Source organism: Sorex fumeus, unplaced genomic scaffold (genome assembly GCF_029834395.1).
Source record: "Sorex fumeus unplaced genomic scaffold, SorFum_2.1 ptg000129l, whole genome shotgun sequence".
In the NCBI taxonomy this organism is placed as follows: domain Eukaryota; kingdom Metazoa; phylum Chordata; class Mammalia; order Eulipotyphla; family Soricidae; genus Sorex; species Sorex fumeus.
In genome coordinates this window covers 6,380,915-7,521,095 of record NW_026606186.1, presented here as the reverse complement: position 1 = coordinate 7,521,095, position 1,140,181 = coordinate 6,380,915, and the positions used below count along the sequence as shown (strand labels likewise).

General features: G+C 47.7%; 11 protein-coding genes, 2 non-coding genes and 2 pseudogenes across 23 annotated transcripts; 6 read left to right on the top strand and 9 right to left on the bottom strand.

Moving 5' to 3' along the window:
* Nucleotides 1-1,639: 1,639 nt before the first annotated feature.
* LOC130045839 (olfactory receptor 5C1) lies at nt 1,640-2,602 on the top strand. The gene has a single exon (XM_056138724.1). It carries the CDS (start codon nt 1,640-1,642, stop codon nt 2,600-2,602), a length of 963 nt encoding a protein of 320 aa, XP_055994699.1.
* A 24,959-nt stretch (nt 2,603-27,561) lies between these two features.
* Nucleotides 27,562-39,192, bottom strand: PDCL (phosducin like). The gene is made up of 4 exons (XM_056138643.1): nt 39,062-39,192; nt 36,260-36,436; nt 33,658-33,839; nt 27,562-29,471 (listed from the first exon to the last, which is right to left on the bottom strand). The coding sequence occupies exons 2-4, from the start codon at nt 36,429-36,431 to the stop codon at nt 28,920-28,922; spliced, it is 906 nt and encodes a 301-aa protein (XP_055994618.1). The 5' UTR covers nt 36,432-36,436; nt 39,062-39,192; the 3' UTR covers nt 27,562-28,919.
* A 9,520-nt stretch (nt 39,193-48,712) lies between these two features.
* Nucleotides 48,713-110,297, bottom strand: RC3H2 (ring finger and CCCH-type domains 2). 3 transcript variants are annotated; one of them, XM_056138505.1, is made up of 21 exons: nt 110,100-110,297; nt 99,751-100,048; nt 97,499-97,616; nt 93,854-94,087; nt 87,129-87,304; nt 83,180-83,380; nt 82,596-82,728; nt 82,363-82,481; nt 79,572-79,684; nt 74,901-75,209; nt 67,176-67,390; nt 61,789-62,219; nt 61,039-61,209; nt 58,492-58,638; nt 57,492-57,705; nt 57,171-57,255; nt 56,508-56,589; nt 56,239-56,373; nt 54,717-54,824; nt 54,294-54,442; nt 48,713-53,484 (listed from the first exon to the last, which is right to left on the bottom strand). In XM_056138505.1, the coding sequence occupies exons 2-21, from the start codon at nt 99,979-99,981 to the stop codon at nt 53,292-53,294; spliced, it is 3,564 nt and encodes a 1,187-aa protein (XP_055994480.1). In that variant the 5' UTR covers nt 99,982-100,048; nt 110,100-110,297; the 3' UTR covers nt 48,713-53,291. The 3 variants fall into 3 exon arrangements, with proteins under 3 accessions (XP_055994480.1, XP_055994481.1, XP_055994482.1); XM_056138507.1 differs by having other exon boundaries at nt 53,315-53,484; nt 54,313-54,442; XM_056138506.1 differs by lacking the exon at nt 61,039-61,209.
* On the bottom strand, nt 82,817-82,927 carry LOC130045876 (small nucleolar RNA SNORD90). Its single transcript, XR_008795639.1, has one exon. It is a non-coding gene; the product is annotated as a small nucleolar RNA SNORD90 (small nucleolar RNA).
* Nucleotides 110,298-117,429: 7,132 nt separating the features above from the next.
* ZBTB6 (zinc finger and BTB domain containing 6) lies at nt 117,430-120,133 on the bottom strand. The gene is made up of 2 exons (XM_056138708.1): nt 120,094-120,133; nt 117,430-119,015 (listed from the first exon to the last, which is right to left on the bottom strand). The coding sequence occupies exon 2, from the start codon at nt 119,004-119,006 to the stop codon at nt 117,735-117,737; it is 1,272 nt and encodes a 423-aa protein (XP_055994683.1). The 5' UTR covers nt 119,007-119,015; nt 120,094-120,133; the 3' UTR covers nt 117,430-117,734.
* A 3,531-nt stretch (nt 120,134-123,664) lies between these two features.
* On the bottom strand, nt 123,665-141,969 carry ZBTB26 (zinc finger and BTB domain containing 26). 2 transcript variants are annotated; one of them, XM_056138707.1, is made up of 2 exons: nt 141,850-141,969; nt 123,665-125,580 (listed from the first exon to the last, which is right to left on the bottom strand). In XM_056138707.1, exon 2 carries the CDS (start codon nt 125,568-125,570, stop codon nt 124,245-124,247), a length of 1,326 nt encoding a protein of 441 aa, XP_055994682.1. In that variant the 5' UTR covers nt 125,571-125,580; nt 141,850-141,969; the 3' UTR covers nt 123,665-124,244. The 2 variants fall into 2 exon arrangements, with proteins under 2 accessions (XP_055994682.1, XP_055994681.1); XM_056138706.1 differs by having other exon boundaries at nt 141,846-141,945.
* Nucleotides 141,970-154,659: 12,690 nt separating this feature from the next.
* On the top strand, nt 154,660-323,439 carry RABGAP1 (RAB GTPase activating protein 1). 3 transcript variants are annotated; one of them, XM_056138508.1, is made up of 26 exons: nt 154,660-154,739; nt 169,734-169,933; nt 200,611-200,845; nt 202,285-202,489; nt 206,731-206,905; nt 208,150-208,307; nt 214,948-215,058; nt 215,356-215,422; nt 216,357-216,459; nt 218,309-218,478; nt 225,119-225,293; nt 232,674-232,767; nt 240,021-240,171; nt 275,249-275,362; nt 281,440-281,514; nt 285,449-285,574; nt 286,600-286,743; nt 287,430-287,471; nt 287,694-287,822; nt 306,979-307,071; nt 307,937-308,047; nt 316,976-317,080; nt 318,378-318,461; nt 318,816-318,887; nt 320,312-320,509; nt 321,814-323,439. In XM_056138508.1, exons 2-26 carry the CDS (start codon nt 169,784-169,786, stop codon nt 321,934-321,936), a joined length of 3,210 nt encoding a protein of 1,069 aa, XP_055994483.1. In that variant the 5' UTR covers nt 154,660-154,739; nt 169,734-169,783; the 3' UTR covers nt 321,937-323,439. The 3 variants fall into 3 exon arrangements, with proteins under 3 accessions (XP_055994483.1, XP_055994485.1, XP_055994484.1); XM_056138509.1 differs by having other exon boundaries at nt 154,683-154,739; nt 169,873-169,933; XM_056138510.1 differs by lacking the exon at nt 169,734-169,933 and having other exon boundaries at nt 154,666-154,739.
* Nucleotides 250,430-251,506, top strand: GPR21 (G protein-coupled receptor 21). The gene has a single exon (XM_056138511.1). It carries the CDS (start codon nt 250,430-250,432, stop codon nt 251,477-251,479), a length of 1,050 nt encoding a protein of 349 aa, XP_055994486.1. The 3' UTR covers nt 251,480-251,506.
* On the bottom strand, nt 278,887-279,382 carry LOC130045702 (small nuclear ribonucleoprotein E-like). The gene has a single exon (XM_056138546.1). It carries the CDS (start codon nt 279,380-279,382, stop codon nt 279,002-279,004), a length of 381 nt encoding a protein of 126 aa, XP_055994521.1. The 3' UTR covers nt 278,887-279,001.
* LOC130045701 (mitochondrial import inner membrane translocase subunit Tim10-like) lies at nt 297,092-297,428 on the bottom strand (annotated as a pseudogene).
* A 10,360-nt stretch (nt 323,440-333,799) lies between the features above and the next one.
* STRBP (spermatid perinuclear RNA binding protein) lies at nt 333,800-472,039 on the bottom strand. Of its 4 annotated transcripts, none has more exons than XM_056138512.1 (19): nt 471,864-472,039; nt 445,056-445,161; nt 396,735-396,901; nt 383,638-383,858; nt 380,923-381,088; nt 376,463-376,607; nt 364,244-364,335; nt 363,645-363,740; nt 362,338-362,449; nt 361,573-361,670; nt 361,062-361,173; nt 358,649-358,741; nt 358,035-358,234; nt 351,146-351,304; nt 349,558-349,692; nt 349,184-349,324; nt 344,945-345,068; nt 340,054-340,098; nt 333,800-335,011 (listed from the first exon to the last, which is right to left on the bottom strand). In XM_056138512.1, exons 3-19 carry the CDS (start codon nt 396,735-396,737, stop codon nt 334,917-334,919), a joined length of 2,037 nt encoding a protein of 678 aa, XP_055994487.1. In that variant the 5' UTR covers nt 396,738-396,901; nt 445,056-445,161; nt 471,864-472,039; the 3' UTR covers nt 333,800-334,916. The 4 variants fall into 4 exon arrangements, with proteins under 4 accessions (XP_055994487.1, XP_055994490.1, XP_055994488.1 ...); XM_056138515.1 differs by having other exon boundaries at nt 333,800-334,124; nt 471,864-472,037; XM_056138513.1 differs by lacking the exon at nt 445,056-445,161.
* Nucleotides 352,651-352,781, top strand: LOC130045873 (small nucleolar RNA SNORA51). Its single transcript, XR_008795638.1, has one exon. It is a non-coding gene; the product is annotated as a small nucleolar RNA SNORA51 (small nucleolar RNA).
* On the top strand, nt 388,403-389,432 carry LOC130045699 (calcyclin-binding protein-like; annotated as a pseudogene).
* A 109,269-nt stretch (nt 472,040-581,308) lies between the features above and the next one.
* On the top strand, nt 581,309-601,113 carry CRB2 (crumbs cell polarity complex component 2). The gene is made up of 13 exons (XM_056138555.1): nt 581,309-581,399; nt 587,143-587,466; nt 591,189-591,384; nt 591,510-591,649; nt 592,000-592,185; nt 592,552-592,665; nt 595,140-596,015; nt 596,165-596,682; nt 597,300-597,465; nt 598,452-599,163; nt 599,495-599,611; nt 599,914-600,031; nt 600,596-601,113. Exons 1-13 carry the CDS (start codon nt 581,309-581,311, stop codon nt 600,812-600,814), a joined length of 3,777 nt encoding a protein of 1,258 aa, XP_055994530.1. The 3' UTR covers nt 600,815-601,113.
* Nucleotides 601,114-603,462: 2,349 nt separating this feature from the next.
* DENND1A (DENN domain containing 1A) lies at nt 603,463-1,127,374 on the bottom strand. Of its 3 annotated transcripts, XM_056138644.1 has the most exons (23): nt 1,127,222-1,127,374; nt 1,069,732-1,069,802; nt 966,957-967,000; nt 930,174-930,223; nt 912,047-912,166; nt 839,804-839,873; nt 833,638-833,718; nt 828,831-828,884; nt 817,777-817,887; nt 800,287-800,387; nt 781,710-781,755; nt 759,968-760,069; nt 731,519-731,644; nt 659,042-659,146; nt 658,383-658,470; nt 656,681-656,721; nt 653,696-653,767; nt 652,135-652,191; nt 642,313-642,435; nt 621,235-621,323; nt 609,470-609,598; nt 605,959-606,208; nt 603,485-604,866 (listed from the first exon to the last, which is right to left on the bottom strand). In XM_056138644.1, exons 1-23 carry the CDS (start codon nt 1,127,236-1,127,238, stop codon nt 603,763-603,765), a joined length of 3,051 nt encoding a protein of 1,016 aa, XP_055994619.1. In that variant the 5' UTR covers nt 1,127,239-1,127,374; the 3' UTR covers nt 603,485-603,762. The 3 variants fall into 3 exon arrangements, with proteins under 3 accessions (XP_055994620.1, XP_055994619.1, XP_055994621.1); XM_056138645.1 differs by lacking the exon at nt 609,470-609,598 and having other exon boundaries at nt 603,463-604,866; XM_056138646.1 differs by lacking the exons at nt 930,174-930,223; nt 1,127,222-1,127,374 and having other exon boundaries at nt 817,777-817,885; nt 1,069,732-1,069,779.
* Between the last annotated feature and the right edge of the window lie 12,807 nt (nt 1,127,375-1,140,181).

The following is a 1,140,181-nucleotide window of genomic DNA, read 5'->3' as shown; positions in this document are numbered from 1 at the left end:
GCACAGTTAAGTTCCAAACATCATAATTTATATGCAAGAAGAAAGAGCGTTTACTCAGCTCCAGTTTGTATGTAAACACCTATTGCCTTGGAGAACTTTCCAACAAAGACATTGAGTTCAGCCTAGAAGAAGTGACATGACTTGCCAAAAGTCACACAGCAGGAAGTGGTAGAACCTGACTCAGAACCTCATCTGCACATTGTTCCTTCCCTTCTCGCTCTTCCCCGCATTCAGTTAGCAGTTACTGAGCACTGAGCACTGATTCCATGCCAGACCTTTGAGATATGAAAGCAAATTTCAGGATCTTCTTAGTGCACAATAACAGTCAAGGAATGTTTGTTGAATTAAGATAAAATCAAGGAGCTTGAAGTACATAGGAGAGAGAAAGACAAGAAAAAAAAATATTTGCAACTGAACAGCAAATCCTGGCACTAGTGATAAGTCTAAGTTCCAGGGTACAGACACACAAAGGACAAATGTGTTTCCTTGAGAGGATTATGGACTAGCCCACAGGGATAACCATGTTTTTGTTTTCCTGTTGTTTTGTTTCTTTGTCACAAATAAATAGAAAATGAGTTTCAGGAAGATAAAACAAGAGCAAAGGACCCGAATGTGAAAGACTGTTACATTTTCTGGTAACAATTCTGATTAAAATTGACAACTATGGGGCTGTAGGGATAGCACAGTTAGTAGGGCATTTGCCTTGCACGCGGTCAACCTGGGTTTGAGGTTCGAGTCTCAGCATCCCATATGATCCCCCAAGCACCGCCATGAGTAATTCCTGAGTGCAGAGCCAGGAGTAACCCCTGTGCATCACCGGGTGTGACCCAAAAAGCAAAAACAATAAAATTAAATTTAAAAATTTGCCTACTAGCAGCTTCCCGTCCCTATGGAAGCAAAGCCTCCTGCTCAGTTCAGTTCTCCTCATTGATATTTTACTAATTTTACTCAATTCCTGTTGTTTGCCAGCCCCTGTGTGGGAGGCTGTCCATGCATCCTCTTGGAGTCCTCCCAGGCCTGCCTTTTGTTTCCTCTCATTACACAGATGAGAAAATTGGACTCCTGAGACGTCTCTAGAGCCCAGCCCTGAATCCATCCAAACCTTCTGTTCTTCCCACTCCACACTGTCTCCCAACACCCCAGGCACTGACACACTCATCTTTCCAGCTGTCCTCTCTGCCATGCTCAGAAGTCATGTCTAGTTACTGAAGTCAGGAGCCCCTTTTTTGAGACATTCCCTGGCCTCTTTTCCTCCTTGGAAAACTGTAGAGAAAAATGCAAATGAAGCACAGGGGATTTAAAAACTTGACCCAATACTCTCATCCCAATTTTTCATCCATGCAGTTAAGAAACATTTAATGAGCATCTACTATATTCCAGGCAATGTCCTCAGACCTCACAATGCTCAACAAAAATAGGATCTTGGCTTCATAAAGATTAAGGTGAAAATTAATCTTAATCTCAGTTAGAAAGTCAGGTTTCGAGAGTTTTGACTGCCATCCAAGGGTTCAGCACAATTTTCCTATGCAATTAGGCCCAAATCCCTGATTCCATCTACAAAAGCTCTCAGCTCAGTGCCCATCATGACCTTTCTCCCACGTCCCTCTTGTTCTGCCTCCCCCAGTCTCTGCCCAGCAGGATGACCCCAGAGAACTTCACCTGGGCCAAGGTGGCCCCCGCAGAATTCATCCTCCTGGGCATCACAGATCGGTGGGACCTGCGTGTGACCCTCTTCCTGATCTTCCTGCCCGTCTACCTGGTGAGCCTGCTGGGCAACCTGGGGATGGTGCTGCTGATCTGTGTGGATGCCCGGCTCCACACACCTATGTACTTCTTCCTGGCCAACCTGTCCATGCTGGATGCCTGCTATTCCTCGGCCATCGGCCCCAAGATGCTAGTGGACCTGTTGCTGCCCCAGGCCACCATCCCTTACTTCGCCTGTGCCCTCCAGATGTTTGTGTTTGCAGGACTGGCTGATGCTGAGTGCTGTCTGCTGGCAGCCATGGCCTATGACCGCTACGTGGCCATCGGAAACCCACTGCTCTATACCACAGCCATGTCGCCTCGCCTGTGCCTGGCCTTGCTGGGTGCCTCGGGCCTCGGTGGAGCGGTGAGTGCCTTCGTCCACACGACCTTCACTTTCAGATTGAGCTTCTGTGGCTCCCGGGAGGTCAACAGCTTCTTCTGTGACATCCCTCCCCTGCTGGCCATCTCCTGCAATGACACCAGCCTCAACGAGCTGCTCCTCTTTGCCGTCTGTGGCTTCATCCAGACGGCCACCGTGCTGGCCATCGTGGTCTCTTATGCTTTCATTGCTGGGGCGGTGATCCGGATGCGCTCGGCCGAGGGCCGACGGCGGGCAGCATCCACCTGCGGTTCCCACCTCACGGCGGTGGCCATGCTCTATGGGACTCTCATTTTCATGTACCTGCGTCCCAGCTCCAGCTACGCCCTGGACACAGATAAGATGGCTTCTGTGTTCTACACCCTGGTCATCCCCGCTCTCAACCCCCTCATCTACAGTCTCCGAAACAAGGAGGTCAAGGAGGCCTTCAAAAGGACCTGGACTCGATTCTGCTGTCCAGGACAGGGCCACCAGTGAGCGGACAGAGGTGACTGATGAGAACTGATCTGGTGGAAAGGGGAGGACTCTTCCCAGCCCATTCACTGTGGGTAAAGATGGATGTTCCTCTGGCTTGATGCCGCCTGATATTTTTTAAGTTTTCATCTTATTAAATAACCATGATTTACAAAGTTATTGATGAGTTTCAGACATATGATGTTCTAGCACTGACCTCACCACCAGTGTCAACTTCCCCCACCAGTGCTCCCAAGTTCCTTCCCACACCCACCCCCCTGCCCAACCTACCACCACTTTGACAGGTGCCTTTGAAAGCTTGTCTATTGTAGTTGGAATCTCATGTTTTCGGTGTCATTGATTCTGGTTTGGCTATCCAGCCCTAACGCTCCTCTCCACCACCCACGACCTCAAGGCCCTTGACCCCTGCCCTACTGCCTATTACACCCCTTCTTTATCTTCTTACTTCCTCCCTTAATCTCCTTCCTTCTCTGTCCTTCTCTTCCCTATACCCTGGAGTCAAGGGTGATCTAAGCAACCTTTCAGGGTCCGAGTGGGGAAGGAAGTACAGAGACAGGAGGGCCAATCTGGGACTAGAACTTCAGTCACAACCCAGAGCACTTAGCTTGCTAATCGCTGCCTACTGATGTTCGTTACCAGAACACACAGTTTTATTTGCCACTCGTATTTCTAAAAGGTTGATTCCCAGTCACTGTCACTGTCCTCCCATTGTTCATCGATTTGCTCGAGCAGGCCCAGTAATGTCTCCATTGTGAGACTTGTTGTTACTGTGTCTGGCATATCGAATACGTCATGGATAGCTTGCCAGGCTTTGCCGTGTGGGCAAGATACTCTCAGTAGCTTACCAGACTCTCCAAGAGGGGCAAAGGAATTGAACCCAGACCCATCGGGTCGGCTGCGTGCAAGGCAAACCCCCTACCACTGTGCTATTGCTCCAGCCCAGTAATGCCTGGTAAGAGGTGTGTTGGTTTGCAGTTGTGGTACCCATGAGGGACCTTCATGACCTTTGACACAAGAGAGCATCTTAAGAACCCTCTTCTGCCAGAGATGGCTAAATCTGTTTGACGAGGCAAAAAGCCCTCCCTGTTAGTCAATGTAATCCATCTTCTAGAGAAATGGCTGAAGAATGCAGGTACATACATGAATTCATTTCTAAAGTCCCAATAGCTGGACTAGAATTCGGTCAAGGTTTGATTAGTTGAGAGCCAAGGTAAAGCTCAGGAAAGTGTCAGAATTATGGTTATAATTAGAATATGGCTAGAATTTCCCTTATGTTCAGACTAGGATTAGGGTAGAGTCAGGGTTAGTCAGAATTTAAAAGCAATGAGGAAAATTTAAAATTTGATAAAGATATGTAAGTTCTCCCAATCAAAAAAATTTTAAGAATAAATGACCTATTTTATAAAAAAATCGTTAATAAAATTTCTCAAATTTGGTAATTTAATTAGTAGATAAATTTGGGGGATAAATTCAGGAGACAGCATTTGGAAAATCTTGAGTTTTGGGTGAAAATATTAATATTCAGTGTTAATATTAAAATAGCATTAAACATATTCTAGAGTTAGTATTATAGTGCAGAACTATTAACAGGTAGAGTTCATTTCTATTATTTGATTATATTTGAGTAGGGCTGGAGCGATAGCACAGCGGGTAGGGCATTCGCCTTACAAGCGGCCAACATGGCCGACCCAAGTTCGATTCCTCCGCCCCTCTCGGAGAGCCCGGCAAGCTACCGAGAGTATTCGATATGCCAAACACAGTAACAACAAAGTCTCCAATGGAGACGTTACTGAGCCTGCTCGAGCAAATCGACGATCAACGGGAGGGCCTTTTTTATATTTGAGTAAGTGTTTAATTCATATTAAAGCACCTAATTGCTATGCAGGTAATATTTGTGATAAGTTTAAGTCACAGTCTAGTTATTATCACAGTTAGCCTATCTTCAGAATTATAAAAGTGTTATGCATAAGAAGATTATTTTGTTTCTTTGTTTTCGAGTCTTCTAGGCAATTCTCAAGGGTTACTCCTGGCTCTGCACTGAGGAATCATTCCTGGTGGTGCTCAGGGAACCATATGTGGTGCCTGGGATTGAATCCAGATCGACTGCATGCAAGGAAAACACTCTTTTTACTGTACTATCACTCCAGTTCCATAAGAATATTTTAAGTACGAAAGTGACATGTTTGGGATCCAAATTTAAGGTTATGGGTAGAAGAGTTATATAGGCCCCCTTTCTCATCTTGACCCTACTGAATGTCCATGGGTCCTTTTTTTAAAAAAACAAAAAAAGTGGAATTCAATCTTTATTTACAGGCAACTGCAAGATATGAAGTTCTACACAAAAATAAGGAATTCATTGAGATAAGCTTTATATGATATTTATAGCTTGTAAATGATTAAATATAGTTTCATTGTAAAAAGTGCTATAATAGGGAAAGAAAGATGGTGGCCACATGGTAGCCTTGTGGAGAGCAGGGGGTGGGGCGCGACTGAAACCTCATGGGATGGGGCACTCCAGCCCGTCCTTCATGCTCGACCGAGGTCACCAGTTGCCCCCCACGAGCGGCTCTCCGGCACAGCCACGGCCCCAGAAGCACAAGGACTTAATACAGAAATCCAGCGGCTTGGAGCAGAAAAGCGAACAGACTATGCATTAATCCGTGCCATCTTGCCCGCCCAAAGGGGAAAGGGTGTTGCCCCATTCTCCCTCTCCTCTCTGGAAAGAAAGATGGTGGCCACATGGGAGCCTTGTGGAGAGCAGGTCTGAGCCGGGGGTGGGGCGCGACTGAAACCTCATGGGACGGGGGGGGGGGGGGGGGGGGGGGGGGGGGGGGGGGGGCGTTTCGCTCCGCCCTTCACGCCCTACCGAGGCCACCGGTTGCCCCCCGCGAGCGGCTCTCCAGCACGGCCACGGCTCCAGAAGCACAGAGACCAATCTCTTAATTATCTGACTCTCAGTAGAAATACTTGCAGGATTAATAAATAAAATAGCAGAAATCCAAAACCACACGGCCGCTATCACGGCCGCATGACATCATTTAATTCTTGAATCCAGCTGTAGAAAGCAGATCATTTCACAATGCCTTTTCAGCATGGCTGAGTTTGGGGGGGGGGGGGGGTGGTAAAGTCTAAATAATAATGGTGCAACTTTTATCCAAACAATGAAGCTAGTCAAAGTAGACAGAGTGTTAACTAGAATTCATCTACCCCACAGACATTGGGGGGGGGGGGGTTGGGGGGGGGTTATTGGGGTTATTCGTGGTGAAAGATAAGTATTGGTAAAGGGAATTGTGATTGATATTTGCATGACTGAGACCTAAACTTGAAAGCTTTGTAATTTTTCCCACAGCGATTCAATAAATAAATAAATTTATTTAAAAAAGTGCTATAATAACAAACCACATTTAAAAAGAGTTCATAGGAGAGAAATAGTAAAACACACTTACACCAAACATGCTTCACAACAAACCATGTTGGCATCAATGGGGCAGACAGATCTGCTAAATCCAGCACATCAACCAGAGGACACATGAAGTTTCAGGCTGCTATGAGAGACCATTCAGAGGGAGGAACAGAGCCTAATCTGGGATTGAGGTGTCCAGGGGAGGTCTCCAGTTCTGAAATGTACTTCCTTTTTATTTATTTTAATCCTCATTGAATCACCATGAATAGCAAACTTACAAAGTTACTTGTGATTGACTCGCAATATTCCAACACCCTCTCTTCAACAGCTTCCACCTTTCTCCACAAATGTCCCCTGGTTACCTCTCGCACCCCCATCCCCAGCTTGCTTCTATGGTAAGCACCTTTCAGTTTTTTCTTCTAGTGTCCCCTTCCCTTAATCCTTTTTTAACACCCCTCCCTAAGAATGCTCTTCCCTGTTTCTGCCACATCTGCCAGCACTGCTGCTTTTCTCTCTTTGAGGTCTTCCTTGATCACTTCTCTGCACTGCTTTGCGAGCTCAAATGTTCACTTGAGATTGCCTGAGGCTTGCACCAAGTCACGTTGGCGAATGAGCTCAAGAGTTTTTGAAGACAGGCATCTTTTTGTGGCTATCTTTCTCTTGGTTCCTCGCACAATCATGAAGGTGCTGAACCAGTCGATTATATTTTTCATCAATGTTGTCAACGACAGCATCTTCCCATGTTGCCTCAATAGTGCCAAAGAGCTCCCAGTTGGTGGTCGTTCTGGGAGTTCTCTTCTTAAACTTTGCAGCCCTTTCTCACCGCTCCGTGAAGTAGAATTTTGAACAAAGGACACGGTGGTTCGATCCCATTTGGAATTTTGGGACAACAGCAACATTGGTCAGGCAAAACCACCATTTTAATATGATGTGGTCCAATTTCACTGTGGAACCATTGACCGGGAGACTTCCATGTCCAAAGTTTAGATTCAGCATTCACAATGCCCACCTGTCCTTCGCCAACTACAAGACCAAGATGACTGCCCTCCGACATCCTGATGGATCTATAACATATTCCAGAAGGCAATGGAGAAAATTATCCATGACTTCTACTCGAATCTCTTCCATAGCCATGTCCATCTGCCCACATACAAAATTCCGCAGGATGGATATGTCATTCCCAATGTTCTCCCTTCCAAAATCTGACACGCCACTTCATCAGTAAAGAAATGAAGAGCACCCAGCCCAGACAAGGTCAGACCTGAACACCTGAAGAACCTACCGTCAGTACTCATCAATATGCTGGCTCAGCTCTTCACATGCTACCTGTCTGAATGCAAGGTTCCATCCCAATGGAAAACCAGCAGAACTGTACTACTGTACAAGAAGGGAGACATCCATGACATTGGCAACTATCACCCGATCTGCCTGTTGTCTCTCATCTACAAGATGTTCACTCAAGTCATCCCGAATAGGATTGGCAGAACACTAGATGAGGGACAACCATGCAAGCAAGCCGGGTTCTGAAAAAGATTCAGTACGATCAACCATATCCACATGATAACCTAGCTCATTGAGGTTTTTCGGGAGTTCAAGATACTGCTATGTCTAACATTCATTGATTTAAAGAAGGCCTTTGATTCTGTTGATACTGAAGCAGTCATCGAAGCCCTAGCCAAGCAGGGCGTTCAAACTCAATACATCAGGATCCTCCATGAGCTGTATTACGGATTCACTACCAGGATCTCACCATTCTACAAGGAAGTGATCATCCATGTCAAGAGAGGGGTTCAGCAGGGTGATACCATTTCACCGAAACTCTTCAGTGCCACCCTCGAGAATGTCATGCAATGAGGAATGGGAAGGAATGGGAGTGAAGATAGATGTTCGGCAGCTACACCACCTCTACTTTGCTGATGACATCGTTCTAATAACACCAAACTTTAGCCAAGTAGCACAAATGCTGGCCGACTTTGACCATGAGTGTGGAAAGGTTGGACTACAGCTGAACCTCACGAAGACAATGTTTATGAAAAACGGTCTCGTTTCTGATGCTCCATTTGCTCTCAAGGGAAAAAACATCTCCGAATGCTACAGTTATGTTTACCTAGATAGAGAAGTCAACATGACGAATGACCTGGCGCCTGAGTTGCGCAGGAGGAAGAGAGCAGCTTGGAGCACATTCAACAGCATCAAAGAAATAGCTAAGAGGACAAAGAACCTCTGGCTCTGGGCACATCTCTTTGATTCCACTGTTCTTTCTGCATTAACATATGCCTCAGAGACCTAGGCCCTACGAAAAGAGGATGAGAGCACTATTCAGGTCTCCCAAAGAGGAATCGGAAGAGCTATGTTTAAAGTATCATGCTTCACTCAAGTGAGAGAATGAATCCGGAGTTCCAACCTCTGTTGATGATCAAGAATCAGGGATGCTGTCTCGTTTGCCAAGATGTCTAAAATCAGATGGGCTGGACACGTAATGTGATTTGGAGACGACCACTGGACTAGAGCCATTACCAACTGAATTCCATGGGACATCAAAAGATCAGGTGGCCGCCCACCTACGAGATGGTCAGACTTCTTCGTCAGGACCCTGAACGATTGATTTGAGGCTCTTTGTGTTCCTGAAGCGAGCAGATACCATTGGGCTACACTAGCACGCAACAGGGACAAATGGAGACATTACTTGTGCCCACTCGAGCAAATTGATGAGTAAAGGGATGTCAAATGATCAAGTGATCCCTAAGACAGGCAGCAGGAAAACAGAAGGCTTGGCTATGTGAGCACTGGTGTCTGATTTACAACACTTAGATACAATAAGTGGAGCCCTGCAACACAATTGGAAAGTACATCCCCAAGGGCAGGCTCACACAGGGCTTGGGTGGGGATGTCTTAGTCTCAATAGTACAGGAGGCTCTAAGGAGAGCCAATGACATGGGGTGGAAGGAGAGAGAAATTTAAACACCAAGGATAGTCACTATATTGGACTGCATATTGGGGGATTCGAACCTTCCTTTGATAGGCAAAAGAGAATCACTGAAAGTTCCTATGCTCTCAGTCACCCTTCCTAGGTCTTTTGGTTGTTCCAGCCACTGAATCATGTAAAGTGAGTCGCACCTGGAATGCTACACACAGGCACAATTTGTTCTTGCCACCACCATAGTCCACAGCTCCAACAGTTCTTCAGACACAGCCCCAACCAGCAATGTGTGCACTGATGAATATCCTCAAGAAGGTGGCCATTTGCACACCCAGCCAGGTGCACACTCCGACACACACTCGAGCTCTTGGACACATTTGTTTTGGAGACACCATTCTTTCTCCACACCCAGATGTGCAATCCTCTACACACAGACACATGTGCACAGGCACACACAGACAATCATACTACAGAGCCATAGGTATTGCCTCAGTCACCACAGAAAGAATTCCTTCCATACTCCTAGTTTTCCTATAAGAATTAATCCCACCAAGTCAGAGAGATAGTACAGTGTGTAAGGAGCTCACCAAAACTGATTAAAATCCCAGGCACCACAATACAGTCCCCTCAGGAGTGATCATGAGAGGTCACTCCTGAACACATAGCTAGAAATAATCCCTGAGCACTGTCAGCTTGGTTGTGGGGGAGGAGGAGGAGGAGGAGGGGGAAGAGGAGGAGGAGGAGGAGGGAAGAGGAGGAGTAGGAGGAAGGAGGAGGAGAAGGAGGAGAAAGAGAAGGAAGAAGGAGGTGGAGAAAGAGGAGGAGGAGGAAGAGAAGGAAGAAGGAGGAAGAAGAGGAGGAGGAGGAGAAGGAAGAAGGAGGAAGAGGAGGAAAAATAGATGGAAGAAGGAGGAAGACGAGGAGGAGAAGGAGAAGGAAAAGGAGGAGGAGGAGGAATAGGAGGAGAAGGAGAGAAGGAGGAGGAAGAGGAGGAGAAGGAGGAGGAGGAGAAAGGAGAAGAAAGGAGGAGGAGGAGGAGAAGAAGAAAGGAGGAGGAGGAAGAAGGAGGAGGAAGAGGAAGAAGGAGGAGGAAGAGGAAGAGGAGGAGGAAGAAGTGGAGGTGGTGGTGGAGGAGGAGGAAGAGAAAGAGAAGACTAAGAAATCCCCCACCTCATGCACCCAAGTTGAGGGAACTGGAATGTTTGGTCCAGAAGCTGTTGCTGTAAACTTCCCCTGAGCTGGCCCCAGTCACTGGGAGTCAGGTGTCAGTTTGAATCTTCTCTCTGGCCATCAAAGGCCAATGACCAGGAATAGCCTCTTCACCATGCCTAAGACTCCTGAATGTTCCTGAGCACCAACCGCTCCTTTCCCACCAAACTGAGCCCTCGGGAGCAGGTCTGCTAAGTCCCAGAGCTGAGATTTCTCCAGCCATAGGGGTGAAACCAACAGAAGAGTGGGGAGATGCCCCTGGAGACAAAGATACTCCCCTGGCCCCAGACCCACTAAATATGTCCAGGATCTTCCTCCTACACACCCCAGTGGCAGGCTACACCCAGCCCTGGCTGTTATTCCCACTTGCGATATGGAGTAACCTGGGGCACAGGGGCCAGGCTGGGGTCTGTGCATGTCTCTTTCCTGTGTGTCTGTGAGTGTCAGTCATAAGCATGAGTGAGAGAACGTGTGCTGGTGGCTTGCGTTTTTGACCTTGCCTTATAGTCACTGTCACTGTCACTGTCCTCCCATTGTTCATTGATTTGCTCAAGCGGGCCCAGTAAAGTCTCCATCGTGACACTTGCTACTGTGTTTGGCATATCAAATACATCATGGGGAGCTTTCCAGGCATTGTGGTGCGGGCAAGATACTCTCGGTAGCTTGCCGGGCTCTCCGAGAGGGGTGGAGGAATCGAACCTGGGTAAGCCAGGTGAGCCGTGTGCAAGGCAACGCCCTACCCACTGTGCTATTGTCATTGCCCAACAATTCCATTATCGGGGGAGCAGGGAGGCAGCGTGTATATGGATGTGGCCATACAGGGTGGCACAGCTCTGCTCTGACCCATCATGCAACAGTGTGAGTGTAATCATGAGTATATGTGCAATAAAGTGCAAGACTCCGGGCCTCTGGGCCAGAGTGTGAGCGTGGGATTATGATCAAGAAGGGAATCAATTAGGACTGAGTGGGCAGGGACACTGCCCAGGTGGCGAGCAAATGCTTGAATGTTCATGGCAGATCACAGTCACTATGGTTGGTAGTATGAGCCTCCATGATCACATCCTACCTATCATGAATGTTACCCATTAGCCTCAGGGCTACTAGGGGGGTGGGGGGAGTTGTAACTTTGTGATTGCTTTTGCCTTCTGTTCGGGGGTAGAGTGACCCAATTCTGCTTCTTGTTTGCTTACTTATGAGCTGATCAGGCACAGGGCTGACATTTAAGTGTGTGCTCAATGGAACCTGAGTATTTGCAGAGACCAACCTGAGGCTGTGGATGTCTGTCTGCATGCACAGAGGGATCTAAGCAGCGAAAGAATCTTCCACCCTGAGCGGAAATGGGTTAGACCTAGGGGCAATTTGTGTAGTCTGTTTTTCTCCATGCAAGGAGAAATACAAACAAGCAAGCACTATCTTCCTGTTGTTCATCGATTTGCTCGAGCGGGCCCAGTAACATCTCCATTTTGAGTCTTGTTACTTTGTTTGGCATATTGAATATGTCACGATCAGTGGGTAGGGCATTTGCCTCGCACACAGCAGACCTGGCTGACCCGAACGACCCGGGTTCAATTCCTCTGCCCCTCTCGGAGAGCCTGGCAAGCTCCCAAGAGTACCTCGCGCGCAAGGCAAAGCCTGGCAAGCTACCTGTGATGTGTTCAATATGCCAAACACTGTAACAAGAAGTCTCGCAATAGAGACGTTACTGGGTCCTCTCAAGCAAATCGATAAGGAGAAATACATGTAGATAGAAACATAAAAATTATTTAATACTTAGATGACCGCTTTTTAAGTGCAAAGACTAACAAGAAGCAAATTAAGTAAGAAGCTTAGAGCATATGTATCTCCCCTATCGAAGTCTCTTTAGCTCTATTTCTCATTCCTTTTACCCCCTTTGTGTGTTGCTGCAGTTTTGATTGACTTATCATCTCTTTGCAATACTAGAGAAGTATGAGGTGTTAAGCTTCACACTTCTGTAAACACATACAGCACTCCCCCCACCAAAGTTCTAGTACTATTCACCACTGCCAAGAACTGCACTGTTTGATCACTTTTTTATGCCTTTTATTCCAACTTCCTTTCATTTTCGCTGTCTTCCATTTCTCTTACTACCATTCACTCATATTAATACCAGAGACCCAGTCCTCATCCTTATATGCACAGAGGCAATGCAGGTGATGACCAAAGAGCCAGATTAAGGATTCCAACCAGCTACAGAAGTGTCACAGAGGTTGTAATGACCATAGAGTGGGTGTGAAGTGAGAGCTGGGGGAAACCCAGAAAGTCTGGTAAACCTTCTGAGTCTACCAGATAGTGCTGTAGCACTGTCCTCCCATTGTGCATCGATTTGCTTGAGCGGGTACCAGTAACATCTTCATTGTGAGACTTGTTGTTACTGTTTTTGGCATATCAAATATGCCCCGGGAAGCTTGCCAGGCTCTGCCATGTGGGCAGAATACTCTCGGTAGCTTGCTGGGCAATCCAAGAGGGACAGAGGAATCAAACCCAGGCAGCTGCATGCAAGGCAAATGCCCTATCCAATGTGCTATCGCAAATTCATCCTCATGACGTTGCCATCTATCCAAAACTCTGCGTTCAGCCATGCAACTTGCTTTTGATATCAATGGGCCCCACGGGTGACAATTGTGAAGCAGGGAGGAGAAAGAAGGTCACTTTCTCCCAATCCACTTCTGCCACCCGAGACCCAGGGTTACTGGGTTCTTGTCTCACCTTGCAGAAAGGAATTTCAGGAGTAGACAAGCAATGAAGTAAATACATTTTATTTGGAGGTTTTTTAAGGAGGGAGAGAGAGAGAGAGAGAGAGAGAGAGAGAGAGAGAGAGAGAGAGAGAGAGAGAGAGAGAGAGAAATGCACTCAAGAGAGAACACAGGCTTCTACAAGGGCAGAGAGTCCCTACAAACATCCCAGCTTTAGACACTAAAGCATGAAAGTACATATATCAAGAGGGAAGATGAGGGTGACACATGTGCTTGGGCGACACATGTGCTCAGCCACCACATGGGCTCGGCCACATGGGCACAAGCAGCACATGAGCTCAGGCAGTATATGTGCACCCTTCCTTTGTTCAAGGTGGCCTTTATAGAGTTTCTCCAACCTGTCACCATGTGGGGTTTCTACCTAGGTCAAATTTCGTTGCTAAGGAGGTTAACAGGGGGTTGGGAGTGGTGATGGTGATCATTGAAATTCCTTTCCTGGCCTTTTGCTTCTGCAGGAGCTTCTCCGAGTCTGTTGCTGGTGCCAAGTGGAGGTCTTAACAGGCCTTAGTTTCTGTTTTTCTGCAAGATTGGCTTTCACAACTTCAGAGCTATTACTTCCTAGGGAATTTACTACCGCCACCTGGGGAGAGGGCCTACCCTATCTGCCTGCCTGCCTACATCACTTTGATCAATAGGAGTCTTGACACAGGGATGGAAAGTCCTCTGTTTTTTACCACAAGATGAACATGCCTTTACATGCCTACCAATCTTGAGTGGAACATGTGAGTGTAAGATCCCTTGGGACCCCGAGAGAAATTCCAGGGTTAAAACTCTACTAATTAGTAACTCTCCCTTTCCTGCCCCCTCCCTAGTAGAGCCTTAGCTGTGAAGCCCTTCCTTATTAGGATGTAAATTCTGAAACCATTTGTTGACTCTTCCCTGCTGGGATGTAAATTCGGAAACCATTTGTTGGCCCTTCCTTATCTGTTACCTCTGTTAGGAACTTTTCCCTTATCCGCTTCCACCGAATCAAAGGGAGTCAGGTGATAACCAAATGTCCGAGTTATCAGATGCCCATTAGTCACAATGCCTATGTACGTAAATGCTGATCTTTGAATCTATAGGCTAAGGAGTGATGTACTTTTAAATGGATTGGTTAAGAAAGTATATGCTGGGACTAATCTATTGGCTATGAAATGTGCGGGCATTGCTGTAACGGCCAGTGAAGGCCTATATCAGATCCCCTTTGAAGAAGTTCAGGGTCTTGCTTCACCTATCTGACCTGCGTGTCTGTGTAGGCGGCTTGACCCTGGCTAGCCAGTCTCACAATAAACCTTGCTTGCTGTTTGCAGTCTCTGGAGTCTCTTTGTCGTTAAAGGGAGATCACGATCCGCGTCCTAACAGTGAGAAAGCATGGAGTGAAGCAGCTCCAGCCCAGGGGACCTAGGCAAGCGCAGTGTGGAGCAGAGCCCCGAACTGACAGAGGCAAGAACAAGCCCACTCAAGATGCTGCAGGGCCTGGCTGGCCTGCTGGTGCATAAGGGAAAGTAAATCACTCCTAATTTAAACAACTGAGCTTGAGGGTGGCTGTGTTAGAAGCAAAAGCAAATTGATGATGTCCCCTCATTTTTGATATTTGCCTTTGGGCTCCAAAAAGCATTGTCTAGGCCCCTTTCGATGTCCCAAAGATTATTTTGCTCACACCTACTTGCCTTTTCTCCTTGTCTGTGGGGATTGACATATTTACTCGGAGCATGTTTCTCCCCTCAAAACTATGCCAATGTACTATAGGGCCCCTGAGGTATAAGTGCATATTTTCCATGAGATTGGAGCATGTGAGGAAGAAAGAATCACGATTCCCCTTTTCAGATGTCAGAAGCAAATCCACTTTTTCTCTATAGAAAGTCAGGTTCATCTTCCCACAGCCTTCACTGGAGACAGCATCATCACTCCTTTGCTCAGATGTCACCCACATTGGGACAGTGTTGGTTCTTCCCTCATGGAAAGGCTGGGAAAATGCAGTGAACAAAAGTGACCAAATAATCTTCTGTTTGGCAAATAATCCTCTGTTTGGTCCATACAGACCAGATCCCATCTTTCCACCTCCTCCTCTTTCCAAGGACCAGGGAAGACTAATAATTGGTGAAACCAAAACTACAACTGCCAATATATATCATGGAATCAAAGAACCAACAGATGTTAGAAAATACAAGGGCACAGAAGGGAATGAACTTAACAGACACTAGCTCTGGTTCTTTTTTTTCTTTTTGGGTCACACCCAGCGATGCACAGGGGTTGTTCTTGGCTCTGCACTCAGGAACTACCCCCTGTGGTGCTTGGGGGACCATATGGGATGCTGGGAATCGAACCCGGGTTGGCCGCAGGCAAGGCAAACGCACTACCCGCTGTGCTATTGCTCCAGCCCTGGTTCTTGATTAATTTGCCTTCAAGGCAGCAAGGAAAGGGGTAGCAGGGAGAAAGAAAAAGCGAACTAAGGGCACACAGGAGCACTGGCCTTGGAGACTTTGATGCTGTCGAGGTGAGATAACTTTATATATCAAAACCATAAGAGCCAACACTATTGGAAACATGTGACCCAAACTAGAATAATTAAACAAAAAAAGAATCAAGCTGTGATGAGTAAGAAGACTGCATGCCTGTAGCACTGTAGCACTGTCCTCCCGTTGTTCATCCATTTGCTCGAGTGGACACCAGTAATGTCTCCATTGTGAGACTTGTTACTGTTTTTGGCATAACGAATATGCCACGGGGAATTTGCCAGGCTCTGCTGTGTAGGCAGGATACTCTTGGTGGCTTGCCGAGCTCTCCAAGAGAGACAGAGGAATTGAACTCAGGTTGGCCGCGTGCAAGGCGAACGCCCAACCTGCTGTGCCTGAAATTCTATTATTAACAGTTTTGTAAATAACAGCACATAAGTATAAAGAATAATAATAAAATTTAAGTATGGTACAAATTAAAAAAAAAAAAACATAAAATCCCAGACAGTACACACTGTTCCCACTTTTTTGTTCTTTTTGGGTTGGGCTAGAGCAGGTAGGGTGTTTGCCTTACACAGGGCTGACCCAGCCAACCTGGGTTCAATTCCTCCACCCCTTTCAGAGAGCCTGGCAAGCTACCAAGAATATTTCACCCGCATGGCAAAGCCTAGCAAGCTCCCTGTGGTGTATTTGATATGCCAAACATAGTAACAACAAGTCTCACAATGTAGATGTTACTGGGCCCACTCGAGCAAATAGATGAACAATGGGAAGATAGTGACAGTGTGACAGTTGCTTTTTGGGTCACCCCTGGCGATGCTCAAGGGTTACTCCTGGATCTGAACTCAGGAATCACTACTGATGATGCTTGGGGGACCATATAGGATGCCAGGGGTTGAACCCAGGTCTGCCATGTGCAAGGCAAATGCCCTACCCACTGTACTATTCCACAGGCCCCTATTCCCCCCATTTTACAGATGAGGAAACTGAGGCTGGGGAAATTATTGCCCAACTGGGGTATGCTATGAATTAGAAAGGGTGGAATCAGTACTTAAGCACAGATGTCTTTCTATGCATAAATACTGGGAGGGGGGAAAAAACTTAAAATCCTCTCTATTCTTATTCTAAATCCACATATAATGCTTCAAAACACCAAGGACTCTCTGTAAATGCCTATTCTACCCACTGCCCCAAGCTTTCTGAATCGTAGGATCTGTAACACCCTAGGCATTATGGAAGGAGGTGATCTGCAGCAGATACAGAACTAAATCATGTAAAAGGAAATTGCTAAAGGGCAAGAGCATCCCTTCCTGAGTGGATAGCTGTAATTTGGATGCGACTGGAAGCTATCATTGTAAGCAAAGCAAGTCCCAGAGAAGACAAACACCAGATGGTCTCACCACCTGTGGTCCAGAGAAACCAGACCAGGAAATGAAAGGTCTCTAATAAGGCAAATTCTTGGCCCTGGAGTTCAGACCTGGGAATGCCAAGGAAGAGAGTGGTAGAGGAAATGATGATTTAGACTGCATGAAACATAGGGATATTGGTTGAGGGTCTTAGGCACCAAAGTGCCTACCTAAGACATTGGTAGAAGGATGCTGACACTTTGGTAGTTGCGGGGTGGCCTGGAGCTATAATACAGCTGGTATTATAATACAGCCGGTACCAGCTGTGTACCACGCACACAACCAATTCAGGTTTATCCCCAGAAATTCATATGGTCCCTGTAATGACAAATAAGAAGCTGTATGTAATGAGAATTATGAAACTGTAAGGAAAATTAAGGAAATGTAATGGGAACTGAGAAACTGAAAGTGACCCCCTAAATTAAACAAGAGAAGGGAGAGAGAATATTACTTTTATGACCCCTGTTAAAAGAGTTAAGGGCTCACCAGCCCCACCGTATTTCTGGGAGTGTACCAGGCCCCAGGGATTGATGGAGAGGGCCTGAGGGCCAGGCCGCACCAAGTGGGCAAGGCAGACTGTCTCGGACTGTTTTCCCTTTGATGCCAGAAGGCCTTACCATGTGGGAAGGATGCATTCATTGTTCTTTGCCAATTACTTCTGTATCTCCTATTTCACTGATAAGAATGTACTAGTTTGTAACCCACCTTTAGAGGATAAAAGAGACACCCTCTCAGCAAACAGGACTCCAAGTCTCTCTTTTGATTTGGGGTCCTCAGTGCTGAGCCTCTATTAAACCCACTGTTCTCTCTCTCTCTCTCTCTCTCTCTCTCTCTCTCTCTCTCTCTCTCTTTCTCTCTCTCTGTTGACTCGAGGCTCATGCAACAGTCCTTGAGCACCACCAGGTTAATTCCTGAATACAGAGCCAGGAGTAAGCCCTGAGTATTACCAGGTGTAGCCCCAAAACAAAATAAAACCAAACCATAAAACAATACCACTTCACTGGTGTGTGGTGATGTACTACTGTGTACCACTAGTACTGTTGTACTACAAGCTGCAATGCTATTGGAACAGCATGTAAATCACTAGGGTCTAAATAAATATTGAAAAGTAAATGAAATATAAAGGAAAAACCTATATCATAAAAACCTATGCTGGACCTGGGGCTGTGGTCTCTGCCTGTTAGAGTGGCAGAGAGGAGAGACAGAGATGAGACCACAGGGGGGGGTCTGCACACAGGCTCACTGGTGGCTCCCACTGCCTCCCTCCTCTCTTCTTGGGCCAGCTTTTATCTCCTCTTTAACTGTCCAGTATATGAAAATCCAGCTGTGTACGTGCCATATTCATCAAATAATATTTGTTTTCTTTCTTTCTCATCAATAAAGTGTGTGCACAAAAGAACTTTCTGGGATTCTTTTCCCCAACTGCAAATTCTCTACCGTGAGTCCTCAGTGGAGTCAGGTGTCTCCCGCCCCCCTTCCCATCCTCGCCCCCCCCCCCCACCTCCCCACCACCCTCCCTCCCCACACAACTCCATGTCCCCATTCTAGGAGTCTGAGCTATGCTTTATGGAAGACACTGAAGCTCGTCACTCTTTCCCGGTTCCCTTCCCTCTGCTGCCCCCTCGTGGGCATCTCAGGTCACGCCCAGCATTTCCTCAAGCTTAGGCAGGGGACCTGGTCTGATCTGGAAGCGGGCGGTGATCCAGGCCTCCCTGAGTCCCCTCTGATTCCACATCTGCAGAGCTGCTTCTTGCTGCTGCAGGGTCCCAGCCTGTTTCCACTTGGGGGATTCCCCCAGCTCAGCAGCAGTCACTGATGTCAGCTCAGATCAGAGACCATATAAATGACACATTCTCTGTGCCTCAGGACTTCGGAGTCTGAAACATAAACACATATTTATGATTCAACTTTGGCAATTAGAATGGTTGAAGACTGGGGGTCGGGGGGTCGGGGAAAAGGCAGGCTGACTCGTTCTGGGGGCCAGGAATTTCACATCTTCCAGTTGAGGAAGCCATCATACATTTCATGAATCAGAAAAATGATCCTATGCTAGATTTCTGATGCCACTGAGGTGTTTAGAAATCTCACCGAGATGTCTTAAGGGGCTGACAAGAGGCTAATTACTTCACTAGTATTAACTTGTGGATCTCTCATCCAGATTGCTCCCGGAGTCCACACAGACTCAGAGAAGGCTGGACCCCTGCTCTGAATCTCCAGCAGAAACAAAGGCCAGGACAGTAATAGCAGAGAAGACCATCAACTACTCCCAACTCTACCTCTTGGCAACCACATAGCAACGGATTCTTACCTAGGTAAAAGGCCCCATATGAGGCAGCTTGGGAGAAATCCTAAAAAATGCCTTAACAAAGAAAGCACACGTGTGTGCTGCCCGCGCCCATGTGCTGTCCACACCCGTGCCTTGCTGCTGAGCCCTCTTGGAGATGCAAAAGATGTGGACGTTTGTACTTTCATATCTAGGGCAGGGATGTGTACTGGGCACTCCCTCTCATCTTTGGAGACCAGTCTTCCCCAGTTCTCTCTTGAGCACAAATCTCTCTCTCTCTGTCTCTATCTATCTATCTACCTATCTCTCTCTCTCTCTCTCTCTCTCTCTCTCTCTCTCGCTCGCTCTCTCCCCACTGTGAGGAAAAGAAAAGACGAACCCAAAAAACACTATTGCCTCTTTCCTCCCCACTTCACGTAAGTCACCTAGTAGGGTACCCTGGCTTCACCAAGTATCACATCACCAATTACTTCCAAATGACAAAAGAGACGTTACTGGGGCCTGCTCGAGGCAATCGACGATTAACAGGATGATGAAATGAAAAAATGAAATGACAAAAGAGAAATCAATTTTTCAATGTTTATATTTTACTCACTTGGTGCAGTAAGAACACAGTTACCTTAATGCTGATCACAGCAGTGCAGAATAAGTGAACAATTAGAGAATCAAAGGATGGTGATTGGTACTGTAAAAAATCTCGAGGGGCGGCCAGGGAGAGGCCCGACTGCTCTCCCTCTCGCAGCCCAGGTTCTGGGAGGCCCCAGGACTGCTGGCCCAGCCGGGGTGGCCTGAGCCATGGGGCAGACAACGGAGGAAATGAGGGCCAAGCCGATTGATTGATCAGATGCCATTTATTCCAATCTCCTCTCCATTGTCCTCTGATTCTCCTCCTGCTTCTTCCTCCTCCATGCTACTTCATTCTCCTCCTCAATCCCCCTTCATTCTCCTTACTCTGAACCGGATCTTGATCCCCCAGCCCACTCTTACAGGCTAGTTAAATCCCAAAACCATGAGAGGCTGGGTTTACACATAGGTGTGGTCACAATCAATAGGGTTAAAGTTTTTTCCCTCAGGGAATGCTGCTTCTAGGACAGATTCTTTTTGAGCAGGACGACCCACCCAAGCGTAGAATCCCATGGGTGTGTTTCTCCTCTCCTTGTCCAACAAACGTATAAGCATTCATAATATTAATCATTTTGTATGGACACAGTAAGAGATGCATTAAACTTATAGAATTGCTCTCCTGGGGGTCATCTCAATCTCAAACTACAGTGCTCAGGCCAGATTAGTCTTTCCTATCCCTAGCATGGTCCTAGTGACGTTACTTTTGGATCATGACAGCATTTATCCATGATCAAGCTCTTAATTTATAGTTAAGAATTGTGGCGCTTTGGCCTGGCCCATTTTTGATGCCAGGGTAGATCACAGCTTGACCTGGGTCCCTTCAGTCTCTCGTCGGGACCCTGCTTTTGGGGTGGTAGGAACTGAGGGCAACTGAGGCTTAAATTGAGAAAGCAGATGCCCGGGAATGAATAATATTAGAAGTCAATTAAATCCCAAGTTACAAAAGCATAATATTGTCTTCTTGTGTCGAAACAAAAGGACATTGCCCTAAAGCAAACTATTCAAAAGACATAAGAAGAGGAGAAAGGCAATGTTAACTTACAAGTTCAGTGTCCTAGAAAGATCTGACCTTACAAATTAACAGAGACTGATTGGGGGAATAAGCTGATTAACTGGTTGGGGAAGAAAGCATAGAGAAGTGAGAATGGGAGTGACTCAGGAGCACTTTGATGGGTGTGACCCATAAACCTAAGCTCCTTGTGGCAAGGCAGAAAGAACAAAGCAATGTCATCCTACAGGTACAAAGTCTCAAAAAAAAAAAAAACCCACATTAAAATGAAAAACAAGAACCAAGTTAAGGTTGCAGCTTACACTGACAAAACGTTTTGTGTGAGCCTTGATCAGAGGCTCCATTGCTTTTTTTTTTTTCTTTTTGGATCACACCCGGCAATGCTCAGGGGTTACTCCTGGCTCTTCACTCAGGAAACACTACTGGCGGTGCTTGGGGGACCATATGGGATGCTGGGAATCGAACCCGGGTTGGCCGTGTGCAGGGCAAACGCCCTACCCATTGTGCTATCGCTCCAGTCCCTCCACTGCTTTTTAAATTTGTAGTTTATTTCTTCTTGGCAGGGGGCACACCTGACTGTGATTAGGGACCATTCCTGGCTCTGTACTTACTCATCATGACAGCATTCATGATGTCAGGGTGTAATTTATTTATTACAGTTAGGCAACATGGCTATAATAGTGTTAATATGTGTAGTGTATAAAGTTACTGCAACCCATCACCACCTCTGCCACCTCTAAGATCATTAAAGAAGGTTTGAGAATTAGTAGGGCTGGTACTATATATATTTTTGAATCTCTGTGAATTTTCTTAGGTATGGTCATGGTTAGGAGGGACTTTGTTCTTCCAAGATGCCGCGTCCGGCGCTGCGGGGCCAAGCCAGGGGAGGGCCGTCAGGGTGAAATCAGCACTCGAGACACACAGGGTTCCGTCATTCAGGAGATGGCATGAATGCGTGTGTGCGTTTATTCAGAGCACTGGTACAGACTTAAGTATGTTTCCACAACCCACCCAAAAGAAAGGAAAAGGTGATGGGACGTGGGAAAGTGGATGGGACGATGAATAGAGCCATGCACCATTGGTCAGCCACCTGGTGACCCTTTCGACCTAATGCTACCGGTCGGAGCAGCCTGCTTTGTCACAGTTTTGACATATCCATAAAGACTGTGCTGTTCCTCATATATCATTTACAAATCATTTACGAGGGTGCATTTTCCCCAAACTGAAACCTCCTGTACTGGGAAGTTGCCCAGCTTTGAGCAGGACAAAGGGGGAATGAAAAATCAAGCATTCTTTTACTTGGTCAGTAGGCAACACCAAGATGCTGTGAAATACTTAAGGCCAATGTCAAGATGTTCGCAGTTTACTTTCAAAAGATTCCACAAAAATGCAAAACAGCATAAGAAACACATGTTAACTATTGGTATTGTTCAATGAAGGATACACCAGTATTAGTGGTAGTATGTTTAAATGTTCCTGCAGGGTAAAAAGTTTACAAAATAGGGCTGGGGATGTAACTCCACAGTAAATCACTTGCCTTGCAAATGTGTGACCCTGGGTTTGAACCACAATGCTAATAAATGTTTTTTAAAACATAGGTGAGTTTTTTATTGAGGTTGGGGGCAATGGTTTCAGGGCCACACCAGCAGGGCTCAGACTTACTCCTAGCTCTGTTTTCAGGGATCACGCATGGCTGGGCTCACGTAATATCAGGATTTTAACTGAGGTTGGCCACATGCAAATGCCTTACCCCTATCTAGCAGAGTAGGTGCTAGGCCTGTGCTCTTAACGCATGGATCAGATTCCTGAGTGCCAAAATGTTTTGTTTTGATTTGGGGGACACACCCAGCAATGCTCAGGAATCTCTCCTGGCAGTGCTTGGGGACCATACGAGGTTCCAGGGATCAAACCAGGTTGCCTGCATGCAAGGAAAGCACCTTAACCCCTGTACTCTACAGAACCAAAGACTTTTTAAGTGCATTGGGTCATCGATTTTTGAGAGTTTTAGGGTCGTAAGAGATCATCTAACTTAAGAGTTATGGAAACTTCTGGCTTGGTGTGGCATCATACACTGGACAAGGTATGAAACTGAAATCCAAAAATATTTGCATGTTGCAAATGAGTGAAATAACTTACTGAAATATTCTCAATCAAGAACACACAAATTGTTGTAAAAGATCATTTAATCCACACTCTTATTTCACAGGGGGGGAAACAGATCCAGAAGAAGGAAGAAGGAAGAGACTTGTCCGGGGGAAGAGAGTCAGTTACTAAGTGAGTTTCTGTCACTTTTCTGGTCTCTGCTTTCCTGAGGAATAAAGGACTGGGGTGGGGGCAATGGGGTGTATGGTGAGTGGAGCAGAAAAGACTTTGGGAGTTATAACAGCAAGGAGGAACCCCTCAGCTGGCACTTGTGGTGGATTATAGACACAGTCCATACAGGGTGGGGTTCTGAGACAGATCAGAGTAAACTGGCTCCCCCATTATAAGTCCTTTTTCTCTTAAAATTCTAATTCTTGAAGCCTAGAGAGAATACAGTAGGTAGGATACTTGCCTTGCAGTGGCAGAACTGGGATCAATCCACAGGACCACATATGATCCTCTCCACCCTCTGAGCACAGACCCAACAGTAATTCCTGAGCACTCCTGGGTGTGTTTTCCCCATCCAAAAGTAAATTTTATTTCCTCCCTCCTACCTGTTCTCTCCACTACCTTTTTTTTGTTTGTTTGTTTGGGCTTACTCCCAGATGTGTTTAGGGCTTACTCCTGACCCTCCGCTCAGGGATCACTCTTGGTGGGCTTGGAAGACCATAATAGGGTGCCAGGGATCAAACCTGTGTCAGCTGTGTACAAGGCAAGCAACCTACCCATTATGTTGTATTATCTCTCCAGCTCCTCCACTATCTCTCTACATTCCTCTCACATGTCTTATCTCTGCACCTCTGACCAACTGATATATCACTTCACGCAAGACTTGATCATTTAGATTTCTCCAAGAACCTGGTATCATGGAAATAGGAATTTTGGAACTAGACAAGAGAACTAGACAAGACCTGATTTCAAATCCTGATCCAATTGGAATAGCCACTTAACTAACCCTGCTAAGTCTTGGCTTCTTAATCTTCCTCCCCCTGAATTTGTGAAATTCAGTGAAGTTCATCATCCAACATTTATTGAGCCCTTCCTCATCAAGGACCAGGCAGTTACAGCTGGGGACAACACACTTGGCATTTATTTGAAAGCATTCTTTTTTCTAAGTATTCTTAAGCATTCTTTTTTCTAAGTATTCTTCATTCTTTCATGAATTGACTCATGATTCATCACCATTTCACATATAGGGAAACTGAGGCATAGTTGTGGGGCTATTATCTTGCCTTGGAAGTCAGCTTCAGCTTTTTTCCAGAATGAAGGAGAGTTATATCCTACAGAGGAAGGAAAATATAGTCCCTGCCTATATGAGACTATGTGTCGAGAGAATGTGAAATCTGGGCTACGCCTGGGACCCTGTCACAGGTAGTTATCAGATTGCTTTTACTACACCTGAGCTGGAGAGATGGAACATTCTAGAATTTCCACATTTCATGTCTGATCACTGTACTCTAGAATCTCTCATCTTTTAAAGCCAACTCAGTATGGAATATATTTTCATTTTCAATGAAAACAAACGATGGTTTGTGAAAGTATTTTTTGTTTGTTTTGGTTTGTTTTTGTCTTGGGGAGCCCACCTAGCAGTGCTCAGGGGCAACTCCTGGTGTTGTTCAGGGGACCGGATGCTGTGCCACATTCAAACTGGGCTGTGGCTGCAGTGGCTCCCTAGGCAGGCCCTTAACCTCTGTACTATCTCCCTCGCCAAGATTATTTTTAAAAAGTTCCTGTTTAGCCATCTAATAACTCCTCTTCTAGATATCTATACTAAGAAAATGATACAAAATATAGCTCCCCCCCAAAAATAATAATTGTTTCAGCAAGAAAATGGTTATCTATCCAGTATTCAGGAACCTGGTGGTATATCCTAGTATCGAAGCACTGTCTGTCCTCCCGTTGTTCATCAATTTGCTCAAGCGGGCACTAGTAACGTCTCCATTTTGAGACTTGTTGTTTTTTTTTTATTTTTTGGCATATCTAGTATGACACAGGGAGTCTGCCAGGCTCTGCCATGCAGGCGGGATACTCTTGGTAGGTTTCCGGGCTCTCCGAGAGGGATGGAGGAATCGAACCCGGATCGGTCGCATGCAAGTCAAATGCCCTACCTGCTGTGCTATTTTGCTTTAGCCTGGTATATCCTAATAATGGGATATTATGGAGTCATTAAAAACGAGTTAATTTTAAAATGTATAATATGTCCAAGTGTTTATAATAAATATTAAACAGAACACAACTAAATTCAAAAAACTGTTAATGTTATGTAACAACAAAGTCTCCAATGGAGACGTTACTGGGCCCACTCGAGCAAATCGATGAACAACGGGAGGACAGTGACAGTGACAGTTAATGTTATGAATATCAGAGAATATAAACCGAGAAAAAATAAACTAGAACACTGAAAACAGTCTTTCTGACTACTAGTGTCTGTGCTTTGGGTTTCAAGTGGTATTCAGGTGGCCGGAGGCCCCTCACAGCAATTCTTAGCCAATGGGGCAGCAGTTCAAAGCAAGACCTTAATCAATTTGGTGCTACTTGCACCCCAAGGTGCTGGGAATTGTCTGAGGCACCCCAGCAGTGCTGGGGGACAGAGGTGGGAACTGCTCAGGAAATCCTTAAAGTTACACCCAGCTATGTTCAGAGGACCATGGGGAACCAGGGCTCAAACCAAGGGATAACCCCTATACCATTTCCCTAGCCCCGAGAAAAATTCTAAATCTCTGTTATTAATTACAATCATCAGAACTCTTCCAGTTAGTCAATTCTTAAATATTCAGGAAAAGTAAAATTAAATGTTAAAGCTAACATTTAATTCCAGGGGTCAGTGCAATTATACATCGGAGAAAGCATTTGCCTTGCACATGGCCAACCTGATTTAGTCCCTGGCACCCCATATGGTCCCCTAAGCATGGCTCAGCAGTGATTCCTGAGCACAGAGTCAAGAATAAGTCCTGAGCACAGCTGGGTATGGCCCCCAAACCACCAAAATAATAATAATAATAATTATTATAATTATAATAATTATAATTATAATAGTAATATTAACAACAATAAAGCTAACATTTAATTCCAGTTTAATTTTCCCACCCCTAGAATACACATACTTGGAGTTTTAAATAGAAGAAAAATCTTACATAGCAATCTGTAGGATAACATTGCTTTGTCCTTCTTCCACAAGAAGCTTAGGTTTATCTGGTTACACCCATTAATCTGGTTACACCCATCACAGTGCTCCGGAGGCACTTCCACTTCCATTGTGTTTATCTGTAAACAGTCTTTCCTATGCTCTCCTTCCCACCCAGTTAATCAGCTTTCCCCTTAATCAGACTGTTAATTTGTAAGATCAGTTTCCCAGAAATCTATGATTTTATAAGTATGAGTGAAATATTACCTTTCTCCTCTCCTTATGCCTTATGAACAGTTTACCTTAAAGTAATATCCTTTTTTGTATAGATACAGGAAGACCGTTAACATTATGCTTTGTAACTTATGATTTGATTGGCTTTGAATATTATTCACTCCCAGGCATCTGCTTTCTCGACTTAAGCCTCAGTTGCCCTTAGTTCCTAACACCCCAAAAACATGGTCCCGACGAGGGACTGAATGGACCCAGGGCAAGCGGTGAGCTACCCTGGCAGTGAAATGGGCCAGGCCAAAGTGCCACGATTCTTAACTATAAGTTAAGAGTTTGATCATAGACAAATGCTGTCACGATCCAAAGGTAACAACGAGACAAGGATCCTGCTAGGGGTGGGAAAGACTATCTGGTCTGAGCACTGTAGTCTGAGATCGAGATGGCCCTAGGAGAGAAATTCTATAAGTTTAAGATATTTCTTACTGTATCCATACAAAATGATTTATATTATATATGCTTATATGCTTGTCGAACAAGGAGAGGAGAGACACACCCTTGGGATTCCGCTCTAGGGTGGATCCTCCTGCTGAGAAAGGATCTGTCTTAGGAGCGACTTTCCCTGAGGCTAAGATTTCTACCCCTATTGATTGTGACCCACCTATGTGTAATTGTTCCCCGATTCCTCTTGGAGAGAGATATAATGAGACTGTAGATGGGGCATAGGGGAGCAGAGACAGAGATGAAGAGAGGATCAGAATAAACTCCTACCAACCAGCCTGGCCCTCGTTTCCTTTCTCCGCCTGACCATCGCCATCGACCTCCCCGGGTGGGAGAAGGGTGAGACTACCGAACGCGGGCAGCGGGAGAGATAGAGCCACCGCCGCTGTGTGCTGCGCCCCCCTTTGTGTGAGTTTACACAGCAATCATTATAAGTATACAGAAAAAAAACAACAACAACTAGAAAGTTACCTGAAAAAATCATAACAAATAATATTTTTGGTTGGTGAAATAAAAGGGCTTTAATGGTTTTTTCACTTACCCACTTTTATTGTGTTTTTTAGAATCGCAATCGATTGCTTTTGTAATAAAAAAAATCTTTGCAGGCTTTCTTTCTTAAGAGACATCAGGGGCTGGAGAGATAGTACAGTGGGTAGGGCATTTGCCTTGCACGCAGCCAACCCTGGTTCGATCACCAGCATCCCATATGGTCCCCCGAGTACCGCCAGGAGTAATTCCTGGGTGCAGAGCCAGGAGTAACCCCTGAGCATCGCTGGGTGTGACCCAAAAAGCAAAAAAGAAAAAAAAGAAAAAAAGAAACATCAATGGGACTCAGTGGTCGAGCATATACCTTGATGTCTGAGGTCTTGAGGGAGGAAAGGAGGGAAGAAGCGAGGTAAAAAAAAGAGGGAGGAAGGAAGAAAACAACCAAGAAAGTAACAATACCACTATAACAGAGCTTTAATAGCATTTAAAAAATAATGTAGAAGCATATTAGTAAATAAAAGTCTGCTATGTTAGCTGACCATACTATAAAATACTATGTCCAGGATGATCCTGATCCAAGGCTTTGTTTACAAATAAATCCGAAAAAGTCTATGTAAAAAACAATAACAAAAACCTTGAGATAAAATGTAATAAAATATGAATGATGCTTTGCCATAGGTGACTGAAAGAGAGTCATTCTAATTTTATTATCTTTGTCTCTATATTTTAGTAAATTTCCTTCTATTGGATATTAATTTTCTAATATGCAAACAAAGTTTTAAAAAGTGACATTAAGGGGCCGGGATATAGTACAATGGTTAGGGCACATGGCTCCTGACCTCGGTTCAATTCTCAGCACCACATGGTGCCCAAGCATCACTGGATACAGCTGGGAAGGGCCCATGCAGCACTGCATCAGCGGGCCCCTGCTCTCAATAAACAGGCCCAGTTGTCCATAAACCTCCAGGGAGGTCCCCAGACTTCCTGAACACCACTTGGGAGCCTCCCCCTTCGTCATCCTATAGAATGATATGAAACCAAAAAGTTATCTCGGCATGGGAATGAGATGAAGAGCATCATACTGATAGATTCCCCTGCAGAAACACCAGTTCTCCAGCTGGAGACAAGCTGGTAAGGCAGGAGCCGAGGGCGGTGAGCCCTGGTCTTTCATGCTGTGCTAGACCTAATGGCATCTGACCCCGACACCACCGCACAAGCAGAAAGGGGGCCGTGTGATGGGACAACCACCCACATCTGAAAACCTTAAAAAGACCGGAGTGGAGAACACGATCTGGGAGGAAACTGAAACTGCCTTCGAGGGATATGGATCAGATGACACGGACCTATCACTTACAAGTATTTGTTGAAGGAAATGCACCAGTTCCATTGCAAACAATGCACAAATTACAGAAATCTACTCCGAGACCCGGCTGAGACCTCAGGGAACATCTGAAGACAATTTCCAGTACACTGCTTTGAGGATGCTCTGTAAATATTGACTGGAAAAAAATAACATCAATGTCAGGCTAGATAATCTTGAAGTAAACAGCTCCACATTCTGGCTTCCTGTTTGTACAATTTTAAGTCACTTTATTGCCAGCCACTGTGTGAGTCAGCCTCTGACTGAATCTAAGAATTTCTTGACTTTACATATAATAAGGGACTACAAAGACCAGCCGAGATGCTGGTGGACATGGGAAAGACAGAAATTAACCATATGCAGAGATACGTAGTTTCCGGTACAATGAGGAATTTGCAACCAGACTGTCAGTTCAGTCTATTTCCAAATCACTATCCTCACTGTGACAAGTGGCCGAGTTACGCACAGATGTCAGCACCAGGACTTCCTTTTCTGGAAGCAATCCAAATTCCTGTAGGAAGGCTTCAAGGTCCACAGCGAAGAAATCGTCCCCGAGTTGGTCGGTGACTCGAACAAAATTACCGATGAGTTCTCCTCCCTTGTAGATGAGCAGGGTGGGGAGGGCATTCCTGGTGAACCGACTGCTGGCCCCGATCACCGAGCTCTTCACTCGGCAGAATTTGACAGCCGGGTACTCAGCAGCCAGGCAGATCATGCAACCGTTCATGGCTTCGGTCCCTGGGATGCCGTCCTCATAAATGTGGACCATGATGAGTGTGCTTTTCTGCTCTTTATCAATCATATCCAGAAATGCTTCGCCGCTGGGGATCTCGAAGACCTGCTTGAACTGGGGCCCCCTGTGAAGCTGCTGCCGCATCTCCTCCATCCTCTGCTTCCGGTACTGCTGCAGAAACTCTTCATCATCTTGGTCTTCGCTCAACCTGGCAAACTCCTTCAGGGTCATCTGTATGAGGATCGGTAAGCGAGCATGAGGGAGAGAGGGAGAGAGAGAGAGAGAGAAACTCAATCCTTATGTTCATGTAGTTAGAACCACATGCTTTGGACATACACAGCATTCTGCCTGGCGCTACGCATACATTTTATCTCACTGAACTCTTGGGATTGCTCCACTAAGAAAGAACTTCCAGGGGTTGGAGAGATGGTATAGCGGGTAGGGCTCTTGCCTCGCAAGCAGCAGACCCAGGTTTGATCCCCAGCATTCCGTATGGCCTCCTGTGCCTTACCAGGAGTGATCCCTGAATGCAAAGCCAGGAGTAAGCCCCGAGCAGCACCAAGTATGGCCCAAACAGAGGAAGAAAAAACCAAAAAACAAAGGAGAGAGAGAGGAGAGAGGAGAGAGGAGATGAGAGGAGAGAGAGAGAGAGAAAGAGAAAGAGAGAATTTTACTTACTCCCACTTAAGATGAGATTCCAATATTTGAAATTATTTCAACAGGTTTATAGAGGCAACAAGAACAGGATTCAAACTACTTTTTCTAAACCCAAGTTTTGGGGGCTGGAGTGATAGTACAGCAGGTAGGGCACGTGCTTTGCACGTGGCTGCCCTGGGTTTGATCCCCGGGATCCCCTATGTTCTCTCTGAGGCCACCAGCAGTGATTCCAAGTGCAGAGCCAGGGGTGAGCTCTGGGTAACACTGGGAGTGGCGAAACACACAAACAAGCCCCAAAGCTCTGCAACCTGTGCTGTATCATTGGCGGCATCTAGATATCATTACTGATGAGTTGCCTACTTTTTGACCATCCTAACAATACCTTTTTGGAGGGGGGTGGGGTGGGGTAGGGTGGGAGGGTTGTTCTACACTTGATAGTACTCAGGGGATACTCCTGGCTCCATGCTCAGGGGTCAGTCTTGGTGATGCTTGGGGGACCATACTAGGGTCAGCCCCCTGTACCCTTGATTAATAATTTTATAGGCTGTTTTGCTTTGGTTGAAAACAGGAAATCAAGAACCTTTAAGAAGACTACTCAGGGCTGGAGTAGTTCAGTGGGCTGAGTACACTGCATCATGTGGGAGGCCTAGGTTCGATCCCAGCTACCACATGGATTCCTGAGCACTTCCAGGAGCGGCCACTGAGCACAGAGTCAGGAGTGGCCCTCGAGTACTGCTGGATGAGTCCTCCCCCAAAAAGGAGGCAAAAAAACAAAAAGAATATTCAGGGACTGGAGCAATAGTAAAGCGGGTAGAGCATTTGCCTTGCATGCGACTGACCCGGGTTTGATTCCCAGCATCCCATATGGTGCCCCGAGCACCAGCAGGAGTACTTTCCTGAGTGCAAAGCCAGGAGCAACCCCTGTACATCGCCAGGTGTGACCCAAAAAGCAAAAAAAAAAGGTAAAGGTAAAGGTAAAGGCCCTCCCGTTGATCGTCGATTTGCTCGAGCGGGTCCAGTAACGTCTCCATTGGAGACTTTGTTGTTACTGTGTCTGGCATATCGAATACTCTCGGTAGCTTGCCGGGCTCTCCGAGAGGGGCGGAGGAATCAAACTCGGGTCGGCCATGTTGGCCGCTTGTAAGGCGAACGCCCTACCCGCTGTGCTATCACTCCAGCAAAAAAAAAAAAAAAAAAAAAAAGTCATAACAGTCCAATTCACACTAAACAGTGATATATATATGTATTATTTTCAGTCATCTACTGAGCAGTTTTGAAGTACCAGTGAAACAGAAGTCTGTTTTTACTATTCATCGTAGCTTTAACTCCTTCTTTGTGTTTATGAGTACTCTTTGATAAAATGCATACAATGCACTATATTTTGTTACCTGCTGCCCCCACCCCCCCTCCATTTCTAGCGCCATCAGGGAGCCACCTCTGATGCACAGGAGGCCCAGTGGTGCCTGGGATCAAACCCAGTCCTGGTGCGCCAGGCATGTGCTCCAGCTCTCTGCCTGACCTCCCCAGTTCCCAACGCTTTGTGGTTTTTATTTGATTTTAGTTTTGTCTGTGTGTGCGCCTGGAGGTGTTCAGGAGGCGGTCATGCCGTGCCAGTGCTTTACAGCTGAGTCACACCCCTGAGCCTCTCAGAGCTCTCCACTCTGACTACTACAGGGGCTACTTCTGACCTACTGGGGTCTTCGCTTTCATCTAAGGCCTTGACAGCATCCACGTGATCAAGGTGAAGGGCCCCCACTCCCCTCACTTACCCTTGCATGGGTTCTCTAACCCTGGATGCTATTTCAGCCAGAGCTGCTTTGGGTCACAGTTAACAATCTCAGACACTCTGAGATGTTTGTCTGCGGTCAGATGGCATGAGGGGTGGGGGGTTGGGGGAATAGGAAGGTTAGAGGGGGCGTTTAACACTGAGAAGATTAAAGGAAGGGACCTAACTGGCCACATCACATGGATCCTCAGCTTCGCAATGTGGACTGCCTGGTTAGGAATCAGTTTCAACCCAGGCAAAATGGAGCAACACGAAGAAAAGGGAGAAAACTCCAGGTCAGAACCTCAATTCTCATCAACATTTACTAACTCCCGACCTATCACCTCTTTATATTCTCTGGGGCACATTCGGTGGGCTCCGGCCACTCTCCCAACCGGGGTGGCCCAGGCCATGGAGCGGACGAAGGAGAAAACGAGGGCTAAGTTGGTTGGTTGATCAGTTGCCATTTATTCCATTCTCCCCACGTGCCTGCCTCAGTCTCTCTGGGCCCCCCATTCTAGTCTCACTGACTCTCATTCCCATCTCCTTCTGTCTCTCCCGCTCATCTCTCTGCATTCCATCTCCCAGCCTGGGCTCTCTCTCTCCATGTGCCTGCTCCTGTGTTCTTCTTCTACATTCTTTTCCCTCTGTCCCCCGTCCCCGCTGCTAGTCCTCCATGCTCCATCTTGCTGCCCTGCTCTCTCTCTCTCTCCTCTCTCCAACTCCCTCGATTCTCCAACTCCCCAGCACTGGGGTACACCAGTCCCCAGTACCAAAATCAACATAAGAAAGCCCTTCCTGACAGTCCATCAGGCGTAAGAGCTGAAACACCACTTAGGGATATTCCTCTTCTTCTTAGTCCAATAACTTAATTAACAGCTTAATTAACATCTTAATTCTACTTCTTAATATTAGTTATTTTGTATGGACACAGTAAGAGATAGATTGAGTTTGTAGGGTGGCTCTCTTGGGAACATCTCGCCACAGGCTCTGACTACAGTGCTCAGGTCTGATTAATCATTCCTAACCCTAGCAGGGTCCAAATCTAGTTATTGCTTTTGGATCTTGACAGCATTTGTCCATGACCATACTCTTAATTTACAGTTAAGCATTATGGCACTTTGGCCAGGCCCATTTTGATGCCAGGGTAGCATAGCTCACAGCTTGACCTGGGTTCATCCAGTCCCTCATAAGGACCCTACTTTTGGGGTGCTAGGAAGTAAGGGCAACTGAGACTTAAGTTGAGAGAACAGACATCCAGGAGGTAAATATCATTCAGAGTCAATTAACTCCCAAGTTACTAAAGCATAGCATTAAGTGTCTTCTTGTGCACATACAAAAAGGACATTGCTCTGAATTAACTATGCAAAGGACTTAAGAAGAGAAAAACAATATTGACAAGTCAACAGAGTACAAAGAAAGAAGCTGCAAATAAACACAGAGGAATGGGAGCACTGTGATGGGAGTAACCCAATAAACTTAAGCTTCCTGTGGCATGGCAGAAAGGATAAACCAATGTTATCCTACAATCTCTGAAGGTTATTTTTACTGTTTTGGTGTTGGGGTACATCTGGCGGTAAGTAGGACTTACTCTGTGCTCAGGAATCACTCCAGCAGGGCTCAGAGGAACCCACATGGGGTGCTGCGGATCAAACCCAGGTCAGCTGTGTGTGAGGCAAGCACCCTCTTGCTATACTATCTCCCCGACCTCCCAAGTTACTTTTGGACTAAGTACAAAAGAGCTTGGGGAACAAATTCCATTTACTGAACACTTCCCAAGGCCAAAATGGTGCTGATGACAATACAAGCTCGGTGGATAAGAGGGTCCCCAAGATCTCTAGCAGCAGAGCTGCGATTCAGACCCGGAAGGGTTCAGATTACGAGTGATTCCTCACTCTCCCCTGAACCATCCCACCTCTGGAGGCACTTGCCTCCCTACGCCCCCAACCCCGGCCATAGGACAGCTTTGGAGAGGAGCCCGGCCCTGCTCCGTACCTTCCCACTGATCTTCTCCTGGAGGTCCTTCTGCTTCTGCTGCTCCTCCTCCTCGTCCAGATGGGACCTGCAGCTCATCGAGAGCTTCTTGATCAGCCGCTCCATCTCCCGGCACTGCTCCTCCCTTTGCTCGGTTTCCAACTGCTTAAAGCGGCGCCAGTCATTGATCACACCCTTTGGACCTGGGATGGCAGGGAACATGGGAAAGTGACCCGGAAGGCTGAAAAATTACAGAGTCACTCCCTTCTGGAGGTACAACAGCATCTGGCTAAGGCTTAACTCCAGGGACCACATGACACACTGGGCAGCATGGTCCACACACCGAGATGTCCACTGCAGCATGGCTTACGATTATTAAAGGATCAAGACCAGGCCCAACATAAAATGAGTGGAATAAATTACAGGCTGGAGAGACTATCTAGGAGGTCGTGTGCTTTTAGATACTTGGCCCTGCTTATGGTTCCCCGATCACAGCCAGGGGATCACTCCTGAGCACAGAACCAGGAAAAGCCCCAGAGCACTGCAGGGAGTGGCCCCCAAACCACTCCCCCCAATAATAATAACTGTAGCACTGTCCTGTCCTCCCGTTTTTCATCGATCTGCTTGAGCAGGCACCAGTAACTCTCCATTGTGAGACTTGTTAGTGTTTTTGGCATCGAATACGCCACGGGGAGCTTGCCAGGCTCTGCCGTGCAGGCGGGATACTCTCGGTAATTTGCCGGGCTCTCGGAGAGAGATGGAGGAACTGAACCCAGGTCACCCGCGTGCAAGGCAAACGCCCTACCCACTGTGCTAATGTAGAACTGTAGCACTGTCTTCCCGTTCGTCGATTTGCTCGGGTGGGCACCAGTAACGTCTCCATTGTGAGACAATAAAACAATGAAATAAAATAACCATAAAATAATAATAAAATAACGTATTACTCATTTGTTATTTTAAAAGAAAAATGCCGACTCGTAGATTGTGGCAGCTGTTCCTGGCCATAAAAGATGGCCAAATAAATTGGGCAAAAAAAGTAAAAAGAGCTGGCTGTACAAATATTTATGGTTACTATATATGTGTGTGTACATTTGCATGTCCATAGGAAAAGGGTCAGAATGTAAACTGTTGACAGTGGTCATGTAAAGAACACTTCAGGTTTTCCTGCCTATGTTTCCATAGGATCTGAATGTTTATAACAAGATCGTGCTGGGTTGTTCTGTTTTCAGGATATTCCAAGACCACCAGCCCCCCATATTCTATACTTCTGCTTATTGCCTTGGTATTCCTGGTACCTCCCCTAGTTTCCATCCATGTACCTTGCCCTCTAATGGATCTGCCATGCGTCTTCTTGGGCCAATGAATTCAGAGCCCCAAATTTATGAATTAGTACGTGTTTCCAATAGTGCATCCTTGCTGATAAACATGCCAGGTCCTACAGAAAGGGTGTTCCTTAAGCCTACTTTCTGGAACGAGAGGATGCATGACGCAGACCTCTGCTGACCCACAGGAAGGCAGGAACATGGGTGAAAAACAGATCTCTGCCAGCCAAATTTATTTGCTACCCAAATAACTCTTGGTTATTAATTACCACGGGGGTGGAGGGAGGGAAAAGACCTCAGTGAGCATGGGTTGGGATCTGAGTCAGCAGCAGAGTATTTGCATGTGTAAAACCTGGGTTCAATCCCCAGCACTGTCCCCAAACCAAAATCTACGTGAAGAAAACAATCATCTACAATAAATCCTAAGAAGAAACTAACTTGAAAAGTTCTGGCAGTTTCTAGAACAGGAAGACCCAAACATAAAAAAAGAGGCCAACGATTACTAAATTTATCTCTGTATCTAATGGTGTTCCCAGTGGAAACACATGGTTATGCAAGCTCCTAAACTTGCTTTGGGGGCTGGAGAGATGGCACAATGGGTAGGATGCTTGCCTTGTACACAACCAACCTGGGTTCATGCCTGGGACCCCATGTGGTCCTGAGTCCCACTGAGAGGGATCCCTGAGCACATAGCTAGTGGTAAGCCCCGAGTACAGTCCAGTGTGACTCCCCAAGACAAAACAGAAAAGCAAAATATAAAGAAAGAAAAACAACAAGGCTGGGAAGACAGGTCAAAGAACTGGCGCCTATGCCTGCATTTGTGAGGCTCTGAGTTCAATTCCTGGTAGTGTGGCTCCCTGAGCACTGTCAGGTACTGTCCTGGTGGCCCGCAGGACTTCTGGGTCCCCAAAGCCCTGAGTTGTCAGCCACAGAACATAAGAGCCAGGTATCACCAAGACTGTTCCCCAGACACCTCCCAAAACAACAAAAGGAAGAGCATCAATGTGCTATCTCTAGAAATTCATCCTATAATATAAGCATACTTGTTATTCAGGTGATATCAAACCACCATTATTTTAAGAAGTTGGATTCTACCCCAAACTAACCCAAGCTACTCGTGTGTTGCTGTGTAGACACATATGTCTTAGGCAGTGTGAAGGCTCAAAGCAGATGTGAATAAGGGTCAACACTGGGTTATCTCTGGAAGTGGGGCTGAATTAAAGGAAGTGGTGGAGAGCCTTCAGATACTCACTTGATGGACATCTTAAAACCGTTCCCCAGAACTCCGAGTTTTCCAGTACCTGTGTTCACTGAGATGCCTTCACCCGTCCCCTCGGCGTCTGCGATCATGGGTCCACCAGCCAGAGCACCGCTGCCTTCGTCCTTGTCCTCGCGGTCACTGTCCTCCCCCTCGCTGCTGCTGTAATAGTACTGCAACTTCTCCCCCAGTAACTTGTCGTCCAGGGTCGTCATGATGCCTGGAAGAAAGAGCCACAGAGAGATGTGAACCTGAGGGACAGGAGTTCCCTTCTGGGAGCAGGACCCTGAAAGCGACTTTCTCTCCTAAGTAAAATGTCAACATCTCAACAAATCTGGATCTTGACCCTGAGTGATACCACTTATCACAACTTTTTTGTTTTGTTTTTTTGGTTTTGAGGCCACACCCGGCCATGCTCAGGGGTAACTCCTGACTGACTCTGCACCCAGAATTAGTGCTTGGGAATCACAAGGGATGCCGGGGATTGAACCTGGGTAGCCTGCATGCAAGGTAAGTACCTTATCTGCTTCACTATCTTTCCAGCCCCTTAACATGACTTTTGTGTGTGTGTGGAAAGTAAAACTAAAGCAAAACTAAAACAAATAAGGGAAGTTTCTCTGTCACGCCAATGCAAATGATATAGCTCAGATGAGACCCAGGACACGGGGCTCCAAGATATGGAAGGTGGATGTCAGTCTTCTGAGTAAGTTGCACGGTACTTGAACCTTGAGTTAGAGACTCAATACTGTCTAGAAGCTTTACAGATATTTGATCTCTTTTTACCTAACAGTGTTAGGTAACTGAAAAGCTGGATACGAATCCTCAGAAGAAAACTATCAAAAGCAACATCAAAAGCATGATGCTGTGCCACTCACTTTGCCAAGTCTACTCTTCTCTCTAGCTTGCAACCTCCCTGTTAGCACCTGGGAGACTTAGGATGGAGGGGCACTGGGGCCCCAAAAGTTTGGTTAAAACAGGCCATGACAAGATTTCCTCATTCCCAAGTGTTTGTAAGGCCACAGTTAGGAGGCCGGAGCAATAGCACAGCAGGTGGGAGTTAGCCTCCCACGCTGCTTGGGGGTTTGATGCCCAGCACCCCATAGGTCCTCTAGCCCTGTGAGGAATGATCCCAGACTGCAGACACCCTGAGCACAGGCGGCTGTGGCCCCCAAACAAAAACAAACCAAAAAACCCCACAGGTAGAACGTAGCTTCTGCAACAGAAATAGTCAGAATTTGGTGGCAAAGGCAAAGTGGGGCCCCAAGCATTCTGAGCAACCTGAAATGGTGTTTCTTCATTACATCATTATCACAGCATTATCATCAGACCTTCTGGTCCTATTATAAAAATGACTGTCCCTGGGGACAGGGAGCTCTTGAACTAACCTGGATTAGAAATCTGGGGGAGGACCCCACAGTAGGATGGGGGTGAGCCATGCCTAAGAAGTGGCTTTTACTAAAAGCAAAGTTCCCCGCCCCCATCCCAATTAAAAACGGGGTCAGAGATAGCTCAAAGGGCTGGAGAGCATCCTTTGCAGGCTGAAGACGGTCTCCATCCTCTGCAAGTGTGAAGACCCCAGAGCTGAGCAGGGAATAGCTCCTGCACACCGCCAGGTGTGGCCCCCAAACCACAAGTTAAACTAATAAATCATGTGTTTTTTTTTTTAAAGTTGCAAATTCTCCAGCCTGGTGCTGAAGGAAGCGGTTGCGCGGTGGAATCAAACATCAAAAGCCCTGGAAAGACGGTACCAAACGCAGAGTCGGATGGAGATGGGGAGCTCCAGGAAAGAGGCACTGAGAAGGGCTCCAGGACCGAGCCCCGGAGCCAGCAGCGGGGTCCGTGGGACAGAGGCCAAGGATATGGGAGAGTCCGCGCAAGAGACAGCGCCCCAAGAGGAACTCGGGCACAAAGGAGCCCAGCGCTGCAGCTGAATGACAGGAGAACTGGGAAGCGAAGGGGGCTTGAGGACGGGGGCGGGGCCAGCGTCGAAGCATGCGGAAGAGGCGGGCCTCCTGGGGAGAAACGTGAAGGGGCAGGGCCAGCAGCGAGGGCGCGGGAAAGGCGGGGTCTAGTAGCGGGAGGAAGGGGCGGGACTAGCAGCTTGAGCGCGAAACCCGCAGGGCAAGGAGGAGAAAGGAAGTAAGGGGCGGGGCCAGCAGCGAGGGAGCGAAATAGGCGGGACCTTGAGGCAGGAGGAAGTAAGGGGTGGAGCCAGCAGCGAAGGTAACGGCGGGGCCTGGTGGCAGGAAGTAAGGGGTGGGGCCAGCAGCGAGAGCGCGAAATAGGCGGGGCCTGGAGGTGGGGGAACGGAAATAAGGGGCAGGGCCAACAGAGAAGGAAAAGGCGAGGCCCGGAGGCGAGAGGAAGTAAGGGGCGGGGCCAGCAGCGAGGGGGCGAGTAGGCGGGGCCTAGAGGCGGGAGGAAGTAAGGGGCGGGGCCAGGAGCGAGGGCGCGAAATAGGCGGAGGCTGGAGGCGAGATGACAAGGCCAGAAGTGAGGGCGCGAAATAGGAGGGGCCTAGAGGCGGGAGGAAGTAAGGGGCGGAGCCAACAGCGAAGAGAAAGGCGGGGCCTGATGGCAGGGAAAGGGGCGGGGCCAGCGGCGAGGGGAAAGGCGGGGCCTGCTGGCGGGAGGAAGGGGCGAGGCCAGAAAGCAGGGCGGAAGAGGCAGGACTGGACGCAGCAGAGGGGCTCCTGGTGGGGGTTGGGGGGATCCCGGAATGGGTGGGGAAAACCAGGAGGGCGGGGCGAGCGGAATCCGGGGCCCCAGGGGCGTGCCCACAGTCCGTCTGACGCAGCCACCACCTCCCCTCGTCTTCCATGCCTGCCGCTTCTTCCTGGCTGACCTCAGTGCAGTTCCCGGCCCGGCTCGACGCGGTGTCCTTCGGCCAGCAGTTCCAGGCTCTTCACGAGGAAGGAAGAGCCGGATTGTAGGAAGGAAAATGGAACGGCGTTTGGAGCATTCGGAGAAAAGCCGCTGACGTCCCGAGCGAGCGGACCAATGAGGTGGCTCGTTGCGTCAGGGCCGGGACACACCGCCCAATGAGAATCAGCTTCTCCGTTGGCGTAGAACAGCTACGGGTCCTCCCTTGGACAAAATACCTTCACGATACAGATACGCTTGAAAGCTGCTGTTTTTGCCTTGCTTTGAACCAGAAAGTGAGCTGTGGAGACGTTTATTTTGCAGGCGGCCGATCCTTCCCTAGACCAAGTGCAGAAGCAACCTGAGCCACCCCGCCGCCCTCCGCAAAGCAGAAGTGCACTGTATGCAATAGAATTTAAGCAAGAAAAATCATCTAGTCACCTTCCAGATTTCCAAACCTACGAACATTTTATTTTGCGGAAGTGGCGGGGAGGCGGTGGTGTCGACCACACCAGTGCTAAGGAGACGGATATGTGTAACTCCGTAAGGTTCGCAGCCCTCTCCTGCGGGATCACTTCTGGTGGTGCTTGGGGGATTCTGTGGGAAGACGGGGTTCAAACGAGGCTCAGCCACATGCAAGACAAGTGCCCTACCCACTGCTCTATTGCTCTGCCCTCGCTATCCCCCCCCCACCAATTTTTAACAATAGAGTATGATAGTTATGGGAGAAAGATTTATAAATTTGTGATTACATGGCCACTCTGCCATTGTCTACAAATTTGTATATGTGCATGTTTGTCTGAAAAGCTGTTTTTCTCTCACCAATCAAATACATCAGAAGACCTTCCCTCAATTTAAAAACAATTCATTGAGGGGCCAGAGACACGGTACAGTGTGTAGGGCATTTGCATTGCATGTGGCCTATCTGGGTTGGATCTCTGGCACCCATATGGTCCCTGCGCCCCACCAGGACTGATTACTGAGCACAGCTGGGTGTGGCCCTAAAAATCCCCTACAATAGTAATAATGAAAATAAATGAAAAAGATCCTGTGGTGACTTAATTTTTCCCTGCAGCATGAATCAAGATTCTGACTTTTATGTGAGTAGCGTACATTTGTCATCTGCTTGAAGTCAATGATTTCAGCGGTCTCATACCTAAGGACTAACATTATTATTAATAACCACTGCAATAGGGTCTGGTGGAATCAGAGGAAGTCGGTATCTAGTTGCAGTGCCTCAGCACAGGAGAGAGCCAAGCATACTTGTTAAATGAAAGCTAAATGAGGGGCTGGAGCAAAAGCACAATGGGTAGGGCATTTGCCTTGCACCCAGCTGACCTGGGTTCAATTCCCAGCATCCCATATGGTCCCTCTGGCACCGCCAGGACTAATTCCTGAGTGCATGAGCCAGGAGTAACCCCTGTGCAAGGCCGGGTGTGACAAAAAAAAAAAAAAAGAAAGCTAAATGAATGTTTAACTTTTGTTTGTGCTCAGAAAGGTCCTCTTCATCCATGGTGGTTCCTTGTCCATCAAAATCCACTTTAAATTTAAGGTGCAGTCCTCAAGGCAGCTCTCGGTGTTGACCAACACTAGTTTCCCTGGGCAAGCTAAGCTTCCAGAGAAGCCATCCACATCTCTACTCTTTAGATCTGTACCACTACAACCTTTTCAGTGCAAGACCCAATTCTTATTTCATTTGAAAAACAGAAGCAGTTAGAAATTTAGATTTAGAGAGTTCCACACCCATCTCACCGACCTCACCCCCCCAATCTTCGGCCAGTATACCAATGATCCCCTAGTCTTTGTACCTTTTAATCACATGGGACTGGAAAGAGTAAAGGATTAAGGTGCTTGCTTTGAAGGGGCCAAGCCTGACTCCATCCCCAGCACCATGTGTGCTCCGAGCACTGAGCTGGGAGTCATGCCTGGGAGAACCACCAAGTGTGACCAAATCCCCTCCAACCCCTATCTTTCCCCAAAGTCACAGTGCAGTATAACCCATCCTCCACCCCAAGATAAGGGATTTTTGCCTGCAACTCCCCTTTTCTGATCCCTGCTTTATCAGACTTTTGTTCTGCCTCAAACTATTATGCTTTTCTAGATTTCATTTCTAAGAAGGAAAACAGAATCCTTTGATGTGATTATCCACCTTTCAGATACACTCACTTAATCACTTAATCACTTCCCGTTAGTCTCGATTTGCTCGCGCGGGCGCCAGTCACATCTCCATTTGTCCCTGTCGCGTGCTAGTGTAGCCCAATGGCATCTGTTCGCTCTGGGAACATGAAGAGCCTCAAACCGATCGTTCATGATCTTGACGAAGAAGTCTGACCATCTGGTAGGTGGGCAGCCACGCGGTCTTTTGACATCCCGTGGAATCCAGTCGGTAACAGCTCTAGTCCAGCGGTCGTCTTTAAATCTCATTACGTGACCAGCCCATCTGATTTTTGACACCTTGGCAAATGAGACAGCGTCCCTGATTCTTGATCGTCGACGGATACAGATACACTCAACAAGACTATAAGAAATGCATTGTTGGTGCAAGTCACAAATTTTTTTGCTTTTTGGGTCACACCTGGCGATGCACAGGGGTTACTCCTGGCAGTACTCAGGGGACCATATGGGATGCTGGGAATCAAACCTGGGTCGGCTGCGTGCAAGGCAAACGCCCTACCCGCTGTGCTATCTCTCCAGCCCCCAATAGAATTTTTTTGACTAAATCCTCCATACTGAAAACATATACCTTTAAGCTAGCAATCCCACTTCATCCTGTACCTACATTTGCATGGATATATTGTTTTTTAAAAAGTAACAAACTAGAAAATAGCATATATTAGTTTCCTGTCATTTTTGATAAAATAGGAATAACCTTTTTTTTGGTGGGGGGCATATCCTGCAGGAGCTGCTCCTAGCTCTGTGATGGGGGCCACTACACACGGTACTATAGTGTCAGGCTTGAGCCCAAACCTCCTACAAGCAAAGTATGGGCTCAGCCTACTGAGCTCTTTCTGTAGTCCAAGTATTTTTATGTCACAAATCACAAATCATCCTGTTATTCGTCGACTGCCTCGAGCAGGCCCCAATAACGTCTCCTTCATCCTAGCCCTGAGATTATATTCAAGGCTCTTTAGGAGAATGAGACCCATCATTGTTACTGGTATTTGGCACATTGGGTACGCCACGGGGAGTTTGCCAGACTCTGCCCTGTGGGCAGGCTACATTCGATAGCCTGCAAGTTTGTCCAAAGTAGGAAAGAGATAATAAGATGTCATAATAAGATGTCATAATAAGATGTCATAATAAGATGTCGCGCAGCCGCGAATGCATGGTTCCAGGAGCTGGTTTTTATAGTCTCTGAGTCTTGGCCGTTGATCGGATTACACGACGCCAGGGGGCCAGTTGGTGGGTGTGACCCCCACCTACTGGAATTTGGAGGATCTGGGTGGAGGATGCTCAGCCCAAATCCGAGTAGGCTTGGAGATCTCGGCCCTGGAACCCGCGTGACTTTGTCCCTCTGCCAGTACCTTCATGTGTGCGGAGAGTGGTCTCAGCATGGTGGTGGCTGGTCCTGGAGGTCTTCGGCTGCCGGAGCCCTGGTCGGGGTGGGGAGGAAAGCTCAACCCGCTCCCCTCCAAGGGGCCCCGGCGAGGACAGCCAGGCACGGGGGCAGGAGACTGCACTGTTCTCTTCCGGGAGCTGGTTTTTATAGTCTTTGAGTCTTGGCCGTTGATGGGATTAAAAAATTAAGAGTGTTCAACATTTTTATGTAGGCAGAAAAAAATATATAAAGGAAACAGCACTGTATGTAGGTCTTTGTGACGCAGGGGCAGGTAGAACAAGTGGTTGGTAGCAAGAGAATCACGATTACCCAGGCCTCTTTGCAAAGAATGCACTCAGCCCTTGAGCTCCTGTATGTGTAATTTTTAAGTCTGAGGACATCACCTACTCTATTCCATGTTGTAAGGGGCTAGAGGGATAGTGTATCAAGTAAGGTGATTTCCTCCTATGCAGCCATCCAGCTTCAACCCCCAGCACCATTTTCGGTCCTAAACAAGGCCAGGAGTGATCCCTGACCAAGCTGGGTGATGTTCAAAAACCAAACAAAGGAAGAAAAAAAGAACATGGAGACTGTTAAAAGATGCAAATAAATTTATTTGTATACAGTACTAAATACCTTTAAGCAAAGGTGTTTAAAGTAAACTTAACCAGAGGTGGGGGTGTGACTCAGTGTAGAGCAGACACCCTGCATGCTCCTGGCTCTGAGTTTCAGCTTAGCATGGCATGTCCCCCAGCACTGCCAGGAGTGATCCTGGTGGCCCTGAGTACTGCAGAAGTGACCCCAGGCCCCCAGTGACCAATGGGTGTGGTCCCAACAATAAAATGTTAGAAATGGAATTTTTAAGGGCAAAATACAAAGTTGGGAAAAATCCCTGAGCACTGCTGAGTGTAGCCCTCAAGACCCAAAAAATACTGTAGGGACAAAGTGCGGGAAATGCAGGGCACTTGCTTTGCATCAAGCCAACCCAATTCCATTCCTGGCACCACATGTGTTCTCCCAAGCACCTCCATGGTTGTTGCCTCAACTTCCTCCACCAAAAGGAAAACGTGGTCCCTCGATGACCTTGCCAATCTTGCTTTGGCACAGCAACAATTTTCATGGGTCCTCTTTCTCTCTCTAACATAGAAATTGGTGCCCTGAAGGCTTGATGAATGCACTGACAGCCAATTTCACCCCTTGCTGCCTATGCAGACAGATGCTTTCTGCTTGCCAGCGACCAGTTCCAGACTAGGTAAGTCAACAAACTTCTCTGCTGTTCCACAGCCTTCCAGTCTGAATCCATGTTGCTAAGGGACAGGGAGGACGCTTATAGCACTATCATTCCTTATATAATCTTCCTAAGCCACAGAGTACCATGAAGATTTTTCTTAGCCACCCCTTTATTAGATTTTAATAATTCCTTCCATTCAACATTCACGATATAGTTTCTATAGCCAAACCGGAGATGTAGGTGCATAAGGTCCAGTTCAAATCCACAGGGAAGGAATTATATAAAAGGACACCAAAAGACAAGAGTCTCTGAAAATTCTATCAGCTCTTGTGGACTGACCTTGTAATCTGATTTTATGGAATAACAAAAGGATGTGATGTTCCAAAATAAGGTAACTTTTTTGGTTTGTTTTGTTTCTGGACCACATCCAGTTGTGCTAAGGGATCATTCTTGGAAGGCTCAGGGAACTGGGAAGTGAACTGAGGTCTGCCTCCTGCAATGAAAATCTACTACTTCCTGCACTATTGCTGCAGCCCCAATTGTCATTTTTTTTTTTACTCTCTCCCTCCTTGGCCCCACCTCAACTCAAATCTTGTGTTTTTCTTGCTTCTAGAATGAGTCTAGCTACCGAACTGAGCTAATCTCTGGAGAGGTTCATCTATGATTAGAAACATGAGAAACTGAGGGGCAGGGGCGTCCTCCACAAAAAGGAAAACGAAAAAACTCATTCCTGCCAGTAATAGTGGAGTGGGCTTGCCAAGTGAATCCTGCCCCACATGAGCCAGAGAGGAGGCAGTACCAGCCCCACCCATCTTGCATAATGTGAGAAATTTGAAACAATGGATCCATCCAAGCCAGTGCTGATTTCCTACAGAAACCTGGAGATAGTCAATGTTGTCTGATACCATTCAATTCTGGAGCAGTTTGCTAGGTGGTGATCACACAAGTTACTCCAATTTTCCTTTTCATCTTCTACCTGTTTTGATAAATTGTATTTGGAAGAAATTTATCCATTTCTGTTAAAAAAAAAGCTTTTAGTCAATCTTCTTAAAAATACATCAGAAACAAAAAACTTACATCCACACAAAAATACATACAAATGTTCATAGCAGCTTTATTTGTAATAGTAAAAAAAACTGAACAACTCAAGTGTTCCTCAATGGATGAATGTTTAAGCAAAATGGGATACATCCATACTATGGTATATTACTCAGCAATAAAAAAAGGAACAAACTATTAATACATGCAGCAAATTGCAAGAATCTCAAGGGAATTATGCTGAGTGGAAAAAGCCAATCTCAAAAAGTTACACTCCGTATAATTTCATATATAAATAACATTCTCGAAATCACAAAATTATAATGTTAACAGATCCATGGTTGCCAGGGATTAGGAATGGAGGAATATTAGTAAGGGAGGGGAATGGAATTAATTTATAAGGGTAGCATGAAGAAACATTGAGGTAATGGAACAGTTCAGTTTTACCTTTTTCAAATTTCAGTTGCTATCTTGGTCATAGTGACCAATCCACATGTGATAAAATTGCATAGACCTACACACAGACACAGCAGTCTGTGAAACCTGAATTGGAGATTGTTACTTCCGTCCATCTCCAGGTTTTGCTATTATTCTGTAGTTATATAAAATGCTATCACTGGGGAGAAACTACGTAAGGGATACAAGGATCCTCTCTGTAATATTCTTGTAACTTCCTGTTAATCTGTCATCTCAAAATATAAAGTTAAAGAAACCCTTATATTGATCTCATCCAATATCTTGGGTCAAACATCTATTTAACACCCCATGAAACACATGGGAGTAACATCCCCCTACCCCCATTACTTTCCATCTAATTCTCACTGAGGTTGACTGTTGTGTCAAGACCTGAAGAAAGAGATGTAGTCACGGAGCTATCGGAGGGGATGAGGAAACTTTCTACACTTTCTACAGGAAAGAGCAAGTGTAAAGGCCCTCCTGTGAGAGCATGGCTGGCATGGTGAAGGGCACTACAGTGAACAGTGTGGCTGGACCGAAGTCCAAGGAGGAAAGTATTAAGAACTGGCGTTCACTCCAAGTGAAAAGCCATTTTGGCTTCGAGCCCATGAGTAAAATGACCCCTTAACATTTCAACAGGATGCCTTTGGCAGCCGTGGTGGGACTAAGCCAAGAAAGCAAGAGCTGAAGAGGGGTGTGAAGGGCTGTTGTGTTTCCAGGGGGAGCCCCTAGGTGTGGCGTACATAGTGAGAGGTGGTTGATTTTGAATGTATTACTTGGTGTATATAACGGCCAAGGGCAGCGTAACTGAAATGGAGTAGACTGGAGATAAAGTTTGGGGAGCAGGAGAATACCAAAAACTCAAGATTTGAACATGTTAAATATGAGAGGTCTCGTGACCATGCCCACCTTACACACTAGTATCGTCTGCTTGTATTTTATTCTTCTGGGTTTCACTATGACTCATTCCAAAATCCACCATTTAAAAAATTTCTTGTCTGTCTCCCCCCAACTATAATGTCAATCTTGTGAAGTTAGGAATAAGTTCGTTCCTATAACCCATTCCTAGTATATGGATTATTAAAAACACTCATTGAATGAGTCTTGAAAACCACACAGTTCTGGACATTTGACAATGGATAGTATGTAATGGATATAACTGGAAACAAACTCAAAGCCTAATTTTGTTCATTATGACAGTGACTCCTGCTCAATTTTTCTACAATCCCTGAACTTGAAAAGCACCTGGGAAGCATCAAAAGTACTGATGCCTTGGTTCCACACCCAGAGATAATGATCTGGGTTTTCAAATTTTTTTAAAAGATCTAGTTATAGGCAAGTTTGGAATCGCTGTATATGGGAGATGTCAATGATTTAAAAAAAAAATAGCATAGGCTTTGTTATGTGCGAAATAGGATAAGCATTAACTATGAAAGAAATACAATCTCGATGAAATCTCATGTCTATTACAGTTTCTCTCTACTGCCTGGACAACTGTCCATGGTTTTTCCTTTTCTTCCTGATCTAAATAGTCAGTCTAGGGCTTAGAGAGGATTACTTGATTCACTACATATTGGTCTATTCTCAGTAACAGGGTCTGGATCCAAGGCAACTTTAATAATATTCCCTCTACAACAAATCTTGTTAGGTATGCTCGCCTACTTCTCAGAACCACCTCTTTTCCTATGTTCCTGCTTAGCTTTATTCTAAAATGTCTTATCTAGATTGCTGACTGTTTTCCTTGGGGGTCTATCTGCCACATCATCTCCTTTTTGTACATTACTGCCAAAGAAATCTTTCAAAAACCCTGAATTGTTCTAACACTCAAGGTTCCCTAAATAATCTCATTAGTATTCAATGTCTTCATAGAAGTCCCTACCTAACTCATGTAATGTGGACCTTGGGCAAAATTTTCTAAGGTAACTGCCTCAATTTTTCTCACCTTTAAATCAATGACAATATAAAAGGGGCGGGGAAGATCCTAGATAACAGACCTCAGCACTCAAAACCATGTCTATTAAACACTCCTTCCCCTGTAACATATATAATTAAAAGAGATTCCATTCACCATCACCATCTTTGGGAAGTAGAAAGAGGACAAAAAAAATTTTGAATTTTGACAATTACGTTCTAATTAGGAAGTCTTGGGAAAATTATTTTGCAACCCAAATATAACACAGCAATCGTAATTGCCGTAGGGAAGGAAAGTTAAGATACAAAGTGGGTTGCTGTGAAGGTAGAGTAGGTTTTCAAGTATTTTTTTCTTCTCTATCTCTAGTGAAATGTAATTCTGCCTACAAAGTCTAACCTGCCTCATCTGGTTCAACACTTACCATCCGCCCCATAATTTTCCTTTCAGAGTTTCAATACACCCTATATCAGAACAGAGCTCAATGAGCTCAATGAGCTAGTAATTCATTTGTCTTTCCATTTTCCACACTGTGAGCTTCTAGAGAAAAGGCTTTGTAATTTTGTGGAGCTTTAATCTTAAGAACTAACACAGATACCTCTCTTCATATCCTGATGTCCCACAGAACTGTCTTCAAGCTTCTGTAATAATTACACTGCTTTATCATGGCTATTTGTACTCTGCACTAGACAATGAGCTGCTAATATCTACTCCTCATTCCCGACATACACAGTACACAGTATCAGTGGTTTTCAACGGCCAATGCGCAGGCGCAAAAAGATTGAAAACCACTGCTCCATACTGTACTAAGTGATTGATCAGATTAAGACATATATTTATTTCTGTGGTCTTTTCATTTCTTTTAGATCCTTCCCAGCGGTATAAATAGAAGGCAGGTGGTAAGTAAAATCAAGCCTAAGGAGTATCCTGATAGCTTAGTTAAGCCAAAAAATTATACCAAGGAAAACAAGATAACTAAAATGTATCATAAGCTTAATATTAACACTAAACAAACAACTTTTAAGGTGGACAAATAATTTTATTTTGTGCATGCAAATACATGTCAAGTACTGCAAACTTTTTCCATCAATTTTCTCTCAAACACTGAAAATCATGATGCTCTATTCTGTGAACAGCCAAAGCTAATTATCTCTTCACTTCAGCGCTACAGCAAAAACACACAGAATTCACTCTTCGCTATTCACTATCATCACAACCCTCATTGTCCATCTCCACCCTCCCCCCATATACAGGCCTTATAAGTCCTAGCCTTCCCCCATGTAATCCTATTCCTATAGCACAAAGGGAAACATTACAATTTGGAAATTCAAATTGAAATAAGTGGAATAGAATTTATTCCCATATATAACCCCCATTTCATTGTACAGAATTATTTTAAATTATAGTTTTAAATAGAAGCTGAGTATATGCCTTAAAAATGAGCATTAAATCCATCTTAGAGATGGTGCCTGCTTTTTACATGATGGGTGTACACCATCTTTAATTTCATTTACATTTCAATCGAACAATAGATTTGCAAAGAAAATGTCTAATACAGACGTAAAAATATTCACACTAGAGCTTCACAATCGGTTGTACAATTGACAAACAGGCCTCTTTTCCCAAACTTTCCAGCTAAGCAAATTTATAAAATGTAATCAATGCAACAAGGAGAACATTTCTCTTTCACTTCCAGGGAAAAGAATATGCAATTAACAGTATAAATGCAGACAGCAGTTGCTGCAAGCTAATTAACCACGATACTCCCAAGTGGCTGTACAGTGGATATGTGCAGTACAAATAAAAGCCACATGTGTTGTATCACAACTACAGTATAATTGTTTGCCCAGCTAAGAGTATGCATGCACTTCCATGCCTTGGGTTATAGATTGAGGCCTAATTCTTGACAGATTGATGAAATATATGCAAATGACCTTGTTTTTTGGCAGTACTAAGTGCAGCCAGTGTCTGTGTTCCACTGGTTTGAGGCTTGAATTTTTTTTTTTATTAAAGAAAAAAAAAAACAAAACCTGCCAATTTCTGCCTTAGGGGAAATGACTTGCTCTTGGAGTAAAAATAAGATTTCACTAGTATTCCCTTGCCAGCAAAGGGATACAAAAATGCTAGTATAAAGGAAGAACCAGCATATTTATTCAATTTGTCCAGAATAAGGAATACTCCTTGAGCCTGTTAATTTGGTTCTGCTTATAGGGGGGTTTTACAGTAAGTGATCCCATCAACACTCTTCATTCACTACAACACAAGAAAAGTTCTTCCACAACACTGATGATTGCATTCAGCTGCAAAGCAACTTTTCCCTTTAATTATGAGTTACCAATATTGACTGATAATATGCTCAGAATTTGACTCAAAGAAGCGAGGTAAGAAATATTCAGATTCAAAGTTGGTAACACATGCTGAATCTGATCATTACAAATTCTACCCTCATTAACATGATAACATGGGCTTTAACATCTAAAATGTAAACATATGGTAAGATGGTCTTTAAAGCAATGTTTTCGATTATTTAAAATGATCCCATTTTAAAGTCCTACAAATTGAAATGCATCCTGTAACTTTCTCAAGGCAGCATATTAATTTGGGACGTGCTTTTAGCATCGACTTGAAATTTGAGAGAAAGTGATCAGATCTACACAAATGGAAAATTTTGGTTCTAGTATAAAGAAATTTCTTTTTTTTATTCTCTTGTGTGTGGCAAACAGCTAATAGGATAAAAACGAATGCCACAGGTCCAATGAGCTACCTTCTCTTGCAAAGTGCAATGCACAACTTTCATGCTTGACAGTGATTGATCAGATGGTATTGAAAGTAAGTCACAGAAGCAGAGACATGGAAATATGCTTTTTTACGTACCAACTAGATGAGCTATATATGGAACTTTCTCAGAATTTATGAAACAAAATAAACAGAGACTTAAAAAACAGAACTATGGATGCTATATTCATTCTGAGTGAGTGATGTGTGGTGAGGCACATGAACTTCAGAATGGGACTTAGAAACTGAAAACAACAAAAAGTGGGAAGAAAAAAAAAACCCACCATTTTCCCATCTTCCTGACCTCCATGCTTTCTTAATTAGATCACAGACAAAACATGCAGTTTAGTTAACAACACTACAAACTTCCTCTCTGTTCGCTTTATATTCTGATTTTAAAATATTACATATGTCACAGTATGTTGGTAAAAGGGTCAAATGATAGAGAATACCCCAAATTTAAAAAAAGAAAAAGTCTTCCTATGTCTGTTTGGAATTTTTCCCTCTAGAATATCAGTAAACACCATTATGAGAAGAATCAGACAATATGCTTTCTTCTAAAGTGGCAGAGCACCAGTGTCTTTACTCCCATTAAAATTAAACCCAACAGGAGAATAGAAATTGACCACTACATAAATAAATGATACAATATGGAAAAACCCCAACAATTCCTATGTTGTTAGTGAGAGAGAGTACATTTTTAATAGGGAATTAACTGTTTTATGGGATCACCTGCTGCAAGACAAGCATTATTTTAATATAAATGTTCAAAGACATACCAATAAGGTTGGAAGGTATATACATATACAGTGATGCAAATGGAATTTCACTGGACAAGTAGGCAAACACCTAAGCAGTTTATCCCAACCCCCTCCAGCAGAGCACAACCAATTTCAAAATTTCAATTTTAAAATTAAAAGATAAGGTTAAATACACAAGATCAATTTATGTAGTATATATTCACCCTCAGAACGTGCTGAAGATGTTTTGCGTAGTTCTGTTGCACAGAGGGTTCTTTCCCTGAGGGCACATAAGGAGCTCTCAAACTGTTAATAGGTCTCTATTTTGTAACAAAATAGCGATTTTAAAATCTTAAAAAAAAATACATTACCTTCAACATGGAAGATCTCACTATTTAAATATCCATGAAACAGACACATTGGTTTGCACATCCCTTTTGGAAATACAAACAGCAAATAAAGTACAGTGGAAGCATGTCAAATGTAAGAAGCGCATACGTATAGAAAGGTTTGGATATAAATTATTTAACAATCATGTTCCTGTAATACCCTAGGCTAATTTCTATGTCAGAAATAAGTTAATGTAACATGGTTTAAAACTCTTGTTCCTACTCATTCCAGGTGACGGAGTGAAATAAATAAAACGTCTGTCGGGAAAGGGAGCACTGGCCATGGCAGAAAGGGACAGTAGGAACCAAAGGGGACAAGTCAAGGCTACTGCGCGGAGATGCTACAAAGAAACATCTTCATACATCTGAGAATCAAATAAATGTGTAAGATCTTCCATACTGACACCAGAATATCAAAACTACCCCTTTGTTTCTCAGGCATATTTACAACGTCATCAGTCACCTTATGAGCATGTTCCTTAAGACAGGTATCAAACACCAGTATTGACTCATTCCGATCAAGAAATTTCAGGGAAACGTCAACCCTCCCCACCCCTGGAAATGTGCACAAAACTTTTTATCAAAATCTTATCTGATACAATGCTGTGGTTTTGTAAAACAACTAAATAGCTCAGACGACCAATAACATGATCCTGTTTAAGCATCTTGCTAGCAGGAAAAGCCCTTACATACAGTACACCTGGTGAAAGATCAGCTTGGCTTAAAATATTCCAGTACAATTTTCAGAGTAAACAACTTCACAGAAGTTAATTAAAAAAATAATAATAAAAGGCAAACTAATCTGAAAGAAACAGAAAAAAACAAAGAGACAAACTAGGTAAGATCACCAGAAGGAATGCCCAGTTTTAGTTTTCAAATGCTGACTGAAATTTAGGTTTCAAAAAATACCTCCCACAAATCTGAAGCGTGGCTGGATGAACATACTGCACACTTTCAGGTGCCAAGTAAAACCCTTTCCAGTCACATTTTAGCAGGGCACAAATTATTCATGTTTTTAAGAATGAATAAAGGTTAGCCAATGTTATCTTATCACATGGTTCATAGTCTTTTCAACCTAACAGAAAACAAGAAAAATTAAACCCCAACATGAAGTAACAATAAACAATATTTAACCAAGATAATGCAATGAACATCCAAATTAATTAAATTAAAAACCCAGCAATGCCATCTTGTTAGTCAGTGCAAACGCTACATACAGGGTTTTCTCAAGAAAGCTGAAAGCACCTGATTCTTATGCCAAGTCATCAGATTCAATAATGTACAGGCTTAAATCTGCATTTTAAAAAACTGCCATTACATTAGTGCATAATTTATCAAAATTGTAAAAACGATTCTGCATAACTTAGGAGAATTTAATATCTAGTACATCAGCTGAAAGACTTAGGCACTTGGTTATATATTTAATTACTTACTTCAACAAGTAGCCTGTGTATAAATATTAACAAAGCACAAACTATTCTTGAAAAATGGGAAATTAAAAAAAAATTAAACACTACAGATAAAAGCACTGCACCACACTCCTACATATAATGCAGTAAAGAAAGCTAGTATATTAACCCTGTAAAATTCTATGGTAAGAACATCTAACTTCACTCTTTGAAGTAAAAAGAAAAGAAAAAAAAATCCATGCAAAGTCCCATGAAAAAGATAAATAAAGCAGCTGGAATGAGATGGAAATTTCTCAGTGAAACATAAAATAGAAATAAATAAGTTAATTAAGTCTACTTTCACTAGATGTATCATTGTAGGATCCTGCTAGTTTAATAACTGAGTTGTTAATTTTCTATAGAAGCCATTTAAAATAGGAAATGGCTCAGTTACTGCACCGGATTGCTACAAACTCATAAAAAGCTGCTTGAAGCTTAAGTTAAATGTCCAAATTCCAATCACTTCTGGAAAGTGAACGTGTTACCCTAATAAAGTAAAATTTCTTACTTTTTTTCATAATGCTAATGCAAGAGGGCTTGAAGTATCAAAGAGTCCACAGGAAATGGATGCCCCCCATAATATCTTTTTTTTAAAAAAAATATACATTATATAATATATATTATATATATAAAAAGCTAGTGTAAATGCCTCCACGGTATGGTCACAAATCTGAAAGATGAGCCTCCTTTCAGCTGTTTACCATCTTCCCATTTGCAACAGGTTTTAAAAAGTCGTTTTTCTCTTCAGACATAACATGAGTTTTCAGAATGAGGTTGCCAACACTGACAGCTGTGATGGGGAGGCAACTTGCATTGCTAATGGTCACCGGAAGAGGCTGGCTAAAGCAAGAAGTTACCGGCATAATTGTTTTTTGCTCCTCCCTGAGAGAAAATAAATGACAGGAAAATAAATTAGCTTCAGGTGAAAACTTTCAAGAGTAACACACATGTTTAATGGAAACTGTAACAAAATTTAACAGTCCCTACAAAGGCATGTTTTTAATCACTTAAACGATATCAGAAATGTCTGAAAGATTCCATTTTCAAAAATTACAACATCAAATTAAGATAATAGCTGATTTAAAACCAACAATCAAGTTCAAGATTAAGTCATACTTTTGCCAGTGAAAAGTAGTAATATTAAAGCCAAGAATATCAATGTTTCCTAGAAAAGGGAAATCCTTCACCTGGGTTTTAATTTTCCATTTTGTAGTCTTTAATAAGTCTGATAATCAAATTGAGGAAACTGGGGCCAGAGAGAAAGCACAGCAGGCAAAGTGCTTGCCTTGTGTGCCACTGAACAGGGTTTGATCCCCAGCATCTGATATATCCCCTGAAGCCTGCCAGGACGGATCCCTGAGTGCAAAGTCAGGAGAAAGCCCTGAGCACAACTGGGTGTGGTCCTCCTCCCCACAAGAAAACCAGACTGAGGTAGCATAAACTGATCTGGAGCACAGAAACTAACTTGAAGCCTAATACGAGGTAAACTGCAGGCTACAAAAATGGCCTGCTATATTTGTTCTAATCTCCCTCATCTTTCCTAGAACTCCAGATTGGGCAAATCACTACCCACTTAATACCAGGTTAGCACCCACGTGTGAGAAAGTCAGACACAAATTTGATACCGCAGCTACTTCTTTAAATACTCATGCCCTATGCCCTGGGGGGTGAATTCTCTGTCTAACACTCACAGAATGACATGTTCTTCACCTAAGCTCTGTCTCTTCGGCTCCAGGGGCTCCTTCTGGTGCTGCTGGACAGTGTGCCCATTTTCCACTGCTGTTCCGTTCATCAGCTGATCACTCTGAGAACTGATACCAAGCTGCAGGTCTAAAATCTCCTGAGGAAAGAAAATGTTGAGCCTCCTAAATATGGATGTACTTCAGACACTGATGTCCAATGGAATAAAATCTCTTAAAAATGGACCAGAGCTAGAACAAGGGTTACAGGCCGCTTGCCTTGCATGCAGCCAACCCTGTTCAACCCCTCGCACCACAGAGGTCCCCTGAGCAGCGTGGTGAGGGGTCCCAGGAGTGAAACCTCTGCACCACCGGCTGTGGCCCCAAAGTCAAACCCAAACAAAGTCCATCCTTGCATACCACTGCAGCACTCACTTCGATTTGTTCCCCGTGACCATCAGGCTCATCAGTATCGAGTGCCGACAGCTCTAGCTCAATATCCCGATCAGGCTTCGTCTCAGTTGTATCTTCTGCATAATCACTCTGTAATGAAGAGAAAGAATGATCTCACACCGATGAAAATGTGGCTTCCCTTCTAAACTGAAATGGGAGGGAGGGGCAAGTTTGACCCCCAGAAACACACAGAGAGAAAAAATAATTTAAGTAAATGAACAGAAACAAAACAAAGGGTCAGGGAAATGGCTGAAGTAGTAGAGTACGTGCCTTGTATGTGGCCAGACCTTAGTTCACTGCCTAGTACCACCTGCCCCCACGCCCCAGCACTGCTCCTGTGGCCATAATGGTACCCCAAGCACCAGTGAAAGTGGCTCCGAGGATCCAGCACTGCCAAGAATGCCTCTGCTTTAACAGACCAATGTTTCAGCGGGTAAAGCGCTTGCCTTGCACGCGGCAGACCCAGGTCTGAAACCCAGCACCTGATGTGGTTCCCCAAATCCTGTCAGTAGTGAGCCATGCTGGTGTGGCCCTCAGAAACCAAAAGAAAGAAATAAAACCAAGAACAGTGAGAGGGACAGAGAGATAGCACAGTCGGCAGGTCACCTGTCTTGCACATGGCTGACCCCCCTCAGCACTGCCAGGAGTGATCCTGGACTGCAGAGCCAGTTGTAAGCCCTGGATTACTTTTTATTTGGGCCCCTCAAAACAAAAGTTTGGTCCCCAAACAACAAACAAAAATATCAGTGATTAAGAAAGAGGGGAGAGTAGGACCAGAGGGAGGAAGACAAAAAAAAATCAAAGTTAAAATGAAATTTAATATTTGTAAATTTGTAACTTAAATAATTATGATTATTTAAGTTACAAATTATGATTTTTTAAAGTAAAATGAAATTTGTAACTGAAATAATTATGATTCCTCTAGAGCGAGAAAGAATAAAAGTTAAAATGAGATTAATATCAATAAGGGCCAGAGAGACAGTACAGCAGACAGGATATTTGACACACATGACTAACCTGGGTCCCATCCCCCGTCCCCTGTATGGTCTCTTGAGCCCTGCCAGGAGAGACTCCTGAGTGCAGACGCAGGAGTAAGCATGGAGCACTGCCAGGTGTGGCACCAAAACCAGAAATAATAGAAGAAACTATTTAAGAAATCTGAATACACAGTTTCATTTCTACTGTAAGTTTTAAAAGGAATCATCTGGAGCTGGAGCAAGAGTATAGCATGTAGGGCATTTTCGCCTTGTACTCAGCCAACCTAGGTTTGACACCTGCAACCCATTTGGTTCCCTGAGCCTGCCAGGAGTGATCCCTGAGCAGAGCCAAAAGACCAGAGCACTGCCAAATGAGTGTGGCCTTAAAATAAACCAACGAAAAGGAATCATCATCTACCAGAAAAAGGCACACTAAAATTCAGTAAGTGAATGCACAAACCATGGTACAGCAGCCGTAAATAATAAATTAATTCTGAATGAAGTGAAGAGGGATTGAGTTTCTTTACCTCTCCATTTCTCAGTTCAATTTCCTTGCTTAGAAGATTTAAGGTAAGGTGGCGGCCTTCATCCAGGGAGTTCCACTTCTGCTGCATGGCCAGAGCATTGGCCTCCCTCTGAAGAAGCAGAGAGTTACTCTTGGCCTAGAAGAGAATAAAACAAAAACTAAGAGCTTAGGGCAAGGGCTTGCAGCTCAGCAATATAGCATCTAGGAGAGATCCTGGGTTGGATCCCCAGCAGTGCAGTAAAACACAAACAAACTGAGCCCAGAACCTACCTGCTGAAGTTCAATGCTCAAAAGGTCTCCAGTACTGGAATGCTTTCTATGACCAGATAAGTCCGTAACAATGAACCTGTCCCTTTAAAGAGAAATATTTTAACTGTATTATAAGTGAAATAAATAAAGCAACTAAGGCAGTAATGTCTATGTAAGATACAAGTTCTACAAAATATCTGCCTGGCAGATTTGCTCTCACCACTGTTTAATTAATTTTTTTTGCTTTTTTGGGTCACACCCGGCAATGCACAGGGGTTACTCCTGGCTGTGCACTCAGGAGTTACTCCTGGCAGTGCTCAGGGGACCATATGGGATGCTGGAAATCGAACCTGGGTCAGCCACGTGCAAGGCAAACACCCTACCCGCTGTGCTCTCTCTCCAGCACCCTCACCACTATTTTAAATGCAAAAGTAAAAATTGCTTTCAGGGTTGAGGAGCTATCTTTGTGAGTGGGAGGACCCAGGTTCCAGAACATCCATGCCATCACATGGTGACAGGCACAATCAGGAGTAATCCCAAGCAAGTGTGGTTTTAGTCCCAAACCAAACAAATTATTCCCAAGCATTTGCAACAGATCTAAAATTAGCAAAACTTCTGAGCAACTGGGGAGTATAATTTGTACTCTGAGAACAGAGAAAACTAAAGAAGTAAGAGTGCTATTACCGTTCTATATAGTGTGCTGAAGATGTGGCCTCATTACCGTAAGAACTCCACCTCGAATCAACAGCATTGACATAAGGGACATAATCTACAGATAAGTAGGAAAAACAAACCAATGATTAGAAAAACGCATTCATATAAACGTGCACTGTTCATAAAATATCATATTTCTTCCAATAGCAATATTAACCTAAACAAACCACTTAATGCTGAGTTGACTACGACTGTGAAGTGGAGGGAAATGTTCTATGTATCTTAGAAAGTGGGGACTAACAAGCCTAGTCCTAGAACAGGAAAGGTGAGACATTCGTTCAAAAGGATCACCTGATACACTGATTGGCTTAGTTGCACTTCCTTGGGAAGCAGTGGCTTGGACAGGATCTGTAGTGTGATACCCTGTACGGGACGATCGGGAAATTGCACCCCATTTTGAGATGATAGGTCCATCACTAAAAGGAATTATCGGGTCTTCTTCTTTTGTCCGTCTCTGAGTTTCAAATAAGTGCACTCTTCTCTTAACATCGCCACTGTCCAGGTCCTGCATTAAAACAAAGAAAATCAATAAAAGGACTTCTGGGAATTACTTCAGCTAGTAATAGAAGTTCATGCTATCAAAGAACATGTAATTAGGTTTCCTGATAAACTTAACACTTGAGGTAGCTCTCAAAGAAAGTCTAGTTATCTACCTAAATTCCAACTTCCTAAACTGTGGGTCGTGAGCCCATATGAGGTTACATAACCTCATACGGGTGAGAAAGATGACACAAATTTAGCAATAGTGAAAGGTTTCTGAACATGCAGTAATGAAAAAAGTAATTAAAAATAAAGCATGAAATAAATCCAAGACGCTTCTGGCAGCACTAATCTACATGGCATTTCTCAAGAAAAGAATACAAACAAAAAAAGTTTAAGATCCACTCTTAAAACACCAAGCTATGGGGGCCGGAGCAATAGGACAGCGGGTAGGGCTTGCACACGGCCAACCCGGGTTCAATCCCCAGCATCCCATATGGTCCCCCAAGCACCGCCAGGAGTGATTTTTGAGTGCAGACCCAGGAGGAAGCCCTGAGCATTGCTGGGCATGACCCAAAAAGCAAAAAAAAAAAAAAAAAACACCAAATAAAAAAACCAAAAAAAAAAAAAGCAAACCAAGTTATGTTCAAGTAATTTCATTATAAGTGCAATTTATTTCATGCTTACAGATAAGCCCTATAACAACAATATGAAGATAAGAGTACCAAATCATTCTAAAACTTCAGTTAACATGCATGATATTCAACTGCGCCCCAACCCATAAATAAGAAAAAGTCCCTCCAAATCATACCATCAACACAGCATTCGAATTAGCAATTACATCTCTGGGCTCTGAATCGATGGCATTTATACAGGAGCCTATGGTGCCACAAGACCAAGGAGAATAGTGGGAAAGACGATCTTCTTCAAATTTTGTGCCACTCACACTCTCAGAGAACTGATTGAAAAATAAAAAAAAAAAAGAGGGAGGGAGGCAATAACCATTAGCCAAAAAGAAAAAACAACAAGGGTTAAAATCTACAGATTGGGGGCCAGGAGTGCACTGGCACCGTGGCCACGCTGAGTGATGCTGAGGATTCAGTCCTGGCTCTGTGCTCAGGGATCAATCAGTCCTGAGGGTGCTCGGAGACCGTATGTACCATCTCTCTGGCTCCAAAATTTACAGATTCGTAGCTAGAATAACTACTACAGAATACACAGAACTTCATTGTGAATCTTCACTATGAAGATATATTTAAAGTCCTAAACACTATTTAGCACGAGCATTATTTGTACTTAAGAATAAAAAGTAGAATACCTTTTCTTTTTACTTTGCATTCTAAGTTCTAATACAGAACAGCTGACTTATACTACCAAAACCAACTAACAAATGCAACTAGAAAGAAAACTGGTTAAATTTTAGAGGCACTGTAAAAATGACAGGATCAGAATACAATTTTAAGAATTTTAAATCCAGTTTACAACTAAGGAAGTTAAAGACAAAAATATTGAAATACTTAATCCAATTTATATTACCAGAAGATTGTCTCAGAGAAAATTTTTTCTCAGTCTCAGAGAAAAAATAATTATTTTTTCTTTTTTAGCTTTTGGACCACGCCTGTCAGTGCTGAAGGTGGCAGAAACTAGGGGATTCTACATGCAAAGCGTGTGCTCAGGCTACCTTCCCGGGTCCTGAAATATGTATTTCTTAAGCATAATATATTTATGCTTTTCCATTGAGCAAGTAATATTCTATCTGCTGTCAGGATGTTCATCTACTTTGAAAAGATCAAATTGTGTCTTGTTTAAAACTTCAGTGACCAGGGTGCTGGAGCGATAATACAGCGGGAAGGGCATTTACCTTGCAAGTGGCCAACCCGGGTTCAAGTCCCAGCATCCCATCTGGTCCCCGGGCACCGCCAGGAGTAATTCCTGAGTGCATAAGTCAGGAGTAATCCCGATGCATCTCTGGGTGGGACCCCCCCCCCAAAAAAAAAAAAACTTCACTGACTTACTGAAATACCAGTGGATAAAAAAATATGGTATCTAGTTGAACTTCAAAATAAATCAGTAAGCAGAGTTAACACAAATGAGTAAGACTGGCTGAGTTGTGGACGATAAGGGTGGGGCACATTTTAAATCCAGTTTACAACTAAGGAAGTTAAAGCACATTTTAAATCCAGTTTACAACTAAGGAAGTTAAAGACAAAAATATTGAAATACTTAATCCAATTTATATTACCAGAAGATTGTCTCAGAGAAAATTTTTTACAAACGGTGTTGTAAAATAACCGTTTACAACACGGTTCTATTTATTTGGTTTGGGGCCCACCCCTGGAGTGCTCAAGGATTACTCCTGGCTCAACACTCAGATCACTCCTGCCAGTGGTTGGGTGGCCATACATGGGACCAAAGACTGCGCCTCAGTTAATCACATATGAGAAAAGCGCCCTGTAGGCTACAATAACTCTTTGCCCCAACTCTTCTATTTTTGTATATCCTGTAGACATTGAATTTTTCTAATAAAAAGAATTAAACATTGATTCTAGAACTGGGAATAAATCAGAGGAATTTTTTAAAAACAGAGAGCATTAGTAGGGCGGACAGGACATTTGCCTAGCATGCAGCCTACAGAGGCGCACTCCCTGCAAGGAACGCTCCTAAAGCACAGACAGGCCAGAACCCTGAACACAGCTGACAGTGGCCCCAAAACACAAGAACAAACAGAAAAACTGTCTGTTCTACATAAGGCCTGAGGGTATGCTGAAATAATTCTGATATAAAAATCTGCTTTGGAATGACAACAATAGTAATTAATCATAATGTGAAATACTCTGAATAATACAGTACGGATGTCTGAATCTCAAGTGAAGTAAAGGAAGAAACTCCTCGGGGAAGAAAGTCCTCACAGAGACCAAGCACATTAAAATCCTAGCCACTGACAGCCTAAATTCACTAGTTGGACAAATTACCTAAATTCTCTGTTCAGGAGTCCTAATCTGCAAAATACAGATAATACCTTCCCCCTAAGATTTTTGTGAGAATTAAATAACATCATGTAAATGCTTAGTACAGTCCCCGGCACAAGTAGGTGCTCAATAAATGGTAGATCTAAATATTAAGAACAATAAAAATAAGAACAGAACTAGATTTCAAATATGACAGAAAATGAACTGTGCTGTTTTCATCTTCAGAATATCACCATGCCTATCTTTATAGTGTATGTTTAACAAACTCAAATACATACACAAAAGCAATAAAAAATATCTCACACAGCTAACCCTGGCTTGACTAAGTGCTCTCAAGTTAGCTTGTTTGACCTATCCTTATAATATCAAGCAAGTCAAACCTTTCTTACATCAGCGCGGAAGTCTACACTGAACAGAGGAGAAGGAGGTGTTGGTGACTGAGTGGCAACAGGCAGAGTTGAAGAGACAAGAGGTGCTTTCTGAGTGTGGTACTGTGCCCACTGCTCTGGCTTTCTTCTTATCTGCTCCTCGCAACTGGTCTTCAAATGACCACAGGGTTCCTACGGGGGATAAAAGAAACAATCTTAATCATCGAGGGAGCAGCAAATAAATTTGAGCTAGGATCTGGGAGTAATGTTTAAATAGTTTATTATGCTGCTGAGTCCAGAAAATACTTAAAAGTATTTTTTTGGGGGGGAGGTGAGGGGAGCTACCAAACATGTAAACAAAAGGCTAATATCTAGCCAAGTTACATGACAAATCCAAGTCTAAGTGCACCCTACTTTGGTGCAGAAAAGTCACCTCTCTGTATGTGGAGATCTGAAAACCAGGCTTATTCTTCCATTTTGAAGATTCATATTCACTATCCCATCAGTTTCCTATCCAAACATTACATTTATTGAGCATTAATATGTAACAGGTCCAGTTCTAAGAGGCATATTTTTACTGATTTAATCCTCACAAGTTTTATGAGGTAGGTATTTCCATCCAACAAATGAAAAAACTGACATAGAGAAGTTAAGTAATTTCCCTAAGTCACAGAATTCCTAAGGAGAGGAGCCAGAACATGTATGTGGGTGGCCTGAGCTAAGGCTCTTAACGGCTACTGTCGAAGCACCCTTATTTCCATTATGACTTACCCTTGGTAAAGGCACAGTTGTCCTTGGCTCATTGGGTGGCTGACAAGCCATTGAATAATACCCATCTAATGAGTTGTATCTTTCCCGCAAAGATGTCTGGTAGACAGATGAGTGCATCACATCCATTGGAGGTAAAGAATTGCTTCTGATAATGTCATCTCGGTACAAAGGTGGGCGCCAGATGCGCCTGCTATCATATACTGGAGCATACATTCCAGAAGGGACTGGAGGAACGGGTCCATACGGCTGAGGAGGAGGAGGTTGGTAAGGAGAAGAATTCATTCGATCTCGGGGGGAAAATGTGCTGTAATGATCAGCATACGGCATGGAAGCAGGTGGGAGGGAGGACTCTGGAACATTATTGGACCTCACAAAGCGAGGAACACAGGGAGCCACACCAGCTGGTACTGTTGGCGGAGGTGGGTAGTAGCCTTGAAAATTGGAAAGAATATTTAATGTAATCTTAGTAAAAGCCAACATTTTAAAAAAGGTTTAGATCTAAAGCAGTCTTTAATGTAGGAAGATAAAATAAGCTTTGAACTTAATTTCAATATCCTCGCCTACTTTAAAAAGAAACTTGGTACTTTCAAGACACCACACTACAAAAATAATGTCCACTAATTTGTTAAACTGCTCCTTAAAAATTCATGACAAAGTTATTAGCAGGAGACTGGCAAATTCATTTTAGGGTTTCTATTAGCACAAGTTTTATATTAAATAGCTAAAACACTAATTCATATTCCTTTTAGAAGTAGAAATTGGAGACTTCTTTCAAAATCAATGTAAGCTGGGGCTGAGAGATAATACAGTGCATACGGAGCTTGCCTTGCATGGGCCTGACCCATGGTCAATCCCTGGAGCCCCATGTGGTTCCCCAATCCCCAATCAGGTATGATCCCTGAGAGCCGAGCCAGGAGTAAACCCTGAGAACTGCTGGGTATGAGCCCCAAACAAAACAAAACAAAATCAATGTAAGTTATGCACTGCCTTTTCAAAACTGTGCATAAGAACATATAAACTGCAGGCCAAAGTGAGAGCACAGTAGTAGGGCGCTTGCCTTGCTTCTGGCCAACCTTGGTTCCATCCCTAGCATCCCAGATGGTTCTGGATCCCTGCTATAGTGACCTCTGAGTAAAGAGAGAGAAGTTCTAAGCACTGCTGGATGTGACCCCAAAACAAAAACAAAACAAAACAAACCATGTAAATCAAATACTTTGCATAGTTTCAAGGACTTTACACAACTCTAAATCCAGGCATGTTGTATTTGATTCCTAAGGATGAGGATCTAGGTTCCAGGTGAGGCAAGATGCTGGCTCACATCCCTGGGCCTGCTCCAGACCAAGAACCAGGGCCCCTCCCTTCTGGCTTGGTCCCAGCAGCCTCCACATATGACCTGTGCCATATGAACTGACACTTTCACATCCCACGCTTCTGAAGTGTGGAGCTGCATATGTGGCTCAGCAATTGCATGTTGCTCACAGTTATACTTCCTGTCATTTGGTGAAGGCAGGCAGAGAAGCAAGAGGGTAACCCCTAGCTTAATCCCTCAACAACTTAAAGGCAACTAACTATAAAGACTCATCCGCGAAAAAGCAAAAACACTAGAAAACCAGTGTTTTCTAGTAGAACGCTCACCAATTTTAATGAATGAAGCTATCACCAACCAGAGACACAAACAACACCTTTCAGTTCAGTAAATCCTCAGACAATGACTTTAGCGTCACCATGGATGAAAATGTTCAATGAACTCAAAGAAACCTGAGCACAGCAAAGCACAAAATATGAGTCTAAATAAGAAAACTGCCACAATAAGAAATGACAGATACAAAGAGCATGGTAGGTGATATTAAAAAAACAACAACAACAAAACCCTACTCAGTAGAAGGTCTAAACAGCAGATTAATAGCAGCTAAGCAAAAGATCAAGGAGCTACAAGATGAGATGGAGTTCCACTAGGAAGGTGGAACATAGACCAAAAAGAAATAAACAGTATATCAGTAACTTGGGATGCATTCAAGAAAAACAATTAAGACTCATCAGAGTCCCTGAAGAACTGAAAGGCAAATTTGATGAAAAACAAATAAACAGTTAAAAAAAATCATTGAGGGGCTGGAGTGAGAGCACAGCAGGTAGGGTGTTTGTCTTGCACATGGCCAACCCTGATCCCTGGCATCCTATACGGCCCCCCAGCACCACCAGGAGTAATTCCTGAGTACAGAGCCAGGAGTAACCCATGAGCATCACTAGGTGTGACCCAAAAAGGAAAAAAAATTACTGATAAAAATTCCCCCGAGTCAAAGAATACAGGTGCTGAGATCCAAGAGGTTTGAAGGGTCCCAACGAAAACACACTCCAAGACACATTGTACTCAAAATGCCAGAAGCTCAAGGCAACATGCTGAAAGCAGCAAGATCACAAAGGGAACCTACATACAAAGGAAAGCCCCTAAGATGTACAGCAGATGGAACAAATGAGATTCTCTGAGGCAGCAGAGTATGGAAGGAAATAGTACAAAAAACTCAACAAATTGAACACTTCACCAAGAACACTCTATCCAGCTAGACTATCATTCAGATCTGAAGAAAAGTAAAGACTATAGGTTAAAGACTATGAATTCCCATTTTCCTACACTGTTGCCTGTCCATGAAGGCAGGCAACAGTGTAGGGAAATGGGAATTCATAGTCTTTAAACCAATTTTTAAGAGCTTTTTTGGCTTATTTTTCAAGACCATATTCTCCCTTTAACATGCATTTTGCTAATTTGTCTCTTTACTTATTTCCACTCTGGAGAAGCCTGTGTTCTCTCTTAATAGATACTTTTCTCTAAGTAATTTTCAATATAAAAACTATCTGGCTTCGAGGCTGGAGCGACAGTACAGTGGGTAGGGCGTTTGCCTTGCACGCGGCCGACCCGGGTTCGACTCCCAGCATCCCATATGGTCCTCTGGGCACTGCCAGGAGTAATTCCTGAGTGCATGAGACAAGAATAACCTCTATGTATCGCCAGGTGTGACCCAAAAAGAAAAAAAAGAAAACTGTCTTGCTTCCCACAGAAAAACAAACCCAAAAAAGAGCTTTTTAAAAGGACAGAACAGGTAGAGCAGTGCCCTATCGTATAGTAGGTAGGGTGCGTGCCTTGCATGCAGCTGATCAAATTCATTTCTCATTATCTTACATGGTTCCCCACCTGCCAGAAGTAAAAGTTCGAGTGCAAAGCCAGGAGTAACTCCTGAGCACTGTTGGAGTAGCTCAAAACCAAAAAATAAACAAAATTTTTTTAAAATCATAAAAATAAAAGAACAGGACAAACTTCCCAGCATGTGGCGTTGCGTCTGGCACTCGTGGTGCATACAGCTGCCTGCTACTAGATTAAGAAAGGCATGCTGACTCCTAGCTCACTAAGAGATTTTATACACTGCCAACAATGAACTAACATCTCATTTACATTGATTATTCCATGTCTGATCAGTTATTGTTTTACATCCAGAGATTTTTAATTCAATCTTTAGTTATTAAGACATTTAAGCAGTATCTATAATAATTTCTCTTACAAACAAGTATTTTCTTTTCATAGGATTAAACACTCTACTCTTAGAGGCCTATTCATATTTTTTCATTTAAATTTTCTTCATTCTTACTAAATTTTACATTTGAAGGTTTTGCCTATTTCATGGAAATTCTAAAAATATTAGCACAAAATTTTTTAAAAATAAAGCTTATTTATGACAGAGAAGGAATAATTATAATAATATCCAAATACAGAATACAATTTAATGCATTATATTTCAGATGAGAGAGCTGAAAACTTAGTTATACAAATGAGAACAGGTAATGTACTATATTGAATTAAATGATCTGAAATTCTTGGGCTAGAGAGATAATACAGTGGGTAGGGTGCTTGCCTTGCACTGTCCAACCCAAGTTCAATCTCCAGTATCCCATATGGTGGTCGCCCGAGTCCACCAGAAGTAATTCTTAAGAGACGAGCCAGGAGTAACCACCGAGTATCACCGAGTGTGAACCAAATGTAAAATACATACATACATACTTATATATACACACACACACACACACATACATATATACACATATATGTATAATTTGAAGTTCTTTACATTTGTTAAATCATATAGCAATCAATCACAAATGGACTTTCACTGATATATTTTCTGATAATTCTAATTGCCATTCCTTTAAGATGTTGGGGTTTTTCTGTTTGTTTTTGGGACAACACCAGCAGTGCTCAGGGCTTACTCCTGGCAGTGCTCGGAGGAATATATGGAATGCTGGGATCAAATCCAAGTCCACTACATGCAAGGCAAATGCCCTACCGATTGTATTATCATTCTGGTTTCTCCTTTAAATTTTGTTGGAAGCAAGTAATATGGAATGAATTTGTTATATGTCTACAAAGGCTGAAGATTGGGAGAGAACCTGGGAACATTGGTGGAAGAAAGGAGCACTGGCAGTGGGACTGGTATTGAAACATTGTATGACTTAAATAACTATCTGGACAACTTTGAAAATCATGATTACCTTAATAAAAATAAAATAAAAAATAAGAGAATGAGAACCTACTGGTACCTGGGAGAGAGAATACATGAGTTAAAGTGCTGGCCTTGCATCCCATCAAACCCAGTTTATATCACCAGCACTAAATATGGTCCCCCCAAGTACTCAGTGGCCTATGCTCAGGGATCGCTCCTAAGCAGAGATAAAATAGTCCCCAAGGACCACAGGTATAGTCCAAAAGAAAAAAAAAAAATCCAAGATCAAAACAAGAACAAAAATCTATTAGTATGTCAAAAATCAAAGATTTTTTTCTTTGGTTTTTGGACCACACCCAGCATTGCCTACAGGCTGCTTTTAAGTTATGCACTTGAGTGCTGCTCAGGGGAACACACAGTAGATAGTGAATTAGGCTTCCTGCATGCAAAGCATGCATTCAACTAACTCATTGAACTGTCCATGCAGATACAAAGATCCTAAAGGCAAGAACTAAATTTAGGATTATGGAGTCTAAACTATTTAATTTGGGAGTGAGGGGTGGGGCCTCCCAAGCAGTGCTCAAGGAGCCAGAGGGCTACTTTGCGGCATTCAGATCAGCTGTCCTCACCGAGGAATCCTGCTCAGGCCTACAGTGCTGGGGACCACCAGGTCTACCCCAGCAGTGCTCAGAACTCCTCAGGGATACACCCTGCAGTGCTCTGGGCCATTCGTGTGGGGAACAAGGCTCGCACTCCAGTCCCTCAAGCATCTCCCAGCCCCACGTGATTAAGCTTTCAATGTAAGAAGTTTCAACAGATATAAACAATTCACCTACTTCTCTAATGACCACAAATGTTATGCCATACTTTTTTTCCCTAGAATTGTATAAAAGTACTTACCTGTCTGTGGGTACTGTGGGACTTCAAAGGGTATCTGAGTCCTCGGATCTTGAAAATACTGAATGTTTTCAGAATGCTGAGGATATACTGGTACTCTAGTTATAAATGGGCTGGATTTTGGAGGCACAGAATTTAGTTCTGTTCCAACAGAAGAGGGCCCAGCTGAGGTAGCCACTACATTACTTACAGGTGTCTTGGGTGGAGAACCAATTTTACTGGAGAGAAAATTGAACAAAGAGAAAATGATAAATCATTATCTATTGTTATTAAGTTTCACTCAGTAGATTTTTTTATAAAATTATATGTGGAAACAACTAAGAGAAAATACTTTGGGTATTACCATAGTGAAATATTAAAGCATTGAATTTCACCACCACCTTACACTACTAATTCACAAACGCAGTTAAACAGATGTCACATTTTGGGAAAGAGCAAAATAATATATACAAGAAGTAAGACACCTCAGATACATTATTCCCCTTTACTCTCCTTTAAACAAAGATTTTTTTCATAGTGAAATTTTAAAAACTTCCCTCTTAAGTAAGTTCCCTCTTAAGTAAGACCAGTAACTACAACTGGTCTCATTCACCTGACCCTGAAGGCTTCACCGACATGGCAGCACTGAGAAGGATGAGAAAGGAGAGGCCGACAAAATCTCAAGGCCGACCTAGGCTGCCACAACGAAGGAAGACAAAAATGATCGTCTGTACTTTCAATGCACGTACGCTAGCATCAGATGCATCCATCGAGGACCTGATGGTACAAGCGCGAATGATCAAGTACGACATCATTGGTCTGACCGAGACAAGAAGGCACGAATCTCACCATGCCGTTTTCGACACTGGAGAAGAATTGTTCCTCGGAACATGCGATAAAAGAGGTGTTGGAGGCATCGGTGTCCTTGTCAACACAAACTTGGCCAAGAGCATTGATTCATTCGAATGCCTAACAACCCGAATCGGACGTTTACATTTGAATAGATGTGGCTCACTGCCTGCAGTTTCTATCTTCGTTGTCTACGCACCAACATCTCATTATGATGAAAGAGAAATCGAGAAGTTCTACATGGAGCTAGAGAAGTTCTATAAAGAAGACCACACCTTCTACAAGATCATTGTGGGTGATTTTAATGCCAAGATAGGACCGAGAAGATCAGCTGAAGAACTTCACATCGGGACCCATGGCCTAGAATGGAACGAACAGGGTGAGAGACTGTCAGAGTTCATCATGTCGACCAAGACCATCCATGGTAACTCACAGTTCCAGAAGGCAGAATCTAAACGATGGACATGGGAGTCTCCCGGCGGACGATTCCACAACGAAATAGACCACATCATATTCAATCGACGGTTTTGCCTGACTGATGTCGCTGTTGTCCCAAAATTTCGAACGGGATCGGACCACCGTCTCCTTCGTGCAAAATTCTACTTCACAGAGCGGGGAGAAAGGGCTGCAAAGTTCAAAAAGAGAACTCCCAGAATGACCACCAACTGGGAACTCTTTGGTACTATTGCGGCAACATGGGAAAATGCCATTGTTGACAACATTGATGAGGAATACGATCGACTGGTTCAGCACCTCCATGAATGTGCGAGGAACGCCAAGAGAGAGATAGCCACAAAAAGTCGCCTATCTTCGAAAACTCTTGAGCTAATTCGCCAGCGTGGTTTGGCGCATGCCTCAGGCAACCACAAGCTAACGTCCGAGCTTGCAAAGCAGTGCAGAGATGCGATCAAGGAAGACCTCAAAGAGAGAAGAGCAGAAGTACTGGTAGATGCGGCAGAAGCCGGCAAAAGTATTCGTAAGGCCCGCCTGTCCTTCGCCAACTCTAAGACCAAGATGACTGCCCTCCGACGTCCTGATGGATCCATCACATCCTCCAGAACGGCAATGGAGAAGATTATCCATGACTTCTACTCAAATCTCTTCGATAGCCATGTCCACTTGCCAACATACCAAATTCCACAGGATGGGTATGTTGTTCCCAATGTTCTCCCCTCCGAAATCCGACACGCCATTTCGTCGGTAAAGAAACAAACAGCACCCGGCCCAGACAAGGTCAGACCTGAACACCTGAAGAACCTGCCGTCAGTACTCATCAATACACTGGCTCGGCTCTTCACTCGCTACCTGTCTGAATGCAAGGTTCCGTCCCAATGGAAAACCAGCAGGACCGTACTACTGTTCAAGAAGGGAGACATCCATGACATTGGCAACTATCGCCCGATCTGCCTATTGTCTGTCATCTACAAGTTGTTCACTCGAGTCATCCTGAATAGGATTGGCAGAACACTAGATGAAGGACAACCATGCGAGCAAGCAGGGTTTCGCAAAGGATTCAGCACCATCGACCATATCCACACAATAACCAAGCTCATTGAGGTTTCTCGGGAGTTCAAGATGCCGCTCTGCTTAACGTTCATTGATTTAAAGAAGGCCTTTGATTCTGTTGAGACGGAAGCGGTCATTGAAGCCCTAGCCAATCAGGGCATTCAAGCCCAATACATCAGGATCCTCCGTGAGCTGTATTGCGGATTCACTACCAGGATCTCACCATTCTACAAAGAAGTGATCGTTGATGTCAAGAGAGGGGTGCGGCAGGGTGATACCATTTCACCGAAACTCTTCAGTGCCACCCTCGAGAACATCATGCGACGACTGGAATGGGAAGAAATGGGAGTGAAGATAGATGGTCGGCAATTACACCACCTCCGCTTTGCTGATGATATTGTTTTAATAACACCAAACATCAGCCAAGCGGCACAAATGCTGGCCGACTTTGACCGTGAGTGTGGAAAGGTAGGACTACAGCTGAATCTTACGAAGACAATGTTTATGAGAAACAGCCTTGTTCCTGACGCCCCATTCGCTCTCAATGGAACGACCATCTCCGAATGCAACAGCTATGTGTACCTAGGTCGAGAGGTCAACATGAGAAATGACCTGGCACCCGAGCTGCGCAGGAGGAAGAGAGCGGCTTGGAACGCCTTCAAGAACGTCGAAGAAATAGCTAAGAGGACGAAGAACCTCCGGCTCCGGGCACATCTCTTTGATTCCACTGTTCTTCCTGCATTAACATATGCCTCAGAGACCTGGGCCCTACGCAAACAAGATGAGAACGCCATTCAGGTCTCCCAAAGAAGAATAGAAAGAGCTATGCTTGGAATATCACGTTTCACTCAAATGAGAGAAAGAATCCGGAGTTCTGACATCCGTCGACGATCAAGGATCAGGGACGCTGTCTCATTTGCCAAGGTGTCGAAAATCAGATGGGCTGGTCACGTAATGAGATTTAAAGACGACCGTTGGACTAGAGCTGTTACTGATTGGATTCCACGGGATGTCAAGAGACCGCGTGGCCGCCCACCTACCAGATGGTCAGACTTCTTCCTGAAGATCATGAACAATCGGTTTGAGGCTCTTCATGTTCCCGGAGCGAACAGATGCCATTGGGCTACACTAGCACGCGACAGGGACAAATGGAGACGTTACTGGCGCCCGCTCGAGCAAATCGACGACTAACGGGAAGTTAAGTGATTAAGTGATAAGTAAGTTCTCAAGACAAACAAGATAGCCTATCAATAGAAATTGTTGGAACAAAGCAGGAAAGATACATAAAGAGTCATACTACTAAGATCTAGATTAACTGACATGCAAATTTCTTGAAGAAATGTCATTTTTATTCATTTTGTTAGCTGATATATCCAAGACCTAGAACAGTTTCTGGTATGAGGGTAGAGCTAAGTAAACATTTGTGGGACTAATAAAATAGTCCCTGTCACATACATAGCATGCGCTCAGTATCTACTGAGTCAATACATGAAATGTCAGTAAAACGAAAAGTCATTAAATTGATGTAAGATACACAGGGGTGTGGGGAAGTTGGGTCAAACATCAGTGTGCTCAGCGTTTACCACTGGCTGTAAGCGGGAGACCAAATGTGGTGCTGGAGCTGAAGCTTGGGTCAGGCACATTCAAGGCAACACCTTACCCACTCTATTCTCTGTCTCTGGTCCCAACATACATAAGTTAAAAAAAAAATTCCCTTTGTTTAATCACCAGGCAATCAGTTACAGAAGATGTCATCAAGTCAAATTTCATCACAGCTTGGAAGTATGGTAATTCAAGAAAATGATCTTTCTAGTGATGAAGAAATTCAAACAAATATTTTCAAAAATTTAAATGAATTAGAGAAAACCTCTAAACATAAATATTTATGCAAAATTGTAAAGTGTTTGTCTTCTATAATGTGCAAATTACCAGGCCAAATATTTTGGTGTAACTAGTGAAGATGAATATGATTTCTGTGTTTAAGGGTCTTCCAGTATAGCTAGAGAGATTTGATCAGATAGTGTGATCACGGTCACTGTCCTCCCGTTGTACATCGATTTGCTCGAGTGGGCCCAGTAACGTCTCTATCATGAGACTTGTTGTTACTGTGTTTGGCATATCGAATACATCATGGGGAGCTTGCCAGGCTCTGCCGTGCGGGCGAGATACTCTCGGTAGCTTGCCGGGCTCTCCGAGAGGGGCGGAGGAATCGAAGTCGAGTTGGCCATGTTGGCTGCAAGCAAGGCAAATGCCCTACCGCTGTGCTATCGCTTCAGCCCATCAGATAGTGTAGATAATATATTCTTAATATACAGGAACTGCTCGAGCAAGCCCAGTGGAGCGATAGCACAGCGGGTAGGGCGTTCGCCTTACAAGCGGCCAACATGGCCTGACCCGAGTTCGATTCTTCCGCCCCTCTCGGAGAGCCCAGCAAGCTACCGAGAGTATTCGATATGCCAGACACAGTAACAACAAAGTCTCCAATGGAGACGTTACTGGGCCCGCTCGAGCAAATCGACGATCAACGGGAGGGCCTTTACCTTTACCTTTATACAGGAACTGAGTTACACTGCAAGTGTTATTAGAATGTAAAAAAATAGAAAAAATAGAAAACTGATTATACAATGAATCATTGTGAAAGGCTTCCAGAAGAAAGGTGATAGCATCTGAGCTAGTTTCAAAAGCAAAGACTGACATGAGGCTCTCAGGCTGCTACAACGGAGAGCCTACAATCCAGAGTCACCTTGGTGTCTGCGATTTCAAACTATATATATGTAATATTTTGACAGGAAGAACCAGGAATCTATACAAAGTACTTAGTACCATGTTTGGAATTTGGTTGGTAATAACTAGTAAGTATTGCTATAAGGTAATCTTGTTATAAGGACTATATTGCTATAAGGACTCCACACCAGGCTGTTTCCACCCAGGGCGCCCCAGAGTGGGGTGGGTGAGAGCCCTCCCCACCCCAAGGACCCAGTCCCAGCAACCGACCTCTAGTACCCAACTGCCACTAAGCTCCAGGCCACTTTCCAGACCACGCGGCTGCTTATAGTACACTTCCAAACCATATTTGATGGGGTTCAGACAGTAGGCAACAAATAATAGTGAGAAATATATAAATATATGCCTCTCGGAGAGCACGGTAAGCTACCGAGAGTATCCCGTCCGCACAGGCAGAGCCTGGCAAGCTCCCTGTGGCATATTCAATATGCCAAAACCAGTAACGACAACAGGTCTCATTCCCCTGGCCCTGAAAGAGCCTCCAATCACTGGGAAAAGACAAGTAAGAAGAGGTTGATAAATCTCAGGGAAGAGAGGAATAGAGACGTTACTGGTGCCCGCTCGAGTAAATCCATGAACAACGGGATGACAGTGATACAGTGAAGGTAATCTTAATCATATTTCTTATTGACTTAAACTTCAAAGGCTAATCATAGCTCTAAAATATTTTTTTATAAATTAAATCAACACATTTACTTCTATTCACAGTTCCTTATCTATTTTCTACATTTTAACAATTACACAAAGACATAAATATCTGCTAAACCAGTCTGTCGTGGTAGACTTAAGTGCTTTTTTTTAATCTGCCTCTAACATAGAAAATAATTAGATCACTCTTAATGATTTAAAATACCAACACCCTTCTGTTGAATGAAATACTATGGGGTGGCTAGAGAGATAATGCTGGGGGTGGGGCACCAGCATTGCATGTGGCCAACCTCGGTTTGACCCCAGACCCCGGATGTGAATTCCACCAGGAATGATCTCTGAGCACAGAACCAAGTATAAGCCCTAAGCATAGGTGAGTGTGGCCCCAAACCCACAAAATTTAAAAAATACTATGCTAACATCTCAAGATGCTGAAGACTAGATACCGAGAGGGCTGGAGCAATAGCACAGCGGGTAGGGTGTTGGCCTTGCATGCAGCCGACCTGGGTTCGATTCCTCCATCCCTCTTGGAGAGCCCGGAAAGCTACCAAGAATATCCCGTCCGCAAGGCAGAGCCTGGCAAGCTCCTCATGGTGTATTCAATATGTCAAAAACAGTAACAAGTCTCACAATGGAGATATTACTGGTGCCCATCAGCAAATGAACAAGTGGAGGACAGTGCTACAGTGAATGCTAACATCAAAACTAAAAAGGTAATTTAATAACTGTTACTGTCACTGTCCCTCTAGTTGTTCATGGATTTGAGCGGGCCCAGTAACATTGTGAGACTTGTTGTTACTGTGTTTGGGGTAGCAAATACTTCACATCACCGGAAGCTTCAAATACTTTACATCACCTGAAGCTTGCCGGGCGAGATACTCTCAGTTGCTTGCCTGGCTCTCCGAGAGGGGTGGAGGAATTGAACCCGAGTCACCCAGGCTAGCCACGTGCAAGGCAAATGCCCTACCCACTGTGCTATCACTCATATTAATTAAATAGTAAGTGGTAGGCACTGTCCAAAGCACACTTAGTAGCATAACTCATTTAATCCTTACAACAAACATATGAAGTACTATAATGATAACAATTAAATAAAATAGCATAGGGTAAAATAGTTAAGTACTAGTGAACCAGTGGGCTGAAATGATAGGAGAATTGTGAGGGCACCTGCCTTGCACATGGCTAACCTAAGTTTGATCGCCGGCACCCCACATAGTCCCTTGAGTCCGCCAAGAGTGATCCCTCAGCAAAGAGCCTGGAGTGAGTCCTGAGCACTGCTGGGTAAGGCCCAAAATCAAAATAAAAGAAAAAGAGGGGGAGGGAGAGAGAAAAGAAAATGAAATAGTGAGCCAAAATATCAACCAAGAGAGTTTGGCTCCAAATATTCCTCTCATACTACATCCTTACAGAATATAAAATGTTAAACTACACTGACTGAAATGAGGGATGGAGACTCAAGCATCTCACCTGCTCAAGTTTAATTCCCTCCTTTAACGCCTCTCCTGACTCCTAAAGTTTAAGAAAACAGGTATGGAAAAATCCAATTCTGACATATCTGTAAGTCTTTTTTGTTTTAAAGTTGAAGAACACAAAGTTCAGGGTTTCTCAGAGGAATTCAATTACAGAACTAGAATTAGAACTTCATTTTTTAGCAATTAATGCTTTTTAAAGTATATAAAATTTTCTGCAAAAAAAAGAATTTACAAAACCCTTGGATAATGGCTTTCCCATTATTGGGTTTGGGGAGTGAAGGGGGTTGTTTGGGCCACCCCTGGCTATAATAGGGAGGCCAGTGGGATGCCGGGATCAAACCTGGGTCAGCAGCGTGCAAGGCAAGAGTCCTATCCACTGTACTATCTTCTCCCGGCCCCTGCTTCTCCTTAAGATAAACGATATGCACACGTTCCTTAAAAAAAAAAAAAAACTAAACTCTTTCATCAACAGTTTTAACCTAATACTCACTTTTCAGTTACAGACTCTGCAGAAGGCCCAGCAGCATTCTGACCATTAGTGCCAACCTTCCCCACTTTCTTCACAGTCTCCAGAACTCTTAATGAACTGTCAGTACTACGTGGGATTAGCTGGGAAACACTGCTTTCTGCATTTGAAATTCCGTTTGTACTTGGAACCATTTTCCCCGTTGTTTCAGTACTTCCTATGACAGAAATGACATTTCCGGCTGTGGTTGTAACAGTGCTGTTTACACCAACTTTATTTAGAAGAGGAAATGTTCTTACAGTCGCATTGATCTTTTTGTTCCTTAAGCGATACCTGTTTCAAAACAATCAACAAACTGGTGAATATTTCACAAAAACTTCTAGTAAATAAATAGGCAATTGGAAAAGATTTTTAAAATTTAAGGTTTGAAAAATTTTCTTTAGCTAAATATCAAATGAGTCTGTAATTGTTATCACATGAAAATATGTCATTAACACACACATATATACACTATACACTGTCACTGTCCTCCTGTTGTTCATGGATTTGCTGGAGCGGGCCCAGCACCGTCTCCGTTTTTTGAGACTTGTTACTGTGTTTGGCATACTGAATACATCACGAGTAGCTTGCTAGGCTTTGCCATGCGGGCAAGATACTCTCAGTAGCTTGCCGAGCTCTCTGAGAGGGGCAGAGGAATCAAACCCATCTCAGCCGGGCTGGCTGTGTGCAAGGCAAACAAATGCCCTACCACTGTGCTTCATCTATATATGAAGACACAATATAACAAAGTACAAAGAATGCTGTTAAGGGAGTGGAAAAAGGTCTTTTAAAAAACTGGAATATAAGGGCCAGAGCAATAGTACAGTGGGTAGGGTATTGCCTTGCATGTCAGATTCAACCCCCATGCATGCAAACTCATCCACACTAGCCCTCCGGGCACTCTCCCTGTGCCCCAAAACTCATGCTTAAACCAATGCTACACCAAAAATAGAAACCTATTTTGATTATTTGATACATAAAGTAGAAAAATATCTTTATTAAACACAAAAATACTAAATTTTGGGTCACATATAATACTACATATAATACAGAAAGCAATTTGATCTGGATTCCATGGAAAAAATATTCCTACTTAAACAACAAATTTCATTTTGAGTACTGGTTCCCATCCCCGCCACTATTTCAAAGTGGTGAATAACTGCGTTAAATGAACAGGAACATAACTACACATATTTGGGGTCATCATTACATATTACTAAATTAGTCCAATATTAATGTTATGCATAATCAAAGAACAGTTAGATATAAACAGTGCTAGCAATGCCTACCCTAATAATAGTTTTCTTTTCAGTTCTTCAGTATCTATCAACAGCTTCATTATTATTCCTTTTCTTTCTCTTTCATACATACTCATATATGCAAAATGCAGTAACTCAATAAAAGTAATGCAATAAAACTCAAGTGAGGGGGCTGGAGGGACAGTAGACAGTACAGTGGGTGCAGTGCTAGTCCTACATGTGGCTCACTCGGATTCGATCCCCAGCATATCCCATAAGGTTCCCCAAACATCGCCAAGAGTAATTCTGGAGAGCAGAGTCAGGAATAAAAACAAACATAAAAACCTCAAACAAAACCACCTCAGATCAAACTCAGTAAGATAGGAGTTTCCAGATCAAACTGCGTGAGATACATACATATATATATATACACAGAGCTTAGGTTTATCAGGTTGCACCTATCACAGTGCTCCCGAGTCACTCCCATTACTTTGTCTGTCTGTAACCACTTCTATGCTCTCTTGCCCAACCAATTTGTAAGGTCTCATCCTTCTTAGACACTGAAACTTGTACTGTAAGTTAATATTGCCTTTCTCCTCTCCTTATGTCTTTTGAGCAGTTTACTTTAATGCAATGTCCTTTTGTATAGATACAGGAAGACAATTAATTAATGTGCTTTGTAACCTAGGAATTGATTGGCTTTGAATATTATTCACTCCTGGGCATCTGCCTTCTCAACTTAAGCCTCAGTTGCCCTCACTTCCTAGCACTCCAAGGGCAGGGTCCCGACGTGGGACTGGATGGAACCAGGGCAAGCCGGTAAGTTATGTGCTACCCTGGCATCGCGATGGGCCAGGCCAAGGTGCCACGATTCTTAACTATAAGTTAAGAGGTTGATCATAGGCAAATGATGTCATGATCCAAAAGTAATGACGAGACTAGGGCCCTGCTGTTAGGAATAAGAAAGATATCTGGCCTGAGCACTGCAGTCTGAGATCGAGAAGGCCCTAGGAGTGCAATTCTATAAGCTCAAAGTATTTCTTGCTGTAAGTGAAAACAGAGATAGACAAATGGGACTATCTTAAACTAAGAAGCTTCTGCACCTCAAAAGAAACATTGACCAAAATACAAAGACAGCCTACAGAATGGGAAAGGATATTCACTAAGTACACATCCGACAAGGGGTTGATATCAAGGATATACAAGGTACTGGTTAAACTCCACAAGAAGAAATCACCCAACCCCATCAAAAAATGGGGTGAGGAAATGAACAGAAACTTTCGCAAAGAAGAAATTCGAATGGCAAAAAGGCACATGAGAAAATGCTCTACATCACTAATTATCAGAGAGATGCAGATCAAAACCACAATGAGATATCATTTCACACCACAGAGACTGGCCCACATCCACAAGAACAAAAGCAACCGGTGCTGGCGCGGATGTGGCGAGAAAGGGACCCTCCTTCACTGCTGGTGGGAATGCCGACTGGTCCAACCCTTTTGGAAAACAGTATGGACGACTCTCAAAAAATTAGAATTTGATCTGCCATTTGACCCAGCTATAGCACTCCTGGGAATATATCCCAGAGAGGCAAAAAGGTATAGTCGAAGTGACATCTGCAATTGTTTGTTCATTGCAGCACTCTTTACAATAGCCAGAATCTGGAAAAAACCTGAGTGCCCAAGAACAGATGACTGGTTAAAGAAACTTTGGTACATTTACACAATGGAGTACTATGTAGCTGTTAGAAAAGATGAAGTTATGAAATTTACATACAAGTGGTACTACATGGAAAGTATCATGTTAAGCGAAATGAGTCAGAAAGAGCGGGATAGACACAGAAAGATTGCATTCATCTGGGGAACATAAAGCAACAAAAAGGGAGAGTGACACACAGGAATGGCTGAGATTAGTACCAGGAATTTTGCTCCATGAATGGAAGGCCAGCCACAGACTCTAGGTGAAAAGGAAGCTCAGATAGAGAAGAGAGTACCAAATGAAGGGTGTTGTGAGGGCCCTCCCAGGGTGGGAGAAGCATGCTGAAGGTAGTCGATAGACCAAACATGATTGCCACTCAAAGCCTCTCTTGCAAAACACAGTACCCAAAAGAAGAGAGAGAGAACAGGGGGGAATACCCTGCCACAGAGGCAGGATGGGACGGGGGGGGGGGGGGGGGGATGATGGGACCCATGGGGATGGATGACGGGCACTGGTGGAGGGATGGGGACTTGATCATTGTATAACTGAAACCCAAGCACAAAATTTGTAAGCCTATAACTGTACCTCATGGTTTTTCACTAATAAAAAAAGAAAAATAAATAAAAAAATAAAGTAAATGCTAAAAGTGAAAAAAAAAAAGTATTTCTTGCTGTATCCATACAAAATGATTAATATTATGTATGCTTTTATGTTGGTTGGACAAGGAGAGGAGAAACACGTCCTAGAAGCAGTTTTCCTGTGTGTCCTGACTAGCTTGGATGAGACTGCTTTCTCCCCTTCAAACTGCCTTCAGTAAATGATTTCAGTATATTGAGACAGTTTCCCTTTTCTCACAGAAACCTAGCTGGTCGTGGATATGCAGATCTCAGGTGCTAGCCAGGCCTGATCTTTGGGATGTAGATTTCCAGCTCTGGCCAGGCTGGTCTTTGGGATGCAAATCCAAGTGCTTGTAGCTTGTAAAGGTGAGGCCAGGATTCCTGGCCTGCGGATGTAAAGAAACAATGTATGGTTTGCCACCTCAATGTTCTTTCTGTAACTCCTTTTGATGACATCACTATATTGCGCCCTTTAGAGGTACTATGATCTATATAAGGGAGATTTAAGGGCTCTCTGGGGGGACATGTGCATCAGAGAACCTGGGAAGATGGGGCTGAGGACAGAAGCTGAGAGAACAAAGGTGCACGGGCTTGAGAGATCCTGGGGCCTCCTTGACATACATCCTTCCATGCAATAAACTGCTACTAAGACCAACCAGCCTGGCCCTCGTTTCCTTCCTTCGCCTGACCATCGCCATCGACCTCCCTGGAGGTCGCTGGCCTTTTTATTTTTTGTGTGTTTACACACACATATATACATGTGTGTGTGTATATGTATGATATAGTCAGTTTATAGATATTGCGCTATATATACTGGGAAGCAATAATTACTTTGTGAAGAAGGGGTTCAAACAGACATATTTTAGAAAGGAAATTAAGTGGCATGAAAGGACCTGTGCTTTCCTTAACAGGCTTTCTGAAACCTGCTCTTTCTTCTTCACATCAAAAGTTTTTGTACAAAATATCCAGTGCATCCTTGCTTTCCATTCTCAAAATAAAATTCACATATCCGTAAGATGGCTCTGATAGGCAAAAATATAAAGTTCTAACAGTGAGTCTCTTAAACAATTAAGTGAATATAAGTTCGAATTCTCATAACTTACTTTTCAAGTTCTTCCTGAGAATGGGCAAAAGTACAATTTGTTCCTCGTGGACACCCTCCTTGCTGTCGCAGATCTCGGCACATGCTAGTTTTATATTTGCTGTTTGGCTGAGGCTACATAAAAAAATAAGAAATTGTGGAAACCTGAAGATTACAATTGTTATTAACTCTCGGAACTTAAAAATCAGATTTTTATCAGATTTTTCTTTTTCACATGAGCAAAGTAATTTTTATTTTGGGGGGCAGGGAGGCTGAGCTATACCTGGTAGTACTCAGGACTTACTCCTGAATCTGTGCTCAGGGATCAGTTCTGGTGGTGCTTGTACCATCTGTGGCAAAAGGGACCAAACCTAAGTAGGCTGCATGGAAGGCAAGTGCCCTGCCCGCCGCACCAGCTCTCCAGCCAAGGCAGAAAATTCTTTTTTTTGTTTTGGTTGTTTGGGTCACACCCGGCGATGCACAGGGGTTACTCCTGGCTCTGCACTCAGGAGTTACTCCTGGCGGTGCTCAGGAGACCAGATGGGATGCTGGGAATCGAACCCGGGTTGGCCGCGTGCAAGGCAAACGCCCTACCCGCTGTCTATCTCTCCAGCCCCCTAAGGTAGAAAATTCTTAAGCTGAAATAATTACCACTCCATTGTTTCCTGTTAGAACTCACAAGGCATAATCCTGCAATGGCATTTTAGACCCTCTTTCCGAAGATTATATAAAACTAGTTCAAATGTCATGTTAATCTATTTGATAGGGAACCAAAATGCTTGCCAAACTTGGAAATTTTTCCCATCAATTACTGTCTTAAAATCATACCATATTGGCCAGAAGATAGTACAGCAGATGAGATGCTTGCCTTGCATGCAGCGAACCCTGGCTTAATATTTGGTACCACATGTAATACGAACCTGAGTACCACCAGGGGTCACTCCTGAGCAGAGCAAGGAATAGTCTCAGAGCACAACTGTTTGTGGCCCCAAACCCCCGAAACATAAAATCATGAAACCACCATCAAACAACTATAAAAAGCATTTTAAAAGGGCATAAAGGCTGGAGATATAGCTCAACTGGCTAAGCACATGTTTTGCATGTTGAAGACCTGGATATGATTGCCAACAACAGCCTGTCCCAAGCTAGGAGTAACTCCAGAGTACTGGGTCGGCAGTAGCACCTGAGCACCAACCGATGTGAATCCAAAACCCAAAACGTTAAATAAAATCCATAAACTTGATTCAGTTAAAACTTTTCCTGGAAAAGTAGGAAAAAACTTCCCCCCCAAAGTGGAAAATTAGGGCCCAGGAGGTTAGGTCAGAGGCAAAGTGTGCACACTGCACACAGGAGGCCCAGGTGTGATACTCAGCACTGCATGGTCCCTCAAGCACCACACTCTGGGATCACACTCTTGTGCACTTGCAGATATGGCCCCCAAATAATACACACACACACACACACACACACACACACACACACAAAACCTTTGTGAAAGTGAAAAATGAGGAAAAACTAACTGAATTTCTTAAGTTGGTGGTACAGCCTTCTTCCTAGGCACGGAAATTGCTGAGTTCACACAATGGGGCAAACTATGTAAACTTCATTATAAATTAAGTAATTCACCAGAATTCTAAAACGCATTCTTTTTGTGTCCTTAATAAAGATGAAACATGTATCTTTTACTTAATATCTGAATGCCTCCAAATGGAAAGGTAACTGTGAAACAGATTTTATCCCAGCCCTGCTACTCAACTTCCACAAGGACCTTAAACATGCTATTTAACCTTAAACTTCAGCTTGCAACAACAATCACCTTGCAAGTAGCTGTGATAATCATAAGCAATGATTCATAGTAACAGTATTAGAATAATCAATTCTATCATAAATTATTCCTTTTAAAATACATTGAAGGGAGAAATCATTCAATATGCATGCAAATGAACTATCTTTTTGCATGTTAAAAGACTTATTTGTTCCCCAAACACCAGTAGGAGGAATCCCCACCTTGAAGTTGGATGTAGCCTCTAAGCACTGCTATGTGACCTAAACCTACTTTCCTTAAAAGATTAAAAAAAAAACACTCAAAGTATTTTAAAGGATTCAAGTTCCAACCATGTAAAGACATGCGTAGTTAACAGTGCTTTTTCAGTCCGTGGGTGCAGCCCCTGTCAGTGAATGGTCCCTGAACATTCCTAGTTATGACCCCAAGTCAGAAATAGCTCCCAGTTGGGTGCAGCTAAAATACTAAACTCAACAACAGAAAAATAAATGAAACTCATCTGCACATCTTTGTAGGAATAACACTATATGAAAACAATAAACAACAAAAGTAATAATTTTCCCACAACACAAAAGAAGTTAGACATGGATGGGAGGACTCAGAGAGACTTCTCAAAGGGTTTTTGCAGGCCAATCCTGGGCACCATATGTTCCCCCAGGCACCAAACAATCTCCAAGCACTGTCAAATGTGGCTCAAAATAGAAAAAAAGAAAAAAAATTAGGAAAAAAGTTTGGAAGGAATTGATGATCTTATACTATGTCAAAAACAGTAAACTAATTCACATTCAAGAGAATATTCATATTCAAGAGACTCTAAATTTTCTGTGCTATAAATTATTTATCAGATATACCACATCTTGAGTTTCTTCCAGAAAGAACAGAAAGAATTAAAAACTTGAGATCAGAGTTACATAAGGAGTTCATTGAACAAAAAACCTATTAAGTTGCTGCAAATAGAAAAAAAAAAAAAAGAGTTCCGAATGAATCTTTAAGAGGTAACATTAATCAGAACTTTAATAAATATGCTTACCTGAGGTGTTTCATGGCCTTTTCTACTGTAATTCTGTATGAAATCCACAAGGCCATGAACCACTGTTTTAACAGCTACCATTGCATTTTCTAGCTGCTCCCAAGTTGGCGAAACAGCATCTACAATATAAGGTGCCAAAGGGATGGGAAGGAGAAGAATACATTACCAGTTAATTCTCTTATATCTCTCAAAGGTAGAAAAAAGTATCATCAATTGGGCATTTTCCCACCTACCTGGATTAGGGTCTATATTTGCAAGAAGTTCTAAATGAGGCCTCAGTCTATTTAAGTTAGCTGGATCACCTGTCCGTTGCAAAACAATTGTCAATTCCTGGACACTCTTTGCAAATGATTCTGGAGACTGCAGCTAACAAATAGAAAACAGAATGGTTTCACTATGGTTCTCATTACTCCTGTATATACGCAAATACTTTTATTTAGTCAGCACACTAAACAGGTTTTCAAGTGTCTTCAGATTTCACAGTACAAGTATCAGTGATGAATTCAATTTTCATCTCAAAATCTGCCCTATGAAATTCATCATTAGACACTTTAAAAACTTATTTATAGGCTTCATTAGCTATTTTGGGGTCAGACTGTAAGTGACAATCTTTGAGGGGCAGTTAGCTTTCATCGTAATTCGCTTCCTTATTACTTTCCATAGCTTATTTTGAACGTTAAAAAAGGAAAGATAATTCAAAAGAGATCTGCTATTTAAAATCAGGCACAACCAACTGATGGTTTGAGTCTCTTTTGAAGATGTCAGTATTTTTCAACAAGAACAATGGTACAAGATTAACATCTCAAATGTCACAGACCTTATCAATGATAGACTGCATGTGTGATTTATGTGCCAGGTCACCATAAAGAAGTGAGGACCACTGCTCGGGTGAAATGCGGAGTCCTGCCTCCATAGCAATATGAACAATCTGGGCATCATGTTCTCTGCGTAATGCCTCATAACTTCGAAATTCCTCCTTTAGCTGCATCAGGGAAGAATCTTCATCTCTTTTGGTAACCTACAAAATAGAGGAAAATTAAAAGCCATCAGAATTCCTCTTTAATTATCTCTCCCTTCAACCCATTTTGGAAGTCATATGGTACAGAGGACCTACTAAATACAGCATGCCAAGAAAATAATGCCATGTCCTACCACAAATTCTTTTTTTTTTTTTTTTTGGCGGGGGAGGTATTGGAGAGCTTGGGTTCTGGGGCCACACCTGACTCTGTGCTCAGGAATCTCTCCTAGTCGGATCTAGGTGACCATCTACAGTCTTAGGGCTCAACAAGGGTCGGTCACTTGCAAGGCAAGCACCATCTGCTCTACTAGCTCTCTGGCACTACAAATTAGTTTTTGGAACAAAATATAACTAACATAACTCAATGCACAGGGGCCCGGGATGACAATACAGTGAGTAAGGAACTTGCCTTACATGCTGCTGACTTGGGTTCAATCTCGGGCACCCCATATGGTCCCGTCCCCCAAGTCCCTCAGGGAGTGACCCCTGAGTGCTGAGGCAGGAGTAAACCCTAAGCACCCTACTGTGACCCAAAGACAAAAACCATAACTCAATACACACAGCTGCCTTTCTTCAATGAGCTAAGCAACTGGTTGGAAACTCTTATAAACAGAAAAGTATACTTTAAGCACTACCATAAGGCTCTACTAAAGCAATTAAATCTGACAAATGGGGAAAGGGATATCAGAGATGCTTCTCCTAGATGAAGGCTGCAGCTACATAAATGAAGTCTTAAAGAATGAACAGGAATTCCATAGGCAGGCACTGAGACGAGTGAGGAACAGAATTTTACAATACTAGTATCGAGTGGCAAAAGAGAAACCCGAGGGTCTAGACTCCTTAGAAAGAGAGGAAGGGAGCCAGAGAGTGCAGCAGGCAGGGATGGACTGCCCGCAGGGACCTCACCTTGCATGTAGCAGACCTACGTCTGATCCCCAGCAGCCCAGATGGTCTCCCGAGCCCTGCCAGGAGTGATCTGAGAGCACAAAACCAGGAGTGAACCCTGATCACCACTGGGTGTGGCCCCAAACAAACAAAAATACCAAAAAGCAATAAAAACTAATATGTTAAATGAAGGGACCAACAATAGAAGGCCTCGGACACTATGATGAGAAAGGAATAAGAAGGATTTTACTGAGGAGTCTGGGAGAACACACTTTGTGATGCTCAAGAATCATCTGTGGTGGTGCTAAATGGACCAGATGAGGTGCCTGGGACTGAACTAGGGTCAGCCGCTTGCAAGCTGCTTAACTCCTGTACTCACTCTCTGGCCCCAGAACTGGGGACTTGTAAGCAGAGACATTATGCGATCAGTCCAAGTACCGGATAAGCATGCTGTTTAAGAAATGCTCCAGGAACCAGAGACATAGTTCAGCAGGAAAGGCACTTTCCCCGCAGTCAGTCAACCCTGGTTCAATTCTCAACATCGCATATGGTTCCCCAGCCTCCCTGGGAGTGATCCCTTAGAACAGAACTAGGAGTAAACCCTGAGCACAGTCCAGTGTGGTGCCAAAATAGGAAAAAAAAAAAATTACTACACTTTCCAGGACAGGGAAACTACTCAGTGGCAGAACACGTGCTTCACCTGTAGGGCGTCCTTGCTTTGATTTCTGGATTTGATTCCAAAGTAACAGAAATAAGAGAAAAAACAAATAAATGGGATTATATCAAACTAAAAATTTTTGTATAAATAAACTATCATTAAAACAAGTAAGGCCAGGGTGACACAAGGGAGGAGAGTAAGATCTTGCCTTTGCACAAAGAAACCTGGGTTTTATCCCTGGCACCATATACTGACCCCCAAGCACCACCTGGAGTGACCCCAGAGCACAGAGCCAGGAATAAGTCTTGAGCACAGCTGGGTGTGGCTCCAAGACAACGACAAACATTAAACAAAAATATCCTACTAAATGGCAGAAAATCCTTACGCATCATACATCTGACAAAGGGTTGCTACCCAAAATACATCAAATACTCAAGAAAACCAATGACAAAACCCAAAGCGTCAAATAACAGGAAGGGTCAGGAAGATGACCCAAAAGCTGGAGTGCATGTTTTGCACGCAAGAGCCCCAGGTTTGATCCCTGACACAGCACTGTAAGGTCCCCAAGCACTGCCCGAAGTGACCCGAGCACTGCTCCAGATGTCATCCCTCCCAGCCACCACTCCCACCCCTCAATACACAAACACTTCACCGAAAGAGACAGGACAACAGGAACATGGAAACTGCTTATTTATCACTGATTATCAGGGAAATGCAAATCAAAACATCAATGTGTTATCATCTCACACCTAACAGAATGGCCTATAATAAACAAGAAACAAGAGTTGGAGATTGTATTGGGAAACAGAAACCCTCCAATACTGTAGATAGGAATGTAAACTGACCCAGTTTATGGATAAAGTATGAAAGTTTATCAAAATATCAAAAAGGAAACTATCATATGAGCTAGCCATCACTCCTAGGAATCTAGAGTAATAGAAAAACAAACTGAAAAGACATAATGCACACCCATGTTCACCGCATAGTTACAACTGTTAGGTACCATTGCCAAGGTGTGGGAAAAACCCAAGTGTCCAATGAAAGAGGAATAAATAAGAATGTGGCAGATGGGACCAAAAGTCCATATTATAGTTCATATTATATGTAACGTAGGGACCATAATTCATAAATTTATTGCTATCTCAATCTAGCAATCTATTCAAAACCCATTTTCTGTCTGCACTACTTTTACTATTGGGGCCATAAAACCAGAAGAACAAATATTGGTTTTAAATGTAGATGTCTTATATTCAGAGATGCCAATTGGGCTTTTGCTTCCAAATCCTTGAGCATTTTTCTGACCACAGCCAGCAACCTGTACTTTTGTAGTATGAAGGAACTGCAAGGATTCACCCTGTTCTCAGGGTGAATACTTGTTACTATCCTTTAGCCAAATAAAACACAAAACTACACTTTTATTATCTTGGACTTCTTGCCTGACCCTTCAACCAAAGAAACATTAACAACCAATATCAAAACAAAACAAACAAAACAAAATCCCAAATACCTAAATAAGAGGCTGGAGCACTTACTGTACTCAAACTTTCAAACACTTACTGCCCCTAAACAACATACAGATGTTTCATATTAAAAATTTAATCTGGTTAAAAGCTAATCACTGCAGAGGACAGACTACAAAAATAATGGGACGTTTAAAATAATTACATATTTGTGAAGCTTCAATCAAGTTCCCAAATGATTTTGGGGGGGGTGCTGAGCCACACGCAACAGAGCTCCGGAGCCAGTTCGGACTACGTGCTTAGGGGTCATTCCTAGCAGTGCTTGAGGCGCTCTGCAGTTACAGCAATCATGACAGGGTCAGCAACATGTAAGGCAACTGCCTTAACCCTACACTGTCTCTCCAGCCTGCAAAGATCATTTTTAGAAGAGCAAATAGAGATGAGGAATTCTGGTTTCTTTTTTTTTTTTTTTGGTTTACTTTGGTGACTCAAAGAATCATCGTCACCTAACTATTCCCTAAACTGTTTTGTGTAAGAGACATCTTCACACAGGAGTTCATATGCCCAATAGGTTAGAAACACAGATGCAATCAACACAGAAGGGAAAAAAATAAAAGGATGCACTTCAACCCCAATAAACATTCGGCATTTCTGAGGTGTCTGGACCAGGTAAGACCCTTTCCAGGAAGACTCTGTTCCATACACACGCATACAATTTCCAGATGGTTGCTTGCATACTACTTACCTTAAAACAAGAAGCTCGATACAGTAGTTGCACAACATGACCAATACTTGTTTTTGATGCCTGAGGAAATCTTGGTTCTAGTCTTTGTACAACAAAAAGTACCAGAACTTTCCTTGAGAGAGCAGACCCATCTTCTAATGCCAGCAACACCAACTTCAAGGCCTCTTCTTGCATAGCTAGAAGAGGGGAGTATAAATTCAAGATAAAAGAGGAACACTGAAGATCAAGTCTCCTACAAACTTCAAGCGCTAGTTATCTGTAGTTCATAGGTAAGAACTGCCATTAATTGGCAATAAATATTTGACACAAAAACTGGTTACTTAAAAATTTGTAAAACAGGGGGCTGGGGAATAGCACAGTGGGTAGAGCATTTGCCTTGCATGCGGCCGACCCGGGTTCGATTCCCAGCATCCCATATTGTCTCCTGAGCACTGCCAGGGGTAATTCCTGAGTGTAGAGCCAGGAGTAACCCCTGAGCATCGCTGGATGTGACCCAAAAAGAAAAAAAATTATCAAACAGGTAAGAGAGATAGTACAAAGTTAAGGTGACTGCTGTGCGTGTGGCCTATACTGGCAAGACCCCTGGGATTGCACACTAGGAATAACCCCTGAACACTGCTAGGTGAAGGCTCCCAAACCACTCGCTCTCTAGAATTAAAAAATAAACAAAAATCAAACCTTCATTAGATTAAACATCTCAAGCAAAACATCTTAAATAGGTCTGAACAGTACAAGAGGTAAGGTGAACTTGTCTTGCATATGGCTGCAGCAACCGTCACTCTAGCTCAAATCCCCAGCACCACGTGGTTTCGTGAACACTGGCAGGGTTAATCCTGAGCATACAGCCATGAACAAACCGTGAGCAATACTGGGTATGCCCTCTATGGTATGCCCATTAGTGACCAAAAAAAACCAAAAAAACAAAAAACCACACACCCCCAAAATCTCTTACATAATAGAACATAAATAAATCAAAAGAACTTAAAATATCCTCTGCACATATTTAATAATCAAGTAGATAATGTTGCTAGAGAAAAAAGTTCTCATTTATAAAACTTATCAGGCTAAACAAGACATGCAGTAGTTTTTTTTTGTTTTTGAGCCACACCCAGCTGTATTCAGGGCTTACTCCTGGCTCCGTGCTCAGGGATCACTCGTAGCAGGGCTCAGGGGATCAGTTTTGGAACAAGCCAGGGCTGGCCGTGTGCAAGGCAAGTGCCTTACCTGCTATACTATCACTTTGGCCCAACATACAACAGTTTTATGACATAATTTTTTATGCACAGAACTGTCACCATTTTATTTATATATAATTTTAAAGTTCATCAGTCTCTGGATATAACTTTCTGAAAGAACAAACTTGTGTGTTTTCAAAACAATGATGTACAGTTTAATTTGAATTAATCATGAGAATAAACTTCAAACCCAAAACTAAGGTAGCACTGTAGCACTGTCCTCCCGTTGTTCATCGATTTGCCTTACATGGGCCCAACCTGGATTCAATCCCTAGTACCGAATATGATCCATAAGACATACCAGAATCACAGAATCAGGAGGAAGCTCTGAACACAGCTAAAGAAAACAAAACAAAACAAACCTACAAAAAGTCCCTGAACACTACTAAGTATGGCCCAGAACAAATGATAACAAGAAAAGCCCAAAGTATCTTTGGGCAGATAGATTTTAGTGAGAAAATGCATTACAGGCATAATCTAGGTACTCAGGCTGTTCACTGCTTTTTTTTTTAAATTGAATCACCGTGAGATAGAGCATTACAAAATTGTTCATGACTGCGTTTCAGTCATACAATGTTCCAACACGCATCCCTTCACCAGTGTAACTTCCTAGCACCAGTGTCCTTTTCCTCTTCACCAGTGTCATTTCCTAGCACCAGTGTCCTTTTTAGTTTCCCTCCCACCCCTTCAAGCCACTCCCCATTCCAGTCTGCCTCTACGGCAGGTACCTGTCTTCTCTCTTTCTCTCTCTCATTTTAGGCATTATGGACTTTGATACAGATGCTGAAAGGTTATCTTGTTGATCCCTTTACCTGCTTTCAACACTCAGTTCTTGTCCATAATGATCATTTCCAACTACTATTGTCATAATGGATCCTTCTCTATCTTAACTATCCTCCACCTCCCACATCATTGACCAACCATTGGCCAGTCCTCCTGGCCTGTTTTCCCTGGCCTTGGATATTAGTTTCATACTGTGTTTTTTTTTCTATCCCACAGATAAATGCAGTCATTCTATATCTGCCCCTTTTCTTCTGCTCACTGCCTCTAATCTTTTCAACAGATAGACATTTTTAGAAAAGTAAAAAAACAAGTGAGCCTGGGATCAAAGAGATAGTAGTACAGAAGATGAAGCGTTTGCCTTATATTTGCTTGACCCAGGTTCAATCCCCAGCACTGCATATACCTTGAGCACTGCCAGAAATGATCCCTGGGCAGAAAATTAAGAGTAAGTCCTGAGGGCCAGAGCAATAGTATACAGAGTAGGGCTTTTGCCTTGCATACAGCTGACCTGGGTTCGATCCCCAGCATCCCATATGGTCTCCTGAACCCCTCCAGGAGTAACCCTTGAGCATCACTGGGTATGACTCAAAAAGCCAAAAAAAAAAAAAAAGTACTAAGCACAGCAGGATGTGGTCCAAAAACAAAACAAATAGTGATGTATACTATTACTAATTTAAACAGAAAACTATAAGATCTTTACATGCACTGATTTTCTATTCAAATATATAATTTCTTTGAATTATGAATATTTTTGTTCCTGGTAGATTATATAACTACTTCATCCTACGATGTCAGTAATAGTTTAGTTTCAAAGTAACACTACCAATAGGAGTATAAATAATGTAACTGATAAATGAAAGATTACAAAACCCAGCAGAGATACATTATTTTAAAAAAAATTCTAGCTCATGAAAATAATTCAATTCTACATATATCAGCAACTTCATGTTAATTAGGAATTTTAGTTTTAGATATGGTTTTATCTATTCAGTTAGTTCATTTAAGTTGTCAAAATTTATTTTTTACTAAACATTTTAAAAATAATTACATAGAACATTAAAATGATTTGAAAGTACAAGAACTTAAATAGTGTCATTTTATTCAAAGTCATTTATCAGATTGAAGGGGAAAAAATTCAGGATCATTGCCTGTGTATTAGGATTTTCACCAGGAACGATACGTGTTAGGATAACTGGAATGTCTAAAGAGAATCTGAGTATGGATCTAGCTAGGTGTGAGAATAAAAAACAATTAACGAAGGAATACAAATATCTGCTCAATATTAAAAGTATTTTACATAAGTTTGGTGATTTTCTTATGGCTAGAAGTATGATAGGACTACCACTATTCTCTATAAAAATTAATTGGCTCATTTTAGTTATACATCATTTCATAGGCTGAGATCTCCAAGCCTGCTCACCCAGGTCCCCCATCTTCTAGTAGCTAGACAGCTACTCCCACCAACTGCCATGTAACCCCATCAATGACTAAGATCCAGAGACTATAAAAGCAAGCTCCCAGAGAAGAATAATGCAGAGACTCCTGCCCCCAAGCCCGGCTGTCCTCACGGGAGCCCCTTGAAGGGGGACGGGTTGAATTTCCCTCTCCACTGTAAGCAGAGCCCCAGCAGCTGAAGACCTCCGGGACACAGCCACAGCCATGCTGATACCACTCTCCACATGGGACTGGCAGAGGAACCCAGGTGTGGGGAACCCAGGGTTGAGATCTCCAAGCCAGCTCGGATCGGAACTGGGCCTCCTCCACCCAGATCCCCCATCTTCCAGTACCTAGACAGTCACACCCACCAACTGCCGTGTAACCCCATCAACAGCCAAGATCCAGAGACTATAAAACCAAGCTCCCAGAAGCATGCGGCTGCATTCGACCTCTTATTCTCTAGTTCTCGCTCTCAGAGAACCCAGCAGGCTACTGAGAGTATCTTGCCCGCATATATGCCTGACTGGGAACACCTGTAAAGGTGATTAGAGGCTGCCCCAAAAGCCTCCATCCCTCTCAGAGCCTGGCAAGCTATCAAGAGTATCCCGCCCGCAGGGCAGAGCCTGGCAAGCTACCCGTGGCGTACTCAATATGCCAAAAACTGTTAACAATGATGGTCCTCATTCCCTGACCCTGAAAGAGCCCCTAATATGCCATCAGGCTACACTAGCACGGGACAGGGATGAATGGAGATGTTACTGGCGCCCGCTCAAGCAAATTGATGAACAATGGGGTGATAGTGATCATTTCACTTAGAGGAGCAGTTCCCAAGAACCTACAGATCAAGTTAAATGAAGACTTAAACTTTTTACTTTACTGCTGAAGTATGACTCCTAAAAAACAAGAATATTGGTCAAGGGGCAGAGTGACAGTATACCAGATAGGGCTTGCCTTGCATACAATTGACCTGGGTTTAATCCCCAGAATCCCATATGGTCCCACGAGGATTGATTCCCTGATCGCAGAGCCAGGAGTAAACCCTGAGCCCAGCTGGGTGTGACCGCAAAACAAGAATACCAGATTAGGACCAGAGAAATAGTACAGCAGGTAAGGCACGGCACTTGCCTGCATAGGCTGACCAGGGTTTGACGCAGGGCAATGCATAAGATTCCCAGGCTCCACCAGGAGTGATTCCTGAGCAGAGTAACAGGTAAGCATTGAGCATGGTATGATGTGGTCACAAAGCAAAAAATAAATAATGCTGGGTCAAAGTAAAAATTCATAGGGCCAGATAACTCAAGTTGATAGAATACACACACATACACACACACACACACACACACACACACACACACACACACCCCATGTCCAATCCCAGTAATAGTATGAGACCCCACCCCCAAGCCCCACTAGCCCCTCAGACCCCACCCCCAAGCCCACTAGCCCCTTTTAGCACGCAAGCAGCAAACCATCAGGACCACATTACCAAGGAAACCATCATTAGGAATGACCCTGAGACCCCCAGGAGTACTGCTTGGGGTAGGCCCCATTAAAAAAAGGGGGGGGGGCATTGAACAAATAGTACGGGGTAATGAGCTCATCTTGTATCTCACAGACCCTAATTCAGCACCCCCACCGCCTCCAAGGAGTGTCAGGAGTGATCCCTGAACACAGAACAAGAAATAAACCCTGAGCAAGACCAGGATCTGCCCAGAAAAAAATACTTAGATGATTTTGTTAGATACTGTGAAATTTCTTTCTTTGATATCTATACCAGTTTGTAGTCCATCAATTATGAGATGAAAGTAGCAGTTTATCTGACAAAAAAAGAATATAGACCGCTAAACATTTGGACCCTGCCCACCTGAGATGCTGCTCCTTAGGCCTTGGCACTATACCTCCAGGACCACTTTTTTCCAACAGGATACACCCTAAGTAGCACTCCGAGGGTCTCAGGGTCACTCCTAGCGATGCTCTGCTTGGCAGTGTGGGCCTGATGGCTCAGTGCTTAGGTGCCAGTAAAATGACCTAGCAGGGCTTGAGGGCGGGGTGGCATATTACTGTGATGTTAGAATTGATAGTTCAATGTAATCAGAAGCACTTATTTTAGTTCTTTATTGGTAACAGAACACAAATGTTTTTCCAAACTTATGCAATTTTTTCACTTTTTCTTTTTGGGGGGGGTGTTGGTAAAACAACTAAAAATTTAAATAGTCAAATACCAATCTTATCCTACTGCTTCTGAATTTAAAGTCAAAGATAAAAGTATTTTCTAATACTAATTACAGGGTAATTTACCTTGTATTTATAATTTGTTATTTGTATGATTTATTTTTATTTACTTTTATGGTCCCAACCCTCGGTGCTCAGGGACCACTCCTTACTCTGTGCTCAGTACCCACTCAAATCAGAAGCTAAGGGAATTGTATGTAGGGGCAGGAATAAAACCAGGGTGGAAAGCTAGGCAAGCTCCTTAACCTTTGTTCTATCTCTCCAGCCTGATTTTTTTAAATTATATGCAATAATGACCTATTGGAAATTTATATTGTTATAAATAATAAGGCATATGATCAATTTTATCTTCACCTGTCTGTACAATTCTACAATGCTACTAATCAAAGGCTTTTGAGTTTTGGTTTTTACTTCTTTTTTTTGGAACACACCCCCTAGCAGTGATCAAAGGCCATTCCAAGCTCTGTGCTCAGCAGTGACTCTTGGTAGAGCTCAGGGGACCATATGTGGTTGGTGGGATTCAAACCAGGGTCTGCAGAATGCAGGGCAAGCACTTTAATCTCTGTTTACTTCTCTGGTCCCAACTAACAACAACAAAGCTCTTATTTGTGTAACAGGCCTCTCTTTTATCATAAAACTGGATCTGGGGCCAGAGATAGTACAGCAGGTAAGGAATTTGCCTTCCATGTGGCGACCAGGTTCAATCCCTAGTACTTCATATTGTCTTCTGAGTCCCGTCAGGAGTGATGCATGAGCACAAAGCCAGAAATCAGCACTGAGTACTGCTGGGTGCGGCCCCCAAACCACATAAAATTAAATCTGTGTCACTTCTATTGAAGTCCACTGAGGATTAAATGAGAAATTTATTCCAAAACAATGCAGCACTATCAATTTGAGTATGATTAACAAAGTCTGTTTTAAATTATGCCATGAACTGTATGTGCAAAGACTGAGCCTGGAAATTCTCACCTATTTCTAGAAACTAGCATCCCCTAAGCCCTAATGAGCAACATCAAAGGCAAGAAAGAGATCTATTACCTGGCCCTAGAAACTGGCATCCTCGAGCCCTGACAGCAGCCCATAGGTTGGCAGACAACTGCTGAGGGTTCTGGTGCTGTAATATCAGTTCCGTGACAGTTCTTTCTCCAAGGGAACGAGCTGCTCGCATGGCTCTTACACGACCTTCTTCCTCCACCAGTTGACAGTTTACAAGTGTCACCAATTTCCTTTGCATTGGACGGCTCAGTGCACTCTGGTTCAAACTAGCTACACCTTTAAGAAAAAGGAAACAAAGAAAACTAAAATTTTTTTCTATTAAAAATATTCTTCATTATATTTAAACTTTTAAAATAACAATTCCGAGTGAGTTCTAGGGCTATTCCAGGGATTTCCAGGCCTGGCAGTGCTAGTCTGAGTCTGATGCTTTGGCCACCAGTGGTGATCAGGAAGCCAAAAAGGTGGATGGAGATGATGGCATGGTGTACCCGGAATCAAACTCGGGGCTTTATGGACATGCCTGCCACATATATACAAGATAACTAACTAGGATACACATTAGGATAACTAATTCCTGGCGGCACTCAGGGGACCTTGGGTAGTGCTGGGGCTAGAACCAGAGTTGGCTGCATGGAAGACAAGCACCTTATACCATGAAAATCTCTCATGCCTCTTTTGTTGTGAGAGTGGGGTTTGGATCACACCTGTTAATTCTAAGGAGCTATTCCTGGCTCTGAACTCTGGGGTCCTTATGTGCTACTGGGGACTCGAACTAGGGCTCAACACATGCAAGGCAAGTATCCTGCCTTCTGTTATATATCCTTCCAGCTCCCTATCTGACATTTAAACATCACCCAACACTGCTAACTTCTTTACTGATTTTATCTACGTGTATATTGGTAAAGACTGAACCCAAAGGGTCATATGCAAAGCAAGTGCTCTACTGCTCATCTTTACTACTTTCCTTTCTGTTTTTCTGCCAGGTGGAGTTTATGGGGAGGGCTGTGTCATAACTAGCAGTCCTTAGGGGTCACTGGTAGTGGTGCTGCACCCCAAACAAGCTCTGATCTGTACATCATCTATTGTCAACATGTAGTTTATCTCTCATATTTCTATGTCACAAACTCACTGAGCTCTACACAAGAACCAGCTGTTTCAAAAAAAATTAATAAATTTTTAGAGAACTGTGATTTTAAAAGTTATTGATAGTTGAATTTTGGGCATATATTTCAACACCAATCCCACCACCAATGTCATTTTCCAAACCAATCTGCCATTTTTACAGGCATGTTACAAAGTTCAGTGGTGCCGTCTAGATCTCATGTTTTCAGTACTGCTGAGTCTGTGCTTTGGATAGAGTTACACCAATCTCCCACATCACCAGTATAATCGAAGCCCTGATCCCTATCCCCCATTACTTCCGTTTCTCATTTGCCTTCCCACTTGATTTTTTTTCCTTCTTTCTCCTAAGCTGTGGGATCAAGGGAAGCAGCAGTTGTTTTATGAAGGTTCAAGGCATGATCTGGGGACATCCTTCCACAAACTTCACTTCTTTAATGAGGCCTATCTACCTTAACCATCTTCACTGGGAGAGGGGAGAGCCTTCATAAATGATGCTCAAGGGATCTTAGACTATTCCCAGCAACAGGGCTGGAGGTTCAACACTAGAACAAGAAAATACAATGCCAGGGACCACAAGGACTACCCAGTGAAGGCCCATGAGACTTCAGAGTGAAACGATACGGGGCCGGAGCAATAGTGCAGTGAGGAGGGCGTTTGCTTTGCACGAGACTGACCCGGACTCGATCGCCCACATCCCAATTGGTCCCCAACAACTGCCAGGAGTAGTTCATGAATGTAGATCCGGAAGTAACCCCTGAGCATCACCGGGTGGAACCCAAATAGAAAAAAAAAAAAGGAGTGACACACTAAATGCTTGGGGGCCTCCAGGACTCAACTGTTGATACTCAACATCAAATGTATCATGTGTTGCTGGGGGCCAGTGCCCAATCACTGTACAATCTTCTGACTTCTAGTTATTTTATTTCAATTTGTGATTCACTCATCTCCCCTCTATCTGACATTTCTGATCCCTCTGATTGTTTTATCATTTAAAACCTACTATACAATTTTTTATTATATATTTAATTCTGCCTTTTACAAAAATTATTATTATTTTACTATACATTCAAAACACCAAAATCTTTTTTGTTCTGTTTGAGGGCCACACCTCAGGTCACTTGTGGTGGTGCTCAAGGGCCCAGGAGGTTCTGGGGATTGCTCTGGGGAACTTGCGCAAGACAGTGCCTTACCTGCTGTGCTGTGTCTCCAGCCCTCTGAGCACTGAAATCTTAACAGGATTTATCAAAGACTAATATTCTGCTCTGGGGCCGGAGCGATAGTATAGCGGGTAGGGCATTTGCCTTGCATGCAGCTGACCTGAGGTCGATTCCTCCACCCCTCTTGGAGAGCCCAGCAAGCTACCAAGAGTATTCCACCCACACGGCAAAGCCTAGCAAGCTACCGTGACGTATTCAATATGCCAAAAACAGTAACACGTCTCACAATGAGGGTGCCCGCTAGAGCAAATCGATGAAAAATGGGAGGACAGTGCTACAGTGCTACAATATTCTGCTGTGGCACTATTTTTTAATCAATGAACAAAAATAGTGAAATAATATTATTTTTAGATACAATATAATAAACGTTCTCACCAAAAGGTCTTTCAGGGTCAGAAAGATACATATAGGAGGAAAGGTGCTTGACATGCACGCAGTAAACCCGGCTAAAATCCCCGGCCCCACAAAGAGTCCCTGAATAGCACTAAATGTCATTCCTAAAAAGAGCCAGGAATAGCCCCGGAAAATGCAGGGTTTGGCCTCTGACAAAACCCAAAACGAAACATTTTCTAAGATCTTTGGAACAAATTCTAAAACTCAAAAGTAGGGATGAAAAATACCAAGGTTGAGATCTTTGCTATGCAGGGAGCAGATGCAGGTTCAATCCCCGGATACCCCTTATGGTCCCTTGAGCCCTGCCATGAGTAATCCCAAAAGTACTCCCTGAGAATAGAGCAGGGCTGGAGCAATAGCACAGCGTTAGGGCATTTGCCTTGCGCGCAGCCAGTCCGGCCAAGCCAGGTTCAGTTCCTCCACCCCTTTCGGAGAGCGTGGCAAGCTACCGAGAGTATCTTGCCCGCACGGCAAAGCCTGGCAAACTACCTGTGACGTATTCAATATGCCAAACACATTAACAGCAAGTCTCAAAAAAAAAAATGGAGATGTTACTGGGCCCGCTCGATGAATCGATGAACAACGGGAGGACAGTGACAGTGACAGTTGAGTACAGAGCGAGGAGTAAACCCTGAGCACTGACAGACATGGCCCAACAGCTCCAAAATGAGCTGTCCCCCAAAAAATGAGCCCTCAAAATCACCCAATAAGATATAACATCAAGTGTTTCAAAGCAGAGTGCGAGTGCAGCAGACATGGGCTTGCCTAGTACGTGATTATCCCGGGTTTGATCTTTGATCCCCAACACCATATATGGTCCAAGTAAGCCCTAAGCACTGCCGAGTGTGCCTCTTTCCCCACGGAACAATAAAAAAAAAAATAGCTTTTCAAAGTAAATCTATTACCAAATCCCATTCCTCAGTAAAAAGCATTTTTTATAACTCTATGAACTTACCTTTACCTCCACTTAGTGGTTTTAAGTAGAGTGCCAAATCCTCAACACATTTTTTTGCAATTTCATAATGTTTGTTCTCACCTAGATTACTTAACTTTATCGACTGATGATCTGGTACCTACACACAAAAACAAACAAACAAAAAATTAATGAATGGAAAAAACTATAATTTTTATCAAATTAAGGTTTGTTTCCTGGGGTTAAATTGATAACTACTAGACTTTTGAAATAATTTTGAAAAGAAGCACCAAAAAGGTATATGAGTTTACTGTGTATTTTTTGCAACTTGCAACTTTTTCTAAAAATATTTCAAAATAAAAAGAAGGGAAGGTGGGCAAGATAGATAGTATGAGTGTTAAGACACTTTACTTGCATGCTTATGACCCCAAGTAACACATATGATCAGTCCTATGTGCACCGCAGAATCATTCCTGAGCACAGAGCCATAAGTAAGTCCTAAACACCACCAGTGTAGCCCCCAAGATCCCCACAAAAATAGATGAGAGCTTAGTTACAGAACACTAGGTTTGACTCCCCTTACTATAAAAAAAAAAAGGGAGGCAGGAACAAAAATTTTTCATTCAGCATTTACCACCTTTTCATACTATATAATTTGTAATATTTATTATAGTCTTTTCCCCTTTGCAGAAACATAAGCACAAGACAGTACTCTTAACAAAAAGTCAAAACTTACGTATATAAACTACATTTCTGTCACTTCTGTGAGTGATCCAGAGTAAATTACTTAACTGTGTCAAGCCATTTAGTTGAACCTACATTTATACTGTGGAGTGCTTACCATGTGTCAAGAATAGTTCTAGACACTAGGCATCTACCAGTCAACAATACAGACATTTCCTGCCCCTGTGGAGCTTACTTTCTAATAGAGAAGAGAAAAAGCTCGAGGCCCTCCCGTTGATCGCCGATTTGCTCGAGCGGGCCCAGTAACGTCTCCATTGGAGACTTTGTTGTTACTGTGTCTGGCATATCGAATACTCTCGGTAGCTTGCCGGGCTCTCCGAGAGGGGCGGAGGAATCGAACTCGGGTCGGCCATGTTGGCCGCTTGTAAGGCGAACACCCTACCTGCTGTGCTCACTAACTTTTTACAAATAATATATAGTAGAAGGTGATCAGAAAAATAACACAGCAAGGATAAAAGGGGGATTGAGGGACCAACTACTACAGGCTAGATGCACGCTTTTTTTTTTTTTTGGATCCCCAGCACCACCTGGCCACCCAAGCATTGCCAGGAGCAGTTCCCAAGCACACAGGCAGGAGCCCCTGAGCACCACCCAAAAACAGAAATCAGAAGTGCTAGGTAGGGAATAGCAATTCTAATTGCCAGCATGGAGAGTGGTCAGGAAAGGGTTCCTTGCACATCATGAACCTTGGAGAAAGAAAGAAGTGAGCATTCAAGGCGAAGACAACAAGAATGTTATAGTGAATATAATCTCTGAAATATCTGACTATTGACTAGCAGGTGACTGAGGCTTAAGTCTAAAAGTAAAGAGTAAAAGAGAGTAGAAGTAGACAAGACTGAAAAGAGCAATGGAACTCATACTGTATATACCCACAGACCACTTTAAGACCCAAACGAAAGAATACTTACAAATGACAAAACATGATAAAGTAAAGTAAGTAAGTAAAGGCCCTCCCGTTGATCATAGATTTGCTCGAGAGGGCCCAGTAACGTCTCCACTGGAGACTTTGTTGTTACTGTGTCTGGCATATCGTATTCGATATTCGACAAAACATGATAGCATGTGCTAAATAAACTGGCATTATCACAAAACCCCGAGCATTTTATTAGATCTATAAACTGACAGGAGCAACCCTAACCACCACACCAGGAATAGCCCCTGAGCGCTGCTGGTTGTGGCCCCAGACCCCCAAAACAATAAACCAATAAAACCCTTCATTTACCAGTTCTTACTAGTTGATTTCTGCCCAACTTCTGATTACACTTCATTTACTTCATTTCCTATTAGCTATACTTACCCAAAAATGTTACTTATTTACCAAAGTTAGTTGTAAATTCTGACCACAGCACTGAAACTAAAAACTTGTAACGAAATTTATGGTTTTGCATTTGAACTTAAGATATTTAAGAAACTTTCGAGTAATACCAGGTACACTGAATATATTTTGTAAGCCTCAAATACTATTATGCATGCTTTTTTTAAAATTTATATTCCATCACGCACAAAATTCTTTTATTCGATATAATGCTAGTAAGATCTTCAAAGCATACCTGGGCTCCAACTAACTGGAGAAGTGCAAAGTTCACAGGAAGCACATCGATGTCTGTGTTGATGGCAGTTTGGTCGAAAGGGCAAGCTTTCCGGTGAAGTTTATTTAAGCAGGTCTTGCAAACAGTGTGTGAACAACCTAAGCTGATGGGTTTATGCACATTCTCATCAAATTCATTATAGCAGATTGGACAGGACAGAAATTCTGTCCACTGAGCTGCCTGCACAGGCATTATGGAAGGTGGATGCTCAGGTTAGCAGTCTAGCAGATCATTATTTTGCAGTGTAGTGTTTTGTAAGCTGGAAATGAACAAAAGAAATAATTAAAAACATATGCATTATTTACCTTTGAAAATTAACTTGCTGAAGGAGGAATCGAACCCGGGTTGGTCGCATGCAAGGCAAACGCCCTACCCACTGTGCTTTGCGCCAGCCCATCAGAATAGCAGATTAACTATGCATATTTCATGGTAATGCTAGGGGCCTCTCACAGCAGGATTAGTCCTGCTGGACATACATGGAGGACACCAACAAAGCTTGGAACCAGTGGGGTCACATCTGTCAGTCATGAGGCTACCAGAAGTACATTCACATCCAGTGGTGCTCGAGGAAAGGATCGTCAGATGCCTCCCTCATAAGATGGGGATAAATCTTAGGGTCTTGCTTACACATGCAAGGCAGGTAGATGCTCACTCCCAGGTCCCCATATTTTATTTCAGGAACAAAAATTATTTTAATGGAATTTGTTTTAAAAAAATAGTGTTTCCCTTAGATACCTACCTACCACCCCCAAACACACACACACACACACACACACACACACACACACACACACACACACTACACACACACACATATGGCCTAAGGGAATCTGGAGAGAGAGTACAGCAGGTAGAGTGCTTGCCTTCTTACGTGTGATGAACCTGGGTTTGATCCCCCGGCACCCTGAATTCCCCCAAACCCTATCAGTAGTGATCCCTGAGTACACAGCCAGGAGTAAGCCCTGAGCACAGACAGGTGTGGCCCCAAAACTGAAAAGCAAAAGAGATACAGCCTAAGAATTGATGAGATTTGGAAATCATTGATCCAAACTATATCAAATTGAGACAATAAAAAGAAATAGCCTTATCACCTAAATGACCAAGTGACTCAAGAACTTGCCCTGGACAGGGCTAGGAGGTTAACTAAATAGCTGAAATTCAAGGTATAAGATTATGACGAGAGAGATGTTTGTGCAATAAGATACTGATCATAAGTAATGTGAAAAAGTAAATATTATCTGAAAAATATTGAACATGATTCCCTATAATACTTTTTATAAAATCTCAATTACTGAATAAGATATTTCTACAGATTCACAAAAGTGATAGACTCAATGATCAACACGCAGAAGAATAAAATAACATCCTCATCTAATAATTATAAGCAGAAATAAGACAAACTAACAATTCCATATGTGCTATAATTAAATTTGGAGAAAATTATGTAAATATCAGTTATTTTTATTTTTGATTATTCCAGTTTTTCATTTTAAAAAAATATAAAAAATACTCTAAAATCTTTCAATACTCAATTTGAAAACCTTTACATTTCAGAAATTTTCCCTATATTTCAATTCAAAACTTATCTAAGTCTGATAAAACTTCTCTGGTGAAGAAAAAAAATCTAGCATTTAGGATAATTAAGCAACCAAAACTTTAAGAATGTTTACCAGGGGCTGGAGAGATAATACAGCACAGGCAAGGTGCTTGCTTCGCACAGTTTTCCTGGCCCCCCCTATGATTCCCCTGAGCCTCACCAGGAGTGACTCTTAAGCCCTGAGCATTGCTTGGTGTGGCCTCAAACCCAACAAACAAAAGTATTTATCAGCCCAAATACAATAATAGATAGCAGATTTATAAAACATAGTTAGGGTTGGAGAGATAGTATAGGGATTAAGATGCATCATGGCTTAGAGGCCAGCCGCACACTCTAGGGATAAAGGCAGCTCAGATAGAGAAGGGAGCTCCAAATAAAGGGTGCTGGGAAGATCTGCCCAGGATGGGAGATGCCTGCTGAAAGTAGTCTATGGACCAAACATGATTGCCACCCAATGTCTCTTCTGCAGACCACAGCACTCAAAAGGAGAGATAGAACAAAAGGGAGTGCCCTGACACAGAGGCAGGGTGGGATGGGGGGTGGGGGGGTGGGAGGGATACTGGGATTGGTGGGGGTGGAGAATGGGCACTGGTGGTGGGATGGGTACTCGATCATTGTATAACTGAAACCCAAGCACAACAACTTGTAAGTCTACAACTGTACCTCATGGTGTTTCACTAATAAAAAAAAAATTTAAAAAAAAAAAGATGCATCCTAACATGAGGCCAACATTGAACTCCTAGCACAGCATATAGTCCTCAAGTACCACCAGGAAAAAAATCCCTGAACACAGAACTAGAAGTCAACCCTGAACATAGCTGGGTGTGGCCCAAACCTCCCCAAATCAATAAAATTTAGATTCAAGAGAGAAAAGTAGAGAAGTCTGCAACATCCCTAGCAATTTTATACACTTTTATTGTACTCTTTCTACACAAAGAAAGGGATTTCTATCATGCAGTTTATCTACAAACAAACCAAATAAGGCCAGGGACTTGAGCCCCAGCTTTGCATGTGGGAGGACTGGGTTCACTCCTTAGCATACAAGCGGTCCCAGAGCACCACCAGCTATACTACCTCCTTAAAGAAAAGAAAGAAAATGAGAGATACACTGAGACAATGGTGGAGGAAAGTGGGCACTTGGTGGAGGGCATGGTGTTGGAAGGCTGTATGCATGAAACCCTATCATAACCAGTATTGGAAACCACGATGCCTAAAATTAAAAATAAACCAGAAAAATAGATGAATTACAAAATTTAAAATGTTACAAAGTTGAATAAATACAATAATGAACTTGCAGACTATAAAACCAACTGTGTTGTCACCAGTAGGGGAAATGGAAGTGGACTGACTGGGTAAACAGCATCAATTAAATGTTGAAGAACAGACTGGTTTTTTGTTGTTGTTTTGAGGCAACACCCAATGCTATTCAGGGGTCAACCCTGGTGGTGTTTTGAGGTACCATGCAATGCTGGGAATTAAACCTGGCCTCTGGCATGCAAACCCCTTGGACTACCTCTCTGGATCAGAATTGGCTTTTTCATAGTGAGTTTAATGCAATATTCAGATACTGATCTATAATATTGCACACCTAAAATTTTTATTACATTGTAATAACTTTACAACTTTTTTTAATCTTGAGGGAGGGACCAGAGTGACTGTACAACTGGAAGGGCATTTGCCTTGAATGTGGGTGACCTGGGTTCAATCCACGGCATCCCATATGGTCCCGCAAGTAACACCAGGAGTAATTCCTGAGTTGAGAGCCTGATGTGACCCGAGCATCACTGAGTGGGGTTCCCAAAAAGAAAAAAAAAAAATTTCGGGAGAGATGTGACATTGCGGAGCCGAATCTGACTGGGCCCAAATCACTAGAGCCTCCTTGGGATGGGGCAGGCCAAGTCCCCACCTGTTTGGAGGGCCCAGTGCTCCACTCACCCACACCTATTGCCACTCACATTTAAGCAGCCTGCCCACAACCGATCTCAGAGAGAGACACCACAGCAAAGCTAAAGCTGGTAGGCTCAAGATGCCATGCAGTTGAATCATCCTAGTCCAAGCTGCTGGGGTGCGTGGCCTCATAAAGTCACAGTAGTAACAACCCAGGAGAAACACGGAAAATCCCCGACAGGGGTATTGTGCAGAAACCCACTAAGTGAGGGAAAGCAGTAGCAAAGAAGGCTCAAATAGCACCTACAAGTTCATCAAATCCTTGGACACCAATATGAGATATGTTGTAGCAAGCAATGCAGAGTAAATTATTTTCTGCCTGCTACTGGAGCAGTCAAGTGGGGATGGATAGGTAACTAGGGACATTGGTGGAGGGAAGGTGAGACTAGTGTTACAATAATGAATGCCTGAAAGGACTGTATTGAGAACAACTTTGAATATTAATCATGGTGTTTAAATAAAAGTTTTAACAGAAAATTAGAAAAAAGTTAAAAGAAAAATAGATTTTTAGAGTAACAGTGAAAATCCTGTGGGGAAGGCAACTAGATACAAAGTATTTTATTAAATTGAAATTCAGTTACATGATGTAAAGCCTGAGGGTTTTTTTTATCCAAACCTTCTCTTTCAAACACACTTAAAAAAAATTAATTCTGCTGATGATGTGCATATTTTCAAGAAATCAAATTTTTTCAAAATTTTTTTCAAAAAAAATCTTGGGACTGGAGAAATAAAAGTTAGGTTGTACACCTTGCCTATGGCCAACCCTCATTCTTTTGCCAGTACCACAACCATATGGTCCTCAGAGCACCAGAGGGTGTAGTCCTGGATGCCCTTGAACACTGCTGGGTGGTCCAGGTAAACCCTGACACCTCAAAGTCCAAGCAGCACCCCATCCCTAGCCCTTCACACCACAGGTCTAGTTGGCCAAGAGTTGCCAAGCGCACCCCCACCCCACCGCCAGGCCTCTTATGCATAGCATGGGAAAACAAAACAAAAAAAAACATAATTTTAAAGAAAATCATACTGAAAATGAATTTTTATTCCTGATCCCTTGTTCCGGGGTCAGGAACGAAGCTCAGCAGAAGGGCACTTGCCTTGTATGTATTGAAGTCCTGGGTTCGGTTTCCAGCAACACACACACACACACACACAAGAAATAACTGCAGGCCCTGAGCGACAGATCAAAGGACTGGAGTGTATGCTTTGCATGCAGAAGTCCTGGAATTTGATTTCTGGCACAAAAGTCTCCAGAGTACTGAGGAATGACCCCCAAAACAGAGTTGGGTAGAGTAAAACCCCTCCATCAGCACTTCCAGGTGTATCCACAAAAAATCAGAAAACAAAAAGCTTAGCTTGCTATGTAAAAAACATCCTACATAAACTTTTTCTCAAACAGTTCTACAAAATGTATTTTATCTTTATTTTAAAGGAGTTAATCTTGCAGGTCATATTTATTTTACCCGTCATTTTTATACTTTGACATCTAATAATGTCATCAATCTTAGAAAGGCTTTGTTGGTTTCTGACCTTAGAAATGAGCAATAACTATTATGAAACATTTTTTAAATGTTCATTTATCTAGACTGCAGAATTATATAAGAAAAAAGTCTATGAGGAAGAATGAATTTTATAACTACTAGAGGGCTCAAATTAAGTTAGTATTACTGGAACCAAGAAAATATTTATCGAAGAAAAGGCTCCGCATCTATTTTTTTCATAATGACGACTAATTTGAAAATGCTAGTTGTGTGAGGCACCGTATCATAAGCCACAAGGAATAGGAAACTAGAACCTCATTATTTACTTTTCCAAGATCATCTGAAATGCTTTAAATTACAAAGAAAAGTCATTCAAAATTAAATACTTGAAAAACAGTATCTTTCAGGCCAGAGATATACTAGAAGGGTTAAGGTGCTTGCCTTGCAGACAGCTGACCTTGGTTCGATCCCTGGCATTCCATGCTGCTGAGAATTAGTGGGTTGCCTAAAGAACCATTACTGTGGCCCAAACCATTCCCTCCCCAGTGTTCTTTGGTATCTCAGTTATTATTCAGCTATCAAGAGTGTTTCTAGCTGTTACAGGTTGACTGTGACAATCTTATGATATTCTATAGGAGCTTCTAGCTTCTATATCTATGAACAACAGATACTTTAATTAATCAAGTTTAATTTTTGTTTGTTTGTTTGTGGGTCACACCTGGCAATGCTCGGGGCTTACTCCTGGCTCTGCACTCAGGGATGACACCTGGTGGGCTTAGGGAATATATGGGGTGCCAGGGATCAAACTTGGGTTGGCTGTGTGCAAAGAATGCACCATATTAGCTTTACTATTTTTCCAGTCAAATGAAGTTGCCTACCTGCTATACTATCACTCTTGCCCAATGAAGGTTAATTTCTAATAAAAACTGAATGCTTCGGCAACTTTTCTAAATTTTCCTTTTTCTCTGTACCTGGTTGAAATTTTTGGTAGGAAAATTATGAACCAAAATCTGGTACTTTGGGCTGGAAAGATAATACAGGAGGTTAAGGTTGACCCTAGATCTATACCTACACTGCACACAGGTCTCAGAGCAGCCAGGAGTAATCACTCAACAGAAGCAGCAGGAAGTTCTGACCACAGCTGAGTGCGGCCCAAATATCCCCCACCAACAGAATCTTGTGAACGTTTATCTAAAAAATATTTTTATAGTTATCAAAAGTCAGTCTATTTTCTTTGTAATTTTTTACATGTCTAAATTGTCTATGGCAAACAAACAAATGTGCAACACTTCCAGATTTATATGACTACATTCTATAGTAATTTTTTGAAATCTATGGAAATTTAAATTGTTAATTACATTTAAAGTTAATTGTGAAGTATTTATCCTGATGATACTCCAAAAATATCTCAAACTGAGATAAAAACTTAGAAACTCTATACCTCTACAAATGTAAAGGAAACTACTTCAGAAAAAATATTCAGTTATTAAAACTGAAGGATAGGTAAAGGCCCTCCCGTTGATCATCGATTTGCTCGAGCGGGTCCAGTAACGTCTCCATTGGAGACTTTGTTGTTACTGTGTCTGGCATATCGAATACTCTCGGTAGCTTGCCGGGCTCTCCGAGAGGGGCAGAGGAATCGAACTCGGGTCGGCCATGTTGGCTGCGTGCAAGGCAGACGCCCTATCCGCTGTGCTATCGCTCCAGACCAAGACAAAGTGTAGTGGCGGAACAAAGTAAGTTAGAGGTGGGGAGTGGGCCTGTGTCAGTACAGTGTGTAAGGCCTTGCACATAACTGAGCTGGGTTTGAGTCTCAGTTCCCTATCTGGTCCCCTAAGCCTGCCAGGAGTGATCCCTGTATGCAGAGCAAGGAGTAAGTCCTGATCACTTTGGATGTGACCATGTGACCCAAAAGGCAAAAACAAACAAAGAAATTAAATTAGAGGTAGGAACTTCGACAGATTTTTACTGATGTTCGGAGTGGAAGGTCTTGGCTATGAAATTCTAACACAGTGCACAATAGACACCTCTAATATGATTCAAACTATAAGCTGCTTTAAAAGCAAGTTGCATACTAATTAAGTATTCTCATTCTTTGGAGACTAGTCCACCAGTATTTAGTCAGTTTGATCACAAACATGATTTTAAAATGTCAAATATGAAGGGGGGCCGGACAGACAGCAAAAGAGATAAGGCACTTGCTTTGCTGATCCCAGTTCAAATCCCAAGCATCCTTGAGCACCTCCAGAGCCCAAAGTCAGAAATAACCCTGAGCACTGCTGGATGTGGTACCAAAATCCAAATAAGCGAACAAAACTTCAGCAAACATAGCCAAAAATGAAAAAAAGGAACTGAATCATAATACTGAAAGCTATTATTACATGTATCTCCAATATATTTAGGAAAGATAGTACTGGAGCTTTACTTCATAAATCTACTATGGAACTGAACTCAGTTTTTTAACAAGATATATTCTTATTATTATTTTTTTTTTTGGTTTTTGGGTTACACCTGGCAATGCACAGGGGTTACTCCTGGCAGTGCTCAGGGGACCATATGGGATGCTGGGAATAGAACCCGGGTTAGCCACGTGCAAGGCAAACGCCCTACCCGCTGTTCTTTCTCTCCAGCCCCTAACAAGATGTATTCTTAATGCCTCCTAAAAGGACAACAATGGGATGGTTTCCTAAATAGAAGCCAAAAAGTTTTCTTTAGAAATGAAAAATTTGTAAACTACTATCTTTTAGTGACAAGTTAACTACTCTATCAAATAATGGTCACTGGATAACTTTATCCTTCATATTCTCAAAGTCCTTAATCATTTAATAATTCTGATGTCTCAAAGGATATGCTATGAGGAAATTTTTGGCTTTCATGTACCTACTTTTATTTAGATCATTTATTAGAAGAGTAGTGACGCTGTTGAATAGTGCTGTCCAAAAGAAATAAAAGGGCCAGAGATAGGACAGCATGTAGGACACTTGCCTTGCACATGGCTGACCCGGGTTTGATTCCTGCCATAACTAATATGGTCTCCTGAGCATCACAGGAGTAATTCCTGAGAGCAGACTCAGAAATTACCCCTGAGCATCACTGGGTGTGGCTCAAAAACAAACAAAATAAAGAACTAAAATGAATAGCAATTATTTTTTTTTCTAGGAGTCAGATTAAAAATGAGAAAAATAGAACTAACCACACTAATTTACTTAATGCAATTTAAATATTGAGCTAGTTTAAATTCTTTATTCTATCTTTAAAATCTGATTTGAATACCAGAAAAAATGGTAGAGGTTAAGGTGCTTCCCTTGCATGTGGACAACCCCAGACCAAATCCCAGCACTATATATGGTTTCCTGAGCACAGAGCCCTGAGAGTTAGCCCTAAGCACTGCCAGGTCTGGTTCACACTATTCCCCTCACCAAAAAAAATCTAATATATGTTTTATACTTCCAACACATATCAATTCACACTAGCCACATTTAAAGTGCTCACTTGGCGTATGTGGCTAGTACAAACTGTGAGAGTGATTAAAATTGTGCAATAAAACACGAATCTAACTTTTATAAAGAAAATAAAATGAAAATCACACCAAAGAAGGTTTCCATAAAATTAGAAAACCTTGAGGATCTTAAAGATGTAACTTACAATACTTTTGACTCTTTTGACTGGTTACAAAGCATTACAGTAATTTTTAATTTTAAGCAAGATTTAACCAGGATTTCTTTTTCCATCAACTAGTAAGTAAAAACTTCAAACAACTCCAACTAAAGCAAATGCTTATCATAAAACCTTGTTATAAGTTTATTTAGCTTTCTTTATATTACATACAAGTCAAAGTTCTATTTTTGGATATAAAATTCTGTGTAGAGAAAAATGCCACCTCTCCCGCAAAAAAAAAAAAAAATTGGTAAGATTTTTTTTTTTTTTGCTAACTGCAAAACAGCAACTAACAAAAGCAGAGGGTGAACTAATGAAAACATATGAACAAAGGACATACGTCTTCTTCCATGTCAGGTTAACACACCAGTAATAACACATTAGGAGTGATTCAAAGGATCCCACTAATGAACAAGACTGCAATTAAATCCTAAAAGAATAGGAGCCAGTTTGAATTATAACATCTGCTTTTTTCCAAACACGTCTGGAATATGTATTTAACACTTTGTCCTTCTAGCAATTTTCCAAACTCTATCATTTGGGAAACACAAACCACCAAGCCAACAATGGCAATACTGAAAAATGAAGTTTGATAGGTGGGAACGGCCTTATTTCTTCAAGTGCATACGTAAGCGGACAACGCAAAGAAAGGGATGTGATGCTACAGCGGCGGTGCAGCTCTCTAGATGAAGAAGATAATGGAAGGATCCACGAAGTCTTAGGAAATCCTAACAAATCTGCACAAAGATGGCCAAAAAAAAAAAAAGAAAAACCAAACAGAGTCGCAATCACGACATTTGATTCTCCGCTGGTGGGAGAACTCTCAGTTCAAGGTGGCAATTGTTCGCTTTCTCGGCTCCAAGTTCCCACTGCAACTTAAAGGTGTGCGATTACACAAGACTGGAGATCCGGGCCACTGAAGCACTTTCTTTGGGATACAAAGTTATTCTGATCCGGGCAGAGGGACGGAGAAGAGGGAACGTCAAGGGGCCCGGGGGCGAGGAAGGCTTCCGAGGGAACCTCGGTGGCCCGGCACAGACTCGCTCGCGCTCGGGCTCGCGCCCCGCGCCGGCGGATGCGCTCGCGCTCGGCCGGGGCGTCGGGGCTCTAAGCTGCCGGCATCCCTAACTCCGCGGGCCTCCGAGGAGGGCGATGACAGCTCTCCCCGCGTCGCCCGCTTCCGGGGGGCCGGGAGGGCGGCGGGAGACAAGTGCACCGCCGCTCCCCCGAGAAACAAAGATGCTTTCCTCCCTTCTCCTAAGATGGAGGAAGAGTCGGGGCAGGGAAGGGGGAGAAAAAAAGGGGCAAGCGGGGAGCCAGGCCGGGGAGAAGCCCCCGGCGGCTGCCGGCGCGGCGGCGCGGCCCGGCCGGCGGGCGCGCGGCTCCGGGGCATTGTCTGCTCGGGGGTCCCCGACCCCGCCGGGGCCGGCCGCGGGGCGCCGGAGGCCGGGCAGGCGGCGGGCGGCGCGGCCCCGGAAAGCACCGGCCGGGCCGAGGGGCCTCCCGCAGGCCCCGGCGCCCGCTCGGGGCCCGCTCCGGGGGCAGGTGCGGCCCGCGCCCCCCGCCCCGCCGCCGGCGTCCCCGCCGCCCCCGCCGGGGCCCGAGCCGCATCCCGCCCGCCCCCGCCCTACCTGAGGGGGCCCGGGCGGGGTCGCTAAGGGCCGCTCCCGGGAGCCCCGCGACGGCGCGGCTCGGCGGCGGAGGCGCCTCGTCTCGCCGGGGCAGCACTCGGCGGCGGCTTCGCGACCTCAAACTCCATCGGGAGCTACAGGGACAGCCCCGTTGGCGGCGGCGGAGGCCGCGACGGGGCCTCCTCCTCCTCCCTCCGCCTCCTCCGCCTCCTCCTCCTCCTCACCACGGAGGCGGACCGGGAGGGATCCCGACCTAGGTCTCGCGAGAAGACACTCCCCACTTCGCGCGAGATCACGCAGGACCAGGCGTTGGGGGGGCCGGGTGGTGGTGGGGTGGCGGAGGGAAAACGTAGGGGGCCCCCTCCCCTCCTGCTCCCCCGCCCCCCGCCCCCTGGGCTGCGCAGCAGCTTCTCGCAGGTCGTGCCGGACCACCCCCATCACGTGACCAGTGAGTCCCAGAGCACTGTGGGAGGGGCGCTCGGGAGACCTAAGCGAGCCCAAGGGGTTGATGGGAAATTCCCTGCACTTACATCTGTTCCTAGATCCCTATTTCTGGTTGCTGCTGTGAGTCAGTGTGGCTCCCCTCAGGAAACGCTGGGTGTTCAATGAGCATGATCTGATAGATCTGTTACATTGTAATTCACTCGCCTTTAATAAAATAACTGGATCCCTGCATCTAGGTGCCAAGCAATCTCTCCAGTTTTTCTTTTTTCTTAAAAGGGGTGAAAAGCAAGAATATGGCTCAGTGGCAGAACATAGCCCTCAAATGGATAAGGAACTAGAGTGAGTCCCCAGCCACACAAAACAAAACTAAATCAAAGGAGCACTGACACATTATTACTTTACTAAAGAGAAAATTGTACTCCTCAGAAGCTGGCAGGGATAATTCTGGTACTAGCTCAAATATTTGTTGAAGGATTTCTTACAGTAAGGCAGAAATTGTTTGGGGACAATATCCAGCAGTGCTCAAGGGCTACTCCTGGGTGGGATTTGCTCCTCGTGAGCTCAGTACTGGGAAAACCAGAAGAAGCCAGGGATCAAATCCAGGAAGACCACATGCACTCCAGTTCTCCAATTTTGAGCTCTTCTCCCAGTCCCAGAAATAATTTTTTATAGATGAAGAGACAAACTGGGATTGTATAAAGGAATGAACATATATCATTTGCTGACTGTTATGTTAGGTGTTAGAATAATTTTTACTTATAATCCTATAGTTCTGCTTGGGAGATAGCTCAAAGGGCTAAACTACATGTCTTGCATGCTATAGCCCCAAGTTTGCTCACTGCCATGTTACGGCCTCCCAAATAGTGCTGGAAGTAGCCCCCAAGTGCTTCCAGGTCTGGCCCAGCCCCCTCTTTTTGAATAAAATACTAGTCATGAATAAATAATAAACCTAAAAGGAAGATACTATGCATTGAACTGGAAAACAAATATTAAGAAAATGGCTATGAACTGTAATTAAACTTAAGTCTCTCTGTCTAATATGAAACCAGATATCCAGAAGAAAAGCTCTTATGGAAGCAAACCCATCATAAATTAGGAGATATGTTACACTAGTTTATAAATTATGAGCTTTATTATATATATATATATATGGCTGGAGCGATAGCACAGCGGTAGGGCGTTTGCCTTACAAGTGGCCAACATGGCCGACCCGAGTTCGATTCCTCCACCCCTCTCAGAGAGCCCGGCAAGCTACCGAGAGTATTCGATATGCCAGACACAGTAACAACAAAGTCTCCAATGGAGATGTTACTGGGCCCGCTCAAGCAAATCGACGATCAACGGGAGGGCCTTTACCTTTACCATATATATATATATATATATATATATATATATATATATATATATATACACACACACACCAGGGTTCCCGTCTTATACCAGGGAACCAAGTGTTTTTAAAACAAAATTCATTGGGGGCTGGGATGACTCTGGCATAATACATTTGCCTTGCAAGTGCAAGACCGTGAGTTTGAACCCCAGTGTCACCCACAGGTGCCATGCCCAGACCCAGTGGATCTGCAAACCCCTGTGTTGCAACAGAGCTAGTACCTTCAAACACCATATCTAGTGTCTGCAAACAACTTAAGATGTGCAAGCGGGGCCAGGGATGTTTACAGTGGGTACAGTGCTTGTCTTGCACATGGCTGACCCAGATTCCATTCCTGGCACCCGATATGGTCCCATGACCACTCCAGTAGTGATCCCTGAACAGAGAGCCATGAGTAAGTCCCGAGCACAGGTGGGTGTGACCCAGAAAACAAAAACAAAAATAAAGATGTGCAAGCACCATGGCCAGGAAGTATAATCCCAATGAACATATGCATGAGTACTAGAGACCCCTAGTCAGTACTACAACCAAAACATACCCAAGCAACAATTAAAGTTCAACTTCCTATTGTATATCATGGTCTGGCATGTGAGCTCCACAACCAAGCACAGGCAAGGCCCAGTCATCAGAACAACAAAGGGAAAAGGAAAATAAGTGGAGACTAGGGAGGATAGAGCCATACCCAGCAGTACTCAGGCAGGTCTCACTCCAGGTTCCTGGCTCAAGGATTACTCCTGGTGTTGTGGGGACCATACATATTTCAGTGGGGGGAGGGAGCAGGCCTCTAATTAAGTTCTGCTGCAAGCTGTCTTACCCTCGGTAGCACAAAAGACAGATTCCCAATATTCCATCATCTCAGTATCTTCTCAACTAGATAACGGATGTGTTTGTGTGTGCATGTGCACATATGCACATGCCTGTATAAAATTTCCCCATTTCACTATAGTGGCACGTGATTATCTAAAATCTATCAAAAATAGCCTTAACACATACTTAAATCCTTGCTGTCCCCAACATTTGACATACAGTAATTTGACTTCTCTTTTATTATTTCCCTCAAGTAAAGAGTTTAAGAAAATTAAGATTTTAGTGTCTATATCTAACTTCTAGTATAGTTATAAGTTATAAAGTATAAATTGATAATAAATTATTCTTTTGAATGATAAAATGCTAGTATTTTTAAGATACCCAAAAGTGAAAATATGAAAGAATACAATTTTCCATTCTCATCTTCAGTTTATTTCTTACGTAAACATTAGGATACTTACAGCCAAGGTAAAAAGGGAACAACAATTTTCTCTTACACCAAAGAATAGCTACCTTTTCAAGATACTTTACGTATAAATGCATTAAATAAAGAGGCTAAAACTCAAATATACTGCATTTTCGCCATCGTATCAGAAATACAAATAAAATACTCTAAAAGAATAATTTCAACACTTGTATACCTGCATTTTAAAAAAAGATTCTGTTTTCCTGAAGTTGTTTAGACACATCATGCAAACAGACACCCGCCTAGGAATGTTTTCAGATCATTCTGTGTTACTAAAGAGGAATAAATAATAATAAATAACAATCTTTCCTTTCATAAAACACCCCTTCCCCTCAAGCAAAATCTCAAAGTGCTTACAAAAATTTTCACAATGACAAGGCACACGTAAAACTTAAACAGTTTAACCATATATTTTTAAAACATCAAATAGATACCAATTCCTAAAAAAAAAGTGTATTAATATACACCCCCTCCCCCGTCCCACCCTTCCCTACAAACTTCCATCCTAAGGAGCAAAAAATAAAAAAAATTACTTCTCACAAACTGTTCCTGAATGGGAAATACTTTCATGCCTAAAAATGACCAATTCTAGGAAAAGTGGGAAAGAAAATTTAATGCTGAGCTGTTTGATATCCTCTAGTGAAAGGAAGACACTATTTATTTACTTTAGAAAAATTGTCAGGTGGAGTAACCAAGTAACAACATTTATAAAGACACCAAACTTCCCTCTGTTGCTCCCCTTGTTTTTAGAAACCCAGCAAGTTTTAAATACATTATAGAATTTTAGGCCCTGAGATAATATAACAAAATCATCAAAATCAATTTTATTTTTGGCTTTTAGGCCACATTTCCAACAGTGCTCAGGGATCACTCCTGGTGGTACTCGGGTACCAAGTAGTACCGGAAGCACGGGCTCTGCCCGTTGTGCTATCTCTGGGGTTCCATAGTTTTATTTCAAATATAAATTTAAGAAGTGATTTGCTTGATGTCACTGACTACCAACCAGGGTTCACAAAGTCATTTTTTTAATCAAGTATGAGCTATATTTCCCTAAAGTCCCACCCACAGTTCAAATTCTATGAAGAATATATTTTTCACAAAAGTTATCACAAAACTGTATTTAATATTTATAACACGTTTTCACCACAAAATTCTCATAAATGGCACAAAGTATGTTACATTTGAAAATACAAAAGGCAGTCAATGGAAACTAAATACAGCAGTCTACATAAATTTGAGGAGAGCAGGGAAATAGAATATCTTGCAAGTAAGACGCATCTATAGTCAAGCTTCGTTACCAAGAGTAGTTTCTGTTTTAGAGAATAGAATTTGTCCTGAAGTACATCTTACTTTATTACAAAAAAAAAACCCACTCCAAATAATATCATTTATATGTAGACAGAAATTAGAGAGCAATCACTCACAACACAATTTGCAATGATTCTAGTAAAAGAGCCATATACTCACAGTTTTACTTTTGGCACATTTCTGGAAATACAGGGAAAAACTCTACAATGGCTAAGATTTTTAACAGGGAGAAAATTAAACTTTTTCCACTTACATTTAAAAAACTTATTAAGAGGGGCCAGAAAGATAGTACAGTGGGTAAGGCACTTGCCTTGCATGCGGTCGACCCAGGTTTGATCCCCAGCATCCCATATGGTCCCCTGAGCACTGCTAGGAGTGATTCTTGAGTGCAGAGCCAGGAGTAACCCCTGAATATCACCTGGAGTGCACCCCCCTCAAAAAAAAAAGTTTAAGAAAATACTAAGAATTACGCACATTTGTGTTTTTTGTAGTTTTGTGGGGCAATTCCATGGATGAAACCAGGGTCTCATACATGCAAGATAAGCACTCTATCACCCAAGTTTAAACAGCAAAAAAATTAATACATATTGTCAAAGCACAATAAGCACGTGAATGAATTCTTTATGGACATAATATGGATGAATCCTAAGGGCATCATGCTAGGAGAATAAAGCATCTCAAAAGGGGCCATACAATAAGATTCCTTTTGTGACATTCCAGAAAAGACAAAACTAAAGTAATGAATAACTATTGTCAGGGTCTAAGAGTTAAGAGGAGCTGGGAAAATTATTATAGGATTTTTTGACTGATTGAATTTTTTGTACTGATTGCTGAGAATAAAAAAAAAATCTGTTAACTTTAATAGAACAGTACACCGAAACCAGATTCAACCTTACTCTATGTTAATTAAAACACAAAATTTAAGAAAAAGAATGGTATAATAGACTTGGTAAAGTCATAATTTCTAAAGTAGTAATTTCTCAGAACTTTATGCCAATGATGTAATTTTACTGACCAAACAGTGATCACAAGCAACTGCATTAAATAAAATTAAGGAATTTGGCTTCAATTAATTAGATCTAAAATATGTATATTAACAACTCATAGAAATATGGTCTTCTGAAACATTAGACGATCGATGAGGAAACTTCCAAATGAATCTAAATTATGTTCCTTTAGTTTTTAACAAAAAGTATATGATCCAATAGCAGCTGCTTACAGATGACCAAAAAAATTACTAATCCTTTGTTCTTAAATTGACTAATAATGTACAACAGTGTTTTAAAAGTTTCTCTTTCCATTATCCCATCAGATTATTGAACTTTACACCTATTACACGGATCAGTTATCTAGACTCAAAATCAGAATGTGGGGATCTGAAAGATGGCAGTGGCGCAGTGGCAGGTGCTAGAGCTGGCAGAGCGAGGGCACCTCTCAGTGCTCTGCCTAGCAGGCCACTGGGGTCACATTTCTGCGTGAATGAATGTGTCCTTAAAATTCTCTCAAAAAGAGTGCCTTCTGAAACTAACCTGGTGCCTGTTGTGGAGGGCGAGGCCAGAGTGAGACCCAAGAAGATAGCCGTTTGGCCGTGGGCACCAAAAGTGGCGGAGCTACAGCAGCTCTCAGGGCCATGGGCAGCGGGCTGACGCCGCCACAGACTTTCGGTGTGAATGAATAGTGCTCTTCTGTTATCACCAGGGAGCACAGGCCCGGGAGTTGAGGGGGTGCCCTGGGTTCCCGACACTGGGGGCCGGCTTAGGTGCCCCCACCACCAATGCTCCCCCAGATCAGCCTGCGCTGCCGTTGCCGCCAGTGTATTTTGTAGGAAAATCTCCCTGAGCTCTAACTGCCTGGAGACTGGACATGAGAACAGAGGTGAGCGCCTCTGGTGAGGTTCTACTGGACTGGTGGTGGCAGCCCACTGGCATGCTTGAGCTACGCTCAGTAGCCGCCCTGGCCAGGTCCTGGTCCCAGCAGGGCCACTGCTGCCATCACCACTGAGGCCCAGAAGGTAAAGTGCCACCAGTGGGTGAATCTGGACCCACCAGCAGTGTGATGGTGCCTTCAGGCTTCCTGATACCACAAAGTCACCGCTATCCCAGCTAGACTCCAAAATATCAGGACCAAGTTTTCCGAGAAATTAAACCACCAAAATATAGGTCTCCGGGAGCCATGCCCACAAACTACCTCGGCACCACCATACAAGTTCATTTATCGGCCTTGCTCCAGACTGAAAAATCTTGAAAGAGATCAGAAAGACACTGTAAATCTTCTCAGACCTACACATGATCAGGGGCACATCAGAGTGGGATGGGTTAGCACAGTACCGGACCAAACAGAAACACTGGAAGCCACTTGCTTCCACAATCCCAAATCGCCACCATGTCCCCAGCCAGACTCCACTGTCTCAAGACAGACCTCACCTTACTGAGAAATTAACCTGCTGAAAATTTGTGTATGTGGATTTAATGACTGAAATCATTAGGCTTTCTCCAAGTCAGGCTGGGCTACCTCCCCCAACCTTCATGTACTTCTGGAAGCCCCACAGTCATGTCCAAACCCCAAAGTTGTCACCCAATTAAAAAAAGCTACTTCAGCTGTATCTTCCCAGTAAAAATTTGACTCCCTGAACAAACACAGTGACTTCTTAGTACCTGTAAAGTATAATGCACGAAAGGAGAGAGAAAAGTGCCTGCCACAGAGGCAGCTGTGAGTAGGATGGGGTGGTGGGGTGCTGGGAGGGAAACAGGGGACATTGGTGGTAGGAAATGTACACTGGAGGGATGGGTGCTGAAACACTGTATGACTGAAACCCATCATGAACAGCTACATAGCTGCTTCTCACCGTGATTCAATTTTTTTAAAAAAATTCATGCCACACAAAGCAAAAAGAAAAATTACTGGGGAAAAAAAAATCAGAATATGAAAATCCTTGATCTTGTCATTAGAATCAAGATTTAGGAGAGGAACACAACTCTAGATATAACACTGAGATTTATAGATAATGTATGAGTCAGACAGAATCCAATCCCATCAGCTCCACTATTGTCTCCACAACTTTAGAACTGGTAGAAGTTCAGAAAGAATAACATGTAGGCAGACCAATTAACAAGACCCAACGATTTGGGGGGGAGGGAATGCAATATTACAAATGCTGCATTTCTTCAGAAAGATTTGTCTAACAGAGGGATAAGGCTTACAAGGCAAAGTATGATTCTAACTATAGTAGGTTTTGCGTTTGGAGATCATGCCTCGGCAGTTTCTCCCCACTGCTTCTACCATGAACAGAAGTTAAGTGCTTTTTGAGGGCAGATTTGTGCTTGAAATCCATGTCACAACAGTGGCATTTGTATGGCCGATCTCCACTGTGTATGTTCAAGTGGTCCTGAAGTGTACTTTTAGCAGTAAATGTCTTCAAGCACACTGTACACTGAAAGGGCCGTATACCCATGTGCCCACGAATGTGCCGGTTAAGATTTTTCTTCTGTGTAAATGTTTTTCCACACTGCAAACACAAGAATAGTTTATGCATCTTAAGATGACGCAGATAGTTTTCAACATGAAGAAATCCCCGAGGACACCTGGGGCACTGGTGTCTCAGTGAATAGGCATCATCCAGATTCTGAATCTCATTCACTGCACCATGACTTACTTCAGTATTTTCACAAAATAATCCCTGATCATGTGTCCCAGGAACTTCTGCCACTCTGCTCTCAACCGTTGAATTAATCAATGAATGCTGTGTTTCTGAAAAATACATGCTTGCTTTTGAAGACGTACAAGGTTGTGAAAATGGCTCGTTCTCCACAACAGGAGTACCAATGGATTCCACATGGAGGATACAAATTTCATTGTCTTTAAAACCTATGTCGATTGATGACAAGTCTGGTGATTTTGTTTCCTTTCTCTCTGGTGTCAAGTTTTCGATTGTAGACTGCAAAGCACTGCTTTCCTCTTCCTTAATGTGGAAATCTATGTTTTCAGGACTATCTTCTGAGATTTCAATGATCTCACAGTCTTTATCCGAACTGTCTTCTTTCTTAACATCTAGATCGGAGGACTGACAAAGGTCAGAATGCTGATTGCTATTTTTCATAGAAAGATCAATTTCCAAATACTTTGATAATGCTTCTGTACACTTTTCCACAATGTGAACCATCTGGAGGTAGCTAGCAGCAGTCAAATATTTCAAAAGCTCTTTCCTCTTAACTTCAAGTGCTCCTGTATAACAAGAGAGCAGCAATTTTCTGCCAACTTCTGCACTCTGTAAGATGGTGATTCTCACATGTTTTGACTGTGTTAGTAAAAACTGATCTCTCATAAAAGTTGAGCAAGCAGCTAGAATCACCTTGTGCCCCTGGAACTCAGTGTCATTAATATAAATTGACACGTCACAAAATAAATTCTGCTGTCTCAAGAGGTTCATTTTCTGCAAGATGACATCGCCTTGTTGTTCAAATCGGAAGTGCAGAACATCAGATTCAGCAGCCATGGTCACAATCTAAGCAAAGACAAAATAAAAACCATGCATATTTATGTGCAGCTTTGGAATGTTGTCTTAAACTGTTGATAGTAAAAACAAACAGAAAGTCCCTCACTTGGACTGGATTCTAAAAAAATCCCAATTCAGGCGCTGACAGTGAAATCCTATGCCCCGTTATTAAAACCCGGAAAAACGAAAATACACATGTCGGTGATGATGTGGTGCACTTTGCCTGTTGTTGTTGTTGTTGTTTTGCTACAGAACTTGTTACATTGAATTAGAGCCAACAATTTCAAAGTTTGTTCCCTTGGCTATAAACTGTGTTCCTGCGGTTAAGGAGACTTAACCAGTGTTAATGCCCACAGCTAACTTCCGTTTAACTGTATCTCAAGTTAGATACTTAATATCCTCTCCAAACTTCCTACACCTATCACTACTGCCTGAACTAATTCTGTCCACCTGGAAGACGGCAACGTCTTCCAAAAGGCCTTAAGACTATTGCATCTTCGATAATCTACACACCTAAGTGCCCTAAAATTTAAGTTTTGTTCTAAACTTGTTTTATTCCCCTTCCTTTTCCTCTCCGTGACTCTCCTTGACCTCTAGGACCCTAACTACTCAGCGAACACCAGGCTCTCCTGGATCCGTCCCCTTTCTGGCTTTCCGCTCCCTCTGTCCCCGACCCCCTGGACGCTCCTTCCACGCGGGCACTGTGACAGCTGCCCGGGCCGGCCGGCCGGAATACACCTGGGCCCGCGTGACCCGCGCGCTCCGGCCCCTTCTGCAGGCGGTGGTCAATCATCCTTCACTTAAGGCCCCAATCGAATTAGAACCCTGGGCCGCCGCCTTCCGGCTCCCCCTGGCGTCCAGGCGCCCAGGGCACCGGGCAGCGGCCCCGGGTTCCACTCGGTTCCCGAGCCCAGCCCCAGGCCGCCGCCGGGCGGGGGCAGCCAAGGGACGGTCCCCGGACGCCGCAGCAGGAACGGCCGCGCGCGCCCCCGAGCTCCCCCCGGGACGTGCCGCGCCGAGGCCGGCCGGACCCGCGCCCCGCCTCCCCCGCCCTCCCCGGCCTCCCCCGCGGGCCGCGCGCACTCACCGCCTCACACACCCGAGCGCAGCTGTCCGCGGCGGCGGCGGCGGCGGCGGCGGCAGCAGCGGCGACCCAGCCGGAAGTAGGACCTGTTTCTGAGGAATCGCTTCCGGTGCAGGCGCAGGAGGCGGTGCGAGGGCGGGCCGGACAACCCGGAAGGACTTCTGGGGACGCGTCTTTTTCTTCCTCGGGTTCCTCTCTCCTCCGCGACAGCTTCTTCTTCCCGCCCCCGGTGTCAATGGGGTACCCGGACTTGGCCCCATTGCCTCTCTCCTGACCCCCGTTTTCTGCACTCGAACCGCGCCCTGCCGTGGTTTCTCGAACCTCCCGGTTGGAGATGGAAATTAGGCCACAGCGTGGAGATTGCGCGAGGTGCTTAACGGGTTACCTCGACCCCCTCCGAGGGGGCCAGCGGCATCCCTGCCAGGCCTCCCCCTGCCTCTAGCTTGCTTCTCTCGCAGTCCTGTGGATTTTCAGGAGCTGCTGATGAGGATGTGCTCTATCCTTCCTCCCGCTTCCTCTTCAAACCCCGGTTGTCAAGTCACATCATCCCCGAAGTCCTCCTTACCTGCCCCCAACACGCAATGGAGGGAGACGCCTTGATTATCGCAGGCGTCATTCTTGTGTTGAAAGCTCTGTGCCATCTAGTATTTAGGACAGTGACTCTGCGGAACTCTGCGTGCCAGAAATCTAGCATTTAAAAGTAGACATTAAGTATTTGCCAAGTGAATCTGACCCATTTTTTCTTTTTTGGACCCACAGCTTCCCTTTTATTTAAATGAAAGACTGTTTAGACATGCACATTGAATAGCTGTGGAATCAAGGCTCAATTCTTAAAAGCAGTTGTTCCACCTCTAGGTCATCAGGTTCTCTTGGAAGTAAATGATCTAACAATTTAGGATTTAGGCAAATTTTCATCAGGATTAAGCCAAAATCTGCATCCTTCATTCATGTGTTATAAAGAAGGCTTTCTTGTGTTCAAATTACAGTGACTAAATGAAGGAAAGTTGGAGAGAAAATAAACCACTGAGTCAAGGGTTAAATCGTCACACTTTTATTAAGGAAACTTCCCCATAATAAGTGAAGAGGTAGTTCATAGTATGTCTAACATACAACAGATTTAAAACAGCTATTCAAAAGCTGAAATAAAATGTTCTGGGTTACTTAGGACAATATTTTAGAAGTAGTGACACCATTCACTTCCATTTATAAATCTTCTAGTAAAACTAAAACAAAACCAGTGTGGAGTGTATCTTTTAAATGAAATAACAGTGACAGTAATTTAAAAAAAAAAAACTATGGCAGAGAGTGCTTTCTCCTTTAGAGCTATCCTGTGAATCCATCAAATACAGATGTCAAATAAACTAATGTTAAAAAAAAATCATCCTTTTCTACAGGAATGAAACTACATTTGAGTCATCTTCCCCTATAAACCTGTTATCAGCAACTTAAGCACTTTGCAATACAGTCTAAGAAACATGTATAAAACCAAGAAGAAGAGTCAAGTCCAACCAAAATTCAGAACATGTCTCACAGAAACAGAACCCTCTCCAGCCAAGAAGTGGAGGAGACTAAGTAGTCAGCAGTTGCGTAAGGTAACCACTACAAATTTTACTGGTACAAAACCATCAAGAAGCTGACTCTGATACAAGCAAGCAAGGCAGTTTTCTTCATGATTTCTAATATAATACCAGAGTTGACAGAGTATCGCACTAAGATCACATGAGACTGTAAACTTCAGGAGGGCAGGGGCCATGGTAGTCTTACCTTCATATCTTCAGTATCTAACATAGTACCTGACCACAGGAGGTGCCTGATCACTGAGTGACTGACAGGACCATAAACAGTGTCCAACCAAAGAGACTAATCTGATGTGAACACCAGTCTCCCTTGACTCTTTAAGCCAGTAACAAAAACAAGACATGAATGTAAGCAAATGAAGCATTTCAACTTGATATTTGCCTCTGATGAAAGGACACTCAGAAAATAAGCATTGGTTAACATGGTAGCATCACGCTGTTGCATAGACTTGGTACTCTTTGGCTGGATCATGATAATTAAAATGCTAGGAAGCATCATTAGACCATATAATAAGTGGATTACACATAAGATACCTATTCAGTCTTATCACTCTATGGTAATCTCATTTTACACATTGTAACAAAACGCAAACTTTATACCTAAAAGCAGATTCACTTTTAAGTGCATCAAATAACAAATTTATGACTTCTTCTGCCTACCCAAGTTGAAACCTAATTTTTGGTTTATCTGTATATGCACTCTCATCGTTCAAAAATAAAAACAAAATCCTGATGAAAACTATCATTTACTATAGACAAAAATCAGTTTCACAGTTCGCTCCTTCTCATGTTATTCTTTCTTGTCCTTTCTCTGCCCTACTAACAACCAGCAAATCAGTCACTGGCTTAGGAAGAATACTCATTCTAACCCCAAATAACTAACATAAATAAATTCTGTGATATTTTGTTTGCAAAATCCAGGCTGTCTCTGAAAGCCAACAGGGATTCACAAAGGTAAGATTTTGCCTACTGTGTTAATCTTGATTCTGTCCTCAATGAGTTTAAGCCAAGGGATAAGTGAGGAGATACCAGCTCTTGTTGAGTCACATGTCTACTTTGGCCAACCTTGGCCAGGCCACCACTTTGGCCTTTTCATAGAACAACTTGAAAGAGATCAAGCTAATGGTCTCTTCAAAGTCTCTAAAGATTCTAACACTCCTATTACCTAAATCTAACTCATGGGTTAGGAAAAAACAAGATCAGGATTTTATTTCTGAATTGTAATATGTGCTTTTGGGGAAAAAATCATTTTGTTTTTCCATATTGGAAGATTTGCTAGAGGGCTGGAGCGATAGCACAGTGGGTAGGGCGTTCGCCTTACACGCGGCCAACATGGCCGACCCGAGTTCGATTCCTCCGCCCCTCTCGGAGAGCCCAGCAAGCTACCGAGAGTATTTGATATGCCAGACACAGTAACAACAAAGTCTCCAATGGAGATGTTACTGGGCCCGCTCGAGCAAATCGACGATCAACGGGAGGGCCTTTTATATTGGAAGATCAATTCTGATTTAGCAATCTATCAAAGGTGGAACTGTGCACTGTTACAGGAATAAGAAAGGAAAACGCCTGACTGCTCTTTTGTGACCCATTTTTTTCTCATCCATTTCAGAAATTAAGGTACACAAAGAAATAAGAAGCAAGAGACTATTACAAACATTGGAGAACACTCTGAGGACCCACCTCACCTAGCACATGGCAAAATCCTGAAAGTTCAGAGGTTCCAAATAGCCTCCTTCTAGAGAAATCACCATACTTTAGCATCATTACACTTTAGTGCTTTTGAGTAATCCTGACTTCAAAGGCATCAGCAAGTAACCTACACATGTACTGCAAGCATGTGGCTTCTTTTTAGGAAAACCTTAGGTTAGTGTTTTCTAACTGTACCTCTGTCCTTTCTTGGTAATCCTCCTGCTGATGCTTAACATCAATCTGCCTGTACGTGCTGCTGAGAAGACCACCACTGGACAGTGACAGCATAATTCAGAAGCTGTGCCCTAAATACTGTTGGAAAGAGTGCAGGAAAATCCAAAATACTCATCTCCCAGAGCAGTACAAATGGCAGAAAGCAGATTCAATCATTAATAAGAGAGCTGAATTATCAGTAGGCAACCAAAACGTTCTACCACGTATTCAGCCCAACAGCAATTTCACCTTTTCTCTTAGCCTTTTTTTTTTTTGCAAAGGAAAAATATTATTCACTTCTTTTAGTATCACATCTATGAATGGAAAAATAGGTCAGGTTATCAGCTTGTTGCAAACTTCACTTTAGAATGTGCCAGGTGAAAAGCCTAAAATAGTGCCAGTCTCACATTATCAAGTCAATGTTAGGTAGACAAATGGAATACTCACTCAGAAAGGAAAACCGACATCAAAGGATAAATAATTCAAAACAAACCGGGAAAGGGCAAAAGAAGGCAAGACCACTCCTAGTGGCAAGTTGCCTGGTCTATTAGTGCTTTGACTCACCACTACGCCGGCTCCACGGCTTTGGAGAAGTCAAACTAGCAAAATCACTCCTAATCATTCCAACTAGTGCCACGATTTCAGTCAGTTCTAGCGTGAGCATAAAGCCCCTATTCAATTCACACAAGTACTATCATTCCTTAAGTTCAGGACAGCTTGGGCCAGTTTACCTGCATCCAGGACCTGTGTCGCATCAGGCTGTGGCTGACACCCTTTCGAGTCTGTAACTGTTGTACATGCAAAAGAATCAAAATCCACTGTGAGGTCTTGCACATTTCTTTCATTGGCATTATCAAAGCTGTTTTTGCCATGCAGCTGCTTAAGGTGTTTCCTCAAAACTGGCTTATGTGCAAAAACCATATCACAATAGTTACACTTATGGGGCTTATCTCCACTGTGAAGGTTAAGATGATCCTGTAAGGAACACTTCTGAGAAAAGGTTTTGCCACAGATCTTACACTGGAAAGGTTTAATGCCGGCATGCACACGCATGTGTCGATGAAGGTTGCCTTTCTGGGTAAAAGTCTTGCCGCAGAGTAGACACATAAAGAGTTTGTGCATTTTTAAGTGGTTGGCGTAGTTCTCCAGGTGACGAAACACCCTGGTACACTTTGGGCACTGGTGATGCCACTGGAGGCCTTTGTCTACACCTCGAATATTAGGCCCAAAGACATCTTTGGAGGCCATGATGATGTTATCACTGCCTGTGTAAGAGAGGGCATAATTGTGGAGATGGTTTTGTTCTATTTCACTGACTCTGTTTTCCACAGTTGAATTTATCAGGGAGTGCTGGGGCTCTGATGAATGTAAAGCAGTGGGTTCAGAAGAAATAAACTGGTTCTGATCTTTTTTACTTCTAACCTCGGACACATCCCCAATAGATTCTACCTTAACAATCTGAATATCACTGTCCTCCATATCCATACTGTCTTCAGATGGATGAATACAAGGTGAGTCCTGCTTTGGGGAGTCTCTGGCATCTCCCTGCTGTTCTTTTGACTGGGGAGAAGCACTTTGTGGTTCACATCCCTCTTTACTATCCATTGGTTGTTTTGGCTTTATAAACTTCCACAAGGCCTGTGTGCACCGTTCTACAATGTGGCTCATCTGAAGAAAACTCGCAGCAGTCAAGTAATTTACCAGTTCCATCTCAGGGAATTCCAGCACACCACTATAACAGGATAAGAGCAATTGTCTCCCCACTTCGGAACTCTGTAATATGGAGATTTTCACCTCTCGGGAATCATTCAGTAAAAACTGGTCTCTTAAGAAGGGGGAACCTGCAGCAAACACAATTTTATGCCCCTGTACCTCAATATCATCTATGAGAACTGTAACATCACAAAATTTATTCTCTTCTCTTAATTTGTTCATTTTTTGTAACATTGAATCTCCATAATTTTCAAACTTGAAGTGAAGGAGATCTGATCTTTCAGACATTTTGGCAGACCTAAAGGACAGAAATGTAAAAAGGATGAATTTAAGAAAATATAAGCAATTAAGAAACCTGGATTTTCCTTCCAAAAACAAATTTGTGTTGGCATGTTTGTTTGTATTTGAATAAAACTCCTTGAAAGAGGAAGCTGACATTATAGCTTTCAGAGACAGCTAAAAATTATTCCTTACATACATCGTGCCAATTGTACCTAAGCAGTGGACTTGCATTCATTCCATTTTTAAGGTATTAATACAAGACCTTAAAAAGTTCCCACTGACAAAAGAAATTTCTATAAGGTGTCAATAACAAATGAAAACAGCTCAACAAATAGAAATGCAGCAACTATTTTCTACTTCTTCCAAACAAAAGACTCTCTTCCTTCCTTTATCCTTCTCCTTTTTCCTTTCCTGCAGAACTGCAGTGTCCTTGCTTGCCCGGTTCCTAGTTAAGTCCTAGTGTTTAACTAATGTAAATTTATTCATACAAGAATTTCTGCAGTACAAGAAAAGTCGCAATCCTTAGGAGACTTTTAGACAACATCAAAGGCAGAAGTCTTTATTCTGTGCATTGTGGATGATACAAACCTTCTTTTTAAGAATATAGAAATTACATAAAATATTTAGAAAATCCAGATGAAAAGCAAACTAATGAAAAAGCAGGCAATTCACTTGGTAGGAATTTGAGTAGGAGCAAAATGACTCTAATTAATACTACTAGATTCTATTCTTTTTCTGGCTTTTGTTTTTCTTTTTGGCGTCACACCTGGCAATGCACAGGGATTACTCCTGGCTCTGTACTCAGGAATTACTCATGGCGATGCTCAGGGAACCATATGGGATGCTGGGAATCGAACCCGGGTCAGCTGTGTGCAAGGCAAATGCCCTACCCATGTGCTACCACCCCAACCCCTGTTCTTTCTTCTTTGTCCCTGTTTTTCTAGCATTACTCATCTGAACAACTGAACTGATAAGCATTTCCTTGGCTTCCAGCTTTAATTCCCTGGAATCCAACTTTTATATCATTGCATGTCGTCTTTCAAAGAAATCATAGGTCTGATTATACCAAACCCCAGACTAAAATTCGTCTGTCATTTTCCAATGTCTCCTGAATGTAAACTAATTTATTAAGTCTAAGCTGATTAAATCTTTTATAAAAAGGTAAACATCAGCATAGCCCATTCAGTCAAAAACAGATGTCTATGTCAAAAGATCAGCATATCTGTTCTTTATGGAGCAATTTCTTATTTTGATTCCACATACAAGGTAACCTAGTTCCCCATGTGTCGTTTAAGAGAGATGGATGGGTAAGGGCCATGAGAGATAGTACAGCAGGTAGGATGAGTGCTTCCCTTACATGTGGACACTGGGTTGATCCCTGGTGCTGCATATGGTCCCTGAGCACAGAGCCAGGAATAATCCCTGAGCACTGCCAGGTATGCACCCTCACACACACACACACATTTAAAAAAAGGTGGGAGGATGAATGAATCAGTTATGGCACAGTGATCATTTCAGTCTATATAGTAATCTAGTGAGACATCAAGTAGGTCTAAATAGCTGTATATACTTGTCTAGCCATGAGTTCAATTCCCATCCCTAGAGGTGGGGGTGGGGTGGGGGTAGGCTCAATCTCATCAACAAATTCACCTTGATATGTTTGCACTCATCAGCTACATAGCTGAGAACTTCACAAGGGAATTTATTCTTTCTGGCCACATCTGCATCACGAAGCCTAATCTTCATAATCACAGGCTCACAGAATACCAGCTCCTTAAGATTAAGTCCAGACCTTACTCACATTTGACTAAACTCAGTACCTGGTGCAAGACAGCATCTACTTACTTGAAATCTAAGCACACCAGAGTTCTCTAATTCAGAATACTACTACCCAGTCGATACCATTCCAACTCCTTTATTTTTCCTGAGAAGCCCCTCCCTATCCCACCCCCACCCCTGACTAGCACAGTTATCTCTACAGGACCCACAGCATACTATCTCTATCATAACACTCGTAGCAATTCATTAAATATTTGTTCCTTCCTCACAAAACTGCAAGCTTCATGACACTGGAGCAACATGATCTCCATCCTACTCAATCAGAAACATCATCTTCTAGAGTAAAGCACACTTTCATTCTGCTTTAAATTCTCCCTGCAGCCATATTACTTTCTGGCCAAACTCTCCCTATTCTGACCAAACTGCATTTCCATCACCTAATATTGTACTAAATACAAGGCAGGTGCTAGCTTTGTGTAGTCTGAACCTAGAAGATTCACTTGACAGTGTTAAAAAGGAAGAATTATTATTAGGAAGACCAACTGGGCTACAGAGGCAGTATAATCTGAGGCCATGACAGCCTAGAAACGAATGAAAACGGGAATGAAGAGCAAGGGAAAATAAAGATATTTCAAAGAAGTTGGAAACTTACTAGATAAGAAGAATGAAATAAATAAGTATGTCAAGGTTCTAAATTTAAGAGTTTTGTGAAATGAAACAGTCACTAAAAAAGATGAAGTTTAGGAGGGGTGATATGGAACAGGTATATGATATAAATAACTTGTATAAATTATTAATTTCTCCTTGTATGGCATTCTGAAAGTAAAGGGAATGGACAAAGACAACTACTGCGCTGAGAGAGGAGAATGAAGGCTTGGAGAGAAGCAAATGGAGAATCAGAGGAAAGAAGGTATCATAAAAAAAAAATCTATGAACTACAGGTAATAATAGATCAATCCAGAAAGCAGCAGACCTCATCACGATCAGTTTTAACAGTTAAGGTCACTTGAATTATGTTCATTTAGAGAATGTCAAACATCCACTTATATAACTAAAAGATAAAGAATGAGCCACTTGTTTCAACTGACTAAATAAAAAGAACATTTTTTTGTTTAGTCTGTCCTAAATTTACCCTTAGATAAGTATTTCACTATGCACACTTGAAACTGAGTGTTAGTTGTTAATTGACCACAGCCATTAGATTATATACTCACTCACAACTGGTTTTAAACCAGTGTTACTGTTGGTGGTGCTTGGTTTATGGGCCACACCCATCAGTGCTCAGTTGTTACTCCTTGCTCTGCATTCAAGAAGTATTTCTGGCAGTGAGGGACTAAGTATAGTACCTTATCATCTGCCAACAGTGAGAGCTTGAGGGGCTGATGAGATAATGGGAATTAAACCCAGGTCTGTGCTTCCAAGGCAAGCACCCTACACACTGTACTATCTCTCCAGCCCCTAAACCAGCATTCTTGAACCTTTTTTCCTAATTTGCTTCCTTCTTGGGCCCAGTTCTTCCCCCAGGGTTTTAATGCTTGGCCCCATTAGTCTTGTGCCTTGGAACTCCATCTACATTTTTCACCTGTGACCTCCTTGGAATATCCTCAGGGCCTACCAGGGGCCCTATGGCCCTCAGTTGAGAAACACTGCTTTTAGTCAACTACCCTCAAGGACAACTGCTCCTTGGAGATCCAAAGGTGAAGCACTGGAGTCCGGTTTCATTTGCATCCTGCCCACCAGGCTGTGGAAACTTACCATCCTGCCACACAGAGATCACAGGAAAGCACTTGCTTTGAATTACATGCTAAATCACGGTCCTCCCGTTGTTCATCGATTTGCTCGAGCGGGCCCAGTAACGTCTCCATCATGAGACTTGTTGTTACTGTGTTTGGCATATCGAATACGTCACGGGGAGCATGCCAGGCTCTGTCATGCGGGCCAGATACTCTCAGTAGCTTGCCGGGCTCTCTGAGAGGGGTGGAGGAATTGAACTCGGGCTGGCCATGTTGGCTGCGTGCAAGGCAAACGCCCTACCGCTGTGCTATCGCTCCATGCTAGAGTCCAAAAATGGGAGCAACGTTGATCTTTCATTTAAAAAATGTTTCCTATGTGACAGCCTGCACTGTCATCTCTCCGGTGATAGTTTTACAGTTCAAGCAATTCATCCCTTCACTGTATCCTGTTGTTTCTCTTTCCGATAGACTAGCTATTTGAAGGTAAGTAACAGCATTTATTTTTCATGCAGCGTACTTAACAACAACAACAACAACAACAAACCAGCAGAGTAACCAACTCTTTGTTTCTAGGGTGGGACGTGGGTGGGGGTACACCTGGCGGTGCTCAGGGACTACTAGCTGAGCTCACTGCTGGGGATTGCTCCTGGCAGCACTCAGGGTACCAGAGATACACCCGGGTCTTCCACACGAAAGTGTGTGCTTTGCAAGCCTACAGCAAGCATCATCCTCAACGGGGAAAAACTGAGAGCCTTCCCCCTAAGACCAGGGACGAGACAAGGATGCCCACTCTCTCCACTGCTGTTCAATATAGTACTGGAAGTACCTGCAATAGCGATTAGGCAAGAGAAAGATATTAAGGGCATCCAGGTAGGAAAGGAAGAAATCAAGCTCTCACTATTCGCAGATGATAAGATACTATACTTTGAGAACCCTAAAAACTCTACCAAGAAACTCCTAGAAACAACAGACTTGTATAGTAAAGTTGCAGGCTATAAAATCAATACCCAAAAGTCCATGGCTTTCCTATACGCAAATAGTGAGAGAGAAGAAAGTGACATGAAGAAAACAATCCCATTCACAATTGTGCCCCAGAAAATCAAGTACCTAGGAATCAGCTTAACTAAGGAAGTAAAAGACCTGTACAAAGAAAACTACAAAATGCTACCTCAGGAAATAAAAGAAGACATGAGACAATGGAAAGATATCCCCTGCTCATGGATTGGTAGAATCAACATTGTCAAAGGAGCATTGTACAAATTCAATGTGATCCCTATAATGATACCCATTTCTTGCTTCAAAGAAATGGAGCAAACACTCCTGAAATTCATATGGAACAATAAGCCCCCACAAATAGCTAAAGCAATTCTTGGGAAAAAGAAAATGGGAGGAATCAACCTCCCTAATTTCAAACTCTACTACAAAGCAGTAATAATTAAAACAGCATGATACTGGAACAAGGCAGAGCTGCAGACCAATCGAACAGGGTTGAATATACTGACATCTCCCCTCAAACATATGAACATCTAATCTTTGACAAGGGAGCAAGAAATGTGAAGTGGAGTAAGGAAAGCCTCTTTAACAAATTGTGCTGGCAAAACTGGACAGCTACATGCAAAAAAATGGGCTCAGATCTCTGCCTAACACCATGTACAAAAGTAAGATCAAAATGGATTAAAGACCTCAACATCAGACCGGAATCCGTAAGGTACATTGAAGACAAAGTTGGGAAAACCCTCCATGACATTGAAGCTAATGGTGTCTTCAAAGATGTCACGCCACTGGAGAAGCAAATGAAAACAGGGATAGACAAATGGGACTATCTTAAACTAAGAAGCCTCTGCAACTCAAAAGAAACAGTGACCAAAATACAAAGACAGTCTACAGAATGGGAAAGGATACTAGTCCAATACACATCCGACAAGGGGTTGATATCAAGGATATACAAAGTACTGGTTGAACTCCACAAGAAGAAAACATCCAACCCCATCAAAAAATGGGGTGACGAAATGAACAGAAACTTTCTCAAAGAAGAAATCCGAATAGCTAAAAGGCACAAGAGAAAATGCTCTACATCATTAATCATCAGGGAGATGCAGATCAAAACAACAATGAGATATTATTTCACACCACAGAGACAGGCCCACATCCAAAAGAACAAAAGCAACCGGTGTTGGCGTGGATGTGGCGAGAAAGGGACCCTCCTTCATTGCTGGTGGGAATGCCGAACGGTTCAGCCCTTTTGGAAAACAGTATGGACGATTCTCAAAAAATTAGAAATTGAGCTCCCATTTGACCCAGCAATACTACTCCTGGGAATATATCCCAGAGAGGCAAAAAAGTATAGTCGAAGTGACATCTGCACTTGTTTGTTCATTGCAGCACTATTTACAATAGCCAGAATCTGGGAAAAACCTGAGTGCCCGAGAACAGATGACTGATTAAAGAAACTTTGGTACACCTACACAATGGAGTACTATGTCACTGTCACTGTCCTCCCATTATTCATCGATTTGCTCGAGCGGGCCCAGTAACATTGTGAGACTTGTTGTTACTGTGTTTGGCATACTGAATACATCATAGGTAGCTTGCCAGGCTTTGCCATGCCTACAAGATACTCTCGGTAGCTTCCCGGGCTCTCCGAGAGGGGCAGAGGAATTTAAGACGGAGGAATCGAATTCTGGTGAGCCTGGTCGGGCCACGTGCAAGGCAAATGCCCTACCTGCTATTGCTCCAGCCCCCAAGGCTGTACGTCTGCAGAGCCCTGATTCAGTTGGTGTCAAGTCTGTAGGGACAGAGAGGCTGCGCTTTGGCAGGCCCTGGATTTCACATTGCTGGGCACCCCACTCACAAATGAAACAAGGGAGCCAGAGAAGGCAGTGAACCCCCGGCAGAGAACCACCACCAGTGCAATTCTGGAGGTCCAGGGGACCAGGGATGCGAGGAAAGGTTACTCGGAAAATGCACGACTTGGGCATGTTCCTGGAGCCACAGAGGATTGTGGGGGTTCCTGAGGAGCAGGGAATGTCCCCGGCAGAAACCCAGGACCATGAGGTGCTTACCAGAACTCCAAGACATGCGGTAAGTAGCTGTTAGAAAAGATGAAGTCATGAAATTTACATACAAGTGGTACTACATGGAAAGTATCATGTTAAGCGAAATGAGTCAGAGAGGGACAGACACAGAAAGATTGCATTCATCTGGGGAACATAAAGTGACAAAATAGAAGACTAACACCCAAGAATAGCCGAGATAAGTACCAGGAGGTCAACTCCATGACTTGGAGGCCAGCCACACATGCTAGCGGAAAAGGCAGCTCAGACAGAAAAGGGAGCACCAAATAAAGGGTGTTGGGAGGATCTTTCCAGGATGGGAGATGCATGCTGAAAGTAGACTATAGCATGTCTGCCACTCAATGCCTCTTTTGCAAAGTACAGCACCCAAAAGGAGAGAGAGAACAAAAGGTAATGCCCTGCCATAGAGGCAGGGTGGGATGGGGGGATGGGGGATGGGAGGGATACTAGGATCAGTGGTGGTGGAGAATGGGCACTGGTGGAGGGATGGGTACTCGATCATTGTATAACTGAAACCCAAGCACAAAAACTTGTAAGTCCACTACTGTACCTCATGGTGTTTTACTAATAAAAAATTTTTAAAAATAAATAAAAAATTGTCGGCCATGTTGGCTGCATGCAAGGCAAATGCCCTACCGCTGTACTATCGCTCCAGCACAGTGGTAGGGCATTTGCCTTGCACGCAGCCAACATGGCCGACCCGAGTTCGATTCCTCCGCCCCTCTCGGAGAGCCCGGCAAGCTACCGAGAGTATCTCGCCCGCACGGCAGAGCCTGGCAAGCTACCCGTGATGTATTCGATGTGCCAAACACAGTAACAACAAGTCTCATGATGGAAACGTTACTGGGCCCGCTCGAGCAAATCGATGAACAACGGGAGGGCCTTTACTTTTACTTTTAAATAAAAAATTGGGGCTGGAGCAATAGCACAGCGGGTAGGGCGTTTACCTTGCATGCAGTCGACCCGGGTTCGATTTCCAGCATCCCATATGGTCCCCTGAGCACCACCAGGGGTAATTCCTGAGTGCAGAGCCAGGAGTAACCCCTGTGCATCACCAGGTGTGACCCAAAAAGCCAAAAATAAATAAATACATAAATAAAAAATAAAAACTGTCTTAAATAATAAAAATAAATTAATTAAAAGAAAAAAGAAAGTATGTGCTCTTGACAGCTCCAGCCCTCCCCAAATAGTTCACTCTTAGTTATGATAACAGAAATAGTGGAGGTTTTTTCATTTTCATGATAAGCTTTACAAAATCCTTCAACTTATTTTTCATTTTAGGCAATGTGATTTTACATGCTGTAATGACAGGGTTTCCATACCTAACACAATCCTACACCACGCAATCTCCAGGGGATCGGCCCTTCGAAGTGACCTGAGATCCTAGTTCTTTCCAGATTTTGTTTCCAAAATAGCACTGTCACTACAAAACCAAAGTGAACTAATTTTAAACATTTTCAAGGTGTCAAAAGAAGGTGGGCCAGAGAGGTACTATATCAGGTAGGCTAACTGCTTCTCACAGGCTGGACCCAGGTTAGAGTCCCAGACCTCATATGGTTCCCTAAGCACTGCCAGGGGTGATTCTCTGAGTACAGAGTCAGAAGTAAGCCCTTAGCACTGGCCCCAAACTAAACCAAGATAAACAAAATGCCAGAATAGGGGTTGGAGCATTGGTACAAAGGATAGTGTGCTTGCCCTGCATGCAGTGGGCTCAAGTTTGGGTACATTTGGTAGCCAAGAACTGCCTACCCAGGCCAGTGGACAGAGATGGATGAACAGTGATGATATGAACGAAGGAACGGGCCACAGATTCACTGGTAATCAGTGACTGTTTCTTCGATTCTCACAGCCTTAGTTATAGAGAAATCGTGAAAGGTGGGGGTACACACATAGGTGTGGTCGAATATTATCATAATAAATAGAACATTATAGCAATAAACAGATGTAAAGCCTTTCCTTCAGGGGAAGTTCTAGGAGATTAACTCAGGCACGAGTTTTCATGTGGGGGTTCAGCATTCTAGATTACGCGGAGATCCTCTCAAGGACACGATTCCATCTAAGGGCATATTGCTTTTCTCAATAAACCTGAACTCCCTGAGGAAGGAACAAGGACAAACCAATGTAATCCAACAGGAGCCAACCCGGATTCAACCCCAGGCACCCACAGGGTACCCTGAGCACCGCCCAGCGTGATACCTAAGCATAGAACCAGGAGTCAGCCCTGAGCACCACAACCTGAGGTCAAAATAAAAGGTATAAGAAACTTTTACAAACTGGATTAATTTTATCTAAATTAATAAGCAGACATTTACAACTGAGTCATATCAAGAATACTGAAGTGTCTTACTTAATTGACCCACTTAAACTACAAAATCTATCTGAAGTAGCTATTACTATAATTCCCACTTTATGTATGAGGAATTGCAAGCCTAGATAGAAAACATAAATGAACTGTTCTGCTTAAAGAGGTACAACGTCTTAAATACTAGTGCTGAAAAATGTGTACTCGAGGGGCAAGATACTAAAATCCAACTAAGGAAAAATGAGGCTACGTAAAATTTGATCTCATAATATATAACATCATTTGGATTTCCCTTTCCAAATCCATTCAGCTGTATACTTGCCAATTTATATACGTTTATGCTTCAGTAAACGATTTATATTTAAAGCTAAAAATCAGAATTTAAAATTTATGTCAAGTATAGAGGGCTTTAACAGAAAGCTATTTAGGTATTAATAATCTTTCTAATTTTTTAATTAAAAATTATTTAATTTTTTAAAAAGATTATGTTTTAGGGCTATACCTGGCAATGCTCAAATTTGCTGTTGGCTCTGTGCTCAGGAATTACTCCCGGTGAATTTGGGAGACTGTACGAGTTACTGGGGATCAAACCCAGGTTAGCTGCGTGCAAAGCAAGCACCCTACCTACTATAGTATCTCTCCAGTTCCGGAGTTAATAATATTCTTGGCCTGATGGACACTTCACCAGGTTGAGCACATACTCTCCCATAACAGACACTTGAGATTCAATCCCCACCAAGTGTGGTCTCAACACAATAATAATATTACTATTATTATTATTTAGTTTTTGGGGCCATGACAGTGGTGCCCAGGGCTTACTCCTGGCTCTGCACTCTGGGATCATCCCTGGGGAGCTCGGGGAACTTTACTGGGTTCTGGGGTCTGAACCCAGGACAGCCGCATGCATCTTACCCAGTGTAAGATCTCTCCAGTCCCTAATAATACTCTTTATTTTGGGGGGCAGGGGGCACACCTAGCAAAGCTCGTGGCAACTCCTGGTTCTGTCCTCAGGAAATTACTCCTGGCAGTGCTTGGAGGAACATATGGGATTATGAGAATTGGACCCAGGTCAGCCATGTGCAAGGTAAATGCCCTCTCACTGTACTATGGCTCTGGTCCCCTAATAATATTCTTTTTTTTTTTCCTTTTTGGGTCACACCCGGCATTGCACAAGGGTTACTCCTGGCTCATGAACTCAGGAATTACTCCTGGCGGTGCTCAGTGAACCATATGGGATGCTGGGAATTGAACTCGGGTTGGCCATATGCAAAGCAAACAACCTACCTGCTGTGCTATCTCTCCAGCCCCCTAATAACATTATTCTTGATTGTACTTTATTTATCTTTTTTACCCTTTCCCACAAATTTTAACTTCAGGTTATTTGTGTATATATTTATCTTTACAAATGAAAAAAGTGCTATTTTTAAATTTAAAAACATTGTGAATGCATTTGGTTTTCAAATGTCTATAGCAACTTCAAAGTATAGGAGCAATTATTCATAATTAGCAGAGCCTCTAGTAATTGAAAGAAAGTAAAGAACGAACACAATTGCACAGTCTTGATCAAAACATTCTACTGATAATCTCTTGTCATGATTTCAAAACCCCTTTCTCTCTGCTATTATGACCAAAACCAGGCTTCATGTTCTCAGCATCTACTGTGTAGATGACAATTCAATCTGAATACTGCCAAGTTTCTATTAGCCAGTCTTGAATGGCCCAAATCACTTTATTTATATTTACACTGTTCTTCCAGACATTTCCTTACCAATATGCCCATTGTTTTGAAAATCTTTTACTCTAACAGAAATAACAATAGACAATATGCAAATATTCTGGGATGGACAACATTCATTGCTGTGCAGGGAGAAATTCATGTCACTTACTCAAATGCTTCTAAAAACTACTATAAAAATTTTTTTTTAATTCCACATAATGAACTATGAGTTTTTCTCATCTATCTCATAAACATCCCTTTTATCTTTCAATTTAGCATAGATAACTACCAAGACACCTTTCTGTTTCTCACGAACACCGTGACTTAGTTTTCAAAGAGGTTATACTATACTTCCATTTTTCTGTTAACTTTATTTTTTTCTTTGGGTTAATGTTCATAACAACATATTATTCAAGTTCTCACTCTTTTGCCTTTACTGTTTTTCTTGAGGGTGGAAGGTTGGGCCACAGCTGGAAGTAGCCAGGGCTTGCTTACTGTGTGCTGGGAGCTCGGGGGACCATATGTGGTACGGGAAATCAAACCTGAGTTGGCCACATGTAAGGCAAGTGGCTTTCCCGCTGTACTATCTCTCAGGCTTTTTGTCTTTATTTTCTAACTGGAATAGATCATTCCTTCTTGAAAAATTTTATACATTGTAGATGAAGTACAAGTGACTTTCCCAACTGCCTTCCGCTCAGTAATGGTCTAAGCTGAATCCTTTGCGACCTTCCCTCCATTTTTATAAAGCACTACATTTATGTGAATATATATTTTCATAAAATATCTTATATTTACAGAAAATATAAAATAAAATGGTTTCTATTAGATAGTTATACATATTATTAATTTTATATTTCATTTATTTTTAACATTTGTTTTGCATAAGTCAATACCGATATAGTTCTCATTTGGGGGAGGGTGTGTCTGTGGAGACTGAATAATGGACACCATCATAAATTGTTTGCATGTACTCTACACAGATGTATTTCCTCAGCCCAGAAATTCTCTGTTTATTTGGAGGGAGCTGGACCTCTCAAGCAGTGTGTGGAAGCTGGGGATCACTCCTGGTGTTACTCAGCCTGGTTATGCAGGCCTGATGGTGCCTGGGCTGAGGAGGAGAGTGCTAGAGCCTCCACAGTGCTGGGGCTACCAGGGTGACCCCCACAGTGCTCACGGAACCCCAGGGTTATACCCAACACTTAAGAGGGCCATGTAGCACTGGGGATTCAAGTAGATCCTTCCTGCATCCATGTGCTAGTCATTTGAGTCATTGTCTCCATCCCTGGGTCATTCTTTTAAAACTATTGTACAGTGTTGGATTATAGTTCTGAACATTTTAAGAAGTGACATTGGTTGATCTTTTCTCTTCCTGCAGGGAGTTTTATTGAGTTACATCCACTACAGTACTCCCGAGGCACATCCAATTCCATCAGGCACGCCCAATCCTCTGCGTTTATCTTTAACCTCTCCTCTTCCCCCCCGCCCTACCTGTTAATCACATATATCCCCAAATCAGATTCTATAACTTGTAAAGCCAAATTCTTCTGAGGGGTCTGGGTTTTTTGCATTTAAGTGAAATATTGCTTTTCTCTTCCCTTTATATAATTTGCAAAGTTTCTTTTAGAGCAATGTCATTTTTTGTACAGACAGAGGAAGACTGTTAATGCTATGCTTATTGACTCCAAATAATATTTACTCTTGGGCATCCATCATATTTACCTAACTTAAGGCTTAGTTGCCCTTACCTTCTAGCACCCCAAAAGCAGGGTCCCAGAAAGGGACAAGGATGGACCCAGGGCAAGCTGTAAGCTACCCTGGCATCAAGAGGACAGGATGAGTGCCATAAGAAGTGTAAGTTAAAAATCACAGTCATGAAACAAACTGGCATGACCCAAAAAAATAATGAGTAAGGACCCTACTGGGATTAGGAAAGACTAACCAGGCCTGAGGACTGCAGTCTGGAACATAGTGAGATGTCCCCAGGAAGAGGCACCCTTTAAGCTTAATATCTTATCTCTTTCTGTGTCCATACGAAATGACTAGAAATATTATTAAAAGCAAATTTAAGATGACTGTTCAGATGGATTACTAGCTAAGGAAAGGAGAAAGCAATACAGTCTTCGGCAGATCTCCCACTAGGGATCTGAGTGACTAAGTAAGATTCCCTAGAGGAAGGGTTTTATATCTGTTCATTGTTTATAATAATGTTCAACCACATCTATGTGTAATTGCTACACTCAACCCTTCGTGATTTCTCTATAACTAAAGCTATTAGACTTGAATAAAAGGCCACTGACACCAACCAGCCAGGTGGCCCCTGTTCCTAGTCTGCTACCATGGGGGGAGGTTCGGACACAATGGTGATTGACCCCGAACGCACCAAGGGGAACCCTGGGTTGCCACGGGTAGGCTGGTGACCCCAGGAACAGCAACAGTACAAAAGGGGGAAAGTTACTTAATTGCTGTCCTCAGTTTCCCACCATTCTTATTGGAATGGGATGAGGGGAGGCACTACCTGGTGGTGCTCTGGGCTTACTCTTGGCTCTGTGCCCAGGGATCATTCTTGAAGTGGTGCCAGTGATCAAGCCCTGGTAAGGCTACCCCCTGTACTATCCCTCCAGCCCAGTTTTCCACTATTCTTTTGCTGGTCCATTCCTTGGGAGTTCACTAAATTGTGTAAAGATTGAGGAAATTCTTCAAAGCCTGGTCTTTAAAATTTTAGGGTGTTTTTTTCCCAAGGTTTACTACCTCAAAAAGCCCATTTCAGAAGTCAGAAAGACAGCCCAATGAGCTGAGTGTGTGCTTTGAATTCAGGATACCCTGGATTCCCAGGATCCAGAGGTTCTGCAGTAGCTCAGCGTGTGGCCAAAACCCCCTACTCCTGCCCCACCACCAAAGAAAAATCCATTTAGTTTCTCAGTGCTGTATTCCTAACTTTAGAAAAGAACCTTGAATCTCCATTCTCATGGCCAACCTTAATCAAATTTAACCTTCATTCAAGTTATTAAAAAATTACCTTTCCCTTTCAATTGAAATGCATGATGTCTAAACTTCTGCACTGCTTAAAGTTCAGTAAATGAAAAATTTATGGAGCATGGAGAATGGTTTGGAGAACAATGAACAGGGAGGCAAGAAAACCTTAGACTACGTCAATAGACCAAGATAAAATATGTGAAAACCTGAACAGAAACCATGATATGGATGGAGAAGAAAACAGCATTCTTGAGATATTTCACATCATTGATAGACTTAGTGATCAAGGTGGAGGACAAGAGAGAAATGACCAAGACGGTGGCAATATGTTTAGTTTAACTGATTAGGAATCATTGGCAGTTATTCAAGAAGCGAAGGAACACTGCAGGAATGATAGGACTGGTCTTAAAATCTTTAACTGTGATGTCAAGGGAAGGAAGAGCCAACAGACACAGACCTAAGAGTAGATGAGGAGACCCAGTAGAGAAACAAAGGGACAAATGAAAGCCGAACATAAATTGACCAAATGTGAGAGAAAATGGCCCCACGTGGCACACACCAGAAAGGAATCTAAGAGAGGAAGAAATGAAAAAATGTACAACATGAACATAAATCCATTACTTACCTTCTTCTCAATCTGGATCTCTTCCAAGCCTCTCCATTTTTATCACTGAGACTACCTTTGCTTAAATTTTCCCACTCCTCTGACTTCTAAACTCAGTGCTTGCTTAGCATAGTGGATAAAGTCAAGGACTGGAGAGTCAAATTTCCTAGGATCAAAACCTGCTCAGCCACTTCCCAGCTCTGTGACCTTGGGCAAGTGACATAACAAAAACTTTTGTGTTTTGTTTTCCCATCTGTCAAGCACTAATATTACTTCAGCGGGTTATTATAGGAACTTATGCTTTAAAGGCAGTTAAATTAGAAACTTTTAACTTCTCAAAGCACTCAGAACAAGTACCTGGAATGTACTCTATAGAGCTTTTATTAAATTCATCAACAAAGGAAGCCTGCCAAGTTTAAATATGGTCTTTTCTCATTGTCATCTGACACCAGCTGAGGTTTCCATTATTTCATATACATGATCAGCTCATCACTCTACTATAATTGATTTTCTGAAAGTTCACTAATGATCTCATAACAAAGAGTAAGCATTCTCCAAATAACTTCCTAATTGTCCCAGTGAGTTCACAGTAAAGTTCTCCTCTCTTCTGGATCTTTTTGGTTCTTGGAATGCTGCTCTCTTAAAATTTCTCATCTCTCTGCTACTATTCCAAAAACTACTAGCTCGAATTCCTCTCTGTGCTTCAAAAATGCAACCATTCCACCCAACTACTCCCTTGTTTCTCAATACTCCTTTCCTAGTTCCAGGTATACACCTAGCCTTCACCTTTCATGAAAAGCTTACCACTAGTCACAACATTTAAACTGAGTTGTGAATCTGTGCTTCCAGTCTTTATGGCACAGCTTTATGTGGTTATCTCACTAGACCCACTCAGTACATTCAAAAAAGTAATCTTAAATTTTCACTAAGCTTATAATTTTGTTACTGATAGGGGCATCAACATTCTTCAGATCCCAGAGGCCAAAAACTTAGTATCAGTTTTGGTAGCTCTTCAGTAACATCTAAACCTGGCCAGCAGTCTTCGGTAATTCATTCCAGTTTGTTTGGCCTCTTTCCAATAACTGTCATAATTCCATTCATTGCTTCACTACCTCTCACTAGGTAGATCCCACTATCCAGTCCAAGGAGTACCCAAGCTTTTTCCAAAAGAAAGAGCTCAGCATCCGTTTAAAGAAATTCCGTTACTGCACGCTGATCTCCTGAACACCACCCTACCGATTTCCCATACAAAACTCGTCATCTCCTTTCGCCTCCAAGTTTTACCATCTGGATCTCAGCCTTACAAGGTAAAGCCTTACAGCCTTACCCTGGCTCCCGATCTCCTCCTAGGCGAAAGAGGAGGCTCCCCTTCCCTCCTCTTCAACGAAACATTCACATGCACTCCTTTCTGCACCTCGCTGCCCTCCTGCGCCTGGGATCTGAAAAGCTCCTCTTGGTCCCTCCTCCTCCTCCTCCCGCCGAGGGGACCAGACAGAAGCAGCCAAGCAAAGGTGCATCTCCAGCCTTCCCGCCAACTTCCCTTTAGAGTCCACGCGGCCGTCTCTCACGGAAACGCAGGTCCCCGGAGCATTTACTGGTTTATCCGTGATTCCCCAGCTGGACCCTGCAAACTGCAAGGACAGCTTACAAATCCGAGCAATTTGGACTAGTGCTCGCGCTAAGCGAAGGTGGCCAGTGTGCAGGGAGAGCCCGGCCACGGGGCCACCTCGGACAGCGTTCCTCGAGGGTGAGGGCGGACTGGAAGCTGTGGCCTGGCGGGGGCTGGGGCTCTACCACACGCTCCCGGTCCAAGTGCGGGCCCCCGGCCCGAGGGGCGCCCAGGAGCGGGTCCCTCGGGCATCCTGCGGGCTTCCCGGTCCAGACACTGGGAAGCGAAAGGGGCGGGGCACGACGTGGGCTGGGCCGAGCCGCGCTCCAGTCCCGTCCCCCCCCACCCCTCCCCACCCTCCGGGCCGAGGCCGGCCCCCTCGGCCCCCATCCCGCGGCAGGTCCCGGCCACTGCGGAGCCCCCCCAGGGGGGCTCGCTCTCCAGAGCCCCCCGCACCCCTGCCCGGCGCTCCGGCCGCCTCCGCACTTACAGACCCGGGGGAAGGCGCCTCCAGGATCCCGCACCGCCAGGAGCTCCGGCCCCTCGGGGCTCCGGGAAGGGGGAGGGGCGCGGAACCCGAGCCAAAGGGGGACCCAACGGAACCGGAAGGGCAGCCCTCGCCGGACAGAGACCACTTCCAGGTCCCGTGGCCGTCTCGGCCAATCGGAAGGCTCGGAGGGCAAGAGGGGCGGGGAGCCCGGGGGGCCGGGGGCCGGCGCGCGGGACAGTGCGCGGCGCGGGGGCTGCTGCTGCCCACCCCGGCCCGGGCCCGGCCCCGCGCGGCTCCCGCCCACCCGCCTGCCGCGCCGCCACCGTCCGTCCGCCCGCGGCTGCGTGGGCCTCGGCGCGTGGCCTCGGTAAGTCCCTCCCGCCTCGGGATGTGGACTCGCACCGCCCGCGGGACCCCCGACAGCCGCCGGGCCGTTGGGGTGGTCTTTGGTCTTTAGCCCGGGCACCTCTCGCGTCCTCCCCATCGCCTGCAGCGTGCCGACGCCCACACCCCTCGACGGGCCACCCGCCGAGACGACACGTCTTCCTCCGTCTGCCCTGATGTTGGTGTATCCGCAGATCTACTGCTTTTTTGTTCGTTTGTTTGGGCCACCCCCACCCCCACCCCCCATCCCCGAGATGCTCAGGGCTCCCGCCTGGCGCTGCACCCCCGGAGCACTCCTGGCCGCGCTCGGGAGACCCTCGGGGATGCTGGGACCCAACCCGGGTGGGCCTCGTGCAAAGCAAACGCCCCTCACGCTGTGCTGTCCAGCCTGCAGATGTGCAGCTCAGTGCCTGGGTAGACGCGCTGTTCCCGAATAGCATCATCCACGTCGTTCTGCCAAGCAGAAAACTTGAGTACCTTTTCTTCAATCTCTTTTCCTTTTTTTTTTTTTTTCTCTCGGCAATCTGGTTGTTCACTGGGGGTGGGGATTGGGACTGGTGGTGGTGGTGGTGGTGGTGATGGTGGTGAAGGTGAAGTAGGGGCGTGTGTTTCCTTTTCCTTCTGTGCTTGAGGCCTGTTATGCCATTGTGGTTGCACACATAATCACTCTCACTTTCATCTTTGGTAAATCCGAAGTTGGGCGGCGTTCAAGGCATTCAGGGTATGTTTACCAGTCGCAGTTGCCGTGTCCAAGTTCATTCTCTGATTGTACGGCTTTTCCAACCTCTGTTGGCGAGACTCCTTTCCTTATCAATGATCTTGACACTGTGTTGAAAATTAACTGACCCTATAAGCGTGGGGATTTTTTTTTTTTGGAGTGTGTTTTTAATAGAACTTCTAGACTATTTGCGGTGAACTCTCTGTCATGCTAATACCGTTCTGTGTTAATTACTGAATATTTGCAGTTTTGGGAGTTAGGAAGTTTGAGTCCTCCAGTCTACATCTTTTATAAGGTTTTTTTTCAGGGACCCTGCTTTGGCCTGGGTTCCTGGGGACTGTGCACTGCACTGTCTTCCCATTATTCATCGATTTGCTCAAGTGGGCACCAGTAATGTCTCACAACAAATTGTGAGACTTGTTACTGTTTTTGGCATATCACATTCGCCACGGATACCTTGCGGGATACTCTTTGGTAGCTTGTCCAAGAGGGGCGGACATATCCAACCCTGGTCAGCTGCATGCAAGGCGAACACCCTATCTGCTGTGCTATAACTCCAGGGATTATGGGGTACTATGCATGATATGGGGATATGGGGACTATGCCTGAGAGAGAAATCAAGCAGGTATCAGATACATGCAAGGCAAGCGCCTTACCCCCTATACTGCCCCTGGCCCACAATGTTGCTTTTTGTTTTTATTTGGGGCTCTGTGATATGCCATATAGATTTAAGGGTAAACTTTCAAGTTTCTAAGGAAAAGTCTAATTTTGATGGAGACTGTGTTGAATCTGTAGATCACTTGGGTATTAGTGAAATCTTACAAATGGTTGTCTTCCTGCTCATAAATACAGCATGGCTTTCCTTTTATTTGGTTCATTTATTTCTTTCAGCTATTTTTTCTAATGTTCCGAACATTTTATTTCTCCTTTGATACTATTTTAAGTGGGAATATGTGTCAATGTCCTTTTCGTCTTGTTTGTTTTGGATGTGTAGGAACATAGTTGATTATTGTAAGGGTCTTTCTCTTACTCTTATTGCTTGGCATGTCCCTGTGCTCACCTCACCTTGTAGGGGTTGTGTGTATCTCACGCCTTCTTTTTCCACTTCTTTGTCACTGGGCACTCTGGGTGTTCCCATATCTGTTTGTTTCTGGGTCATACCCAAGGGACTATTCGTGGCGTGGTGCTTAGGGTCACTCCCTGGGGAGTACCAAGGATGAACCTGGACCTCCTCCTTGCAAAGCGTGCACTCAGCCCATTGAGCTGTCTCGGAATCCTGCCTCCAGATAGTGACTATTATAAATAGCACTGCAGTGAACAAATGTGTGCATATCTCTTTGAGACTAGTATTTTTGTATTCTTCAGGTAAACTCTGAGTGGATTTGCAGGATCACATGGTAAACAAGCTTTAATAAAGGCTGCTCCAACTTATATTCCCACCGTCAGTGTGCACGGGTTTCATTTAATCATTTCTGGTTTTTTTGATAAATGCTGTCTTCACTCATAGGATGTAATATGTCTTCTTCAGAACATGTCTGTTCCACTCGTCACATTTTTTGAGTGGGGCCATACCTGGCAATCTTTGGGAGCTACTCCTGACTCTGTCCTCAGGGATCACTCCCATCTGGGCTGATGGACTATATGTGGGGGCATAGATTGAACCAGGATTGGCAGCATGCAAAACAACTATCTTAACCCCCTTGTACTATCTCCTTGGCCCTCTTCTCCCCCTTTTTTTTTTTTTGGTTTTGGGGTCACACCTGCTATGCTCAAGACTTTCTACGGATTCTGCTTGACAGGCCTGGGGGACCATATGCAGTACCAGGAATCGAACCTGGGTTGACTGCATAAAAGACAAGTGTTTAATCCACTGTACTGTCTCTCTGGCCCCCCTTTTATTTTTTCCTCTGTGGAAAGGTGCCCCAGCAGTGCTCAGGGATTGCTCCTGGCAGGTTTGGGGGGAACTACGGGGTACCTGGGATCCAACCCCAGTGGGCCATGTACAAGACAAGACCCTTACTGTCTCAAGCCCTGGTCTGCTTTGTGCCAGACAAATACTGTGCTCTCTTGGCCCCCCTCCCTTTTTTGGAATGGGGTTCTTTATTCTTTTTGCTGTTGAGTTTCATGAGTTCTAAATATATCGGATATTTGACCATTATCAACTGTACAGTGTGTTGGTTTTTCTCCTATTACTCCTGCTTTGCACTCAGGAATTACTCCTGGCGGGGCTCAGGGGACCATATGTAACGCTGGGAATCAAACCCAGGTCGGCAGCGTACAAGGCAAATGCCTTACTGCTGTACTATTGCTCCAGCCCCTATGTATGTTTTTCTTTCAGTGATAGTTTCATATGCAGAAAAGTTATAATTTCATGTGTTCCCACCTGTTTGTCCACTGTCCACTGTTCTCCCGTTGTTCATCGATTTGCTCGAGCGGGCCCAGTAATGTCTCCATTGTGAGACTCGTTACTGTGTTTGGCATATCGAATACTTCACCGGTAGCTTGCCAGGCTTTGCCGTGCGGGTGAGATACTCTCGGTAGCTTGCTGGGCTCTCCGAGAGGGGCGGAGGAATTGCTGAGGAGTCGAACCCGGCTCGGCCAGCCAGCCGGCCACGCACAAGCAAATGCCCTACTGCTGTGCTATTGCTCCAGCCCATCACTTGTTTATATTTGTTTTTATTTATTTATTTATTTTTTACTTTGGAGTTGAATCCCTAGAGACATTGTTAAAGCCAATATCATGTCAAGTTTTGCCCCTATTTTCTTCAGTCTGTTTTATGGTTTCAGTTTTGACATCTAATCTTTGCTCTGAGGATCCAGTTCCATTCCTATCAGTGTGACAGTCTGCTTTCCATAGCAGCATTTATTTTTACTGAGGTATCTGTCGTCCTTAGAGTCACCATCCCACAGTGTTCAAGGGTCCCCTAGTGCGTCAGGGGTGAATGACTGTGCCTCCTGCTGATGGATGAAGGAACAGGGGCCATGGACTGGTAATTCATGTGGTTGGTAATCAGTGGCTGTTTATTCAAATCTCTCAGCTTTAATTACAGAGAAATTGTAAAGGGTTGGGGGAATAGCAATTACACAGAGGTGTGATTGAACATCAATATGAAAGTGAAGAGGTGTAAAGCCCTGCCTTCAAGGGCAGTTCTTCCAGGAATCCACCCAAGGACAGAGTCTCATATAGGGTCTCCCGCACTCCAGATTCCTGCTAGGAGATCGGCCCAAAGCTGGAATTCCTTTCTCCTTTCTTTTGCTGGTATTCCATTTAAATTATCATATTTATTTACTTCTTAATAATATTTCTAGTCATTTTGTATGAACGCAGTAAGAGAGAGAGGCTTTCCCTATACCCTACATGAAGCTTAAAGGGTGGCTTCTTCTGGGAACATCTCGCTATATTTCCCAGACTTACAGTCCTCAGGTCAGTTAGTTTTTCCTCACTCTAACAAGGTCCTTATTCAGTTCCTTCTTTTTGGGTCATGCCAGAGTTTGTTCCATGGCACTTAGGCTGTCCCTTCTCAAAGCCAGGGTAGCTTACAGTTTGCCCTGGGTTCATCCAAGTCCCTCCATGGGACACATCTTCAGGATATTAGAAACTAAGGTCAGTCTAGGACAACTGAGGCTTAAGTCAAGTAAAAATATGACAGGTGCTGAGCAGTAAATATTATTCAGAATCAGTTAATTCCCATCTTACAAAAGCATAGCGTTAACCGTCTTCCCGTATTTATATAAAAAGGACATGACTCTAAAATAAAATGCAAAGGACGTAAAGGAAAGAGAAAAGCAGTATTTCACTTACATATACAAAACCCAGAGTCATCAGAGGGTTAGACTTTACATGATACAGTGTCTGATTTGGAGATGTTTGTGACTAACAGGAAGAAGAGTACAAAGGAGGAGTTAAATATAAACACTGAGGATTAGGAGTGCCCCATGGGATAGCCTCAGGAGCACTGTGATGGGTGTGACTCAACTAACCCAAGCTCCCTGTGAGAGGAGAAAGGACAGCCCAGTGTTAAACCTGAAGTGCTTGGAACTGTACTCCAACAGTATCCAAGTGTATAATTGTAATGAAGTCATATTTTTATGCTTGCTGTGCTGCCTTGGGCTGGAGCAATAGCACAGCGGTAGGGTGTTTGCCTTGCATGCGCCGGCCCAGCTGAGCCGGGTTCAATTCCTCCGCCCCTCTCGGAGAGCCCAGCAAGCTACCGAGAGTATCTCGCCCTCATGGCAAAGCCTGGCAAGCTCCCCGTGATGTATTCGATATAACAAACACAGTAACAATAAGTCTCACAATGGAGAGGTTACTGGGCCGATCGAGCAAAATCGATGAACAACTGGAGGACAGTGCTACAGTGCTGTGCTGACTCACTCATCCCTACTCCCATGTTTAGAGATTCTCCACTTCCCCTTTACTCTGCCTGCCCCCTATCCCCCTCATTTCTTTGTTCTATTGATCAAGTCTCAGGATTTATTTACATTGGGACTATCTAATCCCTTTCTTTTTTTAAAACTTCATTTTGTTTTGTTTGGAGGCCTCACCTGGCAATGGTCTTGAGTTGCTCCTGGCTCTGCATGCAAGAATCACTCCTAGGGTTCCTCAGGGGAGTGCAAGGCAAGGGCTTTACCTGCTGAACTATCTCTCTGGCCCCACTTAATTTAATTTGCTCGAGCGGGCCCAGTAACGTCTCCATTGGAGACTTTGTTGTTACTGTGTCTGGCATATCGAATACGTCACGGGGAGCTTGCCAGGCTCTGCCGTGCGGGCGAGATACTCTCGGTAGCTTGCCGGGCTCTCCGAGAAGGGCGGAGGAATCGAACTCGGGTCGGCCATGTTGGCTGCGTGCAAGGCAAATGCCCTACCGCTGTGCTATCGCTCCAGCCCTTAATTTAATTTAAACAAAAAAAATTTCTTAGACCCAGAAATTTACGGTGTGTGTGTGTTCCCCCCTCCCCACACACACCGGCTCCCCCTAGGCAAGATCATCCTGTATTTGTCTTTCTGAATCAATTCATTTAGAATGATACCCGCCAATTCCATCCTGACATCGCTGATTGGGGAGACTTCACTTTCTCCATTTCTTTGCTCTTTGCTTCTTGACATGGATTGATCAATTCTCTTCCATTGATCACTGTCTATTCCATTGTCTACTTTATCCCAGTGCTACGGTTTTGATTATTATAAGATATGTCGTATAGTTTGCCGTCCAGAGCTAGGTATCTCCCTCGTCCTTTCACTTGCTGTGGCCTTTTGTGATTCACGGTCTTTTGTGGTTCCTTACACATTTCAGTAATGTTTGTTCTATTTCCTTGAGGAATGTTACTGGGATTTTGAATGGCATTGCATCGAATCTGTGTAATGGGGTGGGATGGACACTTTCACAGTGTTAATTCTTCTTAGCCATAACCATGGAGTATCTTTCCATCTGTGTCTTCTGTTTCTTTTAACGGCTACCTGGAGTTTTTGATACATAATTCTTTTTGATGTGGTTACTGTGTTTTATTGATTTTTTGTGTGTTCTTTCTAGTTTGTTTCCTGTACATAGAAACACAACAGGTTTTTTTTTAACTGTATGGCTTTTGTAGCTCACTGCTTTTCTGTCTTGGTAGTTTCTAATTGCTTTTTAGAACTCTTTTTTTTAAAAAAAATTTAATTATATAAACACTGATTTATAAAGTTGTTCATGATGATTTGTTAGACATTCAGTATACCAACACAAATCCCACCACCATTGCACCTTCCCACCACAATTCTTTAGGATATATATACATATATATGTATACATGTGTGTGTATATATATATATATATATATATATATATATATATATCACTGTATCACTGTCATCCCGTTGTTCATCAATTTACTCGAGCGGGGACCAGTAACGAATATATTCCTCCCAGTCCTGAGATTTTAGCAGCCTCTCCTTACTCATCTTTCCCAACGATTGGAGGCTCTTTCAGGGTCAGGGGAATGAGACCTGTTATCATTACTGTTTTTGGCATATCATATATGCCACGGGGAGCTTGCCAGGCTCTGCCCGTGTGGATGGGATACTCTCAGTAGCTTGTCAGGCTCTCCGATATATATGTATATGTGTGTGTGTGTGTGTGTGTGTGTGTGTGTATATATATATATATATATTTGCTCGAGCGGGCCCAGTAACGTCTCCATTGGAGACTTTGTTGTTACTGTGTCTGGCATATCGAATACTCTCGGTAGCTTGCCGGGCTCTCCGAGAGGGGCGGAGGAATCGAACTCGGGTCGGCCATGTTGGCCGCTTGTAAGGCGAACGCCCTACCCGCTGTGCTATCACTCCAGCCCATTCCTCCGCCCCTCTCGGAGAGCCCAGCAAGCTACCGAGAGTATCTCGCCCGCACGGCAAAGCCTGGCAAGCCACCCGTGATGTATTCAATATGCCAAACACAGTAACAACAAGTCTCACGATGGAGATGTTACTGGGCCCGCTCAAGCAAATTGATGAATAACGGGAGGACTGTGACTGTGATATATATATATATATATATATATTTCTCTCTATGATTTGTTGCCTAATGTCTGAACCCCATCAAATATGGTGTGGTAATTAAGGAAAATGGAAAAGGCTGCGCGGTCCGGAAAGCAGCCTGGAGCTGGACGTCAGTTGGGTATTGGATGTCGGCTGCTGGACCTGTATCCTCTGAGGCAGGGAGGGCTCTCACCCACCCCACTCTGGGGCACCCCAAGTGAAAACAGCCTGGTGCGAAGTGATATATATATATCACATCATCTGCAAATACTGATGATTTTACTACTTCTCCAATTTGGAACCCTTATATTTCCTTTTTTTGCCTACTTGCTCTGTCTAGGATTTCAAGTGCCATGTTGAATAATAGGGTTGAGAGTAGACATCCTTGTGCCTGATCCTGAGGGAAAGCTTTCATTATTTCACCATTGAGTATGTTAGCAGTGTTTTGTCATGAGTGGTCCTTCCTTTGGTGAGGTTCATTCTTTCTGTCCCCATAATGTTGAAAGTTCTTATCATTATTGGATGTTGAATGTCAAAGTCTCTGGATGTCAAAGTCTTCTCTGTACCTATTGATAGGATTGTATGATGTTTATTTTTCCTTATATTGGTTTTAATATATTCCATTAAGTGATTTATATATATTAAGTCAGTTTGCATCCCTGGAATGAATCCCATTGGTCATGATGTATAGTTTTTCATTTTTCATGTTTAGGGTTCACCCAACTGTACTCAGTGCTTATTCCTGGCTCTGTGCTTGGGAATCACTACTGGTAGGGATTAGAGGAACAGGAATCAAACCCTAGTCTCTGCATGCAAAGCAAGCATCCTATCCTCTGCAGAGCCTGTATAGTCCTTTTAAAGTATTGTTGAATTTGGTTTGGTTTGTTAACACTTTATTGAGAATCTTTGTAGCTATATTCATCAGTGTGTGTGTGTGTGTGTGTGTGAGAGAGAGAGAGAGAGAGAGATGTCCTTGTGTGTGTGTGTGAGAGAGAGAGAGATGTCCTTGTGTGTGTGTGTGTGAGAGAGAGAGAGAGAGAGAGAGAGAGAGAGAGAGAGAGAGATGTCCTTGTCTACTTTGTTATCAGGATTATGTTGATCTTCTAGAAACTGGTTTTGGGGCTGGAGCACAGCGAGTAGGGCATTTGCCTTGCACGTGGTCGACCCAGGTTTGATTCCCAGTATACCATATGTTGCCCCGAGCACCACCAGGAGTAATTCCTAAGTGCATGAGCTAGGAGTAAGCCCTGTGCATCGCCAGGTGTGACCCCAAAAAGCAAAAAAAAAAAACCAGGAAAATAAAAAAGAAACGGTTTTGGGTCAGAGCAATAGAGCACAGTGGTAGAATTGCCGACGAAGGTTTGATCCCCGGCACCACATGTGTTCCATGAGTGATACCTGAGCGCACGAGTGAGCTTCCAGGAGTAATGCCTGAGCACAGGGCAGGAATGAGCCCTGACTGGTATGGCTCAGAAAATAAACAAACAAGCAAAAAGTGATCCAAAAGTGAAGGGGTAGGCACTTCCCTAGCATGTGTCTGGCCCTAACTTGATCCCTGGTGCCACATATGGAGTAAGACCTAATGTCTACTTCCATTTGAAAATAATAAAAAGTGAATAAAGTTAGGAAAGTGAGCTGTGAAAAAAATGGAAATATTAAAGAGAAATTATTTTTAAAAGTCAAATAAAAAATTGGAGCTGTAAAGGTCAGTAACATAGTCACTCCAGGTATTAAAAATAGGATTTTAGGAAGAAGCAAGAATCGGCAGACTTGAAGATACATTTCTTTTTAATGTGGAATATTTCATGAATTTGTATCTCAATTCTGTGCACAGGCCATGCTGATCCCTATTGTTCCAGTTTTTTAGTATATGTGCTGCCAAAAGCACAAAGGTTTTTCTTTTCAGTTTGTTGACCTCTTTTGTATATGGGTGGGAAGAGGGTGTGCTCAGGGTTTACTGGTTCTTCTTCATATGATACATGCACTTCTCTACTACCAGATCTTCAACATCCCAAATTTGTTATTGTCTCTGTACTTGAAAACCTCGACAGCCTGATGTCTATAGCGTGAACTTAATTGTTCTTATTTTATTCATTTTGGGGAGCATTATTTTGGAATGGAGGTACTGGGCCACACCTGGGTGTGCTCAGTACTTACTCCTGACTCAGCCCTCAGAGGTCATTTCTGAAGGAGCTCTGGGGACCATGTGAAGTGCTGGGGATTGAACCCACGTCATCTGCTTGCAGGACAAGCACCTTGCCCATTGTATAATCTCTCCGGCACCTGTTTCAGCACTCTGGGAAATTCCCATTCCATCTCAAGCTTATGGTATCATTTTACCTAACAACAGCCCTATGATCTTTATGTACCCTATGTACTAAAGTATAAAGTTGACTACAATAAAAAGTTGAACATGTTTGGATTTTGTTTCTTTGTTTTGGTTTTGGGGCCATACATGGTGATGCTCAGAGATGATTTCTGGCTCTGCACTCAGGAATCACACCTGGCGGTGCTCAGAGGACCATATGGGATGCTGGGGATTGAATCCAGGTCAGTCGAATGAAAGGCACTGTGCTATCTTTCTTTCTTCCTTTTTTTCTTTTTGGGTCACACCCGGCAATGCACAGGGGTTACTCCTGGCTCTGCACTCAGGAATTACTCCTGGCGGTGCTCAGGGAACCATATGGGATGCTGGGTATCAAACCTGGGTTGACCACATGCAAGGCAAATGCCCTACCCACTGTGCTATCGCTTCAGCCGCTGTGCTATCTTTCTGGCCCCAAAAGTTGAACAGTTAATCATAATTATTTTCCTGTGACTGGCTATGTGGATAGAATATATAGAATTGGTGTATGTATATAATTATATCTATATATATTATAGGTTGTTAAAATTGACTCCTGGGAGTCCAAGAGATAGTACAGGGGTTAAGTCAGATCCCTCAGATACAGCCGACCCTGGTTTTATTTCCAGCACCACATGGTCACCGAAGCATCTCTGGGCACTACTGCAGCCCTAGAGGCCCCTGTGCACCCCTGGGTGTTGCCCAGTTGATTCCCACCAGCAGCACTGCTGCATCTGTCAAAAGCTTCCTCTGACCAACCCTTGCATTGAATCACCTGCCCCGTGAGCCAAGTCCCCAGGTAGGGTTCCCAGGTATCCTAAGCATCTCTTAGAATACCCTCTCCAAAAATAAAGATAAAATGGACTTTCTGATAAAACCTGTCATCGCTAATCAAGGAGTCAACAGTAGTATTGCTGTTGATAGTGAGTCTTTTCTTTTTTTTTAATGTGTTTATGATAGTGAATCTTTTCTAATGAAGCATGAAGTATTAAAGTATCTATCACCCTGGATGTGAACTAGCCAAAATATATAGGTTGAGCCTTAAGAGATCATTTTCAGTTCCCAGAAAATGGAAGGTCTAGAGTAAAGGTGTCCAGAATTATTTAGCCTACCACTTGCTTTTCAAAGCTAAAAAGAAAAAATTACTCAGTCTCACTACAGGAAATCTGCCTTCTTTAAGTGAACAAATAAAAAATCAACTTCATCCAAGTTTGGTTGCAACCATCCCCCAGGGTCCTTACAGCACCCTCTAGAGGGCGGTATAGCTTGCCTGGGAAACCCTGGTTGAGGTCCAAACTCAAGACGGCTGGACTGGAAGGTTGGAAATTCTGCTTTTCAGGTGACTTCAATAAATCATTGTATAATTTTTTTAACTGCTAGTTTTAGGAATACTTAAGTGACCTAACTACAAGATGTAACATGTAGTTCTGAATGCTTAGTAAAAACAGCTTTATAGTGTTATATAAACTATTTTAGATATTAGATAAAAGTTTACTTAATGATATTATTAGTATGGCTAAGCCAGAAGTAAAAATACTAAAATGATAGGGTAGATATAATTAATTGCATGAAGCAGATTACTACATTGATTTTTTTTTTTGAGGAACAATATGTAGATGAGTGTATTAACATTTTACCATTTATGGTGGAAATGTGATGATTTTACTTACCATTGTTTCCATTTCCAAGGAAACTATTAATTCTGTAAAAAAATTTCATTGAAATAATTTTTGTCAAAACTTACATTACACCTTTGGATGCCATATATATGAATTAAGATGTGAATATAGCCACCAAATTGTCAAGTTATTTTTTTCAGGGTTTCACCATTTCAGGGATTATGATTTCTATCTGAATGTTTTTAAATGGGTGTGCATTATATTACTGTATAAGGAGAGAAGGAAGAGTCATTTTCCTGTGGGAAAGAAGCCAAATCTATTGTAATGGACAACTCATAAAAAGAACTGCAACAGAGTGCAGCTTTCCCCCTCTGAATTGGATGCAGTATGCACAGGAAAACATTGTGAATGACTCATTTCACCAGTAAAGGAGTGCATTTCATTTGGATAAAGGTACGAGTGTGGAAGAGGTTGCAGAATTATAATTTTAGTAAGCCTTAAAATTATTAAAGAGACTCCCCCTCCCCCGGGCCAAGAACAAAGTAAACTTCATCTAGGAGAGGGCTGCAAGTTTTATTAAATGAATCTTAAATAAAATCTCCGTCTCATCTTCAAGTAACTCTAAAACCGTCTTTTCACTCTGCCCTGCCCTGTCTTAGCTCCCTGAGACCCCTGGTCTGGGAGCTGGAAGCTTTTTCTTCTGAGCTGCACTATTCTGAAAGGAGAAAAAAACACGTTTGGGACAAAGCCCCGCAAGATAGTCCTGAAGGGCCTAGCACATTCGCGGGCCCTAAAGAAAGGCCTGTTGAGCTGAGCGAGGAACATTGCTCCCTGCTGCTTTCGAATGTGAAGCAGGGGAACTTCTTGCTTTGGCATTCTTTGCAGTGGTGGTACCCCCACCCCGTCCCTCTTAGATTCAACAGGAACTACCCCGGCCAGTCAGCCACACTTGGGCCCCGCGGAGGAGTTACACAGCCACTGCTGTCCTGCCCTGGCACACAGTGACCACAGCGCTGCACCCAGCAGGCAGGTCCAGACCAGGGTGCAGAGCGCGCGCAGGCGCAGACGCTTCGGGCGAGCTAAGCGTCCAGGCGGGGCTTCGAGGAAAGGAAATCCACCCTCGCCGCCCGGTAGCGGGCCAATGTGGACGCTCGGCCTCTCCGCGGGCCAATGGGACGGGGCGGGGGCGGGGCGTCGGGCGGAAGGAGCCGCTCTCACGTGAGTAGGGGGCGGGGAGGGCGGGGGCTGGGCGGCTGGGGAGGCCCAGGCGGCGGAGCCTCCGGGACGGCGAGCGGCGGAGGAGGAGACCGCGGGTCGGGTAGGGCCGCGTTTCCTCTCCTCCTCCTCCCCCCTCCTATCCACCGAAGCCCAGGGGCTGGAGGCGGGGGTGGGATCGCGGGCGGCCCCCGCGGCGAGCCCGCCTGCCGGCGCTCATCTCCCCCGGAGCCGGGCTCGGAGGGGAGCCGAGATTGGGGGGAGGGGGAGCCGAGGGGCGAGGGCGCATGCGCGGGCCCGGGCGGCCCCTGCCCGAACCGGTTCCCCCTGTCTGGGTGGGTGTCCGCTCTGGGGAGGCGCTAGCTCCTGGACATCCTTCTGCCCGCCCTGCCCCCCGCCCGCTCCGACGTGCCCCGTGCCAGCCGAGCCGGTTTTTCTCTGGACTTGGGGGTGTTGGGGCCTGGTCCAGGTGGGGATTGCAGCCCCTCCCGCCGCCTCAGTTTGCCCCTGTTGCACGCAGCGCCCGTGCGTGCGTGCGTGTGTGCGTGTGTGTGTGTGTGTGATGTAGCGTGTGGGTCCCCTGCTTGCATTCTGGACCTGTCTTATGTGTGAGTGTTGTTGCGAGTGATGTAGCGTGTGGGTCCCCTACTTGCGTTCTGGGTCTGTGTATGTGTGTGTGTGTGTGTGTGTGTGTTTGTGTGAGATGTAGCGTGTGAGTTCCCAGCTTGCATTCTGGGCATGTGTGTGTGTGTGTGTTGTTGTGAGTGATGTGGCCTGTGCGTCCCCTGCCCTGCTTGCATTCTGGGATTGTGTGTGTATGTATGTATGTTGTTGTGAGTGATGTAGCGTGTGGATCCCCTACTTGCATTCTGGGCGTGTGTGTGTGTGTTGTGAGTGATGTAGCGTGTGAATCCCCTGCTTGCATTCTGGGCGTGTGTGAGTTTGAGAGTGTGTGTGATGTGGTGTGTGGGTCTCCTGCTTGCATTCTGGGCGTGTGTGTGTGTGTGTGTGTTGTGAGTGATGTAGCGTGTGGGTCCCCTGCTTGCATTCTGGGCATGTGTGTGATGTAGCGTGTGGGGCCCCCTGCTAGCATTCAGGGCGCCCCCTCTTCTGCACGGCGCGTTGCCCGTTAGTGCCGGTCGGCCATCTCGTATCATTTTCCCCCTTGCAGTTCAGGGGTTCCCCTCGTCTGCTTTCTGGGGTCCGGAACCGAGGGGCTCGCAGCTGAGTCTTGGGGGCCTTTGCATCCCGCGGGGTTTTGCGGGGTGGTGCGCGGGGACTTCTCCCCTCTCCCTCCCCCCACGCCGGGTAGTGCCCCGCCGCGCCCGCCCGCGCTGACAGCTGTCGCACTGTCCACTCCTCGGCCCGCTTCGGGCAGCGCTGGGCTCGGGAGGCCGGGGAAGCCGTCCTTCTTGCGCGCTCACCTCGCTTGGGCACCCCCGCCCCTCCCCCTTTTCAAATCACGTTCCAGCGTGGGGACCTGTTCTTGGCCCACGGAGGGCGGTTTGTTGGCCTTTTGTTGCTTTTTATCAGCGGGAATAAAACGGTCAGAGACAGGGGTCCGCAGTTTGCTGTTTCATTCAAATAAACACCTGTAATCACGCACGTGTGTCTGGAGTTAGTGAATCACGGATGCCTGGGTTGCCGAGCTGCTGTTTTAGGAGGACGAAAACGCTGGAGGGATGGATTGAACTGTTTGTCCCATTAAGATGTTTGAAAAGTAGTTGGGGAAAAAAGCATAGGTGACAAAGAAGTACACACTCAACTGTTTTATTTAAGCTCGGACCTGTTGGTCTTATTTCAGGCTTGTGCAGGGTACTGTTTAATATGTACTGAAGATGTGTAAGAGTTTACTCATAAAGGTAAAAATACAGGAGAATTCTTTGGGATCTTCTTTTGTGTACCATGATATGCATTAAAATTAAAATTCATGATTGGTTAGTGTTTATTAGTAAATACAGATGTTGAGGCGGGAGCGATAGTACAGCTGGCAGGGCGTTTGCCTTGCACACGGCTGACCTGGGTTCGATCCCGGGCATCCCCATATGGTCCCCCAAGCACCGCCAGGAGTAATTCCTGAGTGCAGAGCCAGGAAGAACACCTGAGCATCGCTGGGTATGACCCAAAAAGAAAAAAAAAATCAAATGTTGCTTTCTCTAATGTGAATTATTAGACCAGGTTTATTAGTAAAATGAAACTTGCTATGATATACTCTTTGTTTTACAAACCACTTTACAGTTAAATTAATGGCATTAATGTGGTAAATATTAATCTGATGAGTTTATCTGTCAGCAATTCATTTTGGCTTTGACATAGAGTTTTATTAGTTTACCCGTCCTTAGTCTGCATTAGTAATCTAACAGACCTGCCCTAGATTACAGTGAGGACACCTGTTTTCCTATTTTATCTTTCATATCAGAAGAAATGCATTGCACATGTTATATACCTGATAGAACATCCGTGATTCTTCAGAAATGCAACTCAGCTTTACGACCCAGATTCTCTTAAGGAAGTTATTGTCTTTTATTGTGTGTGTTCCCAGCTGAAGTGGAGTCTGCTTAGAACGCTCTTTTCACTGTCATTGTATCAAGTGAACTGAATATGGGTTTCAGAAAATAGTTTATATTGGTGCTACAGTTGCTTGTCTCTAAGGACACTAGTGTTTGAGTTTCTGAAGTGTGCTGCCGGTAATATTATCTTTCTGGTTTTCGTTACATTAAAATGTCATTAGAGCTCACCAGCATATGGAATGAGTTTAAAATGATTAAATAATCTTCCTTGGACTTAGAGCCTAACTATTATTAAAGAAGTGCTAATTTAGCCAAGATGTAAATAAATAAGCAGAGTCTGACATGATAGTGAATGCTTTGTAACTGTTACGGTTTTGAGTAGTTAGATTTATTGCTATAGTTAGGGTCAGGAAAATGCACTTCCACAGCTAAGGACCTGTTGGCCATGGGTATGTATATAAAAAAACAAGCAAACCCATTACCAGGAGCTGTGTTTTGCCTAATATGGTTATCTGGTTCTCCCAGTCCCCTCCTAGTTTTATATTCATTCTGAGATCTATTCTTTGGGGATACACAGTTTTGGATATTCCCCAGCAGTGCTCAGGGGCTGTGCCGCTCTGTGCTTGGGGGTTATGCTGATGGCATTCAGGAAACTGAATGAGGTTCCTGGGATAGAACCAGGACAGCCACATACAACATAAATTTGTTAACCCCACTGCTACTCATGCACGTACATTGGGGTAGGGGCCCAAGGCCAGTGATGCTCAGTGGCTGCTCCTGCTGCCAGGGATCAAATGACTGGACTATGCATGGCAAGCACCTTAATCTCTCTGACACCCTGGGATAACTGTTCTTTAGATAACTTGTAAGACTTTAGAAAGCTTTTAAGTCAGAGCAATATTGGGTAGACATCTGACCCTAACTGCCTTGTTTCTCTTTGTATAGAAAGACTGAGGGACCAAATATGGCTATTTGCAAATCTTGAACGCTCTAGTTTATAGAACTTAATCTAGAAGTTTCCCCCTTTTTCCAAAACAGCCATAAATAATACTCTTAGGCAGTCTTCAGTGGGAATTTTTTGATGATCGTTCATACTTGACATTAAGCAGATTATTTTGGCTCTAAAACATGAGAAGTATCTCCTGTCCTACAATACCGTCCAACTTGGAGGTTTGCATTATCTCTTAAATATCAATGTCTGGTTGGATGTATATCTCCTTAAGGTATATCTCCTTAAGGTTTGCATCCGTTTTTGTGCTATAAATCACTACATCGTAGGATTGTTTTTTTGTGGCAATACATTTTTTTTTTCCCTCCATAGTAAATTTCTGGCATCTCCGTTTTTCTTTTTGTTTTGAGCTACTCCCAGTAGTGCTCACAGGTTATTCCCAGCTCTCTGCCCAGGGGTCATGCCTAGTGGTGTTTGGACGATTCTTCAGATCTGAGGATTAAAACTGGGCCTTCTGTATGCAAAGCATGTACTCAGCCAGTTGAACTATTTCTCTGACCCCTGAAATCTGGCAATTCTCCCTTTTTATTTTTTTTTAAGTTTTGGAGCCACACCCAATAGTGCCCAGAGCTAACCCCTGGCTCTGCACTCAGGGATCACTTCTGGCAGTGCTCGAGGGACCAGGGTTCAAGCCCTGGCATCCCGTGAGTGAAGGAAATGTCTTACACTATTGCTCTAGCCCCCGAGCCAAACATTTTTGGTTAATGGCAGATATTCTCTAAAATCAATAAAAGATTTTACATTCCCTGGTTTCATAATACATAGTCTGTCTCAGTTTCTTTTGGGGGGAGGCACACCGGTGGTGCTGGGAAACAATCTCCTTGTACCGCCTCCACCACCGCAGTCTCATCCCACTACCTCTGCCTCTTGGTCCCCTCTCAGCCCCGGCCCCTTTCAGTTAGCAAACTCAGTTCACTTGGCAGATTCTCAAGGTCTATTTTCGTTGGCCACTGTTTATTCACTCACTGTTTCTTTATATTCCACACATGAGAAATATCATTTAATATTTGTCCTCGCTTTGACTCATTTTATTCAGCACGTATGCTATAGTTCAGTGAACTATATAGGTTCAGGGAACTGCAAGATAGCATCTTATAACTGAATCGTATTCCAATATGTGTCTATTCCACGTTTTTTTTTTTTTGGTCAGCAGGTCCACACCAGTGGTGCTCAGGGGCCACTCCTGGCAGTGCTGGGGGTCCATATGCATTGACAGGGATCAAAAGGGAACAAAAGAGTGCAAATATCTTTTTGAATTAATGTTTTTTGCACTTGGAAATAGAAATAAGAAGTGGAATATCTAGGTCATATGAAAGGACATGGATACTCAAAACAAAAAACTATATTGGGGCAAGAGGGCTGGAACACACACTTGGCATGCAGGAACCCTCCACCCCCACCCCCGCCTGGTTCTAGCTACACGGTTTCCTAAACTTGTGCACTTCTGGGTCTGGCCCGAAAACAGAATCGGAAGAAAAAAAATTATGTTCACAGTATTTTGTTGGATTCTTCAGTTTTGATAAGGCAAATCAAATTCTGTTGCTATTTTTAAAACACTTCACATAGCTCCTAAACTGTTTTCATCACTCCTCCAGATGGTCAAGACAATTATTTTTTTTAGCTTTGTTGCGCTGCCCATGGAAGTAAATGTTTCTTGATTCTTGATGCTAAGCTAAAAATAATAAACATGTATCTTTTCCTTCTTTGTTACCTGAAAAAAAAAATTAGACTAGCAAGGTCAGAATATATAATCTGTCAGTAGTACAATGTTAACATTATGCTAACCTTCCCTGTTTTCAGTGGTAGGTTTCTATTATGAGAATCAAATAAATTTAAATACTTATTTTTAGAAATATTGTGTAAAAGTGGCATTAAGGCAGCATGTCTAGATTTCTAGGAAAATTAAAGCATTGCTCTTGAAATATCACAGGAACATAATAAAACTATATGGTTTACTTTTTCAGGCATTAAGTGTAACAGTATTGCACTCAGTCAAAACAGTAAAATGAATTATATACATTTCCTCTCCTCTTACCTTTTATCCATGATTTCATTAGAGGTATGAAAATACAGGTGGTAAAGTAAGCTTAGGTATCATAAAGACATACATAATTCACATCTTGCAAGAGCTTAGTATCTGAATATAAATAAGCTAGTGACTCTGATATTCATGTGTTTTTTTTTTTTCAAATGCTTATAGGGCCAGAGATATAGGAGGGTTAAGGCCCCTGCCTTGCATGCAGCCTGCGTAATTAGATCCACTGCCAGGAATGATCTCTGAGCTCTGTTAGGTATGGCTCAAAAACCAAAAAAAAAGAAAAATTATGAATTGAACTGGAAACTCAACCTGTCATTTTCTGCCACTCTCTTTGTTTTTCCTGGATACCCTATTTGTGAAGGAATAGAAAAGTGCAGTCACCTTATTTTAAGTATGAGAAAACTGAAGCTGTAACATCACCCAAGTCAGATCATGAAGGATAATCAAGATAGTGCAGAGGTTGGTCTGTATGGCTTATCTGCACCCATCTAGGGTTGCAGCCCAGTGACCCCTGAGCACCACCAGGTGTAGCCCTGAGCACCTCCAACACAGCCTCTGGTTTTTCTGGCATCCCCAGCACTGCAGGGATTAAATAGTAGCTAATTCTTGGGCCCTTGGGCCTCATAAACCACTGCTTGAGAACTCCCCATCCTCACCCCCTCCCAAAAAAGGCAAATTCAATTCCCAAGGTTTTCAAAAATATATATGCCTGACTTTAAACTTCTTAAAGCTTCAGTAAAATTTGATTACTCAATGAGAAAGTGAGAAAAATCTGAAAATATTGAGGCTAAGCACATCACTATATTGATTTTGTGAATTCTTGTTTGTTTGGGGCAGTTTTGGGTCACTCCTGGAGGTGCTCTGGGAACTGCAGTATCATGGATTGAGCTTGGTTTCTTGCACACAAAGCATATGCTACAGCCCATAGAGCTATCTCCCTGGCCCTAAAACAGTTTTTATAGGCCCATCTAGCCGTGATCAAGGGCTGCACTGGGAAGAGGAACTGAGTGAATGGCACACAAGCTAGGTTAGGGATTCAAACTCGGGACCTCACACACACTCAGTGCTCTACAGGGGCTGCCTATGATTTTTATGATTTTTGTTAACTTGTCTTACAAATTCCTTTCACTGCAAATATTCCTTTAGCGATAGTACAGCTGATAAAGCGTTTTCCTTGCACGTGGCGGACCCAGGTTCGATTCCCAGCATCCCCTATGGTCCCCCAAGCACTCCCAGGAGTAATTCCTGAGTGCAGAGCCAGGAGTGATAGCCTGTGTATAGCTGGATGTGATCAAAAAAACAAAACGAAAAAATCAGATATTCCTTTAAAGTGTTTTCGTTTTAGTTCATCAAGACTTACTCTCCAAGAAGGACTAGTAGTTTAGAAAAGTAAATTATTTGAAATTTGCCAGAGTAACATCTAGATAAGCCTGTTTTTCTTGCCTCTAAGTGCTGCTGTTGACTTAAGATAATTAAGTTTCTTTGTGTTCTAATTTGTAAATTAAGCTGAAATTATTCAGAAGGCCTACGTTAATATGATTCACTTAGCTCACTTAGACATTCCAAAGAAACAGTCTCCAAGTTCAGAGTCAGACTTAAAGCACATCTATTGTTTAGCAATTAGTGGTGGTGGAAAGGAATTTATTTTTATAAAGAAGGCATCATTTTCCTTTGAATTAGATGTGTCTTACTCTTCTAGGGATAGACTCTGAAGCCAGTGTGAGGAAATCAGAGCCCAGAAAACAAAGAAAAGGGCTGGTGGGGAGGCCTTGGTGGTCCCAAGGTACCAACAGGCCTGAACAGCACCACATTCTCAGGGCCTAGCCCATCATCTGAGTATCTCTGTGAGTAGCTCCTGGGTCCCCCACCCTCAGCACTGCTGGGAGCTACCAATCCCCCCCCACCCCACCCCCCAAAAAATGCTGGCATTAATCTAGTTTGATTCTGGGCAGGGCGGGAGGGACAGGTTTGTGCCACACCTGGCTGTGCTCAGTGCTAACTTGTGGCTCTGCTCCGGAATCACTCTTGGTGGGACTCTGAGGACCATATGGGGTGCTGAGGATTCAAACCAGGAGAAGCCACAGGCAAAGCAAGTGTCTTATCTCCTAAGTTATCTCTCCAGCCCCACTTAAAGTTTAAAAGGGCTGCAAGCCCATAGGAATTGGCCTGCGACCCTAATTTTGAGCCTTGATTCTTTTTGTCGCTTCCTGTCCGGGCCTGCGACCATAATTTGAGCCCCGATTCTTTTGCTGCTTCCTGTCCTGTTTTCGCTCTGAACCGAGAGTAATCTTACTCTCTCCTACAACAATCTTTGTTTTAGAAGGCTACAGCTGGAAGTAGCCTGAAGAAGGGGTTGGAATGGGGAGAGATGGGAGTTTGGGCCACCAAAGAGCAGAAAGAGCCCTTCAGGAAAAGGACAGTTTTATCTGGATGCCTCAGTTCTCCCTGAATATGTTACTGAACTAGCTTAAACCTCAGTTTGTGTCATACGAAGTTAATGAATGCCCATCTGGCAAGGTTAATGTAGAGGTTGTGGTAATGTTTGTAAAACTTACTTTGGTCGTGCTTCTTAATATTGTTGGACATATACTTGGCTCTCTGAGTATAATACTAATCTAATCTCTAATAGATTTAGCAAGAGTTTAGGTGTCTCCCTTAGAACTTCTGACATCTGTGTTTATCTGCTCACTATTTGAGCAACAAAAGTGATGGGGGTTGGAAGGGAAATGATAGGACAACTTTGGTCCAGATAGGGCATGAGTAGGTATGTTTTGTTATTCAGTGTCCAACTGGTCTGTGCTATTACGTTTAGGAACTTGATCGAGTCAAGCACACTTTAAGATGGGTGCTTTTTGGTTTTCATTCTAGCCATCAAGCACTTTCACATCCCTGTCATATATGAACAGTGTAGTATGTTTGTATTTGTCGTTTTCACCATACTTACCCTGCCAGTTAAACAGTGGTGTATTATTCAGTCACATTTATTACGCTTTGCCAGTGAGGTAGGACATGAAGATAATGGGAGGGAACCTAAGATCCAGTTCCACAAGTGATTCAAAGGGATTGTGTGTTTTCTCATTCTTTCCCCACCAGGTACCATTGCTTTAGTAAATGTTTCTGAAATCATGGAATAAGTCATTATAAAGACATAGGAAAAGTTACTATTTTACTGTTGTGGTGAATGCTGTAATTCTGTGATCCAGTTAAGAAGCAAACTAACAGAAAGCCTCAGGAGCTTCCAGAAGGAAATGATAAGTGTTACAGAAAGGAAAGGGGGAGATTGAATATTTGTTCAAACCCCCAGGTTACGGGTGTGGGAGGGCGAAACCCGGGAAACAAAGACGCGTTCCTGGCTTAGCAAACAGTATGAGCAAAGGCTTGAAAGCATAGAGGGTCATGGCACACGGGTGCGTTCTCTGATGATACTGTTTTCTAGAAAGAGGTAAGACTGAAATCGTAGATGGGCTCGAGATTCTGAGGAGCTGATGGTAAGAGGAGTTTAGGTTTTATTCCGTTTTCAGTCAAGAACAGTCAGAAGTTTTGAGGAAGGGCTCAACCCCTTCCTCAAAATGTGTGATTTAAAGTTTGGAAAGAAACTATAAGACTTGATAATTACCAGAGAGAATCTAGAAAAGCATATTCATGTTCTTGCTAAGTTGGAAGAGAATGAAGTAATCAGGTCAGTGACATGAAAAATGACAAGAAGGTTAGAACTGGAGTATATTTTAGAACTAAAACCCGCTAAGTGCCTAGAAAGAATGGGAAAAGGGGTAGTTGTGATTTTTAATTTTTTTTTTTTTGCTCTAAGGATTGAGATGTTTGGATTTTTTGACATAATCTCTTTTGGATCAGTGATTTAGCTGGGAGAGGTACTTTGAGGTGAGGAAGAATGTGCTTGTGTGATAGAAGAGAATCTATATTACTTTTGTGTTGCTTTTCTGGGTCTTTTTTCTTTGGGGGGGGGCACAGCTGGCAGTGCTCAGTCTTACTCCTGGCTCTGACAAGGTTCAGGGGACTATACAGGATGTCCAGGGTTGAACCCAAGTCGGCCATGTGCAAGGCAAGCACTCTACCCAGTGTACTAGCCCCATCTAATTTATTCTTACAGTCTTATGCATGCCATCATTCTTTTCAAACATTATGCTGTATTGTAATTACAAGTTTACTTGTCCGTTTTCTCTACTACTACAAGTTTGTCACGAGAAAAAGGTACCTATTCCTGTTATTCCACTATACCAAATAACTGGCCCATATCGGTATTGGAAAGAGAAAGCATGAATGTCCATAGGGAGAAATCAGTGAGAAGAGTTGCAGCTACTGTATCATCAGTCACCATGAATTTAAAGTTAAACATGAGCCAGTAGCATAACCAGGGCAAGTCTGAACAAAGAGGAACAGGGTAGATTTTGGCGAATGGGCTGAGTGCGAATGGGCGAATGTGCTCCCTGAGCTCACTGCTTCTCATACATGAGCTTTTTCTAGGGCTCACATTTTCTGGCTGTGGTGCCCACATGTTCCTCCCACCTCCCGGAAGTTGTCATCACCAGGGGTGGCCCCCTTATAATTATGTTCATGCACCGACATGCAGGCCAGCCAGAATTGCTTGTGGTGCTGGAGTTGACACTATCCAGCTTTGGGCACAGAGAGCAGAGACTTGGGGACTCCACTCAGTGCATGTGGTAACTCCAGTTGAACTGCAGTTGAGTTTTATGCTTTCTGTGCAGTTACTCTAGACCACTAAGCTCTCCCCTGGGCCCCCGAAAGGTTCTTTGAGTTTTGTTTATAATGTATTTTCCCCCCATTCTCTTCTCGTTGTGGTTGTGCTGAGAGGGCTTCATGCTTGGGTTAAGGCACCTGCATGTATTTTGGATGTTTCACTGGAGATCATCGTGCAGCCGTGCTGCTGGTTCTCACTCAGTGTATAGGGAGGCCTCGTGTCTGCAAAGCAGTGCTGAAAAGGGGCAAAAAGTGCATCAAAAGGACTTGTGATATTATGACCCTAATTTTCAGTCAGAAATTCTCCCCAACATCAGCCCTCGAGATCAAAGCCCTCAGGATCAGGCTCTAAAAGTAAGCGTTGTATCTGGCAGCCTACTGTTCTTGAAGTAGCTATTAAGGAGCCTTTATTATGGTAGACTTTCTTCCATCTCATTCTCTATTAACTGGGTCTAGAGAGGCTGTGAAGAGATTGACAACAATTGTGGTGCATTATTTGCTGATTTTTTGCTACATATAAAATCATCTCTTAAGAAAGGAGCTCAAAGGACTGGAAGGTGAGCTTAGCCTGCACACAGGGTTCTGGGTTTGATCTCTCCTATCCCATGTTCCACTGGGTATAGACTTGGTAGCCCCCTACCCTCTTGGGGTACCCAGCCCCCAGTGATTAACTTTGATTCAGAGGAGTGATTTGGGGGCAAAAAGTGCATCAAAAAGACTTTTGATATCATGATTGTAATTTTAGTCAGAAATTCTCCAGTGCTCTTTTGTGCCAAAAGAATAAAAGCGATGAGGACCCTCAATGCCACATGGTCCCAGAGCCCCACCAGGAGCTACTTACGCTGAGAACTGGAGCGCAGAGTAGGCCCCAGCATCACTGAGTGTAGCCCCCAAATCAGCCAACAGATAAAGTTTGATATACATAATGAAAATGTAGCATGATTGAATTGGGGGGTTGAGATGCAGGAGATTACATAATCCAGTAAGATTACTGATGGATAATGTTTTATATGCATTTCACGCCATACCCAGTGGTGCTTGGGGCTTACTCTGTGTTCAGGGATCATCGTGGTAGTCTTTAGGGGATCATAATAGCCGAACTAGGTTCGGCTGCGTGCAAAGCCAGTTCCTTAGCTCCTGTATTCTCTCTCCCGTCTTTCAAACTACTGACTTTAAAAGTGATTGTGAAAGGGAATATGGGGATGGAGAATTCTTGAGTTTGCGAGCCTGCCTCTTTGTGTATGTGAGGGCAGCATCTGGCTGTGCTCAGGGCTCACTCCTGGCTCTACACTCAGGAATCATTCCTGGTGTTACTCAGAGAACCCCATAGGGGTGCCATAGTTCAAACCCAGATCAGCTGCCTGCAAGGCAAACGTCGTACCCACTGTGCTGGGGCTTTGGCCCATCAACTCGAGTGATTTAGCACTGCAAATATGACCTCTTTATCAGTCTGTGAAAGAATTGCTTTTTATTGGGAGTATTTCATCTTTTTCCATTTTATTTTCCTTTTTCTTGAATTCTTGGCACCTACTTAGTGCTATTGTTCCCGGCCTCAGGATATAATAGTTAACAGAACAAAAACATTTCTTGGAAAACTTAGGTTCTAAACATGATTTAAATATTATGGGTGTCAAGTGGTGATAGGTGATATCCAGTAAGGCTGGAAGAGGAATGGCAGTGTGGGATACTTTCTGGAGAAAGTTTTGTACTTCCTTGTCCATGAGAATTCGAATTACAGTCTGAAGAATGAAGACTTGAACTAGGGGGCTTCTTGTGGTAAGGCAGTAAGTAGAAACTGAACACAAATGAGAACGGGCCTTACGATATCAAGGCTGGTTGTGGTCTAGAATTTTGACAGCACACAATATTCTGTAGCATCTATTATGGAAGCCAGAGAAGGAGTAGTCTTTTTTGTTGATTTTGGTTTTATTTGGTTTTGATTTTGGAGCCACACCTGGCCCAGCTCATTATGGACAGTGCTGAGGACCATTTGTATTGCTGGGGTTTGGACCTGGTTTGGCTGCATGCCGAGTCCCTCTGTCCGGCTCTGGAAGGGATAATCTCATCGAGAGCTCTTGGGGCTCATAAAACGCCCTCTTCGCTTCTGCCTATGTAGGACAGAGAAGGGAGAGTCTCGTTATGTAACTTTTCCTTGTGCTGCTTAGTGTTTTGATAAACCTCATTCCCACTGAGTGATTCAGTCACTTTCAGGTGCCAAAATAAACAGTATCTTATAAAGTAACTTAGGTGTATTTTCCTATCACCTTTTCAAAGAAAATAGCTTGAACTTTGAAGCTGCCAGATCTTGGGTCCGTGAGTGTAAAAATCATAGCATATTAACTTTTAAGTCTAGAGAATTACAGAAAGGTGTCCATGTCTGAGATAGTTTTAGAGAACTGTTCCAGGCCCTCTGCTCTGTTTTTTTGTTTTGTTTTGTTTTGTTTTGTTTTTATGGAGCCATACCTGGCAGTGCTCAGGGTCGCTGGCTCTGGGCTCAGGGATCACTCCTGGTGAGGGTGGGAGACCATATGGGATGGTGGGGATCAAACCTGTGTAGGCTGCGTGCAAGGCAAGTGCCCTACATTGTGTATTCTCCCTAGCCCTCTGACAATTTTCCTAAATTGTAACACCTCTGAGGCTTAGTTCTTCCACTGTGAAGTGGATGCGTGAAGATTAAATTAGGAGTCACTTAGCTTCAAATCATAATACAGCATAATAGTTGTAAGAAATGTTAAATGCCGTGAGAACAGATATAAAACAGTCTAGCGAACAGATAGACCCATAAGACTTCAGAACAAGAGTGATAGATCACAGATGAGGAATTGGAGCAAGAAATATGAAGCAGGGAAATCTCTAGGAGGCTTCCATCATTGGATGAAATAAAACCACTGTTAAAAACTATAGTTTAGGTTCTGGAGTGATAGTGCAGTGGGTAGAGTGTTTGTCTTGCAATGGCCAACCTGGTTTAATCCCCAGCACCCCATATGGTTTCCTGACCCCTACTTGCATCCAGAGTACCTACTTGCCCTGAGTACCACCCATTGCAAACTCTCTCTCTCTCTCTCTCCCCCCCCCCTAAAAATTAAATGTAAAATACAACCTACACAGAGAGATAGTACCACAGTACCACTTGCCTTGCTTCTCTTGCATATGGCCAACCAGGTTCTGTCCTCGGCACCACCATGGTGCCTGGATCTCCACCAGATCACAAAGCCAGGAGTAAGTCCTGAGCACAGCCAGGTGTGACCATAAAACTGAGAATTAAAAAAACTACATTTTAAAAGTTCATTTTGGAGTGTCTGCATACCACAGTGTGTATTTAAACTTAGTGCTGTGAATCTTAGAGCTGGTAGCTTGTAGGGGGCAGGGGTGGAGAGGGAGAGAGGGGAGGAAGAGAGAATTAGAGAGAGTTAGTTTGTGGGGAGTAGGGTAGCAGCTTTTCCTGATTTCGCTGAAGTGACTCCTGGCTGTGCTCTGGTGATAATACGTGGTACTAGAACTTCAAATCTGAGTTCTGGGTTGTGAGGCAGCCTCCTCTTTCACCTTTTAAACTCTTCTTTCCTCTTCTGTGTTAGTTTTTATGTAAAGGAATTGGTTAAGTAGGAGGTAGTGAGGACTTCGGGGTTTGAGCCTTGTGCTACGAGTTACAGGGCTGCCTCTTGTCACCATTTCCTTGTCTGTTTAACAGTGATGATGATCTTTTAAGTTTTGTGTAATTCCTACTGCCAGGTACTTAGACGTGAACCTTTGAAGGGAGAGTAGTGCTTTTCACAGTGAATGTTCAATAAATACTTGCTGTTAAAATCTAAAGCATAGATCAAGACTTTTTAAGTGGAGAGATTAGTTTCTTTTCTTTAGAACCTTTACTTAAAGTATAAGATGAGCATAGAGCTGCTTTTTAAAATTTAACTAAAGCTCTCTCCATCTGATGTATTGCTTTTTTTTCTGTTACTGTTTTGACGACCAAGTGGGAACATTGCCTGCAAAGTATGAAGAATCAGGTTTTTAGTGGTAGATAAGTTTGGGTTTTAGTCTAGAATTCAGTAATTTTATTTTTCATCAATGACAGATTTTTATATTTTTTGCTTGGGGGCTTTGGCATAGAAACTCATTGGTAATGTACATGTTAAGCTAGATTCCAAAAATCCATGGGATGGGGAATTGAGATTTTAAGGATCTCTGAATTTTTTGCCATGTTAGTGCTTACCACATATTTAATCTGTGCTTGCTGTGCCTTGAATCTATTTATCTTGGGAGTTAGTGTGAAATTTTGTTTCTTAGAAACGTACTGTTAGGGTCAGGGATGAAGCTCAGCTACAAAGCACATGCCTTGCATACATGAGACTTGATTCCCCAGCACTGTAAATATTAGAAAAGAAAATTATCTTTAAATTTAAAGAGTTTTTAAATTTAAATCCAAAAAGTATTAGGAGAACCTTAGTTATTGTCCTAAGGGCTTTCAATTTCATTTATGTGTACTGCTTTACAAATTAAAAGAGAGCAAACAAACATTTACCACTTCCTTATTTTTAGAGGTCAAGAATAGAGTTGCAGCATATGCCAAACAAACCACTGTAGGTAGGCAGAGTTATTCTCATGGGAATTTTTTATTTTTTTTAATCTGAAATCTTGATTCCAAATAGCATCAGATTCTCTTTTCTGAAATAAGTCTAAACTATAAGTAGTGAAATCCTTGGGAAAATATTTGGCAGTTTGGGTTTTTTTTTTTTTCAAGTTTACCAAATGTATTTTGTAAAAATTTGAACATAATTGACTTTCTGGCAGACATCCTATATGAGTATCTTTATGGTTTTTGTTTTTCAGGCATTTTTAAAATATTTAATCATTCATGAGTTGAGCTTCATTCTTGAGTCATGGATGACAAGGCTTCTGTTGGAAAAATCAGTGTCTCCTCAGATTCAGTATCTACTCTTAATAGTGAAGATTTTGTCTTGGTTTCCAGGCAAGGAGATGAAACACCATCTACAAATAATGGAAGTGACGACGAGAAAACAGGACTCAAGGTAAAACTCCATAGCCTTATCTATTTGCTTAGCTTTGCTAAGCTCATCCCAAAATTTGGCCTGATAGTAAGGTATATGGAGTGAAAGTAAGAACTTGAAAGTAATAACTGACCTTGTCAGAGTGCTAGAGTTTTTTAATACTTAGTGAGATTGGCAAATTTATATTTAATTTAGAATTTAAAAGTGACTAGTTTCTAAGTCTTTTAATACCCTTGTCAAAGCCAGGGGTTATAGTATAGAAATTGACATTTTAACATTGTTTTAACTTTTCCATTGCATTAAGGGTAGTTTTTCCCCCTTTGTCTTTTCTTTTTTTTTTCTTTTGGTTTATAAATTTGGGGGGTAAGGATCAAAGAACTTGACACTAACTGAAGAGAAACAATTTTTTTGGGGGGGCGGGGGCTCTTTGGGTGATGTTCAGAGTTACTCCTTGCTCTGCATTCAGGAATTACTCCTGGCAGTGCTCAGGGGACTATCTGGGATGCTGGAGATCAAACCTGGGTCAGACGCATGCAAGGCAACACCCTGCAGCTATACTACTGCTCCAGCCCAAGAGAAACATTTTTATAGTTCAAAGGTCTTTTGGAAAAAAAAAACACACCTGCCTTGCCATGAGTTCCTAGGGAAGGGGTTTCAGCTGCTCATTCAGGCTCCTGCCTGTGGTTCTCACTCAGTTACCTCTCTGGCTGGAGTGGCTGGCGCTGTTTGAACCCAGGTCCCTGTTTTTTTAATTAGATTTTTTTCTCATCAGTCTCCTTCACACGTTTCAGGAAGCTCCCTCAACTTTTAGAGTACTTGATATGCTCAGTACACCTTCTCTTGGCAAGAACCTTGCACTTCCTTGTTTGTGACAAACAGTTCCAAGCGCATGCTAGGTAACACCGTAGACTCTTCCAGCTTTGTCATAGCCACATTTGTGAGGCATTCCTTTTGAACAGTGCTGTCTTCTTGGAGTCTACAACATCATCTTTCTCAGAGATCCACATGTATCTACATGGAATACATGTGGATACATATACATGGAATAGCTCCATGTATTCTTTAAAAAAAAAAAAAAGTCTGCACCTTTGTAATGGTCTTTTTTGTTTGTTGGTTTGGTTTGGTTTGGTTTGGGGGTCACACTTGGCTGTGCTGAGGGCTTACTCCTGGCCCAGCACTAAGGGATCACATCTGGTAGGGCTTGAAATCATACGTGGTACCAGGGCTTGAGCTCAGGTCAGCACGTGCAAGGCCTGTGCGTTCTCTGCTGTGCTCTTTGGTCCTGTGATCGTCATTTCAGCAGTTAACTGGAAGATGGAGGTTCCAGATGAAAGGAACACAGGATTGTTTTTTGGACTTGGTATATGTAGCACAAAGGATGGTGACTGGTCAGCAGTGATACTTACAAATAAGTTTGTTTTAGAATTTATCAGACAAAATTTTAAGTAGCTTTTGGTTTCTGTCTATAACAGATGGCTACCATTACTACTACTGTTCCCATACTTCATTATTGTTCTGATCTTTATGAATGTATATAAAAATAGACTGTCGGGGCTGGAGAGATAGCACAGCGGGTAGGGCGTGCGCCTTGCACGCGGCCGACCCGGGTTCGATTCCCAGCATCCCATATGGTCCCCTGAGCACCACCAGGTGTAACTCCTGTGCATTGCCGGGTGTGACCCAAAAAGCAAAATTAATAAATAAAAAATAGACTGTCACTGTCCTCCCGTTGTTCATTGATTTGCTCGAGCAGGCCCAGTAATGTCTCCATTGTGAGACTTGTTACTGTGTTTGGCATATCAGATGCATCACGAATAGCTTGCCAGGCTTTGACATTTGGGCGAGATACTCTCAGTAGCTTGCTGGGCTCTCCGAGAGGGACGAGAGGGACGGAGGAATTGAACCTGGATTGGTTGGGTTGGCTGCATGCAAGGCAAACACCCTACTGCTGTACTTTAATGCTAAGATAATTTAAAATATAAATAGCTTTAAAATACTTTAATTCTTGTTTACATTTGTTAAGCTGTGCTAATGACCGGTCTAAATACCGAAGGTCCCTTGATGATTGGGACAGATAAAGCTCTTCTTAGAACTCTTAGGTCCAGTGAGATGTAGGCCTTAAGCAAATAAGAAAACAAATCAGGCATTGTAAAAAAAACTCAAAGCAGAATACAACAAGTTAAGAGTGAAGGACAGGTTTTACGTTTTTAAAATGTCTTGAAATGCTATTTGAGCAGAAACCTGAATGAAAGAAGAGTGCTGTAGAGAACCCCAGCGGAAGTTCTCTCTGCATGGAACAGGAAATAGAAGAGCCCTGAGGATTAGCAGCAGAAGGACAGGGTCCATTAGAACAGAGTGAATAGATAAACAAACATGCCAAAAGATGGGATTGGACCGTGGGCAGCTTTATAGAGCCTGGTAGGAGTTTGGACTTTCATTAGAAATATGGAAGGAGTTTCTAGAAAATTTTAGTTTGGGTTTTGGGGGAAACACATGAAGTGCTTAGAATACTGCTGGCTAGGTTTCGGGGGACCATGCAATGCTGGGGATTGAACCCAGTCACCAGCATCCAAAGTTTGCAAACTGTCCCTTTGAGCGCTCTCTGCACATCCCTTGACAGCGTATCTCCAGGAGACATTTAACTGTAGCTTGCTGGAAGAAACAGCCTAGGCTAGGGTTTGAATTTTTTTTTTCCTCCCCACAAATCTCAAACCCTCCCCCTAAAACTCTCTTTTTAAAGTAACCTAAATTTGCTTTATTTTATAGAGGAATTTGTGCTTGAATGTATTGGTAAGAACTATGTAGCGATGGATGGGGATGGGGCAAAAATACAGAAAAAAAGAAAGATAAAAAAAAAAAACCCAAAACCAACAAGCAGTTAACCACAGCAAGGAATTTTTAGTTCGCTTTTTTAGTTTTTGTTTTGGAGTCACACCCAGGGGTGCTCAGGGGCACTTCCTGTTTATGTGAGGAGTGACCCAGGGTGGGCTGCATTCAAGGCTGTGCCTTACCTTTTCAACTCTCCTTCCAGCTCCTCAAGTTTAATAACTAGGTGTGGTCAGAGAAAGACAGAGGGCCCTGCCAAAACTGCTTTGTTTCCCGTATGAGTGTGGGTAAATACAATATGGGCCCCAAGAGGAACATTAGGAATGTGGAGGGAATAGGGAAATAGAATCTACTAAGATCAGTGAGCTCGTCTCTAAATGAGCAGCCCGCAAAAATTTGTGAGCCCCGAGAGATAATTCAGTGGATTGGGTGCTAGCCTTGCATGCCGCTGACCCAGGTGAGTTCAATCCCTGGCACCCCATCTGTCCCCCACATACTACCAGGACTGATCCATAAGTGTAGAGGCAGGAGTCAGCCCTGAGCACAACCAGGTATGGCCCCAAAACAAAATATTACAAGCCCCAGAAAGGGGGAGACCCATTGCAAAGAACTGGTGGTACATACTCAGCATTTCTAAACTGAGTGCTAGATGGGTTCCTCTGGCACCCTGGGGCATTCTAGGGGGAATGACAGGTGGAAGTAGTGTAAATGCAGAGAGTTAGGGAGCCGGACCAGTAGGAGTGGGTAGCCACAGGAAGGAAACAAGTTTGGAAGGGGACTGCCGTTGGAAAAAGGTTAAAAAGCAGTGATATTATTTAAAGTATCTAGTTTTTGCCAAAATACTGTAAGCTTTGCAAAGAAAGTATAAATGCAGGCCATACTTAAGATGACAAGCATTGTATAGTGCTTATAAGATTGACATGTTGGGTTTCGGATTATTTATATGTTTAACTAAAGTTTGCTTAAAGGCATAAAGGAAATGATGATCATGTAAATCAAAAGGAGACTATCATTTAGGAAATGGGAATTACAAAAAATGCTAAAGTGGAAAAATCAGTAATTAAAATTTCACCAGAGTAGCTCAAAAGTAAATTTCAACTAGCAAACACAAAAAAATTAGTGGAAGTGGTGTAACCAAAATGACATGTTTTCAGCCATTCCGCTCTGAAAGAACATTGATTTAGACCAGTGTTTTAGAAGGTAAGTGGTACAGCACCCCATCCCTAGGGGCTGTTGCATGATCCTAGGGTTTTAGAAGTAGCTTCAGATATAATTGAGAGCGCTTTCTATTTGTTTCCTGAAAGGTGTATTTCCAGAGGGACTATAAGTAACTTTTTTCTGAAATGGAGGCAGTAGGACGAACAAATTTCGGAACCTCTGGCTTAGGGAAATAGTGATCGAGAATATCTCACATAGGGGAAGAAATTTCAACCCAATAACAATAATAATAATCTTCTTTAAGACATAATAAAATGATCTAAAACAGACTTTTTTTTTTCTTTTTGGGTCACAACCAGCAATGCTCAGGTGTTATTCCTGGCTTTGCACTCAAGAATTACTGCTGGTGGTGCTTGAGGAACCATAGGGGATGCCGGGGAGTGAACTGGGATTGAATACATGCAAGGCAAATGCCCTACCCACCATACTATTGCTCCACCCCCCAAAGACAATTTTTAAGGCAGCAAAAGAAAAAAATCTCATACTGCTAAAGAACAGCCCTCATGTGATTATTAGCAGATTTCTCAGCAGGCCAGGAGACAGTGAGAAGAGATATTTAAAGTACTAATAGGGTTGTGAACATTTCTCGGTGGTAATAAGCCTTGTTTGAGGCCATGGGTTTGATCCCAGGTACCACAAAACAAAAATTAAAATTTTTTTAGTGTTGAAGAATAGTATTTAAGCACATCTTGTGTGCCACTGACCTCAAGTTCTGCTCCAGGTACCACATGGTTCCTGGAACACTACTCAGAGTAACCCTAGAGCATCTCTGGGTGTGACCCAAATTGCTTGTCCCTCCCCCACATTTTCCTCACCCCCCCACCCCCCACCCACTACACACACACACACACACACACACACACACACAGAAATTTAAAAACAACAACTTTTTTTCTTTTTTGCTTTTTGGGTCACACCTGGCGATGCACAGGGGTTACTCCTGGCTCTGCATTCAGGAATTACTCCTGGCGGTGCTCAGGGGACCATATGGGATGCTGGGAATCAAACCCAGGTCGGCCGCGTGCAAGGCAAACACCCTATCCGCTGTACTCCAGACATAATGATTGGACAGTTCAAGTGACTTAATACAGCTCCTAGACCATTACATAATTGTGTGTACAGGAGTGCTCGCTTTCCATATTCGTATGTAATCCCCCTTTCCCTGTGTCTCCTCATGTATCTCTAACTGGAAGCAAAACCCACGTACCAGTGAAATAATTCAGCTAGGGTTCATGTCTTTGGACTGTTCATTACTGTAGTGTGCAGATAGGCCTTTATTTTCCAAACCTGTCTTGCTAACAATTTTGACTGCAGAGTTGTGTCATTGAAGCTCACTTTCAGTCAGCTAGCAGGCATATCACTAGACATTTTTTCTGAGTTGATGGAGTACAGTTTGGATGAACTGATTAAGCATTATCTACACGCTTTATCAGAGACACTAGCTATGGAACAGGATGTACTTACAACAATCATGGAGGAATTTTTGGTAAAGACTTTGGAGTTTACAGGTGATAAAGAATTTAATTGGTGATGAGAAGGAGTTCCCGATTTCAGAAAGCCTTGAAGAAAGACTACAGAGAGTGACATAGTAGCCTTTTGAACCTGGTGATGAACCAGCTATTTAACGGATAAATTTGTTTATATGTGTATTGTGAAATGTGTAAGGATGCAAGAATGTATAAACTGATGACAGTAATCTGTAGTTTAATCACAAAGGTACAGAGGGATGCAGTGTTATGTTTTGGAATTAGTCCAGTGTGACTTTGCCCAAACAGCCTTACTGAAACCATAGAATGAAGTGCCTATCTTTTTTTGAGAGTCTAATGCAGTTGTCTGTTATATTTATGCATGAAGAACATAGTTGGGGTTTTTTTTTTTTTGGCTTTAAAAACAACTGTAGGGGGCTGGAGCGATAGCACAGTGGGTAGGGCATATGCTTTGCATGTGGCCGACCGGGTTTGATTCCCAGCATCCCGTGTGGTCCCCCAAGCACCGCCAGGAATAATTCCTGAGTTCATGAGCCAGGAGTAACCCCAGTGCAACGCCAGGTGTGGACCAAAAAGGGGGTGGGGGAAACTAACTGTAAAATGAGATTGTTCTTACTCTGTTAGTCAAAACAAAAACCAAGTATGTGTCTCTGTGTGTGTGTGATTGGGGGCCAGCAGGTAGGAGGTTTTATGCACAATTCAGTTGTCAGTGTAAAGTGCATTGTTACAGGACTGGGGTTGCAGTACCACATGGTTCCCTGAGCACTACCGGGAACAGCATTCAACCACCCTCTTGTTTGGTACCAAAAACCCAACCCCTCCAGACCCCCCCAAAATATATATACATAGTTACATTTATAACATGTTTCATAGTCAGGAGAAAACACAGAAGCCTAAAGTAGATACATAAAAAAAATGAAAAAGAAATCAAAGCTTACCACTGTGGCAAATCATTGGCTCACAAGGGAGACTAGCAAAAAGGAAGAGAGAACAAGGGAAGTACAAAATAGTAGAAAATTACGTGACACAATTTAGGTCATTATCAATAATTACTTTAGTTGCAAATGGATTAAATTGGTTAATCATGATATGGGGAGACTGGTTATAAAAAAATAGGACTCTAGGGGTTGGAGCTATAGTACAGTAGGGAGAGTGTCTTGCACACAGCTGACCTGGGTTCAATTCCCAGCTCCCCATACTGTCCCTTGAGCACCACCAGAAGTGATCCCTGAATGTAGAGCCAGCCCTTGGCACTGCCAGCTATGTCCCCAAAATTGAAAAACAAAACCAAAAAACCAACAGGACTCTCTAAGAAACTCATTTTAGCTTTAAGGATAAACAGATTTGATATAAATAGTCAGAAAAGTTATTTCATTCAATTGGATTCTTAAGAGCAGGCATAACTAAATTTAAATGATACAAAACATCATTATTATGTCTTAATAAATATGTTAGTCTACAGAGAATATGTAGATATTGAATATTGGATGCATGTTGTAGCACTAACTATATTAAAACTAGCAGATCTAAAGGGAGAAACAGACTTCATTAATAGTAAGGGGCTACTTGCTGCTGTTTTTCTCAAAGGATACATTGCTAAGAAAATCACTTAGCAGATACTGAATTTGAGCTACTTTGGTGGAGTTTTGATTTGGTTTTGAGCCATACCCAGTGATACAGGGGGAAACTCTTCCAGCAGTGCTTGGGTTGTTGTGTGGTACCAGGCATTGAGACAGAGCTCTTGCATGCTAAGTATATGCTCCAGCCCTTTGAGCTATCTTGCCAGCCCTGAATTTGGACTATACTTTGGACAAAATGAATTTAACAGACATATCCAGAGTATACCAATCAGCAGCAACAGAACACTCATCCTCAAGCATGCATGGAACATTCCTTAGGGTGGGTTATATGTTAGGTGTAAATTATTAAGAAACATCAGAGTTTCTATTTGACTCTTAAATAACTCTAGGAAACAACAAAATAACTCTTAAGAAATATAAGACTTAAATCATAGCAAAAACTATCCTTGCCAGAGTAGTATTATGTCGAGAAGGAGGGCTGGAGCGATAGCACAGCGGGTAGGGTGTTAGCCTTGCACTCAGCAAACATGGCCGACCCGAGTTCGATTCCTCCACCCCTCTCGTAGAGCCCGGCAAGCTACTGAGAGTATCTCGCCCGCACGGCAGAGCCTGGCAAGCTCCCTGTGACATATTTTATATGCCAAACACAGTAACAAGTCTCACAATGTTACTGGGCCCGCTCAAGCAAATCGATGAACAATGGGGTGACCGTGATCGAGAAGGAATAACAAAATGAACATTGAAGGTTCACGAATATGTGAAAATTTAACATAACCAAAAAAGAATTGACCTAAGGGGGACTTCAGATACCTTGGAACAGAAATAGAAAAGTGTATTATATATCCTGCAACTTCTATATGACATCTGAAAAATGTCAGACACATTTTAAGAGTATGAAAATGGTGGTTGCTAGGGACTGGATATTACTGGGTGGGAGGAAGTGTGGGGATTTGGATGTTTGTGTGCGATGATGCCGGAGAAGATGAACTTCTGTGTAAGCAGGTCATCATTTCAGAGATCTAAACAGCATCTCTTCAGATAATTCACAATTCTATCTTCTGAAACTTAGTGCAGTTCCTAAGAAAATTGTTTATATATATTCTCATTGCAGACAAAAATATTTCAATTGCAGGGATGTGTGTTTTAGCAACTTTACTGTGGTGGTCATATTTGCAATACGTGTGACATTGGTGGAGGTAAGTTGTCACTGGGAAGAAGGTGCTGAAAGGAGGTGAAGAGATACCCTTGCAGTAACAGTATTGTAACCGCAGTGCCTAAAGGAAAAAGAAGAACGTACCTAACTTAGAGGCAGGCAGAGGCCGGGAGGGAAACTGGAGACGCTGGCGGAGGGAAGTGGACACTGGTGGAAGGAAGGATGGGTGTTGATGAAACTCAAACGTGAACAACTTTGTAACTCACAGTGATTCAATAGATTTTACAAGCCAGTGGCATTTTTCAAGGAAGTCAAACAGCTCTAAAATTTGTTTCGATTTTAAGTTTCCTGTAAAATTTAATAGAATTTCAGTACATCAATGCAGAGTATCAGTTCATTGGATTTTTAAATGGTAACTGATTAAGCAGTTAAATTATTAAAGTAGTTAACCCAAGAAACCATCATCGCGGGAAAATAGAAAATGGTGCTTGGTCTGCTTCTGGATGGGGGTAATGGGCAGCTGCCCTACCCTCTGTACTGTTGCTCCAGCCCCTCAGTTTGCATTTTGAAACTTCGTTTTCTCAGACACTAATAGATTTTTTACTAGTTTTTATTTCTTGTTATTGACAGGATGATTTACAATATTGTCCGTAATAGAGTTGCTTCATGCATACGGTGTCATAATACCAGCCCCACCACCAGTCTGCCCTTTCCTCCTCCATTTTCCCCAAGTTCCCTCCCACTCCCCATCCACCCTGTCCCCCCAGGCAGGCATGTAACAGATTTATTTCATTTTTTTAGCAAGACTTAATTCTTTAACAAATCTTAGAGGATTGGCAAATAGGATTTTCAGAAAATGAATCAATAAAAGTCAGATTTGTGTTGAATGATTGCTATTTTTTATTTGCTTTTGTACCATACCCAGAGATGCTCAGAGGTTACTCCTGGCTATTTCCTCAGGAACTATTCTGTCGGTGCTCAAGGGACCGTATAGAATGTACCATGTACAAGGCTAGCGCCCTTCCTGTTATACCATCTCTCTGGACCCCTGACTGCTATATTTTATCATTTAATACAATTCAAATTATTTAATACAATATAATGCCTGTTTTTGTTTACATAAATAAGTTTTCAACCGTGGCATCTAAACCTTATTGCATTGAATTTTATTTTTGAAGTTGGATCTTAGTGGGGTAATTTTGTCTTCCCTGTCATAAAACTTTTTTTAAAAATTCTATAAGTTGCACTGGTTTTAGCAAGTACATTCAAAAAAGGTCTGTTACTCTTCCAGCCTTCAAGTCCCAGTTGAGTCTTTTGCTAAATAATCAGTTGACAGTTACTAACCATAGGCACTGAGAGTAAGTATTGTCCACTTTTGGAAATAAACTGCCCCAGAAAACCTAAAATTGTCCCAATACAAAATTCAAGCTGAGTGAAAAGTAACAAATCACTATTTGAATTCTGTAACTGTATTTTCAGAAAGTTAAAGGAAATAAGAAACAGAAGCAAAGAAGAAATTGAAAGCTAGAACTTAATTGACATTGTGGCTACACCAGGGAATTCACACTGGGGGGAACTCTCATTTACCAGTACTTGGGATTTTTGTTTATTTACTTATTTTTATTGAATCACCTTGAGAGACACAGTTGCAGAGCTGTTTGTGATCGGGCTTCAGTCATAGAATGTTCCAATACTCATCATTCCAACACACATTCCCCACCAACATTGTCCCTAGTCATCCCCCACCCCCAGCCTGCTTCTCTGTCTCTCCCTCCCCCTCTCTCCCTCTACTTTCCTCCTCCTTCACCCCCTCCCTCCCTTCCCCCTTTTGAGCATTATGGTTTGCATTAAGGATACTGAGAAGTTATGATGCTTGTTCCTTTACCCACTTCCAACACGCAGTTCTTACCAGAGTGATCATTTCCAACTATCATTGTCATAGTTATCCCTTCTTTGTCCCAACTGCCTCTCTCCCAGCACTTGAAGCAGGCTTGCAATGATGGACCAGTCCTCCTGGCCCTTGTTTATACTGTTTTTGGGTATTAGTCCTATTTTATTATTATTCTGATATCCCACAAATGTGTGCAATCATCCATGTCTGTCCCTCTTCTTCTGACTATTTCACTCAGCATTATACTCTCCATGTCCATTCATTTATAAGCAGATTTCATGATTTCACTTCTCCTAACAACTGCGTAGTATTCTGTTGTGTTAAACCAGTTATCTGCTCAAGCCCTAGGGTTTCCAGATTCTGACTTTTTTGAGGAGTGCTGCAATAAACATAGAATTCCAGATGGCATTTCTAATTTGTGATTTTGGCTCCCTGTGTATATTCCAGAAGTGATATTGCTGGGTCTCATGGAAGCTCAGTTTATAACTTTTTGAGGAATGCCCATATTGTTTTCCAAAACGGCCCAAAAGTCCATGACTTTCCTCTATACTAATAAAGAATGAGAAGAGAGAGATATTAGAAAAACAATCCTGTTCACAATCATGCCTCAGAAAATCAAGTATCGCAAAATCAGTTTTAAGAAGTGAAAAACCAGGGACCGAAGAGATAGCACAGCGGGTAAGGCGTTTGCCTTGAATGAGGCCAACCCGGGTTCAATTCCCAGCATCCCATATGGTCCCCTGAGCACCGCCAGGAGTAACTCCTGAGTGCAGAGCCAGGAGTAAACCCTGTGCATCGCCAGGTGTGACCCAAAAAGCAAAAAAAAAGAAGTGAAGAACCTATACAAATAAAAACTACAAAAGACTACTTCAATAAATAAAAGAGGACATGAAAAATGGAAATATCCCCTGCTCACGGATTGGGAGGATTATCATTGTCAGAATGGAAATATTCCCCAAAGTGTTATGCAGATTCAGTATAGTCCCAAGGATACCCATGACATTTTTCTAAGAAACAGATCAAACACTCCTGAAATTCGTATGGAATAGTAAACCCCCATAAATAAATCAATCTTTGAGAAAAAGAAGATGGGAGGCATCACCTTCCTCAACTTCAAACTGTACTACAAAACGGAAATAATTATAACACTATGGTATTGGAATAAGGGCAGACCTCTCCCCCCCTCCCCCGATCAATGGAACAGAGTTGAATATCCTTATACCAACCTTCAAATAAATGATCACCTAATCTTTAATAAAGGAGCAAGCAATATGAAACGGAGCAAGGAAAGCCTCTTCGACAAGTGATGCTGGGAAAACTGGACAGCTGCTGCTGGACATCTCTCCAGACCCCAAACTGAGCCAGTTATACTAGGACACCTCACATGAAGTGGGTGTGCCCTTTCCACCCGTTCCAGATGACAACCCAGTGGTCAGGAGCAAAACCCAGGTATGCAGGTTCAGGAACTAAGACTCCAGGCCACATGGCAGCAGCAGAGACTGGCCAGCCCTTCCTGTCTCACCACCCACTTGGGGTCCTGACTGTCACACCCAGGATCTGCCTCCAGGTACCATCTCAGCACATCAACAGCCTTGATCCTGAGACTCCCAAATGAATCTTAAAATGGATTAGTTCCTTACAGAGCTGTCTCTGAACCCCAACCATTTACAATTTTAGAAATCCAGAAACCCGTGGATGCAAAAGCATCCATACAACCTCTCATATTGATAATAAGCAATAGAAAATCAGTGATCTAGCATCTTCCCTTGGCAGACAGGCTTGAATGGTGCTGGGAAAATTTGAAATATTGGATGTAATCAATGTGGACAACCTTATGAAAATAAAATTATTAAAAAAAAACTAGACAGCTGCATGCAAAAAAAAAAGTGAGCTCAGACCTCTTTTTAATGCCATGCATAAAAGTAGTATCAAAATGGGTTAAAGACCTCAGTGTCAGATCTAAATCCATAAGATACATAGAGGAAAATATGGACAGAACCCTCCATGACATTGAAGCTAAAGGCATCAGCAAAGATGAAACACCATGACCAAACAAGTGGAAGCAAAGATAAATGAATGGGACTACATTAAATTAAAAAGCTTCTATACCTCAAAATAAATTGGGACCAAGATACAAAGATTGCCCACGGATTGGGAAAATTTACCCAATACCCATAAGTTAAGGGGTTGATACCCAAGCTGTATAATGCACTGGTAGAACTTTACAAGAAAAAAGCAGCCAACCCCATCAAAAAATGGGGAGAAGAAATTAATAGAAAAATCTCAAAGAAGTACAAATGACTAAAGACACGTGCAAAAATATGCTCTACATCGCTAATCATCAGGGAGATGCAAATCAAAACAACAATGAGATAACATCTCACACCTCGAATTGGCACACATCTGAAAGACCAAGAACAGCCAGTGCTGGTGTGGATTCGGGGAGAAAGTACTTGGATTTTAATAGCTAAATTTGGTAAGAGAACACTTTGTAACAGAAAAGGGTGTTGGAATCGATATTTCAACTGCACCCTCGGTCTTTATATCCGAACAGAAGGATAGACTAAGGAAAAAAAAGTTTTTCCTTCTAAGTATAGATAGAAAATAAACATAGTTTAGATGATCCCCTTTCAACTTGAGCTTCTTCAGGTTTATGGTAGTTTGAGAGCAGGTGTGAAACCTCAAAAGCTGAGTCTTGGAAATTACATGGTGCCATTTTCACATTCTCTTCATCAAAGCACAGGCTGATCCAGATTAATACATTTAGGGAAGTGAACTCTGCGTCTTGACTGAGGCCTTGTAGAGGGTTTCATGGACTCTCTTTTGCTGTTGGCTTGGGTTTGGGGGTCTCCTTACCCCACCAGTGCTCACAGACTACTCCCAACTCTGTACTGTGGGTGAGGAGGTCTCTTCCAGTGGTGCTCAGGGTACCATGCAGGTCCAGGAGTCAAGCCAGCATTGTCCAACTGCGAGGCATGCGCCTTAACTTCTGAACTTCCTCACCCATTTATGTAATTTCTAACATAAATATAGGTATATAAATGCTAACAAAGTTTAAGAGGGTGCATAGGACAGAGGGAACGGAAACCTATTTCCAGAAGGGAAGGCTTCTTAGACAAGGTAATAATTTGGTTAAACCCTTAAATAGCTTATGTGATGGTATAGTTACAAAAATTACAGATATTTTTCTTCTAAAATGCCCTTCCTGGGGCTAGGGGTGTAGCTTGGTGGTAGCGCAGGTGTAAGAGCTTTCTGTGAATTCAAAAAAATGGACTAAGTATTAGGACTCTATGTGTGAGGAATCTTACACTTTTCGCTTTTAGGTGGGGGGACTGGGTTGGGGTGCACAGAGGTTCTGTCTGGCACAGTGGATTCTCATGGGCCTCAGAACATTGCTGTTGGGTTTAGGGGGGTTTATTTATTTATTTTTGGTTGGGGGGCCACACCCTGATTGCTTAGAGCTTACTGCTGCTCAGGGGTCACTTTTGCCCACACCTAAGGAACCATATGTGGTGCCAGAAATTGAAGCTGGGTCATCTGTGTGCAAGGCGAGCTCCCTCTCCAGCCTGGAGTCACTTCTGGCAGTGTGACTGAATACTGAGACCGGGGGCTTAAGCATGGACCACATTGCCTAAACATTCTTTTTTGCACTTTTTTCTGTTGTTTTGAATCCACTCTTAGTGTGCTCAGGGGACCAGATGGGGTGCCGGGGACTGAACCCAGGTCATCCGCATGCAAGGCAAGCACCCTACCTGCTGTACTAGCTTTTTGGCCCTGCCCCCTCAGGATTTTTTTTTAATGTTGGGGAGGGTCACATCCATTAATTCTCAGGGTACTCTTAAGCCCATCTTGCAGGGAAGGGTACTGGGGCTCGAACCCCTGCCTCCCATATGCAAAACATGTGCTCCATCCCATTAAGCTATCTCTAGCCTCCCCAGCATTAATAGTTTTCTTATTGGAAAATGCTACTCAGATCACAACGGGTAGGGCGTTTGCCTTAGCACACAGCCAACTTGGCCGACCCGAGTTCGATTCCTCTGCCCCTCTTGGAGAGCCAGGCAAGCTACCGAGAGCATCGAGCCCGCAAGGCAAATCCTGGCAAGCTACCTGTGACTTATTCGATATGCCAAACACAGTAACAATAAGGTCTCACAAGGGAAACGTTACTGGGCCCACTCGAGAAAATCGATGAACAATGGAACGACAGTGATAGTGACTTCTGTTTGTTTCTACGGTGACCTGTTTGCACCTATTTGGTTTCACTGCGCGTGCGCGTGTGTGTGTGTGTGTGTGTGTGTGTGTGTGTGTGTGTGTGTGTGTGTGAAGAATTAAACCCAGACATCCTTTCTTTAGGCAAGTCCTGTTACCTATTAGCCACATCCCTGCACCCCCTCCCCCCTTTATTTTTTCAAATCCTGGCCTTCCAGACACACAAAACGATCTCTCATATGTGTGCTATAAAGAGGCATAATAGTGAGATAACAAATCCCCATGGGCAACAGAAATGTGAGAACAGTCTTCAGAAGGAAGCTTGCCACTTGGGGAGTGGGAGGATAGGTCAGGAAGGGAGGAAGAGGGAGGGGCTAAAAGGTGGTAAAATGTTAGGTATGAAATCTGATTGGCAACAGTACTGCAAAGGCCACTTCCCAGAGTTCTTTTAAGAAGTTGCTGTCACCAGAGGGAGCTACAGTACAGTGGGAAGGGCGTTTGCCTTGTAAGTGGCTGACCCAGGTTCAGTCCCTGGCATCTCATATGGTCCCCCAAGCACCACCAGGACTAATTCCTGAATGCAAAACCTGATCATCACTTGGTGTGACACAGAAAGCAAAAATAAGTAAATAAATTCTAAAAAAAGAGAAGTGCCTGTCACATTGGCGGGTGGGTGGTCGGGAAATGGGTGTTAGTGGAGGGAAGTGGACACTGGTAGAGACTGGTATTGAAACACCGTGTTCCTGATATCCAGTCACTAATAACTGCAACTGCCTAATTCACTGTGAGATAGTAAATTTTTTTTAAAGTGCCCTCATTCCATTTTCTCTGTTGTTGATGATGTTGCCATGATGGGCATTGGATTATTTATTTATTTATTTAAAGTTGTTCATGATTGGGCCAGAACAATAGTACAGGGAGGAGGGTGTTTGCCTTGCTCGCGGCTGACCTGGGTTCGATCCCCAGCATCCCATGTGGTCTCCCAACCACTGCCAGGAGTAATTCCTATGTGCAGAGCGAGAAGGAACCCCTGAGCATCACTGGGTGTCACCCAAAAAAGAAAAAAAGGTTGTTCATGTTGGAATATATTCAGTATTCCAAGACCAACCCCACCACCATTACACCTTCCCAACATTTGGTTGTTTTCTGGTGGTGACACTCACATACCCAGCTGAGGGGCTCGCCAATGGTTGTGCTCCTTAGTTAGGGTGGTTGCATTCTGGCATGCTCTCTGGAGGGTCGTTCGGTCCACTTGCAGTGCTGGCGTGTCTAAGCTGGGAGATGGCGCTCCTGGCCATGCTGTTGTACACAGCTGCCGGCCACAGTCATGGCAGTAACGAGGGATTAGGGACAGGAGGCATTGTGTCAGGGCAGCCCGGGGGATCCAGCTCTTAGCCTTGCTCTTTTTTTTTTTCCTTTTTGGGTCACACCTGACCATGCACAGGGGTTACTCCTGGTTCTGCACTCAGGAATTACTCCTGGCAGTGCTCAGGGAACCATATGGGATGCTGGGGATCGAACCCGGGTCGGTCGCGTGCAAGGCAAATGTCCTACCCGCTGTGCTATCACTCGAGCCCCCAGCCTCACTCTTGAGTGCTGCACCTCTCACGGCTCTTACGTGTTTATTATTTATTATTATTATTATTATTAATTTAACTTTGGGCCCACACCTAGTGGTGCTCAGGCATTACTCCTGGCTCTGCACTCAGGAGTTACTCCTGGCGGTGCTTGGGGTACCTTAGGGGATGCTGGGGATAGAACCTGGATTTGCCATGTGCAAAGCAAATGCCCTACCCATTGTACTATCGCTCCAGCCCCACATACTTATTTTTATGTGGTCTTGTGTTTACTCTGAAATTGAGCAGACTCAGTGTGAATTATTTTTGTTTATATTTTAACTGTATAATGAAACAAGTAGTTGGAACTCTATGTTGTCAGGTTTGTGACATGAGTCTTCTGATTACCTCTAGATTCTCTAACTCAAACTGATTTCCTAAGCATGTTTTCTTGACTATGTAAAAAATGCCTTTTTAGGCAAAGGGGCTCTTAACACCTAAAGTATTTTTTTGTGTATGACCAGCAAATCAAGTGGGACCTAGTTGGTATTGTTGCAGTGAAGGAAACAGGGGCTCTAAACGTAGAATTAGAAAATTAAGATCAGGAAATGACTCTGGATATTGCTTTTGGAACATTTTGTTCTTTGGTTCCATAAATGCAGTTTTGCCCTCAAGGAAATAGACTTGTAGCCAATTCTGCCATGCAAGTTAGGACCTTTATTTGATATATTTAGAAAGGGCAGATGTTATTCCAGTAATGCTTCTATTGTATATTAATAGTGTGTGCTGAGTTTTCATGCTACATTTATTTAATTAATTAATTTTTTTTTTTTTTTTTTTTGCCTTTTGGGTCACACCCATCAATGCTCAAGGGTTACTTCTGGCTCGGCAGTATAGAATTATTTCTGGAAGTGTTCAGGGGACTATATGGGATGCTGAGGGTACTCAGGCCCCAAACAATTTTTAAAACAAGCTATTGTTTGGTTTTTGAACCTCATTTCAAGTAGATATATTATAGCTTATGTAGAAATACATGAGAGGGTCAGAGAGATGCACAGTTGGGGGAGACTTCACCACACCACCACCAAAAAAGAAGTAATCGCAGAACCAAAGAGATAGTGTAGCTGGCTGAGTGCTTACCTACCTACATACAGCTGATAAAACGCAATCCCCAGCACCCCACCTGCTTCCCCAGGGGTTGCCAGGAATGAGTGACACCTCAGCGCAGAACCAGGCATGAGTCCAGAGTACATCCAAGTGTGGCCCAAAAACAAAAAAGTCATGGTAGATGGATGCTTACAAATTGGCAGGAATAATGATGTGAAGAAGAAAGTAATTCCTGTAAAAATCACGGTGATTTCTGAAATATAAACAAGTGTCCATCAATCAGAATAGTACTGACCTTATGGCCATTCTCTGATGCTCACTTGCTCATAACCGACAGTGTTACTGTCCGGGAATGTCCCAAGCCCAGATCAGTTTATGGTGGGTCTTGGGCAGAACTTGGTACCATCGGCTACCTCATACAACCCCAAGAAGGAGCTGGTCCCTAGTCCGTGATGTGGGGCATGCTCCAGAGCGTTTTGTCAGAAGTCAGCTCTTAGCCCCAGGTTTTTGCTACCACCTTGCTTTCTCAGAAAAATTATGAATAAATCCTTTACTTAAGCATGTGGTCTCTGTCCTCACAAACATTTACCTGTGTTTATAGAGGCGTCTTCGTTACTTTGCACTTCGTGTTTTCCCCCCTCCCAGTTCAGATTTCAGATCACAGACCACAGATCATCCTGTTATTCGTCGATTGCCTCGAGCAGGCCCCAGTAACGTCTCCTTCATCCTAGCCCTGAGATTATATTCAAGGCTCTTTAGGAGAATGAGACCCATCATTGTTACTGGTATTTGGCATATTGGGTACGACACAGGGAGTTTGCCAGACTCTGCCGTGTGGGCAGGTTACATTCAGGAGCCTGCCAGTTTGTCAAAGTAGGAATGAGATGTCATAATAAAATGTTGCGCGGCTGCATTTGTGGCCGCGCGGTTCCAGGATCTGGTTTTTATAGTCTCTGAGTCTTGGCCGCTGATGGGATTACACGGCGCCAGGGGGCCAGTTGGTGGGTGTGACCCCCGCCTACTGGAATTTGGAGGATCTGGGTGGAGGATGCTCGACTCCAATCCGAGTAGGCTTGGAGATCTCGGCCCCAGAACCCACGTGGCTTTGTCCCTCTGCCGGTACCTTCAGGTGTGTGGAGAGTGATCTCAGCATGGTGGTGTCTGGTCCTGGCACCAGTTCAGATTTGTTTCCCAAAAATCTCCCCAGTCCTCTTCCTGGATACTCCATGAAGATGAAACAGTTCTACTTGACTCTAGGAGATATTTATATCTCCTTTTTCTGATTCTTATTTGTGGTTAAATAAAGTTTTTGTTGGATTCAGATTTTAAGTTTGTGTTTTGCACTATGCTGTACCATCCTGACCAGTTCTCTTTTTTAAAAAATTTTTTTATTTTATAAAGTAGTTCACAATATTTGATTACATTTAATATTCAAACACCAGTCCCACCACCTCTATACCTTCCCTCTACCATAGTTTGGGTGTTTCCATCCTGAACCCCAAGCCCTGCCCCAGACCAGAACCAAAATAATATAATATTTCCCTCTAAGGTTGGTTGCCTCTCCTTTGAATCCCATCAGATTGGTGTGGTACTCTTAGATTATGGGTAGGTTGTGTCCTATGAAGTGTTGCATGGCTGCAAATGCGGCCGTATGGCCCAGAAAAGGGTTCGTGCGTGGGTGAGACACAGCCTAAGCATGTGGAGACCAGCCATGAGCATGGCAGTCGTTGAGTCTGGAGTTTTTCGGCTGTCAGGGCTGGGTCCCTTGGGGCGGGGAAGGGTCTCACCCGCCCCACTCTGAGGTGCCCCAAGTGACACAGGCTGGGGCAGGGTCCAGCGGCACCTGACCAGTGCTATTAATTTAAAACAGAGAGCTTCTCAGACTTGGCCTACCACCCCTTTTCAGGGGAAAAAAAAATAAACAAAAAAGAAAAGAAAATCACTCAGCACCCCTTGGAAATCTACCATCTTTAAGCAAACAGACCGAATTCCCTCACCCCGCCGATTGCACCCAAGGCTACTGCTGTTATCCTGACTCATTCCAGTGTCCCTCCCGGGATTGGGGGGCAGTATCCCCCGAGTTTAGGAAACAGTAGTTTCAGTGTTAAGATTTCAGTGATACTTGTGGAGTAACAGAAGATGGTAGTGTTTTCGAGGGCTTTCTTGTTTTGTTTTTTTTTCTGGATCACATGCAGCAGTGCTCAGAGGGACGCGCTCAGCTGTTCTTGGGGACCTTGAGATGCCAGGGACCCGAACCCCGCCTCCTGCATGCAGAGCCTGCTCCGAGCCCACTGAGCCATCTTTCCAGCTTGTGTGTTTTTCAGTAATGAACCTAAAGCAAATCAGTTGAATTTTATTTTCCATGACCTAGCCAACCAAGGTCTAATACTCAATATCCAAATTGGATGATTGTCTTGTATTCTTTGCACTTACAAAATTGACTCAGTAATAGGATTTACAGCCCTACCTTGTCCCTCCTGCTACCTGAAGCTTTAGAAATACAAGTATAACTTAAGGAGGGTTTTTGCTATCTAATAATAACTGCTCAGGCTCAAAGAGGCCACCAAAACAAATACAGCCCCTTACAATGCTAGAATTAAACATACTATTTTTGGTTGTTTTGGGGTCACACCTGACGATAGGGTTATTTCTGGTTCTGGACCAGGAATTACTCATGGCGGTGCTTGTGAGGCCATATGCAATGCCGGGGATTGAACTGGATTGTCCGCAAGCAGGGCAAGTACCTTAGCTGCTGTACTCTCTCTCCAGCCCCTTAGGCATATTATTACTGTGAGAGTATTACTGTCTCCCTAAAGAGGGGATAGTTAAACCCCATATAAACAGGGTTAAAATCTAAGAGGAGGTAAATGATTTAAGATAGGTCTTAGGAGAACAAGGGGAGGACTTTGCAGTAAAGGGGTCTTTCCAGGCAGGGAAAAGTTGCATCAAACTTAGCTATTAGAAATTTCATGACACGTTCTGCAGGAGCTGAACCATTTGTATAACTAAAGAGGGAGGAGCTGGAGCGATAGCACAGCGGGTAGGGCGTTCGCCTTACAAGCGGCCAACATGGCCGACCCGAGTTCGATTCCTCCGCCCCTCTTGGAGAGCCCGGCAAGCTACCGAGACTATTCGATATGCCAGACACAGTAACAACAAAGTCTCCAATGGAGACGTTACTGGGCCCGCTCGAGCAAATCGACGATCAACGGGAGGGCCTTTACCTTACCTTAAAGAGGGAGGATGGCAGATTGAGTAGAATTGTGAAAAACAGAGTGTAAGTTCTGATTTAGGTCTTCGGGGAATTGAGGCACCAGAGAGCAGCTTCACAAATAAATAGTCTTGATTAGAACCAAGATTCACAATCACAGCTTGAATGACTATAATAAAGATGGTCAGAGGACCCAGGACGGGAAAGCTGTTTGTCCCTCCTCCTTTTCCCCCTTGGCGGCAGCATGGTGACCATCTTTCAGAGCCTATTGGATAGAGTTACGGGCTTGCAGTGACGGGGCGCACGGGGCCTCTCGGAATTGGGGGGAGGGGGGCTGAACTGGCCCTTCCCCCCGCCTGGACAGACCCCGAACGGCTCCTCCACTCCTGAACAGCCATGATCCCAGAGGCACACAAACCAATCTTGGAACCCAGCGGCTTCTGGCAGAAATGCTTCTGGACTTAATTACTAAAATACCAGAAATCCAAAATCCAAAGACATCATATGCTCTTCATTATCAACAATAGAAAAATTATCTAATGATGCCTTGTAGGCAGGTCTAATAGTTGGGAGAAAACTCGAATAATAATAGTGGGTCTTCTGTCGAAAAATTGAATGTAATCAAAGTAAAGAAAGGGTAAAGTGAAAATCATCTGCCACAGGCAGGGGGAGGAGTGGGATGGGGGGCATACTGGGTTTCTTGGTGGTGGAACATGTGCGCTGGTGAAGGGATGGGTGTTTGATCATTGTATGACCGAGAACAGTTAAACCTGAAAGCTTTGTAACTGTTCTCATGGTGATTCAATTAAAAAAAAAAAAGATGGTCAAAGGAGAAAGCAAGCAAGGAAACGGCTACCTTGGTGCATGACTCTGAGTAAAATGAAAGAGGTCTTTGGTGTACAGAGATAGGAGAGAGAAATGCACAGTTCATTCATGTTAAAAAAAATGTATGGCAGAATAGAGACCAGACAGTCTTACACTAAATTTAAGTCTTACACTAAATTTACAATATTTAGCTGAAGGTATCTTACCTGGTAGACCAGTGGTTTTAAATTATTTTTATACGTGAAGGGTTGCAGTTGAAAACCACTGCAGTAGACAGTTGATGATAGCACATTCTAGGAAGTAACCTCTAAAGTGAGATTATTCGGGCCTGAGAGGTAGTACAGCAGGTTGGGCACTTGGCTTGCATGCGGCTGACCTGGGTTTGATCTTCGGCATTCCATCTGGGTTCCCAGCGCTGCTAGGAATCCTGCCTAAGCATTGTCAGTAGTCATCCCTGAGCACTGCCAAGTGTGTTCAAAAAAAAAATTTTTTTTAATAAGCTGAGATTATTCTGTCCAAGATAGAATCCTGGGTGAATACCTTTTGGGGAACAGTGGTTAGAACGTACTCCTGGTGGGACCACAGGGATTGAACCCCAGTTGGCTGCTTTGCAAGGCAAGTAGCCAGCCCCCTTACTGTCTGTCTGACCCCTAGAACAGTTTAATGCAAAATTGAGATATTGGAACAGATTGTGCATACAGCCCATGTCCCCACATACATGCATCGCCTCCCCCAATACCAATTCTCTCTCTCTAAGTTTATTAAAGTAATATTTGCACACAGTAAATGCAGCACTGATGCTTGAATGGTTTCATGAGCTTTGATGGACTTTTTTTTATGATAGTGGTAATAGACTCTAACATAACCAGGGCCACATTGCATTATTTTTATTATTCCAAAAAGTCCCATTGTAGTATGAGCCTAATATCCAAGACCAGAAGAAACAGGACAGGGTCCAGGAGGACTGATCAGTAATTATAAGCATGCCACTAGAGTGTGTGTATGGGGGGGGGGGGGGGAGTGTGGTGGTGGCAAAGGGCAGTTAGGATAGAGAAGGGGACAGTATGAAAATAATCGTTAGAAATGATTACTCTGGATGAGAACTGAGTGTTTAAAGGCCTTGAATGACTATAATAAAGATGGTCAGAGGACCCGGGAAGGGGTGATAACCATATGTGATAACCTTTCAATATCTGTGTTGCAAACCACTATGCCCAAATTGGGGAGAAACAGAGAGGGAGGGAGGGAAGGAAGAAAGGAGGGGGGAGTAAGGGAGAGGGGGAGGGAGGGAGGGAGGGAGGGAGGGAGGGAAGGAGGGAGGGAGGGAGGCCGGCCTATCATGGGGGCGGGAGGGAAACTGGGGACATTGGTGGTGGGAAATGTACACTGGTGAAGGATGGGTGTTGGATCATTATATGATAGAAACCCAGTCATGAACAACTTTGTAACTGTGTATCCCATGGTGATTTAATTTAAAAAAAAAAAAAAGAGTCCCTTTGTTTATATTCCTTTCTGCCTTCCCAGCTCTAGGCAAATAATGACCTGACTTCTGTACCTACAAATTTGTCTTTTCCAGAATGCCGGGTAAATGTAACTTTTGTGTCTGGCTTCTGTTTTTATGGTTTAGCTTTCAGGCCACATCCAGCAGACTTGCTCGCTCCTCCTGTCTCGTGCTCAGGGGACCTCATGGCGGCAGGGGTCGGCCCCAGGCCGCCTCCTGTATTCTGGATCTGTCTCCCCATCCCTATGTCTCATTTCTTTGCCCTACAATAGTTTATCTGAGATTCATCCTAAATATTACATGCTTTGTATTGGTTTCTTCCCCTTTTTTTGTTTTAATTTTTTTTTGTTTTTTATTAATTAATTTTGGCCAGGGTGGGGGTGATGCATTGGACAATACCTGGTGATGCTCAGGGTCTCCTCTCGGCTCTGTGCTCAGGGGTCACTCCTGGAGGCCATCATTGGGGCATTCTGTGCCCCGATGGATTCAACCAGGACTGGCCACATGCACGGGTAAGAACTTTACCCCCTGCACCTTGTATTATCTCCCCGTTCCCTCCATTTTTAAAAAGCAGAGGCCCCACCTGCCATGCATGCAGCCAGCCCTGGTTTGATCCCTGGTTCTGGCACCTTCTATGGCCCCTAGCACTTCAGGAGTGATCCCTGAGACAGAGCCAGGTGTAAGCCCCGGGCATCACCAGATATGGCCCACACACCTCCACACCACCCTACCCCACCCAGTGTATGTTTAATGATATAGAGTTCTCCCTGGTGATGCTGAGGGAGACCAGAAGTCGCCCCCCAATCTAGGCTGATGGGCCTGGAGAATGCAGTGGTGCTTTGGCTTCCACCTGAAGAACTTGCAACAGATTCAGGGTCTCAGGCAGTGAGGCACCGCATTGGCTTCCCTCCTGGCCCCATACTTCACTCCTTACCGATGTGTGTGTATCTGCCTGTGTGTTTACCAGTTCGTGACCATAGGGGTCCTTTTCAGGGTTTGTGTCGTTATGAGCAAGTGCTGCTAAAACGTTTATGCAGGGGCCTTTGTGTAGATGAGTATTTTTATTGTGAGTTTTTTCATGTGTGTACCTTTAATTTTATTTAAGCCTCAACAAAGTGTCCTTCTATGGTTACCACCCACCCTTGTATTCAAGGTTTTCCATTGTTGTTCCATATCCTTGCCATCCCTTGGTGCCCTTAGGATTGCTTTATTATCAGTTTAGTCATTGTTTGGCTTTGTTTTTGTTTGGGTCATACCCAGCAGTGCTCAGGGCTTACTTCCTGGCTCTGCACTCAGGGATCACTCCTAGCAGGCTTGGGGTCCTTCTGTGGTGCTGGGGATTGAACCTGGGCCTGTCACTTGCGAAGCAAATGCCCTCCTCATTCTGGTATCTCTCTGGCTCACAATTGAGCCATACCAGGAGACGTGCCATTGCATTTTTTTGTGTGTGTAACTTATTTGCCATCTGGATATGTTCTTTGGCACAGTGCTCATTTAAAAAAATAGTGTAATTATTGAGTTTTGTGCGTTCATTATTTCAGATAGAAATTCTTCATCAAATAAAACTTGTAAATATTTTTTTGAGTATGTGTCTCGTCTTTTTGAGAAAGTCCATTTTACCATTTTCTGCGCATTCTCTTTGTGTCCTAAGATATCTTAATGTCCTGGGACCATGGGGTAGATTTTTGTTTGTTTGTTTTGCTTTTTTGTGGGTCACAGCCAGCAGTGCTCAGGTGTGCAATTACTCCTGGCTCTGTGCTCAGGAATTACTCCTGGCAGTGCTTGGGGAGCCATATGGGATGCCGGGGATTGAACCCGGGTGAACTGCATGCAAGGCAAACTCCCTACCCGCTGTACTATCTGGCCCCCGCAGGGTAGTTTTAACCTTTGTTTTCCTTCCCCCTTTTTTAAATTGGTTTGTGTACTGGGTGGGAAAGGGTGAGCAGGGGTCCTCTCCCAGGCATGCTCAGAGGCTCGGACACCCCTATAACCCTTGGTTTAGAGCCTCCCAGTGCAGTGCTTGGGCCCAACCATGTCAAGGACCACCGGGGTGGGGCTGGGGTGCCAGGTGGTGCCCGGGATCAGACTGGGGCCTGCACATGCCCAGGCCTGTGCTCTAGCACTTTGAATTTTCTCCACAGTCCCTCTTATATAAGTCTTACCATTTTAAGCTTTACTTTTAGACTTACTCATTTTACCTTAATTTTATTATTTATAAAGTAGCAGTTGAGGTTAATATTTTTCTCTATGTTTCTCTGCGTCAAGCTTAATTGTTCCAGCACCATTTGATGTATTTTGTTACCTTTCTGCATTGGATTCCCTTGCCAACTCTGTTGGAATTTGCAAGCTGTACTGTGACATTCGATTTCTGGACTCTGTTGCCCTCCTTTGATCTCTGTGCCTGCCATTTCAGCAACTGCACAGTGTCTTGATGACTGTATCTGAAACGACATTTATTTTTATTGTATTTCTTTCATTTGGGGCCACGCCTTTGTGGTGCCCAGGAACTGCTGGTTGTGTCTTAGGATCACTCCTGGCAGTGCTCGGGAGACCATCTGCTGTGCCATGGATCCCGCTGGGGTCGGCCAAGTGCAAGGCAAGCCCTGTGCTGTTTCTCCAGCCTCAGATTTAATTTAGAGATGATGGTGGTATTGGGTAGGAATGCACTTAGAGTAAGGAACACTACGAATAGTGGGTCTGTTTTCTATTACATGAAGTCTGGAGACAAGTCTCAGTGATGGTTTATTTCAACTGCTCGTCTGTGCCAGGGGTTAATAAATTGTAGCGGCTTCTCTAATATGATCTGCCACTAATTTTGCAGCTCCCCTGTATAGACTCTAAAATTTCATGCACCCAGACTTTAACTCTGAGACTGATTTAGTTGGGGAAAATGGAGAGCAGTTAATAAAATTTTTAACAAGCTACCTGGCAATAATGGTGATTTTGTGTGCTATCATGTTAACTGGGGATTAGCATGATTGTGGGGTGAAAAATCATTAACTGGGACTGGAGCAATAGCACAGTGGGTAGGGCATTTGCCTTGCATGCAGCCAACCTGGGTTCGATCCCATATAGTCCCCCAAGCCAGGATTAATCCCTAAATGCAGAGCCAGGAGTAACCCCTGTGTATCGCCAGGTGTGACCAAAAAACCAAAAATTTTTAAAAATAAAGAAAAATAAAAACCATTAACTGTGGCCAGGTAGATAGCTCTGCAGGTAGGGTTGCCTGTATTGGGACTTCCCCACTTGTGGTCCCTGAGCATCCCCACCAGGTGTGATCGTTAACACTGCAGGTCCCCAACAGTTTTTTTTTTAATTTTACTTTCAAAAGGTTATTCACATTAATTGATTACATTCATTATTCCAACACCAATCCCACCACCTTTACATCTTCCCACTGAAAGATAGCCCCATGACAACTGGGCCCTAGCAAAGCAAGTCCCAGCCCATATCCCGTCCTGCAGCTGCGGCAGGCTAGTGACACCAAGTACCCCCATCTCCTCCCTGCACCTGGAATTCGCCAGATAAGGCCACAAGTCCGGAGAAGGCCTAGTGAGGCATCTCCTTGTCCTGGAATCCACCTAACAAGGTCCAACACCAAGTACCCCCATCTCCTCCTTGCACCTGGAATTCACCAGATAAGGCCACAAGGTCGGAGAAGGCCTAATGAAAAGGCCTGATTGACTGCCCGTTGGGAGGGCCTGGTGACAGGTACAGAAGAGAGTGACTGGTGCTGATGACTTGTTGCAAAATGATTGGCTGCCTGCGTGCAGCATCTAATGTGATAATTCAAATGTATTGGGTGATTTGTGCGCGGGCTTTCTGAAGTGCGCAGGAAGATGCCCTATAAAAAGCCCCCTTTGAAGAGGCTCGGGGCTCTCAGTCACTGACGGTTTGCGGTCATGCTATGAGCCGAGCATGCTCGAATAAACCTCTTGCTTTTGCATGGACTTGGTCTCTCCAAGTTTTTCTTGACAGGTGAGGCTGTCCTGAGCTCGGACCCTAACACCCACCACCGTTATTTCCAATTTTCCCACCACCACTCAAGCCTCCCTGCCACAACAGATGCTAGATAATTTATTTTCTGTTGCTTGTTATGAATATCATGAGATGTCACGCTCTTGGAATTCTAAATTTGTAAATGATTGGGGTCTGGAGACATCTCTGAAGCAACTGAATCCATTCTGAGATTCATTTGTGAGTCTCTGGATCAAGGCCATTAATGTGTTTAATTGGCATCCGGAGGCAGTTTGTGGGCATGACAGCCAGGACCCCGAAGTGGTGGGGAGACAGGAAGGACCAGCCATCAGCCATTCCCTGCTGCCATGTGGCCTGGAGTCTTCAGTCTCTGGTTCCTCGTACCTGGACTTTTCTTCTGGAAGTTTGTGGCCACTGGGGGTTCATTTAGAGGAGGTAGAGAGAGAACACCTGCTCCATCCAAAGTGTTCCAGTGAAATCAACTCGGCACCCATCGACAGTTCTATCTCCTCCATCCCGAATGTGGTTAGTGAAGCATTGCTGGGAGTGCGCCCAACCCCGGTCCCTGGGCACTGCTTAGGAGGGGGGAATCATTAACTTAAGATTGATTCTTAAAGTGTGATTCCCATGCTAGTGCATCACTGTCTCCTGGGGACTTTGGAAAAGTGTGAAATACCCTGCTCACCTCAAACTTAGAGTATTGAAAAAAGTATTGAAATTCAGTTAGATTCCAGTAGTTTGTGTTTCAGCAAGTTCTCCGGGTGATTCTGATGATTGCCAAAAGTTTGAGAGCCTTGGAAGGCATTCTTTCGTATTTCCCAGATTCAGGTACCTGGCCCAGAGCTCAGGAGTAACTAACTCCTGGTTGTGCCTAGGGGACCATAGGTGGTGCTGGGGATTGAATTGAGGTTGACGGCAGCATGCACAGCAAGTGCCTTAACCCCCAAACTATCACTGATACGGTTGAAGTAAACCAGATTTGGGGCGTGAGGGACCACACTTGGTAGTGTTCAGGTCTTACTCCTGGCATTGCGCTCAGGCATCCCCCTGGCAGGTTTGGGGGAACCATACTGAGTGCCAGGGTTCTAACCCAGGTCATCCACATGCAAGACAAACGCCCTACCCATTGTACTATCTCAAGCCCCCAAGTATTTTGAGGCCATGACATAAGGGCATTGGTCAAGGTTTTGGATGTTTTCGTGATGCAGAGGTGAGGGAGCTATACATAAAAAACATGTGGCCGGAACAATAGTATAGGGGGTAGGGCATTTGCCTTGCATGCAGCCGACCCAGGTTCAGTCCCCAGCATTCCATATGCTCTCCCGAGCACCACCAGGAGTGATTCCTGAGTGCAGAGCCAGGAGTAACCCCTGAGCATCACCAGGTATGACCCAAAAAACAAAAAAAGAAAAAAAATCATTAAATTCAGCACTCTGTAAGCATGTGGCCCAAACTATAATAAGTAAATTAAACAAAGCATGAGTTTGCAAAGTAGGGTGGAGAAAGGGAGATCCTTGGGTCATTGTTTAGTGTAGGAATGTTGACACTGGAGGGGAGTTTGGAGGTAACATTTCATATTGCCTTAAACTCTGTTATTAATAGTTTTATAAATCACAATGTATGAATTAAAATTTTTTTCACCAGTAATTATTGAATTGGGTTTAATTACCTGAGACCTATGTTACTACTTTTACTGTTTAAAAATGAACATATTTTTTTGTACATTACTATGGTCTTTAAGGGAGAATTAAGGAAATTGAAGGCAGTTCTTTATTGACTGTGAATGAGGGAAGAGTGCAAAATATAAGTGTAGCACAGTGATAAGCATACAAACGTGTTTTCTTTCAGTGCTAGATGTATTTCTATGTTTGATAAATACAAGGTCAACAGATTTTTTCAACTAAAAACTTGGGCCTGCTTAGGTTGTATACCAAAGAACAAAACAGTACCATTATAGCATGAAAGGCATCATGTCTTCTCATCAATGTAGCTGACTCTTTTAACGATCATCTTCCTAGTTATAATTACTAACTGCTAAAACATGGAGCCTTAATCTCTTCTCCGTTTGTTTTCAGGAAACTGCAACTATCATTATGTCATTTCCCCTTTGTCTTGAAAAAACAGGTTAGGTCTGATTAGAATATAGTTTATTTATTTACTGCAGGTAATGCAGTATTTCTTTTTTCCTGTTCTCAGTGGCTTTTTGGTACTCTTAAAGTTTGTTTTAAAAACCTTTGAAAGAAGAACTTGTGATAAATTTGATTAGACCCATGAAAATGTAGAATCAGGGATAACAAAGACTTAAATTAACTTAAAAGTTAATTGACCACTTGTAGCTCCATTAACAGTAACTTTAAATGAGCTGAAACTCACAGAAACATCAGCACATCACTAAACCTGGGGCTTAACTCTTGTCTGGCTCTTGTTTCCAAGTCAAGAGAAGCTGACTTGGAAGTTTGTTGGGAAGATTGCCAGTTGTTGATAGAATTTGGGGGTTGGGGATTGGAGGTAGGAGGCACACCCAGGAGTGCTCAGGGGTTACTCCTGGCTCTATTCTCGGGAATTTCTCACAGGGGACCATATGGGGTACCAGGGATCAAACCTGGGTCGGCCGCTTGCAAGGCAAATGCCCTACCCGCTGTGCTATCATTCTGGCTTCTAGATTTTTCTTTGTTAAGTAAAAGTTTTATTCAGGAAATAAAGGGAGGAAAACAGGGCTCAAGATAGGAGAGAACACAGGCTTCTCTGGAGTGGAAGAACCCTCTTAATAGCGGTTTATAGGAAAAGGGACTTGGAGTTTATATAGTTATCAAAAGATGATGGAGAGACTAGAGAGATTGTACAGTGCACAGAACATTTACCTGGCTTGTAACTGACCCAGGTGTGACCCTCGAAACACCTTTTGGCCCACGAGCCCCACCAGGATACCAGGAGTGATCCCTGTGTGCCGTCAGGAAGAAGTCCTGAGCATAGCTGAGTGTGACCAAAAAACCTAAATTAAAACAGTGCTTTTTACACGTCCCTTCTCTTTCCACATCCCCCACCCTAAATCGTTATATTCCTGCAACCCACCTGATTTGTTTCTGAGGGAGTACACCTTTTGGTGCTTGTGGCTGCTATGTGCTTAGGATGCTACTGAGAGGAATTTGCGGTGCTGGGGATCAAACCCAGCCTCCTGCATGCACACGGTGACTCAGGCCATTCACAGAGTGCTCACTTTGCTCCACGGCTCACCTGCTGTATTCAAGTGAACCTGAGGTTTAAGTCTGTTGATACAAACAAAAATGAGACTTGCTTATAGCGGGAATGACAAAGTACAGGTAAAACTTCACTGCCTGCAAAATAGGTTGGTGTTAATAGAATGGAAGCTAATACATTTTGTCTTAAAAATAAACTCCTGGGCTGAGGAGCTAGTTCAGCAGGCCAGGTGCTTGCCTTGTACATAATCAGCCCAGGCTGGATCCAACACCCCTTGGTTCCCGGAGCCCCACCATGAGTGATCTCTGAGCACAGAGTCACTGCTGGATGTGAGCACTGCTGGGTGTGACCTCCCTCCCTCAAAAACGAGAATCTGCTGACGATACTTCTCTTTAAAATTATCTTTTCTCACCAGATAAAATTGCAAATGTTTTCATCGTTGTTTAGAGACGGTAGAAAACGTTTAATATCTTTGACAGAACTGACAAAATTTTTTCCCTGGCTGTTAGTCTGAAATTCAGTAAGTACATTTTTATGGAAAGTTATGAACGAGTAGCAGCTGCAGAGCTTCCCTGCATTGAGTTATTCTAAAAAAATTTTTTTTTTTGTTTCTTCCCCCCTCCACCTTTTTTTTTTTTTAATATACCATTTAGAAAATATCTTTTGGGGCTGGAGCGATAGCACAGCAGGTAGGGCATTTGCCTTGCACGCAGCTGACCCGGGCTTGATTCCCAGCATCCCATATGATCCCCCGAGCACCACCAGGAGTAATTCCTGAGTACAAAGCCAGGAGTAACCCATGTGCATCACCGGGTGTCACCCCAAAAAAAAGAAGAAGAAGAAGAAAATATCTTTGTAGCTAAAGAACTACGGGTGATACTCTCTAGAATGCAGACCTGCTTTAATCAATAGTGGCCTGTCTTTCTCACTTTGCTGATTGTGTGTTTGTGACCCTTAGATTATAGGGAATGGAAGTGAGCAGCAGCTACAGAAAGAGTTAGCAGATGTGCTGATGGATCCTCCAGTGGACGACCAGCCGGGGGACAAGGAGCTTGTGGACAGGTCCCAGCTGGATGGCGAAGGAGATGGCCCTCTTCCTGACCAGCTCTCAGCGTCCTCCACCATCAACCCTGTGCCACTAGTCGGGCTCCAGAAGCCAGAGATGAGCCTGCCGGTGAAATCTGGACAAGGAGGTTAGGATTGCTGCCTTGCTTGCGTAACTGAAAGGTTATTGTTTTTCATATTTGAGTGTCCATCTTGTGCTAGCTTTCATTCAGAGCAAGCCCAGAAACTGTTCTGCCTGTCTCCTAGGATCTTCAGGTTCTCCGTTAGGGAAATGTTAGAAATAAATACATTGTCCGTTCTGATTTCCCCTTAAATCGTTGTCATTTTTACCAAAGAATGTGAAACAGTAGTTCAATGATGTCAAGAAAGTTTTTTAAATGAGTGTAGCGATTTTTGCAGGAAAGACAGAATTTGAGTGAAGTCAAAGAAAGAGAGGGAAATAAATGACTGATAAAGATAAGTTTGCTCCATGCCTTACTCAGTGCCACATGATGGGAAGTTTCCCTCATCAGAGCTCTTTTAATGCTTTTTGCGAAACTGGTTTCAACAGCTATGAATTTCCTAAGCTGTTATCTGTCCATGAAACTCTGTATCATTGCTTCAGATATTTATGATAATCTAGCTGGAGAAAGAAAAAAAAGATGTTTGCTCCAGACCTGTATTGTTCCATGGGAATAATTACCAGTTTGAAAAAGGAAGGTGAAAGATTTATCAGAAGAGGTGGAAGAGGGCAGTTTTAAAAGCTCACTGGGGCAAAAAAAAAAAATTAGGATATAAAGCTGTAGATACTCACTACATAGTCTTGATAGTCTTGGGAGAACAATACATCAGTAGGATCATGAAAGAAATAATTATAGCAGTGCAGATCAGAACTAAGTTTACAGACATTTCTTAAAGCGCTAAAATACTAAGTGTAGTTTTTCCTCTAAATGTAAATTACAACATCAAAATAAATTAGAAAAGGCAGATAAATCTAGGGGCTGGAGCAATAATAGCACAGCGGGTAGGGCGTTTGCCTTGCACATGGCCAACCCTGTTGTAATTCCCAGCATCCCTATATGGTACCCTGAGCACCGCCCGGAGTAACCCCTTAGCATTGCCATGTGTGACCCAAAAAGCAAAATACAAAACAAACAAAAAAAAGGCAGATAAATCTAAATCTCAAATTTGATTCGGGATTGGCACTATAGCAGAACCTAAAATTTCTGGCTTCACAGAGTCCTGATGTGAAATTTCGGTTTACAGTGGAAATTTTGTCTGGGGCATTGGCATATGAGCTCATTAAGACTTAATTTTGCAGGGGTGGGGAGGAGGAGGGATACTGGGATCAGTGGTGGTGGGGAATGGGCACTGGTAGAGGGATGGGTACTCGATCATTGTATGTTGTATGACTGAAACCCAAGCACAAAAATTTGTAAGTCTACAACTGTACCTCATGGTGTTTCACTAATTTAAAAAAAAAAAAGACTAAATTTTGAAGTTCAATGTCGCACCTCGAAGTTTACTTGGTACTCATACCAATAAAATATCCAAAGGAAAATATCCATCTCTTCTGTGTCTTTTTCAGATTCTGAAGAGTCAAGCCCTTTCACACCAGTGGCTGATGAGGACAGTGTAGTTTTCAGTAAACTGACTTATTTAGGCTGTGCCTCAGTGAATGCCCCTAGGAGTGAAGTCGAAGCCTTGAGGATGATGTCCATCTTGAGAAGCCAGTTACAGATTTCACTCGATGTGACCTTGTCGGTGCCGAATGTGTCAGAAGGAACTGTGAGGTAAGACCAGCTTCTAGAAGTGGTTGTAACATTTGATTCAGTTGCTTTCATTTGTTGGATTTTGAGCCACCTAGCTATGATACTCAGGACTTACTCCTCCTGGATCTGTACTCAGGGGTCACTCTTGGCACGGCTCGGGAGCATGTGTAACGCTTGCAATTGAATTCAGGTCAGCTGGCTGAGGACAAGGCTAGCACCCTGCCCCGCTTACTGTCTCAAGCAGAAAATTTTGATAAAAATTTCTCTACTTGGAAAGGCGAGTAGTGAAAATCAAAATATTCTTGCTCTCATGCAATAATAAATGTGACATTTCTGTCATGCCATTCAAAAATGGTGACCCTTATGAAAATGGCAACCCAACTGAGCAATTCTTGTTCTGTTTTCTTAGTTTTGGCCGTACACAGCTGTGCTTCCTGGCTTAGTCCTGGCTTTGTGCTCAGGAGTCACTCCTGGCCAGCCTCGAACCTGGGTTGGGCTGTGTGCAAGGCAAGCACTTGCCTTACCTGCTCTAATGATACGCTTTTCCCACCCCAGTCCTCCATAGAAATGTTTTGGGATTATTTAAAATAATCCCAAAATGCTGTACTGTCTGCCTTAACAAAGTTTTATTTACTGTGTTCCCCAGCATGAATACTAACTTGACATGTAGATTCAATACAGAGTTTCTTCCTTTTTCATTCTACTCATTTTGTTGGGGAGTGGTTTGGACCATATGTGGCTTCTCCTCCCAGCACAATGCTTGTGGGACCATATTGTGCAAATCCAGTGCGAAGCATGCATTCCAGCACCCAGCCCTTTGAATCAGCTCCCCAGTTCTCTGCAGGTTTTTTGTTTGTCTTTTTTAATGGAAGAAATGGAGGAGTTGAGGTCATACCCAGCAGTGCCTCAGTCTGAGCATTTACTCCTTTTTTTTTTCTTTTTGGGTCACACCCAGGAATGCACAGGGATTACTCCTGGCTTTGCACTCAGGAATTGCTCCCGGGTGGTGCTCAGGGCACTGTATGGGATGCTGGGAATCAAACCCAGGTTGGCTGCGTGCAAGGCAGATGCCCTACCCGCTGTACTGTTGCTCCAGATCCAGCATTTACTCCTTGCTCAATGCTCATGGGTCACTCCTAAAAAGGCTTGGGGACCATATTGGTTGCTGGGGATGAATCCAGGCCAGCCGCATTCAAGGCAGGTGCCCTACCCAGTGTACTGTCACACTGGTCCCTCTGCAGTTTCTTTATAATAACTTGGAAATTATCAAAACTTACTAGTATTTTTTTTTCTTTTTGGGAAACACCCAGCAATGCTCAGGGGTTACTCCTGACTCTGCACTCAGGCATCACTCCTGGTAATGTTTAGGGAACCATATAGGATGCCGGGGGGTAAACCCGGGTCGACTGCGTAAGGCAAATGCCCTACGTGCTGTACTATTACTCTATCTCGTTACTAATAAATATTAATTATTCAAGTACAGCCTCTTAATTTTTACCCAAAAAAGTTTGTGGGTCATCCCCAGCAGTGCTCGGAAGCAAAGGACAATTCTTAGTGATTTTTGGTCTGGTGATACAGGCCTGGAGATTCAGTACTTGGATTCGGCAGTGCCAGAACTCACACTCAGGGCCTCACACATACTAGGCATGTGCTCCAGGTCTCTGACCTGCCTCCCAACCTGGTCCCCAAATGTTTTTGTTTGTTTGGTTTTGGTTTTGGGTTTTGGGCCACTCCTGGGCAGGGAATCATCCATGGTGGCGGGGATCGAACCCAAGTCAGCCACACTGACTAATCCTGTGGCCTCGCCCTCATTTTTTTTTTAATTAAAAAAGTTTATAGGAGATGGAGCGATAGCACAGCAGGTAGGGCATTTGCCTCGCACGCGAGTTCAATTCCCAGCATCCCATATGGTCCCCTGAGCACCGCCAGGAGTAATTCCTGAGTGCATGTGCTAGGAGTAACCCCTGTGCATCGCCAGGTGTGGCCCAAAAAGCAAAAAACCAGAAAAGTTTATGTTGCTCTCAGGGAGTACTAGAGATAAGGAAATGATCATTTCCAAACACTTCCTCCTGGAGGTTGCTCATTTGTGAGAATTTATAGGTGTTAGGGGTTTCTGCGAGCTTGGAATGTAAGGGAACTGGGTAGTTTGCCCGCGGTTGTATTTTTTATTACCTGTGTGAGGGTCAGAGCATAGCACACGCCACCATGTGCCCGGCAACAGTAGGTCTGTTTCTGCCAAGCAGCGATAGTATTGAATTGTGATTTGCAGGAGGTCAGCCACGCGGCTGGAGCAGTGGGAGAACGGGCTGGATGTTTGCGTTGTACATGGTCGACCCAGGTTTGATCCCCAGCATCCCATATGGTCTTTGCACAATGCCAGGAGCAATTCCTGAGTGCAGAACCAGGAGTAACCCCTGAGCATCGCTGGGTGTGACCCAAAAGCCATAAATAAGTAAATGGAATACTCTGGGGGGGCGGGGGGTAGAAGGTCAGTCTCAGGTAGATTCTGCTTGTGTTCCCTCTGCCCTATCTCTCCGGCCCAGGAAAGAGGTGCTGCTGCTGATCAGTGCAGTTAAAATTTTGGTGTATTGAGCCCCTCTGTGTGTTGTGTGTGTTTATGCATCTGTGTGCCTACACATACAACTCAGAATTGTTTTTCTTTGTTGGTAATGGGAGCCTTTTGTTTGGGGGCCACTCCTGGCAGTGCTCAGGGAGCCATACATGGTGACGGGGATTGAACCCATGTCAGCCACCTCCAAGGCAAATGCTTTCCCCTCTGACCTAATGCTGTGGCCTCCCACTAATTTTTTTTTTTTTCACTTAAAAAAGTTGGTATTACTCTGAGAGAGTACTAGAGATCGGTCGGGAATTTCTCGTTTCCAAACACATGCTTCTGGAAGTTGCTGATTTGTAAGAATATCAGTATTAGGGGTTAACACCAGAGGTGTTTGGGGGACATGGGGTGCCCCCTGAAAGCCAGTGTCATGCTCATGCCAATCATGTGCTCTAACTCCAGGCTGTCACCCTGTCCCTAAATCCACCAAGTCATACATGCCAGCTTGGTCAGCTTCTCCTAATCAGGGCTTTAGAAACTTTTATCATGATGGCGCATGAAGGATCATTTAGCACTGACCCATCTCTTAAATTATTTAATAAATTAAATTAAATTATGTCATTCTAGGGGATCATGCCCATCAGGAGTTGCTCCAGGCTCCTGGAATGCTCAGAGGTTGCTCCTGGTTGGTGCTCAGATGTCCACGTAGTGCTGAGCCCTGTACAGGACCTGGGCCTCGTGCCTGTGAAGTGTGTGCTCTGCCCCCTGAGCCATTTCTCTGGCCCTGTGGTAGTTCTGGTAGCATTTGTTTCACTGGCTTTTATTTGCTGGAGGGCGGGGGAACATGCATCAGCACTTGGGCATTTCTGATTCTGTGTTCAAGGTTCCTCCTGGCGGTGCTTGCGAGAGGATCATACATGGTACTGGTATCTGGCTGGAACTGGCCACGCACTAAGAAAGAACCTTAATTTTTGTCCTTGCAGCCAGATCTTAGGGATTTTTGTCTGGTTTTTGGCTTTGGGGCCACACCTGGCAGTGCTCAGTGCTTCTCCTGGCTCTGCACTCAGGGATCCCTCTCGGCAGATGTGCAGAATCATCGAGGGGGTGCAGGGGGTTGAATCTTGTGCAAGGCAAGCACTCTACCTACTGTAGCCACTCTACTACTGCTGCAGTCCTGATTGTAGGTATATTTTTAACGAAAAAGGAGCTAAGAGAGATGGTGTAGGGATAAAGAGCGTGCCTTGCACGCAGCACAGCAATGAGTGACCACCGAACGAGGAGCCAAGAATCAGCCCTGTGCGAGGCAAAAGCCTTACCCATTGTATTACCACTTCAGTCCTCCAAAGAGAAGCTCCATCTTAATGACCTGGATTCGCAGTCTAATAAACCATTGGTTTGGTCTTTCGTTGTTAGGAATATAACTAAGATACTATGTCCTTCTGCTGTTCTTTATGCTTTCCTGTTTACCGCCCCAAACATGAGATGATGTGGTCTTTCATACCTTAGCGTTGTGTAATCAATAGCATAAGGAATTCACATGGCTTTTTGTCAAGACCTAACAGGATTAACATACCAAAAATGACTTGTATGATCTTGTTAAGAAGATGAAAGCTGTGTCTTTAATCATAGCATAGGTAAAGTGAAAATATTCTGTAATTCTTCTAATCACTGTACTGTTCTTTTCTTTTTTTTTTCTTTGTCTGAACAGACTCTTAGATCCTCAGACAAACACTGAAATAGCAAACTACCCTATCTACAAAATCCTCTTCTGTGTCAGAGGGCATGATGGAACTCCCGAGAGTGACTGTTTTGCTTTCACCGAAAGTCACTACAATGCAGAACTTTTCAGAATACATGTCTTCCGGTGTGAAATACAAGAAGCTGTAAGTCCCTGAGCGAAAACTGCCCAGAGATGAATCTCCGCCTGTTCCCTTGTTCCTTCACTGTGATGAAACAGTATTAGTATTTATTACGACACACGTGTTATCCAAATGAAATTTCCTGCTAGCGCTTCATTTATCTCAGCTAATGGACATAAAATATAGATATGTATATATAAAGTTTGGTTAACCAGAGCCTCATTGTTGCTAAAAGGTCAGAGCAGGCCAGGGACTGCTTCTTGATTGGATTAGGTGGGCATCTTGCTTCCAGCAGTGGGACTTTTGCAAATTGCTTTTTTTTTTCTACTTTTTTTTTTTAATTTTAGTACCATGTATTTGGCAGAATAGCAGTGTAGACTGGAAAAGATGATCCCAATTATTTTTTTGTTTGTTTGTTTTTTTAGTTCTTGTTATTGAAGATATTTTGTTTTGTTTTAATGAATCACTGTGAGATACAGTTACAGACTTACAAACTTTCCTGATTACATTTCAGTCATACAATGTTCGACACCCATCCCTCCACCAGAGCCCATTCTCCACCACCAATGTTCCCAGTGTCCCTCCCGCTACCCCCACCCCATTCTTCATTCCTTCCTCCCCATCCCCACCCCATTCCTCCCCCACCTCTGTGGTCGGCCCATTCTCTTTTACCCTCTCTCCTTTTAGGTGTTATGGTTTGCTATGTGGGTACTAAGTGGCCATCATATTGGGTCCATAGTCTACTTTCAACATGACCCCAATTATTTCCCACATTTTCCTCCCAATTTTTTCCTTAAAGTCAGTAAACATTTTCTAGCCACTCACACTTTAAAGTAACCCATGTTTCCTCTTTTTTTTTTTTTTTTTTCAGTCTGTTGCATTAAACAGTCAGATTTTCTGGGCTGATTGTTTCCTAAAGGATGCAGGGTTTAGATCTGGAGCTACTATTTTTTTTCCATATTTTTTATTGGAATAAATCAATAATAATGAATAATAATCAATAATAATGAATAAATAAATTGCTAACAATCTAGTGAGTCACTTTTCAGTTGAATTTATAGTTCTTGCAAACATTCATTGAAAAGAATTCTTTCTGGCTATTTCTAGCATGGCTTGATAATAGGCACTAATCCACTGGATATTTTATACCCCTCCCCCCCAAAAAAAATCAGTAGGGAAAAGATCGGTTACTTTCCATAACCAAGTTAGACTTAAGAAAGTCTTCTGCTTCCGTGATAACCACCCTTTCCTAACACGTCTGGTTGCAGGTGAGCCGGATACTCTATAGTTTTGCCACTGCCTTCCGCCGTTCTGCCAAGCAGACCCCACTTTCAGCCACAGCTGCACCCCAGACTCCTGACAGCGACATCTTTACCTTCTCTGTGTCTTTAGAAATAAAAGAAGATGATGGTAAAGGTTATTTTAGGTAGGGCGTCTTGTTTTTATTCATTTTCTTTGAGCTTTTAACTAACATGCAGTATTTTTTATGATACACTGAAACTTTTACATCAGATGATATAACTTCTGTTTATTTGGGGAGGTTGTTTTTGGGGGGCGGTTTTTGTTTGTTTGTTTTTTGTTTTGAGGCGGCACCCAGTAGTGCTCGGGGCTAACTCCTGGCTCTGTGCTCACGGATCATTCCTGCCAGTTCTTGGGGGATTACAGTGATGAAACCTGGGTGAAACCTGGGTCGACCACATGCAAGGCAAGCGCCCTCCCACTATACTATTGCTCCGGCCCAGATTAAATAATTTTTTACTATACAGTGATTACTTTCATAGGTAGAGGTTTTTGGTTTTGGTTTTGGTTTTGGTTTTTTTTTGGGTTTTTTTTGTTTTTTTGGTTCACACCCGGCAATGTACAGGGATTACTCCTGTCTCTGCACTCAGGAATTACTCCTGGCAGTGCTTAGGGGACCAGATGGGATGCTGGGAATTGAACCCAGGTTGGCCGCATACAAGGCAAATGCCCTACCCGCTGTGCTATCACTCCATCCCCTTGTTTTGTTTTTATGGTAAATGATTAGAAAGGAAATAGGCAAGATTTGAAATTCTTTCGTGTGAGAAAATATATTATGGTCTGTGTCCAGAGTCTAATACCATTGCATAAAGGAGGGATCCGATAATCATACATTTTGGTTTTTAAGTAAACTAATACTTTTTTAAGTGGCGCAGAGGACCTTGGAGTAGAAATAAAAGCTTTAACTATTGCTACTATCGGCAGGGTCACATTTACCAAGTTTATTTAGTTTTATCTTTAGTTTCCTCTTCTGGGTGCAGTTTCTTGTTTACACATTGAGGCTGCTGCAGTCAAACCTTTTCTAACCTATAAGGCACTTGCCTTGCATGTGGCTGAACTGGGTTCAACCACTGGCATCCCATACAGCTCCTAGATCTCCCCCAAGAATGTTCCCTGAGGGAAGAGCCAGGAGTAAGCCCTGAGCACCACTCTGTGAGGCCCCAGAACAAAACAAAAGATGTAGCTGCAGGCCAGGAATAAGACTCCCTTGTAAAGACCCTGCCTGGAACTTGCTGGGGCCCTGAGTTCAATCCTTGGCACCAGAAGCCTCCCCAGCTCTGCCAGGTGGAGCCCCGTAGGTTCCAGTTCTGGCCAGCACTTGCAGGCCATGCATATTTGGGAGTGGGCCTTGAAATAAATATATAGGGGCCTGGGCGAGAGGGATGAGGGAGGGTGGTTCTTCAGCTCTTGAAGTCATGCCTAGCCACATGAAGCCCCAAGTTCAGCTCCCTTTGCTGAACGGCCCTTTGATGGACCTCGGGGTAAGGCACATATCTGAGAGGTGACTGATCTTTTTCTCCCTTCTAGTACCTGTCCCAAAACTGTTCTTTGTTGGGGAACAGTCATCCCCACAACGGTGCCTGGACATGTTGGCACTGGGTCCGGGCAGACGTGGGGTGAAGGATGACGGGAGCTCAGAGAAACACCCTCCGGGAGCAGCTGATGGCTGTTCACCTTATTGCCCAATACACACGTGTATTATAGAGGGTCTCGGCTTACAAGAAAATCCAATCACATAAAGTTCAGCAGTTTTGGCCTATCACCTCTCCAACTCTCCTTTGCCCTGGTCCAATCCCAAACAAGGCTAGATGCTACAGCTAGGATGACTTGCTAAGCATACGTGACAGTTTCTGTGTCTAGGGCTCATGTGAGTAGGAGGTCGAGTGAGGCTCAAGGCGGAACACCTGGTGCTGGCTGACAGCCTATTCTTGCCAGCTTTGCCCAGATACTCCCTCTTGCGAGGCTTCGCATCTGGGTCGCTTTGCAAGGTCGAGTCTTATCTCCTCTAATACCCGTCACCATGCTCCACAGTTCTGCAGATCATAATCAGTAATTTCTGATGGAATCACTTCCCTCCATGATTACCTCAAGTGGTTACAATAAAATTATATGGAATGAAAATGAGTTCTAATATTTTGCTTTTAAATTAAAAGACACCAATTAAAAATGAACTAACGGTTCATTGTTTGGAAAACTGATAGCCCTCGGTCTTCTTTCAAAGGCTTTGGAAGCGTCAAGCCTTGTGGTATAAATTGGCCAAATTAGTGTGCGTTATGGGTCCAGTTTTGGACTGCACAGAATTGTGCTCTCTGCTCTCTCATTACCTGTGTTTTCCATCTCACACAGGACTCAGAACCCTCTTGCAGTTTGCGTTCCCACCTGGGAAAGTAGTATCTATAATTATAAAAAAAAATTTTTTTGCTCTTGAAGAAACTCAAAAATTATATTTTTCCCTTCTGCACATTCTGGTTCTAAGCATCAGTTACGAGTAGGAAAGATTTCTAAACTGTCTCAGAGCAGGTAACTACTCTGCCATCTGAGTTCAGGCATATTGGAAGTAGTATAATCAGATTCACAAACATCCCTGTTCTGTTTACCCGTGGGCCATGGAAGAAAGCCACATTTGTTTTTCACATTTGTTATGGCTTTGTTCTCTTTGTTGAGTGGTTTGCTGACTTTAGAGTTTATAATAGAAAATAGGGTGGTGTGACCTAATGCTGTGATGGAAACGTTGAAGCGTATACCTTGATTTGTTGGATTTGGACTTGGCAAGCAAAGTTCCTTTTATCTATTGGCTGATATGTTAGGAATTTATCTGCAGAAATAATCACAGAGGTGCTCCAAGAGCTGTCAACATGAATGGTCTACTTAACATTATGTATAATAGCAAGTTTTAAAAAGCATTTGGAGGGACTTAAGAAGCCACTTGTCTTGCACGCACCTGACCTAGGTTTACTCCCTGGCCTCACATACTGTCCCCTGAGCACCAGCATGAGTGATTCCTGAGTGCAGAGTCAAGAATAAGCCCTGAGCACTACTGGGCGTGGCCCAAAAGGCAAAACAAAACAAAGAAGTGATCTGGCTGAGAGAGCGGGCCCTTTTGCACACAGCTGTCCCTGGTTAACCCCCCAACCCCACGGATTTCTCTTAAGTATCACCAGGATTGCTGAGCCCAGAACCGGGAGCAGCCCCTGCATTTGGCCAAATATGCCCCACCACCAAAAAGAAAAAAGGAGTGGTAATTATTGACCATAATAGTTAACTGAAATATAACAGTGTCTAAAAGACTTACCACCCCTTAGAGATACGCATACATGTACTTAAATGTAGCTCATAGTATTGTGCCATAAAATGTACATAGCTATGGGCCGGAGTGATAGTACAGCAGCTAGGGCATTTGCCTTGCATGCGGCCAGCCCGGGTTCGATTCCCAGCATCCCATATGGTCCCGCAAGCACCGACGGAAGTAATTTCTGAGTGCATCAGCCAGAAGTAACCCCTGAGCATCGCTGGGTGTGACCCAAAAAGAAAAAAAGGAAAAGAGAAAAATACATTCCTTCATTATTATTGTCCGGAACCTAGCTCTTGAAAGATAGAATGTTTTTCATTTACACCATTCAGAGCTGCGATTTTTTTTTTTCTTAGAATCTGCTAACTAGTTTCATGAGATGAGTTGATATTTTTTATAGGCCTGACTTTATTGCTTAAAAATAATATCCCAGGGATAGAAAGCCTATACCTCAGTTTATTCGGGAGGAATTAAAAGTAAAATTACTTAGCTGTGTTCAGTGATAACTGCCATTTCCGTAAAAAGTTCAGATAAATAAGTCACTGGCTGAAAAGTTACAACAGAAGCCATTCCAACTTTACATACAACAGAAAAAGTCAGTCACTCAGAGGCTCTTCATGCTGTGCTGTTGCTCTGTTGCTGTTTTAAATAAAGCTGAAAAAGAACATTATATTTATTGGGGGGAGGAGTGGGGGTGGGCTCAAAGGTGGTTTTTTGTTTGTTTGTTTGTTTGTTTGCATTACACCCAGCGATGCTCAGGGGTTACTCCTGGCTCTGCACTCAGGAATTACTCCTGGCGGTGCTGGGGCGACCATATGTATGCCTGGGATTGAACCCAGGTCAGCCGAGTGCAAGACAAATGCCCTACCTGCTGTACTCACTCTGGTCCCCAGGGTTTTTTTTTTTTTTTCCTGCAAAATAGTGAGATTTTTGTTTAAATCCATGCTTATGGTCCTTTTTTAAAAAATTTTTTTAAATTAATTGTTGTAGCCAAGATTACATGTTTACAGTAGTGTTAATTGTTGATGCTCTTTTGATGCTCTTCTGCACAGTTACTGTACTTCTATCATCCCCAAGTGCCCACACCCCTCCTTGGCCCTTCTGATACTTCTCTCCCTCTTTCCTGCCCACCCTGCCTCCTTCCAGTGGACCAAGGGCTTCTAACCTCTTCCCTTATTGTTGTCTCTCTCCCTGTTGGGCTTGCACCATGCCCAGAAGTCTCAGGAGCTACTCTGAGCTCTGTGTAGGTCGGGGGGAGCTGTCAAGAGAGCGGGGTGATTACTCATGAGACGGTTTCAAAGGATGAACACAGTACTGAGGATTGAACTGGGATAGCTACATGCAAGACTAGTGCCTTCACCCTTGTACTCTCTCTCTGGCCCACGATTTTATTTTAATAAGCACCCCTAGAACAGACAGACTAGTATGTGTCTGTTATCATTTGAAAAGTCAGATGCTCCATTTCATCATAGGTAAAAATTTCATCAGCCTCAATTTTAGGTTTGACGTGCAAAGTTTTTCTTTGCATGTTTGTAATTTTCATTGCTAATATCTTTTATCTATTTTTTTTTTGGTGGGGGGACACACCCAGTGGTGCTCAGGGCTTACTCCTGGCTATGTGCTCAAGGATCACTCCTGACAGGACTCAGGGGACCATATGGGATGCTGAGGATCAAACCCAAGAGTTGGCCATGTGCAGGCAAATGCCCTACCCACTGCACTATTGCTCCAGCCCAGTCTGATTCTTGGGGGGGTGGGGGATGGGCAGCACAGCCAGTGGTACTCAGGTCTTATTACTGGCTCTGCACTCAGGAATTAGTTTTAGCAGAGCTTAGGGAACCATACGGGATGCTGGGGATTGAACCTAGATCGTCCGCTTGCAAGGCAAGCACCCTACCCGCTGTATTATCACTCCAGCATCCTGTTCTCATTTGTGTGGTATAGTCTAAGTTGTTTACTATGTAACTGGACTTTAGCCCAGTTTTATTTCTTCAGACCTGCTTTTTGGGAATGCTATCCAGCTTGGGCTACACATTACAGTGTCACGGCATAATCTTGGATCTTTGCTCAGGAGTCACTTTTGATGGTGCTTGGGGCACTGTTTATGATGCCAGATTTGAACCGGGGTCAGCTGCATGCAAGGCAGAAAGGGCTTTAGCACTCAGACTGTCTTTCCATCCCCAGAGCTACTTTCAAATTTAAATTGGTAGTCAGAACCTTCATGTAACCCTTTATAATATATTCTATCAGAAATTCAGTACTGTTACAGTAAGCTTGTACAGAAGTAAGACACGGTTTAGATTTGCTGCGTAAGGACATAACTGCCATAGACAGACATTTGCGTTTGAGAATAAGACAGAGAAGGTGGTAGGTGGCAGAATGGAATCTTATTTGGGTAGTTGTATTTTAAGAATATTTTGACTTTCACAAATTGTTTGGTGAGGCTATTGTTTCTTAAGCGTTCAGCAGCGGCACCCTCTTTACCATTTTGTCTGTAATTCCTGTTTCTTTGAGGATACCTTGTTTCAGCATCCAGAGGAACTGATCCAGGTAGTTTCTTTGTTAGAAGGTGGTCATTTATTTGTGAAAAACTAATGACTAAATAATTGAAAACTGACTTTTTTTTTGGTGTGTGCTAGTAGGTTAGATGCTCTTACTAGGTACTTGACAAATAAGAAGTTCTACTTTTAGCTAAAGATTTTTAATTTATTAAATTATTTTAATAAGGTGATTTTTATTTGCAGTTTGATTTTCACAATAGCAAAAGCAGTACATTTAAATCCATGCTTTAGGAGAAAATATATATTATTAATTGGATTACACACAGTAAGGATTGTATGCTCACCTCGTGGGGTAGGTAACAATCTATATCTTTATATGATTTTTTTGTTTGTTTGATTTGGGGGGCCATACCCAGCAGTGTTCAAGACTTACTCCTGGTTTTGTGCTCAGGAACCCACTCCTGGTGGTGCTCAGGACTGTATGTAATACCAAGGATTGAACCGGGGATCTCACCAGGGTTGACCGCATACAAGGCCAGCCCCTTAATCCTTATACTATCCTTATTTTAATTTGACTCTTTAATAGGTTTCTGAGGTCAAATTTGTGAAGCTTGTCATCATCCACTAAGCTACCATCTTCCTCTAAGCTACCATCCCCATTAGTATCTGAGAAACAGGCACAATAAAATCAAAACCTGTAATTCTCTTCAAGTCATAGCAAAATTTTGCTCTAGTATCGAGGTCCCCAGATTTATTTGGCCCACTTGCCTTTTTCAGGGGGTAAAAAAAAATCTCTTAGCCCCTCTCTGGAAAAGAGTAAGTTGGAAGTGTTCCCCAGTTGCAACCAAAGTTGCTTCCGCACCCGTGAATGATTCTAGTGCCCTCCAGTGGGTGGTATCGCCCGCTCTGGGAAATGCTGCCTTGGTGTATGTCCCAGAAGATACTTTGCAAAATTAATGAAATGTATTGTTCTACAGTGCAGTTCCTAAAGATAAGGACAGACAATGCTTTAAATTGCGCCAAGGAATTGATAAGAAGATTGTTATCTATGTGCAGCAAACAACTAATAAAGAACTGGCTATTGAAAGGTAAATATTTGCAAAATGTGTTTGTGGATTATTTTGTTCATACGGAATTTTGGGGGTTATAGTGAATATATTATTCAAAGTTTGCTCCCATATTTCTTCAGCTAATGCTGGCTCGGACTATGCAGTTAAAAAAAAAAAGACAAAGAGCTTGCTACTCAAAGAAGTAAGGATTATTTTAGCAATGTAAATTGATCATTAACTGTGTTCCTTTTCCTACTGGTTAGTTATTTCAGTGACTTAAAACAATGTTTTGGTTCTCTTTTTTTTTCGAAATTTATGTCAGTTCATTTTTTGCAGGTGTTTTGGTCTTCTCCTTAGTCCTGGGAAAGATGTAAGAAATAGTGACATGCACTTATTAGATTTGGTAAGAGTTACATTTTTCATTTTTTTAAAGGTTATTTCATTTTACCCCACTTGAATCTAATTAATGTACATTTGTGATGTATTATTGTAGGCTATAAAACATCTCATGATAGATATAATAGGGATTTTCTTATTTCTGACTTTTCTGTTTACTAGTCTGATCTGGCCTTATTTTAGTTTAGCCTGAGTTTCTTGGCTCTGTGTTGTTGTTGATTCTACTTTTCTATCATGCAGTGTTCATATGATAAAGAAAAAAAGTATGAGGGGTTTTTTTGCAAACATGTAAAAACATTATGGTTTTATTGAGGGAGGACACTGATTCTAAGATGAATCTGGACTAAGAGGGGGAAGAAAAGAAAAAAGGAATTTGCACCCTTGAGGGTGCGATTGCAAGATTTTTTTGGCTTGATATTAGTATATTTATATTATATAAAATTCTTTATGTTGTAATTATTCACATGATAGAAGAATCCAACGTAGTTTTAAATAATGGATTTCCCTGGTGTTTGTATACTTTAATATGATATGCAAGCTTGAATTAATTTTTCAGGGAAAATGTATAAATAGTCAAAATTTCCATTTTTTACTATAGTCATTCACATATAATCCTATCTTTTTTTTTTTCTTTTTGGGTTTCACCCGGAGATGCTCAGGGGTTACACCTGGCTCTGCACTCAGGAATTATTCCTGATTCCTGGCAGTGCTCGGGGGACCATACAGGATGCTGGGAATTGAACCTGGGTCGGCCGCGTGCAAGGCAAACACCCTACCTGCTGTTCTATTGCTCCAGCCCCATAATCCTACCTTTTAAAAGAAATCTTGAACCTCTTCGTATTCTTATACTTTTCAACTTCTATTTTATTAAGAACAACAAAATGGGGATTAGCTGTTATTCCCTTACTTTGGGATTAATGAGTTTTTATACTTTTCCTTAGGAATCTATGGGCAAAAGTTCAGATGGAAAATCCTATGTAATTACTGGGAGCTGGAATCCAAAATCCCCTCATTTTCAAGTTGTCAATGAAGAAACTCCTAAAGGTAATAGAGACGGCTGACATAGTTGTAGAATATTGAGTCCCAGGAGGCTAAAATTAGACCATTTGTTTCACAAATTGTTTTCCTAGTTCTGTTGAAACCAAATAAATGGGTAAGTTTTTTTTTCTCTTGCTGTTTTCTGACCCCTTAAATGGGTAGTTCTTTAAGAATAAAACTTGTAAACAAGACATCCTTTTTCCTCTTTTTTTTTTTCTTTTTCCTTTTTGGGTCACACCCGGCAATGCTCAGGGGTTACTCCTGGCTCTGCAGTCAGAAATTACCCCTGGCGGTGCTTAGGGGACCATATGGGATGCTGGGAATTGAACCCAGGTTGACCACGTGCAAGGCAAACGCCCTACCCTCTGTGCTATTGCTCCTTCCCCTCTTCACTATTATTTGAGGTGAGGCATGGACCTCCCAGGTAATACTCAGGGACTTGGGGACACTTCCTGCAGTACTTGGCAAACCAGACTGGGCAGTTCAGTACTGTGACCCAGAGATCACCAGTGCCACCCAACAGTGCTGGGAGCCTTTGGAGCTCTACCTGGCCGTACTTGGTGTGCTGATGGCACTCACGTTTAGACTTGGGTCCCAGCACATGTAAAGCCTCTATCTCCCTAGCCCCTTTCCCACATTTTTTAAACCTTTATTTTTTTATTTCCTGCTTCCTTTTATTTTTATGTCCTTGCTTATTTAGAGACTTACAAATTTAATTTGTTTTGGAAAGATAATATTGCCACATATGGTCAAGAATTCAAAGGACTTGCAGGGGAAAGTCTATAATAGTTCCCAAGACCCCACCCAAAGGGACCCACTGTGACAAGTTTTTTGCATAACTTTACAGATTTTCTATGGATAAAGTTTTGTCTTCTGGTTTTTGGACCATATCTGGCTATGCTCGGGGTTTACTCCTGACTCTGGATAAGTGTTTTTGTTGTTGTTGTTCCTTAAGATAATTCATGCTCTTTCTAAACGTCACTTAATGGCAAAATTATAGTCTATCCTGAAAACAACATTTGCTTAAAAAAGCATTCACTTTCTTTTTTTTTATTTTCTTTTTTGGATCACACCCAGTGATGCACAGGGGTTACTCCTGGCTCTGCACTCAGGAATTACTCCTGGGAGTACTCGAGGGACCACATGGGATGCTTGGGATCGAACCCGGGTCAGCCGTGTGGAAAGCAAACACCCTCCCCGCTGTACTATGGCTCCAGCCCCCAAAAGCATTCACTTTCATGCCTTCATGTTAGCTGTTCATAATGCACCATTTCACTGAAGCTTATAAACAAACACTTTCCTTTGTTAAATGATTTTAAAATTTGGGGGTGCCCTGTGTTAGCATTATAGAGAAGCCATCCGCTTCTTTTTAAAAATGATGATGGATTACCTTCAGATATTTTATTTACTTTGGTTTTGGGGGTCACACCCTTCAGTGCTTGGGGATTCCTCGAGGCTCTTTGCTTAGTGAGTCCCAGGGGTGCTCCGGGGACTCTCTGCTTTGCAGAGATCTCACCAGAGCCAGCCGCATGCAAGGAGAGAGCCTCAAATCCTGTACGAAGCCTAAATTTGTAATAGAAGTGGTTAGGTTGGGGGCCGTAGCGATAGTACAGTGGGTAGGGCATTTGCCTTGCACACAGCCAACCCAGGTTCAATCCCTCGCATCCCATATGGTCCCCCAAGCACCTTCAGGAGTAATTCCTGATTGCAGAGCCAGGAGTAACCCCTGAGCATCGCCAGGTGTGACCCAAAAAGCAAAGAAAAAAAAAAAAGAACGAAAGAAGGGGTTAGTTTTACAATTATCATATAGCAAATATATTTCCATGTTTTTAAATTTCCTTTCCCCTCTTTCTAGATAAAGTGCTGTTTATGACCACAGCTGTTGATTTGGTAATCACGGAAGTGCAGGAGCCTGTTCGATTTCTTCTAGAGACTAAAGTTCGTGTGTGCTCACCCAATGAACGATTATTCTGGCCTTTCAGCAAACGCAGTACTACTGAAAATTTCTTTCTGAAATTAAAACAGGTACTGCTCTATGTAACCGGGAGGAGGAGTAACAAGAGAAATGCCACTTCTAAGGTTGATTTGTCATAAAACTATGTTAGATTGTTAGTGTTCTAAATATAAGAGAATCCAGTGTCACTTATTTTTACCCACTTAAAATTTTTTTTCCCACTTACAATTTTTTTTTGAACTTTATATAACATTTATTAATATAAACCAGGATCATGGATGAAAGCAATAACTACAGTAGTGTCACTAATGAGGAAATATTTTCAAATGTTATGGATTTAATAGCACACAGACCTTGGCTGACACAATTTAAAATGACAGATAAAATTTAAAGACTAATATTTTACCTTTATGATTAATAAATTATCAGTAGTCATGTCATATGGAGTCGTCATTAAAATAATTAAAATATTTGGCACTGATACAACATAGTTAACTCTTTATATCCAAACTTTTTTTATTGGAAATAATATCCTACATTGACTGTTTAAGAGAACGTATACTTAATTTTTGTTTCAAATTATAATAATTTTATTTCAAATACAAATATATATGTTATATCTTATTACTAAAATGGCCTCAAATAGGTTTTATTATTCTTTTGTGACTGATATTATCATTGCTGTCTTGTTTTTGTTACAACTACTATTAAAAAAGAAGTTGAAGCTTGGAGAAAGAGTAACTTTCCAAAGGTTACATCACAATGAGTAATCCATTAGATTCTAAATCTCTATTCCATACTAGATACTCTGCTTTTACTCTGTCTTTATATATCTGTCTACCCCCGCATTATAAATATGCCTGTAATCAGTATTTCTGACTGCGTTCTTAGTTTTTTTTTTTTAATTTATTTATTTATTGAATCACTGTGGGAAAGGTTACAAAGCTTTCAGGTTTAGGTCTCAGTCATGCAAATATCAAACATTTCCCTTTACCAATACTTATTTTTTACCATGAAGAACCCCAATAAGACCCCACCCCCCACCCCTCCCAGTCCCTGTGAGGCAGATGAATTCTAGTTAATACTCTATCTGCTTTGATTAGATTCATTGTTTCATTAAAAGATTCACCACTATTATTTAAAGTTTACCCCCCCCCCCAAATCAGACATGCTGAAAAAGCATTGTGAAGTGATTTGCTTTCTACAGCTGGGTTCAAGAATTAAATGTTGGTTTTGGATTTCTGCTATTTTACCTATTGACCCTGGAAGTATTTCTACTGAAAGTCAGATAGTTAAGAAATTGGTTTCTGTGCTCTGGAGTCGTGGCCGTGCTGGAGAGCCGCTCGTGGGGGGCAACTGGTGGCCTCGGTAGGGCGTGAAGGGCGGACCGAAACACCCCCCTTCCCATCCCACTTACAATTTTTGATATATCAGGATGTATCATTTTGGCTTTTTTTACTTTTATTTTTATTTGAGAATTGATACCTGCTGATCTTAAGCACCATAGATATTGGTCACAAGTTATTTCCAGCTTGTCTCATTAGAAAAGGGAAAAAATACCACTAAAAATATAAAGCAAAACCAAACTCTTTGGGGATTCTGATAGAAGCTGCAAGATGGGGGGATTGTGTCATTGCACCACTGGTTGTTCGCAGAAACTGAAAGAAGGCCATAACTTCTGTTGTTGCCTCCAAGAAAACCTCACATGCTCTTCTCCCCCAACCCCCCCCCCCCCCCCCCCGGTCTTCTAACGACCATCATCTATGTGTACCAAAAAGTGCCAGCCAATTGCTTCTTCCTCGAATAGTAAATCCACTTGACTTCTCCAAGGCCAGAAAGCTAAATGGTTCCTGACATACCATAATATGTTTTTTATCAGTACAAGTGTCATATGACCAGTTTGAAAATCCTAATGTGGGGCCAGAGCAATAGCACAGCGGTTAAGATGTTTGCCTTGCATGCAGCCAACCTTGATTCAATTCCAGGCATCCCAAATGGTCCCCTGAGCACCGCCAGGAGTAATTCCTGAGTGCAGAGCCAGGAGTAACCCCTGTGCATTGCCGGGTATGACCTAAATGAAAAAAAGAAAAAAATCCTAATGAAAGGAGCACACGGGAATCACCAAAGGGCAGTGACAGTGACTGTGTTTGAAGGGAGTACGGATGGCCAAAGAAAAGGTTGAGATGGGGCAAGTATCCTTCCAGAAAGGTGTTCCATAAACCAAAGGATGAGGTTCAGGTCATGGAATCTGATTATAAAGCAGAGTGCAGGCTGGAGATTTACCTACCAGGAGTAGGGGTGAATCCTGAAGGCCCCCAGCACGGAGAATTTTAACTTCCAACAGGGGGGTGATTATTGTCGTTGTTGTTTGTTTGGGGGCCACACCTAATAGTGCTCAAGGGTCACTCCTGGCAGTGCCAGGGAGACCGTATGCAGTGCAGAGGATTGGAATTGAGCATGGGTTGGCTGTGTGCAAGGCAAACGATTTACGTATTGCCCTCTCTCAGGCCCGTTAACTTCCTGCAGTTCTTAATTTTTCTACACTTTACAATAGTTGCCCCTGTGCTTAGGTGCCAAAATTTCAAGCATTTCTTAGATATTTTTTGAAATTTAAATAAGACTGTTCTCAAAGTGAGATGATTAAGTTTTTGTTGTTTGTTTATCTGGGGGCCACAGCCGCCAGTGCTCAGAGCCTAATCCAGCAGGGCCATACCCAGGAGCATTCCAACCTCTGCCCAGGGGTCACTTTTAGAGGCACTCAGGACCCTTTTCAGTGCTGGGGCTCAAACTGGGGTCGGCAGCGTGTAAGGCCCCCTGTACTATCTCTCTGGACCCAAGAGACAGCGAACTTTTAAAATTAGTACCTAGCATTTAATCGTCGTGCCTAAAATCCCTTGATATTCCCGTGGATATTTTCCTTTTTCAGTTGTTGTCACAGCTTACACATCATTATGGTGGTCCTATGTATTTCTAAAGACTCACATTTCTGTCTGATCTTTGTACTCCAACCCGACGGATTTCTGGCATTTCTTTTAGGGACGATCTCCAAACGTAGCTGTTTCGTTGTTCCTGTTTCGTTGTTCCTGTTTGCGGAGCCACACCCCGCAGTTCCCGGGGGCCCCCAGGACTATGTGCAGTGCTTGGGGTAGAGTTAGGGGCGCATGGGACAGCACTTTGGGCTTGACCCCTTCGTTCCGTTATCTCCCTGGGCTTCTGTCGGTTGCTTTACAGCCTGGCGCCCCTGCCCTTGTGCAGGTATGTGGGATCTAGTGTAGGGTAGGAACCAAGCCAGTGGAGAGTAGAGATCCGTGTTGGAGAGGCCCACAGATTCAGGCCCCTCAAAGGGCCGCCCCCAGGCTGTGCAGCCCCCCTTCCCAAAGTCTGTGCCTAACTTGGGGGTTCCGCCTCCCGGCACCTGCAGAGGCAAAGCAGATGAGAAGCGCGGTTGAGACCTGTCGCTCCGGGTTCGGGTCTCAGTCTCAGTGATGGGGCAGCTGCAGGCTTATCGGCAGAGGCATCCTGGCTGGCTGTGTGGGACCTAACTGTCCTGCTCCGTCCCTCCTGGGGGCACTGCAGGCAGCTTACCCACATCTCAACTGCCTCCTTCCTTCTGCCGACCATGCAGGTGCTCCAGCCACCTCATCCGCTCCGGGGCGTGCAGTTCACTTCAGAGATGAACTCACTGGAAATGGGCGAGAGGCTGTTAGAGCCAGTTTGCCATCTTGCTGGAGTGTCTCCTTTCTTGGGTTTGAATTTTCAGCTTCTCAGTGCTGTGAGGAAGAGGGACCGACAGAGAATGAGCGCATTCTTTATATCGAAATATAGGAGGAGAATAAGACCTGGAGACAACAGAAATGAAGGCCAGGACTGGTCTTTCACAGGAAGTTGGTCCCGGTGTGGGGAGGGTAGGCTGGTCAGAGAAGGGGCCATGGTGACAGTGATAGGAAGGTGGGAAGGGATCACACTGGACCAGAACTGGGTGCTGAAAGAGGAGGGAAGTGGAATACCAGATGCCCTCTCAGAAGCAGTATCGCAACCCACAGCCCCTAAAAGGAAAAAATGGGAAAGTGGCTGCCGTAGAGGCAGGCCTGTGGAAAGGAAACTGGGGACACCGGTAGAGAGAAATGGACACTGGTGAAGGGTGCTTGGATATTGTTAAGACCGAATCTCAGTCTTCTGTGAAAAACTTCGTAATTTTGTATCTTGGGGTGATTGAATAAATTTTAAAAAAAAATATTCTGCTATCAGAGTAGAGTTTCCAGCATTCACAGAGAAGGAATGAAAGAAAGACTCTTAACTTCTTAAAATGATAGAATTAAACAATTTTTATTGGTAAATAGTGGCAGAGTTTCAAATGAGTTTGATGTTTTGGGTTTTTTTGTTTTTGTTTTTGTTTTTTGCTTTTTGGGTCAGGCTGGAGCGATAGCACAATGGTAGGGCGTTTGCCTTGCGCGAAGCCAGCCTGGCCATGTCGGGTTTGATTACTGCACCCCTCTCAGAGAGCCCAGCAAACTACTGAAAGTATTTCACCCACGTGGATATGCCAAACACAGTAACAAGAAGTCTCAAAATGGAGACGTTACTGGGCCCGCTCGTGCAAATCGATGAACAACGGGAGGACAGTGTTTGTTTTTTTGGGTCACACCCAGAGATGCTCAGGGGTACTCCTGGCTCTGCACCTAGGTTCTCTGCATGCAAGGCAAATGCCCCCTTTGTTGTATTATCGCTCCCGGAGTTCGATGTCTCTGGTTTGTGTGCCTCTTCATTCGAGTTGGGGACCACCATGGCCACGCCTGATAGTGCCTAGGCCACCGTATGGGACAGGAGATTGGAAAAGGAGCCTGCTGCTCACCTGTTTGCTGGCCACCTCGGGCTAGTTGTAGTTGTAGCTTGCAGGTGAAGATCTCTCTCTGTTTAACTCAAGGGGTGGCGAGACAAATGTAAATAAAAGGGCTTTTTTCTGAAAGGACTTCCCTAGTAGTGATACTACACAGTGAATCTGCCGTTGTAGTTGGGGGAATCAAACCTGGGCCTGCTGCAGACAAAATATGGGTACCCACCCTGTGGGCTGTCTCCCCATCCTTAAAGAGCTTCTAAGCCCTAAATTTTATTTTAAAATATTAAAAAACTTTCCATATAGAACCACTTGTATGTAAATTTCATGACTTCACCTTTTCTAACAGCTGCATAGTATTCCATTGTGTAGATGTACCAAAGTTTCTTTAACCAGTCATCTGTTCTCAGGCACTCGGGTGTTTTCCAAATTTTGGCTATTGTGAACAGTGCAGCAATGAACATAGAAGTGTAGATGTCATTTCGACTGTACATGGAAAGTATCATGCTAAGTGAAATGAGCCAGAAAGAGAGGGACAGACATAGAAAGACTGCACTCATCTGGGGAATATAACAGATGGGAGTCGAACACCCAAGAATAGTTGAGATAAGTGCCAGGAGGACTATTCTACAGCTTGGAAGCTGGCAGCACATGCTGGGGGGAAAGGCAGCTCAGATAGAGAAGGGAACACCAAGTAAAGAATGTTTGGAGTACTCGCTTGCTCGGGATGCAAGATGTGTGCTGAAAGTAGACTATAGACCGAACACAATGGCCACTCAATACCTCTACTGCAAACAACAACACCCTGAAGGAGAGAGTGAGCAAAAGGGAATGCCCTGCCACAGAGGTGGGGTGGGGTGGAGGGTGGAAGGGCTACTAGGATCATTGGTGGTGGAGAATGGGCACTCGTGGAGGGATGGGTACTCGATCATTGTATAACTGAAACCCAAGCACGAAAGTTTGTAAGTCTACAACTGTACCTCATGGTGTTTCACTAATAAAAAAAATTTTGAAAAAAGAAAATATATCATATCCTAGAATACGAGCTCATATATGGATAAAGAATGATGCTGATAGATCAACTCATCAACCAGTGATAAAATTTTTAACTACTAATGTGTGCTGAAATTAGTGAGTAGAAGTTTGATAAAGAATAGAATATTTGCGGAGGGCTACTGGGATCATTAGTGGTGAAGAACGGACACGGGTAGAGGGATGGGTACTCGATCATTGAATAACTGAAACCCGAGCACAAAAGTTTGTAAGTCTACAACTGTACCTAATGGTGTTTCCCTAATTAAAAATATATATATTAAAAAAACTTTATATATATTTAAAGCATTTTTTCCCTGAATAGTTTTTCCGTAGGAAGACTTGGAGGACAACGAACATAACTTAAATCTATGAAGGTTATTTTTTTAGTTCCAATTCATCTTTTCTGTTCAAACTGCAGTTAGATATTCGATGAGAAATTCTCAGGACAATAAATTGAGTCCCGGTCTGTATTCTCTTTTCCAAGGCTTTTTTGGTTGTTTTATTTTTAAAAATTTCTTGCTGGTGTGGGAGGGATTTGAGTCCACACCTGTCAGTGCTCAGGGATTATTCCTGGTGGTGCTCATAGAACAATGTGGTGCTGGGGATTAGACTGCGTTGGACTGCATGCAAGGCAAATGCCTTCCCTTTTATACGTTTCTCTGGCTCCTCCAAAGGGTTTTGAATGTAAGCATTTTAGTTAAAGCACACAGTTTTCTATTTATGAAAGGTTCCTTTAGTATAGATGTTGAAAGTAGTATCTTTTCTCACTGTATAAATAAAAAGATAGAGTGCTGAACATAAATGATGATTTTACCACTTAATTTTTTTTTTCACTCCTCAAGATAAAGCAGAAGGAGAGGAAGAATAATACTGACACTTTATATGAAGTCGTGTGCTTGGAAAGCGAATCAGAGAGAGAGAGAAGGAAAACTACAGCGAGCCCTTCGATTCGCCTGCCTCAGTCTGGGTCTCAGAGTTCGATGATTCCTTCTCCTCCAGAAGACGATGACGAGGAAGGTGAAGTATAAGGAGGGATTAACTCCTATTTTTGAGGGGATAGCGTAGGTTATGATAATTTTATCAGGAGTTGATGGTATGATATAGCATTTAGAATTATGAGTCTTCAATAGGCATAGAACTCAAAAGAGACTAACATGGAATTTCTTTTCAGGTCATTTTAATCAGGTTTAAAAGAATGAAGTTTATAAGCAGTATTTTTTAAAAATAGTAAAACAAACCAAAATCAAGTCCAGGCGCGAATACAGGGAGTAAAGTGCTTGCCTTTCATGTGAACAACTCTGGTTTCATCCATGGGACCACCATGGTCTCCCAGCACCATTGGTAGTCAGTCCTGAGCACAGAGCCAGGACTAGCCCCTGAGCACTGCCAGGTGTGGCCTGAAAACCCAAAAAGTAACAAAGTAAAATGAAACAAAAATCAGTCTTCCACTAACTTTATATATTAGATATTTTTAGAAGAAATTTGACATAGCTTTCACCCAAATACATCTCCCAACTACAAGGACAAGTTCACTTGGTAAAATGTGACTTCCACAAAGGCAAAATTTAATAGGCACATTTATTTGTTGAGTTTTAATACTGCTAATAGAGTTCTTTATGTTTCATCCATTGAATTAATCTGTCAGTTTTTTGTTTTTTTAAGAAATCCTACATGGAAGTAGGAAATAAAGGGAAGACACACAGGAAAAGTGAAGTTTGGGGAGCAATCTCTAAGTTTAAGTTAGTACCAGTACCAAGACTGCACCTTTCTTTCAGTTTTGGGGTCATACCTGGCAACTCCAGGAATTACTCTAGACTCTGCTCTCAGGCATCACTCCTGGCAATGCTCGGGGTACCCTATGGGATGCTCAGATTGAACCCAGGTGGGCTTTGTCAAGACAGACACCCTCCCCACTGTACAGGGACTGCGTCCCTCAAGACTTTTAAGGGAACCAAAGAAGCAGATTGCGAATCTATTCTGTGCTATTAGAAAATCAGAAGACATGGTCTAGAAAGTAATAGTGAATTTTTTTTTTCATTATTGGGAGAGCGAGGTTTGTCATGAAGAGAACTTTTTGATTTGGAAGCTTCAAAATGCTAAGAGAACACAGAGACACACAGCTGGTTTGGACATTTGGGGCTAAGAAATGGCATTAAGAAAGGCACAGGAGAAAGGAATGGTTGGATTACAAGAGATACATGTCCAAAAATATTCAAAAGTACATGTGTGCTTTCCAGTTTAGTGGGATCGCTGACTTTGCAGCTTCCGCCTCCCTTATGACTTTCAGCTTTGGATCTTTTTTTACTTGAGGAGCGATAGCACAGCGGGTAGGGCGTTCGCCTTACAAGCGGCCAACATGGCCGACCCGAGTTCGATTCCTCCGCCCCTCTCGGAGAGCCCGGCAAGCTACCGAGAGTATTCGATATGCCAGACACAGTAACAACAAAGTCTCCATTGGAGACGTTACTGGGCCCGCTCGAGGGGCCTTTTAATAGTAACACATTCCAGTTAGATGTTGTATAATACTTTATGTGCAGTTCTTTGTTATAAAGTAAAATAATCTTTGTTAATATTTCTCTAACCAAAAATCTTGAAAAGTACAATGATTTGTTATACTCAGTTTTCCCATAAAGAAATGGAGCATCAGAAAAATAAATTTGCCCGCGATCCATGGCTTGCCAGTGGCAGGGGCTCACTATGGGTCGCATGTAGTTGAATTCACATGTCTTGAGTTTACAGTTCTTCTGTCATCTTTGGGCATTGAGTTCACATCCAGCAGTTTGAACTACAGAGGACATGCATGAGCTGGATTACAGCTGTAAGAGATACAATCCAGAGTGCCTGGCACTGGGCACTCCTAGAACTTCTAGCAGTTTCCTTCTAGTTTATGGTTCTTTTTTTTTTTTTCCTCTTTTGGGTCACACCCAGCGATGCTCAGGGTTTACTCCTGGCTCTGCTCAGGAATTACTCCTGGCAGTGCTCAGGGGACCAAATGGGATGCCAGGGATTGAACCCGGGTTGGCTGCATGCAAGGCAAGCACCCTACCTACCATGCTATAGCTCCAGCCCTAGTTCATAACTTTTCTTTTTGTTTTTTTTTGGGGGGGGGGGTCACACCTGGTGATGCAAGGGGTTACTCCTGGCTCTGCACTCAGGAGGTACTCCTGGCGGTGCTCAGGGGACCATATGGGATGCTGGGAATTGAACCCGGGTTGACTGCGTGCAAGGCAAATGGTGCTATCTCTCCAGCCCCCCTAGTTCATAACTTTTAAGGTGATTGAGTAGACCCACATTTTGCAGGATAGTCCTTTGAGATTTATACCAAACAATGGAGTACAGTCGTTATGTAAAGTTCATTTCTCAGGAATGATGGAGGCCACACCTGGGCTCAGGGCTTCATCCTGGCTCTGCATTCAGGGACCACTCCTGCTGGGGCTCAGGGCACCATACAGGATCAAGCCCAGGTTGGCCACGCACAGGGCAAGTACCCTACTTGCTGTACTATCTCTCTGATCCCTGTCTGTTTTAAACTATACCAGTATTGCTTAAAAACATGGTGTGATGGTTATGTGGTGGCAGAGAATATGTGGTAAAATTTGGCAGCTCTTCTCCTTTAAACTCAGCAGTGGGGCTGGAGCAATAGCACAGTGGTTAGGGCACTTACCGGGTTCGATTCCCAGCATCCCATATGGCCAGGAGCAATTCCTGAGTGCATGAGCCAGGAGTAACCCCTGTGCAATGCCGGGTGTAACCCAAAAAGCAAAAATAAATAGCACTGTCCTTCCATTGTACATCCATTTGCTCGAGCGGGCACCAGTAACGTCTCCATTGTAAGACTGTTGTTACTGTTTTGGCATATCGAATACGCCACGGGGAGCTTGCCAGGCTCTGCCGTGTGGGCAGGATACTCTCGGTCGCTTGCCAGGCTCTCCGAGAGGGGCAGAGGAATCGAACCCGGGTTGGCCCGGATGGGCTGTGTGCAAGGCAAACGCCCTACCTGCTGTGCTATCGCTCAAGCCCAAAAATAAATTAAAAAAAAATTTTTAAATAAAAATAAACTCAGTGGTAACAACAGTGCTAAGAGCAGGGGCCGTGAGAAGGCAGGGTGGTAGGGGGAGTGCTTGGTTTGCTGCACACAGCACATAGGAGCCCCAGGTTGTTATCCGGCAGGACACAAACCCCCAGGACAATCGGATGTGTCTCCCTGCAAAAGAAATTGCCAAAGACAATTCTAAAACCACAGAACATCAAGTCTTTTGTGCACTGTTGATTTTAGAGATGATCTTGCATTAACCAAAAAATATTTTGCCCAGGGGCCGGAGCAGTAGTACAGTGGGTAGGGCATTGGCCTTAGACAAGCCAACCCAGGTTTGATCCCCAGCCCTCCATGTGGACATCAGAGCCCGCCAGGAGTGATTCCTGAGTGCAGAGCCAGGAGTAGTAACTCCTGAGCACTTCTGAATGTGGCCCAAAACAACAAACCGAAAAGATGGGCATTGCCAGAGATTTGGCATTGTCTTCTAGTTCTGCATGTTTACTGCTGCTGCAGATTCTTCCTTATTATCGCTGAGGAGTGTTTGAAGGCACTACTGACATTATGCAATTGTGGAGAGAGAAAAACTGAAGACAGCAAGTAGCCTGGAAGAATCCGTGAAAACAAGACAAAATTGGTGGAAGGGAGGGGGGGTGTGCTCTTCTGCCCACAGTGTTTCCCTGGTCTGTAGCAGTTTCCAGCATACGTTAAATGATCACTGGCAGGATGGGTAAACCTCCCAGCTTCTATTTGTGTGGACACTCAGCACTGAAGAAGTTCTTTTTTGGAGAGGGGGGTGCTGGAGCAGGGGGCCATACCCGGCTATGCTCAGGGGTTACTCCTGGCTCTGCACTCAGGAATCACTCCTGACAGTGCTCAGGGAGCCAGATGGGATGCCAGGGATTGAACCTAGGTTGACCGTGTGCAAGGCAAACGCCCTACCTGCTGTATTACTGCTCCACCCTGAAGAAGCTTCTTACCTGGCTATCTTAAAATTCTCTTCAACCTTGTTTATGAACCATGAATGGTCCTGTAGTGCTCTTTATGCTCTGAAAAGAAATGGCTGTAATCAGGCTTTTCATCCATAAGACATTTTTGCACCCAGGGCCTGGAAACATGCTCCTATAAAGGGAGGTGTTTGTGAGCCAGTGAGGCTGCTACAGGGTTTAAAGCATTTGCATCCTGTTGACACTGGTTTGAATCCCTGCCACCGCACTAGAGCATAGAGCCAGGAATAGCCCCTGAGTACTACCAGGTGTGGCACCAAAAACTAGAAGAAAAATAGGGTGAGGTATTCACAAACAGCATTCCGAAATTGTTGGGTAATACCCTTGCCCTGCACACTGCCAACCTGGGTTCAATCCTCAGCATCCCTTACAGTCCTTTGAGCACCGACAGGAGTGAGTTCTGAGTGCAGAGCCAGGGCTAACTCCTGATCTTTGCCAAATGTGACCCAGAAACCAAAAAGGGAAGAAAAAGGGAAAAAAAAGTGAAATCACCTGCTTTCTCCCCTTCATATTCTTCCATTAGATACATGGGATTCTAAACTCTGAACTGCTTAACTTGGAATTCCATGAATTCCAACTTACTGCTACTGATTTTTTTGAAAGTTTAAATTTTAATACTTTTTTTCATAGCTACTTTCCACCAAAGAGTTGTGTAACATTTTGATGAGCATTAACTTGCAACATCAGAAATAATTTTTGACGCAGTGGTAAAATAAGGGAATTTTTTTCTTTTTCATTCATCTACAGGAATCGTTTCACTTTACATCCAGGCAATCCTCTTCTGTCTTGCCATCAATACTCTTGATAACGGCATTTATAAGGAGAAGTTTGGTAATCAGTTTCATGGATTTCCGGGTCTTTAAAAACAAATATTCTTAAAATAATTACTTTCCTCAGTGGGGTGCACATTCATGACAGAGTCACTAGATTTCTAAAGATCCAAACATTGTAGGTAGATTAGATGAAAACAACACAGAAGCAGCATCGATGAGGCACAGGGGGAAAAGTATTATTTCCAGTGTCGAAATGTTAATTATTTTGGAGGCAGTTTGCCACTAAGTTTGAAAATCTTTAAAAATCTACATATTTCAGCCCACTTCTGAGCATATAACCAACGGAAACAGTGAACTTTGTTCTGATACTGTCTGTAATAAGTTGACCTCTCCACAGCAGTTTCCTGTGAAGGAGAAATTAAGCAGATTTCTTCCCTTTCCCCCCCCCCCCCCACTTTTTGGGTCACACCCAGCGATGCTCAGGGGTTACTCCTGACTTTGCACTCAGGAATTACTCCTGGCGGTGCTCGGGGGACCATATGGGATGCTGGGAATCGAACCCGGGTTGGCCGCATGCAAGACAAACGCCCTCCCCACTCCAGCCCCAGCACCTTTCTTCTTAATCCTTATTTCATGCCTTCACCTAACTTACACTTCCCAACTCTCACATGGCTTCATCAGTTCACTTTTCACTTTTGTGTACTTTGTTCATAGTTTATAACCTTTAAATTTTCATTTGAATCTTCCTAATTTTTCTGTTTTTGTTTTTGTTTTTTAGTTTTGTAAAGATTGATTTGAGGTCCTGTATTTCAGTCCTCTTGGCGATGGTTTCTCTCGCCCCACACACCCGCACCACTCTAGCCGCATCTACCCCCCCCCCCCCCCCCAGGACCCAGGGTCTGCCCCTTTCAGGGAATCTTTCTGAGTTCTTGAATTCAGTTTGAAATTGTTCATTTCTGTTCTTTTAAATATTTTGTGCTTTCTACTGTAAATCAGTGCCATTGTAGAAAATTCATAGATAAAACAATGGGTCAGGCTCTTGCCTCGCATGTGATCACTGTTCACTGGTCGCATGAACACCGCTAGGTGTGTTTCCTGCCTGCGAAGCCAGGAACAACCCCTGAGCATTGCCAAGTGTGGCCCAAAAACAAAAAAGACAAAAAAAGGGAAAAAATCTATCAGAACTCCCATCACTCGGATGCTCAGATGTGGTAAGAGTTAAATTTTGTTAAGCATAGTTAAATTTCAGTGTAGTTCATCCCAAACCATTTTTTAATTTCCTATGACTGGTTAGATTATAATTAAGGATTGTACTTCATGTTTTTATTTTATATTGTTTCTTGTCTTGTCATGTAAATAAATGTCTGCAGACAATTACATTTCCTTTGTATATAACTGACTAACATTTTTTTCCATTTGCTGTCTCTTCCCTTTGTTGTTGATGTGATTGATGAGGGAGTTTTACACACACACACACACACACACACACACACACACACACACACACGATGAGTGATGAGGGCTGGGATGCAATTTGTCTCTACTTGCAGTGCTCCCCAGGGTGTAGGGTTACATATGAGGTGGCGGCCCTCACACAGCAGGACATGGTGCTCCCTGAGATTTGTGCTCCCTTTAGTTCAGCTGCCTCCCACATCTTTGCCAGGGGCCATCCTTTGCATTTGACGCATGCTGGTTCTAGCCGTGGTGGTGACCAAGAGTCGCCGTTGGGCTCACACACTTGTTGACCAGCTATGGTGGCTGTGGCGCTCACACATGTTTTTAGTTGTGGTCCTCTGCAGGAGTCACTGTTTGGTAAACACAATACCCTTTTTTTTTTTTTTTTTTTTGGTGATAGCACAGCGGATAAGGCCTTTGCCTTGCACGCGATTGATCCAGGTTCGATTCCTCCTCCCCTCTCGGAGAATCCCGCAAGCTACTGAGAGTATCCCGCCCGCGTGGCAGAGCCTGGCAAGGTCCCCGTGGCGTATTTGATATGCCAAAAACAGTAACAACAAGTCTCGTGATTACTGGTGCCCGCTTGAGCAAATCATTGAACAGTGGGAAGACAGTGCTACAGGCAGGTTATAATGCGGTTGGAAATCCTGTGCCAGGGATCCCAGCTGAGGCGCTGAGATGGTGCTGCATGCTCGTGGTAACATCAGGGACTTGAGTTGGTGACCGTACACATTCTAGGCCTCCCGTGTTTTCCTCCAGGCTCTTTAGCCATTCATCAAAAATATTATAGATACTATAAACAAGACCACTGTGTGTTTTATGTAAAGCTGCTTCTGCTTGTGGCACTGGAAAAAAATAAAGGTGTACCATCATCTTAATCCGATCATTTTATAAGTAGATGGTCTCTTTCTATAGCTTATATTATCTCAGAAGCAAATGAGTTTTAAAGCAATTATAGCAGCATTCTGTCTAGGTCCATGTTTAGTTATGTATGTTTATATTCTCAGCGAGGGGGGGAGTGACATTATGCTCTGTGTAAAATATTCTTAGTTTTACTGTCCTGTTTTCAGTCCATTCTTTTGCCTATCATTGTCACGTTTCTACCTTTTGTGTGTTTCATTTATTAAAGATAATGACGAACCCCTCTTGAGCGGATCTGGTGATGTATCCAAAGAATGCGCAGAAAAGATTCTCGAAACGTGGGGAGAACTGCTGTCAAAATGGTAAGATATAGTATAAGGTTTCTCTGGTTTTTTTTTAATGTCTAATTCTTATGTTATCGTTTGGAACCTCCTTGCCTAGCGTAGCTAGTGATAGAAACCTATAAACCAGATATTCACAAAATTTTTGCTTTTATTTTTTTGTAGGAGTATTGCTGTTTATTTAGCTATTGAGTAGGCTGATTGAAATGGGTATGAACTCCACCTTACTTTTCTTTTTTTCCTTTTTATAATTTTTTTTTTATTGAATCACTGTGAGAGCAGTTACAAAGCTTTCGGGTTTAAGTCTCAGTCATACAATGAAACACCCGTCCCTTGACCAGTGTCCATTTTCCACCACCAAAACCCCCATGATACCCCCCATCCCACACCCTCCCTCTACCTGTGGGGCAGATGATTTCCACATTACTCTCTCTCTACTTTGATTACATTCAACATTTCAATACCAGACCCACCATTATTATTTGGGATTTTACCCCAACACTCAGATCTGCCAAAAAAGGAAACAGTAGACAATTTGTTTTCTATTGCTGGTTATAAATAACATATGATTTTGGAATTCCAAAATTTTAACAATTAAATCTGGAGGGATTTCTGCCAAAACCTGCTGGGTTCCGAGATTTGTTCCTGAGTCTTTGGGATCATGGCCGTTAAGCAGCTTGATCAGGAGCCAGAGAGGCCATTCGTGGGCAGCTACTCAGGGTCTCATTGAGGTGGAGAGGAAAGGGCCAGCTCCACCCTCATCCCATGAGGCCCCACGTGTCTCGTCACTGTGGGCGCAAACCTGACTGTCCAATGGCCTCTGGAGGATGGCGGCCACCAAGCCGCCAAGGGGGAGCAGGCGGAGGGACAACACCCTTTCCCCCCTGAAGTTGCCTGGTGACAGTAACCTACCGCATTTCTGCCAAAAGCTGCTGGGTTTCGAGATTTGTTTCTGAGTCTCTGGGATCATGGTTGTTAAGCAGCTTGATCAGGAACCAGAGAGGCTGTTTGTGGGCGGCGACTTGGGGTCTCATTGGGGTGAGGAGGAAAGGACTGGCTCTACCCCCATCCCGTGAGGCCCCACATGTCTCGTCACTGCAGGCCCAAACTTGACCGTCCAATGGCCTCTGGAGGATAGTGGCCACTGAGCTGCCAGGGGGAACAGGCCAAGCCACAAAACCTATTCCCATCTGGGGTGGCCCGGCGCTGGTAACCTACTGCAGGGACCGGACGCATTTCTGCCAAAAGCCGCTGGGTTCCGAGATTTGTTTCTGAGTCTCTGGGATCATGGTCGTTAAGCAGCTTGGTTAGGAGCCAGAGAGGCCGTTCGTGGGTGGCGACTAGGGGTCTTGTTGGGGCGAGGAGGAAAGGGCCAGCTCCACCCCCATCCTGTGAGGCTCCACCTGTCTCGTCACTGCGCGCCCAAACCTGACTGTCCAATGGCCTCTGGAAGATGGCAACCACCAAGCCGCCAAGGGGGAGCAGGTGTAGGGACAACACCCTTTCCCCCTTGGGGTGGTCTGGCGCCGGTAGCCCATTGCGGGGACTGGATGCATCTCTGCCAAAAGCCGCTGGATTCCAAGATTTGTCTCTGAGTCTTGGGATCATGGCCGTTAAACAGTTCAATTAGTAACCAGTGAGGCCTTGCCTCCAATTATACAGCTGAGCCGGAAGTGGTTTGTGGGTGTGTCTCCCACATACCTAACTTTTGGCCGTTTACTTTCTTGGTAAACTTTGCCCCAAGTTGTTGGGGTCTGGCCAAAGGCACAGCAGCAATTTTGGGGTATCTGAAAGTCTGAAGGAGCCATCAGGCTGCTGATGCACTGGCCTCACAGGCACAGATTGACCTGCTGGCGACACCATACCGCCAAATTTCTGCTTTTAGAGGTTTATCAGAGTAAGAGTAAAAAATCTGAAGTCAACCTTCAGAATATCAAAGATGCAGTAAGTTCTCCTTGCTGCAGAATGCACCTATTTAAATGTAAATCCAAAGAGAAATTAAGTCAGCAAAGGTATCCTTTCCCCTGAAGAGGTTAGCAGCTGTAGGCTGAGAGTAACTGCAGAGTTGTCGAGGAGTTTCAAGAGTTCTGCCAGTTCCCTAGAGTCACAGGAGTGATCTCAGGTGAGATTTTTTTCCATCTCTATGTTAAGAACTTGGCGTGATAAGGCAGTGTTACTAGTATAGCAAGGATTTATTACTATGTCGATTATTCTCTACTACTCATAAAATTCAGAACTATCTCATCATCTAAAGAGATAACAGTAATAATGTAAAGGCACCACACCTGGCAGTTCTCAGGGCTTACTTTTGGTGCTGCACTCAAGGATCACTTTTTCCAGACTCTAGAGACTATGCGGGGTGCCAGGGATGGAACCTGGGTCAACTTTGTGCAAGGCAAGTAACCTACCCACTGTACTGTCACTTCTGCCCCTCGAGTCCTATTTCTTTTTTTTACTTCTTTTTTGAGTCACACGCGGCAATGCACAGGGGCTACTCCTGGCTCGTGAACTCAGGAATTACTCCTGGCAGTGCTCAGGGGACCATATGGGATGCTGGGAATCAAACTCGGGTCGGCCGCGTGCAAGGCAAACGCCCTACCGCCCTGTGCTGTCACTCCAGCCCCTTGAGTCCCATTCCTAAGCTCATTTAAAAGACTGACATATTGCTTCCTACAAGCCTGTTACTTGGGAAACCAATTTTTTTTTCCCCAGAAGTTTTAACTATTGATTAAAACATTCACTCTATACTGAGTAAAACAGTATCTCCAAATTCTAAAACGTTTTGTTTGCGGGGGGGGGGGGGGGGGGCACACCTGCCTATGCACAGGTGTTACTCCTGGCTCTGCACTCAGAAATTACTCCTGATGGTGCTCGGGAAGCCATAAGGGAAGCTGGGAATAGAACCTGGGTAGTCCGCACAAGGCAAATGCCCTACCCGCTGTGCTATTCTCCAGTCCCAGCTCTGAAACTTTTCATGCCCTTAAGGGACGAAACTACAAGAGGGTGTCTTTTGCCTGAGAACTCTCTTGTCACTTTTACACTTTTGATAAAACTCTCTCTAACTTGGGGAAATGGCAAATGAGCCCAGAGAGAAAGGATAAGCCAAAGCATGTTTTGTCTTAGAAAGGTAGTTTCAATAACTGAACTCTGTAAGGCTTGCCCAGGGGAATAATTTTCACTTATTTTTTACATTCCTTTAGCAATCAGTAGGCAAACTGCTGATGCTCTCATCGCAATTATATTTTCAGTTCAGTACATTTGGAGTGTTTTGACTGCTGGCTGGCAGGGATTTGTTATGTATAAAAAGGTTTCTGCTCTGAAATAGAACTGTAATTGAGACTTGGCATGGTGATATAATGGTATATTTTAAATCATCTAGAGGGAACATTTAGAATCTAGAATTAGAGTCTATTAGATGAATTCATCAGAATTATATAGTTGCTTGCATTTTTTGTTATTAAGCTGTGATCATTTTATTATTAGTTATGTCCTCCCACTCTTGCAGATTTATTAACAGAGTTTCAATGTCTCAGCTGTCTTAAGCGTCTTCAAAACTGGTTTTGCTTTGAAACAGTTCTGCCTTCAGAAATAGTATCGTTTTCTCTTAATTTCTCCATCATTGTTCATCATTATTATATGTCTTCTACAGATAGAAAAGCATCCTACTGTTACGAAATTTGGAAATCTGGTAGACCTGGCTTTAAATTCTCTCTGTCCGACTTTAAAGATATATGGTCTTGGAGTGATTTGCAATATAACAAATCACTTAATACTTTTGAATCTATTTTTTCATATAGAAAATACAAGTCTGTACACTATTCAACATATCATACTGTTGAATAAATTAATGGTAGTTGCATTGATAATATTCTGTTTCAGCTATAACCATCCGAAAAGCTAGTATTGTTTTTAACAGATGAGGAAGCTAACTCAAATTAATTCAGCTATTCTAGTTCATAATCATAGAGCAAGGGTTTTCAGTCAAATCCGATCCCAAAACTTGTTTAATTTTACATTAGATATTTAGTGGCAACTTTGGTAAGGGAACCTTTGAACTCTTATTCTCCAAGTTAATTTTGATGTGGTTTTCTGTATAGGAGAACTCATGTAACAGTAAAACAGTTTGTTGTGATATATAAACTTATTATTATCAGACAACATAAAATTATGCTTAAAATAATTTTACCGATTAACCCTAGGCTAGGGTTAGCAAATGTATGCAAGGGCCCAAATGTAAATAATGTAGGAATCAATAATTTAACCCTAAATTATAATAATCTACAGTTATCAAAATAATAATAATTTATGGGTTAACTGTTACAAGTGTTCAACTCTTGGCCGGAGCGATAGTAGGGCGTTTGCCTTGCATGTGGCTGACCAGGATTTGATCCCTGGCACCCCATCCTGTCCATTTTTCTGCTGCAATTCTGGGACTGTTTTTGAGAAGACTTAAAATTTTTTTATATTTTTCCCCTTCTTCTTTTGGAGGGGATGGTTGGGGGAACATACCCAGCTATGCTCAGGGCTTACTCCTGGCTCTGACCTCAGGGATCATTCCTGACTGCTCTGGTGATCATATATGGTGCTGGGGATCGCACCTGGGTTGGCCCTATGCAAGGTAAACTTCCCACTGCGCTCTCTCCTCAGCCTTAAACCTTTTTATATTTTCAGAGTATTCAGTAAACAGCCCATTCAAAGATTCACAGAAGCTTTCTAGTCAGTATCCTGCTTTATCCATGATGTGATGGTGACTTTCTCCCCCCCCCCCCCGCAACCCCCCCACGGGTTGCTTTTTTTTTTTTTTAACTTCTTTTAAATTTTACTGAATCACCGTGAGATAGTTACAAGCTTTCATGTTTGAGTTACAATCACACAATGATCAAACACCCATCCCTCCACTGGTGCACATTCCCCACCACCGATGTCCCCGGTATACCCCCCTCCTTTCCCACCTGCCTCCATGGCAGACATGATTCCCCATAATCTCTCCCTACTTTTGGGCATTATGGTTTGCAGTACAGACACTGAGAGGTTGTCATGTTTGGTCCTTTATCTACTTTCTGCACACATCTCCCATCCCAACCGATTCCTCCAGCCGTCTTTTTCTTAGTGATCCCTACTCTATTCCAGCTGCCTTCTCCCCTTTGCTCACGAGGCCGGGTTTTAGCTAAGGAGCAATCTTCCTGTCCCATGTATCTACTATCCTTTGGAGTCAGCCTCTCGTTATGCTGTTTTATACTCCACAAATGAGTGCAGTCCTTCTCTGTCTGTCCCTCTCTTCCTGACTCATTTCACTTAGTATGATACTCTCATGTCTATCCATTTATAAGCAAAGTTCATGACTTTGTGATGCCGACTTTCAAATGACAACAGCGATACAGTCCAGCAGATAGAACAGAGGCTTTCTGACTTATTGTGGCCAGCTGCCCCCCTTCAGAATGGCTGTTACTCAGTTCCCCTAGAAATAGACCTTCTGTGAGTGTATGGCCATTCCCCTACCGCCCCCCCCCCCCCACACACACACCCATTGCTCCCAAGGCAGCTCTACTCCCCTTCATTCTTCCAGTGGGCCTGGGGTGCCGTTATCTCCCAGTTTGAAAAACATCGAAATAGGATTTAAAGCTTAAGGACTACTGCAGTCGTGTAATGTGCAGGGTGGAGGGACGCAGGCTGTTGGGACACACCCAGCAGTGCTCAGGGAGGATTCCTCTCTCTGTACTCGGAAGAGAAATCCAGGGTCGCCCCTTACCTCCTGTCATATCACTCTGGCCCACTTCAGTCATGTAATTAACGATACGGAGCTCTTTTTCTCTGTTGGTAAAAGAGGAGAAAAGACCAGGTGTTGGTTGTGAGGCTCAAATAAGATGTTGCACTAAAGCACTCTGAAGGGGTGGGTGGCTTCATGCTTTGCAGGGCTCAGCTTCAGCTCCTACATGGCATGTGCCCCCTGGACCACCACCGGGAGAAATCCCTGAGCACAGCGCAGTAGCAGCCTCTGAGTACCGCTGGGTACTGCTGGGTGTGGCCCCCAAACAAACAAAGCACTGCGTATGTTTATACCAGAATTTCCAGGGAAAGTAAATTTTCCCTATTATATAAATGAGATAAAGTAAACTTTTCCTTAATAGCTTTTCATTTGTTTGTTTTAGAGCCACACCCTGCGGTAATCAGGGCTTTCTCCTAGCGCTCAGGGACCCCTTCCTGGTAGGGTTCCGGGGGTCAAACCTGGGTCAGCTGCGTGCAAGGCAAGCACCTCGCCCGCCGTTCTGTTGCCCCAGCCCATGGTGTCACAGTAGTGTGGTAGAAACTTTCTTCTCTGTTCACCATAATGGTTAAAAGATGTTGCTTGAAGCAAGATATCACAAAAACAGCTGAAAATATTCTTTAAAGATTCAGTCTAACATAGAATATAAAAATACACTGTTGTTAGTTTTGGTGCGGAGTCAGTTCCGTATCTTTGGCTCTGTGTCCTCAAATTGGAATTTCACTTTGTCTTTCTTCCAACATTTCTTTAATTTCTTTTTTCTTTTCACTGCGGTGCCAGGGATTGAACCCAGGGCCTCACACATGTAAGGCAACTGCTCAAAAGCTGAGCCTTCTCCTTTGCCTTGCTTTCTCTCCTATTATTAAGACTGTATATATAATTTGCTCAAGCGGGCACCAGTAACGTCTCCATTGTGAGACTTGTTACTGTTTTTGGCATATCGAATGCACCACGGGGAGCTTGCCAGGCTCTGCTGTGCCGGCAGTATACTCTCAGTAGCTTGCCAGGCTCTCCAAGTGGGACGGAGGAATTAAACCCGGGTCAGCTGTGCGCAAGGCAAGTGCCGTACCCACTGTGCTATCGTTCCAGCCCAATTTAATTCCGTTTTCATAAAAATAGTCCTCCATTAGGCTGGAGTGCTCAAAAGGTTCAGTGTCTGCTTGCACGTGGAGGGCCCAGGGTTTAATTCCCGCTGCCACATGGTCCCCCAGGCACAGAGTCCAGAATAGCCCCTGACTCTGCTGGGTATGACCCCTCTTCCCCAACCAAAACAAAACCCACTGTAAATAATCTTTCGAGGGGCCGGGGCGATAGTGCAGCAGGTTTTCCTTGCATGCGGCCGACTTGGGTTCAATCCCCGCATCCCATGGGTTCCCCCCAAACACCATCAGGAAGAATCCCTGAGTGCAGAGCCAGGAGTAACCCCTGAGCATCACTGGGTGTGACCCCAAAAGCCACACACACAAAAAAGAATCTTTCGTGTACTTAGAAACTCTGCATTTATTTCCAGGCACCTCAATTTGAATGTGAGACCGAAGCAGCTGCCATCCTTAGTGAGAAGCGGTGTTCCCGAAGCTCTTCGAGGCGAGGTGTGGCAGCTGCTAGCCGGGTGCCACAACAACGACCACCTGGTGGAAAAATACCGGATTCTCATCACCAAGGTATGGGGACGGTAGCTCCGTTTTAGTGGAACAATCCTTTCCGCTGTTGGATGAGACCATGGTACCTCGCTGATTTGAAAGAGACCTTGATGATTCTGTTGTCCATAATAAGAGCAGAAGGGTCAGGCTCAAAGCCGTTCCTCGTGTTGGCATAAAGGAGAAAGGTGTTTGCTCTTGGTTTGCCCCCTGGGTTGACATGTCATCTTCTACCCCTGTGTGTCTAAATCCTTTTGTATTATCATTACAATATTGTTAGATCAGTTGTATTTTGCATTAGATAAAAGGTGTCTTTGGCTTGAACTTGAACCTTAAACTTTAAGATTTTTACTCTTCACAGAAATAATCTCTTTATAGGTACCATCTAGCTCTAGTTTCTGTAGTTGAAGAACGTGAAGGTTCATTCCTCTTAAAAATCGTACTCCCTTTTAACATGTTCTTTTTTTTTTCTTTCCTTTTTATTGAATCACCTTGAGAACAGTTACAAATATTTCAGGTTTAAGTCTTGGTCATACAATGTCAGACATCCGTCCTTTCACCAGTGCACACGTTCCACCACCAAGAACTCCAGTATGCCCCCCATCCCATACCTCCCCCTGCCTGTGTGGCATATGATTTTCACTTTACTCTCTTTACTCTGATTACATTCAATTTTTTGACAGAAGACCCATTATTATTATTTGGAATTTTCCCCCCAACAATCAGACCTGCCCAAAAGGCATCACTAGATAATTTGCATGTGTTGTCGCGTGGCCTCAATAGTGGCCAGGCGATTTTGGATTTCTGGTGTTTTGGTAATTAAGTCCAGAAGGATTTCTGCCAGAAGCTACTGGGTTCCAAGATTGATTTGTGTGCCTCTGAGATCATGGCCGTTGAGGAGTGGAGGAGCCGTTAGTGGGCGGCAACTCACGGTCTCTTCTGGGTGGGGAGAAGCGCCGGTTCCGCTCCCCCCATCCCTGGAGGCCCCGCATGTCTCATCACTGCAGACTCATACCTCTCTGTCCAGTAGGCTCTGAAAGATGGTGGTCATCATGCTACCGCCGAGGGGGAAAAGGAGGAGGGATAAACACCTTTCCCCTCCCCGGGCGGCATGGGGCCGTAGCTTAGTTCACAGTCCAGAAGCATTTCTGCTGGAAGCCACTGGGTTTCAAGATTGGTTTGTGTGCCTCTGGGATCATGGCCATTCAGGAGTGGAGGAGCCATTCCTGAGCCCAACTTGTTCTTTTTATGTGAAGAATTCTCATTTTTTATTGCATCTCCTCAAGTTCATGCATTCCTCCAGGTTTTGCAAGCAAAGGAACAAAAATTATTCCTTGTACAAGTGTACAGAGATGTTTGTATATCTTTGTTTTGTGTTTTGGTTTTGGTCTTATTCAGTGGTGGTCAGAATTTACTCCTGGCTCTGTGCTCCAGGGGTTATTTCTGGTGGTTCTCAGGGGACCTTAGGTGATGACTGGGATTGAACCTGGGTTTGCTGCATACAAGGCAGGTTCTCTAACCCTCTTGTTATCTTTCTGGGTCAGGTGTACAAGACCTTAATATTCTGTAAGATCAGAGAGCTGTTTTTATACTTTGGCACCCATGTTACGAGTTTTAATTTTGTAGTCTTCTAAAATTCCAAGTGTTCCCCTTCAGGAATCCATTTCTCCAGAGTTATATTAAGTGCCAGACCTGGGTGTTGGGTTGTTCTGCGCCTAGGTGAGAAGTTTCAATGTGACAAACATGGGATTTATTTTTAAATAGTAAATAAAAACTAGAAAAATAAATTTATTGTTCAAATATTTAAAATGTATATATTCCTTTTTGTCTTATTTCCATCTAGAAGTTTTTTTCTTTCAATAATGTTGTGATTCCCTTAATTTGTTGATAGAATGGCTTATCTAACGTTTATTTATTTTTCTGTCTTCCAAGTTTCAAATCCAAAACATGTGTTGGATATTTGGCAAGGGAAATTAAGCAGCACTTTTTCGTTTTTTTATTTCTCTATTGACCTGTAGAATGTTTTCTCAAGAGATGAAATTGACATTTGAAAGGAGATATCGAAAGCTGTCCTGGGCATTGTGGAACATTTGTCGAAATTCAGGCCTCTGTCCTTTATTTAATTTGGTGGTGGGAAGTGGGGGGAGGGGCGATTGAGGCCACAGTGCTCAGGAATTACTCTCGACAGGGTTTTAGAGACCATATGGGATGCTAAGGATCTAATCCTGATTGACTGAGTGCAAGCCAAGTGCCCTGTCCACTGTACTCTCTCCAGCCCCTTAACCAACATTTATTGAGTGACTGTTGCTATCATAGTACTAAGACTCAAAAGTTAAATACAAAAGCGGTAAAAGACCACAATATAGACTAGCCATATGATAGTTTGTAAAAAATATAGTGGGAATTACCACGTAGAGTGATTAACACTTATCCTGGGCAAACAGGAGAATCTGCTAATGTAAAGACATTGGAAGAATGTTTCCTTGTATGAATGGAGTGATCAAGGCTGATACCCTCATGGAAGTCATGTAACAAGTAAATGTGCACCTAGCTTATTTTTCTTTTTGGTCTGCAAGTTAGACTTTGGGTATGTTCTTTAGAGCCTCTGTAGCTCTTTAGAGTTTTTTGTAAGCCCTTTGTAAAGATTTTGGTTATAATTCTCAAATATTTTGTTTTGTTAGTCATGTAGCTAATTTAAGCACATCAAAAATATGAAGTATTCCATTTTTATGGTTCCATGAAAATGGTGACATCTTGATCTCAAATTGAAACCTTTTGTATATGATGTGTAAACTTAGCTATTAACAAAGTAGCCTATTTTTATTAGATTGTTATATTTACGGTCACGAAGATTGCTAGACTCTAAAAAGATGTTTTTGAAAGATATAGCAGTTTTTATAAAACTGAAATTAATATTCTCACAGACGCAAGTGTGACAGTCTAGGTATGTGCCCCTAAACTTCATGTACCGCTGGAGCGATAACACAGTGGATAAGCCGCCTTCCTTGCATGCAGCCAACCCTGATTTAGTCCCTAGTGCATGGGTCTCCTGTGCACTACCTGGGGGAAAAGCTCTTACTGACCCCTAACCTTCACGCTCAGTAGATGTGTGACTAGGAGGTGACTAGGTTGAAAGATAAAGCCCTCCTGATAGGGATTATTCATTTATGAAAGATTCTTCAGATTTTTTTTTTGTCTCTTTGGGTCATACCCAGAGATACTCAGGGGTTACTCCTGGCTCTGCACTTAGGAATTACTCCTGGCAGTGCTCGGGGGACCATATGGGATGCCAGGGATCGAACCCAGGTCAGCCGCATGCAAGGCAAATGCCCTACTATCGCTCCAGCCTGATTCTTCACATTTAAACTATGCAAAAGTTAGCAGTCTGGATATCTAGAACAGTAGTTTTTAAGCTTATTGCACCTTGTTTGTGCTCAGGTGGGCAGTTGAAAACCACAGACTTGGGTCCATCACCAAAACCAGTTGGGACATTTTAGCCTGTGATCTTGGTCTCCCAATTTACAGGTGTATGTATAGTATGCCTTGTTTCATATTTCTTTAGGCAATGACAGTCAGAATCACTCTTTTCCCTTTTAAGTGAAAACTTTTGCCTTGATTCAAATTTTCTAATTGCTCAGGGCTTACTCCTGGCTTTGTGCTCAGGAATTACTCTTGGAAATAGTTTGACCAGATGCAGTGAGAGGAGTCTAACCAGGTACAGCTTGCAAAGCAAGCACCTTCACCCTGCCCTGTCTCTCTGACCCTAAACTAAAACCCTTTGATTTTTCATCTCAAGAGGGGGAAAAACCTTAATAATGGTGACTTTTTTGAGCACATAGTAGGTATCAGATGGTATATAAACCCTTTAATTTTAAGAATCCTGATTGGGGGGGGCATGAATTTATTAAAGGGAATTTTTTAGTGTAGTTCCTAAGGTATTGTAATAATTTTATGTGTATTCTTATGTCTTTATCTGTAGCTAGATTTTGTATATGATATAACATAATGGTCTAATTTTTCTCTGGAATGATGAAAACGTGCTCTATTTTCCCGAGAACAACTATCATATTTGTTGTATGTTAAGTTGTTTTCATATCTGGCATTGAATTTCTAGATTTTTTTTTCCATTTGGTAATCTGTGTGCTCCCATAACGATATAGTTTGGTTTAAAGGGGCTGAAGGGGTGGGTAGATGTGACTCCTCACCACTACGCCAGCTCCAGGCCAGGACTAGCCCCTAAGCACTGCCACTGAATTGAATGTGCTTCAAAACAGACCATATCAGAGAGCCTTTCAGCTAGGTTCTGATGTCTGCTAATGCCAGTCTTCTTCACTGTCTCCGCTACACTGTTTCACGTTTCTTTTTTCACACCCCCCCACCCTTTATTTTGGTGGGGAAGGAGCCGAAGTTGTTTTCGGGGTACACCCTGCAGCTATTCCCAGATCTGAACTCGGGGGTTTCTCTTGGGAGTAGTTCTAATATGAAGGGGATGATTAGTCTAAATTGCTTAGTTAGAGGCCATATTTTAGGAAAACAGGGCATATTTACAGTTTCAGAGTTTCAGGCAATAAAATCATTCAGGATTTTTTTTTTTCTTTTTGGGTCACACCCAGCTATGCACAGAAGTTACTCCTGGCTCTGCACTCAGGAATTACTCCTGGAGGTGCTCGGGAAACCATCTGGGATGCTGGGAATCAAACCAGCATTTGGTCATGTGCAAGGCAAACACCCGATCCACTGTGCTGTCGCCCCAACCCCTATTTGTGCATTTTCAACCAGATAAGTCATGTATCATGTTCCCCAAAAAGCATGTAGTACGGCAGGTGGCCGGCCCAGACCCTATCCCTGGCACTGTATGGTCCCCTGAACTACACCAGGAGTCTTCCCTGAGTACAGAGCCAGGAGTAAGCTCCGAGCAGTTAGAAATTTGAATCACAGCAATCTGCCTTTTGTTATAAGCTAGCTTCTAGTATTTATAGTTTTTTTGTTTGGGGGTTCTGTCTGGCTCTGCTCAGAGCTAACTCTAGGTTCTGTGTTCAGGAATCACTCCTGTGAGATGCTGTGGGTTGAACCTAGGCCAGGTGGAGTGCAGGGCCAATGCCTTACCCAATGGTAATAATTCTCCTGCCCCATCCACCTTTTTTTTTTTTCATTTATTTATTTATTTTGATTTGGGGGTTACACCGTATGCAGAAATCACTACTGGTGGGGGCTCAGGGAACCACATGTAGAGCTGGGGATTGAACCCAGGTTGGCCACATGCAAAGTGAGCACACCCTATCCACTCCGCTATCACTCTGTCCCCAAAAGATAACATTTGAGATAAATTCCAGAGATAACATTCCTAATACTTTATAATTGTAGATCAAAGAAAAGTGAGGAATGAAAGAGTCAGGGTAATTCTGATTGCTTTTGGAATAATGTTGATATATGTACACTTGCATTCATTTGCAAAAATAATACTAAGAACATTTAAAGTTCTTATATTTTTACTAGATAAAGGAATATGTAATAAATTACTTAATTATTTGAAGAACTGATGGGAATATATGATAAATCACTTAGTTATTTGAAGAACTAATGATAGTGTCCATGTTGTCTCTCAGTCAAGCTGCTGAATTGATCGGGAGAAGAGTAAATAAAACTTGAAAAGGTTTTTATTTTTCTTTTTTTGTCTTTGATTTTTTTCTTTCAGCCTTGTTCGTTTGTGGTTGTATGATTTTCTTTTTTTATTGTTCTTTCCCCTCCCTCCTTTCCTTACCATAAAGGAAAAGTAGGTTTTTGTGAGAACACATTGGTTGTGGGCTCCTCACCATATCTTAAATGAACTATGTTTTCTGAAGAAAATGTTTTTCTTTAATTAGAAAAATAAATATTTGGGGCTGGATGGATAGCTCAGTGTGCTGAGTGCATGCTTTGCTGAAGGGAGCTGGAGTTTTGTACCCAGCACAACGAACATAGAGCTAGCACAGGAGGTAGGCCACTAGCCCCCACCCCCACCCCCCCCAACATTTTATTTTAAAACATCATTTCAAAGAGAACTGATTGGGTCAGATGTGGCTGTCAGACTTTTTTGTTTCCTATATGAGCATTTTGATTATAGTTTTAAGAATAGGTTTATGAAAATAGAACAATTGAAGGCCAGAGAAATAGTACACAGAATAAGGTGCTTGACAGACCGTGTTGTCCCCAGCATCATGTATGGTCCCCAAGCATCGCCAGGAGTAAACCCTGGCTAAGGAGCCAGGAGTAAACCTGAGCACCAACAGGTATCACCCAGCCCAGCCCCTCCCCTAAATAAAAAGAAATAAAGCTCTTTTATTATACTAAGATAGTAATGTAACAGCTTAGAGTTTAATTGCATTCTTAAGCATTTTAAATTATCAGCCAGTGTGCGGTCGTTGTTTTCTTTTTAATCAGCGTAGCTGTTCACTTTATACATGATTAAATCTCAGGTTCAGAAACTAAACTTACAAGCCTAGATACACACATGGCTAAAAAAAAATCCCCGACTTCTGATGTTGGTGACTACTTTTTTCTTTTTATTAAAATATAACTCAGAGGAATTTTCCCTCTATTTCGTTGTGTCTTTGGTTTTGTTTGAGCACTATATCCAGTGGTGCTCAGGATTTATTTCTGGCTTTGTGCTCAGGGCTCATTCCTGGCGGTGCTTTGAGACCATATGAAAGTGCTGGGATTGAACTCTGGTGTCAGCTGTGGGAGGCAAGTGCCCTGCCCTGCCCCCTGTGCTAGCTCTCTGGCCCTTAAACTTTTTTTTTTTTAGTGCTTAATAATCAGTAAAAGCAAAATCATTGGGGTCAGAGAGAGTACAGGAGTAAAAGGCAGCCCTGTGTGAAGTAGGGTATGCCCCCCGCAAAACTAAAAAAATTAAAAATGGGATTTCAAAGATAAGCTCTATAGCAAAGATATGTAAAATTGTGAGATCACACAGGGAAGGCAGCAGTAGGACATGGAGTCAATAAGGTGTCATTAAAAAGCATGTTCTGTTGGTTATTTTATCAGACAGGAAGAATAGATCAAAAAATAAACACAAGACAGTCCACATGCGATGTAGTAAGGGCCTAGTCTGTTAAAAACTGAAAGAAGGAATGAATTTGAGCACCTTTCCAGAAAGACATTCCCAGAACTGGGACTAAGAACCGAACATAAGGAGAGTGAGTGGGGTTTCGTCGTTCCTGGGTTTCATACCTGAAAGTCCAGGTATGACATTGGAGGGGAGTGTTGGGTGGGAAACGCGGACTTGATTTTGGAAGTGCCATAGTTGAGGTCTGTACAGAGCATTCAGGAAGATGGCCTGTGGAAGGTGTGTGACTCGCTGCCAATCTGTAGGTGGAAGCGAGCATTCTGGAGTGCAGCCAGGACTGGATACATAAGCAGAGGAATTATTTCTGGAGCGAGAACAATCAGTTTCCTGTCATTCTGCACTCGTTTTTTCTTAAGGAATCTTCCCTGTCTTACATGTGCATAGCTTCGGTGCACTTGAGGAAAGGTGAGAGAGCCAAGTATCCAGATGAGGTTGGGGGCCTTAAAACCGGGCCCGGAAGAGAGGGCACTTCAAGATTCAAGGAGCCCAGCCTTGGGCTTTACAGCTTGACTCTAGGAGAGCAAAGCCTTTTAGGAAAGCGCTTTGGGTTCTGTGAGAATTACATTCCCTCCGCGTGCTAAGTATACAGCCTTCCCCGTTTCCGAACAAGCTCATGATATAGGGCATATGATCCTTATGTTATGTCTGATCAGACTAAGGGCAAGATGACTAAACAATTCTGGAGCGCAGATGTGAGCCAGGGGGATTTAATGGCACAATTTGCTGTGTTTTCCAGGAAATCCTGTCAAATACACCCATTGGACTTTTTTGAGTCCTTTGCTTTTGTGTAACTAGCACAGGGCTTCATATCTTAAAAATGCAATGAATTGAATTTGACTGTGGGTACTCATTTGCTTACAATGAGAAATCGTTTATATGACAAGAGGTGAAAGTTGGATCCTAGAATATACTTCCACCCAGGTGTGCAGACTCCTGAAATGCTCACAGATACCAGCATTTGTTTATTTTACTGTGTTGAGTATGTGGAACTCTATTTACAAAGATGAATTGAGAGTCCTAAGACATCTAGAGGAAGAGACACTAAAACATAAGTAAACATCCATATGCTAATGCATTCTTGCTTTTTGTTTTTGTTTGGGGTTCAAATCCAGCTGTGCTCCAGGTTTTTGGCTGTTCCAGTTATCATTCCTGACAGTGCTCAGGAGTCATGTGGGGTACTGGGGATCGAAACCAAGTTATCTGCATGCAAGATAAGCAAGCACCTGAACCCCTGCACTATCTCTGAAGCCCCAGACACATATTTCGAATTAGCTCAAATTGTCATTTTTTATGACATCAGCAGAATCACAGTATAACCCTAATAATGCCTTATTTTAGCAGGGACAAACCAAGTCTATGTGTTCTAGTATACAAAATCTAATTTGTACCATGAAACATGCTCAAAGTTTGAAGCCTGACTAGAAATAAAAGTACACTGACTTCTCCATCTTCCGTTCACTTGTGTATGTATTTGTTTTCAGCAAACTGGAAGAAGTAGCATTTCAGTAACCCATAAGATACAACTAAATACCGAAGCAGTGTGATTCCTCTTCTGTGTTCTCTTTCTGCAGTATGTCATATTTCTGCAGTATTCTGCATATGCGAGGTTTTTCTTTATTAAAAACATTTCTCGGTTTGCTTGGGGTTTATTTGTTTTGGGTTTTGGTTTTGGTTTTTTGTTTTGTTTTGTTTTGGTTATCTTAATATCAGCCCAAATCCAGTGAACCCTAAAAGAACACCTAAAAGTGCTGAATATTGAACCTTAGCTATTCTTGTGCAGGTGGATTAGGATTACTTTGTTGCCATGAAGTGGTCATACACGTTGTGCTTGAATATTGTTCTTTGTTCCTTGGAGAAAGGCTGTAAGAATGTGGAAATTCCTCCTTTTTGTTACTCTGGCAGTTGTGTTTCTGTCCAGTTCCTGGCTGCCCCCGTGACGGGCTTACTACCTCTTCTCGAAAATAGCAGTTTAAATTCTGCTTGTTTACCAAAAGGGAGATTCCAGACAGATGAGAAAACAGCTTTTAAACACTGAACGACAGGCAGTATTTGACAAGTATCCCCGCGCTGAGGGTGCACTTCTCTGGAGGTGCAGTCTAATGAACTGCTTAAGATGCGGTGTGTGCCTGTGGAGTGTGTGCAGGCAAAGGCGCTTTCTCTCCCCTCCCCCTTCTTCCTTTTCCCAAGCCCCCTCTTCTCCCCGATTCCCCTCCTACTCCTTTATCTCCTCCCTCTGTGTCTCAGTTCTGCAGTAAACTGGCAGAGGCACATTCCTGCATCGCAAGGCTTTCTGTTAAGGATGCCTTGTGGCTTTTGCTTGGATTCCAGCCTGCAGAACTACAGGTAACCCTCTGAAATTGAGCTAGATAGATCAGTTCTTTCCAAGTGTTTTTAAGGAGGAAAAAAAAAATTAGGATAAGCAAAATTTTTTTAAAATGTTGATTTTATTTTAATAGTGATAATTAGAAGCGTTTCAGGAATGCTATAAGCAGCTTCTCTTTCTCCCCCGAGAATGCTCCGATGGAAGAAGCAGGGCTCGATGGATGTGGCTACAATAGGGTCTGTTTTCTGTCGACCACGAGCGCGCAGTGTTGTTGCCGCCGTGTCTCTGTAGAGCCAGGGCCAGTTCCGTGGGGTCTCCGTGGATGCTGGTCTGGGGCGGGGTGGGATGGAGCGGGAAGGATAATGCCAGCCTGAGCTAGAAAGGTTCTTGGATGCGGTTGTCGGATGCGAAATGTAAAAATGCCTCTCTCCTTTTCTTCTATCAGCTGTTCAGAGGAGACTCATTGCCGCTCCTGCTGAAGCTCCTAATCTTCCTCCCTTCTCCTCTGCCCCTTCCCCTTCCCCTCACTGGCCTGAAGACATGGTACCCCGACTTTGCCTTCCTCCCCCGATACTATGCCTATGGTAAACCGGGGACTTGGGCTGCATCTGGCACTAGCCAGACAACTGCTGCTGGCTCTCCCTGTTCCAGGAAGGATTTAAAGGGGAATTGTCCTGCAGGCAATGCACCAGAGCAGCAGCAGCAGCGGCGGCGGCGGCGGGAGCCCAGGGACTCAGACTCCTTGGGCCGTATTGCACACACAAAGCTGACCGCAATGACAGCAGCCTTCCTTTGCACGGTTGGCAGCAGCCGGGCGGCAGCATGAAGTAAGCGAGATCGCTCCCGAGCTCAACATGAACTCCACCTGGGATGGTAATCAGAGCAGCCGCCCCTTTTGCCTCTTGACCTTTGGCTATTTGGAAACTGTCGATTTTTGCCTCTTGGAAGTGCTGATCATTGTCTTTTTGACGGTATTGATTATTTCCGGCAACATCATTGTGATTTTTGTCTTCCACTGCGCACCTTTGTTGAATCACCATACCACCAGTTATTTTATCCAGACAATGGCCTACGCCGACCTCTTGGTTGGGGTAAGCTGTCTGGTCCCTTCTTTATCACTCCTCCACTATCCCCTTCCGGTCGAGGAGTCTTTGACTTGTCAAGCGTTTGGCTTCGTAGTCTCAGTTCTGAAGAGTGTCTCTATGGCGTCCCTGGCCTGTATCAGCATTGATAGATACATTGCCATCACTAAGCCTCTAACCTATAACACCCTGGTGACCCCCTGGAGACTCCGCCTGTGCATTTTCCTGATTTGGCTGTACTCCACCCTGGTCTTCCTGCCTTCTTTCTTCCACTGGGGCAAACCTGGATATCATGGAGATGTGTTTCAGTGGTGTGCAGAGTCCTGGCCCACCGACCCCTACTTCACCCTGTTCATCGTGATGATGTTATATGCCCCGGCCGCCCTCGTTGTGTGCTTCACCTATTTCAACATCTTCCGCATCTGTCAGCAGCACACAAAGGAGATCAGTGAGAGGAAAGCCCGCTTCACCATCCAGAGTGGGGAGACTGGGGAGGTGCAGGCCTGCTCTGACAAGCGCTATGCCATGGTCCTGTTCCGAATTACTAGTGTCTTTTACATCCTCTGGTTGCCGTACATCATCTACTTCCTGTTGGAGAGCTCCACGGGCCTCAGCAACCGCTTTGCCTCCTTCTTTACCACCTGGCTTGCTATCAGTAACAGTTTCTGCAACTGTGTCATCTACAGCCTTTCCAACAGTGTTTTCCGCAGGGGGCTGAAACGCGTCTCTGGGGCCATGTGCACTTCCTGTGCAAATCAGACGGTAGCCAGGGACCCTTACACTGTCAGGAGCAAAGGGCCCCTTAACGGAGGCCAGGTCTGATGTGGTTTAGATCGCGTGTGTGTGTGTGTGTGTTTCGCTTTGGTCTCTTTTTTGTTTTTAATCTCTCTGTGTTCCTAATTCGCTAAGAAATCTGGGACAAAATTATTTCAGTCTAAGCAATAGCAAAACAAATACCAACCAGATACCTTTTCAGCCCTCAGAAATAATTTTCTTAAAAGTGCTTTTCAGTCAGAAGAATCGGGACCATAAAGATAAAATAGCTCTTGGTTCCAGTTCTCATAATGTCATTGAAATGACTGCAGTTCTCAGATTTAGAATGAATAAAGCCATATCCTAACACCTCTCTCCAGAGAGGCGTGATTGAACCAGCCATGTGAAAATTGTCAGCGTTCTCAAAAGCCCCCATTTCCGTCTCTTGCTTTTCTGGGTTCTTACCAGTCATATGGGCTTCCTGAGCAGTTGATTTGTTTTAACAGTACTCTGATGAATTTAGCAGGGTTTTAAAGTTTTGTTTATTGCCATATTTGTTATCTGTCAAATCTGTTGTATGTAGAGTTGATTTAAAAGGGAATATTCAGATTTGGTGATGGATTTAACAGGGTTTTCAAATTTATTGCCAAATTTCTTGTCTGCCAATTTCTTTGCATGTACAATTGACTTAAAAGGAAATACTCAGATTTGGTGATGGATTTAATAGGGTTTTTAAATTTTACTGTCAAATTTGTTGTATGCCAAAGTATAACTATACAGCAAATTTCAACACTGTCATTTAGAAAGCCAAATGTGTCTATCTTGAGAGCCTTCTCAGTCCCTGAATAACACCAGTACTTGCATAGTGATCTTGGAAATTTACAGTGAACCAAAAGCACAAATATTATAAATTCAGAAAAACCTGAGCTACTTGTTCTGCTGTGCTTCAGTAGAAATTGAAAGAAGTGTTGGCCTCCAAAGTGGTGTGAGGCCAGGAAGAAGTCTCAGGAGGCAGAGCACATTCTTATAATGTGTAAAGCCCCGCCGTTTGATGCCCAGAGCTGCTTACTCTCCTCTCCAGCGGCTCTGAGAGGGGGCCCCACAATAATAGTGACAAAATAAAAGTGATCGTGTTGCAGTATTTTTGCCCTGGCTATTGTGTATGTGCGTTTCAGTTAGATTTATCCTGTACCTCAAAATGTGTTTTAATAAGCAAAAAATCTTAAATGATAGGGTAATGGGCTCTATTTTTTATAATGGTAAAAATACATAAAAATACATCATTATTCTATTTAAGATACTGGACAGTCAGTGAGAAAGGTGTCCTAATTAAGTCAGAAAAAAATGCTGTATTGGTAAACCTTTTATTTTAAATAGGAGAAAATTAATTGAGATAGTCTCTTTGTGGTTGAACGGAATTAGCTGACAAAGTTGCAACTCATTCTTTTAAAATATTCTTTTAGTTACTGTTAAGACACGTTTACCTCTTTTGTTCTTTTTCTGGAAAAAGTTCTGTGAGATACCATTCTTCCTAGTCTTCTAAATCAAAGTGCTGATTTAATCTATAGGATTTTGTATTTGTTAATATAGAATCATTGGGAGTGCTATCGTTGTACATAGTAGTGATAGTTATTCTTAAAAGTGCTTATCTTTAGATGAAGAGGTTTTATTTTTCTAAAAGCAGAGAAGATCTTCCCACAGCTCTAGAAATGAGGATATTTCCTCTCCTTTCCTATTAGATAATGTTTAGGAAGTCTTCAGGGGACTTACTTGTTATCTGCTTTTAGCTGTTTGTTGTAATCTGAATGTAGCAGAAGTGTTTAGTGAGTGGAAGATAGAAGAAATCCGAGACAGTGGGTTCAAGTGGACTTTTTTTAATCCAAAAGAAAGGACACAGGTATTCATGAAACAGGTAGTAATGCATCGGTTCTCCATCATGTGATTTGAAAACCTCCTTCTCCATTTTATTATAGGACAACACTCTTATAATTTCAGATTTTAGATACTGACTTGATTTAATATCAAATGTGTTTTATTTTTTGAACTGTTATATAAATACTTAAACTTCAGATTAAGTTCTTTGCCATAACTTGTTTTTTTTTCTATTCAGTATTAAAACACTTTATTCTGAATTGCTTCTAAATTCAGAATTTGTTGAAATATAAGCAACATTACTAATGACTTTGTTAAATTGTCATGTCCAGTAGACAACCTTTTCTGTTGGACTTGGTTAAAAAATTGTATTTCCCCATTAATTTTGTCTCACATCTGAAGAAAAAATCCAGATGTCATTTTTTATGTAAATGTTGGTAAAGGTAACTCAAAGCTGTAGTTCGCTTGTGAATTTTCAGTTCAGTGGTATCAGAATTTTGAGCCTTTAGGTTTTATTTTGGTGATGGAGAAAATGAGCATTTTTAATATTTTCCCCAGAAGTAAAGGAATATGGAAAAAAATGTATAGTTTTCTGGGAATGGTTGATCAAGCATACTCACTGGCAGGTAACAACTGGGGTTTTGTTCTTAGTTTGTTTTTTGTGTGTGTTTTGTGTGTGTGTGTGTGCGGTTTTGTTTTGTCTTGGTTTTGGGGTGACGCCCGGCAGCTCTAAGAGCTCACTCCTGGCTCTGCACTTTGGGGATCACTCCTGGCAGGGGCAGAGGGACCATAAGTGGTACTGGAAATTGAACCCAGGTCAGCTGCATCCCAGGCAAGCACCCTACCCACTGTACTTACACCTCTGACCCAAGACTAAAACTCTTACTAGGAATTTGTTAATAGACTTTGATGTTTTTATCCTGATACCAAACTTAGGTATTATTCAAGGTATTTTTGTTTGAAGGGTCACAACTGGCGGTGCTCAGGGCTTACTCATGGTTCTGTGCTCAGGGATCGCTCCTGGCAGTACTCAGGGGATAATATGTGGTACCGGGAATCAAATCAGGGTTGACCACATGCAAGGCAAGCACCTTAACCCCCTGTACTATCTCTGTGACCCAATTAGAGGTTGTTGGGATTTTGTTTTTGTTTTTTTGTTGTTTTTTTTTTTTCACTAGAATTTCTGTGTTTCAGTCTAAAACTGTGGTAGGTATACAGATAGATATCTATCTCGATATCTATCTTGATATATATAGATAAGAGATAGACATATTGTTTCCTCCAGGCATCAGTTCTTTTCTCATACTAGCTGTCTATAATGCTTCTTGTATTTCCCTGTGTGCGTGCGTTTTGGATGCAGTCATACAGTCTTAAGTAACTGGGGGTGGTTTCTATATATTTGGAGGGCTTGTATTTAAGTAACCTTTTCATCCTGGCATGTTTAATGCAATGTTTGATGACGTTTGGATTAAATACCAATGTGACTAGTTCAGAATGAGAAAAAAGTATATTTTTAGATGCAATTACCTTGGCCTTTGGCAAGACAGCACATTTCACTTTATATGGTGTGTATGACTGATATCAGAAAATGCATAAGCTTTTAAAGATTGTATTGAAATTATTTAATAGTAGATGTAAAACTAAGACTACTAATTATTGTATTTATAAATTGTGTGTTCTGTGCAGTGATTTCAGTAGTGTTTATTTTTTGTCTTGGTTTGGGGCTAACCCTGGCAGTGGTCAGGCGACCGTTCCCTGCCACTAGCCAGACCCGGGCCCCGCGCATGTGTGCACTGCAGCTCACTGAGCTCTATCTCTCTGGCCCAATAAAGTCGTTACGAAGGACAACTTCAACGTTTTCAGTCCACCAGGATAGAGACTCTTCCGCCACAGATGCTGGGGGTGTAACCTAGGGCCTCACATATGTAACGTAAGCTCTACCTCTGAGCTCCACCCTAGTCAGAATACATCATGAATTTTTCAAAAACCTACCAATTCTTACCCAAAATTCCACTTCTCTTTTTTATTCTATGGGGGTGGGGGGGTACTGTTGTGCCAGGGATTGAACCCAGGGCCACATACTTAAGAGGTATGGGGTGCTACCCCCATGCCTCAACTCTGACCCCTAAATTCTATTTGCGAAAGATTTTTCTTTAAGCATTACCGCTGGTTAGGTTCCATTGTGATCCTTTTATAGAGGCTTTTCCTTTTTACTTGATCTCAGTGTTTGAAGGTTTGGAAAAACTTGAATTTTGTAACAATAAATGCATTGTCCACCTCTTTGAACTTGAAAATGAAGCAAGAACGTTACAGGCTCCCAGACTGCTGGGTGGTTTCTGAGAGTTTGGCTTTAAAATAATAATTGTGTAGTGGCTTTCTGGGAAATGTTTTAATTTCACTGAGTGTATGATTTTTGTTTTTGTTTTTTATCATAAAACATTTGTGAAATAAATTGTTGGCAAACCAGAATTCATTGTTCATGTGAGTCAGTGCAAAGAAGATTAAGGATAAGAGAACTGTGACCACTGAGATTATTTTTTGTTTTCATTAATCTGTGTGTTGATTTTTATTTAATTTTTTCAAGTTGAAGAAAAACATACATAGTACTAACATACTTTGCCGACCCTGGGAATATTCTAAATATTCTAATACTGTCAATGAGTTTTTTGGTTCAAAATTCAGATACAAAAGGTAATCAGGATTAGATTAAAATAATCTTTGAACTGAGAATTTAGAAATTCAAAGGATTCTATTGCTAATTAATTTGGGGAGAGCAAGTCATTTTTGTAAATATTTAGTTTTATATACAAGTAAATAATAATCTTTTCCTCCCTTAGACCATTACGTTGAGGGTTCAGTTACATGGTGAAGATTTCTTTTCCATTAACTTTGTTTTTGCAGGGAAGGCCTCCTCGGTGGAGCTCATGGGCCCCAGGACTACTTCTGTAGTAGTTTGTTCCCCAAGCTTACATTTCAGAGCTAGGTTCCTGGGGTGCAATGCTGGTGGTCGGGGCCTCTGGGCCTACCTAGATATCCCGGATACTCAGGAGATCACATGGTACCCAGTATTGACCCCTAGTCAGCCACCACCCTAAACCTCTTTTCTCTCTCTCTCTCTCTCTCTCTCTCTCTTTTCCTGATCTCTTTTACTAACATTTTGTTTTGGGGGGTGGAGCACACCTGGCTCTGCTCAAGGCTTACTTCTAACTGCGCTTAGAGATCATTCCTTGAGGGACTTGGAGGGCCCATACAGTGCCAGGGATCCAACCCATCTTAGCTTGGCCATGTGCAAGGCAAGTTCCAACCTACCATACTATCGCTCAGGTTCCCCTTTCATTAACTTTGTGTGTGTGTGTGTGTGTGTGTGTGTGTGTGTGTGTGTGTGTGTGTGTGCGCGCGCTTTTTGGGTCACACCCAGCAGTGCTCAGAGGTTACTCCTGGTTCAGCACTCAGGAATTACTCCTGGTGGTGCTCGGGGGACCATATAGAATGCTGGGAATCGAACCTGGGTTGGCCGCGTGCAAGGGAGACACCCTGCCTGCTGTGCTATTGCTCCAGCCCCCTTTCATTAACTGTTAATAGATTTTCTTACCCACCATCCTTGTAGAATAAAGAGAGTGGCTTTGCTTTCGATTTATAGAATGATGTGGGAACTAATGATAACCAGCTCCCCTATATTAAGACCTTTGAAGCTCAGTGCTATCTTTTATAATAGAATTGTTTAGTGACTAAAATATTCAGAAAACAGCCTGATTCATTGACCCTAATTAGGAGAGCAACTCATCTGGGTTTTCATGCTACCTATATCCAAGTGTATTTAGGAAACAATATACATGGAAATATGCATAAAATTTATGGTGCTAGGAAAATTATTGCTTAAAGTGAAAAATGCATGGAATGTCAAATTAGGTCTAGCAATATGACAAAGAAAAGGGGAAGGGCATCTGTGCATAAGAGACCTCAGATATCATTTGCTCTGGTTTTTTCTTTTTGCAGACTGGAAACCCATCCAGTGTCCACACATATCTTTATGAGTTACATCAGACTTCCTGCTTCCTAATGCTTTCGTGTTTTTCTATTGTGCCATGTTGCTTTTGCAGAGGAGTTAGAATTGGTTCACTGAGCTAGGCTCTGAATGAATCAGATTTTAACTAAACAGACACAAAGTGCATTTCAATGGGGATAGGGGACAGGCGGTGGGGGTGGAGGAGAGTGCTCACACTAGTATGTGCATGTGTGATTCTAGGTATCAGAAAAATTGTGAACAACAAAGTAAATCATCCTTTCGTTTTGCTTGGGGGCGGGGGGGGGGAGCCAAACCTGTTGCACTCAGGGCTTGCTCCTGTCACTGCACTAGGGGAGTACTTGGGGAACATATGCTGTGCCAAGGATCAAACCTGGGTCAGATGCATGCAAGCAAGTACCTTATCTGTTCTACTATCTCTCCAGCCTACAACAGAATGTCAATTGAGGCTTCTTTCTGAGTTTTAGACTTATTCTGATTCATCCAACACTGTATGAGCCTCGTAACCATTAATACCATTTTTTAAATTTTTTTAAATTTTTATTAGTGAAACACCATGAGGTACAGTTGTAGACTTACAAATTTTTGTGCTTGGGTTTCAGTACCATTTTATGATGAGGAAACCAGTATATGATAAGGAGGTTTGAAAGTCACACAGTAAGGGGCAGATCTGGGATTCAAACTCAGGCCATTTTGACTCCTCCATCCTTGCCTCATTTAATTCTCACAGAAACCTATCAGATGTTCCCTATCCTACAAATGAGGGAACAGGAATAAAGGGATAAACATTTATCAATTTAGAAACTACTTCGTAGGGCTGGGTGATATCTCCAGGGCTGGAGTCCTGCAGTTTTCGCTCCCCAGAACTGACTGTTTTTCCCAAGTACTGCCAGTTGCTACGAGATATGTCCCCAGAACCAAAATGATAAAAAAAAAAAATTTACAAAAATAAGCTAATTCCAGGGGGCTGAGAGATAGTACAGTGGATAAGGCACTTGCCTTGCATACGGCCAACGTGAGTTCAATCCCAGGCATCCCATGCTCCTCTGAGCATCCACCAGGAGTGTTACCTGGGTACAGAGCCAGGAGTTACCTCTGAGCACTGCCAGATGTGGCCCAAAAAATCAGCCAGCCAAGCAGCAGCAACAAAACTGGTCCTAGGCTCGAAAAACAAATGGCAGACTTCTACTAAATATACCAGGGAGAATGTGCAGTATCTCTAAATTCCACTGGAATACAGTTGAATAAAAAGCAGAGCAGAGATAATGACATAAATGAAACCAATAAATCTGTGAAATGAACACAGTAAGAGGTAAGTGGCTTGGCAGAAGCAGCCTATCCGCATCCTAAAGTCAGATGAGGAGGGGAGGAAGCGAGCGGATTTGGCTGTGGAGCCCACTGAATGGAAGTAGTATTCCTGAGAAGCAGGTGAAGCTGAAGATGGAACTCAGTTAACTAAAAAGAAGAGAAAAGTCTGCGCAGCTCAAAAATCAGTTTTGGACTGGCGAGATAGTCCAGGAGGGTTTACAATGCTTGCCTCGAATACTGCTGAGCGTAACTTTGTCCCTGCCTCTTCATGGTTCCCTCAGCAGTGCGGGGAGCAAACCCTGAGTACAGAGCTGGGAATAGTTCCTGAGCACCACCAGGTGTGACTCCGAAACCCAAACTCTAAATGAATAAATAAAAATGATATGCCAGACACAGTAACAACAAAGTCTCCAATGGAGACGTTACTGGACCCGCTCGAGCAAATCGACGATCAACGGGAGGACCTTTACCTTACCTTTCCTTTCCCCACTCAACTCCTAGCCAGCCTAAATCCTTCCCAGGAGATTGAGGAGTCTGGCCTGGGAACTCCCAAACTAGCAGTCCTTCCTTTCGGTTCCTGCCAGCAGCAAATCCCTTCCAGGCTCCCAGCGTTTCCCCTTTGGTTTCTGTTTCCTTTGCTTTTCACATTAGTGGTCAGCAGGAGATTGTTGTTCATCGAGGACACACCCACAAGAAAAAGCAGAAACAAAAAATGCAAGGTAAAGAAGAAAAGGTTATTTTTCAGAAATTCCACTGATTATTAATAGATTCAGAAAAGATTTTACACCTGCCATAAAAACGTTTGGAAATTTTGAGACTGCAAAAGAACTCCTTAGGTTTTGTGTCAGTAAAAGGTAAGGTAAAGGTAAAGGCCCTCCCGTTGATCGTCGATTTGCTCGAGCGGGCCCAGTAACATCTCCATTGGAGACTTTGTTGTTACTGTGTCTGGCATATCGAATACTCTCGGTAGCTTGCCGGGCTCTCCGAGAGGGGCGGAGGAATCGAACTCGGGTCGGCCATGTTGGCCGCTTGTAAGGCTGACGCCCTACCCGCTGTGCTATCGCTCCAGCCTGGATAATCAAATAGCTTCAAAACTCAGAAAGGTGCAAGATAAAATTGAAGTGGGCCAGATAGTGAGACAAATGTAGATAAAGAGCAAGAGATTAGGGAGGCCTAAGTCTGACAAAGATTACTTTTTGCAAAAGAATATAGGAAAAGACAAGAACACTCCCTAACTTTTAAAAGAAAAATTTCCAGAATCGAAAAGTGAAAGTTTAATTGAAAGGACCGACTTTGGGGCCGGAGCAGTGGTACAGCAGGTAGGGCATTTGCCTTGTACATGGCTGGCCTAGGTTTGATCTCCAGCATCCCATGTGGTCCCCCAACCCTGCCAAGAGTGATTCCTGATCCTCGGGCCAGCAATAGGCTATGATCACTGCCAGGAATGGCCCAACCAAAAAATAAAGGAAAAAAGTGGGCTTAGTTCTGAAAAAAAGTAGATTTTCTAGAATCTAACTCTTGAATGAGACTGACAAGTATCCAGCTAGATAGAATTAGAGGAACTCAAAATTCAGTGCACAAAAGACAAAGTCACTTTAACTTACCAAACAGTAGATAAATGAAAAAACCCAGAGTCAGAGTAATAGTGCAGTGGATAGGGCACTTGTTTTACACAAGGTTCCTGGCACCTAGTATGGACCCCCGAACCCTCCTAGGACTGATCCCTGAGCACAGAGCTAGGAATTAGTCCTGAGCATCACCGCATGTTGCCCAAAAACCAATAAGTAAAATCTCACAATTTTTCTTACTTACCGGGACTTTAGGAAACGCGGTTTGCCTGAGAGCTATACAAAATATGTAACTAAACATTGGGTGCTCACTGTGGTGGCACATACTGCAAATGGAGTAATCCAGGGAAAATGGCATGACTCCTGCAACCGATTCCAGGCACATTCATTGAAGCCTTCCATGCTTGAAGTTCGATCCAAATCAGAACTGAAACCCAGCCCTCACTGCCTGTGGAGTCTTGGGAATAGGTACAGAAGGAACATAAACCTGTGAAAGCTCTAAATGCACTTCAGCAGTTTTCTGGTTCTCTGTACAGTCTCGTTCAGATTTTTGTCTTTTTAAAAACAGTTTGGAAGTTCTTAGTAGATCCAGTTTGCAGCCCTTGCAGGAATTTTATGTTCAGTGGACTCACATCTCTGAGTCAGTATGTGTTATTTGCAGAAGGCAGTCCCTTTTTGCTTCTTTTAGAATTGTGCCTGGCAGTGCTCGGGGGCTGGTCACAATAGCTGTGGGGAACAGGCAGTATCGGGGACCATGCATGTATCCCATCCTTGGGGCCACCTCCCTGGTCCCAGAAGGCAGTGGCTTTCCAGAGTAAAACTGAGCGTCTGTTAAGCATTAAAATATAGATTTCCTTAGTAGTCATGAACTGTTTGGCTTGGTCATTTAAAACTGTAACTTGAATGTGGGCTGCATTTGCGGGGAGAGGGATGTCTCGTGAACAGATCTTGAGAAAATGTTATCCTTAGCACCTAATGCTTTCTTCAGTTAAAATCCTGCAGTCCATTTTAAGGTGTATCAAAACAGTATTTAATGTGCAGCTTGACTTACTTATATCAGAAATGGCATTCAAATGAGTATTAGAGAATCTTCATAGTTAACAGAAATACTTGGAATCTGACTTTGCGTGAGAATTGTGTCTCTTGCAATGTAGGTGACTCAGAAACTACCTCTCCTTCCCCCCCCCCCCCGCCCCCCCCTCCACGTCTTCTGTCAAATGAGTTTTTTTTGCTCATTTTTGTCAGATAAAAGTGTTTGATTATTTCCTTCTTCGTGGGCCTCTCCAAGAAAAATTGCCAAGGAGGAAAATCAAGAGTGTAAAATCAGGAAAAGGTTGACAGTACAGTTTGCTTTATGCCTTCACTGTACATGATTTTGAACAGTTTTGCCGAACATTGAACAATTTTCCTGTGGGAAACTTGAACCCTAAAAGGAAATGAACATAGCTAAAAGTGCACATCACATGGGACTGGGGTTTATTTTTAGAATGGCACTATAATGCCATATTTGGATTGACACAATGTGATAGCAGTGCATTATTTTACTTAAAAAACTACCCCTTGTAAATAAATCATTTAGTTTTTTGACATCATATACTGTAGATCAACATAAGTAAACGTAAATATTCAGTTGATAAAGTGTTAAAGTATTATTAAAATCAAGATATTTATTTGACGAACATTTCTGGAACTTTGTTTTTTCCAGTTGTGGGTTGGGGGGCACCCAGTGGTGCTCAGAACTTACTCCTGGCTTTGCACTCAGGGATTACTCCTGGCAGGCTTGGGGAACCATATGGTTGAGCCATGTGCAAGGCAAGTGTCCTGCCTGCCGTACTATTGCTCCGTACAAAGACTGGCAGTTCATCGATCATAACCACATAACCATTAGTTTTCATGATGTGTGTGTGGCGGGGGGGAGGGGCGTGGATACGTTTCCTTTATTGAGAGGAGAAAAATAAATACAGATGAGCAGTGTTTGGGGTTAAAATAGTTATTTGATTGTCTTGAAATGGAAGAACTCCTTACTGAATGAGACAGGGAATAGGAAAACCTTTTTTGTTTTTGCCTCTGAGAAATAGCCTTGTTTGTTTTTGTTGAGAATAGTCATCAATGGACTGGAGCGATAGCACAGCGGGTAGGGCATCTGCCTTGCATGCAGCCAACCTGGGTTCCATCCCCGGCATCCCATATGGTCCCCCGAGCACTGCCAGGAGTAATTCCTGAGTGCAGAGCCAGGAGTAACCCCTGTGCACTGCTGGATGTGACCCAAAAAGAGGAAAAAAAAAAGAATCAGCAAACCTCTATAATGTTCAGGTTCACATATTTCATGGATTAAAAAAGAATCCCACTTTTGTGCCTTCTGTGTTTCAGTAAATATTTTCTGCTCTTTGCCTTTCTTTTTTTCATTTGGTTCAGGTCGATTATGGTATTGATAATATGCAGTGACTCTACTGTCTGAAATTGTAGATGCCCCCGCAAGGCGTTAAGAAATGGCCAAATAGAATATTTCACCTTTGTCTTTTCTCCTCATATTGAAATTACAGCAGCATCATAAATCTCCAGTCTAATGGGAAAGAGCGACCGATGATCTGAGAGCTTTGTGCTTTCTGCCTGCCTAGCAGTATGTCATAGGCTTCTCCAGACAGGCCTCACTTAAAAAGAGGATCCATTCTGGAAAAGGACAGAGATATGTGTCATTTGTTTGGTCGTGGTCTGACATTATAGAGTTAATTATCCGCACGTCGCTATTGCAGCCTGTACTGTTACCCATACGTAGCTGTTAGAGCTCTACATTCTGAGCTGTAGAGGAAAGTGTCACTGTGCAACATCACTCAGTGATGTGACCCAACTCTGGAAGGCCAAATCGTTGTGTGAAATTTCCAGGCAGGGAAAGGCCAACACAGTATGTGGGGGAGAGGGTATCCGCAGATAACTGTCTGCGCCTACTTAATGTTTTCATTCCATTGTGTGCCCTGGTAGCCTGCCACGACCCCCCGCTTCTCTGTTCTTTGTGAAAAGTCCAACTCCAATCTTTTGTTGAGGACATTTTGAAATGCCTTCTATTTCTGTCACGTTCAAAAAAAAGGGTAGTAATAGTTTGCTTTGCTTGATGTTTTAGAACGTATGTTTGATGGGTTTCGAATGGAAATTTTGAATCACTACTGAAGACGTATAGAATATTTCATTGAAAGTCTTTAAGTTAATGATCAGGCTCTACCTGGCTGTGCTCAGTGAACTCTTGATAGCATATGGAGTGCCAGTGCCCAGGTGACCATTGTGCAGGTTAGCTGTATGCAAGGCAAGTGCCTTACCCCTATACTCTTCTCCAGCCCAGTTGGTGATCATTTTACTAGAATTAAGATTCTTGCCTCCAAGGGGCTGGAACAATAGCACAGTGGGTAGGGCATTTGCTTTGCACGCGCCCAACCAGGTTCAATTCCCAGCATCCCATATATCCCCCAAGCACCATCAGGAGTAATTCCTGGATTCTTGCCTCCAAGAGCATCACGGGGTAAATCTATAAAACAATCTGTACCCACAAATCCATGAATTCCCCACTGTAGCATTGGTGCAGTGCCACACAGCCTGGTCACATAGGAATGTTAGAATGTTTTTTCATAGTGAGATGGATTGTATTTCTTTTCTTTTTTTTCTCTCTCTCTCTTTGGGTCACACCCGGCTATGCACAGGGGTTACTCCTGGTTTATGCAGTCAGGAATTATTCCTGGCGCTGCTCGGGGGACCATATGGGATGCTGGGAATCCAACCGTAGTCAGCTGCATGCAAGGCCAACGTCCTACCTGCTGTGCTATTGCTCCAGCCCCGGAATTGTATTCTTGAAATCAGTTTAAGATTTTTTTTTTTTTTGCATTTTTGGTATTATGTGATCCTGTCTATCTTCTAAAAGGGACTGGAGGATTTAATTTGTTTTAATCACTATAATTAAGATATAACCTATTCTTAGATAATATGCCTATAGAGAAATTAGGGTAATAACTTGTAAGTCTGTTTATTAAATCTCAGATTGACTACCTTTTTAAAATTTTGTCAGAATTCCTAGAAGCCTTCCCTTGCATAAAGACAGTGTTTGCTTTTCAGACCCAAATTATTATTTATAGGACAAAATAATTTTTGGTTTTTTCCTAAATGTGTTTCTTTACTATCACATTAGAACTGTCGGGTTCAACATGAACAATAGAAATAAAATTTCCAGATTTTATAGAAGCAACTTGGTCTGTTTTCACGGTCTTCAAGATTTTACTCTATAGTAAGCAGTGATGATAGGATACGCGAAAATGGAGTTGAGTGAATCTTTAGTGCTCATTTCTGTTTTTTTAAATATTAACACAATGGCTTCTAAAAATAGCATCTGTAACTTTCCAGAATAGTCTTTAAGTCTAACTTTTTCTTTAGGCAACAAGTTAATTTAGAAAAATAATCTTCCTGGTGCTGGTTATTTCTCACGGCAGCCTTCCACTCATTCTCTTTGGGTACTTTCTTTTTCTTCCTGCCATTCTTAGCTTGCTATTTTTCAACTTGAGTTTACAAAGGGTGTGTATTCAAAGGGTTTCCGCCAGTTCCCAGTACCTTGTTAATCCTGAGAAATTACCCAGCGGACCAATTCTCATAGTAAGGTATAAAAATAGTTATCAAAAAAAAAAATGACAGAATGCGGTACTACTGAGACTTGAACTAATAAATGACTTTCCAAACTAAGAAGCAAACAGTCAAATGTTATTTTTTTCCTTTGACTTTTCTCTCTACAAATTAATTAGAAGACTCTTAGAATTTGCACTGCTTTATCCTGTACACTAAAGAATATTAGAACTGGAACCAAGGAAGAATCTAGAAACCTGAGTCATACTGAGCTTCTAAAAGTGAGCCTAGAACTACTTCATTTTTCCAGTTTCATTGTATAAATTCAGTACAACCTTTTATTGAGTGCCTAGTAATCGTAAAGCTCTACTGCTATGTGGGTTTGGTTGGTTTTGTCTCCTTGTTTTTTTTTTTTTCTGGGGGGGTCATACCCGGCGATGCGCGGGTTACTCCTGCACTGTGGAATTACTCCTGGCGATGCTCAGGGGACCATATGGGATGCTGGGATTTGAACCTGGGTCGGCCCGCATGCAAGGCAAATGCTCTACCCACTGTGCTATTGCTCCAGCCCCAAGGTTTTATCTCCTTAAGCTTGATTTTCCATATTTTATAGGAGGTAGTTTATGCTTCTTTTTCCAGTTTTAATAGAATTTCATTTTAAAAGCTATGTTTGGTTTACAAAGTAATAGGAAATGAATTCAGGGCATTTCCTATAGTCTGAACTCTTCACAGTTCTTTGTGAAAAGTCCAACTTCTCTTTGTATTTGCGTCTAAGTGTGGGCTCCAAGAAAAATTTACTTTTTACTTTAGATTATAAAACCTGTACTACTTCATTTATTTTGTTGCTCAGAAAGTTCTAACTTCAGCCACAGAAGCCTCATTTGACTCTTATGTTCCTATGAGATACTCCAGTCTTGTGGAACTATGTTGGCGGGGGAGGGGATAGGTCAGGGGATTTCCTTTCTCTCTGGCACTACTCCATGCTCCAGGGTCATCCTGTAAATTTCCTGCCTTAGTCTTAGAGTCAGCCATCCCTCCAAGCCCTGGTTGCCTATAAACCAAGAACCTTGTACTGCATGGCATGGACTCTTTGTTGTTTCTAGGACTTCTCGACTGACAAACCAAGGAGATTCATATATTGTGGAGGATCTTCTTTAAAATCAGTCCCCATGGATCATAGATCTAGTTTAGAGGTCAAGGCTCTGTGCCTTAAGCATGTTCAACCCTGGTTCAATCCTCAGCACCGTGTTGTGCCCTTGAGCTCCAGTTGGTAAGTCCTCCCCAAGTCAACATGTGATCTCAGCAAGTCGTACATGGGCTCCTAATGGGGTCCATAAACTTCATGTGCAGTTCTTTGGAACTTTAGATGCAACAGTTAGTCATAGATCAGATGAAGGGCAGGACACATACGTAGATGACTGTTACAAAGCAGAGTAATGGCTACATCTCTCTAAGGGACAAATTAGCAGTATAATCCAGGTAGAAACTAAACAACAAAAGGGGAGTGGGGGTAGGAGGGGGCACATGTTTGGTCTTCTGGGAATTGGAGTGATTATGGAAAACATCTGTTTTCCCTTAATCGTAGTTCCACTTACTAACCTTGTCTATAGCAAAAGAAGAATAAATGTGTTAATATTCCAAAGCTAGGGAGATGATTCAGAGGGCCTGGAGTGCAGACTTTGCAGGCAGGAGCCCAGGTTTAACCCTCACCACTGAATGGCCCTCTGGGGAAAAAAAAAAAACAAATTTAGCAATTTGGCCAAGAAAATGATGATCCTGAATTTGATAGGTCCCCACATACTAAAAATACTCGGGGAGGATAATTTCCAGATAATACATTCAACGTTTTGTTGTGAGTGAAAATTAATTTAAAATCACCTGCTAATCTTGTGGTCTCAGTGGTAGAGCTCATGCTTTGCATGTTTGAGGCCCTGATTTCCAGTCCTTGCATCTTCATTCCCTGAGTCGTGCCAGGTAGGGCCCAGGTGGCCCCCTAGTACCACTGGGAGTGACTGCAGACAACCAAGCACCATCAGGTGTGACCCCCCAAAAGCGATTCAAAAATATATATAAACATTAAGCATATGTCAGCCAAACATTAGCCACGGTAACTTCTGAGTTGTAAACTTGCTTTTTGGACCAGAGACGTCGCTCAGAAGTCTGACTCCCAAGTGGGAGGCTCGTGTTCAGCCCCCACCACTTCACGAGTATGTGCTGGGAGTGACTCCAGAGCACAGAACTGCTGTAGCCCCCAAGCCAAAAATAAAGTCAATGTGCTGGTAATAACGGTGTGTAGTTTTTTAACAAAAGTTTTTCCAGGGCCAGAGAGCAAGTACGAAGTCAAAGGCGTTTGCCTCACATCCCACTGACGCTGGTTCAAATGCCATCAGCACCACATGTGGTCCCTTGGGCTTCGGGGTCACTCCTGAGCACAAAGTGTGAAAGTGTCCCTGAGCACCACTTAGTGTGGCCCCGAAAACCACAAAAAAATAATAATAATTTTTTACCTGCTCTTGTGTAAGATAATTATGTAAATATAAATTGTTGACTTCTTGGTTGGTGAACTTTCCTCATGGCTGACTGCTACAAAAAAGGTCGCACTATAAACGTTCTTATACATGTCTTATTTATTTTGGACATTCATTTTCATATCTCTTATACAGCAACTGTGGAATTTCTGGGATGTATATTTAATTTTACATGAAACTCATACAATTTACAGAAGTGGTTGTGTCATTTACACATATCCGTCAGCAAATATAAGGGGCAGCGTACTACAGGGCCGTGCACGGGGAAGTCCGCTTGGGAGGGGTTTGTTTTGTGAGTCGCTCCTGACTACTTGGTGCTCCTTCCTGCTCAGTGCTCAGTGGTTGCTCCTGGCAACGTTCAGGGCCCCAGGTGGGCGTCAGACCTGGGCCTCCCACATACAAAGCATGTGCTCCAGCCCATTAGCTCTCTCGCTGGCCACATTTATGCCTCGTTTTGTTTCATTTTCGATAGTGTTCAGAATTTAATCCATACACGCAAGCCATGTACGTTGCTGCCAGGCCCGACCCATTTGATTAAGGGGTGGGGGGGGTGGGGGTAGGGGGGGGAGCATGTGTTCAAAGGGCTGTGCATTTCAAATTGCCGTAGCTTGTTTGTGACAGAAATTCTGTGAATGAGTTATAAGTCAGCAAAAGCATGTTCAGTATATTTGAAATTGCTATGAAACTCTCAGTGGTCGTGTCGCTCCTAACCAATTGACATGCTGTATAAGGAGCGAGACTTGGCCAGCTGCCCCGGGGGACAAATCCAGCAGTGCCTCTGGTTTTTGTGAATAAAATCTTTCTAGATTATGGAAATAGTTTGTGTATTTATAAATTGTCTGTGCTGTTTTCACTCAACACAAGGAGGATTGAGTCCTAGTGACACGGAGTGTCCTGCAAAACCAGACAGATGCGCCACGCTGCTCTTCACAGAACATTCTCAAGATATTTGTTCTGCATATTCCTGATGTTTTAGTTTTCTTCTGAGATTTAACTTTTTCTTGTGATAAAGCAACTGAAACACAGACCAGTTTAAAACACACACGCACGCGCACACACACAAATACACACACGCATGCGCGCGCGCACACACACACACACACAACTTCCATTATTTTAAGGACTCCGGAACCTTTGAGCAGTGTTCAGCCTTTTCAGGGTTGTACCTGGCGTTACTCAGCCTGGCTGTGCAAGCGTGAAGGCTTGGTGCAGTGCCTAGTATGAGGGATGGGGTGGCAGCCCTTTGAGCTAATTTCCTATTCTCTGTTCTCTTAGTTTTACTTGGGGGCACACCCAGCAGTGCTCAGGGCATTCTTCTGGCTCTGCCTCAGGACTCTCTCTGGGAGGGCTCAGGGAACCATTTGGGGTGACGGGGATGGAACCCAGGTCAGCTGTGTGCAAGGTAAATGCCCACTGTACTGTCGCCCCAGCCCCTCCGCCCCTTTCTGTTCTTTTAGAGATTTAAAAAATCTTTTAAAAAGGATTCCCCTAAATTCACTTGTCATAAAACTTGTTTTCTTGTGACTGCTAACTAATCTGGTGAGGAGAATTATTTGACTGCCTTAGTCATTTGAGTAATGTCAGTCAAAGCACATTATACCAATACATTCCCTATATCATCTGCAACTTTAAATCCTGAGAATCAAAAGGACGCCATATAGGTGCAAAAACCTTAATTTTATTTGATACAGATCTCAGTGTTTTGCCAAAGTTTTTTGTTGTGTAATCTTAGGTAGGCGTTATCCATAATGCTACTGGAATTTGTTTTCAGAAAATTTTCAAGCTAAATGATGTCATTCTTCTGCTAGACACTTGCTAAATCCGTCATTGTTAAAATTTCTGGATCATTTTTGTGTGACTTGGCCTCTGGCAAGCCAAATGGATTTTTTCCCCCAAATTCTTTAGCATATTTTCTAAGATCATGTATTTTAAGCAAAGAGGTTCACATGGATTCCTGAATTTATTATCATTCTTTGAAAGCTTTAAAATTTTGGCAAGTGAATTTTCAAAGCTGCCCTTTCCCAAAGTGGCATTTTGCCCCTTGGTTCTCTGGTGACTCCTATGATCAATAGAACTTGGATGGCAGAAAAGAACTGAAAAGTGACAGAATTTTTTAATTTTTATTATTTTTCCATCCTAAGTACATTTGTGTTTTCAGATCATATCTATCTGATAATTATACCTTGACAAGTTAATATTCATCATCACTCTGATGTGACCAATGTGACTGAAATAACCATTTTTTTTAAATTTTTTTTTATTTTTGGGTCACACACAATGATGCTCAGGGGTTACTCAGGAATCACTCCTGATGGTGTTCGAGGGACCATATGGGATGTTGGGGATTGTCCCCTTGTTGGTCACATGTAAGTCAAGCACCTTACCTACTGTACTATCTATCCAGCCCTAGGCATAACATTTAAAAGATTTTTCACTTCTTACTCAATTTTGAATATAATTTTTTTTTCATTTGGGTTGCAAACTCAGGTCGGCTACATGCAAGACAAGTACCAGGCCTGCTATACTATCTCCCTAGCCCCTCTGAAAATAATTTTCTCTCTTTCATGCCTGTCTTACTCCAGAATTTTGTTTGGGTGCCACTTAGCGGTGCTCAGGGCTACTCCTGACTCTACATGCAGGGGTCAGTCCTAGTGGGACTCAGGGAACTATGTGAGATGCCAGAATCAAACTTGGGCCCAGGACTTGGAAGGCAAACACCCTCCCACTGTACTAATCCGGCCCCGTTACACCATGATTTATGATGTTAGTTTGCCTCAGAGCTCCAGTGTTGCGTTCATGGAATTCCTACAGTAGGTTTATTCTGACATTTTAAAAATATCAAAACCCAATGTGAAGAAAGCCTTGGAAACTGACAGTAGAACTGAGGCTACCAAGGGCAGGGAGGGGTGAGGGGCTTGAAGGGTGGGAAGAAATGACGGAGCCGAAATGACTTCAAGATAGTGGCAGAGACTCATTGGCACTTTGGTGGTGGAGCTGCACAAACTAATTTATGCCAAGAGCACATATATGATTTGAGTTTTCAAATGATCTATATCTATATTAGATATCTAATATTCCTTGGCAAGTTTATCTTCATCATCAGTTTGATGTGATCAATATGACTAGAATGACCATTTACAAAAATGTTTTTTTGGTTTTGGGGTCCCACCCGCTGATGCTCAGGGGTTACTCCTGGCTCTTTGCCCAGGAATCACTCCTGGTGGTGCTCAAGGGACCACATGGGATGTTGGGGGTTGAACCCAAGCTGGTCACATGTGAGACGACCAAGAGTATAAACATTAGCACTATTATAACCATATTACATCAGTAACAGTGAAGTATATGTTTGTTTGGTTTTTTTAATCAGAATCCTCTTGAGAAGAGAAGATCTAATTCAATGATGCAATTAACAGATCTTTCTTTTTCCAGAAAGTTTTCCTGTACATAATCCGAGCAGTTCCTTTTTTAATATAGTAAAGTACTGCTGCCCGCTTGGTTGATCGGTTCCCTACTGTTGGCCTGTTTCTTAAACTGAATTACAAAAATTTCTTTCCCCCTCTCTTTCGTGCTTTGTTCTTGCACTGGCCGGTGGTCATACGTGTGGTCGCAGTGCTTGTCAGAGATTGCACACTTTAGCTTTGCTCTCCTATGGCCACACGCTTTGGTTGAGCTGCGGGGGGGTCACTCACTGTAGCAGCAGTGCCACAAGGATCACATTAGACTTGTGGTTTCGTGTCAGCAGGAAACTGGCCGCTTCATGCCTGCAGAAGCCCTGAACCACCGAGCCACATCCCTGAACTCTGGAAATCTTAATTGAAGGATTATAATTTAGGCCACAATTTACAATGGTATTGATGTGTTAATTTATGGGTTGGATGGTTGGTGGTTGGTTTGGGGCCAGACCCATTGGCACTCTGGTCTTACTCCTGGTTTTGGGCTCAGGAATCTTTCCTGGAGGACCCAGGGGACTCTTTGTGGTGCCAGGTTGGCCACATGCAAGGCAAGTGCCTTATGGTGCTGATGCTTATGGTTTTGAGTTTATCAGGCCTAAGACCTTTTACTAATGTCCTTATGCTACTTCCGCTACACCTTAAGCTCAGAAAGTTTTAGTCTTTGTTAATTTTTTTTCTCTTAATGAGGGTAAGGTGGATATTTTTCCTCCTAGTGTTATAACCGCACTACAGTTTTGTAATTGAAGAGGTTTTATTTATAATGCATTCATTGTTGGCTGATTTTATTAATAGTAAAATTTTCTTTCTAGCAAGTCATATATGGGTTTATCACTTTGTGTTGTTGTTTCATATTAAATCTGTGCTAAATTAAAACTACATTCAGGAGAATATTCATAATCCTAGATTTAAAAAAAAAAACTTTTTACCTCACAAAAATAGAGCATATAGTTTTGATATACAATCTCTTTTTTTTGTGATATCTCTTGAAAGTAACAGAATTTTAACACAATATCTGTTCTATTTCTCTTGAAATTCTTTTCTTTTTTTAACTTTTGGGCCACATCCAGCAGTGCTCAGGGATCTGCACTCAGGGATCACTTGTGGCAGTACTCTGGGGACCACATGGGGTACCAGGGATTGAACCCAGGTCAGCCATGTTCAGGGCAAGCGCCCTATCCTCTGTACGATCTCTCTAGCCCCAAAGTTATTTTCTGATTCCTGCTTTTTACACAACTTGAAAATTTTTTTGAATCAGAGCGTTCTTCTGTTTTTTTAATATATTGGAATGTGTTTTAAATTTTTCAATTAATGAAGTATATTCCTGATTTAGTTCAGTGCCCCATTCACATGACTTTTGATGGGATGGGGTAATCTCATAATCAGATGAGCATTTTCATTGCTTAGTACAAAAGATGCCTTGGGCCTTTTTCCCCCCCTGCATGTCAAAGAATTTAAAAAGAAAAAAGTTCAAGACATCTGACATATGGCCTAAATTTTATTGTGAATTCACTTTTTTCTGTTTACACACACACACACACATACACGCGCGCGGGCACACACACACACACTTACTTTCTATTACCCCAGGGATGCCCCATACATTTCACCACACATTTTCTAGTCTGTGGCTATGTGCATAGGTCCCATCATATTTCTACATAAGCTGCATGAAAATTTGAGACTTTATTATGTCTCTTTCCCCAGAAGTGACTGCCTCATACATTTGCATGGCTCTGTAGAAGCTGCAGATCGTCTTCAAGGGAAAGTACGATACAAAAATGAAAATGATATGCCACGTAGGTGCCGTGTGTTGCGTGTGTCTGAGCAAAGCCTGTGTTCCAACGCCAGCCCCGGCTGTCAGCAGGTGCCAGAGCTTAGCCACATTTACATGAAGTGTCTTCTGTCTGCATGGGAGAACTTGTTTATGTATTTATAATCGACACTTCCATTTCAGTGACTCCTTTTATAGTTACGTAAGTTAGATGAAACTGACCTGCGTTGTTAAACTAGTAAGACACTGCGTCAGGGGCTGGAGCGATAGCACAGCAGGTAGGGTGTTTGCCCGATAATCCTAACTTTTCTATAATTTCATATACAGGAAATGACAGGATATTGCCTTTGATTCCATTGTCTGACTTCTTTCGTGGTGCTTTTGGGTCCCATCATGTTGCGTATGTCAAGAGTTTATTCTGACCTAGGGGCTAGAGCACTGAACAGTGGGTCAGGTGCTTGCTTTGCTCACAGCCTACCCAGATGGCTCCCCGGCACCCCAGATGGTCCCCTAAGCACTGCTGGGGTGTAACCCAAAAACTATTTTTAAAAAAGTTTGTTTTGTTTTATTTATGAGTAGTATTCTACTATATGGATGTAACACAATATTTTTACCCCTTGGAATGTATTTATATTGTTTTTGGTTTGGGCTATAAATAAAGCTTCTATGAACATCTGCATTCAAGCCCTTTTATGTATTTATGTTTTCATTTTTCGTGGTTAAATACCTATGAGTCTGTGGTAAGTATATAACGTTACTGTGTTGTTGTTGTTGTTCGCGTTTGGTTTTGTTTTGTTTTGCTTTGTTTTGCTTTTTGGTCCACACCTAGTGATGCTTAGGAGTTACTCTGGTTCTTCACTTAGGAATTACTCATGGTGGTACTTGGGGACTATATGGGATGCTGGGTATTGAATCCGGGTTGGCTGTGTGCAAGGCAAACGCCCTGTCTTCTCTGTCTTCTGTACTATCTCTCTGGCCCTGTAAGTGTATAACTTTATAGAAACTTCCAAACTGTTCCCAAACTATTTGCACCATTTTGCATTCCTACCAGCAGTGGATGGAAGTTGCACTTGTTTCACATCCTTTGCCAACACTTAGATACCATATGTGTGTGTTTGTGTATTGGGTCTTTTTAATTTTAGCATTTAGTGGGTGTGTGGTAGAATCTCAAATGTGGCTTTTAATTTATGTTTCCCTGATGACTAATGTTGAACTTTTCTCTTGTGCTTGTTTACCGTTTATATATTTGCTTTTATGAAATGTCTGTTCAGTCTTTTACTACCATTACCTTTTTTCTTCTCTTCAAAAGCATTTGTCTGTCTTCCTACTTAAGAGTTATGGATACAGCTCCATGATCAGATAGGTTTTCAGTTTGACAATGTCCATCTACATTTTCTTTTCTTTTTCATGATTGATCAGGAACCCTTTGCGCTCACTCTGTAGCTTTCTGTGTTCACATTCTCTTCAGTCCTCTAGCTCTCTCCCCTAATTTTGCTGTCTTGCATTGCCGACATTTCTCCCCTAGTTCTGTTTCCGTTCTTCGTCCATCTGCAGCAGCCTAGACATGGCTGCACGGCAGTAGCTGATGCATCTCACAGACAACCTTGGGTTTTGGAACCACCATCGTTTTGGACTGCTTTAACTGTTGTTATTGTGTGTTCATATCCAGTAGCAATAAACACCAGTAATGCCCTTGTGGATAGTAGTTTGGCAGTGTCTTTAACAGTTTGGATTGTTGGTTAAGGAAGAGTAAAGGCTTGTAAGTTCAGATTCCACAACTGAATATTTATTATGGCGCGGGGAACCTGAGTGCCCAAAAGCCCAGGGAAATTGCCAGACAAGAGAAGAAGAATATCAGTCTTGTTTTTTCATCTAGAAGCAGGAGTCTCAGGCTCTTGGAGGATGTTCTGAATGTGAGGTAGTATCACTACAGAGCCGCAAAGCTGCAGCCGTGGATATGAAGGCAGTATATTGCTGAAGCAGGGCATGACTCTGTGCTCTGCTTCTTTAGGAGGGGAGCAAATAGGATACTTAACAAGGGGTGGGTAATCGCAATAGCTGAAAGCCCCCTGTGTTTTATATAAAGTTGTCGAAATTGCTGCCATTAGTTCAGTCTTAGTTCATAGAAAGAAGCAGATTTTTCTCCATTGTGAAAGCAAGGGATATTTTCCCATTGCCCGATTGAATTCCTTTGTGCTTAGTGGCCTAGTGTTGTTTCGAGTCGATGGCTCTGTGCATTTTTATGCCACTTGCCCCTAGGACAAGTTCCAGTTAAGGGATTTCCTCTTAAGAACATTTTTATGGGTTTCATGCTCAAAGGTCAGTTAAAATAGAAATTTTTATGCCCAGTTTTCCTACTTGGAGTGCTTTGCCTCCTTTTAATATTCTGTTGAACATTTTCCTATGGGAAGTCATTTTTACACATTTATCTTGTTGTAATGGAAAGGTCACCGCCTGCGTTTCCTTGCAACACGGGTGGAATTCACACACAGTGGTATGTAAACAGGTTTCTCCTCCCCAGTCTTTTTTTATCCCCCCTTAAGATTTTATTTTGCCTTTGTTTGAGCAGCCCCCAAAACAGCAATAACTTGGGCTTGCATATGTGCATGTGTGTCCCTGCAACATTTTAAAGCGTAAAGTAAGAAGACTGTGCTCTGTGAAGCCCAGGAGGTGCATGCATGATTAATTGCTCGATATCCTCTCCCTTATGTCTCCGCAGGAGTCTCCCCAGGACAGTGCCATCACCCGGGACATTAACCGGACGTTCCCAGCCCATGATTATTTTAAGGACACTGGAGGAGACGGACAAGATTCTTTGTATAAAATATGCAAGGTATGTCATGTCAAAAAAAGGGAAAAAAGGGATCCCCTGGTTCCTGTTCTTGAAATTATGCTAAAATAAGGAGGGGACACTATCAAATCAAAGGGACCAACACAGTGACAAACAGAAATTGATTCCAAATACTGGGAAAATGGTAGGGTTTCTTTTACCCTGTTAATTAGAGCTTTCACCTGTGAGGACTTGACAGGCAACAGTCTCCTGGTTCCTCATTCCTCATTGGACTTGGGAAGTTGACGGAAAGGGCTAGAGCTCATGCTTTGCATGTGGGAACCCCAAGTTCAGTCCCTGCTACCTCGGAGTTCATTGAGCATTGCCAGAAGCAACCCCGGAACCACCCTCAGGAGCCAAAATCCAAACCAAACCAGCAAAACTGTTGGTTTTAAGAACCCCTGGGTACTGTGACATTTACACATGACACATTTACACTGTTCGCCTGAGTCATGAAGTTGGTGCGTAGGGCTTAGTCAGCCTGGTGCCCGTCAGGTAGACTTCTTGAGCATTGCAGCTGAATGAATGATGGGCAGTACTCTTGCCCACCAAAAAGATTTGTATCTGAAAATTATATTTCCGGTAGAAAATAAGTATTCCTTTGGAGCCACTGGGCCAGGGCCAGGGGGGTAATACAGGGGTTAAGGCACTTGTCTTACATATAGCTGTTCATGGCACTGCATACAGTCACCTGAGCACAAAGCCCAGAGGAAGTCCTGAGCACAGCTGAGTATGTGCCCCCACCCCCGCGCCACCTCCCCCCCCAAAAAAGTAAAAAAGCAAAGTCAAGGTCATTGGACTAAAAGAGGGAATTTGAATCAGTTCTTCGACCTGCTTCTGTCCTTAGCACTACTAGTTTAATTCTTTTCCTCCCCTCCCAGCCCCCCATAACAAGTGAGTCACCTATTTCATATCTTTATAAGACGTACATGGAAGTAAGGGCTATACTAAAAGGAACTTCCCTATGATATAGAACACCAGCAGCTAGTTTTAGAACAGGCTGGGAATGAAAGACATGTCTCTTTGCTTTTTTAATGACATATTTTTTAATGATAAAGAGGCTTCAAGCCTCAGGAATTAGTGTTGTCCATGGTCAGTGGCTTAGAGCGTCTGCCTTGCAAGCGTATGGTCACGAGTTCAAAGCCCTGGTGTCTCACGTGTCTGAAGCGTGCCCCTGGCAGCCCTGCTCTTAGGATCTGGTTGCTGGCCCAGGCCCTGCACACAGCGGCTCCTGCACCTCCACCCAGTGTTGAGCCCTGCAGAAGACAGTCCAACCTCTGGCCAGCAGCCTCCTGTGGGCACTGTGGCCTTAGCCTGTGGGCGTCCACTAAGTGCAGGCACCACCGTTATTCCTGTGCAAAGCGCATTGAGCAGCATGGCCAGGCTTCCTTGCCCCTGAATCTAACGTGCAACCGCAGGCAAGCCCCACAGCCAGCAGCGGAGGGGGGAGATTTTTTTTAACTATAAGGAGTTAGGATTTAGTTAAACATTGCTTGGCTTTTAGTATCCTTCTAGGATGCACGGAGTTGTCTGTGATTTCTGTCACCATCCTCTTTCCTCTTCTCCAGTCGTCCCTTTTTTTTTTCCTCTTTGGGTCACACCCAAGCGATGCTCAGAGGTTACTCCTGGCTCTGCACTCAGGAATTACTCCTGGCAGTATTCGGGGCACCATATGGGATGCCGGGGATCAAACCCAGGTCGACCATGTGCAAGGCAAACACCCTACCCACTGTCCCATCACTCTGCCCCTACCACCCCCCGCCCCAGTCATCCCTCTTGAGCTCACCCTGAGCTGCACCCGTCCCTCTGTGTAACCAGTCCAGCCACCCCTAACTTTACTACAGAGTTTTCCAGAAAATAAGCCTGTGCTCACTGCCTCGGGTTCCTCCCACCCCGCTGCCCCTCCTGCCCGCTCTCGTTCCTGCCTCACGACACCTCCTTGCCGCCTTCCCGGCGTCTGACTTCTTTCCCTCCCCACCAGGCCCACTTCTCTGTTTCACTGGCTCCTCAGCTCCTTCCCTCTCTCTCTCTCTCCCTGCTCCGCAAACAGGGACCTTCGCCCACGGGCTCAGCACTTCCTGTCGCCCAGCACCACCTCCAGTGAGTGACCGTTCCCATTCCTGAAACTGTGGTTATGGCCACTTCATGGCTGTTCCCACACCCACTTTACACTTTAGCTCAAGTTCTAACTTCCGGCTGCCAGTGGGTCTCCTTCAGAAATTCTTCAAGTAAAATAAAACAGATCTAAAATAGTGCATTTAAAAACATTTCACCATGAACATTTTCAAAGGAATGCTAGAATGAATGTACCTATGTGTATGTAACTTCATTATAATATATAAATTTATATACCAGTGTATATAAATTCATTTCAACTTTGAAAAATGAAAAAATTATATATGTATATATATATGCGTGCCAAGATTTAATATTTGTCAATATCTTGCCACAGTTGCTTCCGCTAACTCTCCCCCCCCCCCCCCCCGTTTTGTTTTGTTTTTTTTTATTTTTGATTCACACCCAGTGATGCTCAAGGGTTACTTATGGCTCTGCACTCAGGAATTATTCTTGATTTCTCAGGGACCATATAGGATGCCAGGGGTCCAGGTCAGCCCCCAGCAAGCCCTTCAGTCAGTTTTCCTGAAGCACTCTAAAGAAAAACCTAGGTGTGATAACCACAAATTCTATACACCTCTAAAAAAATAGGGTTATCCATTAGTACCAAGCAATGTTTATTATATATTCAGATTTTCCTAAATATTACGTGTTCTATATTTGGTTAGACTCAGGATCCAGCAATATCTGTCTATAGTATGTTTAGATTCTTATTCTCCACTAACAACCTCCCATGTCATTATTTTGCTAAAGATTTAGTCATTTCTCCGCTGATTTCCTATTTGTATTCCTTTCTTTGGCCACATTGAATTTGGTAGGATTGGTGTCTCCCCTTTCCTGACCATACTGTTACTTTTCATTAGGGTGGGATAGGAGGGACTTTGGGGCCACTCCCAGGGGGTGCTCAGGGCTTACTCCTCACTCTGCACTCAGGAATCACTCCTGGCAGTGCTTAGGGGATCATATGGGATGCCAGGGATCAAGCCCAGTTCGACCTCGTGCAGGGCAAGCACCCCGCCCACTCACCGCCCACTCACCGTCCTATCTCTCTGGCCCCTCTGTTAACCCTTTCAGACCTATGTCTTCCACTTTGGGTTCTAGCTTGTTAGAAATTTCTCCATATTGGATTCAGATTTGGATTATTTCGGTGGCCTCTAAGAAAGCCTTTAGTGCCTTTAGTGCTTCCCCATCACCTACAGAATAAAATTAAATTTCCCTAATTCATTTGCAGATTCTAGATGCCTCAACTTAGTATTTAAGATATTTTGTAATGTAGGAACAGGAGCCATAGTACATCAGGGAGGGATGAGCATCACCGGGTATGACCCCCTCCCCCCGAAAAAAGATATTTTGTAATATATCTTTTTTTTTTTTGAAACAATCCCCCAGCATTTATTGCCATCAAATACTAACATAATAGTGATCCAAACAATATGAATAAATGTTTTAAAACTACTTTCCCCAAAGAAACACCTAAAAAACAAACTGCAATGCCTTCTCAACGATTTCTCACTTCACCCATGGTCTCTAGCTGGAGACACTCTGGAGCAGAGTAATATTATCTTCTTTCAGCATGATCTGACCCAGTTGTTTTCTTGACTTTGTTTTTGAGTGAATCTCTTCTGCACCATCTAACACAGGGTTCAGATACTCAGCAAAACCAATGATGCGGCCCTCTATCCACATATTCACTTGCTCATAAAGCCACACCCAAATCCGAGATTTATTTTGCAAGTATCTGAAGATGAGGTTGATGGGCTGCACCATCACCTTCTGCACTTTCTGGCCCTGGCCACATTGCGAGTTCACAAAGACCTCACAGTCCTGCACGCTGGCTCCAAGGCAGCTTCCGGAGTACTCTATAATGTATCTTGACTTATTCACTGAATACTTAGTTTTTAACCACATTGGAATTCTCACTGTATGGTGGTTGACTTACTTGTTAGAAGTCCCGGCTGGACTCTGAAGTTTTCTAGGGTAGTTAACCATTTTGTGTCTATATTGCCATCTATAGCACACTGCTTGGCATGTGACAGGTATTTACTATTTGTAAATTAATGAAATGCCTTCTCTTCCATACTTCAGTATGGCCTACCATGAACCTTGTATTCCAGACATTTCTCAAATATAATCACCCAATTCCTGTCTGTATGCATTCCTCCAAGCTTTCCTTGAGCCTGAAAAATATCCTCTCCTTTGATCTTTGCCTATGGAAACACAGAGTATTTTCACCGTAGTCTATCAAGGATCAGTCACATGCTGAGCCCTTGACAGAGAATAATATCCTGACTTTATGGTGTAAATACTATAAATATCCTTACAGGTATGGGAAATAAGGAACAAACCTGAGGTTCAGACCTGGAGAGTAGCAATTGTGAGATTTTAGCCTGACCCAGAAGCCTTTCCCCCTTTCCTTTTTTTGTTCCTTTGATGAATGGGAGTTGCATGCTTCCTGGTAGTGTGTGTGGGGGGGGGTGGGGGGAGGTATATGTGCGTGTGTGCGGGTAAGTGGGGTCTTCACACCTGACTGTAGGGCTTGCATACCCTGGTTGCAGTGTAACTAGAGATAACACTTTGGTACTGGTGTCAGCAAGCTCAAACAGAAAAGCTGCTGTGATCAGCATGTTTCTTGCTCTATACCGCATAACACAAAGAGAACATATTGAATTCAGTGTGAATTTATGAAAACATGAGTATGGATGTCTAAATAAGACTAGATTTCCACCAAAAGATAATGCAAACTCTATGCTAATTTGTTATTAAATGAATATTGACACAGCAGTTGACTAACTGATCTGAATTCTAACCATGCCCAATTCTAATTTGTTTTCTTGGGACTTACAAATCTTGAACAGGAAAAAAACCCCAATAATATGTGGAGAATAAGGGAGTTTCACCAGGAATATAGTTGTCAAACATCATATAACATCTTGACCTATAGGAATTCTCTTTCTACTGCAGCTTAAATGAGAGCTGTAAATTTAGTAATAAGAACAAAGCTCAAAAAAACAGCCTTAAGGACAAAAGAGTAAACCACAAGGAATGTTAGATGTCAATATTCCATTAAAGATAATGTTCAGCAAAGAGGGATAGGAGTCGTCTGCCAAGAAAAATTCAAAATAAGAATTCCAGAGGAACCCACAAGTGGTTTCAGAGTGATCCTTCTTATCAGAAAAGTTATTACTGGCATTGTGGAAAGAACTGTATTTTTGTGTCTTTGCCAAAAAGACTTTTTCCCAGAAAGAGAAAAAGGATAACGATGACAGTATTTAGTGAGTGCCTGTTCTGTGCTGGTTTGGCTGAGAAGCTATCACCTCAGCCCTTAAGAAACTTCCATCAAGTAGAAGGTAGGCGTTCCAAGAACCATAATAGTCATGTGTTATAAGTGTCATAGGAACATAGGATGGAGAGAGTACTCTGGCAGAATGGAGTACATTTGGAATCTGAAGGAAGAGCACATTGTTCAAAGGAAAAATAAGGGGGAAAGGCCTCTGAGGCTGAGGAGGCAACTTGTGCTAGACCCAGGAGATACAAGCGCCTTTTATTTATTTATTTTTTATTTTTGGGTCACACCGGGTTATGCACAGAGGTTACTCCTGGCTCTGCACTCAGGAATTACTCCCGGCAGTGCTCGGGGGACCATATGGGATGCTGAGAATTGAATCCGGGTTAGCTGTGTGCAAGGCAAATGTCTACCTGCTGTGCTATCGCTCCAGCCCCACGAAGGCCTTTTCTTAATGCTGAAGTGATTAGAGCCTCACTTCTCCTCACTCCTGGGCTATAGAAAGCGGTAGGGTGACGGCCATATTTTGTAGAGAAATAAACTGCGATTGGGGAGAGATGTTGGCAACTCAGTGAAAATCAGAATGTCACAGTAGACTTGAGTTCTTCTGTCTTTGGGAAAGCTCTGGCCCGTGGGTGACCGCGCTCATCTGTACCTCCCGGTGTGTCTGTTTTTGTTGTAGGCCTATTCCGTGTACGACGAGGAGATTGGCTACTGCCAGGGCCAGTCGTTTCTTGCTGCTGTTCTGCTTCTACACGTGAGTAATCAGAACCCTGTTACAGCTTAATGTGGACTCCGCTTATGTTGCTCTGACTTGAGCATGGCTTGATACTGGCTTTGGCCTGTCTCTGGAGCATGAACTTCAACTTCTCTCTCAAGGAGTTGTTTTTCTCTGAGTTAGTGCTGTCAGGGGCTGGAGACCTAGAATAAGCAACAGTGTTGAAAACTAGTAGACCGTTTTTATTGCCAGGATGACTGGACAGACTTTAGTCTTTGTGGGAACCATGGGACGTTTATCTCCCTGAAACTGCCAGTTCCGCTATTGTCGGGAGATACATGTATTACAGTGTGCGAGAGGCAGAGTATTGGCCTTCTTTAGTCCCATTTTACTCATTTTATCCATTTATCCATTCATTTACCCTCGTGGACCTTTAACCTCAAACTTACCAATGCTCCTTCAGAGCCTCAGCAAAATCTAAGCAGTATTACTGGAATGTGAACACCTACACTCGCCTTGTCTCCGTTATCAGTTCACTTTTTCTAAACTCTCTTTCTAATCTCTCTAACAACAACAGAAGTGTGTATGTGTAATGTTTTAGGACCCAGCCAGTGGAGTTGGGGGCCATGCAGAGCAATGCTCAGACCAGAGGTGCGGGCCTGAGAGTTCAGTACTCAGACCTAGTACTAGAGTGCTACTTGAGTGCCAGCAGTTACAACCAGCTGTGCTGGGAAGCCATGCAGTCCCTAGGGCTCAGACTCAAGGCCTTGCAGATGCTCTACCACTTGAAGTATCGTGGTAGTCTTTCTTTTTCTCTTTTTTTTTAATACTATTTTTTGCTTAGGTGACGTTGATGTTGTTGTTGTTGTTGTTTGCAAAGCAAACATTATGACATCTCACTCTTATGACATCTCACTCTTGAACTTGCAAGCACAGATCTCCTAAGAAATGCTTAGTGGTATCCTGGAGATTCCATACTGATTCAGTTATGCCTTAGAAAAAGTCTGTGTTCATCTCCCCCCCGCCTCCCTGCTTTTTGCCCAATGGAGTCCTGTATGGTTTTTTTTTTTTCCAAGATTGCTGATCATCTATTGCATTTGGTTGTAATAGGATTTTCTTAGTCTGAGCCATCTCCTTACCTTTTGTGTTACACACCATTGACAAATTCAGTGCAGTTTTTTTTATTTTAATGAATCTCCATTAGATTATTAGACTTATTGTGATTACGTTTTAATCAAACGATGTTCAAGTACCCATCCCTCCACCAGTGCCCATTCTCCCCCCACCAATGTTTCCAGTGTCCCTTCCGCCACCCCCACCCTTTCCCACCCCCTGCCTCTGTGGCAGGCACATTTCCTCTTGCTCTCTCTCCTTTCAGAATTTCAATACAAACAATTTTTAAGACACTCCATGTCCCTGATTTGACTAATGATTTCTTCATTATTCAAGTTAAAATCTTCATCAGAAATTCCACACAAGTCATGTTTTTGAGTACCTCGTATTTTGAACAGTTAGCTTCTTTTGATGAGTTTTACACTGCTGGGAAGCTCAGCAGGGAATAAAGTGGACTCGTCCCCATAGTCTTGGGTCCAGTGCCAGTGAGGCCGACTAGCTTAAGGCATCAGATCATACAAATGCATCACTCTGTGGTAGTGGCACAGTGAGAGTACAATAGAAAGTTTGATACGAGATTTAACAAGGGAACCTTACTGACGGTGTAGCCTTCTCTCTGGGGAGGTGACTTTCAAAGTGAATCCTGGAAAAGAAGGGGTTTGTCATCTCTTTTTATACTTTGAAACCATTTTCAAAGCAAGAAAGTAGAGAGGGAAGATATACAATATACTGGAGCGCAGAAACAGATGGAACTGTGGTGTATTGGAAGAGCTGAGAGAAGGGCAGTGCGTCTGGCCTGGGAGATACTGCACGCTTACTTTGCATGCAGGAACCCTGGGTTTCATCCTCGGTGCCGCTCGGTCCCTGGAGTACCTCGTGCACTAACCTCCCAAGACTGCTAGGTACGGCCCGAACCCCATCAAGAAGGAAAGACCATGTGTTTCGAGCATCAAGAGAACAGGGACCTGGAGTAGGAGTTAGAAATTTTAAACCATATTGTACAGGGTACATTGTAAGTAAAACACCCTTCATGGCGCTTTCTTACTGTGAGCCCAGCTTGTGGTTATCTGTGTGAGAAAGCTACAACGGGAAAGAGGCCGCACACCTCCCCCCCCATCACCCCACCAGCAGCAGCAGCAGCAGTGCTAGGACAGTATAATCAGCACAGAAATTTGTGTTTAGATGCATGGGGCATCCAAAATCAGCACAAATTTTGTGAAACGGTCACAACAAAATCAATCAATTTTAAAGCAGTCACAAAACTAATAGTCTGGAGCTGGAGTGATAGATAGCACAGCGGGTAGGGCGTTTGCCTTGCACGCAGTCAACCCAGGTTTGATTCCCAGCATCCCATATGGTCCCCCGAGCGCTGCCAGGAGTAATTCCTGACTGCAGAGCCAGGAGGAACCCCTGTGCATCGTCGGTGTGTCCTAGAAAGAAAAAAAAAAATGATAGTCAAGAGGTCAAAATTTTGTTAATTTTAAAACCAGAATCCCACCATCCTATGTGGTTTGTTGTCTCTATCCCCAGCTCTAGTTCAAGGACATTTTTCTTCACTTATGTCTCACAGCCCCCTTCCAATATGCGTTGCCATCAGATCTAAGGGGTCTTGGTGGCCAGCATGTGCCTGTTTGAGCGTGCGGGCGGAGAGCTCCTTCTCCCTCAGTGTACGGAGGAGTGAAGTTATCTTCCATGACAGAGCAATCCAGATGCCCTTGGGTTTCTGAGAGTCAGCGGCCCTGCTTGCTGCGTTCATTACTGAATCCGATTTGCTCTTTAGCTCTGCTTTATTCCCAGTGGTTTCTCTGCTTAGCCCACTCCCATCCTGTTCTTCCCTCGAAGCCGCCCACCTTCTTGACATTTTGAAGGCTCGCTACAGTCACACCAAGCCTTAAATAACATTTCCAGTGCTTTTTTTTCCTATTTTGAAAACCAGACATTTTGCCAGATTCTTAGGGAAACATTTTTTTTTTCCCATCAAGCTATGGAAGATGCAGGTATTATAAGTTGCTAAATCTGTAAATAAGTCGGGTTGTTTTTTTTTTTTTTAGGGTTTTTTTTCCCCCAGTGTTATTGCGAGTGAGAAGTATTGTAGTGTTTAAGTATTACTGCAAACCTTAGGCGCTTCTTAAATAATCATGTCTTTAATAACAATAAGGGGAGAACACCGTTATTAGACTGGAATAGCAGCGAAGGAGGTGAGCTGATTGAACCCAGGTCCCGGTGCTGGGGAGGCTGAGATCTCACTGACCTGTTTCTCAGTGCCTGAGGCTGACTCAGATTTTCTCTTCCTCTGGTCCCACTTTTTTCCGTGATTTATATTGCAAATATTCTATGCTACTTGTCTTAGTGTTTCAGAACGGGACCGGTGTTTGATATAGAGTAAGCATCATTGAGTAAAATACTTTGTTTCATTTTGTTTTTGGACCACACTCAATGATGTTCATGGGCCACCCAGCAGCTCCTTGCTTGGGGTTCTCTCTTGCTTGGGGGGGGTCTCTCCTGGGGCATGAGGTACTGGAGACCAAACCCGGACCTTCAGCATATGCCTCAGTCCCTTGAGCAATCTCTCCAGTCCAGATTTTCTTTCTTTTTTTTTTTTTTTTTTAGTTGAAGCATCATGACATTATAACATAATTCCAGGTGTGTACCCTTGTAAATACCTCAGTTGAGTGGATGAGTTTTATTTGTAAAGCCTTAGGACAGGTCTAAGTCAGACCTATAGTTGGGCTTACCTGCATACCTCAAAATCCCTTGGTATCTAAGAGAGAGCTGAAGGGTGGGTTTAACATACCAAGAACGCTTGCGTGTGTTCCATCATTCTCCTCCTTTCCACCCCCCAACTCCCTCCCTGTGACAGATGCCAGAAGAACAGGCCTTCAGTGTTCTGGTCAAGATCATGTTTGACTATGGCCTCAGGGAACTTTTCAAGCAAAACTTTGAAGACCTGCACTGCAAATTCTACCAATTGGAGCGCCTCATGCAGGTAAGAACGCAGCCTGCCTTGCAGTGCTGGTACCGAATCGAAGAGAGCTGGGTGGGTGCCAGGGAGCAGGAAGCCTCATCCGAGCCATCGGGGTTGTGGAAGGTGATTTTTGCTGTAGTTGGTTTTCTTCTTTGTCTGTTTCTCACGCTGTGGTGAGGACACCCAGATGAACAGGGTGAGGCTGATGGGTGTGAGCTGGATTTTGAGTCTCCTAAACACTCAAAAATAAAAACTCAGATGACTCAGCAGGGACCTGGCTGGATACAGAAAACTCAGTCGGGAAATATTCACTGCATGGATGGGAGCTCACTCAGAGGGCCGGAGTGCATGCATACTTCACACGTGGGTGCCTTGGGTTGCGTCCCTTCATACTGGTTCCCTTCATACTGGAGGTAGCTTCTGAGGACTGCGGGTGTGACCCAACAACCAGAAAAAAAGAAATACTCGCCAAGGATCTGTAGTTGACTGGTTAGGCATCTCGTAACAAAAGTAAAACAATCTTTCCCAAGCATCTCATAACCTAGAAGAAAAACTATCCTGTCAATTATTTTTTGCCGTTTGAGGAATTGTCCCTCCCTCCCTCCCTCTCTTCTTCCCTACCGTCCTTCCTTTTGCTTTTTGGGCCACACCAGCAGTGCTCAGGAACTCGGGACTCAATCCTGACTCTAGCTCAGGGATCATTCCTGGTGGGGCTTGGGGGACCTTGTAGGATGTGGGGCCTTGAGCCTGTGTGGGCTGTGTTCAAGGCAGATGCCCTGCCCGCCGCACTGTCTTTCCGGCCCCAACGGGCATTCCTCTTTAACTGCTTTAGGGACTGGAAAAGGCGGTTGCCAGTTTAACGACAGATGAGAAGACAGATGAGAAATACCCTTCTGAACCCTTTTCAGGCTCTGGGAAAATAAAAGGAATTGATTTATTTGTTTGTTTGTTTGTTTGTTTTAAACTATTCCTGGCAATATGAGCTTCTCGAGTGGGGAGTGAACAATTACCTGTGTACCCCCACACTAAGTAGCTTGCTGTTGCAGGAGTACATCCCCGACCTGTACAACCACTTCCTGGACATCAGCCTGGAGGCGCACATGTACGCCTCGCAGTGGTTCCTCACCCTCTTCACCGCCAAGTTCCCCCTCTACATGGTCTTCCACATCATCGACCTGCTCCTGTGCGAGGTGCGTATCTCCCCGCGCCACCGCTTGGCTTCCGTTGGCTCTGTGCTTCCTGTGCCAGCCAGCTCCGGTGCATCTTTGTTTTCTCAGCCCCAGAACATTCGGGTTGAAGTAGTTTTTCTTGGGCCCAGCCTCAGGCTCAGATTGTCTTGCAGATCTGCTCTGGGTTTCAGCCACCCACCCGCATGGTAACCGCCTATATCAGTATTGGGCGTGACGGCGTTTCTTTAAGAAATCCAAAACAGCAGTGATGACAGAAAGTAGAGGTTGACAGTTGCTTTCCTGAGGCTCATAGTTTGGGAAGGTATTGTTTTGTGTAAAATGTGAAGTTAAAGCTAGAAAAGCCATTTTCTCTTCTCTGAGAAACGGGAAAGCAAGGCGACGGCAAGGGTTTCTCGAGAGACAGCATAGAAGCCAGGCACTGACCTTGCATGCAGATGACCCCAGTTTCTGGCACCAGTATAGTCCCCTAGCACCATCAGCTGTGACCCTCAAACGCCACCCCGGCCCCCTCTCCCCTCACCCGCAAAAAATGCTTTTTCAGTGCTGCCGTTATAATTTTTACTTTCCCTGATATTTTCATGCTACTCTCTTTTCTCGAGTTGATATAATTTCTCTAAAATTGCACGTTATTTTGAGAACAGTCAATAAACAACTGAAAATGTTCTTTTTTGTGTTTTTTCCTCTAGGGAATCAGTGTGATTTTTAATGTTGCCCTGGGATTATTGAAGGTACGAGTTCCTTTTCAGCTGAGCGTGACACTGAGTGCCCCCTTCTCTCTGGGCAGCCCCCTCGGAGGGGCCCACGGGAGAGGCTCGGACACAGGCTCACCCGGGACTTTGGGGTGGTTTTTGGTTGTTTGTTTGTTGTTGTTGTTGTTTTAAGATGCTGGGATTATGAAATGCTTCTTGTGCATTTTCATAGCAAAAACTTCCCTGTTGTATTTCCTTAAGACTTCCAAGGATGACTTGCTCTTAACTGACTTTGAAGGTGCCTTGAAGTTCTTCAGGGTTCAGCTTCCCAAGAGATACCGCTCAGAAGAAAACGCAAAGAAGCTCATGGAATTAGCTTGCAACATGAAGGTAAGGCTAGTTTTTTGCACTAATTTAGATTCTTTGGTGGCTCAGCCCTCCTGATCAATCTGTAATCTGATACATAATGATAGAATTGTTTCCTTCTGCTACTTTCTTCCCCAGATTATTTTCGTATGTGTCTGATTTTCATTGCCTCTCCCTGCTCTGAGGGAACTGTTGTCACCATTTGGAAGACAACCCCAAAACTCCAGAAGTTAGCGCTCCCTCACGCTCCATCACAGCCTTATAGTACTCAGCAGTGAACCCAGGTTTCATGTTTTCTATTAACTCTCAATATTTGTTGTGGTCAGAAACTCCCTCAACTGAATTGTGCAGTGCCTGAAGAAAACACGTTCCGTTTCATCACTTCCATGGGTTATGACTTGTACCGCTGTTTGTTTTTGTAGATTTGCTCTCCTTAGGTCCATGCTAAAATCAAGTTTTGTGTTTGAAAGGGAAAGTACCTGAGGGGGGTGGGTATGATCTGGGGATGGAGGCAAGTGGCCCAGAGAGTTGTAGTCAGACTCTTCTAGGGTGTCGAAAAGACTCATGTTTTCTTTCAAGGGCCCCTGAAATTAATGTGTCAGGGCCGGTGTGGTAGGGAAGAAGCGTTGCTGTATATTGTTTAGAGTAAAAACAGGAAGATCAGAGTTCAGTGCTTTTTTTAAGGCACGGATCTTTTTTTTTTTTCTTTTTGCTGTTTTTGTTTTTGTTTTTGGCTGGACTATCTATAGATAGCACAGCGGCAAGGAGTTTGCCTTGCACGCAGCTGACCCGGCCAACAGGGGTTCAATTCCTCCGCCCCTCTCTTAGAGCCCGGCAAGCTACCGAGAGTATCTCACCCGCACGGCAGAGCCTGGCAAGCTCCCCGTGACATATTCGATATGCCAGACACAGTAACAACAAGTCTCAAAACGTTACTGGGCCCGCTCGAGCAAATCGATGAATAACGGGAGGACAGTGCTACAGTGCAGTGCTTGTTTTTGTTTTGGGGTCACACCCGGTTGGTGCTCAGAGGTTGTCTCCCGCCCCCCCGCCCCCACCCCGCTCTGTGCTCAAATCATTGCAGGCAATCCTGAGGGACCGTATGACATGCTGGGGACCAAACCTGAGTTCTGCCACGGACAGAGCAAGCTCCTTACCTCCTGTACTATATTTCCAGCCGATAGGCACAGTTTGTTAAGTAAAAATACCATACTCTTGGTTCTGTATGCCAGGTTAAATTTAATGCAGACTTCTCTTCCTTACGTACTTGGATGCACTGAATAAAATATAACCCAAGAATGTTTGGGGCTGGTGCAACAACAGTACAGTGGGTTGGGTGGTTCCTTGCACACACCCAGCCCAGGTTCCATCCTCAACACCCCTTATGGTCCCTGGAGCCTTCCAGGAGTACGCCCTGAGCACCACTGGGTGTGCCAACACCCTCCCCCCTCAAAAAAAAAAACAAACAAACAAGAAATTAATGTTAAATGATCTAAATGTGGGACTGGAGCGATAGCACAGCGGGTAGGGTGTTTGCCTTGCACACAGCCGACCCAGGTTCAATTCCCAGCATCCCATATAGTCCCCTGAGCACTGCCTGGAGTAATTCCTGAGTGCATGAACCAGGAGTAACCCCTGTTTATCGCTGGGTGTGACTCAAAAAGCGAAAAATTAATAATAAAAATTAAAAAATAGATGATCTAGTTGGTCTTAAAAAGAAAAACATTCATGTGTCTAAAACAAATTAGCCTAAACTAGTGTTTCTGTAAGCTGCTGAAACAGCCCTGAGGATTATGGAGTTGATTAAGCATTATGGTTTTAATCCTCACATAGACACATATGGACACCTGGAATTTGGCAATGGAAACTCAAACCTCTACATAAGTCCACAGATGACTTTGAAATGGGTATTCCTGTTTGGGAAAAGAAAAATACAGAAAAACTGTACCTATAAATCTAAGAAACAATAGAAAACATAACAAAATGAATGGAGAATTTGAGTAAAGAACTAAAAATTAAAATGTCAGTAAAAGTAAGTAAGTTAGTAAAGGCCCTCCCGTTGATCATCGATTTGCTCGAGCGGGCCCAGTAACGTCTCCATTGGAGACTTTGTTGTTACTGTGTCTGGCATATGGAATACGTCACGGGGAGCTTGCCAGGCTCTGCCGTGCGGGCGAGATACTGTCGGTAGCTTGCTGGGCTCTCCGAGAGGGGCGGAGGAATCGAACTCGGGTCGGCCATGTTGGCTGCGTGCAAGGCAGACGCCCTACCGCTGTGCTAAGGTTACTTAAAGTGTTCAGTATTTCACAAAGAGTATATAACTAGTGTTCAGTGATGCTTTGCTTCTCTGGGTGAAGAATAATGAAATATATATATATGTATATAGACATATATATATATATATCTGGAGCAATAGCACAGTGGGTAGGGCATTTGCCTTGCACGCAGCCAACCTGGGTTCTGTTCCTCCATCCCTCTCGGAGAGCCCAGCAAGCTACTGAGAGTATCCTGCCTGCATGGCAAGAGCCTGGCAAGTTCCCCGTGGCATAGTCGATATGCCAAAAAGACTAACAACAGATCTCACAATGGAGATGTTACTGGTGCCCACTCGAGCAAATTGATGAACAGCGGGAGGACAGTGCTTACAGTGCAGTGCTACATATGCATATATACATACACACACACACAAACAGATTAACTACAAACCTATGTCACTCCTGGTAATTAGTAATGGTTCAAATTACGAGAGCTACTACCAGATTCTTTTCTCTGGTGTATCAAGCAGAGACTGGAAAGATATCAAACACTTTCCAGTATCATTTCAAAGAGAGTGAATTTGTGCAAGGAACATGGAACCAAGTGAGCACTGCTGGGTGGCTGGGTGGGCCCATTTGGGGGGACAGGGGAGCCTTGCGGTTGCAGACTAAACCTCCCCCGAAGATTTCTCACCTTTGGGGTGTTCACTAGCTTGGAATCTTGAAAAATAGTTGAATAATAGGGGATCCTTCTGTTTCCGTTTTCTGTGTGGGGCTGTTGGATGTCTCTTTTTCCCTTTCGTTTTTCCAGCTCACCTGTTCTTTCAGGGAATTACGGACGACAAAGCTGCACTGTGCACAGTTTGCATTTAGCCAAGTGATTCCTCCTAGCACTTGGGGATCTCTGCAGGACTCGGGTGTGCTTGGGGCAGTTTCCCCTACCTAAGTTTGGTTTAGGGTGAGAAACGTCACAGCGTGCAAAAGCCCACAGACTCCCCGGAAGAAGAGAGAAGGAGATTTTTCTACCTCCGGGTTGGATGTGGCAAGTTTGGTTTAGTTAGTGATGATCAGTTGTACTCTGGCAGCAGCTCTTAATGTCGTAAAACATTAGGGAAGAAATAGGCACTTGTTGAGCCTGTTGCATAAAGAACCTCATTCCCAGTGATAATTTGCCAGCTCAGAAACAAGAAAACTCATTGACGAGCCCGGTCATTAGCCCTGGGCTGTGTGGACCTCAGGCAGTATGGGGCCTCAGGCAGGACAAAAAGAGAAAAATGCGTGCAATTTCCTAGGACTTCAGCGCCCTCTCTGTATACGTGAAAACTGGATTCCTACTGTGTGGGAACTCTGGGGTAGGATCTAGAAAGGAAGCCTCCGCTCTATATTGTATTAAAAATCTCATTCCATTGTTCTTTGTTTTTCAGTTGTGGCAAGTTTTTTCTTTTAAGCTGTGCTTCCTAATTGTGGTGTGAATTGAAACTGCTTTGCCTCTCATTCAAGTCAGGGATCAAATACCCAGTCGATGGTGGAGGGATTGATGTAGTATTGTAGACTGTGATACCTCAATAAATAAGGAGCTGGAGCCATCATATAGCATTTGTATGCTATGTGCAAGGTAGGGCATTTGCCTTGCATACAGCTGACCTGGGTTCAAACCCTGGCGTCTCAAAAGGTCCCCTGAGTCGACTAAGGGTGATCTCTGAGCACAGAGCCAGAAGTAAGCCCTGAGCACTGCCACATGTGCCCCCAAACCAAAATAATAATAATTTATCATTTTATCTTATTTACTTATTGACTTTCTGGATCACATCAGGTATACCTCAGGGGTTACTCCTGGCTCTGCACTCAGGAATCACTTGGTGCTCAGGGGACCATATGGAATGCCGGGGATCAACCCAGGTCAACCACATGCGCGGCCATGTGTCCTGTGCACTGCACCATCACTCTGGCCACAATTTATCTTTATCAAATCTTTTCTCTTCTGTTCTCTCTTCCCCTAAAAAAACCCATTTTTTGTTGTCATTCTTAGCAATATGATTTTAGCGGTTATAGTTATATTTGTTATTTTTAGGGCTTTTATTAGCATCTTAATTGTTTCAGTAAATTGAGCAAATCGCGTACAGAAACCAGGAGAGTTTCTGGCTAGGAAGAAGTCCCCTGGTGGAATTCATTCCTTTTCCCTCTTCTCAGACAAGACATTCCAATTAGTGTGGCTGTACCAGAAATGGCCACAAGAGGGCGGTGCTACTCAAAGTGTCTCAGGTACCTGTCTTCCTTTTCTAACAAGTCTTTCTGCTTCAGTTTGCCTGACCTTACCTTCCTCTGTTCTGTCCTTCTACTTCTTTTTTCCTTTCTTGCCTTAATTTATGACGGAATTGAAAGATTTATTTTAGACGTTTTTCTCTTAGTCTCATATTTAGTAGCATCTATCAGCTGGCCTCTGAACTTCACTTTTTGTGGGTCAGTGACCTAATACAGATCTGAATGGAACTGCACTTGAAATGGGTTATTCTAGGATGCGGTAATGGCCCTAGTAACTGCGGAACCCTTTCATCGTCCTGCAGTTTTGGAACATAATCATGAACATAATTTGACTTATTTAGAATTATATTTGGGCTAGAGCGATAGCACAACGGGTAGGGTGTTTGCCTTGCACGCATCCAACATGGCCGACCTGAGTTCGATTCCTCCACCCCTCTTGGAGAGCCCAGCAAGCTATCTCGCCTGCACAGCAAAGCCTGGCAGGCTATCCATGACGTATTCGATATGCCAGACACAGTAACAACAAAGTCTCACGATGGAGACGTTACTGGGCCCGCTCGAGCAAATCGACGATCGACGGGAGGACAGTGACAGAATTATATTCATAACGTTATTAGTAACTATGTATAAGGTTAGTATATCACTGTCTGGATCAGTAGCTATCAGAGCTCTGTCTGTGGAGGGAAAATGTAACTGGGAATAGAACCCAGGGCCCCTCCCCTCCAAAGCCCCAACTCCACCACCTGAGCTCCGTCCCTGGCCCCAATCTAGGAATTTTTACAAATCATAAAATTAATATTAGAGCAACAGCATCAGCCCAGATGCTGGGTCCAGTTAAGTATAGACTTAACTATCTGCACTGTCACTGAATTCAGCTTTTCTTATCACTTGGCCAGGCTATGGGTTTTTTGTTTTTGTTTTTTGGTTTTATTAAAAACATCATGATTTACAAAGTTACTCATTTTACAGTTGTTCCAAGCACTTAGTGTTCCAACACCACCAGTGTGACCTTCCGTCCACTAGTATTCCCAGTTTCTCTCCCAATCCCAACCTGCCCCCTTTGGTACATAATAAATTTATATTTCTTACTTTACCAAAACTTTAAAAGTTGGCAAATGGAATGATCAGAAAATAAATCAGTAAGAGCCAATTAGTCATCACTATATTATTTTGACCTATGTAAAATTAAAACTACTTAATACAATATAGTAAAATGCCTGTTCTCATTTAGTATATACGTTTTTAGCCCTGGAATCTAAAGTATATTAAATTTTATTTTATACTTGGATTTTGTGGACTGGAGCAATAGCACAGCGGGTAGGGCGTTCGCCTTACACGCGGCCAACATGGCCGACCCGAGTTCGATTCCTCCACCCCTCTCGGAGAGCCCGGCAAGCTACCGAGAGTATTCGATATGCCAGACACAGTAACAACAAAGTCTCCAATGGAGACGTTACTGGGCCCGCTCGAGCAAATCGACGATCAACGGGAGGGCCTTTACCTTTTTACCTTTTACTTGGATTTTGTGGGCTGGAGCGATAGCACAGCAGTAGGGCGTTTGCCTTGCACGCAGCCAACATGGCCGACCTGAGTTCGATTCCTCCACCCTTCTTGGAGAGCTCAGCAAGCTAACGAGAGTATCTCGCCTGCACAGCAAAGCCTGGCAAGCTACCCATGACGTATTCGATATGCCAAACACAGTAACAACAAAGTCTCCAAAGGAAACGTTACAGGGCCCGCTCAAGCAAATCGATGAACGACGGGAGGACAGTGGCAGTGACTTGGATTTTGTTATGGTAACTATCATGTCTCACCTGTCGTTAATAACACTTTTAAAGCAAGTTTGTGTTGATATATTTTGGAGTTAATAGGGAGTAGGTAGGCCTACATATTTCCCCTTACACGTCATAAAAACACTGGCTTACACGTGATGATTTGTTATAGACATTCAGTATTCCAACACGAATCCCACCACCATTACACCTTCCCTCCACCTATGACTCCAGTTTTCCCAGCCACTCTTAAGCCAGACCCCATAGCAGGCCCTCAGTGGTTTATTTTATATTGCTTGTTGTCAATAATTTGCTAACAGATCTATAAAAAGTGTCTCCTTGGAAGAAAGTTAGTGAAGATTACTGTATCTCACCATGGCAGGCTATGGCTCTTCCTTTTTTGCTTCTTTGTACCTTGTAGGATTGAATGTTACCAGAAATTTTTTTAGTGAGGGCCCTATTTCTCCGCACTGACCCCCAAAATTTGCCATTTGTTCTCCTGGGTCCTTACTGCGTGGGTATCCTGCTTCCAATTTATTCCTTGCCTTTTAGGAAAACATCCCAATTCCAGAACCAGGTTGCTTAATTCTCTCTCATGGTCTTTGAGGGACTTTGAATAGATGAAATTGTAAAGGCTCAGAGAGTCCATAGAGTATGACTGGTTTCAGGAGGCCCTTTTGGTGACCATCGCGGTTGTCACAGCTCTCTTCCTGGCTCACCCTCTGTTGCTACGAGGAGAAGTTGAAGCCAGACTTGTGAAAAGAAAAAGAATACATTCTTTGGGGACGGCTGGAGAGATAGCATAGCGGGTAGGGCACTTGCCTTGCACGCCGCCAACCCAGGTTCAATTCCCAGCATCCCATATGGTCCCCTGAGCACTGCCAGGAGTAATTCCTGAGTGCATGAGCCAGGAGTAACCCCTGAGCATCGCCAGGTGTGACCCAAAAAAAAAAAAAAAGAATACAACCTTTTTTCTGAACAGAAGAAGCCCAACACCCCCCCCCCCCTTTAAAAAAAGAATCCCTTCTCTTTTTCTTCAACTTCCTGTGCCCTTCCTGCCTGGGTAACCTTAGCTCTTTTGCCAGTGTCCCCTGTCATATTTGTTCTTGGTTCTGGGTGCTTGGTCCTGCTATTTGGAGCCCTCCCAGCAGTCCTCATGGCCTCTGGTAGTGTTGGGGAGCCAAAGGCAGGGCTCTCTCTCTCCTGCCCCCCACTTGGTTTGTTTCAGGTTTTTCTGGTCAATTTCCGTGGTACACATGGAGTGAAATCATCCAATGCTTGTTTTTTTCCCTCTGACTTGCTTTGCTTCACATATCCTCCAAAGTTCCTTCCACTTTGCTAATGAAAGACAAAATTCCGTCTTTTAATACTATTAAGTAACTTAATAGTATTGCATTATGGGGGCTGGAGCAATACTACAGAGGATAGGGTATTTGCCTTGCATGCAGCCAACCTGGCTGGGTTTGATTCCCAGCATCCCATATGGACCCCCGAGCAGTGCCAGGAGTAATGACTGAGTGCAAAGCCAGGAGTAAATGCTGTGCATCACCAAGTGTGACCCAGAAAGCAAAAAAATATATAATATTGCACTGTTTGTGTGTATATATATGCATAGATAGATAGATAGATAGATCACTATCACTGTCCTCCCGTTGTTCATCGATTTGCTCGAGCGGGCCCAATAACATCTCCATTGGAGACTTTGTTGTTACTGTGTTTGGCATATCCAATACGTCATGGGGAGCTTGCCAGGCTCTGCCATGAGGGTGAGATAGTCTCGGTAGCTTGCCGGGCTCTCCGAGGGGGCGGAGGAATTGAACTCAGGTCGGCCATGTTGGTTGCGTGCAAGGCAAATGCCCTACCGCTGTGCTATCGCTCCAGCCCATATATATATATATATATATATAAACACGTTTGCTCTGACCAGTCATCTGCAGACATAGGACATTTAGTTGTTTCCATATTTTTACCAATTGTAAATAATGCTGCATTAAGCATGGGAATGACAGAATTCTGTGTTTTTTTGTTTTGTTTTGTTTTTTATTTGTTTGTGGGCTGGAGCAATAGCACAGCGGGTAGGGCATTTGCCTTGCATGCTGTCAACCCGGGTTAAATTCCTCCACCCCTCTCGGAGAGCCCGGCGAGCTACCAGAAGTATCCCGCCCACACGGCAAAGCCTGGCAAGCTTCCGTGGCGTATTCAGTATGCCAAAAACAGTAATAACAAGTTTCACAATGGAGACATCACTGGTGCCCACTCAAGCAAATCGATGAACAACAAGAGGACAGTGCTACAGTGCTTGTTTGTTTGTATTTTGCTTTTGGGTCACACCCGGCAGTGCTCAGGGGCTACCTAGTTCTGCACTCAGGAATTACTCCTGGTGGTGCTCGGGGATCATAGGGGATGCCGGGAATCAAATCAGGTCAGCCACGCACAAGGTAAATGCACTCCCAATGTACTATCGCTCCAGCCCCTGTGTTAATTTTTTATGCTTGTCAGATAGAAGCCCAGAAACGGGAATACTGAGCCTTATCGTAGCTCCATCGTACCTTGTTGAGGCAGTCCCAAGTGGTTTCCATGGTTCCCTCCGGTTTCTATCCCCCATCAGTTCAGGAGGTTCCTTGGTCTCCTCACCCTTTCCCACGCTGCTTCTTTAGTGTGGAAGCCATTTTCACAGGTCTGAGCTGATACTTCACTATACTTTGGATTCGTACTTCCCTGACAGTGACGATAAGCATCCTTTTTTTGTTACGGTTTTGTTTGGGGACCAAACCCATCTGTGCTCAGAGCTTACTCCTGGCTGTACTCTCAGGGATCCCCCCTGGAGGCCCCTGGGGGGTTATGGGGTGCCTGGGAACCAATCCCGGTCAACAACTGGCTAGGCAAGTGCCTACCACTGCACCAGCTCTCAGCCCAATAAGAATCTTTTTTTTTCCCCCCAAAGGGGGCTCTATTATTAAGTGGGGGAGGAGGAGGGAAGGAGGGGAGGGTGCGGTCAGGGGCCTCACGTCGGCCCAGAGGTCTGCTATACCCTCTTCATCAGCTCCTCGTCTTGCATAGACAGCTCCGTTAACTTTTGCCCATTCGTTCATGGATGTCCAGGTACTTGGAGACGCAGCGATCCAAGCACACAGAATTCAGATGCCCTAGTCCTGACATCACTGCAGGCCAGCCGTGGGCCCTCAGTACGTAACTTAATCTCTAGAAGTCTCCATTTCCTCTTCTTAAAATGGAGGAATGAAAAATGAACCCAAGGCATTTTGGACTGCTCTGTTGTACTTACCAGCCATCATCTCTACCTCCAGCTCGGCCACAGGGTGCTGAGCCCTGAGCAGATCCATCCCCATCCTGCAGCGCTGGCCGCCACTGCCCACGGCAGGTGACAGCACCCACCCCAGTGTCCCCCAACTTCAGGCAGACCCCGAGAGAGCAGGCTCGATAAGCATCTTTTTATGCCTATTGGTATCGTTTCTTCTCGTCTTGTTTAATTTTGGGGTCAGGCCCTGTGGTGCTCAGGGGCTCTTCCTGGCTCAGTGCTCAGGGTGACCTGTGTGGTGGTGCTCTGGGGACCAGAATGGTGATAGGGATCAGACTGGTTCAGATGCATCATGCCCACTGCCTTGCCTCTGTGCTCTTTCCTCCTGCTATGTTTGTCCTCTTGGGGAAACTGTTAAATTTTTCTCCCCGTTTTGTCTGGGTGGTTTGTTTTGGTTGTTGAATTGTATCTATTTGTAGACCTTGGGTATTAACTCCCTCTTCAGTGTGCAAATATCCCGCCCCGTTCAGCATTGTCTTCTTGCTCTGTCTGTGTGCAGAGACGGGGCTGCAGTCTCGGGGAGCACATGGGATGCTGGGCATAGGATCACTCTGGCCACTGATACCGTCTTTTGTCGTGCAAAAGTTTCCGATATCATGAGTCTCGGTTATTTATCTTGGCTTCGGTTTCTCTTGCTGTCAGGGTCACGTTTCCAAAGAGGCACTGCAGCTGCCGGCGGGGATGCTTCACCCTCGTTTCCTTCCATACCATCTGGTTCAGGGTTTGGACCTGGCTCTCCCCGCCTGGTCCTCATATACATGGTTAGAATCAGTCCAGTTTCATTCTTTTTTTTCTTCCTTTCTTTTTTTGGGTCACACCCGGCGATGCACAGGTGTTACTCCTGGCTCTGCACTCAGGAATTACCCCTGGCAGTGCTCAGGGCACCCTACGGGATACTGGGAATCAAACCCGTGTCGGCCAGATGCAAGGCAAACGCCCTACCCGCTGTGCTGTCGCTCCAGCCCCCTTGCGGTTTCATCATTTTGTGTGTGGTTTTTCGGTTTTTCCCAACACTTTATCGAAATGACTTTTTCTTGCTTTATGGACAGTTCTTTTGTCACAGGTCATAAGCTGTCTCTGTGGGCTTATTTCTGTCTCATTATCCCTGGGTCTGTTTGCATTCTAGTGCCATCCACCTTTAATTGCTGTTGCCCTGCAGCGTGGCACGAAGTCAGGTACCATAGAGCCTCCACTTTTCCTTTCGGCCCCCAGGATTGCTCTCGCTGTTGAAGGTCTTCAGTGACGTCATTTAAATGTTAACATTTTTAAATACATTTATTTAAAGTATGTCACTGGATTGTTGACTGCGATTGCATTGTTTGTGTATATTGCTTGCAAAGTGGACATTTTTATTATGTAATTCTCTCCATCTATCAGTGTGTGCCACCTTTTCTCCTCTCAATGTCTAGTTCTAGTCATAGTCTCATTCCTTATTTCATGTCCTTTAACAGGTTTTGTACTTTTATTGCATAAGACCTTTGTTAGTTTTATCCTTAAGTGTGTCATTCTTTTGAACACACTTAAAATCTGGGTTTTCTTAATTTCTTCTCATGATTTGCATATAGCAAAGATGATGTTTAGGGTGGCTGTTGTTCTTCAGGTAATCATTGGCGTCCTCCTTCACACCTAAGTGCTATTTTGACCTCTTTTGCTTGGCATAAACTCACCTTAAGTGTAAAATCACAAAGCGCGCGCGTGTGTGTGTGTATGTGTGTGTGTGTGTGTGTGTGTATGTGTGAAGAACTGTGCTCAGTAGGGCGCATGCTACAAAGATGGATTAGAAACTGGAATTACCTTGTGTGTATGTGTGTGAGTGTGTGTGTGTGTGTGTGTGTGAGAGAGAGAGAGAGAGAGAGAGAGAGAGAGAGAGAGAGAGAGAGAGAGAGAGAACTGCTCAGAAGGGCACATGCTACAGAGATGGATTAGAAACTAGAATTACCAGGTGTGTGTGTGTGTGTGTGTGTGTGTATGTGTGTGTGTGTGTGTGAGAGAGAGAGAGAGAGAGAGAGAGAGAGAGAGAGAGAGAACGAGGGGCACATGCTACAGAGATGGATTAGAAACTAGAATTACCAGGTGTGTGTGTGTGTGTGTGTGTGTGTGTGTGTGTGTGTGTGAGAAGAACTGTGCTCAGTAGGGCGCGTGCTACAGAGATGGATTAGAAACTAGAATTGCCAGGCCAGAGAGTAGTACAGAGGCCTTCCCTGAGCTCTGGCAGGTGCGATACCTGAACACCGCTTGGTGTCGCCCAAAAACCAGTTACACAAAACAAAAAAAGAACAGAGCTGGAATCTACCCCAATTGGTATTACCTTCCTGGTATTGCACTGTGAGACCAGCCCACTTGGCCTGAGGGTTTCAATGCCTAGGACAGGCTCTTTCCATATCAGAACCTTGACCTAAAGATGAAATGCAGCAGTGGGTGGAAGCTGCCTTAGTCTCTGGAGAGCGCTTTGTAAATCTCAGGTTCTTTCCATTACCTCCGAGAAGCAAATTCTTTGCCATAGGCATGCTAGAAAAGAGAGGTAGACTTGTGTCGTGTTCTCTGTTTAGAAAAAGGCTTCAGGGGTTTGGATTTTTCTCAAGTGCATCAAACCTCCTCCTGATACAGCGCCCTTCAGCCCTGCCACAGAACTGGCTTTAAACGTTCCCTTTTCAGTGCACAGAAGGGCTTCTCCACGCAGGGCAGAGTCCGACATCAACAGCAGTTAAGGCAAATGCAGGAATCGCTCCTGTGTCCTGTTCTTGGTTAAATGGACTCGGTTTCAGTGGTTCCTGGTCGCATCACATGTTCCCAGGATTGTTATTTCTTCTGATCCAGGACAGGAACGCAAAGTTTATGGAAGAGAGGTCAGGTTTGCCAGACATTCTTCTGATCTTCACCTATTGTAGATTTCCATTCCATGGGATTCCTTTCAGAATATTCTTGATAGGAACCTTCAGGAGTTTCACAAGTGAGGAAACTGAAAGCGTAGGCTCAGAGTAGACAGAGCTTAGGCACAGCCTGGCACCAAGAGCTGGAGTCGGGAATAGGCCAGTCTACGAGCTCAGAGAGCAGAGCTCATTCCCAGCCAGGCCCGTAACCACCCCCGCCCCCACCCCACCCGCCAGCCCCCTCTCCCTCCTCTCTCCCTCTCTCTCTACATGCCTTGTATAGAGCACTGGCAGTGCCCGGTCCCTGCCTGCAGTAGATGTGTGGCGAGTAGACAGTCCTGGGAGATGTTTCCGACTAGATTCGTGCGTCCCCGGCAGTATCAGACAGGCATGCGCAAGTCTCCACCTTCTTTCTAGTTCAGGGTTCCTTAACCTGAGACTATGGATGGTCTTCAGTGTCGCTATTCTTGGGGGGTCACCATCCCGCAGTGACCCAAGGGCCCTTTGTTGCATTTGGGGCTTCGCCCTTCCTCCACCCCCGCCCACCTCTGCCCAGCAACAGATAAACAAAGAACTTAAGGAAAGAAGGAACCAGGGCCCCCAGGCTGGTTGGTAATCAGTGGCCATTTATTCAAGTCTCACTGCATTATTATAGAGAAATCAAGAAGGGTTGGGGGTAGCAGTTATTTAGAGGTACGGTTGAACCTTAGGTTGAACGGCATCATAACAATGAGGAGTTGTGAAGCCCTTCCTTCAGGGGAAGTTCTAGGGGATTTACTTCAGAACAAAAATCTCATTGAGGACTCAGCACTCTACCTCACTACTGGAACTTCAGCCCAAGGGCAGGATTTCATTCAAGGGCGCATTGCTTTCTCCTTTCCTCAGCTAGTAATCCATTGAAACAATAATATTAAATTTACTTCTTGGTAATATTTCTAGTCATCTTTAATGAATACCCACCAACTGCCGTGTAACCCCTTCAACAGCCAGGATCCAGAAACTATAAAACCAAGCTCCCAGAAGCGCACGGCCGCATTAGCAGCTGTGCAATCTCTTATCGTCTAGTTCTCACTCTCAGAGAACCCAGCAGGCTGCTGAGTCTCCTGCCCGCATGTAGGCCTGCCTGGAAATACCTGTAAAGGTGATTAGAGCCTGCCCCAAAAGTCTCCATCCCTCTAGGAGAGCCCAGCAAGCTACCAAGAGTATCCCGCCCACACAGCATAGCCTGGCAAACTACCTGTGGCGTACTTGATATGCCAGAAACAGTAACAATGATGGTCCTCATTCCCCTGGCCCTGAAAGAGCCCCGAATATGCCATTGGGCTACACTAGCACGTGACAGGGATGAATGGAGACATTACTGGTGCCCACTCAAGCAAATCGATGAACAACGGGGTGATAATGACAGTGATAGTCATTTAATGAACACGGTAAGACATGTGTTGAGCTTAAAGGGTAGATCTTCCTGGGGACATCTTGCCACATATCCCAGACCACAGTCCTCGGGCCAGGTTAGTCTTTCCTAACCCCAGCAGGGTCCTTATTCAGTTACTTCTTTTTGGGTCATGACAGTTTGTTCTGTGACTGTGCTCTTATTATACTTTTATGGCACTTAGCTTGACCCTTTCCGATGCCAGGGTAGCGTAGGATTGTCCTGGGTTCATCCAAGTTCCTCACCAGGAACCCCCTTTAGGGGTATTAGGAACTAAGGGCAGCTGAGGCTTAAGTCAAGTAAACATGGCAGATGCCCAGGAGTAAATGTTATTCAGAGTCAATTAACTCACAAGTTACAAAAGCGCGTAGCATTAACTGTCTTCTGTGTCTATACAAAAAGGACATTGCTCTAAAGCAAACTATGCAAAGGACATAAGGAAAAGAGAAAAGCAATATTCCACTTACATATACAAAATCCAGAGCCCTCCGATTTGACCTACAGGGTACAGGGTCTGATTTGGGAATGAAAGTGATTAACATATAGGGAAAGAAGAGCACAGGGGAGAGGTTAAAGACAAACACCAAGGTTTGGGGGAGTCCCTGATGGAATTAGATGTGCCTCGTGAGCACTGTGATGGGTGTAAAGGTAAAGGCCCTCCCGTTGTTCATCGATTTGCTCGAGCGGGCCCAGTAACGTCTCCATTGGAGACTTTTGTTGTTACTGTGTTTGGCATATCGAATACATCACGGGTGGCTTGCCAGGCTCTGCCGTGCGGGCGAGATACTCTCGGTAGCTTGCCGGGCTCTCCGAGAGGGGCGGAGGAATCGAACTCGGGTCGGCCATGTTGGCTGCGTGCAAGGCAAACGCCCTACCGCTGTGCTATCAACTTAAGCTCCTCTAGAGCAAGGAGAAACCAGTGTAGCTTCTCAAAGTGCACAGAACTGTAGTCCAGAACTTCAAGGAGCCCATGAGCCCTCCGAAATAGTGTGTAGATTGTTCTGTTGCTGGGATGGGGTGGAGCAGAATTGATGTCTGTGTTTTTTTCATGGGAACATTGTGGGGGTTTTTTTAGGGGAGCTGGAGTCGGAGATTTCGGCGGTGTTTTAAAACGTTTCTTTCCCGGAGAGGGCAGAGGCCCCGGCACCAACTGCAGTGGGGAGGATGGAATTGCAAGCTCAGCCTCATACAGGAAATCGGGGTCTCTCACCTCTGAAAGTTCGACAGACCAAACCTCCAGTCCCATACCTCCGCGTATGCTTTTGTGATTGCCACAGGTTTGTGAGAGGAGTTCCAGAGAGGGCCTCGTTTGGAACTCTGGGACGAACTGCGTAGCTTCCCAAATTCTAAATTCCAAGAAGGTGTTATTTGCGTAATTAGGAGCCAGCAAAATGAACTTTTCACTTCTGAGATTGGAGACTGTGTCTTTGTTTGGTCTTGTTTTTAATTTTGGTTTGGGCGCCACACCAGGTGGTGCTCAGAGGTGACTCTTGACTCTCTGCTCAGGGATCACTCCTGGTGGGGCTCAGGGGAATGTTTGGGGCACCGGGGATTGAATCTGGGTTCCCCATGTACAAGGCGAGCACCCTACCCCCTGTACTATCCCTTTGGCCCCCAGTACCTGTGTCTTTGTTCATTAAGTACTTTAGGTTTACTCTGCCACACGTTAGCGATTGCATAGTAAGAGGTTCTACCCGTGTGGGTTTTGCACGTTGATGGCTGTATACATCGTTGGGTCACTGTTCACATCTTGCATACATCTCGACTCTGTACACGTCTTGCATCCAGCAAAGAACATCACATGGAGGAGGACTCAGATATTGGGTGAATAAAGACCCCTGTTAGATCATTAACTCATTGGCACCAGCGCGTACTACTGGTGACTCACACTTGAATGTTGTTTATCAGCACAAATTGCAGTGCCAGCATCAAAATGTCAATTTTATTCTTTTTTTTTCCTTTTTGGGTCACACCCGGCAGCGCTCAGGGGTTACTCCTGGTGGTGCTTGGGGGGGACCATATGGGATGCCAGGGATCAAACCCGGGTCGGCTCCTGCCCACAAAATGTTAATTTTAGAAGATTTTTTGTTTTAGTGCATTCACCATATTCACCATCGGTACTGAGTTCCTATTATGTTCCAGGCATTAAGTTTGGAGATAAAGTGGTAAGCCAAAAAGAAGGGTGGGCTGTTTCCTGGTGGAGCCCCAAATACGTCAGTATACATAAATGATCATGCACGTGAGCGAGTGTCACGCAGGAATGGGCGGGGAGCTGTGAGTACGCAGCTGCATCCGGGCTGGATAGGAGGAACGGCGCCCGCCGGGGATGACTCACTACAGGCGATGCTGCCTGCTGGCCTCAAAGGCACACGCCTGCTCGTGTGAGGGTGTCCAGGCAGAGACCACACTCGTGATACACTTTCACTTGGGGTGCTGTTACCTTCCAGAATTTAAAAAAAGAAAAGAAAAGATGCAAGACAGAGGGAGCTCGTTCTCATTCAGTAGGCATCTCTGAGCACACTGCACTGTGGGGGGAGGGGGGCACAGCTGCGAGAGGACAGGCAGACGGGGAGCTGCCCCTGCCCCCTCCTCCCCCCGTCAGCCTCCCGGGAGGCCTGTGCCACTTCTTTCACTCTGACCACCTCCACGCTCTCCAGTCAGGTCACAGACATGAGTCGTGTCCGTGGGGTCCACTTGCTTCCTGACCTGTTCGGCTGTGGTGTGCGCCAAACGCCAGGATCAGCCGTGAACCCTTAACGGGGTTGCTTTTATTGGCTGTGGCAGGGCTGCCGCGAAAGGCGTTTTAAGGGAAAGGAGAACTATGGAGCCCAAGACAGAGAGCAGAGCCTGAGCTGGCAAAGGAGGCAGCGCTCGTGAGCAGCTGGCCGGAGACAGGCAGAATCAGTCAGTGTCCAGCCGAGATAGGCATAATCGGTCTGTGTCCAGCTGAGACAGGCAGAAATTGGCCTGTGTCCAGCCCTGAAGACAGACAGAAGTCAGTCTGCGTCCAGCTGAGACAGGCAGAATCAGCCTGTGTCCAACTCCAAGTGAACCCGCAATTTCAGATTCAGGGTTCAGAAGCACAGGGGGACCGTCATCTGCACAAGTGAGCAAGCCTGTTTCTGAGAATTCCAGTATAACTGGGAGAAGCTTCTGAAACAACATGCATTGACTTAATAACGAATAGATAATTGGGGGCTGAGAGATAGTACAGCAGGCAGGGCACTGGCCCTGACTGCATCCGACCCAGGATTCATCTCTGGTACCCCACCTGTTCCCTCGAGCCCCGCCAGGAAGGATCCCTGAGCGCAGAGCCAGGATTAAGCCCTGAGCACAGCCGGGTGTGACCCAGAAACCTACAGTAACAATCATGTATTAATAGTGTGTGCCCTATGCAGAGAGCACTGGGGAGACAGAGTTCCAGCATGGGAAAAAAGGATGCGAGACTGTGTAAGGGGTCTGACTGCCAATAGAGTGCTGAGGGGATCGTCCCTTTTGCTCTCAAAACGAGACGCTTACAATCGTGAATGGTGGGAGAAATCATTTTATAATTATCCTTCTAAAATGATCGTTTATAGGGCTAGGAATATTCATTCCTTTTCACCCCAACATTAGAATAAAAAGTTGAGGAATTGTGAAGATTTTCGTACTATTTTGTCCGATTAGACATGGGTTCTTTTCTTTCCTCAGTCAGGCACTAGGGGGCGCCTGCTCCCCACTGCTCTCCTCCTTTCCTTCTCCTCCTCCTCCTCCTCCTCCTCTTCCTCCTCAGCCCAGGTCCAGAGAAGCCTAGAGCACTGGCCTTTTCAGCAGATCTGAGTGTTGGGGTAAAATCCCAAATAACAATGGTGGGTCCGGTGTCAAAATATTGAATGTAATCAAAGTAGAGAGAGAGTAATGTGGAAATCATCTGCCCCACAGGTAGGGGGAGGGTGTGGGATGGGGGTACACTGGGGGTTTTGGTGGTGGAGAATGGGCACTGGTGAAGGTACGGGTGTTTCATTGTATGACCCGAAAGCTTTCTAACTGCTCTCACGGTGATTCAATAAATAAAATTATAAAAATTGGAAAAAGGAAAAGAGAAGCCAGCCACTGAAGAAGGGGACCCCGTTACGGGAGCCAAGAGATAAAAGGGAGAAGTTTCTAGAGAAGAGGGAATGGATTGGTTTTGTTAGAACTGGAAGGAATTTCGAGGTCCAATTGGAAGAGTCGGAATCTGCCGGATAGAGTCAAGACTTGGGAAGGGAAACCCCCGGTGACCTTCAAGAGAGTTCTTGCTATCCACCAGTCCGGGAAAAACTTGATTTAGTGAATGAGAGAGTTGGGGGTCATGACGTAATGAAAGCGAAAGTCCTTGTCTGCCCTGACAAGATAAAGAGAGGGGGCAATAGCTTGATGGGGCATGGAGCGGCTGAGTAGAATAGTTAACAGGGCTATATTTTTAAGGACAGAGAAAATTGTACCTGCAGGGCTGGAGCGATAGCAGGTAGGGCATCCGTCTTGCACGCAACCACCCTGGGTTCGAATCCCAGCATCCCATATGGTCCCCTGAGCACCACCAGGAGTGATTCCTGAGTGCAGAGCCAGGAGTAAGCCCTGAGCAACTCCGGGTGTGACCCAAAAAGAAAAAAAAAATTGTACCTGCTTAGAAGTGGCACTGAAGGAAAGAAAAGGCTGTCAGCCTTTTCTGGTGGGTAGGAAGTGAGATAGCTGCAGCCTGGCCGGTGAGTGGACTCTGCTTGCTAGACTTGGACCCCTGACCTACCCTGACGCAGCCCCTCCTGGCGGGATCCTCCGCTACTCCTGTAACCGGGCTATAAAATGAGGCCGCTGGCACCAGATATTTGTACCTAGAGGAAGTGTTCTGGGATCCCAGATATATAGCGTCTTGAAGCAGGCGGGTATGCTGAATTGAGTGTTGGGCTATGATGACAGCTGGGCCCAGAGTCCTGACAGGGAGGTTAATTGTGGAGTGTTCCTTCACACGGTAAAATTCTAAAGAACCAAAAGCCCCAACCAAAACTTTGTCTACCAGTCGGTGAGTAAGAATTTGATCCCCCGCCGTGCCCCAGTCTGAAGATTACCCTCCGTAAACAGGAGGCGGCACTTGGATAGAGCTGGCGCTCCCGGTTCCTGGCGGGGGTGGGGGGGCAAAGGAGAGCCCCCACTTTCTGACAAGCTTGGTTTCCGTGGAGCCAGGATATCCAGCAGGCCGCCTTTAGTGACCTTCCTTGCTGTTTCATACGCCTTCATCTCCGTGATTTATCCTACAGATCAGTCAGAAGAAGTTGAAAAAATACGAAAAAGAATACCACACGATGCGGGAACAGCAGGCCCAGCAGGAAGACCCCATTGAGCGATTCGAGGTTTGTGTGATTCTCCCAAGCCCTGGGAAGTGCTGGCAGTTGGGTCACGTAATTGCGCATGCGTATAGTTTGATTGAGTGCTTTTATTTATTTATTTTTTGTGAACAACTTTATGAAAATTAAATTTAAAAAGAATTCATTTGTCTCTGGTGAGAAGATACTCAATTACATATTTATAATCATTAACAATAAACACATAATAAACATAGCAGTAAACAGTAACAACACAACTTGATAAGAAGAAATGGTTTACACAAAAAGAATATGCAGTTCCTTGAATGAGTTTATTAATCCTAACCAAATAATTTATACTGAAATACATGTTCATGTTTACCAAATCTTAATGCATATTTGAATAATAATATGAAGCGGTGATTCCCACACCTATAATTATATATAATCCATTGCCTGGTTTCCTTCATAATATATAGTATAATGGACATATTTTATGACTTGAGAATTCTGTTTATTTTTTAGAGTGCTTTATTGAGTGCTTTTAAAAATTCTGTGGCTAGTTTCAAGTTTGCAAATGAAAAAGCTTCAAGGTTTTTTTTTGTTTTTGTTTTTGTTTTGTTTTGTTTTGTTTTTGCTTTAAGCCAAATGCCTGGCTGTTACAGTCCAGTGGCATTTCATCACAGTTAATCAGAAATGGTTGTTGAACAGGGTCGCTTGACTCTGTTAATTATTTCTGAGTGGAGATGTAAAGTAGGAGCTTGTTGATTAGTAATGCAGTCGGACCGGTCCCATCTCCCAGCTTGAACCCCGTCATTTGTTTTGAAGGCAAATTAGACATTAGCCCTGAGAAGACACCATCTCCTCCCGCCGGTTTTCCTGTGTCTGTCATTGGTTTCTTTCTACCCTTTAGAGGGAAAATAGACGACTCCAGGAAGCGAACATGAGGTTGGAACAGGAAAACGACGACTTAGCCCATGAGCTGGTGACCAGCAAGATTGCTCTTCGGAAGGACCTGGATAACGTAAGTCTGACGGGCCTGCCGGCTTTGCAGATTCAGGCTCAGGCCTTTTTTTTTTCCTTTTTTTGCCCTTTTTGGGTCACACCTGGCGATGCTCAGGGTGTGCTCCTGGCTCTGCACTCAGGAATTACTCCTGCCAGTGCTTGGGGGACCATATGGGGTGCTGAGGATCGAACCCAGATCGGCTGCGTACAAGGCAATTGCCCTACCCACTGTGCGGTCCGGCCCCTCAGGCTCAGGCCTTTGCCCGTAACTGAGGGTTGGTTTCCTAGGCTGGCGCCCTCGGTGTCCACCTCAGGATTCCACTCACTCCTGTCGTATGCACCCCTCCTGATAATTCCTTTTCGGGATCATCAGCTCTTTTGCTAAACCCTCCTTATCACAGGGGTTGTGCATGGAATCCCTGGTCTCCTTTCCTGCCGTGGCTTGATTGAAAAATCTCTTGGCTAATTCCTGTGCGATCACAGCTGGCGTAGCATTTAGTCATTAGGACTCCTTAACTTCCCCAAAGATGTGGAGATTGCGTTCCTGTTTCTATGCCTGTTGAATAGGTGGGACTGATTGCCATAAACCCTCAGCACTGTTTGATGTAGTCGTTTCTCTTGGAAGATATTCTTTTTCCTTTTGCTTTTTCTGATCTTAAAAATTTGAAGATGACTGCTTGCCTGACAGAGCGCGTGTTCTTTTTCTTTAAGCTTCCCTGAGAATTATAGTCTCTCATCATTCGTAGTATTTTGGCCAGGGGCTGACTAACTTAGTTTGTAAAAGTAAAGTAAGTAAAGTAAGTAAAGGCCCTCCCGTTGATCGTCGATTTGCTCGAGCGGGCCCAGTAACGTCTCCATTGGAGACTTTGTTGTTACTGTGTCTGGCATATCGAATACTCTCGGTAGCTTGCCGGGCTCTCCGAGAGGGGCGGAGGAATCGAACTCGGGTCGGCCATGTTGGCCGCGTGTAAGGCGAACGCCCTACCCGCTGTGCTATCGCTATGGCTATAAATAATTTTTGGCTTTTGGGGCATGCACATTTAACCTTCGCCTTGGTCCGGCAGGATCTGTTGACGATAGGTAAATGTCTAAGCATGGTTGCAATCCAGTAAACTTTGTTTTGCAGTAGGTAACAAACCAGAGTTAGCCTGTAGGCTGCAGTTCCTCATCCCTTGACACAGATCTCCCCATCTGGTTCCTAAAGATTACTTTTTTTGCCCTTGGATTACCTCAGTTTCTAGAGCTAGAACTCAAGACTGCAGAGGATTTAAAGGGGACTTTCTGTCACATTGAACCCCTTTAGACTGTGAACTTCACAAGACGACATTCTTGGTTTAAAATATTTTTATTGCCTTAACACTGTATCACCACATTATATGTTTCATGCCTGGATTATTATAAGTCAGTGTTTGCATATACAAAAAACAAAAAAGAACGAGTATGTGATTTTAGATTTGGAATATAAATTCCATCAGTAGAAATGTTCCCCCCTCTGCCTACCCATTTGTATTGTGAGCACGTGCTTGAGGACAGTTGCTTGTGTCACTGCTGAGTACCTTCAGGGCCACTTCCCTAACCCCACCTGAGGTCAGTCGCCTCTGCCCTGTCCCTGTGGCCCCTCTCCCCTGTGTGCCCTTTGGAGAGAGGGAAGATCGGATCTTTTCTGCTCAAGGTGAAAAAAAAAAAACGCAGTTGGCAATTTAGAATCCTATACGCAGTTCAGGAGGAAATTAAATAATTTGGCATCAGATCCGACTTCCTAAAACTGGCGTTAATAAAAACCTGAAGGAAGTGACTTTCCTAACTGCGTGGGGACACTGCCGCGTCCGAAAGGGGCTCGGACCACTTTCCTGCTTCATCTTCTCCCGGCTCCTCGCCTGCCTGTATGTGTCAATGTGCTTTTGTGGTTTGTTATCATGGAGGCATAACTGTTGTATGCCAGCCCTGAATTTCACTGTGCACAGCTTTCTCTTAACACCAAACATGCTCCCTAATTATTATTTTCATTGGTAAAGCCCAGCCTTAATGTTTTCACATTTTAACCACAAGAAACCAAGATGTGTCTCTTGAAATCAAACTTTTCCAGAATATATTCAGTTGGATTTTGCTGGAGCTAAAATTTAGGTGGTTTTTGTGGGGACTTTTTTCTGTTTTTGTTTGGTTTTGGACTATTCCTGGATGTGTTCGGGGCTTCCAACTCCTGGCCCTGTGTTCAGGGCTCACTCCTGGCAAGATTCGGGGGCGGTTTATGTGGTGCTGGGGACCAAACCAGTGTCATCTGCGTGCAGGGTGAGCATCCTGCCTCCAGTACTGTCTCCCAGCCCTGAAGCATAAATATTAAAAATAATAATTCAAAGTAGAATTAAGTCGAAGTAACAGGGCAACAGAGATATCATACAGAAACAAGTAGATCTTATGAGTGTCACTGTGCTCTAATAGTTGCTAGAGTTCATAATTCCGAGTGCATCCTTCAGTATTCTCGCCTCACATCTGACCATTTGTTTTGGTTGCCATTGCTGTTGTCCTGAGGGAGGCCGGGGCCGGAGCAACAGTACAGCGGGTCGGGGACCTGCCTCATGTGCAGCTGACCTGGCACTCCATACGGTCTCCCGAGCCCACCAGAACAAAAACCTGGAGGACTCGCTTGGACTCCTGCCCCCATCTGCTGAGTTCCTGCATTTCCTCATTCCGTGGGTGCCGTGGGTGGAACCTGACATCCCTGAGCGCTCGCTCAGTGACCCAGATCCCTGGCGGTGTCCAGGCTTGTCCGGCTGCTGATGGAGGAATTGGGGGGGGTGGCTGAAGTGGGGGGGAGAACATAAGCTCCTCAAGCTTCGTTTGGGGCTGGAGGAGGCAGGGTCTGCAGTCGGGACCCCGTGGGTTTACAGCAGGGGGCCCACATGTTGGCTGCAGAGGGTTTGCTGGGGGCCTGCCGAGGTGGCGGGTCCCAGGTTGGGGGGACCCCCTTCCAGGTCTGAAAAGTGCCGGGGGTAAGAGCTGAAGAATGTGGTGGGTCTGGGATGGGGCGTGGGCCTGAAGCTTGAGCAAGTGAGACTCCAGGCATTTTCACACACATTCCAGAAGCATGTAAAAGTGGGGCGAACAAGTGCGTTTCTTTGAAACTGTGCTTGTATTCATGTTCAGAGTGGTTCACACGCGAGGTAGAAACATCACTGCACACTGTGTCTCGTACTGCTGCTCCTTACCTCGTTTTAGGAACAGAATAATAGTAAAGTTTCGGACAGACACAGATCGCAATACCAGATACTCTGATTTTTTATCAGCTTGATTTGGGTGTCCCATAAAATGAGGGAGGCTAGCCAGGACCCTGGGTGTAGTAGAGAATTGTCTGATGTGGTTTATATGTAAATCAGGTCAGTCACCACCAGAAAAGAAGGGGAACAGTCAGGCCCGAGCATTGCCGGCCTCCTGGCCATCAGCTCCAGCTGGGTGCCCAGAATGCTGTGAGGTCTCGTTTTCCGGTTTTCACAGGAAGGTTATTTCAAGATCCTTAGCCCACGCCAACCCGTCTCCGTGTTTCAGATTCAGCGTTGCCCGCTTGTGGGGTTTGAGCTTCTCGGGGTGCACAGTGCCAGCAGAGACAGGAGTCACTGGCCCATTCTATGGGTGTCTGTGCCAGTAAGGAAGGGGGGTGAACTTCTGAAGTGGGGGACACAGTGTCCACCACAGATGGCCCTCATGGCCAGCACGCAGCATGCAGGAAGCAGGGAGAGCAAAGAGAACAGCCCAGAGAGCATCTGCATGTCCACAGTGAGTCCAAGGCAGGGTCCGCTGGAGCGCAGATGCCCTTGAACTGTCGCCTTCTCCAGTCTGGGAGGCAGCGGCCAGGCCTGAAAGAGGGAGGACAAGGGGGAGGCTTACCCGGGCGCCCGAGCAGGTCCAGGTGCAGCCCCTCAAAACCAAACAGAAGAACCAGGTAGGGTGCAGACATCACATTTGTGAAACCCGCCTGGGAAGGTGTAACCCTTCTCACACGTTCCCTTACCCTGACACAGTGTTCCGCGTGCTCAGTTCCGTTCCCAGTATTCGAAGTGAAAACTCATTTTAAAAGTCTGAATTCCCATGAGCTGATGAGCTCCCTGATGGGCAGAAACAGAGAGAAACTGTTCCCGTGGCTCTGGGGTTCTCTTTCCTTAAGCACCTTGAAACCCGAGACAAGAGAAGATGTGAGCCAACCAGGCAGAGCCCCGAGTCTGCTTCCTGCTTCGGGCCCCTTGATAGGAGACTCTGTCCACGCTGTGTTCGGAATGAATGAAGCAGGAAGCCCCGATGGGCAGCAGAGCCACAGTGAGAACACGAGTGGGGGACACCAGCCGTGCTGACACAGGGCCTCGGCGCTGCCCTGAATCTTTGTCTTTGTTAAATCCTCAGAACAGCCTCCCTTGCATAAATGATAATGGGAGCCCCCTTCTCCCCGGCCCCCAAGGAAACTGAGATGAAATACAGGTGGGCGCAGGGGAAGAACTCCGTGGGCCAGAGGTCATGCAGGCGCCTCGGTTCCAATCCCCAGCACTGTGTGGCTCTCGGAGCACCGGGCCGCCGGGAGTAGCCCCTAAGTGCAGCTGGGTGCAAACCCCCCACCTGCAGATAAGGTAGAATGACTTGGAGGAGTCACTGCGGACCCCGATTGCTCCACAGTCGCAGCCTCGTGTCCCCACACGCCCATGTCAGCCGCCACAGGGAGGAGACAGACTGCCCACGCTCAGCTCCGAGTCACTCTTCTCTTTTCATCCGAGTCATCACGAAACATCGGCAGGATTTTGAAGTGAGGCGTTGTAGGATCCTCTCACCCTTTTCCCCCTTTCACGTCAGAGATGTTTCGTGGAATTTCATAGCTCGCTGCTCCTCGTGTGCCGTTGCTGCTGCTGCTGCTGCTGCTGCTGCTGCCGGGGCCACCCCAAGGATGCCAGGACTGGGCAGTGCCTGGGCGTCCAACCCAGGACCTTACTCGTGAATGCCCCCACCACGTGGGCTGTGTCTGGCCTCCTAAAAGACCACGCACCCCCGACTGTTAGCATTATCATGTTTATCATGATCCTCTTGGAGGATAGTTCGTGAACTGAACATTCAGTGTCATTCCATAGTGAAGCTACGTGGACCTCGAGTTTTCTCTGCAGGGAATGATTGGATTATTAGGCTTATTCCCAGATAGAGAGCATTCAGAATTTCCTAATTGATCACGGGTTCATTTTTATGGCTCCTGACTGACTTTCAGCTAACTTTCCGTCCTCGCGTCGGGTGCAGTGGCAGGAAATTGCTGGCGTTTCCTTACCCTTGGCATGGCTGCAGGGTCAGCTGCAATGTGACCGTCTGTGTCCTCGCGTTGGTCACAGGATCGATCGGCGCCTTCTCCCTGCCTGCCCTCAATGAATCGAGTTACAAGTTTGTCCATGGTAGTACCTTTTCAGAGGTTCTCTGAGGTCCGTTGGTTTTGTGTTTCAGTGATTCCTTTCGATTGTGTACTGCTATCTTCTGTTTTTGTCAGCTCTCGCACTAGCTTCTGGAAGAGGAAGTTAGCTTGATAGGTGATGTGGGACTTTTCCTTTTTCTAAAATAAGCATTGGAAGTTAAAACTCTGCCTGACGCACGACTTCATCTGTCCTCCCACACGGGGTGATGTTTTCCTTTTCCTTCCATTCTGTGATTTCTTCCACTCCTGATTTAGTGAGTGTTTTGTTTCGCTCAGGTGTTTTTCACAGGAACCCTTCTGTCATTAATTTCTGACTCTTGTTTTGACCTAAATACAGGGGCTAGTGAGAAAGTTTATCTGGGAGGGCGCTTGCCTTGCACATGGTTGACCTGGGTTTGATCCTGGCACCCCTCATGGTCCCCCGAGTTCCCTGGTCATTACCTCGTCAGGGGTGATCCCTGAGCACAGAGCTGGGTGTGACCCCGGAACAAAGAAGTTCATGTCTTGACGTTTAATCCTTCACCATATATTATTGAAGGTGTGGCTCAGTGTCTGAGACCCCACTCAGGTGTGCGGAACTCAGGGTTCCGTCCCTGGCAATACCTCTCCCCCCAAATAAAAGGTGCCGCCCCTCCCCTCACCAAAGTGTCATAGGGGAGGGTGGATGCTTGCTTGATGCTGGCACCTGGTCTGTTAGGGGCACCGTCCGGTTTGGCCGACACTTACAGACTCACAGGCTGCCCCCCTCTACCGATAGAACCCTATGTGAATCGGATTCTGCTTCCTTCATCTTGGAAGGAGGTGCCCCCCCCACACACACACCCCTGCCATGCCAGAGGCCGCCAGGGTTGTCCAGCAATGCTGAGGCGGGGCTGGACCCTGGCCCTGCCAGCCTGGCTCCCAGTGCTTTATTCCTGCTTTCAGCTACATCAGTGTCCGCTTCTTGTAACACTTAGGATGTTGCACTTGCTTCTGTTTTCTCTTGGGGCCACACCCAGTGATGCTCAGGGCCTACTCCTGGCTCAGCTCTCAGGAGTCACTCCTGGCAGTGCTCGGACCACCCTATGGGATGCTGGGGATCGAACCTGGGTCAGCTGCTGGTGTTCCAGGAAAGCGCCCTCCCCACTGTGCTATTTCTCCGACCCCTGCTAAAATTTCTTAGTGAAGTGACTCTTGGTTCTGAAATCTCTCTCTTCGTTCCTGGTAATATACTTAATTTTGAAATCTACCGTATTATAGCTATTCCAGTTTTCAGAGTTCATTCTTTTCCGTGTGTGTGTGTGTGTGTGTGTGTGTGTGTGTGTGTGTATTTACGGGCTGGAGCGATAGCACAGCGGTAGGGCGTTTGCCTTGTGCGCGGCCAGCCGGCCGGCCGAGCCAGGTTCGATTCCTCCGCGATTCCAACACCCCTCTCGGAGAGCCCGGCAAGCTACTGAGAGTATCTCGCCCGCATGGACATATATATTGGTCCATGTTAAAATTTGAGCTTATATAGCCAAAATACCAGTGGCCCCCACTTTTGTCACAGCCCTACCTGATCGCGACCCAGGTACAGACTTGGCTGGGGTGCAGCAGGGGCCACACCTCTGTGGCACTGAGATTCCGCAAGGCAGTGCCACGGCAATGTCCCCCTCCCCACACCTGTCACTTTGACCACCAAGCTTCTCCCCAGCCCATCTCGCCTTCTGATTGGATTATTTAGATGTTATTTTAATGAAGTCATTTCTATAATCGGAGGCTTTTTCAGGTGATGAGTGGTGAATGCAGATCTACTTCTGCACTCTTGATTCTGCTTGTGCCCCGTTTGCTCTGCCGTCTCTCCCCCTGCCCTCTCGGAATGACAGATGCACTGGGGCGTCGCTTGTTGGCATGGATTCTCTGCTCTCACGCCTCTAGATCCTGCCTCCTCTGATTCTTCAGTCCAGAATGACCCCCTCGGTAGAATCTCGGGCTGCATTAGGGGGCTCTTTTCCTTCTTTTCTTTCTCCCAGGAAATGCAGTTCTGCATTTGTTTCTTCCTGGGAACAAGTCTCAGGTACTGAGTGTGGTCTTGGTTCCAGGGACATGAGTGTGTCTCTGTTGCTCCTGGATGAGCCAAGGGTGTGTATCGACCCCCGCCAGATGCTCTGCTCCCTCCCCAACCCCCACCTACCGGCACAAGCTGCCAGTTGCCCCCGGAGTGATGACACAAAGGCCCTGTGTCAGGCAGCCCCTTTCAGATGCCAGCTCTGCTGTGTGCACTGTGACAGCTGGCGAGATCACGGTCCCACCCACGTCCTCTCTAAACTGGGGGACCAAGGAAGACCCAGGGGGGCAGATCCAGGCCATCACCCGTCTTCCCAGACTCTGGGAAACCTTCTTGGCGTGAGCCGTGGCGTGACGCAGGAGCGAGCGCGGGAAGCCCATGTGCGTGCCAGGGCTGGTTGCCAAGCTGCCCGTGTGACCGAAGTCCCTGAGCTGCTTTGCTCATCAGACGGAGCCTGTGGCCTCGCCTCCATGGCTCTTCCCCTGCCGGATTCTCTTCGTTTCCCTCTCGGTAGCTGCTTGAGCTAGAGAAGGCAGCGAGAAGCCCCTGTTCATGACGGATGGGCCTCACTCCGAGCCTTGAGACATGCCTGTGCGTGCAGTTTGCAGTGACCAGTGACCTCTGAGTTTGCATAACCTGCCACTCTGCCCTCAGGAGCCTGAGGGAGTGTGGGACAGGGAGGGACAGGGCTCAGCTCCACCACTGGCTCGGTCATGCCCGAATCACTGGGCCTCGAGACAGGGCATTGTGTCTAAGGAGCAGGGGTGGGGCAGGGGCATGGGGGACTGACCCGGAAATTCTCGGCATTGCCTTGACTATCTCCTGCCATGCTTCAGTTGCTCACTCTTCGGCTAACCTGTGACTCACTAGACTGGGAAACTCATAACATGAGCCCCAAGTAAACCCTTTTCACTCGGACCCCCAGATATGAATGCCAAACCTCTAGAGGAACTCAGGGTTCAAGGACAGTCATTTCATCAAGAAAAGGGAGTAGCCTTTTTCCATGATAAAAGTCCAAAATAGACCTTGTTTGAAGGAAGAATAACCAAGACTTTAGAGCAAGAAGATGAGAAGGTACCATTACTAACAACCTAATACCTGCTCGACCCACACCGTCTTCCTCGAAGAAAGAACTTGAGCTCAGAGAGGGTCTCACATACCTACCCAGGTGGCACGTGGCCCCCTGGGGGTGGGAGAGGAGCTTGGCTGGTCCCTGTACTGCCTCCGGGCAAGGACCCGGACCAAGTTTCTGCCCTGGGGCCCGGCATTCCCCCCCTCGGGATCAGCTTCCCAGCACTGTAAAAGGGAATTGTGTTCAGAAGTTCAGCCTAGCTGCAGCCGTTCACTTTTTGTTGTTGTTAATTTTTTAACGAATCACTATGATGTGCAGTGACAGACTTACAAACTTTCGTGATTACGTTTCAGTCATAATATGATCAAGTGCCTATCCCTCCACCAGTGCCCACATTCACTCTTGTTCGGTGTTTCAGGCTGAGGAAAAGGCGGACGCGTTGAACAAGGAGCTGCTCATGACCAAGCAGAAGCTGATCGACGCAGAGGAGGAGAAGCGGCGGCTAGAGGGAGAGTCGGCCCAGGTGAGGCCTGGCCGGAGCGCGGGCTCAGCTGCCGGCTTCCTGCTGGCACTCAAGAATACAGAGACATTTGGCTTCAGATATTGTCCAAAGATTTTTTTTAATTTCATTTTTATTAGCTATGCAAAGGCATAATGGTTCTTAATAATTAAAGCACAGGAGAGGGCAGCGAGCGGGCAAAGCTCCTCTGAGTCGGGGCAGGAAAATTCCTGTATGTCAGAATCTTGAGTTTTAAAAAGAAGAGGGTGGGGTGAGCACTGAGCATTTGGGCCAAGCAAAGCAACCGGGTACCTGCCAGAGTCTGCTCCTGCTCTGCGTCAGCCTGCTGGGGCACCTGCAGCCATAGAAAGACCCTTGGACGCCCATCTCTCCCCACACCCCCGGGCTGGGCCCTGCTGCAGCATTGCCGGAGGAAGGCCGCACCCTTTCTCCCCAAGCCCCAGCAGCCCCAAGCCCGGGTGGCACCGTGCCAGTTACCAGCTCATGCTCAGCGGTGGGCTTGCCGTGGCAGCGCGGGTCAGGATGGGAGGGGGCTCCACAGCTTCGAGGGTTCCACTGTTCTCCCCTGTCCCACTCCTCAAGCAGGGTCCTTGCTAAAGGGGAGAGAATGAGGAAGGGGTCTCCCGGCCCAAGCCACAGCACTGCAGGGAGGGTGCTTGCCTTGCACATGGCCAACCCAGGTCTGATCCCCGGCATTGCATATGGTCCCCCGAATATTACCAGGAGTCATCCCTGAGCACAGAGCCAGGGGTGACCCCTGAGCACCGCTGGATAAGGCCCCAAATTCAAAAAAAAAAAAAAAAAAGAAATGAAGAAGTGGTGTCCAGAGTCTGAGCAGATCCTTTTTTTTTTTTTAATTTTTATTAGTGAGACACCCCTGAGGTACAGTTGTAGACTTACAAATTTTGTGCTTGGATTTCAATTATACAATGACCAAATACCCATCCCTCCACCAAGAGCCCATTCCACCACCACGGATCCCAGTATCCCTCCCATCCCCCCCATCCCCCCCATCCCACCCTGCCTCTGTGGCAGGGCATTCCCTTTTGTTCTCTCTCTCTTATTGGGTGTTGTGGTTTGCAAAAGAGGCAATGGGTGGCAATCACGTTTGGTCTATAGTCTACTTTCAGCATGCTTCTCCCATCCTGGAAGGATCCTCCCAACACCCTTTATTTGGTGCTCCCTTCTCTATCTGAGTGGGCGGACCCTTTTTGGACAGCCCAGCGCTAAGCTGCGCGGCAGAATCCCTTCCTTCCTGTCTCCCCAGGACGCGTCACTCTTGCTCTTTTTGTGTCTACAGTTAAAAGAAATGTGCCGCCGAGAACTTGACAAGGCAGAATCCGAGATTAAGAAAAACAGTTCTATCATCGGCGACTACAAGCAGGTAGGTCTGTGCACCTGGGCCTGCATCGAGGGGACTTGGGTGACCATAGCCGGGGGCGGGGGGTGGGGGGGAGCGTAGGTACACGTAAGGACCATGTCTGCCTGGCTGCGTGTCTCACAGCAGAACTGAACTGGCCCTGCTCCTTCCTTCAGGGGCGCCAAATGTCGAGCATGGCGGGTGTTAATAATGGGGCACTGTTTGTGGCACACGCCTATCCCGGATCCCAGCAGCCCACAAGGAGCAGGACCCTGTGGGAACAGTCTTGAATCTACGGTCACTTCCACTGTGGAATTCATCCCAATCCAAAGGGATGCAGATTGTCATTTCAGATATAAATATATTTTTCTCTTTCAGATTTGTTCTCAGTTGAGTGAAAGATTGGAGAAGCAGCAGACGGCCAATAAAGTAGAGATTGAGAAGATTCGGGTAAGCCTCCCCTGACTGGGCAAACGCCGAGCTTCCCAGGTGGCAGTTTCGTTTTATTTCATGAGCTGGCGAGTACCAGGGAAGGGGCCTGGTTCGCTCTGGCCGGGAACGCGAGAACAAATGAGCGCTGGCTCAGTCCAGAACCCAGACCAGACGGTGCCCGGGAAGTGTGCCCGGGAGGGGGCGAGGCGGCGAGGGGGTGAGGGGTCGCTCCACCCAGCTGAGGACCAGGCGCAGGTACCCAGGGATGTGGAGAGGGAGGGAGAGAGGGAGTGCTAACTCGAGCTGACTTGGTGCAGCCTCCCCTGCAGCACTGAACTTGGCAGAGTTCACAGAGATACTTGCTAAGATATTCCCAGCTTCGCTGCACAGGCTGTGGCAGGGCTGTGTTTGCGAAGAGCAGCCAGCCCCCTGCCAAGCACAGGGACCCCCCCGGCCTCCTGCAGCCTCACTCCTGAAACAGGACTTGTCTGCCGATTCTAAAACGAATAATGCTCATTGGAAAACACTTGGGAAATAAACTTTTGAAGCCATTTTAGCTTTAACAATCATTATTACTTTTCGGCATGGTTTTTTCCTCTGTTCTGTATTTTAACATACGCTTTTTTTTAACTTCTAAAAAAAATTTTGTGATCTCTGAAAATGGCAAATTTTACGTAAGTGTTTTTTGGTGGCATAATTGGCAGACTATTTGCTTAGAAGCAATATAAAATAATAGTGATGCTTCTTACAAAAAGTAGCATCATAGACAAAATATTGTGTGTTCTATGTGTATATGACCGTCTTTGTATATACGTTTCTGCGTCCTAGTCTGCCCAACATTTAACCTTTTCACCGTGGTTTTTTTTTTTTTGCCAGAAAACAACTTTTTAGGGCAGTACGTTTTCTTATTCTAAATATGAGACAATGTATTTAGTTTCTCCCAGCTTTTCAATAGTAGTTTTTCCTCTCCTTTTGTAACTGTTGAAAATCCTTGCACATGAGTCACTGCCGCTTCATTCTTTAATCAAGGTTTCTAAAAGTTTACTGGACCAAGATATGTTTGGTCTTTTTGGGCCAAGACATTTCTGGTCGTTTTTGGACCTAAGAGTATTTTTATTGGGCCAGAGAGACAGTGAGGAGGTAAGACACTTGTCTTGCATGTGGCCATGATAGCCGAGCCTGGGCTCTGCCGTGTCAGCCCCCGAGCACCCCCAGGTGTGGCCCAAACACCCTTGGCTCGCCCCTACCCCACCGCCCAAAGGGAAATCTTTGAATTGCTTTGGGTATGTAAGACCAGGCGGCTTTTTCTAATAGGCTCCCGGCCAGTTTGCAAGAACATTGTGTTTCCCCGAGCCATCGTACAGACAGGAGCGCCCAGCTCCCTGCGTCGAGCTGGCCAGACTCGGCTAAGGGGCCTCTTTATGTCTGAAATTCCATTTCAGCAAAAAGTGGATGACTGCGAGCGCTGCCGGGAATTTTTCAACAAAGAAGGACGCATCAAGGGAGTGAGCGCCGCCAAGGAGGTGGTGGACGAGGACACGGACGAAGAGAAGGAGACGCTCAAGAACCAGCTGAGAGAGATGGAGCTGGAGCTGGCGCAGACCAAGCTGCAGCTGGTGGAAGCCGAGTGCAAGATCCAGGTAACAGCCACGGCCTCACCCCCGCGGGGCCCCGGAAACCCCCAGAATGAGCTTGGTGGTTGGGAACCTTTTCAGGCTCTTCTAAACTTCATGAAAAGAGGCTTGTTGTTTTCATCATGGCATGTTTGATGAGTTTCGTCTGTCCTAACACTTGGGCGGGGCCATGCCCAGCGATGCTCAGCACTCCGGAATCGCTCGAAGCAGTGGTCAGAGTTTGTATTGGGATGCTGGGGTGATCACACCCGGGTCAGCCACTTGCAAGGCGACTGCCGTAGCCATTGTCCTCTCTCTGGCCTGTTAACAGTTGGATTTTCTCAGGAGAATTATACATCAAGCCTAGAACCTTTTGTGTTAAATCCAATTATACATGTTTTTTAAATCACATCTGCCCCAGCAAACCTCTTTGGCCTTAGGTCAAGGTTAGTTGTAACCTCTTTGCTTCATTTTCTGCAGATAGAACAGGGGACTCTACCAGGCGATTTTGTTTAGAGAATTGTTTTTTTTAATGAAATAATGCACCAAGGGTTGGAGCAGTAGTATGGCAGGTAGGGCCTTTGCCTTGCATGCAGCCAACCCACATTCGATCCCCGGCATCCCATATGAACCCGAGACCAGAGCCAGGAGCAAACCATCACTTACCTAGTGACTGTGACATGCCTGACCCTTGTGAGCCTTGATTCCCTGCAGGCACAAGAGTCCTCCCAGGAAAGGCACTCAGTGGGATTTGGAGATAATCAAGCCCAGGACCCAGCCCTACCTACACACACAGAAACACACACGCGCACGCACACAACAGTCATCCGCTCTTTGTGCCAGGCTCTGTTCTAGGTGCTGGGGCAGCAGCAGAGTGTGGCTGGTGTCTGCTATTCGAGAGGGGTGTCCCCAAGGCAGCAGTCTGCTGAGTCAGCACGAACAGGGGTTGCAGCTGCTGAAGAGGGAGGAGGAATAGCAGGGAAGGGCTTGGAGTAGGTTTGGAAGTGAGCACTGAGCCTGGACACAGCAGGGCAGGGCGGGGCGGGGCGGGGCGGGGCATGGCAGGGCCCCAAGCGAAGCTGCTCGCAGACCCCGCAGGGAAACCAAGGCCTTCGGGGTTCTTGATGGAAAGTCATGCCATTTCAGTTGGAGCATCAGTTCTGCCTGGTAGGCAGTGGAATGCGGGAGAGGGAGATTCTCAGTGAGGAACGAACAGCAGGAAACAAGGTTTTAACTAGGGAAGAGTCCAAAGCTTTGACCCTAGCCGGGAAGTCTACAGCGGCCTCTCGTGGCCATTTCACTGACCTCATGGACGGTTGTTTCTCTCGCAGGACTTGGAGCACCACTTAGGCCTGGCCCTAAATGAGGTCCAGGCGGCCAAGAAGACGTGGTTTAACCGAACACTGAGCTCCATAAAGACGGCGACCGGAGTTCAAGGGAAAGAGACTTGCTGAGGCAGCGGCTGCCTCTGGACAACCTCCAGAAAACACGACACCTTTTGTTGCCTTCTTCGGCCAGATGTGTGATTCTGAGACATGTCCCAGGACCAGGATAGAGCTAAATCCGATCCATAGACGCATGTTGGTAGGTCACTGGACCAGAGCTCACGAAGCAGCCAGCCTCTGGGGGAAGGCGCTCCTAACTACTGATACTAACAGGCCTGCTCGCTTGGCTGATGCTCACAAGATACTCCTTGGCGCGGCCGCCCACAGGCCCCCCGGGCTGGGCAGTGGCCCCCACACAGCTCAGAGCTCTGTGGACATGGTCAGAGATTGGGGATCCTTCAAGCTGTTGGGTTTTTTTCTAAACCTTTAACCTTTTTTTTAAATATACATATTATATATATAAATATATATGGGGGTGGGGAGGCTGGGGGATCAGTAACTCGAAATAATTGTTACGTTTCAGTGCCAGCAGAGGGCACCCCAGGTAGACATAGAGATGCACTTTGTTTGACATAGGAGGGACTCATGGTTGTCGCTGAACCACCTCGTTTGGTTAAGCTCTGACGCACAGGTTTTTGGTTTGGCATTATTCACCTGTTTCTGACCAATTCTATGCAACTCTTACAGTTCCTGTTGTTTAGTGGTAGCTGCCAAAAATGAGTACTGGGCTGGGGTGGGTGACTTAACTGTGAGACAGAATTAATCATAACGTGGACAAATCCTATTTTGCTTATGTGTCATAAGTGTGTGTATGTGTGTGTACATATATATATATATAAATATTTTCTCCCGATGCACCCAACTGACAGTGTTTACTCCCTGACCAGGACTGACCCGCACAACTGAATTATGTGGTTATTTGGCACTTATTCTCTCCAGCCTTGCTGGGCGCTGCGCCCTGAAGCGCCTCCTCACTTCAAGGTTCCTAGAGTCTTTGCACAACAGGTTGTACAAGTGAGAAAGACACTGAGCTCTGTGTGTGTGTGCGCGTGCGCGTGTAAGTGTGAATACATGCAGGACGTATGTGTGGCGAGGCCTGTCCTGCTGGCCTGTGGATCACTCCCCGCCACCTGGGCCCTCCCGGAAGGTGGCCGGGTGTGAACCTCGATGTTCCGAAGGTGGCAGGAGAATGGGATGGAGGTTCGGCACCTTTTTAAAAAAATAATTTATACAGTGATATGCTGACAGGCTTTTACAAGAGGCACTGGTTTGTATATAAAGACACTTGGATTTTTGTATCTTTTTCCCCCCAAGTCTGTACTAATGCTCGCTAAGGTACTGGGAGGTAACAAGTAGCAGCCCCTAACCCACCACCCCTCTGCTTTGTGTCTTTTGTTCATTGACCAAGACAGCTGTAAGCCCATCTACAACTAGGTGCGTGGACATTGTGCTAGGTAGTTTCAGTGTGTCGACTTTATGAACCGAAATATAAACCAGTAAAATTGTATCACTATTTCTTTTGTTGGTTTTATTTTAACAGCATATTCATTAAATATTTTGGTACAAACAATATCGCTTTGTAAAAACCAGTTTATCATTGTGTTCCTCTCCCGTTCCGTCTGCCACGAGCAGAGTCAGACGCCCTCCCCCTCCTACCCCCCCAACATGTGTATGACCCCCAAGGCACCACACCATTCCCCACCATCCCTGCAGATAATTCTGGAATAATCCAGGGCCGCTAGCCATGTGGGCTGAGAAGACACGGTTGGTTCTGCCTTGGGGTGCTGAGAGCCCTCCCCCCCCCCTCCCCACCAAGGGCAGTAAGGAGGGAAGGGTGAGAAAAGGCCTTGGAAGATGGGAGAGGGATTCATGCTTGGGGTGGGGCCTCGGTGGGCAGGTTCTTCCGGAATAACCCTGAGAGGCCTCCCAGGAGTGCCCTGTCGTGAGCACTGAGCAGCATGAATGAGAGGAGTCACAGCAGCTCTCAACTCTGAGCTGGCCCCTCAGGTGACACGGGCCCTGGTGGACCCCTCAGAGCCTGACTCCTCGTGTTTCAGCAGGGGGCTTGGCTTGTGTCATGGGCAGAGCACATGCCAGCCATGTTCCAGGCGTTGGGGTTAATTACAGGAGTCATACAGCCCGAGGCCTTGCCAGGAGTGACCCCAAAATTATATAATCTTTTTCATTTGGGTCATATCAGGGGTTACTCCTGGCAGTGCTCAGAGTACCATATGGGATGCCAGGGATTGAACCTGGGTTGGCCACGTGCAAGGCAAATGCCCTCCCCGCTGTACCATCACTCAGGCCCCACAAATAATCTTCCCAAAATAAAGGATCACAGGAGTGCCTCCCCTGCTCAGAGCTGTGCTCATTTGAACCTAAATTTCACACCTCGGATGTGGAGCCGGTGAGGGGGACACCAGAACAAGGACAACGGCTTTCAGGAGGAGACTGGCCATACCGACCGAGGTGCTAGCTCAGAACAGGGCAGAGAAGTCAGGGCCCGTTAACAGTGGCTGCTTTAAAATGGTCCTGTGGGCAGAGATGGGCATCAGCCATCAGCACTTTAACAAGCAGCACAGCACGCCCAGGTCCAGGCCTGCCACGACCTCGGACATACACCACACTGGCGGGGGATTCAGTGCCTCGTCCCGGGACTCAGGGACAGCCCTGCACACGTCTCAGTGCCCGCTGAGCCTTGCCCGTCTGCGTACATATGGAGGTTTTCATCGTGCCGGTGCTGCCAGGATGCAGAAGTCAGAGCAGGCTCCTGCCTGCTCTTGGTCCAGTGACAGGGCAGGGAGGTGGCCGTCACATGCTCCTTGGTCCCTCTGGAGACCACCTCCCTGTGCAAACCAGACCCGCTCTGGGGGCTCCCTAGCAGGAATCTTGCTTGGGAAGGAACAGGCAGAAGAGCTTCTGCTCCGGATGCAAACTGCCAAATGTGGAGGCTCCGGCCCCCGGGCAAGCGCCTGCACCGAAGTCTGCACCAAGCCGGCCACGGTGGGGGGATGAGAGGCCAGGCGGGAGGAGTAGCGGCGGAGTGGGGCCCTGGCCCAGAAGCCCAGATGCAGCCATGCTGCCCCTAACCCCTGCCCCACACACTCTGCAAGCAGAGAGAACAGTCCAGCCCACTGCTGCTGAAGACAGAAGCTTTTATTTGATTCATCCAGATAAGGAAAATGCAACATGTCAGGGCATTACAGAGGGCGGCAGCTGGACAAGAGGCTCCTGGTGGCCGAGTCCCACCGTCAGCACAGAGGAGCCGCCGCGCGGCGCTGCCTTGCAGGAGGCGGTGGCAGGTTCCTCGGGAGGAGGCCAGGCATCTCGAGGTGAGGCACTGGGGACAGTCCGCCCGCGCAGGCTGCCGCTTCCGCCGCGCCGAAGACTCCTAGTTCCGAGTCCCACATGTGGTCATTGCCCAGAGGGAAGGACAGTCCAGTGTCCGTTTAACATAGTACACAACATGGACTTATTGCCAAGGACTCTGCACTGCAAATCTAGACACTATTTACAATCGCGGATTCAGAAAGAAACAGTCAATAATTACAGATATTTACTTGGAACCATATCTGAAAGCTACCTCGGCCACCCACTCGACTAGTGTCGTGTGCGTGGCCGTGCAGCAGAAAGGTTTCTACTCACCGCTACACCCGGCCGCCTCCAGGTCTGGCCAGGTGGCCTCCAGCCTCCTCAGAGCAGGACTGGGGGCCAGAGAGAGGACTGAGGGCCACAGCACCCTTGGCCGGCCTCCGAGCTGTTTCTGGAAGTGCCCTTGACCCGTCTCAGACCAGGGCGGCAGCACACGGCGGGCAGAAAGGCCCGAGTGCAACGCTAAGTGGGGGGAGCGGTCAGCGCTTCTAAGGACTAGAAACGGGCAGCTGGCCAAAGATGGTAGCCGGTGGCTGTCAAGAGGGGAAGATGGACAAAGGCAGAAGGTGGCGACTGCCTCAGACCCTGTGGCAGAAAGGCCTGTGGGCAGCAGATACGGCCGCGGGGCCCTGGCACCCTCTCAGATCCTGGCTGCACCGCTGCTGACAAGCCACTATTTAATCAGCCAGGGACTCAAGCCCCTGGGCACAACACAACCCACCAGACAGCACAGAGGAGAAGGGACACCACGTGGCTCTAGATGGCCGACCCTGCTGTCAGAAACGCCGGAAACAAGTACCGAGGACAAAACCTGGCCCGGAAAGCACGGTGGGACCATGTCCCTCGGCTGAGAGAGCCTCGAGGGGACAAAATGAAGGCCATGGTGCTGAGGGGGGCCCGGCACCTCAACACCCTCCGCCAGCCTGTCCAGCCACGGATGACCTCAGTGCCCCGCCGGTCATAGCACAGAGCCTTGGGGAGGTGGAAGCTGCGGCCAGGGCTCCTGCACGCCCATAGCAGTGGCCAGCAGAGCAGCAGGACTCTCTCGCCAGCAACCCTGAGCACCTTGTCCCTGGCCTGACCTATCACAGGGGGGCACACAGAGGTGGGATGTGTTCGTGCTGCCCGCTTCCAGCCGCCCTAGCCATCTCACTCACACAAGGCCCAGCCAGAGTGGGACCAGCACAGGCCTCAGAGTCCTGCTGTGCTAAGTGGCCTTTAGGAGGCAACAAAAAGCTCCGAGGTGGGGGTGGGGCCGGGGGCTCCTCTCCTCTGGGCACTGTGTTACCGATGCCAGAGCGATCCCCGAATGCAGCTGTGACTTCGGGCCACACCCGTCACTGCAGCCCCCAGGCGCCCCTCGGTCTCCTGCACCTGAACTCTGCTCTGAGCTCACCCTCCAGTGCTCGCCTCCGAGGCGAAACCTAAACTTCCCGCAGGAAGGCCCACAGCCCTGCACACAGAGCTCAGGAAACCTCGATGGGGACACGGAAGGACCCAGCCAGCAGATGGGACCAAGATTCCTGTTAGCATCAGGCCAAAAATCTGGAGACAAGGGCTAGTGGGAACAGCCAGTGTCCCCGCTGCGTGCTCCCTGCTGCGTGCTCCTCACATGTGCTCACCTGCTGTTGCTGGGACCCACCCTCGGCCATAGCCGCTGCTGAGCAACGGGGCCAAGCAGTGGCAGCGGCCGTCCTCCAAGCCTGAACATCCTGTCCGCGGCGCTGGCACCACAATGCGCACCGACAGGCTCTTGTGCTCTGGTGGCGCCTATGGGCGCCCCACCAGGCTGTGCTCACTTGAGGCCTGGGCTCCCCACTCCTCTCTCCCTGCCCGTCCACCAGGACAAACCAGCGGGGCTGGCCGCGTCCCGGCTCCCCTGCACTCGCCAGCTCCTGCCAGGGAAGAGAGAGCCACGTGCCACTGCTTACAAAGCCCAAGCCAGAGCTGCTGCGCAGGCAACCCCGGGCCACCCGCGTCAGGCAGGGAAGCAGAAGGCACCCCAGAGGGCAGGCGGGGGCTCGATGCCCCCACCATGAGAAGGCCAAGGAACCCCACTTCCTCACCTGAGGTGGGCCCCCAGCATCGCCCCTGCCCTGGCGCTGGGCATCTCCAGCCTTTCCTACCGTGCCCAATGACACGAGGCCCGACCACAGACCTATGGCTGCGCTTCCTTCCTTCCCACGCTGCTTTCCCTGCCCCTGGCCGTAGCCATGTCCCTCGGAGCCAGGAGGCCACTGCCAAAGGGTCTCTCCCAAGCAGAGATGGCCCAGACCCCGCGAGCCCCCAAAGCGTCCTGCACCCCACTCTGCACAGCCCGGCTGGCTGAGAGAGAAGACTGATGCTAGCGCTCCTGGGAGAGGGTCTCTGCCCTCTTACTGTCCCTGCGCCCTGCACTGCCCGCTCAGCTCCTCTTGGGCGCGACCACATGTCCATAGTCAAAATCCCTGCGTCAGGCAGCAGCTCCCCTCTCTCCCAGCAGTGGGACCCTGCCAGGTAACGCCCACTTCCTGTAATGGAGCCTCCCAGGCCAAGAACTGAGCACGCTTCCTCTCTGATGGAACGCTTCGATGGCGCCCCACCTCAGAGCACTGAGGGATGGCGCCATGTGACAGGGCTTCTGGTGAGTATACCGAGGCCATCCCAGGGACCCAGAGCAGCCACGACCGAGCATGACAAGGCGGCCTGCCGAAATCACACATCAGGCAGCGCACCCTCCACCCACCAGCCCTGGGCCTCATCTCTCCAGCCACACCCCCTGGGCTTCAGTTTGGGAACAATTACTCCCCAGGAAGCAGAGGCAGAGTCGGTTCCGACCCACAGAGAATGCCCGAGTCCGGAGCAAGGGGAGCAGGCGGTGCTGCAGAGGGAGAGGATGCTGCCCCAGTGGGTGTGGAAACAAGCCAGGTGCCAGTCCCGACCAGCAGCACAAACCAAGCACACCCCTGGGGAGGGGCGGTGGGAGGGCACCAGGCCCAATCTGCCGTCACCCTGTCTGAGCCGCCGTGTCCTCAGCTCTAAGAGCACCTTCCCAGAGCACGCCGCTGTGGCGCACTTTCGACTGCCCCCTGGAGAGAGTGCATCCCCGGCCCCACCTGGAGAAAGCACATCTCCCGGCCGGAATGGGAGGCAGAGTCTGTCTCTACTGAGGGCGCGGCCGGGGCAACAGGCTGGAGCGCCTGTTCCCATGTAGGACACCGGGCTTCAGTTCCCGCCTTATTCTGTGGTCCCCTTGGCATCACCAGTGTGGGCGCCAAACAAAAGCAAACCCATAGGACCAAGCCTTCATGAGCGGGCTGGGACACACACTGCATGCAGGAGGCCCCACAGACCCTGCACACAGAGCCAGGAGCAGTCCGGAGGGGCGCGGGGCATGACCCCAAACACTGAGAAGACTCTCCCGGGTCAGAACCACCACACTCACCCGAACCAGGTGGAGGTCCCGGCGAGATTGCCGGGTCCCACTGGTCAGCCTGTGGTCGGTGCCATGCAACCGTGCGAGCAATGTCCTACCCACATCTGCAGGGGTATGGGACTGATCTCCACCCCACGCATGCCCAGCCTCTGACAGACCCACAGAGCTCCCCGTGCAGAGGGGTGCCCGCTAAACGCAGGGCACGGGCAGCCCCTGTCCGCTCAGCACCTGCCCGGGGTCACCTCCCCACCCCCCAGGGCTATGGCCACTCTTCTCAGGGAAGAGGAGCCGCAGCGGCCTTCAAAGCCAGAGCCAACTCCCTCGGGACAGCTCTACACCTTCTCGCCCCTCAGGGAGGCGGACCATCAGCTACAGGAGAACGAGAGCTGCACCTCTCCCCAGTTACACAGACACCTGGCTCCAAACACTAAGGTTTCCTGTCAGTCACACTTCCGACTTCCAGTCTCTGCCGTCTGTAATGTTTTCCAACAGATCTGAAGATAACAGCCCAATTTCATGAGAAAAAAAATTACGCGCACGCGTGTGTGCGTCTATCTATAGTCAAAATGGCCTCAGGTCAGAAAGGCCAGGGGCCAGCAGAAGAGTCCAGGCCCAGCCCCGGAGGGCTTGTTGCAGAGGCCACGCCCTCGAGGGAAGCGGCATTGTGACAGCACCAGCTTCACTCTAGAATCGAGCAGACTGCAGCTGCACGACAGGAAGACGCCCGCCTCAAGAAGGTGGTTTCCAGAATGAACACACCTCCGCCGCACCGTGGAGCCCTCTCCTTCCCTTCTTTCCTCCTTCCTTTCTTCCTTCTTCCATTCCCACTTCCTCCATGTGCGGCAAGTGGACTCAATTCCAGGCACGCGCAGCCCCATTGCCTGGCCGCTCAGCTGGCGTCTGACAGGAACTACAGAAAGACCAAGGCAGAAGAGACATGGCAGACACTGGGCTCCAGCAGTGCCCAGAGAACGCACATGCCCAGCAGGGGCACCTTTTGCCACCAGCGGCGGTGACAGGGTTCCGCTGCAGAAAAGCTGGGCAAAGAAAGGTCAAGATCTTTCTCTAAAAAACAAACTCAAAGTCATCAGCACTGGTTTTCTGCCAACTGAGAAACAAATACTACTTTCTACTCTGACTAGTTGGGCTGGAGCGATAGCACAGCGGTAGGGCGTCTGCCTTGCACGCAGCCAACATGGCCGACCTGAGTTCGATTCCTCCGCCCCTCTCGGAGAGCCCGGCAAGCTATGAGAGTATCTCGCTTGCGCGGCAAAGCTTGACAAGCTACCCGTGATGTATCCAATATGCAAAACAAAACAAAACAAAACCAGTAACGACTACTCTCACAATTTGCTGTGAGACGTCACTGGTGCCCACTCAAGCAAATCGATGAACAACGGGAGGACAGTGCTACAGCGCTACTCTGACTAGGTAAAGGTAAAGGCCCTCCCGTTGATCATCGATTTGCTCGAGCAGGCCCAGTAACGTCTCCATTGGAGATTTTGTTGTTACTGTGTCTGGCATATCAAATACTCTCGGTAGCTTGCCGGGCTCTCCGATTGTTAGTCATTCGAAAAAGACAAATAGGAAATAAATACAAACTACCAGTTTCCTGGCAACTGCATGAGTTCCAGAGAGCGCGGCCTCTGGTCTTCTCAGAGTGGACCCTGCCAGGATGGTGCTGGGCACCGGCGGGCAGCACTGGGGGGTCAGACTTGGGGACGCAAGCCTGGTTCTGTTCTTTGGGCCACCCCCGGTGGTGCTCAGGGCTTACTCCTGGCATGGCTCGGAAAACTATATGAGGTGCCAAGGGTCGAGCCCAGGGCCCTACCCGCTGTACCATCGCTCTGGCCCCTGCACCTCAGGCCTTTGTACGGAATGAACCATGCCCGGGCCCCCTGCCTTAACTTGACAGCCAAGCAGTTCTGCTTCGAACAACTGACTTCTGAGGAAAAACCAGACAGGGCCTCATTCAACCTAGACGCAGTAAGGGAGCGAATCCACCAGGCACCCCACCCCCCGCCCCACCTGCAGAATCCACGACATGAGAGTTATCGAAATCTCTCTTGCAGCAGAGAAAACCCAGACAAGAACCCACATCCACCTTCTCTGCTTTTAGAGATGTTGCTGGGTCAATGTCCCCACCATCTGCCAGGCCTCGCTTGCCTCCCACCAGGAGCACCTCTGCCCAAGTCTCACGGCCCCGAGGTCTCTGCAGGAACACACCCTGGAATCGATCCAGAAATGCCAACTTCACCCATTACCCCCAACTACGCCTAGAGAGAGTTACATGCACAAAGGCAGGAGGACAGAGTTTCCCCCAAGAATAACAGAGTGGTGAGGCGTACAGATCAGTTTTCTCCAAAGAGCTGAAGGACAAAGGCCGCAGGTCTAATCCTCAGATGCATGCGTCAACAGCCAAAGCCCCCCACCCAATCCCCTTTTTTTCCTATGGCTCAAAATAACTTGCTCCCTGACAGGGTGACAAGGCGCTGCTCTGACGACACAGTTCCAGGAACAGCTAGAGAAACACTCTTTTTCCTTATTAATGCACTGCCTGGCAACTTGGACTCAGCAGGCCGACACGCTAAGCTCGGCCACTCAGAAATCCTAAGAACCCTCAAGTCTCGAAGCAAGTCTACCCCACTGGCTCCAAGCCCAGCAGCAGACAACACAGCAGGGGGCCTCTCCCAAGCCCTGGCAGACCCCAAATCAGTGGGCACAAAGACACCACCACAGCATCCTCATGATCAGGCCCCGGGCTGCCAGCAAGCCCCACTCCCAGCGTTAATTTCCCGTCAACTCCGCTAACCACGCCAACACTAACTACATACTCATAGGGGTCAGTTACCCCTCAATGCACTGCACAGGTATTAACTCACTCACTTCCCAGGCCCCATGGGACTCTGTGAGAGGGCTAGAAATACTCTGGCCCAGATTGCCACCTGGTTTCTCTTCCCTATTTCTGGCCGTGCTGTAAAGCTTACATAACCTAATTTGCATTCTGGTGCTATTTTTGAAACTCTCCAAAGATCACTGCTCCAAGCATCAATGGAAGCTGTTAGCTTCACTTGAAACAATAATGAGAGGAAGCATACCTATTCCCACAACTACCTCGATTCCTGACTTAAACCCATCTTTCCAGAAGATGCGCCTGTCAATGGAACTCATCCTCATCTAGGAAGTATGGCTCTGTGCTGGGGAGCCACTGATGTGAAGCACAACTCAGCATGAGGTGGCTTCCTGGCTTGGCCTTGCTATTCAGTGTTCATCTCCCGTCCAAGCCTCCCAGCACACAGGAACCTCAGGTCACGGGACGGCCTGGCAGCCAATGGCGAGAGCGAGCACGTGAACAGAGGAGGCTCTGCTTGTCCTCCCTGACCTCAGAGGGCCCCAGGCTCCAGATGGCTCTGGAACACAGCAGCTGCAGGAAGACCACTGACAGAGAAAGACTGGTCTCGGCTTTAACCGCACTGAATGTTTCTGGGGTTGAGGGCTCTAGGCTGTTAGAAGGAAATTTCACTGCCTGGGAGGCAGGAACTCACAGGAATCGCCTCACGCCATTCCCTCGATATTGAAAATTTTCAATTCTAAGAACAGGGAGCTTACATTGAATGGCTGATCGTGAAGGTAAAATGTCTCTCATTTTTATCTTAATATATATAGATGATCGGCATTTAAATTAACCATTTTGTTCTTCGCTATGGCATTAAAACTGTTTATAAAGGGCAAGAAAATCTGCTATTCATTTCATTTAGTTTGCTTACTTGGACAGAGAGCCAAGAACATACACAGAGTTGGTTTAACTGCCAGAAGTAACTTATATTGTTTCTTTTTCTTTTTTTTTTTCTTTTTTCTTTTTGGGTCACACCCGGTGATGCTCAGCGGTTACTCCTGGCTCTGCACTCAGGAGTTAATCCTGGCGGTGCTTGGGGGACCATATGAGATGATGCCAGGGGCTGAACCCAGGTCGGTCGCATGCAAGGCAAACGCCCTCCCCGCTGTACTATCGCTCAGTCTCCTACTGAATGAAGTTTTGAATGATGCCCTTGGCTGGCATGTTTGTGGGCCCATGCTACTAAATCATTTATAAATACACCATTAAGTTAATCATCTGATGATACTGCTTTTGCACATATTTCCCAACTTAAAATGTTGACAACAGGCCCAATTCCACCAGCAGAAAGACCTCAGACTTACAATGCTTCCCAGGGCCGACCTCTGATTCACTAGCACCCAAAGAATCGGGCACATAACGGGCTGTGTGATCGGATCTGGAATGTAGTTGGTACTTAAGCCTCTAGACTTTGTACAGTCTTTTTTATGGATGCCAAAGCGACATTCGACAGACATACAGCTTCTGTATGGCAGGGGAAAAGTTGTTCCAGCAACCTTCAAAGTTAGTAATAAAAAGAAAACTGCTACTTAGAGACAAATATAAAACATAATATTCAATTTAATCTCTATATATCAAATACAGCTTTAGCATAAAACATCTATCACATATAAAATGCATTTATGGGACACACTAAATGAAGCAAATCCTTATTAAAATATTTGGCCTAATCTTCTCCCCTTTTACAGGAACTCACAGGAGCTGAGTCAGGTGGGGACGTCTCATTTACCCAAGGAGCCTAGAACAGAGATGAACTGCTCGAGGCTGCCTGGTCTCTATGCACCGGGTATTCGCCACCCGAGTCTCACCAGAGTTCCTCTGCAAACAGTGGAGCTTAACTCAGTCACAATTCTAGATTTTCCCATAGTTACCTCAAGGTTTTGGTATTTTTCATTTTCTATTGCTTTAAATGTATGGCTTCTTGCTGCAGTTGTACTGGGACATACAACATAGATCAGAGATTCTCATTTCTTGGAGAAATTTCTCTCCTTAAGAAATTGGCACTTTGACCCTCAGCTTATATAACAGCTACCCAAAAAAAAAAAAAAATCCAGCCCAGTCAGCACTGTGGCTGACCTGGCTGCTCCGGCCTCTTCTCAGGGGACTCCCTCCGCTCTCATGAACAAGTACATGTGTGCAATTCACATTTAGGTCACATCCTAAGTCTCTACACACACACACACACACACACACACACAGAGACACACACACACACTTCAGCAAACGTAAAACGTCTCTCAACTAAGAAGTAAATTACAAGGGATTCAAACAAATGCTGCAAATAACTAGTTTACATTTAGATCATAAAAATCTTTAAGTTAGTGTGATGACATAAGACCTAGGCGATCAAATACATCATATATGATTGTCATATATGCATGTTGTGTTCATTGATTTTTTTAATTCATTTTCTCTTTAATCAGAAAATAAAAGAGCTTACCTTTGTATACTGAGACCACAGCTTACAGTCACTATATCTCGGCCTATTTTATACAAGTGATATGGCTACGAAGGTCCGAGGAGAACGAGAATAAAGTGAGATAAACGTGCTGAAAACTGCTTAAAAGTATTAACCTGAAATACACAGAGGGTCCAACACCAGTTTTAAAAATACATTAACGAGGTATTCCCAGCTCTTCAATTAATAATGGTGACTGATTCATGATTTTCAAACATTCATCCAAGGGAAAAAAAATTAATTTGTCTAAAGAAGAAAAGGCTAATAATAATAGCAGCAGAACCTATCCAGGGATTGTTGCCCAGGTTAACAATGAGAGAGACAACAGACAGCGCTAGGACTCCTCACCTCACTGCACCACGCACTGCATCGAGCCAGCATGAGGTATGTTGGGGATTCATTGGACCAATCCCCTTGCACGGGAGATGGCCGCTCCTGCAGCCTGAAGACACAGGGTGCAGGGCACATCCCTGGTTGGGCACCAGCCCCCATGCAAAGAGTATGGCTTGGAGGAGGACCCCTATCTCTGGGAAATTATAAAAGCACTAACTGACACAGGTAGGAGTGCAACAGTTGGGTTTATGTGCTAAAAAAATGTTTAAAAACGGTCAGAAGACAGCACAGCTCACGCGCTAGTTCTAAGTTCTACGTTGGTCTGTAAACTCCCTGACAAGAGACTAGAGCAGAGGGCTGAACTTGAGATATTGCTAGGTTTCAAAAGGAAAAGTTTTAAAACAGACACCGTGGCTCTGAATAAAGTATTGCTCTTCTTTAAAATGCTCAGTCATCGCTTTCCAAAAGAATGTGTCAGGGTAGTGTATCTGAAAGCTGGAAAGCCGCAGGGGATCACATTGCTTTTAAGATCAGAACAGAGAAATTGCCATTTCAAGCCAGACAACCTGATGGTTCTAGAAGTCAGAGAAGAAATCTTGAGGGCCCAAGTGAATAATAAATGGTGCGACGCTCAGAGGCTGGCAATAGGGACTGTCAATGAAAAAACCACCTACAGTGGAGAAAAGAGCAGAGAAGCAAAACTTTGTGTTAATTTCAGAGAATTTGGTGAAGCCAAGAGCTTCATTTATATTTCTCTGCTCTTTCAGCTGCAAGTGGAATTTTCATTACAAAATGAGGGATGGGAAGGGCAAAAGGGGGAGGGACACTTAATTCATTACAAAATTTCCACAGTCGAACTTGCATGGTTACCACTTCTAACAAAGGACTGACAGCTCAATTATTTTAAGTAAAGCAGAGAAATGTAAAAGTTTGCAGCAACTGGGCAGGTTTACAACATGGTTAGTAACTTCCAACAAACAACAAAATTAAAGGAAAAAAAAAAAAGACTTGGTAGGAACCATTTGAAATGACTGCCATCATGTTGGAAAAGAGCACAGCTCCCTTTCCCATTCTTGGGGGCTGAGTTAGACAGCGACTTCAGAAGAATTTTCTAAAAGAAATCTCCAGCGAGATTCCAAGTTGGAATGCAAATTTGACAATCAATTTCCAATAACAATACAGCTGCTGCTGCCAATTAATAGTATTCAGAAGCAAAGAGGGCTATCGTAAATAGAGCATCAATTAAAAACTGGACACTACCAGCCATGCTTTTTCTTCTCAGTGATGGCTCTGTTTCATCCATAGGTCAGCAAAACAGATCAATGAAACATAGACACTCCCAGCTGCAATGGGCCCTTGTTTATGTCTAGCCACTAATGCACAGGATGAGTATGGTAAGTTCACAGCTATTTCTAGCAAGTGACGCGGTTTTATTAAAGTATCACCCACCACTAATGAAGATAAATGATCCAGGAGCCAAAGTCACAAATAAGCCATTATGGAAGAAATACATTTTGGAGAAGTGACACTGGATTTGTTTTAAATTGCCCATTTCATTCACATTTAGTGGCCCCAACAATCTTTGGAACATAAATTTACACACTGTGTAAAGCCTGTGAATATCAGGCAGTGATGTCCAGCTCCAAATTACTGGAATTTATGAGAGGAGAGGATTGCTATTCCATACTGAAAATGGACAATTTCGAGACACAGTCACTTGTAGCTACAGCCGGGCCCACATTCTGCTGCCTTCATGGGGGTGGGTACCTTAATGAAACCATTACCTTCTAGTAACGTCATACGCTTTCCAAACGAGGTGAGAATGCAAGTGGAAGACTTAAGTCTGCGCCCTTGACAGAACAGCACAATGTTACTGACTGATTCATTTTTCACCGGCTTAATCAGTTATCTTAAAAATAAATGCTGACCCATGGCTGAAACCTGTCACTTTTCACAGCAGCACTCAACAAGAACTGGGACAATTGAAGAGCAAGTTTTTATGGGGACCCTGTTGCTGCTTTAGATTCTGATGTAATTGAAGAGGAAAAAGACCCTTCAATGAATCCAAAAAAAGTCACTAATCTTCTATCTGCATGAAAAAAGCCAGGGAGTGAGCACAGTATCTTACAGAGTGAAGAAGGCCACAAGAACAAGAAAAGGTGATTGATTGATTAATTTATTATTTTTTTAAAACTTGGAAATTCGGAAACTAAAATAATCACATTCCTCCTTCCCCATCTCTGGGTAGTGCCATCATTTTAATAAGCAATGCTCAAATAACAGAGTATACCGTTATCGGGGCTGCCCTTGTACAACAGAACTACAAAGGGCTTACAAAGTAGACTGGCTCAAACTAACAATTGCCTTTGCTTTGTATTTAGCTGTTTGCTTACAAATGAATGGGTTTCTAGGGCTAAATTATTATTGATTTTCAATTCCGTGTAATTTGATACCAAAACATATCAAAAATAATAAGCTAAAACAATATTCAAACCCATATTTTATTGGCTTTAATTACACACTTTAATATTTACAAAGTTTAAATGAAAATTCTATTGTATTAAAAAAAAATAACTACAGCCCAAATTGAATTAAAGTGCCCTGGGGCAAATACATTTCAATCAACTAAGAATCAGTGACTGCATCAGGAACCAGGCAGTACTCTGTGTTACAACAAAGCAGTTTATTTGTGATCAGTGTTTGAGACTATACATCCTTCACAAATTTAATTTTACATAATCTGATACTCTTCTTAAAACTTAAACTTTGAACTGCTAGACTTATTTCCCTAGAACAGAAGGGCTGGTATAAGTTATTTTCCGGAAATGAGGTACCGTTTCACAGAACTAGTTTCTTTTTTTTGTTTGTTTGTTTTCAAGTTTTAGAGAACTAAATTTGCATTTGTTAAAATCAAAAAGTAGGAAAGATGTTCTTTACAAATAATTTTGATCAAGTATGTGTTCAAAGAAAGCAGAATAAAAAGGCTTTTCTCTAACATTCTGTATTGTACTGTATTGTTGTTCAATAGGAATTAGCTTCTGTCATTTGCTAAAAGAATGAGTAGTGGGGAACAGGATATGTTGGGAATTTCATAACGGGTAACAGAACCATTCTCTTGGGTAAACCTACAGAGAAAAGAAACGGAGAGGACTCCAAATAAGTTTAATAATCCAATAAAAATTTCAGGTAAAAAAAATCTCACATTAATTATCATTAACCTTTTCCAGATTAGTCAGTCAACATGTACCATTTTTGTGGAAGAGGCCCACGTATCTCTCGCTCGTTTCTTCCATTTGGAAATTGCTCTTAATATTCTGATAAGATTTTCCACTCGAAATCAAGTTGGCTACATCATAGGAAGAATGATATTTGGAAAGCAACTTCATCTGAGTGAGCTGCCGTAAACTCTAAGGTACAAAACCAATGCTATTGATTCATGGCCTAAGGGAGTCTTGGAATCCATACTGGTTCTCAATTTAGCCTGTCACCTAGTGCAGGAGACACAGCACCCGTCAAGGGTCAGAGCACAGTTTTCTGTGCAGGCTTGGGCTCCCGAGGGAGTCAGCTAAGAGTGGAGGCGTGACCCAGCATTTCTCTTCATTGTGGCTACTGCCAATATTGGCATGGCAAATCTGGAAAGATTAATTGCTTTCTTAATTTTGTAATTAATAAGTTCTTGTGGCCTCACAAACGTCTGCATACTCAAGCATGATTTGAAATCTGCTCTTTCTATTCTGATATTTAACCTATGGAGAAATCACAAAGCAGCAACAGCAGGTATTCAAGAGCACCAGATGATCAGAGGGAAATTACCCCACATGCAACAGCTTTACAAAGGCCAAAAGACATATTTACCTTACAGCCAAAATAAAGCATCGTTTTAGTAGGTTGGCATCACAGTAACATTTAAAAACCAAATCTTTTATGTGAAAAATGGGGGCGTCAAATTTCATCAGCTTTGGAAGTCAGTTATATGGCATGGAAGAGAGGAGCCTTCGGAGCGGGCCACGGAGGCCACAGGGCGAAAGTATAATGTTAGAGGAAAGGGGGGAACAAGAGAAGAGAAATTAAGAAGATTGAGGGGAAACATGAATGCAGCTTATAGGCTAGCTATAAAGTATGGAAGGGGGAAGGGGATTAAGCTCTAGCATATCTGCACTAGGGACTGTGATACTTCCCAAAAATAAACAAACAAATAAACACCCATCCAGGACTTCAGGACCTGCCCTAGGGAGGCAGATGCCATGGCACTCACATAAGATGTATTATGAGTCTAGTGAGACTAAATGTACTGGATAAACTAACCACACCTAACTGACAGGAAGGATGAGGAGATTTAGGTATTCAGATGTTTGCTGAATGGTTAAAAGCAAATGGCCAAATCAAAAGAAGCTACAGTACTTGACTTTAGAAAAAAAAGTTGCGTCAGATTATATTCTTGGATGAGGCCCTTAACTCCTAATCACCCCCCATCTAAGAATACAGAGCATATGGGAGAGCCTCAATCAAACCTGAGGGAAAGGAGGAAAACTCCAGTCTCGGACCACTGCCTACGAGAAAATTCACCTCCAGAGTCTGACTCTTGCAGCTCTCCGCATCTTTGTCGGAGGCAAACCACTTCAATGGAGAAAGCGGTCAAACTACCCACTTTCTACTTATTTCTAAAGTTATGAAATCATGAAAGCCTCAATCAGCAGTGTCGTGAGAACCCTTAATTTTCAAACAAAAAGGGAAAAGCTGATGCATGAAGAGAAGAAAGCATAATGAAAGGTCTTATGTAGAGGTCTAAGGTCGTAAGTAGCACACTCACGGTCTTTTCCTTCTGTGTACACGAGACTGCACACTGCACGCTCACACCCTCACACTCCCCACTGTGCATGCGCGCGCACACACACACAAACACACACTTTGCTCTCTTCTCTCGGAGACAAGCATCCTGCGGATGGTCAGTCCTTAATGTAGCGCCTGAGTTCGGGAGAATGTCCAAGACAGCATATCACTGACTCCAAACCTACTCGCCTCCATTGCCACATAAACCTCATTCAAAAGTTATCCAAAGGGCCACTAGAATTGTTTCTGCATTTTTTGTGGAGGTCAGCATACAGGGGTGATGTTGGGAGGGGGTGGGCAGAGCAGAGTACATGTCCGTGTGATTTGTGGACAGGTGCCACGGCCTTTCCGCAGTAGTCACTCAAGTGACACTGCTGAGGTAGGTACCCCCATCACCTCCTCTCTAAGACTCCTTCACTCCAATTCTAAAGCAAACCTTTTGGGGAAAGGCTGTCACAAATTTGAAGTCATAGCAGTTCCTATTCTTATACCGCACACAGTTGCAAACCAGAAACTTAAATTAAGCTATAAAACTGGCAGACAGCCAAGCCAGAAACTTGGTATGGCCCTTCAGTAGCCTTTGAATGGAGTATAAGTTGGCTGTAAGAAGAACTACTTCAAATATTTAATTTCAATATGGTCAGAAACAGGCAATTAGAACAAGCAGTCCTTCAGTCAGGCAAAGCAGAGAAAGGAGCAACTCCAACCAAACAAGAACCACAAGGTTGTGGCATTTTCAGAGGGAATTTGAGTTGGGTCACTAGAGTGAATGAACAGGTCTGAGATCCTCCAAGTCGTGTCAAGAAACCCTAGGTACAAACTGTGCAGTGGGCGTTGTGACAGAGGGGCTCAAAGGAGAAATCAGAAAGATGGGGTACATACCATAGGCAGGGGCTGCTGTGCTGTAACCATATGGTGTTCCATAGCCTGGTACAAGGAAGAAGAAAGCACATCAGTCTGGACAGAGGCCAGCAGCAGCAGTCCAGTTCTCAAGTGCCACCTGGCCCAGGCCTGCAGCCCTGAAGACAGCTTCCAATGCCGGAGAGATGAGACCCAGTCCCAGAACGCCCTGGCCTGTCAGTCCTGGTGCTGCTTTGTACCACAGCCTGCAAAGCCTCTCCGAGCCCACCAGGACATCCTGGAATGTAACTGGATCCTCACTACCTATGATCCCCACTAGAGTGAGGAAAACCAAGTCTCATGCATCTCCGAACCACCTGTACCTAGCAGCGTAGCTGGCATATACTAACATTCATAAATACAGCTGGCTGAACAAAAGATTGTTAGAACTACTCAAATCACCCAAGTCCCAAAGCTGGAAAACAGTGCATTCTAGAGCCTCTTTCAGGAGAGCAGGGACGGGTCAGGCTACATTAAAAGCACACCTGGCCCCGCTTGCGGCCGAGAGCTAGGTCTACTTCTTGTTGAACTCTGGTCCCAGGACAGGACCACCCAACAAATACTGGTGAAACAGGTAACTAGCATCACGGTCAACAAAACAAGTAAAAAAGCACCAAAGTTTTGCATGGGGTTTTTCTTGGGGGCAGACAGAAGGGAAGGAGTCTCACACCCAACAATGCTCAGGGATCACTCCCGGCAGGACTCGGAGGACCATTTGGGGTGCCAGGGATCGAAGAAAGGTCAGTGCATACAAGAGAAACGCCCCACCAACTGGACTATTTCTCCAGCCCCCCAAGCACAGAAGTTTTTTAACTACTTAATTCTAGCTCTGATTTCTTACACATCCTTAGAAATGTAATTTCTGATTTCCCATTTTCTCATCTATAAAACAGGAAACAACCAAGCTACTTTACAGTATTGTTAGAGATTAGAAATTCTGTGCTAAGAGAAGTCATACTTTAAATTCTCAAAATTTACTCCTGGGGCTGGAGCACACAATAGTGGGTAGGGCAACTGCCTTGCATGCAGCAGACTGCGGTTCAGCCCCAGGTATCCCATACGGTCCCCCAAGCACTACCGGAAGTAATCCCTGAGCACTGCCCACTATGGCCCACAGACAAACAGAATCTACTCTTAACACAACTTAAAATTATGAAAAATTTAAGTGATACATAAGCGTCCCTGTATGTGGGGCCCTGGTCCCCAGCAGTCAGGCCCCGGCACCATTTTTTTTTACTGAGAATGGCACCCTGACCGTCCCCCCCCCATCCCCACAGACACAAACATTGTGTAAATCTCTAGGAAAGTCAACTGATAGAATCAAGTTTTAAAACGAGAACAAGAGTATAATACCATACATGTGCTCTTCCTACAGCACCCAAGACAAACATTTTGACATTACAGGGCGAGAGCAATAGTTTAGCAGGTAGGGTGTGTGCCTTGTACATGGATGACCCAGGTTCAATTGCCAGCATCCCTTATGGTCCCCCAAGAACCCACAGGAGGGATTTCTGAGCGCAAAGCAAGGAATAAGCCCCGAGCATCGCTGGGTATGGCCCAAACACACGAATATGCACACAAAACCTTCTGACATTTCGTCCCACTATCCTAACCCCATTTCTGCTGTGTGGCCTGATTCCCCCCCTTCTCTTGCTGTAATGCATCCTTTAGAGCAGGGTCAGTTCCCGTCTCCTCTGTGAAGAAGAATATCGGGCTTGTTGCTTGTGCCTTTGCCAACAGTGCGACACAGACCACCAGCACCCCTTCATGGGAGCACCTCCTCCAGTGTCTGTCCTTATCCTATCCGTCCCCAAGCTGCCACTGGGGCAGACACCTAGATCTTAATCATGTCTGAACGCCTGGTTCAGTCTCAAATCTCTCTTTGGAGACAAAATGTATGCTGAATAAGAAAGTGCTTTATTAACTGAAACATTTCTTAAATTCTGTTTTACTTTTCATAACCTGTACTAAAATTGTATGAAGTTGAGGATGGTACATGAAATCACTTCAGTGTTCATGTAATCATTTCTTGCAAAAGGACACAATATAGTTAAAATAGCTATTAAAAAAAGAGAGAGAGATGGCATCAGAGGCCAAAAGAAAAATTAATGCTTAAAAAAGGTTGCAGGGGCTGGAATGATAGTACAGCAGGCAGGGCATTTGCCTTGCACACGGCAGACACAGGTTTGAGTCCCAGCATCCCATATGGTCCCCTGAGCACCACCAGGAGTGGTTCCTGAGTGCAGAGCCAGGAGTAATCCCCGTGCATCTCCAGGTGTGAAACAAAAAGAAAAGAAAAAATAAATAAAAAAGGTCACACAAATCTATTCCAGACAAAGGCAGGTAGGAAGGCTGCAGTTTCCAGAGCTTTCCCAGTCCTTCCTGAAAGATAAAACTACAACTATTAAGTGGCTACTAGTAAGGCTAGCAGGGGTTCTAGACCCTGGCTCACCTGTCACTAATAAGGCAACCTTCAATGACACCTGTTCTTTAACCTCTATGAGTCTTCCAGACTTCTCTACAGCCAGGTTTGGGGCTGAAGAGACGGCACTGTGGGTAAGGCACCTGCCTTGCATGCAATGGACCTGCGTTCAATCCCCAACAGTGCATATGGACCCACGTTCCACCAGGAGCTCAAAGCTAGGAGTAAGCCCTTGAGTAAGCCCAGGAGTAAGCCCTGAGCTCAAAGCCAGGAATATGCCCAGCACCCCCCCCACCAATAAAAAAGAAAAAAGGAAACACAATCTAAACTTCTTAGGCATGTCACATAAAAAATGATGACTAGGGGGTAAGACAAAATTCGTGTAACAATTCAGTCTTGGTCAACAAGCAGTTCACTCATCAAATTAAAAGCTCCAGGCCTTCAGTCCTACACAGAACCTCCGCACGAACTGCAAGGCAATACAGGCTAAAATGGAAGGAAACGAGAAGCCAAACCCTGCACGTGCTGGAGTGGAAAGAATCCAGACTCTGAGACCACAACTACGTCCTCCCCATCTCCTCTTGACTAGACCTTTCTCATACAGGGCTACACTTGCCTTCATCTTCTGGCCCTCGGTTTCTTCCCCTGGGAAATGAAAACAATGTCTGGAGAAACACAGTGAAAAATGAACACAAGTGAAATGATCCAGATGACAGTAAATATGAATACTAAAGTTCTTTCCTTTTGTACTTCTTTACCTTAACAATTCCCAAAGTTAAAGAAATACTTATAATGCCAGGTTTTGCCCCAAATTCAGGAGGATCTTGTCAACCACTGTTTTCTCTTTCACTCAATCTGTTGCCTATGATCCCAACTGAATAGACAACATTCAGATGTCAAGACTCCTCATTCTCTGAAATCTCATGGAGCGGTCTTACTGTGAAAACAAACGCAATATTCCTCCACTGTAGGATAACATTGGTTTTCCTTTTTCCCTTGCTACGGAGAGCTTAGGTTTTTCGGGTGATACCCATCACAGTGCTCCTGAAGCACCGCACCTCAATTTCTCTGTTTATTGGAATGTAGCTCCAAACATTTTTAGGATAACATTGGCATGTCCAGTTTCCCTTGCCACAAGGAACTCAGGTTTATTACAGTGCTCCTGAGTCACTCCCATTCCATTGTGTTTATCTGTACACTCTTCCCTATGCTCTCCTTCCCAATCAGTTCATCAGCTTTCCCCCCTAACCTTACAGCCAGTTAACTTGTAAGGTCAGATTCCTCAGAGATCTATGACTTTATATGTATGGGTGAAATATTGCCTTGCTCCTCTCCTTATGTCTTTTGAATAGTTTACTTTAAAGTAATGTCCTTTTTGTATAGACACAGGAAGACAGTTAATATTATGCTTTTGTAACTTGGGATTCAATTGGCTCAAATATTATTCACTCCCAGGCATCTGCTTCTCGACTTAAGCCTCAGTTGCCCTTAGTTCCTAGCACCCCAAAAGCAGGGTCCCAACGAGGGACTGAATGGACCCAGGGCAAGCTGTGTGCTACCCTGGCATCGATATGGGCCAGGCCAAAGAGCCACGATTCTTAACTATAAGTTAAGAGCTTGATTATGGACAAATGCTTTCATGATCCAAAAGTGACGATGAGATTAGCACCCTGCTAGGGATAGGAAAGACTAATCTGGCCTGAGCACTGTAGTCTGAGATCAAGATGACCCCAGGAGAGCGATTCTCTAACCTTAATGTATCTCTTACTGTGTCCATACAAAATGATTAATATTATGAATGTTTATATGTTTGTTGGACTAAGGAGGGGAGAAACACACCCATATTTGCCTTTAGGCCAGTCATCTTGCTGGATAAGAATCTGTCCTGGAAGTAGCTTCCCCTAAGAGAAGGTCCTTCCATCCACTGATTATGTGATGATATCTATACGTAACTGCTACCCCAACCCCTCACGCTGCCCCCGGCATTTAACTAGACCGTAAGAGTGGGCTGGGGGATCCAGATTCCACAGCCAGAAGGGGAATGAAGAGGGATCAAGGAGGAGAATGAAGTAGCATGGGAGAGGAAGAAGCAGGAGGAGAAATCAGAGGAAAATGGAAATGAGAGTGGAATAAACTGCAACTGACACCAACCATGTTGGCCCTCATTCCTTCCTTTGTCTGCCCAATGCCAATGACCTTCCCAGGGTAGGGGAAGTGGCTGGAGACTACTGAACACAAGCAGCGGGAGATAGAGCCACTGTCCCCTTTTGTGTTTACACACTCCACCAACACCTCCCTCTAGGAAGCCTCTATTCACCTAGCCCATCTGAATTTCTCTGCACAGACACCTTCTCTGTTCCGACCACGCATAACCCTGGGAAACAAAGGAGAGGCTGTTCTTCGAGCCTTAGAGCAGGACGGGAAGTAGAACTCGGAGGGGTGGTACGGTACCTGGAGCAATATAGCCAGGCGCGGCCGTGGCCCCGACGAAAGCACCCCGCGTCAGCGCTCCTCTCCCTCTGCCCCGCACAGCCTGGGCTGCCGCCGACACGGCTGTATTCACCACACCTTTGGCCTGTTCAAGAAAATCATTTTCGTTACTGACAGAACACCTTATTCTCTATCCCTATAGATGTGCAATGAGAAACTTGAGACTCTAGACGAGGCAAGGAGATGTTAGCATCACCTCGAGAGGGAAAATAATGCCCACCTCGGCAGCGGCTCTGGAGCAGGGCTTCGGAAATTTACTCCACCTGGGGCCCCTTTGCACCTGAGAAATGTTTTACATGACCCCAGGTATACAGGTATAGAAATCAAATATTTGATAAGGATAGTCATAAAACACTGTTTAAAACAATTTTGTCTCACAACCCCCACATTCAGTAACTCTGAGGACACGACCCACAGTTTTAAAAGCTTTGCTCTAGAAAATACGGTGAGTACACAAAAGTATGCAAATAATTTCTTCTCCTTTGAGGGTGACTCAAAAACAGCTCCCTTTCTACACACAAATTTCAGTAGTCAAATTATATTCAAAGTCATTTTAAATCTGACTGCCGTAATCACAGGCATTTGAAACCTAGGTCAAATCCACTGAATAATTTCCCGGCCTACAGATTAAAAAGTATCGCAACAACCCACCATCTAGATTTAACCATGCACTTGAATGGGGTTTAGAATAAAAAGGATTAAGACTAGATGAAAGATGTGGAGACCAGTTCTGTGTCTGCATAATAATCATTAAATAAAAATTTAAAACTTCAGGTTTATTCTTGCTTTAAAATGCCATAAAACTTCGGTGAAAAGGCATTATTATTTTTCTCTAGAAGTATCCTCACAAATTTTAAAATGAGGATAATATACCTACTTTTTTCTGCTTCAGAGGAAAAAGCTATTGTGCAAATTGATATAAAATAGATACACCTATGAGTGACCGTAAACACAGCTGGCAAAACATCTCTTTCTCAAATGGAAATTGTAAGAAAATCACAGAATTATCTGCCTTTAAATATTATGCTTGTTTTTAAACACAAGAGGTATAACAATTAAAAATTGGATGCCACTAAAATTTCCTATTCTAGTCAAGGTGCAAGGACAGAGGTGCAGAAGCTCACAGCTCACAGCCTGACAGAGCCAGCAGTGCCTAAAGCAAATCCAATAACCCAGGGACTGGATTCATCTACCTCACTTTGAAAATTTGTCTTTTTATTCCTTTCTTCCTCTTATGGCAGATGTTGTAACTAGTATGCCTGGGTAGAATACAGCTGGAAGGTCAAAATGTAACATGCAGAGCTAGACACAGCCATTTTCTTATGGATCCAAAAATAACCCAACCCACACATCAAAAACAGGCTGTCTCCTGGCTGCCAGGAGCATTGGAAACCTGGGCCTCACAGCCCTGGTATGGAAGATTCCTAACAGCGAGGGAACTTCAGAGGCCTACAGTGCTCCAGAAGTGGCAATCTGCCGCAGCCGTGACCACACAGGTCAAGCTCATGTCAGGTGAACCCACTCTTCCAATACGTGTCTGGACATAGGATTTTTAGCCCCAAATACAAAATATGACCAGTGAGGAAAAACATGTACCAAACTAGGTACTGATGTTCTTTGTCTTGCCTTTGTTTTGGGGCCACAAACAGGCGGTGCCCAGGGGTTTACCCCTGGGGGAGGACCCGCCATGTGCAAGTCAAGTGCCCTGGCCATTGTATTATCACTCCAGTTCTGCAACAATGCTCTTTTAACTAATTTAACAAGATACTGAAGATTTTTAAAATAGGTTATCTACTTATTTTCTCTTTCTACAAGTGTAGATATTTAAATTTAAATTTGTGTTAAGTGTTCCACTTAAATACTTTTTAAAAAGTTCAGTAAAAATTTTAAATCCTAGAATAAGCAGAATTACTTCTTATATTACAGTAAATATAAGTTGATTAGAGGAACATGAAAGTTTAACATGACTATCGCATACAATGATGCCTACGGTCTACTGAAATAGAAAAACCCACTTCAAAGGGACTGCCACCAGCAATGAAAGGTGTCACTGTACACATCTCAAGGTCTTCTGAACCTTATTTTCTCATTTATAAAGTAAGATTAATTTTTGTGCCCCAAAATGGACTTAGCATATGTAAAAATAAAACACACCGTTTAAAACAAAATCTTAAATAATCTAAGCTTCTTTCTGTAATCTGGGGAAGAGAAGAGCAAAGAGGGTGCTTGTCTTGCATTCACTGACCTGGCGTCTTCTCCAGCACTGCATATAGTCCCCGAGCAGTACCAGGAGTGACTCCCTGAGCACAGAGCCGGGAGCAGGCCTTGAGCACTGCCAGATGGTGGCCAAAAAAAAAAAAAAACCCACATAATATAAAATCTTTAATTGATTTGCTTCTATCATATATGTTCGGGCTGAGCGATAGCACAGCGGTAGGGCATTCGCCTTATAAGCGGCCAACATGGCCGACCCGAGTTCGATTCCTCCGCCCCTCTCGGAGAGCCCGGCAAGCTACCGAGAGTACTCGATATGCCAAACACAGTAACAAAGTCTCCAATGGAGACGTTACTGGGCCCGCTCGAGCAAATCGACGATCAACGGGAGGGCCTTTACCTTTACCTTTACCTTTATTACACCAGTACTCCATGAGGAAGAAAGTCTGTCATACTTATCTGGCTCTTTTTCCCTCTGAGTGATACACAAGATCTATGTCTGACCATAAAACTATCATAAAAGATATTCTTTTATTTATCAATCAATGCATAGGAGAACGCTTATCCAAAGAAACAGAATAAGGAGGCCATCTTTTCAAAGTCTCTCACAGCACTGGCATCTCCTGTGTCAGTGATGACAAAAGCCTGGTTTCCCTGAACTAATGTTAGCATCTCAGCCAAGGCCAAATTCCTTAGACTCCACCTCATCTAGAGACACCTAAAACTCCTCAAGTAGGTCAATAATATCTTCTGAACATATAATTTTATAGAAAAGTCACAAAACAGGGAACCGCCGACCACAATCATAATAACCATGACATAGAGAAATGATCACCAATGAGAGAGAGACAGAGAGAGAGAGAGAGAAAGAGAGCGCCTCAGAAAAAACTACAAGGGATAGATAGTACAGGCCACAGGATGCAACCTACCAGGGGCACAAGCCAGGAGAAACTCTTGAGCACTGCTGGGTGTGGCCCAAAAAGGAAAAAAAAGATAGGGGGGTGAGGAGAAGGAGAGCTGGGGGGAGGGAGGGAGGGAAGAAGGGAGAGAAACAATACAGAAGCACAAAGAAAAAAAGAGGAAATTTGAATTTGGCAACATTTTTCCAAATGTGGAAGGGGGGAGTTGCCAGCTCGTCCTTCACGCCCTACCAAGGTCAGGAGTTGCCCCCCCACGAGCGGCTCTCCAGCACGGCCATGGCTCCAGAAGCACAAGGACTTAATGCAGAGCCCGGCAGCTTGCAGCAGAAAAGTGAATGGACTATGCGTCAATCCACGCCACCATGCCTCCCCAGAGGGGAAAGGGTCTTGGTCCCTTCCGCCTTCTTCCCTCTGGAAAGAAAAATGGCAGCCGCTTTGGAGCTTTATGGAAAGCCAGGTATGAGCCGGTCGTGATGGGATGACTGAAACCTCATGGGAAGGGGGACGTCCCCAGCTCGTCCTTCACGCCCTACCGAGGTCAGGAGTTGCCCCCCACCAGCGGCTCTCCGGCACGGCCATGGCTCCAGAACACAGAAAACAATCTCATAATTATCTGACTCTCAGCAGAAATATTTCCAGGCTTAATAAGTAAAATATCAGAAATCCAAAATCGCGTGGCCGCAATAGCATCATTTGATTCTTGTGACCAGCTGTAGAAAACAAATTATTTCACAATGCCTTTTCAGCATGTCTGATTTGTGAGTGTAAACTCTAAATAATAAGGGTACATCTTTTGTCGAAACAATGAATCTAATCAAAGTAGACAGAGTGTTAACTAGAATTCATCTGCCTCACAGGCATTGGGAGGGGTGGGGGGGGTTATTGGGGTTTTTCGTGGTGAAAAATAAGTATTGGTAAAGGGAAATGAGTTTGATATTTGCATGACTGAGACTTAAACCTGAAAGCTTTGTAACTTTTCCCACAGTGATTCAATAAATAAGTTTAAAAAAAAGAAAAAAATACATTTTTCCAAATTTATTACAAAGTGTAAGGCTTAAACTCATACCTGAGGGATAATCTTCTTTTTCTTATTATTTGCTGCATTGGGTCCAGAAAACAGCTTCTCCAGAGCAGCTAAAGCTGCACTTGCCTTTGCCACTTTCTTATTTGGACCTGCACCTCTAAATTTCTGTCCGTCTACTTCTACCTGCAATGAAGAACAACACTCTAGAGTCATTTCTCACAATGCTTCTGTGTATTTTCACTTACATGCATCACGGAAAATAGCAAAAGTCAAAAAATGCCAACATATATAAAGAAACTTGCTCTGAAACTTTTACTGGTCGCAATCTCAGGATGAGATTCCACCTGAGAGGAAAACAAGGTTTGACTATGTCTGTGTGTGTGTGTGTGTGTGCGCGCGCGCGCACATGCACGTACCTCCATCACAAAGCGCTTGTCATGGCTCCCACCCGTCTCTGAGATGAGTTCATATTTAAGACCTCTTCTTTTCTCATTAAGTTCCATTACAGGGTTTTTGCCACTTGCTGTGAGGATAGGACCCTGAGTTCTTACCTAAAAACAGGTTCAATTAAGTCAAGGTCAGCGTATTTAACTTCTGATCACTACAACTGCACTATGGCTCTGACCGCTGAAACTAGACAGGGGTGAGGACCACAGTGATGGGCAGCTCCCCACACAGGTGTGCATGAGGCCCCGGATTTGATCTTAGACACCCTGTTGCCCCCCTGCACATCCAGACCTGGCCCCCTGCACCCCCATTCCCTCGTCCCCTACTAATTCCTTTGAACTAAAAATCTAAGCCTCATAATTAAGTCCACTTTCTCCCCACTTTGTATAACACTAATCGCAAAAGATCTTGTCCAGCCTCTAACTTGTAACTGACTGATCCTCTCAACAATCAGCTGTTAAGTCTTTTATCCTCCCCACTATCACATGACCAGTCAGTCACTACTTTCTGGACCTCTATACCATCTATTCCCTCTCTACTGGCCCACCTGGCACTTCTCAGTCAATCCCTGACTCCAGATCAGTAATGCTTCCTTCCACCTGTCTCACATGGCAGAACCCACTCAGCCCAAGCCTAGTTCACACTTGTCTTCCTTGATACTACACAAGAAGCTTCATGATCACTTCCCCACCCTCGAGATTTTATACTCCAATTTCATACTGCACCCACTGATGTTTTTCACATTACAGTTACCCAGAACATGCTCTATAGTTTGTCTTTCTAGATAGATAGATCCTGAGGCTTCAGAGAGATACTATCCAATAGATAAGTATTAAAACGGAGTAAATGAATAGAAAAAAAAAGTTTACTTAATAACCACCCATTTTTATAAATTGCACAAATTTAAATACGTATGCAAGGTTAGCTATTACTTTAAAACCATTGTCCTTTTACAAAAAGTAACAAACAAGAGCCCCATCAGTTCCCAAATATCTAGTATAGACTCAGTACTTGATTTTCATCTCATTTGATGATCTGTGGCAATAAGCTCATAGGCCAGAATTTACAGAACAACTTTAAAATAACATTGTCAGGCTCTGAGTTCCTCAGAGCTAGACCAACTCAACAATCATCCATTGCCTACTACAGCTTAACAAAACCTGAAATAATCCTAAATTTTCTATACTAGATTTTTTTGGTTTTCATTTTTGACTGTCGCAGCCAAGACGGCCAATCCGAGTTCGATTCCTCCACCCCTCTTGGAGAGGCCAGCAAGCTACCCAAGACAAATTCGATATGCCAAACACAGTAATAAGTCTCACAATGTTACTGGGCCCGCTTGAGCAAATCGATGAACAACGGGAGGGCAGTGACAATGACAGCTGATATTAATACATAAAAAACTGTAAGTAATTTTCATGGGGGGAAAAAAAGGAATGCTAGTTAAATTAGGACACATTCGTGTGCTGTGTTGTATACAATTAGATTTACAGATATTTTTCTACAGTGAACATGCAATTTTTATTCTTTCAAAGGAAAAAGATACACTTAGCATACCTCTAAGGTACTGGAGGTTTCAGTTGTAGAATTTCCAGTATTATTGCTTGAATTTGAAGACACTGTTTCATTTTTGCCTTCATTATCTGATTTTTCATCAGAACTCATACATTCAATATCTGCATCAAAGCCCGTTGGATATCCCATGGCCTGCAATACCTGCACAAATGACATTAAGACAAAGTTTATTCAGACACCAAAGATTTTTTTAAAAAGACAACAGAAGAAACACTGAGAACAAGTTTTAATTTCACATGTGAATCCAGGAACAATCACTTTGCATGAAGACTAAGATGGTATTAAATCTACAAATCCATGATTACACAGGTTTTACCTACAGGGTAAAAGGACCATGGTAAAATCAACACAAAAAATGAAAACAACCTTCCCAGAGTAATTAGGTTTAATTAAAATATGAGGGAAATCTAATCCGAGAATGTTTCTGGTTTATACAACTTGAAAATGGAAGACAAAAGAGCAAAGCACCTTCCGACAGGCAAGCGGAGCATGAAAGGGCGCACTGAAAGTACTCCGGACCAGGAAGGGGAAGCCTAAGGGAGGACCTAATGCTACATCTCTCCTCCCATTCTCAACTTTCAAATCTGCAAAACAAAAAGGCTGACTCGGTTCTCTCTGAATTCTCAACCCATTAGGAGAGAGGGAAAACCAAGAACTGTTTTATAAACCTTCAAACCAGCATATCTTTCAATTGCAAAACAATGTGGTTCTACTGATTTCTTTGTCTTCATCTGAAACCATAATAAAAACTTGAAAGCATAGTGCTTGCTCTTGAATTTCTATTCCTGTTTCCTAATTATGCGATGGTTACCTCCAATGTTCACCCTTCTTGTGTTTCCATTCAATCTGTGGCATTTCTTATCTTTGTTCTGTTTTCTGTTTTGGGTCACATCAAGCCGTGCTCCTCCTAGCTCTGTACTCAAAGATCACGCCTGGCTGGGCTCAGGAACCATACAGGACACGCAAACCGAACCTTAGCCAGCCTTGTGCAAGGCAAGTGCCCTACCCTCTGTGCTCCATTTCAAGATCTAGAAGCGAGAGACAGGTGGTGGAAGGCGGAGGGGACTGGGGGGTGATGGTGGAGCGACCTGCAAACACTGCTGAGTGATGGGTGAGGCGGACTGTGGCTGTGAAACAGTGGCTTCTATAGGATTGTAAGCTGAAAGACCACATTGTAAAGAAAAGAAACAAAAGCTTTCAGGACAGCGGAATTGCTTTTCGACACAAGCACACACTTGCAAACACACTCAGTTATCTCGTTCAAGATTTTACTGCTTTGTAAATGTTCACCAAAAAAAAGAGTATGTTCACTCGCTCTATTATAAACTTCTTTCAAACAGAATGACACTGCAGTTCTTGGTTACTGATTTCAAGTTTTATATCAGAGATACAGAGATAGATAGGCTCCAAAAAATTCCTGTATCTGTTTCAGCTATCACTAATATCTAAAGCTGTGGAATATAAGGTCATACCTTAGATTCTTACAACCCCTTCTGGTGTTTACACAGCTTGTGCTCTTAACATTAATTATTTAAAAAGAGGAGGCATAGTAAATCCATCCCATAACCACTTCAACCCACGTCCTTTGCCTGGTTTGTATTATTAATGGTGTACATGGAGACAAGATTGAAAAACAAATACCTAGGGTCAGAGAAACAGTCGAAGGCTAAGGCACTTAACTTGCAATGCAACCAATCCCAGTTCAATCCCTGGCACCACATATGGTCCCCTGAACCAGGAGTGATCCCAGGAGTGATCCCTGAGCTCAGAGCCAGGAATAAGTTGTGAGCACCACCCAGTGTGGTCCAATCCTTACATATCCACCATATTCCACAAAAAAAGCCAGGAGTCACAATGTGGGTTTATTCCATTAAAACTTAAGTATACTGCAGCTATTCCCAATAGTTTAAGTGGCCTGAGTTCTTTTCTCTGCCCATTCTTCACTTATCAAATTCATTTATTCGTGCTTTATCTTGAGTCACTTTCCTATAAACATAAACTTATTCTAAGAATAACCAGTATACACTACAGAAGTGAAAGTAAAAGTAAGGCGTTCTCCACTACTTGAACCAAATATCTGGAAGCAATGTTAAGGCCAAAACAAGCTACATATCACAGAAAACAGAGTCTCGAAGTGTCTTGGAAGCCAATCAACCTAATAAACAAGGCTACTGAAGTGAAAATTGACAAGATGTTTCCTGGAAACAAGGTGGCCTGAAAATCCAGCATAACCTTTTATCTTCTAGGAAGGCAGATGAGGCTGGGAAAGATGCAGAAGCAAACAGGTAAGAGCACGCTGCCCCGCCCTGCACAAAGCCAAGCCTCACATCCGGGAGTCCGACTCGACAAGTGCATACTGACAAGGCCTCCTTCACAAGAACTGGCTGACTGTGTACAGGAAGATGCCTTTTGTCCAGGACGCCCAGGAAAAAGGGCTGGAAGGAGAAAGGGAGGAGGGCCCCCTAATCTGTTTCTCCAGGGTACCTGCAGCTGGGAAGCCAAGCTCCAGGAACAGGAACTTGTTTTAATCTTGCTTTGCTCGGATTTGATTGTTTAGTCTGATCTGCATTCATAGCACTGCCCCCACCTGCTTACCAGGCTACTGAGACTGTTATGTTCACTGGACCTACTCACATAAACACACGTGACAGAGAACACTCAGGCTGGGGTGAGAGCATCCTGCTCATGCTTGTGGTGAGGCCCGAGGTCCATCCCCAGGATTCCCAACCTGAAGCGACACACACAAAACTACTCCCTCAAACTCATGAATGAGTAAAACCTGCAACGTGACCTTTATGGAGAAATTCTTCCCATCATATTTAGTAGATCATTTATGCATTTTTTGTTTGCTTGCTTGTACTAATGGGGCTTAAATCCAGAGCCTCTGTTCTATCCGTGAGCTACAGCCCCAGCCAAACATGTTTTCTCTTAACCTTATTAATTCCAGTTCAGAATACACCTAAAGGGTTAATCAGTCAAGTTCAGTAAAACATGAAACAATTAGAAGAATCTGAATCTAAAATAATTAAATACATGATGGTAAGTTAAGAATCGTAAAATAATAATTAGCCCATTCCTAAAAATAAATATTTGTGTAAACACTAAAAAATTTCCTATTGTAAATAGGAATGTTATTTTAGGTATATATTTTGTACACAGACTGCACTGGTCCCATCACATCTTATGAAATGGTAGCTGGGATGAGTGCTCTGATAGTCTAAAATTTTTCAGAGTTCATAAAGTTAATACAATGTATTTTTCAAATCCTCAGTGCACTCTCAGGTGCTATTTCATGATAGTGAAAAGAAATAAAATATTCACACTAACCGGAATAACAAAAACTAAAAATAGTTCCACATCAATTTGGGTTTTTCCCATCAAGTGAGTCTGCAGCACTCAGGGAAATATTTATTTGCAGTGCTTTCTAGATTTTTAGAATTGCTGGTTAAAAGGGGCTGGGGGCCTTGAAAACATACCAAATGTTAATAGTTATTAGAAGAACAAATGGCATCTAAGTGTTATATTACAAAATTTGCCAACTTACTAACTCCCCCAAATATTACTGAATCACAAACTTGCTATGAGGCCACTAGCTTATGTTAAATGTTATAATAAGAACAACCCACTGTATCGGAGGGCTTTTGAATATCTCATGCTAACCCTTTCTATGAAGACCATGTGATCTTTGTACCAAAATAACTGTGATGCTGATAACCAACTGTGTGTTCTTTGATCATGAAGAGTGAATCGACATTCCACAAGCCTTTTCCGTCAGTTGCTAGAAACTTTCCACACAATGTAGCACTGTCCTCCCGTTGTTCATCGAATTGCTCGAGTGGGCCCAGTAACGTCTTCATTCTAAGACTTGTTTTTCCATTGTGAGACTTGTTACTGTGTTTGGCATATCGAATATGCCACGGGGAGCTTGCCAGGCTTTGCCATGCGGGCGAGATACTCTCGGTAGCTTGCTGCCAGGCTCTCCGAGAGGGGCTGAGAAATCAAACTCAGGTCGGCAGGGTCGGCTGCGTGCAAGGCAAATACCCCCTGTGCTATCGCTCCAGCCCTTTCCACACAACAACTGGGGTTATTCGTGGCTCTGTGCTTGATGGTGATTCCTTAAAAGTGCCTGAGGAATCAAGTGGTATAGGGGATTGAACTAAGTTTTCTGCGCGCAAAGGATATGCTGCGGGGCTGGAGCAATATCACAGCGGGTAGGGCAGTTGCCTTGCACGCAGCTGACCCAGGGTTCGATTCCCAACATCCCACACGGTCCCCCAAGCACCACCAGGAGTAATTCCTGAGTATATAAGCCAGGAATAGCCCCTGTGCATCGCCAGGTGTGACCCAAAAAGGAACAACATATTTATAGGTATAGAGATAAAGGTAAAGGTAAAGGTAAAGGTAGAGGCCCTCCCGTTGATCATCGATTTGCTCGAGCGGGCCCAGTAACGTCTCCATTGGAGACTTTGTTGTTACTGTGTTTGGCATATCGAATACGTCACGGGTGGCTTGCCAGGTTCTGCCGTGCGGGCGAGATACTCTCGGTAGCTTGCCCGGCTCTCCGAGAGGGGCGGAGGAATCGAACTCGGGTCGGCCATGTTGGCTGCGTGCAAGGCGAACGCCCTACCGCTGTGCTATAGCTCCAGATACAGATATAGATATGCTGCAATGAACTATTTCTCTGGCCCAGGTACAAAGAACTTTCATTTCAATTAGTGACTCATTTTCAAACACATGAAAGCTAAGTTATTGAACTGTACTTTAGCTTTATTCCTGGACTCTTCATTTTCCATCATTTCTCATTTTAATCATTTCTCATTGAAGCCAAACCCAGCGTGGTTGAGACCCTGGGGCCACTGCCAGCAGAGCTTGGCCCAACTTGTTCTGGAGATGGGGGCGCCAAGGATAGTCACATCTAGTGGTGCTGGACCCAACCAGCAGGCCCGCATCAGCAACACTCAGGCATCACCAGAAACAACCCAGCAGTGCTCGGGGGTCATGGAGTACTGGAGACAGGACTCAGGACTTTGGACACACTAAGCATGTGTCCTTTACTTCATCTCCTCAGTCCCTTTTTGCTGCATAATAAACCCAGACTCCTTCATCATACCTAAGGGTACGAGGCAGGGTATAAGCAATATACTGATTGACATTTGCACTCCTCTCAACTCTACGATGCTCCAGCAGAGCAAGGGCTTCGTCCTCCTCACTGCTACATCCAAACACCCCAGGATAATGTTTGCACCTAAATTAAAATAGCCGCAAAATGAAATGATTATGAAAAAAGACCAAGTATCAATCAGTCTACATGATATCTGATTATTTTTGTATTAGTCTGCAAGACTTCAAATAAGCTACTAAGAGTATTTATGTATTTAAGATTTTTACAAACCAATATGCAAGATTACTTCAATCATGCACCTCCCTATAAAAATAGTAAAATATAGAAAAGGTACCACATAAAAAAGTACCGGTAAGGTAAGGTAAGGTAAAGGCCCTCCCGTTGATCGTCGATTTGCTCGAGCGGGCCCAGTAACGTCTCCATTGGAGACTTTGTTGTTACTGTGTCTGGCATATCGAATACTCTCGGTAGCTTGCCAGGCTCTCCGAGAGGGGCGGAGGAATCGAACTCGGGTCGGCCATGTTGGCCGCTTGTAAGGCAAACGCCCTACCCGCTGTGCTATCGCTCCAGCCTTAAAATTTATTTATGATAAGAATCTACAAAAAGCAAAAATTCCAGTAACAGAAAATTTTAAATAATGTATCTAAATGACATCTAAATCATTAAATTACTGATAGTATAGGATTAAGACACTTGCTTTTAAAATGCAGCTGACCCTGGTTTGATCCCTGGCACCTCAACGTTCCCCAAGCACTGCTGGAAATAAACCCCCAACTTTAGGAAGCTCTGTCAACTGTGGCCCAAACACTCCCACCCCATTCCAAAGAAAATAGTCTCTGATATCAGTGAAATACTACTGGGATTAAGGCACTTGTCTTGCTTGTGGCCAATCCCAGTTCAATCCCCAGCACTGCACACAGTACTCCAAGCACCACCAGGAGTAGCCCCTGATGACTGCTGTGTATGGTCCAAAACCCAGGGGGAAAAAACTGTTAATAAATGGAATAATAATGATGCTAAATTTTAAAAATAAGAGCTTAACATAATTTACTTATTTATATATTGTGAGCTCAACCTAGAGAGAGAGAGAGAGAAAGAAAGAAAGAAAGAAAGAAAGAAAGAAAGAAAGAAAGAATCCAATACTCTATATATGTTAATGACCTGCCTCAGAGCTATCCTATTTATGTATTTTTTTACATTTTTTTCTATTCCAAATTTAGGCCTTTTGGCTTTTTGGTGGTAGTGGGGTGGGTGGTTTGGAAGCCACAAATGGCGATGCTCAGGGGTCACTCCTGGCTCTGTATGCAGGCACCACTCCTGGCAGTGCTCTGGGGACTGAACCTGAGTCAGCAAACACTCTCCCATTATATTCTCTCCAGTCCCATTTCCAAATTGTTCAATATACACAAAAGAATTCTGGGATTCAGAGATAACAAAAGTTACACTGTATTATCTTTTAAGTTATGGGTCAGAGGAGGGAGGGAGGGAGAGAGAGCGCGCGCGCATTAGTTTACTTAATGAACTGGTGTGTGTGATTCGCATTCAAGAAGCTTGGGTTCAATCCCTAGCACCACACATGATCGGATGCACCAAGCCAGGAACAGCCCCTGAGCACCACTGTGTGTACCAGATCTCCAACCACCACGCCCCACCCAACATCAAAAGTTAGATGTTAATATACTTACAGAGATATAAGCATCTATTAGAAATGACATTTTAAAAGCACAAAAAGCAAAATAAATACCGTACCTTCACTGCTACATGAAGTTTTGCTGTTTTCTTGGATGGTCCTGAGGCTTCATATGTTGTACCATCCACATCCACAGACATAGTGAAGACTGGGGCATGGACAGGGCCGGACTGGGATAAGAGTTTATACTGAAGCCCAGGTCTGATCTGATTTAGTCGCATTAGTGCATTCATAAGGTCTATTGCTTTACTATCCAGAACTGTGAAAGGAAGATGAAGGAGATACAAAAGCAAGCTGTTATGCTTTAATATATGCGCCTATAGGTTTCAAGTGATCACCGTAAATTCACCAGACTGTTTCAAAACAGGATTTCAAAACATACATAAAAATCCAATGTAAGCCATAATTATAAAATCACTTACAAAATTATTCTAATGTCGCTGTAAAAACAATATGCACTGTTATATTTACATATCCATTGTAATCTGTCGATATTAATGTATCTTAAACAATGAAGCTTAGAAACAAAAAACTATTCAACTTTTAAAGCCAGTTTAGATCTATCTTTTAAAACTGCAATGCAAATCAAATTCTTTGTAATTTTTATTTTCCCACATAACACTTTTAATACGTTCTAGTTTGTGTCTTATTTTAAAATGAAGATTTTACATACTTTTCCTTAAATTTCGTTTCATCTTTTTATTGGGATCTTTATCATCTGCTAATCCATCTTCAAATGGTCTCTTCAGAGCTGAAGACCCAGGACCTAAAAATAATTGCTAAAGATTCACTATCAGTCAAAACAAAAGTCCTATTTACTCTACCAAATGTACAGGAAGGCAAATGAGAGGTCAGGGAGACAGTTCAAAGGGCTGGGTTGGATGCTCTGCATGCCAAGGGACTGAGTGGCCCCAACACCCCAGCAAGCCCTGAGCACCGCAGATGCTGGCCCTGGCCCAAATGAAAGGCACCGGAACACCTTGGAATCATAGAGAATCTCCATAGAACAGTGTAACATTAACTCTTCTTAAAGGAAATTCAATTTCCTAAATTTATTCACATATATACAAATGTTTGTGCATATATTCATGCCTACATGTGCACAAACAGAAGACTGGAAAGATATGGATCCAAAGTACAAGGTACTTTGCACTGCTCTTATTACACATGACTTTTCCCCCAGAGAGTTCACCTGTCTTTTCAAATACTTCTGTAATTTAACGTTTCTGTTATATACTTTTAAGTACATATATGCCAAAATCTGACACATCAGAATTTTTTCTGAGCAGTCAGAGGGTTTTGCCACACCCAAAAGTGCTCTGGAGACTTTCCGATGTCAGAAAGGTCCAAACCAAGTTGGTTGCATGCAATGTGAGATGCTTAGCCCCTTAACCCCCGGCCCCTAAAGCCTTATGCATTAGGAAACTGCTTCACACTACAAAATAGTCTACTCTGTGTCAATTATACTTCTCTTAGAGATTCTGAAGGATGGAGAGATAAGCCAATGGCTTGGAATGTGTAAAAGAGGCCCAGGTTCAAATCCTGGTACCACATGGTCTCCAGAGCACTGTCCAGGTAGCACAGAGCTGGGAATAGTCCTTTCCCTCACCAATTTTTATAGCGTATCTTCTCTATGAAGTTTTCTTTAACTCTTCTCTGACCTCAACTTTCTGAACATTTCTATAATATCAGAAACATTAAGTGCCACAGACTTGTGTCCACCACCTATATAGAAATCATGTGTTTCTTTAGTACACTACGAAGTTCAAAGATACTTTTTCTTCTCTTGTATCCTATAGACTATCTCACACAGACTCACGGGTATGAACAGAATGACTAAATGGGCAATTTCCTGCATAAAGCAGCTAGTTATGGCATGAAGGAAAAGCTTTGGCTGTCCGAATTACAACAGAGAAGATGCCCCACCTACCCACGCTTCAAAGCACTGTCTGCAATATAAAAGCTGGTCGCTGGATTTATGGTAAAAGAAAGTTATGTTCAACAGATTCAGGTCACAAGATTTCCAGATATTTCCATTGAAACCTTGTGATAAAATCCAGATTATAGATCCTCTAATCATCAAGATTTATTGCCCGTGGTAATAACTCACACTGACTAGCAGTTGCTTAAGTCAATCCTTACCACTTTGGTCAACCAGTTTTGATGATCTCAAGAAAAGCTATTATCTATTTATATCTGCTGAGTATTGGATTTCATTTTGCATTACCGAAACTTTGAGAAATCTGGTCTCACTGAATGCAGTGTTTAAAGATAAAACTTAAAAAGAAACAGTATCTATTCAACCACTCTCTTATTCGTTAAGTCCCAGTAAAACTATCTGAAAATCACAAATAAATGCACAGATCTCTTCTCTAGATCCTCCAATTACATAGAGTTCAGTGGTTTAAGCTACATTCTCCCATAACAGACATTTAAAGAGGGTTGTAAAATCTAGAACAAATCCTATCTGCAACCTGAGGAAAATAAATTTTCTTTACAAAAAGCAAATAAGGTTTTTTATTCAGAAGTTTTAAGTCTTATTTAGTTGATGTTATACATACATCACACTAAAATATTTTCGTTAAGTGAAAGGCAACACTCAGAGACAGGAAATTCCTAATTAAATTGGCACAATTAAGAACAAAAAAAATATACGGTCACTGCCAGCTTATTTTCACTTTTTTGCCTTTACTAGGCTAATGAACATAATCTAAAACACAGGTGAATCTTTCACTATTCCAGGGGACAGTGATTTGATGGCAAGATACATGAGTAGAGCCAGAAAACTCTTCTCCCGTAGGTATGAGAAGGCAACCCTCAGCTTTTGGGAAGGTGAACGTGACAAATTAAGTTGCACGAAGTGATCAGAGGTAGCTCCTGGAAGTGCTCCGGGAAACAGACAATGCTGGCTTCCACGCTCAAGGCATGCAGTCCAATCCCGAAACACCCTCCCAGCCCAAGTAGTAAACTTTCTTATACATGGTTCGTTTTTAACAATAATGTTTCCTCAAGCTCTGATAAGACACAAATCCATGACCATCTCCACCACTACCCATGTCCAACCTCAATAAAGTCTTCATACTCACCTTCTTTATCAGTGACTGACCAAGAATATTTCTGAAAAGGCTTACTAGATGGAAGGGGGTCCATCTCCAGCACTTTATAAATCTGGCCAAATGCAGATAGTCTGAGTGCATGCTAAAAAAAAAAAAGTATTTGTCAAACTTTCAATGGCTACTCATAAAGTTCTTATGAATTATACTCAAATGAATCCAATATTTAGCTGAATATCTTTTAGCTAAAACAGAGGCTCATTAAATATGATGGCAAGAGTCGCTGATAATAGGCAAAAGTGCTTAAATAGAACAATTCAGGAAAAAAGTTCAGGGCTGGAGTGATAGCACAGCCTTGCATGCGGCTGGCCCAGGTTCGATTCCCAGCATCCCAAATGGTCCCCTAAGCAGGGCCAGGAGTAATTCCTGAGTGCATGAGCCAGGAGTAACCCCTGTGCATCACCGGGTATGACCCAAAAACCAAAAAAAAGGAAAAAAAAAAGTTCAGACAACCCTCTAAGGGATCACAATGCCAATCTCCTACCTGTGCACTGTGGGTAATATCTTCTTTCTGCTGGACAGTCATGTAGCTCAGCGCATCTGTTGGGTCTCGCTCACAAGGATCATGAAGGCCAGGGCCCCCTTCAGCAAAGGCAAAGAAGAACATAAGTGCCTCTCAGAGCAAAGTTGCATACGTTAATAAATTAACATGTATGTGTGTGTGGTGGGGGGTGGGGAAGTATACTGAGGAACTCCATTAAAACTACATTTAAACTGCTCAATTAAACAGTTGAGGACGAAAAGGACACTCATTTTCACTATGTTAGCACTTCAATGTCCTGAAGTCTATTAAAAGTCACTAAAATAATTAAGACCAAAACTATGTTATACTCTGAGAATTTAGTAACAGCACATGAACCATACCAACTCTTTAAAAGTACATATGGAAATTAAGACCAAATAAAATATTTAGAAATTAAACACCAGACTGCAAACAAAATGAACTTCCTATGTTCATTCAGAATAGACCCAAATGTCTACATTTTCTAATTCAGAGCTCTAGGTAAAGCAAATTCATAGCAGATAGTACCTTATTAGTACCTTTTATGTTAGTACATATAAAACAGATTATTAAAAGTTTATAGCACTTTTTATAACATTCAAACATTCCAGTGTGAAAATTCCAAGCAAACTTTACTCCTATACAACATTTTTTCTGTGCAGAGCACAAATTTAGCATATATTTAGAAAAATACACCAAAATGAATTTTTTTCTGATTCATCTGCCTGCAGAGTTTGAAGCCCTTACCAGGAAGTAGTATTCCAGATGCCAAACACTCCATTACTCGTCTCAAGGCCTCCCCAGCGCCCAAAGGTCTATTACAAGTACCTATAGACTTTTCACATATAAGCTCTAGTGGCTAGAAGATATTAAATTACAAATTAGTTACATGCACCAAGTGTTAAAGGGATTACAGTTAAAAGTAAGCTGACATTTCATGTATAACAAGAGGCAAAAATGTGAAAGTCAACTTAACAAATAGAACCCAATTAAATTTTTCATGTTGATTTATCAATTTTACCTCCAGTCACCATTTTTAAACCGTTTTTAAATAATACATTGAGAAGATATATTGTTAAAAAAATTATTTTTCATTACCCTGAAAGAATACCGTTAAAACTTGTTGTCATTTAATTGATCTAACAACTATTTTACAAGTCTTCATAACTTCAACAATACTACTGTATTCATACCCAAATCTGTCACTTAAACTAGAAAGCAGATAAACCACAACAGGTCTTCGTTTCAAACAGTTCCAAGTACAATTACTAGAATGAAAGATCAAATCTCCACAAACTGGAAACATTCAAAGTAATAATTACTACACTAAAAATGACGCCTTATAACTTTGTTTCACAATATTCTTAAATGCTGGTCTAGATTAGGTCAAATATAATAATATTCAAATTAAGTAGCTTTTGCAACATACATTATAAATATGTCCATAGTTGGGTCATAGGTACTATTCCCCTGACTTTAATTATGAACATGAACTTAAAATAAACTTTAAATATGTATACAAGAGGAAAGAGTAGGCATGAGAGCCTTAGACTTAGACTGGTAGTTCAATAACATTTAAAAAATATGTAAGCCAGATCAAAGAAGTGGTTCATGGGCAGTAGGGCAATATTCAATAATCAGACACCAGTGCCAAATGTAGAGGTTCACTTCTACCAGAATCAGAGTCTTCCTGTCAGAAAAGAAAACTCAGGTTCTGGAACAGAAACACAATGGGACTGAGCAGATAGGTTACAAACATTTTTAAATTCATATAAAAAGATAACTGCTTAGGGACCTGCAAGATAAGACGGCAGGATAGGGACAGGGGGTCAGTTCCTGGGACCCCATATGAGAGTCAGGAGTAAGCCCTGAGCACTGCCACGTGTGGCCCAAAAGCAAAAACCAAAGTTAAAAAAAGATAGTTTTCCCACCAACTATAACAGATACTACACACCACATTTAACTCAGAAATTAACCATGTTTAGTGAAATATGTGATTTCTACAGATTACCTTGAGCACAACTTCAGAGTCTGCTATGACCACAAACACTTACCCATCCTTTCAACGGTGCCCATGTGGGGACTCTGTTGCACAAATCACGCAGAATACGGAGGACAATTACACACGATTTCAATCCATTTGCCCTTGCCTAAAACAAACAAAATGATTCCAATATCCCTACTGAAATCCAGTCTTTAAACATATTGATCATGGATAGATTCTTTCATGTAAATACTAATTAGCATTATCAGGCAAACCAAAAATTCAAGCTACTAAAAGCAATAAAACTGTGACTTAAAAGGCAGTTTTACAAAACATTCAAAACACAGTATTCAAAACTGTTTTCAGAGCCTCAAAACAATCTTAACTCTTAGCTTTTCTCCCCCCACATGTGTAATTTGTAAGCCACCATTTAAAATTCAGAGTACTAAACTCAGAAAGAATTACACGATAATTAACCATCATTAACATCAATAGAGGCTGTGCTAGGCACTTTGCCACAATTAAGTCATTTACTCGAATAACTATACTACGTAAAGAGCATCCCCATTTTATATACGATACAGGAAACTGTGTGAAGTGGCAGGTGTTCCTTGTGCAGGAAGCCTGCACGAGGACATAGCAACAACAAGATAATAACAAAGAGCCAACCTGAAACCATTTGGCATGCCGCAGAGACGCCAAGGCATTCAGGCATTTCTGCCTGTCCAGTAAGTCCGGAGGATCTTTCACCGCAACCTTTTCTAATGGGAAAATGGGACAGAGAAAGACAGATACAAGTTAACAAAGGGATTCCTGTCAAATTATCAACCAATAAAAAATAAAAACATCAGCATCTCAGTGAACTAGTAAGATTCCCAGAAGATTTCTTGTCTTGATGTTGTAGCTTTTAAAAAGAATTAACATGCACTAGTGATTCCTTGAGTAAACAATCTCAGAGTTGTTCTACACACAAGCACAATTAGCATTAAAGAATCTGCTCCTTAACAAATTAAGGAGCACGGATATATACAACCTGGGCTCTTATGCACATGTACATTATCACAAGACACATAAGAGGCACATAGCACTTTTTCCTCTGGCAGGATGCAAAGAGCAGAAATCTGGAACCAACAGCAATACCAGTGTTTCTTATAAAATGGGTTTTAATCACTAATCAGTTCTTAAAGATGACTGGTATCTCTTGTAATTGAATTTGAGATATCTTAAGAATATACTGCATATGATGGCTTTTTTTAAAAAAAAAAATAACCAAGGGCCGGAGTGATAGTACAGGGGTAGGATGTTTGTCTAGCACACAGCGGACCCAGGTTTGAGCCCCGGCATCCCACGTGGTTCCCCGAGCACCACCAGGAGTAACCACTGAGCATCACTGGGTATGACCCCAAAAAGACTCACAAAAAAAAAAACCCCAACCATTAAACTCATCCACCAACATAACTATTAAGAGAATCTATTCTCCACTCTCAAACTCTTTATTATTTTAGCATTTCTTTCTTTTCTAAGCCAAATGATAAAAAGTATGAATAGGAAATATCTTTTTAAGTTTTACATATTCTTTTAAAAGGGGCAGTAAGAAACTATCCAATTACAGCTATTTGAGTTTCCATACTATTTCGGTGGAGAGGGACTGGTGGTGCTCAGGGGTAACTCCTGGCTCTGTGCTCCTGGCAGTCTTCGGGGACCTACGCGTGTTCCAGGGATAGAACCCGGTCAGCAACAGCATGCAAGGCAAGCACCCTACCCACTCTACAATAACTCTGGCCCCTTTTTTTAAGCTTTAGCCAGGAAAATAGGTTTTTAGACTTTTAAAAGTTGGTGCATTATTTAAATATAAAGTATAAATATGGGGGTCAGAGCAATGGTACAACAGGTAAAGCATTTGCTTTGCACACAGTCAATCCAGGTTCAATCCTCAGCACCCCACCTGGTCCCCCAAGCAGAGTCCCAGTTACTGTGCCAGGATAATTCCTAAGCCCAGAGCCAGGAGTAACCCTGAGCACACCTGTGTGTGGCCCAAAACAATGACAAAAATATATAATTCTTTTCTTAGCGGACCAGAGAGACAGTATAGCGGGTAGGGCACTAGAGCTTTGTAAGTGGACAACCCAGGTTTGATCCCTGGCATCCCAGATGGTCCCCTGGGGCCTACCAGAGCCAGGAGTTGGCCCTTGATGGCCCTTGAGCACCACAGGATGTGGCACCAAAAATAAAAGTTTCTTGGAGATTTATTCTTTCTCTAATCAAACTAAATCCACTCAGTATTCTCTTTTAAGAGCACGACTACAAGCAGGAGAGTTGACCCACACATCTTCTGGGAATAATCAGGAGTCAGGGATTCCATTCTGTGTTAGAAGGCCAACTGACACAATGCAAACATTTTTAAAGGGGACAGGACCATAGGACTTCCCTTCTCCTCAACGATTACAGGCTTCTGTTATGGAACTCCTGGAACATTCTGACAGAATACTAGTAAGCCAAACCCAAAGGCACACTCTGCCCAAGAGAAAACAAAGTCTGACAGATGCAAGTGTCTGAAGGCCAGTCCGAGGTCCTACACACTTATTTCCTGATGGGGTGAGCTCGATGGATCCCGGCCCTGCTCCATGGACCGCTGGCCAGTCACTCACAGAAACAGGACCTCGTTACATTACCCTCTGTTACTCAGAAAACAGAAGGCCTTAACATTTTTTTAATGAGATTGACAAACACATACTATGGGTATTCACTTCACAGGTATCTCATTCTTGAACTTGTTCATCTCTGTCTTCAAAACGACTAAAGCATACAACTTGCTCATTTTCGTGTTTTTTATGTCAAAATGTTTGTGGTCAACCAAGCATCTGTGTAAAGCTCACGTAGCAGATAAAAATACTGTTAATGAATATCTGGAATCTCTTAAAAGTTAAGCATGTCAAAGTTTGACTGTTAAGTAACGCCAAGAAGGAACATACTTTTTTTACTTAAAAAAAAAAAATCCATTAAAGAAGGCCTTTGATTCTATTGAGACAGAAGCAATCTTCGAAGCCCTAGCCAAACAGGGCATTCAAATTCAGTACATCAGGATCCTCTGCAAGCTGTGTTACGGATTCACCACCAGGATCTCACAAAGGATCTACAAAGAAGTGACCATTGACATAAAGAGAGGGGTTCAGCAGGGTAATACCATTTCACCGACACTCTTCAGTGCCACCCTCGAGAACATCATGCAATGACTGGAATGGGAAGAAATGGGAGTGAAGATAGACGGTCGGCAACTACACCACCTCCGCTTTGCTGATGACATCGTTCTAATAACACCAAACATCAGCCAAGCGGCACAAATGCTGGCCGACTTCGACTATGAGTGTACAAAGGTCAGACTGCAGCTGAGTCTCGGAAAGACAATGTTCATGAGAAACGGACTAGTCCCTGACATTCCATTTACTCTCAATGGAACAAACATCTCCGAATTCAGCAGTTATGTGTACCTAGATCGAGAACTCAGCATGACAAACAACCTAGAACCTGAGCTGCGCAGGAGGAAGAGAGCGGTCCGGAACACCTTCAAGAGCATCAAAGAAGTTGTTAAGAGGATGAAGAACCTTCGGCTCTGGGCACATCTTTTCGACTCCACCGTTCTTCCTACACTAACAAACGACTCAGAGACCTGGGCCCTATGAAAACAAGATGAGAACGCTTTTCGGGTCGCCAAGGAGGAATCGAAAGAGCTATGCTTGGAGTATCATGCTTCACTCAAGTGAGAGAAGGAATCCGAAGTTCCGACCTCCATCGACGATCGATCGAAGATCAGGGACGCTGCCTCACTTGCCAAGGCGTCGAAAATCAGATGGGCCAGACACATAATCAATTTGGAGATGACTGCTGGACTAGAGCTGTTACCGACTGGATTTCATGGAACATCAAAAGAACACCTTAGTCGCCCACCTACAAAATGGTCGGACTTCTTCAGTAAGACCTTGGACTACCGGTTTGATGCTCTTCGTGTTCCTGGAGCAAGCAGACGGCACGGGCTACAAGCACGTGACAGGGACAAATGGAGACATTACTGGCGCCCGCTTGAGCAAATCGATGAACACCGGGATGACAAATGATTACAACCGATTTTTTTAACTTTACTGAATCACCGTGAGATAGTTACAAGCTTTCATGTTTGGGTTACAATCACACAATGATCAAACTTATTTTTTAAGAGTTCGGTCTTTGGCAAGACAAACCAAGTTTGATCGTCTTATCTTACCAAGAAGGTGGTGAGAAATGGGGGTGACAGGGATAGGAGGAGGCAAAACAAGCGTGGGCAGGAAAAGACAGGGCAAATCAAAACTCAAAACTTTCTAGTACTTTTGCCTAATGGTCAAAGCTGTGAATGACATTTTCATCACAGCACAGGTAATTTTTTGAACTGCTTCGTTTGAGGGTCACACCCAGCATTGCTCAGGGGCTCTGCGCTCAGGGTTCACTCGTGATGGTGCCCAGGATTGAACCCGGGTCAGCAGCTTGCAAAGCAAATGCCCTACTCCAGCCCCAACAACACAGGTATTATTAAAAGGGGATAGCAGTTGTATATCTAAAAATATATAAATGTATAGAACAGATAGCAATTATGTCTGTATACATGCATAGAAAAGTACTTTCATCCCCAAAGTCATATTGTAACCACCAACTCTTATGAAAAAAAAAGAGACATCAGCTTGCTATTCAGTTGACCACTGGAGGAGGAGATTCTACTAGACCATTCCAGATTCCCTTTTACATCACCATCGAATGACCATGTTTGTTCAGGATCTGATAGCCAAATGCTCAACAACAACAAAAAGTCAGGTGGTAAGATACAGCAAAAGAGATGCAGTAATTCAACTCATCTTAAACTTACATGGCACCACAGGAACACAAGTCCTGCTATTTCCTTTATAAGTTACATACAACTTTATATATAATCACTTAATGGAAGCAGTGACAGAATTGGTACTAGAAAAAACAACTGATATTTCTAGCAGAATCTCAAGTTTTTCATTACTGTATAGAATTTAGTGTGGATGTTTCAACAACACATGGAAGCAAAGCTTTTCTATTTAAAGAAAGGTATCAAAAACTAAAGAACTGTGTGAGGCATTTCATTTTTTTACAACAGTGACCAGTAAAATAGATTAGAAACAACATGGAAGGAGGGCTCAGGGAACGATGAAAGTACCAAAAGCAAAAAAAAAACAAAACAATTTCAGATGTATTGTTCAGTTACCTGGAATCAGGGCATGAAGATGCATAAAACATTCTGAAAAATGGAAGCACCAGAAAAGAAGTCTATTATTCCTAACGTGGGTGAACCCGGTAGAGATTATGACAAGAAACACACCCAGGGATGGGAGATGCTGGTCAGTTCCTCTCAAGCCCTTCCACGCAAACTTCATGCTCTGCCTTTGGTAATGAAAACAGTAGCTCAGAGATGGAATGCAGAAAAGCCAGTACATGATTTTTCTAATTAAATGAGAATTTTAAGTCTACAACCTGGGATTCTCAAAGGTAAAATAACCGAGCTGGGTCATCACAGAGGCCGTCCGTGACAATCTGGATGAAGCTGAAATGTCTGCATAAACCTTGCTGTGATCTCTGAACTGATGAGATGAGTGATCTAATGCTTTCACAGCAAGACCCATGTAAGTGAAACTCTGCCACAAGGTACAAATTCACATGGGCTCCTGTATGTGAAAAGTGATTCTTGAGCAATTTCTTTGTGAACCCCCTAGAAAGTAAGGTTGGTCACAAGAGTCTCTGTGACTTAGTGGATAGTATCCCCACCCGCCTGGATTCAAACAGCAATGTAAATATTTTACATGGATTTATTCCTGACCTATAGCAAATATATTTCTACTTTAAAAATCACGTACACCAAAAGAAGCTGAGACTATCTGATGGAATATTTAAATCAGCTGAGATGCTCATATTCTCATTTCAGACAGTTAATGGAAAAGGGAACTGCACTCTCGACTTAAGAATCACAATAAGGGGGCTGGAGCGATAGCACAGTGGGTAGGGCGTGCCGCCCAGGTTCGATCCCCAGAATCCCATATGGTCTCCTGAGCACCACCAGGAGTAGTAATTCCTGAGTGCAGAGCCAGAAGTAACCCCTGTGAATTGCTGGGTGTGACCCAAAAAAGAAAAAAAAATCACAATAGGGCTGCAGAGACAGCTCGACAGGCTGGAGTGCAGGCTTTGCGTGCAGAAAACCAGGGCGCTCAATTCCAGTAGTACATGAGGGGGGAATGGGGACAGAGAGAGAAACAGGATAGTCCCTGGGCATTACTGAACAGGGGAGACAGAGAGGAGAGTCAGGAATAGGACAAATGGATGGGGGTAGGGAGGAATGTGACAAATTACTTATAAAACAGGGCAATTAACCACCTCACAGGGCTACTGTGAGGGCTAATCACAAATAAGAAAGTGTTTGTAACATGGTACATTATAAACATTTTTTGACTATTATGTCTCTGGCACCACCCCAGATGCTACAATTAAAGAATAGTGAGAGGGGGAATAAAAATGTACCTGCCGTCAACAAATCATATGCTATGCTCTCCGGACTCCCGGCTAGTCTAATAGAACGGCGTGGGTTCCGAATTTTGGACTGAAGCTTGGTAGTAGGCTTTTTGTGTCACAAACTTTATTGACAAACCCAGCTGCCCACCGCAGTTCTTTAAAAGAAAAAGACATTTACAGTTGTATGTCCCTTTGCTAGATTTCCTGTCGCTGCCCTCAAGGTAACAAGTCCCTCAAGACTGCTTGATTTTAAAAAAAATTAAAAAAAGGATTGCTTGGTTGCACCTTCCCTCCCACCTCTAACCTGTTTAAGTGTTAACTTACCCAAAGGAAGTGAAGTACCACAATCTTTGTGTGAACCAAACAGGGCACACAATCTGACAAGATTTTACTACTGGCTTTGCTAAAAGGTTGTTCAACCTGCTTTGGCCCATAAATTTGTCAACACTTGTCTCCTCTCAGGATTTACTTTGTTTCCTACCTCTAAAATGAGGCAGTGTCTTTTATACAGTACAGGATAAAAATGTATGGAAATGGCATGGGGAAGATGTCCTCAAGAATAAGGGTTAGAAGCCTTAAGCATAAGAGAAAGAACACATGGAGGGTGCGGGATCCCGGAGGAAAAAAAAAAAGAAAAAACAGGTTCCAAAAAGAGCCGAGTTCACCCGCAAGTTCCAGATGGAGTAGGTGCCGCATCCCGCCTCCCCCAGATGGAACCCCGGTGACCAGAAGCCTCTACAAACACAGCTCGAGTATGCGGGAACGAGGACTGTTTCTCAAATCTGCCGGACTACACCTCCCAGGTAACCTCTGATTCCGGAAGTCACGCCCACAGCCCGCCCCCCAGCGCCATCTTTGAAGCCTTAAGCATAAGAGAAAGAACACATGGAGGGTGCGGGATCCCGGAGGGAAAAAAAAAAAGAAAAAACAGGTTCCAGAAAGAGCCGAGTTCACCCGCAAGTTCCAGATGGAGTAGGTGCCGCATCCCACCTCCCCCAGATGGAACCCCGGTGACCAGAAGCCTCTACAAACACAGCTCGAGTATGCGGGAACGAGGACTTTTTCTCAAAACCGCACGGCCGCTTACGCCGCTGCGCGACATCTCTCTATATACAAAGTGATCAATGAGAAGTAAACCACCCAATCTTTCTCCCTGAAAGTCAGAGTTAAGTTTGGAGCACGGCCACAGCCCCAGAAACACAAGGACTTAATGCAGAACCCAGCAGCTTAGAGCAGAAAAGTGAAAGGACTATGCGTTAATCCAGGCCATCAAGTCTGCCGGAGGGGAAAGGGTGTTGCCCCATTCGCCCTCTCTTCTCTGGAAAGAAGGATGGCGGCCACATGGGAGCCTTGTGGACAGCAGGTATGAGCCGGGGGTGTGGGGGCGACTAAAACCTCATGGGAAGGGGGGCGTTCCGGTCCGTCCTTCACGCCCTACCGAGGTCACCAGTTGCCCCCCACGAGCGGCTCTCCAGCACGGCCACAGCCCCAGAAGCACAAGGGCTTAATGCAGAACCCAGCAGCTTGGAGCAGAAAAGTGAAAGGACTATGCGTTAATCCAGGCAATCATTTCTGCCCAGAGGGGAAAGGGTGTTGCTCCCTTCCGCCCTCCTCCCTCTGGAAAGAAAGATGGCGGCCACATGGGAGCCTTGTGGACAGCAGGTATGAGCCGGGGGTGTGGGGGCGACTAAAACCTCATGGGAAGGGGGGCGTTCCAGTCCGTCCTTCACGCCCTACCGAGGTCACCAGTCGCCCCCCACGAGCGGCTCTCCAGCACAGCCACGGCCCCAGAAGCACAAGGACTTAATGCAGAACCCAGCAGCTTGGAGCAGAAAAGTGAACGGACTATGCATTGATCCAGGCCATCAAGTCTGCCGGAGGGGAAAGGGTGTTGCCCCATTCGCCCTCTCCTCTCTGGAAAGAAAGATGGCGGCCACATGGGAGCCTTGTGGACAGCAGGTATGAGCCGGGGGAGTGGGGCCGACTAAAACCTCATGGGTCGGGGGGCGTTCCGGTCCGTCCTTCACGCCCTACCGAGGTCACAAGTCGCCCCCCGCGAGTGGCTCTCCAGCACGGCCATGGCCCCAGAAGCACAAGGACTTAATGCAGAACCCAGCAGCTTGGAGCAGAAAAGTGAATGGACTATGCGTTGATCCAGCCCATCAAGTCTGCCGGAGGGGAAAGGGTGTTGCCCCATTCACCCTCTCCTCTCTGGAAAGAAAGATGGCGGCCACATGGGAGCCTTGTGGACAGCAGATATGAGCCGGGAGTGTGGGGGCGACTAAAACCTCATGGGAAGGGGGACGTTTCGCTCCGCCCTTCACACCCTACCGAGGCCACCAGTTGCCCCCCGCGAGCGGCTCTCCAGCACGGCCACGACTCCAGAACACAGAAACCAATTTCTTAACTATCTGACTTTCAGTAGAAATACTTCCAGGGTCAATAGGTAAAATAGCAGAAATCCAAAACCAACATTTAATTCTTGAACCCAGCTGTAGAAAGCAAATCACTTCACAATGCTTTTTCAGCATGTCTGATTTGGGGGGGGGGGGGGTAAACTCTAAATAATAGTGGTGAATCTTTTATTGAAACAATCTAATCAAAGCGGATAGAGTGTTAACTAGAATTCATCTGCCTCACAGGGACGGGGAGGGGTGGGGGGTGGGGTTTTATTGGGGTTCTTCATGGGAAAAAATAAGTATTGGTAAAGGGAAATGTGTTTGTTATTTGCATGACTGAGACATAAACCTGAAAGCTTTGTAACCTTTCCCACAGTGATTCAATAAATAAATAAAAAAAAAATCATATGCTATATAATAAATGGCATATTAGCAGCACTTCAGCAAGTAAAAGTATACTGATTACTATGTTACACTTCAATGGGTATTTTAAGAATTAAACTGTGTTTGAGTTCAGTTCTTTGGACCAACCATGCACAAGTCTTCTCACTAATAATTCAACATGGTTTAAGTATGTGAGTTTGAGCTATGAAGTTTTAGTAAATTAGTAACTACTGCTGTTTACATATCACATAAATTATTTCATTTAACCTTGAACAACTTTATGTAAAGTATTGACTAAACACTTTCTAAAGTGAAGAAAACAGACCAGAGAGCGAATACAGGGGTTAAGGCACATGCCATGAATGGGGTCAACTGATGTGATCCCTGGCACTTCACATGGTCCTTGGAGCACTGCCAGAGTGACCCCTGCACTCTGCCAGATGTGGCCCAACACCCTCCAAAAACAGTATTAAATAAAATGAAGAAACTTGCCCAGGTTTACAGAGCAGTAGTCACTAGTGGATTTAAAATGGGATCACTGGCTACCAGGAATTCAAGGTCTGTGCTTTTTTCCTATATGCTCTTTTGGCAGAAAGCATGGACTAGGGACCAGCTGTCTCCAGGATCTTCAAGAAAAGATCAAAATATGCAAAGAAGATAATCATCACAAGACAAACCTTATCTATGGCATGGTAAATACCAAAGAGAATAGCTATTACTCTTAATACTCTCCAGAATCAAAAAGGTGACTTGAACCAGGCAACAGAGAGATCATTTCTGCAAAGACAACATTGAGAGGTCAAGTGTGATGGTATAAGCTGCCACCTCCTGTTCCACATGCTCTGAAACATGCTCTTCCCCCAAATACATGGAAAATAAAGAGAGGAAAGACAAAGATTCGTGCTTGTGTGTTTGTGGGCTATTCCTGGCAGCACACAGGGCTCACTCCTGGTGGGATCTGGGGAGCCCGAGGGGGTGCTGGGCACTGACCTGGCTGGCAACATGCAAGGCAACATCCTACCCACTGTACTATTGCTCTGGCCCCGGGAAGACAAAGACTTGAGACAGATATGTGTGGTGATTAGTCTGCTTTGTGAGAAAGGGAGAATAAGAGATGCTATTGGAAAATGTTCCTTTGGAAAAGGTTACAATGCATACAATTTTATACTGCAAGAAAGAAAAGAATATTTACTGTTTTAATAAAGAGATATTTCAATTATATTTCAATTTAAAAATTTCTGGAACCTCAGATTAATTCCCTGCCTTTTCTTCATCTGAAAAGAGCAGTACCAGTTCAGAAAGGACAGGAGTGCTCCGAGAGGAAACAAGTCCTACAGACAAACAAGTACAGCCAGAGCCTGACTGCTCGGGGTGCACGAGTCCCAGTGTTGCTAGTATAAAAAACTGTGACAAAACCCAGGTGAGACAAACCTAAGCCAATTGCAAGGTGGATCAAGTGAGTCATCAGCAAGGCTGGGAGACTAAGGGCAATCAAAAACCAAACATGCCATTCCAAAGGAGAAATAACTAGTGCGAAAATTAGACTGAGGCGGATTCTTTCACCTTTTTGATCCCACACAATATTAACATCGACTGATAAGATTCTGCATACAAAGAGATGTTGGGAGCTCTTAGCAACCCCACACACTTTGAACAATCTAAGTGATTCTCCTAATTCATTATAAATTCCATTCTATAAAAGTGTGTCTTCTAAGGGATAAAATACACTCTAAGTCCATAATTAGCTCTTCTGAATAGAAATTAAATTAAAAGGCATCAGATTCAAATAAGGTCTCACTGCAAACTATGCCTAAATCTCATTTAAATATATAAAACCATGGGTAAAACGAAGCCTGATATTCTCTTAATACTTTCACGTATGTAATGGAAGAGATGGATATATCTACAAGTGAACAAAATTAATCTAGTTTGGCAACTTCAATCTTTTTCTCATCTCTCCATACTCAAATAATTTTAATAACCTATAATTACTATTGTGCTTAGAAATAGTCAATTTTACACTAACGGGTCAAGGAGAACACAGCTTACCAGAATTAACAGAATTATCTTGATACTTCAGAAATCATTTTATAGTTCTACAGTTAATGGTGAACTGTAATGCTGTTAAAGAAATTAAGTCATTTAAGATTGGTTCTTTATGTATACAGCAAAGAAAAAAAAAGTAGAAGCATAAACCCAAATTATGGATTGGATGCACTTTAATTTTTAACTGATTCACAATATCTCCATTTTGTATCTGTTGGGTATGGCAGAGCTGATTTTAATTAGCCCACCAAGAAAAACTTTTTGAGTCACTTAAGAGATTCTGAGTTTTGGGCTGGAGCGATAGCACAGCGGGTAGGGCGTTTGCCTTGCACGCAGCCAACATGGCCGACACACGTTCGATTCCCAGCATCCCATATGGTCCCCCGAGCACCGCCAGGGGCAATTCCTGAGTGCATGAGCCAGGAGTAACCCCTGAGCATCGCTGGGTGTGACCCAAAAAGCAAAAAAAAAAAAAAAAGAGATTCTGAGTTTTGTCTGCCAAAATTCAAAGTCCTAAATTCACTGGGAAATGTGTCTTTTTCTGTCTTTATGCTCAACTTTAAATAAGTGAAGAAACTGGCTGGTATTTCTAACTACCCTGGAAATTTACGTAAAGGAGAAGAGCATCTCATGTGAGCCACATAAGTCCTGAGATGGGCTTCACTGGCTCTTCACTGTCAGGACAGAGGGGCTGGCCGGCTATTCAGAGGTCTGAATGAGGACAAATATTCCATGGCAAGTTCCATGAGACAGGATTGAAAGACAGAAACACACTAACAGGATAAAAACATCAGAAAAAGAAGCCCAGTTCCATCAAAACTAACTAGATTTCCACACTCTACTCTTTTAGAGCAAGACGGCCATACAGGAATTCATTTTCACTTCAGAAGAAAGTAATTTCAAGCACGGTTCTCACATATATCATGATCACAAACCTCCTAGGAAAAAGATTAGTACAGATTATTTATTCTAAAAATAAAAAAAAAATCAATAACCCAATTTCATCTCTTACATTATAAAACACATGTATTTACTCACAAGCAATTGGGTAAAGAACTAATCTCACAAGGTTATATAGTTATTTGAAGTCAAAAGCAATACACAAGTGAGTAAATCTGAAACAGTGAGTAAAAATTTGAAAAGAGTAATGTCCTGGGTCATATACAATGCTGAAATCAGATCACTAATCCAAACTATACAGGAAAGGTTGGCTGACAGCAATTATTAATGCAATAGTAAATCTAGTGAAACAGAACACAATATTTTAATAAAAAACTAAGTTTAAAATCCAACGTGATGCACACCTATTCTTGAATTTTATATTTTAAAATTACAGCTCACAAAATGATTATAAAGAAACAACCCTTTATAATACTATTAGTGGCATAAAATGAAGTTAGTTAACTCTTAAATCCATGGAGCATAGTTAACATACATTCCAATAGAGCCAGCACATAAACAAAACAAAAACATAAATAGATAAATATATATGTATGTATACGTGTACCTCCATCCTTCTTTTCCAATTCATCCCTAATTAGAGGGGAAGTAAGTATCACCTTCAAAGTTAACGTGGGCTCTTTTGTATTTCGAATTATAATAGATGCTTCATCTACACATTGTTCCACTTGGTATTTCTCCTCTGTGAGTTTCTGCAAGTCACCAAGATAACAAAAACACACAATAGATTAAAATCTCAAAAACTGAATGACTTCCCCTGTATTTTTCAACTGCATCAGGCTGAAAGTAACCAGTTCTCTCTCTTTCCTCCCTCCTTCCTTCCCTCCCTCCTTCCCACCCTCCCTCTCTCTATTTTTGTCTCTCCCTCCACCCCCACTCTTTCACCCTTCAAAAAGTAATCAGAGATTCAAGCATCAATACAATTATAAAACACTATTTAAGAGCACTTTTTCTAATACTTTAAAACAGAAACAGCACCGCTAAGTGACCATGGGTAAAAATCATTTCGACCAAGGGAGCAGGCAGGATATCACAGCCTGAAGTGTTTGGGGGCTTATTCCTGGCTCTGTGCTCAAAGATCCGTCCTGGTGATGCCCGGGGAACCATATGCAGTACCAAGGATGGAACTGGAATTTGCCATATGCAGGACAAGTATCGCAGTTTATTATGAACTATCTCGATGGTCCTTAAAACATTTTTTTTGAAATCAGTATAGAGAATTAGAGTCAAAACTCACTGGCAGGTGGCCTATAATCTAAACAGGAATTTCTATGTGGCTAAATAAAGATCATATACATTTTTGGCATATGAATATGCCAACTTATTGGGGGCTGGGAGATAGTATAGCAATTGATGTGCTGGACCCGGGTTCTGATTCCCAGGGAGACACCCCGCAGTGAATAGGTAAGAATAAATGAAGAAGGAGCTCTACAGTCACTCACCAGAAAAAAATATATAGTATATACAAGCATCTTCCAGTCTGGAGAGCTAGTACAGGGTTAGGGGATAGCCTGGTACATGACAGACGCTGGCTCAATCCCTGACAGCACAAAGTACCCCAAGTTACTCCATTAAAATAAAAAACCCAAGCAACAGACTTCCTCTAACATCAGATTTTAAAGGTCATTCCAGGGAAACCTATCATGATGGGGCAAATGCTTTGGCAAGGACACATGAATTACCTCGTCCACAAATTTAAAATTTAAAATCACAAGTTATATTTCATACAGTAAATGTGTACTTTAATAAGTCACCTCGGGAGTTTCATCGTTAAAAAATTTAGTATTACAAACATCAATAACTGAACGGAAACTACTACCGAGTCTCTATGTCAATATGTATTCTAAAAACGTCAAAGATGACCTCAGAGGTAGTTCAGAGGGTAAGGCTCTTGCCTTGCACACGGCAAACTTGAGTTCAATCCCCAGCACCCCATATGGTCCCCCAAGAACCGCCAGGAGTGATTCCTGAGTGCAGAGCCAATTGCGTCCCAGGAAAAAAAAGGAAAGAAAAGAAAAAGGAAAACCTAAAGGCCATTTATATAAAAATGATTTTATCACTGGACGTTCCTCTGCCGAAAAAAGAAAAGCAAAGACCATCCTACATGTGAGCAAAGCAGCAGCGCATGTGCAGGCCCCCCCGTGGAGCTGATGGGCCCAGGATCACGGGGGGTCCCTGGGCCCGTCAGCTCTGCCTGGGAGTCCCCAGTCTCTACTCCCCACCAACAACCAGAGAAGGGAGTTCTAAGATCTTCTTTAAAAAGATTACACAGAAAAACAGATATGGACAACCACAATCAAGGTACTGAGCTGACCAAAGGTTTTGCTGTCCAGAAGTGCTCAGGAAAAAAATGTCTAAAAATGTAAGATCTATCCTTCCTACCAAAGACTGGTTGTTCGGACAAACACGAAGGAATCAAGGAGACAGTAAAGCTAGAAATCACATTAAAGTACTAATTATGTCTGTGGGACCAGAGAGATAAGATAGGACGGGGTGAAGGCAGGTATCATGCACACACCTGCCCCCAGTTCAATCCCCAGCACCACAAAGTCCTCTGAATATTGCTGCATGTAACCCTGGAGGACCCAAACACCAGCCAACCTGGTTGCTAAGAGTGACAAGCAGTGTCCTCATGTACCCCTGAGCATCGCCTGGGAAGACTCCCTCTAAAACATAAAATAGAATTGGCTAATTAAATAATGGTGTGTGTGTGTGTGTGTGTGTGTGTGTGTGTGTATGTTTGTGTGTGTGCATATACAAACAGTATTATATATACATGCATATAATCTGATTTGAGAAAGGTGTTCAGTTACATCCCTATTTTATGTGACCATCTTTACCCAAGTACCTATGAAAATGAATATAAACACACAAAGCAACTAGCTTCATTGTTGGAGAACCCACTTTGCTATCCTAACATTGAAATTAGCTTATTACAATGACCCTCTTCTACCTTTCCTAAGAAACCCTTAAAAGACCTAGACCTATTTAAGCCTTTTGTCTTCTCTTACCCCCAAAGTTCCAGTCCCTTCAAGTTTTAAGTGTTTTACCTATCCTGCACTCTCCTGGCCTTCCTAAACATTTTGCTAGTTTGACAAAAGCATTTTAAGAACAGTAGTGTTTAGAAATAAAGACCCTATCTTAGGAGAGAAAAAAAATGAGTGTTTTTACTCTATCAATGCATACTGACACTGACAGTCCATTGTAATCCACTGTAACTTCAATTCTAGAAAAATGGGATTGATTTTCAGAATAAGCCTCCAATTCATCATACCACAACCTATCAATCCCTTTTCCACCCTGACGCACCTAAGGAACAAGACCACTCTGTTAAGAAACAGGACTCACCAAAGGTAACACACAAAGGGAAAGTGCAGGAGAAAGCTGGAAAAGTGCAGTACATCTGATCATAATTATTCTAATTACTCCATTATAGACTTAAGAATAACAATGTTAGACCAGAGACACAGCACAGCAGGTAGGGACTTGCCTTGTACACTGCCAGCCCAAGTTCAATTCCAAGTACCCCAGATGGTCCCCCAAGCCCAGTCAGGAGTGATTCCCAAGCACAGAGCCAGGAGTAAGCCTAAGCACCGTTGGGTGTGACCCAAACCCCCTCAAAAAATTTTAAAAAATGTAAAAAAGCAAAGTCAAAAAATTATTAAACAGGGGCTGGAGCAATAGCACAGCGGGTAGGGTGTTTGCCTTGCACACAGCCGACCTGGGTTCAATTCCCAGCATCCCATATGGTCCCCCGAGCACCGCCAAGAGTGATTCCTGAGTGCATGAGCCAAGAGTGACCCTTGTACATTGCCAGGTGTGACCCAAAAGCAAAAAAAAAAAATATTAAACAATATAAAATTAGGAAAAGATTTTGCGAATTCTAATAACAAAAAGTAAAGTCAATCAGAAACCCATTACTAAACTTTCCATTTTTAAAAACCTTAATGTTACATGATGTTTATTATTCTACCTCCCAAAATGATCACAAAAAAATTTTAATCTTTTATAAATACAGAAACTCAACCCTATAAAAAAAAAACAGAAAACATTTATTAGAATTAAAAGTAGAAACGTGGCATTTTTCTTTGCTGAAGATTAGAAAAGCCACCAAAGGGACACCTGGATTTGAACCAGGAAACCCTGCAGCCAAATTCTCTACCACAGAGCTATATCCCAACACCAACGCTGCTGGAGCGCTAGCACAGGGGGCAGGGTGTTTGCCTTGTACGCAGCCAACATGGCCGACCCGAGTTTGATTCCTCTGCCCCTCTCGGAGAGCCCAGCAAGCTATCGAGAGTATCTTGCCCATACGGCAAAGCCTGGAAAGCTACCTGTGACATATTCGATATACCAAAAAAAACAGTAACAACAAAGTCTCACAATTTGTTGTGAGATGTTACTGGTGCCCACTGGAGCAAATCAAGCAAACCGATGAACAACGGGAGGACAGTGCTACTAATGTTTGCTACAAATAACTGGGTAGGGTAAGGTGTTAACAAGTATCAGACATTTGAGTATCAAGAATATCCAAGGCTGGAGAGATAGTACTGCGGAAAGGGCCTCTGTCTTTCATGCAGCCAGGCTGGGTTCTATTCCAGGCTAAGCGATCTAGTTTGGAAAATAAAGGCAGGCACAAGGATGGGATTCAAACTAAAGAACCGGCATAGCCAGACTCCACAGCCTGAGCAGCACCAAATCAAAGTACTGACCCGCTTGTCCGAGTCAGGAGTGGTTGGCCCTCAGGGCCCCTGACACCACTTCAGAGTTACCCTCACCCACGCCCCAAATGTAAGACTGCACCTTAAAAGCCATTTTAATTTGGTAAATTTAAGCTGAGTACCAGTCATCAGAGTACCAGTCATGCTTTACATGGAATGGATGAATTACTGGCCCAGAATGGTAATATTCCTTTCGCCCATACCCACCTTTTACTATGATCAACCTCAAGGTCACGTCCTATTTTCACGTTTTCACAAACTAAAGGCTCAATGAAACTGTACTCACCTGAATCTGTACAGGAAGGTTTTCCTTGACCGTATTTAACAGGGTCTCTGTGGGTTTGTCTTTGCACATTAAAACCAGCTCCAAGTCCATGTCATCTTTTATCAGCAAGCCTTTGGCAACCAGGCCAATCCTCATTACACCACACAATGTCCGGCCACTTTGATCCCTAAAAGTCAAAATCTGAGTGATTACTTTTACAACCTATTTCCCAGGATGTAACTTGACCATTACTTGGCTTCCTGAACATCCACAAAATTGAATGTAAAGTAGGTAAATCTAAGTATGCAAAATTCCATAAAATCAGATGTCAAATTTAAAGGCTTATAAATTATCTTCACCATAGTCAATAAAGGACGAAATTTCTATAGGACTTTAAATTATTACATCTATATTATTTAGGGGCTGGAGCAATAGCATAGCAAGTAGGCCGGCCTGGCGGAGCCAGGTTCGATTCCTCCACCCCTCTCAGAGAGCCCAGCAAGCTACCAAGAGTATCTCGCCCGCACAGCAAAGCCTGGCAAGCTACCTGTGACATATTTGATATGCCAAACAGTAACAAGTCTCACGATGGAGATGTTACTGGGCCCGCTTGAGCAAATCGATGAACAAGGGGAGGACCGTGCTACCATGCTTTATTATTTAGGGGGAAAAAACTTTACTCCTGGAAAGATTTTTTTCCCCAGAAAATTGTTCAGAAAAGAAACCTGCTTTTGGGAGGTAGTAAGTAACTAATGAGAAACACGATATACTAAGAAAGTATATCGTATACAAGTCAGAATGGAAACATAAAAAACTAAGACTCTATTCCTAGTGATGCCTCCTAGCTTGGTACCCCAAACTGTAAAACTGCTGTCAGCTAGAAAAGCTAACATCTGTTCCAGCTGCATCAATATTGGAATCCACAGAAGTTTATGAGAAAAGCAGAAAAACACAAGAGTTAAGGGAAGACAAAGAGCCAAATATAATCTAATACATATATTCCAAATCTAGTAACAGCATTATAAACATCCAAGGAGTATCAAGTTATAAATGTTGCACAGAAAGTTAGCATCTATACTTGACTTTAATACTAAAAGTTTATTTGTTCATTGTCCTCAACCACAAGCGGGAATGCAATTAAACTTAGCAAACATTCAACAAGTAAACAAGTGTTTGAGAACAGAAACATACGAAAGAGTTCCAATCTCTCATGCTCCTGAGTTTTCCACTCAAGTTAAAATATGAAAGCAATGATTTGCTAAAAGAAGACAAAGTAATATCTGAAAACAAACTATAAGCCACTAATTCTCTACGTTTCACAAGAAATCTGCATTTGAAAGACAATAAATGTGAATCTCAGAAAAAAAAACTGAGTTCATAGGATAAAATGGCAAAGGCTAAATTCAAATTCAAATTGGGTTTGCCATAATATTCATATCTTGGCCTGCAATATTCAATATCTTGGCCCAAGATAGAATCCAGCCAGCAAATTAAAAAAATATATAAAAGGAGTGCAGTATAGTTGTTACCAGAGACTTGTAACCAGGATCAAATCCAGGGCACTGTAAGGCCCTAGGTTCAGTCCCAGCACTGCACCAAAAGGAAAATAGTAAGAGTCCTAATAGCTTTAATAACAGTTTTAAATAGTGGCACTTTGTACAATTTATTTGACCTTGAGTAAGTTTGTATCAATGTAAAATAGGGGCAGGGAGACAGTACAGTGGGTAAGGCACTTGCTTTGCACGCTGCCAACCCTGGTTCAATCCCTGGCACTGCATTCAGGGAAGAAAATCATTTAGGGAAGCAAAATAATTTATCAATACTTTTTCACTATTCCCAAGTATTATGACGCTGAGTTGAATTGGGGGAGGGGGGATGGAATTCTGTCATCTCTCTATCCTGTTCATGCACTGTAGCTAAGTAGCAGTTCTAAGTCTGAGAGTCAGAGGAGAGTTAGCATTCAGTCCTACTCTTGCGTCAGCCACAGTGTCAACGCTCAGAAAAAGAGCTCCAAGCCAAGCATGGCACACACAGGGCTTCAGAACTCAGAACCGGTCACTCCGTTCCATCACGGCCCTCTGATGTACAACTACTCTGCTATATGAAGCTCAAGCTCCCTTGAGAGCTCATTCATTCTGCAAACGAGCATTTATTATGTGTAAGACACAAGGCTGGCCTGATACTCAACAAAGCAAGTAAGTTCCAAACGGCTTTAGAATACATGTTCCTACAATCCTTTTTCTACAGGAGAATTTTTAAATATCTGAAAAAATATGACATTTCCTCAAAGACCAAAATACTACTTTATTTCCAATTTTAGGGAGTTGAACCATTCATTTCAAAATTTCAAAGATGACATTTCACACACTCCAAAACAGAAGTGTATTTCAGTATATGACTGAAATCCAATCATGAACAGCTTTGTAAGGGTCTATCTCACAGTGATTCAATAAAAGAGTTAAAAAAAAAGAAGTATATTTAAAATTTTTGGTACACCTGCAAAAGGTATGCAGATCAGGTCCTTTGTTTTACCTGGCTCTACCACTTTTGCTTTCTAGCTTTAATTTTAACTCAGAAAAAGAAAATCCATGTTTAGGAGCTAAGGTGTTTGGCTAGCACCATATATGGTCTCCTGAGCACTGCCAGAGAGTGATCCCTGAACACAGAGCTGAGACTGAATCGAGGGAGGGAGGGAGGGAGGGAGACAGATCAGTCACACAAGGCCAGGCCACTCACTTGGAATAGGTGTCTGCAGTTTCCTCCTTCTTCACTTCTGCCTCACCCTCTGCTTTCGTGCTTTTATTTGTTTCATCCAACCAATCTGAAACATGTTTAAGAGCACATTCAACAGTAGACACCATATTCTGGACAGCTTCAAGTTCCTCTGGAGACGGATAGATCGTTGAATGTTTCACCATTACATGGCGATCATCATTGGCAAAAGAGCGAATAGATCTCTGTTAGGAGAGAAAAAAATTACTCCAACAAAAGGAAATTTAACTGGAAAATATACTGAACTAGGCTCATGTCATAAACTGCCACACACTAAAACACTTAAAGCTGAAATGGTTTTTTCAATTGCTTAGAAATATGAAAATAAAACCTCATTTTACCAATGTCTATACCAGAGAATGAAAGATGCTTTGGTAAGGCTCCAGGTCACATTCAGTTTTACGTATACGCTGCCTTTCAGCTGTGTGTATGAGCAGCTGGTGGACCAAGGGTTCACTCCTGAGCAGAGAGCCAGGAATGATCTGGTCACTAATGGGTGCAGTTCAAACCAATACCTCCTCACCAACCCCAAAATAGGTGGTCCTTATAACACAACATCTGCAAGAAACAGGTATTTCCGCCTAGCTTGGAGAGAATGTCTAAGAAGCAGAGTAGTGAGTCAAGACACCTAATTACTCCTTTCCAAACCAATACAAACTCTGTACCTTAAAAACTGGTAATTCAAGGACTGGAGTGGCAGCACAGCGGAAAAGATAACTTTCCTTGTATGTGCCTGACCCGGGTTTGATCTGCGGCATCCCCAACAGTCCCCCAAGACACACCAGGCGTGATTCCTGAGCACAGAGCCAGGAAATGACCCCTGAGCACTGCTGGGTATGACTCAAACACTTAAAAAAAAAGTATTTCATACTAGAACAATAGCTTATAATACCATGTTCAGGCCTTCCTGCCTCACTGGGAATGACACGAAAACACCAGCACACAGGCCCTAAGTCCGTTACTGCCCCTCCTCTCACCAGATGGACTCCCCACTTCTCTGTACTTCAGCACACCTCAAGAGGCTTGCCCTACCCCTTAATCCTGTGCTCTCACAGGTTCCTCTGGTGGCCCAGCTGCCCAGGAGCCCTGCCTGGTTAGACCACGGGTCTGCGCTCCACCCAGGGCAGTCCTGCCGTAAGAAAGCCTCACACAGCTGCAGTGACCACCAGGAAGCAGCAGAGGCAAAAGCACTAGCTGGATGTTGGGGAGGGGAGCGCAGATTCGCTGCTCAGATCACCTGCAACTCAGAGCCCCACTGGAAATGATGAAATAATCAACAGAAATACTGAAAAAACTAAGGAATTCAGAGATCACCAGGTGGGGACTGGAAGCAAGAGGAAGTCCTCAGGTGCAGCAAATCTTTCAGTGCTGCCGAGGACCGAAGAGCAACAGTCACTCAAAGTTTTTCAAACAACTGACAAAATCATTCAAAGAAAAAATTCAATAAAATCCAAGAAACCTTGACAGAAATAAATTTTTAAAGTTCACTGAAACAGAATCGAAGGAGTCAAAGAATACAGATGCAGGACTAAAGCGCAGAATAGAAGAAACCAAAATTAGAATCAACAACCCTAAGGAGCAGGCACAGGACATCATCAACAAAGAAGAGGAACATTAAAGAATTTTAATTAAAAAAAAAAGACACTTAATAGACAACAACAAGAAGAAAAACCTCTAAGTTGTAAGAAACCATAAGAGAAGGGGGAAAAAAGGAAGAATGTCGGGGGAGGAAATAATAGCTAAGGCCTCCCCCGTGTGGAGACTCGTGCACTGACCGTCAGTGAGGGACCCACAGAACGTCAACCAGAAACACACAAACAGAATACCAAGATGAACATTTGGATCGAATACCAAGAACCAAAGACTACCTGAAGGAGCACAGGAGAAGAAAGACCTAATTCCAAGAAAAATAACAAAATATTCTCATCAGATTTTTCAAATGAAGCTACAAGGAAGAAATAGGACGATTTATTCAAATACTAAATGAAATGATTTCAGTCAAGAAAGCTTAACCTATCACTCAGATCTGAGAGAGGATAAAAACTTTTTTTTGGTGGGGAGGGGGCTCTCTAGTCACATCTAACAATGCTCACGGGTTACTCAAGAATCACCCCTGGTGCTGCTCAGGGGACCATAAGGGGTACTGAGACTCAAACCTGGGTCGGCCACATGCAAGGCAAACACCCTACCGGCTGGACTATTGCTCCAGCCCCATGAAAACATTTTTTGACAACCAAGAAGACATGTGTTACATCCAAACAAGTTCTGTGAGGATTCGGAACACATCCTATGGGGGGGGGGGGGGGGGGGGGGAAGGGACCACAGAGATAGTACTGTGGGTAGGAACGAGCCTTGCACACAGACAACCTAGGTTCAATCCCTGGCATCCAGATATTCTCCCCAATCCATACCAGAAAGGATCCCTAAACAGAGAGCCACATGCAAGGCAAGCACCCTGCCCAATATGCTCTCTCTCCAGAGTAAACGCTAAGTACTTCCAGGCATGAAACAATGAGCAAAGCAAACAACAGCAAAATGTTAAACTCCAGAAACTATTTTATAGAAAAATGGAAATCCAAGTCCTTCACATCAATCATTTCTCTAAATGTCAATGGACTGTACTTTCCTATCAAAAGACACAGAGTGGGCGGATGGACAAGGAAACAGTCTTTTCCAACCTTCTGCTGCTTACAGGAAAGACTAGAATTCACAGGATAAACACAGGCTCAGAGTAAGAAGATGGAAAACAATCATTCAAGCCAGTAAATTTAAGAAGGCAGAGATGGCCTTATATCAGACAAGAATATTCAAGCTGAAATAAATAAATAAATAGGAAGGTATAAAAATGGACATTTCATATTGGTTAAGGGATCAATAGATCAAACAGATTTAATTCATATTGACATATATACACCAAATGAAGAAACAGCAAAGTTTATAAAGCAATTCCTAATAGTATAGTGTCTTGCACTCAGCCAACCTGAGTTCAATTCTCAGCACCCCGTATGGCCCCCTGAGCCCATTAGGAGTGAACCTTGAGTCTTGAGCCAGGAGTAAGCCCTGAGCACTGCAGAATGTCTCCCCACCAAAATAATAATAATAATAATAATAATAATATATTGATATCCTTGCTGAACAGCAACACAAAGATCTTCAACAAAAGCTAAGAGAACCGAATCCAACAATATAGCAAAAGGATCATACATCATATTCAATTAGGATTCATTCCAGGAATGCAACAATAATTCAATATACAAGAATCAATTAATGTAACACTCTATATCATCAAAAGATAAAAGGGGCTGGAGAGATAGCATATTGGACAGAGTGCTTGCCTTGTATGTGGCAGACCTGGGTTGACCCCCAGCACCCCAAATGGCCCCTTGAGTACCAACAAGGGTGAACAATAAGGAATAAGCCCTGAGCACTGCCAGGTTTGGCCCCTCCCCCTAAAAATCATATATGTGTATTTTTACGCATATACGTGATCATATCAACTTATGCAGAAAAAGCTACTGACAAAATTCAACATCCAGGGGCCGGAGTGATAGCACAGCGGGTAGGGCGTTTGCCTTGCACGCGGCCAACCCGGGTCCGATTCCTAGCATCCCATATGGTCCCCTGGGCACCACCAGGGGTAATTCCTGAGTCCATGAGCCATGAGCCAGGAGTAACCCCTGAGCATCTCCAGGTGTGACCCAAAAAGCAAAAAAGAAAAAAAAAACCCTCAACACCTTTACCAAACAGGAATAGAACAGAGCATTATCTCAAGATAGTAATGGCTCTTCAGTAGAACTGTGCCACTTGGGGGGCTGGAGAATAAGACAGAGAGGGGGGATTAACTACAGTGGGAAAAGTATTCAACAGAGAGGAGGAAGTAATGATGAAACATGTCATCCAGGCAAACAAATAGTGCCTCTCGTCGAGGCAGACTGGTTGGTGGGAAGCAGACAGGCATTGGTGGGAAAAGGCTGCTGGAGACAAGTAGACAATGGTGAAGGCAGTGATGCTGAAACATCATCCCTGAAACCCAATCATGAGTGGCTGTGATTTCATGGTGACTAAATTAACAGCAACAACAAAATGCAATGGTCATCTACAACAATAAGCAGAACGTGCCCCAAAACGTGCAGAGAAGCAAAGGACACTTGCCTCGCATGCCTTTCACCCAGATTCCATCCCCAGAATTCCATTTGGCGCCCCGAGTATGGCCAGGAGTAATTCCTGAGTACAGAGCTAGGAACAACCCCTGAGCACTGCCAGGTGTGACCCCACCCCCCCAAAAAAAAGAAAAACAATTGGGGGACCAGAGCAATAGTACAGTGGGTAGGGCATTTGCCTTGCACACAGATGACCCAAGCTGAATTCCCAGCATCCCATATGGTCGCCCAAGCACTTCTAGCAGTAACTACTGAGTGTAGAGCCAGGAGTAATCCCTGAGCACCACTGGGTGTGACCCAAAAAGCCAGAAAGAAAAAAGAAAAAAGGCGTGCAAAGAGAGAATAAAGAGCCCAGCCATGCTTTGAGCACAGAAGAGACTAATTCCTACAGTAGTTACTACTCCCTGAAGAAGAATGGATTTGTGTATTTTCCCTTCTGTCATAAGGAGATTGCTCAGATGACACAAGTATGCCATCACTCCCACCAGCTTATAAAAGGTGACAGCCTCTGTAAGCAGACAAAATGATATTCAAAATGAATATTCCATAATTGGGAGGAAAATGTCTATATGGAAAAAGAAAAAAACGACAGCACCCTCAAGTGCAAAAATCCGAAAGCACCTTCTGAGATCAGGTATGAAACAAGCATGTTCAGTTTCTGCAGATTATTCGGTATAGTTTTGGAAGTCCTCACCATAGCAAGTAGGCCAAAAATAGTGATCAAAGGGATAGACACAGAAGAGCCGAAAAGACCCCACTGATTAAAAAAAAAAAAAAAATCCTTTTAAAAAACAAACCAGATTCCAGACACAGGGAGTGAGTGCGGCAGCCTCGAGACCGCTTCACACTGGCTGCCCACTGCCTTTGCTGCCATCCCTGGCCCAGCGGCTCAGCCTGCCCGCCCTGCCCAACCAGGGCTGCCATCCTGAAGGAGCTATAGAAAGATTTACAAGAGGTGAAGGTACTGATGGGAAAGATCACCACAAAGAGTACATGAGGGCCTTACAATTTGGAAATCTAAGACAAACAAAGCAAGAACAAGACACAGCAGCAGTCACAGAAGGAAACAGAACTTGAAAGTGAAAAGCCTGTTGCTCAGGTTGCTTCCACGAAAACGGGGTACCCAGTGAAGAGCAGTAATTACGGATGGGAGCAGTCTGACGGGACGAGAAGGTTGACATCACGGGGACTGGACTTCACCAGGGGCCCCCCACAAGCATACACAGACAGGGCATTTGACCCTACGGGAGGAAACATTCTATGATGGTGAAAAATCTCTCAAAACCCGTCTCTGTGGAATGCAGTTCCCAAAAAGTCAAGACAGACGCAGTTCTTATAGAAAGCAAGCAGAAAACATGCGATGGGACTACCTGACTCAGGTTGAGAAAGACTGCAAAGAGAAAGAAAAGTCCCCTACTGACACGGAGACAGATCCGAGAGGGTCTGATGCATGTTCTGAAGAAAATTTATGAAGACGGAGATGCTATGAAGCGAACCATCAATAAAGCCTAGGTCGAATCAAGAGAGAAGCCAGCCAAAAGAGACAGAATTCTGAGATTTCAAAGTCCAAATTTGGGGACTATGATGTTAAAATATTGATGATTCCAATTAGGAAATGATGCTGAACTACACCAATGTATTTGACAGAGATTTCCAAAGTATTCTAATGAAAAGCCTGTTCTTCCTTTCCAAAAACAAAAAATAAACAAACCAATACAGCAAATTAGCAGGGTACTAAATCAGGGCATAAAAGTTGGTTGTATTTCTACATACAAATAACAGAATCTAAGTGAGAAAGGGAAAAGACTATTGAAAATAGTGTCCTAGAGCCAGAGATGTTGCAGCAGGTAAGCGCAGCCTGCCATTACAGGCCTGATCCCTGGTACCATACACGGCCCCCCCAAGCATAACCACACCACCAGGTGATACCTGCGCACAGAGACAGAATAAGCCCTAAGCAGCGCTGGGTAAAGCCCCAAAACAACAAAATAATGCTCACCAAGCACTGAATTTCACTCATCTTTGTTATGAAGGAGGGAAAAGAGATATAAATGTATACACAAAATCAATTCACAACAAAACCGACTTACACTGGAGTATAAACAGAAAGCATGAAATTTGGGGTAGATGGGGGCTTGGAAAGTGACTCAGGGCACTCTTGTGGTAGTAAGGTAATGTAATGTTTAGACCAAGATAATGATAATACACGAGCTACGCTATAAAAAATAAAGTTTCCAAAAAACACCAAATACCTAGGAATCAACAAGGAAACTGAAGTATGACATCAAACCCTTAGTTGTGGATTACACAATTAGGGCTACCAAATATGGAATAATGAGTTGGGGGAATAGGGAATGAGAAATGACGCAGTAGGCTCAAGGTGACATAGGGACATTAGTGAAGATCTTGGTCTCTTTGCTAGCAGAGGTGAAGTGACTACACACATATACATCAAAGCCATTAGAGTTAACACCATTGAAAACATGTAACCCAAATTATAATAATAATTTAAAAAAATTTTAGGTGCCCGAGCAATAGTACAGCTGGTAGGGTGTTTGCCTTGCATGAAGCCAACCCAGGTTTGATCCCCAGCATCCCATATGGGCCTGTGAGCATTCCTGGTATGCTCCCCACCCCCAACCCCAAAAGAAAAAAAAAAAAACACATTTTCTATCAAAAGATTCCGGTGACATTGGTAAAGAGATAATGACAGCAGTGGTGATATGGAGGTTGCAACACTGTATGCCTAAAACTTTATTATTAACAGTACTATAAATTTTGATGCCTAAATATTTAAAAATGAAATACAAAATTACATGTGAACACTATCATAAAACTATGGATCACATTAGAATATTGTTTACTACTGTGCTTTCAAAACTCCGCTACATTTTTGGTTTTGTTTTGATTCCTGCTATTATGGGAGTGGGGGAAGGCAGCTCAAAAGTCAGAATGCCTTTGGCCCAGGGTTTCAATTCCCAGGCTCAAGTCACGGTGTGATCCAGGCCTCAGGGCCGGGACTTCAGGGCACCCGAGCAGAGTTCAGAGGTCTCCAGGTACACATCCAGAGGTGCTCAGGCACTTCCAAGGGTCTACCTGTGATGCTCAGGGAAGCATGTGATGCCAAGAGATGCGTGTCTTAACCCCTCTACTATCTTTCCAATCACAAGACTCTAATTTTTAAAAGAAATTAGTAGAAAATATTGCCATTTCCAAAATAGGAAAAAACATGTAATACAGAAGAATCATTTTCCCAAGCTATTTACAAATGTATTACATTTTCAACCAAAATATCCTTGAGATGGACTTACTTAAAACTCAGCTACATTCAAAGTAATTAAATTCTCATCTTAGGCCGCACATAAAAATTAACATAGAATGGGGCAGAGAGGAAAGAGCTGCACTCAGAAGCCGCTATTTTGGCCCCCAGGTCAGGAGGCTCCAAAGGCCACAGCCACGTTAGCAGCCACAGGATACTTCATTCCAACATGTCTCTGGGAGAGCAGACACTGACACCCTAATTAGGTGTGTCACCTACCAACACTACTCATCTCGAGACAGCAAAAGTCACAACAGGAATGCAACACAGAACCCCACCATGCTTGGTGAGCAAAGACAGGAGCCCTGAAGAGCCCTCTGAAAAGAGCTTTCGAGAGGAAATAGTGAGGATGTTTAAGGAGCTCAAAGAAACAATGGAGCACACAGTAAAACACAAGAGCACATGATAGCAGAAATTAGGAAGCCACAAACAAAAAAATATGGGACTAAAGAATTTGGTAGCTGAAATGAAAAATAAAGGAAGGCCTCAGCAGCAGAGCAACCAACTTTGCAAGAACTGAAAGGGCACTTTAAGACAGTACAAATGTCACAAACACACCAAGTGCTACAGGAAGATTATTATCCCATAATAATCTCAGTCAGTGTCAATGGTCTAAATGTACCAATTACAAGAAGCAGAATGGCAGGATGGATTATAAGAATGAATCCAAGCTGCTGCTGCCTACAAGAAACACATTAGGAGAGTGAGGGCAAACACAGTGAAACAACCCTCACAAGAAAGAAGGGTGGCCATACGTGTGTCAGACAACAGCAACTATTTAAAAAGTTTTAAAGGTTGAAAGAGACAGAGAAGGTCACTTCTCAATGATCAAAGAACATTATCAATATCACATCAGGAAGCACTCACACTCCTAAACATATATGCAACCAATGAGGGGCCATCCAAATAACTGAAACAGTAGATTTGAAGGAAGACACTGAGATTGACACAGTAATAGCTGGGAGGAAACACAGTTCTGTCCCCTCATTAGAGGGGTTTTGATGAATTCAGTCTTTTTGGAGGACAACATGAGCATTCCTAAAAAAAAAGTTGGAGCTTCTTGTATAACCCACTAATTCCACTCCTGGAATATACCCTATGAGCCCCAAAATACAATGCAGTAAAGACATCTATCTGCACTGCTGACAATAGCCAAGAGTTGAAAACAACCTAAATACCCCTTAGCAAATGAGAAGGCTTAGAAAATATACACAATAGAGTACAACTCTGTAAGAAGGAAGAAAGAGGGAAAAAAGATGAAATCAAGCCCTTTATAACAACACTGATCTATCCAGAGGGAAATAAATCAAATATGATTTCACTAATGTGAAATGAACAAAATGAACAAAAGAAAATAAACAAAAAGCAAAATCAAAACCTTGCACTACAAAAACAAAATAGTAGTCACCGAAAGATCAGGGGAAAATGGGTGGGTTTATTGGGTGAAAGAGCAAATGTACGGTGATGACAGAAACTAGAATTTTGGTGCTGTTATAATGTAGTACTAATACTAACATATAAGGTTATCTACCTGAAAGTTATACATTATAAATCATCATCACTTTAATTTTTTTAAATACTCAAATAATTTTGAAACTAATTTATGTATTAAGAATATTAAGACTGGGGGGGACTGAGGAGATAGCACTGTAACACTGTCCTCCTGTTGTTCATCAATTTGCTTGAGCGGGCACCAGTAACATCTCCATTGTGAGACTTGTTACTGTTTTTGGCATACTGAATATGCCACGGGTAGTTGCCAGGCTTTGCCGTGAGGGCAGGATATTCTAGCTTGCCAGGCTCTCCGAGAGGGGTCGGCCACGTGCAAGGCAAACGCCCTACGCGCTGTGCTATCGCTCCAGCCCGCTACAACAAAGTATTTTTAAAATTTTAAAGCAATAATTAAAATAGCTTGCTAGCGAAGCAGAACCCAGATACAGAAATATTTCATAAAAATTTAAAAGTAAATCCTTCACATTTATGAATCACACATCTAAAAACCTTTATCTATTTCCAAATTTACAAATAGCATTTAGAAACATGCACCACCACACAGAAAAATGAACAAGAATAACTTGGTGAGCTTTCATACAGCCAAAAAAAGTGCTTCACTTACAAAGGCAGCTGCAGTCTTTACTTACATGAACTTATATGGTAATATTTTGTTTTAAAGAGTTTACCACAAAGTGTTTGTAATTCTTGCCTTTTGTTTTTGTCTTGTTTAATGCTTTAAAATCATGTTAATTTGGGACCAGAGAGAGAGTACAGCAGGTAAGGCGCTCATTTTGTTCACAGCTAACCCAGGTTCGATCCCCAGAATCCCCCCCAAACCCACCAGGAGTGATTCAGTAAAGAGTCAAGAGTACTGCCGAGTGTGACTCAAAAACAAACAAAAAGCTACAAAAAAAATTATACTACCCTGTACACTTGTGAATCGGGACTACAGTATCATAATCCCTTAAAAATGAAGCAAACTGGGGGCCAGACAGTACAGCGAGTAGGGCAGCTGCCTTGCATGTAGCAGACCAACACCCCAAATGGTCCCCGAGCACTGCCAAGACTAGGTCCTGAGCACTGCCAATTGTGCCCCCTCCCTGAATAAGAGGAGGAGGAGGAGGAGGAGGAAGAGGAAGACCATGCGTGAGGCTCCTCCGAATTTGTGGAGCATGGTCTTAAGCATGGCTGTGGCTGGAACCAGCAGTCTTCAGCTGCCAGGGATCTGCTCAGGGTGGGGAGGGAAAACCAACCCACACATGAAGGAACCAGCAGAGGAACCCAGGTGTGCGGGACCCGGGGCATAGATCTCCAAGCCTGCCCGGATTGGGACTGGGCCTCCTCCACCCAGATTCCCCATCTTCCAGTATGTAGGCATGACACCCACACATTATCTCGCCCGCACAGCAAAGCCTGGCAAGCTACCCATGACATATTCAATATGCCAAACACAGTAACAACAAGTCTCACAATGGAGACGTTACTGGGCCCGCTCGAGAAAATCAGTGAACAATGCGAGGACAGTGCTACCGTGCTATCAAAAATTAAATAAGAAACCCCCACCCACCCACCCACCTGCCATCATGCAGGCAGAGACCCAGCCCAGTGCCATGTCTCCCAAACAACACGATGCCACCAAATCTTTCCAGAGAACTGGTCCAGGTTGAGAGCTCTCGGACCTTCTCAGAATGGGGGCGGGCAGATATCTCTCTGCCTGAAAAGGGAATGTGGATGTAGCCTCTGACATAGAAAACAGGTCCGTTACACGACTGAACCTCATCAAACTGCCGAAACAACAAATTGTTTCAGAGATAAAGCTCCTGGACCACATGCTGGAACACCTCAGAATTTCATAGAACTGTCAGCCCAGTGGGAGCACAACAAATCTGAAAGGAAAATTATGCAGAAACCCATCATGCTCAATGATACTAACCAATAATGCGGAAGGCTCAACTAGCACCAGCCAGTACAGCAGATCCGCAGACAGTGATTTTAGCAACATCCATGTGAGATATAACAATTATTACAAATTGACTAGTCTTGATCTAAGATTAGATCATTCCATTTGCCTTTGTGTTGTAACAAATACCATAAAGTAAATCTGTTTGCACCTGCAAGAGGGCAGGCTGGAGTTATGGGTGGGAAACTAGGGACACTGGTGGAGGGAGGGTCACACTGGCAGTAGGATTGGTGCTGGGATCAATGTTGTAACATTTTTAAGGCTTGAAACAACTATACAATCAACAACTTGGTAAGTTCATGCTGCTATAATTTTTTAAAGTTTTTAACCAAATAAAAGAAAATGGCAAGTTAATGTTTTCTACATGCAGAACTAAAATACTAGTAGAATTTCAACTAAACTATAACATCTTTCGTAAGTCTTTTCACACTAAAAATTTAGGGTAAAAATTCACACAACCTCCAGAAATAAGTATCAGGACAAGTGGTTTTTAAAAACAAAAGCACCAGAAGTTAGTCTTTTTTAACATCTCAAATTCAACAAAAGAATTTTCCGGGGGCTAGAGTGATAGCACAGTGGGTAGGGTGTTTGCCTTGCAAGTGGCCGACCCGGGTTCAATTCCCAGCATCTCATTTGGTCCCCTGAGCACTGCCAGGAGTAATTCCTGAGTGCAGAGCCAGGAGTAACCCCTGTGCATCGCCAGGTGTGACCAAAAAAGCAAAAAAAAAAAAAAAAAAAAAAAAGAATTTTCCAGAGCCTGAAAGAAAATCCAAAGGAACAGAGTGCGCGCACAAAGCCCCCCACCCCTTACATGCCCCCCCTCAGGATTTCCAGTTGTAGCCCTGAAAATCGCTGAACAACACTTCTCATTGTGACTGAACCTCTGGGCCCACCTGGGAGCAGTTTTATTGCTAGAGTGGCCCCTGGTACTCTGCGAATAACACCAGAAAGCCCTCCCCCACCCCCTCAAAGATGAACTTTCCATAAAGGCAAGGTATCCTACTTATTCGCTTCAGTAACCCAAATATACTGAATATTTACTATTTTCAAAGTGAATGGGAAAAGGTGGCTTTTGAAGGTAATAATCCCATACATTTTCATAAACTACTGCACAATCCTCATCACTAATCACGAACGACTGACTGAGGAATTTTGTTGTCTGTCGTTTGCTTTGAGGGGTGGGAGGGACCCACATCAGGTGATGCGCAAAGGCAACTCCCAGTTCAGTGTCCAGAGATTGCTCCCACAGATGTTTCGGGGGACCACGCAGTGCCAGGGATCAAACCCAGGGCTCCAATGGCGAAGCATGTTCTTTGAGCTATCTCCCTGTTCTGGCTGAGCTTTTAGTTTCCACAGGACACTTTTGATAGAAGACTAGAGAAAAATGACTTAGCGCTGAAGGATTGGGGGGGTGGGGGGGAGGGGGGCTGGAGGGTGCATCATGTTGTTGTTGTTGCTTGGGCTTTCTGCAAGCAAAACATACACTCCAGCCCTTCCATCTACAGCCTGGCCCAAAATTTACATGATTTCTAATTCAAGGTGGGCTGAAGCGATAGCACAGCAGGTAGGGTGTTTGCCTTGCACGCAGCCGACCTGGTCGGCCCAAGTTCGAGTCCTCCGCCCCTCTCAGAGAGCCCGACAAGCTACCGAGAGTATCTCGCCCATATGGCAAAGCCTGGCAAGCTACCCCTGATGTATTCAATATGTCAAACACAGTAACAAAAAGTCTCACGATGGAGATGTTACTGGGCCTGTTTGAGCAAATCGATGAACAATGAGAGGACAGTGCTAATTCAAGGTCACCTTTCACCATTTGTATGTTTGCTCTGCTGGTTTTACTAGAAAATATTATTTACATGCATTCCATCCTTTGTATTTAGGCTCACGGGGCTCCATCTGGTGGTTTCAAAGAGTCACACTAAATCTGAACTAATTTAATTATTCATCTTTATCAGAAGGAAGCCCTGGAATCCAAAATTTAAATATATATATATACGTCTAAAAAAGAAAAATTTAAGCCAAGTGTTTTTCACTTAACATTGCTAACTGCTAACATTCAAATTTTGAATTATGAAAATCTTTTTAAAACTGAATTAAGAACATGTAAATAATAACCATAATAACCTACCATGGTTCTCTATAGTATTTTAGCTTCTTTTTCCGATCCTTTCCCCTCTTTCTTGTCGTCTTGGCTAGACACTGTTTTGTGTCACAGTACCTCCTCATAAGCCTGAGTCCCTGACAGCTCAGAGTCAATACAGAAAGATGTGTGAAGACTTGTTCTCTGGAACACACCTGCACGGGAACAAAAAACAAAAAAGAAAACCACATTTACTTTCACATTTGAGTATGACATCCATTAATGTCATTGATAAACTGGAAACAAGCTCTACAGAAGAAAATCCAATTTCAAACAAAATGCTAACACATCCCTTGAAAGAGGAACCAAGTGACCTGACAAAGGAGTGATGCCCCTAATAGTCTCCACATGACAGCAAGCTGACTTGTACCGAACATCTTCTTAAGAACAATGACAAGACTCTCTAGCAGAATCAATGTGCAATTAAGCAACAGAGGTAACAATTGACTTGAAGATTTTCAGTTTAAGCAATGGAGTTGCAAAAGTCCGAGTGTGAGTACACTTTATCTTTGCATGCAGCACAGCCAGGTGTGTTCCCCCAGTACCACAGAAGTTCCCAAGAGCACCACTGGGAGGACAGAGCTGGGAGCAGCCCTAAGCTCTACCTGAGATGCAGCTCAAAATGAGAAGTGCAGGAGAGCAAGTCTTGTAATTAAGATAGGGAAGCCAGTTTTAGGCACGTCAATTTTAAGATATTCTTTAAATATCCAAGGAAGAAATGATACAGAGACAGAGAATTTAGAAGAAAAGTCTGGAAGTTATGATATAAATTTGCTTTTGTTGCTTTTTAGGTCCGAAAGCAATAAAAGCACCAAGGGAACATATGGACCAGTGAATGAGAAAAGTAGAAGCAGCTGCACAACTGCATTCAGAGGCATGACCTGAGAACAAGCGCAAAACGAGAACTAAAAGTCGAGTCAAGAAAGCTTGTTACGGAGGCCAGAGCGATAGTACAGTGGGTAGGGCATTTGTCTTGCACGCAGCCAGCCTGGGCTCAATCCCCAGCATCTCGTATGATCTCCCAAGAACTGCCAGGAGTAATTACTGATTGCAGAGCCAGGAGTAACCCCTGAGCATCGCTGGGTGTGACCCAAAAAAGGAACAACAACAACAACAACAACAAAGCTTGTTATAAAGAGGCCTGGGAGATAGAATGGAGGTCCTGGATGGAGTCCCAGTCTGCTGCATCCAAATCAGATTCAGTTCTCAGCACAGCATACTCCCCTGAGCACCCCTAGGTGTGGAGGGCATCAGCACTGCTAGGGAGGCCCAGGGAGGCCCAACACAACAGGGCATGGCAGCATCACATCCCTGAACCCTCAGCCTGGCCTACTTAGAACCACCATGGAGCCCCTGAACCTCCCGAACTTGGGAGGACCCAAAAAATAAAATTAAAAAATTTATAAAGGAGATAAACATGGTATGATCTTTATACTGGGCTGGTGTGATAGCACAGCGGGTAGGGAGTTTGCCTTGCACGCGGCCAAACTGGCTGACCCGAGTTCGATTCCTCCGCCCCTCTGGGAGAGCCCAGCAATCTACCAAGAGTATCTCACCCACATGGCAAAGCCTGGCAAGCTACCTGTGATGTATTCGATATGCCAAACACAGTAATAACAAGTCTTACAATGGAGATGTTACTGGGCCCACTCGAGCAAATTGATGAACAACGGGAGGGCAGTGTACAGTGCTACAAATCTTTATACTAAAAACAGGAAGGGGTAGGGGGAGACAGAGAGATAGCACAGAAGGCAGGGGATGGCTTGTATACAGCTGACCTGGGTTTCACCCCGTTATCCTATATGGTCCCCAAAGCCCTACTAGAAGTGATCCCAACGTGCAAGCCCTGAGCACCACTGGATGTGGCCAAATAAATAAATAAATTAAACTACTGGCCCACATCCACAAGAACAGAACCAACTGGTGCTGGTGCAGATATGGCGAGAAAGGGACCCTCTTTCACTGCTGGTGGGAATGCCGACTGGTTCAGCCCTTTTGGAAAACAGTATGGGCTATTCTCAAAAAATTAGATATTGAGCTCCCATTTGACCCAGCAATACCATTCCTGGAAATATATCCCAGAGAGGCAAAAAAGTATAGTCGAAGTGATATCTGCACTTGTTTGTTCATTGCAGCACTCTTTACAATAGCCAGAATCTGGAAAAAAAACCTGAGTGCCCAAGAACAGATGACTGGCTAAAGAATTTTTGGTACATCTACACAATGGAGTACTATGTAGCTGTTAGAAAAGATGAAGTCATGAAATTTACATACAAGTGGTACTACATGGAAAGTATGTTAATAAAATGAGTCAGAAAGAGAGGGATAGATATAGAAAGATTGCATTCATCTGGGGAACATAAAGTAACAAAATAGAAGACTAACACCCAAGAATGGCCGAGATTAGTACCAGAAATTTTGCTCCATGGCTTGGAGGCCAGCCACACATGCTAGGGGAAAAGGCAGCTCAGACAGAGAAGGGAACATCAAATAAAAGGTGTTGGGAGGATCCTCCCAGGATGGGAGAAGCATATTGAAAGTAGACTATAGACCAAACATGATTGCCACTCAATGCCTCTTTTGCAAACCACAACACCCAAAAGGAGAGAGAGAACAGAGGGGAATGCCCTGCCACAGAGGCAGGGTGAGATGGGGGTGTGGGGGATGGGAGGGATACTGGGATCCGTGGTGGTGGGAAATGGACACTGGTGGAGGGATGGGTATTTGATCATTATATAATTGAAACCTAAGCACAAAATGTGTAAGTCTACAACTGTACCTCATGGTATCTCACTAATAAAAATTAAAAAAAAATTTTAAACCAGAACAAAAATAAATAAATAAATAAAATTAAACTAGTAAATAAGAAAATAAAACAGGAAAAGCAATACAGGGTGACACCAAAGTTCCTGAATACTGGTCACTTTATTGAGAATGCTTGTAATGCTTCCAGATACCTGTATCTAGAAGTCTGACATACTACTGTGTAAATCAGTTCTGCCATGTTTTACCATTCTCAGGAACTTAACTCCTACATTATTCTAGCATACTTCTGGGCCCATTTGGGGGAATATTTTTAACCTGAGAATGTGAAACCTCCCTTTCAAAACTTCTAATTCATTTAAATGAAATTATTCATTTCCCAAGAAACAGGTATTCTATTTAGTACTCATTTTGCACCAAGGTCCTCCATAGGAATAGGAAAATGACTGTTTCCAGGGCTATACTGCAATGCACTAAGTTTTAAAATTAAACCTTTCCCTTACTTAAGACTACAATTTTATACATAGTTTATCATGGTTCTCTGCATCAAGTACCCACATCAACCTGCCCCTTCATAAAAATTCACATATACCTTAATACAGATTTCTTCTTCATTGAGCCATCCCTTTTTCCTTTAAAAACAAACAAGCAGGACTCAGGGCTAGAGACAGTACAACGGGCAAGGTGCTTGTCGTGCACAGGACAGGCCTGCATTTGATCCCTGGAGGTCCATATGGTCCCTGGGCCCAGAGCCAGGAGGAAGCCTTAAGCACCACAGGATGTGGTCTGAATTCCCCTCCGTTCCCCCCCAAAAAAGAGTTACCCCAGCAATACAGCCTAGCAGCAAGGGCCTGACTATTCAGACCTCCGCCCAGGGACAAGCATGGGTCCCCAGGGCTACATCTGGAGTGTGGAAGGGGTGGGGGGGATCCAGTGCTCGGGGTCGGGACTACATTCAATTCCTCACACATGCTAGGCGTGTACTCTAGCATGGACTTCAGCTCCCTGACCCCCAATCAACAGTTTTTATCTTATGACATTTCTATTACTCAGCACGGCTTTTAACGAACTGAAAGAATTGCTTACATCTTCTTCACAGTACCTAGCACTATGTTCTTAACTCAGAATAAATTAAAATTTGGATCATTTTTAAGTAACAGGGACTTTTTTTAAGCGCACAGGACCTTACACATGAGGCATGCACTCTAACACTTAATCCAATGCACTGCCTAAGATTTATCCTTTCTAATAGAATATAAAAACTGCAGAACCTAAGGTTCCATCTAAGAGCACAATTAGTTTCTCCCCCATTTAGTTGTTCAGGGAGTAGCTGGCTGGGAATTACTCATGAGAGTGTTAAGTGATGGGCTGTGTGACTACAGTGGGCTACTGGAAAATAAATTAGAAGCTGATTTCCTCAAATACCCCAGTGATTCTCGGGAACTTCTGAGCTTTTCTGTATCAGCATAAATATCATTACTTATGGATTCATTTCACCAATTTTGAGTTAGTCCCCCAAAACCTCTACCGTTCCTTTAAACACATGCATTCTTGGCATAATTCTTAGTAATTTTAACAACCACATGCATAATCTTCTAAATAATCCTAATCTTCTAAAATTTTGGTTCTTGATTCAGACCCCACTTAATGCCACCTTCTTGTACATACCCAAGGACATCACTCCAGTGATCATCTCTCCTGTGTTACTTTCCTGGACCTTTTCTCTACCGAAAGTCCAATACTCAGCCCACATTCAGGCCTAATTCTTTCAGCTACACTTTTGATTCCCATTTCCTCCCTGCTTACCTTCATTTAACCCCAGCCAACCTCTCACCCCAAGGCTACACTGAAGAAGTAGGTGTTTAGGTCCTTGAGGATGAGGACTTGCATTGTGTTTACTGTGGCAAACAATTCTCAGTCCTCATTAACAGGTGCCGCACAACAGCCTGTTATAGAAACACTTACTTCCTTTGTCTCCCATCTAATTTGCCTGGTTCACCTCCCACTTCATAAATCACTCTGCCCTAGCCTTTCTTTCTTATCTGCAAACCTCTAAACGCCAACCTACCTGAGAACTCAGGCCTCACAGCTAAGCTCTTTGCTATCTTACACATGCACTACCTCAGCCATCTCTTATCTGCGCTTGAGACCTTAGATGGCATCTATATACTAAGGAGCCAAAAATGTATATATCACCAAGTTCTATATTCACGTTCACTTCATAAGCAACAGAGTCCTCTAGATGTCAAATGTATCTTAAAGTTAATGTATGCCAGGTCAACTCCTTCCTGTCCCCTCAAATGACAAAAGTAAAATTAAACTTAGCTCTTCCTCACCTTCCCTCTATCAAGAGATTTGGTAGTTATAACATCTCTCTTCCACTCAAATTCGCACATTTCCAATCCATCAATCCCCTTTACTTTGTCATTTCGCTTTCTCACCTAGTTTAATTCTCAGCAATACCATCCAAACCATTCCTTTAAAACAAGATTTTTATTAAACAAATCATAGCGTATACAGATATTGAGTTACAACGGTATATACTTAAAACTTTAAAATACTATAAAACATTATTCCAGTAAGAATAATAAATGAGGTCATATCATTGCTCTGCTCAGAGGGGCCAGAGTAACGACGAAACAGGGAGGGAGGGTGCTGGCTTTTCCTGCAGCCAACTCAGGCTCCATTCCTGGCATCCCATCTGGTCCCTTGAGCACCACCAGGAGGAATTCCTGAACGCAGTAACCCCTGAGCATGACCAGATACAAGGGGAGGGGAAAAAAAAAACCCTTTTCATCTCAGAGAAAACACCTTAAAGCCCTAATAGTAAGAATCCTATTAACTTATCTTATTCCCTATTATCCTCCTCACTTAGTGACTTCACTTTATTATAAACCCATCCCTGACTGATAAGAAGTTTCAATACCCCAATACACCTCTCACTTTATTCAATTTCTTGCCATAGAATTTACCATAGGTTTATCATTTTTTCTACCTTATTATTTTTTTTAGGGCTGGAGCGATAGCACAGCGGTAGGGCGTTTGCCTTGCACGCAGCCAACATGGCCGACCCGAGTTCGATTCCTCCGCCCCTCTCGGAGAGCCCGGCAAGCTACCGAGAGTATCTCGCCCGCACGGCAGAGCCTGGCAAGCCACCCGTGACGTATTCGATATGCCAAACACAGTAACAACAAAGTCTCCAATGGAGACGTTACTGGGCCCGCTAGAGCAAATCGACGAATAACGGGAGGGCCTTTACTTTACTTTTATTATTATTTTTACATCTAGAAAAATGCCAGGCACAAAGGAGAAACTCAATTTCCTCAAACTAAAATTTTCTCATAGAGCGTCACATTTGAGACTCATCCTGAAAACCACTGGGGAAAAAGAACAAAGCTTTTCTTCTTTTTTAAATTCAAATTTTTACCAACTTTTATTTAAGTAAGACAGTTTTACTTAGAGAAAAATGAGGGGAGAGGGAAAAAAAAATGCACGTTCAAGAAAGAAACTAGGTTTCTCCAGAGGGGAAAAAGTCCAAAGTCAACATCTCTCACTGAGATGCGGGCTAATCTCCAACAAGGTGAAAGTGCTTTTACCAACTTTTAAATTGGGTTGGGTATGTATGTTTTTTTCTCTTTTTATTAATTTTTTTGGGCTGGAGCGATAGCACAGCGGGCTGGAGCGATGGCACAGCGGTAGGGCGTTTGCCTTGCATGCAGCCAATATGGTTGACCCGAGTTCGATTCCTCCGCCCCTCTCAGAGAGCCTGGCAAATTACAGAGAGTATCTCACCTGCAGGGCAGAGCCTGGCAAGCTACCCGTGATGTATTCGATATGCCAGACACAGTAACAACAAAGTCTCCAATGGAGACGTTACTGGGCCCGCTCGAGCAAATCGATGAACAACAGGAGGACCGTGACCGTGATTAATTTTTTAAAATTTTAATTTTATTTTCCCTTATATTTTATATAAACACTGTGGTTTACAAAGTAGCTCATAATGATTTGTTATGAGTCTTCAATATTCCAACACCAATCCTACCACCATTACAAACCTTCTCTCCACCAATGGCTCTAATTTTCCCAACCACTCTGTTCATAGGCAGGCCCTCAATAATTTATTTTATATTGCTTCTTATCAATAATTTGCTAACAGAATAATAAAAAAGCTTCCTTAGAAGAAAGTTACTGTATCTCACCCTGGAGTCATTGAGTCCTTGCATATAAGAGATTACTAAAATGTTACAGATTAAGTTTTTCCGTGTTTATATTTTGTTAATCATGACTGGTTGCCTTCTACATTACATACCATCGAATCTGGTATGCTACTCCTGATTTATCAGTGTTGTAGTTTCAGTTTGAGATGTCACTCCAGTTAATCTAAAATTTTTAACAGGATGATAGAACCGGAGTTAAATTTTTAACAGGGTTGCAGCTTGGGGGCATGTATAGGACTGCCAGGACTTCCGGAAGTAAAGGGAAATGGGAGAAGGTAACCCATCCCTGAATCCCTGAGAGTCTGGAGATTTCAGTCACAAAACCCAAATACTGGAGTTATTCAGAGAATTAATTTCTGCATGCAGATTAATTTCCCAAACCGAGAGCAGTGGAGTCAGGCCAGGAACATGGTAGCAATTGGTGATAAAACTTTCTTGTAAAATTGTTTAAAAAACAAACAGATGTTGAGTGATTTGTCTATGGTGACACACTGAAAGAATTTCTTGAAATAGGATCAAAGCACTAAAATCTTTTCTGATTCACATCACTGGTTCCAGAAGCAAAAAGGAGTACGTATATAATTTTGCCGTGATCTTTAAAAGTTCAACTTGAGATCTAGTCTTTTAAATGAGAATCAATCATGAAACTGTACTCCAAACTTCATATGCCTTAGCAGCTATTTATTTTCTTCTCAAGAGTGCAACAACAACCATTAGATTTTCTTTAGAATTTACAAATCATGTGACTATTCTCATCAAAAGGAAGGAGTAATGTGCCCAGAAACAGGCAAATACCCAAGTATAGTTCCTTCTGTGCCTTTACATGATCAGTGCCATGCAGACTTAACACAACACACAAACTAGAACCTCTGAAAAGAAGTTTCAGTGTCTGGTTCTCAACAGCCTCTGTGGTCTCATTCTACAGAATAAAGCGATCATATCTGGGGAGAGAATGCATGTAATTATTTCTCTTGTCAGATTTGCAAAGCAATCTCAGAACCTGCAATCTAGTTATAAATAAGCAGTAATATTAAAAACTATTTGGTAAAATAAGTAACAGAAGGAGAGGGGGCCTGAGAGATAGTACAGTGGTTAAGGCACTTGTCTTGCACCAGCTGACCCTGACACCACATTTGGTCGCCCAAGTACCAACAGAAGTGTGATTCTTAAACACAAGGTAGGAGCAAGCCCTCAGATGCAGGGTTGTGTCCTCAAAACAAAACAAGAAATAAATGATGGGTCTGACTGCAAAAAATGCACCGACTGGCCAAACATTACATCAATACAGAATACTTTGTATAAATAACAGTATTGAAAGTAAGAAACATCTTAGAGCCTCGGTAATGTAACTTAATTCGCCAAGTGCCGCCAACCCCATGCTCTTGCTGGCATCCTCTGCCACGGTTGGAAACCATGTATCTAGGTCAGAAAAGACAAGTGGCTTTTCAGAACAGTTCAATATTTCTGGCGCAACAATTATAATTCAATCCTTTCATAAACTCCTTTGAAATATGCCCTCATGTAATCACAAGATTAGTGCTACTAAAATTAAATAAAACATTGAAAAAAATACTTTTTTGCTAGCTTTAGAAAACTGTTAAGAGGTAATGAACCAAGATAACACACTAGGCAATTCAATGTGATTTGTGAGCAATGTATATGAAGATTTGCCTTTTTATTTCCACAAAGGCCGACTGGGGGGAACGACATTGAGCCAATCCTGGTGGTTCTCAGGAACTACTCCCAACTAAGTGCTCAGAAGGCACTCCCAGTGGTATTCAGGATAGGTGCTGGGAATTAAACCTGAGCTCCCTTCATGCAAAGTATGTGCTCCAGTTCACTAAATTATCTCTCCAAACCAGGAAATGGGCAGGTTTTAATAAATATCTGTCTCCCTGACCCTCGATTTCTTTCATTAAGACGATACAAGACTAAGGTGCTTTTTATCATAGTGTCTGAAACACTTCACAATTTCAAAATATTTTAAAACTGTGGACACACACATAAAAAGCAAAGAAACCTTGGTCCTCTTTCAGCAAGAAACTATTCAGTTCTGGTTTTAGCTTTCAGGGATTAGCCACTTTTCCCAAGTAGAAACATACTGAAATGAGACAAGAGATAAAAGGAAATTTCCACTAAAGAAATGCTATAGTTTTCTTTTTAAGGGAATGAGATTTATTCCTACAAAGAGAAATAGCCTAAGACTTGGTAAGTATTAAAGAGTAGCAGCTGACTGATTCTCTGTTATGAAGATCCCATGGCTACATGAGGCAATGCTTCCAGAAACATTTTAGATTTAAGTAAAAAAAAAACTTTTTCCCTTAGGGCAAATCAATGGTAAACGTAAGATATTTCCCAAGTCTCTATAAATGCCACATTCATTCTCCTAACACTGAAAGAGCCTCAAATGTGGCACTTTTTTAGAATTTCAGGGCTAGGACAAAGGAGACGTTACTGGTGCCTGCTCGAGGCAATCGACGAACAACAGGATGATCGTGATCGTGATCTATAAATGGCAGAACTCCATATCCAATATGTCTCCCCTGCACATTCGGTTAGGATTATAGGCTTTGTTGGGGGGGGGGGGGGGCGGTTGAATGTGGAAGGGGGGGAGAGGGAGGACAGGGGGAAGTGGGAGAATGATCCACCACAGTGCTTTTAGACAACTAGTTGATGGATTAGTGCAACTGTAAAGATATAAAACACTTATAAAACCACTGATCTAGGGAAGGCTTTAAGGTAGGGCAGAAGTCACAAAACTTTGATTCTTGGTTTCTGATTTTGTTTAGGGGCCGCAACTAGTGGTGCTCAGGTTCTCCCGGCTCAGTGCTCAAGGACCAGTCCTAGCACTGTTGGGGGACCAACCAGTGTCTGAGACTGACTCCAGAGCTCCCACATACTAAGAAAACACAGCCCGAGGAGCTGCCTCTCTGGAAAACCTTAAAAGTGAGTCAGGGTGAGAGTACAGTGAGGTAGGGAGGTTGCCTTACACAGCCAAGCCAGGTTCAACCCCTGATATCCCATATGATCTCCCCCAGGTCCCCCAAGTGTGGCATTAGTGACACTTGAGTGCAGGCCAGAGGAAAGCCCTGTGCAGTGCTAGGTGTAGCCCCCAAAACAAAAGTGGAGGGAGATGAGGAGGAAGGAAAGGGAAGAAAGGGAGAGAGGAAAGGGAAGAAAGAGGGAAGGAAGAAGGGAGGAAAGAGAAGGAGAGAAGGAGGGGAGGAAAGAGGAAGGAGAGGAAGGATGGGGAGGGAGCAGTCTTTGAAAGATCAAAAAGAAAATATTGCATGCAGGCTTGCAGGCCCTAAGTCTGTAGCAACTACTGAACATCACTGTTGTCCAGTGAAAGTAGCTAGCTAATCTGTAAAGAACGGACACATTTTTGCTTGGGGGTTACTGTTGATTTCTGTTAGTGGTGGTTTCTATGCAGTGCCAGCCCCCACCCCAGGGTCCCCAATTCGTAAGGCACGCTCTCGAGCACTGAGTCACATCCCGGAGCTCAATGAGCATGTCTCAATTAAAAATTCACTGAAATCATCTGCTGACCCCTGCTGTGTCTCGTGATCTTTTAGTGTTTCACCGGGCTTGGGGGGGGGGGGGGGGGTGATGAAGTCCATCACTGCCCAGCTCTGCATCCTCTAGAACTTCTACCCCTCTCCCAACCTGGGGCAGCCACTTAGATAAACCGGGTCTTTCTCCCTCATAGACAACACCATCATCTGCCAGGAACTCACAGGGACCACACAAGAACATATGGGCTGCCCTTCTCTGCAGCTTCCCCTGCACTGAAGACTCTAGCCACTCATGAGTGCCAGACCCTGAGTGCAGCACAGTGAAGCCACCAGAACTTCCTACCTAGCCCAGCACTGGAATCTGCTTTCAAGAAAGCAGGGGAAATGGGACTCACTTCACAACCTGTAAACATCACAGACCTGTTAACTTAAAGTCTGAAAAAGTTCCCTCATGCTCATAACTCTCATGTTTGTTTGATTTTAATGTTCGGAAGATTAGTCCAGAACCAGTTACTCTGTCACATACAGAAAAGTTAATAAACATTCTAGTTTCTACTTTACATCAACACCTATGCTGAGGTAAATGGCATAATCTACAGGGCTTTAGGGTAAAAAGTAACTAGTGAATCATTCCTCCATCCATCCATCCATCCATCCATCCAAGAAATACTAGCAGAGAATCTTAATTTAACAGTAAAGAGCTGACTTTCAAGTTTCGAGTCACTGTTGGTGGAGCTGAAAGCAGAGTGACAGGCTGAGGCAATGGTTTAGTGGCCAGTGCCTGCCAAGCTGGTGGTTTCCATCCTCAGGTGAAACTACATGTGTCAAACATATTCTAGCAGCTCTAGTTTGGGAGTGGCTGTTCGACAGACGGCCAATAGCACCAAAAGAGATTTCTGGACATATCACAGTCAAGCATGTGTGAGCACCACAACTAAAGGGTGTGGGCCCCTAGTACGTGCTGGCAGCTAAAGCTATGAGCAAGCATCTGGCCAGGGTCCCCAACAAACGTGTGTGTGAGGCTGTAAAGGAGAGCAGCTCCCAAGCCAGCACCAGCCCCGTCTATGGAGCAACCCCCAGACATCTACAAAGGAGGAGGAAAAATTACAAACTAAGTAAGATTTATTAACCTGCAGGTTTGAGGCACCAATCTAAGAGAGGAACCAGAGAGACAGTTCCAGGGTTAAGGCTAAGTCTTGCACCCAGTTCAATCCCAGTCACCATATGATCCCTTGAGCACCTCGAGGAGCAACCCCTGAGCACAGAGCTGGTAGCACCAACAACAGCTGACTCTGACCCCCAAAATGAAAAATTAAATTAAAAAATACAGTTGGGAACATGAACAGGGAGACAACCCAAGTAAAAGATACTAACTTCAACTTCCTGTTTCCAGCACTGTGTGGTCCCCTGCCACTGATGGGTAGAATCGAGTATCAGAAGTGGCCGCCAGTCCCTCTATCAGGTGACCTCTTTAACACAGAAATCAAACACTTATTGCAAAAAAAAAAACACTTGAGAAAGCACTTCACAAGCCATTTTGTGACAGCAGCAATCTGACCCTTATCAACTTTCCAGCAGCAGACACAACCAGATCTCATAGTGTATACCCACTGGAGGGGGTCTTGGAATTCAAATCTGTGGGAGAGCAGAGTACAAAGACAGATGCGACAGGAGATCTCCCATACAAACACTGCTGATATGAGGAGTGAACAACAAGAAATCATTGAAATAAAGTAAAATTTTGAAATTAAATATCAGGGTATAGGGACCAGAGTATGGAGGGTGTTTGCGTTGCACGTGGCAACCCAGGTTTAATTCCCCAGCACTCCATATGAATGGTACCCTGAGCCCAGCCAAGAGTGATCCCTGGAGCACAGAGGCAGGAGTAAACCCTGAACACTGCCAGGTGTAGCATAAAAATGAAAATAATAATAATAATTAAACAGATACATTTTATACACAGGGTCAAACAAAAACATGCCATAAACATGAATACTTCATTATCTAGTTCTTCATGCTATATTCATTTTTTTCCTTACCTACACTAAATATTTTATTAACCTGAATTATAGCTTTCCAGATTGGGATAAAACGTTTTTACCTAAGTTAAAGCTACTCAACAATAAAGCTGATATATTATTTTCCTAATGCAGATAACAAAAAGTGAGAGTTACTGATAGAGTTATTATCCAAGATACTACTATGCCACTGATTAATCTGAGTAAATAAGTGATACACTTAATCGACTCCTGGTATAGACACGAAACCATGAATAATATACTCTTAGCTTGCTATATACTAGAAAGAGAACAAAATTCTTTATGATCCATAGAATAGAGTCTTGTTTTTCACAAGATGATTTGTTTTACACCTAATCCTTTAAATATAGGTGCCAAATCATAAATGACATTTTCAAGTCAACCTCATTTCTACCTGCCCCCAACCTCTCACTCTATGGTTCAGAAAAAAAATTAAAACAGTGAAAGGCAAAGTCTCTTTTATTAGAAAACATAAAATTAGTCTTTATAACAACTCTACCATTCAATAAATGCGTATGTCTGCATTTTTTGTCTGCATTTAAAACCAGAAAAATGAGGCTACAAAACAATTTCTTAATTTCTACGCTTCAGAATTTCCAATCAATGTTATTTATAGAACTACATACATATTCACCTACTCTGTCAAATGTTCGTGAGGAAAATAGCATAGAAACAACAAATACTTAATTCTCAATGATCTTCAGAAGTCAGTAGGGCCTCCTAGGCTGTATTTCCAGTTGGAAACAAACTTCAAATTTCTTAAACAATGTATTTCTCAGATGGAAAGCCTTAAATTATCTAAACATCAGAGAAAAACCAAGAGAGAGAGAGAGAGAACAAGAGAACAAAGAAAGAAGTCAAAGCAGAAAATGGATTGTTATATTTTAAGTGTTACTATTCATCTGTCAGACACTCAGATCTTAGGTTTTCCTGAAATAGCTACATCTTATTATTATCAAGGCTATTATAAATAAGAAGAAAACAAATATCAAAGGCAAAAGTGGGTAATATTTTCTACCTGAATTATCATTAGGTACACAAGACACCAGTGAATAAATGTCACACACCCCTACAATAGAAAAGTTATTTTTATGAAGCATAGGCAAAGTAAATTTAGCACTACAGACAATCCTATATGCTTCAAATTCTCACCACTTGACGGAAAAAACAAACACAAATATGGATTCTTACAATATCACACACTAATAAATGACAGCAATTAAAAGAAAATTCAGGTCTGCTGACACATTTTATTCAGAGGAAACAAACCAGAATGAGTTGGGAGAGCAGGTCATAATGTTGGAATGCCTTTCAGCGGAGAGCGTCATTCCCCTGGGCCTTCGGATTCTGCTGCCTGAAAAGTGAAAGCCTCTGCCCTACGCCGCACCAGATTACGGAGAACCACTGAGCTAGCCACTGCTGAGGAACACTCTGCAAATAGCAGTCTTCTAGAAAGGAGGAGTCTCCCTCCAACCTAAGTAATGACAACAGTGAGTCCTGAACCTTAGGGACAGCGCTGCAATACCAAGAGCTTGTGAAGAGTGGCTCAGTCCAAATTCTGCAATCCAAGAGGAACCTGAATGAATCTCAACTATTCTGTGTGCAATTCATAAAGAGAAAAATGTTAGAGATTCACTTACCAAAACCAGATAGTTTATCAGGACGAGAACAATTGTCCTGATAGCTTATCAGGACAAGAGGCCTACAAAAGCCTCCCACCAAGAAGATGGACAGTAAAGACAGCAAGCACTAGCTATATGCCAACCACCTGGCTAAGCATTTAACATGCGCTAAGTCACAGAATTCTCAAAAACCCTCTGTGGGAGATGCTACCCTATCAGTTCTGTGGCGAGCAGTATGCTTAAAGGAGTGAGGTGACTTATCTGTGATCAAGCAGCTAGTCAGACAATATCAAGATTCAAGCTAGACCAGCAGAACTTCCTTCCAATCATATTCAGCAACGAAACATCTGCCCCCAACGCCCACCCAACTAAAATACCAGCTCTCCTGGGAAGCCGTGCTCTATCTCTCCCTTCAAGGGGCTTCTATTTTCCTCTCTGGTGACACCTCTACCTACCTTAGTTATGAATTTAAAAAATAAAAATCTATTAACATCATCCATCTTGATATACATACATGTATATACACACATATAAATGGAAGAGTAACCTTAATGTAACTTTTGAGTACTGAGGTCCTCATACCTAAACCACCTACTGGAACAAGCAGGTATTACAGGTGGTACAGCAGGCTGAAGAGTATGGAAGAAGGGTACCACACATGGCAGACCCAGGTTTGATCCTAGCATCCCACATGGTCCCTCAAGTAATTCTAGGAGGGATTCATAAGCAAACAGGTAGAATGAAAGAATAAGTCCTGACCACCACCAGCAAAAAAAAAAGCCTTGTTTTGAAACTATGTCCTTAAAGTGCTTAGCAGACATTATCTGCCTGAAATCAGAGTGATAAAGATATGAATTCATGTATTTGATCATTTACACTCTAAGCTGATTACACTGTCTACATACACCTTCTCCAGTCTTAACTCTTATTTCTTGTTAGAGGGGTCACTCCCTGGAGGTCTGGGTCTGATAGTGAGTGCTTAGGAATCAAATCAGGGCTATCAACTGCTAAGCATGAGCTCTGCTACTGATCTACTCACTGATGCCTCCACCTTCCTCTCATCCTCTTACCCCTTTCCAATCAGTTACTGCAATGAGTGGTGCTCACAGGACTCACACTCCCTGTGACGGTGCTCAGACATCTTTTTTAGCTGTTGTGCTTGTTGGGGTCCACAACCCCTTTTTTGTGTGCTAAAACAGACCTAGGTGAGATATAGCTGGATATCACTTGTGATGCCTAGAACCACAGACGGCAGAGTACCCGAATCGTACTCAGCACTTGCGGAATACCAGGGATTTGAATTTGTGAAGATGTGCTTACAAAGCGGCTCTCTAAGCCACCACACCACTCCCCCGAGCTCTGATACTCTGGTTTTGGTTGGTTTGAGTCACACCTGGTGGTGTTCGAAGCTTGAAGCTTGAAGATTACCCCTGGCTGTGCTTGAGAGACCATGCAGACGAGGGACCAAACCTGGGCCTCCCACATGCAAAGCATGTGCTCCAGTGCCCCATTCTTCCCCACCATCTCAATTCTTATGGCTGAAGGTGGATTTAGGATCAGAACCATGCCAATCCCACCCACCAGCTACTAAATCAAGAAATATTTTTTGTGACAAACACCGCTGGTGATGTTCTGTAACCGCAAGAGAGAAACGAATCTCATCTTCTGAATGTGATTCCAGACTACTGGCTTTCCAGAGTATGTGAACTTAGATCTAACCTCACTCCCACTAACAGTGAAAGAGACGACTTTTGAAATCTGATTTCCCAGTTTTGTTTTGTTTTGTTTTGTTTAGAACACTTGGGCCATACCTCGTGGTGCTGGGGATCACTCCTGACATTGTTTGGGGGACCATACATAGTGCTGGGGATCAAACAATCCTTGGTCACATGTAAGACAAGCACACCGCACTACCTGTCTGGCCTTAATTTCCCACGTTTGTGCTGGAAATTAGATGAAATTTGTGTTGGAAAACAGGCCTATTCAATAACTTATTTTCAGAAATACAATGTCTAAGTTGGAATGAAATTTCTAATGTACTATTTTTAACTTTTTATACACTCAGTTAAGTAGTTTTCGGTACACAGACTGGTTCAAACAGGTGTGAAAAACATTTGAAAGCCAGTTTGTTTGGGGGCAGCAGCTAGTTACCTCAGTGCATTCTCCCAGCACATTTCTCTGGGTTAGAGCCCAGTGGTACTTGGGAGACTGTGGTACTGGAAACTGAAACTGGGTCTCCTACATGTAAAGCATGTTTTCAGTCCATTGAGCTATCTCCTGGGTCCTGAGATTGGTTTCGACAGCAACTCCCGTGGGAAGATTTCCCTGACCTTCACCTCTACCTCAGTCACTTCCTTTGTCCAGGATGAACTGAATTAATTAGCTCTCTCGATATGATCCCTCTAGACTAGTTTTGCATTATGTCTCACCACTTACTAGTTTGTAACTTTATGTTCAGTTAAATAAACTTATGTTTAAGACATGCTGTTTTGTTTGCTGCTCTTTCTCTTATACTGCAATGCTTAAATAATATATTCTCAAATATTTATCAAATGAATAAATGCCCAATGACATAATTATGAGGCCTTGGTTTACATGTTGTTGGGGCACATGAGTGGCTCCCTACCATTCCCCATGGCTACAGAAAAACTAGACCCATAACTGTATCTTTCCACAGAGCTGTCATCCTACCAGGCTCTAGGCCAGCAAGTGCCATAACCACAGCTACTATTTTTTTTTTTGCAAGGTTGCACTGGGGGTAGGAGGGGGGCACACCAGCAGTGCTGAGGAATTGCTCCTGAGCTCTGTGCTAAGGGATCAATCCTGGCAGGCTCAGGGGGTTATATGAGGTGCTGGGGACTGAGCCCAGGTCAGCCGTGTACAAGGCAAGGGTGCTACCAGCTGCTCTTTCTCTCTAGCCCTTACTATGACTATGTACTCTTTTTGTGACTGAGAAGGAAATTCAAGTTCCTGAGAGCATGCTTTCAACGGAGTGCTGCTGATGATTCATTCTTTATTCCCAGATAATTCATTTAAGGAAGCTCCTCATATAAATAGCAACAATACATATCAGACTCAAATTACATGATCAATCTTATAAAACGATGGCTCAGCAGTCTGCCTCCACTGGGGGTGGGGACTATTTTTCTGCTTTTGTTTTGGCAGTCAGCAGTGCTCAGGGGTCACTCCTAGTGGGGTCAGGGGGCCCTCTATAATGCCAGGGATCAAACCCAGGTTAACCACGTGCAAGGCAAGCACCTCACTGCTGTACTACAGCTCCAGCCCCTGAGCCTCCATGTTCTACAGAGTATATAAGACGCTTCATGCCAACCATCTAATTAATATTTACAGCCATTCTACAAGGTAAACAGTGTAAGATCAGTCTCCATTTTAAACTGGAATAACAGAGGCTCAAAAGGTTAAATAAGTTGTCAAAGGCACCACAAGGATAAACTGAAACCCAAATATGTGAGGTAGAAAAACCTGTGATTCCCTACACTGAAATGCCCTCACAGAAAAGACACTTGTACTACTTGCTTCACTAGGTGCGTCAACAAACTGAAAACTGAACTAAAAATTGAGCTTAGTAAGAAAAAAACAATCATTCAATAACGTAAATATATAAGGTTAGGTTTTCTATTCAGTATAGATACAAACTCAACCCAAAAGGTAAAAGCAGTTTCAAGATCAGAACCATTATGACAAAGATATAGTCCAAATGATGCTGTCATGAGAATATTGAAGTCAGAAGTTGGCCTTTTTCAGAATAACTATCCAAAATTATGGAGTAAAAAGGATAAATTGACCATCTGTTAAGAGGATGGTTAAAGGTTAGGAAAGCAGGCCAGAAAGAAAAGAAGAGGGGAAAGTCATGCTAATTCAAGAACAGCAGCCCATATGCAGTTTCTCTCCTGCCAATTTATATGAAACAAACATGTGACATTTACAAGATATATTTAAGTTGTCAATTAAAACAAAAAGGTTAAAAGCATTAGTAATCACAGGCTGTAGAGATAGTAGAGCAGGGAGGGTGCTTGCCTTGCATGTCCCATACCCCAGAATCCCATATGGGCCCCGGGTCAACTGCCAGGAGTGATTCCTGAGGGCAAAGCCAGGAGTAACCCCTTAACACTGCCAGATGTGGCCCAAAACCAACAACCAGAAATAAGCATCAGTAATTAGAACACAGAGTATATGAAACTCAAACCAAGAAACATCACCATCTACTTCCTTCCTCTAGATGTACAGCAGCATATGCACCTTTCTCTAGCACAATCATTCCAGCCAACGCACAACACAAAGTTTTAATAGCCAGTGGGAAAAAATTATCCCTCACTTAAAAATTTTTAATCAGTGACATGTTATGTTATTAGCACTAAAAATTCTACTTAATACTGATTATTCTAAAAGAGCTACATTAAGCAGTGTCCATTAAGATATTTCACATTTCCCTCTACGACATTTATTTGAAGACCCTGGAATTTCAATACTGCAAATCCACACTGCTTTTCTGACACATATTTGCTTTTCAAATTCAAGAAGATTAATGAGGCTTCACATAAAGGCATCTCTAGTCTGTCAATCCTGATGCTTCAATGGCTTTATACAATTTCCCTTGGAAATGTTTTACAAAGAAGATAGTTTTGATTCTTTATACCTAGAGTGGAAGCTTACTTAGCATTCTTAGGTTGCAAAATAATACCTGAAGAGACCAAATCAGCACAGAGAAAATATTTCTAAATTCAACAACCAATACACACTTTCTATTTCTTTCCCTCTGGCACCTTGAAGACTTCCGTCTATGACACATTGTTTCAGCACAGATTTAACGAATACTGTCTTCTAAGACTCAATGTAGAGTTGTTTTTCACTAGTCACTAATAGTGTCTTCTACACCATTACTTTTGTTGGTAACCTTCAGTTATGACAAGAATATTAAAGTGATCATGCCCACGAACCACCTCCAGCGCCATGTAAGTTCTTCTACAAGCCACACTCCAGAGGCTCATAAATAAATCTCAAAAAGAGATCAACAGGGACTGGAGTGACAGCACAGCAGGTAGGGCATTTGCCTTGCACGCCGCCAACTCGTGTTCGATTCCCAGCATCCCATATGGTCCCCCAAGCACCGCCAGGGGTAATTCTTGCAGAGCCAGGAATAACCTCTGTGCACTGCCAGGTGTGCACCCCCCCCCCCAAAAAAAAGAGATCAACAAGCTACGTAAGATTTTTTTTTCTCCCTGGACATCCGTGCATGGCTGGCTGAGATGTCTGAGGCACCCCACATTCAAGTGGGGCTCTCGGAGCGCTCTGGAGTGGCCAAACCAAATAAGAGCCCTAGCAGTCACTTGCTTTCACGTTCCAAAATCGTCACCACATCCCCTGATAGATTCCACTGTCTCGGGACAGAGCCTCACAAAGAAGTTAATCTGCTGAAAAATTCAGGTATGCAGGTTTTGTGAGTGAAATCTCCAGGCCTTTCTTGGAGTTGGATGGGCTACCTCTCCCCACCTCCCTGTACTTCCAGAAGCCCCAGCTACACACATACCCCAAAGCCGCTACCCAGTTAAAAATTTAACTCCAGATGTATCACCCTGTTTAAACTTCTAGACTTCCTGGAGCGCAAAACATGAAAGGTTTAACCTGTAACATCATCCTAATAATCTCATGCAAGAACTTAACGTCTCCATGGTGAGACACAACAATTCACACCAATTTTCTTCTAAGGAAACTTTTTTTATTATTCTGCTAGCAAATTATTGATAACAAGCAACAGAAAATAAATTACTGAGGGCCTGCTAAGGGGACAGGCTTTATAAAAAAAAAAAAAAAAGACTATGAATGTAAAACTGATGGTCGGACAGGAAGGCAGTGCAGGGTATAGAAGCATGCCCTGCATACAGTCAAGCCTGGCCTGGTCTTTAGCACAACTGTCCCACAAGCATGACTGGGCACAGCTCTGCAGGCTTCCGACACTGCCAGGGCAACCCTGACAACTCCAGGCACCACCAGGGCTCTCACAACAAAGCCACCCCAGGCCTTCACACTGAACCTGTAACATGACTGAGAAGTAAGAGGGGGTCCCAGGCCTCCCGGGTACCACTTGCAAAGTCCACATCCCCCACCCAAATGCTCTAAGGGCAAAATATCCTAAGTTGACTATACAGCTTATCTATACAGACACAAATTTGTGTTTTTCTGTTAATGGGCCACACCCAGCAGGGTACAAGGATCATTCCTGGCAGGGCTTAGGGGCCTTTATGGGACGCCAGGGACTGAACTGGAGTTGGCTATATGCAAGGTAAGTTGCAAAAACTTCTAAAATTGTGTGGAACCACAGAAGAACATAAAAAAAAGTCAAAACAATTCTGAGAGAAAAAAAAGGCATCTTCTAAACTTCAAATTGTGTTACAACTACCAATACACTATGATTAATAAGTATAAAATTATAGCATATGACTTAGTAAATCATGTAACTGATAACACAATAATTAACATATTAAGTTAAATATATTACTTAATAACACTGCATGTGATAACAAGTATAGAGACAAATGGAATAGAAAACCCAGAAATGAACGAAAGCTTCTAAAATAAGTGCTGGAGAAGTAGACGTGCAAATATAAATAAAATTAGACCACTAACATCACACACAAATTACCTCAAAATGGATCAAAGACTTCTACCTTAGACCTGAAAACATGGGTGGATACACTTTAGAACCTCAACATCAGAAAATATTTGGAAACTTGACTCCATTGGTAAATAAAATAAAAGCGAGAACAAACAAAAAGCTCTTCTGGGACAAGGGAGAGGGCTCAAAGGCCTGGAGGAGAAAAGCTTTGAATGCAGGAGCTCCGGACTCAATCCTCAGGACAGCAGCAATACCCAGCAACAAGCCAGGAGTAGCCACTGAGCACCACCAAGTGTGGGGAAATTAAATAATAAATTAAAATTTAAAAAACCTTCCATACCATAATTTTAAAACTATCACATGAACAAAAGGCAACCTATATGTCAGGGAGGTGGTTCATCACATGGATTCCTGAGCCCACCCCATGTGTCCCTACCACCTCCCACCCAAAAGAACAACCCAGCAACCAGAAATAGCTGAGCAACTTACATCTGACAAAGAATCCCCAAACTTAATACTGAAAAACGTATGGAGACATTGCAAAAGATTATAAATAGAACCTACATCCCAGCAATTCCATTCCTCATCATCTATCCCAAGATCACAAAACATTCATGGAAAAGCTATCTGCACACATGTGTTCATTTCAATGCTGTATACAACAACCAAGAGATGGGAATGTCACAAAGGTCCAACACAGATGAATGAATAAAGAAGACACGATACATGCACACAATGTAGCTGTATGAAAAGATGAAATCTTGCCTTTTGCTACAACATGGTTGGAGCTGAGGGGTGTTGTATAAAGTGAAAGAAAGTCAGAGGGCGAAGGACAAAAACGGAATTATCTCCCTCATATGTGGTAAAGAAACAAAGCAAGAAAATAGTCACGGTCACAGTCCTCCTGTTGTTCATCGATTTGCTCGAGCGGGCCCAGTAACGTCTCCATTGGAGACTTTGTTGTTACTGTGTCTGGCATATCGAATACTCTCGGTAGCTTGCCGGGCTCTCCGAGAGGGGCGGAGGAATCGAACTCGGGTCGGCCATGTTGGCCGCTTGTAAGGCAAACGCCCTACCACTGTGCTAAATAGTACTAAATGATAAACTCTTGGACTTTGACTTTACAGGTGAGGTTACCAAGAGGTGGGGCAAGGAGCCTAAGTGAAGAAGGAAGCACAAATGGCCTAAGGACGACGGCAAAAGTCGGACATCATGTGGCGGTACGGGCACAGTAACTACACCAAAAGCACAACATCACTGCTGCTAAGTAAGGCTAAGAAAGGGCAGTGAAATGGAGCAAAACTTTGCCCTCAGGGGAACTGAGAAGGAAAACAATCTATCATGCAGAGCATTAAGAGGATGGAGAGACAGTACAGCGGGTATTTGCCTTGCACATAGCCACGCACGTTTGATCCAGACGTAAATTAAGGCACTAACATGCAGCCAATCCTGATTCAATTCCCAGCATCATATGTGGCCCCTGAACACCTCTAGGAACAACCCGGGAGGGCAGGAAGGAGGGGAAAAAATGAATGGGAGGCCAAGGAGGTAAATCATGTAAGGTAATTGTCTAACATGTGTGAGGCCCCAAATCTGATCCTCAGTACATCCCTTCCACCCCCAAACACTGCTGGGTGTAGCCCTGGCCTAGCACCGGCATGCCCCTAGTAGCCCTGCAGGGCTGGACCTGAGCACCTACCCATCAGGACAAACACCGCCAGGCCAAGTCTCACTAGGAGCGGCCCCCATGCTGTCATGCAGATGGGGAGACATCCAAAGTAATAATAAAGCAAAATAAATTATAATCTTAAAAAGAGAGAATGTGGGGGGTGGAAGGTAGTTAAGATAGAGGGGTCAATATGACAACAATAGTTGGAAATGATCACTCTGGACATACCTTTTAGCATCTGTACTGCAAACCATAATGCCCAAAATGGGGGTGAGGGGCAGGGGGAAGAGGTGCCTGCTGTGGAGGCATGCTAGAATTGGGGGGAGTTGTGGGAGGGAAACTGGGGGCACTGGTGCTAGGAAATTACACTGGTGGAGGGACAAGTGTCAGAACCCAATCACGAACAGCTTTGTAATACGCTATGTCATAGTGATGGGGGGGGGGGGGGGGAGAATAATGAGAGAATGTGCTTGAGAAACCAAAGCCCTAATAATTGAAGATAGAAAATAAAGCCATACTGGGGAAAATGTGGTATTTGCTCAAAACATTAAATAATAAGGTTATCTGATGATCCAGCAATTCTCTTTGGTTTGTATCAGAGGGATAATAAACAAAAACATTCAACATTCACACAAAAACCTGAATATAAATGGTCATAGCACCACGTTTCATAATTGTGGAAAAAGCAGAAACAACTCAAATGTTCATTAATGATAGCAAAATGTATATCCACTCAACAGAAGTCAATCATATAAAGCATGAAATACTAATACATGATAAAACGTGGATGACGCTCTAAAGAATTAGGCTAAGAGGCCAGATACAAAAGGTCATGTATTCATTCAATGATCCCATTTATGAAAAATATCTAGAATAGGCAGATCCACATAACCAGAAAGTAGATTAACAGTTTCCAAGGATTGGAGGACAAAGGAAGAGGTGAGGACCTGTAAGAAACAGTTTCTTTGGGGATGATTAAAAATGTTTTGGAGTTAGTATGATTAATGTTCAACTTTGTAAATATACTGAACCAATGAACTGTAAAATGATGAATCTTACAACTCTTCTATTATTGTTTTAGATATAAATTATATTAGCAGTAGGTCTCAGTAATGGAACTGAAAAACGATAGGAAACTCAAAACTGATAAAGACTGATAACTCCTTCCTAACATTTTGCCACAGCGGGTCAAATAAATGATATAAAAGATAAAACGGCAATAAAAATAGGGTCAAGACAAAGTATTCTTGTCTTATACAGTATTCCTTTTTCAATTACGATTGTTTCCTGGTTTCTCAACAATTGCAAAACAAATGCTTTACTGTTAAGCTACATCTGAAAAGAAAGTCCTGGGCTTTTTATAAGAAAGTTTAAATTTTATAAGTGGGAAAATTAACATGTCTATAGGCTGAAAAGTGGTCCAACAGAGAACAAGGGAAACTGAAGAGGGGAAAGTGTTGGGATAATACAACTGCACTGGACAGAGACAGTTCAATACACTGACTGTATGCTTTGCATGCATGAGGCCTGGTTTCCATTCTCGATACCAGCTGGTTGCTTGAGCAGAACCAGGAGCTACCCAAAGTACAGAGCAGGGAGTGGTCAAAGTAAAAAATAAACAGAAAAACAAAAGAAATGTCCTTGAGTAGCTAAGAGGGATAATATCTGGGCCAGGAGATAGTACAGTAGTTAGGGTGTGTGCTTAGATGCAACTGACCCAGCTGAATTCCCAACACCAAACGGTCTCCCAAACATTGTCTGGTACATCCCTGGGGGTCCTTGAGACCTGCAAGTGGGGTCTTGGAGACAAGAGTATTCACAGTGCTACAGGGCCCTGAGCAGCATCGCATCCTTGGGCCTTGCACTGAACCTATGGTCTCGATGGCAAGAGTCAGCATTAAGACCTCCGCCTACTGGGTCTCCTGAGAACTGCTTGGGAGCCCCACCACCACTACAAAAAGTAAAATAAAAAGGACAGTATCCAGTACACAAGTGATTATCTTTGAGATAATCGGAGATAGTATGGCAGGCAGGGGGCTTGCCTTGCATGCAGCTGACCGGGGTTCAATCCTCAGCATCCCATATGGTCTACCCCACCCCCAAGCACCACCAGGAGTAATTCATGAATATCCCCTGAGCATTGCTGGGTGAGGCCCAAAAAAAAAAACAAAACACACACCAAAAAAAGTTATTATCTTAACAGATGCTAGATGGTTCATATATGGTAGGTAACAAGTGAGGGCAAAATACTTAAGCACAGAGTGTGTTGTTTTCTTAGTAAATTATGAAGCAACATCATCTGTTAAATGGGAGAAAGTGTTAAGAGATGGGATGGGTTTTGTTAGCCTAACAAAAGATCAAATTTGAAGGCAGCCTGGCTGCATTAAGTACCCACCAGAGGGTCATGGTTGTGGTTTTTTAATAATAGCATGAGTGAGAAGGAAGGGAGTAGAACGAGAGAGGCAGAGAAGGGAAGGAAGGCAGGGAAGAAGAGAAAATTTTCATATTTTCTAACTATGTTCAGATGCATAGGTACAGCCACAGAGTTGAGTCTGAGTATGACAAAGGACATGGGAGCAGAAGCGATATTAAACTCAGTGAAAAGATGAGTGAGAACATCAAACACATAAGATAGGACCTGGCATCAGAGTACAGCAGAGTACATGTCTCACAAATGTGAGGTCTTGGGTTTGATTCCGAGCACCACAAAAAAATGAAGTAAAGAAAACTGCAAGTCTAAAGAGAGCGTGAGAGAGAAGACGAAGAAAAGGTGGATCTGAGGTTCAGAGCCTGACTGAGACACAACATCACCAGGAGAGTTCAAAGAACCAGAGTGCACAGAGTTAGACTCATTTATGTGTAAGTCACCCCTAAATGCTCAAAGTCAAGGGACCATAACAATTTCTGGAAAGCAAGTAGACTCCTCCAATCAATATCACAGAATCTGACATTCAACTGTCATTGTACATGCCCTCCCCAACTCAAAACACGGACATGCTAGTACAAGTCCACTCTTTTCTATCTATTGGATCTGTATCTTCAAATATTCCTGGGTTTATTCTAGGTGCAAATAAATTCTGAGTAAAAGATAACAGGACCTTTCTGAGTTGAACAGCCGTATAGTGAGCAACTGTGCTATCACATAATATCAGAGACAATTTCTCACTATTTAGAAAAGTCTGACTTCAGACAACCTCACACACACAATTCATTTACCAACTGGTGTCCTTCATAATTACTATTCAAAGACACTGCAGCTGATGAGGTAATATTCTATATTTGGCTGCAAAGACCTACAAACTATTAGGCAATTAGAGAAAATAGTCATCTCATCAAAGGAAAAACAAAAAAGCAAGCTTATTTTATTTTAAAATTATTTTAACTAAAACAGCTTACATCTTCTACATTTTCTTCTTCAAGAATATATGTATATCAGGGCTGGAGCAACAGCACAGTGGGTAGGGCGTTTGCCTTGCATGCGGCCCACCCGGATTCCAGCATCCCATATGGTACCCTGGGCACAGCCAGGAGTAATTCCTGAGTGCAGAGTCATGAGTAACCCCTGTGCATTTCCGGGTGTGACCCAAAAAGAAAAAAAATAATAATCAATAAATTTTCAGTAAAAAAAAATATATATGTGTGTGTGTGTATATATATATATGTACATGTATCATTATTTTTTATTTCAAGCATTAACAGGTGTAAAAAACATGATGTAATTATGTCCATGGCCAGGGAGATAGCAAGTAGACAAGCACACACTTAGCATAACATCCTGGGGCTAAGGAGACAAAAGGCTAAAACTCCTTAGCACTGGGTGTGCAACACCCCAAAAAAGAATGGTGCCCATAAAAATAGATCAAACTTATACTGAGATTTAAAACAATTACAAGAGCTGGAGTCATAATACAGCAGGTAGAGAACTTGCTTTGCAAGAGGCCAGCCACGGTGCAGTCCCTGGTGCCCCATATGGCCCCTTGAGCCCAGTCTAGTGATCCCTGAGCAGAGAGCAAGAAATGAACCCGTAGCCCCACCAACTGTGGCCCCAAAACAAAACATAAAGACAACAACAAAATCCTCCCTGCATAACTGTACCTCTCAGTGATGTAAAATACAATTCATTTTCTTATAATCTCCCCTCTGTGAAACCAAATTAAAAGTACAGGGAGCCTTTTAAATTGGCTGTGTGCCTTTGCATTCAAAAGACTTAAGATCTGGATTACTATTAATTTTTTTTAAACTCTTCATAAGATCCTAATATACAGGGCTAAGAGAATCCTTCCATCAATAGTTAGAGACTGCTGGTTTCTATTTGCAATTAAAACAACAAAGTACTATGCAAAATTGACTTTTCACATGTCTTTCCTTTATTGCCTATTAACAATAGAAAGGCAGAGGCTTTCTTATTCATCTATCTGCCAAACTGAGACCCCAGAAACATCAGGTGCTCACTTAATAAGACACACTGACACATTAAGACAAGACACATTGTTATGTACTTTACATACATAAATTTGGACTTTTTAAAGTATAAATACTGAACTGAATAACAATGATGTCAAATCTAGGGATAAAACTATAAAAATTTTAAGTACATCAAAAAATAAGATGAACTGGGGCCAGAGAGACAGTATAGAGGATAAGGCACATGCGTTGCACAGCAGCTGACCTGGTTTGACCCCCAATACCCCATATTCAGTTCCCCAAGCACTACCAGGAGTAATCCCTGATCAAAAAGCCAAGTTGACCCCCAATACCCCATATTCAGTCCCCCAAGCACTACCAGGAGTAATCCCTGATCAAAAAGCCAAGAGTTAAGCCCTGAGCATATCCAGGTGTGGTCCATAAACCCAAAATTAAATCAAAAATAACAATGTTTCTTCAAACGAATGAACTGATACACATAAAGTAGGATATAAACAGATGAAAAGATATGTACTTAATTAAAGGAAATGCTGGAACAGGGATATAGGCCAGTGGCACAGCACATGACTCACATGTGTGAAGCCCTGATGCCCTTTCACTAAGTGAGTTTTCAAAGTGTCTTGCCTTACTTTCCGTTCTAAATGCTTATTTTCACAGTGATAACAGTGAGGCACAACTGAAAAGTAAGATTCAGGCAGGGGTGGCAGCTCAGCTGGAAGAGCACATAATTAGCATGTGCAAGGCTCTGGATTCAAGACACAATACCCCATGGCTCCCTGAGCACGATTGAGTATGACCACAGCAGCCCCCAAGCACTGCTGGAGTCACCTGGTAGCCCCCAGACTACACTGTGCTTCACCACCCCAGCAGGGGCTGGAAGACCCACACCACCACGTCAACTACTTCCAGGGACAACCCCTATTAGTTCCCTGCACTCCTCTGCAGATGGCCCCTATGAAAGGAAGTCAAGCCAGGTACTTTCAATTTCATGCCTTTTAAAAGTCATTTCAGAAGACATATTAAGGTATATCAGATAATTCAAATCATTTTCTTTTTATTCATAAAGACCATTCTTCATAACAAAGTAGAAAGAGCTGGCAACTTTATGTGTCTCTTCAGAAGACAGAAAGCCAGAAAAAGAGGAAAGAATTACAGACTGCTAAAATTGGTCCAAAAACTAATATATGACCCTCCAAGAACTGAAGTAGTTGCCAGAAGCACATCTTAATTTTGTTTTGTTCTGTTTGTGGTCCCACCCAGCAATGCTCAGGGGTTACTCCCGGCTCTGTGCTCAGAAATTTCTCCTAACAGTGCTCAGGGAATCATATGGGCTGCCAGGGATGGAACCCAGGTCATCTGCATGCTAGGCAAATGCCCCACCCACTGTACTATCACTCCAGCATCCCAAATTTTAGCAAGGCACAGATGCAAACCCAGATTCAGGACTATAAATCCAGGGCTCATTCTATGCATGTTTTTATCTTAGATGTTTGGGGGAAGAGGATTAAAGCATGAAGTGCCTCATCTCAACTTAAATGTTTCATATTTGTCTAACTGGTTTAATATTTTTGTATTAGGCATTCAGGTTGCAAGAACTACTAAACACAGGAATTGTATTACCAGGATTCAAATAACACACAAATACTGTAAATAACAAATGTTCACTGAAACTGACTCAAATGGTCTGACATTGCAGTACTTACAGTAGCTAGGATAGCTCAAGTATGGAATCAACCTGGGTGTCCAACAACAGAAGAGCAGATAACGAAGGTGTGATATATATACACAATGGAATACTATGCAGCTGCAAGGAATGATGAAATCATGCAATTTGCAGCAACCTGAAAGTCAAATACCAAGTGATCTCACTTAGCTGCGGTATAAAGAATAACATGGCAAGAGAATGCAAGGAAGCAAAGCATGCAAAGCCTTGGTACAGATTACAGTAATGACAAGGCCAGGAACAAGAAAAAGGGAGGCGGAAAAGACAGAAGAGGCAGGTACTGGGTACACAGTGCTGGTGGATGTATAGAGCTAAACCACAGAGTCATCAATACTGAGTCCTAAACAACCATAATTAATCTTTAAAATGTGCCTGTTGAGGCCAAAGAGAAGTGTAGGGTAGGATACCGCACTGCACACTGCTGACCGGGATCCATCCCTGAGCCCCTTTTGGCCCCCCGAGTCCTATCAGGATTGACCCTTGAACATTTCATTTTGAAGTGTGGCCCAAAAAGAGATTTTTAAAGTACCTCTTAAGAAAGCAGGCTGCATGTTAGAAAAGATGAAGTCATGAAATTCATATACAAGTGGTACTACATGGAAAGTATCACGCTAAGCGAAATGAGTCAGAAAGAGAGGGACAGACATAGAAAGATTACGTTCATCTACGGAACATAAAGTAACAAAATAGGAGGCTAACACCCAAGAATAGCCGAGATAAGTACCAGGAAGTTCACTCCATGGCTTTGAGGTCAGTCACACACACTAGGGGAGAAGGCAGGTCAGACAGAGAAGGGAGCACCAAATAAAGGGTGTTGGGAGGTTCCTCTCACGATGGGAGATGCGTGATGAGAGTAGACTATAGACCGAACATGACTGCCATTGAATGTCTCTTTTGCAAACCACAGCACTCAAAAGGAGAGAGAAAACAAAAGGAAAGCCCTGCCACAGAGGTAGGGTGGGATGGGGGGGAAGGGGGATGGGAGGGATACTGGGATCAGTGGTGGTGGAGAATGGGCACTGGTGGAGGGATGGGTATTCAACCATTGTATAACTGAAACCCAAGCACAAAAATTTGTAAGTCTACAACTGTACCTCATGGTGTTTCACTAATAAAAATTTAAGAAAAAAAAAGAAAAGAAAAAGCAGGCTGCAGGGAGATGAGGAGAAAGGGGAGGGAACATGGGGGTACTGGTGGAGAGAAATATTGGTGAGACTAGCATTGGAGCACTGTATGCCTGAAAAGCTAGTAGACAATTATAAATCACAGTGTTAAGTAAAAAATTTATTTAAAAAATAAAAATAAAATAAAATGGTCTGAAAGTTGTCATATTATTTTAGGCAAAAAGAGGCACTGACATGGGGCCAGATAGACAGTACAGAGAATAAGGTGCTTGCCTTGCATGCTGCCGAATCCTCCCAGCATCATACATGGTCCCCTGAGCAATGACAAGTGATCCCTCAAAACACAGCCAGAAATAAGCCCTGAGCAAAGTCAGGTCCGCCCCACCAAACCCCCAAAAGAGAAGAGGCACTGAAAGAAGTTCATCAGAAGCTGCCTGCATTGCTTGTCTGCTTACACAAATTCTTTCAAAAAACTAACTGAGCTATGGAAGATGAAGGATAAATTTCTAGTCCATTTTTTCTCTTTTACTCAGAGCATAATTACCTGACAGTAATGTAACTCAAGGCTATGGAAGATGAAGAATCTTTTTTTTCTTCAAAGTCTTTTTCCCCCTTTTACTCAGTATGTATACCTAACTTTTTTTTTTTTTTTTGTAAAAGCATTTTTAAAAATTCTAGTTTGGGCCAGAGAGAAAGTACAGTGGGCAGGAGGCCACATCTCAGATGATGCAGGAAACCGAAGTTCGAGGTCCAGCACTGCACAGTCTCCTTGCACAAGCTCTACCCATAACAGCCCCAAGCACAGAGCCAGCAGGAGCCCAAAACAAAACAAAAAACTAAAACTAAAAAGAATGTAAGTTTATGCTGTATAAAGACTTCAATTTGATTCACTGTGTTTATACTGCAACCACTATTTTTATTGTCAGTCTATCAGACAACTGAAAATCGATGAGAAAAATGGACCACTTAAGGCAGAGCTGAAGCAAAATGGACTATTCTCCTAGGGAGAGCAACAGGTGACCAACCAGATATAACCAGAATGGGATTCCTTGTCTCAATCATGGCAAAGTAAAGATGCAAGGAATGTCTGCGGGGTGGTTTGCTCTAAGTAAATTTAAATCATACTATTTCTATTTTAAATTTCAGCATACAAGTTACTTAATCTGACAAAATATAGGAAGAGTGCTCAACAAGCTAAGATTCCAAGAAAAATAATCAAAAGACAATCAGAATTAGCTTGCATCCATTATTAAATTAAAATGAGAAGGTGTAGAGGCCAGAACAATAGTACAGCAGAGAGGGTGCTTGCCTTGCATGGGGCCAACCCAGGTTTGATCTCCAACATCCATATGGTCCAGCCAGAAGTAATTCCTCTGAGTACAGAGCCAGAAATAACCCGAGCATCACCGGATGTGACCCAATAAACAAATAAAATTAAGTGAAGGTGTGTAGAAGCCTCTACCTTAATTTCTGATTAATAATCTGTCTGTACAAATACTTATCATTCTACACTATAGTTTCCAATTCCTTTAACAGATTACCACTAATTCTGTCACTGAAAATTCACCTCCCCAACAACTCAAAATACACCTGAAATAGCACCTCAGCTTACAGTATCGGCTAGGAAAAAGAATTACTTCAGTAGCAACAAAGAATGTTTAATTTTCTTGAATAGCACATACAAAAATGGCTTTACTATACAGTGAGTATAGTAAAATGATTATCTGTGAAATTAATTTGTTTCATTTAAAAAAGCCACTTTATCTACTAAGAGAAAAAAAAATATTAACTGCTGCAATTATTTTTATTTTTATTTCCTTTGCTTTTTTTCCTTATTAACTCTTCCATTGGATTGTTTTGGTTTTACTTAATTTGAACAATGTGGTTCATAATCAGTTGTTACGGACATTCAATGTTCAAACACCAATCCCACCACCAGAGTGACCTTCCCTCTACCACGTCCCCATTTTCCCAATCACTCCCAAGCCTGTCCCTGAGCAGGCACAAAAAATTTTATTTTAAATGGCCTTTTACAACTAAATGCCTAATGAAATTATCAAGAAATAAAATACTTTATAAGATTTTAAAAATTTGTACAAATTATTTTATCTGACCATGGGGTCCTGTCTGAGGATTTACTATGCCGTTTGTTGTTAGTTGAGGCTTACTGTTTTTGTTTACTGAGCTTAGCTGGCTTCAAGGCTACTTTCCCATTGAATCTGGTGTGCTCGTATAGGGATGTCGATATTGTGGAATTTGGAAATGTCATAAGGCCACACATGCAGCCACACACTTCAGAAATTCTAGGATTTGTAGAACTAAGCCAGTAACAGCATCAAGGGGATGTGGATGTGGCTGCAGGGCTTCTGGAAGTATGGGTGGGTGTGGAGAGAGGTTGCCCACCCCACTCTGAGAAGAACCCAGAGTTCTCAGCCTGAAAACTTGTGACCCTGGAATTGTCATCGGTTTGGTAACTGCAGAGATCAGTGAAGAAGCAGTGGAGTTGGGCAGCTGGCACGGCGACAGCTGTGGGGTGTGGGTGCAGCCGCTGGGGCTTTGGTGGGGCACAAACTCAGCCCACCACCTCACAAGAGCACCCTCGAGTTTTCAGCTGGGATACCAGTGCACCCATGAATTTTTGGAACCTGGGTTTGAATCTCTTCTAAGATTTAGTCGTGAACCTGTAACTTGTCAGTGACAACAATGGGCTAATGGATGAACTGACATGAAGGTGGATTTGAGTGTAGTTGCGGGGGCTTCCAGAACTGAACTGGGGGTTCAGGAGTCCTTTGCTTTTTTAATATGTGGTTTTATCTAGGGGAAGCAAGGCTGTAACACAACTTCCAAACAGTAGAATCTGTGTTGCATTCCATTAAGTGGCATGCTTAAAGAAGCCATTTATGAATACAATGACAACAATGAAAGCAATCCAAATTCTTGAAGTACTTTCTGATCTTCAAAATAAGATCAGAGAACACCAGTAAATCTGTCAATAGATTATACTGGACACTAGCAATATTATACTGAGCACATATGAAGGAAAGATGTCATGAGTGGAATTGTTAGAATTTTCTATACAAAACACACCACCATTGGGTGTGTTCTGCACCCAATGCTTGGGATTGAAAACCGGCCTCACACATACAAAGCATGCACTCCAGGCCTTCCAACCATCTCCCTAACCCCCAGATCTTACCTTTTTCTCCCTAGGACACATCTATTCTCACTGCTACAATAAAGTCAATAAAGCCTAATCTATCCTGACCCCTTTATTTGTTCCTGTGCCGCAATTTCAGATGCCTTACACGGACTGCCTTACATCAGCAAGTCAACCCCCTGCAGGGCAGAGGCCGATTTCTCCTTCTGCTATGCTATGCTTACAACAGAAGCAAAAGTAGTAATACTGATTGTCATCGATAATTTACTTAAAGCATTTAAAGACTGTACATAATTTATAATGGAAAGTTGTAAAATACTTGATAAATACTCATTATAAGACATTTGATTTTATGAAGTATGTATATGAAACAAATTATCTGCAAACTAGCCTTCCTTCCAACTTAAGAACTAATGCACTGCGGCTACACTTAAGCATATTCTTCATCTTCACAACAGTCCCACAAGACATGCAGGTATGCCAGCAGATGACAGAAGCACGTGAAGGCAGGGCATTAGACAAAGGAAACAAACCACCAAGTGACAAAGCCTACACAGAAACCAGGTCATCTAACTAAAACTGATTCTATGAATCTGCTCTCCTACTTAAATCTTATTGTTCAAGGCCGAAATCCTCCCCAAAAAAATCCTCTACAGGCAAGGGATGAAGTATAGAGCGCATACTTAAGATGGACATGACCCTGTGGTTCAATCTTGGCACACACACCAGAAAGGGAAAAAAAATCCTGATCTTCTCTTTTGTGATTAAAGCAAAATCAGGGACAGGGCGGTTGGTTCACAGCCAGTGGTACACAGGGATCACACCTGGAGGTGCTCAGGAGATCATGTGTGTGTCAGGAATAGAATGAAAAACATGCCACAGAAGGCACTTGTACCTTAGCCCCTGTATTCTCTCATTCTTTTTCTCCCTCTACCCCTCCCTCCCTTATTTCTCTCCCCACATCCCCACTCCAGGCCCCCCAATCTATATTTTCAGTATGTTTTTGGTTTTTGTTTTGGGCTCACACCTGACTGTGTTTAGGGCTTACTCCTGGCGCTGGGTTGTGTTGAGGATAGAGGTGTCAGGAGTCAAACCCAGTCAGGCTGACTGCATGCAAGGCAAGCACCCTAACTACTGTACTGTATCTCCAAGGCTCCCAAATCTATACTTTGACTTTTGCTGCCTCCCCCAATTTTAGACGTACAGTATATATACCAGACACATAATATATATATATATATGTGTGTGTGTTATATATAGCATATTTAAGTCACTGTCACTGCCCTCCCGTTGTTCGTCAATTTGCTCGAGCAGGCCCAGTAACGTCTCCATTGTGACAACTGTTACTGTGTTTGGCATATCAAATACGTCACTGGTAGCTTGCCAGGCTTTGCTATGAGGGCCAGATACTCTCGGTAGCTTGCCTGGCTCTCCGAGAGGGGTGTAGGAATCAAACTCGGGCCGGTCATATTGGCTGCATGCAAGGCAAACACCCTACCTGCTGTGCTATCACTCCAGCCCCATATTTAAGTATGTATGTTATATATATATACATATATATATAAACAGATGATAGGGTGAAACGATAAGGCACTTTGCAAGCAGCCAACCCCATTCAAATTCCCAGCACTACATATGGTACCCCCAGCACTGACAGGGGTCACTCCTGAATACAGAGCAAGGAATAGGCCCTGAGTAATACAGAGTAATACTCTCTATCCCATAGCCCTTACATACACACATATGCATACATATTTTATATTTTATAATGCTTGGTTTCTTGATGAAACCATCACAATATCACAATAAAAACTCTAAAGTAGCATTTGCCCACTGCACTAAAATGAGGAATTTTTTGAAAAGAGCAACATTACCAACTCTATGAATTCATGAAGACAAACTAAGAACCACAGAAATGATTTTATAGCATTTTACTAAAACACCAAAAAAAAAAAAATCACTAAGTTTTCTACCAGAAAATAGCCCCTACGATTTATTCCCTTTTATTTCCCCCCACATTGTCACAACTGGGAGAATCAGCAAATCACAAACCTCTCCTCAGTTTCAGTAAAAGTCCCTTAAGCCTTCATTTTCCTGCTCGGAACACCAGAGACAGAGCAGAGGCGCCGAGGGCCGGCAGGCGTCCTGGCCTTGCCCAACTCAGCTCCACACGCTCCCTGAGCATCCAAGGCTCTAGTCCCCTCTTTCCCACAATACCTTCTGAGTAGCCTCGCAATTCCAAAACTCTCAAAGGTCAAGGACGGTCCAGGAACTGTGATCTCCTGTTCACTTGGTTCCTCCCACACACTGTGTCCCTGCAAGGCACGGTCTGTTCCCACTGACCAAACCGTTCAGCTCTAACCACAAGGGAGATCTCTTCAGAGGCTTCCTGGATCACCCAAGGAAGTAACTGCCCTATCACTCTCCTATTTTAATATCAATCTATTTCAAGTCTCTGCACAGTATAGAAATGGTGCACTTTTCGACTGTTTACCATTTCCCCATGAAATATGTCATCAGCACAGCAGGAAGGGCATTTGCCTTGCACACGGCTGATCTGGGTTCGATTCCCAGCATCCCATGTGGTCCCCCAAGCACCGCCAGGAGTAATTCCTGAGTGCATGAGCCAGGAGTAACACCTGTGCATCACTGGTTGTAACACAAAAAGCAAAACATATATATATGTTATATATTATAACATATATGTTATATAATATATATTTTATATATATATATATATAATGTCAACAAAGGCTGGAGCCGGCCTGTCTTGCTCACCACTGTATCCCTGTGCTATCAATGCGTGGCTACACTAGATATTCCAAAGGATGCTGAATGTATTTATGGTAAACAACTTCCATTTCCATTTCCATTGCTTCCATTTCCATTGCTCTACTAGTGGTGGAAGGGTTAATACCAAACTGGAGAGGGAGCATTAAAAAGTTAACATTTTGACAGTTGTAAGAAAATCTCTGTTCAACTTTAGTTGGAAACATTTTTTTCTACAAAACTACTCTAATATTTGTATCAACCTCTTAAAATTTAGCAATTAAAATGTATACCATAGTAAAGCTGTCATATCTCCCCAAACTGATCTATAGATTTAATGAAATGCCTGTCAACTTATTTCTTTTTTTTTTTGTCTTTTTTTTTAAATGAGTGAAACACCATGAGGTACAGTTATAGACTTATGAATTTTTGTGCTTGGGTTTCAATGATACAATGATCAAGTACCCATCCCTCCACCAGAGCCCATCCTCCACCGCCACAGGTCCCATCATCCCTCCCACCCACCCCATCTCATCCTGCCTCTGTGGCAGGGCATTCCCTTTTGTTCTCTCTCTCTCTCCTTTTGGGTCCTGTGGTTTGCAAGAGAGGCATTGAGTAGCAATCATGTTTGGTCTATAGTCTACTTTCAGCATCCTTCTCCCAACCTGGGAGGATCCTCCCAACACCCATTATTTGGTGCTCTCTTCTCTATCTGAGCTTCCTTTTCCCCTAGCATGTATGGCTGGCCTCCAAGTCATGGAGCAAAATTCCTGGTACTAATCTCGGCCACTCCTGGGTGTTAGTCTCCCATTTTGTTTCTTTATGTTCCCCAGATGAATGCATGAATGAATGAATGAATGAATCTGTGTCTATCCCGCTCTTTCTGAACTCATTTCACTTAACATGATACTTTCCATGTAGTACCACTTGTATGTGAATTTCATGACTTCATCTTTTCTAACAGCTACATAGTACTCCATCTATCAATGTATTCCTTACCTCAAGCAAAAACTTAGCCTTAAATTTATATGGAAGGACAGAAGATCCAAAATTACTTTAAAAATGAAAAATAAAAGTTGCAAAATCACTTTGAAAAATTAAAAATGGAGTCACTTCGTTTGTTCATTGCAGCACTCTTTACAATAGCCAGAAACTGGAAGAAACCTGAGTGCCCAAGAACAGATGACTGGTTAAAGAAACTTTGGTACATCTACACAATGGAGTACTATGTAGCTCTTAGAAAAGATGAAGTCATGAAATTTACAAACAAGTGGTACAACATGGAAAGTGTCATGCTAAGCGAAATGAGTCAGAAAGAGAGGGATAGACATAGAAAGATTGCATTCATCTGGGGGATATAAAGTAACAAAATATGAGATTAATACCCAAGAATAGCTGAGATCAGCACCAGGAGGATTACTCCATAGCTTAGAGGCCAGCCGGGCATTCTAGGGGAAAGGGCAGCTCAGATAGAGAAGGGAGCACCAAATAAAGGGTGTTTGGAGGATCCTCCCAGGAGGGGAGATGCATGTTGAAAGTAGACTATGGACTGAACATGTTTGCCACTCAATGCCTCTTTTGCAGACCACAACACCCAAAAGGAGAGAAAGAACAAAAGGGAATGCCCTGCCACAGAGGCAGGGTGGGAAGGGGGGATGGGGGGGGATATTATCCATGGTGGTGGAAAATGGGCACTGGTGGAGGGATGGGTATTTGATCATTGTATGACCGAAACCCAAGCACAAAGATTTCTAAATCTACAACTGTACCTCATGGTGCTTCACTAATAAAAAATAAATAAAAATAAAAATAAAAAATAAAAAAAATGGAGTCACTTCACTCAATTTAAAGATCTTATATAGCTACAGTAATAAAGACAGTAATATTGGCAGACTAGTCGAGAAAGATAGTACAAGAGGCAAGGTACTAAACTTACCTTGCATTCTGTGGACCTCCGTTTGAATCCCCAGGACCACGGATAGTCACCTCCAAGCACTACCAGGAGTAATCCCTGACCAAAGATGCAAGACTATGCCCTAAGCCTCAATGAGTATAGCCCAAACACCCACCTCCAACCAAAACTTAAAGAAAGAACAGAGGGGCCAGAGTGATAGTATAGCACATAGGGTGCTTATCTTGCATAAAGCCAACCCAGGTTTGATCCCCGGCACCCTATATGGTCCTCCGAGCCCACGAGGAGTGATCCCAGAGTACAGCAGAGCCAGGAGTCAGCCCTGAGCATTACTGGTTGTGCCACACACACATACACAAAAAAGGGTACATATCAGTGGAACAGAACAGAAAACACAAAAAGAAATATACCCATGCAAACACGCCCTTATAAATGTTGACAGAAGTACAAAGGAACTCCAATGGAGAAAGGATAACCTTTCAACAAAAAATGCTGCAGAAACTAGATATCCCATAGACCAAATTCTTAAAAGAATTTTAATTAAATCTCACCCCTTATATAAAAAAGGAATTCAGAGTCTGGAGAGATAGTTCATTGGGCTGCAGCACACGTCTTGCTGGCCGGAGACCCGTTTCCATCCCTGCCTCCACACTGTCCCCCTAGGACTGAGCTGGACAGAGAATGGCCCAAAATGCGGACACAGACACAGACACAGACACACAGACACACAGACACACACACACACACACACACACAAAGAAAGGAACTCAAGGGCAGAGAGGTCATACAGCAGGTAAGGCACATGGCTTGCAGGCAAGCCCAGAACCTCATATAATCCCCTGAGCACCACCAGGAGAGATCCCTGAGCATTACTGGGTGTGGCCCCAAATCCAAAACAAAAAGTCTACAGCTGTTAAGTCCCATTTAAGTGCAAAACTTCTGGGTGAAAATAAATAAATAAATAAAACCTGTAAGAGAAAGGAAAACCACCTAAAAACCTGTACCTCAGCAAAATTAAAAACCTTTGTTCTAAGAACAAGACAGGAACATTAAAGAGATAAGTAAAAACCTGAGAGCCTCACACATATCATGAGGGCTGCAAACTAGAATATATAAAGGACTCCCAAAATGCAAAAGCAAAAAAACAAATACTTCAGTTAGAAAATGGACAAGACCCACAAACATTTCCCTGAAAATGACATTTAGATTCAAATAAATAAGCAACTAAAAGGACATTCAAAAGCATGAGCCAGAGAGAAGTACAAATAAAACCAGAAAGAAATGTAACTACACATCAATCTCAATGGCCAAATAAAAAAAACTGTTTTTTCATCGCTAGTGGAAATGCAAAATGAGTCTTCTTACTATGTTTAAGAGCTGATACGCAGAATTGATCTTACAGAGAGTGGGGGGAAGGGAAGGCATTTTGGAACACGGCAGTGGTGGGAGTGGTACTGGAACACTGTATGTCTGAAACTATCATTAAAAGAACTGCAAACCAAACAATATTGTAAATAAACAAGCACATACTATAAATAAAGAGAGAAAAAAAATACCAGTGTGACAGTTTCTCACAAATCTAAAGTGCAGTCTTAGCCATACAACTCAGGAAATGAATGAACTTCTGGGTACTTAACCAAATGAGCAAACCATGTCCACACTAAAACCTATACACAAATGTTTACAGCAGCTTGATTCATAATTTTTCAAAACTGAAAGCAATCAAGAAATCCTTCAAAAAGAAAACAAACTGCAACATGTCCATACATACAGTGGAATATTACTCAGGAAAAAATGTGTTATTAAAGTGCCAAAGGTCATGTAGGAACCTAAAATGCATATTACTAAATGAAAGAGGCAGTCTGAAATGACATAATAAATGATTTTTACATACATAACTCTAGAGAATCCTAAACTATGAAGACAGTTAAAGAGCAGTGACTGCCAGAGGATGGGTAAAGGAGGAATGAAGAGCACAGGCTCTTTTTTAGGGCTCTTTTTTAGGGCAACTAAACTACTCCGCATGATACTGTAATGGTATATACATACAAATTTATCAAAATCCACAGAATGTACAATGCAAAAACCCGAATAAAAACCACAAATTTGGGGGTATGGTGCCGCCAGCAGGTCAGTCTGTACCTGTGAGGCGAGTGCATCAGCAGCCTAATGGCACGGTCAGACTTTCAGATACCCCAAAATTGCTGCTGTGCCTCTGGCCAGACCCCAAAAACTTGGGGCAAAGTTTACCAAGAAAATAAATGGCCAAAAGTTAGGGGGGAGACACACCCACAAACCACCTCTGGCTCAGCTATATAAGTGGAGGCATGGCCTCTCTGGTTCCTGATGGAACTGCTTAATGGCCATGATCCCAGAGACTCAGAAAAGAATCTCGGAACCCAAAGGCTTTGGGCAGAAATGTGTCCTGTTCCTGCAGTAGGTTACTGGTGCTGGGCCACTCCAGGTGGAAATAGGTTTCATGCCTTGGCCTGTTCCCCTTGGTGGCCCAGTGACCACCACCCTCTAGAGGACAATGGACAGTCAGGCTTGGGCCTGTAGTGACGAGACATGCGGGGCCTCACCAGACAGGGGTGGAACTGGCCCCTTCCTCCCCATCCCAGCAAGACCCCGAGTCGCTGCCTCTCTGGCTCCTAATCAAGCTAAGTAATGGCCATGATCCCAGAGACTCAGAAACAAATCTCGAAACCCAGCGGCTTTTGGCAGAAATGCATCTAGACCGCATACAAGATGGCCGCCGCCTCAGAGCTTATAGGAAAGCCAGGTATGAGCTGGTGGTGATGGGGTAACTGCGGTCTCATGGGAAGGGGGGCGGTACCGGCTCGTCCTGCACGCCCTACCAAGGTCACAAGTTGCCCCCCACAAGCGGTCTCCAGCACAGCCATGGCTCCAGAGGCAAAAGGACTTAATCTAGACCTCGGCAGCTTGCGTCAGAAAAGTGAATGAACCATGCATTAAACTACAGCGCCATGCCTCCCCGGGAGGGAAGGGGTGTTGCTCCCTTCTGCCTTTTTCCTACCCGGCAGCAAGGTGGCCGCCACCTCAGAGCTTACTGGAAAGCGAGGTATGAGCTGGCGGTGATGGGGCAACTGCAGTCTCATGGGAGGGGGGATGGTACCGGCTTGTCCTTCATGCCCTACTGAGGTCATGATTTGCCCCCCAAGAGCGGCTCTCCAGCAAGGCCATGGCTCCAGAGGCAAAAGGACTTAGTCCAGAGCCCAGCAGGTTGCGTCAGAAAAGTGAATGGACCATGTGTTAAACTATGGTGCCATGCCTCCCCGGGACGGAAAGGGTGTTGTTGTTCCCTTGTTCCCTCCCTCACCCTCACCACCCCCCCCCCCCAACAGCAGGGTGGCTGCTGCCTCAGAGCTTATAGGAAAGCCAAGTATGAGCCAGCAGTGACAGGGCAACTGCAGTCTCATGGGAAGGGGGGCGGTACCAGCTCATCCTTCACGCCCTACAGAGGTCAAAAGTTGCCCCCCACAAGCGGCTCTCCGGCACAGCCATAACACCAGACCATAACACTAGACGCACAGAAACCAATCTTGTAATTATCTGGCTCTTTGCAGAAATCCAAAATCGTGAGGCCGCTATTGCGGCCACGTGAGATTATATGATTCAAATAACCAGCTATAGAAAACAAAGTATTTCACAATGCCTTTTCAGCAATTCTGAACAATTCTAAACAATAATGGCACATCTTTTGTCGAAATAATGAATGTAATCAATGTAGAGAAGAGTTAAGTGAAAATCATCTGCCACACAGGCATTGGGAGGGGTGGGAGGGGGGTATACTGGGGCTCTTGGTGGTGAAAAATGAGTACTAGTGAGGGGAGAGGTGTTTGATCATTGTATGACCGAGACATAAACCTGAAAGCTTAGTAACTTTTCCCACAGTGATTCAATAAATAAATATAAAAAATAAATAAAATTATGAAAAAAACACAAATTTAAGATATTAATAGTATATTTATATTTGTCCATTTGTCACAATTTTACCTAATACAAATGTTAATAAAAGGAGAGACCAATGAAGAAGGAACTTCCCTTTGGGAATTCTCTGTATTATTTGCTCAACCTTCTGTGAACCTAAAACTGCTTTATAGATTACACAGCCTCCAGAAGACAGCAGATAGCTCAGTGGTCGAGCACATAAGGGCCATGAGTTTAATTCCCAGCACCCCACATGTCAATCACAAACCCAAAGGCACTCTCCGTAATTTGGGACCACCTAGATCCCAAAAGAATTTGAGGTCTCTGGCACACCACAACTTGGCGAGTTCGAGCACTGCAACTAAGCGTGGATGGCCCAGGAGATAGCTCAGCAAGCTGAGTACACGCAAGAAGCTCAGGTCTGATCCCCAGTACCTGAAGGCACCCTATGTAGCACCAGGAGCATCCCCTGAGCAAAAAGAGGCAGGAGCTGGCCCAGAGCACCACCAAATGAAGGCAGAAAGGAAAGGAATAAAGTGTATGACCTCTGGTGAATACTACAACTAAGTGTGTATATACGACAACCAAATGTGTGCAACTTCCAGTCATCACAAAAGATAGCTCGGAAAGAGAAAAAATAAAATTGAATAGAATTAAGACTTTCTCCTTTTTCAGGGGGTGGGGCAGTGGGCCACACCTGGTGGTGTTCAGGGCTTACTACTGGCTCTACACCCAGGAAAATGCTCCTGACAGACTCAGGTGACCATGGGATGCAGGGCTAGAACTCGGGTCAGGCCATGCAAAGCAAGTGTCCTACTTTCTGTACTGTCTCTCTACTCCCAAGTCTTTCTCTTTAAAAATTAGTAACATCAAACGCCAGTGAAGATGTAGAAAAATTGAGCCATTCACACACTGGTTGCAGAAAACATGCTATTATAAAAGTCTCTAAGAATGTACAGCACACTAGAGGAGGTAAGACACTTGCACACAGCTGCAATAAGTATGACTCTGGTCTGATCCTCTGGTACCACATGTCATCCACTGAACAAGGCCAGGGATCAATCCTGAGCAAAGAGACAGGAGCAGCAGTAGTCTGAGCATTGCTGAGTGTGCCCCCCAAAATAATAAAAATAAATATATAAGCAGTGTTATTATAAATCTAAAGTGCATTTGGCACATAACACTGAAATTGTACTCTTGTGCATTACCCTAAGAAAAGAAAATATTAGAGCCATACAAAATTCTATATGCAAATGTTCACATCTGCTTTATTGATAACAGCCAAAAATTAGAAACATTAAAATCCCTCCGGGGCTGCAGCAATAGTACAGTGGGTAGGGCACTTGCCTGTACATGGCAGGCTCAGGTTCTATCTCTAGCACCCCATAGGGTCCCCAGAGCCCACCAGGAGTAATCACCGCCTGAGCACCACCAGGTGGGGCCCAAAACCAAAAATAAATGATAAAATTAGTGAAACATCTTTCAGAATTAAACTGACACACCTACCAATCACAGAACACAGCTTTTTTCTTACCAATCCTCTGAGATTTAGCTTTAAAAAAAGGAATAAAATATTGATGATACTCAACAAGTTGGACAATACTCAATGAGAATTATAGTAAACGGGGGAAAAAAACAGAAAAGGTTTACATATCACATAATTCTATTTACAGAACAATCCTAAAATGACTTATGCACATGGCTTACGGCTGAATATATTATTTCTTACAACAGAGCTAGTAAGCAGAGTTATCTCAAAATGTGTTTTTTCAACTTCAAAGGTAATGCTGTTTCTTAAATGAAATGCTTGCCTATGAGTGAGCTGGACTCTCAATCTCAGAATGCACATGAAAATCGCTTGTAAAAGTCTATAGGGCCACAGAGAGTACAGGAGTGAAGGTACTCACTTTGCACATAGCCAGCCCCAGTTCAAATGCCACATATGGTCCCCCCGAGTCTTGTCAAGAGTGATTCCTAAGCAGAGAGCCAGGAATAGCCCCTGAGCACTGCAGGATGTAACCTAAAAACAAAAGTCTTGGTGCTGGGGTGTGGCCCACTGCTACAGCACACATACCTCACATGTCTGTATGCAAATTCTGGCACTGCCCTCCACTAAAAGAAAATTCTGATGCACAGACCACATCCTAAACAACCCAGTTAGAATGAATCCCTCAGTGTGAAATTAGGCATTTTTAAACCAGGTCTGTTTGTTTTTTTTAAGTACAAGATAATGTGCAATCAAGAATAAAAATACTCTGAGACTCATTTCAAAAACAAACCACATTAGCATACCAGATTTTATTACAAAATAAAAAGTTCTAGTCATTTATTTGCCAAAATCTTTTCCACTGATAAATGAAATAATTTCACTAATAAATGTAATCATTAACCCAAAATTCATTCACCTTCCAGTCCACAACTGTACCTCATGGTGTCTCACTAATAAAGATTTAAAAAAAAAAGAATCATTCACCTTCCAAAAACAAACGACAAAATTAGCTCAAGAAAAACAAAGAGTTTACTGCACTATAAATTTAAATATCTTCATTTGGCAACGAAGTCTAAGTCAGAAGTTAATGGGTTTTTTTTCCCCTGGGGGGGAACTGTTTATTGGTTTTGGGGCCACACCCAGCCGTGCTCTGGGGTTACTCCTGGTTCTGCACTCAGGGACCACTCCTGGCAGGCCTCAGGGGATCACATGCGGTGCCGGGGACCAAACCCTGGTCAGCCTAACTCCCCCCTGTACTATTGCTCTGGCCCAGCTAAGTTCATTTTTATCTGTAAAACTTCTATAAATGTGTGTATTTAAAAAATAACTATTATCTGCCTTTACAAATTCTTTCAGGCAAAAAAGTTACCATATTCCATTTAGGATTTAACTTAAAATCAAAAGGAAGGAAGGATTTAGAATAATCCCATGTCTTTAACAAATCTAACTACCTATTCACAAATCATGAGAACAAAGTATAGGACAATGAGCTTTTTCCCAAGTGCAAGTGAATTGCCAATAGTGGCAGCATAAAAAAACTGACTTAAACCTAAATGACATGCAGGAACACCAAACACATCCAAACCAACCCACATACCACATAATTCAACACATCCAGGCAACAGAGAATGAGGGAAGAAGTAGCAGCGCTACGGCCAAGACTGGGCAGACCTCTAGAGGCTCATTTTATCTTTCCCTACCACTGTGCTTGTTACATTACCAAAGGAGTCTTGGTTTTACGTTGCTTGAGCTTTCATGTGGAGGGAAGGAGGGAAATTGTGCTGTATAAGTTACTACTAATTCAAAGGAGTCTTAGTCTAGGAAAATAATAAGTGAAACAATAAGAGCAATATAACAACGAAACCTGACAGTTCTACACTGCTTGAAACATGAAGGTGATCAGGTCATTCTTAAATGCGTAATCTTTTTACAAATTCAGAAGAACCACAAATTACGGAGTTACAAACCACCAACTAGTCAAAAGAAAATTATAGCTTATAAAATATTGGCTGAGTGCCAATAAGAATGAATTTTTTCCTCAAAAAAGTGTTGTAAGTCATAATAGTTTCAAAAGTGACTATAACCATAATCTTCAAAAAGTAATGCATTAAACAATAAATAAAAGTAAGTCTTTCTTGACCCAAACAAAGTATAAAAAGTCCACAAACTGGGCTGGAGCAATAGCACAGTGGGTAAGGCGTTTGCCTTGAACGCGGCCGACCCGGGTTCGATTCCCAGCATCCCATATGGTTCCCCGAGCACCGCCAGGAGTGATTCCTGAGTGCATGAGCCAGGAGTAACCCCTGAACATCACCAGGTATGACCCAAAAAGGGAAAAACAGAAAGTCCATAAACTATTCCCAACCACTATAGTAAAATACCACCTTAGAGGAAAAAGTGGACGATTTTACAGCCATCTGACCATATCATTACTACATATGTATTGACTGTAGCACTGTAGCACTGTCCTCCCGTTGTTTATCGATTTGCTCAAGGGGGCCCAGTAACGTCTCCATCATGAGACTTGTTGTTACTGTGTTTGGCATATCGAATACATCACAGGTAGCTTGTCAGGCTTTGCCATGCGGGTGAGATACTCTCAGTATCTCTGGCTCTCCGAGACAAACGGAGGGACGGAGGAACTGAACTCGGGTCGCCCAGATCAGCTGCGTGCAAGGCAAACACCCTACCTGCTGTGCTATCGCTCCAGCCCATATATTGACTATTTTATCATTACTTCAAACAATTGATTCAATACCTCAGTAATGATAGAAATAGTGAAATACGGAATCCAAATAATAACGAACAGAGTAATTAAATACCTCCCCCAAAAGCTATCCTTTGAAAACAGCATAATCTTAACGTCAACCTGAAAGTATTCCTTTCACTCTGCTGCCCAAATGTAAAAGGAGAAGCTGACATTTTGGAGGCAGACTGACCAAAGAATTCAAATTCCAGTTATATAACATCTGAGCTAGAAACCACCTTAAGTCAATCCAGACCCAGACTTTTTCTTGGGGGGGGGGGTAAAAGGGGAGGTTATTTGTGCCAATATCTAGTGCTACACAGGGACTCCTGGCTCTGTGCTCAGGGGTGGCACTAGGGTATCATATGCAGTGTAGGGGATCAAATAGGGCTGGCTACTAGCAAGCCAAATAATACATTACCTCCTGTGCTATCTCCCCCCTACCCCCCAGGCCTCACTCTTACTTATAAAACAAAACACTGTATCAAGGAGGCAGGACTAAGCCCTCAGCATCTGGTCCAAAAGATAAAAAGTAAAGTGAAAGTGATAAGAGAGCCAGGATGAAGCTCAACGGTCAAGCACAGGCTTTGCATACATGGGACCTGACTTCAACCCCTGCCACAGCCCAAGGGGAGGGAAAAAAAGAACCCAAATAAAAAACTAGATACTAGATCATTTAATGATCTGATTTACATTTGATATCTAAAAAAATTAAAAAAACCTCATTGATACAAGAAAGATTAGTACTGATAGGCAAAGTTAAGAGCAGTGATGGGTGAGACAGAAAATGAATAAAGATAGTCGAAAGGTACAAACAGGGCCAGGTATGTAGCTCAGCAGTAGATCTGGCACCTGACATGTGGAGGACCCAGGTGCAATCTCCAGTTCCATTCCAAAACATTACAAGTAGTACCCATTTACAGAACAAGTCACTAGAAAAATAATTACTTAAATACTAATGTGAACATACCACCTCAAATTTCAAAAACAGTAAAATAGTAGAACAAAAGAATAAATCATATAAATGTACAGTATGGTAATCATAGTTAATACCGCATCATTTATGTATTTGGAACTTACTGAGAGCAATCTATGTAATGTTGGTAATCTTGGTCTTGTGTATTCATCGATCATATAGCACTGTAGCACTGTCCTCCCATTGTTCATTGATTTGCTCAAGCGGGCACCAGTAATGTCTCACAACAAATTGTAAGACTTGTTGTTACTGTGTTTGGCATATCGAAAATATGACGGGTAGCTTGCCAGGTTTTGCTGTGCGGGTGAGATACTCTCGGTAGCTGGCCTGCTCACCGAGAGGGGCGGAGGAATCGAGCTCCGATCGGCCAAGTGCAAGGCAAACACCCTACCCGCTGTGCTATCACTCCAGCCCCATCTATCATATAATGATGACATTTTGATAGGTGTGTAATGATTAAGCCTACCCATACTACAGTGAACATATTGGGGGGGGGGGGGGCACGCCTCAGTGCTCAGGGATTACTCTTGGCTGTGCACTCAGGGATCACTCCTGGTGGACTCAAGAGGCCATATGAGGTACTGGGGATCGAAATGGAGTCAGCTGCAGGCAAGGGAAGCGCCCTACCCGCTGTACTCTCTCTGGACACGCATTTAATTTATAGAGGCAAGACAATGAACCTGTACTATAGAATGTATGTCCCAAGTTATAACGTGAGAATAAAAAGAATAAAAATAAAAACAATTTATTTTGCAAGTTATAGCTAAATTGGTGGATTTTCCTGTCTAACATAACTGATATGACTATCTAAACACTGTTCTTTTTCCTTGTAAAGACAATGGCCTCCTCTGTCCTTCACCTAGTTCAAGTTCATCCTACCCAGCACTGTATCTCACCCACACTTGTTTCAAAGAACAATGCTCTATCTCCTCACAAAGTCCTATATGTCCTACATCTCTAGCTGGACTATAAATTACTAAAGAGGAATTCTTGTTTTATAATGCAATCTTCAGAAGTATCTTAAAATACCTTGCCAATAAACTGCATGCATATTCAATGACCAATTCACTGCAATTCAAAATTAGGCCACTTGAGGGCAAAGAGATGGTTCAGTGGTGAAAGCCCCTGCCCAGCAAGCAGAAAGGCACAAACGTGATTCCTGGTGCTGTCACTTGTGCCGCGGACAATCCTGGCAGCCTTGCTGTCTGTGGCTGAGCAGCCATGTACCGGAAACAATTTCCAACATACTAAAGGACACTGCAGCCAGAGTCCAACCCCTCGTGAGAACATACTGGAATACTACAGCAACCCCCAGTGAGTACAACCAGAATGTGTGAACACAAGCCCCAGCAAGCAGTGAAACTTAACAATGAAGTCCCCGCAAGCACTACAACCAAGCTCATGTTCAACCCATCGTCACAGCATCCCTGTTGTTGTTGGAAGGGGGCCAACACTGACCATCTTGTCTTTAGGAAAGAAGATGGACTCTTAAGACGAAACCCGGTACACTAGTTCTATGACAATTTCCTGAATTCATTATCAAAGCACAGTATGGAACCTGCTGACACTTTTGCTTACCAATTCGCAAAAAAAAATCCACAGTACTCTGAAGTACAGGTCGGCTGGAAGTCTTCGAGGCGCTTTCTGGATGAGGGAAGTAGCTCAGTGGCCCTGGGGTCAACGCCTGGAATCATAAAAAGAAAAGAAAAGAAAATTTCTTAAATTTTCAGAGGTCCTTTTAGGAACTTAGAAGGCCAAAAGTATTTTCTTAACCATACAGAGGCATTGTGTGTGCCTTTTTAATTCTTACTCTCACCAGTGCAGAATTTTCCAGAAGCTGTATAATATGTGGAGGTATTATGTAATGAAAGGTGTTAAATTTGGAAGTCAAATACATTTCAGTAACCTGGGCCCAGCGAATGTTTCAGCAGCTGACAGTGACTGCCATAGGATTCACTGAAAACAGAACCAACACTCTGATCACTGGTGAGACGGCTGAGTTCAGCCTCAAGAAAAAGCAGGATGAAGACTTCTGAAAGTGAAGATGGGGGTGCAGCAGTTAAAGATGTAGGCCTGGTATGAATCTGACCCCCGGATCCCGATCACCACATGATCACCACCCGAGCAAAGCCGGGTATGGCTCTGGAGGGCCCCCAAGCACCACCAGGGCAGTTCTAGTGGTCTCTGGCACCAGGGGGTCCAAGAAGCACCTGCACCAAACCTCCAGCGAGGCTGGCTGAGTTAGCACCAGGTGCGCTTCCTTGCGCTTCCTGAGCACCACTTGAGAGATTCCACTCCAAAAAAGGGGGGGGGGGGGAGGGGAATAGTAAAAATAGAACTCCTGTAAGGCCAGTAATTCTATTCCTACATCTATTCCAAAAACACCAATTCAAAAAGATAACTGCACATGTATGTTCACTGCAGCACTATTTATAATAGCCAAGATCTGAAAGCAATCCAAGTGTCTGACAAGAAATGATGGATAAATTGACTGTGATATATATATACTCAATAGAACACTACTACTCAGCTATAAGTTGAAATCTTGCATTTCACTACAACTTCAGTCGAACTGGAAGATGCCATACTAGGTGAAATAAATTAGGAGGAGAAAGACAAATACCAGATGATCTCATTGATGTAGAATATAAAAAACAAAGCAAGGAAATAGACAATGATGAATGCAAACAAGCCCTAAGGCAACACCAGCAGAACTGAGGCACCCAACCAAGGGGGGGAGGGCCGGGGACAGTGGATGAGAAGGGTCCTAGGGACAGCAGGAGAGGGGTCTGGGCACACTGATGGTGGCTGTGGCGCAGTAACAGCATGTGCCTAAAACGTTAAGATTAATGGTATTGCAAATAAGAATACTTCAGTGAATTAGATTTTTAATTAAAAAAAATTTAAATGAAAGCTCCCATCTTGCAAGTATGAGGTCACAAGTTCTTCCCTGGTGCCATGACAAGCGCCAAAAACGGCGGAGGGCTGCTGTCCAGGACTCTCGGCACAGCAGAGTGTGTGAGCTCCGGGGCACGGCCATGTGTTTACAGGCACTGCAATTACAGTGTGCAACCGGGAGCTCGGCAACAAACAATACCCGGGCCCCACAGCAGGAATGTGCCGCCCAACAGTCTCAACCTGCACTACACCCCAGAATGTACCACACATATCTGAGCGCAACCCCAGAAAGGACAGGTATAAGGACCAAACTGAAGTGTGCAACCCCAGTGATGTCACAAGAAAAGTATCTAAGTACTGCAATCAAGCAAGCAGCACCCAGGGAGCACAACCAATTACACAAGCACATGTGTAGCCTGTCTCAGCGACAACAGAGGGAAAGGAAGGGGGACTACCAGGGCCTGAGAGAGTGTCTGGGGGTGTGGGGATTTTCCTGGTAGGTGATTCAATCACCCGCATGGCACAGTCGGCCAAGCACCACCAGAGCTGAGTCAGTAGCAGTCCTGGAGTACCACCCGATTAGACACAACCTCCACACCCAGAATAATAATAATCTAGCAAATAACAATAAAATAACAAAACTGAATAATTTAGTGAGTACTTTCCCAACGGGTCAGAGTGATAGCCCAGCGGGTAGGGCATTTGCCTTGCATGCGGCCGACCCGGCCGACCCAGGTTCGATTCCTCCACCCCTCTCGGAGAGCCTGGCAAGCTACGAAGAGTATCTCGCCCGCAGAGCAATACCTGGCAAGCTACCCGTGATGTATTCAATATGCCAAAAATAGTAACAACAAGTCTCACAATGGAGAGGTTACTGGGCCCACTTGGGCAAATCAACGACGGGAGGACAGTGCTACAGTGCTAATTTCCCAATAAACAATGCACAATGTATAACATCTGAATCAACAAGAGATCCATTCAAAAATATTACAGACCTGCGAGTACTTTAGATATTACAATTATCTAGTGCTGGAGAGAGTCCAGAGACCAGAGTGTGTGCCTTGCAGGTGGCTGACCCAGGTTTGATCCCAGGTATCCCATAAGGTCTTTCAAGCCCAATGGCAGGACCTGAGTGCAGGGCCAAAGGTAAGTCCTAAGCATCGGTGGTCATGCCCCCACCCCCCCCCAAAAAAAATACATAAAAATCAGGGCCAGGGAGCCAGATAGTGTGGGCATTTGGATGCACAAAACTAAAAAGAAAAAAGAAATTACTTTTGTCAAGTGTAGGTATCTTAGCAAAGAAAAACATACAATTATGTGAGAACACTATTAATAGCACTTCTTCCTGTCCCACCTTCAATTCTACAGAGTCAAATTTTCGTCTATTAGAACACATCACGGAGGGCTGGAGTGATAGCACAGCAGGTAGGGCATTTGCCTTGCACGCAGCCAACCCAGCATCCCATATGGTCCCCCAAGCACCACCAGGAGTGATTCCTGAGTGCAGAGCCAGGAGTAACCCCTGTGCATCGCCGGGTATGACCCAAAAAGGGAAGGGAAAAAAAAAAAAGACATATCACAACAGATTAAATACATAAGTAGATATCACTAAATATTTTTAGAAACTAGTTTTCACTTTTCTAAAAAAAATTAGTTGTGGAAAGTAGGAAAAACAAATGTCAATCAAAGAATAAAAAGTCAAAGTTACAGAAGCCTGGAAAACGGTTTAATCGATTTAAGTGCTGCCTGGCGTGCATAAGGCTGAGTCCAAACTCAGGTGCCCTACACAAACACTAAAGCACTCACTCCTAACACTGCTAAGAGTCGTGTTGGCAGAGATGGCAGAGGAAAAAAGGCCTGGAACACAACTCTGTGGCTGAGAACATGCCCAGGGCAAGCAGGAGCTCTCTGGGAGAGCATGGAGGCAATATGACTACCCCATGATCTGGGTCCCCAGGATGTAAAAATTTTTTAAGAAACTGCAATCATGCGGGCCGGAAAAACAGTACAGTCGGTAGGCCACATACCTTGCACACGGCCAACCCAGGCTCAATTCCCAGCATCCCACATGGTCCTCTGTGCCCCTCCAGGAGTAATTCCTGAGTGTAGAGCCGGGAGTAACCCCTGAGCTCCACTGGGTATAAAACAAAAACACACACAAAAAAATTGCAATTATGCAAGGTAAGTCTAGATACCTACTGCAGCATAATAATAGCTTAAGTGAACAAATATTATATTGAACACTGCAACTTACTAAGAGGATATTTCAGATGCTCTCACCACGGAGGAGGGAGGGAGCGGGGGAGAGGGGAACCATGCATAGACATGTTCATCATAATTCAACTGTACTAACCAACTGTAACTAAATATACATCAAAGTATCATCTTATATACCTTAAATACATACAGTTCTTTTGTTTTTTGTTTTTGTTTGTTTGGGGGCTACACCAGTTGATACTCAGGGCTTACCCCTGGCTCTCTGTTACCTATCAGTCCTGACATTCACGGGACAATATGGGGTACCAGGAAATCAAATCTGGGTGGGCTGTGTGCAAGACAAGCACCTTACCCGCTATACTGTTGCTCCCATCCCTACAACTTTCTTTTTTTTTAAATAGTCATCCAACATTTGTAATATATGAGAGAGAATTTACAATTATATAAAAATCAAGTTCTGGAAGAATCTGGAACAACTGAAGGCTTGGCCACAGGGAACAAAGGGATCCTATACAAATGAAGTAATTCCATTTTTTTTTGATTCAATATTATTTTTAATAGGGAGATGGTGTTGCAGCTTAAGACCCCAAGTTCACTCCCTGGCTCCAATTGGCACAGCCCTAGCAGCCCCGAGCTCTGCCAGGGGGGGCCAATGTGGCCCCAACAGCAACTCATCACAGGCTCGCACATCAAAACCCAGACCCACAGCACCAGGCTAAGAATCTCCAGGAGTGACTCAGGGTTCCCAAGCACTGCTGAAGAGACTATTTCTAAAAGCAAAGAGAACACCTAAAATCTTCAAATACATATTTATAGGGGCCACAGAGAGAGCTGAGTGGGCAGAAATCCAATGTTTGCAAGCAGGAGGTCAGGGTGCCGTCTCCAACACCACGTGTCCCCTCAGAACTTTGAGGAGACCTCCCCAAGCCAGAAATAGCCCCTGAGTATAGCTGAGCACAGGCTGATTTTAGTATTCCCCAAAGTTCTCTGTCCAATTTCCCTGTCAACAGCAGCAACTTAGATTTTCAATTAAAGGATCTGACAAAAATCAACCATTCTCCTTAATTCCAATTTCATAAAGAATAGTCACTTGGGGGCTGAAGGTAGCAGGTAGGATGCCTGCCTTGTACATGCCAACCGGGGCTCGATCCCCCACACCCCATATGGTCCCCCAAGCCACACCAGGAATGGTAACTGAAGGCAGAGCCAGGAGTAAGCCCTGAGAGCTACCAAGTATGACAAAAGTCACTTAACCATATGACCTGTTTTAAGTCACCAAGAAGTGCTAAACAGTATGAGATAGCACTTATTAAACCCATACCATAAGCTAGGCATTATGCATTACTGACATTACCTCATAATACAACCCAGCAAAGCAAATCTTACAGAGCAAGAAACAGAATCAGATGTACCTGCCAAAGGTCACAGTTAATAACATAAAATCAGGGCTCACAATCAGGCCTATGCTGGCTCCAAAGTCCAGGTCTTTCTCCACTCTACCAGACTACTTCATAATCTGACCTGTGACTTATTCTCCCTGTCCTTGACCAAGTTACAGCTTCTCTCAGCCAAATTTTCTCTCTCACACAAGAGCACTGGCATAGCTGAGCTCCAAACTGTTCCAAAGTGCACCTCGTGAGTTAAGACTCAGCACACCAGTTTTAGAGTAAACGGCCTTTTATGTGTTTTTCTGTAGAGAAGGACTGTAAGTAATGGAAAAATAATGAGTAAAATTAATAGACTGGGATATCGCTTTTCAGATTTTAACAATCATAAAATATACCCTAAGCACCAAGCAGATATTGTGTATTTCTTTCATTCCATATAGCCAAAGCTTCCTCCTTTGACATACATTTGGGCATCCGGCCAGCAGATTCTAAAGATGGCAAGAACCTGGGAGCATTCTATACAGAAACATCTAAGTGAAGGACCGCTTGCGGGAGCTTATATAAGAAGCATATCTGCACCATCTATTCTTTGAGTAAGTTATACAATAATCAATGGAAATATTTGCCAAGCATTTCTGAGAAGAGGGCAGGCTGCAGGAAAATAGTGAAAACTGACACATGCATTTTGACACATACATGTGCGCGCGCACGCGCACACACACACACACACACACACACACACACTCCGTTAAAAAAAAATTACTGATTCCAGGATAAATCTACATGACCAGATGAAGGGTGAAATTTTCTTCTTCTTCCTCTAATACCTGTAATTTGAGCACGATGTACTACGTGCCAGTCAGATGTGTGCTGAAACCTTTGGAAGCATCTAACCCACCATGAAGGTGTGTTAAGTATATTTAATGGGGGCTGCCAGACCCATCAGTGCTCAGAGGTCATTCCTGGCTCTGTGCTCAGTTCTCACCTAACATTGGTCAGATGACATGTGGTGCCAAGATTTGAACCAAGATTGCCAGAATGCAAGGCAAGTACTCTAAGCCCCTATGCTTCTCTGCCCTTAAATCTATAGCATTTTTTAATAAGTACCTCTACACCCTTTCACCATTATTGCCGCGGTGATCAGCGGGGGCACACCTGCCAAGCCATGGTGCTGCTGAGGGCTGCACACTGGGGGGCAGTGCTTGCACACTTAGTCACAGTGCTCAGTTCAGGCCCAGAAGTCAGGCGTGTGCTGACTGCCAGGGGTCACTGCAGTGCTCACACACTTGCTGTTCTGAGGTCAGAGTGACCCAGCACCAACCAGGAGTCTTTATTGGGGTGTGCAGTAATGTCCAAAAATCACTTTACAGCACCGTAGAGCAGAGACAGCAAAGCCATCAGCTCCAACAACAGCACTGCCCAGATCACACTCAGCATTCACAGGACACTGACAACATGGACACTGAATCCCACACCTGCAAGGGAGACCAAGTCCCTGGACAAAATATTTATCTTAAAAGATGAAAAGTTTTACAGCTAGTAAGTGACAGAGAAGGAATAAGAAAACAAAGCTAACTCCAAAACCTGTATATTCTGCTAGTTCTGAGATTTAAGTCAAGCTACAAAGAAACTGTATTCCATCACTGTGGGGGTCACATCCAGCGGGACCCAGGGAATCATGCAGTACTGGGGATCCAAAGCGCGGCTCACACACGGAAGGAACGTGCTAAACTACTTAAGCACAGGTCTGGCCCCTCTACAAGGGTATTTTAGAAAATATATTTTTATGGTTTTTGGGTTTTGGGCCACACCCAACGGCACTTAGGGGTCATTCCTGGCAGTACTCAGGGGACCATCCTTGGTGCCAAGGATCGAACCAGGGTTGGCCACACACAAGAGAGCACCTTAGCCTCTACACTAGCTCCCCAGCCCCCATCTTTAAATTTTTAAATAAAAGTTTTTAAAAGCTTGAAATCCATTTATGGAAGTACCTGTCTAGATATTGACAAAAGTCACAAGAGGTCATGGTTAAAAATCCATATTTCTTTGGACAACTATCAATACACTTAAACTTAGGACATTTAAAGTGACTGACTATAACAAGAATCTTACATTCTTCTTATGCTCACATAATCTTAAAAAAAAATCTGTTCAAGGGAGCTAGGAACTTTTACATAACAACATACTTTTCAACCAAAACCCATCACACGAAGCATCTGACCCCACTGCCTATAAACAATTCATCTCGCTCAAAACACAGTAGGAAAGTGATAATGCTTCCACAGCATTCTTTCAGAAGAATGGCTGAAAATTCAACCTACCAAATATTCTTCCACTTTAAATTCTTTCATTTTGAAAAATATAAAATGAGTAGATGGGCAAGGCAGCTCAGCAGTAGCTCAGGCCGCAAGTCTACAAAGGTCTGGCTTCAATGCTCAGCACCAAAAAATAAAAGCTAAGGGGCTGGACAATAGCACAGCAGGCAGGGCGTTTACCCTGCGTGCATCAGACCCAGGTTCGATTCCCAGCATCCCATATGGTCCCCCAAGCACCACCAGGAGTAATTCCTGAGTGCAGAGCCAGGAGTAACCCCTGTGCATCGCCAGATGTAACCCAAAAAGCAAAAAAATAAAATAAAATAAAATAAAGCTAAAATGAGTGCTTTTCAATAGGGAAAAATTTTAATCACAAAATCCTTAACACATACATTGAGTTATTCATACATTTTGAGTTATTCCTGAAATTGAATCACCACTGTTTTTGTTTGGGCTAGCTGGCTTGGGGACACATTCAAGGTTGCTCAGACCTTGTGGTGCCAAGGACCAAACCCAGGCCCCCTGTATGCAAAGAATGAACTCCCCACTGACCTTTCTCTCAGGTCCAACTCGCCACATTTTTGTGTTGTTGTTTTTACTTTGTTTTGTTTTGTTTTGTTGGACTGGAGTGATAGCACAGCAGGTAGGACATTGCCTTGCATGTGGCTGACCCGGGTTTGATTCCTCCATCCCTCTCGGAGAGCCCGGCAAGCTACCGAGAGTATCCAGCCCACATGGCAGAGCCTAGCAAGCTCCCTTTGGCGTATTCGATATGCCAAAAACCGTAACAAGTTTCACAATAGGGATGTTACTGGTGCCCACTCAAGCAAACTAATGAACAACAGGAGGACAGGAGGACAGTGTGACAGTGCTACAGTGCTTATTTTTTGGAGGGGTCCCACCCAGCAATGCTCAGGGTTTACCCCTGGCTTTGCACTTGGAGTGGCAGTGCTCTGGGAGCTGTATCTGATACTGGAGGTCAAACCCATATTAATCCTGCGTAAGGCCAACGCCCTTCCTGCTGTACTATTGCTCTGGCCCCTCGTCACATTTTTATGGAAGGGTGACATCCCCAGAAGTACTGGGGGTCACCAGGGGTACTACACCCAGCTGTGCTCTGGAGGTCATAGTGTCAAGTATCGAACCCAGGGCCCAGCACACACCAAAACGCCATGCACAGCATCCCGCTCACATGTGCTTTACCCTTTGAGCTGTCTGCCCAGTTATGAGTCAGAAAAAGCCCTAAAATGTACAGAAGGGCTTTTTCCACTCTGGAGAAGCCTGTGTTCTCTCTTAAACAAGTATTTCTCTTTCTGTCCTCTCACACTAAGTAAATTTAAATAAAAACTCTGCTTCACAAAAAAAAATAAATAACTAAAAAACACAGAAGAATGGGGCAACGGCTGAGAGAAGTGACAGTCTGGCAGCTTGGCTATCTATGGTCCTGGCATCACAAGTGATTTTGTTTCCTTTGCTCTTCTTTTCTTCTTTTTTTTAACTGAATCATCATGAGATACACAGTTACAAAGTTGTTCATGATGGGGAGTTCAGTCATACAATGTTCCAACATCCATCCCCCCCCTCTTCACCAGTGTACATCTCTTTCTTTCTCTCTCTCTCTCTATATATATACATATATATACACACACACACACACACACACACACACATATATATATATATATATTTACCCCCTACACCCTCTTTTGAGGCAACCACAAGTGATTTCTGGCCACATCACAGTCAGAAATCAGGTGTGTGTAAACAAAGAGAGATGCAGCCGCCCAGTGAGCACTATAACTAAAATGATGTGTGAGCACCACTGCCAGCAGGAGGACCCTTGCACTGGCAACACAACTGAAGAAATGCAAAACTCAGAGAAAGAGAGAGAGAAAGAGAAAGAAGTGCCTGCCATAGAGGCAGGCTGAGGTGTGAGTAGCAGGAAGGAAACTGGGGACATTAGTGGTGGGAAATGTACTGGTGAGGGATGGGTGCTGGAACACTGCATGACTAAAATCCAATCATAAACAGCTTTATAACTATGTATCTCATGGTGATTCAATAAAACAATATTTTAGAAAATGTGCAGGCACCAGGGCAACAGTAAAGCAGGTAGGACATAGGGCATTTGTCTTGCTACATGTAGCCAACCTGGATTTCATACCCGGCATCCCATATAATCTCCCAAATCTGCCATGAGTAGTCCCTGGGAACAGAGCCAGGAGGCCAGGAGTAGCCCTAAGCATCACCAGGTATGGCCCAAAAAACAAAAACAAAAACAAAAATAAAACAAAACAAAAAAAGTGCAAAAGACAGGCTTCTGTGGAACTCCAAGTTATCTCATCAGCAAATGGAAAATTATTTTTAGTTTAATAAAAATAATAAAAATGAGGATAAATAGAATTTTTCTTTCACTTGCTTAAAAAACAAATCTTCAAAGCACTTAATGTGCTTAGAGTTTTAGAGTGATGGAAATGCTCTGAAATTAAGGTAGTGGGACTGAACCCAGATCAGCTGTGTACAAAGCAATCACTTTACTCACTGTACTACCTCTCCAGTCCCAGAGAGGAAATGTTTTTAAATAACCCAACTGCTTTGTTTATTCCAGGTTTTCTGGTCCACAAGCAGCCTAACACAGTGGAAGGAAACCAAATACCAGGTCAAGAAATTCACTTCTATACAGGGATTAAGGTGTTTGCCTTGCACACAGGTGAACCCAGTTCAATGCCCAGTACTGTACTTAGTTCCCAACACCCCATCCGGACAAACCCCTGAGCACAAAGCCAGGTGTAACACCTGAGCATTGCCAGATTTGGTCCTTCCCCAAAAAAATCTTCTCAGAGACAAGTGAACAAGTAGTAGCTCAGTGGTAGAGAGCCTGTCTTGAATGTGTTATGAATGAGGTCTCAAGTTCAACACCTCCCCACATGCTGAGTGTAAACCACCTGGCATTGCCCTTGGAGGTCCCCACAGCATCTGGCATACTGCGACAAAGCAGAAGCAACCATCATCCAAAAGCAGGCGGGGATGTGGAGGAAGAGGATGAAGGGAGGTGATTAACAGGTTGTTGTTGTTTTTTTTAAGTTTTAAAGATCTAAGGTCAGGGAGCCAGACAGTATAGTGTCTAAGGTATTGGCTTATAGATAGCTGAGACCCCAGTTCAATCCCTGGCACACTAAGGAGTACTTCCTGAGCACAGAGTCAGGAGTAAGCCCTGAACATTAGGTATGCCCCAAAAATGAAAGAAAAAGAAAGAAGAGAGTACAGCAAATAAATAAGGCCCATGCCTTTCACCTCTCATCCCAACTATACCACTAACTGCATATATAATTTTGACAAGAACTTTTTTAAAAAAAAAAAAAAAGCCATGTCGAAACCAATCCCAGAGTTTCACACACGCAAGTAAAGTGTTCACTGAGCACATTCCTAGTGCCCATCATCTCTCTGGATCGGTCACGGTCCTCCCGTTATACATCGATTTCCTCGAGCGGGCCCAGTAACAGCTCCATCGTGAGACTTGTTGTTACTGTGTTTGGCATATCGAATACGTCACGGATAGCTTGCCAGGCTTTGCCGTGCGGGCGAGATACTCTCGGTAGCTTGCCAGGCTCTCCGAGAGGGGCGGAGAAATCGAACCCGGCTCGGCCGGGCCAGCTGCACGCAAGGTGAACGCCCTACAGCTGTGCTATCGCAGCTATAGATATGTTTGTTTAAACCCAACTCATTTGTCAATGAACAAAACAAAGGTTAAAAATATAAAAACTCAGTCCTCTCAGGGGCTGGAGCAATAGCACAGCAGGTAGGGTGTTTGCCTTGCACGTAGCTGACCCAGGTTCAATTCCCAGAATCCCATATGGTCCCCCAAGCACTGCCAGGAGTAATTCCTGAGTGCAGAGCCAGGAGTAACCTCTGAGCATCGATGGGTGTGACCCAAAAAGCAGAAAAAAAAAAAAAGCTCAGTCCTCTCACAAATTAAGATTTTATACTTTATATTCCTGGCTAGCCAATTACATACAATCAAACTGCCCTCGATTTAAAATATTGAACAGGGTCAAGACAAAAAGTTCAAAGGACTGGAGTGCTTACTTTGCATAAGAGAAGTTAGCTTAGATCCCTGACAACATGCTCCCATGAGCACCACTGGAGTGGCCCTAACCCTGAGCAGGAACAGCCTCCAAACAGCACCTGGGGTGGTCCCAAAACAAACAACAGTAAAACTGACAGCAATATATTCTAAATCTGACCAACTAAAAGCCACCACCACCACACCAGTGGACTGAGGGGGAAGAAGGTGAGGGAAAAGCGATATTCTAAACAGAGAAATTGTCTCTTTGCAGGATAATTGAGTCCTATTAACTCCAATTTACTGGAAAACAAAATAGACGCTGTAATGAATGCACCAAAAATCATCTTAACTAACATAATGACCTCAACACAGAGAAGACTTAATTCAGAGATGACAAATGTGGTAAGCTCAAGGTCACTCTTCCAAACCTACAAGTCTTTAACTGATCAAAAACACTGCTATCTTTTTGACTATTAAAAACTACACTAAGCATAAAAATAAAAATATACATCAACATTATTTTGCTAATGACTGATTTTTCCTAAAAATAACCTTTAGGTTAAAAACTGCTACAAGACTCTGAAAAGGATATGTAACTAAAAGAACCTAATTTTCTTCTTGAGTTTACCTGGAATAGAAACTAAATCCTCTGATACCTTCTGGAATTTTGTTAAGTGTAGGTTGTTAAGGAAATGTTTTGGTAACTAACATCTTAACTACCATTAAGTAGAACAAAGGACTTGTCTCACTCCAATGTACCTTTAAATCCTAAAGGGAGAAAAGAAGGATATGGCAAGATACATACCGATTTTTCAGGTGGTCAAGGTGACTAGCAGGGAACTTTCACATGTTACTCACAGGGGTGCTGGATACTGCTTAGATAGCCATAACCAATGATGCAGTAAAGAAAACCTCAACGAGTAACACTCAAGTTGGATCAAGCCACTAGGAATACATGAAGGGCTTTACAATCCAAAGCAATTTATCTAACAAATTTAGTGAAACAAATGAAGTCAGTTACAAATCAAAAGTTCAGATGCTTTATCAGAAGTTATCTCACCAATTACCTAGATCCAGACCTCAGCTCCAGATGCAGCAATAAAGTCTAATTTCTCTTTCTGGCAGTTATCGACATTTAAAAGGAAGACAAAGTCTCCGATGCACAACCTCTGTCTGAAAAGTTAAGATCCCTGTTCGGAACAACTGGGTTCAATCCCCAGCACCCTATACGGTTCCCTCAAGAAGTGCCAGGAATGATACCTGAGCATGAGCCAAGAGTAAGCCCTGAGTACTACAGGGTGTGGCCTAAAAATAAAAATAAGCTCCCTGACAAGGGGAGGGGGGTGCGAGGGGCAGGGGCCGGCGGGAGCACATGCAGGGTGCCACACCAGTGACGCCTGAAGGCTACTCTCAGCCCTGTGCTCAGGGGTTACTCCCAGTACTGCTGGAGGGACCATGCAGTGCCAGAGATCAAACCCAAGTTCCCATCACGCAGATCATATGCACTCTGCCCACTGAGCTGGCCTCCAGCCCCCAACTTTCTTTTCATCACAACAATCACCATTTGTATGTCATCACTTGTTGCAAATTCAACACAAAGCTAAACCCAGTTCTCTTCTAGTCCCGGTTCTCCCATATTCCCACCCTCTCTTCTGAGTACCTCCTCTGCCTGAAGGACGCTGGAAACCTTGTAGCCCTGCAGGCCCAGCCTCCACATCCAGTTACCACGGTTCCTTCATCAGTTCCAAAACACCCACCTCAGACTCACGTCCACCACTTTATCACTTTATCACATCTCCCCGTCAACTACATCCTGCCATTTTAATCAGTATGAGCACTTCAGCCTCTTTTCACATAAAATTGTCAAGTTCATAAAGACAGTTCTGATGCCATCCCTCTGTCCTTGCTCAAAACCCTTTCACAGAAGCCTCAGTGTCAAAAGAATAAAATCAAAACTCCTCATTCTTCTACTCAAGTCCTTCCATCGTTTCCTCCCAACACTGAGGCCCTACCAACTCTTTCCATATCCCCATCTTGAGGCAAACCACTTATTTTTCCTATGAAAATCCTAAGCAGTGATGCGGGGGAGGAAGGGGATGCCCAGGGCGTTAGGTGGCGGCCACACCGAGCAGTGCTCACCTGGCTCAGTGTTTGGGGAACTGCACCACTGGGATTCAAACCACTGTCACAGTCACAGCTCCATACAAGGACAGAACCTGACCTGGGCAGCAGCACCTCTCCGGTCCAACCTAAACTTATATTCATGCATCGCTAATGTAATTTCCTCCACATGGCATTCCCCCCATTTTTCTCTCTTTTGGGGGGGTGGAAGGTTGTTGGGAACTGAACCCAAGTCCATACACATACAAAGCATGAGTTCAACCACTGAACTACATCCCTGCTCCCTCGTTCCCCATTTTATCATAATCAAATACTAATTTTCCTGATTCCAGAGTATGAGACTCACCAATCCTTGGGCCTAGCACTAAACCATTCAGCACTGTTGGGTAAGTGTAATAGGAAGTGCCCCCAGGCTCCCCAAGCACTGCTCCCCCCCAAAAAAAATACTCCTAAGGAAAAAAATACATTACGAACACTTCAAGGTGGGACCCGCCAGAGCAACAGTACAGCAGGAAGGGCATTTGCCTTGCACACCAGGTTTAATCCCTGGCATCCCATATGGTCCCCCGAGCACCGCCAGGAGTAAACTCTGAGTGCAGAGCCAGGATTGACCCCAGAGCATCATTGGGTATGACCCCAAAAAAAGGGGAAAAAAAAGACAAAGACTTCAAGATACAAGATATTCCAAACAAAAAACTGAAATTTCAACTAAAATACTTATAAAATACTTCTAAAATACTTATAAATACTTATAAAAAATAATAACACATTGCCTGCAACTTCAAGTATCTTGTTTAGTGCCATAATCAGTGGCCCAGGTATTTAAAATCTGCAAGAGGGAAAAAAAAGTGACAAAATTCCTTTCCTTCAGGGCCACGGAGATAATACAGGGGTAAAGGTGCTTGCCTTGGCCTCATTTTGCTCCTGGCCCCGCATATGATCTCCATGCACTGCCAGGAGTGACTATCAAGGTCCACCAGGAGTAGCCTCTGAGCACTGCCAGTGTGGCCCAAGCCCCCATCCTACCCCAAAAAAGCCTTGCACTCACTGAAAGGGAGAAGGGAGAAGAAAATAAACAAAAAATATATACCTTAAGTTAAATGATTTAACTTAAGGGAGTGAAAGGGAGAAGTGAAAAGGAGAAGAAATAAATAAGAAAAATATACCTTAAGTTTTAGCAGTACGGAGACAGAGAGGGTGGGAATAGAGACGAGGGCAGGCTGAAAGGGCTGCCATTTTAATACAGTAGGCCTCACTGAGAAGGACCTAAGCAAAGACCTGAAAAAGATGAAGCCTAGAATATATAAGAAACGGCATTCCCGGGCTGAAGCAACAGGACAGAGGTTAAGGCACTTGCCCTGCACGCGTCTAACCTGGTTCAATCCCAATCACCTTTTCCGGTTCCCCCAAGCATGGCCAGGAATGATACCTAAGCACAAAGCCAGGAATACTAAGCCCTAAGCACTGCTGGGTATGGCCCCAAAAATAAAAGAAAGGCACTCTTAGGCAAACAGCAAGTGCCAAGGACCTGACACAAGAATATGCCTGGTAAGTCAAAGGAAAGTAGAAAAGGCTATTGTGGACAGAACAGAGCAAGCAAATGGAAAACCCAAAATGAGGTCAGAGAGGAAAGCAGAGATCCTATCACCCCAGGCCATGACAATAAGCTTGGCCTTTCCCTCTGTGCTAGTTGGGAATCATGAGGGGTTTTTGACCTGAAAAGGGGGTTGGGGGGAGGGGGGCAGGGGAGGGAGTGGAATGTGACTTACCTTTTTCAAAAGGATCATTCTTTGGGGGAGGGAGGAGGTCAGGGAGTGGTGTGCATTAATGCACAGAGGACCATGTAGCATCTGGGTTAGAATACAGGGCCTCCACATGCCAAACAGACACCCTGGCCTGAGAAGCGTCATTCTCGCTATGATACTCAGAACAGACTACAAGGGGACAAGTCAGGGAGGGAGGAAGGCTACTGTGATAATTCAGCTGAGTTCACGGCTCTTTATCAGAAGAACACGTGAGAAAAAGTGGCAAGGACAGCCTGAGCCTGAATACATTCTGAAGAACTGGCAAGACTTCCTAATAGATTAGATATGGTGCATGAGAAAAAGAGTCAAGAATGACTCTAAGTTTTGGCCTGAGCAACTAAAAAGGTGGAGGAAATTGCTATTTACTCAACTGTGAAAGATGACAAGGAAAGTGGGAACAAGGCAAAGATCAGAAATTTGGTTTGGGACAAGCTGTGATGCCTAAGGGAAGGTACCAACTACACAGCTGGATATTAAAAAATCTGTCATCAGCACGCAAGTGGCAAGGAGGGGCCTCCAGAGCTATAATACAGCAGGCTTTTACTTTGTATGCGGACAACCAGGGTTCTATCCCTGGAAACCCATCTGGTCCCCCAACCACCTCCAGGAGTAATTCCTGAGCACAAGAGCCAGGAGAATCCCCTGAGCACCACTGGGTGTGCCTCCCCTCACACCACCATCAACTCAAAAATAAGTATTTCAAGAAGGGAGGTTATCCATTGTACCAACCAGTGCTAGTTTGTAAAGAATTAAACCTGAAGGCTCTGAAAACAACAACTTTGGTAAAGTGGTGGTGTCAAAAGTAGGTTCAAATGAAACAGAAGACTTCAAGATAATTAAAAACAACTTTCAAGAACTTAAGGAACTGGGTAGTAGCTAGAAGAGACAGTGTGTATAGACTGCGAGAAGCACAACAGGGCTGGGGTGAAGCTCCATGGTAGATCACTAAGTCTTGCATGTGTGACACCCCCAGGTTCTATTCCTGGCACTTAAAAAAAACACACACATTAAATAATACATGTGTATGATGACTGGAATGTAATCAATAGATGGAAATAATGATGTTGCAGGGGGAAAGGATATGTGTTCAACTGTTGCAGAATTTCACTGAAAGTTTCAAGCCAAAGAGTCCAGTTAAAATAAATTTCTCTTTTACATACAAGTGGTACTACATGGAAAGTATCATGTTAAGCAAAATGACTCAGAAAGAAAGGGATAGACATAGAAAGATTGCATTCATCTGGGGAATATGAAGTAACAAAATAGGAAACTAACACCCAAGAATGGCCGAGATTAGTACCAGGAATTTTACTCCATGGCTTGGAGGCCAACCACACATACTAGGGGAAAAGGGAGCTCAGATAAAGAAGGGAACACCAAATAAAGGTGTTGGGAGAATCCTCCCAGGATGGGAGAAGCATGCGGAAGGTAGACTGCAGACCAAACATGATTGTCACCCATTGCCTCTTTTGCAAACCACAACACCCAATAAGAGAGAGAGAACAAAAGGGAATGCCCTGCCACAGAGGCAGGGTGAGATGGGGGGGATGAGGGGTGGGAGGGATACTGGGATCCGTGGTGGTGGGAAATGGGCACTGGTGGAGGGATGGGTATTTGATCATTGTATAAAGGAAACCCAAGCACAAAAATGTGTAAGTCTGCAACTGTACCTCATTATGTCTCACTACTAAAAAACTTTTTATTAAATAAATAAATAAATAAATAAAATTTCTCTAAGCTGAAAGACAACAATTCCAGTGTACTGTTGCTCTTTGTGCTACTAAAGGGAAGAGAGCAACCTAATTATTCTAATTCATATACCACAGGAGGTTCAGGAGGTGATTTGGGGGTCATACCCTGGTGGTGCTCAGCTACTACCCAATTCCCCAACTCAGTGCCAGGGAAACCAAGAGGTACCAAGAATTTAGCCCTGGAGGCCTACATTCAGTGTACTTCAGCCTACTGAGCTACCTGCCTGGTCCCCAGAGTTTCAACTTAATTTGATTTAAGCATAAAATTGATGAGTAGTGATGTTTCAAATCTGATTCTTTATGAATATTAGATAAGGAATTACTAATTTAAGGGATAAAAATGGTTTTACAATATTTATTTTTGGTTTTGGGAACAAACCTGCTGGTACTCAAGAGGTCAATATGTGATGCTGGGGTTCAAACAAGGGTCAGTTACATGCAAGGCAAGCACCATCATCCCTGTACCATCTCTCCAGTCCCAGTTATTTGTTTTAAGTTCTTAACTGTTAGACATACATTCTGGAGTCCTTATAGGGGTCTATAATATGATGCATAACATATAATAAGTTTTGCTGTAAGTATCAGCCAAAATAGGAACAAAAAGTAATTGTGAGTGAGGAAAATAAGAACAGCATAATGCCAGTAACTACTGAAGCTAGCTGATGAGTATACATAAACTTCAATGTACTCTTGTAGACATGTTTGGAAATGCCACAATTAAAAAAGAAGAAGAACAATATTCAGGAGAGCAAGCACAAAGGTCTGGAACACAGGCTCTGCATGCAGAAGGCCCAGGTTGATTCCCAGCATTGCTACGCTCCCCTGTGCAGCACCAGGAGCAATCAGAGCACCAAAACAGGAGTAAACTACAGCTTCACCAGGTATAGCCCAAAAACAAAATTACATTTCTTTAAAATATAGATCCAGCGAGCCAGAGTTATAGTACAGTGGGTAGGGTCTTGCCTTGCATGCAGCCGACCTGGGCTCAATCCCCTGCATTCCATACGGTCCTATGAGCACCACCAGGAGTGATTACTGAGTGCAGGGCCAGGAGTAACCCCTGAGCATCATCAGGTGTGACCCAAAAAAAGCAAAAAATAAATATACATAATAAAGTACAATAGATTCTTCTGGGGCTGGAAAGATAATACAGAAGGCAGGGTGCCTGTCCTGCAAGCAGCCAACCCAGGTCTAATCACCAGGACCCCATGTGGTCCCCCAAGCATGGCCAGGAATGACTCCTGAGCACAGTCAGGCGTAAGTCCTAAGCACTGTCAGGTGTGGCCCAAAATCCAAAAACAAATAATCCAAATCCTTCTGAATCCAAGTTCTCAAAATCCTGCCCTTAAATTTTGCTCAATTAGCCTTTTCCAAAAGTTACAGGCTTCACAGCTTTCTAATCATTTAACTCTAATCAAATAACTTTCTAACCATCTCTTTTGGGGGGAGTGGTGAGGGCAAGGTCCCACACCCAGAGGAGTTTAGGAGCTGATCCTGGCTCTGTACTCAGAGACCACTCCTGGGGGTGCTGAGGAACCAATGCAGTAAATGGTACTAATAATGTATTAAATCAGGGTTAGTCACATGCAAGGCAAGTGCCTTAACCCCTGTACTTTCTCTATAGCCCCACCTAATCTTTAATCTCCACCATAATCCAGAAAAGTACAAGATTTTATTCCAAGCGTATCTGAGAAGGAGCATGGTCTGATGTCCTTTATACTAATAAGCAGCTTGATCAGATCTCTAAACCAAGTCTTCTAATGTAAAAAAACTACTCAGCAACCAGAGAGACAGTGCAGTAGGCAGGGCCTTGCCTTGTAGGCAGCCTACCCCATTCCTCTCTGGCTCTCAGCCCTCCATAGAGTCCCCCTGCCCCCCTGCATCACTAGAGTAACCCCTAAGCATAGCCAACCTTGAACACTGCCAGATGTGGCCCAAAAACAGAAAAGGGAAGGGGAAAAATGACTACTCAACACAGTAATCAAGGTTCCACACCTAGGATATCTCTTTACGTGTAAGAGTAATCCACCCAAGTGGTAGCTCTTTGCAAATTCATTACATCTCTATAATTTAAGGGCCTGAGTTTGCTCAGGCAGGAAAAGACTTGTACTCAAGGGCTTGACTAAGAGTCATATTTCAAATTTCCCCAACCACTGACCTTCCCTGCCAAATTCAGATACATAGTATTCTCTTAAAATATACTCAAAGCTTCTCTCTGCTCTAATGTCAACTCATGTGCCTCCATTTCCCCAAACGCAGTATCTGCTATTGACCTACATTACATAGCTATGGTAAAGCTCAAAGTCCATATCTGTAAACTCTAAAAAATAAAGAACAATACTAAACAGTAATACTTAGTAATTTCAAGACAACTTTGCATAGCTTCACATTCATTACAAAGCTGGCATAGTAAGAAACAAGCCTGAGAAGTAGTACCACAGGTAGGGAATTTATTTGCCTTGCACATAGCTGATCCAGGTTTGATTTCCAGCATCCCATAAGGTCCCCCAGAACTGCCAGAAATGATCCCTCAGCACAGAACCAGGAGTAAGCCCTGAGCATCTTCAGGGCTCCTCCCTCACCAAGAAAAACAGTAGTAAATATTTTTACGATAGGGGCCAGAGTGATAGTACAGTGAGTAGGATGTTTGCCTTACAAGCAGCCAACCGGGATTTGATCCCTGGCACCCCAGATGGTCCCCTAAGCACCTCCAGGAGTGATCCCTGAGTGATCACAGAGCCAGGAGTAAGTAAGCCCTCTGCACCATTGGGTATGGCCCAAAAACCAAAGAAAACATTTTAAAATATTAGCTTTTTTAAAAACTCATCACTAATGTCTGATACGTTCTTCCAAGCTGACACACTGGAAGATTACTTCTTATAATATGCGATTCAAGAGCTACAGATGCTTATTCACTCCAGCTTCTAAACTAAGCAACACTTAGTCCCATCCAGTTCACTCGCTTTAACTAAAATAGTCATTCAGAGTTCCTTAAGCAGAGAGCTACTCATTACCCCAGCACTTCATTAAAGAAGAGGTACAGGCTGCCAAAACAGGACAAAAGTCTGTGGTAAAACGCAATGCTTGAAAAACTTCCAATTTACCTGGAATTACAAATACCAACACTGTGAGAAGGACCAGTCTCCACCTCACTTTTAGGGAGCTACCTCTACTAGAGAGGGTGAATGTTCTGCATGCAGAAAGTGCAAGTTCAATCCCTGCTGCTGCCGCAGGGTTCCCCAACCATCTCCAGGAGCCAGCACAAAGCCAAGAGCAGCCCTTGAGCATCACTGAAAGACCCAAAACAAAAATATACATAATAAAAATAAACCCCTTGTTGACTAAACATAAGAAGCCAAACCAGAGAGTACAGTGGGTGCCTTGCATGCGGCAGACCCTGCAGGAGCCTGGAGCATTACCAGAAATAGCTACTGAATGCTGAGTGCAGAGCCAGGAGTAACCCCTGAGCTGGGTGTGTCCCAAAATACAAACAAAAAAGAAACCAAAGTAAACAGGGCCAATTTCTATAGGGAAAGATCTAGTCTTTATTCAAAACAATCTTAAACCCTACTGAGAAATTCCTAGATCTGATACAAAACAAACCTTTAAATGTTAATGCATGTTTACTGAATGAAAGTCTACAATAGGTAAGCATAGTTAATTTTAAAAAAAGTTTATATATAGTCAGGACAATTCACAATTACTATTTGCTTTAATTTATAATCAATAGTATTTAAATGGTTAAATTCAATTCACAAGCAAAATGCTGATCTGCCCAGAAAGACATTATAAAAAGTCATGACATACGGAAAACTGCAATGAACAAAAAATTCTGCAGGTGCAGAAAGAAACATCTTACCCACGACCCAGAAATGCCTCAAAGTTTATTATACAACCTGCTCCTGAATCCCCACTTTCTAAGTGGAAATTAACCATGGATTAACACAATGCAAGGCTGTGAGTTTATTACTGATATAATTGGCTGCACCCATTGAAGTTGTGCCAAAGTAAGAAAGTGAACGTCCCACCACAGTTTGCTATTATCAGAAGGGAATTTGGGTATCAATAAAAATTCAGGACTGTTTCATCCACTAACCATATATGAGATACAGAGCACAAAGGTACCTTACTTCCCAAAAATGATTAAGTCCTTTAAGGAAAGAAATAACTAAAATTAGGCATAAAAGTAACCAATAAGGCCATTTGGTCATCTCACTCTTCAACGCAGAAACTAAGGCTTACATTCCATTTAGCCTTAACTAGTTAAATATTTGGGCTGGAGAGAAATAGTACAGAGGTAGGGGGGCTTGCCTTGCAGAGAGCCAACCTGGGTTCGATGTCCAGCATCCCATGTGGTCCCTTGAGCACCTCCAGGAGTGATTTCTGAGCACAGATTATACATCTCCATTTGATTTGGCCTCATTGCCTTATTCCTTTCTAACTATATATAAATTTAACTTATGATTCTCAATAAACAGTTTTCTAAAATAAAACTGGATTCTGAAGCCGCTCATAATTTCTTCTCAGAGACAGGTTTTCAACAGCCGAACAAATTTTGAAAAATAACCAATTTTCCAATAAGACAATCTATGCAAAACAAATGAAAAGAGCAATAAGAAGGGTAATGGTTTCTGAACATGTTATTTAATGAGGGCCAGGGAAACAGTTCTCTAATCCCTGGTACCACATGGTCCACCTAGGATTGCTGGGAACAACTCCTAGCAAGATGTCTGGAGTAGCCCCAGAGTGGAGTATAGCCCAAAACAAACAAACAAACAAAAAACAAAGAAACAGCCAGCATGGCCAGTGGGTGTGGTTCAGCAGTAGAGCCCTCACTTTGCATGTGTTGAGGGTCTAGATTCAATCCTCAGCACTACAAAGTGAAGTAAAGTAAAGGCCCTCCCGTTGATCATCTATTTGCTCGAGCGGGCCCAGTAACGTCTCCATTGGAGACTTTGTTGTTACTGTGTCTGGCATATCGAATTCGTCATGGGGAGCTTGCCAGGCTTTGCCATGCGGGCAAGACACTCTCGGTAGCTTGCGGGGCTCTCCGAGAGGGGCGGAGGAATCGAACTCGGGTCGGCCATGTTGGCTGCGTGCAAGGCAAACGCCCTACCGCTGTGCTATTGCTCCAGCCCACCAGCACTACAAAAGAAAAAAAAAACAATAGAGTAGATCAGCTAGCACCGAAAGATTATTCTCAGAATCTGGGCATTACCAAGTGCAAGCAAATTATTATCTAATAAAGTATTTTACTGTCCACACTTTTGCAATGCTAATCATAACCATTAACTGCAGGCTTTCTGTTTGGGGACCAAAGCCAGCAGTGCTCAGGGCTTACTCCTGGATCTGTGCTCAGGGATCACTACTGGCAGGGCTAGTGGGACCATATGGGTGCCAGGGATCATATCCAGGTCAGCTGCGTACAGGGCAAGCACCCTACCAGATGTACTACCACTCTGGCCACAGGGGGCTTTTATAATAAAGCAAATACAATCTAAGACATTTTTGAAGCATTTAATTTAAAATTATTCTATATCAGGGCTGGAGCGATAGAACAGCGGGTAGGGTGTTTGCCTTGTATAGGGCCGACCCAGGTTTGATTCCCAGCATCCCATACGGTCCCCTGAGCACCGCCAGGAGTAATTCCTGAGTGCATGAGCCAGGAGTAACCTCTGTGCATCGCCAGGTGTGACCCAAAAAGCAAAAAAAAAAAAAAAAAATTTATTACATAGCAAATATAGCATAACTTGTCAATGGACTCAGAAATGTCAAATGGATGGATTAGTATCAGGGCTACTCCTGGCTCTATGCTCAGTCTTGGTCTCAGGAGTGACTGGAGACCAGGCCTTTAGCGTGCAAAGAACGCACTCAATTCACTGAGTTACCTCTCGGGTCCTTATTACTCCTGATTTAAGAACTGACTTTAGGGCTGGGAGAGACAGTAGCCCACCCCGTTCTATCCCAACACCACATATTGTCGCTTGAGCACCGCCAGGAGCGATCCCTGAGCACACAAAGCCACGAGTAGCCCTGAGCACCACAGGATGTGGCACCAAAAAACCAAAGACAGTTTGAATTTACTGAAAGAACTATCCTCTCTGGAAATTAGTGCATAGAAATGATTTTAAGCTATAGTTAGATCTACAACTGTCTCTCACAAACTTGTGCTCTGACAAGAATTTAAATCAGCACCAACACTCACGTGGACAAGTCAGAAAAGATTTGTGGACAGGAAAGACTGAATAAACTTCCATTTGCACACTGAGAAATTCCATCTTATTCAAATTATCACTATGAATTAACACATCTAGTGCCAAATTCTGAAACAGTATTATCTGACCAGGCTAGGAGGAAAAAAAGGAACAAAGAAACAACATCTACTGCCATATTTATATAGTCCTAATCTTCCTGAAAGACTTAAACTTGTTTTATATAAACCAACTCAATTCTCACGGGAGGCTGATGAAGAGTCAGATTTCTAAAGGAGAAACAAGCACAATGGGATTAAGTATCTTGTCCAGCAGGTCGCCAGTGAAAATAAAACCAGACCCAATTATTCAGCCTACAAAAGTCTAAATAACCTGCTTTCCTTGGTCCATAAACTTAAGATATGAATACCTACAAATTACTCCAAACCATAAAACTTCACAGAACAATATTTATATAACCAGAAGCTATGCCAGAATTGAGTATTCTGAGCAAGAAAGTACTGCTTGCCTCAAATCAATAAAATGAACTACCACAATCATCTTTTTTAAATACAAGGAAACATAACAATATTGGTGAAATTTTTCAAAGGTCATCTTAAATTGTACTGCTCAAATTCTCTGAGAGAACCGAAGGGGTCAAATATGTTCTTCATAACTATATTGCATACATACATGAGATCTCAAAATACTGCTAAAAATTTCAAAGGCTTATTATGCTTTAAGAACCTTTCCCTCCAGAAAGTAGAATCTTACAGCTTTAAAGCATTTTTGCTATCTTCAGAATACACTTCAAATGTTTATTTTAAAAATTAGCTTTCAATTTATTTTTAAATATTTGTATTTACAGATTCTGATTATATTAAATCATGATGCTTTGCTCAGCCCTCATGTTTAGGCAAGAGTCACACTTCCACTCAAACTTATTTGTAGATACAATGGCAGCATTAAGATATTTCTTATGTTGGCAAAAGAAAACTAATCAACCCTGAAAGCTTCTCCAAGTACCAAAGCAAACCTTTAATTTGAAATCATGCTAGGTATCACATTAGACACTATATGAAGTTCACGAAGTGATCACTGACCTTCTGCAGCAAGGTGAAATAATTTATCTGACAAGACTAAATTTTCAACAGTCAAAAAGGAAGTCATTTTTCCAGGTCCTAGAAAACCCTGCTTGCTGAGGCAGTCTAGAAGCAGTTTCCTTAATCCTCCCAAATCCCAAAGAATCTAACACAAGCCACAATATTGAGACCCGCACTGCAAAGCTTGTATTCAAACCCCAAAAGGTTATTTCCAGAGTTTAGCAAGGTGATGCGCTCAGGCAAACATAACCCCAGAAATCCTTCCTCAACAAACACTACAATCGCCAAATCAAATCAAAATGCCAGAAAAACCAAGAGGCTCCAGCTAAATTTTACTTGAAATACTGAAAAGTACCCAGAAAGAGAGTAAAAGAGGTGACAAGCTCCATGCCAGTCACTTTCAGAAGCTGAGTGTACATCATTTCTGCTGCACCTAGCACAGGACTCAGATATTACATCACCCAATGCTTGAAAACTGCCCCATTACCCAGAAAGCAGCCGGGTATCTAAGGCACTGCACCAAAGTCCCTTCCTCCCGCAATGAGACACAGTACTCAAACGCTACTGAACACTACAGTTCTCTATTTCTGCGGTATCTTCACAAAGACATAGGCCCTGCACCTGTGCAATCCGATTCCTACCCATTCTCCACGCACCCTTCACCACCTCTAAGGGCTCTTCTATCTGCCAGCTTAGGAGGACAATGGGCTGAAGTGATGCCCCACCACACACTCCTCTGAACTTGCGTGTTCTCGGTCCTCCCTGAGCCCTTCCCCTTCACTGGGTTCTGGAACTAAAATCGGGCTTCAGAATCCCTCTGAGCCTAAAAGCAGAACCTTCAGATGTGGCACAGGGCTTAACATCTTGCATTTCCCATTAATACCATGCCAGGGTACACACGCACACATACACACACACACATATCCTACATCTATCATTCCAAGCCATACTACCATATTATCCCTCCCTGCCCCATATATATATATGAGACAGTTATCTACAGCTTCTCTCAGCCTGGAATTTAATCCCCTCACTTTTTTTTTCCAACTTCTGCACTCTGACCTAGCCTATTTTAGTCCCTTTAATCTCTCAAGATTCAGCTTTCTGATCTCTCTCCACACCTCAGCACCCTGCTCCTTTCATATTCTTTCAAGCAACCAGTTTTTTTTTCCCCCTTTCTCTCTCCCTCTCCCCAACCTCAATAGTCTTTCCAGGCATGAAACCGGGGCATCCCAGAGCCCCCACTCTGATACACATCCTCCACCGGCCCCTGCCCTGCCCTGCCCGCAGGACAGGTCCCACACAAGCTTCTACATCCTCTCTACATCTTCTACATCTTCAGTCCCCAAACAAGGCAGGGGCGCACCCCGGGGCCCGGGGCCCGCGCCCCTCCCTCCGCACTGGAGCCCCCTCCCGGACTGCCCTTCACACACACACACACACACACACACACACACCATTGCCCCAGCCCTCCTTCACCCCAACCTCCCACCACCCTCCTACCCCAGAAACGGGCCTGCCCAGAGGCGCTACCCCCCTAGGCTCACCTGCCCCGCGGGGACACGGTCCCCTCCCCCCCACGCACGCACGCGCCTACAAACACACGCACGCGCGTGCATGCACACACACACACACACACGCACTCCAACTCCACCTGCCCCCCCACCAACGCCCTCCAACCCAAGTTCCCTCTCCAGATGCACCTGCCAACCCACCCCACCCCCAATCGCCAGCACAGCTCCTCCTCTGGACCGCCAGCACCCCACGGTCCCCGCGCCCCGCGCCGGCCCAACACACCCCCAGACTGTGCATGTGTATGCACACACGCGCGCGCGCGCACACACACACACACAGAGACACACACACACCCAACCTCGGGGCCTAGCCTCCGGGCACCTCCACCGCCGACCCCCCACCCCCAGGGATGCTCCCGGCCCCTCCGCCCGCCCGGGCACCTGTCTCGCGGGGCTCCCCGTCTTCCCATGTGGCCGGCGGCCTCGCCGCGCCGGGCCCGACCCCCTGCCCTTCACCCGCCCGGGACGGCCCTTCCCTCCTCCCCGGGCCCCCCCACCCCTCGCCCGGCCCCCGTCGCCTTCATTCCCGTCACACTCGCGCATCCCTCCCCGCCCCCGCTCCGGGACCCCCACCCCGGGCACTCGGCCCGCTCCTCGCACGCCCCCCCCGCCGCCGCCGCCGCGCGCGGGGCCCCCCGGAGCTGCCCCCCGCCCCGGGCCCGCGCCGCGGCCCAGGGCCGGAGCCCTCGGCGCCGACTCGCCCCCCAACGTGCCCCCGGCCGCAGCGTCCTCCGGCACCTGCCCCGCGCCCCGCGCCCCCGCGCCGCCCACGCCCTCCCCCGGCGCCGCGCCGGCCCGGGGTCCCCGCGCCGCCCGCGCCCGCCGCCGCCGCTGCTAAGGACGCACAACAAACAATGCGGGGCCCGGGCCGGCTCCGCCAACCGCCTCAACCGCCGCCTCAACCGCCCGCCCGGGACGGCCCGCCGCGCAGGCGCCGGCCCCGCCGCCGCAGCCTACCCGCGCCGCCGCGCTCTGCCCGCGCCCGCCGCCCGCGCCCGCTCCGCCGCCGCCGCCACCTCGTCCGCCCGCGGCTCCGACTCCTCAGCCCAGCGGCGGCGGCTGCGGCGGCTGCTGCCCTGGTGGCGCTCGCGGCTCCGGTCTCCGCTTCGGCTTCGGCTTCGGCTTCGGCGGCGGCGGCGGCGGCGGGCACGTGACGCCGCCGAGCGCGCCCATTGGCCGGGGCAGGGGGCGGGCCCCGCGGCTGCCGGGGAACGGAAAACCCGCCCCTCGGCTCGCCGCGCGCCCCCCTCCACGCGCGCCCTGCCGCACCTGAGAGCGCCGGCCAGCGCCCGCCGCCGCCGCCGGGCCGCCTGCGCCAACTGCGCACCTGGGAGCGCGCAGGGAGCGCCGGCGGGGGGCGGCCGCGTGCACCTGCGAGCGGACGCTTACGTAAACGGCGTCCCCGCCCTCCTCCCGGCCCCGGGCCCCGCGCCTGCTGCAGCACCTGAAGCCGCGCCGCGCTGGCGGCGTGGCTGCTGCTGCTGCTGCCGCCGCCGCCGCCGCCGCTGCTGCCGAAGAGCCGGGACGAGCTGCGCAGGGAGCAGAGAGGGAGCAAGAAACGGAAACGCCGTAACTTCCGAATGTGGGAGCGGCTCCGGGCAGCCACGCGCCCGCGTGCGGGGTGCCCCCCACCCCAGCCTCCCCTTGGCCGTGCCAACGGAATCCGCGCCGCAGTGCCTCCCCAGGTGGAGCAGAAGGAACGGTGGTGGCCTTTGACTGGTTCAAAGATTCGACTCCGCGCCTCCCGCCCCCACCCCCACACTTTCCAGCTCTGTGACCTTGACCAAAGAATGGAACCCCTCTGAGCCTCGGTTTCCCGCTTGGGTTCCGCTGAGTCCGTATTCCGACTTAGAAGCTGATGGAGAACCTGGGGTATAAGTCTAGTGCGAAAGCTCTTAAGCTTGCACTGACCAAAAGTTGCAGCCTAGCGAGCACCCACCTCTCTTCCCAGTCCTGGGTTTGAGCGTCGGGGACAGAACCTCCCTGACCTCTTTATACTTGGGCCGGACTCTTCGCCCAAAGGCGCGGGAGGGGAAATGAAGGTTTAAGGGTGGAGAAGGTGCAGTGAGTATGGTGCTTTGCCTGCACGCAGCCAACTCAGATTGGATCCCTGGCAGCGCATACAGTTCCCCACACCAGCCGGGTGTGATCCGTGAGCACAGCTGAGTGTGGAAGGAAAAAAAAAAAAAGATTTACTTTGTACTTGTCAGGATTACTAGCTGGCATTGCCTTAAAGCCCAGCCTTCTGCTAGCCTGGACCCCAGTAGCTGTGGCATGCCAGGGCTGGGTGTTAGGATGAATCAAGTCCTTGTCCTAAAGGAATTCCTTAACTTGAGGGGGAACCGACCTCAACCATGGATGGGTCAGGGCTTGAGGGCTGGGGGTGGAGGAGGGCTCTCTCCCAAGAACCCCCCCAGGGCTGCTTCCATCTTTCTAACATGCAAGCCTCAAGTATGTTAAGAGATCCATTTCATGGGGGGTGGGGGCCCTAGAACAGTGGGTAGGACGTTTGCCTTGTGTACTCTTGTGAACCTGGGCTCCATCCCCAGGTACACCTGTGGTCTCCCAAGCACTGGGAGTTCAAAGTGTGGGTGCGTGAAGCATGAATTTGGTGGCTGAGAACCGCCTCTCCAGATCAGCCAATAGTGACAGGCAAATGAGGGAATGGAGGAACGGGGCCACAGGCTGGTTGTAATCAGGGAAGATCTATTTCTACTCCTTCGACTCCTTATCCCACCTCCCTGAGACATTACTGTTAGACTTTTATATCCTGGAAATAGTACAGCACTTGCCTTGTATGAAGCCAACTTAAGTTTGACCCCCCGCACCCCAAACAGTCCCCTGAGCCAATCAAGTATGATTCCTGAGTACAGAGTCAGGAGTAAGCCCTGAGCACCACCAGGTGTGGCCCTTAAACCAAGGAACGGAAGTTTTACATCCCATATCCCTATTAAGTCCGATAGCACAGCGGGTAGGGCGTTCGCCTTACAAGCGGCCAACATGGCCGACCCGAGTTCGATTCCTCCGCCCCTCTCGGAGAGCCCGGCAAGCTACCGAGAGTTTTCGATATGCCAGACACAGTAACAACAAAGTCTCCAATGGAGACGTTACTGGGCCCGCTCGAGCAAATCCCTATTAAGTCCAGTTGTAGAAATGAGGTATCTGCAGTGGAATATTTGGATTCTAACATAGAAAAAAGTCAAAAAAGAATTAAGTACAGTTCCTACCTATGGCTGGAAAATTAAGCTGAGTGTGGAGATGAAAACTTTAAATACTTCTGAAGGGCTGGATTAGTACTGTGGGTGGGGAGTTTGCCTTGCACGCAGTCAATGTGGGTTTGATCGCTGGTCCCCGATATGGTCCCCAAAACCCACCAGAAGTGATCCCTAAGCTCAGGGCCAGGAGTAAGCTCTGAGCACAACTGGGTATGGCCCCAATGCCAAAAATAAATACTTCACATTGTTGCATCATATATATCATGTTAGTTATATATATTATATAGTATTATATATATATATACATATATATGAGGCTGGGGCAATAGCACAGTGGGTAGGGCGCTTGCCTTGCACGTGACCAGCCTGGCCAAGCCAGGTTCGATTCCTCGACCCCTCTCAGAGAGCCTGGCAAGCTATGGAGATATCTCGCCCACACGGCAAAGCCTAGCAAGCTCCCCGTGGCGTATTCGATATGCCAAACACAGTAACAACAAGTCTCAGGACGGAGACATTACTGGGCCTACTCGATCAAATCGAGGACAATGCTACAGTGCTAATATTATATTATAATGTTACATTATAATTATATAACAATATTATATTATTGTCTGGGCCGGGTGCTGTTCGCTTCTTTACCGAAGAAATGGCGTGTCGGATTTTGGAAGGGAGAACGTTGGGATCGACATATCCATCCTGTGGAATTTGGTATGTGGGCAGGTGGATGTGGCTATTGAAGAGATCCGAGTAGAAGTCACGGATAATCTCCATTGCCCTTCTGAAAGATGTCATAGATCTATCAGGATGTTGGAGGGCAATCATCTTGGTCTTGTAGTTGGCGAAGGACAGGCAGGCGTTGCAAATGCTTTTTCCGGCTTCTGCCTCATCTGCTAGCACTGCTGTTCTTCTCTCTTTGAGGTCTTCCTCAAGCACCTGGCCCAGACAAGGTCAGACCCAACACCTGAAGAACCTGTCGTCAGTACTCATCAATACACTGGCTTGGCTCTTCACACACTACCTGTCTGAATGCAAGTTTCCATCCCAGTGGAAAACTGTACAAAAAGGGAGACATCCACAGCATTGGCAACTATTGCCCGATCTGCCTGTTGTCTGTCGTCTACAAGCTGTTCACTCAAGTCATCCTGAATAGGTTAGGCAGAACACTAGATGAAGGACAACCACGTGAACAAGCCAGGTTCCAAAAAGGATTCAGGAGTGATAGCACAGCGGTAGGGCGTTTGCCTTGCATGCAGCCAACATGGCCGACCCGAGTTCGATTCCTCCGCCCCTCTCGGAGAGCCCGGCAAGCTATCGAGAGTATCTCGCCCACATGGCAGAGCCTGGCAAGCTACCCGTGATGTATTCGATATGCCAAACACAGTAACAACAAAGTCTCCAATGGAGACGTTACTGGGCCCGCTTGAGCGAATCGATGAACAACGGGAGGACATGTGATGATGACATGTGATGATCCACCATATCTACACAATAACCAAGCTCACTGAGGTTTCTCAGGAGTTCAAGATGCTGCTCTGTCTAACGTTCATTGATTTAAAGAAGCCCTTTGATTCTGTTGAGACTGCAGCAGTCATCAAAGCCCTAGTCAAACAAGGTATTCAAACTCAATACATCAGGATCTTACGTGAGCTGTATTATGGATTCACTACCAGGATCTCACCATTCTACAAAGAAATAATCATCAATGTTAAGAGAGGGGTTTGGCAGGATGATACCATTTCACCGAAACTCTTTAGTGCCACCCCCGAGAATGTCATGCAACGACTAGAATGGGAAGAAATGGGAGTGAAGATAGATGGTCGGCAACTACACCACCTCCACTTCGCTGATGACATCGTTCTAATAACGCCAAACATTAGCCAAGCAGCACAAATGCTGACCGACTTCAAACTTGAGTGTGAAAAAGTCGGACTACAGCTGAATCTCACGAAGACAATGTTTATGAGAAATGGTCTTGTTTCTGATGTTCCATTTGCTCTCAATGAAAGGAACATCTCCAAATGCAACAGTTATGTGTACGTAGGTTGAGAAGTAAACATGACGAATGACCTGGCACCCGAGTTGCACAGGAGGAAGAAAGAAGCTTGGAACACCTTCAAGAGCGTCGAAGAAATAGCTAAGAGGACGAAGAACTTCCAGCTCCAGGCACATCTCTTCAATTCCACTGTTCTTCCTACATTAACATATGCCTCAGAGACCTGGGCACTATGAAAACAGGATGAGAATGCTATTGGGGTCTCCCAAAGAGGAATCGAAAGAGCAATGCTTGGAGTATCATACCTCACTCAAGTGAGAGAAAGAGTCCAGAGTTCCAACCTCTGTCAACGATCAAGAGTCAGGAATGCTGACTCATTTGCCAAGACATCGAAAATCAGATGGGCTGGACACATAACGCGATTTGGAGACAAACGCTGGACTAGAGTCATTACAGACTGGATTCCATGGGACGTCAAAAGATCGCGTGGCCGCCCACCTATGAGATGGTCAGACTTATTTATCAAGACCCTGAACGATCGGTTTGAGGCTCTTTGTGTTCCTGGAGCAAGCAGACACCATTGGGCTACACTAGCACGCAACAGGGACAGATGGAGATGTTACTGGAGCCCACTCGAGAAAATCGATTAGTAACAGGATGTCAAGTGATCAAGTGTGATTTTATTATTATAATATGTTATTACATTATTATAATATAATGTAACAATAACATATTATAATATGTTATTATATTATTATTATAATGTAACATGTTACATATTATATAGATACATAATATTATTGTATAAAGTAGCACTGTAGCACTGTCCTCCAGTTGTTCATTGATTTGCTTGAGCAGGCACCAGTAACATCTCCATTGTGAGACTTGCTGTTACTGTTTTATTTGGCATATGGAATACGCTACGGGGAGCTTCCCAGGCTCTGCCATGCGGGTGAGATACTCTCGGTAGCTCTTTGAGAGGGACGGAGGAATTGAACCCAAGTCGGCCTCATGTAAGGCAAACGACCTACCTGCTGTGCTATTGCTCCAGCCCTATTGTAAAAAATTATATAATTAAATGGCAGAATCTCGCACAGCAGAGCCTGGTAAACTACCCAAGTCATATTCGAAATGCCAAAACCAGTAACGATAACAGGTCTCATTCCCCTGACTCTGAAAGAGCCTCCAATCATTGGGAAAGACGAGTAAGGAGAGGCTGTTAAAAGCTCAGGGGTGGGATGAATAGAGATGCTACTGGCGCCCGTTCGAGTAAATTGCTGAACAACGGGTGACAGTGATACAGTAATATAGTATGTATTCGAAGACTAATGTCCATGGCCAGGGAAAACAGGGGATAGGAGAACCGGTCAATGGTTGGAACCAACCACAAGTGTGTGTGGGGGGCTGAGGACAGGTGAGAAAGAGAAGGGAACAGTATGACAATAATAGCTGGAAATGATCATGTTGGACAAGAACTGAGTGTTGAAAGTAGGTAAAGGGGTATTTCTGATAACCTTTCAGTATCTGTTGCAAACCACAATGCCCAAAAGAGAGAGAGAGACAGAGACAGAGACAGAGAGAGACATAGAAGAAAAGCACCTACCATAGTGGCAGGCTGGGGGGTGGGAAATAATGGGGGTGATGGGAGGGAAACTGGGGACATTGGTGCTGGGAAATAAACACTGGTAGAGGGATGGGTGCTGGGACAGTATATGATTGAAATCTAATCATCAACAACCTTGTAAGTGTCTATCTCACAGTTATTTAATTTAAAAAATTATATAAATAGAAAGAGTTGTCCCCAAACACTATCACCAGGTGTGGCCCCAAGCCTAAAACAAATAGGTGTGTGTGTGTGTGTGTGTGTGTGTGTGTGTGTGTATAAAATCAATTTAATTTTTAGTGAAGTATATTTACATATTATAAAATGTGTGCATATCAAATATACAAATGAAGGATTTTAAAGTGACTTTTAGCATCTTTACCAAGCATTGCTAAAATCAGCTTTAGAGCATTTCACGGATTCCCCATAAAATTCCTCCTGTCCGTTTACTGTTAATCCTCGTCCCCACCCCAACCACAGGAAACCACTCATCAGCACTGAGTCTGTATTTTTGCTTTATTTTGTAGATTGCATTTAAAATAATCAAATAGATGCTTTTGAGGGGAAAAGTATTACCTCCTAATCTCACCCAGTGATAATAGTTACTATTTGCAACTATTATTCTAACCGTCTCCTATGCATAAAAATACATAGCTTTTACAAAATGAGATTATAAGAATCAGGGTTAGGGCTCAGCGGTAGACCTGGATTAGAATCCCACCAAAAGACAGGAACAAATACAAAATGAGATTATAGTAAACTTGGAGTTTTTATTCCTCTATTTAATAATTTTAGCAGGACTGACAAACAGTACAGCAGGTAGGGTTTGATTCCCAGTCCCACGTGGCCCCTGTACGGAATCAGATACAGCCCTTGGAGGATCCTGAAGGGGTTACCTGCCTGCAGCTCCAGGGTGGACCAGGTAACCCCCAGAACCACTTGCATTGCATTGAACTGCCAGTGCAGTTGTCCAAGAATTGCTTCTGGAGCCCCCAAACCTCCTAAATACCACTTGCAAGTTGCCACTAAAAAAAAAAAAAAAAAAAAAAAAAAAAAAACTAGGTCCATATACCCCTCTCTTTTTGTACCACCACCTTTCTTTATATTGTTCTGTTTTGGGGTCACACATAGAATGCTTAAGGCTTACTCCTGGCCCTGTGCTCAGGGATCACTCATGGCAGGACTCAGGGGATCACATGTAGTGTGGGGATCTAACCCGGATCAGCCATGTGCAAGGCAAGTGCCTTATTAACTGTACAATTGCTCCAGCCCCTAAGAATTTCCTAAGCAGGGCTAGAAAGATGATACAGGTGTTCAGGCACTTGTACACTGCTCACCAGCACCGCCTGGTCCCTCAAGTATCGCCAGGAAGAACAAGTGCAGAACTGGTAACAGCCCTCATTCACCACCAGATGTGCCCATCACCCTCCCAAAGAACTTCAGGAATAAAACCAAGCCCCCTCCCTATATTGCATATTGGGATCTTTTCAAATATTTCAACTATTATAAATAGGGCAAGGTGATAGATGTTATAAAGTTTGAGAAAACACAGTGAGCTCTGTACTCATAGCTAAGCTCAGAAACTAACCCTTCATTTTCATCTATTGTTTCTCTCTCTCTTTTTTCTTTTTTTTTTTTTTTTGGCTTTTTGGGTCACACCCAGCAATGCACAGGGGTTACTCCTGGCTTTGCACTCAGGAATTACTCCTGGCGATGCTCGGGGGACCATATGGGATGCTGGGAATCGAACCCAGGTCAGCCACATTCAAGGCAAATGCCCTACCCGCTGTGCTATTGCTCCGTTTCTCTCTTTTGTATTGAATCACTGTGAATTACAAAGTTACAAAGATTTTTTTTATTGAGCTTAGGTTTATAATATCCTAACACCAATCCCCCCACCAATGTCCCCATTTTCCCTCCCACCCCCCAGCCTGCCTCTATGGCAGGCACTTTCCTTCCCCCATTGTCCTAGTGTTCCCTTTCCTAATTTACTCCCCCTCTACTGCCCCAGTGGCAAGCTTCTTACTGAAGATTAGTTATCTTGCTCTTCATTCCTATTGTCTCTGGGCATACGATATTCCTCTGCAGCATTTATTATGTCCCTCTTAGGAGAGCGATTACTCTGACTCTGTTCCTCTCCCTCTGACTGATTTCACTCAACATGATACCCTTCAGATCCATCCACATTGCAGCAAATTGTGTGGCTTAATCTTTTCTTATGACTGAGTAGTATTCCATTGTGTATGCATACCATAGTTTCTTTATTCAGTCATCTGTTCATTGGCATTTGGGTTGTTTCCATATTCTGACTATTGTGTATATTGCTGCAATGAACATAGAAGTGCTGATATCTTTTCTGAATTATGCTTTTGGGACCTCGGCATGTGTTCCCAGGTGTGGATCTGCTGGGTCAAATGGAAGTTCAACTCCCATTTTTTTGAGGAATGTCTATATTGTCTTCCAAAAAGACTGGACCAGTGAACATTTCCACCAGAAGTGAATGAGGGTCCATATTTCCTCACATCATCACCAGCCCTAGTTGTTGTTCTTTCTGATGAGCACCAGTCTCTGTGACATGAGGTGATATCTCATCGTTGTTTTGATTTGAATTTCCCTGATGATTAGTGATATAGGACATTTTTCATATGCTTTGGCCATTTGTATTTCTTCTTTGAGGAAGTTCCATAGAAGAAAATATAGGCTGAATTCTCCATGACATTGAAGCTAGAGGTATCTTTAAGATGAAATGCCACTGACCAAGACAGTAGAAGCAAAGATAAACAAATGGGACTACATTAAACTATGGAAAGCTTCCACACCTAAAAGGAAATGATGACCAGAATACAAAGACAGCCCACAGACTGAGAGAAATTATTTTCCCACCACTCATCCAAAAAAGAGTTAATACCAAGAATATATAAAGCATTGGTAGAATTCTTCACACACACACACACACACACACACACACACACACACACACACATCAAACCCTACCAAAACCTTGGGAGAAGTGATGAAGAACTTCTTCAAAGAAGAAATACAAATGACCAAAAAGCATTTGTTTCATCTACTGACTGCATGAACATTTACTGAGAACCTACTAAGTGAAAAGCAAGCAAATAGCTATACAACCTACCTTTATGGGACAAAAGACCAGTAGGAAAGAGGGTCTGTGAATCAGAGTGCAATAGTCACTGGACCCCAGAGATGAGGGTGGCAAACAGAGACGGGGGCAGGGAGACAGAGTTCTCAAAGACTCTTGCAGGAGGCACTGTGTGGGTGCCATATTTGTAAATGCACCACTGATACTGATTGGGGACTGGATTGGCTCCTCTGCAGGAACTGCATGTTTCCCAGCTCCCACCACCTCCAAGCTAGGAGACCATCTGACCTGATCTCCCCACAGAAGAGAAAGAAAAGGCACAACTAACTGGGTCTCTGGTCTGACTCTCAGTCTAATGCGCTTGTCCGCAAGCAGCATCTCTTGGAACAATCTCATTGAGACAGAGGTACCAGACACTAGCCAGGTTTGGCTCTTTATAATTTAAATTAGTTGGAAACTTCATAAAATGTCAAAATTACTTCCCCAGTTATGCTCAACACACTTCACATGCTCCATAGCTACGAGAAGTTAGTGGCTTACAGTAGCCCTGATGTGAAATGTTTCCACTACTGCAGAAAACCCTGTTGGTGGGCACTGTCCTAGAGGAACCTTCGTAATAGAACAGGAGAGTAGAATAAGAGCTTTGTACCATGTTTTCCAAATCACTTGCTCTGGGAGATGGAGATCCCTTCATTTCAATATAGTTGTCCCTCCTTTCCTCACCCCTCTGGCAAATGATATGTCAGAGCTGAAGCCAAACAGAGGGTTGGTCACCCTGCACATCAGATAAGTAAGGATGGAAGCTTGTGGCGTTCCTGCTTCATTCCTTCTTTTCTTGACATCTGGGATGGTCAATCTCTCCTCTGCTTGACTTTTTTTCATTGCTATTCAATCTCTTCCATTCTTCATCTACTTTCTTATAGGGGGTATTGGGGTTTGGCCATGCTGGGGGGACCATATGATGCCAGTGTTTGAACTGGTGCTGACTATATGCAAGGCAGGTGCTTTAAGCCTTCTGCCATCTCTGTGGCCCATTCATTTTGAGGGAAAGAGGAGGTTAGGGCCACACTTGGTGACGCTCAAGGTTTACTCCTGGCTCTGTACTCAAGGATCATTCTTGGTGATGCTCTGGGGACTGTATGCAGTGCCAAGGACTAAACCAGTGACCACTGCATGCAAAGTAAGTGTCATGTCCCTTGTACTGTCTCTCTGACCCCTCTCTTCCATACTTAAGGAAAAAAAGAAATGAAATCCCCAGATGACTCACCTATACTTCACAGTTTAAGCAACATTGACCCCAAGGCCGCAGTTACAAATGTTTATTGGAGGCTTGAACAGCTGAGCAGAGTTGCTGCCAAGGATATGATTTACTCAGTGGTGACTAGCTCTCAGTTGAGTCCTAACACAACAAGGTATTATCTTCATGCAATTTGCATAGCATTTTGCATCCCTGGAATATTAAAATTGGACCAGAATATGCTTAGTGTCTATACGACAAGTGGAGTGAGTTATACTCAGATTATTGCATAGCAGACTCTCGCCTATATAAATGTCCAAAAGCCATACAGTATTGTTGTGGCATTTGAGGGCCACATTTGGCAGTGATTCTCAGGGATTATTCCCAGCTAAGAGGTCTCTCCTGTCTCAGGGCTGAAGCTTGAGGGTGCTGAGTCAGCCAAATGCAAGGCAAGCATCTTAATCCCTCTTTTCTCTCTGTGGTCACATCATGTATTCCACTGCCAGAAATCTCGCATTTCTAGCTCCAGCTCACCCCACACTGGTAAAGACCATGATGCCTACTCAAATCCTAGCACAAATGCCAAAAATCCCAAACTAAACCCCACCTTCAGACTTTTCTACAGCCAGCTCAGGACCTCTGCTTGGATGCTTTTCTTGATACTCCACTGTCCATAAAATACCTACTTTTCCCCTTTACCCCCATCTCATTCCACCATATCACTTCCCTTTATTAAGGTCACAGTCACAGTTGATGTTGAACGGTCACTAGGCTGAAGCTCTCGCATTGGAAGAGTAATTGATTTGTTGCCTTTAGATGCCATTAGAATAATACCAGCAATGTTGGAGTCACTTAATAAATATTTATTGGATGAATGTCATACACACGTTCCCATTCCCCTTCCTTGGGTTGCAAATCCCAAAACAGTTTGGAAGGGAGGAATCAATGAAGAGAAGTCAGGATTTCTGGTCGAAAGGTTTCCTTTCCTCTTCTTTACTTCTCTATTCTATTTTTCCCTCTTCTGTCATTTGCTTTCTTTCAAATAGTGTTTTTTTTTTTTTTTGTAGAGGTAGGGGTTGGGACACATCTGGAGATGCTCCAGGGCTATTCTGATTGCTCCCCAACTCAGAGGATCTTGCAGTTCCAGTACCAGGGCACCTGCATGCACGCCATTTCTTTGAGCCATTCCCCCATCCATTCCCACTGCTTTTTTTTTTTTGTCCTGTTTGTTTTGCTTTGGGTTTTGATTGTGGGGCCACACCTGGCTTATTCCTGAGCTCAGGGATCACTCTCAGTGGGGAGGGGTGGGGGCTGGGGGGGATGGGCTGGGGCTCAGGGGACCACATGGGGTGCCAGAGATTGAATTCAGGTCAGCTGCACACAAGGCAAGCACTTTGCCTACTGTACTATCTCTCTGGCCCCCAGTTCCCAAATGTTTTATAGAATTTTTCTAATATCCCTGATACTCTGATCAGCTCAAGGTGAAAAGCAGCCCTGAGTTGCCACTGATACTTACCCAACCAAGTTCTCCTATGGGAGAAGAGATTAAGAGAACCTCTCCAAAGCGTGAGTACAAAGCGTGAGTGCGTTCGGTGGCCAAGAACTGAGATGGCAAAGAACTGAGATGGCAATGGACGAACAGGGGAACGAAGGAAGGGGGCCAAGGCTGATTGGTGGTCAAGGCCTTTTACTCTCTCTCATAGTGTAGGCTACCCAATGTACCTGCCCACACGGCAGAGTCTGGCAAACTCCCCGTGGCGTACCCAATATGCCAAATACCAGTAACAATGATGGGTCTCATTCTCCTAACCCTGAAAGAGCCTTGAATATGGCACTTTTTAAAAAAAATCTCAGGGCTAGGATGAAGGAGACATTACTAGGGCCTGCTCGAGGCAATCGAGGAACAACAGGATGGTCATGATCGTGATAGTGTAGTTACATAGAAATAGTGAAGGGTGGGGATACACATAGGTGGGGCTAAACATTATCATAACAATAAACAAATATAAAGCTCCTCCTTCAGGGGAAGTTCTTCTAGGAGATTAACTCAAGGACAGAATCTCATTTGGAGTTCAGCACTCTAGATTACCAGGGTATCTGCTAGATAGAGCAGGATTTTATCTAAGGGCGTATTGCTTTCTCCTTTCCTTAGCTAGTAATCCATTTAAACGCTCATTAAATTTACTTCTTACTAATATTACTAGTCATCTTATGTGAGGATAGTAGGAGATATATTAAGCTTAAAGAGTGGCTCCTCCTCAATGCCTCTTTTGCAAACCACAGCATCCAAAAGGAGAGGGAGAACAAAAGGGAATGTCCTGCCACAGAGGCAGGGTGGGATGAGGGAAAGGGGGTGGGAGGGATACTGGGATCCGTGGTGGTGGAAAATGGGTACTGGTAGAGGGATGGGTACTTAATCATTGTATAATTGAAACCCAAGCGCAAAAATTTGTAAGTCTACAACTATACCTCTTGGTTTGTCACTAATAAAAATTAAAAAAAAAAAAAAGAGCGGCTCCTCCTGGGGATATTTTGCATATATTCCAAACTACAGTCCTCAGGTCAGATTAGTCTTTCTGAACCCCAGCACGATCCTTAAGTTACTTCTTTTTGGATCATGACAGAGTTTGCTCCATGACTGTGTAAGGCATTTTGCCTGTGCCTTTTGGGTGCCATGGTAGCTTACAGCTTGCCCTGGGTCCATCCAAATCCCTCACTAGGACCCTCCTTATGGGGGTGTTAGGAAGTAAGGACAACTGAGGCTTGAGTCAAGTAAATATGATGGATGTCCAGGAGTAAATATTATTTGTAGTCAAGTAACTCCCATGTTACAAAAACACAGTACCAATGGTCTTCCCGTATCTATACAAAAAGGGCATTGCTAAACCATGCAAAGGATATAAAGGAAAGAGAAAGCAATATAGGATTATTAGTGCCTGACAGAATTGAGTATACCTCAGGAGCACTATGGTTGGAGTAACTCAATAAACCTCAGCTCCCTGCGGGAGGAGCAAGGACAAACCAATGTTACGCAATGCCAGAGGTCTGTCCAAATGCATCAGCCTCAAACATTAAAAATTCTTTGAAGTCTCTCATGTTATTCCCATGTTTGCTTTAACATGAAAACGGTGTTTTAATTACTTCCCCTTAGGAGAAAAATTCAAAGTCTTGCATTCCCAACTCTTCAAGTAGAAATTCACACTCTAGGAAGATATTCCTTATCCGGTAGCCCTGAGTAGCTCCTGGCACACCACCACTAACTCTGGTGGTAATTATACTAATAGCCAACATTTATTATGCATTTATTATATGCTAGGCAGTATATTAAGCACTTAATATGCATTGTGTCTTTAATCCTTGCAACAATCGGATGAAGTAGATACGATTTTCATCTTAATTTATAGTAGGAGAGACTAAGGCTCAGAGAAGGTAACTAACTTGCATTTCATCAGGGTGAAACACCTGAGACGGAACTCAGTATAGACATTGTGTTGTCCATTTCAGATAGAAAAGAAAGTCAGGGTTAGGGAGAGGGTTAGGAGGGGTAGGGGAGAATTTGGTGCTCAGGGCTTACTCCTAGCTCTCTGTTCAGGGATCACTCCTGACGGTACTCGAGAAACCATACAGATGCATTGGGGATGGAGCCTGGGCCAGTTGTTTACAGCACAAACGCTTTACCCTCTGCCCTATCTCTCTGGTCCTCTGAATTTTTTGAATAAGAAAACTTTATGAAGTAGGGAGAGTCTAAGAGAGCATTTAGAGTGACAGTATTTTCCAAAACCAGGAAAGGGCAAGATATCTGGTGTCTACATAGATACATATTCAGGGTCCACCAGTTCTGAGAGAAGTTTCTAAATATGTTTCCTGGTTTCAGTTACAACCTACTAGTAGTTGTAAGCTAGTAGATAGTCCTAAGAGCTACTATGAACAATAATAACTGTAACAATAATATAATTATTAATTATAGATATAATAAAAGTGAGTGTCTAAAATGACAGAGTTTAATGGCAAATGCAGATATTTTAGACTGGAGATCAAATTTTCAAGAGTTGGCAAGAAATCATTTCCCTTAGAACAGTGATTCTCAACGTGGTATCATTTTGCTACCCCCACTTTGGGTCATCTTGAGTCAATGTCTGGAGACATTTTCAACTGTTCAGGGACCAGAAATGCCGCTAAACATTCCAGGGGCCAGAGCTGTGTGGGTGTTTGCCTTGCACAAGACCAAGTCCAGTTCAACCCCTGGCACTACGTGTTTCCTGAATACCAGTGGGAGTGATCCCCTGGAACCAGCCAGGAGTAACCCCTGAGAAACACAGGGTATGACCACCCCCACACACAAATCCTAGAACACACAAGACAGCCCCCCACTATCAATGTTGATCTGGCCTGAAATATCTGTAGTGCTAAATTGAGAAACCAAGCTTTCAAAGAGTTTCTGCATGAGGGCTGGAGTGATTGTACAGTGTGTAGAATGTTTGCCTGCACATGTCTGACCTGATTTCTATCCTCAGAACCCCATAGGGTCTCCAAGCCAGAGCCAGGAAGAACCCCTGAGCACTGCCCAGGTACAGGTTAAAAGATTAAAAAGAGAGAGTTTCTGTAGGAAAGAAGAAAACAGTGGAGGAGGAGGAAAGATTATAAATGAACTTTCTCTGAATGAGCTTGTTAAAATAGCTTTGACTGTGAAATCATATAAATGATTCATGCAAATAATTAAACATTAACTCAGATCCATTGGGATTGGGGAGATGTCTCAAAGAGCTGGAGCCCATGCATGGTATGTGGGAGCCCCAGGTTCAATCCCTGGCACCGCCTGCTCCCCCACAGCAGATCCTAGGCTAGCCCAGGAGCCTCTCCATGAGTGATCAAAAGTACTGCAAACTAAGCACTGTAGCACTGTCCTCCCGTTGTTCATAGATTTGCTCCAGCAGGCACCAGTAACGTCTCCATTGTGAGATTTGTTGTTACTATTTTTGGCATATCGAATACGCCACGGGTAGCTTGCCAGGCTCTGCCATGCAGGTGGGATACTCTCGGTAGCATGCCGGCCTCTCCAAGAGGGACAGAGGAATCGACCCCTGGTCGGCCGCGTGCAAGGCAAATGCTCTACCTGCTGTGCTATTGCTCCATCTGCAAACTAAATAAATCAATGTAGCACCGTAGCACTGTCCTCTCATTGTTCATCGATTTGCTCGAGTGGGTCCAGTAATGTCTCCATCACATTTTAATGTAAAAATAATCCTTTAGATAAAAAAAAAAAGTCAAGTGGCCAGGTCAGGGGTTTGGGCACTTGCTCTGCATGTGAGGGATGGGGGGTGGGATACTGGGATTAGTGGTTGTGGAGAATGGGCACTGGTGGAGGGATGGGCTCTTGATCATTGTATAACTGAAACCCAAGAACAAAATTTTCTAAGTCTACAACTGTACCTCATGGTGTTTCACTAATAAAAATAAATAAATAAACATTTTTAAAAACCCAAAATAATAACATTAATAATAAATAATAAATTAACATTTGAAAACTTAAAATCTTATATTTGTATTGCAAATACTATCACTGCTCTTCACTTCTCTCTTGGACATTTTGTGAAACTGATGGGTTTTTTTTCATTGAAAACAAACACAAGGAGTCAAGGAATTGGAGTGATAGATAGGACAAGTAGGGTATTTGCCTTGTATGTGGTCAAGCTGGGTTAAATTTTTGGCACACCGTATGGTCCCCTAGCTCACCAGGAGTGATCCTTAAGTACAGAGCCAGGGGTAAGCTCTGAGCACCGCTGGATATGGCCCCAAAACACACACACACACACACACACACACACACACACACACACACAATAGTGAGAAAGCTCAAGAGGTACAGCTCAGGCACCAAAGTTGGTCTATCCCTGGAACCACCTGGGCCGGCCCCTATACCACTGTCTGTAGTGTTATTGGCCCCTGAGCTCCAATGGGGCAGCTCTGGTATCCCCCAGCATCACCAGGAGAGTGACTAACAACATAAACTATCATATGAGTGATTATAAAATTGTCACTATTGTTAGGTCTCATAATTGTTAGGTCTCTCTTTGTCCTTATACAACAAAATTGTCCTTCATAAACTGCAAACTAGAGGTTGTCGGATGGGGTTGCAAGATAAAATCCAGTGTAACGCCAAGACATACTAAAGCAGAAAAAAATTACTTGTTATCAGATTTAACCAAGAGTCCTGTGCTTTTCAGTTGTTAAGTCTGGCAACCTTAATTGAGGGGTGAAATTATATAATGTCACGTCCCAGTAAAGCAAGAAAAAAGGGTGAGAATCAACTTCCAAGTCTTCTAACTCTGAGGATCTAGGCTGTTTACATTTTCACAAGGTGGACAGAGGCGTTTCCAAACGCAGATCTGAGTCGTGGAAGTTCACTCTGAACTAGACTCTGGCAGCAGAGGGGCAGAGTTAGAAGAAATTAAATGATGTGGATAGCATGAACACGGCCAGCTGTTGCAGCTAGGGAGGAACTTCCCTAAAGTGGTTTGTGGTCCATGATGTTTTTTCTTTGGGGCGGGGGGGAGGTACCAGAGATGCTCAGGTGCCTGCTACTCTGCCCTCAGGAATTACTCCTGCTAGTGCTCAGGAGACCATATGGCATGTGAAGGATCGAACCCGAGTCAGCTACGTGGAAGGCACTATGTACTGTACTATGGCTCTGGCCCCCAGAGTGCTTGTTTCCTTTGGGTGCTGGAGATCAAACTGAGGATGTCATACAGATAATGCACACGCTTTACCATGGAGCTATATCCACTCCGTGGTCCTTTCTAGAGCATCACTGAGCATTGTTCCTTTTTCCAAAAGAAATAAAATAATACTCATCTCTATGGTGTCATGAGCATCAAATGAAAGGATCCTCGCGCAGTACCACTGTTGACGAAGATGGATAAAAATAGAGGATATTCTGGTTATCTCACTGTGTAACAAGCCACACTAATACTATCTTAAAACAATAATATATTAGGGCTGTGGGTATGGCTTTGTAGCAGAGCACATGTCTCACATGTATAAGACCCTGGGTTCATCCTTGGTGCTACAAAAGCAGAAACAGACTAGGGAAAGTATTCCAAGGGCTGGAGTCTTGAGTTCAAGCTCCAACATGACTTGGTCTCCCAGAACTGCTGGGCACAATTCCCAAGCACAGTGTTGGAGTAAGTGTTGAGACTACAGGGTATAAACCCCCCCCCCCAATAAAAGAATAACAAAATAAAGCCAAACAAAACCACATTATATATAATATATAATATATATATATGTTTGGGGGTCACACTCAGCACTGTTTGGGGGTTACACCTGACTATGCCCTCAGGAATTACTCTTGGCAGTGCTCAGGGGGCCATATGGGATGCCAGAAATTGAACCTGGGTTGGCCATGTACAAGGCTCTATCCACTGTACCCTGCCCCCATAGAATTTTCTCTGTCTCTCTCTCTCTCTCTCTCCCTCTCTCTCTCTCTCTCTCTCTCTGGCCAAACCCAGCAATACTCAGGGGTTACTCCTGGTTCTGCACTTAGGAATTACTCCTGGCAGTGCTTAGGAACCATATGGGATGCCGAGGATTAAACCTGGGTGGGCCATGTGCAAGGCAAATGCCCTATCCGCTGTACGATCTCTCTAGCCCCAAGACTTTTATCTTTCATGATCCTCTGTGTTGATTGGGCTTAGCTGGCACCTCATATTGGGAATGTCTGATGCAGTCACAGTCAGATGCCAGCTGTGCTGGATTCATCTGAAGGATCAACAGGGGGATGAATCTCCAAGATGGCGCACTCGTGGGCTTGGCAGCTGAGGCTAGTTCTTGAGTGGGAAGCTCAGCTGAAATTGAACTGAGCCTCTTCGTCAGGCTTGAACTTCTCACAGCATTAGGTCTTCAATATTCATGAGTACCAGTCCTCTGTTCTGGCCCAGTCTCCCCTGCCTTCAATTGCTGAAAGTAGCCAGATCAGATTCCAGGGAGGAGAGGAATAGACCAAGCTGGAAGTGAAGGGGGAGGGGTGCGGGGAGGTGCGTGCAGTGGTGGGCAATGAGGGCTGAGCACAGTCCAGGAGTGAAGGATTGATGGGGACAGGTTCAGGGAAGAAACGGTGTGTGGATGGTTATGGTGACATATCTGAACCCGGGGTAGAGGCGCCTTGTTCACTGCACCAGCGAAATCCCTCTCAAATCCATCATCTCTGTCTCAGTCCTCCTGTGCCAATGCAGTGCCCTTGTCCCCGTCATTCTGCTCTTGGACCTCCGTTGCAGTCTCTCTGTGCATTTTCCAGAAGACCAGATAGCGAAGGTAAAAAACAAGCGACCTAGAAAGGTGCAACTCCATCCTGGCGAGCTCAGACATACAAAGGAAAGAATTGCCCAGCCCACGGATTCTACCCGCGCTGGCCACTACACTCCTTTCCACGGCTTGTCTCTCCAAAGTAGGTCATCGGCATCGTCCTTGCCCAGACCCCGTGAGTTTGCATTTCTTTAAAAATAGCTTGTTCTTTAAGTGCAAAAAATAACATTGGAGCCGTTTGTTTAAGTGTGAAGCACACCTTGCTCATGACTCAGTACAGGCTGAGCGGAAGTTTATACAACTTTACCAAAAGAAAAATTCCCTCTTGAACTAAAAGAGCCTGGGAGATGGACAGGCTGGGGCTGGGGCGGACAGAGGGGCGGGTGGAGCAGGACCAAGGAACCGGGAAGCCTAGAGGACCACGGAAGACAGAGAGGAAGGCTCCTCTCATCCCTGAGGCTGCAGGAGGCAAGTTATCCACCTTGAACAACCTTCCTCTGTCTGCCTTTGGGGCCGTTATTGAGCTCATCCCCCAGGAAGCCTCATTTAAATTTCACCTCAGTGGAGCCTTCTCTGACCCCTCCAGGCAGAGTTACTCACTCCCTCTTTGTTCTCCAAACGCCCCGCGCTAGTCTTTATTATTAGCGCTCCTGTCAGTTTACGGGTCTGTCTCCCTTCCTTGTCTGTGAACTTCTCATCAGCAGGGACCCAGGGTGACTCATCTATGAGCCCCTCAGCCCATCAGTCCGAGAAGGGGTGCAGGGGGGGCAGGGGAAAGGGGAGGAAGGTGTATGGATAAAAGATGATCTCCCCAGGAGCCGTCAGCTTTGCAAAGGCCTCCGACTCTCCACACCCTCCATCTACCTGCAGCACCCGAGGCTCTGCCTCCCCTCTGGACACAATGGAAGGCCTTCCCTGCCTCTGTCACAGCACAGGCCTTTTGTTCCTGCCACAAAACCCCTTTCCCCTGTGTCATGGACAATTTTCCCTTCCTAGTAAATTACTCCCACCTACATACAAATTAGTCTCCACTTCTCTGCACCGATCACAGTACACAGCTTCGTTTTCCGTGTATCTAGCTTCTCCCCACCTCAATTCATAGACAGAAATGCTCTTCTTCCTTTTTTCCTTCCTTCCTTCCTTCCTTCCTTCCTTCCTTCCTTCCTTCCTTCCTTCCTTTCCTTTCCTTCTTTCTCTCTTTCTTTCCTTCCTTCTTTCCTTTCTTCCTTCCTTCTTTCCTTTTCTCTTTCTTTTTTTGCTTTTTGGGTCACATCCAGTGATGCTCAGGGGTTACTCCTGGCTCTGCACTCAGGAATTAGTCCTAGCGATGCTCGGGGAACCGTATGGGATGGAACCTGGATCGTTCTCAAGACAAACATCCTACCTACCACTTTGGGCCCCCTTTCTATCTTTTTGGCTTTAAGTCACAGCCTGCGGTGCTCAGGGATCACACCTGGTAGGCTCAGAGGACCATTTGGGGTGTTGAGGATAGAACCTGGGTTGCCCTACCTGCCTATGGTGCCCTACTGCTGTAATATTCCTCTGGACCCCCACACCCCTCACTCTTTTTGTTTGTTTTGTTTGGGGGGCACACCCAGCTCAGCAGTCAGGAATCACTCCCGGCATTCCATTTATTGAAGCTCACCAGTGACTTCTATCATTTTTCTATTGGGCAAGTGAGGCTTTTCCCCACCTTAGTTCACTGATTTCCTAGCAGCACTCAAGATCCCAACTCTCTGGAAACACTCTTTTCCCAGATTTCCATATTCCACTCCCCTCCTCCTCTTTTCACCTCATTGACCTCCATTCTCCGACTTCTTGGTTGGATACTCCCCCTCAGCCTCCCTCTAGTGTTCAAGCTTGAGGGGTGGCTCAGTGGTAGGGTGCTTACCTTGCATGTGTGAGGTCCTGGGTTCAAGTCTTAGCAATACCAAAAAATAAAAGAAAAAAGTCCAAACTTGACAGGCCCCAGTGCAAACTGCAGAGTGAACACAGCTGTGTAAGACCTGAAGAAGAAGAACTTAGCCAGGCCAGAGATATACCAGAAGTAATATAATGTTACTTTCCTTTAACTCAATCAGGCAGCCCAGCCCTTTCGTTAACTGACACAGTAAACTGGTTACAACTGCTACTCTGGGTTCTGATACTCCAGTCTTACAAACCCAGTGCTGCTTTTTCTAACTTGAACACACACTGAACTAATAATTTTTTTTGGTTTTCTTTAGGGGGATTACTTCTTTTTAGGGTGAAGAGGGGTTGGGGCCACATCTAGCAGTGCTCAGCGAACCCTGTAGTGTCAGAGATTGAACTGGGGTTAGCTGCTTGCACGGGGTGTTTGACCCTGTACTAGCTCTCTGGCCCCAGAATATAATTCTGCTAAACATCTCTGTTAGCAACCCATGGTCCAGGAGACACTGGACCTCTCCCTTTCCCTACATCATCTCCTCCACAGACCTTTTCCATCTCATCTCCCAATTCAGATGACACCTTCTGTAGGAGAGATCCCCTACTGGGAAAAGAAATTCTCAGATGACCTGCTTGGGGAGCTTTGAAAAATTTTTAGGCTCCTCCCCCAGAGATTCAGATTTAATTGGTCTGAAATGGGACCCAGGCAACAGTATTTTTTAAAAGTTCCCAAGGGGATGCTAATGTGTAGTCGGGGTTGAGAACCATTGAGCTTGAGGATCTAAGTGTGTGTTTTACTACTGCTGATCTTGTCTTCAAATAAATTTAAAAGCTTCAAGGAAAGATTAAATTCTGCTTAGTGCCCTTTGAGCATTAAGTATACAGTATTGTGTTCTAAGTTTGAGGAAATTGGTAATGGACTCTATGAGAAAAAAATTCTTTCATTATTTGAAATACTACTAATGAGTGGTTCTTTCATCAGTTCTAAGACACACAGGTTCCATATATGAATGTGCCTGAAACCAGTCTCCATCTTATCATTAAATATGCACATTGTACATTACTGTATTTAAAAAAGATAGGTATTTTTATCTCATAGCACTGTAGCTACTGTTGCAGACCTCCACTACCTCCACTACCCAGCCGCCGCCACGCTCCAGGATGCTTTCCGGACCACATCATAAGACACTTAATACCCATCTTGCAGGTTTGCAGCACCATATTTGTTAGGGTTCAAATATGTTTTGAACCATGGTAACACCTACAAGGGCGATTAGAGGCTTCCCCAAAAGCCTCTATCCCTCTTGGAGAGCCTGGCAAGCTACCGAGAGTATTCCTCCCGCATGGCAGAGCCTGGCAAGCTATCCGTTGTGTATTCCATATGCCAAAACCAGTAATTACAAAGGGTCTCATTCCCCTGACCCTGAAGGAGTCACCAATACGGCAGTGTTAAAAAGGATGAGAAAGGAGAGGCTGACAAAAATCTCAAGGCTGAACTAGGCTGCCCAAATGAAGAAAGACAAAAAATGATTGTCTGTACTTTCAATGCACGTATGCTGGCATCAGATGCATCCATTGAAGACCTGATGATACAAGCGCAAAAGATCAAGTACGACATCATTGGTCTTACCGAGACAAGAAGACATCAATCAATCACATCATGACTTTTTCGACACTGGAGAAGAACTGTTCCTTGGAACATGTGACAAAAGAGGCGTTGGAGGCATCGGTGTCATTCAAATGCCTAACAACCCGAATCAGATGATTACACTTGAATAGATGTGGCTCACTGCTGGCAGTTTCTATCTTCGTTGTCTATGCACCAACATCCAATTATGATGAAGGAGAAATTGAGAAGTTCTACATGGAGCTGGAGGAGTTCTATAAAGAAGACCACACCTTCTACAAGATCATTGTCGGTGATTTTAATGCCAAGATAGGACCAAGAAGATCAGCCAAAGAACTCCACATCGGGACCCATGGCCTAGAATGGAACGAACAGGGTGAGAGACTGTCTGAGTTCATCATGTCGACCAAGACCATCCATGGTAACCCACAGTTCCAGAAGGCAGAATCTAAATGTTGGACATGGGAGTCTCCCAGTGGACAGTTCCACAATGAAATTGACTACATCATATTCAACCGACAGTTTTGCCTAACCGATGTTGCTGTTGTCCCAAAATTCCAAACAGGATCGGACCACCGTCTCCTTCGTGCAAAATTCTACTTCACAGAGCGGGGAGAAAGGGCTGCAAAGTTTAAGAAGAGAACTCCAAGAATGACCACCAACTGGGAGCTCTTTGGCACTATTGCTGCAACATGGGAAGATGCCATTGTTTACAACATTGACAAGGAATACGATCGACTGGTTCAGCACCTCCATGATTGTGCGAGAAACGCCAAGAGAGAGATAGCCACAAAAAGATGCCTGTCTTCAAAAACTCTTGAGCTTATTCGCCAACATGGTTTGGCGTATGCCTCAGGCAACCGCAAGTGAATGTCTGATCTCACAAAGCAGTGCAGAGATGCGATAAAGGAAGACCTCAGAGAGAAGAGCAGCAGTGCTGGTAGATGCAGCAGAAGACAGGAAAAGCATTCATAACTCCCGGCTGTCCTTCGCCAACTACAAGACCAAGATGACTGCCCTTCAATGTCCTGATGGATCTATCACATCTTCCAGAAGGGCAATGGAGAAGATTATCCATGACTTCTACTCAGATCTCTGATAGCCACGTCTACCTGCCCACATACCAAATTCCGCAGGATGGATATGTCATTCCCAACGTTCTCCCTTCTGAAAACCGACACGCCATTTCGTTGGTAAAGAAATGAACAGCACCTGGCCCAGACAAGGTCATACCTGAACACCTGAAGAACCTCCGTCAGTATTCATCAGTATACTGGCTCGGCTCTTCATGTGCTACCTGTCTGAATGCAAGGTTCCATCTCAATGGAAAACCAGCAGGACTGTACTACTGTACAAGAAGGGAGATATCTGCGACATTGGCAACTGTTGCCCGATCTGCCTATTGTCTGTCATCTACAAACTGTTCACTCGAGTAATCCTGAATAGGATTGGTAGAACACTAGATGAAGGACAACAATGTGAGCAAGCTGAGTTCTGCAAAGGATTCAGCACCATCAACCATATCCACACGATAACCAAGCTCATTGAGGTTTCTCGGGAGTTCAAGATGCCGCTCTGTCTAACATTCATTGATTTAAAGAAGGCCTTTGATTCTGTTGAGACGGAAGCTGTCATCGAAGCCCTTGTCAATCAGGGCATTCATACTCAATACATCAGGATCCTCCGTGAGCTGTATTACGGATTCACTACCAGTATCTCACCATTTTACAAAGAAGTGATCATCCATGTCAAGAGAGGGGTTCGGCAGGGTGATACCATTTCACCGAAACTCTTCAGTCCCACCCTCGAGAACGTCATACGACGACTGGAATGGGAAGGAATGGAAGTGAAGATAGATGGTCGGCAACTACACCACCTCCACTTTGCTGATGACATCGTTCTAATAACACCAAACATTAGCCAAGCGGCACAAATGCTGGCCGACTTCGACCGTGAATGTGGAAAGGTCGGACTACAGCTGAATCTCATAAAGACAATGTTTATGAGAAACAGACTCGTTCCTGGCGTTCCATTTGCTCTCAATGGAATGATCATCTTCAAATGCAACAGTTATGTGTACCTAGGTCGAGAAGTCAACATAACGAATGACCTGGAAACTGAGTTGTGCAGGAGGAAGAGAGTGGCTTGGAATGCCTTCAAAAGTGTCTAAGAAATAGCTAAGAGGACGAAGAACTTCTGGCTCCGGGCACATCTCTTTGATTCCACTGTTCTTCCTGCATTAACATATGCCTCAGAGACCTGGGCCCTACGAAAATAGGATGAGAACTCTATTCGGTCTCCCAAAGAGGAATCGAAAGAGCTATGCTTGGAGTATCACGTTTCACTCAAGTGAGAGAAAGAATCCGGAGTTCCGATCTCCATCGATGATCAAGAATCAGGGATGCTGTCTCATTTGCCAAGGCGTCAAAAATCAGATGGGCTGGACACGTAATGAGATTTGGAGATGACCACTGGACTAGAGCCATTTCGACGACTGGAACCCACAGGACGTCAAAAGACCGCATAGCAGCCCACCTACAAGATAGTCAGACTTCTTCATCAAGACCCTGAACAATCGGTTTGAGGCACTTCGTGTTCCTGGAGCAATCAGACACCATTGAGCTACACTAGCACGCGACAGGGACAAATGGAGACGTTTCTGGTGCCTGCTTGAGCAAATCAGTGATTAAAGGGAAGTCAAGTCAAGTGATCAAGCACTGTAGCACTGTCCTCCTGTTGTTCATTGATTTGCTCGAGCGGGCACCAGTAATGTCTCCATTGTGAGACTTGTTAACATTTTTTTGGCGTATCGAACACACCATGGGTAGATTGCCAGGCTCTGCTGTGTGGGTGGGATACCCTTGGTATCTTGCTGGGCTCTCCAAGAGAAATGGAGAAATCAAACCTGGGTTGGCTGCATGCAAGACAAATGCTCTACCCCCCTACCCACTATGCTATCGCTCCAGCCCTTTGTTTTCATTTTTATTTTATAAAAGACATAATTTCATAAAAGACTTTATTTCATAAAGACATAAAATAGGCATTAGTCTAAAGACATGTCTTTGGGAATACAGAGAGCTAGTATGAGATGGAATGCACTTGCCTTGCATGTGTCTGACCCCAGTTCAATCCATGGTACCACTTAGGGATCTCCAAGCATAGCTGTACATCTGAGCAGAGTCAGGAAGAGCCTTTGAGCACTTGAGTGTGGTTCACAACCCAAAATAAATTTTAAAAAAGGCTCTAATTATCTTGCCAGTGGTAAACTACAATCAAAGGAATATCTTTTTCTGAACACAGCAGTGTTATGTTAAGTGCTATGACATCTTGGCTCCCAAAAGATTCTCCCATTAGCCAGGTGGGGATGGTATTCATATTCTATGCAACAACTGCAGCTTCTTGTTGAATCAGGCGCTGTTCTAAGTACTTATAAGCACTGCATCATTTAAACCACACAACCACCCAAAATGTGGCTGTCTTTTTTTGGCTTTGGTTTGTGTTTTGGGCCATACCTGGTGATGCTCAGGGGTTACTTTTGGCTTTGCACTCAGGAATCACTCCTGGCAGTGCTCAGAGGACTATATGAGATGCTGAGGATCGAACCCAGGTCGGCCGTGTGCAAGGCGTGCATCCTATCCACAAGGCTCTATTTTTAGCACCCAATAATGTAGCTTGTTTGCTTTCTTTCTTTCTTTCTTTCTTTCTTTCTTTCTTTCTTTCTATTTTTATTAGTACATGAGGTACAGTTGTGGACTTACAAATTTTTGTGCTTGGGTTTCAGTTATACAATGATCAAGTACCTATCCCTCCACCAGTGCCCATTCTCCATCACCAATGACCCCAGTATCCCTCCCACCTCCCCACCCCCATCCCACCCACTTCTGTGGCAGGGCATTCCCTTTTGTTCTCTTTCTCCTTTTGGGTGCTGTGGTTTGCAAAGGAGACATTGAGTGGTAATCATGTTCGGTCTATAGTCTACTTTTAGTATGCATCTCCCATCCTGGGAGGATCCTCCTAACACCCCTTATTTGGTGCTCCCTTCTCTATCTGAGCTGCTTTTTCCCCTAGCATGTGCAGCTGGCCTCCAAGCCATGGAATAAACCTCCTGGTACTTACCTCAGCTATTCTTGGGTGTTAGCAAAAATGTAGCTTTCTTTAAAGAAAAAGAACAGGACCAGGGAGATTGCCCAGCGGTAGAGCCCTTGCCTTGTATATGTGAAGCCCTAGATTCCATCCTGAGCCCTGGAAATTTTAAAAAAATCAAGCAAACAAAAAACTCCGCCTATATATGGTCACCTTTTTAATTTTTAATTTTTTAATTTTTTTCTTTTTGGGTCACACCCAGCAATGCTCAGGGGGTACTCCTGGCACTGCACTCAGGAATTACTCCTGGTGGTGGTTGGGGGACCATATGGAGTGCCAAGGATCAAACCAGGGTCAGCACATGCAAAGCAAACACCCTCCCTGCTGTACTATCGCTCCGGCCCAAATATGGTCACCTTTTAATCATCAGAATGTTGAGGTCTGGAGATGTTAAATTGCCTGAGTTTTCAGTGCTGGGAACTGGGATTATAATCCACAGAAAGTCGGGGCATAGGGAGGGCTTTCAGGTGACGCACCTCCTTATTTCTCCGATTAAGTCCAGATGCCTCACTACTGCATGCAAGTCCTTGTACAATTCATCCCAGCCCTCTATTGCAGTGAAAATGAAAACTCCAGAGTTCCCAGGCAGACAGCAGTTGTCTCCTGGGAAGAGTCCCAGCCACGAGGGACCCGCTCGTGCCAGACGCTCTGCGCTGTTACCTCTGATTCTCCTCGCAGTTTGGAATGGGGAGCTTGTAGGAAGAACAGACTGGTCTGGCTGTTTGGCCCCCCTCCCCTTTCTTCTGGACCCGACCTTGGCTGTTACCTCCAATCAAGCATTTTGGTGGGACTGTCAGTCAAGTGCTTCACTGTCCCTGCCCCAGGAATTGGTGAGTGATGCCAGCCAGGCCCGTCCTGATCTTAAAGCGTCTGAACTTTGAGCAGCACTGTGCAGGGGGAGAAAAATCGGATAGCGTGGAATCATCCGATTCCTGTCAATCAGAATCGCAGGTCCCTGTCAATCAGAGTGATGAGGGGGGCCAGGGATGTGGCTCAGTGATAAAGCACAGATATCACCCAGGGGAGAGCTTGAACTCACACACACACACACACACACACACACACACACACACACACAGAGATGATAGCCATATTTAGAGAGCACTAAAAGGTCAGACATGAATTCATGTCATCCTCACAACAATCCTATCAAATAGGCTAGGATTTGCTCCCATTCTCTCCTGCAACAGACCCCAACGTGGTCTTTGTGGGAGAGTTTGCCCCAGCCCAGATTTCAGGGACCAGGGACTGCCTCAGAAACTCCACACCTCAGTACTTGCCTCTTCACAATCTGGCTTTCAGGTCTTTTCTTGTTCCCTTTTGTTTGTTTGTTTGGGGGCCACACCCAGGAGCACTCAGGGCTAACTCCTGGGTCTGCACTCAGGGATTACTCAGGGGACCATATGAGATACTGGGAATCGAACCCCGATCAGCCCTGTGCATGGCAAGCGCCCTACCTGCTATGCCATTGCTACAGACCCAAGAATGATTACTTGTTCTTTCCTCCTCCATGGCTGCCTTCCAATAAATTCCCCCTTTACTTGTAAACCAGAGAGGGTGACTGCTGGCTGTGGCTAAGAAACATTTCGTTATTCGTCGATTGCCTCGAGCAGGCCCCAGTAACGTCTCTTTCATCCTAGCCCTGAGATTATATTCAAGGCTATTTAGGAGAATGAGACCCTTCATTGTTACTGGTATCTGGCATATTTGGTAAGCCACGGGGAGTTTGCCAGACTCTGCCCTGTGGGCAGGCTACATTCGATAGCCTGCAAGAAACATTAAGTCATTAAAATACTATCACTGTTTTAGGGGCGGAGTCTGGTGTTCCGCAGTGGTTAAGTGAAATTCCCAGTTAGCCTCATAATGATATAATGATAGCCAGAGTCTGATAAGGAGCATGAATTAGTTTTCATTTGATGAGCACTCAGTACAGCGGGCTTTAGACTAAAAGATGTGCAGAAATGGTCTCTGTGAGGGGGCTGGAGTAATAAGACAGTGGGGAGGGTGCCCGCCTTACAGCCGCCATACGGCCAATCCGGGTTTGATCCCAGCATCCCATATGGTCCCCGGAGCACCAACAGTAGTGCTCCCTGAGCACAGAACCAGGAGTCAATCCTAAGTACCGGTGGGTATGCTCCCACTCACCCTCACACACAAAACTTCTACTCCAGAAATGGTCTCATTTAAATGTCACCACAACCTTATGAGATGGAGCAATGTATTCTTTTCACTGAGAAAGAATTCGCAGACCATAACAGTTATTAGTTGGGCGGGAGGGGCACCCAGTGACAACCAGGGAGCAGGGATCAAACCTAGGACTTCTCATATATGGTCAACCACTTGAGTCATATCCCTACACTGCCCCCCACCATCTATTCTTTTTATTTATTTATTTACTTTTAGACCAAAACCTGGATAAATTCAGGGTTTACTCCTGTCTCTGTGCTCAGAGATCACTCCCGGTGAGGCTCAGAGGGCATATGCAGTGCCAGGATTCAAACCAGGGTCAGCTACATGCAAAGCAAGTGCCTTAACCCTTGGACTATCCCCGTGGCCCTCGCATCATAACGTGTATGATTTGGTAGTTTTTAGTATATTCACAAGGTTTTATGTTCATTGCCATGCTGATTTCAGCACATTTCTACGACTCCAAAAGAAATCCCATTCCCACAGGATGGAGAGATGGTTCAATGGCCAGTGTGCACATTTTGTATGCAGGACGTGGGGTGGGGTGTGGAGGGGTGATCCCCAGCACTGCCTGCCTAGTCTCCAGAGCACGGGGACTGATTCATAAGCATCACCAGGTATAGAACTGAAATGGAAACCAAACCAAACTAAAAAGGGGGAAACTCATGTTCCCATTAACAGCCTTTCTCTCTCCCTACAGACACCCCTTCCCCTACAATCTGTAGCACTGTAGCACTGTCCTCCTGTTGCTCATCGATTTGCTTGAGCGGGCACCAGTAACGTCTCCATTGAGACTTGTTGCTACTGTTTTTGGCATATTGAATATGCCACGGGAAGCTTGCAAGGCTCTGCCGTGTGGGCAGGATACTCTCAGTAGCTTGCCGGGCTCTCTGAGAGGGATGGAAGAATGGGACCTGGGTCAGCCGCATGCAAGGCAAATGCCCTACCCACTGTGCTATCACTCCAGCCCCCCTACAATCTATCTTTACGAATTTGCCAATTCTGACCCTTCCCCATAAGTGCACCCTTCTGGCCTGCGACCTACTCTGTCAGGCTAACCTGTTAGCAGACACGTTTGAGGCTCATCAGATTATAACCAGAATCAGAACTTACTCCCTTTGCTGCTGAAGCCCAGTCAGCTGTATGGATGTACCACACTTTTGCCAGGTGGCTGCAGACCGAGGAACTTTTGCTCGCTCGGAGGAATAAAACTGTGGTGAGCACTGGTCGACATCTGCTTTCAGTTCTCTTAAGTCAACACCTAGGAGTGGAATGACTGGGTCATGTGGCCACTCTGCATTGAAGCTTTGAGGAAGTGGGCAGGTTATTATTACCCTTTGTGATAGATAAGGAAATGATCCCCGGAGGGGGCTCAGATTCTCCGAGTCACATAGCTAAAAGGAGGCAGCGGGTTTTGAGTCTGGTCTGGCTGGCAGAACAGACAGCTGCCTTCCTGAGCGAGCAGCCTTTGTTCTAAAAATGATCCCTCACAGTGTGGGAGTTTCCAGAAACATTGGCACCTGAAAGTTCAGGCCACTTCAACCCTCGGCAAAGCTCCATCTTTGTTCTCCACCTTATTAGCCACCACTTGGTAAGGTTCTGTGATTCTGGTCTTTTTCATGCATCGTCAGTTTGACTCTGTTTTTTTTTTGCTTTTTGGGTCATCACACCCGGCAATGCACAGGGGTTACTGCTGGCTCTGCACTCAGGAATTACTCCTGGCGGTGCTCAGGGGACCATATGGGATGCTGGGAATCGAACTCGGGTTGGCCACGTGCAAGGCAAACGCCCTACCTGCTGTGCTATTGCTCCGGCCCCCGTCTGTTTGACTCTTACACAGGGAAGCCTAGTAAGGATATGGGGGATCAGGGAGTCTCTAGGTGTATGTTCTGTTCTGGTTCTCTCTCCCTCCCACTCTCTCTCTCTCTCTCACTGTCTCTGTCTCTGTCTCTCTCTCTCTCTGTGCATGTGCCTCGGTGGACTTATCAATGGGGTCATTAGAGCTGGAGAGATCATTTAGAACTTAAGGTTCTAGCTTAGCATGTGGTCAACCCTGGCTCCAGCCTCAACCCTACATGGTCCCCCAAGCACTGCCAGGAGCAACCCCAAGCACAGAACTGGGAGTAGTCCCCTGCCACATTGGATGAGTGTGACTCCCAAATTAAAAAAAAAAATAGGGCCAGAGTGATAGCACAGCTGGCAGGGCATTTGCCTTGCACACAGCCGACCTGGGTTTGATCCCCAGCATATGGTCCCCCAAGCACCACCAGGAGTAATTCCTGAATGCAGAGCCAGGAATAACCCCTGAGCATCACTGGGTGTGACCCAAAAAGCAAAAAATAAATATATATATAATTATATATATATATATATAAAATAAAATGGTAACAATAATAGCAACCAGTCTTTGGTAGAATGATTGTGAGGTTGCATGAGTTAGCTCAGTAGGTCAACAAATGATACTTGTAAATGAGTTTCTAAAGCTCCTTTTTTACACACACTACCCTTCCCTCAGTCTTCTGCCCCCGCGCCTGGCTGCTCCTCGCCGGGGCCCGTTGGAGGGGAGCGGGTTGAGCTTTCCTCCCCGCCCCGACCAGGGCTCCGGCAGCCGAAGACCTCCAGGACCAGCCACCACCACGCTGAGACCACTCTCCGCACACATGAAGGTACTGGCAGAGGGACAAATCCACGCGGGTTCCGGGGCCGAGATCTCCCAGCCTACTCGGATTGGAGTCGAGCATCCTCCACCCAGATCCTCCAAATTCCAGTAGGCGGGGGTCACACCCACCACCTGGCCCCCTGGCGCTGTGTAATCCCATCAACGGCCAAGACTCAGAGACTATAAAATCCAGCTCCCGGAACCGCACGGCAGCGAATCAGGACATCTTTTTTATGACATCTTATTATCTCATTCCTACTTTGGACAAACTTGCAGGCTATCGAATGTAGCCTGCCCACAGGGCAGAGTCTGGCAAACTCCCCGTGGCGTACCAAATATGCCAAATACCAGTAACAATGATGGGTCTCATTCTCCTAAAGAGCCTTGAATATAATCTCAGGGCTAGGATGAAAGAGACATTACTGGGGCCTGCTCGAGGCAATCGACGAATAACAGGGTGATGAAATGAAAAAATGAAAAAAACCCTTCCCTCAGGTTGTAGCTGTGTGCCTTGGGGGCCTTAGAGACTCACAGATCCAGTTCCCTCCCTCACCTGTGCTCTAGGTGAGGACTTTTTTTTTTTTTCCATTTGGGGGCCCCATTCAGTGGCGCTCTAGGGCTTACTCCTGGTTCTGTGCTTCAGAATCACTCTGGGACTCTTCCTGGGGTTCAAGGAAGTGCTGGGGGTGGAACCTGGGTCAGCCGTGAGCAGGGCAAGCACCTGCCCCACTCTACTATCTCTCCAGCATCGTCCCCTCCCCCTCCCGTTCTCTCCCATGGATACGCGTTCTAAAAATTGAAAGCTGAAAGATTTGAAATAACTTGTCCAGAGTCTTGGGGAGGGAAGAGGCAAAGAGGACACCTTCACTACTTCTTTTATTTGTCCATCCTGCTCTGTTCATGGACCACGTGTCATCTGGTATTTCTCCATCCAGCCCTCTTAACGAAATACGATTAAATACAACCCTTTGAAGCCTGCCCTGATTCCCTGCTTACTGTCCCAACCACCACCACCCCCCGCACTCCCCAACAGCCTCTCTGTGTCTCCCAGACTGTCTCCTCCTTCCCAGGAGCTCTGGCTGCAGCTCTCTCGTCTCTGGCACAATCCAGGCAGACAAGGTGGTGGCGTGGAGCGCACAAAGGCTTTGCATTCTACATTCTGGCTGCATCGCACAAACGGCTTGAAGTTCCAGATCCTTTCTGCCACTGCAGAAGTCAAACGGGAACAAGGGCTGCTGCACTTTCTGGGACTGCTGCCAAGGTGTGAGACATAGGAGAGTTAGTCCAGCAGGTACAGCGCTTGCCTTGCATGCAGCTGACCCAGGTTCTATCCCTGGCACCACCTACAGTTGCCCAAGAATAGTCACGAGTGATCCCTGATTCACAGAGCCAGGCATCAGCCCCAAGTATAGTCAGATATGACCACACACCCCCCCACCAAACAAAAAGTCTGACATGGAAGCTCTTCAGTAGCCTGGTGCAGGGGCTGGAGTGATAGCATACCCGGTAGGGCGTTTGCCTTGCACTCGGCCAACCCAGGTTTGATTCCCAGCACCCCATATGGTTCCCCGAGCACCACCACCAGGAGTAATTCCTGAGTGCAGAGCCAGGAGTAACCCCTGTGCATTGCCGGGTGTGACCCAAAAGAAAGAAAAAAAAAAAGAGGAAGAAGCCTGGTGCACGCTAGGTACTGCTCAGGAAATGCTCGTTACCTTCTGGAGCCAGAGGCAGAGGCTTCTGGAAGACAGTGTTCAAAGATGGATTCCACAGGGCTAGGAGACAGCTTGGCAGCTGGAGTGAGAACAAGGAAAGATTCAGGGAGACCCGAGATCAAAGGGTAAATTATGCAAATTATTCCTTTGTTCCTTAGAGTTCGCACTTGCCTGGTTGCCTCCTGGGGGTGTAAGGAGAGGCAAACCCACACCATCTGTACCCAGACGCTGAGCAGCTCTGATTGCACGCGGGCACACCGACCCAGGTGTGCGCGAAATACGCCCCCTTCCCCACCACGCTCATGGGGGCACGGACACACGTGCGCGTACACGCCGAACACACGCTCCGTGGCGCATGCATATGAACGCACACGCATGCAGGTCTGTGCAGTCACGCACATGTTCACGAGCCCGCACGAGCGTGCACGCGCCTGCTTGCCCACGTGGACGTTCGCGCTCTCCAAATCCCCGACTCAAAACCCGAGCAGAAGCTGGAACATATGTGCCTCCCTGTCGTTAGGAGAGCAGAGGCTTTAGCAAGGCAGCTTTGCAAAATCATGTTGAAAGGCTGACAGGAGATCCGAGCACCGCTCCAGGAGGGCTGCCGAGGTGGGGATTTCCAGCAACTGGGTGGAAGGGGAAAGGAGGTCAAAAGGGTCTTTAGGGAGAGGGGACTCCTGAAGTCACCCACCATCAGACCAAATGAACCAGAGGCTGCTACCAGGTTCCTTCAGACCCCTTGATCATCAGGTCTCTTGACAACCAAATAAGTCTCAGCGTAAACACTCGGTGTCTCCAATGGGTCCTATTCTAAGCCTGTATATGGATGAACTCCTTCAGCTCCCAACAGAAACATCCTTATGAATAATGAGATGGTTATTTTTATTCTCAATTGTTCACACTGGGAAGCTGCAGCAGACTACTTGCCCTTTTCAAAGCCTGGCGACACCAAGAGTCTATTGGGTTTTTTTCCATTGTTTTTGTTTGTTTAATTTGGGGCCATACCCAGCAATGCTCAGGGCTTATTCCTGGCTCTGCACTCAGGAATCACTCCTGGCAGGCTTGGGGGACCATATAGGATGCTGTGTGCAAGGCAAGCACCTTGCCCGCTGGACTATGGCTCTAGCCCCTGGAACCCTGTTTGGGCTCCAGCTTCTGAAAACTTTTGTGAACTTGTGAGGGTGCTGTCTCTTGAGCCCCTACAGATCGGTCACCTTCTCATACATAGAGTCTGCTGCTTTTTGGGGGGTTCACAACTGGCGATGCTCAGGGGTTATTCCTGGCTCTTCACTCAGGAATTACTCCTAGTGGTGCTTGAGGGACCATATGGGATGTCGGGGATCGAATCCGGGTTGGCTGCATGCAAGGCAAATGCCCTACCCACTGTACTATTTCTCTGGCTCCATCAAAGTGATTTTTTTAAATTCTGTTTTTTTCTAAAGAAAACAAGTATGCAACAAACTGCACATATACTGAAAGGGTCTAATTTGATGCATTTGATATCTCCCTAATCAACATCACAATCACGATCACGATCAAGACCATCCTGCTGTTTGTCAATTGCCACGAGAATGCCCCAGTAACGTCTCCTTCGTCCTAGCCCTGAGACATTTTAAAAAGTGCCATATTTAAGGCTCTTTCAGGGTTAGGAGAATGAGACCCATCATTGTTACTGGTGTTTGGCATGTTGGGTACGCCACGGGGAGTTTGCCAGACTCTGCCATGTGGGCAGGTTACATTCGGTAGCCTGCCAGGTTGTTCAAAGTAAGAATGAGATAATGTGATGAGATAACATCACAATCAGAATAAAAAAAAATAAGCAACCCATAATTTCCCAAAGTAGGAAATAACATTTTTTCGGGGGGGGGCAGATTTGGGGGGTCACACTCAACAGTGCCCAGGACTCACTCCTGGTAAGGTGTGGGGGATTGAACCTGGACCACCCACATTCAAGGCAAGCTCCCTTCCACTGTACTACTGATCTGGCCCAGGAAGTGACTTTTAAGAAGAAACATAAGGTCCAGAGAAATAATATAGGGGTTAAGGTGCTTATTTGCCTTACATGTGGCCAACCTGGCTTTGATCTCTGGTACTGTATATGGTCCCCTGGACATAGAGCCAGTAATAAGGCCTGAACACCAGGTACGGCAAGAAGAAAAAGAAGAAGAAGAGGAGGAAGGAGGAAGGAGGAGGAAGAGGAGGAGGAGGAGGAGAAGAAGAAGAAGAAGAAGAAGAAGAAGAAGAGGAGGAGGAGAGAAGAAGAGGAGGAGGAGGAGGAGGAGGAGGAGGAGAAGAAGAAGAAGAAGAAGAAGAAGAAGAAGAAGAAGAAGAAGAAGAAGAAGAAGAAGAAGAAGAGGAAGAAGAGGAGGAGGAGGAGGAGGAAAAGGAGGAGGAGGAAGAGGAGGAGAAGGAGAAGGAGGAGAAGGAGAAGGAGAAGAAAGAAGAAGTAAACAAGGTGCAAAAGTTGGGCAGGTGACAAGGGAGTGGAAAGGGAGGGCACACTCAGGGAAAGGGGGCTCAGTGGAACAAAGGGAAAGTTCTAGTGGAGAAACAGAGAGAGAAAGAAGCTCTGAAATCCTGGAGTGTCCTGGTGTGGTGGGGGTGAGGGTGGGATGAGGAGGAACAGAGAGGAGAAGGCAGAGCTGGTCCAAGGGCTCAGATCACAGGAGCCTGCAGGGGCACGCAGGTGCTCCGCCTCCCATCCATGCCACTAGTGCTTCTCCTAGTCCAGCAGGTCCACAGGACTGAGGGGAATGGACGGTTCTTGCAGAACCAGGAGCGCAGGGCTCTCCCGCCTCCAGGGAGGCTCCTAGAGTCTATTTCTGGAGTCAACTGCGGCAGAACCGGGGGAAGCTTTCACTCTTAGCTCCGGGCATGCGGCCAGGCTGTTGTTAGCGGGTGGGTTTAGAAATTTTTAATCAGGGGCCAGGGAAATGGCTCAGAGAGCTGACGTGTGTGCTGAGCTGAGGCCGGGTTCAGTCCTGGGCTGGGAGTAGCCTGGGACACTTACAGGTATGCACCCTGCCCCCACGCGCGTACACACACACACACACACACACACACACACACACACACGTTCCTTAATACCTACACAGATATCAAGGCGTATGTTCTTTCTGCTTATTTCTTGTTTTCCTTTGGGGGGCCACACCCAATGATGCTAAGGGGTTACCCCTGGCTCTGCACTCAGGAGTTATTCCTCCTGGTCGTGCTGAGGGGACCAGATGGGATGCCAGGGATCAAACTCTGGTCAGCCGCATAGAGGCAAGCACCCTACCCACTGTACGGTCTCTCTGGCCCTAAGGCATATATATTTTTTACATTTAATTATAACAAACAATAATATATATATAATTTTATAGTTATATAAAATCACTATGCTATAATTATATATACTAACATATCAATTATATATTTATATATAATTTGAGGGTCTTTAAAAGGATGAATAAAACCTAGGGCAGGTTTTATGCATATTTTAACTTTTAACAGTATATTATACAAATGCGCTTCCATGGGGGTCCCCCAGCAGTGCTCTGGAGTCTGAGGCTGCTCCCTGAGGTACTTAGATACTTGACCAATGGTGTGGGCCTGACAGTCAGTGCTCAGGCCTGAAGCACTGGAGACCACCAGGTGGGGGAGGGGGGTGTGCTGGGGGAGAGGCAGGCAGTGCTAGGAATGGAACGCGGGGCCTCCAGCATACAGGCAAGTGTTCCTGCACATTGAGCTGCAGGCCCCCAATGTTCTCTTTATTTGCTCTTTAAAAGCATTTCTTTGGGAGCTGGAATGATAGTACAGCAGGTAGGGCATTTGCCTTGCCCGCAGCCGACCCAGGTTCGATTCCCAGCTTCCCATATGGGTCCCCTGAGCACCACCAGGAGTAATTCCTGAGTGCAAAAGCCAGGAGTAACCCCTGTGCGTTGTCAGATGTGACCCAAAAGTATTTCTTTGGTATTTTGTTTGTTTGGTTTTTTGGCCCACACCCACTGGTGCTCAGGACTTACTCTAGACTCAGGGATCACTTCTGGTAGGCTTGGGTGATCATATAGGGTGCTGGGGATTAAACCCAGGTAAGCTGCATGCAAGGCAAGTACTCTATCCACTGTTCTATCTCTCTGGTTCCTAAAATTATTTATTTTTGGTTTGGGAGTCACACTCAGAGGGATTCAGGGAATGACCTTTGGTAGTACTAGGGGTTCTGTATGTGGTACCAGGAATTCAAACTGAACTGTATGCAGGTAAGTGCTTTCCCTCCTGTGCTATCTCTCTGGCCTGATATGCTACTTAAGAAAAAAAAAAAGTACTGGGGCCAGGGACGTGGCTCAGTGGTTACACATTTCCTCATATGTGTGGGGCCCTGGGTTGATCCCTGGCACTGCTTCCCACAGAACACTATAATTAGCTTTCTTCCTTATATGCCTATCTATACATAATTCCTAATCTTTCCCTTAAGATAGCCAAGAAGGGGCTGGAGTAATAGTACAGAGATTAAGTGCTTGCCTTGTACGTGGCCAACTCAACATCCCCAACATTGGATCCCCAGCATCCCCTATGGGTCCCCCGAGCATCACCAGGAGTAATTTCTGAATGCAGAGCTAGGAGTAACCCCTGAGCATTGCCAGGCATTGTCCCCCCTCACCACCAAAAAAGAAAAAATATATAACTACAAGTTCTTTGTTGTTGGAGGAGGAGGAGCTGGCCCAGAATTGTTAAGGCTATTCCAAGCTTGGAACTTGTGTGTGTGTGTGTGTGTGTGTGTGTGTGTGTGTAGGGGGGGTGCTCCCAGTGATGCTCAGGTACTCATGCAGTGCTGGAGGTCAAACTTGGGCTTCCTGATGCAAAGCATGTGTGCAAGCCTATTGAGCTGCCTCTTCACCCCTAATTACACATCTTTAGATTCAACTTGGGATGGAGTGATAGCACAGTGGGTAGGGCATCTGCCTTAAACGTGGCTGACCCAGGTTCGATTCCTCCGCCCCTCTCGGAGAGCCTGGCAGGCTACTGAGAGTATCTCGCCCACATGGCAAAGCCTGGCAAGCTCCCCGTGACGTATTCGATATGCCAAAAACAGTAACAACAAGTCTCACAATGGAGACGTTACTGGTGCCCACTCGAGCAAATTGATGAACAATGGGAGGACAGTGCAGTGCTACAGATTCAACTTTAGTGATAGGACACATTTTGCAGGTTTTGAAAATATATGCCCAGGGCTGGAGCGATAGCGCAGCTGTTAGGGCATTTGCCTTGCACGCAGCCAACATGGCCAACACAGGTTCGATTCCCAGCATCCCATATGGTCCCCCAAGCACCGCCAGGAGTGATTCCTGAGTGCATAAGCCAGGAGTAACCCCTGAGCATCGTCGGGTGTGACCCAAAAAGCAAATATATATATATATATATATATATACATATATATATATATGCCCAATTACTCTTCAGAAAGACAACCCAATGATCATCAATATTTGCAGCACAGCTAGTATTTCTCTTTCCACTCTGTTGCCAAGCAGAGTGTGTCCTAGCTGGCTTTTCTTCTCGAGTTAGTGGGTGAAAACATGGCTGCCAGTGCCATTTGAATTTGCATTTTTCATAATTAGCAAGGTTGAATATTTTTCATGATTATTAGCCATTTGTGTGATTCTACTTTATGGATTTCCTTTGCTTTTTTTCATAAGCATAAAAATAACCTTATTGCTTTTTCTAATTATTAAAGCGCTACATCCTCATTGCAAATAGATTTTTAGAAAATAACAAATATGAAGAAGAAAATAAAATCTAGTTGAACTTATGATGTTCTTTTTTTTTCTTTTTTTGGATCACACCCAGCGATACTCAGGGGTTACTCCTGGCGGTGCTTGGGGGACCATATGGGATGCCGGAGATTGAACCCAGGTTGGCCACATGCAAGGCATACGCCCTGCCCACTGTACTATTGCTCCAGCCCCTGAACTTATGATGGATTTTTTTTTCAAATAAAAGAACTAATAACAAGCTATATACTTACAAAATCAAAATAGAATTCTGTTCTATATAGACCTATAAACTGGGTTTAAAATGTATTTGAATTCATAGACTATGATATGCCCTGTAGCACCGTAGCACTGTCCTCCTGTTGTTCATCAATTTGTTCAAGCGGACCCAGTAACGTCTTCCATTGTGAGACTTATTGTTACTGTGTTTGGAATATCAAATACGTCACGGGTAGCTTGCCAGGCTTTGCCGTGTGGGCAAAATACTCTCGGTAGCTTGCCGGGCTCTCCGAGAGGAGTGGAGGAATCGAACCTGGCTTGGCCAGGCCAGCGGCTTGCCAGGCAAACACCCTACCACTGTGCTATCGCTCCAACCCATGATATGCCCCACGTTAAGTAATTTTTTTAGCTTCCCCCACCCCCTTTCATTTTGGCTTCGGGGCTATAGGGCTTACTCCTGGCTCTGCACTCAGGGATCACTTCTGGCGGTGCTCAGGGAACCATATGCAGTGCCAGGGATCAAACAGGAGTCAGCATGTGCAAATCAAGTGTCTTACCCACTACACTATTTCTTCTCCTACCTTTCCCCTCTTAGGTGTTTTTTTGTTTGTTTTGTTTTGTTTTTAAGTCGAATTACCATGAGATACACAGTTGCAAAGCTGTTCATGGTTGGGTTTCCATCATATAATGTACCATCACCCAAATCTCCACCAGTATACGGTTCTCACCACCAATGTCCCCAGCTACCCTCCTGCCCCTGCCCCCAACCCTACCTCTTTGGCAGGCACTTTTCTTCTCTCCCCTCCCCCTCTCTTCTTTTTGGCATTATGATTTGCAATATAGATACTGAGAGATTATCATGTTTGTTCCTTTACCGACTTTCAACACACAGTTCTTATTCAGAGTGATCATTTCCAACTATCTTTGTCACGGCGGTCCTTTCTCTATCCCAACTGCCTTCTCCCATAGCACTTGAAGCAGGTTTCCAGCTGTGGACCAATCCTCCTGGCCCTTGTTTCTACTGTCCTAGGGTATTAGCCTCATATTACTTATATATATTTATATATATACATATATATAATATTTATATATTCCTCAAATGAGTGAATCATTTTATGTTTGTCCCTCTCCTTCTGACTCATTTCACTCAGCATGATACTCTCTTGATACTTGGGGGCCCACATGACGCTCGCCATAACCATGCCGCCAGACCCCGTGCTAGGCTGTTTCAGTAGGGGCGCCATGGAGGGGGGGCGGGTGAGACCCCTCCCCGCCCCAAGGGACCCAGCCCCAGCAGCCAAAAACTTCCACAACTCAGCTGCCACCACACTCACAGCTGCTCTCCATACACTCGAGCTGAGCATCACCGACAAGTGCAACTATTCCTGGGCTGCAAAGCTGCGATACTTCAAACCACATACTCTACCCATACTCCAGGATTACTGCACCACTTTTGACAGGGTTCAAAGTAGGAGGCAACCAATCTTAGAGGGAAATATACAGTTTTTAACAGATATATATATATATGTATATATATATATATATCACAAGGTTCAACCTTCAACAACATGTTAGTGATCTCTTATGGAAGGGTTTATTGGCCCCTGGGTGAAATACAACATTCCTCACACTCTTTTCCTCTAAGGATACTTTTTCCTAGCATTCTCAGCAGATTTTCATAACAAACAATACAAAATATATTATTTCGGTTCTGCTGTGGGGCAGGGATTGGGGTTCGGGATGGAAACATCTGAAATACGGTGGTGGGAAGGTGTGATGGTGTTGGGATTGGTGTTTGAATATTAAATGTAATCAAATATTGTGAACTACTTTATAAAATTAAAACATTAAAAAAAAAGAACTTGGGGGCTCGGATTCACCACACTGCTTTGGAGAGCCGGGATCCATCACCTGTGAGATTTGTTAGACGCATTCAGGGTAGAATAAATGGGCAGGGCATCGCCCAGTTTCTGGCAGATAGAGCCTAGAAGGCCCATCCTGGAAGCCTTTTTTTATCTGGGTACCACCCCCCAGACTCTGGGAGGAGGAAAGCCTGAGAGGGAGAGAATGCTGGGGACCACACCCAACTCACAGCACAATGGGTAGATTAGAGATGCAAGTGAACCCTGAGAAGCAGCCCCACCCAGTGACAAGACCTCAGTGGTCAGCATATTCTCCAGTGGCTACAGGGGCCAAAGGGAGTTGGATGAGTGCATCCTTCTCTCTGTCCATGTCTGGGCATAGGACCGGCAGCTCCTCTCAACTGGGGACCCGTCTCAGCACCTCATGTTCCCCGATGGTCTGAGCTCCCCGCTTCCACCCCTCTCAGCAGACAGTGTCCCAAATGGCTCTTATGTCTGAGGGTAGAGTGACGGGTGGGATTTAGGAACAGTTTGCTAAAAGCTAAGTAAGTAACCCTGAGAAGCTTCCCTTCCTAACTTTCACTGTTCCTGTCTCTATTAGAACCCAGGGCCGTTTTTTTCTGCATTTCTGGTAAGAACCCCTGCCCCATTCTTGTTTTTGTTTGTTCTGGGGTCACACCCAGTGATGCACAGGGGTTACTCCTGGCTCATGCACTAAGAAATTACTCCTGGCGGTGCTAGGGGGACCATATGGGATGCTGGGAATTGAACTCGGGTTGGCAGCGTGCAAGGCAAATGCCCTACCGCTGTGCTATCGCTTCAGCCCCCCTCCCCCGTCCCCCATCCATTCTGCAGTGGACAGTGTGGGGAGGGGTGGCATTGGACCACACCTGGCAGTGCCCGGGGCCTATCCTCACTCTGCACTAAGGGGTTGCTGCTCATGGCACAAAGCTCAGAAGTCTATGCCGTGTAGGGGATCGAACCCAGCTCAGTCACACACCAAGCAAGTGCCTTCACCGCCATCCTCTGTCTCTAGCTCCTGCCTCCCTGTTTCTCTAAAGCAAAAAATGGACTCACGTAGTACATACTGTTTGTGACCTACTTTTAAAAATGCATCATGAGCTATGTTCCCTGTCATTAAACATTCTTCTTCCCCACTCTTTAATGACTTGATAGTATTCTCGCATCTGAATGTACATAATTTATTTAAGTACTTTTTCTATTCTGGGATATTTAAGTGGTTTTCAATTTTTCAGAATTATAAGCATCTTCATGAACATTCCTGTGGCTGAAACGCAGCACACATCCCTAATTATGTCCTTGGGAGAAATTCCTAGAAAAGGAATCACTAGAATAAAAGGGATGTAGGTTTGAACTTTTTTTTTTTTTTGGTGTGTGTTATCAAGTTGCTTCCCAGAAGGATTACACCAATTTATACGCCTACACACGGGATGCAGGTGCTTGCTCACACGTACTTGCTCTGACATTAAAAAGGACTCTTGGGGCTGGAGAGACAGCACAGCGGGTAGGGCGTTTGCCTTGCACGCGGCCGAACACGGGTTCGATTCCCGACATCCCATATGGTCCCCTGAGCACCACCAGGAGTAACTCCTGAGTGCAGAGCCAGGAGTAACCCCTGTGCATCACCAGGTGTGACACAAAAAGAAAAAAAAAAAAGGACTCTTTAATTTAAAAAAAAAAATACTTGTTATTATAAGGGATCACACTCAAACTGTGCTCAGGGCTTACCCCTGACTCTGTGCTCAAGGATCACTCCCAGCAGTGCTCAGGAGACCAGGGGTGGTGCTGGAGATTGGCCTTGGATCTGATGCATGTGAGCCACCTTTCCCATGGTATCTCTCGAGCCTTCCTGTTTCAGGGAATGGGGGAGCTACATCTGGAGGTGCTCAGTGCTCACTCCTGGCTCTATACTCAGGGACCATATCTGGGGGGTGCTCGGGGTACCACAGCCAGTGCTGGATTTGAACCAGGCTTGGCCTCTTGCAAAGCAAGCAAGCACCTAACCCTCTGTACTACCTTTCTGGTCCCTCTTTTTAATTTAATTTAATTTAATTTGGGTTTGGGGGCCATCCCTTATAGTACTCAGGGCTTACTCCTGGCTCAGGGATCACTCCTGGGAGAGGGGGGAGCATTTTGAGGGACAATACGTAATCTGGCCTCCTACTTTCATTTTTATTTCTTGATTTTGGTGGGCCACACCCAGTGATGCTCTGGGGTTTCTCAGGATCACCAAGGGGGCCCCCCCACATGCAAAGCAAGGGCTTAGCCCTTTATGCTGTCTCTCTGGCCAGCAATGCCTCCCAGCCCCGCCCCCCCCCTTTGTGAGTTTGATAAATTCAAGACCAGAACTCAGGAGACCAAGTTTCCTGAGAAGCGAAACAGAGGTGATCATCCTGGTATCTGTCATGGGTTTGTTGTGACAATGGGAACACAGGGTGGGTGTGATGCGTTTAAAAAGAAAACACAACTGAGAGTTGTTAGTGATTATTCTGAGGAATGAGGGTGCTCTGGGAGTCAAGACTGGGAGAGAGAGAGTCAGGAATCAGCTTTGGAAGGGCTTTGTTTATCTTCCCTTTAACTACACAATTAATATCTGCTTGTAAAATGGAAACACCCTAACGATGGTAAGAAGTGAAAGCGCGCCACCTCCCCCAGAAGCCTCTCCCCAGAGACCCAGTACTTCCGGCTCTATCTTTTCTCCTACCTTTACACCCGGGGGACGAGTGTGCATAAACATCTGTGAATGCAATTTTGCTATTGTTATTTTGCAAAATGACATAGGAAAGCGGCTTCTGCTGTCATCTCGGAAGTACAGAAGGTTACTTATCCTTTTAAATACCTGTTTGGAACCTAGCGAGCTGACTCAAACTTTGCTTGTTCTTTTTTTTTTTTTTTTTGGGTCATACCTGGCGATGCACAGGGGTTACTCCTGGCTTTGCACTCAGGAATTACTCCTGGCGGTGCTTGGGGGACCATATGGGATGCTGGGAATTGAACCTGGGTTGGCCGTGTGCAAGGCAAATGCCCTACCCACTGTGCCATCACTCCAGGCCCTATTTTGCTTATTCTTTCCTCAAACAAATGGGCAGCAGCTCCATCTCTTTTATGTCTCTTTTGAACACTTGAGCCAGGGTCTCTAGAGTTTGGGTGCCCTCAGGTGGGTGCAGGGTCTAAATGGTTAGACACTGTCTTGCTGTCAATTGGCTCTCCGAAGAGATGGTTCCGTTAATAGAGTGTTGCTGCATTCACGGAGGAGAGTGGGGAGGGCTGGGAACCCCAGATTCTCGGGTATTAACACAGCCCTGGGGGAGCCTGGTCTGGGTCCCCTTAAGTCATTTAACTCTAAAAGTTCTGAACAAAAGTGAGATGAGTCCTAGCTCTGCCTCCCGTGCCAGCTCCCTGCTGCCCTCCTCTGTGAGGCAAACCACAAAGGAATCTTTCACTTGTTAATTAACTGGGGTTTTATTAAACACCTTCTCAGTTAGCAAAGTGCTCTGACCCAGCAGCTCCTGGGGGATATCTGGATAAGAAGTTCTGTGTTTTCATTTCCCTGTCACCTATGGCAGCCTTTGTGGCAGTATGGATGTTCTAGCATCATACAGGATGCCACCCGAGGCACACAGTTCTCCAGTGAGTCTTTACGCACTGCCAGTCACTTCCCTGAGCCTCAGGGAATAGATGTGAGGGGAGAAGCTGGCGCTGAGGGTGCGGCCTGCCGAGAAGGAGGCTGTAAGGATACCCCCAGAGGACCAAAGGCGGATGTTGTGCTGTGGGGCAAAGGAACGGGCCCAGAGCTCTCTCCCTTTGGCAACTCAGGAAAGTGGTCATTAAGCTGTATCTCAAAGACTGAAAAAGACACCTTCCTGAATGGGGGAAGATATCTGCACACAATACATCAGTGAAAGGACTGATATCCTTGAACCAGAATGATAGTACAGCAAGTAGGGCTGTTTACCTTGCGTGCTGCTTATCCAAGTTCAATTCCTAGCATTCTTTATAATCCCCTGAGCACCACCAGGAATAATTTCTGAGTGCAAAACTAGGAATAATCCCTGAGCATTGCCAAGTGTAACCCCCCCGCCAAAAAAAAGTGTGTGTGTGTGTGGTGTGTGTGTGTGTGTGGGGGGATGATATCCAAGATCTATAAAGCACTCACAAAACTCAACAACAACAAAAATCCAATGACCCTATTCAAAAATGGGGCTAGATGAACACACTTTCCAAAAGAAGACATATGGATGATGGATAAACACATGAAGAAGTGCCCATCATCACTAATGACAAGGGAAATGCAAATCAAAACAATATTGAGATATCATCTCACAGCAGTGAGAATCGTGCAAATAAAAGTCTGGAAACAACCAGTGTTGGTTGGGTTGTGATAAGAAAGGAATCCTCACCCACTGCTGGTGGGAATGCCATCTGGTTCAGCCTTTTTGGAAAGCAATAGGATCTCTCCCAGAAATAGTAATAAAACTTCTATAGACCCAGTGATACCACTTCTTGGCATCTATACCACAAACATAAAAACATTAATTGAGGGGCCAGAGCAATAGTACAGTGAGTTGGGTGTTTGCCTTGCATGCACCTGGATTTGATCCCTGGTGTCCCATATGGTCTCCCTAATACCACCAGGAGTGATTCCTGACCACAGAACCAGGAGTAACCCGGAGCATCTCTAGATGTGGCCACGAAACAAAAACAAAAACTCTAATTGAAAGGATATAAGCACAACTATGTCCGTGCCATGCCTAGAACAATAGCAAAGATATGAAAACAACCTGGAAACAATCCAAATGCCCAACTATGGATGAATACTATGCAGCTCTAAAAATGAAGAAAATCACAAAATTTGCTATAAATTGGATGAGACTAGAAGATATCATCTTGAGTGAAGTCAATCAGAAAGAAAGGGTTAGATACAGAATCTGTCTCAGATGTAGGACTGAAAGATACACTGCAAGGTAGCAATGGGAGAACTGATTCACGCAAGTGAGTTTGGTGGTGGGGAGGATTTGAAAGGGGGGAACATAATGGTTTTTGGGGTGAAAAAGATAAGTACACTGGTGATGAAATTATGATGTGGGAATTACATGCACAGGAAAATATCCTTAACAATATTATTGGGTCTGAGAAATAGCGCGGCAGGTAGAGCACTTGCCTTGCATGCAGCCAACCTGGGTTCAATCTCTGGCACTCCACATGGTTCCCCAAGCTTACTTGGAGTGATCTCTGAGTACTGAGCTAGGAGTAAGCCCAGAGCACCATCAGAGGTGATTCCAAACAATAAAAAGAATATTGTAAATCACAGGACCTTGATCGGCCATGTTGGTTGCGTGCAAGGCAAACGCCCTACCGCTGTGCTATCGCCCAGAGGGTAGGAGGCCTGTACTATACACAGTTGACCCAGGTTAGATTCCCAGCATGCTGTATGGTTCCCCAGCCCTTCTGGGCATGATCCCTGATCAGAGTCATAGTGAGCCCTAAATACTGACTACCCCACCAAATTTATATGTATGTGTGTCTATATATATATATATATATATATATATATATAAAATGTGTGTATACACGCACACATACTGGCCAAGTTTGGTGACAAAGCATGGGCTCAGCATGCATGAGCCCCTGGGTATACACACACACATACACACACAAATATTTTAACCTTTGTCTGAGTGGGAAATGAAGTAGGAGTCTGAGGTGACTAAGAGATTAGTGGTGGGCCAAGGAAGGCAAGTTCTGAGGAGATGAATGGAAGAGAAGTCTGCAAAGGAAGGTGGAAATAAAACCTCAAGTGGCCCCTGAATGTTGGGACAAGAAGATTGTGCTTTAGCCTAAAGGTCACTATAAGACATGAAAAGTTCAAGTGTGTGTGTGTGTGTGTGTTTGGGGTGGGGTGAGTTCTGATAGAATCTGATCTGGGTCTTCAAAGACACTCTGGAGAGTGGCATGCAAGAAAGCAAAGCAGGAGGCAGAAAGATCATAAATATGTAGATTGTTTTTGTATGGTGCTGCGGATTGAACCCAGGGCCTCGCACATACAAGGCCAGCATTCTACCACTGAGTCCCCTCTCAAATCTCAGATCCAAGTCTGACCACTAAAGCTACTAATATTTGAAAAAAAAAAATCAGTCTGGGGGTAGGACCTTGGGGCACACCCAGCAGAGCTCCTGTGCTATTCCTGCCCTGTGCCCAGGGCCCTGTGGAGTGCCAGGGATCTAACCAGGGGTAGACAAGGCAAGTGCCTTATCTACTCAATGATCCCTCCAGTGCTGACAATTCTTTTAAAATTCTAATTAACCCACAAATACTGCACCTAGCTCCGTGACAAGTCAGAGGAAGATGCCAAGCCCCCAGAACACACCTCCTCTGCGTCTCACCACTGCCAACTGGACAGGGAAAATCGACACAGGCTCAGTCCCTGCTCAGGCTCCATTATAAGCCGAGAAACAAAAGTGAAAATTACAATGAGATGCCTCATTTCACACGGAATGCTTTGATGCCTGTTTTGGCAGGCGCGTCAAGAAACAAGCCGTTTCCTAGGTGGTGACAGCAGTACCCATGGCACAGTTCAAACAGCTTGGATGGGAAATCATTAAAGATTATCTGAGGGGGCTGGAGTGGTAGGACAGTGGGCAAGGCACCCGCCCTGTTACGTGGCCAAGCCAGGTTCAATCCCTGGCAGCCCATAAAGTCCCCTGAAACCTGGACAGGAGTCATCTCTGAAAGCAGAGCCGGGAGAAAACCCTGAGCACCACCAGGTGTGTCCCACACCACCACCACCACCACACACACACACACACACACACACACACACAAATTAGCTGAAGGGTCCGGGAGATAAAGCAAAGGAAATGTGATTGCCAATCCCCAGCACTTCTGGGTATGACCACGCCCCTTCCCCCCCCAAAAAATCCTTTGTGTCTTTTTATCTAGTATTTTTGCCTCCAGGATTTGTGCTTAAGGCTAAAGATGCTGTTATTTGTAAAAGCAAAAATCTGGAGGGATCCATTATTAACTAAACGATTGCATAACTACATGTTTGCATATATTAAAATTACATTTTAAAAATAAAACCTAGGCCAGGAGGTTTACTCCACAGCTAGGAAGCCGACCTCAAATGCTGGGAGAAAAGGCAGCTCAGATAGAGAAGGGAACATCGAGTGAAGTGTATTTGGAGGACCCACTCGGGTTGGGAGATGTGAGCCGAATGTAGACTGTAGATGGAACACTATGACCACTCATTGCCTCTAGTGCAAATTACAACACCCAAAAGGAAAAAGAGAACAAAAGGGAATGCTGTGCCCCAGAGGCTGGTGGGGTGGGGGGTGGGGGGGATGGAGGGTGAGGTGGGAGAAATATTGGGATCATTGGTGGTAGAGAACGGGCACTGGTGGAGGAATGGGTACCGGATCATTGCATGACTGAAACGCAAGCACGAAAGTTTGTGAATCTGTAACTGTACCCCATGGTTATTCACTAATAAAAAATATAAATAAATAAATAAATAAATAAATAAAACTTAGGGGTCCAGAGACAGTGCAGCAGGTAAGGAGCTGGCTTTGCATGCAAGGTCTGGGAGTTCTCAGCAAGTTACACACTAATTAAGTCAGAGCTAACCTCTGACTTAATTGCATCCCTAGGTACAGACCCCAGAGAAAGGAAACTATAAAGCCACACACAAAAAAACTTACCCATACTGCTCATAGTAAGCATCACTAATAGAGCAAAAGCCCATCAGATCAAAAGACCAAAAGCTGTTGAAGAATAAGCAAAATGTCCTTATGACAGGAGAGTATTACTCAGTCATTAGAAAAGAGTTCAAGATCAGGGCTGGAGAGAGCTCAATGACTAAGTATATGTATTAGGAGGCCCAGGTTTGATCCTTGGCACCCTATGGTTCCCAGACACACACACAGAGAGAGAGAGAGAGAGAGAGAGAGAGAGAGAGAGAGAGACAGAGACAGAGACAGAGAGAGACAGAGAGACAGAGAGAGACAGAGACAGAGACAGAGAGACAGAGAGAAAGAGAGTGAGAAAGAGAGAGAGAGGTGCTGATAGGATATGACACGGTTGAAATTTGTAAACATTAATGAAAGAACCAGGCACAAAAGCTGTGTTTATCATATTTATATGAAATACCAAGAATAGGCAAAGCCATGAGAAAAGAAGCAGATTTGGGTTGACCTGGGGCAGGGAAAGCTGTGGAGAGTGACACTAATAATGGGTTTGGGCCAAGTCTTATTATAGCGGGTAGGTGACTTGTCTTACACTGGTTCAGCCAGATTTGAACCCCAGGCATCCCATATGCCCTCAAGCCCACCAGAAATGATCCAAATGCACAGGCAGAAGTAAGCCCTGAGTAAAGAGGAAGAAAGAAAGAAAGAAAGAAAGAAAGAAAGAAAGAAAGAAAGAAAGAGAGAGAGAGAGAGAGAGGAAGGAAGGAAGGAAGGAAGGAAGGAAGGAAGGAAGGAAGGAAGGAAGGAAGGAAGGAGAGGGGCTGGAATGTTAGTACAGTGGGTAGGGCATTTACCTTGCATGCGGTCGAACCAGGTTCGATTCCCAGCATCCCATATGGTCCCCTGAGCACTGCCAGGAGTAATTCCTGAGTACAGAGCCAGGAGTAACCCCTGAACATCGCTGGGTGTGAAGCAAAAAAAGAAAAAAGAAGGAAGGAAGGAAGGAAGGAAGGAAGGAAGGAAGGAAGGAAGGTAGGAAGGAAGAGAGAGAAAGAGAGAAAGAAAGAAATTGCCTTACAGAGGGTCCTTGGGATTTTACTAAAAAAACACTCAACTGTACACTTCAAAAGGGAGAACTGGATGACACGGAGATTCTGTAAATAACGGTTGGCATTTTGCTTTTGGCTTTGGTGCTTCCACCCATACTGTGCTGAGCTCTGCCTGTGAATGGCCTCGCCCAGCCTCAGCACCTCCCTGCAGCCCGCCTGGGAGCTGAGGCGAGGGAGACAGAGGGAGGCTCAGGAACCTGCCCGGCCCTGCAGCTCCAGTGTCTCCCAGCCAGGGGAAATCTGGGCCAGCTGCTCTGTCCAGCTCCCCCAGGAGGCCACGGCGGGCCCAGAGCACAGACGTCTTGTTCACGGACTCCCAGCTCAGACCTGGCTCCAAGCTGATTATTGAATGGACCGAGCATCGCGCCGTCTTTGCCCTCCCAGCTGGTTTGCAGAGAAATCGACTTTTCACCTCCGTGCAGCGTCCGCTGTGCCAACTGCCGCTTCACACTCCCTCTGAGGTCGCCGAGCCCGGAGCAAGCGCCACCTCCAATCGAGACAAAATGCATTTGTGGTTTTGAAGGAAAGTCGTTAGAAGACAAAGTCTATCTTCCTAGGCCAAGGGTGCGCTGGTTCCCTGTACTTAAAGTCGAGAGAAGACAATGCTGGCCCTGGAGTCTGGGCCGACTTGCAGGAAGAGAGTTTGAGTTTTTGTGTTGTTGTTGTTTTTTTTTTCTGAGTATCCACCACCGCAGGAGAAAGCCAAAGCAAACATTCTGAAGTCAGAGATAATAGGAGAAGGTGGGAGAAATGGGAGGAGATGTGTGGGCCAGGCAGGAAACGGGTCTGAGAGGAAGGGTGGGAAGGGAAAAGATGGCTCTCTGCAGGGAGGACCTGGGACAGCTGGCCTCGGAACCCCAGCCAGGCCCGGCGGCCACCACTCAAGCACTGTCCCACTTGGCCCCTGTCACCCTGCCTGGGCACCCCAGGGTCCTGCGAATGCAGAGGTTGTCCATCCTTCCTCGGTGCCTGAGCTTGAGAACCCACCACACTGTCCTTCCAGGCTGGTGCACGCCCACCCTGGCCAGCGGGCCCCTCCCTTTAGCATGTGCTCAGCACTTCTCTCTGCAGCTCAGGCCTACGTCTAATGCCATCAGCTGGGGTCTAGCTCTGAATTATAAATGAACTCCCCCCACCTTTTTCCCTTCTTGTGTTTTCTCTTTTTTGCAGATTAACGTTTCCTCCTCCAATCACTCCTGCAAGAACTCTAACTCTCCGCTGCTTTGACTCCAATCTCGCCCAGGGCTGACCTGAGTCACCAGGAGAACCAATCAGGAGGGTGAAATGCTAGGAAATGGGAGGTGCCCCTCCTGTTGCCTGTCACCTGTCGGTCACCCTCCTAAAACTTGATGGCTTATGCTGGCTAGTTCTAAGAAGCAGCCCTACCTGGAGGAAAAGATTAGGGTCCAAGAGTGCATTTGCAGAACAAGCACCTGTCTGGGGTCGCCTTGCAAAGCAGGTGGCACTCCAAGCTAACAGCGGCTTTGTCCCTCTGGGTCCTCTGGGACATGGAATAAAAGGCTACTTCCGGCTGTCCACCCACCAGGTGGAGGACGCAGGTTTCTTACCTGCCCCCCTTGACTAAGGCTCATCCCCCGTGCTCCCTCCCCAGCCCCTCTGGCTTCCGTGGTCTCCGGTGCCTGCAGCAGGACCCCAGCCTGCAGCAGGTAGGAAGCCATCACCTCCCCTTTAAGGTGGGGCCCCTCTCCCAGACTGGGGGAGCCCCAATGCCTTCCTCATTTTTCAGAGGTGCCCTCCTGCAGGCTGCATCCCCCGCTCTACCCACCAACACCCCCACCCCCCACCCCATGGCAGCCCCTGTTATCACTCAGACTCACTTATCACAGGCTACCAGACAGGCCAGGCTCCTCCTGGCCTGGCAGCTCCTACATGGTGGGGTTCCCCTGGCCTCCTTCATTTGCCCTGTGCCCAGCAGAGAGAATGTCCAGTGAGTGGGAGGTGGAGGAATCGGGTTTATGGGGTGTCCATTCAGAGGACTGGGAGTGGCTCATGTGGGTGGGACCCTGCTCCATCCTGGCACCCACAGTAGCAAACAGACTCGCGCACAAGCACCTGTCTGTCCGCACAGCATCTGCAGGGCTGTGATGGCCCCAGCTCAGACTCAGGGCCCTCCAGCGCCTAGAGGACCCGCAGCGCCACCTCTCTCGGGAGCTCCACGGCCACCATGGCAGGAGAACTGGAGGCTGGGCTGCCATCTTGGGTTCAATCCCCGGCACTGCACAATCTCCTAGGAATCGCCGGAGACTCCTGAGCACCACTAAGGTGGTGCTTGGGGGTCTCAGTACCCAGGGCCTGAGTTGTGCATTCTTGGGCTCCTGTACCCCCGTCAGGTTGGCCAAGGTCTGCTGGGAGGAAACTGGGCCTTCCGATCACTGCACAGGAAGGTTCACTGCCCCACAACCAACATGAAATAACATACAGACGCCAGCAGGCAGAGGCAGGAAAGGAAAAGTCCCCAGAACTGGGCAACCAACCCTGGCTCTGTTTGGGTGTGTGTGGGGGGTGGGGGGAAGGTCATGCCAGCTGGTGCTAAGGGCTGACTCTTGGCCCTACACTCAGGAACATTCATGGTGGGGCCGGAAGGATAGCACAGTGGAGAGGGCGTTTGCCTTGCACACAGCCGACCTATCCCTGGCACCCTATAGGGTCCCCTGAGCACCACCAGGAGTCATTCTTGAGTGCAGAGCCAGGAGTAACCCCTGAGCATCATTGGGGTGACCTATAAAACCAAAAAAAAAGGAACATTTATGGGGTGCTCAGGGAACCATGTGAGGTGCTGGGAACCAAACCTGGTCGAATCCATGGCAAGTACCTGCTGGATTATCTCTCTGCAACCCCCCAACCTGGTGCCAGAGGGGAGAGTTTAAGAGGAGCTGAGTTTGGGGTTCTGGGTCAGAGGGTTCAGGGCACATGGTTGTCAGGAAGGCAGCCATGAAAATGGACTTTTGCAGAGCCCAAGAAGGGTCCAGGCACTTCTTGCTTCTGGATAGAGACAAGAACCAGCACCACCTGGGGCCCTGAGCACCACCAGGAATAGCCTCAGAGTGTCATAGGACATGGCCTGGTACAGTGGGACCAGAAGGGTGGAGCGCCAGGAGAATTCATCTGTTGCTTTATTAATTTATTTTGTTTGGGGGCCACACCTGGCAGTGCTCATAACTCACTCCTGACTCTGAGCTCAGGGGTCACTCCTAGTAGTACTTGGGGGACCAGATGGTGTTCTGGTGATCAAACCAACTGCTCCTACATGCAAGGCAAACACCATAACTGCTGTACTATCATTCCGGCCCCATGAATTCATCACTTTAAGTCTCGCCCAGCCAACCAGGAGCCAATCAAAAAAGACAATGGAATGGCTGGGGGTCCCCCAGCTCAGCCCACACCTCTTTTCCAAATTTCTCTTGTCCCTTCTCCACATCTGCCCTTCAGGGGCTGGGGGGGGGGGGGGGGGGTTCATGGACCCAGACAGAAGCAGGATGAAGCAAAGCTCATCGGCCAGACAGACTGCAGGATCAGACGTCTTACACTCAGACAGACGGCTGGAAACGCCAGGAAAGCGCAACAGACAGGATGACAATGAACCTTTGGGAGACAGTCCGGGAAAGGCCCAGGGACACATGGAAAGTGGACAGAGAGTGGCACAGGGACAAGACCAGGTCATTGTACTCTGAAGGCCACCTGATACCGAGGGATGGGAGAGCACAGCGCAGGACAGATGAGGGATGGATATTTGGGCAGTCGTCCAGATGCATCTACTGAACTCTACAACAAACTCTAACTTTTTTTTTCTTTTTGGGTCACACCCAGCAAAGTTCAGAGGTTGCTCCTGGCTCTGCGCTCAGGAATTACTCCTGGCGATGCTTGGGGAACCATATGGCATGCTGGGGATCGAACTCAGGTCGGCCCTGTGCAAGGCAAGAGCCCTACCTTCGGTACTATTGCTCTGTCCCCTGAACTCTAACTTCTTAACCTTCAGGGTTTCGTATACAAATCTTTCCTACAATTCTCAAGAACCCAGCTTCTCAGGAAAATCCACTTTCTGGCGAACAGCCCCCAAACAAACCAAGCAACAAACCAAAAGTACCCATACAACCACTGAGCCCCTCTGTCCGAGGCACTTCCATCCAGAGAGCTTTGTTAAGATGTTTCTCTCCAGGGCCCTTGACTCCTGGCTCAACCCCTGAGCCCTACAGCCCAGCCCAGCAGGAGTTTCAGATGAGGAGCATCTGATACCCCCCACATACAGCCTCTTGCCCATGCCTTTGTTCTTGGTCCAGTTAGAATGGGGGTGAGGGTCAGACCTTTCTTTCCTTGATGACTTGGGGGGAGTGGAAGAAAGAACCAATATAAGTAAGGCTCTCCAAATATAACAGAAAATATTGTCCCTTCTTAATTGCAACCTGATTAGAAAGGAATCTCTAGCCCACTTTTCAACATTAAAGCGGCAGGGGATGTGGCTCAGTGAGAGAGCTCATACCTTGCATCAAACCGGGTTTTATTCCAGCACAACAAAAAGAATCAACCCCATGAACAGATCAACCATGAAGAAACAGAAGCCCAGAGAAGTTAAGCAGCTCAGTCAGGGACACACAGCAAGCCACTGGAGTGCTAGAACAGGGATCCATTTTGTTCAGGTCCCCAAAGCATAAAGCCCCAGCAGGCAGTAAGGAGAAGAGGGAGGGTGTATCAGGTTTGGCCAAATTGAATTTGGCAACTGCCCTGTTTACCTCCAACCTACTGATCTTTCTGCTCTTTGCACCCAGAGTTCCTTCGCAACACAACACAGGAGCCAGGCTGCCGGAGAGGCCTGCAACTGAGACAGCTCGGCCAACAGCAGGCAGGAGGAACCCAGCCAAGGTCCTCAGGAGAGGAGGACGCCCCTTGCTACCGTGGCCAGAGCAGCAGCGGCGCAGCCTGACTGCAAACACAGTGGTTCTGCAGTGTGTATGTGTGTGTGTGGGGGGGGGGCACTTACAGACACAAAGGTCTCTACAAAGTAGTCCCCAAGGGCTCAGGATGGGAGAGAGCCCCAGGCCTGCAGCCACTGACCTTTTTGTGCAATTTTATGTGGCCTCTAGGGAACCAGCTAGCTGTGATCCAACAAGGGCAAAAGCACAGATGTGGCAGGGTGAGTGTAGGTGTGGGGAGGGGCAGTTCATCTCTTAGATAGCCGAAGCTTAAAGCTGATTTCCAAAGATTGCGCTGAGAAAAATTCAGAAGGGAAAGAGCCGAGTGGAAAGGATGAGCCTTTTCCTGGGACTCCCGGGGCTGGTTCAGGGAAGACATTTTTCTCGAAGTAATATGAGAGCGAGCTTGCAGCAACTGAGTTAGCTTTTTAAGGAAAGCTGGAATTCTCCTTATTACATTAGAAAAGCGTCCCAAGGCATCCAGCATGTCATTAAAGGCGAAAGGCACGCACAGACAAAAGGGACTTAAATACGAAAGACCAGAGGTTGCAATTTTTTTTTTTTTTTTTTTTTTTTTTTGCTCATCGCAGTTTCCCAAACACATACTCTTCCGTTCCATCACACGAGCTGCATAAATTTTAACTTAGCAGAAGAGGGACCCGCATTACACTTTTATTTCTATTTTAAGCTGCTCTATTGAGATAGAATCAGCATGCCATTACAGTTCACCCAAGATGAGCAGTTGAAATAGAGAAGTTTTGCTTTTTTGTCTTTTGTGTTTAATCGTCTTTCGGGGAGAACTGCTCTGAATCTCAACTAGAGAGGCGTTAAGACTGCAGCCATATGGGTCTCTTTTGCGTTCAGCTCACCCTGGGAGCAAGTGTTCAATTCACTGTTTTTTAGTATATTCACAGAGTTGTGTAACCATCTCCACTACCTAATTTCAGAACAGAGGCAAAAATAAATCCTTTACCCATTAGCAGTCATTCCAAATCCCTTTTATTTTTCCCCCAGCCCCTGGCAACCACTAATCTACTTTCTGCTTCTGTGGATTTACCTCTTCTGGACATTTTAGAGAAATGAAATCATTACATATGTGATAGTAGAAGGTGAACTGTGTCACCTGCCCCTTCCAAGTGTGGATTTTGAAGTTTAAACCCCTCTGCCACACCTGCTCCCAGCTCAGAATACGGCCTTTTTTTGGAAATATGGTCATTGCAGAGGTAATTAATGTTATTAGCTATGAGGTCATTAGGATGGGCCCTAATCCAAGATGACTGGTGTCCTTATAAAAAGGGGATATTTTGGACACTGGGGACAGGGCATATCAGATGAAAGGAGAGGGTCTGGAAAGAAATATAGGGGTTAAGGCCCTTGCCTTGCACCCTTCTAACCCCAGTTCAATGCCCCATACCACATATGGTCCTTTGAGCATCACCAGGGGTCACTCCTGAGACATTCAGAAATAGCTCCTGAGCACTAGGTGTGGGCACCTTCTCCAGGGGTGGAGAGGGGTGATGAAGGCAGAGATGGGGAGATGCTTCTATAGGCCAAAAACTGCCAGCAAGCCTCTAGAAGATACCTGAGAGTCATAGAACAGATTCTTACACTCCTCACAAGCAAGGATGCTGATTCTGAGAAGCCCTCCAGAGTGGTGAGTGGGCTGGAGAGATAGTACAGAGGGTAGGGGGCATGCCATGAATGTGGTCGACCTGAGTTTGATCCTTTGGCACCACATTTGGTCCCTCAAGCCCACCAGGAGTGGTCCCTGAGCACAGAACGAAGACTCAGCCCCAAGCACCACCAAACCAACACACAACAGTGAGACAATACGTTCCTTTTGGGCGGGAGACATAAGTGGATCGCATGACATCCATGAGAGAGACCTGGGTTCCATGGGAATGACCCCCAAGAACCGAGCTGACAGTAGCCCAAAAATTAAAAATAAAACAAAGGCATATTTCTATTTTTTAAATCACCAGTTTGGGTACTTTGTTACTCTGCAATCTCGGCAAGAAAGTGATGTGAGATTGACTTCTCCACTCAGCTCGCCTCTGCTGTAGCAGGTTACCCTTCCTTCCTCTTAGTGTCCTAATAATTCTACGTGAGGATTCGGTTCTGTGGGGGAGATCACATTCATCCACGATGGATATAGGGGTCTCATTTGCTATTAGGAAAAGATGCTGCTATGAATATTCATGCATGAACTTTTTTTGTGTGTTTGTTTCTTTTTTTTTTTTTTCTTTTTGGGTCACACCCAGCGATGCTCAGGGGTTACGCCTGGCTCATGCACTCAGGAATTGCTCCTGGCGGTGCTCGGGGGACCATATGGGATGCTGGGAATGGAACCTGTGTTGGTCATGTTGGCTGCATGCAAGGCAAATGCCTTACCTGCTGTGCTATCCCTCCAGCCCCGTGTGTTTGTTTCTTGGTTGTTGGTTTTTGTGGGGGGTTTTGTTTGTTTGTTTGTTTGGGTTTTTTCTTTTTTTCTGTTTTGTTTTGTTTTGGAACAACACCCAGGAGTATTCAGGGGCTATTCCTGTCTCTATGTTCTGAGTGTGCCTGGTGATTCTCAAGGAACTGTATGTGGTACCAGAGATTCAAACTGGGGTCCGTGAGATGCAAGGCAAATGCCTTAACCACTCTAACCCCAGCACACAAGTATTTGTGTGGAAATAGGGTTGTTGGTTTTCTGTTTGCTTGTTTGGGGGCCACATCCAGAAGTTCTCAGGGCTTACTCCTGGCTCTGTGCTCAGTGATCAGCCCTGGCAGGGCTCAAGAGTCCAAACGAGTTGCCGGGGATTGAACTCAGATCTGCCATGTGCAAGGCAAGAACCTGACCCGCTGTGTTATCTCTCCAGCCCCAGGTTTTGATTTTTCGGGTCTGCTCACACCCAATTCAGAGAATCCCCCCCACCCAAGATCATTGGTACAAAAGAAGATTCCCATTGGCTCCTGTAGCCAGAGAACCCCAAAACATGGTTTAACATGGTGGTCCACATAGCAGGCCCAAGGGCGGCTCCTTGTGAGATGCGAAGTCTCTGTGCAGCACCTGTAGGGGTTCAGAAAGGAGGGGTTCACCATGGAATCTCAGGGATTATAGAACTACCTACACCCCAGTGTTGTGGCTATGGCAATAAAGACTCCACCAAGCATTTGGTCCAAAGTGAACCGCTAGAAGATGAAAGGATTGTCCTTCTGACCGAAATCCATTTGATTCCAAATTCAGAGGGCTTGCCACAACCTAAGCTATAAATTCATCCCTCCAAGCACACATCATCATGGGCTCCAGGAACACTTCTCAGAGCCCCTGTTGTTATCCAAAATGCAGACGCCCAGCCAGAGCCATCAAATAGAAGGGGAAGGATGCTGCAGGAGAAACACAGGACTTCCCAAGAGTAAATTAGTCGGGACATTGATTTGAATATGAGCCGAGACCAGAGAGACCCAAAACACTGAAAGGGGGGTAAAGAGGTCTGCAAAGAGGAAACGGTCTCAAGTTGGCCCTCAACGGCGCGCACACTTCTATTGATTGGCGACGAGGTTTCTGGAAAGGAAGGGCCTTTACCAGAAGAGCCGCGCGCGCGAGTCAAGGATGTTTTACAGGGAAAGCGGCCATGGACATCCGTAGAGGACTCGCCTGGGTCCATCCGGTTCCTCGCCAAGGGCGGGAGAAGCTTACATAAGCAAAGTTGCTTCTGATCAAGACGGCGCAGGAAGATTTGATTTCACCGTTTCTGTGACTGAGCAGGATCAGAAGCTATTCTGAGCAGCCTCCAAGGAAAAGTGCCAGAAATCATAAATAAAGAAGGCGGCCAGCATGCCCAGTGGCCATATCAAATGTGACACGCCTCAGGAATGTGTGAACAGAGTCTCTCTCAAGCTGGAGATTTTTTTTTTTAATGGAAGAAAAAAAAATCTAAAAAAAGGAAAAAGAAAAGATAGAAAATATCTTAGATCTGGCAACAATAACAATTCACTGTAGCTAAAAGCCTAACCAGAGTGATAATAAGCGCCCAACCCCAACCCGTGTGTTCCATCCCTAATACTCCATATGGTCCCCTGAGCACTGCCAGGAGTGATCCCTGAGTACAGAGCTAGGAGTAAGCTCTGGACATTGCTGGGTATGATCCCAAAACAAAACAAATAAACAAAAACCCTACAAAGAACACCTAATCCAAAGCAAGGGCACTGGAGACCCCAACGGTGGCGTCTATAGAAGTCATTCATTCGTTTTACCACTCCTTGTTTTTTGCACTTTCTGTGCCTATCATCCAGAGTCTGGGTTCTCTCTTCTCCCCTCTTTTTTTGCTCTTCTCCTTTTCTTTTGCTCCCAAAATGTGCATATTGCTTCTCACCAAGGATGGTTCATTTCATGTGTTGGCCCCCAGAGGACCCCTGGGTCCTGAGACCTTGGCTCAGGCATTATTCTGGGCCTGTGTCTGAGAGTGCTTTTGGAAAAGATTAACATTTGAATCAATAGGCTGAGTAAAGCAGATCTCGCTCCTAATGTGCGTGGCCCCCATCCAGGCCTCTGGAGCTGAATAAAGCAAAGATTCCTCTGGAGGGGACTTTGCCTTCAGGATGGGCAGGTGGGAACACTGTTTGTTTGTTTGTTTGTTTGTTTTTTTCTCTTGTCCTCAGAGTGGAACTTACGACACCAGCTCGGCTGCTTCTTGGGCCTTTGTTTTTTAAATTCTCTGCTTTGTTATTCATTTATATTTTTTGGTTCTGGGGATTGAACCTGGGACCTTAAACCTGTGAAGTCTGTGCACTGCCATGGTACCATGTTGTTACCTGGTCACATCAATGGCTCTCCTAGGTCTCCACCCTCCCTCCCCTCCCCTCCCCTCCTCTCTCCTCTCTTTCTTTCTTCCTTCCTCCTTCCTTCCTTTCTCCTTCTTCCTTCTCTGTTCTCTTCTTCCTCCCCCTCCCTCTTTCCCTCCTCCCTTCCCTCCCTCCCTTCCTCCCTCCCTTCCTTCCTCCCTTCCTCCCTCCCTTCCTCCCTCCCTCCCTTCCTTCCTATCTTCCTTCCTTCCTTCCTCATTGGATCATATCTGGTGGAGCTAAAGGGTTAGGGGTGTTGCTTTCAGTGGCACTCAGGGTACCATGCAATGCTAGGGGTCAAACGTGAGTCTGTAGAGTGCAAGTCAATGCAAGTCAAGTGCCTTAACCCCTGTCCTATTGCTCTAGCCCTCCAGCTTTTCAAATGAAGATTTTTTTTTAATGTAGGAGTACTGCTATTTATTCAGCCATTGATTAAGCTGATTGAATTGGGCATGAATTCCACATACTTTTTTATTCAAAATGCTCATTTTCTTTTATTATTATTTTATTATTATTATTATTATTATTATTATTGGGCTGGAGTGATAGCACAGAGGGTAGGGCATTTGCCTTGCACGTGGCCAGCACAGCCAACCCGAGTTCGATTCCTCCACCCCTCTAGGAGAGCACGGCAAGCTACCGAGAGTATCTCGCCCGCACGGCAAAGCCTGGCAAGCTACTCGTGATATATTCGATATGCCAAACACAGTAACAAGTCTCACAATGTTACTGGGCCCACTCAAGCAAATCGATGAATAACAGGAGGACAGTGACAGTGACAGTGATTGTTATTATTATTATTATTTTAATCACCGTGAGATACCGTTGCAAAGCTTTCCTGTTTGAGTTTCAGTCACACAATGATCGATCACCCAACCCTCCACCAGTGCTCATCTTCTACCACCAAGATCCCCAGTATCTCCCCATCCTCCCCCTCCCCCTGCCTCTGTGTCAGATGATCTCCCCTGTGCTCTCTTTTGTATTGCTTGTTATGAATGTCAAATGCAGATCTTGAGACTTCTCATGTCCAGCATCACGTGAGGCAATTCCTTACCATACATCAATGTGGATGGTGGATATAGGTATTTCCTGGTGGTCCTGCTTCTCCTTCACCATCTGGATGCATTTCAGTCACTAGATTGCTACTTTGATCCCTCTCCTGGCTCCATCCCTGTGTGCTGAGATGCCCTCCTTTCTTGGTAAAACAATTGTTACCATAGTTCGAACAAGACATCTGGAATCATGGAAAACCACCTGCCTGGAGCATATGGGTGCTGCGTGACCCTCTTCTACTATTAGGAATCAATGTTCTTGACTGGACAGTTGAACCCACAGTGAACCCAAGTGTCCTGTTCCTTTAGATGCCAGAGGGGTGCGAGGGCAGCTCTGACGTGTGTCAATCTAACAGTCAGTGATGACTGGTGATAACGTGACCAAATCCAAGATCCAGTGCTCCCTGTTTGAAGGCCGATATATTCAAGAGACAAGGGGTGGTGAGAGAAATAAGGGATGTAAGATCCAGAGTGATAGTACTGCATATATACTATTTGCCTTGCACACAACTAACCCAGATTCGATCCTCAACATCCCATCTGGTTCCCCGAGCACACAAGGGGTAATTCCCAAGTGCAGAACTGGGAGTAAGTCCTAAGCAATGGCAGGCCCCCTGTACAAAAATAGAAAGAAAGAAAAATAAGTTTTATTCAGGGTATGGAACGGGGCGGGGGATGGGCAGTGGCTAGGTGGTAGAGCACCTGTCTTTCATGTGTCAAGCCCCACAGTCACTGAATTAGGGGCACCCTTGGGGGAGAAAGTTCGGCACACTGGGGTGGCTGTACTGTTGGAATTATGTGCTCGAGAAATCACCATTGATGGTGCTATAACTCTCAATCAATAAAAAATATAAATAGGGCCTGAGCACTAGTAGAGCAGGTAGGGTGCTTGTCTTGGACTCAGTTGACTCAGGTTTGACTGAACCTACCAGGAGCGATCTCTGAGCCAGGAGCAAGCCCTGAGCACAGCCAGGTGTGGCCCCCAAGCAAACACACTGCACACTTTAGCACTCTCCTCCTCTTGTGCATTGATTTGCTCGAGCGGGCACCAGTAATGTCTCCATTGTGAGACTTGTTGTTACTGTTTTTGGCATATCGAGTATATCATGGGGAGCTTGCCAGGCTCTGCCGTGCGGGCAGGATACTCTCGGTAGCTTGCTGGGCTCTCCGAGAGGGACAGAGGAATCGAATCAGGGTCGGCCGTGTGCAAGGCAAACAACTTACCCGCTTAAAGTCAACAAACAAATACACAAATAAATAAATAAATAAATAATTATTAAAAAAAAAGAAAACGTCAAGCAGGTTTGTTTAGGTGCTAGCTGCCTGAGACGGGTCCCTGAAAAACCAAGCTGTCTGCACAGTCCCAGAAAGTGGCTTTTCTAGACAAAGAGAAGAATGTGTGTGTGATTGGGGAGGTTGGGATACAGACCTACGGGGGCAGAATGAGCAATCAACTCCCCCTTGGATTGGTCACCTGAGGCCCCTCCTTCTATTCCACAAACCTAAGCCAAAGGTCCATCCTGTCCTTATCTTAGGCTCTGGGGGAAGAAGACAGGTAAGGTCTATGGTCCCTATCCAGGAGAGCTTGCTGGCTTGGGGCCATTTCAATAATGACAATGTTGGCTAACAGTTACTTATTCGCTGCTTCCAAGGGCCAGACCCTGCGCTTCCGTGCGTACATGCATGCTCTTTATTCACCTTCATAACAACCTCCTGAGAGAAGTTACCCTTTAACTGTGGAGGAAATTGCTCTGGCGAGTCTGAGTTCCTTGTCCAAGGACACGCTGCTTGCAAAAATGCTGGAATATAAACCCGAGATGACTGAAGGCAGAATCTAAAGGAATCTAAGCACTTCCTGTTCAACCCCCCTTTCGAAGTGTGTGTGTGGGGGTGGGGGGGTGGGGGGCTCTCCCAGCAGCACTTAGAACCTAATGAGGAGCTTCTACAATGCAAAGCATGATCGCCAGCCTTCTGAGTCATCTCCCTGCCCCCCAGACTCTGAGATGAATTTGACACAATCCTATACCCACTTCCACATACCAAAATCTGTATTTGTTCCCTATTGCTACTGTAGCAGGTTAAGAGAAACTCAGCTTAAAACAAGACAAGTTTAGGGACCACAGAGGTAACAGAAGGCTAGTGCAGTTGCCTTGCACGCAGCTGACCTGGTTGAATCCCCAGCACCACATGTGGTCTCCCAAGTGACCCCTGAGCACAGAGTCAGCAGCAAGCCCTGAGTACCGCTGGGTGTGACCGCAGACATAAAAAACGGGCGAGTTGGGGAAACAGAGCACAAACTTATTGTTTTAGAGTTCTGGGAGTGAGGAGTTCCCAGCGGGTCTCAAGAGACTGAGATAAAACTATCAGGTTATTCTTTGAGAAGACCTCATTCTCACTAACCTCTAGACTGTTCCCTTGCTCACGGTCCTGTCCTTTTCTTTCTTTCTTTCTTTCTTTCTTTCTTTCTTTCTTTCTTTCTCTCTCTCTCTTTCTCTTTCTTTCTTTCTTTCTCTCTTTCTCTTTCTTTCTTTCTTTCTTTCTCTCTCTTTCTCTTTCTTTCTTTCTTTCTCTCTCTCTTTCTCTTTCTTTCTTTCTTTCTTTCTTTCTTTCTTTCTTTCTTTCTTCTTTTTTTGGATCACACCCAGCGATGTTCAGGTGTCACTCCTGGTTCTGCACTCAGGAATTACTCCTGGGAATGCTCAGGAGACCATATAGGATACTGGGAATAAAATCCAGGTCAGCCACACCAAGGCAAAATCCCTATCCACTTGTCTATCGCTCCAGTTCTTCACGGTCCTGTCCTTGACTTCAAAACCACCAGTGCCTGGGCTGGAATAAGAGCACAGTGGGTAGGGCCTTTGCCTTGCATGCGGCCCGACCAGGGTTCGGCATCCCATATGGTCCCCTGAGCACAGCCAGGAGTAGTTCCTGAGTTCATGAACCAGGAGTAACCCCTGAGCACTGCCGAGTGTGACCCAAAAAAGCAAAAAAAAAAAAAAAAAAAAAAAAAACCCCAAAACCCACCAGTTCTGGGTAGGCAGGGGTGTACATACTCACTTTCTTCCTAATCTTCTCTCTTTTCAGTTATAAAGGCCCTCGTGATTATGTATGTGTGTGTGTGTATATATATATATATATATATTTCTTATTTTTTAAAAAAATATATATTTTTGGGTCACACCTGGTGATGCACAAGGGTTACTCCTGGCTCTGCACTCAGGAATTATTCCTGGCGGTGCTCAAGGGACCATATGGGATGCTGGGAATTGAACCCGGGTCAGCCATGTGCAAGCCAAATGCCCTACCCGCTGTGCTATTGCTCCAGTCCCTTTAAAAGTATGTTTTTGGCCACACCTGGCAGTGTTCAGAGATTACTTGTGGTTCTGCTCAGGGACTGCTTTTGCTGGTGCTCAAGGGATCATGATGTCCCAGGGATCAAACTGGAGTCAGCTGCATGCCAGGCAAGTTCTTTAAGGCCTGTCCTAGCACTTTCTGGCTCTAACCCTTGGGATTCTATAAGCAGATCCAGACAGGCCAGGCCATCTTTATCTTAACAATCAAATTTTATTCCATCACTTTCTTCATTCTTCTTTGCCACCTTACCTGCAAACTCAGGAGTTCTAGGATTAACACATTAACATCCGGGCCGGAGCAATAGTACAGCAGGTAGGGCATTTCTCTTGCATGTCACCCACCTGGGTTCTATCCCCAGCGTCCCAGATGGTCCCCCGAACACCGCCAGGAGTAATTCCTGAGTGCAGAACCAGGAGTAACCCCTGAGCATCGCTGGGTGTGACCACCCCCCCCCAAAAAAAGGGACATGTTAATGGGGCGGTTACTCGGTTAGCCTATGAGGAGATCAGGGTCCGGGTAGGGTGACTGACTTAGAAATAGGTCCAATAACAAGGAACAGCAGAACTGATCTTCAGTAGGAAGAGGGGGAGGGAATATAACACAGTAGAGGGAAGTTACGCAGAGGAGCTGATAAGGTGCTCCATGAAGCCCTATGTGTAACAGGACTGTAAACCACATTGCCTGTGGGGGTGGGAGGGGGCGGAGCTATAGTATAGGGGGAAGGACACTTGCCTTGCCACAGCCCAACCTTGGTTCTATCCCTGGCATCCCCTATGGTTCCCTGAGCCCTACCGGGAGTGACCCCTGAGTGCAGACTCAGAAGAAGTCAGGCCTGAGTACCACTAGGTGTGGCCTAAAAGCCAAAACCAATCAAACAGAACCAAAAACAACAACATCAAAACCACAGGGCTGAGAGAGAGAGAGAGAGGAGAGAGAGGAAGAGAGAGAGAGAGAGAGAGAGAGAGAGAGAGAGAGAGAGAGAGAGAAAGCTGTCTGCCTTGGAGGCAGGCTGGGTGGTGGGAGGGGAAGTGGTGACATTCGTGGAAGGAAGTGGGCACTGGGGAAGCGGTTAATGTCGGAACATTGTATGCCTGAAACTCCATTATGAGCTTTGTAAATCATGGTGCTTGGATTTAAAAAAAAAAAAAAGAGGAAATGGGAAGCAGGGTGGGGAAATGAATCAAAGAAAGAAATCCATTCAGTTCCAAGGGCACTGGGTCTCGAGGGTGGGCTGGGACCTTGAGGCCTGAAATCCAAGCAACTCTCATTAATAACACTGCTTGTTTGTCTACAGGCTCCTGCATCACCTTGGGGATGTCCTGGGGGACAGACTCTTCTCCCTGCTGTCCCCACCCCACCCCCTTTTGTCTCTTCTTTTTTATTGAATCACCGTGAGACACAGTTACATGTTTGAGTTTCAGTCATGCAGTGATCGAGCAACCATCCCTCCACCAGTGTACATTTTCCACCACTTATCCGTGGTGGAAAATGTACATTGTACTTATCCGTACAATGTCCCCCTTATCCGTCCTCCCGCCCCCTTTCCATCTCATCCCTCCTCCTGCCTCTATGGCAGTTTTGTCCCTTTTCACCCCCTGGTTAATACCCAGGAAGTAAGTGATTTGGGGAGTTACCTCACCTGTTGGGGGTGGACAAGCGCCACCCTGCCCTGGGCAGCAGCGTTTTGTTTTGCAGGAGAGGGATGTGTACAGAGCCCTGACTCCTTTTGCTCGGTGAGAGCTTTGTCTCAAGATGCCAGGAGCTCTGTTGTAATGGAACACAGCTCAGGGTAAACAGCTCTGAGCTCAACACAAAGAGAGGTGGAAAGCTGGCAGATGTCATCTGTCATTAGATACTGTCACCGCGAGGGAGGGGGGCTGAGTCTAGGAGTGGGGAAGGTATTCTGCGCGGCTGCAATGGAGAAATACTGGGTTCTGTCTTTTGATTTGACTCATCCAGTGAGGAAGACTCATTTGCACCGCAGGTAGGGACGTGCTGGGCCGCTTAGCACCTACAGGCCGCTCTGTGACTGAGCTTCCCCCCAGGTCAGAACGCAACCTTTGAGTTCTCAGAACCCTTTTGAAAAATGGTGCTAGGGGCCAGAGCAATAGTATAGTGGGGAGGGTGTTTGCCTTGCATACAGCCAGCCCGGGTTCGATCCCTGACATCCCATACAGTTCCCCAAGCGCCACCAGGAGTAATTCCTAAGTGCAGAGCCAGGAGTAACCCCTGAGTATCGCTGGGTGTGGCCCCAAAAGAAAAAAATGGTGCTTAGTGGGGTGGGGGTGGTGGGAGGGATACTGAGATCATTGGGGGTGGAGAATGGGCACTGGTATAGGAATGGGTACTCCATCATTGTATGACTGAAATGTAAGCACATACGTTTGTAAGTCAGTAACTGTACCTCATGGTGATTCATTAAAAAATTTTTAAAAGAAAAAAACTTTTAAAATGGTGCTAAGTTAGGGTCAGAGAGATAGCACAGAGAATACTTGCTTTGCGGATGCCCGGCTTGACCCACGTCTGACTTCTGGCACTGCTTGTGGTCTCCAGAGCACAAACTAGGAGAGATCCCTGAGCAAAGAGCCAGGAGTAAGCCCTGAGCTTCACAGGGTGTGGCCCAGCTCCCCTGCCCCCAAAACTGTGTTCCGTGCACTAATGCACGCTACCAGACAATACTGCTTCTTTCCAGGATGGCGAAAACCTTCTGCAAGCAGATTGTACTAAGGACCACCCTGAGGTGGGTGAACTAGAGCTGGATAAAGCTGCTACTTTCAGGGGTTGGAGTGATAGCACAGCAGGTAGGGAGTTTGCCTTGCACGCGGCTGACCCGGGTTCGATTCCCAGTATCCCATATGGTCCCCTGAGCACTGCCAGGAGTAATTCCTGAGTGCATGAGCCAGGAGTAATCCCTGTGACCCAAAAAGAAAAAAAGAAAAAAAAGCTGCTGCTTTCAAAATGTGAGAAGTACAAAAGATGCTTTACCCTGCGTTAGTCTGACGGGAAAGGCTCTTCAGGGGAGAGAGGAGAAAAGAGGGGAAGGGAATTCAGACAAGCCAATAGCAAGAATAAAGGTGCAGTGGGTGAACCAGCTGACAACCCCAGCGCCCCCCTCCAAGGCCCACTTTGCCTGGGTTGAAAGCTTGAGAGGAGACGGATGGACAGAGACTTGGAGAGGTGACTGGACACAAGGCATGAGTGGCAGGTGGGTGGACAGGAACTGTGGTCACCTAAACGCACGCCATCCAAGGATCTTATCTCCTCCAGCACTTATCTGAGTCTTTATCAGCACTTCCTGGATGTTTGGATAATGCTAGGAATTTAGGGAATGTCACACAGATAGACACCGACCAGTGGCAGGAAATTCACCATCGATTTGGGAGGAAAGTCCCCTGGGCAGAGCAAAAGGGTTAGTGGTGGAGTCACCTCACCCTGCATCTCGGGGTCCTCACTGAGAGGACTAATGGGCACACTCAGGAGATGGCAGAGAAGGAAGAAAAGGCAGCACCAGAGAGTGAGGACAGGAAGTGGCCTCAGAGTCCCGACGGGCTGGTCACTAGCCCTCTCTGGACCCTGCTTCCTCGTCTGGAATGACAAACAAGAACTGGAAAGTTCCAAAGACTCTTTGACAAAGTCAATTTGGTGGAGTCTTGAGCCTTAGGAGGGAAAGGTCATAAAAGCATTTCAAAGGAATGCCGGGCAGTGTAAGGGGATAGAGCTGAGGCCCTGGCCATAGAAGGTTCCGGTTCTCATCTCACTGCACTGCTTACTCCACCCAGGAACTGCCTTCTTTTCCCAAGTCTTATTTTCCTCACTTGCAGAACATAGTTATAAATGCTTATCTCCCAGAGTTGTTGTGAAGCCTGAAATAAATTAAAAGAAAAAAACAAATGTATGTACTATTTCTAGAGCCCTCAACATATGCCAATTTAAAAAATGTTCATTTCTGTTTTGTATTTCTCTAAGTATTTGTGTACCTGATGTTCTTTGTTCTCTGTGAAACCACACGCCAGGGTAGAGCTGCCCCTGACATGCTATTAGACCGGAACACAGTTCCCTTGGTCGGCACTGATTCAGCTATTGCTGGTCACTCAGCCGCCTCTGAGCCAACCGGTCTGAATAATTCGGGCAGAAATTTAGAATTGGATAGAGGGGCTGGAAAGAGAGTATGGGGTGAAGGTCTTTCCTGCGGCTGACCCCAGTTCCATCCCTGGCAAGTCTTGTTTTCCCCAGACCACCACCAAGAATGATCCTTGAGCACAGAGCCGGGAGTAAGTCCTGGTTGTGGCTCTCAAACAAAACAAAAGAAAAATAGAATTGGGACAGAGCAAGTGTTGCATATGAGAATCGGGTGTGTTTGAGGAAAAGAAGGAAGAGGAGAGAAGGTGGGAAGGAGGGAGAGAGAAAAGAAGGGAGGGAGGGAGGGAGAGAGGGAGGAAGGGAAGGAAGGAAGGAAGGAAGGAAGGAAGGAAGGAAGGAAGGAAGGAAGGAAGATGGGAAAATTCCTTCACTGTTCGGACTTAATTTGGTCATCAATCCCGTCGTGAGACATGTTCACGCTGAAGGCAGGTGTCATCCTGGTGATGTCAACACATCCTGGTAGACCCTGGTTGGGGCTCCCTAGATAAGAAGCTCCAGCAGGTGCCAGAGAAGTGGAAGGACAGGGCCAGAGAGATAGTAGAGCGGGTAGGGTGATTGCCTTGCACACAGGTGACCTCAGCTTGATCCCTGCCACCCATAGGGTCCCCCAAGCACTGGCAGAAGTGATTTCAGGTGTAATCCCTGAGCATTGCTGGTGTGACTCAAAAACAAAAAAACGAAACACCAATAAAAAAACAAAGAAGAGGAAGGTCCTACTGGGATGTGCTGACATGGACCAGAATGACCTCCACAGGCAGGTCCAGGATGGAACAGGAAGAGAGGCAGGGTGCAGAGAGAGTAAAGGTGTTGGCCTTGCAGGCTGCCCACCCGGGCTCAATCCCCGGCACCCCATAGGATCCCCCGAGCTCACCAGGGTCGTTCCCTGAGCGCAAAGCCAGGAGTAACCTTTGGGCACTGCCAGGTGTGACATGCCTCTCTCTCAATAAAGGAAGAGGCAGCGCAGGTTCCTGCGGACAGTGTCCCTAACCACAGGATGACAGTGTCTACACACCTAGTGACATTCTGTGGAAAAAGATCAGTCAGTGCTCAGGGTGGGCCATATCCTTGGAGTCCAGGCAAGGGGGCGCCGTCAGCTCAGTCCTCTCTTTGCCCTTCCACCCTGGCCAGTCCTGACTCCCTGGCCCTGCCTCTCTCCCCCCCAACCCTCCCCCCACCCTCCAGGCTCAGCCACTCCTCGAAGATTACTCTTGGCTTCCGCTTCCGCCTGCTCTGTGTCTCGGGGCTTCTGCCCTTGCAAAAATAGCACCGCACTGCCAGGTGTGGCCCCCGAACCAAACCAAACCAAACCACAGAACCCGGCCTGTCCCCAGAAACTGGCTCAGGCCCAGGAGAGAAGCCAGCTGGGCTCCGCGGGTCACCGCCATCCTCTCCGCCTGGGGCAGGTGCACACTGTCCCCCACGTGTCCCCCAGAGGTGGCGTTCGTCTCCAAGGAATGTGGTGAGAGCCCAACCCCTCATCGTCGTCCTCCTCTGGCACAGATGGGGCAGGAGCGAGGGGATTGTGGAGGTGGACGGGCTTTGGAAAAGATAATGGGGGGTTGTGGCGCAAACTCTGAATCATGGGTAAAATCCGCAAGGCCAATCCGCTGTTTGTGGAGTCTTGTTTTCCCTGGACTTGTTAGCCCCAGGCCGTGCTTCCCTCTGGTTCCTCTGCAGGGACACAGCGGCACCCAGCCACCCTCACTCCTCGTCCAGAATCTGCCCTACCTGCCGGCTGCTTGTTGGCGCTGCTCCAGGCTCTCGCTCTCTGCCCTCGGAGCCTCTCTCACCATCTTCTCCAGGCTCCCAGAGGGCTCCCAGGTGCTTTCTGTTTATAGCGATTTCCACCGGGAACTGGGAACATTCTGGAAGCCTTCAAAACCTGCTTTCTTTCTCTTTCGCTCGCTTTTTGTTTGTTTGTTTGTTTGTTTGTTTTTGGGGGGCCACACCTGGCGATGTTCAGGGGTTACCCCTGGCTCTGGACTCAGGAATCTCTCTTGGCAGTGCTCAGAGGACCACACGCGATGCCGAAATGGGGTCCAGGTCGGCGGTGGTCAAGGCAAGCTCCCTACCAGCTGAACCTTCACTCCCGCCCCTTCTGTTTAGCTCTGCCCAGCTGAGGCAAGAGGAGGAGGCGGGCACAGATTCCCAGATGCCTCAGGTACAGACTTCGGTTGTTTGGAGAGACAGCCACTTCCTCTATCAAGATCCTAAATTCCAGGGGGCTGGAGCGATAGCACAGCGGGTAGAGTGTTGGCCTTGCACGTGGCCAACCTGGGTTCAATCCCCGGCATCCCAGATGGTCCCCTGAGCAGCGCCAGGAGTAATTCCTGAGTGGATGAGCCAGGAGTAACCCCTGTACATCATCAAGTGTGACCCAAAAAGAGAAAAAAAAAAGGTAAGATCCTAAATTCCAGGGACGGATCACGGTGGGCTCAGCTGGGTTCGGGAGGTCTCCCAGGAAGAGCAGCTGCAGCCGAGTGCTGCACTCTGCAGGCGCGGCCGTACAGGTGGAGGAGTCTTTGGGAACCAAGCAGGTGCCCCCTAGGGTGGCAGCTCCACATGGAAGACCCCTGAACGCAACGGCTTACAGCCAGGACCACCTTGCTCCCCGTGCCAACTCCCAAACCAGCGGCCTGCATGCCTGGGAGCTGAGGAGTGGGTTTTTCCTCCCTTTTTCACTTCTTTGCCATAGGAGTGAACTTTTGTTCCCCAAGCTCCCTCATTTGCTTTGGAATCTGGCGGCTGCAGGAGGGGCTAGTTAACTGGGTCTCCCAGAGTAACCAGGTGCACACACAGCTTCAGTCCCTCTTCTTAATAGAATCCCTCACTTATGATGATGATAATGATGGTGAGTTTTCTTTTAAGTCACACTCAGGACGACTAAGTGCTAAGCAGACCCGTGGCTCTGTGCTCAGGGATCGTCCTAAAGAGGCTCTGGAAACCATATGAGGTTCCAGGGGTCAAATCCTGGTTGACCATGTACAAGATAAGAGGCCTGCCCATTGAATTACCTACCTGGCATCCCACCCCTCCAATTGTTTTGCTTTGTTTTTTAGTAATAGCTTCGTGAGATGTTCACCTGTCGCATCATTCACCCAACAGAGTCTCCATTTCAGTGTTCCTTAATGGAGTCATAGTCACTGTAATTCATTTTTATCTTTCCCCCAGATACTCATTAGCACTGACTCCTTATCTCCCCCACCAAGTTCCTCCCATATTTAGACAACCCCAATCTATGTTCTCTATGCATGTAGTTGCCTATTTGGGGCATTTCACATACATGAAATCATATAACGTATGGTCTTTTGTGATTGATTTCTTTCCCTTAAGATCTTGGGGGGTGGCAGGGGTGCACAAACCTGGTGGAGGTCAGGGATTTGTCCAAGTTTTACACTCAGAGATCTCTCTCCTGGTGGGGCTTGGGGAACCATATGAGGTGCTAGGATCAGACTCAAATCAGCTGTGTGCGTGCAAGGCAAACACTCTGTCCGTTCTGCTATTCTCTGGCCCTACCTTAAGGTTTTTAAGGTTTACTCATATTTGAATAGTTTATTTGAATAGTTTATTCTCTTTGATGGTGAAGTAATATTTCATTGCATGTATTTTAGTGTACGGTATATGCTACTTTTTTGCAGTCCATCCGTTGCTTGACAGACATTTTGGTTGCTTTGGCTTTTTGGCAACTATGAATGAGGCTGTTATGAAGATGCGCATGTCAGTTTTGTGTGGACATAAGTTCTGATTGGTCTCAAGTTTATGCCTAGGAGCGAATGGTTGGATAAGATCTGCCAGACCGATTGTCAAAGTGACTGTTCTACTTGACATTCGACCAAGTTCTCCATATCTTTACCAACACCTGAGACTGTCTTTTGTTGTTGTTCTTGTTTTTGGGTTTGGGTGTTACACTCGGCAGTTATCCAGGCCCTGTGCTCTGGGGTTGCTTCTGGCAGTGCTCCTACGTTGCGGGGAATTGAACCCAGGTTAGCTCCATACTAGGCAAGCACCTTCGCCCCTGTACTCCCTCTCTGGCTGTCAACAGCTGCCTGTTGCTTCTTGATGCTAGCCCTCAGACGCTTTTATTGCCCATCCTTGAAAGATCTGTTCAGAGAACACCAAGAATCCTGCCCTGACATCCTGGCTTCCCTCCACAATCATTTCATGAAATAAGCAGCGCTGCCATGGAAGGGCCTTGGGCTTGGGCTGGGACTGGACTCAGAGCCTGCTGAGAGAAAGCCCTCGTTAAAACCACTCTCTGAAGTACAAAAAGGAATGCCCTGCCACAGAGGCAGGGTGGGATGGGAGGGATGGGGGGTGAGAGGGGTACTGGGATCAGTGTGGTGGAAAATGGGCACTGGTGGAGGGATGGGTACTCGATCATTGTATAATTGAAACCCAAGCACAAAAATTTGAGTCAACAACTGTACCTCAAGGTGTTTCACTAATAAAAATTTAAATAAATAAATAAATAAACCCCTCTCTGGAACTGTCCTAGCAAGTTGACCTCAGAGTTTTTCTCTGGGATCAAGAGTCTGGCTTGGTAGAGCTTATTCAAGGCTCAATTGACTTACAGAACTGTAGTTTCATCCCAGGTGAGAGGCCTGTGTGGTGGTTCAGTTTTGGTATATTTGAGCATTTGTGCCCCTTTATTTTGTAAACAGAATTCTAGCGAAAAAAATTAACCTTTAGACAAGAGGTAATGGTTCCCTAGGAGGCTGGGCCCAGGGTAAAGGGTGGGGTGGTCACATGACCCACATGGGTCAATGATTATCATCCTTGGGACCTTTTCTAGATGAGCCAATGAATCAGCGAAAATGCTGGTCTAGAAAGAGAGAGAGAGAGAGAGAGAGAGAGAGAGAGAGAGAGAGTGATTTCCAGTTTCTCCTCATCCTGCACAGGGATTTTAGGCCTCTTGCTTGAGAACAAGCCCTAGAGTTAGGTGAGAGTTCTGTTATTCCAGCATTTTCCTTGGCAGAACTGGAGAGCCGCAAGGCTGAATTACACCTGGTGGGAAGTAGGAGCTCAAAGCCATTGCAGAGGGACCATTTTTGTTGTTTTCATGCTTAAAGTTGCTGGAGCAATAGCACAGCGGGTAGGGCATTTTCCTTGCATGCAGCCAACCCGGGTTCAATTCCTCCGTCCCTCTCAGAGAGCCTGGCAAGCTACTGAGAGTATCCCGCCCACAAAGCCTGGCAAGCTACCCGTGGAATATTCGATATGCCAAAAGCAGTAACAACAAGTCTCACAATGGAAATGTTACTGGGCCCACTCTAGCAAATGATGAACGGGAGGAAAGGGCTACAGTGCTACATGCTTAAAGAAGTGTTCCCCTGGGTAGAAACAATGCCCCCAGCAACTGCAGCCTAGAGTAACCACCCCCCCCACACACACCTACCCAAGGCAGCAGCTCTTCCCCTGCCGAGGGTGGCCAATCCCATGGGGTGCTGAGACCAACGCAGCCTCTGCTCACAGGGCTGTGGACCTTCAACCCAGATGTCTAAGATCTGGGAGGTAGTGGGGAAGGACCGCTGTAACACTGTGATCACAGGTCAGGGATTCTTTTACAACCTCCACCACTTCCTTCAGAGAGTTCATCCAGTGTGTATGGTCCCCCAGGCCATTAGGAGGGATCCCTGACATAGACCCAGGAGTAAACCCTAAGCACCACAGATATGGCCCCAAACAGCGAACAAACAAAAATCCCAAACAAGCAAAACAGGAGAGTTAATTTTCTAAAGAAGATTCCTTGGGGCTGGAGCGATAGAATGGTAGGTAGGGCATTTGCCTTGGACAAAGGCAGACCTAGGTTCAATCCCCGTATGATCCCCAAACACCGCCAGAAGTTATTCCTGAGAATCACTGGGTGTAACTCAAAAAAAAAAAAAGGTTCCTTTCTGGGAATAAACCACTGTAAGTCTGACATGCAGGTAGGCGCATTAGGGATGGGGACTGAGAAGGCTGACTTTAGTTCTGTCTGGAAGAGGAAGGAGAATTTGGAGGTGTTAATAATCCCCATCAAGGGCTGGAGAGATAGTACAGCAGGTAGGGCATTTGCCTTGCGTGTGGCTGACCCAGGTTCAGTGCTTGGCAGCCCATATGGTCCCCCAAACCCAACAGGAATGATTCCTGAGTGCAGAGCCAGGCATAATCCCCGAACAACTCTGGGTGTGGCCCCAAAAACAAAATAAAGAGTTTTTCAAAAATCATTCTTAGTATCATCAGGCTGGGATGATAGTAGGGGCTTTAGACTTGGACCGGACCCCCAGCACCAAAAGTGACCCTGAGCATCACAAGGGAGACCCTTGAACACCCCACCCCCCGCCCCCCCTAGACCTTGGTAGTGTCCAACATTGCAGAGAATCAGGGGCACCACATTCTCCTGCCCTCGCCCTGAATCACTGTCCTGGCTGGCAGAGACCCTCTGGGAATCCCATGATCCCTGGGCATACTTGGGAGGCACTCAAATGAATAATAATAATACAGCGAACGCAATTGAGCCAACACTCTGCTAAGTGCTTTATAAAATCCTCACCACCAATCCTAGTATCTTCAACTTGTATTTTCCTCATTTACAGGTGAACTTGAGGTTCATAGGCAAAAAAAGGGGGGAAGAGGATGGTAGAAGAAAGAAAAAGGAGGGAAGGGGAGAAGAAGGGAGAGAAAAAGAGGAAAGGGTAGGGACAAGGCACTTACTTGCATGCAAAGCCCTAGTTTGATCCCTGGCACTGCATGATCCTTTGGGCATAGTCAGAAGCACCCGTGAGCAGAGTCAGGAGTAGCCCTGAGCATCACTAGGTTTTGCCCTGGACCTCCCTTCTCCATGCCTCCACCCTACACCCCTGCTTCCTCCCCACCCCACCCCCAACACACACACACACAAGGAAATAAAGAGTCAGGATGGGTGGGAACTGTGGGGCTCAGGATGGATCCCGGCCTCTGCCCCCATATACACACATACCTTTGCTGCCTTCTGTGTCTGACTCAGCTGTGCAGAAACGAGACAGCAGGCCCGGGGCAGGGGCCAAGCCAGACACTAGATGAATTTAGCAGAAGCCACAGCTCTGCCGCAGGACAGAGTGTGAAAACACAAGCCGTTCCAGAACTCTCCACAGTGTCAGGGATAGTGCTGCACTTCCCCAGTGCGTGGGAGACAGGTTTCAAGTGCTGTGTATTTCCAGTCGTGTGTGTGTGTGTGTGTGTGTGTGTGTGTGTGTGCGTGTGTGTGTAGGGGGGTGGGGTCCAGCTCTCAGCCCTGCTCCGGGGCCTGGGGCCGGGTGGCAGGACGAGGACTCAGGTTGGCGTCTGATGAGACTTGGCTCCATGGGTCTCGGTTTCTGAGCCAGAAGCTCTCTTGGCAGATACTGGACCTGAGGACACCTCGGGGCCCAATGGCGGGCTGGGGAGGGGGCTCTGGTGCCAAGGCAGAAGGGCGCCAGGGCCTGGCTAGGGCTGCAAACGGGCCTCTAAGGACTCCCGCTTTCAGGAGGGACAGGCAGGCCAGGAGCCCCACAGAACTTGGCCAGGGAAGGAGCCCAGGCTGGTAACTCCACTGGGGAAGTCTGCCGCGAGGGCTGGGAGGGGGCTCCGAGCGCAGCCAAAGGCGGGGGCGCAGGAAGCAGGAAGGTAAACTTGTCTGCTTGCCCACCTGCGCCAACTCAGGCCCGGGTTCCCGGAGCAGCTGAGAACGCCACTGCGGCTGGGCGGATGGCCGGGCGCCCAGGTGCCCTGGCGCGGGCCCACCCCGCCTCTCCCGGCCCACGCTCTCCCGCTCCCCCAAGCCTCGCTCTGCTCTCGGGTTTCTCTCCAGGGCTGGCAGCTCTCCCCTCTCCTCCGCACTCCCAAGTTTCCATCTTCTGCCCCAAATTCTCTCCAGAACTCCCGCCTCACGCCTCATCGCCCCTGGCGATGCCACCAGCCCTGCCAACCTAAAGGTCCCAGCTCCGCCCCGCAGGCCTGGTCACCTCTGGCTTCACCCCTTCCTCTCCCGACTCTACTCGGTGGGGCCCCCACCAGCCAGGCTCAGCAGGGCAGGGGGCGCTGGGCTGGTGGTCTCTGTCTCTCCTCCCTGCGGCTTCCTGCTCCCACGGCTGTTTCCTCCCCACTACCCGCTGCAGAAGTACTGCAGAGCCAGAGGGAAGGCTGGCTGGGCCTCTGCTCACTCGGTCTTGCTACTTCCACCCTCTCCAGCAGCTCCTGAAGGGTTCCCCGGACCACCATACACACACACACACACACACACACACACATACATACATGCACATTCACATACACATACATACGCACACACATAGACACACATTCACATGCATACACACACATATACACACACTAATACAGACACACGTTCACATGCACATAGACACATACACACACCCACACATACATAAACATTCACATACACACTCATATACTTACACATAGACACATTCACATATACACATCCATACACCTTCACATACACACACTCATACATACACATAGACACACAGTCACCTACACAGACATTCACATATAAACACTCATACACATAAACAGGCACACATTCATATGCACACACTCATCTATGTACACGTACATATTCACATGCACACTCATACGTACACATTCACATGCACACACTCATACACACATACATATACACACTCATACATTCATACACGCTTATACACATCCACACATCCACATCCACACATACATATACATGTACACGCTCATACACACACATTTATACACATGCATAATCATACACACAATCATATATACTCTTATATACTCTTACACACATAATGGGCTCATACACACTTATGTATATACACGCACACACTTATTCGTGCATACACACATTTACATACTTATATGCACACTCATACACATAAATACACTCACACACATTCATATACACACATACTTTCATACACACTCATATACAAACACACCCAGACAGATACATGTGCACACCACACACTCACGTATACACATCTCACACACACACACACACACACACACTCCCACTCGCATCCCCGGGCTCCCCGCTAAAGTGGGGGTGGCAGAGAGGACGCCTGTGGTGCCCTGCGGTGGCCCTGTGAGCTGGGTCCCTCTGCGGGGGCAGCAGGCCTTGGAGTCGGTAGTTCTGTGGTCCCCAGAGGTCCCATGACTGGGGGCTTGATTCATGGCCCCCCCTTCTGGACCAACAGGGTCACCCAACAGGGTGACACGCCGGTCACCTAAACTCGATGAGCAGTTGCGTTGCTCAGCTTTGGGGAGGGCGCCCTCAGCTCTGGGGGCGTGTGGGGACACCCCCCCCCCCCCCGCCATGGTTCTCCCAGATCTCCTGGTGTGTCCTCCCCCTCCAGGAAACTCAGCTGACCTTGCGTTTTCTTTACTTTCAGGGGCACTCCAGGGGCCACTCACAGCAACATCCCACCTGGCTGGGGGACCTGGCCGGCTATGGCGCTGCCTGGGCCTGGCCAGGTGTGGATGGGGAAGTGTGGTGCCAGGCTTGGGCTGGGTCCCTCCCCATGCTGGGCGAAGCCCCAGCCATCCCCCGAAACATTTCCCCAGGCCCTTCCCTGGCCTTTATTTTTTTTCCTCCTGGCTGTTTCTGCTCATTTGTTTGGGGGCCACACCCAGCTGTCCTCAGGGTTTATTTTGGCTCTGTGCTCTGAGATCACTCCAGGCGGAGATCAGGGCACCATAAGAGGTGCCAAGCATCAAACCTAGTCGGCCACATGCAAATCAGGTGCCCTCCCCACTGCGCCCTCTGTCCAGCCCTTCTTCCTGGGTTTTGGCCCCACTCATGGTCGTGCTCAGAGACTTCAGGCTTCCCCGGGGGCGGCTCTCAGAGGGGCTCAGACTGTGCAGTACCGGGGAGTGAACCTGGGGTTCCTGCGTGCCAGGCATAAGCTCGGGCCCTTCGAGCCATCTCCCCATCCCTGCCCTTGCGTGTAGTGTCCTGGCCTTGCACTATGACCCCGCAGAGTTGACACCAGCACCCCCCCTCCTTATCTTCATGTCCCAGTCTGCACTTATAGAGGCTCTCCCCATGCTAACACCTACCACCCTAAAGGGCTTTGTCTTGGTTCTATCTCACCCCTGGTGGCCGGCACAGACTGGGACAGGTGGGGTGGGGCCAACCTGGAGGGGAGGGGGTGGACTGAGGGAGAGTGGGAGACCCAGGTGCCCTGGCAATAAGGGAAGGGGGTGGGGCTGCTTCTACTCAGCCTGCAGCTCCACCTCCAGGGCACGCCCCCACCGCCACCCCAGCCAGGGGGCCTGGCCTGAGTGCAGGGACTAGGGGTTACCACACTGTGTCTCTGCTCTGGGTTCCTGCCTTCCTGGATTCCCTCTGGCAGATCTCAGCTCCCAGGACACCGCAAGAAAAAACTTCCAACTCATCCTTCCTGCCTCCCTGTAACACACACAGACACACACACACACTCACACACTCACACACACTCACACACTCTCACATAGATACTCACACATACACGCACTCACACAGACACTCATATACTCTGATACACACTCTCTTACACACACTCACACACACTCACACAGACACTCTCATATACACTCAAACACACTCCTACATACTCTCACACACTCACACACACTCCTACACACTCTCTCACACACTCACACACTCATACAGACACATACTCACACAGAGACACACACATACACACTCAAACATTCTCACACACATACTTTCACATTCACACATACACTCACACACACTCTCACACACATACACACAAACACACACATATACACTCAAGCACAGATACACTCACACACTCTCAACACATACTCACACATACACACACACTCACACTCATACACTCTCACACACATTCTCTTACACACACTCACACACATACTCTCACACACTCACGCACACACACACACATCCTGGATCCATTAGTTCTTCCTGTCCTGATTCCCCTCCACAACTCTGTCAGAAGATCTTCACTTATGTGATCATCGCCCATCTCTACTAGAGAGGCTGAGGGTGGGGCTGGAAGCCAGGTGTCAGGCTCAAATCCCTATTCTAGCCATCATACAGGTTGTGTGACCTTGGGCATGGACATGTGTCCCCAGTGCCTCTCCAAGAAAGCGAGCCCACAGCACCTGGTATGTTTGGTCTAGAGACTGACCCTGTCAGTGGTCATCAGTCCAGTTTAATACCGATACTCCAGGGCAGGCTCAGTAGCTATTTCTTCTACTTTGCGGTTTGGGGGGCTCCAAGAGGTGTCCAGGGGTCCCAGGTCCATTTCAGACCCCATGGTGCGTGAACCTCCAGGCTCACCTCCACAGTGCTCGGGGCCTCCAGGGAAACACCCAGCAATGCCTAGAGATCGTATGATGCCAGGGAGCAAATTGGAATTGGGCAGATGGTGCCCCTTACCCTGTGTCCTCTCCTTGGCCACTGGTCCCCTGACCATCGCTGTCATGCCACAGCTAGCAAATTTTGTTTCTTTATTTATTGGGCAGTCTCCTGCCCCTGTGCCTGGCTGTTCCTCGCCGGGGTCCCTTGGAGGGGAGCAGGTTGAGCTTTCCTCCCAGCCCCGACCAGGGCTCCGGCAGCCGAAGACCTCCAGGAGCAGCCACCACCATGCTGAGACTACTCTCCGCACACATGAAGGTACTGGCAGAGGGACAAAGCCACGCGGGTTCCGGGGCCGAGATCTCCAAGCCTACTCTAATTGGAGTCGAGCATCCTCCACCCAGATCCTCCAAATTCCAGTAGGCGGGGGTCACACCCACCACCTGGCCCACTGGCGCCGTGTAATCCCATCAACGGCCAAGACTCAGAGACCATAAAATCCAGCCCCCGGACGAGACCAGTGCAGTCTCCTGCCCCTGCACCTGGCTGTTCCTCGCCGGGGTCCCTTGGAGGGGAGCGGGTTGAACTTTCCTCCCAGCCCCGACCAGGGCTCCGGCAGCCGAAGACCTCCAGGACCAGCCACCACCATGCTGAGGACATCTTATCAGGACATCTTTTTATGACATCTTATTATCTCATTCCTACTTTGGACAAACTTGCAGGCTACGGAATGTAGCCTGCTCACAGGGCAGAGTCTGGCAAACTCCCTGTGGCGTACCAAATATGTCAAATACCAGTAACAATGATGGGTCTCATTCTCCTAAAGAGCCTTGAATATAATCTCAGGGCTAGGATGAAAGAGACGTTACTGGGGCCTGCTCGAGGCAATCGACGAATAACAGGATGATGAATGAAAAAAAAAAAATTTATTGGTTCGGGCAGCCAAACCTGTGGGTGCTCCTGGTTCAGTGCTCCCATGTACTGTGCTGCAGACGGCAGGGGGACAGCCACACACAAGGCCAACATCTTACCCTCCCCCTTGTGTGTTTTGCAAACTTTAATGCCTCCTGTCAACATCCTTTTTTTTTTTTCCTCCTCCAGAGCCTGGCCTTTCCCCGGGGTCAGCCTCTCAGGGCACTGGCCAGGGACATAGGGACTTGATGACAGCAGGGTTCCTGCCTCCGTGGGACCTGTGTCTGGGAACAAGAAAATTCCGTGTCCCCTGGGCACCAACTGCAAGGACCCAGGGAGGTTCCGGTCACTTTCCGGGACCCAGCTCTGCCCTCCAGTTCTCCAGGCCTGGACATGCCGCTGAAAGACCCGAGGCCCAGGAGGCGTCCCAGCGCTGGACAGATGGCCCGGCCGGTGCAGGTGCAGTGCCGGCCCCAGGGAGGTGCCCTGGCTGATTGCCCAGGCCTCCGAGGGCAAGTGGGGGAAGGGGCGGCAACCAGGGAGCTGGTATTAGTTAAACCGTTCGAGCTCCTGGTGGACTCCCAAGGAGTCTGAATAATTGACGGTGTGGTCAGCAGCTGACCGCTGACTTCGAAGCGCAGTGGAAATCGATGTGGTCACATTTACTGCTCCGGCCCCAGGAGGCGCGGGGAGTCCGAGGGGAGGGGGGAGGGCCGTGAGAGCCGTAATCAAGTGGCACCCGCCCCCCCCTCCATGCTCCTGCCCGCTGGGAACTGATGCTCCCAGGGCTGCAGAGGCGGGAGGGACGGGTCGGGTCGGGTCGGGGCGCTGGCTCGCGTGCTGTCAAGTCTAAGGTGCCGTGGGGGAGCAAGGAGGAGAAGGCCCAGCCAGCGAGGAGCAGACGGGCGTCCCTGTGCTAAGGCCACCGGAGCGGGCCAATCGGACCAGGGTTGAGGGGAAGAGGAGCAGCCCTGGGAGACCCCACGCTTCAACAGGAATGGGGTGGGGAGCGGGAGAGGGCGCTGGAGAGGCAGAACTGCGGGTAGAGCATCTGCCTTGCACAGAGCCCATCCAGGCTGTTACCCAACACTCCAGCCCCACCAGGACCAATTCCTGAGCACAGAGCCAGGAGTAAGCCCCAGGCACAGCTGGGTATGGAGGGGAGGAAAGAAAAAAGGAAGACGGGTCAGAGCAATAGTACAGTAGGGAGGGCGTTGGCCTTGAACGTAGCCAACCCAGGTTCGATTCCCAGCATCCCATCTGGTCCCCTGAGCACCGCCAGGAGTAATTCCTAGGTGAAGAGCCAGGAGTAATTCCTGAGCACCACTGGGTGTGGCCCCAAAACCAAAAAAGAAAAAGAAAAGAAAAAGGAAGATAGGAAAGAAAGGGACCCTAGGGATAGTACAGTGGGTAGGGCATTTGCCTTGCACACAGCTGACTCAAATCGAATAGTCAACACTCCATGTGGTTCCCAGAGGCCCACCAGGAGTGATTCCTGACCATAGAGCCTGGAGTAAGCCCTGAGCACAGTGGGAAGGGAAGGGAAGGGAGGGGAGTGGAGGGGAGGGGAGGGGAGGGGAGGGGAGGAAAAAGGAGGAAAAAGAGGAAGAGGGGGGAGAGAAAGGAAGGAATGAAGGAAAGAGAAAGAAAGAAAGAAAGAAAGAAAGAAAGAAAGAAAGAGAGGAGGAAGGAGGGAGAGACAAAGGGGGGGAGGGAGAGAGTGAGGGGGTGAGGCTGATGAACCCAGGAAGAGGACTGCTCCTGGCTTGGGGTCAGAGGGGGAGAGCTGGTGGGGGCCTGAGGATGGGGTGACGGGTGTGATGCTGTGGGGCTGGTCTCAGGAGGGGCACTGCCAGGTGGGGTGCCCCTGCCTTCCTATTTGCATGGTCTAACAGCTGACAAAAAGATGAGTGCGTCTGGGCACCCCCACGTTCCAGGCAGCAGATGCCCCTCTGGAGGGAGGCTTGGATTGGTCAGGAATACGCAGGCGTTATCCTAATGGCTGGTGTACCCCTTGCCACTGTGAGTCCCTCTCCCCCCACCCCAGAAAACTCCTATTCACACTCCAGAGCCCACTTGCAATAGCCCCCGCCACTCCAGAACCTCCTGCGTGGTGAACTGCCCTCTCCCCAGGCCTGTACAGCCGCCCTGACCTTGTGTGGCCTCCATCCCCTCGGGTACCAGGAAGAGGGTCAAATCTGTTACTAAATCTCGGAGGCAAAGGGAAGCAGAAAATGACCACATGCCTAGAGTAGGCTGGGGCCAGAGGAGGCCCACACAGCTGCCCTTTCTTCTCCCCTTCCCTCCTGCCCCTCTCCCTCTCTCCACTTTTCCTGTGCCCCCAGAGCCCTCACCAGGGAGGGTGTAACTGGCAGCTGCTCTCTCCCGCCCCACCCTCCAGGTCCTGTCTGAGACAGCTGACCACAGAGAAGGATCTGATTGGCTGGCTTGGCCCCAGAGCCCCGCCCCTAAAAGCCATGGACACTGGAGGACCATGCCATGTCACGTGACCGCCCTGGCACTTCCTGTTGGAATTACCTGCCTCTTACGAGAAGAGAGAGGAGCTCACTGTCCCACCCCCCCAAAGAAGTAAGGAACCCTTTCCAAAAGGGAGGAGAGGCTGACCCTCAGACCACTAGGGGTCCCTAAGGCCAGTGGAGGCTGCGGTCAGTGGCCACCTGCCCTTCCAGGACCTGCCAGCCTTTGCCATCACACAGGACGTGAGCACAAGGGATCTCTTCCCCGATTCATGTTTTAGTTTGGTTTTAGGGCCACATCTGGCGATGTTCAGGATTCACTCATGGCTCTGAGCTCAAGGATCACTCCTGGCCAGCTCAGGAGACCCTGCAGGCTGCCAGGGATCAACCCAGGTCAGCTGTGTGCAAGGCAAGTGCCCTACCTGCTGTACTATGGTTCTGACTCCCCTAAACAAGGTTTTATTTTGCATTTGGGGGGTTGGGGGTAGGTGGATGTTTCAGCCACACCTGACAGACCTTGAGGACCCAGCTCTGTTCTCAGAGATCACTTCTGGTAGTGTTCAGGCGACCATGTGGTGTTGGGGATTGAACCTGGACCTCCCGTATGCAAAGCATGGGCTCAGCTCTTTGAGCGCTCTCTCTCTCTCTCTCTCTCTCTCTCTCTCTCTCTCTCTCTCTCTGCTGAATCATGATTTTCAAGACATAAAATAAATCAAGGACAATTACAACAAAAACCAATTAGGTCGGTTCTGTCTGTCGCCCTCCTGAGGACTTTGAATGTTGGAGGAGTGTGAAGAAATGGATTAATTAGAGATTTGCTCTGGATCTCTGGAGAAGAATCTCGGGATCTCTGGGCCTGTCCCTTGGGCGTGGGTGTTTTGGACCATCCCCAGACTCTGGGTGGTCCTGGGTGAAGCAGCAGAAGAGGAAACCCTGGAGGAAGTGGGTTGTTGACCCCAGGGTGGCACTAAGACCCAGTCAGCCGTGATTCTTGGCTGCCGCTAAGCAAATCTGGCCCGGATCAGCGGCAGGACTTGTTTGGAAATATACAGGTGGCAACTACTATTGATGGCAACCGGAGAAACAGGCTTGACGGGTACCCAGATCACTCAGGCCCAGCTGAGATGCCACACCGAAGGCTGCCAGCTGGTCTCTGTCCTGCACGGGTGCTTTCCGTCATGGGTCCAATGCATCACCTACCCCCCAGAGGCTCCTTTGCTGGTGGGGCCCCTAAAACTCCACCTGACCTGTGCCTCCATGTCACAGAGATTCAGAGTCCTGGGAGTGCCTGTCCACACCTCAGCCTTGTCTGTTGGCTGACGTGGGGCGCACAAGAACAGCCCCGAGCTCCATCCTAGGAGGCGGGTCCTTTCATCATCTCATAATCCCCCAGGATACTCAGGCCAACTGAAGCTGCAAAAATCTGCACTGAGGGTTCTGGGCGTGTGCATGTGTGCATGCATGTGCATGTATATATACATGGGCCCCATGCATGAGTGTGTGTGTGCATGTATGTACATAGGAGGCTTGTGCATGTGAGGGTGCGTGCACACAGCATGCTTGCAGGTGACGGGAGGAACCAGGTCATTTCAAGCTCTGCGGTGTTTTCCGGCCTGCCTCGGTGGTACTTGAGTGCTGGGCAGAGGCTCTCCACTTTTACCTCTCAACAGAGACGGTGCTGGGGGCCGGAGCCTTGGGTGCGGGAGGTCCAGGTGCAAATTCAGTCCCCAAGTACAGCCAGTGAGTGACCTCAGATCACTCAAGCACAGATCACTGAGCTGGTGTGGCCCCTAAATCAAAACCAAAACCAAACCCAGTCTTTTCAGGAAAGAAAACACAACTTCCGGTTTCCTCTTTGCAACCTTGTAGAAATAAGGATTGCTGATTCCTTTTCTTTGGGTGCTTTTTTTTTGGGGGGGGGGCACTTGACTCTATGCTCAGGGGCCACACCTGGTGTTACGCAGGGGACCACAGACACTGCTAGGATTCGAACCATGGCTGCAGTCATGGTCTTAGGCAAAGCAAGTGCCGTGATCTCTGTACTCTCTCTCCTGGCTCTGCTGATTCCTTCTGAAAAGAGTTCTCAAAGTTGAACTTCCCATGGGAAGTTTCACTCAGGAAAAGCAGACAGACAATGGACATCACTCTGGTGATCACTGGGAGACCCAAAAAGATGAGTCATTATTCCAGTTCCTTTTTTTTTTTTTTTCTGCTTCTGGTATTGGAGATTGAACCTAGAGCCTCACACATGTGAAGCAACACTTGGTCCTTCTGCTGCTGCCTTTTGTCCCCCATCAGAGAAGCAGCTTTATGAGGGCCAGTCTCTGACCCAGACATCTCTGCCCTGTGCAGCTCCTGCCCTGGGTCTGGCTTGACGTGGCCAGTGAGTCACCCACACATCCTGGGCACACAGCCAGGCGACCTTTCCCAGCCTTGCTTGCAGCTGGGAACAGAATGTGACTCGGGTTCGCTGGTGCCTTGGGAGCAGAGCCATAGGCCCACCTCTGGGCCTGATCAATGAGGTCCCCCAGGGAGTCTCCTAAGAGCCGCCACCCTCCCATTCTTCCTTAGCCAGTGCTCAGACCAGGGCTTGCTCCTGAGGCTCTAGAGAAGGGTTGCTTCACAAGGACAAAGCGTGGGTCACTGACTGCCATCCGGAAGGCCCATCCGCTGCCCAGTGTGTCGGTGCTGGGAGCTCCTCAGGCATTGAGATGGAGAGAGGTTGCTGATCTACTCCAAAATTGTGACTGGGAAGAGGAAGAGAGCAACACGCCGCAGAGATGCCACCGGACCCTGTGCCAGGCTGTCTCATCCAGGGCAACCTGGAAGAGCAGGTGTGTCCCACCACCTTCCCTGAAAGAGCCCCAGCTGCCGAAAACCTCCAGAACTCAATTGCCATCATGCTCACAGCTGATCTCCATAGGATCGGACGAGCCTCATCCATGAGTGAATCTGCTGAAAAACCCAGGTATGTAACCGAAATCTCCAGGCTCACGTGGAGTCAGGAATGGGTCCCCTCCCCCATCTCCCTGTGCTTCCAGTAGCCTGGCAGTCACGCCCACAAACTGCCTCTGGCGCCATATAAGCTCATTAACGGTCATGATTCAGAGACTCACAAATAAACCTCGGAAGAGTAGAGAGCAACATGCTGCAGAGATGCCTCCAGACCCCAAAGTCACCATCCAGTTAAAAACTTAATTCTAGCTGTATCATCCTATTTAAAAATCTTAGAATTTCTGGAGTGCACGTCTGCTAATGTGGCCACATGGCATCTGTTACTCTATACAAGGGTTTAATGGCTCCAGAATGGTACAACAATCTTTACATACCTTCCTCTAAGGAAATTTTTTTTGGATCGTCTTTAGCAGATTATTCATAACAAGCAATACAAAATAAATTATTTAAGTCCCACTTTGGGGGTAGGCTTTGGGAATCAGGGTGGAATAAATGGAAATATGGTAGTGGGAATATGTAATGGCGGTGGGGTTGGTGTTGGGATATTGAATGTAATCAACCATTGTGAACAATGGTTGATTGTTCAAAAAGAAATGTTAATTTTATAAAAATAAAATTAATATATAAAATTAATATAAAAATAAAATTAAATTAAAAAAAGAAAATTGTTTCTGGGGCTGGAGCAATAGCACAGCAAACACAGGGTAGAGTGTTTGCCTTGCACGTGGCCGACCCGGGTTCGATCCCCAGCATTCCATATGGTCCCCTGAGCACCACCAGGAGTAATTCCTGAGTGCAGAGCCAGGAGTAACCCCTGTGCATTTCCGGGTGTGACCCAAAAAGAAAAAAAAATTGTTTCTGCACTCAGAGTTGGTTTCTAATCCTGGACAAAGCACTGGCCTTTCCGGGCCTTATTTTCCTCCACTCTGCAGAGATTGGGCCAGACCCTTCTTCCTCCTGGGGGGAAGGAGGGAGTCATGCACCTCTGAACCCGCAGCTCTGCCAACTCCTGCATGAGGCCTTTCCCGTGAGGTACAGCCCTAGGATGCCTGTCTGGATGGTATTTCCTCCCAAGCACCCAGAGAACCATGTTCTGGGGCTTTGTCTCTGACAGACATCAGTGTAACAAAAACACACTACAGACTAATAAACTCTGAGGACTGCTTCTGTGACGAAGTGTGTGTGTGTGTGTGTGTGTGTGTGTGTGTGTGTGTGTGTGTGTGTTATAGCTTCCTGGATTATGAGAGGGACTGCACGCTAATAGGGTGCCCCAGGTCATCAGCATGCAGGACCTGCTCCCTGCTCTCAGGCACCGATGCACACGGAGAGAGGAAGTGGCAGTTTCTCTTCTGACTGCTGCGTGGTCCCCGGGGACCATGTGGTTATCCTGTTGCTGTCTTCTCTGGAGTGTCCTGCTTAGGGAGGAACAGAAAAGATGATACTTTCCCAGGCTCCCTCAAGGGCGCTCAGCCCTGAACAATGCTGGGGACAGTGTTCCCTTGAAGCTCTAATCTTACAGGAGTGACCTATGTAACAATGTAACAATGGCTCCCACGTGTGTGCCAGGCTCTGTTCTAAATGCTTTGCAGAAGGCCAGAGAGCTGGTACCATGACCTTGCCTGCGGCTGACCCTGTTCAATCCGTGGCACTCCCTCGAGCACCGCCAGGAGTGACGCCTGAGCACCGAGCCTCAAGTAATGCCTGAGTGAGCACTGTTGGGTAGGACCCACCCTAAACAAGCAAATGCTTTCCAGAGCTGAGCTTGTTTAACGCTCATGGCAACTCTTGTGGAGAACTCCATGTTCAAGGCTCCTGAAGCACAAAGAGGTTGAGAACATGCCCAAGAAAGGTCCCAGGGACAAGGAGACGGCCAGGGGTGCTGCAGCTCGAGGCTGGGCAGGGTGCTGGGATTAAGATGTTTGTCTTGCATGTGGCTGAGCCAGTATAATTTCTGGCTCTATATACCACAGGTGCTTACTCCCGCACAGAGCCAGGGAGTCCCCTAGGCACTGCTGGGTATGTTCTTCCAAACCTTGAATAAATATGCACAGATGGGGGGGGGGGGGGAAGAATTTTACAAGGACTAGGAAGACTGGTCAGTGGTTGGAATCTACCACAAGTGTGTGTGGAGTGGAGGGCAGGAAAGATAGAGGAGGGACCAGTACGACAATAATAGCTGGAAATGATCACACTGGACAAGAACTGAGTGTTAAAAGCAGGTGGAAGGGATATACACGACAACCTGTCAGTATCTGTATTGCAAACCACAATGCCCAAAAGGAGAGAGAGAAGGATGAATGGGGGGGGGGGGAGGGTGATGGGAGGGAACGTGGGGACACTGGTGCTGGAAAGTGTACCCTGGTGCCCGGACGGGTGTTGGAACACTTATGACTGAAACCTAATCAGGAACAGCTTTGTAAGGAAGGGTCTACCTCACAGTCATTCCATTAAAAAAAAGAAGAAGAAGAAAAAAGAATTTTGAAAGTTTGGGCAGGGCTTTGTTTTTGTTTTTGTTTTTTGGAGGGGGGGGTAAGGGAACTCAAATCCAGTTTACTCCCAGACTCTGCATGGGGACAGCTCCCAGAGTTGCTCAGAGAGAATCCAACAGCGCACACGCTTTCAGCACTCTCTGTCCCTGGAAAAGGTGTCTGTTTTGTTGTTGTTGTTATTGTTGAGTTTGGGGACCATACCCAGCGGTGCTCAGGCTTGACTCCCAGCTCTGTGCTCAGGGATCATTCCTGGTGGGGCTCGGGGTGCTAGGGATCAAACCCCGGTCGACCCTGTGCAAGGCAAGCACCCTCCCCCCCCACCCAACCTCAGTTATACTATGGCTCCACCCCCTCGAAAAAAAAGTGTCTGATCCAGAACCTCAAAGCCCCTGGCAGTCACGGCAAGGAAGAACAAAGAGAACAGAGATGCTCAAGAAGCCGCCTTCCCCGGCCTGGTCCCCTCCCACTTGGGGACATGTGACCATGTCTGGAGACAACTGTGGGTTTTCACAAGCCAGGGGACATAGGAGTCGTCGGCATCTGGCAGGCGGGGCCTGGAAGCCTCTGAGCATCCTGCCATCACCGGCCACCCCTCCCAGCCAAGGATGCGCCAGTGCCAACCCTGAGACCCCACACACCTCACCCTGCAGTTAAGATCTCTGCTCCTTCCCAGCCGGGTGACCAAGGCCCCTGACTTGCCTTCTTGGACACTCAGAGTCTTTAGGAGAACGTCAGGTCCAACCAGAAGGAGGCAAAGCCTGGCCCAGTGGAAGCACCAAGCCTATACAAGCTTACTCCTGCCAGCCCCCTCTCCCCGCTGCACACACCCCTGCACGCGTGTCCTCACCCCTGCCCACACCCTGCCCCAGGTCTTGTCACATTTCACACCTGAGAAACAGCACCGAGCCGGGAGCCTGGAAGACGACGAGCTTCTATTCCCCGGCTCACCCCCGGCTGCGCGGCCGCCGCCTCCAGCGCCTCTGATTACTTATTTAAGGGCCATCGATCCCTGGGCTGCTGCTGGGAGGCCCTCATGGAATCACAGGACTTGCAAATAGCAGAAGCGCCTGGGCCCGGTGACTGGGGCCGCATCCTGACATAAACAGGCGGGGCTGGGGGGGATTGGGGGGGTTATTTTCGCCCGGGATGCTGATGAAATATTCATGGGCTGATTTAAATACCCAGGATGTCAGAGCTGGAAAGGGCCACAGGGAGCAGGTCGGCCAGGCGCGCCCTCATTCAGGAAGTGGCTGGAAAGGGGGCAAAGGGGGCAAAGGAGTCGTGGAGATGGCCATGGGCAAGTTCAAGACTGGTGCCCTGAGCGTGTGACCCTGAGACGGGCACTTCCCAGATGGGGTCTTACAGTTTCTCACCTGTCAGGAGAGACAGGGTTTGTGAATGACCCAGGGGGCTTAAGAATCAACTCCCAGGGGCTGGAGCAATAGGGCGTTTGCCTTGCACCTGGTCGACCCGGGTTCGATTCCCAGCATCCCGTATGGTCCCCTGAGCACTGCCAGGAGCAACTCCTGAGTGCAGAGCCAGAGTAACCTGAGCATCACCGGGTGTGATCCAAAAAGCAAAAAAAAAAAAGAACACCCAGGTGGTAAAGATAGTATTGAGGTGAAGGCTTTGCCCTTCTCTTCCATTCAACCTGGTTCAAATCCCCAACCCTGTGGATGGGCCCCCCAGGCACCACCTGAGGCGCTCCCACACACAGAGCCAGAACTAGCCCCTGAGCACTCCAGAGTGCAACACAAACCTTCCCCCACCTCCCACTCCAAAAAATCAACAGCCCCCAGGACTGGGGATATAGCTTGCCTTGCAGGCGTGAAGCCCTGAATTCTTGCGCCCCCAAAATAAAACACAGAAACCGACTCTCCCCTGCAAGAGGCCTCGACCTTTGAATTCTGTTGCACATCATCAAGTGAGTCCAAGTGGGAACAGCCTTCTCATGGTCATGCTCAGGGATGCTCAAGCCACCGGGTCAGAGACAGGTGAGAACCCAGGATCAGTCAGTATTCAAGGACCAGCCGCCAGTATTCGAGCCCAGAGGCCTGGGGTCAGGGCTTGCAACTTCCGGGTCTCTCCCCCACTCTCTTCTCCTCCACCCCCCCGGGGCTGAGGGATCCTACTTGACCGTGTGGGCGAGTGTCCTTGGTGCAAACACGTCATGGCCCATTTCCAAAGACCTGCACCCCTGAGCCGGTTGCTCAACAGATAACCCCCACCCCTGCATTGCTACTTACAGATGAAGAAACTGCGTCCCAGCCTGGCCCTGGAGAGCGGGCGGCCACCAGTTTTCCCCCAGCACAACCTTCACCCGCTGCCCGGGCTTGACCCAAATGGGGTCACAGAGGCACGCGGGTGGGCAGGGCTTGGCTCAGGTCCTGCATCGTGATGGGGCCAGAACTGGGCCAGGCCTGCCGCTCCTCTCTTCCCTTCCAGCCCTCTGCCCGGCACCGATGTAGGCCAGCCCTTCTCCGGCCTGGAGGGCCGCTGTTCAGGAAGCCGACAGAAAGAGCTCTGCTTTCCGGGAGCGCTGACTCTGGCTCGGGCCCTGCGCCCAGGTAACACGAGCCCACACTCCCCCCACCTGGGAGGCAGGAATTCTGATCACCAGTGAAACCAGGCCGGGGGCGAAGCTCTGCCAGGTGAAGTCATTTGCCCCGGCACCCCAGCCCTGGTGGGTGAGATGGGATTCAGCCCATATCTCCCCTTCCTTCCCCCGCCGCCCACTCCTGGGGCTTCTGGAGGCCACCCCCACAGCAAACAGAGACACATCTATCCCCTCCAAACCAGCCCCTTTTTCTAGATCCCTGGTGTGGCTTAGAATCCACTAGGAGTGGGGGAAAAAAAAAAAAAAGATCAATCATCGGTTCCTGCTTCAGATCATCCAGGTCAGAATTTCAGGGGAACAGGAAGAAAACCACAGGGTGGGGGCTGGAGCAATAGCACAGCGGGGAGGCCATTTGCTTTGCACGCGGCTGACCTGGGTTCGATTTCCCAGCATCCCCCATATGGTCCCCTGAGCACCTCCAGAAGTAATTTCTGAGTGCAGAGCCAGGAGTAACTTCTGTGCATCGCCAGGAGTGACCCCAAAAGAAAAAAAAAAAAGAAAAGAAAAAAAGAAAGAAAGAAAGGAAAGAAAGAAAGAAAGAAAGAAAAGAAAAACTCAAGGGCTTTTTGGCATTTTGGAACCTTCCAAGGTGAGGCCTGCAGGGAGAACAGTGGCTCATGCACTGGCCAGCAGCTAAGTCCAGTTCAACTCTTGGCACCGCTGTGTTGCCCTGATGACCAGCAGGAGCACAGAGTCAGGAGTAAGCCCAGAGCACCTCCAGGGGTAGTCCCCAAAACTAAACCCAACAAACAAGAAATTCTCCAGGGGCTGGAGAGAGATTTCAAGGAACTAAAAGGATGCTTCACCTGAAGGAGGCCCCACTTAGATTCTGGGTACCATGCGGTTCCCCCCCAAGCACTGCTGGGTGTGGTCCCCCAAGCCCAAATAAATAAATAACAAAGTAAAGTAAGTAAAGGCCCTCCCGTTGATCGTCGATTTGCTCGAGCGGGCCCCAGTAACGTCTCCATTGGAGATTTTGTTGTTACTGTGTCTGGCATATCGAATACTCTCAGTAGCTTGCCGGGCTCTCCGAGAGGGGCGGAGAATCGAACTCGGGGTCGGCCATGTTGGCCGCGTGTAAGGCGAACGCCCTAAATAACAAAAATAAAATTAAAACAAAAGCATCCAGGCTGGTCTCCACATGCTCAGACGAGCCTCACTCTTGAGTGCATCTATTCCTGGACATCTCATGCTTTACACCACTAATATACCAAGAGTATCACACCACATTTTGATGGGGTTTAAGTAGAAGGGCAACCAATCTTAGGGGGGAATATATTTTTACAGATATATGTGTACACAAGACTCAACCTTTAACAACATGTTAAGTGCTCTCCGGAGAGCCCGGCAAGCTACCGAGAGTATTGGATATGCCAGACACAGTAACAACAAAGTCTCCAATGGAGACGTTACTGGGGCCCCGCTCGAGCAAATCGATGATCAACGGGAGGGCCTTTACGAGTGATCTCTTATAGAACGGCTTCATGGCTCCTAGGTTAAATGCCATAATCTTCGCTTTCCTTAAGAAACCTTTTTTTGGGGATCATTTTTAGAGGATTATTCATAACAAGCAATACAAAATATATTATTTTCGGTCCTGCTGTGGGGGCAGGGGATTGGGGTTCGGGATAGAAACATCTGAAATATGGGTGGTGGGAAGGTGTGATGGTGGTGGGATTGGTGTTTTGACTATTAAATGTAATCAAATATTGTGAACAACTTATAAAAAAATAAAATAAAAACATTAAAAAAAAAAGAATTTAAAGAAAGCACCCAGGCTGGGGATGGAGCATAGGTGCAGGACAAAGGTTTTATGTGCTTCCAAACTACCCCAAAACCCTGCAGGGCTGGAGCTGGGAAATAGTTGGTGAGCAGGGTACTGACCTGGCACAAGGCCGACCTGGGTTCGATTCCCAGCATCCCATACAGTCCCCTGAGCACTGCCAGGAGTGATTTCTGAGTGCAGAGCCAGGAGTGACCCCTGAGCATCGCCAGGCATGGCCCCAAAATAAATTAAAATAAAAGACTGAAGGGTTTTTCTGACTTGAGGGGTCACAGCCCTGTGTCCTGACCAGTCCTGGTGCCCCCTTGGAGACCTCACTGCTGATGGGACAGGTCGGACCCTAGAAAAAGGACCCCCACAATCTAGTACAGACAAAAGCGTGGAGGAAGTCAGGGATGTGTATGTGTTGGGGGGGAGGTTAAGGGGTCTCAGGTGAGCTCACATCAGCGGCAGCCTCTTCCTGATGGCCAGGGGGCCCATTGGTCCCCTGGCCACAGAGTGGCCTTCAGAGCTGGGTGATCCGGCAGGCACAGAGTGTTCTCTTTGCAGCCCCCAGGCTCACCAGAGGGGCTCTCCCACCCCTCATTTACTCTTTTATTTTTTTTCCTTTTTGGGTCACACCCAGCGATGCTCAGGGATTACTCCCTGGCTCTGCTCTCAGGAATTACTCCTGGCGGTGCTCAGGGGGACCATATGGGATGCTGGGAATCAAACCCGGGTCAATCGCTGTGCACGGGCAAGTGCCCTACCCGCTGTTCTATGGCTCCGGCCCTCCTCATTTACTCTTGACTCACCCCTGCCACCAGACTGAGGGGGCTCTTGAGCAAGGATCCCCATCCTGCCCTCCTTAGGAACCCTGGAGAGGGCGCCAGCTTTGTTCATGGACTGACCGCCAGCTGTACTGAGCAAGAAGGCCCAGAAGCTGAGCTTCTGCCTGGGCATGAAGGGGGGGCATCACACCGCCCCGAGCACTGCCAGGGGGAGTCCTGCACCAGAAAGCCAGGAGAGGCCCCTGGGGGAGTTCCCCGCACAGCTCCTCAAGGACAACAACAAAAACAGAGAGTTCTATTTATTTTTATTTAATGTTTCTTTCTTTTTAGTGTTGGAGCCACTACCAGGAGGGTGTTCATGGGCCTACTCCTGGCTCCGTGCTCGGGGGGGTCACAGCAACAAGATTTGACCCCAATCTTATTCTGGTTCTTGTTTGGGGGAGGGGTCACATCCGGCCATGCTCTGGAGCTACTCCCAGATCATTGTTCAGGATGAGGTGCCCTGAAGGTGCTGGGGCGCCACGTGGGTGCCGGGGGTCCAGCCTGGGACGTTCCCCCCATGATCAGGCCTTCAGACCATCTTGCCAGCCACAGGAGCCCAAGTCTTTTACTGTGGGAAAACCGAGACCCCACCTCACTCTCTCTGTCTTGCAGATCCGTGGCTGGAAGAGACAGAACGAAGCTCGCATACACCTAAGCATCCTGAGCCTGTCCCAGCCAGGGACTCTGGTCCAGAAAAGCCAAGGAACTGGTCCAGGCGAGAACGTGGCAGCAGATGGGGCTGGAACGCAGTGCCCTGGGGGTTCCCCACTGAAGACGTTGGAAGACAAAGGCCCCCACCTGCCCTCCGTCCTGGAACCCCACCTGCTCCCTGCCAGTCGTGGGTGGGGGCAGCAGCGCGCACAGATGCAGGTTGACTCGCCACCCACAGGGAAATCTTTAAATGGTGTCAGGTTCATTGTCTCTGTGGTTTAAAAAAAAAAAAAAAAAGCAAAAAGTGCAAGCACAAATGCAAGGAAGACGGGGCGGATTCCTGCTTAACTCATCCCCCTTCGGCTGAGTCAGCAATGCCGAGAGCGCAGAATTGCAGGAATCTGCAGAGACGCTGGAATGTCTTTGCCAGGCTGCATGGGCGGTGCCCAGAGGGGAGGGGAGAGGGTCCAGTCTCCCTCTCGTCCCTCCCTCTCCCTCTCTCCCCCTCTCTCTCTCCCCCTCGCCCTCTTTCTCTCCTCCCTCACCGTCTCCTCTCTCTTTCTCTCTCTTCCTCTTCCTCTCTCCCTCCTTCTCTCTCTCTCTCTCTCTCTCTCTCTCTCTCTTTCTCCCCTTCTCTCTCCCCCCCCTCCCCACTGCCACCTGCCCATTGCAGGCCTCAGAGTCACCAGCTCTCTCCACCCAAGATGTCCCCACAAAGTGCTCTCTGGGCACTCCAAAGCCAATTTTTGATGATTTTTTTATTTCTGAAGTGCATTTTCGATGATCGGGGGGCTTAACGCGGCAACACGAACAAAATGCTTGGCAAGTCACAATGCCTTTGAGGGTGGCAACATGCTGGGTGGCTGCAGAAAAGGCTCGCTTCTCCAAAGGGCACTTTACAGGACGCCAGTGCTGGGCGCGTGCACACACACACACACACACACACACACACACACACACACACGCATGCACACGCACACGCACACACATACACATACCACACACGCACACGCACTCACACACACACTGCCCCCCTGCCTCCTCCAAGCTGCAGAGGCCCCCCATGGTGTGAGCTAATAATAACCCCACCGCTTCCACAGGGGCGTCAAAGGAGCCGGACGCTCCCCCCGACCAAGGGCTTGGGCGTGATGACACATTTCAGGCGCTGAGGCTGGGCTGTCGTCATCTCTGTTCGCAAACACAGACAGTGGCGGTGGCGGGAGGGTCAACGTCTCTCCCAGGACCACGGGGCAACGAAGGGGTGGGTCCTGTGGCGTGGGGGAGGCTGGCAGGGAGGAAGGTAGGTGCCCTGTCCATTTTCCAGACAGGGGACACAGAAGCCCGGGCAGTGGCCAGCTCTGCTCCACTCATGGTGTGACCTTGGAAGCTTCTGGGCCCTGCTCTTGGCCTCTCCTCCTCTGCGGAACCCCACGGCGCTGCCCTACTGCTTTCCTGCTGGACTGTGCCCCCTCGGGAACCCACAGTAGCTTTGCTCCCAAGGTCAAAGCCATTAGGTGGAAACTGAGCCCTGCCTCAGTTTCCCCTCTGGCCCCAGGCTCATCCCTACCCAGAGAGGTCCCCTGGATGGCTTGAGCCCCAGACCTGCCACATGTAGGTGTTAGGAGAGTAGGCCTAGGGCGGGGTCCCTGAGAGAAACTGCAGAGAGTCCAGAGCCTTTACACGTGGGGAAACTGAGTCCCCAGAGGGGAGCTGCCCACCTGGAGTGGTGCAGGAGAAGGAGCACAGAGGTGGGATGAGAGGCTCGTTCTTCAGACTCCTCCCGTGGTTCTGGTTTCCTGCTCCAAGAAAGCCAACCCACCCCTCCCACAAGGCCAAGCCCACCTCTCCTACAAGGCAATACCAGGAGTAATTCTTGAGTACAGAGTCAGGAGTAACTCCTGAGCACCAGGGGGTGTGACACCAAAGGGGAAAGAGAGAGAGAGAGAGAGAGAGAGAGAGAGAGAGAGAGAGAGAGAGAGAGAGAGAGTCCATAAAATGAACATCCCTGGCTATTTCTTCTTTTAATAAAATGTAAATTTGGGGGCCATGAGGGAGAGCTCTGGGACTGGAACCCCACACTCCAGGCCTCCCTGCACTGCTGGGAGTGACTCCCGAGCACCAAGCCAAGAGAAGCTTCTATACACCCACGGGGCCTGACCCCAAAGACAAAAATAAGAAGCTAAGGACTTCGATGGCACCGGTGCCTCCTACTCTCATTCTGTGGGGGATCGTGGATCGACAGGGACGGGACAGAAAACCAAGCAGTCACCCGAGCAGCAGCCTGCCCTGCGGGCGGCTCCCCCAGGCCCGGGGCACGTGCCCAGGAGACGGGGCCCCTTAGCCTGAGACCTCTCCTGCAGGTGCAGTTCCCATTGCGGGACTCAAGTGTCCTTTCTCTCTTCCTGCCTCTTCGTTTCCTTTCCTCTGCGCCCAGACTCCTGAGTCCAGCAGCCCTCGAGTGCCACTTCATGCCACCACCTCACGGCTACATCCTGGAGCTCCCATTCATGCCCACTGCACCCCCCACCTGCTGGCACCACCCCCAATTCAGTTTCACTCTCCCAAGCCAAACACTTGGGGAACCCCGTGCTCTGCTCACCTCCCCTTTGACGGCTGCTGGGGGTCTGTCTCCCCTCCTTCCGCCGCAGTAGCGTATCGCCTCCGGTGACCCCCTGTGCGACAGCAGAACTGCCTTGGAAGGAGCCAGAGAGGCTTCCCGGAGGAGGAGGCACTGCAGCAGGGGCCCTGGGGAGAGGCTGGGAAGGAACTGCTGGGAACAGCATCCTCCACAGAGGGAACAGCAGGGTGTGGAGGCTGAGAGCGGCGTGCCCCTGAGAAGGTCCTGCGAGCAGGCCGGCATGGGCGTGGCTGCCCCTCGGACCCTCAGGGTGCTGGGGGGGAGATGGCCATGTTGGGGTGGGGGCATGAAGGGGGCAGAGGTCAGATCCCGACCTTGAAGGCCTCGTCGAGTTTGTTCTTTTCTCTGGAGGGCAGCTAGGCAGCAGGAGAGGCACCGGGATGAGGGTGCGGCAGGGCTGTGGCAGGGCTTCAGGGGAGCGGACCCCCTCCCCGCAACCAAACAGTGGGCTCGGAGGACCCCAGTTCTCCTGTCCTTGCCTCGAGCCCTGGGGTCCGAGGCCCTTCCCTGGGTTTTGATCCTTCCCGGAGACTCTGAGCCCGACAGGCAGGGACTCGGCCCAGAGGTTCTTCCTGAGCGCTCGGCTGAGTGCTTGGTGCTTGATGCCACGGGCAAAATGCTTGGTGCCACGGAGGTCCCCATGTGGCCGTCCCCCTCGCTCGCTCTGCCCTCCCTGGGACCCGGGACCCCCCCTCCACCCCCCACCTGCCTCACACCATCGCCTTCTCCTCAGGCAGCAGGAAGCAGGCCCGGAGGAACATTTCCACACCCGGCAGGGTATTTATAGCCGTGTTCTGTCAGCCCGGCTTGTTTTCCGTCGCTTATATATTTTTACATTCTCTCCTCCGTCACACATGGCTGTCGGCATGGCGGAGAGGCCGGGGGTGGCGGGTGGGGGCGGCACAGATGGGCCTGGGACGACGCCTGCAGCCCGAGACCCTGTCCCCATATCCCCCCCAACCCCCACCCCCGCGGCTCCCCGGGCTGCCCCAGGCCCCTGCCCCCAGGGTAGGGAGGGGGGTCCCCACACACTCCCCCCAGCTGGAGGTCTATCTAGCTCCACTTGCCAGAACGGAGCAGGGGACCCCCCAATAGTGGGGGCCAGCCATGGCCTCCTGCACACACCCTCACCGAGAGGTCCTGCCCCAATCGCCTCCTGGGCCACCCGCTCCCAGACAGGCCGGGTGGGGACCATCCCTGACATTCATTCTCTGCTCCCCACGCACCGTCTGTTGCTCGTGGAGGACCTGGCACCGCGAGGAGGGCGCTGGCCTTGCACGGGGCTGACCCCCGCATGGTCCCTCACGGCCTGCCTGCACAGCCAGGAGGAAGCCCTGAGCACCAAAACCAATCACACAGGGGCCGGAGCAACAGCACAGCTGGGAGGGCGTCTGCCTTTTCCCGTGGCCAACCGGGGTTCAATTCCTGGCATCCCATCGTATCCCCCCGAGGCACCGGCCAGGAGTGATTCCTGAGTGAAGAGCCAGGAGGAACCCCTGAGCATCGCGAGGTGTGACCCAAAAAGCAAAAGCAAAAAACAAAAAAATTGAACAAAGATCCCCCAATACGTGAGAGACCAAGCAGCAGCTCGCGCCACCCCAGAACCAGCCTTCCCGGGGTCCCCGCCTGCCCTCACGCTGCCCTGGTCCCCATCCTACACACACAGGTCTCAGGATGGGAAGGGACACATACCCCAAGACCAGGCACTCCAGCCCACACCAGGCTGCTGGCTTGAGTCTGGGGGGACGGGGAGGGAGGGACTTTCACCCTGCCCCCAGGCCCACCTTTCCTGTCTCTGACCTTTCTCCTGGCCTGCATGCCCAGGGCCACTTCACTTCCTGCGGGCCTGGGGCAGGCCCAGGGGGTGCAACTAGCTGTGGTCAGTGTCACTAGGCGGGGCACTGTTGCTAGGCAATGGCGGGGCAGAGCCCTCCCACCTCCGGTGGAGGAGGGGGAAATGGGGGAGGGGCCCTTTTCCTGGGACTCTGCCAAGAAGACTAGGATGAGACTCTTCTTGGGGGTGGGGGGGGCCTGTCCCAGCTCCCTCTGTCTCCCTCCCTCCCTCCCCTCCCTCCCCTCGCTCTCGCCTCTCTCTGTCTCTTTCTCCCTTCTCTCCCTCTCCCTCTCTCTCTCTCCCCCTCTCTTTCTCTCCCTCTCCCTCTCTCTTCTCTCTCCTCTCCTTCTCTCTGTCTCTTTCTCCTTCTCTCCCTCTCTCCCTCTCTCTCCTCTCCTCTCTCTTTCTCTCCCCCCCCGTCTCTTTCTCTCTCTCTCTCCCTCTCTTCTCTCTCTCTCTCTCTCTCTCTCTCTCCTCTCTCTCTCTCTCTCTCTCTTCCCACTCTCTATCCTTCCTTCATTTGCACAATCACGGTTTGTTAATGAGTCCCTGGCTTCCTGGCAGGTTTGCAGCTTCCTCTGGGGTCTCAGTTAGCCAGGTGTGAAATGGGGGCGCCAGCAGCCCCTCACCCACGACAGCACTGTGTGAAGGCCTGCTCTAGGGGCTGGGATTTCCCCCATCGTGTCTCCCAGCGCCCCCTTCGGAGCCTGGTGGCAGGCCCAAGCTGCTGTAGCAGCAGGACAGGACAGACAGGGCCAGGGAGGGGCCAGTCTGGGCCCTGCCCACCACCCATGTCCTGGCTGCCACAGGGAGCTGGGCACCACCTCTTCCCCCCGGGGTGGCATCCGGAAGCCTCCTGAGCTCAATTTCCCATCGTGATGGGTTTCATCGTGGGACCGAGCAGGAACCAGCTTTTTGGACCCAGACAGGAAGAAGCGAGGCCAGCCGGGCCAGGCCTCCCTCCAGCTCAGAAAGGCCTGCAGGCCCCAAGCAGCGCTGTCTGGGTCTGGGCTGGGGCTGGGCTGCCCCTGCAGGTGTTCTGATGCCCACGGGCCGCCTGGCCTCCCTCTTCTCTGTCCCCTGCTTCCTGGCTCCATGGCAGCCTGGCCCTTCCTCCTGAAACTCTCACCTCACCTGAAACAAGGGCCACAGCTGAGACATCTGCGGAGGGAGGGAGAGGGATTATTGAAAGACCAGGTGGGGCCAGGCCCACCACCTGGGGGCGAGCGGTGTATTGACGCAGTACCCCCCCCCCCCCCCCCCAGTTTGGGCTAGCTGGCTCAGCTGGGCATTGCTCAGGCTTTTCTTGTAGCTTCTGTCCCCTGAGAGGAAGCCTACAGGGCCATCTCAGCAGGTTTCCCTGCCCCACCAGCTCCCTGGGGCCCGGAGAACACTCCCCAGAGAGCCTGTCCTCAGTAAACCCCACTCACAGTGCCCCGGATGCCTGCCCCCGGGCACTTAGCACACGTGGGTGTACTTGGGCTTTGTTTGGTCTGCCAGAAAGTATGGCCATGAGGGTGGGGCTCTGCCCTTTCGGCCCCCACCACCAGCCCAGGGACATAAAGGAGATTCATCGTGCACGGAAGGAAGGAAGGAAGGAAGGAAGGAAGGAAGGAAGGAAGGAAGGAAGGAAGGGAGGGATGGGAGGGAGGGAGGGAGGGAGGGAGGGAGGGAGGGGAGGGAGGAGGGAGGGAGGGAGATGGATGATGGATGGGTGGAAGGAAGAAAGGTTGGATAGGTTGTTAATAGTGGAAGGACAGATGAATGGAGGGTGGGATGGACGGATGAATGTTGTTGGTGGATGGATGAAAATGAATGTGTGGAACGGTGACAGAAAGATGGATGTGAGGGGAGGGACGGATGCTTGTGGGGCATTAATGGACCGGATGCAAGGGGATGGAGGAATGGGTGGTGGATGGATGGATAGCTGGGCATGGATGGGTGACGGGGGCGAATGAATGAGTGATGAACGGGAATATGGAAGTTGGAAGGACGGACAGATGGATGGATGGATGGACGGACGGATGGCGGGGAATCCCTGGGCAACGGGAATGGAAGGGAGAGCCGATGGCACAGCACGTGGGAAACTGCTGTCGTGCACAAGCCGCTTGCTCAGCTCCCAGGCCAGGTAACAGAGGGGACTGTCCTGGACCTGGGGGAGGGGAGGTGACATGTCAGGCCTGTGGGGGACAGTGGCCAGCCTCTGTCTCCTCACCTGGGTAACTTCTACAGTGAGTGACCACCACAGGAGATGGGAACTGGAGGATGCGGGGTGGGGGGGATGGGAAACCGGCCTGAGGCGGGACAACCCCCTCCACGCACTCTCTTCTTGACCCCCCCGCTGGACAAACATGGGGTGACCGGAGCAGAGGGCACAGAAGCACAGACCGGGCCGGGCGAGGGCCAGACACGGGAGTCATGCCAACCCAGAGTCTCAGTTTCTCCTCTGTGAACTGGAGGACAGGCACCCATCCCAGGGGTGTGCAGGGATGTAGGCACTCAGAACCTGTTCAATTTCCGGCACTGCCAGGAAGGACTGAGCCCCTGAGCACTGCCAGAAAGGACTGAGTCCCTGAGCACTGCCAGAAAGGGACTGAGTCCCTGAGCACTGCCAGAAAGGACTGAGTCCCTGAGCACTGCCAGAAAGGACTGAGTCCCTGAGCACTGCATGGAAGGACCTAGCTCTTAAGCACTGCCAGGCATGGCTAAAATACCCCAGCCCCTGCCACCAATCATCCCATTTAGTGGGGTTTTGTTTGTGTGGTTGGTTTGGGTGTTTGGGCCACACCCGGTGGTGCTCAGGGTTTACTCCTGGCTCTGCCTCAGGATCACTCCGGCGGGGGCTCAGGGGACCCTACGGGAGTGCCGGGACTCGAACCCTGGTTGGCTGCGTGCCAGTTCGGTGGATTTTTGACCGAGGCCTCTGAGACCCCTTCAACTTCTCGGCTTGTCTCCCTGCTAGGCCTCCCCCGTGTCCATCTCGGCAAACCTGGCCGCCTGGGCTTGCCTGGGCCTGTCTGGGCCGGGGCTGGAGATGCAGTATCAGCCTCCGGGCCTGCTCCGGCCCCAGCTGGTGGTAGCAGGCCAGGCTCCATCTGGAATTCGGATGTGCTCTGGGGCCGGGGAGGGAGGAAGCAGAACCCAGCCCAGGGACTTGGACGGGCGCGGCTGCGGCTGTGGCTGTGGCTTCCCGGTTCCTGGAAACAGGCTGGGCTGGAGGATAGCAGGCAGGTTGCTCAGGCTGGGGAAGGGGACATGCCACCGGGGCTGGGGATGGGAGGAGCCACCACCAAGGTCTCCGTGGGGGATCCGGGAGGGTGTCAGTCCTTCCCAGGTGACCAGCTGTCACCACCCACCCCTTCTCTTGGCAAGGCCAGTAATGCTCCTCAGTGAGGCTCTGGCCACCAGTGCCCCGGCAGAGGGTCAGTCAGTGAGCCAGCTGCAGGCCTGTGACAGCAACCATGGGATGGAGCACTCACCCTGGGGGGGAGCACTCCGTATCCACCTCCCGACCAGCTCCAGGGCTCCAGGTGGGCCCCAGCTTCTCATAGACGTGGCAGAAGAACGGCGAGCCACCTGGGTCTGCAAGGCCACACCAGCCTCCAAACACCCGTGGCCACAGAGACAGTGTGAACTGAGGCCCCGAGCACTAGTTGTCAGTCTCCCCCGCAAAGGCTCAGAGAGGTTTGGCCACCTGCCTGAGGACACCCAGCTTGCCCAGGGGAGAACCAGCCTGGAACCCAGGACGAGCGGTGACCGGAGCTGATGTTTCTCTTGACAACACCCAGCAATGAACTTATTAGAAAGCGAAGGCCGGGAATTGAGGTGGGGTGCCTACTCCCACTCCCGGTTCCCAGAGCAGGGCTCCACGCCCACCCGCGCTGCCCGCCACTGTCTGGCCCACCAGGCCCCATGCCCAGGCATGGAGTGGCATCTCGTGGGCGGGCAAACCCTTCTCGGGAAATGAGGCCCCGCCTGCGGTTTGCAGGGCCTGACGGTGTGAATAATTCATGCGCAACCAAGTCTGGGAATTAGAAACCGTTACTAGATGATTTATTTAACAGGGGCTGCCGGGGAGAGCGGAGGGCTTTGAACGATGAAAGGGATGCGCCTGTCTGGTGGAGGGGAGGTAGAGGGCCCAAGAGAAGGGGGTTCCAGCTCGAGCCCTACCTCTGGCCGGCTGGGTAACCTTGGTGAAGTCACTGGACCCCACGGTTGTAAAACAGAAATAATGATTGTTGGGAGAAGGTTTGAATGAATCCAAATCTGGAGAGCTCTTAGGGTCACACCTGGCTCAAAGTAAGTGCTCAGTGTTTGTTGCGTGAATAAACCAAGGCAGCTGACTACATGGGACACCTGCTTTGTGGCCGACCTCCTGTGACACCCATGTAAAGAGGGCATCATACAGCAGGCAAGTTGCCGGGCCTCATCCACAGCTGGTCTGGGTGCAATCCCTGACACCCCATAGGGTACCCCCAAGCACTACCAGGAGTGACCCCTGAGTGCAGAAACAAGCACTGAGCACAGGTAAAAAGTGGCCCCACAACAACAACCTAAAAGAGTTTAGATAAAAATAAAAAGCCAGTGGGACTGGAGCGATAGCATAGCAGGGAGGGCATTTGCCCTGCATGCAGCTGACCTGGGTTCGATTCCCAGCATCCATATTGTCCCCTGAGCACTGCCAGGAATAATTCCTGAGTGCAGAGCTAGGAGTAACCCCTGTGCACCGCTGGGTGTGATCCAAAGAGCAAAATAAATAAATTAAATAAATAAATAGCCAGAGTGATAGTACAGCAGGTGAGGTGCTTGCCCTGCACAGGGCCAGCCCAGGTTCGATCCCCGGCACCCCCACATGATCCCACCTGAGCTCTGCCAGGAGTGATCTCTGAGCACAGAGCTAGAGTAGCACCGATCCCTGCTGGGTGGGGTCAAAAAAAAGCAAAACCCAAATATTTATTTGACATGATTCAACATTTCCAGACAGGAAGGTAGAAGCTCAGAGAGGTAAAGTAATTGGCTCAAAATCACAGCTAGGGGCTGGAGTGATAGCACAGCAGGCAGGGTGTTTGCATTGTACGCAGCTGACCGGGGTTCAATTCCCAGCATCCCATATTGTTCCCTGAGCACCACCAGGAGTGATTCCTGAGTGCATGAGCCAGGAGTAACCCCTGTGCATCACTGGGTGTGACCCAAAACCCAAAAAGCAACTCCACCCCCCCCCCCAAAAAAAAAAAACTACACAGCTAGTCGCAGAGAAGCAGGGGTTTGAATTCCCCAAGCTTCTCCAGCACCAGGGCCTGAGCCTCTGCGCTGGGTCTGGGGCAGGGAAGGTGGGAGGCGTGTGCCCCCAAGCCAAGCCCACAGAGAGTTTCCCCTCTCTATGCGCAGCGGAGACCGCGCCTTTCTTGACACAGCACTTGGCCCTTCTCAGATATTCCGACCCTCACAGGGGTGGGTGGGCTGACCTTGTGTTCCCACTGTCTGGTGGTGAGATGGGGTGCAGGCAAGAGTCCTGGGGCTAGTCTGGAATCTCACAGATATGCACAGCTGTGTGCTGTACAGTGCTGTACAAAGCTCCAGTATTGAGCTTTGAAGTGACCAGAGCAAAGTGTGCTTGTGTGCGTGTGCAGTGTGCATGTGTGTGTGTGTGTGCGTGTGTGTGTGTGTGTACACTGGGGGACTTTGGGGTATGGGTGCTGGCTGTGAACTCTCTAGGCAAGTGTACCTCAAGGTGAGCAAAACTGTGAATCTGTGGGACATGGTATGTCCACAGTTATTTGTGCATTAGAGTCTAGGAAGGGTTTCTATGTTTATGTGTGTATATGTGTGCATATATGTATGTAATCATATATATGTGTGTATATGTGTATATATATATACACAAGTTACATGTATGTATGTGTCTTATGTATGTGTATATGTGTGTATGTGTACATATATGTATATATGTGTATATATGTGCATAAGTGTACATATATGCATGTGTCCATGTATATGTGTATATATGTGCATGAGTGTACATATATGTATGTGTCCATGTGTATGTGTGAACGCATGTATCTGTGTGTACATATATGTGTGTCCATGTATGTGCATGTGTGTGCATGTGTGTCCATGTGTGTGTATGTGTGTGTGGACATGCAGAAGCGGCAGATGGAGAGGTCCAGCTCTGAAAGTCTTTGTTCCACTTTCAGCTCCAGTGTGGGGACTCGGTTCATCTCTTCCCAGTGGAGCCTCAGTTTCCCCAAGTGGACGACAGCTGCTCTCCTCGGGATAAGCAGTTGCCGGCTCTGCCCTCCAACTCTGGCCTCGCCGGCACGTTCTGATCCGGGTCCTTCACATCCCGTTAGCGTTATTTTGGACGTGGATTTGCTCTTTCCATTCGATTCAAGAGGAAATGGAGTTCCTGTTCCAGAGTCTCCATTTGTTATTCTTTGTTTGTTTTCATAAAAATTTAAAAGATGGTGTCGTTTGGATTCAAGCAGAGGCCAATCACGTCTCCAAAATTTGTAATTCCGCCCCTTCCTTCTTGGCAGCTGGAGGAGCCTCCGCGGGTGCCAAGCTGCCCTGGCACTGCTTGGGCTGGCTCAGCCTGCCCCCTGCTCTCCACCCCTACCCTCCACACCCACCTCCCGCCCCACTCTCTGGCCACACTGCCCTCTGCCCCCTCCCGCACCCTGCCAGGCTGGGATACCGGCTCCGAGAGAGCCCGGTGTGAGTGCCCCGGGCATACCCATTGGGAGTGGCCCCTGGGAGCCTCCCGCCGCCCTGGACTGAGCAGGAACCTGAGGCAGAGCCTCTGAATCAGGGGCATCAACCCTTCAGCACCCACCTCCCTTGAAAATTTGGTGGTTGGAGGATGAGGAGGGTTGAACCTGGGAGTCTGGACTTGGCAGAGAATCTACTCTGAGCACGGGAGTGAGGCGTGTGTGGGGTGCGGTTGGGGTTTGGGGGTCCCTGGGGAGGGGGACACCCGCCCCTGGAGGCAGAGCCCAGTCTGGCCTGGCCTGGAGCGCCCTCTAGAGCCCCAGAGCGGGACCTGCAGCCTGTCCACGCGGCCAGGACCGACCGCGGGGAACCAGTGCTCCGCCGACCCTCTGGGCGTTCCCACCCCTCATCGAAGGTCTTCACCTAGTGCCGGGAGGCTGGCAGGCACTCTCGCCCACCCCCCCCGCCCCCCAGACCCAGCAGACAGCCCCATCCCCGCTCCGGTCCTGCTGCAGACCTCGTGACCGCGCTTGCAGGCTCGCAGAGCCGCGCGCTCGGCCGCCCTCCACGGACCCCTCCAGGCCCCCAGCGCCCCCGGGACGAGGTCTGTAGGAGGACAGTCACAGCTGCTCCTGTCCCGCAGTGGACAGTCACCAGCGCGCAGGCCCAGGGCCACGCTGCCCTCTGCCCCACCTGGCTATGCCCTTTTGTGCTCAGGGGTCACTCCCAGAGGTGCATTGGAGGCTGAACCCAGGTTTCCCCGCCCCCAAGCCCCCTCCCCAAACCCCACCCAGCCGCAGCAAAGATGGTTCTGTCTGAGCTCTGAGCCTCAGGGTCTCTATCACCATCTTCTCCTCCTCCCCTCCTCCTCCTCTCCCTGTCCTCCCTCTCCCTCTCCCTCTCCCTCTCCCTCTCCCTCTTCATCCTTCTCTTCCTTCTCCTTCTCCTTCTCCTCCTTCTCCTTCTCCTTCTCCTTCTCCTCCTCCTCCTCCTCCTCCTCCTCCTCCTCCTCCTCCTCCTCCTCCTTCTTCTTCTTCTTCCTTTCTTCTTCCTTTTTCTTCTCTCCTCCTCCTCCTCCTCTTCCTCCTCCTCCTCCTCCTTTCTTCTCTTTTCTTTCTTCTCCTTTTGGCCCACATCCAGCTGTGCTCAGGGATCGTGTGCAAGGTAAACGCCCTGACCACTGTATGATCGCTCCAGCACCTCTGACCTCTTCTCTTTGGAAAGCTCCCCCGCCTCTTCTTAGGGAACACTGCTCTCAGGCAGCTGGGCCTCCCTGTCCTTGGGGCAGCCCTCAGGAGGCCACGTGTCAACCCTACATCAGTTAGATAGGCGGTCCCTCAAGGGCAAAGGCTGCGGTGCTCGGTGCTTGGTGCTCATGTGTTCCCCGTGTCACCTCCTGTGTGCCCTGCCTGCCTTGGAGAGCAGCGGGTGGGAGTGGAGACACTGGCCTGGCCACTAGAACAGTCTTGGCCAGTGCGGGGGGTCCTCAAGGGCAGCCCAAAAGTTCACGGGGTGCATAGGAGGCTTTAACCAATCCTGGAGGGGGCCAAGGCTTCCCAGGGATGATCCGGAATTTTTCAAGTTCTTATCTTTAAAATTCTGGTCTTAAAGGGCCAGCCAAGGGGGCTGTAGCCCAATGGGTAGGACATTTGTCTTGCACGCGGCTAACCCAGGTTCGATCCCCAGCATCCCATATGGTCCCCTGCGCACCGCCAGGAGTAATTCCTGAGTGCAGAGCCAGGAGGAACCCCTGAGCATCACCGGGTGTGACCCAAAAAGCAAAAAAAATAAAAAATAAAAGATGGTGTCATTTGGATTCAAGCAGAGGCCAATCATGTCTCCAAAATTTGTAATTCCGCCCCTTCCTTAACAAATAAATAAATAAATAAATAAATAAAGGGCCAGCCAAGGGTGGTGGGGAAGATGGCTCAGAGGGCTGGGGTGTGAGGGAGAGCCTTGGGTTCAATCCCTGACACCTCCCTCCCCTGCGCACTACTGGGCACCACCTCCAAGCGCCAAGCTCGGGAAGGTTCCTAGGACAGCCTCTCTCGAGCCCACCAGCCTTCTGGACACTGCTGGCAGGGAACCAAGGGGAAAGGACATGGGGGAAGCTCGTGCTTTGAGGACCCCACAAATGCCCTCAAACTCGGAATGAGCTGCCGGGCCCTCACACTCAGGGAAAGCCCCCTTCTGTGGGTGTGCATGCCTCGAACCCAGGACAGCTTTGCTCCCACACACACAGCACTCCTATACGAACATCTTGAATCAGCGAGAAATACAGGCTCCATGCACACTGAAAGACGTTTGCTCTGTCACCGCTTTTGAGAAAATGACATACTTCATGTCACCCCCCCTGTGGTGTTAGAGACACTGCACGGTCTGCAGCAGCAGCTGTGACAGCCGGGGTTCGACTCAACCTTCTCCTTAGTTCACGGCATCTTTCAGGGCACCCCCCACGAGCATATTTCCAGCTTGAAATACACACATTCTCCTCAATTCAACCAACATTCGCTTAGCTCCAAACATGCACCTGGCACTGTTCTAACACTTCATGAATAATTACCCACCAAACCCTCCGCACAGCTCCAGCAGTCAAGTGCTGCATAGAATAAAGGTCCCTGGTTTACCAGAGAGCCGACCGAGGCACAGAGAAGTTAAGTGACTTACCCAGGGCCACACAGCAGGGCTCTCCTCCTCCTCCTTTTCCTCCTCAGTGCCAGGGACCAGACCCAGGTCGTCCACATGCCAGCCAGCTGCGCTATCCCTGAGCAACACCCCTGACCCCAGATAAGGAACCCAGAAGAGCACAATTAGCCAACCCAGAGTCAGAGAGGGGTGCAGGCAGGAGGGCTGGCAGGCCTGCCCCGGCAGAGTCAGAGATGGAGCAGTCATCCCATCTCTTTCAGCATCAGTTTCCCTCCCTGTGAAAGGGCTGGATACTGTCCTTGGCACTGTTATGGGAATCAGATGAGGTTCTGTGCTCCCCAGCCTCCCTTCTTGGTGGTGGGGCAATGGGCTCTCCCAAGAACCTTCTAGAAGGGGCTGCAGCCTGCCTCGCCTCCCATCCCCTGGGATCAGGGGACAGTGAAAAGGAGGAGGCGGTAGACTGAGGGTGAGGATGCGGAGGGGGCTCCCCAACCTCGATGCCGCCTGCCAAGAGATTCCCGGCTTCCCACTTTCTCCGCCCCTGATGTTTCACCCCCAAACACACCTCCTCGCACCCGCTACCCCCCACCCCGCCCCCATGACCTCGCAGGACATTCCCAGGCCTGCCCACCAGGGGGCGCGTGGCGGCCGCAGGACCGGGCGGGGGGCGGGGCTTGCAGGGGCTCCAGGTCAGAACCTGGGGGGTCTGGGTTTGGGAGTTCCGAGACCCGGTGGGGGGGTGCTGAGGAAGCCTGGAGACCTCCTCCCCCGGGCGCCTGGGTCTCTCTGGAGCTCAGAGAGAAGAGAGCCGGCCCTGCTGCTTCTGCTGGCTCAATCTTTCCTCTGCACAACTGTGGAAACTGAGGCCGAGGAAGAAGTCACCGTGCTCAGCTCTTGGGCTTTGCAAGGGCCCAGAGAGGCGGCGTCGCGGAGCCCCGCCCCCCCGCCCCCCACCCCCGGGAACCAGGGCAGCGGGTGGAAAATGGGACCTGGGGTCCAGCCTGGAGCTAGGTCAGTGCCTCCCAGGGCTCCCCAGCCTGACCTGGAGCGAGGGGCACTGCTCAAAGCTGGACACACACACACACACGGCTGCAGTGCTGAGGGGCTGGGGAAGAGCTATACTTCTATGCACAGGAGTTTCTGGATGAGCCAGTATGCGAACCTGGGGACCAGGTACCCCCAAGAGCCTCTCTTTCCATCCAAGCAAGTTCCTCCCTATCCCGGAGGCCAGCCTGGAGGCAGCCCATATCCAGTGCAGCAGGAGGCTGGAAAGTTAGAGCCTGGGAAGAACTTCCCAGCTGGAGGTGTGGTGTGGTGTGTTGTGGTGTGTGTGTGTGTGTGTGTGTGTGTGTGCTCATCCTTCGGAGATTAGAACCCCTGGAGGGCAGTGAGGTTTCTTAAGTGGCCAGGGGGGAGAAATGGAAAAGATGAGGTTTGCCTGGTGTGGAGAGGGGTCGGGTTGGGGGCACGGAGAGGAAGATGGGGGCGGGAGGGGGGGCAGGGCTGTGCTCTGTGTGGTCAGGCTGGGTGGGGGCCACCAGGACCAGGAGCCCAGGATCAGCCCTCAGGGCCTTGCTGGGCGCCAGTGCTCCCTGGAGGGCAGCCCTGGGAGGGGGCTCTGGCTGTGAGCGGGAGGGGGTGGGGGAGGCGGTAGGAGAGAGGGGCGTGTGTGTTTGCGTGTGTGTGTGTGTGTGTGTGAGATAAGGCCAGACCCACCAGGTTCCTGGGCCCGCCTGGAGTCCTGGGCCGGGGATCCTGGGGGGCGGACCCTCCCGTCTCGCCCAGGAAGGCTTGAGGCGGGGCGCTGGGAGGCCCTGAGAGAGGAGAGGGCGGGCCGGCCTCTGTCCACCGCATTAGTGCTGGTCGGAGGGAGGAGGGGGACACCGTCTGCCCGGTTCCCATAGCCGCCAAACTGAGCGGCTGCCATGGCGCTGGCCAGGGGGCTTTCCCAGGACTCCAGGGCCCCCGTCCTTCTGCTCCTGCTCCCTTGGACCTCTGCCTTTGCCCTCCTGGCTGGTGAGTTGGGGTACAGGTTTTGGAGGAGGGGCTCTGGGGCACCGTCTGTTGGCTCTCCAGGTTCTGGGGAGTGCTCGGTGGGAGGGTCGGGGGCAGGGGGCCAGCAGGAGTTGGGGGAATGCACTTCTGAGGGGAGCTCTGGATCCTTTGGGGGGCGACCACCATGTTCCAGCACTGGGGAGGGCTCTGTGAGGGTTGCTGGGGTCCCTGGGGTTAGAGTAGTCCTGGGTGCTGCAGGTGGGGGTGGGGGACTGCAGGCTGTGGGCTGTCCCTGGCCAGTGGGCACTGTGTCAGCAGTGCTGCAAGTGTCCCGTGCAAGTTGTGGGGTGGACGCGGCCCCGAGGGTTGAGCTGTCCTGCCCTCTGTGTGCCCAGCTCAGAGCACCGGGTGGAGAGCGGGAAAGAAGACAGGGCTGGCCGGTGTCCGCCGCCCCTCCCCATGTGGGTCAGTCCTGCCTGCGTGGGGCGGGGCCGCCTAACCTGCTCCGGGTCCCTTGGATGTGTTGTCCCCTCCCCCGCATTCCAGACCCAACTGAAAGGGCTTCCGACAGCCAGACCCCCCAGCCGGCCAGACCCAAGTGCTTTTGCTTTTGTTTGGGTGGATTCACGCGTGTGCAGGCCTGGAATTCCTCCTGGTGGGGGGGGGCTTGGGGGGCCCTTTGTCTTGGTCACTATAGCTACAGGCACCAGGCCTGGGAAGTCCCCACCCCCCGCTGGCCCAGGCTGAGGGAGGGAGCCCAACATGGGGGGGCCTGGGCTGTGGGGCACCAGCCTCCCCCAGATCCCTCCACCTGGAGCTTTGAGGTGTGTATGTGGGGGGGGGGCGCAGATAGCAGCTTTCATTTATCTCCTGCTGCTTGTGCACACACACCCCTGCACCCGGCACACCCCCTCGAGCAGGTGGACGTGTGAGTGACCACGCGTGCACGGCCAGGGTTCTCCGCCAGTCAACACACAGTGGTCCACACTGCAAACACTCACCCTGGCCCCCTGCAGATACTGGGTAGGGACCGCCCCCCCACCCCGCCCCCAGGGGCGATCTGGAAACCCAGGGTGGGGGTGGGAGCGTCCAGTCTGCAAGCACTGACTACCAGCAGGGAAAGTCCGTTTCCACCCCTGAGAGGCTGAGGGTTCTGGCGGGCCCCTGTTCGGCCGCCACCGCTGCCCGCTGCCCTCCATCGGGGCCCATTCTGTCACCAAGCCCGGGCTGGTTGCTATGGAGAGGTCGAAGCATGCCCGAGGACAATGGGGCTCTCCCCTTCCCACCCCCCTTCCCCCCCACCTCCCCCCCCCCCAGCCTGGTTTACAGAGGGGCGGGGACTCCTCATCCCTCCTGGAAGGAGCAGTGCAGGGGCTGGGCCGGGAAGCACCCGCCACCCACAGGAGGAGTTGGGAGTAAGTCAGTGTACCCCAGTGGGGGTTAGCTGGGTGACTGGCCGAGCTATGTACCGGCAGACACTGCACCCCTGAAGCGACGTGAGGGAACTGAATCCCCCTCACAGGCCCCAGAGCTTGGCTGGTCCAGCCCCTGTTCATTTGCAGAGAGGGAAAGGGGGCTCAGAGAGGGTCAGTCAGGACCCCAGAGCCAGTGTGTGGCTGGGCCTAGCTTGCAGGGGGCACCCTGGCACAGGACAAAGCGCCAGCAGCAACCTCAGCGGGCTCGGGCCAATAGTAGAGTGATGAGTGGCACAAAAACCCCAGTGCCCCAGGAAGCTAGGCTCCCAAACCCATCCATGGTGAAGTGACTAGCCTCGGGGGTCAGAGACAGCCCCCCACTTATTCTGCTTCCTGATTGGAAACTCTGGGGCACATTCGCCCCCCCTCCCCAGGGCACAGAGTTAACACCTCACCCACAGCAGCTCTGCAAATCTCACTGTCTTCACTGTGGCCAGATGATGCATTTTTGCCTAGTGAGCGAGGGATACTTTGTTTCGAAAAAGTTTTAGGGCTTGAGGATAGCACAGCGGGGGCGTTTGCCTTGCACACAACCCGGCTGACCCAGAGTCTGATTCCCAGCATCCCATATGGTCCCCTGAGCACCCCCCGAGAGTAATTCCGGAGTGCAGAGCCAGGAGTAACTCCTGTGCATCCCCGGGTGTGACCCAAAAAGAAAAAAAAGTAAGTTTTTTTTAATTGAGAAAACATCACACAACGTACAAGTTTCATGTATGCATGGTTATAAATTAGAGTTTGGTTAGAATAAATTCTAGCAGTAGAGCTCCTTTCCCCCTACGATTTGTATTACGAGAACGTGGTTCATACTCTAGCTGTATCGAGTGCTGCCTCACCAGCCCCCCAGCAGGGAGCGGCAACCCCTCACCCTGTCTGTCCCACTGTCCCTTCTCCACTCTAGGAACTCCAAAGGATGCCTCCGGGATTCCTCCTGGCAGTGCTCGAGGGACCATTTGGGATGCCAGGGGCAAGACAAATGCCCTCCCTGATGTCCTATGGCTCTGGCCCCTCAGGGCTCATTGTTAATGGTGCTTGGAGAACTCTATGGGTGTCAGGGATCCAGTCTGGCAAGGCAAGTGCCCTCCCCGCTGTTCCATGATGATGTACCAGCCCAAACGATGCCTCTTCATCCCGTGTGTGTGTGGGGGGGGTGAGCCCCGTGGATACAGTGCTCCCAATTTAGCTGCTCTGTGGTTTTCTGCTTTGGTGAGTTGGGCTTTTGACTTTTCTGCCCTGGGGATCTTGGGTCCCCTGGCTGTGAGCAGGGCTACCGGGCTCTTCACAAGTACTGGACAGTCCATCTGGGGCCTGGTTCCTGCTCGTCCAATGTGGGGTGTGTCTGCAGAGAATTGGTTTAATTTTGTTTTGGGCCCAGGGATGACTCCTGGTGGGCTCTGGGGACCTTATGGCCGTGCCAGGGGTGGAACCCAGGACAGCCGCATGCCAGGCAAGTGTCCTGCCAGCTGGACTCTCTCTCCAGCCCTGAGAATTGTGTCTGGAGGGGCAGGGAGGTGGCTCCTCTTTTGCCCACGCTGCTGTGGGAGCCCCCGTTTCTGGGCGGGATTAACCGCTGCTGGGGACGGGTAGGGGGCGCGTGGAGGGGCTGTCAGGACTCTATGCTGAATTCACTGACAGGATGGAGCAAACACCGCCGGTAGCCTTGGCCAAGGGGGCGCTTGGAGCGCGGGAAGGCGAAGCCGGATCACCCCTGCATCCCATGGGGGGCTCTGCTCCAGCGCACCCACTTCTTCCCGCTTGGGATGCAGAGCGTGGGGATGCCAGCACCGCCCGCGGAGACCCCGGGCTTTAGGGGGATTCTCACGTGTCCTTCCCGCGCCCCCCGCCCGCCCCCAGCGCCGGTTAATCCCGCCCCACCCCCAGGTCGCGGCGGGCAGCCAGGGAGGTCAGGGGGGATTTGCAAAGATAAGCACAGGCCCCTCGTTGCCCTGGCAACAGGCCCCGCCTCTCGCCCGGCCCCTCCTTGGCCACGTCCCCGGCCCTCCTGGCTCCCTCCCTGGAGGCCCAAGGCGGGATGCCGCCCCCCAAGGTGCAATCTCCCCTCCCCCCAACCCCGCCCCCCCCCCCCCCCCGCCAACACCTCCCCTCCTCGGGATTGCAGGTCCCGCGGCGCGGCTTTCCCAGGCTGGGGAGTGAGGTGTGGGTGGGGTGCGGGGACCCCACCCAGAATGTGGGTAGCAGAGGCCCCGGAAGCTGACCCCAGACAGGGCATGCGCCCGCAGGTCTGGAGCCCTGCCCGTGCGGGCGTGGACCTGAGCCCCCTGTCCCCACCTGCTAACAGAGCCAGCAGCCCCCGTCTCCTGGCTACACTGGTCACTGGCGCTTGCCTTGGGGGACAGGCAACCCCTTCTCTCGGTGGACTGTGGCTGGACCCTTGGGGGTCCCCCGTGGTGAAGGGCTTTCCCCCCTATGCCCCCCAGGAGCCATCTCTCCTGACTGCCAATAGTGGGGTCTCGGATAGGGACCGCTCTGGAAGGGGGGGGTTGAGGCCACACCGATGATGGGGCATGATGGTAACTGCTGTGTCCCCCAGGATCCATCGTGCTGACGGGGCATGTGCCCCCAGGGACACTGTCCCCACACACCAGCTGACTGTCGCTTCCCAGGCTGAGTGACTCTAGCCTCACCTGCCCATCTCACCCTGGGGACCAGGCTTCCGAGTGATGGACAGATTGGGTAGCAGCCCTTCCTCCAGGTGGGCAGAAGGAAGGGCTGCCCTCGGGTTCAGACTTGGACACAGGGGCCTGGACTCACTGCCCTGAACCGAGAGAAGTGCAGGCTGAGGCTGGTGGACCCTGCCGAGGTCCCTGAACTGGGGGTGACAGCAGGGTGGTTCCCTGAGTCGCTGCCTTGCTGTCCTGCCGGCCTTGGCCGAGGAAGGTGGGGGGTCCGCAGAGGACCAGGCCTGCCTGGTGGAATGTGAATGACCCCAGAGGCTGCTGGCCTTATCTGGGGGTCTTCACCAGGCCGGGGGAGGGGAGCACAGGGCCAGAAGCAGGCCTGGTTCTTGTCTGGATGACAACCTGGGGTGGAGGAGGGGGCTCTAGGGCGGCCGCCCCTGGGGCGCTCCCTCCCCCCCATTCCTGCACTGGTCTGTCCTCTTTGCACAAGACTGTGGTGGGGGGGAGGCTGCCCAAGGCCTCAGAGCTGGTCATTGTCAGAGCTGGATTCCATCTGGAGGCTTTGCCTCTGGGTCACACCTTGGGGTACGGGGGTGGGGGCGGGGGGGGCACACCTGGTGCTCAGGGTTTACTCCTGGCTCTGTGATTGGGGATCACTCCCGATAGGTTCAGGGGACCATATGGGATGCTGGGAATTAAACCCAGGTTGGTTACATACATGACAAGCACCCCACCCGCTGTGCTATCACTCTGGCCCCCAGAAGCATAAATTCTAACCCTGGCTTGACAGGAAGACACTGGGGAGGGGAGGGAGGGAAGGTGATTTCTCTCTCTCCCTCTCTCTCTGTCTCTGTCACTCTTTCCTCTCTCTGCCTCTCTGTCTCTCTCTCCTCTGTCTCTCTGTCTCTCTCTCCTCTCTGTCTCTCCTCTCTCTGTCTCTCTGTCTCTGTCTCTCTCTCCTCTCTCTGTCTCTGTGTCTCTGTCTCTCCTCTCTCTCTGTCTCTCCTCTCTCTGTCTGTCTCTGTCTCTCTCTCCTCTGTCTCTCCTCTCTGTCTCTTCTCTGTCTCTCCTCTCTGTCAGTCTCTGTCTCTCCTCTGTCTTTGTCTCTGTCTCTGTCTCTGTCTCTGTTTCTCTCTCTCTCCCTGTGACTCCAGTGACCTTGGCAGGCCGGCCATCAGGAGGTTGTGGTGGTGTGGGGGGGGTCGGGAGAGCAGGAGAGGGGCCGGGCTCAGCTCTGCCTTTGAAGTCCTCCAGCTCCAGTTTCACGGGGGATGAAGTTACCAGACCCCCAGCAGCAGGGGCTGGGGAAGAAATCCCTTCCTGCACCTCCTGGAAGGAACTGGCCCCGAAGTGGGGTGGGTGGGAGCTCAGGGGGACACTGCTCCCCTCAGGTGGGTGCAGCCCAGATCCTCTGAGCCCTCACTTCTCTCTCTGGGTCTGTCTCCCACCCTGGGAACCTGGCATGACCTGCTAATCCGTGGGGGATGGTGAGTGATGGACACTGGGCACAGTGGACGCCAGATTCTTGGGGTTTAGGTGCTGACTGTTGCCAGGGCACGGAACGTCCGGGTCTCTGAAACCATGGCCAGCCTGGGGGCTGCCTTGGGGCTGGGCAGACATAGGGGTACCCAGCCCGTGCTCCTCTCTCTGCAGGTACTGGATCTCTGGAGCCCCCCAGCACCTGTGCCTCAGCCCCATGCCCGCCGGGGTCCCGGTGCCAGGCTACTGACGATGGTGGCTACACCTGTGCGCCCCCGGAGCCCGGAGGCTGTGCCAGCCAGCCCTGCCACCATGGTGCTCTGTGTGTGCCCCTGGCCCCAGACAGCCAGGGCTTCCGCTGCTACTGCGTCCCCGGATTCCAGGGTCCCCGCTGTGAGCTGGACATCGACGAGTGTGCATCCAGGCCCTGTCGCCACGGGGCCACCTGTCGCAACCTGGCTGACCACTTCGAGTGCCACTGCCCCCTAGGATATGCGGGTAAGGGCAGCAGCCCGGGAGGAGGTGGGGAGGCGGGTCCCACAGGAATGACCTTGCTTGGACTTTGGTGCCAACTCATGCCCCAGATCCCTACCTCCTGGCAACCCTGGGGTGTAGCTCTCTGGGTATTGCTCCAGAACGGAGGCTTTTCTGGCCAACTGGGGATTGGGGAGCGCTGGCACAGGCCTGGGAGGGGAGGGGCACTGAGCACGGTTGTTCCCATCCCTTGGGGCTGTGGAGACACCTTGTGGGTATTCCTGGCGAGAGCAGAGAGCAGACCGTCTGGTCTGGCTTTCAGGAGGACACGTCCAGGGGAGATGGCTCAGAGGGACAGTGAGCATGCTCCCACAGAGGGAGTGGGAGTGGGAGCCCTGGGGGCTATCCCTGAGCACCTCCAGGAGTGAGCACTGAGCACCAGGTAGGCCTGAGCACCAACAGGAGTCCTAAAAAAATTTTTTTTTCTTTTTGGGTCACAGCCGGCGATGCACAGGGGTTACTCCTGCCTGGCTCTGCACTCAGGGATTAGTCCTGGTGGTGCTCAGGGGACCCTATGGGATACTGGGAATCGAACCCAGGTCGGCTGCATGCACTATCTGCTGTACTATCGCTCCAGCCCCCATCCCACCCCCAATTTTTTTTAAGGAAAGGAAGAAAGAAAAAGAAATAAGGAAAGAAAGAGAAAGCAAGTAAGAGGAAAGGAAAGAAAAGAAAGGAAAAGAAGAGATGGGGAGGAAAGGGGAAGGAGGAGGAGGGGGGAAGGGAAGGGAGAATCAAAAGAAAAGAAATTGGATATTTCCAGGATCTGCTGACTCCAGACAGGAGTGTACATGCCATTGATTTGGTGGAAGGTTCTAGAGTCTGAGGCCCTAGTGTGTTGGGGGGTGATGTGGGCTCCTCCCTCTGGGAGCCCCCCTGTGGCCCTGTAGTCTGGTTCAAATGTGACCCTGTGGGGTCCCTGCCGTCTCCCGCAGAACGTCTATACCCGCATAGAAGTGGCTGCAGCCACCCTTCCAGGGGGCGGCCTTGTGCCCACAGCAGTGGGAAGGGAAGTGCCTCAGGGGGCAGTTGGGAACCTGCCCTTAGTCTCTGCGGAGGTTCGGGGGGCCGCTATTTGAACCTGAATTCAGACCACAGAGGGCAGAGGGCAGTATGAGGCGACCTCAGAGCAGAGAGGACCAGCTCGGGTGGGGTGTGGAGGCACATTCTGTCTCAGAGGGGGCTGACAGCAAAGAGCGGGACACACCAAGGGAAATGAACTGAGTCCTGAGCACTGCCAGGTGGAGCCCCAATCCTGGGCCCCAGCAGCACCACATCCTTGGGCGCTAGCATGGAACTGCTCACCTGGCTAGCTAGGTATCACCGGAAGTGGCCCCCAGCCCCAGGATCACACTTGGAAAGCCAGCAAAAAAGAAAAAGATGGGGCTGGAGCAATAGCACAGCAGGTAGGGCATTTGCCTTGTACATGGCCGACCTGGGTTCAATTCCCAGCATCCCATATGATCCCCTGAGCACCACCAGGAGTAATTCCTGTGCATCGCCGGGTGTGACCCAAAAAGAAAAAAAAAGATTCTGCAAACGGTTCAAATTGTTCTCAGCATTGTGGAGGAGGTAGAGGAGGGGGCTGGGGTCAGGCTCATGCGCTGCGTGTATGTGTGTGTGTGCATGTGTGTGTGCGTGCATGTGAGTCTGTGATGTGTGTGCATGTGTTGTATGAATGCATGCGTGTACATGAGTGTGTGCCCGTGTGTACATGTGTGTGCCCGTGTGTACATGTGTACATGTGCATGAGTCTGGTGTGCATGTGTACACGTGTATGCATGTGTGTGTGCGCATGTATGTGTGTGTGCATGTATGTGTGTGCATTTATCCGTGTGTGTGCGTGGCCCCCTGTGTACCTCTGTGCGTGTCCGTGTCTGTGGGTGCCTGGGCTCCCTGAGTGCACCTTTGCTCCCCGTGTGTGTGGCGTGGCTGGGGACACACCTGGAAGAGGGGCGCTCAGGCCCTTGGGCTCTCTGGGGGAGTAGGGATGTGAGGGGCAGAATCTGCCGTGACTCATTTCTCTCCTGTTTCCCTCCCCGGTGGAGCCGGGCGGGGGAGGAGAGATTCCAGGCGGCCTGGGCCTGGCTCCCCCTGGCACAGAGTCTGGGACGGGCGGGCGGCGGGGGGGGCGGGAGGGGCTGTCCTTTGGGCTCCCTGAGTTGGGACGGGGCGGGGGAGGAGGGTCCAGCTGGAACCTGCTGGGCCTCTGGGCCGCAGAAACAAATCCACTGAGGACAGGGGCAGGGCCATTAGAATCTGTAATGACCACTGAGCTACAGGGGGCTGGACACCACTCCACTCCCAGGCCTCTATCTCTGTCTCTGTCTGAGAAGTGGCATCCGTTTGGTCCTGGACGGAGACTGAGGCCCTAGCACTGGAGCCTTAGGGTTTTGTTCTTTTCCCCCTCCTTTTTCTCTTTTCATAAAGCCATGCTCAGCAGTGCTCAGGGCTTACTCCTGGCTCTGCATTCAGGGGTCACTCAAGGATCACTCTCTGCGGTGCTCAGGGGACCAAACGGGGTTCCAGGAATTGAACCTGGGTATGACTGAACCTGGATGGGCTGTGTGCAAGGGGAGCGCCTCACCTGCTGTACTATCCCTCTGCTCCCCCCCTGATTTGGGGTTTTCGATGCTGGGATGGAGCCTGGAGCCTCCCATATGTAAGGGTCTGTTTCGGAGCTGCATCCCAGGGCCCTGGGTCCTGGCGGTTTTGAAACCGGGGTGCACAGGAGCAGTTTACCCTGGAATGTGTCCTTCCCTGGGACACACTGTCCAGTGCTCTGTGAACCCTCCAGAGTGAGTTTTCATGGTGAGGGGCACATCTGGACGTCTTGGGGCTACTCCTGCCCATGCTGGGGCGGGGTTGCCCTGCCCTAGGAACCGTATGGGGCTGAGGGTTGAACCCTTTCTCCTGCCAAACCTGTGCTCAGTCATTCAGACCGACTCTTAGATGCAGAGAGGGTGGTGATATGACAGTGTCTCCAGTCCTGTCCCCCAGCTGCCTCCGTTTGAGGACAGGCCTGGATCGTATTACAGATCCCCAGAGCCTAGCCACTGCCCTGCACCCCTGCCTCATCACCAGCGCCCTCCCCTCTGTCCCTCCATATGCCCCCAGTCTCCCTGCCATTACTCCATGCCAGCCTGGAGAACACCCCTTAGCCCCTATGAGGCGACTCTTCCAAGAGCCTCCCAGCATCCCAGAATCCCCAGTTCTTTTTGGTCGTAGTTTACTTATTTTTCTTGTTTTCCGTTTGGGGGGTCCCACCATGCTGTGGCGGCAGGGATGGAATCTGGGCCCCTGTGAGCCAGGCAAGGGTCTTCCTGCCACGCAGCCTCCTGGGTCCCCACCCCGTTCCTGTTTTTACAGGTTCCAGGACTCCCCGCCCTCCCCCGCACCCCCCCCCCCCACCACTGAGTTGATCAAAATGCAAACCCTGTCCTGTTTTTTGGGTAATATTGACTTAACCCCTGTTTCCCTGGCTAGACAGCCGCGGGCTGCAGGGCCCAGGAATGTTCTGTCTTGTTTCCGCGCCGCGGTGGGTTCAGGAGACACCTGCTTGGACTGACGCGGCCAAGCGGATGCTCTGCCTAGACTGTCCTTCCCCGTGACCCCGTGACCTTCCCCGGGTGGGGCGCGGCCTCTGCCTGGGCATCTGGACGTGCATCTCTCTGTCTGTGTCCCAGGCGTCACCTGCGAGGAGGAGGTGGACGAGTGCGCCTCGGGGCCCTGCCTGCACGGGGGCTCGTGCCTGGACGGCGTGGGCTCCTACCGCTGCGTGTGCGCCCCCGGCTACGCGGGCACCAGCTGCCAGCTGGATCTGGACGAGTGCCAGAGCCAGCCGTGCGAGCACGGGGGCGTGTGCCACGACCTGGTCAACGGGTGAGGCGCGCGGCGGCGGGGGGTGGGGGGGGTAGGGGATGGGGGAGGCGAGGGGCGTGGAGGGGGCGGGCGATGGCGAGAGACTGGAGGCTGGGGCTCAGCTCGGGGTGTGCCCTGGCCGCCAGGTTCCGGTGCGACTGCGCGGACACGGGCTACGAGGGCGCACGCTGCGAGCTGGAGGTGCTGGAGTGCGCGTCTGCGCCCTGCGCGCACAACGCCACGTGCCTCGACGGCCTCGGGAGCTTCCGCTGCCTCTGCTGGCCAGGTGGGGGCGCGCGCGGGCTGGTCCTGCGTCCTGGGTGGGGGAGGGGGACATCACGGAACCTGGCAACCCCCCCCCCCCTTGTTGGAGCCTCACTTTCCTGATCCGTCCCAAAGGGGCTCATCAGGACCCCTGGCGCCGGGGCACTGTGAGGGGAATCAAGGTGTGGGGCCCGGGAAAGGTGGGCACAGGGCCTGGCACGCGCTCACTTTGACGGGAATGTAGTAATGGGACGCAGAGTGGGGGGTTGTTCACTGGTCACTCCTCCCGCCCCGGACCGGCCAAGGGGACACTGCAGAGGGGCTGCCCCCGCCCCTGTGTGCTCCGACACCCTCGTCTGTGTGCGCCTCCAGGCTACAGCGGTCAGCAATGTGAGGTGGACGAGGATGAGTGCGCAGCAGAGCCCTGCCAGCACGGGGGCCAGTGTCTGCAGCGCTCGGACCCGGAGCTCTACAGCGGGGCCCAGGCCGCCTTCCCCGGCCCCTTCAGCTTCCAGCACGCGGCTGGCTTCCTGTGCCGCTGCCCTCCCGGCTTTGAGGGTGAGTCTCACTTCTCAGGGATGGTGGGCTGCAAAGGGGAGGGCTACTGCTGGTGAGACTCAAAGCCAGCACTAGCACCTTGCAAAGGGGTCTCAGTCTTCCAAGCCATATAACGGGCCCATCAGCAGCTGGTGAGATGGTCCAGGCAGGTAGGGGGCTTGCCTTGCATGCAGCTGGCTGAGGGTTTAGTCCCAGGCGCCTCATATTGTCCGCTGAGCCCTGCCAGGAGTGATCCCTGATGAGCAACAGAGCCCGACACCAGTCCTGAGTACTTCCCCGCAGACAAAAACCCAAACAATAAAATGGGCCCCTCCAGCTGCGGTTGCTGAGACGGTGCTTGGGAGGGCACAGCTGGGCCTCTTTCAGGGGACGACTGTGGCGTGGATGTGGACGACTGTGCCTCCCAGCCATGTCACAACGGAGGCAGCTGCCAGGACCTGCCCAACGGCTTCCAGTGCCACTGTCTGGACGGCTACACAGGTGCCCGGGGTGGGCTGGCACGGGGAGGGGCTGGAGAGGTGGGGGGCTTTGGGGAAGGTGGAGTCTCCGGCAGGTGTGGGCAGGCTGGAAGTGGGTGTGGTGACCTCGGTGGCCCCTGAAGGTTGGGACCCAGCTTTGGAGGAGGTGGGCGTGGAGGGACTTATCCTGGACAGAGGCTGCGGTCAGGACTGTTCTAGCCAGAGTGGGGTGTGCTTGGGCGTCCGCCCTGGGTGATGTTGGCTGGAGGCTGGAGGCTGGAGGTCAGCCTCTTCCATACTGTGCAGGCTAGGCGGCTGGGGGCTGACCCCAGAGGAGGGTCTGGGCTGGAGCCAGACGGCAGCTGGGGGGATGGGTGGAGGGCTCAAGGTAGTCCTAGGGGGTGAGGTAGGAGCTGATCTCAAAGGCCTGGGCAAAAGGAGGGCAGAGGAGTGAACTGGATGCAAGAAGGAGCTGATTAAGCCTTGGGGCGCTGAGGTGTGTAGGGCAGGGGTGCAGCAAGATTGCCTGGGGCACGTGGGCCCCATTCCCTGGAGTCTCCTCACCCCGTTCTGTGCTGTGCTTCTCGCACGCCCCGCGTATCCCTGCCCCCTGGAATGCCTCCTCCTCCACGCAGCCTGCATTCCTGTCCTCCTCTCCCCAGTGGACAGAGCCCTTGGCACGGCTCCCCCACACGGAAAGGATGCGGTGACCATCTCTGGCCCTCCCCCTTCATCCATACCAAGACACGGGCTCAGTGTCCCCGCCCTAGAGGGCGACTGCCCCTGGGGACCCTGTGAACTCATCCTGTACCCCCGTGGGTCAAGGTCCGGTCCTGCCAGTCTCTGGGGTGCCACCTTGTGCTCCTTCCTTGGGGGGAGTGCCTCTGCCCTTGGGCGCCGGGCCCCATGAGGCTCTAGGGCGGCTTCAGGGAGGGGGTGTCACCCTAGTTCCGCTGTGGCCCCGGAGCCCGGCTCCTCCCCACACTGAGCTCAGCGGGCGGGTGACAGGGAGGTCAGATCGGGGCGGTCGGGAGCAGGAGGGGGACCGTGGCAGCCGGGCTGGGCAGTGTCCACGCTCATCCTCCCTGCAGGCTGGGCCGGGCGTGGGGGAGGCCAGCGCCTGGCATTCCTGAGCCGACGCTGGAGGAGCAGGGTCCCCGCCCACTGCTCAGCTGCCGCAGAGGCCATGGGGCCACCCGCTCCGAGTGCCTTCCTGGGGTGCCTGGTGCTCCTGGCAGGTACGAAGCAGGGGGGCGGACGGGGTGAGGGCTGTGTGGGCTCCCTGGGGGCTGGCCCTGGAAGGTTTGTCAAACTGGGGTCAGGCTGGATACTCTTCACGCGTGCTGGGACTGGGAACCCGTTCTGGGGACTAAGATTACAGAGGGTTGGGGCTGGAGCGATAGCACAGCGGGTAGGACGTTTGCTTTGCACACGGCCAACCCGGGTTTGATTCCCAGCATCCCATATGGTCCCCCGAGCACTGCCAGGAGTAATTCCTGAGTGCATGAGCCAGGGGTAACCCCTGTGTATCGCCGGGTGTGACCCAAAAAGCAAAAAAAAAAAAAAAGATTACAGAGGGTTACGGGGGCTGGGGGTGGAGGGGCAGGGTCCTGGGTAGCGGCCTGGGGTATCAGGGGCACTGGGGGGCTGGAGTGAGGGTCTGTTTGGGTGCCACGGTGGCAGGCGTCTCCCTGCTTCAGTGTTCACGGTCCACAAAAGCCACGCCCGGCCTGTAGCTGGCCGGCCACTGAGGATATTTTCAGGTCTCGGGAGATGACATCTGAAAAGGCATCCAATACAGGCCTTAGGGCCTGGGACAGGGCACGGGGCTGCAGCAGGAGGCCTTTCTATGCAGGAGGCCCTTGTGTGCTCCCTGGCCCTCATGGTTCCCCCAGCACCTCTGGGAGTCCAGGCCCAGGAGTCGCCCGGACGGAACCCCCCCCAAAAAAAATCAGTAGGGTTCAGGGGGTGCTGTGGGCAAGGAATTGGTAGTGATGTAGTTCACTGGGGTTGGGGGTAGTCAGAGAGAGAGAGATCTCTGAGCAGATTGGCACTTTGAATCAGGGCTTTGTGGGGTGTGTAGGAGTGTGGGAAGCAGGGTACGGAAGGATAAGGCATCTCCAACAGCGGCGAATGTGGACAAGTAGGTCAAGGTTTGTAAGGAGCAGGGGAGAGACTTGAGAGTCCGGGATGGAGCAGAAGTACTGGAGAACTTGGTTGGGGCTTTCAAAGTGGATCCTGGGCGCTGAGGAGCTGGGAGGTGGGAGGGGGTGTCCTGAGGGCAGGAGAACCGGAGGCCTGGGGAGAGGCGAGGAGGGTATAGGATGCTGATCAGAGTGGGCCTGCCGACAGAGGAAGCCAGGCATTTGGACCTCATGCAGCAGCAGGAGAGCCCCGAACCCCTTCCATTATCTGTCTGTTGCTCCGTAGTGAGATCCCCGGCATGTGAGGCATGGAAGTTTTGGCTTTAGACCCTGACTCTGCTCTCTCCTGAAGGTCTGACGTGTCAGCAAAACGTGGACGACTGTGCCTCGGGGCCCTGCCTCCACGGTGGCACATGTGAGGACGCTGTGGCCAGCTACATCTGCTGGTGCCCAGAGGACTGGGGTGGACACGACTGCTCAGTGCGGCTCACTGGCTGCCGGGGCCAGCCTTGCCCCCCAGCGACCACCTGCACGCCCACCTTTGAGTCGGGAGTTCACAGTTACACCTGCCGCTGCCCTCCTGGCACCCATGGACCTCTGTGCGGCCAGAACACCACCTTCTCCTTGGTGGCTGGGAGCCCCGCATGGGCATCGGTGCCAGCCAGGGGCCCCCTGGGTCTGGCGCTGAGGTTCCGCACCACGCTCCCCGCCGGGGCCTTGGCCAGGCGCACGGACGCCCGGGGCAGCTTGGAGCTGGCTCTGGCGGGGGCCACGCTGCAGGCCACGCTCTGGACACTCGGCAGCGTGGCGCTGGTCCTGCGGCTGCCCAACCTGACCCTCAACGACGGCCACTGGCACCGCGTGGAGGTGACACTCTGCCTCGGGGTTCTGGAGCTGCGGCTCTGGCACGAGGGCTGCCCTGCCCGGCTCTGTGTGGCTTCCGCTCCCGTGGCCCCCAGCCCTACGGCCTCCACGGCCCCTGCACCCACCGGGCTGGGCTCCATCCAGCTGGGTGGCTCGGCCTTTGCCGGCTGCCTCCAGGATGTGCGTGTGGACGGGCGGGTCCCGCTGCTGCCCGAGGATCTGGGCGGGACCGTGCTCGTGGGCTGCGAGCGCCGGGAGCAGTGCCAGCCGGCACCGTGCGCCCACGGAGGGCTCTGCGAGGATCTGTGGACCCACTTCCGCTGCGCCTGCCCCCGGCCGTACCTGGGACCCACCTGCACTGAGGGTGAGGAGCCGGCGGGTGGGAGGGGCCTCAAGCCCCGCCCCGGACCCAAGCCCCGCCCACCCCGCCCGCTCACCTCTAGCCTCGCCCCAGGTACCAGGCCCCGCCCACCAAGCCTGCACGTCTCACCCTAGTCCCCGCTCTCCCTGCAGAGGTTCCTGCGGCCACTTTCGGCCTGGGGGACACCCCGAGTGTGGCCACCTTCCTGCTTCCCCAGCCGCCAGGCCCCAACCTCACCGTGTCCTTCTTCCTGCGCACCAGGGCCCGCGCCGGCCTGTTGCTGCAGCTCGCCAACGAGTCCGACTCGACGGCCACCCTCACGGTCTTCCTGCGGGAGGGCCACGTCTGGGCCCAGCTTCCAGGCGCCGCCACCGCCCGGGAGCTCCCGGGGCACTGGGACGACGGGCTCCGCCGCCTGGTGACACTCAGCCTCGGGGCTGACCGGCTGCAGGGCTGGGGACAGCAGGTGACCGTGGGCGGTCGGCTCCTCTCCGCTGATGCCCGGCCTTGGGGGGGCCACTTTCGAGGCTGCATCCAGGACCTGAGGCTCAACGGCCTCCACCTTCCCTTGTCTTCGTGGCCACTGGGGAACTCAAGCCAGCCTGGCCAGCTGGGCAGTGGGCAGGCCTGGAATGTCACCGCTGGCTGTGTCTCCGAGGATGTGTGTAGCGTGAGTGCTAGGGCACCGGGCGGTGGGGAAGGGCCGGACCTTTCCCAGGTTCTGCTGGGAGGGGCAGGGCGGGTCCCACCCCAGAGGGGCACAGCCGGTGGGTCTCTGGCCCCCAGCCCTTCCCCTCCTCCTTCCCCGAGGCTCCCTCTTTCCCTCCCTCCTTCCTTCCCTCCCTCCCTCCCTCCCTCCCTTCCTTCCCTCCTTCTTCCTTCCTCCCTCCCTTTCTCCCTCTCTCTCCTTCTCTCCTTCCTCCTCCCTCCCTCCCTCCCTTCCTTTCTTCTTTTCCTGATTCTCTATCCTTCCTCTTTTTTCCCTCCTTCCTTCCTTCCTTCCTTCCTTCCTTCCTTCCTTTCCTTCCTTCCTTCCCTCCCTCCTTCCCTCTCCCTTCATCTCTCTATCTCCCCTCCCCATACTCCACCTTCCTGCAGGAAACACCCCAGGCCAGTGCACAGAGCATCAGCCCTGGGTCCAGATAGCCGGACTGTGAGATCTGTTCCTTCCTGACTGGACCTTTCTCTTTTCTGAGCCTCAGTTTCCTCACCTGTGAAGTGGGTGTGCCCAGGGCTTTCTCTGCCTGGGCAGGAAACCAAGCCAGTCGCTGCCCATTTCTCCCACAGTCCGAGCCCTGTCTCAATGGTGGGACCTGCCTTGTCACCTGGAACGACTTTCGCTGCACCTGCCCTGCCAACTTCACAGGCCCCACATGTGCCCAGCCGTTGTGGTGTCCTGGGCAGCCCTGCCTCCTGCCCGCCACCTGTGAGGAGGTGCCTGGGGGATTTGTCTGTGAGTATGGGGCGGGGGCAGGCTGGGTGCGGGATCAGACCTCACAGACAGGGACCAGGAGGCCCAAGGAGCCAGCCTCTGTGTCCAGAGGGCAGAGGGTGGGGCTTCCTGGAGAAGACGAGGGCAAATGAGACCGGCAGAGGCAGGACAAGGACAGGTGACCGTAGGGGAGAAGGACTGCAAGGCCAGAGAGAGAAATTGAGGGCAGCCCCTCCTTCCTCCCACCTTCCTCCCTCCTTCCTCCCTCCTTTCTTCCTTCTTTCCCTCCTTCCTCCCCTGCTTTCTTCCCTCCCTTCCTCCCTACCTCCTATCCTCCCTCTCTTCCTCGCTCTTCTTCCTTCCTTCCTTCCTTCCTTCCTTCCTTCCTTCCTTCCTTCCTTCCTTCCTCCCTTCCTCCTTTTCCTTCCCACCCCTTCCCTCCTCCTCTCCTCCCTTCCTTTCTTTGGACTGTGCCAAGATTCAAACCAGCTGCCAGGATGCGGGCAACCACCGTATCCCCTTGTACTATTTCTCTGGCCCCAAGCAAGGTTTTCCTTTCTTAAAAAAAAAAAAATGCCCTCTTGGTTTTGGATCACGCTTGGTGGTGCTGGGGAGTGAGGGTGGGGGGGTCCTCTCCCCGCGTACTCCGTGCCCATGCCGGGGCCCCAGCTCCCTCTGGCCCGTCAAGCTATCTCCCCGGTCTGCGGGGTTGTAAACGGAGCAAGGCCAGCGCGGAACAAAGTTGCACTGTGCAGATACCGAGAGCGCCGAGGAGACGAGGAGGAGACGGGGCGACTTGGCGCGGAGGCGTGGGGTGGGGCTGGCCAGTGCCGGGGAGGGGCGGAGATTGGATGCGCACCGGGCTCAGGGGACTGCCCAGCGCCGGGATGGGGGTAATGGGGTGGCTCCCAGAAGGAGGGGGACCGAGGGCAGGGGTGGGCGGGGGCGCTGCAGGTAGGCCGCGCCCCCCACCCCGCGCGCTGAGCGCCCCCCTCCCCTCTCCGCAGGCGTGTCCGAGGCCACGTTCCGCGAGGGCCCTCCGGCCGAGTTCAGCGGCGGGGGCAACGTGTCATCGCCGCTGGGTGGCCTGGCGTTGGCCTTCCGCACGCGGGACCCCGAGGCCGGGCTGCTGTGGGCTCAGGGGGGCGGCCAGGCCGTGTGGCTGAGCGTGCGCAACGGCTCGCTGGTGGCCGGAGTGCGCAGCGGCCCGGGGGCGGCCGGCGGGGCGGTGCTGCCCGCGCCCGGGCCGCGCGTGTCGGACGGCGCGTGGCACCGCGTGCGCCTGGCTCGGGAGCGCCCGGCGGCCGCTGCGTCGCGCTGGCTGCTGTGGCTGGACGGCGCGGCCACGCCGCTGCCGCTGCGGGGCCTGGCCGGGCCCCTGGAGTTCCTGCGCGGCCCCGACGGGGCGCGCGTGCGGCTGGCCGAGAACTTCACGGGCTGCCTGGGCCGCGTGGCGCTCGGCGGCCTCCCGCTGCCCCTGGCGGCCCCGCGGCCCGGCGCAGCCCCCGGCGCCCGCTCGCCCTTCTTCGCCCAGCCCGGCGGGCCCGCCCCCCGCCTCGGCTGCCGCGGCGCGCCCGTGTGCCACCCCTCGCCCTGCCTGCACGGCGCCTCCTGCCTCGACCTCTTCGACGCCGTCGCCTGCGCCTGCCGCCCCGGCTGGGAGGGACCGCGCTGTGAGGCCCGCGCGGACCCCTGCCGCTCCGCCGGCCGCCGCTGCAGGTGGGGAGCGCGGGGACCGCCTCTCCCTGTCTCTGCCCCACCGGTGCCCCCTGGAGCAGGCAGCTACCGTGCAGACCCTCCCCGCCGACCCCCATTTGCAGAGACTAGTGCGCGCTCCCTGCTGCTTCCCACTGGTGGGGAAGGAGCGGCCCAGTGGCGCTCCGGCGACCCCCCCCCGCCGCCAGCCCACCCCCTTGGCCGGGCTGGCGCTGTAGGACCTGGTGGTTCTGAACCCCGCGGAGGGGACCCCAGAGGCTCAGGATCTGGGGGTGGGAGGTCGGCAGTCGGGTCTCCTGTCCCCAGCCCCACCTCTGTGCCCCCTCCTCCCCAGGTCCCCTGTCTTGCCTGGAGACTGCGTCCTCAACTCCACCTGCCCCGGGGGTGGCCCTTGCGAGGAGACGCCTGGAGGGTTCAACTGCACGTGCCCGGAGGGCATCCCAGGCCCCAGGTGGGTGCTGGGTGTGGCACGCGGGTTGGGGGGGGGTTCCTTCCACCCTAGTCACTCAGGCCTGCCCTCTTGGGGTGCCCCAGATCCCCCTTCCTGCTGTGACAACACCCGAGTCAGGGGGCACATGGGAGCTTTGGCACGGGCTGACTCCGTGGGTTTGGTGAGGGAGCGGAGCTGGAAGGCCCAGTCCAGGTCCCCTCCAGGTGGCCAGGTGGACAGTGGGCGTATGGTGGGGGCTGAGGAGCTGGGGATGAGGCCGCTGGAGAAGGAACTTTCTCACCGAACCCTCCCCGCCTCCCTAGGTGCCCTGTGCCCTGTGATGCCAAACCCTGCCTGAATGGGGGCACCTGCCAGGTGGAGGATGGGGTCTACGAGTGTCTCTGCAGTGCTGGCTTCTCGGGCCGGTTCTGCGAAGTGGCGGTGAGTGGGGGTGGGTGAGGCAGGGGCTGAGCTGGGGGATGGGGGAGCTAGGGGCAGCCTCCCCTGGGCCTGGTGGGCCCCTGGGCAGAGCCCGTTTTCTCACTGGATACTGAGTGCTGTCCCCTGTCCTGCTCTGGGGACTCGGGGCCATGCCAGGGACCAACATTAACCAGGTAGCAGGGCTCACGGCTGAGGGACACCTCCCTCACACTGCCTCAGCTCAGAGGCAGGCAGTGTCTGTGCCTAACTGCCCCCTCCCCCCACTGTCCCCCTGCCCTGCCCTGCCTTGCCCTGCCCTGCACCAGACCCTGGGCCAGGCTCCTGCAGCATCTGTGGGCAGCTCCCAGGTCCAGGGGTGGCTCTTGCTCTCTCTGCTGACTTCTGAGCATGTGCTGACCGGGCACTGTCCTGCTGTCTGTGGCATCTGTTCTACATCTCTGCGTCTGTCCTGCTGTCTGGGACGTCTGTCCTGCATCTCTGTGTCTGTCCTGCCGTCTGGGGCGTCTGTCCTCCCTGCCCTCCTCTGACTGGGCACTGTCCTGCCGTCTGTGGCGTCTCTTGCAGGAGGGCCTGTCGCTGCCGTTCCCACTGCTGGAGGTGGCTGTGCCCGCTGCCTGTGCCTGCCTGCTCCTCCTCCTCCTCAGTCTGCTCTCGGGCATCCTGGCTGCCCGCAAGCGCCGCCAGTCCGAGGGCACCTACAGCCCGAGCCAGCAGGAGGTGGCCGGGGCGCGGCTGGAGATGGACAGTGTCCTCAAGGTGCCCCCCGAGGAGAGACTCATCTAGGCGTGTTCTGGGAGGCCGAACCTTCCTCTCAGCCAAGGGGAGCAGTCCCTGGGCCCCTCTAGGGGGCGCTCCACTGCCCACTGATGGACAGCTCCTGCTTCTACCTCCTCAGGGCAGAGGCAAAGGGGCACTCAGGGAAGCTGGGCTGACACCGCGAGCCCCTCAGGCCTTCCCATCTGGCCTAGGGCCATCAGTAAGGGACCCAGGGGAATTTATGTGCGTGCATAGGCGTGCATGTACGTGCGAGCACGTGTGCCTGTGTGCACACCCAGGCCTGAGAGTGCATGTACATGTGTACATGTGCATGCATGGACTGTGTGTGCATGGGTGTGTGGCTGTGTGATGTACACATGTGCATGTGTGCGTGCATGGACCAATCGTGTATACTTGTATATGTGCACCTTCATGTATGACTGTGTGCGTGTGTGTGTGTGTGTGTGCATGTGCCCATGGGTGTGTCTGCGTGGACTGTTTGTATGTGCACATCTGTGTGCATGTGCCCATGGGTGTGTCTACGTGGGCTATTTGTGTGTTCACACGTGTGCATGTGCCAATGGGTGTGTCTGTGTGGACTGTTGGTGTGTGCATGTGTGTGTTTCAAGATCTCCAGGACTGCCAGCTGGCAGATGTGGTGCAGATGTTTTAGGCGCGGTTCCTGTCACCCTCCTGTCATTGCTGTGGGTACACAGGACTGTGGGCACAAGTGTCACAGCCCAAGCTGTGTCATCTCTAGGCGGCTGGGCCGGGCTCCACCCAGGGCCCCTCTCCTTCTCCTTCTCTGGCTCCTGGGTGATTCCCACTCTGAAGGCCACTGGGAAAAGGGGTGGGACTTAGCCAGGGACAGTGGGTGTGCAGCATCAGGCCTGCTGGGGCGGGGGCTTCAGGCACACTCGGCTCCGCGGGCAGAGCTGAGCGCAGGTGCAGGGAAGGGGTCTGGGAGGCTGGCGAGGACCAAGATGCAGCCTGTGTCCCTGCCCACCTGCAGCTCCTGCAATGGTGGGGCTCTTGCCTCGGCGCCTCTGGTCAGCTCCCACTGCCAAGGGACCTTGCCTGAAGGCTTCTGGGGGTCCTGTGCCTGCTGTGCCATGCCCAGGAGACCCTCTCCCACCTTAGGCCGGAGGAGGACTTGACCCAGCATCCTGAGCCCTCGGGGAACTTGAGGAGGGGGGGGATAGGAGGGGGCCCGCCACCAGGCCAGCTGGCCATGCTTCTGAAGCATGGGGGGGGCCCAGGGGAGATGGCTGGGCCCCGAGTCAGACCCGAAAAACCCGTGTTCTTGGCAGACATGAGAGGGCACCTGGTGTGGAGCCCCAACACTGGAGATCCCCTGTTCCCTCTTCCCCTCGCTCCGAAGGTTCTGGCGTCTGTACTTCCTGGGGCAGACAGCGAGGCTGACTGGGGTGATGGGGGCGTTTAACCCACAACACTCAAGGCTCTTGGTCCCGGCTCACCTGCCCCCCCCCCCGCATCTCAGAGGGGCAGGCACCCCCTGATGTCAGGAGTCCCTTTCCTCAGCCCGTGGCCCTCTGCGGACACCCAGCTTGAGAGACTGAGTCCCTGGGGTCCCCTGCTGACCTCCAGGGGGCGCTGCGATTGTCACGCGTCTCCATGGCTACCCCAGGGCTTTGACTGCACAACTGTCATCCAGGAGGGTGGCCCCCTCCAGTCCAGAGGGAGTTGGAGATTTGTGGTGCTCAGAGGAGCCTGGGGGGCTGGTCCCTGCTGCCACGGGGACCAGTCAGCTTGGAGGGCGTCCAGGGGGCAGCTCCGTACCTGCCTAGGAGGAGGGGCTGGGAGAAACCTGGGCCCTGAGGTGCCCCATGCAGGCCTGAGAGGCTGACATGGACTCCGGGGTCCTCCCTGCTACAGGGGTCCGCAACCCTGTAAATGTTGACAAGGGTCCCTGGTGCTCTGGGGGCCTCCGGGGACCTCCCCCACCAGAAACTGCCTGAGTGTCCACAGACGGGCAGGCAGTGGGATGGACACAGGAGGGGCAATGCTGGCGTGTCCCAGACATCTCCGACGGGAGAGGGGGGTGGTCTGTATTGTCACTTCCTTTATTGAAACTAGTCGATTTCAAGATCCATCAAATCAATAAAGTGTAAGGAAAAAGAAAGACAAAGGGAACAGAAACGAAACATTTTGGCTGAGCTTTGGTGATGCTGCCTCGGGTATTCCTGCGCTGGCGAGAATCGGGGAGGCGGTGTTGGTGGGCTGGCACGGTGGCCCCCCCCCCCCGACCCCTCTCCTGCCTCCCAAGTTGGTCTGCGGACCCCGGGTCGTAGGTCGCTGACACCTACCCCCAGAATCCAGGCAGCCGTGACCCCCTGCCTCACTGTTACCATCCAGGTGGAAGGGGGAGGGGCACTTGCCCCTTGGCTCTGCCCGTGACACGCCGCCCCCCAACCCCGACCTGGAGGTCGAGTCCCCCAACGGGGCCGGATGCAGCTTCTCCTTCTGCCAACCAGAGTTGCTGGTGCTCCTGCCCGCTGCAGGCAGGGCTGTCTCAGGCTGTCTTGGGCTGCGCCCAGTTCTCCCAAGGGGGTCCCTCAGGGTTCCCTCCGCACCCACGTTCCGGCCTGTCCAGGAAACGGGAACCGGGACAGAAGGCAGGCGTGTACTGCTCGGGGCAGGCCCTCCAGGGGATGCCTGTGCCTGTCCAGGTGGACTGGGCAGCGTTGGACGGCAAGGGGGCAGCGGAGCGAAGGTCCCCGGAAAGCCTCACAGCCCCTGATGGAAGGTTCCAGAAGGAGGGTGGGTAGGTCAGCACCCACTGGACTGGCTGACCTCTCTAGTGCAAAACCCAACTGAGGGGGTGTCTGGGGGCAGGGTTCCTGGCCGGCCCTCGGTGGTGGCGGCGGGCGGTGTGGCAGGACCGGGGACCACGGAGCCCCGTCCATCCCGAGCAGCAGGACGCGCGGGCGCAGAGTGGCTGGCTGGCCCGGGGCTCACTCGAACGTCTCCCACTGTTTCCGCAGCTGCTCCACCGAGCCGGGGCCGGGCGCCGGGCTCACGTCCTGCCGGGTCTTCTGCAGCAAGTCCTCGAAGGGGTCTCTGGACTCCCGAGGGGCGGGGGCGCCCAGGCCCTGGGGGGGCTCCCCAGGCCGCCCCGACAGCCCCTGCTTGGCCTCGGCCGCCCTGGCGCTGGAGCGGGCCAGGGGCAACGTTCGGATCCTGGACGGGGGCACGGTGGGGGGGCCCAGGGCCGGCAGGGGGCCGGCGTGGGCGCTCGCAGGCACCTGGCCGAAGAGGTTGGGCATGGAGAGGGCCGAGAGGCCGGGCTGGGGTCTGTGCGGGCTGCAGAAGCCGGAGGCCGGCAGCAGGACGCCGGGCGCAAACGTGGGCCCCAGCGCAGGGGCCGCCCCAAAGGGCCGGGCCGGCGTGGACAGCAGAGGCACCGTCGGCAGGAAGGGGTTGAGGCCCGGCTGCGGGAAGAGGCTGGGGGTGCCTGCGGGGGGGAAGCTGAGCTGCGGGGTGAAGGGCGAGGCCGCACGGGGGGCCGTCGGGCCTGGGGGGAGGCCGCTGCCCGGCCAGGCTGTGCTCAGAGGGTCCAGGAGGGCCAGCAGGCCATCGGGCCCTGAGCTTGGTGCCCCGGGGGCCAGGCTGAGTGGACGCAGCAGTTCTGGGGGACCCGAGGGGGCTGCCGTGGGGAGGCCCCCCGGGAAGGGCCTTTCCCGCTCCACAGAGTCAGCAAGGGCGGGGCCCACCGCCTGGAGCTTGGTGGGGCGGGCAGCGGCAGGAGGCGGGGGCACAATGCCCAGCTCAGGGGTCTTCCTGCCCTGGGGCCGGGGAATGGTGATGCTTCCTGGGGTGGGTGGGAGCACCTCCTCCTTGTCACCGGGGCCCGCAGTGCCGTCCAGGTTCTGCGGCCGGCAGGGCAGAGCCCGAGAGCCCCCGAGCAGGGTCGAGGGGTTCCCGGGGGAGGCGGCGGGGGGCTTGCTGGGGATGGCCATGTCGTCCTGGCCCAGGTTCCAGAGGCTGTTGTAGGGGTGGGCAAGCTTCAGGGCTGCAGGAAGCCCTCGGCTCCTCTCGCTCCTGCCCAGCTCCAGGCGCTGTTGGAGAGGGAAAAGGGGAGGCGGTGAGCACAGGGGGTCCCGGACCACCCTGCATAAGGGCGACCCAGCCAGCTCGGGTCTGTACACACTCCAAGCCCCTTGTCTCTGCTGCACCCCGGGGCTGCCAGAGTCCTGCCCTTACATGCTGGTGGACACCAGGATGCATCAGGATCACTGTCTGGTCAGGGCCTTGCTTGCTTGTGTACTTGTGCATGTGCGTGTGTGTGTGTGTGTGTGTGTGTGTGTGTGTGTGCGTGCGCCTCATCTAAGGTGCTCAGGGTTTGCTGGTGCCAAGTTCAGGGGCCCGTGCAGTGCCAGGGACTGAATCCCAGGGTTCCCGTATGCAAAGCCGTGCTCAGGGCCCCTAGCGAGAGCACAGGGGCTAGGATGTTTGCCTGGGGTCCATCCCCGGCCTCCCATTTCTCCCAAGACCCTCCAAAAGTGCTCCCTGAGCACAGAGCCAGGAGTCAGGCCTGAGCACCTCTGGGGGCAGCTGTGCTCAGTCCTCTGAGCTCTCCTGGCCTGGGCCTTACTTACACATGGGCACATTCAGACACCCTGAGCCCAGGCTAGCAAGACGTGGGGTGGGCTGGGCCCGGGAACCAGCTCAACTGCTTAGGAGGGACACAGAGGGCCCCTCAGCACCCCCCCCCCGCCCCCATCAATCTGGCCTCAGCAGCAGGAACCCTGCCGAGACCACGCCTCTGGCCCTGCATGTGCACAGGGAGCCCGTGACCCAGGGCCAACAGCCAGCAGCCCGCTGGGGCCCGGAGATGGGTGCAAGGGGCAGAAGGTTCCCATGGAAGGTCTCAGACGAGTAACCCAGGGCCCAGCAAGCTGAGTCCAAACTAAGGACAGCTGGAGAAGCAGCTCTGCAGTGCCAGCCTGGAGCCCCAGCCCCTCCGTCAGGGGCCAGAGCCAGCAGTGGGGGCCACGTCCCCACAGGCTTGTGGACACCGGACAATCCCCAAGAACTCTCCATTTCTCCTTCCGCCTCTCCAGCTGTTGGCTGTTGCATGGGGGAGGGGGCCCTGCTCCTCCCCTGCCCCCCTGCACCCGCCCACCTGCCCCGTCCCGACCCCTCCCTACCTGGTAGTTGAAGGTTCCCGGCGGCTCCCTCAGCTCTTTGGGGGTCCGAAGATCCTCCAAGCTCTTGGCCTGGCTCAACGGCTGCAGTGGGACCTCCACACCCAGGCCACTGAAAACGTCTTCCAGGAGGTCGATGCTGGCTGCCCGGTCAGGGGGCACTGGGCCCCCAGGCTCCCGCGCCCGCTGCTCAGGGCTCTCGGCCTCCCCTTCGGCGCTGTCTGATTCCTTGAGGGTCCGGTAGGGCTGTGGCCTGGGTGGGGAGCATGGGGGGAGGGCAGACAAAACAGGCAGGGCTGTGCCACCCAGAGTGGGAGGAGCAAGTAACCCTCACCCCACGAGCTTGGGGTTCCCCAGAGGTACCCCCAGGACTGACTCCCGGGCTTCAGGTCTGAGCCTGAATGTGGGCTCTATTCCCCACTGGTGGCCTCGGGCTCAGCTGCTTGGGTGCACACATGCCCTGGGGTCCCCTGAGCTCCTCCCACCCCACCCCAACCCCCTCGAGCGGCCCCCTGAGTGGTTCGGCCCAGATACAGGGAGTGGCTGAGCAGTAAGACTCACCCCCTCCCCCACAGCCCACCCGCGGGCAGCTGTGGGGCTCTGGGGGTACTGAGCTGGGGAAACTCCACCCAGGGACCCTAAGATTCCCGGGGGGGGGGGGGTCTGCTGGGCCTCTGCTGGGGTTGACGCTGGTTCTAGCTCTGCCTGTGCCACCTCTGACAGTGGGGCCCTGGGGCAGGTCCCCCACCCCCGGGAGGCCCTCACCCCCTCACCCCCTAAGGTCCCTGCCTGGCGAAAGGTGGAATGACATTGAGTAGGCAGAGAGCCTGGTGCAGAAAACCGGGGCCAGGCCCAGGTGGGGACCTGGTGGCACCCCTTCTGCGTTCCCATCTCGCCCGTGAGGGGACTGAGTATGGAGACCTGAGTACGGAGAGGGCTCCCCTTCAGCGCTGTCTGATCCTGGAGGGTCCCTCCCCAACCCTCCGCGAACCAGGAGGCTGCAGGGGGCCTGGGGTCTGGTGGGGCGAGGGTGCCACCTGCTGGTTCTGAGCAGGTCCTACAGGGAGCCGGGCTAGCAGCGGCCACTAGAGGCACACTCGGGTCTCTGAGGCCAGCCCTGAAGCTGGACGGGTCTCCAAGGCCAGGCCACTGTAGGCGGAGAGGCCAGGTGGTCTCTCCTACAACTTCAGGGAGCACCCAGAGCCAGGCAGGCAGGCAGGAGTCTGGCCACAGGACAGGGATGAAGGACGTGGGGCAGATTTCCGGGGACACCCACAGCCCTCAGTTGCCCCAATCGGGCGCCCTTGTCCACTCTGCTCGTAGCAGAGATGCTGATGGGCTCGGAGGGAAACACGGGGGTGGGCAGCAGTCACCTCGTAAGCCAATGGTTCTAACATCATTTTTTACTTCTTTTTTCGGTCACGCCCGGCGATGCTCAGGGGTTACTCCTATCTCTGCACTCAGGAATTACTCCTGGCAGTGCTCAGGGGACCATATGGGATGCTGGGATTTGAACCCAGGTCAGCCACGTGCAAGGCAAATGCCCTACTCGCTGTGCTATAGCTCCAGCCCCACTAGCATCATTTTAATTTTATTTTTAACATTTAAAAAGCTTTTTTTTTTTTGAGTCCTACCCAGTGGGGGATGCTCAGGGGTTCCTCCTGGCTCTGTGCTCAGGAATTACTCCTGGCAGTGCTCGAGGGAGCAGATGTGGTACTGGGGATTGAATCTGGGTCGGCTGCATGCAAGGGAAACATCCTATTCACTGCACTCTCTCTCTGATCCTACCTCCCAATCCCCGCCCGCCCCCAAACACGTAAAGTGAGTCGCTGGATGGAGAGGTGCAAACCTCCTACCCCACAGGCTCGAGGCGGGAGGCAGAGCTGGCTGGTTTCTTAGGGCACAGAAGGCCTAGCCCTGGGGACTGCCACAGGAGAATGGGGCCAGGGAGCCACGAGGGGGGAGGTGGGGACAAGGCAGGGGCAGAGTCATAGGACAGCAGCAGAGCCAGGTTTGATCCCTGGTACCCCATAGAGTCCCCCGAGCCTACCAGGAATGCAGAGCCCAGACTAAACTCTGAGCACTGCCAGATATGGCCCCAAAGTAAAAAATAAAGGAGGGGAGGGAGTGAACCCCTCTTCTGTAAACTGGCTTTATTTACTTTTTGCTTTTTGGATCACACCCCGGCGATGCATAGGGGTTACTCCTGGCTCTGACTCAGGAATTACTCCTGGCGGTCCTCGGGGACCATATGGGATGCTGGGAATCAAACCCAGGTTGGCCATGTGCAAGGCACACGCCCCTACCTGCTGTACTATCGCTCCAGCTCCCGTAAACTGGCTTTAACAGTTCACCCAAGGGCCTGTGGTGGAGTGCAAAGGCAGCGGCTACTCTCAAAAAGTCCCCGCTTGAGAACCTTCTAGAACCGGGGGCTGGAGGAATAGCACAGCGGGTAGGGCTTTTGCCTTGCATGTGGCTGACCCGGGTTCGATTCCCAGCATCCCATATGGTCCCCTGAGCACCGCCAGGAGTAATTCCTGAGAGCAGAGCCAGGAGTAACCTGTGTGCATTGCCAGGCGTGACTCCCTCCCCCCCAAAAATAACCTTCTAGAAACTACTTAACAGTGCTGCCTTAGCCCCAGCATTGACATACCAGCGGTGGCAAGATCTGGCAACGAAGGAGACTCCCAGGAAGGCAATTTGGGGGCACAGTAACAAGCAGGGGTTTTTCTTTTGAATTGTGATGCGAGAGGGGGCAGTAGCTGAGCTGGGCTTGGAGCCCGTCAGGATGCTCAGCCCCTGACCAATCAAGTCAGCTTTTCCTCCTGCCTTTTTTTTTTTTTTTTGACTGGAGCGATAGCACAGCGGGTAGGGCGTTTGCCTTGCACATGGCCGACCTAGGTTCGATTCCTTCATCCCTTTTGGCGAGCCCGGCAAGCTACCGAGAGTATCCCGCCTGCACGGCAGAGCCTGGCAAGCTCCCCGTGGCGTATTTGATGCCAAAAACAGTAACAAGTCTCACAATGGAGACGTTACTGGTGCCTGCTTGAGCAAATCGATGAACAATGGGACGACAGTGCTACAGTACTACAGTGCTTATTATTATTACTTTTTGTGACGTCAGAATCAAGCCTAGGACCCCACTCCGGTGAGGCAGATAAACGCTCTACCACTGAGCTACATGCTCCTCTCCCCTCCCCCTTCCAGCCGTTGGACCCTCCAGCTCCCTGGATGCCAAGCCACGCTGAGACGGGGTGGGTTCGTAACAGTCCTGTGCACCCCACCCCAGCCTACCCCGTAGGCACCCAACTCCGGGGTGCAGCCCCCACGTGTGCACGAGGATGGGGGCACGGGGCGGGATGAAAGACCCCTGCAAGGAGGCACTGGGATAGAGGCAGCTCTTGACACCCCTCCACCCGCCCCGCCCCCCCGGGCCTGCATCCTCCCCCCACCCTCTGCCGCAGGACCCAGAGAAGCGTCACCAAGCAGAGAAGGGCTAGAAGGAAGGAGAGACCATTCAAAGGGAGCGGAGAAGAAAAAGCTTTCGGCGAAGCCAGAGCTGGGGCCCTCTTCCCGCGGGCGCTCGTCCTCCGAGGAGTCTTCGGAGAGGAAGACGGCATAGTGGCCGGAGGGCTTGGCCAGGCTGGGCCGGGGAGACAGAGAGGAGAGGAGAGTCAGCAGGTGCCCTCGGAACTCAGGGGGAAGGCGGGCAGCCAGGAGTGGGGGTGCCCTGCAGAGAGAAGCCCCCTCCACCCCTCCCCAGCCCAGCAGGCAGACCAGAAATGGTGGGTCCCGTCACCCCAGAGCCAGTTGCCTCCCCCACCTGCACACACTTTGATCCTGGACACGGCCCTGGATCCCGTGGGGAGGACGGGCCGGTCTGCACTCAGCGAAGGGATGCCAGCCCGGTGTCCAGCCCCGGGGCTCGGGGAAGCAGACAGGGCACACCGACTGGACATCAACATGCGAGTGCAAAGAAAAGTCTAGCAAAGCAGGTGCCCTTGGCCTGAAAGAGGGAGGGAGAGAGAGGGAGAGAGAAAGAGAGGGAGAGGGAGAGAGCTGTGGGGGGAGAGAGAAAGATAGAGAGAGAGAGAGAACTGCGAGGGCTGGGGGGAGAGAGAGGGAGGAGAGAGAGAGCCGCGGGCGAGGAGAGAAATAGAGTGAGAGAAAGAGAAAGCTGCTGGAGAGAGAGCTAGTTGGGGGGGAGGAGAGAGAGAGCTGCAGAGGTGGGGGACAGAGGCAGGCCTGCCCCCGGCTTCTGGTCCGCCTCTGTGCCTTTTTCTGCGTCTTCCTTACTTTCTCCTCAATGTCTAATCCGGGAACTGGGGACAGTGGCAGGGTGGGGGAAGCCTGCGCAGAAAGGGCCGGGGGGGGGGGGGCCAGCTGGCAGGGAGGACCCCGGCTCTTCATCTGTAATGTGGGGTTAAATATTCCTCATTATAAAAAAATGCATCTCCCGTGCCCGCCACCGGAAAGTGCCCCTCTGCGTGTGCACACGTGTGTGCACGCACACACGCAGGCACGTTCGCATACACACGCACACACGTATACACACGCGCACAAATGCACACACGCGCACATATGCACACACATGCAAGTATACACACATGCAAGTATACACAAGCACACGCATGTACACACACACACACACACACACACACACTCTTCTCTCTCACACACAGCCCAGAGGGACGTCTGTGATTCATGTACTTGTGAGGCCCAAAGCCAGTGTGTCCACACCTGCCCCAGGCCCTGCCCTGGCCAGGGGATCTGCCCTGGGGATCCCGGGACGGAAGGAGACTGAGTGGGCGCTGCTCGCGAGGGCTGCCTTGTGTCACCTCCCTGCTCTCCTGGAACTCGGCATTTCACAGCCTCTTCCCACCCGGGACCCCCTTCCCACCTTGCTCCTCCCTACAGCCCCCGCCCCCCCCCCCCCCACCGGCCACCGTGGGTGCTGTCAGCCAGCCCCAGTCTCACGCCTATATATTTTCACCCATATCCGGGAATATCCAGCTGAGAAACGCTGCTTGCGGTGACACGACTCAGTTTCGTTTTATTTTGGGAAAACCAGGCGTCCTGGCTAGGGGCACAAGAGCCGCTGCTGTGGGAGGCGGGTGAGAGGCGGGCTCCGGTGTCCCCCCAGCACTGGGACGGTAACCTGCTTTCCGGCAGAGCGGGAGAGGAGGCCCTGGGGGGCTGGGCCCAGCTCTGCCCGCTGCTGTCCAAGGGCTCTGCCCACTGGCACGGCCTCCCCCAGTGATTTATAAAACACCAGATAAAGCAGCATTCGGAGAGGCCCCAGGCGCTTCTGGACCCCACCCTGTGCCCCCCACCCCATCCCCGCACCCTCACTGCAGGCGACAGCAGGGAGCAGAGAGGGGAACTGGGCATCCCCGGCCCGGCTCCTGGGCGTCTCATGCTGGACCCAAGGGTTTGGGGGGGAGGCATGTGACTGACAGAACCTTTCTGACCGAGGTACACCGGCCACCCCGGGGGCACATCCCAGGGCCTGGAAGGGGGACCCACAACCCCGCACAGGGCAACTAGCATCCTGTCTGGCGCTCACGTGGTGCCTTTGCCCCCATCCCCCATGATGCTGGGTGCATGGGAGGAAGCCCAGGGCGTGGCGGGAGCACTCAGGAATGGGGACCCCCCACTCCACCACCCTGCTTTGCAGGGAGCTGAGGCCCAGCCCCGCCTCCTGAGCCGGAGCAGGACAGGGGAGTGCCCAGCGGGGGACGGGCTCTCCCACGTCCAGAGGCTGCAGTTCCCCAGTTCCCGCAGTTCCCCAGTTCCCGTCACCTCCCTATGCTGGTGTGACTGTGGGGTGGGGGTGGGGGTGTCTCATCTGGCTCTGGCAGGAAACCCAGACGCTTCCCAGCGCTCAATCTGCACGTGGAGAATGTCGGGACACATATGTGAGACATTTGCCACAAGTGTTTTTCTGAAAGTGCTTTTTTGGGGGGAGGGCATGTGGTCCAGGCTTTGGGTCGCACGGCCCTCCCGATGGCACTTCCATGGCCACGTGCTTTCCGCACGATCCCCGGGGATACCACGGCAGACCCCAATGCATGAAGGGGAGGGAAAAAAAAGCTGAGGTTCAGAGAGGGACAGCCACTCGCCCTGTGTCACACAGCAGCCGGAGGCAGGGCTGGGGACTGGGTGGGGTGGGGGGCACTGGCTGAGCCCCCGTGCTGATCCCGTGGCGGCCAGAGGCAGGTGGTGAGAAGCAGGGGGAGGTTTCAAAAGGCACCGACTTAAATCCGATTGCTCGCCTCGCCCAGGAAGCAGACAGTTGTTTGTCAGGGATGAAGGACGTGCTGTCACAAACGTCCAGGCTTAAATTTTTTATTAGCTTCAGGCGGAATCGGAAGGCAGGGGTGAGGGGAGGGGGGGCAGGCGCCACTTCCCCTCATTAACCCAATTCAGTGAGTCCTCTGAGGCCTGCCACTGTGCCCGCCCGGCGTCACTACCCCCGCCGAGCCCGTTCAACGAAGGCAGGTCGTGGGGCGTGCGGCCACCCCTGGGCCCGTCCATCGTCAGTCCTTCGGCAGGCCTCCCAGCCCCTGCCCGCCGAGCTCTGCGCAGACGGCTTCCAGAATCGCTGTCGCACGTTGGGCTCGGCGTGGCACTGGCGTCGCGTGTTCCGTGACGGGGTGACAGGCGCGGCCGTCCCTCTGAGAATACCGTGTCACAGACACGGGCCCTGCGCGGCGCCTCTCGGCCGTGCCGGGATCACACCGGCTTCGTGTTTTAATGAGGAAGATCTGCATTTCCAGAGGTTCTTTTTTTTTCTCTCTCTTTCTTTCTTTTCCTTCTCTCTCCACCCCCCTCCCCTCATGTGTCACATCGCGTGGACAAATCAGCGGCACGTCACGCCGGCCCCCAATGAAATGCTGACAAATGTAGATATTTCAAATTTAATTGACGTTTAAAACGTCCTGGAGATGAAGAAGGCGGGGGTGTGTGTGTGGGAGCTGCCGAGCACCCGGCGCGAGGTAAGGAGGGGGCCGGGCTGGGTGCTACAGGGCCGCTTCTCCCCGGGTGCTGAAGATCTCGACGGTGTTGGAGTCCCGGCCGCCTTCCTGTGGGGCCGGTTGCAGGCGTGGCCAGGGCTTCTCTGCCCCGCAGAAGCCCCTTCGTCCCCCAGAACTCCTTAGCATCTCTCTCAGACCCCGCCTTTGATACAGAGACCCTGGAGGTGGGCACTCGTCAGGGACTTAGGCCAGCGCCAGGCTCAGCAACGACGTTCTAGTGCTCAACCCAGTGCTGGGTTCGCTTGGCCGCCATGGGGTCTGGGCTTGTCCCAGCAGCTGAGGACGAACCAGGTGCCGTGGGCCTTGGAGCCCTGCCCAGGCGAAGCGGCTCCAAGTCATGGAGACCCGCGGTGACCTGCAGGTTCCCTGGGGCCTCCCGGCCCCTGCCTGTCACCAGGATGCCCGCGTGCTCTTGGTCACGTGCACGGACCGGAGCCAGGGAGGTGGCTCAGCAGGACAGTGCGTGTGTACACATGCGCGCGCACGCACACACTCACTCACTCTACGGCACGTCACAGGGCTTGCATGGGGGTGTGGTGGGGAAGCCCACAGCACCCACAGAAGGAATGGCAGACAGAGCTCTATTGAGTGGCTGGGGGCGGGGGAGGGCCCGGACCACCCCCAGAGGAGTTGAGGCAAAGGAGGGGCCGTGACACTGGCTCTCTGGGCTCTGCTATAGGTGAACGTGTGTGTATGTGTGTATGTGTGCACAGGCATGTGTGTGCTCGCAAGCTTGTGTGTGCACGCAGGTTCATGTATGTGCACATACGTATATGGATGCATGTGCATGTAAGCACACATGTGCAGGCATGTGTCCCTGTGTATACGTGTGTGCACACAAATGTATGTGTGTGCACACTCAGCTGTGCGTGTATGTGCTTGCACGCACATGTGTGCATGTCCGTGTGCACATGTGTGCATGTCCACGTGCACACGTGTGCGGGCGTGCGTGTCCGTGAATGTATGGTTGTGTGTGTGACTATACGTGTGTGCGCTTCCTGCCAGACTCTGACCAGCTGGGAACAGGGCAGGGGGAGACGAGCTCCTGCCCACTGCAGGACAGCGGGCCTGTGTGCGTCCTGGCCAAGGCTCACGGGTGGTGGCAGGGCACTGCACTGGCAGACATTTCCCTGACCCTGGAGGGCAGCGAGGTCAGGGCGGCGTGAGGACGGCAGGCTCGAGGGCTGCCGTCGAGTGTCCACAGGCCCGTTGCAGCCGGCGGGGCTCCCTCTGAGCAGAAGGCGTGCTTGGCAGTTCCTGCTTTCCCAGCCTGGTGTTGTCCCCAAGGTGGGTGTGCGGGGGGCAAGGCCACTTCGGGGGCGCCAGGAGTGGGCCCTGAGTCCGGCGGGGGAGGCTGGTGACCTGCACTGGGCGGGGGTTGAGGGGGCTGAGTCTGGAGGGCCACGTCTGAATCGGCTCCCGTGGCGGTGGGGCGAGTGCTTCCTAGTCACCCCCTCTTCAGGGCAGTGGGTGGCCGTGGGGGGCAGCCACGTCCCTCCGCCATCTCTTCCTGCCTCCCAGTCCTTCCTCGAACTGGTCACTTGGGGGGACTCCAGGAGCCCAGCTCTGGTTTGGGGGACCAACAGTCCATGCTGAAGATACACAGCTCCTGCTGGGGGAGGACGGTGCCCGTCAGGGGATGCCAGGGAGGGTGAGTGGGGAGGGGGTGGGGTCTGGGGCTGTCAGAGGGGGATGGCACTCGCTACTAATGTGGGGTATCACCCAGGCTGCGGGAGCAGCTCCCCCAAGCCGCGAGCTCGGAAACATCATGAGGTCACTTCTCGGCGATACTCTGTCCACTGGGCTGGAGAGTTCCGTGCTGGGGGCCTGGTGAGGGGGTGCTATTGGGCCCTGCCGTGTGCCTGGGTGCACCTGGACATTCGACCTGGGCCCCCACACGGGCAAGGCACATGCCCTACCGCCGAGGAGCTCCTGGGCTCCGAGCACCACTTTTGGAAAGACAAGGCAAAGTCCAGGTCTTGAGCCCACCTGCTGCAGCAGGCCCCCCGCCAGGCCAGCGCTGGGCTTGTGGGGAGGGGCAAGGCACGGTGGTGACCCCAGCAGGTCACGGGGGAGCCTGGGGCCAGAGGGGCGGCATCATCTCGCCCTTTTCTGCACAGCGTCTGTGACACGATCGTCAGGGAGTTCTGATGCCAGGCTTGGGGCAGAGCTCATGGAAAGGCTGCTGGTCATGTCATGTCTCTTTTTCTTTCTGCATCACACCCAGCAATGCACAGGAGTCACTCCTGGCTCTGCACTCAGGAATTACTCCTGGCAGTGCTCGGGGACCATATGGGATGCTGGGAATAGACTCTGAGTCGGCTGCGTGCACGGCAAAACGCCCTACCCGCTGTGCGGTGGCTCTGGCTCCTGGCTGTGTCTCTTGGTCTTCATCTTCTGCGGTGCTGGGGTCATGCAGTGTGACCCGATGACAGGTTCCAGTTTCTTAGTAGTGTGGGTGGCTGCTCTGTATGGCGCCCAGAGGCAGCCGTGGGTGTGACTGCCAGGCTCCCAGAAGAACAGGGAGATGGGGGGAAGTTTGCCCATTCCCAACTCAGAGCGCGCCTGGAGGTTTCCATCACAAACCCCGCATGCCTGAGGTTTCTCAGCAGATTCATTCTTGTGCCTGAGGGACTCACCCTGAGCCTGTGGAGATCAGCTTTCAGCATGGCAACGTTTGGGTTCTAGAGGTTTTCGGCTGTCGGGGTCACCCGCTGGCCCCCTCCGGGGTGCCCCAGGTGAATTCTGTCTGGCGTGGGGTGTGGGGGCATCTCGGCAGCTTGGTCCTCTCTTCTGAGATTTATCTGTGAGTCAGGGCTGGTGCTTTGGTGAGGGAATTCTGCCCGGCTGGCACAGCATGTGGGGGCTCCTCAGACCGGGACCCCCAGCGAGCTCAGCTGTGGGGAGAGTAAAGCAGTGTGACCTCACCTCCCTTCCCATGCCTGCTCGTGCTGCTGCTGTGACGGCCAGAAGTTATGCCAGGCTTACCCGGGGGGGTCCCGCTTGGGGTGGTGGAGCCACGTCCCCTCTCCTGTCTGTGCCCTAGAGACCCACCCTGTCCCGGGGTTGGGGATCCCGGACAGACGGGCCACACCTGATGGTGCTTGGGGATTTCTCCTGACTCTGCACTCGGGGATCACTCCTGGCAGTGCTCAGGGACCCTCTATGATGCCATGGATAGAACCCAGGTTAGCAAGTGCCCTACCTACTATACTATCTGGCCCCAGCTACCTTTTCTTTAAAACTAGGCCAGGGAGGGCAGAGGAGGGGGCTTGGAGATTAGCGCCGGCGTTGAAGTGCACGCAGGAGTTTCTACTGCTGGCACCACCAAGTAAAATAGAACCCCAAATAAGCAAGAACAGTGAGGCTCATGAATGACCCCCCCTCCCCCCAGCACGGCAGGGAGTTCTCGCTAAGGGCAGCGGTCAACCACCCCCATGGCTAACAGTGGTCTGGAATGAGAAAAGGTGCAGATCACCAGGGTACTGACGAGGCATCACCCAAACTGTGAAAGCCTGGAACAATTTTGTTCACAGCAAGCCAACAGCAAGACAGGAGAGAGGAACCACGGCGGTCTGTCTATCTCCAGGGCTCTGGCCAGTCGTAGGATTGGGGTTTGTGTACACCCAACATAGCATCTCTGCAGTTTATATACACAGGGGGGTGGACCTAGTAAGTTAGTTGCTTCTAAGAAGCTGCAGTCCTGGGATTGAGGATGAACTGCCCTCTGGCCCCTAATTTCAGGATGATGGGTTGGGTTATTTTTAGCAACAAAAAGTCATGCGCACAGGGGCTGCAGCTGACCCGGGTTCGATCGCCAGCATCCCATATGGTCTCCCTGGCCCTGCCGGGAGTGATTCCTGAGGACAGAGCCAGGAGCAACCCCTGAGCACCGCTGGGTCTGGCCCCCGACACAAAACAAGTCATCCAGAGAGACGGGTTTGGCTTGAATCTGGCCCAAGGCGGAATCGGAACCTGGGGCTCGTGGACTCCGGGGTGGCAGAATCCGGGTCATTCCCACTGAGGACGAGGACTCTGCCTCGGGGAGCGAGGGTGAGGGTGGTTCCACATTAGGTACTCAAGGTCAGACACAGGGTCTTGCTGGGTGCCTGTGGCTTGGGATTCTGAAGACAGGGGTCTCCCCGCTGCCCAGCATGGCCAGAAAACTGGAGGAAGGTGGAGACCCCCACGGTGCAAAGGTCTTTAAGTCCTCATGGCGGTCTCCCTGCGGGGGACAGGCGGCAGAGTGGCCTGGTGTGTGTGACTCTGCATCCTCGGATTCTGCATGGACACTGTGTGGTCCTGGCAGGCGGGTGGTAACTGAGGGGTCTCTGGCAAAAGGAGAGGAAGCTGGGGCACGGCAGCCCTGGCACACACCCTGTCTCTGCCCACCGGCCCAGGCACACACTCTGGTTTCTGCCCACTGCCCCCTTCTCAAGGGGGCGGGGTCGGTGGCCCTCGCCAGGTGCCTCTCCATCCTGCTCGCAGTGCAGGGATGCTCTAGGTCACAGCTGTGTCCAGGGCCTTAAGCCTGGCTGGGGCAGGAGGCTGGGGCTGGGCACTTCCCAGCCTGAGACCCCAGCGTGGGACAGTCTCACCCAGTGCCCCTGCCTCAGTGTCCCCGACATGTCTTACAGGAAAGCCAGCCTGCCTCTTCCAGAGTGGGCACATAAGGTCCCATCTCCTTCCAGCCGCTTGGGTGGTGGAGGGACACCCTAGCCCAGGTGGACCCTGCTTCCTCCAGGCCCTCTTAGGTCCACCTCTAGGTGCCCCCTCCAAGCAGTAGAGTATGGAGGGGAGGTGGTCCATGCCACAGTGGATGGAGCTGGAGGGCCGTGGGAACCGGTGGTGAGCAGGGGGCAGCGGCAAGTCCCAGCCCTAGTGGGCCAGGCTGGGCGAGTGCCCAGCTACGCTGGCTGCGTGCTGGCCTCTGACCCCGGCCCCCCTGCCTGCTCCCCACCTTTTACTCTGGGAATGCTGAGGGTCTTCTGCCAGCCCCAAGCTGAATACTAATGGCGGCGTGCCCAGCCTGGAGGGCACGGCCCTGACTACTCATTAGCCGACTTTCACGGGGTGGGGGTGGGGGGGGCACAGAGCAGGCGGTGGGGGGCTTTTGGAGAAACTGTTCCCTTTCTGGTGGGTGCTGGCTGCAGGGTCACAGGGGTGGGGGTGGGGTGCTGGGGTGGCTGTACCCCACGCCATCTTCCCGAAGTGGCTTCCGGGGGCTTGAGCAGCGAGGAGCTGGTGCTGGCAGGGCACGGGCCGGAGGAGCAATCTCTCCAGAGAGCCTGCCTGGGCACCCTGTCCCTGAGGCGAGTCACCACAGCTGCCAGGAGGCGCTGGGGGGGGGGGGGCTGGCTGGGGGCACAGTGCTCACATGGCCCCGGAGACAGGAGAGGGAGAGTGAGAACCAAATCCCAAGGAATGACTAGCCTGAGGGCTCTGGTGCAACCCAGACGCTGAGCCACAGCTGGTGGCCTGGGAGGCTAAATTTTTATTTGGGGGTGGGGTGGGGTGGGGTCTGAGAAAGCCAGGGGGACGGAGTCCTTCCCTTGGCGACGAAGACCCCACGTCTCTTCCAGCTGTCTGATCCTCCAGACCCCGGAGACACTTGCAGATAGTGCGGAGACAAACATCTGTGATTCCGGAAATTCTAGGTCCACTGCGAGGCCAGACCCCCGCCCCCGCCCCCAGGGCTAGTGTCTGGGGCAGGTGGTGGTGGTGGTAGTGGGGGGGGGGGAACTGTGTACCACCCTGAGGCGCGGGCTTGCCCTGAGGCTCCTCCCAGCACCCAGGAGACCGGCAGGTGGGTGGGGCCACACCCCCTCCCCCCCAAGCCACTCCCCAGGATGCTATTTTATGAGGAGTCTGTTTTATTAAAATATTTTCCGCTGGGTTGCTTCCTGTGTTTCGAGAAGCCGGTCCTGCCAGCTGGAGCCGACAACGGTTGGGAGAAACACACCGAGTGCTGTTGTGACATGGCGTTTGGAAGTGGAGAAGCGCCGTGGGGGGTGGGGAGACGCGGGTGGGCAAGGGGGGAGGGCACTAGGAAGGTCCCAAGTGGTGGAGAAAGTCCCGCCCTGGGACTGCCACGTTAGGGAAGTTGGGACTTGCGACCGTGGTCTGGTGGTCCAGAGGCGCTGGGCTGGTCAGTTGGGTCTGCTGTGGCTTCCTGTCCTGGCCAGATTGCCCACACGCTCCTGCCGGCTCTTCCCAAGCTCACACGTTGCTTGAACAAAAATTAAAAAAAAAAAAAGGCATCCGGCAGAAAAGACACGAGAATGGGCCAGCCAGAGTTTGGTGATAGCCAGACAAGGGTTCCGTGGCAGCCACTGAAGGGGTGCAGCACCCCTAACCTGGTGTGAAAGGACGTGGGTAGCCCAAACTGGCCTCTGGCTGGGAGCCAGAGAGCTGTGGTGATGCTGTTCTGGGAAGGTAGGGGGCGCTGTTGGTCGGGGGAGAAACTACAAGGCGAAAACCAACTCTGCCTACGCGTTTCTCTGCTCTGTCCTACAACAGGCTTGGGAGGATTCCACGTTTTTAATTTTTCGTTTTTTTCCGGTTGTTTATTGAGCGGCATCTGGCGGTTCTCAGGGCTGACTCCTGGCTCTGCGCTTAGGGATCACTCCTGGTGGGGCTTGGGGACCATATGGGGTGCCGAGGGATCAAACCCGGGTTTGCTGTCTGTGAGGCAAACGGCCTCCCTGCTGTACTATTGCTCCGGCCCCAGATTCCACGTGTTCGTCTGTTGGCGTTTTTTTTTTTTTTTTTTTGCCTTTTTCCTTTTTGACTTTTTGGATCACACCCTGAGATGTTCAGGGCTTACTCCAGGCTCTGAATTCAGGAATTACTCCTGGCGGTGCTTGGGGGACCGTACGGGATGCTGGGGATCCACCTGGGTCGGCCACGTGCAAGGCAAACCCCCCCCCCCCCGCTGTACTATCGCTCAGACCCCGAATTCCACACGATTTTAAAGAAACGGCTTCAAGGAAAAGTGACTTTCCCATTTCATCCCCTTAACCAGAAAATCTCTCAGGCCCAGGAAGTTGGAGACCATGCAGCAGTCCCAAGCTTTCTCCACTAGGGGGCAGCCAGAGCCCACAGCGGCAGGGGGTTAGGGACCCACTGAATCCCGCATTCCTATTGTGCCCATGCGAAATCCGCACCCGACTTCACAGTCCTTAGTTCCAGGTGCCACACAGACAGACGTCTCCAGCGCCCTGTGCATGCACACACACACACACACACACACACACGCACACACACACATACACACGCACACAGGCACACACACGTGAGCACACACATGCATGCATACGTGCACACGCGCACACACAGGTGTGCACGCATGCACTTTCTCAGGTTGCAAGGTCAGCGGGCTCTGTGTCCATGCTGCCTCCTCCGGGGAGGCCAAGCAGTAAACTCTGGCGGCAGCCCAAGTGCTCCCCCACCCCCAGAGTTAGGCCCCCGCTGGGCGTTTCCCAGCCCTTTTCCACCTTTTGGCGAGCCCCTGCCATCTGCCCTCATCTCTTTCCCCAGAGGCCAGCGGGAAGTCACAAACCAGGCCCTGCCCACCCAGAGGACCTAAGGAGCCAGGGGTGAGGCCGTCCGTCTGCCCCAGCCCCCCACCACAGTCCTGGTCCGAGATGGACACTGATGTGCTTTCTCGCGCTCTCCTGGAAAAGGCCGCTGCTGAGAGGCCGGGGCAGAGCCCCAGAATGGGGGCTTGGGGGCCACAGGGAACCGTGGGCACCCGATGATGTTGAGAGACATCTCAACATCAGGTGGCTCGACATCTCAACATCTCCAGGTGGCTCTGGAGCCGGGGTGCTTCAGCTTTAAATCCTCCCTCTCTGCCCCCCGGATTCTGGTGGCTGCCCGCACACACCCACCTCATCTCTGTCCTGGTCACGGGAGCACTGGGACCCATGGCATCGAGCAGTGTCCAGCGCCCCGGACTCAAGGGAGGGCAGAGAGGCCGGGTCTGAGCACATGCCGAGGGCATGGTGGGCGCCCCCAGGCCTGACCGACCAAGTCCCTGCCTCCACCCGATCCTGTTCCCCTCCTGCCTCGGGTGCCCCTCGGTGCCCCGTCTGGGTGGCACTGCTCCTAAGCCAGCCCAGATGCCTGGCCCAGCCTCTGGGAATCCCAGATGAGGGTGGGGCAGTCGTAGGCCCACACCCCCCCAGGGAGGAAGCCCCTTGCCACACGAGCCCCCCACGGCGCAGACGGGGTGACTCACTGCTCAGGGCTGGGCACCGACGTCCTCCGGCCGTCCCCCGACAGGTTGCTCCTGGGCCTCTTGACGACATGTGGGCGGGGCGGGCGCACCTACGGGGGACAGAGGGGACACAGTGGGCACTGAGTGGGTGGTGGGCGGGGCGGCCCCCAGGAGGGAGCTCTGCCTTGTGGGGGGAGGGGCAGCAGGGCTGCTGGGCAGGGGGTCCGCATGGGCAGGGCGGGGAGGGCAGGCCCATCTGCCTCCTCGCAGGGTCACGGGGGGCCAAAGGGACACGGTGCCCGGGATCGTGATGCCAAGGCCACGCCTCTGGGCCACAGGGCCACTCCTGGTGGTGCTCGGAGGCCGACCCCGGGGCTCCTTGGCCCCGGCGGGGACCCACACACAGTCTGGCAGGACGAGGGTTCTCCTCAGACTTTAGGGCACACGAGCTTCATCTGTTCTTTCCACGGTGGGACCAAGGGCGCTTATTTCCCCAAGTGTGTGTGGGGGGGAGGCAGGAGTGAGGGCATTAAAGGGGGGCTCAGATCCATCTCCCAGCCCCCCAGGGCAGCCCTGGAGTCCCCAAGCAGGACAATGTACTCCCAGAGATCCCCATGCCTCATTCATCCCCGGCCTCACTGCCACCACGGACAATCAGGATACCCACTCAGCAGAGAGCGGGGCTTGAGGGAGTGGGAAGGCTTCAAATTTCTCTGAACCTCAGAGAGTTCAGATTCATGGGGAACGTCGGCAGACCGTTCTTTTTTTTTTTTTTAAAGCTTTAAATTTTTTTTCCTTTTTGGGTCACACCCGGTGATGTTCAGGGGTTACTCTCGGCTCTGCACTCAGGAGTTACTCCTGGTGGTGTTCGGGGACCATATGGCATGCTGGGACTCGAACCCGGGTTGGCCGTGTGCAAGACAAATGCTCTATCCACTGTGCTATCACTTCCGCCCCCCCCCCCCCCATACCATGGTTTTAAATCGGGGCCCACCAGCTGGGCGGCGGAAGGCTTTCTCTGAATTCCCTGCCTGTGAAAACCACCTGGAACCCCAACCCGGGGGCTTAACTACCCCCGGCCATGAGATCAAAGGAGGGGGGTGGTCAGACTCTCGTGGCTGAGGGTCACAGCAGGGGAGGGGGACAGGAAGGACCCCCAGGCTGGTCCCCGCCTGGCCTCTCCCCTTGCCCCGGGTGGTGGGAGGGTGATGGGAGCGAAACCACTCGAGGACCAGGTTCCAGGCACCGCGCTCAGGCCTCTGCACGCCTCGCCCGACCCAAGATTTTCCTGTCGAGTGGCCAGTCTGAGCTCAGCCTGGCTCGGCGAACAAGCCCCAGCGGGCCAGGGAGCAGCGAGTGTATTCCTTGGAGCCAGCACGGCGGTGGTGGCGACAGCAGTGTTGGTGCTAGGGGAACCTTCTCAGGCTGCACTGCACCCCCCCCCAATAAAGTGGGGTGGGGGCTTAGGTCCAAAGCCGGGGTTGCCGGGGAACAAGACGTTCAGTGAGAAGATGGTGCGGCTTGGAGAGAGATCCCCTTGGCACCATCACTGCTGCGCCCCCATAACCCGTCCCCGTTTGCTGAGTGGACAGGAACCCTCCCCCCACCCTTCCAACGCCAGCTCCAGGCTGCTGTCCCCACCGGAGTGGGACTCCCTCCTGCGGAGGGCCACCAGTGCTCCCCATGAGGCTGTGCAGGGGTGGGGTTGCGAGGGCAAGGCACCCTGCCCTGGGGGAGGGGCCGGCAGTGGGTGTAGGGGCGGGGTCCAGGGGCCCTCAGGCGGGAAGGCCCATCAGCCCACGGAAGCTCCCCGCAAGGCGGGCTGGCACTGGGAACTGGCCACTGAAATGGGGATGGGGTGGGGGTGGAGTGGGGAGCGGAATTAAGTTTGTGGCAACTTCCACTGAACTTGCAACGTGGTGAAACATGGGGAAAAAGAACAACAGAGCTAATTAGACGAGCTGAGCTGTCAGCGCGCGGCTGAATGGCTCCGCGCCAACAAACAAAAGGAAGGGCTGGCAATCAGCGGGGTGGATGGAGAGACTGCTTCATTAGGGGTGACGCAGCGACAGAGCCGGGGGTGGGGCGGGGGGGGCGCCATGCACCCGGAGACAGGGGCCGAGTCACACCCCCCCGCCCTCCGTGACCGGCCAGCCAGGACAAAGCCGGACCTCGCCACACACACACACACACACACACACACACACACACATGCACCCGTCACGGAGGCTACGAACACACTCGGAAGCACAGGCACAGCACAGCACACACACACACACACACACACACTCTCTCTCTCTCTCTCTCTCACACACACACACACACACACACACACACGCACGCACACCCCGAGCCTTACAGCTACAGCCGCATCCAAGCACAGACAAAATGGTTTAATTAAGCCCCAATCACAAGCCAATGCAGACAACTGGCCCCTCACATCTCAGCCATCGCATCCGTCTTTCTGGGGTGCTCATGGAGGGAGGGGGCTGGGGGCAGCGGGAAGAAGCCGCGCGTGTGCGTTTCCCCCTACCCCCGTCCTCGTGTGTGCGTGCGTGTGTGTGTGTGTGTGTGTGTGTGTGTGTGTGTGTGTGTGGAGGGTCGTGCTAAGCAGGATTTGAAGCTCTGTTCAAGGGGACTGGAGGGAAAGTTGGGAAACGGGCCAATTCCCCACTGGATTTCAAACCTGAGAAATCTAAGTCGGCAGGGTTAAATGTGTATTGAATACAGAAGCACCGAGCACATTTGATTTCGACGCTGAGCGAGAAATAATAAACAGGGGGCTCCTCGAGCGCCTCGCACGCGGCCAGCCGCAGCCCGGCGTCCCCCCACCCCCCCATGCCACCCCAAAGATGCAGGCCAGGCTGTTTTCGGCTCTTCTCTTTTTCGAAAGGAAAACTTAGATCCCTGGTCACACCTGACGCCAGTGACAGGTGAGCCCCGGGTCCTGCCCTGCCGGGCGGGCAGCTTGAAAACCACAGACAGACAGAGGCCACCGGGTTCTGGCAAGGGGCAGCCACGCTTTCCCCCTGGAGGCCCCCGGGCCACCCACCAGTCTCACGGCTCTGAGACTTCTCCATCCGCCCCGTGGTCTCGCTATGGTCAGGACGCCTGGGCCAGGAACGGCCACTGAGTTGGTGACCCCTCCCCGCCTCCCCGAGGATGCTGTGAAGCCCATTTCACAGATGCTCACAGGAACACCGCAGAAGGCCCCTCGGCAGGGTACGGGCAAAGATAGACGGACAGACAGATGGACGGAGCTGTCCCTCACCTGGGGGCCACTCTGGACCTCCAGGCCCCGTGGGGAGCCAGTCATCCAGCGGGCAGCCTCCTGCCCCCTGCCACAACTTTCCCCAGTGTCGCCCCTCCCCCCCCCCGCCCCACCACCTTTACTGGTGAGGCCATGTGAGAAGTGGCCCTGGCCTCCAGGACCTGGTGTTGGGGTTTCCAGGGAAGGGTTCTGACTCCATGGTTGGGTCTCAGAGTTCCCCTGCCCACCTCAAATCCTAGTCTAGGGGCCGGAGTGATAGCACAGTGGGTAGGGCGTTTGCCTTGCACGTGGCTGACCCCGGTTCAATCCCCGGCATCCCACATGGTCCCCCGAGCACTGCCAGGAGTAATTCCTGAGCATCACTGGGTGTGACCCAAAAACTAAAGAATTAAAAAAAAAAAGAATCCTAGTCCAACCTCTGTGGGGACTGAGGTCCCTACTGAGAGCTTCCCAAAATGGGTGTTTTTTTTTGGGGGGAGGGTATACCCAGAGTCTCTCGGGGGACACTCCTAGTGATACTCAGGAATTACTCCAGGTGCCGGGGACCAACGCAGGGGCTCCTGCATGCAGAGCTGGCCATCGCCCCGCCCAGGGGCCCTGAGCTTCAGGAGAGGTGCTTGGTGGGTCACAAGGGCGGGAGTCACCTTCAGTCCCCCCCAGCACCCATGAAGCTTCTCCTTCTTGCCAGCAGAGCTGGACTCAGTCAAACCCTATGGGACAGGCTGGAATGGGGAGAAAGCACAGCCCCGTGGGCAGCGTCCTGGAGTCCGGGAACCCTGATGTGCCGCCGAGGATGTGGTGGGCGACCCTGAGTACTGGCGTTGGCTGTGGGGGTGAGGGAACCGACGCAAGGGTGCTACGACGACTCACCGGGACGCCGGAGAGGGGGAATGGGGGAGGGAAAACAGGCCTGGTGGGCTCGATGCCCGATTCCATCCCAGTCCCTCTGCGGATGTGCAAACAGAGCACGAGGGTCACTCACGGGGGGGTGGGGGCTGCCCCTAAGAGCCGAAAGACGGGAGCCTCCTTGGAAGAACAGAAACGCACAGGACACCGGGCACGGCCCGATGCCAGCCAGCTCTGTCCCCCGGCATGCTGGGGAGAAGCTGGGTTCAGAGCACGCACACCTGATGCTTGAAGTTTCCACTTAAACGCAGAAAAAGCCCCCAGGTGCGCTGTCCGATTCCAGGCTAAAGAACGGTGCCAGAAACTCCTGGAATCGCGTGCGCTCTGACGCCCACAGTGAGGGCCCCTGTGGTTCTCGGTGCCTTCCCGGCGCATGCCACCCGCTGGGGTGTGGGCACGCACAGGACGGAGCCGCCACCTTGGCCACACCCCACCCCACCCCGACTCTTATCCACAGTGGGAAGAAAGCACCTTCCAACACCTGAAGGCTGGTCCTGCCCCCCCCAAAACCCCACGGTGCCCTGGAGCCAGTGTAGGTGGGACACCAGTTCCGGGGCGTTCCCGAGGGAGCCTGGTGGCAACAGAACTGTGCCCAGGAGATGCTGCTTGGGCTCCACTAAGGGACCTGCCAACGCGGCTGGACTGAGCTGACGTGGAAATTGGGGGGACCCAGCCCAGGGGCTCCCAGGGCCCTGCCCTATGGACAGCAGGTGCAGGCCTCGCCCCTGGGAGTGGGGGTCGAGGGTCTCTGGCCTCGCTCAGTCCTTTACAGGGGGAGGGAGGGCAGGGAGAGGAAGAGGGGGAGGAGGCGGAGGAGGGGGAGTAGATGGAGGGGTGAGTAGGGGGGACCGGGTAGAGGGGGAGGGTGGAGGAGGGGAGGAAGCAGGTGAAGGGGAGATGGAGGAGGAAGAGGGAGGAAGTGGTGAGTGTGGAGCTGGGGGGGAGGGAGAGGAGGGTGGGAAGGGCAGGCAGGGAGGGGGAACCAAGACTCCTTCTGAACTGGCTGATGGTCTCGGGGCCAAGACCTCGAGGGGCATTAGGTGCATGTCCAAAGCCCAGACCCGGCGGCCACCAGGCCCTGCCACCCACTGCCATGCTCTGGGGTTGCACACAGCAAACACACCACACCGCCCGGCGCCCGGCGCAGTCCGAGGAAGCAAAGAGAAGCCCAGAAAATGCCAGTATCCAAGGTCGTGCCACGCAGAGCGAGGAGGTGACCGCGGTCCCGGTGTCCTAAGCCAGGCAGCGGGACCCACCCGGTTTAGTCAGGTGGGGAGGGGGCCCAGGCAGTTGTTAGGGGGCAGGGCGGCCAGCTACTCACGGGCCTCCAGCGCTGTATCTTGGGGGGCGGCGGGCGCGCCGGCCGGGGTCTCTGTGGCTGTGTTAAAGTGGAAACTTCAAGCATCAGTAACCCCCCAGGGCAGGGTCCTTGACTGTCCCCACGGAGTCAGCACCCAGGGTTGTCCTGACCCTGTCACCCCATGACCCTGTTCCACTGGCCATCACTGCTACACGTGGGTCCTGTGGAGTCCCCCACTCTCCATCCCAGACGGACAGGCAGGTGGTCCTGGCCCCCTTGTCCCTCTCTGGGGGGGGGAGGGGAGCTGACCTGGGTCCCCCTGGCCCACCAGGCAAGGGGATGTCTGAAAGAACTTTGGTCAGCTGTCTGCCCTGCCTTGCTGGCCAGCAATGGTTCCCACCTCCGTCCAAACGTCCCAGCCCCTGCAATCACACCATCCCACGGAAGGATAACAGGGGTGGGGGTCTTTCACGCCACGGAGCTGCTGCCCCACGGATCACGGATGCTCCTCTCACTCCTCCCCCAACCCCGCCCCTGCTCCACGACACCAGGAGGCCCACACCAAGCAGAGCGCTGGGAGGTGGCTGACGGGGGTCAGGGGGAACGGCAGTTGACGGAGCCCCATGCCCTTGCTGGGGTCCTTGGCCCCTCATGAAGCCAAGGGCTCTGCTGGCTGTGCAGACGGGTCCCCCCACCTGCAGACCCCCAGCTCAGCTGGTTCTCCCACTCCACCCGCCTCCCACACCTGCTGCGGGGGAAACGGCCTAAACACGCCAGTGTCCTTTGGCCCACGCCCAGCTCCAGCCGACCGGCTCCTGGAAGCCGCCAGGAGGCCCTGGAGAAACACCCCCGCCATCCTGGCAGGGGAGCTGAGGGAAGGAAAAGGTTGGGGCGTGGGGCGGGAGGGCAGCCTGCAGCAGGACACGCCTGGGACAGTGGTCAGTGAACAGCGTGCTCCTCTGGGCAGCTCTCAAGCCTTTCCGTGGCACAGACTGCCAAGTCTTGCAGTTGGCAGGCTTTGCCCACGAAGGCGCGCCCCGGGTTAACTCCTCCCCGAATGAAGCCCTCTCCCCCCTGGCCCCCCCCACCCCCGTGGATGTGGACGCAGGCTGGCTTTCCTCTAACGCCGGTTAGCTCCCCCCTGGGAAAAATGCCATTTGGAGTGTTCCAAGCTCCCAGACTCAGGGTCCCACCACGAGCTTTTGTGATCTCATTACTGGGGTCTCCCCAGGCCCGCCCACCCCCCTTTTTTTTGGGGGGGTCACACCCAGCGATGCTCAGGGGTTACTCCTGGCTCTGTGCTCAGGAATTACTCCTGGCGGTGCTTGAGGGACCATATGGGAAGTCAGGGATCGAACCCGGGTTGGCCGCATGCAAGGCAAACGCCCTGCCCGCTGTGCTATCGCTCCAGCCCGCTCCCTCCGACCCCCCCCCCCCCCCATTCTTGGGTTTTCATCTCTTGCCTGAAACACCCCCCTCGATCCCCATCCTTCTGTCTGTGTCTCAGGGCCTCCCATCCATTGCTGCCAGCCTGACCCCTCAGCCCCCCACCAGGCCCCTCTGCCCCTGTGTTCAGGGCACCCCGGTTTGACAATCTGCCATGGTCTTGTTCGTTTCCTCTCAGTCCTGCCTCTGCTGAGTGTAGCGCCAGGCGCAGCACAGCTGTGCAGTGACTGCGGTCTGGCTAGACTGCCTGGCACCTGCAGGGTCCGTCAGCTTCTGTGATCGACCTGTGGTCCCGGGGTTGTGACCAGGGTCTGTCTGTCATCTGAAGTCACATTTGTACCACCTGGCAGGAAAGTCACTTTTCCTGGCCACACCCAGGCTAGAAGCTAGCAGACGACCAGAGGGTTTGAAGACAGCAAGAAAGCTGGTGCGAGGGTCCTGAGCCTGAGCAGGGATGTGCCAACCCCAGGCCCGTGTATACCATGGAGCAGGGGTGCCCCAGGTAGGAGAGGAGGCTGTGGTTTCCCAATGATGCTGTGCATGTATGTGTGTGTGTGTGTACATGCATGTGCACACGTGTGCGTATGTATTCACGTGTGTGGGTGCTCATGTGTGCATGTCCATGTGTGCACGCACGTGTGTGTACATGTATTGTGTGCATATCTGTGCGTGCCTGTGTACATGCATGTGCACACGTGCATGTGTATGCATGTGTGTGCATGTGTGTGTGTGTGTGTGTGCACATGAGCTGACAGTTGGGGTGCAGGAGTGGGACAAATGAGCTGATGACACTGGGGGTGACTCAAGGCAGGCCCCGGGGGGTGACACGGATGGGAGGAGTGGCAGAGCCCGTCGGACAGAGCCAAGGAAGGACCAGCCCAGCCTCGCATCCTCCAGCCCACGGCCTGGGTGCCCTGGGAGCTGAGTCCAGGATTAAATGTGTGTGGGGACCAGGACAGGGTCCAGGGCCAAGGAGGTCACTGAGAGAGTCTGTAAGCCTGGAGACCCCCAGCTCCGAATGCACTCCCCAGGTGGACATGAGAACACAGAGGGGGTCACTCCACTCAGCGACCTGGCACCCCATGACCACCGTGGTAGGGGGCAGGGCCTGGGACAGGGGTGCAGAGTGGAGAGAGGTGAAGTAATTTCTTTCAGGTCTGGGTGACGGGGTGCTGGGGGTGACCCTCAGCCTCTTGCCTGGAAACTGGCCGCCACGCAGGATGGACAGAGAAGTGGACCTGTGGGCTTGGGCCTTGAAACTGTACCTGCCGGGAAAGGCACTGGGCTAAGTGTGTTTCTTCCATTTTAAAAAAGAAAAAATCCCCGTTTAAATTTTATTTTTTCCCTTTGGGGGCAGGGGCTCACTTAGTGGTGTCTGGGGCCAACGTGAAGGTATACAGGGAACCGTGAGCTGCGGGGGTCAAGCCTGGGCCCCAGCCCCCCGACTTCTCTCTGGGAGCACCTGGGTCCTCGGTGACGAGAGAAGTGAATGTGCTCACGTCCCGGGGAACTCTGCACTCAGACAGAAACCTCTCGGGAGTCCCCCACAGGAGGAGACACCGGGGAGCTGGTGTGGGGTTCTGTCCACCAGCCTGCTGGGGAAACCGGGCATCCCAGCCCCTTGCACCACCCATGCCCCTGCTGTGCCCACGGGGCTTCTCAGAAGAGCCCTGGGGCCTGGAGGTCCTCCGGGAGGGGATGGGGTTTCACGACATCTCAGCTCTGCATGCATTCCCACTTCTCTCCTTCCCCCAGAGAGGCTGAGAGATGGCAGGCGGCCACACTGCGGCAGCGGGCATTCTAACAAGCCGGTGTCCAAGTGCGCGGGGCCACCAGAGTCAGCCGCTCTCTAACACGGCCAACTCATTATTCTTGCCCCTTCTGCTTTACTTTTTTAAAAAAACTTTGGCCACACCTGGCGATGCTCAGGGCTCACCCTGGCTCTGCATGCAGGAATCACTCCTGACGGGGGGCCGGGGGGCCATATGGAGTCTGGAACCCGGGGTTAGCAGCATGCAAGGCAAGCGCCCTGCCCACTGTGCTCTCTTTCAGGCCCTGTCGTTCCTGAACCTTCTGAGGTTGGGCCATATGGCCAGGTCTGTGCCTTGGGGACGGGAGGAAAATCCTGAGTGCGCTCTTGCTCCCGGCTGGACACGGGTGGGACTCGGGCTCCTGCATCCAGCCGGGAACTGGGCTCTCTGGGGGCCCAAAGAGACTCGAGTGTGAGCGAGGGTGATTCTGGGGACAGGGCAGGCCCTGGGAGGGCCTGGGATGTCGACCTCAGGGTGGGATTTGGAGCCTGGAAAACCAGGGGCAGGTGACGGTGGGAAGGAGGGTGGGGGTCTCCCAAGGACAGACTCGCCCTCCCCAGCTGGGAACTCCTTGCCCAGGCCCAGAGCGCAGCTGAGAGGAGGCCCAGGTGAGCCTCAGATTTGCAGTTCATTTGTTGATGCAGCAAAACACATTGTTTCCAAAAGGTCAGGAGGGGATGCCAGGCTGGAATATCAACTTAATTACCCTGGCGGCCTGGCTGTGCGGACAAGCTGATGAGCTGCTGCGGTGGGAGTGAGGGAGAGGAGCAGCTGCCACGCCCTCCTGACGCCTGCAGGGTGAGCTGGACGCAATACCCCCACCCACGTCCGCCCCCTGCCCCATACACTATACCCTGTGTTCCGGATCCCTGACCATCTGGGGCCTCCTCATGCAAGGACCCCATGCCATCACCCCTTTGAGCAGCTCCAGGAGGCAAATGCTTGCCCGGGATGACAGTGGGTAGTTTGGGGCAGACCCTGGGCACTGACTGGGCCAATGGCTCATCTCAGTACACAGCAAGGGTCCTGTGGTCGGAGGGAGGGAGGAGAGGGCGGTCCTTGGCTGGCAGGGAGGCACAGCTTGGACACCCCAGGGAGGTTAAGGCGGGAACTCCAGGGGGTGGCTGTGGAGGGTGGACTGTGCCCCGTGTCTCAGAGGGGCCGGGCTTTTGCCTTGGACCGCAGGTGTTGCTCAGACTGGTGTTGCTCAGGCTTGCCCGGCTGAGCCGAGCCCCGGGGAGAGGCTCCCCATGCGACAGGTGGGGGCACGGGCACAAGGACACTGCATAGTGGGCGGTGGTAGCCTCAGAGCAAGGGTAGCCAGGCCTGCAGCCAGCCACACCCCGCCCCCTCTCCCCTATCCCCCCAGGGAGGGGACCCCAGCAGGGAAGGGGGCCCGGGCCAGGGTGGGGAGGGTCGACTCCTGGGCTGGGCTGGGGGTGAGGGGGGGCTGAGCACCCCCACGGGCCACCTTGAGGGGTTCTCCTGGGCGGCCCCGCCGGCCGGCTGCTTCCCGACGGGCGTGGGAGCTGCGAGCCGTCAGCGGGGCGGCCCCCCGACGCTGACAGGAGTAGTATTTTGTCGTGGTGCCGGTTAATTTGTAGTGGCATTTGTGCTTGAAGCCTTGTCAAGCGCCCTGATTACTTACCGCGCGAGGAGCTCGGCTGACGCGCGGTTCACAGGCCCCACAAAAGCAGCGCCAGGCAGCTGGGAGGGCTGGCAGGGGGCGGGCGTGGGGGCCCGGGCGACCCCCGCGCGGGGGGCGGGACGGGGGCCGTGCTTTGTCTGTAGCCCGCGCAGCTGCTCTGCGTGGACAGGTGCCAGCCTACTGCTGACCAGAGGTCGGGAGCCAGATGCGGACAGTAGCTGGTGGGGGGGCGGTGGGGGGCTGCAGCCTCGTTAGACCATGTGGGTCTCTGCTCAGACCCTGTGGGGGACAGGCACCCCATGGGGATCCCCCCCGCCCTGTGCCCACCCAAGGTGACACTCCCGGAGGCGAGGGGGCTTCTGGCTTCTGGCTGTGGGGAGAGTGACTTATTCTTGGGTCCCACCCGGGGTCAGCAGGGGGTAGTGTCCGGTACCCTGCTAGGGAAAGGCAGTAACACCCTCCACCTCAGCCTAACAGAGGGGATTCCCCCCACCTCTTCCTGGCTGCATGCGAGGAAGCTGAGACTGGTTGGTCTGGGGACAGCCCGGCCTCCCCGTGACCCGGGCACTCCTTCCACAAGGCGCGCAGGAGGACGGTGCCCCGGGGTCCCCCTGGCAGTGATGCTGTCCCACCTCACCAAGCCTGGTGCCAACCTGACCCAGTTCTCAGTTTGCTGGGCAGTGCCCGCGGGACAGCGGGGCATCCCCGCTCCGAAAGGGACAGCCTGCAGTGTACATGGGCCAATCAGGGTGAGTCTCACACCCAGCACCGGCCAACCCCTGGTGGCAGGCCCCACGCATGGGTGGACAGGCTCCCGTGGGGGCACAGAGCCTGGTTTGGTGGCCTCTCCCACCCCTGACTCCATATGCAGCCTGTCCCGTGCCTGGCATTCCATCGCTGAAGACCCATCATGGCCCTGACCGGCCCACCCCACGCCCCGGCCGCCCCTTCTTTCTCGGCTTTCCGTTGTTCCCCGGGCCCACCTGACGGGTCCTGCTCGGTCTCAGGCTTGTTCTTTCCCTGGCCGCTGTCCCTTCTCCTCGTCTGTCCTGCCTTAGAGACAGCCGCTTCCCCGGGGCAGTGCCGTGGCAGCGTCTCCTCTGGACCCCGGCTCTGGGCATGAGCTTGGCATGCTCCACAGTAGCCTTGACTGGCACCAGCGTCCAGCGCCCGAGAGGCCTGACCTGGTGCTTGCCGGAGCCACGGCTAGTGCTCATCATTGTCATCCTTGATCCCTGTCCCCAGGGCGGCTCCAACCACCAGTCTGCCCACGACTCCTGTGACACTAACACTCCCCGTCACGCCCTGCCACGTGTCTCGTCACATACTGCCACATTTCCCCCCCTATGTCCTGCCACGCTCCCTGCTCTCTCCTGCCACATTTTCTGCTAGTTTTGAGCCACATCTGGACACATTTTCCTGCCACATTTCCCACTACCTTTTTGCTACCGCCGCCTCCCACCGCATTCCCTGACGCATCTGACCACCTTCCCGCCAGGCCTGGCCACGTGTCCTGCACGCCCCGCCACGTGTCCCGCGTGCTTCTGACGGAAAAGGCTCTCTGCCTTGAGGCTCCTGGTCGAACAGGTTGCGCCCCGGGGCCTTGCCAGACAGCAAGAGACGACTGGAGCAGCACAGGGAGCTCTTCCTCAGCGTATGTGCCACGCCAGCCAGCCAAGCCAGGCTTCGCACCCGGGTCGGGATTCAAACAAACAAACAAACAAAAAAATTTTTTTTTTTTAATTTCCCTTACAACAAATGGATGGAGAACCCGGTTTAAAAAAAAAAAATTCCTGGACCCTGGAATATATTTCTATCTGTGTCAAAGTCTACCCGTCCACCGCCTCAGCAGAGTTTAAAATCCTAGCTAATAGGTTAACAACTGTTTTTCTTCGGCTTCAAATGAAGACTATCAGAAGGCTGGGGAATATGCAGCTCTCCAATTTGTACGGACTGCACACAGCTCCCTGGAACGTGTGTTTGACAGGACTGACATTTTGTACCGCTGTGAGATGGGAAAACGTGTGACATTTTTATTCATGGTGGCGTACGCCCTTGTAATGATCAGCTCTGGTCGATGTGCTTACCGCAGCAGCCCCGGAGCCCTCGGAGAACAAACAGGAGCCCGAGGTGCCAGCAGTTCGACTGCCTTATTAAACACCGCCAGGATCCTAACGAAGACCAACTGCTGGAAAATCTCACTGTCAAATCCTCAAGGACATTGTCAGCGCGCAGCTAACTGCATATATTTTTCATTTAAAATCCGGAGACCCAGCGCGGGGCCCCGGCCACCGAGGGGCGGGGTGCCGCTCGGCCGGCCGGCGTCTGGGGAGCAGGCGCTGGGTGAAGGGCGGGGATCGGGGTGCGGGGATGGGGGGGTGGTATAGGGCTCCAAAAGGGGCGGCTGCGCCGGGGACTGCCTTCTGCCAGGCCGCAGAGATGGATCCACTTCCCGAGACTGTGCAAATCTGCATAATTGGCAAATGCCCCCCCTGTTCCTCTACCCCCCCACCCCCCGCTTCTCGTAGGTGTGACCCCTGCAACTCGGCACTAATCAGCCTTCTGCTCAGCGCAGGCCCTGAGACATCTGCAGGGCACACGGCCGGGCAGGTGTGGCAGCTGGACGGACAGCCACATGCTGGTGACCCCCCACCTGCCGTCTTACTGCTGGCTGGGATGACGCAGGGTCAGTGGGCTGGAGGGCCCTCCCTCGGCGGCGGCGGCGGCGGTGGCAGCCACTTCTAGCTGTGATGCGGCTCGGAGGGCCCTTCTCCCCGGCCCCATGAGGCTGAGGCTGAGAGATGCCCCAGGAAAAAGTGCATCCTCGACACGGGACCCCGAACCCCTCTGAGAGCATGCTGGGCCCCCAGGCGCCTGCCGTCCGTTTAGGGGACCTCAGGGGCAGTGGCGGGGCTGGTGGTCACCCTGGGCGGGGCCTCTTTCCGCTGTAGCCCCGAGCCCTGACGGTCACCATCCCCAGGGGGAATGGCCTGAGAGAGAGAGAGAGAGAGAGAGAGAGAGAGAGAGAGAGAGAGAGAGAGAGAGAGAATGTGTGTGTGGTGTGTGTGTGTGTGTGTGGTCGGGGGTTGCCCTTCAGAAGGCTGAGGGTGGAGGGCCCTGTCCCCCCATTCTTCCACCAGGCTGGTCTGTCGCTCTATAGTGCCCCCTACCCTGGGTGATGGGAGGGTCCGTTAGCACCTGCCCTGCACCCCCGGGTAAACACGGTTAGCATTGGGCTGTGCCCCTCGACATGGGAGAGCCCAGGGGCTTCCCTGGGGTGTCTCCCTCATCACCCCCTGAGGTGACAACCCTGATGAAGACCCTACTAGCTCTGTGAATCTCCCCACCTCAGCTGCCTCCACCCCCTCCTGTGGGGGGCTGGCATACATGTCCCCCCAAATGTGTCCCCCGGCTCCCTCCCAAGATTCAGGGTCCCCCACAGTCTGGCCCCCGAGCTTCCCCTGCTGCCCTGCCAGCTGCCTCCTGCCCTCCTGTGCCCCCCTATGTCCCCCTGTCCCTCCTGCGGTGGGACGGTGCTCCTGCCATGGACCAACCCCTCTGGCAGAGTGATCACACCTCCACCAGGAAGTTTCCCCTGGTTCCCCTCACACCCTGTGGCCAGCCCTCTGCCAGCCAGCACCCCGTCCCCTGGTGGCAGGTCACTGTCGGCCGCATACAGGGAGTGCCCGCTCTGCCAGGCCCTGTGACCTGGGCCAGGGCTGGCCTTGGGGTTGACATGCCCCAGGGTCCGCTGCCTCAGCAAAGGCAGAACTTCACGAGGGCATCATAGGGTAACTTGGGGGTCCTGCCTGCAGATTCCCCGCATGGCACCTGGATTTCTAATCATGGAGAAAGGCAGGTGGCAGGTGCCCCCCATTCTCAGTGGGGCACAGAGGGTCTGGCAGACAGTGGGGGCAGTGCTTCCCTCCTTCCTCCTGCTCTGGGAAGGTGGGGGCTATCCCCTCTCTTGGCTGCTACCGGTTGCCAGGGCCCCTGCCAGAGAGGGGGCCCGGGGAGTCCTGAGGGGCCTGGGAGATGGCTGAGACCATGAGTCACGCTGGCTGAGTGGCAGCAGCATCTCTGAGTCCCATTCAGATGGCTCTGGGCCACGAGATCCCCGACTCCCCCAGGCCCCGTCACGCTCTGCCTTCTCCTCCACCCGGGTGAGTTCTTCCCTGTCACTGTCACTGTCCTCCCATTGTTCACTGATTTGCTCGAGCGGACCCAGTAACGTCTCCATTGTGAGACTTGTTGTTAGCGTGTTTGGCATACCGAATACATCATGGGGAGCTTGCCAGGCTCTGCCGTGCGGGTGAGATACTCTTGGTAGCTTGCCAGGCTCTCCGAGAGGGGAGGAGGAATCGAACCCGGGTCGGCCAGGTCGGCCGTATGCAAGGCAAATGCCCTACCACTGTGCTATTGCTCTAGCCCGAGTTCCTCCCTATGTTTCAAAAAATCTTTCTCAGGCTGAACGAAACACAATGAGAGATTCTGGGAAAGATTCTGGGTCCAGCTGATGGACCCCGCCCGGGTAAGGCCACTCCAGAGCCACTAGGCACCAGGGAGGGCGCGTGCCTTGCACGTGGCTGACCCAGGTTCCATCCCAGCACCACGTAGGGCTCCCATGAGTCCACCAGGAGGGATCCTTGAGCACGGGGCCAGGAAGGAGCCCCAAGCACCTCTGGGTGTGGCAAACTCCCCAAACAGTGCTCAGAGTCAGGGAACTGGAAAGTGCCACTCAGCGCTGCCGCCCGTGGACTGTTGCTCTGGCCCAGTTCTCCCAGGTTGGGGGTCGGGGAGTCCCTGGCCAGTGTGGTCCCCACTGCCCCAAACTGGAAGACAGGGAGAGGGCTACTAGATACAGACGGGAAGGGCAGCCCCGCTGGGGAGAAAGCAAAGGGTCAGACTCAAGCGGCAGAAGGGAGGGTGGGAGGCGAAGCAGAAGTACCCGCTGGGGGCCTCCGCGGGATTTGCGAGGGGTCTCAGAGCCGAGGCCTCAGGGCCCAGGTGCAGCTGACAGCCCTGGGGGGCAGCCTCGCCTGGGTAGGGCTGGGGGCTGGGCTGGCTTCCCGGTCCAAGGACAGACTCAGGGAGAGCAGAGCTGAGCCCGAGAAGCTGCCGCAGAACCGGGGGGTGCTTGGTCGCCCAGGGCTAGCCCACCCTGTGGGTGCCAGCCCAGCCCTTCTGCAGACTCTACCTGGGGCCCAAGCAGGGGCTGAAAAGGTCACCGCGGCTGCCACTGAGGCCTAGAATAGGCTGGAGTTAGACTGGCCTGCAGAAGGCTGCGCCTGTCCCCCCTGCCTGCTCCCCATCCCAGGAGAAAGTGCTCTCCGGCCAGAGCGCGGCTGTGGACCGTGGGGGACCAGGGCTGGGCTCCTGAAATTCTGTTGACCTCTGCAAACCTCTCCACCAGGGCATGGCGGTGCAGCAGGACCCCCATGGAGGTGCAGACCAGGTGGAGCAGAGGCCAAGGGGCCTTGGCACCGGCACATAGCACTCATCGGCCGCGCGCTGTTATCAAGCTAGAGCGCCCCCTGCAGGCAGGGCCAGGCCACTGTCACTGGCCTCACCAGTGGGCCGAGCTGGCTCAAGGACCCCACCGCCAGGTCACCACTGCCGCCACCAACCAAGCCCGGCTGGTAGGAACCATCGTGCACTGCGACCCACTGCCCAGGCCAGCTGCCAACTTTCTAGCCTTCCCCAGCAGGTCGCCGGACCCGAAGAGCACCAGCCGTGGAGCAGACATGCCCCAGGGCATGCATGCCCCAGGCCCCGAGTTAACACCCCCTCCCCGCCCCCCCGCAGGAGCTTTGTATTGGAACAAGACTCCAGTTATGCTCACACAGTGCGTTTGATTATGCCCCACAGTCTCTCACTGTAGCACTGTCCTCCTGTTGTTCATCAATTTGCTTGCGTGGGCATCAGTAACGTTTCCATTGTGAGACTTGTTACTGTGTTTCGCGTATCAAATACGCCACGGGGAGCTTGCCAGGTTTTGCCGGGTGAGATACTCTCGGTAGCTTGCTGGGCTCTCCGAGAGGGGCAGAGGAATTGAAACCAGGTCGGCCACGCCAGCCACGTGCAAAGCAAACACCCTACCCGCTGTGCTATCACTCCAGTCTCTCACAGGAAAATTAAAAAAAAAATGTTCCATTTGGTAGGACGCAAGGCCTGTTGGACTTTCCCTTCCCTTGATGCTCCCTCACCACTCCCAGGCCCTCCCTGCCAGAGGCCTGGCACACCGGCCTTTATTTTATTTTATTTTGCTTTTTGGGTCCCACCTGGCGATGCATTGGGGTTACTCCTGGCTCTGCACTCAGACCGGTGCTCACGGGACCATATGGGATGCTGGGAATCGAACCCAGGTTGGCCACGTGCAAGGCAAACACCCTATCCGCTGTGCTATCTCTCCAGCCCCACACCACCCTTTAAAGGCTTGTGAAGACACACGCTGAAATGAGGCAGGACGAAAATTCCCACCCCACCAAGCTGTTTCCGCTTGGAAACCAGGCCCTGGTTGAGAGAAAGCCGTTTGCCAGCAGCTTCCGACCACGCACGGGCATCTTCGGCGTCTTCTTCACAGTCAGACACAGAGTAACGGCACTAAAAACCAAGTCACTCGCTGGCCTTACAGCCAGGCTGCTCACTCAGACGATGGCCGACTAAAACCAACGACGAAGTCCGCACTGATAACGTGACCTGGATGGACGCCCATTCGGTACCAGGCTGTGGGGCGGTGGTGGGGCATGACTTTGGACGGGGGGTGGGGGGGGGAAGTCACGTTCTTGAGGGGGGAAGGCGAGTGGCATTAAAGAAGAAATGAAAAGGGTGGAAGGCGAAGAGATAGGACAGCGGGAAGGGCGCTTGCCGTGTACACATTCGACCTGGGTTCGGTCCCCCGGCACTGCATAGGGTCCCCCGAGCCTAGCCAAGAAGGAGGGATTCCTGAACACAGAGTCAGGGATAATTCCTGAGCACTGCTGGCTGTGGCCCAAACACCAAAAAAAAAAAAAAAAAAGAGAGGAAGATAATAAAAAAAAAAGAGGTAATGACAGAGGGCGTTGGGGGGTGTGTGTGTGTGGGGGGGGTGGGATCCCTGGGGGAGGGGACACCATTGAGAGGTTTTGGCCTCCCAGAGGCACTGGGAAGAGAGACACAGGGGCAGGCTCCGAGCTGCACAGGTGGCTGGTAAAGTTCCCACCTCTGCCAGGGTGAAGGCTAGAGGGGGGGGGGGGGGGGGGGGCGGGGGAAGGCGTCTGGGAGGTGCCTTCCAGTTGTAGCTCGGTGGGGGTGCCAGAACAGAGTGGGGTCTGCAGGGTCGGGGCGGGTGGAAGGGCCCTGCAGGTGACTTCTCAGCACTCGGGGGCACCCAGAGTTGCGGAACTGGCCGGGGCAGAGACCCAGCTCAGCCAGTAAAGCTGCGGGTGCTGGGGGTCCTGCTGCTGCACAGGCTGCAGAAAACCCCCCTCCCTCTGTAGAGCTACTTGGTAAGTGGGGGCCGCCGGGACCCTCCCATCCCACCGCTCTGTCTGGCTTCATAAAGAGGTGCTGAGAACCCAGCACCATCCACATCCTGGCGGGATTCACCTGTGTGGACGATGGCTCCAGCCCCGAGGTGGCACAGGAAATATTTAATTTTTTTAATATTTTGGCTTTTGGGGCCATACCCGGTGGTGCTCAGTGGTGACCCCTGGCTCTGTGCTCAGGAATTACTCCTGGCGGTGCTTGGGGGGGGGCATAAAGGATGTCTGGGATTGAACATGTCCCCTAGCTGCTGTACTATCGCTCCAGCCCCAGTAAAAACTTTCTTTTTTTTTTCTTTTGGGGGTCACACCGGGCCATGCTCAGGGGTTACTCCTGGCTCAGGCACTCAGGAATTATTCCTGGTGGTGCTCGGGGGACCGTAGGGGATGCTGGGGATCGAACCCCTGTGCAAGGCAAATGCCCTACTGCTGTGCTATCGCTCACTACTCTTGGAGAGAGCCGAAGGTCTTTCAAGGGCCGGCTGCCAGGAGGAGGTGCTGCCGAGGCACTGCCCATCAATCAATCGCGAGCTGGGTGGGGGCGGGGGGGTGGGGCAAGTGGGAAAGAGTTAAAAGAAAAGGCTCTGCTGATTTCCCCAGCCCATCCCCCACCCCCGCAGCTAATCTGTCACCTAATGAAGAAGAGGCCAGCACTGAGAGCCAGCTTCACTTACAGCAAACTGATTAAGAATGTTCAACCAACAGCGGACGGCGGACCTTTCCCGAGAAAATAAATAGAGTGTAGACTGTATGCAAATGTGTTTGTCACTTTGACAGCGCGTCTCAATTAAGGCACCGCGTGGCTGCGGGTAGGCTCTGCGGCTGCAGCTGGAGGGGAAGCCGGCTGCATGGCTGATGTTCGGGGCCTGACCTTAATCCGCATGCATGCATTAGGGGGGGGGAAAAACACCACAACCCTGCCTTCCTGTACACTTGCATAATGCTGGCAGCCACGTGACGGAAGTGACAAACGGGGCGGGATAGGGGCGGGGGGGGGGTGGGGGGAGCCACTTTCATCCCTCTCTGGTTTCCAGACCCAGGAAGGCACAGGCAGCTCTCATTTCCACAGAGTTTGGGGTGGCTTTTTTCTTCTTTTTAATTGTTTATCGCCCCCACCTGCGGGCAACTGCAGCGTGCTTATTCTGCATTTAGCTGGGAATGGCATTAAAGCCGCTCTCCTTCTTGCTGAAATGGAGAGTCCTTTCTCCGCTTCAAATACAGCCTCCTTTTCGTGTCTGTGTGTGTGTGTGTGTGCGCGCACACACACACACACACACACACACACACACACGCGCGCGCGCTTCGAAAATGGAATGTTTAACACCATGAAATCCCCTCTCCTGCCCCCCTCCTTCTCTGCGCTGGGCTCCAAACTCCAGCGAGGACGGCGGCGCTGGCTCTTTTCATGGGAAGGCTGGTGTGCGCAGGAATGAGGACAAAGGCAGGCAGGAAGCTGGCTCTGGAAGGCCCCAGACAGCAGCCCTGGGAATGGGCGCAGGCTTCTCCCACAGGGCCTGAACTCGCCCCCCCTCCCCCCTCAGGACGCAGCTCTGCAGGGGTGCCAACAGAGAGATCTGCAGATGATCATAAACCAAAGCCTGCAGTGCCGAGTGGAGTGGGTGCCTCTTCCTGGCGCTACTTTTTCTTTCTTTAAGAAAAACACTGTTTTTTAAATGTAAAGGGAACCTCCCCAACTTTAATTCTCTGAATAATAACTTATTCTCTGAAATAACAAATTACAGAGGAAGAGCCTATGTTTTCACAAACACCCCCTGCCACCCCAACACTAACCCACTACCACTATTTCAATATTTCCCTTTAATCCTAAATGGATTTGAGCCTGGTTCCCAATGGGAGATGCTTAATACTTATCTGTTAAGTAAGTAAGTAAGTAAAGGCCCTCCCGTTGATCGTCGATTTGCTCGAGCGGGCCCAGTAACGTCTCCATTGGAGACTTTGTTGTTACTGTGTCTGGCATATCGAATACTCTCGGTAGCTTGCCGGGCTCTCCAAGAGGGGCGGAGGAATCGAACTTGGGTCGGCCATGTTGGCTGCGTGCAAGGCAAACGCCCTACCGCTGTGCTATCGCTCCAGCTGTTACAACAAGTAAATTTTTTTGGGGGGGGCAGTGTTGGTGGGGAGCCCAGAGGGGGATTGGGCTAAGTGCTCAGGGCTTACTCTTCGGTCTAGGATCACTTCTGGCATGGCTCTGGGGACCACACAGGGTTCCAGGGACTGAACCCAGGTCAGTTGTGTGTAAGGCGAATGCCCTACCTGCTGTACTAATCCTGACCCCTACAACAGGTACATCTTACATGCATATTTCTATATCCTATGCTAAGAGAAGAAGATGGTCATCTAAGATAAGATCAGGATGACAGTTTCAATCACACATTCTCTAGGAAACAGCCAAAAGTATCAGCAGATTCAAGATTAGATAACCCGGCAAATTCTGGTTGTAGTTGAGTCTTGCTAAGTTCTTGTTAAGAACCATTTCTCAGGTAATATTAGAAACTTCTGCTAAGGGTGAGAGTTCAAGCAAGAGAAGCAGGGGGAGGCTGTGCAATCATCAACCAAATATATATGTATATTTATATATATGCATATATATGTAAAGTATTACGCCCAGGAAGAAACAGATGCAGAAATTTCAGTCTCTCGGCTGAGTGGATGGCTTTACTTAAGTGACAGAAAAAAAAGAAGAATCCAACAGGAGACAATTTTCCAAATGCTCAGGCTGGTGAAAATAGCCAAGGAACCGGCTCTCACGGAGGGCAGGTCGGCATTCACTCTGAGAGGCCTGAGTCCGATACTGATTTTCAGGAAGGACATTAATAAAGAACTCCTAATTGATTTCTTTCTTTATCTCCCCCTTCCTCTTTTTTTTTTTTTTTTACAAAATGATTGCGCTCGCTGTCTTCTATTTGGAGGTGCCAAGAAGGGCCTTGGATGCTTAAGTGTCCTAATGAGATGCTTAGCTAACAGAAGCCCCTCAAAACTAGGGCCTGAGAGCATGACGGGGGCGGAGGGGGCACGCAGGTGTCTTCTACTTGGGCCAAGAGTGGAGGCTGTGGCCTTCTGTGAATTCTGGAACATTCTCCTTCCCAACAGGCTTTGCACCGTGGGAACTGGAGATCTATACTAGCTCATGGAGCTGCTGTGTGCAGTCCCCTCACCCGAGCACGGGAACTTACCTGGCCGAAGTGGACAGTGATGGGCCTCCGGTCCTCTCGGTGCTTGGTCTCCACCAGTGGGGATGGCGCCGGCCTGGGCAGTGGCTCCTCAGAGGGGGCCGTGCAGCCGTTCTCGGTGATGTCCTGTGGGGAGAAGGCAGTGAGGTGGGGTTGATGTTGGGGTACCTGCCCTGAGCACAGGTGTCCCCCCGCCAAGCTCCCAGGTACGAGGCCTGTCCTTGGCTCCCAGGGGGCATCTGAGAGGTGGAGGGAGGAAGGCTGGCTGCGCTTGACTGAGCCTTGATGTCCTGGGATGCCCTCACTCGTCGCCATGGTGGGGACGTCCTTCCTTCCTCCTCCTCCTGTGGCTGGGTACCTATCTTCCCTTTCTGGGAGCGTTCAGGGCTTATGCCTGCCTGTGTTCAGGGCTTACTCCAAGTGGGAACTAGGGAACTGTGTGAGATGTGGAGACTCCAACCCGGTTCGGCCTTGAGTAAGGCAGGTGCTTATCCACTGTCCGATGACTCTAGCCCCGACACCTGGCCAACTCTCAGATACACTTGCTTTGCCCATGCACGGGTATCTGCAAACAGCTTGCAGCCACGGGGCTGTAATTTGACAGCCTCTGCTCACCCTATCCAAGCATCTCTGTGGAGCTTGGCCTTCTGAGGACCCTTTTAAGGACCACATGGTGTTAGCTAGTTAGTTACGTGAGTTACGGGGGCAGTGTGCAGGTGAAATAATGCAACCAACTTTTCTTCTCCTGAGGGGCCCGGAGACCGCTCCTGACCCCCTGCCCCCGTAAATACCACAGCAATTAACACTGCAATTTCTCCTCCTCTTTAGTGGTTTCTTCTTTTTTTTGGTGGGGGGGGGGGGGTGCTGCGTGCTGGGCGGGGGGTCACTGGGGGGCACTCCCAGAGATTCTCAGCAACTTGGGATGGATGACCTTGGGGTGCTTGGGGCCACCATGGTGAAGGTCGGGGATGTCAAGGCTACCACTGACAATACTTGGGGGACCACGGACTGGTGCCGGGTTTGAAGCCTACTCATGAGGCCCTTGTTCCCCGGGGGGGGGGGGAGGGCACTATGTTCCCCCACCTGGATTATGTCCTTTCTTGAAAATGCCTAGGAATGAAGTTACCGGGTCAAAAAAGATAAAATCCGCTTGAAAGGCTTTTTATTCATGCTACCAAACTGCTTTCCAATTTACACCAGCTACCCGGGGTGGGGGCGTCAGCAGTCTCAGCGCGCCTCAGCCCCTTTGCTAATTTAAGAGGTGAAAAATTGAGACCTCGTCATTGTTGTTTCAATTTGCATGACTTTGATTATTTGTGAGTGAGAACACTCCCTCCATGTTTGTTTATGGATAATGCTACAGAGTGTGGAAGGTCGCGTTCCGCTGCCCGTTGTTCTTTGTCTGGGTTTGATGGCGGCGTGAGAGGAGGAGGAGGAGACGGAAGTCAGAGTGAGACAGTGACAACTCGGAGGAAAAGTCGGGAGCCGAGGCCACTTTTGGGGGCTTGTATTTTGGGCCACACCTGGTGATGATGCTCAGGGCTTACTCTTAGCTCTTCACTCAGGGATCACTTCTGGTAGGGCTTGAAGGACCAGCTGGGGTGCTGGGGATTGAACCTGGGTCGACCAAGTGCAAAGTCAGTGCCCACCCCGCTGTACTATTGCTCTGGTCGCAAGAACTGCTTTTTCGACATTGGGAAGTTCACTGTGGATTTGTGCTTCTGATGAAGTCAAATAAGGAAAAGGATAAACCTCATCCATGCAAAAGGCAGGTGAAGGGGACCCGAGTGCAACCTAGCAGCTGACAGCTCCAAGTCTCTGGGACATGGAAGGTGCCACTGTCACGGGAACTACACATTTTATTCAAGACAGGAAAGTTGCTCAGGACTTCACTGGAGCAAGACAGAGGAGACATCAGCAAATAAAAATCAGACGCACACACATACACATCGACACACACACACACACACATCAGTTAAAGCATTATAAACACATACACATACACAAAGGACTTGCAGCCAGATGAAAACAATAAACACACTTTGCGATTTTGTTGAGAAACGAAATGTTGGCGTACCGTGTCAAGTCAGATGCGCTTATTGCCCCTCATTTATTTCTTGCTCTTTGGTCCCTCTTAAAGGCTCAGCCACAGAGAGCGCCTGATGGCATGTGGGGGAGAGTGGGCCTTCCCGGATGCACCCACAGTTCTTGGGCCCGCCCCCCCCATTTGTAAAAGGGGGAGATGGCAGCTCCTCAGTGTAAAGGAGATAATGCAAACTCAGCGTCTAGAATACCAACACCCAACCGGGTGCCATAGCTTTGGTGGCGAATGATCACTGATATACTCGTAAAGTAACAGACAGGAGGATCATGCCTAAGGTGACAGCACGCACACGGACAGAATCTATGGGCTTTTATACACACATATGTCTTCCTATAGAGGTCTCTAGAAATGCATGCAACGTGGAAATTCAGCCCTGCTGCGGTCTCTAGTCTGCAGTGGACATGGGTGGGCTGGGAGCCTGGACTGGGCAGGGAGCTTGCCCCAAGAGGCCCAGGGTCTGAGCAGGGATGAGGTGCAGTGGTGAGCGAGGTGTGGCTGTGGCTGGCCAACTAATTAGGAACGGCTCTTTTGGAATGGGTCCAGAGGATGCCTGGGTCACGTGGGACCAAGGGTGGTAGGGGGCACTCCTTTTGCATCCAAGAGTAACCAAGGGGGAACAACGGGGGCATTTTGTCATCGGGTGAGAGGACAGACCCAGGAAATCGAGCAGAGCCAAACAGCTGGGAAGGCTGGTTCACTTTTGGTTCAGGAAAATTAGCACATGGCTTGATGAGTGATTGATGACAAAAAATAGAGAAAAAGAAAAAGAAACAGGACCGGGGGCTGGAACGATAGCACTGCGGGTAGGGCGTTTGCCTTGTACATGGCCGACCTGGGTTCGATTCCCAGAATCCTATAGGGTCCCCCAAGCACTGCCAAGAGTTATTCCTGAGTGCAGAGCCAGAGTAACCACTGAGCATCGCCAAGTGTGACCCCCCCCCCAAAAAAAAAAGAAACGGGACTGTCAGAGAGCCCATTAAGGGCACAGAATGATGGTCACCGGGAGGTGATGGCCGTTTCACTGAATGACGGTGGCAGCTGGGGGAAGTGTCTGTATAAAAGCACGCTCTCCTACTCTGTGTTTGTCGTGAATGGTGGGCTGATCTTTCCAATGTGTTCAACCCCCATGCACAGATCTATTTTTTTTTTTTTTGATGATGGGGAGACCACCAAGTGCTTAGGGCTTGCTGGGAGAAAGGGCTGGTGGAGAATGGGGCGGCAGCCAGTGTACACACGTCCCGCAATTGCGAGGAAGGAGCTTCCCTGAGCTGAGCGGCCGGGAGCCCACAGAGGCAGGCGGGTCTGTCCAGACCCCCGCTGACCTTCGCAGGGGCCAAGCTCCCGTCACCATCACACAGCACCATGCCGGGGATTCTTGGGTGATGGGTGAGAGATGGGAAGTCACTGCAGAACCCCTGCACCCTGGGAATCCCTGGCTTTCTCCACCCACCGGCCACGGCACCCATGGGTGGCACAGGTGGTCTGCAGAGGGCCTCGGGGAGCCCTTGCACCGACTGCCTTCTCATCTGCTATGCTGACTGACACCCTCAGTGCCCAAGCCTGTCACACCTGAGGGCATCTACACGCTGAGCTCTCCTGGTCCCTCAGGGCATTCACTGTGGTACCAGCTCCTGCCTCCAGCCCTGTCCCAAGCCCTGACTTTGCAGTCCTGGCTGCGTGGAGCATGGAAAAGGGAGCAGGTGCCGTGTGCGCCTCGGACCCAAGGCTGCTTGCAAACTTTGTCTGGCCCGAGGGCCACAGGCGCTGGCAGCTCCCAGGAGTCTGCTGGCTCGTTGCACTGACCTATGCACTCCCCACCCCTCTGGCCAGTAGGGAAGGACATGAGAGCTTCTCAGGACCTGAGGGGGAGCAGAGTAGGCAGGGAATGGGGGGGGTGGGCGTCCAGGTGGAGAAAAGGAAGGGCCAGGTCACACCCTAGCAAGGTTCACTTTGTCTTCTTTGTGGGTGGGATCCCACAACTTCATTCCAGGAATGGAGAAACGAGGGCCTGAGGGCTGCCTAGAAGACATCGGCGTCTTGGGAACATGGGAAGGGGATGGGAAGAACAGGGACTCACAGACCTTCCCAGGGGCTGAGCCATGGGCCGGGGTTTCTCCGTCCATGGGCCCCAAAGCCATTTGGCCCCCAAGTTCCGCTTCTAGAAAAATTTCCAGAAGCAGCCATGGAGGAATTTCTGCAAGGTTGCACCAAGCAGATTTGCCTAGAGAGAAAACCAACCAACCAACTAACCAACCAACCAACCAACCAACCTAGAACTCCTGTGTCCCCCTCCCCCCCCAAGGGAGGAGAGATGGAGAGAGATGGAGAGAGATGAAGAGAGACGAAGGCCTCCCCTTATCTGGTAAGACTCTCGGAGTCATTTAAAAGGACTGGAGCACAGAGAGGGCAGGGAACGTGGGCTAAGGTGGGGCAGGGGCAGGAAAAGCACAGGTCACACAAGGAGATGATTTTCTTGGTGTTTGGTGTCTGGTTTGTTCAATTTTCTCAATAAAAAAAAAGTCATGATTTCTGTTAGTAAACAGGAAAGCAGCGACCTTCAAAATGTCATAAAAAATGTCATAAAAAAAAAGGCGCAAAGCTGACAGGAGTGGGGAGTTTGTTCCCGCTGGAGAGTCACACGGGGTAGCTGGACAGGGTGGCCAAGCGTGGTCAGCACAGGGCATGGCTGCCCTCACCCCGAGTCCTGGGCTCCCCCGGGATGCCCATCCCCCTTCTGTGGGGAAGCAAAGCCTTAATGACACTCCAGATCCGGTCCTCATCCCCATGCACGTCCGGGGACTGGCTCGTCCTTGGACACAGCCCCCGGAGTGGACGCAGGGGACACGGACCAGGAGGGGCTGAGGGTTTGGGGCCCGGGGAGGTGGGGAGAGGGGCCTGGTTAAGGAGGGGTACGGGTCCAGCCGAGGGATACTCCAGGCTCCCCCGGGAAAGGAGATGGACCCTCTGAAGAGTTTCAGCCACAGAGGGGCTTGGCCGGAGCGTGTTCTAGAGAGACTGCCCCAGTGCTCTGTGGCGGCTCGGGGAGGGTCCCAGGGTGGCCTGTTCTGCGGGATGTAGCACACTGGCTGTGCCGGGTGGGAGACGGAGGGGATGGACAGGATGGAGCTCCCCTACATCGCACAACCATTTAGTATCGTCATTTACGTCCGTCACCTCTTCTCAGCCTCACGCTTCAGCGCACACCCTGTGTGTTCCTAAGTCGACAAGGAGAGACTACAAATCAGGTTCAGAGAGGGCTAGTCACTGACCCAACGTCACACAGAGGCAAGCCTTCATGCTCTGAAGGTCTGACCCCAGCAGGTCTGTCTCAGAAAACCCAACTTGCAGAGGTGCTGGGGCGGGGGCAAAAGCAGTGGCTTTACCATCGCTTCCCCAGCCTCCTGCTCCCCATTCTCACTTGCGGCCCCCACCCTCTCCCTATCTACTCCACACCTGGGCAAATGCACATGAGAGTAGGAACGCTGAGAGACAAAGAGTCTCCAGGGCTGGCCTGTGACTGGCAGGGAAAGTGCTGGGGCCCGGGCTCCATTCAGCAGACTAAGGGGCCCAGAGATGGGTGTGTGCGTGCGTGCGTGCGTGTGTGTGTGTGTGTATGTGTGTGTGAAAGAGAGAGAGAGAGAGAGAGAGAGAGAGAGAGAGAGAGAGAGAGAGAGAGAGAGAGAGAATGTGTGTGTAGATAGGGGTGTGTGTGAGTGTGTGTGTATGTGTGTAGACAGGGGTGTGTGTGTGTGTGTGTGTGTGTGTGTGTGTGTGTGTGAACGCCTCCTGGCCTTCCTCCACAGGAGTCTGCCTCCATCCCTGCAACACAAAGCTCTTTCCCTCCTCCCTTGCTGACCTCAGAAGTGAAGCTACGTGGCCAGAACCCGGGCCTGGCCTTTCCTCTGCCCCCCGGCCTGAGCCAGCTGTGAAGCTGCTCCAACCAACCAGAGGCTCGGAATCAATGAGCTGATCAATCCTTCAAAGATCCAAGAGTCAGAAAGTTTAAAGGGGATGGGTAGTGGGCTGGAGTGGTAGTACCGTGAGGAGGGGTGCGTAGACAGGTGTGTGTGTGTGTGTGTGTGTGTGTGTGTGTGTGTGTGTGTGTAGACAGAGTTCCTGATGTGGCTCAATGTTCCTTCCCGAGGGGAGTCACTATGAACCATCACCCTGAAAATGGTTTTTGCCTGCTGGCCTGTGGGCTGCGGCAAGAATGGTGCATGTGGACAGTCATAGGCCCAGGCTGGCCACAGGGCTGCCAGCTGTACCTAGCGGGGACCCCATGCATGTGCTCTGGGCTGGCCTGACCAGTGAGTGTCTTGGGGCTCTTCTTCCTCATCCTGAGCAAGTCAGACTCAAAAGGGGGCTGCGCTGTGGAAGGACTTGCCCACCCTGCCCGATTTATCCAGGGAGAGAGGGGGCCCGTCCCCCCGTCTTTGCTCTGGATGAGAAAGGCCCACGACCAGATCTCTCAGTGATGACTTGCCAGCTGTCACAGGGCAGCTCCCCTCGCTAAGCCTTTGAGGGTCCACAGCACAAAAGAGCAAGTGGGGGCAAAGGGACCCGTGTGGGCACATTAGAGATGGTTTCTCCACACACTGGGGCGACCTCGCCACAGGGCCGGGCCCTGCATCCTCTGGTGGCAATTTAAGCTCAAGGAGAGCGAGGGGGGGGGGGGCGTGGAGGAGGGGCTGGACGCTTGATATCCACGGGGTCACTGCTGCTAGGCTGAGTTAAGAGGCGGCCCGGTGGCAGCCCAGCACATTTGAAAATTGGATCTTTGTGGCGGAACGGTCTCGATTTCCTAGCAGAACCAAACCGGACACGTCTGTATCACACCTGCCAGGAAGCCTCATGTACAGCCGTGGGGTCAGGGGTGGGGGCAGCCAAGAGAAAGAGAAACCAAAAAAAAAAAAAAGGGAAAAAAAAAGAAAAAAAGAACATGGAAATCTTTTCCCTGGCAGTGAGCGGGGTCAGACAGAACAGAGCCGCATCCTAAAACGAGCCAGACAACGGCGGCCGGGGCGCCTGGTCGGGAAGACCAGCTCCGTGGATAGACACGGAACAATGCTGGGGAGTTTTAGTGACAAAACAGCTGCCTCTGAGAACCACCACAAACATCAAGTCTGGAAAAATCTGTAAGACTGAAGGGGGGAAAAGTGAAAATTGAAAAGGGTGCTCTAATGGATCTGTCAACAGTTCGATGGTGACAAGTCGCATTTCTATAAAGTGCCGTCGCCCGTTTGCGTGTGTGTGTATGTGTGTGTGTGTGTGTGTGTGTGTGTGCGTGCGTGTGCGTGTGTCACCTGAGATGTCCTGACACTCTATGGAACATTAGCTCCCAACGTGATTCTTGCAAAGACTGGCAGGGGCAGGGGTGTTGGGGAGGGGAAATCTGCCAGAGGTGTTGGTCAGGCCAGGCAAGGACAGGGGAGGCATGGAAGGACGGGAGCCTTAGGACCACCTTCCCCGCCCCCCAGTGTGACTAGGCGTGGGTCAAAAAATAAAAAATAAATATAAAAAATATATATATATTTTTCCTGGGACTGGCCCTGTGGATCTGGTGAGCAAGCAACTCGCCTGGTGTGTGTGAGGCTCTGGGTTCAGCCGCCACCTCTGCCAGACTCCCTGAGCCCCCCAGGTCCCACCCGGGTGGGCTGGGCTGGAAGTGCTGGAAGTGCTCCCTCAGAAAGGGGCTTTTGTCTCTGGCTGCTAGTGTGAGTGTGAAGGCCATGGGGGGGGGGGGTCCAGGGGGTGGGTGGTGGTTACTAGGATTCCTGCCGGTGATGCTGCCGGTGATGGGGTGGTGCTATGCAGGGCCAGGGGCTGAACCCCGGGCCCAGCACGAGCAGCTGTGGGGAGGGAGAGGAAAGCCCAGAGTGCAGAGCTGAGGGGCGCAGGCGGTAAAGTGTCCGGGCACTTCCTGTGATGCCCGACTAGATATTCTACCAGCATCCCAGCCAGGGCCTGGGGTTGAGTCACCAAAGAGGGAAAATGCAGAGAGAAAATTCCCTGTTCCCGGTGACTCTCTATAATTTTTTAATTTTGTGTGGTGTGTATGTGTGTGTGTGTGTGTGTGTGTGTGTGTGTGTCTCGAGGGGGGGTGTTGTTTTTGGGTCACACCCAGTGGTACAAAGGGCTTACTCTTGGTTCTGCACTCAGGAATCACTTCTGATGGGCTTGGGGGCACAATATGGGATGCCAGGGATTGAATCCAGGTTGCCCATATACAAGGCAAATGCCCTCCCCGCTGTGCTATGGCTCCGGCCCCACTGTGAGTCTATTTTCTCCCTCTTTCCCCGTCAGATCCAGGTTCTGAGAGAGGAGCCGGAAGGGGTGATTTAGGGACTTCACATCCAAGATCCGCAGCCTCCCACCAACCCCACACCCCGCCCCTGCCCGGTCCCAGGTAAGGTCAGCTCAGAGTTAGACATGGCAGGACTTTTATTTCAGGGCTTGGATCTCAGCTGCTAAAACTCCACTCTCAGCTGAAAGTCGGAATTTAAGTGCTTAGTCGGAGCAAATTATTTTCCAATTAAAAGAAAAGAATCAATTCCTTCGACCATTTGGAGTTAATGAGAGGTCCTTTCTGAGTTCATAAAATTAAAACTGCTCTCAATTAAAAACAAAACAAAACCCCAAAACTGCCGAGACAGACAAAGACCCTGTATTAGAGGGATGCATCTGGGGGTTGGGGGCAGGACAGCGAAGTTTTGCCAAGTGTCTATTGGAGGATGAGTCACTTATTTAGGATGCCACAGGAAATATACTGTATTGGGATGGGCACGGGGGCTGTGAGTGGCTGGATCTAGAGCCTGGGCATAGGGCTAATGACTTCACCTTAAAAAAATATAAAAAAAAAATATATATATATAATAAGCTGGGTTTCTGGGCCACACCCAGCTGTGCTCGGGAGGGTGGAGGGGGTAGGGTAGGCAAATCCTGGCTCTGGAGCTACTTCCGATGATGCTGGGGCCCAGCCATGAGGTGTCAGGGATCAAACCGGAAGTCAGGAAGCCAAATACAGGGCCGGGACCTTGATGCCCATGAGGTCTCCCTGGGGCTCTTCTAAAGACTCGACGTACAAACTACAGGATCTGGATGACAGGGTCCTCGGCAAGGGAAGCACAGCACCAACAACAACGGTGGCCGCACTCATGGCCACCTCGCCGGACAAGGAGAGAGAATCAGGCTGCGTGATTCCACACACCTGTGTCAGCCATCCAGGGAGCTGGCCAGGGCCTCTCCCTGCCTGTCTGGAGTCTCCACCAGAAACGCTGGACTTCCTGGAGTGAACTGACCACCTTTCTGGGTGGGGCACCTGCCTGCCAGGACCTAGCACAGGCCTGCAGGTGCTCCTTGGGGTGCCTCCCACCTGCCCCAGGGGACAGAGCCGCAGGTGGGGCCGGCAGGGGGGCCCTAGTAATCCCCAAGACCCATCGGGGTCAGCCGAAGGGGGTGACTCTGAACTAGCTTCAGTCTTTGTGGGTTTAAGCTGGAGTCTTAATGGTATCTGAAGACAGTTTTTTTGTCTGTGAATATTTATAACAGTGTGAAAGCTCCTGGACAGCTGGTAATGCATTTTGAAGTGTGCTAACAACACTGTATCAAACAGGCCTCTATTGATCACATCAGACTTTCCTTTCTTTCTTTCTTTTTTTTTTTTGTGGCCACGCATTTTCAGACATGGTGCTTATACATTTTGAATAAGAAACTTCAAGTACCTTTTGCTTCAAGCGGTTTTTCACCTCCTTTATTCCCATTTTTGCATGATCTTTTGCCTGCATGAAAAATTAATTTAAGTTAAGATTCCCATTCTGTTTCCAGCAGGGATGATGCTTGATTTCAGTCCGCGGTGGATGGCCTTCTCTGATGACTAGAAAATGGGAGGGACAAGAGGGGTCATGGAGTTGAAAACATAATGGCGAGGAAAACAAACACCACATTAAAAGGGACGAAGGAGCCAAAATTTAAAAAAAAATCCCTTAAGGGGGCTGCAGAGATTTTTATTTCCTGCACCACGATGGCATGGATTTCTCTCCCCCTTTGGAAGCCCTTCCTCTGCTCGCTGTGACTATTTATTGCAGTAGCCTGGCGACAGCAGCTGGGAGAGCAGGAGCTTTGCTGTGGCCTGTCCCGCCGGGGCAGGGCCTGGGCGCCAACGTTCGTGAGGACAGACGGCCTTGGCGCTGGCCGGCCCTGGCTTTCTCCATTTCTTTTCTTATCTTTTATTTTTTTTCCTTTTTGGGTCACACCTGGCGATGCTCAGGGGTTACTCCTGTCTCATGCACTCAGGAATTACCCCTGGTGGTGCTCAGGGGACCATATGGGATGCTGGGGATCGAACCCGGGTTGGCTGCGTGGAAGGCAAACGCCCTCCCTGCTGTGCTATGGCTCCAGCTCCTCCCTGTCGCATTTCAGGGGACACACGTGCTTTCATTTTCTTCCACTTTAGCCCCCAGTGGTTCTGTTGGCGGCGCCCGCTCTTGTTAAAAGAAGCAAAACAGAAGCACGGGAAAGGCCGGACAAAACTGAAAATGGAAATAAGCCCCTCCCTCGGCGTCAAGCCAGTGGCCAGAGAAATCATGGCGAAGTGGGCGGGAGGCCTGTGAGCCAGGCAGCATCCTGACTGCTCTCATGGCCACACGTCTGCCCTGGGGGAAGAGGGGAGAGAGGAGGGAGAACCGGGACCATGGGCGGGGGGCGCCCTGGCCTGCACAGGAGCTCCCGCATGCAGCTGCATTCAAGGGGTCTGTATGGGAATGGTTTGCTAGAGACCCCTGCAGAGACGTCTCTGCATCTTAGACAAGATTCTGGCTTGGGGCGGCCAGAATGTTCGCTTATCCAGAGCACTTTTTTATTGGAGGTAGGGGGAGAGGATGGGGCGGGGAGGTGTCACTCCCTATGGCATTTAGAGGAAACTCTGAATGTAGAGTTTAGGGGGGATGTCCCTGGCCTCGCTTCGGGGACCAGATGGTGCCAGTCACTACTGCTGGGGTTCCTGCAGGCAGACAAAGCATCTCCCCGGGGCCCAGTCTACATTTTAAAAGCTAAAGCCAAGAGCCTCCCACTTTCCCGCAGCTGTCACAGGGTGGGAAAAAAAAGTCACTGACCTGCTTGTAAAATAGCCTCATATAACCATCCCCAGGGCCCTGGGCGCTGTGGGAAGCCACTCAATGGTCCCCGCACCAAGCTCGGCACTAAGGAGCCGATCGGAGATCTCAGGGTCCCCGGCAGGGCAGAGCTGAGGGGGGCTGCCGGGGTGCCACCGGGGTCGGTACTTACAAACTTATAGACAGTCTTCATGGCTGGGTTGGCCTTCGTCTTCACCGTGTTCAGGATGGCCCCGCTCCCTTTCTGTAATAAAAACGTCAATTAGCGATTCCGGCTGAAGACAGAGAGGGCCGACACCCACAAAGACCTCTTCTCCTTAATCAAGTTAAGCGTCGTTTCAAGAGCGTGGGATTTAATTAGAGAAGCAGCCCCAGACGGTGATGGATGCTCGGCAATTCGTTCCGGCGGTGGCACCACCAAGAATCTGCCGTGCCGGGTGACTGGGCATGGGGAGGGAAGGGGGACAGGCTGGGGGGACAGGCAACTCTGCGAGGGGCCCAGGACTCGGGTCCGGTCCTTGGCTCAGTCCCTCCACTCTAGCTGCGAGGAGAACCCCGTCCCTGTCGTGGTCTACGGCTTCTCCAGAAATCTGCTCGTTCCCAAGGGCAACGCCAAGGTCAGTTTCCTGGACACAGAGTCTGGGGGTGGCCCCAAGTGGGGACACAGACTCGGGGGCCTGGGTGTGGACTGTTCTGGAAATATAGCTGTCAGTCGCTCCCTCTGCTCTTGCTCTGCTTGTTCTTTTGGGGAGGAGGCCAGACCCCCCAGGCGCCCCAGGTGCTAGTTAAGGGTGGTTCCTAGTGGCGCTGGGGTGGGCGGGGGGGGGGGGGTTGAACCCTGCCCTCTCATAAAGCCTGCGCTCAGCCCTGAGTGCTCTCTGCAGCCCTGGGCCGGCCCCTGCATCACCTTGGCAGGCTGCCTTCCTCAGCATGGAGAGAGGGTGGACGGCCGCGCGTCTGGCGTGGTAGGAAGCTCACTGCGCTCTCAGCTTGCTGCCTTTGGGGGAGCAGGGGAGGTGCTCGGAGGCACCCCGGGGGCGGTGAGGGCTGGCCCCGAGGCTCAGTGGCCATACTACCCTTTGGCTTGTGGATCCCTGTCCCCAAGCCGAGGGTCACAGTCAGTTTGGGGACCACCCTCTGTTTTCCAAGTCCCCTGTCCCCCGACATTCTGTGGAGGGATCTTTTGAGGAAACCCCCCAGCAGCCGCTGGGGGTATCAAGCCCCAGGAGGGCCGGGATCTGCCTTCAGAGTTTGGGGTGTGGTGGGGAAACGGTGGTCACGGCGGGTCAGGGGTGGTCAGGTCCACAGAAGATGAGGAGGAGCTCACAAGGGGGGAGAGGAACATGCGGGGTTTTCGGGAGCAGGCCACGGAGTGCAAGAGCCCAGAGTTCCAGCAGGCGCTGAGTGACAGGAGGAGTGGGCATGGGGTTCCTGAGGGGCTGGCGGAGGTGTCTCCACCTCTGGTCCTCAGCCCCCCAGTCCAAGGACTTTTGCTACCTCACGGGTGTAGACCACTGGCTATGCTGGGGAGCAGTTTCTCAATGCGGGGCCATCTGTCTCCCTCTGGGCGCCCAGGATACTCTGAGGGGCCACAGGGGAAAGTCATGCCAACAGTGGCGCTCACTGAACAAGGGCTGGGAGACCACGCATGAGAGGATCTGCATTCATTTGGCTTTTGTTTGGGGCCATACCCGGCAGTACTCAGGGCTTACCCCCGGGCTCTGGGCTCAGGGAGCACTCCTGTTGGTGTTTGGGGGTGGAGGGGGACCAGATGGGGTGCCGGAGATAGAACGGGGCCAGCCGCGTGCAAGGCAAGCACCCTCCCCACTGTGCTGTGCTCCAGGACCTTTTTGTTTTGGGGTCACACCCTGCAGTGCTCAGGGCACACTTCAGCCCACTGAGCTCTCAGCCTGGCCCAAAACGAAAAACGACCCAGCTTTATTCTAAAGGCAGGTGTATTTTTTTTTGGAGAGGAGGTTGCTGGGAACCAAAAAAATCAGGGCCTCAGCGTGCAAGACAAACGCTCTGAACACTGAGCTCCATGCTGTCCCGAGACCATCATTAGTACCAGACACCACGGAGCCTGATCCAGGCCCGTTTGGGAGGATGCTGCCGGTGTGACCCTGTGGGCACAGCCGAGGGTGAGGCGTGATAATGCAATTAGGGAGACGGCCTCGGACCACAGAGTCTGTGAACTGACTGTGGTGGAAATTCTGAGCGTCCATTAAGCACGTCTCAAACTGACCTAGAAAGCGTTCTATTAGTAGGACAACAACGCACATTTTTACCCACTCATTTCTTCCATGCTGATTTCCAAAATTACCGGGGATCCGATTTCAATGGTCCTTTGGCGTATTAAAACGCCCTTTATCAATCAATCAACAAGTCCTTATTGCGTGTCTGGGACTTGCCAAGTGCCTGCCTGGCCATCCAGGGGGAACAAAGGGCGTCTTTCTCCGGGGAAGTGCTTACGCCCGGACAACTGCAGCCACCGCTGACGGGCCTGCCTTGGCAGCTGCGCTTGGCCCCGAGCAGGGGAGAACAGGCGTCACGTCACGTCAGCGGGGCCTGTTTACCTGCCCGCCTCCCCAGCCAGACGGGAGCGCCCCGCCCGTGCCTGCGCCCCCCCCCCCCCCCCCCCAGGCCGCTGGCACACAGCAGCCCTCCCCACTCAGCCCTGGGAAACAGAAGCCGGGCAGAAGCCAGAGTTTTCAATCCGCGAGTGATGCCAAGGCTCCCGGCACCTGGCACCTCTCAACGGAGACCACTGCCAGCCATGGCAAGGGGCTCAAGCGCTTCTCCACCTTGCCAGGAGCCTCTGCGGTGTGAGGGAGCAAGGGGGGTGGGCCCTCTGTGTCCCCACAGACACATTCCGGCCAGCCAGCCGTGCCCCGGCCAGCTACGCTGTCAGCACCCCACGGGCGGGTGTTCCGGTGAGGGGCCCGCTGGCGCTCGGGACTCAGGATGGTCCCTCCCTGCCACCCTGCACCTGGTCGCAGAGGGGCCTGGCTCAGCTGGGAGACTGCAATGCTCTGGCCTCATGCCAGCCAGCCGGCTGTGTGGGGGCGTGGGGGTGGGGTGTGGCGGGGGGGGGGGGAGTGAGGGCGGCCAGAGGCCAAGGGGAGGTCCAGGTGGCCACGCAGGGCAGCACACTTACCCGGACGGTGGAGAGCCACTGGTGGTACAGCTTGTCGCTGCCTGCGGAGACAGAAGCCGTCGTGAAGGAAGGGCCAGGCCTCGGGGGTCACCTGCACAGCCCCCACTCCCCGGCAGCCACCCGGCGGCCCGGCCCAGGCTCAAGGCCTCCCCCGGCCATGGAGGGCATAGTGAGCCGCAGCAGCCATAGGCTCCACCCCCAGGGAGTGCCCCTGCCCACCCCTTCCCCACACCCCTGCCCACTCCCTCACCACACCCCTGCTCACCCCCATCCCCACCCCCCTGCCCACCCCCCACATCCCTGCCCACTCCCACCCCCTCCCCATGCCCCTGCCCACCCCCACATCCCTGCCCACCCCATCCCCACTCCCCTGCTCACCCCATCCCCACGCCCCTGCCCACCCTCTCCTCACACCCCTGCCCACTCCTATCCCCACTCCCCTGCTCACCCCCTCCCCACACCCCCGCTAACCCCCCTTTCCCACCCCACACCCCTGTCTACCACCATCCCCACGCCCCTGCCCTGGACCTCAGGACCTCCAAGCTTCTCCTGACTCTGCATGGCCCTCGGGGGCCCCCAACCTCCCAGGGCCTCCTTCTCAGAGGGGTGAGGAGCCCTCAGGGCGGCCCACAGCACAGGCCCCGGACCCGCCTCACTGCAGGGCTCTGGGCCGCCGGGAGCCGTGGCCACAGAGCCCAGCTCACTTTAGGGGCACGCCTGCTCTTCTTGAGGCTCCAGTGACTGGACAGAATTTGCCAAGACAGGAAGCGCTTTCTCCCCGGCCCCACATGGTGGCTTATTTGCACTTAGTTGGTGCTGTTTGGGGGCCACACACCCAGCGGTGCGCAGGGCTTCCTCCTGTCTCTGTGCTCTGGGATCGGACTGGGATCGGCCGTGCACGTGTCCAGCGCCCCCCTCCCCCCACGCTGTGGCCCCTCTCCAGCCCCTGCGTCGAGTTTTCATTCTCCCACCCCCCCCAAGACCTCGGGCTGGGGTTCAGGACCAGGGTGGCTCGGGTCCCTCTCTGCACTGGACAGAGGGGAGGAGGGGCCCGCACAGCCCTTCTCACCTGCAGGTGTGCTGTGTGTGCGCGCGTAAGCCCGTGCATGTTTCAGTGCGTGTGTCTGCATGTCTGCATGTCTGTGTATGCGTGTGTGTGTGTTTGCATGTCCCTCACCCCTCCTCCCCATCCTCAGTTCCAAAGGTCAGCAGAGGCTCTGCCGTGGTTTCCACCTTCTAAGGAAACAGTTACTGAAAGGGGTCTGCGCTGGGGGTGCACAAAATCTTTCTCTCCAACCCTCCCTCCTCAGGAGGAGCCCTGGGGGCAGAGATAGGGAGATGGCGGGGATGGCAGAACCGCTGCCTGGGTTCTCCCCACCAGCAAGGAGCCAGCACCCCCGTCTAGGCCAGGCCTCCTCACAAAATGCCCCCACAAGCATTCTGTTGCTCCATGCGGGCCCAGATGCCTCTGCTTGCCCACCCCCCCACAGGGGGCAGGCACCCAGGGACTCAGGACTAGCGTCTCTGAGGGGCCAAGCACCTCTTCACAAAACCAACCCCTTAACACGCACTTCAGGGCCAAGGCTGAAATCAGTCTTCCCCACGCCCCCAGTGAGTCACTGCCATCCTCTTGTGCTCCCCCCACCGCCCCCTTCCCACTGGAGCCCAGGGACCAGAGCAGACTGGAAATGGGTCTCCTCACCCGCATACTCGCCCATGTTGATCTCCTCCTCAAAGACGTCGCTGAAACCCTCGCCGGAATTGAGAAGGTCTAATCGACCATCAATAAACTGCGGAAAGAAAGAACATGAGTGTGACAGCGTGTGTGTGTGTGTGTGTGTGTGTGTGTGTGCACGCCCATCCAGCTGGGCCCCTGAAGGGTGGACTAAAGCACCTTCTGGTTCAGGAAGCAAGTGTCCACAGGCAGTTTCCAGCTGTGTGCTCCAGGAACACACATGCAAAATGCATGTGCAAGAGCATGCAAACGTGCACAGACATACACACAAACATCTGTAGATGTACATGCGAGCACACACACACATGCATACGGGAGATACACAGACATGTAAACCTACGCAATGCACACACAGAGATGTGCAAACATGCACACACAGATCAGCACATGCGTGCAAACACGTACAAGGGCACACGGCCAAACAGGCATGCACCCATGCACACATGCAAACGCACACACTCGCTAACACACGCACACATTCGCACACACATTCGCCTACGTGCACACACACATCGCAGAAGTGCAGAGGGGCTGGGAGGACCCCATCTCCTCCAGCCAGGCCTACAAACCCAGGGCTGAGAGCGGGCACAGGGCTGGCGGCTCCCCGGGTGGGGGGAGGGGCTCACCTGTTTGAAGAGCTGCAGTTGTGTGGCACTCTGCAGGAACTGCCGCATGGCCCCCGAGCGGTAGTGGGACACGAAGGCCTCCTCGCAGAAGGTGATGGGCTCCTCCTGGAGGGAGGGAGATAGCACAGGCGGGTTGGGGAAGGGCAGGCTTGGCGGCACCCCATGCCTCTGCCCTGGAGGGGGAGACAGCTATCCACACAATCCCTGCAGCGGGAGGCCTCCCCAGGCTGACAGAGCCCCTGGGAGCAGGGGAGGAAGCCCAGAGGGCACTCTGCACCCCACCCTACAAGGCTCTACAGGACCATTCCCATGCTCTTCATGCTCAGGGAAGAACCCTCTGGGCCCCCTGGTCGTCCCCCGACCCTCGTCGCCTCTGCCAAAGACTCCAGTCCGTGAACAGTCTGCAAACGGGTTATGCACTGATCTTAACCAACCACAAGCCACGAGAACCGCACGACTCCATCAGAAGCCAGGGAGGACGGAAGGTGAGCCAGACCAGCTAGGACACCGCACCGTGCTTGGAGAAGGTGGTTGGCTGTTCCCAAACTACATTTTTTTGAGTCAAGAAAATGACACCCCAAGCTTAAAAAAATAATCCCTTCTGGTCGTCAACACCTCCATCCTTCTTTGAAGGTCTGTGGCACGCACATGGTGCAGACAAGCCTTTAATTTCGGTGGTGTGTTCTCCATGCCGAGAGATCTGACTTTCCTATCCTGAGCAGAAGGAAGGGGCCCCTCCTTCGGCAGGCCGGGCGCAAAGCAGAGACGTTTGAAGCTCCACTTTTATCCTGTTTTAATGAGTTACCTGAGTGTTAAATTTACTGTCTGCCTGCTGCAAATTCTCAGAGTTCCTCCTGCTTATATCCAGCCAATATTAGCTCAGCAACTGGGTAGACCCTGGCTGAACAAGCTCATGAGGATAGCCCGGAAAAAAAAAAAATCAAGGTGAGGAGCACTGTTCTGTTTGACAGCTACAGCCCACCCAGTTTACAAAGAAATGGTGGCAGCTTAGGAACAACAACAACAACAACAACAGGACTGGAAGATGCATAAATATGCATAAGGTATTTATTTGGGAAATGAGTGGCAGAGCCTACACACTTCCTAAGAGCATGTTAATCCGCACTGAGCTTCCTGGCTGCCCAAGTGAGAAGAAAATAATGCAAACTTGACTTTGTGAGCGAGAGAGAGAGAGGCGGGGACACGAACACACACACACACACACACACACACACACACACACACACACATCCTTACTGCTCAGGAAAAAGGCAGTTTTTCAGGACATTTTAGGGCTGTCCCCTCCTGCGCTGAACTGTTGAGATGAACGAGTGACCAGCCCCCAATGCCCACCCAGAATTCCGTTCCTGTGGCCTGTGGTTTTCCTCTTGACCCTGCAACCACATGGGACAACTGATTGTCTCTCTGAGCACAGCCCCTCCCTCACACTCCGACAGCCCCAGGGAAACAGCACCAGGTCTGACAGCTTCCTCACGCTCCCAAGTGCCCCCCTCCCCCCACCGCACGGCCTGCCAGTACCCCAACTCCCCAAACCTCAACTCTGGCCCAAGCTCCCCCTAACCACGCCATCAGGGCTGCACCCCGTCTCGGGGGGCTTCCCTTTCCTCTGCGGTGCCCCCACCCCCTGTTTCCCAGGGACCCTCCTCAAGCTCTCCTGCCCCTTGCCCTGGACCTACGTCCCTCCCCTCTCGGCGCTCTCTGGGGCAGTGCCTGCTCTCTGGCCAGCGCTGCCTCTGATGAGTGAGTCGCCGTCTGTTCAGCTCCAGAGCTGGGATCACGGAGACAAGACGCTCAGCCACGACTGGAAGCCTGTTTCTGCCTCCGCCGGGCACCGTGCTCCCGCAAGCAGGAGCCGCGTCTGCTGGCATGGACGCAGGGGCTCACAGACCCTTCCTGAGCCACCCGGGGGCCCTTGGTGTCACCTTCCTGTCCCCAAACCCCTACCACGTGCACCCCTTCCCCACCTTCTGCTTTGCTTTCCCGCCCATGCTGCTCCATCCCTGGGGTTGTCTTCTCCACTGCTTCACTCCTCCCAGCCAGCGGCTTCCCCACAGCCCCTTCCTGGTGCATGCGGAGAGGGTATGGGTGTGTGTGTGTGTGTGTGTGTGTGTGTGTGTGTGTGTGTGCGTGTGTGTGCTTGCGCATGTGTGTGTACGAGCATGTGCATATGTGTGTGTGCATGTGGGTGTATGTGCGTGTGTGCATGTGTGTGCGTGTGTCCATGTGCATATGTGTGTGCGTGTGCATGTACGCATGCATGCATGTGTGTATATTTGTGTGTGTGTATGCGCATGTGTGTGTGTGTGTGTGTGTATGCTGAGAAATCGTCAGAGGCTTCTCCGGTGACTAGGAATTTAAGAAGGTGCCTGCAGGACCCATCACTATACTCTCCAGGGACAGCCCCAGGCCCAGCCCCCAGGGCAAAGCTTGGGATGTTGGTTAAGAAATGCAGAATGGGGCTGGGGAGAGAATGCGTGACCATGGTGCCTAGCACCCCCCCTCCCCACCCCCCTGGGGTGTCTGACCTGATCATTGCTGGGCCTGTGGTCAGGACTGTCCCCAGGCCTGTGACCCCCAAGGGGCAGAGTCTGCTCTCTAGTGCTCTTCCCCCAGCCCCAGCTCTCCCCATCGTGCCCACGGCTTCTCCCCGAGGCTGTGGGTGGCTGGGGAGCAGGAGGTACTCCTGACCGCGGACCGCCCTGGGAGCTGGTGTAGGCGTCAGGGTGCAGGCCCTGTCTGTACCCGACCCTCATTCAGACTCTGGATCCCCATGGTCCCCCCGCAAGGACCCCGCAGAGCCAGGGTAGCCCTAGCTTTGGGCTCCACAGGGCCCTGGCAGCGCTGAGACGCCAGGGGTGGGGCTGGAGCTGCAGCACGGAGGGGAGGGCGCTGGCCTTGCACAAGGCCAAGCAGATTGCGATCCCTGGCATCTGAGCACCGCCAGGAGTAATGCGGGGGTATTGCCAGGAGTGGCCCCCAAACAAACAAACAAACAAACAAAACAGAAGTAACCCCCGGCCCCCACTGAACACCACAAATTTTTTCATCCCACCTAGGAGAGATACAGAAGGATCCTGCCAGGGCCCAGGCTGGTGAGGAGACGCCCCGCTGCCCCTCTCCCCCCGCAATGCTGTAACAGTGACGAGCCCTAAACAAAGAATCAATGTGCTTGGAGGGGCCGGACCCCGTCTGGGTGGTTGCAGTCTGGGGGGATTGTGGGTGCCTGGCGGGGGCTCCCCCGCTGGTTCCGTGGGGCCGGGGGCTGCCGGGCTGACAGTATTTGCCCATTCTGGCCGCCGCTGGGGTATCGACGGGAGCCCCTGCCCGCGCTCGCTAGATTACAGTAAAGACATTCAAATCACAGGCGTGCCAGCCCGCGGCCCCTTCCCTCAGCATTAACCGCGCCGAGTGGGGAGAAGTCAGGGAGCCCTGATTAGCGCAGACGAGCTGGGGGGCGCGTGGGCTCAGGAGAGGCGATGAGACGGGCCTCATGCATACGGGCTCCAGATTTGCTCCAGACATGCAGATGCCGAGCAGCGGGCTGGGCAGAGTGGGAGGGGAGCAGATTAAAACCAGTTCCTGCCGGTTGAGAGCGCCCCCCCCTCCCCGCCCCCGCCCCACTTCAGGGGCTCACATGCTTTCTCCCACTCACTCAATAGCTCATGGGGTCACTGGCCTGCGGGAACACAGAGGTCACAGATGGACGGATGGGTGGATGGACAGATGTATGGATGGATGGATAGATGGGTAGATGGACACACGGGTGGACAGAGGGATATACAAATGGACAGGGCCTGAGCCGGAGGTGGCGCCTGTCTGGGTCCTGGTGTCTAGGCCGCATACAGGACTTTCCCTTGGGTTCAGAGGCATTTCCGCCAGGCAGAGCCTGTCTCGGCGGCAGAGGCCTGGGGGATGACCAGTGTGTCTGGGCTTGGCTGCCATGTCTCACCCGTGGAGTTGGGCCCTAGGCAGGGAAAACCTGGGGAATTCAAGTACTGTCCCATGGAATGAGGAGCGGGGGGCGGGGGTGGAGGCAGACAGGGGCAGGAGATAATCTGGATGCCCTGGGCTCTGCTGGTGGCCATGGGAAAGCCCACGGGGGCCCCTGGGCTGGGATGGTACCACACAGCCCTGGCCATGTCCCAGAAGTGGTCTGTTTCGGAGACCCGGACCCTGGGGGTGGGACCCTGCGGGGTCTTGTCCCAAGTGCCACAGTGAGGGCAGCTAAGGGCTCCCATTTCTGGAGGAGGCAGCTGGGGCACAAAATCGGGGGTGTAGGCGGGGAGCTTGGTCCCTGGAGCCCCCCGGGAGATGTGTCACCAGCCAGGAGAAGCCACGTGAGCTGGAGAAACAGGAAGTTCATGCGTGTGAGCAGACGGGGGCCAGAGGCAGGGCAGAGAGGAAAGGGGCCACCTGGAGCGGCCCGAGCAGGGACGAGAAGGATCCAGGGCAGCCGCTTGGTGAGCTGGGTAGCCCTGAGGGGCGTCCCCCACAGCTCAGGGGCCAGCACTTCCCAACAACGCCCCAGCACACTCAGCGCCCCCTGCGCTGCCCTGAGACCCCAGGGTCGGGAGCATGTGAGACAACCCCCCCCCCCAATCCACCCACTCACCCCAGCCCATGATGACACATCCTTTCTCATACGGCGGGCTGGCTCCGGCAGTGTCGAGGCTCCATATGGCCCCTAGTTTCTGGGCCTCAGTTTCCCCCAAGTGAAACCTATGTGCCCTAGGAATGGCCCAGGGTGCTGATGCACCCCCAGTGGGGGTTGGGGTGGCCCACCCAACTCCTTCCTGATAGATACCCCGAGAGTGTCGACACTGCCCTGCCGGGAGCCGGGGGGTCCCTTCTGGGAGTGGGAAGAGCTCCAGGGGTGGGGGGGGGGTGGCTATACCCAAGGAGGATCATGTGGTGGAAGTGGGGAAGAGGTGACACAGGAACAAGCGTGGGGGATGGCGGAAGGAGGCCAGAGCAGGGAAGGGGCCGGGCGATGCCCAGGGTGGTCAAGAAGGTGGACGGGCAGAAGGGGCGGAGTCTCTCCCTGACCCGGGGTGCCTTCCCAGAGAGCGGGGCGGAGACTCTGCCTCCTGGAGAACGCCCAGCAGCTGGGGAGACCTGCCACACACCCCCTCCCCTGGATTCCTCAGGTCGGTGACTGTTGTCCCCTGCAGGCAGGCTAGGGTCACCTCATCCTCATCCTGGAAGGGTCTCATCCTCCGGCCCCACCCTAGTGGCCAGGCAGCCCTGGGGGCCAACCCCGGTCTCCGCCCCCTCCTCCAGACCCCCCATGCCCATGACATGGAGGCTAAGGGACGCTCTCCAGGAGTGACCCCCTCACAGAGAGCTGGTGTCAGTCCCCCCCACCCCCACGGGTGTCATCATCCGGGAGAGGGGGCAGGGCCCTGCAGCCCTGTTCCCTCAAGCCACTGCAGCCTGGGCACCTGCCAAGATTCGCAAGGGTGGGGGCAGCGGGCGGGCGCTGGGTGATGTGTCCCCGCCCTGGTCACTTCCACTGGCTCTAGCTGCCTTTATCTCGCTGCCTGGCCACTGGTGTGTGTGTGTGTGTGTGTGTGTGTGTGTGTGTGTGTGTGTGTGTGTGTGTGTGTGTCTCGGGGGGGGGGGGTGTGTGTTCCTCGAGGGGGTAAAGGGGCAGGGATCTTGTCTCTGTATCTCCCTCCCAGGCCTGGTGCCGGGCGGGGTCAGGGCAGGTACGCGGGTGCTTGTCAAACAGATTATTCACCGTGGGAAGGGTCAGGGGAGCGTTTCAGAGAGAGGCCGGCAGGGTGGTGGGCACGGTGGGGGGGGGCGGACATGGGGAGAGGGTGCTGGGGCGGGGTGGGCGGGAGACCAGCACAGCGGCTAATTAGACCACATGTGCGCTCAGCATCTGGCTGGGCGGCTGGGGTGGGCACTGCGGCTCCTGGGTTGTCCTGGAGACAAGCACAGGACAGGCTCTGAGCCGAGCCGGGGCAGCCCTCCAGCTGCACGCCTGACGCCTTCCAACAGAGAGCAGATGAGCAGCTCTGTGCGGGGCCCCGTGCTGCCCGGGCCGCTGTCCTGCTCTGCCCAGGCCCACCGGCTCCCCTGGACTCGTACTCGGGCAGAGCAATGCTACCACCTTCAGGAGTGAGTCCCCCCACCTCCGCCAGAGCTGAATGTCGCCCCCTTTAGGCCCCGCTGAGCAGGTGCAGGCTGGGGTGGATGGGAGGGGGCATGTGCATGAGTAAGGGGGGGGTGCACTTGAGGCCAGTCCCTGCATCCCAGGGGTCACCTCTCAGATTCAAAAATGGATCCTGGGATGCCTGCAGCCATGGCATGAGCTTAGGAGCTAGACATTTATGGAACCGCCCTGGAGAAAATGAGAGTGGAAATAATAATTTTTTTTTCTTTTTGGGTCACACCCAGCGATGCAAAGGGGTAACTCCTGGCTCTGCACTCAGGAATTACTCCTGGCTGTGCTCAGGGGGACCATGTGGGATGCTGGGAATCGAACCTGGGTTGACCGTGTGCAAGGCAAAGACCCTGCACGCTGTGCTATTGCTCCAGCCCCTATTTTTTTTTTTTAACCAAGATTATAGTTCTTTGGGAACTGTAAAAAATAAAGGCTTTTGGGGAGAGGGGCTTTGGGCCACACCTGCAGTGCTCAGGGCTTTCTCCTGGCTCTGTGCTCAGGGACCATAAGGGGTGCTGGGGATTGAATCAAGGTTGGCTACAGGCAAGGCAAGAGCCCGAATCCCTGCAACCTTCTCCCTGGCTCCAATCTGTGGAAGTTTCCTCTGGAACACTCCTCTCCTGTCGTCTGCAGGGAGAAACAGCAGAGTCTTATGCTTGTGCGACACCGTGACGCCACTGCCCCCGTGCGTGGCTTGTGTCTCCCTATGGTCAGAGGGGAGTGAGGGGGGACCCGGCCCTGAGGTGAATGTGGGCGCAGGCTCTGGCAGTGTGATCTGGGCAAGGAACCCGGGTCCCACCTGGTCCCTTTTCAGGGAAAAAAGCAACCAAATCATCATTCAGTGTCCCCTGGAACCTTCCAAGGGAGACATAGGAAGCCCCCCCACCCCCACCAGCTGCACGCCAGGTCTCCCGCCCTCAGTGGGTGACATGGCCCCTGCTGGCAAACGCTTCTCTTCAGGAATGGGAACAGCCGTGTGTGCCAGAGTGGAGCGAGTTGTGGGGCCACAGAGGGCACCGGCGGGCACAGACGGGGTCCCCCATGGATGCTGTTCCCTTTCCCCTGCTGCTGCTCGCTTTCCTGAAGCAAAGAAGGCAGCAGAGAGAGGGGGTCGCCTGGAGAGTGCGGGTCCAGCTGGGGCCCCCGGGGAGCCGGCGGCGGCGTGACCTGGGGAGACCCCGTCTTCTCTGAGCCTCAGTTTCCTCCTTTGGATCGAGGACAGGAGTCCCTCTGCATGCTGCAGTTTGGCTTACAGGAGTCGAAGGCGAGGGTATGAGGGAGAAGGGCAGAGGAGGAAAGAGCTCGAGGGGGGAGGAAGAGACGGACGGGGAGTGACAGGGCGCAGGGGTGCAGAGGTGGTACAGAGGCGTGGCCGAGCTGAGAATCCAAACCAAGTCAGCAACACAGAGAACCAGAGACCCAAACCCCAAGAACCAAACCTAAATAGGCGCCTGTCTGGAGAGGCAGCCCAGCACACGTCTCCAAAAGGACATGATGCCGCCAAACCCTCCTCAGCCTGAACCTTCCCCGGGCTGAGAACTCTGCGTCCTCTTCGGAATGGGGGCGGGGAGCTTCCCCCCACATACACACCCTCCCTTTTTAAAAAAAAAATTGAATCACTGTGAGATACAGTTACAAAGCTTTCATGTTTGAGCTTCGGTCATACAATGATTGAACACCCATCCCTCCAGCAGTGCACATTCTCCACCACCGATGTCCCCAGTACCCCTCCCTCCCTCCATCCCAACCCTGCCCCAGCCTCCATGACAGATGGTTTCCCCCATACTCTCTCTCTACTTTTGGGCATTATGGTTTGCAATGCAGATTCTGAGAGGCCATCGCGTTCGGTCCTTTATCTACTTTCAGCACGCATCTCCCATCCCAAGCGATTCTTCCAATCATCATTGACTTAGTGAGCCCATCCTCTATTCCAGCTGCCTTCTCCCCCAGCTCACGAGACAGGCTTCCAACCATGGAGGAATTTTCCTGGCCCTTGTGTTTACTGTCCCCGGGTGTCAGTCTCATGCTATGTCACGTTATATTCCACAAATGAGTGCAGTCCTTCTATGTCTGTCCCACTCTTTCTGACTCATCCCACTTAGCATGATGCTCTCCAGGACCATCCACTTGTAAGCGAATTTCATAACTTCATCTTTCCTAACACAGTTTCCTTTTTCTACCTGAGGCCCAGTAGTGCGCAGCCATGCGCGACACCCACCCGGACAGAAATAGCCCAGCCCCACCACGAAACCTCACCAAGCTGCCATGCCACCAAACTGTTCCAGACCCACAGCTCTTGGGAGGACCCGCGGCCGACACCTCCGAAGTTCACAGTACTATCAGCCTAGTAGGATTGTGCTGCATTGGAGCTGGGGAGCAGGACCCTTGGCCCAGCGGTCCTGCCCCCAAGCCCAGGGGCCTGGGCACATCAGTATGCCCCCCAGAGCCAGGAGCCCCGAGCCCCGAGGCAGGGCAGTGACCCTGCTGGTCACCCATAGCAAGCATGCGAGGCCAGGCGGCAGCGGGGCAGGGGGACACCCACTCCTGTCCTTGGGGCTGAGGGTAGCTTTTAGCCCCCCAATCTTACTCTGCTGATGTACAATGGGGTCAATGCAAGCTCGGGAGGGAGGGACTGGGCGGAAAGGCACCTCCTTGTGGCGGGGAGTGGGTGGGGGGAATGCTTGGGTCCAGACTTGCAGGCTGGCAAGGAGGGTCATCTCTGTGTCCCAGGACCACACAGCGCCCCCTGGCCACCATGCGTGGAACACAGGTGACCAAGAGCCATCCTTTCTCCAGACTCAAGTCTCCCACTGTCTGGGACACCCAGAGAGGAGGCTGCGGCAGCTCTGATCTTGGGGAATCCACACCCCCGTCCCCCACACTCCTCAGTCTGTGGGGGCTGTCCTCCTCCCACAGAGAAAGGCTGCTCAGTCCGGGGGGCCGGGTGGGGTCCTGTAGGTGGGCCTGCAAGGGACGATCTCCTGCTCTGCTTTCTGCCTTCCGACCGCCACCCCCTGCAATGAGAAGCCCCTCCTAACAAGGAAACCCCTCCAATGTAAAACACCCCAGCACGGAACTCCCTCCAGTGTAGAACCCCCTTAGACACGGAACCCTCCCTCCCCAACACGGATCCCCCTGCAATGCATAATCTCCCGCCTAACACAGAACCCCATGATGTGGACCGCCCCTGACACGGAACCCCCTCCAGCAGGTTCTCCTGGCCTGAGTGAGCCCACAATCTCTCTCTGTGGGGCCTCGCTCCCAACAACCACCGGCTGAAGGCCGCCCTGTCCTCTCCCAGCATCCCGCGCTCCTCTCCCGCAGTGCATGGTGTGTGGTAGGGACACGAGCAGGGGAGGCTGCCAGTCTGGCTCCATCGCGCAGGTGACGTCACCTCTGCCCATCTCCTGGCAGGGTCATCCCTTGGTCCACCCAGAGGGCTGCAGGGGTGTGTGTAGGGGGTGCGGGGGGGGTGGCCCGGGTTGGGCCGTGGCCACAGCAGCCTTTGAAACAGTGTCCCTAGTTTCCAGCCCTCATGACCGGTCTGGGAGCTCCTGGAGGACCTTGGGGGGACACCCCAGCTGAGGGCAGAGTCTGCGGGCTTGAGAGGAAGAGCCCGGGTGAAGCCTCGGGGAGACGCGTCTCCTTCCAACACACACTTGCTGTGCCGTGGCATGGGAAGAGTTAAGGTTGGCGGGTGTCTCTCCGCGAGCAGCCCCATCGCCAGGAAGAGGCACGAGGCTTAGCAGGTGTGGGCAATAATTAAAGGCTTCAGCAATCTACCTGGGCAAGGTATTTTTTGCTTCTTATTCCAGAGAGGAAACTCTCTCTGCGGAGAGCAGCGGAGCTCATTAATGAGACTAATTAGGTGCAAAGGGGAGAGGACGGCATCAGCTGCAGCGCCCGCAAGCTGATCATTAAGCTCCGTAATCGCCACCGCCACGCACACGCGCACCAGCTCGGGGCTGCGAGCAGGGCTCCCATCAGAGTGCCCGACCGCGGCCGGGGCAGCCGGGCCTGTCTCTCCCTGCCACACTGCACGGACACACCCAGACACGTGCACACACACACACACACACACACACGCACACGCACACGCACACAAACGCAAGACATGCACAGACACGCCCAGACACGCCCAGACATGCACACACACAGACATGCATAGACGCGCACAAACACAAACACAGATCCATGGACACAAACAGACACACAAACACAAACACAGACATATGTACACAAATACACAGACACACAGTCATGTACACACACACACAGACATGCACATACATAGACACCCAGACACACACCTACATATACACACATGCATAGACATATGGACACAAATACACAGACACGCACACAAACAGACACATGGACACAAATACACAGACATGCAGAGACACATAGACACTGTTGCACAGACATACACGTGCACACAGACACACACACATACAAACACAGACACACACATGCACATGCAGACACATACACATACAAATACAGAGACATACACATGCAGACACATACACGCACAGACACATACATGCAGACATAGACACATGTGTACACAGACACACATGCACAGACATGCATACACAGACATACATATAGATATACACACAGACATATACATAAGTACAGACACACGCACACAGACACGTGCACAGACATACACAAGAACACAAGCGCGCACACACACACACACACACACACACACACACACACACACACACACACACACACACACCTGAGGTTCATCTTGCGGCAAAGCAGCCAGTAAAGGGACTGTGCGTGCTTTGTTCCCTGTGAGGTGCCTGCACCAGGCTGGACACGCGTCTCGGGCATAAGGGATGTTCCGAGGCCCCGCTTGGCACGGCACGCAGTGAGCGCCCGGGACTTTCTTGCCACCACCAACCCTTAGGTGGCCCTGGGGTGGGTGTTTCTGTCTCAGCCCATCTCCCCCCGAGCCTGCGCCCTTGACACCCTGAGGATGATGAGGGGCTGCCCCTAGGCCCTCAGGGGCCCTGAGGCAGGCCTGGGACACTGGCTATGTAACAGGTGGGGGGGAAGGGCCGCCGGGCATGGCCAGGAGCTTGGCTGGAGCCCTCACGGTGGCCTGCCTTGCTTGCGGCTGGGGTCACCGGCCCCTGAGCTCTTTCAGAAGAACAGAAGGCACAGGAGGAGCACGGCGGGCAGCTGCTGGGTGGCGCATGAGGGCAGAGCGGGGCCCAGCACCAGGGAAAGGGACGGGTCCCAGGGAAGCTGCAGCCCCGGATGCTCATGCCACAGGGACTGACCAACACCTGTGGGGCGGCCCACCTCACTGCGGGCCCCCGGGGAGGCGCTCTCTCTCTCTCTCTCTCTCTCTCCCCCCCCGTGTCCCTGGAGGCTTCGGGAGGTGGGGACGGGAGCACCTGGCTCTGGCTCCCCCAGGAGGCCCCGGCCCCCACCACTGATGTGGGTAGGGAAGGTCCATCTGTCGAGCCTAGGGGCAGGGGTGAGCCAGCTGGAAGGGGGGTATCCTTCTCACCTCACTGCCATGGCTGTCTCTGCCTTCCAGTGCAAAAGGAAGCAACAGCCCCCTCATTCTCACCTGGGTTACTCTGGCCAACCCCCTCTCAGCCCAAGGGGCAGGTGTGAGACTCCGGTCTGCCCCCTCCCCCTCACCAGAGAAGCCTGCTCCTGATCAGGGGGCTGCAGGCAGAGCCAAGCATCTCCCTGGAGAGCTGGTGTGCAGACTGGGGACAGACTCCTCCTGTGACCACCCAGCCTTGGAGCCTCCACAGCCATGGCAGAGGGAACGTCTGAGAACCAGGAGCGAGTCCCGCAGCGAGTGCCAAGGGTGTGGACGCCGTGCTCCAGCCCTGCTGCTGTGCTCCGCCTTGGAGACAAGATCCCCTCGGGCCATGCCCCCCAGCCGGGGCTCCCACCCCCCACGACCCAGAGAGGCCGGACCAGGCTGATCTAGGTCCACGCAGGCTGCAGCTGGCCCACCCTCTCGGTGTGCATGCTGCATTGGCCCTCCTTCGGATCCAGCCACCAGCCAAGCCCCCAAGACTGTCCTCTACTCTGCAGCCGGCAGGAGGGCCCTAGGTGGGCACTCCGGGGTGGAGGTGGGGTCTCTGGTCACAGGGGTCTGAGGGACATCGTCAGGCTCGGCAGTCCCTAGGGGAAAGACCCTGTTTGCTTCCTGAGGTCCCCAGAATGTTTTCCACGACTCCTGGCTGAACCACAAAACCCCACGGAAGTCTGTACATCTGTCATGTCCTGTGGAATCAACAGTGCTTAAGTAAGATGGTGTGAGGGGGGTGGTGGGGCGGGGAACACGAGCTCTGCTTCCTGGGTGCCAGGCAGCATGCAGGGAGGAAAGCTGACATGTGCCTGGGTCTCACCTATAGGTGCGAGGTACAGGGGCTCCAAGAGGGGGGCGCTGGTCCCCATCACTGTTGCCATGTGACCAGAAGTCCCCTCCGAGAACCTCAGCAGCACCCCCCCACCCATGGTCCCATGGGGATCCTGCCTGTGACTGGCGGGGAGGGAGTGGCCTGTCCCTGAGACCGGCTCCGGTGGGCCCCAATCTACCAGCCGACCTTGCCCTTTCCCTCCCGGCCTCCACGTCTGACCCTCTAGCCTTGCTCCGTGCCCGGGCAGGGCTGGCAGCGGGGTCTTCGGGATGAGGGTGGGACCCTGGCCTGCTCCCCGGCCAGCCAGTGCCCTCCAGTCTGGAGGCGTGGTCTGCCCCTCACCCTATGAGGACAGCTGAATAGGAGCAGTGACAAGGCCACAGTGAGCACAGAGAACAGGCACAAATATGGAAAACCCAGAATTCATCACAGCCCGCTTATCCGAAACGCAAGAGACACAGGTCTGGACAGACCGGGAAGGTGGGACAAGGGAAACCCCAGGAAGGGGAGATGGGAGAGACCCTGGAAAGGGGGGATGGGAGAGACCCCAGAAGGCGGGTCTAGGGAACTCCAGGAACGGGGGACGGGAGAGACCCCCGGAAGATGGGTCCAGAGAGACCCTGGAAGGCAGGTCAGATGAGACCCCAGGAAGGTGGGTCCAGTGAGAACCTGGGAAGGCGGGGTGGGAGAGACCTTGGAAGGCAGGAGCCTGGCCTGTACCGTGGGTGCCCAGCAGCCGAGACAGCTGGACCCACTCAGGAAGGGGCTCTGGTCTCTGCAGATAGTGGCTGCGTGGCCTTGTGGATCTGCTGGCCCCAGTCAGGCTGGAGACCCTTGTCCCTGGGGGCTGGCAGTCGAAGGCCCCCTGGGGGGATCTGCCAAACAGGCGTGTCCTCCTTAGAAAGGGACACATTTCAGCGCCACGACCACACATGATCCTCATCCTCCCCGGGGACGCAGCCCACCAGGCGGACATCAAGTGGGGAGACAGGCGCCTTCACTTGAGGACTCAGGTCCCTGCCATACAGAGGGGGAGGGGCCATCCCCTGGGTCGAACAGGCCAGGGGGCATCATTTCCCTTGAGGCCCAGAAACCGCCCCCTCACACCCAGCACTTCCTGAGGCAGAGATGGGGGAGATGGCCCCCTCCCCCGGCACCAGCCCACACAGTGCCCTCCCTTCAACTGTCTGCCACGAGTGTGCGTGTGCACGGGTGCACACACTTGTACGCATACACACGGAGGCGCACATACACTCACACAGATGGCGCTGGGGAGACGACCAAAGTCAGCCACGCTCTTGGGGAGGGGAGCGAAGGGGAGGGGGCAAGAGGGTTGTGATGACGGTGGTGGCCCCGAGTTAGGGGCTCAGTCCCTGTTGCAGGGTAAGGGAGACTGGGGGTCTAGAAAACCAGGAAGCCCACCCTGCGCCCCAGCACCAGGACTCCTGGCACTCCTCAGGGGAGCTGACGGCCGCTTTCTCAGTTCAGGAAGGACAACAGCCGAAATGGACATTCAAGGGAGGGCTCTGGCCAAGCTCCTGATCCTTGTCCCCTTAGCCCAAGTCCGTCCCTGCTGACCTGAACCCCTGATGCTTCTCTCCAGCCCTGCCCTGTAGGGTCCGGGCTCCCAGGGGGTCTTCAGGGAGAGGACTGTGAGGAGACCTCTCCCTAGAGATCTGCATGCACTGAGCAGATGTCAGCCGATTCCCACCAGGCCTCATCTATGATGGAGCTCTGTGTGGGAATGAGTCAACTCGTGGCATCTAGATGCGGGGTTGCCTACTGTCATGGGTGGGAAGGCCTGGGTGGACACAGGCATAGCACAGGCCCTGTGCGGGCAACTGTGGGTAAAACAGAGAACCCTGGGCAGAACCGCCAAGGCTGGGGTGGGGGGGGGGCACTCCCGAGCCAGGCAGGGGTGCTGTGGCCGCGGAATGTTCTTAGTCTTGATCTGAGTCAATGTCATCAGATATAGATTGGTAGCACAGTCCTCCCGTTGTTCATCAATTTGCTCGAGCGGGCTCAGTAACATCTCCACTGTAAGACTTGTTGTTACTGTGTTTGGCATATGGAATACGTCACGGGTAGCTTGCCAGGCTTTGCTGTGTGGGCGAGATACTCTTGGTAGCTTGCTGGGCTCTCCGAGAGATATAGAAAGAGAGAAAATACTAACCAAATCAGCAGAGAAGATAGTGACAATGAAGATTTAAAAAAAAAGGGGGGGGGTTGCCCAGAGAGATAGTACAGCGCTAAGGCCTGCCTACTGCGGTCCAATCCCTGGCATCCCACATGGTTCTCCAAGCACTATCAAGAGTGATTCCTGAGTGCAGAGCCAGGAGGAACCCCTGAGCATTGCTGGGTGTGGCCTGAAAAGAAAAAAAAAATTCCCCAGGGGGGTGGAGGGGGGAATGGGATCAGTGTTGAAATGAAGTGGTGGAGACATATTTGGAACAAATGTCACTTTTACACGTCGGTTTGCCAAAATTGACTCCAAAATTATTTTTCCCCCTAAGGCAGGTGTGAAAGAGACAGGTGGAATTCTCTGTTCACGGCCCAATGGGTGAGGGACAACAAGTTGGGTTGGCAAAACGAGTACCCAGAGAACTGGGGCACAAAATGGAAAGCCACGGGCTGCAGAACCGGTGCTGCAGAATCCAGCTGGGCTTGGTGCAGGGGAGGGGGGCACACAGCCTGAGTCTGAAATGCCACAAGCAACGTTCCCAAATCACATTAAAAAAAAAAAAGTGGGAGATTAGTTCTAATGCTGACTTATATTTTGCTCAGACATAGACTGATCCTTCCGACGTGCTAGCTACAGAGAACTTCTTCGCAAGCTCAACATTCTTCTCTTTCCGTCCTTAGAGATCTGGTATTTATTGGGCCGGAGAGCTAGTACAGCAGGGAGGGCACCTGCCTTGCATGAGGCCAACCCTGCACCCGAGACAGTCCCTCGAGCACTGCCAGGAGTAGATTCTGTGTGCAGAGCCAGGAGGAAGTCCTGAGAATTGTCCGGCCTGGCCCCCAAACAAACAAGCAAACAAAATCCTGGTATTTATTCTGCCTCCACAGCGAGCCCCTTCCTGCCTGAACCATTCACTGGGAGCAAAGCTATGTGCAGTCATGGACCAATGAACTTGGGCATGCGGTTGGAGTGAGGGCAGGGACCGGTCACCAAGCTCTCTTGTTCCTGGGTCATACCAAAGGAAACCTGGTGGTGAGTATATGGACACAGGAAGACAGTTAAAAAGACATGCTTTTGTAACTTGGGAGTGAATTGCTCCTGACCCTGTTGGCTGCTTCTGACCGGCTTTGGTAAGAAATTGCTGGATCAACAGCCCCGGCCCAGAGACACAGAAGCAAGTCCCAGAGATCTCTCTGGGCCCATACCGAGCCAATATCACTGGGGCACCCCAGATGGAATTCCAGTGACCAAGATTTCCACAAGGAAGGCCCAGGTATGCAGGTTCAGGACTAAATCTCCAGGCCGCATAGTGGCAGACGACCAGGACTGTCCCTCCCTGGGTCCCCGTCCGCCCAGAAGACTGGCTGTCACACCTACAATTTGCCTCTGGATGCTATCTTAGCACAGCAACAGCCTGGGCCCAGAGATGCCCAATTGAATCCCAAAATGGACTAATGCCATACAGAGATGTCTCTGGAACCCACACATTTACAATCTAGAAATTCACATTTACAATCCCGGCCGCACAAGCTTTCATGATATTCAAAATGAGCTGTCCTCCCATTGTTCAATGATTTGCTCGAGTGGGCACCAGTAACGTCTCCATCATGAGACTTGCTGTTACTGTGTTTGGCATATCGAATACGTCACGGGGAGCTTGCCAGGCTCTGCCGTGCGGGCAAGATACTCTCGGTAGCTTGCCAGGCTCTCCGAGTGGGAAGGAGGAATCAAATTCGGGTCGGCCGCGTGCAAGGCAAACACCCTACCCACTGTGCTATTGCTTCAGCCCCAAGTGAGTCATGGAAAATAAATGATCTAGCTTCTGCCCCTGGCAGGTATGCTTGAATAGTGGGGGAAAATTTGAGCAAAACATAATGCCCAAAATGAGAGAAGGTGTCCTGGGGAAATTGTCTGCCATAGAGGCAGGGTGAGGACTGGGATGTGTATGTGTCAGGGGGATACTGGGAACATCAGTGGTGGAGAATGTGCACTGGTGGAGGGATGGGTGTTCCATCATCGTATGGCTGAATCTCAAACATGAAAGCTTTGCAAATCTATCTCATGGTAATACAATAAAATAAAAAAGTAATGTGGAGTTCATGCCCAACTCAATCAGCTCAATCAATGGCTGAACAAATAGCACTGCACCATAGCACTGTCCTCCCATTGTTCATCTATTTGCTCGAGCGGGCACCAGTAATGTCTCCATCGTGAGACTTGTTGTTACTGTTTTTGGCGTATCAAATACGTCACGGGGAGCTTGCCAAGCTCTGCCATGTGAGTGGAATATTCTTGGTAGCTTGCTGGGATCTCCAACAGGGACAGAAGACTCGAACCCAGGTCAGCCATGTGCAAGGCAAACGCCCTACCCACTGTGTTATTGCTACAGCCCAACAAATAGCAGTACTCCTACATTATTAAAAAAAAAATGGCTGGATCAGGGGTCCTGTTCCGAGGGCTTCTCCTCTCCCAGAACCTGAGTGGTCAGGCTCTCTGCTGGTCAGTGGGGACACTGAGGACTCTCAGAGGTTCCTTGGCCTTCAGGCACCTGTGGCCTCCCAGGATTGACAGATGAACACCAGGGCACAAAGAGCTGGGTGCTGGGGCACTGCCGGGCTGGGCAAGGGCAGGGCTGAAGGCCAGTGGCTTCATGCAGACTGGCAGGAGGACCCGCATGTAGAACTTCTCAAACCAAGCTGAGGAAGGGCCTCCACCAGGGCCATAGGTAGCAGAATGTGCCTGAAAGGTGCTGTTAAGAGGGTCATTTCAGGGGGGCTGGAGTGATAGTACAGTGGGGAGGGCGTTTGCCTTGAATGCGGCTGACCCGGGTTTGATTCCCAGCATTCCATAGGGTCCCCTGAGCACTGCCGGGAGTAATTCCTGAGTGCAGAGCCAGGAGTAACCCTTGTGCATCACCGGGTGTGACCCCACCTCCCCCCCAAAAGAGGGTCATTTCAGGTTAGGGCCCGGGGAGCGGGCTGTGGGGTCAAAGGGCTGAGCACTCGCTCTCCCTGCGGAGTCCCGGGTTCAATGGCTGGCAATGCCTGGAGCAGTCACCCAACAAGACACAGGGATTTGCTCTGAGCACTGTGCAGTGAGGCCCTAAACTAAAAGATGCCACTTCATGGGGCAATAGTACAGCGGGCAGGGCACTTGCTTTGCAGAGGCTGACCCAGATTCGATAACCAGCACCTTACAGGATCCCTTGAGCCCCCAATAGGAGAAATCCCTGAGCTCAGAGCCAGGAGGAAGCCCTGGGCACTCCTGGGTTTACTCACCCCCCGCCCCCCAAACAAATATTAAAAATGATTTTAGTCTGGTGCGAAGGTGGACCTCACTTGGCCCTCGCACAATTAAGGAAGCGGTGATGAACCCAGTCCCCATCTCTCCCCGTGTACCCATCTCTGCACGCTGTCCTGTGTACCCCTATCTCTCCACACATTCCTGTGTACCCCATCTCTGCACTTCTGCATATACCCCATTTCAGCACACTGCCCAGTGCACCCCATTTCTGCACACTGCCCAGTGCACCCCATCTCTGCGCACTGTCCCAGTGCACCCCTAACTGCCCACTACACTCCTTGCCCAGGAACCCTACAGGTGGGTCACCGTGTCCTGAGTGGGCCTCGCTTGTACTGTCCAGCCATGATAGCCTGTTGCCACCCCCTCCCTCTGCTGTCTGCCTGTCTGTTCCCTCATGAGACTTAGGGTGCGCATGGGCGAGGGGATGAGGCCTATGCCTGACTCTGCCTTATCCTGGCAGCTGGTGGGGCCCGGCCATGCCCCTCGGTTGGTGCCCGGGCTGGGCCGGGCCGAGTGCCAGGGGAGTGAGTGGTGGCACGTGCAGCCCCCTCACCAGCCCACGGTGACATGGCCCCATGTGTGCGCATGTGTGTGTGTGTGTGTGTGTGTGTGTGTGTGTGTGCCGGCTCCTCAGACAGCTTAGTGATGATGGGAGCTCCCAGCTGCCATGTGCCCTCGACACACGAAACCCGGGGGTGGCAGTGGGGAGAGGTGGGGGGCTGGCATGGCCAGAGGTCACGCTGCGACCCCCACTCTGGGAAAAGCCCCACAGCTCTGCAGGAGGATGCCTGATCCTCGCTTTAGACAGATAACAGGCTTTAGGGTTTCCCTGCAGGGGTGATTCTGTGTCCAGGGGTGCTGGAGCCACAGGGTAGGGGTTGGGGAGTTGGGGGCAGCGGTGGTAGGAGCCTTGGGTGCAATGTGTGTGTGTGTGGGGGGGGGTAGGGAGGTGGGGTAGGGCAGGGTAGAACAGCATTTTTTTTTTCTTTTTAGTAGCCCAGGCGTGGCTGTTCTTGGCGGCAGCACTGCCCTGCCTCCAGCCTCATCCACTTCTGACTTCCAGCCCGTGCTTTCTCCGTGGCCCGGGACAAGTGTGGAAAGGAAGCGGTGGGTCTCACAGCCCGACTTCTCCTTTGTTCCAACGGCCCCAGTCCAGGCGCCACTGACGCGCCATCCACGCTTCACTCGAGTAATTAGCTGTCAGCGAGGACGCGACAGCAGGCTAATGTTGTCCGCTCCAATCCGATTAATGAAATGCGATCCCCTCAAATGTCCTGGATGCATATCTGTAATTGCATTAAGCAGAGAGACTGGGGACATCAGGATCAAACTTCAGTCTCTGAACGGAGCGTCACGATCAAGCACATTAATCCATTATTTCCTCAGAACCTGACAGCCAATTAATATAGCAGGGCTTCATACACCAGGCGAAGGATTGATGTCCCTGTCAGCATTCTGGGTTTTTTTTTTTTTTAAATTAAAAAAACAATAAAAAGCATTTAACTGATTGTTTGTACTCAGGGATGTCAGAGTAAATGCTGGGTGTAATGTTTCTAATCAAAATCAATTGTTCAAAGGTGGAAAGGTAAGAAACAAACTTTAGAGGGACCCCCAAAAAGGAAATGCAAAGATCTGAACGCCTCCCACTGTTGTCAGGACTTTAACGACAAGAAGAAAAAGAAGTGTCTGAGGGCTGGAGACACAGTCCAGGGGGTAAGGCACTTGCCTTGCTTATTGCTGACCTGGGTTCGATCCCCGGTGCTACAAATGGTTTCCTGAGCCCACCAGGAGTGATCCCTGAGCACAGATCTGGAGGTAAAAGCCCTGAGCAAAACAAAAACACCCCCCCCACCCCCACCAAAAAAAAAAAAAGTAACTTAAAATGAAGTAACTGTCAGAAAAACAAAACCAAAAACCCAAACCCTTCCCCTCAAAACCAACTCATCTTCGCCAAGTTTGTGAAGGTCCAGTAGGATCGTTGGCTGTGTAGACACGCGTTCTCCCGCTAAGGGTCCCCTGGTGTTCACAGCAGAAACACCCAGCAGGGTGGGTCCAACAGAGCTCCCCGCCACCCTGCATTCCACCAAGGTGCTGTGGGGACTGACCAGTCTGTCTTCCAACACTGCAGGGCTGTTCAACTTCCCATTGGTGGCCGGGAACCACAGGAGGTGCAGGTGTTGGCAGGGGCTGGAGGGGCTGGGGACTGAGAGGGCACCCAGAGGGCACCCTGAATGCTGGGCTGCAGTCTGAGAGCTGCCACAGGGGGCCTGGGGGGGGCACAAGGAGCCTCTCGCTTGGTGCTGGTTTGGGCTGGGGCAGCCCTTTCTGAGGCCTCTACTGATAGGGCCTCCACTTGCTTCTGCCAACAGTCTCCTACCTCCCCACATCCCACACCCCCTCCCCTGGGGCTTGAGCACCCCGCCACTGGGAATACCTGCCTTTGCAGATTTTCCTGGCATCTCTTTTGTGGGGTGGGGGCACTGGGAGGCTCCTGGTGGGATTCTCCCTCCCCAGAGCTCCTCTCTCTCACAGCGTCTGACGGGGCGCTGACCCCAGGCTGGCACCCTCTACCTTTGGAGTGTGCTCGCTCGAGCATCTCGCTCAGGGCCTAGCGTGGCGGTGATGCAGGAAAGCTAACAACAGAAAGATGGGAGCCACATGCCCCAGGTCGTGGCTGGGGAGCGGGGCCTGGTGGGGGGTAACACCTGGTGATATTCCACAGCCTGGTGGAATAACATGTGTGAGTTAGGTTAGGGAATAGCTCCTCTGCTGAGGAGCTGGGCAGGGCAGGGGTCTTCCAGCGGGGGTCTGAGATCAGACCCGTTTCTCTGAGCTGTTGATCCTGGACTCAGGGCAGGAGCACTGTTACGAAGAGGAGTTTGACAGGAGAGCCAAGCTGCAAGCACTGGAACTTGGTAAGGTGCCTGTCAAGTTGACAGGCAGGGATGGGGCAGGGTTGGGGGCAGGGAGGGAGGGAACGTGAGAGCACTAGCAGAGGGAAGTTGACACTGGTGTTGAAATACAATATGCCTAAAACTCAACAGCGACAACTTTGTAAATCACAGTGCTTTAATAAAGGTAAAGGTAAAGGTAAAGGCCCTCCCGTTGATCGTCGATTTGCTCGAGCGGGCCCAGTAACGTCTCCATTGGAGACTTTGTTGTTACTGTGTCTGGCATATCGAATACTCTCGGTAGCTTGCCGGGCTCTCCGAGAGGGGCAGAGGAATCGAACTCGGGTCGGCCATGTTGGCCGCTTGTAAGGCGAATGCCCTACCCGCTGTGCTAAAGTTAGAGGGCTTGAGAGCCGGAGCGATAGTACAGTGGGGTAGGGAGGGTGCTTGCCTTGTACATGGCCTGGATTGGATTCCCGGCATTCCATACGGTACTCCCAACAGGAGGACCAGGAGTAATTCCTGAGTGCTGAGCCCGGAATTCCTGAGCATTGCTGGGTGTGGCCCCCCAAAAAGATCAATACCAAAAAATAAAGGAAAAAAAATCAGGGGTGTGAGGCTGCCTGGGGCCCTGCTCTGACTGTCTCCCCACTCATGGTGGAATTAGCAACAAGCCTCTGATGTGTGACACAAGAGTCTTGCACACAAGCCCTGACCCCGGTGGGCCCGCAGCCCAGGGTTTCAGCGAGGCCAGGAAACCCCCCCTTCCTCTGCCCCTACTTGCCCCTGTGTCTGGAAGGCTGCTAGAGGGGGCAGTTCCAATACAGGGGGAAGGAAGGGGGGGGCCAGGGGTCAGATGGGGCTGATTCTCCCTGAGGAACTCCATGGAGTCGACTCCTTTCTGATTTTTTTCCCCCTTTTGGTATTTGGGTCACACCTGGCTATGCTCAGGGGTTCCTCCTGGCTCTGTACTCAGGAATCACTCCTGGCAGTGTTCAGGGGACCATATGGGATGCTGGGGATCGAACCCGGACCAGCCGCATGCAAGGCAGATGCCCTACCCACTGTACTCTTGCTCCAGACCCTCCGGCCCCTTTCTGATACGGGTACCCTTCCCTGCCCAGGGTCCTCTGCTCCAAACTCTTCCTGTCTCATAATGCTGATCTCGTACTTCCGGCTTTTCTAGTGCAACCCCCACCCCACCCCACCCTGTGTCTGCTTTTGTCTTTTGCCTCAGAAAGGTTCATTGGCTGAGAGTTGGCGAAACGCTGGGCCCAGTCAGGTTCGATGCAGGCATACGGACCACTGTCGTAGTTGCTGGGTCCCTCCCGCCCACCCCAGGCAGGGAAAACGGAGTCAGCTGCGTTCAGAACCCTGGCAAAGGCCACCCGTGTCTGCCCCTGGGTTAAACACACACACACTCTTCCCGGAAAGACGCTTTCTAAGATGCTGGGGGTCCCAAAGAGCTTGCCTTTGATTCGTTATGTTCACCTTCTCCTGCCCTCTGGCAGGGAGTTTCACAGAATGGAAGCTACAACTTCATTTCTGTGCTGGTCCTGCCTGGCACGGGGACCCCCTCCCCCCACCCCTGGCCTTGTGCCTTTAGATTCCAGCCACACCTTCCCCCTCCTCCTCTGGGACCCCCGCCCCCCAACTGCACTGCTGGGGGTATAAAGGGGGTGGCCTCCCGACCACCTGCTTCCCTGTTCCCAGGGTTAGACCCCTCCACCTCCCATGCCCCCCTCCCCCGCCCCGTGAGACAGGCCAGAAGGAGTCTTCTGGGCAGGGAGCAGGCCCCGCTGAGGAAAGGTGCACGGCTCACAGCGTCGCGGAGGCCCTTAACGTGTGCTTTAAATGCCAGAGCTTTTGTAGACTTAAAGACTTTCTACTTCTCAGAACATAAATCCTTAGCGCCGCTCTATAAATTCTGGGTGGATTTGAAAGTATCTCGGGCTTGCAGTTCCGTGGAGGAGCACGTCTGAGCAGAGCAGAGCCTTGGGGCCTTGCGTGCTCTGCCCAGCTGGCTCTGGCTTTGAAGGAGAAGGGAAAGGAAGCTGGGGAAGGAGCTGGCTGGGGAAGGGGCTTGCTGGTAGGGGGGGTCAGCCTCTCTCCCACAGCTGGGGAGGGGGTGTCTCCCCAGGTCCCTCTGCAAAGGTACGGGGACAGCCAATCAGAGCCCCCCAGCCCAACCACCCCTCATGACCTCGCTCCGCTGAGGAGAAGAACTTCCCCACAATGAGACATCTGGGGGCTGGAGACATCTACAGACGGGAGAGACAGTATGACTCCCACCCTCCACCTCCGCCCCAGGCCTTGCGCTCGCCACGATGCATCCTTCAGACAGTCACCATTTTCCTTGAGACAACTCCCAAGGAACTCGGCGACAACTTGGCATGATAACCCAACTTACGCTACCTATTTATTTCAGGAGTTGTAGCGCCCAGCACGAGGGAGTCCAAATGGACGGATCTATGGTGACGGGTTAAGGATGAAATGGGCGAGCGCAGATGCACGCAGGGGGTCAGCTTTACTGGGTGGTATCTGGTATCGAATCCATCCTTACACACACACACACACACACACACACACACACGTGGCCAGAAGCGAGGTGCGTTGCAGACAGGCATGGAGGGGGGTCTCCGAGTACCCTACTCCCCACGCTGAAAACACGAGAAGTCAGATGTTTTTAAAAGGGTTAACAAAAGCTGGATTGGAGCAATAGCACAGCGGGTAGGGCGTATGCCTTGCACAGGGCCACCCAGGTTTGATTCCTCCGCCCCTCTTGGAGAGCCCAGCAAGCTACCAAGAGTATCCCGCCCACATTGCAGAGCCTGGCAAGCTCCCCGTGGCGTATTTGAGATGCCAAGAACAGTAACAACAAATCTCACAATGGAGACGTTACTGCTGCCCGCTTGAGCAAAGAGATGAACAACGGGAGGACAGTGATACGGGACAGTGCTAACAAAAGCTAGAAGCCCTCGCAAATTGAATCTTCTTTAATTCGATATTGTATTAGATACTGGATTGGGGGCGGTTGTTGAGAGAAGAAATGAAATAAAATTCTTTCATTAACTAAACCAAACTCCCTTAAAGGCAACAATATGTCCCTCTCTGACAGGACAGAATGGAATGAAATCTTTATTTTAATTGGGGTCAGACGAGGAGCCATTTGGCTTCCGACGCTTTGTTTACCAGCCCTGAGCTTTGTGGCGGAACCAGGACGTGGAATATTCCATCACAAAACCGTTCCACCTAAAAGCACACTTTCCCAACAAGCGGCGTCTGTGTGTGAAGTGGCTGTAAATACAGCCCAAGCCCGAAGCGGGGGTTCTCGGAGACCGGTGCCCTGCCAGGCATGGAGAGGGCAGAGTTGAGTGAGTCCTGGGCACAGGTGTGTCTGTCAGACACGTTCCACCAGCCAGCTGCATGAGCAGCGCGGGGTGTGACCGAGAGCCAGGACTCCTGCAGCACCAACACCGATGAGCAGCTGACCCCCGGCCAATCCCTCGACCTTTCTGGGGCTTTGGTTCTCCTGTCTGTGGGAAAGGGCATAGCCTTCACCCCTCAGCATTCCTGGGAGCAGGAAAGAAATGTGAGGGGTGCAGCGCCATCAGGATGCCATCGGACTGTGGCTCAGAGTCCAGCTCTGCCCTCACAACAGTGCAGGAGTGAGGCTGCGCCCGGTCAGCCACGAGGGAGGAAATGGGTGCAGAGAGGTGAGGTGCTCGCCCAGGGCCACAGGACTTGGTGCTTGCCCTCAGTTCTGGGCTCTTTCCACAAACAAAACAAAACAAAACAAAAAAAACCCGGTGCTTTCAAGGGTTCTGGTTAAGATGGGGGCAACACAGTGCCAAGTGCCAGAGCTGTTGGAGGGACGGCAGTGCCCAGCACTCTGAACAGCCTGTGTGGGCATAAAACTCCTGTGTGAGGGGATGCGGGCACCCCTAGGATGCTCTGTCTCAGGGGGAGTGCCAGCTGTGGAGTGCCAGCCTGGAGTGAGACTTGTGAGCGTGGCGCTGGCCCGGCTGCCGTGGGCAGAGCTGTCACAGCTCTATGTGCTATGGGCAACGGGAGAGTTTGGATGTGTCTGAGTAGGGCTCTTCAGGTCCAACTCGGCCTCACCACGGATTGCGGGTCCCAGAGTTGAGGGGGTGCCCTGGTTTCCCATCCTGGGGCCCCGGTGATTGGCCACTGGTGGCGTAGCCCCACTGCCATTTTTTTGCTTTTTGGATCACACCCGGCGATGCACAGGGGTTACTCCTGGCTCATGCACTCAGGAATTACTCCTGGCGGTGCTCGGGGGACCATATGGGATGCTGGGAATCGAACCTGGGCCGGTCGCGTACAAGGCAAATGCTCTACCCGCTGTGCTGTCGCTCCAGCGCCCCCACTGCCATTTCTTTCCCAGGCCAGCCTGTGCCACCTGTAGCATATTCTGGAGGAAAATCTCCCTGAGCGCCAGCTGCCTGGAGACCCTGGATGGGGCGCGTGCCCCCTGGCCAGGCTCTACTGGACTGGTCCAGGCTGTGGTCCACCCAGAGGACCTGATCCATGAATGGTAGCGGCACTGGCCCCGGCCCTGGCCACTGCTGCCCTGGCCACTGAATGCATCAACAGACTGATGGTGGCTTCAGGCTTCCTGATACCCCCCCCCCCCCCCAAATCACCGCTGTGCCTCTGGTTGGACCCCAACAACTCAGGACCAAGTTTCCCGAGAAAGTAAACCGCCAGAAGTTAAGTATGTGGGAGCCACGCTCACACAAAACACCTGCTGCTCAGCCATACAAGCCCATTTATGAACCTTGCGTCAGAGACCCGTCAATAAGTCTCAAAAGAGATCAAAAGCCACAGTTACTCTCAGGTCCACGCAAGGCTAAGCAGACTGGAATATGCTGGAGGGGGCGGGTTAGCCCAGTGTCCTCCAAAACAGAACCTCTGGCAGCCGCTTGCTTCTACGATCCCAAACTGCTACTATTCCCCCAGCTGGCTCTAATCTCAGGATGAACCTCACTGAGATATCAATCTGCTGAAAATTTGGGTATGAGCGTTTTGCGTTTCAGGCTTTCTCAGGGTGGGGATGGGCTACCTTCCCCCACCTTCTTGGACTTCTGGAGGCCCCTGCCAGTCGTGTCCACACCCCAAAGCCGCCACCCAGTTAAATAAAAAAAAAAAGCTACTACAGCTGTATCTTTCAGATAAAAAATACTGAACAAACATAATAATTGCAACTCATAATGTACAGAGAGAGAGAGAGAGAGACAGAGAGAGAGAGCGCTCCTGCCATAGGCAGGTGGGCATGGGAAAGGGTGGTAGGGTTTAGTGGGAGGGTAACTGGGGATACTGGTGCTGGGAAATGCACAGTGGTGGAGGGACGGGTGTTGGAACATTGTATGGCTAGAAACCCAACCATGAATAGCTTTGTAATAGTCTATCTCACAGTGATTCAATTAAAAAACAAAACAAAACCCAAAATAGTGCTTTCAGGGCCAGCAGCTGCTAAACACGAACTCAAGTGTTCTGGTTTTTTTTTCCTTCCTTTCCTTGATGTTTGGTCAGGGCTTACAACAGGCTCTCTGCTCAGGGCTTGCTCCTGGTGGGGCTCAGGGGACCCTACAGGGTGCCGGGGATCGAACCCAGGTTTGTCGTGCGCAAGGCCAACACCCTGTCTACTGTGCTATCTCTCCAGTGGCCCCCATAGACAAAATATTTCTTATGGTGATCAGGCAGAGAGAAAAAACAAGGTAATTTTTATTCAAAAGGGCGTTCTAAATCTTATCATCTACCAAAAGGCGACCTAAGTCACCTGCTATAGTGAACGACTGAAGTCTCAAAACCTGTGACTCTTTTAAGATGGAGGAGAAGACCAGGGAGGAGGAAGTGATGATGTGTATGAACACATTAAGTCCCTGTGTATGTGTGAGGTTCCAGGCCAAAGACTGGTGGACCGTAGAAGATTAGAATATCTCTCCCTCCAATAGAATAAAGTAGAAAAACATTGATACAGAAAATGATTTCTGGTCTTAAAATAATGAGTATTCAGAGAGTCAAAGAGACAGTTTCCATTTCCACAGTGAAACTTCTTTGGGGCTTTATTTAGTTCCTCTCAAAATGGATTCACTCAGAAAACAACTTCCTTTTCTTTTTTTTTTCTAATCTTTCAAGTTCTGACATCAAAGTCCATTCAGAGTCTCGGGATTCTTTCTCATGCACATCGGGGATGGGTTAATGATGACACTGTGTGACAGTTCCCCAATATTGCCAGCAGAGAGGGACGGAACTAATCACTCAAACAGCAGTTCGGCTACACGCGCCAAGTCCAGAGCCAAGAATCCGGAAACGGAACTGGGAAAGCAGCAAAAGTCTGGGTGAAAAATGTCTTTTTTTTTTTTAACTTTCATTTTCGGTGGTGACAGCAAGATCACCTTGTCTGCTCTCGGTGGGATAGCTGAATCAGGATGGCTCTGAAACTTGTATTCAAGTAGTTGCAGAAAATATAAGTCATTTTGAATGCAATGCATCATTTATGGCTTGCAAATTCCAAGATGATGCCCAGGAAGGTATCTCTCCTCATTCTCCCATCTTCTCTCAAAAGCTCTTTTGGAAAATGCCATAATGTGAGCCATTGCCACAATTTCACAGCAAGTAATTCTGATTGGATGATAAATTGCATTTCTTTACAAGTAATGGTGGCCCGCTCTTTAGACATGCAAGAAAAAAAATGTCAGATGGAAGCCATAGAGAGATATCAATGATAGAGTCTACCTTTGTTACACAGGAGACCCAGGTTTGATTCCTGGTCCTTCATGGTTCCCTGAGCACCACCAGAAGTGAAACCCTGAGCACAGAGTCAATAATAGCTGCTGAGAACTTTTGTTTGGGTGAACAAAAACAAAATAAAAAAGACAAGTGAACATTCACAAGTACGTGGTTCACATCCTCAAGCAAGGACAAATGTCTCTTTAAAAGTTACCAGAGCGGGGGCTGGAGAGATAGCACAGTGGGCAGGGCGTTTGCCTTGCACGCGGCCGACCTGAGTTCGATTCTCAGCATCCCATATGGTCCTCTGAGCACCGCCAGGAGTAACTCCTGAGTGCAGAGCCAGGAGTAACCCCTGTGCATCGCCAGGTGTGAACCAAAAAGCAAAAAAATAAAAATAAAATAAAGAACTATTATTTAAAAAAAAAAGTTACCAGAGCGATAGTACAGTGGGAAGAGAGTTTGCCTTGCATATAGCCCACCTGGGTTCGATTCCCAGCATCCCCAGATCATTCTCCGGAGCCCTGCCGGGAATGTTCCTTGAGTGCAGAGCCAGGAGTAAGCCCTGAACACAATTCGGGGTGGACCCTTAAACAAACAAATGAAACAAACAAAAGTTACTGATGTTTTGAATCCTGAGTTGAAAGTGGCATGAACAGGTCAATAAACTTGAGAATAAAAAAACAAAACAAAACAAACAAACAAACAAAAAACCAGTTAGAGACAGCCCAGGAGGGACGAGGCGAAGGGTTAAGTGCTAGTGTGTGTGTGTGTGTGTGTGTGTGTGTGTGTGTGTGTGTGTAGGACGCAGGAGGGAGGATGGAGACAGAGGGACAGAGCTTCCAATTACCCTCACGCTGTCTTCCTCCTCACACCTTTCCCAACTTGACGAGGACCCCGCAGCCAGAGGCTTTCAGAGGCAGGCTCCCCCAGCCGCGGCCTCCACACGCCCCTCCATCTTGTTTCAAGGCACATGGCTTTCCCAAGTACCACGCAAAGAGCACGGCATGCAGCGCCCATTCAGATGGCACGCGGTGTCCCCTTGGCGCCGTCAGATGCGCTGCAGGAGCCTGCCACCCTGCTGGCCGGGCCTGGGGTCTCTCTGCGGGCTGGCCAGGGAAGCAGGGGGTGGGGGTGTCACAAGGCATGAGAGCTTCGGCCCTGGATGGGAGAGGTTTGAGCCTGTATGTGCTGGGGACAAGTTGTCTCAACAGGGTTTCCTGGTCTGGAGGGGTGCGGGAAAGAGGCGGGGGTGGGGGGTGGGGGAGGGGGAAGAGTTTGATATCCACACTGACGGGAAGGGGAGAGGGAGGGCAGGCAAGCGTGCACATGGAATCTCAAGCTTGGCACACTGGGGGTGAGGTTAGGAGGGCCTGTCACATCAGTGGTGCCCTGTCAGTCTCTCTCACCCCTATGGGCCCATAGGAAAACTCTCCATTCCGACTCTTAGGGCCACCAGATTGGCCGCAAAAATTCTAGAGGAGTTGCACAAAGGCGAGAGTGTCTCAGTGTCTCAGTGCTCCTGGAGGGGGCCAGTCACCCTGCCTCCCATCTCCCCTCCCCGCCCATGGTGCCTCGTCATCCTCAAACTCTGATTCTGAGCATCACCCACCTCGGTGACCCTCCAGGCTACAAGCCCGGGAGGTCTCCCCTTTCCCAGAAGCCCCTGCTCCCAGGCTGTGTCTGCAGCCATCCCTTCTGGGCCAACAGAGTCCAGCAGAGATTCAGTTCCCAAGGTTCCCCCTCTGCTCAGCTTGGGGAAGCCCCCAGCAAACAGGGTCCCTGTTCTCATGCCGCGATGTTTGGCAGGTGCTTCTCTCATGGACTCTGAGCTCCTGTAGGGGCCCATGAAGGGCTGGTAACACTGTAGCATCTGGTACATAAGCGGATGGAGGGAAACCCCGGACAAGACAACCAGGATAAGCGCTATAGGGCCCGTCTTGGGGACAGAGGTCCCCACAGTGTCCATGGAGGGAACAGAGGCACTACTTCCCACTGACCGGCCCAGTGCACCTGCTGGGGTGGGGACTAGAAGCCACAGGAGGACGGTATCACTCTTCCTGCGGTGGTGGTGAGGGGGGGGGTGTCCCATGTAGCCGGGGGTGCGTGTGTCAGCGTCACAGGGACCAAAGCTGGTGGGGAGGTGACCAGGGCTCTGCCCGCCACACAGAGCCTCCTGCCAGGCCACGCTCAGCCCACCCACAGGCTGGTGGGGGCGTAGGGGGGGGTGTCAATGGCCTCGAGGGACAGAGGTAGCCCTGGGGAATCCCCGGCATGGAGGGGCGGCTGATGAGGCTGCTGAGAACAGGAGCTTTAAAAGATGGGGTGGGGGACTGGAGTGATAACACAGTGGAGAGGGCATTTGCCTTGCATGCAGCCAACCTGGGTTCGATCCCCAGCATCCCACATGGTCCCCTGAGCACCACCAGGAGTAATTCCTGAGTGCAGAGCCAGGAGTAAACCCTGAGTATCGCTGGGTGTGATCCAAAATGGAAAAAATAGTCATAAAATAAAGACGGGGTGGGCCTTTCAGGACAAAGGAGGCCCCTGGCTCCAGGGGGTCCTGTGAATAGAGCTTCCGGGCCAGGGGCACCAGCAGGCACTGTGGCTCAGCCTTCTAGTCCCTCCGTCCTGAGGGCGGTACACACCGGCCTCTCCCTCACCGACACCCCCCCTACTCAGCAAGATGGGTGGGGGAAGACCCCAAGACCCTTGGGGCCTGGGGTCGTGGCTCTGCTTGTGGCCCTTGGTGGCCCAGCAGAGCACGGGGTGCTGAAGAAAGCCACACACTGGTCATAGGACCTGGCGTGGTTGCAAGTCTACAGCGAGGCCCAGGGAGGAAGAGTACCCAGGCTCTGCTTGCACCTGCCTGGGGCACCAGCAAGGGGCCACCGCAGGGCTGAGGAGGGCCCAAGAAGCTGCTCAGGGCATGTAGTGGTATAGGTGAGTCGAGAGCATGGCCACCTCCACCTTCACAAATCGCTGTTGGCCTGCCGGGCGCTGAGCCAACCTGGGCAGGAGGTGGCGAGGGGGCCCTGTGAGAAGAGGGGCTGCAGCCCTGCCCGGTTGGGGCCACCTGTGGGCCGGAGTCCCCAGTAGTTGGCAGAGCCTGAGATTAGAGGGCCTCCTCTAGGCCTGTCCGGGGAAGCTGAGTGTGACTGGACACACGGGAAAGCAGCCAGGATGGAAAATGAGAGAGAGGAGAGAGAGGGGAGAGAGAGAGAGAGAGAGAGAGAGAGAGAGAGAGAGAGAGAGAGAGAGAGAGAGAGAGAGAGAGAGAGAAAGGCATAGAGGCATAGAGGCTCGAGCGGGTCAGAGTTCCTGGAAAATAAAAGATCCAAACAAGTACCAGCAGAATGGGGAGGGGAAAAAAAAAGGCAAACATAAAATCAAAAGCCGGAGAACAAAACGCAGGCCGGGAAGTAAGTGCCAAAGAATTGATTCGTGGAACAGGCAACGGGCTCATGCGGCCGCCCTGCAGGGCCCCTGCACCACAATCGGAGCCGTGGGGCAGCGGGAAGAAAAGCAACTTTCATTCTCCCTGTGTGCGTGCAGAGGGCCCGGCCCGGAGGACCTCGCCTTGTGCTGGCTCCGAGGGGGGGCGTCCCCGGGGCCGCGGCGTGGGGTGTGAGTGAATGGGCCACGCTCGGCTCAGTTCACTTGAGAGCACAGAGGAACTGGATCTCGGGGCGGGGGATGGGGGGGGAGAGCTCGGGCTCTGCCACCCAGACACAGTGGGGGGTTGGGAGGGACTGTCCTTACCAGCCCTGTGGGGACGGAGCTACCTCCTCTGCTCTCTGGTTGTGGGGACCAGGCGGTGCCACAGGGGACCCCCATGCTGGATGGCACCCCAAATCTGCAGGGGTGGCGCCAAGCGAGAGGGCATGTGGGTATGACTGACAACATGATGGGGCTTGGGGGGGGCTCAGGACGGTGGAAGAGGACAGGTGGCAGGCGCTCTGAGGTCATTGTGATGCCATCGTGGCGGGGGACGGGGGTGGGGGACAGGGTGTATGTGTGTGTGTGCGTGTGTGCGTGTGTGTGTGTGTGTGTGTGTGTGTGTGTGTGTGTGTGTGCGCACGCATGCGCACGAAGGGTTCTCGATAGATCTCAGACTCCTGAGCTGGAAACTGGGGCCAGAACACCCAGCTTCAGGGCTGTGAGGGGCCAAGGTGCCCAGGTGTGTGACATAGGAATGCTTCTGGGAATCCTTCCTGGCCTGGTCAGTGGTCAGTGAACTGCAGCTGCTCCCCTGATGGCCCCCAGGAGCCGATCTGTCTTGTTTCTGACCCCTCCAATGGCCTTCTGAGGTCCGTGGGCCTTGGGCTGTTTCTTGTCTGGTGCCCTGACAAGGGGCCTCTGTGCCAGCCCCTGGGTACTGCTCAGACTCTCTGCAGAGCCCCAGGACTCGCTGACGCTGCAGCCTGGTGAGGACCAGCCTTGCATGGGCCCAGGAACACAGGGGAAGTGTCCACACCCTTCCCTGACTCCAGTCCTGCTGTCAGCGCCCCGGGCATGCTTTAATTTGGGGGGCCCAGAGGACAGGGGAGACCCAGCAGGACCGACAGAGCAGAGGGTCATCTGCAGACCCCAGTGTCGCACTGGTCATGTCTCTGTCACCATCCCCACTGCGTGCCTTGCACGCCGAGAAAGATGATGGAAGGCCCGGGGCTCGGGGCCGTGGGAGTGTGGCAGGATTTCCTTCAGACCAGCTCTTCCTTCGGGTGGCTGGACCCAGCTGGACCCCCAGCAGGGTGTGGCAACGAGAAAACAGAAGGTGATGGATGCTTGGGGGGCTGCTCAGACCCCTCCAATGGCTCCTGGGGGCCATCAGGGGAGCAGCTGCTCAGCCGGGGGGCTGCTCAGACCTGGCCTCTGCATCAGTACACAGAGCCCCGTCCTTGACTCTGAGTGGGCAGGAAGGTGCCAGCTGCTCCTTGTGGACAGGACGGCCTAGCCGGCAGCAAAACCGGACCTCTTGCACAACTGCCGTCTGGACGGTAAGTGACTGGGTCACACAGCCGCGGGTGAGCTCGGGTGCTGCTCCCGAGGGGGTGAACCCGAGCTCAAGCTCAGCCTGCAAACCTCCACCCCGTGCCTCCCTGCAGCCGTGCCAACACCTGTCTCGAGAACCTCAGTTCGCCTGGATGCAAAAAGACAGAAGGAAAGAGCTGGAGACGTCTCGCTCGGTTGCTATCTATAGGACACGCAGGGCGGGAGATGTCAACAATCGTTTTGAACTATTTCCAGTCGGGGGGAAAAACAGTTATAGCCCATGCCACAAACAAAGGGATTATAAACAATATATATGTTATTATATTATGTATTATTATATGTTTATAAACACAAAAGTATATATGTATATGCTTTTATATATACTTTTATATATATATTTATATACTTTTATATATATAATGCTGAGACCGTTCTCCACATGCATGAAGGTACCCGGCAGAGGAACAAAGGCATGCGGGTCCCGGGGCTGAGATCTCCAAGCCTGCTCGGATCGGGGCTGAGCATCCTCCACCCAGATCCTCCATCTTCCAGTAGGCGGGGGTCACACCCACCAACTGCCCCCCAGCGCCGTGTAATCCCATCAACAGCCAAGACCCAGAGACTATAAAACCCAGCTCCTGGAAGCGCACGGCCGCAAATGCCTTATTATCTCATTCTTGCTTTTGACAACCTGGCAGGCCACCGAATGTAGCCTGCCCACACGGCAGAGTCTGGCAAACTCCCCGTGGCGTACCCAGTATGCCAAATACCAGTAACAGTTATGGGTCTCATTCCTAACCTGGAAAGAGCCTTGAATGTGGCACTTTTTAGAGTCTCAGGGCTAGGACGAAGGAGACGTTACTGGGGCCTGCTCGAGGCAATCAACGAACAACAGGATGATCGTGAGCGTGATATATATATATATATTCCTTAAAGAAATCAAGATGAAAAAGAAGCACCCAGTGGAAAAGTGGCTGAAAGCCTGGTGGAGTTCCTAGAGAAACACTAGTTACTCTTCAACAGAGGAAGAGATACTTGACATCCTAGTAGCACTGGAGGCCCTCGGGAGAGTTCACCGTGACCTCACTTGCCAGCCATCAGAGGGATCCCAGCGCTCAGAACGTGCCACCGGGATCAGGGGACACGAATGAAAGATGACGCAGCCCCTGGTGTGTGTGTGTGTGTGGGGGGGGGAATCGGGCACGGGCAGGCCCCGCAGGCCCAGCCAGCTCTCTGTCTAGGACCCACCCCGAAGAGAAACTCAGGAAAAAACCACATGTGACATGTGGGAGAGTCTCGTGGGGACAGTCCCTGCGAGAGAGTGTATCCTGGAGGTGCTGGGCCGTCCCCAGAGTCCGGGGGCTGGGGGGAGGGGCGGGCACCGTGAGCCGCACTGGCCAAGGGCGAGTGGCCACACCTTTTGATACGTGCATGGCCACAACGAAACTCTCTGAGGAATCACTGCTCAGGAAGGTGGCTAACGGCGACATGGGCGGGGAAGCCAGGCTGGAACCCAAGACTGCTGGTGGAAAGAGGGGGGCAGTCTCTGCCCCCCTGCTGTGGGCGGGTGTCCAGGACAGGTAAGGGGAACGAAGCAGGATGCAGAACAGCAGACATGGGAGTTACTTTCCAGTCATGCAGAGGGGTGGCGGGGAGGCAAGGGTCAGGGGAGGGGGGCGGGGAGTAAAATTTGCTCACCCTATCTATCTTTCTACAGTTTACATAGCACAATTACAATAGTGTGCATGTAAATGACTTTTTTTTGCTTTTTGGGTCACATCTGGTGTTGCACAGGGGTTACTCCTGGCTCTGCACTCAGAAATTATTCCTGGCGGTGCTTGGGGGACCATATGGGATGCAGGGAATCAAACCCGGGTCGGCCACGTACAAGGCAAAAGTCTTACGTGCTGTGCTATTGCTCCAGCCCCGTAAATGGCTTTGATGGACACAGATAGTTTATTCCCCACCTCCACCACTGTCCTTCTTTCCCCCGAGTCTGCCTCTTCACATCTTCCTGCCCTGCCTAAAGCTTGTCAATCTGTTTAGTAACCCAAGGCTGAGGTTTGCTATCCTCTGATAAGGTCTACAGTTTGATTTCTCTCCCGATCTTACTGAACCCTGGTCAGCTACATGCAAGGCCAGCGCCTAACACTGCCTTATTATCTTGCCGGCCCTGGGTACTGTTAACTGTGATTAATTTAATTTCTTGCACTCTTGAGCTGATTTCAAATATAAAACAAGGTTCCCCCTCATTCACTGTGGCCTCCAAAACCCAAACAAACAAATTAAAGAAATACATGTAAATGTAAATGAGCCTGGTGACAGATGACAGTGTTGACAGAACCACAGTAAGAAAGAAGTTACTGGGACAGAGTCACAGAGAGCTTTTTAACTACCCTCTGCAGGGGGCCTCTTTAAGGACAAGAACAAAAAAAAAAAAACCCAAATTCCATTTGAGAATTATTGGAAGCAATAAAACAAAACTTCGAATTAAAAAAATATTGTGCCTACTTTGTATGACAAGATATTTTGCGTTGACTTTTTTTTCTTTTGTATACATTTATTTGTTGAATCACCATGAGGGCAGTTACAAAGCTTTTGGGTTTAAGTCTCAGTCATACAATGATGAAACACCTGTCCCTTCACCAGTGCCCATTCTCCACCACCAAAAACCCCAGTATAACCACCATACCACACTCTCTCCCTACCTGTGGGACAGATGATTTCCATATTACTGTCTCTCCACTTTGATTTCATTCAGTATTTCAACCCCAGACCAGCCATTATTATTTGAGATTTTACCCCAACACTCAGATCTGCCAAAAAGACAACCGTAGACAATTTGTTTTCTATTGCTGGTTATGAATAACATATAATGTCACACGGCCGCAGTAGTGGCCACATGATTCTGGAATTCCAAAATTTTAACAATTAAATTTGAAGGGATTTCTGTCAAAACCTACTGGGCTCTGAGATTTGTTCCTGAGTCTCTGGGATCATGGCCGTTAAGCAGCTTGATCAGGAGCCAGAGAGGCTGTTTGTGGGAGTGACTTGGGGTCTCGTTGGGGTTGGGAGGAAAGGGCTGGCTCCATCCTCATCCCGTGAGGCCCCACGTGTCTTGTTACTGTGGGGCCCAAACCTGATTGTCCAATGGCCTCTGGAGGATGGCGGTCACGGAATCACTAGGGGGGATAGGCCAACGAGGTGACCTGGTGCCAGTAACCTACTGCAGGGACTGGACGCATTTCTGCCAAAAGCCACTGGATTCCGAGATTTGTTTCTGAGTCTCTGGGATCATGGCCATTAAGCAGTTTGATCAGGAACCAGAGAGGCTTTGCCTCCAATTACATAGCTGAGCTGGAGGTGGTTTGTGGATGTGTCTCCCACATACCTAACTTTTGGCCGTTTACTTTCTTGGTAAACTTGGCCCCAAGTTGTTAGGGTCTGGCCAAAGGCACAGCAGCAATTTTGGGGTATCTAGAATTCTGAAGGCACCACCAGGCTGCTGATGCACTCGCCTCACAGGTACAGACTGACCTACTGGTGGCACCATACCCCCTTGTGTTGACATTTGTGTGTGTGTGTACATGTATGTGTGTGTGTGTGTGTGTGTGTGTGTGTTGTGGAAGGTGGGGGTTGGCCACATCTGGCAGTGCTCCAGGTGTGAGATCTGTGAAGACCATACAAAAAATTAGGAAAAATTATACCGGCTGCAAGAACCCAATGGTGTCAAAAGGCTTGGAATACTTGGAAGGAAATATTGCAAATAACGCCATTGTGGCATGACCTTTGCATGCAGCGTGCTTTTCTGAATTTTGCTGCAGTGAAAAGGTACTAGGTGCATAACTTGAAAACACAACACACCCGACTATACTGTACTGTAAAGTATAGTCTCCCCCTGGCCCTTTGCTCTGGCCCAAGTTCCTATGGCTGTTCCTGTTACGGCAACAAAAAGAGACTTTCAAGTGTTGGGACAGCTCTGCGTGGACTTAGGGAGTCACCTGGGGAGGGGAGGGTTTTAACTAGCACAAAGGACCCTATAAGGAGGAACATTCAAAGGCAATTAGTTGGCAACAAAATTATAAATAGTAAAGGAGCCAAACAAATGTTTTCTGGATATCATTAATTTGGTTGTAAAATAGATTCAGAGTTACTCTGATAACCCCATATGAAGGAGGCACTCATTATAAAGACTGTCATGTGCTGAACGGGAAAATGTAGATGCGGAGAAGGCTTGGCTGTACATCACCAAGATATTCCCACAGAGACAGCAGTTCGCAAAACATCACCCTTGCAAACAAAAGCTTCATCTGGGGAAAAAAAAAATCCCCGAGCAGTGCTAATTGAGTGGGTCCTGCCTCCCTCTCCGAGAACCTGCTCCCCCCTCCTCTCTGCTCGGGCTTCCCCAAATACCACGACCCGGTGCAGGTCAGGTCCCAAACTCCCGAACGCACAGAATGCACTTAATTCACACACACGCACATACTCACGTGTGCACACACACGTACACACACGAAATAATTCACACACGCCTCTCCTTAGGAGAGCAGAGAAGACTGGACGAGAGACCAATGACTGCTGGGGTGCAGCTGGCACAGGGCTGTACCAAGGTGGTATACAGCCTCCAATCCCACAGTGCTCCCATGTTCCACAGAGGCCCCCTGTCCAGTAGGACCCCCATATCCCACAGAACTGTCACGAAACACAGGGCCTCCATGTCCCACAGAAGCCCCAAGTCCCACAGAACCTCCGTGTCCCACAGAACCGCACCTTCCCATCCCATCCCATTGCCAAGAACCCCTTCTGCTCGCTCCCTAGGGGATCAGTGACCTTCCTGCTGTTCTCTGTGCGTCCACTAAAGCCCCTTCCCAACCACAGTGCTTTGGGAAAATTTGAATGCATATTCTTTTCCTATATTCAGCTATTACTGGGGCTGTTCAAGTGGGCCTGGAGGATGGGGGGTCCATGCAGGTGATTCTTGACCCATAGGCTTGATGGTTCAACACAAGGGCCTGACTGAGGATGTGCTGCTGCTCGGGCCTGTGGTACCAGGGGTACCTGCACCCCCAGCAATGCTGGGGACCCCCAGGCGCAAGGAGTCCTCCAGGACTGTATGTGGTGGTGCTCGGGGACCCGTGTGGTTGGTTGCTGAGAACCCAGGTCAGGCACCAGGTCTCGGCTCCCTCCTGGCCCCAACTGTGATGTTTAGAAAACATACCAGTGGGGTTGGAGCGATAGCACAGTGGGTAGGGCGTTTGCCTTGCACGCGGCCAACCTAGGTTTGATTCCCAGCATCCCATATGGTCCCCTGAGCACCGCCAGGAGTGATTCCTGAGTGCAGAGACAGGAGCAACCCCTGGGAAGCATCACTGGGTATGACCCAAAAAGCAAAAACAAACAAACAAACAAAAAAAAAAACCAAAAAAAAACCACCAAAAAACAGTGATTTGCTTTTAACCCCCCCAACCACTGGTTTTCCATGAATTTGGAATAAAACCCGCACCCCTCCCTGGTCTGCATGGCCCCGTGACATCTGCCCTGTGGGAATTTCAGGTTTGCTCTTTGCCTGCTCCATCCTGGATTTCCGGTTCTCTCTGGCTCCTCTGAGGCACCCTGGTACCTCCTGCTCTCGGCCTGGCCCAGTTTCTGCCCCAAACTGACCTGGACAGCTACTCTCATCCTTCCCTCTCAGGGGAAATGGCAGTGCCTGGAAGATCTCCCTGTGCTCAGCCAGGGAAACTGAGGCCAGGAAGAGCAACTACCGGCAGACGAGCTGTCTCCCTGGCCCGCACGCCCGCCTCGCTCTTCCCCTCAAGGAACCCGCTGTGCTCGCCTCCATCCACCCTGGGCTTGGGTGCTCATCACGGCTAAGCCAACCCCAGTGAGGGGTGAGAGCTGGGGCACGTCACCCAACTACTCTGCTGTAGCCCCTGACCCATGAGAAGCCAGTGGTAGGGACTCTGGGAAAGGTTTCTCTAAAAGTTATAAAAGATTCTGGGGAAGGGGAATGATCAAAGAATAAAAAGAAAAAGCAGAAGAATGGGGGAGAGAGAGAGAGAGAGAGAGAGAGAGAGAGAGAGAGAGAGAGAGAGAGAGAGAGGATAAGGTGCTTGCCTTGCATGTGGCTGACCCTGATTTAACCTAAGGCACCCCATATGGTCCCCTGATTGCCACTAGCAGTGATCCCTGAGCAGTCAGGAGTAACCCCTGAGCACAGCCAGGTGTGGCCCTAAGATGCCCGCCCCATCCCGTCTGTCTGAAGAGTAAAAGCAGGGAAGAAAGGAAACCAGGAGGAGCGGGCCTGTTCCTGCCGCTGGCCCCCTGAGGGAGCGTGTCAGGAGCCAGACTGGGCTGTAATGGTCAGGGAGCTGCCCTGAGCTTTCCACAGTCAGGAGTGCAGTCACAGGGGAAGTTCTGCATCTGTCCCCCAGCGGCAGGATTTCCCGGGCGACGCTGTCCTCACCAGCCAGGGCAGCGGCCAGTACATCCTAGGACGCACCCAGGAAAGGCTGCCTGAACGGGCGAATCAGTGTTCAAGGCAGAGGATGGGGGACTAGACGGGGAGAGGAACGGCATGGAGCCACCGGCCTGCTCAGGAGAGCACCAGCGAGTGAGGCCCCCAGTCCCCGAGCACCCATTGGACAGCCTTCCAATGTCCACGGAGCAGCAGGTTCCAAAGGAGCCTGGCAGGGGCCACCTGCAGGTTATTTCGTGATTATGATTTAGTCTTATGCTGATGGAGCATCCATCCCTCCACCAGTGCCCATTCTCCACCATCAATGTTCCCAGTATCCCTCCTGCCACCCCCACCTCCTCCCACCCGCTGCCTCTGTGGCAGGCACATTCCCTTTTACTCTCTCTCCTTTTGGGTGTTATGGTTTGCAATACAGGTCATCATGTTTGGTTCACAGTCGACTTTCCGCACACATCTCCATACCTGAACGAGCCCTTCAAGCATCATTCACTTAGTGGTCCCTTCTCTATCCCAGCTGCCTTTTCCCCCCCAGCACGTGAGACCAGCTTCCAAGCCGTGGGGCTATCCTCCTGGCCCTTATCTCTACTATCCTTAGGTGTTAGTTTCCCATTATGTTACTTTATATTCCTCCACTTTTATGTTTATTGCAGCACTATTTATAATAGCCAGAATCTGGGAAAAACATGAATGCCTGAGAACAGATGACTGTTTAAAGAAACTCTGGTATATCCACACAATGGAATACTATGCAGCTGTTAGAGAAGATGAAATCTGCATACAAGTGGATGGCCATGGAGAGTATCATGCTAAGTGAAATGAGTCAGAAAGAGAGGGGCAGACATAGAATGACTATCCTTATTTGTGGTTATGAGGTTTTGATGTCTGACATATATTTGAATCCAGCCTCTGCCACCCCTCATCACGCCTTGAGGCAAGTCTCACCCTCTCTGAGCCTCAACTTCTCCATCAACAAAATGGGTGAATGAATACCAGATCCAGAGAGTTCGATTTTCTAGCCCTCTCCCCTGTCTGGACCACACCCAGCAGTGCTCAGGGGGCCCAGAAGGTGCCAAGGACCGAATCCTCAGGCTCTAGCATGCAGTTCCTTTGTGCATCTCCCTGGCCCGGGTGGTTTCTCCTGCTGTGTGTCAGATGAAGTGGGGAGTGTGGCACACAGCCCACACTCCAAGCAGTTGTGCTGTGAGGGCAGCGTTTGTTCTGGGGTTAAAGAAGGGTGCTTCTCGGCTCTTTCTTCCAGAAGGGAGCATAACATAGTCATGCCACTGGACTCCGTGCCAGGCTGTTTCAACTCGGGGTGCCTCAGAGGGGGGCAGGTGAGAGCCCTCCCTGCCCCAAGGGACCCAGATCCAGCAGCCAAAAACCTACACAACCCAACCACCACCACGCTCAAGGCCGCTCCCCATACGCTCGGGCGGAGCCTCACGCATGAGTGAACATATTCGAGGCCATGCGACACATCACAAGACACTCCCTACTCATTCTCCATAAGTACCACACCACATTTGATGGGGTTCAGATAGTAGGCAACAAATCATAGAAGGAAATATATATATATATGTGCATATATACATATCTTCATATATATACATACGAAAGCTCACATCACTCAACCTTTAACAACATGTTAGTGATATCCTAAAGAATGTCTTAATGGCCCCTGCCCAAATAGAACAATCTTCACACTGTTTCTGATATGGATACTTTTTTCTAGCATTTTCAGCAGTTCTTCATAACAGACAATGCAAAACAGATTATTTCAGTTGAGCTTTCGGGCAGAGATTGGGGCTTGAGATGGAAACATCCCAAATTTGGTGGTGGGAGGTGTCATGGTGGTGGGATTGGTGTTTGAATATTGAATGTAATCAAACAGTGTGAACTACCTTATAAAATAAAAAAATAATAAAGAGGGGTGCTTCTGACTGAAGCTGTCCACTCCATGGGGCACGCACTGGAGTTCCACTGAGAACGGTCTCCTAGTGCCACCAAAGGCTAGAACAGTGTGGTCCAGTGCAAAGATCTCATGGGGACCGGGGGACCCTCAGCTCTGACACCACGTGGGTCTCTGCTCCTGTTCCTTGGTCGCTAACAGGAGCCCTCATGCACCCACACCCACCCCAGTACACTTGGGGGGACCAAGTGGCAGGATTTAGTGTGCTGGACAGTGGCTGGTGCATGGGAGGGATGTGGCAGCCCCCTCCCCTCCCTCCCTATCAGCCCTTCCCTGTCTCGGGGAGGTCAGAGCTGGAAGTTCTCGTGATACAATGAATGGGGCCCTCCTGGCAGGTGGGCACAGGCCTGGCACTGTGGGCTTGAAAACGATGACTAAATTGCCCGACCACGGCCGAGATGTATAATAAACCCACCCCGCCAGCGTTTTATTTGGCTTCGGGGGACCCGCTGTGCCTGCCTCCCGTTACCCACCTTGAGCACAGGGCTCTGTGCTGCTCACTCACGCCGGGAAAATTGGCGGGCCCCTCTCCCTGCCCAGAGCCACTGCCGGTGCCCTCTGCCCGGGGCCGCGGGGTCACGGGAGCCAGGGAGCCGCACAATGCCCCGAGCCGGAGGGAAACCGCGCGTCGGGGAGAAAGGGAACGCTGTGCAGAGAGCGCTCATGTGGGCAGGCCCGGTGCACGGGAGCAATTAGCAACAACTCGGTGCTGTTCTATTCAACTGCTTAAGGAATCGCCATAGCAACAGCAGCCGCGCATACGGCAAAGTGGCAGCAAGATGGAGCAGACACTCAGAAACGGCTCTGTTAACCCTCCCCTCGCCCCGCATGCGGAAAGGGCCACACGGCATCTCTCTGTCCACTGGGCAGCCACACTCTGGGCCCTGCGGGTGACGACGAGGGTCCCTGTCTTGGCTCTTGGTCCCCGTTCTCTTGGACCAGGGCGAGTGGGGAGCAGCGGAACAGAGCCTTTCACGAGCTCCCACTACGTGCCGGGAGGGTGCCTGCTTCCCCATCACGGGCATTTCCCAAGCCAACTTGACCCGCCCTGGACCTACCCCAGGGTGCTGTCCCATCCACAGGAAGAGTGAGGCGTACGAAGGGGGACCCCCAGCAAACTGGCTGAAGAAGGGGGCGTCGAAGGCAACACTCAGGTCCTCCCATGCTAGAGGGAGCTCTCATTTCCCCAAAGGGCACAGGGTCGGGGGGGGGTAGAGCGTGGAAGTCACAGTGCGATGAGAGGCCACCTCTGACAGCTGCCAGGGGCTTAGGAGACCACGTCCAGCAAGGCACTGGACAAAGCAGTTTCCAAAAGGGGTGGGGAGGTGGCGGCTGACTTTCAGGACTGGGATAGGTCCACTAGTGTGGACGGCACATGTCATCCTTTTGGCGGGGCAGCAGCAGGAGACCACCGAGGCAGCCCCGCCCGCCTCCCCCCCCCCCCCCCCGCCCCACACATGCACCATGGATCTCGTGTGCTCCTGTGCTCCACCCCTGGTCTTCATCCCCCGAGTGAGGCCTTCTCCTCGAAACCCTGGGGGGCAGCTGTTCCCACATCACGTGTTGAGCTTGATGTGGAGCCGGAGCTCTAACGCTGTGGTGGCTGGTGGCTTGCTTTTAGGGTCCTACGCAGCTAACAGGTGTCCGCGCCGCAAACCCAAGTCATCCTGTCAGAGTCTAGGCACATGCAGCTGGCCTGGCCATTCCCGGAAGGCTCGCGGACTGCTCCGGGGAGACATGAAAGGAAGAGGGAAGCCCGATTCCTTCCTCCCCGTATCCACCCGCTTGTCAGGAGAAGAAGGGGGTCAATACCAGACCAAAAACGATTTCAAAAGAGGAGTGGCGAACGAGCTGGCCGGGGAGGGCTCATGGGGCCGGGGCTCGGGCACTGAGGGCTCAGCCCACCCCAGCTCAGGCTTCAGAAGGAACGACCGACCGGACGCACAAGATGGACACACAGGTGTTGGGAGAGATGCGGAGACCGTGTCCTGCTGTCTGGAGCCGGGTCTGCCGGCAAGAACCACGAGGGGCCTTCCAGGAGGAAGCTGGGCCTTCTGGCCGGTCATCACAGCAGGGTCCGGCAACTCTTGCTGAAGAAGGAAATGCTGAGCAGATGCACCTTGGTGGCCACGGGCAGCACACAGGTCATCTGAGAGGAGCAGCGTGATGGACCTGGTGGCGTCTCAAGCCGCCTCCAAGGTTGAAGTGCAGCCTGGGCCCTTGTGCCAAACTGATCACCTCATGGTCATTACCCCCCACTTCCCCACACCAGCCAAGATGCTCAGAGGAGGCGTCTCCATCCCAAACATCCCCAACATCCCCCAACTCACAACTGATCCCTGCAGAGACTCTCTCCCCTGGCTATTAGCCTCCTGAGTGCCTGGCCACTGCCGGTCAGTGCTGGCGTCCCTTGGCTGGCTTGGTCCCTGGGTCCCTGGGTCCCTGGCACCTCGTCGGGCCCCTCTCTTGGGCATTCTCTCAGATAGGCAGGTCCACTCTCCCTCCAACTTCCCATACTTTCCCTTGAGAAGGGCTGACCTCTCTCGAGTCCACCCACCGCCCTCCCAACTGCAAAGGTCTACTGTCCTGGCTCATCCAAATTGCCAGGAAGCAAGTGGAACTCACCTCCCCGCCATCCCAACCTTCACCCCGTGAATGGGACACTGGGCCCAGCCCCTCTCCCTTAGTGCCTTTCTTCCTCCTCTCCTGTCACCCTGCGCCCAGGCCTGCAGGTCTGTCCTGAGGTTGCTCAAGGGTGTCCACTGTCCTCATCACGTCCCCCAGGCGGGCACCGTCCTCTGTCCCCAGGACCACGGTGATAGTCTGCCTGGTCCCTGCCTTAGGTTTCTATTACCTTTCCATGGCATGCCTCTTCCACAGCAGCCCCACTGACTCCAGGATTCCATCTAAGCATCCCGGTGGGACTTCCAAGGACTCCAGCATTTGGCTCTCAGCTCCCCATGGGCACGCATTTATTTATTTATTGCTTTATGGGTCACACCTGGTGATGCTCAGGGGTTATTCCTGGCTCTGCACTCAGGAATTACTCCTGGCGGTGCTCGGGGACCCTATGGGATGCTGGGAATTGAACCCGGGGTCAGTCGTGTGCAAGGCAAATGCCCTACCTGCTGTGCTATCGCTCCAGCCTCCCACCCCTCCGTGGGTGCTTCTTTCCCGGCCCTCCCTGGGTTCTTCTCATTGACTCCTGAAATCTTGGCTTAGTGGGATGACACCTCCTCAGGGACACCTGCGCTGAGCCTGCCTCTGGTTGGGCACCTGCTCCAGACACCCCCCCCCCCCCCCCGCCTTGACCATCCCTGGATTCTCCTCCGGCGCATGCGCTGAACTGTATTATAACGGTCCATCTGCTTGGCCTCTCCGCTGCGCTGGCCCCTTCCCTACCCCTGACCCAGTCTGATTTCTGACAGCGAGGAGGGGCTACTGACTCTCAGAAACAATATATGGATGAATGAACAGCTGTTTCCGAGAAAGAGGCTTTGGGGGGCGGGGGCGGGAGGGTGGGGGAGCCCATGCTAGGGAGAGGGGACTGCCACGGATGGGAGGAGAGACGCCCGGCTTGTGGCACGGATCTGTGTCCAACTTCCACGCTGCCTGACTTGCTCTGCGACCCGGGGGCGATTGCTCAATGTCTTGGAATCTCAGGCCCTCATCTGTAAAATGGAGGCTGCCCCGTCTCTCTCGGGGTGATCTCCGTGTGAAATGGAGAGAGGTGTGTGGGCCCTAGACATCGTGCCAGCTGCAGAGCGCGCCTGGAAACTGGCGTGAAGGATGCGGAGTCCAAGAGGACATTTGGGGGCGCCTGAGCTGAGAGCTGGCTGGTCAGAGGCAGGGCTGGTGCTCTGTCTGCGGCCGTGAAAGGAAGCCCAGGGCAGGAGTTTCAGAGCTTTTCTGAGCACATTTGAGCTCCAAAGGCATTAAATTAGAAGAACCAAGTTTCCACGCAGGTTTCTCCCCCCCCCCCCCCCCCCCCCCAGCAAGCTGTGGAGAAAGTGAAACCATTACACCCCGCCTCGGGCAGCTTCACTGGGGCTCTGTGCTTGGGGGGAAGCAACTGAGTTCACTGTCCCCCCCCCCCCCCCCCCGCCACCAGCCCCCCGAGAACGAGGGTACGTGAGAGAAACCTAGATGAAGAGAAGTACTGGCCAAATTTATTACCGGTGACTGAGTAAACCGAATCTCCAAACAGGCCCCAGACCAGAATTCCAGTCATCCAGAATTCCATAAATGATGCCAGGCCGTCCTCTTCCTCTGCAACTCTTGGTTTTTTGTTTTTGCTTTTTCTTTTGTTTTGTTTTTTGATCTTCTTAAACAAATTGTTGTTTCGGTCCCACCTGGATATGCTCAGGGTCACTCCGAAGGATGCTCAGTGGAAGCGTATGTGGTGCCAGGGACGGAACCAGGGTCAGTTACATGCAAGTGCCTTAACTCATGTTCTATTACTATGGCCCATCTGGTTCTCTTGGCTCCTTTTTCCACCTCTGAGCTCAGTTCTAAACCCCCAATACTATTCTGCTTGTCTCTCTCCTGGCCTCATCTCCTTTCAACCAATTTTCTGGATGCCTCTCAAAATATTAATGTTCCTTGCTAAAAATTTATCAGGGGAGGGGGCCAGAGCAGTACTGCAGCAAAGGAACAAGCTGCCTTGCGCACAGCCACTCTGGGTGCTGTCTGACCCCCAGCACTGCAGGTGGGGATTCCTTGGAGGGCACCCCATTCAACAGTCCACACACTGGCCCTTATCTCTTAGTGTCGCTGTTCAAGGTGACACCCCCTAATTCACCAACACAGTCCCCCATGAGGTTCCCCTGCAGAATCCCTCCTGCTGGTCCTTCTGTTGGAGGCAACCTTTTCCTTTCTGGAAGACCCCTAAAAACCCATGTTAAATAACCCCCTACACATGGTGCAGGGACCCTGAAAAACACGGCAGAGGAGAACACAACACAAACAAGAAAATGCCCAAATCCATTTCAAGGGCTGGGGAGATGGCTCCCAGGGCTGGACCATAGGCTTTGCCTGCAGGAGACTTTACCCAGCACCAGGTGACCTCTGGAGCAGAAAGCTGTGAGTAGCCCCTGGGCAACCCTGGGTATGACCCCAAACCCACAAAAAACCCACTTCAAATGAGCATCCTGCCATCTCTGTGCCACTCTCTCATCCAGCATGTTCTTTTACTCGACCAATTGGTGGCTGTTTCTATGTTTGCCTCCCTTATGGGCCTGTGAGTTCTCCTGTCAAACACTGATTAATCAATAACATATCTTTGAATCAATGAATGACCAAATAATGTGTCTATCATTCTCATTAATGGACAAAAGGTTCAAGCTGGGTGGCATGAACTCCTAAATATGTTAAGTAACCACTTGAGATAAACAATAGGTACAATATGAGAAATTATAGAGATGTGATTTGCACTTAAAAAAAAAGACCCTTGGATTTTTTTCTCACCCCCCCCCCACTGGAGTGGTACTTAGTACTTTTCTGGGTACTTAACAAATGCTGAATAATAACAAGAGCCTTTTCAAATTTATAGACTCACACTGTAGACATTTCATTATTTCCCAGTCTTCACTGAAAAAGTCTAAGCTTGACAACATCTGCCCAATAAAACCAAACCAACATTCTGCAACAGAGAAAAGAGACAGACAAATAAATCTTAGTAAACAGTCTACACAGACAGCCAGAAGAATGGGGAAGATGGAAATTTTGTGCATTATAAAAGATGAAAAGGACGAAAGTTCCTCTTGCTTGGCAACAGGATGAAAATGGCAAAAAAAAAAAAAAAAAAGGCCAAATATAACTTCTGACACTTCTCAGATCTTCTAACACGTGGCATCCTGCACAGTCTGGGGCTGAAGTCACATTCATCTCCTCAGTGACATGATGGGATAATGTGGGGATCGGGAGCTACCTCACTGTTGGGAGGTTCTGAATTTTGGGATGAACTCACTAAATGACCAACAAGAGAAGCCAGGTCAGAAATTAGGCAGATCCAGGCTCAAATCCAGGCTTGTACTGGCTTCTTACTAGCTGTTATATGTTGGGAAAAAAATCCAATTTCAGGGTTAGATTTTCCTCACCCATGAAATTGATTGAACATCACCTACTCTGCAAGTTAATAGTGAAGAGCTTAGCAGAAGAAAGCACAGAAAGATGATAAGTAAGAGATAAAAGAGTAATTAAAAATGTGTATAAAAGAGCTGGTGGGTATAGCTCAGCCACACAGCACTTGCCTTGCACGTGTGAGCCTTGGGTTCAACCCCCTGGCACCTCAAAAAACAAACAAAAAGGATGACTAATAGACTGAGAAGCTCTAACGTGTGTGTCTAAGCTTTCTGAATGAAAACTAAAACTAATAAAAGAAACTCTAGGCTTGGCAGGAGTGGTATTTGAAGAGATAATTACTGAAAAAATTCCAGAAATGAGGAAATATGTGAAATTCTCATGTCTGCTATGCATCTACTAAGCAAAGTTTCTATGCGTTCTCCAAGCATAATGAATGCAGTTCAGCACACTTCCAGAAACAATAGAGTACAACTGCAGAGTATAAGGGGAACCAAGTTTCTAGAAAGAAAAGGCAGATTCTTATAAAAGAAAGACAGTTGTACTGGTAACAGACCTCTCATCAGTTAAAGATAAGAAAATACAAAACTTTACAGGGCAGGGAAAAAAAAACTGCCAATGCACTATATTATATCCAGATAAACTATGCTTTAAGACTTAAAACAAAATATTATCTTCAGACAAACAAAGACAAGAAGCGTTTTCATATCCCCAGAAGGAGGTAGCAGAGATGTAATTCAGGAAGAGATGTGAAGCCACAGGGAAACCATGGTGAACATGGATGTCGATCAATTGTAAAACTTCAGCCTATACTTTATTCTTGGTGTTTCCTTTTTTTTTTTTTGCCTTTTGGGTCACACCCAGCGTTGCACAGGGGTTAATCCTGGCTCATGCACTCAGGGATCACTCCTGGTACTTGGGGGACCATATGGTATGCTGGGAATCCAACCTGGGTTGGCTGCATGCAAGGCAAATGCCCTACCTGCTGTGCTATCGCTCCAGCCCCCAGGTGTTACTTTTTAAAAGTGAAGTTTTAACAACAGTTTGACAACAATAGTATCTGCAAATTGGAGAGTCCAGTGAGTAGTTACATTAAAATCCTTTTTACTTTTTAGGAAGAGAATAAAGACAGAAAATAATTTAGAACTATTACTTTATGTGATTTTCTTATACATTTGTTTAGATTTTTTTTCTTTCCTTATTCTGGACCATTTGGGCTAGCCTCTCGAAAAATATGCCTGGAAAAGAGAAATGCCTCTGTCTTCCATTTTGTAGATGCAGCATTGCTATAATATTTTACAAATAACAAGCATTGGTCTAAATTTTTGATTTAATTCGCTAAAGAGATTTGTTTTGGATCCATTCTCGCTTCTCTGCTTTGGTCTTTTCCCCGGCTCAGTTATTTTCCCTTTTGTTCTAATTTCCTTCATTTTTCAAAAAAACTTCCAGGGTCTGGAGCGATAGTACAGCAGGTAAAGTGTATTTGCCTTGCACGTTCAATCCCCAGCACCCCCTATGGTCCCCCAAGCACTGCCAGGAGTGATCCCTGAGCATAGAGCCAGGAGTCAGCCCTGAGCACTGCCAGATATGGACCAAAAACAAAAACAGAAAATCTCCCTCAACCCTCTATCCATACCTCTGCCCTCCCTGCCACCTTTTCAATTTTGACACAGTTTCAGACTTATGGAAAAGAATTTCTATTTGAGTTTCACCACAACTCCCTAGAGACGAACATTTTTTTTGCCACAGTGGGTTAATCTTTCTCTTCCTTTTCCTCTATAAATACATACAAACACACATACTACATCATGATATATCACATTGTGATGTGCGAATGATAATTTTGCAGTTTTGATTTAGTTACGTTGAACTTATGACCTGGCCTGGACGAAGGAAAATTTTAGCTTTGAGAAACGCCTTCACTTGCCATCTGCACAAACCACGAGACCCCTGGCAACAAGTCACTCGTGGCTCCCCCAGTCCCTGGTACTGCCCTTCCGCTGGAGAGCTGTGACCTTCCCCCCCTTGCAGACGAGTGGTAGAGGAGTGTGAAAGAGCAATGTGCCTGCACAAATACCCGATAAAAAACGCTCGTGAGGGGCTTTGCCTAGCTGAGATCCCTAGCCTGGCCAGTAAATAAACCTCTTTGTTCTCTTGTCACAAGATAGGAGAATGTTTTTAACCACTTGAAAGCCAACCAAAGACGTGTACTTTCACCCCCGATACTTCGATAGTTATGTAGTTATTTTACCTATTAAGTGACATTTTATATTCCTATGACTCACCAACTTTAGGGGTACAATGTTCAAAAGCTGCATTCAAGACCTACTGTCAATAAGACAGAAGCCCACTAAAAATAGTAGCATTGAAACAGTAGCATTGTTTCACATGTGAAGTGAGTCAGGAACATAGACATACTTCAACATGGGACCGGAGTAACAATACAGCGGAGAGGGTGCTTGCCTTGCACACAGCCGACCCAGGTTTGATCCCTGGCACTCCATATGGTCCCCCGAGCATCACTAGGAGTGATCCCTAAATGTAGAGCCAGGAGAAAGTCCTGAGCACTCTCATGTGTGGCTCAAAAACAAAACAAAACAAAACAACAATAAAAAAGAGCAAGATAAATACATAAATACTATAATAAATACATAATTTTACTTTGAAAAGAAAACCCCAACAACTTGAAGTCTTCATTGAAAGCAAGTGGTTTTAATGTTGAACTAGGGGGTCTGAGTCAGCTGTCAAGTGATGGAAGGATGTAACATTCAGACACTGTAGTGGTTAGGATAGGGATTGGTCACACACAGTGAATCAGCAGAGCATCCTGAGGAAGCTGGAGTTCTGTGCCTGTGCCCATCTGTTATGCTTTTGCGTGCCCTGGTGAAGCTGGGTGGAGTTTATGCACTTCTGTAAGGCTCGTGGTGGATAATACACATAACCAAACATGAAGTTCATGCTATTCTCAAATATTCCCTGAGAGCAAACACAGAACAGTCTTATGTTGTTAAATCAGGCATTAGAGCACACTGATTTTGAATGTGGAAAAAAAAAAACAAGGATGCTCTCTTACTCAACCACAAGGCAATTTTCACAAGCAGGAAATTAGCGTTGATGTCATAAGACTCAAACCTATAAGGCTCAAGGATATCTTTTTTACAGCAAAATAAAACTTCCCCTGAGTGAAAAGTCTCTTCTTTTAAGAGAAGTAAAAACTAAGAGAGAGAGACAGAGACAGAGAGACAGAGAGAGACAGAGATAGAAAGAGGGAGAGAGAAAGAGAGGGAGGGAGAGAGAGAGAGAGAGATGGCTCAGAGAGCTCCTCAGTTTGATATCTGGCACCACATAATCCCCTGAGCACTATGAGGAGTGATTCCTAGACCCAGGGCCAGGAAGAAGTAGCCCTAGAATAGGTCAAAGAACTGGCTCATCATATTCCAAAGGACAAGCAGGAGATGTCACTCATCAGTTATTTTAGAAAGTCAGATATTCAGATGGATGCTTTGGGAAGCCTGTGTGATTGTGTGACAGAAAGAGAAGAGACTGGGAATGACCAGATTTGGAGCACCTACAACATGGCAAACACGATGGTTGTAGGATCTAATCATCGCACACCTCTCTAAAATTGGTGTTAATGTTCCCATTTTACAGGTAAGACCACTGAGCTAGGAGGGGCACGCTGGTCCTCTCACTATGCACACAATATTGTGGCGCTGGGCTCGCAGAGCACAAGCTCCACATGGGTGAAGCACTGTGTCTGATTACCCTGGTACTATAAGATGCAGCCCCCATTTTTAAAAAATTACATTCTCTCCTTTCTCCTACTTATCACCAACTCTTCCAAGAATACAAAGGTTCCAATGACAGAGGAGACCACCTGGATTCAGCCAAGGGGGAGCAGGACCCAGTACAGCTTTGCCTCAGACACAGAACTAACACAGATAGTGGTTATCAGGGCTTTGCCCAGAGTTGGGCCTACTCAACAATAATCAGATCCGAAGATCTCTTGAGGACATTTTGTGTGGGCGCTCAGGATTACCAGCTACTCTCAGCAGTGATCTCGTTCTGGCTTTGGCAGTTACAACTGTATGTATATATATATATATATTATATATATATATATATAATTTTTTTTCCTCCCTGAAAGAGGTAAAGCACATTTTCTACTGAGCCTTGTCCATTACCCGAATCACACTTTAACCACTGGTTTGTGAAGCGGCTGCAGAATACCAAGTTCTGTTCCACATTACAGTCAGATGTTCCACGCATGTCTCAAAAAGCACAGTGAAAAACTCGCCTGGGAGAGGTGGGAGCTCTTCCCCACCTGGAGTTTTAATCTCCAGTGAAAAGAAAATGACACGAATCCATGTATTCGTATTCACTCTTGTGAGCAGAGTCAGAGACAGGGAGTTTCTGCTACCCTCGGGCATCCTGAGGATTGGAGGAAGAAGGTTCTGAATTATAGAGAAGAAAAAAAACGATAATCATACCACTGACACTCTACACAATAGGGAACACCTTGTGATGGCTTGAAAGGAAGAAGGAAGGAACGGGCTGGCGGCTGGCGAGGCAGCTTCAGAAGCTGACTTGTCTTATCAGTGGGATTGAGGAAGATAAGCTGCACAGGGTTTGGTGACTGATTTCTTTGTGTGGACTATCCTGGAGAATGTCTGAAGTGCTGGAAATTGGAACCACGAGGGGATAAGAATAGGGTTTTATTTTAGTCGGGCATCTTCCTCGCACCCTCTCTTCTCCTGAGGCACCCCTGACCCCCCACCATTCTGAGTCAAATCACATTTCTGGGCTCTTGGGAAGTGTGGCATGTATCATAGTGGGAGGACCATGCCTTGCAGGATCTGGGCTGAATTGCCAGTGAATTTTCACGCCATATTTGGAAATTATTAACTCACTTCGTAGTTCCAATGGACTTCATTTATCATGAAATTTATATGAACACAGGAAATATTTATGTGATCTATGTTAATTTGTAGCACAATAATGCTATAAAATTGAGAGAATGACATCTGACTTTTGGCAGAGACCACTATCTGATCCTTTTCTGGTTCCTCTCCCCAGGCCTCACGGCTCCCTGTTTCTGTACTTTTTATTCCATAGATTTTTTTTTAATGCTATCAAATGTGTATGTGGCCTGAATAACATTTAGTTTTCATTCCTGAGCATTATGGCTATTAAGGGCCACAGAGATGTGCAGGGGTTATAAGGTGCTTGCATGAAGCTGACCCTAGCTTGACCCTTGGCTCCGCATATGACACTCTGAGTCTGTCAGGAGTGATCTCTGAGCACAGATCCAGGAGTAAACCCAAAGCAGTCAGAATGTGCCACAAAGAAAACAAAAGATTTGCTACCGTACCATGTGTTTAATAAGAGTCAACCATGTTATTGCTTCACTAATGTACTAATATTTATTGGCTGTATAATATTTTATCCTATAACTGTACTACATTATCTTTTAACAAATATTTTTAATTGTTTCTAGTTGATGGCTATGAAAATTCTATATAGTCTCTTAGTGCTAAGAGTTCTAAATTTCTTTTTTTTTTCTTTTTTCTTTGTGGGTCACACCTGGCGGTACAGAGGGGGTTATTCCTGGCTAATGCACTCAGGAATTACTCCTGGTGGTGCTCAGGGGACCATATGAGATGCTGGGAATCGAACCCGGGTTGGCCGTGTGCAAGGCAAATGCCCTACCCACTATGCTATTGCTCTAGCCCCGAGAGTTCTAACTTTCTAAGATAAAACTTTAACCTTCATGTAGCCACCAATGTAGGTATCTGACTTCCTAATTTAGATCAGTCACGTGTGTGTGTGTGTGTGTGTGTGTGTGAGAGAGAGAGAGAGAGAGACAGAGACAGAGACAGAGAGAAGCGGTGCTTGGAGGTAAATTCTGGTGGTCTCAGGGGTGACTGAACCCAGTCCTCCCAAATATTCACTCATTCCTCTGAGCCTTCTCTGGCCTTGACTTTCTAATTTGTGTCTCATGTAAAAGAAGCAAAATATTATGACGTCTCACTCTCAGTTTAAATTCCTCCGATCCTCTGGTGAAGCTCAGCAAATTTTCAGTAAGTTTAGGGACCATCCGTGTTACCTCTCCTGTGAAATGTCTGCTCATACATCCCGTTTCAATTTTTGTCCATTTTTAAATATGCTTCATGCAATTTAGAAACCAAGTCTCCAACTGCTAAATTTGCTTCTCTTTTTCTTTACCCCATGGTTTGTATTTTACACTTGCTGTAGAGCAACTATTTATTCACTTAGGAGCAAATGTCTACCTGCCCCCTGAGAAATAAGATTCAGAAAAGACATAAAAAAAAAAGCCCCCAAACAACGCAAAACAAACAAACAAACAAACAAAATAATTGGAGGCAGACCCAGAGCAGCCAAGAAACTGGCTCTACTCCTGGTTCCTCTATAGAGCAAGTCAGTGTGTGCGGCCTCCAATGACACCCAAGGGCGCTCGATCCACACCACCTTGTCTCTGCCACAGGGCTCTCTGCCCAGTGGCCCGGACTGTTCCCCGATGTCTACTCTAGAGCTCTCCAAGGCTTTGCCCCACACAGAGCCCAAATCAGCTTCTCCTAACCGGAAATGGGGTCCCAGGATCTCCCTTCTGGTACCTCTGTGGCTGCCAGGACTGGGGTGGAAATGTGGGTTCATGCTCTGCCTACAAAGCTCTTCACTGGCCAGCCCTGCTAACCTCTGGGACTATCCCCCTTGCACCCTGCCTTCCTGCCTCCTCTGAGCCCTGACTCATTCTCCCCAGCTCCCCCGAGTGACCAGCTGTGGGGCCTGGACGGCTGACACCTCGAGAGCCGCATGCCTGCCACAAGCAGTCCAGTTGGGTTCAGCTCCCTGGCCTCCACCTTGGAGGAGAATCTCAACAGAACAAAGGGCCAAGGCCCCGCTGGGTCCCCCTTCACAGAGCCCACAGGGTGAGGAGGCCTGGAATTCTCTTTCTTTCAAAGCAGGATAGTTTTGTTTTTGTTTTGTTTTGTTTTGTTTTGCTTTTTAGATCACACCCAGCGATGCTCAGGGGTTCTCCTGGCTCTGAGCTCAGGAATTACTCCTGGTGGCGGTGTTCAGAGGACCATATGGGATGCCAGGGATTGAACCCAGTTCGTCCACACGCAAGGCAAATGCCCTACTAACTGTACCTTCGCTCCAGCCCCTAAGCATGGAAGGTTTTTTTTTTTTCTTTTTTTTTTTTGTTTGCTTGTTTTTCTTTTTGGGTCACACCCAGCAATGCTTAGGAGTTACTCCTGGCTCATGCACTCAGGAATTACTCCTGGCAGTGCTCAGGGGACCATATGGGATGCTGGGAATCAAACCTGGGTCGGCCGCATATGAGGCAAATGCCCTACCCGCTGTGCTATCGCTTTGGCCCCGAAGCAGGATAGTTTTTAACGGAACGAATCTTGCTTTTCGAAAGATGGGAGGGGAGAGAAAGAGAGGAAAAATGCGTTCGTGAGAGAACGTGGGTTTCTCCAGGGTAGGAAAAAAAGCGAAGGGACCGGGAGGCATGCAGGAGAAGTGCACATTCAGGGGAGGGCCTGGTTGGAAGGGCCTGAACTCCCCTCCCTCCCTCCAGCTCCCTCTGGCACCCGCCACCAGAGAGGGGCAGGGGGCAGGCAGGCGTGCGCTGCGTGTGAGGCTTTCTCCCTCTTCCCAGATTTCTCAGAGAGAAAGGGGAAAATGGATGGGGACACGGGAGGGGGGGCATGGGGGGGTAGTGTCTGGGAATTCCATGGAGGAGAGGCAGCAGGCATCTTTGGATTTTTTTTTTCCCTTCAATGGCTTCAAATCCCCACACGAAAAAGGCAGAACAACGAGCGAGCGAAACCTCTAGCACATGTGCAACATTTACAACAAAACCGGGAGAACAATGGGCCCCAGAGGGGAGCAGGCACCACCAGCAGACTTGTGCGGCGTCGACATCTGCTCCGACAGGCCCGGGCGCGGGGGGCCCCTCCGAGCAGGGCTGGCAGGAGTCTCGGTGGGCCAATTTGAGAGTGGCAGCTGGCACGGGGAGGGGGCTCTGACCTCTGCCGCTCGGGGGGATGGCGCCCACGGCAAGCAGGGCAGCAGGGGGGCTGGATGGGCCCCTCCAAGTCCTCTGAGCCCCTTCCTGAGCTCCGACGGGGGCATCAGGACTCCCTTTCTGGCCGTGAGTGGGGTCCGGAGTGCACGGGGCCGAGGTGGCAGGGCGAGGGCAGGAGGTCCGGGGCAGGGTAGGAGGAGACTGTGGGCAGGAAGGCAGGGGAGGCGGCCCAGCGAGGCAGGAAAGCTCCCTTGAACCCTGCTTCACTCAAAAGACGGGAGGGCGAATTCCACACCAAATTGGATACCCAGAGCGGCACGGAGGCCGAATCCCGCTCAAAGCTATTGCGGGGGTGGGGGGGGGGGGGGGGAGGGGGACAGGGCGCGGAATACTGTCTCTCAGACAATGAAAGCGAGCCAGAGAGGGGTCTGCTGCTCAGAACTGTCATCTACAGTGTGAAGCCAGTGAACGGCGCTGAAGAGACCACCCAAGGCAGGGAAAGAACAGACATCTGAAGGGCAGGAAGCGGGAAACGAGTGGCTGGAACTCTGAAGGGAAGCAGAGAGAAAACTCTTTTCTGCAATGAAGATTCACATAGAACAAATGTAAGGGGCAAGTCCAGCCCACAGATAACGCTGGGAGCCAAACAAGATTGCGGCCAGCTTGAAAAATAAAGGACAAAGGAAAGATGCTCTCTTAGTGAAAAAATTTTAAAGTGAGATGAAGAGAAAAACAGATTTTAATAATAACGAAAAGTACTGAAGATGTAGAAGGAAGATTAAATATACAAATAACGAGTCCCCAAAGAAGACAAATAAAGTGAAAGAACAGATTCAACTAAGCCCTACTGCTCCAGGGAAGGTTTCCTGAGGGGGAAAAAAGGCTTGTCAGTGTGCGTTAAATACCTTGAAAGACCACATTATACCCCTAAGATGAGGAACCCAAAATGCCCATCCAAACTAGCACAGTAAAGTGACTAAAATTTGAGAGAGAGAAGGGAGAGAGAGACAGACACAGAGAAACAGAGACAGAGACAGAGAGAGAGAGCTAGAGAGACAGAGAGACAGAGAAAGGCAGGGGGAAGTAAAAAGAAAAAAAATTCTCCGGGGAGTGAGTGAAAAAGAACTTATGGCTTATTAAGGAAAGGAAATTAATATTACCTAACACTTTTTTGTTAGAAGGAAATGGACTAATACAATTAAGACACTCAAGGAAAGAAAGAATTTTATATCCAGAAAAACTAACTTTCATGTAGCAAGAACCAGATGAAAGTATTATTCACACTTAAACCACCGAGGGAATACTGGTCCCCTCAGCATTCCTGAGGACTCCACCAGGGAGTGAGCTGCCCTTCTGAACTGGGTGTGACCCTGAGGACCAAGATCCAGGGAGTTGGGGAGGGAGGAGGTGCCAGGAGAAACGGCTGGGTTGTTCCAGCAACACAAACGCCTTCCAACTGGCCAGGGCCCGGTGAAGCAGAGGGAGCAGCCAGGCAGTAAGGGAAAGTGAGGCCTTGTGGAATGATGCTGGGTTAGGAGAATTTGTGTTGCTTACTGATGCTGCTGGCATGAAAAGAGTCAATGATTAATTACAGGATATTCTAATTCTATTCTAATTAGAGGATATTCACCTTCTGTGCCCTAGGAAAACCAAGGAGAGATGAAAGGAAACGGAGAAGAGAGAGAGGAGGTGAAGTAATACCTCTGGAGTCCTGAATCTGAGTGGGAAGTACTAACTAAATCCTGATAATCACAAAACATCAAATTTGGGAGCAGGAAATCAAAGATGGATCTGGGTTGGCCTGTAATGTTAGAGAGAGCAAGGGGGTCATCGGCAACCAACAGGGTCATGCCGAAAGAAAAACAAAACTGGTCTAAGGCACCAACATGAAATTCTTTTCTGGCCAAAGATGGGGGCAGTTTGAGATTCATTAACAACAGCTGTAAAGGTAAAGGCCCTCCCGTTGATCATCGATTTGCTCGAGCGGGCCCAGTAACGTCTCCGTCGGAGACTTTGTCGTTACTGTGTCTGGCATATGGAATACGTCACGGGGAGCTTGCCAGGCTCTGCCGTGTGGGCGAGATACTCTCGGTAGCTTGCCGGGCTCTCCGAGAGGGGAGGAGGAATCGAACTCGGGTCGGCCATGTTGGCTGCGTGCAGGGCAAACGCCCTACCGCTGTGCTATCGCTCCAGCCCTAACAACAGCTGTGAGGGACCCAAACCCCATCAACTGTCTTCAAATTCACACGGCCATCCCACTTGGACAAAAGAGCTGTTCGCGGAGGAGGGGAACTGGTGAGTGAGTACAAAGAACCAAACATTCATCTGGCCTTTGCTGTGTAAACCAGACCACTGGGCAGGAAGATAGTAAGGCAAGGACAATCTCTCTTTCTTTAGAAATATTTCAGCCTATCAATGAAAAACACACAGTACACTTAGAACAGCACCACTTTGCAACTCCCAGTGAATCAACAGACACAGGATCATCATGGGTCACTAAAAAAATCACCACCGGGGCCAGAGAATTGGTAGAGTGGGGAGGGCACTTGCCTTGCATGTGGTCAACCCGGGTTCGATCCCCAGCATCTCATGTGGTCCCCTGAGCACTGCCAGGAATAATTACTGAGTACAGAGTTTGGAATAATCTCTGAGTATTGCTAGGCGTGGCCCCCAAAATAGCAACAACAACAACCCCCCCTTACAAAAATCACCATAGATGAGCATGTCTACTTGACAGGCCTCCACAACCTTGCCCAGGGGGTTGGACCTGGGTCTCTACCCAGCCGCAGGATCCAGGTGCCAAGCTGGAGGGCACGCGGAGGACAGAGAGTGCAGTGACTGTGCCATGGCCATTGCCAATGCTCTGGGCTCCTCAACAAATAGACGGTCATGACGCCAAGGGCGTGGAGGAGGAACACTCGAAAGAGGAAAGCTGTATCTCCCCGATGCCCCCAGCCCATGGCCAACACTAAAGCAAAGCAACGTGGGATAAACATTTTGGGGGAATAAAGCTATTTTTCAAGAAAAGAAACTCAGAACGGAGGTGACTTGAGCTAGGACATGCAGATGGACAGGGTTTCTGGGGACGGGGACGAAAGGAGTTGGACTGTGTTTCTCTTGGTCTTGTCTGGGTGAGTTGGTCTGACGAAGCGACTCATTTTATTAAGGCAGGTGAAAGATTTGCTGGACTTTATAACTTAAAGAAAAAAAGAAAAAGTCCTGACACCAACCTGAGTGGGGAGTATTGTACAGACCAGCATCTCTTTCAAAACCATTGTCATCAGGCTGGCGGCGCTACCTTTTAATCAAAATAGAAAGACATGGGTTTGCTTTGAAAAGGAACGCTCTGCAGCTATTCCACTGTTAACGCCGAGGACAGAATGTGGAGAAAGCTGAGCTGGAAATTAAAGAGCTATGTTCCTATATTTAAAAATGAACACTGTTGATCACGGGGGAGCCACGCCTGAGTAGGGGAAGGAAGCCCGTGGAAATTGCGGGTATTTGCCAATTTTGCTGTCAGTTTGAAACTGCTCTTAAGCATAGTTTGTTTAGAGAGAAGATGCTTATTTCTGCACCAGGCACCACGCAGTACAACCTCATTTGACCTTCATTGGACTGGCAGGAAGACTACAGCCCTCTAACACCCTTTCACAGATATGGATCCCGAGGCCCCAGGGAGTTAACCGACTTGCTCCAAGTGGCCACGTGGCACTAGGAACCCAGGACCCAGGTCCACTTGCCCGTTGGGGGCTGCTTCCGAATTGGATTCAACTACTTGGGTGTCTCTGGATGCCCCAGGCCTATTCATAGAACAGAAACGGACATCACTGAGCATGAAAGATCTGGAAAATGATGTCAAGATTACATAAATAACATGGCCTGTACTGTCACTTCTGGGGAGTGGAGAGAACAGAGGCGATGAGTCCCTTTGAGCCCAGCCACCACAGTGCGACTCCTCCAGGGACAGGTGGGAGGGCTGAAGTCCAGGGCCGGCCAGGTGCCCTCGGGTAACAAGATGAACCAGAGAGACCAAAGGCCCAGTGACAAAAGGCCAGCAGGAAGTGCAGCAAAACTGTCTCCTGGTGATTCTTGAGTGCAGAGCCAGGAGTAACCCCTGAGCATCACTGGGTGTGACCCCAAAAGCGCGCGTGCGCGCACACACACACACACACACACACACACACACACACAAAATCTCCTAGTCTCCTGGGCCGTGGGAGGCAGAGACACCACCACTGGGCCCCGAATCAGCTCCAGGCCAGGATGTGCGATCCAAGAGTTCATGCTCCACACTAGGGACTGGAAACAGGGGCCCGTGGGCCCAGATGCAGCCTGCGGCTGGCAGGAGACAGGACTCCTACAGGCAGGTCCGGTCTCGGCCCCAGTTCCAGTACCTCCCGGGGGATCTCCGTCCCCTTCCACAGCTTTCTTTGTTCAGGGCACCCCCCTCAGCGGCTGACCTTCAATCCCCTGCCTGTGTCTGATTCTGTCTAGCTAGAGCTGAAGAGGTTCGGGTCTCTGTCCCGCTCCCCAGCCCCTCAGGGCAGCCTCTAGGGCTTGCTTGGGGTCTGTCCACAGTGGCTGACTTTGGTGAGTCTCTCAGCTTCTCCACTAAGAGAATGGACAGCACCGATGGCTGGAACTTGGAAACAAGAAAACATACACGAAGGGAGAGGGGTGTGGGGTGTGTGTGTCGCACGCGCGCGCGCAGGGGGCAGGTGCCCAATCCCTACAGAGGGATTCTTCTCCCACACTTCTGCCAAACCAACCGACTGAGGTGCTAGTTCCCTTTCCCGGCTGGCAGTGGACTCGCCAGGAGCCTGTCCCACCCTGGATTCCATGCTGGGGAGAGGAAGTCGAGATCACCGGTGACCTGGGACTGAGGAGGACCAGCTGAGGGGAAGCCTGCCAGGGCACATCAGGGTGGGGGTACCCCTGCACCCTGCCAACCAACCCTTAGAAGGCAAAGGCTTTCCAGGACTGTGGGGACCTGCCCTGGAACAGGACTTTGGGGAGCCTGGACTCCGGGGCTGACAAGGAAGCGGCCTGGGCCGAGGGCAGGGCAGACGAGTGCCGGGAACCTACACCTACCTTGAGTCCCTCACCCTGGGCAGGTGCCAAGGGTAGGGATGGGAGTCGGGGTTTTCGTCAGCCCCAGGGACGAACCAAGAACTGAAGTCAGGCATAGGTAGAAAGGGGGCCTAAGCACGTCCAGGAAACCTTTGGCCCATTGCTCTGACACCTGTGGGCCCCGCACACTCAAATAAGCTGCCCCCTCCCTCCTGCCCTGCCCCGTGCCTTCCTGGGTTTTGATGCCTCATTCTTTTTCTTTCCTTATAAAACAGGAGCTGGCGGGGAGAGTACGTTCTGGGAGGGGAAAGCTACTCACTGCCTGCCTGGTCTTGTGTCAGGTGGGCACCACAGAAACACCCCCCTCTTCCCCCCGTGTCTGTTGACCTCTGACCCACGCTCCCATTCCCAGCTCTGATCTACGGAGCAGAAGGTGGAGCTCCTGCATGCCCCAGCAGCCTGCTGCCTGCTGCTCCTGCCCGCTGCCACGGGCAGATGTGAGGGCCTGGGCATGAGGGAGGCACGACTGAGCTATTTCTGTTTCTCCCCCTCTGCCTGGGTGGGATGTCCTGGAGGGGTGCCCTCCACCACGTGCCTGCTGTGCTGCTGAGACTCACGGAGCTGCTGTCCCCATGCCTGGCTTTGGCTTCTGGGTTGACTCCTCTTGGCGTTGCTGCTCTGCCCACTGAGACTCTCAGCTCGCCCACCCGGGGGAGAAGCGCCTCCTGGAACGCTTTTCCCTCTTGTAAACATCTGAATGGGGGGCTGGAGTGACAGCACAATGAGTAGGGTGTTTGCCTTGTACACAGCCGACCTGAGTTCGATTCCCAGAATCCCATATGGTCCCCCGAGCACTGCCAGGAGTAATTCCTGAGTGTATGAGCCCAGGAGTAACCCCTTTGCATCACCGGGTGTGACTCAAAAGCAAACAACAAACAAACAAACCCATCTGAACAGAAGTGGCTTCGGTGGCCTGAGCTGGACCCTGTCAATTTCCCCCACCACCAGGCGGGGTGACCCAGAGCAGGGCAGGCCGAGGGACAGTCCAGCTCATCTGCCTCTTGGCCACCCCCTGGTCACAAACTTGATTCCGGCTGAACCGGGAATGTGTCGGCCAAGGACTGCCTTTTGCTCTGTCGTGGGCTCACAGCACAGAGACTGGCTGACACAAACCCTTGCTTCCCAGCTCCTGGGCCAACAGTTGGGAAAAAAAAACCAGCATCGCTGTCTGCTCTCTCTCATCCCCCAAGCTGTGGTGAACAGGACCAGCTAGAGGCCAGGCACACAGGCGTGCATGGCTCCCCCTGGGAAAAGGGGTCTGGGCTGGGGTTCCCACGAGCCGGGTTTCTTTGCAACAGGCCTGCGGTAACGCATGGATCTCAAAGAGCGTCATGCAAGAGCTGAACCCCACCCCTGGCACTTTGGCGGAGAGGACACAGACCTCTGAGGCGCTGATCGGGCCAGGGACGTGGTTCTAGGGAAGGCTCAGCTGAGTGCGGGGTGAAACCGGGACAGGTGGTCACCTGGTTGGGCTGGTTGGGGGCGGGGGGACAGGGAGGAAGAGGGCAAGGGAAGAGTCACCAGCACCCCAAGATTTCAAATGTGCAAGACTCGTATTCTCTCGTATCAAGACTTGACTGCAGTTGATTTCACACCCAAAAACAAGTCCCACGTGTTCTCAGGAGCCCTAATAAATGGGTGGTGAGCTCGGGGTACTTTTCAGATGAAGAACAAGATCCATCTGTAAACATAGGAATTGCAAAGCCAGTGCTGCTGAGAAAGCTCGGTGCCCCAGGTGGAGGCTGCCAGGAGAATGCCGGCCACTAGGTGTCAGCCCAGGAAAAGGGGAGGCTCATGGTGGTGCCTTCCCTCTTCCTCCAATTATCACCACAAACACCAAATATTTAAACAACAAAATATTAGGCAATTAAGAAGATCTATTAAGGAATTTTTTTTAAAAAAAAGATATCGAACATTTTGACATTTCTCCTTTGCAAAAGAGTTTATAAATGGTGTTGGTTTAACCTGTATTTTCCAAAGAAACGTTTGCACCGATTAGCGGTATAGACTCCTTAGAGGAAAGCGGCTCGGCTCTCTCCTGAAATGCCTTCAGACTGCACGGAACGCGGACCATATGGTGAGCCCCGCCGTGGCAGCGGTCAGAGGAAAGAGCGTGGCCGCGGGAACGAGGCAGATGGAGGGTCTGGGTCCAGGCGTTGCCACTCTGGGGGGGAAAGTGGCAGAGGCGCCCCTCGTCTCCTGAGGAAGATGCGGCCGCCCCGCTTTCCATGGGTGGACAGTGAACACCAAGAGAGGGAAAACAAGAGGAGACGTGAGCAGGTGAGGGAGGTTTCGTAGGGCGCCGAGCTGAGTCTGGCGTCTGAGGGTCCCCACACACCTGAGGTGACTGCAGCTGAGGATTGTTATTTTTTTTTTCTTCTTTTATATGGGTCATATCGGTAATGCTCAGAGGTTACTCCTGGCTCTGCACTCAGAAATTACTCCTGGCGGTGCTCGGGGACCATAGGGGATGCTGGGAATCAAACCTGGGTCGGCTGCGTGCAAGGCAAACGCCCCACCCGCTGTGCTATTGCTCCAGCCCTGAGGAGTGTTTCAACGTCACTCTTGGCACACAGGGCCAGGAGCCGCCTCTGTAAGGGGCCATGGGTCACTAAAGGATACCAGGTCAGCATGATCCCCCGGGCCTTCCCTGGCGAGTGGAAGGGAGGGCAGCCTCAGCGCAAATATGACGTTGCTGCAGATTGCTAAGGATGGAGGTACACCCCATAGAAATCCGGGGGAAGGAGGGGTGCCCAAGAGCGAGACGGGGGGGATCTACAAGCCTCTCCTCCCCTGAGCACACCTACTGCCGTGCTATGTTACCGAGTCCTCTGTGAGCTGGGGGTACAGAGAGAGAAGGACAAAGATGAAACTCGGCTCTTCTACCCAACCTCACGGTACACAAGGCACAGATCACTGGTCCACACTCTTGCTACTGGAACATGGTTCCGACAGGGGTCCCTTTCAAAGTCTCCATGAAAGAGTGACAGACCTTTTGGGGCCGGAGCGATAGCAGAAGCGGGGAGGGTGTCTGCCTGGCACGTGTCCGACCTGATCCCCAGCATCCCAGACGGTCCCCCTGAGCCCCAGCAGGAGTGATTCCTGAGTGAAGAGCCAGGAGAAACTCCTGACCATCACTGGGTGTGGCCCCCAAACCGAAAGGAAATAAAATAAAAGGGGGAAAAAAAGGAATGACACCCGGATGTACCATCATGTGATATGTAGCACACGGACAGCAGCCACCAGCTCCCACGGCTGTGACCTCTACCAAGGTGCGGTCCTGAAAATGGTCCTTGCAGATTCTGCTTGCTACACTCATATGCCTGCTCCTCTCCTGCATTTTTATTTTAAAGGTGGAACTGAGTGTCTAGTGTGGGGCTGAAGAGCGAGTTCATGATGGGGGAGCCCCTCTGGATCCAAACGGCCACGGCTAGCTACCTGCGGCCGCTGGGCTGCTCCTGAGTGTGTCAGATTCGTCTCCTCTTGCTCACAGACGAAGCTATTCAGAAACCAGCTGCAGAGGGGAAGCACCCTGGAAATTGCCTTTTCTTCTTTAGGGAAGCAACGCTACTTTGCGGCCCTGGCAGAGGATGGCCAGACTTTTCTGACTGCGGGTCTGGGGAAACAGGTGCCACTCACTCGCCGACCTAGTCGTTCCACACCCGTTTCATGAGCACCTACTAAGTTCCAAGTTCTGAGGGAGAACAAGGAGCACAAGATATGGCGGCAGCCCAGAGCAGTGAGACGGGGTGGTGGAGAGCGGGGATTATAAAATGAGATCAGGTCGGGAATTCTTCCCAGTGGGTCTGCGATACCCTCGTTGTGTTTCCTTTTTCCACGTCTTTCAGAGCGTAGGGGAATTTCAGCTTAATCCATCCAGCAGTGCTCCTTGGACTCGCCAGCGAATCTTGCTTGATCTTCGCGTCTGAGCGGACTTCTTGCCAGTTTCCGTCTTCTCGCGCTCACGGGGCCCACATTTCCCTTGGGCAGGCCACTGCTAGAACAATGGTCCTCTGTTTGGCGAGCCATCATTGGGGGGTGGGAAGGTTCCGGGACTCCCAAACTTTGTTCCTGAGCAACACCAGTGTCCCTGGAGGTGACCGGCAGCAATTTGGGCCAACACTGAATGAAGGTCATAGTCTCCCAAGAGGTAAAAAGACACTTTTTGGAAGAAAAAAAAATGGCTGATTCCCCTCCATTTTTCCTGCCCCGCCCCCCTTCCCCGTTTAAAAATTCACTCTGATGCTCAACCATGTTAATTTTTTACCCCGGATACCTTAATTGTAAAACCTTGAATGTTTTAAACGTTTACCTAGAAGTGCTGGTGAACAATAAAAAGAGTGGATAAAGAAGAAACTTCTTACAACCCTCTGATGCATCATTCGAGACCAAAGCCGAGATTTGGGTGACCTTAGAGAGTAGGAATAAGGGGGAAAGAGCCTTGAGTCTGCCTGATCTCAGGCAGTCTGGTGTGTGCAGAGTAAGTGCGACCTCTGTTCTAGAACACGGCAGAACTCACGCTCCTCGTCCCGCCCTGCCCAAGTCTTGTCAGGAACAGCCCCAAAAGAGTAACAGCAAGACACACCGCCGCTGTATTTCTCAACAGTCCCACAACTAGGGGTTATGTCCATTTCACAGATAGGAAAATTGAGTGCCGGAAGGGTGAGTGTCTCCCGGCTTTGGGGAGACGTGAGTGACAGGGTCAAAGGCTGTGGCGACATGAATGGCATCCTTCCAGTACACCCACAGCATTCCAGTGCGGTCCCTGGAGTTCCGCGGTGCTGGGGTCCCTTCCCTGGTCCCTACAGGACGTGGTCCTGGCTTGGGACGCACCCTGAAATGAAGGGGGAAATGGAAACCAGTAAGTTCCCAGCCCTCGTCTCGTCCACCAGAGACTCCTGCTGTCGGTGCATCTGCTGAGTGCAGGCCTGTAGGGTTTGGCTATAATTCCCTATCTCCTTGCTTAAAATAAACTGGAAAATCAGAAAATCTTTCACAAGCTTTTCCTCCAGAATATTCATGGGTACATATCCACGCTTCACAAATGTACCACTGTCCACTTACAAAAGAAAAAAAAACCCAACAACATCAACAAAAAAAACCCCAAAACAACACACAGGCCCTGTGTGGACAACCATTTGGCTATTCTTCAAAGCGCCAACCGTGAGATGACCAGCTAAGGTCAGCAGCTCCGTGGCCAGGGGGTGGCCCCCGAGGACAGGAAAGAGAGACTGGGATACGAACGCCTTTCATGAGAAGCCGGAACACCCCAAAGGCCCTGACCAAGGTGCCTCCATCTTGTGAGGAAGGTCGAGGAACCTTAATGCATTCGCTCAGAACATCAGGGTGGAGCCGTGGAAGGGAGAGGGCCGGAGGGAAGGGGGTAGGGGGCAGAGACGGTGGAGACAGGCAAAGGGGGTAGCTCGCAGGACTTTGGGGCTGTCTTCAACACAACAAACAGTGCTGAGCACTGCAGAGAGCAACCCCCAGGCACAGAGCTAGGAGCAGCCCCTCAGAGCAAGGTCGGGTGTGGCCCCCAAGACAAACAACACAATAATAATAATAATTATAATAATAATAGTAAGTAAGTAAAGGCTCTCCCGTTGATCATCGATTTGCTCGAGCGGGCCCAGTAACGTCTCCATTGGAGACTTTGTTGTTACTGTGTTTGGCATATCGAATACATCACGGGGAGCTTGCCAGGCTCTGCCATGTGGGCGAGATACTCTCGGTAGCTTGCCAGGCTCTCCGAGAGGAGCGGAGGAATCGAACTCAGGTTGGCCATGTTGGCTGCGTGCAAGGCAAACGCCCTACCGCTGTGCTATCACTCAAGGGTCTGTGAGAAAGAAAAAGGGCATAACCGAGGGATGTCCTCCGGCCCTGGAGAGCCGCCTCAGGGGCCCGTTCAGCACAGTCAGGCAGACAAACAAAAGGGGACAACACACGGCATGAGTTCTTGAGGTGCCAGGCGAGGTGACATCACAGAGCTCAAGGGGTAGGTGGGAGAGCACCAAGGGAAGGGGCGCGGGGTGGGGGTGGGGCGGCAGAAGGGAACCCGCCGCTCACTGGAACATCTCTGGGGAGATGGGAAAGTAGAAAAGGCATCAGGATCAGCTCGGCACATTGGGGATGAGTGAAGACTGTTCACAGGCTCAATGGTTAAAATGGCAGATTTCGTCATACGGACCACAACGGCAAGACAACAAAGCCCCCCAACAGGGGACCTAAGCACAGATGTGAGTTAGACTCCAGCTCCCTCTGGAGGCTTCCAGAGCCAGCCCAGAGCCAGCCCAGGGCCCTCTGGCTCCCACTTCCCTCTGGCCTCTCCCCTCCACAGCTCCACCCTGATGTCCTGATTAATGCCCTAGGTTTCTCAACCCTCTGGGTTTTTTTTTTTTTTTTTTTGCATCACACCCAGTGATGCTCAGGGGTTCCTCCTGGCTCTGCACTCAGGAATTACTCCTGGCGGTGCTCAGGAGACCATATGGGATGCTGGGAATCAAACCCGGGTCGGCCATGTGCAAGGCAAATGCCCTACCCGCTGTGCTATCGCTCCAGTCCTTCCTCAACCCCCTTTCGCACAAGACCTTGGTGAAGGTATTTCTGGGTGTCCTGGCTCTCCTCCAGCTGCTCACGGCCGAGAGTGGACACCACAGAGGACTCTTGTATGTCAGCGAAGCATGGGAGTTTCTACTGAAGGAAACTTGCTGAGAAGGATGGGAAGGAGAGTACAAGGAGGACACGTATTCGAGAGAGAACATGAGCTGCTTCAGAGTGGAAAGCAGCGAACAACCATCACAGAGCCAAGGGAGACCCACGTGCTCGGGGGAGTCCTGCCATCCAGGGACACTCTCAGGCTGAGCCCACAGAGACCCGCTGCCCGGCCTCAAGGGAACAGGATGGCCCCTGCCGCATGTGGGTGACACAGCTCCTCGGAAGGCTACCTTGGTGTCTGCTGGGGTTTTGGCGCTAGTAGCAGAAGATGGGAAGTGAGCTGATAGCCAAGGCGAGAGAAGCTCCTGGAATTCCCGTGTGGCATTGGGCAGAAGGCTGGGTACACACTGCCCCATGGCTCCTGACCAAAGGGAACGCACCCCAAGGGGCACTGAAATTCAGTGGGACGGGGGTGGCGGGGAAAGAGAGAGAGAGAGAGAGAGAGAGAGAGAGAGAGAGAGAGAGAGAGAGAGAGAGAGACGTTCTGTTCTCTTTTTGAAATAATCTTTGTCTTTCTATGCCCTGTTACACTGAAAGCACACAGAAATATAGTTGTTGTTCTGTAAACCATGAGATCACGGTGTGAACCAGGAGACAGATCCACCTGCGTTTCTCCGACCTGCTCCAAGACGGCCCCGTCCGGTCAAGCTTGAAAGCCCGGCTATCTGTTTGCCTTTACAGAACTTCCTGGCCTTCCAGGGGGTTTAGGTGGATCAATGTGACTCGGCAGAGTCTTGTACAAAATCAGGGGCTGCTGAATAAGGCGGGTAGGAGCCAGCACTTCGTCTGGAGGCTGGGGGGGTCCTGGGAAGGGCTCTGCCAGCCCAGCCTCCTTTGCAGGAGTCTATGGGGAACCCCCATGAGCCCCAGCCCAGGACCCTAAACCCAAGCATATACTTCCTGTGGACAGCGGCTGCCTCCTGCCCGGCCCCAGGGAATACCCAATCCCAGCAGGATGGCCCAGGGAAGAGCCACAGGAGCCTGGCGAATAAACCACTTGCAGACAGCTGTCTCCACAGGCCTCTCCCCCAGGGACGGGCATGGAACAGGCGGTGTCAGGCATGGCACCCCCTGCCCCCCCCCCCCACCACACACACCCTCCACCCCGGGGCTCTGCTCTCTGAACTAACCTCTGCCAAGGACCTGCAGGGGGGCAGCCCTGGGGCAAGCTCCCTTGCAGGCACCGTCTGTCTTAGGACGGCTCCAGGGAGCAGGGGCGAGGCCCTCAGAAACGCCTTCCAGAAAAGAGGATGGAATAAAAAGCGAGATTCTATTTTGGAAAGTTCCTTAAGAACCGAGGTCATTGTGTTAGGAAGAGGAGGGTGAGAGGGGGAGGAGGGTGACGTGTGTGTGTGTGTGTGTGTGTGTGTGTGTGTGTCCCCGTTCCAAGTCTCACACTGATCTCACAATGATGCGATTTTATAAACAAAGGGGTAGAAAGACAAGTGAGAGTCTTGAAGGGGGACACCCCCCTCCCCACCCCCACCCCCCCAGCAAATTTAAGAGCCACACAGCAGGGCTATGTCCTTCCAAAGTTGCCATCCTCCCCCAGGCTGAGACGGAGAGGGGGATTCTTGGCTTGGCAATTAAAAGCATTTTGTCTTTCATCCCCCTTTGCCAAAAAGGACCCCAGCCCGAAGTAGTTAATCCCACACACACACACACACACACACACACACACACACACACACACACACACTGGTGCTCTCGAGTTGCCTGGCAACTGTGAGGAGGAGGCGTGTCAGAGAGCAAGACAGGCCTAAATAAACGAGCTGGAGCCCGGGCTGCCGCCTGACACGGAGGAAGGGGCTGCCTGGCTGCTGGTGGCTCTGTCAGTTAAGAGGAGGCGGACGACGGGCTTTGGCGGCGATTGTTAACCATCTTGGGCTTTGCACCTGAGGTTCTCCAGGCGATGGAAAAATGGGTCACCGGCCCTTGTGATTTGCAGGCACCCTCCCTGCCCCTGGGCACCACCCGCTCCCGAAGGCTCCACGCAGGCCAGGGGCCACACAACTGTGGGCACGGGGTGGACAGAGGCCACGTTTCTTTCACCCGCTGCGGCTAGTAAGGCCCTGCCCCCGCCCTGGACTGACCTGCGCCCACCCGCCAGGCTGGGCAGAGTGGGGGGGGGGGGAATGCACAGAACCCGAACAAAGGCAGGCGAGAGGAAGCGATGGGAGGAAGCTGCCTTTGGAGTCTGGGGCTGGGCTGACTCCTCTGGGGCTCCACAGTTCCCCAGGAAGTCCCCTGAGCCATGAGCCTCTGTAACCCCTGCCCTCCCCAGCCCTACCCCCACTTTGTGTCCCCCACAAGGGGTAGCCAAATAGGCTGGATGCTTGGCTGTGGCTGATCCCTGGGGCAGAAGGCGGCACAGAGACACTCAGCCCCATCCCAACATGTGGCTGGAGCTGCTTTAGGAGGGACCCCTTCCTTGGCCCTCTCGGCCACCTTCTGATTTGCTTTCCAGCAGAGAAAGAGACAAAAAGCCAGAGAGTTTAAACAAACAAACAAACAAACAAACAAACACAAAAACCCATCAAAAAACCCATGTGAGTTCTGGGCTTAGGGTGGGGTGCTAGGACCCTGCCGCGGGGAGGGGTTGCCCCTCTCTGCCTCTCAGGCTGGGACTCGACCCCAGCCCGGAGTCAGTGGGAGAGCAGGGGCTGCAGATGGAGGACCCCTTTCTTCCCCCAAACTGTTCTAGGAGCAGAAGAGCAGCACCAGGAGTTGGCCGTGGCCCCCATTTAAAAACACCAAACTCAGATTTTGTCTGACTAGCGTCCCATCAGCGAGCCTGCAGCTACTGGGCTGGGGTGGGCCCCCCCTGCTGACACCTTCCTCCTACCCACTTCCTCCTGGCTCACTTGGCTGCTGACTCCTGCTAGTCCTGGAGGCAGCGGGGATGGGGTGGGGTGGGAGAGGTGGGTAGGCCCCGGGGGCAGGTTCCCCCATTCCCCCCGCAAAATGCATCAGAGTTAGGGTGCTATGTGGTCTTCCTTTAAAAACTATTCAAGTAGGGGAATAAAAATAAATTTTAAAAAATCATATTTAATACCCTGCTGTGCTCAGGGTTTACTCCTGGTTCCACACTCACTCCTGGCAGGGGTTGTGGCACTGGGCTCCCAGCCTGGTCAGCCGCATGCAGAGCAAGCATCCTCCTTGCCGTACAGTGGCTCTGTAGCCATGGCGCCATCCTCAGGTGACGTGGCCTTTGGAGAAGCCCATCGTGCCTCACTCGCCGGGACTCAGGAGCCAGGATGTGCTGAGTCCTTAAAAAGGCTGGTTAGGAAGAGGGTTTCCTTAAGGGCCGGGAAGTCCCGGAAGCAAACCTGAGGCCTCAGACACGCAAAGCCTTCACTCTACTGCTAGTTCACATCTTCTTCGGCAAGCAGTGTTTTTTTTTTTTTTTAACAGGATCTTGGAAAAAATGCTCATAACACGCTAAAGCGCAAAGACAAATAACTGGAGAACCGGATCGTTCTACCAGAACGTCTCTAACGGAAGAAAAGCAAAAATACAAAATTGAGGAGCCCACTCCTCTGCCCCTACTCCTTTCTAGAACCTTCTGCGGAAACAAGTTAATGGGTCACCTTGACCCCAGCTGCTGCGCCAGGGATGCTCATGTGTGTCCAGTGCAGGTTCTTTAAACACTAAGAGCAGGTGCGCAACTTACAGCTGAAAGATGAGTGCCCCCCACCCCCCGAGTAGACCCCCCCCACTCCCGTTCCCTCAGTGCCAGACTCCTGCCACTCCAGCCTTTCACCGGCCACCTCCCCCAACCCCTCAGCTCGACCCGACCTCACAGGGAAGTTGCAATTTTGATGAATCCCCTAGATGATCTTGTATGGAGGGTGGGTTCCCTCAGGTTGGGGGCAAGAACTGGCTAGAATTAAACCTAGAGGTTAAAGGACATGGAGGAGACAGGGTGAAAGTCCGCCTGAGGGCCGTCTAAAAGTCCTTGGGCACTGGGACACAGCCTGACAGCACCTCAAACTGCCCCTGAGACCCGATTCTCTGGTCAGGGCATCTGGGTCCACACGGGTCCGATGGTGGGTTGGAGGTCCTACAGCTGTCACCTGCAGCACCTTGCCCTCTTCACGGCACATAGAATCCGGCACAAAATGACAGGCTGGAGCCAGTGCAATGGGTCACATTTACAATCAGACACACCCTCCTCTCTCCATGTGCTATGTTGGCTTATTGACTTGGTTGGTGATTTTGGTGGGGACACACCCAGTGGTGTTCCTGCAATTCTATCTCCCCACCCCCAACTCACAGTACTACAGTACTCTCCCCTCTGAGTGGCCCCGAGGGGCTCCTGCCACCAGGCCCTTACTCCCTTGTCACACTACAGCCAGCCCAGGATGCTGGGGTGCTTCTTTTCGGGGCCAGGCACCCTCGGCCCCAGGCAAGCAGCCCCCATCCCTGGAAAAGTTTCTGGTGCAACCTCTGAAGGCTCGTTTGACCCCCCAAGAGCCACGAGAGAGGATGGGCGATGCAAACTCTTACACTCACTTCACAGCCAAAGACGCTGGAGCTCAGAGGTGCTGGGGTCCCCCTGGTTTAGGCCAGCAAGACTTTCCCATCTGGGGTTTTCATCCCGTATATCCAGGGCCATCCAGAGCCATGCGCAAGGGCCACTACAGAATCAGTCGGGGCCATGCGTACCCCCTGGCCACGGGTACCAAGATCTAACAGGGGTCCAGACGCCCACCTGACATTGAAGAGCATCAGAAGGACGGACGTGCCTCATGCCTGTCCGCTCCCCGCAGCCCAAGGAAAGGACCAAGCCACTCCGCCCATTTCTGCGGGGCTGGAAAGATGGCAGCACTGCCCTTGAATTATGCCTGCCCCCCATAGCCCTGAGCCTGCTTGGCTGGGGGGCGGGGAGGCAGAGTACAGATCCAAGCTCTGGACAGACCCAGAGGCAGCCCCCCCGGGAGACGGCAGCACCCGGGGACCAGGCTCTATGTGGAAAGGTTCAGAGTACCTGAGGGAGGCATTTCTTAGGAAGCTCAGGGATGGTCCCTTCTGTTAGGTGACCAAGACCCTGTCCTGACACCGAGGCAAGCTCAACCAGTCTGGATGCTCTGTTGGGTGAAGGGCAAGGCACAAAGAGGCAGGGTCTTGAGGCTGTTCCCTGAGTCCTGAGGTCCCAGGGGCAGGGACAGCAAGGTCCCATATTCTTCTCGGTACTTAAAGTGTAAGGGGGAGGGGGTCACAGCAGTAGACACGCACAGACAATGCACAACTGTGACCACGATTCGCTGTTCAGACTTGGAGTCTCAAAACTACCTGCCCGGCCTCGGCCCAGAGGCTACTCACCGGCTCGATTTTCAGAGCGTTTCGGTAGCTCCCAAAGAAAGCAGCCTGGGCCTTGAGGAATGCTCGGGCCACGCCGTCCCCCGTGGTCGTGGACACCTTCTTCAGACGGTTCTTCAGCGACGAGATCTGGGATGGAGAGAAAGAAGACTTGGAGTGAAGGCAGTCTGGATACCCACAGAGCTAGGAGGGGGCCCTGGATGGGGCCCGTCGGCAGCTGCTGGGAGGACAAGGACGCAGGTAGCATCCGAGCAGGCCTGGGAGATCTCAGCGATGGTTGATCCCTGGAGCCCATCTTTGGTGCAAACACAAACAAGGCTGAAGTGACGGGACAGTGCGGAGGGCACTTGCCTTGCACGTGACCAACCAGGTTTAATTCCCGGCCCCCTGGGAGCTTTCCTGGAGCTTTGCCAGGAGTGATCCCAGAGTTCTGAGCTTGGCTGGCTGTGGCCCCCCAAACCAAAAAAGCCCATAAACAACCCACTTCTCAGGCAGTCTGTGAGCCCGGAAACGCTCTCATACACGATTCTGACTTTAATTCCTCCACCAATCCCGCGAGGCAGGGTGGACGGTGGTCCCTGCTGACAAGGCAGGAGGCGGGTGGAAGGGAGTAGGTTACATGCCCAGGAACAAACACAATGAGTGGGCCATGTCACCGGGGGTCTGAATCCAAGTCCAGGATTCTGAGCTCAAACAGCACCAGGAATTTAAATTCCAATTTCACTTCCTCCTCGAATTAAATATCAGAAATAGGTGGCTCACTGTGTTCGACCTGCGAGTTCGTACACCGAATGTGTGCAACAACACACCGCAAGCCTCGCCGTCAAAGGAAGAGCAGCAGCCCGCGTGCACACACCAGCGGAAGTGAAGCAGAAGAGATGGGGCGGGGGGGGGGGGGGAAGGGAAGGGGGGGTGAGATTCAGTGTGTGCAGAGGTAGGTCTCGTGCTCTTACACAGAGGCTGAGAGTGGGCTGCAGGGCTCACCTAGGAGCACCCTGTGGTCAAAGCAGAAGGGAAGCAGGAGGGGCTGGATGGTTCCTAGGGTCCAGGGGGAAGGGGGGAAACCTCCAGCGAGTGCTCGTGGGGCCTGGGGCCAGGGATCCTGCCCGAGACCAATATATTTGGACTGAGTTTGGAGACCATCGACAACGCCCCAGTCCTAGGGCAGGCGGGACTGACTTCCGAAGTCACAAGTCATGACTGGAACGGGCACTGAGCGGGCAATGACCCCACCTCTGCTCCGAGGCCCAGAAAAATAACTTTCTCCCAGAGGTCCTTTGGAGTCAACCTCTGGGCGTCAAGGATTGGTCTGCTGTGAGGAAGATGTCCCAGGCTGCAATCACTCTGCTGCCACCAAGGGGGAGCCCGCAGGAGGAGAGACGAGACACCTCGGCACCCGGGACCCCGTGGCGAGACTTCCTGTTCCAACCAGCCCGAGGAGCAAGAAACTGGCTTAATCTGGGCATTAAACTCGCCGCCCACTCCGGCCCTCACGGGCGGGCGCTGCCTCCTCGGCAGGTTGCGGTGCCCGGTGATTCCTCACTTAACCTCCCCGGCCTTTCCCTTTCACTCGGGAGGTGTTTAATTACCTCAGATTCACAGGCTGCTCCTCAGGTGAGCTGCTCCTAATGGCCTCATTACCATCTTACACAAAGGAGGAGCTGCCAGGGAGCAACCGTGCAGGCACCCGTGTGCCCGAGTGCCCGCCCCCCAAACCAGCCAGGTGAGCCGGGACCTCGGTGCCCCCTTTTCCCTCCTCCTCCATCCCCCCCGCCCCCACCCCTCGTGCATCCCCCAAGACCAGGACCGGGTTTGCCGTGTATGGAGCCGCTGTGCTCAGCACTTCGGAACTTGGAACCAGCTAATCCCTGGGGAGTGCCTAGGGTAGGTGACGGGACAGGAGGGGACCTAAGGTGGAGATTACCTGCAGGTACATCTAACCCGGGGACTCTGGCCAGGGTCGTACATCTAACCTGGGGACTCTGGCCAGGGTCGCCAGTCCAGTGACACTGCGGCTCAGCAGGCCGAATCTGAGGGCGATGGAGGTAATAGAAATCAAGAGAAGAGAGCGAGAGCATAGATGGAACCCATGGGTGTCTCTCTCGCTCGTGTTCTCCTGCTCCTCTGGGGCCCAGCTTGGTCACTGTGAGACCAGCCAACCCAGAGGTCCCTAAACTTACTGGCCCCTTTTGTCCCCTTTTCAGAAAGAAAAAAAATTCCTATGAGACGCCTGGAAATCTTTAAGGACAAGAACATAAAGTGGCCACCCACGGCCCAGGCCACTGCCACTGCCCTTGGCTGTCCCTATCGACTCCCCAAACAGATTCTGAATTTGGCCTCTCCTCTCTGTGCCCGGGTCTGGTTATGGTTCAGCATGGCGGGGGGCGAGGGGGGGGGGATGGGTGGGGACATTCTTCCGGTCCTCCCCGTGTGCCTCACTTGCAGTTCCTGCAGCTCAATCCTTCCCCAGCCCCCACCCCCACCCCATTATTCCTGCAGCGAGAAAAACCTCCCAGCTCGTCTGAGCGGCCTGGGCATGCCCTCAGGGTCACACGTGACGTGAAGCAGCTTTCCAGAAGCAGATGCTGCCCTCCGGCCCACGCACGTGCCAACAGTGTCAGACCAGGTGCCCATCAGCAGGGCCCGACCTCTCGGTAATGTGGTGCCCGAGAGAAGGGACGTGGGGCTTTTCTATGATGTGCCAGAAGAGGGAGACCCCAGGACATTGCCAGGCTTGGGCAAAGGCAGGTCACAACACTCTCAGTTCGGCCTGATCCTTTCCAAAGGACACGTGTGTGTGTGTGTGTGTGTGTGTGTATGTGTGTGTGTATGTGGCGTGTGTGAATCTATACAGTCACATCCGTGTCTTGGACAGCCCAGGGAGGGACACAGTTCTCCCCACTCTACAGGCTTAGGATGGCTTTGATGACCCTTGACCCAAACAAAACAGAACCCAAGCATATGCAACTGGCATGAGGAAGCATTCGGATGAGCACGTTTCCTTCGACAGTTCAAGCTCAACACTGCTCTCCAGTGAAGGGAAAGAGGGAACTCCCAGGTCCCATCCTCCGGGATGCCTTCCCTGACCCCGCCGCCAGGGATAAGGATGTCCTGGCTGGATCCCCAGGGGTTGCATCTTCAGTGAGATGGAGCATGGACCACACTTCCTGAGAGCTCCCAGGGGCTCAATGCTGGGCCCAGGCGAGTCACCCAGCAGGAGGGACTGATTACTCAGGACTTCTGTGTCATGCAGAGTGTTTCTAGGGCCACGCTTCTCTGCTGGAGCAAACTCCTGGGCCATGCCCTCCAGTGACAGGGGAGTTGGAGGAATCTGGTCCCACGTGGGCAGGACTGGGGTTAGAACAGATGCCAACCGCTTCCCTTCTGTAGAAAGCCATGTTAAGCCCTAACAGCTGAGCCAGTTGCCTCCTTGCCCTGGCCACTGAGCTGCAGACTCATGAGTCGGCCTGATCCTGGTCTCACCCGCTGTGAGTGCAGAGCCCGAGTCTTGGGGGGCAGCCTGGCGTCCTTCTGTGCGCCCCGTCCCGAGCGCCAGTCCCCTCTGGGGTGAAGGGAAACATCTACAAGGACATACTCTGTGAGGGTGAAAATAGGACGTATGTGACGCATGGAGTATCCTGGCCAGCCCTGTTTTCTGTCCGCACTTCAGGACTGGTCTTTTCCCTGCTCTAGTGCATGACCTGCCCTCCTGGGGATGTGCCCGTGTTTCATTCCCCTTCGCACTGAGTCCCCTGCCTGGCAGCTGTTCCTACCAGTTCTGTCTCCTAAAACAAGGCGCGGGCTCCGCATGGCTCACAAAAGCCCTGTGGTCTTCCACACAACACTCGGGTTTTCTTACACCCTCCCTCAAGCCCCTGGATGAAGTCAGATTTCTCACTTGGACCCCCAGACGCCCAGTGCTGTGGACACAGAGGCCAGCCCGGCTAGGGCACCTTCCTCAGGGCTGCAGCCATATCCTCCGGCCTCTGGGGACACTCGTGACCCACACTCCAGATCTGCAGAATCTCACGCCCACGTAGGGGTCACTCTGGCCTGTGCCTTGCTCCTATGCATCGTCCAGCTGGCCTGTCTGAACCAGCAAAGCGGTCACCTGTACTTTTGGGGGCGGGGCACGGCTGTGCGACCAGGTGAGCGAGTGCCCTATCTGCTCCAAGTTCAGCGGGATTTCATTTCAACTGATTTCAACCCGTGAGTGTGGAGGGGAGACACTATTATTTTATATGGCCCAGGGTACCGCATCAACCATGGTAGTATCACACACACACACACACACACACACAAACACACACACACACACAGGTCATGGCTCCCCTATTTGCTGCACCAGCTTCCAGCACTTTGAAAACTTAGAAAACTTGGGGTGGTGGGGGCGGGGAGGGGTTGCTACGCCACATGGGGGCACGTTACTCAGTGAAATGTTGGAACATGAAAAATCTGTCATAAGGTAAACTCACGGTTCGCTGGAAGTTGATGCTTGACTTGGAGACCTATTTTGTAGACCTAGCGTTGTGTAACAATTTCTAAGGTAAGGGCCAGAGAGATACCCCAGGGGTTAAGGTGTTTGCCATCGAGGTCTGATCCTGGGCAATGCAAAAAGCAAACCCCTGCCCTTCTCCCCTGCCCCAAACACCACCAGAAGTGATCCCTGAGCACCATTGGGTGTGACCCCCAAGGGAACAATTTCTGGGAAGCAAAGGGACTACATTGGAGTTTAAGAAGCCCTACTTCAACTGTTCCTTCCCTCGGTGGCAGGGGAATAATGCACTGTCGCAGTAACCGGTTTCCTCTATCTGAACGGGCGGGCAAGGCCTGCGACCGGGCCTCAGAGCAGAAGCCCAGTCTCAGCATCAACTGCTCGGGGTCAAAGCTAGGGCTCCCAGAGGCCATGCAGAGAGCGGGGTGATACAATCGCTGAAGCTCCTTCCCCCTTTAAGAAACTGACCCCCAAGGATTAAGGCAAACCAATGCATCACCCCCCGAAAAAAGGAGCCATCGAGACCTGGTCACGTCTCCTGAGCACTATCTGGGCATGGGGAGGTCAGAAGGGGCCCTGGCCTCCGACACCCACTGCTCAGAGGCACAGACACAAGAGACTCACTCTGGCCCCCTTCACACTGGCCCAGAATAGGGCAACGCTGCGCTTGCCTGGGCACTGGCATCCACCAGCAGACCATGCAAAGGTGCTTCCACTGCGCTCTCCATCCCAGCAACAGCCCCTGGAAAGAAGCAAAGCCTGGGGCAGCAGGAACCAGCACTCCTTAGGCGGCACCAAGTACCACATGCCAAGGGAGGGATGCTCAGAGCCATGGGGACTGGGCTGGCCGGCAGCATCCTCTTGCGCAAATGACACACAGGAACGAGACTGTGTCTCCTCCCCTCGGCCCCCCTAATGCCACCGGGGCGAGGGGGGTGGTTTGGAGGCAGAGGCCGCCCCAGCCCGCCTTCTACAGGAGTCCCTGCGACTCCACTCCATGCTCACTGCTGCTAGGGCTTCTGAGACGGCAGATTAGATCTGTCCCTGATACTGGTTTATTTTTTCCACCCCCAACTTCATAGATCTCCATGACTGCTTCCTCCCATTCCCTGCTTTTCTGTTTCTTTCTCGAGAACATGGTTGTACCTTGACCTCGCTTGGCTTTAATTGCTGCTTCTGCATCCCATTTCCCCCTCGCGGCTCCTGGCTCTCCGTGGGGGAGAGGGCACTGTGCTAGTTACGCGGAGCCCCGAGCCGGAGCCGGCTGTGACCCGAGGGGCCCCGGGTCCCTGCTCCCGCGGTCGCCCCTGACATCTCGCAGGCTGCGGATCCGTCAGAAAGTTGGAGGCACGCACTGCCATTCTAAGCGGCTTCTTGTCAGACAAAAGGATCCATTTTCATTATGTGGATGTCTGTCTCACCAGGCACGACAATGGCTGCACCGAACTCCCCAAGAACAGCCACCAAATCCTTGGGCTAACATTTCTGGAGCGAAAAAAAAAAAGTGCCATTTTTAAAACAAAAAGGCCAGTTTCGACTTGTGCCAGATAAAACTCAGGTGGACTCACCAGCTCCATGCAACAGTCCAGCTCTCTCCCAGCCTAGGTCCCCGAGTCACTGGGCATTTCAAACTGAAGCACACACTTGCAAAGACTTTTGCGGTTTTCTTCTGTTTTCAAGCCTCGAATTCCTACAAACACTTGTTACTATTATTATTTTTTGCCCAGTGGAAGGAGAATTGTCTTTGTTTTCCCTATAAAACAATTTAGCTTTAATACACACATATACACATACACACACACACACACACACACACATTTAATACAGCTGAAAATCCTGCCCAAGCTAAAGAAAGGAGGCTACGAATCTGAGCTTAAAGTAAATGTGTATTTAAATTATTAGGTGGTCATTTAATAAAAAGATTATTTCTAACCAAATATGTGCATGCACGGATCCTTCTATATGTACGTATCCAGGGAGCATTTTCAAAGCAGGGTTTTTTCCCCCATACTTCTGGCAGTTTAGGTTGAAAGGTCAGATTTAAACTATCACCATGTTTCACAATGCAATCTGTGCAGTGCCGCGTAATGAAATGGTTCAGTAAAGGTGCTCGTGGAAATTCTTTTAATTAGGTCTAAGGCTTTTCAGTTGTCAACATGAATAAACCAAGAACCATTCTCTTGCAAACACAATGCACAAAATAAAAATGGTAAGTTATCGCTGAAAAAAAAATAGACATGCGCCTGCAAAAGGAAAGTTAGATATGTTTTTCAAAAATACATCCACTATCAACTAAAAAAAAAATTCCAAACTCCCAACATCTTTCAGCAACAAAATGGGCTGCAAATTAAAAAGAAAGGGGGTTTAATTCTAATGAGCCAGGATGCTGATGCCTGCTTCTAATGAACAGTATTTGGGGGAGGACGAAAGTGGATCAGAAGCCAAAATGTTTATCAAAAGATTCACGACTTTTTCGTGGGGAGTGAAAGCCACTTTCCCCTTAGCCGTGATTAATAATACGACAGGCCAGCAGGATTTCATGGAGACATCTGAATGTGCAATTCGGACTCCTGCAAATTGATTGTTACATCTTCAAAATGCACGTCTGGCCTCAGCCCCGGGAGTTGAGGCCATAGCAGGAACATTATCCAGGCTCATGTTTTCCAAAACAGCTTAAATTTTGCAGGGCTGCAATGCGGGAAGGTGGCCTGGGGAAGGATGGGCCTGGGCTGAGGACTGTCCCGGCACTACTGGGAAAGGCAAAATGGAATATAAATGGCTCCTGCCCCCAGCCCAGAGTTCAGGCTTAGATGGATACACAGGTATCCATCTGAGCCCTGGTGTGCAGTGAGGAGACTCAGAGGCAGCAGAGGCAGCAGGCAATGCACAAGGAGAATAATTCAATGCCCTGACGGATCAACAACGCCTAGGCTTTGCTAAGGCCTGTCTAGCAAACTTGGAGCACGAGCTTTCCGCAGGATTCAGACCGCCCCGAGTTCAAATCCCAATTCAGCGATGGGTTAAAGTGAGCTGGATGCCTTTAGGGGCGTTCTTAGCCTCTTCGGCTAGGAGAAAGGGCTCAGGTGCCCCGCTCCGCCCTCTCCCTTGGCAGAATTGTTAGGGAGATGAAATGTCAAGATTTCTGAAGTTTCTAGCACACTTCTTGGCACACAGTAGGGGCCTAATAGATGGTAATTACACTCCACACAAGCCTGACTCCACAGCCAAAACTACTCAGGCCATTATGTTTGCAACTCCAAGAACCAGGGGCTCCCAGGAATATTTTCTCGGGCTTCCATTACTGAAATGTCACTCATTATGCTAAGCCAAGCGGGTTTATTTCGTGACCCAAACCTGGGGTGGATTTGGGATTTAATGAAGTGCTCGGTGTTTACAAAGATAAAAGCAGGGATTTGTCTCAGCCACAATCCTGGGCTCTGTGGACAGAGATGCCACAGGCTCAGGGCTGGGGTTGGTCCCGACTCACAGAGGCCCACCTGGCCGCCTCCACGCCAGCGAGCTCCCACGGGGATCTGGACACCGCCACCTCCTCAGGGTGCAGTGGGGGGGAGGGGGAGGGGATGGGAGGGGGTGGGAAGTGTATATAATAGATGGCTTCATGGTGTTCCCGCTGCGATGAACAACTTGATCCACTCCTGGCTCCAAACACATGATGCATAAAAGAGCTGACAGAAATTCAATTCTTGCAAAGAAAAGCATCTGCTCTCTAGTGGGAACGGCCAAATATTAAGCAGTTTTAAGGCCGGGCAAAGACCGGGTGGGGCGCACTTCATTATCTGGATAGCCCCGGCGCTCCACAGCGGAGGACAGCCCACTGAAGAGAAGGGGAGCCCGGCTCCCCGCGTTAATTACCCAGAGTAAAATGATTCAAGTGAAATCTTTTGTTACGACAAATATTAAACCCAGCTGTGTTTATGTAGCAGTTGTGAAAAAGAAGGGGTAAGAAGGCGGGTGCGCGGGATCCACGAGCCTGGGCTCTGCCGGTTAATTGAATCCACTGGCGGGACTTCCTCCACCGCCAGCCAAACATCCTCAAAGATAAAATGTCGCTTTTAAACAGACCTGGGGAAAAAAAACGGGGAATCAAGAAATTTCAACCAATAAAACACAACTCTTTACGGGTATAAAAGTAAAGTAAAAGGCAGTAATGAAAGGAAGGAAGTCTCTTAAACATTTACTGCATTCCAGAGCTCGAGCTGCGGTTTATTGCTGGGGTCTCTTCTGATGTCCCACCGTGCTCCCGCCCCCACGTCTTTAATGAAGCCCCATAAAGCCTCCTAAAATACTCGATTGTTGACAAATCCTACGCACACACTCAGGGAAAGGCCCGGTGGGGCAGGATGCGGCTCCCCTTCCCGCGTGAAACGGGGTGTGGGGGGTGGCCGGGGAAGGTGGCCACGGCAGAGCCAGGCCGAAGGACGATTCCTGAAGAGCGTGAGGGGGCAGAAGACTGGACTGCGGCCATTGCAGTGAGGACACGGATTCTCATTCTCTCTCTTTCTCTCTCTCTCTCTCTCTCTCTCTCTCCCCCCTCCCCTTTTTTCTTTTTCTTTTTTCTTTTTGGGTCACACCCGGAAATGCACAGGGGTTACTCCTGGCTCTACACTCAGGAATTACTCCTGGCGGTGCTCAGGGGGCCATATGGGATGCTGGAAATCGAACACGGGTCAGCGACGTGCAAGGCAAATGCCCTACCCGCTGTGCTACAGCTCCAGCCCTGAGAGCCCGAGGCTTAAGGCGCCAGCCTCGTAAGCATCAGGTGGAGAGTTCGGGTCCCGGTGCTACCACATCTATTGAGGTGGCTCTGATGGTCTGTGTCTGGCAAACTTGGATCGCTGGTGATCTTTGGGGGCCGCAGGAGATTTCTGGCTAGTGTGTGTGAGCACCACACCTACAGGGGCGTGGCTCACAGTGATGGCTGCAACTGAAAGATAGGTGAGCACTGCTGAGAGGAAGTGCGAGGCTCGGCAACCACAACCACATATGAGTAATACGGTGACTCCAGGGAGCACTCTGACACCCGGGGAGCACCTCAACCAGAATGTTCAGGAGCCCCGGAACTAAGGAGGAAGGCTGCAAGCACAACTAAAGCAGGGCAGCCCCAGACCCGGACCACAGCCTGGACAAACCCTGGTGAGCACCCCCGCCAAGCAGGTGTGTGATCCCCCCGGTGGGGAGAGTCAGGGCAGAGAGTTCATGGGGGTCAGGGCAATAGCACAAACAGCTGGTGCTCACGGGCTGCAGGTGAAAGCCCTGGGTTCAATCCCCAGCACTGCCTGGTCCCCGAGCACTACGCCCACCCCCCCTGAAGAAATGAACAAAGAAAATTCTCCTCAGTAAACTGCCCCTGAACCCCAGCCTGGCAGAACTGGGAGGGGGAAATCTTGGGGGAGACTTGGAGAAGGCAGCCACAAGAGGCTGGCACCGCCCGAGCAGGTGACTGCGTGCGGGGCAGATGCCCCCATGCCCCTCACTGGCAGCTCTGCAAATCACCCCTCTGTGTCTTGTCTCTACAACGCAAGGCCACTCTAGCCTGGCCTCCCACAGACAGTGATCCTCTGCTAGCCCTCCCGGCTACGGAGCAGAGGTTCCGGCTGACCACCGCATGCCCCGGCTGACATGGTGCTTCCACGCCCACCGTCAGCCTCTCTCTGCATTTTTCATCGCTGCCCCCTGCCCGCTCACTTTTCTTCTCCTGGACAGGGGACGGCTTCCCAGCCTCCCTCCGTGACCCGCCGAACACATGCTAAGTCACGAGCCCAGGGATAAGCTCCTTCCTTGACCTGGCAGAGGATCTGCCCAGCTGGGGCATGCAAAACTGACTGTATGGATGTGAAGCCAAGTTCAGTGAGGAGGAGCAGAAGAGTGCTGGTCCAGGAGAGGACGTGGAGATCGAGGGTCAGAGGCACAGGAGGGAGCGAGACTCTTTTTTTTTTTCTTTTTGAATCACACCCGGCTCAGGGGTTACTCCTGGCTCTGCACTCAGGAATGACTCCTGGCGGTGCTGGGGGATCATATAGAATGCCGGGGATCAAACCCAGGTTGGCCGCGTGCAAGGCAAATGCCCCACCCACTGTGCTGTTGCTCCAGCCCCGGGAGCAAGACTCTTGCCCAGTGGAGCAGAAAGTGCTCCTCTAGGAAGCAGTGCCCTCGAGGACTGGCACAGGCCTTCATTGACGGCCATGAGACTGGGATGGGACAGGCTGCTCTGTCCTAATAGCTTCTCTGAACACTGAGAATCAAACCCTTGTCTCACTTTTGCATTCACCGGACCTACTAAGAAGCTGGACACATAGTAGGTACTCAGGGAACACCAGGATTTTCTTTTTCTATCGTTCCCCCTGACCCCAGATTTATTGAGGTATAACTGACAAGGCTGGCTATGTTTCAAGTATCCAGTACAGCGATCTGGAGTATGTGTATATTACAGATCACCACGGGCTGGAGCAATAGCACAGCAGGTAGGTTGTTTGACTTGCATGCGGCCGACCCAGCAGACCAAGGTTCGATTCCTCCACCCCTCTCGGAGAGCCCAGCAAACTACCGAGAGTATCTCTCCTGCACAGCAAAGCCTGGCAAGCTACCCGTGACATGTTCGATATGCCAAACACAGTAACAAGTGTCAGAATGGAGATGTTACTGGGCCCGCTCGAGCAAATCGATGAACACGGGAGGACAGTGACAGTGACAGTAATGAATCACCACGACGAAGCTCCCTAACATGGCCATCACTCCAGTTACGCACTTCGTGCGCACGTGTGTAGGGAACACTTCAAATCTATTCTCCCAGCAGATTTCAAACGTGCAGTATAGGAGTAAGTGCAGTCACCGGGCAGTCTGTTCGCGCCTCAGAACACAGGTTCTAATGGGGAAGCTTGGACCCTGAGACCAACCTCTTCCCCAAGGCAACATATGTTGAAGGGATAACTGTTCTATTAAAGAGATGAACAAACGCGCATGAGCCCGGCAGAGAACACCCAGCGGACAAGGCTGAGACTGGGGTCTGTCACGAGACTGGGTATCATGAGAGCCTCCCCTCCACCCCCCGCCTTTCCCTTTCCCTTTGGGAGTTAAGAGTGGGCTTCCTGCCAGATTTGCTCTCCATCTGGATGCGTCCCAGGAGGACAGGTCCCTCGGGCCAAGCCGCCCGTGAAGCCGGTGCCTCTTCTGGGACCAATCGCATGGCTGACTCACAGGGCCCAGGTGGCCTTGTTGCAGGTCCCCTAAAACTCTCCAGCCTGAGGGAATCTCGGCTTACGGGAGTATAGGAAGCAGCCGTGTGCGGGCGGCGACTCTGGGCCGCCTGGAGTCGGGGTTCCTTGAAACCAGGCCTGTCTTCCAACGCACAGAGAGCATGGGCGAGCTACGTGGTCACGTCCCATTTTAAAGCATTTTTACTTGTACCCGGGGTCACTGTTAAGCAAGGAATGGTCACTCACGCAGAGAAGAACAGCTACCGAGTATGTGCTAGACCCTAAACTCTGGGGCAGATGTGAAAGGGGAACATTTTATCCTACATCACCGAATAATTGTTACACTCTGTTTTTCAGTATCAACTTTTTTAAACATGAGTTTCGCATCACACCCTATTTACTTTTTTGTAAAAAAAAAAAAAGTCATAAAACTTGTGACGATTATGTAGTGAAGTACAGGAGTCCCTGCCCAGAGGGGTTTGAAGAGATGACAGGATAATCACAATATACAGATTCTCTTCCCCTCTCCCCCCTAACCCAGTCTCCCCTCCACCCCTGCCCATCAGCCCCTACCCACACCTGCTATCTTCTGGCAGAAAAACTGGCCCAGCTCCAGGACTAATCTCCAAGAAGACACGAGGCTGCTGAATTTCCCAGGGTAGACCATCCGGGCTGAGAACTCTGGGCCCTCTTGGATCAGGGGCGGGCAGGAGCCCCTGGGGCCTGAAGCCCAGCAGCCCGCAGCCACACCCGACAGACACCCTCTGCAGAGAAATGGCCCAGCTCCACCACTGAACCTTATCAGCCACCACGCCACCGAACAGCTCCAGCTTCTAGCTCCTGGAGCGCACACGTGCCCCTGTTGGCCTGGTAGGACCACCGCAAAGCTGATGGGAAAGAGGTGTAGAAGCCCACCAAATTCAGTGAGGAAAAACAGTGACATCGAAGACTCTACCAGCACCAAGCGGCCCCGCAGACACTCTGACAATGACTCTGAAGTCATACCACTGCTATGAGATTATAGTAACAGTGATCACAAGCATTCCATTTGCCTCTGTGTTGAAACAAACAATATAGAGAAAATTTGTTTGTGCCTGCAAGGGGGCAGGGTGGGGGTGCTGGGTGGGAAAATGGGGACAGTGGGGGCGGAAAGGCCACACTGGTGGTGGGACTGGTGCTGGGACAGAGTGTCTAAAACAACTTTTAGGCATTTAAAAAAATTTAAAAGAGTAATTGAAATATAATATTATGATAGCACAGTGGGTAGGAAGTTTGCCTTGCACGTGGCCGACCCGGGTTCAATTCCTCCGTCCCTCTCAGAGAGCCCAGCAAGCTACTGAGAGTATCTCACCCGCACAGCAAAGCCCGGAAAGCTCCCCGTGACATATTCGATATGCCAAAAGTAGTAACAACAAGTCTTACAATTTGTTGTGAGATGTTACTGGTGCCCGCTCAAGCAAATCGATGAACAACGGGAGTACAGTGACAGTGACAATCATAATATAACAATAGAACACATGGAATAATCTCAATATAACACAACTAGTACTGTTAACAGAAGCTTGTGCCATTTGCTTTGAGGATGCAAAGAACACAGCAATCAGCCACTAAGGGAGGGCCGGGGAAGAGTCAATCTTGGAGCAGAGAAGTGAGTTACAGAGAGGTCGGGGCGGCAGGGAGGAAGCCATCATCACACAGAGAATCGGTTTTCACAGCCTGGGTGAGAAGTACAGGGCCCAGATGACACAAAGGGGAATGCACAAGCAAACAAGGTCGAGTTAGACAGCAGGTGTCGTCTTTTGGTGGAACTGATACAAGTGAAGATGGATGTAACTTTTTCTTTCTTGGTGGAGGAAGGACAGGTGTTTAAAGGTGTCTATCAAAAGCCATAAACTTTTATAGACATAAGACTCATCAATTTTATTTCAATGAGTGTATGAAATTAGGTAAAATGATGTTGGAATTTAGGTACAAATACGTCCATCATGCTGTTTGAAGTAATGCAAAGCTTGAAATGATCAGGAAGGACTGGTCAAATATATCATGGCCTATTTATGAATTGTAGGATGGTAGTTCATATATGAGAACATATAGCTTTCAATGATCAAAATGGTTAAATGCAATATGCCAATGATTTTCCATTTTACACTGTTACTGTGATGCACACCGGATCTTAGCCAAAAGGCTGGAGCGATAGCACAGCAGGTAGGGCATTTTCCTTGCAAGCGACCGACCCAGGTTTGATTCCTTCATCCCTCTCTGAGAGCCCGGCAAGCTACTGAGAGTATCCCACTCGCACGGCAGAGCCTGTCAAGCTCCCCGTGGCGTATTCGATATGCCCAAAACAGTGACAACAAGTCTCACAATGGAGACGTTACTGGTGTCCACTCGAGCAAATCGATGAACAATGGGAAGACAGTGCTAGAGAGAGTGCTACTGTGATAGAGAGTGATGACACCATACCGCTTTGCCAAACAGGCGCATGGTATCTACAGGTTTAAAGTCCAAGTTCCATGAATTGGGTTTCACGCACAGGAGCGATGAACTCGGATCTGTTTCATTCGTGCCACTAAAAACTACTCTCGACCCACCACACTGATTTTATGGTTTCACAAATGGGACTGGTGTTGGACTTGCACCTGAAGAGAGCCCACTTCAGCTCTGGTCTTTAGAGACTGCTGCTTCTCCAGATACTTGTACAATGCGAGGAAGCCAGTGTTGAAACAACGAGTGAGGACACAAATGAGATTTCCCAGGTCTGTTCGGCCCAGACTACTCGTCCACTCACGTTCCCCTGATTGCTGTGCTGAGCCAGGCATGGGATCATAACCACCTGCAGTGAAGCTGCTCAGGAGGGAGAGAATTATGCACGCTCGGGTCGAGAAGACGGTGGGAAAGAGGTCGGGGGAAGATGCTTGAGCAACCCAGCAGAGGGTGTGCCAAGGAGTGCTCTGGGGACCAAGTAGGTGTTTCTTCGGCAGAGGACAGAGAGTCTGAATGCTCTTTGTGTTCGTGGAGCGAGCAGATGCCACTGGGCCACACTAGCATGCAACAGGGATGAATGGAGTCGTTACTGGTGCCTGCTCGAGCAAATCGATGAGCAATGGGATGACAAGTGATACAAGAAGACAGAGAAGGGGAAGCATAAGCAGGCAAGTTGAGAGGTGAGACCGAGCAGGATGGATAAGGGGGTCTGGGATGAGCGCCGAGAAGCAGCTGCAGAAAGGTGTCTGGGGAACTCCGCCTTCTCCCCTTCCCCACACAGATGAACAGAGCCCTCCATGGTTCCTGCACACTGACTCCTTTCCCGGGCTTACAAACCTCTGGACACCTGCTCAAGCATCCCACCAAGGGAAAACAAGATAATTTCTGTGGTCATGACATGGTCATGACATGGGTGATACCCAAGAAGGCGAAAAAGGAGAGTGACTATTCTCCCGAAGGCAAAGATCACAGAGACCAAGGCCATTTCTGATGGGAGGCGGAAGGATGAGCATCAAACCTGGAAACAGGAAAACTGCTGACTTATATCTCCACTGTCCGGAATATGCCACTGTTGGCAATCTGGAAGTTTCTTTAAGCATCTTTCCTGTCTAGGTATTTGGCTATTATTCTTCATGATGCTGGAGCGATAGCACAGCGGTAGGGCGTTCGCCTTACAAGCGGCCAACATGGCCGACCCGAGTTCGATTCCTCCGCCCCTCTCGGAGAGCCCGGCAAGCTACTGAGAGTATTTGATATGCCAAACACAGTAACAACAGAGTCTCCAATGGAGACGTTACTGGGCCCGCTCGAGCAAATCGACGATCAACGGGAGGGCCTTTACCTTTACCTTTCTTCATGATGGTTGCAGGCAGGTATCATGCAATATCCCTCCTAGTTGCATCCTTAGCATTTCCTATGTGTTTCCCATTCTTCATACCCATCAGTCTGAGCGTCTGAGCGGAAGGGTGGCTTGAGTTAGTCTCCTGAATTTTGGATGGGGAGGTTGCTTCTAACTTCTGTTAAAGTAAACAGTGCTATGTGGTTGGCCGCCTGTCTCCAGTTAGAAGTATTTGCTTGAGGGGATAAAAAAAACCCTACCTCAAAAGAAGAATGACTGGATGAAGTGGCAATACATACTTTAATACCTTATTACCATAAAGGAATATGGTAATAGAATAGGAAATCGTCAGTACTGAATGATAATTCCTTAATCATCATCACAAAGTCTGAATGTGGGTTTGATCACTGGCACCACGTGGGCCCCTGAGCACCTCCAGGAGTGGTGAGAAATTGCTCAAACAACCCCCCAAACAAAAGAGGCATCAACCAAGTTAGAATGAAATGGAAGAGCAGAGGAAGTAACTGGGGCAAGGCTCCTGCAAACATGGATAAAAGACAAACACACACAAACCCCTGGCCTGGGAGAGAGCCCTGAGGGTGGGGGAAACTGTGTGCACAAGACTCACATTCAGTCCCTTTGCACTGCATGGGGCCCCCAGCCTGGGGGTGGGGTCACTGCTGGTTCCCAGCATCTTTGCATCAAAGCAGCAGTTACTTAGCCGGGTCCTAGCACTGAATGGTTGGGGCCACTGGCTGAGTACGGCTGAGAGTGGCCACCAAGCATTGCCTGGGAGACCACCCTTTCTTCCCCCACCCCCAAGCACCAAAACAAAACAAAAACAAACACTGTCCTCCTGTTGTTCATCGATTTGCTCGAGCAGGCCCAGTAACATCTCCATTTTGAGACTTGTTGTTACTGTGTTTGGCATATTGAATACGTCAGGCTTTGCCACGAGGGTGAGATACTCTCGGTAGCTTGCTGGGCTCTCCGAGAGGGGCGGAGGAATCGAACCCAGCTCGGCCGGGCTGGCTGCGTGCAAGGCAAACACCCTACCACTGTGCTATCGCTCCAGCCCAAAACACCAAAACAAGCCTGCAAATTCCAGGCTGGGAATATGAAGCAGGAGCCTGGCTGAGCCCCGAGGGGTCTGGTGCCCCAGGGAAAAAGTGTGACGTGTCCACAGAGCAGAAGCCTGCAGGAGCTCTCCTCTCCCCCCACTTCCTCCAGCTTTCTCCAAATCGACAAATGACTCATTAGCCAAACAGCTTACACGTCATGCTGGTGAGGGCAGGAGACGCGTTTTTTAAACTTTGGGAGAGGACCAGGTGAAGAGTGCTTGGGTAAATCGTTTCAGAAGGCAAAACACTGTGCTACTCGCTTCCCAGCGGCCTTTGTGGGCTCCAGATAAAGAAGTCTGCACACAGGCCCGAGATCAATAAAAGATGGACTATTCTTGCCATATGCCTTCTACAAACCTACAGCCAGGGAACAATAGGATATTGTTTGTGAAAAGGCATTTGCAAGTTTCGTGGAATCCAGCAAAGAAAGTACTAGGGTATTAACCTTGATAACCTCCCCTTTTGCTTTTATTATTATTTTTTTTTAAAGGCAGAAAAAAGCAAACTGGAATAAGGTTCCTAAGTTTCCGAGTCAATTATCTGGGTAGCTGGTAGAAAGCTACCTTCCCTCCAAAGTTACTCCTTTCCTCATAAATCATGGGAGCATGAGCAGAGCGCTTCTGAAAGCTAGTCAATATTAGAATCTCCTTTGAAAATCAGTTCCCAAGGTTTCTTTTTTAGAAACGTTAACTTCATTAAGTCTTCCCTGATAACTAAGAGAATGCATACATTTGAACAAGGACAGTTTGGCGACTTTTCACAAACGAATGTCTGCAATAACCACCACAATCAAGAGACAGCATATTTTTTTTGGTGGGGGGGAACCCTTTGTAGTGAGTTTCTGCCTTCTCCAATCCAGCCCACGGCATCCACTGAACTCCTTTCATCTGCTACGGACCAGCTTGCTTTCTTCTAGAATTTTATATAAGTGAGTTCAGAAGGTAGAGTCTCTCGTGTCTGACTTCCTGGCTCAGTGTAATATATTTAAGATTCATCCATATTGTTTGGTATATCACAAATATTTTACAATGGAATACTGACTCGGGAACGGAAAAATAAGGGATAATGTATATGACAGCCCCCTGCCCCCACCACACACACACACCACCATTTCCCAGCTAATGGACATTGAGACCGTCACCAGACATTGTTTCTTAGAATAAAGGTGCTGTAAACATTTATGTACAAACCTGCTTTGGGATGTCTATTTTCATTTCTCTTGGATAAATACCCAGCAGTGGCCGACTGGGATTTCATGGTGGGTATAATTACATGGGGAGCTGTCAATCTATTTTCCAAGGCGGGGGTACAGTGAGTTCTGGGTAAGATGTCCTACCTCTTTGTTCACATTTGGCAATGTCAGGGGTTTTTTTTGGGGGGGGGGACCCTAAAGTCACATTTGCTCAGGTCTGATTTACACAGTTTAATTTTGTTCATGAAGAATTCTCAAGGTGGCACAGAGCACGTGACGTGTACCATCACCACAGCCAAGACACAACTTGGGATCAGGGCATAGTACAGCAAGAAGAGCACTTGCCTGGCACACAGTAGACTCAGGTTTGATTCCTGGCATCCCATTACGGTCCCTTGAGCCCTGCCAGGAGTGATTCCTGAGCATAGAACCAGGAGTAACCCCTGAGCATCGCTGGGTGTGGACCCCAAACCAAACCAAAGCAGAGACAGTCAATCCACCATCCCCTCCCAGTGCGAAGCCCTTCACGGCTGACTGTTCCTCCCCACCCAACTCCCGACTGACCGTGTGTACTGACTTCGTGCGCTAGCTTTGCCTGTCTGGGAGCACTGAATAAACGGACTCCATGCTCTAGTTTCATCCATGTTGTAGCAAAAATGCATGATTTCATCTTTTTTGCTTATACCTGATTAGTAGTTTAATGTGTTTGACGCCAAGATCTCCCAAAGATTTCTTAAGCTTTTCTTCTGTCTATAGGTCTATAATTTATTTTCAACTAATACTTGCATCAGGCATAACAACCATTTCTTTCCCATATGACCATCCAGTTATTCTAGTAGCTTTCATAGAAGGGGGAAAAAATCCCTAATTATTTTGGAATATTTGTTCAAACTCAACAAAGGGCTAGAGAGATGGTACAGTGGGTAAAACACTTCCCTTGCATCAGTTGACTTGAGCCTAATTCCCAGCACTGCATTTAATAGCCCCACCAGTGACCCTGAGTGCAGAGCCAGGAGAAAGTCCTGAGCACAGCTGGGTGTGACCCCCAAACCAATCAAATACCAACTGGCCATTTATGTCGGGGTCTAATTTTAAGCTACTCTATTCTACTGAAATGTGTGTCTATGGATATTGTTGATCTACATTTCCTGTAACATGATAGTAAAGAAGGGAATAAAAGTCCTACAATTATGTTCTTTTTCAACATTGTTTTGGCTATTCTAGATCTTTCGCATATTCATATATATTTTAGAATCAGTGCACCAATTTTTTAAAGCCATCTGGAATTTGGGTTGGGATTAAGTTGAATCTATAGATCAATTTAGGGGAAATTAACATCTTAAAAATATTGAGTCTTCCAATCCAAAACATGGAATATCTTTCCATTTGCTTAGGTCTTTAAAATTGTTTTCTCTGAATTCTCTGTTTCGTAAGTTTTAGCATCAAACCCTGCACATATTTTGTTAAATTTATTCTGAAGTAGTTTGTGTTTTGTGTGTGCTATTTTAAATGGTACTTTCAAAAATTTCATTTTCAATTGCTCATTTCTAGTGTACAGAGATATATTTGAGTTTTGTGTACTGACTTACTACTGAATAAAGGCAAGTTTTCATCATTCTTTCTTACTTTTTTTTTGTGGGGGGGGAGGCTTGGGCCATACCTGGCAGTGCTCAGAGCTAAGTCCTGGTGGCCCTGAGGACCCCAAAGGGGTGCTGGAGACCTAACCTGGTTGGCAGTGTGCTCCCTCTCTGCCTCAACTAAATTCAGGTTTCATTTATGAAAATGTTCTATTTTTCTTCTTGAATCACTTTGCAATTGTGGAATTCAAGGAATTTCTTCCTTTAATTTGTTAAAATTACAAGCGCAAAGTTGTTTATAAAACTTGCCCATTTCCCTCTTTTAAAATTATGATTCTTGGGGTGGGGAACCACACCCGGTGGGACTTGGGGGACCATATGTGGTGCTGGGACTCAACCATTATTGAGTTGCAAAGCAAATGTCTGAACTTCTGGACTATCTCTTCGCCCCCCCCCCCCATACCACCTTTTTTTTTATTGGACTATTTTTAAGTTTACAGACAAGTTGCCAAGATAGTACAGAGAATGCCTATTTGCTCCTCATCCAAGTTCAGTTTCTCCTAATAATATCTTTTTCTTTTTTAAAAGGAGGCCACACCTGACAGTGCTCAGGGATCAGTCTTGGTAGTATCAGGGAAAACAGGGGTTGCCGGGGATAGAATCCCGGGTGAGCCATGTGCAAGGTGATCACCCTCCCTGCCATACTATCTCTCTGGCCCTGATCTCCTCTCCTAACGCTATCTTTTTTTGTTTTGCTTTTTGGGTCACACCTGGCGATGTACAGGTGTTACTCCTGGCTCATGCTCTCAGGAATTACTCCTGGCGGTGCTGGGGGAGTGTATGTGATGCTGGGAATTGAACCCAGGTCGGCCACGTGCAAGGCAAACGCCCTACCCGCTGTGCTATCGCTCCAGCCCCTCCTAATGCTATCTGACATTCCACAAACACCTCACCCTGGTCAACACGAAGATACGTCGAGCCATGGCATGTTAGTCCTCCCGTCCATGTGAGCTCACATCTTTACCCTTCTGCATCCCTTCCTCTTCCCAAGTCCCACACCTGTGACTGGGCTTACGTGCAGTTCCTGCGTCTCCTTCACTCTCCACTCCCCACCCCGGGCCGCTGCCTACATCTTTCCTGTGTTCTTTGAGCCTGGCAGCTATGAGAGGCCCTGGCAGGCATCTCAGAGTCTGTCTCTGACTTGGGGTTTAGCGGAGGTTTCTGTCATGCTCTAAGGGGTTTTCTGGGAAAGCAGAGCACAGGGGTGACGGTCTTCCTCCTCGCCTCCAGTGGGGCAGACATGACGGTCATGCGGCACCACTGTGACGTGACCCAAGACTACTGGGTGAAGGTGACGGCCACCGTTTATCCACGGAGGTCCCTCCCCCACCTCAGTTTTCAGCAGTGACTCGTTAGATGCACAAGTCTCAAGGGCATGAGCTGGGGACACTAGGCTCCTGGAGAGCGGGCATCTGCAAAGAGATGGATGTAGGTAGCTATTTTATAAATGTCTTCAAAGGTTTTATTTTATGTTTTTGTTTTTGGGCCACACCTGGAAATGCTCACAGGTTACTCCTGGCTCTGCACTCAGGAATTACTCCTGGTGGTGCTCAGGGGACCCTATGAGATGCTGGGATTGAACAAGGCAAATGCCCTATCTGCTGTACTATTGTTCTGGCCCCTGTGTTCTCGGTATTTTGGTGACATCTGGCAGTGCTCAGGACTTACTCCTGTCTCTGTGCTCAGAAATCACTCCTGGAGGTGCTCTGGGGGTTGATCTGCATGTGGGGGATGGAATCTAAGTGCCTTACCTGCTGTACTCTAGTCCCTATGGTATGCATCTAGAACAAATATTGGTCTCTTCTCCTCCACCAAATCCTTTGATTTGAGTTAGCATGGTAGAACTTTTTCATTCATTTATTTTCATCCAATGGACTCCCCAAATCCCAAGACAGCATATAATGAGGTCTTGCTTTTCCAAAAATAGGTGTGCTTCCACAATTTTCTTAAATTGGAATATGTAGACCCTGGCAATTTAAAATGTAATAACTAACAGAGTTCGGTAAACCCATTCTCTTGCTAACTCTACTTGTTTCATTTGTATCTGGTTCCTTAATCCCGCTCTCACTCACACTCCCCTCCCCCAAATCTTGGGGGTTTTCATTACTGGTTTAGTAGCTAGCTATACATCTCTTACTTCTCCCTTTGCAGTTCCTTTAAGGTATGCCATACACACCTCTAGTGTAATAGTCTACCTTCAAATACTATCACACCAGTTCACACATAGTTGGAAGAAATTCCATTGCCTCGCTCTGATGCATCTTTCCTGCATTTCACATCTAGGTATATCAAACAATAAACTTATTGGGGACAGTTTCATGTTAAATCCTCAAATGCTTTAAATAGATGCTCAAGAGCGGGGAAAAAAAAGTCTCTTATATTTACTCCCGGGCTGGAGCGATAGCACAGCGGGTAGGGCGTTTACCTTGCAAGCGGCCAACATGGCCGACCCGAGTTCGATTCCTCCGCCCCTCTCGGAGAGCCCGGCAAGCTACCGAGAGTATTCGATTTGCCAAACACAGTAACAACAAAGTCTCCAATGGAGACGTTACTGGGCCCACTCGAGCAAATTGACGATCAATGGGAGGGCCTTTATATTTACTCCCAGATTTATTACTTCTCTGTTCTTCACTTCCTTGCTGCCCTGGTTTCTCTATGGTGTCATTTCTCTTCAGTCTGAAGGACTTCCTTTACTATTTCTTGCACTGTAGGTCTTCTGTCAACACTTTCTCTCACTTGTTTGTCTATAAAGTCTTAATTTTTGCCTTTTAGCTTTGAAGGATACTTAATTGGCTCTAGAGTTCTAGTTGGCCAAAATGTTGCCTGGTGACTTGAATAATGCCATTCCAATATCTTCTGGCTTCCATAGCTCCTTCAGAAAGTCTTCTGCTGTTTCATTTCAAAGATGCACCATTTGCCTACAATTCTTATATCTTCTTTCTAAATCACCAGCCTTGAGTAATTGTCCTGAGGTGACTTGGTGTGATTTCCTATGTGCCTGTGCTGCCTGAGGATCATGAAGCTATCTGGAACTCAGAGGTTATAACTTTCATCCAAATTGATAGATGATAATTTCATGGAAAGGTAGGCCTTCCACCGTTTCGCCTCCCAGGACTTCCATTATCTCATTTGGCTGCCCCTCGAATTCGTGTCCTGAGTCCATAGGCTCAGTTACCTTTGGGGAGTCTTCTTCCTGCCTACGCGCTTCACTGGGGATGTCTTCTGTTGCTGTGTTTCCAAAGTTCACTAATCTCTGATGTGCTGGTGTCTCAATCCATCTGAAGGTCATCAATGCTTTTTTCATTCCAGGTACTTTATTCCCCCACCCCTAGACGTTACCTTTCACATATCCACAGATGTCCACAGCTTCCACTTCTCTCCTCCTGCAGTTCAGGTCTTCTTCAAATTCATGTCCATTTTAATAATCTCTCTAGAAGCTATTGGAAGGTACTTATCTTCTATTCTTCACACTGGCCATTTCCGAGTTTGTTGCTATAAGGTAAAGGTAAAGGTAAAGGCCCTCCCGTTGATCGTCGATTTGCTCGAGCGGGCCCAGTAACGTCTCCATTGGAGACTTTGTTGTTACTGTGTTTGGCATATCGAATACTCTCGGTAGCTTGCCGGCCTCTCCGAGAGGGGCCGAGGAATCGAACTCGGGTCGGCCATGTTGGCCGCTTGTAAGGCGAACGCCCTACCGCTGTGCTATAGATTTTATCCCCTGAGTTATGAGTTACTGTCTCCTGATTCTCAACAAATTGTTCAGAGTTGGATTTTGTTGTCCTCTTCTAAAGAGGGTTGAAGTTTATTTAAAGGAGCAGTAAACTGTATATCAGGTTGATGATGGTAATCTTTTTTTTAAAAAAGTAAAAAAAATAACTTTTAAATTAAATTTAACACAAGTATCATTTATATACAACTTAATTGTTAGGGTTTTTTCTTGCTTGTTTTTTGGATTTTGGGGTCATATCCAGAGGTGTTCCGTGATGACTCCTTATGCTACTTGTGGGACCATATCCAGTGCTGGGGATCCAACTGGCATTAGTCATATACAAGGCAAGCCCTTAGCTCCTGTACTATCTCTCTGGCACCTATTCATGCTTATAATACTGCCACCCAGATAAAAACCTACAGGATGGGGCTGGAGCAATAGCACAGCGTGTTGGACATTTGCCCTGCACATGGTTCACTTGAGTTTGATCCCTGGCATCCTAGATGGTAACCAAGAGTAAATCCTGAGTGCAGAGCCAGGAGTAATACCTGAGTATTGCCGGGTGTGACCTCAAAAGCCAAAAAAAAAAAAAAAAAAAAAAAAAAACCCCCTACGGGGCCAGAGATATTGCTCAGCAGCTCAGCTCACATGTTTTATATGCAGGAGTCCCATGTTTTATCCCCAGCTCTGCATGGTCCCCTGAGCACAGCCAGGAGTCGTGTCTGAGCAATGGTGGGTACGGTCCCCAAACCAATGCCTTTCCTATCCACTCCCTGCCAAAAATATCCAACAAATACCACCCAAACCCAACCCCCTAGTACATTACCAGCACACTGGTAGCTCTGATGTCCCATAAATCTTTCTCTCTCTCTCTCTCTCTCTCTCTCTCTCTCTCTCTCTCTCTCTCTCTCTCTCTCTTCCCCCTCACCACCTCTTTTTCTGGTGCTCAGCAGACCACGCCAGTCTGGGGGCCCAACCTGAAGCTGGGCTGCCCCAGCGCTTTAAGCCATCTCCCCAGCCCAAGGCACGTCTTTTCTGTTAAGAGTAGCACTGAAATAGTCTCTATTCCAGAACTAATTTGCACTCTTACCAAATCATGCCTCCTGGGTGTCTGACGGGTGTTTTGACTGATCTCTCAGATCAGCTCCGACGCCGTGTTCTCTCTCAAGACTCTGATCTCTGAGCCCTCAATGCAAGAAGAGCATCGTGCTTTGTTGGGGACCCCCCTTCTGGTTTCAGGGTCCAGAAGATGCCCTGAGGCAAAAAGCTACTCGCCTTTTGCTCAGGCGTTCAGTCCTGACGGCCTGCTGGTTGATCATGCGAAAACAGTCATTTTCATATTTGCCCCAAGTTCTATTTGTTAATGGAAGGAGACTAAATCCGTTTCTGATTTTCCCATCAAGACTAGAAGCAGAACAAAGGCTCCTTCCGATAAAATTTCCAGCATGGATGCCATCTCCCAAAATAACCCAATCCATATGTCCCTTTCCATCCTTCCATCTATCTATTCCGTGGCGGCGAGATCCCCGGGAAACAAAGAGGAACAGAACTTGATTCCTGCCCTCAAATAAATCACAATTAAAAGGCAGAGCCAGAACTGAGTAATAAATTATATACGGCTGCGTGATAAGGAGAATTATACAAGCAGTACAAGGGCCTGGGGGAACAGGGGAAAGATACGGCCCAATCTGCTAGAAGAGGTTGGGAAGGTTTGTTCGAGCCCATTTCTGTTTAGAGTAAGTCTTGAAAAATGAGCCAGAGATAAAGGGGTTAAGACATTTAGGGCCAGAGACATTCTCGATGCAGGGCATGAGATGACGAAACACCATTTCAGCTTGGGAGCAGGCCTGAGAGCTCCACACACCTCCTGCAGAAGGCAGGAGGGAGCCGAGGCCAAGGCAGAAAGGACAGGAGAGGCCGCCAGGAAGGAGACTGACAACTGTTTCCCAGTGTCACTGAGGACCACCTGGGGCGCTCCTAGAATGTATGTTTTACATTACATTTAAATCTCACACCAGCCTTCCCAGAAACTCCAGCTCTGAAAGCATCAGGAATGAAGCAAAGCTTAAAATCAGTGAGGGAAGGAGCCAGCATTTAAACAGGCCTGAGTCCTGGAGTAGGAAGAGGAACCTACCACGGAGCCTTAGGCAGTGAGAAGAATGGAAGAATGTTTTTCTTTTACAAGGTTTTTTTTTTTTTTTTTTTTTTTTTTTCCTTTTTGAGTCACACCCGAACAATGCACAGGGCTCACTCCTGGCTTTGCATTCAGAAATTATCCCTGCCGGTGCTCGGAGGACCATATGGGATGCTGGGAATTGAACCCGGGTCGGCTGCATGCAAGGCAAATGCCCTACCTGCTGTACTATCACTTCAGCCCCAGTTTTGGGGGTTTTGAGGTCTTCTCTTTTCTTCTTTTTTTTGGTTTACTATTATCTTTTTTTGGGGGGGAGGGGGTCACACCCAGCAATGCTCAGGGGTTCCTCCTGGCTCTGCACTCAGGAATTACTCCTGGCAGTGCTTGGGGGACCATATGGGATATCGGGTATTGAACCCAGGTCAGCTATGTTCAAGGCAAGTGCCTTACCTTGAGTGATACTATCACTCCGGCCCCCTATTATTATCATCCCCCCGCCCCCAATGATACCCTCATTGATGGAACGGTTTTAAGTCACGGGCCCAAGGTTAAACGTTTGCTTTAGGAAGGCCACTCGGAAGGGGCTGGAAGACGGCTCAGGGCGTTGGGGCGTGTGCTTTGATTTCCAGCACTGCAGACACACGAGAGTGTCCCCTAAGCAGCACTGAGCTGGGATGAAGCCCCTAAACAGTATACCCCCAAATATAAAACTTTTTAAGAAAAGGAAGCGAGCCTACTCTGGGCTGGAAGGAAAACCAGGCGGCAGAAGAGAAGCGCTGCCTTTGGTGGTGGCTAGGATGGTGAAGACGTGGATCTCAGAAACGTTTAACAGGAGCTTCATTCTTTGTAGGAGGGAGGGTTGGGGGACACACTTGGCTGTGCTTAGGGATCACTCCTGGTGGTGCTGGGGTCATTAAGTGATGCCAAAGATCAAAGCGGGTTGGTGGAGTGCAAGGACAGAGTCTTCTCACTGCACTATCTCTCACTCCCTCACCCCTATCCCCATGCAAAAGCCTCATTGGCAGCTGGGTGACTGAGAGGCCCTGTGTATCGGCTGACACATCGACAGGCTGCCAGTCGATATCTTCAGATACACACACACACACGCACGCCACGGTCTCCCCACCAAAGCCCTTGGATCCCAGGATGCGCACACAGTGCCATCAGGGCAGTTCCAGGATGTCCACGAAAATCCTGGCGTCCTCAGAACCATGGAATCTCCACAGTACAAGCTTGGAAGTTTTTTTTTTTTTTTTGGTTTCGTTTTTGGGTCCCCTGGCAGTGTTCAGGGGACCATATGGGATGCTGGGAATCAAACTCAGGTTGGCCATGTGCAAGGCAAATACCCTCCCTGCTGTGCTATCGCTCCAGCCCCAGCTTGGAAGTTTTAACAAGTCCAGAGCCCACGTGGAAGACCAGTGCTGTGGAACATTCCCCTCCTGGCCAGCAGCCAACAACAGCAGGAAGGTACTCCCTGTGCAGGCTGAAGACTCAGGACAGGGAGGGGCGCTCCCCCCCCCCCCCCCCCCGGGTGCTGCTGAAGGTTTTACTAAGAACAGACAGGGACTGAACTGTGAGCACGTGCAAAGGGCAGTGGCAGGTACAGGAATAGCACCACCCACTGTCTCATCCACTGCCCCACAAGCCTTGTCACGGGCCTTGGGCTCCTCTTCCCGGCAAGGGACACCAAGAGGAGAGGACTCTCTGGAAGCCTCTGGTTTCCTGGAGGCAGACTGGGACAAGCCACCTTTGGGAATCCCCAGGAGCCGTCCCTAAGTGGTGCCGACCCTGGGTCCCTCATTTGGGAGTCCTCCTCCTGTGGGACTACAGTGATGTGACCCCACGACATGTGCAGAATCCACATGCCCCTTTCCCCCACTGGGACATGCTCTTTTGTTTATGGTTTTTGGGCTGCAACAGGCAATGCTCAGGGCTCAGCCTGGCTCTGTGCTTTGGAATCACTCCTGGCAGTGCTTGGGGGGACCCTATGGGGTGCTGGAGATCCAACCCTGGTGGGCCGCGTGCAAGGCAAGCACCCTACCTGCTGGATGACTGCTCTGACTCCGGCACGTGCACTTGGAAAGATGAAGACGAGCTTCCGCTTTGCAGCTCGATGCCCTGGACAGCGGCTCCCGCGCCCACCCAGTCTCACTCTCCCAGGCTCTTGCAGGAAGGCCCCTAACCCTCACGCCACCTTGCCCTTGACTCTTTGTTCTGTTTTGGTTTGAGTTTTGGGCACGGATCGGGGCTTCCTCCTGGCTCTGCACTCAGGGATCACTCCTGGCAGGGCTCGGCGGGGGAACCATATGAGGTGCCAGGGATCGAACCTGGGTCAGCCGCATGGAAAGCAAATTTCCCGCCCACTGCATTATCACTTTGGGACCCTTGGCTCTTGTGTTCCGTGAGTGAGATTGCTGGGGGCTCAAGCCCAGGGCCTCACACATGCCAGACCAGGCCCGACCACTAAGCTCCAGGCCCAGCCAATGGCTTTGGTAAGCTTTGCCAGGTTGGGGGCCAGGCTGGAGACATCAGGTTCCTGAGCTCCGAAGAGCTCAACTTACGGCCAAAAGGAGAGGTTCTTTGATGCTAACTGTGTCCCCTGAGCTGACATGATTGTCTGCAAAAGCCTAGCCTTGCCAGGCACTTTGGTCCTGCCAACCTCCACCCCTACTGCTGCAGTCTCTTCCCTGTCTCTCAAGTGCCTCTCCAGTGCTCAGTGAGCAGAGTTAGGGAGGACTCTCCCTTGAGGTCCCCCAATCCTCGTCCAGCTGTGCAGATGTGATCCTGTGTGGTCACCTGCTGGTCACTCGAGCCTGTGGCCTGTCTGGGACCAGAGGAGGGAGATGGGGGGATGGTGGGGTGGGACGTTGCCTGCCAGGGGCCAGGAGAAATGGCTGAGTCAGAGGGTGGAGCAGAAGAAATGACCTCCTCACGCCCACCTGTGGGGACCCCTCTGGGAAGTGAGACCCCGACCCCTACAGACCACATCTCGTCTCGTGGGCTAGTGGCGAGGGTAAGAGTTGGGAGGAGCAGGTGTGCCACCGAGACCAAGATCCCAGAGGGAGCCAAGACAGGAACCTAGAGCCGGTGCCTGCCCCGCCAGCCCCTCTCCCGGCCAGGTACCTACCACGTCGTTCGGAAGGCTCTGGAGGTCATCGAAGGGAGTCTCCAGGGTGTTGGTGTCCACATTCAGGATCACGACGTCATCCAAGGCCATAGTTCGGACCTTCTGCAAGTGAAACAAAGCCCAGGAGAGAATCATTGCAGTGCTGGAGGATGGAGGGTCCCTCTGGCTTCCCCAGGGTCGGGGGTGAGGGGTGGGGTGCCTGTTGCCGGCTGATGGGAGCTCAGAGCCCAGGGCCCTGAGCAGAGCAGCCCCGGGGACCCGAGCCTATGTTTGCGTTTGTGTTTGGGGCGGGAGGAAGGACAGAGGGACAGGAGGGAGACAAGTCCCTGCTGGAAGGGGCTCTCCACAGCCTGCAGAGGTCCTGGACGAGGTGGGGTGCGGCCAAGTGTCTCCCCTGGGACACCTTTCCCCTCTGTTCAGAGCTGCCAGCCCAGTCCTGGCTCCCACAGCCAAGCTCTGTTCACTGGCCAGCACTTCAGAATTGCTATCTCAATTCCCCATTTTAATTTATTTTTTGGCTTTTTTGGGTCACATCCAGGGATGCTCAGGGGTTACTCCTGGCTCTGCACTCAGGAATTACTCCTGGCAGTACTCAGGGAACCCTATGAGATGCTGGGAATTGAACCCGGGTCGGCCGCCTGCAACGCAAACGCCCTCCCTGCTGTGCTATCAATCCAGCCCCCTCAATTCCATTCTTCTGTAGACAAGTACCTTGTCCAAACTGGGCGCTCTTGGCCCTGAGAGATGCCGTGACACCAGGGCCCTGGACATCTCGGTGTGTGTATGGGGGTCACTGTTGGCCATTCAGAGCCATTGGGATGATGGTGTCGGGGTGCCCCCACCCTCCCTGGGCCCCGCTGACAGCAGTGGCGAGGGAAGCGGCTGACACCTCAGCGTGCCAGTGCCGTGGACACAGGCCCTGGGAACTCCCCGCCGTCACTAGCAATCACAACGTCCGTCCTTGCCTCCAATGAGGCCTTGTGACGCCCGCCTCCTTGACACCCCAAGGTTATCTGAGCCAAGGCTCAAGGAAGCAGAGCCACCCAGCACCAGCTGCCACCATGACTGGTGGCTTGTGTGCCCTCAACCACCTTAGGGGGAGGCTGAGACTCGGCACCTGCTTCCCCATGGGGGTGTGGACCCCTTCAGGGGCTCACTGAGGTTCACCACTGCAGAGTAACCAGTGCTTGCTCAGTTGCTCAGTGCTCCTTGGTGTGGGCAGCTGTTAGACTCCCATCTCTGGGGAGCCATCCACTGTCCACGGTCCTGTCCACTGTCCTCCCATTGTTCATTGATTTGCTCAAGCGGGCCCAGTAACATCTCCATTGTGAGACTTGTTACTGTGTTTGGCATATGGAATATATCACGGGTAGCTTGCCAGGCTTTGCCGTGTGGGCGAGATACTCTCGGTACTTGCCAGGCTCTCCAAGAGGGGTAGAGGAATCGAACCTGGGTTGGCCGCGTGCAAGGCAAATGCCCTACCCGCTGTGCTATCGCTCTGGGGGCCATACCCAGGCAAAAGTTTCAGCGTCCCCGCAGCAGGGAAGGAGCCTCTGAGGGCTGCAAAGTGACTGCTGGGGGCCCGTCCACCCACTGGGACAGGAGACCAGAAGCCTCTAGCTAGTGACTTCTCCGTGTGTGTGTGTGTGTGTGTGTGTGTGTGTGTGTGCGCGTGTGTGTGTGTAGTGGGGGGCGGGGGCACCATGGAGCTCCAGCCATTCCTGATTGTTAGCTATGGGGCCAGGGCTGCAAAAAGGCGCACCCTCTCCTCCGACACGCACGGGAACAAACAGGCCTCATCTGCAGGCTGGACAGCAGTGCGGCTAGTACGACACGAAACATGACCATTCCACTCAGAGTAATTCCTGAGGGCAGAGCCAGCAGTAACCCCTGAGCATTGCCTCTGGCAAAAACAAACACCTCCCCCCCAAAAAAAAATTCAAGTTAAATCGTGAGCCATACTCTGGGAGAAGTTCCGAAGGCAACCTCCACCCCTCCCACTCCATTCTGCTTGGTGTGCCCCCCAAGTCATAGGGGCACTTGCGCCTCTCCAGTAGGTCAGCTGGTGAGAGCTCCCCCTTCCGATTGCAGAGACAGGCAAGAGAGGCCCAGGCGCTCCCTCATCGAGATGCGATTGGGAGGTGCCCCCCCTCCTTACCCACTCCTCGACTCCTTGGTGTGGTGGTGAGGGGTGGGCAGCATAGCTGGTTTCTGGGCCACACAGAAGCTACCATAGTGACTTGTCTAGAAAGGGGGCAGAATCCCCCCACACCCCACTCTGCTAACTGCTGGGTTCTCACTTCAAAGGCACAGGCACCCCAACACCAAATCTCAGGGGCAACAAGCAGCTCTGTAACTCAGCCAGGGACCTCAGCACTTGAGGAGACGAGGGTAGTGGTACCCCACAATCACTCATTCATCTCTTCCCGCTTTCCAAATAGTTCAAACAGAAGGAGGCAGACGGCACGGCTATGGGATGGCCACAGGGGGCACAGTCATGGGTGGACACAGTTATGGGAGGGCCGATGCTTCAGTAGAGCATGGCCAGGGGAAGGCACAGCTGCCGTAGGGCACAACCACCAGAGGGCACGACCACTGGAGGGCATGGTCGCAGTAGGGCACAGCCACAGGAGGGCACAGCCACAGGAGGGCACAGCCTCAGTAGAACATGGCCACGGGAAGGAAGGCCCCAGGAGGTCATGGCCATGGGAGGGCACGGCCCCACGTGGTCATGGCCACAGGAGGGCATGGCCGGAGAAGGGCATGGCCATGGGAAGGCACGGCAACAGAAGAGCATAGCCATTGGAGAGCATGGCCACGGGAGGGCACAGCCCCAGGAGGTCATGGCCACTGGAGGGCACAGCCGCAGTAAGGCACGGACACAGGAGGGCACGACCTCAGTAGAACATGGCCACGGGAAGGCATAGCCGCAGGAGGACAGCCTCTGGAGGGTATGGCCACGGGAGGGCACGGCCCCAGGAGGTCATGGCCATGGGATGGCACAGCCGCAGTAGGGCTTGGCCACGGGTGGGCATGACTGCAGTAGGCCACAGCGCACGGGAGCGGGGAGCTAGCCCAAGGCGCTGGCTGTTGCTTCTGGACTGGACTGCAATACGGGTTGAGGTTTCTGTGTTCTCAGGGGGGCCCAGGCCCGGAGCCGCCCCCAGCTCTCCAAGCTGGGCTGAAACAGGCTTTTGATTTCTCCCCACTCCTGGCTGGAGGGCTTGCTGCTTAAGCTGTGTGGAGTGTTTACTTTCGCAACAATGGCAGCAGGCTGAAGAAGGGGCGGGGGTGGGGGGGACCTGGCTCTTTCTCTTGCCGAGGCCCGCCAGGGTCCCCTTAGTGACCAGCAGGCCCCCGGAACAGGCCCCGGCCAGGAGCCTGGCTGCCCAGTTTCCTCTTCCAGGACAATGCGCCGCTCCAGAGGGGCTGGGTGGCTCAAGGGCTGCGTGGACCTCGGCGTTCCCAAGGGAAGGCCGGAGGCCAGTTTGGCCGGACACTGCCAGCTCTCCAAAAGGCTTGGGAGACAAGGGGGACAAAGGCAGGCTAAAGAACAACCCCCTGAACCAGGGCAGCTGAGAGCGTATGGGAAAGAAGGGGCTTGCCTTGCACGGGGCTGACCCCAGTATGATCCCCCAAACATCACCAAGAGTGATGCCTGAGCACAGAGTCGGGAGTGAGCCCCGAGCACTGCCAGGTATGGTCTGAGCTCTCTCCTCTCTCCCGTCCCTGCCACTAAGAAACCAAACCAAAGCCCCTAATGGACAGAAAACCCAACTGGGGCTGGGGGCCAACAAAGCTGCTTGTCACAGCACGCGTCACCCTCAGGGACATATTCTCCTCTCCAGGGAGGAGGAAATGAGGTTCAGGGAGGCCCAATGAACACCCCAAGACACCAGCTGGTGGGCCCCACGGGTGACCCCAGGAAGCCAGCAGGCTCCTTCTGAAGATCTCTGGGCTGCACTGCTCGACGTGGGGCCTGCCCCTCTCCCCAAAACCACGCTTGCCTTTGGCGTGGTGGCACGGTCCGCACCCGCCTCCCGTGGAAGCGTGGCAGACAGAAAAGGCGAGAGGAGAAAGACTCGGCTACCCTCACCCGGGCTTCCTTCCCACCCAATCCCCGCCTCAGAAAACAATCGAGATCATTTTCTCCTGCTCCAGGTTTTCTCATTGATTACAATCTAAGCAACATTCCCCTTCATTAAAAAGCCTTGGGAAAGAGCGTTCCTAATTGCTACAGAATGTTTCACTACACGGAAACCAACCCAGCCAAGCCCCCACCTTTTTTAGGGGGGCGTTGGAGGTGGGGAGAGGGGCTGCTCTTTCCAGGGTGTGAGAAATTCTTCTCTACGAGGCGGCGGCGGGATCCGGAGGCAGAGAGCCCTGTGCTTCGGCACGGATTCCTCGAAGTGGAATTTACTTTCCACTTCTTCAAAAGTGTCCCTCTCAAAGGCGGCTTTTGAGAGAAGATATCTTTACTTCCAATTATTTTAAAGCCATTTCATCCACAGCTTGTGTTTCCTACTCTAAGTGAAGGAAAATCAGCAAAGACACGAGCAGATGTCAAAATAGTCCTCCCCAAACCCTACCCAATTAAAACACTCACTAGTACCGCCGCGCCCCCAGACAGCTCCCCGGTAGCTGGTCCCACCAACACATTCCCTCTCTTTTTAGTTACAGCATATGCCAAAGCTCCTCTGCGGACCCTCCCCCACCAGCCTCCATAGACCGCGCACGCATACAGGCGCACACACACGCACACACACACACACACACAACCACTGACATGCACACCGGCTCTCCCAACGACATCTCTTACACAGAGAAAGACACAAAAACGGCACCTTCCCATCAATACTGTCAACCACCAATGTCTTCCCTGTTCCGCTTTGTCACAGCCAGACTCTGTCTTTCGGGCCAGGGGAGGGGGAAAAAAAGTGGAGGTTTGTGGGGCCGGCCAGGCAGAGGGGAGCAGGGCCCGCAAGCAGCCACACCTCTGGGCTTTCCGCCCCTCTGTGGCCCTCCTGAACCCTCCATGGTTTCACCCTCCCCGAGAGGGAGCACGATGGCAGTCTCCTCACGGAGCCGTCCGGAGGACAAGCAGGACAACTGTCCACGCATGTACGCGTGTGAGTCAGTGCAGTTCCAGAACATTCCCTATAGGCTCTGTTCTGGTAGTGGCTCTCTGAGGGGCCTCCTGAGCACACCGCCCTCCGCGTCATCTCCACGACCACTGCCACTAGCGAGTTCTTTGTCCAGATGTGCTGCCGCTTCCCTTGTCAACCTAGGCTGGCGACGCCCACCTCCCTGCTCCGCCCGAGCCCGGCCCAGGCCCATGGCAGAGGAGAAATGCACAGCAGAGGGTGGACGATCGAGTGGCAGGGCGGACTGTGTCCTCACCCCATTCACACACGGAGTCCTGGGGACAGTTTCTGAGAGATGATTAGCGTGGGGCAGTGCCAGTGTTTACAGAGAAAAGTGACAGAGCAGGAACTCTACTGAGAAAGAAAATTGAGAGTGGAGTCAACCTAGACAGGATACACACTGATCCACACGTATGTGTGTGTGTGTGTGTGTGCGCGCGCACGCGCGCACGCTACACCCGGCAGTGCTCAGGGCCTGCTCCTGACTTCTCACAGGGCTCAGAGGAACCATTTGGGGTGACAGAGATTGAAAACTCGGGTCCTGTCTCTCCAACCTGTTTCCACTTCAAGTTTTTTCATTTTAACTTTGAAAGGTAGATGATGAAAACATGAAACCCAACTGGGACATCTCAGTAGCCGTCTCCTGTCAACCTGATCCAAAATGCTACCTCAGGGGTTGCGCAGCCCCTCTGAGGCGGACGGAGCCCTGGCCTGTGACACGCTTGTCTGTGACAAGCCCTGCGCTGGTGGCCGGCTCTATGCCCACCCAGTGTTTTACATGACGCCCACAAGAGCCTGGCGGACAGACAAGGAGACTGAAGGTCAGCAAGGTCAGAGGACTTGTTCCCCGTCAGTGAGCGGCCTTGAACCTGGTTGAACACCTAGGCCATGTGCTGCCCATGGTGTCCGCAAACACCTCAAGCAGCTGCATTTTAGCAGATGTTTGTCCAGCATGTGCTGGAGGTTCCTACCCTTCACGTGGCTTCCCGGGGGCTCTGAGGCCACTCTATGTGCCAGGGGCCGGAGGTTCCCATGAAACACGGGCCCAATTGCGAGGTGAAGAAATGAAGGTGAGGTCCTTGGCTCAGGTCCTCATCACTGGAACTTGTCAGAGCAAGGACTGACATGGGATTCACATTGGGGGGGAGGGTGGATGAAAGGTGCCCAGATGCATGTGCATATGAGCATGTAACAAAGAGCCGCATGGTGCCCGTGACCTCCAAGGAGGAGGAGGAAGAAGAAGTGGAGGAGGAAGAGGAGGAGAAGGGAGAGAAACAAGAGGGAAATGGGGAAGGAAGGGAGGCCGAGAGGTGACTATTGAGGGATTCCGGATTCTTTCCCTCCCTCCTGGAACCTCAGAGAGAAGAGTGACATTTTCCTTCCCGTCCCTTGGCCCCGGAGGTCACGGAGCTGCCAGGCAGTTGATAAACGTTGTGGTTTTCCTCCGGGAGTCAGAAGTCATTGATGGGGCCCCTTCCTGCTCCACAAAATTAAAAAATCGGCGCCTGACAGTTCAGAGGAGCCCCGAGCACACGGCTGGAGTTTCCCAGCCTGCTTTAAACAGAAACAGAAGCCTGGCAGGGGAGGGAAGCGGGGTGAGCACCTCCCGGGTCAGGCCAGGCCCGGGCCTCCCCAGGTAATAAGTGGGGACTCTCGCTAACGAGTCCAGGATCTCCACCCAGCGGGCTCCCTCCCGCGTGCTGCCCAGCTGCCGTGCGCCCCTCACACAACCAGGCCCACCTGATGCCAGGCGGAGGGCAGAGAGGTGGCGAAAACACCATCTCTGAGCACGGGGGGCTCTGGGCTGACTCGAGGGGGGTGCAGACCCAGAGAACTGGGGGAGATGGTAAGAACAAAGGCACAGAGGTGTGGGCAGCGTCCACTGCAAGGAAAGGGGGTTGGCATCAGCCTCAGGAGTTGGCACCATCCCCATCTCCCCCGTCGCCCCAGAACTCAGTTCCACCAGCTTCCCTACCCTCCAGTCTGGGGGTCTCCCAGCCCTTAGTCCCCTTAAGGGTGAGGAGAGGCCGAAAAAGGGGGACAAAGCCCGGAGGGGAGAGGGTACAAGCTGGCTCTGCAGGGGATGGGTCGGTGGCCTTGTGCCAACTGCACAGAGATGCCCCTCACCAGCTCACATTTCCCTTCCTTTCATTGTCCAGGCAGGGAAACCCTGCATCTCCCCTCAAGTCCTTGAGGCTCCCGTGTGCGTAGAAATGCAGTAACACCCTTGTGCCATAAAGCACTGTTGGGTTTTCAAGGGCTATATGTAAAAAAACAAAACAAAACAAAAACCGCGCTTTCCTCACTCAAAGCAATCTCCCAGAATTAGACATCCTTTAGTCCCATTTTGCAAGACAGAGAACAGGAGCGCTGAGGTACACAATTCGGCCTTGGGTCTGCCCCCGTGCGAGGTTGGACCCCCCGCTCCCTCGCCTCTTGGGGCAACTCCTTGTACCCTCCTGGCTCAGTGGGCGCTGAAAGCAGCCCCTGGTGATGGGCTGGCAGAGAGAGCTGTGTGACAGCAGGAAGACTAGCCTTCCCTGAAGTGGGAGATACCATCCCCGAGGGTCACTGGAACAACCCAGAGGGGTAGGAGGAGCCTTTAGGTACAACTGTGGGGTGCTTCCTGTATGCTCCCTGAAGAAAGGTCGGTTTCGGGCAGGGGGGTCGTGCGCGTGTGCGTGTGTTTCATCCTCTTTTTAAAAAAGGGCCCGTTGGCCAAATAAGTTTGGGAGCCCTCCAGGGCAGACACCAGGACCAGCAACGTATTTTTCTTTTGCGCCCAGTAAAACATTTCACACAATGACGTAAGTGGGTCTGAATTCTGGTCCTGCTCGTTATCAGCTGGACGACGCCGGAGAAGTCACCCAGCCGCTTCGTGCCGCAACCCCCCATCTGTGAGAGGCAGGGCTGCCGCAGCTGGAACGGCAGCTTGTGAAAATGTGATCCAGCACGGAACTCGCCTGGCAGTATTTCAAAAAGAGCGAGATCCAATTTGGAATGATGGCACTTGAATCTCCGACGTTCACGGGGGCCGGTTCCCCTGTCCCAAAATGGTCTGGGGGGGGGCGGTGGTGGTGGTCACCCTCCCATAAAACAGGGTCTCCTTCTCCCCCCACAGCTGCCACCGGCCATCATTCATTCATCACTAGCACGCAAACTAGACTCCCATCTCCACCTGCCTTTTATTTGAAATGTCAATTTTTAAAGAGTGGAGAGGTTGGAAACCCAATTTAACAAGCACACTGAAACATTGTTTATGGCCCCCATAAACATGGCTTAGTGAGAATTACAGACTTAATCAGAGTGAACTTATCTCCCGGTGAAAAGGAACACTTTAAATTTCAGAAATGGCACCTTCACTGTGAAAATCTCTTAACTTTTCAAACAAACTACAGGGGGTCTTAACCAGATGGGCAGTAAAGGGGCGGCCCTTAGCTGTGATTTGTCTTGCCCAGGCACCCGAAAGGCCCATAACAACTTTAAGATCTAGGAAAAATATTTGGGAAATCATATTCCTGAGGCATGTCTTTAAAAACTCCCCGGAGGCTGCCAAGTGGGAAGTAATATCTGTGCGGCTTGGGGAGGGGGCCCGGGTTGTCGGAGTGGGGGCTGCCGAATGGGTGAGCGGCTGCCCCAGGGGCACGGTTGTTTCCGGCTGTGAGAGGAGGTCTTCACCTATTTAGCAACAGAGAATTTTGTGGTGACCGGCTTTTCACAGGAGATGTGTGACACCTATCCCAAAGGCGCTGCGAGTGTGTGTGTGTGGGGGGGGTGGGGGCTGTAGGGGGAGCACACCCAGCGATGCTCAGGGGACACTCCTGGCTATGTGCTCAGAAATCACTCCGGGGTGATGTTGTAGGGACTACATGGGATGCCGGGGATCGAACCCGTGCCGGTCATGTGCAAGGCAAGTGCCCTTCTCACTGTACTCTCTCTCCAGCCCCGCGGTAATTTCTTTCTCTTCAAGAGTGTTTTAAAAAGGAGCTATAGTACAGCAGGTAGGGTGTTTGCCTTGCACAAGGCCAACCTACGTTCGACACCCAGCATCCCATATGGTCCCCCAAGCACCACCAGGAGCAATTCCTGAGTGCAGAGTCAGGAGCAACCCCTGTGCATCGCCAGGTGTGACCCCCCCCCCAAAAAAAAGTGTGTTAAAAAAATTATCCTAAAAGGATGAGTCCAGTGAACCCCCACTTCCCAATTTGACACGTCATTAAGGCTGCTCTGATCATTCCAGGAAGGGTTTCCATAAAGACGCCCCACTTTGCAGAGAAGGGCCCAGCCTGGTTGCCGGAGGCAGGAAAGGCGACAGATATAAAATTTTATTATTTCAATGCCCCAGTAGCAGCCAGGACGACTTAATGAAATCGCCAAGATTTACAATCTGAAATGGTTATTGCACAGACAGATATGGTTAAGGGAGCTGTGCCCTTGGACCTCTCCACCCTTTGATCCTCACCCAGCAGGTGGCCTGGGGTCCCCTCCTGGGCAGCTGGCTTCTCTTCCGACTCAGCCTGGACCTTGATGTGCAATAAGCTTGACCCTGCACAGGTGACGCACCCGGTGCTTATCACCAGCAGCTGCTGCTGCAGGCCTGGATGGGCCACCCTGTCCAGGTCGAAGGCGGGAGAGGAGATGCTGCTGCAGGCCCGCGGTTTGGTGATACTCACTGGTGTCATTGTCAAAATCTGGCCTAGAAATGGAACTCTGGTAGGGGGATTTATATTTTGTAGTTGGAAGGGTGGGGGGAAATCACCTTTTAAAAATAAATCACAAATCTCAAAAAAAAACCAAAAAACCAAGGGTGGGGGGAATCAGTCTCCCCTCTACCCCCGCCCAAGTCCCAAATGCATATCTCAAAACTTCCCTAAAACCATGTGCAGCACATTTATACCAATGAAAATCAAAACAATTTTTGGAAACCTAAAATTGACTGTTTTCAGTTCCATGAAATTTCATTTAAAAAACCCCATATGCCAAAATGTCCAAATTCTCTTATTTTTAAAAATTGGGATGCCTTCCAAAATCATAGCTATCTTTTCCTTCCTTTTTTTTTCCCTCTTTCTAAAGCTAAGGATGGGTAATGTGCATATGTACTTATCAAGCTTCATAATTTAACCCATTCGGACAATACAAAATGTTTTCCACGAGAGGCAGGATGCGAATTTATTTTTTAACCACTGGATCTTTACCAAACAACTGGCTCCTGGTTCCTTTGGCTGGAGAAGTGTCTGGGAATGGTAGCAGCCCCAGCCTGGAGGGCTTAGCTTTGTCATATATCTCAGAAAAGGGATCAAGGCAGGACACATAAGCTACAGCACGGGATGCAGGATACTTCCACCCACAGAAACTAAACTTCCACCCAATGCTGACCACTGGAAGGAAAACCCCTGGGCTAATGCCTTTGTTTCCAATCAGAATTCAATGGCTTCAATCTTACCTGCAGAAAGCCCTGCTTAGGCTGCTCATGTCTGAATCCGTTGGGCAAAAGAAAAGAAAAAAAAAAAAAGCAATAACAACAACCCGCTCCTTTTGTAGGCTAAGTGGTATATATCTTAAATATTCAACTTTAAATTCACTGTGAAATCAGCTGAGATTCAAACAATATGTGAAGAGAGGCTTATAGATTCCAATTGTAGTCACATTTTTCTCTATGGATGTTTAAGTTTAGGACTGAGAACAATTTAAGAGAAATCAGCTTCGTAGGGGGGGAAAAGGGTTTGATCACCATGCCGGAGGATGGCTGCTTGGTACAAAATTATTCCCTAAACTGTTTGCTTCGGAAATATTTTATTAATATCTACCCCTGAGTGAGGATCTACTAAGGTACACGGAGCCATAGCCATATTATTTCTATCACTTTACAGTAGGTGTCCCATTTTGCAGATCTGAAGGCAGGCATGCATGTGCGCACACACGTGCGTGCACACACACACACACACACACACACACACACACGCACACACATAGAGTCACACTTGCCCAAATCACAGAGGCTGAAGACCATGCTGTGGTCCCAGCTCAGGCTCGAAGCCTGCCTCCCAAGTCCATGGCTCATTCACACTTCCCCCAAACAAAAGCAAAGCAAAAATAAACAAAACAGCAACATGCAGAAATTCCTGAGGAAAATGCCTGGTTTCTGCCTTTTACTCCTTGCAGGGGCCGGCTTATGGGCCCTTCCGAATCAATTACTGTAGGTCATTAAGAGGTAGTTTAATTTGGTTGACACACACCTCTTGCTGGGGTGACCTCGCCTATCAACAACAAATGCCCGATGGTCACAGACTCGGACGGGCCGAGCACAGCGTTAAACAAAGCCACATGTGCCCGGATTCCAAGTGGGGTCCGACTAGGCCAAGGGCACGGCTCTTCAATCATGCTGGGGCTCTCTGAGCCCCCGCCACGGGCCTGACCACTGGCCAAGGGGTTTATGAAAAGAAGCACGCGTGCCCCTCCCCCTCCGCATCCCCACTCTCCCCCCCCCCCCCCCCCCCGTCCCATGTGGCTGGGTTCCATTAAAAGGGCCCCCGACTCTAAGATCAGTACAAAAACTTCACTCGCTAAAAAAATTCCAAAGGAGGCTAGAATAGTGGGCAGGGTCAGCCTGAGGCGCCCCTTGGCTTGTTGGGACAGGAAATGCACCCGTCCTGACGGCACACACAGAGCCCTGGATAATGACTTCCGTTTATATGGCACCTACCATGGCCAGGCATCAATTTTCTGACCGACTCTTGGTGCAAACTCCAGGGACCTGGGGGCATCTACTCATTTCACAAATGAGGTGTCCAAGGCTCAGAGGGCTTCTTGGACACCTCGACTGGCACAGTGGGATGCCACCCTTCTCAGAGGGGGCACTGCTTAGAAATCAATGAGGCAAGTGACCTGCATGGGGTATACCCTCACTCAGAGGTCAGTGATTAAGAAGGATTTTTCAGTAAGCCTGTCTTAAGAGGACAATCGCACCTTGGCCAAAGCAGTTCTGTGGGACGATGTCGTGACCCTCTGTGCCCCTGATAATCATAATCTGATTTTTCCGGAAATAAAGGAGCTGGAAGTGAGTGGTGGAGTCGGCCTCTGGTCCAGGTAACTCCAGAGCCCCCAGGGTTCCTTCCACTCTGCCACAAGGACCCCCGCAGGCTGCGCCTGACCCGAACCTGATGGGAACTGGAGGAGTTCACGCACGATATAAACTTTATGTCTTCTCTGAAGTCAGATGCAACGTTGTTAAAGAGAACTGACACAGAATTTACACCCCCTCTGAGGGGGTGGCATCCTGCTCTGCCCATGGAGGTGTGCGAGAAGTCCTTTGAAACTTGGACACCTCATTTGTGAAATGGGCAGATGCCCTCCCACCTCCCAGGTCTCTAGAACGAAGCTACAGGATGATGGGAAACACTGAGAAATGAAAGCGCCCATAAGAGCTCCCACTTCCTGCTGGGACTCCTCCCCCTAAATTACCCTGAGCGTCAGATCTGTCACCAGGGTAATCTTAACACCTCACAAGAATATCTCAGGGGCCAGAGAGATAGCACAGTGGGTAGGGAGCTTGCCTTGCATGTGGCCCACGTGGACCCCCAGCACCACCCGGAGTGATTCCTGAGCACAGAGCTAGGGGTTTAGCCCCAAGAACACTCAGGTGTAGCCCCAAACAAATAAAAAAGAACATCTTGGCAAGCACAAATTAGATAGATGCGTACCACGTGCAGAAGATACAGAAGTCAGACAGAACACCTGTTCCCCTTTGGTTACATCAGCCACGACTAGAGCTTGAAAATGCCTCACGTGGACGGATTCCAACACTGGATAAGTGGCGTGAAAGAATCATGCTTGTTTTCAAAGCAGATGCCACTGGGAAGATGAGAACGGATCCAGGGGAAACCCCTGAAGCTAATTCCAGAACCTTCCACAGGGCAGGAGATGGGAAGAGTCCTGAATCCCCCCTTAATGCTTTGGGTGCTCCAGCCTCGCACGTGGTTCCTATGGGCAGAACAGTTCCAGGAGCCCAGGCTCCTGCCCTAGAACCTTCTCCTTGGGGTCCTGAAGTGAGTGCCAGGGGTTTCAGCCCTCTGAACTCCATCTCTTATGTAACTCGTATATTCACTATGTGAGTGATGCTTGATGGTGCTGACATTTTATTTCCAGGGTCCCCCATGCAGGGCCCTTGGAGGCCCAGGGGTCCTTTCCAATCATTCTCGGGTCAGTGCACCTCACCTCTGTACCACCTCCCTGGCATTTTCAAAGAGCTATTCCGTTGCACAGCATCCGTTGATCCTTGCCAGTCTGAGACCATCAGGAAGACCTGAACTTGGGCAGAGGCTGGGAAATGCCAGGGCCCCTGACGAGCGGACTTGGAGCTTTTTACAGAGGAGGAATGTGCCGGATGTGAAGATGCCTTTCCTGTAGCCACAGCTGCCTGCACAAGGCATGGAGGAAAACATGTCACAGGTGCCGGGAAGGGCGGTGCTGGGGTCTGGCACGGCCCCTGGAAATGCAAGTGCTTTTGCTATCCCGGGCCTTGGTTTCCTTGTTTGCAAACGTGGCTTTCTCCTCGGTGGAGAGATTCGGAGCAGTGTGTGAGAGCAGAAACGGGATCAACCCTGAACTAGGACCCAGAGGACTCACTTTCTTCTCACTGTGCCTGAGAAGCCCAGGTGGATTTTATTTTCACCCTGACTCCTCCTTCTTACAGGTAGAAGCTGGAACGTGGCTACTTGGCACTGCACGGACAAACAAGTCTCACTTGGAGTTTTGTGTTTGCGGACCCAGCTCCAAGTCTGCCCTTAGGCCTGACCCCCTGGTCACAGTCAGGAAAGGGTCACAGCACAAATGAGTGGCGACCACATCTGATGACAGTGTCCCCCCCCACCCCCCCCCACAGTGCCCTGCAGGGAAACTGCAAGCCACCTTATCCCCCCCCCCCCCCCCCCGCCCCCAACCAAGGGCTGTAGTTTTTTCTATGCTGGGGGAGAAAAAGACAGGGAAAAAAGATACTGGTTAAGATGGCGCCAACTCATTTGACAGAAACTGAAAGACGAGATGCAAAGGGAAGGAAAGTGGGACTTCTCCTGTCTGTTAAAAAGCGAATCCTGGCAGAGACACACAAACAAATCTCAGAACAGAGCAGCTCTTGGCAGAAATGCCTCCGGACTTTGCATTAGGCCACCTTTGCCGGGCCACCCCAGATGGAAGTGGATGCCGTCCCTCTGCCTGTTCCCTGGAGATCCCAGCAGCCGCCATCTTCCAGAATTCATTGGAAAATCCAGGCATGGGCCAGCAGTGATGACACACACCAGGACTCACAGGGTAGGGGAGGAGCTGGTCATTTTCCTCCTCTGCCCTGACAGGACCCTGAGACGCAGCCTAGCCCATGAACAGCCCCCAGCTACATATTAAGCTCCGTAACGGCCACGATCCCAGAGAGACACAAATGAATCTTGGAACCAAGCAGTTCTTGGTAGAAATCTCTCCAGACCTAATTATTAAAATTTTAGAATTCCAAGATTGCATGGTCGCTCTTGTGGCCACGCGACATCATATGCTATTCATAACCAGCAATAGAAAACAATTTGTCTAATGTTGCCTTTTCCGCAGGTCTGAGTGTTAGGGGTAGAAATATTGAATGTGATCAAAGTAGAGAGAGTAATGTGGAAATTATTTGCCACACAGGTAGGGGTAGGGGTGGGATGGGGGGGTATACTGGGGTTTTTGGTGATGGAAAATGTGCACCAGTGAAGGGATGGGTGTTTGATCATTGTATGGCTGAGATTCAAACACGAAAGCTTTGTAATTGTTCTCACGGTGATTCAATAAATAAATTAAAAAATTAAAAAATAAATAAAAAGTGAATCCTGGGCGGGAGCGATAGAACAACAGGTAGGGCACTTGCCTTACACGGGGCTGACCTGGGTTCAATCCCATATGGTCTCCCAAGCCCTCCAGGAGTGAGCACAGAGCCAGGAGTACACCCCGAGCAGCCTGGGTGTGCACCCCTTCCAAACAAACAAAAAACCAAAATAAGAAGTGAACCTGCTACCTTGTGTAAACACCTGGATGCAGACAAACCCGGATCCTGGAGATCACGCCTACGCTGGGGTGGCCCCTGGGGGCTGTCTGTGGAGTCTGGGGCCCAGCGCTGTGCCATCTGCTTGGGGCACCTTCAAATCTTCCAGGAGCCTTATCCGGCTGAGGAGGGGGAAGGTCATGCTGTGAGCTCAGCAAATCTTCTGAAAACTGCTTCAGTGGGAAGAGAATTTCGATGGGTGCCTGCTGGGGGGGGGGGGGAGGGTGTCCCACTTCCTCTGGAGGCCCCCAGGAGCACAGGGTCTTCCTGCCGACCCTGGCACCGGCCTGGAAGAGCACGGGCACGCACGAGAGGAAGACGCAGCGCAGTGAGGCGCCTGGGCCCACACGGCAGGGGCCCCGGGCTGCGTCGTGGTTTTACAGCTCCGGTCGTGGCGGGTGATTTACTCGGGAGCGACCTTGATCTTTACAAATATCGGCTCCCTTTATGAACATGGCGAAGCAGTTCCCAAGCGCTTTATAAGGAAGGGCTGTGTTCGGAATGGCTCAGAAAGAGGCGGCCTGACAGGTCTTCCCCCTATTTACACCTCCAATGGCTCTCTGATGCCCCGTAAAGCACAGCCTGACGGGGCTTATGAGGCCCTGCCCGCCTGCCCCGGCTCTCTGTGCCTCTCTGACGTGCTGTGGGTGGGGCTGACAGGCTGCGCTCTGCACTCGCTGCTTGGGGCCCCGGGGTGGGACTTGTCCCAGGGCAAGGGGGGCTTCCTCTCCTAGCCCTCAAGGCTAGGTTTGGAGAGGGGTCTTCCTGTGACATTCCCCAGCTCACTGCGATCACTTTCTTTATGTGGGGGCCGTACCTGGCCCTGTGCTCAGGGGCTGCACAGCTGACAGTGCTCGGGGGACCATGTGCAGGGCCAGGATTCAAACCTGTGTGGCGGCCGTGGCCATGTACATGCAAGACAAGCACCTTAAGCTTTGCGCTACCGCTGGGCCCAGCTCTCTACTTGCTCCACACCGAGCTGTATGGAGGAGGAGATGGGCTACCCAAGCCCAGGCCAGGCGGGACCTCTGAAATAGCTCCCTGAGGGGCTGCAGGGGCCATGAGGCCTTGAGCACACGGGCTCCTGGCTCCAGAGTCACCACGGTCCTGCCATGCCAGCAGGGGAACTGGCCAAGGCCTGGTGAGGGGAAGGAGCGAGAAATGGTGCCGGAGGGGCTACTCCTAGCCTTGACCCCGAGAGGGTCTCCAGCAGAACCGGGACAGGCACAGGCCCGTCTGGCTGCATCTCTTCCCTCGGCATGGGGAAAGTTCCGGAAGCGCAAGGTCAGCACCATCCAGCTAACAGTTGCAGGGGGCTTTAGGGTCAAGGAGGGAAGGAGATAGTGGTGGGTGTGGCCAAGCCTCCTGCCACCCACGGCACCCACAGGAGGGAGGGTGCGGCCATGCCCTCGTTTTTTAAAGCTCAGAGGTGACCTGTAATGGGGTCAACTGCTTTAGTCAGGTTATGGGAGCCGGAAGCAGGGCGGTCAGAATCCAAAGCTAACAAAGGAGGAGGGGAGAAAAACCCCCTGGTGCTCAGGAGTGAGCCCTAGTGGTGCTAGGAGGGACCCCTAGTGATGCCAGGAACTTAAACTGGGGGTGGCTGCATGCAAAGCAAAGGCCTTCCTTCTAGTTCTCTCTCTCTCTCTCTCTCTCTCTCTCTCTCTCTCTCTCTCTCTCCCCCCCAAGCTTCACCTCGCTGCCCCTGTGGGGGTGGGGGGCTGGGCCTTCCTGTGCAGGCCGACCTGGGGCTCTGCCCAAAATGCCACATGGCTGCTGTCTTCCCGAAGGACCAGATTCCTCCTGCACAGACCCTCCCCCTATCGCCGCTCTCCCCCACCCCCCACCACAGCCGTGCTGAGACCCAGAGAAGCACCTGCTCCCAGGCGGGGCACAGAAGGGGGAGTCGCAGAAATAGCCCCTGAACTGAGCCAGGGTTAAGGAGATGGAACGGAAATAGCCGCTGTGCGATCTGGCCTCCTTTGGGGGTTTCCGAGCTGCCAGCGAAGACGAAGATTCTCTCCAAGAAGAAACGAGACGGGTGCCAATATCCTTGGCGATCCCGACTGGCCAGCCGCCCCCCTCGGAGAGTCTGCGCGAAGGAGCGGGAGGCAAGAAGAAAGGTGGGGCGGGGGGCTCCCATCAGGGGCGAACGCGCGAGGGGGAGGAGGAGGCAAGACCCTGGGGATGACCAGGTCGCCCCCGAGCTGGAGCGGCTGCCCTCTCACCCCCCGAGGACCGGAGCTACCCACCCCCCACCCCCCGCCGGAAAAGCCTTCTCCAAAGGAGAAGGCTAGGTTAGAATTTGTATTTCTTTTTTGTGCAGCAACTTGAGTGTCATAAAAATGGTTAAAAAGTCTTCCTATGGTAGCTTTTTCTAAACTTTTACGAACATCTGCCACATTCATTTGAAGTTTAAAAAATTCTGGCACATATGCAAAGGCATAATAAGGTGCCTATAGCTTTCAAGAAAAAAAAAATAACAAGACAGTCAAAAATAAGCCTTTTGCTGAACTGCCAGTAAGAAAGCTAGTGTGAGTGGAGCGAGGCCGCCCTGAGCGCTTCCCTCGGGAGCCTCCCCGGGGGTCCGTCCGAGCTCTGCCCGGCCAGCGCCTCGCCCACCTCAAAGGTGGAAGAGAACTAGGCCGATCCAGTCACGAGGCACGGAGTCAAGTGTTCCCAGTCCGAGTTGAAAGCCACAGGGCGTGGGAGCTCCAGAGGCTGAATTCCAAGATCCCGATGTTCCCGCACACACAGGAAATGCTCCCGGCTGCGGAAAGTGTCTTAGCTGGCTTCTAGAGGGCCGACAACCACGCCTGTCTCTCCCTCCGAATAGCGCCCACCACACTGGGAGTCCCCACGGCCAGCTTCTGCAGCCGGCACGAGCTAAGATTACTCCTGGAAGGCACTTCCTGAACCCTTTCACTTCAAGACCTTTAGAGACTGACCAGAGGGAACCTGGCCCCGCAGACACGACTTTAACTCCGCAGCAGGGCTGCGCTTCCCATGGAAGGCCTGTTGTTAGCCTGTTAGCCGCACATATGGCGACAAATGTTTGAAATCACTCCCCATCTCTTAGGGACAAACCAACACAAGACTCTCCTACAGTTAGGTTAAACAATGGTATGGGGTTGCCCTGCCCTTCTCTGCGTCTGTCTGCCTGCTGCCCCATGAGGTGTGGTGGACACCACGGCGAAGGCTGCCTGGCCCTTGCACCCAAAATTCGTGCGCCTGGGGATGGCCGAGAGGGCTGGAAGCCCAGGGCCCTCACCTAGAGGTAGAGTCAGTGACAGCGGGTGACAAAGCCAGGAGTCTCCTGGGATAACTGAGAGAGGGGTAGGGCCACGCTGCCACCCACAGAGGGGTACGGGGGGAGGGTTTGGGGGGGTTGGGGACTATGAGGCCTCACCAGCTGTGGGGAGACTGGGTGGAACCAGGGGGCAGGGTGGAGGGTGCTTGGGAGTGGCCAAGGGAGACATGAACCTGCTCTCTGGGGAGGGGGGTGGCGGTCACGGATGGACGGAATCTTGGATCCCTCATCCTGCCCTGCGGGGTACCCGGGCCAGCGAGTTCTCCATTTTGCTCATCACACAAGTGAAGAAGCCTAGAAGGGAGCCTTGAACAGCGCCAATGTCGGAAGGGAGGAAGCAGCAGGCGCGGTCCAGTGGGGTGAGCAGTGAGCAGGGAAGGTTGAGGCAGAGGGCTCAGCGTGACTTCCTGGGGCTCAGGAACGCCGGAAGTGGCACAGCTCAGTGGGCGTGCCTGGGAGGGTGTGGCAGGGCAGACTGCGTGGGGGACCCCTGCAGAGAGGCCCCTCTCGGATAAGACCAACTGGCCCGAGAAACTCCGGCCTGGATGCTCAGAGAGAGGCTGGCCAGTGCTGGGATCCCCATACCGGAAGCCCAGCCGAGACTCTGGGCATCCCAGATCTTACACGGGCCCGGGAGCGGCCTTCGGCCAGCAGCCCAGAGGAAGAGGACGGGAAGGCGCGTGGAGAAGAAAAGGCAGCCCAGACAGAAACTGGACAATATAGAGGGAAAGCAGGCTGTGAAGGTGCTGAGCTGGGGCTGAGCCCCGGGAAGTCACGCTGAGCACCTGGGGCTAACGGTGAGTGGAAAGGAGTAGCCGTCCGTGAGACAGGCGTCCTCGGATGGGTGTGTCCAGCCCTCCCAACGACAGCTTTGTTAGGAGGACCCACTTTCTCATTCTGATTTCTTTTTCCCCCCGTTGAGGAGCCCGGAATACATACCCCAAACTTGACAAACAAAGGTAAAACACAGAAGAAATCTTTTCCATCTGATCAAAATACACCATCCAAGATAGTCCATAAACTGTGTACTGTCTGTGCTCAGGGCTGGGTGATGACAAGGAGGAACTGTTAACAGAATGCAGGAGCCACATGGCCGTCCTGTCAAATTAGAAATTTGAGCAGATTTCTGTGGTCTATTTTGATCAAGATTCTCAATGTCAAACAAACAGGTTTTTCGATAACCAACTTGTTTCATTTTCGTAAGCACAATAGCACAGCATGCAACAGTTCGTGAGGAAGCAGGTGGTCCTCGTCGACGGGAAATGAAGGGAACAGAAGAAGAGAAGTAGCACTTCCTCTGAGAAATGCAAAGCATCCTCACAGACGGACATGGCTGCCGATCCCCTCGGCCCCCAGCCCAAGCGCTTCTCTCCCCTGCAAGGCAGGCAGGGCCGGCACCTCCCACCCGACTTGACTCTGGGACAAATCCGAGCCCTTTCCCTGGGTTCACCTCTACGAACCAATGGCTTGTACCACGGTGCTCAGAAGAGTCTCTGGGGAGCATGCGGGAAGCAAGGGGGCAGCGGACTTGCAGCTCTGATGGCGCACTTTGACCCCAGGGGTACCATCGATCTCGGCTCAGCAAACAGGGCAGACGGCCGCTAAAGGGCTAGTCACATCAACAACTCAAGTGCCAATAACAGTAGTTAAGTTGTGGTCTATCCAAATAGTGGGCTGACGGGTCGCACATTACAAAAATAATTCCTGAAAATGGAGACAATGGTGGCGGTGGTAGGGGAAGGTGACTGGGGTGGTGTGACTGTGCTTGGAATATTGAATGCCTGTAATAATGCATCATGAACAACTTTGTAGATAAAGTTAGGGTGGGGGGGAATTCCTGAGAGTGATTTGAAAAGGAAAAAAAGCATGTAAAAATCCCCATGCCATCTGCACTTGTTTGTTCATTGCAGCACTCTTTACAATAGCCAGAATCTGGAAAAAACCTGAGTGCCCAAGAACAGATGACTGGTTAAAGAAACTTTGGTACATTTACACAATGGAGTACTATGTAGCTGTTAGAAAAGATGAAGTTCTGAAATTTACATACAAGTGGTACTACACGCAAAGTATCATGTTAAGCGAAATGAGTCAGAAAGAGCGGGATAGACACAGAAAGATTGCATTCATCTGGGGAACATAAAGCAACAAAAAGGGAGACTAACACCCAGGAATGGCTGAGATTAGTACCAGGAATTTTGCTCCTTGACTTGGAGGCCAGCCACATGTGCTAGGGGAAAAGGAAGCTCAGATAGAGAAGAGAGCACCAAATAAAGGGTGTTGTGAGGATCCTCCCAGGGTGGGAGAAGCATGCTGAAAGTAGACTATAGACCAAACATGATTGCCACTCAATGCCTCTCTTGCAAAACAAAGTACCCAAACGAAGAGAGAGAGAACAAGGAGGAATGCCCTGCCACAGAGGCAGGGTGGGATGGAGAGGATGGGGGGTGGGAGATATGCTGGGACCCATGGTGGAAGATGGGCACTGGTGGAAGGATGGATACTTGATCATTGTATAACTGAAACCCAAGCACAAAAATTTATAAGTCTATAACTGTACCTCATGGTGTTTCACTAATAAAAAAAAATCTCCATGCCATAATCCTAAGTGCGTCACATACACAGACATATAAGTAGTGTACATTTGCTTATAACTAAAGACTGGGAGAGAGGAAAATGCCAAATGGTGATCAAATCGGAACTAAAGGTATGGTTTGTTATTTCTATTTTATTTATACTTCTAATACATCTACGCAGTTTTAATATCTTCAGTCATAAGAAATAACAGCATTTGCATAATTTGGTGTGAACACAGCTAGAAAAAATGAATCATTTTCCTGCCCTCATTCAAATCCTTTCCTCTCCCTCTCTCTCTTTTTTCTTTTTTTGAGTCACATGCAGTGGTACTCAGGCCTTACTCCTTTCTCTGCATTCAGGAATGGCTCCTGGTGGGCGTGGGAAACCATAGAAGATGCCGGGGATTGAACCTGGGTTGGCTGCATGCAAGGCAAGTGCCTATCCTCTGTCTTTCTGAACTTCAACCCCTTAAGCATGAAGATGGCAGACCCTAAGTCAGGGTGGAGAAGCCCGTGGAAACAGGGGCCACTAGGAGGACATGAGGAGGGGGCCCCCATTCTCCTGTAGGTGTACCCAAGACTCTGCCACCTCCTTGCACAGAGCCCAGTCGGCCCAGAGTGCGAGAGACTGGGAGGGAAGGAGCCGACTTACCTCCATGAGGCTGAGGTGGATCCCGATGAGGTAGGGCATAGGAGCGCTGTGGAGAGAAAGAGACACGGCTGCGTTAGTGTCTGGGCTTCCGGCGGATAGCTGCAGATGGCTCACTATTTGGAGAAAAGCTGTTTTAATAAACGTATGCACGGTTACACTTCCTTTCACAACAGAAAAATATCCGAATATGACATTTTGTTCCCAAGCCTTGAAACTTCCAAGGAATTTCAAACTGCGGGCAGTAGCATGGGAGGCAGCGTGGGGGCGGGGCCGCCTCGACATCTTAAGCTCTGTTGCAAGCCCAGGGACCCCTCCCCCCCATTGCCACCCCCACCCGCAGCTGCCATCAGAAGGAGAGAAAGAGGCTTTGAGGGGCTATCACTGCTGTCCTATCCAAACAGAAGAAGCAGCTGGCACGTGCGGATGGAGTGAATGATTTTTGACTCTCTCTTTCCTTTGGCGAGGAAGATGTACCCAGACCTCCTTGGTGACAAGACTGAGTGTGCAGAGCTGCCCACACACCTCTTCTCCTCTCCCATGCCCGCCCACGGCATGGCAACATGCAAAGCCCCCTCCTACTCTTTCCTTGGCCACGGCAGGCGATGGGCAGGACAGGAACCCCCAACGCCCAGGAGGTCAAGGACCTGGGCATCCTACATCCATCTCCCCTGGCTTCAGGAGTGTGAGTGTGTGTGCGGCTCTCTATGAGGACCCTGAAACTCATCTTCTCAAGCGCCCACACCCACGCAGCTGGCAGGCATTAGCCCCTTTGTCACAGAGGAGGAGAAAAGGTGTCACCCAACCAAGTGAACTGGCAAGCCTGTTCACTTGGGGACACCTAAGTCTCGAGTCTTCCTTTGGGACCCACTAGCTTGGTAATAACCGAACCTGAAAGCTCCAGGCCTACTTCCCTTGGGGCAGGCTTTAGGGGAGGGCAGATGAGGGAGGACCACGGAGTCGGGGGGGAAGGAAGCAACTGGTGACTTTTCCACGCATCTCTCCAGCATGGAATCTGGAGGGAGCATCACTTTTTTTTTTTTAAAACGTCGGAGTACTGCTATTTATTCAGCCACTGATTAAGCTGATTGAATTGGGCATGAACTCCAAGCCTCACCTTCTTTTATTGCCTATCTGACCAGGGTGCCCAGAGAGCTGGGTTGTGGGGTGCTGGGGGAACGGACATGGGCCTAGGAGGATGGCATTCCTGGGCACAGGGGCGGGGACGGGTAAGGAAACAAGCTCGGTAAGAATGGAAGCAGGCGAGGCGGCGACTTTCATCTGAGATCTCTGGAGAGGCCTCGGAGATTTTAAAACATCAGCTGCGCGTTAAAAAAAAAATTTGCTCAAACATTTAAAAATAAGAAAAGGGGGCACAGTTCCCTCATTACCATTCAACAAATACAACTCTTCCAGCGAAAATCTCTCCCCGGAATATGAAACGGCGTCCTTACTACAGATCTCAGCAGCAGCTCGGGAGCCCAGAACGCAGGCTGGAATATTAGCAGCGCAGCCCGCGAACGATTCTTCCAGAAGACTTTGGTATTTGATAATAGCCAAAGAGAGAAACACAGCACTGCAGTGAGAGTGGAGTCGTCTTTGCTCGGCTTTCTTCCTGTCGCCTTTTGAAGGCAGGCGATCTGCTGTGTGCATTCAGCTTCCCTTCGCGTCCGGGGGCAAGGGAGTGCTCTGCGATGTTCCCCCCCCCACCTTAAACCGTAAACCAGAGGTTTCTCTGCAAGCCACGCCGGTGCCCCGACTTCCCAGCGTGCCTGGTTCCGCCGGCCAAGCCTCTCCCAGCGCATGCTGAAGTGGATGTGTTTCTAATTAAGCCGCGTCAGGAACACGACAGCGTCACTGTCAAAAAATACAAAGTCTGCACCCTGGCAGGAAGTCTTAAGACGGCAAACGTCTCATCTAGTGGAACCTTGCCTGGTGTAATAATGAAAGGCGGCAGGAAGAGTGCAGAGTTCCAGAAAGGGGGGGAAAAAAAGAGGCCACTTACGAGTGTGTCCTGGACAGCTGAGCCCAGAGGCAGAAGAAAAACTCAAATTCATAATGCTGACCCACCTCTTGGCAACTTTTTCCAGCTCCTATGTTCAATCATGCCATTGACCCTGTGATTTGCATTTGCATTTCAAAACTGAACCACCAACCAATGAGCTTGTGCCCAGAAAAAGCCAGGCAGGGCATGCTGAGAGGGTGAGGAGAAATACCCCTGGCAAGAACCTGAATGCACAGGCTCGTCCCTAAAACAGAATTTTTTTTTTTTTCTTGAATTTTAACCAGGCAGTTCTGATGCCAGGCCCTTTTGTCCTGCAATCAAAATCAAGGACAGCTGCAAGCAGGGAAAGACGAGTCCTACAGAAGTGGCTGTGGACGCAGGTGGGCCCAAAGCAGGGCTTATTCCTCAGGTAGTCGGTGGGCTTTTTTGTAAGCCCGACAATTTTTCAAGGTGCAACTGTGGCCCATCAGAGAAATGCAGCTTCATCGCCAAGTATTGTGAGGGTTGCCACAGTTTTGTATTTTGAAAATATTTAGAACACATTTGTTCTGACATCACGGCAGTTCCAGGTTTTATACGCACGCAAGTTTGGACAAACACCTCTTTTTCACTGCCGTCAATGGCTGCTTACGAAGCCCCGGCACCTCCTGGGATCTATGGTAGGTTTTGCTCGGCACAAACACACTAACAAGTTCCATGTGGGGAGAGGGGACACACGGGAGCGGGTCCTTAACATGGCGACGCCACTCAGCTCAGCAGTTGCGTAAGCGGGTGGCTCTTGGTGCCTTCTGAAAACCATTTCTTGTCTCCAGACTCTTTAATAGTTATTGCAGCTGCAATAGTTAAGAGGGGGGAAAAAAATCAAGTCTTTTTTCCTTTTTAGCCTAAAGAAAAAGGAGGTGGTGATGGCGACGCACCGTCACCTGTGACAAAACCTGGTTTATTATTATTATTTAAAATTAAAAAAAATTTTTTGGGGGGTCACACCCGGTGATGCTCAGGGTTACTCCTGGCTCTGCACTCAAGAATTACTCCTGGTGGTGCTTGGTGGAACCATATGGGATGCTGGGAATCGAACCCAGGTTGGCCCCGTGCAAGGCAAACACTCTCCCTGCTGTGCTATCACTCCAGCCCCAAAACCTGGTTTATTTTTGTCTTCTTCTCCTCCAAGCCTTGCCCGCGTTACAAGGACCTTTACGTCTTTGTGATGACAGGGTGTCCACATTCTATCGTCTTCTCAGGGGCTACACGCACATTTCTCCCCACCTCTCAGCCCGACGTTGGGATGATTTTTTCCTGCCCACCAAGCAAGGTCCCGCTGACATGGACTGATGATCCATGATCCTGAGAGTTAGAGATGGAGCTGTTTCCCACTTTGCATCTGTCTCCTGATTCCCAAGCAAAAACCTACTGAATCAAAGGGGATGTTGGTGACTTTGTTCCCCTACTTTGCTGTTTGTGGCAGCCAGGTGTCTTTTGGAAGAGTACCTGCCCCAAGGGTAACGGTCAGGAGTGCTGTGAGGAGAGGAGAGAGCCCGAGAGGTACCAGGCAGGCGTCCAGGACGCAACTGTTGTCATATCCAAAGGTGGACTCTGTTTTCCCCGGCCATGGCTGTCAGCACTGGGCCCAGGCCCTGGGGGCCTCGAGAAAGGGCTTGTTCTCACCTGGATTCTTCAGGGTTCTGAGCCTACCCAGGTAGGGAAGCCAAGCTCCAGGGTGCACACTGAGGAGCTGGACATGCACCTTTTTTTTTTTTTCTTTTTGGGTCACACCCAGCGATGCTCAGGGGTTACTTCTGGCTCTGCATTCATGAATTACTCCTGGTGGTGCTTGGGGGACCATATGGAATGCTGGGAATCAAACCCAGGTCGGCGCGTGCAAGGCAAATGCCCTACCTGCTGTACTATCACTCCCGGCCCTGGACATGCACCTTTCTTTTTTTCTGTTTGTTTCGTTTGCGGGGGTCACACCCGGAAAGGTTCAGGGGTTACTCCTGGCTCTGTAGTCAAGAACTGCACATGGCGGTGGCCAGGGAACTCATATGAGATGATGGGGATTGAACTTCGGTTGGCCACATGCAAGGCAAGAGCCCTCCCTGCTGTCCTATGGCTCCGGCCTGGACACGCACCTCTCGGTGTGCACTTCTCTCTCTCCCCACGCTCCTTCTCTCCTGCCCTCCTGTCTTGTGTTTACTCGCGAGGTCTATAATGGGGGTGCTGTCCCCTCTACAGAGGGTAGCCCAGGCCTCCCACAGCAACGCAGGCCCGCTGACCAAGTGTACCCTGTGATTCACTCCTATCTCAGCAGTTGACATGACACACGTGCATACTGGCTTCTCCCTCTCGGCCGGACACTCAGAGGAGACTCAAGTGAAAGAAATAGGTCACGTGAGTCCTAAAAACCTACACCTTTAGAGGCCTCCTCATTGGAATCATTTGGAGTCATCAATGCCCATGTTTTCCCCCTATTACCAAAACTTCATCTCCTAGAAGCTGACTTCCATGCTTAGGTCTCCGAAAAACAAGACAAATAAACAAACAACCAAAAAGCAAAAACTAGTCTCTGCTTTTCAAGAAAAATGTCAGGGCAACTGTGTCTCAAGTGATAGCAGAGGAACCTCCCGGCTCTGGGTTCCATGCCGATCAGTGCCACGGGACAGCGTACTCGACGCCGAGTTGCAGTACCACGTTGCAGGCAGTTAAACAGCAATTAGACCCAACTCATGTGCAGACCCAACAATGCACGTAATTAAATTAAAGCAGGGAATCATATGAAGAACTCTGACCATGCTCCTGCCCGGGCCAAACAAGACAGTACGTCATGAATGACCCTTGGCTGTCTGGACACAGGGGCAGGGGGTGGAGGCCCACTGGCCTTTGCCCTTTGCAAATCTCACTGCATCAGTTGCATCTTTGGACACTAAAAGCTTCTCTTTCCTCCTCTGCAGAGGAATGGGCTCTGTGTCTGGCATCAGGCAGCCACAGAGATCTTTACCTGGAAGGTATCTTGACTTGGAAATCTGTTTAAGGGGAAAAAAAAACCCCTGAGATTTCGGGGGCCAGAGTGATAGTACAGCGGGGAGGGTGTTTGCCTTGCGTGCGGCTGATCAGGTTTGAACCCTGGCATCCCATATGGTCCCCTGAGCACCGCTAGGAGTAATTCCTGGGTGCAGAGTTGGGAGGAAGCCCTAAGCATTGCCGGGTGTGACCCAAAAGGACGGACACACACACACACACACACACACACACACACACACACACTCAGGTTTCCAGCTGCTTTTACGCTTTCTGTATATGTAACTCTCGAGACAACTTTGCAAGTGCTGCTATTCCACAAGCTCAGACTGAGACGCACACTCAGAGGATGAAGGACACAGCCAGAAAACAGTGAAGCTGGGATTCAAGGTTATTCATTTCTTGGGGCGTGGGCACACCTGACAGTGCTCAGGGGCTTACTCCTGGCTCAAAGGAGGCGCTCCTGGTGGGCTCGGGGGATCATAGGTGGTTCCGGGAAACAAACCCGGGTCAGCAAGGCAAGTGCTTTCCCTGCTGTACCCTATATCGCTCCCACCCCGCAAGGTCACAACTCAAAGGCGTCCATGGAGCCAAAGGGCCAGGCTGTGCCCATTCTTTGCCTGGGCCCTACTCAGCAGTTACCCCTAGAAGGGCATCCACTGCCCACTCCGCTCCCATCACCCCCTCCGGCCTGGAGCTCCCCTTGGGCAGTAGGGCTGGCAGCCTGCACGCATTGCTAGCTATGGACATGCAGGACCGAGGACACCGCTGACCTTTTCAAGGCACACGGTGTTTTCCTCCTTCACACCAGGTAACTCGAGCCCTCTGACGGGCAGACACGAAGGGAAAGAACCAGCTGAAACCAAGGCGCACCTGCTACAGCTTCTCAGGCAAAGGTGGGGTGGGGTGCGGGAGGTGGGAGGGCCCACGACTCTTCTGTTTTTCCTCTGCCTACCCTCCATGAGCTTCATGAGCCACTTTCCTAATGGGAGACCCAGGAAACCCTGTCCCCCCACGCCTCCCCTGAGCGATGAGAAGGAATGGCAAACTCCGTTGGGTTCCTGCTCACCTGAGCTGCTCTTTCCTCTCCTTCCTCTTGGGAAGAAACTTGTGGGAACACAGCTTGTCTCCCTGTTTCTTTCTCTTTTTTTTTCTTTTCGGGTCTACCCAGCAATGCACAGGGGTTACTCCTGGCTCTGCATTCAGGAATTACTCCTGGTGGTGCTCAAGGGGCCCTATGGGATGCTGGGAATTGAACCCGGGTTGGCCGCGTACAAGGTAAACGCCCTCCCTGCTGTGCTATCGCTCCAGCCCCTCCCCATTTATTTCTTGGCTTTTAGGCCATGCCCAGTGCTGCTCAGGGGTCTCCCCTGGTGGGTCTTGGGGGACCCTCTGTGATGTGGCAGAGGGAGCCTGGTTGATTGTGGGCCAGGCAAGTACCTACTCTACTATCCCATCTCTCCGGCCGGGAGTCTCTCAGTTTTAAGCGCTGCTCTGAAATAATAGGCTGGCGTGGTCCGAGAGGTCCCAGGGGAGGAGAGTGGAGGAGCATACACGCAGACCCAGGGCTCTGCTACCCGAGGCCACAACCCACACCGGGGGGGTGTCCCTGCCAGTGAGCCCAGCAGAGGCCTGCGCATGGGTAGGCGGGGACACTGTCCATGGTGCATGTCCTCAGCCACCGCCTACCACACCACAACTATCCTTCCGAGGTAAGTAGAAGAGGAGCTTGGGAGCGAGCCAGCTCATCCCAAGGTCACAGTGTGAGCAGGTGGCAGAAGGGGCTCAGAACCCAAGTTGGTGCAGGGGGCATGAGTCAGGTGGACCGTCTCCAGTGGGTTTGGAGTATCCGGTCACCCCTGCACCAAATGCCCCTTGACAGCCCGGCAGCCTTGGGTCCTCCCTACCAGTCCCACAGAACCAGGGCTGCCTGGAACACCAGGCCTGGCACCACCCTCACCCCTGCTGTGTGTGTGTGTGGGGGGGGGGGCAGCATCCCCCTCTCTGGCTTCGGTTCTTGCCATGGGCATCGAGCCCACACCCACAAGGCAGGGACTGTGCTATCCCCCCACCGGGGAATGGCACTCTGCCTCCTGACACCCTGGGGCCGCAGGACACCTGGGGTCCTCTGGGAACTGAGTCACTGTCTCAGCCAATCCATGCCCGCCAAGGGCATCCCACATAGAAAAGGCAACTCAGATGCAGAAGGGACCACCACGTAAAGGGTGCTGGGAGGGCCCACTTGGGATGGGAGATGCGTGCTGAAAGTAGACTATAAACCGAACACGATGGCCACTTAATACCTCTATTGCAAATCACAACACCCAAAAGAGAGAGAGAGAGAGAGAGAGAGAGAGAGAGAGAGAGAGAGAGAGAGAGAGAGAGAGAAAGAGCAAAAGGGAATGCCCTGCCACAGAGGTGGGGGGAGTGGATGGGTGGGGGATGGGGTGGGGGTGGTAGAAGGAATACTGGGGACATTGGTGGTAGAGAATGGGCACTGGTGGAGGGATGTGTACTCGATCGTGGTATGACTGAAACGTAAGCACAAAAGTTTGTAAGTCTATAACTGTACCCCATGGTGATTCATTAAAAAATAAAATAAAAAAGGGCATCCCCCACGGACATCTGCCTGGGGCCCCAGGGAGGGTGCTCCCAGCACAAAGCCGCCCCAACACATGCTTGTTCGGGTGCCTTCAGGGGCCATCTGAGAGTCACAGGTGAGGCGAAAGGACTGGCCAGCGTCTCACTGCAGGACGAGAACTGACACTGCCTTAGGAGCTCAGAGGGCGTGGTGGACGCCCCTCAGGTCTGCCAGGGACTGAAGTCCACATGGACGGCCGGGGAAGGTGCGAGGAAGAGGAAGGGCACTGGCAGGGGGACAGGCCCGCCAGGCCCGCTGAGACCCGCACACCTGGCTCCAGCCCACCAGGCCTCACCAAGGAGGGCTGGAAAGCGCAGCTGGGGAGGGAGGAGGGGGGACAGCAACCCTCTCCCCTGGCAGGGGCAGCTAGCGCGGGGCCACGTGTGGAGGGCAGGGAGCTGAGGGGGTGTAGAGCAGACGGCTGTACACATCCCACTGCCACAAGGCACCATGCAGGGGCGGGGGGGGGGGGGGAGGCAGCATCATGCGACAACCTCCTGTTGCCCTGCATCACCTGCCTAATTCCGAGGCAGACCAGAGTGACTCGGCAAAGAGAGGCACAGAAAACGCAGCTTGAAAAGTAGAACTGGGGCAGAAGCCGGGCGTTTATCAACTTCCTCCGAGGGGAATGGGACCTGCATGGCTTCGTTTCTGAGGCTGCCGGCCTACCTGCTCTGATTTATGGATGAGAGCCAGGGCAGATGGGCTCAGGGGCACGGGGGGTGGCGGCAGCCAGGGTGCAGGGCTGGGGAGGGGGGAGCCATGGTACAGGGCTGGGGAGGGGGAGCCAGATCTGCTGGGCCGGGGTGGGGGGATCCTACAGGAGGTTTCTAATGGGGGGACATGTGTCCCTCATGTGACACGTAAACCCGGGGGACTGGGAGGACAAGGCACTTCTGAAAGGGGCACTGTCACTTCCAGGGACAACTTTGGGGGGGACAGGGGTGCCTTCTAGAGCTCCAGCCTGTGGAACCCAACCAAATGACCACATATGCGTGTCAGAAAGCTGAAGGCCTGGATGAAGCCTGCAGGGGTAAACAGAGCCTGGGGGGGAGGGGAGGGGAACAGAAGTGGAAGGGGACAGCCTCGGGCAGCACCGGATAGGGCGGCACAGTGGCTGGGGACATCAGTCACCCAGGAGAGGTCAAGACACAAGCTGATACCCTAACAGCGAGAGCCAATGGCCCAAGGGGAGTCGCGGGCTGTGAGCAGCTGCAGCTCCCGAGACCCAGTGAATGAGATGTAGGAGAAACTTGGGCGGGGGCAACAGAAAGGGGCTGTGGAGAGATGCATCAGGGCGTCAAGGTTGAAAAGGGAAGAGAAAGAGATGTGTTCTCCTCCCTCTGCTTTTGCAGGACTAAGAGCATCCCAGGGAGATGCAGAGCACTGCCCAGAGCCCTCCGGGGCTGCCCGCCCGGTCTTTCAGCTGTGGGAAGGCAGACAAGCCCGCCTGAATGGGGTTCCTCCCTGGGGCCGGGCCCAGAGAGAGGGGGGACACCGAGCTGAGCACCCCAGAGGTGCCGCTACCCTTGTGGCTGGGGGAGCGCAGCTGGCTCCCTGTGTGCGCCTGGGAACCAGGACCCTGTCCGAAGTGTGTGCTGCGGTTCCAGAACTTTCCAGGTGTTGCTTCCCAGGCCGGCTCCGGGTCAAAAAGGAGTGAGTGAGGGGCTCTAGAATGGGCGGACCCCCAAGATAAAGAGGGCCATCTTAGGAAAGATCTGCACCCGTGTATTCCGTGGTTCATCAGCAGGTGGGGTGTGTGTGTGGGGGGGGACACCCTCTGCAGGCAGGAGGAGGGGCTGTGGGTGGGGGAGTTCGGATGGAGGGAGCAGCAAAGGGGTGGGCGGCTGGCCAGGTGTGAGCCGGCCACTTCCATCTCCAGGGCACTGGGCTGGGCTGGGTCTTCCCGAGCCAGCAAGTCTCAGCAGCTTGGGCCTGCGGAGGAGCTGAGTGCCACCCATTGGGCAGCCCCTGAGGGGCCAGGAGAGGCCCAGAGCTGGCTCTCAGGATGCTGTTTGCCACGTGCCCTTCTGAAAGGCTCTGACAGGAGTTCTGTGTTTCCATGTGTGCCTGACATGGGAGGAGTCGACCCGGGGCCTCGCAGGTGCAAAGCGCGACTTCTTGGACACACGCCCCTCAGCCTCAAAGACGGAGTCTTTGCAGTGAGGACGAATCACTCACTCACAGGAAGGAATAATGGAACTGCTAACGGATATGGAGTTAGCTGGCGATGTTTGCTGGACCTGTGAATAGACTCAAACCAGCGAATCACTTACTTGGTGACTTTTTTTTTTGGTTTGTTGTTGTTTTGTTCTTTTGGGTGTTAACATCACACAGCACTCAGGGTTCGGTCTCGGTAGGGCCCGGGGGGACTGTATGAGGTGTCGGGGACTGACCCTGGGTCAGTAGCATGCAAAGCAGTGATCGCCCTGCTGTACTCTGGCCCCTGTCCCGGAACCACACACTTTGAAAGGATGGGTTCCAACAACAATCTGGAGACCTTGAAAAGAGTTTCCTAGAGTACCCACAACAGAGGGAGACAGTCCCGGAGAGCAGCATTTATCAGGAGTGGGGGGTGGGATGTGCCCCTCTGCCCCCGCCAGGATCTACTGAGGAGTCACACTGAGACATGAAAGGGGGAAGCACAGGCCACGGCCAGCCAAAGCTGAGACATCGGCTGCAGAGTCTGTGGCAGGGGTCTGTGCTTTTCAGCCCTGATGTCCCCGCCACAGAAGGCCACGAGCACAGCCAACGTGAGCACCTCAGTCTCTGTTCTTCCCTGCTTCCAGCTGGAAGCCAGTTCACGCTGAGAATGTCCACAGCCTCCTCCCCAGTAGGAGTTTCAGAGGAAGCTGGTGCCCAGGGAAACGAAGGGGCCTCCTTGTGGCCAGCTCAGGGCCACCATCACCTGCCCGCTTCCTTCTCAGTCGCGTCCTCAGCGTCAGCCCCTTGACAGCACATTTGAGCTTTGCTCCGGTGGCGGGGGGAGGCGGGGAGATGAGGAAACTGGGTGGGGAGAGGTTGAACTCATCTGAGAACTGCAGGAGCACCGGGGAGCAGCGGCTGCACCCACGTTGGTGGCGTTCAAGCCTCTCGCTGGAGCTTCAGGGTCAAGGGCGCACAAGGCTCAGTGAGGAGTTTATTGAGTAGCCTCTAATTTCCTTTGCTCCCACTGACAAGTGTTCAGGCAGATCTTAACCACCTGCTACAGACTGGAAATGCGGGTCCTTATGTGGACCAGTACCTGGTACAACGGTTCTGTTCTCGGAGCCTGATCACTATGGATCCCCTCACCCATTTTCAGTTGGTTTTTTTTTTGTTTTGTTTTTACTTTTTGGGTCACACCCAGCGATGCACAGGGGTTACTCCTGGCTCTGCACTCGGGAATAACTCCTGGTGGTGCCCGGGGGACCATATGGGATGCCAGGGATCAAACCCGGGTCGGCCACAGGCAAGACAAGCGTTCTACCTGCTGTGCTATCGCTCCAGCCCATTTTTAGTTTTGAGGTTACTCTATTGCTGGTGGTGTTTGGGGGACCATAGTTTGCCAGGGACCAAACTAGGGCTGGCCACATGAAAGTCAATCACTTTAATCTCTGGATACTGAAACTAGTAAGTATTGAACAATGTCAGAGTTTTGATTCTTTTTTTTTTTTTTAGTTTGCTTTTCTAAGGCCTATAACTATTTGCAATATTTGGTGGTTAAGGGGGTTTGGGTCACAGCCTTCAGCACTCATGGCTTTACTCCTGGCTCTGAGCACCGGGATTACTCCTAGTGGTGCTTGGGGGACCACACGAGGTGCTGGGAACCGAGTTTAGGTCAGCAGCGTGCACTGCAGGAGCCTTCCTGCTGTGTTATCTCTGTGGCCCTTGAGTCTTGCTTTTTAAAATCCCCATTCTGCCACCCTTGCCTGGAGACCTCAATTCTTTTGTTGTGCATAGCTTTCCCAGATCCAGAAGCAACAGAGAAGTTCTACCTTCTCGTAGGCACTCACCGACCCTGGCTGCGAGGTGGAAGTGACACTCAGCTGCTGCTCCCAACTGGGAGCGCAAACCCAGCCAGTCCCCCGAGGCCCAGACTTCGTGACAGAAGGATGCCTACTCATGCCCGTCTGCCCCGTCCACTTCCTTCCTGCCTGCTAATGTGAACGTCGGGTGAACCGGCCGGGCCATGTCTGTGGATCTGCACCCCTATACATGGGAACTTACTTTGAATATACATGCCCCATCACTAATAACGTACAGACTGTGCCTACTAGCGCCGGGCACCAGCGGGGAGTCAGTAGCCATGACTGCTCCCAGGTGATAGAAGAGAAGCCGGCTCTGAGGAGGTTCAAGGGACCTCAAGGTCATCAGGGAAACTCAGGGCCAAAGTCGGGCATCTCTGCTCACACCTCACATAGGGCTGACACTCATCTGTGCCCTCGGAATGCAACCATCCAGCTTCGGTCAGCATCAGCTTGGCCTTGATGCGAAGTTTCACGGCACAGGTGAAGCCGGAGATGGAAAGGGCCTCAGCTCTGACCCAGACGTCGCTACACAGCCATGTCTGGGCTGTGGCTGCCATCATTCACCCACACTGAACCTGCTGAGGAATCTGAACTCAGACCCTTTGCTAAAAATCCCAGGTGGAACTCAACAAAAAGTTCAGGTATGTAGGAGCAGTAGCGGCAAACACCAGGCCTCACGGGCCGGGGAGGAGCCAGTCCCTAACCTTCCCCCCCCCCGCCCCATGGGACCCTGAGATGACACCCACAAACTGCCTGGCTACTTATTAAGCTCCTAAACGGCCAAGATCCAGAGACACACACACGAATCTCGGAACCAAGCAGCTCACTGCAGAAATCTCTCCAGACCCTAATTATTAAAATTTTAGAATTCCGGGAGCGTGCGGCCACTCTTGCAGCTGCGTGACATTATATGCTACTCATAACAAGCAATACAAAACGAATTGTCTAGCACTGCCTTTCCGGCTGGCTTGAGTGGTGGTGGGAAAATTCCAAATAATAATGATGGAACTGGTGTCGAAATAATGAATATAATCAAAGGAGAGAGAGAGTATGGGGGAAATTGTCTGCCACAGAGGCAGGGGGAGGGTTGGGAAGGCAGGGGAGATACTGGAGACATTGGAGGTGGAAAATGTGCACTTGGTGGAGGGCTGGATATTTGATCACTGTATGACCGAAACATGAAAGCTTTTTAACTGTATCTCACGATGATTCAACAAGTAAGTGAATAAATAAATAAATAAAAGTAAAAATCCCAGGTGGGAACCAGGACGACGGCTCAAAGGGCTAGAGTACACTTGCAGGGAGAGGGCTGGGAGACCTGGGAGTGCCCAGGGACTGTTTCCAACTGGGCGCTTGGGGGCTACTTGGTGCTGGGGACAGAACTCGAGGCTGCACGTGCTCTGGCTGCTGAGACATCGTCCAGCCTGGGAGCATGTGCTCGGTGTATGGACGTCTGGGGCTCCAACCCCAGAATCATATGCACCGCCCCCTAAAAACTGCCCAAGGTGACCCCCAAGCACCGAGCTGGAAGCAGACCCTGAGCACTGCTGGGTATGGCTCCCACACGAACAGCCGGCACAGTCCGTGGGGGTACAGCCTGGGACCCTCCCTGGGGCACAGACAGTGACGCAAGGAGCTCATGTCTCCGGCAGCATCTGAGTGGAACAGTCCAGAGCCACGGAGACATGTCGGCAAATGCAGTTGACAAAGTCAACGGCAAAATCCCGACCTTCGCTGCGCACATACAGGAAAGCCTTTGGGGTTTGACAGAGAGTTTGGAAGGCACCAGAATTAGCTACCCACTGATCTGCTTGTCTCTGGGAGGAAAATAATGGCTTGCCCTCTGTGGCTTTGGAAACACTTTACCACAAAAGGGTGTTAACAAATGTCCGGAATAACCCAAATATACAATTCACCCTGGGAACTGATTTGTGGTCCTTATTTAGGACGACTTCTGAAAAAAAGAATGGCAGAAAAGGAATTTACATGGGAAATACCATATGGCTTCTATTGGGACCTTTTATTAGCAACATTTAATTAGCAAAGTGCCTGGTACATAGTAAGTGCTCTATAAATATTTGCTGAATGAATGAATAATTAATGAATGATAACATAAGTCTACTATTAGCAAGTCATCAAGAAGCCTACATGAAGAATTTTTTCACAAAATCTTGGTGATGGGTCTGGCTTATCCTCCAACACTCTAGGGAATATTAGTGAGGAAAGTGTTCGTTTGGGCTGGCCCTAGATCCCAGAGCAGGGTCTACCTGCACTTTCTTCATTACAGGCCAGTGAAGAGGTAACTAAACCTCTCGGCTTCAATTTCTTAATCTATACAATGGCACTAATAATAGCTCCCTGATAGTTTGGTTTGGAAGATTTGCAATAGTGTTTAGAGAGTCTGGCACACTTGCCATGTACTCAATAGATGAATTTTATTTTTTTTTTATGAAGGCACAAGCTAATTCTCATCCACAAGTTAATCCTTTTGTCCCAGAAATGGGAAAGCAAGACTGGCCAAGGTCAGGACTGCAATCAGCCAAGGTAGGGAATGTTCTCATTTTCACTTTCAAAGTCAAGAGAATGGCACAGATCTGAAGTAGAAAGGAACCAGCAGCACATGTTTTTAAATATTCATAAGGGCTGGAAATGTCTTACTCCTTTCGTTTTCTCTGCCATCTGCTTTTGTTTCTTTTCTTTTCATTCTTATGCCACAGCTGCAAATGAAAACAACCATACAATAACTCAAGTTAAATAAAAAAAAAATCAAAATAAAAACAATCTGAGGGGGTAAAAAGAGAGAGGAGTTATAAAGTTTTCCCCTGTGCTCAGAAGGTAGCAAAAGCAAGAATAATGTTTGATGTGAATTAAACCTTCTGGAAACCCAAATCCAGTCCCATGTTTAATATCGTAACTGTTTCCTAAATGGCACCTAGTTCCTCTAGCCAGGCGTTAAAGGAGGTAAGTGAAACCCAAATTTTAAAGAAAAATAAACTGCGGCCCAGAGCAATGAACACGACTTTTAAAGGTCACGCAATTCCAAAAAAGGGGGAAAAGTGGGTGTTTGAACCCCGGTCTCGCTAAACTTGCTTTCTCTCATACCTTCCCCCAAGTGGGAAGGGACATGCAAAAATTAATTTAGGAAATATTTAGGGCAGGCCATTTCGTGCTAAACTGATTTATTCAGATCATTAAAATCTGTGATTATAGCTCTCATTAAAGTTAACTCAGATAATTGGTGGTTGTATTTGTGAATGTGCAATTAGAGCCTTCCCCGGAATCCTGGGCTTTTTCGGCGGCAAACCTTCCACTCACGTGCGGCATCCCAGAGCACTGCTTCCCGGGCCCTCTTTCCACCAGAGCCCACATGACGGTTCCTGAGGCTGAGGGGCCCGAGGACCCCGAGTGAGGGTACCAGTAGCAGCATCTGGGCTCAACTCTCTTGAACATCGCCGCATCTTCAAGTGCATGGGGTGGAGGATAGGGGGCTCTCGGTGCCCACGCTGTGGTCCTGAGAACTCGGAGCAGCCTGCACCTGAAGAGATGCTGGCAGCGACGGGGCCTCATGTGTTAATTACACTTGCGAAGTCTATTATGCATGGAAAGGGCACCTGCTGGCAGCGAAAATGACTAGGACCTGCCCTTCCTGTGCAGTGAGTAAATTGAGAGTTCATTTCGACAGGAGATAATAGTTTTCAGATTCCATTTCGTGGAGCCCCGGCATGGGGACGCACTTAACATTTAAATCATCAGCCGCGTGGCCCAAACCTCCTGCAAATTTACATGTTCCAGGCTCCCAGCATTTTGCTTAAGATGCTAGTTATCCCACTTGGTGCTCACGGCCGGGTGGGGAGTTTCGCGGGGCGCAGTGGAATCAAGTCATTAGCATCAACTCAAATTTCATGGCATTTGTAACTTCTGAGCAGAGCAGGGGCTGCAGATGGAAGGGGGCCCAAGCACACCTCGAAGGGAGCGTGTTTTCCCTTTGGCGGGCTTTCATTCCACCCTTCTCATGTCTTGCACCGGACAGATACTGGCCCCTCTCCAGTCATCCTTTTTGTCCAGTGTCAAAAAACTCTGCTATGAGAACAAGGGATGGGGCCGAGGCGGTCGGCTCTCACCCCAACAGAAAATGCTGGGGCGCAGCCTCGCCACAAAACCCGCTCAGACTCCCAGAAGTGCAAGTGGGGACTTGGGGTGTTTGGAGCGGAAGTCTGGGGTGCCAAGGGATTAAGTGTCTTTGGCTGCCAAGGTGGGGCCTTTCTGCCAGCACCACTGAGTGTGCCCAGGCTGCGGAGACAATGCAGAGAGTTGAGGGAAGAAGCTGACGAAGGAAGACCCCAGGGGTCAGGGGTACAAACCTTGCACTCAAGTTGGGAGTCACAACTGAAGGCCCCCAGTTCAATCCCCAGCACTGTGTGTCCCGCCCTCCCCATCCCTGCATGGCTGGGGGTGGCCCTGGTGGTCCCCTGCCTCACTAGGCCCGAGCACTGAACTAGTAGGCAGGCCTGGATAAGCTTTGCTGGGACCAACCCCGAGACTCCCTGAATGGTCTGACAGCAAAGTTCCAAATAAAAAGAGGACTCCAGGTTAGCTGCCAGAGGAAAGAGTAAAAACAGTTAATAAGCTCTCTAGAAAGGAGGGCTGGGCCCTGGAATTGGAAAGACCAAATGGCTAAAAATGGACTGAAAAAAATTATTTTTCAGCCAAGCTTTTCTATTATGAAGACCATACATTTTTTCCCCTGTAGAAACAACTAAAAGTATGGAAAATAAAACAAACATCATGCAGAATCCTGCTCCTTCCCCATTATAAATATCTGTCAGATTTTAGTGTATTTCCACCCAAATTTCTGCCTGTGTACAGCTCTTTGGGGGCCATGGGGGGATGTTTGAATCACACCTAGTGGTGCTGTGGGCTTACTCCAGGCTCTGTGCTCAGGGCTTACTCCTGGCACTGTGCTTAGTGATCACTCCAGATGGGGCTCATGGAACCTTATGGGTGGCAGAGATTGAACCCAGGCTGGTTGTGTGCAAGGCAAGTGCTCCCCCTACCCCCAACTGCTGGACTCTTACTGGCCCCTGTGTATAATGTTAATATTACATGTAACATTATAATTTTTTAAAAATGGAGTCAGAATCAGACAGGTTCGGTTCCAGGCTCTGCATTGGAGCTTAAACCCCAGAGATGAAGCCAGTCCCAGATAGCTGCTTGTTCCCCCCATTGCTGGGTGGACCTTGGAAGCGGAGGGGCACGGGCTACTGGGGTAGCCCTCGGGGGTCGGAACTGCTGCTCCTCCGCTAGTTGATGCTGCAACACCCCCAGCATGCCCTGGAGGGCTGGGGTGTTGTGAGGGAGAGGCAGAGGGCCCGCCCGCACCTGCGGTCTCTTCCACGGGGACTCTGAGTTCCTCTGCAGCTGGGCTGCGTGTGCCTGGGGTGCAGGGATGGGTGCGGGGTTCTGTGGGAGAGACCTGTGTCTGCGCTGGGGGGTAGGGGCTGCAGGTGGTGGGCAGGAAGGTGGCCACTGGGCTCTGGGTCTCAGGCCTGAGTCCCCGTGAGCTGCCTTGGGGGACAGGTTTCTACCTGATCCCCGACTCCCCTCACAGTCCTGCCCTCCAGCCTCCCTCGGAAGGAGCGGGGTGTGCTTCTGGCTCTTTCTTTGCCCTGGTCAATCCTCGCCTCCTTCCTCCTCCCTGCGCTGCATGTCTGCCTTGGTCCCGTGACCCCAGTCTGTCATTTCAACATTGCCACACACTTCTGGGAGCCAACATGGCCCTTTCCCATCGAGACAAGGAGGGGACCCGGATGGAGTGCTAGTTCGGAAGTTCCAAAGGGGTAGTGGGTCTCAGCAGAGGTGCCGTCTGCTAGCCTAGGAGGTGTGGGTGTGTGCGTGCGGGGGCAGGTGGTGGGGTGAGGCCCACCTGGCAGGAGGCAGGCCTGGAGCAGAGCACAGAGCAGTTCCCTGAGCACTGTGGGCAGGAGAGGGCAGCTGCCTGGTCCCTGAGGGCCTGAGCCCCAGCCCGGGACAGTGTGACTACCTAAGAAGTGGGTGGGCTGCACAGCAGGTTGGCGAGCCCCTCTAAGGGGAGCCCGGCCTGGGCGACATCACTCGCTATAGGAGGGCAGACCCCTGAGTCATGTGAAGTGACAGGGATGGGGGCCCCCTTCAAGGGGGCCCTTCCTCCCCAGCTGCTGCTTTCGGCACCATCCTGAAGCACAGGTCATGGGAGGGAGGGAAGCAAGTGGCCACCAGCCACTGTGCCAGTCCCCGCTGGACTCTTGAGGAACAGTCATGCCGGTGAGGCGTCTGTTGGGTGCGGGAGGGTGCCCCTCTGCCAGTCAGCTCCCCGACACGCCATCCCACACCCTGACATGGTCCTCAGGGGCCAGGGGACCTGCTGGGATGGCACAGCTGACGCAGTTTGGGGGCTGGGGGTGCTGCCTGCCACCCTCCTTCCACACGCCCACTCTGCTGGGCCATGAGCGCCCCATCGAGCTCCAGAGGGTCTGGAGATGGCCCAGTGCTCCCACACCCCAGCACGGAGCAAGGCTTTCAGAAGGCACCAGAAGCCCAGACCCGGGGGCCTCCTTTTGCCTGGTCACCAAGAGCCACTCTGCCTGGGGTAGGGGTGGGGGTGGGGGCTTGCTGCTGGGCTATCTCCAAACTGAGACACGGGGGTGGGGGGGGTGCATGTGTCTACTTGCTAGAAGCCTTAAGATGCCCTGACACACTTGCTGGGAACCCAAGGTCCATGTGCTGAGGCCCCGGAAGCTGCGTGTCCTTTTCCGGCAAGTATTTTCACAGTAGCGTTACCCCGACCGCAGGGTGGGGAGGGGTGCGCGAGAGAGACGGGACCTTCCCGGTCAGCTCTGGATGGGGGGGGGGAACGGGGAGGGGCGGCCTTACCAGCAGTAGTCCAGCAGGTGCGGGGGCAGGACGGGGATGTACACGTGCTGCCAGAACATGGGGTACAGCATGGCGGCCGAGCCGTGGATGCAGGCGGTCAGCTGCAAGCGAGGAGACCAGAGTCAGAGCCAGAGGCGCGAACGGGAGGGGATGCTCTGGGGGCGGGGGCGGTGTGGCAACCACGGGATGCAGGGTGTCGGCACCTGCCACTCACCTGCAACACACCCGGGTCCCGAACACGAGCACGGTTCAATAGCCCCCGCACCCCCACCCCCACGCTCTGCACCCCCATCCTGGAGCGAGTGTTCGACTGATGGTAGAGCACTTGGAAGCTGGGAGAAGGAATGAGTGACATTTCTCACCCTCTGAAAATAACTCAGCATTTTGGGGTGCTAAGTGCACAGGCACGTGTATTTCTTTTCTTTTTTTTTTTTCCCCTAATAAAATCGGGATCTCTGTAAATAGTGTCATTAACATTCCTTACTGGCATTTTGCCACATCTTCAATATTCTCTGAAAACACATTTTTGAACGATATGTTGGAACTCAATGAATTTCCCATTCTATATTTAACCACTCTTCGACATTGAATTATATAATCAGATCAGGTCAGCATTTTTTTTTTTCTACGTGGCTTGTGGATGTAGGATTCAGAGACAATGGTTATAAATATTTTAAGGCAACTTAATAAAATGCAATAAACATAATAAATGTGTTACTTAAATAGATGGTGGAGGATCTTCATTCCCACCCCCCAATCTTATACAAGCATTCTAGAGCCCCTATGCCTCACCAGCACAAAAACTCTACTTTAAAATTGCTATCGAGGGGCTGGGAAGAGGAGGTGGGCTAAGGTGCTTGCCTGGCATGCATCCGAACCTGAATTGACCCTGATACATCACACATTCCCCAGGCGCCACCAGGAGTGAGCCCTGAGCACTGCTGCTATGGGCTTCTGCCCCCTCTCCCAATTGTTACCCATCTTGATTTAATTTTATTTCTTGAATCAAGACCAAGGTGAAACATCCCCTCCCTCCCCCACCTTCTACAGTGGGGGCTGGCAGAAGCATACGGGGTACTGGGGATGGAACCCAGGTCAGCTGCATGCAAGGCAAGTACCCCACCTTCTCCAGCCCCATCAAGGCCGTGTATTTCTTGTTTGGTTTGGTTTTGCATTGGGGGCCACACCTGGCGATGCTCAGAGCTTACTCTTGGCTCTAATAGTCAGGGCCCACACCTGATGGTGCTCAGGGGACGACATGCCAAGTGCCAGTGACCCGGTGATAGAACCCAGGTGGGGACGTGTGCAAGGCAAGAGTCCAGCCCCAGCTGCCACATATCTCTTGACTATATTTCTTAGCCAAATGGACTATTCATATTCTCAGCCCAATTCTTCCAGGGTTAATTTTTATCGATCCATAAGCAAATGTTCAATATGCAGAAGACGCTAATCCTTTGGAATGTCTGTGAGAAAAAGTGATTTTTATTTACTTTTCTTTGAATTTCTGAATACACAGAAAATTTAAGTGACTACACAGATAAATATGTTCCTTCACGACAGTTTCCATGGCTTTGATACTAAGAAGGCCCTCCCAATTTTGCCCTGCAGTGAATTCTTTAAACCACCTGGAATTAATTTAGGTTTAAGGACTGGGGTGAAAATTTGTTCGCCTGCCCGCATGGGTAGCCAATTGCCCCAGCACCACACAGTGACTAATCCTGCCTCTCCCGACTCCATCTCTCTGATCTTCCTTAAAAGCGAGACACGTCATATAATCAGCATTTAGTAAGATTAACAAGTTAGGAAACAGAGACCGAATGAAATGACTACCAAACATACAGACGAGTGCAAGAAAGCGAAAGCCCTCCCCAGGCTCTGGAGACAGGACAGAAGCCAGCCACACTGGGTTTCCTCTGGTCTGTTCTTTGCTTTTTTTTTTTTTTTTTTTTTTTTTGGTCTCTGGGCCACACCTGGCGGTGCTCAGGGCTTACTCCTGGCTCTGCACTCAAGGATCACTACTCCGGGCAGTGCTGGGGATCGAACCTGGGGCAGCTGTGGGCCAGGCAAATGCTCCACCCACTGTCCTACTGCTGAGGCTCCTCCTCCGGTCCTTCTGCCACAATGCTTCTCTGGTTTCTGGGAAGCCCACTCCCAGGTGGCACTGGTCCTGTTCAGAAGCCCTTAACTGGCCTCCGCTGACAGAAGGCCATTCACGCGGCCAGAGGAGAGGGCCCTGTAGAGGGCCCGAAAGGAACCTGGCCGTCTTGGAATCGGACAGCGCGGGCTCCACAGCTGGCTTGCTGAGGGGGAAGCCCAGAGCTGCTTGCTCTCCCCTGCTTCCCTCCAGACCCCTGGTTTCTCCGTGCATGTGCGGGAACCCAGCCAGCAGGCTCTCACGGATGTTTGCAGCCGCTGCACCTGGAGCCTGTCCTCTCCCAATCCATCCCCAGCTCCCCATATCACGGAGGCTGTCTGCTGGACTCTGCATCCGAGGCACCCGAGTTGCGAAGAGCAGCTCCGCTGGGCCCTGGCCTCAGGCACCGGCTTCCTGCTTGTCCTGCAGCTGCCCAAGTGCTCTTGCCTGGGGCCTCCTAGGTTGGACTTTTGGGGACACATCTGGACCTGGCATGCTAGCTCCCGTCTACCTTCCCAAGAGCACCTGGCTAGTCCCCTCTGTGGCTCCACACTTAGCCTTGGAAGAAACTACCCACAAGCCCAGCAAGGCTGCTCTTCCATCCTTCTCTCTCCCTACCCTTCCTTCAAGCTTTGGGCCCCTAGCAAATTCTTCCTCCATCGGTGCCTGGGGCTCATCCTGTCTTCCTTCTGCAAAGTCCCCACGGTGCTCCTTGACGCACATGCCCCCCATGACTAATGGGACTGCCGCTGTGGGTATTTCTGTTTTCCCACCCTAATGCACAAAAGACGCCGACTCTCACTCTCCTTTCCTCTGTCTCCTTAGTGGCACTGTGCTACGTCACAGCTCGCTAATGTCATGGTAATGGCATTAGGAGAGTTCTGAGAATATATTCTTGATACAAAGATAGTTGGTGGCTTGACCCCTGCAGCGTGGGCCCAGGATTTTCGTGAGTTCCACAGATGGGGGTAGTGACTCAAGTTCGAAAACAATCGCTCCAAAGGGAGATACGCACATATGCCACTTGTGGAAAATCAAGTCAATGGATTCACTCATCTGTTCATTCACTAATATACCTACTCTAACCACAACACACTTAATTAAATAAACAAAAACACTTTGCAAATCTAGAAGGTACCATACAAGCGTCAGGCATTATCATCGCAAGAACTCATTTGCAATTCTCTTGGAAGGAGTCCTTTCAGAAAATGCTCCTGGCTGAGACAGAACTTGGTATTTTGCCCCTTTGTAGCTGAAAGCGATTTGAATCAAAATCCTATTTCAAGAGATTAAAAGAAGCAGGCACTTTATCTTTAGGTGGTAACTTTTCAGGTCTCTGTCACCTAAAAAACGAAACCAAACCCGAGCCCAAGCCCAGCGCTTAGATTCTGCAATTACTGAGCTTTAAGCCTTCACAAAACTCAGACTTCTAAAGAGCTCGAGCATCATTTTCACCGGGGCTTCTCTCAAGGCTAAATCTCTGCGATTGGAGTAAAATGCATTTACCCATTTGATTAAGAAAACAAACAAAGGGACCGGCTTGGCTCTTTTCCAAAACCCTAACTGGCAGGCATCACGTGCTTCGGTTACTTAGGCATCGTGGCTAAGGTGATCGCAGAGAAGTGGCAGAGTAGCTTCTGTCACTGTCGGTGTGGCAGACACACAGTCACGCACGCCTCACTGGAAACAACACATTCCAGCCTGTACATCGTCATTAGGCACTCACTTGAAAACTCCCCAACGAAGTCCGTTTACAGAAAGAAGGGTTCCCAAAGGACCACGCCGACTCCACAGAGAATACAAAGTTTAAAAAGGATGCAAGTTGGTCCACAGCCGACAAAGGGTATGGAGACTATTTAATTGAAGAGCAAGTGGAGGGAAATGATCCTATCAAAATCTCACTCGGTGGGAGAAGAGGACGAGAGTACATGTAAAATTTGCCCAAAGTCATTAGTCACGATGAATATTCATCAGAAGCCAATTATCAATCCCATTTAATGACACCCCAAAAGATTTTTGCCCTGCAGCAGCTGAAGAGCCTAAGACTCCAGACGAAACCCGACAAATTATACAGCCAACAGCCAGCCTCGCCAGGACACAGACGGTGAAGCAAACCACCGGTGGGCTCTACCCACACCTACCGCCACCCGTGTCCTCAGCCTCCGGGGCCCAAGGTCAGTGCTGTCTCGGAGCCTCCTCCATGGCGCCCCTCCCTCTCTTTGAGGCAAAGGGAGAGAGGAAGGGCAAAGGCAGTGGGGTGGGACATGAATGGGGAAAGATCAATGGGGGGGCAGGGTGGGGGAAATGCAGAGCAAAGTGTTGCTGAATTTTACAATCCTGGCATTTTCCCAGGATAATGCCCGAGAGTCGCCATCTTAAGTCCAATGCCTTAGCTGAGTCCTCATGGTAGCTCTGTCATTTAATATGGGATAAATCTAAGAATCCCAGAGAGAGAGAGAGAGAGAAAAGGTAATGAATCCCACAGCAGGGTATGTGTCATGTACCATGACGCAGGATGGAGATCTGGCTCTATAGGATGTGTGCGTGCGTGTGCGTGTGTGCATGTATGTGGCATGTACTTATATATGTACACACTCACTGCTGCATTTCACAGATAAAGAAACAGTCTCTGAGGTGAAATAACTTGCCCAAGGCCACAGAGCTCCTAAGTGACAGAACTGGGACTCACATCCAGGTCTGTCAGACTATAATGGCTACTGTGTTTCCTCAATGCATAAATTAACTCAGAAATGTTTGGGGCGCCTCTGCCGAGCCCATGCACGGAGGCGCTGAGGACTCAGAACCAGCTGCGATGTTGTCAGCACTTGCCAAATTCCACGGCAATGTGCTTGCCTGCCTGTTGGGATGACCAAGTATCTAGGGCAAAAAAAACCCCAATGGACAGAAAGGAATCGTTTGGGGGAAAAAAAAAAAAACCAGACTGGACCATTTTCTGGAGATTCGTCAGATTTTACTCACTATAGGGTGGCAAGGATGGGACCCAGGGGACCATATGTGGTGCTGGGGATCAAACCCAGGTCTGCTGTATACAAGGCAAGCCCCTTACCTGCTGTGCTAATTCTCTGGCCGGGGAGGCGGGATCTTTAACCCACAGGAAATTCTAACAATTCTAGTGCGGAAGGCAAGGGTTTGCCTCCAAGTTGAGGATACTCATTTCAAAATCTACTTTTCTGGCAGGTCCCCCAGGAACTCAGGTCCGGTGTGTCCACTGAATGTCTACTTTGAATGCGACCAGATTGGCTTGGCACACGTGGGAGCCACCAGGGATGGAGTAGAGGGGCTAACAAGGCTGGCGCTTTGTGCCACAGAGTCAGTTCTCAGACCACTTAAAACATGTTTTCATGTTCATCCATTTCAAGCAAGAGTCACCTACGCAGAAGATTCAGGGGAAACACTGTCCGCTCTCTCTGTTCGAGAATGAGCTTCTGCAAGCCTGGAAAACAAAGATGATCCGGTTCCGTGTGGGGGCTTAATGAATGGCGTCTCGCGACATCTCACTTATTCTACATTATAGAGTCTCGCTGACTCCACTATCTGATCTTGTCCAAAAACAACAACAGAAACAACAACAATAACAATAAGAAACCTACGGGAGAGCTGGAAGTTAACCCTCTGGGCCACTGAAAGGTCCGAGACGCACCTTTCATCTACAAATGGCTTGTCCATGTTCAAATCTTGCTTAGTGCCGAAAGCAGGAGAGGAGCTGATGATACGGAAGGTCTCAGAAATCAAGACCTTTGGGCTACTGTAGACAGTTGGGGGTCGTGTGGCCGGGGAGAAGGACAAGGGGCACAGGATCCTGCTTCCTCAGAGGCATTGTTTCTTCATCTGGTGGTGCTGGGGAGGAAGGCGGGGCGGAGGGCAGCCTCCCTTGTTTCTCCTCGGGGGATCTCCTTCTCCTCCTCCTCCTGCTTCCCCTACCACCTTCCGGGGAAAGGGAAAGAGTAAAAGCCCATGGCAAGTGACGGGGAGTGTCTGCCCCAAAGTCTGGCCCAGGAAGCTAAGGGAAGCTTATCCCGGCAACAGGCAGCTTCCCTAGATCTTCTCTCTGAATATTTCTTGGTTTTTCTGGTGCAATTCTCTGAACTCTTACTCTGACTTCATTTGATTTATTCATTTTTTAAATCTGTTTTTATTACAGTATAGGTGATGAATTTACGATAATGCCGACAATCAAGGCCAGGTATATACTTTCCTCCCCCGAGTGTTTATGGCCCCCCCCCATCCAATGGTGGTTTGTTTTTGTAAACAACTTAACTAGTTCATTAAAGTGTGCTCTAGGGGCTGGAGCAATAGTACAGTGGGAAGGATGCTTGACTTGCATGCGGGCAACCCTGGTTCAATCCCGACATTCCATTTGGTCCCCCAAATAATTCCAGGAGTGAACCCTGAGCACAGAGCTAGGAGTAAACCTGGAGCATCACCGGGTATGGCACTCCTAAACAAAAACAAACAAAATAAAATATAGTGAGCTCTAGAGAAGGACAGCAACTGTCCCTATCAAGAAGACAAGAAGACACTTGAAAGCATCACAGCCACCGAAGCCGCCAAAGAAAGAATCTGTGTGATGTGTCTTAAAGAAACCAGGAGGATGGAGCAACAGTACAGCAGATAAAATGCTTGCCTTGCACACAGCTGACCAGGGTCCCCCCAACACTGCCAAGAGTGATTCCTGAGTGCAGAGCCAGGAGTTAATTAAAAAATAAATAAGAAATAAAAGGAAGGAAGGAAGGAAGGAAGGAAGGAGAGAAGAAAGGAAGAAGGAAGGAAGGAAGGAGAGAAGAAAGGAAGGAAGGAAGGAAGGAGGGAGGGAGGGAGGGAGGGAAGGAAGGAAGGAAGGAAGGAAGGAAGGAAGGAAGGAAGGAACTGAATGTGGGTTCATGAGGAACTTCCTTCCAGGGGTTCATCGGTGTCAATATTCCCACGAACTGGAGGAGACTATTCTCTGTCCTCTTTGATATTGGGCAACATCCAATCACAGCTTTCCCAGAGAAGAACATGGGAAACCAAGGACTGTCTGCATGGTGGTATAAACTCATAAAAGTCTCCCAAACAAACCTAACCGGCCACTGACATGTGGCCTCAAAATGAGAATAAATTTGATGATGCAAAGCAACAATCACCTAAGAACAAATGTTGGTTCTGACTTAAGAGAACTCCTATTCACTGGCTCTGAGTGGGACAGGACCTATGGTCTGGAGAACCTTTTCAGACCAGATACTCTGTGGTTCCAGGCTAGACCTTTGGCCTTTGTCTGGAGGCAGTGCCCAAGAGCGTGGATTTTTAAACAGGTCTCTCGAAGATTCTGACGGAACTAACGCATGCACAGATCAGCAATGGGAGTCAGGAGCAATGGGAAGGCCGGTCTTGTTGTAAAGAGGTGTTCAGTGTCCGTGGCAGCAGCCACTGATGAGGCAAGGGGGAATAGCAAGATGCACAGGGTGGCCGGGATTCAGGCCACAGCAATTCTTCGAGTGTCACAAGTTATTGCTGCTATGGGACCTCACACGGGACCCCTGCCCTGTCTGAGAGCTCCTCACTGTCGTCATGACACAACATGAATGAGAGAAATCCAACTGTCAACGCGCTCAGAGCAACAAGCAGTGTTTACACTTAAAACCAACAGAGAAAAGCCCCATCAAGAAAGCAGGAGTCCCAACTCCTGCACTGCCAGTGGAGTTTTCGTCATTCCTATCTAATAGTTTTTAATGTTCTCTGAGCAACAATAAAAATTTTATGTGGTGGAGATTAGAGGCGATGCGACGTGAAAGTTTGGCCGCAGAGTCGGGATTTCCCGGCCCTTGCTGACTTCCTCTCCGGTGAAAGGACTCATTTTCTCCGAGTGTCCTCTTTTGCTGGTCTTCTTTGTCTGTCAACTAGGTTTATCTCTGACTCTGTCTCTCTCTCTCTTTCTCTCTCTCCCCCTCTCTAATGTATAAAAGATGAAACAAACAAAATGTTCGATTTCTTTATTTTTCTTTTTAAATAGAACACTAATTTTAGCCTCTGAATTCTCTGTTTGGTAAGTTTCCAGTTACCAGGTCTTGGCTTCCCCCAAGCACAGTTTGAAACCAAACAACGCAGTTTGCTCCTGCGGCTGGCACAAGCAGGGCGGGGCATGCGGGCAGAGTGGGCTGGCGCGGGGCCAGTCTCGGGCCCTCTGTCCACTACCACTGTCCCTTCTCCCACTAGCTTGTGGGGATGCAGTGGCGCAGAGGGGCCATCCATGCGGCCCGCATTCTCCGGGGTGGCCAGCGTTGCCACGAGGGTGAGCTCAAGGGGAAGGCCGTGCCACGCCAAGCCACACCCGAGTTGCTTCCTGATGCACACAGGGTCATTCCTCAACCCCGTGACCCGGGCGACCACGTGTGCTAAGAGAGGGGAGGGACAGGCCTGGGTTGAGGCTGAGAAGGGACTGCCCTGCCACCAAAACAATGAGGCATCTACTAAGGACCAGGGACCCCAAGGTGCTGGGGACACAGTGCTACTAGGGTCACTAAGTCCCAGCCACGAGACTGGGCTGGGAAGAACCCAACAGGGGGAAGCTGCCCGAGTAGGAGCCCCTGGACTCGCACAGTGAGGGGCCAGTGGGAGTCATTGTTCTCTTCATAGTGATGGGGACTGCACAAATGGCTCGGTGTTGAGGCCCGATTAGCCGAGTAAAGGTCTTCGCACTACACCAGTGTTTCCCGAAGCAGGTTATGCTGCTATGGGGGCACTGGGATCATCTGGGGGGCAGCAGTTGCCTTGGGTGCAATTAGGGGGCATTTTGTGTGTGCGTTTGCTTAAAGAAAATAGATTGGGGTGGGAAAGGGGCTAAGGTGCTTGCCTTGTACCTGGCTACCCCGGATTCGATTCCCAACAAGGTGTTTGGTTCCCTGGATCCTGTGAGGAATGATCCCTGAGCACAGAGCCAGGGGTGAGTCCTGAGTGCTATGGGGTGTGGGGCCCCAAAGGAAAACAAACCAAATAAAGAAGGTAGATTTCCAGAGGAGTGCTGAGTAATTTTCTTCTGAAAAGACGGTGCTGGGTTTAGTAAGTCGGGGTGGGGTAAGGGGGAGGTGGTGGATATTTAGCTGGGTTAGATCATGCTTCCTATGGAACAATGTTTCAAAGACTGTCCACTAAGTAAAACCCGGCATGTGCTCCTCTGAAAAGGAAACGTGACGCTGTCATTGTTTAATGGGACAGTCTTGGTTTTCCGAACAGGCAGGAGCCCTCAATGATAAGGGGACATCAGGGACATCAATGAGACCTGCAGGGTCTGGATGGGACGGCAGCACCTGAAAGCCAGAGTGAGTGAGGACGGGAAGACCTGGACTCCCAGCCATGCTAGGAGCAGGTGATCTCCTCACCCCCAGGTGCAGGGCAGAGCCAGCCTGGGTCTGGAGGCGTCCTGGACATGAAGTTTTGATGGCGAGAGGTTGGGTGTCAGTTGGGAACGCACCCACCCAGCCTCCTGTTCCCCAGAACCACAGTGGTGCTGGGCACACAGGACCTGCTCAGTGACCCTGGTCGCAGAGGCGATTGGCCATGGGCAGGCTGGGGTTCCTTCCCCACCCCACACCCCCCGCCAGACCAAAAGACTCACACCAGGAAGATGTCTTTGAATGCCAACAGGACTCGTGACAAATGCAGTCCCCTGGGAGTGGGGGGCGGGGTGGGCAGCGTGAGGTAGGAAGGAGGGGTGGACTCAAGCCAAGACAAGTGGGTTTTAATCCCATCTCTGCTAGTCCTTGAAGATGCACTTCAACTTCGAGTGCCAGCCTGCAAATTCTGTGAAGGGAGCTGGACACGGCGCGTTCCCAGGGAGACTGAAGAATGAAGGGGGACAAAAGTGTGTGATGGGGCCTGGCCCACATGAGGTTGCTTGGGAAAAGTGGGAGAGGGTGTGGGAGGGCATGGGGGCTGTCAATGCACAACTGTGTGTGTGTGTGTGTGTGTGTGTGTGTGTGTGTGTGTGTGTGCGTGCTGGGGTGGTTCTCCGCGCTTACCTGGGGAGGGGATGCCGGCACCTCTAGCCACGGGAGCCACCGAAAGTGCCATGGGAACTGCGCTCGGCTTGGGAACCGTGAGAGAAAAATGGGGCTCCTGGGCCGGGAGAAATCCCATGGAAGCGGTTACATGAGAGAACAGGATTTAGTTAAGCCACTCCGATTTATCATTTGTAAAGGAAGCCGATCAATATGCGCTAACTAAGCAGAGGAGCAGAAACTTCTGTTTCTTTAGATGGAACGGCTCACAGCTATTGACCGACAGTGCCCGCCCAGGGGCTGTTTCTGGCAGTGCGAGGTGGCTCAGGGGAGTCTCGAGACCCCAGGGCTGTGAAGAGCAGGAGGCTGACGGTCACCTGGCAGGAGGAAGGGAAGTGCCGAGTGGTGAGGCGAGACCGGGCGGCCACTGGGTCTGTCCACAGACCAGTCTAGAAGGACCTTTGCAATTCGCTGCCCCTCCCACCGGAGTGTCGTGAGAAGTCACTGCTGAAGACATAAAAGGCAGCAGGTGGAGAACTTTCAATCCTGACATTGGAGCTGTCCAAAGGCCTGGATGAATGGACCATGTCAGCGGCTGATCTGTCCCCACACGTGGGCAAAATGGGCCAGAAGAGAGAGGAGAGCAGGAAGGAGGGTGTCCACTGAACTCGGAATCAACTAGGAACCCACTGTTTCATTTATTTATTTTTGCTTTTTTGGGTCACACTGGGCTGGAGCGATAGCACAGTGGTAGGGCATTTGCCTTGCATACAGCCAGCTCGGCCGAGCTGGGTTCGATTCCTCCGCCCCTCTTGGAGAGCCCGGCAAGCTACTGAGAGTATTTCGTCCACACGGCAAAGCGTGGCAAGCTATTCATGATGTATTCAATATGCCAAACACAGTAACAACAAATCTCACGAAGGAGATGTAACTGGGCTCGCTCGAGCAAATTGATGAACAACGGGAGGACAGTGCAGTGCAGTGGGTCACGCTCAGCGATGCACAGGGGTTACTCCTGACTCTGCACTCAGGAATTACTCCAGGCGGTACTCGGGGAACCATATGGGATGCTGAGAACCGAACCTGGGTCGGCTGCATGCAAGGCAAATGCCCTACCCACTGTGCTATTGCTCCAGCCCTGACATACACATATTCAATGAAGTAATTTTGGGGGCGGGAGAGAAAGTTACAGGCATTAAGGCACATGGTTTGCATATGGCTGGCCCCAGTTTAATCCCAGGCAAGACAGGATCCCCGAGCACTGCTGGTGTAACCTGGCAATCCCTGGCACTGCCGTGCAAAAGCAGCACTGTATTCTCAGGCACTCGCACTGAACTGCCAGCCTGTTTGACCAAGAGTTGCTGGAAGGGTGTCCCCCTCTACCACGCCCCCGCCCCCACCTCCCCGAACAGACAGAGGATGCAAGCAAACTTTCTGATGGCAAAACCTCTGAAGAATCTACATTTCAGGACACATCTCCTGAGCTGGCCCGGCATGGCCCAAAGACCAAACCCACATCCTTCTGTAAAGCAAGCTTTGTCAGTCTCAGTCTCACCAGTGAGGTCACTAATGTGACCCCACACAGTCGAAGCCAGCCGCAGCAGCCAGGACCATATGGTCTCTGAAAATACATTTACTAGGAGACCCTTGGCAGACCCCAAACCAAGCGCCACACCGGAAGCTGCACTTTGGAAGGTTCCCACATACTTCTTCCCAACTCGTTTCCTGCCCCGTGATGATACCGCTACCTAAATTTTGTAGATATGTTTTCTTATTTTTTATTTTTTTGCATTGTGGTAGTTTGCATCTATCCCTGAAACAATCCCCACTTGGTTTCTCGCGCCGAATGCTCTGTGAGTGAAACGCTGCTGACCCCTGCAGCTGCTGGTGTCTTTCACTCTGACTCCTGCTCAGGGGTCTGAGGGTGTGGGCCGAGCCGCTCTTTCTCTACGAAGGTACCACACTGCTGACAACATGTTTATGGGTTCTCTGGGAATGAGAAATGGAGCACTGTCCAGCTTTAAAAACCAAGAAGATAATGCTGTGAGATCACTCTTATTCATGTAACCCAGTACCCATGACCCATGACCAGATGGGTATGCCGGTTTATAAGTACACACACACACACACACACACACACACACACACAGACTCCACACCCCAATTCCACCCAGAGTACAGTTCTTGAGTTGTGAACATACTAATAGCTTTGTTCTACAAATCCTTCAAAGGATAGTACATAAAATTCTCTGCTAGAAAATGATTTTTGTCAGATACTACAACTTTTATATAACTAGTATTTTAATCACTTTCTTATGATTTCCTCTCTCTCTTTATTTACTAGCATTTTCTGTCCCTTTGTGAAGTGCCTACTGGTGCTTTTTCTCCACGTTTCTATTGTTGGACTTGCCTTGTGCTTTTAAACCTTGCAGTTCTAAGAATTCTTTCAATGAATACATGTTCACAATTTTAATCTCTTCCTCCACATAATTTCCATTTTGGGTCATTTAAATAAGCCCTTTCCATCTCCAAGATCTCAGAGACTATTGCTTTATTCGGAGAGCTTCAATAATATTTGCTTTTTTATATATAAGTATGCAATGCATTTGGAATACAGTCCTGCATATGGTGTGAGATAGAAACCGTCTTCCTTCTCCTCCCAATGTGGATAATCAATTATGGAGAAGCCCATCCATCCCCCAGATGTTACTATGCTACTTCTGCTGTTTATAAAAAGTCTGCACGCGGGGCTGTCTCTGCAATCTCCAGCCCATTCCATCAGTCTCGTTGCCTCATCCCGGCTCATTACTTGTGTCTTAACTACAACTGTGCTAATCCACTCGTTTCTTTCAAATGTATCTTGGCTCTTCCTTTGGCTTTTCATATTAATTTTAGAATCTGTGTGATGGGAAGTCTCGCTGGATTTTTAATACTACTGTATCTGAACCAGCTCTCTTTCTGGGAGCAAATGACAACTTCAGCCTACTGAATCTTCCTATTCATGAGCACTCTTTCCCACTACTGGCGATCATATGCTGCCGCCTTTTTAATACGCCAATGTGGGGAGTTATACTGATAGGTTTTGTAGTACTATCGACATCGCCCTCGGAACTATGAATTGCATTTTATCTCCACTTGCAACTGTATTATAGACCGATATGGTAATGAGAGAAACTAGCTAATGAATTTCCTCATAGTGTCTTCTGGAGTGGTTGAAGACCAAGGAAATTGAAGAGTCACAAGGAAAGCTTTTTCCCTTGCGTCACAAAGAAAAGCCATGCATTTCTTTCCTTGTCTTGTAAAGAGATTGTCTATGATGTCAGTGATTGGTTCCTCAAGACATTTGATAAAACATACCTAGAAATTTGGATTTAATAATTTAGAAAAATTGATATATTGATTACATTTCTAGAAGTGATATATCCATTCTGTGGGGAGGGGGTGGGAGGAGGGCTCTCCTGAGAGTACTTAGGTGCTCCAGGGGTCTCTGTCATGATTCTTGGCTAGCCCAGCTATCATTTTAGCTCAAAGACCTAATGATGCAATGGTGTGATGCAGCTTGGACCCTGCAGTTCTGGGATATGCGGGCCACCCCTGTGGTGCTGGGGGCCCCCAGACATGCATCCAGCGATGCTCAGGGAACTCTGTGGTACCAGGAATCCAATTCAAGCTGGGGTGGGCAAGGCATGTACCCTAACTGGTCTCTAGATTCTTTCATAGTTCCTGATTTAATTATGACAAGTTACAACTTTTTTTTTTTTGGTTTTGCTCTTTTTTGGGGGGGGGGGCAGGGGAGGTAATACCTGCTGTGCTCAGGGCTTACTCCTGGCTCTGTGCTCAGGGATCACTCCTGGAGATGCTTGGGTATGGCCCAGGGTTGGCCGTATTCAAGGAAAGCACCCGATCCACTGTGCTATCTCTCTGACCCCTAAAACAGTTTTCTGTCAATTGAAACAAACCTTTGTTTTCAAATATTGGCACAACATGCATAATAGTACTTCTATCATTTGAAAAAAGCTCTCTGCTCTCTGTGCTTATTGATTTATTCCATCTCCATTTTTAAAATTTTTTTTTTCTTTTTGGGTCACAGCAATACTCAAGGGTTATTCCTGGCTTTGCACTCAAGAATTAGTCCTGTCAATGCTCGGGGGACCATATGGGATGCTGGGAATTGAACCCGGGTTGGCAGCGTGCAAGACAAACACCCTATCCACTGTACTATTGCTCCAGCCCCCATTTTTAAAAATTTTAATTTGAGGAAAGAAGCAGGAATAACCTTGTCTACTTAATAAACACAAGATTTATCTACATACAATTACACAGAAGGCCCATTTTTCCTAATCTGTAATTTGGGGGTAATAACTAAGTTTACTACAAACTGTCAGGGTGAAGACTCAATGTGTGAACAGACAAAAAAGTGCTTAGCCCCAGAGAACTCTGGGGCTTTCTCGGAATGGGGCGGGCACTGCAGCCATGCCTGACATTCTCCAACATAGAAAAGGCCCAACTCCACCAATGAACCTCATTGTTCCACAGCAATAGCTCCTAGACCTCAGAATTTCTTAGTACCGTCGGCCCAGTGGGATCACAGCACATCTGATGGGAAAGTTGCGTAGAAGCCCACCACGCTCACTGAGCCGACACAATGACACAGCGGGCTCAGCTGGCACCAACCAGCACTGCAGAGCCCCACACAATGACTGCAGTAACATCAGTGGGAGAGACAACAATGACCGCAAACTGACTCCTCTTGGTCTCAGGCTTGATAATTCCATTTGCTTTTGTGCTGTAACAAAAAATATGATGTAAATTTGTGCCTGCAAAGGGGCAGGCTGGGGTGGTAGGTGGGAAACCAGGGACTCTGGGGGAGGGAAGAGCACACTGGTGGCAGGATTGGTGTTGGAACACTTATAAGTAACTTGGTAAATCACAGTGCTATAATAAAAAAATTACAGCTAATGGGAAAAATAGTGCTTAGCCCAGAGCACATATTAAGGGCTTAATTCGGTTTAATTGAGATGATATCCAGTTTTTTTTTGTGTGTTTGTTTGTTTTTTGTTTTGCAGCCATTGCTCAGGGGTTACTCCTGGCTCTGTACTCAAGAATTACTCCTGGCAGTGCTCAGGGGACTATATGGGATACCAGGGATCGAATCCAGGTCAGCCACCTGCAAGGCAGATGCCCTACACTATACCATTGCTCTGGCCCCGATGATAATCCTGTTTTTGTTCTATTGGAGATTAACACTCCAAAAGCAACAGTAACTAGTTATGAACTAGACTTTTCCCCAAGGGATTCTATTCAATCCAATAAAAATACACTGACAAATCTGGTTGGCAGTACTTCCTAACACTCAGCTTGGGTTTTCAGGCCCTGAGGTTATAAACTGCACTTACAGTTTAAAATAAAATGCAAATGAATCAAGAGCTCTACTCTGACTGTTGTTCTCTGGAGGGCAAGAGCATGCTTTGTTCTCCTCTCTGTGCAATGGGCCTAGTGCTTAGCAGGAAATAAAAACTGGTGAGTTCCTGACAGTCATAAACAATACCAAGGAAATAAAGATGTTACAAATGATGAAAGCAAAAGGGACGACTCCCATAGTCTCGCGAAGGTTCCAACAAGTTCCGTGCATTTACAGGTCAACAAATACACAACTAATATTTCCCCACAAGCCCTTCATTATGTAAATACCCACCCAAGTTCTACTATCTTGACAGGGGTACCCGTTGACTATCGTACTCCCAGTCAATTTCTGTACATGTTACCGCTGAAGAACGAAAGAAAATATAGGCTGGGAAGATGGTACAGCAGGTTGAGAGCCTTGCTTGCTTGTAGGCAGTCAACCCTGTTTGCTCATAGGCTCCCTATCTGGTCCCCGAACACCACCAGGAGTGATCCCTGAGCACAGTGCCAGGAAGAAGCCTTGCTGGGTATGGCTCCTCCTCCTAAAATCATTGCTGAAGTAAGTTAATAATATACATAGTCAATTACGTCAGAGAAAAGTATACTGATCTCTGTTTAAATATATCCAAAATTAAAATAAATTAATGGATAGCAAAAGACAAGGAGAGATAAAAATTGTGCCAAAGGAAGCCTCGTAAGGATTAACAGTAGAATATAGATGGGATTGTCTGAGTGTTTGCTAGAAAATGTTTTTAACTTTCTATGTTTGAAAATTTTTAGGAAAGAAATTGGGGAAAACGTAAACTCATACGCAGCAAGTTAAAAGACGAAAATAAAAGTATGAGAAATATTTCTAGCATACAAATAGCAAAAAGCTCATTCCAAGTAAAAAAGAAATCAAAACATCGATAAATGGGAGAAGACTGCAACAAAATATAAATTGGGAACAAACTCATAGAAAAAAATTCAGTTACCTCCATTAAAAAAAAAGTTAACGCAAATCTACAATACCGTTTTATACCTATTTTATTAAGAAAGTTAAAACATCTAAGAATGAGCATGCACACGTGTGCACACATACACGCACACAGGGGAAGTCAGCCTTGGAAGTGGCACACGAACACAGCTGGCAGTATTCAGTAGAAACAGGCGCCATCTGTGTGCCAAGTGATCAGCGATTGGCCAGTCTCGCCCAGTCCTGTGCCCTGTGACCCTCCTCATTATAACGTGAACTCTTTTACCATCAGAAGCAGCTGAAAGATATTTACTGCGGTATTAGAAACGAAACGATTCAACCCTGACGAACCATCATGAACGGGCATCAAGAGAAACAGACACGCTGGGTACGAGAATATGGCAGAGGCTTTTTTTTTTTTAAGGGCCATGATGGGCCCTTCTGTGGAAATACGTAAACCATTCAGAACATGTGATCAAACTGGAACCTGCAAGGACTGGCGCATCCCTTGATGAGAGGCACGTTCGCACCGGGTAGGAGCATGCATGACTGCTGGATAACACTTTGCTGCTCCCGAAGGGAACTTAAGGTTTATGGAGCCAGAGCAACTGAGGCACAACTACTAATCCGATATTGCTTTTCTCTTTCCTTTATGTTATTTGTATGGTTTATTTAACAATATCCTTTTTGTATAGACATAGAAAGACAATTGATGCTATGCTACGTAATGTGGGAGGTAATTGACTCCAAAATAACATTTACCCCTGGGCATTCATATTTGCTTGACTTAAGCCTCAGCTGCCCTTAGTTCCTAGCACTCCGAGAGCAGGGTCCCGAGAAGGGACTGATGGACCCAGGGCAAGCTGTGAGCCACCCTGGCATCGAAATGGGCCAGAGCATGGTCACAGACATGATGACGCCACGATCCTCGGTGGGGGGCTGGGGCCGGTTCCTCCCTCCCGGATCCCGGGCACCTTCCCAGGAGCCCAGCGGACAATACTCACGGTGCTCAGCTTGCTGCAGACGATGAGGATGCGGCGCTCGTACAGCATGCTGGCATACAGGTGGAGCATGTTGTTCACGTCCACGGCCACAAAGTACTCGGTCAAGTTTCTCTAGGAGGGAGAAGAACCGAAGGCGTGTGGTTTAGCGGGCTGGTTCCTTCTGCAAGCAGCCCAACCACGGGGTGCGGAAAGTCATCAGGAAGGACATGCTCAGACACTCTCATCCTTCCCTGTCCTACTCCTGCTCTTCCTGCCTGAAGACCCCACCTCAGGCAGGCACGAAGAGCCCCGTGAGGTGGAGCTGGGCGGGCAGTCAGGCGTCTGTGCCGGCCTCGATCTCGCCAAGAAGATCTGAAAGTCCAGGGCACGCCGGAGACAGGGCTGTCGCTCAGCTCTCCTCACCCTGGAGCCTAGAATATTCCCAAGGCCATCGCTCTCGGGAAAGGAAGGTCCTGGGCGAGCAGCACTCAGGTCACAGAGCCCCTTACTGGCCCCCAGACCCATCTGGGCCAGCGCCGCCTGCCTGGGGTCCCTCACCTCCAATCTCCATCTCTACCAAGCAGGACTGAAAGCAAACTCCAAGATTTACAATTCCTAGGTATTTACTCTCAAGGAAGGCTGTGTGTGTGTGTGTGTGTGTGTGTGTGTGTGTGTGTGTGTGTGTGTTGTGTATTGGGGTGGAGGGTGGAGATCAAATGCTACTCTGATGACAAGTAGCAGCAAGTTGCAGGAAGCAATAATGACCTGACTAGCTTTGGCCTAGGGCTCGCCACACGCTTGTTGAATCAGTGCTGCAGACATGCATGAATAACGCCGACTTCCTTGGTGTTCCCCATTTCCCGTGCTGCACACATAACCCTCTGCCAGTCGCGAGGCTGAAGCCCTACTGCATCATGTGCCAGGAGCACACTCGGTGTGCAGGGCCGGGAGAAGGGCAGGCACTTGGCTCATAACTGGTTACTCTTTGGCTGGAACGCCAGGTAAACCATCGGCTTTGATAAACCCAGAGGGGACTGACAGCCTCGCACTGGGACTGCCTGCCAGGCTCCAGGTACTTCTGCACGGGAATCCTCTGGCCATCTTCACAAAAGTCCAGTGAGACGTTAGGAATCTTTCCAGTAATCACAGTAACCCAAGTGCGAGAGAGATTCCAGAACCACCACTGAGTGTTTGGACACAGACCCAATCCTATGGCATGTCAACTTTGCTGTCTCTGAAGCTGACCCGCACAGATACTCTGTAACATCACTCCATCAGGCTGTACATCTGTAAGCTCACTTGAGATAGCCCATGGTCACTCGAGTGGGCATCATTCAGCCATGGGTGGGTTTGGCTCTGCACCTGTACTATTTTTTTTTTTTTAATAGCACTGAAAAATGGTAGGGTCAAGCTGCATTCTGGAAAAAAAAATAAAGCACAGCATAGGAACAAAGCCAATCAAAGTTGGCCGGGAGAAAGGAAATTGAAAAAAAAAAATGGTGGCTAGCCCATTTATTGAACAATCTGTGGGATTCAGACACTAGGAATCCCCATAGGGCCTGAATCTTCTCAAGACTCCGAGAAAGGCACCACAAGTCTATTTTACAGACGGGGGTGGGGGTGGGGGGACGGGAACTGAGTTTCAGGCAGAGGAATGGTGTCTCCCTGAGGTCACCCCATGAAAAGGAGCCAAGCTGCCCAGCTTGCTGTCCTGAATTCGAAACCTGCTTGCTTACACCACACTGCACCAATGTGCCTCTTAACGGACTCCAGACACCAAGCCAAACCGCCAAGGGCACGGCTGGCCCGCGCCAGCCCTGGTGGGAGACTCCGTGCCCAGGCCCCGGGGAGCGCTGAGCAGGGACGGTGGGGGAAGGCCGGGTTCTGAAGACGGTGACACGGCGCAGCTGATCGGCGCCAACACAAACACGGGCCCTCAGCTGAGCGTTCGGGGGGAAATGCTGAAGTGCTGAGGAATTACATGATTCCCCCACCCCGCCCCCAGCCCCCTTTGGGAGAGAGGAGGGAAGTAAAAAAGAAAATAGAAATGAGGAGCTTAAAGAAGGCCAGAAAGCCCATTAGCACTTTTGACAGATCCAAAGATAACTCTGAAGCCACCAAAACGTGGCCTCCAGAGTCTGCCAAGAAGCTTCACGCTGGGTGGAAATATGTTCCGCAGCTTGCCGTCCAAATAGGGAGCCACGGCGTCAGAGGCAGAGCCCGCGCCTTGTTTTGGTGGGAGGGAGGGGGAAAAAAAAATCCACGAGGCCACAGGCTCGAGGCCGGGAGAGGGGCCGTTCCTGCGACAACCATGCCCGTCGGGGGTCCCTAACCCCCAGGCCGGCCTGGGCCGGCCTCGGCTCAGGTGGCACCAGCGACTTGACACAGGTACGTTAAAAATCTGCAACATTTAGCCAAGTTCCCTCTAAACTGTCAAGTACTTTTTTTGGTATTTCTCATCCCATCTGTGCTGATTACCGAGATATTTGTGTCTAAACAGAAGCTGTCTTTCTTATCTGCTTCCTCCCCTGCCTCTTTCCTTCTGGGCCCGCCACCCGCCTCGCCAGGTGGGAGTGGGCGGGAGCGGTGGCAGCCCTGGGACCCTCCACCCCTCCACGCGGAGCACCTGAGGGGCGTAGCCCCCCCTCCCCTGCAGGAGGCGAGAGCACTTGCACTTCCCACTGAGTCTTGCGTCAGGAGGAAGGGCTCTCATGAGCGAGGGGGGCTCCGCCTTGAGCCCCTTTCAGCCCTCCCTTTCTCAGACCTGTCCCACCTGTCACACCTGCAGGCTTCGACCTCTGCTGGGTCTCGGGCCTGGAGGGCTCTCCTCTCCCTGGAGGTGGCCCAGCAGCCCAGCTCAAACATCACCTCCTCCCGGAAGGCTTCCTGGACTTCTCTAGTCAAGCAGCTCTTTGTGCTTTCCCGGCACTGAGCTCCTGTCTGGTAATCTCCCAGTGACAAGTAGGAGGTCCCTCTGAATGTCGGCAGTCCGACACAAGGCAGAATCAGACTGGAGATATAAGCACGGGGCATGAGGAAGGGCCCTGGCCTGCAGGAGGGACAGAGTCGCTGGTAAGGAGAACAGGAAACTGGTCAGAGGCAGAAGCAGCCCAGGGGAAAGGACCCAAGGCAGAGAGGGGACCGGAAGAGACCGACGGAGGGGGCGAGGGGCCTAAGGAATCTGGGCTGCATTTCCCACAAGCGGAAAGAACTAGATAGTCTGATGGGGTTGGGTGGGGGGGATGAGGGGAGAGCACAGGACAGCGGGGAGGGCACTTGCCTTGCACACAGCTGACCCGGGTTCGATTCCTGATATCCGCTACAGTCCCCCAAGCCCTGCCAAGAGTCATTCCCGAGAGAGACCTAGCCTTGATCCCTGAGCACTGCTGGGTGTGGCTCCCAGACCCAAATAAATAAATAAATAAATAAATAAGACTTAAATAGTCTGGGGCACTGGACTGTCTGCTCCACCCTGTTCTCCTATTTCTGCGGGGGTTCGACTGGTCTGGGGTGGGTTTGCGGGGGGCGGGGGGGAGAGGCTGCGAGCCAACCCTGCGACCCTGGGCTCTGTGGACTTCCTCATGTTCCTGGCATCAGCGACCCCTTCTCCCTCCTGGTTCCACCCGCGACTCCCCACGTGGGGAAGCCTTTTGAAGGGACGGAGCTGTGCCCTGAGCGGGAGCCTGGGGCTCTGAGCCAGGCCCCCCCAGGAACGGGCAGGCCGGGGTCAGGCTGCGGGTTGCCCATTGCAAACTTGGGAGCTTTGAAAATCATGGAGGTGACGGGGTCCCTGTACCGGGCAGCCACAGAATGGCACCAAATGGGCGTTGGGCAGGGAGGGACATCTCCTAGACGCCCCGATTTTCCGCGGCTGTGGGCCACAGGCCCCCTCGCCCCAACGGTGCTGCCCCTTTGATTGGGGAAGGCTCAGTCTCCCTCCTGTGAAGTCACGGGGTCCCCCAGTCTTGGGCCGAGCACTTGGGTTCACAATGCCACAGTGGCCAGGCTGACTCGCCGCCCGGTTCTCCTCCCACAATCCGTTTCCCGGCGAGCCATCTGCTTGCTTGCCGGGCGGAGTGCCGGGCAGGCGGGTGGGGAAGCACCGTCCCTGCTCGCCTGGGCCGTTTCTCAGCGCCACGGTGCGTTCAGGCTGGAGAACACCCCTTCCCTTCTCCTCCACCTCCCCAAGTGCGCGCGTGATTCACTGCCCCGACGGAGAGTGCGAGTGCGGCCTCTGCTGTCGTGGGCCTGCTCCACGGGGCTGGCTGGCAGGGCGGCCAGGCTGACCAGCATCTGGGGCGGGAAAGGGGCTCAAGTCCGGGGAAGGCGTCTGGCCAGCAAGCCCGAGCTGCCCGCAGGCTGGCTGACATGCAGAAGGGGCCCAGGTCAGGCGTGAGCTCGGCCCTGTCCAGCCCTCCGCTGCCTGTGAGAGGCCCACCCCAGCTCCTCTTAGCCCCTGAGACGTGAAGGCCAGACAAAGACGAAAGGAAGGCACCTGGCAAAACCCCAAGGCCCCAGGAGACGCTGCCTAATGGGCTCCCAGCGGGCCTGGTGCCGACCCAGGTGGCTGGGGAGTTCAGGCTCTGTGATCTGCGGCCTGGGGTTAGTGAGCAGGTGGGGGTGGGGTGGCGTGGGGGTGGGAGTAAAAAGCGGTTTAGGTTCAATGCCTTAGGGGAATGAGATAATCCCTAAACCAAAGAACTGGCTCTAAGCTGGGTCCTCCTTGGAGCCTTCGAAACAGATGCTCGTCCGCCCCACGGGCTGTCATTTCATTAGTCTTTGTGACTCGCAGCTTCACGCAAGGTCCAGACGATAAAGACTTTAAGAGTGATGTGTGGGGGAGTCTTCAAGGCAAGGGGCACCGTTCTGCCAAGGGGCTTCATTTCCTGAAATGACTCCTGTTTTCGTTTTGTTTGTGCCATAATGTGAATCTTTAAAAAGGCCTCCCGCTGGAATTTTAAAGAGGGATGCTTGTTACCTTCCCGGAGTGGAATCCTTAAAAAAGGGAGTCGCGCCTGACACATTTGGATTCTAAAGTAATCTGTCTCGAGAAGGAATCCCACGAACTCATAAGCGCAATGGAATCAGAGGAGTATATGGAAGGGAAGAAAGCAGGGTTTACCCAGAGGTCAACTTTTATCCCCTCCGCGAATGGAAAAACCATTAGAATAAACAATTACCTGACAACTCTTAAGAGCAACAATGGGATTCTCTATAATCTCAGTACTTGATAATAGGTCTTCGACTACCACCTCAACTTTGTTTATTTTTAAAGTCACGATGAGTTCATAAATCTTTTCTATATCACGGGTGCATCTTCTGACAAAGTGGAGTCTGGGCAATGTTACACGGAACTGTCCATTCTAAATGCTTTCCTCGCATCATTAACCACTTGGTATGACACCGGCCAGATAATTAAGACAGGTTTGTTTAATATTCCAAACGAAGGTCTATATGATTATTCATTAATCAAAAGTAAACTTCAAAACCTGGCCACCGGAAAAAAAAATATCCCTTATCCAGCTAGTTTACAATGTAATTATTACTACATATCTGCTCATGATCTGTGACTTTTTAAAATGCAGGTCAACTGTTTAAAATTTATAAAGATTTATGCTCATTTAATTATTGCCTGTACAAGATTCCCTCCTACAAGTGTTATCTTGATAGACAGAGAAAACCCTGATGAGCAATTACAAAGTGATAGTTTTTTTTTTTCAGTAAAAAGGAAGAAAATATTTTTACCAAGAAATTGTAGAAATAATGAGAATCAACTTTAACAAGGACCTGAAAGTGGAAAGAATTAATTTTCCAGAATTGCTTTTCATTAATGGTGGGCAGGCAGGCACACTGGCCCAAAAACCAAGTGAAAGGAACTCATCTTTCCCCCCCCCCCCCCCTTCTCCCGGGCTGTGCTGATTCATTCACCTACTCATTCATATCACAGACACACAGAGCATTATCCCTGTGTTTTATTTATTTTTTGGATTGGGACCACACTCGCTAGTGCTCAGGAATCACTTCTGGTGGGACTCGGGGAAGCATCTGGGAAGCCGGGGATTGAACCCGGGTGGGCCACATGCCAGGCAAGCAGTCTCCCCACTGTACTATCTTTCTGGCCCCTCCCCATGTTTTAGACACCGAGCTCATCGCAGCGATACAATGGTGAAAAAACACTGATCCCTGTCCCATAAGGCAGGCAAAATGACATGAAGCAAATACTCCGACACTGATTCACACTTTGGGGGAGACGAGATGGAGAGAGCCCTGATGAGAGGGAGATGAGAGGGAGAGAGCCCTGACCCCAGCGTGGGCAATCACGGTGACCCAAGCCGGAATTTAGCGATTTTCCCTAGTGCTTCTCCAGGGGCATCACTGAGCTTGACCTAAAGATGAGTGCTAAGATGCAGTGCTGAGAGGTAGCTCAAAGGGTTGGTCGAGGCCAAGGGCTGCTGGCATGCACGGCATCATGGGCTCGATCCCCAGCACCATGGGGACTCCCGGGCTGGGTGCAACCCCGGTGGCCCTGAGCACATGCCCGTGGATTCCTGCCAATACAGAAGTAGCATTTGAACTGCAAGGGAGGTTAAGACCAAAGTTCGAGGAGAGGCCCTGGAAGCAGGGGAAGTTGGGGGTCTTGGGGAGCAGCCCCTCTGCACCCAAGTGCCTGGTCGACAGCTCTGGGTCCTGGATGCACCGCCCAGTGGGGCCCAGAGTCAGCTCATCTCTGGAACGCGTGTTCCCGCCACTGCAGCGCCTGTTCCGTGTTAACAGCCCCACGGTTATTGCTTGTTTCAATTTGCAACGCAGCCGTGGAGTCATTTTAAATTAATCCTGCAAAAATCACCAAGAGATTAAAATGCAAATTTCGACATGGCCAGAGCCCAGTAGCGATTCTATGTCAAAAATCACACAAATTGGTCCTACGAAAGTTCAGAGTCTCCTCAGAGGACCAGCTTTCCTGCTTCACTTCATATCTGAGATATGGAAAATCATTTCTTTTCCGTTTTCCTCATGAATATCAAAGGTCAACCTCGAGCCCTTCGGGGCAGGGGGTAAAATGGAAACAAAATGTTCCGGGTCCTTCTGCCTGGGCTGGGAGATCCTAACTTAGGAGAAGATCCTGGGCTGGAGCTAATGCCTGGGCACCCGGAATCCCCAAGAGGGAAATGGGGTTCATGATGCCTCTCACAGGGCAGCTTCAGGGATGGAAGTGGAACCACACAGAGCTCTGGCAGATTGTTTTTTATTATTCCTGCTTAGAAACAAGGCCAGTAGGAGGATTTAAGGGACAATGGGCTGCACCCAGGGCATTGCTTCATTAGTGGCGAAACCAGCAAAGGAAATGCAAATTTTTGATGAAAAAAAAAAAAAGAGGTGGGGACCAGGAGGCAGACAAGAACTGGGGGAGGGGACAGGCAGAAGCCAGGGGAGTATGGCCTGTTTCTTTCTAAGCTAGGTTTGCGCTCCGGAACTATGATTCTGAAAATTAAGAAATTAGCAGACAAGGCAATCTTGGTCCTGAAGAAAGAAAAAAAAAAGGGGCTGGAGCGATAACACAGTGGCCTGGGCACTTGCCTTGCATGCAGCTGGCCCAGGTTTAATCCCCAGTAATCCATATGGTGCCCTGAGTCCCGCCAGGAGTGACCCCTGAGCACAGAGCCAGGGGTAAGCCCTGAGCACTGCCAGTTGTGGCCTCCAAACAAACAAGCAAATGAAAACCCACCCTGGGCAGTAATTATTCCATTATTTCTAACAGTAAAACAGAAACAACCGACATGTCCATAGAAACCTGGTTAACAATGAGACCCGGGGACAGAGGTGTGGTAAGGGTGTGGACATTGGCACGCGCCCAGCAGATGATTCCCAACACCACATCACGGGTGTGGCACTGGAGCATACGCAGGAGTGGACCTGGGGATCCCTCCGACCCCAACGCTTAGGGTGGCCCAGGACTCCCCAGCACAGCAACACATGAGCAGCGCCCCACCCTCACAGCGACTGGTCCATGCCGCTGGCCAAGAGTCACCCATGTCCCTAGACTTCCAGAACAGGGCTCGGGACGTTCCAAATCAAAACGGAACGAGACAAAATCCGCTCTGGAGATGCCTAGTAAAATCTGGGGGATGAAGCACCGCTTTAGGGCTAGGCAGAGAGCTCAAGGTCGAACTCTAGCTCTGCGTGTGGGAGACCCGGGTTTGGTCCCGGGGCACTGGATGGTCCCTTAGGGTCCCCGGAGCAAACTCTGATCACCAGGGTGGGAGTTCCCCCTAGGAGCCACCAGGGGTGGCCAACACCCCAAGAAAAAAACAAACAACAAATCTGCCTGCTCGCCCTCTTTCCCAGATGCTTTTCCTGATCCCACATTCCCCCTGGACACAGCAGGAACCGCGGGTGACCATCACACTGGGCAGTGCCTAGGAAAACAGCCAGATGCCCACACTACCCCCAACTGAACCCACACCGTCCAACTGTCCCCTACACCCCACACTGACCCTCACTCCCCACACTGACCCTCACTGTCCCACACCCCACACTGACCCTCACTGTCCCCCATACCCACACTGGCCCTCACAACAGAAGGCATCGGCCTGAGCTGTCCAGAGGGTCCCCGGACTCTGGCCACACCCCACAGCAGGTTCTGTTGGTGAGCATCTCACTGGCGTTATTCTACAAATAATGCCCAATGTCACTGCTCCATTCCCCTTGACCAGCTACTGTCTCAAGTAGATAATAAACAGGGATTTAACTGTCATCTTTAGTTTTAGTTTTCTCTTGTCATAATAAAAACAGAGGCCCAGAGAAAGGGCATTTGGCTTTCTGGCAGTGGGTATACTGTGGTAACACCGTACAATTAAAATACATTAAACTTCACAAATTTATAAACCAACAACCAAGCTGGGCAGGGAGTAGTCCGGGGTGAAGGCCTTACGAGCTGCTGACAGGGTTCTACCCCAGGCACCACATACAGTCTCTGAACACAGGTTCGGTGTAAGCTCTGGACATTGCCAGGTGGGACCCAAACACCCACCTCCAAATAAATGAATTTTTAAAATGACAGTGACCAATAAGAGCTTAACTTCTATTTTTCAGCATAGTTCAGCAATTAATTTTTACAATAAAAGTAACATGGAATTTGAAAATAATCCTCTAGTAGCCTCCCGTTGTTGGTCTGTGGGAGCACAAGGCTTCTATTCTTTCTGGGGGCTTTTCGAATTCTTTAGGGGTCCCTCCTTTGTCTAGCTGAACAGATTACCAAGAGTCAAAGATCATCTTAATTTTGCAGAAATTCCTCATATTTTCAGGGATCTCATGGTAGATCCCTCTGTCACGACATGGTTACCTTTCTCCTTTCTTCACAATTCCTATTTTTTAAAACCATCTCCCTGGCAGTTTCTGAGAGACGGAAGTTGAGACTGGGCTTTCGGTATAGTTCAGCACTGAGGCGCCCAGTGGCTAGGTTCAGACCAAAGACCCTATTTGGAATTTTAACTCTTCCACATTTTTGCTGCAGGACCTTAATGTTACATGCGGCTAATTCTCAGGGCCTTTGCTTCCCTATGTAAAATGTGGATAATAGGCTTATAAAGGGAGGCAAGAGACAAAATACAAGGATGGCAGTGAAGGGTCATTGGATAAATACGACAAAACATGCAACGGCTACTGCTACTGAAAGAAAGCCCTAGTCTGAATTTTCTACCATCTTAATGGCAATTGGAAACCGAGCAACATTTTCCACCGCAGTCTAATCATATGGATAATGCACTTTGTGAAGGCACTTACCATCAAACCGGCTAGAACCGTTATCTAATCACAACACGACAGTCTAACTTCATTACTCAGGGTGGCCTGACAGCTGTAATTTGTCCGCTCTATCGACAGCCCTCACAAGAATTTCTTTGCTGGGACTCTTTGGTAGTTATGGAGACATACACCTCTTATTGCGGTGCCTCTAAAAAACCATCTAGTGTATCCCCCTAGATTCTACAGAGAGAAAATCAAAGGCAGGGACTTGAAAGTACCAATATTCACAGCAGCATTATCCACCTCGGTCAAAAGGTGGGAGCAGCCTGGTGCCCATATAACTCTTACATATATCTGATGAAATATTACTCAGCCTTCAAAATGCAGGGAGTTCTGACATGTGCAATGTAAAGAAACCTCAAGTGCACTGTACTCGGGAAAATAAGCCAGGCGCAAAAGAATGACAAATAATATATGATTCTACTTACATAAGGTCTGTAGTCAAATTCACAAGAGACAAAAAGAATATTGGTTGCCAGGTTATGGGAGGAGGAGGAATCAGGGAAATGCTGTTTCGCTAGGAACAGAACAGCAGTTGGGAAAGATTAAAATATTCTGGAGCTGACTTGTGGTATACAATAACATGAAGTCTCTACTCCACTGAACTGTACTCTGGAGATGCTAGATGGTATGTTTTATTTACTTAGATGTTGACACAACTAAAACATAAGACCAAGTGCCGAGCAGGGGTAATTTGAGGTTTGGTTCTATGCAGTGCACTCAGAAACCCTCCTAAAGAAAGACTGGGGTTCTCCTACCTATCTGCACAAACGCTTGAATTTCTTCTCTTGAAAGTGATCCTAGAACTGTAGTTGAAGCACAATTCCACTAATTAATTCTGATGAAGAAATCTTCCCATCAATTTTTTTTTTTAACATAAAGCTACCACTTGCAAACAATGAAAAACCACCTGGACTTACAACAGCGAGAGGAGAGCTAAAGAATACTATGGAATTAGCAAATGGAATACTATGCAGCCAACAAAAACAATCTTTATGAATGAACATGAAAATCTTTATGAATGAACACGAATGAACACGAAAGCACGTTGATTAGGTGATGTTAATCATGCACAAAATGTACCCTAAATAGATGAGAAGGTGGCAGTGTTGTATTAATATCCCAGAAGTAGGAATAGTGGTTCGGCCTCATCTTTAGACTTTCACACAGTCTCTTTTACTTTCAGAATGTATTAATTTTATAATAGGGGATGTGTTCTTTTATTTTGCTTTAAAAATACGTGAAAAACATAAAGAAGAACAAGTACTCACATTCTCTGGTATGCTGGGAAGTTCTCTGGTATCAGGCACAGTAAAATAAGAATGCTGGGTGGGGAGGGAGAAAGCAAAGGTCAGTAATTTTTGAAAAAAAAGCAAAGCCATTAATTTTGGAAAAAAAAAAGAGCAATAGGCACATTATTCAGAGACTGGAGAAATGACCAGAAACGAGAGTTTTATTTTTAGGAAATGTCTATGGAATATATTTTTTAAAATTTTTATTAGTGAAACTCCACGAGGTACAGTTGTAGACTTACAAATTTTTGTGCTTGGGTTTCAGTCATACAATGATCGAGTACCCATCCCTCCACCAGTGCTCATTCTCTAGCACCACTAATCCCAGTATTCCGCTCACCCCCCATCCCCCCATCCCACCCTGCCTCTGTGGCAGGGCACTCCCTTTTGTTCTCTCTCTCCTTTTGGGTGCTGTGGTTTGCAAAGAGGAATTGTGTGGCAATCATGTTCGGTCCATAGTCTACTTTCGACATGCATCTCCCCTCCTGGGAGGATCCTCCCAACATCCTTTATTTGGTGCTCCCTTCTCTATCTGAACAGCCCTTTCTTCTAGGATACCCGGCTGGCCTCTAAGTTATGGAGTAATCCTCCTGGTGCTGATCTCAGCTATTCTTGGGTATTAATCTCATACTTTGTTACTTTATATCCCCCAGATGAATGCAATCTTTCTATGTCTATCCCTCTCTTTCTGACTCATTTCGCTTAGCATGATACTTTCCATGTAGTACCACTTGTATGTAAATTGCATGACTTGATCCTTTCTAACAGCTACATAGTACTCCATTGTGTAGATGTACCAAAGTTTCTTTAACCAGTCATCTGTTCTTGGGCACTCAGGTTTTTTCCAGATTCTAGCTATTGTAAAGAGTGCTGCAATGAACAAAAAAGTGCAGACGTCACTTTGACTATACTTTTGATGCAGCCAGAATGTGTGAACTCATCAGGAGAGGCGTGGAAATTCGAGCAAGGTGGCCGGAACGGCGAGAGGCTCCCTCCCCACTTTCTGCCTGCAGGTTTCGGCACTCAGGCGAGCTGCCGTCATCATCATTTATTGCTCAATGAGGCAAGTGGGCTCAGGGGACCCAGTATGACGAGGTTCCCTTGGCAATGGTCTTCCCCCAGCGAACCTGCCATCGCATTTTAGTGTCTGAGCTTGCATCTCTGCCGTGAGTCTGAGCGACAACAGACGGTGAGCACAGGAGTCTGGCCACTCTGTGGGCCCTGCAAACAAGCCTCCTGACTCCCGGGGAAGGGAGCTGGGGACATGGCAGAGCTAAAAGACCTCCTTGTTCCGAGAGCTTCCAGAGCAGTATCACCGTGTATGGAATAAGGAGGTTGTCTCCGAGTTCCACGACAGGGGCCTGGACTGATGACACCTTTCTGGTGTGACCAAAGATGTGGAGGACAGTAGTAAGCCAGGGTAGTGGAAAGGGCCTGGTGGAGGCTAATTAAGGATGAGGATGTGCAAAGGCCAGGCCAGGTCTCGGGCAGTGACGCTCAGGCTAGTCACAGCCAGAGTTTGAGACTGGAGCCCCCAAACGCAATTTCAGGACCTCATCCCCCTCCTACACTCCTGGAGAAGCTCACATGCAGGAGCTCTCCAGAGACAAGGCTGGGGAATCTCGGACTTAAAAGCCCCAGCGACAACCAGAATTATAACAATGAAGACGATCCAAGTGTGACCTACTCACCGGAGCGTCAACAGCTATTTCCTGAACACTTGCTATGAGGAAAAGATTGTGCTAGGTACTTGACAAAAAAAATTTCAGTACAGTGACATTCTCCAAAACACAAGGAGGTAGGGCTGGAATGATAGTACAGCGGGGAGGGTGTTTGCCTTGCACATGGCCAACCCAGGTTCGATTCCTAGCATCCCATATGGTCCCCTGAGCACCACCAGGAGTGATTACTGAGTGCAGAGCCAGGAGTAACCCCTGAGCATCGCCGGGTGTGTGCCAAAAAGAAAAAAAAAACATTTGGCGAGGTAAGGTAATCTGCAAAGGCCACACAGCTAGGAGGGGGCAAAATCAGCACTGTTGAACTAGAGCAACACATGTTCCCTTAGAGGAGACCATTACAGTTATGCTCCTGATGTGCAAGTCATCACTAAGGCTGTCAGAAAGAAAAGGGACTAAAAAGTTAAATGACAGAAAGGGAACTTAAAAAAAAAAAGCCCACAATGCATTTATTCCCAAAGCTGTATCTACCAAAATATGTCCGATAAAGTTTACAACAATTATATATAGATGAAAAAATTCAATTTGACAATGAAGATTAAACCTAGAATAAAGTTCAAGATTAAACTTGAAGGCAGGAAATATCAACTTTTAGAGCTAAGGTCTAGAAGATGGTCACTCACGAACGGCTGGGCGTCCCCAGAGAACAGTAACAGCTGGCAGAGAAGGGCGACACACCAGCGAGGGCAGTGTGCCACCTCTGAGCTCTTTGACTTTGGCGATTTCACGGAATCAATAGCTCGGAACACCCGTGCTTCTATCCATAAAATGTTTACGGCCGTATATTTACTTCTAAACTGCTGTGAAGAACAAATGTTATCTCTTAAGTGCCCGGCGGTCGTTGAATATAAATTGTGATTATTGCGTCGTGACACTGGTTTCTATTTTTCTCAATCATCGACATCTGACAGAGAAATAGTCTCTTGTGATTAAAGACACGGTCCAGGAGGGCTATTTTATCACTGTCCCAGGCTTTATTAGCTAGATAAAAACAGAGCCCCTCAAAATCAAGACGCCACGGTGGCGGGTAGAATGCCGAGCACACAGGGAAGGACGGTTCTCCACCTCCGCTGATACGGGGTGGGGGGGATTGCCAGCCGCACACCACGGCGGTTCCCAGAGCCAGCGGAATCCTGGACGTCCTCCGAGATTCTGTCGTGCTCCATCGCCCATGAAATACTGGGCCCAGAGGAGGTCAGAGGCATTCCTAGGAAGCGCCGGGATGGAACGGCTGCACCCTGGCCCCCGGCAGCTCCTGCGGGCCCCGGCGAGGGTCTGTCCTGGAGGCCGGCGCATCTCCTCCAGCAGCTGCTGCTCCAGCTGGGATTCACTTGGCTATCTGTCGAAGGCCATTACGCAGGGCAGTTAGGAGATCAAGGCGCCTGGCCAGGAGACAGAGGCCAGGCTGCCCTCAGAGGGCAGTGGCCGGGGGGCTGGGGAGCTGAAGGCTCACGTCCTCCTTCGCTTCAGTCTTCCGTCTTCCTTCATCTCTCACGATGTTCTGTGCTCTACGAAGCTGCCCTGAGTGCTTCTTCCTTCCTTCCTGCCTTCTTTTCTCTCATCTCTCAGGACCAAGGAGAGAGAACCGAAGCTTGAAGCCGGCCTGGATTTAAACACCCCAATCTTCACTATTTACCTCCCAACCTTGGATGGGCAGCTCCGTGGTTCCCTCAGCCAGCCTGTGAAAGAAGGCTCCTGCCTAGATGCAGTACTGCTTCCAGCATGAGTCATACATCCCTTGGCTTGCAGTGTTTTTTTTGCTTTGTTGTTGTTTTGTTTATTTGTTTTTGTTTTCTTTGGTCATACACAGTGATGCTCAGGGGTTACTCCTGGTTCTGCACTCAGGAATTAGTCCTAGAGGTGCTCAGGGAACCATATCGAATGCCAGGGATTGAACCTGGGCCTGCTGCTTACAAGGCAAACACCCTACCTGCTCTACTATGGCTCCGGCCCCTTAGGTAGCATCTGGAAGTGGGAGAAGAGACGTGTCTTTTACTGGCAGGACACTGATTTGATTATACACAGCTTTCAAAGTACACTGTTTGCAGTTTGATCATCAACCAAACACCCTGCAAGAAACAGTCCTTGGTTCTAAGAGGGAAAACTCTTAAAATCATGGAAAACCACGGAGTACCAACACTGTACCTGGCTGTGGCATAAAGACAGAACTTTGTAAGCGTTCAGTTCAGACGCCACGGCACGGGGGCGGGGAGCCTCTGGATGGTCAATTCCTGGCCCAGGCTGTGCAGTCAATGTGGGTCAAGACCAGGGACTGCCTCAGGGAGTTGGAAAATTCTAGAACCAAAATGTAGGGGAGGAGCCCTAGGTCTGCTCTGAAGCCTGAGCTGAGAGACAAAGAAACTGAGGTTCACAGAGTTCAGGGTTTTGATTCAAACACTCAGGTCACCAGTAAAACGAGGAGAGGGATGGAAACCCTGCTTGGAGTTGGGAGGGCCCTGCACCGCGACCCCGGCACGCTATGGACCAGCATAGAACACACGGCTTGTATTTCAAGAAGTTCGAAGAAATAGTCATCGTGGGTGAGGAATGAGGTGGGGTCTTGCATCCCTGATTTCCCAGGGCATCCGGTCCAGAGTGGGGGAGAGAGAACCTCTGCCCCGGAGTGGGTGACAGGCCCGGGGATGCCCAGGAGGCTCGGACAGAGAGATTTCTCTGCAGACAGAACCAGAGTTGGGTTCGAAAGGGTGACCCCCCAACAGGTACCCTGGGCAGCAGGGCAGAGGTGTGGAAGGTGCTGGGGGCGGGGGGGGGGGGACAGGGCCGGCTTCAGCCCAGGGGCAGCCCCAGGACAGGGGCTGGGGGAGGAGATTGGTTGGAGTAGCCATGCAGAGGAAGGGAGTGGGTAGCCCGGGGCCTCCAGCTCCGGAAATCACAGAGACAGAGGGACATTCACTCTCGGGCCTGCCTGAGCCCACAGGCTCTGAATTTGGGGGTAATGAGGGGTGCGGAGAGTACAGGCGGGAAGCAGGTGAGTCTGACACAGCGAGCGGCTAATGATTGGGGGGGCGGCGGGTTCCCTGCCCACTTACCACGCTGAGATGAACAGACTCGCCCGGGTCGGGAATGGGCAGTCTGTGCAGACTTGCAAGGAGCTCATTCCACTGGCTCTCCTGAAAGAAAGGACAGGCTTAGGAACACGCACGCGTGTGAGGCTGAGCCCTCAGGGGTCGTGAGCCTGTGGGGTCAGGGATGGCCTGGGGGCTCCAGGGGCTCATAACTGAGTTGGGCCGGAAGGGGCTGGCCCCATAATAGAAGGGGGCTTGGCAGAACACTCCCCTTGAGCACCGTGCATGCATGAGCCAAACGAATCCATCCACCCTGCCGCGTCTGACGTTTCCTACCCTGACCGCCTCTCATGGATCCTACACCATAAGCCCTCGGCAGATCTGGCCGCCCCAACTCCATAGCAACAACTTTTAAATGCAAACTCTACGAGCGGATGGGGCGGGGGCGGCGGGAGGAAGAAGGGCGACACGAGAGATCTCGTCTTCATCATTACCCTCAATTAATTTTATTGCATGTGCATGGGAGGCACGCGGCAGCCTCCAATTACAGGGAGTTAAAAATGAGCGACGCGCAGCAGCGGGCCATCAAGGAGGGGGGTCGTGCATCTTAATGAGGGAGGCGCAGTGCTCCGAGCTGCCTGCACACACGCTCACCTGTGAAGTGCCCAGAAACATACCAGCCGACAGGATGCTCAACAAGCCATGGTGCCCAGCGTGGGGAGTCCTGTGGCCGGTGTCAGTTACTTGCTCACACAGGACTCCATTCCTTCCCTGCCCTCGCAGTGTGCCCATTTGACAGACGCAAGAATGGAGGTGCTGATGGGCGGGACGCCTTGCTCTGAATTCAGGCCGAGGGTCTCGGGGCAGGTTTTCTGCACCCCCCTCCCCGCCCCCCAGCTCAGAGCTCCAACACAGCACTGCAGCTATGGGGCTGGCTCTGAATTCAAGCAGAGAGAGCAAGAACCACCAACGAAGGGCCTGTTCTAATTTGAACGCTGACAAATTCTTCCAGCCTCTCACCAAGGAGAGGGAGGGAGGTACGTGTGTACTTTTCATCCTGCAAATCCGAGATTCAGCAGCAAACCTCAAATTTTTAGAATACTGGTGGGATATTACTGGTGGGAAAAAAAAGGTAGCAGGGGTGGGGGGGAGACTGCCTTATCAGTAATTGGAGATTTCATTACCAGTATCATCTATAAATTAGAAAAAAAGGGCATTCTTCTACAGAACCACGATTACTCACTGGGATCAGGAAACCAGCCTGCATGCAACAGAGCCCTCTGCACCTCAGGTCTCCGGTCGAGAGTGAGTGCCCCTGACAGCAAAAGAAGCAAGGCCAGCAGCACGCATGCTCGGACCCCGTGCCTTCGTCCACCCTGAGTGTGTCTGACCTTGACAGAGAGACCAGCCGTTTTGTACGCTAACTCTCAATGGTCTGATAGTGCTTGAGATTTCGATCCTTTGCCTTAAAGATGATGCTCACTTTGATCATTTGATTGATTCATCTGAAATCTCTTTCGTGAAAGGCTCCTGATTATTTTGCTGGTGTTCTGCAAAGTGATGCTTTCCGCAAACACCCTGCTCCACACCAAACTTCGCCTTTGGCAACTCACTTATCTGATATGGGCACGGCCCCAGGGGCCTCCTGTCTTGGTCACTGCATCAGTTTTGTTGAGTGGTTTTGCCTGTGACCCGTGGGGGTTCCCTGTCCTCTCAGGCTCCTTGTGTATCTTCCTCATACGGCCCACCATGGTTCTAGCACTTTCTTACTATTTGGCATGTGGATTCCAGCACATCTTCTACATACCCTGACCCTGTCCGGACAGTAGCCTTTGCTGGACTCCACATTACACACCCAAACAGAGCCTACTCCTATCTGGCAGACGCTAAGAGCTATGACTGGAGCCAATGGCTCTAGTCCCAACCTCACCTTCAGACATGATTCTCACTTCTTCCTATTACATGCCTGCAGCTCCACTCCACAAAAGCAAAGAACTGAACACTTGTTTTCTTAATAATGTGACCAATCCATTATATCATTACCCCTGCACCCTACCTACCCAATTATTAACCTCCATCCCGCAGATCCCCCCCAACCCCCCCTCCCTACCCCAGGATCCCAGTGCTGGGTCACTGTCGCTGTCTCCGGTCTCCTGGGGATGCCTTGATGCCAATGGAGGCATGTGGCAGAGCTGGGGCACCAATGCCCCGCACACTTCACCCTCTCCCTCTCCTCAACCTCGATCTCCCTCCCATAGGGATGGGGCCTCAGTCAGGGTGATGCCAGGCCACGACCCTGGGCCAAAGAGACACTTTCATCCTCCATCTCTTCCCCTCCCAAACCGAAGCCTGCCTCGCTCTGGTCTCCCAGTGTCTGCTAGGAGGAGGACATTCCAGATTTTTACAGAGAAAGCTCTTTTTTCCTCCTCCCCCTCCCCTTCCCCCTCAGATATGATGGTCCCAGACCTTGCAAACAGGCAAGAGGTAGCCCTTCCCCTATCACCCATTACCCTTTCTTTGTTCTTTTTCTTTTTGGGTCACACCCGGAGATACACAGGGATTACTGCTGGCTCTGCACTCAGGAATTACTCCTGGAGGTTCTCGGAGGACCATATGGGATGCTGGGAATGGAACCCGGGCTGCCATGTGCAAGGCAAATGCCCTACCCACTGTACTATCGCTCCAGGCCCCCATCAGCCTTTCTTTGATCTCCAGTGCTTCCCAAGAAAGGACGAGGCTCCCCTAAAGGAGAGAGCTGCCTCATCTGCCCTGCCCCGGGCAGTGCAAACAGCAACTATCTGGCTTCCTATGCATGGGAGCCACTGATGCAACCTTCCCAAACCCTCGGGTCCCAAGTTTAAAAGTCTCCTGAATTTTGTTTCCCATTTGTATGAACTGACTGGGGCAAAAACATGGAAGAACATGTGACTCAATCTCCGGCTCGAAAACGACTAAGAACCAACGGGAAGCATTTCTCTTGGCTAGAGAAGTCTTTCCAAGTCCTGAGACAGCCCGAGTGTTTGACTCCAGGGCCCCGGGAAGCAGAAATGGCCGAGTGACCTGAGGAGCCCCCTGGACCCAGCCACACAGTGTCCCCTGCTGCCTCGGGGCAGAATCCCTTTTGGTGGTGCTTCCTCTCAGAGCGAGGACAGCCTGGGATGGGGCTCTCAGTTCAACACGCCTTGCCACATTCTTCCTGAATTCTCTTCCCAGAAACGCACATTTCAGGATGCGGATCCTTGTCCTGGACAAGAAGGGTGGGAGGCCCAGGGAATACTGCACATGCGAGGCATGTGGTTCCCAGCACCACATGGTCCCCTGAACATTCCTGGGTGTGGCCCTGGAGGCCCCCAGCACAACGGGGTGGCCTGGATAGCCCCTGCCACTGCAGGGCACAAGCAGCATCACAGTCAGAGACTCCTGTACTGGATGGCTGGGGAATTCTTCGCCCCACTTCCCCTCACCCCAGACTTCCTGAGTACCACCTGGAATGTCTCCCACAAAAAAAAAAAGTCAAAACAAAAATAAGGGTTTGGTGCCACACAGGATGGGAAGGCACAAATGGCACAGGTGTCTCCACCGCACTTCCCAGAGCCGACACTGTTAAGGCTCTCAAGGAAAATATGAAACCATTTCCTTTCTCCCAACCTCCAAAAAAACTGAAAAATCACACAAAATGTCAACTGCCATTTTATGAAGCATTTTCTAGAACTATCACATTCTATAGAAAATATGGGTGATTTTTTTTCTTTTTCTGTTCTTTTGGCTTTTTTTGGGTCACACCTGTTGATGCTCTGGGGTTACTCATGGCTCTGCATTTAGGAATTGCTCCTGGCAGTGCTCAGGGGACCATATGGGATGATGCCAGGGACTGAATCCAGGGTGTCTGTGTGCAAGGCAAATGCCCTCCCTGCTGTACTATCACTTGGGTCCCATGGGGGCATTTTTCTACATTTACTAATAATAGATCATTTTAATTATTTATTAAGTTTTATAAGATTTATTTATTAAATATTTATTTATATATTTATATAAGGACTGGAGCGATAGCACAGTGAGTAGGGCATTTGTCTTGCATGCAGCCGATCCAGGTTGGATTCCTCCGCCCCTCTTGGAGAGCCCGGCAAGCTACCAAGAGTATGTTGCCCGCACAGCAAAGCCTGGCAAGCTACCCGTGATGTATTAGATATGCCAAAAAAAAAAAAACCAATAAGAACAAGTCTCACAATGGAGATGCTACTGGTGCCCGCTCGAGCAAGTTGATAAACAATGGGAGGACAGGCCAGTACAGTACAGTATATTTATATGATGTATTTATTTAAATTTGTTTAATCATTTCAATGATCATAATCATTTTAATCATTAAAGTCACTTGCAAAAAGGAAAAGAAAATAAGTGATATACTTATTAATTGCTAAGTAATATAAGTGGACAGATCTGTATCTTGCTATATTCACTCTTGACTAATAAGAAATGCGATGGAAACAATCAGACTGTCACGTGTCAGAGAAGCCGTGAGCTGCACATGAGCAGCACGTGAATGTGCTCAGGAGGCTCAGAAAGCAGTCTGGCCCACATGTGTATCCCCTGCCCTGACCATGGCCCCACTACGCTCTCCTTTAAAGGAGGACGTGCAAAATGAAGAAAATGCTTCACATGCCAAGACAGCCAGTGGCTGTGCTGAGACCTGGGAAGGTGTCACGTGATGAGCCGTTCCCTGCAATGGGGAGATGCTCCCATGAGTGACCGTCAGGAATACGGCGTGATGCAGTCATGTGTGGGGCTGACGGCTTTGCTGCAGGGGAAGGCCACTGTGGAAAGTACTTTGTCTACCCCAAAAGTAGAGTGTATGGGGAAACTGTCTGCCATAGAGGCAGTGGGAGGGGTGGGATGTGGTGGTGGTAGGGGGAATTGATGGTGGAAGATGTGTACTGGTGGAGGGATGGGTGTTCTGTCATTGTATGACGGAAACTCAAACATGAAAGCTTTGTAACTGTATCTCATGGTGATTCAATAAAATAAATAAATAAAAATAAAAAAGAAAGGTGGGCACCACCCTCTAAACCCGCTTCAGCTGGCCGTCTGCCGCCCACAGACAGCAGCACAGCAATGCAGCATGGCTCGGCCAAGGCCGGAGGTCTCCCGCTGGCCCCCGAGATATTCCAAGGGGGCCCAGGTGACACAACACGCAAGTGATGGGCCATGTCGCATGAAATGGGACCACAGCAAGAAAATGGGGGCGGGGGTTGGGGTCGGAGCGACAGTCCAGCAGGGAGGGCATTTGCCTTGCATGTGGCCGACCTGGGTTTGATCCCCGGCATCCCATATGGTCCCCCAAACACTGCCAGGAGTAATTCCTGAGTGTGAAGCCAGGAGCAACCCCTGAGCATCACTGTGACCCAAAACGCAAAAAAAAAAAAAAAAAAAAGCAAAAATGAAAAAGAAAAAAAAATGTGGTGGGAAGTAGCACTGGTCAGCGGCAGATTGAGGAACGCTACAGTGTGGTGTTTCTTCCAAAAGGGTAGTGAAACATGGCTCTAGTTTGCAGGTAATTTTCAGGCCCTTAAAAGACAGAGCCGGGTTGAAAGGGGGACCAGTGGGGCCGCCTGCTGGCAGAGAGCTTTACCCACAAGCCCCTGCTTTGCACACAGTGCAGCCCGCCTGATGCTCAGCCTGGTATGACCATGACGAGCTAAGGCAGGTCGTGAACTTCCAGGAAGGTCAGATCACATGGGTGTTACCTCCGTGAGGGTTGAGGGCTGAACATATGACTGACTTAACTCAAACCGCAGGAGCCTCCCTGAAGCTCGTGGCGTTTGTTTTCGGTGGGGCAGGAGAAGGCAGTGATGTCCCTCCCTGTGGCCGGAGAGACGGGCTCCAAGGGTGCAAGGCCCGGTCTGATTCCTGCTCCCCCCCTCTGTCCTCAGTGGTGCCAGGGGCACGGCCTGGGCACTGCCAGAAAAGTGCCTCCCTCCCCACCTTCCCTTCCCTTCTACTATTTTCTAAAATTTCCAAGAGCTTTCTAAAACGGGCCTGTATTATTACCTCTGGGTAACCCATCTTGGTGAACTTTAGGGCACATGTGTGGCTTGATCACCATGAATATTTAGCTTTTGGACATTTAACACATGTGTGGCTTGATCACCATGAACATTTAACTTTAAAAAGAACAAAAGAAAAAGGCAAATACCTGTCCTTTCGTTGTGTAATCTGCCAGGACATTAAGCAGCTTATAGAACACTTCGAACCAGGGGAGATAGCTGCGGAGGAGGGAAACGGAGAGATTAGTACTCGGCGTCTAGCCTTCAGCCAGGAGTAAACGCGCGGCTGGAGCCAGAACGGTCCTCCCGTCCTGGGCTGTGTCAGACGCACACACCGGCCATGTGCAGGTTTATTCCTGGGATCCAGGGAAATGGCCGTCGGCGGGCAGAGGGCTGCGTGTCCGTTCTAAAGCATCGCTGTGCCTCCGAGACAGCCCCAGCCTGCCGCAGAGATTCCAAGCCAGCTCGGTGGTCAGGAACAGCCCCACCATCCCACAGCCAGCAGGAAAACCACATGTCCTGCCAGATTGGCCACACACAACGCTGCCACCATGGCTGTCCACGGGGAAACTCGGAGGCCTCAGAGCCGGAAACCACCCCAGGGGGCCAGCCGGGTCCAACTCTGGGGCCGGTCCTGGAGCTCCAAGCCCACGCCCTGCACCCCTGCTCCTGCCCTGCCCCCTGACTCCCACCATGGCCCAAACCCTGGGTTCCTCCGTAGGGAGTGGTACCCTGAGTGGAGGGGCCTGGCGGGGATACCCCATTCCTCCAAGCTGCCTTCCAGGCTCTCCCGTTCAGGCCTCTTGCGGGGACTCCGTGGGGAAAGTCCAGGGGCCGCACACCTGCCAGAGCCTGGACAAACGTGGCCCTTTCCTCCCCCGGCTCCCCCAGAAGCCGTCCTTGCCCCGATTCCCTTCATCTCAGGGCGATGCTGCTCCTGGTGCCTCCCCGGCATCGTCCTTCCTCTGGGAGTTGTCAGACATACACATGCTCCTGCTCCGGGGTCAAAGACCCCCGGCCAGGGCACCCCCATCCATGCCAGGGAGTCAGCAAGGAGAAGCATCCGCCCCATGGCAAAGGACTTGACTCTAAAGGGCTCCGTGATCCGGTGCCAACTTGCAGAAAACCTGGGGTAGAGCTGGGCTGAGCAGTGCCCCCAGCATGGCGGGTCAGGCCGGACAGATGCGGCTCACCAGCCATGCTGGATGAGCATGGACTGCCATGCGAGGGTCGCCTTGGGGTGGGGGTTGCCCGTGGTCCAGCAGATTATCAGCTGGGGCGTGGACGGTAACAAATGAGGTGCGAGGCCCCGGAGTGGACAGGCGGGGCACAGAGCTCCCCGGGCCGCAGCGCCCCACGCCCACTGCCCAGGCTACTGTCCACGCTAAGTAGCTTATCGAGTTGAGCTGATAAGCAACTTAACTCTTCACTCCTGCGATAGCGTTATCGCGCCCGCTGCTAAGTTCCAATCAGCCCCGGCAGCTGTGGCCCGACTATTAAGGAGTCCCCCAGCGCCCACGGCTGCCACTTCTCAGCCAGTCCTCCAGCAGCCGTGTAAACAGTCAAGAGGGCTTAGGGGGGAGATAAGGTTCTCCCTTCCGAGTCCGTGAACGAAACGCTCGGGACAAGGACGCCCCTCGGAAGAGTATTCTCACACAGATGAGCACCCTCTCAGCACACACGTCAGACCAAGGGTTAGCACCCCACCCTTTCCCCAAACTTCTTTTCACCCCCACTGGCGCTAGAAAATCTTTTTTATTTTATTTTTTAACTAAAAAGTTTTATTATTATCTTATTTATTTTAATAATGTAGGAGCACAGCTATTTGTTCAGCCATTGATTACACTGATTGAATTCGGCATGAACTCCATGTTACTTTTTTTTTTCTTTTTACTTATATCACCATGAGATAGTTACAAAGCTTTCATGTTTGAGATTCAGTCATACAATGATGGAACATGCATCCCTCCACCAGGGCACATTTTCCACCACCCAGTCTTCACCCTGCCTCTATGGCTGACAATTTCCCCAACATTCTCCCTCTCATTTTCGGCATTATAATTTTTTTCCCCTTTTTGGGTCATACCCGGCGATGCTCAGGGGTTACTCTTGGATCATGCACTCAGGAATTACTCCTGGAGGGGCTCAGGGGACCATATGGGATGCTGGGAATTGAACCCGGGTCAGCTATGTGCAAGGCAATCGCCCTACCTGCTGTGCTATTGCTCCAGCCCCTGGGCATTATGTTTTGCTCGAAATTTCCCACCACCATTCACGCCTACCTGCCAGGGGCAGACGCTAGATAATTCATTTTCTGTTGTTCATTTTGAGAATCATGAGAGCTCAGTGCTAGAAAATCTTGAGGGACAGAGTGGGGCGGAGGTCGGGAGAAGCATGGAGCCCTCCCAGCCCCACCCTGGGATTGGCAGGGACGGCATCACAGCGGAGAGCCAGGAACCCTCCAGTGCTGGGAGTAGGAAGGGGCCCTGGAGAGACCCAGGTTTCTCACACCCAGCCTCAGTCTCACCAAATCGATTCTTTTTGGCTACGCTCCCTGGCAGGGCGCAGGGCCTGGGAAGGGCCGGGGCGGTTGCCCTGGGAATCAGGCGTCTGCCGCTCCCTCGGCCCGGCCGGACACAACTGCTGCCCACATGTGGTCCCCTGTGCCCTGACAGATGACTATCTCGCGATGGCCGCGTCACGGCCTTGAAACCCAAGCCCAGCTGTCTCCTGCTTCAAAGGCCCGCCGGGAGGCTGGGCTCACAGCTGACCCCTGTTCAGCGGCACTTCCTGTGCTGCCTCATTAGCGCCCGCACCGAGGCCTGGCCTGGCGCGGCCTGGCGGGCGCAGGTGAGCCGCTGAGCCCCGCGCTCCATCCTGCATGTGTCTGTCATCGCCGAGTAAACACTCGCTCCCGGGGCCGACACAGGAAACAAACACGCCGACCGGACATTGGCGGCAGCCCGGCCTGCTGGCCACCTCCCTGCAAGCCCCTGGCCCGCTGCTGCAGAGTGACTTGATGTGGGGGGATGGGTGGGGATGGCGCGAGGCGGGGCGGGGGGACAGGAAAGACAAACAGACAAACAACAAAGGGGCACTGCCCTCAGCGGGGCTGGTCTGAGCCGGAGGAAGAGACCAAGTGTCCGACCAAGGGAAGCGTTGGGGTGCAGAGCTGAACTCTTTCCTGAGAGAGCGGGGGGTGTGGGTGGCAGATAAGCCTGGACGGGGCATCAGTGGGGAGATGCCCATGTGGGGAGAGCGGTTTCCCAGGTCCAGGGCCAACCTGGGGCTCAGGTCACGATGCCTGAGGCTCTGCCCTCGGGCCCTCACCACCCTGGGCCAGCCACACCTCGGGGCAGGCGCATCTGGGCGAGAGACCGCAGTGAGCACCAGCAGTGGACGGACAGGCCCAGAGCTGCCTCCCTATGCCAGGAGACTCGGTCTCGGCAGACACAAGCAGGCTGCGGGCACCCATCTGGGCTTGGTGGCCCTGTATTTCTGAGCGGAAGTCCGGAAATGAGTCCAGCTGGGGACAGATGCCTCACGTCTGTCACCAAGCTCCACTGAATGACAGGGAGGACGCCCGGGCCCACTGTGTGTGTGCGCCGGGTGCAGACACAGGACATGTGGAGGATTAACCTTTGCTTGGTGTGTATGATGAGATTCCACAGCAGGGTCTCAGCCAATGCAAGAGGGTGCGTGTGTGTGTCTGTGTGTGTGCGCGTGTAAACACATGTCATGTGAATGAATTAGCCTCTCAGTGTATATGTTGAGGCTGGGCTTGAGTGTCCTAGCTCAAGCAGGAGGGCGTGTGTGTGGAGGGGAGGGCATCGTGGGCAAAGGGTGGAGGTGGTAGCCATGGTGGCAGGGATGCAGCAAAGCCAAGGAAGAGCAGGAGAACAGGAACTGGCAGGTCAGAGCTCGGGTGGGCAGGAGGACATCCTGAGCGTGGGGAGGAGAGCTCCCTGGCCGGGGGATGCTCTTCCAGCAGGGTAAGGAAGGGGTCCACACCCCGCCGAGCATGAGGGTCAGAGTGTGAGGTGTCAAAGCAGCGGCCTAGGCATGGCCCGCGGGAAAGAAAACAGCTAAGTCGGAAGAAGGCGGCTGGCTACGCTGGTGGTGGCCCCCATGAGGAGTAAGAGTTTCTGGAAGGTCCCTACATCTCATTTAGTGCCATCTCCACCCAGGTGGGAGGCCATGCAGGAGCATAAGCAGCTGAGGAAGCTCTGGATGGCGGGGCGCAGAGGCAGTGCTGCTTAGGGGGTCCGAGTCCAGACGGGGTGAGAAGGGCAGCCAGCCGGAAGGGGCCTGTCGCCCGGCAACTGATCGAGACTCATCAAGCAAGTTCCACGGATGATGGAATCAGGCTTGCAGCTAGCAGAGTCACGAGTCACAAACACAGAGAAGAAGAGAAACGGACACAGGGCTCGTGTAGAACTGGAACTGGATTGAACTGAGTGACATAACTGGGTACGTAGGTATGTAGGTATGTGCATGTGTGTATGTATGCATGTATACATATAATGCTCACATATATTCTCTAGCTGTGGCCTCGGAGAAAGCCTGAAAGCAGAGACACTGTAACATCCTAATTATGAGCACTTTTGGACTTAGATCTTGGTTTCAAGTGAAAGGAACTGGGGCACCTTGCAGAAAGTTATGCCTCAGGGCTGGAGCTGGGACAAACCTTGGGGGCAGGAGAAAAAGGCAGTACTCGGGGCTGGGGGTCAGCTCAGAGGTGGGGCTGCATTCCTCCCATGCACAAGGTCCTGAGTCTGGTCCCTGGCACAGACACTGCATGGCCCCTAGGACCCCTGGGCCAGGGCAGCACCACATCAACATCCATGTTGTAGGGCTGAGGAGGGCAGGGCAGACCCGAGACCCCTGAGCACTGCTGGGGGGCCCCCTGAAAAGGCAACCGTGAACACATGATCAGGATGAGACACCAGGGTGTACCAGTCAGCAAGGAAGTGCTTCCGCCGCTGACCAGACCTGGGACTTTTGAGCATCAAGACAAATGAGGATGAAGAGGGTATAATAAATCAGAGGAGAGATCAATGAGTGAGTCTGTGCCAAAGGTTCCCAAACTTAGCCTCCTGCCCCCAATCAGAAAAATTCACTCAGTGCCCTCCTGGAAACCAACCTTTAACTGAACACACAGGAAATGCACCCCTTGCCCCCAACTGCACCCAGGGCTACAACCACACCCCCATTACTTTAGCGCTTTGGGGTGTGGCACTGCCCACTGTGTGTGTGACTGCTCCGCATGGTGTGAAGCCATGCTTGGCAGGGGTGCAGCTCCTTGAACAGCCCACGAGACTGCGGGTCACACGTCAGCTCAACACGCTTCTGGGTGACCCACGGGAAAGGGGCAGAGAAGCCCAGGAGACATGGCCCAGTCAGCAAAGGACAGAACTCCGGCTAGCAGATTCTGGCCTGAGCAGCAGTGCCCGAGGGAGCAGCAGAGAGACCCTGGCTGGGGAGGGGCACCCGGCCAACTGTCTGTCAAGGTGATGGACATCTAGGGAAGACTCAGGAACTGTCCAGGGGAATGACGGGAGGCTGATTAACTCAAACACACGTCTCAAACATCCTTCACGTATACATATGACATATTTATATACGTGTAAGCATGTAAGTGTATTATGTACAAACGGATCCGTACACACTTGTGAGTAGGAGAAAGGGTCCCAGTGTTACTTAGCATTGCTTGTATTGTTTCGAAATGAATACTTTTGTGATGTTGATGCATTCGATATAGTCACACAGAAGAAATTTTGAAAAACACACACCCTGGGAGTGAGGGCAATTAAGAGAGAGAAGGGGCCAGTGTGACAATAATAGTTAGAAATGATCACTCTGGACAGGAACTGAGTGTTGAAAGGAGGTAAAGGGATATACATGATAAACTTTCAGCAACTGTATTGCAAACTGATGGGGGGGGAGGGAAGGAAGGAAGGAAGGAAGGAAGGAAGGAAGGAAGAAAAAAGAAGGAAAGAAAGAAAGAAAGAAAGAAAGAAAGAAAGAAAGAAAAGTGCCTCCCATAGAGGCAGGGATGGGGGTGGCGGGAAGTGAACTGGTGACATTTGTGGTGAGAAATGCACACTGTTGACAGGACGGGTGCTGGAACATTATATGATTGGAAGTTGTTCCAATCATGAACAACTTTGTAACTGTATCTCACAATGATTCAACTTAAAAAAAATAAATTCTGGGGGTATGGTGCCGCCAGCAGGTCAATCTGTACCTGTGAGGCGAGTGCATCAGCAGCCTCATGGCGCCTTCAGACTTCCAGATACCCCAAAATTGCTGCTGTGCCTTTGGCCAGACCCCAACAACTTGGGGCAAAGTTTACCAAGAAAGTAAATGGCCAAAAGTTAGGTGGGAGAAACACCCACAAACCACCTCCGGCACAGCTATATAATTGGAGGCAAGGCCTCTTTGGTTCCTGATTGAACTGCTTAATGAACATGATCCCAGAGACTCAGAAACGAATCTCAGAACCCAGTGGCTTTTGGCAGAAATGCATCCAGACTCCACAGTACGTTACTGTCGCCGGGTCGCCCCAGGGAGGAAAGGGTGTTGTCCCTCCGCCTGCTCCCTCTTGGCGACTTGGTGGCTGTCATCCTCCAAAGGCCATTGGACAGTCAGGCTTGGGCCCGCAGTGACGAAACTTGTTGGGCCTCACGGGATGGGGGGGGGGTGGAGCCGGGCCTGTCCTCCCCACCCCAATGAGACCCCAAGTCATCACCCACGAACGGCCTCTCTGGCTCCTCATCAAGCTGCTCAACAGCCTTGATCCCAGAGACTCAGAAACAAATCTCAAAACCCACCGGCTTTTGGCAGAAATGTGTCCAGACCCCACAGTAGGTTACTGTCGCCGGGCCACCCCAGGGGGGAATGGGTGCTGTCCCTCCGCCTGCTCCCTCTTGGCGACTTGGTGGCTGTCATCCTCCAAAGGCCATTGGACAGTCAGGCTTGGGCCCGCAGTGGCGAAACTTGTTGGGCCTCACGGGATGGGGGGAGAGGTGGAGCTGGGCCTGTTCTCCCCACCCCAACGAGACCCCAAGTCATCACCCATGAACGGCCTCTCTGGCTCCTCATCAAGCTGCTCAACGGCCATGATTCCAGAGACTCAGGAGCAGATCTCTAAACCCAGTGGCTTTTGGCAGAAACCCCTTCAGATCTAAGTGTTAAAATTTCAGAATTTCAAAACCACATGGCCCTACTTCAGCCACACGACATCATGTTACTTATAACCAGCAATAGAACACAAATTGTCTATTGTTGCCTTTTCAGCAGATCTGAGTGTTGGGGTAAAATCTCAAATAATGGTGGGTCTGGTGTTGAAATAGTGAATGTGATCAAAGTAGAGAGAGAATAATGTGGAAATCATCTGCCCCACAGGCAGGGGGAGGGTGTGGGATGGGGGTATACTGGGATTTTTGGTGGTGGAGAATGGGCACTGGTGAAGGTACGGGTGTTTCATTGTATGACTGAAACTTAGACCCAAAAGCTTGGTAACTGCTCTCACGGTGATTCAATAAATAAAATTATAAAAAAATGGAAAAAAAATTCTAAAAAACCACAAAAATAAACACTCTACAGTATTTGGGGGTTATTGGGTACTGTTCGGCAACGTGTCCCACGTGGAGAGATTGTACCTGCAACTTTTCTATGCTTATTATGGTTTCAAAATTAAGGTCAAACAAAAAAAGAGAATCTACAGGTGTTTCTTCCCAACTAGAATATGCAGAGAAATGAATGAGTTGGGGAAAATGAAATAGAATTTCAGGGCATGGTTTCGGTGAGGTTGGGGTGTGATGCATCTGAGGCTCACCATGACCCCCCAAGGGAACTGAAGGGGGGCATGTCATGCAATAGAGTGATGGTAGGAGCTGACGCTTAGCCACACAGTGAGGGCTGGGCTCCCTCCCAGCACTGCACACGATGGGGCACGGAGCACGGGAGGATGGGAGAAGCTTGGCAGCTGGTGGACAGGAAGGGCCTGAGAGGCAGAAACACGCTCAGGAGCAACAGTTTTGCAGGTGTGGACTCCCAGGTCGGATCTGGGAAGTGGGGATGGTGGGAGCTGGCGGTGAGCAAACCGTGGGGGCAGGAGGTGGGGTGGGCAGATTCTGGCTGAGTTCTCTGTGTGGCCCCTGATGAGAAAATGTTCATGAAACACTCCTGTCTCCTGACCCTACATTCCCCAGCTTCATTTCCCATCTCCACTTGCTCATTCTCAGAAGTGAGGAAGGGAAGCAAGGAGGCCCTCGACCTCCAGACCACTGCCGCTGGAAGACGCTCAGCCCATCACATCCAACCACCACACAAGCCCGTGCTTCCTGGCAACAAAGCCCGCTAGGTTGTGAGGGCTGGTCTGTGATCCTCAAATTACTGCACCGGCAGGATGCTCCTCTCTGGAAAAGCACACACCTTCTCCAGAGTCACCAGGGATCTTGGTGAACATTTCTTGGGAATTAAAAAAAAAAAAAAAGAAAATACAGTCCAAACGTACTGTCCATTTCTAGAAGATCCATTTTCCCTGCCAATCATCGCTACTCTGCATTTTCTCAGACCTTCTCAGAGTGTGCCTGGTACCCCAGGGGTGCATGGAAACAAGACACAGGTGCTACTGTGCCAAGATCTGAGGCTCATGAGGGAAGCAGACCCAGTGGCCCCTGGAGTTGGCAGCGGGGATTCAGTGCTAAGGCAGGAGACACACAGAGCCATCTCCCCAGGGGAATGGCCACGTCCGGCATCAAGCTCCCACAGACCAGAAAGTCGGGTCACCAGCTGGGGCCTGAGCATGCTTCTCCTCCGTATCTGAACGAGTGTCAGTGCTGCTGGAGGGAGAACAGATGAGACTGTCCCCAGGACGGAGCAACTAGCGCAGCGCCCTGCTGAGACCCTATTCACTGCTCACGGGACCAAGAGTCAGAGGAAGAGTCATACGGGAAGCAAAGAGTCCTCTGTGAGACCAGAACGCATCTCGGGCACATCTGAGCGCTCTGCACCGCTCACAGCTACAAATCGCACACTGCACAGATATTATGGTATCCAGTGAAGTCCAAGCATCCTTGATTTATGCCCCTAATTAACACCCCAGGGTGATCCCAATTACATCGATGCAGGAAGGTAAATTGTCTACATGGAATGAGTGGAAATATGAGTCCGCATTAGAGGAAAACATCAAGCCCCCCCATAAAGCGTTGTTTCTGTAAATCTACCCAAACTTAAGCTGGCCTGATTTTGGGAGCCGGGCTCTTTGCTCCCTGGGTGGGTGGTAGAGAACCGCTGCTTCTGGAGGGCGGATTTGCCCTATTCTTCCTAGGAAACAACAAAATCAGTTACCCCTCAGAGAGGGCTTTTGATATTAGTCTCCTTCAAACCCTGGTTGCAAATGCCCTACTATTTGCGCTGTTGCTCCACCCCCTGGAATAGTTTTCTTTATGACAACTCCACGAGATGACTTTTCATCCCATTTTTACAGATGAGAAAAACTGAGTCTCGGGACCACAAAGCAACTTCTTCAGGATCTGACAGCTACTATAAGTAGGGCTGCTCCTTAAAACCAGTCTGGCACCATCTTCAAGTCCAACGCCAGAGTTGTTGTACAACACGATCAAGTTAAATGATCGTGCCTGAGATTTGGATTTAATTTTTTTTTATCTTGTAGCTCTCATTGTAATGCACTGATAAAAGGAAAGCTTGCCTCCAACAGCCCCCCGGTTCTCAGGGTTCAGAGCCACCCAACCCTGGTGGTGTCCCAACAACTTGCCTGTGTGTCCTTACTCTGCCGGCTCTAGGGACGCTTGCCGTGCGTCAACCCTTTATTGCTTTAGGAATTATCATGCATTTTACATGCAGAAAGACAAACAGGAAAGGCTTGAAGAAGAAAAACGTTTTCATCAAACATGGCAAAGGAGATAGCTTCAGCTTCTGGGGCTCCCCGTCAGGGGCCAATACGCCTCGGCTACCTTTGATGGAGGCTTCTGAGAACTCATCTCTAGGAACGCCCTGAGTCCAGGCCATGGACTTCGAAACGGACTGTGCTGCCTGTTCTAATTGAAAGTATCCCGCTTTACATGTATGCCGCTGCTGGTGACAATTAGGGAAATCCTCGATGAGACAGGGCATCAGTTTTCCATGAATAACACCCACTTAAGTTCCTTTCTACCCCAGATCTCTGCCTGAATGTTTTATTATTCCATCACAAATCTCTCTATGAAAGTGTCTGGCCATGTCTTAAACCCATTTATGCTCTATGCTTCAGTGCCTCCCCCGGGCAACTTTATCCATATGCTTCACTTCTTCCGATGAAGCAGTTCTGTCTCAATTCACCAGGCAGCACCCACATGGATCCAGGATGCAGGTAAGGACGCACCGCACGAGAGCAGGCGATGGATGGAGCTGGTCCAACCAAAGCAATGTTTTAGCCTTTTAGGCAAAAACAGAACAAACTGGACAGAACTCGGCACCTTCCCCCACCCGCCCCCAAGCGATCCAAGCGCCCTGAACTTGAATTTATAACCCAGACACGCCATACGGCAGGCCGCGGGAGACACTACTGGGCCTTTCTGACTTATGACTTGCTCATATTTAATTTGTAACCAAACACTTCCCCTTCCTCTCGGCTACCTTAGAACTCCTGATTAACTCTTATTTTCACGGGTCAGAGGTTAAGTAAAGGAAGGGAAGCATTCTGGCTGAGACTGCCCAGAGCCCGGCGTCTGAGGGCAACCCTGTGCAAGGAGCATTAAAGTAAGTGATAAGGCCCGAGATTGCTTCAGACAGCCACTGCCCGGGGCCTCCTTGGGCTCCCAAGCGGGACTGCGTGCGGGACCTTACAACTGGGAGTGGGCAGCGGAGACAGAAAACAGCTCTCGGGTTACAGCGGGCTGGAGCAAGGCTCTCCCCGTGGCTTGGGGAAGGAAATGGAAGGTTTTCCAGGGAAACAGCACGGGCACGGGGGCAAGAGTGGTGGTGCTCTGGCTTCATGGGGCCACAGGGGCCTTGCTCTGTAGCCGACCTGGGCTAGGCTGAAGGCAGCAGATGTCCCAGGATATACTTAATCCCCCAGAGCCACCACTGCTGCCGCCCAGCTGCTCAGGGCATGGCTGGTCCACAGCAGGATGTGTCCAGCACTTTCACGCGGTGCCACTCGGGATGCAAACAAGTGCAGTGGTGCCTGCCGTTCTTCCCGAGTTCCTGAGTGCCCGGAGCTTGATACACAGGGGCTTGTTTCCTCCTCTGAGGAGTTCTTAGAAGTAGGTGCTCCCCCAAGGAGCAGGTGAGTGCCCAGAAGCACAGAGAGGCTGAGTGCCTGGCTCAGAGTCACACAGCCACAGCGGAAGCCAGGGTGGTGTCCAGGTTTGTAAGACTTGCCACAAAGTATCGGCGTAAGGACAGGGTATAAGGTGAGGGGACTTGGCGTGTGGTTGGTGGAAGTAGTCACAGTACCTGCCCGACGCACAAAAACACTGGTACTTGGGGCTGGAGCGATAGCACAGTGGCAGGCGGCTGACCTGGGTTCAATTCCCAATATCCCATATGGTCCCCCGAGCACCACCAGGAGTAATTCCTGACTGCAGAGCCAGGAGTAACCCCTGTGCATCGGTGGGTATGACCCAAAAATTAAAACAAAAACAAAAACCCTAGCACTATTGGAAGACACCTCCATGTCAGTGAGATCAGGTCTCCAAACCCCTCCCTGGGTCAGTTTGGACGGTGTGAGCCCTGGTCCAGTGTGTTGCTCCGACTCGGGAGGGGTTTCCAAATCCTCAAAAAGGGGCCAGTCCTCCTCAGGCCGAGCCTCACCCACAAGTGAACCTATCCCTGGGCTGCGCAGCTGCGATATCTCATACCTCACACCACTCATACTCCAAGAGTAGTGTGCTGCATTTGATGGGGTTTGAAGCAGAAGACAACCAATCTCAGAAGGAAATATATTTTTATATAAAAGCACACAAGGCTCAACCCTTAACAACATATTCGTAATCTCTTATAGAAGGGCTTAATGACCCCTGGGTGAAGTACAACAATCTTCACACACTCTCCTCTAGGGAAGTTTTTTTTGGGGAGAATTTTTCAGTGGTTTGTTGATAACAAACAATACAAAATAAATTATTTCGGTTCTGCTTTGGGACAGGGGTTGGGGTTCGGGATGGGAATGTCTGAAATATGGTGGTGGGGAGGTGTCATGGTGAGTGGGATTGGTGTTCGGATATTGAATGTAATCAAATACTGTGAACTACCTTATAAAAATAAAATAAAATTTAAAAAAAGGGGGGCAGGGGCCAGTCCTGAGCTTGGTTTGGAGATGCCACTCACTGACGCAGGCTGGCCCGGGGAGAGGATGGAAAGAGAGTCGCCACCAGGGGGATGCTTCAGGGTGGCATGGAAACCACAGCCACATGGAGGCCCCTCAGACAGAGAATGCAGGAACAAACCCTGCCGGAGTGAAGACCCACGGCAGGGCCCAGGCGGCTCCTGAGATGGAATGGACGAAGGCAGGTCTGGGTGACGCTCACCAGCATCCTAGGACACGACCCTCGCTCCACTGTGCCGACAGAAATCCCGGCCCTCAGCTTGCCGCTAGTTCCCAACCTTACGGCGCTACTGGAAACCAGGAGAAGCCGCCCCTGACTCAAAGTCTAAAACTGATCTTTGTGGACTGTGGTAAAATGTGACAGCTGAGCGGAAGTCGAAGTTGTTTTAGACAACTGTGAAGTCCCAAATCTCCAGGAGAACTACCAGCTCTGTGACTCCCTCCAATAAACATCCAAAACTACTCCTCAGAGAAAAGAGGCTCTGCTCTAGGAACTCTCCTGGTAGAAAACAGGTTTCTTTAATGTAAATTCTTAAACTCACGCCAGGTATAAGAAAATAGGAAAGTGGTCTTTCGATGAGTAACTACTAAAAGCAAAGTATTAGAAGCCAGAAAATGGGAACATGCTCTATTTGGCTCTACTCTTAACCAGTATGAAAAAAAATATGACTTCGTCCGTGATATTTTTTATTCTGTGTAATATAAACACTGAAACCCGTGCTGAGAGAACGGCCAAAGTACAGTAGACCCAGACATCCTAGAAGATCAGGTTTTTAAAAATGCCACAGAGGAAAATGTCTGTGGTAGAATAGCTTAAAAGGAAGTAATATTCACACCCAGATATCATATGCAATCAGAAATAGCCAACGATAAAAAGATAAAAAATTAATTCTGGGTCATGGAATTGTAGATAATATTTCCTTGTACATTCTTTCCCACCTTATCTACAGCTTATTAAGCATGCAGTACCTTAATGCCCAACAGAACACTGCTCTGCATTAATAGCTCTCTGCTATTCATCAGGTAGGGTGCATGCCTCACCTGCAGCTGACCTGGGTTCGATCCCCGAAATCCCATACGGGCCCCAGAGCTTTGGCAGGAGTGATTCCTGAGTGAAGAGCCAGGAATAACCCCTGAGCATCGCCGGGTATGTACCCCTCCCCCAACAAAACAAAACACTATTCATAACTACAACACTTGGAAGAAAGCTAAATGAACAATCAATGATTATAATACTTATTATCAAGGACATCGTATCCATTTAAATAAAACAGTAGAAAAGTATTTTAACATCGAACACTATTTGCAAGATACTGAGCCACAAAAGCAGACTCTATACTTCATACAATTGATTTTTGATCTTTGAGTTTCACATAATTTACAAACTTTATATAATAAGCATGCATTATTTCGACTTTTTATTTTATTCATGTTTTAGTGTGGGGGCCACACCCAGCAATGCTCAAGGGTTACTCCTGGCTCAGCTCTCAGGAATTACGCCTGGCAGTGGTGGGGGGAACCATATGGGATGCCCGGTATCGAACCCGGGTCAGCCACGTGCAAGACAAATACCCTCCCCACTGTACCATCACTCCAGCCCCTACTTCAACTTTTAAATAAACAACCAACCGTGCGAGTGACTCTTCTCATGCTTACCAGCTTCCGGGTCATCATGCTCGGGAGGAACTTAAGTCTCCTGGGGAGAGACAGACTTAAACAGCTCCACACAGAGCGATGCGCTGACTATGGACAACATCTGGGCATCCAGAGGCAACAAGCCTGTGGTCTCCGCTACATGGAGGAAGAAACCCGAGGGCAGAGAGGCGCACTTCCTTCCAGAAGGGACACTGTGACAAAGGTGTGGAGACACTGAACTAGAAAGATCCGAGGGTTCTCAGATCCCACCCTCGAGGGAGTGATGAGGGGGCAGCGGAGAATCTTGGCAGCCGTGGGAGAGGAGGCATGAGAATCCCAAAGAGACCAGATTGTGAGGGGTGTGATGTGTGAGACTAGAAGTTCGGCTCTTTTCCGGAAAGCGAAGAACGGGCTGATGCACGGGAGGGATGTGATCAGATTTGTCTTTTCAGAAGATCCCTTTGAACATGGGAGGGAGAGAGGACTCCCAACACGTCTGGAAGCAAACACACCCGGGGTCATGAAGGAAGGAGGAAGTTCCAGAAGTGGCTTCTGTCCAGGCTCTCGGTGACTGACGGCCATGAAAAAGTGGGTGTGGGTGGGGGAGAAGAGCGAGAAGATGGACTCTTCCAGAAAGTGAGTCTGGCCGACAGAATAGCCTGCAGAATAGTTGAGGCAGCGTTGCTGTGGGGCCTGGGGGTCTAAGAGTCTAGAATGACAGGGATGGGTCCCCCTTTATCAGAAGGATCCCCCTGAGCTGTGACTTGATCTCTCCAAGGCCGCTTTGCTCTGCAAGGGGCAATATTTTCTAAGTACTTCACAAGACCTGGGTAAAGAAATTCATCACTTAATGCAAACAGCCCGGGACTCCACGCCAGGCTGTTTTCACTTGGGGCGCCCCAGAGGGGGGCGGGCGAGAACCCTTCCTGCCCCAAGAGACCTAGCCCTGGAAGCTGACCTCCACTACCCAACGACTGCCACACTCCAGGCTGCTTTCATAAGACACTTCCTACCCATTTTCCATAATTACCACACCATGTTTGATGGAGTTCAGACAGTAGGCAACAAATTACATATATATATATATATATATATATATATATATATTGCAGAGTGCTCAGTAAGCTACTGAGAGTATCCCGCCCGCACGGGCAGAGCCTGGCAAGCTCCTCGTGGCAAATTTGATATGCCAAAACCAGTAACTATAACAGGTCTCATTCCCCTGACCCTGAAAGAGTCTCCAATCGTTGGGAAGGATGAGAAAGGAGAGACTGCTAAAATCTCAGGGTTGGGAGGAACAGAGATGTTACTGGTGCCTGCTCGAGTAAATCCATGAACAATGGGATGACAGTGACAGTAACAACGCAAATAATAGGAGGTTCCTCGGAATTCACAGAATAGGCAGAGGGAGCTTCCTTCTGTGGCGATGGCTGCGAGCAGGCGTCTACCAGCTCGCTCAGAGGAGCAGGCATGGGTCTGAGCTATACTCGGAATTATTTGAAAGGCTTCAAAGTTCTGAGTGCATACGCCTGCAATTTATAATGACTTTTAATATTCTATCTGCTGCAAATGAATGCACGGCATTTGAGAGGAGTTTTATTAATATGTATCCACTGGGCATGGGATAAAATTTTTACTTCAAAGAATGCAAACAAGAGGGGAAAAGATGGGGAGGCAAACAATTCAGTGGTGTTTTTTTTTTCCAACCATTTCTCTTTCCTCACAAATCATTCCCGCTGCTTTCTTGACTGGGCACATTGTTCTAAACTAATTTAAATGAGATTTAACCTTTGAAGATTCAGAAGGCTAGAGTGATATAAAAAGATGGCAACAGGAAATAAGATTCTACAGGCTGGAGCTGGAGAGATAGTACAGCAGGGAGGGCATTTGCCTTGCACACGGCCAACCCAGATTCGATCCCCGGCATCCCTTAGTGTCCCCCAAGCACCGCCAGGAGTAATTCCTGAGTGCAGCGCCAGGAGTAACCCTTGAGCATCGCTGGGTGTGTACCAAAAAGAAAAAAAAAAAAAGATTCTACAGGCTACCACTAAACACACTTCTGGACTTTTGCTTTTTAAAAAATACTTTTGCTTTTTAACCTGTTTGAACTTCACTTCGAGGGGTCTGAAGTAATGTCGCTCCAGTTCAAGGAGTCCTTCCCAGGAGGGGAATCTGAACCCAAGTACCCCGGCCCTCACCTGGGCCAGGCTCTGAGCCCGGAGCCTTCACTTCTCGCTAACAGATGGAGAAATAGGGCCCAAGCACATGAGGTCATGCACACAACAGTCACTACGAGCTCCGCAGGCAGGAGGCAGAGGTACCAAAGCACATCTTTCTTGCTCTTTTCAAAAACTGGCTTGACTTGGTGTTTTCTTTTTGGGCGTGGGGGGCACGGCCAGCAAAGCTCGGGGCTGACTCCTGGCTCTAATGTGCTCAGGGATCACTCCTGGTAGCGCTGGGGATGGAACTCTGATGGGCTACGCGCAAGACAAACAAAACGCCTTCCCCACCGCACGGTCTCTGCAGCCCCGAGAACATGCTTGTTCCTGCTTTACGGCTATGGAACCCAAGCCACAATCCATGTGGGTGATGTTTCCAGGACCCCCAAGTACTTCTTACACCCCTTCCAAGTAATACCCCTCCCCCCTCACATGTATCTACTAACGCATCACATACTGCACCACTGTATGCTCTGTCATGTCTGCTCGACGCCTATTCCACCCTCCTTTCTAACATTCACATCTTTTTAAATCACTTACAATCCCATCTTTTGGGTATGCACTTCTTTGAGTTTTGATGAGCATAAGCAACAGTGTAGCAACCACAGGCAGCAACACAGGATACTTGGACCACACAGCCCCCAATTTGGTTGCCTCCCCCTACCCCTAACATCTGATCTTCTCCTAGTTCTGCAGTGCCTTTGTCAGAATGCCACAGGAACACAACGAGGGAGAGTTTCTGTTATGGCCGGATCACCCCGTCTATCGTGGCATTTTAAAGACACAACGTGAAGTCTAGTCTTTTTCGCCAATTCCAATCAATGTTTGCAAGTTCTATTAGCAAAACGTTCCCCTAGGAATTTCCAGCTCCCGCTAGCTGCACCTCTCGATCCCAGATGAAGGGCTGTTATAGGAATATTTTCAATCCACTTAGCGTCTGTCATTCATAAATTCCATTAGCCATATAATTAGAACCTCACAATTCCATATTATACACATATGTAGCTAAATACTAGCCACTGAGACAAATCTCCAGCGATGAAATGAACCCATGAAATGAGCTAGCCTGGGCACACAACAGTTCAGACTGTTCAGAAGCCCCACGTGAGGGCTGGAGAGAGCTCAGTGGGGGGTAGGGGGTGGGAGGGGGTTAGGCAGGGTGCGGGTTTTGTACACAGGAACCCTGGATCTGAAGCTCCTGCACCACAAGGTCTCCTGAACACTGCCCAGAGCAACCCCCAAGCACAGTACTGGCAGGAGCCCTCCATCATCACTGGGCATAACCCCCCCCCCCCAACCCCCGCCGCCCTCCAGACCCAGAAGACAAAAGAACCTCCATATCACAGTCTTTTCTCTGAGCTTGAACAAACTCAGCTGGACCTCGAGCTCTGTGCAGAGTCCCATGGGTAGCATCAGGGGTTTGCCCCGTGCCCATGCACAGCCAAGCTCACTCTACCGGCCAGGGCCAGGCCAGGAGAGGCCAAGGAGGTGCCTAAACAGTCGCTGCCCACCCAGTGCTCAGGAGCCAAGTCCAGAGGGAGGAGGGGATGCCCACCAAGCTGCATGACCGTGGAGATGGAAAGACAGCCCCCCGCTGCTGCTTTGGCAGTACCTCCTAGCACGCAGGGTGCCTGAGGACACGGTTGCTCTCGTTGGAGAATGCACACCAGCGCGGCAGCTGTCTTCGGGATCTAGAATTGTCCTGAAACATCACAAACTCAGTTACCTGCCCCAGGGGACTCCCCTCCTGCCATACTAACCAGGCTCAGAGATGTCCGTGCAGCTCCGAACCTGCTCTTTTCGCCTACGGGACGTTTTGCATCCAGGCTGGCGCTCATTTGGCTTTAGTATTCTACGGCTCATTCAGCCATCACTTATTGACATTTATCATTCAGCCCTTTGCTGAATCCCGGACTAACAGGTGACACAGTCTGTCACAAGGAGCTCGGTGTCTAGAGGGAGAGCCAGATGCGAAAATCAACAAGTGTAATTACTGAGCTAAGTGCTTAGAGAGAAGTGGGCGCAGGCACCAGTGATCTCCTCGCGTGCAAGCGGCAGATGCGGTAGAATTTCTCTAAGCCTTAACGGGTTGTTAGTAATTCTAAAATTAAATAGAATTGGTCACCTTAGAAGAGCCTTTATTTTTAGCAGGGTACTAGACAGAGCATCCAATAACGATATTCAAAGAGGGCAATGCAAAAAAAGGGGGGGGGGGCAATGCGATTTTATATGAACAGTTATTTTTGTCTTCCTTTTTCTATTAAAACACAAACACACACACACGCATGCACACACACACACACACACGCACACACACACACACCCTCAACACCACCATTACCACCACCACAACAATAAAAAAAACCAGGCACCTTTGTGTGGGTCCAGAATGTAAAATCAGGAAATAAAATGGCAAGTCTTACAACTGTGAACTTCAATCAGCTCATTACAAACCAAAGAGACATATTTGAATGCATGTTACTACATCCATTTACCTATTCTGCCAAGCCATTCAATTACACGATTTCAGATTTTGTATATGTATATGTAAATAGTCATGTTTCTTTCAAAAGCTGGTATTTGGAGAAAAAAAATGATTAGAACAGCATGCTATGATTCGTTAATACAGTGGTTTCATTTAATGGACAATGGCAGTTTCTGAAATGCTCCCTGTACTTTAAATTATTACACTGAGAATTCATGACTGCAATGGGTCGCAACTTCTTTCTTTACTGCTGTACAATACACTCCATGGCACTGGGAAGGCAAACAAAACACATCATCAAAAGAGTTTTATTAGCATTTGTCGTCCTAACGAAAGTCATTTTTAAAAGGTGGAGGTGGGGTGGGTCCAGGGGGCTGTTCAAATCCTATGAATGCCGGGAAACATAAAGCATCATAATTGAGGAAAACAGTGAGAAAGGGAGAGAAAAAAATAAAGCTCAAACGGGATGGGGGTCAGGGTGTGTGTGTGTTGGGGGGGGGGGATCTTCCACCAGAACTTAACATCCCCTTGGAGAGTGCGGGCACAAAGGAGGAGATGGTTTACCCTAACCAGAAGCAGCTGTTGCTGCTGGAATCAGGAAGCCTTCCTAATGAATCAGCAGTTCTTATAATAAATACACTCCCCTTTGAAATGTGAGGGTTCTGCTACGAGAATTTCTTTTGATTCATTTTTTACATGCACTCATTAGACAGCGCCGAGGCAGGGGCTGAGCGGGCCCCTTCCTAAATTAGCACGGCTATCTTTATCCACATCCTAGCCTCCCAAGGCTAGCAAGGCGAGGGAGAGGATGCCAAAACATCCAGCCAAAGACCGGGTTTCTACTCACCAGCCAAGAGTGCCTGACACACTCTGGGAAAAAAAAAAAAACACGCAGCAAGGTGCTTTGTAAGGGTCACATCTCACCAAATCTCTGCCCCTTCAGGAGCCTCGCTCATGCCTCTCGGGTTTGACATGTGAAACGGTCACCCAGACTGGACAGAGGCATTCTCTGCGTGGGAGGAGAGGCCAAGGGCCAGCATGGTGAGGAGCTGTCTGCAGGGGATGGCCCGTTTCCCAGGTGTCTTTCTGCCATTTTAAGAAGAAAGGGAGGAAAGAGGGGGGCAGGGGCTGGAGTGACAGTACAGCGGGTAAGGTGCCTGCCTCGTACATGGTCCCGCCAGGAGGGATTCCCGAGCACAGAGCCAGGAGCAGGTCATGAGCACCGCCGGGTGTGCTCGAAAAAGCACAAAAGGGAGGGAAAAGGGCATCTTAGATGATTGACATGCACGCATGTTTTATTTCATCTTCAGCTCAGGTTCCTTTTTTTCTTTATTGCTGCATTTAAAAATAAGCATTTTGGGGACAGGTCTTAAGCTGCTTGCCTTGCACGAGGCCAACCTCAGTTTGATTCCTGGCACTGCATTTGGCCACCTGAGCACTGTCGGGAGTGGCTCCCAAAACAATCATTCTAATGGCAGGTTTTTCAAAGCAAAGCTCACTACGTGCCATCGATACAGAGGAAATATATGTGAAGGCCGGTCTTCCCACCCAGAGGAGAGAAGAGGCGGATGGGGCATTTCTCATCCCAGTTTGCTGCTTCCCCACTCCGAATCAGTCCCGCACCCTCACCTCCTCCTCCTTCTCATGTCCCGAGAAGGGGTGTTCCAGGGTTCTGGAGCCTTTGTAGAAAAATCAAGAGCCTTGAGAAAGGTTCTGGGGTATCGGGGGGGGGGGGAGGGGAGAGAGAGAGAGAGAGAGAGAGAGAGAGAGAGAGAGAGAGAGAGAGAGAGAACCACTGCCTTGTCTTTCTGCCCCTAAGCCCCAGGCTCCAGTTCAGCCTGAAATGCATAACTGAAAATGCCAGGGTGTTCCCAGACGCAGACACAGGAACCCTTCCAAGGAAAACAACCCTCACTGCCCTCATGGCAGGTCAGAGGAAGGCGAGAAGGTCAGAGCAGCCCGCAGACCACGAAAGCCAGGTGCCACCATGACTGAATTCTCTCCTCACCGAATGACTCCTCCGAGGATGCCGAGAGCGGCAGGGAGCTGCTTTGTCGCTACCACCAAGTGAGGGCGCTGGTCTGGGGGTGTCCAGAGAACCACCATGGGGTCTTGAACCCCCTCCCCCTTTGCCTCGGGTTCAGGAAGAGTCTAATGGTCAATGGGAACACAACACTCAGGGAGTGGGCAAGTGGGCGATGAGAGGGGATTTGAACTTGTTTCTCGGGCTGCTACCTGCCTAGGGATCCCCAAAGCACAGATGGCAGACTCGGCTCCCAGGAATCATGGCTCCACAGGCCAGTGTGACCTTGGCTGTGAAACCCAAACTTGGTGTCCTTTAACACAGAGCAAACCAGGCAGGGAGAAATGGAGGGACTCGTCCAATATGACTGAATTTCACTTTTCAAGCGGGACTCGGGATTTGAGGAGAAAGAAGGAGCGCTAAGCTGACTCCTCCTTTGCTTTCTGAGGACTGGGCACACGACTCTTCCTGGGACGGTTCCCTTGCAGGTTTGCATGGCGGCAAAAAGGCGTGCCAGCCCTGTGCTGGCCCCGCACTGAGTGGCCCAGGATAATCCATGGAAAAGGCTGACAGCTCTGCAGGCTGGGCATTGCTCTGGCTAGCACACAAGGCTGGACAATGACCCTGGCTTTCAAATATTCTCGTAGATGAGGCCGGATAAAACCCATAAAAGGCAGGCAGAGGAAGGGCTCGTAGGTATGAAAGGAGGTATGAAATGATGATTTATTTTCTTTATGTTTTGCTTTTGGGGTCATACCCAGCGATGCTCAGCTGGCTCTGAACTCAGGAATTACTCCTGGCGGTGCTCTGGGGACCATATGGGATGCTGGGAATCGAACCCTGGTTGGCAGCATGCAAGGCAAATGCCCTACTAGTTGTCCTGTCGCTCCAGCCCCTGGGTGATAATTTATGATATTTTTTCTTTATTTTCCTTATTATTATTATTATTATTATTAGCTTTTTGGGTCACACCCAGTGATGTTCAGGGGTTCCTCATGGCTTTGCACTCAGGAACTACTCCTGGCGGCGCTTGGGGGACCATCTGGGATGCTGGGGATTGAACCCTGGTTGGCTTTGTGTAAGGCAAATGCCCTCCTGGCTGTGCTATCGCTCCAGCCCCTGGACGATGATTTATGACATGCAGAGAGCCAATGCCTGTGAGAACAAACCATTGTAAAGAACCGAAAAAGTGGTCCTGTTTTTCCTCAGGGCCTGGAATACAAGAAACGTGGCCATAAACCCAAGTTTCACACCGAAGTTTCACACCCAAGAGACAGGCAAGGGGCTTACCCTTTGTTTTTCATCTCTTTATTTTATTATCGAACTCGGGTCGGCCATGTTGACCGGCTGGAGCGATAGCACAGCGGGTAGGGCGTTCGCCTTACAAGCGGCCAGCATGGCCGACCCGAGTTCGATTCCTCCGCCCCTCTCGGAGAGCCCGGCAAGCTACCGAGAGTATTCGATATGCCAGACACAGTAACAACAAAGTCTCCAATGGAGACGTTACTGGGCCCGCTCGAGCAAATCGACGATCAACGGGAGGGCCTTTACATTTACCTTATTTTATTATCATTATTATTTTTTGGTTTTTGGATCACAGCCAGCAGTGCTCAGGGATCGAACCAGTCTTGGCCACATGCAAGGCAAGAGCCCTGTGTGCTATATGATCTCCAGTGTGGTTTCCTTTCTTCCGAGAGGGACAAACTACCTGAGAGAGGACACACGAGGCCTCAAGAGGGGAGGAATAAGCCATGCTGCACAGTTCCCAGATGCAGTGTCACAATCATGGCAGCTGTTCCTGCTCTTTATTATTCAGTCCATCCACAAAGAATCCCCAGACAGAGAAGGAGTCCCTCTGCATTAGACGACCATTAAATCATCCTTCCAACTGAACATTTTCGAGATTGTGTAAAAGGCTGGCTACATAAAAAGGGCATAAGATGGCAAATACGTAAAAGTACACACATACGTCTGTAAATATAGCTTTCATATGTATAAAACATAAAAGGTGGGGGTTAGTGAAGTAGTACAGAATCGCCTTGCATGTCACCAGCCCAGGCTCAATCCCGGCACCACACAGGTAATCTGAGCACAGAGCTGGGAGTAACCCCTGAACAGCACCATGCATTAACCACCCCCGCAACCCCCCCCCATCAAAAAAGACTAAGCTTAAAGGAAGTATACCACAATTCCACTATATAGATAATGCAATAAAAGAATTCTTCTCTTTTGTACTGAGAAATACATTCATTTCCCCTCCCCCGTGGATATTTAACTATTCCATAATTTTTTTTAAACAGACGGTTTTGTTTTAATCAGACCACTTTTCTTTCCTCTTTGACCCACTCTCTTTGTCTCCCCTGAAAAAAAAAAGGAATCAAGTAGCTTTTGTTTAGGATACTATATATATATATATATATGTATATATGTATATTCAGGGGTCCTAGGGGCAGTCGAGGTGATGCTCAGTCCTGATGAACAAGCCTGACGGTGTAATGGCATCAGAGCAATATCCTCTGTGTGTGTATGTGTGTGAGTTTTGCCGGGGCGGGGAGAAGGGGGCCGTGCGTCCATGTCCATCTAATAATAATTCTCTGTCCTTGCACCAATGTTGCTATATTGGTTACTAAAACATTATTATAAAACAATATTGGATACTGTGGTTCCTCCTGTTCTTCATTATTAATTATTATTATTATTATTATTAGTTACTACTAATATTCCTTTCAGAATTATTTTAGTTAAGTTCTTTACCATCTAAATCTCCTCAAATTGTAGAATCAACTTGTCAAACTATGTTACAGGTGTAGTGATTCTGGATTGATTCTATAGATCCATTTCTGACAATCCTGGTACCAGTCAGCAATCCTCCGCAGGAACAGAACTCGAGTGAGAGTAAAAGAATTTTTAGCCTACTGACATGTCTAGGTAGGACTGTCTTGCTGGAGAAATACTAACATACTCCCCTTGAGAGTAGGAAACATTGGAGGACAACCAATGGTCTTTTTTTCTGTTCCGAGTGACCTGGAGATGCTGGATAGCACAACCGAACAAGGAAAAGAAACAAGGTGTAGAAAGAACAGAAAGGCAAGAGAGCCCTTGACCTTGACATGTTTCCTATCTCATCCAAAGACATCGCAGGGCCAATAGGCAAGAAACTTTAAAATGGTACTGAAAGAATTTTTTAAAAAGGATCAAAGTAAACTAACAAGATCCAGTATCAGATAAAAATTCATATTAACATAAAGACAGCAACTCATGACTTATCTATAAAGTCAATAAACATTCCATTAAAATGAGACTTTTTAAAAGGAGACTTGACAATATAAGTCTAAAATTCTCCCGGAAGGGGAGCAATAAATGGAGGATTGGGGGCGAAGGAGAGGGGAGGTAAACCCGCAAGCCATATTCAGGGGTCCGAGGGGCAGTCGAGGTGATGCTCAGTCCTGATGAACAAGCCTGACGGTGTAATGGCATCAGAGCAATACCCTCTGTGTGTGTATGTGTGTGAGTTTTGCCGGGGTGGGGAGAGGAGGGGCCGTGAGTCCATGTCCATCTAAGGCTGGGAATCTAACTCAGGGCTTTGCAAGCACTTGAGCTATCTCGCTGACCTAGAGAACTTTTCTTTTTTAGGATTTTGGCTTTGGGGCCTCTTTTGTGCTCAGAGGCCATTCTGACTGAGGCTCACAGGTAACTCCTGGCAGTGCTCAGGGCATATGTGCCACATGGGGAATCAAACCAGGGTTGGCTACATGCAAGGCAAGAGCTTTACCTCCTGTGCTCTCTCCCCAGCCCTGGAGAAGACTTTTTTTTTCTTTTAAAGGAAAGAGAGGAGCAGGGAGTCAGCTCAAAGGGCTGGAGCTTCAGGTTCAATTCCTGGCACCACCAGGAATGACCCATGAACTTGGAGTTGGCACCCTGAGCACCACTGGGCGCAGCTTAAACACAAAGTAAGAAAAAGAAAAGAGGAACAGGAAGCTTTCCTAACAAGAAGAATGACAGTGATCAACACAGCAAGACACTGCTGCAGGGACAGACAGGTGAACGAAACAGCAGAGTGAAGAACCAGAAATAAGACCTGTGCATATAGGAGAATTATACAGGAAGGGTTGGCATAGCACACCCGAGGGGAAAGAGTAGATATTCAAGACTTATTACAGTGCAACTGGATATCCAAATGGGAAAAGAATGAAATTAGATTCCAACTGTGCAGGATTAAAACAAAGCGATTCTAGGTGGATTAAACATTCAGGTGTCAAAGACAAAAAAAAAAAATCTTCAAACTTCTAAAAGAAAAAATCTTAATTATACTGAACAAAGACATTACTAAAATACATGTAATGTCACTAATATCACTCATGAACACTGATACAAAAATTTAAAATAAGTAACTAATTCTAACAATATATTAAAATGATAAAATATTATCAAGTGGATTAATATAACATTAAAAATAAAATCAATCAACACTATGCTATTACTTCTCTTTTCTTTTCTCCCCTTTTATGGGGGGTTGAGGGGTGGATACTAAATATCCGCCAGTGCTCAGGAATTACTCTTGTGGCCTCAGGAAAACGTGTATGTTGTTGGGGATTGAATGTGGGTCCACTTGCGTGAGGCAATATCCTTAACTAGGTAATACGGCTCTGGCCTTGAATCTCTGGCATGTTTTTTTTTTTCCTTACAACTTTGGGGCAACATCAAACTGTACTGGAGGCTATGGGTTAAGGCCGATTTCCAGTTCCTGGCTCGGGCACTAAGTAATGCTGGGAATCAAACCCAATGCCAGAATCATACATGCCAAGCAAGTGCCCTACCATGGAGTCCCATATCGGGCCAAGTAAGACACTGTTTTAAAAGAATAAAGGAGAAATTCCACATGTTAATAGCAATAGGTGCAAAACACCACTAAATTTAATGTCCATTCATGATTGAAAACTTCCAGTAAACCAGAATAGGAGGAAACTGCCCCACTCTTGGGGCACCCCTTAAAAACCTATAGCTCATATACTAATTGATGACAGAACACTGTTTCCTTTATGACTAAAAACATGACAAGGATATTCTCTCCTACTGCTTCACACTGTTTAACTCACATAGCACTGGAGACCGTAGTCAATGACATGAGCAAAGAAAGAGAAAGGCATAAAGAAAAACATCAGCACTGTCTGTAGCACTGTCCTCCCGTTGTTCATCAATTTGCTCAAGCAGGCCCAGTAACGTCTCCATCGTGAGACTTGTTGTTACTGTGTTTGGCATATCAAATACGTCATGGGTAGCTTGCCAGGCTTTGCTGTGTGGGCGAGATATTCTCAGTAGCTTGCCAGGCTCTCCAAGAGTGGCGGAGAAATCGAACTCGGGTTGGCCAGGTCAGCCACGTGCAAGGTAAATGGCCTACTGGCTCTGCTATCGAGAAATAAAATTGACTGATGCAAAAAAAAACCTTCTCTCATGAAGAGATACTATTAAGAAAAATGTGAGGAAGGGGCTGTAGCTATAGTACAGAGTACAGATAGTGATAGAGTGCTTGCCCTGTTTGTAGCTGACCCCGGTTTGGTCCCTGGCACCCATATGGTCCCCTGAGCACAGCCAGGAGTAATTCCTGAGTACAGAGAAAGGAGTAACTACTGAGTATTACCAGATGTGTCCCAAAAACAAGGAAAAAAGAAAGAAAAAAGAAGAAAAGAAAGGAAGGAAGGAAGGAAGGAAGGAAGGAAGGAGGGAGGGAGGGAGGGAGGGAGGGAGGGAGGGGGATGGAGAAAAAAGAAAGAAGGAAAGAAAGAAGAAAGGAAAGAAGAAAAAAGATAGAAAGAGAAAGGAAAAAATATAGAATTGGAGAGACAAGGTTAAGGTGCTTGCCTTGGTATTGGTTGACCACAACTGAATCCCCAGAACTGCATATGGTCACCTAATCACTGTCAGGAGAGGTCCCTGAGCACAGAGCCAGGAATAAACCCTAAGCATCTGTGATTCCTGAGTGCAAAATGAGGAGAAGTTCTGAGCACTGCTGGGTATGGCCCAAACACCAGCCCGCTCCACCCTGAAATAAAGCAATTGCAATAGTACAGTGGACGTCCATTCCACTGTAAAAAAAAGTATAGCACTGCTGATAAACTAGTAACACAAATGAGCTAAAGAAAAGCCGTTATCTGAAGTTCTACAACTTCAGATTGACCAAGGAAAGCGAAGGAGCACTTTCCCGTGACAGAGTGACTGTGCCAGCCACAGGTGGCTACACCTTGACAGGGGGCGGGACCATCCAGGTGTCTGCCTCTGTCAAGATCCGCCTGGTGGTTTTGTGACCACCTATGCACTCCATTGTCTAACTTTTATCTAAAAAAGAGGAAAGAAGGGTGCTGATCGACAGATGTGTTCTAGACACTTAGAAATAAGCAGAAGGGTCTATATGGGTGGCGTCCACTGATTTCCTCACTTCACTTACAAATACATAAAAAGAAGACACTGGTGGATGGAAATCCAGGATGGAATGAAATACAAGCATAGTACAAAGTTCACCAGAAGACCTACATGGTGAGTAGGAGAGTGTCAAAAAGGGATGGGGGCCGTGGGGGGAAGCACAAAGGGAGAAAGAAGTGGTAGCAAGAGAATCAATCCAGTTCCTCGGTAATGAAAGCAAACAATGGGGTGAGAAAAAGAACATACTAAAGAGCAATCCAAATCCGGAGGGAGGGATGGAGGTACACATACGGATTGGTGGACGTCTCACAAAGGAGGTGACATGAAGCAGAGACGCGCGGGGCAGAGAGAGTCATGGGCGCGTTATCTGGGAGAATGTCCGGGCAGACGACACTCCCCAGAGGCCAGTCTGGCTGGACAGACTCGAAGGGCAGCACAGGGGAAGTGAGGCGAGGGGACGAGGGAGCTGGCTCACCTACAATCTTGTCCTCAGAAGAGGTTTCTTCCCATCCAGAAAGCAAATGGGATTTTAGACCATGGAGTCGTCCCATCTGACCATTTCCAAAGAAAATTGTTAAATATAAACAATACTATTCTTTTTTTTTTGGACCAGGGTTCTAATAAAGAGTTAAGCTATATGCATGGCAGTAATCAATTCAAAATCTATACATAAATCAAAATGCTGTTTAGCTTAAGCTGAGATGTCATGTATCAACTAAATCTAAATAAAACTGGCAATGCCATCTAAAAAATCAGATGAAATATATCTAAATTAAAGCCTAATAGGTCCATGACTATGCAAAAAACCAAAACCATACACACAACGTGAAAAGACACTAAGAAGATGTCAACTTCTTTTTCTTCTCTTTTCTTTCAGAACTTTCAAACTGATAGTGGGTAGGATAAGCAATGAGCATATCATGGTTCCATGGTCAGAAATATATATTTTTTTAAGCAAGAAAAACACCTCAAGCATTTGATCTCCACGCCCTTTAGCATTCTCAGCCATCCAAACTGCAGGAACTGGATCCTAATCTAATCTCTTAGTGAGTGAGCACTGATTCTCAAGCTGCCACTGGTCAACACTTTGCTTTCAAGTATTACTTGAAATCGGGGACTGTGGAGTAACACGAATGGTACCAAAGAAAGAGAGTATAATGGGGAAGGTGGTTGTCTTGCCTGAGTCCAAGCTGGGTTCAATCCCCGGCACCTCATATAGCACCTCACCTTTTTTTGGGGGAGGGGCACGCTTTTTGGGTCACACCCAGTGATGCTCAGGAATTCCGCACTAAGGAATTCCTCCTGGAGGTGCTCAGGGGACCATATGGGATATCAGGGATTCAACCCGAAGTCAGCCACATGCATGGCAAATGCCCTCCGCACTGTACTATCACTCCAGTCCCCAGATGGTCCCTTGAGTGCAGAACCAGGAGTAAGCCTGGAGCACCACCAGCTGTACTCCCCCAATATATATAAAAATGTATACATGTATGCGACTTTGCATATGTGAATATAGGTAAGATATATGTATATATATTTATGTGAATCTGTAAATTTCACTTATAGCATAACTCAGCGAGCATGCCAGGGTGACCATGGTGGGCCCGGCAGTTTGGGGCCCAAACAGGAGCAGCGGTATGAGCTCTGATCCCCGTCTTCAGTCAAGGGGCCTGGCCGGGCAATGGTCGCTGAGAGGGGGTCATGCCCCCTTCCTTGGCCACCCAAACACAATCGATGGATATAAATGAGGCAGGAATAACTTATCCCGGCCTCAGCCCCCTTGGGCTGTTGGGAAGTTGCCTCCTGCTCCCGGGACGGGCCCCGAGCCAGCTGGTCAGCATATCAAGAGCTGTCACCCCCCGGCGGCACAGCAGGATTGAGAGGTCCAGGTCTGTTCTGTGTCTAGAGAGGGGGCGCGAGGCACTTAGGCAGCCCTATCAGGGAGAGGCCCCCACGGAGCTGACAAGTACCCTATCTGCTCAGTGCTCCCCTTCCCTCCCCCCGGGCCACATCCCACAGCTCTCAGCTTCTCCCTCCCCAGCCTCTGTCGCTTCTCTGAGTGTCACGTCTGTCTGCAGTGAAAAGGGTGCAGCCCGTCTCATCTCCCCACACTGCATCTCCCCTGGGTCTCGACTCTTGTCCTGGCGCTGATTTGCTCTGTGACCTCAGAGAACCACCGCCAGAGGCCTCAGACACCCCTCGCCACATGCCCGCCATGCTTCTGGCAGAGGCCAAAGCTCTGCCTTCCTCTTGGATGGACGTCACTATCTCCGGCGCGGGGCCTACTGTCCACCCCGCCCAACTCCGTCCTCCAGTCCCTGCAGGTCAGTTCCAGCAGCTGGACAGTCCCTGCCCTGGGCACTGTTCTGCTGCTAACCTCTCTACAAGTGGCTCTAGAAAGCTGGCCACTTGTGGGAGATGGAGAATGCATGAGAAACTTCCCACTTAGAACTTCTAAAATACTCCCTAAAAACAAGGTTTCCTCCAACCAAAGGAACCAAAACATCACTGAAATAATGGAGGGAGGGGTACAGAGAGGAAAAGTTAACCGGTGCCAGATATTTACCCACACAAGTCATTTAATCCCTGCAACAGCGCCGTGGACCTAGTTCCAGCCATAGATCAAGACTCTGCCTTTCAGGCCAGAAAGGTAGTGCAGAGGTTAAAGCACTTGCTTTGCATGCAGCTGGAGCTGTGATACTGGTTCAGACCCTGGAACCACATATGGTTCCCCGAGCACTGCAGGATGTGAACCCTCAGCACAGAGATAGGTATTAACCTGTCAGCCCCCTGCCAAAGAATGTAACTCAGCAAGGTCCAAGCGTTCTCAAAGCAGCCCTTGGTTAGGCAGAACTTAGGTCTCACTGATTTCAAAGACAAAGCTCTTTTCATCAGACCATTCTGATGTCCTAATTCCTGGCATACCTAAGTGCTATACTAGGGCACTGCCAAGTTCCTTACATGGCTACCAAAAGAATCCTCAGATTGGCACACACTGCTTGTTTTTTGAGCATTTCCTAGGAATGCACCTAAACTTACACGAGCAAAGAAAGGAACAATTACACAGTGCTGTGAGAAAAGAATTTTGCTTGTTCATCTTTTTCTGTGGCACTATGGCACCGTAGCACTGTCCTCCCAATGTTCATCGATTTGCTCGAGCGGGCCCCAATAATGTCTCCATTGTGAGACTTGTTGTTACTGTTTTTGGCATATCGAATACACCATAGGGAGCTTGCCAGGCTCTGCCATGTAGGCGGGATATTCTCGGTAGCTTGCCGGGCTCTAGGAGAGGGATGGAGGAATCGAACCCGGGTTGGCCGCGTGCAAGGCAAATGCCCTACCTGCTGTGCTATCACTCCAGCCCTTCATTACAATTACTTAAAATAATTGAGGAATTCTACATTCTGTGTCAAGATCATTCCAAGTGCTTATTTTGCATTGTTTGAATAGCCTGAAATATAATAACATCAATGGTTGAAATCTTGCTAATACAAATATTCTCTTTTAGATGAGTTCTAGTTGCTTCAGAAGTATTTCTGAAGAAATAAAAATGACTATGCTTGGTGTGATATTTCATAAATTGATGAGATTTAACTTTATTTTGGTCCTAAGATAACATCCGGTAGTTCACAATATTCAGTTTTTTTTTTTTTTGTAGGGCACCAAGAAAATGCTGCAACCTGGCCCCCTGTTTCAAGAGTCGGGGTTTTTTGTGCAGTTGCAGGCAGCAAGGAATCGGGAGGTCACTATTGGACTCTGAATGTCAAAATTGAAGACTGAGGTCAACAAAACAATCCCCCCTCGGGAATCCTTTCCCGTTACTCACCAGTCAAGGGGAGATAACCCGAGGACGGCTGCTCTGTTGAATCACCCAGAGGCAGCTGAGAAAAAGAAAACGCAGAAGCCGGCCAATGTGGCATGGCTCTTAAAGGAGTGATGGAGATTTTTAAATGCTGCTCAGGGAGAGGTCGCACCTCCTAAAAAGTATAACGAGAAAAATACTGGAAGGGGTTGTTTCCGTTTTCTCTTCCCCATCTACCTTAGATGAGCAATGTGTGCCTGAGGATGTTGATCTGAAAAGGAACCGGAGGGGAGAGACGTGACTCAGTGGCAGAGCACGTGCCGTGGGTGTGTGAGGCCCTGGGCCCTGCAGCAGGAAAGGAACAGAAAAACCGCACTGTGAAAGGGCAGCTCAAAGGGCTGAGCTCAGGCCTTGCAGGGGTGAAGCCCTGAGCTCCAACCCTGGCACACATGCACTGGTGGGCGGCAAGCATTGGGGGAGGGGAGGTCGGAGCGGGGAGGGGCATGGCCCCTAATTTCGAAAGAAAGGGTACCCAGTGGTGCTTCTAACTCCCTTTCAACTCCCACATCTCGGGGAAAAGCACCAGGTCAAAGTAGAAATAGCACCTGCACATCTGCCCAGGGTTCCAAGGACCCCCTCCACACTCTGACCCTCTCGTCACTTCTCTCACTCTCAGCCACACCTCTTTCCAGAACATTCTTCACCGGACCATTGCCGCCAGACCGGCTTGGCCGCTGAATCTCTCCCCAATTCTGAATGAAGGTCCCTATCCTGGGTTCCTCTGGCAAATTCTACATTACCCGTCTCCACCCCCCACAAATGCTTTTTCTTTTTTCTTTTCCTTTTCCTTCTGACTTATCTCGCCCGCACGGCAGAGCCTGGCAAGCTCCCCGTGATGTATTCGATATGCCAAACACAGTAACAACAAAGTCTCCAATGGAGACATTACTGGGCCCACTCGAGCAAATCGATGATCAACGGGAGGACAGTGACAGTGACAGTTTTCCTTCTGACTTAGGGGACACCTGCAGGGGTCACTCCCAGGGCTACTCGGCCAACCACGTTAGCAGCCTGAGGCTAGGGTCTGAGGATGTGATGCATGTGCTTGACGCTGTTTCGATTCCCAGTACCACATGGCCACTGGCTGCTCCCTCCGAGCATCCCAGGAGTGGGCTGGAACGATAGCACAGCGGTAGGGCGTTCACCTTGCACGCAGACAACATGGCCGATCCGCGTTCGATTCCTCCGCCCCTCTCGGAGAGCCCGGCAAGCTACCGAGAGTATTCGATATGCCAGACACAGTAACAACAAAGTCTCCAATGGAGACGTTACTGGGCCCGCTCGAGCAAATCGATGATCAACGGGAGGGCCTTTACCTTTACCTTTTGGCTCACGCCCAGTGATGCTCGGGTAACTCCGGCAGTGCTTGGGGAACCGTATGGGATGCGGCTGTACCACCACTCCGGCCCATACTGCTCTTGGTTTATGTCTTTCGTTCTAACAGCCGCGCTCCTCTCCCCATAAACAGCGCTCAGGAGGCCAGGTAGCCAAACCTGGCAATTCTCCAACTCAGACTGCACGAGGCCCCTGGGGCCCCCTGGTGGTGCTCTGGGGACCCGACAATGACTGAGACGGAGCCCGGGGCCTCGGCGCACCAGGCACGGTGCTCCAGTCCACTGAGCCCTCCCACCTCACTCACTCACTCACTCACTCACTCCGGGACCGGAAGTCAGAGAAGCATTGCCACTGTGGACCATTAGGGCCCTTCAAAGGTCCATTCGATGGGCTGGAACAACAGCACAGCAGGTAGGGCCTTTGCTGTCCACGTGGCCAACCCGGGTTTGATTTCCAGCAGCCGTATGGTCCCCCAGTACTGCCAGGAGTAACCCCTGTGCACATTTTTGGGTGTGTCCCAAAAAGCAAACACACACCAAAAAAAGTCCATTCGGAACAGAGAGCCCAGGGATACCCTGATAGGCAGGAACCAGAGTCCGCACAGCTGCACCCTCGTTCCACGTTCCCATAGTTCCAGAACAGGAAATGTCCGTCTCCTTCATCTCAGCCAGTACCTCCAGGCTCCTTCTAGAACTATGTCCGGGAGAGCACAAGAACAAAACAGCAGGAGGCCGGGGAGAGCATGGCAGGCAGGGCGCTGGCCTTGCGTGCGGCCACCCTGGGCTCAATCTCTGGCATCCCAGATGGTCCCCAGAACCCACCAGGAGTGACTGCTAAGCACAGACCCAGGAGGAGCCCTGAGCTCTGCCGACTGTGATTTAAAAGGGAAAAAAAAAATTTACCGGGAGGTGAAATAACTTGTCCAAGGTCCTAAGGTATTAAAATGGAGATCTGGGACTGGGAATGAAGCCCGACTCTGCCACTACATAGGTCTGTCTTCCAAATCTCCATCAGATTTAATTTGACAGAAAGTTCTACCTAAATACTGCAGTCCCTGTGACTGATGTGCGGCTCAGATGTGACAAATGAGGATTTCTTCCAAGTCGGGGCCTTTAAAAGCCCACACTGTGGCTGAGGAGGACTGAAGGCTGCTGGGGGCTGGAGACCACTCCGCAGCCCGGAGGGGTCTGGGGGGGTGGGGGTGGGGGAATATAGGGAACAGAGCCTGCAGAAGATCCCTGGGCCAGAGTTAACAAGGGGGAAGGCAAGGCCTTGATGGTGAGAAAAATTTCGGGCCGCTAACTGGCAGGAAATCTCCTGGACATGACAAAACAAAAAAAAAAATCTGTTTAATAAAAAAAAAAAAAAAGCGTGGGGAGGACATATTAAACCTATTTGGCGTGTGGGCCCAAATCAAACGGTCCGGCATGAAAGTCTGGCGCTCACCTGAGGACGAGCAGCAGCGGCCCTTCAAGTCGGGAGTGAGAGTTCCGGCAGCCGGCAAGGAAGGCAGCGCCTTCAAATGCCATTAAAGAGCGAATATGAAAGAACTTTAAGGAGTAACCGTGGAGGTGGCAGATAAGAGATGGTACTCTGTTCCCAACACCTGCAATCACTTAAGAGACATCTGTTATCACCTGGGAGTCGGAGATGAGAGCGCAGGACCACGGGCTCGGGTCAATTGGGAACGGCGCTTCCATCTCTCCAAAGCCACTGCTCCCACGGCCGGGCAGTGGAGTCTCAGGGCTTTTCATCATGGCTTTTTACACAAACTCCTTCCTCTGCCACTTGAAACGATACAGTTGCCCCCCACACACACATCAAGGCACACGTGAGGAATGCAGTTTTGAAATGAAGCGAGAAGAATAAAGAGAGTCTGGAAACGGGAGTTTCTCTGCAATATCGTCACAACGTGGCAAAAAGCCTTCGATGCACTTACACCGAATTCTCATGATGAGGGGGCATCAGATAACTCAGACTGTTATTACCCCCAAACTGAAACTGAGGTGTGAAGGCTCCTGTTGGGACATGGAGTTCCAAAAAGATGCACTTGATCGACAGCTGTGGGCTGGAGGTCGGGCTCAGAACGCTGCTGGTACTTGCTTCACAAGTGGGGGGCCCTGGTTCCGATCCCTGGCAGCACCTGGTCCCCCAGCACTGTGGTGAGCAGGGAGGGTGATTGCCTTGCACGCGGCTGACCTGGGTTCAATCCCTGGCATCCCATAGGGTCCCCCGAGCTCCACTAGGAGTAGTTCCTGAGTGACCCCTGAACACCACCTTGACTACAGCCCGCAGCACTGCTGGGTCTGACCCAAATCGCAATACAACAACAGCAACAACGAAAAATGAGTGTGATAGGGTAATTTGTCTGAGTCTGCCACCAAATCATTTCACAACAGGGAAAGGAGTGAAAAAGAATCACACACACACACACACACACACACACACACACACACAAAGGGTGTGTCCCCCCACCCTGCCTTTTTGTTTGTTTGTGTTCTGGAGCACACACCTGGTTGTGCTCAGGCTTTATTCCTGGCTCCGCACTCACAGATCACTCCTGACAGACTCGGGGGACCAAATGGGAAGTTGGGGATGGAACCCAGGTTGGTGTGCATGCAAGGTAAAAATGCCCTGCCCGCTGTACTCATAACATCCCTTTCTACGGCTAGATCAGTGGCTTACAAAGGCCACCAAAGAGCAGAAATTCACTTTTCAAATGATTTCTAGACTAGTCCACTTCATCAGGGGCACACGCTTGCCCAGCAGGCACGCCAGAATTGATCTAGTACAGCCGGGGTGGGGACCCTTGCTTCTGCCGACGGCCGTATATCAGAGCATGATTCTTGGGCCACGCAGTGCAGGCAGGCGGAGCTAAGCATTGTTTCTGTCCTGCCCCGTACCAGGGCCAGACCACAGGGCAGCGCCAGCCCTACAGCCTGCAGCCAGGCACTCCCTAGCCCTGTAGTACAGGACAGGCAAAGGGGTTTCAGGCGAGAGAAAGCACAGCTGTGGCCGGCACATCACCCGACTGCTCGTCTCTGCCGTGACCTGGACGGGTGGCCCTGGCATTGTCGCTGGCCCTGCTTCAGCTGTCAGTGCCAGGGGAAGCTGAGGGCATGCGGGTGGCTCCTGGGAGGGCTCCTTCTCCACCAACAGGCTGGGGACACAGAAGCCCTCAGGCCAGGCTGCGTAAGCAGAGTCGTAAGTGCTCCAGAAGCAGCTAAGAAGCACCAGTTCTGGGGAGCCCGAGGCTGTTTGCAACAATGTAGGGAGCTGGGGGAGCACGCTGAGGACGGGGTCCCTTCTGGGCACAATCAGAGCCCAGGGGTCGGTTTCTTGGACTCCTTGACTGTATTTTTCACTCCCATCTTAAATATGCTCCCCCCCCCCCCCCCCCAACCAGTGAATTTGCAAGCGAGGAATACAAAAACATTTGTGCAGAAGAGTCACGCAATGGTTCAGAGATGCTGACTTGGTGGCATACAAGGGTTCTGACATTTCTGCAACCTCCCCGGGCCTGGCCTTGGTCAGGCGAGTGCCTCTGGGCTGGGAGCCTGAAGACAGGGAGCACCGCTCATTCACTCAGTCACAAAAGGGGCTGGAGTGATAGGACAGCAGGAGGGCGCTTGCCTTGCACACGGCTGACCTAGGTTTGATTCTTGGCATCCTATAGGGTCCCCTGAGCTCTGCTTGGAGTAGTTCCTGAGTGCAGAGTCAGGAATAACCCCTGAGCACCACCAGGTGTGGCAACACCCCACCCCCCCCCACCCCCCACCCCAAGTTCTGTCACTAACTCCCACAATAACTTCCTTCTGCATTTATCTACAGAAAAGCCCGTGTGGAACAGGTGCTCGCCACATGCTTGGCTGATGAGTGAGTACAGGACTTTGACAAAACACCTAGCATTGGCTTGCAGATGTCAAGCAGGATGCGAACTAAGTTCAATCTAAGATACGCCGACTCTAACCTTAGAACCAGGACTCAGGGAAATTAAGGAGAGAATTAAGCCCCCACAAATGCCCCTTCAGGGCTCGCCTTGTGCTGGCCAGGGCCACCTCTGTGAGGATGGAGGTGACCTTGGCCACCGTCAAAAAGCGCAGCAGAGAAGAGCATATTTTCATCTCTGTGAAAACTGATGATTCTTGGGCCACGCAGTGGAGACTGTAACGTCAGGGCTTCTCCAGAGGCGAGGAAAGGCGCCCGGCACAGAACAAGAGGGAATTACCTCTCCTGCCGCCAGTGTTTTTCCGTTAGTATCCGCACAGATCCGCACTCCTGGGTCAAATTAGATCCAATCAAGGCCAGAGTGGACCTGCGGACCCCACTGCTCAGGACGCCCGTTGGTTTCGAAGGGCTCCTGAGTAGTTGTGGCATTAAGCTTTCATTTGCAGCATTAGGGGAAGGAGTGCTCGAAGCCTTGCAGGGAGAGGTGGGGGCCGCAGGCCGGGCAGCTGCCTGGAAGTCTGGGAGACCGCAGCGGTCACGGTCCATCCGTCTCCTGCCTGCGGTTTCCTTTCATTCTCGGAGTCAATTTAAATTACTAATCATCAGGAAACCTACATGACAAGACATCCATTAAAGACAACGACTAATAAAATCAAAACTAAATATCAAATCGGATCATGCGACGGCTGGCTCCCGGGTTATAATTGAAGCTCGCACGAAGAGCGAGAGAAGGCCACGGAGGCGCTGCTCGGGAGAACAAAATTAATTGCCTTTGTGAGTTCTTCCCACTCGCCTCACTCCTTCGGGGAAGTCACTGCTTTGTTAACAAACAGTAGCCACTGAGAACCCCAGATGCTCTCACCATCACGTGCCTTTCTGGGGGGACAGAGACACAGCAAACAGACTAGGGACCAACTTCTCAATAATCAGTGCTAGGGCTGTTAAAGCAAGATAGCCTCCTGGATCTCTCTCTCTCTCTCTCTCTCTCTCTCTCTCTCTCTCTCTCTGTCTCTCTCTCTCTCACACACACACACACACACACACCACACTAATGCTGTCTGCTTCTTTAAATCTAATAGTTTGATTTTGTAAATGTGATGAGTTCGGATTTGACTTTCTCTTTTTTGCCTGCTAACATGACTGTTCACAATATCCCCCCAAAGAACAAAAAATGCATCCCCAGAAACTCAGCAATGCCAAAGGAGGAGTGTGTGTGTGTGCGTGTGTACACGGGGGTGGGGAAAGGGGGAACAGGCACTCCTGGCTCTGTGCTCAGGAGTCACTCCTGACGGTGCTTGGCGGGGGGGGTGTCCATAGGGGATGCCGGGGTTTGAACCTGGGTTGGCCTGGGCTGGTCACGTGCAAGGCAAGCACCTTCCCTGCTGTCCTACCTTACCCACTGGACTATCTCTCCAGCCTGAGGGATGAATTTTAACCGAGAGCCACAATCCATTACCACTTATGCTCAGACCTGGTGAGCATAAGTCAATACCACCTCTGGGTGTCAGGGGCAAATGGAGGGACTAAGAAAATCTGTGTATTCCACCAGAGCGAGAAGCTTCTCTGGTCACCCCGATACTTGTTAGGGAAAAAAATAGAGAACAGGTCCACTGGGCCAGGTCCTGACGGGAGCTGTCTGCAGCGTCGCTCATTCAGTCCTATGACAGAGTAAAGCCACCCCAACTTCAAAGATGGAGACAGGGAGATCAGGGAGAAAGCTACCCACATACCCACAGGTCTTCTGGATATCTCGATTGGAACCTGGACTCCCCCCACCCAACACTTAACTTCCCTATTCGCTGCCACTAAATGTTTCTGTGAATGCCTATGATTTTGAACAGGCCACACTTGCCCCAAATGGCTTCCATCCATTACAGCAAAGAGGTGCTGCTCTAGAATCCTCAACCCGGCTTTGACCAGGGACTTGCTCGCTTACACCTAGTCGACATCCATGGGATTCAGGGGAACCCAGAGGACACAGCAACAGCCTTGTTGAGGATGGGCAACAACACTCTGGGGACTCGGCTCTCCCCCACTTTTTGCCTGAGTACATCGGTTATTCCCTACCATTCCTGTCCACCAAGGAGAGGCCAAGCTGAGTTGCCGAAATGACCCTTAGTACACTGGTATTCCGAGTTCCAATCTTTTAGCGTTTTGGTTTGGGGTGATACTCGGCAGTGCTCAGGGATAACTCCTGGCTCTGCACTCAGGGACTAATCCTGGAGAGCTTTGGGAGCCATCTGGGGTGCCCGGGATCAAACTCAGGTCGGTTGCATGCAAGGCCAAGTGCCTTACCCACTATACTATAACGGGGACCTGGTCTTTACAAACTACTTCAAGGACAGTATTGGAAACAGACACTTCCTCCGTGTCCTCTCATGTGGTTTTCACTCCAGTTCCTTTCTCCACAAGCCCAGAGCAGTCCCAATCACCCCATTTTCTGAGAAACTGTCTTTTCATCTTGCTAGGTGCATGCTACCTCTATCGGCACATGGGGACCCAGTCTCCACCTTGGCACATGTGTTTTGTGAGGCCTTAAAGGCAGATACAGTAAAGATGAGGGAAAATTGGGAATACTTCTGGCTGTGGACTCTGGCTCTTTGCTCTTTACAGCTCATGTGTCAAGGGAATGGGGTTCCCCAGGTAGACGGACTAATGTAAAATGCATTAGAGCTAAGGTGGGGGCCCCCAATCCACCCAGGGCCAAAGGGTTAATACAAAATGACAGAATTTAATGACTGCTATTACGGTTGCCAGGCAACCAGGAGAAGGTGTGCCATAAAGGCCTAATTAATGAATAAGGTAGCAAGAGTTTCTGTGAAGTTGGTGAGCGGTTCACAGCTCACCACTGGCCGGCTCTGCCCAGATGGTAAGACACTTAAGCTTTCTGAGCTCCACTGAGCAGCAGCAAAATAATGTGATTATAGTTGCAGCTCTGGCCAAAGTTCTGACATCCTTTCCATGTTGGGTGCAAGCTCAGCTCAGCCGAAACAGCGGGCCCCTGTGAAGATGCGTTCCGAGGACAGCATGTTTGCATTTCACCCTCAGTCACTGCAGTCCCCGAGGATCACCCACGGGATTCTTCTCCGTGCGCTCTGGCTGCGGTGACATTCCTGAGAAATCGAAATTGGAGGCCAAAAGGGGATTGGCCTGGGAGTCGGGGGGGTCGGGGGGCAGGCGTTCTTCCCAGAGGGGCCATGCAGGATGGTTGTGTGCCAGTGTGACCTGGGTCGACGCTGAGGGCTGTTCTGGGCCTTCATGGCCGCTGAGAAGGGGACCCTGCACACGTGCACAAACACACATACACACACACTCACACACACACACACACGAGCTGACTCTATCCAGACTCCCCCATCCGCTACCTCTCCCCCCACGCCACACTCAGCGGCCTCTGCTTGGATGACAGCCACAATGACAACTGTCCTCCAGGGAGCACTCATGAGCTACCAGGTCACCGTCCGTGATTCCAAAAACAACTGGATGGTGCTGGCATTAGTAATCCCCTGGGGGGGGGGGGGGGGAGGTGAGGGCAGGCAAGGGGGAGAGGGGAGTGGGCTGTCTGGCGGTGCTCAGGTCTAGCTCTGCACTCAGATCACTCCTGGCAGTCTTGGGGAACCCAAAGGGGCTGTCAGAGATTGAACCTGGGTGTCAGCCACGGTCTAGGCAAGAGCTCTAACCACTATGCTATCTCTCTAACCCCCGTCATCGCCGTTTGTCAAGTGAAGCTCGAGGAAGTCGCAGACCCAGTCGACGGAGAGACCACGGCCCTCCCCCACGGCACGCCGGCTGAGAGACTTGCTCTAATTTCTGCCCTGAAATGGACAATAGACGTGACAACGGATGCCTCCGTGGTCATCGATAAAGCAGTTCCTTTCCATCCTGGAGCTTTGACATCAGCTGCTCCAGATTGCCACAAACTGAAACGGGCAGGAGGGAGGCCCTGAGAGCAGGTGTGATGACTTGGCGAGATGGGGGAAAAGTCTCCTTCGTCCGGCCCTGAAGAGAACGAGAAGACACGGGCAGCTGTGTCACACGGCCGGAGCGCCACGGGAGAGGCTCTGATTCTTTGAGGAAGGACGGACTGGGCATGCTGAGAGGCCAAAGCGGGGGATCCCCCAGGAACAAAGGTAAAAAGAAGAGGAAGAAAGACGGGTCCAGGCTGGCTAAAGTGTCCTCATTAATGGGGCCGCAGCTTCAAATGTCATCAAAGCCAGGACCAGATCAGTTGAGCAAAAGATCAGAAGAACCACCCCTCCGACTCTCTCATTCACGGAAATCCAGTCCTTTAACTGGGTCCAGCAACCAGCACAAATGTTCACTTCTCCGACGCCCAGAGCTATTGACAAGATGTCCAGACGCCTTGCAGACTAATCTTGGCAGAGTGAATGTTATCTTTTCTCTGTTTTTAAATGGTTTGGTCCGTGATCATTTACGACTGACTCCTGCTTATCCAAGGCAAGTTCTAAAATCCACCGTTGGCTTCCGGCTGCAGCCCGGGCTACGTGTGGGCCTCCGGGTCCCGCTGGTGCTGTCACTCGGCAAACACACTTCAACGGGATTCGTTTAAGCAAAATGGGATCAGTGGGCTAAATTAGCCACCTCTGCGCCAAAGAACTGGCACTCATCACTCATTCATTCACTCAGCAAACATCCCTTGAGCATTTAAGAAGTGAAAAGCTGGGGGGTGGATTTAAGTACAAGAACCAGAACTTTTAGACTATAAATGCTACTACTTCCGAGCGTGTAACTGAGAACTCTCTTTTGCCTGAGACTGCTCACTCACTGGCTCTCACGCCCCCTCTCCGCCTCCCCTCCCTCTCTGACCTAAAGCAGCTCCCAACCTCTCCTGCCTCCCTCCCCCCCCCCCCCGCCCCGCCATTCCTGACCTCTCACTAGTTTCCCTGCACTGGACCCCAAACGATGCACCGACACCCCCACTGGACCGTGTGACTTCCTGAAGAGTCTCGAGTCTCAGGTCCAGGTCCAGCCACCCCTGCTTCTCTGGCCTTCGTCCCCACAGCCTCCCTGCTCTGGGCACACAGCGAATGACAAGCCACACAGTGGCAGCCATGCTTCCCCTCGGGCCTGCACCTCTGACCCTGTGACCCTGTGCTTCGTCCAAGTTGCCTGGGATGTGTTTCCCTTTTCCCAGCATTCCTCCGCTCCCCGGCCCCCCAGCTCCCCACTTTGCCTGGGTTAACACCCTCACTTTCTGACTCCCTTGGGCTGATGGAACCACCTTCCCAGGAGGTGCTCTTTTCACACTCGCATGGAGCGGGGCCAGTTGTTAGCTTGACCATCTTCTCCCCCGAGGAACACCTCCTCTCTACACTGTCTGCAGCAGAGTATTCCCCAATCCCACATCGGCACTATCCAGATTTTAGATCACAGAGAGGAAAATTCCAGACCAACCTTCCCACATTATTCTTCTCAATGGCACTGAACGTGTGTGTCGTTGTGCCTTTGTAGTCTTAGCATTTGGTTCTCTCTCTCTCTCTCTCGTTTTTTCAAGCGGATTGAGCTGCTCCAATTAACCTGCGTTTCTCATTCTAACCCCCAGAGTTTAAGGCTGAGAGTCCATGTAAAACACGCTCCACTCATCAGAGGAGGATGACGAGAGGGAGGACCCAGGCGAGTGTGCGTGTGGACCGTCTAATCAACTTCTGAAACCACACATACCTAAACTTTCCTAATGAGGCTGGAGGACGGATTTCACCCTTTCGTGGTACTGGAAAGTAAACACCGCCTTCTCAAGGCTGGCTCCAGGCCAAGTCTGACTTCAACTTTGGCACTGTGAGTTAGCCACCTGGGGTGAGGGGAGGAGAGGGGAGGAGGAGAGAGAGAGGGAAGAGAAGACAGAGTAGCATAAAATTGCAAAAATATTCACTGAGCGAACTTCAGAGGAAATGCCCAGATACATTCAAATGAAAGTGAGAAGCAGACAGGAGGGCTGAGCATCGAAACGCCTGGCCAGACCGCCCCTGTCTTTTCTCCCAGGCGATACCCCAGGTGTCCACTCACTTCTCGAAGCCTGTCCGTTTTCCAAAACAGGAAGAGTAATCCACCTCTCTTAGGCTAAAGGACAGCCCCCAAACCACCCCCACCACCCCCACCCTAAGGTGACTAGTAATTCCTGAATCAAGTAGTTAAAGAAATAAATACAAATTATCCTCAAGGGCTCTGATATCTAATACAAAGTTCTCCAAATACAAACCTGAGCTCTAATTTTTTTTTCCTTTTTGGGTCATACCCAGCGATGCACAGGGGTTACTGCTGGCTCTGCGCTCAGGAATTACTCTTGGTAGCACTTGGGGGACCATATGGGATGCTGGGAATCGAACCCGGGTAGGCCGCATGCAAGGCAAATGCTCTACCTGCTGTGTTATTGCTCCAGCCCCCTGAGCTCTAATTTTGACCCATGTTCTAATATATCTAATAAATAAGACCATGTGTCCTCGAAGGGCTCAAAAACTCCAAAGTCGGCATTGTCAGATACAATGCTAATCGGTAGCCCTCAAAATGCAGCTTCCGGAAAAGTCATCCAGAGGAGGAATTCAAAAGCAACGTGTAATCGCCTCTGACTTCTCAGCTCCTGGGAACTCTGAGTTGCTGGAAAATATCCCTGCACTGGCAATGCCCACTGGAAACCATGACACCCACATGCCCCATGCAAGCTAAAGATCCAGACCACACTAAAGTTTCAGAAGCTGCCTGGGTGGGAAACATTCTCTGGGCCCTCACTGTGCTTTTTCTTCAAGATGCCTCGAAATTAGCAGCGTGAGTCTGAGTCCAATACTAAAATTCAGCAACATTTAGAGACAGTTTCGAAGGCCTCTTAAGACACGTCCAAGGGGAGCACCTTGGGTGGGACCAGAAGCTCTGCTGACCAGTCCCACAGGTTCCTTCTGCCCCACAGGCAGCGGTAGCTGCTGGGAATACAAGTTCCAGGGTGTGATTTGGAAGCGCTTGGGCGTCATCACACGCCTCCCGCCTGTCCCCCCACCGACCTCCCCACTCCCCAAGGTAAGCCCTGGTTTGTGAGGGTCTTTCCAGCTCCCTGTGGGTCAGCTGGGAAGAATTACGGGGAAATACAGGGAAGATACTACAGCTAGGCCAGCAGGTCGCGGTAGGCAGTCGTGAGCGAGGCCCGGGGCAGCAGGAGGCAGCCTGGCTGGCGGGCAGCGGGAGGGCCCCCGGCCAGCTGAGCGCAGCCGCTGTGCCAAGCAGACTGTGTGAGTCGCGCTGCTCGGATGCTTCCAGAGAAAGAGGGAGGCTCGGCCGGCTCCTTTGTCAACAGCTCCTTGTGCTCTCAGGCTGTTGACTGACTTCAAAGGTGGCATCGCTCGGGCCCGCCGCACGCAATGCCAGGGAGATCTCGAGGCAGTTCCCTTCCTGAGGAAATACCTCGGCGGCCACTTGTAAACTGGGCTCTAAAAAGCAAACAGCAGACAACAAAAGGGAAACAAGCGCAGGTTTAAGAGAGGAGGCAACACTGCGGCACCCAGCAGAAGTTCCCTCTCTGCTCAGCGCGGAAACCTGCTTTCAGCCGGAAAGTGAAGGAGAAGAGCAGAAGGAAGCAGCCTGGGGGGCTGGGGGGGTGACGCTGCCTTCGGGCTCCCAGCATTGACGTGACCCCCTGGTATTTGTGGCATGGAAGGTTTTAATTATCCGGGATAACTAAACCGTGTCACGAGCCGTGGCATTCTGCAGAAAAATTTGGAATGGATTGCCGAAAACTGTCTTTTTGACCCAGAGAAGCTCTCATTTCAAAATGATCTAAGTAGGTGTTGACACCATTACTGCCTGTACAAGAAAGTCTTGGCTAATTTTTGTTTGGGGGCCACACTCGATTGATGCGCCGGGGGTTACTCCTTGGCTCTGCATTCAGGAATTACTCCTGTTGGTGCTCAGGAGACCATGTGAGAAGCCGGGGATCGAACCCAGGTCAGCCATGTGCAAGACAAGTGCCCTGCCTACTCTGCTCTCGCTCCAGCCCCAAGCCTTGGATGATGCAATGACAGCTTGTCTAAGCAAGACATAAGTCTGCCGGAGAAGGCAGGTTCCCCGCTGCTCCCTGCTATTTCAGGCATTGTGGCTTCATACCTTCCTTCTGTGCCCCCCGCCCCTGGAAATCGACCTTCCTGAAGAAAACAAACAGAAAAGGCTTCTCACTTGCTTCTGAGGCCACAACATGTGCCTTCCCACTCCCACCCGGGGTGTTGTTCCAGCACACGCCCCTCTCGGGGGCAGTATCAGGTACTTTGGTGACCTGAAGAGCCAGAAAGACAGGGACTTATTCAGAGCTGAGTCCCCAGCACAAGACAGCAAAGAATGAAGAAAATGAAGACCCGGGGCTGAGGCCTGTGGTTGTGGCCCTCGGCCAGGCCCCTGGGCTGTTTGCAGGTGCTCTGGACCCCCTGTAACTACGGCTGTTTAGGAACCGCAGGGGCTGATGGAGATGGAGGGTTTCAGGCTGGGTGGCTGCTCTCCATCTGGACTCACCGAGTCATGCAGAGTGTCCAACAGTGACACCAGAGCCGAGGGGCCACAGAACCAGCACAGGAAACGGAAGGAAGGTAAAGAGGCTGGTTCTCTCTCCAGAAACGGTTTCCTTGTTGGACCATCAGTGAATCAAAACCCATGAAGCCCTCTTTTTCAAGCGTCTCATTTTCTAAAAAGGGTCTCATATGTACAAGTTCACGGTTAATACTCACACTTTTACTGACGTTTACTGAAAGGAGAACAGTGCAACCTCATAGGCAAGGCCAAGGACAAGAGCTTCTGCAGTGACCATGATGCCCGTGTGGAGGAGGAAAGGTGGGCTCTTTCTCTGAAGGAATCCCCCTGGCCAGAGTATCGCTTCTTTCATACCCTCCCAGGTGGAACTCTGCTCTGATGTCATAATTATAAAACGGTACAAGAGTCATGAGATGAGAGACAAAAAAAGCAAACATCAAGAAATAATCATTTCCTTGCTAAATATCTTTAATGAGGAAAAACTATTGTAAGTTAGAAGTGAAAGTGATAAAAACACGAATATTTAATTTTTAACTATAATGTTTGCATTAGTACAGACATACAGACACACACAGACAGACAGACAGACAGACAGTGGGCGGAAGGGAGGAAATATTTAGTTATAAATCTAACAAACCCTAGGCCAGTGAGAGTTCACAGCAGGTAAATTTCTTGCCTTGCAAGCAGCTGATCTGGGCTCAATCCCCAGCACTATTTTGGGGCCCCCCCCCCCCACACACACACAGCCAGCAGTAAGCCCTGATTCAGGAGCAAGCCCCGGCATCATTGGGTATGACCCCAAAACAAAACAAACAAAAAATCTATTAAGCTTTGTGAAGGAGTTGCATGCTAAAAACCACCAAGTACCAAAGAGGGAAAGTTAAAGTCGTAAGTGAGATGTGGAGTCAAACACTACAAAACAGCTAATGTGCCAACTTTCTCTAAACTGGCTTATACATTCAGTCTGAGATTAATCCAAATCCCTGTGGAATTTTCTGTAGATATCAGAAGGCAAGAAAAGAAAGGAAGTAGAAAGAAAGAAAGAAAGAAAGAAAGAAAGAAAGAAAGAAAGAAGGAAAGATTGAAAGAAGGAAATAAAGATAAATAAAGGAAGAAAGAAAAGGAAGGAAAGAAAGAGAAAGAAAGAAAGAAAGAAAGAAAGAAAGAAAGAAAGAAAAAGAAAGAGCGAGCAAAGGAAAGACTGTAATTCTAATTGTCAACACAATTTAAACAAACAAAAACCCATCTGGGAAGACTTCTGCTCTCTGATTTCAAGTCTTTCTACCAAACTCTGGTGACCCAAACAATCTGAGATTGACAGACAAAGAGACCAGCGCAACAGGGTCGAGTCCGGAAACAGACTCACACAAATAAAGTAAAGGTTGGACAAAGATGCAAAGCTAGTTCAGAGAAAAAAAAGATTTCCAACAAGTGGTGAAGGAATAGACTAGCTGCCCATAAGCAAAGTCAAGAAGTATTCCTGCACCTCACGCCTTTTAAAAACATTAACTCTGGGGCTGGAGAGCTTAAGTCTCGCAGGTACGGAACTTGCTTTGTCAGCCGCCAACCTGTGTTCAAGTTCTAGGACCCTCTTGGGTCCCCCACGCAGGAATATATGAAGCACATGTGGAGCACTGCCAAGGAGTGATCCCTGAGGACAGAGCCAGGAATACATAGCCCAGTGTGACCCCCCCACCCCCCCCCACACACAAAATCAAAATAAAACCCAGAAAAACCACTCAAAATAAACCACAGACAAAAAGGAAAATCAAAAAATCAAAAAAAAAAAAGTTCCAGAAGAAAGTACAGGAGGAAGTGCTGGTGGCCCCGAATTAGGCACAGTTCCCAGAAATGACAGTGAGGAAAGGATTCAGCAGCTGGGAGGTGGCTGTGCGGCTCAGCAATTCCCTCAGTTCAGTCCCTGACTCCGCCAAAACAAAAAACCAAGAAGGATGCATTAAAAAAAAAAAAAACTAATATATTAGGCTAGAAAAATTAAAAATTTTGGCTCTGTGGAAAAAAAATTTTTTTTAAATAAATAGACAAGTCACACATTGGGAGAAAATAATTGCAAATCACAAGATTTATATCAAGAATACTTAAAGAATTCTCAAATGTCCACAGGAAACAAGCACTTTCTGGAATGGGCCTACCACAAAACCAAGAGGACACACAGATGGCAAATAAACACATGAATAGAATAGTTGCTCAGAATCACTAGTCCTTAGGAAAATGCAAATTAAGTTATGACAGATCCTACAAACAATGAAGTTTTAACTATCAGAATAACGGGAACAGGAAAATAGCGGTAATACCAAATGCTGGTGAAGATGCAGTACTACTGGAATCTCTTTAGAAATGCAAAATGATATAATCACTTTGGGAACAGTTTGGCAGTTTCTTATAAAGTGTACCCTCATCAGTAGAACTCAGCAAATTCTATACAAGCAAAAAAAAAAAAAAAGCAAAACCTGGTGTTCACACCTAGGACTGTAAGTGTTTACAAGAGCAAAAGCCCCAAACAGTCTAATGTCCTTCAGGGATGAATAACACAAGAGAGCTTCAGCCACGCAGTGATACAGGTTCAACTCTCTAGAGAGGTGTTGCTGAAACACTGACACGGGGAGACATCGCAAATGCTCTCTGCTCCATGACAAGTTAATTCCTGAACAGTCTGTGATTACATTTTTATGACATTTTAGAAAAGGCAAAACCCCAGTAATGGATAGCACATCAACCACTGTCAGAAGTGGTTAGCAAGAAGTGAGTCTGACTACAAAGGGGTCATGCAAGGGAATGTAGGGGTGTTCATTAAACTATTCCTTCATTAGAAGAGTTTGATATGTAACTAAGGACCAAGACCTGGAAAATTACATATTACAAAAAAGTGTATTATTTATACATATATGTGTGTGTGTGTGCATATATATATACATATATATGAAATAGTCTCTAGTTTTGAAAAAGAAAAAGCTAGACTTTTCTAATATGCTTCTTTGACAGAATTTAAGAGTTCAGCATCAGAAACCAGAAGAATCCTGCCTCTTCTTAGTTCTGTCACTCTCCATCAGCTACTCTACCTCCCAAGATGCAGTTACCACATCTACACGGTGGGGACCACAATGCCTCTCTAAGGCTATCATGGGGATTAAATGAAAGAACGCATAAAAGCATTCAGCAAAGAGTATTTCATAATACTAGCTATTATACATTTTATGCATTTTTTAGCAAGTACTTTTAAGTTATGGAAATACAGAATGCTATATCCGCCCAAACTAGAATTATTTTATTTATGTTTTCGGGGGTGTCACACCTGGCAGTGCTCAGGGCTCACTCCTTCTCTGTACTCTGGGATTACTTCTGTGGGCGCAGAGGACCATATAGCGTTTCAGAGATCAAACCCAGATCAGCTGTGTGCAAGGCAAATGCCTTACATGCTGTACCATCTCCAGCCACCAAATTAGAATTATTTTAAAATTATAATATGACACCTGAAACCAACGAAAGGCAACTATCCAGAGGAAACTAATTAAACACAAACATAAAACAGACACAACTAAGCCATTGGCATAGTCATCTAAGACCTGGGCCTTCCAGAGCAGGGCTGAACATTACAGATGACTCTTAAATATGTGCCTGAATGAGACCCTACAGATGGGCAATGTGTGTGTTGCATATCAAGGCATCCCCAGGGACTACAAAGGAGGACCAGCACCTGGAGACACCCAATAACCCTTTCCTGTACCTAAGGCATTAAATAAAGCAAGAAAGTCTGGTTATGAGAGCGACACAAGAATGGAAAGATCACAGACGTGAGCTCCAGAACGTGCTTGGTTCAGATGTCGACAATCTTGGTTAATGACTCACGTTACCTTATACCGACTAATGGCTATTCACCAAGGCTTCCTTTCTCTTCCATGGAAAGCAAACCGTTTTCCCTTAAAGAGTTGTGGTGAAGATGAAATGAGATCACGCAAACAGAAATTTGTGAGCACTTGGGTCCTTACACATGCTGGGCTTCTACTATGGCAAGCTTCTGGCTCTTTCTTTTACACAACTACACTCTGAGGGAGGAACTGAGAGGAGGCTGGAGAGAGAGAGCGTCAGGGCTTGGGCACCCGCCTTGCAAAAGGCCAATTCTCCGCACTGCATATGGTCTCCTGAGCCCCAGAAGTGTTCCCTGAGCACTTAGTAAGGACTAAGTCATGAGGACAGCCAGGTGGGGTCCAAACCCCAACCCCCAAAAAGAATTTTAAAAAATTTGACTTATATTTGAAGTTGGTCCATAGATTCAATTTTAAGTTGGTTACCAGGAAAAAGAAAAACTTGTTTAAGAATCTATTCCTACAAAGTTTGATCCTGATACAACTTCTATTAAGGACCCGTGGTTGTTGTTTAATTCTCTATATAAACGGGAAAAAGAAGTTCAGAAAAGTTAAGATATGCTTATGGAGATGTAGCTGGTAAATCAAAAGTTGAGTCATGAACCTTAGAAATCCAATTTCCGGGTTGCTTTCTCCCACCCTTATGTTTTGGGGGGCATCACACCTGGCAGTGTTCAGGGTGTACTTCTGCTCAGTACTCCTGTACAAATGGAACCAAGATGGAACCCAAGGACACATCTCTCTAAAGGTGCAGATACCTTCGCAATAGCAACCTGATGAAAAGTAATAACTCCCAATTTTGAACCACAGAGATAGTAAAGTGGGTAAGGCACTTGCCTTGCACATGGCCAACCCAAGCTGGATCCCCAGCATACCGTATGGTCCCCCGAGCCCCGCCAGGAGTGATCCCTGAGTGCAAAGCCAGGAGTAACCCCTGAGCATCACTGATTGTGGCACAAAAACAAAAAGCAAACAAACAAAAATTCCAATATCAACTATGATCATTTCTGTATACTTCTGGGAAGGAATGACAATGATACACTTGAATCCTGACCAGCAGGCACTCTGCTAAGTACTACTCTGAAATGGGGCCCCACATCTGAATCTCAAGAGATGAGGGTGGGGGAAAGAGTCTCAAGTGGTGAAGTAACAAAAATCTTAAACTGACAAAGGCTTGGAAGGGCTCACACAAGGGCTCGTGTGGTCCTTTGCACGGACAAAGCAAGAAAAGCCCATCTTCCCCAAAGCCACACAAGTTTCTGCTTCTTGGCCAGCCAGTGGATATCCTTCTACTGCATCAGGATTCCAAGCTAGGGCATGCTCGGATGTTGCAAGGATAAAATTCCTTACCTCTCAGTTTCCCCAGGAAGTGCAGGAGGGTGAGCTGGAGAAGGAGACTAGAGGGGGCCACTGCCTGACCTACTTGGAAGAATAGATGAGGTCTCATATGTAAAGAGTCATCTAAGAATGATTTTTTTCACCAGCTAGTTAAATGCAATTTTCATGACTATTCACACACCAAAAAAAATTAACTATTGCCATGAACTAGCAAGGTCATGACAAGTTCTATAATACTACTGATGATGCATTTTTTTCTTTTTTTCTTTTTTGGGTCACAGCCGGTGATGCTCAGGGGTTACTCCTGGCTCATGCACTCAAGAATTACTCCTCGCAGTGCTTGGGGGAACATATGGGATGCTGGGAATCAAACCCGGGTCAGCCGCGTGCAAGGCAAACACCCTCCCCGCTATGCTATCGCTCCAGCCCCTGATGCTGCATTTCAAATCCACTCATGAGAATAAGGAAAGGGTCACTGGGAGACGTGAATGATAGCGATAAAGCCCTAGTGAGCTAACTAAACTTTCAAAAGATGATCTGGGTATAAAAACTACAGAATATTTGAGTGGTAACGCATGTGGACAACCAATCCAACTCCCTCATTTTACTGATGAAGTTTATATATACCAGGCATCAGGTAGAATTTGAACTCAGGTGCAGTTGCCAGAGAAGACTGCTTTGTATCGATTAACGATGGTTAATGATTTTGACTATCTGTGAGGTTACTGATCTTAAAGTTATAGAAGCCAATGTAATGAACACAGGACCTTATATTTTATTTTTTTGCTTCTTGGGTCACACCCGGCGATACAAGAGGTTACTCCTGGCTCTGCACTCAGGAATTACTCCTGGCGGTGCGCAGGAGACCATATGGGATGCTGGGAATTGAACCCAGGTGGGCTGCATGCAAGGCAAATGCCCTACCCGCTGTACTATTTCTCCTGCCCAATACAGGAACTTTAAAAGATAGGCAAAATTATCATTAAAGCCAATAAATAACTTCACAGGAGTCAGAATTATTATAGTAGTGAAATTATTGTTGGCATCTAATATGGGAAACATGACGGAGTACTGTGTAGCTGTTAGAAAAGATGAAGTAATGAAATTTACATACAAGTGGTACTACATGGAAAGTATGCAAAATAAGTCAGAAAAAGAGGGATAGACATAGAAAGATTGCATTCACCTGGGGAACATAAAGCAACAAAATAGGGGGCTGGAGCAATAGCACAGCGGGTAGGGCGTTTGCCTTGCACGCGGCCAACCCGGGTTCAATTACCAGCATCTCATATGGTCCCCCGAGCACCGCCAGGAGTAATTCTTGACTGCATGAACCAGGAGTAACTCCTGTGCATCGCTGGGTGTGACCCAAAAAGCAAAAATAAATAAATAAATAAATAAATAAAGTAACAAAATAGGAGACTAACACCCAAGAGTGGCCGAGATTAGTACCAGAAGGTTTGCTCCATGACTTGGAGGCCAGCCACACATGCTAGAGGAAAAGGGAGCTCAGATAGAGAAGGGAGCACCAAATAAAGGGTGTTAGGAGGATCCTCCCAGGATGGGAGAAGCATGCTGAAAGTAGACTATAGACCAAACACGATTGCCACTCAATGCCTCTTTTGCAAACCACAACACCCAAAAAGAGAGAGAGAACAAAAGAGAATGCCCTGCCACAGACGCAGGGTGGGATGGGGGGGGATGAGGGGTGGGAGGGATACTGGGTCCCGTGGTGGTGGAAAATGGGCACTGGTGGAGGGATGGGTACTTGATCATTGTATAACTGAAATCCAAGCACAAAAATTTGTAAGTCTTACAACTGTACCTCATGGTGTTTCACTAATAAAAATTGAAAACAAAAATTTAACCTTGAATTGAATGTAATCCTGAAAGGGTAATTTACTAATATAATGAACTGAGCATTTAATTTAAATTTACTGAGAAAATCTAATTGCATTTGGGGAAAAAAAGAAAACAGAAGCGACGAGCTTTGTCTGCATTTCTTGATGAAGGAGAGATAACGAGAGTATCAGGATCCCCACCACCTGCAGGAAGAAATTTCAAGCTCTGTTCTCTTCAGGGGACTTTGCAGTCACAGCACAACTGATTCAAAGGGGGGTACTGTGGGCAGATGTAAATGAGCAACAACCTGCATCCTTGGTAAACATTTTGAAAACAAACAGACCTGAATTCCAAGCGAGTTGACGGAACACCGTTTGAAAACTATTGACAAAGTTCTGCCCTTGACACTCCAAGCCATTGCATGGGGAATTTATGTGAGAAAATTCGGAGTCCATTTGAAAGAATCCATTAGTTTACAGTCTAAGAAAACTTCCTAGAAGAATGAGAAACTAAAACAGGAGGGAACAATACCCAGTATGTAATGCACTGCACATATTAACATCTATCTGGAGACTCATAACCAGCATTTGTTAAAGAGGATTTTGAGATTAATAGCAAAAATAAAATCAAATCTGAAACATATTCGAACTAATCATCTATATGTCTGCGACATACACAGGCTCTCCAAACGTTCCTAAAAATAACTTGCGAACCCCAACAACCGTTTGCTGATTGTCCTTTTACGAAGTAAAAATCTGAAGATAAATAACCATCACAAAGCCGCACGCTGCTGACATCTGGGCCAGATTACATCAAACACCGCCTTCCTGTTCAACACAGCACAAGAGAATGAAAAAAATTTCCCAATTTAAACCTGTCCCTAGAGCCATAAAGAAAGAAAAAGTGCCGAGTCAACAGCTTCTGAGCTTGGGGTGTGTGTATGTGTGTGTGTGTGTGTGTGTGTGTGTTTACTGTGTGTGTGTGGGGGGGGGAAGCAGTGGGGGAGAGTGATGTTTTTGTTTGCTTGCTTTTCATTTTTTTGCTCCATGCATTTTCAATGCATCTATGCACTTCTCATTCTCAACCACCATTCATTGGCTGTGTAACATTCCCAAAACTTGCCCTCTGAATTATTAATGGAACGAGCCCCAAATCCTGAAGTGCCAAAAGAATTGGCCACCGGTACTTAAACCATTTGAAGGACACCAGCAAGTTTTGTTAAGGCTATTGTTTTATAGTTAAATACCATTCAGAGCAACTTGAACTGGACCTTCTACCATCAAAGAAAGTAATTCACTGGGTTGCCTGGGATTTGGCTGGCAGGCCATCGTAATATTTGATCTGGGGACAACCTTCACCTTTGGCGAGAGAATACGAACACAGAACTTGAAACTGACCGAAATAAGCAAAGTAAATACGATGAGAAAGACTTCACTGGCCTGTCATCCCACTCTGAAGGCGGGATCGGCAAAACTCACGCGTGCATGTGTGCGCATGCTGAAACAAAGGGGCTGGCAAGATTTTGTGTGATGTGTAGCTAGAAAACAATCCCGCTCTTAAATGCTTCCCAAAACCAAAGCTGAAGGAAACACTCTTCCGGACTTCTGAGAAATCTGTTCAAGGGCTCTGATGTCCTTGCCCCTTTTGATTAGACTGATGACGTTTTTTTTCAGAGCTAACCTAAGAAATTTCAAGTTATTCCCTTACAGTCACTGGAGCAGGCGCTGAAGAGGGGAGTCAGGAGGCCCGGCTTAAACCATGGGGAGCCGGGAGGAAAATAATTCTGGGCTTTCTTTCTTTGTTTTCTTATTAAAAATGAATTTCAAATCATTTATCTTTTCAATATGCTACAGCTATCTTTCTATTTTGAATATAGATCATCTTCAGATATGAAACACAAATGGAGGGGGTAGGCAGAGAAGTCAAGAATTTAAAGCATCTGGGAATGACAAACAGAGCAAAGGAACGTGGTAAGGCACAGGAAACTCTCGGACTGGTCTAGGTAGGATGCAGGCTGAATGTTATCTCTGGCTTTTAGGTTCCACTCTTCGGAGTGGATGAAGCCATGCTATCTTCTAATGAGAGACTCACTCGTATCTGACTTTGATGTGTGAAAGACACTACCAGCTGGAGGAGAGACCAAGAAAGATCTGAAATATTTGCTGCAAAGCGCTCTTAATGAAAGTTTAGAAAATGAGGCAGCATTAGGGGGAAGTCTTTAGGAACAAGAAAGATGTCACATGCTCATCTGTGAACTCTTAGGGGAAAAATACTCCAGTTAATACAAAACAAAATCTGACCCATGAGCTTCCCTCCTCTCTGAATTTTTCACCTTCCTCCTTCCTTGGCCAGAGATCATTATTTTAAAAAGAAAAAACTTTTGGGGTCACACCCAGTGATGCTCAGAGGTTACTCCGAGTTCTGCATCAGGAATTACTCCTGGCGGTGCTTGGGGCAGCATATGGGATGCTGGGGATTGAACTTGGCTCGGCTGCGCATGCAAGACAAATGCCCTCCCCACTCCGCTGTACTATAGCTCTGGCCTGGGCCAGAAGTCATTCTTTCTTTTTCTTTTTGCATTTTGGGTCACACCCAGTGATGCTCAGGGGTTACTCCTGGCTCTGCACTCAGGAATTACTCCTGGCGGTGCTTGAGGGACCATATGAGATGCTGGGGATCAAACCCAGTTCAGCCGCGTGCAAGGCAAATACCTTACTGCTATACTATAGCTCTAGCCCCCGAGAAATCATTCTTAATCCCAGGGTAGAGAGCAGATAGGAAAGGGCCTCATGTCACACAAAAACACAGTAAACACCGAGATTATGAAACTAAATCAATTCATCAGCTCAAACATGGGAATGCTTTACAACGAATTCTTGTAAAATAAACTTGAATGGAGTATATTTAAGAATGGGAGCACTTAGGATGAAATCTTGTGCAAAAGGAAATTCTTAACACAAGTTCAAAAAATTCCCCATAATTCTCTCTTATTGTGTAATGTTCTGAGATTACTGTCATTTTGTTAGTTGTCAAAAAAGAAAATAAAAATAGAATCAGGTTTTTCGAATGACCTGTTTATCTTCTGCATGTTTTCTAACACTTTAATCAACTATCAGTATATAACATGGGAACAGAAAACAACTAGTAAACAATTCCCATATGATATTAATAATATTTTCTTAAGAATCTGAGAGGGTCCAGAGAGACACCAGGTAGGGCCTTGCATATGGCCAACCCAGGGTCAATCCAGAGCATGCCATGTGGTCCCCTGAGCTCTGCCAAAAGTGATCCCTGAGTGTAAAGTCAGGAGTATGCCCTGAGCACTGCTGGGTGTGGCCCAAAGCACCCCCTTTCAAAAAAAAATTGGGACACGGGGCCAGAGAGACAATACAGTGAGTAAGGTGCTTGCCTTCAATGCGGCCAACTGGGATTCGAGCCCCAGTACACCCCCATATGGGCCCCTGAGCACTGCCAGGGGTGTTCCCTGAGCACACAGCCAAAAAGAATTTGGGACACTTTCAGTCACTTTTAGTTGGTTCACAGAGAAGCTACTTCCCAAAACAAGCAAGAAGTCAAGCAAAGACTGCAAGTAACTCGAGATGTTTTCTGATAGATCTGACAAAACAGAAAAGTCCTTTCTAAAATTAAAACAAAACAAAACAAAAAAACTGTTGCTACCTCCTAAATTAGGTGCATCATATCATAGTTTACTTTGATACTAACAACTGTGCAAAGCAGGTCGTACTGTCTATATTGTACAGATAGGGAAATTGAGGGTCACAAAAGTTAAGGGACTTGAGTCAACCACTGCAGATAAAGTTGGGTTTTGGATCTAGATGAAGAAGCTTCGAGATCGAAAGGTGGGCCACTGAAGACGGAGGGCCCCACTTACCTTCCGTAGGGTACTGAACACTCTGAGGAAAGAGTGCTGAGTAGGGAGATTATTTGTGAGTGTGGGGACAGACCAATCCTGGGAAACAGCTGCTTCACCAACTGTGCTCATGCCCCTAAACTCTTAAGAAGCACCAGTGACCCACTGAGTGCTCTCAGATGCTCTCTCAATTCCTTCCCAAGGCTTCTCTCAGGTCACTGGGAGACACTGAGTCCTGTTTCCAGGTCTCCTGAGATACCTGCACCGTCCCCACACTGATTCCCAGGCCCGTGTGACACTCCTGTTTTCCTCCTCACACTTGCCTGGGAGAAACTGTCAAGAGGGGGAAGTCAGTTCGCGAATTTCTGCCCAAAATCCTTTCAGCGGGGTATGACGACAGTGATGGCCTTTTCGCCATGTCCTGTGTTGCTTCCTGGCGTTGAAACTCCAGTGCTGCCTCTTTGGGATTAAAGAACCGGGGAGAAAACGGGTTTCCTGCCCGGCATTTGCAGAGGCGGCAAGCCATTGGAGGCCTTGTCTGGAGACTGCCTTTGCTGGGAAGCAGGAGGGAATGAACTGCTCAGCCAGCTCAGGCCTCAGCCTCCCCCTATGTACGAGTAAGAGCAATCAGCGGCCCTTGGCTTGTGCAGAAGTGACGCTCTGTTGAGTGAAGATCCAGCCCCTAAAATTAAAAATTTGTTGGCTGCCAGCCCCTAACTCTGAGCATCCGGCTTTTATCTTACATTTGAGTGACACCCCACCAGTGAAGGGAGAGGCAATCAAGGATTTTTGAGGGGTCCAGGGAAAGGCCAAGGGTCTCACTCACTATCAAAGACAAAGTCCCAGGAGCTGAAGCAATAGTAGAGTGGGTAGGGCATTTATTTACCTTGCACGAGGCCGACCTGGGTACTATTCCCAATATCCCATATAGTCCCCCAAGCAGCACGAGGAATGGTTCCTAAGTGCAGAGCCAGAAGTGACCCCTGGGCATCGCTGGGTGTGACTCAAAAAGCAAATAATAATAATAATAATAATAATAATAATAATAATAATAAAAGGACAAAGCCCCACCATGTTTTCTTCCTCCACACACCCTTCCCCCCGCCCCCCCACCCCCTTCTGCTGCAGTATCAGTTTGAATGGTCAGTCCCATCCGGAATTCTCGGGAAACACGTCCAATTTAGGCCCCTGGGCTGCTCTGGGAGGTGAAGGGGTATCGCAGTGCTCCGGAGTTCAGTCCCCTCTGCACAGACACACACACAGTGCACAGTGCCCCGACGCTGTTTGTCCCCTCGGCCTCCCAGCTCTGCCAGTTGGCAAACCCAAGCCAGGAAGTTGTCAATTCCAATTGCGTTTAAGGCCGTGTACTCCTATTAAAGAAGGCTTGCTGGTTAAGGGGCGTCCTCTGTTTCCAAAGCATGGGAAAAGAAGGGGGAAAAAAAGGCGATGCTGAGATGGGAGCTGGCAACTTGCACTGACTAGAGTTTTCAAGGAGCCATGAATGAGTTTAACAAAGGGGGTCTGTGGCGAGGCTCTGGCTGAAATCCATGTCAACAGTTTTTAAGGTCACAGGGCACACTAACTAACATTTATTCCCAGCAGACCCTGTTCTAAACACAAGCTGTAAGTAGTACAAATTTGGAATTTTTCTGTAATCCCTTGAGATATTCCTGATCCTTCCACATGTTTCTGCTCAATTAAAAACAATTCTCACTTTGCACCACAAGAGAGGCCGTGCTCAGCAACCTCGGCCCATCCTTAGGGTGGGGGAACAAAAACCTGGCAAATCAAAGGACTGGAGTGGGGAAGGGAAGGAATTCAGCTGGATCACACTGAAAAGTGCAGACAGCTCCCCAGGGGTTCTGTTTGTGAAAGCATAAAAACGGGTTATGACAGAGATCCTGGGGCCATAAAAAGCAGGTCTGAGGCGTGCAGAGAATAGGTTCCTGGTCCTTTTACGCAAGATAGAAATTTCTGAGAAAATTAAAAGGTCAACTAGGTGTATGGAGAACGGTGATGATCTATGGGACAGATGTTAACTATCCCCTGTGAAATGAACGCTATCATTTCTCCCTAGGTGAACACTTACTCGCTCCCGATGTTTCTGATTTCAAAACGCTGCTTGGAATTAATCTGAAAACTTAGTCTATGGCCAGATCCACACCCTCAAAGAGCTGTTTTTACATCCACAGAGCCTTTTATAATTGCTGGTATTTTTAAATCTTGCAATTACTCCAAACCGTAGGGATAATTATTTTGGATTGCGTACCAAAAAGCTTTTGAGTCAATCCTCATAGCAACCAAAGGAAGTAGTTCCTAATTTTAGAGACGAGGGAAACTGAGTCTCAGACGGAGGTCATCCAATATGGAAGACGGGTCTCAGAATCCAAGTCCATGGCCTGAAATGAGGGAGAAGCAGGCAGGGACGGATCAGCTGCCAATGACTCTCTGCCCCAAACCAGGCACACACTGCACCTGGGGAGACAGCCAGGGGGAGGGCCCTCACCATGTACACCATGGTCCGGGTTCGATCTGCTGCACCACCGCAAGTACAGCCAGGAGTGATCCCAGAGGGCAGAACCAGAAGTGCCCGCCCCCCCACAAATTAAAAAATATGCAAACTGGAGCAATGGCTATTTGATGGAGTTCCATGGATTACAGCTGCGAGAGGAACGTCTACAAGAAAAGACACAAGAAAGAAATGACACTACCATGATTCCAAGACTTGACTTTTCCCATTGTCTGTATTTCTGGGCCCAGCCTTCCCATGTGCAAACTTTCCTCTGGGAACTTCTTACAGAGCAGAGAGTGTGTCACTGCAAACACTCAGCTGGTGCCTTTCGTCCCCCAAACTGTGTTCTTATTGATGGCTCAAGATGATTAAATTTAGGTTTCAGCCTATCGTTTCTCATTTTTCATTCTCTATACTATCACGCACATTTTCATCCATATATTCATACATGAGTTTCTGAAACTTCCATAGAATGGGTCCCCCAAAGTGGGACTAATTTGAAAGGTTTTAAATAAATTGCTGATTGGATTGCTGGACCATTCCACGTCCTGACCAACCATGTTTGAGGGTCCACCCCGAGGCCATCTTTAAGCTGACTGAGTTGCATGCACGTGAAATCCTCATCATGACAAAGACATAGCTATGCTCAGTGAGTCTACACTTCCGTTAACAATCCCTGCACCTTGTGGTGGGTTGAGGTCCCAATGGCTGCCCTATCTATCTGATCTCTATGTCAGATTCTAAATTAGAAAAAATTTCTTTTTATGAAACTTAGATTCAGAAAGAGACAAAAAGACCCAAAGTTCATTTCCAGCTTGGGAGGCTGGTGTCCAAGCCCAGCGCCAGCTCACTGCACCTTTCAGGTGTGACCTCTGGACAATGCCCCTCCCTCCAGGTCAGACTGCGCTTCAGCAAAGAACAGCATCTCATGTTCTGGGACTTTGAGAAAGGAGATGAGCCCATGACCAGCCTCCTTTCGAAAGTGAGAAGGAAGCGACCTAGCACTGTAGGCCTCCTCCAAAATGATCAAGTCAAGATAGGCCGAAATGGAAATGTCTCAGCCACGCCGCAAACAACATGGCATTTTCCAACCAAGCTGGGAACTGACATATCCTCAAGACACAGTTCCTCTGCTCAGAGGATCAGACCAGGGCAGCCTCTTGGGGATGTTCCTGAAAGCCTGGGAGTGGAGCAGTCCAAGCCACCAAGAATAAGCAGCAGAGTGGTGACACAATAGAGTACAGGACAGAAGCAGGAAAACAAACTACAGCCATCAACAGCAGAGGTGGATCTCAAACACTAAAAAGAAGACATAAAATCATCATCCCAAATTGCATGATCCAATTATTATACAGCTTAAGACCATACAAAACTCAGGGCTGGAAGAAAGGGCAAAGGGCTGGAGTGTGGGTAACACTCTCGCGAGGCCCTTAATTTAATCCCTGGATAGTCATGGTGACCCCTGAACACCCCAGCCCAGATGCCCACGGTAGCACTGGGGGCCCTTCGCAACACACACTCTGGCCAATCAATGACCGGTCAGGCCCCCACAGCAGTGCTGAGTAGGGCTGGGAGTGGCCCCGGGCCCCCTGAGCACTGCCCAGGAGGCCAAAAATAAATTTAAAACATAGAAACTATTTTGGAACGGTGACTCATTAATTTAGATGGTTATTCACGAGCATTTGAAGGATATTTAAACATACACTTTTGTATATAAAAATACATATCTCTAATGGGGTGGTAGGAGGGAAACTGGGGACTTGTGGTCGGAAATGTACACTGGTAAAGGGACAGGTGGTGGAACTTTGTGTGATCCAAACCCAATCATGAACAATTTTGTAACTGTTATCTCACAGTGATTCAATAGAAAAAATAAGTGTCTCGACATGCACTTTTCTGTTTGCAGATTATATTTCCCCACAGAAGGTACAGAACTGCAATTTACAAAGTAGATACAATATACAGATAACTATCAAATGCCCACCATTTCATTTACTCTTTAATATAATTTAAGATTATTTTAATGAATTTGTATGTATCATCCTCATCAAAGTGTCATTAAAGTAATTGCAGTAAAGATAAATAACCAATAAAGTAAAAATAAAAATTTTACTTTAAATCAAAGTTTTTAAGATACTTTTTTCCAAAATCAAAAACAGCACCAATGTTCTTACCATGACAAGTACTAAATCTGAAGACAGCCAAATTCAAGAGATTACCACATAAAAAAAACCTTAAAGGTTCTCCTCAGATAAAAACTGATCTACTCAGGAGAAGTTTAATAAAGAGTAAAATAAGCAAGAGAAAGAGAGCGTCACTTCCAGAGGTCAGGATACAAGGTAATCTTAATCAATCCGTTAAAAACTCAACATTGAACACATGCTCATGCACTTATGAAAAAAAGAAAAAGTGAAATTGGCATGCAGACTTACAGAAACAGTTTTTTCAAAGGTGACAGTAAACATCCCAACACAGTTGAAAACAGAACACTAACAAATATATTTTCTTTGGCGTCTTTTTGGCCAGGAGAGGCTTTTGTTTTGCAGTGCTGTTTTGGTTTTGGGTTTTCATCCCCAAAGATCAGTTTTCCAATGGGACTAAAGTTCGTTTGTTGTTGGTTTTGTTTTTAAGGAAAACCAGTCATTCCAAGAGCTCAAGCCAAAAAGACAAAACAAAACAAAACTATAGCACTCTAAACTTCACCAACTTCTTTTTCCACTACACTTTCAAATACTTTTTTTTTAAAATGTCAAGATTCTAGAGCAAGCTTGCTTTTTTTTTTCCATTTTGGGCTCATTAATACACATAAAGAGCTAGTTAAAATACCAGACTGAATAAATGAACAATGGGACAATTAACCTCACAAACAGAGCTCCGCCCACTTCACTTCAAAGGCATCTGAAACAGAATGGATTAGGAACCATAAACGATGCCTCCAAGAATTAATTCTGTAATAAATATTGCTTTGTATTATAGATAAAGGACTAAAACTCTCAATAGTGGCAGTCTGACACTTGTGAATTGAGTTAAAGGACAACAATTACCCTTGGTTTTACTGAAGATTACTGGGAGTTTCCAGTTCCAGGAATGAGAAATAAAAAACCCGCTTAATTTCTACTACATGGTATAATACAGAAATGAGCTTTATCTACAATATTAAAACTCCCTAGGTTTCCTCTACATAAAAATTTAAGATAGGTATGATGATTTTATTCAGAATGTTGTACATTAGAAAAATGAAAATTTATATTGCTAACTTTATAAGTCATTATTTTCTGCAACTTACAGTTCATGCTAGTAAGGATTATTTTGAAGATGTATATGTGCAGTTAAACACAAAAATAAGTAAATAAAAACACATCATTTGTCACTTGATAGTTTGACTTTTGATATGATTTTCACACTTTTATGTTCATCATTTAGATTAATAACTATTCTCTATTGTTAGAAAGCAAATAACAGCTCACATTATGTTAAGTAAAATGTGAAGATAAAAAGTGGTTGTTCATTTTTAGGAAAAAATGTCAAAGGATTTAGTCGAATGACAAATTTTCTACCATGAATGTACTTTTACAAAGAATAAGTCTAATAAAAATATTTTAAGTTTACTAAAATCTTCTTCCCTTATAACTCAGTCTTACGTAAGAGAGTGACACAGGCAGAAGCATTTTCAGGCAGGCAGGGATATTTTAATGAAACATAACGATTCGAACAGCATCGTAAGTGGAACAGCAAGCTACAAAACCAGAATGAGTCAACTCAGTGAGACAAGGAAACAAGCCTCATTCTTGAGGGGGTGGACAGCTCTTACTTTTCTGTCGATCCCTAAATTCTTCAGGTGAAGATATCTTCAAAATCAGTGGTTCGTAACTGACTGTTGGAATGAACGGATTGCTAAACTTCAGGTGGCCTAATGATCTTTCTGTCTGAAACCAGGTAAAGAAGTGGGCTGCTGGCAGCACCTTGCAGGGCCTCCCTTGCGAGGGAGAAAGGTCAGGCTGACAGCTTTGCAAGGCGGCCACTAACAGGCCCCGACCATGTGCAGCCATACTCCTGTTTGTAGCCACCGGTCTGTCTTGCTCTGACAGAAGCAAGGTGGGAACCATACTGAGCTATTCTCCTTATGACCTCATGCCCAGGGAAGAGCCGAGATAAGGGTCAAATAAATGCCTTCTGCTAGTTGATGCAGGAGGAGGGGAAAAGTGATTCCCTTGTAGAACTGTTAGGGAAAAAAAAATCACCAGCACTCCACAATCAGCACTCACTCGCTTCTCCTGGGGAGTGCCTCCCCTTGTGCCCCCAAAAAGGGTCCCTCGTGTGGAATTCTGAGCCTCTTTCTTTCCAAAGGCAGGCTCTGTTTTACTGGTTTTTCCATTCAAACATATCCTGCGTCAGATTTAACACAACTGCTGGTTTTCTTTACTCCGCCACCAGACGGGTGGAGGGTGCGCAGGGCCCAGAAGGGACGTGACTCCCCCTGTCTGGACCTCCGCCGGCCGGGAAAATCCTTAACCTCACATGGGCTGGGGCTGCTTCTCCTGAGCTGGAAGAATTGTGGTCCGAGTCGGACAAAACCGTGAACTGCTCTTGGCCAACGAAGCTCTTGGGGATAGAAGGCCTTCCCTCTTACGGCCCCAATCTCGTCTTGCATGACAGAAGGGTGGTCTAGAGTACAGCGTTTCTCCCAGGCCACTCACAAGATCTGGGCACAGAAGCCAACTATTCCCATGGCCCTCTCCCTCTCCCTCCCTCCCTCCTTCCACCTATCTATCTATCTATCTATCTATCTATGTACACACACACACATATACATCTATCTATATACATAACACAGATACAGGTAGATATATATACCTAGATGTACAGATAGATGGAGAGAGAGAGAGAGAGAGAGAGAGAGAGAGAGAGAGAGAGAGAGAGAGAGAGAGAACTTTTAGAGCCTGGAAACTGCTGGGCATCACCTTGAGCATGAGTGGACATGGTCCCAACAACCAAGGCCACAAAGACACCTACTGCGAATGCACACAGTGCAGTTGGAAAGGGAGCTCTGGGCTGGACATGGAGCCCCACAGCAAACTCCTTCCCTCACCCCTCGGGAGGTCCCAGGAGTCTTGGCCCCTCTCGGTCCCACACCCCTGCTCTCCCACGACACGTCAGGTTGCTAGAAGGGGAGTTACATCAACCATGCGGCCCTTCTGACGCAGGCGTCTTCCCCTACTCCCTCTCACACCTCGACTGGGAGCTGAGTCCATCCACAAAATGGGACAGCAGTAGCCCTGGTAGTGGCTGCTCGGCACAGATGGTGAGTCCAGAAGGGAGGGTTGAGGGGCAGACAAAAAACAAAAAATAAAACAAAAGAACAACAACAAAAAAAAAACAAATTAAAAAGACACCTAAGGGGCTGGAGTGATAGCACAGCGGGTAGGGCATTTGCCTTGCACGTGGCCAACCCGGGTTCAATTTCCAGCATCCCATATGGTCCGCTGATCACCGCCAGAAGTAATTCCCTAATGCATGAGTCAGGAGTAACCCCTGAGCATTGCTGGGTGTGACCTAAAAAGCAAAATTTAAAAAATAAAATAAAGCCATTGTCTTGTTGCATTTAGGGAAAAAAAAAAAGACACTTAAGTATGTCTCCAGACTTCCTAGGCCGGTTTCACTTACTTCCCTGGGCTAAGCTCCTTGCACATGAAGACAAACGAATGAGGCCCTTGCAATGTCCAGTTTACTGAGTCTCACGTGAAACATTTCTTTAAGCTGGACCCAGGCCGTTGGCGGGCCATGCCGGGGCGGAGGCTCTGGGAAGGTCCGAGAAGAGAGAGGAGGCCTCCTCTGTGCTCTAACGCAGCCCAGAGACAGCATCGGGATAGAAGATCGGCCTTCTCTTCCCACCATCTGGCTCCCAGGCCCGTAGGCAACCTGGAAAGCAAGGGCAGGGCCCTATGTTCGCCTCCTTTCTTCTCTTGCAAGGAGATTTTACTTCCGGATTGGGGGTGGGGGGTAGGGGTACTCCCTATGAAGTTGTTTTGTGGCTTCCGGAGAATGAGACATTGCTAAGCATGAAGGTGTCTGTGTGGCAATAAAATGGGCCACACTACCCGACCACTTCATTGTTTTTTTTTCTTAATTGGGGGGAGTGTGGGGAGGGGCTGTGCCCTCCTATAAAGTGATGTTCTGATGAGCACAGCTCCAAGCGGGGGGCCTTTCCAGACGCAGAGAATCGCAGCCAGAGTCCTGGCCCAGACGCCTGGAGCACCCACGGGGGCCCCATATCCCCAGCACAGCCCTGGGTGCAGGACACGGCAGCTGGAATTATAATCTGCTGCGCTGGCCAGCGGGCCTTCTCCAGCTGACCATCCAGAGAAACACTGGACACGTTCCACTTTTAAGAGGAGGAATTAAAAAGAAATCAAACGGCTCCAGAGGGATGGAAGTACTCCGACAGCCAAGCGGAGCCCCGCGTGGAGTCGGATGAGAGATCCAGGTCTCCCGAATGGTACTTAAGGCGCGGGGAAGAAAGGCTGATTTCTCCCCAGAGGGGCCGTGGCTTTGATGCCCAAGCTGGCCTCGAACAGCAGACGGTGCGTTTTCTTGTGTAGCAGGGCACCCTCAGGCGAGACAACCATAAATAGCTTCAAACATAAATAGGAGATTCCATCTGTTTCTGGAATATTTCAGCAGCACCTGCTTTCAAGGTAAAACCTGGGAGCTGTCCCCACAGGCTCCCTTCGCTGCCCCTGCCCCCCACTCCCATCCACGGGCCGTAAACGAAAGCCAACACAGCTTTAGCACCACACCTGCCCAAGGAGAGAGGCCTTTGATTTCTCTCCTGAGCCGATCGTGGGGTTTCAGAAACACTGGGACACTTAGGGAGGGAAGCCCACATTCTTAAAACCAGACTCTTCATTATTTCTTCCTTTTCTCGGAAAACCAAGTTTCACTGCATTTATAGTAGAAATGAGTACAATGCAGATGGGGGGTGGGAGTGGGGAGTGGAGAGGAAGATGTGATAGTTATTCTTGCCTTTAAGTCAGGAAGGATTCCAGAAGGAAGCTGGATCCCGCTAAACGCAGTTAATGTTTAAACACAAGCCCAGATGCCGAGTTGTATGGGAGGGAGGACTACCACTCCCCAGTGAGGGCCAGGAATGTATTTTCGTTATGCTTTAAAAAAAAAAAATCTGGGGCCAGAGTGATAGTACAGCGGGCAGGGCATTTGCCTTGCATGCACCTGATCTGGGTTCGATCCCTGGCATCTCATATGGTCCTCCAAGCACCGCAAGGAGTAATTCCTAAGTGCAGAGCCAGGAATAACCCCTGAGCATCACTGGGTGTGACCAAAAAAAGAAAAAAAAATCTGAAAGTCAATGTTTGAAAACTGACCTAAATCAGGGTGTGACTCCCAGAGGACGTGCTGCACCCCTTCTAACAATACCCTATAAGCCCCAATGTGCAGAAGCAGTGATTTCATTCAGGTCCACAGACACTGGGAATGGCTGATCCCAAATCTTGGGGGCACTCCTCTCAATAAGTGATCGATCTCAGTCCTGACTGGCCACAGCTGCTCTCCTCAGAAGCCCCATCACTCTTCACCTGGCCCATCACCTCCTCTCTGAAGGCCTCTGCACATCGCTTCTCCTCCCACTGCCCAAAGGACATTTTCCTTGACGTGTAGGGCCCCGCTCAACCCCAACCCCTGCCACTCATTCCCTAAAACCACTTTAACCGACCCGCCAGCAAGACTTTGCAGTTCTCCAAGTCTCAGATGGACGCACCCTCATCTTCAACCCCAAACTATCTTGTCTGTCCATTAAAAAAAAACCAAAAAACAAAACAAAACAAACAAACAAAAAAACGCTTGTCACAGTCCTTTCCCAAAGGCCAAGTGGTCCTGATACAGTAAGGACCACTGCACTGAGATGAAATCAAGTAAGAGGCGACCTTGGGACAAAGCATCCTGAATGAAGCACAGTAAAGTATCTATTGCTAAATGACAACGAGGAGAGCGTCTTCCCTTGTACTGCTAAGTGCGTCAAGATCTCAGCTGGATGTGACTCTGGAAGCTCCTCCCTCCAATGGGGAGCAGGGGCAAGGACTAAATAAAGACCCCTCACTGGGTGGTACGCACTGCTCTGCAGGCATAAAGCCAGGCACACACACACAGTCCACCCACCGAATAAAAATTTCAATGGTGAAAGGGGACTGGAGAGAGAGCCAAACAGGTAAGGTGCTTGTCTTGCACGCAGCCAACCCAGGTTCTCATCCCTGGCTCCACAATTTGTTCCCCCAAGCCCCACTAACAGTGACCGCTGAGCACAGAGCCAGGAGAAAGCCCTGAGCACGGCTGGTGTGGCCCCGGAACCAAAACAAACACAAAACTCTGAATGCCAAAAGTTTCACATACCATCTTGGTTTTCTTTTCTTGATTTTCTTTCCAAAGTCATTTCCTTCGCCTAAGGTTCGATAAATTCTGAACATGTTTATTGGGTCTTGGTGGGGTTTGTTTATGATTTTGGATCACATCTGGTGGTGCTCAGGGATTATTCCCAAATCAGGACCGGGGCACAGAGGGGCAGCGGGGGTGGGGGGAGTGGGAAGGCGGAGTCACTCCTGGTGGGTCTCAGGAGAAAACAAGATCCAAAGATGAAACTCAAGGCTCTCGAATGCAAATATATGCTACAGTCTGCTGAGCCATCTCTCTAGCCTCACGAACACTTTTATTTAGGTGCAAAGGTAACTCAAATTTTCTCAAGAGCTAAATTAATCCCAAGGGAAAATTATACAATACAATATTTTATCGTCCTTTAGCAAAGGCGAAGAGTTTCAACGTGATGTACGTCTCGTAGCTCCCGTCCCCCCATACAGAAACAACACCACAGTTCGGATTCTGAACTCTTTCTTGTTTGCTTGGTTGTCTTTTAGGGGAACCACCTCAGCAGTGCTAGAGGTCATCAGGTCTAGACCTGGGGTTCCCAGGAGGCCATGTGGTCCCTTAAAAGGAACCAGTGGGCCTGAACATGCTGGTCCTCTGAGTAATCTCCAGGACCCACGGCTTTGAACTCCTGTGCCCTCTGTCTAAACCCAGAAATTGGTTCTAAGTAACGTTTTTCATTAGTTTCACTTTGATGGTCCATGTGTCATTTGGGCCCATGGGATGTCATGATAAAATTTTGGTTCCAGGTCACTTTGTTTTATGATATTTGGAAGATTTTAGGGGTAAATGCTTATGCCACATCAGACTCAGAGGGTGTTAGCTGACAATGCTAACATTTTTCTCACATTCCACATTCGGTGAGGAGCAACCAACATCCCTGTAATTAACTGTTCCCTGAGCTGGCACTTTCAATGGACTGACCACCAGTCAGCAAACTAGTTAAGTGACATTATGGGAATCTAAGAAGAAGAAAAATGCTTTAATGACAGTAACTGCTCGACCAGAGGAGAGAGTCAGACACTCAAATGTAGGACTCGTGTCTCTGTGCTCGTGAAACTTGCTTGTAGTCTGGCCCAAGACTTTCATGTCCAGGCCAACAGGTGACACTTGAAACCAGTTTTTTTTTGTTGTTTTGTTTTTGGGTCACACCTGGAGATGCACAGGGGTTACTCCTGGCTCTGCACTCAGGAATCACTCCTGGCGGTGCTCAGGGGACCATATGGGATGCTGGGAACTGAACCCAGGTCGGCTGCGTGCAAGGCAAATGCCCTACCTGCTGTGCTATCACTCTAGCCCCGAAACCAGCTTTCTAAGAATGTTTTCAAATAAACATTTGTAAGTATTTCCAGGATTCATTCTTTCATAAGACTACACTTATTGTATGCACACAACAGGTAGCGATTCTTTAGCACATTTCATATTGGTGAGGAAAAACAACCTTCTGAGGCTTAGAGGAGCTTACTTTCTAGTTAAGAAGGACAATGTCATCAACAATCAACCAGATAAATTATACTGCGGAAAGAGGATCTCAGAAACTTTTCTCTTGTAGGTAAAATTTTGAAACGCTGATGCCCGAGTCCTTTATAGACACTTATATAGTCCTTTATAGGCACAGTGAGGTTTAAGGGCAGCCCTGTCATGATGAATGAGAGTGAAGACGGTATCATGGGCCACACTTCTGCCAATGACTGCATTTCAGTTTTTCTCTGATGGGACCCATCCTCTCCACCCATTGCTTTCCTCCACATGGACTGAAGGCTAGAGAGACAGTACAGGGTAAGGCAGCTACCGTGCAAGTGTGCAAGTGGGTAGCCTGGGTTTGATCCCAAGTGAACCACTTATGGCTCCCCCAAGTCCCACCAGGAGAGGTCCCTGAGCACAGTCAGGAGTAAGAGCCCTGAGCACAGCCAGGTGTGACCCCAAACTTTACATACACATGCAAACACACACACACACACACACACACACATGCGCGCGCGCGCGCGCGCGCGAGGAATGCATCACTCTAAAAGTCCTCCCAGGAGGAGCGTGGGGATGAATCACAGGCAAAAGCACCAATTTTTCTAAAGGATGAGGCTGTGAGCATGATCTTTGGTATAGTTCACACGAGTCTAGCACATCGCTAGGCCTCCACTGTCGGTGACCACAAGTTCTGCAGCAGCAAAGCTTGTTTTCTCCCACACAGCATAGCCAAGTGTGTTCCAGTGCCACCGCTGAAGTGCACAACCCCCAGTGAGCACTGCATGCAAAGCGTGCGAGCACTGTAGCCGGGTGTGCGAGTCCTGACAGACAGGTGAGTGGCGGCGGCCTAAGGCGTGCAGCCCCCAGCATGCTTGGCGGCCGTGGGCAACCCCCATCACCACAACGTAACAACAGCATAAAAGGGGAGGAGAAGAGGGAGACTTAAACGTATGTTAGAGAAAGGCCGGTGTGCTCAGGTGCAGGGGTGAAGGCACTTGCCTGCACAGAGCTGATCTGGTTTCCACAAACGGCCCCCTGAGCACTGCCAGGGGTGACTCCTGAGCACAGGACTAGCTTCCTGAGCTCTGCCATGTGTGGCCTAATCCTCCATCTCCCAAAATAATATTGAATAATATATAAAACAAAGGCCCTCCCGTTGATCGTCGATTTGCTCGAGCGGGCCCAGTAACGTCTCCATTGGAGACTTTGTTGTTACTGTGTCTGGCATATCGAATACTCTTGGTAGCTTGCCGGGCTCTCCGAGAGGGGCGGAGGAATCGAACTCGGGTCAGCCATGTTGGCCGCTTGTAACAAAGTGGATGTGGTAACATCGTGTGTGTGTGTGTGTGTGTATGTGTGCGCGCGCGCACACATGTGCATTTTAAAGCTCCACACACAGTATCTTGGTCAAACCCTATACGTACTCGTGCCGGGGATATGAAACTGCTTGAGGCTGTCCAATTGGAGAAGGACAGAGAAGAGCCGGACCTGCGTGTGCAAGGAAACAAGCAGAGCACATACTGCAGAGGGAGGAAGCCCAAGCTGGGAGCACGCACAAATGCACGGGGGCAGACTGACCAGGGACAGCAGAAGCCTGGTAGTTTGGGAGAGCAGTCAGGGGGCAGAAGCGCCTGAGAAGCGAAACTGGGGAGGGGGGTAGGGCGGGAAGGGGGGGGCAGCAGAGGTGAACTCTGCACAGCAACCCTCCCTCCTGGGAGGCGACACTCCTCACAAGAAGGCACCCAAGCATCAGGCATGCCGAGACAGGCAACTGTACCCTGAGGCCCGGGTCGGTTAGAAGGATACGTGGAGAGTGGCAGGAAGCCCAGTGGTGGAGGAAAGCAGACCCCCTTGGCAGGCCTCTCCCCCCTCCACTGGACACTTCACTAACCAGTGAGCCAGGGTCAGCAGGAGAGGCTGCCTCCCCTGTGCTAGTCTCACCACAGCACTGTTCCCCAGGCACACGACAGGAGAGGGCCACCGTGTGTCTCTGACAAACACACAAGCTCGAGAAGAATAAGAATAAGAATAACAGCACTGTAGCACCGTCCTCCCGTTGTTCATCGATTTGCTCGAGAGGGCTCCAGTAACATCTCCATTGTGAGACTTTCTGTTACTGTTTTTGGCATATGAATACGCCATGGGGAGCTTGCCAGGCTCTGCCGTGCAGGTGGGATACTCTTGGTAGCTTGCCGGGCTCTCTGAGAGGAACAGAGGAATTGAACCCCGGCTGGCCATGTGCAAGGCAAACGCCCTACCTGCTGTGCTATAAAAAATCTCCCTTCCCCCATGTTAAATACTTGCAACAAGCACATCCCAGAAGGAATCCTATCAGCCTCTGTATTTCTCAGCGCACCCCTCTCCTCGGGCCCCGGGTGTCAGCAGTCAGCAGGCCCTGCCGGGGGATCAGCCGGCGTTATATATAGCGCACTGCGGCGTGCTCATCCATCTCCCCGGCTAATCTCGGCCACTCCGCCGAGGCAGGCACTAGTTAATAGTAGGCACTCTATTAAGGGCTGACATCCGGTGAATGAATGAACCCACCAGCTTCTCCCGCAGCTCCACGACACAGACCGGAGAGGAGACACACCGTCGCCGCTGCTGTTCTTCACACGAAGGCAGCCGGAAGGCTCCCCACCTGGCTTCTCACCACCCCGGGCCCCACGGCCTGTGCAGAGACTCGCTCAGGGGAGCGACCATGACCCTGGAAATTTGGGACTGACTACCTGACACTCGCGGAAACATGCTGATTGAAAGGAAGCCGGCCTCACACCGGCTCTGAGAGGAGCCTCAAAACTCCAAATACCACAGGCAACAGTCTTTTTGCAAAACCTCAAGACCCTGGCTGCCTCCTCCACACCTCCTAAGGATTATGTAACTAGAAGGCTAGGAACTAATATGAGGCCAAATCCCAAGGGGGAAAAATTCCTTATAAAGAATAAAAGACATTGTGAAACCAGACCGCGGAGAGACACAGCCACCAGCGCCTCGTGGCCTGGGCAGGTCGACCTGGGGCCCGGCCCAACACCAGCCCCTCACCAGTCCCTCTCCCAACAGCAGAGACCCCCATCCAGGCCCCGCTACCCTTAGGACTAACCCCAGATCCCCCGGACCTTGTCTCAGGGACGCAGTTTGACTTCTTTGGTGAAAATGAGAAGTGAGGTTTGCGCAGAGAAATGCAGAAGCCGCCCCGGGCCAATAACTTGTCAGTACCTCACTCCAGGGAGAAGGGGTGCTGTGGGCATGTGGGGTAGGGGGAGAGGGCAGAGATGGGGGGCAGAGGTGGAGGAGGGTGCGTGCAGTGGACCCTTCCCTGGTGAGAAGAGGAAGAAAGTGCGGAAGGTGGGGAGGCCTGAGAAACTACGTTTCCTGGACTGTGCCCAGGCTCTGGCCGGTTATACCTGGGCCCAAGGCCGCGCCTGGGGCGCCTCCAGGCTGCGGGCCTGAAGCCACGCACACCAGCAGACACAGACAGGAGGCGGGCCCCTCTGACACCTACTTAACCAAGGCAGATGGAGAGGCACATGAGGGGGGGATGCCTTTCCCAGCCCCTCAGGAGGCGCCCGGCAGGGGCCCACCGAGCCAGCAGCAGCAACCAAATCAGATTTCCACACTCCCCCCCCCCACCCCCCCCCCCCCCGCCTCCCCCAGAACCCGCTGCGCCCCGCTGGCAGGAGGAAACGGAGCATTAAGCCAAGCGCAGCTCTGGTGCAGGGAGGCAGGTCGGGCGGTCTAGGGAAGGCACTTCCGGGACTCTGCACTTGGCTGGAACCTCTCCAGAGGGAGCTGAGGAGGGGGTGAGGGTGGGAATGGGGGGGGGGTGGGGGAAAGGCAGCCACTCTCCCGCTGACCCAAAGGGGGCAAGAGTGTCGCGGCCAGGGAGCCGCAATCAGTGTCTCCAAGACGTGCCGGGCTGCAGACACATACTTTATTAATAAACTTACATACACAAAATGTCCCCGGGAAAGTCTCGCAGGCCCCTCTCTGACAGCTCCAGATAACAGGCGGGCGGACCCCAAGCCACTGCCGGCGCGCGGGCGTCCGCCCGTGCCACGGAACCCACGATCCCTTTCCCACCCAAGGGATGTGCTACAAGTAAATAAATACGATTATCTGCAGCCCTCCGAGGGCAAGGCCAGCACCAGGCGGCCCTGCTCCCCGGGTGCAAGGCCTGGCGGGAAGCAGATAGGCACGGAGTGGGGGGACCGCCAGGACGCCTTCATGACGGCGGGGCGGGGCCGACGTGCTCTCCTGGCCCGGCCGGGGCCCTTACCTTAAGATACAGAAGCAGCTCTTCGCCCCTGAAGATAAGCGGCAGAACCCGAACCTCTGCTTGCTGTCAATGTCAGTGAGCACGAACGTGAAGTTCTGGCCAACTTGGCTCACCGTGAGGCTGCGGCAGTGACAGAACAAAGGGGAGATGGATGTGCAGTGAGTTTCTGGATAAAGTATCTAATCGCGACAGGTCGTTGAACCTGTAACATTTCCTTTCTCTGGTGGAACAACGCTTTACAAACGAGCTTAAAATTTTACACACTTCAAGGGAACAGGCTGGGGTGGGGGGGTGGGGTGGGGCCCGCAATGACAAGGGCAAAGAAAAAAAAAAAAAAGAAAAGAAAAGAAAACCCAGTCTGCAAGGGATGGCCCCGGCCTCCTGCCCAGAGCTCAGGCGAGGGTTTCCTCACTCTGAACCCCACTTCATAGACGGGGACGGAGCCTCAAGGGGTGCTGCCTTAGAGGCCGGCTGCACACAGCAGCTGAGCGGGGCTCTAAACGGAGGCTCGTCTGATGCTGAAGCCCACCAGGCCTGCCTGCCAGAAATGAGCATGCGGACCATTCCTCGGGTTCTGGGAGGGGTGCTGACGGCAGCCCCAGAATGGAAGTGCCACGGCTGACAGACACCTTCTCTCTCATCTGCGCCCACGGCCAGCCTGAAATTCAGATGATGATGGGGGCTGGACCGACAGCACAGTGGGGAGGGCGTTCACCTTGCACATGGCCGACCCGGGTTCGATCCCCAGCATCCCATTATGGTCCCCCGAAAACACTGCCAGGAGTAATTTCTGAGTGCAGGGAGTAGTAACCCCTGTGCATCACCAGGCATGACCCAAAAAGAAAAAAAAGAAAAGAAACGTACATGATGTTCCACCTGAGTGGGAAAGGGCCCCGGGGGGCAGGCTTGCTGGGTGCTGGGGTGAAGCTCACAGAGCTGCGGGCACCATGGGTGCGGCTGGGATTTGAAAGAGGGCAAGGGTCGGGACTGCTTGTCTGGGGCCCCCAGGTCTTTCAGAGTTTATGAACTTATGGGGAACAAAGCAAGCAAAAAAACCAAAGGCCTATAACCGTTCAGACTAATCGAGAGACTTTGTTATCTAGTGTCGGAATCACCTCAGGACTTGGGAGAAGCTCTGGGGTTTGAACTCATGACCTCGCACTTGCTGAGCATGTGAATGTAGATGCTTCTTTAAGTTACAAAACCATTTTTGGGGTGGGGGGGCACACTGGCAGTGCCAAGAGCTTACTCCTGACTCTGTGCTCAGGGATCACCTCTGGAGGGGCTCAGAGGACGATAGGGGCTGTTGGGGATCAAACCAAGGCCAACTGTGTGCCAAGCAGGCACCTTACCTGCCCTACAATCACTCCGGCCCTACAAAACATTTTACATTACACCTTGGCTTTTCCTTCTGGGCCACACCCAGTCGTGTTGGTGGGGTTGGGTGATGAAGCACCAGGAACCGAACCTGGGGCTTTGGCATGCAATGGATGTACTCTGTCCTTCGCATTCTCTCTGGCACTAAAATAAAGGTAAAGGTAAAGGTAAAGGCCCTCCCGTTGATCGTCGATTTGCTCGAGCGGGCCCAGTAACGTCTCCATTGGAGACTTTGTTGTTACTGTGTCTGGCATATCGAATACGTCACGGGGAGCTTGCCAGGCTCTGCCATGCGGGCGAGATACTCTCGGTAGCTTGCAGGGCTCTCCGAGAGGGGCGGAGGAATCGAACTCGGGTCGGCCATGTTGGCCGCGTGTAAGGCGAACGCCCTACCTGCTGTGCTATCGCTCCAGCCCTAAAATATGCTTTTTTTTTTTTAATTAGTGAAACACCATGAGGTACAGTTGTAGATTTACAAATTTTTGTGCTTGGATCTCGGTCATACCACGATCAAATACCCATCCCTCCATCAGTGTAAAATATACTTTAAAATACTAATCTGACCAATATCTTGGATTCTACTTTTAAAAAAAAATTAAGAATCCCTGGAGCCGGAGAGATAGTACAGGGGGTAGGGAGTTTGCTATACACACAGCTGACCCGGGATGGATCCCCAGCACCCCATATGGTCCCCGAGCACCACCAGGAGTGATCCCTGAGTGCAGAGCACGATGACTGTTCCTCAAGTTCAGGGAAGGATGCTGACGGCAAGCACGGAATAGAAGTGCCACGGCTGACGGACACCTGTGACAGACATCTGTGCTCATGGCCGTCCTGAAATTTAGATCATGTTCCACCTGAGCAGGAGAGGGCCCTAGAGGCCTGGGTCACTGGGTGCCCTGAGCACCGCCAGTGTGGTCCCCAAACAAAACAAAACATTAAGAACCCCGAACTCTAATATATTGATATGCACTAACCTGTTTTAGAATTAATGCAGAATTATTCAACAGAACTCAAACTCATACTATTCATACATTGTGTTTTACCAAATAGACTCTGAGGGGTAGGGAGTTAGCTCACAGGCTGAAGGACCTAACTAGAGACCCAGACTCAGTCCCAGATCACACAGTCTTCACTTCAGATCTCTCTCTCTCTCTCTCTCTCTCTCTCTCTCTCTCTCTCTCTCCTCCCCCTTCCCCTAAATATATATTCAAATTGGTAAGACACATCAATGCTCTCAGCTACAATTTACCTTGTAATCAGTTTGTGGAAAAGGAAAACACACAGGTCAATAGATGTTTTCCAAAGGCAGACTTCCTATTGGGTCCTTACACAGTGATCAATTAAATTCCAAATATGGAAAGCCGTCCTTTCCTAAAACTTCATGGTGGGCTGGAGCGACAGTGCAGCCTTATGTGTGCCCAATCCAGGTTCGATTCCTAGCACTGTAGATGGCCCCCTAAGTTCTACCAGGAGTGACCCCTGAGTGCAGAGCCCAAGAGTAAGCCCTGAGCACCGCAAAATAGGACCCAAAAAATAAAAATTAAAAAATTTAAGAAATTAAAAATAAGAAGAAACCAGACTGGTATACCAACCATATCCAAAAATGACAAAGAGACTTTCAAGGGATCCGAGAATAAGAGGTCACCCAGACCTTCCCTGGTCCTATTTTAGGAAATAATTCCACCCCTGAAAGACTGTTAGAAACTATCAGAAAATATCTCACAAAGAAACTTCTGAGAGAGAGACCAAAAAAAAAAAAAAACCCAAACCCCAACCGAGGCAGGTGAACGAAACAAGTTGGCAATTTAAAAGCAACCTGGTAATAAAACAGGTGTAAGTAATGCTATCCCTCACCTTACACAAGCCAGGAGAAAGAACTCGTTTCTATAAAAGTTATAGTGCTGTCAGGGGGACAGCAAACACTGCCTTCTTGGGGCTGTTATGTTTTATCTATAAAGCTTGGATACTGTTACTATGGTGATTTAATACTATGTTTTAAAGGGGGATTATATGATTAATTTTAACAAGCTGAAGATGTGTGAGAAACAGGATTCTAGCTCCCATAATTAAAGTGATTGGGGGAAGAGGGGGCTTCATTGGGGGAGGGGAAGCCCAACATTTTTTAAACCGTTAAAGCAACAGGTCAGGATGATTCCGAGTTAGGAATGAGGTTCGGGTGTGCTTTTGCCAGATACTACTGTGTGATCATACAAAACATGATTGTGTTATTTTAATTCAGGGTTTTATTTCACTTCTGAAACATGCCTCAAATGAGGCATCCTAGCGAGAAAGAGGGAGCCAGAATCTCTAGGAAAAGGAACGAACTCAAGCTGGTTTGTGAACTGACTGTCATTCATTTCTCTATTATCTTTGCACTACCATTAAAAATGCTGAAAATGCTTTTTAGCTACACTGCAGGCTCCAAGAAAGATTCATTACTCTCATTTGCTTGGTTCAAATCCCAAACCAATCACTTGCTAACGGGGCCAGAATTGAGCAAGTTACTTAAACCTCCAAGCATCCCGGTGCCTTTATCTGGGATAATAAGGAGAAACTACCACCTAAGTCCAAAGATGTCTTAGGAATATGTGAGATAAACATTCTGTGAAAAGAGCCGGTCTGCAGTGTGAAGAATCAAAGGCAAGTGAGCTGTTCTACCTGAATGAAAAGTAGAGTTCATGTGAAAACCCTGCATTTGTTACAATTCCGAGGACTCTACTTGGTGTCACTGCAAGCGGGGTGGAAGGCTGCCTTCCCGTCTCATCTGCTGCACCTTGTCAGCGCGGGGAAAGCCTTCGGTGGCCAAAGGAGCTGCTCACTCCTGCATGAAAAATAGTCTACTGAGGCTGGGCAGTGTAGCAGAGGACGCTTGGTATTCTCCACTGATTTACCTTTGACGTTCCTAGTCAGGTGGAGAACAAGTCGTTAAGAACCTAATCCGTTAGACTCTACAGTCTGTTTCCCTTGGACAGCTCGAGGGCAGCCGAACAAGGGGGTGTCCTCCGCACGGGCTACTGGACATGGCACTGGGCCCATGTCTCCATAAAATGATTTTAGGGAAAGGAGATGCTCCCGTAAAGGGTGGAGCTCTGTGCATCCTGCCAGGACCGCAATCCGTTACCTTTTCTTTCCACGGGAATCAGACACTTCATAATGACTAAAGGTGGAGGAAACCTTAAAAGTCCTACGTAGGTGGGAAAAAAATAAGATTTGGGGCTGAGTTGGGGAATTCTTTTTTTTTTTTTAAGCAGTTAGAACTTTAACACAAATGCAAACCCAGTTTCAACTGGGAGACCTTTCCACTCTGCCAAGCAACCCTAAAATTCTATGAAAATCCGCCAAGAAGCTTGCCACTTAACATACAGAAGAAGGCATGTGAGGAACTCAGATTTCTGTCTTACCAAACAGACTGACTCTACTTCCCACTCAACAAGAGAAACCAGATTTGAGTATTTCCAGAAATAAGCCCAGGAGATCAGGGCCAAGATCACCCCAAGATGCACTTCCCATGCCTACGAAAAATACAGTGGGGGTGGGAGGGAGGGGGCACTATTTCAACCCCCAATTTTTTACTTTCACATTACCTTTGAAATGCTCCCAGCCACCCAGAGCCCCTGCAGCAGCATTTTGCTTGCTCTGAAGATGCTTCTAGCTCCAGTGAATAAACCGTACGAGGCCTGCAAATGGCCAGTATGATTCCAATTGTCTGAGAAATGGGATTTTCCTCTACCCACTCACTCACTGTCAGTTCTGTTGTTCGTATTTCAGGCTCAACAACTACGACACCGTGCCCTGTAACGAATGCCACATACACGCTCCCTGGGCTTCCCGTGGAGCAATAATAAACAGGAATGCGACAAAGCACAAAGCCTGCCGTGTGTTTTGATGAAACTAAAGCAGGTACAGAGCTGGCAGAAAGTGGAAAAGCAGCAAAGTTCCTAACCAAGAGGATGTGGCCGGAAGCAGCTCCTCAGATACGGCGAGAAGACGCTCTGAAAGGTTGAGCTACAACAGCTGCTCCCCGAAAGGCGGGCACGTGGGGTTTCGGGCCAAGAGAAGAGCCATGCAGACTCTCCGTAGAAAGAGCTCCGTCTCCAAGGGATGGAAAGGACACCCGTTCTGCTGATGCACAGGTGATGAGGAGAAAGTGGTACAATAGAAAACAGCTAAATAAAGCAAGCAGACAGATCCTTGGTAGAGAATCAAGATTCCTTCAGAAGGGCAACAGAAAGCCACAGAAGGTTTTCATCAAGATAACAGGCTGGTCTCCATTTTTATAGTTTGGGTCTGATTGTTCGGGAGAGAATAGCCTGGGAGAATGCAGAAGTCCAGGCAGAGAAAACACTCCGGAGGCTAGAGCAGTGATCCAGGTGAGGCTGGATGGGGGTGGGGTTGGGGGGCAGAGGAAGACATCTGTGAATGGTTACAGTGAAAGTGGGCAGGTGTAAAGGCCAGATCTGCAGATGCCTGGGAATTAGAGGGTACGAAAGACATAAGCATATTATCATCAAACAGAGGAGCAACTAACACATTTGGAGTGTGTGTGTGTGTATGTGTGTGTGTGTGTGTGTGAGAGAGAGACAGAGAGAGAGAGAGAGAGAGAGAGAGAGAGAGAGAGAGTTGGGGTTAGGATTCAAGAGATCCATTCAGAATATATGAAGTCTAAGAAGCCTGTGCATAGAAATATCCATAGCTGAGGATAGTACTTCAGGAAACAGAGGGAGTGTCTGGGCTGGCAAGAGAAGTGTGGAAGTCATCACACGAGTCATCAGCCTCCCTACAACTGCAGATCAGTGAAGATGGAAGAATATCTCAGTCCACTGAGGCAGAAAGAAACAGCATTATGAAGCGATCAGAGTGACAGATGATGGCACAGCAGTTTAGAAGCTGGCCTTGCACGGAAGCAACCTGGGTTCCATTCCTGGCACCAAATATAGTCTCCCAAGCACTGCCAGGAGGGATCCTGAGCACAGAGCCAGAGGGCACCCTTGAGTACCACAACAAAACCAATATATATGTGTGTGTGTTGGAGAGTTGGAGCCCCATGGAGGAGGTCCTGAGTTCAATCCCCACCACATGTCCCCAGTAAGCACAGGATCATGAGGTCCATGCTACCGGGCTAAGTATTACCAGGAGTAGTCACTGATGCCCCTGGGAAGCCCCCCTAAAAAAAATGAAATGAAAGCTTTTGTGAAAAACCGCTGAAGAGAAACCTCAAGGTCCTTTAGAAGGCCGAATGAGTTCCCTTCAGACACAAGTGCGGCTGCCCACTCTTCATCCCTGAAGGCTTTCTGAGGGCCTCGTTCTGCTCTCACCAGCCACTCCTCTCCTCAATCCAAGCTGGCGGGCAGGAGCCACCCACTCCACTGCAGCGCCCCCGGGCCAGGGCCCACACTTGGCTCTGTGACACAATCCGCTGCACTGCTCACAGTGGAATGCAGTAGAGCAGGGAGCGTCGTGGGTGACAAGTGGGTGACAGGGCCTCTGGAGAGAGGAGCGGGGTCCTCTGTCCCTTCACCGCACCTGAGTGACACCCGCTCCCGCTCTGCACACCCTGGCTCCCATCCATGCCCCGTACCTAAACGCCCATGTCTAGAGCACCAAGCATTTCCGAAGGAGCAACCAGGTGGCCCTCCTCATGCAGCCTCACAAGGCAAAGTAAAAGGGCAGGACCAGGCTCGGCTCACGACCGCTTTCAGCGCCCCTCCCCGCTACAACTACCTTGTGCATATCAGGGTCGTGCAAGTTGTCCTCTGAATGGCCATGTCCTGGGGCCTCTAGGTTCCGAGCAGCCTGAGGGACCCTCTCAGCGGCTGGGGGTGAATAACTCCAGACCAGGAGGGAAGAGTTTGGAGTTTCCCAGTGCACCCCAGTGCAGTGAGACTGTCATCTTCCCACTGGACCTTCCTGACTTTGCATGTGCTTAAGGCATCTTCCAGGAAAGGCCAGCGGCTGACACACACCATGAGCAGGTCAGGAAGGTTTCCATACCTCTTGGGACTTCCTACACCAGCCATGGCAGTTTGCTGCCGGAGGGAACAGTGACACCAAGCTTGAAGTCCTCCTATGGTATTGCCTAAGTCTCTCTCCCTCTCTACCCCCATCTCTCTCTTGCTCTCTCTCTCTCTCTCCCTTTCTGCCTCTCTCTCACTCGCTTGCTCTCTTTCTCTCTCCCTTTCTCTTTCTCTCTCTCTCCCCCTCCCCCTTATCTCCCCTATATTCTCCCACCCACCCACCCCCAAGTTCTAGAATAACAACACACTTCTTTTTCGGAGTTTCTTCTAAACTTGCAACAAACACACCGGCTAATTGTCGGCCTCCTCAGGACTCCTACCACTCCTGCCTTTGAGGTCAAAGGTTTTGTTCTTTGACATGTTTTGTCTCTCTTCTGCAGGGTGTCCTCTTTACTACAAAAGACACAAGAAACAACTTGCTTTCCAAAGACCTCCACGCAGGATTAGCAAACAATGCGCGTGGGCACGGCCGGTTCCAGAGCAACCTGGGACAGGCAAGAGTGCGGGGGACGTGACTAAGCCGGGCTGTCGACAGACGTGCTGACACAATAGTTGTGGCAGAGCAAGGCCTCACAACGCCGCTGGCCCCACTGTCCACTCCACGCCAGCCCAGGACCCAGGTGGGTCACGTGGGAAGGGGCAACACCTTGTTCGTAGATGAGCAGCAAACTTCTGCAGACCCACACCTGGGCCACGCTCAGCGGCCGAAATCCCACCATGATCCACACACAGGTGGCACCTGGTGCCCAGTTAAGGAGGAGCTGACCCGGGGAAATAGCCCCAAGAAACAAGAGAAAACCCAGGAGGATGGGACATCACCAGCCGACAAAGAAGCGCCACCCGGGAGAAGGGTAGGAGGAGGCGGGTGGCTGCACTGATGCTGGGAGATGTGATGAGGGAACGTGCCCACTGAAATGAGCCATCCGGAGGCCCTGGAGGACCCAGGCAAGCAAAGCTCCTGTGGGATGACAGAAGCAGGAGACAGACCAGAGGGCTGAGAGATACAACGCCGTGTGCAGACTTGCGACTGAGAATGAAAAGTCAGGGGTGGGGGAATACCAGACTTGTTTGGAAGCCGTTGGGAAGGATTCAGTGACAACAGAGATGCGTGCGGCAGGCGAGGGACTGAAAGGTCCCGACTTCAGATTGGGGTTCCGGATAACATGCTCTGTGAGATGGTGCCTTGGTGGACCTCTCTAAGCCTGCCCTGTAAGATGGGAATCACATGTGGCAGGACGGCTCTTGGGAGTTGGAAACACGTGACAGCCCAGAGGTGGAAGGGAAATGTTCTGCCACCTTGAAGTGTGATTTACCCGCGGTCACCTGCTGGCCCAGCAACTGCAGAGGGCCCATCGGCCTGCCTGCCCCTCCTCCAGGGGCCCCGGGGAGTTGGAGGAGTGTGGAGCATGGCGGGGCAACTCAAGTTTGATCAGACTACCACATCTCTCAGCCTCCGGTTACAGGCGCCTCAGAGCTTTCTTCCACAAACACCCCTTTCATCTGGGACTCAAGTTTCTCACATTCCCTGCTCAAAGGTTCAAGTGGCAGGAACGACACTGACCCCAGATGTCTGGGGACCAGGAGTAGGTCACACACCGTCAGAGACAGGGCAGCACCTAATTGCTGCCGGAACTTGCCGGCTGGCCGGAAGAAAAAGCAGAGATCTCTCGGGCCCCTCAGCTCCATGAGCCTGACAATGTTAATAGGAGTCCTGGCTGGTAAGCCAAAAGCCGTCCATACCACAAAGAAAAGTAAAGGTCCCACCCAACGCCTAACCGTGTCCAGGAGAAGCCCAGCCCTCGGGGGAGGAGCAGGTCGGGTGGGACATATGTCTCATATCTCAGGGCACGGAGCACTTCAGGGGCAACCAAAACAAAAGCTACCCCCCAGTGGCTCCCCCCCCCCACCTCAAGCCCTATCCTGAAATCAAGCCCAGTCACCTCATGGTTCTCAGATACCAAGGACACAGTTTAAATCACAGGATGAAAAACTAAGGGAGAAAAGGGGGCCGAGGGAATTCAATGCCAATTGGAGCAGGGCAGAGATGAGAGGCCTGATAGATTGGCACCTGTGCACTTATCACAGGTTTTATTTTATCTAAATTTCCTGGGTTTCTACAATATAAGCATTACTTTTCATTTAGTTTGTTTCTGAGTTCTGGGTCATACCCAGCAGTGCTCAGGACTTACTCCTGGCTGTTTTCAACTTATTTTAGGGGGGAAAAAAAAACTATTAAAGCAGATCTGTTTGCATTCTATTTTGATGGATCCGATGGAGGCAGTGTATCTGATATATTAGGAAAAGTATGCTGGCATTAGAAGTCAGGCAGAAGCGGGTCTCTCATTAACAGTGGGAGCCCAGGCAAGTGATGGATTCTACCGGAGTCTGATTCCACAAATGAGGCACCGTGAACAGGGTAATCTTTCAAATGCATTGTAACCTTTAACACAGGGGAAAACAGCACAGTGCCTGGCACTGAACAGGTACATAAAAGGTGGCAAATGACACTGGAACCATATTTATATCTGTGTGCTGTAATGTATCCTAAATCGTGAACCTCTACCTCTGCCACCACTTCAGTCTCTGCTAGGGCCATTTGTGCCTGCAGAATTCACCCCAATGCAGCTTCAGGGGAGCACAGACATGGGAAAGAATAGAACTTCCATCTTCCAGAGAGGCTCCTGAGGGCTCAAGTAAGGTGCCGGCCACCCAGGGCAAGGAAGGAGCACCACTACGGGAAATGACATGATTCCTATTTTGCTTGCTTTTGCCCTTAAAAAGACTGCTTTCATAAAATAAATAAATAAATAAATAAATTTAAGAAAAGACCAAAAAAAAAGAAAAAAAAAGATAGCACAGCAGGCAGGGTACTTGCCTTGCACGCGGCTGACCTTGTTCAAAGCCATACAATCGCCCAAGCACCCCAGGAGTGATCTCCGAGCACTGAACCAGGAGTAACCCCTGAGTACAGCTAGGTGTGGCCCAAAAATCAAAACCAAAAACCAAACAATAATTCGGGCAGGAGAGACAGGCATCTCAGTCTGTCATTTCACTACCCAACTCCACCAAAAGGTTCAGTGTAGGGTGGCTATAAGGCTGGGCCAGGAGTAAAAACGTTTCTTTCTTGGCCTTGTATTTACATAGATGTGGCCATAAGCAGGTCATTTCATTTCTTTGCTTCTTACACGTTCTTCTGTAAAATGGGGTGACTGAAGCAGACCAATTGCAACTGTGAAATCCTGTGGTCTGTTCGGATACACTTTGAGGGTCGTCTCCTATGGGCAGAGGCCAAACTATCCCGGGCACATCACACTCTCGCCAGCAGGCTCCCTCTGCTCGGACTGGATCATCTTGATTTTTTTTTTGCGGGGGGGGGGGGAGGATTGGGTTTTTTTTTTTGGGGGGGGGGTGTCATACTCGGCAATGCTCAGCCAGGTTACTCTTGGCTCTGCACTTAAGAATTACTCCTGGTGCTGCTTGGGCAACCATATGAGATGCCAGGGATCAAAAACGGGTTGGACCGTGCAAGACAAAAGCCTTCCTGGCTGTACCATAACTCTGTCCCTTTGGGCTGAATAATCTCGAGGTTCACTCAGTTCTCCTCTGCTTTGCTCTTTGGCACATACAGCTGTTAGGCTGCCTTGTACTCCCCTTCTTACCCACTTTCTGTTTCCTCACAGACTTCGCGCAAATCTCACTGATTCTAAGGAGTTTCCTGGGCCTTCCCTGGCCTCACTAACCTTTGGACACTGACTGTTTAATGTCTCTCTAAGATATCTTGGACCAGACCGAGAAACCCAGGAAGCGCAGAGCCCCAGCTCTGTGACCACTTCCTTTTTATTTTTTTGTTTTTTGCTTTTTGGGTCACACTCAGTGATGCTGAGGGGGTTACTCCTGGCTCTGCACTCAGGAATTACTCCTGGTGGTGCCTGGGGGACCATATGGGATGCTGGGGATTGAACCTGGATCAGCTGTGTGCAAGGCAAACGCCCTACCAGCTGTGCTATCTCTCCGGCCCTTATGACCACTTCCTGATGACCCAACATAAAGTCACATACTCTGAACTGCTCTTAGCTATTCTGTAAATAAAGTATTTATGTAGAAATACCCAGCAGAGTGGCTGCTATCAGCTAGGAACACAAACACCAAACATGAACTCTCTCTGTCCACCCTTCCTCTGTCCTTCCCTCTCCCTTCCTCCTTCCCTCCCTCCCCTCCTCCCCGCTCTGAGGAAGGGAGCTGTGGCACTTGTGCAGCAGCCCAGGAGGACCTTAAACTGGTTTTCACATCAAGGTAACAGCACTTGTTTCATCTCTTATGATAAAAGGATAAAATGAGATAATACGTGAGAAAGCATTTTCTTTTGAAGAGCTTCCAGGATTCTTATTTGTCATAAGTCCTGATTTCAGAAAGGAAAATCTGAACACAACACAAGAGACAGCAAGATGTCAATGTTAACAAGTGATGTGAAGATGGCTGTGAAAACCCGACTCTTGATAGAGACCAGAAATGTCAGACGCTTCTGGGGCTGCTGCCTGGCATAGAAAAGCACTGAGACTGGGAAAATCAGGAAGCTGTTGTGTTTTTGAAACACAATCACCTGGGGCGTTATCCATCTTCCACACTGACATTTTCTAAGTCAAAACAAAAACAGAAACATATGTGGGGGCCATGATGGGCTTCAGAATCTAGGCATGCCATTTGACAGTGCTACTGATAAACTACTTTTTGAAAAAAGTGACACTACAGCCATTGCACTTACTGTAAATAAACATTTAATTTATTATATATTTCTTATTACCTCTTCTGCATTAAAAGGTGCCAAGGTTAAAAGCCCCCATTCAGAAAAACACAGTCCTCCAAATAAAGTGGATTTTCCATATCAATAACAGTTATCAACACCTACAGGGGGTGTGAAATAATAAAATGAGAAGAAAAACATGGCAGAACTTGAATATACTGATAAAGGGGTATATCTGCTCTGAGTCATTTGGTGAAAAAAAAGTATGTGTGTGTGTGTGGGGGGGTGTGTGTGTGTATGTATATGTTATGTATGTATGTATATATAAAGGTAAAGGCCCTCCCGTTGATCGTCGATTTGCTCGAGCGGGCCCAGTGACGTCTCCATTGGAGACTTTGTTGTTACTGTGTCTGGCATATCGAATACGTCACGGGGAGCTTGCCAGGCTCTGCCGTGCAGGCGAGATACTCTCTGTAGCTTGCCGGGCTCTCCGAGAGGGGTGGAGGAATCGAACTCGGGTCGGCCATGTTGGCCACTTGTAAGGCGAACGCCCTACCCGCTGTGCTATCGCTCCAGCCCTGTATGTATGTATATATATATATATATACATATATATACATATATATATATATAGTTGCTCCCAGCAATCCTTGGTGGACTATTAATGCCCAAGATCAAACCCACTATATAAAAATAGTTTCCTTATTTTTCCTTGTCAACCGCCTAATCACAGTTTCAAAACACTTAAGTTTCACTAATTTGTATAAGTATGTCCTTGCCATCATTTGTAATATATTTTAGAAGTGACTGAGATTCTTTATTCATATATATAAATGTGAGACTTGCATTAAGTGTCTCCAAGCGAAACCCAACTTCCTTCCTATTTTAGAGGTTATAAGTAAGCTAATTAATTTGGTACATCAACCTATTAACTGAAACATCCTTGGGACCAGGATTTCAGAAATCCACAATGTTTGAATAGTTTCAAAACTAATATTTTATGTTATTAGAAACCCTAGCTAAGGCAATCAGACAAGAGAAACAAATCAGAGGGATCCAAATTTGATGCCCCCAAAAAAATTGGAAAAGAAGGACTCAAACTATCACTATTTACAGATGACATAATAATATACATAGAAGACCCTAAAGAGTCTACAAAAAAAATCTCCTAATAACAATAAACCAGTATAGCAATGTGTCCAGGTATAAAGTCAATTCACAAAAGTCAGTCGCATTATTAAATATACAAAGAATGAAGCAGAGGAAAAAGCAATCAAGAAATCCATCCCATTTAAGAGTATCCAGAAACATCAGGTATCTGGAGTCAGTTAAACAAAAGACATGGGAGATCTCTCCCGTGATAACTTTAATCACTTAAGAAAGAGATAAAGGCGGGGTGCAGTGCTGCCAGCCTGTCAACCTGTACCCTCCGGGCATGTTCATCAGAAGCCTAATGACACCATCAGGCTTCCTGATACCCCCAAATTGCCACTGTGCCTCTGGCCAGACCCCAACAACTCAGGACTAAGTTTCCAGAGAAATTGATCTGTAAATCTCCAAAAGTTAGGTTTGTAGGAGCCATGCCCACAAACCACCTCCAGCTCAGCCAAACAAGCTCATTTATGGGCCTTGATTCAGAGACCCATAAATAAATCTTGAAAGAGACCCAAAGTCACAATTAATCTCGGACCCGAGCAGAGCTGAACAAACTGGAGCAAATCAGATGGGGGGGAGGTCAGCCTGATGCCCACACAAGCAGAGCTCTCTTGCTTCCACAGTCCAAAATCACCACGATGACCCCAGCTGGACTCTATCACCTCGGGACATACCTCACTGAGATAAATTCTGCTGAAAATTCAGGTCTGCGGAAGGCAAATATAACTTCGAACATTCCAAAAGCGAACAAAGGAAAAAAAAAACCCACAGTCAATGTCATACTTCAAGAAAACATATTGTCAGTCAGACACAGGATACATGAGACTTACACATCAAGGAAACATTCCCATACCTCAAGACAGCAAGGCAAATCTCCAGGCTTTCTCAGGGTGTGTGTGTGTGGGGGGGTGGGGGGTGGGGGGAGGCTACCTTCCCCCACCTCCCTGTACTTCTGGAAACCTTGACAGTCACATCCACACCCAAAGCAGGCACACAGCTGAAAAAGCTATTCCAGCCTTACCTTCTCAATAAAAATACTGAACACTCTGAACACAAACACAATGACCTCTTAGTACCTGTACTGCAAACAATAATGCACAAAAGGAGAAACAGAAAGAAGAAAAATGCCTGCCACAGAGGCAGGCTGGGTAGGGGTAGGGAGGAGGGGGGAAAGAGAGTGTTTGGGGATGGCAGGAGTGAAACAGGGCACATTGGTGGTGGGAAATGTACACTGGTGAAGGGATGGGTATTGGATAACTGTATGACTGAACCCAATCATGAACAGCTCTGGAAAAATACCGCATGCCACGAATTGGAACAATCAAGATTACTATCCTATCTATTATAAAGATTCAATACAATCCCCATCCAGATTTAGATAACATTCTTCCAGAATCTAGAAAAATTAGTAATAAAATCTGCATGGTCTCCGAAAAAACTGTGACTAGTCAGAACTATAATGAAAAATAATAAATTGGGGGTATTTCATAGCTTAATTTGGAACTATATTATAAAGCTATAGTGATCAAAACTGCATGGTATTGGAATAAAGATGCACCCTCTGATCAATGGGTCAAAATCGAATACCCTGTGACAAAAGCCCATATATATGGGCAGTTAATTTTCAATAAAGGAACTGAGAACATAAAATGGTGTAAAGATAGCTTTTTCAACAATGGTTAAAAGTTGGATAACTACATGTGAGAAAGTAAAGCTGGATCCATACCTTTCACCTCACACAAAAGTCAATTCAAAGCAGATCACAGACGTTGAGATTCAATCAGAAACTATAAAGTATAATGAAAAATATGGGCAAAAAACTTCAAGATTTGGACCTTAAAGGTGCCTTCAGTGATCTGATATCAAAGGCAACTACAACAAAAATAAACAAATGTAACAACATAAAGTTAAAGAACTTTGGCATAGCAAATTAAACACACAAAAACATGGGTTAAAACTAAAAGGCAGCTAACCGAATGGGGAAAAAATATTTGCAGTCAACACATCAAATAAAGGCTTGAGATACAGGATATATAAAATACTCTTAAAGATCAGCAAAAAGAAACTCAAAAAACCCTATCAACAACAAATGGGGAGAGGAAATGAGTAGACACTTCTCAAAGGAAGACAGGCAGATGGCTAGTAGGCACATGAAAAAACGCTCAGCCTCACTTATCATCAGATAAATCCAAATCAAGACGACAATGAGATACCATCTCACACCAGTGAGAAAGGCACATATCAAAAATAGTAGGAACAATCTGTGTTGGTGGGAATGTGGTGAAAAAGGAACTCTTATCCAATGCTTGTGGGAATGTTGTCTGGTACAAGCCCAGCGGAAAACAGTATAGAGAGTTCTCAGTAAACTTAGAGTTGAACTGCCATGACCCAGCAATTCCACTTTTGGGCATCTATCCCCAGGATATGAAAACACTCTCTCAAGAGGACATATGCATACCATTATTCATCACTGCACTCAGTACAATAGCTAAGATCTGGAATCAATCCCAGTGTCCAGTGACAGATGAATGGATTACAAAGATGTGGTATAAACATACAATGGAATACTATGCAGCAGCAAGGAACAATGAAATCATGTAATTCACTACAACGTGGTTGAAACTGGAAGGTACCATGTTGTGTGAAGTGATCTCACTTATCTGTAGAACACAGAATACTGGATGAGGAAATGTACTGTAATAAATGAGGGATGCTTAAATAATGCTCGACCCCATTGTTAGAGAAGAGACAGAGAAGGACAGAAATCGGGGGGTGGGGGGGGGAAGAAGACAAGAAAAAGTAATGGGTTAACAGGCATCAGGCCACCGTGATATGTGTGTCGCTGTCACTGTCCTCCCGTTGTTCATCAATTTGCTCGAGCAGGCCCAGTAACGTCTCCATTGTGACAATTGTTACTGTGTCTGGCATATGGAATACATCACGGGTAGCTTGCCAGGCTTTGCTCTGCGGGCAAGATACTCGTGGTAGCATGAGTGAAGGGTATAGTCATACACTCAAAACGAAACCAAAAACATGAGATCTAAGCGGCTACTAGTGAAACACTGTAAATAAGCCTGTCAAGTTGATAGTTTGGGGGTGGTGTGGGGGTTGGAATGGGAAGGGAATCTGGGAACACTGGTGGAGGGAAGTTGATGCTGGTGGAGGGATTGGTGTAGAATTATTGAATGCCTAGAACACAACTATCAATAACTTTGTAAACCATGGTTCTTTAATAAAAATTTAAGGGGGCTGGAGTGATGGCACAGTGGGCAGGGAGTTTGCCTTGCACGCGGCTGACCCGGGTTCAATTCCCAGCATCCCATATGGTCCCCTGAGCACAGCCAGGAGTAACTCCTGAGTGCAGAGCCAGGAGTAACCCCTGTGCGTCGCCAGGTGTGACCCAAAAAGCAAAATAAAAAAAAAAATTAAAAATAAATAAATAAATAACATGTTAGACCCAGGAAAATAGTAAGCAGATGTGGCTGGCAACAACCTAGAGCTGCCTTTTTATACTCCTTTTGCTTTTTGAGTACTTTTAAACTGTGTTGGCTACCAAACCTAGGTTTATCCCAAATAAATGAGGGCATTACTTACTATGACATGAAGAAAAGACCTAACTAGCCTACTTCCACAAACACTGTGAAATATTCCATCTTTCAGGCCTGCCTCGTTTGAGTACAGTAATATACTTGACTGCACCTTCCTGGACATAAACATACTTTATTGCTTCAATGAAACATACTCATGGTACTTACTACATATAAAGGCGTCCTCTAAGATCTGTCCCTACCAAGTAGAGGCCTGAGGCATAATGTATGGATAGTTTCATCACTCAATTCTTCATTAAGATACAATTCATGCAGATCAAAACATGGTCACAAAAGTAATACACTTTAATTGTAAAACTGAAAACCAGACATTTCTTAAAAACAAAATTAAGTGTTGTCAGTTTGCTAATATTGCTGGTAAATTACAGTTTTATAAAGAAAAAACTTTTCTAAACTTGTTACGAGTGGTCAATAGTACTCATTTATTTAGATTTAGGGCCATACTCAGAGGTGCTCAGAGATTACTCCTAGTGATGCTTGGGGATCATATGAGAAGCCAGGGATCAAATCAGATTGGTTATGTGCAGGGCAAGCACCTTAAAACCTGAATTCTAAAAGAATTTTAACCCTCAAACCATTTTAATTATTTTAGAATTCTTATGTGAACCAGTTTCTCATAATGCAAATACCAAGGAAATATTTAGATAATTTTGTATTGATTAGTCTGGAAGCCTATTGACTATGTTTATTTAATCCAGAAATACCATTCTTAGCCACCTACATAAAATTCAGGACACCACTGAGTAACCTACCTTTCAATTAGCTGAACACCCTCAGAAAAGACTGGCACATACGAACTTAAATGTTCTGTTACTATCTAGGAAAACTGTGGTCTTGGTAACACTTGTAGGCAATGGAGTCAGGTAATGTTACTTGGTTAAGTCAAAAATATTTATGTTTAAACAACAAAAATCTCAGCTTTAAATGACAAGCATGTAACACTAGATTAAACACCAACCATTCTTAATCATGGTTTAAATATGATAATCAAAATTTTAAAAAAATTAAATGTCCTGCAAAAATGCATCTCATAAACTGATTCAAAACTTTATGTTTCAAACTTTTTGATAATGCCAGTAAGACCCCCCAGGAAAAGAGAATGCTGCAATGGTACTGGGAATGTCAGTGTTTTCAATAGACAGGTTATTAAGAATGGTATGGTTTTCTATTTTTCCCTAGCAGTTTCATCAACTTTTTTTTTCAAGTAAAGTTTAAAAATCTGACACTACCTGTCCACATAGAAGGGGAAGCAAAACTTGGTCAAGGTCTGTAGAACTTCCTGTGGAGAGAAAGAGAGAGAATTTACACATCTAATGGGACCAATAAATCTAACATTAAGCACAGCAAACAATCAGGCAACTTCATCCTAAAGAATGGGGAGACAGATGAAGAAATATGGGCTTTATCAATTACATGGGAGGAGTACCAGGCAGTCAATCATGAGGAATAATAAACATGATCAAACTTCATTAAAAATGAAAAATTAATCAAGAATCACACATGGGCAAGCAGCGGGAGCCGAGCAGGAAGGCTCCAAGGGGCGGGAGGTGGCAGGGCTGCCGAGTGTTAACACCCCTCTAGGGACCGTCTCCAGCCTGACCATATGGATCAGAGTGAATAACACCGAGCCACATGGGTTTGGCCTGGCAGGGCCGCTGTTGCTGGCACCGGTTTCGCCTGTTACCTAGGAACAGAGGGGGCCAGGATTAGACAAGGCTTCCCGACTTCAATAGGCCAAATCATAAGCCGAATAAAAAGCCAACTTGAAGATGACTGTCCCTGGACGTTATCAACCACATTGTTTCAAGAGTTTCAAACTTCATTTACTTGCTTTAAAAGAGATTGCCATTTCTGGCATAAATTCATTTTGTGACCAAATTACGCAGTTTTAAGGAACACTATTTTTAGTTAAATGCCATTCTCATAACCGGACACACTTACCTGCTTGTATTTTATGACAATCCAAAGCAAACTACAACAGTGCGTGTCTTTTTATAAATATGTGAGTACACACAACATGTACATTATTCAAGAGAAGTATACACAAGAGTATGACAAAAAGCAGAGTGACAGTTCAAAGAATTATTCAGAATACAACTTTCTTAAATTAAGAAAATTAATACATACAGCACAATCTAACTGTGATGATGTTTTCCTAATAGACACGTTTCATTAGGAATGAAACATATAGACACAAAGCTAAACACATACACAATAAATTCACAAACAATAATTGTTTCCTTCACAGAAATACCCTCTAACTTGACTTCCTTTAATCGCACATTTCCCACAGTTACTGCCTCTCATAAGTTCAAGACCGATGTTATAACTTTTGTTTAAGTGTCCTTTCCTGCATTTAACTACTGAAAAATCTCAACTTCAAGACAAAAATGAAGAACACACTTTTTTGTCACTGAGAAGCTGGTTCGAATTAAAACAAACCTGCACGTTGCAAGTCCTCATTCAAGTGATAAATTAAAGATCAGTTTACAAATGTAGCACTTTCTCTAACCAATAATAATGAATTATCAATGCTAACTGAATGGATGCTTCTCGCTTCATTTATTTTTAAAACCAGTTCTATCATTCAAGAAATAAACCACATCAATCTAATAACCCATTCAATGAAGCAGAAAACACATTGACTTGCTCTGGCAGAGCATATCCTGCCTACATAATTCAATTGGGCATATCCTAGGTTTTAATATTGGTCTGGACTGGAACTATGTATATCACAGCCCTGTTAAGGCATGTCATGAATGAGCACATGAGCAGGATGCTAAAAACTGAAAGAGTGGATAAGAATACCTCCACATTTTCCAAGAGGCATTACCAATACACTAATGTCCTCATGTGGCACTCAAAACTCCGTATCATCTTTTAAAATTTAAATATTTTAAAATATTTCAACAAACTGCACTAGCTGATAAACAGAAGCAAAAACATAAGCAACTTATCGGAACAGAGTGTTATTATGAGGCAAATAATGGGAGAGAGATCATAGAAGTCATTTTAATAATGTCTGCATTTTAACTATAAAATGTACTCTAACTCACATACACAACTCTCATGACTTACATGCTTCACCCTGCCCGAAAAAAAATTCTCACAAATTTCCATTTACTTCAAGCTTCCAATACCACCAAGCTTCTCTTGAGCTCTGTATATAAACGAACCAAACATTCTTTGAAACCCAGTACCAGCTGCTCCCTCTCTGGCCACATGAGTTGCAAAGACAGCTTTCCTTTGCCCCTCTGAGTTACAGGTGTAGAAATGCTTCTCTTGTCTGTGTTGGAGTGGAACTGCCAAAAGACCTCAAAATTTTTTTAGAGAAAGGACCCCCATGGCTATGAAAAAGCATTGTGCTCTAAAGCAGAGTCAAAGGCATCTAATATGCCCAACTTATTACTCACTACACTATAGCAACTAGCTATCAGTTTTCAATGTCAAAAGTAATAACCAACCATGAACTTGCCTGTCAGATACTATTAGAACAAACATCAAAACACCCAACTTAAGTTGAGTACAACTCCCTTCCCAGGAGCCTACCTTCTTACCCAAGAAAAGAGTGGTAAGTCTAATTAAGCAAGGGGGAGGAGGAAGGGAGGAGAAGGAGGAGGAAAAAGAGGCAAACATAGGTCCGTGTTTGTGCATTACAATCTGTTTCTTCATGTTTGCAATATTAGAAGAGCTTAATATTCCAATTTTAGTCAAACAAGACAGTGAAGCGCTGTCAGAGAAGAAGACCAAAATGAGCATCTACTCAGTGGTAGGTATATTCACACATTATCTCAACCACAACTAAAAAAAAAAATCAATTCTGGAAGAAAAAAAATGACTTCTTAGTTTGGGAAGTAGAGAACAAAAGAAAAAAAAGAAGAAGAAGGGAAAATGGAGCAGAGCTTCTCATACATAAAAGTTGCTGAAATAAAACCAAATGTCTTCATGCTGGTATTTTCCCGATGTACAAACATTTAACTACCTTTCCAAAGAAAAACCACCACTAACTGAATATGAAAGGTAACCAGCTCCAGGAGAAGGGGCTTGCAAATGCTGATTTACATATGCTTAAAGCATTCTATTGATAGCAGGCTGCTTCAATATTAACTTTTGCTGAAAGAAAAAGTGCATTAACAACCCCCTGTTTTTTTCTTCCTGGAACCTATAGTTTTGGCAAGGGAACTAACTTCCTTGGAGATAGTAATTTTCCTGTTTTACTCCCCTCTTTCTCTAGCCTACACAAGCTCTCTCAGGCAACCAACCTCAGCCACTGCCATATAAATCAGATCTTCAAGATACAGTGCAGCTGATGAAATGCAAATGATCTCATTGCTAAGGCAGGAGGTGGGGGAGCTCCTGCCAGCTCTCCAGATCAATTCCCAAGTTTATATTTTCACAAATCTCTTTATGTACAGTTTGATTTTTTTTAACATTTTAATGAGCAAAAATAAAATAGAATTACAACGTGAATCTAGAGAAGCAAGTCGCCGCAGTTAAAGTGCAGGGCATGAACTGGGTCCCAGGAGGAAATCAGTCCACCATGTCACCACTGGCTTTAGGACATTCGCCACCTGGTTCCAGGTCCCCAGGTTCCAACTCCTTTCATAATCAAAATGCTGCTGACATTATAAACCCCAGACGGTTTTCTAAAATCCCTCCCAATCAATAGATTCACCACATAACTTATTGGAGACAACACTGAGCTCATTGATTAAGGTGAGTTCAGGAGCAAAGTTTTCAAAATAAATGAGACAAGCATACAGCATTCAACCCCTTTGTGTCACCAGGCAATTTATGAAATAGGCAGTTTCCAAAAGGGCCTTCCTTGATAGCAAAATACATACTTCATGTGGGAAGAAGGAGTGCATAGGAGGCAGGGGGAGCACAAGGGAAGATGGCGGCATAACCCTTTGGGCTGTGCATGTATTAAACAGCAGACTGCACCATGTAGGGGAATCAAATGCAACATCTACAACAATCTGCCTACAAGGAAACACTGAGTGCCAGAGAGGAAGCAAAATAGGAGACCACACCATCTCGTGCTGCATTTTCTTGCAAATAAAAATCTAAGGGACAGAGAGATAGCACAGTGGGTAGGGTGTTTGCCTTGTATTGTGGCTGACCTGGGTTCAACCCCTGCACCTACACCTGGTCCCCAGAGCCCTGCCAGGAGTGAGGTGTGATCCCTTTATTCCTGGCTCTACAAGCCAGGTATGCTTCCTCCTACCCCACACACGTGACACACACACACACACACACACACACACAAAACACACACACAATCACAAGTGAATTCAAGGTTCATGTCTCCATTGTCTTTGGATTCCTTTTACCCAGTGTGAATTCCCAGTGAGCTTAGAAGGCCCATCAGAAGAATACACTCCAATCTTAGAAAAGAAAAGGTAGAGAGTGCTCTGCTAAAATGGAACCCTTTCCTTAAAAACCTGGTCATATTTTTTGAATTTACCGTATTAGTAGCAATAGATTGCAATCGAGAAGCAAAACATGGAAGAGTAAAGGCATTGCAATTAACTGGAATTATTAATGATGAGAAGGCTAAACCAATTCACCCTAAATTTAGGATGCAGGCTCGGGGAGTAGAAGAGATCCCACAATCGCCATGGGTTCAGATGTCAAAGACTTTGTTTTCATTGCTGCACTGAAACCTGTAAACAAAAATTAGTTGTATTTGGCAGATGAAAATAACTGACAGTCAGATGCAGACCTCCACTGCCCGCGCCCCCCCCTCCCCCCCAGAAATCAGTGCCATCTGAAAGACAAAAGCGCAGGCTGATTATAATGTCCACTGGGGTTACCGAACATTGGGCAAAGAGGCATGTTCTTAATAGTTCAAAAGAAAACAAAAATGTGTGCAGGAAAACATTTAAGTAAAGGAAAGATCAGCTCTGGCCTGAATGAATGTGTGTGTTTTAAGATATGTTCAGCCTCTTTGTACCTTGCTGGGAAAGCCCGTGCAATCTACCTTTGTCCAAGGAGAGGGAAGGAGGGGGAGTGGGGGGGGGGAACACTGAGAGAATGTTTTTCTGGGTTTCTTGTACCTCATTTATTTGTTCATTTCAAAATATAGATGTGTGATGTAAAGATCAGGGGCACTCAGGCGCCCAAAACCCTCGATTGCAGCATTTAAAACATCCTCAGAGCATGAGGGAAATGCTGACCGTCTAGTCCTGCCGCTGAGATCACTGCAGCGGACGTGAAAGAAAAGCCTTTGATGGATGATCTTGAAATTCCAATTCAAACGTTAAAAAACAGAACGCGTGCAAAATCCAAACATACGAAAAACGAACACAATTTCCATCTTCAGCCATTCCAAGTTAGAACCGGGGTCTCCAAGTGAAAGCAAACTCAAACTCCGGTCTTAATACTTCTAGTTAGGAAGGGCACAACAGAATCGCAAGATGTTCTTGGAAGCCTAATTAGCACCAAGTTCAAGAATGTTGATCAAAAATTCCCTAAATATAAAAGCAGGAATTATAAATTCTTTCTTCCTTCCTTCATTATAAATGTCAAATTAAATCCAAAATCCATATGATGGTTACAAGCAAACTTTTTGGGGGAGGTTTTGTTTTCCCAGTGAGAGAAAGCTTTCAATGAGGGATTTTACAGGCAGGCTTTTCAACACCCTCACATAAAAGCTGGGTCGCGTTCCCAACAACGCTGCTCAGACTAGAGTCGCCTGCCTTTCTTTGGGATATTTCAATATTTACTCCCAGTTTACTGTACAAACTTTAGTTAATCTTGAATTATGTGTATAAAAATTATACTAATTTTTAGAAGATCTTAAAATACGCATTCAGGGTTGTGATTTCAAAGATAAAAATACAATAAGTAGAACTCCGTCATAGCTATAGCATGTTTTATATAAATTTTACATCTAAATGGTCAAGGACACTAATCACAATAAGTCAACTTCTGATAACAGCAAGAGAGCTTCTTCTAAAAAGTACTTTCCTATCTGAAGTTAAAAAAATCAGACCATAAAAGAAAAGAAAAAAACACCATCATCCTTTGCATCCTTTCCTTTCTTCAAATATCTCAAATTTGCTTTCCGATTACAATATTATAAGACATCCTCTGCTTTAAATACTCCACAAAAGAGGTTGAAAATGAAAGGACTATACTTTCGTAGGGCCCAGTAATCACCAATAAATGTCTTGCTCTGTGTCTCAAGTACTTCCCAACAAACAAACGGTGTGTGGGGATTCCGTGGATGAGCCTCCCATGACAGCAGAGTTAATGCGATCACCCTAAAACAGTTCGCCTTGTTCATTTGGGGGCACTGATGACACCAACAGATCTAAAAGGAAGGTGGTGGAGGGTGAACAGGTGTGGGGGGAGGTCAGAAGGAGATAGATACTGGCGGGCTCCCAAAAGAGAAGGGGTCCATGGTGACACTGCAGACAGGATTTCACTGAAGAACAAACTGGCCCTCAGGAAATACTTAAAAAAAAGAAAAAAAGAGCACTGATAGAAATACTATTTAGTAAGCATATTAAAAGCTGTCAGCTTTTAAACATTTTCAATGCACACAAAAATGTGCACAGATGGACAACTTTTCTACTAACATTAGTCTAGGAAAAAAAAAAAACTCTTTCATTATTAAGCTCAAAGTCCTTGAATTTTTTAAACTTAATTGTGCCTCTATTTCTTAGAATTCACACCCCAAGGCCAAAGCTTCCTGCCGCCAGGCCTTCCAGTCTGACTTTGGCATTACACGGGAGGAGGCTCCGAGCCTCCCCCAGGTCTCCGGCCTTTTCTAACACACGAGAAAGCAGTCGATAATGGGCCCGGGCTGAATTCACTGCTCGCCGCGACTCCTCTGGGGACGCCAGCCGAGCAGATGTGATAAAAACTCTGTCAGAGAAGTGGCTCTAGTTTGTGCCTTAATGACAACTTAAACCTCTAAACCAATACAACCAAAGGACTAACAGAACCGGCTGTTACCTCTCTCTGCTGCCAATCTTCAAATATTTCTGAACTAAATTAGCACCTCTTCCCACAACATCCCCTGCCACCCCTTCCAAACCTATTCTCATTTTAAAAGATAAACGAACTCAGCAAACACCGCAGCAACATGAGTGTCTGAGCAGAGTGTGTGTGTGTGTGTGTGTGTGTGTGTGTGTGTGTGTGTGTGTGTGTGTGTGTGGTGTCTGTGAGGTAATTAAGCCGAGCAGTTATTTCATGCAGTCTATATCTTCCCAGTATATTATTGCGCCTTCACAGGTCTTAGAGGACTGTCTGTTCTCTTTCCTCAGATCACCACCCTGGCAAACATATTTGCGTGTAGAACTGAGAGACAAACAGCTTCCAGAAAGAACCTGTGGGTCTAAGATTTCTATTAAATACGTTCAGCCACAGGAAAGAGAAGTGCCATTCTGAGTTACTAAAACCTTCTCGCTATTAAAATTGATACAGGGGACACGTTTAAAACCCTGGGTGGTCATGCTTTTAACTTGTAAGAACTCTTTGTCTTACCTAATGATATAGCACTAAAAAATTGATTTCAATGTGTACTTCTGATAACATTTTCTAAATTCTATAATTCAGCCCTCCAATGATGGGGGCTTTCACCGGGTATCTTGAAAGTCTATTCAGTGGAGACTGCATACCCACTTAATCAGCAATCATTGTTCTGGGGTGCAGGACTTTGTTGTTCAAGACAAGCACCAAAACCTTAAAAAAAAAAGAAGAAGAAGAAGAAGAAAGGAAAAATCCCCTCCCCCTAACCCCCCCAGACCTGGCATAAGTAAAAAGTGATCTTTGTCAGACAAGGACAAATGTATGCAAATCTTTTATAAACATTCACAAACATTTATTTAGCTTTTGAAATGTTGGCCTCATTTGAGAGCACGAAAATGAGGGGGAAGTAGGAAGACGCAAAGGACAGCTTAGAAGCACTACATAAATATTCAGAAGGAAGATTATAGGATTCATGTTAGGCTGTCTTAGGCTTCTCCAAAGTCCACACAGAATAGCAAAGAACAAAACTAACGAGAAGTACAGCAGATGTTAGACAATGCATCAGCCTCTTTTCCTCTCTCACTTGGCTATACTTGGACGCTTTTATATTTTCTTTCAATATGGTTAGGTCATTCAAGGATTCTCCTATAGACTCTGTATTGTGGCTACAGATCTATAAGCTGGAGGTCTGTCAGCTTTCCAAAAGTTCCCAATGAAAAGGCATTATGCAAATGCTACCTCTCTTACCCTCTTTCAGGGGGGAAAAAGGCCTCCAGAATGCAGTCATCGGAGTATTGGAAGCCCCAGCCTTCATTTCTGTAGAGCTGTGTTTGCCTCGGGGCCACGCTGCTTGTTTTGACAGTGGATCCCCCTAGATAGTTGGGATTAGTCGAGCTTGTTTAGATAAACTTGAAATCAAGGCCTTCTCTAGGTAGACAGCGAGATGTAGCTGCCGAGTTTCCAGCTGCCTCCTCCTTTCATCCCCAAGCAACTGGAGATTCACAGTAGCTATCACAGCCACAGGCTATGGCACATACATAAGTACAAAATTAAAGGCTGCTAAAAGAAGCCTTTGTAAGTCTTAGTGCTAAAATAAGGAATCTGTACGGCTTGGTTTATACAAATGATTCCAGCACGTCCAGTATGGAACTGAAATCATCAGTTAACAAGGCACATTAATCAAGGCTCGCAGCCTCCTCGGAGAAACGGTATCAGAGGCTGCGGATGTATCTAACCTGGTGCTGCTCAGTTCTCGTGCAAGAATCATCGAGGAAAATGGGGGCTGGGGTGGGGATAATTGCCTTTATCTGTCCGCAAACCGAGGATATTAGCCACAGTCAAGCACACTGCAAGCAGAGGATAGGAGGATGGAAATCAAGACGTGACTATCTGATTTGTTGGGGTTTTTTTGGGCGGGGGGGGGGGGGTGGGAGTTGGGGGAGAATTAAGCAACTGATTAAACAGGTCTCACTGAACACCCTCTCCCAGGAAAACTGTTCCCTGACACGGCTCTAACTGCAGACTGCAAAACTTGGAGGTCCTGATGAAAAGGTAGCAGGATGATTCAGAAGTGAAGAAAGTTAGACAAAATCGATGGTTGCTTGTTACAAAGATACAGGACAAGGGAGACATAAGGAAATTTTAAAACATATACAATTCAAATGGTTTTCTCATATCGAACACTCTAGGCTTTGAATCTTTTGCAAAAAGGAGTTCTCTTTGAGGGTTACCTGTTTAACTTTACATCTCTGGTTCTAACAAGATGGGGCTCACCTGAGACTGCCTAAAATTTCCTTAAACATAGCAGTGGCAGCAGAACGGGATGAAATACCATCCAAAACTAGTCTGAGATGTCACCCACCACTGACAATATTCATCCCCCAACCTTTCTGCCAAGCCAAGATAGGCGTTTTCAATCACATTTGCTTACGTATCAGTCGAAATGGGGTCTCACAATTCAACACCAAAGACACACAGGACATTCTGGAACTGCAGAATTGATATTTTCCTGTGAAATTTTTGGTTCACTTCGAGTACAACTTACAAATGACCAGCAAATGTTTTCTCCAACAGGGCCAGAAAGCGAATATTTCAATCATTTGTGGGTCACTTAGGTCTATTGCCAACTTCTCTGAGGTTTTATCTCTGTTTTCTAACAACTCTCTGAAGAAGAAAAATAGTAAAGAAAGAATCATCTTAATTTGAAGGCCATATGAAAACCAACCCAGGCAGAACCTGGGTCTCAAGTTTGCCAACCCCAAATAGAGAGTTCCTGGGCACATCACATAACCCAGCAAATTCAATCAACACCCACAACTCCACACAGGAATTCCTCAGAGGCGGGATGGACTTTGCTGGAGCTCTGGTGAACAAAGTGTTCACTCCTGCTAGTGAATCTGCAGCCTCTACATCGTTGAGTGCTCCCCAATCTGAGGGTAATTCTGCGTGCAGTGTCATTCTGCATACAGATCTTTCAAAGCACCATGTTTTCAATTAATTATTTTTTATTTTGGGGTCATACCCGGTGATGCACAGAGGTTACTCCTGGCTCATGCACTCAGAAATTACTCCTGGTGGTGCTCGGGGGACCATATGGAATACTGGGAATCAAACCCAGGTCGGCCATATGCAAGGCAAAGGCCCTACCTACTGTACTATCCAGCCCAACCTTTGCTGGTGTTTTAGTCACACTCAAACCCAAATGCCCAGTGCTTGAAGGGGTGCAGCACCCAGAAAGACGCCAGTCTGGCCTTCTTGCTCCATTCCACTTCTGGCCCACCTTTTGGTGGCTTTCCCTCAAATAGTTGCTCTAAGACCCTTCCTTCCTTCTCCTTTGCCCCCATTTCTCCCTCTATTACTGATCTGCTTATGGATTTTTTGGGGGTGGGGGTCACACCCGGTGATGCACAGGAATTACTCCTGGCTCATGCACTCAGGAATTACTCCTGGCAGTGCTCAGGGGACCTTATGGGATGCTGGGAATTAAACCTGGGTTGGCCGTGGGCAAGGCAAATGCCCTACATGCTGTGCTATGACTCCAGCCCAATTTACTTATGTTTTAATTCTACTTAACTATGTAAATCGATGGTCTTCGACCAGGGCTCCGTGGATGGCTAGGGCCAGTCTACAGGGGGCAACCGAGGCTGGAGACCACTGGTGAGCTGCGTTGGTAAGGACTGGTGATCATGCACACGTTCCCACATGCAGATGTTGAAAGGTGGGAGAGCAATGATGCGTAAGTGACTCGAATTTAAACCTCCACGTCTACACTACTCAGTGCCAGGCCCCTAGTCTGACAACCTTTGAAGTCCCAGCTGTTCCAGGCTCAACAGGTCACAGATCCAGATGCGTCACCTAGGCTGCTGCCCCACAGCCAAGGCTAATCCCTTTCACCCCATCAAAACAAGAAGGAATCTCAGACCACCACCAGGACCGCAGATGGCAGATGATCCCTTTGTGTGACTGAGACTCAATTATTTGCTGCGCCTTGCTGAATTTCAAAATAACTCTGGGAGGAAACACTTCAGCTTCCTGAAGATGTTTCCAAGTTTAAGTAAACAAGAAAAATGCCAAGGGAGCCCCTGGAACCAAGTACGTCACCAAATCATTTCGGACCATGGATACATTTGTCTAAGCAGGTCAGTGTGCGCGGTGCCAGCTAGCGAGCCTGGACCAGAAAGAGGCCTGCAAGAGGCCTGGACCAGAAAGACAGTACAATGGCCACAGTGCTTGCCCCAAGTGTGAGTTTTAGCACTGCATGAGGTCCCCCGAGTCCCAGCAGAAGTGAGTCTTGAGTGCAGAGTCAGGAGTAAGCCCTGAGCACAACCATGTATGGCCAACCCAAAAAATAGCACTGTTCTGTAGCACTGTCCTCCCGTTGTTCATTGATTTGCTCAAGCAGGCACCAGTAACGTCTCCATTGTGAGACTTGTTGTTACTGCTTTTGGCATATCCAATATGTCAGGGGTAGCTTCCCAGGCTTTACCGTGTGGGTGTGATACTCTCAGTAGTTTGCTGGGCACTCTGAGAGGGATGGAGGAATCGAACCCAAATCGACTGCTTGCAAGGCAGATGCCCTTCCCGCTGTGCACAACCCAAAAAATAGATTTAAAAAAAAATAGCACCCACTGTCCATGTGGAGCTTACAGTCTGGTTAGAAAAGCAGGGAAGAGACAAGTGAATATACTCACAATGGACATTGTGAGGGTGTGCTGAAAAGCAGGTTCTCTGACAGGGGCCTGAACTTAGATGGAAGTGTCAAAAAAAGGAACATTATATGCTTAGATGCGGGAGAGGAACAGGTGTCGGCCAAATATGGGAAGAGTGACAGCCCAGGGAGATAGTAACAGCGAGAAAAGGCATGGTGTTCTGTTTGGGGGTGCTTGAGCAAGGGCCACTTAATAAGAACCCTTGTCACACTGCAGTAGGAAAAGCAAGGTGCAGGGGACAACAGGGGGAAGGGGCAGTGCCCAGAGACGAGGGAGGAGAGTGTCAGGAGCTGGAGTGCAGGACCCTCTGGCATACTGGGAACATGTGCAAGCCCCGAGTCCTTCCGCGGTCTGCATGCGCGGCCTCCCGATTCCTCTGTTCACTCTTGCAACCCTAAAACTCCGGGGTGGGGCGCGTCACCGGCTTTCACAGTGAGCTCCCCATGCTGCCTGTGACTGGTGTTCCCTCACCAATCCTCTCAGGCTCCTTCTTGTCTTTACATTGGACCATCAGCTCAGGAGCCAACATGGCCACGGAGGGGGCAAAGATACCCAAAGGGGCAAGGAAGAGGCACCTCACCCAGGATCTCAAATGAATACCCGAGCCCGACAACCAAAGAAGGGGGGTTGGGGAGAGCAACAAAGGGACGCAAACAAGCCCGGACATGACCCACACTGCAGGACTCGGCTCCCCTACACCCGCTGCCTCTGCCAAGTTCCCAAAGCCCACTTCCTGTAGATAGGGAACATAGCATGTGACACCGCTGTGACCATTTGCTGCTTAACAGGGACTCTAAGACCTCACTAATTTTCAGACTATTATTTCTAAGAGCAGCTCAGGGGAGCAGACCGTAGCTGGACAAAAGACAAATACATCGTTGACTCTAAGATGCATCTCAAGTCCTGAGTTCAAGTATGGGAAAAAAATGTATGTCTTGGTATAACTGATATGCATTCGTGCATCTGCTTTGCTTCCTGACCAAGGGGGAAATGACTGAGAAACATGGGTTATTTGCAAGCTGCCAAACTGTCCCAGGTAGTCACCAAATCGTCTCGGCCAGCTTGGAATGGGGGCAGGCAGATTCCCCTCCTTTCTGGATGGTCCCAGCAGCTGATATCTCCAACCTCCTCTGAGAGAGAAACAGCCCTGCTCCACAGCTCCTGGAGCACACAGCCACATGTGCGGCCACACGACAATCCTAACAGCCAGTAGGAACACAGCAAATCTGGTGGGAAAGTTACACAGAACCACCCCCCAACCCCACCTCAATGATGAAAGCAGTAACACAGAAGGCTCAACCCACACCAGCCAGCTCAGTAAGTCTCAGACAATGAGTATAGTAACACCACTGTGAAATCTAATATTCATCAAAAATGAACTTTTAGTGATCGATTTTCTGATAATTCCATTTGCCATTTTGTTGTAACAAGCAATATGAATTTTTTAAAAAATGTGCTTGTTAAGGAGCAGACTTGAGTGGGGGAGGAGGGAAATTGGGGACACTGGTGGAGGAGAGGTCACACTGGAGGTGGGATTGGTGTTAGAACACTGAATGCCTGGAACAACTGTATTGTGTACACTCTTGAAAAGCACAGTGATTAAATAAAAATGAATTTTTAAGAATTTTTAAAACAAAGAAAGGTGAGTGATAGTACAGAGGGAGGGTTTTTGCCTTGCACGTGGCTGACCTGGGTTCAATTCCCAGCATTCCATATGGTCCCCAAGGCACTGCCAAGAGTAATTCCTCAGTGCAGAGCCAGAAGTAACCCATGTGCTTCACCAGGTGTGACCCAAAAAGTAAAAAAAAAAAAAAAAAAGAATTAAAATAAATAAAGGTGAGTTATATCCACTACCAGTGCCCCATAAAGGACACAGCACCAAGGAAACGTCCAGTAAATGAGGAAGCTGGAAAGTATGTGACCACAGTCTAGCAACTTCAGAAAGGAAAAAAGCATTAGCTGAGCACTTCCTGTTGCCCAAGTACCATGGTACTGGCCTGCATGTCTTCTTGCTTTATCTTAACATAAAGGAGGAATCAAGGGCGCCAAAAAGAGACTTGAATTTCTCAGAATTAGTTTTTATAAAAAAAAAATTAAAAATAGAAAAAAACAAAGTTTGTACAAATTGTAGTCATTTCCGTCACAGGTAAGCATTAATGCCTAATGGCACATAAGCCTAATCACATAAAAATTATGTGCGTAGTTTAAAATACCCAAATGACTTAAAGGGTTCTTGCAATTAAACCTTCATTTTGTTTATTTCCTACAAACCAATCTCCTATAAACCAATGACCATCTGCTCTCTGAGGAGGGTTAAGTGACAAGAGAAAGGAACTAATAAAGAAGATGCTATGTGCTTTTACAAATACTCAGCAATTTTACCAGTACTCATGCACAGATAATATCACCCTCTTCCTGATGAACTATACCTTGAAAGCGGAGTAAATCAGCTTCAGGCCAGTTAACAAACTTCTCTGATAGCAACTTCCGGTTAGAGACAATGGGCAAGATTAAAATTCAAACCCAAGCTCCTCTTCCCATCAACAACCTTGGGTGCTCTCAAAACAATTGGCTAGTCACTTGACCCTGCAAACTGCAAACTCACGCATATCAGGACACTCAAATATTTGTGCTCACTCTGAGAACATTCATGAGACTGCCTGGGCCATCCAGGATGTGTACAACCCAAAAGCCATCCAGCATATGAAGGCTGACCCCCTGCAGGAGCTTCAGTGCCAGAGTAGGTAGGTATGTCCAGGCCAGATGGTGTGGCTGGACCCAGGATTGGTGGTCCCAAATGAGAACGGAACATTCACTGCACTTGCTTCAAAACGCAGAGTAATGCTGAGTGTCAGGGCTTAGATGTACATTCTTGGGTTATTAGACAAATCCAGGTGAAAGAAGCCCCCACGATGAAGGTGAATTTATAGGGATCTCTTCCACAAGTTCTCCTCACTATCTGGCAGGATCCTGACTGAAAAAGAGGAAAGTTGTGTTTGTTTGTTTCCATTTTTTGGGGGGGGATGTGAATTTAGTTTGGGGGTGACATCCAGCAGTGCACAAGAAATCATATGGGTTGCAGGGAACTGCACTTGTGTTGGCCATGTGCAAAACAAGAGGCTTAACCGTTGTACTGGTTCCCTGTTACCTTACCTGCTGTACTAGCTCTCTGTCCATCCCCCATCACACACACACACACACACACACACACACACACACACACACACTTTGATTTTTTTATTTAATGTGGAAGAGCAGAATGTTTTTAAGTACGAAGAGTAGGTTGCGAAGAATAAGCAAACTTATGGCCCAGGAATAAAAAAGGCATAAAATAAATACAAGTTAAAAAATAAAAGAGATTGGGGCCTGAAATGATAGTACGGCACGTAGGGCACTGCCTTGCATGCAGCTGACCTGTTTTCAATCTCTGCTACCCCATATGGGTAGTGATATCAAATACAGAGCCCTGCTAGGAGTGATCCCCTGAGTGCAGAGCCAGGAGGAAGCCCTGAGTGCTGTTGGGTGTGGCCCCAAAGCCAAAATAGTGATAAACATTTTTAACTAAAATAGACTCAAACCCAAGTTTGTCTATCTGTGCAGTTCAGGACTTTTCCACTATCCTCAGTTTGTTCCTTTGCAGACTTCAGGTGAGATCATCAAGACTCTCATCCTCAATCCCTATTTGATTAAGATTTCATCTGCTCTTACCCTCAGGCTTCAGCCAAACCTCTGCAGGGGCAGCTCTCTTCACTAAGCCCAGTCCAGCCTCTTCCCCGGCTGGCTCGCCAACTGCAGCAGTGAAGCAAGACACTGGCCATGTGCATCAGAGGGTCTGGGCATGGGCAACCTTACATGGTGCTCTGCCCAGGAAACCCAAATGATGTATATCTTCATGGGCAATCTCAGTGCCTCTTTCAATCACTCAAGTGCCTTGGACTCACTATCCTAGTCACCAAAGTCAGAGAGAGAGTGAGAATGGTGGCTTCAGAGGAGAGGAGTGAAAGAACAAACAGCAAACCTAGTGGCCACAAGGTGGACGATAGGGAAGTGGTTTTAGAAGTTCATGTTTATCACATGATGCCAGCATCTTGGGTTCATATTTGAACTGACTGTATGCTAGAACTTAGCAGTTTTATATCAACTCCATAGGGACAGCAAAGTCTCTCTTCTCTCTATCTACCCCATGTCGCATTAGAAAACAAGAAACTAAACTAATTCTGATATCACACATATATATTCTCCCTACTTTTTCAGCCACTCACTACTACAAATTTACTATTATTTCCTCATTTTATGCCTGGAGAAAATAACCGAAAAAGTAAAAGCCCCAAAGTGACATTCCCCCAGCAAAATCTAATAAGGGAACACTTGCTATCTCCTTAGTTGTTGGCCCAACTTACCCCCCATAGAGCGTTTACAATCTTTAGGAGAGAGACAAAGCCATGAAATAACAAGAACAAGAACCACATCGGGATGAAATCCCTCTTGGAGCACAAGCAGAAACAGACAAAGTGATTCCCATCATCCCGCCAGCACCTTCCTGAAGAACGCGCGATGCCCAATGCCCTGGCCTGCTCTTCCAAGGAGGCAAAGTGGCTGATGCTGCTGTTGCTGCTGCATCACCATGAATGGCAGCCCCAGGGGCAGTGCCAGGCCCAGTCACCAAAGGATGAGGCCTCAAGATGGCCTCCTGTGGCTGCCTACAAGGACTAGACACTGCCTTCCAGTGGCTTTCGCAGGCAGAGCCAAGTGGCTGAAACCCCTGCACAGGCTCCTTTAGGACCCGGGGAGACACGGGAGAGAGCAGAGAGGTTCAGGGCCCAGGCCCAGCTCCAGGTAAAGCTGGGGAAACCCCTACACCGCATGGCTTCAGCAGGGCGGAGAGATGGTACAGTGAGAACCGCTGTGTGTTTGATCCCTGGCACCCCCCCATAGGGTCCCCTCAGCACCCACCGAAAGTGATTCCTGAGCACAAAACCAGGGGTAAGACCTGCCAAGAGTGCTCCAAGAATAATGAAAGCAAGAACCACTCCTGAGTACTGACCTGACGAATATGCAAACCACCAATTCAAAAAGTCTATCTATACCCTTGGGGATGAAGAGGAAAAGGGTTCAAGCCTTGCCTATAGCTGACCCCAGTTTGATTCCCAGCACCAATATGGTCCCAAGCAACCCCAGGGTCATTGCTGAGCACAGAGCCCAAATCCCGCCACCCCGCAAAGATGTATATCCCTAAGATTACAGTGGCTTTATTTATGGTTGCTATGTCAGGGAAACACCCTAAATGCCCATTTCCTGAAAGACTGGACCAAGGAGTGGTGGTGTAACAACTCAGTGGAATACTAGTCAGCCACTTACAGAGATGAAATCTAGTCTTTTGTTTCAATGTGGATGGAACCGGAGGTGAATGTGTTCAGTAAAATAAGTCAAAAAGAGAAAGACAAGCAGCAGATGGTTTCCCTCGAGTGTGGAATATAAATAACCAAAGCAAACAAACTAATAACTCACAACAAAAATAATTCTTAGACTGTGAAAAAATAAGGTGGTTCCCAGAGCAGAAGGGGCAAGGGGTGGGGTGGTGGGGGGCAGTTGAAGGCAGCAGGGGTGACTCTCACCAAGGAAACAGGTGGTACCAGAACTCTGGGGGAGGTACAGTGGTGCTTCTATGCAGATGGAGGTGTGAAGCTGCATTCTTACCGTACAATAAACAAGAGTAAACGAGAATGCCTTCGATTCTCGGAAATCTTATAAAAGAACTTTCTAAACTTGTTAAAGCCTACAGTGTACAGAGCTGGAGACACAGCTCAGGGGAAATCACTGGCCTTCCACCTAGGAGACCCCGGGTTTGAGGAAACGACAATGACCAATCCAATAGCTCATGTCATACTTAAAAGTGAAAGACGGGCCTGCCACAGAGGCAGGGGGTGGGAAGGGGAAGAGGTGAGAGGGACACCGGGAACATGGGTGGTGAAGAATGGGCACTGGTGGAGAGATGGGTACTCGAACATTGTTTGATTGAAACATAATCATGAAAATTTGTAAGTCTGTAACTGTGTCTCATGATGATTCATTAAAAAAAATTTTTTTTAAAAAAATGCGAAAGACGGGGGCTGGAGAGATAGTACAACTGGCAAGGAGCTTGCCTTGCCTGCAGCCAATATGGGTTCAATCCCTGGCACCACATATGATCCCTAGGGCAGTGCCAGTAGGGATCCCTGAGCTCAAAACCAACAGCAAGCCCAGCACCACCAGGAGTAGTGGCCATTACCTCCACCCCACCCCACCCCAAAAGTGAAAGACAATACTTTCTGAGATCAAAAGCAAAGCTAATATAAATTCTATTCAATATTAGCTAGTGCAAAAGGAATATGGCTAAAAGGAAATTAAATCATCTCTTTTTTTGTTGAGTGACAAAATTATATACATTGGAGATCACATGGAATCTCCACCCCCCAAAACACACACACCAAAAAAAAAAATGTAGAACTGAAAAGTAGATTTAGCAAGGCACCAGGATATGTTGTAGTAAGTATAAATCTAATAAAATGTGTTTTGTAAGAGCTCTATGCCAAATACTTCAGAAGTCTGATGAAAAAGATCAAGCAAGGCTAAGGGGGGGATCTACTCGTGCACACGAACTGGAAGACTCAGAATGGCCAAGAATGCCCCTGCCCTGGGTCTGTTTCGGGGTCTGCTGGTCTCCCCACCCCTGCATGCTGGGAAAGCCTGTCTCTGCAAACAAGGGCCCAGGACTCTGCGGTTCCCTTTGCCCCCCTCCCTCTGATGTACCCTCGCCCCGTCATACCTATCAGCCACTCCACATTGAAGATTTCAGCTCTGTCCCAGTCTCTTCTCTCAGATTTCAGGATCCCAGTTTTTCAAACCATGGGTCGAATCCCTGATTCAGGGGGGTTCCAACAATCTTAAAAATTCATCTTGGGGCTGTAGCAATAGTACAGCGGGTAGGGCGTTTGCCTTGCGTGCGGCCAACCCGGGTTCAATACCCAGCATCCCATATGGTCCCCTAAGCACTACCAGGAGTAATTCCTGAATGCAGAGCTAGGAGTAACCTCTGTGTATCACGTGGTGTGACCCCCCCTCCCCAAAAGCAAAAAAGCAAAAAAACTCAACTTACTGGGAGGGCATCTGGGGCATTGGTGGGGGGAAGTTGACATGGGTGGTGAGATTGGCATTGGAACACTGTATGCCTGAAACTCTATTCTGAACAATAAATTACGGTGCTTAATAATAAAAAAAATGTGTTAAATGCATTTTTAAAATGTTGGATTCTCGTACCTATGTTATAAACCTAGAAACCCACAGTTGTGTAAAAGTTGTGAAAAGGGGTTGTAAGTGGAAAAGAATCTAGTCAGATCTGCTCTGGAGAACTGCCACTATCTCCACCTGCCTCTCATACTCCCATCCACCTGGGATGGATCAGCCACAGGAGAAATACAGTGGTCCCTAATTTCTTGCACGTGTGAGGCCCCGGGTTTGATTCCTGGCACTGCAGGTGATGGATTAACACCTCCTAACTGGGAAAATCGGCTCCCCAGCTCAAGGCTGCCATCACCGCTGACTTTTCCTAACTAGGATTTAACTTTATGATCTGCAGACATATTGTATGAGTAAAAAAAAAAAAAAGTGTTTCTCAAAAAAACAAATTGTACGCTAAAACATGGCATAAATTTTATATTGGGATCTTGGGTGGAAAAAATTTCCTTTTATCACATTGTATTAAATGTGCAAAGAAGGGGCTGGAGCGATAGGCTAGTAGGTAGGGTGCTGGCCTTCCACACGACCCAGCTGGGTTTGATCCCCGGCACCCCACGTGGTCCTCCGAGCCCACTAGGAGGATCCCTGAGCACAGAGCCAGAGGAAAGCCCTGAGCACAGGTGTGGTCCCAAACCAATAATATATATAAATAGATTAAAGTGCAATGAAATCCGGGAGGGGGCAGCTGAACATGGAAAGGGGTGATGTGATGGTGTTAAGTTTAAGCGAGATAAAGTCCACGCATGCGGCTGAGCAGTCGAGGGCAAGCCCTTGCATGCATGGGACCATGCGGCTGAGCAGGCAAGCACAGCAGGCTTGCATGCATAGTACTCATTGGATCCCGGGCACAGCCAAAGAAGCAGTGAGATATAACTAATGAGGACTTTTAGCTGCCATTAAATCTGTTTACTGCAACAGATACGTTTTTAAAGTTCAAAATTACTTCTCAATTGTACCAGAGATTAAGAGCCCCAGAAATGTTAAGTATCTGACAAGCTGGAAGAGTGTCTCTCATACAAAGCATGTCCCCACCAAAGACTGTTGGCATTTTTACAACTAAACGCTAAAGAGGCATCAAATTGGAAATAGAGTAAAATATAAAAATATCTTAAATGCCCTTAGTTAGGCTTCTACCAGGTAGGCAAGTGGGATTGGATAAAAAAAAAAAAAACATGCCTTTGCTTTGTTCTAGCCTATTGGAATTCTGTGTCTGGCGATCACAGGGCGAGCAGAGTTCAGTCATTATTATGTACATCAGTGAATCGATGATACAGTTCCAGGTCCCAGGACTGCAGTACTGAAAGATCCGAACCCCCACATCCCACCCCAGGAGTGAAAGACACAGGAGCAAGTGCCTATACAAGTGGCTCGATTTTCTGATGGAACAAGGGAGCGCTGCCCTAGGGATGCGGACAACCCATCAGAGGCACTGACATGCGAAGTGACTTTGAAAGATGAGTCGGTACTTCCTGGACAAGCCAACGACAGAAAAATGTTGGCAGAGACAAATGCGAAGTGACACATTATATTACATATTTCACAAAGTTGATATGCCAGTGAATGATATTTTATAAGCTCAATTTACTATTTGATTTTTTTTAAATTTTAGGCACCATGATTTATAATACTGTTAATGAGAGGATTTCACACAGACAATGTTCCAACACACATTGTCCACCAGAGCGTCCCTCTTTTTACTGTCACCATGGCCAAGCTCAGTTCTATGACCACTTCTCAGGTTTTGATGCCTTTGGCCATTGGTTATTCCCTATGTTTCTCAAATATCCAAATGGGAGAGATCATTTTGTACCTGTTCCTCTCCTTGCTAAATTCACTCAGCATGACACCCTCCACATGCATCTACGTAGGAATAAATTGCATGATTTTGTCTTTTCTTAGATTTGAGTATTCTCTCTCTGTGTGTATACACAGGTGTGGGGACACACACACACATATGTTTATCAGAGTGCAGATGTCTTCTCAACAGAGTTTTGGAGCTCTTGGGATAGATGCCAAGTAGTGCAATTGCTGGGTCATATGGAAGGTCAATTCTGAATTTTTAAAGTGTCTCTATGGTTTTAAAAAAAGGTTGAAATTCCCTTCAGCAGTAGATGAGGGCCCCTTTCCCCTGCGCCCATGCCAACACTGGTTGCTTTTGTTCTTTCTGATGTGTGCCAGTCCCGTGGTGCAAGGTGATATCTCATTGCTAATTTGCATTTCTTTGATGATAAATGATGCTGAACGGTTTTTCATATACCTGTTGGCCCTCTGCATGTCTTCTCTAAGGAAGTTCCTGTTTGTCTCTTCTCTCATTTTTTCATTGGGTTAATTGATTATTTTTGTAATTTTTATAAGGCTTTACATATCTTTGCTATTAACTCTTTGTCAGATGAATGATAGGTAAATATTTTATCCCCGCCTGTGGGTATCTTTTTTTTCCTAGTTGTTTCCAGGGGCAGAAGTGATAGCACTGTGCTAGGGCGTTTGCCTTGCACACAACTGGCCCGGTCGAGCCAGGCTCAATTCCTCTGCCCCTCTCAGAGAGCCCGGCAAGCTACCAAGAGTATCCCACCTGCATGACAGAGCCTGGCAAGCTACCCATGACACATTCGATATGCCAAACACAGCAACAACAAATCTCACAATGGAGACGTTACTGGGCCCGCTCGAGCAAACTGATGAACATCGGGAAGATAGGACAGGACACTTCGTTTGCAGTAGCACGGTAGCACTGTCCTCCCGTTGTTCATCGATTTGCTCGAGCGGGCCCAGTAACGTCTCCACTGTGAGACTTGTTGTTACTGTGTTTGACATATCGAATACATCACGGGAAGCTTGCCAGGCTTTGCCATGTGGACTAGATACTCTCAGTAGCTTGCTGGGCTCTCTGAGAGGGGAGGAGGATTAGAACCTGGCTCGGCCTAGCCGGCCGTGTAGTTTGCAGTAAGATCAATTAATTTTTTTTAATTATTTTGGTTTTGGGGCCACACTTTCAGGGCTTTCCCCTGGCTCTGTGCTCAGGGATCAATCCTGGTGAGGCTCAGGGAACCATATGGGGTGCCAGGGATAAAATCCAGTTAAGGTAAATGCCCTACCCCACTGTACTATTGCTCTGGCCCATAAGCTCAATTCCCCCCCACACACCCCCTTATTAGTATTTTTGTATTTTTAAAAATTAATTTCTATTTGGGGCTGGAGCGATAGCACAGCGGGTAGGGTGTTCGCCTTACACGCGGCCAACATGGCCGACCCGAGTTCGATTCCTCCGCCCCTCTTGGAGAGCCCGGCAAGCTACCGAGAGTATTCGATATGCCAGACACAGTAACAACAAAGTCTCCAGTGGAGACGTTACTGGGCCCGCTCGAGCAAATCGATGATCAACGGGAGGGCCTTTACCTTTACCTTTACCTTTTAATTTCTATTTGATTAAAGAACCATGATTTACAAGCTTATTGAGTTTTAGACATATAATATTTCAGCACCAATCCTACCACCCGCGTCAACTTCCTCCACCAGTGTTCCCACAGTTTAGCACCCGATCCCCCCAGTCCCCGGCTCACGGCATCCACCCCCATCACCTCTGCCTGCCACATTGAAAGGAACATTCCAAAGCACAAAGGCTGCAGTTTAGATCTCATATTTTCAGTGTTGCTGACTCTGTGTTATTGATATATCGCTATACCACCCTTCGCCATCCCCAGCATAACCGAAGCCCCGACCCCTGTCTCACCATTACATCCCTTTCTCATCTTCTTCCTCCCCGCCCTCCGCTTGATTTATTTCCTTCTCCTCCCTAAACTCATTCCCACTTAGTCTCAGTTCTTTGATAAGCATCTTGCATTTCTGTCTACCGCTGCCCCTCCCTCCATCTGTTACATGAACAAGCACACACATGCACATACTAGTCCAAAGTCTGGTGGCATGTTATATCACACGAGAAATCTGAAAATGACCACACGGGATGGTCTGAAATGATGGTGGCCCGAGGAATCTCCACTTTGCTGCACCTCAGCGTGTGTGTGTGTGTGTGTGTGTGTACGTGTGTGTGTGTGTGTGTGCGTGTGTGTGTTTGTATGTGGGAGGTAAAGAAGGGGGGGGACAAAGCTTCCAAGTGGTGATCAGGAGGTTCAGGAGTCCCACAGGCGATTCTCAGCCAAAGAGGTCCGGGGTTCAATGCAAAAGCCTGAGGAAGTGGTACTGCCCTACCTGGAAGCTTCCTTTGTTTTTGTAAATAAAAGCTTGAGGTCGGGGTGTGGCTCCCCAGTAGTGGTCGTGCCGGGGGTGTGTGAAGTCCTGGGTTCAATTCCCAGCACTGCATGGACCCCTAAGCCAGAAGAAGGTGCTGGGTAATAGTGGGTATGAACATCCCCCCTCTCCCAAAAAGAAATCAGCTAATAACACATCAATATAAAAGGTGTGTGCACTAAAAAGCTGATTTACAACTGAAGTGGGATTCACATTACATTTCTGAGATTCTGAATACGAAATGCTTCCATAAACAGATTTCACCGTTAAAATAAAGTAAATGGAAAGTAGTCATTTAAAACTCCATTGTCAGTATTTCAAAAGTTTCTGTACTGTCAGTGCATTTCAGAATCAGCTCTTCAGCTTCACTAACATAGGAGACTCTTACCTTTGTGATTTGTCTAAATTTGGCTCTTTTAAAAAAGTGTATGTTTTTAAAAGTGTGTGTTTAAAAAAGAGGGATAGAACAGGGATTAAGGCACTGGCTTTACAGGTGGCTGATCCTGATTCTGTCTGTCCCTCTCCCTGGACAATGCATGGCCTCCCAAGCACTGCTGGGAATAAGCTCCCAAACCCCCCAAATACCGTCAGAGTTAGAGTAAAACCCACACACCCTCCCCCACACCCCAGCCCGGCACTAGCAGGTGTGACCTAAAGCATAAATAAAGAAAGAAGGTTTTTCTAAATTCTTCCTAGGATCTAAAATTCTAGAGGTGAAAGTGTTATGTCCCAGAAAGGGAGTTTTGCTCACACACTGACCAGACCAGACTTGAGGCTGCAAATGCAAGGCCCCTTTATCACTAGCTCAAGCCAGGGTCCAAGTCTCATCCAACGCAGTGGAGTCTTGACAAGGACCCCGACTCCAAATGCTAAGCAACTTATATAGGGTTTGGTTACATAACAGCATTTTTTTTTCTAGGAACTGGCAATATGTTTCTAATTCTGGTCCCTGTCTGGTCCTCTGACTTTAGGGACCAACATTATGTTTCCAATTCTTGGTCCCTGTCCGGTGGGTGACTCCACTCCCTCGGCCCTCTCTGCTAGGCTGGGCGCCACTGCCCATGCGCCCTATTCTGATTGGTTGTTGTCACAGGGCAATTTATCTGCCAAGGGTGATATTGTTTTCAGAGAAGTCGGGACTTTCTAACAGGGAAAACTGAAACAGGCCTGCTGAGTTTCGCTCTTAAAGTAGAGCTTGTCATGGCTCCACTTCAGCCTCACAAAAGTTATCACGGAATGCCCTAACAGCTGACACAATGAAAACCTCAAAACTAGTTAGTTAATTCTGCTACTTGAAATCTACCCTAAAAATAGTAGACATTTCTATCCTTATCAGCAGCTGTGAACTGCCAGGTAACTCTTCAGTCCCCTCTACACATTTCCAATCACTTACCCCTGGCCATGGATCTCCAAGTCTTTAACATGATTGGTTCGCAGACAAACAAGTGAAATCAGAGGGGTCAGCCTAGGAAACAGCCGAGTCAAGTGTCCAACCCAGGCACTGCGCCTCCAAACCTGCACTCCACACCACCACCAGAATTCTGTGGACCCCGGACGCTTTAGCAAGGATGTCGACATACTGCACTCTTCACCTTCACAACTGTTCCTGACCTCGAATTAACTGAGTTACTACGAAGAGTCTCTAATGGTGCCTGGGAAATCATGACATGTATGCATCACTCCAAACTTTTCAGGGAGAAAAAGAAATTTACTGTCTCCCTGTAAATCTACCTTCTTTAAGAGAAGAAACAGAAAGTGTCCCCCAACTGCACCCAAAGCTACTGTCACCCATCCCCTGGACCACTCCAGGGCCGTCCCTGTGGATGGTGGGGAGGGCAGGGTAGGGAGAAAGCATCACCCACTTTTGGGAAACACAGCAAACTTGAAGCCTTCACGGTTTGACAGACACGGAGACAACAATATAAGGAGGATCAATTCCAAGGGCTCTCCAACTACTAGGAGAGGGTGACTCATTCTGTCTAGGCAAGCTTCGCAGAGGAGGTGCCACAAGCTCGCCACTTGATGCTGAGCCCAGGCACACAGGGCAAAGCTGGAAGCCAAAAACTGAGGAAGGGACTTCAATCACCAAAAATACAGAGGAAAAGCATGCTGGGAAATGGTGAGTCGTTCTGTCGAGGCTGTAAAAGTAGTAGAAAACCAGGCAGGACAGTGAGTCAGAAACAGGCGGTGATAAGCCTTACAATCCACCTGAAGAAATATTGGCGTGGCTTCCGGAGACACAGAGGAACTATCAAGGGTTTTGACTACAGAGAAATGGTACGCGTTGATTTAGGCTTGAGAAGCATCTCTCCAGCCATCTTGAGAAGGGCAGTAATTGTAAGGTCGCTGAGGGGTGCCCCGTTAGGAGGAATCCACAGGAGAACCACAGCGAGTGTGAAGGCAGAGGGACACGGGAGACGAGGACAGGCTGGAGAGCAGTTTGGGCGAGATAACGAACGGGAGCTGATGGCTGCAGACTTGGAAGTGCATCCCAATAAGCCACAGTGACCAAAGACACTCTGAGGCTGAAGATAAAGACCACAGCTCTTTATCTAACTGCACAATCTCCCCGGAAAGAAACAGGACCACCAACTGGTAGTCACAGATTTGCCTGAGATCTAGTGGGGGTCATGGGAGACCAGGAGAACAGATCTAATCAGAATGCATAAGTATTACATAATCACCAGTGCCCGCCTCAGACTCAAGTACATAGCAGTACAAAGTAGCTGTATAGCTTGGCATGCTTTCAGAAAGATCTGCTCAGAAGGAATTAGTCTTTTTAATGAGTTCCTCCTATATGGCTGTAACAGTTGGGGAGTGACCAAATTGGGAAGAAATTTTCAACTTAAAAGAAGCGCTTTAAGTCAGAAAATGTCTCTGTCCTTCGGTTGGTTTGGCTCGAGTGTCTAAGGTTTTCAACATGTTTCATTAAGGAGCCAGTCAAATCCACCCCATTGTTAAGCGTGTCCTTTAAGGAAACAACTCGAGATGGAGATATGAAAGGAGCGCAGTTCTCAGACACTTGAAAAAGCAACTACAACTACCTGACATTTAGGCAAGGTGACAGTTGGGCTGGTAAATAACACAGGGGGAAACAAGAGCCATGCCGGCAATGCTCATTTTTAGTATTTTTTTTTCAATACTCATCCCTGAGCCTAAAGTTGAAAAACACATAAACCAGTCAATCACGAACCACAGGACACTTTCAAACATACTAAAGAAGCAGATGTTTAATCTGGAGCTCATTTACACATCTGCAATCTATCAGGGACTCTTTCCCAGATCTGTAATGTGGTCCATCAAATGGCTACATTTGGTGCCAATCGTGGGCGCTGACGCACGGCCTGAGGAAAGCTGCTTTAGCAGGGTGCCTGCTGCTACATGCCAACGGCCACCTCCCTGCTTTCCGGGTCTGCAGAGACGGGGGTCTGTGGTCTGTAGAGGAAAAACCCACAGGTCCACCCAGAATCGCAGACTCAAGAGTTGCAAAGAAACATGGAGACTGACTGACCCTTTTGAGTTAGAGGGTGAAAAATCCACAAATCAACTGTGACGCTTAAAGAGTAATATACTGGCACTGGAACGATAGCACAGTGGGGAGGGCGTTTGCCTTGCACGCAAGAGACCCAGGTTCAATTCCCAGTATCCCATATGGTACCCCGAGCACCACCAGGAGTAATTTCTGAGTGCAGAGCCAGGAATAACCCCTGTGCATCGCCGGATGTGACCCAAAAAGAAAAGAAAAAAAAAAGGAGTCATATACCTAAAATGAACCTAGGAGATGATTTGTTTGGTTTGTTTGGGTTTGAGGGTTTTTTGGTTTTTGTTCTGTTTTTGCAGTGGTGGTGAGAGTTCTGGGGATCAAACCCATTGTAGGGTCTCACAGTTCCAGGCCCATACTCTGCAACAGAGCCCCAAGCACCAGCCTCTTGACAGCTTTTAAAGATAGCTCAACGCTTGCATTTCTCTCAGCTCATCTTGTTAACTTTACCAACTGCTATGATATCGCAACAAAAAAAAAAAAGAAGAAGAAGAAGAAGAAGAAGCTGCAGAAATATGACTGGTTACCTGGTGGCATCCCCATACCAGGTGCCACTTTGAAAGACATTCCCAGTCTCTGCCTGCCACTGTTCTCCAGACTGTGGAAGCCCCCTGGCAGCTGTGGTCCTTGCTGTCTACAAGACGGCAAGGCCCTTCAGGGGGGATGCAGAGCCCACCTCGTCTCCTCTCAGAACCCACCTCATCTCCTCTCACTGCCTCCTATCTGCTAAGTTCACACAGGGCATATTCTGAGTTACTGATCATTCATTCAATTCAGGCACAAGATCAAATCACATCTCCCAGACGGATCCTGTCACCAGAAAAAGAAAAAAATAAAGATATGCACAAATGAGGAAAAACGCTGCCTACAGCCGAAAACTTAAGTTACAGGTTGTCGAGCCATGTTGAGTGTGGTCCTTTTGCTCTGCCCTTTCTAGATAAGCAAATTCTTCGGATGAGATTCAAATGAGCTGACACAGTATACAGATGACAGAGATTCCACTCCATGGTGTATAGATGACAGAGATTCCCAAACTGAGTTAGCCTACAGCCACCTTTTGGATTATTAAAATAAATGTAAAAAGCCCACAAAACTCAATGTACCCCCAATCTTTCTTTATGTTAACAAAAAGAAAGCATACCCCAATTGCACCTGTTGTACGTTACCCCAAACCTCCATTCCAGCAGCCCCCAGGGGCCGTTTCCCACTTTAGGAAACAGAGGTAATGGGTGTCAGAGTTTCCAGGACCAAGCCATTTGAAGTTAGTTGAATCTGAACAGACTGTAAAAGTAGGTTGGAAGCATCACAACACCCACTTTGCAGAAAAATGGGAAAAGAAGAAAGCTCAGATGTCTCCAAAAGAAGGGGAAAAACAAAACATAAACGAATGGGATTATTTCAAACCAAAATGCTTCAGCAGAGTGAAAAAAAAAACAATTTCATTAAAACAAAGAGACCCCCAATAAAAGGAAGCTGGGATGGAGAAAGGAGCACAAAGCACATGATGGTTGAAGATCACTCGGGATGGTAGGTGCGTGAAAGTAGACTATGGACCAAACATGATGGCCGCTTGATACCTGTATTGCAAACCATGACACCCAAAAGAACAGAGAGAGTAAGAGGGGATGTGCCTGCCAAAGAGGCAGGGGGTGGAAAGGGGTGGGGTTGAGGGGGAGGGATACTGGGAACATTGGTGGTGGAGAATGGGCACTGGTAGAAGGATGGGTACTTGAATGTTGTTTGACTAGAATGCAATCATGAAAGTTTGTAAGTCTATAACTGCACCTCACGGCGATTTATTAAAATATAAATAAATGAATAAATAAATGTCATCACTTGTCAAAAAAATACCCCAATGGACAGGAGATAGTATCTGTACATCAGACATCCAATGCGAGATTAATATCCCAGTATCTACACATCAGACATTGAACAAGGGATCAAAATATCCCAGATACTGAGAGGTCTCATACAACCCATTAACTAAAAAGCAAAAAACCTAAGTTTTTGAAAAATGGGCAGAAAAGTTGAAAAGATACATATCCAAGGAAGACATGGAGACAGCCAAGAGGCACAGGGCAAAATGCTCATTATTGCTATTATTATCCAGGAAATGCAAATCAGATCCACAATGAGCTATCACCTCACACCTTTGAGAATGACCTACATTAAAAAGATAAGAAACAACCAAAGGTTGGCTGAGGGTGTAGAGAAAAAGGAACTGTTATAGGCAATCAGGTGGGAATGGAAACTGGTACAGTCTATGGAAAATAGCATGGAGAATCCTCAAAATATTAAAAACAGATCTCCTGAGGCCAGAGAGATACTATAGTGGGTGTGGTTCTTGCTTTGCTTGCAGCTAACCCAGGTTCCATCTCTGGCACCCCACATGGACACGCTGACCCTGCCAGGACTAAGCCTGAGCACCAATGGGTGTGACCCCCAAACCAATATACCAATACACACACACACACACACACACACACACACACACACACACATACACACACACAACTGATCCAGCAATTCCACTACCAGGTGTATATACAGAAGCTAAAAACACTCATTTGTGGCCTGGCAGGTAGTTTGGGGATAGGACACGCCCCTGTACTTGCCCCCAGTTCATCACAGCACCACATGGTCTCCCAGGCATTGCTGAGATGGCCCTGGTGGCCCCCAGCACTGCATGGTCTGAGCAGCACCTCGTCCTCTGCTAGGCTGGTTGGCACTAGTGCCCACTAAGCACCCTTTGGAAGTCCCAAGCAAACAAAACTACTATTTTGAAAATATATGTGCGTCACTATTTACAACAGCCAAGATATGGGAACAACCCAAAAGTGCAGTGATAGATCAGTATTAAAAAAAAAAAAAAAAGAGGTGTTTGCTAGCTACACCCTGGAGTATTAATCAGGTTGTGTGCATGTGTTTTTGTTTTGGAGCTACACCAGAAATGCTGAAGGGCTATTCCTAGCTCTGCACTCAGGAGTAACCGCTGGGGGTACTCTGGGACCACATGTGGTGCCAGGGATCAGTTAGAGTCGGCGGGATACAAGGCAAGTGTCTGCATCCCTATACTATCTCTCTGGCCTCTGAATCAGCTATTTTTATGACACTGATTAACACTTATGGAATGCGATTGGACTTTGAATAAAGTTTATGGAATAGGATTGGATGGTTAGTGACAACGAAAATAAATTAGAAGGAGACAGACAAGAACTGAATGGTTTCACTCACATATAATAATATAAAGAAACAAAATAAGGAACAGCCAGGCCAAAATCAAACCAACCCTAGATTCTGACTGGAGAACTGCAGTCACTGGCGGAGGGCAGGGGGAGGCAAAGGGGTTGGAGGTTCAGTGACTGCAGAACATGGACATGTACTGGAAGAGGCGTGAATCTGCAGGACTGAAACATAAATAAGTGTTAAGCCAGCATTCCCTCAATTCAAAAGAAAAAGTTCCCAAGAGAAATGGAAACTATTCAGGCACAGTTACATTCTCTAGGAGTTTGGTGAGCAGAACTCCCAAGGCATCACAAACCCAGAGACTCTCAACTCCAGTTTGAAGATTCTGGAGCTCAGAGAAGTCACTGTAGAAAGACAGGAAGAATCTTTGGGGGAACATACATTGAATGGACCCCAGGAACACTTCAGCCCAATAATGGGAAAACCAATTTCTTGGTGAAGTTTGGGCCACACTGGTGCTGCTCAGGGGTTACTCCAGACAATGCTTGGAGGACCATATGGGGTTCTGGGGATCAAACCCAGGTTGGCCACGTGCAAGGCAAACGCACTACCTGCTATTCTATTGTGCCCAGGAAAACTAAGTTTTCTTGTCACTTGTTTGACTTATTTTTTTTTAGGGAGGTGGTGGGGTGATGGTGATAAATTTAATCCATGTTTTGCCAATCTTACACAACAATGCTACAATGATTCTTCCTTGCTTAGTAACAGGAAATTGAGAAGCTGTGGGTTTTTTTTTTAAAAAAAGATAGTATTCTTTCAACCAATCAAGGCCTGAACATGATTTGCATAGACTTGTTTTATCTCTGGTGTATCCATATTTGGAAGAAAATATTATAAACGTTTCGTACATAGGCGCTCACCAAAAAGAATGAAGAAATCACCAGCGGACAGATACAGAGCAACTCTTGATTTAAATGTTAGCTCTATTGTCTTTCTGATCAGAACCTTTTAATCCATTTAACGCAGATTTTACCAGAAGTGAAAGCTCAAAAAGTTCTTTTTTTCAGAGCATACCTGAAGCATGAACAGATGAAAATTCCATATTTAAGCAATTACATGCAACTCAGAAATGCCAATTTCCATCACAATTAGCCTAAGTTATGCAACATATTTTGCTTCTTTTTAGCATGTAAGTGATGATGTATGCTTTTATAATTTGCTTAACTACCTATAGTGAAATTTTAAAGTCACGTAGACCATATAAAACCATAAAAGAAAAGGTACATTTTTATTTTTCCCAATGTAGTATGTTTCTACATTGCTTATTGCTTGTACCAGAAACACTGCTAGTTTCTATATAAAGACTTCCATAAAATTTTTATAGTTTCCATAAATGCATAAAGATTGTCAGATTCATTATAGCCTCTTTTTCAGTGCCAGTGGAAAGAAAAATTACCTGCAACCTTACAGTGATCTACATATCCAGGGAAGGGTTAGTGTACTCAGAATCCCATTTTCAAGCACTCTCAGATGCTCAGTGCATCTCATCAAAACAGAGATGAGTGTGCTAGAGAAGAGACTTCCTGTACACTCATCTCTCATCACCACACTCAGGAAAAACAGCCTTAAAAAGCACAACTATGGGAACAAATTATTAACCCTACCTTGCAGTATACGTAACTATAACTATGCATGATAACTATATGCTTTAAAGTGATATGTGTAATGCCTAATATACTTTACACATACGAGCCTATTTATGAAACTCCTGTAATAGGTGACTGTATCTTTATGCCAAATTTTCCTATGCGACATATTATAATTGGCAAGACTCATTTTTAAAATCTGAAAAGTCATGTTTTGAAGTCAAATTGAGATTTTGATGAACAGTGGCCATAATTCGCTGACAACTTAATTCAACTATCCTTTTCTCCTTTAATTTAATTAGAACTCATTAAAACTGCACTAATCACAATCAGTAAAGTTTTACCAATTATTTCCATAACTGCAAATGAATACAGTAAACCTAACAGAATAATTATAAATCTACTTAATTAACTACAAGATAATTTCCAGCAGGAAAAGATATTCATGTTCTTGTTTTCTTATTTTCAAATGCTACACTGACATGCTGAAATCTTTGGGAAACCATTTCTAGGAATGAAGCATATTATTGAGATTTTGTTCTTTAACAAACATTTTCTAATAAAGTGCCTTCTTATTAAGAGCCACATTACCTAAACCAATAATGAGACTGAAAAGAATCTGGACTGCCATCCAAACCAAAATAATCCAAAATTTTATCTTACTGTAATAATCTTAACCCTAATAAAATGTTTAGATTCTATTACACTTATGAGAGACAGGCTTTCCCTCAACCCTTACAGCACCCCCACCCTCAAGTCGTTAAAAGATTGCTTTCAAAACACAAGATACTTTTCAAGTTAGGAGCCTACCAATGTTGATGTTTTCATATTTAAACTAGCTAAGCATTAAACAAAAGCAAATGAATAAATAATGTGAACTCTAAAAAGACCTTGCTTTTGCCTTTTTGTTTGCTTTTCTTTTTCAAAAAAATATAGGGATTGCCTGTCATTCAGGAATTAACAAAGCCTGTACCTTCAGGTTTAAAGATCGCAGGCTCACCAGATTTTAAATGAAATATTGAGTGCTACATGGTGATTTAATGGTTTTAAACCATAGATGTCATTGCAGTCTGAAGATGTCACAGATAACTTAAAAAAGGGGGAAAAAAAGATGGGGCACAGAGAAATCACTTTGTCAGTAATTATAATCAAGAGTCCTAAAACGCCGCACGGGCTGCTCATTACTCCTTCCTTCTGTACCGGGACCCTTATTTACATTTCAGATTACATTTTTTATGAAACGGTAAGATCTATCAGAGCTGAGAGGGCTGAAATAATGAGGGAAAAACATTTTAATAAAACGTGTTGGGTCTGCATTACTTCCGTGTCAGAAAGAAAGGCTACTTCTGTAGTGATGGATCATTTATTCTGCTTCTAAACGAGAAGCCAAAAAAAAAAAAAAGATGAAACTGATGAACTTTTACTGCCCATTTGTCTTTAGCCGACAATTAAGACAGAGAAGATCAAAATGGATTATCATAGCACGCAGACAACTGGCCCAACAGTAATACATCTCTGGGACCACAGATTTGTAACTCCCTTTTATCCCTCCCCTTTCTTCTTACTTCTTTCTCCGCTCTAAAGGCAACGCTAGCTTTGTGGCTCAAGGAGAGCCAAAAGGCTGGTCATCATTATTCAGTCACAGATGTCAATCTAACCTCCCTTTTTTCTCAGTTTCTAAAGCAGCGAGCCACAATAATTTGTGACAGATTCTTTTACTGTAAGGTACAAAGAACACACAGAATAAAACATGGAGCAGCAGCCAGCGTCTCTGATCAACGGTGCTGGGACATGGGAAACACACTATATGTAAAAACAAGCACGGGCAGTTTGGGTGAATGGGGAGGGAAATCTGGGGGGGGGGGCGGGGGCGGAGACGCTGTGTGTTGGGGGGGTGGGAAAGAGGGGCAGTAAGTGCTACACTGTGTGGTGAATTGCCTCACCTCTTCCTGACAAATTATATCATAAATGTTTTAATACTGGAAATATGGTCTAGATTAAGTGCCTACTGAGCACTGAATGTTTGTAGGCAACAGAAAAGAAATTCTAAAAAGTCCTTTAAAACAGTGTATCAGAGGAAGGATAGTTTGATTTAATCTAATAAGTGTATAGCAGGGGGTGAGGGGAACCATAAGAACAGAAACCAAATGATTAAAAGGTAAATAAGAAGGAAAGGGGTCTCATTCTCCGTATCAATAGATTGTTCCCAAGTGAAATTCTGGAGATGTGGTGACACCTTCACCAAACACAATGCAGATCTTGCATTCATCTGGCACCCTTGAGCGAGATGCAGTAAAGGAAAAAAAAACACATGAGCTGAGTTGGAAAAAAAATGCTAAGTAAGGCACTGATATGCTCTCAGAAGTCTCCCAGCCCGGAGGACCAGCCTTCAAAATGATGCTACTGATCTAAACAAATACCTTCCGATAAGCACTTTAAAATCGCTAAAAGTTGTTTTTAGGTTCCTACTGTAACTTTAAAATCAACTTCAATAGATGCAACACTTCTAAGATCATCCATTCATCAAAGAGAACTAAATTCATAACATCCAACCAGTAAACTGTGTTCCATGTGCAATTATAAATTTATAATAGTCTGCACTTCTCCCCATATGCATATATGCATATGTGCCTATTAAGACCTGTACAGAGAAACATATCTTCTCATCAAACACGCAATGAAAGTAAACATGAAAAAATAAACATAAAATTGTTACCGTGTCCAAGTAATAAGATTAAAGATGACTTGTTTTTCTTTTCATTTGATTCTTAATTTATCTCTATATTTCTCTTTTATTTGGGGTGAGGGGTTGTTTTTGCTTAGGGGGCAACACCTATAGGTCTTCAGAGCTTATTCCTGGCTCTGCACTCAGGGATAATTCCTGGCAGACCCAACGAACCATCTGGGGTGCTGGGGATTGAACCTGGGCTGGCCATATGCAAGGCAAGAGTTTCACTTGCTGAACAGTCACTCCATCCCCAGTTTTCCCATTTTTTTGGTCATGACTATATTTTGCCCGTGCAATTTGTTCACACTGCACCCCAGAGGGAGAGGGTGAAGGCTCCAGTGGCCGAGCACCTATCTCGCATGATTAAGGCCCTTCAGTTTGATCCTTGTACCACCCGGCCCCTTGCAAGCACTGCTGGAAATGGCCTTTCTGTAAAAACAGAACGGTATGCCCCCAGACATATGTGGGCCAAAATGTTTCAGATATAGCATAAAACTCTATCAGCTATAGCATAACGCTTAAAGAAACAGACCCAGCAGTTTTCTGATGTCATTTAGGTATTTTTCTTTTTGGGTCACACCCAGCGATGCTCAGGGGTTACTCCAGACTCTGTACTCAAGAATTACTCCTAGCGGTGCTTGGGGGACCATATGGGATGCTGGGGATCAAACTTGGGTCAGCCGTGTACAAGGCAAATGCCCTACCCACTGTACTATCGCTCCAGCCCTGCTGTGTTATTTTATATTGGCTCATAGAAAAATCTTCTCTCACTAGGAAATTCATATGATGGGACTTCAGAGGTAATTTGCCCTAGCTGCAAAGACACACAGTGCCAGGGATCAAAACCAAGGCCTGGCTGGCACATGCAGGACATGTGCTCTACCATTTGAGCCAAACCCCAGTCCCAGCACAGATTTCAGAAAAAATAATTTTCTTAAGATGTATGGGCTCGAGTCTATTTTAAATAATGCTAAAAGAGCTACTAACTATGTGTACACTGTTTATTTTTAAAAACCCTTTACCACACCCCACCCCCCCAAAAAAGTCCTATAAACTTCTAGATTGTGTCGTTAAATTCAAGGGGCTAAGTCCCAGAGGAATTTATGACAAGATAAGATTTCAACTTTCTTACTGAAAGATGAAGAAGGAATAGAAATTAAAATGCTTTTTAAAATCTCCTATGAGAGTCCTTATGATAACCCCAGAACAAATCATACCCATCCATTCTGTTTGGTTTGGGTTTCTATTTCATGGTGCCAGGGAGTGGACCCAGGTCTCGTGCCTGCAAGGTGGGCACTTTACCGCTGACCTCATTTTCCGTCCCTGTTTTGGATTTTACTCAATAAAATAACATCACCCAGGACCTCAATACAGTGATGAGTGGTTCTATTCTTGGTGACGCTATAGTCCCTGTGTTCAGAAAGATGTATCCGATACCTCGCCCTTAAGAGGCCAGGAGATACCACACGAGGACAGTTTGCATGCGTGGGACACTGAAAACCTGGGTTTGATCCCCGGCACCACATGGCCCCCAGACCACAGCCAAGAGTGATGTCCCAGAGCATGAAGCCAGGTACGGCCTTTGAGCTCTGCTTGGTGTGGCCCAGAGAAGACTCCAACAAACATAAATGCAACCAACCAAACAAAACGCCACTAACTTGCTCTCATACCCATCCGTAAAGGTACTGCAAAAGGTACTACTACTCCTGTATTGACCATTTCCATTTCATTGTACTTAGCCTCATTCAATAGCATTTTTCTAGAAACAAATGGATGAACTTCAGATGTGGTTTTTTTTTTTTATTGTGTAAAATTTCCCATTTGTGAAAGGTTTTATAAGGTCATTTGTTTCAGGGCAATTAAAGATGCTTTCATTTCAAAAGGGTGTTTTAAAAGTATACACCAATTTGCTCAGTTGATTTAAAAACATCAGGTTATGCCACAAAGCTGCAAAACCTCTGTAACAGTACTCAGGACAGAAACTGGAATTCTGAACAGATAATCTGGATCAAATTACAAAGAGCAGAACAATCTCAGCACTTTCAGCACAGTTTTATCAGTAACCCCTTCCGCTCCTGTGCAAACTGGCAGAATGGAGGGAATTCCAGAGGGCAGGACCAAGCAGCCAACTGGAACTTTCCTTACCATCATTTGAACCACCCTCAGCCTAAACACCCTTTCTGCCTATGCCTCTTCCTTGGGTATTACCATAACACAGTCTCAGAATGTACGTCAAAATCCAGGGCAGGTTCTCAACATCCCTCCCCCACTCTCTGTTGTTACTGTTGTTTCATTGGTTCTTGACTATTTCCCTACTTCCGTAGCCTTTTTTTTTTTTTCAAAAAAAAGAAAGAAAGAAAAAGAGGTCTAATGAACTTCAGACTGCAGTGTACCTCAGAATAAAACATAGAATTTATGACAGATTTTCCTTTCTGTTCATTATACTCCCAAAGGAACCACCCAAATCTAGTAGCCTTAATCCTACTTCAGTATGTTTTCACTTTTTTGTCTTGGGCTCCTAATTACTGTCTCTCTTCCCTTCTCTTGAAAAAAAAGAAAGAAGAAGAAGAAAGAAAGAAAACAAAAAGAAAAAGAAAAAAAGAAAACCCGTTTATCTCTTTCGGTTAAAAGAACAGTAATAATATGTTGAACAACTCTGAAATAAATTTTGTCATGTAAAAAATTAATTACGCATTCCGAACCTGGTCACTGTAGTCCTCGGGGAATTGCCTCTGCACCTCAGGATCTGTAAATAATTGACAGATAATATTAATTGGCTTTGGATTAGTGAGCAAGCAGAGGATCACACATTAATATTTGATCAGAAGATGATAGCAGCCCTGGCAGGGGATCCAGGGGGGCAGCTGAGGCTGCCGTGTTGATGAGCACAGGGAAGGGCTGGGCGCGGCCCCCCATTACCCTCCTCCAGAAAGACAAGAAAGAAAAATCTTAAAGACCTGATGCTACTGTTCTCTTTAGACTATTACCTAATGCAAAAAGCCTGCCAGCTGCAAATTGCCCTCAATATATAGTTCCCGGAGAAAATGAGTCTTAAACCGGCCTGACTTTCCTGCACTAATCAGAAGCCGCTTTCCTGCGGCTGCAGATGGGGGACTGAGATGCCACCTCGGTACCAGCCTCAGACATGCGTTGCGGGAGGAGGGGGGGGACTTAAATGCAAGATTTCTACTTTTAAAAGCAAAATATACCCTTCCCCAAATACTTAAAAGAATTGCTGAAAATAAAGATCAAACTAAATGACATTTTCTTCAAACCGGAGCCAAACAATGCACGCTTTACCTTGTCGGCATCAACAAGATCTTAAGCATAATTAGGCTTGTTCAGAAACTACAGAAATACAGAGGTAAAGGTACCCTTCGTGAGCATCTGTCTGAAGTGCAAGTACGAAAGAGGTCACCTGATTTCCCCCTGTAACTGCAGGCTAATCCAAGGCTGTCGCCTGTGAGGCAGGATAGGAGTGGACTAATTAAAAGCTATTAGCACTCCATTTGCTATTGATTAGGAAAACATTCCATTTTTTTTCTAATAAAAGAATGACTGCAATCCTCTGAGGCACATTAAGGGGCATTAGGGGGAATGATCCGAATAATATCTGAAAACTCATCTGTCCGTGCAAGACCCTTGTGAAATAGCACGTGATAGGATGGTCATCCTCTCTCCCAGTGACCACAGTGTTTACCCTGCTCATTTGTCACAGTCGGCTTTTTAAAACACCACTTTACTTCTCTGCGGAAATGAATCCGTGGCAGAGTTGAACCCTCCACATGACAGCACCACCATGCAGTGCACTGCTTGCAGTGAAGAACCAAAAAGTGCAAAAAACAAGGGACCTGGTCACAGGGTGCCCTCAAATCTGGAAAAGAACCTTTCCCAACTCACCCACAGCCAAAGAGGCGACTTTCTCAACACTCGAGACAGGCCTGTTCATGAGGTCAGCACCAAAAGCAAAGCTTCCGAGGCTGGAGCGATAGCACAGAGGATAGGGCGTTTGCCTTGCACGTGACCAACCAAGGTTCGATTCCCAGCATCCCATATGTTCCCCTAAGCACCGCCAGGAGTAATTCCTGAGTGCAGAGCCAGGAGAAACCCCTGAGCATCACTGGGTGTGACCCAACAAGCAAAAGAAAAAAAAAAAAAAAAGAAAAAGCAAAGATTCCCGAAATGGGCCCTGTGATGAGAAAGTGGGCACCATCCACAGGCCACTTCAGTTCTCAGAGAAGACTTCCGGTTGATTTGAAAACCTGGGGCAATTTCTTTCTGATTCTCAGCTTCCCTCACTACGAGGGCCTGGTGACGAGCCTTAGACCATGATGAGCAGAATCTGGGGGGTGCGGGGATGGTGGGGGGGGGGGGCGGGGAGGGGATGAAAACACACCAGCACTGGGCTTTCTTGTGCCCGAGGCCACAGGGTATACTAACAGCATGGCACAAAGAGCATGAGGTCGACAGGATTAGAAGTAGCAGGCAGGAAGCCAAGAGAAAGCCACATGTCCAAGAGCCTCTGAGTGAGCCTCTGTGGGGGCAGGGCGAGGGAGCCTGAATAAGAAAGCAGGGTCTGTAATCCCTAAATTATTGAGTAACATGGTCCAGGAAAAATGTCCAGTTGGATTTTCAACATAATATTGGACTGCAACTATTAGGATTTAAAATTTGATTGTGAAAATAAATAAACAAATTTTTATCCTGATGACACCACCACCACCACCACCACTACCACCAAATGCAGTTTTTTGGTCACTGAGGGACACAGTAAAACAGAGGTTGGGAAGCTATCAACTAAGGCTCATTCTTTTCCTTCTGTCAGGTGACTAACATTGTTTGTTTGTTTTTTTTTTGGGGGGGGGGTTGGGGGTAGGGGTTGGAGGCTACACCCGGCGGTGCTCAGGGCTTAGGCTTGACTCTGGGCTCAGGGATCACTTGGGGCAGAGTTCAGGGAACCATATGCTGGTACTGGGGACTGATCCCAGGTCAGCTATGTGCAAGGCAAGCACTCAACCCACTGTACCATCACTCTGGCCTCAACACTCTTTAACCACAAAACTTCAAACAGAAAACAGTCACGTATGAATCTTTAGTATCATTTCCTCTTTCTTACTGTGCTTACTGGCAGCCAAGCCCCCTCCCTCAACAGACACACACACACACACACACACACACACACACACACACTGGGCCAGAGAGAGAGTACACTGCTGAGTGTGATGAGTATCCATGCATCCATCCATCCATGCATCCATCCATCTATCTATCAATAGATAAAAAAATCAAGGGAAATAAAGGGAGAAAAAAACCAAGGACTTCACTTTTTAAGCATCAGTTGGCCAGGCCATGAATGTCAGAAATCAAAATTTATTCTTTCATTTAAAAGCCTGGTGATAGCACAGCGGTAGGGCATTTGCCTTGCATGCAGCCAGCCTGGCCGAGCTGGGTTCGATTCCTCCACCCCTCTTGGATAGCCCGGAAAGCTACCAAGAATATTCAAAATGCCAAACACAGTAACAAGAAGTCTCACAATGGAGACATTACTGGGCCGACTCGAGCAAATCGATGAACAATGGAAGGACAGTATCAGTATTTAAAAGATGTTTATTGGCAGAGGGAGCTTGGCACCTGGTACATGGCATGAGAGTACTGCAAGTCTATAACAATAACCATGAAAAATAAAAATAAATTCTTTAAAAAAAAACACAGGTATATTGGTGGAGGGTCTTTGTCATTTTGGTGATGGTTAGAGGTGCAATAAATTTTTATACTAAAAACTCTAACACTATTGTAACCATGTTAAATTAAAAAAACTAAATTTAAATGTAAGAAGAAAATTTATTAGACTGAAGAAATTGCTTATAGGGCTGGAACCATTCTTTGCATACAGGGGCACCAGGTTCAATACCCAGCATTGCTGGTTCCCCCTAAGCACCACTAGGTACCACCACCCCCCAACAAGATAGTTTATTATTACAGATTAAAAGTGAAAGAGTGGGAAAAGGAAAGTTTTCAATGCACTTTAAAAATACTAGTGAGAAACTACATTAGATTTTTTTTGTTGTTTTTTGGTTTGTTTGGGGGCCATGCCCAGCAGTGCTCAGGTTATTCCTGCCTCTATATTCAGGAATCACTACTGGCGGTGTTCAGGGCACTACATTAGCTGCCAGGGATCGAACCCAGGCCAACCGAATGCAAGGCAAGCACCTTACCTGCTGTACTATCACTCTGACCCCAAATTATTTTAAACACATATTCACCATTCATATCTACAACATAGTAGAGTTGGGAGGGGGCTGGGAGAGAGGTAAGAAAAAAAGAATAAAAGGACAAATCCCCTTCTGTGAATACACCATGGCAGAGAAGACCGTGGAGTGCCAGCATCCTCGGTAGCAGGCCACACAGTGACCACCACCCACCCACCCCTCCAAGCATCCTGAGAATAAACCAACAATGAGCGCCCTAGATTCTAACAGACTCGTGTTCAAGCTAATTCAAGCATTATCACCGACAGTGGCTCAAGCACAAATCTTTTCATTTGGAGTCTGTTTGAGCCTGAGGTGAACAAAAGCAAACTTCGTGAGTTCTGAGAACTCTCCAGAGCATACCTTCTTTCTTTTTTTTTTTAAGGCAATCCTTTTTGAAAGCAAAAACCAAGCAATAAACTTTCATTCAATTAGCTCAAAGATCCTGTCTGATGGTTCATAAAGCCATGAAAGCCATTTTGTAGAAAATTAACACAAAAACTGAAAATGATCTGCTTGGGTTTTCTGAAAATGTCTATTTTGCGCAGTGGGTTCTCTTCTTTTTTCCAGCAAGAGTCGATTGCAATGCCATAATGTCACCAAAATATCGACATTGGAAACATCTGAGTTAAAAAGGTCCAAATACAATCTGCTTTTCTCAAGCAACACAACACCCGCCTCACTAACAGCTTCAGCATGGCACATGTACAAAACCTAGCACCCTGCAGTTAAGCAAACCGCCTTTAAATTCTCTGTCTGGCAGCCATCCACTTGCGTGTCTGTATGTTTTTACAAGTACTTTATGTATTTCATTGCATCAGCTGCATTTCTTAGCATTTTAAATGGTCTGGGAACATTTTATGAAATGTTCTATATCTTTATGTGGAAAATAACATACACTGGAAAACTGCGCATCGGTCTAATATCTGTGTATCTATTTCTTTATCCACCACCCAACGCTGTAATTGCTAATGTTCCAAAACACCTTCTCACATTCAGAGCCTCACTGCCAAATGCAGTGTCACCAAACAGCTAACTTTCAACACAAAAATGTGCAGATGAGAGTACTACCATGGGGTGGGGGGAGTAACATAACAATTTGCTTAGGCAATTGGCAGTAAGAATAGAGTTATCAGCATATGTCAAGCGTTTTCTGCAAGATTTGTCCCCCTCACAGAAAATGAAGAACACAGTAGATGCTATATCGCACACATCTCTCCTCTCCCTCTCCTCACCACGACTTTCTAAAAGAATCAATTTCATCGCCTCTCAACAAAATGTTTTTCAATAGAGGGTATCACTTAAGATACTGTGCCAACAAGACATGGGGTGGGACGCCTGCGTCCATCTCTTAACCAGATCAGAGTAATTGAGGCCACTTGGCTCTCAACCAAGATTCATACCATATGGATATGATGGGGGAGGGGCGGTGTCTGTCTGTCTGTCTCTCTCTCCCCCCTCCCTCCTCTTTTCCTCCTCCTCCTCCTCCTTCCCTCTTATTTTTCTGTTCCTTCATTCTTGGCCAAATCCAACCTCTTCCTCCCCAGCCCCCCACCACCCCTGGTCCCTACCAAGACACAAACACATGACTGCCTCTGGAGTAGCATTCCCAGGTGTGAAACGGTGAATCGGGCTTATCAGAACCCTGGACTTTTGAGAGCACAGTAGAACCAAGTGCAGAACAGAAGCAAGCTTAATCATGTCTTCACAGCAAAAATACTGCTCTCGGAGCAAATGCCTTCCTTTTATTTCAAAAAAGAAAACAAGGGAAAGAAAAAGAAAGGCTTGTTTTCTTCCATCTCAACAGTCCACGTTTTCTCGTCTTCTACTACAACATAATTTTCAGCCTTTATAAGATACGCCAGATTGCCACAGGATGTTTAGTTAATAGAATAAGAGTTTGGGCAAGACTTACTGGAAAGGTGCTATAAATTATTTTACACAGGCTCCAAAACCTTGAGTTCTGCCTTAGGCTTAAAGTTCCTAGAAAACGTGGTAGACAGATCTTTTACAACAGAAATGCAAAATAATTCATAAAAGTACTGTGGTTATGTATGAGGGCTTGTCTATGGACCAGGGACTAGTGGATGTACACACACATACACACACATAGACTCACACAAACCTTTACCCACACACTTATGCACACAAAGTCTTTACACATCCGCACACCCTTTCCATACACACACACAAATTATTTTCTTGACTTGCTGTCACACCAGTGACCCCCTGTGAAGGGTTCAAATGTGTCACTTTTTACTTTATTTTCTATGTAAGGCATAACAACCTCTTACTAACCAAATGTCCTGTCTTCTCTAACCACAGCTTTGGGTACTTCAGAGGAACTGCAACTGTGGCCACAACCATGGAATCCACACTGCTTTCACTTCTAACATGCTAGGTAATAGAGTGGGTGGGTGGGTGGGTGGGTGGTGGGGAATGGGGGGAATTGCATTTACTGACTACCAAGCGCCTCTAGTTATTTTCTCTAGCAATTTTTTTTGGGGGGAATGGGGGGAGTCAATAAGAGAGAACGTGCGGACAACAGTGAAAGCCCACAACTATAAAAATCTAACATTTAAAAAGTGAGACCAAAATTGGCTTTAAGTGATATAATCTCAATTGTTCATTTCATGGAGATTAAGATACCATCCTCTAATTCCCCAAACCATAAGTGCTAATCCAAGCTGTAATCAGATTTAATTTTCCAGATGAGAAGATGAGAATATGCTACAAGTGAGGACCAGTCCACCCCACTGTCCTTTCCCTAATGACTTTCACATTTCACTGAAGATGGGGACGCCTATTAGGCAGTCGGAGGAGCTGCACATTCCAAAGACAAGCTCGCTCCTTCCCAAACACGTTCAAACACACTTTCCTTCTTCAGTGGACCCCACTAGACTACTAAAGAGCTTCCAGGATACTCTCCATCAGACTTACATATCCAGCCTTTTAAAAAGTCAGCAACCCTCACTTTATACAATAAAATACCTGACTCATTAGCTTGACATTTTAAACACAAATATTTTAGTAAACTACAACCTTTAACAAATTTAAATCTATCTATTTACAATGACATAAAGGAATCATTCCATTCTTTTACATGGGGGTGAGGGGGAATTAACATGCTTTCCTTGTCAATGAAACCAATATTCTATGCTACTTTCATTTTTAAAGGAACAATTACTCTCATTTCAAAAAAAAAATCCAAAATGCAGACTACCCTGAAATTACAAAGAAATGTAATTTGCTAATTAAAAAAAAAAAATCCCTGGTCCAGACCCTGAGACAGATTGTCTTCACTGGGACAACTTGGAGTGGGCAGGGTTGAATTTCCCTCCCTGCCCAAACGAGGCCCAGCAGCCGAAAACCTCCAGAACTCAACCGCTGCCATGCTCACGGACACTGATGAGGCTCGGATGAGCCTCACCCACTAGAGAATCAGCAGAAAAACCCAGGAATGCAGGACCAGTGATTGAAATCTCCAAGCTTACTTGGAGCAGGAATAGGCCTTCTGCCCCCCCGTCTCCCAAGTTTTCCACTAGCTTGGCAGTCACACCCACAAATTTCCCCTGCTGTCATACAATCTCATCAATGGCCAAAATCCAGGTAAAGGTAAAGGTAAAGGCCCTCCCGTTGATCGTCGATTTGCTCGAGCGGGCCCAGTAACGTCTCCATTGGAGACTTTGTTGTTACTGTGTCTGGCATATCGAATACTCTCGGTAGCTTGCCGGGCTCTCCAAGAGGGGCGGAGGAATCGAACTCGGGTCGGCCATGTTGGCCGCGTGTAAGGCGAACGCCCTATCCGCTGTGCTTAGAGACTCAGAAATAAAGCTCCTGAAAGAGAGCAGCATAGGCCTGACCCATGAGTGAATCTACTGTATAATCATATTCTAAATTTTATAATTCCTGGAGGGCGTGACTGCATTTGCAGCCATGTTACTTCTCATACTCTAAACCACTGATGTACCAAGCTTTGAGGGGCACGATTTGGGATTTGGGATGGAAAAAAATGTGAAATGTGGTGGGATGGTACAATGGTGGTGGAATTGGTGTTTGAATATTAAATGTAATGAATTATTGTGAACAACATTATAAAAATAAAATTAAGAGAAAATGTTAAAAAATAAAAAATCTGGGCTGGAGCAGTAGCACAATGGGTAGGGCATTTGCCTTGCATGTGGCCAACCAGGGTCCGATTCCCAGCATCCCATATGGTCCCCTGAGCACCACCAGGAGTAATTCCTGAGTGCTGAACCAGGAGTAACCCTGTGTATCACTGGGTGTGACGCCCCCCAAAAAAAAGTCAAAATGAAAAAAAATTTTTTTAATCCTTTCAAACGACTTTAAATGAACATTTGGTTTTTCTATGTACAAATACAACTAATTTAGTTAAAAAATAATAAACAAACGAAAGGGACTGAGAGATAGTACAGTGAATAAGAAGCTAACCTTGCACACAGCCAATCCAATTCAATCCTTGGTACCCCAGATGGTCCCTGAATGTAGACCCAGGAGTAAGCCCTGAGCACTACCTGGTATGTCCCCAAAAGTTTTCTTCTCTTTTATTATTTTCAACTCAGGCTAGGGAAATAGTTCAAAGTGCTGAGCCTGTACCCTGCATGCCAGAGGCCCGGGTCTGATCCCTGGAACCACCTGGCCCCCAGAGCACTGCCAGGGGTGACTGCTGAGCATAGAGTCAAGAGGGGTCTCTGCATGATGCTAGATGTGGTCCCCAAATAAAACCATTTAAGAAACCTATTCCAGGTACCACCTTTTTAATTCAAAGACAAGACTCTAATACATTAAAACTTTCATTCACTAAAAGGTTTAAACAAGGTTTTTATTCCAGGTTTTCTTACCCACCCCCAACCCTCTCAGTGCTGACATTCAAATTTGACTCAAATACTCTATCTCAGCAGTGGGTCTGATAACATGGCAACAGTTCTCTGTCTACACTTAAACAATAACCCAGAAAACAGTTGGGGGAGGGAGAGCACAATGCCTCGGTCTGGCGAGCACTGGTGCCATCTCACACACACACACACACACACACACACACACACACATACACACAGCTAACACACTGTGCCTTGATGATGCGCACACACACACACACACACACAGCTAACACATTGTGCCTTGATGACACTGTCTGCTCCGACTTGACTGTTTATGCAGAAACAGCAGGCACTGACCTATTGTTTTGAGTTAGAGTTATGAATGTAGTACCGTTACCAATTAAGTGAATCAACAAGTCCCAAATACATCCGCCATCCTACAAATAACAAGTCCACTGACATTATGCAGGAAAATCTAGGGCATTTCATCTTTCTTTCTAGAAAATGCTAATCATTTTGATCAGTAAATGGCCCAACTTATAGAAAAGCTGAAGTGCTTTTCATTGCTAATTTTAGCTACAAAAGGAATATAAATCTGATCCTATAGAAAAGGATATATGATAATAATAGTTGGAAATGATCACTCTGGACAAGAACTGAGTGTTGAAAGTAGGTAAGGGGATATACATGATAACCTTTCGGTACCTGTATTACAAACCATAACACCCAAAAGAGCTAGAGAGAGAGAAAGACAAAAAGTATCTGCCATAGAGGCTGAGGCAGTGTTGGAGGGAAACTGGGGGCATTAGTGGTGGGAAATATACACTGGTGAAGGAAAGGGTGTTGGAACATTGTATGATTGAAACCCAATCACGAACAACTTTGTAACTGTGTATTCCATGGTGATTCAATTAAAAATAATTTTTTAAAAAATATCTATTCCTAATTAACCAAAGGTGTACCAATGAAGCCCCCAAAGCAAACATAAGTCAAATTCCAAAGCTTTCAAAAGAAAAAGGGAGGATGTGCTGAGAGGGAACAGCCAGCCTACGACTATACCCCTCTTTCCTTACTGAATAGCTTAGTTTCCAATGTTTTAAATTTAAATGCAAATACTTAGTATCTGTGCTGCTGAAGAGAGCACTAAATGCAAATACTTAGAATCTTTTACACTGGATCAAAAATTTTAAATGAACTCCGAAAATCTATCAAATTAGTAAATACTGACACAGGTCCTCAGGTTTCCATTTAATTTCTTTTTACCCCACCTTTCTGAACAAGTCCAAGCGTCACTTTCTTATTATTCCCTGTGAATAACTACCTCGGGTTTGACCCAAATGACAGCTGTGCCCTTTATGTCTTACAAATGTGACACCACCGCATATAGTCTTCATAAATAGATATATCACATCTGCCAAATTTGGTGAAAAGAGATAACTTAATTATTTACTCAAAGTCAACAGTTATTGATTAAGTACCTGCTCCATGCCAGGACAGCAGTAGGCGTTTCCTGTAATGTATGATCTTTTCTTCAAAACAAAGCTATGACGTGGGAAGCATCACAAGCAACTCTGATAGTTTCTTTTTTTTAAAAAAAAAAAAGCAAAAGGTTATTATTATAGGCTGGAGCAATAGCACAGCGGGTAGGGCATTTGCCTCGCACGTGGCCGACCCGGGTTCGATTCCTCTGCCCATCTCAGAGACCCCAGCAAGCTATCAAGAGTATTTCGTCTGCACGGCAGAGCCTGGCAAACTCCCTGTGATGTATTCAATATGCCAAAAACAGTAACGACAGTCTCACAATTTGTTGTGAGATGTAACTGGTGCCCGCTCGAGCAAATCGATGAACAATGGGAGGACAGTGCTACAGTGCCACAGTGCAGATTATTTGTACAAAGTTGGAAAATTAGTAACATTATAAGTACTCTGATCGGCTGATGGACTGGGCCAGTGGATGGTCAAGCTCTGGTCTGCTCTCAAGGCTATGACAATCTAACCCTAATGGAGAAATGTCTTGTTAGCCTGTTGCATCACACATCACCACATTCCGTGCTGCCATCGAGCTGGGAAGGTGCCACGCTAGGGAGTCAGCCATGCAGAGTGAGCCTAGGACTGGTCAGGATGGGGAAAAGCTTCAGGAAAGAAGTGGCCAAGGCAGATGGAGAGTCCAGGCCAAACCCAGCCGTTATACACCACTACACACTCCCCCTAGCCACCCATCCCCGGTGATGCTCAGGGATCACTCCTGGCTCTGCACTCAGGGATCACTCCTGGCAGTTCTGGGGACTGAACCCAGGTCAGCCACATGCAAGGCGAAAGTACCCACTGTACTACTGTTCTGGCCCAAGTAAGTCTTTTGTGAAGCCTCCAAGTTCACGTTTTGCTCACTTTAATCTCCTTCAGAATATCTACTCTGTCCTAATTACCCAACAAATATTGGGGCACACAAGAGCAGATGACTGGTTAAAGAAACTTTGGTACATTTACACAATGGAGTACTATGTAGCTGTTAGAAAAGATGAAGTTATGAAATTTACATACAAGTGGTACTACATGGAAAGTATCATGTTAAGCGAAATGAGTCAGAAAGAGCGGGATAGACACAGAAAGATTGCATTCATCTGGGGAACATAAAGCAACAAAACGGGAGACTAACACCCAGGAATGGCTGAGATTAGTACCAGGAATTTTGCTCCATGAATGGAAGGCCAGCCACACGTTCTAGGTGAAAAGGAAGCTCAGATAGAGAAGAGAGCACCAAATGAAGGGTGTTGTGAGGACCCTCCCAGAGTGGGAGAAGCATGTTAAAAGTAGTCTATAGACCAAACATGATTGCCACTCAATGCCTCTCTTGCAAAACACAGTATCCAAAAGAAGAGAGAGAGAACAAGGGGGAATGCCCTGCCACAGAGGCAGGATGGGACGGGGGGGGGATGGGGGGTGGGGGGGGATGCTGGGACCAGTGGTGATGGATGACGGGCACTGGTGGAGGGATGGGCACTTGATCATTGTATAACTGAAACCCAAGCACAAAATTTGTAAGCCTATAACTGTACCTCATGGTGTTTCACTAATAACAAAAGAAAAAATAATAATAAAGGTTGTTACATAAAAAAAAATATTGGGGCACAGCAAAAACAAACTCATTGACTGCTATTTCTCCAGGTGAATAAAAAGTCCATTTCAATACATCCAATTGAACGTGACAGGTTCACTAAAGATGCTGGCATATGAGAAGCACACAAGAAATGATGCCTAATAGAGAAGGGAGCACCAAATAAAGGATGTTTGGAGGATCCTCCCAGGAGGGAAGATGCATGTCGAGAGTAGACTATGGACTGAACATGTTTGCCACTCAATGCCTCTTTTGCAGACCACAACACCCAAAATGAGAGAGAGAACACAGGGGATTGCCCTGCCACAGAGACAGGGGGGATGGGGGGATGGGGGTGGGAGGGATATTATCCATGGTGGTGGAAAATGGGCACTGGTGGAGGGATGGGTATCTGATCATTGTATAATTGAAACCAAAGCACAAAAAATTGTAAATCTACAACTGTAAAAAAAAAATAAAATAAAATAAAGGGAAAAAAAAAAAGAAATGATGCCTAGTTGTCTTATGACTAATCCTAGTGCAAAAATAATCAAGTGCCAAAAAACAGACGACTAGAGTGATAAGGCTGTGCCTCACATTGGAAATATAGGAGTTTCTGAAAATAAATTTTTATATTTCCAACTAAAAATTCCCCATTGCCTGCCATTACTTAGAAATACTGCAACTTGATCAGGAATTTGTTTTCTCTTCATTGTCAGTGGTTCCAAAATCTTTACAGCTAGAGTTTATTTGCCTCCTGGCATCTGTTTGCTAATGATCTGTAAACATCCAATGCACTAGGGATTCCCCACATTTAAAAAAAAATTATTAAACCCCCCTGAGATAAACAGTTACAAAGTTGTCCATGACTGGGTTTCAGTCATACAACATTCCAACACCCATCTCTCTTTTCACCAATGTATTCCACCCCCTGCCCCAGTCTGCCTCTATGGCAGTTATCATCTCCATCTCCCTCCCCCTCCCCTCCTCCTTCTTCTTCTCTCCACCCCCTCCTTCTTCCCTCCACACCCCCCCTCCGTCCCCACCCAGGTGAATCTTTGTATAAACTGAAGGGCCTTTCAACGAATTCTTTGCTTTCTAAGTTTGTAGACTGGGTTTCAGAAACAGACTGAACATTAAACATTTTTGCAGTAACTATTATACTGTGGTCAATTACCACTTAATGCCTGGGCATACCAGTTCTTGCTAGTGGGAGGTTATTTATTATTTAGTCATAATAACTCTGGCTGGTAAGTTAAAGTATCTCAATTAAGTAAGTAAGGAAAGTGATGCTAAGAGCAAATTCACAGAGTCAAGTGACAGAGCTGGGATTCGACCTGAATCCATTGGACTCCAAACAGTCCAACACTGGCCTTCTTTTCTGGCTTGATTGATTTATAGCCTCCTGTTGGTATGTCTTCTCGGCATTACTGTGACTCAACAATTAGACTCTATCTGGACAAATAACTGAAACATGCTGTCATGAAACAGGCCTTAGCAGATTATGAATGAGAGCTTTTCAGTTTCTCTGTTTACATTCCTTTGCCAAGATCAGGATATAAATAAAATGACTCCAAAGTAACTGTAACTCAGTCCAACTAGCAAAGATGAATTTGAATGATGAATTTACACGAAATATCTAGATGAAGGGTGAAAGTAATCTTGTGCCATCTATGGAGGTGGGGGGAGAAGGTCATTTGCTAATAAAGTTATTAAGACCATAGAGAAAATGTTTCCAAGAACCAGTGAGAAACTGTAGTGCTAACATCCAAGAGTGTATACAGACAAAGCTGAAATCCAGCGAGGAGAATGCAACTACAGCTGTCAACCAGGAGACTTTCTGAAACCAAAAGTCTGCTTGTCTTCTCCAGGTAACAAGCCAGGGCTGCCAACCTTTCCTGCGGCCTTAAAAGACTCTCAGTCCTATACCTAAACTTTGTGCCCATAAGTTTAAGGCACAAGGAACATGACACCTGTGGTCTGAATCATGATTACGGGCAGAATTCAGTACCTCCACACTTCTGCATGGCTGTCACGACCAGCTACCTACAAAACGTTTTCATTACCCTCAACTACAACTCCTTCGATAACTCCCTCCCTCCAGCCCCTGCAGGAAACACTCACACTCTCCCTCCGGATTTGACCGCTCTGGGTACCTCATGAAAGGGGGTTCAGGAAAACTCTACCTATTGTGAGGGGCTTCTCTCAATTATTCGATTAGGCTTACTGACTTCCTGATTCATTCAGGTAGGTGTCAGATTTTCCTTCCTTTTTTAAGGCTGGGTAATGTTCCATGCTGATAAATACTACATTTTGCCTTCCCATTAATCTATCTATGGACACAATATCTGAAGGAGATTTTGCCTGTCCTATACTCCCATGGTCTTTGGAATAGGGTCCAGCACATAAATGCTGAATAAGAAGAAATGAGGGGAAAAGGAGCAAAAATTCAAACACTCCCTAGAAAACAATTTGGCAATATAGAGCCAGCTCATTCAAAATGCTCACACTATAAACTCTATTAATTCCATGTCTCAGAATTATCCCAATAAACGATCCCAAGGAAATTATCTAAAATAAAAGAAATTGTTTTATACTCATTTTAAGCATCATTTCAAAAACTGGAAAGGGGAATGTTTATAAACTCGGCAATCCATTACTTCTAGTTTCATGAAAATTAGGTTGTGTTTGTAATGACCAGAGGAAATGTTAATATCATTGCATTATGAAGAATTAGCCCCAAATATAAAGATTTTTTTAACTTTATAAAGAAATATGCCCCTGGGAAATTAGACTCAATGGTTCTACAACCGCTTATAATGCTGGCCTCTGCCTGTCCCCTGGCTATTTCAGCCCATGCCAACTGGTCTCCTCTGAGCTTTGACACAATTAACCACTTTGCCTACATCATAAATTATTAATACCTGATCAGTCAACAAATTATTTACTGTCTGAGATGGTTCATTCTCTTGTCCAAGCACACTTTTCCAAGTGAGCAGTTCCCAAAGCCCAAACCCAAACCTTCTTACTACCTACCCGGGAAGCAGTATGCCAGAGCATGGAAGCACAGCAGCACAGAGCAGAGCAGAGCAGAAATGGAAGCACAGTGCCATACACAGAGCAGAGATAGAAGCACAGTGCCATACACAGAGCAGAGCATGGAAGCACAGTGCCGTACACAGAGCAGAGCATGAAGATCAGTGCCGTACACAGAGCAGAGATGGAAGCACAGTGCAGTACACAGGATTTTAGGAGCCAGAGGAATAGCATAGCCGGGAGAGGGGAGGGCGCTTACCTTGCACACGGCTAACCCAGATTCAACCCCCAGCACCCCATATGGTCCTCCAAGCACCATCAGAAGTGTGATCCCCGAGCACAGAGCCAGGAGTAAGCCCTGAGCATCGCTGGTTGTGGCCCCCAAACAAACACAAACCAAAAGCCTACAGCCACAGCTCTTCCCCAAGACCGCAAGAGAGAATTAGTCAGGGTACTTTAGATCGAGGGGTGGCAGCCATCACTGCCTTTCCTTACTGCTTCCCTCAGACCTGTGCTGGGGCCTCGGACTGAACGGCCCAAGGCTCGGAGGTCAGGACGGAGCTTTGTCCAGGGTGGGTTTTCCCGCTGGGCAGCGGGCAAATTCCCAGGATGCGGCAGAGTGTGTAATCCGGAGACACACACAGGTCAGGAACCCCCACCCCCCAGTCTGCTCCGTGCCTGCTCAGTCCGTTCGTCCCCCAGTACCTCCCCCTGCAGAAAACCACCTAACCGCCGCCACCCCCGCTGGGTTCCACAGAAAATCTCACCAGGGTCCTCCTGCGGCTCCTGGCAAACACAGAAGCTACAGCCAGGGGACGCTTGGGTCAGGGAGAGAGCGGAAGGCCCTCCCAAGACAATGCCACCGGCACACCCATGGAATGGGAGCACCGGGCACACGGCCCTTTCCGGCTGGCATGGGAGGGACAGGGCTGGTTTTCACACAAGACCTTCGACCAATGAGGGTGTGACCTGGCAGTGGCTATTTTTGGCCTTTGTTCGCCTGTATAATGGAGGCAGGGTAGCATGGTAGCACTGTCCTCCTCCTGGTGTTCATCGATTTGCTCGAGCAGGCACCAGTAACGTCTCCACTGTGAGACTCGATGTTACTGTTTTTGGCATATCGAATACACCACGGGGAGCTTGCCAGGCTCTGCCATGCAGCGGGATACTCTCAGTAGCTCTTTGAGAGGGACGGAGGAATCGAACCCGGGTTGGCCGCATGCAAGGCAAATGCCCTACCCGCTGTGCTCTCACTCCAGCCCATAATGGAGGCATAAACATCTATTCTCTAGGGCCGCTATGGAGCAGTCGATGCAACAGTACTGAAGAGATCGGCAGATTTTAGCCCTCATCACCAAATATACTATGACTTCCATCACACTCTAGCAAGAGAGCATGACAAAGGGTCCCAAGATAAGCCCTAGATTCGAATCTTCATGTTGAGTATCAGCTGTGTGAGCCTGGGCCAGCGAGCTTTCATGATCGCCAAGCACCCTCCTGCGTAAGCTGGACCTGGGAAAGAGAGTCAACCTGCTAAGGACCAAACACGATGGCCTCTCAGTACCTGCACTGCAAACCATGATGCCCCAAAGTCGAGAGAGAGTAAGAAGAAATATACCTGTCACAGAGGCAGGGGGTGGGTGGGGTGGGTGGGGTGGCAGGAGAGGTACTGGGGACACTGGTGGTAGGAAAATGCACACTGATGGAAGGATGGGTGTTTGGTCACTGTATGGCTGAAACTCAATCAGCAAAGCTTTGTAACCGCATTTCACAGTGATTCAATTTTTAATTTAAGAAAAGGAGAAAGTCAGCCGGCAAGATTTTCAGGACTAGGTCAAACTGAGGGTGGGAAGCCTTGTGACGAGTAAGTGGAAAAGCAGCCAACAGCTTCCACAGGAACCAGCTTGCTCAGCATCTCTCGCAGCTCTGAGCAGCACTGGCGTCCCCGTCTGTTCCGGGTCAGTCGGCTAAACTACTGCTACCCAGTCTTGCCCGGAGCGATGCCTCCTTTTCCACCTCTGTCCAGTTCCTGGTGAGGCCAGAGGAGTGCTCCCTCAGTCCAGCTGGCCTGCTAGCCTGACCTTGCCCTCTGCCGCATAAAACAGATACCACCTTGCAGATCATGAGCAAGAGTTTGCCGAACTCCCTGGAAGTTTCCCTCCCAAAATGAATCCAAGAGGGGGTGCCATCAACAGCAGAGGTCTATTCACTGCAAAAAGAGAAGTTATTTTCCAGACCTGTGGCTAGGGGCTCAGAGGTTCTCAAGAGAAGGCTCTCGGCCTCCCTGCTGAGAGGCAGTGAATGCTCTGCGGAAACCACCCGCGTGCAGCATCCCGGGCATGGCTCTGAAAGGAAGAATAAAGCAGGAAAACTCAGGCCAGCATAGCCTGAGAAAGACAGGGCCCCGGCCACAGCACTGCGCCCGCCCCCCGTGCCCACACCAACAGGACCTCAGGTTATCTTGGCAGCCAATGCTTCCACTTAAACGTGTGTCCTTTCTTTCATTCTTAAAGCCTTAGCTCAACACGGTTAAAGCTATCGACCTGGCAGACTCCAACACTGAAGTCACTTCCCAAGGAAATAGGATGTCACTTCCCAAAAGCCGCCAAAGTGGGCTGCAAAGAGGAACTAAAGCTTCACAATCCCCTGACTCTGGCCATTTTCCCCCTCATTAAATTAGCAAAGGTTAAACGTATGGGAAACATCTGGAGACTGAAGGATCTGGGAAACAAGCAAGCTCATATACTTGGTAATTAAGTGTGGTTGGGTGGAAAGTAATTTAGTACCATTTTTCAGCAACACAAATGAATCAATTCTAAATGTTTATGCCTTTAAACCCACCAATTCCTCTAGGAAACCATCCACAGCACTCGTGAAAGTCACTATGGCTACAAAGAAGCGTACTGTGGGGTTCAAATATGGTGACAATATGAAAATGAAATATTAAAATGGCTTTAAGTATGGCAAATCCACAGAACAGAAAACCCACAGAAACAGCAAGATGATTTAAGAATAAATGGAACGACTGGAATTTTCACATGCTGCTATAGGGACCCTGAATTAGTACACGTGAAACAATCTGACGATGTTGGATAAAGTTAAACGTACAGGGCCAAAGAGAGAGCACAGTGGCAGACCTGGGTTCAATTCCTGGCACCACTTATGGTCCAAAATCCCACTAAATCCACTATACGTCCCCCCAAGGAAATTAAACCATACAACCACCTTAGGAATCAGCAATTCCATCTGGACGTATATAACCAAAAGCAACAAGGGTAGGTATTTACCAAAAGACAAGTTCAAGAATACGTCAGAGCAGTTTTATTGCTAATAGCAAAATGAAAATGAGAATAAAAGGATATATAAGTGTGGTACAATCATCCAAGAAATGTACAGAAATAATAAGGAATGAAATCCTTGCAATAACATAAATGAATCACACACACAGACACATACACATAGCTGAATTTTTATATTAGCAATTAGAAAAATGCCTTTAAATTAAAATAAGACACTCATGAAAAAAGATAGCTGTAATAATGAGAGATTTGGTCAAAGATTAAGATGATAAGAGAATCAACTTGCAAACTCTGACACACTTCTTTCTATTTCCATGGAAAAATATGTGTTTGTGCAAAGTTGTTAGTGTGGTGAAACTTCAGAAGCCTACTATCTTCATGAGGAATTCTGAGCTTTTTTATTTGAAGTAAAAGTTTTTACTTGAAAAACTTTTTCAAGTAAATTCAAATTATCACTGACATCCCAAATTTACTGTAACACTCTAAGAAGCAAATGCCAATCACTGTTTTATGGCGTTTGACAAACCTTCATAGAGTTCTTAGTGTTCTCAGAATCAAGCTTGAATCTCACACATTTTTGAATGAAAATTAAAAATTGTATCATTCCATTTACATGAAGCTCAAAAACAAGTAAGACTCAGGGAGAGAGCACTCAAAAGTCTATTACTAAGATCAACCTTCTTAGATTTCAAATATACAATACAGCATTGCTAACAACAGACTCACACTGTGCCATGTTATCTTAAGGTAGAAGTCACCTGTGAGTATATGCTTGTGTGTATACTATTAATTTTGTGATCTTATCTCTTTTCAAGGGGCTGGAGCGATAGCACAGCGGGTAGGGCATTTGCCTTGCACGCGGCCAACCTGGGTTTGATTCCTCCACCCCTCTCAGAGAGCCTGGCAAGCTACTGTGAGTATCTCGCTCGCCCGCACAGCAAAGCCTGGCAAGCTCCCCGTGGCGTATTCGATATGCCCAAAAACAGTAACAACAAGTCTCACAATTTGTTGTGAAATTTTACTGGTACTTGCTTGAGCAAATCTCTTTTCAAAACAATAATACTTTTGTGTGTGGTTTAGATAACATATTAAAAACAGTGTTAGCATTTGTGAGTTTTGATGCAGTTACCTATCCTCACCACCACCAAAACGCCTATTCTCCTCCATCAATGCACTTAACGTTACTACTAGCCTGGCTCATTACTCCCTCCATGACCCATACTCAAGTTGTTTGCAATCTCAATTTTGCTATCCAAGCTCAAGGGTTTGTCATTACTTGCTAGTATCTATTCTCTTGTTTTGTTTCTCCATATGCCACCAATGAGTGAGATCACTAGTATTTATTCTTCTCCCTCTTATTTCACTTAACATGATACCCTCTAGCTCCATCTAAGCTACAGAAAATCGCAAGATTTTCTCTTTTCTCAGAGCTGTGCAGCAGATATATATATGTATATATATACACATACATATATGTATATATGTGCATGTATGTGTGTGTGTCTTTTTAATCCATTCATCTGTAGTTGGGCAATGGGTTGTTTCCACACTCTATCATACTCTGGCTATCATGCTACAGTGACATAGGTGTGCCTATAAATTTTTGGATTAAAATGTTTGTGTTTGATGCAGACACACAAAAAAGTAGAATCTCTGGCTCATATGGAAGCTCCATTCTTACTTTGAGAAATCTCTGTGCTGCTTTCACAGAGGCCAAATCAAAAACATCCCACCAACAGTGAACGGGGGTTGTTCCTTTTCACCACATCCCCACCAACACAAATTGTTTCTAGTCTTTTTGACATATGCCATTCTCACGGTGTGTGGCATCTCATTTCCCTGAGGAGTGATGATGAACACTTTTTCTTATGACTACTGGCTGTCTTCAGGAAAGTATCCGTCTGTTCCCCTCTTCTCCCTATTTTTTTGAAAGGGCTCAGTTTTTGTTAGTTAATATTCACGTTAATGCAGCACCTTAATGTATCACCTTTATCTCATGTATGGTATGTAAGTATTTTCTTCCCTTCTAGGGTGTCTTCTAATTTTGCCCCAAGTCTGTTTTGCCCTGTAAAATCTTTTCAATTTTATGTGCCTTTGGTTGCCTTTGGTTTTGTTATCTTTGCTAATGGAGTGAAATCATCTCTGAGATTCATATTCTGGAGAGTTCAGTTTTCCTTAATGTATTTCATGGATTCTGGTCTAATCTCAAAGTCTTTAATCTAATCCTCTTTGAATTAACCTCACTGTGTGGTATGAGATACGGATCCAGTTTATTGGTTGTTTTTTTGGAAGGGAGCTATCCAGTTTTTCCAACCCCTGCTCCTTTTTTGAGGAGGCTTTCCTTGCTCAGTTTCATAGATTAACTGTCCATTGATCTGAGTGTTTATCTCTGAGCTCCCAATTCCATACCAGTGGTCTGAGAATCTTTACTACCAGACAGTGTTGACTACTATAATCTTACAGTGCACTTTAAAGTTGGAAAATATAATATCTCTCATCTTCTTTTTCTTAGAATAGCCTTGGCTATTTGGGAGCTTGATACAGTTTTTCAAAAATAAAGTGACTGTGGGGCTGGAGCAATAGCACAGCGGGTAGGGCGTTTGCCTTGCACGCAGCCAACATGGCTGACACAGGTTCGATTCCCAGCATCCCATATGGTCCCCCGAGCACCGCCAGGAACAATTCCTGAGTGCATGAGCCAGGAGTAACCCCTGAGCATCGCCAGGTGTGACCCAAAAAGCAAAAAATAAATAAATAAATAAATAAATAAAATAAAAAATAAAGTGACTGATGGCTCTCACCATTCTACAAAGAAGTAATCATTGATGTCAAGAGAGGGGTTCGGCAGGGTGATACCATTTCACCGAAACTCTTCAGTGCCACCCTCGAGAACATCATGCGACGACTGGAATGGGAAGGAATGGGAGTGAAGATAGATGGTCGGCAACTACACCACCTCCGCTTTGCTGATGACATTGTTTTAATAACACCAAACATCAACCAAGCGGCACAAATGCTGGCCGACTTTGACCGTGAGTGTGGAAAGATAGGACTACAGCTGAATCTTTCGAAGACAATGTTTATGAGAAACAGCCTCGTTCCTGATGCCCCATTCGCCCTCAACGGAACGACCATCTCTGAATGCAACAGCTATATGTACCTAGGTCGAGAAGTCAACATGACAAATGACCTGGCACCCGAGCTGCGCAGGAGGAAGAGAGTGGCTTGGAACGCCTTCAAGAACGTCGAATAAATAGCTAAGAGGACAAATAACCTCCGGCTCCGGGCACATCTCTTTGATTCCACTGTTCTTCCTGCATTAACATATGCCTCAGAGACCTGGGCCCTACGCAAACAGGATGAGAACGCTATTCAGGTCTCCCAAAGAAGAATTGAAAGAGCTATGCTTGGAATATCACGTTTCACTCAAATGAGAGAAAGAATCCGGAGTTCCGACATCCGTCGACGATCAAGAATCAGGGACGCTGTCTCATTTGCCAAGGTATCAAAAATCAGATGGGCTGGTCACGTAATGAGATTTAAAGACGACCACTGGACTAGAGCTGTTACCGACTGGATTACACGGGATGTCAAAAGACCGCGTGGCCGCCCACCTACCAGATGGTCAGACTTCTTCATCAAGATCATGAACGATCGGTTTGAGGCTCTTCATGTTCCCAGAGCAAACAGATGCCATTGGGCTACACTAGCACGCGACAGGGACAAATGGAGGCATTACTGGCGCCCGCTCGAGCAAATCGACAACTAACGGGAAGTTAAGTGATTAAGTGAGGAACTAAGGCCATGGTTCAAGTGGGAAAGCATATACCATGCACATGCCTCGCCCTGGGCTGGATCCCTGCATGTCAGTCTAAAGGGCATCAAACAATATGTGGCCTCTTGCATGTTGCTTCCCTTCTCAGATGTTTCTGAAATTAGCCCATGCCATGTTTCAGTCTTTAATCCATTTTTTTGAAACCACACAGCATTCTATTGTACAAACAGGCCACATTTCATCCATCAATTCACCAGTGGATGGATGGAAACATAAACAGTGGCCATAGCTCTATCTGGAACTGTAACAAGCACTGATTTCCATCGCATTCCACCCTTCTACTCCTCCTCCCCTTCCCAGAAGCAAGCGATTCCTTGAGGTTGGTGCACACCCTTCCCCTTTACACACTGATGCTTTTAGTTTCCCGAACTGTATCCTTCACAAAATTAACTTGTTAGTTTTAACATTCATATGTCTAGTACACTGCATACACGATGCTTCAACTCAAAAAAAATCAAACATATATATATAGTAATTTGTTATTTCTTTGTATATAGTCTTACCATAGTGCCAATATACTGTTTTATATTGGTGGTGTTGCTTCACCTAAATTATACTTTTGAGATTATTCACTATGTCAAAATACATGGAATTTATTCATTTTCACTGCCATAAAATTTTCTAATTCTGAGCAAGTCACAATCTATCCATTCCCCTATTGGTGATCATTTTGATTTTTAATATTTTTCTATCCAAAAGCAAACAAACAAACAAGATGCCATAGTGTTTCTGACTATCTCCTTGGGCACAGCTGAGAGTTTCTCTTCATATTCTACCTAAAAGTGAAGCAGCTTTTCCCTTGGATCTGAGCGTCTTCCCTGCACCTGGCATCACTAGTCCCACATTCTTATCACTACTTGCTATTACCCAACTACAAAAATGTTCTGCCACTCTTATGTATGAAATAAGATCTCAGGCTTTAATATGTATTTATTTGCTAACAGTGATAGCCTCTTTTCATAAGATTAATCACTTTAATTCTTTTGTGACTCAATTATTTAATTTTTTTTCTATTTTCATTTTTTTGAAGATTTTCCTGTTTCATGGGCCTAATGTCTTTAAAAAATTCCCTCCCCAGGACTGGGCCAATAGTACAGGGGGCAAGGTGCTAGCCTTGCATGCAGCCGACCTGGGTTCAATCCCCAGCCTCCCATAGGGCCTCCTGAGCACCACTAGGAGTGATTGCTGAGTGCAAGGAAGGAGTAATCACTGGGCATTGCTGTGTGTAGCCCCCAACCGCAAAAATAAGTTCCCTTCAACCTAATTAATTTTATTTTTATTTTGTTTACACTCTTGCATCCTATCAAAGTTTTAAATCTAAGCATTATTTTTGCTTTTCAATGTTGTTCTTTAAATTCACTTTAATTTATTTTCATGAAAGCTGTGAGCAAGAAAACTTTTGCAAATGGACTGCCAACTGTCTCCCAAATAACCACACCTCCTGGGGATAGCCACTTTCTTCTTAACACCTAAGACCGGCAAAGACCTTCTCCTCACCCAATATCCTTAGGGGAAGGTTTGCTCTTGTTTACTATCTTTTCAATAGGGCAGGTAATCAGTAGTGTGATTTGGTTAGGCAGAATATACCAGAACAGGGTCTGGGAGCCAACCAATGGGCCAGAGCCCCTGCTTTGCAGTCAGAACACCTGGGGTTGGTTCCCCAAGCACTTCAGGAGCAACCCCCAAGCACCAAGCTGTGTGCACTGCTTGAGCGCAACCAGACTAGGCTTAAAACCAAAAAATAAAAATTTACAAAAAAGGAGAAGGAAGAAGGGGGAGGAAGAGGAAGACGGAGGAGGAGGAGGAGGAGGAGGAGGAGGAGGAGGAGGAGGAGGAGGAGGAGGAGGAGGAGGTGAAGGAGGATGAGGAGGAAGAGAAGGAGGAGGAGAAGGAGGAGAATAAGGAGGAAGAGAAGGAGGAGGAGATGGATGAGGAGAAGGAGGAAGAGAAGAAGAGAAAGAGGAGAAGAAGAAGAAGGAGGAGGAAGAGGAGCAGGAGGAGCAGGAGGAGGAGGAGGAGGAGGAGAAGGAGAGGGAGAAAGGAATACACTAGCATATACTTAGACCCAAAGAAAAGATGTGATTCACTGTTATCCAGCAAACAAATGACTCCAAACAAAACCCTAGGCATGTAGCAAGCAAAATCACTAGGCAAAAGCCAAACGGTGGCACATTTTCACCAGCTTGTGGTGGCGTGGGGCACCTCTCCAGCGCTGCTCAGGGTCATCGGGTGCTGTCCAGCCAACAGACCAGCAGAACAGTGCTACAGTCATAGAGCAAGGGGACGTGGACCTGCTCATCTGCAGTGCCGGGGACCTCCACGGTTAGACTGTGGTACTCAGGAGTCTTACAATGTGCAGGACACCATGTGGTGCCCTAACCCCTATACATCACCTCCCACCTGCCCACCAGCCTCTTTTACACTCACCAAAATTTCCCAGGACACACACAGATCCAAACTGTCGCCTTGCCCTCCAAGCCCCTAACCACTTAGCTTCCCTCCCCTTTCCAATGCCTAGATGTAGCCGAGGTCACCACTTGGGGTAATACTGCTCTCAACACTTAGAATGTTAAGAAAAGAGAAATGCTTGAAACTGCCACACTAAACTTCACTCATAATGGTATTCCTGCATCAACTACCCAAAATTATTTTGCTGGAATAAATCATCAGGTAACTACTTTGGAGTTTTTCATATAATGGTACCTTTACTGTAAAATTTACATAATGTAACAGAATCAAGCATCTAAATTGCAATTCTTTGTTCTCTTAAAGAGGGGAAAGAAAGCCATTTTAAGCTGATGATATGTTTCTGAATATTATACTAAAGGCATTCTTAAAGGGCACAGAATATGGACACTGATAATTTACCGAATAAATTCACTGTGATCAGCTCTTTTATTAAAAACTCACAGCAATTGTTAACAAGACCATGTGTTAATTTAATATTTTAACCCCTTTCTTCTCCTGCCATCTATTAAAATCACGCTCACAGAGAATATAATTTCTGACCACGCTTCTTTGCAAGTACCATATTATAATTGCTGTATAATTATCCTTCAGGCGATAAAATACCCAACATTCTATAGACTTTATAGTATATGTTCTACATAATCTTAAAAATTGTAAACTCAGTGGTCAAGAGCACAAAAAAAGGTACTCTTTGGTTTAAAAAACAATTCATTAAGCATAATAAATTCAATTAGACACAGTTTGAGGTTTTCCTCAAAGCCATACAATCATACAAGTACTGTATTGTTCAAATATTCTCATTGTCATACAGGCTGCCACATTTTACTTTTAATAGGAACTGACTAAGAGAGACCTTGGAACAAAAGTAGCCTAACCAAGTAGCAGTTCCCAAAGTGTCATACTAAAAAAACACCACTCTACAATTCAAACAGTTCAAACAATCAAATCAGAGAACAACCACTTCTTTTATTACTGAAACAAAGCACACTGGTTTCCTGTGTCCAAGTGATGCTACCAAAAAATATTTAAACAAGACAAACTAAGGAGGCAATAATTAGAATAAAATTAATACCTATAAAATATTTCTTAACTAATCAGTTAGATCTGACTTGGTGATTTGCATTTTTGTGAGTTTAGCAACAATTCCAGTGTTAGCGGCAAGCCAGTGAATTAAAATGCTGTGAAGGAGTTCCTAATGCTGACAGTCCTCATTAGAAATATAAAGCAAAACATGACTTAACCTATAAAAACCAAATCCCACCAGAAAGGAAATGATGTGGTAGGGGAGAGATTTAAGTTTATTGAAATGACAGAGGAACTAAAACATAACGAAGATATCACAAACAGCTGTATTCTTTAAAATTATTCGTACAAGATTTAATTTGCTCTCCTGCAGTGTCAGATGCTAATGCAACCAATTTTATACGATCTAAGCACTGTCTACAGATGCACCTTCTGTTTTTAAATCAGCAGGAACCATTGGCCAGCATAAGCAGTATTCCTAACTAGATAATCAGCAAATGTATAAAATCTGACATCCCCCCAAATACACATTTGACCATATAACTGCTTCAATAAATTCATGTGAGTACAAACAAAGGCAACATATTGGATAACTTAATTCAAAAAGAAATCAGAAAATCAGTTAATGCAAATGACCACTGTACTACAGATAACAATCACAATGCAGCACTTTAACTTATTAAAAAGCAAGTTTTCTATTAGAATTCCAAAAGATACATAATAAAACTCTGACCTATCAATTTTCCAAACTGGCCACATCCTTTTTTGTTCTGTAATATCTAACAATATGAGGAGGCTAAAACATACCTGATTTTAAGGACAATTCAATAATCTATTACCAAAAAAAAAAAAAAACCCAAAAACCTAACCAAACTGTTCTAATAGCTCAAAAATAAGCTGAAAGTTTACAGCAGATAAGGAGAAAAGGAAACAATCATTAAAAGAACTATTTGTTAATGGGCCCCAAAGTGCTTTAACATTTTGTTTTTTCAATTGTATCTCAACAATTCTATGAGCTAGCCATTTATCATTCTTAATTTCAGATTAAGAACCAAATTTTAGAAGTTAACTGATCTCTCCAAGGTCATACAGTATGACAGAGCCAAGATTTAATTTCTAATTTATAGGACTTCAAAGTTGAAACTTCCACCCTTATCAAGTTGTGTGTGCATGTATGTATACACACACACACACACACACAAACACACAAATAATGATTAAATAAAACTAATTTATGGGTTAGTCTGGGAAGTTAAATGCCACAAATTAAGCTGTTTTTAAGGAGAGTTATAATTCCAAGTAAGTCCTTTACAAACATTTAATATGACCCATTCTTAAGCTCAGAAAGTTTGATACATCAAATATCTGTGACAAATATCTGTAACATAAAGTCTGTGCCAAGTGTCAGAAAACAATTCAAAAGACTGAAAGTAATTACCTGGCCCTAGAACACCACCCCAGGGGCCTCTGAGTAAGTCATTCCAATCATCGCTTGAATAGAGTCAACCATCCCGTTACTTTGAGTTCACAGAACTGTATAGTTTTCAAAGAGCTTTCACAGGCTTTAGAATTCATAAAACCCTCTAAACAATGCGGTGAAAAATCTAAAGGACTATAATAGATACATCAAAGAGGAGTACAAAGAAGTATTCTAAATGCAGTCAGTAATATTCATTAGTTCCTTCTAACTCTGTCCCCACATCTTCTCTTGGGCAAAACATGACCATCAGAATGAAAGAGCCCAAGACAGCCAACTAGTCCTTCACCTGAGATTCCCTCCAGGGCTGAGGGAACAGGTCATGTTTGGCAAAATTCCACTGGCCCCAAGAAAAGAATCCAGTCCCCCGAAGAGGAAGGCCCAATCACACCACAGAAAAAACTCCTAGTTATTCATCTTGTCAGAGACAGCAAAGCTGATTGGTTGAGAGCAGAGATTATTAACAAGGTCACAGAGGAAGTAGGGAGGACACATTTGGATCCAGTCTATTAAGATCAAAGACCATCTTCCCTAGAATTGCTCTGAAGGATCACTTGTCTTTATACCAAATTTCAGTAGGAAGTATATAGAAATTCCACTCTAGATGATCATAAACAAGAAGTAGCATGTGAGTCTACTACTGGGAAGACTCCAGAAAAACACATTTTTATCTAAAAATACACGTCTTAAAATGTTAATCATTCACAGACAGGGTATAATATATAATAATAGAAGTTTCTAGAATATAATAAATTTTACACCCAAATGAGTATGAACCACCACATAATTATAATCCTAAGAAGGCAATATACATAACTCGATGTATGTTATGTAGGAGTCCCCTTTGCAAACTTCCCTCAGAGACTCTAGAACGTTTATTTTAAATCCCTCATATTTTCCTAGTTGAAATAATGAATTCACTTTTCTGAACTATGATTAGGCATTACATTTAGTGGCAGGAAGAATGTGCAGATCCTTTGACCAGGTAATTCAGGCTCTAAACATATATTTAAAGAAAAAGCTATTAAACATACATAATTTTGCTCATTATCATACTGGATATAATAGCATACATAACTAGACAACCTAACTGCCATATGAAGGACTAATTATGATACATTTACCTGATGAACTAGAATACATCCATTAAAAGTTACACTATAGTACACTTTTATGGGCTGGAGCAATAGTACAGTGTGTAGGGCGCTTGCCTAGCACACAGCTGATCCAGGTTTGATCTCTGGCACCACATATGAGCACTAGAAGTGATCCTGAGTGCAGAGCCAGGAGTAAGCCCTGAACACCACTGGGTGTGATGCGCTGGAGTGATAGCACAGCAGGTAGGGCATTTGCCTTGCACGTGGCTAACCCAGCTTCGATTCCTCCACTCCTCTCAGAGAGCCCGACAAGCTACGAAAAGTATCCCGCCCGCACGTCAGAGCCTGGCAAGCTCCCTGTGACGTATTCGCTATGCCAAAAACAGTAACAACATAGTACTCCATTGTGTAGATGTACCAAAGTTTCTTTAACCAGTCATCTGTTCTTGGGCATTCAGGTTTCTTCCAGTTTCTGGCTATTGTAAAGAGTGCTGCAATGAACAAACAAGTGCAGATGTCACTTCGACTATACATTTTTGCCTCTCTGGGATATATTCCCAGGAGTGGTATTGCTGGGTCAAATGGGAGCTCAATTTCTAAGGAGGATTACTCCATAACTTAGAGGCCAGCCGGGTATCCTAGAGGAAAGGGCTGTTCAGATAGAGAAGGGAGCACCAAATAAAGGATGTTTGGAGGATCCTCCCAGGAGGGGAGATGCATGTCGAAAGTAGACTATGGACTGAACATGTTTGCCACTCAATGCCTCTTTTGCAGACCACAACACCCAAAAGGAGAGAGGGAACACAGGGGATTGCCCTGCCACAGAGACAGGGGGGATGGGGGGATGGGGGTGGGAGGGATATTATCCATGGTGGTGGAAAATGGGCACTGGTGGAGGGATGGGTATCTGATCATTGTATAATTGAAACCAAAGCACAAAAAATTGTAAATCTACAACTTAAAAAAAAAAAAATAAAATAAAGGGGGAAAAAAAAAAAGGAAAAAAAAAACAGTAACAACAAGTCCCACATGGAGATGTTACTGGTGCCCGCTGGAGCAAATCGATGAACAATGGGAGGACAGTGCTACAGTTTAAAACATCACACTATGGAACTGAAGTTTTTCAAGTGCAATCAACTGGGCTACCAGAATGATCAGCAGCTAGAAATTTACTAAGAATACATATTAGTTCTCTCGGGGTTGGGAGAGAGATCAAGTGGGAGAGCACAAAAGAGCGGGCACAAGGACAGGTGTTCAGTCTCCAGAGTCACCTGGTGTGGTTGTGAGCACCTGTGGAAGTGCCTCTATGGGGGGAAAAGGACATGAGCTTCTGGGCTTATTGGGCCTAGGGACCAGCAAGCTGTGCCCTAAACAACCTCTCCCCAAGTAACTGTCATGTAAAACGATGTAGCCACTTTTCCCTCCTAGACTTTTTTAAAGGAGGAGCACTACTCAAAGGAATCCTCTGAGTCCTTTGCTTTAAAGTCACCAGCCACACACACACACACACACAAGCACACTTGACTCTCCAAACGCTAACTGCCCCCTCAGTCAGACAAGTGTAAGATTTCTCTAAATCCAGGTTCATCCAAAATTCTGGGCCCAAAATACTGTAGATTCAGATCAAGAGGAGGTCCTTGCCACGTCACCCAAAAGACAGTCAGAGAAAAAGGAGTATTTGCTATAAATTGGGGTGCATGTACACTACCAAGGACTATTACCTAGGGTTTGGTATAACCCCTCCTCCTTTTCTTCCCTGAGTTTTATGGATGATCTTTCACAAACTCATGAAAGAAATTAAGTTTATTCAGGGAAAAGAAGATAGAAGAATGGTTACAGCACATGTGCTTCAGCTTCATTCCTGGTACCACATGGTCCTCTGTGGGGGTAGGGGCATGGGGGGACCCCAGCACCACCACCAGATCCTTAAGGCTTTACAGTGAACTGATGGCCCCAGTGGCAGAGAATCACCACTGGGGTTCCAGAGGCCTTCCAAGCACGGCTTGGGAGCACTATCGCCACCCACCAAAAAAACCAGACATTCGTATGAATAACACAGTATTTACACACACACACACACACACACACACACACACACACACACACCATATATATGCATATATTTGGGGGGTGTGTATTAAAATGATTTTGAAAAATATAGTTTCTATTGTTGGGACAGGCATACAGAGGGTGTCAAGTACTGAATAATATTCTAATTCAGCTAATAAGGTAGACTGTCATCAAGGCCAGGGCAAACAATTTGTCCCATCCTGTCACTTCTCTCACCAAATCTGAGTCCCTGTGGCTTCCCCTGCTCCAGTCAACAGCTGATGAAGAACAGCCGCGAGAGTCAAGTCAACCCACAGAAGCATGAGAAATAAGATACTATGAACTAAATTTGGGGGCTGGGTTTTCTAGTGATCAGTAACTGAAAAAAAATAATAATAATAATTTTTTAAATTATTGCTGTTTTCAGTATCTTGCATGTGATAAATATTTTGTAGAACTAAAGCCATGCCTATGTTACCATAAGCCATTTATATCCATAATGAATAATGCAACAGCATTTGTATATTTTAAAATCCTACTGGAAGGGGGAAGCAGGCCTGGGCTGTAGCATTATCACTGCATATCCATGTCGGTTTTGTGGTCATAAATAAGACTGAACATTTTATTTTTTCTCTTATCCTTTGTCCTAACATGTATTGTATTTGGGTTACAACGCTGCGAAATGAAAAAGTCCGTCACCGGGAAATGTATTTCAGAAGAGCTTGACTAGCACAGGCATTCTCTGAAACGCTAAGCAGACTGGCCAGCCAACCCATCTAGAACACAACTTTTCAGGAAGTGTATATGGATGACTTGATGGACTTCGTCCATGAGTACTGTTAAGGTGTGGTTTCTACCTTTACTTACTTTCTCAATGTCTATTTTCCTTTATTCATTTTGTCTGAAATTCATCAGAAACACATACACGGTTTTCTCTTATGTACAGACAATAGACTGAAAATGCATAACAAAACAGAAATTACTTGAGCATTAAAAAATGTTCAGCGTGCATTTTAAAATTTTTCCCAAACTTTCCAAAATCAATGTCCCACTTGTAAAATGAATAAAGGAATGTCCAAAGTGAAGCAGAAACCTTCGCTTCATTCCTATTCTGGGACTAGGCCAGCATTTTAGCTCAGCCGTCTGCCATGGATGACAGAAATCAGTAATGAAAAAAAAGAGAAGAAATGAGCTCTCTGACTTGACCACAATCTTTCTTGCAGGGGATGAGAGGCAGCAACTGTATTACGTGAGCATTTCCCACTGATACCTACAAACAGACCAACGGTGAGGAAGAAGACGATCTATGTTCGCAGGAGATTTCCTCTGACCCCGGAATAATTTTCTTCCAACAAATCTGTTACAGTTCCAAACAGATCATTTAACAGAACTGTTTGCTCGTGCCTTTTAAAATTCATTGTTGTCCCCAGCTTTGCAGGGGACGGGCTTCAGTTCCTCAGCCCAACAATCTGCGGGAGGAGAAGCACGGAAAACCCTCTCCCAGGGGACACAATAATGCAGCAGCAACCACAGGCGCCAGCCCCCCCTTGCTGCAATTATCATAATTTATGCATCCTTAGGGACTGGAGCATAAAACAATGATTAATGCTGAGAAAGTCAACAGCATCAAAGGTTTTGAACTGACCACTGGCCTTAGAAAAGAAAATTATAGTTCAGTTATACAAATGTTTGTCAAACCTATATAAAAAATGCATAGAAAAATGAAATCACTTAACCCAACTACCATTATTATAACTATTATCGTCTTAATGCTTAGATGCTCCACTTTCCTTATGTGTGAATCCTTCTATGACCCTATATATAATCTAGGTTGTTTTCATTTTTTGTGTGTGGTTTTTGTTTTGTTTTGTTTTGTTTTGTTTTGTTTTTTTGCTTGTTTGTTTGTTTTTGGGCCACCCCTGCTAAAGCTTACTTAGGGCCTACTCCTGGCTCTGCATTCAGGGATCACTCCGAGGGGGGATTTGAGGCTGCTGGGGTTCAAACCCAGGTCTGATGCATGCAAGGCAAGTGCTTTACCCATTATACTATCTCTCCAGCCCCTCTGGGTTTTTATATTGCTCTATAGCTACAGAAATTAGCACTTGGTTTTATCAAACTAATAATACTAGCACCTAAAGTCACTAGAGCAATAAAATTTAACAAGGGCAGTAATTTGAGTTATTACAGAGAGTCATTACAATAGACACAATATGTTATCATCATTATATAGTTTAAATAAGACAGATGTCAACATAATAAATATTAATATTAGAGATATTTTTCAACATAGTGAAAAAGGTGATAGCATAGAGCATAAAGGTAAAACAATTAATCACATTAAAAATAGATACAGGTAAAGAGAGAAAGAAGGGAAAACTGCTAACCTCAGATGTCTGGGCAATGGGACTTACTGGGGGGATTCTCAGGTTCTGAACACTAATAAGTTGGCCTGGAACATGGAACTCATTTCCTGATGAACTGGATGTCTCCTCGGGCATCTTCTGGAATGGAAACACGGTATGGATCGGAGGCTACGCCATGCTGTGCTTCCACAGTAAAAGCCACCTTTCCACGTGTGTTAAGAAATCCAGTATCGGGGCAGAAGCGACAGCACAGCAGGTAGGGCGTTAGCCTTGCACACGGCCAACCCAGGTTTGATTTCCAGCATCCTATATGGTCCCCCCGAGCACTACTAGGAGTAATTCCTGAGTGCAGAGCCAGGAGTAACCCCTGTGCATCACCGGGTGTGACCCAAAAAGCAAAAATTAAAAAAATGAAATAATGTCAAGACAAACTGGAGTCCTTGCTAGATTTGCCCAATATGAAAACCAAAGTTTGGAATAAAGACGAGAATCACGCTGATGAGGATTCTGCTCCAGCAGCAATAACTGAATCCCAGCACGGGGACCGAGACTCACCACCACCAAAGGTGGAGCTCAGAGACGCAAGGGGGGCAGGGCCGGGACTGAAACTCAGACCTAGGCAAACTAAAGCCGAAGTTTTCAGGGTCAGGGGGACAGTTCAGAGAGGTTGAGGCACTGGCCGAGCACACAGTCAGCCCCAGACCCATCCCTGGCAGCTCCCGATGCCCAAGCAATCCGGAGTGGTCGCTGAGCAAATGCAGGGGCAACCTCTGATACGACCGTTGTGCCCCCCCACAGCAAAAATAAAGAAGACCTATGTTCTTAACCTCTCACCCGGGGAAGCAACGCCAGTGCTTCGAACATCCTGCCATTGGCCAACAAGAGATGGATGTTTTTTTGAAGGCAGAGAAGTGCTTGGCTTCTCTTAATAAAGCCAGCCACAACGCCTTGTAGCGGTTTGCTGAATGCAATGTAATGAAATAATGTGCTTGATTTGCTGGGAAATCAATTTTTAGATCTGGAAACTCACCAGTTGATGACACATCATTGACTTTTTACAATGCATAACATTTAAATCCAAAACATAAAGGTATCTTCAAGCTTAGAACGAACCACAAAGTGAATGAAAGAAAGATGTAGCACAAAAAAAAAAAATCTCTTCCAGATGGTTTCTGATATATCCTATCCCATTTTTCTTTTCTGATGTCATTCACTTCACAGTCACTAATGCTATTATACATTATTGTATAATAGCATTATTAATGCTATTATACATTATTGTATAATAGCATTATTATACACTACATATAGTGTATTATATTACAGTATATTTAGGGAGGGGAGAAGAGGGGGAGAATATGTTAGCCTTTTACTTTAATGTAAGAGTAAATGATTAGAAAATAAAACAAATTTATCCATTTGGAGAAAAAGATTAACCTCCCTATGTGGTAGTACTAAACAAAAGAATGAAATTTCAGTTCAAGCAATTTGGTATTTCTATTTTTTTTCTTTTTTGGGTCACACCCAGAGATGCATGGGGTGACTCCTGGCTCTGCACTCAGGAATTACTCCTGGCGGTCCTCGGAGGACCCTATGGGATGCTGGGAATCGAACCCGGGTCAGCCGCGTGCAAGGCGAATGCCCTACTCACTGTACTATCACTCCATCCCTGCAATTTGGTATTTCTAAGAGATCATTTATGAGTCTTTCAGGTAGGAAGGAAGCATACAGGGGTCTCCAAGCAGAGCTCAAGGGCCTGAGCAAACTCCCAGCATGATTCAGCCCACGGGCTAGATGGATGACACAGCGCTCCCCAGCCCACAGCTGCTGGGACCCACAAAAGCCACATCTGGGGGTGCTGGGGGTCACCAGAGCCACACCCAGTGGTGCTCCAGGAGTCACATGGTGCCGAGTGAACTCAGGTGCTCACACAAGGTAGGTATTCCCATATCTTGAGTTATCAACCCACTCCCACACTTATAAATCTTAATGCTAAAATAAAGTTCTCAAGATGGACAATGAAAGATCTTCTAAGAAAGAAACTTTAGCTCCACTTACCCTATAAATAATGCGATCTTTGTTTGTTTGGGGGTCATACCCAGCGATGCTCAGGGCATTCTCCTGGCTCTTCATTCAGGAAACAGTCCTGGTGGGCTCAGGGTGACTCTATGGCATGCCAGAGGTCAAACCCAGGTCAGCCCCATGCAAGGCAAGCACCATACCACTATACTATCTCTCCAGCCCCTAAATAATATCGAGCTTTTCTAAGGGTGCCTAACAAGTTATGATAGGCATTGATTCAAAGAAGCATCTGAAAAGGGCCTGAGCAAACTGAAATGCACCATCAATCTATGACTATTCCCACAAAGAAATTAAATATGGTTCCTTACCATGTAATACTAATGGATACTTACTAATTTGATTCTTTGGCCCCCTGCCCCCAGTGATTCTTACCAACTGGGCTGGTGATTCAATGCAGAGGCCCGAGGAAGAGCTGCTTCCAGGGTTCTGTGGTGCTGGGGGCCATAGGACCATACCCAGTGGATGGGGCCTCCAGAGCTCCCCCTGGGCATAGCTGGGGGTGAGCAGGTGGTACCAGGCATCGAACCCAAGTCAGTCACACGCCATGACAGGCTGTGCCTTAATCCCTATACCATCTCTGGCCCCTGATTTGGTTTTTTAGATCAGAAAGTTTTTATCAAACGCTACTACACAGGTAATAAAAAATAAAAATCTAAAGCATGTAAGATGGATAAATATTCCTAAAACCTTTTCAAATTCAGAGACTGTACAACTGAATCATTATTCAACTCAGGGGCCTCAGTTTGGGTTGCCCTTATAATTATCCCCTGCGGCTTCTGGGGCACTTGGTGATGCAGCTTTTCTGAAATAAACAAATTAAAAAGTACAAAATACTCGACTATTGATTCTGAGAACTTTTTTCTTTTCTTTTTTTTTTTTAATTTTCGTTTTGATTTTTGGGGCCACACTCAGCAGTGCTCAGGGCTTACTCCTGGCTCTGTGCTCAGGGATCACTCCTGGCAGTGCTCGGGGGATCATGTGCCGTGTCTGGATCAAACAAGGGTTGGCCACATGCAAGGCAAAGGCCTTATCCTTTGGGCTATCTCTTCAGTCCACCTTAAAGAATTTCCCCCCAGCTTCTGAAACTCATTCTATAAAGGATCCAGATCTTACTGGAGGATGTCAAAGAAAAGCATTCAGATGAAAGTCAAAACTCCTTCTTTTCTCGAATGCTGAAATGCCAATAGTTGTATATATCCAATCACACCACCAGGACAAGCGGCCAAGTTCTTCCATGCCCAGCCAATTGCATCACAACAGCTGCCTGGCTTGCAGGGATTACAGACCCCCCCCCCCCACCCTCCCGACTCTGAAATGCCTCCCAATTTCAGACATTAAACTTTGACACAGAAAATGTGTCAAAGACACAATGAAACCAGGTAATCGAGTTCTACAACACTGTACAGGGGGCTGTGAAAATCTGGTCTGGACAGGCGTGGGCTGCTTCTAATTTTCTGCCCCATTTGCCACTGTTCCTCCAGGAGAGAACGGCACATTTCTGCCCGATGCCACTTGTCACACCATTGTAGGACAACCTTCTTTGTGAACATCGTGGTCGAAGAAATGTGAATGCAAGTGACTGGTGCCCACTCGGCCAAAGCCTTCCAGGCTCCCAAGCAATGCCACTGTTCCTCTAGCCTTCCTCCCTCAGAAGGACGCCTCCCAGAGAGAGGCTGTTCTGTCAGCTTTCATCCCTGAGAGAGGTACAGAGCCGACCATCACAGAGTCACAACCAAAAGCACTGTGGGAAAACAAAAACCCTGCTTTTTCTTGGCCACCAAGATTTCTGGGGACCCTTCTGTTGAGAGGTGAAGCCAGGAGCTGGAGACCAGGACAGGAGATAAGCCTCTTGCCTTGCACGTGGTGGATCCTGGTTCAATTGTCTGGGACTAGATTTGCTCGAGCGGGCCCAGTAACGTCTCCATTGGAGACTTTGTTGTTACTGTGTCTGGCATATCGAATACTCTTGGTAGCTTGCCAGGCTCTCCGACTGGGACTGGATATGGTCCCGCAAACAGCATCAGGGCTCACTCCTGAATAAATCCTGAGTGGGGGAGCCCCAGCACCCCAAGCTTAAAAAAAAACTTACAATCTAGGGTGATTTTGTTTTCTGTCTTTGTTTGGAGGCCACAACCAGTGATGCTCAGTGCTTACTCCTGGCTCTACATTCAGGGATCACTCCTGGTGGTGCTCAGGGGGACCATAGGTGGTGCCAAAAATCAAATCAGGCCAGTCACATGCGAGACAAGCACCTTACTACCCACTGTACTATCTCTCCAGTCCCTAGGGTGAGGTGAGTTCATTAATACAGAAGATTCTTGATATGAATAGGTTTTAATCAAAATTTTAAAAAATATTTCTAAACATCTAGGCCACAAATTTGGGGGGCGGGGTCACACCTGGTGATCCACAGAGGTTACTCCTGGCTCTGCACTCAGGAATTACTCCTGGTGGCACTGGGGACCATATGGGATGCTGGGAATCGAACTCGGGTCGACTGAATGCAAGGCAAATGCCCTACCTGTTGTTCTATATCGCTCCAGCCCCCACAAACATTTCTTTACCAAGGCTTCTTAATCATTTTCCGCTCATGATCCCTCTTTGTCTGAGAAATTTTTATGTGATCCTGCATATATAGTGATATAAGAGGTACGAAAGTCAAAGCTCACTAATAAATCTATTTTAAAATGACCCCCACGCTCAATTACTAAACCCCACAGGGATCATAACTCATAATTTAGGACATTAGGCTCAGGGCCAAAGAGATAATACAGGAGTTAAGGCACTTCCCTAGAACGTGGCCAATTTTATTTTGGTCCTTGGCACCACACAAGGTCCCCCAAGCACTACCAGGAGTTGCTCCAAGCCCACTGGTTATAACCAAACCCCCTTCTCCACACCATATTGCATGCAACTTAAAACAAAGGTGGGGGTAGTGGGGTGAGAGTTTGAGTCCCATGTAGTGCAAGGTCCAGTGCAAGATTTGGTCTTTAGCACTAGCATCAAATAGATAAATAGATAGATAGACAAACAGATGGATGAACAGACAGATGAACAGAGAGATAGATGAATAGATAGATGGATGAAGAGATGAAGACAAAGAGACAGAGACAGATTAATAGGCTGGCTTGATTTCCACTCTAGTTAAGTCACACTAAAATTCAGGTCAATTTTGTTTAAAAAAAAATAGGATAAAATATTGATTAAAAGAAGTCTTCAAGGGCATCAAAGAATTACCAATAAAGTATGAAATGACACGCAGCCAAGCGCCAGGAGACGAAATCTTCCCCCCAGATTGTTTGCACACTTGAAACTTCATCTCTCCTAGCGACGAGGGCCAGCTCTGGGGAGCAGTGAAGAGGCCGCAATCTGACGAGAGGCAGCAAAGTGCCAACAAGTAAACAGAACGGAACAGGAATTCAGGGTCCACAGAAGGGAGATGATCGCAGGAAACACCTTAGGCTTTGGGCTTGCACCCCAATAATTATACCCCATGAGAAAAATGAAAAGGGAACAGATGAATCCTCACCGCAAATGAAGCACCTCTTGAAATCATCCGAGTTCTGGCTGTGGGAGGAGGGAAGGAGAGAGGAAGGCTGGAGAGGCTCAGTGGCCCGAGTCTCTGCCAAAAATAAATGAAGACCTTACCCTGAGTCTGAGAGCTACTACTGCAATATATAATAATTGGTACTCGATAAAAAATAAATAAATAAGGAAATAGAAGCAAGGGCCCCACAGACAATACAAACAGACTCAGAAGATAGTCAAGTAATGGTGCTCTAAGACAGACTATTGAAAAACCTTGCTTACCATGAGGAAGAGCAGGAGAGAGAGAAGGAGGGAGGATTCTGGAAAAAAATGGGGAGTGTTAAGTTACCAAGATTTTTGAACTGAAATGATATCTCAATGGACAGATCCACAGAAAATTAGATTAGTTGAAGAGAAAAATTAGTAAATGGTAAATAGGCAAAACACGTGTGTGTGTGTGTGTGTGTGTGTGTATACACACTTATTAGACTAAATCCAGAAAGGTAAGAGTGATAAATAGAAGAGAAAAAAAATAAAGATAATGAACTACTTGCAATAGCTCTAAGGCATACATAATTGGGTTCCCAGTGGAAGCGGGAATGTCAAAAATAGGAGAATAGCATTACAAGCAATACTTAAATAGATAAGGTAAGACCCAAATTTCATGACCCAAAAATCAAATACCAAATTCAAAAAACACCCCAAACCTCAAGCAAGACGAAGACAAAGAAATCAATACCTGGACAGATTATATCATAACTGCTAAAGACAGGTAAGAAGAGGAAACCCTCCAAAGCAACCAGAAAAGTTGGTGGTAAAGACAGTGGTAAAGGCTGCCACTGACGAAGCAACAGCATGGTTGACCTTCCCTGACAGGGGACAGTGGGCCCACAGTGAGCATCTCACACCCAGGAAATGATCCGAGAGGAAAGGGAGCCTCTGGAAAGAACGCCAAGGATGGCAGCACAGCTTCTGAGACCCTGAACCCCCATAGAAAGTCCTCTTCCTTCTTCAGGGACAAGGCCCCATCTACTCATGCCGGAAGAAGAAGGGAAAGCAGTGGAGTGGAATTCAAGTGTAGGTCCATGGCTGAGGGCATGCCTCGCACATGTGAGGGTCTGAGATCGAACAGAAAGCAGTGGGAAGGTTGTGAGCAAAGGTAATAAAGCAAAGGGAAAAAATGACGTGCATATATGGTTATTTGCTTCTTAATCTCTCTCTCTCTCTCTCTCTCTCTCTCTGTCGACAGACATATGCATATATGTATTTAACCACCACGTAAAACAACAGACGAGGGCTGGAGAAATAGTACAGTGGGTAGGGTGTTTGCTTTGCATGCGGCCAATCCAGATTTGATCCCCAGTATCCCATATGGTCCCTGGAGCGCTTCCAGAAGTAATCCCTGAGTGCAGAGCTTGGAGTAAACCCTGAGCATCGCCGGGTGTGACCCAAAAAGCCAAAAAATGAAAAAACAATAGACAAGGGAACCAGGGAGCTAGTGCAATGACAATGTTGCCCAGGGGCCTTGAAGGAAGAGCACAGAGGCTCTGAGCTTGGCTTCCTCAACTGTGGTCATAACCCGGTGTGGGGTCCTATAACTGAATACGAGAATCTGGGGAAAACTAGCAACAATGAAAGGTCTTTGAGCAGTGACCAAAATTCCCATCCAAATTGCCCATGTAAGGAACCTTGAGGTCTCCCGGGCAGTGCTCGTCCTCGATGCTCGTTTCTCAGACCAAAGGGGCACAGTGGTGGAGCAGACCCTGCGGTCGTGGCTATGAGCGCCTGGTCCCCAGCTTCCGCCCCAGGGGGTACTAAGCACTGCCCTGGAAGCGCTCTTCTCCTAATCCCCAGGACCCAAGCAACTTCCCAGGGCCCCACAGTCAGGAATGCGTGAGCACCACAAAACGAGGGTGTGGGGGAGGAGGCAAAGATGGCTTGGCACTCCAGCTGGGAAGCCCACTCCTGTGGTGCCACCACGACCATCACACAGCAAGCAAGCACGAGAACGGGCACCCCCTTGGGCACCCCAGCCAGAGTGCGCAGCCCCCTCCTCCCCCTGCTCATCACAAGGGCGTCAACAATGGGAGGCACGCAGCGGTGGGGGGCGGGACAGGAGAAGCACGGGTTCCGTTTTATACTGCCTAACCGACCCTTATTTTCAAAGGTTAGGAAGATTAATTTCCCAAATAGGTGCCAAAAAAAAAAAAAAGAAAAGTAAAAAGTAAAGATGAAATTCCAAAGGCAGTGAGTGTATGAAAAATCCAAATAAAATTGAGATGAACAGACTGAGAGATGATGAAAACTTGCCACAATGGATGACTGCAAAGTATTCCGAAGTATTCTATAATTCCTATGTCAGAAGAGCTAAAGTACGCCAAGAAAAGTGTATGAAAGATATGTTAAGATGGGAACCGAAGAGATAGTACCAGGTATCCTGCATGCGGATGACCTGAGTTCCATTTCTGGCACCATATATGGTCCCCCACAAATCTCCACCACCAACAACATAAGTAACACCTGAACAACACTGGGTGTGCACCCCCAAAAAATTAATTTTTAATGACAGAAGTCAGGATGGGCTGGAGCGATACCACAGTGGTGGGGAATTTGCCTTGCACGCTGCCGGCGTGGCCGAGCTGGGTTTGATTCCTCCGCCCCTCTCGGAGAGCCCAGCAAGCTACCAAGAGTACCTCGCCTGCACAGCAAAGCCTGGCAAGCTCCCCGTGACGTATTCGATATGCCAAACACAGTAACAACAAGTCTCACAATGGAGACGTTACTGGGCCGGCTCGAGCAACTCGATGAGCAACAGGAGGACAGTGCTACAGTGCTACAGAAGTCAGGATCATACAAACGTACAAAAGATAGAATGAACTCAGGAAAGAAATGTAAGTTTTTTAAATTACAAAAATGCTTAGCCCAGCAAGCTACTGAGAGTATTTCGCCCGCATAGCAGAGCTTGGCAAGCTCCCCGTGGTGTATTCGATATGCCAAAAACAGTAGCAACAAGTCTCACAATGGAGACATTACTGGTGCCCGCTCGAGCAAATCGATGAACAACAGGAGAACAATGCTACAGTGCTACAAAAATGCAAAGTCACAGAGATTATACGCTGGGTATGACACTTGTCTTGCACGAAGTCAACTTGGGTTCAATCCCCAGTTCCACATATGGTCCCTCTGAGAACCCCCAGGAGTAGTCCCACTGCTGGGCATGGCCTCCGCACCCAAAACAGTTACAAAGTTGAAAATGAACTAGAGAAAACAAAAAAACACAAACACACCAGAAATGCCTGAAGACAAAGAGAAATAAAAGGGAGGAAATTCCAAAATAAATGAAATAGATTGTAAAAGATTCTAGATAAAGCGAATGAAGAATTAAAAAAAAAAATCAAACAGATTAAGGAAAACTGGAAACACTAAAAATGCAATTTTAAAAAAAAACCTCTAAGAGGAAAGGCACCGGAGCACCAACAGGTCAGGCATTTGCCTTATACACACTGACCAGAATTCGATCCCCAGCATCCCATATGGTCCTCAACGCATTGCCAGGCATGATTCCTGAGTGTAGAGACAGGATTGCACTCCCTGAGCATCACCAGGTATGGCCTCAAAAACAAAACAAAACAAAACCCTAAAATTTTTTAATTTTAACATTTTTAGGAGGAAAAGCACTTAAGATTGTATTTTATAACAGCAATCCAAGTACCTGAGAATACTGATCTAGAACCTCCCACAAAAGACGTATGGCAGTGAAATTACTTTTGCACCTAAAATTACTGATGTACCTAAAGCAGCACACATGTGTTTGGTTTTAACATGCTTGCTTGTATCCTCTTATATACATGCTTAACCTCCGTCCCTTCCCGTTCCTGGGAAGCTACTGAGAGTATCCGGCCTGCATGGCAGAGCCTGGCAAGCTACCCATGGCGTATTTGATATGCCAAAAGCAGTGACAATAATGGGTCTCATTCCCCTGACCCCAAAAGAGCCTCTAATACAGCAGCATAGGAAAGACGAGTAAAGAGAGGCTGCGAAAATCTCAGGGCTGGAACAAATGGAGACATTACTGGACCCCGCTCGAGTAAAATCAATGAACAATGGGATGACAGTGATACAGTGATACTACATGAAAAGATGGAAAAATAAATGTTTTGCCTCCTGCCTGAACAATGACAGGAACCAAAACAAAGCAATTCCTGGACCAGGCTTTTAAGATGGTCAAGAAGTGTAAGAAGGGGCCCAAGTGATAGTACAGTGGGTAGGGTGTTTGCATTGCATGTGGCTGATGCATGTGGCTGATTGCATAGGATCCCATATGGTCCCCTGAGCAATGCCAGGAGTAATTTCTGAATGCAGAGTCAGGAGTAACCCCTGACCCAAAAATTAAAAAAAAAAAAGTGTAAGAAAAGATACAGTGATACCTGGGCGATGAGACACACGCTGAGAAAGGGGAGAGCTCAGCAGCTTGTTCTCTGAGGAAGGTTCCAGGTCAGAGCATGATGGGGGGAAGGGGGAGCAGCTGGTGGAGCCAGAAAGACGCCGGCCACCAGGAAGACGCCGGCCATCAAGACCAAAGTGGCCAGTGTTAGCAAGACCGGAGACCAGAGTTAGCGAGGCAGAATACCAGAGGAAAGAGTCACACAGAAACCTCTGGACATCAAAGGGCCCTTCCCTGAGGATTTTGGTGAGTGCTGGTCTGCATATGCCTGCAAGCAAACTAAACATGGAGGGAGGAGAATCTTCCAGAAGGATTAAAGGGTACAGTGCACATACCCACATGGACCCACAACCGCTCGTGCGGCAAGACTGGAAAAACTCTCGTGATTCACTGGGCACTAGACAGAGTACAAAGCAGGGTCTTGCCACCATAGTGGGGGATAATTAGTCCCAGATTAAATGCTGCTTGGGGCCTAACAAATCCTAAAAGCAAGGCCCAAAAGGATCAAACTGTTTCCAAGTGAATTTACGCTCTCCCAGAACAAAGCTCAAAAACATTTATAGGAATACAAAATTATCTAGCACCCAACAAAATGAAATTCACAGTTTCTGGCATCCAATTAAAGATTGCCAGGCACAATAAGATGCAGGAAGAGACAAACTACAACTTTTCCCAAGAACAGGTAAATAAAAAGAAACAACAAATGAGTCTTTACCTATGAACACCAGTAACACCTTCATCATACAGTTGGCAAGGGACAGTCCTTCTTTATAAAAGTATTCCTACTAATAAATAGGTGGATAGAAAAAGCTTCCAAGGACAACTGTTAGCTAATATGTGGAAGGACAGGTGAATAAATGCTACGTACCTCCAGATGAAAACACATACCACTACTACATATCTCCTGACAAGTGTGATTCTAACCAAGCCTTTGGACCCAAGAGTCAATCTGCAGAAGACCCGAAGCAGACAGGAACAGGTTAAAGTGTGTCATGTGTGTGCAGTCAGCAAAATACAGATTATCAGAAACTTAAAACACAACCCATGAAGTTCAATAACAAGAAAGAGATGAGGGCCAAAGCAACAGTACTGCAGGTAGGGCATTTGCTTGCACGGGGGCAACCGAGTTCCATCCCTCACACCCCAGATGGCCCCCTAAGCTCACCAGGAATGATCGATCCCTCAGTGAAAAGTCAGGAGTAAGTCCTGAGCGTGGCTGGGTGTGGAGAAAACAAAACAAAACAAAAAAATTAAAGGGATACATTAAAAATTTAAACAGGCCAGAACAATATTGTATGTAGGGAGACATATCTGGGTGATCACTGTATCACTGTCCTCCCATTGTTCATCGATTGGTTTGAGCGGGCACCAGTAACATATCCATCGTGAGACTTGCTGCTACTGTTTTTGGCATATCAAATATGCCACAAGGAGCATGCCAGGCTCTGCTGTGCAGGCGGGATACTCTCGGTAGCTTACTGGGGCTCTCCAAGAGGGATGGAGGAATCGAACCCAGGTTGGCCACGTGCAAGGCAAACGCCCTACCCACTGTGCTATCGCTCCAGTCCATCTGGGTGATAAATAGTCAAAACTAAATACCACCTCAAATAGAGAAACCACAATTGAGAAGACTATAAGGATACATGAAAAAATCAGCTTAATCACAGAATGGGGGGTTAATACATAGTTCATCCTATAACTGAAAGATGATGACAAAAAGTCAGTGAGCATAAGATGAGCTGCAGAAGGACTGGCCTGTGAACCCAGGTGGGGACTATAGCAGCGCCCACATGACACCAACGTGCACCTGAAACCTCTAGAAAACTGGCCGAGAGCTGGGTCAGAAAGCAGGTCTCACAGATTGCAGGTGTCAGCAACCCTTTTCTTCAAGGCCTCCATAATTCACGGTTTTAGGCTCTTGGACAATGGGGCCTATGTCACAACTATTCGTCTCTGCTGCCAGGAGCAAGAAAAGGCCCTTCAGAACACGAAGGCAAGTGGCTATGTTCCACAAAAGACTTCAGAGAGACCAAAACAGGGGCCTGGATTGGGCTGGAAGTTGGCCACTCCCTTGGCAGAGATCACTGTAACCTGAACAGCAAAAGTAAAAGACCTCAGGGCTGGACAGCATAGCGGATAGGGCATTTGCCTTGCATGTGGCCGACCCGGGTTTGATTCCCAGCATCCCATACAGTCCCCTTAGCACCACCAGGAGTAATTCCTAAGTGCAGAGCCAGAAGCAATCCCTGTGTGTCACCAGGTGTAACCCAAAAAGAAAAAAAAAAAAGTAAAAGAACTCAAAAATCTCTACATGGTTGGAGAGCAATACACTTCTAAATAACAAGGTGAAAAGAAATCAGAAGATCATTAAATTATTTATTCACTTATTGCAGCTCCACAGATCGAACCCAGGTCTCAAGCATGCAGAGCATATGCTCTGCCACTGAGCCCCAACCCCACCCTTGATGCACTGAATTTAAAATTAATCCACTGGGGCTGGACAGATAGCACAGTGGGCAGGGCATTTGCCTTGCACACGGCCGACCCGGGTTCAATTCCCAGCATCCCACGTGGTCCCCTGAGTACCACCAGGAGTAATTCCTGAGTGCAGAGCCAGGAGTAACCCCCATGCATCACCAGGTGTGACCCAAAAGGCCAAAAATAAATAAATAAATAAAAATAAATAAAATTAATCCACTAGGGCCTCGAGAGATAGCACAGGGGTTAAGGTACTTGCCTTGTTAACCCCAGTTTGAATCCCCAGCATCGCATATGGTCCCTTGGGCACTGCCAGGAGTGATTTCTGAGCACAAAGTAAGCCCTGAGCACAACCAGGTGTGGCCCCAAAACAAACAAATAAACAAAAAGAAAAGCAAAAATTAAGAATCAAAAATTAAGAATCAACAAAATTAAAAGTCGGCCAGGAGTGATCTCTGAGCACAGAACCAGGACTAAGCCCTAGGTACTGCCGCGTGTAACCAAAACCAAAAATAATAAATAAATAACAGGACATAGAAGTCAGGGATGTGGCTGAGTGGAAGAGCATGTGGCACTCATATGTAAGGACCTGGGTCCAGTCCCCAGCACTAGAAAGATAATTCAATAAAATGGGACACACAATCATTAGCTGTAATACAGAACTGAGCTACGTGAAAAGTAAAAATTCCACTGAGCAAGGAATTAAAAAAAAAAAAAAACTCCCATAAAAAAAACCTCCCATAAGCAGTGAAAAAAAGGTCCAAAGATAACTACACCAAGGGACTGACATACGATATAAAGAACTTCTTAAAAATTAATAGGACATAAAGATGTTCAACATTACTAATCAGAAAAATGCAAACTGAAACCAAAATGAAATGCACTACACACAACCATCCAGAATGACTAAAATGGAAAGACTGTTATTATCAAGTGTTGGTGAAGACATGAAGCCACAAAAGTTTCACAAATAGTGAATGGGATGCAAATTTGCTTCAACCACATTGGAGAAATTTGGGGAATTTTTTGCTAATGCTAAAAATACGCATACTCTATAATCTAGCAACTTCTCTGTCCAGTATATACCCAAAAGGAATGTGATCAAGCACCAGGCATATTTGCAACGCTGGAAAGCAACCATTATTTGAAATTAGATATAAAACAGGGAAATCATCAATGTCTACGTAAAACTACCAAGTGGATCAAGTTATTCATTTGATAAAATACTATATTGTGAATCATGAACAAATAAGAGCACTTAAAAACATGCAGATAGTGTCATAAATACAATGTCAAGTCAAAGAAAATGGAAAAGTAAATACTCCAAGGCTCTGCTTAGCTAATTCTGTAAATATACGAAACTGGGCAATAGTCACTTAATCACTTAACTTCCCGTTAATCGTTGAGTTGCTCGAGCGGGCGCCAGTAATATCTCCATTTGTCCCTGTCGCGTGGTAGTGTAGCCCAATGGCGTCTGTTCACTAGTCAGTGCTTTTGAAGTCCAGAGAATTGTTCTCAGGTGGGGAGAGTGAGGCTCGGAAGGGCCAGGAGGGCTAAGCTGTAAGATACCAGTAATGCTCTATTCCTCGAGCAGGATATGGTGCATAAATAACGGATAATTCATCAAGCTGTTCACTTAGGATTTCTGTATTTCCCAGCATTAATACGCTTAAATAAAAATGTTTTCCTGAGCTGGAGCAATAGCACAGCGAGTAGGGCATTTGCCTTGCACGCGGCCAACCAGGGTTTGATTCCCAGCATCCCATATGGTTCCCAGAGCTCGAGCGGGCCCAGTAACGTCTCCATTGGAGACTTTGTTGTTACTGTGTCTGGCATATCGAATACGTCACGGGGAGCTTGCCAGGCTCTGCCGTGCGGGCGAGATACTCTCGGTAGCTTGCCGGGCTCTCCGAGAGGGGCGGAGGAATCAAACTTCGGTCAGCCATGTTGGCTGCGTGCAAGGCAAACGCCCTACCGCTGTGCTATCGCTCCAGCCCAGTGAAGTAAGGACTCTATTAACTCTGAATCACTTGAATGTATTCTAAGTTTAAGTGGCATAATCTATGAAGCTTTAAGAGAGCTCAAAGGGCTGAGCAGATACCTTGCATGTGAGAGGGCCAGATCCTGTCCCCAGTGCCACAAGGTCCCTTAAAGACTGGCAAGAGCAACCTCTGAACACAGCCCCTGAGCACTGCTGGGTCAGCCCTCTGCCCCTCCCCACCCACAAAAGCGGAATACACAGGCCTCTGAGTATTCGGCACCTACAGTGAATAATTCCTGAATTTGGTTCCATGCTTGATTTAACAGAGGAGAGAAAGAATAATCACGCATAAACTGTCATATAGACAAACATGAGAAATTCACCTTTCAAACTTTAACAGATCACTTATCTTAATAAACACAAAAGTGGGTTATAAAAATCACAATCTTAAAGCATGATGCAGTCGAGTTCTTTTATTACTACCATAAAAAGAATGGCTGCTTGGTTTTTATACCTTTCACACAAATTAAGACATCTTAAATTTGTTTGCCAAAAGGAAACAGATTAAAAAAAAAAATAAAGTCGAGTTCCAAAATTTAAGCAAACACCAAAAAATTCATGCCACAATAATAAATGAAATCACCATTTCTTGAGTTTTATCATATGCAGGGCACTTGAATAAGGATTAAGATAGTTGATTTACTACCAAGTATGAGGAAACAGTATGAGGTAGAGAGGAACATTTTCCCCATTTTACAGATGAGGAAATCGAGGCTTATTAGAAATCATTCAATTTGCATAATCTGTATAGTAAGCGCAGGGTGGGGGGGGATGGGGGTGGAAGTTTACTCAGTTTTTTTGTAAAAGGCCTATTTTCAGTCATTTTATTATCTTGATATTTTGAGTCTAACCATTAGGTATGGTAGAAAATATGGACATATATATGTACTGATATAAATAAACACACACTGACTTATAAAGATACAAAAACGACACTGACATCCGCAAGCCCCTAAGCAGTAGTGCACCCGAGCAGAGCGTAGGTTTGCTGGGAGAAACAAAACGAACTTCTCAATGATAGCTGGGCGAGCCAAAGCACTGCATATAGTAAGTCTACAAAGCATTAACTGGATTAATTAGCAAGGGATTTGAGAAGCAGCTTGGAGCTAGGAAACCAAAACACTAAATTGTTTAAATACTTTGGCAAAAGATCAAGGTTCCCAGGCAGCAACGGGTCTCCTTCCATCCTTTCCATTCCATGTTTTAACACATTTAACCTGTATGAGGTACTTTTTCATGAGATATGAATGACATTGTCAAAATACCAACAAAGAAAAGTGAATTTAAAAAAAATACTGCAAGCTGTTACCAATTCTGCCAACATGCAAGAGTCCAGGCAACATTAATTACAAATCAATTGCTTAGGATATAAACAGCTCTTATCACTGGTAAAATGCTTCCTTTAAAATAACTGGCTTGGGGCGGGGGGGGGGGGGCGGGGGAGCAAATGTCTCTTCTTGGTGATCTAATCAGGAGAAAGAAACAAAATAAAATAGGAGAAAACGCATCCAATAGCAAATGCAAAAAGAAAAAAAAAAGGAATCCTAGCTAGATGCACGCATGGAATGCTACAAGCACACCACTATCATTTAGAAATAACGAAGAGGAAGTGGTCAGGGCAGGGACACAGACTGAATGGGTTTCTGGTTTCCAGGAAGTAAGAATTTTTACAATGCGACTCGACTCATTTTCACAAACACATATGGCAGCAAAATGATAAAAGAAAGTTTTCAACTATTATACAATCACGGGAGAAAAAAAATAATCTGTCGTTCCTCTATTTTTATGACACTCAAGCACACACATCACAACTTCGCCACCCCCCGTCCCACACAAATATCCAATCATAATAATAGACACAAATATCAAAGGGTTCTTCCGAAAATTCTAGTGCATCTACACTCCACCCACAAACTACTAATTTCCTTCACTCTCTATCTTTGATCTCTAAATTTTCCTCGTAACTTTCATGAAAGAGTGCAGAAAAATCTAAGCCTCCGAGAGCAAAAACTCAAAATGCCATTGCTCCATACATTACGCACTTCATTTATTCTGCCGGAGGGGTGGGGGAAAGGGGCCAGTGAAAGTGAATCACGAACCTTCCATCAAAATGTATTCTGATTTTCATTCAATCGACTGGGGTTTCTAGAGGGTACCAAAGTACAGCAAACTCCAGCTACGGAGCCTGGGCAAAAACAACGTGGTTGGGGCCATTTTCTTAGTCTCTGTCAATAAAATGATGAATGTGCTCCTTTCGTGCAACTAGAAAGAGTCAAGACATCCTATTTGTAAAGTCTTCAGCTGGATATCTGACACACAGGAACTGTTGGGCGGTTACTATTATTATTTCTTCTGGGCTCGCAGCACACGGTATGCTATTTCAAACATAATACACATTCTTTGCTGAACCAGAAATTTTGACAATTACATAAACAAGGCACTGGCAAGTGAGGCTGCTCAGGAAAGAAATTTACCCCAGCGTGAGCAAGGCACCAACCATGTCTCAGAGAGTTCACCACCATCCCACCAACTATGCACTTGCACAAAATAACTGTGAGGAAGGTAATGGGCAGTAATGCCCCAGGTTCACACCCGAATTAACAATACTGAAGGAGAGCAGAAAGTGACCCGCGCAGCCAAGCTCATGCCAACTCCCTGACTCCGGTGGTTCAGTGTTTTATTCACTACATTTACTGCCTGGGAGGGAAAGGGGGCGAAAAGTAATGCAAATTAATTTTTTCAAATAAAATTATAAAGAGGGAAAATGCTACTTTAAAAAGAGCTAATAAAGTTTTTTTTAATATATGCATATAACTTGCAAAAGAAAAGTGTCCCAAGAGATAAGTAAAATACATTATTTAGGTAGGAGGGTTTTTAAAAAATATTCCGTACTGCATAGTTTTTTAAGTGATAAGCACAAACTATCTGTTTCAACTTCAAGCAAATACTGAAATTCTCTTGCATTATAAGAGTTCTGTGCAGGTATACACAGCTTTTTAAAAATTATGTTAATGCTATCTGACAAATTATTTATTCATTTTACAAGACTAATCATATTATTTCAAAATAAGTTTCATTACTATTTTAGTTAACAGCGGCTAACTGACAAAAATGGTGATAATACAAATAATGTTTTATTTGTTGCACCAACAGGTTATAAGTGTATTTCTGTCATCGTACTAAATATTTATTGATCACCTATTATGATGAGTTACACTGAGTATTTCATATTATTATATTTCTCAGGCCACCAATTCTCCAAAGAACCTTGTGAGGCATAAGCGAGAAGTCTCCATTGGTACATACGAGAATGCAAAACAAAATATCTTGTCCTTTACTGGTTTGTGAAAGACCAGGATTAAAAGCCAAACTCAGCAAAAAGCCCCCACTTTAGGCTGTGTATGCTGCTTTCCTGTATTTCTACATTCTCTGCAATTTAAATAATCAAAGGGCTAAACCACCCCACAACATTCACAGACACCCGTGACTCATCTCTCAACAAAGATACTCCACAATTATCCCCCTGTTGGCTCCCCAGAGGACCACACATCTGTCAACAAACCAGGTCAAGTTAGAGGAAGCAAAAACATGACTTCACAATAATCTTCTTATATCAGCCTGAGCCAGAAACGACCATCCTCTCTTATCAAGGAGTAGGACTGACTGCACTGTAGCACTGTCGTCCCATTGTTCATCAACTTGCTCGAGTGGGCACCAGTAATGTCTCCACTATGAGACTTGTTACTGTTTTTGGCATATCGAATACGACACGAGGAGCTTGCCAGGCCTTGTTGTGCGGGCGGGATACTCTCAGTAGCTTGCCGGGCTCTCTGAGAGGGGCGGAGGAATCGAACCCGGGTTGGCCGCGTGCAAGGCAAACGCCCTACCTTCTGTGCTATTACTCCAACCCCTTATCAAAGAGTAAATACATATATACATAAATATATATATGTATATACATATATATATGTATGTAGCACTGTCACTGTCTTCCCGTTCTTCATCGATTTGCTCGAGCGGACCCAGTAACATTGTGAGACTTACTGTGTTTGGCATATAAAATATGTCACGGGTAGCTTGCCAGGCTTTGCCGTGCGGGAGAGATATTCTCCGTAGCTTGCCGGGCTCTCTGAAAGGGGCAGAGGAATCAAACTCGGGTCGGCCATGTTGGCTGCGTGCAAGGCAAACACCCTACCGCTGTGCTATCACTCCAGCCCATATATGTGTGTGTATACACACACACACACACACACACACACACACAGAATTTCTGCAAACTGAAGCACCTAGCTTTAAATTGTTTGGTGTGAATCATTGGTTTATGGTTTCTCTAAAGAAAGGCCGCACACAACTGTGGAAGTCCTTGGTCATTTCCAATGCTAATCTCATTTCAAACCTCCAAGTCTTCTTGCTAAGACTCTTCAAGAAAAGCCAAAAATTAACAAAGTTCAAGGTCTACTCAAATAAAAGGACCAAGAAGAGCCATGCGAATACACTTTTAAGTCACCTAGTAAAAACTAGGTGGCATAAAACACACAGACCAATGCAACTTCCAACCTCTATAAAGGCTGCATGTAAACACATCACAGGAATGCACACTGCGAGGAAAGGCTAGACAAGCTCCTATTCTTCCTTATCCCAAGTCTCTGGAAGGATTCCGTGTCATTTTGTAGATTAAAAAATGAAAAATGAACTCATACAGCCTATCATCACACAGTTTATAAATTACTTACCTAAAGAAGAACTTGGGCTTCATACTGAAATATAGGCAGAACCTTGTTCTAACGGAGAGAATGAACATCCTGTAACACATCCCAGCTCTCAACAGATTCCTCAGACATTGCTCTCTGGGGGCACTACGGCACATTAGGATAAAACAGGCTGAGATTAGAAACCATCGGTTCCCTATTATTGTGTGCCACTTAGCCACAGAATCAGGCTCTTCTGAGAAATGCATGGCCAGGCAATTTCATCTTTGTACAAATGTCAGTGTGCATTTACACAAGTCTACACACCCTTATTGATATGGTCCTTTGTTGACCAGCTCTACTTACAACATATATTGCCACTGGGCAAGTTATTCATCTCCTGTGCCTTGGCTTACAATACCTGCAAAACGGGGAGAATGATTCATATCTTATGGAATCCACAAAGAATAAGAAAAAATACACACGTGTGCATATGCGGACCCCTATGTGCATATATACATATAAAGCAAATAGAAACTAAAAAACCCTGTGTCAGCAAAACCATGATGAAGAAGTTCTAAGGCCCCCCCAGCCCATCACTTTCCCATGCAGACGGTCCTCAGGAGCCCAGCGCACTTGCCTTCCTCCGCTTCCCGGTCCCACAGCCTCGACACCTCTGGCACAGAACTTCCAAGGCTCAGTTTCATAAAATCCCTCTCCTCACATTCGAGTAGACTTAAAAGGAAATTACTAACCCACTGCCTGGCAAAAAGAAGTGATTCAGGGGCTGGAGCCCTGAATCTAGTACAGCTGGTAGGGCGTTTGCTTTGCATGTGTCCAACTAGGGTTCAATCCCCAGTATCCCATATGGTCCCCCAAGCACCCCGCCAGGACTAACTCCTGAGTGCAGAGCCAGGTAAACACTTGATTAAAAAAAAAAAAAACAGGAGGCCAAACCTTATCAAATTCCTGATGGCAGACACACATTGCCATCGGAGTCCCCGCAAAAGGGCCATTCCCCATAAAGGGGTTGGACGCAACACTACACTTGATTCTAACTGATCATTTGATAATAACTAAGCATTCGAAGCTGACAGAGAAAGCACAGCTCTGTATTTCATACTGTTCTTACAAACTGAATCCTGGGGTCCCCAGTAAAGAGCTACCCTTTAACAGCACACCCGCTCTGCAAATACAACAAATATCAACATAGTAGTATTTAAATCACCCCTGCTTCTTTCATAACTGGGGGAAGATATCTTCATTATTCCTACTGAGCATCTACCATCGATACATTATTTCTAAAGCTAAACAATAAAACTGATTCCACCAAGTAAAGGAGAAACTGGAACCATTAAAGAATTAAGAATTATATACATATAGAACACTGGTGTTCTAATACTCTCACATACTCTCAAATATTATAAGGTACGCTCTTCAATGTTGAATTTGGAAGTAATTTCCTGTGGACAGAGTAACTATACTAGTTGAAATTTAAAAAAAAAATACTAATAGCACATTTAAAAGTATTTTTGTCTTTAGATTTTTTTTTTTAAGAATTTTGCATCCATTTATATTCCTGGGTAAACACATCCCAGGAAAAAAGCGTTTAAGTCTCCTTTAAGCCTCCCTTGAAGGCACTGGCCATAAATGGTATAATTTGCCCTGGACATCATTAAAATGTAAAGTTAATGAGGATTCAGCTGAAAACAGAAGGAATGTAACCTATTTTCAGGCAAAAGTTCTAACACTGCAATCAGAGGAAAAAGCTCTTTGATGTTTCTTTGTCTCTTCTCATTAATTTTTTTGTCTCAAAAATATATATACATATATATTCGCCAACATTTAAACATGATGGTTTATAACAGAACTCCAGTGAGGATTTCTGGAATTTGGCCGGGTGGGGGAAGGGGCGCGTGTTTCAGTGGGAACAGAATCCATCAGAGATACAAGGGAATAACAATGTTTCTCTGGCAGAGTTGTCCGCAGCTTTCGGGGCTGTAAGGAAGGTGTGTAAGGGAACATGCACTGACATTAATTTTCTCCCCTTTAGTCCCTCTCTGGTCCCCGAGGGCCCAGGATAGAGCTGGCAGAGAGACACAGTGCTCAAAGAGTAGCCATTATCATCACAGATGATGTATTCTTTCTTTCCTATTGAAAAATTCACTATATTAACCCTCACCTTCTTTTCAAAATTTATGCAAGACTCAGCAGCTCCTGTCACTATGCAGGTGGGGCATTATCCAAATAACCGGCTCGGAGTAAACAGTCCCGAGTGACGTTTTATCACGAGAAGTGCCTGCACAGGTATAAATATTATATCCTCTCCAGCTTTATTGCCTCATTTTACAATTATACTACTAAAGAGCAAAATAGCATGCAGAATGTTAAGTGGCATTCTGCTGCCTGGAATTTCATCCCCAGGCTCCATTCAGAATAACAAATGTGGGAGCTTTTTCATCGCTGCTTCATTGTGAAGGAAGTCATCACCTTTCCTTGAATATATACCAGGATTTGGCTTGCTGCAACCCATTTTATGCTAAGTGATACCTTAAACCAAATGTGATAATTACCAAGAAAGTGTCATTTGGAAAGTATTTGGTGCTTGCCAGAGAGACCTTCCCCTACACTTTGCTATTATACCAAGGTCTATAATTCCAGTAAACAAAGCCTAATCAGTAAGAAGTGAGTCTATCCAAAATGATCTACTCTGAAATACCACAAGAATTTAGAAGTTTCTACACACACTCACACACAATCCTGAAAATTCAATAAACAAATCACAGTTATTCTGAATGTTGGGTAGGCATCAAACACGTAATGTTTCTCTGGCAACTTTCATTAGAGAAAACATTCTTATGTAAATTATCTCATTTTTACCAGTTTATTCATTCGGTGCGTAAATATTTATTAAATCTTAGGTACCGAGTATCAGTGGTAAAATGATAAGGAAACAGAGGAGTAATCTTACCCAGAATCTCGGTTCCAGATTCTGGAGAACTAAGACAAATAACCACACAAGTTATTTGTGTGTAAAATGTAGTAAGTGTGACAAGAGAACCCAATCTAAAAAAAAGGAGTGGGGGGGGAGGGGGCTAACTTTAGGGATCTGCAAAGGTTTTCTTAATATGCAAAGTCTGTGATAAGATTTGAATTAGTGGGAATATTTAAATATTTAAATAAACAAGTGAGGTCCAGGAAGATGGCTTTGCATGCAGGAGCCCCAAGCTCAATCCCTGGCACTATATGTCTCCCATAATCCACTCGGAGCAGCTAGCCAGACCTGAGTCGGGAGTAGCCCAGAAGCACCACAGGGTGTGGTTTCAAAGTATACAGGCATAAAAAATAAGTAAATAAAGCATTTTAGGTCAGTGATAGTTGAGGAAAGAAATGTCTCTTTTCAGGGGCCAGAGCAATAGTACAGTGGGAAAGGCAATTAATTACCTTGCATGCTGCAGGGTTTGATCTCTGGCATGCTGTATGGTCCCTGGGTACAGAGCCAGGAATTAGTCCTGAGCATTGCTGAGTGTGGCCCCAAAACAAGCAAATGCGAAATAAAATTCATAGCTTTTAGGAAGAAAGGAAGGAAGCAAGGAAAGGGAAAGGGAAAGGGAAAGGGAAAGGGAAAGGGAAGGGAAGGGAAGGAAGATCTAGCATGGGAACCGAAGGGATAGCTCTGAAGGCAAGCTGCCTTGTGAGCAGCTGACCCAGGTCTGATCCCCAGCACCACAAAGAATGTTGACTGAACCCTCCCAGGAGTGATCCTGAGAGCAGAGAAAGGAGTAAACCCTGACAAAAGCCAGATATGGGAGGGTGGTGTGGGGGAGAGGAAGGAGAGGAGAGAGAGGAGGAGGAAGAAGTGGAGAAAGAGGGGGAGGAGGAGGGGAGGAGGAGGAAGAAAAGGAGAAATATGAAGAGAAGGAAGGTAGAAGAGGAGGACCTTGTAGGAGGAGGAGGAAGAGGAGGAGGAGGAAGAGGAAGAGGAGGAGGAGAAGGAGGAGGAGGAGAAGGAGGAGAAATAGGAGGAGGAGGAGAAGAAGGAGGAGGAGGAAGAAGAAGAGGAGGAAGAAGAAGAGGAGAAGGAGCGTGAAGTAGGTTGGAGGAAGAGGAGGTTGGAGGAGGAGGAGGTAGAGGAGGAGGAGGAAGGAGAAGGGGAAGGAGGAGGGAGAGGAGGAAGAGAGGAGGAGGTAGACAACAGAAACAAGTTTTTAAACAATTCAGGTACACCAAATTTTCTGAGACGCTGAAGTTCATGAAGCAAGATCAGAAAGGAGGTAGTAATCAGAATGAGGCTGGAGGTTTCTGGCCCGCATAACTGGACGGTTTTTAATGCAGTGCTCAGTGGAAGGGGAACAGATCATCAGGGCTCACAGGGAGACCATGAGTTAGGATTCAGTTTCAATTTCAGGTGCCTTGGAGCATCCAAACATGTGAGCTCAGAGGAAAGGTTTCGTACCTCACTCACTCGTACAATTCCCAGGAAATCCACTCTCTCGGGCCCTCTGAGCCTCCCAAAGGGAAAAGGAGGCCAACAGGCAAAGGACAGAGGGCACACTGAGGTTCAAGGAAGGAAAATAAGATAGCAGGACCACGAGGAAAGATCACAAAGAGAATTATCTTGAATAATAAACAGCACTGGAGAAAGAGAACGGGCACTTCAGACAGAGAACAGCATCAAAATGACAATCAGTTTTCAGAGACAAAAAGCACAAAGTATGTGAGTGATCAGTAAAACAGAAATAAACAAACACGAGGACCAAATTTACAGTAATAAAAAGAACTATAGGAGAATTCTATAAACAAATATATCATTTAAGTGAAAATTATATCTCTTAAATGAACAAATTCTTGAAAAATATAAACCACCAAAACAAGCAAAAAATTTATATGAACCTTTAGCAAATCATTTTCTTTCCAACTGTAAAACTTCCCACCAAAATGAAAAAAAGAAAAAAAAACTCCACACCGAGATGACTTCACTGACAAATTATAACATTTAAAGAATAGTACTGAATCTTCAAATTCTTTTCAAAAAAATGAAACATGAAAAAAAAACTATCCAACATGTTCTAGAAGAAAGATATTAATGTTGATACCAAGACCAAATAATACATCACAAGAAAACTACAGAAATGCAAAACTCTGGCCAGAAATAAAGCACAGCAGGTAGGACACTTGCCTTGCATGCAACCAACCCAAGCTCCATCCCTGGCCCTGCATGTGGTTCCCAGGTTCCCTCCAGGAGTGACCCCTGAGCATAGTGCCAGAAGTAAGCCGAGAGAGAGAGAGAGAGAGAGAGAGAGAGAGAGAGAGAGAGAGAGAGAGAGAGAGCGCCCTAAGAAATTCACTCTCTCTTGACCAAACTAGTAAACTGGTTTGGTCAAGTCGCAGCAGGAGAGAGAAATACAGAGGCCAGGAAAGCGCTCAAGGGCTGGATCTTGTGCTTTTTTTTTCCCCTCATGAGGAGCCCAGTGAGGATTCTGGTGTTCTGGAGCACCACCAGGCTCACGCAACATTCACGGCCAGCCCAGCGAGCACTCTCTGGGCCCACACAACCGATCCACTGACTGCTGCAAGTGGTCCCTGGTCCCCCTGAGTAATGCTGCTGAGACACAAACCAAAAGTGATAGAAAAAATGACATTAAAGAAATCCCACTCCTATAAAAAAAAAAAAAGAAGAAGAAAGAAAGAAATCCCACTCCTAAGAGAGCAGAGAGACAAAATACCTGTTGGGGAGCATGAGCTTCAGGCACTGCCCTGCTGTGAGGAGTCCCTGGAGCACAGCAGTGTGTGACCTTGAGCATACGACAAGCAAAGATGTGCGAGCACCACAACCGAATGCGTTTCTGAGCCCTCAGCTGCCATGGACCCAACAAAAGGGAAGCTTTTAAAAATTAAGTTAATGAATAATCTACTTATTTACAGTAACTTCAAAAGAATGAGACACACAGAATAAATTTAATAAGAAGCCTGTAACACTTTTACTTTGAAAACTCCAAAATATAATGGAAAGAAACTGAGATCAAGGAAATAAATTGACAGCTACTCATGGGCTGAAGACATTGATTGCTAATTAAGGCAAAGCTTCCCAAACTGGAACTACACATCCAACTCAATCCCTATCAAAATCCCAACTGATAGTTTTGCAAAAGTTGATAAGCTTAACCTAAAATTCATATAAAATGCACCAAATCAAGACTAGTCAAAAAAAAAATCTCGAAAAGTACAAAATTAAAAGATTCACTTTTCTCACTTCAAAATTTACTACAAAGCTACAGTAATCAAGACAGCATTGTACTAACATAAGGGCCTGGAAAAAATTAGGAGTCCATAAGTAAACAATTGTTAAGATGTAATTGTCCATTGATTTTTAACAAATAAACCAAGACAATTCAATACAAGGAATTAGTCTTTTCAACAAACGGTGCTGGGAAAACTTCATGCAAAAGAATAAAGCTAAATTCCTTATAGCACGTGTGAGTGCACAAGGTGCACATACACACACATACACACACACACACACAATCCAAACAGACCATAGGCCCAAATGTAAGAAAATAGAAATGAGCCTTTGGAAGCTTAGGACAGTTTTTATACACCAAAGAGACAAAAGAAAAATAAGACTCCATCAAAATTTATAAAGCTTTTGTGCTTCAGAGACTACTACCATTAAAAGGAAAGGGTAATTTAGAAATTTAGGAAATGAGATTAAGTCGACCGGAGCCATAATACAACAGGTGGGGTGCTTGCCTTGATGGACCCACTCAGGTAAGATCCCCAGTACCCCATATGGTCACCAAAGCCTGCCAGGAATGACGCCTGAGCACAGAACCAGGAATAACTCCTGAGCACTGCTAGGTGTGGCCAAAAACAAAAACAAAAAACAGGATTAAGGATTTGCAAATCATGTATCTGACAAACGACTTGTATCTAGAATACATAAAGAATTCAAGAATAAAAAGATAACACAATTAATAAGGAACTGAACCTGTTTTATTCAATGGGTGCATGAAAGACACTCAACAATATTAGACAGTAGCCATAAACACAGAAACCTAAACCTCACTCGCATAACGCATCACACCCATGGCTCTAATTTTAAAAAAGCTGGACAACAGTGGTGGTGACAAGCATGTGAAAAACTGGAGCTTTTGTACCTTGCTGGTGGGAATGTGTTTCGGAAAAACTCACCCATCCTCCTCTGTCTCTGTTTATTCTCACACCATTACCACACTCACACTTCTGACACCATATTGTGGCTGTTTTTCCCCCATACTAAGCAATCCTTTGTGATAACAGCTGGGTGTGCTATAATTTAACTCAATTCTGACACCATCTACCTCAACACAGCATCAGGTGCCACAAGTCAAGGGCTCAGTTGCATAAGACTGTTCCCCACTTCAGATGCCAATCACATGTCATCTGCACACTTCCCATCACATCTGTCCAACTTGGCTGTCTATTGGAGGTTGTTTCTTATGACCTCCTCCTGGGACTTAACAATTTGCTAGAACTGCCTGCAGAACTCAAGGACACACTAAGTTTACCAGTTAATTATATAATAAAGAATTTAACAGCCCACATTCACCATCTTGCCGGCAGAGAAACAGCCTAGCTCCATGTGTCCAAAATGAATATACCACCGAATCTTCCTAGGTAGACTGAGCTGAACTGAGAATTCTGGACCCTTCTCCAGTTGGGGGCAAGCAGATTCCCCTTTCTGCCTGAAGGTACAGTAGCCCGAAGCCATACCCAACAGTCTCCAACATTGAAAAGGACCAGTCACCAAACCGCCAAGGCACCAAAGTATTACAGATCTGTAGATCTCGTACCCCACGCCATATATGCAGCCAGGAAACACCTCAAAATTTCACAGTAATTTTATAGTCAACCCAGTAGGATCATAACAAATCTGATGGGAGAATTGCATAGAAGACCACCAAGCTCAATGAACATAAACAATAATGCGGAAGGCTCAGCTAGCACCAACCAGCACAGCAGATCCTCAGACATGACTTTACTAACATCTGTGTGAGAGAGAACAATGATCACAAATTGACTCCTATTGATCTAAGGCTTGATCATTCCATTTGCCTTTGTGTTGTAACAAACAATATGAAGTAAATCTGTTTGTGCCTGCAAGGGGGCAGGCTGGCGTGGTAGGTGGGGATCTGGGGATGCTGGTGAGGGAAGATCACAAGGTGGACTGGGGGAAGAACTGGTATTGGAACATTAAAGGCCAGAAACTACTGTATTATGAACAATTGGGGAAATCATGGTGTTGTAATAACATTTTTTAGAAAGATGTAGGTAAACTCTAGAAAAAAAAAAAAAAGGATATATCCAATGGTTCCCAAGAACCAGAATTTATAGCCTATAGAGTTGGGGTATGCATATCATCCTCTTTGTGCATGGATGTATCTTCCAAAACCCACACGACTCTGATATTCACAGAGGCTACATCATACACACAGGGTTGTTAACTCCATTTCTAGACCATCATCCTTCTCTGACAAGCTTCTGAACATGGCCTAGTCTTTCTGATGATGAGTCCCAACCTGGAACTATCCAGAAGTCTTTCTCCCCACCCCCACCATCCTGCAAAAAGACACTTCTAACACCCAGAAAACTCCTTTTGGAACTTTACAAGGCTTTAGGAAACCTGTGTCAGAGGTAATGTCAAAGATCAAATGTTAGAACACACGATACTCCTAATACTCTTCTCACTTAGGAAAAGAACTAAGGAATTAGGGGCTAGAGCGATAGCTCAGTGGATAGGGTGTTTGCCTTGCACACAGCCAACCCAGGTTTGATTCCCAGTATCCCATATGGTCCCCTGAGCACCGCAAGGAATAATTCCTGAGTGCAGAGCCAGGAGTAACCCCTGTGCATCGCCGGGTATGACCCCCCCCCCTCACCAAAAAAGAAAGCAAAGGTAAAGGCCCTCCCGTTGATCATCGATTTGCTCGAGCGGGCCCAGTAACGTCTCCACTGGAGACTTTGTTGTTACTGTGTTTGGCATATCGAATACGTCACGGGGAGCTTGCCAGGCTCTGCCGTGTGCTCACCAAAAAAAAGAGAGAATTAAGGAATTAGAAGCTCTCTGCTGGGAACTGGAGTCAAACACTAAGTGACAGAGTAAAAAAGATTTTCCTAGTACCTCTATTTTTTATAAAGGGCAAGGGGCTCCCAGGAGTAGTTAGGGGCCCCAGGGATCACTCCAGGTAATACTTGAGTGATTATGATGCTAGGACCCAAGGACAGAGAGCTGCTAAGGCCTTGTGGTTCTGAAGGCCACCAAGAGCACCCTGGTGGTACCCAGGGGCTTCTGGGTCAAGCAGTATTTAAGAAGACATTTTGTACCAGATTTAAACTTGGGTCCTTAAACTTGACCACTCTGCTATCTCTCAGACACCTCTATTTTCGGGAGTTTTAGGAGACATGAGTCAGGAACTGAGAGCAAAGACCAACACACACACACACACACACACACACACACACACACATACACACACATTATATTATTCACAGAAACTAAAATGGTACATCTGCTATGGAAACAGCTTGGCAGTTCCTCAAAAAGCTAAAAACAGAATTACCATATGATCCAGAAATTGCACTCCTAGGTATATACCAAAGAAACAAAGTAGGGACTCAAATACTCATATGCCACTATTCACTGTATTATTCATAATTACTAAAAGGTAGAAACAACACAAATATTCATCAACAAATGCATGGATAAATATGATATATATATATATATATACACACACACATAGATAGAAACATACAGTGCATACAGGCAATGGAATATTATTCACCTGCAAAAAGGAATAATTTTCTACTCCACATGTTCATACTATAACAAAGACAAACCTTGAAAATATCATAGTAAGTCAAAACATCCAAACACACAAAAAAATTCAATATGAAGAATTTACAATAGACAAATTCATAGAAACATAAAAATTAAAGATTACCAGGGGTCAGAGGGAAGATTAACAGGAAGTAATACTCAATATTCACAGTGTTAAATTAGAGGGAAATGAAATGATGGCCAGGCAATAACTGCACTGCAGCACTGTCCTCCCATTGTTCATCGATTTGCTCGAGCAGGCCCAGGAATGTCTCCATTGTGAGACTTGTTGTTACTGTGTTTGGCATATCCAGTGGCGCAACTGGTTAGCACGTGGTACTTATATGGCAGTGCAAGCGGGCAATAATTAAATATAATAAAATGCAATTACACAGAACTGCTTACAGAAAATGAGTAAATTCGCAGATTTTCTGATATATGCACAAATATATATATTACATTGATTTAAATTAATGTAAGCAAACTCCATCAAACTGTTCTCCTCAAGTAGGAAAATTGTATATGTGAACTACACTTTAATAAAGATGTTAGAAATAAAACACTATTTTCATATTTTTAACAGCAAATTAGACACAAGAGTAGAGAGAACTAATAAAGTGGAAGAAAAACTAAAAGCTACTGAAATGCAGCAGACAAAAACATTAAAAACCAAAAAAAAAGTTTTAAAAGATTAAAGACAAAGTCTCATACATGTCTAATCAAAGATACAGAGGCAGAGGAAGCATGGAGATTACTCCAAAAAATAACAGAACTACTGTATGGCCCAGCAATTCCACTTCTTAGCATCTACTCCCAAGAAACAAATACATTAATTCAAAAGGATGTATGCAAACCAATGTTCATTGCAGCACTTAATATAAAGCCCAGGCTATGGAAACACTGTAATGTTCAACAACAGATGAATGGATTTAAAAAAAAAGTCATGATATGTATTCCCAACAAAATACTACTCAGTTGAAAGAAAAGATTAATGGGACTGAAGTGATAGCACAGCAGGTACGGTTTCTGCCTTGCACGCGGTCAACCCAGGTTCGATTCCCTGCATCCCATATTGTCCTCCGAGCACTGCCAGGAGTAAACCCTGCGTGCAGAGCCAGAAGTAACCCCTGTGCATTGCTGGGGAAGGAAGGAAGGAAAGAAGGAAGGAAGGAAGGAAGGAAGGAAGGAAGGAAGGAAGGAAGGAAGGAAGGAAGGAAGGAAGGAGAGAGAGAGGGAGGGAAGGAGGGAGGGAGGAAGAAAGGAAGGAAGGAAGAAAGGAAGGAAGGAAGGAAGGAAGGAAGGAAGGAAGGAAGGAAGGAAAGATTAAATCTTTAGGCTCACTACAACATGCCTAGAAATGGAGGGAACTGTGTTAAGCAAAATAAGTCAGAGAAGGACAAATGTCAGATGTTCCCACTCATCTGTATTATACAGAGTCACAAAACAAGAGACTAGACAATATAAAATGATGACAAGTCTTTGGCCTTTAATTACAAAACTCAATTATCAAGCAAGCAATAAGGGAAGACCAGGGAGAACTGAAGAGGTGGAGCAGAGCTGATATACAGGGGGTGGTGTGGGGGTAGATTGCAGTGCCAGTACATCAACACTGTCAGTGTTTATGCTATATGAACATTGGCATTATAATGGAAACACATCACCTATACCATAATAAAATTTGATTGTTAATAAAAGAAGAGGAAGGACAGTGAAGTAACAATAATTAGCGATGTTAAAAAATAGATCCCAGTCTGAATATTCCAAGAATCTTAACTAAATTAGATCATATAATAGGAAAAGTTCACCATTAGATATGTCATCGCTAAAGACATTATCTACGTAAAAATAATAATATCGCTGGAAGATATTATCTACATAAAAATAAATGAAAAGTGACTTATCTACAGCAAACCAACAACAACAGAATTAGAAGACAAATGATATCTCCAAAGGACTTTTTGTTGTTGTTGTTGTTGTTGTTAAAATTTATTAGTGAGACACCAAGAGGTACAGTTGTAGACTTACAAATTTTCCAAAGGACTTTTAAAAAGTAATACAGTCTAGGGAAAAAACAATTTTTCATATGTATAAAAACAGATATTAAAAACAAAAAAAAACACAGATATTTGCTAACAACAAAGGGGTATTACTCAAATAAAAAATAAAATTGGAAAAGTTCGAGTTTCAGGGAGAAATTTGAAAAAAGTGAAAGAAGAAATAAAGAGCAATTAAAATAGAAAGCTGTGATAAATCCTAAATAATTGACTGCAAAAAAGAATTGTCTTTAAGGTTTAAGGTTAAGGCTGGAAAGATAGTATAGTGGGTAAGAAGCTTGCTCTGTGCACCACCAGAAGTGATCCTTGAGCACATAGCCATTCAGAAGCCCTGAGCACCACTGGTGTGACCCCAAAACTTTTAAAAAAAAAAACATGTTATTTAGGGACATTGGTGGAGGGAAGTGGTGGACACTGGTGAAAAGATGGGTGCTTGAACATAGCAGGACTGAACCTCAGTCATGAATAATTCTATAACTCTTTAGTTAATGGTGATTCAACTAAAAAATCAAAGACCATTAAATCCACAACAAGAAAAACATATAAACAAGCAGAGAAGTAATAAAAATTGAAACAATATAAGGCCCTGGTATTACTGTTCAGGAGTGAGGAGTAAGAACGCCAACTAAATTTGTCAAGATACAAAAGCACGCTAAATTTCTCAAGAAATTTTTATTTTATTTTGTATTAGATTCCTCTGCCCCTCTTGAAGAGTCCGGCAAGCTGCCGAAAGTATCTTGCTGCACAGCAAAGCCTGGCAAGCTCCCCGTGACGTATTCGATATGCCAAACACAGTAACAACAAAGTCTCACAATGGAGACATTACTGGGCCCACTCGAGAAAATCGATGAACAATGGAAGGACAGTGACAGTGACAGTATTAGTTAATATCACAGGCAATGGGACCAGGGAGCAAGTACAGAGATAAAGGTTAAGGCAGTGGCTTTACATGCGGCTGTGACCTGGACAATGGTTTGGATCCCAGCACCATATACTGTACTCCAAGAGTGGCCCCCGAACACCACTGGATGTGCAAAAGACAGACAGACAGATTGATAGGCTGACAGACAGATAGATGGGCTCTGAAGGTACAACACTGTGTATTGTACTAGAGTAGAAACTTGGCTCCTTCATAGTTGCATGACCTTGGCCCCTCCCAAAGCCCCCCTATGCAAGTGTCGCCCCTGGATATAGCATGTTAGAATCTAACAGGTTTTGTGAGGATTGAGTGAGATACAGATAAGTCATGTAGCATTGTAAGATTTACACAGTAAATCCTATGTAAGTCACAGATACCATTGTTTAGTGTGACTATTAAGACACTGTTACTGTCACTGTCCTCCCATTGTTCATTGATTTTGCTCGATCAGGCCCAGTAACGGCTCCATCGTGAGACTTCTTGTTACTGTGTTTGGCATATTGAATACGCCATGGGTAGCTTGCCAGGCTTTGCCGTGCAGGTGCGATACTCTCGGTAGCTTGCCGGGCTCTCCGAGACAGGGCAGAGGAATTGAACCTGCCTCGGCTGGGCCAGCTGCGCGCAAGGCAAACGCCCTACTGCTGTGCTATCACTCAGAAATAATACATAAGTTGCAATTACAAGGAAAAACTGAAATTAAAATGATAGACATACCTGAAGGAAAGAAAAAAGCATAAAAACATAAAAAGCATTCCCAGGGAGGGGCCAGAGCCATAGTACAGCAGGTAGGGCACTTGTCCTGCATGCTGATAACCCGTATTCTATCCCCAGCACTGCATTTGGTCCCCTGGGCACTTGTCAAGAGTGATCCCTGAGCACAGAGCCAGAAGTAAGTCCTGAGCACCACTGGATGTGGCCCAAAAGACAAACAACAAAAAAAAAAGAAAGAAAGAAAGAAAAATAGCATTCCTAGGGAAAGACCCATGACATAGCTGGGCTTTAAAGAATCATTTAAGATCCAGTTCTGCTTTGCTTACAAGAAAAACATTTCCATTCTTTGAATGGTAAAAATAAAAAACTGAAAGGTTGAGAATGTACATTTTTTATGTGTTTTGACATACCCATACGCCCATCAAACCATAATCACGATCAACTGGCCCCACTCTGCCATCTCTCTCCATCACCCATCCCTAGGAGATCACTGCAACGTACTAGTCACGGCACATTAGTTTGCACTTTCCAGAATTGTCAGAAATATAATCTGACAATATGTGTTCTTCTTGTCTGGTTTCTTTCACTCATAGCGAAAATCATGTTGAGATTCATTAACATTGCCGAGTATATCAATACTTCATCCTTATGCCTACTTCGTGTTAAAACTGCAGAAAAGAAAATTTTCCATCCAACAAGAGGGGTTTTCTCTTTTGTTTCATTTGTTTTGATTTGGGGGCCACAGAGGTGCTGAGGGCTTAAGCCGGGCTCTGTGCTCAGGGATCACTCCTGGGGGAGGCTCAGGGGACCATGTGTCAAGGATCAAACCTAAATCAGTTTTGCGCAATGCAACACCTTACCCACTGTACTATCTCTCAGACCCCAAAAACGGTTTTCAGAAGAGTTTACCGAGGGCCTTTTCAAAACCCCAAAGCTCAAAGGGGCTAATCTCAAAGACATTTGTGAATACAAATATTATGTGAAGGAATAACAGGGGCACTGGAAAAAGAAGAAGCTTTAAAAAGTTTTGTTGTTGTTTTTGTTGTTTTTGTTTTTGTGCCACACCCAGCAGTGCTCAGGGCTTAGTCCTGGCTCTATGCTCAGGAGTCACTTTTGGCGGTGCTCAGGGGACCATGTGTGGTTCTGGGAATCAAACGGGATTGTCTAAAAGAATGGTAGTGGAAGAAACACTGCTAGTTTGACAGATAGGAACAGAGAGAAGAGAAAGTGGTAAAGAGAGGACTGGAGAGAACTAAAGGAGCAGGAATAGGTGCTTTGCACGTGGGAGGCCGGCTTCGATTCCTGGCACCACACGGATTCCTGAGCACAGCCTGGTGCGACCCCTAGCAGTGAGTGAGGAGTAGTCCCTGGAGCCATCAAGTACAGCAGCCCTCATCTTCCCCCCAACCCTGCCAACAAATTGGCATTTGTATAGCCCAGAAGAGGCTCTGAAAAATATGCTCTCTTTAATTAAAAAGAATATTGTGCATAACCCCAAAAGTCTAGGAGGACCAACTAAGAATCATGGGGTATCTCCTTCAAAAACCATGATACGTTTGTGCAGCTGTATTGTAGAACTGGTACGGATCAACATCTCACCACCCCTCACCGACGTACCTATGTGCTTCCCACACCGGCCCCTGTCTTTCAGAGGCAGTGTCTACAGTATCTGCTTCATGAACCTGTCCCTCACCTGGATGAATAGTATGGGGGTGAGGGGGGCAGAAAGGCAGGTGAAGTCCTTTTGCGCAAAGGATCTGTGCTTGAGAAGCTGTACACAGGAGCTCAGCTGAGACACCTCAAGGTCCTCTGAGCCGGCCTTCTTTGAGAGAGAGGGGACTGTGCTGCGGCCTCTACAGAATTAACACTGGGGGGCAAGGGGCCGTAAAGAGAGAAAATATGTGGGGCCAGAGCAATAGTACAGCAGGGAGGGAGTTTGCCTTGCATGTAGCCAACTTGGGTTCAATCCCCGGCACTCATCATGGTCCCCTCAGCATGGCCAGGAGTACAGGAGTAATTCCTGAGTGCAGAGCCAGTAGTAACCCTGAATACCTCTGGGTGTGACCAAAAAAGATAAAATATGTATTCTTTGGGGCCAGAGAGATAGTACAATAGTACAGAGGGCAGGACACTTGTCTTTCATCTGACCATCTCAGGTTCGATCCCCGGCACCCCATATGGTTCCCCAAGCCCCTTCAGGCATGATCTCTGAGCAGAGAGCTGGGAGTAAGCTCTGAGCATCACTGAGCGGGACCCTCAGCCTAAAAAGAATATGTGCTCTAGACAAAACGAGTGCACATATATTTTTATCGTAATTGAGTTCAAAATCGCACACTCCCTGCTCGCTCGCGCTCTCTCTCTCTCTCTCTCTCTCTCTCTCTCTCTCTCTCTCTCTCTCTCTCTCTCTCTCCTGAACCCCCATGGCACTTTGTATACTCAGTTTAAATATATTTTACTCCAAACATTTATAGTTACTGGTTGACTGTATTTCATCCTCACCGGGCTATAATGCCTTTAAAACAAAATGTTTATTTTATTTACATGCCTAGCACTGAAGGGCCCACGAATTTATGGACACTCGCATGTCTGAGTCTGTCTAGATAAAGAAAGCCCAGAGGACCCATACTCAGGCCCAAGAGGGCTAAGCCAAGGGGGACCCTGAAGGGGGGGGGGGGACATGAAGCACGTGACACTGAGAAGGGGCACTTCATGGGTCACGCAGTGGGGGGGGGGGGCAACAGGGAGAGAAACAATGCCCTCCAACTTGTACTTGAACAACTGACACAGCTCAAAAGCATCGTGTGAGTAGAATACAACTGGTTAAAAACAATAAGAACCTTCCAAAACCATTTTCTACCCCCTGCTTTCAATTTTACCATAAATAACCACTGATAGGTTGCCACCAGGGCTGCAGGAGTTGACTCCCCAGCTGTTGTGTCAAAGAGGGAGGGAGGGAAGGAAAGAGGGAGAAGAAAGATCTGACTTAAGATAATACTTTCATAAAAGCCCTAAACAGAAGATGCTAAAATGATGAGCTTGTGTCAGTTTACTACTGTTGATGCCGGAGTATTTGGGTACAAATCCTTCCATAAGGGTTTCCAAAGGATTTCTTTCTGACACAGGAAGGGCTCGATGGCTGAGGAGCAGGGCACAAGGCCACCCGGGACGGCACTCAGACATTCTGTGCGGAGATATCCGTGCCTCCCCAAGGCCACCGTTCCTCTCACTGGGCTGGAAAATTTCTGAGAAAAAGTTGCACCTCTTTTTTGCCTAAATGAGCTCTGGGTAGGCATTTCCCTGTGTCTGTATCTGTGTGTGTGTGTGTGTGTGTGTGTGTGTGTGTGTGTGTGTGTGTGCGGGGGGGGGGGGCGGGGGAGGCGGTTAAAAACTCCTGGACAGACTTTTTATCTCTAGAAAGTCACCTGTACCTTGTATGCATGTCACCTGTGAGAAAAGGGGAATCTGGGGTGAAATCAAGTCTTGGGCAGCAACAACTGGGGCGGCCAGAAGCATTTACAGATCCACCTATAAGGTGTGCGGTGGTTTCCTGTTGAGCCCCGGGTTCAGAGCTCTTCCTGAGGCAAACCAAACCCTCTGGCAGCGACCCCTCTATCTCAATCACAACCTCTCTAAGGCACGCCCTGGAGCTTTAATATGGAGCCTTGCTTCGAGAAGACAAGTCCAACCTGAGCTTGGAAACAAAGGCAGGCAAAACAGAAGTGAACCAAACGATCGGGCCATTTGGGCAAATGCTTAATAAAATCCAAATGAGGCCTGGCTCCTGCCGCATGTCCGGATGCAGCAAATCTCCCTCCCACACCCACCTAGATTCCCCCGGACACACACAAGCCGTGTGCTGGCATGCAGTGTTGAGAAACACGAAGGACGGTAAACAGAACAGGATTGGTCATGAACCAGTGGTTAGTACACTCTAAACCTCCCTTCCCCCCTTCTGGAAAAGGCAAGGGTACACCCCTGGAAAAATGCTAGAAATAAATGTAGCTACAGAGAAACCCCTGTGTTTAAAAAATAATATATATATATATGTGTATATATATTTATTTCTTAAGCGGAGAGATGGTACGATGGATAAAAGTATTTGCCTTGCACACTGCCAACCCAGGTTCGATCCCCTGAGGAACACCAGCAAATATCTCGGAATGCAGAGCCAGAAACTAGCCCTACACACAGCCAGGCGTGGCCCGAAACAAAACAAATAAAAAAATTATAATGTCCAGTTCTCTGTAAATAGGGCTATTTCAAAATTCTCACAAACCACTGATAATGATACTGCCTTGTTTATTTGGGCAGAATAAATGCCACCAAATGAGAAATCCTCAGAATGAAAATAGTTGAAATGCCTCTTCATTTAGTTGGCCATGTACGGAGCATGGTTTTCCTTTGGGAAGCTTGAGGGGGCATGGTCCCTGCCCTTCACAGCAGCAGAACAGTCACGACACACTATGCAGGGGATCCAGAGGAAGGACACAGAGGCAGGGAGAGCAGGCAAAGGAGCAGGGCTGTAAGACTCTTAAAAGGCAATGGAGTGCTAAGTGAGATGAGTCAGAAAGAGAGGAACAGACATAGAAGGACTACACTCATTTGTGGAATATAAAATAACATAATATGAGACGGACACCCAAGGACAGTAAACACAAGGGCCAGAAATATTGCCCCATACTTGGAAGCCTGTTTCATGAGCTGGGGAAGAAGGCAGCTGGAATAGAGAAGGGATCACTAAGACAATGATAGCTGGAGGAACCGTTCGGGATGGGAGATGTGTGCTGAAAGTAGATAAAGGACCAAATGTGATAGTTTCTCAATATCTATACTCTCAGTATCTCTATTTTCCCCCATACTCCAAAAGTAGAGTAAGGGGGAAATTGTCTGCCATAGAGGCAGGGGAAAGGCTGGGAAGGGAGTAGAGAGGCACCCGGGATATTGGTGGTGGAAAATGTGCACTGGTGGAGGGATGGGTGTCTGATGATTGTAAGACTGAAACTCAAACATGAAAGCTTTGTAACTGTATCTCACGGTGATTCAATTAGGAAGGAAGGAAGGAAGGAAGGAAGGAAGGAAGGAAGGGAAGGGAAGGAGGGAGGGAAAAAAAGAAGGCAATGGAGGGACTGGACGATAGCACAGAGGGTAGGGCTGTATCCTTGCAAGACCTCTGGCATCCCATATGGTCCCCTGAGCACTGCCAGGTGTAATTCCTGAGTGCAGAGTCAGGAATAACCCCTGAGTGCAGGAGAAAAAAAGAAGGCAATGGAAGCTGGGCAGGAGCAATAGTGCAGTGGGTCGGGCACATCTGTCATCCATGGCCATCCTGAGTTGATCTCCAGGACCACCTATGGTCCCCTAAGTCCTGCCAGAAGTGATCCCTGAACAGAGAGCAAGTGATCCCTGAGTACTGACAGGTATGGCCCCCAAAACAAAAGGACAATAAAATAAAATGAAAGAAGGCAAAGCAAATAAACCAATGGGGGAAAAAACAGGAGAGAAGATGATGCAGAAAGAGGAAGGCCAAAGCAAAGGCATGGGAGACATGACAGGGGTCTTCAAGCACCCATCCATGAGCTGCCGCCCGCCGCAGGGTGGAAAGGTGGGGAAAACGCTGCTCTGTCGCCTGGGCCAGAAGTACCAGTTTGTGGACCAGCATGCAGGCATCAGCTTGCCAGTGTAGCAAGGCTAAGAACACTGAGCTAGAGCTCTTCTCCTCCTCTGGGAGATGGTGCCAGTGGGAGGGCCCTCGCTGTGGTGAAGAGTAAAGTGAGTGATCTGCCTCCAGGCGCCAATTCAGCGCATCAACGGCCTTGATCGAGAGACAAAGCAGTGAATCCTGGAAGACAGCAGCTCGCCAGAGATCTCTCCAGACCCTGTACCAAGCCAATTCTACCGGTGCACCTCAGATGGAGTGGGTGTGCCCTCTCCACCCACTCCAGATGAAAGCCTGATGGCCACGAGCTTCCAGAAGCAAAACACAGGTACACAGGTTCGGGGAATAAGACTCCAGGCCTCCTGTTGGAAGAGGAGCCGGGCCCGTCCCTTCCCATCTTCTACCTGCTTGGAGTCCTGGCTTGATCTGCCTCTGGGCACCATCTTGTGTCATCAATGGCTTTGATCCAGAGGCACCCAAATGAATCTCAAAACGGATTAGCTCCGTCTCTAAACCCCAACCATTGACAATTTTAGAATGCCAGTTTATTTCTCTCTCCTCCCCTGTGTCGTCCAATCTCTTCCTTACGGCACAATCATAGTTGTAGTTTTGGCTGTAGTTCTAGTCATTATAGTTCCATCATCCTAGTCTCCTCAGAGACCACAAAGTCCTCTGCCTCATTATATTTCCTTCTTAGTTTCTTCGTAGTCTCATCATTCTCTATTTTCAGTCATTGTCGTCATCGAGTCCTCCTTCTAGAATAAGGGCCATATCTCGGACAAAGGTATGGAGTTGGATGATAGAGATTTGAGAGTGCTCAGAGACCTCAAAGTCCCCAAGTACCAAAGACTCAGCCCTCATTCTCTCTTTCCCCTCACAGCATACTTATATAGGAATCATGAAGGGTGGAGGTACACATAGATGGGGTTAAACATTGTCATAACAACAAAGAGATGTAAAGCCACTACTTCAGGGAAAGTTCTAGGAGATTAACTCAAGGGAGAAAATCTCATCTGAGGGTTCAGCACTTCAGATTACTAGGAGATCTGCACAAGGGTGAGATTCCATCTAGGGTGTATTGCTTTCTCCTTTCAAAAAAAGACCCCAGTCTACAGTCTTCAACTGCCAAAGTCATGGCAACCAATGAGAGGCTGAAACCTGTTCTGGACAGAGGGGAACTACGGAGACATAAAACCAAACACAGTCTGAGATTCTGAACAGAATCCTCTGTTGATCTGTGCTACCAGGGATCAAGTCTTCTGCACTCAAGGCTCCTAAACCACATCCTAGCTGACTCTCTCATGTTAAAAAGCATTATAGGGGGTACAGTACCACCAACAGGTCAACCTGTACCTGTGGGGTGAGTGCATCAGCAGTTTGATGGTGACTTCAGGCTTCCTGATACCCCAAAATTGCTGCTGTGCCTTTGGCTAGACCTCAGTACCTTGGGACCAAGTTTACCAAGAAATGAAACGGCCCAAGTTTAGGTATGTGGGAGCCACACCAACAGACCACCTCCCACTCAGCTATACAAGCTCATTTACTGGTCTTATTTCAGAGACCCATAGATAAATCTCAAAAGAAATCAAAAACCTTAATCTCCGACCTGCACATGGCGGAACACACTTGGGTAAATCAGAGGGGAGTGGGTTGACCTGATGGCCCACCCAAACAGGGCCCCTAGCAGACACTTGCTTCCACAATCCAAAATTGCTGCCAGACCCCTGGTCTGACTCCACTATGTCAAGATTAGATAATCTGCTGGAAATTCTGTTACGCGGGTTTTGTGACTGAAATATCCAGGCTTTCTCAGAGTTGGGGTGAGATACCTCCTCCCACTTCCCAATACACATGGAAACACTGGTAGTCACCCCCATGAACCAACTCCAGTGCCACCCTGTAAAATGCTGAAAATTTTGTAATGTGGATCTTAGCATACCAACAGCCCTGACCCAGAGACACAGCAGCAAGTCCCTGAAGACACCGCTGCACCAGAGATCTCTCCGGGCCCCACACCGAGACATTTTCACTGGGGCACCCCAGATAGAGCAGGTGCAGTCTGCTCCATATGGAATCCCGGTGACCAAGAGCTTCCACAAGCAAGGCCCAGGTATGCAGGTTCCAGGACTAAATCTCCAGGTCACATGGAGGCAGAGGACTTGGGCTGTTCTTCCTCGAGTCCCTGCCCACCCAGCAAACTGGCTGTCACACCCATAATCTACCTCTGTGTGCCATCTTAGCGCACCAACAGCCCTGGCCCAGAGACTCCCAAGTGAATCCAAAAATGGATTAGTGCCCAAGCTACCAGAACCTACAGGACACAGCTAAAGCCGTGCTAAGAGGAAAATTTATAGTGTTGCAAGCATTCCTAAGGAAAGAAGAAAGGGCCTACATAGATAACCTAACCACACAGCTCAAATTTTTAGAAAAAGACCAACAAAATGAACCTAAAATTGGCCGAAGGAAAGAAATAATAAAACTTAGAGCAGAAATTAACAACATGGAAGCCAAAGAAACAATCGGAAAGATCAATGAAACCAAGAGCTGGTTCTTTGAGAAAATAAATAAGATTGATAAACCACTAGCAAGACTCACAAAGAAAGAAAGAGAGAGAACCCTAACAAACCAAATCAGAAATAAAAAAGGGGACATTACAACAGAAAGCAATGAAATCCAAAAGATCATCAGAGACTACTTTGAGAATCTATATGCCACGAAACAAGAGAACCTAGAAGAAATGGATAAATTCCTGGATTCCTATAATCTCCCAAGACGGAACCAGGAAGACTTGGGATACCCGAATAGACCCATTCATATTAAGGAAATTGAAGCGGTAATCAAAAGTCTTCCCCAAAACAAAAGCCCAAGCCCAGATAGGTTCACTAGTGAATTCTTCCAAACATTCAAAGAAAACCTTTTAACAGTTCTCCTCAAGCTTTTCCAGGAAACTGAAAAAACAGGAACCCTCCCAAACAGCTTCTATGAGGCACATATCTCCTTAATACCTAAAGCAAACAAAGACACCACCAACAAAGAAAACTATAGGCCAATATCCCTGATGAACACAGATGCGAAGATCCTCAACAAAATATTAGCAAATAGAATCCAACAACTCATCAAAAATATCATACACCATGACCAAGAGGGATTCATCCCGGAGATGCAAGGATGGTTTAACATTCGGAAATGAATCAACATAATCCATCATATCAACAAAAGAAAAGATAAAAACCATATGATCATATCAATAGACGCAGAGAAAGCTTTTGACAAGATACAGTACCCGTTTATGATCAAAAATGGATTAGTCCTCTCTGGAAAGAAAGATGGCGGCCGCACGGGAGCCTTGTGGACAGCAGGTTTGAGCCGGGCTTGGCGGGAGCGGCGGGGACCTCATGGGAAGGGGGGCTTTGTGGGCCATCCCCCACGCCCCACCGAGGTCGCCAGCTGCCCCCCACGAGCGGCTCTCCGGCACGGCCACGACTCCAGGGCACAGAAACCAATCTCTTAACTATCTAACTTTTAATAGAAATTCTTCCAGGGTCAATAAGTAAAATAGCAGAAATTCAAAACATCATTTTATTCTTAAACCAAGTTGTAGAAAGCAAATCATTTCACAATGCTGTTTCAGCATATCTGATTGTGGGGGGTGGGTCGTAAACTCTAAACAATAATTGTGCATCTTCTATCGAAACAATCTATCTAGTCAAAGTAGATAGAGTATTAACTAGAACTCATCTGCCTCACAAGAATTGGGAGGGGTGGGGGGAGGTGGGGGTCTATTGGGGTTCGGGGTTAAAAATAAGTATTGGTAAAGGGAAATGTGTTTGATATTTACATGACTGAGACCTAAACCCGAAAGCTCTGTAACTTTTCCCACAGTGATTCAATAAATAAATAAATTATAAAAAAAAAAAACTGAAAAAAAATGGATTAGTGCCATACAGAGATGTCTCTGAAACCCAACAATTTACAATCTAGAAATTTACATTTACAATCCCGGCTGTGTGAGCTCTCATGATATTCAAAAGGAGCAATGGAAAATAAATTATCTAGCGTCTGCCCCTGGCAGGTAGGCTTAAATAGTGGTGGGAAAATTCAGGCAAATGCCCAAAATTAGAGAGAGAGTATTGGGGAAATTGTCTGCCATAGAGGCAGGGAGGACTGGGATGTTGGGGGAGAGGGGATATTGGTGGTGGAGAATGTGCACTGGTGGAGCGATGGGTATTCCATCATTATATGGCTGAATCTCAAACATGAAAGCTTTGTAACTCTATCTCATGGTGATAACATAAAAAAAAAAGTAATGTGGCATTTATGCCCAATTCAGTCAGCTTAATCAATGGCTGAACAAATAGCAGTACTCCTATATTATTTTAAAAAAAGTAAAGTAAAGGCCCTCCCGTTGATCGTCGATTTGCTCGAGCGGGCCCAGTAACGTCTCCATTGGAGACTTTGTTGTTACTGTGTCTGGCATATCGAATACTCTCGGTAGCTTGCCGGGCTCTCCGAGAGGGGCGGAGGAATCGAACTCGGGTCGGCCATGTTGGCTGCCTGCAAGGCAGACGCCCTACCCGCTGTGCTAGAAAAGAAAAAACAAGCATCATACAACTTTTGGGGTATGCTATTATTTTTTGTGCTTATTTTCTGGTATTTTTTTTTAGCAAGCTATTATTATCCCTGCCTTTATTTCTTTATTTTTTTTTTTTCCTATTTCTCTTCATACATGTTCCTTTGGGCTGGAGTCATAGCACAGCGAGTAGGGCATTTGCCTTGCACGTGGCCAACTGGGCCAACCTGAGTTCGATTCCTCTGCCTTTGATTCCTCCCCCCCGCTCAGAGAGCCCGGTAAGCTACTGAGAGTATCCTGCCTGCACGGCAAAGCCTGGCAAGCTACCCATGACGTATTCAATATGTCAAACACAGTAACAAGTCTCACAATGTTACTGAGCCCGCTCAAGCAAATCAATGAACAACAGGAGGACAATGACAGTGACATGTTCCTTTAGTTTGCATACATTTTTTAATTCTTTTAACTATACACATGCACACACACACACACACACACACATATTTTGCTAAGCCATTTCCAGTTGTTTATGGACACAGAATTTCCCACTGTCGTGTTAGTCACACCTTGGTTTTAGCTGTCACCAACTGCCTAAGTGTCTTGGTCTATTTTCAGCCCAGACTTCTGGGTGCTAGTCCTTCCTGGATCCTCAGCTTCCTGCCAGCAGCGATCCGGGAGGATGCCCCATGGATCCCCCAATAATTTAACCTCCTCCCTGCCTCTTTTTAAAAGATTTTTAGGCTTTTATTAGGGCAAGCATCTCCATGAGCATAAAGATCTCTTTAAAACAAGTAGCTGTAAGGGCCAAAGCGATAGCACAAGGGGTAGGGTGTTTGCCTTGCACGCGGCAGACCTGGGTTCTATCCCCAGCATTCCATATGGTCCCCCAAGCACCGCCTGGAGTGATTCCTAAGTGCAGAGCCAGGAGTAACCCCTGAGCATCACCAGGTGTGACCAAAAAAAAAAAAAGTAGCTGTTGGGCCAGAGACATAGTTCCCCACTGGTCCCTTGATCCCTGATCCCTCCCAGCTGGCCTCCAAGCAGACAGCACTAGTTGCCACGCCTGCAGTCCTGCAGCCCTTCTAGGGGCTTACTGGGTGCACTAGCTCTCCCCGACTCATCTTTCAGCCGAGTGTCCTTCAGTATTGGAAACAACCTCAACCAAACAGAACTGTCTTCCTGATGCTGTAGGCATCTCCCTCACCCCCCTCCCCGCCCCCCCACACACACATACACACACCTCTCCCCTCCCCTGGCCCATCTCCCCTGCATTGTTGGAAAATAAGCTGCAGTTCTCAATTTTACTGCACTCAAGGTGGTTTTCCTACAGAATAGTACTGGCAAACACACACAAAAATAATAGCAGAGCCCCCCAAAGTTGTATATAGCTCATAGAATTAGAAGGCAAATAAGGGTCCCAGGCTCTTAAGAGGCAACCCAAGGAGAATACATAGCAAAGAGGGGCCACTCAACGCTGTGTTCAAACACCATCCACCATCCAATGGGTTGGCAAACAGAATAAACCTGACCTTTTCTTTATGAAAGAAAACAGGGCTATGCTGTTTGCTATCAAAAGAGGCTTATAATTTCACATGAGATGAATAAAAGCACCCTGATCTGTATACGAATCTATCTATATTCAAGAGTGTTTACTTTTACAGGAGCTCAAATAAATGCACAGTATTAACCACTGTAACTAATAGTTGCTTGGGGGTTAGAATCTTTAGAAGCACTTTTATTTACTGCGCGATATTTCTTTTTCCCTTAAGTTTTATATATTTTTGTTCTGTTTTTATGATGCTAGGGATCCCACAGAGAAGACGCATGCTCACCCCCACACACATCCCAGCCCCCGATATCACTTTCTCCCATCCTCATCCCATCTAGTATGCCAAACAAGACAGGAATGGTCCTGATATAAAGAGGAGCAAGTAGGCTCTCGGGAGCTAAACTGCCATTTAAATGACATGGCTGAGAAGCAGCAGAATTTGGATTGTAGCAGCTCCAGCTCTGACTCCACACGTGCACTAAGTCACGGATTCCCATATGAACTGAGCACTTCTCAGGAAACACCATCCCGTCAGTATTGTTGCCGGGGGACGGCATGGAAGAACGTGGGGCTGCTTGCCAAGTGTCATTTCCAAAGTGGCATCAGCAGATTCCCTACTTTAAAGCTATTGGCCCTCCTTACATGCTGGGAAACGTACGCATGACACTGGAAATAGAAGGTATGCGTGAAATCTGGTTGGGACTTACAGATGTGAGTGCAGATTTAAGGGAGGCAGTGGGCTACAATAAAGTTAGCTTAGGTAGGGGCTAGACCAGGAAGACCTCATTTGTTCTGCTAGTGAGCTGGACCCTAGCTAGCAGGGCTAGAAACCACCCAGCCAGGATGCAAAGGGGGCTGCATTCTCAACTGTGCATCTGAACACCCCTCAGCTGAGAGCACTGAATATGGATGTGAAGGAAGTCAAGGAGACAGGAGGCAATCAGCAAGGTAAAGAGGAGATAAATGAGGGTAGCCCCACAAAGAAATGCTAAGCAGGGGCTGGAGCAATAGCACAGTGGGTAGGGCATTTGCCTTGCACGCAGCCAACCCCGGTTAGATTCCCAGCATCCCATATGGTCCCCCTAGCACCGCCAGGACTAATTCCTGAGTGCCTGAGCCAGGAGTAACCCCTGTGCATCGCCTGGTGTGACCCAAAAAGGAAAAAAAAAAGAAAGAAAAAACAGAAATGCTAAGAAATGCTAAGGTCTCCTCTTCCCTCTCCTTGTTACAGTGACTGAGAGACAAGGCGTGGGGCTTCCACCTGTAGTGGTGGTGTGTGCCGGTTGGAATTAAACTCCTTTCAGTTAGAGAGGACACACCCCCTGCCTGTGGTGCAGTCAGAACCTCCTGGGGGTGCCGGAGTTCACAGAACCAGGCCGCCAGGCTCACAATGCAGAGAACCAGCGCGCTGGGTACATGGGAAGGTACCAGGAACCCAACCCCAGGTCTGCAGGTACTTTAAGGCCATGCTTCTTAAACTGTGAGCCACCACGCCTATAGGTGCAATGTCACTGAATATGGGGGCTGTGACAAGCAGGAAACATTGGGTTTTATATTAATTTATGGTTTCTGATCGGTAACTGTCGCATTACACAGGAGCACATTATAATTTCTCGGGCAAGGGCAGAGAGACAGCAAAGCAGACAGGACTCTTGCCTTGCAAGCGGCCACCCTGGACTCAATCCCCAGCACCACGCATGGTCCCAACACTGCTAGGGGCAAATCCCGAGCACAACTGGGTATGGCAGTGGGAAAGGCTTAGTAAGCCTGCGTCAGCCATCAGCAACCAGCCCGGGCTCGACTATAAACCTGCATTTCGTACACCATCTGGTCTTTCATCACTAACGATACAGGGGAAACTAAGGCAGCAATATAGGTCCTTAAAAAGGAATTTCAAACAACCTTGATGATTATCTCATGGACCAATGAAAGGCTAAACATCAGAATCACGCCTTAGACTTCATTTCCCCCGCAGACTGACACAGCATGATTATTATTCTTATTAACCTACAGGAAGCCTACTTTAAAGTCATTAGTTTGTTTCTTTTTAATATGAATGATTCTCAGTAATTAAAGTTTTTATCAGTCACAGAATTCTCTATAGTGAGAGGGAACAGCTGACTTCTGATGCTTTATGCTTTAAGCAAAAACTAACACTCATTAACAAGATTACCTGTTGTGACTAAATAAATACAAACTGTTTGCAAAGTTTGTAAATGAGTACAGCAACATAAAAGTAAAACTCACCACTTAGCACAAACCTTGTTTTCTTGACTCTTCAGGCCCAGGTAGGTAACAGGGCAATCCCTCCCTTCTCCTAGTTCCCCACTCCCCACTGCCTAATCAACACCTATACTTCACTTCCACAGCTTTCCTTGTCCTCAGATCTAACCACTGATCATGCCTGGCCAGAGCAACAATGAATGCCACAGTGCACGAAAGCAGCCTGAGTCCTGGCTTCACAGTTCCCCCACAGCCCCATCAAGTTCTGAGGAACACATCATCAGGGAGAGAAGGTGGTACATGGTTCGAAATTTCAAGACGGCTGGCTACCTGGTGGAAAACACATGGACTGTGTTTACCCCAAGCCCTTAACAAATCTTTAGTAAAGGTTGCAATTAATTTATGGGACCCTGAAAAAAAAATCTCCAAGAAGTACGTACGGACCCTTGTGGGTATGAGAAAAGGGAGGACGAGGAGTTTCATCTGGTTTTAAGCTGCAAAGTACATTTCTAATCTGACTGGTAAGAGTCAGGCCCCAGCTCTTTATTAAACTTGGAAGGGAACTGAGAGAGAGTCCAGCCCGGCACCTCTGCCCCCACTTCAAGGGCAAAAAATCCCATGAAAGTCCCTGACTGATGCCTCTGCCGCTTATTCTGCCTTCTCAATTTCTTTAAGAAAAATTCCCCTGCAAATATTCCCGTTTCAATGTGGCAGTTCATTTCAGCCTGCAGTTAAAAGGCACTAGCTGTCAGTCAGATCTCTCACCCAGATCCCTCCTGAAAAGAAAAACTGACAGATCACAGGAGCTTTCTTTTGTAAACCAATTCTGGAACTTTCATGCTTCTTATTTGTTAGGTTAAAGGTTAAATTGCTGACCTGTGCCCTCCTGCTTAGTCTCCTTCCCCTTTTTCTGTAAAGCTTTATTTGGGGGCTGTATTTACATGGATTAGTCCCTTTTCACGCTAAGAAGGAATCTGTTCACAGCTAAAGCCTTAGTTCTGGTTGTACAAAAAGCAGCCACAATTATTCACCACCAGACAATGACCATATTGTGGATTTACAAAAAACCTCCCCCAGCCCTGGAAAGATCTGTTCTTGCTGCACAAAACAATAGAAGAAAAATCTTATCAAGCATGCAAGAGAAAGCAAACAAAGCAAGCCCACTGTGAACTTGATGAAGATGTCAAGCTCCTTTAAAGTATATATATATAAATCAACAAAGAGGGCTTTTCTTGGAAAGTCTTGGGAGTGAGACTTTTTCTCCTCTGAGTTTCCCTTTCTGGTTAAACACAGTCAGTAGCAGCAAGACACTGACAGCCAAGACCAGCAAACGCTCCCGTTTTCTCAGCACACTTACAGACACTTTGCGACATGCACAATGCAGAGAGGCTTTCCTTCCCAAACATGCTCCCCTGCAAATGCCAAGCAGATCGTTCAGAAGCCGGTCCCTTGCGATGTAAGCTCTTTCAGCAAAGACGGAATTCTTGTGCCAGTCGCCAAGGAGTGAACGCAGGCTACCTCCCCAAGCCCTCATTCTTTAGAGGGAAGAAAGGCCATTGAGTTTAATTAAGCCAGAGCTCCAACAAGACTTCCTAAGCTGACACCCATGAAATATCTATCACATACCCTGTCTCCTAGGGGATGGGTTTGCACGACGCAGAACAAACTTTCATGGGGAACGTTCTGTGTAAGGTGAGGACTTCACGGCTGCTACAAAAGCCAGCTCCTGTCCAGGTCACAACTGGCCAACGAGACATGAGAGCAAATACCAAGAACTTCTCCCGCCTATAGCCGTTTAGGTAGATGGGTTTCTATTCTCTTTGGGCTAAAATGACCTAAATCCACCCTCAGCAGACTAGGCCTCAAGTAGAATGAGAAAGCAACCAGTGACAGGAGCAGGCATTAAAAACTACCTGGGATCTTAATACACCAGAGAGCAAAATCAATCTCTCTCTCTCTCTCTCTCTCTCTCTCTCTCTCTCTCTCTCTCTCTCTCTCTCTCCCCTGCCAAAGTTTGTTCTTACACAAACACTTCCGGGTCACAGCTCCTCTTTGACCCAGCCCTCTCAGCCACAGCCACTCACCAGGCCCAACTCTCCCTGCCCCACCAGCCAAAATAGACTGGTCACATTCACAAACCTGAGTGTTAGCCTAACTTATTTTAACTAGTTTGATTTTTCAAAGGAGCCAAATTTGACATATGTAAAGTCAACTGCAACTATGTCAGATGAAACTATTCCAGACTTCAAAGTGGGGCAGTGATGGCTGTGGTTTTAGACCCTCTCAAAGTTCCAGTTTCTAGGATGTTTTTTGTTTTTTGTTTTTTTAAGCGTGTTGATCAGTGACATGAAAAGGGGACCATTATGGCCAAGGAGCTGTGAACTCAGCGACTGTTACAGCCACAGAAAGCATTTCCACACGCGGCCCATGCGCTGCGAGATCTCCAGGGTTTGCTTACACTGAACTAGGACATTTATGATCCCGGAGAAAATTAGAATGGCAATACGAGGACCAGAACACAAAGTAGGAAGTACTTCAACTGCTCGCCAACTTCTCGGAGCAATGCGATTAGGGCACAAGCTACACTCACAGTTGATTCAAATGGAAATGCTCTGCTTCCTCCCAAACAATGATCAACTCCCTCCGAGTTAATAGTTTCTCCCTAAGAGATCCATCTCTCTTTTCAACTTAGAGGTATGTTTTGAAGAAAAGGAAGAAACACATGGTGGGGCTTAGAGCAAAACCTTTTAAATTCTTTGTCATAAAAGCTGCAGAGCAAACTGCATTTCCTTTACTAATCCTTCCAGCACTTGTTAAACTTGAGTGCGCTGACAACTTTGCCACTGCAATCACATTTTGGTTTCTAACAAGTTAAAAAAAAATACTTTGGTGCACTAAATTGTATTGCCATCTTCCCTGCACACCAAGTGAGAATTTACGCTGCCTTCACAAACTGTTGAAAGAGACACTCCCTAGGGAGAAATAACTTTTGGCACATTGCATAGCAAAGCTAAAGTTACAAAAGCAGGCTCAAAGATCTCTTTCACCATAAACATATTTTCATTCTCCTCTCTCTCTCTCTCTCTCTCTCACACACACACACACACACACACACACACACACACACACACACACACACCATTAACAAGCATTTCAAATACTTTATAGTCCCTGAAGTTATTAAGGAGTAATATAGATGTTCTGTCATCAGAAGAGTAGCAAATAGTGATTTGATGTGACAGAAGAAAGAAAACTAATGGCACTGTTAATTATTTGGTAGTTAATATTTTATTTCATCCTCATAGTAACCCCAAAAGATAAGCATCACACACTCCTATTTGCAAACGACAATAAAACAAAACAAAACAAAAACGATGAATAACCTCGCCCCAGTCAGATCAGTATTAGTCACCGAGTCATAATTCAGAGCCAAGTTTAAAGCTCTTTCCACTATACCTACTATTTCTGCTAGGGAAGGGTGGCGAAGGGGCCTTTCATGAGACAGATTCCCATGATGCCAGACCACCAGGCAGTTTCCCAGGGGTGGCAGAAAAAGCCTAAAATGCAAAAAAGTACGGGCTGCCTCTCCAGCCTGGGGTAAATGCCTCATTGTACTCTGGGAAGTCTGATGGACACTTACTAAATGGAGAAGGAAAAGGCGGAATGTGAGAGCGCCTCCCTTTAAACTTTTCATCCTGAGCACATCTGCTCAAGGGAACAGCAGAAAAACATCGTCCAGGAAAATCACTGCAGAGAAAACTCTAAGATAACTCCAGCCCTCCCCTCAGCCTGACCCAACGATTCCCATTAAAGAACAGAATATAGCAAATGAGCTGTCACTCAACCTACTAGGAAAAGAGATTCATCAACAATGAAACTGCAGTGAGTAATCAAAATACCAAGGTTGGCTACAGTCAGTTGGAATCACGACAGCTCCATCATCCAACATGTACGAGTGCCTGCTTCGTGTCACTTCTGACCCAGGTGCTGGGGACAGGGTCAGCTGAGAACCCAGAAAACCAAAATCTCTGCCTCCATGGGGCTGACAGACAGGTATGGCGGCGCAAGCTGAACAGAACCCAACTGAGAATCTGACTTTTGCATCGATACAGATAGAAATGATTCCTCTTTGGCTTCCCAAGCCTTTTGCTTCTATCTGGAGTGTTTCCCCCTCCTTCTCCGTGACACCCCTACACACACACACACACACACACACACACACACACACACACACACTTCTCTGCATGGATCACACAGCAGACTTGTCAGAAATACCGCAGAATAAATGAAATGTGGCGCCAAAAACATCTTTCAAAACAAAGCAAACGGCAAGTAAAGGCAGCAGTGGTCAGCCTGAAATCTCAACTCCACTTGCGTCTAGACCTGAATGTTTACCCTGCATAGACCCAGAGAAGCCCAAGGGAAACCCAGAGACTCAATCCCCACTCAGCAAACAAGAGAAATGAGGTCAGTGAGTTCCAGGGCCCACCCCAGGGATTAAGAACTTTTTAAAAACCTAACACAGGGACTGCTGCAGGCAAGAAAGAAACCTGGTCCAGATGCTGGGTCTACAACTGCCTCAGGGCAAACCCTAAAGTCTGGTGACTAGACAGCAGAAGTCTAGAGTGGGAAAGAGAGAGGAGTTTCCCCAGTTTAGAGCTTCAAGAGGCTCTGCCTTGGGGATGAGGGATGAAAACAATTAAGTCCACCTTATTTCTTACACTTTTCAGCTCAGACGGAAAAGCACTCGGGGTCAGTCCTGTGCGGGATTCTGGAAAAGTCTTTTCTCCCTGAAACTTTCTAACACTACGAGATGAAGGTTTTCGGAAACTAAAACAAGAAGGGGAATTAAGTAATTTGCCCAGAATCATGCAGGGATAGAAATCCTAAGTGCTTATCCAAGGATAGAAATCATAAGCTGAAGAAAGTGAATTGCAACCTAGTTGATCTTCTAGAAACTATGCCCTTAAATAAATTTTGTGAATTATACATTTGGAATTTTAGAGGCAAAGGGGGAGTAATTTCTATTTAGTGAAATATTTAGTTGGCATGGGTAAAGGAAGTAAATATTCCCCTTAGTTTCGTTTTCTACTTCATTGAGAGCCGCGATAAAAATATTTTTCATTTCAACCTTTATAAAAAATTATTTTCCAAATACGTCAATCTTGCTTTCTTAGTAGATATGACCCATCATCTATCCAACAAACTAATCGAAACTAATCCATCATTCCATCAGTGATGAACACTGCTAAAGACAGAAAATTGGGCTAAATACACACTAACAAGAGACCATATTCCAGAAATGAGCTGCTTTAATAAGTCTCAGACACCAGTTCATTTCTTAGTATCTGACTCTTCTCAAACTGTCTACTAGGCAGTTTAAAATTTTTAAATGCTGGTAACAGGAGATTTATCACTGGGTTCTTATTAAGGTTTAACTGTGACATATAAGTAGAGAAAAATATATAGAGAGAGATTGATCATTTGAAATTATTTATGTGCCCAATGTGTACTTTTTTCTGGAAGCAACTCAATTAATCCTTTATTTCTGAAAGATAATTAGATATTCTAGCATTGTTACTAGCATCTAGTAACTAGTATTCTAGTGTACCCTCTCTAAAAGGAATTTAAATTCATCCTATTGGAAGAAACATTCCGTCTCAAAAAATCACAATTATGAAACATTTTATTTGATTTTGATTTGTTCCTTGGCTTTTATTTTTTCACTTAAGGATGATGGTGAATCAACACAAGAATGACTAATTGATATCATCTCTGATTTACAAAATAGTCTGCCAAATAGAAATGAGCCCCGTTTAAACAATGGACAAATTATAATTCATACTAAATAGCTTTTAAGGTCAGACAATTATGAGTGGCAAAAAAACTCACTTCAGAATTTAGTCTATGTAGCTGTTATTACAAATTATCCATCAAGATACTTAACGATACTGTAATAATCTACACAACAATTCCTCTGCATCTATTTTCCCTTCAAACACAGCTTCGAGAGGGCATTGCATTCTAATGCCAACACATTAAAGGTAAGAAAACTGAATTCAAATCAAGCAACTTACTAAGGTCCCCTGCTGGGCAAAGCAGGCTCAGAGTGATATCTTCGGTTAAGCTTTCCTTCTGTAATGAAAGTCTTTGAGCAGACTGCATGCTTTCAATGTAACATAAGAGGAAAAATGCAAAATGTATTGTGAAATAATACCCAAAGAAGTTCAAGAGCTAGTACACAATTTTGGAAAGGTTTGAAAAAGTCTTATAAGCATTTAATACTTAAGTTCCAGCATTGTTTTATAGAGCTTACAGTCTGATTTTCGATAGTCTAGCACAGAGCTGGCCTAGATTGAGTGTTCAAAGAATAAGTGGTTAAAGAACTATTATTAAAAATTAGATTGCACTATTACTCTAAGGCGGTCATGCAGACTCCTGGGAAAACTCAGGCTGAACTATGTGGGAGTTTTTTTCGAAGCTGAAGATGAACATTTTCAAGCACTGAAATATAATTATTTTGATTGTAAATCTTTCCAAATAAGAACATACGTTGGGGCTTGAATGATAGTGCAGCGGGTAGGGCGTTTGCCTTGCACGCAGCCAACATGGCCGACCCGAGTTCGATTCCTCCGCCCCTCTGGAGTATCTCGCCTGCATGGCAAAGCCTGGCAAGCTACCTGTGACATATTCGATATGCCAAACACAGTAACAACAAGTCTCATGATGGAGACGTTACTGGGCCCACTGGAGCAAAATTTTAAAAAAAATTAAAAAAAAAAGAGCATACATCTCACTGCTTTGTGAAAATAAAATTAAAAATTTTCATGATGAATACAATGGATGACTATTTTGGTTGCCTGGCATTAATTCCACCACCACCAACACCACCCCCTTTTTTTTTTCTAGTACTTGCAAAACTGGTTCAAAAGAAATCAAATTATGGATTCAAAATTAAATCAGCAACCTTCTGAAAATGAGCTGCCCTCATCTTGCTCAGGAAAGAGTTCAGGGCAGAAAGCTGGTACAGGAAGTAAGAGCCACTTGCCTTGCATGCAGCAGACCCCAACTCCATCTGTTCCCACATTCGGTCCAAGGAGGAGCACCAAGAGTCACTCCTGAACACAGCCACAACAGCTCCTGAACACCAATGGGTGTGGCCCAAAGCCCTCACCCGCAAAGCAGACAGTTTAGATTTGCCATGGAGTGGGAGGGGAAAACACCAACCCAAAAGGGAATTCACTGATCCCTCTGCTGCTACTGATCCCCCAGCAGGCTGCAACCCTTTCTAACAATGTGCCTCTCTGCTCTTGTTCTATAAAAGTCACCTTTCATGGGCTGGAGTGATAGTAGAGCAGGTAGGGCGTTTGCCTTTCATGTGGCCGACCTGGGTTCAATCCCCAGCATCCCATATGGTCCCCCGAGCACCGCCAGGGGTAATTCCTGAGTGCAGAGCCAGGAGTAACCTCTGTGCATCACCAGGTGTGACCCAAAAAGTCCCCCCTCCAAAAAAAATCACCTTTTGTGACCAAGAAGGCAAGATGGTTATTGCAGATTCCCCTGAGGATCCAAGTCCACCATCGTCCACCTCGCTGGCCTGTCCCAGTAGGGTTGTTTCACTACCTGTCACTTGCTGGCCGACGGCTGCCCTCCAGGAACGGTGGTACTGGACCTTCTTGGCTACAACCGCCTCGGGTTTTCCTCTCAGAGGCTACCCTACCTGGTCTCCAGCTGAAGAGCCACTGAAGAGACTTCCACACACTGTCCCTCATCAACCCAGAATGATTGGGTGACAGATCTGTGCATGGTCCAACAGCTGCCCACTACAATCTGCCCTAGGACTGTGGCTCAAAATACAGCAAAGCACTTCTTCCACCTGGGTGCCAACCTGGTGGCACAGAAGCTTGTCTATGATGAAGCCATTTGAGCACTCCCCCAGAAATGAGCCCAACAAAGGACACAAAATCAAGAGCTAAAGGAACAAAAGATCTCTGAAAATATAACCAGAAGACCAAGATATGATAAAAGCCAAGGCCAATTTTATGCTGCACTTCCCAGTACTAATAGTTAATATATTCCCTTCCTGTACTCAATTAGGATGTCTTTGGGTCTCTATCACTTAGAACAAAGAGAATTCTAATACAATGATTTAATGTCCCCACCATGACCAGTAACAGATCTGAGTAACATTCTCCCCCACCCCACCCCCCCACCCCACACACACAGGGCAAACCTAACTATTCAGGGCTTAAGCTAAGGATTTTCCCATAATAAAGAATTTAAGTTTGAATAAGTTTGGACTCAAAGAAGTCTACTTTGCCTAATGACTTTTCTTCCTATTTTCCTTATTTTATTTATTTTAGTGTAGATAAAAAGCAACGATTGTTGGTACAATTCTAGAGTTGAAACTGATTAGATAACAAAACTCCAATATTGAAATTGCTAAGTTTTTAACCCGTTTTTTAATGTGAAAACTGTTCTATCTCACCACTAGCTTGTTAAATCCTTGTCTCAGTATATACTAAACTGTTTGTTTTGAGCGGAGCCTTCTGTGTTATTGTTTTTGTTGAGTTTAGTTGGCTTCTATGTTACTTCCCATCTAATCCAGCGTGCTCCTACTGGAATTTCAGTATTGAGGAATTAGGTGTCCAGCAGTCCTGAGACTTCATGGTCCGTGGTCTAGACTAATGAGTTGACATGGTGGCAGCTTCGGGAGGTAGGTGTGGCTGCCAAGGCTTCCAAAATTATTGGGTGGGGAAGGGGGAGGCTGTCGGCCCTCACTCCAAGAACACTCCAGAATTCTCAGCCTGGACATCGAGGTACCTGAAATTTTTCACAGTTTGGTGTCTCTGCGGAGAGAGTGAAGTAGAGGAGTTGAGCCCCTGACATGGCTGTGGTAGTGGAGTGTGGGTGCAGCTGCTGGGGCATGAGCAGGGTGGGGAATCAGCCCACCCCACCCCCCATCTCAAGGTCACCCCAGAGTTTTCAGGAGGGGAGAGCCAGGTGTCAGTGATTTTTAGTTAGCTGCTTGGCTGGCAACTCCTCCGAGATTCAGTCATGAATAATTGCTTCAGAAAAGTGCTAAACCAATCAAAATTACTGAATAACAAAGTCTTTTATTAGTATGACGACGGGAAATGGAGGTAATGGAGAAACAAGGCTCAGGCTTCACTCGTACTGGTGACATGGGAGAGTGGCATGTCCACATATTCAAAGGACAAACTCAACAACACTGGAAATGCGAGATCCAAGCTGCAACCACAGAACTCTGACATGTGCCTGCCAAGGTGGCAGGTGGGGGGTTGGTGGGGGTGGCACGGAAACACGGGTGAATCCTGGTGGTGGGAATTGGTGTTGAAATAATGTATGCCTAAACCCCAGCTATCAATAGCTCTGGAAATCATGATTCTTTAATTACATTTTTTTAATATTTAAAAAATTATTATCTTGTCTCAAACAGAAATAATGTGCCGATTTTAAAGAGTGACAGCTACATAGGTATAAGTCTAAGAATCTATGTACAAGATCCCCATGGAGAGAGCTACAACATGTATGACAAACTCAAACATGAAAGCTTTGTATGTGTAGCTCACGGTGATTCAAGAGAGAGAGAGAGAGAGAGAGAGAGAGAGAGAGAGAGAGAGTGCACTACAACATTCTGACAAATAAAATCAAAGAACCAAATAAATGGAGACGTAGGTTCAGTGCCTGGTACCACAAAATTGAAAAATAAATGAATGGACAGATTACTCATGCCCATGGATAGGAAGACTCAATCATAACAAGCTGTCAGTTATTCCCAATTTGATCTAAAAATTCAATGCAATCACAATCAAAATTTCCATGTTATTTTATGGATGTTAACTAAATACTAAAGTTTTTTTTGGTTTAGGGTCTTTTGGAGTTTTTTGCTTTTGTTTTTGGGCCGCACACTGCGGTACCCAGGGGTTACTCCTGGCTGTGCACTCAGGGATCATTCCTGGTGATGTTTGGGGGACCAGAAGGGGTGCTGGGGATTGAACCCAGGTTAGCTGCAAACAAGGCAAATGCCCTCCCTGCTATACTATTGCTCTGGCCCGTATTCTCAACTTTATAAGGACAAGGAAAATACCCAGATTGACAACACAGTCTATCTGGACTGTGTTAAAGAGGAAAAACCAAGATGGAAGACCGACCGGCATTAACTGCAATACTTACTACACGTTACAGTAACCAACAGAATAGTATAATAGAAGAGTAGACAGATAATTCAATTGCTCAACAGACTGGCCAGTCAACATTAATAAAGTTAATTTATCTCTGACATGGAAGCAAGGGCAGTGCAATGGAGCAAAGACAGTCTTTTCAACAAACGATGCTAGAACTGACATCCACGGGGAAAACTAAGTCCTTCCTGACTCCCTTCACAAAAGCAAACTCAAAATAGGTCACAGACAAAACTGCAAAACTCAAATCTCTAAGACAACATAGGAGAAAACCCAGATATCCTTGGTTATGGTGACAGCTTTTTAGATACACCACAGGCTTGAACCATAAAAGAAATAATTGGTAAGCTGGTTTTTCCTAACTTTATTAACATAAAAAACTTCTGCTCTGTCATAGACAATGTTAAGAGAATGGAAGGAAAATATTTGCAAAAGGAATATTTGATAAAGGATCGTCATTCAAAATATATATAAAGCTCTAAAAATTTAGCAAGCAGACAACATATCTATTTTCAAATGGTCCAAAAGAGTTGGGGAGATAACACAGTGGGTAGGGCCTTGTATGTGACTGACCCCGGTTCAACCTCCAGCCGCCACTACAGCCCCAAGCCCTGCCAGGAGTGATTCTTGAGTGCAGAGCCAGGAGTAAGCCCTGAGTATGGCCAGGTGGGTCAGATACGTGTGTGTTGGAGTGGGAAGGGGGGGGGGGGGGGGGCACGGGATGGGGCCCAAAACTTTTGACACCTCTCCTTAGAAAATACATGGAGGTGGCAGAAGGGATCCTGGGAACATTGGCGGTGGAGAATGGGCACCGGTGGAGGGATGAGTACTCGATCATTGTATGACTGAAATGTAATCACGAAAGTTTGTAAGTCTATAACTGTATCTCACAGTCATTAAAAATATTTTTAATTAAATTAAATTAAATTTTAAAAAAAGGAAATACATGGATGATGAATAAACATATGAAGAGATGTTCATATGCCATCACGGAAATACAAGACAACAATGCACAGCAATCCTGATTCGGGCTCTTCTAATTGGTTTGACACCAACACCAGCAAAGGCTGGCGGGTGGTGGGTGTAGCAGCAGGAACTCACCAGCAAGCCTTCGGTGCTTGCGAGAACACAGTGCTAGCAGGAACACAAAATGCGGCCATCACTGGGAGTTCTTACAAATGTAACCAGACACTTGGGGTCAAGGAAGTGGTCAAGCACTTGTCAGACACATCCCAGGTTTGGTCCCCAGCATCACCTGGTTCCCCAAGCACTACTGGGAGGTGACACCTCTAAACACTGAAGCAGGGTAATCAGTGCCTAAGCACCACTGGGGTCAATGGCATTGAGACTGTATTTTTTTAAGGAATACAATCAAACAAAAGACAATGACCTCACCATGCACATGGACTTTGCCACTTAGTAGACCAATGAATTTTGCCCATCTACAGCGGTAAAGGCCTAATACTGTGAGCACCAGATACAGCAAGAAGAACCACGCTGTCAGGAATAAATAAAAAATTGTGAGACTCCACTATATGGTAATTCTGCCCAGGTGACTTCTAAATTGTAAATTTCAGGAACTGTAAGAAATCTGGAATCAAGCTCACATAATCCAACATTAAGAAAATAAATGGCTCATCTTCTGTTACTTTTTAAGAATGGCAATTTTAAGTCATCCTGTATAATCAATTTTGAACAGCAGCATAGTATAATGAAAAGCACAAGATTTAAGCAAGGACATATCACTAAGGGGAAATTCAAAATGTGATCTTAGTAGAGAAAGGCAATTTGTGAGAGGCAGCAAGGGGATCTCAAAGATACAATCTATTTGACTTCCGATGGTTATAACCACTTCCACTTATTCTTTGAGCTGTACACACACACACACACACACACACACATATGTACACATATATCACTTGGGTTGCGGTTTTCATAAATTTCTCTAAAGAATAGGCAGACTATAGTTTGGATGACAACTTTGTCCTTTGGACAAGTACTTCCTGTCTACACTTTGATCTTCAATTACTAATTGGTGCTTAGTAATTGCCCTACAAAGCACCAATTATAGTGCTAGCTGTTGAAATATATGGATAGAGAAAAACCTGATTTTGTCCTATAGAACCTTCTTTTTCTTACTGAAAGTTGAGACAATCCTTCATACTTAGATGCTGGACAAACACTTTATTACAATGAGCTCTAGCTAGGCTTAGCTCTAGTTTAAAGAATTATTATTCAAGCAATCCAATATGAGGGACATTACAAGTTTTAAAACTATCCTCGGGCTGGAGCAATAGTACAGTGGGTAGGGCATTGGCCTTACACGCGGCCAACCAGGTTCGATTCCCAGCATCCCATATGGTCCCTGAGCACCGCCAGGAGTAATTCCTGAGTGCAAAGCCAGAAGTAATCCCTGTGTATCTCCAGGTGTGACCCAAAAACCCAAAATAATAATAATAATAATAATAAAATAAAAAACAAATAAAACTATCTTCGTTTCTTAGAATCAATACTAAAAGTACAGTGAAAGGGGTGGGAAAATAACTCAGAGGGCTGGAGTATGCTTTGCCTTTGCGTATAGAAGCCCTGGGTCAGATCCTGAACTCTGCATTCTCCTCAAAGTACCATCAGGAGCACTGAGTTGGGAGTAGCCCTCAAACTCTGCCAGCTATGAATGACCCCAAAACAAATAAAAAAGTGTAAGTACCATGAAGAGTCTGGTGAGATGGCTCATGTGTGGTAGTGCAGATATATGCCCACATTTACAAGGCCCTGAGTTTAATCCCCAGCACAGAATGACATTCCATCCCACCCCAGCACCATCAGGTGAGTCTGTTGCTCCCCGAGCCCTGCGAGATGTGACCTGATGGCCATACTACTGGGTCAAGCACTGCCACAAGAAACTCTGGACCCATTGGGAGGAGGAGACAAGAGGCAGAGAGGGAAAGGGAAATAGTAAGGAGAGGGGGAAGAGAAAGAGAAGGGAACGTAGTAGTAGCAGCAGCAGTATTAGTAGCAGCAGTAGCAGCAGTAGCAGCGGTAGCAGTGGAAGTAGTAGTAGTAGCAGTAGTAGCAGCAGTAACAGTAGCAGCAGTAGTTGGGGAAGTAGTAGCAGTAGTAGTAGCAGTAGTAATAATAGCAGTAGTAGGGGAAGTAGTAGTAGCAGTAATAGTAGCAGCAATAGCAGTAGTAGCAGCAGTAGCACTTGTAGCAGTTGCAGAAGTAGTAGCAGCCATAGCAGCAGTAGTAGTAGCAGTAGCAGTAGCAGTAGCAGCAGTAGCAGCAGCAGTAGTAGCAGCAGCAAAAGCAGTAGAAGCAGTAGCAGCAGTACCAGCAGTACCAGCAGTAGTAGTAGTAGTAGCAGTGGCAGCAGTAGCAGCAGCAGTGGTTGTAGCAACAGTAGCAGTAGTAGTAACAGTAGCAGCAGTAGTAGTAACAGTAGCAGCAGCAGTAGTAACAGAAGCAGCAGCAGTATCTGTAGCAGTCGCTGTAGCAGTAGCGGTAGTAGTAGAAGCAATAGCACTGTAGCAGCACTGTCTTCACAAATTGATGAACAACAAATTGTTGCTCATCGATTTGCTCGAGCAGGCACCAGTAACGTCTCCATTGTGAGACTTATTGTTACTTGCTGGCATATTGTCATAGGTAGCTTACCAGACTTTGCCTGAGGGCGGGATACTCTTGGTAGCTCGCCAGGCTCTCCAAGAGAGGCAGAGGAATCAAATCCAGGTCAGCTGCATGCAAAGTAAATGCCCTACCCACTGGTGCTATCACTCTAGCCCAGGAGAAGCAGTAGTAGCAGTTATAGAAGTAGTATTAACAGTCATAGTAGCACCAGTAGCAATAGTAGAAGCAGAAGCAGCAGTAGTAGCAGTAGTAGTAGTAGAAGCAGTAGTAGCAATTATAGAAGTAGTATTAGCAGGAGCAGCAGCAGGAGCAGCAGTAGCAACAGTAGTAAAAGCAGAAGCAGTATAAGTAAGCAGTAGGAGTAGTAGCAAATAGTAGTGTTAGTAGTATAAGCAGTAGTAGCAGTCACAGCAGTAGCAGTAGTAACAATCGCAGAAGTAGCAGTAGTAAGCAGTACTAGCAGTAGAAGCAGTAGCAGCAGCAGCAGCAGAAGCATTGACAACAGTAAGGCTGTCCCAGTCCTACGTCAGTGCTTAAATAATCCACATGTTCAAGTGAGTGATGATCTATCCCTAGACTATCACAAATCAGGGGCTCTGGACCCACTTTCATCAGGAGATACAAACTAAAGCGAAAGTAGTTGGGCTGATTCATTAAGAAAGACAACTGCGGGCTAGAAAGATTCACAGTGGAAAAGGCATCTACCTGCCTTGTATGCAGCTGAGCAGGTTCAATCCCTGACACCCCAGCTGGCCCCCTGAGGCCGCAGGAAGTGATCCTGAGCGCAGTGCCAGGAGTGAGCCCTGAGCACCTGAGTTTTGGGTGTGGCCCCAAAACCAAGGGTGATGGTGAAGTGAAAGAAAGCCCTGACAGCGCACAAATGAAAACTTGTTCTTCCTCTGATTTTGTAGACAAGCCTGATTTTTCCAACTCTACATTAACAACTAATCATTCTAACCTCTGCCTGAGTAGGAAGTGCCAGCCAACTACTTGGGAAAAGAGAGCACAGGGATAAATTTAAAATCTGCATTCTGCAGCTTTGGTGGGTGTCCAACCTGGGCAGGTAGATTAATCTATGACCCATGTCAGAAAGTTGAATCAGATTTAAAAAATTAAGCAACTAAGACATAACAAGTTATGTCATAAAAGTTATTTTATTCCCATTCCTCCACGGCTTGCTGTGATTATGAATTACTACTGAAAACACACAGAGAGAGAGAGAGAGAGAGAGAGAGAGAGAGAGAGAGAGAGAGAGATGAAGCAATATAATTAAGTTAAATGCCTCTAAGAATAATTGATCAAAAGTAAAGTAACTCCCAAAAGGGCTTCTTCCCACTTCCCTTCTTCCCACTTCCAACGGGACAGCAAAACTTGTTAGTTTGAAGTTAATATTTCAAAAATCTCTCAGATGGCTCAAAGGGCTGCAGACATGTATATTGCAGTCCCGGGCCTGGTCACCAATGCCACATGGCCCTCCTGAGCTCAGAGGTAGGAGCAGCCCCTCAGAATTGCCCCAAAACAACCTTTGAAAATGCTGCACATCCTGGGCCAGAGCGATAGTACAGCAGGTAGAGCATTTGCCTTGCATGCTGCCGACCCAAGTTCAATTCCCAGTATCCCACATGGTCCCCCAAGCACTGGCTCTGAGTGCAGAGCCAGGAGCAACCCCTGTGCATTGCCGGGCGTAACCCAAAAAGCAAAAAAATAAAATAAAATACTGCACATCCTCCAAAGCCCCCAAAGCTCTGAGACTGAAAGGCCTGTCGAGTAAAAGAATCGAAGAGGTGAGAAGAGCCAGCCTGACTCACGGTAGCTACACGTGGCTGAGACTGCTTTCCTTGTGGTACAGGGCCCCTTCACAGACAAGGGGACACATGGCTCAGCGAGGTTTCAAGTCCCCATTTGTCAAGGTTACTGCTTATCTCGGCAGTGGCAACAGGAGAACTGTGCTCTACTCGCAGCACGGCATCTTAAGCGTGATTTCAGAGAGTTCTGACTGGCTGCTACTCTTCAGAAGAGCGCGACGGTGGGGGCCGAGCAAGAGGCAGGCTTGAAGAGGGTCTGACCCAGGAGGAGGCCAGGCAGGCTGAACTGCAGGGTCTGTCTGGAGAAGCCGTTTCTGCCGTGTGCCCGGTGCTCAGGGCTGTCAGCTGCAATCAGACGCTTGCCTCTGAGATGCATTCCAGCACCCCAGCAGGGCTGGGGGGCCTCGCATCACGGGACCTGGCAGGCTCACCCTCGGGCATGAGCACTCTCTTAAGAGTCGTGCCGTCACGCAGGCGGGACTCAGGATGCGCACAGGGCTGAGAAGGTTCCCAGGGTGTTCTGGTATGCCCTGGGTAAAGGTGGGTTCGTGAATAAAACACGCAAATAGAGTATAAAAGATGGAATGTGCCCTCCCCCAACACACACACACACACACACACACACACACACACACACACACAAAAGCTAAAATAACGAGAACAAATCTACTCAAAATGAGGCAAATTTCCACAAAGATATTGACTGGCATTATTCACAAAAACAGGAGAACTTCAGAAACCATCTAAAGATTCAAATAAGCAAACATGGAGCATAAATAGGCTGCAGCAACTCACAGCAATTAGGAAGATTCTTATAATGCCATATTAACCTCAGGAAAAGTTTTTTAGAACTTTATTTTGGAGAGGAAAACCTTGTTTTGCGAAGGGCCAGGAAATGCATATAGAACAGGAATTTGGAAAGGTTTAGATATTTTATTTATACAAAGGATGACTTCAAGAGTGTTAGTATAGCAAAATATTAACAGTAGATATGACTGCATAATACTTTTTCTCTTACAATTTTTCAAGTATGTTAAACACTCCAAAACTAATCAGTAATAAAGGTAACTAGAAAAAAAAAACCAGGAACATATGACGATATGAAATCAAATAATTTGAAAATTATTTAAGTATTTTACTTACAATGAGAACATACCATACCATGGTGTAAGAAAAATTGCAAGAATGAAACTCCCACAGAAGTTTATAGAACAAAATGTAGAGTAAATCCTCCAATTAAAGACCCATAAAGTAGTTTCAGTGCTTCTAACCCACCTTCTCGCAGCAGGGAATTAATCCCTCTGGGGGATGTAAGCAACTTCAAAGAGAAGATTATGCCCAGACACTCATACTGTATAGCAGAAGGTTTCTACCTAAGTTTGCTCAGATACTCTGACAGAGCTTAGAGATGCAGAGCCAAGGAACAAAGACCGATTCTTAAAGCCCACTGTTTTGTAATCACTAAAACTGGGGGGAAAAAACAAACAATGCACTATATAATAGCATGAAAACTTTTTATAAGTTATTAAAAACAAATGAAGAAGGTCACAGAAGTAAGTGAAAAGTACTTAAAATCAAATATTAAGCTCCACTTAATGCTGGTCACAGCAAATCAGAAATCCCCAAAGAACGTGGCACCGGGAGTTCGCTTGTGTCCCAGTTTGTCCCTGCTGCCCCTTGGAAGGTGTCCCCCGGGAATCGTGGGTTTTGAAGCAATGCCTAAATCGGGCCGACAGATCACATGTTGCTTCCACAGAGGGCAGGGGAATGCTCCTCAGAGCATGGAACCCATGCGAGTTTACAATGTGCTCTGCACAGTACAAGACAGCAAAGAGAACAGACGGACAAAGGGTGCGCCCTGAGGTTTTGAAAAGGTTTCCTCCGGGCCTTCCACACAGCGGTCATCTCACAACTGCTGGGCAATTTTCAACTATGATTTCGAAGTACTCGATCATTATATGAAAATGCTTCAATTAGAGAAGTAGCATATTTTGTGGATTCCGCTTAAGTGGGTTTCCCAGATTTTATATGTGACAGATGAGGAAGCAAGTTTGAAGTTTACCCGCCCTATCATTTAATATATATATAAATATATATATTAAATGATAAATATAAAACTAAAACCCCTGCTACAGTAAAAAATTAAGGGGCTAGAGGAATATCACAGCAGGCAGGGTGTTTGCCTTGCATGTGGCCGAACTGGGTTTGATTCCCAGCATCCCATATGGTTCCCTGAGCACCACCAGAAGTAATTCCTGAGTGAAGAGCCAGGAGTCACCCCTGTGCATCGCTGGGTGTGACCCAAAAAGCAACAACAACAAACAAACCCCCAAATTTAAATACTAGGAGCAAAGTCATAAGTTTGTTTTTGTTGTTGTTTGGGGGCCATACCCAGCAATGCCCAAGGTTCACTCCAAGCTCAGTGCTCAGGGATATCACGCCTGGTGGTGCTCAGAGTGATACCAGAGATGGAACCCATGTCAGCTTCGTGTAAGGCAGGCACCACACCTTCTGTCCTATTGCTCCAGTCACTAAAGGAAAATATCTTCATATAAAGAGGAGTAGGGAAGTATTGATAAACTATGGTATATTAAAATCTAGGGTCTGGAGTGATAGGACAACAAGGTGGAGCACTTGCCTGGCACACAGCTGAACAGGTTCAATCCCTGGCACTCCAAATAATCCCCCAAGTCTGCCAGGAGTGACTCCTAAGCTCAGACTCAGGAATAAGCCCTAAGCACTGCTGGGGGTGGCCAAAAAAAGAAAAAAAATCAAGAAGTTTTGATCAAAAATACCATAAGGAAAGTGAAAGAAAAATCGGGGAAGGGAAACTGTCATACAATCAGATAATTAAATATACATAATATAATTTCTCGCAAAACAGTGAGGGAAAAATATTAAAAATTCGGTTTATGGAGAACTTTTTTAAATTTTATTTGTAATGCCAGAGATGGAACCTTGAAAATGCATCTTGAGGGGCTGGAGCGATAGCACCAGCATTTGCCTTGCACGTGGCCGACCCGGGTTCGATTCCCAGCATCCCACATGGTCCCCTGAGCACCGCCAGGAGTAATTCCTGAGTGAAGAGCCAGAAGTAAACACTATGCATTGCCAGGTGTGACCCAAAAAGCAAAAAAAAAAGAAAAAACAGAAAATGCATCTTGAGGCACATGTTTTGCCACTGAGTCACATCTCAGAAAACTCAATTTAAAGCAAAAGCAAGTTAACTAGAGAGAGAGTACAGGAGGTAGGGTGCTTGCCCTGCACATGCTGACCTGTGTTCAATCTACAGCATCCTATATAGTCTCCCAAAGCCCCACCCCTAGGAATGATCCCTGAGTGCAGAGCCAAGTAAGCCCTGGCCGAGAACTGTTGGGTGTGTCCCATACCCCACCCCCCCACAAAAAAAAGAACAAGTAACCTGATAAGCACTTTCAAAAACAGAATATACTGCAGGGGCCAATAAACAAATGATAAGACACACAACCTCAATAGTCATCATGAAAATGCAAACAGAAACAACAAAGAGATAATACTACACAAATTTCTACCACAGGTTGGCAAAAATCAACAGAACTGTGCCAAAGAATGAAGACATCGGGGCGGCCAGAGAGGGGGCTCAGTGAGCTATGGCACCTGCCGTGCATGCAGTCGGCCTGGGTCCGATGCCCAGAACTACAGGGCAACATTGCCAGGAGCCACCCTCAAGCGGGGAGTCAAGAAAAAGCCCAGGGCACTGCCTAGCAAGTCCCCCTCCGAAAAAAAATAGCATAGAACAGGAATAAAGACGCGGCTGAGCCACAGAGACTGTCGAACACTGTTAGAGGCAGGAACGCCACCAATGTCCACAGCAGTTCAGCAGGACCCACGGACTAAGCCTGGCACGTACCCCACGGCAATCGGGTGTACATGGATTCAAATGTAAGAGAAAACTCACAAGAGCATTGCCTGTAACCATCAAACACTGCAAAAAGTGTGGGATAGTAACCCTAAGTGTTGTAGGCTTCATTGGTGACTTGCCCCTCTTCCTCCCCTGCCCCCCACCAGAGAAACTTACAGTGCTCTTACGAGCACCCCTATCTTGAAGCCCCTCAGATGTGCGTTAACTATACTAACAGCTCAGCATTAAACAGGTTATTTTGACCATCTATCCCCTGAGTCCTCATCTCTTTGTTCCTCTGGTGGGGAGGCCCGGGGAGGTGGCTGTTGGCCACCATACAGCTGTTGGCGCAAGCATCGCCCCCCCTCCCCGCCCACTTTGAACTCACGGGCTAGCACCTTCAGCAGCAGACTGGGATTCTGTGATGCGACCCCACTGTATCATGTGACCACAACAGTGAAAAGACAGCCCCCAACACAGGGGGCGCTGACCATCCACCACAAAACAAGAGCACCGTGACACACAGGACTGCCCTGTTTCTAACAAAGTTCAGAAATAGGCTCTGCTAAACTCTATTTTTTCTTTTTTTTTTTTAATCTTTATTAGTGAAAAGAATGAGACCAGTTGTAGTTACTGGTTTTGGCATATCGAATACACAACGGATAGCTTGCCAGGCTCTTCCGTGCGGGCGGAATACTCTCGGTAGCTTGCCAGTCTTTCCGAGAGGGATAGAGGCTTTTGGGGCGACCTCTAATCACCCTTGTAGGTGTTACCATATTTGAACCCTATCAAATATGGTACGACAATTCCGGAAGATGGGTATTTAGTGTCTTATAAGCGGCCGCGCGGGTCCGCAAAGCATCCTGGAGTGTGGCGACGGCTGGGTAGTGGAGGTAGTGTCGATAGTGGAAGTCTGCCAGTGGGGTATTTATCTGGGTAGGGTGGGTGAAAAACCATGAGGTACAGTTGTAGACTTACAAATTTTTGTGCTTGGATTTTAATTATACAATGATCAAGTACCCATCCCTCCACCAGTGCCCATTTCCCATCACCACGGATCCCAGTATCCCCCCATCCCACCCTGCCTCTGTGGCAGGGCATTCCCTTTTGTTCTCTCTCTCCTTTTGGGTGCTGCGGTTTGCAAAAGAGGCATTGAGTGGCAATCATGTTCAGTCTATAGTCTATTCTCAGCACGCATCTCCCATCCTGGGCGGATCCTCCCAATACCCTTTATTTGGTGCTCCCTTCTCTATCTGAGCTGCCTTTTCCTCTAGCATGTGTGGCTGGCCTCCAAGCCATGGTAAACTCTATATTTTTTTTTTCAAGAAGACACACTTAAGGGGTGAAAATATAAGGAAAAACAAAGCCATGAATTTCATAAAAGTCGGGACGGTAATTACCTGTGGGAAAAGGGAAGGAAGAGCCCGTGGGTGCTGGTCAAAATCTACATCTAACATTCACAGGACCCAGGCAAGAATGCAAACAAGCAAACACATACCAGACGTCTCAGAATTTTAGAGATAGAAAACCAGCTCTCAAACTGACGAGTCTGTTCTCACCTTTTATCATGATAAACAGACCACTGAGAAGGACCTAAAGGCCAGACATGCTCTGAGATTGTAGGGACTCTTAAGAGAACTGGACAGGGAGAAGTGTCAGACAGGCACAGCTGACCGCGTGCCGCCCCCAGCTACCAGTCATCTCCTCCAGGCTCTCGGCCCAACGGTACCCGGCCCCTCATCACAGCAATGCTCCAGCCCCCTGCACAGCGTGCTGTCTTGGCCAAGACCCATGTCCATCCTTGGTAGGATGAGAATGGGAATGAGACTCCACCCTGCAAACAGGCTTGGGTCAGGGTGGGCCAAGAGTCCTGAGACCCAGGAGAACCCAAGCACGGTCAGGATGGCCAGTGTTCAGGTTCCAGTGGGAATGTGCCCGGCCTAGCTCCCTCTGTGGAAAGGGCACCATCCAAAGAGGTCAGAGCAGGTCCCTCTCTAAGGGTCAACGGTCGAGGGGTCCTTTAGCTGAGATCAGTATTTCCCCAGCACCACCCAAGACTCATTCCTTCCCCTGGAGAGCAGTAAAATGGAAATGTACTTTCATGATCCTCTGTTAAAATCACAGGTTATTCTATTGTGTAGATGTACCAAAGTTTCTTTAACCAGTCATCTGTTCTAGGGCACTTGGGTTGTTTCCAGATTTTGGCTACTGTGAACAGTGCTGCAATGAACATACAGGTACAGAAGGGGGGTTATACCAGGGATATTGGTGGTGGGGAATGGGCACTGGTGGAGGAATGGGTGTTTGATCATTGTGTGATTGTAACCCAAACACGAAAGCTTGTAACTATCTCACAGTGATTCAATAAAATTGAAAAAAAAATCACAGATTATACTAAGACTTTATAATAGGCCTGTCAAGTTGACAGCTGGGAGGGAGGAAGGGAAGGGGTAGGGAGGGAATATGGGAACACTGGTGGGGGGAAGTTGACACTGGTATTGAAATAGTATATGCTTAAGACTAAACTACAAACAACTTTGTAAATGACAGTTCTTTAATAAAAATTAAATAAATTACAATATTTTAATTACAATTTTTTAAAAAATCAAAAATATTTTTAAAGAATCACAGGTTATTCAGATTTTTCCCCTAAAGTTTATCTTACTTCTCTTTACTCTTAGTAAATCTTATGCTTATAGGATTCATCTACCTTATGCAAATTTTAAAATGTATTAATGGAGAATTATTCATACTATTGTTCAATATATCTGGCAAACAACCAAAAAAGAAAGATATACATTCAAAGATTTATAATTTTCTGGAATTTCAGGGGCTTAGCCCTATTCATCTATGTGTGTGGGTGTCACCACTTCCATATTTTTTCTTAAGGAACTATCTCATTAAGTAGGATTATTAAAAAAGAGAAAACACGGTAAGGGAACAACAAACAGTCATCAGGTGAACTAGATTTTATCCACAGAACCGAGCTTGCATGGGGGGTTGGGAGGAAGGGATACTGGTGGAGGGAAAAGGCTCTCTGCTGATGGGTGTGGCATTGGAAGGATGGGTGAATGAAACGTATAATCAACAATATTGTAAATCCTGGTACCTCGGTAAAAATGATCGAAAAATAATAAAAAATAAAATAAGAAAATAAGGTGAAAAACCAATAGTACAGTGGGTAAGGCACTTGGTTTACCCACTTGGCTGATCTGGGTTCAATCCTTGGAACTCCATTTGGTCCCCTGAGCCTGCCAGGAGTGACCCCTGAGCACAGAGCCAGGAGTAAGCCCTGAGCACCGCTTGGTGTGGTCCAAAAACAAAACAAAACAAAAAGGGGGCTTCTTTCTGTTGATCCTTTCTTGATAGCTTTCAAATTTGGTTTTGTGGTGTTTTTTTTTTCCCCAGGAAACAGAGCCCCCCCTCCTTTTTTTTTTTTTTCTTGGTCACCAGGAGATACAGAGTTACAAAGCTGATCATGGTCAGTCAGTATTCCAACATCCATGCCTCCACCAGTGTACATTTCCTAGCACCAACACCAATGTCCCCTCTCGTCACCCTCTCTTTTATGGTAGGCACTTTCCTTCGCTCTGTCTCTGTCGCTGTCTCTTTCTCTTTCTCTGTCTCTCTCCCCTTTGAGGCATTATAGTTTGCAATATAGGTACTGAAAGGTTATCATGTCAAACTTGGTTTATATTCTTCCTCACCCCACCCAAATATTCATCTTAACTGGGGGAGGGGGGGGGGAGGAGAAGGAAAGGAAGGAATCCTACACTGCTGAAAGGGGAAACATTAGCATCTATAAAAATAAGGAAAAAAAAGTTTACCCTTAGATTTATCTGTGAAATCACAGTCGTTATCAAGTCAGACCAAAAATCACGTGACCCAATTAGTCCAAAAACTAAAAACAGAGAAGTATTTCCTTCAACTGGTTGCCAACTTTCTTGCCCAGCAGACACAAAATTCTCTGAATTAAACCCAAATAGCGCTCCCGCTCAGAGAGTTCCCTTCCCATTGTTTTGGAACCTAATTCTAAGTCTCCTCATTAGCAAGGTGACAATATTTCATAGTCAGCCGTGACATCTGTGAAAGACACAAAGCAAGACCCAGAGCTTCTAATGAGGAGAGCCATCCTTCAGGGGACGGCAGCGCCTCTTAACGCAGGCCGCCACCCTGCTTATTAGCCCACCCCTAGGAGGACCTGGGCCAGGAAAAAAAGAAAAAGGCAAGAAAGTCACTTAAACCTACTTCAAGATAAGTAACACTTTAGCCAGCATAGTCACAAAGTGTCCTGACAGACATGCCGAATCATAGTCAAGTGCAGTACCTGAAAGTGTGCCCCCGGTCCTCGGGTAGGTCACTTCCACACACACTTCGAACGTGGTCTCTGGATTTTGCCTATAAAGAAGAGAAAGAGGATGGTTACTGACAGGACCTGAATCAGCGTGAAGTCCAACCTGTGGGCTGTGGCACGGGGGCAGGTGTAAACCAGCAGCCCGACAGCTCGGTGGCTATGGAGTTTGGGACACGTCACACATTATGATTCTCTGAGCCTCGCCGTGCTCATCTCTCACACGAAAACCCACAAGTGCTGTGAGACTTCATCTGCACAAACCGTCCCAGGGCAGTGCTGCTTCCCACAGAACAGTCCGTCTTAGAATCCTGCACTTGTCGCATTTCTGACTTACACACATGGATCTCAAGAGCGGTGGGTAGAATTTCGAGGGAAGGCAAAACAAGGCAAGCCGAGCAGAAAGTATCCTTCACCTGCACTTTCCACGAGAAAAGATCCATAGAAAGAGGGCAGTTTGCTTCGCTGTAGGTTTTAAAGAAAGACTCTTCCAAGAGAAATGCCCTCTTATCTCCCCAGGCTACAGTGAAGATGGGAAGTACTAGCCTCAGTGCACGAGAAGGTTCCCACACACAGACAAGGTTCACCTGCGTTGGCAAACGCAAATATATATGTGTTCGTTGGTCACCGTCTTTTACCTTTATATTTCATACATATGCCAGACACTTTAAAAAGATCACCATACTAACAGAATGTTAACAGCTGTTACTTCTGAGAGATGGGAACTTTTGGGTTATGATATTTTAATTTTTTGTTTTTTCTCTCTCTCTGTCTCTCTCTCTGGGTCTAAAACTACAACTGAAAATATTTCTGGAGTCAGTGAGAATCCTTTAGCGGAAGAAAATACCATATTTTCAAACATCTATAACAACTCTATTTTAAACTTGACAACAGCATTCAGAGAAGCAGCCTTCGGAGCTGCCTATTCAGATCTGAGAGTTCATTTTACTTCGACCAAATGAATACCTTGGATTTGCTCTGTAGGGCTCTACCTTTTCATAATCACAATCTCCCTTCTCCCTCATTATAATCCTGTGAGGCGGGTGAAACGGGCATTCCCTTCCCTGTCCGGCTAGGAGCCGGCAACCAAGAGATGCCAAGCATCCTCTCTGAGACCCCACAGCTAGACAGGTACACAGCCAGACCAGAATTCACACCTCCTGTGATTCAATTTATGTTTCATTAGATTCTAAGATGAACTTCACACACACACACACACACACACACACATACACACACACACACACACACTTTTCACATCCTCTAAAATCTAGAGCATCTCACAACTTTAAGTGGCTGAATTTTTCCCCCTTTTCCAGAAATCCATAAAATAATACCGAATGTTATAAGAAATGGCATTTTAGACCCAATAAAATGTGATGATATGTGTCTTCTTCCTGAGGAATTGAAAGAAAACTGTGTATTTTGTCAAAGACCTACCTGCTTCTCTTGTAAAGGATCCTCATTTCTTCCCTAAAGAGAGACAAGCTCTTTAAATCAGTACCTTCAAAGAGTTGGCTGCTCTCAAGGTATAAAGTGTTTATACCTTGTCAAATTTAATCAGACTAAATCAGAATACTTTTCTTTAAAAAAAAAATGAAATAAGGGGCCAGAGAGATTGCAGAGCACTAAGGTACTCGCCTGTATGCAGCTGACTTGGGTACAATATCCACCACCATATACGGTCCCCAGGAGCACTGGCAGGGTGACTCTTGGGCACAGTCAGAACTGGCCCCTAAGAACCACTGAGTACAACCCAATACCCACCCCCAAAAAAGATGTTTTTTCACCCTGCAAGAACTCAGCACCCTGTGGATGCCAAATTGGAGAAAATACCAAAGGGAAATACCCCTTTCATGCAAATAATCTTAAAGGGTTTGAGGAAACAGAGGTCATCTGAAGAGCAACAGGAAGATTTCTTCAAAAACCTAAAACTCTTCCTTAATCCTGTTTTGCAACTGGCTGGATTTTTATCCCAGAATTCCATTGCTTGGGATTAAGATAATGGCTTTCCAAATCTGTCCGGTGACCCTAACATTCCAGGGAGGTTCTTCAGGGCTTCTGCTCGGCTTACACCCAAATGTCCACGTTTAACTTATTCTCACTCATTTGAAACCTTGAAATAATCAGCATGACCAGACAGAGGTGTTCAGACACCATAAGCTGCGACCCTAATTTAGTTTTGGGTAACCCTCTGATCTCTGCCTGGAAAATGGCCTCATCTCTTTTTCTCTCGTGAGCATGCTTCAGCCAGGCAGGTGAAGTCCCTAACACTACCTGTCACGCTCACCAACCACCTTGACTGGCCGAATGCCCACTCTCAGGGCCTCCCTTGCCCTTTCCACAGCTCCTGGTCAGCTGATAGATCTGTTTCCTTCAAACTCCTCTCCTCCTCCACGTGTCCCCCAGGCCCCCAGTGTCTCTGGGTATTCGTCCCACCCTCCTGGCTGCCACTCTGCGGGGTCACTCTCACAGGAGCTCTCCCACTCCCAACATGGTGCTAGGCCTCTCCCTGCCTGATTCATTATTCAAATAACTTCCCAGGTTTCAGGCTTTAATTGCCATGCAAATACTGGCAACCCCCAAACTCCTGTCTGACCTTTCGCCCTGACTAGGATCAATCTTTCCCCCAAATAAGTGATATGGATGCTATGGTGTGAGCTCACCTCCCCCCCCCTCCCCCCGCAGGGCTACTAGAATAGATGGAGTGAGGGGGGGGGTGGCGAGGGGGAAGTCAATAGTGGCCTCCAGTGCAACTGGGGGCCAGTCTCTGTTTACTTAAAGAAAACTATTTTGGGCTTGGGTGTTTGTTTTTGTTTTTAAGACGCACTAGGTTTTCTGAAAAGGAGACTGTAAGCCAAATAACCTTGGACAACTCTGCCTGGATTCCCTTATCTCCCTGCATATGTTACACTCCAACTACATGAGTATCAAGTAGCCAAGAAGCACTTCTAGTCTAACAACTAGTGCTTCTCCTCCTCAAACCTACATACATTTCCTGAAACTCACTAGTTATTAAGGGGGGGCGGGGGTGGAGAAATCCTGGTATAAACCCAGACTCCCCTTTGTTTTTACGCCACAATCATTCCCATGCTACGATCAGGTCACCAGCAATGCTCGCTCATCTCAGCATCCAAGGCTTCCCAGCACCGCCCAGCCCAGACACTGCATCTCCCGCTGCTCACTGACTGCAATACCTCCCCCTGCAGCACCAGGTGCTGCTCCCTGGCCCTCCGTGGTCACGTTTCCACTTAAACGTGAGGGTATTGCTTTCATCCCAAATCTTGAGTAACGTTAGGCTTCTGCCTACAACGATCCCAAAGCTTTCCAAATCCTCCAAGCCAAAACCAAAGTTTAACTCAAAGTATTATGCTACTTATGTATTTACTATGCATTTTAAAGTTCCAAAATAATTTGAATATTAAACTTTAAAACTGTAGAGGAAAAAGATCCATAAGGCCTTATACGACCTGTACTCTGCCCCTGTGTCCAGCTTTGCCCCGGGCTTCTCCCGCCGTGTCTACTGCCCTCTCCAGTTTCCATCCAGGCCTTCAGAGACGGTTCTCGGTCACCAAACACACGTGTCCCACGCACCCATGGTTTTTGAACTCACAGGACCCACAGAGCAGCGTTTCTCACTAGTACGTGGATATCAGTGATGGTGTGGGACTCGGGTTTAAGAACCACTAATCTAGTTGAATGAATGCCTTCTTCTAAATAATCCCGTGCATGCCACATAAGGTAAGCACAGCATTTACCTCTGTCATCCAATCATCCATCACCTGTCCAGTGCTTTTACCATCAGAGATTTAGACAAAAGGCATCTGCCACGAAGCTTACTCCTCCAACTGCTTTCCACAGCTACAGTCTCACTCTGAAGAGTGATGCTAAAGTTATCAAGGTTTCTTCCTAAATTCACATGGCTGCCAGTTCTGTGGCATGAAGCCAAAGTTTACAACAGTCTCTTACAAGAAAAAAAAAAAAAAGCCAAAGTTCACTAAAACACTGAGAAGAAACTAAGACTCTAATCGTAAGTTATAGCCACCTTATCCCGACAAGCTGCAGCATATCCCATTCCATACCAATAAACACACATCAGATATTTTAAGGGCCAGGAAGCCCGTGCAGCTGGAGCCACTTTCTATTTCTCTGCAAATCAAAAAATAAATAAATAAATTCAGAAGTGTTTTCTCCAAATGCAAATGGCCGAGTGACTCTTAATGGGTATTTTCATTAAGCCCATAAACAACTTCCAGACAATCTCGGGGGCTAGTTTGAGACTGCTTATTTTCTCATTACTCTGAAAAATGCTCACTCATTTTGACTACTCGAGTAAAGAACAGAAAGTCCTATTTCTGTCCTCTTAACACTCACAGCTCATTCAGAACCATCAGATGATGCCGAGAATACCAGACTTCAGTCCAATTTTCCAATACAGACCAGAGCACTTTATACATCATATTTTTGCTTGGCGGCAGGGGGAGGGAGGGTGGGGGGAGGGGGAGGGCAGTCAACCAGGCATCAGGTGGTACTTAGGGGACCATGGGGTTCTGGGGTAGAACCTGAGGACCCTGATAAAATACATGACTCCAACCCTGAGTGATCGCCCTGGTTTTGTATCTCAGACCACATGTATGTCCTTGTTTCACCATGACATTCCTTTATTAATTAATTTTTGGACATTCCGTTATTAATTGTCATATACTTCCATTCATTCCTTTGTGACCTGGGAGCCCATCACTGGCCTGCCCCTCCTGCAGTCCTGCACTCTACGAACTAGGCCTAGAGAAGTACACAGAACTCTCAGGGGAAGCCAACTGCATCACTACCATGCTTGCTCCTGCCACAACTCGTTTCTTCTACACCAGACGTGATCATAAGCTCGACCACACTTCGACAGCCCTCGCAGGTAAGGAGTGCTATCCCTGTACAGAGATGAGATAGCTGAGACTCAGAGGTTCAAGCAGCAAAATCAACCCGAACCCATCAAAGACACTGAGCGTGGAACTAGTCTGACGAGTCAGCTGCTCCTCCACCCGGCACAGCCTTCCCAGTCTCACTCCAGTGACATGGCCACCCCCCAAGTCTAAGCTCAGGCATTTCCTCCTCTCTGGAAAGCTGCCTTAGACCCCACACTCAGAGCCCAGCCTGGTTCGGGCCCTTCAGGGCACTGTTTCCCCCACAAGATGGCTCCATTCTAGTGGACCATTACAATCATGATGACCTGGGGCTTTGGAAAGTCCTGGCCCAAGCCAAAACCCAGAACAACCAAATTGGAATCTCTGGGCAGCATTTTCGCTTTGTTTTCAAAGCTGTCTGATAAGCGGTGGAAAGCGTGCACACACACACACACACACACACACACACCCCTCAGATTAAATATCCGTTCTGCACCCTTGAGGACACAACTGTCTTGTCATAACCTAAAGTCAGCACCTGGTACAGAAACTATTTGAAGGAGTTTTTCTCCAAGGGTTCACGTGTCGCTTCTGGCTCCCAGGAACAACTTCTCTTTCTCTGACACAAGGTAATATACTGACTACACACTACTGACACTTGCTCCTCTGTCAGGATGTTGTCCTTTGGAGGCAACGGTATCCAGCACCTGCTGAAAACCACCTTGACTTTTAAATACGGAAAAATGATCCAGAAACAGCTCAAACATGCTTGCAGGAAGGGAGATGCACTCACTGCTTGCTCCTGGGAGAATGAGACGAGGCAAAGCCTACGGAGCATTTCCAGTCATTATCACTCTGGAACACGCTGCTCAGAGGTTCCATCATGGAGCAGGCTCAAGGTTCAGGGCCCTATTCCCAGAACCCTTGTGTTCACTCAGCCTGAAGTCAGGAAACCCACCAGGTAGTAATAGGGTTCAGTGGCTTGGGTGTTCGGTTTCTTTTGGTATGTTACCTTGTTTTGTTTTTTAGAGCATTGTGTTGTTATTGCAGGAGCTGCATGATCATCAATTTTCTACAGGATCTATTTTTCCCCAATTACAGCCTATCAGGAGAGAAAAGCTGTCTCCTCCCCTTGCTCCCTGGAGGGTACCCAGGCTCCAACACTCTACCTCTTCCTTTTGGGGTGAGACTGACATGAACCAATGTTGAGACTCCCCACTTGCCTCACCCCCACCAAAAGGTCAAACCAGCTCTTTGACAAGGAAAATCACAACTTGTCTCCAAAGATGAGCCATTAGACTTCAGCAGACTGTTTCTTTTTTTGACTTTCCTATGCCATTTTTATTAAAAACACAAATAAGTATTTCTCTTTCTGAAATGGCAAATGGATCAAATAATGCTGAACATAAGTTGCTGACTAAAACAAGGGTTTTAAAATATGAAACAAAATTACTTTTAAAAAAAAGCAAAAGAATAAGATCATCTACCAAAGGGATTTGGAATTTTGAAGCCAATTCCAAACATGAAATGAGTAGGAAATCTATGGTGAAACCAGAACATTCCACCCCTCTTTGGAGAAGGGTTATTATACAACATTCAGTCAATTCAGCAGACCGTTTCACTCACAAGCACACACACTAAGCAGGGGAGAGCACTTCAAAACCCCACGAGCTGTCCTGCAGTTGACGTAACGGATACAGGAAACAGGGCACACTGCAGAAGATGTGAGCAAGCATCACCTGGTAAACTTGGTTCCACAAACCATACAAACACACAAGAAGGCAGCACGGGTAATTCCAACAAGCCTCTGTCTGTCTCAGAGGACTCCAAACTGAAAGTCATCTTTGCAGGCTGAAAATGCTGTATCAGAGGGCGCTTCTAACCTGTAACACGTTAACACCTCCACAGAACACAGGCCTTGGAGAGACATGTTAGAAAATGATTAACTTATTTGTAGAATTGCACAAATGAATCTTTTCAAGATTTTACACTTGACTTTTCATTTCTAGCAATGCTGTCACGATCGAATTCATAAATATTTAGACACGACTAGGAGTTACCCCACCTCTACATTTCCCCCTGTCCCGGAGGAAATTCTTTTGCCACAACATGAAAAATGACAAGTTCCATGGAAGTTGGGCCACATTCCATGCATGAAAGCCGGCACCACCCCAGCCATGTGCAGTTCTCCAGAGGTTCCAGAAATTCTCACTGGAGCAGAGCAGCAGGGCAAAATCTAGATTCTGCAGCCAGAGTGGCAGCATTGGCATGGTCTCCCCAATGTCATTGCTATAACATCTCTGCCTTTAAAAGATAATCAACACTGTCAGGTGTGGCCTTAGTGGCCTACCAGCACCTCCACGCCCACTGGGAGTGGTCGAGACCCCCTGACCATTCTCAGGACTGTGCCTCGCCCCACATAAAAAAAAGCTTTCTAAAAGTTCCCCCCATGTCCCTAAGTACTCTCCTGCTCTTTCCTGAACAACGGAATCCTAATACACGGTACACACATGCCCGTGTTAGGGACGGCCTGAGCATGGGAGCACCAAAGCCTGAACAAAGGGGGGAAAATGCCCCGATGAAGGGGTGACCTGTCAAGAGATCTTAACTGGTGAGCAGGCAGATAGAGAAAGAAGCACCAAATAAAGGGTGTTGGGAGGATCCTCCCAGGATGGGAGAAGCATGCTGAAAGTAGACTATAGACCAAACACGATTGCTACTCAGTGCCTCTTTTGCAAACCACAACACCCAAAAGGAGAGAGAGAACAGAGGGGAATACCCTGCCACAGAGGCAGGGTGGGATGGGGGGGATGGGGGTGGGAGGGATACTGGGACCCACCCGTGGTGGTGGAAAATGGGCACTGGTGGAGGGATGGGTACTTGATCATTGTATAACTGAAACCCAAGCACAAAAATTTGTAAATTTACAACTGTACTTCATGATGTTTCACTAATAAAAATTTTTTTAAAAAGTCAATCTGTGGAGAGTATAAAATATACAATAAAAATATGCAAAAATAAAAAAAAAAGAAAAAGAAAACCAAGTTGTGGATCTTGTGAGGGTTAAAATATTTTTATGGCAGCATACTTAATGTTTAAATCCTTAGTTTTATTAAAGTTTTATAAACCTTAAAAAAAAGGTGAGCAGGGACAGACAGCATCCATGAGAGGGGCGGACAAACAACAGGAAATCCAATACCTACGGACGAGAATGGGTTGCAGACAGGGAGTGAGGTCTGGCGGGGGAGTGTCCACAGAGAAACAACAGGTCCTGGGGGCTGGAGGAGAGGGTGCCAACTGCATGGTGAGGAGTCAGGGTCCTCAGGACAGGGCAAGAGGGGCACCCACAGAGCAGCAGGGAGAGGTGTATATGAACCTCTCCATTACGGGAAAACAAGATGAAAGATGAGACCATCCAGACGGGGAAGCGGTGAAAGGCAGAGCCAGAAAGGGGAACCTGTTTTCCGACAGCAGAAACTTAGCAGAAACCAACAGGGAATTCTATGGAGGAAAGTTTAGATTGGGCAAATCAGCGTGAACTCAAGGGTTTTCATAAACAGAGAGAAACACTATGTAAATGCAACCTAACACTTAGCTCAGAGTTAAGTCACTGTCTCAGCGGGTCTGACAGCAGCAATGCACCAACAGCAACGGGCTCATCTAGTACCCAGATGGTAGCTGGTTACGTCCAACTCCAAAAGGAACTAGGCCTCCATAGGGAAGCTGCTAATTCCAGGGCTAGGGCACCAAGAGTACAAGATGAGCCTGGAATATAGTACTGTATCAGGAAGCAAAGAGGTGCCAAGGGAGTAATGGGGGGGGGGGGGGGAATGAGAGGGCAGCTGTGGAAAGAACACAGGAGACAGCATGAAAGGCTTCCAAACTGGGCACATCGGGGGGCACTTTGAGCATCAAAATCAATCATGATATGAACAGATTATTAACCCAACAGATAAAAAGTGGAATTCATGAACCCACGGTGAATAATCAATACAGATACGTGAGTACAATAACAAGTTAATAAGGAATGAAATACCAAGACAGCTCCAAGGTGCCTCCCTGCCAAACAGCTGCCATAAGCAGGGGAAAAGAGTAACTTTTCCAAATAGAACTTTGACCAAGAACAGCCAAGATCAAGAGGCCACGGTCAGCAATGGGAGACCTGATGTGAAGCCCTGAGCAGGAGACCCTCACAAGAAGGAGACCCTCACGAGAAGGGGACCCTCACAAGAAGGGGACCCTCATGAGAAGGGGACCCTCACAAGAAGGGGACCCTCACGCCCAGGACTCTTCCTGCCCAAGACACAGAGCCTGAATCTAACCTGCAGGGAGCATCAGACCCAAGATGAAGAAGCTTCTGAGAATACGCACAGCCGGCAAGCTGCACCAGTGTCACTGGCAAGGAGGTAAAATCAAGACAAAAGGTTCCTGCCAAGGTGAAGAAAAATCCAAAGACATGCGACAATTAAATGCCATGTACAATTCCCAACCGCACCCTTTTGCTACAAAGGACATTCCTGGGGGCCCTGGGGTATAGCTCGGTGGTATGAGGTCCCTGAGTGCAAGCTCTAGCACCACAAAACATAAACATTTGTAACCATTCTAAAAAACAGCTATAGGGGCTGGAGCAAGAGCACAGCGAGTAGGGCATTTGCCTTGCACGCGGCCAACCCGAGTTTGATTCCCAGCATCCCATATGCTCCCCCTGAGCACTGCCAGGTGTAATTCATGACTGCAGAGTCAGGAGTCACCCCTGTGCATTGCCAGGTGTGACCCAAAAAGCAAAAGCAAAAAAAAAAAGTATAATTCTTAAAAAATATATAAAGAATACTATTTGGGACAACCTCTGAAACTGGAATGGAATCTAAGATTGGATTGTGTGTGTGTGTGTATGTGTGTGTGTGTGTGTGTGTGTGTAAGAGAGGGGGGCCATTGGCCATATCCAGCTGTGCTCAGGGATTACTCCTGCCTCTGGGCTCAAGTGTCACACCTGGCAGTGTTTACGGGGCCATATGCAGTGCCAAGGATTGAAGCATCTTATGCCCTGTACTGTCTCTCCAGTCCAGGATGTTTTAATGAATGAATGTTAGTGTCTTGATTTGGGCAGCTGTGCTGCATCCCAGGGAAAGTTTCCTTGTCGGGAAAGCACTGAGACCTCAAGGTGATCGGGCATCACATCTGCCCTTTGTGCTAAAAGAGCTTTGGAAGCATTTCTTTACATTTTTAAAAATCCACAAATTTCCCTGAACTGTCCTTAAATAAGAATTTATCGGGGCCAGAGTGATAGTACAGTGGGTAGGGCATTTGCCTTGCACGCAGCTGAGCCAGGTTCGATCTCCAGCACCCTCAGGAGTGATCCCTGAGCACAGAGCCAGGAGTAAGCCCTGAGCACTGCCAGGTGTGGTCCAAAAATACATAGATAAATAAGACTTGATCACAAGGAAGGCATGAGGTTGCTTGGAGATAATCTTGGGGGCTAAGAATCAGAAAGCCTGGGTTCAAATCTCAGGTAGATCCCTTCTAGTCCGATGAGAACAAGTCATTCAACCTTTCCCACCCGTCAGAATAGCATCTGCCTGTTGACCTCAAAAGCTGCTCAGAACCCGTGTTGGCGAAGATTGTAGGATAACATTGGTTTGTTCTTTCTCCCTTACTACAGGGAGCTTAGGTTTTTCTGGTGATACCCATCACAGTGCTCTTGAAGCACCTCCATTCCTGTGTTTATAGGAATGCAGCTCTATACATTTTAGGATAACATTGGTATGTCCTGTTTCCCTTGCCACAGGGAACTCAGGTCTATCATATCACAGTGCTCCCATTCCTTTGTTTATCTGTAACCTCTTCTCTATACTCTCTTCCCCAACCAGTTAATCAGCTTTTTCCCCTAATCAGATTCTGCTAACTTGTAAGGTCAGATTCCTCAGAAATCTATGATTTTAATTTTATATATATGAGTGAAATACTGCCTTTCTCCTCTCCTTATGTCTTTTAAATAGTTTAAAGCAATGTCCTTTTTGTATGGACAAAGAAAGACGGTTAACATTATGCTTTTGTAACTTAGGAGTAAATGTCTCAAAACAATCCACACTCCAGGGCATCTGCTTCCTCGACTTAAGCCTCAGTTGCCCTTAGTTTCTAGCACCCCAAAAGCAGAGTCCCGACGAGGGACTGAATGGACCCAGGGCAAGCTGCGAGCTACTCTGGCATCGAAAATGGGCCAGGCCAAAGTGCCACGATACTCAACTATAAGTTGAGAGCACGGTCATGGACAAATGCTGTCATGATCCATAAGTAAGGACGAGATAAGGACCCTGCTAGGGATAGGAAAGACTAATCTGGCCTAAGCACTGTAGTCTGAGATCGAGATGGCCCTAGGAGAACAATCCTATAAGCTTAATGCATCTCTTACTGTGTCCATACAGAATTATTAATATTATGAATGCTTATATGTTTGTTGGACTAAGGAGAGAAGAATCACACCCACAGTTGGAATTTCAATCTTGGGAGAGTGGTCTTGCTGGAAGAGAATCTGTCCTAGAAGAAACTTCCCCTGAGGGAAGAGCTTTACCCCTACTGACTGTGACCACACCTATGTGTAAGTCCCAACCTCTCATGCTTTGGGATTTAACTAGGTGATAAGAGTGGGCTGGGGGATCCAGAGCCAGGAGAGAAAGAGAATGAGAGACAGAAGGAGAATGACGGGGATCGAGAAGGAGAATGAAATAGCACGGGGGAGGAAAAAGCAGGAGGAGAATCAGAAGACAATGGAGACGGGAAGGGAATGGAATAAACCGCAACTGACACCAACCAGCCTGGCCCTCGTTCCTTCGTCCGCCCATTGCCATCAACATCCCCGGGGTAGGGGGAAGCAGCCCGAGACTACCGAATGCAAGCAGGAGGACAGAGAGAGAAAGAGAGAATCACTGCACAAGGCCCCCTCGTAATTTATCTTTAGTGTTTACACATACACAGTGGGTAGGGCGTTTGCCTTGCACATGGCCAACCCAGGTTCGATTCCTCCATCCCTCTCAGAGAGCCTGGCAAGCTATCGAGAGTATCCCATCTGCATGGCAGCGCCTGGCAAGCTCCCCGTGGCGTATTCAATATGCCAAAAAACAGTAACAAGTCTTACAATGGAGACGTTACTGATGTCCGCTCAAGCAAATAGATGAACAACAGGAGGACAGTGCTACAGTGCTACAAAAGATGTGGAGAAAAAGGAACCTTGATCATGGCAAAGGAAAGTGGCCCAGTCTCTGTGGAAATTCCTCAGAAAATAAAAATGGAATCAAACATGGCCCTACAATACCTTCACTCGGAGGCACTGACCTGCGGGATATGAAAATGTGAGTTCAAAAAAGTACTCATACCCCTGTACCACTGAGGCATTATTTGCAACAGGCAGACACAGAACCCGCCTGAATATCCTTCAACAGGTGACCGTGAAAAGCCGCCTCTGCTCAGGAAGTCCTAATCGGTCAGTGACAAAGATGACACCATGTCTTTGGGGACAAAATGGAGAGAACTTGAAGTGATTATGCGAGGTGGGGGGAAAAAGAGGAAGTGAAGAACAAAGATAGTTTTATATATTCCACTCAGGAGGGAAAGGAATAACTAAAACAAACAGTGCAAAAAGTAATACAACAAAACTTGCCTACTCTGAGAAAACTATGGTGACGGGAGAGGAGGGGTGTGTGGAGTCTGGACAGGCACTGTGACCAGAAACTCCTGAAGCCCTACAGGACTGTAAACCAACCGATGGCCAATTTTAAAAACTTAAAGTGGCCTGAGGGATAAAAGGTCAAGTAAACGAGAAAACTAAACTAAAATACACTAAACCACCATAAAGCATGCCGTTTATTATCAAAATAGCAGCTTAACCTAACAAGCGATAAGCTAAGGAAGCCACATACTGTTACACATTTCTGTCTCAAAACTCTTAAGCGTTCAAATACTGTTCCTAAAAGCAACCCTGGAAATCAGGAACTAGCCAAACAGAAACGGTAGTCTAGGGAATACATAAAGGGCTTTTCAGAACAAGGAGATGGTACAGTGAGAAAGAAATTCACACATTACCAAAACCGAAGAAAAACATTTCTCCTCTCTGGGGGGAAAAAAATACCACACAAACACAATGTATAAAAATCAAGTGCCTCTGAACAGACATATACTTCTGAATCACGGGATGATGTGATTGCCTAATTACTGTGATTAGCCTGAAAGTTTCACATGACCAAAGCGTCATCAGAGAGTAACAGAATAACCAACAGGCCAGGAATGATAGCTTCACCACACCACGCTTCACTACTGCTCCCACACTACGTTGGGAAACCATGTTAAGTATAATTTCAGGGGGTTCATGAAGCTATTTATAGAATTATTCAGTGAGAGTTCTTAAATCACGGACAAACTGCTTTCACGTTTTTCTTATCTTCAGGTCAACCTGAAGATGGTATATGCCTACTGTCCCATTGAATAGGGGCGCCTACTGCCCACCCACCCCCCGAATCAAGACATTTCTGAATCTCGTGAGCACCTTTTCTTTGCAGAGGAAGGAAGGCCACATGCAGCGGTGCTTGGGGCATGCTCCTGGGTCTACACTCGGGGGTTCTCTCCTAGCAGGGCTCAGGGAACCATATGGGGTGCCAGAGACAAAACGTGGGTCAGCCACATACACAAGGCAAGTGCCTGTTCCAGCTACAATTTCTCTCTGACCCCTGTGAGTACCTCTTAACTAAAACTTTACGTGCAACAGAGTGCAAACATTCATCTATGTCTCTATATTGTGCTAAGCATTTTTTAATGTCTTCCCTCTTTTATCTTCCCAACAACCATGAGAAAGAGCCACCACTATCATTCCTTTTTGATAAATGAAGAAACTAAGAGAGCGGGGGTCAGAGGGATAATAATGTGCAGAAGGCACTTGCCTTGCATGCAGCTAATCCGGGAACCACATAAAGTCCTCCTGAGCCCCCGCCAGGAGTGATCCCTAAGTGCAGAGTCAGGAATGAGCCCTGAGCATAGCCAGGTGTGGGCCCAAACACCAAAATGTAAATAAAATTAAATGAAGCTTGGCCACAGTCACACTTTGCAAGAGAGAAACCTGAAGTCTGAACAAGTGTATCCACAGTTGCACACGCTTAACACACACTTACTGAAACGCACCCTGTTTCCTAGTATAACCCTCAGCGTGGGCAAATACATATCCATGTAATTTCCACTCCATTGTGAAGTCCTGGGTTCACGGCAAAGAACAGAGGCAGGCACACACACCTTCCCCACCCACCTCCTGCCCCCCCCCCATTATCCGTCTCCGCGGCAGAGCAGGACACTTGTTACGAGTGATGAGCCGACAAAGACATATCATCCCCCAGAGCCCATTTACATTACGCTTCACTCCGCGGGACTGTCTATTTTGGAAAATATCATTAGAGACCCACATGAAGTATTTGCACTGCCCTAAAATCCCCCCCCCCCGTGCCCTAATTGCATTCGAGCCCCACGAGCCTTTCCAGAATGTCCTACGGCCGGGATCATACAGTATGGGGCCTTCTCACATCAGCCGGACTCAGTGACCTGCAGTGGAGGTTTCTCGATAGCACAGCGGGTAGGGCGTTCACCTTACAAGCGGCCAACGTGGCCGACCCGAGTTCGATTCCTCCGCCCCTCTCGGAGAGCCCGGCAAGCTACCGAGAGTATTTGATATGCCAGACACAGTAACAACAAAGTCTCCAATGGAGACGTTACTGGGCCCGCTTGAGCAAATCGACGATCAACGGGAGGGCCTTTACCTTTTACCTTTACCATGTCTCGATAGCTCACGCTTGGGGGTTCTGAATATCTGTCTCAATGTGTTAGTTAATTCACTATCTACCGAGGAACACCTTCACTGCTTCCAAATCTTGTCAACTGCACGGCAGAGTATCCATCTGTAGGTTTCTAAGGAACCACCCAACCGTCCTCCCAAGTAGCTACACTTTTCTGCATTCCCACCCACAGTGATGCAGAGCTCCAGCTGCCCCACAGCCCCACCAGCATTTGCTGCTGTCCCTGTTCCTAATTTTGCCCACCTAAGAATGTCCGATGGCAATCATTTTCTTCTCTGTGAGGACATGCGACGTGGTACTCTGTTCATATGCCTCTTCATCATCCAGCTATTTTCTTCGGTCACCTGTAGTTTAAGGACTTTGGCCCCTATTTAAATCAACTTTTTTTTCTTCCCTCCCCCCACCCAAACTCCTTAGGTGATGTTCTCCCCCCTCCCCTTCCCTCTGTTGTCACTACGATGACCCTTGGTCACACACATGCTTGGTGGTAGCGCTCCGACCACAGGGTCATCTCCAGGGAACCCATTGCAGCTGGTATTCATGTGTGGTCACACATACTGGGCTGCACCCACAGGCGCAGGCCATGTGAGCACCAGGGTGTGAACTTCTGGGCTCACACACTGCCGGGCAGGCAGATTTTGCCACTGAGATATTCCCAGGCTCATTATTATTGTTTCAAGAGATCTTTGCGTATCTGGGTAATGAAAAGACATTTGGTAACGAAAAGACATTCTCCGTCTGCAGCTTGTCCTTTCATTCTCTCCACACTCTCTTTGAGAGAAGACTTTAGATGTAATGAAGTCCAGTTTCCCAATTATTTCTTGCATGGTTCATACCCCAAGGTCATGTGGGTTTTCTCCTTTGCTATCTTCTAGGAGTTTCAGAATCCTGTGTTTTACATTTCCATTGATGATCCATTTGGGATTTATTATTGTGAAAAGGGTAAGAAGAAGTTGTCTAAACATAGTGTTTTGCATATGGGTGTCCAGTTGGTCCAGCACCATCTGTTGAAAAGACTATCGCTGATCCATTATATTGATTGCACTTGCTTCTTTGTCAAAGAGCCACTGGACTTTCTAATTTTTTCCATACCCGCTGTATTTTATATTCAGTCTTAATACTTAATTGTATTGCAGTACATAGTACAGGGATAGAGTGGTTTTGCCTTGCATGCGGCCAACCCAGATTTGATCTCTGGCATCCCATATAGTCCCCCGATGCCACCAGGAGTGATCCCTGAGTACAGAGACAGGAATAACCTTTGAGCACCACTGGGTATGACCCAAAAGACAAAGTAATAACAACAACAAAAACTTGTTGTGTTGGTCCTCCACTTCTGTTCTTTTCCTTCAGTATTATGTTTGTGTATGGGCTGGAGCAATAGCACAGAGGGTAGGGCATTTGCCTTGCACGAACCTGAGTTCAATTCCTCTGTCCATCTCGGGGAGCCCAGCAAGCTACCGAGAGTATCCTGGCCACAAGGCAGAGGCTGGCAAGCTCCATGTGGCATATTCACAATATGCCAGAAACAGTAACAAGTCTCACAATGGACATGTTACTGGTGCCCGCTCAAGCAAATCGATGAACAACGGGAGGACAGTGCTATGATATTTGTGATCAGAGCGATGACACAGTGGGAAGGGTCCTGGCCTTGCACGTAACTGACCCAGGTTCGATCATTAGCACCCCTGAGTCCCACTAGGAGTGATCCCTGAGCACAGAGCCAGGAGTTAGCCCTAGGCATCTCTGGGTGAGGCTCAAAAACAAAAACAGACAATATTGTATTTGCTATCTGAATCTTCTGTCTATATCCACAAGATAAATTTGCTGGCAGTGAACTAGGATAGCATCTGTAAATCAAGCTGGAAGAACTGGCACTTTTGACAGTACTGATTCTTCTTATCTATGAACATAAAACATCTAGGAGGAGGGAGCAGAGAGATAGCACGGGGGTTAAAGCACTTACTTGGCATGGGGATAACCCGTTTGATCCCCAGCATACACACGGTCCCCCAACATAACCAGAAGCCCTGAGCATAGCTGTGTGTGGTCCAAAACCAAAACTCTCCTCAGTCTTTCCTTAAGTCATTTTATCCTCATAGATGTACATATTTTGTTAGATGTGTTCCCTACTTCAGCTTGAGGAGTACAAATGTAAAAAGTTTCTTCTTTCTGGGGTAGGGCAGTGGGTCATATCCAGTAACGGTCAGGGGTTACTCCAGGCTCTGCACTCAGGAATTACTCCTGGTGGTGCTGAGGGGACCTTATGGGATGCTGGGGATTGAGGCAAACACCCTACCTGCTGTACTATAGCTCTGGTCCATAAATTTTCTTGAGGTTTTTTTTTGTTATGATTTTTGGCCACACCTGGTTGTGCTCAAGGGTCCTTTCTGGCTCTGTGCTTGAGAGACCATGTGGTACTGGGATCCAAACCAGGTTTCCCACATGAGAACATGCATTCAGCCCACTGAATAACATTACTAGTTTCTGGGGTGGTTTTTTCCTTGTCTTACTACCTTGACTTATATCCACTATTGAAGAAGAATGGTAAGAGGAGTATCTTTATTTTATCCTTGTTCGTAATAGTAAAATTTCTATTTCTTTTTTTTTGCATTCAAGTTCAGAAAGTTTACTTTATTCCTGTTTTCTGAAACTTTTATCAAGAATAGATTTTTGATTTTGCCAAATGCTTTTTTTGCATGTTGATACATGATTTTCCTAGTTTGCTTCTCTAACGAAGACAAATTATAGTGATTTTTGCTTTGACTGGGGCTGCACCAGGCTCTGGGCAGGGGAGTCACTCCCGGCAGTTCCCAGGGAACTAGGCAGTGTCAGGACAGCCCCTGCTTGCAACTCAGGCCCCTGCAGCCTTCTGCATTATTCTCAAGTCCCTATGTTAATTCACTGGGGGCGTGGGGTATGTGTTGGTCTGGGCCACACCTGGTGGTACTCAGGGGCCCTTCCTGGCTCTGCTCAGAAGTGGGCCCTGTCCATGCTCTGGGCCAGGGATTCAAATCGGAGCCATGGCTACCAGCATCACAGCAAAGCAAGCACTCGCTCTCTCTCTAGTCCTGATTGATTTTTAAATGGTGAAGCAGTCCTGTGGATCCAGAGGAAATCCCTCTTGGCAGCGGCGAATAATTGTTTGAACACACTGCTGGATTCTCCAATGAAAGTTTCTCTAGCCAGGGATCTTCCTCCTCCACGCTCCCGTGTTCTCTACACACTGCAGTGTCTGGCTGCTGAGTTGACTGCACAGGGAACGGAGAAGACCTCATCAAACCTGTCGGAGCAGAGGCTCAAGGTGCTGAGCGTCCTTGGGGACACATCACCTGCATCCCAAGAAGGCCTTGAGAATTACAGGCTCTCTCTGCTGCCTCCCCAGCACGCACCACACCAGCAGCATCTAAGCTCCTCTCCCCCTTAAGTTTCCCCCCAGCCCCCCATGGCTGTTTCTCCTCCAACACAGCTGTACTGGGGAACTGGCGATCACTCAGCCTGTCACCCCAGAAACCATGCTCTCTCATGATTTCACTCCCCAAGGCACAGACATTACCTGGGAAGCCTTTTAAAGGTCCGAGTCCAAAGCAGAATGTCCCTAACCCCTCACCAGGCTGTCTTCACCAGGGCATCTGGGGGGGAGGGGAGTTTCTCTCCCCACCCCAAGCAGAACCCCAGCAGCAGAAAACCTCCCAAACCCAGCCACCGCCATGCTCAAGGCCACTCTCCACATGCTTGGACGAGCCTCACCCAAGAGGAGATGAACCTCACTCAAAAGTGGACCGGCAGAAAACCCTGGTATGCAGGAACCCGTGACTGAGATCTCCAAGTCCGCTCGGATTGGGACTAGGCCTCCTCCCCGCAGTTCCCCAGTTTTCCAGTAGCTTGGCAGTCACACCCACAAACTGCCCCCAGCACCAAGTAATCTCATCAATAGCCAAGACCTAGAGACTATAAAGTAAAGCTCCCGGAAGAGAGCACCACAGAATTTTCCGGAGCGTGCAGCCACAAATGCAGCCATGCAACTTCTTACACTCTATCTCATTTACTTATCAAAAGCAGCACACGTTTGTTTGGTTTTAACATACTTGCTTGTATTCTCTTATATTCGGGCTTAAATGGCTCCAGAATGAAATACAACAACCTTCACACACTTCCCTCTTATTGTGGTGGAAGGGTGCTCGGTGGTGGGATTGGTGTTTGAATATTATCTGTAATGAACTATTGTGAACTGCTTTCATGAAAATAAAATATATATAAAATTTAGGTCCAAGTTCCAGATTTTACAAGTATGGACTGATCTGCTAGGTGAAGGATAAGACTCGAAAATGTCCCGAGTGAATGAATACCTCTCTGCAAATACACACATACAGACAGGTTTCAAGACACAAAAAGTAACAAAGCAGAGAGACTTTGCCCACAGCTGGGAGGGGCCCTTAGCTGAGAAAGGCTCCAGCAGAGGCCTGGGGAGGAGAGCCTGGGAAAAGGCAGCACCTGAGAAGACAGAGTTGAGCCCAGGGCCACATGGCAGCTCTGCAGAAAAGACAGCTGCAGAGAGGGAGACCCCAGGGTCAGCCATGTTGCCTGCGCCTTGAGCCTCCAGCATAAATACGAATTAGGAAACGTGTGTGAGGAGACGACTTGAGGCCGGAAAAAGAATCAACAGAGAAGACACAGCCCAGCCTGGTATTCGCACCAGGCCCAAAATGATGCCTGTTGACCCCAGGCTGAGTCACAGAGCATACGGCTATCACACAGGGTGTTTCCTTAGTAGTGGGGGATAATAAGCCCTAGACTAGGCACCACCTCATTCCCACCTGATGAATGTTAAAAGCAAGAGGCAGAAGAATCAAACTTTTCCACAGTTACTGGACACACAAAACATGGGAAAAAATGCTTTCAAGGCAAAAAAAAAAAAAAAAAAAAACAGCCCAAGAATCTCTTAAGACACAGAAAATAAATTGGGTGAGTCTACAACGACCTCTCATTACTGCCAGGAATAAGACCAAGAACAGTTCAAAGAATATAAAAATGGGGCTGGAGTGATAGCACAGCAGGTAGAGCATTTGCCTTGCATGTGGTAGAACCAGGTTTGGTTCCTGGCATCCCATATGGTTCCCCAAGCACCACCAGGAGTAATTCCTGAGTGCAGAGCCAGGAGTAACTGCTGAGCTGAGCATCACTGGGTGTGACCCAAAAAACAAACAAACAAACAACAACAAAAAAAAAATATATATATATATATATATCATCCAACATGGTAAAATACATAATGTATGTACTAGGACCTCAGGATAGCTCCATGCCTACTTTACAATGGGAGACCCCGAGTTCCATCCTTGGCACGGTCTCACATGTGCCACGGGGCCCAATGGCTCTATTCTCCGAAATCCCTGGCACTGTAACAGAGTGTGTGCTTCCTGGAGCACTGCAGCCAGGTGCAAGTGTGCAACCCTCCAGAACACTGCAACTGAGAGTGTGTGAGCCCAGGACCAAGTGTCCGACCCCCAGTGAGCACATGTGTGAGCACAACAACTTAAAAAGATAATGAAGATATCTTTTACTTAAGAGGATAATGATAAACAGCGATTCAAAAAAAGTTAAAAGGAAAAAGAGAAGAGAATGACAGTGTATTTCTTGTCAGAAATAAGGCAAATAAGAAGAGCATGGAAAAACAGCTTTTTTTTTTTTGGCCTTTTTTTCCCCCCGGGGGTGGGGGGGTTACTCAGGGTTTACTACTGGCTTACACCCAGTGATACTCAGGGTTTACTACTGGCTCTGCACTCAGGAATTACTCCTGGTGGAGCTTGGGGACCATATGGGATGCCAGGGATTGAACCTGGATCTGTCTCATGCAAGGCAAACGCCCTACCCGCTGTCTTATCACTCCAGCCCCAATGGTATAACAGCTTTTTAAGTTCTGAAAAAAAAAAAAAACTAGACCTACAGTTCTAGTATATTCTATATGTCTAATATATTCTCTGTTTCCAGAGAATACATCAAAAGTAAAGGCAAAACAGAGACTTCTCAAGCTTGACAAACATTGAAGAAGCTCATCACCAGCAGACTGCCCTATCATACGTGTTAAAAGAAGTCCTCAGGCAGAGAGAACTGATGCCAGAGGAAAACACAGATCTACACCAAAAAGTAAAGGCATCAGAAATGGTTGTTACATGAAATGAACAAAGAAAGTCAAATAGTTATTGAATAGGTGTAAAAGGCTTCACTAGAGCATTCTTCAAGACAGTTAATGAATTAGTAACTCTTCTATGTTTCAGATCTCTCTCTCTCTCTCTCTCTCTCTCTCACACACACACACACACACAAACTTCCCAATACAGACATAAAATTTCTTCACAAGTATCATTGAACAATTCAACAACATACACCGTAACCAAGTAGAGTCTATTTCAGGGATGCAAGGCTGGTTCAATATTTGAAAATCAATATAATCTATGCCATATTAATAGGATAAAGAAGATCAAATTATATCAACTGATGTTGAAAGGCATTTCACAAAATGCAATTGTCCTTTGTGACAATAATTCAGAAGCCTTGCATGGAGGGGGATCTTCTTCAGGCTGATAAAGAACATCTACAAAATCTCTGAGTTCACATTACACTTACTGTTGCTGAAGGACTTGAATCCTGGCACCTAGGACGGGGAACAAGGCAATGGTGCCCACAGTCCAGCCCTTCTAGGAGTCTAGTCCAGGACAAAAGGAGCAAGTAGTAGTAACGAATAAAATAGTTCCTATTTGCAAATAACATAATCCTCTCATTAGAATAAAATCTGAAATTAAATAAGTACATTCTTTTTTTCCTGTAACGCTGTCATTTCCATCTAATCTCCCTAGGGTAATTTCTCCTTGCAGTCATTTCATTAATGGGCCCAGTGTCAAGTTAAGAACATGTGAGGCTTCTGGTTGAAGAAACTCTGGTACATCTACACAACGGAATACTATGTGGCTGTTAGAAGAGATAAAATCATGAAATTTGCATATAAGTGAATGAACATGAAGAGTATCATGCTAAGTGAAGTTAGTCAGAAAGAGGACAGACATAGAATGACGGCACTCATTTGTGTAATATAAAGTAGCATAATAGGAGACTAACACCCAAGGACAGTAGAGATAAGGGCCAAGACGATTACAGCATGGTTTGGAAGCCGGCCCCACGTGCTGGGGGAAAAGGCAGTTGGAACGGAGAAGGAACCACTAAGTAAATGATGATTGGAGGGATCGCTCGGGATGGGAGATGTGAGTAGACCAGGACCAAACACGATGACCTCTTAGCATCTGTATTGCAAACCGTAATTCCCAAAGTGAAGGTGGCAGGTGGGACACTGGGAACAACGATGGTGGAGAATGTGCACTGGTGGAGATGCTCTAGCATTGTGGGACTGAAATGTAATCACGCAAGTTTGTAACTGTGTCTCATGGTGATCCAATAAAACTTCCTTAAAAAAAAAAAAAAGAACATGTGAGGCTTCAAAGGACAATTCAGGATCTAAAAAATTGTGCAACTGGGAACTGGGGGGTGAAGCAGGTGGTAGAGCTCACGACTTGTATGTGGGAGCCCTCCTCCCCCATTCCCTAGCTCCCCAGGCTCCTCACCTCACTACCACACACAGTTCCTAGTGAGAGAAAAAAAAAAGGGGGGGGGGGGGAGAAAGAACATTAAGAATTTCTGTCCAGTCTGGAAAGATCACTCAAAGGGCTAGAGCATGTGTTTTGCACGTGGAACCCAGGCTTCAACCCTAGGCACAGACCCCCAAAGAGCAAAAAAATTAAAGTTTGCCTAACATTGTAATATTCTGTCCATTTCATTTTGTTCCCTGTGAGTGAAGGGGAAATATCCAGAATCATCTTTTTTTTTTTTTTATCATTTATCTGCTAGAGTTGAGGAGACCTCATCCTGTGACACTGGAGGAACAACCCCCATCCCCTCACCTCTATGTTCAGTTTTAACAGTGACTCCTAGAACCACCAAGAAACTATGGAAAAACAGCTTGAAGATGCAGCAAGTTTGGGGCCTCCGTACTGGAGGGTGGGTGCACGGCTATCCAGGTTCAATCCCCAGCTTCCCATACGGTCCCCAAAGCATGGCCAGGAGTGATCCAGGAGTAAGCTCTGAGCATTGCCAGGTGTGGAGGGAGGGAAGGAGGGAGGGAGGGAGAGGAAGGAAGGAAGGAAGGAAGGAAGGAAGGAAGGAAGGAAGGAAGGAAGGAAGGAAGGAGCGAGCAGTAAGTTCACTGATCGCTGAGGAATAGAAAATAGGAAACTGCCCTTACAAATTCAATCAAGGATCAAGATAGACAAACTGACAGGCAGTTTCTCTCCACCCCCAAGAATCCAGAACGACGTTAAAAAGCTGAAGACAGCTAGAACTCACGTCTGTGAAGAGTTGCTTCCAAAACACTGATTCTTTGTAAAAATGCAGAATCATAACCCACAGCAATTCCAAAGCAAAAGCTGAGGATGGGGGGTCCCAGAAAGCAATTAAGCTCTCCAGGGGGTTCGTGTGCATGGATTAGGCAGACCTGGGGCTCACTTGGTTGAATCTCAGTATAGAACAGTGGACAGAACCTGGCCTGTGCGGGCAGAGGAGTGACATGGAAAAGCCCGCACAGGAGCCTGTGTGGTCCCTGAGATACAACAGTCCAGCTGACCATGCATATGTGTGTGTACGTGCATGTGTATATGCACGTTTATATGTGTATGTGTGTGTGTTTTCCAGACGGTCGGTTCTAGATTCTGTGACCTGCCATGGACACCCACTCAAGTAACTTCATATAATGGAAACAGGAAAATAACTTCAATATTCCATAAGATTTCCATCTACTGTGGCCAAGTAAATAAAAGAATGATTTCCTCCCTTCCCCTTCCTTTGCTGCAATGACTGGGTGGTGCTCAGAAGCTCAAAGAGCTTGCCAGCCAGGGAGCAGCATGCTGTTCACCCAAGCCTGGGCACTTGTGCTCTGAGAGCACTCACTCGCTCGCTCGCTCGCTCACTCACTCACCCACCCACCAACTCACCCACTCACACACCCACTCACTAAGTCACTCACCCACTCACTAGCTCACTCATTCAACCACTCAACCACTCACTCACTCACCCACCCACTCACTAGTTCACCCACCCACTGTCTCGCTCACTTACCCACTCACTCACTAGCTCACTCACTCACTCACTTGCTCTCTTACTCACTTGCTCTCTCACTCACTTACTCACTCACTCACCCACTCACTCACTCACTAGCTCTGCTATACCACTGGGAGCTGTGGGCTGCAGAGCTGCTGGCGCCTCGCTCAGCACATGGGGGCAGCACTTGGGGACCAAACCCCAGGCCTGACACATGCAAGGCAGGCACCTTTAGCCACTCACAGAGCCAGCCCATTTACACTGTAAATGTAAATGGCATTTGCAATACCATTCTAAACTGAACAAGCAGTTTTCATAGCGTTTATCTGTGTTCTCAATAAACCGATAAACTGTAAACGTGGCGACGAAAAACATCGAGATAAGGAAAGCTATCTTAGAATACCTACACAGTCCGACCACTGATAAATGGCTGCTAAAACATCACATATGAGGAAAGGTAGCTTAGCTCAGAAAGTTTCAAGAACAATTAGAAAAACAAAAAATGATGCAGACTCATCAAATAATCCTTTGGAGCAGAGCTGATATTAAAGTCCAAGAAACATGGACTGTAAGACAGCAAGAAGCACACAGTGGAGGAAGGTGAGGAAGTATATAGTTGAGTCTAGAAAGGTGCAATTTCCTTGCCCTGGTCCTGGAAATGAGTTGACAATGCAGCTCTGAACAGGAAATCAGAAATAAAAGCCCAGCAGGTCTGAAGAGTAGCCCATGAGAACAGGCCATGGTGGGGCTCAAAGACGGCCTTCTGCAGGACCCATGTCCCCGCTGCTCACCAGCGCACGAACAAAGACCCCTTCCAGATATTGCTCCACCATTATATATCTTTCCCCCATTTGCAAAACACGAATCCTATTCCAGAGCAGAACACCTTAGATGAATACACTTGCCAATTTCCCAAGTTCTTGGCTCGTGAAAGTTCTTTGTCCTGAATACCAATTCAACCCAGTGAAGGGAAAGGCATTCAGGCTCGTTCTTCAGGGCAGTGGCTTTCAGAGCTGGCCAGATGTGCCTCAGTGACCTTCAGGGCAGAAAAGCGAAATGAAAGGAGCCCACAGCTAGACCTACTTTTACTCTCTTATATGTCTAATTCAGTTGCTCTTTTGGTTTGGGTGACTCCCAACAGTACTCAGGGGTTATTCCTAACTGTGTGCTCAGGGATCACTCCTGGTGGGCTCGGGGGACCAGTGTCAGGGTTCAAACTTGGGTTGGCTGCGTGCAAGGCAAGTGCGCTGCCTGCTGTACTCACTCTAGCCCTATATGTCTAATTTATAAGCAAGGTTTCCACTGACAAAGGATGGAGAGACAGCTCAATGAGCTGAATGCAGGGCCAGAGAAATAGTACAGTGGGTATGGGGGGCATTTGCCTTGCACGCAGCCATCCCAGGTTCAATCCTCAGCACCCCAAGCCTGCCAGGAGTGATCCCTGAGCACAGAGCCAGGAGTAAGCCCTGAGTGCCACTGGGAATATCCCAAAAATAAAAAAGAAGGACTGAGTGCGTGATGTGCAGGCAGGAAGTCCCCAACACCACATGGCCCCCTGAGCACTGGCCAAAGTAGTCCCTAAGCACCATGAGGTGTGGCCCCCAAACAAATCACTAACAAGCAAAAGAAAAAGTGGCTCAGAGAGCATACTGCACACAAGGGAAGCCAAGAGAGATAGCTGGGTTGTGTGGGTCACCAATGGAGAAACTAAGAAACAGACGCATTCAAGTATTCTCCAAGATCGGATATCACGAAGTGAGACGATCGGGCCAGAGCCCAGGTTTCAGTCCTGAGGAACATCGCAGATTAGACAACTGACAGATCTAAAGCTCCAAGGCTTACAAACACACCCAGGAATAAAAACATGCTCATGGAGACTGAGTGACAGATAGCAGGTAGGGCATTTGCCTTGCACATGGCCTACCCGGGTCTGATCATTGTCCCTGAGCCCCACCAGGAGTGATCCCTGAGAGCAGAGCCAGGAATAAGCCCCGAGCACCATCAGGGGTGCACCCAAAACAAACAAACAAAAACCTAAAAATTAGAACATGCTTATGAGTGACATACAATGTTGTTTGCAATTCAGCTTTAGTTCAATCCTTCAGTGTTTTCTGCCACTAACCCCTACAAACACACACACACACACACACACACACACACACACACGCATGCCGCATGGCCTACATCACTATTTGCTTAAGTTTTTCATCTGGCCTCAATCACACACACACACACACACACACACACACACACACACACACACACACCCTGTCAAGTCCTGTACATATATTTACCATTTATTAACCTATTTCAGAATAGCTCGGGGTTAAGCACTTCACATACCACACCTCATTTCATCCAGACGACTTCCAAGGGGGTATTTGTGAACGGTACAAAACAGTCTTGTAGAAATTAAACAGCTTGCCCAAAGACAAATATCTAGTAAGTGGCAATTATAAACTCATATCCCGGTCTGTTCTTACTTCAAAGAACATGTTCTTCATCTCCAAATGTGCTCTATCTCCAAGAAATGTCTGATTCATTCATGCTGCATCGATAACGGTGCTTGACAAGTACTTGCAGATTTCATGACTGAATGGCTCCTCCTGAGCACACGGGGCGGGGAGGATTCCCTGACTCCCTAACAGAGCCCAAGTGCTCTCTTCAGTCACAAGACTTGCTTCCAAATTCTAAGCCAAAAGGTTTCTACTCTGTGCTTCCTCCTGAGATAAGCTTGCTACCCACAAGACCAGGAACCTTGCTTCCCTTGAGTTTTTTGTTCAGTTGGATTTGGGGTCATACCTGATGACACTCGGAGGTGGCCAGGTGGGGGGTTGGGTGGGGACCAGACAGGGTCCCAGGATTCAAGCTGCTCTCACAACACAGCCGCATGCCAGGCCTTAACCTCTGTACTACCTCTTCTGCCTTCCCTCTCTGTATCTTTAGGCTGGTTTTATTTATTTCTCTTTTTTTGGGTCACACCTGGCAATGCATGGAGGTTACTCCTGGCTTTGCACTCAGGAATCACTCCTGGCGGTGCTCAGGGGACCATATGGGATGCTGGGACTAGAACCTGGCTCAGCCACATGCAAGGCAAATATCCTACCCACTGTACTATCACTCCAGCCCCCTTCTCTGTATCTTTAGCCCCTAACAAAAGGCCTGCCTTGGAGGCGGAGGGTGATGGGAGCCATTCCCAGTGGTGCTTGGGGGCTATTCCTGGCGCTGTGCCTCCGCTCAGGAATGACCCGGTGGTGCTTTGGGGACCATCTGCAGTTCCGCAGATCAAACCAGAGTTGGGCCATATGCAAACGAAACACCTTACCCTCCTGTACTCTGTCTCCAGCCCACAAAAGTCCTCCTTTGACTAAGCATTCATTAAGTTTCTTAATTGAATGAATTTCCCTGAGAAGAAAGATCAGTAAGAGACTCATGACTCATATTAAAACTTCTTCCTCCTTGAGAAATAAACAACATTCAGAACTGTGATCTCCTCAAATGTATGCTCTATAAATAGTTCTAGGTTCCATCCCCAGCATCTAAATTTAACTCATTCAACACATATTTATGAGTAATATAAATACATACATATGATGGTTTTTAAGAAGCTTACAACCTAGTCAAAGAAACAAAACATAAAACACTAAGTAGTCAAGCATGAATTGCCATAAGAAAATACATGCCTAGGTGGCATGTAATTAGTTTTTTCCTTTTTTTTTTTTGCTTTTTGGGTACCACCCGGCAATGCACAGGGGTTACTCCTGGCTCATGCACTCAGGAATTACTCCTGGCAGTGCTCAGGGGACCATATGGGATGCTGGGAATCGAACCCGGGTCTGCCACGTGCAAGGCAAACACCCAATCCGCTGTACTATCACTCCAGCCCCTATAATTGTTTTTAAGTGTTGTGGTTTGCAGGTCAAAGATCTTGTTCTGGGTTGAGACTGGAGGGTTTGATAATCCTCCTGAGGATAAGCAGCAACACGGAAGAGAAAGAAATGTGATGAGAAAGAAATGGGGGTTTTTTTTGGTTTTCTTTTTGGGGGGGGGTTGCTTTTTGGGTCACACCCGGCAATGCACAGGGGTTACTCCTGGCTCTGAGCTCAGGAATTACCCCGGCGGTGCTCAGGGGACCATATGGGATGCTGGGAATCGAAGCCTGGTTGGCCGCGTGCGAGGCAAACGCCCTACCCTCTGTGCTATTGCTCCAGTCCCAGAAATGGTATTTTTGATATAAAGATATTTCAGAGGCTAGAGCACATATTTTAAATTTGTTTTATTTTGTTTTAGGGCCACACCAGCAGTGCACAGAACTTTGTCCTAGCTCTATGTTCAGAGATCACTCCTGGAGGGGTTCCAGGAACCATAAGGGGTCCAACCCAGATTGGCCGATGCCAGGCGAGTGCCCTACTCACTGTACTGTTTCTCCACTCCCAAAAGCACATTTTTGCATGACAGAGGGCTGTGTTGAGTTTCGGGTACTGGATGGTCCCCCGAGCACTAAGGGCAAGTCCTGTGCACCAAGCTGGGAACAGCCACAGAGCACCACCACATGTGACCCCCTTAAAAAAGAGAGTATTTTTTTTATCAGGGGCTGAGTTATGGGTGAGGGAGTGTGCGTCCACATTCAGTGGTGCTTTGGGGCTACTCCCAGCTCAGTGCTCTGGGATTACTCCTGATAGTGCTCAAACCAGGTCTCTCATGCACACAACCCACACTTGGCCCATTGAACTATTTCTTGGGCCCAATACATTTTATTTTTACCATTGTCCTTATTCCAACATCATGTTCCTCTAGTGATATTTCTTTAAAAAAAATACTAGTGACATGAAATGATCACTTTTATGGGGTTTCAATTTTATTGGCACAAACATCCGAAACATTTGGGAACTATTGTTAGAGTATCTATTGCAAGCATCACAGAAAAAGTCAGATTTGAAGTGGACATTGCAGAGTGAACAAGACTTAACTAGCTGGGACAGAAGAGAGATCTTAAGCAAAGGTAACTGATTGAGCAAATTAGAGAAGTATAAATGTTCACACCTCAAGTTTGTAGAATAACAGCTAGATCCATCTGAATGCAATGGTAGGAAACTATAACTTCAATTTCTGGTTCTCCAGAGAAAAGATGGACTTTTCCCCATCTTCTCAAATAAATTCATTGATGAGCTTGCAAGAAAGAAGAGTCTACAAAGAAAATAAGACTCTTGGGGGCTGGAGCGATAGCACAGCGGGGAGGGCGTTTGCCTTGCACGTGGCTAACCAGGGTTCGATTCCCAGCATCCCATATGGTCCCTGAGCACTTCTAGGAGTAATTCCTGACTGCAGAGCCAGGAGTAACCCCTGTGCTTTACCAGGTGTGACCCAAAAAAGCAACAAAGAAAGAAAAAAAAAGAAGTTTCTGCAAAGGAGTGAAGATTCTTTTAAAGGCGGGTGGATGATGTGACTCAAAGGTGTGGTACACAGGCCTGGCCAGTGTGAGGTTCCAAGTTTGATCCTGACACTGAGTCTCCCTCATCCCCCAACCAAACTACAGGGCATAGCCCTAGTGGTCTCCTAGCACTAATGTGCCCCTGAGCATCACAGCACAGGTCAAAGTATTACCAAAAGTGTTCCTGGTCCCCCTCCCCCCCAAGCACCCAAGCACTCCTGAGATGGCCCATATTTTTCTTTTAATTTAAAGAATGTAATAGGGGAAGCAAAGCTCAAAATTGTCTCCTATACCTCAATGAACACAGGCTCCATTCTCCAATCTCACTACTGTACAAGGGGTCAGACGAGAGTGAGGTCTAGAGTCAGAGTGATAGATGGTACAGTGGGGACGGCATTTGTCTTGCATGCTGCCAACCTGCCTTCGATCCCTGGCATCTCATATGGTCCCCCAAGCACTGCCAGGAGTGATTCCTGAGTACAGAGCAGGAGTATACCCTGAGCATCGCCAGACATGACCCAAAAAGAAAAAAAAAGTGTGCGGTCTAGATTAGTATTTCCCAAAGTGGGTGATAACTACATACCTTCTGTCAGGGAAAAGGAAAAATCGACTTCTCAGTAGAGTAGGAACACCTTCCAACAGTCAGCGTGAGAATGACTGGCTTTGGGACCAAAGCGATAATATAGTGTGTAGAGTGATGTGCCATGCATGCAGCAGACCAGGGTTCAATCCCCTGGCATCCCATATGTTCCCCAGAGACCGCCAGGAGTGATTCTTGAGTGCAGAGCCAGGAATAAGACCTGAGCACCTCAGGATATGCCCCCCCTCAAAAAAAAAAAAACACAGAAACAAAAAAGACTGACTTTGCATTCTAGTCACAAGTGAGAACTCAGGCTGCATCCTCCAAGTTGAACCAGCACATTCTGGATTCTCTAATGATCCTCAGTATTTACTCCAGGGATAAAGCATAACAACATTAGCCCAGAAAAATAACACAAATATAAATATTTATGATCCCAATGGGACCTTGCCCAAACCACATGACTTGGGGATTATCAGTTATTTGGAACCATCTACAAACATTAATAGCTGGTAGTTAAATATATGAAAAGACTACAGATTATTGCCTTTTAAGAATGAAATCCAGGCACCCGAACTCCGCCATAGCAATGGGTCCGACTCCACAACTCCAGAACTCTGCAGACTGCCACACCTTCCCAGAACATAGCAAGCCTGATGGGGAAAACGCACAGAAGACCACCACATTCAATGAGCAAAAATAAGAACCCAGACAGCAACAACCAACTCAGTAACTCGCAGACAATGACTTTAGTGACACCATTGAGAGTATGTTTAATGAGACCAAAGAAACAATAGCACAGGTAGTCAGCACAGCCAGCAGGGCAGAAGAATAAGCCCTGAAGTAAGAAAACTACAAGCAGAAATGAAGACATGGTAGGTGATTTTAAATATCCAACAGAAGCTCTGAACAGAGGATAAACAGAAGCTGAGCAAAAAAATCAAGGCACTACAAGATGAGACAAAGGAAACTGCCAGAAAACAATGGAAGGTGGAAAATAGTCTGAAAAAAACGAACAGTGTATCGAAAAAACTATGGGATGAATTCAATAGGAACAATATAAGAATCATCAGAGTCCCTGAAGAACAGGGAGGTAAATTTGATGAAGAAATAGTACTGTAGCACTGTAGCACTCTCCTCAAGTTGTTCATCGATTTGCTCAAGCGGGCACTGGTATTTAAAGAAATCATAGAGGGTAAGAGTGACGGTACAGCAGGTAGTGCATTTGCCTTGCACACAGCCAACCCGGGTTCAATCCCCACCATCCCATATGGTCCCCCCAGCACCGCCAGGAGTAATTCCTGAGTGCGGAGTCAGGAGTAACCCTTGAGCATCGCTGGGTGTGAGCCAAAGACAGGAAGGAAGGAAGGAAGGAAGGAAGGAAGGAAGGAAGGAAGGAAGGAAGGAAGGAAATCATAGAGAGGAATTTCCTAGACTCAAGTAGTAAAGGCACTGAGATCTAAGAGACCCAAAGGATCCCAGAGAAAAACCGACCCCACTTAGAAAACTTCAAGACATACTGTACTACAAATAAAAATTCCAAATATAGAGACAGAATAGTGAAATCAGTGAGATTAGTAAAATAATGCAGATATAAAGGAGATTCTCTAAGATTCCCAGCAGATCTATCAAAAGAAACTCCATGAGCCAGGGTACCAGGGATCAAACCCAGGTTGGCTGCATGCAAGGCAAATGCCCTTCCCACTGTACTATAGCTCTGGCCCCAACCCTTATTAGACTAAGGAAGGTATGTTTATTCCTAGCTTACTCCTAGCTTGCTAGGAGTAAACATGACATAATAACAATAATTATTGTAAATATAATAATTTATTATTTCGGGGCTGCAGCAATAGCACAGTGGGTAGGGAGTTTGCCTTGCATGAGGTCAACCCAATTTCAATTCCCACCCATCCCATATGGTCCTCCAGCACTACCAGGAGTAATTCCTGAGTGCAGGGCGAGGACTAACCCCTGAGCATTGCCAGGTGTGACCCAAAAAGCAAAAAAAAAAAAAAAAAATCCATTATTTCAATAATGAATTAACATCTCATTTATATTGAATGTATTACATCTTATTAGTCTCTGAATATTCCCTTTCTTAGAATAAAACTTTGTACTTTTAGAGCCCTATTTAGATTTTCCCTTTGAAAATTTTTTTTTTGCCTTTAAACTTTCTTAATTCTCACTCTTACTAAATTTTAGTTGAGGGTTCTTCGCCTATTTCATGTAGAGCCTAAAATATATTAACAAAAATTGTTTAATTTTATTAATTATGGCAGACAGGATTATTACCATAATGAGACCCAAGTACAAAATAAAATACAATATATTTTAGATATCAGTTAAAACTTATCTACATAAAATAGGTATTACATTACATTATAGTAAATTAATTTATTTACAGAGGCTAATATATAGTAATCACTTATCACAAATTGACCTTTATTAATTTATTTTCCAATAACTGCTTTTGTCATTCTAAGTTTTCTAGGAGCAAGTACTAATGAAATCATTTGCTTTGTGCCTGCCAAGGGCGAAGGGAGAGGGAGGGACACTGGGGAGAGTGGGGCAGGGAATGTCACATTAGTGGTGGGATTGGTGTTGGAACACTGTACACCTGAAACAACTAGACTATTAATAACTGTAAATCATGGTGTTTTGGCAACCATAAGTTTTGTTTTGAATGAATGAAATTCAGGGGCTGGAGAGAGAGAGAGGATAGCAGGTAGGGCATTTGCTGTACATAGTTAACCCGTGTTCAATTCTTAGCATCTCATATAGTCCCTTGAGCACCACCAGGAGCAATTCCTAAATGCGGAGCCAGGAGTAACCCCTGAGAATCACTGGAAACTCCCCTCCGCCCCCCAAAAAAGAAAGAAATGAAATCCAGTCAGGGTTAGGAAATACTCTGTTCCTAGCATGTGCCCAACTTGGGTTCAATCCCTGGTACCACATGATCCCCTGAGCACCATAGACTGCAGCCTGGAAGGCCCCAAGCACCACTGGGTATGGCTCTGCTACCCCCCCCCCCCCCCCCCCAGCACGATCAGGGTAGCCCTACTCCCAGCACCACATCCTCAGGTCCTCACATGGAAACTCTGGCCTGCCTACCAAGTATCCCTGGAAACGACCCAAGACACCCTTAGCACAGCTTGGTAGGCCTCCTCCAAAACAAAGCAAAAGCAGAATAAAATCCAGTCAGCACTCAACTAGACTCTTCTGAACTTCTTCAGCCTAGTACGACAAACATTGAATGACCCAGTGCATTTAGCTGAGCGCCTGCTCTGTGCCACCTACTGTGCCAGGACTCACCAGCAGGCCTCTCCCAGAATCAGATGCTGACCAGGGCATCATGTCGGGCAGAACTCCAGCAGACAATGGGCCATCATGTGAACTAACGGTGATAGGCCGTGTGGAGGGGACAAGTCTCTCCTAATGCAGCAGGAAGGGTTGAGGGGGTACTCAGAGATGATTTCTCCCAAGTTCCAGCCCAGTTATGAACCTGAAGACTGACTAGAAGTGAACCCAGTGGATATGTGTGTGTGTGTTCAGGGGCAGGATGTGAGGGGCGCACTAGAGAATGGGCTCAGACCCGCACGGGGGAGAGAGCACACTCAGTCCCCAGATCTGCATACCAGTGCCAACTCCATCAACAGGAACTGCTGTGCCCTAAGCAAACGTCACCTCTGAATAGGCCACCTCATAGAGAAAAGGTCATCATGAGAACAGCTTTAATAGACTACATGGAAAGCTATAAAACCCCACTTCTTAGCTCCGTGATCGTACCCCACTTCTTAGCTCTTGGGCAAGCTGGCAACATGTCGAGCAATGTCCTCTCCGTAGGGTTGGGTATTTGGTGGGTGAGGTGTTGGACTCTCCCCCACCCCCAGCTGTGTTCAGGTTTACTCCTTACTCTGCACTCAGGGATCACTCCTGGAAGGCTCGGGGGAACTTATGCGGTGCGAAGGATTGAACCTGGGTCAGCCGCATATGAGGCAAAGTACCCTATCCGCTGTACTATCCCTCCAGCCCTCCACTGAGTAGTTAAGAAGGGTAAATAAGAAGATTCAGTGTAAAGATTTAATAAAATCATAAATGTAAAAGACTTTGAACAACTCCTGTTCAAAAGAGTTCAATAAATATGAGTTGCGATTTGGATATCAGCTGGCAGAGTCAAAAGCTCCAAGGGCCCTGGACACCACGTGTGCGGCTTTTCAATCTGTAAGCCTGGGGAGAAACTAGAGACTCTGAAGCAGTAAATGGGCATGAGCCTTTAGGACGGCTCCCTTTTGCTCCCGGAGAAAGGACTAGGCTGGAGAAAGGCAGAGTGGTAGACAGGACTCAGTCGGAAGAAATGCAGGCCAGGGCCAGTCAGATAACAACGGGGGGGGGGGGGGGGGGGGGGCAGGAGCAAGGGGGGGGCTGGGAGTGGGAAGGGCGGCATCAAACAACAAGACTCAGTGTTCGGACTGAAGGCAAGTGATGTCCCCCAAGATGAGACTCACCTTCCCTCTCTCCTTCTCTCTCTCTCCTTCTCTCCTTCTCTCTCTCTCTCTCTCTCTCTCTCTCTCTCTCTCTCTCTCTACTGAAAAGTCATGAGCTTACTTTCGCTCTCACGACTTGCCACTCTGGAACTGACTGTGCAACCAGACCATTATCTCCCACCTTCCGTGGCACCGAATTTCCAGGACACCTGGAGAGCACCCCGTGGATGGTGGTGCCAGGGTCAGTACAATGGCGGAAGACCTTGGAATCGACTCACCAACTCCAGGCGACACCCACATGCTTAGAATAGATGCCCTGTGACTCAGTCTCCACTCCAGGTGAGAGAAAAGAACCTGCCGACAGTCCCAGGACACAAGTGTCCCCGAAGGCCTCATTCTCCCTCCAGGCGCAAGGAATGGGCAAGGGGGGATGCCGTCCCTGCTCAATATGGAAACTAAAAGTTGTGTTAAAAATATCAAAACATCATCTCTTGAAAGAAAATACCTCTGAAAAAGATTAAGAAATGTGTTTCTGAAAACTGGCATCCTTAAGGAGAACAGAAACAACACCATTTTCACAAAACAGGAATCAAAAGCTACAAAGAAGGGGAAAGATTTTTTTTTTTTAAAGACAACTGAGAACTTTTTTTTTTAAAGGATGGAAGGAAAAAAGGGTGACTTCCAGTCAGTCTGGATCCTTTAAAGATTGCTGTCAAAGATGAAAAAAGAAAATAAAAACTGCAGAAGAAATGTTCTAGATGAAAGGAAATCAATGCAACACATGATCTCTAATTGGACCCAGGCTCAAAGACAAACTGCCTAAAAGAATTTTTTTGGAACTGGAAATTTTCAATGAGAATTATTGTTAATGTTATTGTTGAATAAACGTGATGTTTCCTCATGGTGATAAAGTACTGTGGTTATCATCAATACAGTTGTTCCTAGGAGACATACACTAAAATCTAATAAGATGCCAGATGACTAACTTAATAATAAATTATGTAATCTCAAAGATGGTAAAATAAGTTTAGCATAGATAACAGAAAGGAAGGAGAAGAGTGTACAGAGGGTCAAGACAGATTTACCTGTGCCCCTATGTTGTAGGGAAAAACAGGTGAGCGCTTTCTAATTCCCAGCACTTATGAGTAATACTTAATTTTCCTAACAGACTCTCTTTATGCATCCAAAAATTTGTAACCACTGATATAACTAAAATTTTTATAACTAAAAATCTCATAATCTCTATATATTTATGTTGGCTTCATAAAAAATTAGAAATACCATCTATAATTTTATGAGGCCAACGTAACTTTAATACCAAAATCTGACAAGACTACAGTCAGAATCTCTCATGAGGGGCTGGAGAAACAGTACAGTGGGAGGGAATGAAATCCAGGGGCTGGAGAGAGAGGACAGCAAGCAGGGCGTTCGCCTTGCACACAGACAACCTGGGTTCAATCCCTGGCATCCTATATGGTCCCCTGAGTCCACCAGGAGCGATTCCTGAGTATAGAGCCAAGAGGAACCCCTGAGCATTGCTGGGCGTGGCCAAAACAAAACAAATAAAACAACAAAAAAAATCTCTCATGGACATCAATGCTGAAATAAAATAATTGTCAGGAAATTGGATTCAGCAATATATATATAAACAATATATCATTATCAAGTGGGTTTATTACAGAGCACAAAGTTGGTTTAACATTTGAAAATAAACATGATCCACAAATGAACCTATAATCCAATTATTAGATTAAGTACCAGAAAAACTCTACTGTGAACATCAACTCTCTACAAATCCATCTCGAAATGCAACGCAATCCCAGTACAAAATTGTAGTGGCGGAGAAAGAGCACAACAGACTGAGCACTGGAATTGTTCAGATTCATTCCCTGGCAAGACACCATCCCCCAAGCCCCAAGAGTGACCCCCAAGCACAGTGTCCCAAGCCCCTCCTCTCAAATACACTTTCAGAAGCTGAAGCCAGGGAGTGAGTGCAGTAGGGAAGGCTGGAAGGGAGGGAGGGAGGGAGCAGGAAAAGAAAAGAAGGAGGGAGCTAATTCTAAAACGTATATGAACTTATATGAAGATATAAAGATACCAGCAAAGCACATACAATCTGAAAGCAACAATGAAAAATTTTTTTTTTGCTTTTTGGGTCACACCCAGCGATGCTCAGGGGTTACTCCTGGCTCATGCACTCAGGAATTGCCCCTGGCGGTGCTCGGGGGACCATATGGGATGCTGGGAATCGAACCTGTGTCAGCCCTGTTGACTGCACGCAAGGCAAACGCCTTACTCGCTGTGCTATGGCTCCAGCCCCAACAATAAAATTTTAAGACTAACACTACATATAACATGTTTGACTTTAAGTTTTTAAAATAACAAGGTATTGCAACACTGAGAAAAGTTAAGTCCCAAAATAGATACATATGCATACACCTTGTTGCTTTGATCTGTTGATTTACAATAAAAAAATTTTAATTCAGTGTTTTCAATATATCATGCTGGGTCTACGGCCTACCATGTTTTGTTGTTTTTAATAAATACGGATATGAACCCAGGACTCTGAAGTGCAAAGCTTTCACTGTACAGACCTTTGTCTTCCCTTTCCAGCAACCATACGTATAAACTGTGGCACTGAAGCACTGTCCTCCCAGTTGTTTATCCATTTGCTCGAGCAAGCGGGCCCAGTAACGTCTCCATTGTGAGACTTCTTGTTACTGCGCTTGGCATACCGAAAACATCACGGGGAGCTTGCCAGGCTTTGCCGTGTGGGCAAGATACTCTCGGTAGCTTGCCGCACTCTCTGAGAGGGGCAGAGGAATCGAACCCGGCTGAGCCAGGCCGGCCCGCTGTGCATAAACATATATAAAAATTACAATATATATTATATAACGTATAATAGTATCTATATGCAATGTATAAACCTATAATTTATATTATATATTTAAGGGGGTTTGGGACCACATCTAGTGTGCTCAAGAGTTATCCCCAACTCTGAGCATGAATGACCCCTGGAGATGCTGGGGGGTCATATGCGGTCTCATGGGTTACTAATTTCCTGTTCCTTTACAAAGGAGTTCATCCTTATGGCATCTGAAAGAATAATTCGTTTAAAGTGAATCAAGTAAGAGAGCAAAATATGTAAAACATTGAATAATATAGTTTCCAGAAGTAATCAAAGTACATTTATGATCTTAGGTTAGGCAAATGTTTCTTAAATCTAATACTCTACAATACAAAATATATTATTTCGGTTCTGCTTTGGGGCAGGGATTGGGGTTCGGGATGGAAACATCTGAAATATGGTGGTGGGAAGGCGTGATGGTGGTGGGATTGGTGTTTGAATATTAAATGTAGGGGGCTGGAGAAAGAGCACAGCGGGTAGACATTTGCCTTGCACATTGCCGACACAGGTTCGATTCCCAGCATCCCATATGGTCCCCTGAGCACCACCTGGAGTAACTCCTAAGTGCAGAGCCAGGAGTAACCCCTGTGTATCACCGGGTGTGACCCAAAAAACAAACAAAAAAAAAATTTAAATCTATTACACTAAGAAAAACGAGGGCTAAGGAGACAGCTCAATGGGCTGTGCACACGCTGTGGGTGTGGGAGGCCCAGGTTCAATCCCCAACGCCACATGGCAAACCCCCCCCAACCCCGACCACCACCAGGAATGATCCCTGAGCCTGGAGCCTACAGAAGCCCCCAAGAACTGGGGGAGGGGGAGGGGAAGGGCCCAAGACAAAACAAAAGAAACAAATTAGAAGTAAGAACTTCTGTTAAGATACAATTTTAAGAGTAGAAACGTTGGGACTAGAGGATAGAACAGTGGGTAGGGCGTTTCCCTTGCATGCGGCCAAGCCGGGTTCAATTCCCCAGCATCCCATATGGTTCTCTGAGCACGGCCAGGAGTAATTCCTGAGTGCAGAGCCAGGAGTAGCTGCTGAGTATTGCCAGGTGTGACTCAAAAAGCCCAATAAATAAATAAACAGTAAATAAAACAAACTAGAAATGCAAGCCACAGACAGGGAAAATGTTTTTGTAATGCAACAAATTAGCTTTTTGCAGCTGTACTGCTAAGCAGATCTTAGCAGGTCTTAGCCAGCCGAAAACATTGGCTTTCGATATTTCCCTGGAGACACCCAATCAAATGCTTTGATCCACCCCCCCCCCCCCCCCCGCCACAAATATACATACAAATTATTCATAACTGGTAACAAAGAATGCCGACAAATCAGTAAAAGACAGATGATCCTGTCAAAAATGGGAAAAGACCTAAAATAGGCAACTCACACACAAAAAAAAAAGATCCAAGAGGTCAATATGCATATAAAAAGGTGCTAAACATCAGTAGTCAGAGAAATGCAAATGAAAACGACTATGGGCAATTAATTCACTCACCGGTATAAAAGGTCTAACAGTATCAGATGCTGGATGTGAATAAAACACAGTCAAATAGAGCCGAGAGGAGGATGTGCTGTGGAAAACTCTCAGCACCGACTCAAACTAAACATGCAGTAAATGTGAACAAGCAAACGCAAGCCTATGTCTGAACCTAACAGAAAGAAAGAGCTTCGCCAACGATGATATAGGTGTAAGAATTTTTGCGGAGGGGCTGGAAAGATAGTCAGGGGTCAAAGCGCATGCCTAGCATGTGGCCAGCTTGGGTGAGTGTAGGCCTAGAGGCCACCAAAGGGACCTCTGGGTCTCCCAAAGGGACCCCAAAAAGAAAAACTGAGTTGCAATATAATTACATAAAGATGATATAGTTGACTCCTGTAGCTGATCCATGCTGAGAAAGATTACACTGCGCAATTCCAATCACATAAGTTTCAAGACCAGAAAAAAAAAAAAAGGATTATTGTAATAAAAAGCAGTAGTGAGGATCTTGATAGAGGTACTGACCGAGGACTGAGCAATAGTACAGAGGGTAGGGCGCCTGCCTTGCACACAGAGCCAGGAGCAAGTCCTGAGTACCACCAGGTGCGACCCCAAATTAACAAAACAGAAGAGGGCGTAGTACTGACTGGAGATCTGACTGGAAGGGAGGGGAAGAATCTTCTGGAAGCCCTTCAGGAGATAGATACTCTTCCACAAAGAAGACACTGTCTGGATCGGGGTGGGAAACATGTGTCTGTATAAAAAAAAATCAGGGGTAGGGGCTGGGGCGCTAGCACAGCGGGTAGGGCGTTCGCCTTGCACGTGGCCGACCTGGGTTCGATTCCCAGCATCCCATATGGTCCCCTGAGCACCGCCAGGGGTAATTCCTGAGTGCATGAGCAAGGAGTAACCCCTGTGCATTGACAGGTGTGACCCAAAGAGGAAAAAAAAAAAATTTAGTTAATAAATAAATAAATAATTCAGGGTGCAGGGGCCAGAGAGACAGGCAAGCAGCAGAGGTGCTTACATGCACACAGCCGGGTTCAAGTCCTTGAGCACTGCGAGGAGTGACCCCTAAGCACAGAGCCAGGAACAGGCTCAGAATAAAAACAAAATCCAGGGACCTGTAGGGGTACTGGTCAGTCCTCGGGACATGCTCCCCAGGCACTGCTGCAACCAGGACCTCTCACTGCGGTCTAAGGGGGGCGGAGGGAAGGGACCAGGGTGAGGCACTGAGGGGAACAGCCACCAACACTCCCCAGCCTAGGAGGGCAGGATGGGAGGGCGTCCTGGGATGGAGAGGCCCTCTCCCGCCCACTGCAAAGGGTTTCTGTCACCCAGGGCGCAGCCGGAAGTCTCAGACTGGCAACTACGAAGCAGAGTACTTTTCCTTTCCAGAGCTGGGACCCACGGAAGCATCTTAAGGGAGTGGAGAGCATCTTCAAAGTTCTGCCCTTGGAAACTACTGACCAGGCATGAGATGAGAGACATTTTTCGGTCATACAATAATTCAAAATTACTCTTTCTGCAAGTCCACTTGACAACATGTTCCATAATAATGGGACACGAAGAGGGTCCAACAGACTGGAGGCCAGGCTTTGCCTTCAAAGGCCTGGTTCAAGGCCTGGCATGGTCTGGTTTCCCCAGCACAGAGTCGAAGAGTCCCTGAGCATTAACGAGTGTGGCCCAAAAACCAAACCAAAAAAATAAGAGAACGGTCCTGTAAAATTCAGGTCCTAGAAGCAGCTGAGTGTGTTATTTCAGCAAACAAAATTAATTACCCAGGGGCTAGGAAACAATGCAACAGTGGTGAAGGGACATTCCAGGGCCAAGACAACACAGCAAACTTTATGACAGGAAGGCAGGAGGGAGCCGGCAGGGAAAAGAAAAATGAAAAACTGTGATTAAAAAATAAAATCCAAGTTATGATATAAGGATAAGGAAAAGTTTAAGGACAGGACAAAGCAATTATGAGAACAGGATTTCAAAACTCAGGGAGAAGGGGAGGAAGGAAGCAAAATTTTGATTGAAAAATTTGATTTAAAAATCAAAATCCAGGGCCAAAAAGACAGTTCAGCAGACAGGGAGCTTGCCTTGCATGCCGCTGACCCAGGTTGGATTCTGGTGCCCCATACATGCCCCCCCTCCCCCTGGGGCACCACCAGAAGTTAAATCCTAAGTGCAGAACCAGAGTAACATCTGAGCATCAACAGATATGACCCCCCCCCAAAAAAAAAAATTCAAAATCCAGGGTGCTGGAGCGACAGCACAGTGGTAGGGCATTTGCCTTGCATGCAGCTGACCTGTGTTGGATTCCCAGCATCCCATATGGTCTCCCGAGCACCACCAGGAGTAATTCCTGAGTGGAGAGCCAGGAGTAACCCCTAAGCATCACTGGGTGTGACCCAAAAAGCAAAAACAAAAAATAAATAAAAATCCAGATAAAGATCTTCCAAGTCTCTGGGGTCTTCTGGACTTCAGAGAACAAAGAAGAAGCACAATCAGCAAAGCCAGATCCACGATGGCACGGAAATGGCACAGAAAGCCCAGCTCACAAAGATACTGGAAGGCAGGAGGTCAAAATTCCCAAGGAGCATGCGCATGATCAGGAAACGCAGGCCTAGAGAAGGCACAGACCAGGGAAGCCAAGATCACAAACAGCATCAGTCCCCAGCTCGGGAGGTAGTTTTGTTGCGACTCTGCCAAGGTGCCAGGCTGTGCAGGTGAAGGAAGGAAATCTTTTTTTTTTTCTTGCTTTTTGGGTCACACCCAGCGATGCTCAGGGGTTACTCCTGGCAGTGCTCGGGAGACCATATGGGATGCTGGGAATTGAACACAGGTAGGCCCCGTGCAAGGCAAACACCGTACCCGCTGTGCTATAGCTCCAGCCCCGAAGGAAGAAATTCTAAGCCAAAGGCTGGGTGTCCTAACAAGGAGCCCTGCGGCTCACACAAGTCTGCAGAGTCAAGGTTCCTGAGCCCAAGAAGGACAGAACCCTCGGGGCCCTGGGCAGCGCTCTCGGCGGGTCCACCTCCACTGAAGAATGCAGCCCCCCAGGAGCATAGTGACCCAAGGGGTGCAAAGCTCTGCGAGCAAATCAGCCCACTGAGCACCACCCCCTCCCCCCATCACTGAGGCCACCACAGGCAGGCGCCACAGCCAGGCCTGTGCATCCCCTCCTGCACCTTCACAGCAGCAACTACAAAGGGCAGCAAGGAGGGAAGAGGGACCTTAGAAACCACACAGAGGGGCTGGGGTAACAGCACAGCAGGTAAGACACTTGCTTTGCAGTGGCTGACCTGGGTTCAAAACCCTGGCATCTTATAGGATTTCCCAGCCCTCCTGAGCACAGCTCGATATGGCCCAAACACACACACACACACACACACACACACACACACACACACACACAGGCATAAAATCAGAAACTGAGATATCAGTTCAGATGAACTACAAGTTCTGAATGGAGATAAGAAACAAGGCACATAAGAAGCCAAAGTTAAGAACAGTCTCCTTCAGTCCTGACTCCATCCCTGGCACACACACGGTCCCCAGAGTGCCATAGAGTAGCTCCCAAGCACAGTCAGACATGACCCAAAACAAAACAAAACAGAACAGTCTCGGGCGGGAGAAGCAGGACAGCAGGAAAGGCACTCACCTTACACCCTGCCAGTCCAGCCTCAAACCCCGGCACCCTAGACGGTCCCCTGAGCCCCCCAACATGTGTGATCCCTGAGCACCAAACACTAGGCATGGCCCAAAAACTGAAAAAAAAAAAACACAAAACAAAACAGTCTCCTGGGATCAAGGCAATGAACCCAAAAGAAAGAAAATGTCAATCAAGCACCACCCACTGGTCATTACCGAACAATATTCACTTCATTTTTAGAATTAATCTACGCGTAAATATAATGGAAGAGTTGACCCTGGTCATGGATCAGAGCTAAAATCCCCACAGGAGGGACCAAAGCGGTGGTACAGCGGGTAGGGACTTTACCTTGCACACTGTCAACCTGAGTTCAATCCCCGGTATCCCATAGAATCCCCGAGTCCACCAGGAGTAATTTCTGAGTGCAGAGCCAGGAGTAACCCTGAGGATAAATGGGCGTAGCCCTGTAGCACTATACCACTGTCCTCCCGTTGATCATCAATTTGCACGAGCAGGCCCAGTAACGTCTCCATCGTGAGACTTGTTGTTACTGTGTTTGACATATTGAATACGTCATGGGTATGACGTATGAGAACAGTGCAGTCTCTGCCCCCGTGCCTGGGTGTTCCTTCCCGGAGTCCCTTGGAGGGGAGCGGGTTGAGCTTTCCTCCCCGCCCCGACCAGGGCTACGGCAGCCGAAGACTTCCAGGACCAGCCACCACCATGCTGAGACCACTCTCCGCACACATGAAGGTACTGGCAGAGGGACAAAGCCACGCGGGTTCCGGGGCCGAGACCTCCAAGCCTACTCGAATTGGAGTCGAGCATCTTCCACCCAGATCCTCCAAATTCCAGTAGGCGGGAGGTCACACCCACCACCTGGCCCCCTGGCACCGTGTAATCCCATCAGCAGCCAAGACTCAGAGACTATAAAATCCAGATCCCGGAACCGCGCGGCCGCGACATCTTAACAGAACTTTTTTTTATGACATCTTATTGTCTTATTCCTACTTTGGACAAACTTGCAGGCTATCGAATGTAGACTGCCCACAGGGCAGAGTCTGGCAAACTCCCCGTGGCGTACCAAATATGCCAAATACCAGTAACAATGATGGGTCTCATTCTCCTAAATAGCCTTGAATATAATCTCAGGGCTAGGATGAAAGAGACGTTACTGGGGCCTGCTCGAGGCAATCGACGATTAACAGGATGATGAAATGAAATGAAATGAAATGGGTATCTTGCCAGGCTTTGCCGTGAGGGCGAGATACTCTCAGTAGCTTGCCAGGGCTCTCCAAGAGGGGCGGAGGATTCGAACCCAGCTCGGCCGGGCTAGCCGCGCATATGACAAACGCCCTACCGCTGTGCTATTGCTCCAGCCCAGCCCAAAAACCAAAAATAAAATAAAATACCCATATGAAAGTATAAGTATTGCTTAGAGAAAGAAGAAAAAATGGAGACACTACTAAAAGTTAAAGGAACAACAAAAATAGCTCAAGATGTAACCACTTTAAGAGACTGAATGGAAATACAGAAAATACTGTATCTATCATGTTTTGCTTCAAGAAGTCAAATACTCTGAGGTTAATTAAATTAAAAGGTAAAGATGTAACCCCTTATGAAGGTTAACCAGAAAAACTAAAAAAAGAAAAATAGGGAACTTGTAGGGTGGAGAATTATGGCTCTTCAGCACAAGCTCTTACAAGCCGTCAGATCCATTACCACGTGCCATCACACTCTGATTTAAATAACTTTTAAAGTTTGACCAATACATTTTTTAAATGACAAATGGAAAAAAAAAATTAACTTCTTATCAATGGAGACAAGGAGCCAGGAATGTGATAGGATGATAGGAGTTCTCCAATCAGCCTGGAGATTTGGCTTCGAAACCATATAAACATTTTATGTCGGGGTGAGGGAGATAGCTCAAAGAGCTGGCACACATGCTTAGCATGCCTCGGTCCCGGGCACCACACGGCCCGTTGAGCAGCTGCCAGCACGGCCCAGGCCCACACCACAGGAACTCAGGGGATGCTGGGCATGGCCCTGGGGCCCCGGAGCTGCTGGAGAAGGCCCTCCCCCCCCCCCCCCCCCCCCGCAGAAGAATATTTTACGTAATTATAAAACAAACTTATCTGGAAGCACAATCCCAAAAGAATTAAAAATATGTATTGAGTTGGTGACACAACCAGAGAAACTATTTCCAGTGGTTTTAAAGCAGTACTATACTAGCCGAGACACACCTAAAATACCTCGTGGGATATACTCTAAAGATAAAGACATTGCATTTTTAAAATTTAAAAAAAAATTATTTTCAGTGGCTGGGCGATAGGACGGTGATCAGCTAGCATATGCCCAACCTGGGTACAATTTCTGGCCCCAGATGGTCCCCCAGCATTGCCGGGCGTGGGCCTGGAGCCCCCAGCATCGCCACTCCCGGGGGGGGCCCAGGTAACCCCAGCACAGGGCTGAGCACATCACATCCTCAGCCCTGCACCGAACTATAAGCCAGGCTGGCCCCTGAGCCCCTGAGAACCTCTTGGGTGTCCCCTCACCCTGCCCCCCGACTCCCCAAAAAATGTCTTAGAAATCATACTGGTGGTGGTGACATTTGGCAATACCATGGGATAAAGCAAAAAGAGTACTACATTGGTATTATCCAAAATAGGGACTTTCAAGGGCCAGAGAGATAGTTCATTAGTAGGTGAGGCAAAGATTCGATCTTTGGCATACCATATGGTTTCCCAAGCCCCGTCAGAAGTGACCCCTGAACGCAGAGCTAAGAGTCAGTGATGCTCTGAGCATCACTGGGTGTGCCAGAGAGAGAGAGAGAGAGAGAGAGAGAGAGAGGAGAGAGAGAGAGAACACTAGTATTTTCAGAATGCAGGAGGAAATTCAGATATTCAGATTTAAGCATGGGTGCACAAGCACTGCCGCCCCTAGTGAGCCCTAAAACCTGACAAAAACCGCAGCCAAGCCTGCAACAACGCTAAGAAGGAGAAAAGGGAAGGAAATCTTTACCCTACCTTTCTTTAAGGAAGTATACCTCAGAATAAACAAATAATATGAAGAAGCTTTTCTTTGTAGAAGAAATAAAATACTGCCATTCTATTGGGCCTAACATATTAATGGAGCAAAAAAGAGATAATCAGACATACTATGCCTCCTAATGGAAGGACCCATCACTATCTTTTAAGCATGCTTGGCAAGAAAATAGGCTTGAATTTTATCATCACTAAATAACCATCAAGTCACAGTAAATAAAGGAAACAGAATAAACAGGAGGCCATGGAAATTATACAGATTGAAAAACTCACTTTAACAAAGAAGTTGCATGCAGGAAAAGAGACTTATGAGATACATGTCAAACTCTTGCAATGTATGGCCTTAATGGACTAAAACAAGCAGAAAGTTAAAATTAAAATTGATATCACAAGGGAAGGAGAGATAGTACTGCAGGTAGTACTGCCTTACACACTGCCAACCTGGGTTCAATCCCCAGCATCCCATACGGTCCCCTGAGCACTGCCAGGAGTAAGCCCTGAGCACAGCTGGATGTGGCAAGTAAGCAAACAAAAAATCTTTGACAAAACAAGGGGCAAAAGAGTACAGCAGGCAGGGGCGCTTGCCTGGCACATAGCTAACCTGGATTTGTTCCCTGATACTCCATAGGGTTCTCCTGACCCCGCCAAGAGTGATTTGTGAGCTCAGAGTAAGTCAGTCAGTCCTGAGTAGCAGTGAGTATAGCCCAAAAGCAAAAGCAAGCCAAAAAAAAAAAAAAGATATAGGAAGAAAGTTATGATCTCTGGAATATTTTAAGGTATGCCATTGTAATGCAAAAGCAATTATTTTCTATCTTTATGTCTATTTCAGCATGGCAGAGCCTGGCAAGCTAACTGTGGCATATTCAATATGCCAAAAACAGTAACAATAACAGGTCTCATTCCCCTGATCCTGAAAGAGCCTCCAATATGGCAGCGTTGGGAAAAATGAGTAAGGAGAAGCTGCTAAAATCTCAGGGCTGGGATGAATGGAGACATTACTGGCACCCGCTCGAGTAAATCGATGAATGGGATGACAGTGATACAGTCATTGGAATTAAGTATTTTTTTAAAGAATAGCTATTTTTTGAGATCTAAATGAAAATATTTGCAAATGAAATATGACATCTGGGACTTGCTTCAAAACTGAAAGGCAGGGTACAGAATTAAGGTCTGTTATTTACAAATGAAACTAAGTTGAATAACAAGAGTTGAATCCAGTGATGAGGGGCTGGGGAGATAGAATAGTGAGTAGGGCACTTGCCTGCAGTGAGCTGCCGAGGGTTCAATCCCTAGCAACCCATGTGGTCTGTGAGCCCCAGTAACCCCTGAACACTGCCAGATGTAGCCCCAAAACGCCCCAAAATAAAAGAAACTGGGTAACAGGTGTTTGGGAGGTCTGTTGTCCTATTCTCTCTATAAATGTTTGAATTTTCTAAAATAAAATATTTAAAAAATAGTTCTATGCACCTGAAGAGGAAACAAGACGGTATGCGTAAAACTGGAAATGAGAGGCTGGAGTGCTAGCACAGCGGAGAAGGCATGTGCCATGCACGTGGCCGAACCAGGTTCGATCCCAAGCGTTCCAATATGGTTCCCCGAGCACCACCAGGAGTGATTCCTGAGTGCAGAGCCAGGAGTAACTAACCATTGTGCATTACCAGGTGTGACCCAGAAAGGACCCCCTGCCCACACACACATACACACACACACAAAAAAAAAAAACCTGAAAATGAATGGTCACACCAACTAAACAGAGAAATATAAATGCATGGTGTCAATCCTAGATAAATCAGTGACATTTTGAAATAGTTATGTGAGAGAAGGCACCAAAGTTCCTGAGTGTTTTTGGTTCTAGTTATTTGCTCAGTCCTATCAGCAGCACTCTGTATCTACCAGGGTCACAGTCCTTCTCAGTCAAATAAACAACAAAGCGTCTTAACTTACAGAGGACGCAAACAGCTTGTCTCTTAACACATACACGTTCATCGTTGGGAGTGGGGGAGGGAAAGGTGCTCAGTAGACCCAAGAGCGCCTTCCCAGGACTTTAAGCCACCCCAGCAGTGCTGGGGGGCCTCCAGGGCCACATCTGGGGGTCCTCAGGGGGCTGCCAGGCCTGGCCATGCTCAGGGGACCAGGCGAGGCCGAAGGACTTAATGGGGTCAGCTACATGCAAGCCAAGTGCCTTCACAGCTGTCCTACCTGTCATCTCCAGGGTGCTCAGAGAGACTGTCCCGTCCTCCCGAGTAAGGGGAACAACAGCTGCCGCTCCTGAACAGCTGGGGGCTCCATCCAAGAGCACATTTAATCCTCACAACGCTGACAGGTTTATTAGCTTCCTCTGTAAGAGTTCTAGTTTTGAAGAAGCAAACTCAGAAAGTCAGGATTCAGACGGGGGACCGTGTGGAGCCGGGGAACTCAAAGCGGAGTGTCTCCAAAGCCCACCCACCAGAGCGGCTTCCTTGGGGACCAACTGCAGCTTCTTCCTCTAGACTGGCTCTTTCCTCCCTTTTATGTCTATGTCCTGGGAGACACGAGTGCATCGTCCCTGACACCTTCCCTGCTGCCAAAGTAAGTTTCAAGGTGCCCTCTCCACCCTCCCTTGCCCCACCCCCACACACACACTCAATCTAGGCTTCCCTTCAGCCACCTGGCCCAGCCCTGAGTGCAGTATCACCCAGGTAACGAGGCACACGCACACACACACACACACACACACTCGGAGCCCAGAGGCCTCACAGGGCTCCTCGTTGGGTGCTGGCTGACAGGCCTTGTTCTGATTCTCGGAGAAGCGAACACCTGAGAGGCCCAGTCCTCACCTTCCAAACACTCATCTCTCACGGAACTCCATCGACCCCGGCAAGTCATCTTGGAATCTCTTCTCGCCTCTGACAGGTAATTTGTCATCAAGTTGTGTCAATTCGACCTCAAATCTCTCTCAAATCTGTTCTTTTCCTTTCTATAAGCTTTCATTTCAGACCTCAATCTTCCACAGAACTAAAAACAGATTCACAGTCTCCTATTTTTCCCCATGTATTACTATCAGTTAAAAAAAAAAATGAGCCTACAGCTGATTTTTAAAATGCCCCGTCCTCCCGAGTAAGGGGAACAACAGCTGCCGCTCCTGAACAGCTGGGGGCTCCATCCAAGAGCACATTTAATCCTCACAACGCTGACAGGTTTATTAGCTTCCTCTGTAAGAGTTCTAGTTTTGAAGAAGCAAACTCAGAAAGTCAGGATTCAGACGGGGGACCGTGTGGAGCCGGGGAACTCAAAGCGGAGTGTCTCCAAAGCCCACCCACCAGAGCGGCTTCCTTGGGGACCAACTGCAGCTTCTTCCTCTAGACTGGCTCTTTCCTCCCTTTTATGTCTATGTCCTGGGAGACAGGACATAGTTTAAAAATGCCCCACCACACACACACACAAACACACACAATTAGAACTCTGCTTCTTAAACTGTGGGTCACAACCCCCTATGGAGCTAAATGTGGGAGTCATAGGATACAATTTGGCAACAGCAAAAGGTTCCTTAATGTGAAAAGTCCAAAAATTCATTCTAAATCAACCACGTAATGAAACCAAGGTGTTGCTGGCGGCACTCACCCCTGTTTCCTTTCTAGGGCGAAAAGAGGTCGCAGGTGGAAAAAGTTTAAAAAACCCTGCATTAGAACACATAAAAACCAAACTTTTGAGGGCTGATAAAGTAAATAAAGTTCTAACATTCTTTTTACCCCACACAGACCAGGGTATGTCTCGCTGCCCTAAACTCCCGTCCCATAGGAACCTGCCTGGAATTCAAATCTGAGGTCCTCCGCACCAGCCTGTCCCAGGGCTCAGCCTCACTTCCTGTCTCCTTTAGCCTAGGTCCCACCTGGTGGCGATGCCCTGGCTTTCCCAGGCTTTCACACATCTGGCTCCCTTCACCTGAAATGTTGGTATCCCAGATAGTCACTAACTGATACAAAGCGGTAGCTCCAAGAGAAAATACAATCTAAATGGCTGAACCAACATACAAATAAATTTGGGAAATGCACCCTTCCCCAGCCCCCCATGGGAACTGATACATCTTAAACATCTTTTGTTACTTCCTGCCTTTGGCTCCTTTTTGTATGCTAAGTCCTCAGAAAGAATAGTCATGGGTGCCAATAAAAGTAAATGGGACCAACTTTGTTTTGTTTTTGTTTATTTTTCTTATTTATCTTTCCATTTTCAAAAAAAAAAATCCTTTTAAAAAGGGCAAGGGGAAAAAAAAAAGGAATGTCACAAACCCAGAGTAGTTACCCCTAAGGCCCTCCCGTTGATCGTCGATTTTGCTCGAGCGGGCCCAGTAACGTCTCCATTGGAGACTTTGTTGTTACTGTGTCTGGCATATCGAATACTCTCGGTAGCTTGCCGGGCTCTCCGAGAGGGGCGGAGGAATCGAACTCGGGTCGGCCATGTTGGCCACTTGTAAGGCGAACGCCCTACCCGCTGTGCTATCGCTCCAGCCCTAAGGCCAGGAAAAAAAAAAAAAAAAAACTCTGCAACCCACAACTAGAATTCTAGCCAGGAGCTACACACAGATGACAGATGAAATAGCCCGAACAAAAAACAGATTTTCCTCCAAATTTTACCTTTCCGGATTTAACCTTCCGGTCTCCAGCACATCCCCCTCGGGGTTGCCTGCCATGGCTAACTAAGATTAGAACCACAGCGCTGCCCCTCTACATTCACCAGAAAAGTCGTGGGTGAAAATTCCAGTGGCTGACTCAGCACCCCTCATAACAGGGAGCTGGGTCTCCTGTTCACCCCCATGCCCCCGCCCCCCGGTCTTTGCAGTCGCCTCTGAGGATGGTCAGGGTGCCCTGCAGAAGCCAGAGAGACACAGAGGGGGAGAAGTCCCCGAGTGTCAACCATTCCCCATCTCACAGCCGAAAATCCCCCAGCTCTCCAGGAGCAACAAACCAGTGCTTGCAGCTGGGGATCCCGTCACGAGGGGTCCCCAACACGAGAGCCGGAAATGGCCACCTCCAGAAACCCAAGGCTGCTTCTCTGGATCCAAAAACAGTGCAGTGGGCTTAAGCCCATTTTTCAAGTCGTACAGTTTCTACTGCTGCTCCTGGGGAACCCCTCTCCCCAAACCTCACCTTTCTTCCCGACCAGACAGCAACCTCTTCAGACACTTCTGTCTGTTAGTAGCCATCACTATCTCCAACACTCATTTGGGCTCATCAAAAGTATGATGGGACACCACTCTGCAGCAAGTTTGGCAATGGCTCAGGGAAGACAGTGCAGAAGTTCCTTAAACAGAGTTTACTGTAAGAGCAAGAAATTCCACTTGGATGGGGCTGGAGTGATAGTACAGTGGGTAGGGTGTTTGCCTTGCACGTGGCCGACCCGGGTTCGATTCCCAGCATCCCATATGGTCCCCAGAGCACCGCCAGGAGTAATTCCTGAGTGCAGAGCCAGGAGTAATCCCTTGTGCATCGGCGGGTATGACCCAAAAAAGCAAAGTAAAAGAAAAAAAAAATTCCACTTGGAGGCATATATCCCAAACAAATGAAAATGGGGTCAGAGAGATAGTACAATGGGTAGGGCATTTGCCTGGCACTCAGCTGCCCCAGGCTCCATCCCCAGATGTCCCCCAAGCCCACCAGGAGTGATCCCGGAGTGCAGAGCCAGAAGTAAGCCCTGAGCACAGCCAGGCATGGTTCCCCTCCCCAAAACAAAAGGAAGTGAAAACCTATATGCACATACAGTGTACAATTATGCTAATTGTGGAAGTGAGAAAGTGGAAGCAGCTGAAGCAGCAAACAACTTGAAGAAGGGGTAAATAAAACATGGCTGGTCCATACGCTGAAATAGTATTTAGCAAGTCACTGTCACTGTCCTCCCGTTGTTCTTCGATTTTCTCGAGCGGGCCCAGTAACGTCTCCATCGTGAGACTTTGTTGGTACTGTGTTTGGCATATCAAATACATCATGGGTAGCTTGCCAGGCTTTGCCGTGAGGGCGAGATACTCTCTGTAGCTTGCCGGGCTCTCTGAGAGGGGCGGAGGAATTTAGCAAGGAAAATAAATAAATACTCATATGCTATCAGATGACCAACCTTTGGAACCATGATGTTAAGTGAAAGACGAATTATGTACTGCATAACTCAGCACAGGCGAATCTGGGACAACGGAAAGAAGACTCGGGATTGTCCAGGGCTGAGAGATCTGGGAGGCGTGGGAGTGACTGCTAATGGGTGATGATAAAGTCCAGCCATCGGGAGGGATCAATCACACTTCTGTGAGTACGCTAAAGACCACTTACTTAGGTACTTTCAAAGACTACCTTCCAGAAGAGGTGAACCACATCTCAATAAAGCTGCTTTCAGTGGCCACAGAGTCCTGGGCACTCTCTCAAAGCTCACCACCAATCTCCCGCTGCTGGCCCCCCTCAGACCCACATGCTGTCCCCCAGCTTCTGGGCTCTCTCTAGGGCTTTCTGGACCTGGCATCTTCACACATGCTGTGCACTCGGTCTGGGATGAAGTCAGTCCCTTTACATGACTACCGGTCTCTTGGCCTTGACTCAGCCTGCCCTCACTGCACTCCAAACAGGTCTGCTGCTCCTGGTGTCCTCAGAATTTTTCACTGTTGACCCTCTCCACAAACCTTTAACAATATTTTTTTTTCTTTTTGGGTCACACCCAGCAACGCTCAGGGCTTCCTCCTGGCTCTGCCCTCAGGAATTACTCCTGGCGGTGCTTGGAGAACCGCGTGGGATGTTGGGGATTGAACCCAGGTTGGCTGCATGCTAAGGCAAACATCCTATGCACTGTACTATCGCTCTGGCCCCCCTTCTGTTAGATGAATTGCTTTTAAAAGACCTGTCAGGTCCCCCAGCCTGTAAGTTCTGTGAGAGTAGGGATGACGATGTATCGGTCACCATGAACATCCCCGATGGCTAACACCATTCCTGGCATTGAAGTACCCTGTAAAACAGAGGGCTAGAGAGATACTACAGTGGGGAAGGTGCTTGTCCTTGCATGCAGCTGACCCAGGCTCGATCCCAAGCACCCCCTCCTCCAAGAGTGACCGCTAAGTAGTGCATGACCCCAAAATACAAAATTCATTAACTAAGCTTTTAAAAACGGTCACAACTGTCCTGACACCAACTATTTTAAGTGTGGTTGGATAGCCCTAATCCAAAAATGGTTTTCTTAACTGAATGACTTAACTGGTTTTTTTTTTAAAAAATGGTCATAACATGTTTCCTTAATATGTCCTGTCTACCCATATGCTTGCTCACTTTATTTTTTTTTTTACTTGTGGGGTCACACCCAGTGATGCTCATGGGTTACTCCTGGCTCATGCACTCAGGAATTACTCCTGGAAGTGCTTAGGGGACAATATGGGATGCCAGGGATCAAACCTGGGTCGGTTGCATGCAAGGCAAACGCCCTGCCCGCTGTACTACCACTCCAAACTTGGAGCAAGACCCCACGCTTGCTCTCTTTCAGACCACCATCTCCACAGCCGCTGCTCTGGAGTCTGCCCCTCGTTCCCTCCTCACTCATGTGAATATCATCTTCCTGATGAAGCCTTCCTTCCCTGACCCTCCCTCAGGAGACAGAATCACCTCCACCTTCTCCTCACTAGTCACCAGTCACCTCTCCACGACAGCAGTGCTCTTACTCAAAGAGACACTTCACTTTTTGTGAAGTGAAAAAAAGGGGTTGCTCCCCTCTGTTCTCCAATGAAAGCCTGCTTCCAACTCAGGTCTCCTGGTCTGGAAGGAGCTGGTTTTATTTTGCATTTTGGTCTCCCAACTACCGGGAACTGATGATGCTTAAGGAGAAGAAAGATCTCATTTGAGGGTCCCTGGCACTTAGCACACTTCCGGCACATAACAGAGCACCGCTTCTTGCCACGACAATAATGACCCAACGGTTATGGAGTGCGTGAGATGTGCCTGACACTCCTCTTAGTTCTACCCTGAGTGAACGAAGGAATGAACGGAAACATTTCTTGGTCACCAACCTCAAAGGGGTCACAGGCTGACAGGGACAGAAGACAGGGACACGGGCTCATACAGAATCCCCGCCAGGGCCAATCAGCAGCCATACGCAGGCCCTCCGTCTCCAGGTCTTAGAGGATGCTTTTCTCTGAGTCCATAAATGTCAGGTTTCTTCAAGCTCACTTAGAATACTTCCTTCTATTACTTACAATCCACTTCCTGGCCCTGGTGCCTGGAAACAATTTCGAGGATGTCACCACAAGCAATATTAAGCTGCCACACCATTTCCTGCCGTGTGTCTGCACTATCAGTTAAATTGCTTCATATTAACCACAGTCCCGTCCACCAGGATCACTCCAATGCTAAAGAAGATTTAAACGTACCTGTCCCATACTGCCAGTCTCCCTCCACCCCACCCCCTCCACTGAGTGCCTCCCTCTGCATCACTGTCCTCTCCGGGGCAAGTCTGACTTCCCAGTGCTACCTGTACACTGGGACCTCTGCTCTCTGTTGCCAAGCAGTTGTTTGGTTTCTTGAAATGAACCTGGGCTATAAACACGCTTTAGGAAATTGTCTGCCTAAGGACCAGAGCTATAGTCCAGCAGGGTGGTAGTTTGCCTTGCACACGGCCAACCCGGGTTCAATCCCCAGCATCCCATATGGTCCCCCAAGCACCGCCAGTAGTAATTCCTGAGTGCAGAACCAGGAGTAAGCCCTGAGCATCGCTGGGTGTGACCCCTCCTCCCCCGAAAAGGGAAATTGTCTGTCTAGACTAGGGTCATTTGCCTTTAAAAACTTACAAACTCTCTTCCCGGGTGCAGGTAGCAAACTGTCCTTCTAACTCTAGGTACACTCGACTCAGAGCTTTAGGGAAGGATCTTGATTCAAATCCTAACCGACCTCCCCAGTGCATACCATACTCTGTGGAACAGCTTTGCAACAGGTCCTGCATCTGACACAGGGAACTCGATACCTTGTGCCGGGCTCATGATGTAGACAGATAAGAAACTGGATTTGGTGTTATGCACGTAATAAATGCAAGGGCCATGGATACACAAACGCGGGCACCTGACTGAGAGTGCAGAGGGTATGAAGCGCCCAAACTGGAGCTGGCACAGATAAGAACCATCTGGTCTAGGCTGGGGTGGGACATACATGAGAGGCAGCAGGGTCAGGCTGAGGGGGGCCACAATTCACTGAACTAAGCTGATGGGGGGAGGGTACCCAGATGAAGAGCAACAGGTCTGCCGAAACAGGAGAGGGTATCACAGGTGAGCAGCACTCGGCTAGGGCAGGGAGTCAGGTGGTGGAAACCTATTTCCTCATTTAAAAAAAAATGTGGTTAAGGGGTCTCACATCACTGGCCAGTTGTGAGCTCTCCCAGAAATGGGTCACATAAAACATCACCCCACCTCTACCTCATGCCTGGCAGAGAGATTAGCCTTGACCAGCCCCCAGATCAAGGCACTCAGATCAAGGGATGAACGACCGTGCCTATGGCCAGCAACGCAAATGCTTCCCTACTGACCACCCACCAGACATCAGCACCAGAATCATACATGGGATGCTTTTCAATCAACTTTTACTTTTTCAATAATCGGGGAATGTTAACTCCTGCTCTACACATTCACAGTATAAATCCTCGATCATCAAAACTTCCTTCACCGCTACCCAACACATCCTGTTCTCTCGCAGGTCTGGTTAAACTATGCCGGTTTTCTTAGTCTTCTGAGAGAGAAGGTGGAAAGGGAAGACTAAGTATTGGGGCACGGGTCCAGCAGTCACTGCCCCTTCTGGCCCTTGGGGCCGGGGCAGATAGAGGGAGCATGCAGGTATCAGGGGTGGGACACGAAAACTCTGCAACTCAGGAACTCTGATCTAGCCCCCAGTTTCAGCCTGACCCTGCCACACCACAGCAGGCAGAAGCAGGCAGAGTGCACAGACCCCAAGCGCATTCACTCCCCAAGCCCCTCCAACACCACACGGCCTGTGCACTTCACATATCAACCCAACCAGCGAAGCCCCGAGCCAGAGTCTGCGAGCTCAGGTCTGGATGGAACAATCGGTAGTGACCGACCAAGAAGCTTCCTTCTACCGTGTGATCAGCACTCAAGCAGAGTGGCCAGCCAAGCCACAGGCCCAAACCACACCGATGACAACAGTTCACAGCCTGGCTTCAGGGCCCCCCTTCTCCTCCTCCTCCACCCCGTGAGCGTTACAAGTGGCACAGACAGATTTCCCCAGCCTGAGTTCCAGAGTGGTCTGTCTAGTTTCAAGCCCGAGGAAGCGACTCTTCATAGTAATTTCACGCTTAACACAATTTCATGCATTTCTACGTTTCCTCGCCCAAGTGCTCCTTTTATTACAGCCAAGGGTGCCGCCCCGCACACTTGAGAACCTTCAAGTGATCGCGCGCCAGACCTGCTGCCTCATCATCGGAACTTGGATTCTCGTGCCCGTCCTGAACGCTGCCTGCCTGGCATCAGGAGAGTTTCCAGACTTCTCTGTGACGAGAAGGTGAGCGTCCTCACCAGCCCACAAGGCAACCAGGCAGCTTTGGGGAAGTGTTTTTCGAGAGCTACTGAAATGCAAGCTGACAGCTCTTGGAATCGGGAACCTAGCTTGGGGACAAGGGGGAAGACTCCTTCATCCCAGGGCTTGGCCAACTTACATCTTTTTACCTCCAGCACCTCTCAAGCTCTTGTTCGGATCAGGCTTCTACTTTAACACCTGGTTTCTGCCTCTGCGCCTCCCCGACCCCCCCCCCCCCCAAAAAAAAAGCACTATGAACAGGGGCTTGTCTGACGCTGCTCATTCCCTGAGCAAAACGGGGCAGATGGCCTCAGCACATCTCCAAAACTTTTGGCAAATGGGGATGGTGAGTCAGGGGACAACAAGGCTGGGCAAGGGTCACAGGGCTGGACTGGACACGACAGGCCCTTTCTGGATAATTATTAGATTCCACCCTCTAGTCCCTTCCCCTTTCCAACTTCCCTAGCACAAGCCTCAAAATGCTGAAATCAACACATTCCGACACTTTCTGGTAAGAGGGTATAAAGAGTCCCTAAGTCAGAGGTCTGGAGTTAAAGCCCTGCACTGTCAACTTCCAAATGCCCCCCTGAAAGCCTGCTACAAGTCAGCGAGGGGAAAAAAGTGAACATTTGTTAGTGATTAGAGATAAGACTCGGCCTGTTGGGAAGCTGTGGGACAGGCCCGCCTGAACTGGGGCTGGGAGCCCAGATAGCCTCCAGCACCCGCCCAGGGCTGACTGCAGCGGGGAAAGTTGCACCGTCCCAAGTCAAGCCTGCGGGCCCCAGAGCAGGCAACAATGTTTCAATGGGCTCTGAAGTTGGGCGCGCCCACAACCTCCAGGGGAAAACCAATCCCCCACGCGCCCCAGGGGAGCTGGGGGAGGGGAGGGGGCAGGCAATGAATGAGCGGGAGAAAGTGCGGGATTGGACACCCAGGCCTCTCCGGGTGGCTGAGCCCCCACAAGCCGGGCTCGGGCCGGGCGCAGCCTCTGGCCCCCCGCAGTGGGGGGAGGGAGGGCCTCTTGCGAGATAAGAGGGACAGAAAGAGGCCGGCGTGCAGAGCTGCGAGCCAGCGGGGGCTCCTCCCTCGGAGACTCGCCGGCACTGGGGGGTGCGGGGGGCCTGCAGGCCTGCGGCAGCCAGGCTGCAATCTCCCGGGACCTGCCCAACTCTCAGGGCGCCCCCCGCCCCCAACACACACACGCACACACGCCCATTCGGGGAGTTGCTTCCGGAGGCGCCTCGCCCTCCCCCCCAACAGTTGTCCGAGCATTCCCAGGGGCGCACCCCCACCCCACCCCCTCCCCCGTGGAGGGGCCCCCTCGGACGCGCAGGTGAGCCGGGCCCGGCCGCCCACCCACCCGCGCGCCCTCGCACCCCGCCCCCGCGCCGCCCGGGATCGTCATGGCAACCGGCCCCCTCCCCGTGTGACGCCGGCACGCGGGGCACCCCCCCGGGGGTCGCGCCCCCGCCCCCAGCCGGCGCGCCCCGCGCGGCCTGCAGCCCCCGGACTCACTTGATCCTGGAGCCCATGGTCCCCGGGCCTCCGCATGGGCCCGCGGGCCCCGCTCGGCGCTGCGCTGCGCTGCCCGCCCCGGCGCTCTCCCCGCCCGCGCCCCGGCCCCCGCGCGCCCCCTCGCCGCCGCCGCCTCCCGGGGCTACTGCGCTCTCTCCCCGCCGGCCAACGCCATGGTCGCGGGCGCGCGTGCCCGGCGCGCGCCGCCCCCGCCGCCGCCCCCGCCCGCCCGCGCCGCCGCGCGGGGGCTGCCGGGAAGTGTAGTCCGGGCGGGAGGCGGCGGCCCTCGCGGCCCCCTGCACCGCCGGCCCCTGCGGCTAGTCCCCGCGGCCCGGGCCGGGCTGCAGGCGGCCCTCCGCCCCTGGGCTTCCCGGCCCAGCCTCCGTCCCAGCCTGTCCCATCCGAGACCCTCATCCCAGAGCCCCCAGCCCCAGCCCCCTGAAAAGGCCGCCCTGCCCTGGGGCCTCAGAGAAACCCTCTCCTCTTCTGAGAGCCTTCCTGCAAGTTCCCCAAGGGAGTCCCGGCCCTCTCCTCGACCGCTCCATCCACACCACCCCGGTGGAGGGACCCCCACTCCGCCACCTCTGAAACGTCCCCCTCTCCACCCACCCCACTAGCCACCAGGGGCTTCACTGCCTGGGTCTTCTCCATCTTGTCCCAGAAGACCTTTGTCCCCCACCCCCATTCCTACCTCCACCCACCCCCTTACCAGTTGTTTGGGGGAGGGGGCCACGAATTCTAAAAGCCCCTATCCCCATTGTTAACTCACCGTAAAAGTAGGTGTCAGTAACGGGGGACATTGGAGGTGGGAAATGTACACTGGTGAAGGGATGGGTGTGGAACACGGAATGACTGAAACCCAATCATGAATAGCTTGTGAGGCTCTAACGCACAGTGATTCAGTAAGATTTTTAAAAAGATTTAAAGACAGAAAAAGCAGGTGTTAGAGAAGGAAGATCTCCAACCTGCTACTCTCCCTTGGAGGCCCCTTCCCTACACACGCCAATCCTATCCCTCAGGCCTGGAGGAATCAGAGTGGCAGCATAGTAACAGCATCATCTGGCTGTGCTCCAGAGTTAGCACCGAGAATCTGATGCGTTAATTCCCCTGCACAAAGAGGAAACTGAGGCACATGCTTCAAGTCCTATAACTGCATCCAGAGAGTAACTCCAGATCTCTGACACGGTCACAAGTCAAAGAACATTGCAGGTGCACGGTCCACTTGTGAAATCTGGCTTTTCTTGCTTGCTTCCTTTTAATCTCCCCCTTTCTTTTTTTGGTCTTTTTAATGCTCTTTTTTGAATGCCATTTATCCCTTCAAATTCACGAAGCGATATAACCCAGGGTTTTGCTTTGCATGTGTGAGACCACTGGCTCAATCCCCAGCAGCGCAAACAAAAATTAAACAGACCCATGGATGGTGCCCAGTCCCATCAATAACTGATCCTGGGTCCCCGCCAGACAGAAGAAAGCCAACAGGAAGAGCCATAGTAAAAGAAATTAAAAGTTGGGGCTGGGCATGTTGGGGGACAGACTTCAGAAAGAAAATGAAGAAAATGATTGTTTTTTTTTAAAAATTAAAAAGTCTCCTCTTTGGGGCTCGAGTAATCGTAAAGCAAGTAAGGCATTTATTTGCCTTGCATGTGACCAGCCTCTAGCATCCCATGTGGCCCCCGGAGCACCACTAGGAGTAATTTCTGAGCGCAGAGCCAGGAGCGAGCCCTGAACACCACCGGGTGTGGCCCAAATACCAAAAAACAAATAAACAAGTCTCCTTCAGGAGTTCCCTTCTGCATATAGATAATCTCTCTCTCTCTCTCTCTCTCTCTCTCTCTCTCTCTCTCTCTCTCTCTCTCTTGCCCTGAGGTTGTTGAAGGTAAAGGGGTGACTGTTTTTTTTTTACTTAAAAATATAAAGAGTAAAAAATGTCCAAACTGCCATTTTGAATTCAAAGTCTTTTGCCCCAGACACCAACACCAACTCATAAACACCCCCAGGAGCAAAGTTGTGCTAGACAGACAACGCTTCTGTGCAGTCTACTCCCCATGTTCCTATGAACCCTCTCCAAGGAACAGTTGTTATCAAGATCTTCCCTGGAATGAACAGCCAGTTCAAAAGCTCTGAGCAGGAGACTATAAATAAAACAAAATTATTTGGTGGAGGGGAAAGCTGGCTTCATTTCAAAGGAGACTGTAGCCATCCTGGCCACAAAAATGTCTGGGTGCCTGTTGGGTGGCGTGTGTGTGTGTGTGTGTGTGTGTGCATATGTGTGTGTGTGCATATGTGTGTGCATATATAGGGCTGGAGGAGTCTGAAGCTGGGAGGTGGGAGATTATGAGTTTATCCAGGTAACCTTAGGCTGCAAAGTGGTCTGGGAGAATGCTGGGCCAGGTGTTAACATTGGGGCGTGTGTGTATGTATGTGTGTGTATACACAAATACATATATAGTTGGACCATATCCTGCAATGGTATAGGGCCTACTCCTGGCTCAGAGGACCACATAATACTGGAGTAACAATACAGAGCTCTTACATGCAAACATTCTAGCCCTTGGAGTCTACTGTTAGCTGTGTTATTAACCAAGAGACTGATTTTTAAGTAGATCACTAGACAATTGTTGCTTCAGTTTCCCCAGTGAAGTGGGCACAAAGGACTACGAGGAACTCACACCCTAAATGAGAGTGCAGCATAGGGGGTAAGGGTGCCAACTCTTGAACCAGGCTACCTGGATTCAAATCTTACCTCCACATGGCACTAAGTATGTGCCCTTGGGTGACTGATTCACTCTGTGCCTCAGGTTTTCTATCTGTACAATGGGAATTATGATGATAATAGATCTATTCTCTCCATTCCCATGGGAAATAAATGAGTTAATGACACTTATAAAATACTTAAACGGTGACTAGCACATAGTAAGCTCGTGAAAATTATTAACAACTATTACATATAAGACAGTTAATGCAGCTTGACTTTATTATGAATAAAGGTAAAGGTAAAGGCCCTCCCGTTGATCATCAATTTGCTCGAGCGGGCCCAGTAACGTCTCCATTGGAGACTTTGTTGTTACTGTGTCTGGCATATCGAATACTCTCGGTAGCTTGCCGGGCTCTCCGAGAGGGGCGGAGGAAATAATAATCCTCTTTGGATTCAAGAGATCTGAGTTCCCGATGCACTCAGGGATCACTCCTGGTGGTGCTCAGGGGACCATATGGAATGTCAGTGATCTAACCCAGGTCAGCTGCATGTAAGGCAAGCATGAACATTCCAGAGCTAGTCTGAATAATTCTATAATTATCAAAACCTCAGAATTCTTTTGCATTATTCCCTTTTCCAAATTAAACATTTATCTCCTGGTCCAGGGTGGCTGCTTGAACTCTAACCATTTCATCTGAAGCCCAGACAGCAGGAAAGAAGGGCCTGGTCTTTAGATGCACAGCCCTGGAGTTGCCGACCCAACTCCAATGAGCAGAACTTACTGCACAATCACTTCTCACTAGGAAACAGCCTTTATTTCCACCATGTGGCCCTGGGCTGTAGCCATAGGACAGAGGGGAGGGTGCTTGCTTTGCACATGGCCGACCTTGGATTCCCGAGCCTGCCAGGAGTGATCCCTGAGCACAGAGCCAGGAGTAAGCCCTGAGCACCACTGGGTGTGGACCAAGAGTTAGAACAACAGTAGCACAAGACTCAACCCTTAACAATATTTTAGTAATCTCTTATAGAAGGGCTTAATGTCCCCTGGTTGAAATAAAACAATCTTCACACACTCTCCTCTAAGGAAAGCTTTTTGGAGCATTTTCAGCATTTTATTCATAACAAACAGTAGAAAACAAATTATTTCGGTTCTGCTTTGGGGCAGGGGTTGGGGTTCGGGATGGAAACATCCAAAATATGATGGTGGGAAGGTGTAATGGTAATGGGATTCGATTGGTGTTCAAATATTAAATGTAATCAAATATTGCAAACTGCTTTATAAAAATATTTTTTAAATGTTTTAAATAAAAAAAAAACAGAAATAATGTGTCCAGCTCAGGTATGGATTGGGACAAGCAGAATTCATTGGTCAATTGCAGGGAAAAAGGGAGGGCATATATTGCAAACAGCCCACAGTCTCCAAGTCACTCTCTTTCTTTCTTTCTTTCTTTCTTTTTTTTTTCTTTTTCATTTTTGCTTTTTGGGTCACTCCCTGCAATGCTCAGGGGTTACTCCTGGCTCTGCACTCAGGAGTTTCTCCTGGCAGTGCTCAGGGGACCATATGGGATGCCGGGGATCAAATCCAGGTTGACTGGGTTGGCTGTTTGCAAGGCAAATGCCTGACCCTCTGGACTATGGATCCGGCCCAAATCACTCTACTTTGGGTCCCTGTTTCCCTATATCTAAAATAACAGTATCAAGTCAGATGATCTCTCTCTGATGATCTCCCTCCCTTCCTCTCTCTCTGCCTTCATCCTTCCCTCCCTCTCTCTTTCTCTCTCTGAATCTCCCTCTCTCTGTGTCTCGTCTCCTTCTCTCTCCCTTTCTCTTCAAACTGCATTTCACTTCTAACATTTTAATATTCAATGTCTTGTGGGTTTTCGCAACTCCATTCAACCTTGGTAAATCTGATGTTCATAGAAAGGAGCTCTCTGCCAAGGATGTGGCATAATCAATTGTTGGAATTGAAACCTTCCGGTGTTGTGAAGAGGTTGAGGAACGGTGCTCTGACTTGTCAAAACAGGCCAAGTAAGCAGATGTAGCAGATAAAAAGTCAAACTCTGCATCCGTATATAGAGCCACCCATGTGGACACTTGGATGCTTCCCAGTTTCCAAGCTTGTTCTCCTCCTCTGCACCTAAGCAGTTTTGTTTTATTTTCTGTTTAGGATTTAAGGGGCTGTGTCTGCTTAGGGGAAGACAGCCACCCCAAGGAGCCCTCAGGCCCCACTCAGGATGCAGATTCCCAAGTCTGTTGTTGCTAATACTCTAAGTTGTGATTATATTCTCTGTGTTTAATTAAGATATATTTCACAGTTATATCCAGTGAAGATGACTCAAAGGGCTCTGGCACGTGCTTACTTGCAGGATCCCCCCCCCCAACACCCCCCAGTTTAGATCTTTGCTTCAAGTTTCTCCCACTCTCCTCACCTTTGCACTGCAGGGAGTGATCTTCCCCCAGCATGGCCAGTTATAGCCCCCAAACGATCTACCCTATTACCACAGACAGCTCAGTGGTTAGACCATGGACAAAGAGCATGCGTTGGTGGAATAGTTATCAGCATTATCTAATTCCAAATACTTCATCTCGAAAAGAAACCCACACACATTCATCGTCACTCATCTTCCCTTTTCCCTTGCCCTCCTCCCCATGACTTTTTTTTTAAGGTTTTGGGCCTCCTGGTGGAAGTGGGGGGCCCTCGGGGGACCATATGAGATGCTGGAAATGGAACCTAGATCAGCCGTGCCCAAGGCAAGCACCCAACACACTGTACTATCTCGCTCCTGCTTTCTGCCTCCATGGATTTGCCTATTCTGAGTAGTTTCAGTGGAATCCTGCGATGTGGTCTGTGAGTGTGACAGTGCTCACTTAGCATCATATTTTCAAAGTTTGGCCATGTTGTAACAGCTGTACTTGTCTTACTGAATTAGAGTCAGTCATCTGGACAGGCCACCTTCATTTATCCACATTTTGTTGTTAATGTACATCTGGGTTGTTTCTGTAGTTTACATATGATGAATAGTGCTGCTGTGCATATCCTTAAATGGATTTTTATGTGAACATGGTTGTCTTCTTTTCCTCTTGGTGGGGCCAGGGATTAATAAAGGACTCTGTACAGGCGAGGCAGGCATTTTACTACTGAACTACAGCCATGGCTCTCGAATAAATGTTATTTGTATTATTTTTATGTTTTGGTTTTTGGGCTACACCTGGCAATGGGGTTACTTGTTACTCCTGGCTCTGTGTTCAGGAAGTATTCCTGGCAAAACTCAGCGGATGATATACAATGCTGGGGAACCCAGATCGGCCACATGCAAGACAAATGCCCTATCCTCTGGACTATCTCTCCAGCCCCAGATAAATATGCTTTTAATTCTCTTGGGTGTGGTATATTCCACACAAAGAACCTACAGTTCATTGATAGGGGTGTCACTTTCCTTACACCCACAAAAGGGAGGAACTATGTCATTCATAAACTTTAAATAAGAATCCTATCAAGTTACAATGCTTTCTCTGCTGAACATCTGACATCTGAACATCTTCAGGTAGTACCCATCTTTCAGAATTCCCGGAGGAGAATGCAAGCAGAATAAACCAGTAGTGAAGATAATGGATTAGTGGGAAAAGGCAGACTCAAATTGCTGATTAAGTGAACTTCAAGAAAGTTAAACTCTCTGAGCCTCAGATTCCACAATAGGACCCGAGCGATAGTACGGTGGAAAGGGCATTTGCCTTGCAAGGGGCCAACCCAGGTTTGATCCTTGGCATCCCATATGGTCCCCGGACCACTGCCAGGAGTAATTCCTGAGCGCAGAGTCAGGAGTGATCCCTGAGCATAACCCTTAGGATTGCCAGGTGTGACCAAAAAAGAAAAATAAATTAATTAAATAAAATAATTAGGGATGATAATGCCCAGTTCATGAACTGGAAAGAAAATAAATATTACTGTATACCTGGCATTTAATAAATGGGAATATTGTCCAGCAAAATTACCCTATGGATAAAGTCAGGAAACACATCAGGTTTGTCAATACCCAGACCTCAACATCTGGTTTACAGGCCATAAGCAATAAATATTTATTGTATCAGGGATGGAGAGATAGCACAGTGGGTAGGGCGTTTGCCTTGCATGCAGCCGACCCGGGTTCGATTCCCAGCATCCCATATGGTCCCCTGAGTACCGCCAGGAGTAACTCCTGAGTGCAGAGCCAGGAGTAACCCCTGTGCATCGCCAGGTGTGACCCAAAAAGCAAATATATGTATATTTGCATATATATATATATATATATAGTCACTTGTATCACTTGTCATCCTGTTGCTCATCCATTTGCTCGAGCAGGTGCCAGTAACATCTCCAATCATCCCTGTAGCATGCTAGTGTACCCAATGGCATCTGCTCTCTCCAGGAACACAAAATGAGAACCGTTATTGTTACTTTTTTTGGCATGTTGAATACACCATGGGTAGCTTGCCAGACTCTGCCATGCAGGCAGAATACTCTTGGTACCTTGCAGGGCTCTCCGAGAGGGATGGAGGAATCGAACCCGGGCTAAGCAAACACCCTACCCGCTGTGCTATCACTCCAGCCCATAAATTTATACATAAATTTATTTATTGTATAAATAAATATAAATGACCTCGAAATCCTCATTTGGAGGCTCAGCTCTGAGGATTCAAAAGCCCCACAATAAAACTTAAGAGATACAGTTTTTCTTACCATTTTTAGCTTTGGGAGAAGGATCATGGTAAAACAGACAGGAAATTTACCCCTTTTCCCATTTTTAAAGGTACAGTTCAGTGGCATTAAACGTATCCACCTTGTTGGGAGGCTACCATCTCCATCCACATCTAGAATTTTTTTCCAAAATTCTCTCAAGCGGCATCTCTGTCCCCCACTAAACACTAACTCCCCCAGAGCCTGGCACTCCCTACTCTCTCTATGAATTCACCACCTGGCAAATTGATAGACATGCAATTAGATGGTATCTGTCTTCCAGTGCCTGATTTCTCTCTCAGCATAGACTCCTGTAAGAGGAAGAGGAAGCAGCCAGGATTTCCTCCTTGCCCTTCACATTCACCAGTACAGATATTCTTCCATTGGTGGCTTCCTCCTTTGGGGCTCTTGGAAATAAAGCTTCTACAAACAGGTAGATGTAGCTATTTCTTGAATCTCTGCATTCAACTTTTGGGGTACACACACCCAGAACTAAAATTGGTAGATCATGTGGTGGTTCTAAATTTTTGGCAGCGGGGAGAGGGTGGCATACCTGGCAATACTCAGGGGTTACTCCTGGCTCTGCGGGCAGAAGTTTCTCTTAGTGGTGCTCAGGACCACTTGGGATGCTGGGGATCGAACCAGGTTGACTGCATGCAAGGCAAGTGCCCTCCTCACTGTACCCTCACTCTAGCTCCAATGGTTCTATTTCTTGAGGAACTGCTTGTCATTGACTTTCAGCTTTTAATAGTGGCTAAGCCCTTTCCATTAGCTGTGCCCTTTCCATTAGCCTGGCAAGGGGTTCCAATTTCTCAACTACTCTCCAACACTTGTTAACTTCCAGCTTTGTATATTTTGGTTGATAGTTATTATCCAAAGGGGGTTGAAATGGTATCTCAAATGCAAGAACTGCCTTGCATTTCCCTCATGATTAGTGATATCTAGTAGTATCTCTTTTGAATGTTTATGGACCATTTGTACATCTTGGGAGGAATCTCGGCTCATTTTTTCATTAGCTTGTTTTGTTGCTGTGCTTGAATTGTGGGCGTTATTTATATGCTCTGGATATTAGCCTCTCCTTGCCTATAAGCATATATGATTTGCAGATATATTTGCCCAATTCCTTGGTTTGTCTTTTCACTCTGTTGATAGTGTCCATTGACACAGTTTTGCTTTTTTGAGTGATAAATACCCAGAGGTACTTAAGGGCCACCCCCCAGAGTTACCTGGGGGACCATGCCACGCTGAGGGTCAAACCCAGAGCCCCTTCCCACTTACAAAGTACCCACTCCAGTCCTGTTGAGGTGTTTCTCTGGTCCCAACGTTTCCAGTCTATTCCAAGTATTCTGTTTTCCCTCTGTTGTTCTTGCCTTGGGTCTCATGTTTCAGAAATCATTGCCAAATCCAAAGTTCTAAGGTTTTCCCCTATGTTGTCTTCTACGAGTTGAACAACTTTAACTCTCCCATCTCAGTCTTTGATCCATTTTGAGATAATGTTCATGGATGGTGTTGGTCAAGGAGTATGTCTTCTTTCGAAAACTCTTGAGCTTATTCGCCAACGTGGTTTGGCGCATGCCTCAGGCAACCGCAAGCAAACGGCTGAGCTCGCAAAGCAGTGCAGAGATGTGATCAAGGAAGACCTCAAAGAGAGAAGAACAGAAGTGCTGGTAGATGCGGCAGAAGCCGGGAAAAGTATTCTTAATGCCCGCCTATCCTTCACCAACTACAAGACCTAGATGACTGCCCTTCGACGTCCTGATGGATCTATCACATCTTCCAGAAGGGCAATGGAGAAGATTATCCATGACTTCTACTCAAATCTCTTTGATAGCCATGTCCACCTGCCGACATACCAAATTCCACAGGATGGATATGTCGTTCCCAATGTTCTCCCTTCCGAAATTTGACACGCCATTTCGTCAGTAAAGAAACGAACAGCACCCGGCCCAGACAAGGTCAGACCTGAACACCTGAAGAACCTGCCATCAGTACTCATCAATACACTGGCTCGGTTCTTCACACGCTACCTGTCTGAATGCAAGGTTCCGTCCCAATGGAAAACCAGCAGGACTGTACTACTGTACAAGAAGGGAGACATCCATGACATTGGCAACTATCGCCCGATCTGCCTTTTGTCTGTCATCTACAAGTTGTTCACTTGAGTCATCCTGAATAGGATTGGCAGAACACTAGATGAAAGACAACCATGCGAGCAAGCCAGTTCAGGCAAAGGATTCAGCACCATCGACCATATCCACACGATAACCAAGCTCATTGAGGTTTCTCGGGAGTTCAAGATGCCGCTCTGTCTAACGTTCATTGATTTAAAGAAGGCCTTTGATTCTGTTGAGACAGAAGCAGTCATTGAAGCCCTAGTCAATCAGGGCATTCAAGCTCAATACATCAGGACCCTCTGTGAACAGTATTACGGATTCACTACCAGGATCTCACCATTCTACAAAGAAGTAATCATTGATGTCAAGAAAGGGGTTCGGCAGGATGATACCATTTCACTGAAACTCTTCAGTGCCACCCTCGAGAACATCATGCAACGACTGGAATGGGAAGGAATGGGAGTGAAGATAGATGGTTGGCAACTACACCACCTCTGCTTTGCTGATGATATTGTTCTAATAACACCAAACAATAGCCAAGCGGCACAAATGCTGGCCAACTTCGACCGTGAGTGTGGAAAGGTCAGACTAAAGCTGATTCTTACGAAGACAATGTTTATGAGAAACAGCCTTGTTCCTGATGTTCCATATGCTCTCAACGGAACTACCATCTCCAAATGCAACAGTTATGTGTACCTAGGTCGAGAAGTCAACATGACAAATGACCTGGCACCTGAGCTGCACAGGAGGAAGAGAGCGGCTTGAAAAGTCTTCAAGAGCTTCGAAGAAATAGCTAAGAGGACAAAGAACCTCCAGCTCCAGGCACATCTCTTTGATTCCACTGTTCTTCCTGCATTAACATATGCTTCAGAGACCTGGGCCCTACACAAACAGGATGAGAATGCTATTCGGGTCTCCCAAAGAGTAATTGAAAGAGCTATGCTTGGAGTATCATGTTTCACTCAAATCACTTGATCACTTGACTTCCCGTTAATCTTCGATATGCTCTAGCGGGCACCAGTAATGTCTCCATTTGTCCCTGTCGCGTGCTAGTGTAGCCCAATGGCATCTGTTCATTCTAGGAACACGAAGAGCCTCAAACCGATCGTTCATGATCTTGATAAAGAAGTCTGACCATCTGGTAGGTGGGCAGCCACGCGGTCTTTTGACATCCCGTGGAATCCAATTGGTAACAGCTCTAGTCCAGCGGTTGTCTCTAAATCTCATTACGTGACCAGCCCATCTGATTTTTGATGCCTTGGCAAACGAGACAGCGTCCCTGATTCTTGATTGTCAACGGAGATCGGAAACTCCAGATTCTTTCTCTCTTTTGAGTGAAACGTGATGCGCCATGTGCCAAACCACGTTGTCAAATAAGCTCAGGAGTTTTCGAAGACAGGCGTTTTTTTGTGGCTATCTCTTTCTTGGTGTTCCTCGCACAATCATGGAGGTGCTGAACCAGTCAATCGTATTCCTCGTCAATGTTGTCAACAATGGCATCTTCCCATGTTGCCACAATAGTGCCAAAGAGTTCCCAGTTGGTGGTCGTTCTGGGAGTTCTCTTCTTAAACTTTGCAGCCCTTTCTCCCCGCTTTGTGAAGTAGAATTTTGCACGAAGGAGATGGTGGTCTGATCCTGTTTGGAATCTTGGGACAATAGTGACATCGGTCAGGCAAAACCGTCGATTGAATATGATGTGGTCTATTTCGTTGTGGAATCATCCACCAGGAGACTCCCATGTCCAACATTTAGATTCGGGCTTCTGGAATCTTGAGTTACCATGGATGGTCTTGGTAGACATGATGAACTCAGACAGTCTCTCACCCTGTTCGTTCCATTCTAGGCCATGGGTCCCGATGTGAAGTTCTTTGGCTGATCTTCTCGGTCCTATCTTAGCATTAAAATCACCCACAATGATCTTGTAGAAGGTGTGGTCTTCTTTATAGAACTCCTCCAGCTCCATGTAGAACTTCTCAATTTCTCCTTCATCATAATTGGATGTTGGTGCGTAGACAACGAAGATAGAAACTGCTGGCAGTGAGCTACATCTATTCAAATGTAAACATCCGATTCGGGTTGTTAGGCATTCGAATGAATTAATGCTCACAGCCAAGTTCATGTTGACAAGGACACCGACGCCTCTGACACCTCTTTTATCGCATGTTCACTCAATTGAGAGAAAGAATCCAAAGTTTTGACCTCCATCAACGATCAAGAATCAGGGACGCTGTCTCGTTTGCCAAGGCGTCAAAAATCAGATGGGGTGGTCACGTAATGAGATTTAGAGATGATCACTGGACTAGAGCCGTTACCGACTGGATTCCACGGGATGTCAAAAGACCACGTGGCCGCCCACCTACCAGATGGTCATACTTCTTCATCAAGATCATGAACAATCAGTTTGAGGCTCTTCGTGTTCCTAGAACGAACAAACGCCATTGGGCTACACTAGCACGTGACAGGGACAAATGGAGACGTTACTGGGCCCGCTCGAGCAAATCGACAATCAACGGGAGGGCCTTTACCTTTACCTTACCTTACAAATACTAGATGGTTTATATTTTTCTAACTTCTCAATAACCATGACTGTGCCTTAGAAGCAAAGGTGCTTGCACACGGCTGGCCACAGACTTACCTAGGATCAAACAACCAGAGATGAGGCTCAACCTCGGTGCTCCACATCCTGAGTATGTATTTGTTCTCTTGGTTACAAGGTTTTGCCTTCTATGATTTTCCTTCACTTCTTCATTCATTAATTCATCAACTCTCAGTTTCCTTAGAGGCCACAGTGAATTTATCTTTTTTAATATTTTTGTTTTGTTTGGGGGCCACACCCAGTGGTGGTCAGGTCTGATTCCTGGTTCTGAACTCAGGGATCACTACTAGTGGGCTCAGGGGACCATATTGGATGCTGGGGATTGAACCTGGGTCAGTCACAGGCAAGGCACACTCCCTACCTGCTGTATTATTGCTCCAACCCCAGACCTTATTTTTTTTAATGTTTTTGAAAACAGGGCTGGAGAGGTAGTGCAAAGGTTAGCTATGTTGCCTTCCATGCTACTAATTCTGATTCGATCCCTGAAACCACATATGGTCCTCCGAGCCCAACCAGGAATGATCCTGAGCTCAGAGACAGGAGTAAGCTCTGAACATCACTGAATGTGTACCCAAAATGAACAATAATAAAAAAAAATTCCTCAAAACCAAAATTAAGTAGTACAAGTAATTCTCCTGGCTCTAACTATCTGAGAGTTACCATTATTTACCAAAGTCTCTGGTGGTAGAAGATAAGAAAGAACCCTTGAGCCATTCTGCAGGGTTATGTGATGACCTTGAGCAAATTATTAACCTCTCAGTTAATAATAGTACAGTGGGTGGGCATCTGCCTTGCACACGGCCAACACAGGTTCAATCCTCAGCATCTCATATGATTTATT

Excerpts from the sequence above, each read along its gene's own strand:
- LOC130045839 (XM_056138724.1), top strand. The coding sequence starts at position 1,640 with ATGACCCCAGAGAACTTCACCTGGGCCAAGGTGGCCCCCGCAGAATTC.
- PDCL (XM_056138643.1), bottom strand. The coding sequence starts at position 36,431 with ATGACGACCCTGGACGACAAGTTACTGGGGGAGAAGTTGCAGTACTAT. Across the intron at positions 33,840-36,259 it reads AGGCATCTCAGTGAACACAG|GTCCAAAGGGTGTGATCAAT; the intron begins GTACTGGAAAAC and ends CTGCCATCCCAG. Across the intron at positions 29,472-33,657 it reads AGGAGAAGATCAGTGGGAAG|ATGACCCTGAAGGAGTTTGC; the intron begins GTACGGAGCAGG and ends ATCCTCATACAG.
- RC3H2 (XM_056138505.1), bottom strand. The coding sequence starts at position 99,981 with ATGCCTGTGCAGGCAGCTCAGTGGACAGAATTTCTGTCCTGTCCAATC. Across the intron at positions 87,305-93,853 it reads ATGCCAGTTTCTAGGGCCAG|CTATGCAAGAAGAGGCCTTG; the intron begins GTAATAGATCTC and ends CCCCTCTTCTAG. Across the intron at positions 56,374-56,507 it reads TGAGCATTGAACTTCAGCAG|GCCAAGAGTAACTCTCTGCT; the intron begins GTAGGTTCTGGG and ends ATTCTCTTCTAG.
- ZBTB6 (XM_056138708.1), bottom strand. The coding sequence starts at position 119,006 with ATGGCTGCTGAATCTGATGTTCTGCACTTCCGATTTGAACAACAAGGC.
- ZBTB26 (XM_056138707.1), bottom strand. The coding sequence starts at position 125,570 with ATGTCTGAAAGATCAGATCTCCTTCACTTCAAGTTTGAAAATTATGGA.
- RABGAP1 (XM_056138508.1), top strand. The coding sequence starts at position 169,784 with ATGGATGACAAGGCTTCTGTTGGAAAAATCAGTGTCTCCTCAGATTCA. Across the intron at positions 216,460-218,308 it reads CAATGAAGAAACTCCTAAAG|ATAAAGTGCTGTTTATGACC; the intron begins GTAATAGAGACG and ends CCCTCTTTCTAG. Across the intron at positions 307,072-307,936 it reads ACCCCATTGAGCGATTCGAG|AGGGAAAATAGACGACTCCA; the intron begins GTTTGTGTGATT and ends TCTACCCTTTAG.
- GPR21 (XM_056138511.1), top strand. The coding sequence starts at position 250,430 with ATGAACTCCACCTGGGATGGTAATCAGAGCAGCCGCCCCTTTTGCCTC.
- LOC130045702 (XM_056138546.1), bottom strand. The coding sequence starts at position 279,382 with ATGTGGTTAAAAACTAAGTATTCAGTGAATAAGTCAAGATACATTATA.
- STRBP (XM_056138512.1), bottom strand. Across the intron at positions 376,608-380,922 it reads ACCTTCCTGTACAGATTCAG|AAACTCACAGAGGAGAAATA; the intron begins GTGAGTACAGTT and ends GGTGACTTGCAG. Across the intron at positions 351,305-358,034 it reads AACTTCATGTAGCAGTGAAG|GTATTGCAGGCCATGGGATA; the intron begins GTACGGTATTTA and ends TCATTTGTGCAG.
- CRB2 (XM_056138555.1), top strand. The coding sequence starts at position 581,309 with ATGGCGCTGGCCAGGGGGCTTTCCCAGGACTCCAGGGCCCCCGTCCTT. Across the intron at positions 581,400-587,142 it reads TGCCTTTGCCCTCCTGGCTG|GTACTGGATCTCTGGAGCCC; the intron begins GTGAGTTGGGGT and ends CTCTCTCTGCAG. Across the intron at positions 592,666-595,139 it reads CTGTCTGGACGGCTACACAG|GTCTGACGTGTCAGCAAAAC; the intron begins GTGCCCGGGGTG and ends TCTCTCCTGAAG.
- DENND1A (XM_056138644.1), bottom strand. Across the intron at positions 656,722-658,382 it reads CAACATGGGCGAGTATGCGG|GCAGCGACAAGCTGTACCAC; the intron begins GTGAGGAGACCC and ends CTGTCTCCGCAG. Across the intron at positions 652,192-653,695 it reads TGAAGACTGTCTATAAGTTT|GCAAAAGATCATGCAAAAAT; the intron begins GTAAGTACCGAC and ends TTTTTCATGCAG.